The 879514-nt window shown below is 41.2% G+C and overlaps 5 protein-coding genes and 1 long non-coding RNA gene across 38 annotated transcripts; 4 read left to right on the top strand and 2 right to left on the bottom strand.

Moving 5' to 3' along the window:
• Positions 1 to 2877: 2877 nt before the first annotated feature.
• UMPS (uridine monophosphate synthetase) lies at positions 2878 to 22055 on the bottom strand. Of its 5 annotated transcripts, none has more exons than XR_007507260.1 (8): positions 21907 to 22055; positions 21366 to 21519; positions 19086 to 19754; positions 18209 to 18384; positions 17569 to 17683; positions 16552 to 16785; positions 10496 to 12735; positions 2878 to 10259 (listed from the first exon to the last, which is right to left on the bottom strand). XR_007507260.1 is itself a non-coding variant. In XM_049810218.1 (6 exons), exons 1-6 carry the CDS (start codon positions 22048 to 22050, stop codon positions 16604 to 16606), a joined length of 1440 nt encoding a protein of 479 aa, XP_049666175.1. In that variant the 5' UTR covers positions 22051 to 22055; the 3' UTR covers positions 16099 to 16603. The 5 variants fall into 5 exon arrangements, 1 of the variants encoding a protein (XP_049666175.1); XR_007507261.1 differs by having other exon boundaries at positions 2878 to 12334; positions 12600 to 12735; XR_007507262.1 differs by having other exon boundaries at positions 2878 to 3566; positions 12600 to 12735.
• Positions 22056 to 22649: 594 nt separating this feature from the next.
• KALRN (kalirin RhoGEF kinase) lies at positions 22650 to 552559 on the bottom strand. Of its 10 annotated transcripts, none has more exons than XM_049810120.1 (60): positions 552287 to 552535; positions 383804 to 383878; positions 370732 to 370846; positions 342942 to 343134; positions 338184 to 338696; positions 315912 to 316034; positions 305660 to 305851; positions 298727 to 298858; positions 292448 to 292678; positions 266769 to 266891; positions 243336 to 243527; positions 228840 to 229009; positions 222613 to 222787; positions 209925 to 210120; positions 204073 to 204239; positions 197875 to 197994; positions 194947 to 195165; positions 191450 to 191599; positions 190385 to 190499; positions 187648 to 187763; positions 186948 to 187070; positions 184229 to 184411; positions 183012 to 183130; positions 181691 to 181757; positions 180682 to 180791; positions 178787 to 178856; positions 176979 to 177068; positions 172040 to 172132; positions 170577 to 170688; positions 168583 to 168773; positions 168061 to 168162; positions 167213 to 167355; positions 165750 to 165852; positions 125691 to 125720; positions 123867 to 124113; positions 83387 to 83670; positions 82423 to 82524; positions 76527 to 76657; positions 72728 to 72794; positions 71335 to 71438; positions 68794 to 68863; positions 68123 to 68209; positions 67246 to 67338; positions 66122 to 66172; positions 65702 to 65779; positions 64615 to 64800; positions 61050 to 61221; positions 57086 to 57324; positions 55937 to 56184; positions 52638 to 52761; positions 51225 to 51284; positions 40738 to 40765; positions 40102 to 40273; positions 37824 to 37945; positions 36178 to 36309; positions 34261 to 34425; positions 33273 to 33351; positions 31901 to 32101; positions 30836 to 30974; positions 22650 to 28472 (listed from the first exon to the last, which is right to left on the bottom strand). In XM_049810120.1, the coding sequence occupies exons 1-60, from the start codon at positions 552357 to 552359 to the stop codon at positions 27927 to 27929; spliced, it is 8853 nt and encodes a 2950-aa protein (XP_049666077.1). In that variant the 5' UTR covers positions 552360 to 552535; the 3' UTR covers positions 22650 to 27926. The 10 variants fall into 10 exon arrangements, 9 of the variants coding, with proteins under 9 accessions (XP_049666077.1, XP_049666067.1, XP_049666087.1 ...); XM_049810110.1 differs by having other exon boundaries at positions 82423 to 82527; positions 552287 to 552534; XM_049810130.1 differs by having other exon boundaries at positions 82423 to 82527; positions 194947 to 195138; positions 552287 to 552534.
• On the top strand, positions 552187 to 580453 carry LOC126042697 (uncharacterized). Its single transcript, XR_007507264.1, has 3 exons — positions 552187 to 552404; positions 577707 to 577793; positions 580265 to 580453. It is a non-coding gene; the product is annotated as an uncharacterized LOC126042697 (long non-coding RNA).
• Positions 580454 to 593589: 13136 nt separating this feature from the next.
• CCDC14 (coiled-coil domain containing 14) lies at positions 593590 to 619425 on the top strand. Of its 9 annotated transcripts, XR_007506457.1 has the most exons (18): positions 593590 to 593668; positions 594348 to 594403; positions 594873 to 594948; positions 595622 to 595694; positions 595794 to 595934; positions 597027 to 597266; positions 597357 to 597451; positions 598448 to 599024; positions 599556 to 599697; positions 600323 to 600402; positions 600842 to 601060; positions 601146 to 601278; positions 602651 to 604334; positions 606683 to 606843; positions 606972 to 607132; positions 615766 to 615900; positions 616851 to 617010; positions 618886 to 619425. XR_007506457.1 is itself a non-coding variant. In XM_049804075.1 (14 exons), the coding sequence occupies exons 1-14, from the start codon at positions 593636 to 593638 to the stop codon at positions 604144 to 604146; spliced, it is 2622 nt and encodes an 873-aa protein (XP_049660032.1). In that variant the 5' UTR covers positions 593590 to 593635; the 3' UTR covers positions 604147 to 604577. The 9 variants fall into 9 exon arrangements, 4 of the variants coding, with proteins under 4 accessions (XP_049660032.1, XP_049660030.1, XP_049660020.1 ...); XR_007506463.1 differs by lacking the exon at positions 615766 to 615900; XR_007506469.1 differs by lacking the exon at positions 606683 to 606843 and having other exon boundaries at positions 602651 to 604330; positions 618886 to 619424.
• A 12588-nt stretch (positions 619426 to 632013) lies between these two features.
• On the top strand, positions 632014 to 854499 carry MYLK (myosin light chain kinase). 10 transcript variants are annotated; one of them, XM_049803968.1, is made up of 34 exons: positions 642115 to 646728; positions 659127 to 659231; positions 669058 to 669113; positions 696718 to 696875; positions 724197 to 724404; positions 726237 to 726285; positions 729207 to 729372; positions 732763 to 732928; positions 735755 to 735791; positions 737703 to 738277; positions 740007 to 740210; positions 741359 to 741493; positions 749100 to 749252; positions 767517 to 767654; positions 768655 to 768852; positions 770042 to 770288; positions 778375 to 778455; positions 778815 to 779704; positions 789952 to 790068; positions 793055 to 793141; positions 804794 to 804844; positions 806368 to 806495; positions 809908 to 810061; positions 822623 to 822925; positions 826601 to 826636; positions 826735 to 826828; positions 827850 to 828053; positions 833012 to 833229; positions 838782 to 838905; positions 846833 to 846985; positions 848005 to 848128; positions 849335 to 849464; positions 850349 to 850468; positions 852344 to 854499. In XM_049803968.1, the coding sequence occupies exons 4-34, from the start codon at positions 696726 to 696728 to the stop codon at positions 852589 to 852591; spliced, it is 5688 nt and encodes a 1895-aa protein (XP_049659925.1). In that variant the 5' UTR covers positions 642115 to 646728; positions 659127 to 659231; positions 669058 to 669113; positions 696718 to 696725; the 3' UTR covers positions 852592 to 854499. The 10 variants fall into 10 exon arrangements, with proteins under 10 accessions (XP_049659917.1, XP_049659944.1, XP_049659934.1 ...); XM_049803951.1 differs by lacking the exons at positions 642115 to 646728; positions 659127 to 659231 and adding an exon at positions 683915 to 683984 and having other exon boundaries at positions 669062 to 669113; XM_049803960.1 differs by lacking the exons at positions 642115 to 646728; positions 659127 to 659231; positions 669058 to 669113 and adding an exon at positions 632014 to 632140.
• Positions 854500 to 857728: 3229 nt separating this feature from the next.
• Positions 857729 to 879235, top strand: HACD2 (3-hydroxyacyl-CoA dehydratase 2). Of its 3 annotated transcripts, none has more exons than XM_049804082.1 (7): positions 857729 to 857918; positions 864250 to 864367; positions 864726 to 864744; positions 869157 to 869245; positions 875295 to 875416; positions 875952 to 876130; positions 878443 to 879235. In XM_049804082.1, exons 1-7 carry the CDS (start codon positions 857779 to 857781, stop codon positions 878523 to 878525), a joined length of 750 nt encoding a protein of 249 aa, XP_049660039.1. In that variant the 5' UTR covers positions 857729 to 857778; the 3' UTR covers positions 878526 to 879235. The 3 variants fall into 3 exon arrangements, with proteins under 3 accessions (XP_049660039.1, XP_049660040.1, XP_049660041.1); XM_049804083.1 differs by lacking the exon at positions 857729 to 857918 and adding an exon at positions 860831 to 861524; XM_049804084.1 differs by lacking the exons at positions 857729 to 857918; positions 864250 to 864367; positions 864726 to 864744 and adding an exon at positions 866196 to 866542.
• Positions 879236 to 879514: the final 279 nt, after the last annotated feature.

Below are 879514 nucleotides of genomic sequence, written 5' to 3'. Positions count from 1 at the left end.
CAGCTGCAGCTTTAAACCCACACAGACTGCAGTGGGGCTGCAGCCGCTGGCAGCAGAGAGAAGCCGGAGCAATTGCTACTGCTTGCTTTTCTTTTTCTTCTTTTTTTTTTTTCTTTTTTTTTTTCCTTGTCTCTTCACCCTGAACAGATCGTGCAATAGTCAGCTGAAGGAAGCTTGCCAGGGAAAAGCAAAAAACAAATGGTGTTCATTGTTTTGACTTGCTCTTCTCATTGGAAAAGGGCCATGGGCCCATCCTTCCGGATTTATTTTTTTTATTTGTTTTTTGCCTCTATAAACAGAAGCTCTTATTTGCTCGGTATAAACAGCTCTCCTTCAAGAACTTTATGATTCCCCCTCCTCCTACCAGCAACACTGAAGAAACGCAGCAGACCACACTAAAAATAGCTCAAAATGGGGATTTTTTTTTATTATTATTATTTTTTTTTTTTTTTAGGAGTGCAGCAAGTGGCACATTGGCAGCACTGGCGCTGATCAGGTGGAGTAAAAAAAAAACCCAAATAAATGAAATCTGTACCCTGTCTTCCCACTTGAATCCACTAAATCTGCCCTAGCAGGGGAGGAGGGTGCATACATCCTAAAAAAAAAAGAGGAAGGACAGGCTCTGGTTAAATGGTGGTACTGTACGGCCCTGTAACCCACCTGTGTGTGAGCTGGGGGCTGCGCTGCCTCCTCCCTGCAGCACCAGCAATCAGAAAAGCCTGAGCACTGCAGAGGGGCAGCTCTTCAGAGCTCCATGTTTCTTACACAATATTAAAGCCCAGGCTAAAGTTTGCAGGCTAAGATGTTGCATATTGAATAGCTGGGACTAATACTGCTGCCTGGGAAGGGGCATCCATGGGGCAAATTTGGTTTTTGTGACCATCCCACTGCCTAGTGCCAGGCTGGCAAGATAGATTTCATCGCTATCACAAAAGAAAAATACAAAACAGTAAAAAAATAACTATCACGAGTAGACAGAGCAAGTTTTAGCTTGGTTCCTGTGACTGCCTCACACAAGCCATACTGCCCCAGGCATGGAAAGGGGGAGCAGGAAGGAAAGCGGAGGGAAAGGAGGGGCAGGAACGTTTTAAACTAGCTTTGCCACCCAAAGCAGCAAACACTGAATACAGCTCTGCTGCAGTTAATTTGCAAGGGACAAAGCAGTTTAAACCCAAACCCAAACCCTTTGCTTTCTTCCTTTGCACTCTGAAAGGAAAGGCATAGGCAGTGCCCCAACGCCACCCTTTCCCTTGCAGATTACCTTTACGCTTTGGCATTTCCCAGCACGCTGCTGCGTTAGTGCTGAGAGACCTGACAATCAAGGCAGCCTTAGGGACATGAAGTTTGACTCATTGCTAAGGGGTGGTTTGGGTAGGGAGAGTGCAGAGGAGGAGAGAAAGTGCCTGGGGACAGGACAACCAGTGCCCTCCGTCCCCTGCAAGGGGGACACTCAGTTGTACAGCAAACAGGTCTGCAGAGTAGCCAGGGAGCAAGGTGGGGAGCGAGTAGGTGAGGGAAGGGTGCCACAGAGCAGGCACCCAAGAAAGTGTAGCAAAAAGAAGGAAATGGGGTTGGTTGCTGTCAGCACGGAGCATCCTGCTGCCCGTGGCACTGGGCCAGGCGGCACAGAGTACGACCACGGGTGCCTGTCCCGTGGGGACAGCAGTTGCCATGCCTGGGTGCAGGAAGGCTTCAGTCTCTAGGTCAGGCTTTCTTCACGTCACTTCTACTGTCAGAAGGTAGCACAGAAACTTTATATAAATAAATAAAAAAAAACAATATCTTGTTTCTAATTTTTCTAGGCTCTGCCTCCCCCCAAATTTAGCTTCTCCACAAGGCTGCATCTAAAAAAAAAAAAAAAAAAAGGAGGAAGTGATGCTAAGAGCAAGGCGGCTTTGCTTTACCGTGTAAGCAGATCTGCCTTTACCCGTGCAAGGCTAGTGCCAAGCACAGTCATGGGAATGGTGTATTTCAGTCAGCAGCAGTTTATTTGTGTCTGTAAATACAGGCAGTCTGACCACAGCTAGCATTCCTGAATGAAAACTACAGCAGAAGGCATTAATAGGTCACATGTGATGGAAAAATGTCAGTGCTTGTCTGGCCAAGCAGGAATCCGGATGCCACTGCAACATCAGCTCCTCCTGTTTCCCCAGCCACAGCTGGCAGCTGCTGCGTGGCCACTGGGACTGAGGCTCACCAGCACATTTTCCCTGTGCTGCTGGTGTTTCTAGGGGAGAGAGCATCACATCACACCCTGGGAAAAGTCAGGGCCAATGGCAGCATTATTTGCTTTGCTAACCGCGGAGGTGCACCCTCTGCTATAACACAAGCTGGAGTGAGGCATGCCCGCTTTGCATCCTCTTTGCCCTGTCCAGTGGAGCGAGAAGGTGCTCAACAGATGAAGTTTAAGCCCAAGCTCTGGAGGATGAATGCTTCACACTTTTCAAACTGCTTAACCTTGCATTTCTCCAGCCGTGTGGGAAGAGAAGGAGCTAGTGTATTGAGGAGAGGGTCACTAAGATTCCTGAAAAGAAATACCAAGGTGAGATAACTGACTACATCTGCAGCCCAGCAGCATCTCCTGACCCCTGTATTCCAGCAACATCTCTGCATCTGAACACACTTTGAACTTGAATTGACTGTTTTTCCTCTACCTCCTCTTCACTACTGGCCTTCAAAAAGCTAAAACAGTACAATACAATAGAGACACAGGGTTTGATTTCATCCTATCCCTTTCTCCATGCCCAACAGAAACTTCTCCATTTGACTCTCATGACCCAGAAGGGTTACCCAGCCTGTGGGTCGGCAAAGGTTGCTTCCATGAGTCCGCAGGACTCCATCATGCGCAAGAACAGGGAAGATTAATATCCGAAATTACTTTATTGCATTTTACTACAGGTCACCACTATCAAGGCAAGTACACTTATGATCAGTATATGTATACTACAGATTACTACCAGAAAGCAAATTTCAACAGCAGCACAATCAATATTAGTAGCAAGTCTATATTGCAATATCACAAGTTGCTACAGAATTACCACTAGTAAAGCAGCAAATATACTTATCAGTAATTACTTACTTGCATGCCTGTGTGTATACATACACGTATATATGTATAATGTTACCGGTAACAAGTGCTCATCAAACCCATCCCAGAAGCGGGGCCAATCAAAGTCTCCCTGGGTCAGTGATCTGCATCACGGAGCCTGGAGTAAGCCTGGCATCCCTGGCGAGGGTCCACTCTGCCGAGGAAGTGTCGTGAGGAACAGGGGTTGTACTCAGGCATTTCTCAGAGAAAGAGGCTCCCTTTTGGGTAAAAAGTAAATTGTTTTTTATATCACAGAGACATATGAGATTGGAGGACACCACCACATGGAACAGCCAATAGATGCTGCAAATTTCTATTTTTCACCTGGCACAGTCAATAAATGATGTTTTCTATTCTCTTGGATGAGTTTTTCTATTTCCAAACTGTATTTCTGTTCTGCCAGTTAGAACAGCCAATGGCAGTTACTGACTCTTCCTTTGTCAGGATGTTTTCCCCCTTTTCCAGACTTCTTTTTCACCTTTCCAGATGATAAGTAGTTGCTGTTACAGTTCCTTGTTTTTGTAGTTCACTTCGGTAGTATCTCGAGTTGTCTCTGATTTCTTGGTACTCAGATGCCCTTCAAAGATGCCAGCTGTGCTCCTCAAGGATGCTTCTGGTTCCCAGGCTGGCAGGCATTTTCTCCATCACTATTTGAGCCGAGGTCTTCTTCTGTTCAATATTTTTCCCCTTATAACCAGACTGCCTTTATGGCTGTTCCCATCACTCCACCCCTTGGCCTATGACCACTGATGGGTCACTAGGAGCGAGACTACACCCTGCCTGCTGCGTCTCTCTTGCCTCCTAATGCGTGAGGTGGAGGAGACTCATGGCCGTGTTGGGCCCAAAGTTGTTGCAACTTCTGAGAGGGTTTGTTGGTTGAGGCACAAGTGTACAGTACCGGTTTGGATAAAAGCGATACAGGCAGTCCTTTGATATGAGAGGCACTACAGAAAAGCACAAATCCTACAGCTAGGATGAGAGCTAATGTCTCCGAGATGTGCCGTGCCCATGCTGCAGGGTCTGGCAGCTAAGGCAACGGCCACGGCCGGCCCTGGGCAGGGGCTGCTCTTGGGCTCTTTGGTGGACGTGTTGCTGAATAAAATTCACTTCATATTCAGTTTGTTTGACTTTGTTAGTGGAGAAGCAATGGGTACTATTCATTAACACACAAATACCCCTTTGGGAGCCTAGAAGATAATCCAAGGCCCAGTGAATGTGGGTAGCTGTGTTGGGTGCGCCCACTCGACTGAGGGAGCAGTACCTTGGTTCAGGCACCACCAACAATCAGCCCTGACTGAAATCAGCCCTGTCATGCAAACTGTGAGCCCGTTGAGCTCTGCTGCATGGCAGCAGGCTGCACGGAGGTGATCTCCCCTTGAGCAGGGAGCAAGGTTACTGCTCAAGCTTGAGACACCCCCTACCCAGCATCTGATGTCTATAATGAGGTAAGCGACATTTTACATTAGGCCTAAATGTATATTGTATGCTAGCAACATCTATATATCCATCTCTAGCTTAATTATTAGAAGTGTAGTAAGTAGTAGATTGGTTTACCACTGCCTAAATTGTCTAAGTTATTGTCTAAACACTGTCTAAATCATCTTTTAAATCATTGTCATATCATTGTTAAATCACTATTTAATTAACATTCAATTATTGCTCAGTCTTCATTTGATTTTCATTAAATCATCAATTAATTACCATTTGATCACCATTTAATCATTAATAAAACCCGTTTAGTTAACCACACAACAATGATTAATGATTCACCTGTGACAGTAGCCAATTGTAAGAGTGAGTTAATCTTCATCTGTAGGTTCTTTAAAACATCCACAGTAGCATTTTGGGTGATTTCAAGTGTAGCAGAAATACTAATAACAGCTCGTTCTAATTCAGTGACACCCAAGTTTGGAAACGGCGCACGTACAAACTGAGGAAACTTAGACGGCCTCCTTACTGTGGGTTTAGACACTCTGCCCAGATTACCTACAGGGTAATGGTTGTGTTGGAAGTTAAATGTCAAATCTTGAGATCAAAATGCTGAAGGAGCAAGACGTGCTATGGTACAAGTGCCTGTCTGCTGTGGTGGTAGACTCTTGGAGACATTAGTGCCACAAAGCCAGAACCATCCAGATGTTAAAATGTCAGCCACCAGCTTCACCCAAAGTCACTGCCGTGTCTGCAGAAAGAACACCATGGATTAGAACAACAATTCAAGTTATTTCATTAAACACATTAATCGGAGTGTCCAAAAGGGGTTATGATCTATACAGCCAGATATGTTGTTTGGGCCACATATGTCCCAATTACCATTAGTACTAAGCCAACCACTACTCTGTAGACAACACCATGTAGAATTAAGACCGGTGAGATTATAGTTTCTTTGACAATTTGTGTTATTAATGTTCCATGTAAGATGCCAGAGTCCATTAAAAACATCTTTGTTTGTAATTGCTGATTCATTATTTCAGGTCCATGAGGTTTCCAGAATCAATACATGCTTGTGTTCTGTCACATTGACATTGAAACCATGCTTAGGTGTGATTGTAATACAAAGTGTAATTACAATTGCTTGTCTTCCCATCCAAATTGAATTTGTGTCCTGGGGCTTTGTAAGGCACGATGGGGACCTTATCACATGAACACGCTTTGAAGGGTTGTTGTCAATAATTTGGTGTATTGGCGAGTAAGTGTGCCAAATTAGGTTGATACCAAGGTGCTTCAGGGACAGGTTCTGCTAACCACCAAAATTTGGCATCTAATGATTGAGGGTGGTGTAAGCAATACCATCAGTCCAATTCATTGCCCACTTGAGAACTTGTATTTGTAAATTGAAAAATGCAATTGCTATTACATCCTTGAGATAAGGGAACGAGCAATATAGTAATTACTAGATAGGATCCAATCACTGTGTATATTGTTGTATTATAACAATTGTAAGAAAGAAAAAAGTGCTCATGATATTGTTTCATTTCATGCCAACTTGCCAAATCAGTACGATGCATAATGTAGGACCAAAATCCAGGGAGAATAATCTGCATTTCCAGTTTCTGATGTTGCAGTTAGGGTGACCTGAAAGAAAAACAAAACCGCTTCATTCCTTTTGGATATCAGGTAATTTGGATATCCATCGCTTAGAAATGAGATGCTTGTCAACCTGGTGATCGCGCATCTTCCTTTAATTTTCCATCTTTTAGTTTTCCAATCATTATATATAGTGCATTGGTGCTGGGTTCAGCACACCATTGCCTTTGCATATTGTACTGTCAGTTCCCCTCTGTACTGGATCTGGCTGAAATGGAATTAATTTTCCCCATAGCAGCCCTCATAGTACTGTGCTTTGTATTGGTAGCTAGAAAGGTGTTGATAAGACACCAGTGTTTTGGCTGCTGCCGAGCAGGGCTCATACAGCATTAAGGCTGTCTCTCCAACATTTTCCCCCTCACCAGTAGGCTGAGGGCAGGCAAGATCTTGGGAGGGGACATAGCCAGGAAAGCTGACCCAAACTGACCAAAGAGGTATTCCACACCATAGGATGTCTGCTCAGCAATAAAAGCTGAGAGAAAGGAGGAAGAAGGGCGCATTCATTTTATACAACATTTGTCTTCCAGACCAACCACTACGCATACTGAAGCCCTGCTTCCTGGGAAATGGCTGGGCACTGCCTGCTGATAGGAAGTAAAGACTAAAATCTTTTCTTTTGCTTTTATGTACAACCTTTGTTTTTTTTGCTTTTATTAAACTGCCTTTATCTTGACCCATGAAGTTTTTTTCCATCTTCTTTTCTCCCCGCCCTGTGCTGCTGAGGAGGGGAGTGATAGAGCAGCTTGGTGGGCAGCTGGCATCCAGCCAAGGTCAACCCACCACAGTCCTTTTTGGCACCCAACGTGCGGCATGAGACAATGGCAGTTTTGTATTAAGCCTGCTATAGCTTATAGAAGTTATTAAGTGGCAAGCTTCTGTGCGGGTCATGAAGTTTGTTGGCTGCACTGCTCACCTCTTTATTTTGCTGAGCTTGGAACACGTTAATACAAATAATGGCAACGTGCTTTGCCCTGGCATTGATGGCTTACTGTGCTGGGGTAGCTATCTTGTGAAGAAGATGAGGGAATACATCTCCCTCTCCCTACCTGGGATTGATGGGGATGGTTTTATTATGCAGGCTCCCAAGGTCCTTGTTTACCTTTATGTGAACTGTTTAATACTACTAATTAATACTGTTGGCATATTATGGGTTTTGTGGAATCTGGTCTCATGCTGGCGTAAGAGAAGACAACTTTTGGGTGAGGCGATACTGAAATGTGCCCTGAGGGGCCAGTCCCTGGGTGGCAGGGTGTGTGGAAGGATTTGGGCAGATTCCTAGGATTCACCTCCCATAACCTGGGACCTTACACCTGAACAGGCAAGAAACCCTGGCAAACTGACATGCCACCTGATAGAAGGGTGCCTTGCCTACTCCAGTGAAAACCAACAGCCTCTAGCACTGTACTGGGGCCTGGCCTGTGCCTATTGAGCCCAGAGTCCAGTACTCTCAGAGGACTGTGGTTGGGGCAGGGATCCAAACTGCATCTGAAGACACCATGGTTGAGATAGGGACCCAAACAACAACAATTATAGTAATTGCCCCAGTAACGAAAAAGAAACAGTGGACAAGGAGAGCAATGGGTCCATATCATTGATTAGTAACGGAGGAGGAAGAAGAGGAAAGGCTTGATCAAGAAGCCAGCATTTGACAAAGAAATTGGAGGAAGGAGTGAGGGAATTCAGACAGGAAGCAGAAACTACACATTCCCTGACCTCATCAAAACTGTGAGACATGCAGAAAGATTACAACTGCCAGCCTGGTGAGCAGATTGCTGCCTGGCTGCTCCAATGCTGGGATAATGGGGCTGACAGGCAGCAATTGGAAGGTAAGGAAGCCCAACAGCTGAGATCCCTTGCTAGAAACTGGGGAATTGAGAGAGGACTTGGAAAAGAGGCAGTAATTTGCAGTCTCTGGAGATGGCTCCTCTCAAGTGTGAGGGCAAGATACCCATTCGGGAAAGATCTCCCCAGGAAAGTGGACTACTGCAGATGAAGGCATCCAGTACCTGAGAGAATTAGCAGTGCTGGAAGTCATCTACAGCGATCTAGATAACGATGAGGTCTCCAGAGATCCAGATGATGTTCTATGCACACAGGCCATGTGGAGGAAGGTGATTCAAGGTGCCCCAGTGTCATATTCTAACAGCTGGGCAGCAATGTATTGCCCAGATATGGAAGCACCAACTGTAGAGAAAGTGTCATCTTGGCTCCAAAACTTTGAAGAAAATCTCTGTATCTCCTCATGTCTACAGGACAGTGCCTTGGCTGTTAGGGGTGCTCCAAGAAATCACTCCTCTCCTGCCCCAGTCAGAGGGAAAGGGAAGCCCAGGCACATACTGCCTGGTGCACTCTGCTTCTTCCTCCATGACCAGGGGGAGGACATGAGGAAGTGGGGTGGTGAACCCACCTTTAAGCTGGAAGCCCGCGTACGTGAACTGAGAGGGAAGACAGCTGTTAAGAAGGGGTCACCCAAGAAGGCTGCCAGCGTAGGTGCTGTAGAGACACAAGGCAGCAATTGGCGATCTCCCAGATATAGAAGAACTGAAATCACTTCCCTTGATCCTGGTGAGGGGACTTCTGGTCTGGCACAGCAAGGGTCAGACAATGAATACTCTGACGAGGAACAGGAATAGAGGGTCCCCGCCTTTGGCCAGGAGGAGGAAAGGGATGACCTGGTATACTGGACTGTGTGGATTTGATGGCCTGGCACATCAGACCCACAGGAGTATAAGGCTTTGGTAGACACTGGTGTACAGTGTACGCTGGTGATATCAGGATATAGGGGCACAGAACCCATCTGGATCTCCACAGTGACACGGGGATGCCAAGAATTGTCTGTGCTGGAAGCTGAGGTGAGCTTAACAGAGGACAAGTGGGAAAAGCACCCCATTGTGAGCATCCCAGAGACCCCTTGTATCTTTGGCATAGACTACCTCAGGAGAGGGTACTTCAAGGCTGCAAAGAGGTACCGATGGGCTTTTGGTGTAGCCACAGTGAACTCGGAGAAGATCAAACAGCTATCTATCTACCCTGCCTGGCCTCTCGGAAGATCCCTTCATTGTGGGATTGCTGCAAGTTGAACAGCAGGTGCCGACTGCTACCAGGATGGTGCACCAGCAGCAATATTGCACAAAACCAAGACTCCCTGGCTCCCAAGCATGAGCTGATTCATCAACTGGAGAGCCAAGGAGTCATCAGCAAGACTCACTCACCTTTTAATAGCCCCATATGGCCAGTTCAGAAGTCTGATGGAGGCTGAAGGTTAACAGTAGACAATCATGGCCTGAACAAAGTGATGCCACCACTGAGTGCTGCTGTACCAGACATGTTAGAGCTCCAATATGAACTGGAGTTGAAGGCAGCCAAGTAGTATGCTACAACTGACATATTGCCAATGCATTTTTCTCAATTTCTTTGGCAGCAGAGTGCAGGCCACAGTTTGTTTTCATATGGCGAGGTGTCCAATACACCTGGAATCCACTGCCTCAGGCGTGGAAGCACAGCTCTACCATTTGTCATGGACTAATCCAAACTGCACTGGAAAAGGGCAATGCCCCTGAACATCTGCAATACATTGGTGACATCATCATGTGGGGCAACAAGACATAAGTGTCTGAGAAGGGAAAAAGAGTAATTCAGATTCTTCTGAAAGCTGGTTTTGCCATAAAGAAAAGCAAGGTCAAGGGACCTGCACAGGAAATACAGTTCTTGGGAATACAATGGCAGGATAGACGCCGTCATGTGCTTATGGATGTGGTCAACAAGATAGCAACTATGTCTCCACCAGAAGGAAACACAAACTCCCCTAGGCTTTGTGGGGTTCTGGAGAATGCATATTCCAGGTTATAGTCAGCTTGTGAGCCCTCTTTTCAAGTAACCCAAAAGAAGAACTATTTTGAGTGGAGCCTTGAGCAACAACAAGACTTCGAGCATATCAGACAGGAAATAGCTCATGCGGTAGCTCTTGGGTCTGTCCGAACAGGACCAGATGTGCAAAATGTACTCTACACTGCAGCTGGGGAGCATGGTCTCACCTGGAGCTTCTGGCAGAAAACATTAGATTTCTGGCAAAAACCTGGTGGCAGAGCTGAAGGAGGAAGTGGAAAGGTTAAGAAGTATCAGGGAGTGTGAGAGGGATATAGACTGGTGGACCCACATCCTACCATCCCTGAGGCAGAGGCAGCAGTTGGAGGCTCCACAAGAAGCGGAGGATCCTCTGCCCTCTTGCCACCAGGCAGGAGGGGACCTAAGAAAGAGATGGAGGGGAATGGATACAGGTCCCTGCTCAGGGAGGCGGGAGAATCCCTTCCCGCTCTCCCTCACCTTCTCAGTTGCCCTTACAGAACAGGTATGGGGCTCTGGAACTTGAGGGCCAGGCGAAGGAAGATCAGAATGTAGATGAAGGTCTATCCAGGGGGCTGCCTAGGTTGAGTCAGTCAGCCCCATGCATTCTGACAGCCTTTGTTAAGAGAAAAAGGAGGAATTTGGCCCCTTGGGTGGTGCATTTTGCAAGAGTTTTAGTTGCCCTGCTGCTGTTGCTGGCACAGCCATCACGTCCCGGAGTATCGCCCCTTGTCCCTTAAGGACTTCCTGAGCAGCCAGTCTCATTATCCAGCCAGAAAACCCATCAGGAGTACTCCAGACAGGGGGAGGGAGATACCCCATGGTCCCGGCATTTTTCTAACAGCATGTATTATTGAAGATAACAGGGAGAAGGTATTTACTCTGGCCCCTGCATCGGGTTTTAGGAGAAATATGCTTCCTCCCAGGAATATTTGTCCAGCATCAGTCTGATTAAGGATTACTGGGGTTCCAGTCCCCAGCTGGTAACACCATGCCACCCATCCCACCCAGTCCTCATGGGGCTTTCTGCCATCCTGCAAGGACAGCTGCCTTAGCTGTTCTGCGTTAAAAATCGCAGCGGTCATTATGACCCCAGGAAGCAGGGGAGCACCTTCCTCTCCGGCAGGAGCTGGGAGTTGTACAAGGGAAGTTTTAATGCTAGGGTACAAGGAGGCAGCGTTATCTGGACGATGCTCAGGTAATGATATGGGCGTGGAACACCCACTGCCAGAATCAAAGCCCTCCTCCTCGTTATCCATTTGCAGCATGTGTATCTTTTCAATGAGCTCACTCTCTTGAGACCAGGCACGTAGGCTCTTGCTCTAGCTGTTGTATAGACAGAGGTCTGAGGTTCGTTTCTAATTGCCCAAGTAATCAGTTCACAACAAAACTATGGTTTTCAAAGGCAACTGCTTGCGCTTCTGCATCCTTAGCTCACTGCAAAGGTTCCAGCTCCTGCCTAGCAGTGTTAAACAAAGCGCCCGCGGCTGCCAACACCTCTGTGAGAAGCACAATGAAAGCCCCCTTGCCATCCTCAGCTTTACATTTATGACTGTCCTGCCACTTCTGAAACTCTGCTTGCTTGCAGCATTTCCAGATTCAACCAATTCTCAGACACCCAATCCCTGTCCCATCGAGGGGTTTTCCACCCCTTAGCCTCTTGCCATTTTTGCTGCTCTTCTGCTGCCTTCTCCTAAGCATCCATGACCTGTGTATCACAGAGCCCCACTTCTGCCACCAATTAATCCCACAGCCCAGAAGGATGACCTGGTCTGTGGGTGCACAAAGATTGCAACCATACGCAGGTTTGCAGGACTCTGACATGCACAAAGACACAGAAGATTTATTACCTATGTTCTTTACTTCATTACAGTTTACTACTATCAAGGCAAGTATAGTTACGATTGCCAAAACAAGTATAGCTATACTACAAGTTACTACAAATTACTACCAGAAAGCAAGCGTATTTTCACAGCAGCAATTAACATTAGCAGCAAGTCTATATTTCAGTATTACATATTACTGCAGAATTACCACTAGTAAAGCAGCAAATACACTTATCAATAACTACATACATGCAGGCCTTTTTTTTTTATATATATATAAAAAAATTTTACCAGTACCAAGTGCTCCTCAAACCGATCCCAGCAGTGGGGCCAATCAAACCCATCTCAGAAATGGGGCCAGTCAACAATGGATGAAGTCTCACTTGGACGATGAGCTGCATCACGGAGCCGGAGTCAGCCCAGTGTCCCTGCTGAGGGTTCACTCTGCCAAGGAAATGTCTTGGGGAACAGGGGTTCATGTGCAGGAAAGAGGCTGCATTTTGGGTAAAACGTCCTTTTTTTATCACAGAGACATACAGGGGCGTAAGACACCACCACCCAGAACAGTCAATAGATGCTGCTAATTTCTGGTTTCCACCTGGCACAACCAATAACTGGTGATGTTTTCTATTCTCTCAGACCAATTTTTGTTTTATCAGACTGTTTTTCTGTTCTGTGAGTTAGAACAGCCAATAGCAGTTACCAACACTCAGTTTCTCAGAATGTTTTTCCCCTTTTCCAGACTTTTTTTTTTTCACCTTTCCAGAAGATAAGTTGCTGTTACAGTTCCTTGGTTTTGCACTTATCAGTGGTATCTTGGGATGTCTCTGGTTTCTCGGTGTCCAGTTGCACTTCAGAGATGCCAGCTGCACTCCTCAAGGACGCTTCTGGTTCCTAGGCAGGCAGGCATTTTCTCTGTCAGTATTTGAGCAGAGATTGTCTTCTGTTCAATATTTTCCCCCTTATAACCAGGTCACCTTTATGGCTGCTCCCATCATCAGCCTAAAATGATACCTCTCAGCAAAGCAGAAATGATCAGCTGCAGGGAACACTGCAGAATTTCCCCATCTAAATAGTCCTGTTTGTGAAAGTATCTTCTGTATAGCTATTAGCTGTTCAGATGAAAAGTGACTGCACTAGCTTAGCTTCTCCTCCTGCAACACCTATTTGGGCTAAACACAACCTATGGCATACCACCACACTTCTGCTCAGGAGACCATGCTACAAGCAAGAACTTCACAGTTACAGCCTTGCTCGGGCTTCCTCCTGTTCTCTGTACTGGCCAGCCTCCACCTACAACCCTGCATTTTCACAGCCTGACTGTGGATAGCATCAGCTTGTGAGAAAAAGTTCAGAGAAGAACAAGGGTCGTGCAGAAACAGAGAACCAAGACTGAGGACAAAGTCAACCCAGACACGCAGGCAGGGTCACCGCTCCCAGCCAGCAAATGCCTGCTAAGAGAGTTAGAGAAAAACCTGCAGCTGGGGCAGGCACCAGGCTGAGTTTTAATTTGCTGCAGCGTTCGAACATGAGGCTGTACTTGCCACTGTGGTACAGACCAACCAAGAACCAACAGAGTGATTACAAACAAACCAAACATCCAGCCTGTCTAGCCCACAGTCGTTACAAGCCTTCTGAAACAGATCATTTCTGTGAGACGGTGACCTCCAAAAGTCAAATCTGAAAACAAACTTCCCCTGGGTGTTTCACATTCCTTTGGTCCCGTTCCCTAAATGCAATGTTTGTGTCGCTTGCTAAAAAAATCCACAGCAACAGGCTTTCCACGTAAATTTAAAAGGAAGTGATTCAGTTATTTTTCTGGGATTAAGTCTTAAACAAATTTTCATAGAATAGGCAATGGAAACTATAATATGACCTGTCAATTACTAGTTAATAAAGCAATGTTGATACTGTGACATACAAATCATACTTTTAAGGACAAAAAATTTAACTTGGCTGGTTTTAATTCAGTGCTGGGGGTATCAAGATTTTGCAAGAATTTTAAGTCTCAGTCAAGCACTACACTTATGCAGTTACACCAATTAAAGTCCGCAGGCTGGGTTCTCTTGACACAGCACTCCTCATGCTAGACAGAGATAGATAGAGTGAACTTTACATACAAATATCAAAAGCTACCTAACAATTCCTTAACGGTTCCAGCTTGTGCTGGTCTCTCACAGTCCCCACTACACTGCTCAGAAACAGCAGCAAGTCAGCCTTCTTTCTGTTGCAAGCAATGACGCTTGATTGCAGTCTTATTTCACTACGAAAAGTGCGATATCCTTTCATTCTGTTATAAACCATACTCCAGAGTGGATTAAGGATCACAATTTCATATAAACACCTACTTGCCAGATAATATAAGTCATGTGATAACCCAGTAATTTAAATATAGCCTTATGCCTCTATCCCAGACTCGATCAGATCAGAGAATGAACTGCAAGACTTTCAGATTCATATATTATGATGCAAATGAGTTTTGTAAATTGTGACCTAGTTCCCATGTTAGGAACAGTTGGGACCAACAGCAGGAACTATGCGATGAATGCGAGCAGCAGGGGCAAGCAAGGAAATTAACATTTGTCCTTAATTTGAAATGCATTTTTAATCACTTTCAGGTGCCCCAAAGAAAGTGCACACGCTTGTTTACTACAATCATTCTGACAGAAGAATGCATATGGGAGGTAACATGTTTTTGTTTTGCTAATTGAGATGTTTGCAACATTGATGTCAAATGAAGCACCAAAATACAGCTCTTTCTGGATGATTTACTGAGTCCACAATGAAGGACTGTGAAATGAAGTTTTCCAATCAATCTGTTCCTCAGAAGTTGTTTTGCTAAGAAAATGAGTTGCATGTATTGTCTAAAAGTGGCTGGATATTAGATCACATCCGTCTCTCCAAATCTGGTTGCTATTTTTTTCAGCTAGAGGCCTGATAAACTAGCTCTCCAAAGAGCCTGCTCAGGGATTTAGCTGCATGGAAGTCAGCCACCCACTTAACCCGATTCAGCATAGTTAGTGGAAAATACTGAACTTATCTTTTACTGCAACAGTGAACCTACAACATACAATGCTGAACTCCAGCCTGAGGCAGTTTTCTGGTAAACTCTACTGTTTTAAATGAGGGCATCAGCAAGGGTGTAACTTGTTGAAAACCAGACAGATTTTCATCCTAAACATATCTAGAGTTGGTATCATCAACGGAAACTATTAGCTGTAAAAGAGCTAGTATATCTACTCTCCTGAAAAATAGAGTCTCAGCTCCCTCTGGTGGAAAAAGCAGTTTTCTGCAAAACACTTTCAGTGAGAAAGTCTTGTTTCTGCTACAGGCCTCAAGGCCATGCGATAATTAAGATGACACAGTAAACAAACCCCAAATCCTCCGTTCACTTTGAAGAACTGGAACTTCTTAGAGGTTGATGTGAAGTATGACGACTCACAGACTGTTGCAGGCTGGCTGCACAAGATACAACACTCAAAAGTTCCAGCTGTGAAAGGTGGCTAAGAGAGCCTACATGTTCCTAGAGTTCTCCAGATGTAAATTATGATGCATAAGAAGACTATTGAAGTAAACGGTAGCCCCATGGAAAACAAACCACATACACCAAGTTCTAATATTCTCACCAAAATAACCAACTCCTAAGCCCCATAAGCAGCGCTGTCATCAAGGGGAGTGGAAGTACACTTCCAAGACTGGAGTGTGAAAAGGTAAAGTCATCACCCCCAACACACCCAGACAGCCAGACTAGATAGAACTGTTCCTAGTCTACAGGTAACTGTATTAACAAAAGGACCCAGCTTCCTCCGTGTGCTTTGCATCAGCACAGGAACCACAACACCCTCTTTGCCTTCTTGAGAGCAATGAAAATTCAAGGTGATTTCCACCACACATACACTAGATAGTTTTAAGGTTATTCCATCCTTTCTAATTAAAACCAATCATACAAGATATTTCTACTTCTCCTTACTCATCATGAAAAGTGGAAAGTAATTCCTAGAATTATTCTAGCTAGTCATAAAAAGTCAATAAACAGAAAGTACATTTTTGTTTCTCATTAGAGGAATCAAGAGCTCCACTGTAATTAAGCATGCAACAACCAGTTGCTCTGACAAATTCTTTGCAGCTCCTGTGAACAGAATCATGAGTAATTCCTGCAGTCACAAACACTAGAATGACTTTTTATAATACTGGGGTCCTGAAGACAGAATTTCACACTCCCACAGAAGGAAGAGTTATAGATCCAATGAAAAGAAAACAGTAGCAAAAAAGAGTATTTATTAAACAACACATTATTCAATTTCACAGTGTGGGATTAAGAGCCATACTTGCTCCTTGGAAATAGCAGAGTCAAGTAATCCTGGGAGAGTGGGGCAGCAGGTCAGATCTGCAGGTGCAGTTTATTAAGAACAGTAAAATACTGTTTCCACAGACAGAAAGAATTTGAGGGTGGAGAAAAGAAACAAAAGCAACAACAGCCAACCAGACACCCTTGGAGTGTTTCGTGCAACATTTTTCAGCAGAGAAAAGCTATTCAGGCTAAAAACTGGGCATGAAGTTTTGGTTTCACGCATTAAAAAACCCAACCACGGCATGTGCAACTCGATCTGTGTGAGCACGATTAAAAATAATTTAGTTAGTACAGATTTTTCTCCACAAGAGCAGTTTTCTACCAGCTGAAGTGTCTTTGTATTTAACTGGAAGCCTTACGATGACTGGGGCTCCATCAGCTTTGCTTATTGGCTAGGAAAGTGGCCTGCTTTCAATCTTCTGCATGAATACCAAGTCTGCTTATGTAGCTCTCCCAAGCTGCCTTCCTGTACTTCTCTGCCTCTTGAAGACGGTCTGAAGCTGACAAGATGCCACGTCCCACAATAATGATATCTGAACCTTTTTCACTAATAACTTCCTTGGGGCTTAGGTACTTCTGTCCAAGGTTATCACCTGAAATAGAGACACCATTTTTTTTTTTTAGTTCCTACAAAACAAGATATTCTAAAAACCTTCAAAGAGGTGCTAGAACAAAGAACAGTTGTGCTGTTCCAGCTCTCAGTCTAACAATCCACAAACATAACTAGAAACTGTGTCTCCAAACAATGAATCCCATTTCTCAGATCAACTTTGACAGAGAGCGCTCTCCTTTTTCACGATTTACCAATCACAGAGGGAACAGTTTTGCAACGAAGCACCAATCAAGATTACTGAAATAAGCCTTAGCCTTCTTAAAACAAGCAAACCCACCAAACATTCACGTAAATGCTTGTGATTTCAGGTTTTGTAAGAATTAAGTATTGCAGAGAAATGCATCTCCCCTACCTGGTTCAGCAATAACCTGTTTAGTCAGTATAAGACTTCCAATTCATTGATACTGCATCTATATCAGTATCAACAGTGTCACAGTTAGAATTCTGTATTTGTTAAAAATCTTTTTTTCTACTCCTACCGAGTAGTTGTACATCTAACCTATCACCTACCTGATGACATTTCACGTGTTTTAAGGACTGTGCTTTATGGCATACAAAGCTGTGCCGCCTGCTGGTTGCCTTTCAGGGCTCCCAGGAAAGGGATCAGCGTACCCAGAAATATAGAAGGTACCTCATAATGGCAAACAGACTCCTCCCACCAGAGAATCAGCAACCAAACCCTCTTCAGAAGCCACTTTTTCACTGAAGGCTAGATCACTTACTGTATTTACAAACAGACTAAAAATATTTCAGAAGAAGTTACCTCCAGTTTCCAGCTGCACCCCTGGAGTTAAGTGAAGAAATTCCGGTTTATTACTAACTCTAGATCCAGATATGAATCCAAAAACAAAATCTGAGTTGTCATCAGCCATCTGTACCTGAAGATGATCAGTAAACAGTTACAAGTGATATACCTGAAATTAAGCTTGTTCCTCATCCACTCTTTCACACGCTAAGCTGTGCAAGGCAGGGGTATGAAATACCTGTTCATGCTTTACCAACATCAAGTCACCTAGAGCTGGCTCGCCCCTCACTGATCTTGCTGCGCTTGCAGCCAGGAACACGAATGTTATGTTTCTTTCTATGTTATAAATAATGGAATGAATGGTATGTAAACTAATTAGACATTTATTGCTTAAGAAAAAAAAAGGGGGGGGGAGGGGGCTAATAACATACTTGGCATGTTTACTAGAATTCACAGTGTGAACTCTGACCACCTCACATGACTAGCCTACAGCTGCAACCTTTATACACCACACTGGCAGATTCCTGAGTCTCCACAGGAAAAAAAACAACTGTCATAGTTAGAGCTGGAGAGGCTTTTGAAAACATCAGAAGCACACAAACCCTCCCTGTCACAACACTTTACAAGCTTTTAACCTGAAACAAGACTACCTACTTACTGCAGCTTTTGTGTATTCACCCGTTGCAAGTGACCCTTGGGAACTCATCTCGGCAATCAGAAGACAGCCACGCTGGAGAGGAAGACCGACTTCCTTCAGACCTTTCACAACTCCAGAGCCTGGAACCACGTGGGCATTAACGATGTCTGACCATGATGCGATTCTGAACAGACCACCTGAGAACATGGATAGAAAGACAGAGGCAAAGTGTCATTAGAAATGTATTAAATGGGAAACATGAGTTAAACGAAACAAGCTGCATGCTAAATCATTCACATTTTACTAGACAGTTTTACTACTGAAGCTTGACAGTTACAAGTTCAGTCTTATCAGACAGTTCTGATAGCTGCCTAACCACAAAGTCTAATATCTCAGTTTTACTTTTCACAAACACTTCTTAGTATCTCACCTTTAATATTCACCAATACATTTAAGGTAACCTAGAAATCCACTGTCACAGGTGCTGTCTTTCAATACAGTATGCAGATCATGAGAGACATATGGATCAGAAAACGAGTAAACAGTTCTACAGTTGCAGATGCAATACCTAATGAAAGCTGTAATGAGCACACAAGCATACCATAGCAGGCTGCCTTAAGAAGCCACACTGCGTTTTCGCACGGCAAATGACTACTCATAAGCATTTACTGAGTACAACCACAGATTCATAAAAAGGTTTAGGTTGGAAGGGACCTCTGGAGGTCATGCCCTCTCAGCAGAGTTAACTTCAAAGCTAGATCAGGTTGCTCAGGGCCTTGCCCCCTTGAGCCTTCCCCAAGGCTAGAGATTCCACAATCCCTCCTGGCAACCTGTGCCAGCACTGCAGTTACACACACTGGCAGCAAAGCTATAGTAAATCGAGGTTGATGATAATCACCTTCATATTGATGTTTCACTGTGTTTCCAATGTCTGCAAACTTCCTGTCTTCAAAAATCAGGAATTCATGTTGATCTGCGAGTGTTCTCAGCTCCTTTACTACCTCCTGGGTGAAATCATTCAGGATGTCTATGTGAGTCTTCAGAATACAAATGCTGGGGCCCAGGATGGCAGCTAACTGCAGTAGCTCTTTGGAGCTGGTAACATCAGCAGAAAGGCACAAGTTTGTTTGCTTCTTTTCCATGAGCATGAGAAGCCTGGCTGCAATAGGATGTACCCCCGGCAGCTCGGCACGAGCACTGAAGCTCAGCTCTTTACATAGTCTCTTGACAGGAGCAGGACCGTTCTGAGCCACTGGCTCAAACACATTTCCCTGAATGAATTTCTTCACCTTTTCAACCATCTCAACAGCCACTTCTCCCTGCTGCTGGAGAATCTCCAACACCCCGGACAACGTGCACACAGAGTGCAGGCAAATTCCACGTTCCTCTAACCTGGCCTTCCCGCCCTGCTCCCTGTCCAACAGCACTATGGCATCCGTGACTTTTAATCCTTCTTTCTGAAGAACTTCCGCAGTTTCCAGTACACTAGATCCACTTGTTACCACATCTTCAATGATCAAGCATGTTTCTCCTGGATTAATGGTGCCTTCTACCAGACGCTTAGTACCTTAAAAATAAAAGGCAATCAATCCACTAAATGAAGAAAGTTTAAAAGACCCCCCAAAAACTTAAAGTATCAAAACTTTAACTTGCTATGCTAACGTAAAAGACGGTATTTGTTCCACATACAAGCATGTGCTGCAACATATCCTGAAGTCCAATACCACTGGATTTTAAGAGACTAGGAATTTCACATTCACTGTCAGTATGGAGAGATAATTTTTTTAGTTATTATCTGATACCAGTTTTCACAGTTCTTACCACAGTTCAGTCACTGACTTGCAATTCAGTTCATAAAGACTGTTACTTGTCCAAGTTAATAAAATACTTTTTTATGTTTCCAGAAGTTATGTTCCATTAACAAAACTGACATACTGTTAACTGCATAAATTTAAATCTTTGGGTAAGATGACTACAGAAGTTGATTATTGCCGTGAACTGAACGCTCAGAATCACAAAACTATTTTCTCTGGTTATTTAAAACATCTTTAAAGCAGCCAAGTTGTTGGTACTCTTCAGCATATTCCCTGTTTTCCACAGGCAGTAGTCTGTGCTTAATAAGCCTGTTAGAACAATTAGAAGGAGTAAAGCCCCAAATGCCTTTACCCTAACCAACAACAGGCACACGTCCATGAAAGGCCTCCTGGGGGGGTACAACAAAGGATGCCAAGCTTTCCCAGGAAGGAGCAAGCAGCAGGAGAACATTATGCAGCCAGTGTGGTGCTTAGACCATGACAGCCTACAGAACAAGTGTACATACGGCTTTGCAATCCATGTAACACCAGAAACCTTGTGCCAGGCAGCTAATTGCTGTCACAATCGACTTGCCTTTCACAAGAAAGAACAGCAAATGTCTTTGTGCCTGGCACGCTAACACAGGAGTAACATTTAGTTTTGACATGCATGTTTTCTAATTAAATACTATTGTAAGAATATAGCTTTTATCACATGTAGAAATCCAGCTGCTATGGTAGGTTATTGCTTCAGTCTTGTCTCCTCCTCCTTTTATTAAAACCAAATAAATGGTTCATTGTGTAGAGAAACGACTGCTTCTCACCTGGTCCACCCTGCCCACTGAGTGCAGGACTACAGGATACGAAACAAAAAGGGGTTTGAGAGGCAAATGAAAAAGAGACTAGAAAGGCTCCTCTTAAGAGTTACTACACAAAAAGTTCTGTTTGGAGGTGAAATGTGGCGCTGGTCTCAGCATATCAGAGAAACTGAGTTCTAAATCTTGGTTTCTGGAAGAGGCCAGTAACCCAGAACCATGGTAACGGTGCCAAGGAAAAAAAGATACCGCTGAAGAAAAGAAGGGAACAAAAAAAAGCCCCCCCCAAACAAAACCAAAGAAACCAAGAAAACCCCTCAAGAGTCTCCAAACCTACTACGGCTGGATTCAAGCCGCAACCTAATCAGCAACCAGCTGGGAGAGCCTGATCAGGTTGAGGTGCTGCAGGAGGGATATTTTAGGGGGAAAAGGGGCTGCTTTTTGAATTGGGGTGGTAACCTTTAAACTGGAATGGAGAGGCTGTACACTACAATAGAACCACAACTATGTAAAGTAATTTCCCGAACAAGACAACAAGTGGACGCAAATTCTCGATTTGAAGGTTTTTACCGTAGTCTTTTGCTTCCTTCCTCCGTATAAGCATCGGAATCTGATTTTCCGAGCAGATAATTGTGGCCAACGGCAGTGCTGTGTAAGGAACGCCGCACACGCAGTCGTACTCCAGACCAGCGTCTTCGGCTGTTTGGAAGAGAAGAGCTGCAACCTGAAAAAGAAAACCAGACCTCCTTTCAAGAGCCAGACTAGCCTGAGCGTGACTAAACAGGCGCGTTACCACGGCAAGCGACGCAAACGCCTGAGAAGCCCCTCTCCTTCACACGCCTCGGCGGTCGCTCTCCCGACGGCGGCTGCACCCGGCGGGCTCCCGGCCAGCAGAGCGCGGCCCCAGCCCCGGGAAGGGCTCTCTGGAGAGGCCCCGGCAGCGCTGCCGCGCCTCGCCCCCTCCTTCAGCTACAAGAGACCGCGGTAGCCCGCAAGAGGCAGAGAGACACCCGAGCCCTCCGGCCTGCCGGCACGGGCGAGCGCCGTCGGGCACTCCGGACGGCGCAGGGCACGGCACGGCTCCTCGCCCCCCACGCAGCGGCCGCCGCACCTGCCGGAGGAGGAGCGGGTGGGAGATGAGGCCGCGCAGGTCGATGTAGACGGGGGAGGCCCGGCCGCTCTTCAGCACGAAGTCGCCGAAGCGCAGAGCGCCCGCCTCACGCAGCGCCGCCGCCACGCGGCCCGCCGCCGCCATCCCGCTCCGCGCTGCCCCGGCGCCGGGAGATGACGGAGCGGGGGCGGTTCGCGCTCTGCGCATGCGCGGGCGTCGCCTCAGCAGAGCGCGCTGACAGGGAGCGGCCCCTCGACCGCCCTCCGCCGTCCCGGTCCCGGTCCCGGTCCCGGTCCCCGTCCCCGTCCCCGTCCCCCCCTTCCTTCCCGCGCTGTGGGGCCCAGCCCCGCACGGCAGGACGCCCATCCCGGGGCCCGTCCTCTCACGATCCAGGCCCCACACGGCCGTGGAGGCCTGGGCGGGAGGTGCGTTCGGGGTGTGCCCGTCCCCCCGGGCGGCGGCCGCGCTTCCCCCGGGGAGGCAGAAGCCGGCGGTGCGGGGAGGGTGTGATGTGACCCGAGGCTTTCTGCTTCGGCCCCCGGGGTGGCTCCCGAAAAGGCCGCTTGGTTTCCAGGTGGGTGTATGCGAGGCTAAGGGTTGGCTGGAGCGATCGTCCCTTGCTCTGGTTCCCAGTGAACGTCCCTCTGGAAAAGAGGAGCTGAATAAAGCGATCGGCAAGCTCTTGAGTCTTCAGGGCCTCGTGTGAAATAAGACTGTACGTGTGAAATAAGACTGACCCGGTCTTCTCTGAACAATCGTATTTAATCAAAAAAGCCCAGAAACCAAATCGTTAGTATACTCTATTTATAGGAATGCAAGGACAGAAGATGCACAGTTTGAAGCTACATCTGTAGATGATCATATATACTGCAGTATAGTAATAACAACATGGGACAGCAAGTAATCACCTCACAACAGTACACATGAGTGATTAGACTTACAAAGGAAATATTTACAAACTTACCTTTACAAAACAACATTGTGTGCATACAAAATGAAATCTGCAATAAAACTGAAGGTACATTTAAGGCAGACCAGCAATACACTGAAATAATTAAGGCTGTGGAATTACTTTGCACCTTGAAAATGCTGAGCTGTTAGCAATACTGTTTCTTTTTTCCTCCTTCAGTTGATTGTTGAAAAGACTGAAAAGCATCAATATATTCCAACTGTTTGCTCTTATCTCAGAAAATAAGTCTGAGATTTAAGGGGGTTTTGCACTTTCTATTGCATTTGCCTTCCAAAAGTTATCAGCAAATTGACCTCAGTGGCAGAGCAACGCTGAACAGTTTGGTAGAAAGAGAAGTAAAAGCACCAGCATCAGAAGTTGGACATGAAGGTGATATATGGCTTGAGTAGAGAAGATGTTGGTTTTTCACTAGCTTCATAATAAAGACTACAGTTACAGCGAATATTCAGCATCCTTACGCTATGCTAACACTCACCACTATACAGATCCCAGAACGAGAATTCATCACTTGATGGCAGTGTGCAGCCAGCCTAGTAAAATGGGATTTTATTTTGTTTCCTTGGGAAAGCACCATTTTGTGATGGGACATGAAAGAATGAGCTGGAAAATAAATCCAAGCCCTGTGTTACAGGTGAATCTACCTCAGCAGTGAAAGGAACAGAAACAAAACCAGGTGGTTAGCCCCTGCGCACTTTAATTATCCGTTAGACCTTTGTATATACAGACTAGCCTTTGCATCTGTCTCTGAAGTTTATGTTATCCCAGGTCACTTGATGTAGTCCCCTCATAGCAAGGGTATTAAAGTATGGTTATATATAGTCAGCTCATAATGTGCAGTTCTGCATTTAGCCTTTATTCACGGTATTCGTAACAAAGGCCTAATAGCATTGTCAGAAATGCTAATGAACTCCACTGAAGCCACAGACTTGTACAAGTCAGCTGAGGGCACAGACTTTGTCTCAGCACTAACTTAGCTTAAAAGTGAAATGCTTTTAAAGATAAATTTCACTGAAAAAAATATTAAAAAGGCAGTAAGGCTAAACAAGGCTTCTTGGTAGAAGTAGGAAGAGAGAAATTTTATAAATTTTAAAGCCTGGACTGTTTTAAAATATTAAAGTCTAAAACCCTGGACTGGATGCGCGTCATCCCTGTAGTAATGTGCGTAGTGGGTTTGGCAGCTTGGTGGAGATGTGGGGATCACCCACGGGGCAGTAAGTGCTTCAGATGGCTGGTGGGGGCTGACGCTGTGACATGGGCAATTGGATTTCCCATTCGAAGGCTAAGAGTGAAACAGCCCAGCCTGGCTGCTCCAAGCAGAGTGGAGAGAGAGAGAGGCGAGTTAGTTTTTTGTTGCCACGTGCGTTCATTAAATGTAGCTATCTTAAATAATGAGTACCATATGTCACTGTGCCCCATGGGCTCTGTTTCACTGGGGCCCTTGCTGCTGTCTTCCTGCAGGCCTGTCACCCAGCCCAGCGCCGGGAAACACTGTGAGCAAGTCTACTTTGATGTCAGTGCAGGATAAGAGCACCGTGAGGGCTTCTGGAGGCGGTGGCTGTCTGCGTAGTGCCAGTCTGCACCGAGCTTGTGGTGCTCTGTTGCTAGTCTTACTGTTGGTCATTCTAGCTGGTCTGAAGCTGCCACAGAGGCTAGAGAGTGCAGCTACCATCATGCCTTCACTTGGCCATCTTGGGAATACCCTGAGTGGTCAAGCTGCAGGTGGAAATCTTCCCTGCTCTCTGGGGAGCTTGTAAAGGCCTAACGGAGCTTTATGAGAAACGGTGAGTTCCCCATGTTTGTTACAGGCAATATTTCATGCAAAAAAAAAATCCAGTAGTGGAGAATGCTGCAAAGGGGGTTGGCTGTGGTGCTTCTCACCGAGTGGGCTCACTCCAGGCCTACTTACTGAGGTTCTGTAATCTCTTTACAACAGAGTTACAGTTTACAACAGAGTTACAGGACCTGGTGGATCTGCAGAGAGGCCACAGGTTGGCTGAAAAAGACCTTGAGAGAGCAAGGCCCAAATGCTTTCTCTGTATTTATCATATGGCAGCATTTCATATCAACTTGATATTATTCAAGCAACAGAAATCTTTGAGATAAAATGCAAGAATGCTGATAATCACAAATGTATCTGGCAGCACTAGCAGGGTCAAATTTTCCTGAATGCACTGTAAGAAAAGCAGTGCCCAGGAAGAGGAGTTCTCTAACATGAATATGGAAAAAGCAGAACCATAAAGGAAAGCAACCCCATAACATTCAAAATCTTCAGAATTCAGCACCTCCAGCTCTCCCTTGACGAGGAATCCCTTTTTTGAATCTAAGCACCAACACCTTAACATGTATCCTCTTTTGGCCTTTTGGGGTTTTTTTTTCTCTGTTATTTGATAGCAATGAGTGGCTTAAATATTCCCTTAAACAACCCAGCTTTTTCCCCCTGTGCATCCAAAGTCTCTGCTGTTGCAGTTTGAGATGCAAATGCAGGAGGTAGGAAAATAAAATGCTAAATAACTCCAGATTTCATGTGATACATGAGAATTTGTTTGTATTAATGCCAAGCAGAAAGCCTGTGGCTTAAACTGTACCCACAGGCCTAATAAAAGCTGTGGGTTTTATAAGCCACACTTCCATAAACATTTTTTTAAGGGCAGCACAATCACAGCACAAAGAGCCAGCTTTGACAAATAGGAGGAAGTACAAACAGTCTCCTGTAGCGAGAAAGTACCTGAGGCTGGTGCTAATTAAAGACGCCCCTTGATGACTGCTGTCTGAAGAAGTTTCAGTTCCTAAGAAATCACATACTTTGCACTCTTGCTTAGGACCAGCATCTGGTCTTTGTCTAAGAGGTGCTGCTGGATTGCTTAGAAAATTAGCTGCTGCACTCCAGACAGGAACTGAGATACGTTCTAGCTGATCCAGAAGGTTTAGCCTCCTGTGAACTCTGTCTCTTTCAAGCCTTTCCACAACTTCCCCCTGTATTAGATGTCTTTCCACCAGCCACACAGCCTCATACACTGATTCTCACTCTGCTCAGGCACCCAGGCTCACCCTTCTGACTGTGAGTCCCCAACCTCAAGGTCTGTCCTTTATTGCATGCACGCGGTGCTGGATGTTGGGGTTTTTTTGCTGTGCCTCCTTTCTTCTCCACTAGGAAAATACTGACCACTCCAGCATACTGATAGAGCAAGCACAAAGAGAAGGGCCAGATCTCCTACCTGCCATGAAACTGAGCTTGGAGGTGGATCAAAAAAAGGGGCTAGCAGAGCCCTGAGAATTTAACAGTACTTGCAGAGTATCTCCACCACCTGCTGGCAAAGACAGCTTTTGCTCCTGCAGATATGTCGCAGGCTCACAGTGCAGTTACTTAGATGGTAAATTAAATTTGGCTCTTGCCCTTACAAGAGAGACTATACTGAGCACACGTGGTCAGATCAAGCCCTTTTCCTTAGGAAAACCTTTGGTAACAACTGACATTTCCCATTACAGGCATGGCAATGGCACTCAGCACCGAGACAAAGTTCTCGCATACCAGGGGAAAAAAAAAAATCTCTTTGACCATCACCCTATAAGGCTGTAGAGTTTTATGGTGCAGCAGCAGGATGGGGAAGTCCCAGCTCGGGAGGTGTTTCCCCTCCTAGTCCCACTGCTAGAGAGGAAGATTTGGCCAGCCTACGAACTGCTGATTTGTCCCTGCAGACTCCCTGCGTTGGTTATACTTAAGGCTGGCTCCATCACTGTAACATCAATATGATGATGTTGCAACTTGGCTTGCAAGAGAGAAATGTTTTAATTGTGAATATTTTTTATTTTATTACAAATTAGGCTTTGGACATAAAAATATCCTCATGAATGCTTTGGTGATGAGGTGCTAACAGCGGCTGAGAGATATTTACAAGTTTGGAAATGAAACAAATGACATACTTTAAACACTGAAAACGATTTTCAAGCTGTAAGCACAAGGATGAACTCACCACTCCTACTGCACTCTGAAAGGCTTAGATGGACTTTGGGCCAAGCAATTCTGAAGCTAGAAATGGAACAGGATCCTATATATATATATATATATATTTATATATATGATACAATATATGTATTCTGAAAACCTGTGATAGAAAAAATTGTCTTCATCATCATCATCATCTAGTTTACAGATACTGCAAAAATTGGACACAGCCTTTTCTCAATGCACAGGTTTTGCAAAAGATTTCTGTACAGTGTGTATAAAATGCTTCTAAAAAACCCATCATAGTCCCATTGTGCTTAGTCAAAACCAGCTGTATGCTCCAATGAATTCACTGCCTTAATCGTAGCTCCAAAAGGTACTGCATGTTGACTTGACACAGCCGAAAGCCCAAGGATTAATGGGGGATTTTGGTCTGAGCACTACCATGCAACAAGAGTGTATCTAAGCCACGCCACCACAGAAGCTGATCCAGCAGTGACTGTGGCCTGATCTTGCATGTCCTATGCAGGCAAAAGTCCCCACTGAAATCACGGCAGACTTGGACATACGGGGTGTGCAAAATCTGTCTGTTAACCTGGAGCAGGCTTGCAATGACTTCAGCAAAACCTGACTTCAGTCCAGTTCTGCAGTACATGCTAAGGTCAGCCTAGTCTCACTCCCCACCACTATCCTACTCCTAATCTCTCGTACATTTTGAAATCAGTTCAGCAAGATCAAGACGATTTCTTATAAGGCTGCCTCACAAAGATTAAGGCAACTGCAATTTTGGCTCTTGTTTCCAGTTGGTGTTTGCTTCCCACAGTCCTTTTTTGGCGGCGGATGCAACAATACCACGTGTCCCAAGAGGTGCCTGTGGGTCCCAAGGGGAGGGAGCGGGTACCCGCCACCGTTCCCCACTTTGCTTTGGTCCTGAGGAACTGGGCAGGTACTGCCACCTCTGCAATGATTTGTACCCTGCAGTTAGGGAAGCCACGTGAAATGCAAACGCCGAATGCGGGACTATGTACAGACAGATCTGCTTTGCGCCTGCTTGCTCCCTGCACCTCGCCTCAGGACCAGCAGTGTAGGACCCCAGGGATGGAGGCATTACGTGCCTGGGTTTAGCCTGTTCATCAGGAAACTCTTGACGCTGGGGACCGGGTGCACGTCATACTGGTGCCTGCGGCGCTCGATGAAGGAAGCCAAGCGGGAGGTATCCAGTGGGATCTTGGAATAGCTGCCATTGTGCGGTTGGAGCCACGGATGCTGTAAACAAGTGGCTGCTGTTGGCCTTCTCCTGAACTCTTCCTGGAGAATAACGTTGATGAAATCCCTGGCAGCGTGACTCACATCGGAGAAGTACTCAGGTGGGAAGCTGAAATCTACTCTGCACACATTGATACAAGTCTCCTCTTTGCTTTCATCCAGGAACGGAGAGACGCCACTTAACATGACGTAGGTGAGGACCCCAATGCTCCAGATATCCGTGCTCAGGGAGACAGGAAGGCCTTGGATAACTTCAGGAGCAGCAAACTCCGGGTTTCCGAGGAGGTGGTGGATGTGGTAATGACCTGTGATCTGAACTGCATCTTCCAAATCAATGATCTTGACACGAGGTACTGGGATTCTTAAATCAATGAGTAGATTTTCTGGCTGTTGAAAAGATAATAACAAAAACTTAACTATATTATATTTTTGCAAATAAAATGTGTAGATTTCATTTAGGTTTAATAGCCAATCAAAACTCGCATTTAATCACATGTGCGGGGTACAGATCAGGAGAGTGAATGACAAGGAACCGGCTCAGCTGCTGTTTACACTGCTGTAAATTCAGATCAACGCTGAAGTTGCAATGACAACATCCTCTTTTGCATTAGGGCAACACACTGGGATTTTGCACTTTGTCCCAAATACTCAGTTTATTTTCCCAAATTAATCTCTACAGATTAAGAGCACTGACAGATTTTTAGATTTTCATAAGACTTGTGTATCTCTGACCAGTTTATTTAGATTCCATTTGTTTACATGACAACTGGCTACATAAATGTGCATAACTTGTAGCAGAAATGTTCTTCATGAAGTGAATGCTCAACTTTGCTCCCGCTACCACTTCTCCTGGGAGGACTCTGGTGCGTGCCATTACTGTTGCTGTCAGTTGACATGGATGGAGCTGCCAGAGTTCCTTTATAAACACCAGCACACAGTCATGCCTTCCAAGCCAGAGTGCAGATATATTTCATCCCAGTTGTTTTTCCCTCTGTTTTACCAACTCTTTCAGTATTTAAGATCTCTCTTTCTCTCAGTTGAAGATGCTGAGCATTGCCTACACGCTCTGCTCTGGGGACTTAACATGGATTTTGCTTCCTTTGTTGGCTCTGAGGTGGTTTCTGAGTTTACTACCTGTACCCTCTCTAGACTCACTTTTCTGTCCTATAGCCTCTCATCCTCATGCATATTTTACTGCTGCCTCATGGCTATATATATAAAGCAAAGTTCACTACAGTGCTGTTCAAATCTCTCCGCTCTTCTCTTGTGCAGTCTGCATCAACAAAATCAACACGTTCATGAGCAGGATCATGGGACAAGACAGTCCACGGCTAGGCCTGCTGTCACTACCCATGCATGTCCTGCTTCCCACTTAGCAACAGAAAGTACTTTATTTAGCATCCCTCATTCAGGAGAACTGTAAATAGGTCACAGAAAATTGGCTTCCCACCTTGTTTCTGGGAAGTATGTTATGATCGAATAGAGAATTCAGTGCAGTTTCTTACTTCCAAGTGATACCTACTTTTTGACAGGTCCTATAAATACAGCAGAAAATACAAACTATCTTACTGAAAGAAACCAGGATGATTTAGCCTTTTGGGACTAATGCTTACATAAGTTATTGTACAAAAGGAATCTTTTTTTTTGTTGTAGTGGTAGTAGGCAGCAGAAGAATGAAAGCATCACTTCATCTGGCACGCCGGGGGGTTGGAGAATTGAGAAGAGACCTCCTTGGAGCTGCATTGTCCACTATGCAAGAAAGTTAAATTCATCTCTCATTCTCCATTTTTAATTGACATTTAAGTCTAAAAAAAATATCATAGATTATCTGATATCACTGGCAACCATCATCAGTGTTGCAGATCACAAAACTCAAAACACTTGATCATAACTTCAATCGCTAATTCTCTGTCATCTAAGACAACTAGGATGTTGGTGAGGACAGCAGTACAATGCCGAATCCAGGACAGTACAGTGCCTCCTGCCATGTGCGCTAACAAAAGCAGGTACGAGCTGTGCTAATCTAACTGAGCGTGACATTAGAGAAGGCCTGAATTTCTCTGCAATGCAGCTCGTTCTTCCTCTGAACCTCTCCCTGGGTCTATTTCCCACCCAGTTCCCCTTGCAGGCTCTGCAGCACAATGCAGTGTGCTGCTTTCCTTTGCCCCTGCCAGCCCTCCCCACCTCCTGCTCCCCTGCACCCTCCCCTCCCCTTGTTTCGGGCTCTCCACGGATGTGAGGGAGACATGCGTTCCTTCTGGCCTGCCTTGAGCTGCCTGGGCGCAAGCCAGCTCTGCTCAGGAAGCTTGGTAGCTGAGTTGGTACAGGTGTGAGCCCAAAGCATACCCTGTGGATTTATCTTATAATTCCCCTTCAGTCAGGTGCTAGTGACATCTCACTCATGTCTCAGACATCCTCCTCCTCCTTCATTAAATGCAGAAAGCCCAGAAATGCAGACATCTCACTCTTGTCTCAGACATCCTCCTTCTCCTTCATTAAATGCAGAAAGCCCTTGAGAACAAACCAGTGAATCAAGGAAATAGGCGCATCTCTTCTCTGAAGGAAGAAAAAAAACCTTGCGCTGCAGGTCAGGAAGTCCTTTCTCTGGTCCATAGGTCTGAAAGATAGTGCTTGTCCATTCCATGATCATCTCTTTGGGGTACAGACTGCACCTCCTCCCTGTCTGTGCAGCTGGGAGCTCTCTGTACCAGGGCACTGAATAATATAGCATCATTCTCTTTTCTTCCTACCTTTATGTCTAAGTGAGCCACTCTGCAATTGTGAAGGTACTGCAAGGCTTCCATTGTGTCTCTTATATAGAAAGCGACTTTTTCCTCCATAAGTTCATCATGGTTCATTAGATAATCTAAGAGACGACCGTCATCCATCCTACGAACAAATCAAACCCTCCACATGAAAGATCACATGGTATATCTAGGAACAGTTACTATTTGACAACAAAATTGCAATGGAAATTTCGTGACCTAAAAATGGAGGAAACTAAAATGCAAGATCTGATGAGTATTTAATGATATCTCAAGATACTGCAGGCCATGAAGGCAGTAGAATGACTAATCCTCAGTTGTTATCTCTGGTCCTTGAAAAATTTAGCAACAGTCTCAAAGTAAACTCATTTGCTTAAGGATGGATTCAATAGATGGGGGCAATTTCTTTGAAAACAGATCCTCTTAATTATTTGGATTCATCTATTTATTTATAGAGCTGGTTGCATAATGCAGAAAAAAAATCACTGACATTTTCAGCTGGTAATAGGTTCTGTGGGAAAACTAACCCAATAAAAGTTTTCCACCTAGTTTTATTTATCTGCATAAATAAACAAGCAAATAGCCCAAATATACTTTGTTGGATATAGTGTAACAAAGAAGCATTTTGGATTCTGGTTGCTACATCTCCTTATAGGGGCAAGCATAGCTGCTACACAGCTCTTTCCACCAAGAAGTATTAGAACAATGTAGGCTTCAATTTAGCTGAAACACATTTACTCGAATATAAAAAGTGGACAAAACTGCCCAAATAAATCTGATGCTATTCAGTGGGACAAACTAACTGCTGATACAATTACCCCAGCTTCACCAGAGTAGAAAGCAGTTTTATTTGTGCCTCTGAATCTTATTTACTGTAAAGAAAAGGCAGTGGAAGCTCTGCAGAAAATGGCTATTTCATCTGACATCACAATCAATAAAAAACAGGTGACAAAATCTTTGCCCTGCTGAAGTCAGGGTGAATTTTATCCTTGGCTTTAATAGGGCTCTGATTCCTACCCAGACACTTGAATTCAAGCTCTATGTACTTACAGTTCCAAAACTAAGATGTAAGAAGTAGGAGACTCATAGGTATCATGGATAGTGATGTACTGAGGATGCTGTAAGTGCTGTAACAAAGCTGCTTCGTGTGCTGCCTGCTCTTTCTTTTTCATTTTTTTACTAATGAATTTTACAGCAACGTCCTTCCGGGTGGCTTTGTGAACGCATTTTTTTACTATGGAGAATCGACCCCTGAAATACAAAAAAACAATAGAATAATGAAGGGCCCTCATGAATAAATCATGCCTAGTTTTCAGTGCAATAACAGACTGATTTTCAAAGTGTTGTTTGTTTCAGCACATTAATATTTCACAAGGAATCAGATTTAACAGGTTTTTCATAACCTTTTCCGAAAAAGAGCCTCCATCTCTTACCCTGGGTGTAGAGATTCTTTGGGGATTAGCAAACACTGAGAGCAAACGGTGTCACTTTGCTTTGTGCAGCCATACTGATGTCCTCTAACAACCTCCCCTGGGTTCAATTTGCTGTCACTTTTACAGGTTCTGTCTCTTTTTAGCTGCGTGTCTCCCTTCTCCAGTTGCTTTAATAAAGAGCCCTAACTTTCTCAGACAACTAAAAGAAAAGCCTTGTTAAATAATCACTAACCTATCATTTTGTCTCACTGTTTCAGGCACACCATAAGAAATTAAGAAAACAGCTGGCAGGAAAGCATTACAAAACTCATACAGACTAGTGCCTAGTACTGCTCCTGCAAGTAAAACTACTCAGTGAAACCCTGTGCTGAACTTGGCCTCTTATTAATACATCACTCTTCTTTCCACAGAACCAGGTACTCCTGTCCCTTCAGCCCCAGAATTACCTCTGAGCTGAAGAACTAACTGCATTAACCTGAACTGTTTGCATGCCCCTTATCTGTTGTCTGCACAGAAAGCACCTAGGGCTGACAAGGTATGCAGCTCCTGTTCAACTGACTGTCCCAATCAGCAAAGTGCTTCAGCATGTGATTTAAGTCAGTCACATGCTTAAGTGCTTCATCAAACTCAGCCTTTGAGGTTAAGCTTATCCAGAACCAGCAAATTGTCATGAGTTCAAAAGCTCACATCAAATCAGACATGACAGAGGAGATACCAGCGAGAGCTACCAGTGGCTGTCAGAGATTTGGCTGCCTAATTGTTCACCAGTTTGCCAAGTTACAATCCTCAAATCACAACCAATCTTGAAAAACAAAACTTAGTATTTTAACCAGTCTGTATTTTAATCAGTAGTTAATGTGCAATGCTCTTTGAAAGCAACAGCAATTTTCAAGCTAACTACAAAAAGCAGCTTAAACTTTCCACCAAGGAAAAAGCTTCAAGCCATTGTTTTGGTATTTTATTGCAGTGATAAGCAGGGTTAACATTACCTCCCAATCTCATGCAGCTCTGCATAAGCGAGGTCAAAGTTTTCCTTCCATGAAATAGTGGCACCATCAGCGGCAGAGTCTTTGGGAGAACAAAGCACGTTCAAGAAAGCATAAAGTTAAAGACAGCTTCCTGTGGACTATAAATGGTATATTTTAAAATTATGTGCGACTACACTACTTAAAACAGTGAACTTTACCACTAGGAGTCCAGTTTCATACTGCTCAGGCACAGCTTAAATGTGTTGGACCACTAAAAGCCAAAACTCCCCAGAGGAAGGTACGGATAAGGTGGATTCAAATCTGTCCTTGCAATTTTGGGCTGAAAAGGGCCACACAGACAGTCTAAGGGCATGTCTGTGTGCAACTGAGAGGTAGAGCTATGCTGTGTGAGCTCTTGTTTCATCCAGCACAGGCTATCCAAGCCAGTCACAGACATAGTTATGCACTGGAGTTGCTAAAGCATGGGGAAATGTGGGGTCTGCTCCCAGCACCGTTGTGAGTGAGCTGCACCCCAAGTTCCTGCAGCACCATGCGCTGGGGTCTCGCCTCCATCGCAGCCTTCCTATGCCGGCTGCATTGCTTGGTGGGGTACGTTTCGCAAGCTGACTTGCAGAGCCCAGCTGGGCTGCCCAGCAGAAGTCCCTTGTGCTGCCAGCATTGCTGGAAAGGCAGGGGGGGACACCAGCCAGGACATGGAGCCTGTTGCCCAGAGATAAAGACAAGAAATAGTCTTGGGATAGAAAGCAGGGAGCTGCTAGGAAACTGCAATAGCTTCTGTGACAGAGGGAGGCTGTGAGCCCTGCTGGAGGAGCAGACATGAAAAGTCTTTCTAGTGGCAGGAGCTGGCTCTAAGCACCTCCCAGGCTATTTCTTGTATTCCTACCAGGTCCAGGATCAATGTTTTTATCAGGGCCCATCAAAACACACCATACAGACCGCACAGGTGGACACTTGTGCGCATCAGTCCCTCCTTGCCATGCCCACTCACCGTACTCTGGGAGCCTCACAAATTCAGATGGGTCACTGGGCAAGCTGATCCCCCAGGGATTGCTGGCGCTCACTCGAAACTGATACTGGCAGCCTGGAGCCAGGTCCTCAATGACAAGGTACGTGTCCAAAGTTGAGGCTACCGACTGCTGCCAGACCTGCGAGCCTGCATTTTACAGAGGGAGAGAAGGAGAGCTGAAGGAATCAGTCTCAATACGTGAACTTAGAGCAGAGGCTTTCTCTGCCCAACTCATGCAGTACCCTGGGAGGTTAAAATCCACAGGGTTTTTAAAAGGCAACGTTATGGCAGACCAATGTATTTCTGTTAAACCATAACCAGACCACAGGAACCTATTTTGTGTGGCAGCTACCTTCCGGTCTGGCTAAATGACGGAAGAAGGAAATGCCCCTCATTTGACCGATTGCAATGGAAAAAAAAGCAGCCGAGGGACAAGTTGATCTCTCCAGCAGTCTAGCTGTGGCTGTGTGCTACAAGCGATGTCTCAGGGCAGCGTGATAAGACAGGAACGGAGGGCTGATTTGATGACAGCTCTGCTATGAGAGAAATGTTAGCAGAAATACTGCAAAAAATAATATGGACAAGGGAGTCCCAGATGAAGCTGAGACAGGGCATCAGTGCAATCCAAGCGCTTTTGTAGACGAAGTCTTCTTCAGAAGATGTGGAGCTGCAGGAGGAGAACCAGCTTTCTGAAGCTTAGTATGGGCTTTTTGCAGATGAGCAGGATTGCAGCAAAGAAATGTGTGACTCTGTCATGTGTTTCTGCTCCTAACAGAAACAAATCCAATCATTGCCTAACCTGTGGCATCCAAAGCAGCAATACTCTATTCATCTGCACAGGGTCACAGAACAGAAAAGGACCCCTGGGACGCTGAGCCCTGTCACAGCCTATGATTTCTTTCAAAAATATACAAAATTTTATCTTATTTTAGTAAGTTCAGGGCTTTTTACCTTTACATTATTTACCATGACCCATACATTTTGTGTGTGTTGTGGGCAAATTCTGATTGTCAGGTCTCACAAGGTCAAGGTTGGTTTTACAACGAAGAGTCAGTGATTTCTTTGGAGTGGGAGGAACACTGAAAACTGAAAACACTGCTCCTTTTTTGATGTTTGTTTTGGTGGCTGTTGTTAATAGAAGAGCTTTTATTCTTTCACAAAATGCCAGTCACACTGATGGCACAGTGAGGGTCAAGGCAGAGTATTTGCTAAGAGAAGGTATTAATATGATGGAGTGATTAAGTTTGCACATTTACTAACATGAGGTAGGATTTTTTGAAGGATGAAGGGGAAAAAACAGAGGCCACATACCTAAGGCAAGGTTTACTGCCCAGGGACCCTCACACCTTTGCAGGAAGAATGCAAAAAGAGATCTGAATCATTTCAAATGCCCTTTTCAAGAGCACATGCCTGTGCATATTGGGAAAACAGTGCATTTAATATCTGTTTAATTCTTCAGGGGAAAAAGATGGTTGGATTTAAGAACAAATGGATTTCAGAGCTGAGCTTGAAAAGTATGCAGTGATCTACAACTCTATCCAGATCAAAAAAATAATGAGGCTGCTTTGTTTTTGCATTCCCAGGAAACATCCACCAGAAAGGATGGATACCATGGTGGTAGAATGCAAATGATGAAAGGATGCCTTAGTGATGGATATGTTTTAGCTTAGCACACTTTACTTGCCGTAAGTGACTGGAGGAAACAGAAAGGTCTGTAATATATGAGAAGTTGGACTGGATGATAGAAGGGCTTCTTTTGGCCTTAGACTTTGGGATCTGTGAGCAACAGCTAGTGCCACCCCAGTGGTGGCAAGGATGCTTTTGGGACCTGTTGTACCATAAAGGAGACTTTCTTTGTTCTCATTCTCCCAGCCAGTGACCACAGCTCAAACCACTTACCTTCTTCCCTGTACTCCACAGTGTAGCCTGAAATGGTGCAATTGCCTGTACTGGATGGGGGTAGCCAGCGTAGGATCACAGAGGTGCAGCTTCTCTCCTGAGCAATGGGGCGATTTGGGGCAGCTGGGACACCTTGGGAAGAGAAAACAAGCACCAAGTCCAGCACCACATCAACAAGCACTAGTGCTTTATTCTGAAGATCAGGTGTATCAGGTACATCAGGTCACTACAGGGCAGCTGCGCCTTGCAGAGGGAGCACTCTAGCTTACACTGGGTTACCAGCACAACCAGAGGAAAGGCAATGTCACGGTCCCGTTCACCTACCACCGTGGGCCCAATACTTCCATACTAGCAGCTAGGAGAGAACCGTGCTGCTTGCAAGCCCCGCTGCCTCAACATAGTCTCACAGTACTACAGCACAGGGGGTATTTCTTCTTGCTTACAGCTGGTGGTCAACTAGACTGCGACACCCCAGAGAGCTCCCTGTGAGTCTGGCCAGGAGAATCACCCCTTAGGTGTAGAGGATCTGCCTGAGCTCAACTACTGTAAAGGCAGAGCCTCTTTACCTGCCAACTTCTGCTGCTAATTTTTGCTCCAGCTCAAGACCTGATGCAAAGTCCATGGAACTGAGGAAAAAAAGTATTCCCATGGACTTCACCAAGCAGTGCGTGAGGTTCTGGAGGTAGGGAGGCAGTTACTATTGAAGTGTCCAAAAACGACACAAAGCAGGCATTCAGAGTGCTTCTGTGTGTATGGTGCTTGGTATGTTTGGCAGCAGATTGACAAATGACCATTAATTCTGTGCTTTGCTCAGGGCTCCCTTCAGCACGGGAGTAGTTAGGGCAGCCACTAACTTGCTTGGATAAATTGGGGAAATTATATCTCTAGGGCAGTTTGTGAGACCAAACAAATCTACTTCTAAATGCTTGTGACACTCCTGCATCTGTAAGTCACCAGTCTCTGTGCTATCCCCGTCAAGGCAGCAGGCACCTCTCATCTCTCGCACTAACAGATCCCTTCTCAGAGCTGAAGGTCATGAGCATCAACTCATCATTTCATATTCATGACAATTAGATGGGTCACTAATTACAGTGCTGAGAATTCAGGCTTGGAGACATGGCTCCAAGTTGAATCCCTGCAGAACAGTTCACCCAGGCCAAATCTTACTCTCACCTCCTCTGTCCCCCATGCAGAAGGGGAGGCTGAAAATCGGTGTCACTGGATCCCAGGTTCCCCTGCTCCAGGCAGACTCTAAAGCACAGAGCTCCCTGCAGGCTGCCAGGACATCATTCTCCCAGGGGCTTGGTAGCCTGAGGGAGCTCAGCTTCCCCCGGCTGACCTGACCGAGCCCCTGGGAAGCAGCGCTGCGAGCAGAATACAGGAGCTGAACCAGTGCCAATGCCTTTTCATTTCCCAGATGTGATGCTTATGATCAGAAGACTTAATTAAGCTCAAAGAGTCTGCGATGCCTTCAGCCATCAGTGGGAGTCTTGACTGAGGAACAGTTGTATGATTTTAACGCCTTGATTCACCTGGCACAGCTCCACATCTGGCTGCCTTTGCACTGGCTATTCCTGTATGTTCCCAGCCCCCACCAAGGGACCCCATACAGGAGAAATACTGGGTGTTAAGGTCAGATGCACTACCTTGAACTTTGATGGTAGCAGAGGTTGATGCGGTTCCGTGTTCATTGGTTGCCACACAGGTGTAAATGCCGCTGTCCTGAGGCATCAGGTTGCAGATCTTCAAGGTGAGCTCCCCTGAGTCACTGTGGATGCAGGAAGCCCCAGTTACAAACCGCTGCTTCACTTGCTAATGCTTTTTATACCAGCTCCTGTCCTCATTACAAACGCACATGCACACAAATCCTGTTAACTCATTTGAAGGAACATCCTCCCAGCAATTCGGTACCCAAGTACAACCCCTCCATATGGCAGGATTAGGCTGTTAATGAAACCTTTGAGGAGAATGGTCCAGATTGCCTGCCAGGCAAATCTACTTGTCTGCTGTGGCCTCGGAGGAGATGGGGAAGGGTCACTCGAGCCGTAAGCAAAGTCCAGGAGCCGAACATTTGCTGTGCCTGTCCAGAACTGGATGCTTAGGCCCCATATATCTGGAAAGACTTCCCCAGGCACATCGTTCCTATCTCGGGAGATGCTGAGCTGCCTGTGCAGTTAAGTCCAATGCACACCAGACAAATTGGGCTTCCCACAAATGTAGAAGGTGGTCACACAGTGCAGGGTGCCTGATATTTCTGAGGAGCTTCAGACCCCTGGAGCATGTGCTGTTGATGTAATGTGGCTGCCGGGCCCCTGGTTGGAAGGCTGGACATCTCACAACAGCTAGGGATAAAGAACACCAGTGCCCAGTTCATGAGAGACACTCAATCTTTGGGCCAATCTGAGAAAATAAACAGACGGAGTCTAGTGAATTTATAGCAGGTCTGTACATAGTCACTTTGGTTTGCACACTGCAGTCTTCAATATGCAATTTAAGAGAGTTGGCCTGAATTAAAGGATTTTGATTGTGTAACTGCTTTAGCTGCACTGGAGACTCAGCTTAGAGCCAACAATAAATTCCCCTGATGGCAAAAGTAGACTAGTTCTTGAATGCTTAATTTATCAGAAACTGCAGAAGGACATGGTTGCCGGTATAACTGCCTGGACGCTGTGGCTTTTGCTGGTCTGACTATGCTGGATTGAAACAGGACATAAATATCCCCTTCCCCCACAATCCGGACACTCGTGCCAGCAAGATTTGTAAGACAGCCACTGATCTGCTGGGCCTGTTCTTGGCAGGCAGTGTCTTCACTGAAAAACAAACACAAGTAACAAGACAATACAAGTGCTGAGAGTGCACAGGGAGCCAATGCACAGGCAGAAGACTGTGATGGAAAACAGGACCCTGTAAGGAAATATCCCCCCATCCCAACCCCAGCCAGAGCCCAAAGATAAGGCACTAGCAATCTACTGAGTAATGGCTAAAAAGACAATTTTGCGTGCTCTAGGGCGGCCGCACAAGCCAATGGTCTCTGAAGGAAGCTCTTGATCAGATGTAATTTTTTTATTGAACATGTAAAATCCCTTCTCTCTTAGCGTTCATTTTTCACTTTCAGTGACTTTGTAGTCCCTGGATTCATCTCAGCCTGAGCCAGAAGTGCTGAAAAGTTAACATGAAAGATTACCTCCCAGAGATTTCCACTGCAGTTTGGCCTAAATCGTTTATATAAGCTGCAGATGAGCATCCAGCAGCACGCTGTTACCTGACCTGAATTCAACTCCAGATCTTTTTGGATATTCCCAGTGCTTGTTGTAAAGATGGTTTTCCTCCCTGCTAGCCAGGCCGGGAACAACATGACAAGCATCTTTCTGTCCAAGCAAAGCCAGATGCAGCCTTCCCAGGAGCACATGTAGACTCTTTTAGGAACAGCTGACGAAAGGCTCAGAAAAACTGCAGGAGTTACCACCTCTGCCCATGAGATGAGAAAATGCCCAATGATATGGGTATCGCAAGCCAGTGAGGGCTTGCTCTGCTCTACTCCTGTTCCTGCCAAAAGCGAGCACGGCATCAAACTCAAGCAGAGAAGCCCCAGCGACACAGAGGCAATATTAGCCAAACTAATATGTTGGAAACATTCTGGCTTCTGGGTTGCACCTGGCTTAGGAGGTCAATAGGAGCAAGCTCACGTCTGCCAGCAACACACTTTGTGGATATACCTCATGTCAGCTTGGGAAATGATAGAGCTACTTGAACCCCAAAGTTTGACCCTTTCTAGCTGATGTGTGGTGCAGCGATGTGCTGATACACCACGTTAGACTTGATTAACTGCATTTCTAATGAGTCTTGTAGCCTGGCTGGTACCATATTTGAGGGCAACATGACCATCATGACCAGCTATGTTGGGATCCACAGGCAAGACCTTACCAAGATGACACCGTGTAAGTGGCTGTGCTGTTGTCATTGTCAAGAATGTTTTGATCTGGTCCTTTCCAGGTTATAGTTGGTTTGGGCCGTCCACAGACTTTGCACTGCAGCATCACTGTGTCACCGAGCAGGCAGGTGATGTCCACTAATGGCACAAGAAACTCTGGAGCCACTGGAAAAAAACACGGGGACACACACGACACCTTCTTTTAAGCTGCAGGTGAGGATGTTCCCGATGTGAGTCTAAAGAATACATTACAGGACCAACTATGGTATCTGGGTCCCAAACAGCTGGGGGTCCTGGGATTATGTTACCAGAATTTCCCCTTCAATAAAAGCCAGCTGTCGGCAGCTCAAGGAAGGAGGTAGTGGGGACTGTCCGACCCCCAGCCCTGTGCTCTGGCAGGTGGGTGAGACTTTGTGAAGGCAGGTTTGGGGGCTTCAGCCTTGCCTATGGCCCCAGGCTGTCTGAGCCAAGCAGCCAGCAGGAAGACTGCTTTCCCTGGGGACTGAGCAGTGGAGAGCTGCCTTTGCTGTAAATGCTGGTGGGTGCAGAGCATGCTGTTGCACTGGAGTAGATCACAGCTGCTGATTTGCCCCTCCATGCCAGTCAGTGCACAGTTGTCCTTAACTCACCTTCTTGAATGAAATTGGGGTTGATTATCTGTAAAATACAAAGAAATAAAAGCATTTATTTGTCTGGACAGTGACAAAAGAGACATCTGGTTTCACAAGGCACTGTGGTGAACCTGACCAGAACCACAGAAGACCGGACTAGTGGCTATAAGCAACCTCTAACAACAGAGCGCACGCAGCAAACTCTAGTGATAACAGAACAAGCCCATGCACAGCTGGGAAGGTAAATGAAAGCTACAGTTTCTTGAACTCCGATAAAGCAAGACAGGTAACAGGCACAACACTAAGGCTGAGGAGGGTGGATGTGCTTTCTCTTTGCTTGGGTGATAATGCTCAAGCCATTAACTCTTCTTCTCGGAGGTGGTTTGTGCCTCTCTGTGCCTGGCTCCAGACCCACATCACACAGCACCTGCAGTCACCATGCACCTGGGACATCTCACCAGCACTCTGGCCACTAACCAGCTTTGGGGAGACGTCTTTTAACTTCTGCTCAGCTTCAGGAAAAAAAGGTAAAGCACTAAAACAGAAATACTGTCTTCTTTTTGTCTACTGGCAAGTACCAGTCCTGCAACAACTCTTGGCCTGTCACAATGAGTAGAATTTCACTCATTTCATTGGACTGCTGGAAACTTTTCAACTTGAAACTAGGTTTGGATAACTGAGAGTTATTTTTTCTAACGAGTTAATTGATCAAGTTAGCAAAGACTTGAAAAGCTACTGTATCTCTGTGGCCAATATATGACAATTACCTCATTTAACCCTGGAAGCAAAGTTGGGAAAAGCAAAGACAACGCCACTAAGTTCTTACATGCAGCATCAATCCAAACTACATAGTGGTGTACAATAGTATAAAGGTTTTAGCCTCATTAACTGTTTTAATCACCTCACAAGGCCTTGTTATCCAAATTCAAACTAATAATTTGACATCAAGCACCATAAACACCAGTGTGGTTTATCTCGCCTTAAATATCTTTGTTACTATCTATTTCAGAGCTATTTTGGAAGATGCCAATGAAGCAGTGACCTAATTCATGGCCTGCCAAAGCTGATGGAAGTTTTTTTGCGGAGGCTCAGAAATGAGGCCATGAAGCAGAAGCAATAACCATTACAAATAAAATAGATACATCTTCAAGATGTATATTTATATTTTGATTTTATAAGTAGTTTTCCAAGGTGAATGGCTCAGGGTGCCATTCAAGAGGCACTTGAGCATATTCAGGTTCATTTTGGTTTCATAGCCCTTCTTCATAGCCCCAAGCAAACCTCTGGTACCAGCACTGAGACCTCAGGTTCTGCTTTCCTCTATTACCACCAGAAAGCCCAAATGAACCAGGCATAACATGGACTCACCACTCACAAAGGTTCATTTTGTCCCCATAGAAACATACCTTACATCAACAAATTCCTCACCATCTGAGACAGAGACTATCCTTTGTCCTAGCAATAGGTAGAATTTGATCCTTCGGGACACATCTACAGAGAACACAACGTTCACAGTACTGACTGAAGCAACTGGTCAATGCCAATGCTTTACACTCTGCACTTGAGAAACGAGTAGGAGCTGCTGCCTGTGGGCAAAGCAGGTTTCAGTCCCTACCATGTAGTCAGACAGTGCTAAAGGTCTGCACCTGGTGGGCAAAAGTGTGATGGTTTGCACTCTTACATGCTCTCAAGACGCTGAAATTTCAAATGTTTAATTCCCAGCATCCTGGAAGGAGCCAACCTCTGCCTACATCCCTGGAGAGGACTCTTTGAGTGCTATGACTATAATTAGGGCTTCTTATTTTTTAAAGCCATGTTGGGGGCACCTGTGCAGTGAGGAGGGTGCAGGAGAGGAGAGCGTGCCACCTCTGCAATGGGACGGCACAGCAAGGCTCGGCAGGCAGGAGCCTGAGCGGGTGAGAGAGCCAGCCAGGCTCTTTGGGTCCCATGTCAGGTCTTCCTCCTCCTGGCAGCACCTCGTGGCCCTGGTTTTGCTTGGGAAGCACAAATCCCCATCTGAAGGGTGCAGCTGGGCACCGACACCAGGACGGGGACCTCTGGCCAGTCACCCCAGGAGCCTCTGAGAAGGTGAGGGGCTCAGAGGCAGTGATTGCTGCTCCGCAGGGTCTGGGACCCGCATATGACCTGCTGGATCCCCTTCTCTCCCACCTGTGCATGTGGAAAAGGAGAAATGAATCTTAGCGATTAAGTTGCATCGCTCACACAACACAGCAAAGGAAGAAAAAGCTGTTTTGTGGATAAGTATTGCTCACCACTTTTCAGGCAGTGAGGCCATCTACTTATCAGCTGAGTAACCCCAGGCATCAGCTCATTTGCACATACATCTTCATTTTTGTAGGTTTTGGCTTAACTAGAATACACATCTATCCTCCAAAGCTCTCCCCTTCCTTCCCTGCAGCATGCACTAAATTCCCTTATTATTCACTGATTTCCATCCTTGTAGGATTAGAGATCAGGAGAACGAAACGCTCCTAACACTTTATATTAATTTTATAATTCTAAAGGATTCATTAGAAGATGTAGCTACAATAATGACTGTAATTGATATAACTATAAATAAATAATGCTACATTTCTAATGACTTCCAAGGCACAATCATTTATAATAATTGCCTTACCAATGTTTTTTTTCCCCCTTTGCTTTACCATGGGAATATCAGAAAGAAAATTACCACTCCTAGATAATATTGGAAGAGTCTATGGGTAAAATTTACATTTCCTTTGCTAAAACTTCATCTGTTAATTAATAAAATGCTACCTAACAACACCCCCACAGCCATGTCGCAGCTTTTTCCTGCTGTAAGCTTAGACAAAAATAAAATCCTGTTTGCACGAGAATATTTAAGTGCTACCAAAGTGATTTAACACATCACTTAATTAGGCAATGGGATTTGGTCTACTTTGGAGGGGGTCAAATGACGGGGTGAGAAGGGCAGAAATAGGAAAGCAAAGGTTCACAGACAGATCTGCGGCCAGAAGCCAGCTCTGCTGGCTCACAGGTCCGCTCCCAGACCCCGGGGGTTTGCTGCCTCTCTCTGCAGGCTGGCTGGGTTTCAAGGCTATGGGTGGATGGCAGGCGATAACAGACTCCACAGAGTCCTTCTAGATTAAGTGCAAGACCTTTGAAGATGATTTCTTCATTTGCCAAATAGATTTTTAATCCCTGTAGGTGGAGAGGAGGGCTCCAGAGCGTGGCCCCGCTGCCTCGGAGGACGGGAGCTCGCATACCGCTTGCCAGCACAGCCTCCTGCCGGTGCCGTGGCTGTTTTCCCTTATGGATGGACTTGCCGAGCACCTTCCAGAGCCTCTTGAAAATGACGGTGTGTGCAAAAAAAGCTGGAAAAGCTGTCGAAATCCATGCAAGTAACTCTTCCCAATTATCTTCCTCTTTCTTGGGGCTTTTACAGAGAGATGAAAGCTAGGCCGTGTTGCTCTTAAGAGCAGAAATCCTTGCCAGCGAGGGGCCTGGGCCAGGCTGCTGGCGAGCCGGGTGAGGTGCCGTGCACTGAAATGGCGATTACGGGCATGGGGGTGCAGCTCCCCTGCAGCCACCGAGGCTCGGGGGCCAGCATCCTGCACCCATGGCACACGATGCTACCAGAGATGCTCGCATGGGCAATGCAGTGGGCTCCAAATCCAAGGGACTTCTCCCTCAGAGAAAGAGGTGAAAGACCACCTTCTCCAGCATGTTTTTGCCCTTTTTAAAGCCGCTGCTCGCCCTAGGGAGCTCCCACACAAGCCAAAGGGCAGCAGTGGTGTTTGCGGGGGTGATGCAGGAGTCCTGGTTTCTGTACATCACTCCCTCAGGGAACGCTCTGCACTGCTTTGAGATTACTGGGTGGAAAAAACCCCTGCTGGTTATGTGGCTTTTGTGGAGTTTTACTTCTCTTTGAAAAGCAACATAAGGCTCAGCCCTGAAACCCCACTTGGGCCGTAGCCGTTTCAGCGAGAATCTCACAGCCCAGCCCTCAGCCAAGCATCCCTGGCCACGGCAGCCATGAGCGAGGGAAAGCAGCCTGGGGTCTCAGGCTGACAAGGGCTCCCTGAAGAAATCCCAGCAAACACCACCTGCACCACTGCGTCTGCGAGTCTGGTCTGTGAGCGAACAAACTAATGGGATGGAACTACCCAACGGCAAAAACTTCTCACACCATCTTCAGTGTCAATCCACACCAGGCAAACCCAAACCCTGAGGGATGCAACTCAGTTGGCAATGCAGCCGCTCCTCAGGTACGAAACACAGCTGGCTCTTTTTTCTAGGAGCATAAATTTAGCTGAAATGAGATAGATTTATTTTTTCCATTGGATGAAATACCTGTAGCCCGGTCCAGGGTTGGTGAAAACTTGTAACGCTCCTTCCATGGCCAGGAGAGTTTCTGTTTCTGTTTTCTCATACAGTGATGGCTGAAAATGGAAACCCCACACAAGGTGACAAAGGTAGACCCCACTCTGCTCAAGTGATGTGGGGTCTAACGCTGACCAGACAAAGACAGGGAGCTGGAGGGGGGGGGGGGCGGGGGATAAAGAAATGGGAGGATGGGTCAGGGTTATTCAATAAAAAAAGCCAGAAATAGATCTTGCTTCTCCCTCCTCCAGCCTGGGTTGTTTCAGGGCTCAAACCAAAAAAGGCACGAGGTGTGCCTTTGGGGACCTGCAGGGATTTAAATGACTTAGATCTAAGTGACTTAAGCATAACTTAGGGTAACAGTCAGGCTTTTGAAAAGCAGCAGAGCTGCTGCATCCAGCAACTTGATATTCTGCAGTACTGGCCCACTTTTTTCCTGGTTTGTTACACTCATGTTTTAAAGATAGAAAGGCATCTGCAGCAGTAGCAGCAAAGTCCACTTGCAAAGTGACTCCAACCACCCTAATTCTTAGCAAGAGCTTATCTTGCATTTGTGCACACGTGCTGTATCTTGGGGGGAGCGAGAAACCATTCTGCAATGCCAACGGCTGGTCCTGAAACACTGTGCAAGTGCAGCTCGGCCGTCTGTGAAGGCTTCTCACCTTGGCCGGGGTTTGCTCCTCCGTTGCAGAGATGTCCTCGCCATGCCTAACCCGTATCCCTGGAGGACACTTGAGCCCAGCCCAGACATATGCAATGCACAGAAGGGCCCAGCAGATGCCCAGATTTTTCCAATGCCACATTTCAGTCCCATTTTAAGGGAATGCATCAAAAACAGGAGTGAGAATATTTTTTCCCCCAAAGCATAAGGCTAGGCTGCAAACCAAGCCCTCTGTAATAAGATCCATGCTTTATCTAAACAGTAGAGGGCATGTTTACTCCAAGACAAGCAGCTCAGCGTTTTGTAAACACTAAATGCCACTTCTTGTTCAGCGAGTTAAAATAAAATATTGACGCATTTGCACATGCTGGTAGCAGAGTCAGCAGCATGTTCCTTGCTCCCTCACTCACTTCCCCCTCCCCAACACCCTAATTATTCTCAGAAAAAAAAATGAATTGAGTTACAGAGGAATTAAGCCAACTGTAACTTGTAGGGAAAGATCTACTAATCTGTCTCTGACTAGGTCAAATTTTACTTTGAGACTTTTGGGGGGACAAGCTCACAGTGTCACCAGCCTCCCCTCCCCCCAAAAAGAAACAAATTAGCAAGAGAAATTTCTTGATAAAAGGAGCAAATAAGGATCCCACTACACAGGGATAGATGTTACCAAAAGGAAAATAGAATTTAAAATAGGAGAATGGTATTTGATGAAATGTCCCACAGCATCAGCCTTTTGGTGGGGATGGGGGATGCCTTCTGGCACCCAGCATGGATGGGCTCAGCTGCCTCTAAGACTGATGGAGAAGCCACAAGGGACGCTGACTGTTGTACACGCACCCATGCAAAGCAGAAGTCCTCTTGCCCTCATCATGCTCTTGCTGCGAGGCCCTAACGGCTGGTGGGCTTCAAGGGCTGTAGCTGTGGGATGTCTCTGGTACTCCAGGCACTGCGTTCTAGCACTCTACCCCCTCCCTGCAGATCAAGTAGGTCACTTCTTTCTTTTCCAAAAGCTAAACCACCGTGCCTGTGCTGCCAGCTCAGGCTATGTCACACCTGATGAGCCACTTTCCTGGTCAGTCTCAGCAATCCCTGGCCACTCAGGGCAGCAGAGCAGCGGTGTCACCCATGGAGGCCACCCCAGGGAAACACAGGAGGTTCTCAGGATTGTACTCGTTCATACTGTGATAACAGGCCAGGAAAGGCTTTCTTAACAGTATTGTGCAAGATCTCACCAAGAGAGTATTTTAGATCTGCTCTGGAGATGGACAATTTGAGGCAGGGGGTGAAGGCATTGGCCTAAAGCACTTGGGAATTCTTGGCCCGAGCTGAGCGTTGACTTGGAGCCAATGCTGTATCCACCAAACCATTACTTACTCAACCACTTGGACTGTGAGGGTGCTAACAAAATGTTTTTCCCTACAGGATGTTTCCTAGTGCTTATCTTGCTCTAAGTGTCTCTGAGTAGTTCTTAACATGCTAAAATGTCATAACTGAAAAAAATAGATTATGAAGCCCAACTTACGTACCTTGGCAATAGCCCAGCTCATTAATCTAATGATGGCACTTCTACTGGCTCGGGGTGGGCCTGGATTTCATCTCTCCTTTGCACAGCTAAGGAACTGGAACAAACACTAGACACTCGTAGACAGTTGTGTGTTGTTCAGGATTACTTGTAATGCACTGCAGTCGGAGTCGCGCTGTGCAAAACAAGACATCTGGAGCTATGTCAGATCCCTACACGTGAGGTCCACCCCAAAGCCTGGAAGAGCTGCTCTGAATTTAGTGAGGTTTAGCTCAGTCAGGTCTTCTGACTGCTGGAAGGACATTCACTTAGACAAGAGAGGTAGCCCAATGGGATCTGCACAGTTGACTTATGACCCTTTCAGCAATATCGAAACCCCATGAGACGTTACGACACAGAATTGTAGGACAATTAGTTGTGTCATTGTCCAGGACCCCAGACTTGGGTGTGGACAATATTTACTGATTCACAAGGGCATACACCTTCTTCCCAGAAGTGGAGTTGCCTGTCCCTGTGCAATTAGCTACAGACGTGTGGAAAGGGAGTCTCTGATCTTTCTTAAATATAGGTTACTCCTATCCCTCACATGGCTACACATGCACCTTAAGTGCCTGCTCCTCGTGCCTAACAAGTGAGTTTGCACCTTCTGTTTTGTGAAACAACAGCACGAAGCAGAAAACTAGGCAAAAACCCCCAAATTTCATTTCCATCCCTATGCACTTTCATTACATATTAATAAACAAAGAGAAAAGAAGCAGCCACCAAGAGATACTATTTCTAGTCAAAGTAACAATGAATGGAAAGTTCTCCAGGGCCAGTGTGACCCTGTGTGGGCAAAACCACAGTAATGGCATTTCAGCTCTTTTAAACAGTCACTCAGAATTCCACTTTCCTGCTCTCCCTATGTATGTTCTCCAAATTTCTTTCTGTCTATGCTTCCCCTTGAAACAAAGGCAAAGTGCTTCAGAAATGTGGAATCTACTGAACAGACATGTGGTATTTTATAAATAGCAAGCAAAGCTAGATCTGAAAGACGACAGTAGCTGTGGGACTTCATGGATACTACGACCAGCTTACCAACTTCTTGCGCAGTGAGTAGGCTGAAGGTAAATTGCTCCGACATTTCCAAGTAATTAGTATGTCTGCTTTGCATTTAGAGACTGCTGTCTCTATTCCAGCACTGGGTGCACGTTCTCATGCACGATGGGAGGAAGAAAGACGTCAGGGGTGACAGTCCTATAAGAGAAGCCAGGTGACTTGCCCTGTTATTACCTGGCTGTAATAACAGCTATAGACAACTCCACCTTAATGACACAGGTAGGGCCTCACGCACCTCTGAATGGTGATGGCCAGGACGCAGCTCTCCTACCAGAACTCCCAGTGTCTATAAAATCCATCATGAGCTGAGCCAGGTGTGAGGACAAGGTCTTCCCCCTCCTCAGGCAGCCAGTCACACTGTCTCCAGCTCCCCTGGGAGCTTGCCAGTGGCTCTGCTAGGACGTACCATGCAGAGTAGGGAAAGGAAAACCAGGTAAGATGCTGATTTTCACTGCACACACGGGTTGGGGTGGAGAGGTAGCACAGCTGTTGAACAATTACTTAAGCTTAGAACACAAAGCCTTAAAGACCGATGAAGCCCTGGACCAGGCTCTGGTGGTGGAAGTAGCTTGCCTTGCCTCTGTTTTAATGAGAAAAGACTTCAGCTCCCAAGGCCTTAATAAAGTTCATTTCTCATAACACGTTTGAAAAGGACCATCAAAAACACTCATAATGAAGGAAAAGGGAGAACAACTGTGCCTCCCAGTAGTGCATACCCCAGACCTTTACAGACTAGACTTCCCCATGGCCTCTTCTAGGGCTTCATGAGCATTTTATGAGCCTGCCCTTGCTCTGCTCCCTCTGGATGATTTTGTTTAGTTTATACTCGGTATCAGCATTCCTCCCCTCCCTCCCCCAATATTTCTTAGCTGGACCAACGAGCTGACCACACTCACTCCAGGCTGCAGATGTACTAAAACCAGCACAAAGTGAGGGCCATGCTGCTCCTTGCAGGGCAGTCTGACCTTAGTAAGTCATCCCCACAACTGCACTCTGGTTTTCTCTCACTCTGCCATTTTAAACATTTGCTCAGCCCCAAAGAGTTTTGCTGAAAAGCAGACTTGAGCTTTCCAAGCCATGAGGAACCTTGTGGCTCCTGGGGACTGCAGAGCAGCGCAGGGACACTGTCACCTCCAGTAAGTGACCTGGGAGATGCAGGATGGCATTTCTGAGAGTAAATCAAGTCACATACCAGGCACACAGTTACTCCCCCAACAGCAGATTCATACCATAGCTAAGACTTCACATCAGTGTCTTTTAGTTTAAACAAAAAGGCTCTTATCTCCTAAACTTCAGAGAGGCAGGCAAGAACAGTAGACTGTACCACGGTAAAAAACCCAAATCAAATAAAAAGACCCATGTAGAGTATGATATAACTAACTAGAAATGCTGACAGTGTAAGGACTCAAGATACCTTCCACTGACAATTTTAAAATGTCTGGTTTTCCTCCTATTGAGCAAAGTCAAAACACAGAAATCCTCTGCAAAAAGAATGGCGATTCTCACCCAGCTCTGTACCATACACCTGTATCTCAGCCACCTTTTACTCCACAGGGCAATTTTCAGTGATCTAAAGCTTACACAGACTTACGTGCAATACTTGGGCACTGCCTTGTAACAAATATGTATACTTCTAGTTGTTAACCTGTGACTGGCAAAATGCTCTTTGAAAACACAAACGTGCTCCTAAGAGTAATGTAGCTTTAGTGGTAAGAACTATTCAAACTCCAGGATGTCAGCTGGGTCAAAAGCTTTCCTTGAGTACACATTCCCTTTCTCAAAGATGTGTTTCTGTGCACCAACACAACTAAAATAAAAGAGAGCCTTCAGGTTAATAGCTGAGGTGCTGCATCTCAATACACTTCTCCCTCTTTTTATTCCCTCCAGGAAGAAGATCAGCTTTCTTTTGCAGGATGTTTATAGCGCAGCCTGGCTAACAGCATCTTGGAGATCTCCTAGGACACAGATATCCCTGTTCTCCAATGACCTGCCCCATCATCCCTACAAAATCACATATGTCTCTCTGAATCTTGTCTTTGCCCGTTTCAGTAGGAAGGTCTTTCAGCTTTGGTACAATGTATACAAATGCTTGGTCACTATAGACAGAAAAAATGGGTCCTGCAAGATATTAATTGAGGAGAACCAGATATATAACTCTTTATGATTTTAAGCTCCTTCGGGCTCTCTCAACAAGGCACGTCTCGGTCACTCCACTAGAACCGGTGGCTTCACGCTGGAAAAAGAGTAGCGTAATGGATCGTAACTTAGGTTCCCCTATCTGCATCAGCCTTGTCTGTGATATGGGTATGTGCATGCAACCAGTTTTACCATTCTTCTTCAGTACCTTTATAGAAATGCAGTTTCCCACTCTGCTAGGAGAAAAAAGAAACTTTGTCTTTTCTGATCCTCTAGACAATTTAAAGCACTAGTTGTGGCGCAACAACATTTGCTCCAGTGATTTATAACACAAGTTTGACTAGCAGCTCAGCATTTTGCCAGGGCAAGGGGTGTTTTTAATATAGAAAGCTGCTACATTTATGGGCAGTTGACATGCATGCATTATTGTTTCATTGAATGAGGTCCCAGGTGGGAAACAGCAATTGAGGGTGGCTATGTGAGCCTCCAGCTCACTAGGAGCTCGTTCCTCAGCTTCCTCCACTGCTCCCACCACAAAGGCAGCCCAAACTCCAGTTCAACGCTTGGCAAAACCAGAATTGGCACTTTGTGCGAGTCACACTTAATTGGCACATATGTCCACGAGCGATACAGACCCACCAGCTCCCCTTTCAGCAAAGGCTTTTCAAAACAGGCACACGTTCTTGGAAAAAAAAAATAAATCACAAGGATGATTGTCTCTACCTCCATGCTAGTATTGGGGTCAAGGTCATCACACTCTGATTCCTCTGAGCTGTTTGTCTCCTTGTTTGGCAGCATGAAGAGGAAGAAAGAGAACAAGAGGTTAGAAGAGAGATTGGTTAGACAGGGCAGAGCAGCACAGGAATTGTGAGCAGCATGGAAATGGGTAACACTACAGAAAATGCTCATAAAAACCCAAACAAAACCCAAACCGACAACAGAACAAGGGAAGCAAAGGCAAAGACATGCTTTTGCCAAAGAAGAAGCCGTGATTCTGCAAGTCGTTCAGGTCGTAAAACCAGAGAGGAAGCAACAGGAGGAAGAACTGTGGCCACCATGCTGGAGCAACCGCTTCCCTCGGGCCCAGACCCTCCCCGGCCGACTGCAGGGCTGCCGGCTGGCTGGGCAGTGGGTGCGAGGGACGCCCGGGTTGCAGTGGCAGGGTTCCTCCCTTTGCACATGCCATGGCTATTTCACAAGACGGAAAGCCTCCGCAAAGGAAAACACTTAATCATGGGCTCTCCTGGAGAGGGGTGGATCCAAAGGACATGCTCAAGTGCTTTCCTGAATCAAGGCTGGGCTTTGGTTGTGTCAAAATCACAAGTGTTTTCTTGCCTCTGTTGGGAGGGAAAGCCCCAGATTAGTCCTGAGCAGGCCTCATGGTCGGTTTATAGGGATGGATCCTCTGAATTGGAGCACAGTAGTCAGGCACCCAGAGCAGAAGATGGAGCTTAACCCCACAGTTCTCAACCTTTTCCATACTGGGAGATCTCAGAGAGAGAGAGACAGACACAGACACACAGACACAGACACACACACACACACAAGACCCTCTCCTGGCAAGACAGAGTCAGCATCTCTGCCCTGTCTGATAAAATGGAAAGAAAAAGGTCATTGAGACCATCTCCCCAGACCAAAACTCTTAAGCATCTCAAGGTTGAGAACCCCTTATCTTAAGATGTGGTGAAATGCTGGCCTAAAGAAAACTCATCAACTTCAGCAAGGCCATTGGTTCACCCAGTGGCTTTCTCACCACTGCAGCTGCTCTGATGGAGCCGCAGATTGGGCTAGGTCAGAGGTCAGTAAATCACTATTGTCCCAATTTTAAGAACAGTTATTTAACCATATACATAGTTGTTTTTTTAATGAATATTACTTACTTGTGTGTGGGATGCCACAAAAAAGAAAACGAAAAACAAAGGCTGCATTTTATCTTGCATGCAAAAATCCTGCTAAAATGGATACTACAAAAAAAAGAAAAAAAAAAAAAAGATAACTGAAGTGGAGGAAAAAAAAAACAACAAAAAACCAACCCAAAATCACCGCCCCCTCCCTCTCACAGGAGAGGATGCTATAGGGGGTGAAAAGGATGGGAAGCAGGAGAGCAGCACACAGCTTTCAGATGGCCTTACTCACTTTAACAGAGACTTTGTTCCCCAGAATATCCTTGGATTTACGTGGCCCATTGGCTTCATTTTTGCCACTGCTCTCCTTTTCCGCCCGCTTTCTCATGCGCAGGGTATGCCATGAACATGACTTCCTGTTGTACCAAAAAACGCAGCAATCAAACGGCAAATCATAGCAGGAAGGAAGGATTTGGAAAGGGGAACCAGCATCCACATTTGCGATTACTGCAATTCCCTAGAAGGTGAAAGCCACTGGCGATATGCCTATCTCAATCTGAGCAATGAGAGTTGAAGTTAAAAACCAAACCAAACAGTTCTGCGAAGCAGATGTTGTGCCACACTTGCTGTGCATGGAGCAGGGAAAAAATGCCCATGATGGAAGCAGGCAACTAGAACTTGGTCATCTGGTTTCAGGGACTTTGTCTTGCATTGCCACAAATAGAAATTGATTTTATTTTTGCTACAGTTAAAAGGTCAATTCAGCCCTCAGTCTTGTTGTTTAAAAGCAGTGAAACAAATGTAAATACAGAACAGTCTTAAGAGATTACTCAGTAAAGCAAATTAAAAAAAATTAAGAAATTCAAGGTGTTGCTCCCTACATGTTGCTCAGAACATGAACAGCTCAACAAATAGGAACTACATCATTAACTTTCCAAGAGATAAGTCATTTCCTAGAATGCTGTGCCTCTCAAGACCAAGAATTTCCCATTGATTTTGCCAATCCTGTTAGAGAGGACATCAGTCAGTTCATGGTTTTTGGCCAGCACCACAGCAGGCATGATTTCCAGTACATTTTTCACCCCTCATTACTGTTCCTATGACCTTACTCTTGGAAAAAAAAAATAGACCATGTCACCCTTTGTAAGAGCAATGCTGTGTTGACAACAGAAATTGCACATCAAAGCAGACATAAAAAATTAAGAAAAAAACAAAAGAGTTCTTAATATGGATTTCATCTGGTTTAAATAGGGGACAGGTTAGGGGGGTATTTGGGAAGGGGTATGTTGTCCAAAGCAGAAAGCTCTCAAAACAGCAGTGTGATGAGCTGGGATCCAGGTTCAAAGCATCTGCCCACCTTTAAGTCATGCAAATTTGATTTGCATGTTTAAGCCCAATGTTTGGCACATGTCATGTCTACAGTACCTTGATACATTTTACAAAGCAAGTTGCATGTAATCCAACGATCACCTGCGATGCCAATAAAACGCAGTATGTTAGCAAGGTAGGACTCCAAGGATGCCCCACACAGCCGACGCTCCCCCATGAACACTGCGTCTGATTCCTAAGTGGTTTTTGGCTATACTTCAGCACCTGATGGGAGTTGCTCAAATTTAAAAAAGTAATCTAACAGCCTCCTAACAGCTGGCTGCCACTGACAAAAGATTGAACTGGGTCATATCGACTGTTTTGCAATAAGGATTAGTGTCTCCACTGCAAACAGCTGGCACGGCCAGTCATGTTTGAGCACAAGGAGCACCAAAGCACCCTGCACATCTCAGCCAGACAGTGAATGCTGTCTGATCTTTGGGCGTTTCTAGAGGAGGTCCAAGTTAGATGCGCAGAGCAGAAGTTATCCACCACTTCAGGACTGTTACACTTTCCTTTAAGATATGGTAAGAGTCAAGGACGTGGCTGATGGACTCCCTGACCTATCGGTGAATAATACATGGTGCCAACACTACTGGATAGACCACATATTTTAAGTACAGTAGTTGTCAACAGAAGAAGCAGTTTTATTACTTATACTAATTAGTCAATACGATCTGGCAGACTAGACAGGGCTAAAGGTAACACCAGCTCCAGGTCATTTTTTACCCATAGGACTTCTCTTATTCAAGCCTCTTTTTGGTTTCAGAGTTGTTTTAGCTGTTTGAGTCTGAAAACATGACTTAAGACTTTAAATCTCACTGCAGTGAGAAAGAAAGAGGGGTGACGCATGTCTCTTTCAATTTTGTTATGCCTTCCTGAGCACAACTCATCCAACTACATAATTTGACTCTGAATTTGACTGTACAGCTGCCATGAAATCAGAGTCTTCACCAGGAGCCTGGTGCCGTGGATGAATCTAAGGGCACGTGGTTGCATACTGTGGTTAAAGAGAAACCCGGGAATGGCTGTGGCCGATGTGCAAGAGACGTGCAATTCATAGTAGCATTCATTACTGACTGACAGGTAAAGTCATCATTTCTCCTAACAAACTGCAGCAGAGATCAAATTATTATTTTTAGTGCATCTGTCACAAAATCTTTCCTCGTGTTCAATTCTGTGCCTCGAGGTACTCATGTAAGGTAACACAATTTGTAGCATACATCAGGCATTACCATCTAGTCATTTTAGATGTTAAAAGAAATCAACAGGTATTACTGAAAAGAGGGTTGTACCTTCTGTATTTAATACCAAAAAACCACTTTCTTGCATTAGTCATTTCAGACTGACAAATTTCTAAAAATCAGAAAAGAAAAATATATATCCACACATTTGTTAAATAAGCAACAAAATGTTATAAACAAAAAAAAGCAACCAAAAACAAAACCAAAAAAAGGGTCATACTAGTTCTTTTACCTCATTAAAACATGCTCATGGTGAAAATTTATTTTACATATTTAAAATAGTACATTTAAAATTAGTTACATTACAGGTACAATGATGAACATTGCGACTATCCATTATATTGCACAACCTGACTTCATCAATATGAGTTCGTTTCTTTTCCTTTTTTTCTTAAATAGTGCAAAATACTTTATACAGGAATGTACTTGGATGGGGGTCTTGCAAACCAAAAAATATATTACAAAAGTTACTGCGAACAGAAAAAAAAACACCAAACCAAACCAAAATAAAAAAAAAGATACAAGCTGTACAAGGAAATTGCCATAGACAACAAAATCTCTCCTCCTTGAGAAGCAAACCTCAGTCCAACACGGGGCCTGGATTTTTTGTGGGTTTTTTTTTTTGCTAGATGCTGTTATAGCCAATATATAGATTAGTAACTTAATACAACATAAATATAAGTCCAGTCCAAGCAGGTCCATGTTGGTGTAAAATGGTGTAACGTAAAACATATCTTTAACTGTCTATGGTTTTATTTCTCTCCAAAGGATAAACAAAACCCCACAAAATGAAAATAATCAAAACCCGAGCTATCCACCATGGCTGCCCGACGCTGCGGATTGACCACTCAGCTTGTTCCAATGGCACTGTAGATAAAAATCAGCAGGAATTCCCTACCATTTGGGTTTGTTTATTTTTTTTTTTTTTTTCCTCAAAAAATCCACACAGTGCTCCCAGCGAAGCCAACATGGCACTTACTTGATGCTTCCGTCGCTATTATCTGTAGTGGATTTAGTGAGGGGAGCCAAGATATTGCCGGGGATCCATCCTTCGGCGGCTGGAGAGTGGTCATTTGCAGGCTGGTACACCAGGAACATGTTCTGCTGGTTGATAGCAAGGATCTGAACCACCTCTCCTTGATTCACACAGATCTCATCCTCCTTCAGTGCATAGTAATCTTTAATCACCACCATGGAAGAGGTCCCATTGCACCCTCCCAAATCAGTCTGTGAAAACGGACACAACAGAAACCGGTGAGCAGGCGGTGCTGAGGAACCTGCCTTTTCCGGCAGCAATCCCACTAGTTCATTTCCAGCCTAACTGTACCAGCGAAAAAGATACAGAACACTTCAAGTTCACATTGGTAGAAAAGGATTTTAAGGTTCTGAAAGGCGGCAGTAATCTGATACAAACCAGCCTCCTATTTCATATTAGATTTCACAGCTGCTAGCGACGGTGCCCCAGCCACGTTCTCATTTGTGTGGTTTTACAGATGAATGATCTGCGCTGAACCAAATGGGGGAAAGACCAATGAAGGCTCAATGTTAGAAGCCAAATGAACACTCACACATCTCATGATCTTAAATATAGGTCATATTGGAAAGTGGCTTTGGTCAACCACAGCCAGCAGCAGGGTCCAAACACTGCTGGCTACTGACTCTTTGGTGGTTTGTGTGCAGGGCACATGCACCCAAATTATATCCTTCAACTGGCACCCTGCGAGCTGTTATGTGGGAAAAGGTCTAAACTCTTCTATGCTATCAGAGTAGACCTCTTCAGGAATGGGTGGTTAATGGATATTAGAGAAGCCTGAATATTGCTGCTGCCAGTACTGCAAATGGATATTCAGTTCACCAGGTCTGCAAACACAGAGTCCTGAAAAACACTGGGATCGGTGCTCCAGCCTCCAGGGTCAGGCTCTGCCTCCATTTCCCAGCTGAAGTGCCACCCATCTGGATGCCTGAGCTTTCGCAGTCTCTGTTTAATCCCAAATCACATTTTACACCATTGCTTCAGTATGTTGATTCCTGTTGACCTGGTTAGCTGATAATTAAAGCTAACTTCACAGATTGTCTATGGTATAAGAAATGGGCTATGAGATCATGTTTTATCAGATGAGCTCAGTACCTTGCTTTGTTCATACTTGTCTCCGGGCTGTGAGTGTTCATACCCTGTGCTGCCGTTGGAGGTAGATATCTTCAGGGGTGGGAGAGATGGGTTACGGCTTGTAGCCTTCAAAGGCTTCTCAGACCCTACTGGAACAGAAGAATAGGGTCTGCTGTTGGGCTGAGGGACCCTACCGGTCTGGGGCCTCAGCACTGCTGAGCTACTTTCTTTGCGTTGGTACTCTATGGGAGACTGTAGCGCTGCAAAAGAGGACAAGAATTAGCTATATGCTTTCAATGGTGTTGCAAAGGGCTGCAGAGAGCGTGTGGGGCGATTCAATCGGAGCGTACGCATAAGTTGCACACCAAACAGGAACAGGAGATGCCACCCCTGGAAGCACGCGGCATGTTCATGGCTAGGCAGGACGCAAGCATGTTACACTGCACTGCACGTGAACTGAACACAACACTCCATGCTACTGTGAAGAACAGCTTCTCTAACCAAAACAGTGGGCTAAAATATTTGCCATTTATAGCGTACATGATTGCATTCATTTTGTTTGAAATTGCACAAATTAATTGCATCCTGTAGCCAAAATAAATGAAAGCCTGAATAAGAGATGCAGAGTTCATTTACAGTGAATTTTGCTATCGTCAAAAAACACAGATCAAGACCCATAAGTCTCATTTGCGTATTCCCAAGAGAGTGTGACTACTAGTCTTCAGACGTGATGCACTGCAACTCGTCTCTTTCTGTGCTTTCTGTAGTAACTACTTTGGTTCAATGAAACTGCTGGGAATGACCAGCAAGTGAGGAAGTATAGATGGCACAAAGACATTAATCCCAGCAGTCCAGACCTCTCCAGAAAACACCCACAAGCAACATTAAACAGTTTCATAAGCCTCAAAAAAAGTCTGCTTGTGAGAGTGTACATTTCATAGTCATGGAGAGAGCTCACACTGGGAAAAGGAAGGATAAAAATGCCAGATGGTAAAGAAATAAAGAATTTGTTATGTTTGGAGGAAAAGGGATCAGGGCTGGGACTCACAGTGAACGGAAAAGAAACAGATTTGCTAGGCTCAGACTACCATCCCCAGACCTATGGGTTTGGTTTTTTGCATGTCATGTGGCTTTAATGGATGATTTACAGTCAGTTAATACTGTATACATGCACCAGACTAAACGTACTGGAATGCAGAGAGACTAGTCTAGCAAGAGGCAGACAGAGGACATAATGTCATAGCATCAGCCCAACCAGGGAACCACAACAGAAGGAATGTCTTTCCCAAGAAGAGGAAAGGAAAGAAAAACAGAAAGGCTCAGCACCACAGAGCATAATCTCTAGCATTCCCCTTCCAGAGAAAGGCAAGACTACTCCAACAAGAAATCACTTAATACTATAGAAAAAGACACTTAAAAAAAAAAAAAAAAAAAAAATCAAGGAGGATGCCAGATCACCATTTTCTTCAAAAGGACACAAACATAGACCTGTAGCAATCTGGAAGATTATTTGGCTCCAAAACCTACGCAGTGACCCTTGTCACAACAGTGCTTCGTATTTTTGCCACAGTGACTACCAGTTTCACCCGCTTACCTCAACTGCAGCGGAAAATGCTTTGGTCTGGCTGCAGATCAGGCATAGAGGACAAAGAAGGTTGGGGAGAACTTTGACAATGATTTTGACAGTGACGGTGACCTTTTCCTAGTATATACAGTAGATTAAGCTGCAAGGTCTTTAGCAGTAAGATCTGAATGAATACTTATCAATCTGTCTCAAAACAATCTATCCTACTCAGTGCTTTTAAAGGGTATTTAGTTGAGTGTCCACTTGTGACTACTAATTCCACCATTAACTATCACAGTGATGCCTGGCTTCCAGCCTCCTGTTGAACATCTGTTAGTATTCTTACGAGCTTCTGGCAAAAATCAGTGTCCGTGTACTTGCGTGCTCTCTCTTTTCTCTCTCAAAAATGTCACAAAACATGATTAAAAAAAGGTACAGATCAATGGCATTTTGCTTATGAAAAATATCCATCAATGACATATTTTCTTTGCAGCTTGCTTGCTAAAGCAAAATGAAAGAATGGTCACTATAGCCAATCATCTCGTGCACAGTCCGTTTCTCAAGCTTCGAAGCTTTTGCTTTTCCAAGGAAAAATGTAAAAAGCTTGAATATTACAGTGTAATTGCAACAAGTTTTACATTTCTGAACTGTGAATGCAAATACTATGCTCTGTTCATAGCCCCATACTCTTCGGGGATTCCCTGCTGAAGACAGAAAATCAGAGACAGCTTGGGCAAGAACTCCCAGGGAATATTTTGTTATTAAGTTTACACAGCATTGGCTCAGTGTGGATTTAATATTATTTTAAAGACAGAAAACATCCGCTTTAATGAAATGCAAAGCTAAAGAACATATTTAAAGATTAGTCAGCCTCAATAAGATTACATCCTAAAAGCCACTTAAATTGTTCTGGACTGGACAGGCTCTACTGGATACAATATCATTTTCTTGGATCTTATTTATAGGTTTAAAGTAAATCCTTAAGCCTGTGTTTTAATATAAATCTATTTTTACGTCTAGCTTTAGAGATACTGACGATTATGTTCCTAACCCATCAAATTCCTTGCTGGCCTCACAGAAGATAGGCTAAATAGGGGCTGTGAAGATGCTTCAGTAGAAAAAGGGGCTCACAGGGCAGCAAGTGTTTAGAGGATAAGAGTGAATACATCAAAAATAAAACAATGAGTAAGAAAGATGTGGAAGGGACAGAAAACCCCTGCAGTAGTCTCTGTGGAGTTCTCACAAGGTTTAAAAAAAATTTCTGCAGCTAACCTTTAGTAGAACTTACTTATATTCCGATAATCCCTCATTCAAAGCCAACTGCACAGACAGAAAACCGGCAAGTTTTGGTACCAGCTGGTCAAACTGGAGAACTTAGACTACTCACCTCACCAATGTATTTAAGGAATCATTTTACTGTGGTTGTATGAGGCCCTTTCTATTCCAAGTCATGAAAACTCAATATCATGTTTTGGAATCACAGGTGAAAAACTGTTTCCTTTCTCAGCTCAGCCATAGTTTCTGAAATGTCACTAACAGCTTTTGCATGTAACCCTTTCCCAGTTAACTTCTGAAAAGTAAAATTAATCTAAATTAAAATTTTAAAAACCTCCACATCGAAGAAAAGGGAACCTTTGTTTTGATGTGAACTGAAAGAGCCTCTTCAGATTTTGCAGCAAAAAAGTCCACAAAACCGAACGCCAAAACCCGAAAATCAAAAAAGCTAACAGACTGTGCCAAGCCAAAACATTTTGATTCAAGCAAATAAGTTTCATTATTGAACACGTATTAAGTTTTTAAATATAGAACTCTTTTCTAATATAAGGCCCATAAAAAAAAGCTGTTTTGAAATGAATAGTGCAAAACAATTTTGGAAGCATCCAAAGAAATGATTCCCACTTTGTTACTTCCAAACAAACAAGAGAGATACTATTTTTAGATTTTGCCTCTAGTCCTGGTTCCTTTGCTTCCCCTCATCCAGTCATGAGCAAGAACAAGCCAAAATTGTTAACTGAATTTGATTCCTCTATATTTTCAAAATACACACTTCTGTTGATTGTGTGTGTGTTTGTCTGGTTTTTTTAGAAACACAGCTTTAATTTGAAATATTATTTCGAACCACCCCAAATCTGTTCCTAAAGCAAAACTGACATTTGGGAAAGGCCCCTGTTCATGCACACCTCCCATGGTTCCTAGGAGAAACCAGCTGTAAATTATAAGGACTCTTTCTCATGTAGTCTGTGGACACCACTTGACCCAGTGCTTAATGACAGGCAGACTGGGCTCTAGTTTTGTCCTTGGGATTTTCCTTATGAAAAGAAGTTGCTGAATGTTTTTTTCATAAAGGGAACAAAGACACAAAGATTCTAAATCCCATTTAGTGTCATAGTTTGGGAAACAGAGCGAAGACCATGTACATACCATTTAGGAAGTCCCTTTGCGTGTCCAGGACCTGGTTGATGTCCTGTACCCAAGCTTGTTGAATTTCTGGATTAGCTGCCTGTAAAATTACTCTCTCTGATGTTTCCCGGCTCATTAGAGCAAACTTGCAGGGATCATTGTCCACGTTTTCTTCAATGATAAGGTAGTTCATCTGAAACAAGCCAAGGTAAGCATGTGTTACATGGAGCATGAATTAACGTTACTCAAGAACCAGAATAAAATTTTTGTGAAAAGTTCCTGGAAATTATTGAATCCAATAACAGACTGTCAGATCATAATCAGAAGAATTTGCCTCATCTAGATTTAGGCAGACAAATCTTAAGCTTAAATATGGTGCTTAATAAAGCTCTGACAGATGCACCAGACATCCGCCTGCCTTGTCTTGAATTACAACTTCTATTTTAAGGTAACATAGACCTGACTGATGTGCTAAAAATTTATTGTAACCCATAAATAGAGTTAAAATGTTCCTATTAAGATGTTAATGAAGTCTATCATTCCTCCAATTTAAGTAAGTGTTTATTTGTCTTATCCTCCACGGCAAAGAAAGTCTCAGTCATCAGAGTATTTTAAAAGTGGAATGTACTGTGCACAGGGATATACCGAAAAAAAAGAGCAATTCTCCCCTGATGCTCCAACAGATCTTCTTATTTCTAGCAGATTACAGTCATCTGTGTGCAATCACTTCACTTGACTGTAGTAACAGATACTCTTTCTGGAAATCGCATGGATGGCAATTTCGGCTGCTGTCCTGCCCTTCTGAGTCTTCTGTGTGAGTGTACCCATAACTTTAACTTTTCCTGAGCTACTTATAGCTATGATAGTAAACAAGAATAGGTTGGCATAGCCTTTCAAAAAAAGAGAGAGAGAGAGAGAGTCTTCATGTCAAAAGCAGACAGCTCTGAAGACTAAGGTAATCACGCCTCTCTAGAAGATGTCTATCTCCAATTGCTCTGAATAACTGTCAAGGTATGGAGAGATCCATTCCACATCTAAATACCGTCCAGCATTCAAACTGCTAGAAGGAAGGAGCCTCTTCCTTCTCTTCTGGGGGTCCCTGTGAAGTTCGAGGGACATGCAGGAACTCCTCTGACATGGGGACAAGGAAAGGGACAGACAGTGAGCCTGGACAGTGCTCCTCCTCTTGTTCGGAGCTCTTGCTCCTCTGGCTGATAGCCAAAGCAAGCAAGTCAATCCTGGTATGACTGCAGGAAAAAGACTTGTAGGTCAGAGTCCCTAACCTCCTATTTGCATCTCAGGGAGATGCATTTGCCAAGGCTATCCACTTAGGTATTTTGAGAGTCTGAAAGGTATCCAGCTGAGAAGTATCCAAGAAGGGATGTGCAATTTCTGAACGCTAACTACCTCACTGCCTAAGAAGGGTTCTTTGCTAATGTAGGACATCGTGCTGAAGCTTCTATGACAGTTTGAGTGTGACAGACCTTGGAGAAAAATATTTGGGAGCCTCATCTCCCTGACAGACCACAACGGCTGCATTTGAAGTCATATGCACTTCTTACTCTTAACAGAGAGACCTCAGTGCTCAGCAGTGGCTGTGACACAAAGAAATGGGATCTCCGGTGCCGGCTAGGTCCTTCTGCTGTGGAGGAGGATGTGACCATCAGGGAAACAGCCCACATCTCTCAGGGAGTGTCTCCCAGAGAACTGGACAACCATGACTGCACATGGTATCAAAGCTAGCCAAAGAGAGCTAGTCAGTCCTGGTAACTGCTGTAAAGCTGGGTTCAACCTGCCCAGCAGGATCTTATCAGCACTCGAACCAAGGTCAAAGAAGCTTGGTCCTCGCTGACAGTGTAAAGCCCTCTCAAACTCTGGCTCATGAACTCAGACCAGATGCAATTTCTGGATGCCCACTTTTAGGGCAGGGTTATGAAAGACAGGTGATGAGGCAGCCAGTTTATGTGATACTTTTGGACAAAGTGCCTCTCACCAGGGAATAACCCAGCTCAGGTTGAGGCTCCACTGCAAGGTGAGGATGCCTGTAGCACAGAGAGGCGGGGAATGGTCCTGCTATAGGGAATGGTCCTGCTCCACTGTGGGCCACAGCTCATCTCTGTGGGAAAGCACGAGAGAAATGCAAAAGCAGCCAGAAGCTGAAGCAGGGGCTGGGAGGGAGGGTGTGAGAGCTGCTGGCACACAGACTCCATGCTGCGGTGGGAGAGATACACATGGAGCCACGGGGGATCCCACACTTGCTGTAGGCACTCAACAGGAGAATGAGCTGTTTGCCAAATGGAAGAAAAGAAAAGAGAGACTGGAAAATTATCACACAAAAATTTTAAACTCAGGCAGTGGGAACAGCATTACTTTCATAGGCTGTTTAACTAGAAAAGCAACTCATACCCTTGAGGCAAGCTAATTTTATTGACATTAGGAGAGATTTATTTTTCTCTCTTTATCTACAATATACAATTCAGGAATTGTTTCCTGCAGATAATAGCCTCATTGTTATACATACAATAAGCTGAAGTAAAAATGATTCATGTTATTTCCATCCCCAACTTTAATAATAATTTAAATCAGCAATAAGATAAAATCAAAGCTGAATATCTAAATCAAGATGACTGTTTATTTGTACACTTCAGCTTTTTCCTTTATAGCTTATTATTTTTTTTGAAAACTATGAAATACACTGACTTGCAAATGGATATAGGCTTTTCAGTAAATGCTGCAGTTTCTGTCAGCCAAGAAGATGCCCTCATTTCAGTAAATATGCTACTTATCATAGATTTGTTTAGTTATACATGGTTAGTATGCATTATTTCACCGGATATTGTTCTCTGCTGTTTCATATTAATGTACCATCCAAAATTTAGAGCAAACACAATGTATTAAGCTGTATCTTTGAAAAAGAAATCAATCCCAGACTGGTTTCTCAGCTTTGAATGATCACGACATTCAAAGGAACCGATGACTTTGCTCTTTGTGCAGGCACAGCAAAGGCTGTTCTACCAGGAAAGGGGTAGCATTCATTCACCTTCACTTACCATTTCAAAGGTTAAGTTTGCATTTTTTTAAACAAGCATAAAAGCCCTCAACCAAACAAATAAATAAGTATTTTCCCTCGTTACTTTCAGTTTTTCCTTTCAGTCCCAGCCCCATAATCTGGAAAGATTATTTAAAACCAAAATTAATTTCTTAAAACTTTCTTTATAGTTTAACTGGTTTTATAATTCCTCATAGCTGCATTTTTAGAACTGTGTGTGTTTCTCTTTGTTTTTGAAATAGTTCTGTCTTCTACTGCAGGCTTTTTAGCGATATTTGTTAACTCGGAACTATGAATGACAGAGGACCTGCCCCCCCGCTGTTCCTTGTAAAAATTACCCAGTAAATTTAGACACCCAGTAGTTTATTTAGAGATGGTCTTAAACGGCTTCTGATCCACTGACAGGTAAATGCAAATGTTTTCTGCAAATTGTTGTCCACCTATGACAGAATGGATGAGTCTCACAGCATAGAAAATTGGTAAGATTTCCTTACGTGACCATCAAACACAATATGCCTCTCCCTCTGTATTTCTTACCTTTATGCTTTTCTTGAACATGTAGCCTGGCGTTAAAGATCCTTTTCTAAGGAGTTCGCTGAAGATAACTATTTGCTCGAAGAGAAATACCCTACGCTCCTTTGGTCGAGACTGAACTCCAGAATCCTGCTCTGTCACGTAGAAGGTGTCCTGCTGCAGCAGCTTGCCTTGAGCTGTCAGCTTGCCCTGAGAAGCAGACAAGGCACCAACATTACAAACCCCGACCCACCGTGATCCCACAAGACGATCTTCTATGTTTCGTGCAGTCCAAGCTTTCCAAGAAGCACTGAATTCATGTGAGACATATCCCCTCTAAGTTATCAGAGCAGCAATCTTGTAAATCAAGAGCTCAGTTTAAGGAAAATAACATAGGTTTCCTTTATCCTCATTGCCACTGATTGCGCATATAAAACTACAAGCAAGAGGTCTCAAGTAGAGTCCTTTGTACTTAATTTCAACCACTGTTCCAATTATGTAGTTTGTTATTGTAGTGCGTCGGATTCCCTCTAGTCATGAGCTCTCCAACACCCCCTAAGCCAGTAGGCAGTGACACAACACCTCTGAAGGTGCAAAAAACCAGGACCTACCTGTTTGCAGGAATGCTACAATGCATAAGATGGTAAGACAACCTTGACTTCATTTTGGAGATAAGACATCTCGCCAGGACTGCCAAAGTCTACATTGGCTTAGTTACAAACCACAAGCTGTAACCTGTGGGGTTATAACTCACAAATCCCCTCCTGGATGTTGCCAAACTCAGAGGGAGCTGTTAACATGTTAATGCTAGGTGACCTTACTAACAGGCAAAGCAGTCTGGTTCACCACTTATTTTATAAGAAGTGTAATTCAAACTTGCTTTTACAGACCTTACATTTTGAAGAAACAATAGATAGATTGTCACAAGTTTAGAGTGAGAAGTACGTCACCCCCCACCTTCGAAACCTCACCAAAGCATGCAGATCAGCATTGGAGAAGAACAAGCACTAGATGAACAGCCTGGAGTAGGGCAGATTGTACAGACAATCACAGAAAGAGAAAATACTTTTCCTTGCCTGGTTGTTACTATAAGCAGAATGCCAATGCATACCTCGAAGCCTTGGAGGCGACCCAGGTTCATCATATCATTGCAACGTTTTGGTACAAGGCACATTAATTCAACTGCTTTCTGTTAAGGAAAAAGGATGTTGTATTATTACAAGAGAATCAGAGGGTTCCTAAAAGCAAAGTGTCAAATAATGAACTTCAATAGCACCATCACTGCTAGCAGTTATTCATGGTGAGGCCCTCATGCACTGAAGATATATGGTAAGGTCTAAAAGAGGATGGTGCACCTACAGTGCAGGACTGTGCCTTCATCTTTTACTTCTGACTTAAGCTAAGAGAAATACCACATTTAGAATACCAGCAGGATCTTCAACTACTGTCAAAGGAATACTGGGGTTTTCCTTCCTCTGTATAAAGTGCCATTAGTTAACATAGCACTATTGTCCAGGACATGAAAACGTACCTCTATATCAGAGCATTCCAGACCAGCTTTTTCACTATACCTCAGGAAGTCCTGGAGAAAGCAGAAAAGTTTGCATTAAGGCATTTCAGAAAGAGAAGACAAAAGATGACAGTTTGAAAAAGAAAAAGCATATTAAGCATGCGATCTTCTGAGAAGGAACTTGCTAATATTTAATAAATTCATCCTCAGAGGTTGCTGAATGTGATAACCACTTTATAGATATGGAAAAGGGGTGTGGATGGTTGCTGAAAACATCACAGGAAAAAGACAAAGCTGGGATTAGCCCTTGGGAATGCTTACTTGGTCCCTGTCTTAAGCCACAAGACCACACATGCTTGAAGATTTTTCTTTTCCTTTTGGCATTTCAGGGAACACGCTGCTGTCTCTTTGCTAGTGTGCAATTACCAAACTGTGATGGCAGCCTGCTTGAGACTAGTTCAAAACAGAAAAGAAACCAGCTCAGAGCCCTGGTACTGCTGGAGATTACAGGGTAGGGTTCAGACGTGCCTAATTTTAGATATTAGCTTGAGACCCCTAGGGATGAATTTTCAGAAATGCTGAGTAATTGGCATTGTGGATAAGTCAGCAGAAACCAGAGTGGTCAGACTTCTTGGGAAAAAAATTGCAGTGAGCTCCCCAAATTTTAAGACATCAGAATATTCTGGAAATAAGTTTCTTGCGCTAATTTGAAGAGAGATATTCAGAAATGGAGGCTATAGCATTTATTAGAAGCATGCCGTTCAGCACCAAAGACAGGCTTTATTAACACACTTTTGCATCTTTATTGCAATTTAAAAAAATGGAATGAAAGTTTGCTCTGAAACTTCAGAGGAAGAAAATTCCTCTTTGAAGTTTAGTCTTCTATAAAAAAAATCCAATATTAAATAAAAAAATAAATCTTTTGATTATCAACAATTGGAAACTAATCCCACAGATGTGGCCCTCCTGCTCTCTGGATATTTTCCAGGGGACTCTGTCATTGTATGCCCAAGTATAAGCAGACTCCTCTTTCCTCTTAATTTCATGAAGTTATTCCTCAGTTAAAACTAAGGCTGAGTTAAAATAACAGCATCTAATGCAAGATGCAGACTACAGTTTAGTCCAAACTGCATCCTTCCACTCACCTTCAGAAGTAGCTGATATTTAGTTATTCTTTGAATGGGTTTGATCAAAAAGTCGCTGATAGTTAGCCGTTGGCTTATTTCCTGTTGAACCTCCTAAAAATTGAGGATTAAAAACAATTGCAAACAATCACAGAGTAAGACAGAGAACATGATAAAATGTCTCGGCAGAGGCTTATTTCCACAGAAAGTTGGTCTGTTCTTAATCTTTTGTTTGCAAGAGGGAATTTGAGAGGATTTAAAAATCTGGCATATCCTATTTAGGCAAGGACTGGGTAAAAGTCATGACCGAGCTGGAAGGCATTGGAAAGCACAGGATCCCTTCCCCCTTTGAGCTGACCAAGCAGGACTGCAAGGTCTGGAGACGGCTCTTTCCACTGCAGCGGGGATTAGCTCACAAACAAGTCCTGCAGTGCATGCCTCATGCCCTTGGGTGAAACGAAACATCTTTCCCTTGTTAAACAAGCTTCTTTCACACTAATATCTAAATGTGTCTAGACCCCTTGAAATAGACAATGTTATTGGGAATTTATGAGAGGCACCACCCAGCTCCAACGACTTTTACCTCCTCCCCTGTTTGTAGACTACAGATTTAAGTGTCTTATTTTATTTTGGACAGAAATCAATGCAGTTGCAGCACTTTGAGGGCCACAGACAGTTAGTACTGGATTAAATATTTATTAGAAATTAACAACATGAGAATTTGAAATAAATGAAGTAATTTTTTTTCCTTGTAGCAGAGACCAAGGCATCATGTGCACTATAAAAATCTTCTGGAATTTGTTTCAGACAAAAGCCACAGGTCACAGAATAGTCTACTTGACTAGGACTCACAGTTGTATGTAGTAGTAATGAGTAATGTATAATAAGCCATGCTTACCTCAAAGTATGCCTCATACTCAGCTACTATATATTCAGATCGTGGCTTGTTTTGGCAATATACCACATACATGTGTAATCGCCGCTCCTGTGAAAGCAAGAAGCACAGCAGCCTGGTGAGACATTGGCCACCATTCCGTCTTGCTATTAAAAGTTGGCAGAAAGTTGCTATGATGTTCTGCTTGGTCTTCCTTATTTTTAGTTTAATCAAAGGCTTAGTAGTTTGCTGAAGTAGGAAAGTAAATTGATAACTGGGTCTGTTCTCCACTTCTGCACCTTAGGCAAAGGCAGGTTTCCATGGGGGTAGCCAGTTAAGAGATGTCGTCCCCAAACTGGTGGGTCTGAAATTTGCTCTAGTGTTTTGCTGTAGCTAATATCACATGAACATGTCAATCATAGCAGTTGGCAATTACCTGCCATAATTATATGTTGGCAGATGTCCTTGGCCACACCAGTTTTGCCCCCAAATAAGAAGTCTGAAGAAGGCAATGATTAATGCTTTAGTTCAATCCAGCTGCTCACTGAAGATGCACAACTATAAGGCTACTTCACATTTAAATTAAGTTTAGACATGTAAAAGTATCAAGTTGACACAAGTAGGTGTTTTCAGAAAGGAGTCATCACACCCTAAATAACGATTACACTAGAGATAGGTAACAAAATAAAACTTACATGCTTAATAAAAAGCTGTGCTAAACGGTCAGGTTCTTGAAGACATTTTTCCAGTTCAGCCAGGAAAAAGCTGAAAGAAAGGATATCAACATTTCAGAATACTTCTTTAAGTCATCTCAGCAGCAAACTAGTAATCCTTCAGATAAATCAGTGCAATTTTAGCTATAGTATTCAATAATAAATGGAAAGGTAAGCTTGGCTTCAGCCCTTAATGGTGGCATTTCTAACACATTAGATGAGAGCTGTGAAATATGGAGGTCTTGTCTTGCAAACTATCTTCTCTTCTTTACTGTTACAGTGGTTTCAATTTTTAAAAAGTACCAATTACTATCTAATTGCAAGAGTTGCTTTACTTCACTGAGAACTCCCAAAGTAAAACTTTTCCATATACCAAAACACTTGTAAAAACTCATCTGAAGCTTTACCGGGAGTTCACAGTTGCATGAGCAGATTTGGAGTACTGGTCAACGTGAAAGAGATGCAGAAGTTTCCACTTGAATAAACAAATCAACACGTTTTTGTTGGTGGTTTTAGTATTTTCTAGGTTTAGCTGTTTTTCAGTATATTACTGTTAGTAATACACCGTAACTCATAATAGTAATAGTAATTGATAAACACTGTCTCTATCTTGACCTGCAGCTTTGGGGAGGTCATTTGTTCTAGCTTGAATGCTCTTACCAAGAATATACTAGGATGTCTAAAAGTGAGGCAAAAGCAGCTAAACTAAACTTTACTAATACTGGTAGGTTTTTCTAACTGGTTAGCAAATCCTGACAGTCTCCCTTTCCATGATCTTCCTCTTTTTCACTGCAGGATTTCTGTCTCAAATGCCTCCACAGATTTGCTATAGTAGTCAGATTTGGTGAAAGGGCATGCTTGCAATGGTCTGGTCCCAAGAAATCCCAGAACCTCAAAAAAAGATGCACATTGGGTAGCTGTTCTAACTAAACAGACCGATTGCTACCATCAGATACAGCTGCTTCCATAACTCAATCCTCTATAAATGTTAAATTTATCTGCATTTAAATAGACTTCTTGACCCAGATATGCAGAACTAAAAATAGGGAATACCTCCCTGTGTGTTACAGAAAACTATCATCACACTTAAACAATGAATGGCACTGGTAAAAACGCTCTGTTGCTGGTATCAATTTAGTATATGGTGAAGTTTTTTCTGACATTTTTTGTTTTGTGCACACAACGGGATCTGTCAGAACATAACGACAGGTCCAGGCCATGAGATAAGCACCTGCAGGACACTTAATGGGAAGGGCACCTTGTTTCCTGCATAAGGGAAATGTCCAGAGCTGAAGGAAGATCCACCCCGGTGTCCATTGCTCAAGACTGCACACACATGCTCAAATTCTAGTTAGCCAGAGCTGTAGAGTATTTCTGAGTGGCAGAGTTGAAATGATGACCATATTGTCCATAAGCAAGACATTGCTGTTCATAAAGTTACAACAGAAACAGCTCAGGGTTTAAAATAAGCCTCATGTTTCCAGCAGCGTTTCAAAAGCGACTTGGTATGAGGGCAGAATAAGACTTTCATGGAACAGAGTTCCTAACTCAGAGTCAAAAGCAGCAACAGGACAAAGCCTGTCAGAGCTTTTACGTGAGAAGTATCTTGAAAGTATTTGCATTTTATCACCCTACTAGCCAAATACTACTGGTATGGTCAGCCTTCTTGATCCTGACAGCTGCATGTGAAGATGCTCGTGTTGCTAAGACCCACAAGACATAGGAAGGAAACCACGACATTCCAGCATTGCTACTGCTCATCATTGGAATGGATTGAGTCTACAGCTGTGACCCAAGAAACACAATTATGGCAGCCTCAGTAGCTTTCCTGGGGATACAGCAAGTACCCCACAAGCAGCACCTCTCTGGGAGCCACACTGGGACTGCTTATGAGCGGTAGCTCAGGAGCCGTGGATGGACCACAATGGTATCTCCAACAGAGCCTCTTGTTGTGACTTCTCAGCAAGGAATGGCAGAGCCGTTGGCAGCACAGCACTGACACAGAGCAGACTCTCTTGTGTGCAACAACATTTCTGTCACGCTGACCAGCACTCCTGCCACGGTGTTTGAGCCAACATAAAGCTGTATCTGTGAGAGTCAGCACAACAAACACCCTCCCATGAAGCCAGGCAGTGCAAAGCTATAGCCCATCAAAGTTTTTTCACTGGGAAAAAGGAGTTTATGTAGGACCGATGCTTTGCGTCATGCAGTTGTGCTGGTTCTGATCGGGCAGACAAAGCCCTGTATCAGGATCTAGTGTATGGTGAAACTGTGGCTAAAAGCACATGAATCAGAACATGTTCTCGGGATTCAAGGTAGCGATGATTTGTGAAGTTACTAAGCAGCACTTACAAACCAACAGAGACCATTTAAAGTGAGGCAACGTCCTTTGGAAGTTCAGCCCTGAATGACCTGCTGATGTTCAATTAAAAGCAGCTTAGACATACAGACACCATATACCCCAATCCTTTATGGACGAGCGGTTAGAAAGGTGCTTAAAAAGGAACAAAATGAAAAACTTACTCTTTGTGCCAGTCATAGATCTGGTGAATATTGCCAAATACTATCTTGTCTTTCCCTTTCATATCTTCAGAAACTCCTTTTTCTTCTATCCTCTTCATGAAGCCCTTTAGGATTAATGATCAGCAATTAGCAAAGGGTTCATTTGAAAGGGGACAATAATTACACTCTTTTTTTCAAAGCAGCAAAAGTTTAATGTCAGGATTTTTAAATTGAAAACGCTTAAAATACCTTTTGTATAATTTAAAACCAGAAACCCACCTAGATACTTACAATTACATAGTTTGCTTAAAAGAAAACTTTAAAGGATTTATTCTGAATATCTACAATACTTACAGAAACCGTTATTAGATGTCATAAGTGACAAGTGCAATTAGAAGATAAAAGTTAAACAAAAGCAGTTTATCAAGCTCTTGGCCTCTCTGGTAAAAGGAAGAAGCCAGACTCTGTACAGAGTTCTTCCATTCATCACCATAAGTATTTTGTGGGAGCACAAAGCCAAGCAGTAAGTTTGAAGAGTCACAAGAATACGATTTCTCACACCTCCTGAGACTTTATAAGCCTTTGGAACGCTGCAGCCCTGTCAGGTTTGCCAGTGGTGCATGATGGTGGTGGTGCAGTGGTGCAGAAGATAACACAAAGGTCTTCAAGTTTGGAAGCTGTTGAAAATGGCTGTTAGATGGGCTGATAATTCTCCTTGGACTAGTGAATGCCAAAAGCATTGCTGAAAGCCCATTTCAATCACATGCCTCCAGTTCTGAGTCCTTGCTGTGAAAAAACCTGGACCCTGCATGTGAGTTGGCTCTGACAGGTGATCCCTAGGGATCAGCCAGGTCTTTACAAGTTGAAGCTTAAAAAACTATGACTGGTTTTTAACAGAAAAAATCCCAAACTCTACTTTTTCTCAAGGTTTTTTTGCAAAACAGTAATACACGGGCCACACACGCACCTCAGCACAGATCCAAACCCAGCTTCTGGAAAGGTACTCAGACACAGGACTTTAGTCCAGGTGCAAACTCAAATAAAGTACATGTTACCATTACTCAATATGACAGCAAAGAAAAGCAAGAAATAAGTGGTAGGAGCATAAGTTATTCTCCACCACCACCGTCAAGGCTGCATTATAGCAGAAAGAGTTTGTCACAAGCCGAGTAGCCAAGAAAAACCTTTGCACGCTAGAGTTGAAACCTAAAATACAACATTTGTTAGATGGAAAGAAAAATAGTTTCCAAAGGCATTTCTTCTTGTTTCTGTCAACATGAGAAGGGGACCATGGAAGCAGAGTGCAAAATAAAGCAGTTTGTTTCTCATCCTGTATTTTTTGTTGTTGTCACTTGTCAGCATGGTGCTTTTTAGTGGGAAAACATTTTGCATAGCAGCGTTTGCTTCAGCTCACCTCCACAACAGTTCCCAAGTCTTTGACGTAGTCTTTTTCAGTCTGTACCAGCTCATTTAAGACAAACCTAAATTAAAACAGAACACACACATATTTGACCATATTCCTTGATGTTACTGTTTGCTCCTCTTACCACATATTACCTCTCCATAAAACCCCACCATTATCCAGGTCATGTAACACAACTCGCTCTTCGCTCACTTATAGCTCAGTGGAATGTCAATGACAAAACCTTCACATTTCAGGTCAGGGTAGTTTCAATTCTCTTAACCACTCTTTCCCCCTATCCCTCTTCCCCCCCGCCATATTCCAAGATAGCGTAAGAGTAGCAGCACAACCAGCTGCCTGTACTTTGAACTACCCTTCCTCACTTTTCTCCATCCCCCATGCAGCCCCCCAATAGCAATGGAGATGTGTCCTCACCCGTTTTGCAGCAAGCAGGAGAGGATTTCTTGCCCCAGTCCCTCTGGCTCTGCCCAAGATTCAGCTATTAAGTCTTAATCTGGAAGTTTAAAACACTTGGAAAACAAATCCCCTCTCCTGTCATAACCAAGAGCTCAATCTTTCAGACTAGGTAATCTATGTGTGGGTGCCAAATGCTTTACACTGATTTCAGAGCTAATAATCTTGGGTAGGAGAGTCACCTAATGAAGGCCTGATACATGCAAACAACAGCAAGCTAAAAAAAGCCCCTCCTTTGTAAGTCAAACTGACTAATCACGTAATGTTCTTTGGAGGACAATTTCAAAAAGTTACAGCTTGCTGCAGACAGTCTGCCTCTCAATTATGCCAATATATAGATTTGGCACATGACAAATAAACTCCATCTGTGCTCAAGTTCGCTATGGCAGTAACAAGGCTAAGAAGATAGAGGAGTGCTTTCATGTCCAGTATTGCTCCATTCACATCAATCTGCAGACTGACCCACTTGAAATGATAGGGCTGAGGGCAAACACTCCTAAGCTAAAAGCCTGGTTGAAAATATCTAGAGGGAAAAAAAAAAAAAAAAGTAGACTGGCATTGCAAGGAGAGACTCAGATACGAGAGGTTCCTGAGAAAACAAATCCTGTTCCCGCTGCACTCCCAACATGTCCCTTGCTCAGACAGAGCGGAGGAGATACTTAAGACACGTGGCAGGAAGAGGTCAGACAGCTTCTTGTTCATTTGAGAGTGAAATCCACCCCCCTTGGCAGAAGACAGAGCTGGCAGCGGCTATGCCAGATGCTTGTGCTCTCCGAAGTGCCCTGCCAAGTTGCGTGCCTGGGTAGTAAACATGCGCAGGGCAAAAGGCTGCTCTTTTACAAAGCAGCAGCGTGTGGCCTGAACAAGCGTATGCTGTACAGTCCCCTCTTGCTGGCTGACCTACTGTGCTCTTGCGAAAGGCTTGCCATGTCTCCTCCACCCGAGGAGGCGTGCTGGGAGGTTACTTTCCAGCTCGCCCCACTTCTGTCTGCATTGCTCCCCATGAACACAGAGAGCTGCAGGGAAGCGGGAGAACCTCTCCCACCTGCCCACTGCCCCTCTTTTGGTTTGAGTTACTGCAAGGATCCATCTGGCCAAATCGTCCTCTAAAAATGAAACAGGGGGTACTTGTAGCATGTAATGCTGCAGGACATGCAGGCAGGTGGGTGTGAATTAAAAAACAGTGCAGCGACCAGGTGTCTCTCAGGCAAACAGACTAAACCTGCAGATTTACACCTATTAGGAACCAGGGTCTGCACCTCCACTGCTTACCTTAAACTCAGCACCAGTGTTCCCCCAGCTCCCCTCTCTCTAGCAAGCAGAAAAATCAACCTTGACCATCTCTTTTAGTTCTCTGAAGCCTACCTGAGACAGGACCTTAGAAGTACTCCCAAATTTAAGGTTTCTAAGATGCATGCTGCCAAAAATTCAAGTTCACTCATCTCCTCATCTGATAACATGGAGCAAGGGCAGGCAGTTGCTCGGAAAGTGCCTGCCCTGGTCACCAGCAGGTATTGACTACACAGCTGTATTTAAAATGGCATGAACTGTAACAAGGATAGAGCCTCCTTACTTCTTACTTCAGAATAAGTCTGAATAACTGGATATCTTGGTAAATGTATTAAATCTATACTGAACAATGCTACTCGGTGAGACTATTGCCTTATTGCTCACAGAAATGCAGCAATCAAGCCTGATGGAATAGGAGTTTCCTAAGACTAAGGCTAGCTGCTGGCATGCACGTGCTGCCAGAGACACAGGAAACTACTGCCCATGCCTGTGCAAGGATTCAGCTGCTGTTTTCTGGGGAATGGGGGGGGGTCACAGCTCAAGTTCGGAGCTCAGCTGCCTCATATGGCTATGGAATTAAACCCACCGAGTTGCAGAGATACAGAACACAGACACAAAGGAGCTGGAGGGGAGACAGATGTCTTGTGCTGAAAGCCACTAGCAGGTGCTCCTAAACATCCTGGCGTTTAGGAAATCTGGACGGAGGCAGCCACTAATTACACGTAACATGCTGCCAGTCCCCCTGCCAGAAGCGTCACACATGAGAAAGCGTTACTGTATTTATGCTTACAGTGGCAGAGGTCTCTGCACTAAAACTGCAACCTGCAGTTAGTTGCCAGTTATCTAATTAATGAACTGCTACCAGAGAAACCCAAGAACTTGCAATATTAAGGAGCTTTTAGGAGACAGATGTGGGCAGAGATGTTCCCTGCAGGAAGGCTGACGGCTGTCTCGTAGAAAACTCCCATTCAGAAACACATCCAGGAGTGTCATGTCCCTGCCTGCTGCTGGGAGTTGATCCAGTCCCTCACCGTATCGCTTCTCTGGCTTTCTACAACAAACAGCAGGAGCAAATGATGGCTTTCACAGACCTGTGACACTTTGCTCCTACTTCTTCTTCTACTCTTAACTACTTCCTTGTTCTCCCAACTTGGTTTCCTTCCCTGCTTGGCATCTTTCCCAAATGGGCTGCTCTTCTTCCACCTCTCACCTTACCACACTACAATGAGACCTGTACGGACTGTTACTTTTCTCCTCCATCTACCATTTGATTAGATCATTGCAGTTACTGTTGTTAGCGTAAGAGGCAGTATAAAGAAAACAGCTACCTCAGCTCTCTTTCATATAATTCTTGATTCTGTTTCTCCAGTTCTCTGTGTTCTTCAGCTGAACTATGCATTTAAGAAATGCTTTAATCATGATAAGCTTTGAAGGCACAAGTGTTATTTTTGTTACATTTAAGGGAGCGTACAGATAGTTTTAAAAAACAACTTTCATGAGCTGTCACCATTTCTTTCCTCTCCCATTACCATGAACATGAGGGCTTCCCAAATGAAACTTTCTCTTCAGTGGCACGTTTCCACCACAAATGCATCTGAATTCTGCCCCTTCCTTTGCTAATAACTAAGGCAAAAAAATATTCTCTCATTCAAAAAATCCTAGGGGGATTCTCTTCTTTTCCTTTAAGGTAGCTAACAAGGTCAACCACGTATCTCCCTCTGAGAGCTGATTTCATGTCTGTCAATGCAGTAATTACCAAGGCAAACATCTCAGTAATAATTGTCTAGCTGTTCAGAGGCTTTTACAGCAACAGATATTTGCTATCTGGGGTAAAAGCTGTACATTTTAAAGAGTGATGATGAACTTCCTGGGTATGCAAGTGCTTTTATAAAGTATTTTTACAGGTTAAGAAAAAACAGAAGCAAGCAGAACACAGTTTTACTCCCAGTTCCATGCTCCTTCACTAACTACAAAGTATTCTTTCAGTGCAGCTATGTGTCCTCCGTGGGTGCATATTTCAGAAAGAAGAACCATCAAGACAACTTACATCCTGCCTCTCATTGCTTTGGCTTTTTGTTCCTCTTCAAGGTTTCGTGGGGGAGTTGAAGGCGTCATTCCTTCATTTAAGCAGCCAGTGGCATCCTTTAAGCTTCCTCGGTAAGATCCTCCTTCAAGGGTCTAAAAAAACCCCAAAGAACAATAAACATTATCCTTGAACTCCAGCATCAGTGTTATCTTCTGTTTCAAGTCAGTTCTGCAGTCAACACTGCAGTCCAAAACCAAGCAGAGTATTCAGCAACATTTTCCTGCAGGACTTAGTGAAACACAACCAAACCAGTTTTGAGTTGATATAAGACCCCTGCCCAAAAAGCATTAAAACAGAGAAGATGTCCTTTTGCTAGAAGATGGAAAAAGATGTTCCAGTAGCCCCAGGATGAGAAAACTCTAAATTATTTCAAAACAACCTGAAAATATCCTGGTGTCTCAATCAGAACCAGTGTTAGGCTACACGTGGTCAGTGTTTCTCTGCAAGGGGATTCTTCCCAGTGAAGTAAAACACAAAATGAAACAGAAATAGATAGATACATAGTAACATTCCACAATAATTAAAGTTTCCCCCAAATCCCTGGAAAGTAACTGCAATTGACCTAACAGCCTGTATGCAGGGAAGGGAAAATAAAATATCGTCCGAAAATACATCTAACTGGATTAATGAAATACTTTTCGATTTGTTAGTCCCTCGATGGAATAAAACTATTTTGAGTAAATTTTCTGGGAATGTCCTTCTCAGTTTCCCATGTCACGAAGAGCTCTTCACCACTTACTCCTTATCAAGCACCCTATGAATGCTGACTATCTTCATGTACCAACATCTCAAACCAAAAAATACCAAAAGCCTCTGATATGATTCACTAGATAAAGCTGCTTGCACAGAGTTACAGTAATTTAATGATCACTGCAGGTTTTTTTGTTTTGCTTTTACTCTCCTCATCCTTCCAGTATACATAAGGAAATGAACCTTTGCAGGCTCATCATAACCCTGCTTTAATCCTGACTTGTTAATTAAGTTAAACTTGCTCAAAGCAAGCATTTTCCTAATTTTAGAGGTCCTGGGACACGTAGAAAAAGGTTTAGCTTTGATACTAACATTTTGAACTGTTTCAGGGAAAACTTAGGAGAAGCCAAGGTACGAAACAGGATTTATTCCTTGTCCAACAGACACGGGACCAGATAGAAAGAGTGCACAATACTGAAATTTTTGAACAAATTAAAACCAGAGCATTTTTATTGCTTTATTCCACTCCCTGTCATAAAGAGTTGACAAGGCAGATTGAAAGTGACACATGAATCTTTGTAAAATTAAAGCACAGCTGTGATACTTCAAGCAGTTCTACTCTTTAGAGGGTCTTTTCAGGGAAGCCAGAAGACCGAAGTCGCCTGTTGGGTAGTAAAACTCCTGTGCCTCAGAGCAAGCTTTAAAACAAAACAAATAAAACATCCCACTGTGTAGAATATTTGAATGCCAACAAGACCCCAGAAAGAGTACAGCACAGTAGCTCATGCTCTGCAAAGTCCGCTCCAAAAGTGCCTTTCGACTATGCAGTGCAGAGCCTACATGGCAATGTGAGATGTAGGCTTCATCTCACAGGAGGAGCAAAAATATTAGACACTCTACTGAGAAGTAGAGCACATAGGGTTAATAAAAGCATAGCAGATGAAGGTGGAAAGCAAGGAAACCAGAAACAAGAGGCAGACTTTAAAGCCCTTCCCTAGAGTCATATTAGGCCTGTTGTGTACACAGTTTTCACAACACTAAACTTACCAGCTTACTTTTGACCAACTTTTCTATTGCACTGACAAGATCCGCAGCAGTTGGGACATCGGAGGAGCTCTGTCGAGCAGCTAGCAAAGAAGAGGACTGCAAGACACCAGGTTGCAAAGGAAAAGCAAGTTAGCAGGATGAGAAGGGAGCAGGAAAACAGCGGTCAGTGAAGCAGCTTCTGAGACAGGAGAACGAATGTGGAAGGGGAGCAGGAAGGTTACAGGACCACATGCATTGTCAGGTGAGTGAGTGTTGCCGTATCAGACAAGCGGAGAATTGCCATCCACTTCTGGCTACCCATCTCCCTGCAGCAGTTCCAAGGTTGGGAACCAGGGAACAGCATCAAAGAACTGAAGTTCATTTGCAACCAGCCTACAATACTCTTAATGTCTGTTGGTTCCTTCTTCAGTGAACGTCTACAGTCTTATGGGCTCCAGAAAATTGATCTTCTTACTGCAGATATAAGAAGTTACCCCCTCCCCCATACATACATATTTAATAAATGCAGTTAAGTACAAGGTATACATGGAGCTACAAGCAATAGGGGACGGAGGCAGGGGGGAACAAATCATTCCCCATCCCTTCCCCACAGATCAATCGCAACTCCAAATGAACTCAGATGACACCTCCCATTCATGCAACTTCAGCCATCTAAAATGTTTATCTTTTCTCTCCCCTCTTTCCAATCAGTGGAGAGAAAACACCTACCTCATCTATCCTAAGCACCTGGCACAAGAGGGCAAAAACACTCTTTGGAGATGCCCACTTTTCCCTATTGACATGAGAATATTTTCAGTCTCACTTCTCTATGCCTGTCTCTTGGTCGCAGTTATTGGATTTTAGGCGCCTGATATCATGTAATGTCTTTGGATGTCTCCCCATTACAGCAGCCGCAGCTAATAAATAGCTGCTGGTTATTACAAATCTTCAGAAACACCAAGACCTCTGCAACGTGCTACCCAAGCATCCCCCATGGCACTGCGAAGACTGGCCTCTGTGTGAAATATTCAGCATTAGTTTAAGGTTTTTGCTCTGTACAGGCCTCTTCAGCCCTTGGTCTTTGTCCAGAGAAACCTCACTTTGAAAACCCAAACTCATGTGATAGCTATGAAAACCCAAACTCATGTGATAGCTATGGGAATTGGTATTTATTAGCTCACCTGTATGTACATTTCTTCTGAATGAAATACAAGCACTGACTAAAACTATAAGCCCTTTGGTAACCTGCCTTCGGCAGGCTGACACAACTAAAGCATGGCTAAATTTTTACAAATTCTGCATTAAAATTATTAAAAAGCTTATTCATCTCTCAGCTGCTTAATAAAGGTCTTCAGGAGAGCAGCAAAGTCACCACGCAGGTGCCAACGAACACGCACCTCAGATTAAGTAGCGCTGGGGAGTGAGGCGTGGAAATGTGATGGCAGGAATTAGGCAGCAGGCCACCTCTTTAAGCAGCCCTTTGGGGAGGTTGCTCATGTCGAGTGACACAGCCCCAGGAGGAGAAAAAAAAAGGCAAAGGAGACCAATCCCAAACAGAAGCCTTGTGACAGAGAGGAAGGGTGAGTAGCACGCCACTCGTCTCTTGTCTTTCACAAATAATACATCTAATCAACAGCTGTAATTACAGCAACAAAAACTACACGTAATCAGGCTGGTAATTGAGGAATTAGGCTGGTGATGCAGGAATCTCATACAAATGTAAAAGCTCAGACAGCCTGTTTCACCTGCAATGCGGACAGATGTGTCTAGGAAAAAAAAGACTAAAAATAGGGACTTTAAAGAGACAGTGGACAAATACATAGACGACAACCGTCAAACATAACCATTCTAGCAGGAAGAGTCCAAATTTTGGAGGCACTAAACAGCTGTTGCTCTCACTTCTTTTAACTGAAGTTGCTCAATATCTCTGAAAAGTAAGTAACTGCAGGATTTTGAAGGGAGCATGGAAATATTTGCTGCCTACAAGTCTTTCACGGTAAAATAAAACTCTTCTGTGATTGACAAAAGAGTCTGGTTTGTGTGGGGCAAATCTAAAAATGGTATTTCTATTTCTCAGGCAGTAAATTAGGAATTTCTAATATGATGATATCTTGCAATTTGTCTTTATAAGAGCCTCCAGGAGCAGTGAGGCATGATTATTGCTGCCTTGCAGATGGGCTCAGGGAAATTTGTCACCTCCCGCACCGTGTGGACATCTACCACCTACCACTACTGCTTCCCCGTGCTGCTGCTGGTCCAACCTAAGACCGTGCCTGTAAGCAGTAGCAGGACATGAGCAGGGAGCTGTGCCCAAATAACACCGTTAAAGAGCTCTTGGCTCCAGCATGATTCAAACAGTGCTAATGTGGTGCTCCTGTGCCAGGGGATTCAGGATCCATGTTTGTGAGATTGAGGTTTTTTTCACCATGACAAAAAACTGAGTTGGGGAAGAAAAAGAGAGAGAAAAAGGGTCTCAGATGCATCTTGCTCTATTTAATCTTCTCCTTTAGGAGTGGGTGAAGAAACAGGATGCCAAAACGCTCTATAAAGCTTAGACATCTGGAGCGGAAAACAGTTTAGTTCCACAACATTGGTGCTGTCAGAAATGTATTTAAGAAATACTGAAATCACATGGCATGTTAAAAATCAAAAATAGTGACCCGACTAAAGCAGTTTTGATTTTCTCTAAAAAGAACCCAAACCAACCCCCCAAAAAACCCAAAAGCAAACTAACCCCAAAACATTTAGCTAAACAGCATGGGGAAAAAGCCCTGTGCAACTGCTGTTGTGCTGGGCATGGATCCACTACAGCTCTGCTTCACCGACCTTTTGCCTCTGCCCCTCGCCAGCCAGCCAGCAGCACATGCAGCACTCAAAGGGCAAGAGTCCACAACTCCAGCTGCTTCCTTCTGGTCTTGCTGCCACCACAATGTCATAACATTTCCTGACAGATTAGCAGCAAGACCCCGAATCCTTTCCTCCATCATTCTGCTCCTTGAGCCTCGGAAATATTTGCGCCCTTCTCTCTCTGTATTTCCAAACTCCTGCCTGAACCTTCCCCAAGAACATTCTGGGTTGGCTTTTTTCTGACAATTTATTAATCTCCCCTATCCTTGCTTCTTTGCATGCAGTAATTACAATCAGAGAAGAGAGATACAGAAGTGGCAGTGCTAAAAACAGATGCCAGCAGGAAAGCAGGAAACAGCTAAACAGGAGGATGGATTTCTACAAGGGAGATGACAGCGCCAGGAAAGGGTGGGGGAGGACACGTGCAGACAGGACCCACAATGACTGTGAACGCAAACCACTGTCATAGCCGTATTCACAGATTCTCACCCCAAGTCCAAGAAGGCAACTGAAGGACTCTGCAAGCCACTGCACCATCTACCACAGCAAATTCTGACTTAATATTCAAGAAGCCCTAGCTAACAGCAGAGAACTACCACCACCAGCAGGGTGCACAAAGATGGGCAGACCAAAGCCTTTCCCACCCTCCTGAGAGGGACTTCACGTACCTTATGGGCTTCTGAACTAACTGGAGCTGATAGACTATTCAGTGATGATCAGCCACATATGCTGAAAATACCAAACCATAGCACTGGGTATGCTTTTCCACCTGTAAATTTTAAAGCACTTCAGAATGGAGGGTGGATGGTGGGGCACAGACTGACAATGTTCCTGGACCCCAATCACACACAAAGCTTGCGTGGAGAGTCCAAGCTACCTAACTCTTGGTAAAGGTGTTATTTCTGGATTCAGGCAGACTCCAGCTTCTGTCCTACTCCTCGGGCCCAGGCTGCCACCAAAGACCATTTCTGCTACTACTGCCAGACACCAACAGCACTTTTAAAACAAGACGTGGAGAACGTGCATTATCAGCCTGAGTGGAACTTCTGACCACACACAACACAAGTACATGAGCGACCTGTCATGAAATGGAATGCCAGGGCTAAATTGCTTACCCAGCACTATTTGTAAATCCAATTGGTGAAAGGTATTAGATTACAATTTGCACATAGTAGTCTCTTATAACTACAAGTCTAGGCCCTGGATGCTAGAAAGACCACTATGAAACCACTGTGAGTTAGCTATATGAGAGATGCACTTAAACAGCAAACTGATGTAGTCAGGGAGATCTTACCATCTCATCTTGGGTTGGGTCATTGTCAAAAATCTTCATAGGAGGAGGAAGAGGTGTGTGAGACTCTTCATCTGGTTCGTCTTCTCCCCAACCCTTCTTGCTCTTCTGAAGAAAAGTTAAATATAATTAGAAGCAGGGATGGGTTTCTATCTTTTTAGATATCTGAGACTTACCACCAGGCTTGGAGTCTGTTAATACTAATACTGGCTCGATATTGCATTGGGTGGAGAGAACTGCAGGTAACGCTAAGCATCATGGAAGAGAATCAATAAAGACGTAAGGTTTTGCCAGTTAATCCTGGTGCATTCTAAGAGTTAGAGAAATAGAGTTTATAGGTCACCCAAGCAGCTAAGGCAGTTATGGCTGCCTGTGTGCTGATGGAAAAGTATTTTTTAATTTAAATGAGAACAGCTCAATGTACAGTTTTTAAAATGTGTTCCTCTATTTGTGTTCATTTAGTATCTTCTCCATTTTTTGCTTGTAATTCCATATTCACTTTATCAGGAAAGAGCCATTCTGGCAAAGAACATGCCTGCAGAGAAACTGCAGCTACAAATACGTAGCAGATTTAACAGAAACATGGCTATTTCTGAGTGTTTTCTTTCAATAAGGAATTACACTGCCATGGTAGGATAAGGGTGATATGAACCTCAGCAAAAAGTGATAACAGCTGCTCAAAAATAACTTAATTTCTAGCCTCGGCAGCTTTCTAATAGGCTATTAAAAAAGTATCTAGTCAAAGGACAATAATATATGCAGACTTCGAAATGCTGTTCCCTATATATTCCATTGCTCTTTGGATGACAATGCTGTTTGCAACACAGCTTCAATCAATGCCATTTTATATATGATTCACTGTTCCCTCTAGACCCTAAGTGAACTGCATTTACTCAAATGTGAATCACACACCACAGAAGAGACTATCAGAGATACCGTCTTTCCTGCAACAAACAGCAACACACACCTCATCTGCGCTGTCTCCTTGAGGAGTGGTTTCATCTCCGGTCTTTGGTGAGCCAAGGTCAAAGCTCTTCCTGCCATCTCGCACCTTCTTTTGTTTCTTGATGTTGCTCTCGGTCTTCCCGCTGTTCAGACGGCGCACAGGACTAGTCAACCATTTCTTCAAGGTGTTGGTTGAGCGCTTGGGGCCAGGAGAGCTCTGGATAGAGTTGAGGGATGGCTGAGGTTGTAAGTTGGCCACTGAATCAGACTTGCCCCCATTGTCATTAGAAGATACTGAATATGCATCTGGAAGAAAACAACGCAGGTGAGAGATCATACCAGCACCCACTCTATTTCCTAGGGCACATCAAGCACTTGGCAGTCCTAAGTATGAAAATACAAGCTGCCTCGATGAAAGGTTTTGTGTTTACACAAGGACATTGGGTAAACTTTATTGCGCACCAGAGAGGAATATGCCCTGCAACAGGCATTTTTCACGATCTTACACACTTCTCTCATTTCCTACCATACTATCTGTCCTTATGAAAGATCACAGACAGCAAAGTTATCTAGTTTGTGATGAAAGCCTGAATTTCATGCTAAGTGCTGAATTTCTCAGCTTCTTCCCACAGATTTCATTGTGAATTGCCAGGAAGAAAATAAGCAGAAAAAGCAGATTACTACAGGAGACCTGACAGCCACCAACACTTTGTCAGGTTCTGATTCCATAAATGTTTCTCAGCCATTTCCAGACCTTGATGACATTACTGTTAGTTAGACTACTTATTAACTTCTGAAGGTTGTTTGAAGCACCTTAAAATTATCTCCTTTGCCCCTGAAAGCAATTTTTGCTTCCCTAGAACTAAGAAACTGGAACAAACAATTACAAAAGATGACAAATGGTTCAAACCAAAGGAAATTCCCAAGACAGAGATGTAAGGCAGGCTTAAAATTAAAAAAGATTTCCATTATACCCAAGCAGGAGATTCTGCTGAACTGTATCCAGCCACAATTATCGATATGCATGTTCAGATTAGCACCTCAGAAATGGGTGCAACCTCCCTTACTCCCCCCAAAAGCAACCGAACAAAGATGTGCCAATGTCAATGAGTTTTTGAAATCAAAGCAAACAAGTTGCTCCAAGATTTCTCAATTGCCCTTTAGGAACAAGTGCCCTGCTTTCATCTTTCTGAAACCATGGCAAGGCAACTCCCTCCCCAGGAGCAATCAGGGACTGAGATGGTTAATCCCACACAGTTTAAGAAGAGTTTTATTTTTTTTTACAGAATTCAGAAATTGTCACACTCCTATAAGATACATCTCAGACTGTAGATCAGAAAGCAGACAGCTGATGTTATTAAACATTTTTAGATGGTTATCTCTGAATCTTTTATGCACCCAGGAGAAAACAAAAACATAAGTTACAACACATGAAAATAGCCTGGTGCATCCAGATATTCTCAGTTCAGCAATAAATATCATTAGAGATACTGGGTAGTATACATGCTGAGGGAGAGCTACTCTCCCAGAGAGTCGTTACCTATAATGTTTTAGAAGCCAGTTCCTGCTACCTGCATGCAGAGCTCCTACCCCGCTGGGCAGAGCTGCTGCTCACAGCTGGCTATGCACTGAGCAGAGATTGCAGCCTGCCTTGCCTGCCATCTTGTAAAATGCAGACCGTTAGAGTTATAATATTTTATAACCATAGACAGCCTCAGTCAGAAGTTGAACCAGTAATTTATTACATACCTGAGGTCAAAAGTTAGGTTTTTAGAACATACGGAAATAATTGTAACAAGCTAGAGGAAGTCAAAGTTCATTTCCCAGACAGGAAGAAAATCCAAATCATCTGTCTTCTGATGACAGGAGCAAGCGTGAGAGGGGCTGGGATGAGGATGGATCCCAAGTGGAGCTGCTGGGGTTTTCCTGACATTCCTTCGTAGGGGCAAAGTAGCAGTCTTATCTCAAAAAGGCCTGGGTTTAGCCAGCTCCTGTTGATGTTATTTCATGCACACGAAGCGGCGTTAAATCAACTAGCACAAGAACATATGTCAGTGGCCAGCTTATCTTCCACTCAATAGGCTTCAGATAGTCTCCTCTCACAGGCTCTGCGTGATGTCTGGGAGTTCATCAGTGCACCTTGCATCAGCAACGTTCAGGGTTTCACGAAGGAGATTCTGATTTTCCAAGTGCCCTTGCCTCTCCGCCCCCCCCAGAGCACCGAAAGCCCCGCAGGTGGTGGGGGAAGCTCAAGGGCTCCTTGGCAAGGGGCTGTGCTGAGCGGGGTGCCCTCAGGTGCCCGCATTCCCACTGCTGCTGCAGGAGGATTATCTTTGGGAATTACTGGTGCAAAGGGAGACAAGCTGCAGTCATGGGAGGAGAAATGCTGGAAGCGATCACTCTGTGGTGGCTGTCACTGTCAGGGATGATTTGGGGCAAGCAGCTGTATCATGGACTCACTGCTGTTGCTGGGGACTGGGCTCGGGGAGAGGTTGAGGAGAACCGAGGACAAGCTGATCTTCCCGCATCTCAGCTGATTGACGTACAGAGAGGTTTCTACTACAGCTTGGAAGTAACACAGAACAAACTCCTACCTCCAGTCGACGGCACCTTGCCAATTTACCTTTTAGTGAGGGAGGGGAGCTGATAGGAGGCTAAATGGAGCCTGGGACGACCCTCTCCACCCCAAGGATTTGTTCCGAGATGGGCAATCCTACCTCAGCCCGGCGGGCTCAAGGCAGGGCCAAACCCAGGAAAACCAAAGTCCATGATGAAAGGGGCAGGGACCTCCCTTCCCACCAGATGTCCCTGGTTTTATGAGCAGGGCCAGGCCCCAGCCTTGCTGCCTCCCTCTCCTTCCCCCAGGCAGCACAGCCACGGCCAGGGCACGGACAGACACACAGCACCTCTCACACCGCGGCAGTCTTCTTTCAAGGCTGTCCCGGGGAAGCAGCGGTCAGTCATTGTCCCCTGTCACCCTGGGGAAGGCAGTGGGTGGGCAGAAACAGCTCAAGTCCCGAGCTAGTCCACAGCCCACCCTGCCTGCTTGCAGGAATTTTGTCCAAAGTTTAACCTAGAGCCAGGAAACCTCTGCAGACCGAACATCAAGCCTCCAGAGCCACAAGCCATGATGAAAGCCAACCCAAAGGTTTCCAGAGGGAGGTGTGTCACACCATGCAACAATCCCACTTGAACCAAGGCTCTGGATTTTCCCACTCAAGGTCACGCCTTTGGTGATGAAAAAGACTATTTACCAAGGGGCTACTAAATCTCGGTTGTGCCATGCTGTACGCAACCCTGACAGATATGAAGTCTCCTTCTTTCTCCTTGTCCGCTGAAGTGCCCTGGCTGATCACTGTAAGGCATCTGGGACAGAGCCTGGGCTTTGCTTGCCCCCATGCAGCCCAAGACTGGAAACGTGGCCTTATCTTGCCTTTACGTGGTAATGTAGTCCCTGCTGGCTGAAGGGTAGGGAGGGAGGTGGAAAAGAAAGGCTGGTATCAATCTCCCTGGTACCCAGCTACCATGAGAGCCCCTCAGGGTAGGGTGAGTTTGCTCTACCCAGCGCCCTACATATGTACAAAGCACTCCCATCTCATTGTCCCACTTCCCACCATTGCCAATCACGGACTATCCAAAAACCACACCAGAGTCCACACACAATACTCATAACCTTTTTTCCTTTTCTTTTTTAAAGGAACTGCAAATATGGACACATTTGTGAGCAAGTCACACTTGCTGTTTGCCAGCCCTGCTGAGAATGATTTCCTTTGCACGTAAAGCAGGTCACCTCGACGTGGTTGCAGAGGCAGGACTGGAGCTCAAGGAAGAGCAGAGCTCACAAAATGAGACACAGAAACGTGCGACACAAAAAGTCTGCCCGGAAAGACTTTGGAGACAACCTCCTAAGCTGTGCTTCTGTGAGCTCTACTGCTTCCATGGCACGTACAGCTACAAACACATTAATCATGACACTTGATACTAGCCTGAGATCCAGACACCAGGTGGATCAAGCAGAAGAGGAGGACACGTTACTGTGCTCTTCTTGCAAAGCGCTAGCACATACGTACTTTGCAAACTGTAACGGTAGAGCTGTTTGAAAACACAGTTTGCTTAAGAAAAGCCAGAGAGCACTTTGGAAAAGGATGCAGCGGCACATTGCGTGGCAATTCAGGCAGTCACCACTGACTGCAAGGACCAGCAAACCAGTGGCTGTCCTCGCACTGCAGCGGGTCTGCAGGAACGTCAGGGCTCAGCAGAGAGCTGCAGCGAGCGGCCTCCCTGCCACCAATGTCCCAGGACACACATGTCTAAAAAAAGGTATTTGGTGAAGCAAAATGGGTGTAGGGAGGTCAGCAGACTAGTGTGGCTAGATTGATTTCCGGGCCAAACCATTCATTCAGACAGAAGAAATGATGGTTTCCAAAACACCCCTGAGCAAACCTCCAAGAAACTTCTGGCAACAGGACTGTGACAGATACTCAGCCAGACCAAAGAGCTTTAACATTCAGAGCTTTTGCACTCCCGGAGGCATGAAATATTTGTTGTTGTTGCTCAAATGAACAGACGTCTATAAAACCACAGCTCTTTTACTTGAAAAATGGAAGGTTCCAGTTCTGTGCAACCTTGGGTGAAAGGAAAACTGAAAATCTCATAGACCCGTTTCAGAGGCACAGTTGTATTCCCATTTGAGTCAGTAGGAATTACTGCTGGAACATAAATACAAGGCGTTTTATTTTTACCTCCCTGCTCCCCAGAGCATGCATGGGAGGGGAGGTCTGCCTGATCAGGCTCATGCAGCACCGGACTCATCTGCAGGAACTCAGATCTCTGACAAGGAAACGGAAAGACTTCTTAGAGCAACTCAGAAGAAAACATCAGGCTTCTCTCTTAGATTTATACTAACCACAGATCATATATGATAGGAAGGAAATACATTTCCATAACTAGAAGTTAATACAGAATATACCTATGAAGACAGGTCACTATGGCAGGACACAATCTTGCTTTAGGTAAGGTGACTCTTCTTCTGATTTATGTACAGCTCCATTTCTCACCCCAGAAAAACAGCCTGAGAGAAAAGGATTTTTCCACAGAAGTCAAAGAAGATGAGCCAAAATGGGAACTCTGTAATCCTATTAGCATGTGCATTTAAATCAACAATTTTTTTGCAGAAATAATTCCACTCATGAATAAAAGCCAATAATGACAATCTGACCAATGAGCACATAAATTAGCTCTGCTGTGCTCGACAGAGCCCATTTTCCATATTTAGTGATTCCTGTAAAATAACATTTCTGACAAAGATGGAACTGAATCAGATGTGGGTGAAAGACTAACTTGGTCTTTACTAAAACTATTTCCTGAAGAATGAGAATCTCTGTACCAGAAAATCTTGGAAAGCTGGAGTCATCTAGACCTGTCCTATGCACAAACAAAGCCTCTATGTTAGTATTTCACACTAAACAAACAAGAATCATCTAAACCATCAAAATGCACCCTCTCCTGCCCTTTCCAAGAGTATCTCCTTCACTGTACAGGCTGCAAGCTCCAGTTCACAGCTCTCAGACCCTTGAGGCTTTATACCTCCCTCAGGAAATGCTGCTGTGAGAGCCACCGTGGATCTGCTCGAGGACTTCAGGGCTAAAGCTCTACCTGATGGACGCAAAGATGGCAGAACAAGGTATGAAAACTGCTTCTTTGGACTCTTCTGTGCTTTTGTATTAAATGTCCAAAACACACTCAGTGAAACATTTTTATTGGCACCAGTCAGGGTTACAAAACTCTGTGGCTTAGGCAGATGACAGTACCAATCCCAGTTTTAGTGTTAGAGCCTATTCTGCCTGTAAAACCTGGCATGGATTTGCAGAAATTTGGGAGGTAACAACATTTGGATAATACAAAGTCACTTTACAGCTATTCCTCAGCTGAAAGCACTAGTTCATAACAATATAAATAATGAATCTGACAACTTTTAATGTCAACAGATAAACTGCCTCCTCAGGCACCGCCTCCGAAAAAAGCTCCAGTGAAGAATGTAAGTGAACATAAGGAAATTTTCAGTGCCCATGTCAGAAAAAGATAGAGAACAACTGGCTTGAAAAGCCCTTTAGATTAGAAGTACATTAAACTTTCGCAATGGAATTGCAAAACTCTCCCTGGAGTCCTCCATGGTTCCCCATCCACTCCCAGCTCAGCTGCTCTACACGTGTCCAACCACAGACCTGCCCTGCGCTTTGGCTCGAGAAAAAAAATGAGATGAGACCATGTAGGACCCGGTTTCACACCAGAGGGTAAAGACACGTTCAAACTACACCACTGAAATCTAAATGCAAATTTTGCTCTAAGGTTCAAATGTTCTCCCTAACTTTTATAATCCCCTGGAAATGAGCAGAATTGAGAAGGTTCAACTGAATTTTCAGTTTGTGTCTTGCAGTATCATTTGAAGCTTCAAGCTGAAAGTAACATCAAAAGGCACAAATCAATCTGGCAGGATTCTCACAATTCCATTTACATGGATGAAATTACTTCTGTCCAAACTCAAGAAGAGTAGTATGGAGTTAAATATTTTATGCAAAAGTTGCTAGTCCAATAGAAAAAGTAGCCTACACTGCTAAAAGCAAATGTACGTGACAAATTTTCCAGTCACTGTAATGTAAAAACTCAAAATTTGACTTTCTGTTTCAGTGCCAAACATGCAAACAAGACTAATTTCCAAAAAGAACAGGGCAAAAAAAGATCTGAAAACTAAATTAATCACACAACATTCTGAATGCACTGTTTGTTTATTGAATAGCTGATATTTCTTGGAAATGGGAAGGAAGAGCTGCTTTGAGATAGAAGATGATCTGCAGAGCCTCTAGCTACGCTGCAAAGCAGGGGATGCTCCTGCGGGATTTTGCATATGAGTTTTGCCTTTGGGAAATGGTCATCTATCTGTTGGTTTTAATATTCAACTTCCTGATCATTACTTCCAGGTAGAAGCCTAAGCTGAGGAAAGCAAGCACTCACCTAGCTGGGGTGGGCAAACACGGTCACTCGGAGAAGCTCATTTTTGTGGCAGGCAGCAGCTCACCTCACACTCTCAGCAGTCAAGGAGCAGTGCACACTTCTGCCCAAGGGTGATGCGGAGTGGGAATCACACCCTGTAGGAGCCTTTCTCTTTCCATTAACTACAGAGGGAGTCCGAGGAAATTACACCCTTAGCTAAATTCAGTTATTGTGAATCCCCTTCCCACATTTGAGTATGTTTCATACCAGGCCGATCTCACAGCAGGAAATGATTAGCTGAAGTTAAGCATCTGACAATTCACTTTAATGAGCAATAACTCATGGCAACTCGCCATTAGCTTCAGTTGAATAGCTTTTATTTTTAGCTGGTGTTGCTCAGATGCGGCTTTCATCCAGCATGCGCTGGGAAAGCTGACATCCCCAAGTAGTCTCCAGGTCTTGGTTGTGCCAGTCAGAGTGTCAGGGCTCAAGAGCTCCAGTTCCTGGAGGTCAGAGAAAAGTCACTGCAGTTCTGGGAAAGTTTCAAAGAGCGAGATAAAACCAAAAGCTTGGAGAAACAGCACAGAGGCGCGTGGTCTCAAGAGACCTTGCAAGAAAAGTTACTGAAATCCTGAGAGCGTGCTGAATGAGTGAGCTGGGTCTCCAGGGAGAGAGGCAGCACAAGGGGAAGGCACAGAGAAAGAGCCTGCTGAAATAAAACATTACTTTGTTACTGTCCAAGAGCGCCTAGTGAGTGGAACAGCTACAGAAACCATCTCTATTGTATCTGCTGCTTCATGTGGACCTAAAGCTATTGTCAGAGGTGACTGCAGGGAGGGCACAGGGAAAAGATGAAGATGAGCCCTCAGATGAATACAGGGCAGGGCCTCGTTCCTACAAATGAGCATTTAACTGAGGAGCTGCTGCACTTCAAGGCAGAACGTGTCCTCGTGCCTCTGAAGAGGCTCTCAGGAAAGTGCGCAACTCAACCCCATGGCACCAAGCACTTGAACAGCAGCTGAAACATCTGCAGTCCTCCTCTCCAGGTGTCCCACTCAGAAACGAGTTTCCATATAACAGCATACAACTGTGATGGGTATCTACAACTTCTCTGGTGGGAGGTTTGAGCCTTTTTCTCTCCATTTATCAGCCTGACAAATTCATCCTGCTTCAGACTCCCATCTGAGCCCTCACATAAACTGCTGTGAGTTCATGACAGGAATAATAAGAGAACAAACATTCACAGAGTGAATCCACCAACCCATTGGTAAGTGAGATACTCCTAGCCAGCTCCTATCCCCAAATACTGTGAGATAGGCACATTATTGGCCTGCCTTGAGTCCTTCAAGGGAACCTTGCTTAACTCCCCAACAAAGCAACAACTTTTTAGAATAGGGTTTTTACTAAATAAAAGCGTGTGAAAAAGCTCAGAAAAAGAGCAGTTGCTCCACACAGCAGAGTTTGAGGCCAGACGCAGTATTTCTACACACTCAATTTCATTCACCCATTCTCTTGCCTCGGGTTTGTGCCCAGCACACGTGCTGGACCCGACCAGAGCACAGCTCGAGCAAGTCCAACACATCTGCTGGGAGCGCACATTGGAGCAGCCTTCCTGTAATGCCTCACAGCTGGGAGAGCAGATTTCTGAAGTCGAAGCACACATTTCACTTTAGCAAAGGAAGGAAATAAAAAGTCAAGACTAACAAGATCCAGAAAGGGCATGCTTTTTTTTTTTTTTTTTTGAACAAATCAACATTTATTTCAATTTAGTCAAACAACTCGTTGAAGCACTTCTCTAAGTTCTACTTTACATTTTGTATTTACACTGTCCTCATTCTGTGACAAAAATAAAGTAATCCCCGACCCTGAAGTTTCCAGAATAAGTGTCGCTAGCAGCAAAAAGAACAAAGCCCCAAACACAAAGCAAAAATCCCCCTTGATATATTTTGATAGGAGACTTATGCATGTTCTGTAAAAAAAGTTTTAACCCTGAACTTTTATGGAAACCTATATGGGATGATGAGGGGGAAAATGTCACATTTGAAGCTGAACAAGAGCAGCATTTGCTGGCCTTTGCAAGTACACTGTTACTTTTAGCATAAGGAACTGTGAAATGCTTAGACACCCACATAGAAGCAGACTTTTTAACTTTGATCTAAGCAGTTTTGCTCTGCTGGGAGCGTAAGGGTACCAGAGTCGGCGAATACCATCTTTTATCCTGGTGGTGGGCACAAAAACAAACTTTATTGCACATGGTTTCCAAGCAGCTGTTAGTACAACACAAGCCTTATTCTTTTGCAAAGTGTCAAGGGTCAGCTTCATTCAGCAGCTCCCAAATTGAGCTACTGTAAGAATTTTTCCACACTTAATGAAGTGATTTCTCAGTTAAATGACATCGTTGCTAAGGTCAACTCTGCCTTAACGCTTGAAGCCAGCAACCTCTATGACAAGGTGGACCACTCTGCTGAATGGGGGAAAGGAGGGAGGAGGATGACATTTGAATATTGTGTTTATCTCTCCCTACCTCAAAAGAAACTGTGGCTATGTCCCCAAACAATTCCTCATGGAAACAACAGAAGAGTATTGGTGACAAAATAAATTGGAATTGGAAAAAAAAAGCAAGAACAGAACCCAAAGCTTTTTGGGATAGGAAGAAAAACTGCATGTTGAGAAAGAAGGGATTGGTCATTAAACTTTCCAGGCACACACAGGGCTCAGAAAGCACAGAAAACAAGCAGAACAAACAAACACAACTGTGTGCATCTTAGCGTCAGCTTCTTTTGCCAAATGCAGTAGCTTCCAACATTCAGCAGCTGTGTCTTGCTTTCTAGTGCTGTGGAGTTCTCTTTGGTACTTGGAGGCTGTCAGGAGCTCCGGGCAAAGAGAAAGTCTTTGTCCATTTACCAACCAATTCCAAAGGCGCTGATCTTGAATAACTTTACTAAGCAAGAGTGACACAGATGTCTAGGAAAGGGGGCTTTTCTCTTAGTAAAGTTGTGGTAGGTGCAGTGGAAACCCAAGGCAATCTACATGCTTGTCAAATTGTGCCTAGGTAAGAACAGAGTCCTCCATGAACGTCTCTCATTTGTTCACTCTTAAATTATTCAGGCTCTGACAGCCCCTGAAAAGAAAAGAACGGAATAAGAATAAGTTGCAAGTGGTGCAGGGCAAGAGCGGACACCACGTAACCACCAAGAACAACGAGGTTGGGGTGTTTGACGACAGACACACTGCAGCCGGAGCCTCCAGGGCTGGTGCCCAAAGCAGCTACCTCCACACCCTTGTCCTCCAGAAATACTAGCAGAAAATACAAGCTCACAGCAAAGGTACTGGTTAGGATGAATTAAAAGAAGTAATGAATGAAGTAAATGCAAGCAGCGGTTTGGAAATAAAACACACAGATAAGAACTGCTGGTGCTTGTGATGTTTTGCTCTTTGAACACGGCACAGGGAAATGGCTAAGCAGCTCGGACACTTTTAAGTGCACACTCAAGACTACCAGTTAGACTTGTGGGAACCTTTAATTCACTGAGCTTAAGGAGAAAAATCAGAACATCACTTGCCGTCCCATATAACAGGCTCACGTGATCTACGTCTTGGTTTTTCGTTTGACAGCTCTCCAGGGCAGGGAGCAGTTCTGTGAGGAATCTTCACCGTGGTGCCGGTCAACAAGTTTATCAAATTTCAGGTGATGAAATCACTACTACACTCTATCTGCATCAGCAAGAAAGATGGGATGGGAACTTGAAGTCTCAGAGAGCATCTGCTGCACGGGAACAGGAGAGCTCTCTGCAGCACCCTGCCGAGGTCTCAGCCCTCTGAAGCTGTGTAAGTGCCTTGACCTAGCCACCAGCCTTCCCAATAAGGTTAGTCCTGAGAAACTCATCGATTCTGACTTCTGGAGGGCCACACAGAGCCTCCCACAGCTACGGCACCTACACCATTGTTCCTTACCAGCAGCCTCCTGACAGAAAAAAATTCTAAGTCCAGCTTAGCAGACATGTGGAGAGGTAAACTGCATAAACTGCGCTGCTTCATTCCCAGCTGCATCACTGCATCTACAAACAGCTGTAAAAATGCTCTCCCAAGCAACACGTCTAATAAGCGATTATCATTACAAAAGCCATATTCACTATTGCTGAGCAGCCGCTTTCTTTCAGCCCCATCTTTCACAGTAATTAGGAAAAAGAAACACTTATTTGAATACAACAGCAAGGGCTGGACTGGTCTAGCAGCAGAGGCTCTTTGATTCTGGAAAGACTTTGTCGAATACGAGTAACCTCTTACCGCAATGTAAGATGCCTGATCACAGACATCCACCTGCCTGATAGTTTAGTATCTCTGGGACAAGTGACTGCAGTGAATATTCAGTGAGCATTAGCCTTTAGATGTCTGTCTGGAGCTTGCCTTGCTTGAGGCTTTTCTTAGACAGACTGCCAGATCAAATTTTACGGCAGCACAGCTCTGAGCAGCTCCAGCCCTCCTTGAGCAACCCAGGATGTTCAAGCCTCAGTAATTTCTCTGATACAAAACAAAGTCAACTAAGATGCTGCTGTCTGCTCAGCACCTGTGCCCTGGCAGGAGCTGTGCTTTGCTATTGAGGAGCTGAAGTTACTACTGTGATATTCAAAGTGTCTGCCTCTTTCTTGCCTAAAGCTATGATTTTCCGTCTGCTGCCCTAGAAAAGATCCCTGTTGATTAATACTTATTCAATTTGCTAAAGAAATCTATTCAGCCTCCACATGCTTCAGCTGAGAACGATGTTTGAATATCGTGTTGATCCTCAGGGTTCAAACTACAGAAGGTGCAAAGAATACCAGACTCGAGGCACTTCAATGGTATTAGCTGTGAATCATCTTTTTACATTGTACCACTCGGATACATTTGGATCTAAACCACATTTGCATTTCTAATTAAAACAGATTACCATTAGTAACTAAAGAATGTCTTAAATCAGAATCCTTAGGCCATAAAAGCTAATTGCATGATGCTAAAACTGGATTTCAAAAATATACATATTATACCCCCTGCAGGATTAATTAGGCAACATCTCTTCAAAAGAGTTCTCAAAAGTGTATTTATTCAGCATGTGGTTAAATTATACTGGGTTGTGCAACACTTTTCATAGCCTGCCTTGGCGCACACTTCTGCAGCAGCAGACAGCTGGGGCCTTGTTTGTCAGGGGTGCTCAACATGGGCAAATCTGATTCGGGACCGCAGCAAACCCCAGCTGATGAGAAGGAACACACATGCTGGTTCGTGCTCTCTGCCTCACAACCACCTAGATGCTGCCTTCACCCCTAACGCAATCCTGCTGCTCCCTGCTGCGCAGCAGGGGTTGTTTTGGCCCCAGTTAACTGGTGCCGCTGAACAAGATGATCTCGGGTACGTGTGTTATGTGCTTCCTGGGACATGCAGGCCTATGAAAAGGCTGAAATCAACTGGCAGATATAAATCTGGAAGTTATAACTGCTGATTATTTGATGCGCATTTTGTCACCAATTTCCTATGTGACCTCAAGAAAGTTTCAGAGTGCTCACTGAACTGTAATGTGTTTTCAGATAGGTTAAGACTGTACTGCATGTCTTAGGGATGTAAGAAACCTCTGTTCACTGAAGCTGCGTGTGCATTATGAAGGGAGGATCAAAAAAAAAACCCAACACAGCATAACAGGGCACATCCCTGGCTGCTGTACTCTGTAGCTGTAATTGTCAGCAAGCCTAAACTGCATGAAAAAGCATCCTCAGTGGGTTTAGCTGTAGCCAGGGATGTGCCACTCCCAGCTCTCCTTGTGCGCTCGGAGCTGCTTGCTCCATGTGAAATATGAACATGGAAAAATGCCTGGAAAACCTAACAGTGGAGACACCTCCAGGGTTGCTAAATGCAGTCCCTTCTTATCACAGGTGAGAGCCCATCTCTTTCCTAATACAGTGTTGTCTTCTGCTAGCGAACAAGGGATCTTTGCTCAAAATTGACATATAGATTGTACTTGTGCTTTCCTGTATACAGCAACACTAAATTTCCATGTTTAATTTACAACCTTCCAACACAAAAGATAACAATCTCCACCAGAAACCACCTAATGGCTCCTCAGGATCACATTTGCTAACGGGTTCTCAGCAGGTCTGGGTCCCAGGCTTCACCCCTTTGTGCAACTTTACAGCCTTTCACAGCCTGGAAGATAATTTTGCAGGGATCCAAGATTTCAAAGTTGTTGAGCTGTGCCAGGACTAGCAATGGCTGTAACACATGGAACAACCAAGTGCATTGTGGTGCAGTAAGGACAACAGAATAGCAATTACTAACTTCTCATGTGGCAACACACAGAATGGGAGATGTATTTTTTCCATTTTCCAAAAGTACTGAGCGACCACAGTCCCTGTATAGTAGAGGAGCACCTGAAAGCATTGAGTAGTCCTGGGAGGTGAGGGAGTAAGGAACCAGCCAGAACTATAGTGGGCTTTCTGCAATGTGATGTTATGCATGCTACATTAGAGAAAAGCAAACAACAAATACGTAAACTGAAGCATATATAATGGTGCTTTCCCCATCAAAGAGGAAACCCCCATGGCTGTTCTACTGTTAACTGCTGTAATTCAGTTTGCACGTTCTCTTTCTCATCTCATTAGGACATCACTGGTGAAATTTTCATACTTTGTACTAATTATCTGAAAGGAGCACAGGTGATGGGTGTGATTTCCATGTTCTCAGCTTGCCGGGGAGAGGACTGCAGGACTGGTCCAGGACAGAGGCTGACAGATTGAGAGGCATGTCAAACTCAACAGGAGACCCAACTGGATGCACTAACTACCTTTAATCCAAGTAATGGCTGGTGTTTCAGCATAATCAGCCACATCAAACATTATGAACTAAAAGCAAACAGGTTAATTTTTGGTTTGTGTTTTCTAATGACAAAGAATATTAGCCAAGGGAGACGTTTTTGAGCTTATCTCAGTAGGTATTTCCTAATAATTCTTTACACGTGCTGAAGCCCAACTTAAGATCTACAGATCTTTTTTAAGAAAACAGCCAGATGTGCTTCTGTAGTTGTTTTAAAAAGTATCTTTACATAACATTGAATTGGATGATGCAATATTAACAATTGAACTGTTCTGCAATAGCAACTGATATACAGTGGCTAAACTGGCAGAGACCTGGATTTCCTTACTGAATTGAAAACCACATCTGTAGATCCCTGCTGTAATCACTAACTGCTCAACCGATTCTTCTCTTTTTAAAAGAAATTGCAACTTTTTCCAGAGATGAAAATGTTTTCATAGAGCCTGTTAACAGACAAGAACTACACTGAAATGTAACAGTGTTCTGGTGTGTTTGAGAAATACCTTGATGCTGGTTTTAGACTGAAACATTTTGAGGTTTGGGGTTTTTTAACTTTAAAACTTGTGTATGTATTTGGAAAACTAATCTGTCATTTTTTTAACAAGGTGTATGCTGAAACGTAATGGTTTGGAAAAAAACCCAAATCCTTCTGGGGTCATGTGAAATAACTGCCCTTTTTGATTCACTTCAAAATGGATGGACTTTATTTCAGCATCTGTGCACTGAATTCCTAAACAATACAACTATCTGGCATTTATTTTATAGGAAAGCAGCATGTTTAGCTACCCCATTTTCTTTGCAGTGAACAGGGAGTTACCCAAGCTGTATTTTTCACAATTATCTGTTCTCTTTCCCTTAGAATAAAGTCTCCCTTCTTTAGGCTTTGGACAAGATGAATAAAGCCTTGTGAACTCTTATATGCTTCTTGGAGTGAATAGGAAGTTTAGGAGCTTGGGCTGCATAAAAGCAAGCCCCATGTTTCCTTAAAGCTGGATAAATATATGAAAGTTGAAAACAATGTAGCAATCCAAATGATAAGGATCCTCATCACACAATCACCCGCAAACTAGTAACTGAAAGCTGGTCATTATAGAAGCTCTTGCTATCCATTGTATACATATGAATTAAGATCTGAAAGTTTATTTTCTGTACAACTTTTGTCACATCCTGTATATAACGCCATCTCAAAAGATAAGGCTGCAAGATCAGGTGCAAAAGTGAGACACAAAGCCGGAGGATGAAGGGCTAGCTTGCGTCGAGAGAATTGGAATCGTCCAGCAGTGTGTAAAATTTTCAAAAAAGAAAAAAATAACGCTAGTATTACTTGGATCTTGGGAACTGAGAGAAAGTTGCTAAAGCGTCCCGAACACTGGCACTGAAAGATAAACATCAGATTTACAGAAAGTAGCTGGCGGAAAAGAAGAGCAGTGAGCAGACAGTCACGTGCAGCAACCAGCACTTCGAAAGACCTCAAACCTCTTGTGCTCTTGGACACTATCTTTTGCAGTAACGCAGACCCACTGAAAACCTAACTTGTTGTATCCGTGAACAATGTTTCTACCCTCAAAAACCCATCATGCAAACAGGTAAGATTTAACAACACTTAAAACTAAATAATCCCCAAAAGAGCTCCCTGTTGCCCCCAACCTGCCAACAGAGGAGTGGCCATGCTGCTTCAACTGTCCACCTTCAGAGGTTGCTTACCAGCCTCACGACTTCTGCTGAAATCCTCCTACGTCTCATTGCCATTTCAAGGGAGGACATGCCCACGCACACAGGTACTAACAGGTTCAGACTACTGAGTCTTTGTTTACCCAAGAAGACTGGCATGGGGACTGTCAGGCATGCTTTTCGGACATGCTTAACGCAGGACTATCTGTCAGGAGGGTGTAAAGCAGGTGTGGGAAAGCACGTTTCCACACTAACAAAAAGAGCGATTTTTTTTGCTAACAGTATTCACCTTGTCATGTTAATCCTGCTTGCTCAACTGAGCAGCGTTTTCATCAACTCTTTTGTCCCTTCCAATAACTATCTGCTATGACCTACTCTGACTCCTGATTCAGCCTGCAGATGGGAAAACACAGGACTTGGAAGAGATGTTCCTGTCACGGGCTTACCAGTTTTCTCTTAATAGAACTGGAAGAAAATAACAACACCTCTCCCAAACCTCACCACAGCCATTTGCTTGCTTGTGAACCTGCCAGGAGAAAGAGCAGAGCACAGCTCTGGCATGAGAGAGAGAGACTGCCCACAGAAGACCAGTACACTTGATCCTCTTGACTTTACTGAGATGCAGCTAATGAGCAACAGATGGACTTCACCCAAGGAGTATATTTGGGGAAGGTAACAGTTTCCTCATATTTCTCATTCAGGAAGGACCAGGAAACTAAGCGAGCTTTGGCTGACACCCTTAATTTTACTATTGTTTTCTCCTCTGCCTCAATTTTGACGGAACTGCTTTGGCCATGCATTCCATTACACTTTACACAGTGTAACCATGGCTCAGTCTGAAACACTAAATAAAATATGTTCAAATTAGGAAATGTTATGGGCTTGAATATATTACTGCAGATCACTCTCTTGCTACCACTCAGCACAAAGGTACCAGTTTCCTTAGCAAAGCTCTGCAGCTTGCTGTAACACAGTGTCAGCACCTTCTATAAAAAGCAGCATCAGATATCACTTTTTACCTAATGAAGAAATAACTTTTACTAACATGCTGTTGACAGCCCTTGTAATAATGCCGGTTTGCCTAACTTCCAGTTAAGGCTCTGTTTCTGACCAGCTAGCAAAGAGGTACAAGGTGGCTGGCTGAACTCCCTTCACTGCACTTCAGTCACCATCACTCTGTCAAGAGGAGCTTACTTTGTTAATCTTACAGCAAAGAGTTTCATCAGACTGAGCCAGTAACAAATCAAAGACTCAGGGAAGGATAGCAAGAAAAGGAAAAAGAAGGAAAGAAAGAAAAAGAGGGTAGTAAAACAAACAAATGCAGAAGGAAGAGCAGAACTGCAGGAGACAGGAGAGAGGAGAAGCTGGAGGGACAGAAAACTTAAATAAGAGTTTTAACAGGAGCTTAGCACAGACACAAACCCACTCAATCTTTCATTTTTAACACACTGAGATTAAAGGTTTGACATTCAAATTAAGTTTCTTCTGTTCTGAAATGAAAAGTTTGGATATGACCAACAGCCTGCTCAGATGAGCAACTCTTCTAAGAGGCAGAGGGACATGTTCTTTATTGAAGCTGATATAGTGCATCCATTTAAATGCATCTTCCCTGTTTCTGGCTACCCTGAAGTAAAAAGTGGTTTATATTCTCACCTGAAGCCACTCTGCAGCCACATAATATTACCTAGAACAGGGTGTAAAGTGTTGTGCTATAAAGTTATGCTGGCAATAGATTACTTTTAACCACAGACCCTTTTTTTTGGGCTGTACTTAATGCAGTCCTAGCTAGCTTCTAGAGTCCAGCAGATCAGAACATCTCTCTCCTTGTGCTCGAAGAAAAGCATTTCCTACACCTTGTTAGCGCTTCCCACCCTCCTGGTGCCCCTTAGGGCAATAAGTCCCCAGCGTGCCCCAGGCTGGGCTAGAACTGACTGAGCTGAACTACTGCATAGGAATGTCCTCTAAATAAGGCCCTGGGTAGAATACAGCACACAGAATTTAGCTTCGAGGTTAAATCTGAGTCACTGACTATTCTTTACAGTCTCCCATGCATCAGAGCCTGGAGTTCAGTTTCCACCTGACCCAAGCTCCCAGCACCTACTGCTGAGCTTCAGAGCTCTGCGCTGAAGGTAGTGCGGAGTAATGGCACTCACCTGCTGGACTTTGCTTCCTGTTTAAAGGCAACAAAGTTTTGACCTTGTCACAGTCAAGGCATGCAGCTGACCATTTGCTTCAGAAAAGACATTTCACAAAGCAGGATTCCCTCAAATTTCTTCGCTTTCCCTCATCAGGACCCTTTCAAAGGGGCCTCTAATCTGAGGCAATGGACTCCATGTTAAAAGAAAATAAGCTATACTCAATTGCAAATCCTGGACTGATTTCTAAGGAGAGTTCAATGACTTTCTAGTTATCAGAAGACCATCAGAATTTGAACCCTCTTATCAGTCTGCTTTCAGGGCCAGTTTTGCAGTACTAAGAAGTATCCCATTACACTAGGTCACTTTGTATTTGTGCATTTGGGAGATACAGCAAAAAGCCTTGCTTGCCCACTCTTGGCTGATCAAGGCCATTAGCCTGAAGGCTTTGCAAGTCTACTGCTCTTAACTACCCCTTTTTATGGCTGAAAGCAAGTGACAGACTCTTGCTCTGAGGCACTCCTATATTAGGATTCATATTTTTCCGTATTTCAGAACAGACAAGTAGTCCTTATTTAGTCCATGCAGGGGACTACCAGAGTTGGAGCAAAACTTCAAATGGTAGTAAGTGTCAGTTGCTTTCTCTGGATGGATCCCAGTAGGTTTGTACATGGGCAAAGCTGACAAGATCAGAAACTCACCAAGAAAAACAAGTAAGAAAGCAGTATCAAGGTCTCTACTGCTGCAAAAGACAGGATAAGATTGCTGCAAAAGAGTAGTACGAGTTATCTGTCAAAACCCTTCAGAGAAATGCCCAGTTACAGGAAATTTACCTATTTCATGATACATTGGAGACCTAGGGTTTGGGTTTTTTCAGCTCTGCATTATTGTTGCTATGTAGGAGTTCAAGCATCCACATCACTTCCAAGCTCCATGGCACAAAAAGCACTGACACAGCTTGTACTGACACAACCTCTGTTTGAGCACAGACTGCATGCTCGTCTTCTCAATGTCTCTCACCGCACAGTTCTTACTGGTGCAACAAAACCTACTCAGTTGTTGCAAAAGATCAAGATACATCAGCCTTCTGTCACCAGGAAAAAGCATGAGCCGCCATTTCCAAAGGCAAAGGGAAGGTCATTTATGGGGCAGCAGTGAGAACGGCTCCAAGGTGCTTCACATCCATCTTAAATACAGTCACCTATTTGTACTGCAAGTCTAAGATCAGCAAGAAGGGCTGTGATGAACAGTGTGCCCCCAGAAGCAAAGACGATCAGTGACAATGCAGAATACATGAAGTTAGAGCTTCAAAGGTCTGGTTGCCGCATTAAAGAATCTCCAAGCTTAATGGCAGAAGCTGCCAACGACAGCACACTGATGCTGTAGTCTGGGGCACCCAAATCCCTCATCAAATGTCAGGTTTGGTACTTGCTTATATCCAGGGAGCACACCCACCATCTGACTACCTCTGGTTTTCTTTAATAAATACAGCGTAACAGATAGTCTTTTACAACTTTTTGCCCAAAGTTTACTACCGAAGACAAGAAAGAAGTAAAGCAATCTGTATCACAAACACCTTTTGTTACTAACCGGGTAAACTAGAACTGCAAACACAGTTAACATTTCAAAAGGAGAGAGAAGAGCCAGCTGTTTCCCCTTCCCCCTTCTAGAGACGTTTGCAGGCAGGACAGGCAGCAGGGAGATTTAGATCTGTTAGAATCAACATTTTAAAGACCAGAGCCCTGTCAGAGAGCTTGAATACTGCTTCAACCCGCCGCATGGGCCAACACGTTAAAGCACAGGCTGTCCGAGAGTCTTGGCTTTCACAGTAATTTAGAACCACAACCTTTCTGTTAGCAGCCCTACATAGCCCTACAACCGGGTTACATGTTCCTTCTTAAAGGCTGCAAAACAGCGGGGTTTTGTGCATTGACCTCGAGTCACTTCTTTGGCATGAAGTAGTGTGTTCTCCCCGGGCTGAAAAAGATCAATGTCTTATGAAATCATGGCAAACTCCATCGCCAGCTAGTTTGCTGCTGTCACCGCAGAAGCGTGACTCTAGTTCAATAACTGGGGAAACAGGGCTCCTGCACTGCAAATGTGTGCCTCAAGAAATTAGTAAGCCCACCCACCCTCAAAGTCATCTTTATCTGGGGATGTATGAGCGGGTTCCACAATTACCAAAAACCTGCATTTAAAAGCTTTTGTTTTTAAAAAAGGACCCAAAACGAAAGAAAAGGCAAGTTTTGTTTGGGACATTTTTGCTTGGCCATTCAGAGAACAGGAAACACTGAAATACCACAGACAGATCTTAAAAAACCTCACATTATCCCGAACAAGTTCAAGAGCAATATCACAGCATAAAGACTGCAGGCTGGGAAATCTTCAGTCAATGCATCTGAGCTGCACCGTTCCTTGTAAACCCCAGATTTTTATTTTATTTTTACAAGGCGCTCTAGCTGCCGTGGCTTTCCCACATCTCTCTTAACGTTTCAGCTCAGCCAGCTTCACCAGACCTTCCCACATCACCATTCAGAGATTTCTGAACTGTGAGAAACAGATGTTTTCAAAGCATTTTGCTCCTACCCAAGCCCAAGAAAGACTAGAAAGGGGGAAAAAAAAAATAAAAAAGAAATCTCATTTAAGCAAATATTTCTCCCCGCCCTATTGACCTACAGTCCCAGGGTGTTTCCTACCAGCAAAGCTAAAATGTATCCTGTCAACTTTAGCCCTCTCCCTCCCGATGCCCGTGGCCGGTTCCCCCGCCCCTCCGGGCAGCGGCCCCGCGGCTCCCTGCCGAGGGGGCTCCCGCCGCGCCGGGAGCCGGGGCGGGGAGGGGGGGGGGGGGGGGGTGTCCCGGCCGCACCCGCTCTGCCAAGCCGGCTGCGGGGCGTCGAGCCCGGCCGCTGTCCGCCTTCCCCTGCCCCTTCCCCTTCCCTCCGCTCGTCCCCGGGGCAGAGCGGGCAGGCGGCGGGGGGGATGCTGCCCTGCCGAGGGCACCGCAGGGCCCCCCGGCGCCTGCCCCGGCCCCCCGGGGGACCGCTCCCCGCACCCCCGGACCCCACCGACCTTTGCAGGAGCAGCAGCAGCAGCACTTCGCCAAAAGCCATCCTACACCGGAGCGGGCGGGATAGCCGCGCCTGCCCGCTTTCATGCTGCCTTCGGGCTGCTCATGGCAAGGAGCCACCGGCCCGCTCGGCAAAAAAACAACAAATCACAATTAAAAAGAAAGAAAAAAAAAAAAAAAAAAAAAGACCCTAAAGCCAAAAAAAAAATTTAAAACCAGCCGTGATAAGCGGCCGAGCCGCCCGCGGCCGCGGCGCCCACCAGCCGCTGTCCCCGCCGTGCCCGGCGCGCACCTCCGGGGGCGGGGCGGGGCGGCGCGGAGCGGAGCGGGGCGGGGCGGAGCGCGGCCCGCGGCCACCGCGCCGCCTTATGCAACGGGGCGGCGGCGGGCGGAGCGCCCTGCGCGGCCGCGCACCGCCCGCACCGGCACCCGCGGCCGGCCGGGGAGGGAAGGGGGCCTGCGGCGAGACGGGGCTCCCGCCTCTGTCTGGAAGGAAAACGAGTTTTCGGGGGGGAAAAATGCTGCTCGGGCAGGCGGCGGCCGTGGGGGCGGCATCCCGAGTCGGCAGCGAGAAATAAAAACCGCCTGGGAGGAAGTTTGGTAAAGCTCTGATATGTTGCGGAGGGGGGTTCCTCCGAAGTCTGTGAAAGGTTAAGCTTGTATTGCTGTGGGGTTTTTTAAAGTTCACAACTCCTTTTTTCCCAATGCCATTCCTTAGCTTAAGCATCTGACAGCTAAAACCTTTCACAACTAGTTGAAAACGCTAACCGGCCTGCTGTGACCCCAACCCCTCTGCCTGTCTGCTTCCTGCGGTAGGAGACCTGCCTGAAGCACTGTAGGGTAAATGCTCACCCTTCTGACACACGGACCAAGATGCCCGAGATCCATCCAGAAGCACAGCTTGCTTTGGAAGGTGCCAGCCTGTTATGTTAGGATTTCCCACCTAAAGCATGGAAAACTGGAGGTGCCAAAAACCTCCCGAACCTTGCTGGAGGCAGCTGGTAGGAGAGGTCAGGCAGGATTCCAGAGCGGCAGCATCATAGTTTTGTACTCTCGCATCGAAAGCCGAACAAACCCAACAAGCTGCTTCTCCCAGGCATAAATACGTATTGAGAGGGAGCAGCAGAGGGGAGACGGGCCGTGCTTTGTGCCTCTGTGTGCCAGGACTTCCGCCTGAGCAGGCATGGCTGTACCGATGCCACAGACTGGTGGTCATCTGGACTAAGGCTTTTGGTATGCTGCGTAATGGCTTTGGAGTAAGGGACGCTCCTGTGGGCCCAAGGGCCGTTTCTGGACAGGGGGTGAGGGCTGTGGCTTCAGCACAGCGTTCACAAACCCCTGTGCTGGGTGATTTCATGTAGCTGCCAGGTGGGATCCCGTGGACCCTAGAGCCACCCTGGCAGAGGACCCCAGTACCTGGTGCCAGCAGAGTGCCAGAGACCCTCACTGGGAGACTCCCCTCCACCACAGCGGCAAATACGAAACCTTGCTGCTTCACTCTGGCTGCGCTGTAGGAACTGTTCTTTGACTACAGCCTCACTGGAAGGACTGGCAACCTTATAACAAGCCTGGCAGTATAAAACTTTCCTGCCAATGCCCTTGAGCACCAAGGGGCTTTGCCATATGTAAGAATGAAGGGAACCTTGACTCTGTTTCCACTTTGCTGTGTGTTGTGTCTTTCTTTGACTTGGGTCTTTGCCTATCTGGGAGATGCAAAGGAATGTCTCCGGGGTGCACTCGGGGCTCTTGTGCCTGTAGCAGGGAGATAATACGCCTCACTGGAAAGCAGAAACCGCAGCTGCAGCCAGAGAAGGAAGAGGGGAACCAGCTAGGACGCTCCCACCCTTCTGCTCCTCTCCCCTTCCCTACAGAGCGTTTGCCCCTGCCATGGCACCCCAGGCAGCAGCTCTTCAGGTGGCCATTTTGGCTACCCGAAGTGCCAGGCAGTAAGAAGGCAGCAGCTTAGGGCCTCTGAGTGATTCAGGAATCTCGGAGCAGGGCTCTTTTGAGAAGGCAGCTCTTCACTTCTCTGCTTGCTCCTTCGTACCGCATCTCTCTCTTTTCTAATCCACCCTCTCATACCACATCCAGCCTCTGCCCTACGGGTTGGCCGCCTCCCGCCTAAACTCAGCCTGCTTCGTGCAAACAGAAAAAAGGGGAAAGATGAACACGCTCTTCACTGGCATCTTGCAGTTTCTGTGTGGCATCTGCCTGGATGGGCGATACGAGCTCTGAGGCAGGACCGGTCCCTACATAGCGCCTAGTACGCCAGAACCCTCCCCTCGGTAGGTTTTAAAAGTCATCGTAACGTTCAAGACTCCTCATTTAAGAAACTGGGAAACATCCTAAAAGTAGCATTTCACCCCTAAATTCCCGCGACTCTCGTTAGAGCCGGCCGCTGCGAGGACCCGTCTCGGCGGCAGCAGCCCGGGCTGCGGGGAGGGCGGTGCGGGACCCCCGGCGCGGGGCGGTTGGAGGGGCTGGCGGGGACATCTAGCGGCAAACCCCGACATGGCGGCGGATCTCACTCGAGGGGGGTCTGGCTGAGCCGCCGGGCCGAGAGAGAGCGGCTGAGAACTGGGGTGCGGGATACGCCAAAGGCACAGCAAGAAAACCGTGCTCGGGGGTGAAGTTCCAAGGAAACGGCGCTGAGGCAGTGCGGTCTGAGACTCTCAGGAGGGTTTTGAAACAAGTTTGTAGCTCTTGCAATCGCAGCCAAGCTTGGAAACATAATTAAGGTGCGATCTCAGCTCTGAAAAACTGTTTGCTTAATTAAAACAGAACTGAAGTCTTTATTCAGGGGGGAGGCAGGCTCTGCCTGCCTCCAACCCCCCCATTTCCCCCCCCCCCAGTTCTAGGAATATTGTGAAGGTTACATCTAAAAAGTTACTCCTTCAAAATATGTATATCTATGTATATTCACTTATGAATTATACATGCAATAAATATTTCACAAAATGAAATATGACTAGAAGACATAATAATCACATCATATCAATTAGCTCCTATAAAACAGTAGATGAGACATGCTGTGGGCACAGTCTAGCTCAGCTTCAGCCCTGGATGAGGAAGACTTCTTTCATCAGCATCAGTGGGAACTATGTGGTCAACTGCACTGAGCCTTTAGCTTCCAGTAGGGAGTCAGCCTTTGGGAAGTAGAAGTGTTGCAGAGATCACACGGGGCGGCAAAATCTGCACAGTCCGCTTGCCCTAGGTGAGGGGTGGGGAGGCATTTGCCTGTGACTAGGAAGGGTCCTTAACCTCACTTCCTATGTTCACATTATATTTTTCATGTTATTATTGGACAGGGTGCATTACTGTGTGACTCTTCGGTCCATGAATAACCTGTATGTCCCCTGGCAAAGAAAACATTCCTGCCCTTGCTCTAACCTATGCCTGAGTCACAGGAATTCTTCGAGGAAACATCTCCTGGCACCACACTCCGACACAACCGCTATTACCTGCAGTGGCGTGGCCAAGAAAACTTTAGGGTCCCGACTTGCTGCATCTGAAGCTATTAGCAGTGTGCCTGCACCACAGGCCAAGTGTGCTGCCCTGTGCAACGCAGATGATGGAGGGGAAGTAATCTCAGTATAATGTCAGGATGATGAGGAAATGAGTTCTGTCTGCTCTTAAATATACCTTTAGAAAGTCCCCAGGTATATGAGTTGCTTTCATATGAAATCTGAGAGTCTGTAGAAATTATTTTTGCTGTAGAGGGGAAATAAGCTCTAATACCCAGTCCTCTTGTGCTAAATTTGGGGTGAAAGATGGACCTTATAAGTTTTTACACTGTCTCCAGTGCTCCCTCATACCTGCAACAGCTATTTCATTTTCTTAGGTTATAAACTGAAGAACCTATCTGAGGGAAACACAGGGCAAAATAACTAGTGGATGTAAACTGGCGTGGCTTCATTTGGGTCAACACAAATGCAGTGAAATATGCCTGGCCCAGATTGCCCTGGAGGTCTGTAATGCAGAACAGCAGTGACAGCATTTCTCCCATAGTAACAGGTGCTGTTTCCTTCCCCCCCATCACATATATAGAGAGATGAATAATGTAATAGCCGTCAAGAGCATCTGTTCATTACTCATGCAAGTCAATCCTACATTGTGCTTTAGGGTGTAAAGTGATCTCTGCAGGAAATCCATCCCTACGGGCACCACTATCACGGAGTAAGATGTATTATGGCTGATTTATTTTTTTAATCCAATGAAGCTTAAGTATTAGCTACTGATTTCTTATGAAGGAATAGGGAGAGAGCTATCTAACAGAAATAACTCATAGATGGCAAAAGGAGGATGGATCTGTACAGTTTTAAATACATTTAAACCTGTGACATGACTTGCAGAGACATATTCAGGTAGCGCACGGACGTGCATGAAATTTAAGCTTTGTTAATAGGGAGCGTTAGGTACCTCTGCAGAGCAATTCAGATATTGCAGGCAGGACAGTAAACATGGATTTGCTGAGAACCAGTCAGTGAGGAACACCAGGAGCAAGGATTTAGCAGAATTTGTTTTCTGACTATGGTCTAGTTTCAGGTCATGGAGAAATCAAGAGTTACGCAGCAGCTTAAGGACGCCAGTAGATGCTAGCTGACTAGTTTCATTACTGATTCTCCCCCTTGCTTTCTGGGTGACTTTAGGGGGCAAAAAATGACCATTTCATGCCTTAATTTTCCTGTGTGCAATAAAAGGGTATTAGCATTTCAGGTTCCCTTTAAAGAGAGGGTAGACATCCTACACTGAACAGCAAGAAGAGTTGTTACTGTTTGATGCGTCTCGAAATGACTGTGGCAAAATACGGCTCTGACATTATCGGTCTTTAGATTTAGTATTAAAAAGCACATCGATTCATATGTCTTGCCTGCAAATGCTATTCGCAAAGCCAGGTAAATCTGAACAATTGGAGGGAAAGCAAATTGGCAGAGTGAAGCAGTCCTTGCTCAACCAGCACATTTCAGTACATTATTCTTGGCTCCGGCTCCAGCTATTTTCAACAGCACTAAACATTCATTAGATTAAATCAAATGAACCACATTCTTTAAAAATAGTCAGAGCCTTGTCATGCCAGTTGGAAAAAACAACAACTTTATTGGGTATTAAAACAGATCAAATAAATTAAAAATAAATAAATAAATAGACTCATATTCCCTCCTGGTGCAAGGGAGCACAACTCCAAGGAGAGGTTTTTGGCTCCTCAGTTCAGCACAGTGGTGGGTAAAAAAAGAACATTCTCAACTAGCTAAAACAAACAAATTAAGAAGAAATATAGACAGTCCAGCACAAACTCCACGCTGAACTGCAGTGTAGGCATATGTTCAGCAAATGTTAGAATATATCATTCCTGATCCCTCTGCTGTACGTGTCAGCGTGGGATGGATTTATGGCAACTTAGAAGAGTTGCCATGGCCAAACAGCATCCTGGCCCACCAACTCTACTATAAAGCCTTAAAGGCCACAGCCAGACCTGTCTGCTCTGCTGAGATGGACCTCACCTTTATGTACTGCACAACCCACCAGAAGTCCCCTACTGACACTAGCGTAACTTTCTTTTCTGATTTACATCCCATCTTTTTTTCTCTCTCTGCATCCTATAAGGAAGGAAGAGCCTACGAAAAAAAGAGAAGTTGCTTGGAGACTTATCCCCAAAAGTATCTTAAAAAGATCATCAAATAAACAGCACGAGGTGGATGGCTGTAAAGCAGACTGCAGAATAAGTTATATACACTTGCTTTCATGTGATTCAGTCTGTTTCAAGGGAACTTAGAGTTGCCCCAAAATATTCACATAGCTATAATCTAAGAGAGTTTCACCCGCTCTCGGGAGCAGAACAGACCAGCAAGGACACATGCGCCCCTGCAGCCTCCAGCCTAACTTTGCCTCTCAGATACCTCAAAACAGATTCCTACATTGTCCTCTGGTTTCTCTGGTTTCCTGGGCCCAGGACCAATTCCACTATATATACGGTTTCTTTCCTAAGTAGTAACCATTTGCTCGCAGTGAGCTGCTTATGAAAACAGTTAGAAGCTGGCATACAGTCCTGCCTCGCTGCCTTCCTCCAAGACCTCAGCACAGGTTCATCTGCCCCTGGACTGGCTCTACTGCTTCAGCAAGGTCTTGTGTGAGCAGAGAGGACTTGTCTGACCCACCAGCAGTACCACCAGATAAGTTACGCTCTGATGAGGCTGCAGCAAAGAGCCTCACCTCACAAACCAGTTAACATAAGAGGTCCAGTAAGTGGAGCTACGTACCACATTACGTTAGTATGGTATTGATTAGTTGCTGGAGAGCTATGCTGGATGGTGGACACATCCTGAACAAGCTACTGGTCAGAACAAAAAACCCAACCCTTCAGCAGAAAAGAGTGAAATAAAATTTTTAAAGCAGGTTTTGTGCTCATTTCCTGAAGCACTTACCTCCATTAGAGCAGAGGCATATCTTTGGGAGTTACTGCAATACCCAATGATGGAAGACACAAAGCATTAAAGCGCTGCCTTTTGGACATGTTTTGGCTCCTGTCTTACCGTGTTGGGCCTCAGCGGGGAAATCATGAGCCTATCTCAGCCCATCATGGTCTGCTTTCCAAGACAAACAGGAGCCTCACCCACTTGTGCATGACAAAGGTGAGTTGTTGTTTTAGCAACTACAGCCTAATAGTGTAACAAAAGTATTCCTGACCTGCCTGTCTCAACTTGCCCGAGGTTGTTCTATTTGGATGGTAGAAACCACAGCTAATTTTCTCTTTAAATGGCATTTCTCCTTTCTTAGACTAAGTTGTTACCCGTTTGGGTTTTTGTTGTTGTTGTTGTTGTTGTTTTGTTTTGTTTGTTTGGGTTTTTTGGGGGGAAGAGTATTCAGACTATTTTCCTGAGATGTTTTGCAGAAAATTGCAAGTTCTATTCACCACCTATCCCCCGCCCAGTATCCAACACAATTATGGTTCAAGGCAAGCTAAAAGAAAAATTAAAAAACTGGAACACACCACTTGCTAGTTAGAGAGAAAATTTTCTCTGTTTGGCCAGTCTGGAGGAATTGGACTGGAATTAAATAAAATTCAATGTCAATATTGTAAAACCTTTTATTTATTTGGGCCAAATTATTGCATTAACTTTATTTTCCATTTCCCTTTTTTTCTAGGGTAAAAAGAATGCAGAGGAGTTCTAACCAGGCAATGTTTAGGATGGCAAAGCTTTCTGATTTACAATACCAGATCTAAGACAAGCATAAAAGAATCTGTAAAGCTGTTATTGAAACTTATGGCAGGTATAAATAAAAAGGGCACACATAACAGGGAGCCTGCTGTGCAGAGAATTAGAAAAAAAAAATAGTTTTTACACTGTTTTTGTCAGCTGGTGGAATGACTGGCTAGAAAACAACCCCTCTGCTTTTATTAGTGTGGAGCACCTCTGCCTGCTTTCATTCTTTAGTGTCCACGCACTAGCAAAAAGGGCATTTTTAGGATGCTAGCTCTCTGGCAGGCAGGATTTCTGCTGATGTCCTGTACAGGAATGCTGCTCCTGGGAACGTCAGTGAGCGAATGCTAGTCTAGCACCAAATACTCTAGAAATCCCCTTTCTGCTTGGTACCATCAGACACTGCCAAAAGCTGGACTTCTACACATTGGCATTTCCAGTCACCACAAGGCAGAAAAACTTGCTGTCTTTCTGTGAGAAGGACAAGTACATGATGACATGTAGTATTTCTTAATTCCCATGTTCAGCGCATCTCTTGGGATGTAACAGCTCCACATTATATGATAGTTCCATGAGCACTTTGAGTTGTCAAGAGCCAGCAGCCCTGCCAAAACCCTTTGTTGCCTTTTCTGTCTCTCCCAGGTGCCTGCTCCTTCCTGCCACTTCTCCTGTGCCAACAGAAATGTTTGAGCAGCCTCACAGTGAATCTGATCCATAAACAGATCCAGGTTAAAATTAACCTAGGGTGGAAAAAAAAGTTCATTTTAGCCCAGATCGGTTCCTTGATCTGCCTTCGTTCTCCTGTCATTATTGTTCAGATTTTACTGCAAAAGTCTCAAGGTATATGGCAGTTGCATCACTTGTACTGTTTTACTATCTCCTGGTCTCAGTGATCTCACTCACTATGATAGATCGTGGCTGCTTGGGTAGGCACAGGACACATACCTGATGCTCAAAGAGGTTCAGCCTCCCCGTGTGAGACAAAATGGGTACTTCCATCTGGCCAACTATCTTCTACTCAGCAGAGAGAAGCACCAGCTCCCAGCGCTGCTGAGATCAGGCCCGTCTCTGTTGTGCCTGCATGTCCTGTAGCATGTTTTGTGATGGCAATCAGCAAGCTGATGGGGAGTGGAAATGTGCATTTTTGCATCTTCACATACAGAAAGACACATCTTTCAAATAAGGAAAGGCTGTAGCAGATTGAACATTGCAGAACTTGTATAGCTCCCAGCTTCCCAGTTGTCCTGTGGAGCAGCACTGTGTATGCATAGCACAGCTACAGCAGATCTGTCTGAACAGATGTGCAATGGCCATGAAGACTACTGGAGCGTAAAGCCTGAACTACCTTCCCCTGCCATCCATGGACAAAACTTTTTTTTACTAAGCTTTTTCATGGGTTAGAATGGACTTCCTTTGCAGCAAGAGCACCCCGATTCCTTCACACTGCATGAAACCTAATTTGACTTTTGCAGTCAGTGGAAGGAAAAATGTACTTATTTCACTGAGTAAGAGTCCTGCAGAGTTAATAAATTCTTCAGTGCTTTTCTGAAGAATGCCATTTGGCTCTTAAGGCCAGAATCTGTTCTCTGATACCTAAATGCAATTCCCATGATAGATTTCCAAGTAAACTGGGTATACATTCCTTGGCAAAATGCAGCTATTAACATAAAATTGTAAAGATACATGAAATCTGCATAGAAAATTAAGAGCTGGGTACAGTCTCGAAGGAGTAAAACCAAAATGTATGAAGACCTAAGAATACTTTTTAAAAGTGTATCTTGAGTTGAAAGATTTCAGTGTTCCTCCCTAGTCTAGAAAACAGAAAAAATGCCATCCCAACCTTTACTGCAATATGCAAGTGATTATCCCTCATTTTTTTTTGTCCTGCCAGAAATGTAATATGTATTTTGCAAATTCTAGAAAGAATGAAAATACTTATTTCACTGCATTACAATTCTGCAGAATCAATAATTCTTCAGTGCATTTATGAACAATACATATGTATTTTACATATGCCAAATAGAGCCTTTTAATAAATGCTGAGGACAACCAAAGACAAGAATGGTTTAACCTCTTATAATGACTAAGGGAACTGTTCTTTAGCTGTTCCGAACTGTGAGAGACTTATTTAAATAGATTTAAGGAAAATATAGTCAAATATGGACTCTGCCTTAAAGAAAAGAAAAATACAATTCTGGAATTAAAGGCAACTTTCGTAAGAAGAGATAATATCCTTTATGAGACCAGTTACTATGAATGGAAAAATATACACTGGTGTTTATGTCAATAACCTCCTGCCCTAGACTTTTAGACCACCATAGTGACAATAATGTTAACTCTACTTTCTAGAATTTGGGATTAATCTGAACTAAGCTAAATTGACATTGGTTCAGGCTCTTTTGCAAAATGTGTAACCTGGGAATAGCTGCTCTGACAAAATGATTGCGTCAATGACCGGAGAATCAGGCTTCTTGTGTCAAGATCAGTATATCAAATCTGTGCAGTGTGCTGAAGAAGATATACAGAAACATAATTTCAATTACTTAAAATACATTATTTAATACACATGTGCTTTGCATTGCAGTTTGCCTGTCTCTGACTCAGACTGGTCAGGGAAATGGGATTTTTAGCAGAGCTAGTTCACTTCAAAACATACTCATAAAATATTTGTTAAAGATTAGCAATGGAAGGACCAGCCCAGCAGTGTACAAGCCTTGCCGGGTGCAAGTACGGAATTTAGGATTAGTCCCATTAACTGTCTGGAAGCTGAAAGAGTGAGGAGGCAACATTTTGGGGAAGCTGAAATCATCAGCTGTGTTACTGCAATTCTTGCAAGTACCAGTTATAGGTCCAACCTTTGTGACAATGCTATTAAAAAGTACATCCACAGTTTGAGTTTAAGTTAGTAGGCGTGTTAGGCATGAACCCAGAACCAGCAGTTTAGTTTTCCTTCATGCTTAAACTTTAAACATTTCAGGGAAAAGGATCAGACAGTAAGTTACTGCATATTGACCGAGGCAGAAAACCATGAGGAACATAATAATGAATGGTGGCTCATTGAAGCTGGTTACACAGCAAAAAGCCTAGGCAAACAACCCAGATCCCACTCTTCCCCCCGCAGTCCCAGATGGATTACGGTCTGATGTCCATCTGTGAATCTGCTAAATTTAGTCTGGCCTCAGAGGAAACACAAGACGCAAACCATCCACATGCTCCTGTTGCTCTTTCAGGATGACCTTCCTGTTAGCTTGATGGGCCAAGCACTACAGAATAACTCCCCCCCTTCCCAACATGCTACATGTATTTCAAGACACACAACTAAATACAGAGGAAATAGATTTCATTCAAGGAGCTATTTTTATAGCTGCTTGTTTTTCACTTGTGGGGCAGAGGCATGGAGATGTTATGGTGCTGGCTTCAGGTCAGAGCTAGTATAAAACCTCATGCTACAAACTGAACTCTCTACCCCGCCTGCTTGCTCTGGCGTCTGCAACGCACCAAGGTACCACAGATCCAAGGATGAGAAGAAACAGAAGGCATCTATAAGGCTCCTATGCAATTAATAAAAAGAAACAGGCATCATATTCAGACCATTTTCAGTAGGTGCCTGCCCTGGATAACTGTGTAGAGAGCCTTGGATAATACCTGACCTGACCTGGTCTCTTGAACCTCTGTACCACAGCAGGAGCCTGAGTCCTTTCCCAGTACAACAACCATTGCTCAGACTCAAACAGCACTTTTTGTGGAGTCCCTTCAAAGGCCCCTCTCTCTGCTCTGACCCTACTAACACAAGGGAAGGCTGAGCTCAGCCATTTTGTGAAAGGACGTGTGCTGGGATCACTGGGAAAGCTGGGGACTGGGCAGGATGGACCTTCCCTGGCTTAGGGTCCTTTGTATGGAAGATGCCTCTGGTCCTCCTCAGACCATATGGGATGCCGCACAGTCCCCATTACTCCAGGAAACTATCTCACTTAATGAATTAAAAGTATAGTATTTACTCAGTAGAACTGTCTTTGGCCTTTGCGATGTCCCAGCAGTTGGGACATCAATATGTGAGCAATAAAAATTAAAGACTCCTTTTCCAGCATGTCTCTGAAGACAAGTTGGGAAAATAGGACCAGTGCAGTCTTGTTTGTCCAGGTATGCATAGCTGAAGTCCTCTCAGACTGTTCCCTCTCAGATGGCTCGTGGGGCCAGGAGATGGCTGTGGCCACCCACATGCAGCTAGGTCCTGGCAGCAGGGACCGGCTGGGACCTCTCCTGTGTCTGTGAGTGACCTGCAGCCAAGGAAGGAGGTTCTTGCTTCTCTGCAGAATAGGCAAAGGGGTGCTCTGGGGCTTCTCAACACCTGCACTGAGGACCACAAGCCCGTCCTATTGCACAGACCCCTGAATATCTGAGTTGGCTTAACCTGGCCTCGGAAAGCATGGGCTGGCCCTAAGAAAGAAGGCTAGGAAGACAGGCAGGAGAGCCAGGAGGGCATGGAGAATTTATGACCCTGGTCTTCCAGAGAATCTATGGGAGGAAATGCAGTCCTGAGCCTAATGCAGAGAGGGACTCTGCATTACTTTTTTTTTTTTTCTTCCTGTGGGGAAGCATGAAAATGCCTTCTAACAATGACTTTACAAACAAACTTCAGCAGGACGTGAGAGTCTTAGAGAAGCATCAAAGAGTTGGGAGAATGCATGGCTATGTCTTGCCGAGTCAATTCTTCTCTGCCTCACCTTCAAATGCTTAGCCATGTCCGCCTGAATGTTGCTCTCAACACCTCAGACAGACAGAAATAAGGCAAGTGAAGAGAGGAAACAGGTCCAGAGAGGCGGTAAGAGAAAGCCTCTTTAGCGCTGCAATCCTCCTCCCCCTTCCCCTCACTCCCTACATCTCCAGTCCTCAACAAGGAGACTCAGTCTGCCTGACCAGCTGTACGCTGAGCTCCACCACCCAACCCTGGACCTGCCAAACCACCACCTCTCCACAAAACAGAAGCGCTGCAATGAGTAACTGCACCCTCTTTCAAAAACTGCCTCTCCAACAAAAACCCACAAGCATATCTACAGGAAACAACTGACCCTTTATCTTGAGAGAGAAGATTTTTCATTTTGGAAGTAGGCATCTCATGAGCACCGCTCTGTGCAGTGTTGACAGGAGTCTGCGCAGCAGCAATACACCACGGTTGTCGCTTCCTTCCACAGAGACTAGCATTTAACCCTTCTGAAATGTGAATGTTTCTGTCCTCTCACAGATCCACACAGTTTGGAAACATCTTGCACTACATTTTTGCTGACGCTTTCCCATTTGACCACTATTAGGGTTTCTCTGCCAGTTTTCCTCTTTCTTTTCGCTGGCCTCGACTAATGTGATGCTAAAATCAGAATGATTTATTATCTCGATAAGCAGCAATTCTATCCCATACTCAGTCACAGCCTGGGATGACAGTGCCAGTATATTAATGATGAGATACAGGTGATCAATATGATATCCACTACCAGGAAACCGTATTCTCTGAAAGTCTGCCGACCAAATTAAGCAAAGGTCCCAAAGGTGCTGTAAGCTACGCATTAGAAAACTGAGCATGAATTGCACAATAATAAAGCTGTCAGAAACTGTAATGCCAGAACAAACCTTGAGCTCAGGTGCCCTGACCTTTATGCAATATCAGCTACTGAATTCTGCCCAGTTTTATCATGTGCTCTCCCTATTTGCTGTACTCCCCAAGTTGCTCCTGGTACGCACGCAGCGAGAGTGACCTATGACAAGGATGGAAGAAGCAGCAGGAAAAGCAGGTAGGTTGGTCCCACATTGGAGAATCAGGCCCAACAAATGGTGACGTGTCCAAATATTACAGCATCAATGGTCTAATCCTGATCAGACCATTTGTTGTCACAGTATGTGTGGATTACAGCACTATGTGTACCACTGCTGAGTTTCCCCCCAGTTTCCCTGCCAGACCAGGTGCTGAACCCTTTGGCATTCTTGATGAGCTCAGTTGGCCACAGCATTTTAAATTCACACACACACACTGGGGTTTTTTTCAGTGAAAAAACCAGCACGGACACTGTACAGTGAAATTTGGGGTTAAGCTGACAGGGGACTAGGTGGATTAAGTTTTACCCCCTGTCAGAAGGGGAAGCAAAGGCAAAGTAAACAAGAAAATTTGCAGGCCTCCTCTCTTTTAAACAAAGACTCCTGTGTTTAAAATAATAAAAATCCATTGTACAAAAGCAAAGCAACTTCCCCCAAAATAGCCTCTCCTGCTTTATCAAAGCATTCATCAAAATTGTACTTCTCCACAGAAACAAAGTTCCAGGTAGAGCACTGGAGGCCTTTTGCTTTGACTAGATAACAAAGCAGTGATGCCATACTGAAAATAAGGCAAAATAATGAAATAAAAACACCACGTCAGAGACATATAGGTATTCACAAGCCATCAGAACATGGCTCCAACAGCCCGCATACAATCTGCATCCATGATTTGTAGCTCTGAGACTTACCATGGAGGACAAGTATTTGCCATGCTTGTTCAGGCTGTGCCTAGCTTATCTAGTTACTCAGGTGGTGCATGGACTGCTGCTGCCTCTAGGGCTTGACTACTCAAGGATTTGTTAGTATAATTTGTCTTCCTGATGTACTGATGTACCCAACAGGTAAAATCCCTGGTAGAGCTACAGTCATAGTGATATGAATACCCCTACACAGGTATGGCTCATCCTCTCAGGCTTGACTTGGCCCACCTTTTAGAAACAATGAAAATCAGATCTCATCACCCATATTGCCAACTGTTGCTAAATACTTGTTCATTGGGAGATAACGGAGTCCAGGAGAAGGTGTAAGCATGAACAACACCAAGGACAGACAGACTATGGGGATCTGAGTTCTTCCACAGGGTGACTATTAAGTAGGAGAAAGCACAAAGGTCTAGGATCAAAAGACAGTAGTAGGTAGGGGAGCGAGGCATCACCAGCTCTCCAGCACTGGGGCAGAAATTGCTCACTGAGGTAGAAAGGAGTGATGTGGTGGGGAGAAGCTGTGAAGGGCCGTGGAAGTGAAGACAAACAGCCACTGTTTGATGCGAGAGAGGAGGGAGACACAGTGGAGAAAAAAATAAGGGAAAGGGTGACCTGATTGAAATAGCAAAGTGGTTTTGAGTTCTTTCATCTTTCTGTTCCCATTCCTTGCACGACTGCGTGGAGCCACACTTGTGCACTGAGGTAGAGCGGTAGGCCCGAGCTGGGCCCTGGCAGCCCTTGGTGCCAGCCCACAGAGAGCTGCCGTGTTACACCACGCTGGTTAGCCGACTTGTTTCCAGCTGCTCTATCATAATTGAAAAGGAGTGAAAACACAGAAAAAGCTTTCCTGATGTGATATTTCTATGTAAGCCATGTCCTGAACTTGTAACAAGGATGCCATGAGGCACTAAATGCCAGCAGGAGGGGTCCAAGTGACCTCTCTTGAAAGACAGTCTATGCTACAAAATTCTGACTCTGAACACCCTTGTTGGAATGGTATTAGGAACAGAGGTGAGCATTTGTTTTTTTATTTAAATACTGTGTATTTATATTGACAATGGGAGCCTGAACATTGTTTGCTTAATAGAAACCCCATGACCTGTTTATGTGCCAGTTAAATCAACTGCGTTACCTAATGAAATGTTTCCTTCAGTTCAGAGCCTTACAAACACTTTCATCGACTGCTCTTAATGAAGACTTTCAAAACCAACAACAATTTCTCAGCCTCTACAAGGACAACTGAAGGTTTAATGCAGTGCACTAAAACTTCTGAATCGTCCTCACACAGCTCCCCCAGGACATCAGGAATCATTACCATCGAATAAGTTTTGCAACAGAGATTGTTTAAAACACAACAGACAAAGTGTGTGAGCCAATGCAGATCGCAGTTTAATACTAAACAGGAACAGGGACACAATAAAAGCAGCCTAGACTCTTTTCCCCCACTAAAATCCAAGATGTTCTTAAAAACAGAGATGTGGGAAGAAACAATCATGCTTTTCCCTACACAGATCACTCTTCTGAGATCAGAAACTGGAAGAGAGACTTTCAACCCCAACAAGAGCCGGATTAGCCTCACCAGCTTCGTACACTAATCCATTAAATTATCTGCTCTTTCCCATAAGGAGTGGTCAAAAAAACACAGGTCTCAGCATGACCTCTTTTTCATTGATACCACTCTTCTTCTCACCAGCATCATTAAATCCTGATTCTGCTTCCTTCTTTCACAGCCCAGCCTGCCATCGCAGCTACCAGCCACAGGCTCTCTCTGGCTGTAGGACTGGGCAGGTAACTCCCTGAACGGACAAGCTGTCACTTGAGCACTGAAACTCCTGTCTCTCCTGCCCAAAGTCTGGTGCTTTCCCAGCTGATGCACCAGGGCCAATGTGACCCAGCTGGGAAGGGCAGGCGAGATGCTCACCCTGATAACATACACCTTCCAAGACCTATGTTCCCTCTTCAGTTGGAAGAGACCCAACTATTTCTCAGTTTGCTGTTACAAGGACCCACCACTGCCACCAAAGCCCTGCTGTTAAGTGGCCGTCTGCCTGCACAGCAAGATGTTTGCATAGCATCCTAAAAAAATATATTCCTCATCTCTTCCAGAGATATGTACCAGACACAAGTATCCTGTGGGCAGGATCTGGTTTGGGGCCCTGAACAGGATCCCTTTGCATATCATCAGTCCAAAACAAGTGCCATAAAACCTTTTTTTTTTTTTTTTTAACCACTTTCTTTTTCCTTTGGTGATAGAGGTTGCTTAAAATTACTTCAAGAACTAGCCTTCATAAAATCAAGTGTTCATCTAAATGTTTCATGGGCCAAATTCAAATTTGGAATCACTCAGTCAAAGCTAACAGGCTGACACAAGGAGTATGCTTGTTGTTGTGTGCTTAATGAATATTGGCTAGGTCATTAAATTGCTTTCTATCCATGTGGATTTCTCTCTTAGTTTGAAATTTATAGCTTAATACCTTAGAGCTCAATTATAGTGTAAAAGAGACAGGAATAAAAGTCACAGCTTTCCTGTAATTAGCCATGTGGGATAGTTCAAACAGAGCTTCATTCCTAGTGTCACAGGTCTTTCTTCTTCCTTCCTAGAAATTCTAGTCAGAAAAAAGCCATCCCACAAATTCTTGAGTACAGTAACAGAGACTGCAGATGAGTTCCTTTTACTCAGTCATCTGTAAATCACTTGCAAAAGGTGAATCCCAGAAACCTGTTTGCCTTTTTACAGAGGATAATTGCAAACACTGTCAGATTACTGGAAAGGAAGGACAAGCGGGACTATATTTGGGCTCTGAGCTATAGTCAAGTCATGAAGAAATCAAAATGTATATCCTCCAGAGGAACACAGCCAGCAGTCAGATGGAAGGCTGGGAGGCCAGTCCTTAAAGTCTCTGCGCTTGTACTGATCAACAACAAGAGAAATCTGTAAAGATATTTCATTATGAAAGGGAGGAAATGGTCTCTTTCAGGTTTGTTCTTTTATATTCACACCATGTTTTTCCTTTAGCAAGATGTTATGTTGATTCATTACCTATTTTCAAAGAAATACTGTAAAAAAGTGAGGAAGAGACAGAGCACATGTTCAGTTGTGAAGTTTGTTTTTTTTATTTCCAGTGGCTTTCAGTAAGGCTGTTTAAAAAGGCTTATTTTTTTGTTTGGTGAGGACTTGCATTGATGCTCTACAAAATGTTCTGGCAATCCCACCAAATCTTTCAAGCCTTCATCTGTTCAGGTGTTGCTTGACATATTACCTTCTTTCCTCTTTCATTTCAAGGATGATACGTAGCTTCTGTGAGCCACACGATTTACATTTAGAGTCCACCATAATGTATAATAGGACCAAACACAGTAATTTGCCATTTCTCATTAAGCAGATGTAACTATGTTTTAATACTTGTCAAAACTCTGCATGTTTCTAACATAGAGGGCAAATGCTATTATTAGAAGTGTTATGTTTTGAGTATAGATACTTTCTGTTCTTGAAATTACAGTGCTTGTAAAAGCAAAGAATTATGTGTCTTGGTAAATGCAAGCAAAATTCAGCCATTAACCCGCTCTTCTGCAACTGTGTATGTTTACATACTTGAAACAGACAGGGGACACCATTTGGTGTAAAATGTGCTAGCCTTCATCCTGGGTTATAGAGAAAGGCCAGAAATTTTGGAAGCCTGAATCAAGGGATTCAGAGTCCAACCCATGCCTAAAGCTACTGGAAGCAGAGAAGGACGCGAATCTGAATAGTCAGAAGCCATTTATCATGCTAAATGATAAATTCCAGCATTTCATGAGTCAGCAGGCTCTTCCAGTGGCTACTGCATTTTCCCCTTTAAACTTACCCCTCTTTCTTTGTTCCCAGCATCTGTTCATTCAGTTTAAACAATTTCCTGTTTTCCTAATAGAGGGAGAACTGATTAGACACAGAACCTATTTGCTGTATTCTGGCCAAAATTGTGGACTGGGTGGTTATTTTCATTATTTCTAGCAGCACTTCTGGAGATCCCATTAATATTGAGGCTCCCTGATACAGCTTTGGTATGTGCAGGAAGAAAACTGAGGCCAAGGGGGAAAGATTTATAAGGAAATAAAGGCCATGAATACCTGGCTGGAGCCAGCCAGCCCCAGACTTACTCTGCACCTGTTTGGAGATGATGGGACAAGAGCCAGCTCCAACCTGGAAGCGGTCGCAGTGTGTTACGTGAGATAACCTGCCCCACAGGCAGGCAAAGCGTGCTAGCGCAGGCTCGGCGCTGTGCTGACACAGTCTGGTGGCTTCCAGGCATCAGTCAGCTCTGGTCCACCAGATGCAGTCTGGCACTGCGCCCTTCGCACCGTACCTGCGATGCAATTGTGCCCTGAAGCTCACACAGTCGTGCTGGAAGCAAAGTCCCCATGTCCCCGGCCAGCCCTCTGCCCCTGCACTACCCTGTCTCCATCCTCCTCGGGATTTCCTGCCTCCCTTTCCACAGCCTACTCCTGCAGTCTTTAGTTTCGTTTCATTTGAACAAAAGGTCTAATGCACTCAAATGAAGTTTGAGTGGTGTCTCACAGCGTCCTTCAGCAGAGGACCCAAGCCTGACTGCTGGACCATGCACCCAGCAGACACGTCTTTGGCTTCCTATGAGTCATGCCAGGCAGCGACTAGTCTTACGCAGACCAGACTGATTTTCAGCTTTACTTTTCTGTTTACTCACAGATTTAATTTGCATGTAAGGAACTGCAGGGCTTCACAAAGGAGAGCTGAGGACTAGGACAGGCTCCTGGGGCAGCAGAAGCAGGGCAGGACCCCGGGGGTGCGTCAGGAAGGAGACGCAGCAGCAGGTCTAAGAAGCGGGTGACGAGTTTGGAGTTTGCACCGCAGACGGAGCCGACAGCCAGCGCTGACTTCACCTCCTCCCTCTTGCAAAGCAAGGCAAGGGGAAGCACCTAACTGAACAAGCCTGCTGAGGGGATCAAATCTGAGACGAAAGCTGAGCTCTCCTCCCCAAGGTTTGGATGAGACGGTTCTTAAGGGAAACTCTGATTGCAGACCCTGGCCCTACCGCGCTGCTCTGTCCTGGGGGTGTGCCGCATGCCCAGACTCGGCAGTGGGAGTGCAGGCAGGGAGCAAGGACGGACTACAGCCCGGTTTCAATGCTTTTTCTCAAAACAAACAAAACCACCAAGCTTAACTTGCTTAAACAAGAACAGATCAAATTCTATTTCCCTTACTGCAGAGGGAAAAAAGATTTTTAAAAAGCCAGTTCAGGTTGCAGGCTTGAAGTCGGGAGTGGGATGACAGGAGCCTTTCCTCCCTGGACCTTACTTGCATTGCGTGTGGCCAAAAGTGGGGGGAAAAGCCAAAAGGAGACCTGCTCTGGCCACACTGAACTGAACCAGTTCTGGTCTATCAGTCTGGAGCATCTCCTATGCCTGGTTGCATGGATGCTATACGCGGGACACACATTGCTCAGAACAGAACATCAACTAAATAGGCCACACACACCACAGACACAAACAATATTTCACCATTCGTTGTGGGTGAAGCCCAAGCTCTCAGGATAATACCAGGGATGCGTTTTGTTGCATGCTAATTGTAAAGGATTCTTTCCCCATTGTGCTGTGCCATTACACACAATGTCTCCAGTTCACAAGTCAATAGAGTGTACCAGTACTCACTGGCGGCTTGTTTGCAGTAATAGACAGGCAGCAGGCATATACTAAACGACCACACAGTAGTGTGCACTGTGGCACTCATATCTAGAATTTGGGGCATCCTGGGTGTCTATACAGCATGACTTTCCCTCCCGCTAGGCTTTTAGGCACTAAACCCAGTCCCTTTGCTGTTTAAAGGTCTTATTTTTACCCAGAATCTCAAGACAATAATGATTGCCACACAGCAAAAGACGCACACGTACAAACATTGATTCATGGAAATGGAGTTAGGCTAGTGCTGTGCCAATTCACAGAGATCTGGTAACAAAACTCACTAACAACTAAACAGTCTTTTACCCACGCCGACTGCAAGAGCAGCCCAAGCAGCTTTGCACTTACATGATACAAAAGGGGAAATCCGGAACACTCTTAAACCTGCCAGACTGTTGCCTACCTTTTCCTGAAGGGAAGAAGCAATCCATCTCCACACTGCTGCGGGAATGTGAAACGCAGAGAGCGCTGCTGGGGACCAGACCCTCCTGAGGCGGACTCCGCTCCGTGGTCCGGACCAAACACCAGCCTGGCCTTTCGCTTGGCCTCTCCAGCAGCTCCACCGTCTGCCCCACCTGAATGCTCAGCTCGCTGCTGTGGCCAGCTGTGAAGTCCTGGAGCACCACGGTTAGTTCACACCCTCCAGACAACTGCCCAGGTTCAACAGAAAAAAAAAGAACAGGAATAGAAGTTAGAGAGGGCAGGATGAAGGCAATCATCTTTGCATCATATTTACACTGGCAAAGACAGGATTTGTATTCCTTAGAAGCCAAGTTAATAATTTCTTTTGTCAAAGTTCAACATGTTGTGGCCCCGGTTTCCTTTACTTCTTTCTAACTGATTCTGCTGGGCTGAAGTGAGAAATCAAAGCTACCCACCCAGTAACCTTTTGAATGCTAGCTGTGGGTGAATTTTCTAGCTGTGAATTTTCTAGCTGTGAGTGTCCATCAGAAACCTTGCTTTTTTTCTTGCTTTAGTTTCTGGGCTGACTTTCTAGACTAGCAATAGCCCAGACTTCCTTGGCGCTGTGCCCTCATGGCAGGACAAATTCCAGTTCGTCCCTCTACAGCATGAGCTAGACACATTCCCACATGCCACCGCTGCAGTGAGGAAACAGCTACAATTTTTTGCAAGACAAGAAACATGCCCTCATCTTCCCAAACTTGCTCTAGGGACTTCTCAGGAGACTAGGGAATCCTGACCGGGCAGATCAGAAAAGCTCCTCCCATGTTCTCTGATGGAAAACAGAGGTGTAAATATATAAACGTAGAGTGATTGATTATATGCTGACTTCCAGGATTTGTACCTAAGAATAAATGTATCATCTTACTTCCGTACTGAGCGCTGGCAACCTGCTGCTTTCCTTCAGCCTCACACCCTGCGACTCTTGATGAACAATACCGGTCTGTGTTTAATTATAGTCTATATAACCAGAAACCGGATATATAAGTGCTTGTGTATATTGCAGAATAAAACAGAAGAAGCAATTGCACAAGCAGCAGAGCTAATGAAGCTTGTTTTCTTACAGATTTGGATCTCAGAAGTTGATTCCTGGTGTCCAAAAAGGTGTGAGCACAAATCTAAGTTTTTCTGGTGTGAGGAATCTTTCTTAATGCTCCTCTGTAGTGTGGATTTCTTGCTGTCTGCCTGTCATTAGGGGCCCTCTTCTGGGTCTTTCTCCTCTACATGCTGCCTGCTTCCCTGAAGCATGTACAAATCTTGGAGGTCCTTATTTCAGTGTCAAATTTGATAGAAATTAGTCCACTGATTCAAAAGTTATTAAGATGAGAATAGTAAACAAGCTGATCCAGAACAGTATAATACCATAAACCTCCCTATTTCTTAGGGTATGAAGGTAAACCCAAGCATATTTTAAAATGTTTTTAAAAGAACAACTTCTAAATCCAAGTGAATTGGGAGAAATCTTGTAAGATGCTGAGTATCCTGTGAAATCAATAAGAACAGGATCTGCTTATCAGCTTGAATGGGGAAGCCCTTGAGGAGAGCACACTTATCTCTACAGACTTCACACTTCAGCTGGTACAATCTCAAAATACCTTATCTTAGCCCAAGCAGCCCTGAATGCACACTCCCATGGGAACAGCCTGTCTCCCCACTCAGTGGCATAGTGGTTTGTGTGTCTAATGCAGGTGTGAAAGAAATCCCATTCACAGACATAATATTTACAATTACAGAAAGGGGTCAGTGGACAAGGACTGGTTCTCACCTGTCCTGTGTCTCTGCCGTAGACGAAATGCTAGATTTGGGGAAGAAGAAGGAAATATTTCTCTGAAAGGTTATTTGTAAATAAATAGAAAAAACCAAACAAAACAAACCATGGCAGCTGTTCGAGGCCATTCAGACAGAGTGCTTGCATTAATCCTGGCAGAAAAAGCTCAGTGGGTTGATGAAAGCACACAAGAGATCAGTTTAGCACCTAGCTATGCAGTTTATCAGCAAACCCACCATTCATCATACTGACATAATCTCCCTGTAACTGGAGTACAAACATTCCCAGGTATGGTAAGAATAAGATATTGCTATAATATTTACTGAGATTTCTTTGCTATGGACTAATTTAGGAGTAGAAAATCGTTTTGATCCAATATGGTATCTGATCTGGTATGGTATGAGATATTTAAGACACAAGAAAGAAACCTGATTACTTCTTGGTAAATACACTGACAAATCTTACCAAATGTGATGATTTTCCTCTAATTCTTTCACTACTCCTTGCCAAGTAAATTTTCTTTCGCCCACATTATTCTATCTATGATACTTTCGCTGAAAATAATCAAATCTCTCTTTCTTTTAGGGGAAAACCTGTGAGCAAACACTCTGCTCTATCTACTCTTCCAGAGATAAATTTAAAGCATCTACATGCTCTGCACTCGAGTACCACTAGGTGTCCGTGTTTGCCACCACACAGCAGCTAATTTGCTATAAAGAATTAACTCTCACTTGTCTTCAAAGTGCTTATCTAAGTATGATGTGCGGTGTCTAGCCATGAACGAGCTGGTCCAGTCAGAATCCCAAGACCCATCGCTTCCAATTATATAGGCAGAGGATGTTCCAGAATATTAAAAAAATTTCTTCAGATGGTTCGGGTCGATTTTTGAAAAATAAGTAATTTCTATTGCTTAAGCAGGAAAGGTGAAACAGCCCTGAAATATTCCAGGGAAAAAGGCCCAGTGAAGACAGCACTTGGGAAAGTGTGAGACTAACAAGGCATTTCCCAGGGAGCATCAGCCTGGGAAGTGCTGCCCTAAGCAGCTCCCTGCTCCCTGCCGGTGACACTGCCCTCCACACTGCGGGCTGAGGAGCAGCTAACTTGAAATCAGTCTATCGCAGGCCTTTGTCAATCCCTTCTCAAAAAACCTAAACATCTGTGATACAAACAGATGCTTCAAATAGGGCAACACCTCTAAACATTATCCCAGAGGAGGCAGGTGTGCTCCATGACCCTCAGGTACCATCTAGCCCCAAGCTCCTGTTTTCTCTGATTCATTAAAAATAGCAATTTAATATAATGAGAACTGGAAGTAATCATCCCCTCTAGGAGCTGCTTGGCACCTGCTGTGTCTAGCTCTTCCTCAGCAGGGGATATATTCCCTCGGGTCCCTGGAAGCCATATGAATTTATATCACCTGCTCTTCCAACATCCTCTGGATGGAAACATGGACCATGACTTCCCCATGCTCCAACTCACTGGTTGCAGCCACGGCTAAAATAATAAGTTTTCAGGGAAAGACCCCCTCTTTGGCAAGAGGAATTAAGCAGGTTCCCTTTTACAGGTGTAGGTGGTAGGTGCAAGCAGTTAACTCAGGTAGGGACCCACAGATCATTTTTAGGTGTCAGCCATAAAGAACAGAAAAGGAGATCCTTCCTTTTCCCCAAGGCCTTCCAAGTATTTACCATGTCTGTTCTGTGTCTTACATACCACCGCACCACAAAGACCATTTACTTACCAAATTAACCCACAGCAATCTCTCCAGAAAGCTGATATTATACTAATACATATACAATTTGTAAGCCACTGAGGAATAATGCAAATACATCTGATTCCCGATGACAGAAATCCTTTCAACTATGAAGTGATCCCTCAAGCTATTAGTTACTTAATTTGTTTTTAGAGAGTAATTTTCCAATCTCAGAGAAGTACATCATGCTTCTCTTTACGTCAGAGCATGCAAATTGGAATACAGATGGGCTGCTGGTTTCTCACACATATTGCATTTGGTTCAGAAAGAGAAAGAAAATAGAGAATGCCCTTAAGGTTGAACTTCACAGGTAAATGGCTTCATATTTTAACATGTAGCGTTCACTTTTATTATTCCTGTGATAAAAAACACCGTTAAAGCCACTGACTGGATATATTTAAAACCCAGACAGCAATCTAGTCTTTGTATGGTACAACAAGATCGGTGAGAGACATTAAAATAAAAATGACAATGCAACATGCCTTTGCAGAGCACAAGGCATAAGTGAAAGATGTGACACAGGGACAAGTCTAATGAATGATACAGCAAGCAATAGCCTTAAAATCAGGAAGAAAAGGAAATGGTAGAAGCAAATGGCAAAATGTAATGAGGAAGCAGGAGGGCCCCAAGCAGTCCCGAGCGAACGTGCTGTTATGTCCTGAATGAAGCTAGCAGGAGCCCCAGCCTGTCTCCATGGTGCCTGCCACCAGCAAACCGTCTCCCATCCTTCGCATTCTCTTGTTCCTGGGCTAGAAAGCATCATTGTGCATTCAGTGTGTAAGTACTTTCATCAGGATGTTCTAAACCAGATCAAACCTGAGCTACAATAGAGCCTTGCCCTATGTCACCAGTGCAGGCAGGTACCCAGCCACACAGCAATTGAAAACTCCCCTCTCTACCACAGCACATTGCTCGCTAACCTCTGAGCACCAATGCGAGCAGCTTATGTCAGACACTGACACTGGTGAATGAGTTTTGTCGTGACTTTCATGAGCGTTTTCGCTTCTGGGAACACCCAACCGGGTGCCTGTAAGCTAAGGGGAGGGTGAAGTGCAAGCCATCAAAATGATCCCAGGCATGGACACATCCAGGCATCCAGAGGCATCTGGGCTGCTACAAGTGCAGAAGCCAGCTCAGCTCCAGGGACCAGCAGGTACTGGTCAGTGGAGGATTACCATGAGATGGTCTTTCCTGAATCACAGTATGTGTGCATGGCCACTGCCACATCTGTTTAGTTTCCAGCCACAAAGCAGCAGCCAGAGGAAGCAAGGCTGAACACCAGAGGCATATTTATCATTATACTGCAGATGGAGAAGACCTATCAGGTTACATGCTGTCTTTCCTCTAAAATAGATCTTAACTAGTACTAAATCTACTCTAGCTGAAAGAAAAGTGGGAATGAATAGCTCTCTAACAGGGTGGGCAGGAATTTGGGACATGGGTGTCTGGAGAAGAATTCCTCAGGCACTTCTTAAATGGGTGAATAAATGGTTTATCCTGCAAATCACAATGGATCTCACGCTGGTTCTAAAAGATGAACCCAAGCTCTGAGAGGCCCAGAACTGGCACTAGTGACACGTAGTGGTTGTATCAGCATGAGTGAATAAATACCGGCCGCCCCAGCAAATATATCAGCATTTCAACTGTCTGTTTCTACAAAGGTGCAAAATACTGGTGTGCTTGGTGTTCCCTCCTGTGGCACAGGGCCATAATTAAGGTTTTAGTCCTTTCATAATTAAGGTCTTAATCTTGTTAGAGGCTCATGAACTGCATTGTGGTCTGTCAAATGTGAGGGCACATAAAAGAGATGACCTGGCTACCTGTTCTGTCAGGCAACTACATTTGATGCTCATGGGAGACCCTGTGAGCTGGACCACAGCTGGGGTTTTGATGCTGCTGTCTCCTCCCAGCCAGTCCTGGGGCAGGTACTGCACGTACCTGAGCGGTTCCTTTAGCCCAGTGCTGTATTTGAATCCCTGGGCTGGATGCTGAGGAATGACTACAGCTCAGGCAATCTCATGGCCACTCGCTGCCAAGTGAAGTACACAGATCAGTTATGCCTGGGGTTCACCATTTCCAAATATGCCTATAGTTTGGTCAGACCCTTCTCACAACTGAGTAGTAATAGAGAACAGGAGAATAAATGTCAGTGCATTATACCGATCTCTCACCTTTGCATCATCAACTCCTTTTGAGTACCACACTGCCTGAAAACACAGTAAGCTCAAGCGGCCATACCCTTGCCAAAGCCTGGGCTGTCATTTGTCTGGCCTAAGGGCTCGTGACTGCCAAAATGCTCTGTCAGTATGTAACACATGAGTATCCTCTCATGCAACATTAAGCTATTTAAAAATAGATTATAAAGAACCATGTCCAGCCCAACTCACTATGCTAAATTATCCAGCATACTCTGTTATTAAAATTGCTGTATCATTTGTTCATATTTATCCCCTTTTCCTTTTTCTGATCCTAAATTGCTTCAATTTCCCCTTCAGTATATTTTGCAATCATAAAATCGCATTCAGAAGCAGAATCAGCAGTGCACAGCATCTGCAGATGTAGGTAAAACCCAATATACTTCAGGTAGGTAAGGAGCTGCTTGCAGCACAAATCTCAAGACAACATCTGATTTTCAGTCAAAGAATCAGTAATGGAGAATGAATCTATCAGGGTCAGAAGAGCTGCTCAGAGTATTTAAGTATTTCGAAATATGCCAACATCGTTGTAGAAGTCCACACTAGCTGGTTATTTACATATATTCAATAGGACACAGAGCTCTGCTAGTTTAAACAAAGCATTCTGTGTGGTGCAGCACTGTGTCCTAATATAAATTGCTAGTTTTCTGTTGCTCTTAGGCTTTCTGTCCATCTGGTTTTGGATGACAGCCAATTTTGGATAGAAGCATTTAGTCACCATAAACAGCCTATTTCAAGAGGGTGAGAGAGGCAGTGGGAGCAAGAATGGCATTTGCATTCTTGTCAAGAGATTAAAAAAAGTGAGTAAGACCGCTTAGACGTTGATTCTGTCTACACTGAAATAGATCCAGGAGCTGTCACGCTAGCTGGGGGACAGGCACGAGAAATCTTATTCCCCACGGAGTTATTTGTGAACATTTCTGTAATTTTGTAGAGATTTTCTTTTTACTGGGAGGTTAGAGAGAAAGATCAAATTCAGAAGAAGCCTTTGAGGAATTTCGGTACTAGAGAATTGCTTTAGTTTTCTTACTTTGTAACAGGCTCTGTTTGGAGTGTGAACACTGAGTCACCTATATTCCTCCCTCTAAAGCCTCTACAGCTGTAACGGATGCTGAGCTGAGAGCTCTGGCAATTCTGGTGAATGCTTCATTGCATCAGTAGGGAGGTGTTTCTACGGGGTGGGACTGTATTCGGGAGCTATGAGCTGAACCAGAAATAACCTATTACAATCAGCAGAATTGCTCTGGACTGAGTTCAAAATGGGAAACTTGGTGGAGAATACCTGGCTTATCTCTGACTCTTTCTTGGTCCTCAGGCCCCTCTACCCACCTTCCATTAAGATGGAGTTGGTGCTTCCCACCCTTTCTGTTTCATCTGACCAAGCAAAGAGGAACACTGCCGGAGCTTCACCAAGAGGTCTCTTTATATTTAAGCAATTAGTCAAACACATGGCTGGGATCATGGTGACAACCCTGTAGCCCAGATGTACCAGCTTTGCTTCTCTTGGTGAGGAGATAACAACAGAGGCATCTGGATGTGCAGCATTCTATAAATCAAGACACGGTAAGCTATTCCACAGCAGGAAGAAGAGACAGAGATAGCACGTGGGACATATAAATATGCTAACGGAAAGGAAATCTTGGTGTTATGGTCTCAAATAGCACATACCTTTCCTGTCCAGCATCTCTTGCTGGTGTCCCTACTAGACAACCATATCCTGATTGTGCTGGATTTTGGACTCCGGCATATGCTGACAATCTGCTTGAATGGAGCTGTCTGAATTATTTCTGGAGCCTTTTTTCCAGAAAGTAAGACTAAAGTCAACATAAATTAAACAGCACATCCAACTATAAAAAATGCTTTTGAAGATAAAGAGATAAAGACGACCAGACTCACTTTGTTTCAACAGTTTCAACAACAGATTGAACCAGCGCATCAGTCTGTATTTGATCCTATAAGACTGAAGGTTTTCTCATGGCATTTGGCTCAGAGAGCTGGTACCCAAATTCCATTCCCTTCCCTTCCCTGGAGAAGCATAGAATGGAGCAGATATAATCTGTGTTTCCTCAGAGACACAGAGCCAGCACAACTGGCTCCAAATCCCTTTGCTACCAGTGTTGCAGAAGGTGAGAAAGGCAGATGGCTGAAACCCTCCAAGGTAATCCCCCACCTGCCTTGTTTCACAGCCACAAGATGTTTTAAATTCAGCCAGGGTTGAATAAAAGCACAAGGATAGGCTGAAATCTGGGAGCACTGACTAGTTGCTTTCTTTTGGATGTCCAGTACCATCTGAGCAAAGCAAACAACCTTGACCCGGGAGGTCAAGAGTTTCAGTCAACAGATGATTCATCAGACATCAACTCCCAAGACACTGCTAACAAGTACACAAAATCTGATCACGTATTCTGCGCAGGAACTTTGTGAAACACCCCCAGGTAAAAACAGCATAGGCGAAGTGTGCACAGTAAAAGGTCTACACAGCTGATGAGTTTAAAATAGAAAGTCAGTTGTCTGCATCACATACCTGGTACCACTGCAGAAGAATTCAAGTCCAACAGCAGCTTTAGAAAGACAAGGGACAAGCACACTTTGCAAGGGCAAAGGGTGGGCACCATGCACATCTGTCTGTATTGAATTGGGGCATTCTGCCCTAGCCAGAGTTTTGAGAAGGGAGGAATCAAATAATCTTCCAGCAGCCCTGTTCCCCTGTCAGACAGTGTTCCCAGCTGAGTATGACCCCCACTATTTGCTTGTCAGCAGAGAACCTACAGCTTCCCTGATGTCAACGTCAGGGAATGATTAGGACCTATAGGTCCCTGATTAGCCACCTCTGCTTTTTAATTACACTGAAATAAAAATAGTTACCTGAAGAACTAGGAACAACAGCTCACAACAACCAGAGGAGATACCTCAGACCGATGTCCTCTTGAGAAAGAAGCAAATGATATTCAGAGGAAAAGCACAATAAGATAACCTTAGGAATACTTTAGAACAAACCGAATCTCAGTTTGTGCACTGGATCAAATTTGCTCGAAACACATATCCCCAGATTACATTTCCTTTATAAGCTAGATAATTATTTTAGACAGGTATGTTGCTGTCTGCACGGTTACACTTCCAACGGAGTCACGAGAAGTGACGTAATTTCAAACAAGACCTGCAACAGGTCTCCCCTCCCTTGTCAAATAAAAAGCAGACATTCCCAAGACAAGCAGTTGCAGATTGCTTCAAAGCTGTTTTCCTGCTATGGTCCTGCTGTAAGAAGCAAGTGTGCAAAGGCAGCAAAGGGATAATCTTGTACTCTCTTCTTTACCTCTGCTAGCATGCAGGGATCAGGATTTAGTGGCTAAGCACCACTGTGTTTTAGATACATATAAGCCTGATTACATTAGATATATACCCTCCCTGCTGGACAGCCATGCCCAGCTAGCTCCCGGCACTGTTATGAGAGCAGCGCGCAGGGCTGATGGGAGGATCTGTCTTCCTGTGCCTCAGCCCAGCTCCAGAGATGCCTGTTCATTGCAGACCCTCTGCTGATCCTCACTGACCTGCCTCAGGTGCTCTGGACTCTCCTAAAACACACAAACCTTAGCAATGAGGGCTGGATATCTGAAGGCGGCATGGATGGGGGGCTCAGCATACAGAAATGCAAAAGCCTGCACTGATGCTTGGTAGCATCATAGGAAACCACAACGCTCCTCCTTCAGGGATATTAGCTCCTCAAAATGAGTAAGGATCTGAACAGAGAAATCAAAAACATGATGAAGGATTTAAAGTATCCCCTGATGTGTTTTTTTGCCCAAATTGTTGAATTCACAGAACAGATGTTTTATATAAAACTGGCTTTATTTTTAATTGGAGGAGATTATTCAAGCTATGTCTAAGCCATATGGTCCTGTAAGTCTGACTCCCCTCTGCCATTGCTGGAGAGGCTAGCTTGGCATCCTTCTCCTTTTCCAAGTCGTTTCCTTTTCACAGATTTAATAGCTGCTATTTTTCTTTTTTATTGTTGGTCCCTAGGTCCCGTTACTATAAACCAGGGCCTTAGGCCCAAAATTAACTTAAAGGTGGATTTGGATAAGTTGCTTTTAATGATTTTCAGTAGTAGGTTGGTCTAATAGGACATAAAGGGAAATGCAGATTTGAGATGACAGAAAACCCATCGGGAGGAACGATGACAGTGAGTGGCGTTCATCTCCAAGCTGCCAAAGGAAGACCTGGTCCCAGCTGGCACGTTTTCCTGCCCCTTTTCCTCTTGCAGGTGTCACACTGCAGAGCGGGAATTTTCAGAAGGATTTAGTACATACTAGAAAAATCAGGGCACGTTAGCAACATGACTGTTAGACGGTGCTGGGTGCCAGGCAGGTTTCAGGCTGAATGAACGTGTGATGGCGAAGGGCATTGCCCTGCCCCAGCATCGCACTGGGTACGTGGCTGGGCTCATCACAGCCTGGCCATCTAGTGCCTATTTCTATGACACGCAATGCAGTCCACGAATTTTCATCAGTTGAGAGTAATAATGCTTCTGGTAAATTTAAATCACACTTTTAAGAGGCTGGTGCTGCAATGTAAACTCTGGACAGTGTTTGGGTGTTAGTCTGACAGTTGGCGGCAGCCCGGCAACCCCACAGAGACTTCTCCCTCTCTTCCAAGCTGTTTTCTCTAATGCCTGTAGTTTACTGGTTGTTATACTAAAGTCTCATCCTAATGATATGCTCCAGCTCCATGTTCCCATTAATCACCATGTAAAAACAGGCCACTGCTGCTGCAAATAGGCTGCATGGGTGAACTCTGCTTGAAGCAATGCCCACTTTGAGAAGAGAGTTTGCGAAACTGTTGCATGCCCATACCCTCAGTCAGTGTTTGGCACTATGGAAAAAGGATCTTGAGGGAGATGGCTATTTGTGTTTGAGTCCTCCCTATGGCTTGCCTTGTCCGCAGCACCCACCAAGCCTTTTCAGTATTGCTGCATGATCTTCAGCCATCACGACGGGTTGCAGCTTGAGTCCTAACAGTTAAATCCTGGGGCTTTCACTCTTCTCTCCATAATACTGCTATTTACTTGAGGTGACCTCATTTGCCAAGTGATGTAACAGGGTGCACAATTGAGCCTGGCACATCTAAGCAGATGTTTTCAGTGGACACAGAAACAGCATTATGAAATGAAAATATCGCCTAAAACCTGAGCATACCAAGAGATTGCAATGGCCTTTATGCAGATCAGCTTACCTAGAATAATGTTGAAAGGCCTTTGGCTGCAGTCGTATGCTTCCCCTTTTAAAATGAAAGACTGTTGCTTGTACTACTGTAATGTGACTCCCAAAGGAACCAGCAGCTGCACGTTTTGAATTTTATCATTCTTGGCCTCCCTGTTTGATAGAGTGGACTGGAGCATGCCCAGAGGACACTCCTCCCGTAAAATTTTCTTCTTTAACCACAATAACAAAAAATGTTTGCACACTTTTTTTTTCCTGTGTGTTTTGTTTTAGTTTCTAACAAGGTAATAAATTCTATTTCAAACAAGAATATAAATCCAAAGAGTTTGATAATTGATCTGACTTGCTTTGTTTCAGCTGAAAGGAAATGCTCATTGACTTCGCTATTTACATTTGCTGTCATGTCACATTATCAGGGAGGGCTAAATACGGATCAATGAAGTCCAGCACAAACAAATAGAAGATTGAGAGGAGCCTGAAAGAACTTGCTATGTTCATTTATCAAAGGATGAGCAGAATAATAAGGTCTATTGATAAGCACATTCCCAGCTCCTGCTTAATTTCTCTTACTGAAGACACTTCAGATAAAATACTCTGGCCCATGCAATCGCTGTTACATGTAAATGGTTCCCAGACGAATATGTTCATCTCTGTTCTTGCTAGATTCAGTTCAATCAATACTGAGGCCTCAATTTTCAAAGACAGATATCTATGTTTACCCACAACACTCATGCATGTGTTCTTTTGTTCCCCAAAACCACATTTCTCTTTCGCGTATAACACATGCAGAGGAAGGTGATACAAAATGAGCTTAAAACATCCTCAGGGTATTTGACAATGTGAAATGCAACAGTGTCCAGCATAAACAGATCTTGGTAGTCAAGTGTAAAATTTTCAGCATGATATCCAAGTGCAGTTAATGTTTGACATTACCATATGCAGTGCATCTCTAAAGCCATGTGGAGGATGTGTTCAGGGAAGCTCAATTAGAGAGCTACTGCTGAGGATTTCAGAGCTACAGAGGAGGGGTAGAGTCTGAAGTCAGTGAAGTTCAGTGTGAATTGAACACTTAATTCCTTTGGGTTTCTTTTGAAAGAAGAAAGGCTTTTTCATAGGCTAAATCTCTATCTTATCCTTAATTGGCAGATGTAAAGATATGTGCTCAGGGGAACTACATTTGGTTTTTTGCTAGTAACTGGGAAATCAAGATAAACTGTGTAAGAAACTCTACTGCAGAAAGACAGTGAATCTGTAGAGTTTGACAGTGGATCTGACTTGCTTTGTTTTAGCTGGAATAGCAAGGGATTTTGTGGCAGCCTAGCTGCAGACAAGAGGGACAACAGGAGCCTATGCATGGAGGGATAGAGGCATTGGAAAAGCATAGGGCTGTGGCAGAACTGGGCCTGCAGGGATGGAGGACAGATGACAAAACAGGGGCCTGGGGGTGGACAAAAGAAGATGGTAAATACCAGCAGCGGTAACTAACCAGGTCAATAAACAGCCCTCAGTGCTGATCAGCACTTGTAATGAAACCGAGCAATTCCCATACAAAACCTTACTTCACTTTGAGATAAAGTTTCTCAAACTGTATACTGAAGAATCCTAAAATGAAGAAAGAAATTATTAACATTTCCTGCACTTTCTTAAACTCTACTTAGTTTTACTCTTAACATCCACAGCCTGCCTGCCATCCTTGTGTTTGTATGCTCTTAACATCATATTATCACACCTACTTAAACTGCATAGCCAACAGGACACTTCCTTGGCTGAATATCTCCTTTTCCAGTCACAGAATTGTGTTCTCAATAAATTCTATTTCACTAATTCATTATTTCTTCATCTATGCAGTAAGATTTTTGGCATAAGCATCTGTTTCCTTTCATAAAATGCAAGCACATTTTGGACAAGTGTGATAATGATAAATAATAAGTAAGCAATTTCCTTTATCCCAGGCAATACAGTAGCAGAGCTGTGTGTTCAAACCTCATTAACACCCACCCCATCTAAAGAAAAAGCTGCTGAAATGCTCTTGTTGCCAGAATGAGTCCTAAGTGGAGGGGAAACATGCTTGAACTAAAAGAGAATGAACTTAGCCTTTACTGCATGAAAAGGGATTTTACTGTTGCATCACCACACATAACACCCTAGTTTTGAGCTGGTGGCTCTTTCAATGATAAATTTCTGCAAGAAAATGATGAAAACACAATGTAAAACATCTTTCCTTCTCAGGGTTCACATGCAAGGCCTCAGCAAGTAGTGACCCTATTAAGAGCATGTACATAACTTACCACAGCCTGCACCATTTCTTTCTTTCTGATTCCCCTTTCTGTCCCTCCAGCAAAAAAGGGACTCTTTATCACACTGTTCCATATTGTACCATAACTAAAGTCTGGATTGATCCAAGGTGCAGATAAATGACTTTGCCTCTCCCCTCTATCAAAGGTATTTTTGTCAGTAATATTCACTGCTGAGGCATAGGAAAAAAGCAAAGTGAGTCTGAAAAGTCCCTGCAGAAAAGAGGAAATCAGGGGAAATGGCACTCAGAGGTAGGCTCGTTCTTGGCAGACAGACAGAGGTTTTTGGCCACTGCCACGCCACTGCCCAGCTGCAGCAGCAAGCTATCTCCTCCCCTTGTGTGCCGAGAAGCTCCTGGGCTCCCCCGAGGCAGCCTGCCCCGCTGCCTTGCTCCTGCTGGGGAAACTGGGCTGCTCCCCATGGAGGGCAGGGGCAGCAGGGGCCAGTTGTGGTTTCCGTACCTGGAGAGCTGGGCTGTGGCTGTTGGGGATGGGGAGCAGGAGACGTGGCAGTCCTCTGAGACAGGCTCCTTCCCTGAGGTTGCAGGTAACCTGCTTTCTATGCCTAATGTTGGAGAGTGTCGATATCAATCAAAATGGCCAAATCCTGAATGTTTTCAAAAACTCCTGGAGTTTGCTGGTCTTGAAAAAGTGAAGAGTGCTCTGTCAGCTGGAGCAGTACAGCCTTTCCATCCACTTTGCAGCTGGATGGGCTTTAAAGAACAGGCAATGACTGAGAAAAAAAATCAGGAAAAATTTTTTTTGCCAAAATTTTTCTCCTTTTTAAAAAAAATAATCCCCACATTGCAGAATTTGAAGAGACAGTTTAGCACAGAAAGCTTGAAAGAAAAGTAGAGGGGCAAAGGGACATTTCAGTATCCTAACAAATATCTCTTTCATGCTCCCCCTGAATTTAGAGAGTTTGATGAAAGAGGCACAAACTGCAGGTCTAATTCAGGAGAGCACCCACACGTATGCAGAAGCTCAGTAAAAGTCAATAGGACTAGAATTGTAAATTGTGTGCTTTCGTTAAGTCAGGACTGATGTAAGTACTTGCAATCAGGACAAAACAAGAGGCAATCCATAAAAATGGAGAAGCATTTAAGTATGCGGTGAGACCATCTGATCACATGATTCTGCAGTATCTTACGGGGTGGGATGCTATTTTGTGTCTAGAGAGAGGGATGTGGGTCACTGAGAAATAAAACACTTGGTTCCATTCCCCAGTCTCTACTTATTTCCTCTGTGTTACACTGAGCACATGGCAACTTCATTACAGAGACCACAGTTGTGTCTCATGGATATTGATGATGAAGGCAAAAGGAGCACCTTCAAAACCAGACCATAGATTTTGCCATGTCTCGGTTTCCCTATCAGTGGTAGCAAGAACTTTGAGTCTCATTTCAAGAATGTCTACAAAGCCTTTTTCTTGCCTTCCAGCCACAAAGTCCCAAATAAAATTAAATGATACTACAGAGACTTTAGGTCACACAAAATATCTTTCTGTCAGGCTGAAATCACCAGTAAGGAGTTTAAAAAGAGATGTAGAGGAGTGTACAATATTTTCCAAACTGAAGCCTAAGAGGACTATAGTTCTTTGTAGATATTTCCAGAGTATTTATGCATACTGACCAAAATGGCAACAGTACTAATATAGCTAAACCTTATTTCTTTCATATGAAGGACGATTTCATCTTCTACAGAAAACAAAATGTTTATCACCCAGTTTTATTTTTTCTACCTCCTTGAAACTTGGCAGCCATTTGACATCATCCATCTCTCTTAGGATGCCATGGGTTATCATCTGAACACTTATCTTAATTCATTGGCTCTTTGGAAAATTACAATCCCAGATGGTTCTCTCTTGCAAAGATTTCTACAACTCACTGGCTCCACTACATACATTTGGTTTCTATTTGTATAGTAAATGTCATTTACATTGGTTGACTCCATTTTCCTTTTCTGATCACCGGATGTCATTTTATGCCATTCTTTTTCTCAGCCTTAGTTCCACTTTGCAACTCAATATAATTTAAATCATTATCCATATCATAGGCTTTTCTTCTCCTCTTACAAACTATATGATAGGGTATATTCAGTTTCATGCATAATGCTTAGCAATAACAAAGGCACACTTTAATTTACTAGAATTATCATGTAGTATCATAGACAAGAAATTCAACTAATGTAAATTCATCTTTTAGCCATGGTAACAGAAACTGCATCAACTATTGACACAGTGCAATTCTTTAACCAATTCAAAGTCTTCTGCAAACACATCATCTATTATTTTGCTAGTAAACATGAACAGTCCAGCAAAAGTGAACTGCTTTCCCTGCTAACACATTTTTCTTGTGCAAAGAAGTAAGCTTATTTTTAAAGGAATTTTTAAACATTTTTCAATTACTAAAAATGGGAAAGTAGTCACAAAAGCAACACTGAATGAAGTGAAAAAGTGATCTAATCTCACTTTACAAAAATAAAAAGTAGCCAGTCAACAACACTAAACACAAAAGCATTACAGTAAAAAATTGGCAGGAAAACAGTCATTCCAAAAATGGGCTACAGCTTACTGCTATACATCTACAGCTATAGATGTTGTGTAATAAATATAGGTTTGGTTTTCCTTTTTTATAGAAGTGTTTCTAAGAAGCTTCTTTGGTGAACACTAGCAAAACCTTTACTCTCAAGCAAAGCAAACACACTGAAGGCATTTGGTGCTCTTCTTTCGAGGTACAAGTCTGCTCTCACCAGCCTCCAAAAGGATACCCAAAAGAGGAGGGTTTGTAGAATGGCACTGCTTGAGCAAATGCCTCTTAGCTGGATTTCTTTGCGGGTGAAAGCTCCAGCACCACCTGATCACAGTATGAATCTGCTACAGCTCAGGAAAACTGCCCCGGGACTTGAAAAACACTTTCTAAACCCCCACCCAAAGTTTAGAATCAGGGATGGAAAATGTAAAAGCCAACATACCTTCCCCTCTGGCAGTTCAACAGGTGTGTGCTACATTAACTAACCCTGTCCCTATGCCACTGCCACCTTGACGTCATTGTTACTGGGTTGACAAAAGGTTTCCATGACAAACGAGAAAGCTGATCTGTTATCTCCCCTTTGGAGGAAACTGAAATGCCCTCTCTCCCATATTCTGCTAGAACCACCCATCTTGTTTTTGGCACGTAGCACAGAGGGTGCGTTTTTGTGATTGATTTAGCTTTCTCTCTGCTCTGGAAAAGAGAAGCCAAGTTGTTTGTTGTTTTTCCCCTAACTTAAAATAGAGGGTGTCACCCTCATCCTACTGCGATCCCACCCACCTCACCCACAGCACAATCTTCTTTGCAGGCATGTTGACTACTGTGCTAAGAAAGAGAACAGATAACACTGAAGGAGGACAAACTTTGAAGCAATGAAGAAAAACACTATTAAGACATTTGATTCTCTTCTTGGTCATAATTTATTACTTCTACTAGCAGGCATGGCCCATAATAGTTAGCAGATGTTTGAAACAGCTCATTTTGAACTTTGCCTAAGATTAAAGAGATCCCATAGTGTTTAAATAGCAGCTCCAGAATGAAATAAGGTTGCCTTCCTAATGTGACAGAAATGTTCATCCTAGCCTTAAAGAAGGAGGACTGTTTTACATTCTGTAAATACTGAGGAAGCTAAATTTCTGTGCACAGGCACCCACACATTATAAATTTTATAGGTGTCTAGTTTGCAGCAATTGACACGGACTAACCCCAATGGAAAAAAGCTGGCCCAGCTGCCTGAACGCTTCTTAGGTTTTTGCTACAATTTACCCGAGGCCTACAGCTCACCACAAGCAGGAGAAGGCTGGACTAGTTTGGCCATGAACACCAGGTTAGCCAATTCGCAGGTCCAAATTTACTTAATATTATCATCGCTATTCTCACTGCACCAAGGGAGAACCTAGCAGTTTTTCAAAGAGGATCGTGTCCTGGATATGGAAACAAACCCAAAGAATCTTCAAGGAGCGATAAAGTATGTTTCATTACAGCTGTGCATCCTCACCAGCCTGACTGCCATGCTGGCCTGGCAGGGATTTCACCCTGTGCAGCAATGCAAATCTGCCCTTTATTTAAGCACTGGGGCCTGATGCTGAATTCAGTCTCATGGGCGTAGTCCCTGTGAACCCTCTAGGACTACTGCTTCCCTCACCTCTCGTTCCTACAATGATTAAACTTCAGCCAAAGGCTAACTAATTAACCAAAACAGATGGCTAAGCTTCTGATTTGAGGAAGTTAACATACAATTCCTCGTACTTGGAGGTTTCTCAATGGGGACAAACAGACATCTTATGTGGCAGACAGCCCCGATATGAAACAGATTTTGGAAGACCTGCTGTAGTGAACAAAGATGGCTCCAGCCTTTATGCATCTGGTTTGAGTTAATATTTTTATCCCCTTAGAATACACGAGATTTTTTCCTAAGCTAGGCTTTTCCTAGTACACATGTTTCTTCTGATTTTAGTAACATAAGGTTGTAATATACGGCTCTTGAACAGATGTGATTTTGGAGCCTATCCCGAGGACTACTGCTCACCTTCAGAGGGAGGCAAACTCTAAACCAACTGTGTACTATTGTCTTTGGGGAAGACAAAATGCCTTTCTTCGACTCCTGTTAAGATAATTTTAAATCATGCTGCATGACAGCTGGTTACAACTAACGTGGCATGTAATATTAAAGATGTTACTACTGAATATGAAAATAGCTAACACTTTTGCAAATATAATCAACGTATTTAATTCATTGTCCCAGTGAGGTTCACAACTCTCAAGACCTTCAAACCAGTGCAGGACTTAAAAACATACACTTAACCTCAAGCCAGTGCTAACTCTATTCCTATTGAGCAGAGCACAGCATATGCTTAACATTAGGGGCATGTGCTTAATGGGCTCATGAAACAAGTCCTGTTTTATGATTCAGCGCAAGCAATTTGCAGCTCTGTATTCATCTTCCTTACGACCAGTAATGTGCCCACAAAATTACGACAGGCCGGTGGCAGGGAACGGAGCGCTGGTCTCAACAACGGGGCCATTAGGCTGAACGAGCGGGGGACCCAGCACCAGCCCAAGACAAGGCAGCCCGCTCCAGCCCCAGTGGCAAGCCCTGGTCAATATGTTCAATTTACAACCAGAGAACAGGCAGAGGAAAACCACCACAGCTAATTAAACACTGTAGCTATTTGGCATAAAGAAACTATATGCAGGAATAATATCCATGGATGGTTTTGCTACAGATTTACAATAACTCCACCACTCCCAGCAGGTGTCAACACTCCTGACTTGGAGAACACATCGCCTGCATGTATTTGTTATTTAATTACCATGATTTTCAGAAATTTGCTCTGCGGTGCTCAGAGCAGAGTGATTAATCTTCAGTAATCTCTTTGAGCAACAATTTCAACTTTTATGAGCCTGGAGCCCCTCTCTAAAGCAGCGGCTGTATTGTCTGAGCACTGGATTTTATGCAAGGCAGTTGTCATGGCAACGTGATGGGGAGGGGAGAACCCAAACAATAACTGAGCATCAAAGAATTGTTAAGTGCAAGGAAAATTCAGAACTAGATTCCATATTAGAGCTATAGGCTGTCCAAACTGCAGATTTTAAAGCTTAGGAAGACTGGATATTATTATAAGCTCTCTTGGGGACGGCTGTATTCCAGTAATGCATTATCACTGATCTGTTCCCATTATAATCCATCCATTTCACTGAAAATGACATGTTTGTGAGGCAGTGGAAAAGCAATCTGAAGAGGAACAATTGCACATCTCTGCTTTTGGTAAAGAGAAAGAGGGAGGAGGAAAAAAAGGTTAGACTCAAAACTATATTTCAATAGCAAGCCCGGCTGTTGTAAAAATAATAATGGTCTTGGCTAGCCGCTTGTTGTGAAATAATGAACCTTCTGCACCTTTATAATATTATTGCAGGCATTCTATAGAGCACCCTAATAAAAATGGATGGCTAACTAAATGAGAAAAGGCTGCTGCATTGTTTTATGAGGCAATAATCCAGTTCCAGAACACATAAATCGTAAACCCCAAACCAAAAAGTTTATACTAAGAACACAACACAACTTTATTGTTATTGTTACCCTGTTGCTCTGGTATATGCTGTTACAGATGTGTTTTCAAAATAATTAAAAGCTTAGAGTTAGCAACAGAGCAGAGCATAATTATGTCTCAAGAGTGCTGAATGCCCCAAGCTGTTATGAACTTTCATATAAGGAAGGTGCTTTTTTTATGTTTGCATGGCTTGATTTGCTGCTTAAAGATGGGAACGTACAGATATAGAAGCTAAAATAACCTAGCAGAAGGCCACTGCCTGGGACATAGATGATCTTGGTTTTAACTCCAACTCTGCTTCTTGTCCAATGTTTAACCTGGACCGCTTCACTCTCCTATATCCCTTCTGTGCCTTGGAAACGGGGATAGTGCCAGTCATTTTTTCATGAGACCAAGTACAAGCTTGCATTTGAACTAATGGTTATTTTTTGCAAGAAACATGTAGTTTGGATTAGCACATTTCTAGCAAGGCAAAAGCCACCACAACTTTGGTTTAAATCACTAGTCTCCTCAAACCGTTGCTAACCCCTGCACTTACAGGAGTGGCTGATACTCTTCCCTCCATGACGATGAGATCTGCATGTACGAGGGCTTGCCCTGTTTACCTGTGCCAAGGTTACTAAGCTATTTGGATCAGCAGGCTGTTCTTTTTGCTCCTGACTGCTCACTCAGCTGCAGGTATTGGTGGCATACTTTCGTTTTTTCAGCTTCTCATGGATAACTAGTATTCCCCATGGAGCAGAACCAGTGCAGGCCAGCTCCCCACAGATCTGGGCTGTGTGGTCAGTCTTCAGCTACAGTGGAAGCTTTTTCTGAGGGTCAAGCATCTACGAGGTCTCTCAGCCATGTGGATTCTCTAGTAATGCGTGTCCCTATAAATCTATGTGTTCATACTACTGCATTTCTCCTAATTAGAGCAGCTTCTGGTTCTCACTTCCTATCCTTATGCTGATGTCCATAGAAATTATTTTTGAGATCAGAAGCTTCTGTCAATTTCCTTGAAATTTGTCCAATGGGTGCAAATGTTATTAGAGGGCAGAGCACAAACAGATGTGGAAAACACAAAAGAAAACCTTGCTTCCTTAGAAAATTAAGTTAAAAACTTTCTCCTGTCACAAGGGTAAGGACAAATCTCTTCAGGATTTCTCTACAAACTTGCCTGCCCAATAATAATTCTATTTATATCTATATCTGTCAGCTTGCCACTTTTCGATCCATTTAATACATGCCACGTTTATCTTCTACTGTTCTGCTTTGTTAGTAAAAATATCATGTGGCCCAAATCAAATGGCCACAAAAGTCTATCCCTGAGACACTATTTCCTCTACTAGCTGAATTATAACCTCATAAAAAAATACCAAGCTAGCTTAATTTTATTTTCTATAAACAGGTGCTAACTGGCATTACTTACGTGAACCAGATTTAATCCATCATTAACTCATGCTCTTTATTTATAGTTTTGTTGTTATTCCTGGAGTCAATATACCAGGTCTGCAATTCCATTGTATTAACTAAAAATAAGATGTAGCAGATTTTGAGAACTGCAATCTTTTCATCAAGTCACAGGTGAAATGGAATGATCTGACACTTATGAATCCTCTTATTTTTTTCATTTTTAGGTCAAATGCAATATCTGAAGGTGTCTCAGGATCTTTTGTATTATTTATATCTCATGCAGGAACACAGTCACCCATTACTATGTCATTAGAAACCACATCAGTTTTGACTACTGTAGGTTAGACAATTCCTCTAGCTTAAGAGACTCTGCTATGGGAACTTGAACAGAAATTGGAAAGCAACTACGTAATGGACATGTTAATGCAGCTTATTTGTGACACAGATCCCTTGTCCCATTCCTTCTGCACAGGACCAAATGGTCCCATTACATTAACACCTTTAAAAGCTGTCTTGCAACAGAGGTCAAGGATGACCTGTGCCTGACAGCTGAACTGTACTTTAATGTTAGTTGTGAACCCTAGAGACTGAAAATGACTCACGATGGCTATAATCTGAAGTTGCTCAATACAAGTGCATGCATAGGTGCACGTCCGTTTGCTTGCACACTGCAGTCATGTTTCACTAATGCTTCCTTTTTCTGCAACGTGCTAGAAACAACCTGTACAGCCTAAGGGTTGGAACAGTACTATCAGCGATTGCTCAACGCAAATCATTTAGGGCTCTTTTTATAGCTTCAGGATAAGCGACTTCCACTTATACGCTACTGTAGCTCTTCCACTGCCTATGAGGCAGGACAGTCTATGATATGATGGCTTGTTTTATTGTATCAATTTCTGATTCAGTATTCTTTGGCTTTACTGTAATCAACTGTCTGTGCATTTAGACATTTGAAGATGCTTCTTTCCCAATCTACTCTTAGCTGCCACAGCAGTAATAACAAAGCATGATCTTGGACAGTTTGGCATGTGATTAATAACTGTTCATGCTTTGGCAGTTTTAGCGTACGCTAATTGGGCTAACAAGGTACTAAGTGCTCCAAGGTGTTATGAATCTGTTGTAAAATCAAAAGCTCTGCCATCAAAATGCATTCATTACTCATGGTCTGTAATTTGCTTGCAGCGAGCCTGCTCCAAAAGACAGTATTCCAACCGCTTCTCCTACTCTTCTGTGAAAGACATTAGCACAACAGCACAAAATGCATCTTTAAGTGATACTGTCTCATTTCTGAAGAAGGAATCTCAGCTAACAGGCTCCCTGGTATCTTTGGAGGGTATTAGATTCCTCTTCAGCTGCAGCCAGACAATCAAGGCACAAAGGGCCCCTTGCCAGGGTTGCTCTCACCAGGCTCCTCTCAGGCAAGCAAGACACACTTGGCCACCTGGGCACAGCCAGTCTCCCAGAGGACTGTAGACCTGGTGGGGCTTTGCCCATCCCTCTGCTCTGTGAGGCACTCACTCCCACCCACTGCTTGGGGCTGTTCCACACGCCCTCGCTCCCTGTTCTTTTCCCTATTTCAGCCTCTAGGCTTTATTGCTGTTCTCATTCTCCTGCTCCTCACCTTTTGCTCTTTAGGCATGATTCTTCATTCCCACCTCTTGCTATGCAGTCACACTGCCTGACAGTGCTTCTGATCTTTGCAAAATACCGACCATGGCAGTCAGACCAAAGGGCTGTCACAAGTACCCTGTCCTCTCCATTTTACAGGTAATCTCACACAAAACAGTCACATTACTGTTCAAATCTACAGACCAGACCAGAATGTCCCAGTATCACATGTTCCCGTTGCCCATTTTGCTGAAACATGCCCAGTTTATCCACTGACGTGAGACAGGTTCACCTCATATCTTCTCCTCTTTCTGCTAGTTCTCTCTTACGAAAATTCACACCTCTTGTTGTCATTTTTGTGGAACTGAGCAACTCATTATTTACTGCCCTCCCTCTTCCTGTTCCTTTTCCTTTCCCATTAACGCAAAAGCCTTACTCAACAATGACATTTAAGTTGACATTAATTTCTGCTGTATTCGAAGTCAATAAAACAAGATAAACAATATATCTTTGCCTGATTACACTTTGCAACCAGAAAATCCCTGCCTGCAGGTACAACCAAGTCGTACTGACCTGAGTAACTGTGCCAATCATTTCTTCCAGCCAAATCACGGAATGAAATGAAAACCAGATGGTGGGACTAAAGCACTTCATTGACTAATTGGCATCAGTGAACAAAGTTCCTAGCAACAAAGAGGTTGAATCTTACATCCTAGATGTATGCGGAAATGAAGGATAGGAAGTATCATTTTTTACTTCAGGAAACTGAAGATGGAGTAAACCACTGCACACTATGCAGCAGAGAGGAGAATAACACATGAATATGAGAGATCATGTAAGGAAATGATCAGTCAAGAGTTTGTTTGCATAAGACTTAATCACCCCAGAACACACTTTAGCAGAAGCTGGAGAGGAGTGTACAGAAGATGACTTGTTCCAAGGAACAGCTGACTGTAAATGGTAGCAACTCTTCATGCAATTAACAATCTTCAGTGGAAACAGGTATCACAGCAGAAAGGAAATGTTTAATCTTTGGATTTAAAAACATGCCTCTTCCTTGCTTGACTAAAAGATTAGTGTTGGCTCAAAGACAAAATCAGGCTCATAAAACTCTCCAGTTTCAAGCATAAAGGTTCAAAGCAATAACCTGCTTGAGTGGGGAGACAAATTCAACTCCCACTAAAGTCAGTCCCCACACACTTAAAAGGGACAGGGTTTGGCCTGGACTCATAATTGGTTTCCAAAAGCAGAGGTGGGAATGCACAGGTGTGATGGGCAGCTGAATCCAGACAACTCAAATGTGCACTTTTACGCAACACTTTTACATGAGTGAGTTCTGTATTTTGCGATGAAAAGAGAAAGCATCTGTTTTTCTGCACCAAAAAGATAACCGTGACCAGTCAGTCACATAATGGAAATGTGCCGCCTCTCAAACAGCTCCTGGAATAATCACCTGCGTTAGCACGTTACACCAGCTCATAACGCTGGTTCTAACCTGGCAATGCAAAAAAGTAACTTGGCATACTGACCACAACTTAGCAAACAAAGCACAAAAGGTTCAAATCTGACTGACTTCAAAGGACAATAAATATATGCCTAGCACGGAGCTTATATTGTGCTGAATCAAGGCTACCATTCCCTCTCTCTGCCTGCTACTCGTGAAGTGGTTTGGTCACCTACCCTATGTGGTGAGTAGAGGATGTGCAATTCAAGCTCCACATCCAATTGCTGCTTTCAGTGACTTCTTCCCTCCTGCTTAGCCACCACAGCCCCCGTAACATGCCACTGGGCTATGCGGGGGGAACGGCTGCAGCTGGATAATCTAACACTCCTAACCTTTTTGGCTCCAGCAATTTAAAAGGAATGCTCACAATTTATTTAATCCTAAAATCCATCTTGTTGTAAGAGTTCATAGTCAGATAATGCTATGTATAACATTCCAAGCACAGCACCATAAATAAGAAAGCATTCAAATAAAAGTGTTTGCAGCAAACGTTCAAATCCAGTTCCAAGATTCACTTCATTAAAAAACAAACCAATGTATTAATCCCCACTGCTGTATAAAGACATGAAAAAACAAATTCCAAGAGCTTCTGAGCACCGCAAGCTGCTTCTGCATTTTGAAAAGAAGAAATAACATTAAACCAGCTTTTTAAAGGCTTCTCCTTCCTTTGCATGTTCTCATTCTTACAGGACATTTCATTTGTAACTTGGCATTCAGTCCCAGAGAGTTTTTTTTTTCCCAACTCAAAAATGCTTCCAGGAACAAAACAAGGTTCTTGCTACATTTATAGACTTCTAGTTAAATCTACGAAGTGTCAAACCAAGCCTTGCCCAGTGCTTTCTTAAGAACATAAAGTACCTGGAAAAAAAAGTAGGACATGGCAAGTGATTCTTAACCCCCATGGTGGAGCAATGGTGGCTGGCAGCCTCTACAAACCTGACGGCCAAAGTGATTTGCTCTTCACACAGGTAAATGCAGGTAAGAGCATGACTTCAGCTCTGTCTCAAGCAGTAAGGCAAGAAATTTCATACAAAATTTTATCTTGATGAAAAACTTAAAGTGGGTTTAAAAAACACCCCTCACAGTTCATTGTCTATTGTTGACTATATTAAACACAGTTCGATTCACTGGTCATTGCCCTTCCTCTGACAAAGCAAACCAGAAAATCTATTTATAATTTTTGCTGTATGGGTCCCATGTTGTGTCACTGGCATGGGATGCCAAGCCTCCCATCACTTGCTCAAGATTCAGTAGGAGCACTCTCTTTTTCTGCTTGATAACCTTGCTGCTAGTTGCTTCCATAGCTGCTCAGGTCCAGTTACAGAAAGCTGAATCACTTCTTAATAAGGTTAAGCTTTAAATTAAATTAATCTTATTTGCCACTAAAATAAGACGCTTAACAAAATTGCTGAGTTGAAATTCCAGCCTGGAATGACTATGATCCTAGGAAAAAAATATTTGGATCCAGAAATAATTTCATGGCTCACCTTTAGCTTTTAATGGATCCTAAATACACTAACACTCCTTGAGCAATTAATTTGTTTCCAGATGGGGCAGCTATCAAATCCTTCCTAAAATGGGCCAAATTTCTCTCTCAAAACAGAAATGCAAACCCTGTCTGTGAAGGTTTGGCCTAACTAGAGTTTGAATAATGAAAACAGGTAAATTTGGCCAGCTAATTCAGACCAAACTGAAGGCAAGGAAGACAAGATGCACACAAATGACATTCTGTATTGTACCACCATACAGATGTCAGGAAAATCTCTGAACATGTACTGCCTGTTGGTGTCCCATAAGAAAGGGTGCCCAGTGGATTCAGCATGAAGTGGGACTGAAACAGAACTCTCCATGCTGGGGCAGCAGCGTGAGCTCTGGCAAATCACATCACTGCTCTTTGACTTGGTTTTCTCAGCCATAAAATGGCTCCGACTGCTTTGCAGTGACTGAGATCTACAAATACAGAATATAAGATAGACATACCATGCAGTTGAAGCCAGTTGCTCTTTTGCAGCTTGCCTGACTATTTGTTAGAACAGGATTTACCGTCAAAATAGAACAAACAGTAAGTGAGACCTCTCCTGTTAGTGATGATAACGTGAAAAAGGTAAAAAGTCTTCCTAATTCTGCAATCATTCAGGACTCATTTAAAACTCACTAAACTGTTAATAGCTGCCATGATTTTATTTCATTTTTCTCAATCATATAGATGCTGCCTTGGGACACTCAGAATCACTCCTTTATTGTTCCCCATGTAGAGTTTATCTTAAGGATTTAAAATCACTTCTCTTTGCTAGATTTATTTTCTCCTCTACAACACAAAGAAATTTAGCAAGAGACAATCTATTGTGATTAAAAAGAAAATCTAGAAAAGTGTTCTAGTTCTTGTGATGGTATTTTATATTGTTTCTCATGAGGGGAATTATCTCCATTAATGGTGATTGCAAATCCCTGTGTAATGGGGACATTAGATTCTCTTATGCTTGTTACTGAAATGAAAGAAGACAACTAAAATAATACAGAGCTGCTTTATAAAGCACTTATCCTATTAAGCCACTTAGCCTTAGTCTTTACATAGGGATGAGATGCCCAGAAGAATTCTCTGGGGAATTCATCAGATATAACATTAAGAAATGCAAAGGAAAGCCTTCATTCATTAGGATCAATTTTAGCAGTTACTATATGACTCCTATCAACAAAAATGCCAGGTTCACGCATGCTAGTGGCCACCTTTCAGATCTGCACCCTGGGAGGTACATCCTGGTTCTCCTGAAATGCAGCAGTGCTGCTCTTTCTCTCTCACAGCAACAAGGGACTGGGAAACAGCAGATGGAAAATAAGTTGTATATTTGTTTAGAAGACATCCGCTTTAGCCCAGCTCTTACTGAACTATTTTTATTCATTTTTCACCCCCCTCACAGGGAAAGTGTTTTGTTCAAAGGCTGGAGGCAAATCCTGCTACTACTGAAACAAAACCCGGAGCAGCCGAGGGATTCCTGAAGGGCTGGATGTGGTGTGGAGCTACAAGAGGCTCAGAGCCAGATATTCACCTGGCGCACAGTGAGGTAGTTTCCTCGACCTGCTGGAGCAAAACTTACATTTCATTCTGTGTTCTTTTCATTTCTTCAAACGACTTATCTTTTCTGCCTTGCATCTCTGACCCTAGCAGCTCTCATTGTCCCCTTCCTCCCTCTCTGCGGTACCACATCCCTAATTGCATTTCAGCTTCAACAATGTTATCTTTTTTTTGTGGAAACGAGCGGCCAAGTGCCCATAAATAACACAAAGGCATCACACAATGAGAAGGTCATAAAGGAGCAACTGGATGAGCTTGAGAAAGGGTTGATTTTTAAAGTCCTTTCTCAGTCCTCAAATTTCTCTCCTAGAAAGCTTGAAGGGCAGAGGTTTCATAAAGGCAAAAGGTACCAAAGGTTCAGTTGCCGGGGTGGGGGCAGCAGAACTTCAGGGCTGGAAGAGTGTTTCTGCAAAATAACTGCATGTAGCACTGAGACCAGAACCTCTGAAAGAATATGAAACCTCAGAGAATTCAAAAGACAACCCACAAAAACAACCACTGAAGGCCTGGTTCACACCTCCGCTACATTTCAGCCCCAGAGGGAGGGGGGATGCAGCCATAGTCTGCTCAGCCACTGCAACAAAAGCCAGAAGGTGATTCACGAACCACAGCCCTCAGCCCCTAACCTGTACCCTGCATCAGCAGCTGTTTAAGCCAGTACAAAGCTGGGGGAAGGTGTCCCTTGCTGGGTCTGCTGCTGGGAAGGTGGGGGGGGGGGGTAGCAGGGACAGGGTGCCGTCAGCCTTTCCAGTGCCCCAGCACACACTGGCAGCCTGCACGGTGGAGGATCCTCCGTGATGTGCAGTGCCTAACTGTGAAGGCAAAGACCAGCCAGCCGAATGCCACTTTTCCCGTTTTATATGTAGCAACAGATGCAGGACATGGCCCTTTACCTTTCTAAGGAGAATCAGTTAAATTCATATGAAAATCAGGTCTCACTGCATTATCTGTAGCAAGCCAGGAAGCTGAAGTTTCTCTGTGTGTGTTTCAGTTTACTTTCTTCTCTCTCTATAAATGTCACACTTCTAACTGATGGTTTAATAACTCCAACTCCAATTTTAAAGGAACTTCACATGGTTTGGTTAAGGAAAGTGTTCCTTCCCTTGGGTAGACCCCCTGCTGTCCCTTTCTATTGACTCCTCAAGATCACGCAGTAAATATCAACACTGGAAAACTTTTAGAAGTAATAACGCCAACTGAGGCCCAAGACCTGTGGGGTACAGCTGGTTCCCACCCTTAATTCTTCCTGCAGTCTCTGCAAGCTGAGAAGGCTCAGCACTTCTAGAGACAGTGCCCTAAAGACATGACAACAAACCCAACCGCCTCTTGTGAAAATAAATAACCACCAGCCAACACACAGCTTTTCTCTACAAGAGTGGAAAATACGCATGTGTGGTCCAGCCATGTTCTTTCAATAATTGTTTATTTGCAAGTATGGTCAGGAAGTGATGCTGTAGTGTCAGGAAAAATGAACCCAGGGAGAAAAAGGGTTGTGGAGTTGCGCCATATGTTTCACACCCCTCTGTTTCTCGCCCACACACATTTGAGGAGGGTGAATTTGATTTTGATTGTTGGTGGGTTTTAAACTGATGCAAGATCCAAACAGAAAAATAAAGTTTGTCTGGATAGCAGCAGCACTGTGATTCTGGAAACCAAGGCTTGGGGGAAGCTTTGGACATCTCTGTCTCTCAGCTGTAGGTTGCCAGGCATGCAAGGTGGGGAGAATGCTGACTCCAAGGCAGGGAAGTGCCTCCTGGGGCATCCTGCAGCAAAAATACTTGGCTCCAGAATAAATACTGCCTCAGATTACTGAAGAGACAGTAGGACTCGCAGAAGCAACGAGAATAACCCTCCCCATAACTCAAAGCCTTTTCTTCCCTACTTGACCTAGGGGTGAGAAGAGGTAAACCCTTACTGGGATCTAAGGGGAAAGAGAAAACAAAATAATGATACAGTGTGTGGTGTGATCTCTTCCTCCTGTTCCCTTACGTCTAACGTCTCCATTTCACACGCAAGCTCTCACCTCCCTCCGCTGCCTGCCCAGCTCTGTGCTTCCCTGTGGCTTGCCTCCATGTTCCTCTGCCTCCTTCTATTGCCTCCCAGTCCAGTACCTACGTTCTTGTGATGCTTCGTGGTCCTTCATGCTCACAGCTGTACTCAATCAGGCAGCACACAAAGACTGAGGTAGATGTGACCTTGCCCAAAGAGTTAAAATCAATTAACTCACTGTCTGTCAGCTCCTTTTTGCCCATAATCAGGCATCGCACCTTTTATGAGGCCATGCCATAAAGGCCTCTTCAACTTGAGAATACGTGAATGAGTTTTATATAGGTTTTATACACAGGTTTGGATGGAGAAATGGTTACGAGGAGACAGCAAGCTGAAGAGAGGAAAAGTAAGAGCTGAGACAGTAGGTTGTGAAACTTTCCAAGAACTGCTCAGCTCTGGAGACACGCAGTCTCGTTGAATCCCCAGGAACTGATAAATTCAGCACACCAAGAGTCAGCCAAATCTGGACAAGGCCACCAACACACACTAGCATCAACAACCGGTTGTATAACTCAGACTAGATCCAAGAAGGCAATGGATGCTGCATGCAGATATACACTTGATGAAAGGAAGGACCCTTCAACAGAATTTCTGAACACCAGCCTAAGAGCTACTGCACGCCAGTACAACTCTCCGCCGCTGATTTAAAGGTGTTCTTATAATTATTGTTTGTGATCTGTGTTTTCCTGACTTGATCCCCTATGTGAAGAAAAAGGGAATTTGCAACTGTTTCCCTTTGTCCCCCTCCTTCATACACAGTTTTGTTTCCAATATCAAACCTCTTGTTAATATTAACTTTGAACTCGGGTGATCTCCAATGTCGTCTAACACCCTTGATCAATGAACTTAACAGTGTTGCTCAAAGACCTGTTCTTAACAGTAACTTCTGATCTCATTTAAACTTTTTTTCCTTTCTAGACAGTTATTCTGTGTTGTCCCTATATGCCCTTTTTAGCTGGACCCATGCTGTTCCACGGTTTTCTAAGTTTCTTGAACAAACCTGGCACTTTACAGCTAATAAGCTTTAACCACACAGAAATGACGAATTCTAAAAGGAAAAAAATCTATGCCAACAAGAAAACATATTGTTCCTCCAGAGGGATATATATTTAATATTGTACAGCCAAATAAAACAAACATGCTGTAATCACCAGAATGAAACCTCAGAAACAACTCAAAACAACAGCACAGGATAAATAAATATGAACTCAAGTTCTTTGAAGAACAGGAGGAGAATGATCACGTTTAGATGAGGAACAGCTTATTGCTTAATGACAACATGGAAGGTAGAACTTGAGACGAAAAAAAAACCCCAAACCCCAAACTAAAACTCTTCTTTAAAACAAGTTCTAAATCCTGCCTGCTCCTTTCTTTCTAAGCCTCGCACATTAGAGGATCTAGTGCTGGCCCAAGAATGGCTACAGAGACAACCCCAGAATATTGATGGACACTTCCTAGTCTATTTATGCCCTCATTTTGCGGGACCATATAATCTATCCACTTTTAATTAACCCTTTTGTCCCTTCTAGCAACAGAAAAATTTGCGAAAACAGCATGACACTGAGCCAGGAGTATCTATTTTATGTCTTGAGCAGGCTTGTTTACCAAGTGGTGCTCAGACCTTTTCTCAGCAAGTGCCAGTGTACTCTCATTAGATGTGATCAAGTAAGCCTGACGGCAGCCTGAGGAATCACCTCACCAGTGTCATAGCCCAGTACTGTCATTCTATGCTGTGCAAGAAGTGCAAGAACAAAAGTGAAAAGGAATTGTTCATGAGGAGAAAGGGAAGGAATTAGTGAATTATTTACAGGTCACTGAATGTTAATTTTGGTAAGCAATAATGAGGAAATAGCCTTTAATGTCTTACAGTTCAGCCTGCAGTCTCATTAGCATTTATTTAGAGGAAAAATGAACTCGGCCACTTGATCTCTTAATATATGTATTTTTATCTAATGATTACAGATGGAATCTTGCTGGAAAAAAAGACCATTTTTGACTAAAATGAATCAGTTTTAACTGTTTCCCATTCAGTCAAAGATCCATTCAAATCGAGAAGCTCCTCTGCTACTTGAAGTCCAACTCGGTTTCTAATGTAACATAAATGGCAACAAATCTTTGACATCTGATTCTCTGAAAATCACAGCACATTTTTAAAAGTCAAATAACAGCTGGTCTCTCTTTAGAGCTGAAAAACAGAATATCCTTTAATTCTTCTGTGCAAATCAATAATTTCTTTGAATTCTATTTTAAAAATCACTTGAGTTGGTGATGTCTTAGAAAGATAGGGATTTTACTGCACTTCCTTCCTTCTTACTCTGTTTTGCTTGCATCAAATGGATTCACTTAAACATCCTCATAACTTAAACATCCTCTTTCTTCGCAGCAGGCATCAAAACATCTTTTTTTGCTTGGTAATATAGATTTATTGATATGAAGCATGATTTATTTGCTGTCATTTAACACCGTAGTGTAGTCCACAGCTGAGTTTCGACTGTCTTTACAAGGGCAGCATTCTGCACCTTACTCCTCTACACTTTAAAATTACAGCCATTCTGTCTAAGCAGGATCACATGTTCTTCAGAAATGTCTTGTGATTGACAAATACCACATTTGCAGTGAATTTAGTATATCAACTAAGACAACCTTTAGTTGTGTGCCTTTCACCTGCAAGGGGAATGTGTTTATTGGCACATTAGTATAGAATCTGATTTTCACACTGCTTGCAGAAATAGAAAGGAGATATCAAGTGGGCTGCCACAGAAATTACATTTAAATACCCTCATGAATGTGTTGACCATTGATATTCAGAGCTACAATGTTCTCAGGAGAGCTTCAGCCTGAAGGAGTTCCATACACTTATCCTAGAGGACTTTACTTATATTTTCAAGTGTTACTGATGTACTTATTTTCCACTAAAACATTCATTAGATTAAAATGATCTAAGAATAAGGCTGAAAGCATGCTGAATGGTGATCCTTATTTCCCGAGTGAAAAAAAAATAAAACCTATGAAAATCAATAACAAGTGTTCTTTATGAAATGGATAGCAACAGAAATGAAAATTTACAAAAGAATGCACTTTACAAAAGAAGTGGAGCATACTGTTATCTGCCCTGGGTGTAACTGCCAGTTATGCGTGGAGGACAATGCTGAAAATAAATTTTTGAAGAATCTTTCCCTAGGACTACACTTTCAGGGACTTTCAGTTGGATCTCTTCTCAGCACCTAATCACCCAGCTGAGTCTGGATTAATATCTGCAGTTATTTATAGCTGCAAATAAAAAACTGGGAGAGGTGTTAAGAAAATAGCTGCTTCTTCTGCACTGCTCTGGAAATAAACCTGTGAGTGCTGACCAGTTACCATTCACAGACCACCAGAGAAATGGCTTTCCTTTGGGGACAGAATTACGTTCAAGCATTTTGAGAGCAGAGGTCCCACTAAAGTTCAATAGCACTTTCAGGAATCCCAGCTGAGATATTCAAGATGCATGGCAAATTTCATGCGTGCCTTTTATGAAGTTATTTCCTGGGAATATTACCCAATGAACAATATGATTCCTATTTCACTATGGTCACTACAGATGTTCCACATTTCCAGATACTCATTCATTTTTGACCGTGAAATGAAACCTGCTCCACAGTCAGCAAATTCTCCATAGGCAGGAACTCTCCATAGGCAGCTTGTTGGGGTTTTTTTCTTCTTCTTTCAGAGTGTATTAGGCACATTAGAAACAATTACATTGGGATTAAAACTTTTTTTAGACTATTCATATTAATTTAAATGTTCTATGAGGGCAGAAAGACAGAACCCCTTGCAAAGCTTGTGCTACCTTCTTTCCTTTGTTTTGGCTTTGCTATATTTTCACAGTGATGAAGCTAGGGTGGTGTGAAACACTCAAATCTCTGGGAAATTTCTTGCTAAAATTCAACTACTGGATAAAAAAAAGGGGGCCTTTGGTGAAATTCATCCACTGTCATCATCTCTTAGGTAGCTGTGGGGGGAATTGTCCAGCCATGCAGTACAATAAGACACGGGTAAGGCTCCACCACATGGTTAGGACTTTAGAGAAAGTTCCCTGAGCAATTACTATGAAGTTTGCAAGTGCTTCCAACAAGTGTCATATTCGAAAAGCAGCTGCTCATATTTTACTTTGTTTTTCAGAAGAACGCATACACCTTTTCTGAGAAAGCTCTTTGAAACAAGAGAGCCTGTCTTTAGCGCTACCTCCCCCCACAGCTGCAACAAATACTTGCTGGCACCAACAGCAAACGTCCCTACTCTCAGCAGCACTTGCACCCTTGACAGGTCACTTCTCAGAGGTAAACTTCTCCATCACCTACTTGTTACATTTAGAAGTGGGTGCTGGAAAAAACAGATAACATGTAATTCAAGCCAGGATTAAACCTGGCTGAAAACCAACGTTGCTAAGAATTACTTTTTCCCTTGCTTTGAAATCTGGTTCCAATCCAGGGAAGACCCAAGTCCATTTTTTCAAAGTTCTCAGAGGAAAAAAGGGTCTGGGATATTTGTGTTGTAGGCAGTGCCAGTATTAATACCTGCGCTGCGGAGCTGGAAATCCTGTGCTACATGCATTACAAATTAAAAAAAAAAGAGCTGTCGACTGACTGCTTGTAGGTGACAGGTGGGTCAATTCCTGTAAAGCTGCAATTCCTGTAAAGCTACAGAGTGACCAGTGTACAGACAAAAAAAGGCAATGTGAGACCTATCATCAAAGTCTCCAAAACAGAGATTAAGTTATGCCAAGGCAGAGCATAGGCCTAGCACTGACTCTCTGCGCAAGGGACAGTTTTAACTATTTGGATCACATCTGGAGTTCAGAGTTTTCTGTAAGTGCCCATGCAACTTTGCACAATGAGTCAAATAAGGTGTGTGTAGCACTTCAGTCCTGGGATGACCTCATTTGGCAATCTAAAGATGTAATTTAAACCTTGTCTGTTTGAGTGTGTTACATTTCACTCCAAGGGCCTCAAGTTTTTCTTCCAAAAGACTGAAAAATCTTGAATGGAGACAGGCAAGTACAGCCCTGCAATTCAAAAGCTGGAACATTTCATGATGCTGGCAGTGCTGCATTCCTGATAAGAAATACAGGAAGCAAAGAGAAAATCCTTACTTATATTCGGAAAAGGAGGAGGGGAAAAAAAAAAAAAAAGGGCGCCACAGTTAATATTACTGAGCATAAATTATTAGAAAGGCAAGTTCATGTCAAAGAAGGCATTGCTAGCAGAGATAAAACAGTTTTATTTTATCAGCTCCAAGTGTCACTTCAATTACTTCAGTTTCAGGGAACCGTTCACAGTAAAAAAAAAGATACATATATTTGTATATTTTTCCCAGGGAAGAGTTGAATTTACAGGAGTCCTAGCCAAGATTCAGAGCAAGAATTAAGAGGAAGTCTCCCAAAGCCAAAGGAAATTTTAAGAATCTACCATTAGAGAGAGATAGAGATGTCAGCTCCTGGTTGAACAATTTATTTCCTTGAGAAGATAAACGTTTTGCTGCTACATGACAGTATCTTGAAAAGAGTTAACAACCTATAGCTAGTGAGCACTCAAGAAGGCTAATTAAAGTGCCAAAATGTTTTATATCAGGTTTTCCTTTGCTAGCTATCGTGTTCTCCCTTTTCCACAGGTGAGGGCAGTAAGAACTCAGCGTGACAACTGCACTAATGCTAGGCAGCGTCCAAGCAATAGAAATATATCCTCTGGGGTCATAATTCACTCCTTTTTTCTTTATCATATCTTCACAGGAAAAAAATCACTTAATAGTCAGCAGTCATTTTCTATCACATAAATTTAATTTTACTTGTGGTACCATAATTCATCAGTCACTATAAGGGAGTAGCACTCCAGACAGTACAGTGCTGAATTCTGGAACATCACTTGCCTGGACAGGATCAGTGCAGAATAACCACAACAATACTTATATAAATGAGACCAAATCAATCCTTTCCTTTGCCCTTTAGAAACTCACTGTTGTTAAATCTAATCTAATTTACTGAGAGTAAAATACATAGGTTGGAGGAAGAAATCTCTTCAAGTCAATGCCCAGCCTCACCTGGCAGACAACTCTATAAGCATCACCTTTCACAGGGCTCCAGAAAACAGGCAGATTTCCAAAAAAATACACCAGATTCTGTATTTAATTAACTACCTGCTTTTCCGCCCATTCCATATTCCCATGATCTTGGGCTCCCTTAGCTCTGCCATAGTCAGAGTTTACATCATACCTTCCAACTTCCTTCGCATCAGCTACAATCTATAGCAGCCATTATCCATTGGCAGAGCAACTTTCCACTGACGGGTGTTTATTATTCAGTTCAGTCCCACTGCTCAAGTACTGCATAGACTCCAGTCCATAGTGATACATGTTTTGACCATACACAAGCACTGCTGGGGGTCAACAGCTCTTGTCCCTTGAAATTCCTCCAGTGCTGGAGTAGGAATGTGTCTCTTGCACATGGCTCAATACAGAACTCACCGGCAAAGATGGAAAATGCCAAAACCCAGATCATGGTATGCACGCATTGTGTCATAATAATGCCAGAGGGATAGAGGGCTTGGATCACTAGCTGTGTAAATATTTTGTAAGAGCCTAGAGAGGATTTAAAAAACCCTAGTACCAGGGGTTCAAAGGAATAAAAAATGCTTCGGGAAAGTAAAGTATATAACTGAAAGCTACAGAATACTTTAATAGCATTGAAGAGAGACAATAACACTGAAGACAGACAGAAATCTGCTATACAGTTTTTAGTTCTGCTTGGTGTATCAGTCCGCTTGCTGAGAAACTGAGTAGAAATTAAATTGTCAGCTCAGTCAGAGACTTGCTCTTGCTCTTGTTAGCAAACTTAATGTATGCATTTGCCTTATGGTATTGTTTTTAATTTCTCCGTGTCTTTAGTTCCCTCTCTGAAAATGGCAATCTTTCTCATTTTTATCCCAGGTGTGCATTTACTGTATTTGACAAAGTAATGTTTCATATTGACATTAATTTTTTAAAATGTTTTTTCCTTATGTTGATGTTCTTACTTAAAGGCGATTTTCATTGAAAGTTTATTATTATTTCATTATTTTGTAGCAAATACTTTCATTTCTTTAAGTGAGCTTTTACAAGTCATTCCACCTTTGAGAGGAGCCTTAGGCTTGCTGCTGATTCCAGGCCATTCTGAGAGCACAGAAGAGAAGAGAAGAATGTTATTAGTACCAAAAGCAGAGAAATCTCTGATGGCATCAGCTTTATGATCCAGGCAGAGCTGATGTGCAATGCTGGTAGTAGGAAGGATCATGGTCCCGGTGCTAGTGTGCCCCAAAGGACTAGTTCCACTTTCAAGTGGCTAGAGAGCTGAGCACGTGTGTAAATACAAATTTGCAACTAGACCCTACCCTGAAGTGCCTATGACTTCATGTCAACACAAACCACGCAGAAACCCACATTTTATTTGCAGGATCCATGTCCTGTGATGGGGAGAGCAGGGCACACACTGTGCTGCGCTGTTAGGTCAGCTTTATGCTAGTGTGAGGGAGAAGAGTTTTTCCTCAGTGACATTTAGGGAATGATGCCAGCCATCAGCAGCAACCAGGAGCTCCCTACTTGCTGTAGTCAGGCTTCCCACTCCCACTGCTGGAAGGAAGTGGGTGAACTCCAGCTGATGGGATCGACAGTTTCAGAGAAGGGAGTATTTGTGAACTTCCTGCTCACCTTAACATACTTCATTTGTTTGTAAGCTGTCCAGTGAGAGTGGGATCTCTGGCTTTTCAACTTTGGTTTTAGGCACTTTAATTTCAATACTTAATTTCCAGATTAATTTATGCCGGGAAGCAATGATTGACCACTTTGTATTGTATATGTTGATGGTGGCATCTAATAAACGTAGTAATTTTCCTTACGTCCTCCTTGTCAGGAATGTAACAGAACAAGTTCCTTTACTGTTGAATGAGTGGGCACTTCCATTTGGTAATTTTGGGGTTTTTAATCAGCACATATTAACACCAGGCAATAGTTCAAGGAAATACTACCTATTTAGAAAAACATGCAGCATGTTGGTGCACAACTTTATGGAGTTCAAACCCAAAATGATTAGTAGCCTCATGGAAGAAAGTGGGGGATCAAGGCACTTCTCGTATCTGTGTTACTTGGAAAGGAAACTTCCAAGGAACTGGGAATTCTTCGTAATGAAGAGTCTGAAGCAATACTTCCAGCATCAGATCCTAACTTCTGCTTCAGTAATAATATCACAGGGAGAAAGCTATTTTACCTTGATTAGAAGCTTTTCAAGAAAAGCGAATATGCCCCTAGGTGACTTGTTCCAACAAGCCTTAATTCTAAAATCTCCCCTCTTACACCAATTACCTTCAATTAGAAAAATTATTATTCCCGGATTTTATATAATACCACCGATGTAGAAGAGGTCAAGATCTCAGTCTCATGACTGCTGAAAGATGAGCTGAGTCCAGTATCTAATGGAAAAGATAAAAGTATATCATGTATATTTATTTTTAGAGAGTAAAAACTTTTCAGTTCACATTTCAGAGCTTTTTTCCACATCCAAAAACAACAGGAGGAAATGAGAACTGCCCTCCTCAGCATTCTGCAAAAGCCAACAAAAAAAAAGCCGTTAGAAGATGGACCAGTATCACCAGAAACAGCTGTTTCACAAGCCAATAGATCAACGGGCTTAACAAATGAGAATGCCCTGCATGCTAGCATTTTCTTTATGCAATTCCCCACTGCTTTGAATCCAAATATAAAGGCTGAAATCCTGTCTACTGTGAATTGAATAGGGCAAGGATTTCTCCCTAAGGAGAGGTTTTTAGATAGCATGCTGAAGAGGGCTTACTGTATAGAACAAAAGCTGTCTAGTTTGCCTTTTGGAAAAGGATGAAGAAATTTTGCATAGTAGGTTACATAGGACCTGACTTGGATGCTCAATGGGAATTACACTTACTGTAATAGTATTCATTATCTATTGATTCTTTAGCACTGAGTCCGGTTCATGAACCCACTTTCTCCCTTCTATATAATACTTATATAACACCAAATGACAAACAAAAATAATTATTTTTCTGTGTATGAAATATTTTAGATTATAGATTGCACATAGAAAAAGTCATAGATTGCAAATGGAAAAATAAGCGTTTAATATGTTCTCTCTTTCTTTCCTTTTACAAAAGTGCAGACACAGACCTCACTTGAAGTCTGTGTTTCTACTATATGGTATTTAATGAAAATTAAATGTTTGAGCCCAGGGATAATTCCTTTATGTATTCTTGAGAGAGAAAAATCCAAGAAAATTACAGATATTAAGGACTGAGATCCAGATTTAAGAAGCTACTTAAACATGTATTTAATTTAAAAGACAGCAGTAAGCTCTTTGGGTTTTTTTTGTTTTTGTTTTTTTTTTTTAAACAGACTTGGACTATTTTTTTTAATCTGAAGAGTCTCATATAATCACCTGATCACTGCCTGCAGCCAGGAAAGCCTGAATATTTAATAACTTAGTAACACTTCTAGAGTCAGACATGTAATTAAGAATATTTTCAAAGCAGAATCTGCCACCATAAAGATTGCTGTGAATTTCCTTCAATATACAAAACTGGGTCTGAATTTTGGTCTGTATCCCATGTTTGGACAACACAGGAAAATGCTATAATTAATGCACAAATTTAGTGTTTGCAAGAATTCCTATCTCCCTCCCCCCCCCCCCCCCCCCCCAAATTCCCAATCCAAACAAGAAAAAAAAAAAAAAGACAAGTGCAATGTGCCATCAGGTGCAATTTGTGACGGCATCCAACATGCAAGTGACAGAGTAGAACTAAGATTCGGCTCTTCTGGCCCCCAGTCAAGTGCTCTATCCTCTACACCAAATGATCCCCCGATAAATGTTACGGCTAGGTTTAGCTGTCTTGAGAGAAAGCAAAATCCTTGCTGAATTTATAGTAATGTTATCTCATTCCACATAACAACAGAAAATCTTCTGCCTTTTTAGGAGTTTGAAATGTAAAAGTAAAGCTTTGCTCTAGGGCTGCGCCATGATGAGAGAGGAGACAGAAATCACTAGTCATAACCCAGAAGGAGTTAGCTCACAAATAGGTTAAAAGAAATACATGTGACTTGAGGCACAAGGAGTGTTATTAAGCAGAAGAGCTACTTGAAATTGGGAATCTTGGAGAAGTTGTGGTTTTCTTTGTCTAAAACGTTGCTTGGCATTCTTGTCTGAACGTTCAACTAATGCGTTAGGTAATCCTTGGGTGTAATAGCAGGATTTAGGGAAAGGACAAAGTGTGTCAGCTAAATCTTTGAATTCTTTTGCCTTCAGAGAGTAATATCAACTCTTAAATGTTACTCAAGAACTGTTTCTGGCACCGAGTTAATACACAGATGGTTCCAGCACAGGATTAATCTGCTGCCAACCTGGCACACTGCTGGCACTGCAAAGCTCTTGCATGTGTTTGTAAATGAGGCTGCTGTGAACAGCCAGAGTTTTTAAAGGTAGGAGCTCTTTCTCAAGGCTCCTCTGGATGGACATCTCACTGGGGCACACAGAGAGGTCACCCACGAAGCCTAGAGCTGTGAAAAAAACCTCAGAGCCTGGATCTGAACTCCTGGGAATAACTTTGCTGACTATGCTGGAGTTAAATAGGCAGGGAAACCACCATTTGCTGAACATATTACCTGTCGGTGCTGTTATCAGTACTACATGAGTTAATTAGAGCTTGTATGTTATAGTGTTTACCAAGCACTGTCAACTGTGCCAAGAAACCGTAACGAGAGAGCATGATATGGCACAGTCTTCCAGTGCCGATAACTCAGTACCAGTCTATGTGAGAAGATAAATCTTCCTAGTCCAATAAGATTCACTCAGACCATCCTAGAAGATAAGCTCAACTACACACTGGAGGAAAAAATTAATCCCACTTTAAAGCTGGAGAGTAAAATAACTTGGAACGATGGAGAATTGTTCCCATGTGGTAAAACGTCACCACTAGGAGTCTTGGGTCTCGGGTCCTTGCACAGCTTTGGGATCTGCTAACAGAGTCCCCTCACAGCAGATGCTAATGCATGCCAAGGGCTTCTTGCAAGCAGCATAAGAACCTATGTTTGAACCGAGACTGAACGCAGGTGTGCCTCCATGCCACTTCAATGGGAAGTAACACAACTCGGCTCCATCTGTGATTAATTTGGGTAATATTGTGTAGAAAAACTGAGAGAGAACTATAAAGTGATGCAGGGAGTTCATTTTCCTTGGAGCAAAGACACAGTAATGCAGCACTCTGGGGGCTAAATTCTTCACAGTATTCTGGCATTAGCATCAGTGACAATAAGAAAACTGTTCAGCAGGAACTACCTCTCTAAGGATGATACAGCAGTTGCTCAGATTCAACAAAGCACATACAAGTATATTTAGGCTTTAGCTGTACACTGGAATTGGTTTCTATTCATTAAATGTATATAAGGACACACGAACACACAGATAGCCTTAAGCCAGCAAGTGAACCTACTCACCTTAAAAAAGTAAAAAACATGACACAACCCTAGAACTGATTTAGCCTTTTCCCAGTGGTAACAAATTTTTCCCTTTACAATCTGGTGCTCAATTTATCTCATAGACATTCACCCTTCAGTTCAAACAAGGTTTTAGATAGAAATTCCTGTAACCCTTTCCGGTCTTGCATCCTTAAACCAACAGTTGCCATGATGGGCTGTCTTTCAGGGTACAGCCTGATAGTTTCCTGTGCTGTTGGCACTATGGACCTTGTATGCAGCTACAGCATGAAATATGGAGCATCTTACCTAGACCTTACCTGTCTACCATAATCCAGGCAACTGAGTCAATGGGCTTGGGGCAAATGAGCAAAGCTTATGCGAATTCTTAAAATTAAGCATGAGCTCAAGTACTCTACCAAGTCAGGGCCTTTCTCAGGAATGATAAATGTGAAAAACATGGAAAAGCAGGGCAAGTCCATGTGGATTGAAGACATAAGAAAACACTTCTTTGACATCGGGTAAAGTATTTGCATACATTACAGTGGCCTTTGGATTGAGAGGATTAATAGTTTTCTAATGCACATTTTTGGTCAAAACAACACATGAAGACAATATGGACATTCTTTCAGTAGTTATGACAAACCCCATCAGCGTAGCCAAGGTCAGTTATTACTACCAGCCCATTTACTCCTGCAACTGCTAATTCAGCTAAAAGACCACAGTTGGAGGTACCAGGGTGACAAATTCAAATCAGACATCCTACTGGAGCTGGGAATCTGGATTCAGATTGTCTGATAAGTAAAGTGACGAGTACGTACGTGCTGACAGTGTGCAGCATTCCAACAGAATCTAGCGCGTCTCAGGGCCATCCATATGCTCCACCATATGTCCATGATCAGAGAGGCGTCCAGAATCACAGCCTCTGGAAAGCGTAGGTCTCCCAGGCTCTCAAGATACCAGCCAGGATCCCGGTTTTGCTCTATTAATTGGTGTGTAAGCACCTGTATTCCCTCCAACAAACTACAGATTTTAGCCCAGAGGGCAAATATGGAACATAACCAACTGTTTGCTGATTCAGAAGCTGGCTCCCACAGGGAAAGTTCTATTAGGGAATAAAAGGTTGCTGTGGGCTGTGTTTTTTCAGAGCCAATTCAGCCTCTGTGTCTTAATCACAAAGAAGCTGCAGCAACAGAGATGTTACCATGTAAAACAGCAGTACTGACGAGCAGCTAGAAACAGACTGGATTTTAATAGCCTAGCATAAGGGAATACAAGATTCAACTCACTCAGTAGAAGACAGGTTGCGTTATTTTGCCTTCTATTCTGCTCTTCACTTACATTTTTCTGGGGGTGACTAGCTGCAGTGTATTTTCACATTTCAGTCCTACCTTATCGCTGTCCACTGTGTTCTGTGATGTCCTGGATGCAATGGAAATGGTGTCAGGTTGACTGCTGCCATCTCCTTGGCTGTCTGCATCATCTACTCCATCTCTGCAAAAGACATAATAGGGAAACAACGGTGCTTACTTAACATACCACCTTGGAATGTGCACAACTTTATAGGTGGATTTGGAAAGTGCGGAGTCAGCGTGCCAGAGCTGCCTTTGTGCTAAAATTACCTAAACGATGCAGCCCATGTTGCTATGTAGCTTGCAATTTAAAATGATGTCACCCTCAGCCATAGGGTTGGGATTAGCACATAATCACAATGTTTGTTGCTGGAAACAGGATGGCCATTGCCTGCATATTTACAGCATAGAAGACTCTGGTGTTCAAAAATAGCTCTGTAATGAGGGTGTGAGGCAGAATTTTTCCTTCAGTTAGATTTCTGCCTTAACCAAAACCATTCAGCCCAGGCTACACATGACACTGAATGAAGGGGTATTTCTCTTGTCTCACAGGAACCACATCTTCAGGAATAATAATAAGCCATAAAAATGATATCCAAACAAACATAAATAAAGACAGTGTAGACCTCTACGAGTCTACCTCTATAAGTCTGCTAACAGAGGGTATTTTCTTCCCTTCTGCTCTATAGATATAGTTCTTCTAAATTTTTAGTCGTCTTTCAAAATAAATATTTAAATAATACAAAATACATATTTAAGGACAAAGGAAAAAAAGAATTAAGATCCCCATTCTGTACTAGAATACTTTTGTATTGGTGCATGTCCCCAGAACGAAATGTCTGGATGTCTGCCTTGCTACAGGTCTCCTGGGTGACCTTGGCTACTCATGCTTTGGATGCCTCTATAACACAGCCTGAAATAAGAGCGTAATAAAACCTGATGAGGAAATGGAGATGCTCGAATTACAGGTGGCTTTTGGGAATGCCAGCATAACAGCAAAAGAACAATTCATTTTCTATAATTTCTATTTAATCCAGGATTCAAAGAAGTTGACAAAAAAATTTAATATTACTTCACAGGCTGAAATGAGTTTGTATTTGATGATGAAACACAGCTTCTTCACTATAGTAATATATTGTCATGACCAGCTGTGATTTTCATTGTCAAACATTTCAAAATGCCAAACAGGGAAAAAAGAAATAAATCTGTTAATACTCAAATGTGAATTCTACTTTGGGAAAGAAACGTAACCTTGGACTCTTACTGTTCATTTCTCCCTAATACTTTGGAGTACTAAAATAAAAGACCTTTGTATGTATATCACAGAAAAGCTTTCTAGCTACTTTTGCCAAGACAACATATAAAAAGCACAGATGATGAAACCTGCTTTTGACTATAGTAAGAAAAAACAAGTGAATCCAGTAAAAAGCCCACAGACACTACACTGCTGTTGGTCGAGAAAATGCTAGTGATTTCATGTTGTATGGAATGACTGAGGTTACCTTCTACTGTTGTTTCGCTGCTTTGCTGGTGTCTTGGGGAGCTGAATTGGCTCTTTCAGAGCTCCTTTCAGATGGATAATCCTTTCTTGAATGACTTCCCGGATATTTTTGATCCATTCCTGTTTTGTTTCAATACTGGATGCCTAAAGTTCCACAAGGCAGAAAGACAGACACTTTCTCATATTTCCAGCATGTCACCTCCTATGTAGAAGAATCGTGGCTGGCTGATAAAAATGCATGATTAACTGTTTCTCCTCTCTGCTGTATTGTTTTAGCTGCTGGAGTACCTGGTAGCCCCAGGAGAACTAAGGGTATTTTTACCAGACCTACTCGGCAAGCAACAGCAAAGCAGCTAAGCTCTGGATAAATATATTTAATGCTAGCAGTACAGCATGCTCTGTAGAGGAGAAATAGGTTATCAGTGCACAGCTGGGATTTCCTCAGACAAAATAACTATAACATGAATTCTTCATTAGGAACTCACTTGACAGAAATGGCTGTCAGCTCTGGAGGTTTGAGGAATTGGTTGATCGTTGATTAGCCCAGTGGCAAAGGACTAAGAGAATCATGCCTCCCAACCAAACACCCTGAGACGTGCCCTGTGTCAGTATGCAGCTGTTCAACCCAGATTGCATGACGAGATGCAATTTCAGCAAGGCTGCACAACTGCACTGTCTTGATTCATACTGAGGCCTTAGAGCTGAATTGCTTCTGATGCAGGCATGATCCCGCCGATAGACATGGAAGCCATGCGAATATGAGGAGAGAAGAAACTTACCTTTCATTTAATGCTCCCAAGGCCTGAACTAGCAGCTCTAAAGCAAAGAAAACAAGTAGAAAAGACTTACTTTCAGCACTGTTTTATTGTCTGATGATGGTGTTCGTCCAGACCACAAAGCAAATTTACAGGGATCTCCTTCAACATGTTCAGTCACTCCCAGTTCTGAGGTCTAGTGTGGAAGAGAGATGATGAGAGATTTCATATATATGAAGCCTCATGAGTCCAGAAAACTTTATGTTTGTAGGGAGAAATGGGGAGGCAGGGATGGATAAGGGAATAAGATCTTGTCTCTGCTTTGCTACACAGAGATAAAAGAAAGAGAAAACCAGCAGGGGATTGCAGGGAAGTGAATGGCTTGAGTGATACTCCTTGCATTTCTCACCCACCCTTCACATCTCACTATCTTAAACATCTCCAGACTCCCTATGAGCTTGGCTTCCAGGTGAGCCCCGCAGGGCCCAGAGCCAGCCCTTCCAGGTGGCATGAGTATCCCCAACCCAGCATGGAGAAATGTGAGCCAGCCCCCAAACTCCACCTCTACCTACAAGAAACACAACATCCAGAATATTTTCTTTGCAGCCACACCTACCAGTAACTTGTTCTTGTAAACATATTTTGTGTGTCCTGAAGAATCTTTGATCTCTTTGCTAAACACCAAAGAGATTTCAAAGAGAAACAAATGCCTCTCACGGCCTTTCCGAATGAGAGACTTGGGATCCCACACTTGGAAGGAATCCTGAAGAATCAGCTCTCCCTGGACGTCCAGGTTCTCATCAAACCCTAAAACCACAAAATACATTGGCTTGTATTTGTTCTTGGGACCAGTAACACCCAGAAACACCAGAGCAGTAAGGACCTGAAATAAAAGGGCCTTTCTCTTTTTTTAATGTATATTCTGAAAGGACATTAATGGGTATCCATTGCCCCAGTGAAAACATTTTTCTTTTTTTTTTTTCCTACCGCAATGATTTAACTATTTCACCAGAAGCAAATATGTCACGTGTGCTAAATGAGACTGCTTCTAAGTGTAGTAGTAATTACTTAAAGATAAACATTTTAAAGGTTTCAGGGGCAGTTACTGTACACAAAACTGCAATGCAAGGAATCTTATGCATGTCAACACAAATTCAGAGAAACACAACGTGCAGTGGGTAGAAGTGCCCCATCATACCATGATGCCTTCAAGCATGCTAACCCAACCTTCAAGGGCCTGTGGCCACAGCAGTGGCATGGGGATGCTACATCTATAAGAGCAAATTGGTATGGTGTCTGAAAAAACTTTCCAGGAGGATTTTCTCATCTTCCAAGCTGCATGTCAAAAACTTTCACATGGTTGAGGATCACGGGACTCCTTCCCCATAACTGGGAGGCTTGAGGGAAAAGGAAGTCCCTAGTGCAAGGTGCCCTCCAAGCTGCTGTCCCAGCAGTTGCTGTCGCAGCAGCTTGTGGGTCACACTTCTCTCCAGAGCTGGGACTGCTTCTCCACCAGCACAGCCTGCTGTTGTCATCCCAGATAGCCCTGGGAGAGCAGCAAGCAGCCCTGGTCCCTGCTCCACATAGTCAGAAATAGTGTTTTCTTTAGAATACAACTGTCCAAGTGCTTGTCTACCCTAACAAAGTTATCTCCGCTCCTTTATTATTGTGTGGCGTTAGCCATCTCATGGGGACAGATTATCCAGGCGTTATTTTGGGAAACCTTACTTTTCACCAGACACCACAGTTAAAACCATCTTTATAGTGTTTCTACCTATGCTGAGTCAGTTTACCTCCCTGCAATTTTAATCACCTGGCCTTAATGTGCTGCTTAGCTACTGGCACCATTTCCTTTTTCTTGCTTGTTTTAGTACTCAACTTGTTTCCTGGTTCTGACTGAAGCCAAGCTGGAAATGATTCTCCCAGGTCAAGAAAATGACTGAGAGACAATAAAGCATCTCTGTCCAGAACAAAATTTTTAAATTTTAGAGTATTTAGTATTTTTAGAGTATTTTAGAAATACACCACACATCAAAAAGCCAATAAAAGACTTAACTTTGGGACAATCAAAATATTTTTTTCTGTAATTTTGAAATACTTTTTAATAATACTTTTTTATTTATTTATTTTTGGGATAATTGTACAAACATTTTGAAACATAAGCTGTTTTGACTTGGAAAACTAGAACTTTTTCTTGAAATGTTGATACAATATTTAGAAATGTTTTCATCCAATAATTGTTACAGCTGCCAGCAGCTACACTGATACTGTTTCAGAAGGGTTGGTGTTTTTTTATTTTTACTGAGTAAGAATGTTTTAACCAAATATAAATACACATTGTATATGTATACAAATATGTAATATATATACATACACGTATGCGTATGTACATATATATAGACACACATAAATAAATAAGAACCCTAAACTTCCTAGCCAGCTTTATTCTTCCAAGACTGTTGGAGATACATCAGAAAGGAGCTAGGAAGTACCTGAAAATTATGATCAATCAACAGCATTGCTGTAGTCAACCTGTACTAACTTTCTACACAAGTTACAAGAAGGCTTCATTTATGGGTGGGTCCCTCCCCTGCCCCAGCCATCTGCTACCTTCCAGCATGCTGACGTGCATTGCGTCGTTGGCCTTCTTCGGGACACTGAGCATCACTTCCAGACCATCTTTGAGTTCCCCTTTGCCCTCCTCGCAGCAGGTTAGCAGTTCCTAGGAAGCAATGCAGAACACCTATAAACAAACTGACCAACATGCTGGCTTTATCTCAGACTGGTTTTCTTGGCAAGTAAAACAAAAAGTTGCAACCGCTTCACTAACAGTGGCAGGAGAAAGCTGATGTGCATCAAAACACACTGTGGCTAAAGCAAGACAACATAAGGTGCTCTCGAGTGACACTCTGCACTCAAAGGGTTTCTGGGGATTTTTGCCTATGCTGCACTCATCAGTCAGTCCAGCTGTGCCAGCTGGGTTGCAGGACCCCTGCCTGATCCAGTGGTGCTGGTGAGAACCACAGTGCGGACAGGGCTGGCACTGGGCTCTGCTCAGGGCAGGGACGTCACTTCAGGAAAGATTCACCTGAGAAGACCACCAAAGGGGTGATGACTTGAAGGGGTGGTTTAGCCTTCTCATTAGCAGGTGGTTTGTACAGTGCAGGCTTGCTGTCCCACAGCACTCACAAGACTATGGTAAACCTACGTGTTGTTTCAGTAAACTGGTACAAAGCACAGATTTGTCAACACATTGAATGTACTCAGTAAGTGCCTTCCTAGTACAGCATATCACTCCTTTGGTATATACACAGGAAGCTTTAAAGAGATGCAAGTATGATGTCTGGTAGCTTTTCAAAGTCAGAATCTGCCTCTTCCCTTATCCCCCAGATAATTTTTCTTCTCTGGTTTACTAGTTTTGAAGTGAACACTGGCTGGTTAAGTTAGATCTAAAATTCACCTACTCACAAGATACTGCAAAAACCTGTAACCAATTTAAAACAAACCAACAAAGGGTGTTTTTTTATTGGAAATGTTAATGTTTCACTTGGAAGTTCTTGCTTTGTATATGAAGCTTTTCCCTGTTTTTCAAACACAAACTTGTTAGCTCCCAAACAGAATCTACTGCCAGTGAAGGAGTCTCAGTTAAGAGTCAGTGAAATTTCCCAAAGCTCATTACTGCTGTCATTGAAATCTTTAATCAAAATATTACATGTCACAAACTTAGCAAGAAGGAAAGTAAACAGTTCTGTCATCCCTTCAATTTCTCTGTCCCAGTTCTTCCTTTTTAGGATTAAATCCACTCAGATACAACCCCATCCCCCCCCAGTTGAAATAGGTGATCAGTTTTTTACTGTTAGTTTTTTTCTTCCTGTGAGTCTTTTCCTTTAAAACACCCAACCTGATTTCACACTTTGTTGCCAGGCCCAGGCCCAGGAAGCAGGAGTAACAGCTCAGCAGCAGCTGCTTACAAGTCATGAAAAGGTGATGAAGCAGCTCCCTTAAGAATAAGTTAACTCATTACACCTGTGAACTGCTCTGCATGAGCTGATTTGGGCAGCTCACTAAGGTACCTTCAGCAGGAGTTGATATTTTGTGATCCTCTGGACAGGCTTGATTAAATAAGAAGAGATAGAGTTGGCCAGACCATGTCTTTGCTGAATTTCCTAGAAGAGATAAAAACAGCAGTCAGGCATAGGAAACTATTAACCCCCCCAGCCAGACAGAACCACCCATAACTAATTTTAGCTCTGGACCTCTGCATTTCTTTGTTAGTTTTTTAACTCTCTTTAAGCTCACATGCAAATAACTGTGGTTTCAGAAATGCTGGCAATAAATTGCAGAGGCCCCCTAAGGCCACTTAAACTGCAGGGGCCCTGTGCAAGTCAAGCTAAGGCTATGTTGAATAAACTATACAGGCTTGATTTAAATAGGACTTATCTGTCATGTCAACTGGTTTCTCCTAGCGATGAAGGCTGAAAGCAGAGTCTTAGCAGTCAATTAAAATGGAGTGACATTAAATTAAATTGCATGCGTAGGGTGTCATTTAGCTGTCTAAACATAAGCATCTAGTACCATTTGAGAGCCCTGAGGTAGCTGCAATATCCACATGAGAGTAACAGGTCTGACACAGTGCTGACAGACCTATGCTATTCTGAGGTGGCAGCTGGGGGCCAGGAGAGATACCCTTATGACACCTTTTACAGCACTGAACGTTCCTGGTTTGTCACCTGAATCTCCACCAAAATGTCTGTGCTGATCAGTGTGACGTGCTCGTGAACTTCTGGAGACACTACAGGTAGGCACTGGTGAGGTCTGCAAAGGGCCCAGCTGCCTCCCTCTAACTGGTTCCAGTGGGAGTTAGGAGCTCCTGAAAATCCTACAGGACCCTAATGCACATGTTTAACCATCTAAAAGATTTAAAACTCATGCCCTACAGGGGCACATTCAGTGCTGAAACAGAACAGGTTGGAATTCCTTCTGTCTCCACCAGGCCCTGGGCATGCCTCCCCTTTCTCCTGGCCATCAGCAAATCCTCGGTTCCTAGGGGAGCAGATGGGGAGGGGGAATGGGACTTATCTCCAGCTACTGGAGGGTAAATTTGAGGCAGTAAAGGGAAGAAGTTACAGAAGATGAAGGGGGAAGAACTGCCAAGAACAGAGATTTTATTTCTGTATACAGTCTGATTTTCTGCTGAGTACTAGGGAGGTTACTGGGTGTTTTAGCTCCAGTGTTTATCTTTAAGGTGGGATGCAAAAATAGCAACTTTTCACACAATGTGCCAACAGATTTTTTTTTTATTTTTTTTTTTTTATTTTTTTGGTACTAGGCAAGTTTGGTTTAGAAAAAAATATCTCTGGTGGCATGAACGAGACCCAGAAGGGAAGGGGCTCTGTGTGTGGGTTAATGGAGTTTGCATGAAGCTGAGTCATGCCTGGCTCCAAACAGGGACAGAGTCTGCAGAGCACATGGCTAGGATTCAATTAGTAACTGCCGGAGCCAGCAAGACCTCGGCCACGTCTGTGAACTTCCTGGAGCTGGCTAAGTACACTTGTTTTTGCAGGATCCAAGTAATGAATTTAACGCTATTCCTTCCTCCCAGCTCTCTGAATAGCAGGGCATGCTCCCAGCAAGATATCTCCCCTTCGGGCATTCCTTGCTCCGCCAGGATGCTCCCTGGTCAGACTGTGTGGAGACACAGTGAGTTGATGGAGTGACAGCTGTCCCTGCTGCACGGGAACCTGCAGCAGGGAAGCAATAGCACTGCTACATGGCAATCAGACAAGTACACTGCTGGAAAGGGACATTCTCCCTGCAGCTCCTCCCTCTGGTCCCTGAAGTGTTAGAGTAAGATGGCAGCCCCTTGGAGTATGTCTTGGGTTGGCTTTTTAACAACTGGAGAGGTCTGGACTTACTGTGGGTGGAGGTGGAAACTGGAGAGGTCTGTGCAGGGTGGAACATGGTAGTGCAGACATTTCTTACACACCTCGAAGTAACATGAAGCACAGAGATACCTGAGCTAGCTTTGAAGTAGCTGGCAGGTTTCAGAAGCAAGCTAGTCACAGGGCTCTGTGCTCTCTACTTTGCCTGCTTCTTGTTTAAAGCAAGCTTGGCTCACATTATAGTGCACCATGGCTCGCCATTAGACACAACTTTAGTTATTCCTTGGGTGGAAAATTCTCCCAAGGGCCTGGAAGAAATGACAGTATCTGACAGGCACCATGTACTGACAGTTGTGTGTTGCAAACCAGATGAGCTATAGAACAGCATCAACGTGTAGTCTTACATGCAATGGCAGAATCCCAGACACACACCAAAAATATCCTTGTATAGGGCAGCACAGGACCCTCAGAGAAGGCTCTTGGATGGACAACACGGAGACAGGAATACTTAAATACAATTTCATACATAAGAATCACTGAATTTACCATGAAGCAGTGATAAAAGTGCCCAGATTTTGTATCAAATGTCTAAAGACATTCACAAAGTAAGATAAGTCTAATTGCGTACAGTTGTTTAGTAGGAGGACAAACTGCATCCTGAACCGGGTGTACAGACCAACAGCTTGCTGAGTAGACAGATTCAGCACTGAAACCCTCATGAAATGTTTAGGTTTTGTAATGCATGACACAAATCTTTGGTGAGCAATTTCAGAAAAAATATTACTAAGGAGAAACTGAGATCCTGCTTGCACCTCTGCCCGTTTCCTAAGGGACACTCCAGCTCAGCAGAGAAACTATCCAAGAACGTGCAGAAACCCAATGCTCTGCAATGCTACCAAAATCAATGAGCTTTACCATGTCCCACTCTGTAAATGCTGGTCATACAAGTTAAAGGTGCCGTGTGGTGTATAGATGACTGAACCAAACTCTGTCCTAAGGACCAAAGCTCACTTAAATAACAGACACTAAAATCACCTCAATAATATGCTGATTTCTACCAGCTGAAGCTGAGGGCTAACACATGTTGGTAATCAAAAATATATCTTCCTAGCCTGAAGTATATGATATTACAAATATTAAAAATTACTAAATATGGGAGGCATCATTTATCTTTGAAACTACTGAATGAAGAATGCAGTTATAAGTAATGTAGTAATACTCTCAGATGATGAAGACGACAGATACAAAACAGTGAAAGAACCAAATGAATGAGTCTACTGCAATTATGAAAGAGTAAGCACACTAGTTCCATTCCCTATGCAATTTCCAGCTAATATAACCATACCAACAACTTCTAGGCAAGTTTCACAAATGAGAGTTTGTGCGTAATTTTCCACTTGTATCAACTGGTCTAAGAAAAGAAACTGCTTTTGTCTACATATATGGCTTCACTTATGTCCTTAGAACATCCCAGCTACAATAGCATCACTATTAATTCTCTTCACAGTTTCAAACAAGATATATCACTTTTCTTTGCTCCTTCTCCTAATTAGCTAACCCTTGCAATGACCCCTGAAGCTGCAAATTCTCCATAGACTTGAAGGGTTCAGACAGATTACTGGGATTGCTTGTTTTCATCTCAAAGGTGGCTTTCTATGACAATTTATGCAATTTGAGGGGTTGTACACTTGTCATCTTCAAGCAGGCTTCTTACTAAGGGGTGTTATTCTGGATAATTCACTCTCATTATCAGGGTGTTTTGGGAAATTCCAGGTTCTGCCTGGAAGAAAAGAACCAGCCATTTGCTCCGTATTCCTCAGGCCAGACTGTCCCCTGTCCTGTCACTTAACCGCTGCCACTCCAAGATCAAGATAAGAAGGAGCTACAGGTACTTCCACTACCTTAGTCACTCAGATTGAGTGACTCCTAGGGTTTTTTTTTGGGGGGGGGGGAGATAGACAGCTTTCTCTTCTTGCACCAGCACCACTCGGTAGCCCAGCACAATTCCCACCAATGGAAGAAAAACATGACCCCTTGCAAAACAACAGATGCTGACACATGAATATTCACTATTAAGCAATATCAGGCAGGTTTCGAGCCCATATACTGCGCTGAAGTGGAAAAGCTTAGCAGAGAAAACGCTTTTAACCTGTGCGAACACCACTGATAGACACCCAACGCGGCTCACCCCCCCGCCCCAGTCACCAAACACTACAAACCATTCAACAGGCTCAAGCGCCACCTCCTGGAAAATCCCTTTCAGTTCAATTCTACTTTTAGACCAGTTGGTAACAAGGCAAAAGGTGTTCATCACTTTTCTGCCTCATGTGAGGTCTTTCAGCGTTGAGTTTAATCGAAACGCCATAACCATTGACACAGGCAAAGCCCAGAGGAGCTGATTCTTGTCAGCTGCCAAACACATCACAGGTTGGATGCTGCTGAGGGGTTACATTTGTAAAAAGATTTTCAATGCTTTGGAAAAAAGGTTTTAGCATTTTTTCAGAAAGGCAACTAATTAAAGCTATAAGCTAGCAGACAAGCATGGCAAAATGGATGAGGTTCCAGAAATCAGAGGGAAAGCTTAGTTCAAAATTACTCAAAAACTTTTAAGATCTTTCTCAGCCTACAAAACTGGGTTTGGAGCCTGCAGATTTTTTAGCACCAGGTGTAGCGCTTGCAAGGGAAGTAGTCTAATTGCGGTCAATGGAGTCCCTTACTAGCATGATGAAGCAAATGTTTAATAGGTTGGGTAAAATTTACAGAACAGGAGGACAGGATCTTATTCTGGACTAGGGCTTTCAGGTCATAAAATATAATGGGATCTACTTTTCATTTTACCACAAAACCCAGAGGTAGAGAGTACATCTAAACCAGATCTTTAGAAAGGATTGGGTCTGAAAAATGCACAAAGGTTCCCATAAGAATGTTTGTCTCCATTAAAAACAACTTGTCACACTGATAAAGATTACACATCACACCACAGCCTATCAGTTTTCACAGCATGTGATACCTGCAGTGGAATGAAAAACCCAAATGCCAAAGCACAAAAAGGAACCTGTTGCTCAGATGTAAAGAGGAAGTGTTTCAGCTGTACTAGGCATGCCAAAGGAAAATGGCAATGGCTGCTTACATCAAAGAAAGTCCCTGCATGTTCCAGGATGAGCTGGCTGGAGTCAGGCTTGTTTTTGCAGTAGGTGACATACATCTGAAATTTATCTGCCTGTGAAAACAAACATCAAGGGAAAAGCAAGTTAAGCTATTTTTCTGCTTGCACAGTCTTTCATTAAGGCTCACCAGGATAAATACGGGTGATAAACCCCCACTTCTCAAAGCAACAGAAAAATTGCAAATTAAGAACAGAATACTTATAGAAAACTCATGCCTTACCTGAGCAGTTCTGAGCGGAATGAGGTGCACCATGTAACAGCTATGGGAGGCTTTCTTTAACAAGTGTCACAGAGTGAAAGCCTAAAACTTTAATCCAGCTATAAAATAATTTCTAAGAGCTGTAATGATGTTACATAGATTGTATCCAAAAGTCTGCAGGTCTCAAAACTCAGTCATGAAGTGTTGGCTCTATCACCTACTTGCAGATAAAGCCAATGTAGAAACTCTGGGCAAGAGACTCACCTAGCTTAAACTGGCTTGAGCCAACATTTTTTACTTTAGACTGGCTCAGATTTGTGACGCCTGGCCCAAATTTGCCTTTCTTACCTTCATTCATACTTCAATGGCTCAAACTTTATGTTGTGCTAGGAGTGTTTTGCATTTCATTTCCTAATTTATTTATTTTTAAGAGGAAATTAAAAGCATCTGTGCACTTATGCCTTAGAGCAGCTTCATAGTACTGAACTCTGGTCTCAGGGAGAGGCAGGCAGGCAAACAGAAGACGAAGATGGCCTCCTTTCGTTACTATTGCCTTTTTTATACCAGGTATCTAAATAACAGGACCCTGCAATTGGGCAGGCAGCTTTGTATGTATGTCTGTAATGACACACACAGCTCTGGACATGTACTATTCCAGAGATGATGTGTTAGTATCTTAAAAATACCATGAAGATTTTGCACAGCATTATACATACATATGCCCATCTTTCATAAATAGGTAACCTCTCCTTTGTAAACAATATTTCTAAATCCATTTCATCAATATTTGTGTCATGTTTTTAAATTAAAAAAAATTTGAAATCATCCAAACATGCTCATTGTTTTTATAAGTGAGCATTTTTCATAATGACTTTTAAAATACTAATTCCCAGCTTTGAAATACAAATAAAACCTTCAGAGAAAACATGAAGATGGCTGACTTGCCTGGTAAATATTTTGCAAAGAAAACAGTTTTCCTAAAGATAAATTACTGTAGCCAATTCCTGGAGCCTTCTACGCCCATGAAGACTCTCAGCATCAACAGTTTAAAGTCCTGTTGGAAATTATCCTGGCACTGGGTAATGGAATGAGAGAGCACAGTGGCTCAGAAATTTGACACTAACTTCTGAAGAAAAATGTTGATAAAATATGTTGTTCACACCTTTGTAGAGGTCTCACAGCATAACTAAGATTCTCTAAGGAAGGTATATTAAGATTTTAAATGTCTGTCCTCCCAGGGCCCTTCACAAAGAAATGAATGTCACCCCTAAATACAGGTTTGATTCGAGGAAGTCCTGTTAAACAGGAACCAGCAGATGTAAAAGCTGTGCTGGTCAGCGCAGGACAAGGAGAGAGGCTCTGGAAAGCCTTCACACCACTGCTCAGGAGAAGAGTTAAGGGAGGGAACCTTTCACCCTGGGAGAGGTGACAGACAAAGCAGTCTTAGTTCCAGATTAGCTCCTAATCTCACTTATCACTAAGGACTTAACCCTTGCACCAATTCCCAGATTGTTTCTGTCTGTGCTGGAGGAATTAATTTGAATAAATAATGAGAAGAAGAAGCCTCATTACCCAGGTGACGAAGCAGTGGCCCACATCCTCAGGCAGTTGTTCGTATTTCTCTAGTTCTTTTAGAAAAATGCTGAAAAAAGAAGACACCAATGTAACTAGTTAGAGTCAAATACCCAGGAGAAGCAGAATGACCAATGAGTTAATCAGTGCTAATGATCAGTACTTGTATCTTGATTACGAGGCTAATCAAGTGTCCTGCCAGTGGAAAAAAGTATGTCCTTGCCAAGGTATTCTGTGGTTTTTGAGCAGTGCTGCCTGACTCCAATAGAAAGGAAAAGGTAGCAATCCCTAGTAGGGGGTCAGTGTATTCAGGACTGAAAGTGATATTCAAAAACCAGATCATGAATCTTCAAAAAGATCTTGTGCAGTGGTTCAGAGGAAGAGCAAAAAGAGAAGCCCAAAGCTGCCAGCTTTCCATCACCAAACTTGGCACACTGGGCAAAGCACAATTTAAATAAGCTTGACACTTCATAGGTAAGTAGTAAACTCCCAAAATACAGATTTTATAATCAACTCTCTCCTGACATGTTGTACCATGAGTGACATCTCTGTTTGCAGATAGAGGCCTGTACAATGTCTGGGTGGAAAGAGGAATGTGAAACAGAACTTGCAGAAGGAGAAGCAACTGAATGTGCTGTTTCCCCAGCCCTGAATCAGGCTGGGGGATGCCTTAACATCACCAGCCAAAGGAGAAGATTGTGGTGGATGCTGGTGGAGGTGAGCAGGGGGGAAATTTATTTTAGCATTGCTAGAAGTTTTAGTGGGAAAAGGATTATGCAGAAGCAGCAGGCTGGAGAAGGATGGGTCAGAGAAAGGAGAAATGACAGCAGCAGGGAGCTGAAGGGCGTGACTGACAGTTGAAGGGGTGGTAGCTGGGAGCAAGAAAGTCAAAAAGGAGAGTAATCAGATGGCATCAGTCAGGGTCACTAAAAAGAAAATATAGTACCACAAAGAGACGGAAAGTGGGAAGGCAATTGGGTGATCCTAGCATAGTTTGAAATGGGAGAGGAATGTTTACCTTATGACAGGGCAACTCTTGTGGGCTGGAACTCAATTCATCTATTACTTAAAAGCCTTTTTAATGTAATACATAGTTTGAATCTACTATCGTGATATGCTTTGAAGCTGATTGCACAAAACCATGCATACGGCAGCCTCTGCTGGACCATATTTATGTGTACATGATGACCATATTTATGTGTATGTGATGGTGCATTTATCTGGCTGAAGCACTGAAAGTCTCCCAGAACTTCCACAGGGAAGGTTTTTCTGATTTGTTTTTCAAACTGCTTTGGTTTTGATGTGTAACTTAACGATAGACTTTGAAATTCAGGCTGAACTTGTGGGATTCAGCACCCCTAAATGTTAAGTTTATAACTGCTATTGCATTCATATTATAGCAGGGAAACAATGCCCTCTAAGCTGACCTGATACAAAGCCTTATAATGATAAAAGGGAGTACAGTTAGGTACAGATTAAAAACAGAGAGTCTCCAAGAAGTGGCAGGAAAGCTACTTATTCACCCAGCTCATGTCAACCATTCCTTTTTCCCACCTCGTGTTTTCCAAGAGATCCTATATTTGACAGACAACCTTCCAGACTAGATGTAGTGCTGTGAGATGGAAAGCATGTATAGAACTACAAAGAATTGGTATAGTATGACTTTAACATTGTTAATCAGCTGAAGGTGAAGTTTAAACTAAGATGCAATTCATTTTTTGTAAGAGAAACAAAACAAGAAATCAAACAGTACTTTGCAAATCTGGATCAATTACTTTACACTCCTGTGTGCATTGTACTGTAGGCGTTCCCTGCTGACACCACGTAGATGTATAGGTATACACATGCCTTTGGTTTCCTCAGTAACCATTAACAGAACTGTTAGGAAAACCTACTTGTTATGAAAGTCATATATCTCCTGAATATTGCCAAAGATGATGTGTTCTTTATTAAGGATCCCAGCGGGTATTTCTTCCACTCCACTTGTCATTTCCCAAAGGTAAGTCTGGAAGACACCAGCAATTGTTAGCTTTGTGAATAAATGCAGTGAAAAAGACTAGATCTCCCCATTTTATTGCCAAAGGCACAGGCTGACAAGGGAACTACATACTTTGAGATTAAACAAACAAGCTAAAAAAAAGTTAAATGTTCCAGTGTCACAGAAAGCTCTCCAGAGAAATTCAAAGTGCTGACACTTAAAAGTTGTCTGAGGAAAAAGCAGAAACATGCCAACACCACCTGTCTTTGCTGTCCAACTGATGGTGTCCAAAAACTGCAGGCAGAAACAGTTGAAAGACAAGCTGGATGTGCCACTTCAGTAGCCTTAGATACATAAAAATCTCTTTTAAACTGCAGAAATGTGAAAGCTGACAGATTTCACTAAAATACACTGCTTTTTGCCCTGAATATCACAGTGCCCTTCAGGAACACCCTGCTGTAGAGCTAAGCAAGATATTTGACAGTGCAAATCCAGCTCTTTCTCTAGCATGAGATGATTCGAAGGAATAGATGTGATTCTTAAGAAAATGCTCCATGATTCAAAAAAGACTAGAAACCAACAAATTTCAGGTCAGCGTGCAAATGTATTACTCTTCACTGAGTCCCAGAACATTGCGCTCACTCTGCAGGGGTGAGCGCAGCTTTGCAAATAAAGGCCCACCCAGGTGCAGACATTTACAGCCAAGTGTGGGGAGCACAGGGCACAGTTCTGCCAGGGAGACAAGCTCCCTCTGCCCACCCAGCTCCCACCACCAGCAGGACACAGCTCTGCAGCTGGCCACTAATGGTGGTACCCTTACACAAACTCTTGTTAAGGTCAGCCTTTGCAGTACAGTGAACATCACCGCCTCAAAGGATGCCATGTCCTTCCTGAAAATACTGGAGACTTCCTGGGCTGTAACTTACCTCTAAACATTCATGTAAATCCCTGACATAAGCTTTTTCAGTCTGAAGCAGCTCAGCCATAATGAATCTGGAAAAAAAAGAAAGTATGTCAGGTGTTTTGGACATTATAAGCATTTGTATAATGAACAGAAAATAAACATTCTTCTGTTGTCCTAATGAATCAGTATACTTCCACTGTAAACCTTCAGCTGCCTTACTTTGCACCTTTCAGCTCCATGAACGAAACACCACTTCATACTCTAGTCCCTTGCAGGATTATTTTCCAGTATTTTTCTGCATAAAATTCTATAAAGTTGTACTTCTGCAACCCTGAGTTGTGATTTACTATCTACATGCCCATCTTTAACAGTCAACTGATTCTCAGATTTTTTTATTTTTCCCAGGAGTAAGGACTTGAGATTCACCAACAACGCTTGCATCTTCACTAATAGTCAGTGGTAAGTCACCTTGAAACTTGACCTTCAGTGGTAATATAGATGGATTTGGGAGACACCACTACTTTGAAGAGGCTTCAACAGCTTGGTATCTAACCAGAGAAAATCCAGTCTGCTAGGAAGCCCAACAACCACATCTGTAGTGCCTGAGGCTAGGCATCTCAAAGTTGACATGCCCAATGTTTTTAAAATGTGCCGCAGGCAGACCAAGTGTAACCACTGTTCCTAAAGCAGAAACAGTTTCTTATCAAGGTTATGTGCTGTAGTGACAATTTCAGAGGGCTGAGAAGGATTGTATATACAAATGCTTTCCAGAATATTCTCACACAAAAATGAAGATAAAATACTGTGAAAGTAGACTGTTTCTAGATTTAAGTGCAACAAGCAGTCTCCAAGTATTTCCTCTAGTATGAAATATTTCCAGTTGTCTCAGTTCTACACCCACTGAGATTTGAACCTAAACTTCAAGTGAACTCTTGTGTCACTGAAACCCAGTTAACTCCTCTGGATGTCGTTGGACTTTAGATAATACCTAGACACAAAAAGATGCTTTTCATTTTTTCCTGTTCATTTTACTCTTCACGTACAGCCAGAGAGAAATCATGACAATGAGTATCTCCATGACATCAGGGTCCAATCGAAGTGCTTGACTCACTCCTTTTCTTTCCAAAAGTAACTTCTGATTAAAACCAAAAGAAATTCAACCTCTATGTTTTGAAATTCTCTAGCTTACAAGTCACAAGTTCAGCCCTACACCTGTAGACTTATCTCAATAGCTCCACAGCTGGAAGGAATTATAGGACTTTCAGTCAGTTTGGTCATGCAAATATCATAGAATCACTCTTAGATAATGTGCCATGGCAGACTGTGAGCGTTTGGGGACATACTCTTTCTTTCTGGCTGACTTTCTTTTTTCTTCATTGACTTCATGATTTGCATCTCGCAGTTTTACCTCCCGGTCTGAAAGACTTGCTGGAATAATATCTAGTTCTAGGTCCTTGTTATCCTAGAAAAAATGACAGTACAGATTTTAAATTCATTGTAATCCTACTGTTGTGTGAAATGCAGGATGTTCATGAGATCAAACGGATAAGAAGGGACAAAAGTAAGATAAAGATACCAATACCAGGAAGAAGGAAATTCAAAGAGATTTAGAAAAACTACAGTGAGAAGGTAAGAATGTGAGAGAGAAATCATTAAAAACCCACCAACTATGAGATTTATTATCGTCTTCACTGTTACTCCTATCTAGGAATATGTATTGATGACAAATGTCTAAATTTTACCTTACTCCACATCTAAATTGCCTAGTATGGGACTTCATAAATAGTCTGATAAAGTAGAGCACTATGCAGAGACAATCCCAAATTCTAATGGTCTCCTGCCATGGAAATACCTTTCCAGACTGTGCTTAGTAACCTTGTGTAAACTACACACCCTACAAGGAACAGTACATTTAAGGTACCTTGAGGGTGTAACTGAAGGAATTTATTTCTTTTTCTTTGATACTCAATTTCAAGGGATGGTTGACTAAAAGGTCTTTAAGTGTTTCTGCTTCTGGCACTCCCCCTTAATATTGTGGCAACGGAATAGCAGTACGTTCTAATTTTTATTTCTCTTGTGTTCCTCTCTTTCACCTAAAAGAGCTCAGAGATGAAGTGGTTGGGGATCAATTTTTTTGGTTAGTTAAAGGATCAGAGAATACAAATTTACAGTCAAAGCCTGAGATTGACTTAAAATAATGGCGTGAGAGCAGGATTTATGGTTTATGCTAAAATTAACACAGACTTTTATTCAAATAATGTGTTTCCCCCTCCTTCCCAGTAGCTGTATGGTATCCTGGAGAATGGTGCAAATATTTGTTTAGAAAGCCTTTCTGATCTTCATCTGTCTCCTCCTCATTTCACTGATCTACCACAAAAAGTTTTTTTTCTCTTCAGAAACAGTTCTGAGCTTAGCTAGCTAGGTAGGTTGACTGGGTTTTAAGTGTTTCTAATGGATACATGATAACCTTCAGCATTCATACTTGAATTTATAGCCTTCACTTCCCTCTGTGACTTTCAGCTTTGGTATAAAACCCCAGCAGGACATGGACTTACAGTACCTCTGTATTGATTCCAAGGGCTTTTTCCAGGGAGTAGCGGTATTTCCCCATCCTGAGAGAGAAGTCACGGTAGCGTTTGTCAACAGTGGTGACCCACTTCCTAATTTCAGTGGCGTGTATATGTCCTTTTTCTACAAAGCTGTCAGCCAGCTGGATGAGGAGCTTCACTTTCTCCTTTGTTTGCTGCCCAAAATATGGTCCTCGGTTATGTTGCATTATTATTATTTCCTTTGCTTTTAATTCACACAGCAGTCAGAAGCAGCTTGCAATTTTTTATACAACATTAAAGAGTGCCTGTACTTCATCTTATACACAATCAGATGCTTTAAACTTTGCCCAGTAAAACATGAAAGGAATGGCATTTTTAAAGGACACTTATGAAGCTGCAGGAGATAGAAAAAGGTCAAGTTTTTGAAACCACACACACACAAACACATAAGGAAAACATGTTGGAAGTTAGACATGCTTCCTTCCCATAACCAAAAACTTATTTTTTGTGAGACTTAGAGTAGAGGACAGGATTTAAAAGTCACACCTCATAAAATACACCAAGTTACTCTGAATCTGTACCTAGGTGGTTCAGCAGACCTGTGTAGACAGGTCATTAATACACCACTTATCAGTCTGGGAAGTGAGTTTGAGTGACTACTACCCTGTTTCAGAAACAAACAGAAGTTAAATCCAAATTCCTGATCTACTACAAAATCCTCCATCAGTATTTTAGTTCTACTTAGAGCATTACAAACTAGAAGATGCCTGAACTCCAAAGCATACACTCAGCCCCCAAGCTTTCCAGAGGTCTTTTCTATGCCACTTAGTCTCTGACTGCTCCTTAGTCACTATTGTTTTCCATGTTGAGGAGCTTTGTGCAAATCTGGCACAAAGGAGCTAGTTATAAATTTTAGCTTAGATTCCAAATCTGTCCCAGGAACTGAAGGTGCCTGGGCCCTATGAGCCAACTCAAGTACAAAATGCTTATAAAAACTGAGATATCAGCTGTACAGACATGTATAACACACATGTTAATCCTCAAAAGCAAAAGGAGAATCAGTCGTATCCCCAGAGGTACTGGCAAGCTGCTTTTCAGAGATGGGGAGAACTTTCCACTCTGCCTGAAGCAAGACATGCTGTCAGGTATTTGACATTATCAGCAGTCTGGCCAGAAATGGACAAATGCATGTCAGACCAGAAAACATTGAGATTTCAAACACAGAACTAAATTCAAGAAACTTCACCACCAAAATAAATTAACAGCTGAATCAGAGGTCATCATAGCAAATTAATTGAGTCCTTAAGCAAGGCTAGGTATAGAGAAGTAAAAACCTGATTTCCTGTTATATTTAAAGGGTGTTTGTTCCCAAAAGCTACTGGTGTTTTTGCTTTCCAAACAATTGGTTTGGCCAGAAAATTATTGGGATCAGGAAGGCTTTCAGTTACATCTTAATTTGAGAATAACTTTAGTCTGGGAGTGACAGGCATTTACCAGATTACATGTGGCAATGAAAATATTCTAGGCCAGCAGTAAGAAAGTGATTTACTACAGCCCTAGGGAGCAAGACTAGATGCATCAGTGTAAGGAACAGTCAGTAATGGTCAATAAGAAACAAGGTATAAAACTCAATCCTAGGCTAAGTCAAGAGTAGGAATAGTTTGGAAACTTCAGGATGAATCAGGACTACTGTGATGGATATTACATTATAAACTGGAACATGATTTCAGGCGGACTGATTATGGGTGGTTACAGAAGTACTGTTAAAGGAATGTTGTACAGGTCCTGTCTGAGTAAATTAATTTCCATCCACTGCTACTTATCTCCCATTTTTGCAGACATGCAAGCTAAGCAAAAAGGAAGGGGACAAGAACACCACAAAGCCTGTGAATCAAACCCATGCGAGCACGGACAGCCTAATGAGGAATTTAAGGATTACAGAAGATCAATTTCAGGACACAGTGAAATGAAGCTACATGGTCTTGCTGCAGTCCGACTCTGCAATTTAGATCCTTATCAGTGACTGTTAATACCCCTGTGGATTCACTGTCTGTGAATTACCTATGGTTTGAATTAATTTGTCTGAAGCAGGTCCAATCACCATTCCTCTGTAAACCCCACCAGGTTTCTCAGAATTGCTCCATATAAATTAATAGATTCTTGGTAATGCAGCTTTGTATTAAAAAATGTTCACCCTGAAGTTTACAAATCCATTTATTTAAAGCATTTTGTTGGGATCAGCACATTATTTCTAATGAGATAAATGATCACCTATGATCAACCCAGCTGGAATTAATGAAACAAATTGTGGTTGTTTCACCACAGAAGAAAGAGACAGGGAATCCAAGATGACCTTGTATATGTTCAGATCAATTAGTTACTCTATACCATTCTTGTGTGATTGTTTAAGGATGAAATTAGGGTATGTCTTATTAGGTTGCTGTGAAGTTGGTATGCAAATGGACTTTCTCTTCCTTCTGATCAGAACAAAAATGCTCCATAACCAGTACAGACCAAGGGGGACAAACCCTCCTTTTTGTGCCTATGTCTTGCTAAAAATGAAAAAATGAAAGATCACAGTTCTCAAAAGACATCTAGCTTCTGGGCTAGAAACGTCAGGAGGAAAATACAACATCAAGAGAATATTACTACAGAGATTTAAGGCACTGAAACAGGATCATAAACATAGACTAAGGCAGATGCCATAATTAGGTTAAAGCCACTGTTTACCTTGGCAGGTACTCTGAATTCTCCATATTCCTTCAGGAGTTCCTGAGTTTCTTCTGCTGATTCTCCTGTGGAGTTGTGAGTAGAGAGGTAATATTCGCCTGTTTCTTGGATCCAGTCTAAGGCCTGTGAATGTCAAAAACAAACAAAGGAAAAACAAAACAGTCTTTGTATTTCAAGAACTAATCCTCTGACCAAAAAAACCCAAACCATCTGCCAAATAGAGGATATCAAATCCATTGGGACTTAATACTGTGTGTACTAAAACACTTTCTAGGAACACATAAAAAGAATACAGTAATCAAAGCAGGTGGGAGAGGATACAAAAGGTGGTGTATGTTTCCTACAAGAAAAAAGGTGTGTAGGGAATACTATCTATATACAGATAAATCTGCACACAGGGAAAGCAGTTTTCTCATTCAGTAATAGCTCAGTAAAACAAGTTTGTTCTTATATTTATTTTCAAACAAATGAACAAATCCAGAAATTAATCTGGCCTGGCAAAAATACTGAGTTTTATTGTAGGGTTTTGGAATTTTCTTAAATTGTTTTAAAAAATCTACATTTGCCAAGTTTTCAAAAGCTACAGTTTCTAAATACAACTTGAGATTGCAACAGGAACCCCCCACAGAAGCATTACATGGATACAATAAATACTTACACACTGCCAGGACAGAAAGACAAAGGTAGGTTTTTACACTACCTGCTTGGCACTGCGCTCAAAGACAACGTATTGCTGGCACTGATCTAATCTCCGCTTCTTCAGGGTCCAGAAGTGAAGGACACGGTTCTCCCTCTGCAGCAGCTCACTCAGAATGGCTGTAGGGCAAAGGAAAATGCCTGCATGATTAGTGATTCTGTGAGTGCATACAGAAATAAGCCACAAAAAGCTGAATTTACTCACTCTGCCTGGACTGCATTCCCAAGAGCAGAGCCCCTGAGACTGTACTTCTTAAAAACAAGCATTGATTCAAAGGGGCTGCTTTAAAAAAACAAAAACAAAACCAGAAAAGACACCACAAAAAAAGTTGCAGGGTTATCTGGTAAAGGAGAAGATGCTAGAACAGAGTTTGAGATTTACCCCAGTAAATACACTGGGGTACATGATTTCTAGTCCTTTCCTTCTCTTCTGTTGCTTATTTCAGGATTCTGGTACTGGTTGACACAGAAGAAGTTGCGTTTTTTCTGCCTTGTCTGTTGCTTACCCAGCACTTGCCACCAATGCCTACCGTCCTATGCAGAGCTCTGGTCATGACTGAATTTACTTCAGACCTGAGCCCCAAGTTTGACATACCTGGTAAGGTTTCTTGTATACCTGTACTGCCTGGCAACCCTCCGTGCTCCCCGTGAAGTTACTGCTGGGCTATGATTTTGGGTTGAGGCCTGGTTTTGGTCCTCTAAACTGTTTTCTGTGTGATGGGCATTTGAGGGACACCCAGATTCAGGAAGAGACTGGCAGGAGACCTGCTACTCCTTGGCATCTAGGACATACGTGTTCTACTTCAAAACCCAAGTGCTCAGCCAGACTGTATCAACTTGATAAAGGGACTCAATTTAACTCTTTAAAAGTACCATGGGTTTAACTGAAAAGATTACACGCAGAGAGAGAGTGCAAGAGTTTTACACTTTATCACTAACATAAACCTTAGTCAAACCCGAGTTTTTCTATTTAAACTGAGCTAAGTCATGTGGAGCTGGCAGCAATGTGGCTCATCCTAGCCATGTCTGGGTACGGAGCTCGGGTAGGTACCTGGGCAGGTAAGGCATGGCAGCCCTCCTGCCCTAGCCTCAAAGTGGAGCAGCCACTAGAGGGGGCTTAGGCACATGCAGCCTGGGCAGCAGCTACGCTCTTTTATGTTAAAACATTGAGGCTGGCTTCTCAACCACTTACAGTGACTTAGAATCATTTACAGCACCTGTTAATAACCTCTCTCACCCTAAGCCCTTTCTGAGTGTACTGATGTTCACTGCTTATGTGTCAACACTGGTGGCACCAAACAGATTTCGATGTATCCCTCCCCATTTACAAGTGTGACACTGATTACGGTCAAAAAAATGGTAATACTTAAGTTAATTGCAAAACCTAGCCCAGAGTCTGCTCAGGACAATGGGAACTTTGAATGACAAAAGGAACTTGAAGCTTCTCATGGGTGCTCTAGATCAGTTCTCTGAATAAACAGTTTATGCCAAATAAAACTAATTTTGTTCTGTAGTAATAACGACTTCGCTTTGGAAGCAAAGTAAGTATCCTACTTAAACGTGCTTTTATTCTGAACTAAAGTGTCCACTTCAAAGATTTTCTGTGGATAGAGTCACCAACCATAAGAATTACACATTTGGCTTAGAAAAAGACTAATATACAAGCTGGTTTTTATATAAGTGAGTCATTTCAAACAAGCTCAGTGAGGAACGCTCACAAGCTTATATCAGGCGCCTATTTAAGCACTTGCTGAGTCACAGTTTAATTTCCCCATGATTTTCAACTGTAGGGAACAAAAGTCCACAACAAGAACAAGCATTTGACACAGTAGTGGGAAAAAAGTTGAACAAAGTCATGTTAACATTGAAGAACTGGTATTGAAATCTCTTCAGTAGCACTATTTTCATCTTCTGTGTACAACCAAAGTTCCCATCACTCCCACATATATAATGACTGCACTGCTTTTAACCTGTATCTTTCTGCAGCTTGTAAGAAAGCAAATAATAATAACAAAAATAATTTATTTCTGCAGAATCACTTTGCTCATTCTTATCAGCACCTTGCAGCATTGCTAGGCACAGATTAACAACTGTTTAATTAAGCAGAAGAGTGAAAACATTTCAAACATCTCAGATGTATCATCTGATTGTAAACAGTGCTCTTTTGACCAAAGGAAAGTAACTACAGGCAGATACTTTTGCTGGTGATTGTTTGATGGAGTAAGACATCAAACAGGACTCCAGGGACAAAAAAATAGCAGATCCATCCTAGGGAAAAACAAGTTTGGGGTTCATTGTTTTCCAGTGCTCAGCAGCAACAGGATGCATCTAGACCTTGTATTTGATCTATGTTTGTTTGTTTATGCATTTTTAGATATTAAGGCAAAATAGTGTCTGATCATCTCAGCTGACAACCTACATGAGGAGGATGGCACAGTGTCACTCCCAGGGACAAGAGAAGCCAGAGACAGCCCATGTTTCAAACCCCTTTCCTTTTTCCCCCCGCTACCACCTGCAACAGCAGAGTTCTGTTTAAGAACTCATGCCTAGCAGAGGAGGGGTCACTTTCTGAGAGACCTCACTACCATTGCTAAAGGTGTCAGGCACATGTATCATTTTAGCGACAGCAGATGGCAAAACTTAAGGTGCCTTCTCAGCATGTTCAGAAACTTTAGGATGACCACACAGCAGAGTGGGAAGCAAACAAAACTTTAGTGCTGTCATTGAGCCAGTGCACCAACCTTTCACTTGCTGCTCGGGCCCCCTTGTATGGCTTGCTACTCCGGGCATGCTGACGTTGTTCCTGTGGATGTACTTGAGGAATACCTCGGCGTTCCTTCGTGCCAATGTACAGGCCTAAGAAAAACAGCCCCCACCAAAAGGAATCAGTAAAGATGAGCAAAGAAAGCAAAGGGGACCCAAGGAGTTCTCTGCTTATTTTGCAGGGAGAAGTTCTCTTTCATCTGGGAACGTGAGATCTTCAGCTAAAAGTCAATAAACTCAGCTAATAAACTAACAGCCTCATAAATGTATTAAAACATGACTCATTTTGAATATAGTGGCTGATTTTATATTTTATATATTATATATTTATATATTAAGACAAATTAATGACAATAATAAAACAACCAGTTGTAAAGAGCTAGCACATCACACATTTTCAATCTAACCAAAGCTAACCCATCTCTCCAGAAAAGTACTCATTGTTTCAGAAAAATGTACAATCTAGAGGCATAACTTCTCAAGCCTTGCCTGCAAATGTAGGCAAGTTTATATATCAGTTTTAGTGGAAGGTGGGAGGCTGGCTGTCAGTTGACTTGTCAGCTCCACAGTTCTTACAAAGCAGCACCTGGAAGGCAGGAGGAAATCTCTGTCTCCACCCTGGTGCTGCCCTGCAGAGACACAATTGCTTCAGTTGTTAGTAGTTCTTCAGTTATTGGCTTGGAGGACAGAATTTGAAATGCTGAATAGTTTGTATAACCCAACATCAAAATGCTGTATAATACCTGTTATTTATAATGCTCACCACACGCAATTTTGAGAATCTGAACTTTGAACCAGCACAACAACTAACATCCTACAAGTGCAATGCAAATGCCACCTAATTAGCCCTGATGACATCTCTCCAAGACATGCATTGATGATAACGTTTATTACCAGTGTGAAACTGGCTCAGAGTTTATACAGCCAGCCAGTAGCTGAACTGGAATTACACCTCAGAGCCTCCTCTCAAACTCACCAACACTGCTTTAAATTGACTATTTAATGGGGAGTTTTCCCGATTTATTAGAGAACTAAAATAAGACCTTGAGAAAAGCCTCCTTCTGTTCCAGATGTTTGCTGATCAGAGGGATGACATGGTCTATCTCAGCTGCTGGTCCAAGTTTATCTCGACCTCCACACCAGTCTTCATCCCGTCTGTATTCTTGCTCCAAACTCTCTAATACGCTGCACACCTGAAACATGCCCATAGCACAATTCTATTATCTACAATCATAATCAGGAGGAACGTATTCAGTAAAAGTCTATGACCAATGACATTTCAAATCTAAATGTTTTGGACTATGGGCCATGGCATGGAGGATAACTGGGTATGAAACAGGTCCTGGACAGAATGATCTATCAGTTCTTCTTACGCACAGGGACCTCTACTGTTTGGGATACAATTCATCTGGTTTAAGGGTGATAAATCCTTCTTCTCTTCCAATGGATAATGGGGGGGAAGCTCAAAAGGTCAAATCAAGGCAGGGGTCAGTCTGGCCCCAGTGGATCATTCAGGAAACAATCCCTGTTCTGGAAGGGTGCTTTAGACGTGTTTAAATCCCACTGAAGTCAAGGGACTTAGCACATACTTAAAGAAAAACACATGCTTAAATACTTTCCTGAAACAAAGTCTGAAGCTGGAACTAATTCTCTTCAGCTGCATGTTAGTTGCTCCCTATACAGCTTTTGTAAAGACTGATGGAAACCAATAGACATTAAATCAGTGTCATAACCTAGGTGGATGCAGGTGTTCCACTGTACAGGGCTTACACACGTATCTTCTATCTTGGTAGAATAATGGGAATGAGGTAAATAAACCATCGCAATCTGAAAATTGTGTGTGCAGTGGCCTCAGACAAGGCTGGGTCTTTCGCGTTGCAGATCCCAAGAATACACTCAGTGGCCTGTGCAGACACTGAAAAAACTGCCTAAGTTTTCCAGAACATTTAGAACTTCCCTGCTCTCTTTCAGAGGGCTCTTCCTACATACACACTCCACTGCTACGATTACTCAAGATCCAGTCAGTTATTGCTAGGTGTCCAGCTAACCACGTTCACCCTTTTCTCGCTCACTCCCGCAGCATTTGGATGAACACAGTTATAATTCAGAGGACCTCACATGATTAAGAGCATAGTCTGGAAGAGACTCCAGCATCACCCACCAATCCTCCCCAGTATCGCAGACCATTTTCATATAACTCTATTCATGAACACATCAAACTCTGTTTTAAAACTGGTGAGCTGAGGTGAAGTGATCAGCTTATCCTGCTGCCAGGCTGTTCAAGGACCTCATGCATTTGAGAATCTGATATCATCTTCTTCTTGGACGTAAACCAGTGTTCACCCTCAAACACTTATTGGAGAGCAAGTGCCCCATGTGTTATTTAGGCACAGAAAAGCATTTCCATTTTACTTCTTGAAAACTTTGGCACGTTATTGGGCTTTGGTGACTCAAAAAATGAAACTAGATGGACGGCCTGGGATCCACATCTTTCCGGAAAGGATGGTCCCTGCACATGCAAATATCATCTCTCTGTTAAGACAATGAGAGAAATGAATATAAAGTGGGCTGTCAATGAAGTCACAGAGAAACTGGGCTATTCAAAAGCCAGGGCTCCACCAGTTATATCAGGAACATGGTATGCTTGGGGAAGATCGACATGAAAAAGTTTGGCTGGTTGTGACAGTCTCTCCACCCTTTTAGCTGCTTTTTCTTGGAGAATTCAGGATCCAGTAAATTACTCAATTCACTGTCATCCAGTCAGGGTGCGGACTGTTAAGGACCAAAGATAGTTGTGCAGCCCAGAAGACAACAGACTACTTGCAGCAGTGAGTTTATGAGCATTCAAAGACTGAATGATCTTTGCCCTAAACATTTGCTGAATAGACACAAATAATGAATGAACTGGTGGGCACTGCGGTATGCTTGACTACGACTTGGAAACAGGAGGAGAGACTGAATTGATAAATTACTGGCTATGCATATTTTGGCCAGCACATTTGACTGTCTAAAGCACTAATGAATCCCTTAATGGTTTTCATTTCTCACAATCCTCCACCAGCAGTATTTCACTTCAATCTTAAATGCATCAGGGACCGTAAATCTGTTTGAAACTCTTCACAGTGAAAGACATTCATTATAAGAAATGAATTCATCTTAAACATTCTTAAAAATGCATTAAACAAATGACAAGAAGTGGCCCAAGGATCATCTACAGCCTTGATGTTAAGGAAAAAATAATCTCTTTCCCTAATGATATATTTAGTCATGCTAAAAAAGTTCCCATGTCTGGTTCTCTAATTGAGGAACTAACTGTGTGATAATAACAATAGAAAATTTAATGGAAATCACTGCTGCCTTTTGTATAAAACCACAGGTTCCTGTAATGTCCATGCTAACACGAACTGCCTGGCTGCAGTAAATTACATCAGGCAAGGCTATTCGAGTATCCACACTGTGACACTAATTCTCACTGACTAAAGTATAAATGGCACCTGTTTGTGCAAGGGATGAATAATCCCATTGTACCAGCAGCCAATTGGAATGTGTTTTGCAATTCATGGACACCTGGAACGAGGTAAAGCTGTGTCAACATATAATGGTTACTGCTGTAATTATCTGTGTTGCAGACGGATTTAAAAGAAATCCCTTCATATCTTGGCATTTTTTCAGCATGGTGGTGTTTAACTACTAGTGAAAACACTGGCTAGTACTGCTCACAAAGTAACAAGTAATTGAAAACAGTTCTCACAGAAAAAAAAATTTATATTCCTTAAAATTCACTCTGATATCATGAAAACTGGAAAGAAAAATGGTGGGATTTCAAAAATCCTTCCTGTTGGAAAGGGTACAATTAAAAAAAACCACCTAAACTTCAAGAATTACATTGCTTCACTGAAAACTTTGAGATGAAAGTTATTGCAAACTGCTGCCTTCTTTTCTTTGTTTTGTTTGGGGTTTTTTTGTTACAATACCTGTCAAAGAAACAATTTTGACTAGTTCAAACTTTGGTTTCCATGTGTGGCTTAGCATTGCTAAGCTGATGGAGCAAATGTCCTTTCAGTTAATTTTGCCAATGCTGTGAGATCCCTTGCTGGCAGAAGACCCTCTGTACTCAGAGTCAGAGTAGAAAACCCACACCTACCAGCACTGCTACATCGCAGACTGCACTCACATTGGTGTTTACCCTCTGGGAGTCACCCCAGGGCTCAACATTGGCACTGTTCAGGTAACAGGAAGGTTTATATGGACCTAATGTGTGGACGAAGGCATGCAAACATATGTAAAAAGACAAAGGGCAGCTTTTAAAGGAAAGCAGGGCTGACTGAAGCCACGCTCTTCCTTCTTTTGGGATTACTCAAGGAAAAAAGAAAAGAACGAGCACTGCTCCTTAGTGGTATTAGCAGAGCAGGTATTTGGAACAGTTCAACACTCTGTGCTGACCTTGGTGAGAGGCAAGACCTTTGCACTATACACTGGGGAGCTAACCCCCAGGCTGTAGCGATATGCTATGGCACAGATATGACCCTGTTCAGCTCACCTGCTCAGAGGTTTTATAGAAGGCCACCGAGGCGTTGACAAGTTTGAGCCTGTCCTCCATCTTCAGCATCAGCTGCTGCCAGTGCAGGGCCACCTTTTCGGCACACTCTCTGATAGCATCAGCATCATAATGCCCAGCTTGTAGCAACACTTCGGCTTTCTGCTGGACCTGTAGGGCACTCTGGTGTGTCTTCTGTAAGGAAGTGGCATGAAAGAGGGACTGTGTATGAGGGGAAGAAAGAGAGGTTGTATAGATGTATGGTAGAAAGGTGAAGCGAGGTGTGAGCATGGAGATGTGAGAGAGTGAAACATTTTCAGAGAGTTATCTTCAGTTAACAGTTACTTTCTGCAAAGCATTTTAGTTTCAATTATTCACACACATTTGCAGCATGTTATTAAAGCTTGGGACAAGCAAGCACCGACTAAGATGGGTTAGCTCCACTGCTCAGCTACTGCCCCTTGGGCAACAACCCGGGGTGGGGTTCCCGGTGGATCTATTTTGACAACCCCCTTGCAAGCGGCTGCTGTGCTGAGCTCCCAGCCAGCCTGTACTCAGTGCTGACTGCCCCCCCCCCCAGTTTGCAGATATAAAAGCAAAACCAAAGAGTTGGCAAACTATGGGCCTAATCATCCTAATTTGACTCTTCTCAGGCAGTTTGCTGGCATCAGCAGCTTTACTCATGTGTGTAATTGTCCTGTCCGCAGGATACAAAACATCAAGACCAAAAGATATGAAGATGCCTTACTAAATGGCATAAACTATATACAAATATTAGCCCCTACAAGATACATTTCTGAAAGTCAGTTCACTCATATTGGAGCCACACTATGCTACCTTTAAGGGTGGAGCTGGAGGCAGTCAAGCCATTTTCTCTACTGTTCCTCATTTTACTCAGTAGCCACTTTACAGCAGGACTGAATTATCTGCCCCATTCCACAGCCTACATCAGCTCCTCTCAGAGTAACTGAGTGGTGGTTACACCTTCCTCTGTGGGTTGCTGGGAAGAAAATAGCCCCTGGCCCTTCACAGCCTCCTGAGTAACTGTGTTCAGGCATGGTTTAGTCCAATATTTGATTTTAATTTTCTGAACAGAAGCCCTAAAATCTCCCAAAGACTCCTCTGTTCTGCATCCCATTTGTAACTGCTGCTGACAAATTCTCATGTGATACTTTTATGATCTAATCCTTGAACCTGGAAAGAAGCTTGAAATCATCTGGTAATACACCGATGAATAATGCAATGTAGAGAAAGCTAGTAGCAAAAAAAGGATTAATACTTTGCAGAAACATTCAGGAAGATGTTCAAGAACAACTGGTTAAATTTAATATCCAGCTGCTTTACTGATGTTAGAATTGTAATACTTGTTTTAAATAGACTTTAAAGGTTTTCAACTGAAAATCAATTCCACGTCTAGAATGCCTTTAGAGAACAGCCTGCCCTGTGTGCTTTGCTGATCTCTTCCCCATATTGAGCTTTACATGCTTTAAATATTTAATCTAGTGTTTTCTCCCTTTGAAAACTTATTTTGCCCCTTACTGTGGCATAACCCTCTTCTCCCTCTGTGATTTGCATTTACCACCAAATACAAGCACTTCCCCAATGGCAGCAAGCTGCGATACCACAGCCAGTGGGTGTCTTGTTCCCCACTGCTGTCTGGTGATGGCTGCCAAGATGTGGTCAGCACAGCTTGGTACCAGCCAGCTCATACACAATTGATAGAAAACTTCTTCCTTTTCCCTTAGGAGCTGCAACAGCTGCTCCTTCCTTACTGTGAGTGGAGCTGGATCAAAACAGTCATTAGCTGAGATTTAAACTCTATACTTACTAGCAACACTATAATGTATATTGACTTATTTAACGTTTACCAGAAGACAAAGACACTTTTCCCTTCCTAAACCAGGCATCTCTTCAAATCTCCATTATGGAAATATTATTTTCATAGTTTAAAGTTTGGTTTACTTTTGTTTATTTTCAAGTATATATAAACCGCAGAAAGGGATTTCCAACTTGTTCTTTGCTCTGTAAAAAGCTAACAATTAACATAATCTGGGAAGCATATACACCTTGTTAACCAGGACCAGGAAAAAGCAATGGACCCCCTTTCTAGCAACCGGAGTGAGCAAACCCTGTGAGTACAGGGTTTGTTCATAATGACAAAGATAAATAAAGTACTGAGCCTAACCATGAGTCTTGTAGTGCCCTACTCAGGGGAGTCCATAGCCCTCCATTACCTTCTCATTCAAAGTAAAGCAGCTCAGAGAAGGTGCTATTCCTCCTGCCATGTCCTGGCCCTGTGAGTGAGACAAATGAGTTGGCTCACAATTAGTTTTCAAGGGCCAGGTCAAAGATGTGTTACTCCAGGGCAAGCAGGGGCAAAAGCTCAGTTTAGCAGGCAATTCTTAAAAACAGACCCTTTTTCCTCTTCTTCAAAGTTATTTGAGAATGTAGGTTTGAATTAATGTCTCTTCTGCTGTCCACAAAAGAAGAGTTGAACGAAACAAAGATTTCATGTGAGAGCATTATCGAGTAACAAAGATATTCATAAATAAATGCTGTGAAATGATCTGTAAATCGTGAATGTGAGAAGAAACTAACTTCACAAACTTCACTAAATTTCCCATTTTCAGATCTCTTTATGAATTTCAGTCTTCCTATTTTTTTACCAAAGAAATTATCAGGACATGTGTGAGAGTCATTTTCATGAATGGAAAGGCTTATAGGTGACAGCAGAAGAATTAGCTGCAGATGATAAATAATTTATTTCACTATTAACCTCTGTCTGCATTACAAGTTTAATGATAAGTTGATTTTCTAAAGTTTTTATTCCTTTCCTTCCTTCACACAAGCAATGATTGATGCCCAAGAGATAACATTTTGTATGATGTTCACCTGGTATAAGGAGAAACAAAGTTAACTTAGTCGTGTTACCTCTATGGCCAGCTGAAACTGCTCATGCTCTCGCTGGAGCTGCTCAGCTTCCGAGAGGGAGCTTGCATTGACAAGGCTTGCATTCAGCATTGATTCACCATTCCTGATCCATCCAAGCACCTGTAAAGAAAGGATGTGCTTATGGAAAGGTTGCTTTAGTGCAAAGGTTTACATAGTCACCAATCAGAAAATGCTTCAGCCTGGCTAACAAAAAGGTACTCTGCCCAGTGTGGTCTCAGGCTGAATCAGTGAGCAGAAAGAAACACTAGGATAAGGCCTTAATGACATTAATTTTTAGAGGGTGAAGATCTTATTGAAGAAGTTATTGCTTGAAGAATAAAACTCCCCAAGTATTTACATGGATATTTGGAGAGCAAAGAGCTTTCATTTCCAAGGCTTGATCACAAAAACGAATGTTCCCCTATGCAAATACCCCAGGGCAAAACCACAGAGCATAATGAGGGACATTTGAAAGTAAACGTAAAGATCTCTCTCTTTTTCAAAGTTCCAAGTGGAATCATGGACCTTGCAACTCCTTTCTGCTCCACTTGCCTGTGTTTCTTTCACACAAATGTCAGAGCTTAGGGGTGAGAAGGGCGAAGACACAGTTGGTTTCATCTGCCATGGAGTTAAGATGCAGTTGGAGTTTCCACCTGCATGCAGAGCTAGGGAGAAATCCCAGGTCTTGCATTTTATATTTAGTCAAGAGGCTTTACTTCAGGGATATTCAGATTATTTGTAGACAGGCAACCCATGCTGTAAAGACTGCAGAATCAAATCCTAAATATACGTAATTAATCTATCAAGCTTGTATTTATTCATTTAAGCAGCAACATCATCTGCTATTTTAAGATGCGTGTTTGGAAAATTAGCACCCATAACACACGTGTAAGTTCTTGGCTGTGTTGTCACAAAGACTATTTTCTACCTGTGTAGGTGTAAAATTATTTCAATAAAGCCAGAAAGTTGCTGAATTCAATTCACAGATGCACAGGAAATCCTGACCGCCCAATCACTCCCTTAAATTTAGCTTGTGATTTACAAAGCTCCAAAATTGACTTTGCTGCAATATTCTACACAGTAATTTCCCTTTTGTGCCATCATTTTCACCAAGTGATCCATTAAACTGCCTGAAAGAAAGAGGGATTTTCTGTTGTTTTGGTTTTTATCCTTACATGATGTGTCACCCTAGTTATAGCCATTCAGTTCCCTGTAGAGTAGGAAAATGAGTTTTCCCTATGAGAAAGAAAGGGGAGCCATCTACACGTGTAGCTGACCCTAATTTGTAGAAAATTACATTCTGCTCAGTACAACAGTGTGGAAGATTTAATTTGTCAGCTTTGTCTCTTTCATCAGCAGGTGTTATTGTTCCTGTGGGAAATGCAACAAAGATTTAAAGAAACAGGGTTATCATATGGCAATCTTTTTGGCTGCATTTTCTATCATCCACCAGACAAGAAAGCTACATTATTACCAACTACATGGTACCAAAAGCCGAAGTTATCCAAAAGATCACTGTATCTGAAAAAGACTTGAAGTGAGGACATCATAAAGCAAGACATGTTTTCACATGTAATATACTGTGATATATCCTGGCTTGGGCCATTTAGTGTAGATAATACTGAGTATGTATGCTAAAAATGCAGCAGGTTTTTTTTTGTTTGTTTTTTCTTTTTTTTTTTTTGAAAACGATACAATCAGGGCATGACAGCATCCTCTTGGGAACAGCTTTCATTTGAGCTGAAATTTTCAACACATGCCATGGAGGTTTTGACACAGATTTCATACTAATAACTGAGTCTCTAAATAGAAAAAAATCACTGGAAACCTCAGTCTTAAAAATAAGCAACTTGACCAGTGAAAAGCTAATAGGCAACAAGGTTGAGTAAGGAGGAAGGGGGACAATACAACTGAACTGAGCCAGGTTTCCTCTAGCGTTAGTGGTACATGTGCATTCCTCTGTACAACTGTTCCATTGACTCAAAAATATTCAGGGTGAAGGAGTTCAGGTCAGGTTCTGATGGACTACTTCTTGTCAGCAATGCTTACAGCACTCTTCTTGACCAAGGCTGCTGCCCTGCAAGTTCTGCGCCTCTCTCCTTCCCCCAGAGTGCGGGTTCAGGCACTCACTGTGTGGCTCCTACACTCCCCCTTGCAGGCTCAGTGAGCACTCAAGCACTAGCAAATTTTCCTTGGAAGAACTTAAATAATGACCCCATTCTATTTCCAAAAGTCTAACACTTAAATGTCAGAGCCTAATCTGGGACTGCATCAGGTTTTTCCATAGTAATGATTTGCTCTTAGCTTTTTTTCCTCTTCTTTTGTGTGCGTGTGTGTCGTTTACATACAGCAAGAAAAAATTTCAGTTGAATACCCAAGGCTTCTTAAGTCTAAGTGCAAAAACCAGTCACCTGCAGAGTCTTTCACTGTGTCACTAGTTTGGAAGTAGACTGTGAAATGGTTGGAAGAGAGCGTTTACATATTTGTATCTGGTTTACAAGACCTGCTCACAAACCGACTCCTATTAGAATATGTATAGAAGCTGCTAATACAGCACCAAGATACTTCTCTGATCATTTCCTGTATTAAAAGATTCACTATTATCTGGCAATGTGCGAACGGGCCAACAGCAAAAGATAGCTTTAAACAGACACTTCCTACAAATTACAGATTTTATCAACTTTGTAGAAGCAGTGATTAAATAATTCTGGAATTAAATAAATCTCCAAAGACTCACTTAAAAAGCCTAACCTTTTTTTTTTTTTTATAATGGATAAGCAGAAACACACTGACTGCATCTTAGATAAAAGCCACTTGCCACTGGAGAACAATTTCACTGCAAGTCACAGGTTGTCTAACATGGCAACCACCACAGTTCTGAAACAACTCCCACCTTTGATTCCAATTTGCTTAAAACAGGCTACACTTCCATATATGGCTCCTCTGTAATTAACAATAGTACCAAATTCTTCTAAAATTCATACCCTGAAACTCTACCATCTTCACTGAGCACAGAATCAGATGCTACACGAAAAATAAAGAGTGAGGCACCCCTTGTGCAGCCTTCCTTCAGCAACGAGAGCTCTGTGTCACGTAGTGTTTCTGTCTGCTGGTTTAGTTTAGTCAGAATGCCTTCCCTGATGTTTCTTACAAGATTTAAGGCCTTGCTAATGATACCCATCAAGTAATATTAAAAAGTTTTTTAAGTTTAAAAGGCAACATAATGTAAGTGACTCTTTTACATCTCTGGACCCTTTGCAGCTTGTTTGAGAGGCTCTTACTCCCACAGACCCAACCACCAGCAAGGACACCTTTTGGTAATTTTAGCCATGTTTAAAACTGCATCAGTTTTCCAGGAGTTCTGTGACATTAGACTGGGAAAAAACCAAATATATTCAGTGTCTCTCAAATGACAACTTCCCATCATTCTTTGGGCATATTCATCTGGAAACAAATCTAATGCCAAACAGCACAAGTGGATGGATAGCAGGCACATGAAAATGAATAAATACACTTCAAAACAACCTGAAAAGTAAGTGTAGCGGGACACTGTGACGATATCTGGGAGTAAATTAGGTCAAGTTCAACACTTATCAAAAAAAGAAATAAAACATACAAAGATAAAATAAGGAGATAGGGAAGCCAAACAGTTGCAAGCACAGCATTAGAGAGTTTGTTTTTTAAACTGGTCTCCACAGCTCCTTTCTTCTATTACTTCTATGTAAGCAATCCAAGCTCTGTAGTTTCTGTCAGAAATGAGTGGGATCCAAATGAGGGGAAACCAGTCTTGAGTGGGATCTTTCTTAATAACAAAGAGTTTGTGAATCACTGATCTGTACTATTTCCACTCTAAAGCAGTTCACAGAACATCTCATTTGGAATTGTTCTGCTTTAATGGCCCCAAACTTTGGCTCATTGTCTCGGCATTCGAACACTTGGTAAGTATGATATGAAGAAGAAATCCCTGGTAAATGAGAATTAAATAGACAGGGACTGTTAAAAAACACTGTATTTCCATGAGCCATTATATCAAAATGCAAATACACATCCACGTAGCAGCCTTGACCAATTTTACTATGTCAGCAGAACTTAACCACAGCTATGATAGGTGTCTTGCGGCAACTACATCTTAACTGATTCACAAGAGTGAGAGCAATTTGGTAATGAGATCATCCATCATCTCAGATGCACCAAAATGAAAGTGAAGGAAATCTGGACCAGACTGGAGATGAACTACAAGCCAAAATCAATATTTTTCCCAATTTCACTACATGGTTGGGAATATGACTCACCTACAGGATACCAAATAGGGCACAGATATATTTTAACTTGCCTCTTCCTAAGGGAAACTGTAGCTGTCGTAATTTATAGGTTAATAAGCAAAGGAGGCCTTAGTATTCAGCTGAACAAATAAAATGATTCTTCACTACTGGTTTGCGGAAAGGTCGCACAGTAATGAAGGCTCTGGTGGTCCCAAGCTCCGTTAAGGAAATGCTAATTCGAGGCAGCTGTTCTCCTCTCACAGTAAGTATTAGCTAGTTCAGTCCCAAACCCATTTCCTTTAGTTAGATTTTGGTTTGTAAAATAGTTAAGGCCCAGCAGTCACTTGATAATGAGGCAAATAACATCAGGTACCTGCAGAGAGTGCTGCACTGCCACTGTATGGCTCCAGGAGCAGCTGCAAGTCTGGCCGACTGGCACTTCATGGTCAAGCAGGCAGCGAGACTTGGTCAGATAGCAATAACCCGCATTTTTAGCATTTCTGCTACACATATTACTCCTCTCTATTTTCTACCATAAGTTAAAATGCTCTACTTCATCATAAATCTACCACACACAACTCCAAGCTTTGCTAAGTTGTGTGTAAAAAAAACTTTGGGAACATATGCAAAAAAGGATACACTTCATAATCGTGTTAAGGTGGTGATTATGAATATCACAGAGTCTGGTGTTTTTTTCAGAAGAAAGCCAAAGCACTCTATAGAGCTCTGGAGCTTCATGAGGAGTTGGACTTCAATTATCATAAATGCAAAATGACTACATTTTCAAAATAAAAATTTAGGAGAGTTCTGTGCTACTTTCATTTAGGGTTGAAAAATATTCACATCAAAGCGGACTTCAAAAGAAAAAGTATGCACTGGTGTTGGTGCTGCCAGCTTCTAGCTTGAGAGTTGTCTGAGGAACTTTTGCCAGCAATGATAGAGCAATTCAGATAAAGCATCACTCAGATATTCACATCTGAAGAAAGAATAACCATGATCATGTGTACTGAGCACTCAGGATATTGTTGTTTGTTTGGGGTTTTTTTAGTAAGCAAAGAAGCAAATCTTTTTCATTAATACCTTGTAGTATTTGAAAAAAAACCCCACACCACCACCACCCCCCACCTCACCCGCTCCCCCATTTGTACTGGTAAAATGGAAACCTGAATATTCCAGGTGTCTGGAAAAACATTCCTGGTTTTCCTAATGAAACCAAGACCATTCCATTGAAATCCAGACATACACTGAAGTGTGAAGCCACCTATGGATTAGGAAGCAGAAAGTGTAGCATTATCCTGTGTAGCAAAGGAAAACAGAAATGTGAGGCATCCCAATTAAATATCAGGGGAAACCTAGGGAAGCAGAACATGACTGCCTATGCTAGGATGAAATCTGGAGGAAAGATATGTAACAATACTAAGATGGCTAAACAAGTCCTAGGACTAGAGACCACAGACAGAATTTTTTCTCTCACCCAGATGTTGAAGATTCCTGCAGGTTAGCAGATGTATAGCAATAAATGAAAAGGTGAAACTACTGTAATGTCATACTTGACCTCCCAGCTCAGTTATCCTTTGCTTTGGGCCAGTTCTCCACAACAGCTTAAGTCTGCATCTCAAACCACATCATTATATTCCCAGAACACATGGAATTTGAGGCAGCTCCTCCAGTTGAGAAGTTATGGGGTCAGTTCTGCACAGACTTCCCATAACTATTCATGAAGCCAAATAAATGCACACTAGAGGGAATAGAGCTCTTTGTTATTTGTAAAGGGTCATGCTGCAATCTGTCGGCAAATCAAGTACTGTTAAGGAAAGGGGGATTAAGATTGTCCACCTAGAGGTATGTGACTTGGCAGAGGCTGGTTTAGCAGCTTGCATGTATGTACTGGCTGAAAACTCATTTATGACCCTCAGGTGTGGTTAAAAACTCTCACCTGCTTGACTTCAGCCTGTAGGTGCCGGAGCTGTAGGCACTGCTCTAACCTCTTGTGAGTTTGGTCAGCGTTAAGCTCCAGCTCATGCTGTTTCTCATGAAGGAATTCCAGCAGTTCTTGAACCTGTGTCGCAAGATCAATGTCTTTTTCACAGATCAGCTCAATGCCTGCAACATGTAGAGAGAGAGATCATTGCACTTATTTGAAAATTCAGTTGTTGCACAAATGTAAGCTTCAAAATTTTTTGCCAACTAACACATTCATTTGCAACTCTGAGTAATTCTCACTAAACTCTCTCACATGTAACACTTGGCTTTCACAGTTTCCTGTTCTGCATCACTACATTTTTCTACAAAGTAGTGTTTCTCTGGTGATCATTGCTCATCTCACCCATCAGCATCTGGCTAGTAGGACATGATTTAACCACAGCCTTGCTCAAAAACTTGCATGAACATCGAATTAAAAAAAGACAGAAAACCCCTCCCTTTCTTACAGTAATTCCTTAACTTATATTTTAGAAATGCATGTTGAAAAGAACTCAGAAGAGAAAGAAAGATGAGGAAGAAAACAGAAAAGTGAAATACAGGAAGTGAACTCTAGTTGCCAGATCCACGGTAGTGCTACAAAAGTTCATGGAACTCCACAGTGCAAACTTTTTTTCTATCTGGGCACTTTAGAGGATAGTTAAGAACAATTTAGTTTAAACCAACCTACAGTTCATTCAGAATTATTCCAGAGACTGACTTTCATCCAATCCTTACATACCAGAGAGAAAAGGTAGTTTAGTACCACATTCCCCATCTCTTGCATCCCGCACGAAATTGATAAACCCCTGAGTGACCTGGTCTGATTTCATAGCTGACCCTGACCTGATCAGGAGATTGAAACAGAGACCTCCTGAGTCTCTTCCTACCTCCTGAATTTTCTTATGACCCTACAAGCCTTGTGTATAGTAGTTACATGAAATACAACACAGAGCTTCACATCCTCCTTCTTTATTACTCTGGTGTGATAGCATTGCTGGGTACATTAGCAGTGTAATTGTGAAAGTTTGGCCTGGAGGAAATATGATGTCATCTCATGTTACTGTAATGCCTGTGATTACAAACTAACAAAGACCCGACTCTTCCCTTATTGAGGTCTACTGGAATTTTGCCATTGGCCTCAATACAGGGAGGATCAGGAACCTAATATAAAAATAATCAGATAGCAGTAATGCTGAGAAAACACTACACTTTTCCCCAAAGCCATTTGATTTCATGGAATAATAGGACATTAAAAAAGAAATGTGTTAATTAGAAGCTGCTGTACAAAAGGCTTGGACATTATTTTTAAAACCCATTTAGAAAGATACCTTTTCTTCCCCCTTTATCCTCCTCAGAGACTTGTGACTTACTTTCTCTCTCACAGTGGTATCTACAGAGGACAGTACACAAAACAAATATGACCTTATGATTGACCCTATCCCCTTTTTCCTGGTTTCTGGTTTTATCAGAAAAAGCACGTGGGAATGCAAGTGATTGGCTTATTCCCTCTCCCAGCCAAAACAAAACAGTTTCTTCATTACCAAATAAAGTGGAATGGCCCCTGGCTTCCCATTTAGAACTGGAAATTTAATATATGTTTCTATTCTTGGGAGTAAAGTTCTTTTCAATTGCCAGACATCAGGCATTGTTGCTACAATTAGCCTGCATATGGTTCTGTATCCTCAGGACATGATGGCTTTTTGTATGCTTGACTTCACCACACCTATTTGATATTAAATGCGCAGTTTTCCTTCATGCACACTCAGCTGGTATGGTTTTGATTGTGCTAACTCATCAGCAGCAACCAGTGAACTGCCTGGGATGCTATCTAAGGGCAGCCTGCGCTCCCTATGATGAATGATCTGCCCTTTCTTGCTTGTCATATGTCACGCAGATTTATTCTAGAGTGCCAGCGCATGCGGTGAGAGCACTTATTCTTCTCAAAGTCTGGTTTGCAAAATAGAAAGCCTTGTTTTGAGAATAATTTCATACATATTATCTTTATATTGTGTTTTGATAGATAGAAAAGCACAGCTGATTTTCTGACAAACTGAACTTGGTTGCCATTTCCTTCACTTGATATCTGCTGCGCTGCTTGAGACAAGTGAAGGATAATGAATTGAAAACATTTTAAGAAAATATTACAGAAAAGAGTACCGAGCCACACTAACTGGCATCCTACAAAACATACATTAGTTATACCTACGCTATAAGCAATGCGAGATACTATTCAGTGAAGGAAGGAGTACTGCTTTTTGACCTGTACAAAGCTGGTTTGAAACTGCTTTGAATCTGTTCTTAGGCTGAACTATTAAAAGTCTGTGACAGGAAAGTTTACTATCCTCTTCCTTGCAATATAAACTATAGTTATAACTACCTATAAAGGACATCACAAACAAAATGAAATAGATTTGCATTTCCTTTTTAAGCAATGATGTTAGCTTGACAACCAGGAAACAAAAGGGCTTTGAATTTTCCATATAACAGGTAGGGACTGTATAAATCTCCTCAACATCAGCTTTGCAGTGTATTTCAGGCTTGACTTAGACAAATTGCTTCTAAGATATAAAAAGGTAGCTCTGTAAACCATGAGCGACTCCTAACTGTGGAACTCATTATGACAATGATACTGACAATGTGAATAGACTTTAATAATCAAATAAATTTGTGCAATCAATTAATCAGCTATTAGAGTCTAGCTACTTTTAGTACCTAGAAGCGGAATGACGAAGGTATGTATGCTAATGAATTACATAAATGCATCATCACTGCAGCTTGGGTTGAAGTGTTAAATCACAGCTGAATTATGATCCTAAACTTTCCATAGGAAATGGATTTCTAAGAAGTGTCCAAGCTGCCACTTTTGGAAACACCAGGCCCTTTCAACATATCAAGTTAGACACCCAAAAATTAATATCCATTTTTGAGAATATTTGCCCACATATTTAGCTTTGCTATCAGCAGTAGAGCTACAATCAAACTGGAAAAATAGAAGACAGGTTCATTGAAATAAAAAGTGCTGACTTATTAAAAAGTCCAGTCTTCTTGATAATATTGTTATAATATTCTTTAAATGCAAATATGTTTCCTGAAGGATACAGATTTTAGTGAGACATGAAAACAATTTGAAAGTACTGCAAAATTTCAGAAAACCACCTGACTTCCAGATCTTACATAGCCCCTAAAAATCCCAAACATTTCTTTGAAGGATAATTATTTCGATGGTGAAAACAGGCTAATCCAAAGCAGGCTCACCCACATGTGCTGGAGTAGTGGAAGGAATCACAGGCACGTAACTTTGAGCTGTATGGAGCTTTGGAAATACTGGACTTGCATAGACGCCTCACATGCACAGATGCCCTGAATATCTGCACACAGTCTGATATGGTGCATCACAGGACCACTGGATTTATTGTACCAACATGACAATGTTCACAGGGATTTCCAGACACTCCACAGCCAGTGGAATCAGAATCACTGCTCCAAATATGCATCAGATATGCAAAAATCATGGGCAAATGTCTAAACCCTTCTTTTTCTACCTGCACAAGATTTCCAAATGAAAAAGGCATCATGCTTGAAAAAAACATGGATGTAATTTTATCTGACAGACTTGCTAGCTTAAAGACCTCCAAGCCAAATGCCAGAGTGATCAAAATTGAATCAGTATCCTGTGTGACAATAAAAAGAATAAACCTCAAAGAGAATTACAGGGAAGGGAAGAAACTTGGTCAATTAAGAGTGTCTGGTTAGGTAGAATGTCCCTAAAAAAATCACATTTTTTCTGGCTTTATCTTCTGTGGCTACCCCTGAGTTCTGATTGAAGCAGTGGTGACACTGTACAATAGGAAGCAGCAATAGCAGCTGATTTCCCAGAACCCCTGCAAGTTTGCAGCTTTGGCAGTAAGAACAATCATCCCTTAACTTATGCACTGAATGACTATGATATAGGATTCAGAAAGGAGTAAAATTAAATGAATTTTTTATGAAGTATAACTGTCCTTTATTGAAATAAAAAACAGTAGGCTCCCAAGAGCAATCTCTCTCCCTTATTTTGCCATTCTCCCAGCATTTAGCATTCCGTCCATGGCAGACATGACCATTACCTTTGATTAACTACAGTTACTCTACATCCCCATGAGGCTTCTGCTTCCTTGCCTTTGGGAGCAATGGATTTTTTAGTGGGTATGCTTCATAGAAAGTGATCTTAGATAATATTATAAAAACATTTTAAAAGTTACTTCATTTAGTTGCTAATCTTTTGTCTGCAATCCAAAAGAAGTTGTTTCTAACTTCTTGACAAACACAGAATTTTATTTTTTTTTTCCTAAGAATCAGTCACTGAGACTCCTAACTGTGCTCTGTTCTGGATCATATTCTTTACCTCCCATAGATTCCTCTCATATTAAGATTCTTCCAGTATGGGGGGGGGGGGGGGGGGGAAGCAAGCATCTTAACTGATGTACTAGGACAAGTTGAAGAATAGGACCAGGTGTAGCGTGGGCAGATCTCATAGAAGCTCACACACATGGTTCATACAATGCACCGGGATTGTCTAGTTCACAACATACTCTTGTAGCAGTCCTTAAGCCTGTGTTGAGTGCAGCTTGCCAAGTCAGGCTGAATACTGCCAGATTTTTTTAAAGGTGGGTGCCTAGAGGTAAAATGTTTGCCAAAGAACAGAACCATAAAAATCCTTTTTATTTTGAAAGGGGAGGGAAAGAACAGGAATTGCTCTTGCTTTGCACTCTTTCCAGACATTTAAGAAGGTTAAAACGCTTCACAAGTAACATTCATTTTTGGACTTTATGCAGTGATTAATCTAAGTTATGATATTCCTTTTCCAAATGCAAAATGCAAGGATACAAAAATCTTGATTCATAGGATGTCTTAGAAATAGGATCCTGTTGCTGAGAAGCACAGTAAAAGTATCAGACAGACTCCCTATCAAGATGAATCAAGTCTGTCATTTAAAAGCACATGCCAAAGGTGGTTTTTTTTACATCCAGGTTCCTACCTTTAACTTTCAAGTGCACACTGAAAAGGAAAATTCCAGTATGGTTTATCACAGTCCCTTTTTATACAAAATAATTCCAATTAGAGCTGGCTGGAAACAAGAGTTCCATTTCATGACTGGTTTCAAGGCTCTCATATTTGGATTCTTTCCCAGAGGGCTCTTGGAAAACTAGCTTCTTTCTCACCTCACTCCTCTCTCTCTCCCTCAGGCATGTCCGCACCCTGAAATGTGGCACAGGGAAAAGGTACCCAAGTCTGCGGAGAATGAAGCCAGCACATCTGGTCAGTTTGCCTCTCAATAAAGTCTAGTTGCAGAAAGGTTAACAAGCTTAGGAGTTTAGAATGACTAGACTTCATCCAGACCTGTCGTCTGACCATCCAGCTCAAGTATCTGTAACTGATGACTCACTGCAGTGCTTGTTTCTGAGCTGGTACAAGGACAAGGACCTACCAGTGTAACTTGTTTTGCCCTCCCCTCTCCATCCACTTTGGAACTGACCATGAACTCCATCTTGCAGTTGTGAAACTTTCTGAATGAAACTTGAAAGTCAGCTTTATTTCCTCAATGAGCTTCAGTCTCAAAGAAACAGCAATTTTTGACGTATAATCCTGAATCAAAGAATTCCCCAAACTTGTGGAACAGTTCTGGGAGTGGAGAGACAGGTATTGCACATACTTACTTATGTTAAAAGCTGATGTATTTGGTATGTATTGGGGTATTTTTGCTTGATATACATTTTTGGGGGTTTGAGTTTTTCTTGGTTTTTGTTTTTTTCTCATGTAAAACAGAGATCAAATTGCACTGCTCACCTGAAGCCTGGACCTCCATGATGTACTGGTGTAAATCTTGCCCTTGCTGGATGACTTCAAAGGTCATGTTGTTCATGGCCAACTTCCGCTCAGTGTGACGCTGCAAGCGCTGCTCAGCCAGAGTGAGGTCTTCGGTGTTGAAATCATTCATCTGTCTCAGTAGATCTTCATTCCAGGCATCTAACTCTGCGGTAACCTTCATGGGCAGAAGACAGACACCGTATTCACTCAAGATCCATAAAAAAATCTTACTCTCAATTTGTGTTTGGATCACAAAAGTACTTCACATTTTAACTCTGATCCAGAAACCTCCAAACCACAGCCTCAGTACACTCTGGATCCCGCCCACTTAATGGTCACACTTAACATTTTGCTTAGGTGAGGATCCATGAAAAGATTATTGGTCCAACAAGAAATCTGACACCTTTTTCCCTTACACATTCCAAAGGGCACTGTAAGAGAAGACCCACTATATTCACATGGATGGTAGAGGTAATGTTTCTGAATAAATTCAAATTTAAATGAAGAAGTAATGCTTACAGAATTGCAAAACAATTTGTAACACCTGTGACCACATAATCCCAAAATGGCCTGAATCTTTCTAAAAACATTTTGAAACACACTGTATGTTACATATTACAGATGGAAATATTATTTATTCTACCTTCATAGAACTGAACTTATAAGCTGCTTCCAGTAAGCCCTATAACAGGGAGAACTCATACATTTTTCAGAATTATTATTGTTGATATAATGTATTGTGAACAGTATCTACCCATTGTTCACAGAAAATGCATCACGAGACTAAATATTTCATTATGAATTTTTGAGTTAACCCCCACAGCATTGCTTGCAGTTGTACAGTAAGTCTTATGCTGTGCTTTCAGATACTTACAGTCTTTTATAAGGGTCTTTTTGTTTTGTCGTCCTCCTCGTTACACAGGGAACAGGCCCTGTATAACTTTTTTCTCCTGTGGATCTGAAAGCTTTTAAATGGGGGAATGAATATAAAGAATTCACTTTTACAGATGGGGAAAGCACAGCACAGAAACATCATACTTAACGGCTACGTGAATCACCAGTAGAATCACGAGTCATACCTGGCTCTAACTGAAGACCTATATAACCTGCCAATAACTCATGGGAACATGCAAAATCTTCTGTTGCTTTCTCTGCTTCCTGATTACAACACACAGTCTGATGATTTTAGCAGTCCCTTTACTGTATCTTCTTTATTTTACATTTTAGCCCACAAGTAGCCATCTGATATGAAAGTCCTTCTCCATTTTTGCCTGTTCAATTAAAGGAAGATCTAGCCTCCACCCAAAGAGCACAGTCTCCTGTCAACCTAGATTCTGCTACTGCAGACAAAAAAGAGGGAATGTGCTAGTGACAATGAATTGAGGAAGGGGGGACAAGGGAAAGGGGAATTAAATAATGTATACAGGCTAGTACTGTGCAGTAAACAATTTTTAAAGTATTGAAAAATTTTAAAATAAATGCCTTAATTCTGATTCATAGGTCAATTCCTCATAGCTAGATTCAGGAGAGCTAAAACCAGGTATCTAAATTCCCACTTGTGCACGTTATGATGTAGCAAAAAGTTCCTGTTTCTCACTAAAAGTGCTCTTCAGTGCCTGTGAGCAGTGAGATGCTTAACTTCCTAAGTAGCCAAGATTCAAAATTTTCCATTCAGTTTTCCTTTCCAGAAAACATACATTATATCCAACGCAGGCACAGGAAGGCGACCCAAATGGACCGGCTCTCAGCCCTTCTCACATTAGAATGGATGGCAGTACATAGTTTTGCATTAGAAGGGAAAGAAAGCAGTTTTTAGGCCCTTTTTTGAGAGAAGCAGAAAAGCAGATTTACTCGGCCAAGAACCTGGGACCTCAGCTGCAGGGTGAAAGGCAGAGAGTGGATATCCTGAGGGGCTTCTATTTTTCTTCAGCTTATTCCATTGCCCATTCCACTCAATTACCTTTAAATAATAGCTATCTCTATAGTCTCTTTGGCCCCATTCCTGATTCCAGCACTCTCTGATTCACTGACATAACATAGCTGGAGTCCCTGGACTGTGGAGACTTATTGGCAGTTTTAACAGTTATGGAGAAATGGTCAAAGTAGATGCTGGAGAAGGGTTTTACCAGATACATTTACATTCAGGGGCAGATCCTCAGCTAACAGTAATCAGAACTGAGGTGGTCTTGACCTTATTTCAAACTACAAACAACAGAATGAATTTAGAGTTAACACAGGTTCCTACAATCATGACAATAACACTTACAGTTCAATACAAAGCTCTTTCTGCTATTTCTAATGGAAAGGCATGTGATATAAGGGAATCAGAAGAATTTTATTTTTTATGAGCTATTATAAAACTGTCTGTTTGAATCCATTGCATTGATTGTCAGGCTGCTAAAACATAATAATTTGTAATTTTGCAAAGATTCACAAGTACTTCCCAATTTCCTGTGAACACTCTCATGCATGTGTATTCAGGAAGATGTCTAAAAGCATTTATAAGTGTCAGTAATAGAAAAGATTAAAACAATCAAAGAATGTGTTACATTAGTTTGCTCTGACAGCCATAATACTATGATTGGGGGATTCTGATCAAAACAAAATCTCTCCATCCTGTTTACATCTATGGACATCAACTCCAGGACAGGAAAATGCAAATCTTTCAGAGGGTTGAACAGTCAGGGGAGTTGGTGAAGGATATATGAAGGAATCAACAAATGTTCCCATAAGTATGCTGAGATCCAGCACTTCTCCACAACTACCTGGGTAAACCTCTCTGCTGTGGTGCTGTTTCTCTTACTAACTTTTCCACTTGGCCGTGGAAAGGACACTGATCAGCATTGCTTTTATCATTAAATCTACAATAATTTCCACTTGAGCATGGGGAAATGGCTGATCCTGACCATACTGCTTTTTGCCCCTTAGGCCTGTGTGATGGTCTGACAAATTATAGTCAATGTCTCAAACATTCATTAAAGAACTTCAGTGGAGAAAATGGCCTCTGTAAAAACGCTGGAGTTTTGTGAACAGGACAATGTGGCCGTAGGAGAGGGCCCCATAGAGGGTGGGCCTGCGCTTCTCCAAAGCCGCAATTCCTTATCTTAAGTGACCAGGAGAAGGAGCACAGCATATGCGCCTGGAGGAGGAGGAGGCCCCACGGAAGATGGGACTGTGCTTCTATCTTAAGCGGTCATGCCAGCAGGGAAAGAGACGCAACTCTGCAATGAACCACACCCCGCCAAAGCTCACCGACCAATTCCAGAGAACCCCGGGAATGGGAACTGAGACCATCAACTAACTCACTATAAAAGAAGGGAGAATGAGTTCTCAGTGCATGCCCTCCGGAACAGGATCTCTATGCTGGCTGGATCAACGCTGGACCCAGGACTGGTGAAACCCTTTTCTTCTCTCTTTCTTTCTTTCTTTTCCTCTCTCCCTCTTTTCCTTCTCTCTTTTCCACAGTCCCTACATCTCATACTTTTAAACATAAACCGTTGACCAAGTCTGAGACTAGGAGTGGATCTAGCCACCCCTGGGCTCCTCTTCGAGAAGGAGTCCAGAAAGCAAGGGCGTCTGCTCTGAACCTCGTGACTCAACGGGAGGGCTCTCCTTCTGATACAGTTCCATGTTCCTTTTTCCATTTCTTTTTCTACACCTCCCTTCTCTTTTCAAACAGCGGCTTAATGACATGTTGCAAGGTTCATATTGATAAGTTCACTTGTACTTGGGCAAGGTTAGCTAGGTTGAATAAATGTTGATTGTTGTTTGAACTCCTCTGGTGTCATTTCACCTTAATTCTGACAAAGGAAATCCACGAACCTGAGTCACTCCAACTTTGCAATGCAACAGCCTGAGCGTTTAAGACAGGTCTATAGCAGAGAGGCGTCTACAAACACTCAAGAGGACTGCCTCCCAGGCAACCAGTGCTCCTCGTGCTCGTGTTGGCCACCAGCTTTCACCAGGCTCCCCACACAGGAGGAGCTGCACCTAAATATCTACCTGTGCTATTAGCCATTGCAAGGCACTGAAGGGTTTATGCTCCATTATCCACATTCCCCAGTTCAAATCAGTGGTTCCAATTAAAAAGGAAAGGATGGCATAGGCTGTCAGGACACGAGCTGGTAAACAACACAGGATGCAAGGCGAGCCCATGGTGCTCTATGCCATATTGCCAGGACCGGGAACAGGGGTTAAGACTGCATCTGAGTGGCTCTAGACAGTCGGACAGGTCCAGTGGGGCTTGTTAGCCCACTGCCAGCTCTGTCAGGGCCAGGAGCACAGCCACCAATGGAGAGGAGAAGGAAGGAAGGAAGGAAGGAAGGTGGGAAGTTGCCTCTGAGTGGGGACGGATGAAGGATGACAATCATCCCATGTGCTGGGTTAGGGGAAGAGGGGAAGGAGTCAGGCACAGCGAGAGGTGGAACATGACCAAATTTCTCAGGCGAAGTATGTACAGGAAGGTTGGGTACATTGCTCTGAGTAACTGAGACAAACAGATGGCTAGAAGGGAATCTCAAGCACAAAGCAAAGAAGCAATAGCAGAGCTGTGATAACGACCCAGCCTTCCTGAATCCCAATCTGGTGCCCTATCCCAGAGATCATGCTGCTTTGCATATCTCATCAAGACATTTCCTTTTCTGTCTGTACAGCCAATGCCTCAAAATCCCAGCAGTTTCTGTACTTCAAACTGGACCATTTGGAAATGGTCCCAGAGTCTGAATTTGAGTCCCTAACTGGTTTGACTTGGGTACAGGGAAATTGATTTATTTCTCTTCAGGAACAAGCTGTAATTAGGCAGCTCTGTTAACTACAGATGTATATTTTTCAAGCCTAAAAAAGGACTTTGGGTGCTTTCACAGACTGGTCAGGCATTGACATCTATCGTGAAACTTGGACTGCATTAGACAAAAGTGTCCTATCTCCTACGCTGTGGTAAGAGCCAATTGCACTGGGCCTGTGTCAGGAATTGTCTCATAAATGAGGGTCACTTGGCCATGAACTTGTTTAATTCCCTTCTGACCCAGAAGAATGGCTGATGAGAGTTTACTGTCTTCATCTGCTAGATTTTTGGTGAGAAGAACTGACAGCACTTTTTATGTTTATTCACTTTACTTCCCAGCATTTGTGATTCTAAATAGACCTTAGCATCCCTCACATGCCCTGAGAAAAGAGAAGCCCTGCTGCAAGCGAAGCCCTGAGCTCTGCTCTGTTCCACTGCGGCATGAGAGAAATCATACCAAAGCAGAAGGGTCACGAGAGCAGCAACGGTGGCAGTGCACAGGTCTGCATTAGCAAAAGCAGCAGACTTCTCTGCAGGTGCCCACACTGTTCCAAGGAAAGCTCCACACGTCTCATTGTCAGCCACACTCTGTCTGACTCCTTGGAAGGAGCCATGCTCCTTCCTTGTAGGTCATATAAGGTTGTTGGTGGCCAAGAAACAGCTCCCTATTACTAAAGGAAGGTCAAGTGACTCCAGACTACTAATGAGAGAGAAAGAAACAACAAAGCTATTGATTGACAATGAGCCTAGAAAGCAAAGTTCTTCATTCTTCACCTGAAATAGATGCTCCTGCTGCCATGATAATGGGAGGGGAAATAATGCTGGTTGTGAACACAGTCTAGTATTAAATAACTGAGATACCCTTATCAGAGCAGTGGAGGCAGAGCAAGAATTAACTTCAGCACATGAGGAAACACTGGGTTTGTGCTGAGCTCCATGCTACTATCACAAGGCTATAATAGATACACAGACTATGTCAGCCAGGTCTGTTTTTCATGCAGACACAGTGACCACAGTCTAGACCACATACTCTTTAGGCAGGAAACCTCCGAAAGCAGCAACCTAATATACTGAAAATCCCACTGCTGCAATACTGCTGCATTTGTTGCTTCCTGGATTTACCATGTTGCAACACCAGCAGATAACATGACCAAAGGGAAAGAGACATGTTCATCCTTAATCCTGGAGAAAGAGGAGAGGTATAGAGAAGAGGTATGCAGGTGAAAAGTAATAGCAGTAATAATAACAACAGTAGCAGTCCAGCTGTCTCATGCCTACATTGCAGCCTGCTTGTGAATTAGGCCAAAGAGCCTACCCAAGCTGCAGCAGCTGATGTGCAGGCAATTGTACATCTGCAACAATTTAATATCTAAATCCTAAGTATCTTTTTCTTGCTGCTGCTCCTGAGTTTTTCTACAAAATGGTGCTGCTGAGCCTAGAAGCTGCTTGCTTGGCCTTAATTCAGTGTTTGACACCCAAAGTCATCGTTTTTAATGCCAACCAGAAAATTTTGTTTGCCAATTGAAGGAGGTGGAGAGGGGAAATGAGGAATCAAGCAAAAGAAAAGAAATGTTATATGGCGAATGAATCACATAGGAGCTGGTATTTTGAAATATGGGCTGAGGAAGGGCATATGAGGAGGAGGGAAATAAAGTTCTATCCTGGGAGCAGAAGCTATTAACACAAAGAGAGTGGGCTCGCAAGAGGGATCTGAAAAAGAGTAAAGATGCTTGGGAAGAACAAGCAAATGTAGGAGGCAGGTTGCAAGAGAAATGATGGTGCAAGTAGGAGGAGGAGCAAAGGCAAGAAGAGTGGGTAGAGCACGGGGATGTGGCAGGACAGGAAGAACAGTCACAGGGCAGATCTGTACAGAGCTCAGAATCAAGAAAAGGGAATATCTACTTCATTTCAAGAGAAGAAAAGGTGGCAGCCATACAGCTGGGATGAACAGAGAGTGAGGATGGATGAGATGAGAGGTCAGATATGATCCAGGAAGGAATAAAAAAAAGATAATTCTGACTCCTGGATGCTGAGGGAGTGTCTGTGAGTGCAGAAAGAAAGGGGTTATAATGGAGTAGGGGAGACCAGATCTCTAAGGCATACTTGAGACTGGGCACCAGGGATGCCAGGGGCAACAGCACTTGGCTCTGCTTCAGCGTTCAGAGCAGGCTGGAAGAGCAGAGGACTGGATGTGACAGTATAAGTGGATCTATGGGCAGACTAATACTGAAGGTATATGGTAGAAGAGATGTAGGTAGGAAAGGGTGAATGAAACTGTCACTTCTACAGATCATGTAAGCAGAAAGCTTACTGTTCCTCCTTCTCAGGCCTCAGTTTGGGCTGACACTGTGCAGTATGACGATAGTGTCACCTGGTTTTTTTGATGACAGAGATGCCACACTGGCTTAGTGGGGACCTGGGCCACTGAAGTGTGAAAAGGCTGTCACAGTGATGATTCTGCTCCAGTGCTTTTGGCTCCTGAATCCCTAAAATATCAAGATAAAAAAATGGAATTCAGCTCCAAAAGACAGGGTGCCCAGAACAGCTTAGTATTTGCCTTTCCTTAATTTTAAGTGATGTGCAGTTTGGAAGCTAGGTATATATGGAAAAGAAAAATGAAAGGTCACTAAGCATGAGACTTTATAGGATTCCAGCTTATGAACAGAAGAGGCTGAATTTTTTCTTACCATTCCCTTACAAATCTAGCTCAAGATCTCTGTAACTCTTATTCCTTTGCTCACATCTGAGTGTCAGCTATAAGTCAGTGAGGGGCTGTAAAACATCTTGTACCTTCAATGCAGGCAGCTAATTCATTTGAAAGATTCTGCTAATTTTATAAACCTGGAATAGGAAACTAAAGTGAGTTGTGAATCAGTGAAGTAAACTACTGTGAAAGCTGGCTCCTGTTCCCTTATAAACTCATGCTCAGGGATGGATGCGAACAGCCAGAAGAGCCAGCAAGTGAAATCAAGGCTGAAAAATTTAATTAGCAGGTGAAATGGAGCCAAAGAGATTGAATGGTGGAAAATTAGATATCCAGCAGGTGAAGATATTAGTGATCATGGGGCTTTTTGAAAGATAACAAACAGCATACAAGATCAAATTTATATTGTACAGTGGGAACCTCCATAATCCCTTCCAAGACTATGACTTGGCCTAGGAACCACATTGCTCTAAGACTACAGTGCACGGACTCTGTGTAGCATTGCACAGATCCATATGCATTGCAGGAAACAAAACAACACACACGAGGGAAGGAGCTGGGCAGCTCTGGGAAAGGGAAAGGGAAAGGGAAAGGGAAGTTTCTTTGGAGGTAACCAACACCTGTTGCCAGACAGGTATTGGCTGAGATCATTCCTGTTCTCAGTCACAGAGTTTTAGAGAGGCCTACAGGTGAATTTGATCAGCTCTCTACAAATGAAAAAATATGCAGAAAAATTCTGGATGGCAGTAATTTTGTTAGGGATTGCAACCCTACATTTTACCATTCATTTCTTATGCATTTACTCAGCATTTTACTGTATATTAGCATTTGTTCAAATAATGGTTAATAAGGCTTTAAATGACAATTTCTGAAGCAAGGGACAAAGTATACTTGACAGATTTTACTGAGGATGTAACTCTGCAATAAGGCTGTGCTTCATATGTATAATGTGCTCAGTGTGGTGCCAGCACTGCCGCTAATGTCTGCCAGCTATTGTCCCTTGAGTCTTACACCCTATTTCCTTGTAGTGGATCAGCTACCACATACATATTGCATTAATCTCCCGAGTTACTTGGTTGGCTGCACAAACTCACTTGAAGTCTGTATCTCATAGAAAGACCAACCATATAATCCTAATGATCCCATCTTGTCTTGAAATGCGCAATGACTTGGTAAAGTAATAAAACATATCAGGCATCAAAGTTAGACACATTTGCTAAATAAAGAATGGGTTGTCATTTTATGGTTTTAAAACCTAAGGCAGAATAGTCTCCCATAGGGATAGCTAGGCGCTCTCATGTTTCTGTTATGTCTGTTTCCAGGTGTTGTCATAGTTTGGATTTCATAATTTACCCCAAGAACCCAGAGTGTAAATATCAGTCAATATAATGAGATTAAGGCAAGAAAGAACAGGCAGCACATGCTATGCGCCTGTGGGTTCGTATCCAAATTCGTATCTGCCAAACCTGCCTTGACTCAAGTACAACACAAAAGCTGCCAGTGCGGCTTAGAAGTCCTTAGAAGTCCTAAATGAATGCAGCTGGTCTGCCCTGCCAAAGAAATAGGCAGGTGGCTTCTCTTTACATAAATTACTTTTCCTGAAGACAAATGCAACAATAGTTGGCAGATTTCACTGAAGTACAAGAAAAGGTCCAATGATGCCTAAATAGATGGAAGTAAGTGTTGCTCGTGCAGTAATCATTAATTCTGAAGTTTGTCTAGACTCCAAACCTCTGTCAAGAAGAGAAGATTATAGAAAAGCTCAAAAACCAGGAGGGCTACAAAGCAGATGGGTACAGAGCAAGTTTAGGAAAGAGTGCCAGAGGAAAGGGTTATCTGTGTCATGGATTTCAATATCCAAGGAGAACAGTAAAAATAGGAAAGTTTCCAAAGAACAAATGACAGTCAGGCACTTTCTAAATAAAACTAAAGGCCAATCACTCAATTGCCATTTGTGAGTTTGAAAAATTCCCAACACTTTCAGTTTGCGTTATTAATTAGAAAGGAGAGAGAGAGAGGGCAGTAGGGAAAAATCAACAGACTCAAAAAAGTTTGGTACCAAAACTGAATGGAAAGAGACAATATGAGATGTAGCTATTCCCTGAGACTGAGATGTAAAGCACAGCCTTGCCTAAAGCTGTTGGAAGGAGGTGGGCTCCCACAGCTGCATCTCTCTGGCTTCCACTAGAGAAATGCAAGTTTTTCCTCTCACCGGAGTTCCCATGGAAGGATCCTCATCATAAGGGATTCACTGGAGCACAAAAACCTGAGAACCAAGGGTGAGAACACAGACCTGAAGGAGAAAAATGGGAAACTCAATGCTTGGCAAGACAGAAGCAGCAAAGAGGACAAAGGTGTTCAAGTTTGGGAGGTGGAGGGCCCACTTTTGCCAGACCGTTTGTGTGAGTGCAGGAAGGAGAGAGATCAACATGGCTGCAGCAGTGTGAAGGGTTTTGTTCGGGATGTGTTCAATACGGTACTGTTCTTTGGGCAGATGGAAGGGGGCTTATCTAGACTAGAAAAGGAGAAATTCATTTGACAATCATACTGGTACACATTATTTCAATTTTCTTAATCTATGCAGGATCTAGGCTATTATGGAAAATTAAAACCTAAACACATTTCCAGTCATAGCTCAAGGTACTTGTCTTTAGTAGAAAAAACACTTAATTTCCTGTTTTAAATATCGTCATCTTTTTCCCTTAAAAGCTTGGAATAGTCAACCATCAGAAATACAACATGTTTTTTAATTATGGCAATGAAAAAATCTTTTTGCTTCTCAACAATAGCATGAGATAATTTTGTTAAGTTTGATAACAGTTTCCTACTGACGTGGAATCCTTATTATATGGCTGAGGCAACTGACTGCAATCTACTTTCTAAGGATCATTATTGTGTCAATTTGAGCCAATTCAGCTGCTGTTTGAAATGCATAGCATGCATATGTCATTTAATATTTTATTTCAAATTGCTTTTTTATTATCCATCAAACTGTTTTTCTCGTGTAAGCACTAAATGTACTTATAAAATTTAAGATACTGACCTGGATATATTTTTATTGTGTGTTCAGTTATAAATTAAATGTCATAAATATTCTAAAATAAAAAATATTTTTCAGAAAGAGGGAGCTTTCTAAATAAAATCATCTGCCCATAGACTTCCTACGAAACATGTTCTCAGATATCCTTGTAATATTAATCTTGCAGAGGGAATTCAGATGTTCTTACGATAAAAAATAGCAAAGCTACAGTGACAACTAAGTGGTGATTTTCTTTAAAATCCTTTCTAGCTAATCTGATTTTAGAAGACTATGAAGCACATTTCCAATTTTAAATATCTTAATGTATCACAGCCACTCCAAATGCGAATACATAGAAGTAGGATTCACGCAGAAGCAAAACAGGGGTCCATATAGTATTCCCATCTCTGGCACCACATATGGAGGGGACTAGGATAAGTCACATCATCTCCTGATGCCTCAGTTGCTCCATCAGTAAAGCAATCCATGGTGGAAACAGCCTTTGAAATATTTGATGGAAAGACTATGTACAAAGAAAAAGAATTTGAAAACAGTGATTTTTAAATTTTTTTTTTTTAAGTCTTTACTTAAATCATCATAATTCTAGATTCAGACCTAGAATTTGCAGCAAAACAGGCCGGGATCTTAATGAATGACTCACATGGGTCCACCACATACTGCCTACAGACACATTTGGGTGTTCCAGAAGCACATACTGTTTTTCAGGTTTTTTGCTTCTTTTTGGAAAACACAGGTGTCATTTATAGGTATGTACAAGTATATGCATTCACACCCCATTTATATCTTTAGAGTAAAAGTCTCAATTATTCAACATTTGCCACACCATTGTATCAAAATATCTTCTATTTAAATATAGGAGATACTATGTAGCATTCTTAAGGCAAAGTATGTTATCTGACATGAAATACATACATTTATATTTATACACACATATTCACAAAGAATACCGTCTCTCAATATCAAGGGGGCTGTGTATATCTGGCAAGTAAAATGCAACGATTCTAATTTACATAAATAAAAAGCACTGTAGAACTGACTTCAGTGTAATACCTAACTATACAGTCACAACAGGAAAGCTCAGATACTCCTCACTGATTTCTATCTCTGGCATCCAATTATAGATCAAGACATCTAAACCCCTCTGTTTCCAGCCTTTTATTCCACTATAAATCATTATGCCATGTCTCAAAATAAATACTTACAAAGTATAACACAGCATTCTAAGGCTCCCATTAAATACCAGTACCCACCTTGAGATTACTACAGATTTACAAACAATACCTTCAGGAATACCACCATAAAACACTTAAAGGTGCTCCATGAACTGAACAAGCACCAGTGGGATACAGTGGGAGGAACATACCCCAGAAGGGACATAAGCGCTAACACATGGCTTTCATTAATTTTGTGCACAAGTTAATTTACATGTTGTTCTTTCACATCATGTCCTATCAGAATTACAGCAAGTAATTAATGAGATTGGCTGGAGTCTCTTTAAAGTTTCTCTGTCCAAGAATACCTCAATTATTAATGTTTTGATGAGTTTTCCATCCGGTGCATCTATCTGATTTCAAAACAGAACTACAAAACAGAACTGAAAGACCTTTTTTGCACAAGGACATAAAAATAGCCTTTAACTTTCCCCCTTTTTTTTCCTTTCCTTTTTAAATAAACCCACTGTGATGCTTAGAAAGCCCATCTTCTAAATATCCTTTCCTTTCATGCATAATGTGTTTTTTCACTCAGTGGTTTGAAGCCAAGCATGTATCTGTTTGTATGCATCTGTGTGTGTATTTGAAGAGACAAACCTCACTAATAAGCGATACAGAACTAAATCCCTGAGTGACTAGTGTCAATAAAGAGTTATAACTGGGGCACCTTATAAAGCTTCTCTGCAAAGCAGGCAGACTCAGCATAGTCAGTTAAGCAGACACAAATCTATTTCAGTGCATTCTAGCAGTATATCCTAAAGCATATTTTTAGCTTCAACATGCTGAATTTAAAACCTGGTTGTAACTCTCTTCCTCACTGGAGAGCTGAGCACAATCAAACAGCTCCAGGTATATCCTAACAGAGTATGTTTACCTATACTCCCTCTCCCACAGCTCTACCTTTCTCAGGTCATGCAGCCAGCTCTTACCTCAATGGTGTACTGTTCAAAAATCCGGAGCTGAAGGAAAATGTCTAGCTTAATCTTCCTTTCATGGAAGAGTTCTTCCATCTGTACCTGGGCCTCGTCGAGCTGCTGAAGGACAGATTCAATGTGGCTGATGGAGCTATTGTGTGGAGTCTTATTGTTGGAAACAGCAGAGTCCCTGTAGCAAGGCAGAGAGCATGGATAAAGCTGAGCTTTAAGGCAGGCAAAAGAGCAAGAACTACACATTTGTGATTCTGCGTGCTGCTGAGAAGCAAACCGAAGCACAAAGGGCTGAGGTAAGGTGTATGCAACACTCATCTCTTCTACTTGCTGAAATCCTGCAGCTCCTGAGCTTGGCACAAAGTTTGAACAAGGGGATCATCCTTTCTTGTGTCATGACACTGTGACCTTACACACTTGGGAAGAGAAGAGGAGGAGAATGACACATCAATCTCAATGGCTCTCTTGAGGAGACTGACTGGCATTCCCCTTTAATCCTACAGAGTCACCTGCTCCAGCCTACATTCACACCAAGCTCAGAGATGCTATGTAGCCACTTGGACCTTTACGAGTTAATATTGTGCGTTTTCTTTATTACTTACAGACTAATTGAATCAGAATTAGCAGCATTTGAGACCAAGGGGTAGGGATGTCTTGATTTCCTCTGGATTATGTAGTACAGCAACAGATGCAAAATACAGTGCAAAAAACTCCACTGAAGGAAAACACCTTTCAAACAGTGTAAAACAGACTGTGACTTGTCTTTTCACTAGGGTAAGTGAAATGAGACATGCCTGTGACAGGTCGAATACTGCTGCATCTACACCTTCCATATACAGGCAGCAGAAGGGAGCTAGCCCTTTTAACTGGTAGGCTAGAATCAAGGGCAAGTTTGCTGTACCTGAAAGAAGTCTTAGCATGGACATAGGACAATCCTGACAGTTTCTTTTCTATTTGTGCTCTCACATATATTAATGGGCTCAACTACAGTCTGTTCCATCTTCAGTGAGTGTTTTATGGATAAAGAGCCTTCGCAGACATTTAAGACATTTACAGACAGCTGAAATTTAGTCTCCAATGCGCCACAAAAGGTCCCCCAACTTTAACAAGAACCAGAAAGGAAAATCTGAAGCCATAATTTAATCCTGGCTTTGGTACTTCAGCTAAAACAAGATTTAGATGCAATGGTTGTCTCCATTCATTCTGCTCAAAGGCATGTGATAACAGCTGCATTATTTGGTATACTTAAACCAAGCCAACTGAAAACCCTATCAAATACACTGTTGGAAAGACCTGCGCACTGGTAGGGTAGCAGGATGAAGTGGGTAAGCCGTGAGGTCTTACCGCCAGTATTTCCCATCAATCTCCAGTTCTGCCTTGGAGAAGGTGGGGGGACACACAATTACAAACCCAACAGCATATACTGGACTATTAGTGCAACAACGAACTCCCACGTGTGCAGCAAACCAGCTGACAACATTGGAAGACAAGCAAAATGTCAGGTAATGCTGCCAGGTCACCGCACCGTCCCACAGGGACCAAATGCAGCTGGGAGCCATTCTTCTGACCAGCTATCCTGGGCTGCTGAGTAGAGGTGCCTGCGGAGTCTCCCCACTGCGGAAGAGTGCTAGCGTGTTCCCTATTTTTAGGGTTTTATTTCCATTTTCTGCGTTGAATTTTCCCTCCAAAAAGATCTAGCAAAGCATTCATAGTTTTCTACAGAACTTGACTGAAATGCTTGCGCTTTGCTCTTTGCAAATTACCATCACGTAGGGTCAGATCAAAACAACGTACAGTCAACTTAAATGTCAATTGAACACTGTCAGTGAGCATAATTGAGGGAAAAAAAAGTATAACCTTTTGCAGATGCCTTAAATTGAAACTACACACTGACAAACAGTAAGGTGCCTTGAATTGAAACTACACACTGACAAAACGGTAAGCTTAAAACACACCTTTGAGGTTCTAAGACAGCAAAACACACGTTATTCTGGTTTTATTATGTGTGTTGTAGAACAGAACAAGCATTTTCCTGAACATCTGAAGCCTAAGAATAAAAATAAAAATACAAAATACTATTAACTGCATAGTAGTTTGCTCTTTGGATGTGTTTCACCTCTTTTTCCTCAAATACTTTGTTTGATACATGGAACTTCAGATGCTCAGCATTATTCTGAAGTAAGCACTACCAACTTCCCTTGCTTATAAGGGAAAATTACACCAATATTACTCTCTCCAGGTAATATCGTTTCTGCCCCACTCTGTCAGTCTTGTGTTTTCACCTTGTTGGTGACCACAAGGTCTCTCTCCACCTCCACATTAGAGCTGTACACAGGAAGGATGAATGAAGATAACAAGGTGAGCTTTTGAAACTACAGCTGAATCTGAGGCCACATTCAATCAAGTTCTGTTTCCTTCAGTCAGCACCTGTCTTCTATAAAAGGACATGAAATATGTCTTCATTCAAATGCAGGATTATTACTATTCATATATTATCTAAATGATGCAATGAATTATTCAAGACTGGTGTTGAATAATCTCTCACGGGATCTAGAGACACACTTGGTTTTAGAAATTCTTTCTCATTAAACATTTCACTCCTCAAATCAAGCCATACTTGCATTTCAGTGGCTGATGCAATACAAAAATCTAAGTGTAATAATCTGGTATTTTTTCACAGTTTCCTCAGACAAGGCCTTGTCAATCCCTACATAGTCTGATTTGAGAAAGAAATTTCTGAGACTGGATGCTCCCACCACAAGATTTCTTGCTCTGTCTGGTGATGAGAAATTCTGGGAAAGAATTGATAAAAGATCCTTACTAGTCCTTGAAAGGTTACAAGTTATAAAATGTTATAAAATGCAGGGAAATTATTGGGAAAAAATACAAAATAAACTTTGGGGAACATAAAATTGGGCTTAGTGCATTGCTGTTGAGTTTGTTCAGAATGAACGCTGTGCTCCTGAAACTACTTTCCGTGCTTTAACTGAGAGAAAGCTTAGTGAAACATACCCATTACCAAAAGCTCATATGCTGAACTACTGTAAAGAAGGCAAGATACATAACTTTTCACTGTCTTTTTTTTTGCCCCTAACATTCCTGTTCTTTCACATCTCGCTGGAGCAAGTCATTGTTTTGCCTTTCACAGATGTGCAGAAATATTGCCCCCAGCAGCACTCCTAGAAATGCAGTTTGGAAGATTTGCTTCATGTTGACTGCTAAGAACAATGATCACCTCAGTAAAACACTGATAAGGAAGAGTGAAAACAGTGTTTCCAATGCTACCAATGACGTGTACAGTGTTGCTAGACAGGCCTGTTTCATTCCTGATAGGTATGATCTCCTGATGCAGAGTCACTGAAGGCCCTGAAGACCTTCTGTGAAGAGCAGTCCCAGGCATTGTATTTAACTAGTTCAGGCAGCTGAGCTTTTCCGAAGCTATCAGGAGGAGACACAGAGTGCTGTTACACAAAATGATCTTCTCTAAACCAATATGTGTTCTCTCAGAGATAAGGAGAAGAAACGTAAAATTTTTCAAAGCCCCATTAATTTTATTGGTTTTAACCTGTGCTATGACATGCTTGATAAGAGCAGTGTATTTCATTCTCTTCATTGTTGTAGCATTTGCAATCTTCAGCTATTCTTCACGGTAGGTACAAGGCGATCCACACTGAGAAATGCAATGCTGTGTTAAGGAAAGATTGCAGCAATTCTCATTTTTCCTCCTTTCCTTTATCTGTGTGTTCTTTACTTCTGCCAGCAGCCATAAAAGCTGGCACAAATGGGCACGAATTCTAAAATGGGCACACACAGAAGTGGTTTCATGTTTTTCTTACACAGTTCTGCTTCACTTTTTGAAAGATTACATTACAGGCTTTGCAGTTAGTCAGAGTGCTCAAAACCAACACTTGAATCAGAGATCGTCTTGACAGGTCAGCTCTGCAAATCTTTGTGTGCATTCAGGGCTTCTATCCTTCAGACAACTGTTCTCTCTGTGTTTGGTCTTAACTTTATCAGAAGCAGGGGATCACTTTGCACAAACATGTTCACCCTGTTCCACCTTGCTCACTGCCCAGAATACAAGCCAGACCCCAAAACAACATTTCTTTGTTAAATACAGCTGCCACAAAACCTGTCTTGGCATCTCACAAATGTTTAGGCATGACACCAGTTCCAAAAAAAGTCTCAAACCTGAAGCCACCCTTACCTTTCAAAGACTGAAACTAAGAATTGACTAAGTTTACATTAAAAAAAAGCTGAAGTCTCACACGCCAACTCTCAGTTCACCTCTTCCCCTGCATGACCTTCCAGCCACTACACCAGCCTTTCTCCAATAACTGCTATTCATACTGATGCTCCACTGACTTCTCAGCTCCAAAAATTGCGCTGGCCACTCTCTAACCCCACATGCTGCTTTCCTACTGACTCAAGCGCAGGCAAAAAGCTTTTAGGCCAATCCCACAGGCAGCACCAGGACTCCTTCAATACAGACACTTTCTGCAACCCCACAAACCACCGCACACTCCACCTGATGGTCTTATACAGGGTCTTTTCACGCTCTTGTCCATGGGTGTTCATGCTGAAATGATGTTATGCCAATAGGTGGGATGAACAACAAAAAAATATTTAGTCCAGAATTTCACTGCCATTTTTGTGATCTCACAGAAATGCACTAAACTTTGCAAAAAGTTTCCTTGCATAAAGGCAAATTGCCATGCAGACCTTTGACTGACCTGTTATGGCTGGCTGTACATACATTCTTATCTAAAACCCCCTCTTTCTGGCAGCTCACTTACCAAACACAGCCTGTTTCCTTCCTATTTATCTCATCAGCAAAGATGAATGGATGGATGGAGCCTAGCTATGTCTGCTCCTGATCCTTCCTTTCCAACTCTGATCTTGGCAAGCAATACCACAGCTCAGGTCCCTCGCTCTCCCCCTGTGATGCAGGCAAGCCGCATACAACAAGACTAGGAATTTACAGAGGCTGCCTAAGGGCTGAATGACAAAACCTAGAGAAGCCCTTTCAAGTATCTTTATTTTTTTTCTTTCTTTTTTTTCTTTTTTTTTTTTCTCTCTGACCCAGTGGAGAAGACTCTGCATTCAGGGTGATAGGAAAAAGTATAGAGGAAAGCTCAGCACATGGCTGTGGAAGACTCAGGGACTCCAGCAAGGTTTTAAGGGCAAAGATCCACCAGGGCCCCTCCTTATCTACTTTGTTCTAGAGCACTTCAGGCTCTTCCTATTGTGGCTTATGGTTTCCTGCACTTCTCATGTGAGAACTGAAGGCATCAGATTAGGAAAGCTCGGGGTGAGGAGGATGACATAACTCTCTGGGACAGTCTCTGGTGAAATGCATAAGACCTGGCAGACCTGCATGTTATATATGTCTACAGAATGTACACACTATGTACATGTAGATAAGGGCAGTCTGTAACAATACAAAGATCTAAAGAATAAGTGATGCATTGGACTTGGTTTTGAGCTTAGAAATATCACTAAAAGGCAGGAAAACTCCAGTGCTGTCAGTAAAGTTAAAGCCACAGAAAACCACTGTATATGAGAACAAATGAGAGAGATCTCACAACTACAAGTTTTGTGTAAGCTTACTCTGCAAACATTCGTTCTACTACGCTTACAGACTGAGAAGGCAAAAAAACCCAACTTCTTGGAGCCAGTCTCTTAATGTATTTTAAATAAGGTAAAATGAGCTGTTTTAATTCATAATGCAAGTCGAACTGGCAGTATAAGACCCTCTTTGATAGTATGAATAAACCTCACATAGACAAAGATAAATAGAAGGGTGCTGCATGCAAAATGAGAGTGAAGATTGTTAGACACATGTATGTTTTATTAAGAGGTATACAATTCTCCTACATCAGGAGTAACCATATAAATCATGAGGCCTCAGCTCACAACCATTTAACAATCTTCTATAAATACCAACTAAAAATATTCACCTGAAACACATTTGTTTCAATTCACTGTGCCTATAAATAATCTCCCTGTCAAACAGGAACCCATGCTGATCCACAGATTACTCTACTCAGTCCACACAAATCACTCCTTGCAATTTCAATAAAACACTCAAAGACTTTGAAGAATCATAAATAAGCAAAGGATTAATAAACTCTCCCAATTAATCCTAACTTAGAGTTCCCTATTTATGCATGCCTAAACCACAGCATTCATCAGATTTCTCAACACCTGTCCTCCAGGTGGATGCTTACCTGAGCTGTTGGATTAGATCTTCCCCTTCTTTAATAACATTAAGGGTAGCATCCAAGGTGGCTGTTTGTTGCTGCTGAAACTGCTTGATAAGCTCCTGAACTGCATCCACAGAGTCAGCACAGACATCCTCTAAGAGCTCCTTCTGCAGATCTTCCATCCATGTCCACAGCTGGGAAGGAGGGGAGGGAAATATAAATCAGAGAGGGATTGAGATTTAACCCTTTTGCTCTCTAATTCCAGATCAGTAAGTATTAACTAGGGCTGTATGCTTCACATGAAAACGGAATGAAAGTTGCTAAAAACAAAAACATATATTGGTTATTGATTCTGGTTGATGCAATTCCATTTCAAGCAACAAAGTAAGATAAATATAATGTCAGGGTTTGTGTTTTGGTTTTTTTTTTCAAAAACTAATGTGCATTTCAGTTTATTATATGACAATAAGTAATTATATTATTCTGATTAACTCTTTACACAAATAACAAATTACAATGCCCTACAGCTGTGATAACCTAACCCTTTCAGGAGATGTGTGCTATCAGCTGCTATTAATTTCACACACAGCTGAAGCCTGTTGCAGAACAGACCTAAAATCTTTGGTGTGTATGTATGGTACTGACTGAAGTCTAGCTGTGCCTGCTCAGCTATGACTTCCCAGGCAGAAGGTTTTGTGGAAGCTTTTGTTTGGATTTTTTTTTTTTGTTTGGGTTTTCTGTGCGTTTCCACCACTTACCCCCCTCCTCAAAATGCACCTCAAACTCTGCTTTTTAACTTTGGGAAAATCCAAACGTAGGAGACAGCAATATCACCAATCCCATGCAGATCCATTAATTTTAAATAGTCTTGACTACCAATTTCAAAACAACAAATCATTTGAGTAAGTGCTTAGATGAGAATTTCCAGCCAGCTGTTCATCAGAGATCTGGACAGTGGCAGGCAAGCCCCAGCAGCCTCTTGTTGGCTGTAAAGGCTTAAAGCAGACAGAGGTTTCCCCTTTAAGCTTGCTGTGAAAAGTGAGTGTAAAATTGCACCAACTGAGCTGGCAGTCTGCCAGCAAATCCTAATGACTCCACCAGAGAGACTATTTTCTATGCCATGCCTGCCCCATTAACCCACATTCTGCTGGTATATTCTGCAAGGTAGCAGAGAACTACAGGAGTGGGAAATGACACATTGCACCGGGGCGCTGGGAAATGTCTAAGGCTGTGGGGCCGGTGGCAGCAGGGCTGCACTTGTGCCTGCCGTTCTGGGGAGCTGCAAAGAAGTTTGTCTCAAAGGGACCTAGAGGTACACATGAAGCAGACAACAGACGTTGTGTGGGGGTGGCAAAAGAGCTGGTGAAAATGTTCCTGTTCAAAATGAGGCACACTGGATCCCCATCCTACAGGATTTCTTCTAAGACTGTGAATTCTGCACGTCCATGTAAAACGAGAGGAGGAGAGGGACATCTTAAGTGCCGGCTGGCAAGGCTTCTCACGATTAGGGTCCAAATCTAAGGCCAGTCATCAAATGTTACATTATACGCACGCTACTGACTTCAAGGATATCATGCTGATCTAAACCAAAATCAAAATCAGAACCTATCCCAGCACTGCTCATGGTATCAGAAAAGGGAGAGGCCAGCTCCCTGTGCTATGTCCCCACCTCTGCTACTGACTCTTTGCTTGACTCTTCGCTTTCAAAAACAAGTTTTAAAACATATGCTTAATTTGAAGGCTTTTCAGTTAGATTTTCAGAGTCAGCTTTGAGTATTTTGGGTAAACGCCTCTGTTTATTCATAAATAGCATAATCATAATGGCCTACCCTATTACTGGCCTGAAATGGAATGTCTTTGCTCAGGTTATTTACATATTTTCACATTCTCAGGAGAAAGACGTGATCTAAAAAGGCAACTATTAATGACAGAAACAAACATAATTAAGTGGTCAGGCTTGTGAAATAAATGAAAGAATGAAAACATATTTAAAGAACCAAATAGAGAGCTTTTTCATTTGTGGCCTGAGGTCCACAGGCTGAACTTTGGGAAGCCACCATAAAGGAAAATGCATTAATGCCTTTATATACTAATTACATTCAGACTCTTCCTGGTTTTGATCTGATTCCTGCACCCACTCAAACAGTAGGGACAGCTGGACTGCAACAGGCGAGGACCAAGTTGTTCAGGAATATTACTTTCTCTGCTTATCAGATCTTCAAGTAATAGAGCACTTTGTAAATATAGAAGAGAAAAATGTCCATGCATATAAATCATCCCTCGGTTTCAAGTTGGGAAAGCCAGTAGTTTTTTAATTTCTTACTGTTGTCATATTTCATTTTTTCACTTAAGGTAACAAGAAAAGCTCAGGGAATTTCCTTTACAAAAATGAAAGTGAAATTGAGAACTTGCTTCATTGTTAGGAATCTGCTGTTTTCTTGAAATTATCATGTTAGAAAGGGCAGAGGAGAAAGTTTCCAATCCCCCACTGTGACTTCAGAGGAAAACCCTGTTTTCAAGTGTCTCCAGAACCCAACTTTCAGAAGCAGCCAAAAGGATTTGGACATTTAAGATCCTAAGTCACTTTTTGAGAACGCTTCTAAATCAAAGAAGTTTCGAAATACTTAAACTGTACTGTACCTGGAACCGAAACACTCATTAATTTCAGAGAGCACTCAAATGTATTACCTCATATTAGCTTCAGATGTTTCCATTAATGACCTCTGATTGTAAGGATTTGCATAATAAAATCTATCAGAATCTAGGTCATCCTTGACTCAGAGGCCTTTAATCCTTTAGACTCCACCAATCCCTGGGAAATCCTAATACAAAGAATCAGTCAATATTAATAAGATTAGGACGATCTTTCAGGAACAATTTACAACAGGAACCTGATTCAAAACCCACCTAGGTTATGTGCTACAGCTAACAGCACCCAAAATAAATTACTACCAAGCCCCACTTGTGAATGCCACAGCAATGAAAAGATGAACTCCAAGTCACTGCAACACCAGAGTCAGAATCACAGCTCAGGAAAATCAGTCCCTATAGGGCTTGATGTTTAATTCCAATGCAACCATTCAACTGATTTAAAAAATCCTGACTATTAAAGCCCCCTATCACCAGATAACTTGTGCATTTCCTAATTCATGCTGCAACCTACTCTGAACAGCTAGCTAGCTTAGACTGAGTGAACTGTTTCAATTTTTCATTGAAATTTGACATATTACACAGGACAACTTTTCTCTCATATTTGCAGAAACTGACTTTCTTCTTTTATTCTTAGCACGAGCAAAATTTGTGAGCACCTGTCCCATTCACATACATACTCCAAACTACTGCTAATGTATCACTTGATCCTGTACAGGAGCCGTACGTAGATGCATGCAGACATTGCAAATACTAACACAATATTTTCACATCCAGCTGTGGTGACTTTTACTAAGCTTGCCAGTGCTGCCTATGTCCAGAAAAGGAGATAATCTCTGCCTTGTATTACTTAACATGTACTAAACCAAAGATACAGAATCCTGGAAAAAAATGAAGAAATAACACAAAAAATAATTTTTGTTCTTCCTTCAAGATGATCTATGCTTTGGTATGATTAATTGGATATGGAAATACTAATGCATTAGTGGTAAAACCTGAATTAAGTCCATGAGAGAGATCCAGCCACAAATCTGACTCATGCAAACTATGTCTAAAAATGCCATAGTCGTCAGCTACACAGAAGTCTAAGGCAAATACCCTAAAACATCCATGCTGAAGGTCCATAGAGGCTCCAGAATTGAGGCTTTATTTATCAAGGTAACCATGGCTTTAGACAAGAAAAACAATTCTCTTCTGATTACTAGACCAGTGGAAAAAAAAGAATGACCCCCCCCTCCCCTTCTTTTGGGGGAACATTTGGCACCTCTCATGCATTGTAACAACTTCTGTGTCTTCCTTGGCTATAGAACACAGGCAGTTTCCCTCCATCCAAGAGACAATATATCTCTTCATTCCCAGCTATTTCATCTGATGCAATACCCTTCATTTTACTCAAGTACTTAATGAGACCACTTACTGGAGGTTTGAAGGACATCTGTGCCTGTTACCTAGAAATTAATGCTTCCAACTCAGAGCAAGGGACCACTTTAAACAAAATCTAAAATCTAAAGAGATTGCTAAGAAAATCTTGCCTGCGTGTTTGGAACAACTATTAAACACCCAGTGTCTATACTCTGCTTTTTGCAAATGCTAGAGATGAGTTTTAATCCACTCAAAACCAGTTTAAAAACACTGAGTAATGGGAGCAGTGAAAAGCAAAGAACCAGTCAGTTCAATCCATGACAATTACCATCATACAACATTTTTGCTAGTTGTTCAAAACAGCGATGTTAATGGAAACAAGCAACTTTCCAGGGTATATGTTCTACCCCTTTGCTATGTCAGAGAAGTGTCATGTCTTGCAGTACAGGCCCCAAAAGGATGCTCATGCCACCTCAGTAAAGTGAACATCCATCACAGCAAGGAAGGCTACAGCAGAATGCAGAAGAATTTAGTGAAATATGGGGACCCTCTTTTCCCACCTGATTTGCACTGTTTCCACTCCATGAGTTGTGACATAAGTGTGCAGAGAACCAAGGGCAGGTTGAGAAAAAAACCCAAATATAAACAGAATTGCTCCAGCGAGAGATGTCCATCAACCCTATTTTCCTCTGCTACTATGCCAGGCTTATACAAACCTATTCTGAGCAGTAACATCTATCTTTTTCATAATATGCATTAGGAAGTCACATAGACCCCAAGTTCAGGTTAATTTATAGCAGGACTTCAGCCTGTGCTTATGTTTAAACACCTGTTCAAGTGCTGTTGTGAATCTGGCTTCACTGCGCACCCTTTAGGAAATTGCCTTTTCTACCTTGATTTTGCCGCACTAACATGGTGGAGATAATAAAACTTTTCAGCACAATTAACCTTCATCAGCTGATATTTATTCACGCTTAGAATGCATCCAGTGCCATTTCAGTTGAAAGAACTGATGGTTGTTATAAATTGGAAACATATTTCAACAACATTTTCCAAAGTCATATTCAAGGTCTCATAGAAATGTCAACAGAAACACAGAAAACAATGTATGTAATGATGAGCCGTAATGTGACCGCATGCCACCAGTGAAGTGTCACACAACACCACCATACCTAATAAAATGCGGGCTATGACCAGACACTACATATGAAATGCCACAATATGTGACTTCCATGGTAAGATACAGCTGATGAAACACCTTGCTGCAAGAAGTAACGTTGTCAGATACCACCAAACTGGTTGGGAAGAGACGACGAGTGGGGAAAAAAGGGAACATTCTGTGAAAAAAAATCTGATCTCTTCCTAACCTCTTCCTTTCTTTTTCCCTCTTCCTCGCCAATTTGTTGACATTCATCCTTGGTTGGACTGCATCTGGTGCTTCTGTATGCTGACGCTTATTAATTAGTAACCTCGCCTATGGCAAAAGGATTTGCAATGCCTAAACATCTGATGCTTTTTCCAAGTCCTGTATGGACCAGATTGATATAGCACAAAATAATCTCCTCTCAAGGGAAACATGATTTGGGTAGCTATGCTTACATCAGGGAGTGTGTAGATTCCCAGCTCAAGGCCATGTAAATGTAATTCAGGGACTATTCCGTCTAGAAGAGAAAGTTGGCTTATAACTGAAGAATCAGATGTACATGTTCTGTGCTTCTTCTGCTACCATTATGAATTGCAAAAACATGTTCCTCTTCTAGTATAAATTTAATGTAAGTTATTTGTAATTATGAATCTGGATGTAGTTAACTTCAGTAATTGTAGTAAGCAAATCAGATTCTGCACTTGATCATATTGATAACAGGCTTGGAGAAGTTCTTCCTACATCAGCAGATTTACTCAAATTTACACCAATGTAATACAGTACAATTTGGTGCAGAAGGAGCTCTCCATAGCTGTAAAATACATACTACAAATTCAGCAATTTACTTAAATGCAGGAGCCATTACATTTTCCTCCAAATTGTTCACTGGTTCTAAACCTTTCATTACTTCTCAAATGGGAGTTGCGCTACCTCTTCCCTCTGTGCTTTTTTAGTGACTGGCCATATCACTTGCAGTCTTTTGCTGATCTGCTGCTTTGAGCCTTTTGTGCAACTTTGTGCACTACACTGTAGGAATCTCAGAAATAAATCACTTGTGACAATTCTGAATCATTCTGAAACTTGCTAAGGATTAAAATCCGTGGTACCTTTCTCTAACCAGTCTTATTGGATCCATCAGCTTGAACCACTACAGTGACACTAACCATTTTTAAACTAGTGGTGTAGACTCCGTTGCATACATGTACTTATAGCATAACAGAATGTGTCTTTTGAGTGATAAGTGAATTACAGGAGTGTCCCTGTATGGCTTTGATGAAGATTTACTCAGTACGCAAATTATCACAGGCAGTGGCTGCCCACTCTGTTGCCTTTGTACATGGCAGTAAAAGTTGCAAGCCCACACAGTAGAACTGGGAGAAGCTCATCTTCCTCAGCTGCAGGAAATTGGGAAAATGGGCTGTAATATGACTAATAAAAGGGTGCCTTATAAGAGTTGGCACTTCCTATTTAATGGTGCTCATAAAACTACCTTCTAGCTGCAGCATGAACCACTGTTATGTGGGGAGCAAGGCATACGGGCTGGAGACTTGTCTCCATAACACATGAAACACATGCAAGGGCCCTCAAAAGCCAATGATGGTATTTGAGCAAAGCCACGCAGTCAGTCAATAGGCTGGTGAATGGCCTGAAAAATGCAGATAGTAAAGTGTGAAGTTAAATGCAGTCTATAGGAATCCTTTGGCTAGCACATGGCTGAATGATGGAAAGAACTTCTCTTCCATGCACCTGCCCTTGCTCTGCTGCAGGTTCAACTTCCTGTCGTTTGGTTTATGTGGCTGCATTTACAAGCATTTAATTCTTATTACCTTAATTCTGTCTCACAATTTTTTGCCATCACAGATGGCAGAATTTTATTCACTCGCAGTCTGGCTGTGCTTCAAACTCCCCTGCTCAAGAGCGGGATGTGCTGCCAGGATACTACAGCTCTCTTCACTCCCAGCTTCTTAATCCTTCATGAAAAAACCTTGCTTATAGACAACAAATGGACAGGAAAGAGGGGCATCCCACACCACCCCAGCTGTCCTGGTTCCTCAGTCCCAGATATTTGGTAGCTTTACAGACAAGATTTAACTCTGCAAAGAAACCACCAACATGAATGACTGGTGAATGTTTGCATTTTGGTCAAAGCCACAGTCTATGCTCTGGAGTTGGAGAGGGATTTGCTCTTATTTTGCTGCTTCATGGTAATTGATTGCTGATAACTCAGAGCGAACTTTTACATAGCTCACACAAAAATAATGCTTGTTATACCAGCAAAGCCCTCTCTACAGCCCCAATTATCAGAATGAAACAGTAAACTGGAAATGTATCTCTCTTCTCCAAGGAACCTGCCATCCAGGTGAAGGACTGCACACACATTACCTGCATGTGCAGCTCTGGCAGTTCATGTCCTCTGCTCTCTGCCTGCAAATCCACCTCTGATGGGAATATCCTCATGTTTAGGGATTGAGCACTTTTTTTTAAAAAAAAAACAAACCAGCATTTACTTAATCTGTTATAAAAGCATTTGCTTTTTTCATCCCCTTGTCTTGTGATTTCTCTACTTGTAATACTCCCCCGCCCCCAACTACACTGATTCAGCTCCCAACAAAAACAGTGTTCATACTTGTAAGAGGCACAAATTTAAGGTTTGATGTTTCACAGCCCTGCAGTGAGAGGAGGGGCAGATATTGTCCCAGACTGATTTTGTATGCTGCTTTGTATGTATCTCAGCTGTTAATTTTATCCCACTGAAGGAACAAAATTTCTAGCTTTTGAAAAAGGCACGTGGTGCTTCATTCTAACCCTGAATTGTGCTAGGATGTGAAATGGCCAGTCACTGAATATTTTATCAGCAGAGAGCCAGTCTGGGTCATTTTAGTGGTTTATGCTTTCATTGCTTTTTAAATCTGGCCATAATATGAGAAAAGGAACAAAAGTGCTGTCCAGGACAGGGGTAGCGTGTAAGTGTGTAAGACAGATACTTTGTGGTAGACATGTTCCGGGAACAAGACCTTTTCAGGACTTCTACAAGTTGCCAGCAAGTGGGATTGCTAAACTGATTATCCCCTTCATCACAACTCTCTATTATCTAACGGGCGATTGCTCTGAAATGTCAATATTAACAGTTAAAGTCAAACAACAAATTATTAAGTTCAGTAACATTAACTTTGAATCCTGGGTCAATTTACAATGAATGACAGGATTATAGACTATGTCCCAGAACCAGTGTCATGTTTGCTCCATGATTAACTTTGATAGATTCTGTCAACTCTTCTGATGAGAGTCAACAGCACCTGACCTTAGCCCCATGAGCTTTCTGCTCCCTGCTTTCCAGCAACTCTGCGACAACTTAAGTGCCAAGCTCTGTCAAAATTAGTGACCTACACTGAAATAATCTTCTAATCACGATATTCAACCGCAGCAGAGAGAATTTAATTTCACAGGTCTTGGTTATGAAGTAAAATTAAGTTAGCAGTGCCTGCAATAAAACACTGTTACTGTTCCTAACTGACAGGGTAAACCCACTCCCATTACTCACTTGAGTAACCCCACTGGTATCTATGGGGTGACCAAGGTGACCTGCTGACCACAAATAATTTAGGTCTATATAGGAAGTTGCCTGACACTTAATGGTCCAGGACTTTGCTCTCAGTTTCTCATGGCCTTATCAGACAAGCTGTTCAGAGTGAAACATTCCATATGAGGTATCTGCCTAAGGCTGAACTTGATGAATTTCTAGGTAAAAGGTCTAGAATGAGAGAAAGGGGGGAAAGGAGTTACTTTGCCTGTGTTAGAAAAGGAGTCTTATTTCTGCTCACATGAGATGGTCCAGACCCTCCACGCTTTTAAGCAAGGGTTTGAAATTTTGCAGAGTTTAGCCTTGATGTAAAGAATATACATTATGTCATCCCTGTGAAAATTTGCCCAAATTTGGTCACTCAGAAGAACTCTGCCAAGTTCCAGTTTGCACATGTTCAGTAAGAACCTGTTAAGAGTTTGGCAGTTCATTTTTCTCAACATTAAATATTTCCTGAGCATACTCATCCCCCCCCATTCTGTGGGCCAGGTAGACCTGGCAGGCTCCCCATGGAACTGCAAGCACTGAGTACCTTGTCCTATTGCTCTTCTGACCTGCCAAGGGCCAACAAAGCACAGGGCACATGACCTGAAACCACACTACTGCCTCTCCTGCTTTTTGCTGCTGTCTTGCTGGACTCAATGCAACACAAAAGTGGTAATCCGAAAGCCACTTAGAAATGAGAAACCTAGAGTGGTAAACCATGCTTTTCATGCCCCAAAGAGCTATGAAGCAATTGCAGAACTGCTTTGTTCAGGTAAGACCCATATACTGTAAATGGATCAAGTTCCCCCTTGTTCTTATATTAGCAACTGCATTATCAGCCAATAATACAACAAGTAACACAACAAACCTTTACTTCAGTTATATAGAGAATACACTGAGGTATGCATACTTGCTCTTAAACACCTACATTAATCCTAAAAGCTTAAGATCCTGCCAATGAAGCCAAGAATGTACTTGCATGTGGATATCACACAGAGCTATCTATGTGTAGCCTCACCTCAACACTTATTTGACCAAAGTAATTCCCAGGCTTTTCTATACTGTTGTTTGAAACCCCAGCACTGAAGCGGTATAACAAACTGCTGGCAGCGTATTTCCTGCCACTTTAAGCCAGGCAAAACAAAACTATGATTGCTAAATGGAGAAGAAAATCTGTATGGAAAGTAAAGACATTTACAAGATGCTGTCATCATTTAATTACACAAGAGGATTTTACAAGTTTTTAATGATATGGAAATAGTGACAGTGTTCTTTTGGGTCTACATTTTTATACTTGGAATTGTAAAGTACTCTGCAGAACCGTAAGTATAAAACTGTGAGACCAATGTAAAATATCAAGATTCAGACAATGAATTACAAGATGTTTTTATTATTTGCCTTGAGGTTCTTGAGTCTTCAGGGTGTGATTTTATCACATCTGCAACCTCTTCTCCAGGAGGCTCAAAAACTATTCCCTTTTAAACTAAATGAAATGACAGCCAAGAATCTTGTATCATCATTTGATCCTAGCAGCTGAGAGCTCACAGAAAGACGTCAACTATCATGAGATTTGTGATAAAAATGCAAGATCTGACAATCTTGCCAATAATTGATTCAGATCTGAAGTAAGAACCTGAATTCAATCGCACTTAATTCTGGGAGAAATTATTCAGGTACAAGTCTGTTGAGTGCATTTATCCCACTGATAATAATTTATAACTTTACCCTGCCATACAGATAATTGGTTTTGATTCCCAAGGTACCAGGTTTCTGCTCACACCATCAGGAATGCCTTAGCCTAAAAGGGTATGAAAATATTGGCTATAAACTAAGAGAGCATAATGAATACTGTAGGACAGTGGGACACACAACATCTCTTTTATAGGCGTAGCCATAGGACCACTACATTACTCCTGAGTTAGGACACTAACAATCACTTAGGGGACTGCTCTAAATTTAAGCCTCTAAAATGCTTTTACCACACCAGAAAGTCATCATTTCAGCTTATTGCATGTATTGTTAAGTAAGGCTACTTAAAAAAAAAAAAAAAATCAAAATTATTGTTATGCTTAATTGACAGTCTTTTTCATATTCCTTCAACTGTATAAGTCAGTGTTCAGCAGAAGGAATCCTCTTACAATGCTTTCACAGGAAATGAGCAGTGATTCGAGTCTACTGTAGTATAAAAAGGCCACTCTTAACTTTCATTGCTCATGGGATATCCGGCTTTAAGTGACTCCCTAATTCAACACTATACATTGTCCTGAAGAAATTCTAGCAAGGCAGATTACAAAAGGAAACATTTCTTTGACAAGATCACTTTTTAAAAATGGGAGCTGTTAGAAGTTTCTCAGGTGCTGGGAACCTGAGCAGTCACACCTGGGGATGAAGAGGTGGGCAGAGTACAGGTGAAGCAGTGAGAAGTTCACAATCAATGTACTCATCCACACCTGGGAATTACCACATCAGAAATGCAATTCATCTGTGCTAGGAAGACAGTCAGAAGCAACTTGTTTGTTGCAGGAAGATATTTAGAATATTTCCATAAAAGCGATGTCAGTAAGACTGATTCTTTCTACTTAATTCTTCCTTTCACCAGTTCTGTCTCAGTAGATTAATATATCAAGAAATAATGAGAATTTGGAAAACTTAGATGATAAATACATCTAGGCTATAGTGTCCTGCATTATTGCCAAGAAAACATAAAGGGAACCATTTATTCATTTCCAAGGACATAAGAGAAACAGTTGTTAATAGTTTAAGAAAGGGTTTTAAGAATGGATTAAATGAATAATGATGGTTATTATTAAGTAACTAATAAAGCCTTCTAGAATAATGCAAAATACCTCACGTGTTAAACATGTTATCATGCCAGCCAAACCGCTTTCTCCTTGCCCCAAGACACGATGATGGGTTCGGATGGGCATAGTACACTCCAGCATCAGGCACAGAGTGGCAGGTAGGAAGGGCAAGGTTGATCAGGGAGGCGTGTGTCAGCGCTGTAACTGGAATACCTCCTGGTAAAACAGCAGCAATGGATCTCAGATCTCCCTGTATTTTACTGCTGCAGCAAAAGGACTTTTTGCCCTGACATCTGTTATAATTTAAATATGTTATTCCAAACTCTTTAACTCAACTAAAAGTGCTGCTGACTCAAAGGGAATTTTGCTGATCAATCCTAACTTTAAAATTGGAATCTAATGTTATCTTTGTTGTTTGGGACTGAAATCCCAGCAAAGGCAGTGAATTTATTATTAAGCAGTTTCATAAAATGAGTGTGGATGGTGCAGATCTGACCTAGACAAGTGCGCAAGTGGCTAGAGTCAGAACCAGCATGTGGTTCAGCCCAGCACTGTAGGCTGGGAGGTCTCACCAGGGCTGAGTACATTTCCTATTCAGAGCCCAGGGAGGAACCAACTGACATCAGCTGGTTGGAAACAGAGAAAGGACATAATAGTGTCATAGGCATGGTGGCAAAGGAAGGACATCTGTATTTCTTAATTTTTGAGGAATCCAGCTGTTTTAAATTCATATTGAAGAATGACAGTTACATTGGTTAACTTGCCATTTTACAATATACGTGAAGGGCCAAGCAACACCAAGCAATGAGTCATTTCTACTTGAGCCAATCTATTTATAACATAAAAAGGCAAATACAGATCCAAACATGTGCTAAGGCTCTCTTGTTGTAATGCTTTGCCCTTTGCACCAGTTCCCCCCGGCAGTCTTTGGTTACTTCACTGTGTCTGTGGGGATCCCCACAGCTGGCAGACAAATACTAAAACCACAGCAATTTCCTCACTTATTATTTTTGGCAAAAACTGAGGTATTGGGCTGTGTGATTCCCACCAGTGCAGAAAGGTGTCATTGAAGGAGGCAGTGACATACAATGAAATTCAGTGAATCTGCGGAAAATCAGTGTTTGCCCCCCCCCCCCAGGAGTGAATTAACACAGGGGTAAGTGACAACTTCCTTTCCCTTGCAGAGCTACTGTGCATCCTTCAACGTTGGGGAACTGCTGGAGACTGCAATAACTTTAGCAGCCTCTTTACACCCAACCCAACGGCTGTCATTCATTCTGATGAATGTGGATTCTTGGGTCCACCCTGACTTTGCTGATGTTCTAGTTTTATGCTACAGCTGCCTCGACTGTCCCTTGAGAGAGAGAGGCACCCAGAGTCTGTCCACTGTGGATCTCCACAAAACCAACAGCAGGTACCGACCGAGCTTTCGAAAAAGGCATCGCAGCACCAATCTGTCCCATGGGTAAACATCAGTGAGGCACAGATTTAGGGTTTACTCTCCATATCTAGTAAACAGCATGGATGCTGTCACAAAAGACTGGTTTTTTAATAGTTTCAAAAAAATGTGCGTTTTTATACATCTGTATTTCTATACACCAAAACAGGGCTCATTAAAACTGGGTGAGTGGAGCAGAGAAATTCCCTTCTTGTTGAAGAAGGGTAGAAGTGAGTATAGTGCACTGCAATCCAAAACCCTTCATACAGAGAAGCTCTAGTTCCTAAACCCAAATTAGGCTACACAGTACCAGTAATCATCAGTAGAAATTTAGATGATAGAAAACATATTATACTGATAACTTCCTGGATTCATGCCTATCTTTGTGTTACTAGTCACCACCTGCATAGGTGAAGGGAGGTTAATCACAGTAGGAAACTGTTATGAAATAATTTTGACTGAGGAAATAACCAATTAAGTTTCCCCTGCGGCAAACCAGCAAAGTTGCAAGCGTTTGAGCTACTCTGGAAACAATAGTACTATTCACAAGCTTAAAGTAACTAGATTTCAGCATATTGCAGAAGCAGGATGTAAAAGGAAAACCATGTATCAACAGCTGTAATGGACACACTGTAACTCCATCTTCCATATATATATATATATATATATATATATATATATATATGAACATGTGCATACACCTTCTATTTAAGGAAGCTCCCCAACATGCTGAAGCCTGCTATACACAACTTGTTTGTAACATGTAAATCAACAAAGACAGGCAAAGCTTTCAGCTTCAAAGAGCATCTTTCTGATCAAGTGTGCTTTTGCAAACAGATGCTATAGAGCATGAAAACAACCATTCTGACTAATCCATCTCTCTCAGCAGAAACCCTATCTTTAAAAGTCACTCATCACTGAATGGCCTTTGGTTTGCAGAAAAATGTGAAGTATGCTTTAATTACATCCCCAGTGGCCTCCCATTTGATGTCCTGTCCACTGTATCTCTGGCGAGACAGCCTTATCTCTGGATATTTTTCAATTACACTAAACAGCATTTATTCAGGTCCTCACTGATTCACTGTATCAGTATGTGGCTATTTGCTCTTTAATTGTAATTTTGAAAGTGAAGTCTGCCTCATTAAACAACATAAGATATCCAGTAACACTTAATAATAATGGCTACATTAATTAACATTACATTCAAATGGAATCCCTCTGAGGATACGTATCACACTGCTAGCATGTTTATACCTAATGTGTTAATATCAACTCATATTCTTACAAGAGAATTCTTGCTTTATAACAATATATTCTAGTTGTGAATTAAGCATCACTTGATATCTTGGATTTACTGTCACTATATTTTAGTGTCCTATATCATTCATATGTTTCATTCACATTTTATTTCCTCTTTACAACAGTTAGTCACATGCACCAAATGAGCTGGATTATCAGCCCTGCGTGGTGAAGATGCCTTTTCAATGTCATCTGAGTTTTCAGAGTCAGCCTCTTGCAGCACTCTGCAATACACAGAAAAACTCCCTCATGCACATCTTACCTCTTTGGTGTGGGTATGGAAGGAGACTGACATGTCCAAGAGAAGTTTCCTCTGTTCCACCCTCCGGACAAAGTCCTGAATCCGTACTTCCAGATGCCGAGCTGCTTTATAGATCTCTTCAGGGTCACATTCCCCAGTCTGAGCCAACTGCTCGGCAGCCTCCAAAAGCTTGTCTGCATTGGTGTACGTATTCTACCAGCAAACAAAGCAAGAAACAGAGTATGAGTAATACAACTGTGGCAAGTAAACCCCCGAAACAGGCTGTTTATACTTTCAATGGCATGAAAGCAAGTGATTACCAGAGTTTTAAAACAATAGTAATAATTTCTACTGGCACTGCCATTTGTGAAAGGAGAATGTCTAAAGCCACATAGGCTAATCCCTAAGTATACATGAAATAATTTCTCATTTGAAACACACCACCACAGCCCAATCCTGCCAGGCACAGCGACATGACTGTGCACTTGTTTATTTCCAAGTCCCCTGGAATTTCTCAAAGACAATGTAATGAAGCAAGTGGGACTAACCACCTCAGAAGCCTACGGTGCCTCACGTGACACTGGGCTGCAAGCTTGCGGCTGCAAGCTTGTTGCAAAGGTCTCCCAACAGCTATCACATTACAGCGTGTAATCGTGTTAGCCAGAGATGTCTCAGCCTCAGGAAACATTTGCCTTTCACTGGCTTTTGTGAGATATCTTGAGAAGACCGTGTCTTCAAGTTCCTTCTATGGTTTTTTCCTCTGGTCTACTGTTCTGCATCATGTTTCTAAACAGAGTAAGGCTATTTGGTTAGCTTGCAGCTGCCAATATATAATGCTCAGATTGCTTTAGAGGGGTATCATTTCCAGTTTGTCCGAGGCACGTACCTGCCCTCCATTACATCAGAATTTGCTTCACCATCCTGAATAGATCTACCCCATAGCCATGGCCTTTGTGATACGAGATGTATTACCCCTACTTTACAGAGAGGGAACTGAAGAGTGCAGAAGCTAAGCGATGTACCCAAGACATGCCAGACTGTGGAGGAACAGAGGTGAATTCCATCAAACTTACCTCAGCTTTCCAACTACCTGCCCATCCTTTCTCTCCCTGTTCCACATTTCTGGAAAACACCACTGAACTAATATACCAGAGAGTCTCATAAATAACAGCAGAAATGGAAAGGAAGTGGAGTCATCTTCTCCATAGCCATGGAGCTATGGTTTAGTCAGCTATGTTTAGCTAACTAAACATTGCCAGCCCTTGCTGTCATAGAAAAGCTTTCTTCGCTCAAGTTGAGGCCAATAGCTCTGTGGCATTTAACACTTAACAAAAGTAAGGAGAGACAAAGATATCAGCTTCAGGGTGTTTCCAGTACCAGGTGAGATCTTCAGAAATGCTTGATGTTGGCCTAAGACTGCTCCTACTGGGAATTTTAACCTCCCCATCAATAGAAGCAGAATTGTAGCACTTTCCTTTTCAAAATCCTACTGAGAATCCTCCTTGGTTTAAAAATGCATTAACTTGACGCGTATACACAAAATACCTTTGAACACTGTGGACTCACATGTACTTCTGAGCATTAAAGGAACACTGTCAAATATAAAAGCCATGAATCAAGTCATGTTGTTCTTACTTAGATAATATCCTGCTGCAGTCAATAGTTGTTGCTTGAGAAAATATTCAATACAAAGATGGAACACTGGCCTCCGAGTGTTTAATGGGGGAAAATAATTCCAGTTATAAAAAGCAGAAAGAAAACAGCTCATTCACTGTTCATTTCCCCAGTTTCTGAGGGATGACTATAAATACACAGTATTTGCATTTCTCCTTTTGAACTGTGAAGGACATATTCTAGACAGTTTTGTTACCAATAGTAAATTTTTATTCCCTCACTTTCAGGCCACTGCTATAATGGTTAGGTTGTTAACAGCAGCAAAACATTATGTTTTAATAATTTTTTGGAAACCTCTTTAGCTGAGAATTTGTAAAAAATGTTCCATTTAATATGATCTGAGTTAGGGTCCAGTTTCACTTAACAGCACCCTTTCTGAATGATCCTCTTCCAATAGTATTTGGAGCAAATGCCAAAGCTAGCACTATTTTTCAAAGTCTACTCTATTGTAGGGTTTTTCACACATTACCACTACAACAGCTCAAACACCAGTCCAGCTCCCTGGGGAGAAGGCTGTTCCTTGCTTTTATTTATAATACTTAGTATACTTTTAAATGCATTCACCCTCTGCTTATGGCACAGATTTGGGACACAAACATCTTTGTTGAAATACAGTATGAATACATCTTTGCTGCATTTGTCCCTAACACACTTATGTTCATCTCTGCTGAAAACCATTACAAGTTTACTGACTCCAACATGTGCTGTACCTAATTACATCTAGATGAGGTGAGTTCACTAATACATGGATCAGATATAAATATACTGCGTGGTGAAAAGGGTATAGGCTGAGCACTAAACTTTGGAGAAAAAGAGTGCAGATTGGCCTCAACAGAGGCTCTGGCCACACTGCACAGACAGTAGAGGATGCAACGGTCCTACAGCAGTCCCTTTGTATTGCACAAGGTTCTCCAAAGGCAAAGGGGATTTTCTGCAAGAAAGCTGGCTGGATGTGGAAGGAGGCACACGCAGTGTTTCCCCTGGGCTGTGCCAGGCACTGTCGGCATACAGTGATGCTTCCCTGAAGCATTCATACCTAATTTTGGACACATTTGCATAAATGTGTCATGCACAAGAAGCCTGAAGCATTTTAAGTATGGTGAAATTTTTGTTCACCTCTTTTTCTGTCTTTGTCCACTGAGTTCACAGCTAAGTGTCTGGGGTTTAAAAACAGGTGCAGTTTATGATAGGAAAAATACTAATGGCTTTATCCCCGCCATTCTAGAAGGAAGGCCTGGTGCTGAGAGATTTCCAGCTCACTTTTGCAGATTTCATAAGTTTAGATACATTTCAGAGAAGCAACCACATTTGGGAGTTAACCTCACTTGCCTTGAACTCCAGAGTTTGACGTACTCATGAAAGGATTGTCATCTACTGTCTGATGAGATATAAACACAGCACAGGCCAAATAAGCTAGAGGTTAGTTGTTTGGTGAGGGCCTGCTCTACTTTTGTTCTGTTCATTTGCTTAAAGTGCACTTAAATCATATCAGTTGTTGTTACACATACCAAATATTTTCAGGTACATCTATTTCTCTACAAGAGCTGAACTAAAGCTATATTGAACCTGAGAGTTTCATCCTGGTTGGCACTATAGTGCTGCACTGCTTGCCTGCTTCGTACATTTTCATCCTAAGCTTGTTGTCTTGTTAGTAAGATCTTCAGAGTACAGACCCTTACTATATTTTTTTGAAGCACTTTGTACTTCTTTGGCATGACATAAACCTGGAGGAGGCAGGGTGAGAATCCAAGACAGAATTAAGTCTCATGATGAAGAAATGCATATAATGTCTCCTTGTCCTGCTACCCCCAGCCAGATTCCCAGCCCTTCTGAGATCTGGCAGGATCTACCGGGAGCACAGGATCTAGGTACATCTCCAAACTGGCATCAGGATTCAAAACTTTGGAAGAAGGTAAGAGCTAATGCAACTGTAGAAGGAAATTTTTGCCACCAGAAGGACAATCATGGCTGTCCCCTTTTCTGAAATTGCAGACCCATGGAAGGTTTTCTATGGCATCCCAAAGAAGGTGACACCAAAAATGGCTAATCCCTCCAGAGGGGAGATCCCATGAAGAATCTCCCCTCTGCATCTGTGGAAATCAGTTCCTGTCAAACAATAATAGCATGTGTTCCACAGAAAAATAATCTATGAGTTACAAAATAATATGCTTTCTGAAATTTTAGGGTTATGTGGCATTTTTTCCTAACATTGCATTAGCCCCTCAGAGAATTGTCATGTGCAAACCCTTGAAATTCTCAGTGATCTGCTAACTGGCATTACACATTTCTGCACTGTTTCAAGCACAAAACCAACTTCCATCTCAAATCTCTTAATCTTTCTCTATTAATCTTTGCATAATCACCTATTTCAATCATGAAATCTGCAAACACAAGAAAATGAAACTGCACCCTTCAGGTTTCAGAGTGGAAATGGCTGTAATATATGCTTTTGGAGTGCATTTTAGACGGAACCAGGAGGCTTTCATATCTCTTCTGTTTCTTGCAAATAACAAAAAAGGAACACAATTATGGAAGAGAAATAGACTAGCAAAACCCATACAACAATCCCTACCACAATTCAGAATCAGAGGTGATTGTTCTCTTATCCCATGGCAATATTTACTAACAGGATTCCCCATAACTTTGGTTCATTAATTATTAACAGTTTGATATTCTGTAGCAAGTTGAAAGAAATGGTTTATGAAAAAGCTGATGTGAAATTTGCCTGTTACATTTATCATGCTTTTCTTTGCATTTCAGACCAACAAGTGCCAAAACATCAGGATCCATTTCCATCTCTGACCCAGGTAGCAGATCTCAGCCAAGATTCTATCGTGTCTCCAGATTAACGCATATGAAGCCATCGCTGCATTGGAAATCCACTATCCAAACACAGCTCTTTCAGCAAACTGCCTAAGAGATTTCCTTAAAGTTGAAACAAACATTATTTTGTCCATAATCTTTGTGCCAGAGAAGTGCTTCGTCAACTGTTCTCTCCAATTCTTTTTAACCCAGAGCGGGAGTTGCCCTGATTCTCAACATCAGAGAGCATTAGCTACATGCAGTTTGTGCTTGGCCTCAAGTTACACAGAAAATAGCATTGCAGTGTTCAGTATAAACCAATGAAAGGGCCCCAATTCTGGTGTGAAAGTATTTGACATTTTTTTCCTAATTAAAAATAAAGAAATAATTAAATGAAAAAATACTGAATAATGCATCAGTTAATTCTTGGACTGGTGTACAAGGTTAGAGGCAGCAGAACAGAAATATTTTGCTTTTCTTATTTATGATATGTATTGCAACCTCAAGAAGTCTAATATCTTAGTCACTTAGAAACAAATTAGAATGGAATGCAATAGGATAGTTCAGTTGGAAGGGACCTACAACCATCATCTAGTCCAGCTGCCTGACCACTTCAGGGCTGACCAAAAGTTAAAGCATGTTATTAAGGGCATTGTCCAAATGCCTCTTAAACACTGACAGGCTTGGGGCATTGACCATCTCTCTAGGAAGCCTGTTCCAGTGTTTGACCACCCTCTCAGTAAAGAAATGCTTCCTAATGTCCAGCCTAAACCTCCCCTGGCACAGCTTTGAACCATTCCCACATGTCCTCCCACTGGATCCCAGGGAGAAGAGATCAGCAGCTCCCTCTCCACATCCCCTCCCCAGGAAGCTGTAGAGAACAATGAGCTCACCCCTCAGCCTCCTTTTTTCCAAACTAGACAAACCCAGTGTCCTCAGCCACTCCTAACAGGACGTTCCTTCCAGCCCTTTCACCAGCTTTGTTGCCCTCCTCTGGACGCATTTAAGGACCGTACCATCCTTCTTAAATTTAAAGAAACAAAAAAACCAAACAAACAAAAAAGGAAACATACCAATCATATGTATTTGTGTTTTCACTGATACTTCCCCACATTTTTAAGGCATTAATCATTTTAGTGCAGCATTTTGGTTTCAACCCAAGTGCATTTTCAGAAAACGATTCCACGTAGTTTTCTCTCTACTCCTAGCAACTACACTTGTAACTAGTTTATTGCTGCAAGTTTCTAGGCAGATTACATCAAAAATAGCTCTGTCTAACGGTAGCCCCAAGTCTGGACAATTTCTTTCCAGAACAATCTCCCCTTGCACAGTATTTTACAGCTGTTTATTATATTTGGGAGGTTTTCACGGTAACTGTCTCCAATATCTCCAATGTGTCGTGAACCATGCCATTCAGCCAGGGAAAGACGTTTGGTTGTATGCATCAGGAGAAACATGAGGTAGGGGAACAGGGCAGTTGATCAGATACATTATCGCATTAAACACAAACTACATACCCTAGACACTGCACTTCCTAAGTATATGTTTAGATATGCTGAAGAGGAATGAGGCAGCACTGGTCTGCCTTATTCTGTATTAATCAAGTTCTGGGGCGAATAGCAGTTCCAGGCAAAGGTTCCTCATATTGATTTCAGAGAGCTTTGTCGCCTAGGTTTTACCACATAAAAGGCATGGAAGAGAGAGCATCTCTAGAGGCCAGTAAGTACTGACTAGAGAGAGAACTTAGATGACTAGCTTAGATCTGATCATCTTGACTAAAAACTAGTGATGTGAATCCCATCTTATGCCTGCAGGCTGAAGCATAGGAGACTTATTAGGCTTTCTCTGATGTGATACCTCCTTTAAGTTCTTTAGAGTCGTGACTCTACTCTTCAACACCAAAGATGAAATCTCAGTATTATCACTCCTGCTGTGAAGATGGGATGTCGAGACAAAGTTCAAAGCCTGATCCATCTCTCACTGAAAACAGTAAAAAGGATCTTACTGACTTCAGTGAGAACTGGGTCAACCTCCTAGCCATTTACTCAAGACCGCAGGAGGAGATAAAAAATGGCAAAGGGCTAAAAACAGAACTCTGGAGGCCTTGTATCCTTCCTTGTTCTGCCCACAGACAGTGGGTAGCATCCCTCCCTGCAGAAACTACAGCACAATTCACATTCACAGAATGATAATTATGGAGCTGATTCTGCATTTCTTCTCAATCCTTATAAACTATTGTTATCCTTAATTATGAAGCTCAGTTACTGCTATCAGATTCTTTGCTCAAGCCACTTTGTTAAAATTAGCTCCAGTTTTTTGTTTTGGTTAAGCGATCTCACAGTCAGGCGTTTGTGGAGAATTGTATCTTCAGTAACTTGATATTCTAAACCTAAAATGAGTGACCACAATGAAGCATTTCTTTGATAAATAAATCTGGGGTTTAAGGAAGCATCCATCTTTGTCAAAATTCCTCCTCCCTTAAGAAGGGCAAAGGCTAAGTGCATGTGATGATCTAATGTAAGACGTGATTTTATTCAGTTTGAATTTCACATAATGAAATCAAGACCTATATTCTTACTTGTGCTCTATTGCTCTAATTCAAAACAGACTTACCAGAAATTACAGCTACAGAAGTTAAAGGCAGAACACCTCTCTGAGGTCATACAGACACTTGCTCTGTCAGTACAGGATTGTTCCCTACTGTACACTAGAACAGAAACTTCTTCAGACCTTTTTAAAAAATATCCAGGTTAATGAAGTTTCCATCAACTTCTTCTGCAGACTGTTCTTCCCTTAAGTATGGCAGTTCATCTTAAGTTTTTCTTGTCATAGTTTTGCCCCAGTTCTCCTTGCGCTGTCCTTCCTGAAGTTTGAGCTCTACAAATACTACAGCCTGTTATATTCATCTTTTGATGCAAACATAAGAACATGATTACCTTTAAATGAATGAATCACATCTGTTTAACAAATGAGGGTCTAAGGTAAGTTTGTGAGTGCAAGCATGTGTGAGTGTGTGTCCAGGTACCAACCACTTGACAATTTCAACAAAATTACTACTGTTATCAGAACTGCATCTATTTGCAAACTCTGTCTAGGAACCAGAGTGCCTGGAATGTCACCTATGCTTTAGCAGACCAGCACTGCATAGAAAACCTCTCTCCCAGCTTCTGGAAAAGTTATCTTTGCAGCTGGTACATGGGGTTGAAGGGTCCTTACGCCTCTCGTCTCCCATTGTGGGGCCATGGTTCATTCACAGTGTTTTAAATTATTTTTCTTCAAACATTTTCTGGCTGAGCATCTGTATTTACTGATCCATTGTTACTTTCCTCACTGACATTTTCCGGGGAGACCTTATTGCGGCCTTTCAGTACTTAAAGGGGGCTTGTAAGAAAGATGGGGACAGACTTTTTAGCAGGGCCTGTTGTGATAGGCCAACGGGTAATGGTTTTAAACTAAAAGAGGGTAGATTCAGACTAGAGATAAGGAAGATATTTCTTATGATGAGAGTGGTGAAACCCTGGAACAGGTTGTCCAGGGGGTGGTAGAAGCCACATCACTGGAAACACTCAAGGTCAGGTTGGACGGGGCTCTGAGCAATCTGATCTAGTTGAAGATGTCCCCGCTCATTGCAGAGGGGTTTGGACTAGGTGACTTTTAAAGGTCCTTTCTAACCCAAACTATTCTATGATTCTATGATTTGAAGCTTAGTTCAGTTCAGGAACATCCACAGATTTGTGGAATGTGAAGTTTGCTTCCATTTCAGATGGCCAAGAGGCCATATATAATATCATGCTGATAGTAATTACTACTTTATACCTCCAGTTAATTCCACAATTTCAGTGAATTATATAAGCATAAGGGATTTTTCAGCATGAATGAGAGACAAACAGTTCCCAGGAATGACAACGTGGATATGACACAGCATCCTTACTAACCATTGCCAAGAACCAGGTATTTTTCCATGTACTGTTATCTTTTATTTACGATTTTCCCTCAGGGTTCACATACAAACTGAGATGAATTTATTATTTGAATTTAAGAGTGACACACATTACATCAAATGGTGAAACCCCAGATATATTGTTTAAAAGCTACCTGTGACCTTCAAACTAATACATAAGCAAGATTAGAATTAATAGCTGGAAATACATTAGCTAAAAGAATTCTTCTTTGTGCTATTTCATATTGAGTGCTTACTTTAGATTAAAAAAAAAAAGTCACCTATGGTGTATTTTATCACATCAACTGTTCATCTCAATCAAGAGTGCAGTCATACATCAAGTAGAGAATACTCTTATTACCACAATCACGCTAATTAACTTTGGTGTGATCCCAACCATTATTCAATGAAATGCCAGTGAAACATATAGTGAAATAATGTCTTAAATGCCATTTAATATCACACATCACATTCAATATTAATAAGTATTTAAAGACATAGATGCACACATGCATGCACATACCACATACACACAAAGATCAAGCTAACTTTTTAGCTCAGTGTGGTCAGCTCAGCTATCACTGAATTTTTCTACCAACACCAAAGAGTACCACCTATGCAAGGACATGACTTTGAATGCCATCAGAGCTATTGTCTTCTTTGAAATCAGAATGCTGAAAAGCATGTTTGGCAAAGATCTAGACTTTTCAAACCTCTGCTTAGTTGTTTGGGGTTTTTTTTTTTAAATGTTGCAAGATTAATTTTTTTTTGCTGCAAGGGGGAAGATGAGGGATTTCATCTTTTTGTAGGCAGAAAGACTACACCCACCAAAGGTTCCACCTGGAGTCTGGCAAACTTCCCCTTTCCTCCCTATTTTATTTTAATTAGTGTATGTGTGCAATCTCCTCTATTAAATAAACCGCTAAACATTTGCTTAATATGACATAAGTAAATAGTCCTACCTTTCCAGGGAAGCAAATTGCACACTTCATGTTATAAGGAAGGCATATCATTGCAGGATTTACACTGGAGTCTGACACACATCCTTGAAGAAGCTGCAGTTTAAACTACCAGAAATACATGCACCTTTACACTTTGTGAGATGTGATTTAAGAAGTTTTGATCTGCAAAACTCCACATAGGAACTGGAAGAACATCCTTTTGGCACAAGAATGAAGTTTTGGTCCCACAAAGCCAATCTTCAGTGTCTTTCCTGAGACCAAGAGAGGTTGTCAGCTGAGAAAGCAGTGTTGCCCCAGGAAGGCTCATACAGTGGGTCTAATAAACAACCAACTGTGCTTACAAACTAAAGAACCATCGACGGAAACAATTTTCAAAGACTGCATTGAAAAAACTTGGCAGTTTTAACTGAGGTGGTCTCACAGCCCTTCAAAGCCAGCCGTTATATCTCACTTCGGCACCTTAAGGTACCCTAAATAGAAACAGTATCTAGCTGATATGTAGGCTTATTTTGTGCTTATAGGATTTTTTTTTTCTGTCACCCTACTGCTCTTCCAGGAGAAGCCTATCTAAACAGCATATTAAAATGAGATGATGAAATACTCCTCTTGCTGTTTAAGTATTTTCATTATTTTATGGACTGTAAAAGGATCTAGAAGAACTAGGGAAGATATCTGAAATTGATGATTATTGACCAGGTTTTATCCTAGTATTTGATCCTTGGTAATATCCACGAAAAGAACTTGATCCCTTCTCTTTGAGAACATCATTGCACAGCAACAGGCACGTCAAAGTGAGCAACAGCAAGGAGAGCAGAACAATGAAGACAACATAACAGACTGAGATGCCATTATACAGTAGTTCTGTTATCAACCGTGAAACCAAACTGGTTCTAAGGCCAAAAATTAGTATCACTTGACGTTGGTTAGTATTATGTAGCACAGTGAGCTTACCAGTAAAACAGCATTATCACTGCACAGTGATTTGATAATTGGGTAATTAGCAGAGCATATGAATGAGAGCGGCTCAAGTGACCGTAAGGTAACTGAGCCTTTCAAACTCAGCAAAGGTGAGGAAAGCACTTTTTTGTGTGGAAATGACAAGGAAGCACAAGAAAGCAAACTGTCAGGAGTGAAATGCGGCATTTTGAAAGCTTCTTAAATGATAAGTATCACCAACAAGCCCAGATAGTTCACAGCAAAGCTCCACAACTTCTTTATGATAGGGAGAGAAGGGAAGGCAAGTGGAGAAACAAAGAAACATGTGGCAGCTCCAAGGTGAGCAGCAATCTGGGAGGGCACAGGGTATTGTTTTCTGTCCCAAAGGCTCAGCTCGCATCTTTTCTAAGCCCTGCAGACATGAGTGCAATCATGACAGCTTTATCAAGTCCTGTCGGTCTCCCGAATTAAAATAACTTCAGGCGTTCTGGGTTTAATATAATGCTCACAGTTTGGAGATTTCAAAGGCACAGCGATGACAGTATTAAAAGTCTTTGGACTGGCTGCAGCACTGGCCAAAGTCAGTACCAAATACACCTGGCAGCACTGCTGCCTTGAAAACAGAGGCAGAAACAAACCTATGAGGATGGAATTCTATAGAGTGTTTGGCTTTGTTTCTAGTGTCTAGGCTTTTATGAAACCTGCTCTAAATAAGACAGCAACGCATTTCCTCTCCCCATTTCCCCCACAGCCGCTACCCTGACTCAGCTGTGCCTTTATTTCCATTAATGCAGGGACAGGTTATAACATCTTTCCTGAAGTACATTTTGAGTGACATGGGATTGTTTATAGAATGAGATAATATTTAACAGATTAAACTTCAGCAAAACTTCGACCCAAATTTTCCAGAGCTTTCAGCTTAAGAATTCCTGTATAGCCAAATATAAAGACTAGGCAGTCTGGAGCACAACACAGTACTGCATATACATCACATAACAATCATAATTTCTGTCTGGTAATATGTGACCAAAATGCAACACAGGCTGCTGCAAAAAGGTAAGTCTGCCATGAATGCATCATAGGACCTCAAGATTCACAGTGAATTCTATTTTGCCATAAGTAAAGGGCCACCACTGACAACCAAACTGATGTTTGACAGAAAAAATATGGAGGAAGATATGCCAGTCTTTCAGCAGGGTCAGTGCACTGCTGCTACCTCAGGAAGGATGCAGAGATTTAATGAAATTTTTGCTGCTGCTTCTTTGAAACACAGATTATGTCCCTGAAAAACTGCATTGCATCAGCTCCTGTGCACCGCCCCGGTAGGGAGTGGTGCAGGAGATGCTCTCAATGAGGGCATCATGTCTTGTGGTGCAACTGAGCTGGTGCCATATACTAGCACTCTCTATATTCCCTCTAGACTCAGAGGGAAGCAGGGAGTCCCTTGGTGTTCTCCTGGATCTCTTCTACTTGCTCAGTAAGTTTTACTTGTAGCAAAGAATCACTTAAAAATTGGTCTTTCCATCCAGAGTAAACCTCACACTTCAGCACACTGCCTGATAGAGACAAAACACATGATGAGAATAAAACACCAACACCTCTGTTTTGTTGACAGTTTGGATATTTCCATTTGGCAGGAGGGGGTTTCTCAACACGCCCTGTGAACGGGAATGGTAACACACCACCTGCCCACCACTCAGATAACCTCCGTCCCCATCCCCCAACGCTCTGGACCTCCCTCAGATAATTTGATGGCAAATGCCCCTCTGCTATCTACAAGAATAAATCAGCCTCCCCAGCTTCAATTAAAGGTGAAGTAACTTTTTACTTCATCTCCTTGTTCCAGCTCAGCGTCCTTAGGAGCAGGTCAGCAAGATGGTCCCTTTGGATTCAGAATCTCTTCACTGTCAACATTAATTCAGCTCTCTGTCATGGTTTACACATTGGAATTTCTTTCAAATTAGTAGAAACCATTCTCTGAATCTTACTAGATTTATAAACCAATTTTTCACCACTGTTATTTCCCTGACATGTGAACTGTCTGTATGGCTTACCCACCAAATTAGTTCTTCACAGGTGCCACCAAAGTAAAACAGACTAAGGGCTTTCTCTCCCCTAAAATTTAAAAAGATTAAAATCTTCTCTAACAGCTAGTGAGATGTACTGCATAATTATAATAAGGAAAAATAAAAGGGGTTTTCACTAGCCTGGAAGTAATAAACCATTTTATTTATTTATTTATTTATTTATTTTACACCAGATTTATTCATATACTTTAGAAAAGTTCTAGACAGGAACTAACATTTTTCATGTTGGTCAGAAAGCATTCATATGCAGCGCATTTTAAAAAACGCATTCTACTGTGTGAAATTCAATTCAGGTTATCCATAATCACAATAAAGATTTAGAAAGATAACTTTTTAAAAATTTTATTTTATTTCTGGCTCTTATTAAATGGCCACACATGACCTCAGATAAATATATCTTAATAATGACTTACAATGAGAGATCTGATACAGAACAGTATTCCCACCAGAAATCTTGATGCTATAAAATGTATTGATTTTTGGCCTGTAGTAAATCTCCAAGAATATTGCAGGCATATGAGATACTGTCTCTACAGTCAACATCTGTCAAATTTTTTACTATAAAAAAAATCTGAGAGCTTTTTAGTGTATCTTTATTTAATGTTGCTGAATCCTTCCCTCTCCAATCCCCCTTCCTCCAAAAATCCCAAATCAGGCCCCCAAAGGATAAGACTGGACATAACATGAGACAAAAACAAAGATCAGAGAAATTCTCTTTGAGCTGTCTTTTGATCTCTCTCTGCCTGCTATCCCGGTGTCCCAGTTTTGTGCCAAACCCCAAGCAGTAGGATCTGGCACCTGCTCCCACCCCTGGAGGCATGCCCAGCAGGTCCAAGCAGCAACTCACATTCCCCTCACCATTCTCACCCCCAAACAATCCCTATCCTAGCACACAAATCAGGTTTTGCTCTGTGCTCTGAAGCATCTTTTTTTTTTTCTGTCCCACATTTACATGCGACCATAAGAAAACAAAATTTACAGTGGTTAAATGACCTAGTGACCCAATTACCAGTCCCAAGGGGAAGCACACACTCTGGTGAGTTGACTGATATTTCAGCGTGGCTGCACAGCCCTGGCTGTGCTGTGAGGCTGCTTTGCTCCCATTTCGTTTTCAATGCAAGACAAAGGAGCAAACCAGGAACGGAGCCCATCACTTGGTGTGCACCGAGGAACTGTTCTTTGGCACAGATAAAACTATGACTCCTTTGGGAAAGGGCCTGGAACTGGGAAGGACAGCTTGCCACCCCACGAAACCAGAAATGGTTACTTTTTACAAAGGAGGAATGGTGTGAATGCATTCCTGGCTGGGCAGTATTTGTTTGAGCCACTTTTGTGGTGGGAGCAAACACCTACCTCTGAATTTAAGAAGGACTCAGCTGGGTCCACTTTTAGTCCAAAACAAACCCCAGAAGACAACAGAAAGTAACACTGAAATTGTACTAGACCTCTTTCCCCTGCTGCAAAGCACTGCAGGTTTTAAGTCCTTCCTGCACTCATCTTTGATGTGTGGGCATTGACAAATCCAAGTTATGATTGTCAGTATAAATCCTGGCCACAGGCAAAACAACCAGGAGCCCGTCACCAAAAACTAGTACTCTCAGCCATCTCCATGCAGAAACACCCTTCATTTCACCGAACGCTCAATGCATTCGCTTCAGCTCTCAGGTTAACATATTTAAAATGAAGGCTGTACTTTCCACTCCGTGATATTAATGAGTCGCAAACGCCCTTTTATGATGTCCACTTTTGCAATGAGCCCTAATATTACTCTGGGGGAGGCAAAAGCAGGCTCTGCTCTCCGTTAACTGCATACTTATGGATCTCACTAATGTCATGAGGCGTTACCTACGCCGTGCAGAAAAAACAACCCTTATGCATTGAACAGAACTAATAATAATGAGGGTTGCATGTTAATAGGACATGGTGTCATTGTTTTGGAGCACACATTGGTTTCTGTTGTATTAGCTGCATGCTAATATAGGCAACCATGCTAGACGAACACATGTGCATGTACTCCCTGACAGTTCAGGAACACCTCCTGTCTCAGTTCCTGCCTTCTTGCAAATTCTGCTATTTCTTTCTCCCCAAACAAGCCTCATTTTAAGTGTAGTGACATAAGAAGGCCAATTCTGCCTGCTTTTCTCATGTCAATCTTAGAATTTTTCTCCCTAGCTCAGCAAAGGAAGAGAGGAACCTGTGCTTTTGCATGTAGTAGTGCTCTGAACCAGACACTAAACAAAGATGCTTAGATGCCTCAAACCATATGCCATTTCCATAGTGACACAAACCAGTGCCTTCTGGGGCTTGGTTATGCAAAACCAGATCTCACACACCACAGTTATGGAGGGCAATACTAATGGCTGGATTACACAGCCATTGAATTGGATTCTCCACTCTTTAGAACAAGTTAATTATAAGCAAATTCTCTGAAAGTGGAAGTGCGATTCTGTTCTAAATCTTGTGCAGCAGAGTGATCAATCAGATCCAGTTAGTCTATTCCCAAAACATTGGCACAATGATAATGAACACCTAAAACCTGTCCTTGAAAATTATTTTGCTCTGTTACTGAATACAAATCTCTTTGATATTGGCTTAATCTACACGAACTTTCCTTTACCAAATGTCTGCAAAGCAGCATATTTGTGATTTGCAGCAATGTCATAAGACAGTTGCTGTGGCTAATGTGCCATTCTCCTAAAGTCACCACTGGCTAGCCCAGAGGAAGAAGCACAGCCATGGGCAGCTCCTTCTACTGCCCTATGACAAAATCAGAAAGTAAAAACGCTGATCAGATTCACTGTGTCACTTTTCTCCCCCTGAGCCTCCCCGCTATCAATAGCTACAAGAAATTGAATTGAAGAGTACTAGTCCATCATCATTACAAATGAGATTTGGACATTGCTGCAATTAATCTTCCTGAATCAATAGGTACAATTTGATAACCCACTGACCTGCCAATAAGAGCAGCACAAAGAAAAATAATCAGAGGGGATCAAAAGCCTTTAGATGACAATGGTTTTCACCAACATATACAGGTCAGTCAAAACAGCACAGTTCATCTAAGTGGGTATATTTCACAGAAATTGTCAATGGTAAATATCTTTTGTTTCAGCTGTATGTTTATTCAGTTGAGACATCAGTACCATACTGTATATATTTGTATTATGCATGTTATATAACGCATTTTCCAATGTTCTCTTTAAGAAATTTATGGCCTTGAAAAAACAATTTCCAGGATTTTTCTTTAGGAAATTCTGGCTGTCTTTTCTGATTCAAAAAGAAATTAATTCAAAAACTCAGAATTCCACACACAATAGAAATTCCATTTTCCAGAACCTCTAGAATTAAAAATACATATTTCTTAAATAGCTTCATTGTCTCCCAGTCTGCCATGGGAACAGCATTATACATTTATAGGCAAATTAAAGGAACATATTTTAAAGACACAAAAATAAACCTAACCAAATAAACCAGCGATAGGAAGCTAGCTCCTGGCAATTGTCAAAAATGTATTGTGTTGCCAAGCCTTGAGATTTTATAGGGAGCATTTAGATTGTGAATCATGCTATAGGCGGTTTAATGAAAAGATCCAGCTGTTATGTGATTTTAGAAGAGAAGAAATGGGAAAGAACATCACCTCCAGCTTGAAGAGAAATACACTGACATGCAAACTCAGCGACATGGCGTAATAGGCACAGCTCTTCACGTGACTGCCAGGAAGATTTCTGTGCCATTAAAGGACCTCTCTAAAAACAGGTTCCCCATTACCACTAGATCGCAGAGTACCAACAGCCACCAATACAATTAAATTGCTTTCAGAAGATTAGTCAAGATGGTCTTCCAGCAGCCCCTGCTAACGAAGTCTCCATGGGCATGTCTAGATCATGCAATGGAGCATGGTACCGATATCCACAGCATACTCGGAAGATTACCACACTTCATCAGGGAAAACGCATCTTACGTGACCTGCTTCTGACTTAGATCTGGCAGTCAAGTCCCCATAGCATTACATCTAACACAGCTATACCGCACAGCCCTTTCCAGCCTTTCTAGTTCCTGGCTCGGGTTGTGCAGAACAATTTCAGTATCTCTGCACTTGCAATGCAGATATGTCCCGAGTCACCCAGAAGCCACTAGACTTCATGCAAAAAGTTATGTTATTGCTTCCATGATAAACTATCTGTCTCTTCAGCTATGCTGTTAGAAGTTTTTAGATCCAGAAGTCCCAAGATAACCTTCACAGACAACCCATATATAGGCAGTTTAATTTTTCTCTGCTGCTTGTGACTGCCAGATGCAGCCTGCTGCCAGCCAGAAGAAACCAAGAGCTCTGGAGCCCAGAGCTCCTGCAGCACGGTACAAAGGCCTGTGTAATCTGCTGCCAGTGGGCATTTTTTCCTCTTTGTGTAGAACTGAATACATTTACATAAATGAAGTGAACAGGAAACTGTAGATTATAGCTTCAAAACTTGTTAATGACCATGCAAAGGATGATGAAGATAAGAGTAGGGCTGATTTTTTGTTGCCTGTCTCATGTTTTTGTTATTTTTAAAAAGATATGGCATTATTGAAAGTACAGTTGTTATCACTAACTTCAAGCATAGTTCTGACCAGATTTAATTGCCTGCTTTCTCCCTGTTTTGGCCTCGTATTTCATCCTACATAGGATTTCAGTCACCCAACTCAAAGGGAAAAATCCAGTATGCCCAGTGAGCTATTCTTTTCAACAGCCAGGTAGGTAACAAAATTTTCAAAAGTAATAATGAAAAAAAAGTCACCCTGGGACAATGCTCCCTAAGTGCTCATTATCAACATGGCCTCTTAATTTATGCCTAGCTGTTTTACATCAGTATTGAACTTCATGCCAAATTTTAGAACAATGACATCCAACAGAGCTGGAATTTCTATGGGAAAGCACTAAGTTTTTATTCTGAAGGCCAAACAAGTAGCTGTTTGCAATTCAGTTTTGGCCTGACTATTCCATTACCTCACATAGTTTTAAAGCAGTTCAAGTAAAACTATGTGGGACTGAGAGATCACAGAATGCCATTTTTACCTGCAGAATTTCTTACTGAATCCACTGGATATTTCACATGACAAACAATATAATCATATTTTTCAACATATTTACACTTAAACTTCTTTTTATCTCCAAGAGCTTTATGAAAACTCTGAACTGACAGCATTTTAGAAACAGTACAGTGGAGGAAGGGAATACTCTAGACAGGAACACTGGAGCACAAATTGCTTCTCAGATGAAGAATATCACCTGATCTTTGATTTCTAGTAGATGATACAGGCCCTTGGCTTTCAAGGTCTCCTCTGAAAGCCTTCCCTTGCAGGAAATACATTTACCTCTCTGAGAAGAATAAAAGGAAGAGCTGAATCTTAAAGGAACTATATACATACACATAAGATTAACTTTGGTGGTTCGAAGCCAGTGTTCAAGTGTTTAATCATCATCTTCCAAAAGTTGTCTTGGCAAAAAGCAAGCAATAGATACCCAAGAACAGGAAAACTGAATAGCTTCCCAAATGGCGTACTGCAAAGTTCAGCATTTTTGCTTGCATTTTGTCTGGCTCTCCTTCTTTGTAATAATTCAAGAATAGTCCATAGCATTGCATGTATACTTTGGCAAAATGGATCCTGTAAAACTTTCAAAGCTGGGAATACAGGATCCAGCCATGTACCTAAATGAAAACTCTTTTAGTCACAAATCCTGAACCAACAGCTGCCACACTGGACATACAGACAAACCCCCTGAACTTTGATGACCATAGCTGAGCCTCCAGTCAACCTTCTTATTGTGTTTGATAATGAGGGATAACTCCACACATTTTGAACCAAGTCTGTTCAGAACATGTGATTTGTTGAATGCCAGAGTTGTGATATTTTACCTTGTAAACATCAATGCCTTTAGATTACCATGAAAAAACCACCAACTACTGCATGCAAACATGCATACATGTACTAAATACAAAACTCAATTGTAGCTGCGACCATAATGTGGCCCAAGAGCCGTGAAAGCAGCTCTACAGATCCGAGAGCAGCTTATCTCATAAACACAGATGACAACACCACCTTGCACTAAAGCATGGACAGCCCAGCTTTGCATTAAAAAAATTAAAAAAATAAAATAATAATAATAATAATAATAAAAATAGGTGGGGTGTTTTTCTGGGTGACCTGGAACAACGTGGGTTTTGGCAGGGGTGGGAGAACACCAAGGGGACAGTGTGAGAGCCAGCTTCCACTTCTGCTTCATTTCACTTCGAGACAATGTTTGGTTCGTTTGCATTAGAAACATCACCTCTGTTTACCATTAGCGGAGCTTTTACAATGCATTGCGAGTGCCATCTGCAGGTTGAAATACGTAGTGGTGGGCGTTCGCATGTCAAAAATGCAGATAAACCTGCCCGATAGGAAATCTTGACAGCACATCTGATGGAAAAGCTCATAAATGCAGAAAGACTACAGAAATGCTTGTTTCAGATCATTGCAAGCACCAAACCACTCAGTGCTGTGGCAGCAGAGTGCAAGGGATTGAGAGAGCAGTTTTCCCAGTATCTTTCCTAATTCTGCACCAGCACAAATGCAGTGATGCTCTCTGTGAGCAGAGGAGGATGTTGAGAAGGCCACTTAACCTCCAATTGCCAGGAATGCCAGAAGGGAGGAGAATGATCTGTGGCCCCTCGCTTCATATACAGAGAATAGGAGAAGAGTTTCCAACACATGCAGCTCAACTCAGTAGAGCTGAAGCGTTTGGAGATTTTAGGAACACAAACCAGTTAACAGAATTTTCCAGTTAGAAGGCACACTGGTTTTCAGGATAAAACCCCTGAATAAGGAAAAGCTAGAGAGTCTAAAATGAAATTATCTTTTGATTTACAATCATAACTGGCTGAACTATGGTTATCTGATTTGTACAAAGTAATTCCAGCCAAGCAAAGAGGCTGTCATTGCAGGAACATTGCAGCTACGTCCAGAGTGGTATTTCTTTGGTGATATCTTGATAACTACCTCATCAATTACGCCCGACTACTAAATTTCACTGTGTGGTAGGCACTTTGCCTAAGGTTGGCATTTTCAGGGCGGCAGCCTGTGAACGGTATCAGGACTGGCTGAGAAACAGTTGCAGGTACATACAAGATAACCACTTCCCTCCCAGGAGCTCAGGCTTTTTAATCGAAATTCAAACATTTGCCATCTGTGCGTTCCATGTAGAATAAACAGTCAGAAAAATTGCCAGAGCATTGTCTAAACAGCAGTTATGAGAGAAAGGGACCCCAAATTATATTTCCTATTGCCCACAATGCAGCGCTCTAAAATCACTGACATTTTCTGAGCACAGCTGTATGCAGGAATGTGATCTATTGGGGCCATGCCTGATTGAATCATTACATCCAGATTTATAAATCTGTGGAGTTTCTAATCAGACATAGAGGGAGCACGTTCCACCTCTCAATCTAGTGCCTTGGCAGGTCAGTCAATCAGAGCATTTCTCAGCACAGCAATGCCAGATACACCACTCTTCTTTACATGCAGTTAGGCAGCGTTCAAAAACATGAATGTTTTGCCCGCTGTTGAAAATATCAGGAAAACTCATGAAAATTGCTTCTTGTCTGACCTTTGCAAATGCCTTCGTGAAACAACAGGAGATAAGAACAAATACATCAGAGCCAAAAGAAAGTAGATTTTAGAGAATAAATTTATACTGTATGGCAGGCTAAGTATTTTTTTCAGAGAACTGCCAATAGGAAATACTATTGCTTACACTGTCCATCTCACCAGGTATGTCAGTAGGGCACTTAACTTTATTTTTTAAGAAAAACAAACACAACTCTTTATTATCATTAATGCCAGTAATTAACATCCTGATGAGGGGAATGGACAAACTCATGCATTTGTTTCACAGTCTTAGCACACATGCTTTATATTATATGGCTATATTGGGAATAAGTGATGCCTGTTATCCACCCTAGCCATGGCAAAGATATTACCTATCTTGAGGAAAATGACAAATAATTAAACTTAAGTTTGAAGTAATTACCAAACAACTTTAAGGAGTTAAGCATCAAGAAGGGACTTAGGAAGAATAAAAACTGGTCATAATCGGAATGGGGAGGAGATTTATTCCCCAGCCACAAAATTGACCTCACTAGAAGCTTCTGCAGGAGAACTCCAGGTATGAGAAATTTATGGCCTCCCCTCTTAGCCTCACTATTACTCTTACCAAAGCAGAGAGTATTATATTTTTAAGTCCTTGACCTCAGATAAAGCCTGAGATTCCTTTCACTTCTCTTCAGTGCATGTCCCCATGTCCATCAGCCACCACCACATTCCAGTGTCAGACAGGCCTCGTAAATTAGCAGTGGTGTTCTGATGTGAATGCACCAGAGGAAACTATTCCTGTCAAAGCTAAGGGGGGAGGTTCGACTTGTGTCAGTTATTTCTAATTAGGAAGCACCATAAACTTCACACTCGGAGTGCAGGACTGATCGTGACTATTCACAATTGTCCAGGCAGAGCAATGAGATACTCATTGATGCTATCACATAAGACATAAAAGAATCAGATTCAGAGGAACCTAAGAGATTCTATACCCATGCAAACTATACTTTTCTTTTTCCTCTCCATCATCCTCCCAAACACCCACCTTCATTTGAACACATTTGGTCATCCAGAGAACTAGTGTCATACATTCTTTGTTCTGAATTTGGCCTCATGAAGTGAATGGAAACATGTCTGATGTTATTCACAGACAAGACATGCTGAAATAGTATAGAAGAAGGACTAACAGAGGGGCTGGAAAAGTCTTAAGTGAAATAATTCTATTCTGACTTACCCTAGTACCTACACATGCAAGCTGCACATCTGTAAGGTTCCTAAACCCTGATGAGGGGATGTATCTCCAAATTACATCATCCAGTGGAGCAAGCCATAAGTGAGCTGTTGTTTCCATGTCCAGACAGCTACACAACTTGCTCTCATCTCTGTTGTCAAGACCATGTTGTTTTTCTGTCTTTTCTCACATGTTCGTAATTTGTTTCCTACATCTCCAGTGAAGTACTACTCAAAGAGGAGGTAAAAAGGAAAAAAAAATAAGCTAACTGTGATCCAGAAATATGAGAAATAACTGGAATTATGAAGCTAAATGTATCGTAGAGAAGGGAGATTTAGAAAATATTAATGCCACAAAGGACATTAAATCACCTACTTTCAGCTCCTGTATATTACATTATCTTCATTTTCATTCATTAGCCCAGTATTGCATCCAGTAACAGCTGACTCAAGCACATCTTCTGGAAAGGCACCTAATGTTGATTTCCAGATGAAAACTCCCACTAACTTGTGCTTTTGGACGAGGCCTTGTAGAACCATGGTTTGCAACCTCCAGCCTAAGGTCCATTTTAATAAATTTGCAAAAGGTAATTCTGGAACTTCAAGCCTATTACCAGAAGGTTTAAATCCACAGGAGGTCCCATGAAATTTTAGAGGCCCACCAGTCAGGAACTGCTGGTTTCAGGCCGTGTGATTTGTCAATGGTGTGCAAAGGCATCCCATCACAGCTGAAAGCTAACACTGAAGTTCACTAGCAAGCCAAGCAATAGAATATTCCATCAAGAGCTGAGCATCTAATTAAAAGAAGGATGTTGGCAAACTGAATGGATCCAAAGAAATAGGTAACAGAAGATATTTAAGGGATTGGTTAATAAGAATATGCTAGCAGAATTAAATATGTTTAACATGGTTAAGAGGTACATAGGAGAAGGCATGCTAACATTCTACAGATATTTCAAGGTTGTTAATTCATCTCCTTTCCTGGCATTTATCTCCTTAAGAGAGACTAAAGGGATATAAACAAGGTGGGGAGGAAGACTGAGAGAAATATAAATTGAGGGAGAGGGGAAAAAAAAATAAATCTAGCCAGTAGCTGCCATAAGGCAGTGAAATAGTTTCCCTGAGGGCACAGTGAAAGAGGTATGTCCCTGTTGCCGGAAGCATCTTAAACTAAACAAGGCCAGCACATGAGAAGGGTACTACAGAAAAACAAAACTAAAGTCTAATATATTTTTGTCTTATGCTACAGTGAAATATTTGAGAAATAACCTGCCTTGTGTGCATCAGGAAGACGAAGCATTTAAGACGTTCTGCTTTACATAGATAATCAGGATTTTATCTGAAATACCCAAAGCAGAAGTACCTTTACAGAAGATCAATTTCTGATAGAGGATGCTTCAAGTCTAAAACAAACAGGTGTAACATGATCTGACAGCCAGAGCTGAGACTGGATAATTTCTGGCTGTAAGGTACTTAAAAAAAAATAAAAATAAAGCTATTCAGCCCCTGGAAGAACCTTCAAAGCTCCTCTTTTAAATTCTATAAATAAAGACAGGATGTATGTTTAAACATCTACTATGACCATGCTTTGAGGAAAAGTTATAAGCTTTTGGCTTCATACCAAAATACCTGGAAAAGCCGTGCTTACACTGTGCTATGAGGAAAATTAGTAATAATAATAATAATAAATAATAATATCAACCTGTAATGATTGCCTCTCCAAACCAAAAAAAACCCCTTCCACATAATACATTGTACTCTCGGAAAGAGTAGAAGGGTAGTTGCCCTTACTGCAAATACACTCTCGTGTTTCCCCTGCTTCTTTACTAGCTGCTGCTTTCCACCTTATTCTCAAGGTCCTCAGTGTCCACTGTAGGAGTTACAGTTGATTTTTCTATTGCTCTCCCTTGTAACCATCCTCCTCTACGTCCCAACAGTTTGCACTACTGTCCCATAAACTGCTTGCAATTTCTCATAGGCTTTGAGACCTCCCATTAACCCAATGGGGCGATTTTCTGATTCTAAGTCCTGCTGCTACCATGCTCTGCAGTGTGCATGCTAACTTTCAAACCTGGGAGACAGGATTGCATCAGCTTCAAATGTTTGAAGAGAGCAGTGTGACCCAAAACAGCAATAGTTTTTTTTTATCAATATACAAGAGCAGTAACAAAAATCAAGCCAGAAAGCAAAAGTGTCTGATTCAGATTCTTACCTGTGCTACCTCTTCAAAATCATCGTGTCTTTTCTGCAGTGCGCGTGCTCTGTGTAGAGATTTCCCCACTCCTGTATGTTTACTCAGAAAGGCTTCCCCGTGATTTTCAATCCAGTCCAGTACCTGCCAGAAAAGAAGAACATTCAATTAACTCTCCTGTCTCAGCAGCACAGAGAAATTCTTAAGGTGAGGATAAAACAGCTGCAGAGGTATTGTTTTGTGCTTGCTATGGCTAAACACATGCAGATCTGTCAAAGTCCATTCCAACTGGATAGAAGATACATGTTTATGGAAGGTACTGGTCAGTTAGAATTATTGGATTTTTACTATTCAATTTATTTTGAAGTGTAGCTTAGTTATTTGAGCCTGTCAGATATTAAATATTTACTTTCACATAAATGAATTTTGAGGAACAGGAATCAGAAACCTGGAATCTTTTACAGCAAGTATCCTCCTCTTAAGAGCTCCTTGAGTAAAGTGAAAACCAGTGATAGCTGATTTCACATAAACAGCAGATCTCAATGGGAAGCATCTTAAGTGATTCCAAAAGCATGATGGTGGGATCAATTAAAATTTAATTTGATGAGGGGAGAAAGCATTGACAGAGTAACTAGAATGAAAAGGTTAAGGATCCTTCACAGCAGGCCATAAAATATCAACAGTGTGCACCCTCCAAGTCTTTCAGGTTTTCAGTTCCGAATGTAACTGATCCTTATGGAAAAGTAGAGTGGCAAACCTGACGCTCTGAGAGTTAAAGAGGATTTTCTTTTAAAAATAGATCAACCATATGAGCACCATCTATTTGGAGCTCTTCTCACAATAACACTGGTGCTAAAATTTAGATCAAATCTCTTCGGGTTCTACTAAAAGCTGGGGAAAAAAAAATTAACTTGACGATATTAGGTTGGGAAATTTCAGGATGTGATCTCCACCCTTTCTACATCTCTTTCCCAATACACAGAGGCTAAAAGAATAAATAGTACTAGATCAGTACTTGTATTTTTTTAAGTAGCTAGGACTTCATTCAGCAAGGAGCCCTGCAATCGCAGTGAGCTGTTGATCCTCACTGCTACTGATGCTAATGGACTAGCAAACAACACCTGCCACACTGAAGGGAGAAGACACCACCAGTGTCCCCAGGATAGTGATACTACCTGCAAAAGGCCTCAGAGCTGCATCCTTTCTTTTTGCAGCGCTGGCGTGCAAGGAGCCAGCATGGGACCCAGTGATGCTGGGCAGGGACTGCAGGCTGCCTTGCAACTCATGGCAGCTTGGCCTGAGAAGGGCTCTGGTACCAGGAGAGAGCTGTTGTGTGATAGGCCACTTGTCTTGTGTGGGGCTGATAAATGAGCAGATATTGACTAAGGCTAGTAACCTAAGACTGGAAAAATGGAGGATGTGATTTTTTTTTTTATTATTTTTTTTTTAATTTCAGACAAGTAAAGGTATTTCATGGCTTGGTTGTATAGAATCTAAGCCACCTGGCCTTTGAGTCTTTTCTGTACTGTAGATCCCAAACATGTTTTTATAAGAAGCTCCAAGTACAAACAAAGCTTTATACACATATACTTATTTCCCAACCCCATTTCTTTGCTGGGAAAAGTGATTTTTTAATTAATATTTTGTGCTTTAAAGGTAATTTTCATCCACAGAGTACAAATAATTTCACAAAATGGGGGACCAAAGCACTTGATGTCCTTCAGGGACAATACATATTTGGCACAAGTGTCACTGTGGGGATGAGGAAGCAGGACCAAGTGTGTTGGCAGTTCAGTCATCACGTCCTCCTTCCCTTTCTCCGATCATTTTGTCTCCCATTTGCTCTGGGTAGAGAATCTCAAATACATTCCTTCAAACTGTTTGACAGCCATGAGTCAGCTGGTCTGATAAGAGCTTTACTGCAATATATTCTTGACCAGGAATCTGTATATAATTTCTAATAACATTAATTATTGGAGGGTAGCCTTCTAGCATTCGTGTCATTAACAGTGTGTAAATAATTCCATTAACATCCTCTTTCCTCTTGTCAGGAGTTTTCAACTTATCTATTAAAAATGGAACCAGATCAAAATTCAATTTTGAAAAAAACCTCATCCAATGAGGCCTAATTTTTTCATATTTTTTTTAAATGGCAAATGGCTGTAATTTAAACAATATTTCATATGAACTTAGTATCCGTATGTGCTTTCTATTTATTAGTATTTGATAGTCACTCACTGTAATTCTACAGCAAACTATTCTAATAACTTTTACATGCTTATAGCACTAAAGTAGTAATCACATAATAATAAAATTTTTATCCCAACCAATGTTATATTAGGCTGCTTTAGTTACTGTTAGATGACTGTTGACAGAGATTGCCTCTTCTATTTTATAAACAGATGTTTCGTTACATGCTTCAATTCAGAATAAGAAATACAATGTATGATACCCACTTTAAACAAAGATAATGAATCTAGGTCAGAGTACTGGTCAAAACACGGATACTTTGCTCTCAGTAAAAAACCCCAACCAAACTAAGTGCTAGAACATTAGTCTACAGGGAATAAACCTTTGTTCCAGGACTTATCCAAAAGCTGGCAACTCTTGCAGCAAAGTCTCATGTTGCATTTGGGCAGTTATTCCATACTGCCTGACACAGAAGGGCACCATCTGGTGATTCACCAAATCCTTCCTGTAACATGAAAGCTTCCCTCTGAAGTCATCTATGCAGGTATTGATTAGGTTTCCAAATCCTTTAGTTCATAAGATTAGATATAAAATACCCCCTGAGGTGACAAAATTGTATATCCACTGAATAAATCAACACTATGTGAGCAGACAAGATTAAAAAAAAAATAATCTTTAAACCATCCACTAATGACACCGGCTGTAACACCCTATTTGACTACTTCTTTCCTATGCCATTTCTCTGCTTAGAGTGCCATGCCTCAGATTTCATAGACCCTATCTGCTCTTTAAAAAGGTCTGGTTCAAATTGTTCCATAGACTCTACTTCTGCCACGATTCCCACAAGAAACAAATCACGACCTTTTAAAGAATAATTTGCTTAACAGCATTTTCTGTGGCTCTGAAACCCATGTTAACATATTTGACCACTCCAGACTTCAATGAATTTGTTTTCACAACCATTCTGTGAAGTACATGAATGCTATAATTTCATTTTGCATAGAATGTGGGGGAGGGAGGGGAGGAATATATATATCTTAAGAAACTAAGTGAATTGCTGAGGTGTCCCAGGACGTTGGCAGAACACAGGATGTTAGCATGAGTCTCTGATAATCTGATAGGCCTAACTATCAAAAGAATCCTCAGCATTTATACGAGCAGCTAATACATTTTTCCTTATATAAAGCATTTGCCATCTGTGACATAAGCTCACAATAATTTGCAAACAGGGAGAAATATCACATCTTTGTTTCTGTCATACAAGGCACAGAAAGTTTGCACTAAATGAGGAGCTGAGGTATGGAATAATTGAGTGAGCAAAGCAACAGCAAGAACATAAATCTGGATGGATACAAAGTACTTACTCCCCAGTGCAAACAATGAGAAATGTTGAGCAATTAGTCTGTGGCAAAGGCAGGAACAACTCTGAAAGGTCACAATTAAAACTGAAATCACCAGCACTTGTAAACATTTACCTGTCAGCATGTTTGGGGACATTCTCCCTTACCCTGAAGAAAGAAAATATCTTTAGAACTAGCATAACTGTGTAATAATTCAAGATAAACATTTAACATTTTAAATGAGAGCATGGATTGTATAATTTCCTCTACTGCCAAAAATTAACATCCTGAGATACAGTTAGCCATTGAAGTTACAGTGACTTATTTTAAATAATTTAATTACTTCTTAAAAACATAAACAGCTTGAAGATGCTGTTAAAAATGCAGTTGAGTGTTTTCCAAATTACATCTTCAAATTGTCCTTTATTGCCAAGCTATTTTTTCTTAAAACAGCTAGAAAAAGACTGTAAGTCATTAATTCTTTGGAATGAAAATACTGTGCTACAGGTAGATCCATCATCTGAGGTGTTTCTTGAAACATAAAATATTTTTTTTTAACTCCAGTATATGCCAACTCTCTTTCTAGTATGCATTTACTACCGTACTTCCACTAGTTTGAAAGCTACTCAGGACAAGGGGCCAGGACCTCCCTCCTGCTTTGTAGCTCCTAGGACAGTAAAGCCTGATCCTGCCTGACTGCAGTTGAAATACAGGCCAACCACTGTGTAGACACACTCCCCAGGTAGGCAGCATTTTCCAATCCAGGCTGCTGTCCCTTAGATAATACTACATTCATAAAAACATAGCTGAGTTCAAACTTCAAGGAGCATCTAGAAGCACTGGTGAAGCTGCCTCTGGAATCACCTAGGAAACGTTGTAACTCACAGACATCTCCTGAAAGGATTGGAGTATAATAGTCTTGGTATTTTACCTTCACCTGTGGCCAATTTCCATCCCACACTTTACTGACCCAATCAATCTTGATGAGTTGATTTGGGTATCTGTTTCTGCTGTTCCTCTGCCTAGTCCTAGAAGATGTCCATAGAAGGAAATAAATGAGTTGCTCCGTTTACTCTGATGGTGGCTTGCATGGGACTCCAGAAGGTGTGCACATGAGGCTAGGAGGTGAGAAGGAGGCTCCCTTTCTTTTCTGGCTGGAGAGTCATAATTCTCTGTTTAATTCCCAGCTAGTAAAAGCTTATACAGCATCAGGCTCAAAAGCATGAAATGTTTGCTAGGAGCCCATTAACAGAAGGAGAATTATACCAAATGCTCTAGAAGCATATCTAATGTCAGCAACATTTATTGGTAGGAATGCTACAGGATACAGAGGTGAGTTTAAAAGATGTAAATATCACTTTTTTTAATTCATCTAGCATATCTCTTTTTTCAGTTCACCTAGTTTAAGATCAAAAGTGGTAGGAACATTACTTTGTTTCTATCATGATGTGCATGTCCTGTCTCCGTATCTCCCCAGAGGCACAATTACACTCCCAACAAAATAAGCAGCAAAGCCAGGTCACTGATGATAGAACTCTTGCCTATGGAAGTCTAAGACCTATGGCACTCCTAAACTGGCAAAACAAATACTGTCCCAGTGAGGTCAGGGAAAAATATACTTGAGAGTCCATTTGCAGGGAATGGTGGTAGTTTGTACAGAACAAGGTAAGAAAACACGGGAAGAAAGAAATAGAAGAATGGTTTTAAAGGAAGAAGGTTGAAGAAGCAATCAGGCAATAATTAAGCAAAGTTCGGCGATGATAATTGCTCTTCCTCTAGGCTAATTTGTATGATGGGAGTATGGCAAGATGATTGCATTAGTGCAGTTAAGGTCAATTCTTTTAATAGCTTAAAAAGTTAATTTGATTTTTAAATTTAAAAAAAAAGCAATGGGCACTATTTTTAAAGGGCAGGATTTTCAATGTAGCTCTTTGAAAATAAAGCCTCTTTCTGTAGGTATCTTTCCTAATCAGTAAATGTGAACACTAAGAAGCACCTCGTAACTTTATCTGACTTTAAATTAAAATCTCATTGAGAACCAACTCTTTCCTAGCAAGTCCCCATGCTCTGCTCCCATTTTACATGAATACAAAATGTGAAAGTAGTAAACCCATTACTTTAACAAACAATATCTGTCATTGAAGTTAGTTGAAAAACGTCTGCATTTTCACATCTTTTAAATTGTATTTCTTTTAGCAGCAATGAATGAAGATTAAATGAGAATGACTTGCACAAGAATCATAGAATCCTTTAGGTTGGAAAGGACCTTTAATATCATCAAGTCCAACCATTAACCTAACACTGCCAAGTCCACCACTAAACCATGTCAGGGTCTATCTGCTCAAGGGTAGGGAGGCTCTGCAGAGAGATCTGGACAGGCTGGATCGATGGGCTGAGGCCAATCGTATGAAATTCAACAAGGCCAAGTGCCGGGTCCTGCACTTGGGTCACAGCAACCCCATGCAGCGCTACAGGCTTGGGGCAGAGTGGCTGGAAAGCTGCCCGGCAGAAAAGGACCTGGGGGTGCTGGTTGACAGCCGGCTGGATATGAGCCAGCAGTGTGCCCAGGTGGCCAAGAAGGCCAACGGCATCCTGGCCTGTGTCAGAAATAGTGTGGCCAGCAGGAGCAGGGAGGTAGTTGTTCCCCTGTACCCGGCACTGGTGAGGCCGCACCTCGAGTCCTGTGTTCAGTTTTGGGCCCCTCACTACAGGAAAGACATTGAGGTGCTGGAGAGTGTCCAGAGAAGGGCAACTGAGTTGGTGAGGGGCCTGGAGCACAAGTCTTATGAGGAGCGGCTGAGGGAGCTGGGGCTGTTTAGTCTGGAGAAGAGGAGGCTGAGGGGAGACCTTATTGCTCTCTACAACTATCTGAAGGGGGTTGTAGCGAGGTGGGTGCTGGTCTCTTCTGTCAGGTGGCTGGAGATAGGACAAGAGGAAATGGCCTCAAGTTGCAGCAAGGGAGATTTAGGTTAGATATTAGGAAAAATTTCTTTACTGAGAGGGTTGTCAGACATTGGAATGGGCTGCCCAGGAAAGTGGTTGAGTCACCATCACTGGAGGTATTCAAAAAGCGAGTAGACGGTGTACTGCAGAACATGGTTTAGTGGGCATGGTTGATGGTTGGACTTGATGATCTTGAAGGTCTTTTCCAACCTAAATGATTCTATGATTCTATGTCCCTAAGCACCACATCTGCACATCTTTTAAATACCTCCAGGGATGGTGACTCAACCACTTCCCTGGGCAGCCTGAACACAGAGGCTTGCTCAAATATACCAGTCACTGAACCCTGCCCCTAGTCCTACAGGAAGGAGATGAGAAGTGTAAGCTGGTGATTAAACCAGCATCAATAAGATGCAGCATGTTTTGCTAGCAGTGATGGGGCACCCTGACTTCTGCATTTGACCCAGGCCCGTGTTGAACAGTTTCATTGCCCCTGAGTGAGATGACCCATTGAAGTGCCTTGGCCAAAGGAATCATTAATCTTTGTTACTCTAAAACCCACTGTTGTTGCCATAGTGACTCTTAAAACTAGGTTACTCTGAAAATAAATTATACCATTTTATACTTTAAGCAGTTAAGAGTCAGATCTTGATCTCAAAACAGCACAAACCTGGCATAACTCAAAGGGGTTAGATTAACTCTTTGGTAACTCTAGCAGAGTTGTAATAAATTCCACAGCAATTCCAGTGAAGTATACCCAATTTATTCAGCTTTAAATGAGGCCCCATTTCAAATAGGTGCAATAAGCATTGCCTAACTTTAAACACATGGATAGAGACTCCAAAATCTGCTAGGCTTATGCCACTGAAAGGAAGCCAAACAGTATCAAGTTGCCACTATGTGCACTTTATTGCTTGCTCTTGAGATGCTATGGGCTAACTAGAGTTCTGGTGTGATACCAGTAATTCATATGGTACTTCAAAACTTGTGGTTTTATAGTCTCATCACTATTTCCACTCCCAACAATCAAACCTTATCTTTACCTTTTCTGTAGCTGCTATTACGAATGCTCAGTAACTCCAAGGCCTTGCATGTCTGAAACTCTGCCTTTACCAACCATGCTTTTTGTAACCAGGAAGTGTAGTTAAAAGGTTCATGTTTCAGATCATGCTTTCATAGGTACTTTATGCCCAAAGCTTATTGTAAATGTTTTGTTACACAGCCCAGCAACAAAACCTGATCTTTTCTGTCAAAGCCCTTAAAAATTGTACAAGCCTAGTTAGTAACACTTACTGGGTGAACTAGAATTTGCAAATACAAGACAGAGAATCTCTTGGCAGAAGATCATTCATTTTTCTTACAATAGAAGAACTAGAAGCTACACATCACATATGCATTTATAAGCACACAATTCAAAGTAGGCGTGCTCTCAGGATACCCACAAACTACTCCCTTCTTGGGAGGTAAAAGGAAGGGGCCTCTAAGCAGTAAAGAGCGCACATTTGCCAGGGAGACCACTGAATGTCTGGGTGGAGGCAGTAGCTAGTGTGGGATTGTCAACTTCTGTCCATTGGAATTACATCTGTTCCTGGATACTGTTGTTCGGCGCAGGCTGGCATGGGCAGCCCAACCCCTGGCCTGCTACCAGGCCCTCCGGGAGAAGTTGGTGTCGGCAACAGCACCAAGGAAGACAGAACAAACACTGAGAATCAGAAGAAAAACAAAACAAAAAATCCACCCAAACCCACGACAACTCAAGGAGACTTAATAAATCCTAATCCTCTTTCATGAATAAAATGCACACCAAGTCTGATTTAAATTAAAATATAGTTTCTTTGTTGGATTCCAAATCATTGCTGAAAATAGATTTCTTTTCCCTCCTATCCCTGGCCCTGTCACAGCAGGGTAATGTCAAGTAAAGGTCTAGCTGAGAAAATACACCAAAATACAAAGGAACTTCTCCTCTGGCTTTTCCTGCTATTATTAATGGTTTATAATAGAACCCAAAACAAAACTTAGCCATTCTCATTTGTGGTTTTTATCTCTTAATAATAACTAAGCTCCTTTTTTCACTTCTTTCTTCATTATAATTTTAAGTTGGTGACACAGTAAAGTATTTCAAAAAACAGTTTTTTGAAGAGGGGAATCGTGCCTCATGTTTAAACCAGAAACATCATCTTTGGCTCCCATGAGATTATTTTTAATTTCAGAGACATCTATATCTGACTGTAAAGCTCAGATCTTGTTCCCAGCAAAATCCACAGCAAAGTTTCAACTGACTTCAGTAAACATGGATCAAAGAACCCATGTTTGTAAAGTTAATAGACAGTGGCTAGTTACGCATCCAGCAGAATCTGCGCCTCCGTACACATGCCTGAACACCATGTTCTACTTCCCATTTAGCAACTTCTTAACAAATGTAGTTCATAAAACAGCATGTTACAAGCTGCATAGGTTAATGCACATAAGTGCACTCCTAATGTACAGATACAACTCTGCTAATGCCGTTCAGTAGCACTGGAAGGGAAAAGTGCCTTACTCTGTTCACTCTCGTTGGATAAGCATGTCAAATTATGCAAGAGTTTTAAGAAATAAGCAAAAAGCAACAGGGATTTCATATCAAAAGTAGACTGGAATTTGAGTGATTTGGTTCAATGCCCAGCACTGCAGTTCAGCAAATTATTCAACTTCCCTGCCTCCATTCTAATTTTCTAAAATGACATTAACCACACTTACACAGTCAAAACAAGCAAGGCTGACAAAGTGTTTGGAGTGAAAGCTGCCTTTTACTTTAAGTTTTTGCGGCCTCTAGCAATATGTGGCTCCAAATTTGGTTGAGGATTCTAGGAACCTTTTCCAATACAGGAACATACTGAAATATCATAAATAGTAAACAACATCATGGCAGCTCTGCAAAAGTGAGCAGGCAATCCACTGAAAGGCAGGGCTTTAAAATCAGGTGGAAGCTGCTCCAAATTCACTGTGGTATAAATGCCCAATTGCTGAGCAATAGCTATAAATCCTGAAATATGATAGCTTGACTTGTCCATGTGGTGATGACTAATTCATCTTCAGAAAATAATATAGGCAGCCAACCAAGTTCTTCTGTATTTAATTCAGCTCAGACAGTCAGTCATAAGAGTCGCTTCTTTCAAACTGGCTTGAGACCTAATCAGTGTATCCCGCTATAACCATCCAAGCAATCTGAGGTTTTGGGGGTTTGTTGGTTTTGGTTTTTTTTTTTTAAAGAAGAGGTGGAATTGAGTGAACAGAGCTACACACATTAACATAGTCTGAGGATTGGACAAGAAAGATTAATTCTGATACTTCTTCAATCCTTTCTCAAAGAAGATCTCTCTTAAAATGCTACAATAGACAACCTTCCCTGAAGTCAGTCAAAGATTTGTCACCTCCATTTTGCCTTTTCACGACAACTCCTCTGTGTGGCATATATGTACTCAACTGTGCCTGGGTCTCTTTCAAAAGCCAGAGAACTAATGCAGCTGCTATTAAGTATGATTTTTTAATCACTCTCTGCTTTTCCTCTCTAATTGTAGTTATTTCAAATACCACCACATAATTAGAGGTCTTTTCAAAAGAAAAAACATGCAGTGCCATTTACCCTTGGAGGGAAAAACAACCTGACAGACCTATCAGTGTTTGGCTGCATAGTGCAACTAAATTAATGAGGGGAATTAAACACAGAGCCAATTACAACATTTAAAAAACTTCCTTTATTCCCTTGTCTACATTCAACCAAAAAAAGAATTCCCCATGAAATCAGATTGTAGGTGTTTTTATGAGCTTCCTGGACATTATGTGAAAGTTTCACCTCTTCCCAATTTCTCATTTTAACAACAAAAATCTAACCTCTGTAGTTAAAAAACCCACCAGTTTGCCAAAAGCAGATCATCTATGTTCTGTTCTTTGCAGCAGGGACAGCCTTGCAAAGTACAGCTGATACTAGTGAACACATCTGAGTAAATTATACAACTACTGAGACATGTGCATCCACCAATTTAGAAGAGTGTCGGAAAAGTCCTCACTATGCAAAAATACATGCACATAGTCTTCTTCAGATTCCTCGCTGCTTCTAGCACCCACAGCTACCCTACAAGCCCATCTGGAAACAGGACTGTAGGAGTTTGTCCAGGCAAGACAGTCCCTGCAGCAGGATCCTTGTTCATCAACAGCTTCTGCAGTGGAAATCCCTACAGAATAACAACTCCCCCGGGTTACCCACTTCTTAGCAGCTTCTGTTGCAAAAGTATGCAAAAACAGTTGTGAAAGGGCTCCAGAATTAACAGTATGAGTAAGTGAAGACACCCTAAATAACTCCCAGAGCAATGGCCTGAGCACCAACAAGACTGTTGTCAAGTTTTCTAGCAGTCTCAGAAGTTCATGGTGACTTCCTGATTCAGGACTTAACTTGCAGTAGTATTGCTCTTCCATTCCTCACCCCCCTTGAAGAGCTTTCACATTACTGTAGACCTATAGATCTGTACAGTAGGCTGCTCCCAGATATGCCACTCTTCCATAGGCAATGTGGCTGCTTACTTCATGCAATGATGAGGTGTGCATGGTCTCCCACACAGCTGCTCCAACTTAACTCTACCTTTCCACAGGCTTATATGGCAAAAATATCCTCATGTCTGCTTTCTGCAGATGTCTATTATGTACTCGTACAGTTCTTCACATCTATAAACTTATTATGATGGTTTAAAACCAACATACATTTGGAGAAGAGTGAGAATGTGATGTGTTCTGGCCCCATCCACCTTCACACCATGTAAAGAAAAGAGCTGATCCCAGCCTTAGTAATTAGTGAGATGCAGGATTTAGTCATGTCTCTCTCTTGGGAACAGCACGTTCAATTCAGGACGTTGGCAGAGATGGCTGGGTGTAGGCTGGGCATTTTGAGAGCAGTACTTGCCCATTTCCTCTGGGCATTGGCTGAAGTGACACAGGCCCAATCTGTTCCTTCACTAAATGCTGTCATCTACGGTGCAAGCTCCACAAAAGGGAGTGGGAATACACATGCCCCTCTTACCCTGAGAAAGAACTTCTTTCAACTTAACATTGTTTTCCTTTGGTAAAGTTCCCATTCATCAAATGTATCCCACTTATCTTTCATTTTTGTGATTAAATATTTTACTTGATAAAATTTGGCAACTGCCTCTCTAAAAACATTCCAAGTAAGAGAACAATAGACAGACAAATGAAGAACTAATGTTCCTTCTTTAATGCCTGGATTGTTACTAATGTTCCCAGAATATTGTTTTTAAGAAAATCAAAAAAGAAAAAAAAAAAAATCTTCAGGTTAAAAACCCTGTTGTATTCTTTAAGTGCTGAACTTCTTTTAGAGCAAGTTTCAAAGCTGTGTGTGGGTGGAGCAGCTAGAAATAACCACATTTGTGCATGTTCCTCCTTTAGAAGACACAGAAAATGTGCTCTGTATCAGATGCTGCTGTGCTCTGCATGAGGCTTCTCAAGGCTGGCAGGTAGATTAATTTCTTTTGCAGTTATGCTGCTGGTGTTGCTGTTTGTGAGTCTTTTTTCCAACACTCAGGAATCATACCTGGCACTTAGCTGTAGTATGATGAATTTGCAATACAACTAAACAGATCTGTCAGTCTCTAACCAGTGGTAATATTCAGAACACCAGAAATATTTTCTTACCTAGGGCATATAGAAGATTTTGGTTGTTGCTGTCTATAGCACTAGTTAGAACACTAATTATGCTCCTTCTGAGGCTAATTTCTTGTTCTCCAGGTCTCCATTTCTTGTTCCATGTTTGCCCTTTCAGAGCAGTTTTACAGGGTGCAACTGCTGGGACAGTCAGGGCTGGGGCCAGCTATAGTCTTAGGGCTGGCTCCCCCCTTCTAGGCTGTTTGCTTGGACACAGTCAGAGTTTTCTGAAAGAATGTCCCAGGTTTCTCACAGAGGATGGGAAGAACATTGTCCCAGGCAGAGTGGGCACTGAAGCAAAGGCAACCTGAAAAACTCTTGATCTTTTGCTCAAGCCAACCTCCCTTTCATTGTCCTCTATGGTTGTTTCCACCATTTTAGCTGATGCTCTGGAGCTCTCAGGAAGAGAAATACCTGAGCATGCTCAATGTCTGACCCAGCTTCTTCCTCACGCACACTGAAATAGGGGATATCTACAGCTCTTAAGCACCGATAGGTGAAACAACACCCTAATTATTAGAAACCTCTTTCATGCTGAGTTAACAATACTCAGTCTATGCTGTGACCATGTGTAGTAGGGGGTTTTTAAATTTCTCAAATAATTATTTAGCATCCTGTGTTTCCTCCTACCTCTAGTAACTCTCTATTTTGCTCCTCTAGCATCAGACCAACAGAAAAACAGCATTTGCAGACCTGATAGTAAGTAGAGACACCTGCAGGACCCAGATGATTTAGATTTCTGATTGGCAGCTTTGATTTAGATTAATAGTGTTGACCTCCAAGTTGTTGTTACTGATGACACCTATCACCACAGCTAATTTTCATGTTTGTAAACACAGCATCACAGTATTGCTCTTCATGTTTGTGAGGAAAAACATTCTGATCCTATAGAGAAATTTGTGCATTTGAAAGTGAGGCCCTTTGTGGCTTGTGAAGCCATATGCATTTTTCCTTCCATACGTTTGCTTCATTTTTTTTTCTCAGTGGGAGTGTCTGAAATGTAAAAAGCCCCCAAGAAATACAGCAAGTACACAGGAGGGGAAAAAGGAGGTACGTGAACTCTTTAGAAAAGTACATTATCCTCAGGTATGTAAATAGAGCAATTGGTTTTAACTCTGCCAGTGACAGATGTGCCTACGGGCCTCAAGAGAGGAAACAAAACTAAGATAGAGTGGATAAAAATTCAGAAAAAGAAAAAAGGACTGTTCTTCACAGTTACAACCCTGATCTGCTTTATGGCCCCTTTCAGTGCCTCAGTTTCTCTGTCTGTAAAACAAAGAAAGAGATCCACTGATAAATAAATGTCAGACTAAGATAATGATATCATTACTGCTGTCATTAAACGTTCAGTGGTAGCCACTGAACACTCAGGAAAAAAACCATGAAATAAACCCTGAACACATTTACTATATGTTTTTTAGCTCCAGCTGTAACCAGAGCATCATGGTATTAGTGTAGGCAGACGTATAATAGTAAGTCAGGTAGGCACCTACCTTGGGAATACACTCCTCAACTGCTCAGCAGGAAAAAAGCAACCTACATGGCTGGCTCCTAATTTCAGTGCTCTGGGTGACTGGAACTGCTGCCACTGCACTAACCTGAGATTGCTCTGCTAATTTAGACAGTACCATCTACATTTTGATAGTATCAACCCACCTAAACTCTTACTAGTTTAAACAAGATGTTTAAAGGCAATTAACAATTAGAAAGGACTGATAAAGCAAGGATGAGCTTTACAACAGAGTAGTCTTTAATGCAAGCACTATGCTCCAGGCCCCATGTAGGCACTCCCCACTGTGCTTGAGTTGTCTGCTTCAACATGGAGAAAATTGCTGATTGACCAGGATATTAAATAAAGCGCTGCTTTAGGTTACTGTTGGGAGCAGATGATTTAATCATCTTGGTTTAACAAGGCTTACGATCACAGCACACAGCAAAGACAGGTTTAGTAAGACAACAAATCCCAACTGGGACAAATGGGTCTTGGTACATAGTCTCATCCCCGTAACAGAAAAACTCACCAGGATGGCACAATGCTGCAGTAGTCTTAAACACCCCTGCCAGGGTCACAGCCCTTTGGGGCTGAGCATCATGCCAACATCAAGGAAAACATAACCTTTCCCCCATGGGGCTCTCACCTGATTTGGGACTAGAGGCAAAATATGACAGTGCAAACCATGTGGGGAAGGAGAAGCAGGAGAACAAGGATGAAAGAAGTGCCCTGAATGCCAGGAGTGGCTATTCTCCATCAGGGACTTTTCTAGGATCTCTTGTCTTTTAAATAAATAGCCTAATGTCTCAAACATTTTATCTCCCATTTTAAGATACTCTGATGTGTCAGGCTGTGCACAGGGGGAAAGGAATGCAGCGCAAGGCTGTGTTTGACCTCCTGGCAGGGTTCCTCTGTCACTGGGTCCCACCTAGGGATTCAAACCTGCACCACAGCATTTCTCCTGCTGTAGGGCCACTGCAGCATCTCTTCTGTTGTATTGCCTGTGTGTCAATCGCTGCTCAGGCAAACCAGCTGCACTTGACTCGTGGTGTGCCAGGGCAGAGAAGTCACAGCTCAGTACTGCAAATAAGTGGGAAAAGGGCTAAGTTACTGTGGTGTGTGAGGAGCTTTGCATGTGGCATACAGACCCCATGCTGAGCCAGGCAGTCGGTATGCGAGACACAGCAGAGCTGAAATAAAAAGCCCAGGACGTTTGCATCACTGTGTAATCTACACATAACTGTATGGCTGATTTCTTCTTCATGTCACAACAGAAATGGATCCTATGAGGGTTTTGAAGGGTGAAAGGTCAATGACCTTACAGATTCACCAAAGGAGGCCATGGATAATGGCAATGAGAAGCTGTTTGTGGGGAGGTAAACAAATAGGTGCTGAGCCCTGTGTCCCCCAGCAGACTGGTAATGCAATAATAAACTAGAATATATGTGCAAGCAGGACCAGACTTATGAAAAGCCCTTTCAGCAAGGAACAACCTTGAGCTGACAACCAAGAGAGAAGAGGAGCCACCTAAAAGACTCTAGGAGTGACAGTCATGGGCAGAATGAGGGGCAGAAGTGGTTGAGGACTTCTTCTAAGAGCACCTTTTGAATGAAAAGTTCAGTTTCCTCCAAACCAAAATTTTCGGTGAAAAACTGCTTCCTTTCTTATGTTTTTCTCCTAGCTTGGTGGCTCCTAGAATATGGCATCCCCTCATCCTGAACTTCCTTCTCTTCTCGTTTCCTGACACCTCATGCACTTTCAAAACCTGAGGAGGTAAGCAAGCAGAAACAATACTTCTGGATTGTTTAAAGTCACTTTTTGCTGGAGGAAGAGGGAAATTAAAAAAAAAAAAAAAAAAAGGTCATTTTGTGGTTCCCCCCCACTTTTCCTCCTTATTTGGGAAGGGAACTGTCTCAAGGTCAGAATGTTTTGTATGTTGCTGAAGCCAAAAAAAAAAAGTTATTTTCTCCATCCCTCAACACACATCCTATCCAAAAATATCTAAAAGGCAGGAAAGATACAAGTAAAGAACTATCAAAACAAAGGTAGGAGAAAGGTAAAAGACCAATGGACAGGCCTGTTTGTTTTGTATGTTTTCACATTTGAAAGACATTTTTGTTAAAAGGGAACCACAGCATAACATAAAAGAAAGTTTATAGCTGTAATAGTATGCAGAAGTTTGAGCCAACCAGCTCTGTCTAAATGTGCCTGAAGGGTCACCCCAGCCTAGGCAATAGCTTCCAGAACTACAATCCAAAGATTACAACTTTAAAAAACAAGCAAGAAGCTTTGTGTAATAGTTCCCTATGATGAATATGAAACAAAAGAAGTTGCTTAAAAGTCTCCTGTGAGCTAAACCACTGTTTAGTCCTAAATAGTGCACAACCTCTTCCAAGGACAGAAATACCAGAACCCTTTAGTCAAGTTAGTTAGGTAGGGCAGCTACCGAAACAAGGCACAGCCAACAGGAGATGCTAACAGAGTGAAGAGCTGTTGCAGAGCGCGGCCATATGGAGCAGAGCTAGTAAAAGTAGTTTGCGACATGGAGTAAGGTAGAGCTGCTGAAGGAGAAGCAAGAGCTAGTGGGAATGACTAGCATGGAGAGGAGCAGCTAGCAGAAACAGGTCATGGTGCCAGATCAGCTCAACATAAATTGGGCCTTGCTACCCAGCAAAACATAATAATCTCAGATCATGAATGCAATTCATTACCAGAGGGGGAAAGTAACCAGCTGGCTGAGCAGCTGCTCTGTGGAGGAAAACACAGTGAAATTGTTATAGTTATACTTTAGGAACTAGCTATCATTACCCTCTTTGTTATCTGGCTATGTTTTTTCTCACTTCAATGAAAATACCTTTTGTTGGCTATCAGTCAAAAGCAATATGAAAGAGGACTGATCACTCTGAGTGACAGGCAGGATCATGAAAAAGCTGGGAGGCCATGTGAGGACATAATTGGAAGGAAAGATCAAGGGAAACAAATGGAGTAGAAAAGAATGACTATTTTGGACTCCTAAGCCAATGCCCAAAATAGCTTATTTATTTCTTAGCATAACAGACCCTTATTTCATTTTAGATAGTCCCAATAAATCCTATAAGACCTTTTCATAAGGGGTAAAACTGGAGTAGCAATGACTTCAAGGGTTTAAGAGCAGGGATTTGTGAATCAGACATCCTGACATGAAGAGTTCTAGTCATGAAGCTTTCGGTGACCTTTGACAAGTCGCTCAACATCAACATTTAGAAAACCCATAATCCTGAGATGAAAGAAACAACAATAAGCAAGAAGTACTACTGTTATTGTTACTTCTTAAAGTTACAGGGGAGAAAGTCTTCTGGCATTCCAGCCTACATTTATTCAAAGACCTTACTTTTCTCCAGGTCCTTGGTGATGATTACTCATTCTAGCAATTGCTAGAATCAAAAAATATACATATTTCTGGAGAAAACTATTTTTCTTCCTACTATTTTTGGAGGCCTAATCAGTAACAGACAAGCCTGATTCTTTCTCCTCCTTTGCCATGACAATGAAAGCCAACAATGTCTTTCAGAAACCATAAACTACACATCATATTTTCAGGGATGCTGACATGCAAACAATCCTGGGATAGAAACAGACAATGAGGACATGGTATATAAGGAGGATGATTCTGCTTAAGTGTAATGGCAAATTTTAGCAGTTTGCCTAGGACTGACTTGCTTGCAGTTTGCTGCAAAGCAAATCCTAGATCAGAAAGGCACTGAGTGGCCTGTCATGATGGCTAAAGGTGCTGTGCACCACACAGGATAGGGCTCTTGCATCCTAATACATCTCACCCAGTATTAGGTAATAAACTGAAGGTCTTGTCTGAAAAGCCTACCTTACCATTATTTCTCTGACATTCAACAGTAAGAGAGGGGAAGTATCCAGGGTACAATTCAGATCTTAGACAGACTGTATAATTCTCTGAAGATGCCAGCGTCTCTCTGTTGACTATAAAAGGAGACTATGCATTAGGCTCCTGACTTGGATGATTCAGTCACACTCCTGAAGCCAGGCAGGATAAATCCAGACCATGGATAGTTGCATCTACCTACAGGGAACTAACTCTATCTTTATATCACCTTCTTCATGTTGTCATACTATGAATTATGTCCTCTTCATCCACTATGAGGTAGATCCAAAACTTCAGTGAGTCAGTGGGATTTCAAAGGGTTTTCAGAAGGCCTTCTCAGAGGTTCCTAAACTCTCAGTAAGAATCCAAACATTTGCAGTTCAGCAAATAGCAAAACAGACCATCCGAAAGGACTAGGTCTTGAAAGACAGACAGTGCTCTAAACAAGAAAAACACTTTATGGGACACAAAGAATTCCCCCCCCCCCCCCGCCCCCAGTTCCTCTTCTCACTTCAGTAGGTTCAGAGATCAAGATGGCTGGTTCAGATTTCTTCAGATCCTATTTCCCAAGACAGCTGTGGAGCTCATCAAAGTGTTCTCGCTCTGCTCGTACATCAATGCTAAGTAAACTTCAGCTGGTAACTGAAGCTGGCCCCTGAAGTTTGATACTCCTAGCACTACTGCTCTGTGTGTAAATTAAAAAGTGATCATTACTATTTTTTAATCAGTGACTCTTTAAAAGCACAAAGAACAATTGTCTGCCTGGCTTAATAACTATATAGAGGAAGAAGGACATAAAGGTTGTTTTCAGATAATTTCAAGTTACAGTTTAAATCAAATTATGAAGAGGATAGAGTATTGTTAATCAGCAACCCTTAAGGAATTTCCAGAATAAATATCATTAAATGAAAATGTAATAATGTAAGCCTATAGTTCTTTGTGAAGAGTCTTGGCACAAAAAATACAAGATAATACTGATCTATATTTAAAGAGCATTGTCAGAAGTTTAGAACAGAGTTCCCTCTCTCACGTGTGTCTGAAGTATTTAAAGCAATTCATTGCTTAAGCTGATAGTCTGAGACATCTCTGAGGTGTTCTTGTACCATACACCGATCACTAGTAACAGGGTGCAAATGTGACTGCCTGGACACAGAGCCTAGCTCTATACCAAGAGCCATTGTCTGAACATGCTCAAATACCAAAGTGCCACATATTTGTACTCTTCACTTGGGAAGCTGTGCTGTCGCCCTTCAAAGAGCAGATTTCTATGCCAGAGTCACTGGTAAAGAGGAAAAATGCATGTTATTTCTTTCAGCTGTGTACTTTTTCCAAGAACCCTGTCCTGTTTGAGTTGGACAACCCTGAGTGCACTGTCCATAAATGTTCTGTGACTTTGCAAACTAAAGGAACTAAAGAAATGTCCATATGAAATCACCAGAAACTGAAGAAATATGTGGGCAATATTCTCCTTCCTAGCACGGCTGCCTTGTGCAGCAAATCCAACACAATCTGGTCATTGAGTAATAAGGATTGTATAGCTGTGCAGCGTGCTCTTATTCTACTACTCTCTCTGCTGCCACCAGAGCTTAGAGATACATATATAGCCAGCAGAAATCATCTGAAACTCCTGCATAATTCCATGCCACTGTGGGTTCAAATTAAGGAATGACGGTCCTTTTTTAACAGTTCGAAATAAGCAACTAAGTCACTCAGCAACCCTTGTGTTATTTAAATAGCCATGTCATTATTAGTTCTTTTCATAATATCTGCAGGATACTAATCAGCACAAATATACCACCACTTCACTTTCAAATCAGTGTCAATGTTGGTTACTTGTTAGTCCTCCTCAGAAGATGAGTGGGGCCACAAATCTCTTCATTGCCTAGACTTGCACTCACATTGCCTGAAAATGTGCCAGATCCTTTGGCAGGAACAAAAGGAATGGAATGAAAATTGCTCTAAAGAAGTGGTTGCCAAGATGTTTTATTGCATGGTCTGTGACGAAGAATGGATGGAAACAAACAAACAAAAAATCCTTTTACTACAAATGTACCATCCTTTACTGCATAAATAATAAGGCAGACAAGTACTAAATAAGAGGCTGTTAGAGACATAACGTGGGTTTGGAAACGTGCACATCTTATTAAGTTAGTCCTTTAGAGCTATGTAGGTAAAAGTTGTATGGTGATCTATCAGAACTGTGTAGTGAAATATTTAAACCAGGTGTGGAAACTCTGGCCTCAACAATTGCTGGAAGGACAGGGTTAGTGAAAACAGAGGTATTTATCTCTCAGTCACAGATAACAAAAGGTTGTTTTCTCTCTTGTTACATCCCATTGGGAGAAGTTTGCCAAGTAGTTTTACCAGTATTGACTCCTGAGTTCCTTTTTCATTAATTTTTGGGGACAATACAACCATAGTTAGAACCTCTACTCATTATCAAGTAATACTTCAACCTTATTGCTGGTAAGGTCACATATGCCTTCTAAGCTCAGAGAAAGTACAGCAATAATACTTTGAAAACGTAAACATATAAGTGACAAACATTAAGCGCATCTCATTACTTGATAAATTTACCAAAGGGGCTGTGAAAATTCTCTAGGATGCTTTGAATTGTAATGTTTTAATTAGTGATTTGTCAGTGGAAGCTATTTACAGGCTAAATCTGCTCAGATGGCACACAGAGCATGTGATGTATTTTTGCAGGGTGGTGTGGCTGAAGTCATATGGTAGTAAATATAATCTTGACTTGATTATAATGTTCTTTTTTCTAAGCAATTGTTTACAAATAAATCCCTTGTTTTACAAGACCCAGTGAAGGTATTATTGTAAACAAAGCATAAAAGGAGATATATAGTCTGATTTCTTCTGCCTTTGAAACAAACTATGACAAATTGGAAAACTACAGAATGTTGCAGAACTCTTCATTGCCTTGAAGTGATCAAAACAACTGAGTGTATCTGTGCATGTGTGTGGGGATGTACAGACTTAATCCTCTAAAATCTTGTGTGAGAGCTATATGAATCATGAACTGCCTTGAATATCCTAGCATTCTTCTGCAAATGGACTACATATATCACATGCACCACATGAAGTGTTCAGCATTCTCAGATAGTGTATGGAGACAGACAGATGTTGGCAGGACAGTTTTACATACAAATGATGTCAGGATCATGCCCTGATCTGTTTTCTTGGCCAGTAAAAGCCAGACACTTTACAAGTTAAAGTGCTTGGTTATGAAGAGAGACAGCCTTTCCTCGCAGTCTCCCACAGCAATGGCAGCTGGTAAGTGTAATGATATCAGTATGGCCACGTGGCTTTTCTATCCATCACCAGAGGCAGACAACCACACAAGGAAACCAAAGCTATGCCCATTAATGTATCTAGGCATGAAGCCAACAGAACACAGATCCACAAATTTAGAGAAATCCAGGTAAACCTGACACTGGTCTAGCTTCACCTTTTCAGTAACCAAGAGGATTTGAGACATCACTACAGCTGGTATGGCAACAGTCCTAGCCTTCTTAGTACGTGCCTACCCTCTTGCCAGTAAGCATTTGTTAGTGTCATCTTGCTGTTTACTACTGGTCTTCATCTGGCATGATGGGCTTGTTCCATTTTGCTATGCAGAGCCACCACAGCTAACTCAAGGCTTTGTACATAGCCAAGAAACTCCACCAGCACACAGAATACCTCTACATCCACCTATTTTCCAGCTTTTCCTTTACAGGCAACCATCACAACCAAAGTGAAGCAAGAAGAAAGCAGCACCAGCAGTGACTTTGAGAGAATCATGTGAATCTGTGGAAAAAAAGGCTGCCTAAGCTTAGCTGTCAGGCTAAGTGTTGGTGTGTATGTATGGAAATTATGTAAAGACTGAGAATTTCCATGAGAAGGAATGAAGCCTGCAGAATAAGAGTAGCAGTTTGCCTACTCTGCCACGAAAGTGCTTTAAAATACCAAGTTCAAGGCTTGCACAGACCATTTCAATAATGCATCTGATGGGTCTCCGTATTCCTTCTGCTTTAATAGGTAAGCTTCAGGCTTTACAGCTTTAGTTGAATGAGTTTATGAAGTGAGAGAATTCAGACAAAATTCTTGCTTGTATGAAACAAAGGGAATGGGGGAGGCAGTGGGGTGAAGAACAGCATTAAAAACTTACTCCAGCTATTTTGAAGGCTGCTTGGTAACATCTGCTCATGGTACAACCCTTATGCCTCCCTTGCTTGTTTCACAGTGTTGCTCTTCATGGGGGCAAAGGGAACATAGTAAAGTGGAGGAATGCATGCAGAGGCAGACAGGGTAAATTAGGATGTAACAGTGGAAAGCAGTGGTAATTGGAGACAAGGTGAAAATAATTTCAAATTTCAACAAAAATGGAAATGATGTTAATTTGCTGGTAAATAGTCTGCAGAAGGGGAAGACACAGAGCAGAGAGGGGCAAAAAGGAAAAGCTACCAAAAATGAGCTGAAGCTTCTGCAGGAATTACAGAATATTACTATGAATGTCAAAGGGATCTTTTTCCTCCCTTGGAGGACAGAATCTCAGCACCTTCTCCCACAACTGTGTTCTAAAAGGATCAAAGGATTCAGCTCTTCCCTATCTGAAATGATAGAGAACTTCTAAAAAACAACCGAAGCAATGAAGTATTTTACACACTCGGCAATCCAGCATTTTTATAATGATCCTAAATACTTTTGGTGTTAAAAGAGTACCTTGTCAGTTCCGGCCTGTGTAGAGCTTCATAACAGCTCACAAATTGTCTTAACTGCTATCTCTTTTGTGTGAATGGTGCTCCATTTCCTGTGAAGGCTGTAAATTCAGTTTCACACCATTTATATTGTTTCCTTCTTTAAAATTCTGTGTGTTCATAACTCATTGTCCTTAGCACACCATTATTTACCTTGGTTCAGATGTGCAAATTGATGTAATTGTATTAATACATAGATGTAATAACAATCTTGTAAAATATCTGATGGTGTGAGGTAGTGATTACTTCCAATGTTATTTTATACTGTAACATTTCTTACGTTAATATTGTAACTTGGCTATCCACAGTGTTTAAACCTTTTTTTTTCTACAGCACAACTTGTATTTTGATTATGACATGACACTAAGGATACCTGACTTTCTATCTCAGAATAAAAAATACTCTTATTTCTTTTAATCCATCATTTTCAATGTTTTCAGGTTTTGTGCAGTTCAAACTAAAACCCAGCTAGAATCAAAAGGATTTCCTTGACAGTGTGAAACTATCTGAGAACACAGCCCTGAGCTGCCGGTCATGCGTGTAGTCTGGCCTTGCAAATGATGCAGAATACACCCAGGAATGACATAAACGAGCCCTCTTTAACACAGCTTAACCCTTAAATCTAGTCCAAAAGGCACACACTTGGCCTACATAAAGCCTTCATCCAGCTAACCATTTTTGCAAGACCCCTCTATGAACACTTGATATTGCATGCCTAAATACTTGATCCCTCTGGCAAGACTAACTAGAGTATTTAGGTGACAAATTATTGATCTCTCAAGATTCATAAGAATCTCTTCTCTTGGAGAGGTGTCTCTACCAAAAGCTATTAATGCAATTAATGGCAGACTGAGAGGATGCAAAATAATCCTGGAGACTGTATTAAGAACATACAATGCAACAAAACCTGTCCCTATTCACATCTGCTTTTAAGAAAAGATTGATACAGAACAGTTGACATGAAGAGAAAGGTATAGATGAACAAGTGAGGGAGTGTAAGTTCTGACATGGAGATCATCTTTCACCAGAATTTTTACTGCACTGGCCAACAGCTGGAGAGCCACAGGACATCCTGGTAGGGAAAACTGCATCTGTGAGAACATGCTTAATTTTGAGCTGGGTGGAAAGGGAAGAGGAACATCTTCCTTACCGAAACTACACTGTATCATTACTTGTCTAGAAAACAGCAAAGTCTAATAAACCCATGACTCTCCTGTCAGGATTTGTTCTCCCACATCTTTTCTTTTTAGACTTGAACCAGGAAGAACTCAGTTAAAGGTTATTAAATTTTGACAAGGCAACAAATTATTATAGATAAATGTTACTTATGATTAGTGACAACGTACAGGTAGACAGCTTCACCTGCCAACTGATGGGCACTTAACAAAATAAGCGTAACAGGAATTGCACAACAGATATACAAGGCGATTATTTTCAAAAAACCACCATCAACCTACTCGGATATTTTCCTCCTCCTTGTGGAATCTACACTTCATATTTCTGTTTAGCTGATCATTTCACTTATGAGTTACAAAGCATTTATCTTGAATAGTACAGATGTTTAGTGAACAGAATGATTCATCTCTTCCTCTTTACTTTCTAAGTAGGACAAAGAGATGCCTCCAGTAAGTGTATGCTAGGACAGAAACGTGTCTGTCATTAAGTTGTTGCTTTCCAGATAATAACTACCCATTAAGAGAAAAATTTTGAAAGATTGCTGCCAACAGAACTCACACACAGTAACGCTCTCTGAAGTGACTGTACTCCAGTGACTCTTACTGCTTGTTTCTTTTCCTCTCACCAAAAGTCACGGTACTTACAAAAGACCTGTTCCTTTTGAAAACCAGTGACGCAGCCTCATTGCCTTGCATATGTGGGAAGTAAAAGTCTGAATGGGTTTCATGAATGAACCTCATAAACACTTCTACTGATTTCAAAAGATGTAAGAGAGAAAGTTTTGGGTTGGAGAGATTGAACAAAAGTGTAAATCACCCTAGAGGATGAAGAATTCCTAAGATAATATGGATTCTTATTGACATTATATACCACAATTGGAAAAAGCATAATATCAGAATTTACAACCCTTGATTTTTGAGATTTTAACTCCAAAATTGTATTAACTTCATATAGTTTGCAAAGAGTATTCTAACTGAATTCTGAGTACATGCTCTATTTAATATATAGCTTATGAATTTCATTACCATGCAGTATGTTTACTGACACATAACGAAAGTGAAGTTGCTTAAATTAAGCATCTGTTACATTCAATCCTGGTTTTAGTTATCTATATGGCATGAATATTTGTGTGGTTTCATAGGAAAAAAATGAGCAGGTAGAAAGTCCGGCAAACTTTTCAAGGCTGCCAGAGAAATGGTCATACATATTTGCAAAGGATATCTACAGCTACAGTTCTGTCTGTGCTGGTGCACTTCAACTATGGCACTAACAGGACCACAAATTTGCATGTTGAATGAAAGTTGCCTGTCTCCTGTCATTGCTGCTTCATGTTTATTTTGCATGTGACGGCTTTGTCACTCCATCTCCACCTCATTTTTCACTTGCAGGAAGGCAACACCATAAAGAACTCTAGGGACATTAGAATGCTCCATAAACATGATTAGAACATTCAGCCTCTTCATTTAAAGCAAGTACCGTATTGCTACCAACATCTGCTTCGGGCTGTAATGGGGCCCTTAAACAAACCACACCATCCTGAATGAGCAGAGCCCTGTAACATCTGTTGCTTGTGCTTGCATATTTGGCAGCTACAAACATGGCTTTTCATACTCGCTGTCAGTTACGCTGTTGTGCTGGTATTCAAATGGATTCCTTTGGGAGAGAAAAGTTATTCACCTGGAGCCTAAGTTCTCAGAGGTGAGCCTGTACTGTATAAACTGTATTTCTGTGAGGTGGGCTCTGCATATCAGGGTGTGCAGTTCATTTGAGCCAGCAAACTCATAGCACAAGTACGTGGACTCCATAAGTGGTAATAATGCAAAGATCATCTAAAACACCACCACTGAAAGGCCTGTATCTGCATTGTTTCCATATAGGAAGGTGAAATACACCACAGTTAAATTGCTTTTTACACTTGAAATTCTTCTTTCTATTAAACATCACTTTCTCAAGAAAAGTAGAGTACCTACGGCTCACTTGTGAAAAATTAACTGGTGAAAATAGTGTCATATTCTTGTGGGGAATGGACTGATCAATAATCAATGGACTGATTGATGATTTCCAACATGAAACTGAGAGGTACTGAGAGGTGCTGAGAGGTGCATTAAGATTTTAGCATATTTCTAGCACAGATAGAGCTGTGTGTGACATCTTGGTTATGGCAATATCCTCTAGACAAGTCACTAAACAATCTTTATGACCGCAAAGAAGGGGCCATTCTTTATCTTCTTTAGTAATGCTATTACCTGTTGAACATCCTGCTGGAAAACACAGAGCTGCAGCCTTTGATGTAGCCGGACCTTTCTGTGTTGCCAGATGCTCTCTAGGCGCCGCTGGTGATGCAAGACTTCATGTACCACATCCAACACCTGGTGAACAGCCTTGGAGTAGTTTGCAGTAGCAGTGAGGGATTCAGAATTCCCAGGACTCAAGGGACGCTGTAGAACATCCAGCAAGGCTTTTCCATCCTGGCTCACCTAAGTGAAGAAATAGGTCTACTTCACTGCACTGATACTTAAACATCCAATAGCTGACAGAAAACAATCTAGCTGATGCTTTTCCTCCTGTGTGTTTTCCTTATTTTAGTCAAAAAGGAAGAAAGACCTCATAACATCTCTTTTTTACTTGTACTTACATATTTAGCACTTGCCTTCACTTCCTAGTGGGCCCGCTGTGTCACTCAGCAGGAGCACAGATACTGCCCTGCTGGGACTGCATACATAGAGACAGAGATCCCAAGACTATATTACGTTCTGACACTCGGGCACTGAAAATTCTTGACATATACTAGTTGATGACAGGTGACATTTGCAATAGCGGGCCTATTTTTGTGAGGAGGTGGCATTTTAAGAGAACCACAGATGGCAGAGTTATTCATATTCTGTATGATAAGGGAGAGCCCTTTCTTCATAGGATTACTAAGTATGTATATACGTTGAGAAGTGTGGCATTCTGATTCTGTATTTCATTCAGTGGCTGTGAAAAATAAATTAATATATGATAGCGATTCTTTTCTTCACCAGGAACAGCTCAGAAGGACCTATAATCTCCATTTGCAATGGGCTACAAAGTTCGCCAGCAAATGCAAAGCCCTCTGCACACGTGTAACCTTTTTTTGAGCATATTAAAACACATTTGCAGATGCAAAGGCATTTGGGCATTAAAAAAATCCCAGAATGTCAGATTTTTTAACGCCAGATTTTTTCCTGGAACGTTCCTGGAGCATTTTCATATTGCAGGGACAAAATGAAAAATGGAACCATAAAAACCAAACTGCTATTAACAAGTGTGTGCATGCACTGTTTCTCTAAAAACAGCTTTTTGAAATATTTTTCAGTTGCAGATTGCAAAGTTAAAACATTTTTTTCAACAGAAATGGTAAAAGAGGACATTATCAGAATCCCTTTCTCATCCCAGCCCACTTTTCTCTTTCACCTCTGAAACAAAGTGCAGTGAAAATGACAAGATTTTCTGAAAAGTTTTTATTTCTGTGCAATCACAATCACCAATCTTGCCAGAGAATGGCTTAATGAATGTTCTTCATCCAGTTTAAACTTTGAACATTATCAGTCAAAGTTCAAACACATCTCAGGGATTTCCAAGTCTCATTTATTTCTGTATTATAAGTTGCTTGTTCAAATGTAGCAAATACCCTTTAATACCCAAACCTGTGTCTTTTGGCAAGCCATGCTACATCCCAGTCTGCTGTAGCAGTGTGTATCTGGTGCATTTTCAGAGAAATCAAGAGAGCCTTTGAGATTTATACTGGCAAAAGCGGGAGTCAAATCTCATCATACTTACAACTATTAGCTGGCCTTAAGCAGATCCTTGGAGATTTTTTAAATATTCAGGGCAATTTGGAATTTGATCAGGAAATATCTGGAGAGTTCATAGGGACTGGCTTTCCATACTCAAATTGAGTTGCTGCTGAAGACCAGCTGGAACAATTTGCACATGCTGAAGCCTTCTGGGGTCACAGACGGAATGATTGTACTCACCAACAACAGTGGATAGTGGTGATATGAGGGAGGATTTTAGGAGGAAACACTGAGCCACAGGTGTTACCTTGGCAACATTATGGAGGCAGCAATAGCTGCTAGTCAGGAAGCAGCAGCTTCTAGACAGGGAAGGAGACAAGGCATACTACATCCTATTTTATCTGTGGGAAGATAATCAGCAACAATTTAATCACTGGGAACCAGAAACCAAGGCTATGCACACACTTGGGAGCAGCTTATTAGACCAGAAACTCACTCTGTGCACTGGCTAAATTCACTGTGTGAATTCACTATGTTCCTGTTACTGGCCTTTGGCTTCCAGCTAGTCTGAATCTGTCCCTGGGTGGTGTTACAATGCTTTTAGTACAGTCCCTGCTGGTTTACACTGACAGAAATCACAGCAGAATCAGGATTAACAATAAAGTTTCAAAAGTTTACCAGTCAGAGATATGTGATTGCACAGACAATATGACAGACATGCTTTACTCAGGACAACTTTCCTGGAAACTTTGTGCCATAATATAGACCTATTCACACCTACTCCATCTCCCAAGTGCAGGCCCTGCATGTCAGGTTTTTGCCTTCCAGAGGTATAATCCTGCAATCCTTCCATTTTGAGGGGTCAGATCCTTGGGTGAAATATTCTGTATACTAATTATGACTGATCAAAACACCAGACTAAATTCAGTTGTCTTACAAAAAAAGTGCTCTTCCAGAGCTGACTAGTGGGTGAATATGACCAGCAAGGCCTTTACAGTAAAAAGTCTCAGTGGTAGCAGCAATGCAGAATGAAAAGCTTGTTTCAAAGGCAACAGCTTGTACACCCCTGCTTCGTCCAAAGCTAAAACAGGACAATGTTCCCCCAGATTTGTGGTGCAAGGGAAAGAGTGAGTACACTTCTGCATTCTTTCTTACTCCTTTTTCTTCTATAGGATTTAGGCTTTTATCTATGGCATGATAATTTGTTCCTGTTGTCTGTCTAAAAAGCCTCAGAGATTACAAGTTATGATTTTCCTGGATGGGCATATCCTTCCAGTTATTCTCTGCTCAGCTAGAGATAAACACCAGACTTTGAGTGGTTGTGTTGTCCTGCTAATAATCATTAACACAAATCAGGGGCTATTACAAGTGTTCTCCTGCTCTCCAATTTACATGCTTGTCCCATCATGCTGGAGTAAATACATGCAAGGAGCACAGTGACAATCAGGTAACTGGTGGTACTCAGTATTTGCAAGGATTACACACATATTCCAGGATTTCATATCTTCTGCAGCTCTGAAGTTCTTTGGCTTAAAAAGTTTCTTTTCTGAAAGTATTTTTGTTGTGAATATTGCTGCATTCCCAATCAATGGTCACGGAAGGTTTGTGCTCTCAGAAGTTCACCAATGAACAGATTTCGGAAAGGAAGGGAACAGCTTCACAAATAGAGAAGCTACCAACTGTGCTCTTTCAGTCATTTCCATGTTCTCCTTAAAACTGCAAAAATAAATCACCAAATCTCTTTTCATGTGAATCTTTTTAATTTTTCAAGGACTGTGCAAGGAGACAAGCTTAGTTGCACCACTTCACTTATGTCTCACAATGTATTTTTAAGAAGTATTGCAAAAGTCTTAAAATGAATGGACCTGCACCCAGCATGAATGCAGTCCCTGTAAGGTACAAGTGCCAGTGCTGCATTTGTCAAAGTAAATTTGACCATTTCTCACTTATTTTGAAAAGTACAGAATTGCTGCTGGACTCTCTGGGAAGGTTTAACTCACCACCTGACACAACACACATATACACTCCTATCATATGCTGATATTCCTGCATTTTGACTTCATGGTAGGAAAAGGGCTAGGATGGGCAGTATACAAATGTTTCTGTAAGAAGTTATGTGATCTTGGGTAAAACAAAAAATAGATTTTGTTGTGCTAGTGGAATTATCTCCATTGATGTTGAATACATAGCTGGAGAATAAGTTAAAATCTGTAGATATCCTATATAGTGGGCCAGAAAGACCGCCAAAGCAGTGACTAGACTAATGGTGCCGTCTGTGAAACAGCTACAATTTGCACTAGGGAAAAAAAATTGGTCTTTAGAGCAAATATATTGCCACTTGATTCTCAGAAGAAGGAAGGCCTGTTCTAACAGCAGCTTGGCTTAGCACAGGAGAGGATTGCTTAGCTGTGGATTGCATATCAGGCCCATGATCTCTGCCTCCACTATTTCTGAGCTTAAGTGCAATAAAGGAAAGAAGGCAAATAATTATAGCTACAACCATGGCAAGATGGAAAAAAAAGAGCCTCCCTGTGATTCTTTGGGCGTCTCTTAGGTTCCTGCAGTGAATCTGAACTGCTTTGTTATACTCTAACAGCACAGAATAGGCCCATATAGCCTATTAAATGTTAATTAATAACCTATTAAATATCCATATAAAATCATTATTCCAAGGAATGTTCATTCTATTCCAAGTCTCTTAGAATTACAGAAATAGCAACAGAGATTTTCAATGACTGCAGGAAAAGAAAGGAAAGAAAAACTACAATTTTCATCCCACCATAGAGAGCTCTGAAGGAAGAAACGTTATTTTCTATAGGCAAGGGGCATTATCTAGATTGGAGAAACAGGCATGTGGATAGGAGGCAGCACTCCTAAGGCTTTTCAGCTCACCATGTAGCTGTGGGAAAAGGGATGAACATCTCTGAAATAACAGACTGTAACCTTTCTGGGTACTTATTAGTAAAATAATACAGAAATGTTTTAAACAGCTGTGTCTGTGATAAGATAGCTTTCTGAGGAAGCGTCAGCAAAAGCAATATGCATGTAAAATGTTAGTTTTGGTAGTGAGTTTTAAATGAATTTTAATTTCACAAAAACTAAGATTGGGGCTGATAAACAAAATGTTGGTTTCAAACATTATTATTTTTTATTTAATCCCAATTTGACCTTGTTTTGAGAAATAATTTTTAAATGCATTAAAAAAAACCTTAGTTTCACCTGACTAGGCATATATGCAAAATTCACAGTTGCAACTAGAGGTCAACAGGACTGTTCTGTGTTTACTCACACAATTCGCTGTTCCTGAGAAGCTTGATTATTGAATAAGGAATTGCCCTTTGTGATTGCAACCCAGACTTGCTCATTATAACTGACTAACTTCCAAATTCTTGCAGGTGTTCGGAGAACAAGAGATTTCTGTCTCACATTGCTTACATTCATCATTAAGGTATCTGCACAACTTCACTGTGTATGTACAAGTGCCTACCACCAAGCCTAGATTAGCAAATCCTTTTTTCTTCTATGTTATACTATAGATTCTTCCAACAGCATGATGACCAGAGCAAGGCCTGAGCATGGAGGAGAGCTGTTATGTTCTGTTCTGGAGTCTTCACTTGGTAACTAAGTAAAGCAAGCACTAGCACAGTCCTCCAGTCCAGCCTGGAAAACCCTTCAAGGAGCAAAATCCCTTGATACCCAGAAAGACAGTCAAGCACAGCACAGTACAGGGAAATGAAAATTACAACTAAACCCAAGCATTCAGGTGATCTGTGCATTACTTTCCAACATTCTTGAGTCCTGGAGACATGAATAACAGAATAGAGCGGATAATGTACATGGCTTCCCAGGGTAATTTGCAGGTCGGCCCATGCCTGGGGTGAACATCTAGACTAGCCTTATTCCTAAAAGGAGTCTTCTCAGATGCCAGGGAGGTCCTGTAGCCTTTTTGCAAAATAAAGTGGACTAAACACAGACCCTGGCCTGCAGAGGCAGATGCATTGAATGTTGGCTGGTTGTCAGTAGCTTTTATTTCATGCTGCAGCCTGGATGGGGGAAAAAAGCAAGTGAAGAATTTTATGGGTTTTTTTTTTTTTACAAAATGCCAGAGAATATGTTTTAGTCTTAGCATCCTTGGCACCCTCTTTTAAAGGAAAAAACCACATACCCTATTTAGGTCTGAGATATTTGACAACAGTATGTACAAATACATCTGACGTGGCTCTTAGGGACATGGTTTAGTGGTGGACTTGGTAGTGCTAGGAAGATCTTAAGGGTATTTTCCAACCTAAATGACTCTAGATTCTATCTAAAGCACAGTCTTTTGCAGCATTCATTGTAATGAGGACTTGACATCTCTGTGACTTTGTATATTGAAGGAAAAAGCCTTTGGCATTCTCTGTTGCCATTAGCACACCTGGCTAGAGCCAGGACTCATTCATAGAAGGAAAGCAAGAGGAGTAAAGCTACTGGTGGCTTAAAGGGGTACCCTCTTCAGCAAAGGCAGTGAAGCGGCTCTTCTTTGGGGTGTGAACACTAGTTCTAGATTTCATTTCTGTATGGGGTTTGTCCCTCAGATTTGTCCTTTTGTGCCCTTGCAAGCAGATTGCTGGGAGTAACCTCGTACAGCCTGGGATTAGATCTCACTTCTTTGAAAAAGTTGCAGAAATGGAAAGCACAACCTATCTCATTTAGAAAAGCTAAGCTCCAAAATGCAAATACCTGTTGTCACCTACCAGATACTCACATTTTTCTCTGGGAAGCACATACCTCTGTGTAGGCCTGTGTTACTTGTTCATACAGGGTCTGATGATGATGGATGGCCAGTTCCAGGTCTTGCATTTCTGAGGGGAGGCCTCCCTCACTGCACATTTTGCACCAGGCATCCACACCTGAAAGGAACTGAAACAATTCCAAGAACAATGAGCAACAGTGACACAGAACATAATCTCATCAACATTAGAGAACTTTGTTTTCAGAGTGCCACGTATGACTGCAGCAAGGACTGAGGAAAACGTAATAGTTATAAAGGAGTCCTTCTGAGCACCCTGGAAGAGCACATTCCTGTCACCTCCTCAGTACCTGAAGAACACCTAGCTCCAAAGGAATGTTTTCTGTTTCTTCTGGATTAAAAACAAATGCTCCTTTAACCAGGCTCACAAAACACCCATTCTAAGAGTCTTTGCATACCATGCAGGGAGGTCACAACATTGCATTCCAAAAAGGGAGGCTGCAACATGGTTAGAAAAAAACATAATCGTGAGGCACAAAAGGACACAGTTACAGCTCCAGCTGTATTTGGCATTGTCTCAGCTGTCAATCTTCCCTCAGTTGCTTACCTGTCCTTAACACTACTGATTTGAGCAATAGAAAACTCCCATTAAAATCAACACTGACATTCATTTCAGTGAAAGGCAGACAGTCTGTATTCAAGCAGTTCCCAACCAAGGGCCAACTCAGTGGGATTGCTAATAGGATACCAAGGCTTTAAACCCCTGGGTCACACATTTGATTCTGGCCCAGGTCAGCAGCGATCAGATACCATTACCATCTGACAGCTGCTAAGCAGCCAATGCAAAATGAGCTGCTGGTCTCAGTCCAGTTCCTGGTGGGCAGACATCCACGAAAAGGGAGAAAAATATCATTGCTGTTGCAGTTGATATGGTTTAGCACCTTGGTTGGAAGCCTTAACAGACAGCCAGAAACTGAATGGCTTCAGGGAGCAGAGGAATGGAAAAAAATATTTTTCCACTCTTAAAGGCCTCCAGATCAGTGCTGATCCACTTTGGCAGAACAAATTGGGGAAGCTCTCCTGGGTGCTGCCTGTTCTGTAAAAGAAAAAGGAATTTAGTCTCTAAGGTTCCCATCCTGTTTTTCTTTTAAGCAGGCCTGACTTCAATGACACAACTCACATGTTCGTATTTTGTCCATACTAACTGCCTAACACCACCTCATATCTTCTCATTAATATTTCCTCTTCCTCCATCTCTCTGTTAAACCAGCCTGCCATACTTTGGGGCTATTTATAAAAAAGAACAGCTAATTATACAACAGATGTAGCGCCCTGTAGGGTGAACGAATAATGCCACACAACCACCCTCAGAATTACAGCTTTATCCACTCCTGAAGTGTTCACCTGTGGCTTGTTAGGGAAGCACTTGCTCACAGCATGAAGGGCTGCGAGATTCAAAGCAAAGAATTTCAATTCAACTCCGGCTCTAGCATCAGCATCCTTTTTTATTAGCAGTGTAAAGCTATTCACCATCCTGCTGTGTAATCAAGGCTATAAAGTGTTTGCATTGTAAACACTTCTTTTCAGTGCACAAAGATTCCATGACAAAGATGAATTCCTAAATGTTCATGTCTACAAAGTACAAATCTACCAGTGAAAACTGTGCTTTCTAGAAGACTGGAGGCAAGGATGGCAGGTTCTCTGTGTTGGTTTGACTCCTGATCTGTTGAATCTCTGCAGATGAAATCCCCAAACACCCTTGCATAAAGCTGAAGTCATCATATTTTGTGCCAAGGTAGTGGAATTCACATCATTTCCTATGCAGTTTTAAGAGCACGGAGCTGAGATCAATCCCTTTTGGGGCTGTTACATGAACCTCTTGGTTGAAACAGTGAACAAAACCCCTTTACACCTTACAGACCAGTGCTCCTGCTGCTGGAATCACACTGTTACAGCTCGAATCAAAACTGCTGAATTCTACCAATTTTAGTACAAGCTTTTACAGTCATATACCACCATATACCCAGACTATGATTTGCACAGTAGGTGGGAGAAATCTCAAGAAGGTCCTATGCACATAACCACATTTCCACCTTGTTGTCTCACATCTATCTTTCTTTTGTATATCTATTGTATACAAGCAATGTCACACCAACAATTACATCGGTAATTTCACTTCTGCCACTAGCAGGAGCAGTTGACATCATCTATTTTAAAAAGTTTTAAGAAATGCAGACTGTCAGTGTTTGATACCCTGAAACAGTGCATAGTGGTCTGTGCTGCATGTATAGATTCACACAGGGAGAGCAAATGTTTTTTCTCTAAGGATTTTTGCAAAGTGTTAGTTCTTACCATAGGACTACTGATTTGGGTATCTTGAAAAAAGCAGCTATGTTAATTTTTATTATTTTTCACAGACTGTGGCAGGCACAAAAAACTTTATTAAATGTAACCCTTCATGCTAGAAACATATTTATATCACAAAATTACCATTTGACTGAGTTGAAAAAAGATGCATCTAAAATTGTAAATTGCTAACTGTCAGGCTGGAACAGGAGCTGTTACTGTCCACTGGATACTCAATACCATTGAAATTAATTGCTTAAATTTCTAGTTAGCCCATAGACTAGAAGAGCTCCTACTGGGAACAAAAAAGTTGCTTAAATATGGTTTGAAATGACAGCCTCCAATAATTGTACATGTTTTTTAAGACTTCAGGAAAGATTAAGAAAAATTTCTCCTAAAAAAGTCCCTAAGGGACCTTTGTGCCTCTGATCCAATCCAAAAGTAACTTTAAAGTAATGACCTACACTTACTCCTGACTCTTCACCTATTCACCTAAGTTGCAAATTCTGTATTAGGTCAGGTAATAATGTATATACTCATACCACTTCTTCCTAGCTTTCCTCAGGGACTGGTATGCTGTATCACATGGTTGCTCCAAAACACAGCTCAGACATTTTGTAGTCCATATTTCTCCACATTTGTTTTGCACGGTCCTTGCCTACTGCTTGCTAGGCTTTTGCATGGAAGCTGCAGGATAACCAGGGTGGTTCTCCTAGGCCCTGGAGAAATTAAAAGCAAACTTGTGTACTTTCATGCTCCAGAATAGGTTTGGAGAAAGATGGGAAGGGAGCCATGAAACTGTTTTCCTCGGTGACCTATAATATCTCTTGATGCCCTGAATTTTTTGTACAAGGCTAATTGTATATTTCCTGTTGTTGTTTCTGGAATTTCCCTATCTAATGCAGAAGTTTTCTTGGTCTTATCCCTGCATCTTATAGGTATCCACTGGCTTTTCCTTTCCTCCGTTTCCTCAAATTCTTCCTCCCTTTTTTCTTTTCCTCTCTCCTTAATTTCCTTTCCTCAGATAGGGGAGTTCAGGATGTGCTTAGAGATCCAGGCAGAGATGAGAGATGAGAACAGTAGTCTTCCTGGTTGGGGAGTAATGTAGTATGAGACAAATGGTCAGGGGTCACTCTTCAGAGAATCAGGACAAATGTCTAGCGTGGGCACCTAACACCTACTACCTTAAATAGCAATTCTGCTTGTTCACTTCTGAGGGTAGACTCTGACCCAGAATTAATTGGTTGAGATCCTCGACTGAAGACAATTTGTTCATTCTGACAGGATCTGTAGAGTGAGCATCTTATGAATACTTTAGCACACTTTCAGAGATTACACCCAAGAAAGGGAGGACACCTGGAATGTCTGCTTCCCCATCTGGCAGTTAATGGGCCAGAATCTATCTGGTGTAAATCAGCACAGTTGAAATCACAGTGAGCTAAGGCATGTTCTCCTACATTCTCTTGCAACTTTGAATAAACTCAGACGTACCTAAAGATACAGAAGCAGATTCTCTTTTGCACTAGAATATCTCCATGCTAGCATGAGAAAGGGAGGGCGGGTAGGGGGGAAGAGAAAATTAAAAAAACCCCAAACAATCAGGAGATTTGTAGCAGGTGGAATTAAGGGACATTTTGGAAACACCTCCACTGAATATCCTGAGCTGCACCTTGACCTGGACATAGTGGTTGTTTGGAGTTTAGTTTACTGGCTTTTGATCAAACACACGTGCCAAAGGAAGCCTGGCTGGAGACTAAGTTGGCAAGATTTGTCTTGTCTTCCTTTCCTTTCTTTTCTTTACTTTCCTTTTTTTCCTTTTTTCTTTGCTCTTTTCTTGATGATGGTTTAGTATGTACAAATTGTGTTTAAAAATTTAAGGAAGACACATGCATGCACACACACAAAAGACAAAAAAGGAAGAAACAAAGCAATAAAAAAAAAAAAAAAAAAAAAAGCTTTGATCCAGAAACTCATTCAGCCGAGTCCCATTCAACATGCCACACGTATCTGCTGTAAGAGCCAGGAAAGCAATGTGATTCTGAGGCACGTGAAGACAGATATGAGGTTCTATTCCCAGCAGGGTTGACTCAGCCTTTCATCCTTCCAAGCCAGACAAATTGTATTCTGTGCAGCTTTCTGTGTGGGGTCTTTAGGAAGAGACCTTGAAAAACAAATTGCTTCCTGCTCATCTTTCGTATTACAGAGATCATAGAGCTTTTCATAAATCTCTGTCCCAGGCCAACAACTTCCCTGCAGGCTGGGGTGTCCTAAAGGCTTAAAGATGGTCCTAGTAGACTTGCTTCCTGTTGGCATCATAGAGAACTTCAATCAATATGAAGGAATGAACAAAGAGACTGTAGCAGCTTATCGTATTGGAGAAGGAATGACAATCTGCATATCAGATCGGTATGAGGGAAGCAGGGTTACACTGTGGGAGAAATGGTTGGATCTGCAACAAGATTACTGACAGCACAAAGGGAGAAAAAAAAAGATTTGCTCTGGGACAGAGGAAATAGTGGGTTTATCTATATTAAGCCTTATTTTTTGTTAAATAATGAAGCCCTGATACAAAACCAAAAAAACCCTGGGTGATGCCAAATTATAGTCAGTCAGATTTGGAATGAACATTTGATAGACAACAGGCTGAGTTATAGATCAAATCCCAAACACCTCACTTTTTATACTATATAGAGGTCAAATGACTTAATCATTAGCATTCAGGTTATTAGATTATCCTACCAGAGTTACTAAAGCAAGGCCAAAATTTTAATACTGGCTAATGGACACTCTGACTCCCACATTTCTTTTTTGCAGCAGTCTGAGTTTATAGGCTTCACATCAGCAGTAATCTTCCACTGAATTGTCTCTTATTGCAAGTGAGGAGCAACTGCTGTTCACAATTAGCAAATTCTCCTGTCTGCTTAGTAACAAGAGACTGGCTTCTGTCAGGCAGCACACACTTCAGTTCCTTATGAAAAGGTGCCAAGGCAGGACTGGATTTTTCAGACCTGTCCATACAATTGTAAAGAAAAAAACCCCCAAACTGAAAGTGATATTAATGCAATTTTTTTTTTTTTCAAGTTAAGGCTGAGGTAAAATACCCACTTTGACAGTGTTCAGAAGGTATGAAGACAAAAGAAAAAATTCACCTCTAGCTTGACAGACAGTTCAATACAGCTTTCTTTTTTATTGCTTTTCATCCTATACAATACCTCAGCAACTCCCCATAAACTGCAAAAAAGACTTGCACTTCAGAAAAATAGGGAATCACTTGTTAAAAAAACAACAACAACAAAAAATCCTGAAACCCAAACACCAAAGTAAAACAAATGATAAAGAAGTAATTAATTAATAAACCTTAAACATTCTCATTGTCACTGTAGGCTAGATATAATTTTTATTTTAGTTTTTATTTGTGAACATATGATGACTGACAATTACTAACATGAGGACTACACCTAAACACTACAGTGCCCATTGTACAGAGATGAAAGTACTTATACTGGGCATCTTCTTAGTGTATCAGTCCCATCAGAGCCACTGAGTGTACTTACATGAGTATGTGCCCAGTAGGGTGAGTAATTGCTCTATGCTATGGCCTGTTGTCAATAGGAAACACATAATAAAGAAAAATCTATTATAATTCTACAGTCAGAAACAAACAGTAAAGAAAATCTTTACTCCTTGAGCTAAACTTTTCCATACATATATTCTGGTTTACAAGGCACAGTTTCTGGCTTATCAGTTATAATTTCTTCAGGCACTTGAAGTATAGGTCATTTTATAAACATCAAGCACACCCACTTAGTAGCTTTGATATTAACTACTTGGAAAAACAAGCACACAACAATACTGAAGAGAGCCCCAAAGCAGTGTTTGTCACTGGAAAATGAATGTAATCAACATATGATCAAAGTTGAACCATCACGATTAAGTGGACCTGGTTTAGGTGTAAAAAAAGCAGAAGGTTTATTCACTGACATATATTAAAGCTTTTGTAGCCATGAAATTATGGAACAATTCTGGTAGTTATTAAATACACAAACAAGAGTTCAGGGACATAGAAAATTCTCTTGGATGTTCTTAGCCGTCTCTGAATTCTCTACTTAGTGAGGTCTAACAAAGTTTGGGACTACGGAGAGCACTGCAAGAGTAGGTAGTGGAACAAATTCTGTAAGTTTCATTAACACTAACGTGCTTTGGCTCCTAGAAATTGTCTGCTGGTATGGGTCTATGTCATATGTGTGAATATTCCTGTGCACACAGCGCGTACCGCATATACATAGGAGTGCAGACACATACTGTTTTCCTGACCATAATAATCCTGCATTTATCCACAGCACTGATGAAATATTAGGCAATAGAAATAAGGCAGCATGTTACCGCACCAGTGCGCTTCACTTATGATCAGATTCTTTCTCATCACTAAGGCATAAACGTATTTTCTTACCCACTCAGGGAACGCGTGCCAGTTTTTCAGGGAAGATGTTACTATTTGTTTTTGAGACACTGATCCACTAGGAAAACCTCAGGGCGTACAAGCCAAAAGCCATCAGGTAATAATTGCAGCATCGTCATTATCAAAGTAGCAATGGATCGTTTTGTCAGTCACAAAAGCAGCTCACCTGTTCAGCTTTCTGGTGGAAGACAGCAGACATCGCTAAAATGGTGCTGCGCTCATCCAGAGCCGCAGCAAAACTCTTCCACTCTTGATCCAGCTGGCTGGATATTTGTTTAATTTGCTGGGAAGCATAATGGCCTGCCTCGGAAAGCCTTGACGCAACAGACATGATCCGATTGATGTTGACATAGGCATTCTGAAAATTAAAAAGCACACATAAATAAAGAGAAGGAAGAACTGTGACCACCCTCTGCCTTCATTACACATTCCAAACACCATCAGTTGGAGTAAAGCTGAGCAGTTCAGTGAGAGTAATCAACCACCCGCTTAAATATGCATGAATAGCAGGCATACTACCTTCCACTCTAAAAATATATCCCTCAGGAATCTTTATGCACATCTATGCCATTATCTAACACTATTATCTCCCCCTCTCCCCTTGCATGTATTTATGTAAAACTTATTTGCCATACTTCAGCTATTTAGTCACCTGTTTAGGGTCTACTCATTGCTTCTATCTTATTCTTGATATTTCTGTTGCATTACTTCATATTTCTGGATGCTAAATCCACATATTCGTAACTGAAATGTTTGCTTTCAGTCCTTTGAGAACTCTCTGAGAATCTTTTATAGACATGCAGTGTCAACAAATGGAAAACTCTTATAGAATTTAAAAAGAGTTCATACGGATATTCTACAGAAATATAAGAGTTTCCATAGAAATGTCTATTAAATGATATTCTTTGGTTAAAATGTTATCTTTTCTGCAGGTTATTTTAAGCTGTTCTCCAGCAGAGATATCATTTAACTACAGTGAATTTAGAAGGATTCAAACAGCCTGCTAAGAGGGTAGTATTTTCTGTTCTTCCATAACAATTTTCCATGATGGTTTTTATTCAGCCTTGAAGTAGTGGAAGGATAGTACTTTCTCAAACTGAACTGTGGACAGCAACGTAATTGCATTACAACACTCCTGTTCTGCATAGGAACATAAACCTGAAAATAAATAGCCATCATGACAATGTCTTACAAAGATGCACCATCAAAGACAAGTGACAGCTGTCTTGCAGATTTCTGGAATGTCATTTGATGTAAACACTTCTCCTTTCTCTTTCCTCCTTGCCAGAGGAAAGGAGCAGCCCAGAATTTGAAACGTTTTGCTAATGTTGACTCACTGCTTTCTTGTCTCACTGAAGTATTTCAAAAGAGCGTTAGGATTTTCAGAGAGTAGAATCTGCAAGACCCTTATGCACAAGGACAGACACAGCCCTGATTATTTCAACAGTATTACTCATGGGTAAACAATAAATCAGAGGTGGAAGTGTTTGTTGGAGCAGGATCTCATCATAGTGAGCAGAAGTACAATGCGGAAAGGTATCTGCCAAACCAAACACAAAACACAACAGAGCACTGCCAAGGCAGGCACAGGTCCAAACTAAGTGGCAAAGCAGGGCAAAGTATGTCTGCAAAGTGTGTGGGATAACTTTGAAGTACACTCATCGTACCTGTAGGTGCTAAAGAAAGGAAGGATGGGGCCATACCCCTTACAGCCACTCTGCTCTCCCTGGTAGAACCATGACTGTGACAGCTGTCACATAAATAACACAGATCTAATGCAATACCCAGCCTCCAGTTTCGGTTGTTTTTTCCCCTTATCACATAGCCTTTTCTTAAAAATTGGATTTGGCTTAAAATTGTCAAATTAATTTTAAAGAAATAAAAATATTTTTTCAGTACAATTAAAGATAAAGATCAAAATTGTTCTGCAGTTTAAAGTATACTAAAAAAGACACTATGATTTGGAATTTTCACCCTGAGCCACAGTCAAGCACTTATTTGTGTCCCTCTAGGTTAGAAACTGGAATTTAGACTAAATATGTAAGCCTTTCTCCCAGAAAGTCTTCATGACTGAGCCTCAGGCAAGATCATTTTGCAATGTTTCAGGTCAGCTCTTCTGGTGGAAAGCAGTGTAGCATCACTACAGTTGCTAAAGCTTGGATGAGTTGCGCCAAATGAAGACATGGAACTTTGCTGTGTTTGAAGGAAAAGTTGCTGCATAAGTTTTGATTTCATGTAAAAAAATATCTTGCTTTTATTTTTTTTTTTCTCTGCAGAATTATCTCAGCCATTGCAATGCAATGAGCACGGCAGAAAGCAACTGTGAATTGCTTGGTTCCCTATAGCTACAGTATATAGATGTATTAACTAGTGGAAGGTTAAAGGTAAGATCAGTTGAAATACAGCAGAGATTCTTAGAGTCTGATTTTTAAGTTAGGGAGATTTATATATTGTTATGCCTGTTTGTTATATTTTTATACAGAGATGAGGATTTTCATGGATGAAATGTCACTTTCCTAGATGAGAATTTTCCAGGGAAGGGTACCAACCTGTCCTGTAGCCAATCCACTAATTCCATAGCTTTTCCAGCAGAAAACAAGGAGCAGCTTGGGAGTCACCTGCTCACACCTCCATTCTTAGTGCACCAAGTGGAACTGGTTCAGGAAACAGAGACTCCAGAGCTTCCCCCGTTGCTTTCTGAGCAATAAATGGATTCAAGTGCAATATCACGTGTGATATGCTCTTCTGTGTAGCTCCAACAGGTAGTGCAATGGGGATACCTCCTACTTCCAGATACATACACACTTTACCTCTGCTTTATCCGTCCCACCTCAGTGAAGCAGAGACATTGGAGTGGGGCTTGGACACGTAAGACTTGCCCAAGATCTCACAGAAAAACAAGACAAAGCAAAGACTTGGCTAAAGATCTGGAACTCAGGATAGCACGTCCTACCAGATGTAATACATTTTACAATCTCAGGACCTTTACCCAGTGTCACTATGATTGGGAAATATGTGATCTCTGGGAAAAACTGGGGAAAATGGGATCTCTGTTATGGATTGAGGTAAAAGGCAAAATGACTTTAAGGCACTCCAAAATTTAGTTTCATAAGAAAAACATTTAATTGACCGCAATCCACAAGATGCAAGATATTTCTTTTCCACCTTGAAGTAGAAAAAAATTGTAAGCCACATTTTTCATCTTTATCAGCCAATGTGTAATGTTCTGAGCAAAATGGAACAAAAACCTCTGCTGCCAAAATCCAACTGTTGACACTTCACAAAGTGAAACCTGCCTTTCCCTCTGGTTTGTTCAGATCTAAAAATCTGAATGAATTGAGATTTTTCTATGTCACGATTATATAGATATTTTTATCCTAATAGGAAATAAATAGAGCAACTCATGTCTGTGACTTTATTTTTCCTTTAAGCTGGAAAATCCACTACTAGCAAGTTCATGGAGAGTCTCACTTTAAATATGACCTAAGGCCTCATCTTTCTTTTTTCAAAACTGAGAGGTGCCCCCAAAGAGGACTGCAAGGCATCACTGTTTTATGGCTATATAGGACTACAATACGTCAAACAATGAGAAAACAATATCCTAATGTCTAGAAGTAAGGGTAAAAGCACTTCGTTTGACATTCTGTTGTAGTGATGCTAGGATACACCCAAGTTTTGGCTAATAGTATCCTTTATCATTGAAAAACCTTTATTTTACATGTATTTGCAGACTTTTCAAAAGCACTCCCCATGTTAGAGTTAATTTTTCATTGACTGTATTTCAACTTTGAAACTTTAGTCAAAAAAGGGGATTTTTTACTCCTAAAAATCACTCGACTGGCAAACAAAAGAAAAATTTCCCCACATGTACATCAGCATCATGATATGTAAGAGTTTCTTTTAAAGTTTAGGAAAACCTTGTGCCGTGCCTTGCAAGTGCACATACCCCTCTTTGTCCACCAATTCTTAGTCCATTTCTGTCACATAAACAAGGCCTTGATTCTGGTCATCAATGTCTATAACATAGCTGTTCTTTCCAGTGTAAGCAATCACTGCTAAGGTCTCTAACACTTGGTAGGATAACAACCCTCAGTCTCAGCAATAAGCACTGACAGCAGTGGAGTTTCAATTGTGGAATGGTCTCCCACAGGGAAATACACTAATTCAGCCCTGATCATCCAGTGGGCATGCTGGGAGACCTTCCCTCTTAATTAAACTCTCCAACCCTAGCTGGAACAATACTTTCTTCTAATACACATATAAAAAGACTACCTTACACTCACAAAAGAAAACAGCAGTGAGGAGCATTAAATCTGCAAGGAACTTGGCTGTGTTCATCTCATTTCCTAGAGAACTAGTTGAGATATTGTGATGGCAAGCAGTGAAGGTGGGCTGCAAGAGAAGGGTTTTGCAGATTAATTGAAGGTGAAATTTGATTGTTAAAGAGTTGTTCTTTAAAATAAAGAACAAAACAAAACAAAAATAACCAACACCCCCCCCCCAAGACCCCAGCTTACACCCTGTTACTTTGAGTTTAGAAACCATCTGTGAAATGAACCTAACACATAAATCCAAAGCAGAATGTTTCAGTGACAAAATAAACTCATGAGATATCTTTAAGACCTTTAAGTTTCTATAACAAGGCCAATTATATGTAGTCTGTTGCAGAATAATATTGGATGGCATTTTAGCTCAGCCTACATATAGAAAAATACCATTCATTTAAGATAAACCTTGGGAATTTTCAACAGACATCATTAGCCTTTACATGATAATTGTAACATGTTTGAAATGTATTGCAAATTTCTTAGGACAACATGCATCTCCATCTAGCGTCAGCCAGCTAACTTCCTGACAGCACGATAGGCAGCAGTGCCAGCATTGAACTCTGCCATTTTTATGCATGTCCCAGAGAAAGTGATAACTCATTCTTTAAGGAGGTTAACAGATCCAGGCACAAAAATGTCCTGGGAAAGGAAATACGAATAACTTCAGTCAGAACAAATATCACATATACCATGTATCCAAGTGCAGAGCTACAACCAGTATGCTTTCTGTCATATTGAAACACTGCTTTTATTCCCTAGTGAATTTACTAGATTACTCACAAAATGTTGGAGCTAAATATTCATCTTTGTGAAAAGTATTATGGCTTCAGTATAAACATTATACAGCTGTGATAAAGACTAACAATTTATTTTAAAACTGAAGTGGAAACAAGCATGGCCTTGAATCACAGAAAAAAAATATATCTATGGTCCTTATTCAAAAAAAAACCCAACACCCCAAACCATGCACTACATTTTATTACTTAAAATACATGACTTCTCCACATTCCACATTGTTCATTTAAAAGGAAGAATTATTATTTTAAAAAAAACCAGAGCATCAAATTGTTTTTCCAAGAAGGAGCTTTGGTCACAGCATGCCTATAGAGATGTATAGGAAGAGCATGTGACAAAAGGCATGACCCAATAAATATTTGGAGAGCATATTTTCTAGCAGAATTGAAGAGAATATTTTAACTATTATTAGTTATGCCAAGCTTAAAGGACACTAGGCACAGCGTAAAGAAAAAAAACACAAACCAACAACAAAAAAAACCACCAAAAACCCCCAACCAAAACACCTTAGAGATCCAAGATCTGATCCAACTTCCACTGAAGTTTGTAGGGTTTTTCCCTGCAAAATATACAGCCATCCTCAGCTACATTGTCCTCCTCCATATCTTCTCTCAGTACTGGTTTTAATGTATTGACAAAACAAAACAAACCCCCAAAGCCATAAACAACCCCAAACTATTCTCAATCCAACAGTTGCTGGGACTAACATATTGCATAAAAAAAAAAAAAGATCTAGCTAAATTATAAAGCAATTTTCTTGCAAAATCACAATTATAAAACAAATTCCTACAGAAGAAGTTTACAGTGTGATCTAGTTCACCCTTGAGACTCAGAAACCAAAAGATTTATATATTAAAAAAAAAGCACCACCATTTAACTGTGTAAAGTCATTCTTCTCGAACCAATCTCCATGTCTTGAGTCCAAAGCATGGTAGCTAGTTTGAGTTTTGTAATTAGCATGAGAGAGCTTGAAGGCTCATCAGATATTAATCTGATATGAATTATATTAATGTTTTAATTTATTAAAACTCACCACAATTTTAAGTTTTAAGTCTTGGGTAGGTCACAATATTCACCTGGGACTGCAAACAGATCCGAGGGCAATAACCTCCCCATTCTCTGGTAAAGAAACAGGAAAGGATTCCTGTCATTTTCTTTTTGCAGCCAAGGGTATTACATAAAGACATTGAGGAATACTGGATTATAAACACAAATCAGTACATACCTAATAGTGAATTCACCAGAGCTGTAGTTTTCTCTCTAATACCTTTTGCATTATGTTACTTAATCCTAATCCTTAACTTCACAAATATTTATCAGTGGGTAACAATGCAAGAAGATTCCCGATGTGCAAAAGTAATTTATGTATATAAATATTGTAGGAGCAGAGCCTTTGGCAACAGACTGCAAGGCAAAGACCATTTCTTCCTTTGAAAGTGTATAGCACCTTGAACAATGACCTAAACCTCCCACTATTACTGCAATATATATATTATCAAATAATACGCACTAGTCATTTTCCAACAGTCTCCAACAGAAATCAGATCGTAGCACGAAGAACTGAACTTAAGATGTTGCCATAAAAATAAGACAGTTGAATGAGGGCAGTCGTGTGGTAGCAATTGCATGATTATGTACTTCTAACATCACTGACTGTAGTTTTCTTAGAGAAAACTATATTGGATAAAAAAAACAAACCCCACATAATCAGACTGTACATGAGAAAACCTGGCAAAACATAGACACCTTGTATATCTACAGGTACAGTTAGCTACAGTGGTTCTTTCCTGCTAGTTTCTCTGTTATCAGTAAGACTCTCCTTCACTAAAGTGTTGTTACACACGAACCAGACCTGATCCATTTTTCTAGCGTCACCTCTCTGAGAACCAAAGTATGGCTCAGATTGCTGTGTAAGCTTGGGGTATGTAATGTTCTACCATTATGCTCAGAGTCATCACCCAACTTTCTCTGGTTTTACTTCATTCAAGTAAATTGATCTGTCTTGAGCCCCTTGCTGACCATCACTGGCTCTTGCCTTGAAAAAATGCAGGGGTTTCATCCTTACTACAGAGTGTCTTCACATAGGCTTGCATAGAGTTCTTGTGCGTGCCAAGAGACAAAACTATCGTCTACCACAGGAGCTGGGCTGTGGCCAGGAAAGGGTCATTTTAGTTTCAATCTCCTCTTGCTCTTCCTGCGTGCTTTATCACCAATGGAGTGACTAGTATGCAGCCCAACACCCTTATGCAGCAAGCTGATGTTTCCTGCATACCAACAGCCTCATATTCACAATACTGACTTTTAGGAGCACCAGTAGTCACTCCACATTTTTCTAGCAAAGAATCTGCTCCATCTAAAAAAAAAAAAAAAAAAAAAAAAAAAAAAAAAAAAAAAAAAGCAACACTGCTGACAGCAGCACTATACTGACTTAAGAACAGTACCTCCAGGTTAGTTCAAGTAGCCTGCAGCTTAAGATTATTACCCTTTTCCCACTGATTTCCAAATGTCCTTTCAGCTTGATATATCCCCACATCTGCTATTCCAAAACCAGGATGCCCAGGCCTCTGTAAGACAGCAGCCCTGTTCAGTTCCACAAGCCAAGTTCACCAGGCTGTAAAACTCACCTCATTTGCCAGTCTGTGCAACCCTGGCATTGGAACCCCCTCTAGAAAGGCCATTGTGCAGACACATAACCCAGATACAGGCCTTTCAGCAATATGGAAAGTCTTGAGAAACTTAATTGATAATGAGCAATTTCAAGCCCTGAGTAAAACTCTGATATTTCTGATAAATACCATGGAGGCTTCATTTAGATTAAAAAAAAAAAAAAAAAAAAAAAGACAAGAAAATGAAAAGTGTAGTCCTGAGTTGCATCTGTATCCTGAAATATTTCTGTAGTTTTTATCCTGATTTTGCCATACTGTCAATACCAATACCACAACTCCTTATGTAACATCTGTTCGACAACTGAAATCTGTTGAAGAATTTTTTTAAAAAGTTCCTGCTGAGAGAGTATATCGCAAGAATTTTTTAAAATAGAAATCTAAGTTGAACGAACTGTGCCTTTTTGCTGTATGAATTGATGTTGATCCAAAACCAGAAGGAAGATACCTCCATCATCAGAAGGGATTCTGGATCTAAAATGCAACTAAAGCTAAAAGAAAAGTAGCAATGAAAAATGACATACATGTGTACTGTTCTCTTTGAGTTATATTCCTATAAGGAGGATTATCAGAGAACGTATACATTGTCTGGCATATTTATTACACTGTGGGGTTCTGCCACAGAGTCATATTTCAGTCCAATTAATTAAAGCAGAATTAAGTGTCGTCTCTCACCATACTGATAGGTGGAAAGTTAAGGGTGCCTGGTATTAATGCCTTTCAACATAGATACTCTTGCTAAAGGGACAGAGGAGACAATCTTCTTTGTAGATTGATTCATGCTGACTGTATGGGCTTCCAAATGACTATACACCTGTGTGGGTTATACTGGAGACAGCACAAAATGGGAGGTGCATCATCTGTCACACTCTTTCCCCTCAGCTGAAAAGGTCTCTCTCCTGGGCAGCTCTATTAGACAGGAGTTTGGCAGCACTGAGATGGTAAGATGGCACAGCTGCAAGCCACAGCGCAGCCACTGAGAGGTCCCTGCCCCTCAAAGTTCCCCCAAGATCTTTGCAAATGTCTCACTTCCTTGCATCCCTCATTCCCAAAAGTTCACTTGGGGACAGATGGAAGAAGAATGGAGGAAAATAATTTTTCTTCCATTAGGTGGACCCTCCTTGTCACTCATTAGTTTTCTATTAACAATTACCTCTTTCCAAGTTTAGCTCCCAGTTATTTTAAGAAAACAATACCAGACAGTACCACAAAAAGGATAAAGGGACGTCCTCCAGCTTGACTCTTCTAATGGTGTTTTCTGAAGAATTATGACCGACTTTGCATCTTTCATAAGCCAAATTACTTTTAATAAACTAATTTCCAGGACACATTTATTTGTTAGGATTCTGCAAGCAGCAGTGTTATATGGAGGCCTTGCTATCCTGTATTTTGCTAGATGTCATTATGATGGCAAGCTTAGCAATCAGGTGCCTAAACCCTGTTTTTCAGTGCTCCTTTCATCTATAATCACAATAAATACATTAATAGACATTATAAACATTTTTCATCTTCCACTGTTATGCAATGCCCTAATGAAGCACAGTGCTTTAGTGAGGAACAGCTAGGTAGGTAGAAATAGTGGGTGGAATTTAGGTCAGAGAAGCTAATTACCTGATCTGGAATTTGGCCAGAATACCAGGGTTAACACCTGTAATCTTATGAAAGCAGTGTGTGATCTTCAACAACCTCAGGTAGTCGGGACCTCTTTTTTCACATTTCAGACAGCTGCTCTCAAGTACCTTGCCCTCTGGTGGCATAGTAGGGCGTGGCTCTCTAGTGATTTACACCATGAACTTAAACATTAACCACCACCTTTGAGGTCTCAGCCTGAGTGCAAATGTAGTCTGACCATGCACAGCATGAAGATGTACACCTGTAGGAGTTGGTTTACTCAGGGCAAGCTTTTGTATAGTTGACAGAGAGCATTCAGAGAGGGATCATCTCTGCATTCTGCAATTGCAGCAAGGGCTATGCACGCATTTTTCTAACCCAGTGCAACAATCAAAACATCAATACATTCTGTCCTCATTTCTGTGCCGAAAGCAGAGCAGTTTCCAGAACAAATACCTTATGCCTGGAAAGAATAAGAAAGAGAGCAAAGCACTTATAAATGTATAATGATGGTTTTTCTGTTTGTTTTTTTAAACCTAAGGTAAATTGAGTTGCATTCAAAAGGACTGACCGATTAACTACTGAAAAAGCCAAAATCCCACTGTTGCCACAACTGACAGCTTGATTAGTGTCTCTTTTTCAAGGTTTTGAAAAGTACCTTAGCAGGGCATGGGGGGAGAAGCATAAATTATTAAAGTACCACCTACAGTTCCCATTAATTCCCAGTCAAAGAAATGTCAAAAACTTAAAAAATACTGTATTTGCTTTCCAAAATGTAAACAAATTCCACAGGACCGCGCTGCTCTTAAGTCTAGGAAATAATCATATATCAGCATCTGGGTGGATGGACAAAGCAACACTGCTTTCTGGGAAGAGGGCTGCTGCCACAGCCCAGCCTGACCTTCCTTACTTCACCTCTCACAGGACCATAGTGCTCTCTGAACTGGAGGCGGCCTCACAACCCGGCCCTTTTCTCACTCACATACACAGACCCACTGTTCACAGGATGCCCTCAACTCACCATGGAATTCATGGCAAAGTGATTGTGCTGTGTCTGTAGGTCAAGGGCATGTTGGTAGCTCACGCCGATCTCTGTGTGACTCTGCAGGAACAATTCTTTGTTGTGGCTGATCCAGTCGAACATCTAGAAGTATTCACACAGGACAGAGGAAAAAAAAAAGTTAGACAAGCATGAAAAAAATAAGAGACAGTGCAAAATGTAAAAATCCACAGTTCTGAGACAGATACGTATGCAACACAGGCAGAAAACCCCTCATCTATGTTCCTCATCAAAATAAGCTGTTGTCGAGCAATAGAAGCATTTAAGTTATCACCATATTTCATTATTAACAGAATGATAGGTCAGGAAACATAATTCATAAAGCATGTTCCTCAGTAAGCTGATCCCATAGTCTTTTCCTGTAAATAATGGGAATTTCATATATAGAAAGATGGCAGCAGAGGGACCTAAAATCAGGGGTTGCTTCACTGACCGAAGATCTAGCAGTTCATAAAGTACCCTTAATCCAGAAATGGACCAAAAATTCCATAAATATTATTGATGTGATTTTGTCACCCCCCCTTTCTTTTTCATCTATACATAAAGTTTCCAAATGTTACATTCAAATAGCCGGCTGACTTCCTACGCTTATATTTCCTAGATCTTTCCAATTCTAAAGCCAGAATCCAGTCTATCTTCCACTTACTATTTTTGGGATGAAGAGAAAAAGAAAAAAAAAGTATTTTATTAATATATCTATAAAAAGTACACATTTCAACTTCTCCCACTTCCAAACGTATTTTCAAGCAAAATGGATAGTTCAGTACTTCAGACAGAGAGAAATATATTGAATGAAGCTGATGAAACTCATGCCTTATTTTGTAGCACGTTAATGTGATGTTTCAATCTGCAGCACGTTCATTTGTTATAAGCTGTCACAACTCAGCTAGGAGATAGCGTGTTTATACTTTGGCTTGTTTTGTGTTGTATTAGAGAATAAATGCATTCAAAGTGAGAACCTTTAATTCTTTACTCCTGTCTACAGCTCTGCAGGCATTACAATCTCAGATTTCTTCTCTTCTGCAAATATTTTTGTTACAGTATCACTTCAAACCATGTTCCCTCATCTCCAACCCAGCAAGCTGGGGAACTGTCCATTAATAAGGACTCTTTCATAATAAAATAACCAATGTACTAATTCATTATAAGGAAAGAAAAACTAATTGTAGAGGCAGTAGAGGTCAGGTCAATACAGTTCCTGGTGTTAGAGAAAGCATTTTATGGTGAAAAGGCAAGTGATGCAGCTTCTAAGCAACCACCTTACAGTCAAAGGATCAGTCCAGATCTTTGTTATTACATTTGTGTGTCCTCCAGTCAAGAGCTGTTTTGTTCTTTAGCACTAAATAACAATTTTTGACCTGTGACAGCTGAAGAACACTCAAGAGTCCACTTCTCAGGCACTGTATGTTACTGTAGTTTCTCAGGGTCAGTTATCCATTCCCTGTAGAGATAGTGCTCCTAAGAGTAAAGAAAAGGCCCTGTATGGCTCACCTGAGATTCCTGCAATAAACTCAGCATTTCATGCTGAGCATTCAATTCAGCACAGGAGAGCACTGCTTTATGCAGGGGATTTGCAGAAATAATATTGAATATCCCTTTCATCAAAAGGCAAATAAACATTGCAAGTGCTCCAACGCCACCAGACACAATACACTGACCTGGTCCCAAAAATCTGTCATATATGCCTGACTTCTTAATCTTTTGTTTATGAAAATATACTTGCAACTACAGAGTCTGTACTAGCTTGTATTTTGTGTTGATGATAGTCTTAAGGGCCAAATTTGGTTCAAGTTACAATGATGCAAGTCCAAAGTAATCTCATTGACACAGTTACTTTCTCATTTGTACCCCTGGAGCTGATCAAAATCAGGCCTACCACCATTTTTTCAGAAAGTATAAATAAAAAGATTTTTGCAAGGATGAGGTCAGGGGTTTCAAACATTACTGCCAATTAAACAGAATGAAACAACCTACCTTAACCTGAAGAGACACCTAAAGCTTTCTCATTGGATTCCTTTTTCTCACTTTATTAAGATTTAATAAGCAACATTAGCACAAAATAATTTGCCACACTTGAGGGCTTAAAGAAAAGAAAAAAAGCTATAAAGCCAGTAAAGAGAGAAAAATTCCATAACAGCAAAGTTCATGTCCCAACAACAAGATTTTACATCTCTGCTGAGAAACCAACACACACTTGTAAGTAGATACACGTTTGATGTGAACATTTCTTAATGTTTTAAACAATCTAAAGACATTCAGGGAAAAAAGAACTGGCAGCAATCCACTAAAAATAAACAGTAAATCTAGTATTTTATGCTCAGCAAAGCCAAATCAGGATCTTTTAAAGACAAGTAATTTAAACTAGTAATCTATTATTCTGTGGACAGGGAGCATTTCCACCATCTAATCTATACATATATTATTGGATGAGAATCTAGGTTACGTTAAACCAGGATTCTGCCTTTTAAAATACAATAATAAACTATCAAGAAAAAAAAAAAAAAAAGAAAGAAATTTAGGAGATGATTAATCTTTTTGTCTTATTTAATCAACTGAAATACGCAATACTAGTTGAAAGGATGACCTTCAAGAATTTTGAGCAACAGACCTCAGTGATGAAATCTGTACCACCTTCTGAAACAATATGTTTTTTTAACCTTCTACTCATGGACAATAGCAGGTTTTGGAAGAGACTCAATTTCAGTTTAGACTTTGAATCTTTCTATTGTAGTCTTCATAAAAAATTACTTTGGTTTCAGCTGGCCTATGCCTGTATCAAATTATCCCCTATCAGTATGGTCTGGAGTCTCTCCCTGACTCTCTCAAGTCTCACTTGAAAGCCCAGAGAACGAAGAGTTTTGAGTTTCATGTGGTTTGGAGCAGGGAGAAAATAAAGCAAGATGCCTAGGAATGAGTGCAGAATAAAAAGATGCAGATTCACTATGGTCTAAAGTAGGGTTAATGATGCACTTTGTAATGTAAAAACTTTCATTGCTCTTGAGTCTTAATGAATAATAAGCAGCATTTACAGTCATTCTTACTTTATACAGCAACCAGGGCTTTGCAAGACTGTAGACATGTCTACCTTATGCAAAGCATTACTATATCTGAGATATCCAAACAAGTTCCAGATGAATTGGTACCTCTGCATGGCACAGTCCAGTGCTGTGTGGAAATACCAATTTGACCCTCAAAGCAGCACAGCCTGGGCACAGTACTGCTTGGATTTGTCTACATTGCTTTTGCTTCCAGGGCTGGTTCCTTCTCAGACTTCTCAAGCATTTCTGCTTAATGCTTACTTAACTGTAGACATTTTCCCAAGCACCCAGAAGAGACTAGTGGGTTTTCTTCTCTTTTGGCATCACGGAAAACTTCGTAATTTCACCCTCCAACCAAGGATGCATGGAAACAATAAGTATCGCACAGTCCCACAGATCACAAGATTTCCTTAACAAATGTGGGATTTAAATAAATAAATCAATAAATACATAAAAATGGGATCCTATTTGCTTTTGATATCTACTGGATTGTGTTTTAAAACTTTTCTCTTTGACCACAAAGTCTAAAATGCACTTAATTTTCTCATGATAATACAACTGGAAGTTGAGGCTCTGAAACTACCAGATGTTGGCTGACTCATGATGATGCTGTGAGAGTTTGCAATGTGTGGCCAGGAGGTTTCAATATGAAGGTCTGTCAACATTGTCTGGCCTGGCCCATATTACTAGCAATATTTCCTGAAAGACTTCAAGTTAAACTTGTTTTCCACATAAGAAACACCGATGCTTCCTGTGTTCCTGAAGTGAGTGTGCTGCCTAGTTTGCTTAATTAAAGCACACCATCAAGGATGTGAGCATGGCAATGACCCAACAATTGCTATTTTACTCAACCCTGCAAGGACCACTCCGGTGTCAAGGGGCTAACTTGAGCTCCTGAAAGAAAGTTCAACATCCTTTGATAAGTTAGTTTCCCTGTCAAAGGCATGAGTTTTTAATACAGTAAATAGCAGACTCTGGAGAATGTGCCCTGTGAGATCAGCTTAAACTAGATACAGTGTCTCAGCTAACTGAGATTTTCTGTGTCATTATAACATTGCGATATAGCACTGTATCAATTGATCTCACCCCATTCATGAAAAAGACTGCCCTAAAAAACCTAGCCTAGTGATTATCATAAAGTTAATGGATCTTTAATTATTCCTTTGACTTACTTCTTAGTTGGAGTCATGCTGACTGCCAGTGAGTTAATTCTTCTCTTAAGTCTGCTAATCATTCCTGCAGTCATGAATTCACACTAAAAGGAGTGCAGAATAACTAAGATTGGACATTATATCACTTAAAACATGTGAACCAACTGTCCTCAATGTCTCCCAGACTGGCACTTCTCCACATTGCTCTAGATAATCTGGAGACCAATTAAGTAGTTAAGAGTTTTCCAGTGACTGAGTAGCTGGGGGGAGGAGTTAAGCATACTTAAAACCAAAGATAAACTCCAATGTGATTATCTCTTGTAGTCCCCATTCCTAACAATACATAAAGGAAAGTGAATGCATATGCTGAAGAATGTTAAGTGCTGCATTTCATTAAGAAAATTATTCTCTTATGAGGGAGTCAGAAGAACTAAGAATGATCCAGAGGGTCTCCACCCAACGCTTTGTTAAAGCATCTACCCTAACTGTCATTAACAATCATACATGCACCAGTAATTATTACACATGTGGTCTTAAGGCCACTTCACTGAAGAGTCAGGGTATCAGATCCTATCTCCAATGTCAGTCGTGCTGGCAACAATGAGTTCGTGGCCTCATGTTTTGTCATCATAGTTGATGAGCTACTAGAAAATCCAGGTTAAGTGTTAGACCAAAGAGCAGGTCTCAAGCTGGCCATGAGTAAGTCCTACAGAGGGAGAATGTGACTCCATACTTTCCCTAGATTTGTAACATCTGGCAGGCTAGTGAGTACAGGACAAGAACAGCTGTCTGAGAACAGAGAAGAAACACATGGATAATGGAACAGCATGTATGCAGACTGTGTGCAGTCCAGCCCTACTTCAGATAAAATGAGATTTATAACATCATTTCAAATAATAACCTCTGCTCTCTGGCTTTTGTCAGAGCTCGCTGAGGAGCATTAGCATTGGATTCTGGAACAGCGGTGCACAGCACCACAGGATGATGTTCCCATCACACGGCTGGCAGCACACCCTATGCCAAGTGGTGCTGATGGGAGGATTACAGCCCTCATGGTTTGGCAGCAAGTGAACGGAATATATTTATTAATGAAATTGTTTATACATGCTAAAAATAATAAATCCCAAATCCGTCTAACACTATACTAGGACTGGAATTAATTATGAACCTGCTTGTAGCAAATCATCTTCTCTGTAATTTCTGAGCCATAAATATCAAACTCATACGGGTAAGAAAGGGCAGAATGATAACCATTATAATCACACCATCTTGAAGAACAATATAGGATACATACCAAGAAAATGGTCCCAAAGGGACATTCAGGTCAAGTCCAATCACTGCTTTTGGCAGCTAACCACAGTATAAAGTTTCCTTTCATAAAGGGATGAAGCTCCACCTGAAAACTAGTTAAGTGCCACAGCTCAGCTCCTTCTATGAGAGGCAGTTCCAGAAACTTTCTGCTCCTGTTACTGAAGTCTTCGTATATTCTCTGACTTAAATCAGACTAGGTCAACACTGTCCTTTAAGTTAAAAAATTTCTCCTCCCAGGTATTTAATGTTTTCCAGTGTGGACAGGGAGCGTTCACTGTCTCTCCTGCTGTTTATTTTACTAGAGCCCAGCTCTTTTATTTCTTCATAAGATACACAGCCTCTCTCTGCACTTGTTCTAGTTCATAATTATCTTTCTATCCAAACTAAGGTCCTAACAGGACTTTGTGGAATTTTGATTTTTTTTTGCTGGAAATAGCCTAGCTGACATCATCTAGGATCACCTGCGCAGTGCTTCTCCCATCAACTTTGGAAAAGAAGATACAAAAACAGGAGAGCAACAGCTACTGAATTAACATCAGTACCTTCTGCATTACCTCACTATCTTTTCTCTTGGTAGCCTCCTGCATAAATATTGACAAGGACCAGAAGCGTATACTGGATTTGTTCTGACAAGATCAACTTGGGTTATGTTCCAAATAAGAAGAGCAAGTTCAAGAGCACTTAGAAAAAATATGAGGCAGGGTTTTGTAATAAACTCCAGTCAGTCTCACATGTAATGCACCAGGCACAAACGTATGCTCTCACTATGGCTCCATATGCTGCTAACAAAGAGGAAAAAAAAAAAAAAAAATTAATCTGAAAGAATATCTTTCCTGTAGTTGAGTAGAGGACAGATGACTAATTATATGCCAGATGAAATCCCTATTAGATTAGTGCTTTCCAATCTTTTCCAATTTGTGGACCCCATAAAATTTTAAAGGCAAGTGCCATAGCAAATTAAAGTCTATGGAAAATATATCTGTTTTATTGAATACCTTTACCAAATACTAAGGAACTTAATATCCATGATCCACAGGTTGGAAAATGCTGGAGATAAGCACGCATCACTTAATAAAGAGAGATCCATATAAGAGTCCATGTACATTTTGAATTTTCAAAACTATCCAGCCAGTGTTAAATTGACTAATCTACAACAGAGAGTGGAAAGTTCCACTACAGATAAGCAAGTTCATTTTTTATGTTTCCACAATATGAGCAAAATAATAACACACATAGAACAGTAACGGCCAGAGTCCCTCTCTTGAGGTTTACTAAGTTTCCAGCTACAAGGTCTATTCCTACCTCATTAAGTGAGTTGAAGTATTCACAACAATTCAATTAAAGGTAAATCAAGCTGTATTCCTTACATCTCCTGCAATTGAATTTAGCCAGTATTTGAACAAAAAAAGAATACCATGCAACAGATTTGTGGTACAGTCTACACTGATATGTAAGGGCCTGACCCTGGAAAGATTTGCACGTGAGCTACCTTTATAAAAGGCAATCAATCAAGAAAGTCTCCTAGTGCCTCCAGACAAGAATCATAACTACAGTTTAATTGGAACCAGACCTATCTAGGTCACCTGTACATCTGGAAAAGGCGAACAGAAGTGCAACACCTCCACAAAGGAGGACATGAAAAGAGCCAACAGTCTAAAGAATCAGGACATTTACCTGAAATACAGAAAAATCCCTCCGCTCAAGCCTCTGAGCTAAATTCAGGAGAACAGAGAGCTGATGCTGGATGTCCAGGCTAGCTGCTCCCTAAGGGTTGAGGAGCCAGAAACAAAGACCCGCCAGGCAGGACAGGGGCCTCATTAGTCAGAACCTGTCCCACAGCCCCGGAGGGCTGATAGCAACCAGGTTTAATCAAGAGATCATCAGGCAAGTTGTGGTGACAAGACAAGTCCAAGCTTAAGCTAGGAAGTCAATCAGCAGGTCAGGATCAGGTCTAGTGAAGGTAATCAGGTTCAGACACAGCCCCACAATTGCAGCACAGGTCCACAGTGACAAGGCAGGTCCCAGGTCATGCCACAAACTAAGACAATAGATCAGTCCCCAGCTCAGCAGGGCCCATGGCCAGGCAGGGCAGGGGCAAAGCTGGAGGCTGATACCCGCAGCTGAGCTGAAATGCAGCTCCTGGCCCACGGGCAGGGGTTGGGGAGGCCCCAGGTGAGGCTGGTCAGGGCCTTTAACACCCAGCAGTGCCCACAGAGCCCTAACACTGGGTTGGTTACATGAAGGGTCACTAGGAAAAAGGCTGTTCTCAGACAGGAGTGTATCGGGCCCAGAATAAATTTTGGACTTAAAGAAAACTTCGACAGCACATTTTGGTTTTTTTATGAATCATCAAATTTGATGAAAACTGCTTCAACAGAAAAAAATCCCAATCTCCTGTAACTCCTATCGCCACTCTACAAATACAGCCTTAATTAAATCAAAGCACTTGTAGGTTTAAAATAGAACTCAGTGTACATCTAAATGCTTTGCTAAGCCAAGGTCTAAATACAAAGTTTGTTTGTTTTTCTGTTTGCCTCTTGTTTACAGATGGTGACGGACGAGCCAATACTTCTGCCAGATCTTTCCCTTTCACATGTGTTCGGCATGGTCCACAGCCAGGGTAAATTGGTGTCATTCCAATGAGGCCAATTTACACCAGCTGAAGATTCAGACCCACAGCTGTATTTGTGTAACCTCAATGCTGCATGAACACAGTTTTTCCATTATAAATATCTGTGTATATGATTCATAGAGTACAGTAAGTTTAAGCTACAGCACATTAAATTATTCCAGACAATGGACCCAATTGTCAACCCACTAGCAAATTAGCTAGATGTGTGACATGACAAATAGCTTTGTATTAATATCAGAGCACCATTTCCAACACACTCATGCTGAATGTTCCTAGTAAATGCCAGAGTAAGAGATCTGTGTTTTTTTCCTGACGGATATCAAGCCACAGCCATGCACAAAGTAAGGCACGTGATTCCTATAATGCTGAAGAGATGTGATAATTTTATTGTTGAAGGTGGGAGAAAATTACAGATACTGAACACATAAATGTGACTAATGATATCCGGGTGTATTTTATGCATCTGCATTTTTGCTTGCTTTTTGAAATATTGTACCTTTCCACCACACTTAGTGACATCAAACACTCAGGCATTCCTGGAAAGGATTTTCTGTTGCTTAAAATGGAAATGGCCTTTCCTGGGCACAGATCATCTACAGAGAACTGCTTGCTGTCTAAGTGCAAATTAATTCATTGGCTGGATAGGAAATGTAATACTAAAGGAGATAAATAGACAACAGCCTCATGAATGGAAAAAACAGTGTAAATTGTGTAAATAGATCAGAGTGGGTCCCCAGATGAAGGATCTTCCTCTCAGTGTTCAGAATCCGTGAGATACAATTTCATTCAGTTGAAAATGCCGTATGAGTTTGGTGACTTTGTTATAGAACCTGGTCCTATTCCCGGCTTAACGTGCAACGTTCCTGTGACTCCAAATAGCTGCCATTAAAAACAAAACAGCTAGGCAATTGTTTACGGCTTTATATCACAAGCATGGCATTTCCCCTACCAAAATCACCTGTGTCTGAGGTCCAGAGATACAGCTGTGGTGTAATCATAGGTTTAAACTCCCGACATGTCATGACACTTCAGGGCTGGAGCTGGGACCTCTGCACAGATGGAAATCCGAAAATGTCAGCTTTCCATTGGATTTTGGGGTGTCCAACACTCCCTACCCCTGTGCCCTGGCTATTTCTCCATCCCATGAATCAACCGGTTCAATGTTTTCCCGGCAAACCTGGCAATCTGAGAGGGCGGACAGTGTCCCTGCCTGGGGACACACACTCCACAGGAGGCACCAGGCCTCACCACCCCTCGGCAGTGCCCCTGGTTTTCATGGGGCTGCCTTAAGGCCTACCTCAATGAACAGACTTTTTGGCAAAAACCTTAAAAACCAACTTGCCCTTCACAGTGACTTCTGATTCCCCAGGGCTGAAAGCATTGTAAAAGCTAATTTGTCTGGGTGTTAAGGGTGCTTGCGCATTCCCCTGTGCAGCAGCCGCAAGTCGTGGGTTGTGGAGTGGGGCAGCGGTGGGGCAGCCTGTGAGGAGGCCGTGAGCTGCCCTGAGCCAGTCCCGGCCGGTTCCCACCGGCTCTGGCACTGAGGGGGCCCCAGAGGGGAAAACCACCACACGCCAGAGCCTGACCATCACGCCAAAACCTCCGTCAGCCAGAGAAGCGCCTGGATACAAGGGGTTAGGGAAATGAAATGGCGGCCGCGGAGGGCTGGAGACACTCTGTGGGGTCGCCCATGGCAAAAGGGAGCAGGGACACCCCCGAGGGACGGCGAGTGGCCCACACCAGGGCAGGAACACTAAGGAACAGCAGCAGCAAGAAACCCATGCAAATATTATCCCCACCATCCCCCACTGCCTGTCACCCCACCAGAAGAATTTTGATGGACTGGGTATAAGTGGTGACAAAAATCAGGGAAATTGAGTCTGGGGAAGAATAAGTGTTTATGGGAGTTGTGTCCTACTTTTTACTCTCAACACCCAAATTGAGGTCAGAATTTTGCGTTGATTAGCAATAAATTGAGCAAAATTCCTCAATTCGAGACCGTTTTGCTGGCGACACCTTTTCAGTACCTGTGTAGGATGTAAGGCAGCCAGGATTTTGACACCAAGTAATATGGAGGGGCCTTGCAATACATGAAGGTTGAAGAAAACATTTCTGGATTATTTTTCATAACGTGCATGATACATAAGAAGAAGAGCCAGAGTGACCTGGTTTAAAATGACACTAATACTCCTGCAAATGATCCACAGACCATGCTCCTGGTTTCACCTCTTAAACCATCACCAGCTCCTAAGGAGGGAACCTCTCAACTGCATACCACCCTTATGTGTTCCCTATAAAAAGATAGGAAGGCTAATTTAAGATATACTTTTAAGACCCCAAGCTCTGCCAAGTGTGGGCCTTTTAAAGCATTTCAGCCAGGTCAGGAAAATATTAATTTAGGAATAATCACATAGCTACATCTGAAAGATGCTGCACAATAAGTCTGTGAACTCATGCACAGTTTAATTACATTATTTCCTGACAGCAAGGCTCTTGTCACCTAACCTTCTTGAGGATCAAAGCAATAAATAAAAAAAAGCAGCTTTCTTCCCTTTTTCTATAAGGGCAGGCCTCTTTCTTCTCTTTTTCTAGATGTGTGGGCTTCGTTGCCCTTTAGAGCATTTGGGTCTTCTTGTCTTCATTATTTGAAGCAGAACTTCATGCTTATAATATGCTATATTCATCCTTAAAAATGAGTTTTAAGTCTGTATTCAGATGCCAAAACACTTTCTCTTGCCATACTGATCAGGGGAGCATTCCTGTGCTTCCCAGTGGTGCCAAGTTGGAGAAGCTGAAACAGCTTTGAAATGCTCCCTATCAAAATTGGCAAGCAAAATAAAGAGGAAATTTGTGCAAATGCAAAAATATTCCATCGGAACATACTGCCTTCAATTATTTTTGGACCCATTCTAATGTTCATGGAGGAAGCAAGAGGAATAGTAACTGCGTATCCAGTGTCGGCAGCAGGAAACTACAAATAGCACAGCACACCATGTTCCAGTTTCAGCAGCAGCAGGCTTCAGAGCTGTTTCCTTACAGTCAGGAGTGGACGGACTGTGAGGCGACTGCTGCCAGAGTCTGGAAACATAGAGCAGGAACTACGCCATCACTCGGTTAATGTTTTGCCCTCTTGGACTGAAAGGTCACAAGTGTGTTGGATGATCCAGTGCAAATCGGATAGAAAGTGGCCTCAGACTGCTGTTAAGTATGCTATAGGGCACACTTAGCATGAAGGAAATGCGCAAGTCTTCCTCATCCCTAGCTGCAGCAGTGGAGCGAGGCATTGTTATTGTTTTTACATTCCCATCAAAAAGATCAGGTTCAGTTCCAAGTTCTGTGGAGGCAATATATTTAGCTGCCTGCAAAAAAAAGCAGATTTAGCACCGCAGGGCAGAATGAATTGACAAAGAAAGATGGAAAGCACGGAGATATCTATTTTACACATCAGATCGGGACTCCCACTGCAGGACAGGCTTCCTGTGTGACAGGAGGCAAGGCAGTTAACCCCTGTGGTTTTTAATTCCCAGTTTTTAGCTTTGAACTTTGCACCCTTTGTACTTTCATTTTGCTGTTTCAAAGCCAATCCAGCTCAACAGCAATCAGTCTCTGGCAGATGATTGCCCTTCCTGATGGACAGCTGTCCACATCTGAAAAATCAGCATCGCAAGTGCCTTCAGAAGATTCTTACATGCTTTGCTTGTGGAGTCTGAACTTGGGTCATTGAAGTGTTATGGGAGGAAGTTTTGTACCCTCAGAGCTGTCAGACCAGCAACAGACTTGTTGCAGCAGAAACGGAAATGTCAATAGTAGCCTCCAAAAGGAGTCCTGCCCCCTCCTCCACAGGGAAAGAAATAATGGTTGCAACAAGGGTAGATGACATTAACCACTAGAATAACATCTACCAGGAAGAGGATTTCTGATATATATTTATCCAGTTCCCTGCGCTGCTCTGCTCAGCAGGCAAGGCAATCCCACACTTCCTCAAACCAGATGGAAAAACTGGGTTTGTAGCTGCTTTCAGTTGCAGGAGCAGCACAAAGCAGTTGGTGTGTACTTGTGAATTTGTCCTGTTGTTACTAGATTTGTCCCCAAGCTTTCTGCTGGTGGATGGAAAGTCAGAAAAGCGAATGTTCACAATGCTATTGGTACATAGGGAAAGACCCCCTGTGGCCTTGACTGATAAGAAAGTGGCAGGATACAAGCTTGACACTGTGAAAAAGCTGCAAGCTCCTTTGGAACATTACTAATAATGAAGACATTTTGATTTTACAATCCAATTAGCAGAAATGAGCTCTGTTTGTGCTTTGAGGGAATTTAAAAACTTCTATAATGATCTCCTGGACTTGCAAAAATCTGTTCTTTCCTACCAATACCAAGAACAGGATCTTATTAAGTGTGACCAGCAGTGGTCAAAGTAATGAACAGTTCCCACAGAGCCCCCCATGATTACCTTCCTCTCTGGCAAGTCTTCACTTTAGATTGGGTGCAACAAATTGTGGATGGCATTGGCAACCTGTCAGAAGCCTACTTCATATTACACAGAGCAGATGTCAGCTAGCTGCATCTTTAATTCAGAGCTATAAGCCTGCAAAGACTGCAAGTCCAGCAAGCAGGTTCCTGAACTGAGAGATACAGGTTATGCAGGCTTCATCTTCCTGTTAAAGATGAAGGGTTTTGCAAGCAATTTATCCTTATAGAAGCTGAAAAGGATTTACCCCACAGTTCCCCAATAATTTTTTCTTGTCCATGACTAGGTGAGGGGGATTGCAGGTTTGATGCAGTTTAGGCTGCCACACTCAGAGCCTTCCAAAGTGGAAGGTGCTGATGCCACTCTGAAATCTCTTTAGCACGTGACGTCTACGCTCACAGCATCACAAGAAACTGTCAACACACACTGTGCACAACCACCCCTTGTTATAACGTTTTTTTCTGCTTCTAGGCAAACTTTGTTTTGTTTGTTAAAAAAAAAAAAAAAAAAAAAAAGAAAAAAAGAAAAAAAGAAAAGTCTGAGATCAGGTAAATCCAGTAATTTGGGGAAATCCATGAGCCTAAGCCCTGTTTTGCCACTACTGAGCTTCAGAAAAAAAATTGGTAAAGATGTATTCAGAACATCATACTATTTATTCAGCTGCATCAGAACACCTCATAGTGGCTTATCCATGAGAGAGCACTGATGTGCTTCAAGACAAAGCAGGGGCAGTACTCAGTAGCAAGAGGTCAATTATTTTAAAATGCAAAAAAAAGAAACATGACAGAGAACACATTTGAATAAACACTGAAAATTAATGAAAAACTGCTGTTACAATAGTTATTGCTACATGCTTTCAATTCTCACCTGTTTTATTAGAGCCTTCTTTGTTCTAAGATGTGTGAAGTAATTAAAAGTGATTAGGGCTAGCTTAGGTTCATTTGGGGAAAAGGACAGATTTTTAAGAATGGATATACAATTTCTCCCTTTGATATGAATTTCCTATGTTGATCCTTTGTCCTTGACTGATGCTATTAGAAAGGTCTTGCACAATACATCTTAAGTGAAGCAGAATATTCCCAGTACTATACTAAAGCAACCCAAGTCATGTGTGGATACATATCTGTATTCAGTAGGAATGTTTCCATACCCTTACACCTCCAAGGGCATTTTTCAACTGCAAATCTGCATTTCCTCGCTGGAAACAGCCCACACCCCAACCAGATTCAGTACCTTACTGTGCTAGGTGCCATACGGACATGCACTTAACTATTGTTTATGCACCCAGCTCAGTCTCAATTTAACCTTCCTTTCCATATCATCTATATAATTATCTCTCTGACATTTTAAGATCTGATATTGTAAGACAGTGTCTGCCAATTCAACAACTTTGGGACCTATCTGCACCCATTTGCTGTGTTCTGCCTGTTATTAGAAATTCTGCGTAAGAGCAAAGACATGGAGCTTGTCCTCTCTGCTGTTTCAATTTCAGAGTGGGCTTCAGTACAAAGGATGGCATGGGATGACGATCTTCTATTCATGTGGCAGCTCATTTAGACTGATCGCTGAGTTTCTTTCCCAGCATTGGCATCCCAAGTCTGATTTTATTAATGGGGAAGAACAGTCGTTGAGTGAGAATCTCTATACCGAAAAAAGCACCATATGCTAAGGGAAACTTCAGATCATAAAAGAAAGCATTTTTCACTGGCAGTATGAGAGAGTAGACACCAGATATGGAAACAAGGTTTTAGGAGAGAACAGAAACTATGTGCTCTGTGCAAGAGTCCATATTGCATGAGAAAAGACAGAGAAAAAGATGCTAAAGCAACTTAAAATACTTTGACTGAATGTTGCTCTGGAGCAATGTCTATTCCAGCTCCATAAATGTAGAGATCTGTGTATTTCTTCTATAGCTTAAAAATAAGAACCAATTGTGTCAGGAACATTTTCAAAGCTTGTTTTTCTTATATTAGGACTGTTGCAAGCCCTGGCAAATCAGGCTGCCCATAATGTTGCAAAGGCGTACTAACATAACTGGAATGGGGGCCGGGGGCGGCACTAGCACAGACAGCTGGAAATAAGGTCCCATTTCTGTAAGTGGGTGCCCAAGTTGCTAACCCTGCCATCACGAAGGCTGGAGCCAGACACAGTAGCTAGACATGGTGGCTACACAGCTCCTGGATGGAGAGCTCTAACAGCAGTGGCTTACTGAATACCTGGCAGTGGGAGCCCTTACAGAGACCGTTGAGTCTTTCACTAATTTCAGTAGAAGCTGAGACTCTCTCTGCTTTACAGGACCAGGCCTCTGTCTTTTTAGCAGACAACTCGGGGAGACCTCAAGCACCAAAATGCAACCAGATCAGAGGATGCAGCTAAAACTAGCCTAAAACTGAGTTGTTTCACCTGATGAAGGGAGAAGCAGCTGCTTTGGGCTGAGACAGGTAGGAACCAACAAGAAATTGAGCCCTTGTGATCTCCGAGAACTCTTCTTCTGGTAATATGGGCAAGGGATTTCACTTATGCTTAGCAGTAAATTAAGGTCACTTAATAAAGTAAGGTCACTCTTCTTATAAAGCTCTCTGCAAACACATGCATGTTCATAAACACAGACCCCAGTTCAGTACCTTTCCCAGTCAGTGTCCGTACCCCAAGGACTCTGTCCTTTGACTGCGCAGACTTTTGGAATGGTCCGAGGATGAAAGTAACGTGCTTAAATGAGCCTCACTTAGACCCTCAGTCAAATGTCTCTGCAGAAGACACTAAGCTTATTGACTCCTTTTATTGCAGCAGTCTTATGGAGCTTACCTCAGGTCTAACAACACCCCCCGCGTTCAAAATCTCCAGGAAAGCTCCTTACTGTGGAAGCTCACTTACTGTGCTGTTGTGATATCCATGATGTAAGTACTTAGATGGAAAATCCAGGGCATGCTGAGTTCTGTACACCAATGCGGTGTTCATGTAACTTAAATGAAATCTAAATCCCATGCAGAAATCCATGTCTAATCCATCCTTCTTACGTCTGTATGATTATTACTGTTAACTGTTAAATACCGTTCATTCAGTAACAAATTCTTTCGCAGTGAAACAGCACAAGGGACATACATACTTCTCCTTGCTGCAAGACACTAAGGATATGCTCTCATTATTAATCCTGATTCTGGTTCTTTCCCCTCTTAATATGCTTCCTGCCTCCTCCCCAGTCCTAATTAACCACCTCCTCAGAATTCATTCACTTTGTATTCATTTCACATATGACAGCTCCCTCTGTCAGCTTCTCAGTACTTTCCTCATTGGTTTCCCAGTCTCATTCCCTGGGACACATCCCCCTTACAGTAATTTCTAAGCCAACATTTCACATGAAATCTTGGAGGCAATTGTATATATGGCACGTAGAACAGATCAAAGAAACTGAGTGCTTCCAGCAGTGAAATAAGAGAGGGGAAATGGCCCTTCACTAAGTGGATTTTATCTCAGAGGAGTCTGTCCCAGGTGCTATGCCTTTTGGCATTACACAAATCCTTAAGGGTTAGTATGACATGTTGTAAATGGGAAGACTCTATCATCTGCTTATGTATCACTTCCAGGGTCTTTCGTCAGTGCTAGAAGAAAAAATGTAGAGATGATGGGAAATGAAGAAGGAAGTGAAGATGTTGCTGATCTCTTTAATCATTCTTATGCTGCTTTTCCAGAAAGGCAGCTAAGACCCATTTCTAGGAAATGCTTCCCCATACAGCATCACTTGACTAAAGGACCAGCTGAAATTGCTTTACTTAATGGACTATAATAAAATAAACTGCCTCCTATTAGCAAGAAAGATCATATCATCAGATTTGTAATGCATTTTATTACAGAACATACAGCATCAGAATTTTTAAGCGCAATATAAAGGGAAGTAATGTATGAAGTGGTTAAAAGTGGATATGTATCATACAATCACAAATGCACTGATAGTTTCTCTTCTCTCAAACATCAAGATATCAATATCTCTTTCTTAAAGCTATCTTTTCTCCCCTAAACCACAGTGTCAATTTCCACATTTTGCATTCTTTTCTTACATCAAAGTCATCCTGCGTCTGTTTAGATGAAGAATAGCTTGCAGAGTATTCCTTCCTTCTGAGGAACTTCAACCTTTGGCAGGTATAACCCTCCAATAATGCATAAGCATGGTTCAGATACTCAGATTATATACTTCTTGGATAATCTTCTCTCCCGCTGACTTCGCTGTGGAGCTAGAGCTTCTCTGTATTTTTCTAGACTACCTCTGCATAGTGTTAAGTTAGATTCTAAACCAGGAACTCCTAAATTTCATGTGGCACTTCAGAATAAGCATTAATGGCTATATTGTGCTTCTGCTGAAAATCGGTAGGCGTCTTCCCAATACTTTCTTTAGGAATGGAAATAGGCCACTGGACAGGAGTCTGGTACAGCTGGTGTGCCTGTGATTTTCCTCCTTCAGAAACCAAATGCCCCGTTATTTATTCAGTAAAAAGGGGCTGAATTTAAAGCACCCATGCAGTAGAACAACACATCACTTCCCTTATTTAAGGAGACCAGACCGAGGAAGAGGCCTGAAGCAGTGCTGTGTGTGAGAAGGGATGGCTGCAGTGTGTGCTCCTTGGTGCCACAGCCTTACTGCCCACACCTGCACAGGGAGCGGGATGCAGGAGAACTGCGGCAACTGTTATTCCACCCTATTCGCCCTCAGCCATTTTGCTTACTCCCCCTCCCCTCCAAACTTGCCTTCTATCGTATGAGCTTTGCATTGTTATCATATTCTGATCACTCTTGCACTCGCTGAAGTCTTTCTGTCATTCCAGGCTGGTCACATCACCTGGGAAATGGGAGCGACAGCTGCCATGGGGTAGAAGCTGCAGGCCATGCCCTCCGCTCCCTCTCGCTGCAGCCACCCGCAGAGCAGCGGTACCATGGCAGCGCCCAGCAGCCAGCAGAGCTTCCCATAGCCTGCTCCACAGGGAAAATCGCAGGCAGAACTGTGTTTTTCAGAGGGAAGCTTTAGTACAGATGAGGCAGATGGTTTTGACTGCAAGCTGACTACTTCACTGCTCCTTGAAGACTAGATGTGGCCTGTGGTTTGCCACTAGATTCCTACAAAGCTGGCCCTATCCAAATAAAATGTTTCTGCCACCACAAACTTCCAGTGAAATTCACTCGTGGCATTTTCTAACTACCATTACCAACTTTTGGAGTTTGCCTTTGTGTAGTGGACTCTGTAGAAGGAGAAGGGGAGGTGAGGACAGAGAGAACATGCAAAGTCTCCTCTGCATCCCATTAGAGGCTGACCCCAATGATATTACAGCAGCCTGTTCTTTCTTTGCTCTGGTGTTACAACTTTACAGTAGAGATCCTTGGTTCAGTCCAGCCGATGACTGTATGTATCATTTATACTTAATGTGGACAAGACTGATTACATCATGATAGCTGTTTTTCATTCATACAAGCTGGGGTAGTAAAATTGATATGGAACCAACCCAGAATGACGGGGAAATTCCTACAAAAGTCATGTTGGGTGCCAGTTACAAATGATTTCCAGAAGGGCTGGAAAGTGCAGAGTGTAGGGATAATTTTTTGTCTTTTTTTTGTATTTATTCAAGTGCAAAACATGTCTCTTGCCTGAATTCCTCTCCCTGTCCAGATTTCAACCAACCAGTTAACATTTCTCAGATAGTTCTAATAGTTGGATCTATGCTGATTGTGGGGGTTTTGTTTCAAACAATATTCAGTTTAGACTGGACTACATCTTTTCATGTTAGTGATGGCTAAAAATATTTTCCCTGTTACCCAGTAAAACCACAGTGAAGCCTCAGTTCTAGTTTCACAATTATATATACCTATGTACATACATATGTATATATTAGTTGGTGAGGAATCAATTTGTTGAACAGTGAGGGTCAGAGCTACACCAGCGGCTGAAATGTGTTATTTATCAGCAGATCATTACAGTCAGCACTGCACAGCATGTGAGCTTCCTCACACCGCTCTGCCACAGCTCCCCACATGGCTGACCCACCTGCTGATTTGAGCTTCAAGGAGCTTCCAGTCTCCATCTGGGGATTCAATCTCACTGCACTGCTTGTGCCCAACTTCTCCTCTCCCTCTACCCCGGCACAGGAAAATAAAACCCTAAAGGCCTGACTCAGAGACAAAGTTTCTACACAGACAGCTCTGCTCTCTCCCACTAATTTGAGTGGGAGAAGCCCATGGTGTGACTGCCACCCCCTCCTTTTCTTTTGCCAATAATGTGAGTTGCTCAGCACACAACTATACAGACCTTCTGTAAGTTGTAATACCTGTAATCTGAATAATTTGTGTGTCCCGGCAGTGACTGCCATTTATAAGTGTTCCAGTAGAGGGGATCTACAGGAGGGAAAAAAGTGAATTGATTTGCTTTGAACATCTGGGGCATTTTAATACCAAGGGCTTAAAAAACTAACCTACCTTAAAATACTGTGTGTTTTTCCTTTTTTTCATCCCATCTTTAAGAACTTTTCAGGCAATGAGAACACCTGAAACTTTTAAAATCAGAGGTGTTCAGAAAACGGAAAGTCCTTGTCCATTTTCTCCTTGTTAGAACAGGTTTCCTAAAATATCACCCAATGAGTATACAGAGATATTTTAAAAGGCCCTAAAACCTTATTTATATTCAGAATTTTATGTTGGAGTTTGAGCTTTCACAGGGTATTAGAGTTGTCATTTGATTAGCACTAAATGACATATCCAAGTTACACGGAAAGAGCTGTGTCTCTCCTGAGGAGATTAAGGCTAACCTGGCTCTGCTACCATACCTAATTGTAGAGGGTAGAGTGCAACTGAGCAAATGGAGGTACCAGGAAACTTTAAAATTCAATACACAGACACACTGTGGTGGCTATTTATACAGTGGAGACAGCGCTCAGACTGGATTTAGCTCTGAACATTTTATGAGACAAGTAGTTTCCAGTCTGAGATGGTCAGACTACTTCAAAGAGATCTGCAAAAGGCAGCTAAGGAGAATAAGCACATCAATATTTTACATCAGTCTACATGTGCAAAATGTGAAGTAAAAGGGTCTGCAACCTTCCCTGGAAGAATTTTAGGGACTCACAAACTGAAAAGATTAAAAACACTGATTTGAGAGTATAAAACAACAAATTATTTTCTATTCTTTGGGAAAATGTAAGTAATCAAGGAAAGGCAAGCAGAGCTACTCAGAGAAGCCAAAGCAAGACTGCATGTTTAGTTAATGTGAGGTAGATGAATAAGAGATATGGCGAGATCAAAATGCCATTTTTGTCAATCAGGAATTGCTCGAGACAGCTAGTGTTAAAAAGGCAGGAATCGCGTTCTCACTGCTTTTTCCTTCACGTCAAAAGTTTCATTTACCTGCTGACTTGCCTAAACTTTTCACTTAACAACCTCAGAATAACATATGCAAAGAACCTAGCTGTCACAATGCTCACACTTGTTTCACACCATCTTCTTGTTCAGGAGAGGGAAAGGAAAACTATATTGGAGACTTCCTTCAACACTGCAGAAGAACTTCTCAGATGCTGACTTGATCTGAGAGCCCTTCATCTTACAACATTAATAATAATAATAATCTGCTAAATAATAATAGAAAATAATAAACATAAATAATAAAAAAAATTATGTTAGTAAGCAGTGGTCATCTGAATAATCCCAAAGAAACTGAAAATCCAAACTGAAGCACTGAAATACAGCCACTGATAGGAAAGACAGCAGTGAGGGATCTCCTTATGGCATGTGACACAAAAGGAAAAGGGAGAAGAAGAAGAAATTGTAGCATTTAGAAGAAAAACTCTGCTCTTATGCATCCTTGAGTGATGCTGCAGTGACTCTCATTTTAGAGGGAGTCATCTGAATTCAAGGTTTTCCCAATGGGAGGATTGATTATACAATGATGGAGCCTTTTCAGTCCTAGCATCCCTTAGAGATATTTAGTACATGCATTGAAAACCAATGTCTTGTGACTTGCTCTGCACTACAGAAGATTATATTTTCTCAGCAATGTGCTGCTTCTTGATGTTTCAAAAATAATATTAATTTGCAGCTGATTAAAAAAAATCATCCTTAGTGAGATCTCCCTGCAGATGAGGTCTGCATTACTTTTGCTATTCCTCCTGGGACCAGGCAGACACATTAGTGAAACAACCGGATCATATATTAAGTGGAGAAGATCCAGAGATCGGTGCTTTTGATGGATATACAGACTACATAAACATGAGTCCGAGAGCTCAGTACCTTCCACTGAGAATACTCTACTTCTGTGGCCTAGAATTTTAAATGTGCAGCAAAGACTTCTCACAAACCCACCTAACAAGATGTCAAGCACTTCTACGTTAAGAAAGTGAGACTGCCAAGACTCTAGCGCAACAGTTTTCTAAAATAAATTCACCAAAATCAGTACCCGCATGTGCTTCCAGAGGCAAACAGCACACAAACACTACAATTAGTAAGAAGCCTGCTTTATTGTGTATTACTGAAATTTGTAGGTGGTGGTGTGTATGACACCTGTTTAGAGAACTCTGCTTGGTTTTTAGCCAGTCTTTTCAACAAACATGACAAGCTGCTATGCTTCGCTTGCAGGGGACTTCCCTATCTACTACAGGTTCTTGAATGAGTATCTTCTGAAGAGGCAGGGAGTGGGGATATAACTCTGTAGTGGTACTGCACACCTGTGAAACTACAGGTTCCTAAAGCCATGTTACGCACCTGTGCTTCTACTGCTCTAAATACTGTTGTACACTGTATTTCATTTCAAGACACCCTATGTGCTTTTCAGGCTGACGTGCTACATTACAAATGCCTAAGAAATATGAAGTTGCAATGCAATCTCTATGGAATAATTTAATGTTAAATATTTCTTAAATAAGGTCTTGTGCTGGTGAACAGGAATCTTGGCCACTGACTCAGTGTCAGGCATGAATTCAAATGCCATCCTTATGTGCTTTTTAATGCAGAACAGCCACACTGAGTTTTTGCATGCTGCTGTCATTTCAGAATACTTTCTCTTGGTCTGTTTATATGTTTAACCTAAACACAGTCTCAGATCTCATGCTGTGGGAACTAAGTGGCCATGTCCTTGGTACAAAGCCATTACTAAAGATTTTACCAGTTGCAAATACTGTTGCAATTTCCTAGGAAAGGGAAACTGAAAATGTTGTTTGAGATAACAATTAGGAGGATTTAAACTACAAATTTTCCATAGACTTGCAAGAAGTGCAAACAATAATCATAGTGAATCAAACCCTAAAATCATTCTTCTTTAGGTGCTGTGACATGTAGATAAATATATTCATAAACTTAGTAAAAGAAACTTGAAAAAAAGCCTGATTCTCGTGCTAATGTCTACCAAATGTACCCATTGTGACACAAAAAAGCAGATTAACTTTCATCAAAAGTGACACAGACAAGTTATTCTTGGATATCATTATGCCTGCTACATCCAACGATTCAGTGAATTTGGTTTACGAGTCACATAAAGTACATCTGTTGGCAACATGAGATTTACACCTGTGATAAATATCTCATGCTGCTAATTATAGAAAAAATGGTCACAGTGTCCTTGCAATAAAAGTCTTGGTTAGAGTATGGAAGGAGCAGATTATTCCCTACCTTCTCAGCATCTTGCTCAAAAAGCCGGAGTTGAAAGCACTGGTCCAGTTTCAACTTGCGGACATGCCACATCTGGTGCAAGTGTTGCCGGGTAGAATGCAGCTTGTCTAAAAGGCTGGTGATCTTTGGCACAAGACTTTGAAAATCTGCACTTCCAGGAATGCAGTTCCTACCAGAAAAACCATCGCTGCATCTTATGCATTGTAATAACCTCTGACCCTCACGATCCAGTTCTTCCACAGGAGCTTTAATCACTTTTTTCTTAAGCTGCGTGTGCTCATCAATCAGCCTTCTTGAGCCCTCAACATCAACTGGAAACTCCTTCCTAGCCAACATTTCCTGGAGATCCTCCAGCCTTGATAATAAATGGATGGCACTGTTGAAAAACTCTTCCAAGGAGACGCGCAACTCTATCCATTCATCGTGGTTGTAATCCAAGGATCCTTCAAACTCATCTGTCAGTTGAGAAGGATCTACGAGTTTTGCCAGGCCTTCAACAGATACCATACTTGTCTAAGGGAGGGAAAATGACAGCATTTGAATCAGTGACTGTCTAATCAGAAATAATAGTGCAATCCATAAATAGCATGAAGGGATTATTTTCTTCATCAATACATAATTGAAGGAACATTGTAAAAGATGCTGAGAACTATCTTTAATTTCAATGAATTGACTGGATTGAAAACTTTTCTATTAATGGCATTGATTTATTTATTAAAAGACATCATATTTACTGGAATAATGTCTATCTTTTTCAGCTGGCCTGACTATCAAAAACATATAATGAGAATGCTTCTGCCATAGATTAGTTTAACCCAGTTGGACACTGAAGATTTCTTACTGCAGCTGTTGGACATGTGGACATGATTGTTCGCTAAAAAAGTACACGGTATTACAGGGATTCTGCTGCTTGTGCTGCACTCAGGCTAGTGGCTATACAGCAGCAAAAGTTTTAGGCTTATGAACGGAAGCAGGTATTCTGGCCTGCCAAAACACAGAATATGCTGGGTTTTTTCTTCCAGTTTATTCCAGTTGGCTTTTGCCACAGGCAGAGCTCTTTCATTTAATAATTTTTAATGTAATTAAGCCAAAATCAATGCAAAAGTGAAATGTCATTGGAGTATTAACAATTAGAATTTATTGCTAATAGAAAGTACTGCTCATGAATCATACATAATCAATGAGAGATGGTTTTAATTCATTCAGACTCAGTAATCAGTGATAGAGAAATGCACTGGGTGCCTGGAAAGCAGATTACAGTTTAAGGACACAACAACTAATGGCTCTTCCCATTTATTTTAGCCAAATTATTTTTTTCCGAAACATGAGCGTAACGTTTCTTATTTTACTAGAGATCTTCAGTGCTTTCATGTTAACACACAAGTTGGCATCCCTTAAAGGCTTGTGATGTTCATCAGTGACTGGGCATCTATCCCCTAAAGATAAGGCTTCTAAAGAATGTCATAGTTTGTGCTCTTCAGAAATGGAGGTACCCAATAACAACAGCAATCTTGTCAAGTCATCTACAAAGAAAAATACCTCAAGTCCTGTCCACAATCCTGATTTATGTCCAAAATAGCAGGCTGTCCACTGGTTTAAAGTTAATAATAGGCTTTTCTTCCAATTTGTATCCATCTAAAAATATCAGGCATTCTGCAGTGTACTAAAATTGGGACTGTATTGAACTTATGATCAGCAGAAAGATTATTTTAAAACTTTCTTGCAATGTTCCTTGCTTTGGGGAAGGAGGAGGACAGAGGGAAGAAACAACAAACAATGGGAAAGTAAGTATGTAGCTTCACAGGGATTTCAAATTTCTAAACCTCTTGATCTGGACACTGACCCATTGAAGATAATTCAATTTAGAGTTTAACTGCCTGTCAAGAAAAGACTTCTCTTCATGGCTAATACCTGGGCATTCCCCCTACAGTATGTCAAGCTAATGCAAACACTACTCTTATCATGAAAAGAATTTGACATGATGATATAGCAGAAAGGCCTTACATTTCATTGAATTCTGTAGCAAATTTCTTTATTTAGATTTGTTTCTTTAAGAAGTTCTTGAAACTCTCATGAAAACAACCTTAGTTAGGCAGGTAGGTGGTAAGACAAAGTAACTGTCTTTCAGGCATCACCTATCTTTCTTTTAGAAATCACTTTAAAAAGTGCTGCCCACTATTTAAAACCTTTCAGCAGGAGAAAGAAAATAATCTTGAAGGCACATCTGAATTAATGCTAACTAATCTGCATTGTCCATTCCTCAAAGTGACAGGAAGCTTTGGAGTCCACATATGTCAACCAAACACTTTTTTTCCCTCTTCTCTTTGATGATCTGCGAGCATGCTTCACTCTCTGGACTGTGACACAGCATCATTCTGCCAGAGTCTCACAACCCAAAATCAGATCATTAGCCTCCACTAAGGGTCATACACTGCCCTGGAACATGCATAATGCTTCCATTAAGCTGAAAAGCAGAATCTGGCCTTAAACCGACACTGGTTACTGCTGAGTTTGTAGATGGAGTAATTCAACAGAGACTTCCATTGCCTTCCACTGCAGTCTGTTCCTGCCAAGGACCTCGTGTTTGATCACAGCTGTGGGAAATCACCGTGATGGTTCAGTGCAGAGAGGGTACCTGTGTGCTGCCCTACATAAATCAAATATATGTGACTCATATTGACCTGCAATGCTTATTTGATATTCACAGTTCTTCTTAGGAGAGAGCGTGAGCTGCCCCAGACCCTGAGCCTACCGATAAGCAGCGGCATCCACAAAAATTCTTTAAAACAGTAGTTCCTGGATTGTGGTGTGTATGTTGCAGGGGTTCTACTGCACGGTGGACCACAGCTTAAGAAATCTTTTTCAAATCTTAGAATTGAAGGACTCATCAATTCTGAGTGTCTGCAGGTGGTACAACAGTCAGCAAAAGCACTGATTCTCCTCTCCGGTCCAAAAATTTATGAATCATTACAGACACCCATGTCAACAGCCCAGCAGACAGCCTAAGGCTCAAAGGCACACACACAAAATGAAAATACCCTTAATGTGTGCCAGCATGTATAGCAAACGAGTTCAGAGCTTTTAACACAATACAGACTCAGAGCTGTAGCTATGAAGAATGGCTTGACCACAGTTTACTCTTCACTATCATCGTGCCAACTCCACACTATAAAAAAAAGTCAAGACTCCAGAAAGTATTCATTCATTTCAAAACCAAACAAATGTTCTAAAAATATATATTTGAACTCTGCTACTTTACTTCTAGGTTTTGAAGCTTTAGGAAGACATTGCTTTTGTTTACTAATGCACTGGAGGACTGAAACTCAGTGTTGAATATACATGTATAAGCTGTCTTGTCTTGGGCTACTGTGAGACTGCCCCTTAGTGCCCATATGTATTTTAAACAGAAGCTCCCCATCCACAAAAGCTATTCTATTACAAGTCTCTGCACAGGCTCCCTCCTGCTCCATGTTCTTCTGTACCCCTACATCTTCTTTCTCCTTCCCACTGCCCTGACCCCTCTTGTTCCCCAGAGGCAACATTGCCAAACTCATTGCAATGTAATGGCAGGCACTTCTGCCAGGAGCAGCAATTTCAGTAACTGTGAGGAATCTAAGTGGAAGCTACTTTGATGGCTGAGTCTTCATAGGTAGGCAAGGAAGGTAAAGACCCATTTAAACAAAGAAAAATTTATGAGTAGACTGGTTTTTGTGAGACAAAGGGGAAAAAATGTACAAATAAACTGTGATAATAATGTAAATGTTTGTTAATGCTCAACACCAATCTAGTTGCCCATTGCAATTCAAAAGTGCTTTTAAGAAGAGGTTGAAAATAAGGACATATTTATATCACACTGACTTCAACAGATCTTAAATATATACTTAACTATAGTCTTCCATTGCACTCAACATTAACAACTATAGTCAAATTCTCTTCCAAGTTCCAGAGATGCAAAATCTGAGTGTCTCTCTGAAATTAATGGATTGATAAGCAAGACAGCTAACAACAGAATTGTTTCTCAGCAAATTAGAAAAAAACAACACATGACTAAGTAATGGCTGGGCATGACTGATGTATGAGCACTTCATGCACCGAAGCTTTGCTTCTCTTTGGGTAAGAAGCTGAAATTCACAGGAAACTAAAGTGCACTAAGAGAACACAGATAGTTTGTCTTTGCCAATGACAAAGTTAGTAAAATTCCCTTTAATTATGCAGTTCTATATTGGTTACTTCTCAAATAACCTGCCTGAGGCACCTTATCATTAACATGAGTTTTTAATGTTACCGCTGAATTGTAAATCTCAATTAAATTAAAGCGGTGACAATATATAGACACATTTAATATAAAAGTCTTTCATAAAAAAAAGCCACTACCTGAAGTTGGGTAGAGGTCAACTAACAAACCCATACATTAGCATCTAGAGGACTTTTTCTTTAATATACTGACTGATTTGGTGGGTTTTTTTCCTAAGATAAACAAAGGAAAGACTGAATGCAACACCACCAAAAATAAATACCACAAAAAACCCCTCACCAAAGTGAATTATGTGTGTGAACCTCTGACATGACACGTGCATCCTTTTCCACCAGTGCACTCAGAAGGCAACCCAATGCCAGGGCATAAGCCCACTCCTGCAAACAGTCCTCAGATGTATTTTTTCTCTCAATCACAGGGCTTGGGATTATTTTTTTTTTTACCTGAAGAACATTTCTTATCAGAGATAATGCTTTACCATACATCTCTGATATGGCTCTCACCTCAAAGATGAACTTGGAACTGCCGAAGTTTGTTTTCTGCTTCTGCCAGAAATTATCAGGTTTTATAATCAGGGCAACATGAATCTCAGCAGGAAAAGCTTCTTGAAGGGTCTTGAGGAGAGGCTTGATCAAATCCCATTTGGATCCCCGCATATCAATAATAACAGTGAATCCTCGTTTGCAAACATCCTCGCTGTAGGAATAAATGCATATCAAGATAATTAATATTATGGACAGTCACACTGAGCCTTAACTTCTGTTGCTAGTGTTCGCTGCTTCAGAGCAAAGCAAGGAATGATATATCAAAATAAAAGGCAAAAGATAGTACAGCTTGAAGGCTATATGAAAGACTATATTAATTTTACAGTAATCTAATTTATAATCAAGTGTATATATTACAGTTTAATCTCTAGTTTCCCAAATACATGCAGTTCAAATTTTCACTGAAAACATACATAGTTTCACACAATTGAAAACAGAATCAAATATATCTGTATGGAAGCTATTTATGTGTACATACAACGGATTTGACTTTCAACATATTAAATTCAATCCACATCCAAAGCCAACAGCAGGGTCCTGTGCCTTAACGTTGCTGGCCACTTGTAAATTTGGATGCCTTCATTTTCAGTGGCTCCTTTAACGTCTTTTTCAAAAGTCTAATATCCAGAGAAGTGCCTGGAAATCATTCCCTGAAAGGAAGGTCCTTGTGACTCAGCATGTGCACTGTTAAAATGGGGCCCTTTCCCCTCCTGATTGATCTTCCAAATGTTGCTGGATCATTTTCAATCTGCAGCCACACTTTTCTGCCAGCCTGTACTCTTCCCTTCTCAAAAGTTCAAGATAGTTATCTGGCCTGGTCATTGGCAGTGCATAGGGCCCAAAAGCACCAGAGCATTAACTTCCAAATACATCTTCCCTTTTTCCAGAGGAGAGGAGAGGAGAAAGAATAAAAGGAAATGTTGATTCAAGTCAAACCTGGGCAGCTTTCAGCATAGATTTTCCAGGGACATAGTATTGCTCCTCAGAAAAAGAGGTATGGCTCAAAAGTATCATCCTCCATCTGCAGCATCCAACATTTGATGAGATTTAGGAAGTGTCTACTCCTCTGACTGACCCACTAATATATCTGCCATGCATGGTGTTGAAGTCTTGAGAGCTTTAGGCCTCAAGCACTTGCACAAAATGTGAAATTCCCCATCCCCAGTAATATTATTGGTATGGTAAATGAGTAAAATTAATTGGTGATGCACTAAATATGCCAGATTGGTCTACCTACTGATCTAATTTTATTTTTTCTTTTAAGGTGAAATGGAGGTCACAGCCTTTTCCACAGAAGAAGAAGCTGTTGGAAGAAAGGAAGTGTGGAAGCAGGAAAGGAAGATGAAAACAGAAAGAACAGTTGAGAAAGAGAAACATGGCAGAACATGAACATATTTTATATAATTAATGCAACAGTGAGATACAGAACAAGAAATCCTCTTTAATACATGAATGTAGCACCTTTGACCTTTCTGCAAACTGGCCATCAACATAAATAGGATCAATATTGTGGACATAAAGGCATATGTAAGATAATTTAAAATAGCAAGTGTTGATATCACTGGAATGAATCTGAAATATGTTGAGGAAAGATACTATTAAGTATGGCTTTAATGCAGAAATTGTAAGACTGTTTAGCCTCCACACAAATACCCTCAGTGCACAAACATACAGGATAATTTTCACTATACTCTACCTCTCTAAATTCTTAAAGCACTCTTTCTGCTAATAAGATCCAGCTCCTACATACCTCACTGAAAACAACTATATAAAGCTTACAACTAGGTTTCTGGGCTGGAACAAGGACAGGGATATCCTTCATAGGAGGCACACTGGATTAATATATATAACTTAAAAGTCCTTGGTGACTTTACCACTATCTAGAAAGATTTGCGCACAGATGGACCACTCCATGGCAAAGCAGATTTTGCCACATTAAGAGAGTTTGCTAACTTGAACAGTCTCAACTTAGTGCCAGGAAGGAGCAGTCAAAGCCAACAAGGTTGGTCCTCTGCCTTAACATTATTGGCACATCTAGAGCACACCCCATACAACAGTCAGTGCAAAGAAAAAGTAGGGAGACCAGGCACTTCCAAACATTGTCAGGAATATAGATCTTTTTATTCTCTTTTTACGTACTGCTGAAAGGTCAGACATCTGATCCTTCCATAACTAATGCCAAAAAAGGCTGTAAAAGAACCTTTGGTGGTGGTGCTACTGCCTCTTGCCCTTTGGAACGAGAGCCGAGACAAAGAATCAAATCAGAAAGCGATGAACAGAAGGGGTTTTGTGTTGTTTTTTTTTTTTCTTGCAAAGTTTATAGGGTCTTCAGAAACTTCTGCCAAGTCACTGATCCCTGTTATACTGAACTGACTTTTCCAAGGATTGAGTTCTCTTCAAACGTTTGACAAAGAGATCCAGGAGCCACACAGGCATATGGAGAGCCCCAACAGTAGACACAGTAATAGGTAAGGGGAACCTGTCTTTTCTAATATAAATAAATAAATACCTACCCCCCATTGCAACCACAGCAAGGCACAGCCAATATTAACTTCAATCCAACTCCCCATGGCTGCTGCCAACCTGACAATTTACCAAATCTCATCTAAACCAATAACTTAATACTTACTGATGAACCACAGAAAAAACTGTTTCAGTAAGCAGAACAGTAACGTTCTGAGGGACTGAAGTCTTCCATTTATGAACCTGAACTGAAGTCTTAGACCTAGACCCAAACAGACCCAAAATCAGACCCTGCCCCCGGCTTTAGAGTGTAGGTAGTGTGATACCATCTTGACACCCACGATTACATACCACTATGACTGGAAGTTCAGCCTGCAGTAAGATACATATTCCAGACAGGGAACTAAGATATGTAACTATGGGCTGGATTCTGTGTTTACTGAAGGTTTACAGCCTCTATCGACCCTGGAAGTGCAAAGAAACAGTGGAGGGAGCAGACAGTACTGCTGGCCATTCCCATCAGCACACCATGCCTAAGCATGCGTGTGTGAAAAAGCACTCCACAGCACACTAAATTTCTATTTTCAGGTCTTTGGAGACTTTACAGCATATTTTTTAGTGGAAGAAGAAAGGGTAATGATTCCCCAGCTTTTTCGGGTGCACACAGAAGAACAGCCACTGACCCTGCAGGCCAGACTGGGACATCAGCCCACAGGTAGGGGTCAAGATGCTTCCTAATTCTTGTCCTGGAAGAGGCAATAAGCAGCCATTCCCTACCAGCACTATCCACACTCCTTATAACTAGACCAAATTTTCAACAAGCTTAGTACGTTTTCAAGTATGAAAATGATAGGATGCAGGGATGGAGAAGGAGGAAAGGAAGGAGAATAATCATGGATTTCTTAGGCTCAAAACATGTCAATAAATAACAAGTATTTCACTAATAATACAAAACTCAATACAATGCTCTTAATTACAAAGAGGATTTCCCTACTTGATCAGTCACATAAGCATGTAAGTTCCGGTATGAAATATAAGAAGTGAAAAGATGCCTTTTCATTTATAGTACAGATAATGTACAAATGGATGGTATTTATCATTTTGAGCAAATCTAATTCTATTTCAAAAGCCTTGCTCACAGTCTTGCAGAATTGGCTCTGCTTGCAATTTTTTTCTTTAATGAGTTGAATGGTAATAACCTGTAACAAGACCTGTGGGTCTGTCCTCTCATCTACAGAATTTGATCTCTCCAGCACAGTGATAATTCCACACATCCTTCTCTGACTCTTTGCAGAAAATTAGCACCTGAATTCTAAACCTGCTTGTCAAAAGCTATTATTTAACAGTGTTTAAACTGTTGCAAGCCAGAAAGCTGCCTGCTCATTATTTCTAATTTTTGTTGCGGAGCATGGTGTGGAGAGGGGTGCCTTTGAGAGCACTTACACTACACAAGCAGGCAGCTGGATACTAATCAGGTAGTAATACCTCAGAGAAAGAAGAGGGAGATAAGAAAATCATTTAGACTGCAAGCTCTTCAGGGCAGGGATCATCTGTCGTACTGTTTGTCTAAGGAGTCTGCCTTGGTGGAGGTCTCCAGATACCTATATTCATACTACAGTCTTCAGCTGTCTAGAATGAATTCCAAAAAATTACTCTTCAGGAAACTATAGATGCGAATCCAAAGAATTAAAAATAATGAGTAATAACAGTCTACAAACCCACAACTGAACACATTCTGTGAAAGTACAAGAGGCTTACATAAATGTGGGGACAACTCATAGGCAATTTAGTTAAAAAAAAAGTAAAAAGGACAAAATTTCAGTTGCAATATCTAAACAGTTACAGCTATTGATAGGATCCTAAAAAAGTTGGCCTTGTGAAGACATAATAAAGCACCCATGAACTATGGTGACTCAGAGCACTCTGTGAAGATTTGACATCTTTGACAGTCAGTCATTTTTCTTCAGTTACCTCAACATGTACTGAAGAAATGACCCTAGGTTCCTTTTCAATAGTCTAGCCCTGTTTATCAAATTTATTGTTTAAAAGCAATAAGTCAAACCATTCCCAGTTTAGCAATTGATTGGGAAAAGCATCAGTAGCAATCAAGCTTCTTCCACACTGTCCAAGCAAGACATGCCTTATCCCTGGCTCCCAAGATGCTACATCAATCCACATATCTATTATGCACAAGTAATCATTTTAGGATGGCAATTAATGTTGATTGTGGAGCTTAATTTTTTCCAGTATTAATATTTGACCAGAAACTGGAGAAAACACTCAGATCAAGGTATTTGGACAATCTATCAGCCTTTTGGCTGTGCTCATCTGGACTAGATTTGCAATGGTGAGCACAAAATATTTGATAGTTGATATGTCATTTCAGTTGCTACACTGCTTTTAAGCAAAGACAAAGACCAGCTTCTAAGTTTAATAAAAATACCCTAGAATATTTATGAAAACAATACTTATGATCTGGATTTTTTAAAAAAAAGCATAAAATTGAAACTCAGAAGCAGATGTGATAATTTTGTCAAAATAAATGCCTCTATTTTGGTTTCTAGGGTACATTCATAAGGTTATTTTCTCAAATTTCCTCTTTAATTCAGGCACATTCTAAATTGTGTTTTCTTTGGCAAGAGCTGGCTTGCTGGGTACCAAATGAGTTTAAGGACTTCATGCTTTCTGATTAAACTTTCAAATACCTATCATTGATTATGTGTATTTTTCATCCTTACAGTTTGGCCAAAGCTTCTGGCATTTAGAAGCTCCAGCACTTGATTAGCTGAAATAACATAATATCTCCATTCCCATTTTGCAGTCATGAGTTATTGACAAAGAAGCACATTTAACACGCCAATTGGACCACTAAAAGCACAGATCTTACATGTATAGCATGTCATTCAAAATATGATTTGTTAACAGTGAGAACAAGATCTCCTTTAAGGAGGGTCAGCATAACCTTGTCAAGAGACACTCTCAGCATAACAAGTAGCTCTACAAGCATCAATTTGTAAGCACACAATCTGCAGGAAGTTAATTTTTTCTGAGGTCACCATTCCTTTGACAAATGTGGCTGTAGTCAGCCAATTGATTCACAAGCTGAGGGTGGAAAAGGGAGAGAAGAGGAGAAAAATGGGTATGTGAAAGCCTCCTAGCACAGACTATTATCCCAAAGGCCTCATTTCATACTGAGACCAACCTAACTCCACTGTCTGGTTTTCATATCAAAATGTGCTAAGGATCACTTCAGTAACTTACGTGTTCATATTTTTGATCAATAGCCATTTTTTATTCATCTTGTTTGTGGCTTGTTTACTCAGCTTGAAAATGAAGCTGGATGGGGAGGTTTATAATCAGCATCACTTACTGACTTTCATACTTTGGTTCTACATTACCATGTTGAGCCTGAAGATCACCTTGTCAATAGAAATAGTCAGTCATCTATATTCATAATATACTTTCCAATACATTTAGAGGACCAGGTAAAAGTCCTTTCTAATAGACCTGCTTGTCAAGCACTCCTGAATCAGCATTAGTTATTGCAATATTTTACTCCATTTAATACTTTTAAGCAAAATGTACCTTGCTCATTATCACAGTTACCAGGTATGTTCCTGAACTTTCACACGGTCAGTCTGAGCTGTCACCCACATCCCCTAGTGACTGTGGCTGTTCGGCATGATGAGGCAGTTTGTCTTCCAAAGATCCCAGGACACCTGTGACTGCTAAATCCTCACATCTCCCTTATATGCTAGTATATCAGTGACCGTCAGAGGAAGTTAGTGATGCGCATCCTGAAAGCACCATTACTCTGGAATAATAATTCACAGAAAGCTCCCACCAGAGAACTTCAGCTACCTAAAAGACTGTAGATAGACAGACTTCATCCTAGATTTTCGCTCTTACATTTTCTAACTTGGTTTCACAATGCTTTTTGTAATTAGAGGAGAAACAGTCATGCAGCCTCCATTTCCAATTAATCCTTTCTTCCTTACTGTGACCTGAATTTGTTTCTTCTCTTTCACAGTGCTGAAAAGGAATCACTCATTCTCACTTTTCTTTTTTAAAAAGAGAAAGAAATCGAAGCCAGTTTCATACCGGCCGGAGCTGGACATAAAGCAGTGATCCAGAGAAATTTCACTGACATGTTGTAAAAAGACTTGGAGCCAGTGAGGTCCAGTCAGAGACAAACCTCCTGTCTCTGGTTTCCAGCCACTGCTCTTAGGGGACATGAGGTGTGATTGCGAATGGCACAAGAATGCAGATGTGTGGGCTGCACAATGTCCACATTCAACCCCCACCTCTGGCCCCATGTCAACAGGAGGGAACAGAAAGACAGAAAAAAACCCAAATATTTTGGCAGAAGCTAACTGGTGCCAGAACGGGTGCTCCTGCTATTCTCAAGCAAGTAACTTATTTTGGTATTTGATTTTTACTTCCAAGAAAAATGGCTCTGAAGTCAAAGCAATTCTGTTGTAAAATGATGTAAGCTAGGAAGAACTCAGACACCAGCTAGGTGTAAGAAAACCTTTTCCCAATAAGTAACCATGATCCTATGAGTTCCTGAGAGTTGTTGTGAGAGGTGCAGGTCCCATGTGGTATCTCTGTCAGGATTCAGCAGTGTTGTGTTGTGCTGTCTTCTACCCAGGTAAAAATCCTGATCTACACCATTACACTCCAGAGCAGAAATGGGACCCAGAGCTCTGCAGGCATTCGTCCTCCTATTTAATTGAGCAAATAAACATTATTTGAGAAGCTTCCTGTCTTCATTCAAATAGCAAAGATATAAAACACAGCTGTGTCCAAGAATGCATGATTGCAGCTGTTAAAGCCAAATCTGGAGGACGAATATTATAATTTTTCACATTCCTATTAAGTTTCTGCTGGTAAATGATGCCTTCATATAAACCCATTTACCCTATTCCCCTTTTGTTGTTGCACATCTACTATATTTGGATCAATATTTGGCAGGTCTTCCTTGAAACATCTGCTGAGATAAATACGAAATTAATCAGGGCTTTGTTTTTGTTGAAGCAGGGCTACATTTAAAGATTTATTACTACAACAAAGAAATATTTGAACAGCAAGTACCATTCAACTATCTCTTGAGCGTATAAAGTCTTGTATCTGAGATGATTTGGCAGAAACAAAACAAAAATGCTTTACTAAATGAAAATTATATGTTATTGACATTTGCTGAGAAAATAAATATTAGAGTTGTGTTGAAATATAAACACACCATTCTTGAAAAGGTTCGGATGAGCAGAGGCTATTGAGAATATGTTTGGAGGTTCAAGTCCACTGGATTCCAGGTGAGAAATAAATATATATGGTTGTGCTTAGCACAGCCAAACTAGTAAGATTTAAAAAATAAATATACCTTTTTGCCTGCACTTTGAGCATTTTTTGTAGTCCAAGCAAGGAGACCCTGAAGTCCATTTCACATGCAGTCACCATAAAGTTTAGTCTACAGTCAACACTGCCAGATTTTCACATAAGGAAAGGGATACTTCATCTGGGCAATGACTACTGGGGGGTCTTAGACCTAGGATCCTGATTTACCAGTTCAAGGCATCAGTGACTTAACAAGTGAGTGAATGGAGCATGGTGAACAGCTCCAGGAATTCCACTCATCATAGTAAAACACAACCACCCCAGAATGGAAAGTCTCCAGATTGTAAATACATACATTGTGTTGAAATGCATTGTGGGAGGCAGAGTTACCCATAGTAGAAAGACCTTTTATAGCATAAATAAGCCTGCAAACATGTTTGGCTCATGCAAAGAATGATTAATGTAGGTTTAGACAGTAGACAGCAAGCAGCACCTGGTGAAATCCAATATATGTCCAGAGGGAGACACCATGCCAAATTCTGTCCTGATGTAAGCAGGTATAACCTCTCTAGGACTAGTACACTGATCCAGGGCTAAAGATGCTAAAATCACTTTTTCTAAGTAGTACTGACATTTCTTGCAGTAAGCACTCATCAGTTCTCATATGCTGCTCCTGGCAGTACAGGAGAGCAATGTATATCCATGTACAGAAGAGCTCTAATTAAAATAAGGAACTAAGGAGAAAAGATGAGAAATTACACATTAATTCAAAATAAGTTGTTTCATGATGAGTGAAGGTTCTCATGAATGTGCGTACTGAATTAAAATCTGAAAAAAGGCCTTTATAACAGCAAAATATTCTGTTTAGGCCTTTTCAGATGAATTTTTTTTTATTATATTGTTCCTTTTTTTGATCAGACAACATAAAAAAAGAACAAAACCATTGCTTTTTATCAAAACAAAATATTTTGATTGACATACAATTCTAGAGGTATTTTTGGTGAGAAATTTCTAAAGCTTTTGGATTTTTCCTCTTCAAAATCTGTACTTCAAAATAGCAGCTTCTTTCACAAATAAGTAACTTAGCCCATTTGCAGTGCAGAGTTCAGCACGAGATTGGCTTTTCAGTTTTTATCTCCTAAGCAGAAGTGATAAAACCATTCTTTGAGGCTTACAAGATTTTGGCCGGAGTCCACTCATCCGCCAGGGCGCACACACACTGGATACAAGTGCATCTGTTAGGAGGAAAGGTCGAGTGCTACATCCCAGAAACACTCTGCGGTCCCTGCAATGAGTCTCTTTTGCGAAGACACCGCATGAGAATTTGAGTTCTCTTTAGAAGCGTATGATTTAAAAGCTGACGCCTCCATTTTCCCCAGGCTGGACAATGGGGACTGACCATGACTAATACATCAGTGGTACTCTTTTTTTTTTTGAGCTCCACCCATATACAAACAAAGCGGGTCTTTGTAGGCACAATGATTTACCCAAAATAGTTCACTTATCAGATAGATACTTCCTGCCATGCCAGGCTGGGTGAAGACTGCCTGTGGTATTACATCCGGAACGGCTTGCTCTGAAGCTACAGAATCAACCTATGTTACAAGATACACTTGTAAAATCAATTTTTGTGTATTCCTTTACACAGCAGACTTTACTCATTCTTTCAAGGAACTACCATGATGGCATGTGGAGAAAAAGTCCTTTTTACTGAGTCCTCAAGAGACAATAGATACTGATGTGCTATTCACAATCTAGCTTCTGAACATCTACCTCATGTCTGATTTTTTCTGAATCTGTCTCCTAGCAAGGCCAGGCTCTCTCACTCTGCCTAGCAATGAGGACTAAGCCTCGCCAATGAAGCTACTTGACGAAAGGTATCCCTTATTATTTGCATGGAGACATAAATATGTGATAGATCAAAATCACTGATGCTGACTGAGCACAAACAAGTCAATAACTTGGTATTTCAAAGGGAATAGAAGATGCAAAAGATACTGTTGACCCCCAGAGCGCGAAAGCTGGATCCAAAACGCTTCTGGAGAGCAAAAATGAATCCAACAGTTGACCAATGGAACCAGTACCTGGTAATAACTGTGCAGACCTCAACTGAGTCTCTGAGCTAACTCTCTGCCTGTCCACCCAAGAGCACTTGAGGTACTTCTCCAGCCTCAGATGCTCTCACCTTTGTAGGAGATCGAGCTCCTTAGATGCTGGTGTGCGGTCCCCTCAGTTTTACAGTCCATCATGCTAAGCCACTTTCCACCCTGATGGGAGCTCACATATTGGCGTCATGCCAACACAGTTTTAAGGCTGCTTCCCTTATGATCCTGAATTTCCATCACAACCACTAATAATTTCAGTTCTCCACCAGTACCTCTTCCCGTCAGTCACCACTAATTGGAAAAAGCCAGAGCAACTGTTTCGCCAACTAAAGCAGGTTCAGATAAATGCTCTGAAAAATAATTGCCTAGTTTCAACCGCCTGCTCCCTTTCAGCTATTAGCTGTATTGCTTCTTATCAAAAGCACAATAAAACTTCACAGGCAAGTCCATCCACAAGTGCCACATGTGAATGTGCATCATCCTATTCATCTCAGGAACTGCATACCCCAGGTGGTGCTTTTCCTGCTGCCAGACCTGAAAATCATATTGACAAATTAACGTATGCCAGGATAGGAATGATAGGAATCTGCTAGTCAGAAAACTCTTACAATTTATTGTGGATATCAGCCAGCCCATGGTAATAAAAATCTCAGAGCAGATTCATGGAGCACTGCACCTAAGGATATTTGGCCTAATATTGAGTGGCTCATTTGATCTCAAAGAGACAAATCAAAGATACGTCACAGGCCACATCTACTCCACCGGACTAATGAGTTTCCTACCTGTGAGTTAAAGAAATGCAATGTAACAGTAGAAATGGGCCTAATACAGTGGGTTTCTGTAGCCGGTTGAACCACCATAGTCACTCCCCCAGACAACAACTGGTGAGAAACAACAGAAAGCATTTCACAGTGGCTGTGCAAACGTCTAGCCTCACATTGGGCACATCACCCAGTATAAGAAAAGCCTACTACGTATAACTCCCTGACACTGAGATAACACAATTAAATGTAAGTATTTTCCTTCCAATCACAGCTTCACAATTTATTCATTTTTTATATCTGGCTGGAGCACTGCAGTCCAGGGGATGAGACCGAGAGTTGGAAGAGACCAAGAGTTGGATGAGACCGAGAGTCAGGCAATCCTACTTGGGTTGCTCACCTCCTTCTTGTGTTTCTACGCTGTGGCTCAACTCTACCTCCAGTTTTCTTCATCTGTAAAATGGGTGTTACTATATTTTTCTGTAATGAGGCTAATCCATTCTTCAAATTAATGTATTATATTTATCACATTTTCAGACACAGGTAGGATACATAATTGCAGGAGAATTACAAATTGCAAATAGTCATGGCCGCTTCATGGTTAATTCACAAAAAGCTTAAGCAAGATCACTTAATAATCTAAGCATGTGCTTATTTATCTGTACTGGGCTATATTCTCTGTTACACATGTGCTGATTTTATATAGGGAGCATTTATTGCTCTATACATATGCTTATCTAATTGTACTGAATACACATGCTTTATTAAACTCATAAATGAGCACATTTATGGGTCTATGTAAAAGTAGAGCCCTTCATATTTTATTTATAAAGTGGGACAATAGAACTGCATTGACATAGAACATCCATTTAATTCAGAGGATTTAGGGTCGTCCCAGAGATTTTGCTATTTTTTTGCCAGAATCAAAGCTTTTGGTTTTTTTAATTAGATTTCCAGCCCATCTGCTTGCAAAGATAGCCTTGACAATATAAACTAATGCACATTTGCCTTGCTGAGTCTGCAGCCAGTGGAAAGAAACAATGAGACTAAGAGAACAGTGAACTTGCACCCTCCATCTTATTGGGGTGTTAATTAAAAAGCCAATTCTGACTGCCTAAATACCAGGATTCTTAACTATTTCATTGCTGTTAACTTTGCCACCAAACCTGCAGATAAAATGTTTGTCAAAGCCCTGAATTATTCACATAAGCTCTTGCCCATTTTGATGACCATGCTGTACGATTCAGGCTGTCAATTAGGACCAGGCAAGTACCTGGCCAAATATATACTCCTTCAATTATAATCAAGTTTTTTTTCTCCTTTTTTAATGTGTGGAGTAAAAGCATTGATCACAGCATAATCAGACAACTAGTACTAGAAGCCTATAGTGGAAAAGATTGCAAAACCACAATTATTTTGATTTGATGTAGAACCCACAGTGGCACTAGGTTAATACATAATTTTAAGTGCTTTGTGATATAAAACTAAGGAAAACTGATTAAAATCTCTGTTGCTATGACATGCTTTACAAACAACATAGAAAACCTAGCTCAAATAGACAGACTTTTTCCTACCACTTGAAAAAAATAAGACGACTGCACTGGTCTCTTGTGAGAGTGACGCCATACCAATTCATAGTACTTCAGTGCTAAAATCACTCACAAAACCAATGACTCTAAAAAGAACTGACTATTGCTGCATTTTCTGTGATTACTGATTCCAAACTTGAATAACTGTTTCAACTCGCTTTGATATAAGCTCTCCTAAAATCATTAACAACGTACGTTTATGTCCATCAAGCAAGCTCACACAGGTTGTTGATATCTGAAAATAAAGAGGTAAGATTGAGTCTGAGTTTATGACAGTGGCTGCTGCCTGAATTATCACATTGTGGGGATGCTGCATGGATGCAGTCGTGTCCTGGTACTGGGTTTTCAAAGGACAGCGATGTTCAATGACCATGCCTCTATAATCCTATGGTCTGTCTGATAAAAATACCTTCCATCTGGTTCCTGTTTGTATGGTTGTGCCTCACAACATAGGGAGCTTGATTAAGCAATTAAGACGGTGCATGAAGCACATGTTTACACTTCCTCGAGATGGATGGACTTATGCACTTGACTGCTTTTCTGGAGGAGGATCACAGTATTTAATCAAGAATTAGGAAAAGGACATGGGAGGTAGAAGCCTGCAGGCCAGGGAGGCCTTTTACTGCTTCAGTTGCCCTCTTGCATCAATTTCCAATTTTATTTTCATAAATTAGTGTGTTAGCCTAAAAAAAGTATTGATATCCTCATTTCATTTGTGACTAAGAGCAGATATGGTGAATGCACGTTTCTACCTTGATGATTTCCTTCTTATGCCCCTGGCAATTTACACAATGAATAAATATCTTTGTTGTGTCATAAGATGTAAGAGACTTGAGGAAAAGTCCTAGGCTTGGTGGATGGTTGCCTAGACAGATCCTCTCTAGTCTGTTATTTTGAGAGACATTTATTGCTTGATTCCGTTTGCAGAGCAGATATGTATTTCCAGTACGTTCAGATTCTGTTGAAGTCAGCTGTAGCCTGGAAGAACTAACAGATGAATCCTGTGATTTTCACTCATAAAATTACCTGATGTATTCATTTCCAACTAACTTAAAACCCAGCAAAAAAAATCCTATTACATCATCTGGTGATAAGGACTTCTTTGCTCTTCTCTCTGCCCCATCTAACTAAAATAGTTTATCATTAGCTTTGTTAGAACTTCACCAATATTTGAATCTATGTGATGCAAAACATGAAGTGCCCCGTACATTACTTCTAGCATTGGAAGAACAAACCTACATGATAAGAATGCTGTCATAACCTGTTATATCGTCTTTCACCCTGAAGGATCTTAAAGAGCTTTGCCATGAGTAATCAGGTGTTAAATAAAACAGGGTCTAATATTATGCTTTAGAGTATTTCACTTCACAACAAAAGCAGAGGGAACCGCTTTTTTGTATTCTTAGACAAAGAACAAAATACACCCCAGAAGATCTTTGACAATTTCGTTTGAAAAGGAATTTAATTCTTGGCCAAGAAAATGAGAAATACGAGGAGAAAAGCAAGGACTTAAAAAGCTATGTGCCAAAAAAAGTTCACAGGTGCAGGAATTAGACTTTTAGCAGAATCCCTAATTACACATCTGACTTTTGGCATCTTTTCAAGGCATCATGAACACAGTTAAAGTTCTTTTGTGCATTTGTGTCCTCCCACAAAAAAGGTAAAAATGTGTTTTCATTTGTAAAAACAATTATAAGTCAATTACCTCTAAGTGGGCAGAGTGAACATGATATTGGCAAGACAGACTTCAGCTTCTGGAAATACTGACTTGTGACCAATTTTAAAAGCCCAGAAATGTGGATCAAGAGAACTTTGCACTGGTACTGTATCCGATACACTTATTTGATTTATAGTGCTCCACTTTCTGTACCTTATTCAAACATGTCTGCTTTAATTTTCTAAGTGCCAGTGGGAATGCATGAAATATATTATATGTATTTTAACATGAGGACAATTAGCATCTTATTCACCAAGGCAAAAATTTCTAAACCTAGTGTTGAAGTTACAGCAGGTGGATCCTCAAGTGGCCTCTTTCTCAAAGGTACTGAGTTGATTTTACCTAACAAAAATGTATGCCTTTTTCATATAATTAGTAGTGCCCAACAAGTCATCAGAAAAGCGCTGCTGATGCTAATATACCACAGATGCAATTTAACAGTCCATAAAACTACCGAGATGAAGTGTCCTACAGAATTCATTCCTAAATGAAAATCCCAGGAAACCTTTTTAGCTGATCCTATTTTCCTGTCACCTACCACATACCATCTGACACTGCAAAATCATTGGGGTGGCTGTTCTGGAAATTAAGGAGAAACTGAGATTTCCAGTAAGCCTGGTAAGCGTGGAATGATGTAACAGTTCAGTTCTGCCTTGTGAATGGAGAAGAAAGAAAACCTAAAAAACCCACACATATTGCTTGTGTATTTGATTCCTAGTCTAACAGTTCATTAACAAAGCAGAGCTTCCAGACATTCTTCCTATGGGTAAGATTGTCCGCTACTTTCCTATGTACCTGCTTTTTAATTAGATTTTGGAATGGAATTGCAGCTCCTACCCACAAATCTCCAGGGGGAAGCAAAATCTAAACTAATCTGTGATCCCAGAGATGTTTGCTTCTCCAGATGCAGTTTCTGAACTAAATTACAAATGTTGTAGAAACAGAAGAATGGAGAAATAAGGGGGCATAACCACAAAATTGGATGTGATTAATCAGTGTTCTAAGAGTTCAGTTCTGTCTTGAGAATGGAGGAAAGAGAGGTCTTAAAGAAATATTGCCTATTTGATTAATTCTTAGACTAACAGTTTATTAACAAGGCAGCATTTCCAGACGTTATTCCTATGCGTAAGATCACCCATTAGTTTATCGGGTACTTGGTTTTTATTTAGATTGTGTTTCGGAACTACAGTTCTTCTGTAAGTTCTTCTTCTGTTCCCTAGACTTGCTGCATGGCAAAATGGTACATTTCTAATGAGACACTTTAATCAAGTGTATTTTCTAAGGTCTGGAAGTGACACAGTACATGGCCAATTTCTTACGCAGTGCTCCCAAGACAGTATTGGGAAATGGAACTTTAAAGACCCTGCTTCCTAGAAATGAGAGGTCTAATCAGTGCAGGGACCTATATTTCCACCTCATGCAGCATAATTATAATAAAACCACGTAGGGTTTTCTATCTTTAAGATGTAAAAATATCAGCTAATTTGGTTTCCCAAACCTTTGTCAGGTGACTCCTGTATGGACTGGTAAATTCAGGTTATACAGTTAAACCAAGGGAGAAGAGAACTCAACGTTAAATCCAGAACTAAAATTCAGGAAGCTCTGACTGTGTGTCTTCCCTGGTGTTCCAGGACGGCACGTACCTTTGTGCAAATGTGACCTAAATGGGTGGCCTAAATTAAACCTGAGGCTCTCATCTGATTACCGTCTACAAAGATGACAAAGGGCACAAGCAGACCTGCTAATAAACAGTCCTTAGCTGGCAGTCTAAGCAGAGCTGCTAAGGCTACTGAAAAGGAAACAAAATTTCAGTCTCCAATTAGGACTGACTCACAATAGAAAAACAATGGAAGGAAAAATTTGCATTGCTGCATTAGCAGAGGACTTTGGCCTCTAGGGTGGTCAACTGCTGAATCACAGAAGATTGAGACAGAAGAGACCTATTAAATCATCCTAGTCAGGAATGTTGTTAGTACTTTGCCAAGAAAGAATAGTAAGCAGCACCATAAGCTTACCTTTCTTGCAGCTAATCTTTCACTAGCATTAAATTAACATGCAAATAAAGATGAATGGCAGGAAACTATTTTTAGAGGTATAGTTTATACTAATATAATTTAAATGGAATTTAAATGAAAATATGGAACATAAAAGTCTCCATCCACTGTTACTGATGGTATGCCTTTTTCATGTGACATACAAAGTGTTAAGTGCACCGTATATGAAATGTGTACAGGAAGCCAAATTGGAGTTCTCTAAGGGAAAGAACTTCTATTCCTAGTGCAACGTGATGTTTGCCCATGGAGCTGCTTAATACCACGCAACAGCACTTCAGAACATAGCATTCATTCTTGACCAGAAACAAAGTACTTTGCTGATCGTCCCTCAGGATCACCAAAGCCATTTACCATGCATTGCAGAATGGTAACCTGCACAGAAAATTTGAAATCACTCCCTGGAGTTCCAAAGTATCACAGCCCCATGTATGGGTACAATCTGTATTTTAAAATGCCATAAAGTTCCTGCTAAGGATCCCACCCATCTCCATATTAATGCTGTGCTGGTATCCTTATTATATTTATTCTTTACATGGATACATTTAATAACTGCTTGGATGCTGTACCCTGGTTTAGGACTGGAGGAGGAAGAAGGAACCTGCTTGAATTTTACCAAGCAAAGGTTTTTAATGACTAATTCTTTCAAACTACATTTCAAAAAGTAATATTTATTTGATCCTCAATGACAACATCAATAGCAGAAGCATCTGGCTTGCCAGATGCTCAAATAAACTAATCAACAATCAAACTTAACTCATCCTTCTAGTAAAAGACTAAGTGCTAATATCACTGCATGGATATTAGAGATTGTCAATTCTCCTTGTATTCCCATGAAAAACAGGGTGATAGAGGAGAGCTACATCACATACACACTTGAGTATAGTGCACAGGAAAGGCATATGAAAGCAGCCTGAATTTGGCTGGAGATGAACTGCTGCTGCTGTTAGAATTTTCAGAGAGAGATGCAATTATTCTACAAAGCCAATGCTCTACTACAATTTCTATTCAATGACTTTAACCAAAAGGACCATTCAGCAAAGATGTCCCTTGTAAATATTGCATGGAGCCTACAGCAGGTTCCTACTTTCTCTTGTTTGCACTGTAGTGGGGGTATGTGGAAGAATTGCAGGGCATTTCCCTGAATGCGGCTGCAAGACAAGGGAAAGCCGTTTTGGTGCTTTGGGTTTTTGGTGATGTACCACAAAGGAACTTTCTAAAATATTACATCACTGGAAAATTGTCCAGAGACTAAGGTTTGTCTTTAAACTTAGACACAAAATAAAGCCCCGTGTACACGGGCAGGAAAACCAATGTTCCCTTGTTAATAGAAGAAAAGTACACTGTGGCACACGTTGCAGACCAGGCAGTATCTGACAAGCCAAAAGCATGTTTGTGTTACACCCTTCTGCCTTTTTTTGGAGATGAAGGAGAGAGTCTAGAATTATTTTTCTTATTGTTTTATTTTGTATTAAGGTATTTCTCTCTCTTTTCCCCTCCCCGCCCCTTGATCTAAGTAGCCCAACAGCCTCACACCACATAGTTACAACTACGTTTTGCTGCACACAGTGTTACAGGATCCACAGGGAACTCTGCAGCAGCGCCAGGATCCACAAGGAAAACATAAAATACCACAGACTGACTTGGTTAGGAGCACCTTGTGGAAAATGAGAAGAAACCATTGATGAGATTTACAACCACCTACCAAACTTGGATACCAATTCCCTTTGCAAACAGCAGGGAATTGAGCATCCCAACCTCTGAGACAAATTTTGCCAGTCCCAACCCATACTTTCCATGCTATAAGAGCATCAGCCTGCTCAATACCATATGTTACCATGAATTGGTCATTGTTCTATTTTAGTATGATCCCATTTTCTAACACCAAAAACTAGCATGCACTTTTATGAGCGTGGGAACTGCCAAACCCTTGGTAGCGGTTTGCACATTGATTCTTCAACATTTAATAACAAATTTGCCTCTTATATGCTATGGAGATATGCCCTTTACCTCCAGTCTCTAAGAAAAGGTGAGTTCAGACCACCTTTCCCTCTCTGTGGATGCTAATTAGGTCTCTTTCCTTTACGCAGCTGTCTACTCTCATTAAATTTGTAGGAATTTAATATTCTTGAGAGTCTTCTCTGACAGATTTGGTTTAAACAGTGACTGACAGACAGCACGATTGTGTAAGCTTTTTATCATTTGGAGACAAGGCTAAAAATACATTCCTGAAAACACATCTTCAGTCCTACCCAAGCTGTGCACTGGGGAATCGAGGCTTTGGAGCAGCATCCACACCACCTCCATCCATCCAGTGAGGATAAGGACCAGGCAGTCTAGACTGAGAGGACTCCACTTCTGCGTCTCCCGTTATTTGCTCCATACTGGCATACAATAAAGGTCTCATCCATTCTCCAGGGGAATTCAGAAGCGCTTTCCATTGACATTAAGATACCTTTGACAAAATGCCCATTACAAAGCAGACCACAAAGGACAACTGTTGTTTTTCTTGCTTCTAATTACATCCATGAAGAGAGTGGCATAAGACACTTCCAAATTATCATAATTTCTAAGAGTGGAAAGGATGTAGCACATACTGGAGTTACTGATGAGGAACACAAGCACCCATGCTGGAATGAAACAAAAACCATTTTACAGTCTCTGCAAAAACCGTAGGAAAGAGATCACTGAAAAGAAAACTTAGGATTGGCTGAACCGCTGCATATTCTGCTGACGGCTGCTGACAGCTTCAGGAGGGAACTGCATGTGGCTGGTGCCAGCTCTGCTGCCAGCACGCCGCTCCCACAAAAGGTCTCTGTTTGCTAATTTTAGCTCTTCTGAATTACTGCTCACATTAGGGCAAACCTGCCTTCTCCACGGAAGTCTCCAGGTTGCTGCTGCCTGAACCTCTCAGAGTACTGTGGAGCCACAAATCTGATGGTTAAAAAGCCCACAAGGAGCATGCAACAGCTTTAAATCAGCACTAGCAGGGAAAAGGCCAGAGAAGGCAGCACAGCAAAGTGTGCTGCAGAGACTCACAACCCACTTGTCAGAGAGCCACTGAGGAAGAGGATGGAGAAAATGATGCTCTGCATAAAATTTCTAGCAGGCTGCGGTACCCACCAGCTCCCTCACCAGTGAGCGAGTGCAGGATATATCGTAGTTTACAAGTTTCTGCCTTTTCTCCATCACCTCAGCTCCTTCTTCCAGGCAGCAAATGCGGTACAATCAACATGCAAAAGCCATTTAGCAAGGAGGAACAATGCTGATCTAATCCCCAGATCCAGAGCTTGGATGGAGCTCAAAAAGCAGTGTGCGGTAGCGCAGCTCAACATGAGACAGCTCAGGGGATGGGATCGGGCCCCAGATCCCGTCAGTGCCACCGGGTGTCACTCGGTCCTGGCGGCTCCTGCATTCTAGCAATGGTGGTGTGCATGGTGAGGGGGTTTGTTTTGCTGTTTGCTCCAGTTCTGGAGAAATCTGAGCAGAATCCTTCCAAGCTCAAACCCCCTGTTGGAAATGCAGTCAGACACTACCTACAGCATCGCTAACAGAAATACAGTGACAGGGAGAGGCTGCACAGGGCAGGCACCCATCCTGTGTGGCAGAGCCAGATATCAGCAGCCCCCAGCCCATGCTGGGGAGCTAGGCAGCATCTGAGGCTGCCCCAAGAAGACAGCTGTGGCTTTCTCAGTGCCTTGGCAAAGCTCAGACCTGTGTGCCATCAACCCCTCAGGATGCCTTGAGGAGACTCAGCTGATGCTGCTGCATGGGGTCACCATCCTTACAGGAGGTTGCTGTTTCCAGGTCAGCCCCCTTGGCCATGCCTTTGGTGGGAAGCGCTGCCCCAGGCATCCCTACCTCCGCTCGGAGGGTTTTAGGACCCCTCCAGCCCCTCCTCTCTCCGTGAGAGAGAGAGAAGCCAGATGCAGCGGTGCTGTAGAGTTATGGCTCAGCAGCAGCAGCCTGTAGGCTATTTTCTGTGCAGTAGACCTGGGAAGATGGGGGCTGCAGAGAAGGACTCCACTTGCTGCTGTCCTGGCTGCTCTGTGAATGTGCTGCCTGTGGTGAGGAGAAACAGCCCACAGCTGGGATGGTACAGTGGAGCAAAAAAGGCAGACCAGTAAAACCAAAAGGCATTGAACCTGAACTGGGTAGAGACACTTGCTTTGCTGCCTGGGAAGAGCACAAAGTAAACCAGTGACCTTTTATTTCATCAGTTGTGTCCCCTCATTGAGCCCTATCTGCTGATTCTGCTGAAGAAAGCGTGACTGAGCTCTCACTGGGCTGGAAAAGCAGCACAGTGCCAGGAAAAGGAACTTTCCTCCCAGACCTCTGCATTTTCTTTGTATGTTAAACTTGGCCTGTAGGGCTACCTCTGCAATCCTAAATCTTCACATACGTAACCCATTGGAGAATCTTTATGTTGGAGACGTTAGATGAACCAGAAGGAACCCAATATGACTTTGAAATCTCAGCACGAGTCTGCATGGTTGGCAGTAAGAGAAAACTGGATCCCCCGCTCTACCCTGTAAAAAAGAACAATTGCCTTGGAAATAATTCAGACACAATAAATGTGGGACTCCTTCTTATTAACTGTTTTCAATTGCAGATTTATAGCCTAAAATTAAGCAGATGTTGAGTGTTGAATAGAACACTTAAAAACACAATAGCAAGTTGAAATCATAGTTTCTCTGCACGTAGCAATCAGTAATTTTAATTATTTATTGGAATACAATTAATATATGATAAAATGGAGCTAGATACTACTTAAGAACATAGAAATATTGAAGAAGTTAGCGTGAAAAACAGTAACAGATTTTCAGGTCTTCCAAAATGGTGCAAATATTTTTGGATACAAGATAAACAACTTACAAAAGGATTTGCAAAGTATTTTCTATGTCCTTTAAGGAATTTATTTCAAATAAGGAATTCGGCCTTGAAATAAATAAATAAAATAAAGGTTGGTGTTATCTGCACCCCTGAACTCATGTTCTGAAAAGAGGACAATCAAATCTCCAGGAGTTTGTCTCAGTATCAGCATTGTGTTACGCTCATTTGCCTCTATTTCACAATAGAGAGATCAGAGAGACTTCTGCTCGGCCAAACATAAGATATTGATAATCTCTGGTAGAAGCGATATGCAGAGCTCAGCTTAGCCTTTTTCTTCTAAAGACTAATAAAAGGCAGGGTAAGCTGGGCTGTGCAATTCACAGCACATCAACTCAAAGCTGTGTATCATGCTTTTTGTGTTGTTCATCACAAAACCAGTCCGAAAACACTTGCACTGTTATCCAGCTGGAAGGCAGAGCAGGGCTCAGCAGCTAACCAAGCTGGAACCAGTCTGAGAGTGCTCGCAGCTCCCACGGAGCAGAGGAATAGAGGACATTTGATTTGGGTCCAGAGCTGTGCAAGACTGGCCCTTACAGTATCCAGGAAAACAGCAGCAGGCAATGAAAGCAGGAAGCAATTTGGAAACTGATACAGAAAGCCCCCATTTACCTTAGGTTTGGACTAATTTTCAAAATAATTCCAGGGATTAAAAATAAACAAACATGGGAAATGAAAATCTTGCACCTATTTAAAAACAACCCACAGATTTATACAGAACAGTGAGCTGGAGAGGCTGTTGTTTTCATCCCTCTGCTGCAAGACAGGAGCAACACCACCTGGGTCATTCCTGATATGCCTTCTAATAGGGTCTCCAAGATGGAAGTGCTACAGAAACATGCTTCATTTCTTCAATCTATGATTTTAATCCATTTCTTTTTGTCCCATTTGCCATGTACACTGAGACCAAATTGTTTCCTTTAGCTCAGTCTTGCATACGGGATTGTAATCACATACCTTTTACTTTCCCTCTCTTTAACCTAAGCATCCCCAACACCTTCCTTCTTTTCTCATAACTCCTGCTCCCCAGGCTCTGATGGCTCTTGTTGCTCCCTCTGCACTTCTAGTAAGTCCACATTTTCTAGCAGCTTCTGGTAAACAGGGGAGCTTGCCGGGATGGCAGCTGTAGACACTTACTGCAGAATTTCAACATCAAACATAGCCACTGTCCACTTATCTAGGAATAATATGTCTCAACAGGTCGTTACCACAGCTGGAAGGAAATCAGAGATCCTCTTTTGAAGAGCTGACCTCCAACAGGAGGTGAACATGTAACTTGGTCCTGAGGTAGTCAGTAAAGGGACGCAGGAAGTGAAACAGTGATGTGGTCAGAAGCCTTTTAACAGGACAAGGTGAGCCCACCATTTCCACAGAAGTCACCCCGTCCCTAACAGATGGTGATAATAACATCACGTACCAATACCATGTACAATGGCGGCTGGATTTGAACTGGCTATTAAGTGGCAAAAGGCTTTTAAATTTATTAGCATTCATTTTGATTATATACTCCTAATGAGCTTCTTGCTCCAAAATACACTTACATTTTTTAAAAACAAAATCAAGTTATATCTGAAGAAAATAGTAAACCTCCATTAGCCTCATTAGCTTCACTTCATTTTTTACTGTGGTATTTTGATACAAGTGTATGGTGGAATAAGTATCTTACAGATGGCACCAGATATCTAGTTACTAAAATTAGTATGAAGTCCCTGGTGTTATTTTTAAAATACATGGTTATTTTTGTAGATCTACAATAGCCTCCAGAAAAAAAAAAAAAAAATTATCCTCAAAAGCTTCTTTTGTGCTAAGATCATGTAACAGAAAGTAGAGCTCTAGGGTTTAATTCCTATCAATCAACAAAATGAGTTTCACACTACTCCCGGCCAGAAGAGTTAATATACACAGTATCACAGGTCATCAGAGAAGTGCTTAAAATAAATCCAAGAGTGGGTGAGTATTGCTACATTTTGCCATCCCCTGTATTGTTCTTCTAATTTCGTAAAGCCCCAATCACTGAAGGAATTACTAGAGGCACTTAAGTTGTCCTACTGATCCTAGCACCTTTCATCGAACTCGGGCAGCTCTAAGGAGCTGTTCAAACACACAGGGCTGTCCCTTGGAAACATTTCGCTGCTGTTATGAGCCCCTGACGTCCCCCAGAACAGGGAAATATTTGAGCAGGTTTTTAAACAGAGGACAAATAGAAAGTAGATGTCTTTAAAAATACGGGCCTCCGAGGCATCTCAGGTTTCCCCCTCTGTAGCGAGCACAGAAGACTGCTTATCTTGGCTCCAAAACAGATTGATGTGTTCAGCCGGAAGATTCACTATAGCTGACAGAGAACATTTCCTTCGTCGTATTGCTTCACCATGCAAGGAGATAACTCAGACTAATAATATTCTGTCTCCTTTTTATCCTCCTATAGCCTACGCATAACTTAATACTTAATTCCAAAGGGCTCGCAGAGGAGATTGGCCCGGTGCTAGTTTCATTTACACACATATAAATCAAAACTCAGTCTACCGGAATTGATAGCACTGCACTAGTGTTAAAAAATAAAATCATCAGCGAGGCCAGAAAATTCCCCCTCAGCTCCTCCAGTCATAAACACCATGTTATCCTAGATTCAGTCACGCCTTCCAAATTTCTAAACATCGCATCCCATTTAAATTTGCATATAAATAGGAGCTATCCTGATTCACAAGAAATACAGCTTTGCCTACCCAGAAAGCATTAGTGCAAATGTAAAATAAGCAGAAAATGGCAGAGTGGTAGAAACCTGGCATCCGTGGCAATTATCTTTACTTCTAATGAATAGCGTCTTCATTTCTTAGTAACTAATTATAGTGGAACTGTTTGGAAAAAAGGACCTCATAATACACCTGAAAGAACCAGTGTACAGCATCAAACCAGGACCACTTTTGTCCACAGCGTCAGATACCCACTCGCAACCTCCTCCTAGTACCTGAGCCTGCAGAATCAGGCTTTCGAATCTTCCAGGACCCCCAAGTTACCCCAGGTACTATGGACTGCAAGGGTACCATTTTGGGATATGAACAAACCGCCTTCCTAGATCTGAAGTTTTAACCCCCAAGCAGTAATCCTCAGCCACCCAGGAAACCCCACTGACTGCAGGCACCTGCCTGTCCGTGACTCACAGCTGCATCAAAGCCCTCCCTATTCTGCTCTAACTCAAACACACATTGCTGCTTTCAGAAACCCCACATTATTATTCTGGTTTTGAAGGAGGAATTGCAGATAGCTGAATCAGAAACTTTGAAAACCACTAGCAAGACCCTGGTTTCACTTACCCTAATCTATCATCATATTTCATCACCAATCTCATACCTGCTCAAAGCTCCCAGCAATGTGCCACCTCTGCCCCCTCCATTAAGATATAAAACAAGGGTTAAGTGACAGATAGTATCAATGTGGATAGCAATCTGTCTCACTCAGAAACCATTGCGCCGGGAATAAAGAAAGAATTATTATACTGGTGTCAATATGATAAATTACAGTCTCTTTTTTTTCCCTAAAGAAGAATTTCTAGCTTTTCAACTAGCACAGAAAAGTCTCCCCCTTTCAGCACTCTGAACATCAGAGCAGATTCTCCTGACATCCTGTTTGGAATCTCTGCTAATAAAACAGTTTATTTTGGTGGATGGCTGATCATCATAGAATCATAGAATGGTTTGGGTTGGAATGGACCTTAAAGGTCACCTAAGTCCAACCCCCCTGCCATGGGCAGGGACACTTTCCACTAGACCAGGTTGCTCAAAGTCCCATCCAACCCAGCCTTGAACACTGCCAGGGATGGGGCAGCCACAACTTCTCTGGGCAACCTCTTCCCGTGCCTCACCACCCTCACAGTGAAGAACTTCCTTATACCTAATCTAAATCTACCCTCTCTCAGTTCAAATCCATTACCCCTTGTCCTATCACAGCAGGCCCTACTAAAAAGTCTGTCCCCATCTTTCTCATAAGCCCCCTTTAAGTACTGGAAAGCTGCGCTAAGGTCTCCCCAGAGCCTTCTCTTCTCCAGGCTGAACAACCCCAACTCTCCCAGCCTGTCTTCATAGGGGAAGTGCTCCAGCCCTCGGATGCAGTTATTCATTGCAGCACTCATCTTGGATTAAATATGAACTGGGAGCCAGTGATATGAATTCAAACTGTTCTTTCCATGTATTTGTTTCCAGGAAGAAAAGTTTGAAAGCTCTGCTGGTTGCCCTTGTTAAAGTGAACAAAATGTTTAGGAAAATGAGTTTTCAGTGTTTTCTCACACCACACAGGTTACGCAATCCCATGTGCCAAACCCATGAAGTTTGTGGTCATGTTTCCCTCCTACAGCAGTGAGTTCACAGCTGCGACATCAGACAAAACAGGACTAAGAGCAACCTAAAGAAGTCACCTCCTGATTCATCATCTCTTCTCCCTAACATTTATACCCATGCCAGAGGTTTGCCTATAGAGTTATGGAGGAATCTAAGAAGAAATTATATTAGTTATTCTAGTGCTAAAGGGAATCCACTAGAATTTTTTTCTTCATGTCCAGTCTAAGCTTCCCTTGGATCAGTGTAACACTTTTGTTTCTTGTCCTAACCCTATGAACCCTTTCTTTTTGCAGCATCACAACATGCTTTCAAAGACTCTTCTCACTCTCTTCTGTTCTCTACACTGAGCAACCTCTACCCTTTTAATCCTTCCTTGACAGGCCACTTTTTCTAGACCTCTGATCACTCTTGCTGCTTTCTGCTCCACACCTCTCCATGTGTAATGTCCCAAACAGGAACCAGTATGCTGGTTAGTGTCTCCACAGAACCAATCTGCAAGGATCCTTGGGAAACTGGTGAAGGTGCTTCATGAGTAGCCAGTCCCTCACTGCTGGGCACATATTCATGATGGGAGGTTGTACCGTAGGGGAAGGAATAGTCTCTGGTGTAACTAGAGAGATGTCCTTCAAAGGCTTCAAACATCAGGGCAGAACAAGACTTTGCAGTAGGGACCAGGAGGAGGAATGCTTTTTTAGTGTTTCTAGAGAGACAAGCAGCTGGGTCTTGTATTAGCTCCTTCAGCATGCACCTCTGTCCCCCAGCTTCTGCATCATCAGAGAAAATTAAGTGCTGGACTGATTCGGAGCGACACAACTAAAAGCAGCATCAAAGATTGAGCTAATCGATTTAGTTGTGTGGGAGCGGGGAACAGAAGGGATGTATCTTGCTATTGCTGCCACCTCCGTGAGGGAAGAGCAATTAATACAAAAGGTTGACATGTTAGAAGGTAATTTTTGCTGTGCAATTGCTTGCAACCCCAAGCAATGTCATATCTTCATACTTGCGACCATGCAAAAAATGATAAGATGTAAGGGAGCAGTTTCATTACTGCAGCAGCTGGAGGGGGATTGCCAAGCCCTGGGACATGCACTCCCAGGGAGTGACCTACTGCTCTCCCAGCCCAGCAGCATGTCCATAATCTCTCTCACAACATGGTTGAAAATAGAGCTGGCTAGAGGAAAAAAGGGGAGGGGGTGGGGAGAAAAGCAAACTAATTCAGCTTATTACTAAAACCTTGATGAGCAAAAGTCCAATGCAGAAAAAAAAAAAAAAGCATTGCCAAAGGACTTGTGAAGTCTAGGAAATAAGCACTGGCAGATCTGGCACACGTGGCTGCGTTTGCCCCTTGCTCTGCGCAGCCAAGCGATGAGTCTCCAAACAGCCCTCAACTCTCTTCCATACCAAACTCGGGACCTTTGCTCTCTGCACATTGCGTGTTTAAGGAACTGAGGGTGTTTCTGGACCCCTACCTCTTCACTTCCAGATGCAGCCAACCCCTCTGCCCTTCAGGTGTCAACTTCACACTCTGCAAAAGTATGAGCACTGTTTAACAGGTCATACTTGGGGTTTAAAAAAAGAGGGAGCTCCTGGATGGCACAGAGTGTGTTATTGCAACCCTGAACATCCCTTCTCGGCCCCTCACTTGCCCTGGGATAACCTTCACCTCAATAATCAGTGCAGTGGTTATTGAGTAAGGATATTTGGCAAGCTTGAAAATAGGGAAAGGAAGCTGGATGAAGGGGTACATAGCCTTGTACTCTTGGAGGCATTAAACATTGGCTCAGAAATACCTACCTGGGCACTGAACCCTATACACTGTCTCCCAAAGCTTGCAAAGATAAATATACATTGGCAACAGACCTTTCCTCCAGCACCCCTGGGAAAGGGATGGAGACCTGCAGTTTGGAGGAGGGACATGGAACTAATGGGGGAAAAGGTGCTGGTTTACAATCAGAACCACTTGAAATCACTTTCTTTGAAAGCTTCCCCCTTATTCCAACCATGTTCCTTCCCAAGCCCAGAGAAAACTCTGGAAAGTGCTGGAACAGGAAGATCTGCCTCCTCACACGGGGCAGGCTCTCCTCCCCAGCAACTACAGTCCCCTACCTCAGCTCTCCTGAACTTCCCACAAGGTATTAAAAAGCAACAGCAGACTCTCTCCAGCTTGCTATATTTAGCTGCAGACCTCTAAGCTCTCTCCTCCCTTTGCACTCCTCTAGAAGAGCCATACAGTAACATGGGGAACAAGAGCTGCTCCTCATTACTGTCACGAGCCTGAAGTTCAGGTTTGCTCGCACTGCCTCCGCTCTGGGGCTCCTGCATTGCTACATGTGTGATAAAAACCATCAGAGTATACACAGGAGGAGGAAGGGAACCCTTTTGTTTCTCCGTCCCAAGAACTGAAGGTACTAAATGTTAATACTTGGAAATCAGCAACTGCCAAGAACAAGTTCCTCACCCACCCATCCACCCTAAGCTTTGAAGTGTTTTCTTTCTAGCTTTACCTTGGCACGCTGGCCAAATAAGTCACAAGTTTCCGAAGGTCTTCCTGCCTTATTCTGTCGTGATTGCTGCGGGCTGGGAAGGTCAAGACAGGACCACCTCGTTTATCACGGCCACCTGCGGAAAATAAAGGATTGTTAGAAAATCAGGCAGGAAGCACACGTCAAAAAAACTACGTGCACTGAATTGATAAACATAAATTACAGCACATTCAAGAGCCCGTGCACTCTTTGTAGCTTCCAGGCTTGCCTAATTGAGGAAGACATGCTTGCATTTGCTGGAGCTCCAAAGCAGGGGAAATAAATAAAAAAAAATAAACAAGCCCAACACACGAGGAAAATTGCTACTAGCATTTCTTCTGGCTTTCATCTAATCCCTTCAAATGTAATATAACTGCCAATCCAAGCAGGCAATGCTAACGAAATCTTACTGTGGGGATAGTTTTAAACTGGTCAACACCAAGAAAGTGAAAGTATTTTTCACTGTTACTCAGCGTGTTGCATTGTTCATTGCCAGATAGTCTACAATGTCCTGCCAGTGAGAAGTGATGTATCCCAGTAATGTTTATGCAGCAAGACGTTCTAATCTATCTGGCAATTCATTAGAAATTGAAATTTTGATTAGAAGTTCATGCCTCCTATGCTTTCTATTTAGAGAGTGTTGTTGGCAACTGGAATGATTTTTGGTTTGTTTTTTTCCTGTAGCTTTCCTGTCTTAAAATCCACTCCTTTTAAACCGCCAGTGTCTGGCACTTCATCATTTACAGCAATTGTCAAAAGGCTTAGCCATAAAGGAATGACTCTACCCTGAATTATACAATCACAAATATAGGGGTGAATACAATCTATTCTACGGCACCTTATTTTATTCTCTGATGGGAATAAAGTTTAATAAGCTTGAAACTGAAGTCTAGTGCCTCAATGTTTAGTTCTTTCTTCACATATTATCACAGGATTTTTTCAGGAATTGCATGTTGTTAGATATGTGTTCACATTGTTATCTAGGAAAAAAGTCATAGCAAAATTACAGTTCAAAAAACTAGCATAGAACTGCAAAGACCTTGGAAATAAGCTGTAAAAATGCAGATGAGTTTGTGCTTTTCAATGGAAAGTATAATCCTCTTAACAGAAATATCACTTCTGAGAAAGGAAAATCACGTGCTTCTCTGAACTAATTTACCTGGCCAACAAGAAGAAAAAGCTACGCTAGGACACGCACATCTCCAGCACAGATCCATGCTGCTTTCTCTCATGCAGAACGCAGGACGCCCAGCCTCTGTGGGGCATGACTTCTGTAGGGGTCCTAAACACCCTAATTCAGTAGGACGAGCCCTAAGAGACTCTGCTATAAAAGTAGGATTGGCATGAGAGCACATGTGCGCTTGGAAAAACAGTATCCTGGATCACCACAGGGCAAAGAACTTCTCTGGGCAGAATTTAGATCAGGAATCAAGGAGGTGCCTCATATGGCAGGAGTTCCTGCAGGAGGACAAACCAGAAAACAAACTGATGAGATACACGCATGTACCCCCAAGGCACAGGTTTTCCAGCTGGCCCTGCATACAGAACAGAGAAGTCACTTGTAGATCCAGCTCCCATCTGACAACGTACCCCTGTCCAGTCCATTTTATTCTGAAACCGTCCATTCAGTTGATGTCATGATAGGTACAAGCTCACAGCACAAACCTTCTAGCACAAAGTATCTCTCTCTATGTGATCACAGTCACACAGAAGCAGCTAAAAATAGCAAAGTTGTTGTTATAATATACATTTTGTTCAAATATATACATTATTTTTTTAAAAATTGCTAAGTCCTGTCTAAAGAGTTTTCTACAGCACTGCAGATTGTACAAGTCAAAGTCTGTTACATAAACTTCATCTATACAGATAGAGATGCCAGTGTTACCCTATGTGTTACAGTTTGTCAGCATTGAAATTCCCATAGTTTTCAATGGACGCTATATACCTGAAGGGCTACATCGTGCAACTCTCCCCTGGAGCCAGGTCATGTCTGATTTGTCCAGGGTTATAAACGGAGAGACAAACAAAAGATGCCATTTTCATTTTAAGCCCTCGTGCAGCCAGGGGTGCAAAACCTGTCCTGCCTAATCTCCACCCAAATCTCTGTGCCTCATGTTTGCCTTTGGCTCTGCACCATGAAGGTGAGGAAGGTCCATGGGAATTTGGTGTCAGCTTGGCTGATCCATGCCTCTGCCACATAGCATGAGAATGGGGGTGTAATATAACAAGGATTCAATTTACAAGGAAATAAGCTCATTTTTATTTTCAGATCTATATACATATATATTTATTTAAAAAAATAATCCTTATTTTAAGCACATTTTCCCTTTGTTGAGATAATTTCACACACCGTAACAATGTCAAAACCATTATATCATGCATGATGTGTCCAACAGAAAAGCAAGCCAGCCTATAGAATGGCAAACCAGGGTAGTAACTAAAGCTGGAGGGAAATATTTTTTCAACACAGGAAGCATTTCAAGGTTTTGAAAAATTTCCTGTCATATCAAGATGTAACCAAGGCTTTCAAAAGCTTCCAAACATTCACTGAAGCAGAGACCTGAACTTGAATTGCATCCCAGAACATGCTACCCGCTACTCAGTCAGGCTCCCTCTCCTCCTCCATTCCCAATTAATTAAATATTACTACAAAGCGGAAAAGCACTAAGAGATGAGATCAGGAGACATCCAAGCCCATAGTTATAATCCTCTCCCAGGATATGAAACACCTGGGAAGGGCCATGAGCAGGTAAGCAGCAGCCCAGCAGCCCTGATCGCTCTGATACTGCCCATTCACCTCGGCTTGGTAAACCAAAAATTGTGTTTCTGACCAGGGACCTCTTTCCCACCTACAGTTCCACCAAACTGAGCTCTGGGGAAGGAGAAAAACAAAATAATAATAACAAAAAAAAAATCTAAATTCCGGTATGCTGAAAAAGTTAAATCCGAAAATTCTTGACCCTTTTACTAAGAGTAACACAAGGATTTCAGCTACAGAAAAGGAAACAGGATCCAGAACATTCCTGCCCTGTCTTTGCTTCAGGATAAAAATTGTCCCTCAACAGTTCATCTACAGTGTCCTCAGGGGAGCTGGATAAATAAGGTTCTAGCACAGAGTCAGAAGTTACTAGGACAGACCAGAGGAAATGCGTTAATTCTCGTTGGAGGAAGAAGGTTACATGATGACCCAGTTGGAGGTTTTGGGATGATGGAAGGATAAATAAGTGCCTGGACCGATTCCTTCTAGTCCTATGGCACAGAAAAACAAGGAAACATGCGGCAACTCTCAAGAAATCTGAGGTTTAGAAACAAATGTTTCTCATTTGTGATAAAAGTACAGCTCTATGCTTTGAGCAATAGGGTGAAATTATTATTACAAGTGCATCGTACATATTAAAATCCTTCACTTGTTTCCAAATTATTCATGAGCAATCCCTAATTTTTATGAATGCCTGCATAATTTATAATTTTATGAAGAGCCTTCATGAAGAAACATCAGGTTTCTTCCAGAACAAACCACAGTATGTTTAATTCACCATAAGACTTGCAGAGTTCAGTAATTGTGGTTTACTCTTTTAAATACTAAGAATATGTAGCTTTTCCATTGCACTTTATAACTGCAAATCTCAGCTTTTCTAGGCAGACTAAATGGGATATTACCACCATCGAACTTTAGACACCTAACATGCTTATATTAGGACCCACATCTCCTTTAACAGAGCCTCCAGACAGGTAGCAACAGCAACTAAAAGAGAAGAAAACCTTTTGGCATTGTCTATACAGGGAGTCTATACCTTTCCTCTTCTTTATTATTAACTCCTTTTTTACTGAGGGGAATAATGAGGTACAGAGAGGGGAAGAAATTCAACCCAGATCCCACAGCAAGCCACTTGAAGAACCAGGAGTAGAAATTAGGTTTTCTGACTCTTAGTCCACTGTATTAGAGCTTCATAGTGCTTAGGCTAAAAGTCAGCAACTAAAAACATTACAGAAACTCTGTCTCTGCTTGTTAGTAATCCACCCAAGGAGGCTAATGTTGCTCCAAGTCAGCCAATCTTGCCCCAAGTCAGCCATGATCTCAACACCAATTTTATATACACAGTCTCTTCAGAGAACTACCTGGCACATTGTTTCAAAAGAAAATAAAAAATGGAAGTAAGTAGAGAGTCTCAATTGCTCTAATCAGTGTATCCCATCTCCTGCCTCCCACTGGGCTCACAGACATGGGATGCAATAATCAAACATGTCTTTAGGTTTGCTAATTACAGTTATTAAATGCTAAAACAAACAGCTGATAATTCCTAATTGTTTTTCAAGGTGGGTTTTCATGGGCTTTGCTCTGATTTAGGGAGACAAACAGATGGCCTACTTATTAGTGGTCTGGAAAAAGGAGTCAGAAAAACACACATTCTTCAGGGCACAAAGTACACTGAGAACAAATATTTAGCCATATATCTCTTGCATTCCTCCTACAAAATCCTTTGTTGATGGCCTTGCCTGTCAGTGGCTTGCTTGCCAGTTCTTCCCATCTCCCTTTCTTCTAGCCTATACAGAAACCATTGCTAAATACAGCATTTGTTCCCAGAAGTAGGCATTTGTTCCCAGAAGTAGGATTACATCATTATTTTCTCCTCAAATCATACAGGGGATATTGCAGTGATGGCAAAAGGCATCGTGATGCATACCACATTAAAAGAAAACATTAAAGAAACCTCAAAAAACCTACATGGGAAGCAGGCAGCATAGTCAGTGACCTTCGGATAACCACTTTTCTGGTCAAGCCTGCAACCGAGAGAAAAGGGACTCCAGCCGTAAGATCCCTGTCCTGGCAGCTGCCCAAACTGACATCTTAATCGTTTCAGCGGTGGGCCCAAAGGTTTCTGCCTATGGTGGCTCCAACTGCCCACAGGTAAGTCAAGATGTTGGCCAACCCCAAGTGTTATTAATGTGAACTCAGTGTATGGGCCTCCCCAATTTCAAGTCCTGCGGCACAACCATCCCTGATAATATATAAAAAGCTGAAACGTCAGCTTTGTGTAATCCTGTTTAGGACAGGAAATTATCAGTTTCCTTTAATGCAGACCTCTTGTATACAACAGATAATGATTTTATCAAGCTCCATTTTCAAGCTGCATCTCTCCAGTTCTGTCAGCCATTCTATCATGATACTTACCTGCTTGCATTTATATATTTTTTAAGGGATTCAGGCCCTCTGCTTCCTTTTGCACTCTCTTTATAAGCATGAATTCACAAGGATTAACCAGAGACACAGACAAACGTCCACACGTGTCAAGGCTCCCAAGCACCTTGTCTAAGCTTCTGCAACACATCAGCAATGGAGACAGGAGCAGTACACAGTGTCTCTGGCCTCTGTTCAGATGTCTACTGCAGTTCAAATGAATATGCAGCTTCATCTGACTCCTGCAGATCATAAGCTGATCAATCTTGATGTTGCAGACTTTGCTGAGACCATAAGTGAGTTTCCAGAGGAGTTGAAATGCTCCTTCAGATGGTATTTCAGTCCAAAATATGGTGAAAAAATGAATGATAATGAAGAGAACTAGGAGACAGAATGAGTTCAGCTGATGTCAGGCGCCTCCATAAAACGACAAACAATATGCTCTGGATTTCTAAATCTAATTGACAGACTTCCTAGGAAAGCAAAGTATCAAGGAATTGGTATCCAGAGTCTTAAAATAATATTCTTTTCCCTGCCATAGCTGAGCTCTGTGAGAGTCTGCTTGCTACCAGAGCTCCTGTGAACAGACCTCTACACTAAAACTCCTCCAGCTTCAAAAGGGACTAATTTGTTGTAAGGGTCATATATAGGATTATCTGTATGACCACCCCCAAATTCAGTTGGTTCCACAGCAGGTCATTCTAGTGCAACATGAAAATTTAAGCTCCCACAACAAGCCCACCTGCAAATTAACACAGCTGCAATGCAGTCACCAGGTCCTGATCCTCCAGTGTGTTGCTCTTTGCAGCATCCCATATCCCAGAGTCAATTGCCTGAATCAAATCCTAATGGCCAACACTTGAAACATTTAGGGTTAATGACTCCAAAACCAAGGCTGTATGTTCCACCAGAAGATCACTTAGCAGAATAGATCAGAGGCTGTTGACGTGATGCTCAGCGCAGCCACTGGAGGATCCTATTTCCCTCCAGGTAGATTTGTTCTGCAGTCACCCAGAGCCAATGTGTGGATTTGAAAAGACCACGTGTTGTGGCTTGTAATACACCTTTGCTGATTTATGCAAGTATTTGGGGGTACTTCTTCAATTTTAAATGTTTACTTGCCAGCAAACCACTGGGAAAATGGTCTCATTTTCCACAGAAGAAGTTATTGCCCCAGCAAAGCAAAACTAAGAACAAGTGAAACTCATTAAAACGAAGGAAGAGCTTCTTTGTGTGGAAGCTAAAACTTCCAGAGAGAGTCCAGAGGAGCCTGTTTCTTCCTCTGGAAGCTGGTTTGCTGTAAAGTAGCACCAGTACCCTCCTCTTCAATGCTGGCCCTTATTCACACCTATGCAAACCTCACTGACTTTTGCCCCAGCTGCAAATTAGTTTTTTGATCTCGCCTCCTCTATCACAGATGTATGGGAATAGCTGTATATATTTAAAAAACAATAAAGCAACTGCACAAAATAAACCCCAAATCTTCTAAACCAAAACACTCCACTGCACACTCTCTTGCCCCTGGAGAAGAGAAGAGGAAAAAACAGCACGTGGCAATGCCAGTCATGCTGCTGATGGCCATACTGACAGGCACTCCAAATTCATGCCACTGGGCGTAACTTCAGAAGCTGTACAGAGTAAGGAGAAACAAAGAGATGCCATATTCACCCTGATCACACACTGTCTTCCTGATTTGAGAAAGCACAGAGAAACAGCTATAGCAAAGTTTCTGATGGTCATCAGCAAAGGGAAATATGTGATAAACTGATTGAATATAACTGTCTGCTCAGGTTTGCCACGTGCCCAGCAGGTAAGTCCTCAACAGCTACAGCCAAGTGGAGGATCCTGCAAATTAATGAAAGTTTAGGGGAGAGTTCAAGCTATTGGACTCATGTAATTGCTATTAGGAAGTCTTTCCCCCACCCTGGGTTTAAGAAGAAATTCAGTCTAGAGCTGGAAAACACTAGCAGATGAAAATGTTTCTGAAGTTGCACATTTCAGCAACGTCTTCCCATTTCAAATAGCCTATGTTTTCCCACAAAAAAAGTATTAAAAAACCCCAACCATTGCTAATACAGAGAGGATGTCCAGTTGTGAATTTCAGTGCTTCTTGTCAGTTAAAATTGATTCCTTAGGAAAAAACCATAAGCCTACAAACCAAAGCTCCTTCATAGAAACAAGGAAGTTTTCAGAGGTGACGAGTCTCATTAGTGGGACAGGAGAGCACACCTTACTGCAAAATGACCAAAATGGTTGGTTGTTATCATATTAATTATCTCGGGTGCTACAGTCACCTCCTTGGGTCCTTATATTGATTTATAAGGTCCCAGCCTTGAATTCTATATAAGGACAACTCTCAACTGCCTGTGTAAATGAAGACGAGACCCTTGCTGAGATATATATGGAGCTCACTGTGTCTTTAAGGACGAGAAAACCCTGTGAGCTGGAACAGGATGGGATGCACACAGACCTTCTTGCTTCACAGGCTCAGTTCCTTCCTCTTATTGTTATTTTGAAAGTCCCTATCATTAATTGAGAAGCTATACCTATGTGACAGGATGCAGGGACCCATCGACCAGGAGGTGGTCAGAGTCCAGCACATTTGGATGACACCAATCAATTACTTGTGATCCCACAAGTTCTTGTGAGTCCTTTTGAACAGAAATTTTGATTGCATTGATTTTTTTGCCCAGTTTTGTATGGCACTTGAACCTTTCTGCCTCTCCACAAGGCAGCACAGGTTGCATCACTACTCTCACGCATGCTAATTAAGGAAGCACACAAAGGAGAAATCTCCCTGCTCTGAGGAGATATTGGTGGATCTTGGCAAGCTGCTAAGTGTCCAAGCGCCAGGACAGTAAGTGCTGGCAGTGACTAGACATTCTCCACAGAAATTATTTAATTTAGTCCATGGCTACAGTTAAAATGTATGGAAAGAAATACGGCAACTGATTCTGCACGCTACATTTACAACCTGTAAGTGAAATCAGAAATCCCAGGAAACATTTTGCTTTCTGCTTTAACCTTAGAGTCCCAATGAGGATATTTAAACAGTCCCTATAGGTAAAGGCTCTTCTCTATCTTCAAAAATGACCTAATACTCTTGAAAAACAAAAGGAAAAGAACAAGCAGCAACAACAAAAACCGCAGCAGGCTCAGACCTCATCAAAAGACCTGGAAACTTTACAGTCTAAACTTCCTCATTTTCTTCTTCAAAGAAAAATCTGCATCAGTGCAGCAGCATTTCATCTAGATGAAAGCATGATGGCCCAGAACCACTAGCAAAATTCAATAATCAAGCAATGCTATGTTTTTCTAATAGCCTATTTCCTCTTTTTGGAATTTCCGTTCATTTCAAACGACATCAGGGAATGGTATAAAATGGAAGACATTTTTCTGTAACAAAATGTAGAACGATGCTGATGTTTCATTTGAAATTTCCATTCCGGAGGAAGAGGAGAATGGAAACTTTTAATTTAAATCAAAACTCTTTGTGCAAATACAAAATGTTTACATCATTCCAATATTAAATATTTTGGTTAGTTCTATTCCCAATCCAATACAAATTCCAGTGTCCACAAATCAGCATTTGAGACCCCCTGAAACCTGGATCTGAACTCCTCCAGTGCCCAGAGGGCCCTGCAGCATTTCAACCCTTTCTCTGAAGATTGAAGCGTACGCATCACAGAAAAAGAAAAAACATGCCCCTCCACACGTGGTCGCATGTACCCCTGGCACTAAGTGACCTGTGGTGTCTTCAGACAAGTTTTTGGGAAGGTCAGTGTCTTCCTCTCTGAGCCTTTCTCTGATTCACCCTGCTGGCCTAAATTTAGTGAAACCTAATTGAAAAGTTGATCTGAAGTTCCTCCTCTAAAGACCTTTCGGGAAATCTCTCTCTGTTTTTCCTTCAGGCTCTCAGCCAGGCTCAGACATTGCTGTGACCCAGCTCCCAAGGCTGCTCCCGAGACACGCAGGGTTGGGGACAGTGGGCTTTTGAAGGATGGAGATGGCCAAACCTTTACCACATCCACTTCTCCCTGCCGCATGCCTTTTGTTACCCAAAGTCCACAGAAAAACCTCCTGCTTTGCTGAACGCACATTGGGAGCTCTGCTTGTCACAGCTGCAGCAGCTCACCAGTTTATTACACCCTTCTGCCTTTTGCTGCTGATTCCTCCACGCTCAATCACCCTCTCAGAAACCTGGCCAGCCTCCTCCTTTGTACTCCTGCCTCGGCAGATGAGCAGAAGGTACCTGGGTGGCAGGCGTGAGCCCATGCGCTGTTGCTCTTCTGAGCCTTCCAGGAATGGGAAGTGCCGGGAAGGATCCTGAGAAACTCTTCTCAGTGAGACGTGGGGAAAGAGCAAATGCTTTCAGCGAGACCCATGGCATTAGTCAACTAACAAGCTTTTCATAAACTAAGTGTATGAAAATCTCCACGCATGGGAAGAGGACATGATAACACGCTCCCCTTCCTCTCCTGAGAGCCTCATATGCTTCCTCCCATATTGCACTGATCAATAGAAAATCTCCAACAAATATAATCAAACAGCTGAACAACATCCCAAGTTAAACCAGTCTTCTACAGCATCTGTGCTTCCTAGGAAAGACTACAAGCCCAGCTTCCAAAATATTTCACCGCCTCGCACGGAAAAAAACTACCTAAAATAATCTACAACCTGTTTTATTTCCTCTCCTCTGCACTCATCAGAATACAAAAATCAGTCTCTGGCCTGTAGCTCACTCCCTAGTGGTTCCCAAAGCCATTCCAGTGCTGCAAGCAATACGGTGAACCACCCAGGCAAACCCAGGATTTTATTAGGGTTTAGGCAACAAGCAGGTGGCCAAAGCCTCCCTCCCGCCAATCCCCTGCTTAATCTGCTTCCACGAGGTCAGCGAAGGAAGCAATCAGACGGCGATGGCCAGGATGCACCGCGCCCCCGACTGCTCAGGCCATCTCTCTGCTGAATGGGATTTTCAGGTGCTGTTTAGCCACACACGCACATGACCTTTTCTCGGGTTCAGTCTAGCTCACGCATGAGATCACTGGAAGAAATCAAGAAATAGTTCCAGGAAAAAATCCCAACGTTATCCACCCCTCAACTCTCCCACAGCGCAGGGATGCGGATGCAGCCCTGCGCCTGCTGCTCGCTGCTGGCTGAGCCAGCTGAGGGGAAGCGCCAAGCACAGAGCCCCAGACAGCATTTAGGCTGGATGAATGCGTGTCCAGCTAGTTAGAGCTGCATTTCAACTCCGAAATTAAGTGCACTTCTGAAAATTTGAGTGCTCCTCTGAGATTACACGGCTGTGCAGGCAGGTCCTGTCCTCTGGAGCTGGCGGCAGCCGGTGTCACTTCCCTGCCTGTTCTGCCCTGCTGCTCTGCATGGTCCAGGTGTGAGCATCCTGAAACACAAAGCATAGTATAGCCCCTGCCTGAAAGAGCTTGTTTGTTCTCTGCAACTTTCCTGTTGAATCATGGACTAAAAAAACAAGGTGGTGAGCCACAGCAGATGAGAAAAGAAATAAACTGTGTAACTGAGATGTTCAGCTGAGATTTTTTTGTGTGTGCTGATAAATTCTGCTCGTGTAAGGAGAACCCCCTTGACAACTTTACTGTACTGTTATCGTTAAAATTAACTGTAATATAAAACTCTGAAGAAGATTCAATAAAACTCTTTTTCCTCGAGGAAGCCTCATTAAAAATGCAATGTGCTCCCAGAGTCTATGCTAACTACAGAACAATTTTTTTATTTTTTTTTTTAATCTTGCAAAGTCCAGCTATTTGATTTTTCTATTTGGCAAACATTTTCTCTTCTGTGCTCAAAGCATACTCTAGGAAGTTATTCCATTTTAATTAAAAAGAGCCTAGCCATCAGTTGAAGTGCTCAAATCCTTTTCTTAATCTGATTTATTACAACAACCCAGGGGAAGACTGGGCAGTACTTAAACTCTGGGCTGGAGGGTGATGCTGGGACCGTTGCAATAAGACACTAGCAGCTCAGAGCATTCTATCTGCAAAGGCCCCTGACAATTGTTGCCCATAGTCGTCGTGTTTGGAGACAACGGAGAGGAGGTGTAAATCCTAGGACCGCTCTCTAGCTAGCTGTGTCAGGAACAGGCACATTTTCAGCAGATATAAGTCTGGAGGCTGGTGAGTCTACGAAGAATGAGCTGTCCCTTGCCTGCAGCAGATCACAGCGCGAAACCCTGGGGGATCGTGTTGGCGCTGCTTGTTTAACGCCCCCCCCCCAGAAGGCAAGCTTGGCCCAAGACAGCGTCTAATGAGCTGATGATTTGGTGTGAGACCCTCTGGCTCAGAGCTGAACACAGGCACTGTCAATGGAAGGGGCTATATAAACGATCCAGACAGGTTGTCGTTATTAAATATTCCATGAATTACCGCATGATCCTGCAGTCATTTCCATGCGAAGCAACAGCAGGAGCCAAGAGCTCAATTCCAGTATGGTCCATGCATAAATTCCTCCCTTTCACTTCCCCAGAGCACCCAGTTCAGCTTTGTGTTGCAAACAAGTCTGCAGATATGCTGTGTTTTTATGACTATGCTCCTCTCTTTGGAGCAGTGAAAGACAACAACCACATAAAACATTTCAGGATATTCAGAATGAGACAACAGTGCGAGGTAAAGTAGTCTTGCACGCGAGTACTGTTGGGATAGTCTTGGGTTTTCACACGAGGCTTTTGGTGTCTCACAAACTTCTCTCAAAGTCTTTGATTTTCATGTTGTTGGTCAGAAAGTTCAGGGTTTATAGAGCCACAAATGGTTTGCCCAAGTCACTGCTGGACTTGTGATCCCTGAACCATTTACCTGTTGCTACAAAGGAAGACATCTCACATCAGCTACTAGTAAAGGTGAAAGCTTTTCCTGCCTGGCCAGGCATCTCCATGGCTCGGCAGGGTGACCAGTCCCATCGTCATGGGCCCCGCTCCAGCACCCAGGGGGAGAGCCAGGGAAGAAGAGTCCAGGCACCTAATGGCCTCGCTGCTACTCTCCTCCCCTCTGCAGTCAGCGTTACTGTGGAGATGAAGGAAACAAAAAGCAAAGACTGCAAACAAGTGGGCAGGCTATTTTTGATGCACGGTTTCTCGCTGCAACAGGGGAGATGACCAAAAGCAGCCTGAATGGTTTGCAATCATCAGAAACGCTGGCACTGGAAATAACATGGTTTTACGCTGCCAATTTGAGTGACTTCATACAAGATTATGATCGCTTCAGACTTTCTCTTCCCCCTCTCCCTGACAAGCTGTAATTCACGCCAGAAACAATATCATCTAAGCCATTCTCAAAGCCTTTTCCATACCGTCTAGTCCTCATCCACCCCCAGGTCCTTAAGATTTCTCTCCTGAATGAAGGCTCTAAATCTTTGTACAGGATGGCAGGAGATCTTTGAGCATCTGAGCTATTATGTAAATGCAGCATCAATGGTACTTTTAACTGCAAGTTGATTAGGATTGCAAATGAAACACCAGTGATTTACAGGTCTGAGTGCCTCCTACAAACAGGAATTAATGCTATTTGCTGACCTTGAGCCCAAAGCAGGATCCCTGAACTGTCCTGAAGGCTGAGACGGCACAGGTCTGGGCTGGAGCTGAGAAGATGCATTTCATCCCACCTGTGCTGCCCATTTACTGTTTCTCAGAATATGAAGAAAATCAACATGGGCCAGATTCCAACACTCTGAGGATTACTGGATAGCCCTGTTCCACATACAGCCAGTTTCTTAGCAGAAGAACTAATTTAAATACTACCAAGTCCAAACATGAAACTGGTCCCTCGTGACTCTGCAGTGCCAGAAGGACCAGGACGCAGCAGACAGTGCTCATGCTGGGCTGGAGGGATCCAGAAAAGATGTGCTCACCTGACACGAAGGCCACTTTCTCCTTCAGTATAGGAAGGACATCAGCAGCTTTTAAACCATCATTTCGAAAAGAACCTGCAAAATAGAGGAAGACAGGAAAGCCACATTAGAAGAGAGCATGTCCTTGCGCCCAGCTTCACAGACACTCCATGTTTCTCTAAATCAGACTGGAGAAAGTCTATAAATTACATAAAAGCACCAAGAAACAGACACTAATGGCTGATACCCAAGCAACATTAGCATCAATAGAGATATATTTGTAAAAAGAAAACACAGAGAATCAGGTCATCACTTTATCCTTCAGAAGTTCTGAAAGGGTAACAAATTTCCCACCAAGTAACCAGATTTATCCCCACTGCCTTTTTCACAGACCATACTGTCATGCCTGGGAGATGCCCAGCTTGTACACCGAGCCAGGAGCCTTCTCCTTTCACTGTTTTGAGCATAGTCCAGGCAAAATTGCAAGGAACATTACAGCACATACACATCCATTTAGCATCAGTCCTGGAGACAGATTTGCACAGGGGCTGGCTTAAAAAAGGCTCTTCCCCTTCCCCGCTTTCTGCTCTGCACAGCACAGCTGGAGATGGAATGGCTCAAGGTGGGGACCGCACTCAGAGGGAGGACACGCTCCTTACAAGCCAGCCAAAGTTTTTCCTGGGGAAGGTGTGGTTTGAAGCCACAGTGCATCCTCATGTAATTCATACTGTTTGATTACATGTTAAATATACCTGCACAGACCATTTGCCTTCCCCGCAGTGCCAAATTATTTCATATCTCCTTAAAGTTCACCAAAGAAATCCCAGATTTTTACTCTCCTGGAAGCCTTAGGAAAAGAACTCACAATGGTTTCAGCCACCAGCAGCATGTTTCTGCTTTGAAAAAGACCAGCAGTAACGGAACGCCCCACAGCAAGCCAGACACTGCTATTCCATCAGGACTATTACAAAACAAAAGGTGGGTTTGAAGGACATCTTTGCAGTTGCTCTGAAAAATAACTCATCCATCACTGGGTAGCGAATACCCATCACGACAAGTGATCTTCAATATGGCCTTAAAGCTATTCCAGTTCATCAAAGAGTACAACACATTTGAAACCCTGTATTTTTACTTTCTGCCTTTCACAGGCAGGCAGCAACCACCATTCTTCTGAGATGGTACCAGGGCAAGAGAGTCTTCTCACAAAGCAGGTTTCTTGACTGGCAACGTTGTTCCAGCTGTCACACCTTCCTTGTTGAACACAGTAGATGACACCTGACCATCTGGGCCTGAAAGTGGGAATGGGGAGAAAAGCCCCCCCTATATATTGTCACTTATTTCTTGCATCATGCAGCCTGCAAAGGAACAGTGGTTCAATCCATGCAGACATATGGAACAGACAGGATGAAGACAGTAACAGCCATTTTCACCCGCAGCTGAGCCTGCGTACCTACAAGTATTGTTATTACTATGGTTGAGTTACTGTTAATGGCAAATGAGGTAGTGTTTGCCATTCACAGTCAGCTTGTGCAACAAGACTGTCTTTTACATGCAAATACATCCCTCACTGGTGACCGATGGCTGCAACTACCTCTCTATGTCCCACATGCTCTCAGGTGTCACCTCTGCAACACTCAGCTCCAGAAGACGAGCAAGTTCACCAGCTGAGCCTATGCTTGTGAAAATCAGCACACAAAGGAGTGATGTAATTCAATGCAAGGCCAAGACCAATGTAACTGCAATTTGAACAGGCATTGGAGCACGGTCCTGAGAGGTCCCTAAAGAGTGCTTTGTGTCAGTAAAGCGTTTTGGGACCAGGGAAACTAGTCCTGGTTGCTGAACTCTTTCTGCGTTCAAGTAAGCAGAGCTTCATGCACTCTGCGTTAAATATAGGAGACTTTGATAATAACTTACCCTCTTAACAACAATAACCTCTCAGATCCCAGGCTATGGCTAGCTCACATCAAAGGTAGGAACCGTTCAGCCACAGGCAGTATTTGGAATTTAAGCAGCTTTGTATATAAGCATCTCATCCAACCGTGAAGGAAACAACAACAGCCAACATGCTAGACGCTTCACGATGGCTCGAAGACACTGAAGTGGAGTTCTGGGCCAAATTTCTCCAGCTGCAAGATCGGCAGAGTCCATGCAAGTTGAGTTTTGGCCAATATTTGTTAAATTTGTCAGGGAAACAGCAAAGTCAATACTGAGGCACTTAACTGTGCAGTAGACGTTATACAACTTTAGTCTTAGTGAACATTACCAAAAAAATGTCAGTGGGTGCAGTATTCATGTATGTAAAACACACAATAATGACTTCTTAGCAAGAGCCCACTGTACTGAGTGCTGAGGGACAATTTCAAACACTCTCCCACAAGGAAGGGATGCATCTCACAGAGGTAATATGCACAGAGACTGGGAGAAAAATGTACGGCTTTTAAAGATGGTTACCTCCTGAGCTGCAGCAGGGCAGGCTGCAGGCAAGGGGTTCACTGCTAACAGCCCTGATGTCCTGACTGTGCACAGGAGAGGCATTAAAAGACACAAATGAGGACAGTGCTGCCAGCAGGTGTTTTCACCTTTCTCAGTATTCCCCAGGACAGGTCAGTCATGCTCCAAAAAGATGAATGAATTAGAAAACTCTGAGCCCATCCTACAGGCAGGGAATCGACAAAAACTCCCAAGAGCTGCAAAACTTCCCTTGGGATGAGGGAGGAAACGTCTCAAGGGAGATCAATGCAATGTCTAAAGCAATGCCCTCACTCTGGGTAATGTACGTGCTTGCCCAAGCAGCAGTTCGGACCCACAGATGAGGCCACGGCCACTGCTTTCAGAGGTCACTCCAACTCCTGACAAAATCCTCGTGTTAGCAGCTACGTCTCAGAGCATGCTGCCAGGTTTTCTGCAAGGGCTAGGGGAAGGGATGCATAAATGGGAAAACCAATGGCTGTAATAAGGGCTCCAAAAGCAACAGCAAATCTGTCTCCAGGAGGGCCCAGCGCAGCAATGATGCATTCCCCAGTTCATAAGTTATTATAAGCATACCCCTAATAATGCTCATTTTCATCCTATTCCCCAGCTGTTTCTAATACATTTGTTTTGTTTGTTTGCGTGCTGGATCCGAAGCCATGTCTGCATAGCACCATCTAATTTTTGCCTCAGAGCCCCGGGTATACAACCATCTAGTCAGTTCATTACTAGACGATGACAAAGGCTGTACTTTGTATCCTGCCCTATACCTCTCTCCTACCCCTGCAAGACCCGAGCCCTTCTGTGGCAGAAGGACAAAGAAGGACAGATGGATGAAGGAAGGGCAGGCTGAACAGTGAGCCATCCTGCCCATTGTCCATGCACTGGTTTGCTGGTTCACCATCACCATAAGCATGGGACTACACAACAGTGTCCCTCTTGCCCTTCTACCTGCAAGTCTCACCACAGTCTGCAAAGAAGCTTAAGCATTGCAATCACCTCTTTACCAAAAGAGAGGCACAGAAAGCACGGTGCCATGTCCCAGTCACCCTGCAGCCCCTCACACCCTTATCACATCCTGGCTATCCACGCAGCAGGGACACTATGACTATCCACAAAATTTTATTACTCCAGTGACATGAGAAGAAAACACACTGTGCCTGCAGGAGCAGCTGACAGAATAAACTATTCTTGTAAACTTGGAAGCACTGAAAAATTAAAAAAAGTGGATCTTCAGCATGGCTGAGTCACGTTTCAGGGCAGAACAGCATCACACGTGCACAGCCCGTCTCCTAGCAGGGATTCCCTGCACGGCAGAAGCAGCTCACAGTTTTAGGTGAGATGCTGTAATGAGGAGCCAGCTGGGTGAGATGGGAAGCTTAAGGCATGCTTCCACGTTAAATGCAGCAAACCTGAAATTGAGAAAAGAAAATTCCTTTCTACCCGCACAAACGCCCCAGTTGGCCTGGGGATCTCGCTGCCACAGGGTGCGGAGGTCGGCAGCTCAAGGGGCTTCCCAAACAGGTTAGAGATCTGCAAACAACAAACATCTCCAGGGAACTGTAAAGATTAGTAAAATAAGCAAGAGTTTTGGAAAGAATATAAGCCTACATACTTTGGAGTGAAAGCCAAACTCTAACTCTTGGAGTGAAATATAAATGATCCCTGGAGAGAGTCCTGCAGGCTTTAGGATTTCTTTTGCTAAGCAGAGTGCAGGGCCTCTGTTGGAGACATCGTCTTGGGCTAGCTGGACCAATGGTCTGCTTCAGAACGGCTTTTCCTAGAAAAGCTTCAGTTCTAATCTGAAAAATGCAGCTCTTGGCTTCAAATAAAGATCAGCTGCTGGAAATATGGAAATACTTTCTATACTTAAAAAAAGTATGCGTAGGCAAGAAGGCGGCCTCCTGTCAGAGCACTGCATGGGGCTTAATCACTTGGCTCCTGATGCCTTCAGCGGGAGTTGTTCATCCCAAGTCCCATGCAATGTTTCAGGAAAGGCAGCCCACATTCTCCTAGTTCTCAGAACAGATTTGACTATTTAAAAACTTTGGCATGAAGTTTCTTTAACCAAACAAAACTGAACTCCTTGGGCTAAACCCATTCCTTGAGGAACTCTACTGGAGTCCAGGAGGCAACAGTAGGATTAATCTGGTCCACGTTGTTTCTTTCCTCTTCCCTCAGTAGCAGCCTCCCCTGGCCTCCCCTGTATATCTTTCCTCCTCCACCCCTGGTTTTTGGAGCAGTTGTCTCCTAGCTTTATCATAGCCTATTTACCTTCCTACCTCTTCCCCCCCCCCCCCCCCCCCCCCCCGCCCCCAAAGTCTCACTGGATTTTATTTTTGTTTGCAGTACAGTAGCATTTTGGCTTTCTACAACATACAAACAGAAGAGACGTCTGATGTGAGCACAGAGAGGCAGAACAAAGGAGACTTTATTATTCCCAATGTAGCCTTTGCAAACTGAGACACAGAGAGATTGACTTGTCCAGCGTCAGACAGAAAGTTTGCGGTGAGCTGAACCCTCATTTCCCCAATGTTTCCCCAATGCCTTTCTCATACAACCATCCCTTTGTTTTCTGGCAGAATAGAATCCTCCTTTTTCTTCTCTTTACACTTCTTGCTTCCTCCTCCTGCCCTTCTCTCTCCATTGTTCTTTCTTTCTACATTTCGGCCTCAAATATTTACTTTTTGTGTGTGCTAAACCCTATTTAACCCCTTCCTCCCTTTCCTGCACACTATTGTCTGTCCCTGCAGGGCCGTGAGCCTTCCTAGTTTGGTTTCTCTGATTTTCTATAAGCCATGGAGAGGGGCTTAGCTGAGGGCTGCCGGGGCCTTTACCGCTGGGATTTTGCTTGCTGAGGCTCATTGGTTCAGGGGCAGAGAGGCCACAGCGTGGCACAACCATTTGGTTGAATAGAAGCAACATGTGCTCCTGACTAGAATTTTAGCACCATCTGGCAGAGATAAATAGGGCTGGACACTCTGCATCTGCCGATCGCTCTTCTGTGGACAACAGCCTGATCCCTGATGCAAAGAAAGAGTATTTTAGTGCCCTGAGCCCCCCAGGAGCCTGCGAGGCTTTCTTGCCACACTTCCCCACTACAGACAGCAGAAGGGCAGGTTCTGACTTCACAGAGGAAGGAAGGAAGGAAGGAAGGAAGGAAGGAAGGAAGGAAGGAAGGAAGGAAGGGAGGGAGGGAGGGAGGGAGGGAAGGGAGGAAGGGAAGGGAGGACAGACTGAATTGAATTGAAGCTAAAGGCAGCACCAGCCAGAAGAAATACAAAATTAATCTGCAAATATCATTACCAACTATTATTGAAGATTAACCCAGAGCTATATATTTCACTAACAAAGGTTATTATTCTCCTTAATAGCCAATAAAAAGTAATACCTGGTCTCACAGGAAGCATTTATAGTCCTAGGACTGCAGGTCAGAGTGTGGCAGGGACAGAGTGAAAGGCAGGTTGGACTAGCACCATAGCCCTGGGGCAAGGATGGTGACTGTCCCCCTCCATCCTCGGTTTGCTTTCTCAAGCAAGAACTTCTCACCTGGTGCTCCTGACATGTTCACCCTTCCTGAACGAATGAGTACAGCAAACAGACTGTCTGCATTCAACATACCTTGAGCAGTAAGCATGGCCACAGCATGCAACACTCATTTGGAGAGACCAGCAAAAGCTCACATGGACATTGCCGATATTTTCCCTGGAAGCACAGCTAGCATTGGCTGTGTTTCTCACCCCATGCAGAGCCAGGGCTAGAGCTTGCTTTCAGCTCTACAGTAGAAATGTAAATAATCCCTGGGCCCTTCGTAGACTTGTGATGGCTTTCCTGCTATATAACTAAAGACCCACATAGCTTGTGGCTGAAGTCTACTTATTTCTGCACATATAAGTATGTATAAACACAGGATTATAGACACATAGGTATGCAAAGTGGGTTACAGGTACCTCATGGAGGATCCAACCACAAATCTGCTGTGAATCTGATATCTAGTACTCGTGTTAGTCTTGTACAGAGTAAGTGTTTTATGCCACCAGATCTAGTGTGCAGACTGACACACAGAACCACGCCATAGTGTCAAAAGTTGCAAGAACCATGGACACCAAATAGGTGGTCTGCACAAAAGACTAATCCACTGCACCACATACTAAACACTTTATCCTCCAGCTGAGACAAAGTTATACTCATTACATTGCTGCATTTATTTGAAAATGAAAAGATGAATATTGCTCTTATATGTAATACTTATGCTCAGTCCAAGACATTATTATCTCGGTGTTTCGTTATTTTGTCCTTCCTTTTATTAATTATACACCACTACTGCCCACTGGCACATCCTTCTGGTCACAGCTATCGGGTGACAATACTACTGCCTCTGCTTCCAAGTCTTGCCACTGCTTGTCAGAGGTCCAGCTGCTTTTCTGTCCCCTCTACACTGACAGGTCAGTCCTTCTGATTTCCTTTTTTTGCTTGTGTCCCTGCAAAGGTACAGTCACTGCCAGCACAGACCCCTTCCCTCCCCTGCCTGTAACACTGAGAGAGGCAGGGCTAGGGTTTGGGGGAGCTTGCTAATTGCTGAGATTGTTATTCCTTCCACGAGGTACTTGGCAGCATCGAGCCTCCCAGCACAGCCTTTGAATGTCCACACATTTAAACAGTAGCTTCAGCTTGAAAGTATGCCAAAGAATAGGCAAGGCTTCAAGAAAGACACAGCCGCTTGCAGCAAGCATGCAAATTCATTAGCCTCTGTGCACATGTGGCCTCTAATAAGTTGTGTTCAGCATCTGAAGTCTAAAACATCGCACCCTGTGCATACCACCTAAGCCAACAGCCAGGCTTTGCCTTTTCATACGTGGCACAAAACCATTCAAAGCATCAGAAGGATACCAAATTAATGCACAGTCTGCGGCAAAGGCTCTACTTCACCTCCATCCATGGGGGATTTTATTCATTTAATTTTAAACATAGACTAACAGAGATGCTAAGAGAATGCAATGACTGTGAGTCAATCTTTTACACATTTCCTTTTTATTTTCATCAGGACTTTGCAATCAGGCTGAGATCTTTCAGTTCCTACCCTTAGAAAAATAATTAGACATTATAGGTAGCCCTGTGGATAGCACATCTGACTGCTAGTCAAAAGACTTGGCTGTATTTGTGGTTCTGCTCCTAAACTGCTTTGTGATCCTGAACAAGCTGTTTTAACTGTGGTAGATCTTGGTTTTCCTCTCTACAGAACAGAAATAATGACTGCCCACATTAGTAAAGCACAGGCAGGTCCGCAGACCTCAAAAGCACCTTACGAACATGAATTAATTTTGTCTCAAAAAAACTTTCTGAGGCAGAGAACTGTTGCAGTGTACTTTTATAGATGGGCAAAAATGAGGCACCAACAGTAGGAAAGACTTGCGCTGGTGATCACAGAAAGGACGTTTTGGGTAGGAAAGGGAGACATTAAGAGAATTGGAAAAATTTGGTGATCTGACACAAAATCCTGTGTTTTATTTCTTAAGTCTTCAAGGGATGGATGTGCTGCCCCAGAGGGAAATGAGTGCATTCAGCACCTTGAGCTTTTTAGTCATTAAGTGTCTTTCTGCAGATTGCACTACACATCAGTGACCACCCAGACGCAAGAGTCTTTTATGGTGTTAATAGAGCTATGGGCCATTTGTAACCCGAAGTCACATTTTAAGTATGGCCATGGTTTCTACCCAAGCCTAGGGTGCGTGAATATTTTCTTTTCATTTCACTCGCCTCTCAATTACAATTGAATTCCTTATGGAAACATTCCTCAGAATTTTATAATCCTGTAAAAAGTTTAGACTTGCTGATGGATTCCTGTAGGAAGGATACAAGTCCCCTGTGAAGTTGTAGAGGTTGGGTACCGAAGGTCTCATCCTTTGTTAAATTCTGTAGGTTAGAATAATTTCCTTTAACTGGCATTGGTTTAGTCGACAGGCTTTTTCCAAAAAGCTGCAGTAGAGCATCTGCCAGCACCTGTCACTTATCAGTGACGTGCTTCGGGCTTCCCATCCGTCTCCCAGAAAGCCTCCCTCTCAGATCCTGGGGGTCCCCAGCCGCCAGTAACTTCTCCGGGACAAAAAAATAAAATAAAATAACTAATTATGTACAACATTCAGGAAGCACTTTGCTGAAACTCCAGCCTTACAAAGGAACCATATGCCAGTGCCTCAAGTGTGCTTTGCAAACATCTGCCTCTCAGGGGGATTTCATGCCAGACAGTAAGAAAGAAACTTTAATTAGAGGCCAATTGAGATCCTTGTCCCAAGGCTTGTGACTTCCCCCAAAAAGAAAAAAAAAATCACAAACAAAGCAAGCAATTACATTTGCCCCCATGTTTAAAAACAATCTGTACATTTTCTCTTTTAGTACAGAGTTCTTTTTTTAATTTTTCTGACAGGGTTCAACGTGCCCCGTCTGAACAGACACACAGGCTGACAAAGTTCCCATTGCCTTCAGAAAGATCCCTGCCCTGGAAGGATGGATGTGTCTAGTGCGAGTGTCGGAGTGAGTTTTAAATTAGTCATTTTTGATTGTGGTTCATCCAACATTCACAAACTAGCGCCTCACTATTAATTAGGCTTACTTTTCCCTCTGTCTCACCTCGCATTAAATCCCATTTGATCAGATACTTTTCTTCCTTTGCTCATCCCCTTCAGTCCATCTTTCTTTCTGCTAGGGCTTATGATTTCAGCTCACAGCTATTGTGTCATCCTGTGAAGCCAATTTAAAAAAAAAAACTAACAAAATGAAAACCCAAAGCTGCAACTCAAAGGGGTGTTTTCACTTTCTGTGCACAAATTCCCCAGTCAGGGATAAAGCAAGATCCATGCTCTAAGCTCTTGAAATGGGGCAAGCAGGTAGAAACATCCCTGCAGTGGGTTTTGTGGGAGAACAGGCAAAGCCCTGCCAGGATCACAGAGGATGTCCCCAACCCTGAGTGGGACACAGTTCATCCAGACTAGGTGGTCGCAGGTCTCTGGGTGATGCACCTCTGGCCAAAACCAACAAAACCAAGGCAGCAGAAATGGCAGAAGAAAGCATGCCAGCTACTGTCAGGTGCAGCACATCCCTGCGGGGGCACAGGGAAGGCTCACGGGCTACGCTGTGATGCTGGGCTGCTCTGACAGCAGCTCCCCACAGCCCTTACAGGGAGAGCAGGACCTCCCTTCACGCCCCACTCTTCTGTCCTTATTTCAGTTTCCCTGGGTCTACTCCTCTGCAAACCAATCTAAAACCAACCCCAGCCTGCTGACAGGGACTGTGCATAACCCACTTGCAGCTGACTTCAGATTGCCCAGACCTCTCTAATGCAGCACTGAACTGTAAAGCCGCGGCGGCAGCAGCTCCTTTGAGGGTCTCGCAAGGAAACGCTCTGGGTGTAACAGCGACCAGTTTAACTTCCCTGACAACATCCTAAATTTAAACAAAAGCAGGGCAAACATTTTACACACATAAGCAGGAGGGGGAAGGCAAGACACTCACAGGACTAAATAATTTATCTGCCTCTCTTACGGATGCTGACATTTTTGACACACATTAAACATTAATGAAAATCATTTTATGGATGGCTGAGTCATGCCAGTCAATGCATAATCTCCTGCCTCTCCACCTGCCCCTTTCACCCTCATCTGGCTCCTATCGTGGAGCGCAGCCACTTGTAACTCTGCCCCCTGAAAGAGCCTGAGCTCCCCCAGATGCCAAAGAGCAGAGCAAAAGCACCAAGGGGGCTGAACAGACCCTAACAAACACATGGACGAGAACCAAGCCCACCGAGTTCTAACCCCGCTGCTGTTAAATTCACAAACCTGCTGTTTTGTTAATTAGCTAACACGAGATGCTGTGAATCATTTTGGAAAGCAAATTACCCCCTTGATTTCTAAAAGCTTCTAACTGCATTTTTTTAACTTACTATTTTTTCCTTCTCCCAATGTATAAATGCCAATTAAATTACTGCCTGCCTCTGTTTAATCTAATGTTAGCCTACTCATATTTTCAGCTGCTTCCTAATGCCAGTACAGCCCCTTATGCCCAAATCTCTTTAGCATGCTAGTATAAATGTTTATAGCCCTAAGACTTACTGCTGTAAGAAGCTTGACATTTTTGTGTTAAAAACCTGCAATGTTATTTTAATGTTGAATAGAAAAGGATCACCAATGGGTTGAAAACGCAGCTTGCTTTTAGTTTGTTCCATCTGAGGACACATATAAAGAGATGACTGGCATTAAAGCCTCACTAGCTGTCTGAATCTCTTCCTGGACAAGCAGTCCTTAGATTTGCTGAAATGATAGACTCCACTAGAAGGTGGAGTTACACAAAGCCACTGGGCAGCCCTCAAAGACAGAGAATACACATTTAATCTCATCCTACATATCCCATTAGACTATGAGAGTGGACGCCAGAGTTACCAGAAATATGTTCTTCATCCCAAACATACTTTTCTTTATGGAAGGGGCTAAAATATACCTAACAAGATTATTGCCTAAACCCAGTAAATTGGCTTCTTTTCATAAAGGGGGAGCTCAGAGCTGCACAAATAACTGGCTACAGGTTAATGAGATCTGACTGATCTCCAGAGGGTGCAAGCTGCTGCTCTACAGATCCCCGACAGCTGGAGTCAAATGGCCATCCAACTCATCCCTAAAACACAGGGAAATAGTTTGGGGCCCCTCTTTCCAGCCCACTGCCAGGTTGCAAATGCAAAAGCCACAGACCTGACCTTTTCTCCTTATTTTTTTCTTTCAACAGAGGTGACAGAAGCGCAATATATTGGCAATGATTTTTTTAATTTCGCAGATTGCATTATAAAATCCTTTTCCCATGTGCATCTTCTCTTCTTCTGAAGGGATTTTACTGGTTGGTGGTTTCCCTGATTTCAGTTTCACTGAACAGCATGGTCTGCAAAAACCAGCAATTCCAGGCAGAAGGAAACTGTCACGTGCAAAGTGTCAGTAATAGTCCACAATTCAGTAAATTAGATGAGGGGAAAACATAGCTTCTGCTTTCCCCCACATCTCCTACTGCAGGTGAGATTTCACTCCCCCCGCTGCAGCAGTTTTAATTACCCATTTTTATATTTTCCCCAGCCAGGAATCCATCCTGCATATACATGTCATGTGAGGCACCCCTGCTTTCCAACTCAAAGATGCAACCACACGCACCTTCTCATATTTTGGTTCTAGCTTTGCTGATAAAAAGATAGACTGTGTCCATGTTTCCAGCCTGTGACTCAGCCCAGGGTTTCCACAACCTTTTCCTGCAAACTCCAGCTCTGCTGCTGGAAAGATTTGTCCATTACGTTAGTTGTTCAATAACTCTTAGGCGCTACCGTGCTAATACAGCTTTGAATAAATGACAAGTCACAGTCAGAAGTCAATGAAACATTAGGAGAGATGACAAAAAAAAAAAAAAAAGGCAAATTAACTGCACAAAGGAAAAGAAAGAAATGCACTGATATTTTTCTGCCTGCTTCTAAAGCAAAGGCAGCATGAAAGGCAGGCTGGAGAGAACAGATTCATCACGCTTTGGCTTCATTATTATAATAATTAATTTATATTAGCAGGTGCACATTAAGAAGATCTGTTTCCACCCCTCTGCCACCACCAGCTGGTGCAACATGCATGTGTCAGTCATGGGAAACAGTAGTTGTGCTGATGCCCCTCACCACCCATCTTACGTCTGCATCCTGCCCAGCCCGCAGCTTTGTTATGGGGTCCAGTCAGCATCACTGGTACAGGGCTGTACAGTTTCTACCCAAAAGTGCCTAAAATGGCCAAACCCAGATATGGTTGGAGACAACCAAACATGTAATGGCATTTCCCATAATTGATGGCAGCTGACTGATGGCAGAGTGCAGGTGTCATGGCCACAGTTTGAGACAGGACTTTTATAATAACCTGTTATAAACCTGACGTTGATAAACATGCACTGGAAAAGTAGCTAGGACTTCCTAGCCAGGACTCTTGTTCCTGAGAAACATACCATGGAAATGGTCATGAGTCCACAGATCTCTGTTTTATACCTCATCCAGTTGATTCCACCACAGGATTTGGCCCAGTGCCTACCAGCAGGGTTCAAGGATATTAGATGGGATTGAGGGGGCCAGAATCATAGATTCATAGAATCATTTAGGTTGGAAAAGACCTTCAAGATCATCAAGTCCAACCATCAACCATGCCCACTAAATCATGTCCTGAATGTCGTGGACACTGAAGTACCCTGTCCACTTGCTTTTTGAATACCTCCAGGGATGGTGACTCAACCACTTTCCTGGGCAGCCTATTCCAATGTCTGACAACCCTCTCAGTAAAAAAATTTTTCCTAATACCTAACCTAAATCTCCCTTGCTGCAACTTGAGGCCATTTCCTCTTGTCCTATCTCCAGCCACCTGACAGAAGAGACCAGCACCCACCTGGCTACAACCCCCCTTCAGATAGTTGTAGAGAGCAATAAGGTCTCCCCTCAGCCTCCTCTTCTCCAGACTAAACAGCCCCAGCTCCCTCAGCCGCTCCTCATAAGACTTGTGCTCCAGGCCCCTCACCAACTCAGTTGCCCTTCTCTGGACACTCTCCAGCACCTCCACGTCTTTCCTGTAGTGAGGGGCCCAAAACTGAACACAGGACTCGAGGTGCGGCCTCACCAGTGCCAGGTACAGGGGAACAACCACCTCCCTGCTCCTGCTGGCCACACTATTTCTGACACAGGCCAGGATGCCGTTGGCCTTCTTGGCCACCTGGGCACACTGCTGGCTCATATCCAGCCGTCTGTCAACCAGCACCCCCAGGTCCTTTTCTGCCGGGCAGCTTTCCAGCCACTCTGCCCCAAGCCTGTAGCGCTGCATGGGGTTGCTGTGACCCAAGTGCAGGACCCGGCACTTGGCCTTGTTGAACTTCATACGATTGGCCTCAGCCCATCGATCCAGCCTGCCCAGATGTCTCTGTAGGGCCTCCCTACCCTCAAGCAGATCGACCCTGCCTCCCAACTTGGTGTCGTCTGCAAACTTGCTGAGGGTGCACTCGATCCCCTCATCCAAATCATTGATAAAGGTATTAAACAGAACAGGGCCCACCACCGAGCCCTGGGGAACACCACTTGTGACCCATTCACTACAACTCTCTGGGCTCATCCAGCCAGCCAGTTTTTCACCCAGCGAAGAGTACACTTATTCAAGCCATGAGCTGCCAGCTTCTCAAGGAGTATGCCATGAGAGACAGTGTCAAAGGCCTTGCTGAAGTCAAGGAAGATAACATCCACAGCCTTTCCCTCATCCACTAGGCGGGTCACCTGGTCATAGAAGGAGATCTAGTTGGTCAAGCAGGACCTGCTTTTCGTAAACCCATGCTGACTGGGCCTGATCCCCTTCTTATCCTGGATGTGCCATGTGAGTGCTCAAAAAATATCCTGTCAGTAATGACTGCTTAAATTTTGTGATCTGATGAAAATGCAGCCTGTGGAAATATTCTACCCTCTCTACCAGTTTCCTGGGAAGCCCTACCAAGTGTTGCAATACCCATTTATAGCAAGGTGCACATTAACTCCAGAATAGCAAGATACACGACACTGACTGCTAATGAAAGCTGCGGGATAAAGCAATAATGACATGCCTCTGAATAAAAAAAAAATGCATACTGAAATATTATGGAAAGAAAGTTACCATGTAGGAGAGGTACAAAATTCAATTTTCTGAGTGATATAGACAAATAACCTTTTCATGGCTATGAGAGGCTTCTTTGAAAATGTTTTGTGAACCCATACACAGAGAGAAAAACAAAGGTAAATAGTCTCTTCTTCCCCTGCACTGAAGAGCTACAGTACTGAGCACACTGCCTGCTATAAGACTACTGACAATTAAGGATGTGTCACCCTGAGCAGTATCTCTGTCTGCACGTATCTAATCTGCCCATTACCATCGTCCTCAGCCACTGCAACACAACCATGCACAGAAATCCTACGTTATGGGAATAAATATCCGTTGAAGCCAAAATGGCAAGTCAGCTGAGCACATAAATTGCCCAGATTCTACCCGAGGACAAGAATAATTATCTTTCCAAATCCACTTTAAAACCCTCACTAAAGAATACTTTCTGAAGAGGTCAAGCCCTGATGATAGCTAATACTTTCAAACGAATCTTTGTTATTGCCCAAATACAAAGAGCTGTTTTAATGCATCACGACAGAAGAATGCCTCCTCCAGGAGCGAGCTTGCCCGCATTTGTATAGATCATCACTTAGTGTTCGGTAAGTCACATGACTCTGTGGCTTTGAAAGATTGCACTTTGATGTCCAATGAACAGATGTCAGCATAAAAAGATAAGGGGAAAAAAAAAGTCCAAGCTCTGTGCAGCCAGCAGTAATTGACAAAACAGCAGTGAGCTTGTGTATGGAGACCAAATAAGCAATAGCAACTGAGCTACCTCGTCACCCCTTTGCTTCCAAAAACTGTTTAGCAATAGTGTAGCTACAAAAGTGTCACTAAGGTGAAGTGCCCTAAGTCACCACTACCTGCTCAGCAATGTGGCTATGCAACCGCTTACACTGCCGCTAGCTCAGGAGCACCCACCACTGCTAGAAAACAGGTACCTGGCAAAATAGTGCATTTGAAGCTGTACGATCAGTTAGTCCCTTGGGTGTCTATTGTTTGAGGAATAGTGTGTTGTAGCTTACGCTACCACTGTCACTGCTGTTCCAAGGATAAACAGAAGGCTTCTGTCATCAGCGTTTTCAATCCAGCCCTTTTCACAAGCACTGCTATTCAATTATAATGATTGTTTTGTTAAGTGTGGTTCTACTCAGGAAACTGACTCCATAAAAATAGGATCATGGAGTTCATGTTTATTGCATCTCAATGATTTCCAGATCAAATGCAGTCAGTTTACAAGTAAAAAAGATGTTTGGTTTATTTTTCCAACTACCAGGTCTACAAACTCATGCTGGGATCTAGAAGTTAAGTTGTCATCTTTTTTGGCTTGTACGATTGCAAAAGGAATGAAAAAGAATTCTGCTCGCCCATTCCTGGAGTGGCTGCTTATTTCCAGCTTCATCAGAGATAATAAGAAATAAAAATGAAGACATTATTTTCAAACCCACTTCTCTAATTCTGCACTTCAGGGCTCCAGAAAGGTAATCTGATTTTAAAAGCTACTCCAAGGGCAACTCAAAGTGTCAAGACTTAAGTACCACTTAAAATCTTACTGCATATTTAGGTACCTAAATAGTATGTACCTAACTTTAGGCACCCATTTTTCAAAACCGTTCCCCTTAATTTAGTCAGCAAATTAATCAGATTTGCATGTGATTACACATAGATAGCAGATCATTTCAGTAGGAAGGTGCTATTTTTATACAGACACTTGTCGGAGCAGAATTGCATGTTAAACTAAAATTTATGAGTCCGCAAGCTGAGTCTACATTAACTATTTGACAGCTGCAAATTATTGCATTACAGACACCACCAACGTGCTTACACAGACACATGTGCATACATGTCACTTAACCATTCCCCAGCTGTCTGTCTGTAAAACCTCAGCATTGTAGGGGTTAGCAGGTTTCCCTCATGGCAACTCCTTCAGGTCATCATCAGGCATCTGAGCCCCACTATCATGCACATGAAAGAAACAAGCTGTTCTAGGGAAAGAGGAACTCCTGAAACCTGGCTTGCTATGGATTAGCTTCCTACCATGTTGACACACAGATCCTCCAACTCTTTGTCATGTCCCCTATGAGTTCCCTACAGCAAAACCTTCACTTTTCAGCCATGCCTTTGCTTCTCCCCATTTCATCCTCCCAATACGTCCAGCTCTTGCCTTCTGGGCTCCTGTGCCAACTGGTTTTGGATGCCACCAGTCAAACATGCATTATACCCCCAGCGCTGCTCTGTGCACCCCGGTACAATGGTTGCCTTGAGCCTTCCAAAGGATTTGAAGGAGCCTTAGCTAACAGCTGTATGTGAAACACAAATTTATTGAGGGTAAACCTAGGAAACGTTTGCTCCGTTAACCAGTTGTCACGAAACTTTGCTCCATGACCCATGGTACAGTCACGTTAATGCTGATCACCCTTTCTGGATCTGGGCTTTGCCTACTCCTGCCTTGTGCCTTTAGGAGTTAATGACAATGTCTGATAGCAACCAAAGAGATAATGCATAAGAGCTTACAGGAAAAGTGGGCTGAAAATAAAGGCTGGGAACATGGCCAGCATTTACAGATGTAACAAGTGCAGAGGAACATTCCAAAATATTAGCCAGTTTTATACACCCAGCCTTTCCACACTGGTTTCACAAGCTGGAGGTGCCTGCTTGCAGGAGCAATCCTGCCAGGCCATCCTTGCAGCTTCACTGTGGCTCTCCTCGTGTCCTATCCCACTCCAACAAGGACAAGCAATGGCGTTTAATTAAATCCAATTGTTACCATTTTTATCTCAGTGTAAAATTGTTCATTTGGAAATCACTGTGCCTGGCTTTCACCATTAAGGAGTTCTGTGATCAATGTAACATCAGGCCAATTACGGCAGTTATGGCGCTGAGAGATGTATTTCTGTTCTCTGGCCCTCTTTATGTATTCAGGTGTAAAGCGAAGGAAAGTGCAGCCTCAAATGCTAATTGCGCTGCTTAGGACATATTCACTCCCAAGAAGCTCCTTCCAGGGCCCCTTCAATCACACAGCTATTTAGCTCCAGACAATTGCCAATCCTCTCCCACCCCAGCCCCAGTCAAGGTCTTGCCCGTGATGATGAAATCTGCCTGGAGATTTTAGAAACCCACAGTCACGCAAGACTAGGTTGTTGCTCCTGCAAACAGGCCACTGTGACTTGCCTTCATAAACTGTCAGGGGGACTCTGAAATGAGCACAGTGAGAAGGAATGGGTGTACTTGTGGCTCACGCCATCCTCCAGATGATATTTTCCCAGCATGTAGTCACAGCTCGTGCTATTTGAGTCATCCTCATCTGAGAATGCAAATAGTTCCCAACCGGTAATACAGCATTTCTGCTTGCAGGCTTAGAGCTCAGCTTCTGTCATGACGCTTCAAGCTAAGCTGAGTCCTGGAGAGCCAGGGGCTGTTCGATGTCAGGGGGGAAGGGGCCTTGTATGGATGGGACGGTAGGATGGTAGGCAATGAAAAGTTTTGGGCTGGAGGGAAAACAGAGCCCTCCCAATACTATGGCTTTAGACTTTGGACTAAACCCTGTCTTTAGTCATGCCGATGCAGAGAGGTGCAGCTCTACACAGTTTTCCAAGAACTGTAGATTTACCCCGCTGAAACCATCCTTCAGTTCCACACTTCTTTATGACTTTCCTCACAGTTGCTCTGTGAATTATTTTAATTCCTTATAAGAAGAAATGGATTTGCCTTGCCATTTACAGTGCAGTACATTGCACAGTTATTGACTCGGACCTGAATGCTTACTGCTTGGATTCCCAAGAAAAATAACATTAGATTGGAGTTTAGGTTGAGTAAATTCATAGATCTGAAAGCAAAAGTAGCATTTAGTGGAAAGTTGTAATTACTCCAGACAACCAAGAGAAATACAGAAAATTCAGAGCTGACTTAAATGTAAAAGCAAACCAAAATGGCTAAGCTATGGAAATCATTGTTAATGCATACCAGCAACCTTGCAGAGAGCCTTCAGCGATACCAGGGAAGAAGTGCACAACTATGGCTAGTGTGCAGTATTACTTAGTAGCAGATTAAATTGATATTGAAAGCCCATTTCATTTTTTTAACCTTCCCTTATTAAATTATTTTAGGATGAGAAAAAGGACACCACATATCTGTCTGCTAAGAGTAAAATGGAGGTACACCACATTAATCTGGCAATAAAGCCATCATGGACAATCACTTGGCTCAAAGCCTCAGGATGTATATCTTACTCAAAAGTTGCTTATAAATTAATTTAGCCCAGGAAACAGTTACTGCCTCATAAACATGGGATGTTTCTAACCTTTCATTTACCTATTCTCCTGCAAAAACAGGAGATGGTGGAGATGCCCAGACACCAGTGCAGGTCCCAACCCCTTTTTGTGGCTTGTTTAAGAGAGCTCTCCAGAAATTAACACTGAACCCACACTCATGCTTTATTCCTTGGAAGGAAACAGCCTTCTTTTCCTTGGCGTAGCCTCTCAGAATGCCTGTGAAGGAAGTAACCCATGTCACAGCGAAGATAATAAAACCTGCAGGTGGCCCAATATGTGAGAATTTCCCCCAGCTCCATTCGGCTCTGCCTGGTGTCTTGCTATGCCAGCTCTGGTCTCCAGGAAGCTCTGACATTCTCCTTGATGGTCCCAAGAAAAGGAAAGATAACGGTTCACCGGGGTTACCCTAAAACATTTGCTTTTGAATCCTGGCCACTGTCGTAACTTGCAATTGCAGGGAAATTGTTCGCTCTTCCTGCATCTTGGTTCACCCATATGCTGGGGACAGCGTGTTTCCTTACCTACTGAGAGCAGGCGCAGAGCCTGGAAGCAGCATCTTGTCTTTTCACTGGCCAAGAAAATTTCTTACCATCAGTGGTAAGTGGGTGTTTTCACTGTACGGCTTGCTCAAAGGGAAATTAAAGGCAGAAAGAAATGATGTCAAGCTGTTCTTGAAAGAAAACATGTCCATCTCTAGAAAACTGAGAAAATATTCAAGCGCCACTCATTTAGCACTGCTGTCAAGTAAAGTCTCGAGTAATTAGTCTGCTGATTGCTTGAACTTCACTGGGTGTAATCTCACTTACCATCAGTCCAAGCCACAGGACGTTTCCAGCACATGGTGGTCACAGAGAGCAATTCTCAGCTGCCCCACTAGCCTGTTTTGACCCAGTGAAGACCTTCAGGTGCAACCCACCATCCAGTGCCAATTTTTAGTGGACTAAATGAGAAACAAGAGTGGAGAATACTGCATTCAGAAAGAAAACCAGCTTGTCTGAGTCATCCCTGAGCTTTCAACACACACATCTTTGAGCAGGATCACTCGTATCCTAAAGCAGCCTCCATGGAGAATTGAGTGCTTGGAGGCAAAGTGCATCTATTGTGTGGGTGAAGGAACAGAGGCATGGGAAAGCCAGGTCCCTTGCTGAGGTCACACATGGGGTTATCACAGGCTCAGGATAAGCCCCTCATCCTTTGCACAGAGGCCTGTGCCATGTACCACGCTGCCTCCCCTGACAAAGACCAGGACTGAATCAGTCATTTGCTTATCCTCCACACTGCAGATGTGTACAGGTGTTTTTACTAAACACTTCAAAAAGGTGCTTGTCTCAGGAGTCTGTTTACACATTCTCGATCTTCTGGGCTTTCAAACATTTCATTAGATCTGGAATTCCCACCGCAGCAAGTAGTGATCTTCAGAAGGTATGGAGTCTGGGTGGTGGAAGAGGCATTTAAGCACAGAGTGGGTGTTAGCCCAGACCTCTTCTTCCTCAAGCCTTCCTTACATCTGACAATGACTGCACCAAATTTCTGAGCAATAACAGCTCCAAAACTTGGCAAATTTGAAAATAAAACATGAAACCACATACTTAAATGCCTGGGTACTGCAGCATATAATTTATCTATCTATAAGCCTGAAACCTGCTAACACAGTTGCAGAAAGGAGCTGCAGTGTGGGGCAATAAGCACAAGTTTTTTGTAAAAGGTTCTTTTCAGAAGTGAGAACACCTGGTCTCCAAAACTATCACATTCAACTTTTAAGATGTATTCCCCAACTCTGTGTGGGATTTTCAGTGAAATGAGGATGAAGATTTGGTCCTCAGTCGGAAAACCTACACATTGAAATCTGGAGTAATCAGTTGTTGGTCTCTACTCAGGTGAGACTCAGGTGAAGCAGCACTGACACCAAATTACCTCTCATTTAAAGTGCTTGTCCCATATGGCTGCATGTGAGGTGCTAAGCAGGGCATGGAGAGGAAGCTGACAGTCAGCAGTGTTTGTCGTGTGGCTAAAAACCGAAGATGGCTCTAGAAAAGGAAGACTCTCCCTGCTCCCAGTCTTTCAGTCAGAGAGTCACTTTTAGACCAACACCAATATTGCTAAAGAGGAGACTCATCACAGGCCCTATAGCTTCCTACTCTGGAAATACTGGGTTTGATGGTGTCTGTGATTTTAAATTGGGTCAGCTAACCAATAATATGGCCAAAGAAATTCAAAAGAAATTCATACCAAAAATGGGGAAAAAATGGCAATGGGCAGCAGAGAAATATTATATGAAGATATTAATGACTAGATGATCTTTGTCCTTCATCCTATTGTCCTGTGAGGGAAACCAGGTCTCGGTCTCACACAGGACTTGTTGTAGCTATGAGTCAAATCTGTTTTTCCAGACAGGAGGAGCGTCCAAGATCTCAGATGCATCTCCACCACAACAGGTCCCAGCCACATGCTCTTCTGGCAGAAAAGGCCAAATTCCAAGGCCTTTCCAAGGCTTTTCTTAGGCCAAGACCCAGATTTTATTGTGAGAGGACTTGTGCTGAAAGCCAGTCAGCAAGTCATAAAGAGCCATGCTCATCTCCAAGCTCTCCAGGCTGAAGCCTTATCTGTTTATAGAAGGTGCCTGTTAGAGAACTTGTGTCATGTGGGAGACAATGCTTGTCATTTATTCAGGCTGCATACTTTTTTATTTCAGCCACAGATACACATTATTGCTTGAAAACAGGGTAATCCAACTACCCCATGTTCTTCCTTTAACCTGTCTAGAATTTATAGGAATTTAATGGAATATATAGGACTTTCAAAAAAGAACAAGATTGAGCGATAGCTCAGAACTGCCAGGCCTTTCCAGCTGAAAGTGCAATGGGGTGAAAACAGTTTATCAGTGAAAATGAGGACAATGAGTCCAAAAAGAGAAAGTGAGAAAGGAAGACTCTCATGTTTTTTAAAGAAAATATTATCCTACTAAATTGCATGATTAAAAGTCAAAAGAAGAAAATCTGAATATGGCACAAGTTAAAAGAATTACATTTTTATACAGATTTTTTTTATCCTGTCTTCTAAATAGTCAATAATCTGTTGCACATAAAACTGTAGGATGGTAATTGGAAACAGAGTCTAGTCTCATGACAGGAAATAAACTCTTATCAATGGCTTTTGCAGATCTCAGTCAAACAGTTGGGAAACTGGTAGTCCTAGAAATTAATATGTAAGATCATGATCTGAGAGAAGGATATAGCAAATACACTTATCTGTAATGAGTCCATACTGTTTTCTTGCCATAAAGATAACCCTTGAACAAGAAATCCAGCTATTTCCTGGTTTGGACTTTGTCAGGATTCCTGGTAACAGCATTGAAGAGAAAACCCACGTAATTTGCTTAGCAAACTGAGACAGACTCCAGCTTCCAAGCAAGTACAAACAAGAGATTTTCTAGCATCTCATGAGCTGAGCTAAAGACAAGAACAGAGCATTATATAACATGACAGAAACCCATTTTCACCACAATCCATTAGTGCAGCTGAATCACTCAATTCTGCAAACTGCACTGATCATTCAACATTAATTGGGGCAAATTAAGTTATAATTTATGACTTTGCTCCTTCATAATTACTTATGGAAAGAAATCGTGAGGAACTAACAATTAAGATCATGGGAAAAAGCTTCAGAATGATTTGTTGAACACGAGCATCCTTTCTTTTTCTTCCCCTTTCTCTCTGCTTACAAACAGGCTAGTAACTTACCTCTCAGTTATTTGGGTCATCATTTACAGCTATGCCTCAATATCCAACTCATGGGAAACAGAAAATTCACAGCCCATTTTCTCTAGACGCATGGATAAGACCTATGTCCATATTTGTATGAGAGACACACGACAGCCAGTGGACCTCCTAGGATGATATTACAATGGAAAGCATTTTTGGGGGGGGGAGAAGAAGAAGAAGAATTAAAAAAAAAAAAAAAAAAAAAAAGGATTAAAGAGAAGAAACCAGTATAGCAAGGATATCTGGAAACCAAGGGAGGAATCCATGAGTCTGAGGCTGATGCATCATTACAGACCGACAGTCCTGGAACAGCGTGACTTGTGCACAGGGCTTGTGCCCCTCTTTTTCCAGAAGGATGATTTGGACCCTTAATGAAATCAAGAAATCATTTCAAACAAGATCAATAACTACTGCTTATCTTATATGCACAGAAAAGGAATTTTAACTTAGGCTCAAAGGCAAATTACAAAGAAAAAGAAAACCTCTAGCAATGTAACCTCATAACCAACTATTCCTTTCACAGCCTATTATTCCTTGCATACTGTCAGCCCTCTTCAGTTAAATGCCCTGTGCTGTTTTAAAGACTATAAATCACTTCCAGTTCAAATGGATGTTGTAGATTCATGCAGATGAGAAAGACATACATCCCAGCCATAATTCTTTATTCCAGGCTAACTTGCTCAAGTTATAAACTGCCTTTTTGGACACAAAACAGGCCTGACTGATCCATTTTTCCACAGTGATCAGAAGACAGTGTGTGGGGTTGATAAGAACGTGCTGATATTTGGCAGTAAAACTTCATCAAATGTTTCCAGACAAGATAATATTAAAATCCAGAATCTGTAATAAAAGCAATATGCAATTTCTTGCCCAAGCTGAAAATTCATGATCACTTAGTTCCCATTTTATTCCTGTCACACACCGTTTTCTTAAACAGAAGGTATTTGCTGTAGAAAAAACCTAAAGGAGTTGATGTGAATAAAAAGGCTTTGGTTCCTACCCTGCCTTCCTGTTTACCAAGTAGCAAATGTTGTCTGAATTTCTCTACAGTATGCAAAGATAGCAGCTAAATAACATACTGCAAGGAAACATATCATTACAAGGCCAAGTCAACACATACAATCCATGCATGAAACACCCACTGAAAGAGATGGGAAATCTTGACATGGGGTGATTAGAGATTCAGGACCTGGTGGTAGTGTGGCATATATAAATCAGTGAAGAAGTTGGCCTTTCATTTATATTTTTGAAGTTCATGTGTCTTTTAAAAAAATGTAGCAAGCTAGAGACTGGTGATAGGCTCAAATGATGGCAGTTTCTCAAGGAAGAACACAAAACCATATTAGTCCAAAGGGTGATGATGATGCCTTTCCACTTCTGTGGGTGCAGAGCGGAGAAGCATGGAAGGATTTGGGACACAGCTAACACGAGGATGTCTTCACATCAAACAGCAGTGGAGTGTACAGATAATCAAGCAGTTATAAGTGCACTTGAGAAGCTACCACAGTAAAAAGCTTGGCAGAGGGATTGCCTATCTTCTAGGCAACAGAAATTACTGTCCCAGCCTGCTGTATCGCTTAGTGTTTAGGTTAGTTCTGTTTGAGCCATCCTCTCAGTCACTTTGCCACTGTAACAACAAGAACAGCTCTACCATCCAGAAATTATTCCTTGAGCCTGTTCACTGCAGGAGTTTGGGTCTGGAATGGAGATATTCAGGGCAGTGAAAAAGCAGAGCCTGAGCAACAAGAGCTGGATATGGCTTCAGGATGAAGATGCTCCTTTCTCTGTCCCCACAGCCCTCCCTCACCTGTATTAGCCTTGCAGGCTTGGAAAAGAGACCTGACTGAGGTGGGATTGTGTTATGTTGGCCCTGTGTACATGGACCGATTTCCTTGTATTATGAGAGAGGCACCATCCTCCTAAGCCCAGTGATGATGGACATCCTTTCCTCTGCCAAATTTCTCATCTGTCAGGTGTCTCTATGAGAAAAGATGGTTCTTTTTGCTCTTGCCCATAGCAGCAAACCAAAAATAACAAAAAGCACTATGGAGCATTTTGTGGCTGTTTTGAAATAGTACAAATGCTTCTGACAATAGACCAGGATTTTCAAAGGGATGTCCATTTGGGGAACCTAGTTTCTTAGCAACTGCAGAAGACCTCTTAAGGAGTAGACATTTCAAGAAGAGAAGCAATGAGCATGGTCTAAACCTAGCCTCTAGTTAGGAGACTGCAGTAGGGTAACTTGAAGATATAAATCCTCAAAACCTCTGCTTCCACTGGCAAAATCTCATCCCCAGCGTCATATCAGGCACAGGCTTCTGTATCTCATCCCCTTTGCATCCTCCTCCTGCTCCCACTAAAGCAAATAGGTGTTTTTGTCAGTGCTGCAAGCAGGTCCTGTTTCCACTAAAATCAATCTTTCAGCATGCTTAGGAAGTTCAAACAAGCACTTGGCTGTAAATCTGAGGGTTTTATCCAGACAATGATGTTAGCCGTTTGTGTATGTAGGAAATGCTGCAGATTGACCTAACACTTCTTCTAAACAGGAGTTTTACTACATCTCCTGTGTCAGTCACAAAAGTGATAGGCGGAAAAATTGTTCACTGTTATCAAAAAGGCAAGTCAGTTCCCAAAACAAGATATATCACACTCCAGCATTTCTCTGGCAAACATTCCTGTGTACTTAATGACTCCACTAGGAAAAGAGATTAAAGAGAATTGTATAGATTGGATTATTGAATGACAAACTCTTTCAACCTGCAATTCTGAAAGCATAACATTCTGGCATCCCACCCTACACTTCAGCAGCTGGAATGTCAGATACAACTAAGGCTCACTGAATCCACTGCTAGTGAGAATCAGGCTTTACACTGTGATGTGAGTTTCCTTTTACTGTTGGAGGGGAGTTTTTCTATTAGTCTGAAACACAGAGCAGCACAGCTGAGCAGAACACAGGGTAGTTTTGTCCTTTTCACTTGCCCTGCTGAATGGACTGTCAGCAGTTCAGTCTATGTATCATGAATGCTAAAGTCCTGGTTCAGACTGGAGTCCTCAATAGACCTGCTGTGGTACCAGTCAGCCTCGTAATTCCCACCACTGCAAGAGCAGCACAGCATAACACACACAAAAAATCCTCTCCCCCCAAAAACCCAAACATCCTCCTTTCCCCTAGATTTAACAACATTTCTGCTCTCCATTTCTGCCTTCTCCTTCTGCATTGCTGAAGGTACCCCTGGGACCTGCTCAGTTGCATTTCAGTGCTGCACACTTTATCCCAGCCCTCCACTGGGAAACAGGAATCACTTTAGGTGCCTCTTCAGGCAAATTTCTTTAGTGGCCTCCTGTTTCCCCCACTCTCCCCCTCCCCCCAACTTTTTCTGATCTCTGAATAATTTGTTCACAGTATTGCTTCCTTCGCCCTTAGAAGCCATAAATCAAAACGCAAGCACTGCAAGGTCTTACATTTTCAGAATCTATTACTTTTTGGTTTCTTTGGGAAAAAAACCTATGTGACAAGTATGAGGGAGTCACAATTGCTCTTTTAACACAGGCTGACAGAAACTGCGTTTAACCCAAATTTCTACCAAAAAGAAAGTCGTCGTCCCCCCCCCTCGCCCCCCATTACTTTAAAAACGGAAGAGTTCTTCAAACCTTGGCTCGTTTTCTGCCTGCAACCATCAGGTTGCTGTCTGCAGACTGCTGCCCAGTACAACGTGCCTGTCTCTTGGGCTCCTTCCATTCATGGTCCCACCCCAGCCTCTGGCATCCCTTGACCCCAGGATGGTGGTTCAAGGAGGGCTCTCCCTGGGTCCAGGCATCTCCTGTCAGCTTTGCTATTTGTCACCACAGAGCAGCATGAAGTGACACCGTGGACAGGGAAATCACCATTACAAGCCTGGCTCAGGGGATCTGACAGTCAGGTTCAATACGGCAGGACAAAATTACCGTAGGGTGGGGAAGTGCTGAACCAGGCAGCAGAGAGATACACTCTAGTAGCTGCTCAGCAAGAGAAATGCTTACTGTCCCCTAAGTTGTTTTTCCTGCTCTTCTGGCCGAAATCCCCATTTTGCCATTAAATTACTCTCATGAGATCTCTACACTGACAGGTCAAGAGTAACGGTACACCCTATGGAGCCAAAGATTAGAAAATCCCCTATCAGCTGCACTCAAGAAGTAAGAGAGCTGGTCAGCACGTTTTTATCTGTTAATGGCTCTACCATCCTGGATCATCTCTATGATCTTCCTATGGAGAAATTCTGCCTGTGATTCAAGGACAAATGCTCAGACTTCATCATTGCATCTCACAAACATTTTCATTTGGTTTTGGATCCTACCTACCTAAAATCTGCAGTAATAAATTCAAAGAAGTGATACAGAACAGACAGAGGCTTGTTTAATTACCACGAGCCCTCAGAAGCTGTTTGATAATAGTGAATGCTCTTCAGAGGGATCAACACCTCCTACACAAGTCCCTGAAGCATGTAATTCCTCCAAAAAAACCCCATCTGAAAGCCAACAGTGATCACCTGCGTCTTGCAGATGACCTAAGCGAAAACAAACATGCACGTAAAATAGCACCCAACTATTACAGCAACTTGAAGCCATCACAGCCAGCAAATGCAAGAGATGAAGCTCAGAGTCATGATGAAATAGCTTTCTCATCATGACCCTTGTCATGAAACTGCAAAAATGCATCTTGCAGAGTCAGATCAGCAGCAAGTTATTTTGCTTTTCTACATGCCATATCTCTGAGAAGAAAAGAGGAAAGAGCTGCAGGTAACCAGAAATTTTAAGTCACATTACTTTGAAGATGGCTGTTATTGCTTTACAGATGTCAGAATTATTTCCTACAGAATTTGCTTTCATTAAGAAAATAGTTTTTATAGATGGATTTCACTAGCTGCAAATAACTGAGATATCATTTAAAACACTAGAGAAGGGCTTTCACCAACCACTTCAAAGCATTGGTTTTTGTAACCACTTCTGCAAATCTGCAGAATTTATGGCTGAAGTGTGCTTGTATAATTCCAAGAAATGAGATCCCAAATAATTCAAAGCTAAACAAGGGCTTACACAAATGCTAAACTGTGAGGTCCTGTAGTGTCTTTTTCTTACAGGAGCTTCTGAGCATAAAGAGAGCACAACCAGAGTCCAGTTATCATCTGGCTATCTCTTCCCAGGAACTCACTGATAGTAATCACTAAGGTCTGTAGTCCCTGTTAGAGGATGCTAGCACAGCTGAATGCTCCATTAATGATCTATATGCTATTAACAAAGATTATACATACACATACACACGCACACGCGTGCGCGCAAACTTCAAAAGGCCAACAGGTTTTAGCCAATCTGTGAAAACTGGGCAATTAGTGCAACTTTTCCTGTTAAGAGCTAGTGTCCTTAGTTAACAATTCACGACAGATCACTGAAAACAATTCGGATTGTTAACATACAAGGCACTAATGACATTTACAGCATGAAGTCATGTGGCGCCCCGGCAAGATGTAGATATTTTATACTAGAAGATACATACGCTAGTGCTTGTTATAAACCTGCTTATTAGAGACTACCAGAAGTGTCACCTTAGAATCCCAATTCCTTTGAATAAAAATGTAAAATGAGTCCTGTATTTTCTTCTGGTGATGCGTACTACAGTTCACTGGAGTTGTCCATTTAAAACCAAGAAAAAGAGAGAGAGAGAGGAAGCAAAAAGACAAACCCTTACCCCCTTGGGACATCTACTGTCTGGACAGGTCCTCAGAAAGGTGCTTCTAGTGCCTGCCTAATTGGTGCTCTGCTCAGAGTCCTGCTCTTCTCCAGGTCCCTGTCCCCATCTGCCACGTTTGCGGGGACAGGGAGTGGGCCTTGATGGGCACTGAAGCTAAATGCAATGAAGCAATAGCAATAATGGGCACACACCATGCAGATGGATTTAAAATTCAGGTCTCCTGTGCAATCCCTCCGCTTCCCTCATCTTTTAGAAAGTAGTGGAGTTCCCTCTGTGCTGCCAATAGACAGGGTTTGATTCCCGTAGCCTTTTTTAGACCTCTGACAGTTTTAATTATGGTGGAAGGAGTGGTATTTCACCTCTAGCTTTGCAAATTCTGTTCCAAAGGGAAATTCAAACAGGGTTGGTTTTATACTAATTTTGAAAGAAAACAAATTCGGTAATGTCAAAATTTTCCATAAAACAGGCTTCCAAATGTTGACTGTCATCCCGATGCTTTAGTGGGCATTTAAAAGAGCAAATTTGAAACAGCTGAAATACCTGGAAAAATTAAACAGCAACTCTTGCTTTAAGAAAAATATAAATTGATGGAGTAACCTGCATTAGATGCAGAATTAAAGTGCATGTGGGAAATAAACTGGAATACGTTGCTCAATTTTTGTTCATCACAGGTCATCAAGCTAAAATGAGAAAAGCAAACTTACAGTGTTTTACTAACCTAAGTTATGGAATAGAAAGTGGTCTAGGACTGCTCCCATAGAAGTTTGGAAAAATACACATTTTTAAAAAGACTGATTCTTCTGGCAAATTCACAACAGACTATGAACATGAGCTGTAAAGGATAGACCACACACGTGGTTTCTGGACAATCAGTGACCGGACACGAGTCTTTCCTCTGACTTCATGACATAAACTTGATGGTTACCAATATTTACTTAGTCTGTAAATAAAGGTCATGATTTGGTAATACTTCTCTGCTCCGCGGGGTTATTTAAGCATGTGCTTAAACAATGTGGAAAGCAATGGACTATAAGGACATAGCCATGGCTTTTTCTCAACCAGGAAAAGTTCCTTGTCACATATTAAAAGAGAAAATCCCAACCCAGAGGAGCACAGAGGAGAAGATCTTCAAAAAGTGCAAACTGAACCGCAGCTCAAACACAAAACACAAAGATATTTGCTGTCAAGGCTTGAAAAATATATTTTCCCCATTTGCTAGGGGTGACTTGGTGGCTTTGGCCGGTACTAACATGTCATGAAGGCATCACACACGTCTACACTTTCTGGATTTGACCTTTAAAATAACCACCGAAATTACCAGAAGCCCAAACCAGAACTCTCAAAACTGACACAAATTTGAGGTTTTCCCCCCCTTTTTTCCTTTATCATATGAAGCATACCCACAGACTTGCACAGAGTCTGGCTTTGTCAGAAGCTTTATTCTATAATCACTCTAGGAAAGCAGAAGATGTCCTGCAAACCCACCTCCCCACACGCCCCCAGCCTTTTCTTTATTTATTTGTTTCCTTCAATAGCAAGAGTAGGAAAGAACTTCATACAGCACTGAGGATGAACAATTGCGTTAATAAAATTGCTGGAAATACACACATCTGGGATAAAAGCAAGCTTCAGCCTGACAGCTGTTTGAAACATGTCAGATAGTCTTGTTCTGTTGAACAAAATCTCCCCAGTACAAATTTTACACAACTCAACTTTTTATTCAAATTTACTAACTTGTGACAGAACACACGCTTGTGAAAAACCTGCAAGTTAATTTTCAGGGACCTGAAGATCTCTGAAGATTTAAAGATCTTCAAGCAATTCCCAGTTAGAAGAAAGCACGTCTGAGCTATACGGGTGTCAACCTGGTGTAGCTGCCCCAAGACCTCTGGCTTTGCATCCACGCAACAGAGGACAGAGCCTGGCCCTGGCACTCTCCTCCCACACCCGGCTCCATGAGGACTTGCAGCACACCATGTCCAACAACTGCTTTCTCAAGATCCAGAGGGCAAACCGGAGGAAGCCGTCAGTCATTCACTACATACACCATGCCCATGTAAACCACTGCAATCCAAAGGAGCTTCTATACCCATAGACAGTAGGTATATCCACTTGCAAATTCTTGTCCTCAACACTAATAATAACTGTGCTGTGTATAATCTGCTGGCCAAGAAAAACATTTTCATTTACAGTATGAATAATAATAAACCAAGAATTTCCTCTTTTTCCACTAAGCAGACCCACTTCTTGTTCCACCTTACTTTGGGCTTTGTCTGCCCAATGTTTTGAGCATTACCTGCATGCTTAGAGAAGGCAAAGGCGCTGCCCATTCACACTCACAAGCATCCCAATAAAACTTCTAGTGCTACAAACTACTCCTTACTTCCTTTTAATGACAGTCAACTAAGAGGCATCCCCAAAACAACGTTCCAGGTACCCCAGCAACAAAAATTATGCTTTCAGGAGAGATTGCCACCCAGTTCCCCAGACAAGAAAGATGGATCAGATCAAACCAAGCTGTTTCAGCACGGGGGAGGGAGTGGGCAGGAGGCAAATGTGAAGGCATACAGGGAAAATACACACGCAACCAGTATTTGACTGCAGGGACCTACAATCTGGCAGTAGGAGACATCCAGGTTTTTTTTAACCTTTTGTTCATTGTTTTAGTAATTTTATCTCTCGATGACAGATGAGGCGGATATTGCTAGGAAACTAAATGATTTCTTTGACTCAGTGTTCTGTGGGGAGAATGAGGGAAACGTGCCAAAAATGGAGAGAAATTTCCCGGGGGCAGAAAATGAAAAATTAATGAAATGCTAGGCAACACTCGAGTATGTCAAATGAAAGAAAAAAGGGATAAGAACAATTAAAATTAGACAAGCTCTGAAAGGGTCAGGAGGATCAGCAAGGCAGGAGCAATAGTCTGAAGAAGAACTTGTATGGTGGAAGCCCTTTAACTCCCCATGAGAAGCAGACGAGAGACTGGACAAGCTCAGGTTCAGGACAGGGAGTGGGGAACATAGGCTCCCTGAGCCTGGCCTTAGCACTGGGAAAAGTTACTGGCAGTAACTTGAATCAAGAGTGACACACATTCACAAGAGGGATGTCGAGGTGGGCAGACCTATTTTTTTTCCTGTAGGGAGATGACAGTGAAGACAGACCCAGGATGAATAAGCCAATCTTGTTGGCCTGGTTTTCAGCAGGCAACTACTACCTCTATAATCAATGACAGCAAGTGGAGAAGACAGTGTAGATATGTGATAACTTACCAGGTAGGGGAAAATGTAACATATGTGGGCTAATTTTCTTTATTGTATATAAAGCTGTATATATATTATCATATATAGAGGTGTTCTGTGCCTGTGACATCTGGTTCTTGAAAGGCTGTGTCAGCACCAAGCCCAAATTTGCTGCTCCCATCTTGCAGCCACTCAGCTGCCTATGAGCTGTTTAGCAGAGTAGTTAACAGCTCCGAATTGCAGTCTCTAACCTAATCACGGCTTGGGGCTGCCAAACCAACTCTGCATACTGATCCTGCAGTGGCCCCAGGTTTGCAACTGGAGTCCTAGTTTGGAAACAGTTCTCTCTCGGTGGGGAACAGCAGGAGAAGGCCATGGATTTAGGTCTAAACTCAAGAAGGCACTTAGGCACATGGCTATGCCTCTGTAGGACAGGGCGGTTTTCCTAGATTAGTGAGTGATGCTTCAGGTTGCTAATAATAACACAGGTGAAGACTAGATGCAGAGACACGAAGAAATGGGAAAATAGGTTGGTCAGTCACTTCTGAGAACAGAAGAGAGAGGGGATAATGCTGGAAAACAAATAGCTGAAAGGACTAAACTCAGCTACCTTGACGACAGCACAGGATGTTGACCGAGAAAGCATCACTGGCAACAGCAAAAAAATTAAAACAGGCCAATGATGGAGAACAGACAGTACCACCTTTACAACAAGTAGAAAAAGGCTTTGTGGACCATATCCCAGTGACCAGTATGTTTTGCAGGGCACATTGTTAGCCTCCAGTCTCCTTAATTTTCTTTTTAAAGGGTTAATTTTCTAATGAAGGTACTTGCCAACGGGTCACATGGTGAGCACAGCATGTCTGCTGGTATCAGCTAAGTTGTGCTCACCTACCAAACCAGACAGCATTTCTGTTTTACGGAAGCAGGGTGAGGGGAACTGTCAGATGGAGGAAGAGGTGCCAAGACTTTCTTGATGGAAGGTGATAGACAGGTCTCACACTTCTATACCAACTGTTTCAAAGCCTGATTTTTCAATAACTTTAATAAGTTCTTCTGGATCCAAAATAAATGTGGACAGATGACATGATACCCAGACAAAACCTGACTCTCCCAGTGGGAGGAGGAATATTCCTGAGGTTAGTAGGAACTCAACTTTTAAAGCCAAAGAAAGTAACATTTTTCCTATATGCAGCCATTACATTTCCTTTCTGTGCATCTCCTCCTTCCTGTAAAAGAAAAACACTCACGACTAAGTGAGATCCAATATATATATTTATGTATATATATAAAGTGTGATGCTGGAAGAAGCCTGCTGCCAGAAATCCTGGATGCTTTGGAACCAAAGCTGTGCTGAAATCCACTGGAGCCCTTCATTCACAGCTCAATGGGCATCTTCCAAAACCCTGCATGAAGCTGTACCCCAGAGCCTCTCCTGTCAGTGTGAGCAGACTTGTGGATTTTACATCAGGAATGGCACAACCTGAGAAACGGTCCCATTCCTACCAAACTGACCGGCAGGCTTTTCTCCCAGTTGAGTGTTTCACCAGTTCAACAAGAATAAACACGTCATAACTGGCCGCCCACCTACAGCACGGGGGTAAAGTGTTGCTCACCAAACCCAAGCCAGACAAAAGGCAAAGGGCCAGCTGGCGCCTGTCAAAGGAAGCCAACCGTAGGCAGCAAAGGCATGAGGTGGGAAGCCGAGCACCAAATTTTTACTTCAGGTACATCTGCACAGATTTGCGAGGCCCTGGGTTTGGAAGGGGATTTGTGCAGGCGTAGCCAGTACTTTTACTGCATTTATCGCAACATCAGGTTTTAAAGCACTGGTACAATGGTACAATGGTGAGCAATGAAATCACAGCCCAGATTTGCCTTTGCATCTACAGCTGTTTATCTGAATTTTTGGCAGCCATCTCCTTCTAGCTAAGGCTTTCATCGGGCTCTTTGTTTGGTACTGCCTGGATCCTCAGCAACTGGAATCAGCAGCTATGAGTTCACATCGCTTCAGTGAAATCTGGGGAGCTGATATGATTTGTCCCAGCTGAGGATCTGGCCCACAGTACAAGAGAGATCACATCGTAAGGGAAACAGCTTCACCGGGGAACAAGGCTGTGGAGCCATCGAGGCTGCCATCTGGCTTTGCAGCAAAAGGCATTGACACTTCAAAGAGAGGAGAGGAAGGAAAGACTCCACGGAGCTGCTACCTGGCTGTGCAACCCTGCACCGGATTTGGGTGGGAACATAAACCCCTGCATGGGATCCTTTCATACTCTGAAGCACCACTCTTTGCACCGGGTAACACTATGCATTTTTCTACATTACAGCATCCGACGCATATAAATCAGTAGCATCACTGTGACTCTCTAATTCATTCACTGGCAGAAGTGAGTCCTAAATAAAACTCAGCACTTTGCAGATCTGAATCACCTACACAGAAAAAGGAGAAAAGCAGCATTTTTACTCTTCTCCAAAATCCAACACAAAGCAATGACCAGAGGAGGCTGTGAGCTACTTGGAAGGTAATGTCACAGGCAGAGATGAATCCCAAGGTACTTTGTGCAAGACTAGCCTGGACAGCCATCGCGACACCTCTCATACATATTTTCACAGACCAGCCCCCACACGTTGGTGGTTTTCCCTTGGTCTCAATTTGTTGCTTTTCCAATGTGCACCCTTCAGATGCTGCCGGGACTGGATCGCCTACCCCTGTTCGTGGCAGTGCACGTGCCGCAGCAGAGAAGAAGGAGTTTGCAGGATACTCAGGGTTGGCTCCTGTGCCGAGGGTGAGCACCACCAGCTGTGGAGCTGAAATGGCCATGTGGGGAAAGGCAGGGTTGTGCAGGGGATGGTTGCCAAGGTCTTGGGGGAGAAGGGTCTCCAAAATCCATAGATGAACCCACCCCTTTGCATGAGAGAGGGAGAAAAGCTCCTGCTATTCAGGGCTCTTCAGCAGGAGGAGGAAAGTATACAACCCTCAACAGTTTAGCCCCAGGCCCCTCCTCTGTACTTACACATTGGGTATCATGTCACCCTGTGATGCATCCTGGCCCTGGGGCGTCCCATGGCCTCTGTGTGGTCCTGACTTCGCAGAGTAATGTTAAAGACAAGCCTCCGAAAAAACCTCAGAAAGAGGCTGGTTCATCAACAGGCATGTCCCCAAGCAAGCCCCCGACCCTGCTGTGCAGCTTGCGGGCCTCCCTGTCCCATCGCATAATTACAGAGAAAGCCCAAAAGATTTATTTTGATAAGCAGGTGTGTGTGGCGAGCAGTCACTGAAATAATATTTCAGCTTGTCAGAGCATCTCCTCATGAAAAGATCTCGATATTATGAGGTTAAGAAAATCTGAATGTGAAGCTGAGCCGCAACACAAAAGCCATGCTATCTGTCAAAGTCATCAACAACCTTGTCGGTGGGATTTAACAGTCAAACTCCCAGCCCAGAGCCTGTCAGCTCTGTCTCCCGCAGCAGATAACGCATTTAGCAGCAAAACTCTTTCACATGAGACAAAAAAATTATTTGACCACAGAAGTGAACTTTGGATTTTAGATTCTCCTTTTTTAATTGGTGATGAACATGTAATAAAGAGGAAAAAAAGAAAGCTGTAAAACAACTGAAAAACAGATGTAAGTATTTCTGAATTACAGTGTAAGCTTTTTCTGCCAGAGGACTGTACACACCTGATCTGCACCACTTCCAGGATTGCATGCCTAAAATATTTCCTCACTTAACAAGTAGGTTTGAAACTTCTACAGAGTAACAGCTGACCTTGATAGCCATTGATCAGAAAGCACTTTAGTATGGAGCAATTCTCTTGTAATCTATACATAAAAGCTTTTATGGAGCTCCAGCCATTGCTGAAATGGTGGAGCTGATATGGCTAGAAGAAAATCACACTTCTGCTCAGCCTCCACGTACCCCTGGAGGAAACAACAGTAGACTATAAAATAAAAAATTTGAACTAACCAAGGACCAGGAAAACTCAAGCTGGGGAATGCAAAATGTCCAAAAATGAGTGCAAAACTCCTTCCTGAGCAGCTGCACTCACTGCTGTGTCTCAAGCCACAAGGTACCCCCGTCCTCAGCTGAGTGTGGGTGAGCAGCAAATGAGTTTGCTCTACTGACAGCACTAAGAGCGCCTGGGTTGCATCATGACCTACCATGCCTAACTGAGAGCATACGGTCACCTCGACCTGCAGAGAGCTGAGCCTGAAACCCATCACCTGCCCCACTGCAATCAATACAAACTGCAGTCAATACAAAAATACAAACCCCCAAACCTCATCACATGCAGTTTCACCGACACACATGCCAGTTCCGACAGGAGCCGATGTCCTGCCTCACCACCCTGCACACTCCCAGTACCAAATGCACTGGCAGCACTACTCTGAGGGTTTCTGTGCTCGCTGAGGACTCACTTGCTACAAACAAAGGAATATTTGACCTTTCTGTGTGAAGGAGCTAGCAAATTAGCCCTCTATCCCTGCATGAATTGGGCTGTCTTAAAAGGGGGAGCCTTCATTCTCTGCAGTAAATCTGTAATTCAGCTGACGTGCTGAGCAGCAGGATAAGGGGGCATCTGACACAGAACAGATGTCAGATTTTATCTTTTTTTTTCGTCTCCTCCAAGTCTAGACAGTGGGTCTCACGTGCTCCCATCTGGGGACACGTCCGCTCGATCGGGCTCGTGGAAATGAGCAGTGATGCACCTTGTGTGGCTCACCCGGAGGGACCCAACCTCTCAGGGGAAAGCCCACATCATCACTTAGTGACGATGACACCCCATTACAGGCTGGAAGCAGGATGCTGAGGCAAGGGTGAGCTAGTCCACTACAGCATTCAAACCGAACTCACACAAAACCAGTGGCAAAACACAGGAACGTTCAGTGGTGGAGGATGAGCGCTTGCCCCAGTGCCACAATACAGGCAGTGGAGTGTGTCCTGTACCAGACACTCAAACCAGCAGCTGGGAGCCCATTAATGAGGACAGGGAGAAAACAAGCCGTGAATCTCCATGTGCCCCCCCACCCCCCCGCTCAGTCTTTGAGACATTTGAAACACTGTCCTAAAATTCTTTGCTCTTCAGGGTTTGCAAGTCACGTCTTCAATAAACTAGTTTTCAGCTAACCTTTTAATGATGAGTGAGGCGCTTGCGTGCTCCCAAGGCATGATGCTGAAGGGGAGGCTGCTGGGCTGGGTGCCCCAGACCTTCACCAGCACCCCCCTGCTCAGCATACTGAGAGCACCAACATTGCACCCTCAAGCCTAACAGTAGCAAGAAGTTTAAGATGTTTAAGATAAGTGGGTCAGCTACACAAGGCTGTGAACAGCATTTCCAGAATCATGTTGTTATTTATATAGAACCATAGGGGACTTCGGAGATTCAAAGACAAATAAATCATGACAGAGTCCCTCCCTGAGAGGCTTTGTAATGTACAACCCAAACCCTCTGGGATGTTAAAAGCCTCCTATGAGGTGCTAAGTGCTATCAACTCCCACCGACTTCAATGGACATAAGGATGCTCAACACCTTGAAAGACAGCACTTTCAAATTACTTTCATCTCCAGCAGTGTGTCCACTTACCCAGTTTTAGCATAATGAAGTAGCAAATAATAACTATACCAAAGAACAATACTCTGCAAGGGACAGATGAAGGACAGGACAACACAGATTTTCACCTCTAGCTTCTACACTACAGAGGTTTGCTGGGAGGAGATGGACTTCTCTGAGAGGTTGAACAGAAGAGTGACCTCGTATGAGAGTGCAGCAAGACACAAGTGAAAACATCACAACCAAAGCTGACCTTCAGCAAGGGCTGGGGCAAGACACCTCACTGCTCTAAACTGGTTTTGAAGTGTTTCTTTCTTTTGGGTTGTTTTTTTTTTTTTTTTTAGTTTTTTTTGGGGGGGGTTGGTTGGTGGTTTTTTTTTTGTGGGGTTTTTTTGGGGTTTTTTTACATTTTCGTTTCAGTTGCTTCATGAACGTTAGCTGTGTCTTCAGTAATAGTAAACCATCTACAGCACAAAAATTTGTTTCCTAACAGGTAAGTGATCCAGACTGAAGAGATGCAGGGGTGTCCTAGATCTTCAGACTATAAATCTGATTCAGCTGCTGCCTCCAAGCCCAATTTTTAATTCAATTTTCTCCTTTTATGAAAGTGGCGGGTTTTCCTCCATCAATCTTACAGCAATAGGTTTGGCTTTTCTTTCTCTCTCTTGCCCCCCCGCCCAGTTTTTAAATCTCCAGGTAATTTAAGCTGCTTCTCCCATGTAATCTTTGCTTAGGGCATTGCTACAATTCCATAAGAATCTCAACACAGGGAGAGGTCAATCCTTATAATGAAGCTTATCTTGTGGGAGTTCTAAGATTTGAGAGACATAGTCGATGTAATCTTTATGGGCTCTATTTATTAACACCTTTGATGACTAATTCTGAAGGTTATATGTGTTTGTTGGGGTTTTTTTAATCAAATTACCTATATTTCTGTATAGGCAGGAACAGATTATGATGGTCTTCTACCAAGTGGTACAGAACCAACCCGTCAAATCACTAAGCAGAAAAACAAGTTCATTCTAGTATATTCAGGACCGAAAATACTGTTCACCTTTTTAGCATTCTTCATTTGATGATCTCAAAGCGTTTTGAAGAGATTAAGGATGGTGAAGAGCAGTGTCCATTAAAGTCAATGACGTTACCCTTTAAACTTCAAAGTGATCTGTGTCCATGCCTTACAAGCAGAGAGATAGAGAAGTACAGTTACCAGGGGTTTTGCCATCCGAAAAAAAACAAGCAGAAGAACCTCACTGTGAGCGAAGCACACAGGCGGAGGAGTAGATACAGCCCCTGCAGCCTACGTGCCTCGAGAGCAGGATCCACCTTCCTGTGCTTCCAGCTCTCAGCTGCAAAACTTCCCCCGCCCCGCACACACGCACATCATGCACACTACCCTGCTCTATAAACAGTTGGAGGTGTGAAATACACCGGGACTTTCACATCCAAGCAACTCCAAAAAGGGACAGGACAACTCTCATTTATGTCCACAGTTTCAAAAAGTTTCAAAAAGTAAATCCAGTAAGTACAACACCTGCTTCTAGTTCCAGAGACAGTAATAGAAATATAGGTAGTGCCCTAAAAATACGCCTCTTCCCAAGTGGATAGAGACAGGAAGAGTCAAAAGAGAGATGTGAGCTTATTTACAGAACAGTGTGAAACGGCAGAAGGCTTTCCAGCCCCGTCATCCTCTGCTTCCCAAAGGACTCCTTAAACATGTTATTGTTTTCACTGGGATTTCATTCCAATGGGGGACAACAATCCATCAAAGACACTCACTTACTCCACTAAAATGCTGCTTGGCTTTATAACGTAATAATAAACATATTAATATTAAATTTTATTCCTGTGAAAGACAAACAGCAGCAGCACATATAAGAGCAGTTGCTCTGACTTAAGTTCCACATTTTCCCCATTCACTGACAAAACCAGATTTCTTTTTCATCTTGCATTTCATACAGGGCTAGATTTCAAATGAGGACTGCCTTTTGCAGGTGTATTTTTGTTTCCTGCATAATTAGAGCACCCCCATTTGTGTGCCAGCCTTTGAGAAGGAATAGCCAGGCAGAATACTTGTGCTTCTTTCTGCTTCTGTGTGGCTGCAAATCAAAGACCTGGAGAATATTCTGCACCCTAAATTCATTTAGAAAGTTCAAAACTACAAGAAAGGCTCAGGGCTTCAAAAGGTGTACCCAAGTGCTCTGCAATAACCATCTTCCATGCAATAATCTCAAATTACTTTGACTACTGGCTATGTAGATCAAACTCAGGCTTCTGCTCGTACCTTGTTATAAAGCAAGCTCCTAGTCACCAAAGCAGTGAGAGCACTGCTTAGAAACTCATCCAGATAACAAGAAAAAAAAAATCAAAGAACATAACTTGCATTATAAATGTGGTGTACAGGCCACTTGCAAAAGTCAAGAGTTGTGAAAGACAGCCAGAGAAAACTGAACATGTGTTTGTACCATGCATACCTATATATTTGTGTGTGTGTGTGTGTGTATATATATAGGTATGCATGGCATAAACATGTCAGATTACCAGCCTATCTAAAAGAAGTGCAACACTGCTAGGAGTTGAGAGAGACCATTTTTGGAGATGGTTTTGCATGGAAGGGGCTTTTTGCTTTGCTGTCCATATCTGTGACATATCTGGCTTTCTAAAGGACATGGACTCACTATGTGTTGCTCCAGCTCCCTGGATGGCGTATGCTGTACGTCCAGCAGCAGGTCGCATTGCATCCATGGCATGACTCTTTTCGGCTGCCAGCTGATTAAGATGTTGTGAGTGACATGGTTGATTCCAGGGGCTGAGTAATGCTGTACTCTTACACAGAAATGAATTGTCCTTTCCACTATAACTCCTGGTAACTTCAAAGTCCCTAATGCATGTTCACTTAACATCTCTGCAGAGAATGGAAATACCATCCCAGTTTTATAATAGATTTGCTCATGCTATGTACCTGAATACAAGACCTTACTGTAGACTTGTTCCTCAGTATGTGACAAGCAGCTGAGCAACAAACAGCTTTTTGCCACCAAAATGCCTTTGTACCCTTGGAGAGTGGCTCCAGCACTGTTTCACAGCACCTGAACTGGGCAAAATGGCCATTGGTCTTAGAATAACAGAGCTCGTAACGTTCTTATCTAATAGCACTTCAATTTGTTCCTATTGCATACAGTGATAACATTCCATAATACAGCCAGTTGTCTGCATGCTGTGCCCCTCTGAATAACCCAGTTTAATTTCTATGAACAGGCATAATATATCCCATCTCCGTCTCCACAGAATTCTTCCTTTGTCCATAATATGCTTTCTAGCAATTTTTATTTGGAAATAAAAATACTTGTGAGGCATCATCTCATTTAATTAGGCCCTGAGAAAGGCAGATATGGCTTGAGCACTGGCTGATAGTCATCTGTCTTCCAAATAAAAACTGCTTGCATATGTAAGAAAGCTCTTTAAGTTGCTTCGGCAAGACACATGAAGTAATGTTTACACTTCTTTGTACACAGATCTATCCTTAGATGTATTTAGGATTTTTTTCAAGTCTAGGTGTTCTGCTACTGATTTGGATACTCAAAGGGCCCCTCTGCTATTGAGTAGGTTTAAAAAACACCATCTCAAACACTGTGCTGTGGGCTCAGCATTGTCCGAATACCACTGTTGAATGCTCCATTTTGAGGTGGAGAAAGAAAGAGGTGCTTGCAGAGCAGAGTGAGGTGGAGGCCCTTCTTGGCTTAAACCAATGACAAGAATTGAAAGACATCAAACATCAACTCATTCTGACCACAGATCTCTGCACACAGGAGGAAAATGCTGAGGAACCGGCTATTTCCTATTTTCCTATGTTGCTGGTGAAATCTGGCAATAGGAGATGCTTTCAAGCCTTCAGCTAGCAGATACTCCCATTTTTGAAACTATATAGTTCTACAATGGATTATCCCAGCCAGGATTTTCTGAAAAAGAAACAAATCAGAAAATATGAAAAGACACAAAGGTCAATAAAACCTCTTTCGGAGTATCCGTCAAGTGATGTTTACCGTCATCAAAAGGTTATATTTCTCTAAGAGCATTACAGACTGAAGCGGTTTGTGCTACGATGCATGGGAAGCAACAGGGATGTTGTGAACAACCCATAGACTGGAGAACAGCACTCCACCTCAGGCCATCCAGGCTGGGAGGACTATAAATCCTCCTTCAATTCCATTCACAAGTCTTTGCACATCAGGCTAAATCTGAGCGATGAGACTGCCAGGAACAATATCTTATAAACCTCATCTGCTGTCCAGCTTTTCAACACCCTCAGCAGGAGGCTCTGCATGTCCACCTGGGCATCAGCCAGTGACTCTCATTGTCCTAAATGATCCTTTACATTTTGGTAGCTGAACCACAGGACAGGAAAAGGGATAAACCTCATGAATTAAATGATGTAACTCTGAATGGTCGGGTCACTTCTAAGACATACTCAGCAAAATCAAAACACAGGACCTCAAGACATCATCTGGTCTATGCCAATCCTACAAGTGACAAAACCCTACTCTTTTTACCTAAAAATCCAAATGGACATAGCTCTCATTTTAGAATGGAGTTGTAAAAAATTAGCAGCCCCCTCCTTGCCTTTTTCTTGATCAGAAGAAAAAAAGTCCCTCAACTTCAACACAGAGAAGTTACATCAACATCACACGCACATGGAAATGCCAAAGTCAACATTTAAGTACCATGCTGTATCAGGTTAAGAAATGAGAAATAACTGCAAAACCATCTCCAAACACAAATGAAAACAATACTAAATAGGTTCGTTGTTACTGTTGACAGGGAGAAGCAGTTTTCACTGAGGTGTACAATCTCCGGCCCCAAACTCGCCTCGCTACTGACTCCGACTTCCACAAGATTGTATCTGGGTTTGGCTTGTTCTGCTCAGGGAAATCATCATTTCTATTTAAACTGCGGTTATGGAATTTTAAAGAAAAACTAAGGTGGGACTTAGTCTCCTAATCCTCACCAGCATTCAGGGCTCCTTTGTATTGAGCTGAGTGCCCTTTGTTTCCCTGTGCTGATTGCAGGCATTCAGTACACCACAGGAGATGCTTTTTATTGCACATGACTATTGCCTTGAATCCATAACTCTTCAAAAGCCCAGTGCAAAACAAGATGGCATGGGTGTAGCTTGTCCTAAATGACATTACAAAGAGATACAAGACAACTGTAACTTGGCCCCCCAAATCTTCCACAAAGCCCAACCAAAGGTTGTGTATCTATAGCCATCTCCCATGTAGCAGCAGAATGAAAGGAGAGCATGACAGCAGAGAAGTGGGGCAGAGTATAGGAGAATACCTGAATGCATCTCTTCAAAGAAGGGAGGATGACTGAGTCTCTCAGGCACATGCATCTCCTGGATTGGTGCAGCTACAATCTAACCATAATAAACACAGTCTAACCATGATAAACACAATTTCCAGAATCTCTGACAATTGAACTCAAGGCATAGGAGAAAAATCCTTGCATTTAAATTAAGCATGAAAATGCAAAAGTACAAATCTATTCTGCCATAATGCATGGGAGCATAATATATCTGAGTACCCAAGCATCAGTTAAAACCCAGACACTTCTAAGAGTACCAGCTAGGTAGAAAATATGCCTGGATTGTCTGTGCTCCTCTGAAAAGAACGCCCTGTCCACCCTTAGTAAGGCTCATTTATTCATTTAAAGAAATATAATCTTAAAAAACTTGCTCAAGCCTTTGATCTCCAGTCATCAGTACAAAAGGCATTTGGAGTACCACTCAGACTTAATTAGCTTGCTCCTTTTTTATACATGACCTCAGTCACACTCTAATTAATCCATTTGTAGTTAAAAATCTATGAGTCAAATCCCATACTTCATTCTTAAGACAACTTCGGAAATGGATCCCCTCCTCCTCCTAATTTGTTGCACTACTGGCAACATCCACCCCTCCTTTGGACAGTCCCCCTTTCCCACCCAAGAAAAAAACCACGCAGAGCACACACCTCCAAGGAGTAACTGAACTTGGATCACTCAGAAACAGGGCTCCTCAGCACACAGAATAAAAAGGAAAATATAAGCCTTATTTTGTGAAAAAGGACAACTGTGAAAAGCTGAACCCCACCTCCTGTATTGCACTGAGCAACTGCTGCACGTAATGCAGAGAGCTGTCAAGAGATTTAATTAGGATACAAAATCCAGCGATTTAAGAATTCTCTCTCCTTAAAACATTCTTAGGGATTTGCTCAGAATTAAAAGATGGTTTAAACATTAAAGGGTTTTTTTCCCCCCTTTAATGAGATCAGCTGCATAGTGGAAAATGAGACTTTATTTATCTAAATATCACATGAAGAACTGAATAATTTAATAACCTCTCTCAACTAAATCCATCCCAGTATATTTACATGTCTTTTTTTTCTTTTGCATATAAAATACTTATTTTGTACTTGACTTCCAATGTATAAACAATTCTTAGCTTTACAACCAAGATAAATAACTAGGATTCTGTATTAAAAATCAACTGTTATCATTGCTAGCAATAAAAAGTCTTTAGCTTTATACTAATATTCAACTCTGAAATCATATGATGGTTATTCACTTAGGCTAGATCTCCTAATGAATATTTCTGGACATAAAAAATGTGGGAAGTTTTTCCCTCCAGTTTTTAAAATACTTTCACCTCATTTAAAAGTGTTATGTACCATCCTAATATCAATTCTTGTCAATTTTACATCAAAAATAGCACTGGGAATCAATAACACCCAACTGATCATTAGGGACCTAGGAATGCCTGAGTTATGCATGTGGTTAAATAGAGTTTTACAGAAAACTTTAACATTTCAAGGTTTGGAAAATAATCTTCAAGTCTAGTGCATCTATTTCCTTTCGATACTGCTTTATCTGTCACAAGGGCCAGATTCTGCCACCCTTGCAAATGTTTACTGTCTCAACAGATAATTTAGGTTAATTTAGTTCAATAAAGTCAGTGTAATCAGTTCACCCACAATTAAGAAAAGGCCTGAGTATTGGGGGGAAAAAAACCCAGGAAGATTTGTTTTCTCCTTCTGATATATGAAAAAGAAATGGGTGTGGAAAACGGGGGTCTGGTTGACCAAAAATAATCAGTCTAGTTTATTACCTAGAAATAATATTTAAACATTTTAAAAATATATGTGGATAAGTAAAAAAACCACCACCTTTTCCATCCAGCACAAGTAGCTTTACTTAGCTAATACTAAGCAATTTTACAGTGCAGGTTTTCTGCATTATAACTGAAATCCAATTTTCACCCTTAGCAAGTTTGTTATAAATCATGGATGAAAAGTAAGCTGGCAAATCATCGTGCCTAAAGTTTACTAAATAATATCAAACCAAGCCTCACTCATAAAAAGATCAAAAAGTAAAAATGAAAAACAAAGACACTTCTCACGTTAATTAGAGAGGCTAGATGGACTCCTCGGTGTGATGACGTTAAGGGTGCATCTGCCCACTTTGGTGCCTCTCCTCTCCCCATCTAATTCTGTGGCCATGCTTGAGCTCAACAAATGGAAGAGCTTAATTTGTGCACAGCTGCCAGCATGCACTCTGCTCACCAGTCACTCTTTCTTAGCAGGGAAGCACGCGCTCATATTAATATTTATTAAGGCCCTCTAACGGCGCTGGCCTATTTGCGTGCTTCCACTTCAATCCATGGTTGCCTCACAAGAGCATGGCATGAAATAAATCAGCTCCCCATTCGCAATATCTGCTTCCCTGACTGTAATATATGGCTGTGCAATGTGGCAAAATGCAAGCTAGGAGGTTTCCACCTCAAGCAGCTTTTCCCTTTCAGCTGCGAATAGCATGTAGAGTAGAAGAGTGCGGATCGCTGTGGTCTCTCACTGCTTCCTTCCAAGTCAAAGATGCTCCTTGATCAAGTAAAGCAGGAGAAAAGTGAGTGAGGGAAATTGAGTAGGTTGCAAAGATTCACTGTGCAGAAAACAGTAAAGCCCTATGGCACTGTGCAGGCTCGGGAATACGTTCAGTTGTGGGTTTTGATCGTGGTTTTTTCCAGTTAAGAACACTTGGGAGCACTCCTAACTCCTCCGTTCCTGCTGAGCCTTCGCTTTGCATAGGGCTGTGGCAGGTGCAAGTTCTCCCTCTGCAGCAGAGCACTGGAACACAACTGTAGAGGCCAACATTCTTTTCCCTCATCGGGTGCAAATGGCTTACAACAGAATCAAAGGACAGAACAGAGAAATAGGGCAGTACAGGGGCAATTCATCTTATTTGAAGGAAACGGCTAAAAAAAATTGGATGCGTCACTCTCTAAGAGTGTCTATATCTCATAATTAACAACAAAGAGATTCCTGATTAGCACAGATGCGGGTGTAAACATTGTAAACTTCTGAAGTGGGATCCATCAATCCCACCCACAGCACCTTTAGAGAACTGAGCTGCTTGGGTGTCTTTGAGTTTCCTCCTCCTGGAGTTTTGCCATTAGCAGTAAACCAACGTGTTTAGGCCCAATAGCACAACACATGCTGATTTAGAGGGTGAACACTTTGGAAAACAGCACAGGTTTCTAGTTATGGCATGAGGGAAGATTTTCAACAGTTCAGGCAAAAGCTGATGGTGTAACGACCAACCATGTGTTTGAAACCTCTCCACTGGCTAACCTAAGCTGCCAAACTTTGGGTGTCTAACCCATAGTAGGACACCCAAGTGCACTGTGTGCTGCCTGACAGCGTGGTCACCAGCGCAGCAATGAGCTCTGCTTTCCAGCAGCCTCACATCGAGAGATTTGTCTGCAGGTGAGCAAAGTCAGGCTGCACTTAGGATAAAAGTCTAGGCACGTGGGACATGCCAGCCCCTCATTTGGCAACTTCGGCTTGCATTAGCTGGGAGCCTGAGGAGTTATCAATTCTCAAGGACAAGACAATCTCTAAAGACAATACACAAAGAATAGAAGAAGCGAAGGAGCACAATCCTATTTATGCCATGAGCAAACTGCAGTATCAGAGAGATGAAAAGCTGGGAATGAAACCATCTCAATCCAGCATAGTCAAGTGTTCAAGTAAAGGACAGTCCTTCCTTTCCAAGAGAAAAGAAAATAAGGGAAAATTCTAATAAATGTTTCCTTTAAAGAAAATACTTGTATATAAGAGCATAAGTAGTGAGAACACAACATCAGTATTGGCATACGGATCTTTAAAAGATGGATGTTCTCAGGATACAAGTAAGGAGCTGACACTTTCCCAGTACTAGCACAGCACAGTCTCAGGATTAACTGAAAATGAGACCGTGTTATCAGTAGTTCACCAGCAATGCCAGGTTCTCATAGTCTGCTTTTCATTTTCATCGTCTACTTCATTACCATGGCCTTGATGCAAATTAAAATAAAGTCATTACTCTCTAGACAGATACACAATTTTTGTTAGAAAGGCGATGAACCTGGTTCCGGTTCCTGCAAAGAATTATGCAGTAAGAAGTCTAATTTTCTACAGAGAGCTTAATGAGGCTGCATATATGTAAAAAGTTACCCAGAGGCGTATTTGCAGTAGAAAGGCCATGGTTATCTCTTAGCTGCAGAGTCTTCCAGAGACTCAAGTGATTACCATTGTTGAGAGCCACAAAAGCAATACTATGAATTCACCATTAGAACAAATATTTAATAATTGTGCTTTAATAGTTACACCTGGTGCTAATATTCTTAATGATGGTGCATCATTCAGGTGGGAAAATTCCTGCGTCACGTCATGACAGGTACACCAGCATGGACACAGCCAACCTGTACGTCTGTGGCAGCTGCAAAGTCCAGAAAGCTCTCATATGCCGGGATGGCGTCAATGGCCGAGCCACACAGCTGCAACTGCACAGGGGAGCGAGAGCACCTTAAATCAATTCTGTGGGACTGAGGGAGGGACGGAGGGAATTAGGCAGGACCATGGAGGCCAATATTCACAGCACAGACAGGGACCCCATCGGCTGCCCAAGCAATGTCGTGTCCCGTCCCCCCCGCCATGAAGAGACCAAGTTGCAGTCTGCTGCTTCTCAGTCTCAAACACATCTCAAGGCTCTTGGCTGTATGAGGATTTTGGCACACAGCTGGTGAGGAAGCATGGCTACCTCTGCAGGACCAACCTCCCCAGGATGGTAGGCTGCATCCAGGCGACAGCGGCATCGACGCGATGGGGACACCAAGCATTGTCTTTGTCACATGAATGAGAGTGCTGCTCATGGGGGAAGCCCCAGCATCCCAGTAATGTCCCCAAATGCAGGGCATGATCAGAAGTGTGCGGGGGACTGTCAGGACATGACGCTGACAACCATTACAGTCTTCCTGTGACTGCAATGGGATGTTCCAGGAGCAAGTCCGGCATTGCCATTCCTACATTTTCTCGCTGGCTGCTCTCAGCAGGTGTCTTTAGACTTTTTGAAGGCTGAGCACATTTTATCTGCTGTAGCCCTTCATTCTTTAGGACAGGCCAGCTGTGATAGTTTCCAACTCTTCTACGTAATTTTTATCCAAATCCTGACTGCAAATTGCATGGGAATGCATTTTCCACTGTCAATAAGTGTTTCCCCTTGCCGCTTTTTAAAATGAAGGCACATCTCACAGGGCATGAGAAACAGGCATTTTTATCAATGACTGTCGTACATACGTTACTTGCTTCCACTACGGTGGGACCAGGATGACCGAGTTGTCACAAATCGGAGACAAGGCAGCCTCAGGTACCCATGGGTGAGGCTGAGAGGCTGGAAACTGTTCCCTTGCAGTCTGCACAGAGCATGGACCCTGCAGCTACCCGGGAGCTGAGTAAGGAGTACATGGCCCAGGGACCTTCAAAGAGATTTTGAAAGGAAACAGCTGGTGTTTCAGACTCCCCTGCGTGTTTCTGAAAAGCTGCTTGAAGCATGTAAAAGGAAAGGAAATATTTGTCTTTGAAAAGAAAACAAAAAGTCATTAAAATCTTGGAAGATGTGACACCATACAGGAAAGTAGATAATAACATAATATTTGTCCCATTTAGGTGCTTCATATTCCTAGGCTCCCACAGTAGACCAGGAGCCAGGAAGGCTCCCTGCTTTGCTCAGACACAGACCAAAGACCATTAAGGGCTAAGAGGATGAAGCAGAGACTGTGAGCTGGAAGGAAGGGATAACAAAACCCAACCAAAATCTGGGGGAACCCCATATAGGAGATAGTAGAGGAATGAGAAATGCTGCCATATTTGTATCTGCAGTACAGTTGTACTGCAAATACCTATAGAAATTGGAACTGAAGCAACTGATTGGATAAGTCCAGTGTTAACAAAAATAGCAATGTAAAACACATACATAATTAGAAAGTTGTTCTGTCATGTAGAATAAATAGATTTCCTGGCTCCAGAACCAGCACTGTTGTCAAAATAATTATCAGTGAGCAAAGCAGAATCTATGGTCTGTTTTGGAGATAAGCAGGAACCTCTCAGGGACCATTACCAGCCCAGGGTTAGACCTCGTTAACCCTAGTTAAGCCAAGGGGGATTATATGCTGCAAACCAGAACTGAATTTGGCTTTGTATTTACCACTTGTTTACACAAGCAGGTCAAGCAGAGCCCATTTCTGCTTCCAGACACTCTCACCAACCACTTCATGCTTCCCTGGGAGAATTCTAATAAAATAGCCGCACTGTTCTGCATTGGTGCAGCACTTTTTGATTCCAGTCAGACTGGTCAAAGCCCAGGTCTCATGCTTCTCTTCAGAAAACTCTGCCCTCCCAGCCCAACTCACAGGACATGCTGGGGGAGTTTGGCCTCCTGGTGCCTGCAGGAGCTGGGGAGCAGCCAGTTCCTCTTGCCTCCTCCAGAAGCTGGAGTAAATGGTTTGCCCGTGACATGGCCATTTGTTTGAACTCAGACCACACAGTTTGCATTGGATGAGTAAACTAAATGCAGGTTGGAAGTCAATGCTCTTTGCTGTTGCATAAACGGTGCCTGGCAGGATTTTGGCTTGGTCTGAGTAGCACTTTCCTAAACAATTTCCAAGCAGAGCTGCACAGGCCATGGACCATTCCTCATGAGCAATTTGCATGTAGCCACCCTGCTGGAGACTAAACCAGGGCCTCACCACAAACCTGGGCTGCCCCATGCCAGGAGCCATCACTGCTAGAGAACAGTCTCAACCACATTCAACTTGTTGGTCCAGATGTACTCCCGAGCCCAAGTTCAGTGGCTTTCTCAATAAAATGGTGATTAATTAGCCTTATGCTGCAGTATGGGAATTAATTCTCCTTGACATCTCACGTAGGCAAATACAGGGGGACACTGGCTTCTGGCGGTGGCTCTCCTTCCCCAACAAGAGGTCACACACACAGGCCCTGTGCATGTTAGGATGGAGAGAGCAGCCTTGCACAGACTTCACGTCCTTCTGGTGGGCAAACCAAATTCCTGCCTCCACTACTTCACAAACACAAACCCTACAACCCTCTGGACCAGCTGGAACAAGGTGAAGGCACAAAGGAGACAGGGAGGACAACCATTGTTCAAGTACAAACCAGATCTGTGCTTAAGCATCCCCCAGTCCCTCTTGCTGGGGAGCTCCAGCTCACTGCATTTCTAAGCGATAAAGTGATGTATATCCATCCCAATGTGCTACGCAAACTGCCAGTGACTCAGAGGGTAGCGCACGGGCAAGCCAAGACAATCTGCCACAGCCGAGCATGTCCAAGTCTGCTATTGTCACAGGGGATTTGTAACACTTGTGCTTTGGGAAACAAAACAAACAGCGGCGCTCTTCTGTACGCACCAGCTCCAGCAGCTCACCAAAATCAAACCAGACTGCTCAACCTGGAGGAATTAATTAGAGCCCCCCTCCGCCCCCCCCCCCCGAACCGTCTGAAGGGTTTAGAGTTTTATTCTTACTAACTTGCAAATTTACTGCTCTTATTCAAAAGGAAAATTCACGATCTCAAATGTCAAGAAGTTATGTTCAATTTCCTCCTGGCGTTTTGACCTTCTCAACATGAGGGAAGTAACCCTTAAAAAGCCAGTGGAGCAGGGCTGCAGACAATATTTACATTGAAGGGCTCCTGTATGTTAGTCAGGACAAGGCTCCACACTGGTGACCTCTCATCCATCTCAGACCCAGGAGATACCTTCTCATTTCAATGGGCAAGTGTAGAACTAATAGCAACATTTTCAAAGAATTTGCAAAAACAGTGAATAATCTAATGAAGTCCAGTTTAGATTCCAATATGGAAACTCAAAACCATTTCTCTTCTCATTTATTTTTTCAATTCACTGTATAAACACAGGAATTGGGTCCTCAGCTTTACTCTTCTTAGAGAATCAGCATCTCATGCAGCTGCTGTTACAATTCAGTGAGAAGCATTCTGACATGCCAGGGTGAATTCTAGATGGTTAGCGATTTCCAGCTAAAATTTCCAGAAGTAAATAAATCACTGAGTTTCATTTTGGGCATTGCTGAAAATGCCACCCACGCTGAAAGGGAGTTCACATTCATTAAATATTACTCCAGGTTCTGCAAAGAAAGGAAGAGAGCATGGTTTTCACCATATTATCTGTAGAAAGAGAGCTAGTAACAAAAATACAGAAAATGTGAAAATCTCATCTGTCACGTCAATTATGAACACACCCTAAAACGATGAGGACAATTCAGTGTAATTTCATCTAAAAGTGCATTTGCTTGGCTGCTGGAAGGCAGCAAGAACTAGTATAGCACTCCCTCCACAGTGGTCTGGTTCAAATCCAGCCTATGAAAGTTATTTCCATCCACCGACAGGCTTTGGAAGAGACAGGTGCCCACATGCTAAGCCACCATTACAACCTGCATCTTCTCTGGCAGCCTCAGCTGCAAGGCTGAGGAAGCAAACGCGCATGGAAGATGAGCATGTCTCCCCTTCCTTTTGCTCCCAATAGGCTCACTCAGGGCCACTACTGTGCCTCAAAACAGGGGTAACACTGGAAAATATGCCCATATGTCTTGAGGAGGAATGTGAAACTGCAGATGTTGCATGCCAATAACTTTCAGCAAGTCCCTTCCAAACCATTTGGGGATTTCCACACAGACAGCACAAGCTTCTCAGTTCAGAACTGTGCAAAGAGTCATTTCAGCAATTGTTACCGCCTTTTCATGCTCAGCTATACCAGCTATTCAGACTTCTTTGCTGTTACAGACACACAGGACATACTATGTGGACATAGGACCTTTATGCTAAGGAAAACTTCTTCCTGTTAGAGGAGCATTACTGCTGCTGCAGTACAGTGAAAGGGAGGTGAAACTCAACTCTTACAAGAGATCTGTGGCATTGATTTGTGTTGTTTTTCTTCCATTGCAAGAGATCAATGAGGCGCAAGAGCAAAAGAAAGATGTCCCTCACTGCCATGAAGTTTTACAAGCATCCTCCCACCACTTCAGCCAGCTTGCACATTTCATAGTGTTATGAAGTTTAAATGCCATGGGAGAGATCTGTCTGGCAATAAATTCAGCCAAAGGCAATCTCTTAAAAAGCCATCATTATGTAAGGGTGTGCTTGCTCATTATAATGAAGGATGGAAAATAACAGTATGCATCACATAGTGTAATTCGAAATTGATTTCCTATCGTGACACGTTTTACAGAGGCTATTCTGCACAGTGCCTTTGCCATGGTCTAAACCAGGACTGTTTTTCCACTTTTCTTCCCTTTCATCTTCTGTTTGCCCAGTACAGGAGACTATTTCAAGGCAATGCCTTCATCTTTGCTGCACATCAAAAGCAAAGCAAGGGAGGAGTGCTGCTCCTATCCTGGCAGCTCTCCATCACATTTTAAAACTCTTCCTTGAACCAAAAAAGCACATCACTCATTTTATTTTGCTACTCGTCAAAGAAGAGTTGGTTGCTAACAGCAAAAAGAGCCACTTGTGAAACATGCCAGCTTCTGGTCTCATCCTGCCAGAAGCTCTGTCATCTCAGTTCCCACCGACGCTCCGCTTCCTACAAGAATCTGGACTCGGCAGGATTGGCCTCTCCTAGAGACTCAGATGGTGCTAGAGTTACGTTTCTACTTTGAAGACTGTATAGAAACCCTGTCACAACACCTTCAATTTTTCAACTAAGCTTTTCTTTCTGTTTATTTAGATTTTACCTCTTCAGTCACTTCAAATTTGTAATCTTTTTGTGCTGATGCTGCTGAATAGGTCTTTTTATGTCAAAAATCACTTTACCACCAACACTGCTTGGCACCCTTGTCTGCAAACTCAACAGAGGTGCCAAGGGCTATGGCGTAAACTACATTTCCCACCTTTTATCTTCTGTTGGATGGTGCCCTTGACATTACTGGTACTGTACCTGTACCCCTTCACAGGCTTGCCAAGTTGGTGTTACATGCGCACACAGCCATGTTCACACCTACATAAGAAGTTAGCTTCAGCCACTGTTATAAAGGTAAAAACCCAGAAGACTGCAGCTCCTGTGGAAATAAAATGCAATGAGCCGCCCATGAAAAGCCACTTCAATAAGGTGACCTGCCATAATAGCATGCTACAACCTCCAGCATAAAGCAAACAGTTGATGGGGCAGAGGAACCTTGGGTGACCCAAAGCCCTCTTTGCTCACTCCAGATCCCAGCACCCTGGGGCTGGAAAGGCCATGAACATAATTCAGTGGTGATTTCTCAATGTTACAGCCTTTTCTCTAGCCTGCCCTGTGGGCTCTGGTTACACTGCAGTATGTCAAATACACTGCCACACTCTCCTTACTAAATCCATGTCCCTTATACGCCCTTGCCTCCTAACCAACACATTTCAAACCCTTCCCGCAGGACCCTGGGGAGGCAGTTGACTTCCCAGGTAGGGAAAGAGCTGGTCCAGCAGGGCTCAGGCACTGCCCCGCTCCTTGCACTGGGAACACGGCTGCCAGGGCAGGACTAAGGAGCTCATACAGACACTTAATTTGTGCTTCACGTGCTACAAAGAAGCTGCCCATTTTCAAAAATTTTTTGCAGAAATCATTAGAAGATTATTAAACGCCTGGGGTCCAATGAAAACTGGACTTTCTATTATTTCTATTTTTAGAAATAATAACTGAACTATAATTATTTCTACTGTAAGACAGAAAGCTCACAAACTCAGTGTTTGGACCAGAGCAACTCAGGAAAACAAAGCAGTCTGAGCCTTACAAAGCCCGTCGGGGTTCAGCTCTTGAAATCCTGTCCTATGCTTGAGCTACAGCACCATACTTGGTGCCTTTTGTCTTCCCAAAATAGCAGCTAGCAGGGCTGGAGGAGAACCAGTTCCCAAGTAAATCTTATGCAAATTGGAACCACACAAAGGAGGCTATTAAACTGCAATGGACATCGGCAGCACCACTCAGACCTGCATGTCATGTTTCAAAAAAGGCTGATATTAATTAAAAATAGGTCTCGATTTATTTATGTTTCTTTCCACTGTGCTTTTTTATTTTAATAACTGAAATACTGGACACTCATGACCCATTCCATTGTACAGTTTTATTCATAATTAATACATGCACATAATCTTTATTAAGTTACATAAAAAATAATAATGGAGTTTTACTATCAATATAAAGCAACAAATTAGGTTTTGTCTGTAGTTTCAATTTGTCCAATAACGATATTAAACATATTTGAAATTAAACAGCACAGATGTTAATCAGATAGAAGTAGGTCTGCAGTACCTTTGCATGAGTAATGCTACATGAAATAATTAAAATTTCACATTTATGTCACACTTTCCATCTCCAAGGGATCCCAGAACCTATTAAGAAGTACAGCAGAACAGACATATTTTGTAATATTTTGCCTTCCTGCGACAACTTCCTTCCACAGATTTCAGATCATTTCACAAACTCTAATCAAGCCTTCAACACGCTGCAACGCTGCTGCACAGCGAAGGGGATCGGCTCCGCAGAGGGCACGCAGCCCTGAGGATGAGGTGAAGGGCAGCAAATCAGAGCAAAGGCTGACTTGGTATCGACTGTCTCCATTCAGCAAAGGTTTCTATTTAATAAAAAACTTAATCATATGTTTAAGTGTGCTTTAATGGATGTAAGCATGGCCTCAAGCATCTTGCTGAATGTGAGTGTGTGGTGAACAAGGACCTGGGCAAAGTGTGGTGCAGAGTGTGGTCACTACTGGCCCATGCAGGCAGCTCCTCCCTGCCGTCTATTTGTCATAATTACTTCAGGTTAGATGTAAAATAATCTAATAAGTTATTTTAGTTGGGTTTTACGTGTGAGGAAAATAACTAAATACCCTCAGACCCAGCACTGTTTTTTCTGTTCCATAAATCCCCACATCTTTAACAGGTCTTGCAACTCAGCTTTCTTTCCCTGTATACCTTCCAGTTTTCCAACTGACAAATTTTCCAACTGACATTTTCTAGAAAAGACTACATTTTAAATCAAGGATAGTTCTCCAAAATTTTCTGTGTCAAATGTACTTATTGAGTAGCACTCCATGGAATGGAGGGGCACCACTGGTAAAGCAAGGGGAGAACCTCAAACCCAACTGCTCTCTAATGGAAGCAACGGGCCATTCCCAGCCCGAGTTGTTACTGCACTGAGCAAAGCGTACGGAGCACACACCAACCTATGCACACAGCTTTGGCAGCTTGCTGTGGCAACTTCTCTTTTAGACATGAGGAAGAACTGACTAAATGCAATTCAATTCAATGTCTTAAAACTTCCTGTATCTGTAATATTGATTTTGTTTAAAAGAATGTGATTTGGAGATTATGGAAAAAATACAGAGAGAGAAAAAGATTTTCATGTAAACTGTTTGTTACATCAACATATTTCCAAGCTCTGTTCAGAAGCCTGAAAATCATATTGATTTGTGGACAACATAGTAGCCATTGAATTTTTCTTTCTGAGGCACTAACATAACATTGGACCCTTTCCCCATTATGTTGCAGAGGACACAGAGGATTCTGCCTAAGGCTTTAGCTGCAACACACTTTTTTTCCCCTGTATTAGCAGTAAAGGATCATATTAAGAGGTCTAGGAGATTGTAGCAGACGGAAAAATTATTATCCCTGTCTTTTAAGAAAATGAGAGCAGGGCCTGGGAAGAAATGTCCAATAAAGTCCATAAATGTCCATCGAGTGCTAAGCCGAGGACCATAAAACCTTCCTCCTTCTCTCTAAGCTCTGTAATGACAGCAAACCATGTTATGAAGTATAATGATGATTTCAGCCTAAGGTTTTCCGTGGTTTTTACTTTTTCTTATCAAAAGATGGAAGTCCGTGGTTAATTCTTCACCTGCAACCAGACTTAACTGAATTCAGAAGAGGAACAATGATATTCTGTATTTTCCCCGCCTATTATTAAGTGCTGGTTTCCAGTTTTGTCTAAATGCCAGTTATCAGGATTCAATTTACCCCCTCCGAGGGGGATGTCTGGTATCATTCTGAGAATAATAACTGCAATATATTATGTTAATTGAGCACTAATAAGCTTCACAGTGCTTCTGCTTCCAAACAGGAATGGAAATGTCATTTTTTAAATAGACTGCATTAAGCACCTGTCTATACCTGCACCACCCCATTTCTGAATCTGAGAATATGAGGCAGCAGCACGGATTTTCTGGGCGTTACAGAGAACCTAAGGAAAATCCGAAAGATCTAACCTCTATTAACACACTTCTTTAAAGCCCAAGCCCCGTTTAGGAAACCCCACATGAAGAGTGCATTTCATCGAGATGGCCTCCCCTGTCAGCAGCCTCCAATGAACTTTAAATAATGAACTTTAAGGCTGTTGTCCCACGTATCATCAATCTTAAAGACGAGGAGTCTCCAGCAGTGAATTTCTCTTCTGTTTAACTCTCAATAGAACTGTATTTCATGCAATTAATGTCAGATGCTGCTGTGCATTTTGATCATTTCATTTACTTATAGAACAAGAAATGATCACGACCACAAATTCAAGGCATCTTTCGCACTCACTAAAACTTGGCAGTAAGCTTGCAGGGTTATGCAGGCTTAAGAAGACTCTCAGGGATAAAAGAGGATTATACTAGTTACCCTAATTAATATTTTGTTAGTAGGTAGACTAGGGACGATGACCTTTAAAGATGAGCAAGAAGAATTCCCTCCCTTGTCCAAAAGAGATTAATATATGCAATTACATGCATTTGTATCAGTATAGATTTTAAGACATCACGGCCACCTTATACTTCTCATTTTGGCATGACAAAAACAAATAGGAAAGTTTTAATGCTGCTTCAGTTTGAACCCTTGCACCAGAACCACCCTCCCACCCCCAAAACAAAAACCCCAGAATCTTGGTTATTTACACTGTTCTAATAAAGGCAATGAAACCTGGAGAGAACTTCTTACTGCTTCTACCACTGACTGTACTTCTCAGTACCAAGCAGACAACCCGGCGGAGGCACAGTCCCATGTACATGATGGACTCCCAGCTGCAGGGCCATCAGGGGCACAGCTGCTGGAGGTCTGGTGGGCTGGTAGCCCCAAGCGTCCCACCACATCTCCCTCCCTACCAATCCTGCTGCCTCACCAGCTGGTGAGGATGAGCAGAGCTGTGCCACAGGGCTCCACACCATTGATCCCTTTCAAATTTGAATTTTCCATCTACAGTGATCTTTTATTGGTGTGAGGCCAGTTTCCAACAGCACACAGCTGCTCCTCTGCTACTGCTCATCCATGCAGACCTTTTTCCAAAGCCTGCCTTCTTCCTTCCCCCACCACTATTCAGCCTATGTTCTTCTACAAAATGCTCTTCCTCTGCCATGGCACTAATATCTTAAAGTGTCACCAGAAAGCTGGCTGAGCATGACCTCCCCAGCCAGCACTCACCCTGCTTGTCCACAGTGAAACTGCACGTTTCCAGGTGTTTTCTTAGCACATTGCTTGAGAAAGCTTCCTAGAAGTTTCCTGTCCTAACAGCAGATGTTAAGGAAACTAGCCTACAGTTCTCCCGTTCATCTCTTAACCATTTAAAAATAATAAAAAATATGTTGTCTGGTATTTTACAGTCCTCAGAAACCTTTCTCAGGAAAGAGTACTTTTAAACAGGTCCTTTCATGGTTCACCAACCCCCTTGCACATTCATGCCAAACGATCAAAGGGGGTTTCCTTTCCAGACCTGGCAAACATTATTTAAAAAGATAAAGGTAAAAATCTCACTAAGCCAGTAATACAACTTCTACAACAGTGGAAGCATTTCATCTTTCCCCATGGAGATCTTAGGCCAAAACCTCTGCTGGTACAAACTGGTCCAGCTGTGCTACTTTAAGAGCTCTTATCACAGTGATACTGTCAAAAAAGGTCTCATTTTTTCCTTTGTTGTTCTTCCTCTTATCTTTTTTAGATATCAGTACGTTACTTTAAAGAAAATATTTCATGTTAGATTAACACCAAAGCTCTGGCAGAGGCCACAAACCCAGAAGTTTCAGATACACGACAAATGCAAACCTCTCCCCGAGTGTCCCCGATGAATGGGCACCCTCCCATGCGAACTTGCATATTGAAGCACCACAGGTCCCAAATCATGCATACTCAAGCCTGTGCAGGTTACTCTGGATCCTTTCCTGGTAGCCCAATCTTTCCCTTACACAGGTTTCACAAAGACCACCTACACTGACTTGTTTTGAAGCTCTTTCAGATGTACATTAAGAGGAAAGTCTAAAGGACCAGACCTGACACATTCACATACCATACTAACACCCTTTACAAAATACCACCAGCTCTGTGGGCAAGATGCCCAGTAGAAGGGTTGGATGCTTTACAGTGATGTTTCTAACATTTGTAAAGGCTATAAGGACTTTGGTTAGTGGTCTGTTTCAGCTGCCTGATGACTAACACAATTTTATATGATTCTAATTAGAACTGTACCAGTCCTTGATGCAAATTTAACACATTCGCTCCCAGTGACAGGTGTGCTGCCAGCTGATACCTAGCATCCAGAAATTAGGCCAAAGACTCCTTCCTCCATCACTGATATAAATATTAAAAAGGGCCTGACAGCAGTGAGATCTAAGACACCATGCCTTCCACTCCACTCTTACAGGACCTACTGCCATTCACTTTCAGATCAGAAATTTCAACAGTTTGAGTTTTATGCACCTAAAACTCCTGCATAGGATTTCTGGGACAGAAAACTACCAGGAGGTGTTTTAGACATGCCAAATTTGCCACTCGCATGCAGCAGAACTGGGAAGCAGATGCCGAGCAGGTCCACTCCACACTCCCTGGAAGCATCAGACCTGGACACACCTGAAGTATGGTAGCTCTAGTGCTGCTTCAGCAATAGTTTTATCTTGCTTTGAGTCAGAGGGGTGGGTAGGACAGTGACGAACTCACAAGCATCAAAGCATGCTCATTAACTTCACATGGAAGTTAAGAACATGCTTCAAAGCTTTGCTGAACCAAGTCTGTAATGAGCAGCCCAATCTAAATAGGGAAACTGCACACCTCATGCAAGGGGGAAGCTGGTGTTAACTGGGAAGAAAAGTGCATAAGAGATCTCCTCAAAATCCTCCCTTGCTCCAGTAAAGCCATACTCGTGCAACATTTGAGCAAGGCCAGGATGTTTTCTGCTGAGCTGGGACCATATGGTAGCACCTCGTTTGCAGGAATACCTACCTGTTCCTTCTCTAATGCATAAACGTAACTGCTTGTTCATTATCAAAAGTATATTGGACACTGGGACTGATGCATCTTCTTCTACACATCATGCCAGATATTGAGGATACAAGCTGCCATGAAAATAACTGGATTTATTATATACCACACTCATTTAGAAATCACCATTGATTTTTAAAAACCACAGGGGGAAATAATTAGATTTAGTAAGTAGCAAAGCTTCTAACTGATGGTGTAGAGTCCTTTTTTTCAGTCCTTCCTATACACAAAGTTGCAGAAAAATGAAATAAAAAAACCTTGTCCTTCTCACCAGGCACAAAAACAAATAAAACAAAATCAACATTTCACCAAATGCATGAAACGTGCTTGCTGGCATGTGCTGTGAGGGTGTCACTCAGGAGAGCATTTAAACGCATATGTTTGTATTTAATGAGTTATATAAGAATTCAGAGTAGGTTTAACATCCAGCATGTGCGTCTGTGTTCTGCTGCACAGGGGAGATGTGGTAAACCAAGGTCTCAGGAGCTGAAGCACCCCAGGGGTACGGGGCTCGGCAGTGAGGAAAGCCAAGCGTGCCTTGCCCCTGCGGAGCTGCTCGGCATTTTTCATGGCTGGTCCCCTGTGTTTCATATGAAACACGCACATTATTGCACTTCAGCTGCGCTTGCCAAAAATAGTCTACTGCAGCCATGTGGTGGTTCTCCCTCTATGAGGAAGAGCAGCTGATACCTCCTTGTCTCACAATAACTCTTACCCCTTTAAATCAAGTTGACTGAAATATGTAAATCCCCCCTTTTTTCATGCTTGTGGACAGGTTAGCAGATGTTTTCAACATCCAGGCTGAAACCATAAATGATGAGACAAACTTGGACCTCTGCAGGTTCATTTGAGGCTTGATGAGGGAGAGGAGCTGCCTTCGCCTGTACCTGTACTGCTGCCTCAACGCACTGCCACTCGACTGCAGTCAGCAGGAGGAGGAGGATGCCTGAACCCCAAGGGGATGATGTGCCACAAAGGACAAGCCCCCAGCTTCCCTGCACCCATTCCTGCCTTCTGTGCTCTCTCCCTGGATGTCTGTGATTAGACAGGGGAGCAAAAAAAAAAAAAGTGACCTCAGTTTCAGCTTTGAAATTAACTGAAAAATTATTTATTTTTTTAAAAGCACGATCCATGTATGTAAAAAGACTAAATGCCTGAGTGATTATTTCAGTTTTCTGTCTAGCCAGCTTCTACCGCATGGTCCCAGCATAAAGTAAAAACTTCACGCTGGATGCATCCCTCCAAGAGAACCTCCTGTTCCAGGTGATGCTTTTTACTCAGGTGTACGGAATTATTATTCGCAAACCAGTTGCACCTGGAGGCCCAGGCAGCAATTAGGAGCCAGCATGCACATTACTGTGCAAATACACAGTAAAAGCCTGACAAAGAGCTTGCAACTGTAAATACACGCAGCTAGAGAAAAGCACCACTGGAGGGGGACCACAGCAGTGACGCCAACTGCCTGCCACTCAGAGATGGTGGGGGCACAGGAGGACCGAGGCATCCACCTCCTGCCTCCAGATGGAAACATCCCCCTCGTCCCTCTTGATTTTTTTCATCTCAGTTATTTTTTCCCTATGGAATTTTGTCCCGCTAAAAGTTGTTCAATCTGGATGCCTAGAGAACGAAGCCCCCAAATGGGCACCAGAGACATGGTCCTGCCACCCCCAGCAGGGGACCAGCAGGACCGTCTTTGCAGCTATTATTTACAGACTGTTGATGAAGTGGGGGGGACGTTTTCTGCTCATTAAGAGGCAGGGGGAGTGGGACCACCGCTGTACTCCTTCCATGCACGCACAGCACTGGGCAGCTACTGAATAAGACAATGCTCCCTCATTAGGGAGAGGGGCGACAAACGCGTCTGTCATCCTTCTGTTACTATTTCCAAATGAACTCAATTAAGTTAATTAATTTTTTTCAGTGCAACAAAAATGGCAAGAAGAGGCTGGAACACTAAATGAGAATAAAAATGAAATATCGCTCCTCCTTCTCCAACCCAGATCTCAAGATTGTTTGCTTTCAAATTAAAGTAATTTTCAAAACATTAACTTGAAGAAAATCACTAAGTGTTTTTCTCTGTGGCTGCTTAATTTGAAAAGTCACACCCACTCTTCTCCCTGCAACCAAGTATGATTAATGCAAAGCAACATACTTTCCTAAAAGAGGAATTGCTGTCACACTTCTGTAATCTCAATCAATTATGGATACTTCAAAAAATACAATGAGCTTACATTTATTCACTATACAAGTTTAAAGGGAAGGTTATGTTACATGCTTTCAATATATGAGGATACAGGCATGTAATTTTCATTGGGACTAAAACTTCTTTTACGGGAATCTGGTAGGTAATTTACATATAAAGACACAATTTCATAATTGACTATGTCTGGTTTGTCTCCTGATGGAGTCTTTAAAATCAAATAGGATGCTAATTCATTAACAGTTTTGTGCATATGCCTATATGTTTTGCCTACCATGCAGATTTCTAGAAGGTGGAGAAAGAAGAAAAGCTTTCCATTTTCGCAATCTGCCATAGATTGGATTTAGAAAAGGAAAAGGCAAACAGTAAGACGGCAGATATAGGATGAATCTTTAAATATGATTAATTTAAATTATTTCCATTTCGTTGCTGCTTTATCCTTTTTTATGTTAATGATTTGATGATTGCACCCAACAAAACCAAAAAAATCAAACTTTTTTTCTTTTGAAGAAATGACACTGTGAGTGAACTTCAGTGCATGAAAAACATGTTCTCTAGAAAAAAATTCTATCATCTTTTATTGATGAATTAAAAAGAATCACGACAACAGGAGAGGATGCCTTCTGTTTGTAAGCTGGTTTTAGTTCTCTTACTAACAAAATCATGGACGCACCTGGAACTTCTAGATGCAGTTCAATCAAACGCAAACAAACCCAAGAAAATTTAGCTAAGAAACACATGTATTACATGCACGGTGACAACACAACATCCCTTTTCAGATGAGGGTTTCACTGTGCCATGCCCTGTAAGAGACGCAGGCTGAAGAGATATTCAGTGCTTCAAGAAACCTTTCAAGGTAGTCAGAAGTTGCATAAAATTTTCTCTCTTACTGCAGAAACTGAGTGACCTCAACTAGACAGAAGGCCTTGCTTCCACCTCCTAGCAAAGATTTATGCAACCACTACAAAAATATCATCATCTCTATTCTGTTGCGCATGTTCAAAGTCAACCTCCTCATCATCTCTGATACTAATTTCACCTTGTGCTTTGCTCCTTCTAACATCAAACCACCTAGGAACCTAATACTCTTGCTGAGACATAGTTAACTGGAATTATCCTCCATCTGGCTGCAACAGTCAGCTGCAGTAAGAGTGAAGATGTTTTTTATCTTTTTGTCCAAGGTCTCTCATAATAGTCACTGAATGAGTTCTTCTAAGACTCCTACAATGCAGTTGAGCAACATTATTGCATTGTTTCAGATTTAGAAAAAGGCACGTAAACAACACCTACCCTTTAAAAGTGGTTTCTATTTTGATGCTTAGAGGCTCTGAACTGCCTCTGGAGACTCCAGCAAATTTATACAGATCACCTAAGCTGCTGATTGAAGTACTCGGATCAAATGCTTAAAATTGAGATGTGACTATTGCCTGTTGGAGATTGAGTTTCCAAGGTACTGCCTAGCATTGTAGAAGTTTATCCAGGTGACACCATCAAATAAATCAGGAGAAGCAGACAGTGTTTACATGGGCACATCTAAACTATGGTGTCTGGGAAATTTTCCCAGCTCCTACTCTGGATGTATACTCTGGCCACATCCCAACTTAATGTCAGGGCAAGTGCTAAGTCCGACTGTCTCCTCTCCAGGTCCTGTTTTCAACTGGAGGAAAACCTTGGTAACTCAGGAAACCCAAGTTTTGCTCTAACACACTGAATGACCAGGCCTGCACGCTTTGGCACCAGTTAAATTACTGGGGACTCCAGACGCATAGAAAGTTGAAAAAACTCAGCACCCAGGAAGCTTATAAAGGTCTTTAATGACCCAACAACCTATGCTCTGTCATTTTGCAACCTTTTCCTCTAGAATGCATGTTATTATTACTTTGTAATTATTAATATCTGTCACCCTTATTTAAGGATCAAACTTCTGCGGTCTGGTGAAGGCTGCAGATCCTTCTCTTTACACATAGAAGCTCCCAAGCAATCCCAGCAAGTGACCCTGCCCTGTGCCAGGAGCAGTCTGGCAGCCAAGGCTGGCTCTGGTTCTCAGGCACTTTTGTTTCTAGTGTCAACGGGGGGATGAGACCGGTGCCAAAGTGGCTGACTCGTGGAGGAAATGGTCCATAACAAGTCCCTAACACTGCCCATTACAAGGTCAGCCATTTGTCTCACTGTTCAATACTTTCCTGGCAATTGATGCCCCCATCCATAGCGTGTCTGGTAATAAGCAAAGCATCCTGCTAGAAGCTCTTTTGTGCTGCCTACCTATAGCCTGATACTCATTCACAAAAGCTTTCCTGTACGCAAGCTTAATGGATAAAGCAATCAATACAAACCAAATCAGACTCTGTCCAACTGTTTTCCTTCCCTAAGTAGAGTCTGAATCAGGGTTTTGTCTGACCTGCTCCCTAGGTCCAGAATAACTAAAGACAATATGGATATTTACAATCCGCCACAACACTTCTAACATAATTATAACAGGTAGGTAATATCCTCAACTCAGTTTATTGCCTGGCAAAAAGAATCTCACTGGTGAAAACCAATGTGGTGCTGTAGTGCTGCAGAACATCAGAGGAACATGAGACAGCCTTTGAAGCCTGTATTTCAGGTGTCAGATCTTACTTTATACCAAAACAGCCAAGCACAAATCGAGAATTCAGAGTTCTAGCAAAACTGCCTTTCAGTATCTGTTAAGAAAGAGAGGAAGCCAAACAGCTACATGTGCTTGCTTTCTATGAAGGTTCTCATTAGGCTGTCATGCTACCAGTAAAAATAGAAAAGGAGCTGAAAGCCAGGCTTTTGTTGGAGGTTCTGGGTTGTTTTGATCTACCTGTTGCAGAGAAGTACAGTTTGTTCCCTGTTATTCATGTTTTAATGTCCTATCTCCCATGCTGTATTTCACCACAAACACATTCCCCACAAAGCAAAAACAGTGAAAAGATTAGGTGAGCTACAGAAGCTCATGAATATCAGGTTCTAAAGGCCTGTAAGAGCACCAGCATGGCCAAGGATTGCTTTTTTTCATATTCCACTATAAGCACCCAGGATGTCAGCAAAATCTGGGACAAATGCTAATAAACCATTTCATATTTTTTCACTCAAAAGATTCTTACTCTGGAGTTTTCAGCCTGCTTCACCCTGCAACATACATCAATGTTACAATCACCAGGGGACACTGAGAAGTTAAATTTTCTGTCTTGTGCAAAATCACGAACATGTACAGAATCCTGCACTGAGGACAAACCTGGGGATGCCTCACAGCCTGATGGACCCGGGGGTCAGCTCCCCTCTGCTCCCCACTATGTTGCCGCACCTCTGTATGCTCTTTGGCAAGGTCCTTCACCCCTGTATGTCTGTCTTTACCCCTTAAGCTTTTATTTGCTGCCTCCATTTGGTCTGGAAGTTTTTCAAGACAGAAACCACTTATGCCAGAATAGTGCTCCACTCTCAATACCAAAAATGACCAAGAGATGTTTGCCAGTTATGATACACGGTTCTCTGTATTTTAAAGCTTTTCCTCACTAGGATTTAGACACTGATTACAAATTACGTGCTGAACAGGTCTGAAAAACTTAGCAGAAAATCTGCTACTACAATGGGAGATCACCCCATCACCAGCATTATCCCCAGCACAAATGTGCAAACCCAGCAGGGCAACTCAGAAGTCGGGAGCTGTGTTTCGTCGAGAGCGTGGGAGTTATAATCTTACTGATTTATGGACACTAACTGCCTTGCAAGGCAGTAATGGTTTCCCATAGAGGTCATCACAGACACTGTTTATCAGTCTGCTTTCAGCAAATCCCCATTAATAAATAGGTGACTGCAATGTTTATTAAGAAGACCGTGAGTCACATGACGGAGCCACAACATTACAATTTCAGTTCTCCTGGATGGCCTACAAATATGGAGAACTCGATGAAGCAGGTATTCCAAGAGAGGAATATCAATTAAATAAAACCCAGATACCCACAGATAGATTGGCATAGTTTGTGTGCTCTGCACTGCTTGAATTACTTCCACATGATCACACTTTATACTTACTTTTCCATACATTGATCTCTGAGCCTAGATTTTACCTCCTTATCTTCTCTTTGTCCATCTAGCACATAAGAAAGATTTATAGCATGTTACACAGGGTGAACCTGTGAAAAAGCAGTTACCATGGCAACCCAGTATTTCTTTTCTGTATAAACTTGAAGTACTGAAGCAGAGGAACGCCAGAACCCCACGCCAACTTCAAAGTTGCTCTTTGTTCCTATTACGACGTTTTAAAGCAAGCAAAATATTTTACTGCCATCAAGCAAACATATTAAATGTCTTTTAAAACCCTTTAAGAAAACACAGCCCTCATGGTCAGCCATTGCAAAGCACCACTACAGACATAGCTACACACATCGCACACATTATCACAGAAGTATCTCATGAGATGCCCCAGCCATGCACACCTGTGAAGAAGCATGTGCAAGCGCAATAGGTCATTGCACCCCAGCACTGGAATTCAGTATTACAGGTCACTTTTGCAATATTAAGATACTTCATGGTCAGATTCCTACACGTTCTTCTACTGGATCACAAACCTTGACCCACAAAGATTAATGATAGCTGTATTTTCTAAAGGTACAAAAACAGAGGCTCCATTTCAGTGAACCAGCACTATGCCTTTGCCCTGCCATCTATCACAGACTACTTTTATGTTCATGTGCACAGGCTTCAGTGCCTGTAAGATTATTATTTCCCAGGAAATTGCATCTTAATTCAGGGCACCCTCCCTTTTGCAGTGACATCAGGCAGCTTTACTGCAGAAGTCACCAGCAGATACCTTGGGGTCAGGCTGCTTGACACAAACCCTCAAGCCCCTTCATGCCACAGGCTATACACAGGGAAAAGGTGAGCAAAACTGGAGTCCTGTCTGCACCGTGGAGCAGAGACTCTCTGTTCTCTGTAAGCAAAACTTTTCTGCCTAGGATGGGCAGGATCTGTGGCCCACACACTGCACAGAGCCCAACAGGTCCAACACAAATAAACAGATGTGCACCAAGGTGGCCTAAACATCTGCTAGGACCATTTGTCCAGACCTTTTGACATAAAGCATTTCTTTAGGGGGGGGACGGGGACAGGGGGAAATCCAGGAGGAAAATAGAGTACATTTCCAGGGAAAACCAGATAAATAGTAGACCTACAAATAGTGAAACAGTAACCTCTTTTTTTTCTCTCCCTTTTTTTCATACGGGAAACACTGGCATAAATAGTTTTGTCTACAGGATACATAACTGACCTTGGAGTGTGGAGACCCAAATTTATAATTTTGACTGAGGAACTTACAAGCTCAGTGTCCTTCAGCAACATGACCCTGGCACCTCCATTTCTCCACGAAGCATTACCATACAGCAGCATAATTGTGCCAACTGAGCATCTGAGCAGATAGATCAACTAGGACAGGCCTAAGCAGCCGTCCCAACTGCTTCGTATCCTGATAGTGCTTTTTCTTTTCCCTGTTGCAGTGTATTCCCCACATGTCCAAAGCCCTTGTCAATAGCCATCGCTGCCCAGCTCCCACACCCTCACATCCCCACGGTGGGACACAAGACCAGCTCCTGTGCACGCTGCACTTGTCCTGAACTCCCTTCCAAGTGAAATCACTACAACTTTTTTTATGAGTAGTAAGGGCTGAATTTCCTCTGGTGCTGGTAGCATGGAAACACAATCTCTATTTCACAATATTAAAAACACATTTTCCAATCAGAATGGGGCAGAAGGAGAGGGAGAGGTAGTGGGATACACATGCACCCCACTGAAGACAGCTGAGCCTCAGAAAGTCACACATAAATATGGGGGCACTGCCATCTGAGGGAAAAAAACTGCTTTTGGGGGGCTATAATGTAAATTGGATGGATGTAGCAAATATGTGGTTTGCCATGTAAACTGTGAGGTGACTGTTTTTTCACCCGCTGAAGTGCTCCTGCTGCGATGTGCTACAGCATTTTGTGTACAGATGGGAACCAAAGCTCAGGCACTTTCTTCTCCAGTTATTGAGGGAGTCTAAATAGTGTTCCCAGTGAACCCGGCAGTAACGTGGTGTTATTAAGCAGAGGCCCACTGCTGATCTCACTAAGACTGGTATCAGAGCAGAGTCATTCGTTTTTACTGCAGAACTCCATTTTAATTTTATTTAGAGAGGCAGCGTGATCTCATAGGCAAGGCATCAGGAGATCTGGGTTGTGTTCCCCACCATGCCATGTGATCGCAGGCAAAACATGCAAGTGCTCTGCGCTTTCTTTTTGTTTTTTTTTAATCATCTGCTGCATGCTGGAAATGATCATTATTTACTGCCACAGAGTGCTCCGAGATCAATGAATGATAAACCCTAAAGAAATGCTAAGTGTTACCAATGAAGTGTGCGATTTTTAGATTATTAGAATGATATAAATCAGGACTAACCCTAGTGTCACCAATGTAATGCAAAATCATACCTCGAGGTGATCTGAATTGGTAGTAAAGTTCCTGGAAACAACATATGACCCAGTGAAAGTACAGTTTAGTACTCAGCACACGAATGATGTAATGGTATAACAGGCTATGACATGGAAGACAAAGTGCCATAGAACAAAAAAAGCAAGTTAATCTTATCGTGTTCATATTGTGTCAATTTTCCTTTCCTTTTACGATTGCATTCTCTTGCAGACATATTCTACCTCTTTCTGTTCCTGCTTAGCTTTGTCTTGGTCTTATGGCCTCCTCCCTTCCTCCCCTTTCTAAATTCATGCTGTGCGTAAAATTGTCTCACTCATTTAGAGTAAGATTTACTCTTTTTGGCCCAGTGCTCTGCTCCATTGTAGGCCACCAGTCCTAAAGCATGTTTCATAAAATATTTCAACTCTCAGTTCATGTTTTTATTCTTTTGCATTTCTTTTATTTTTCCTTTTTATGGAATTTGATCAACACCACAGGATTGGTACCTGGGCTCTAAAACCAGCTGATTCAACAATGTGTTATCCCATCATACTCCAGACAGTACATACAAATGATAATTCTCTATCAGGTTTGTTCCTCATTAGTTTGAATTCTATAAGAAAGTCAGAAACTGAATGAGCACTGCTGGCTGTACCTTGAATCTAATTTAATCCTCAGAGTAGCATCACTATATCTATTATTAATAGCCAAACTCCCAGCATCCTATCACATGGGTGCTCTGAACACTTAAAAGATGAAAGGAAACAGAAATATTTATGTATTGGACATTTACATATCTTGGACATTTAAGCCAAGACTATCACAAGAAATGCCTACTTGTGCCGGGTTTGGCTAGGATAGTTACTTTTCCTCATAGTAGCTAGCATGGGGCTGTGTTTTGGATTTGTGCTGGAAACAGTGTTGATAACGCAGGGATGTTTTAGCTCTTGCTGAGCAGTGCTTACACAGAGCCAAGGGCTTTTCTGCTTCTCACCCCACCCCACCAGCGAGGAAGCTGGGGGGGGGCACAAGAAGCTGGGGCGGCTGACCCCAACTGACCAAAAGATGTTCCAGATCATATGACATCATGCTCAGCAATAAAAAGCTGGGAGAAGAACAAGGAAGCAGAGAATATTCAGAGTGATGGCGTTTGTCTCCCCAAGTAACTGTTAAGCGTGATGGAGCCCTGCTTTCCTGGAGGTGGCTGAACACCTGCCTGCCCATGGGAAGGGGTGAATGAATTCCTTGTTTTGCTTTGCTTGCATGCATGGCTTTTGCTTTACCTGTTAAACTGTATTCATCTCAACCCACGAGTTTTCTCACTTACACTCTTCTGATTCTCTCCCCCATCCCACCAGTGGGGGAGCAAGCAGCTGTGTGGTGCTTAGCTGCCAGCTGGGGTTAAACCACCACACTATTGCAATGAATAAACCTCATAACTCTAGGCAAAATCAGTATTTTAAAAGGAAGGTAATATGAGGTGCATCTCTGGGCCTCTGGCCACTGATAGGTACCCACTCTTCCCCCAGGAGACAAGAACCTTGAAATGGAGGGAATATTAGGTAAAAGAGATTATGGCAATTATGACTAGTTATGATTCTTAAACACCTCAAGCCATGCTGACTGTTGCAAACATGCTGGAAAGTGTTATTATTAGGATTACAGCTATGATGGGGGGACTCCAGCTGCAGTTCTTTACTTCCATTAAATGCAGAAGACTTTTTGAAAGCCACAGTTTTCTGTTAAAACTTGATGGCAAGGTAGATACTGCAATACCTGCAAGTTAGCTCAGTTCTATTCTGTATTTCCCGTTAACATCTGTAGAGCTTTGTGGGATCAAAGACAGCTCTTCCTATCTTTCTGGAGAGGAAAGATAATTGAGAGCTACAGAACAGACACATCTTCCATCAGCCCTAACCTCCAACAGGATGGTGGGATGTGATCTCTGCAAGAGAACTGCCGGGTCCACCGCAGGATTCAGCACAAGCTCTACAGGCCAGACCAGTGTCAAATGCCTTAATAGACCCAGCTTAGAGAAAAAAAAATAGGCATTAACTCTCAGGTGCATATCTCACTTACTGCCAGCCTAAACATAGGAGAGATTGAGATACCCTTTAATGAAAAGGGGTTTAAAATCCTCCTGGTTTTCTATTTTGGGTAGCAAGTTCATTCACCCAGATGGAAGAAATGAGCTCCTAGAAGGCTCTGCCTATATAGCCAGGTAGCACTAGTGACAACAGATATAAAACAGTTTAAAATACTGCAAGTGAAGTTGTTCTGCTTGATTTTGAAAAAGAATCAAAAGCATTTCCAGCTTGCCATTGCCAAGTCAAATTTGGTCTATGACAAAAAATCAAACTCTTAATAAAACCAGAAAGTTTAGGTACGTTCCCATAACCAAAAATGATTGAGCTGTTACAGCTCAGCAATTTACTGCCCATCCACTGAGTTGCAATAACTACGTGTGCACTTTAAGCCCACTTCAGTAGGCTGAAATAAAATATATTTGCTGAAAACGTGCTTCAGGGGATACCTGCAGCTGTTTCACGGAGGTTTAAACACACCACGCTAGTGATTGGAGTAAGCTAAGACCACACCAACAGTAGATTAGCATGTTTTGCCCAATAAACTAGAATTTGTTAAGCCACAGCTATTTGACTGCTTCCAACCATGCAAATTCACCATTACTGCATTAGCTGAAAGACTAGGTGCTCACAGTGACACCAGCTCAAATTAAAACTGCTGCAGCTTCAGAAAGAAACAGTCGAGATTGACAGTCATAGATAGACCGAAAGCTTTTGAGATAGCTGCCCTCCGGGATATGTAGCATAATCAGACACTGAAGCCAGTAGAATTATAGGATCATGTCAATCACAGTTCTTTAGGTTTCTTTTAAACACATATATCTGAAAATTTGAAAACAAAACATGTTTCTGCATATATTTTTAGAAATGAATGGTCTACTTTGTGGGGTTTCTTAATGCTCCTGTATGCAAATCTACATGTTAATCATTTCTGAATCACTCCCTGGAATACTATACATATGATAAATATTTAATTCCTTGCACTGGCATTACAGGTTGAATACTTTTATATTCCTACCACATTATTAAAGCCACGAACAGTGGGGAACAGACTGAAATAATCAATTTTATTTGATCATTCTCGGCCATAGCCACTGCAAGGATAAATCTGCCAAAGGAAAGGAAAACATGACAATGCAAGAAGGTGCCAAAGAGCTTGAGAAACTTGTTCATTTGGCATTATGTGACAGTAGCGACATGTGCCACCTCCTATCTACGTGGAGAAAGAGCTTCCAACAGACTCTAGAAAACTTTTGTGTGGTCTCAAAGCATGTAAGTGGAAAAGCATGGACACTGGAAGAGACATCCATTTTTTCGACACACAACTTTAAGGAAAATAATTAAGCCATAGGCACTTGCCCAATTATCACTGGGGATTTGAAGCATCATTATGACCTTTTACAGTGAATTCAGAGGGATAAAGTCAGGAGCAGGTGAGAGAAGCCCACCGCACAGGCAGGGATGAGAGACCTGCAGACAGGTGGGTTTCTCTTCCAGCAAACATCCAGGAGGTCTGACAGCAAAGCTCCGCTCCTCCTGCTGTGCAGAGATCCTGTCACTAGGAGGGAAGTCTTTGCAGAAATGTGGTCCTATGAGAACTTTGCACAAATCCCCTCCCTCCCAGCTCTGCCGTCACTATTTTGGACTGGCTGAAAAGTCCCAGACTCCAACTTCCTTCAAAATCTCTCATGCCCATGGCACCCCAGGGTCCCACCGCCACTGCTTGGGCACCCGCCCTCTGCAACCAGAGTAGCAAACTGCCAATTTCTTTTCCAGCTCTTTTCAGTCCAGAGCGCCAGAGCTGTACTTATAGTGATTTTTCCATCATTGTTAATTTGCAGGTTATCCAACTGCATTTGATCAAGACAGAGAGAAGAAACTAACAATATAGCACAGCATTTAGGAACACTAATTGCAAATTACTCTTAAATAATACATCAGCCCTCTCTTAATCATGGCATCTTTCATTCTCCTCAGAAAAGTGCAGCATCTGCTAATGTATTTTTCCAATTATTAGTATGAAGTTGCAGGGAAAAAGTAGAGTAGTGGCTCCTTTGTATCTTGACCTGCTCTCAGCCTATGTTTCCCTGAATGTCCATAAAGCTTTTTTATTTTTTCCTTTCTGACTTAAAAAATTCATTCTTAAGATATATTTTTTGAACCAAGGCTCACTCACTAACACCCCTTTCTGAAGGAAAGGGTACACTAGGAACCTGGTTTGCCCGACTAAGTAACTAAATCTTGTATTTCCCATTCATTTTGAAAGGCTTTCAAGGCCGAACCACTGTAAATTCTGCCAATTTCATCTTTCTACTTGCTTTACTGTACCAAAATCCTTGCTGCCATTTTCTCCATTTAACCTGCCATTTTCCTCAGTACTTGTATGAGGGATTGAAAGATGCTGAAGCATGTGCTGCCACGCCAGTTCTACACATGCCCATTGCTAGTGTTTTCAAAAGGCGTCCATCACTTTGAGCTCTTTAATGTCCTCTCGTCAAATATGAGGATAGCCATGACAAATTCTCAGCAGTGGTGAGCCGTAAGCATTTGCACCAGTTCCTGGCTCTGGCATTGAAAACCAAGCACATGGCACATCATTAGCTTCTGCACCAAAGCAAATGGCCACCTTTGAAAAACATTAAGGAATATTATTTTCCCAGCACTACCCACTATGTCAGTGGTGGAGCTGGAACCTGAGCTCAGCTCCTCTTGATTTAATACCCTGGATGCTACTGCTTCTTGGGAGCACTGCACTCTAAGGCCTCTAATTTGAATTTGTAAATAACTCAGAACATTGGCAACTAGATCTGTTCATTTCATTCTATTGTCTAATATTTCCATAAGGCTCCAAATAAATCATGTTTAGTGCATAGAGCTGACATGCAACAGCTCCAGACCTACTTCTACCTGAGGAACACAGTCTTGCTATGGGATCTTCAGGCGGCTGTATGTAGCCAGTCAGCTATCTCACCTGTAGTCCCATGACAGCACCACCAAACTACTAATCCAAATGAGACACCCTTCTTACTCCAGCAAATTAATCACATACCTTTATCTGACAGGTGCAGGCTCAGGATTATTGCTTTGAGCAACCAGTTTTCCTTTCCTCAGAGAAAACCAACAATTAATAATCAAATGAAAAGAAAAAAACAATCTCAACCTCAGCAAAAATCAGCATGTGTCTTTAAAGAAATTTGTCAGCCTGTACTTCACAGGACATGCATTCTCTTACTAGCAAAAAACAAAGATGGGCTTTTAGGTTCTCAGATGTGTTGGCCTGTGAATCTCCTTGCCCTAACATAACCTAGAGCTGAACAAAGGACAATTTCTTTTATTTTGTTTGAGTTCATCATTGGACTGAAAACCTTTTCAAATTTTACAGAAAAACCAGTACAGTCAAAATGTCTATTTCAAGGTAGAAAAGGTGAGAGGTTTGATGGAGACCTTCTTTCTCCTTCTTTTCAGAAGTAATCAGGGTCTACATTGGTTCCCAAATCCTTCCTTTAGAAAACATCCCTGAGACCAGTATGTTACCACAAAACATTTCAGCTTCAATGCACAGCATGTGGACTCTGCCAAAATTTTTGTAACCATCCCTAGCAGAGTTGCAGCCCCAGCAAAGGCACTCTTCCTGGGCATCCTCGAACTTCCCTGTCACTGGCAGAGGGAGCCTGTTCTTGCATTTCCTGAGAGAATGCAAAATAGGAATCAGCCCTAATGGTGAAAGAGCCCTCATAGATAATTAAATAGAAAATCTGGCAGATTTTCAGACACGCTGCTACCTGCCTATGAATACAAAGCAGCTTGCTTGACAGTCAGCTAAAGCTCTGGGACCCCTGCCTGGGTTTGGGTTAGTCTCCTGGAAGACTTTAAACAAATGTTTATGATAGATCAGCATTACACTGCTCAGTTAGTCTCGTCCAAGAGACGTGACACCCACATCAGTCTTTGATGACTCAAGTAAAAATCCCACCCCTTTCTCAGCAGCACTATGCATGCTCCTACTAGGTTTTTCTTCTAAGCAGTGCCCAGCCCATTTCTGGATATTTTCACTGGCAGTCCCATAGATCCAGGTATTAACAGCCAGGCTATTAGCTGGTGCTGCTCAACTGCATTCGTAGCTGCATCCACACGATTTCCACTTGTTCCAGACAACAATTTTAACACTGACAGACCTAGCGTGGGGTCTATTAACCCCACAGTATCCAGGCAGGTAAAAATGAACAACTTTCCTCTCTTCCCAGCAGCCGTAACAGCTGAAGTGTTAAGAGCATACTGAGGGCAATGCTCTTTAATAGCACTTGGCACAATTAAGCTTTATTAATTCAGATCTGTTATTTTACAGCTTCATTTGTTTCTGCCAATTTTATGTTTTGAAGAGTGGAGAAAGCACAAAGGAATAACAATTTAAGTGGAGCTCAGCAGATGGAGAACGAGTACCTCTTATTCTCTCCATCACTGCTGAAAACAGAAGTATTCCACCTCAAAGGGATCCCTTGCCAAAAAGAGGAAAAAAGAAACAACTCAGCAGTTACCGGGGCACTTGAACCATCACAGACAAGTATGTTTCTTTGCAATGTTGCATGGGGAGATGTAGCTGGGAAGAAGATAGGCACCTCAGCAGCACCATGAACAGTGGTGGGTAGTCAGTGTAGTGAAAGGCATCCTCTGGAGACTCAGGCTCCAAGCCAAACTGGCACTTTTCAGCCTCTCTTTTTTCCTAACACTCTGGATATAACAGGGAAAAAGCTGCTGGAAAATAGGACCCTAACATGCCAAGTTGCCACCAAGCGTGTGGGCTGGTTGCGCTTCTACTTTTCTGTTCACGGCTCTTCTCCACTCCGCATATGTGGCAGCAATTCGCCTCTGCACCAAGGAATAGGACAAAACCCACTCTCCTCCAGGTATGAAGCATACAAAGCAAACGCACACTCAGGCCTCATGACTAAACCCAGGCAGACTGCATTGCCATTAAAGGATCATACAGGCTCATGAGAGGGAAAAGATAAAGACCTGTTTGTAAGGGAAGTATCACAGGTCACAGGAAGCTGTGTTGCTGTCCAAGCTGGAGAAGGAGAGTCAATCAGTAGTTCAAAGCACAGGAATCAGAAAAGACTTTAAAAATCGCATCACTCTGAAATGGTCCAAAGGAGGAAACGTGCTGCTGCTAATGGGACATGCCACTGGTTTGTTAACTCAAGGGTACTATTGGGGCAGAGCTGCCGTAGCCCCATCACACTCAATGTCATTACAGCGTGTTGATCCTATAGGTCCTAGTGGAAACCCCCATATAGGAAGGCCTCTACCTCCTATAGGTCCTAGTGGAAACCCCCATATAGGAAGGCCTCTACCACATGGTGGTGAGACAGGAAATACAGCAAGCAATAATCACCCTGGGGCCAGATACAGAAGGTACAGAATGGGGAAGAGCAAACTCAAGAGTCTCCTACCCACCACCTCCCTGAAAACAGAGAAGCAGGAGCAGAACGTGGTGCAGGATCCTGCCTGGGGGATTTCTGTTTTTCACTCTGCTCTTCAGCTCACTGCACAAAATGCTTGCATACCACAGTAATGAGCACAGTGTAGAAATGCCTCCAGAGGTAGATTGGATTAGAGACAGCCAAACAAGAATGCCGCAGCTAAAGGGATAATCAGAGCTCGTCTCCACAGGAAAAGGGCAAGCCTCGGCACTTCTCTCTCTGTCAAATCACTTCTAAAAATAAACTTGGGAGGCACATCCAGTCCTGATGGCATGACAAGAGTTAAATTGCAGCACTGGGAGCCCATCATGCCTCCTGCAACTACAGAATTGATATGCTCAGAGGACAGGTATGCCCATAAGTATTTCTCTGGCATACTCCACTATGGGCAGTGGTCAGGTCCTGGATGCCACATCAGCTCACACTACCACCCTCCACTTCAGAACCAACTTTTACTTTTTCCTGGGGAAGGCCAACTTTTTCTTTTTTCCATACCGGTTTCCAGTAGAACAAGGCAGCATAGGCTCAATAGGTTTCACTTGGAGCTCATTATCCCATGATCTAAAAATCTACCCTTTCTGGCACTACCCTCTTAGTATCACCTCAGAAGGCAGGACCCAAACTTTCCTGTCAGCTGAGGCTAGGGAAATGCAAAAAAACTTGTCTGATTCCCCTTCAAATGAATTGTAGCAAACACATTTTTTCTTACCTATGTAACAGCACAAGAAAAGTCAACGTTACAGCTAATACACCCTTTCATGGGACCAGAGTAATCTGTAATAGATGTCTGTGCTGCAAAATAATACTTGGCAAACCCAGAGTGCTTTAGGGTCAACAGAGAGATGTCATTCCTTCCTACATAAAATCATTAACACTGACGCCACAGATATGCTACTCATAATGCTGGGTAAATATCCCAGAAAGATTAATAATATTTTCATTCAACTCTCTATTTAAAGGAATATAGAAGCACCATTTCATCCCTGAGCTGATAATAAGGTCCACGTGTGAAAATAAAAGTGACATGAATAAGTTTTCAATGGAAAAAGCTTTACCCAAGGAAAAGTTTCTACATCAAAGCAGGCAGATAATCTGACAATATTTTCTTCTACAAAACTGAATAAAGTTACTTAATGATTTAAACAAGATACAATATTATAATTTTTATTAGTCCCTAAAGAGCTACAACTAAGCTGCAGGGGAAAATTGCCTGCCTTATCCTGGTAGAAAATCTAAAGCAATTGTTATTTTTTTCTGTTTTGCACGATCATGACCAGAAATGCAAACAAATAACTGATTTTCGAAAATTACAACTGCAAACATTAGTGGGTTTGGTGTGAAAGTACTCGGGAGTTAAAAAGTATGCAAGAATCTGACCAGTTTTCCAAATCGATGGGAGTAGGAGGCTGCATCCTCTCTCATGCTCCTTGTGCTGCTGTTGTGTTCCTTGACCATCAGGTCACACCAGGGGCATTGCCAAGAGGTCCAGGACTTCAGGGAGACCAAGATACTTCTCCAGCAGGATGTATCTGGACTTATGAAGTAAAGAAGGACCTTTCTAAAGGGAGGAGTTTCAAGCTGGCCACCCCTCCTAAGAGCAACTAACTGCTAACTGAATTCTACTATTCCAAGAGGTAGCAGAGAAAACTAACGGACTTTCCCTGCCTGCTTAAACAAGTGATATACATGGCTCTTAAGGGATAAGTATCAGTAATAATATGTGCAATAAGCAGCTCAGCTGCTGTCAAGTGAGAGGCATTCCTTGTCTCTCTGTTGGGCAGTTGGATTTTCTCCACTGCATCTGATACTCACGCTAGCAGCAGAAATGTGAGTGTGGTACAGGTGTTGCCATTTTAATAACAGTGAGCTACGCAGTAATTTGGTCACAAGTGAAGAAACCACTTACAAAACTAACCACAGATTTGCTAGCAATTTGGTTACATTCTCAACAAGTTTTCTCCTCTCCTATTTTTTCACTCTCTCAGTCCTTGCCACAGTCAGTATTTTGTTCAGTGGGGTTCATACACACATGGCATCTGAGGACAACCTGGCCTTGAAGCTTAGCCCTTCATCTATCTCCTGAGCTTTCCAGGTCCCACACACAATGTTACTAAGGATCTCCAGGTTAAACATCTGTCAAGAAGAGAGGTTAGGAAGTAGTAACTCAACAGGACCAGAAATTGGTGTATTAGGACCACAAACATATTTGTAAAATGAACATGCTGTCATGTAATCCCTACAGAACTGGAAAGATCTTGCTGGTTCTTTAAGCATAGATGTTACAGCTCTCCCTTGGCCCTCTGTATATATGTAATCCTGGTCGTAATTACATGCATATGTTAGCTATTATTTATAATTCAGTGACAAGAGAGATTTCATTTTTGTTTGGTCACTGCTGCTCTGCATGTTTGTGCTGCATAAAGCACATATTTACTCTGCCAATCAAAATGTGGTATCCGAGATCCCTGTGGTCAAAAACACTTCAATTTTTTTTTTAATCCTTCAAAAGCTTTTTCTTTATCCACAGTGCTCAAAATTCCTTCTTCTGCTTCTTCTTCTTTTCTGTCTAACTTCTTGATGCTATGCTTATACTATGCTTATCACTAAGGTATCTGACTAGCAAAGGAACCAGGGCAACTTACAGAAAAAACGCTCCACTTCGGAGCTCAAACACACTCATGAGATCACTTAGGGGCCTTCTACACTAGGTTCAGTTTCTCACACCAAAAATCAGGTTTCACCCTTTCCCCTGTAGCACTAGGGTGACAGCACTGAGCGGGAAGTACAGGGAAGTCTCAGCATTTGGTTTAGAAGCAGCATAAAAAGTTTATTTGTGAGCAGCACATCAGGAAAGCAACTCTGTATCCTCTCGGTATTTGGGCCATCTGCCTCATTACTGAGGGACCAAACCAGAAGTACTTTGAACATAGATCAGAACATCTCCTTTGCAAGAAACTGACTACAAGCAATCACTTTAATCTCAAATTATAGATATTAATGGGGGGCGGGGGGGGCAGAGAAGGCAAGCTGTATTGCCACAAGGCTGGTAGACAACTGGGAACTTTATACATCCAAAAAGAGTGTTAGGGCACCAGGCTACAGAAACATCTTCAGGTATCAGAGAGCTGAGAGGAAGAAGAGACACTTACCTACAGATTTATGAGACCAAAAAGAGTTTAGAGTGTACCACATCAGCAGACATCGGATGCTCAAACTGTCCTACTTTCTCTAACAGACAGCTTGGGAACAGCCCAGTCTCCTGAAACACTCATTTTGAAAGTCCCTCTGGTCTAATAACAATGCAGATATGCATTGGTTTGTATCATTAATGCTGTTCATAGTGCAACCAGCCTATAAAACCAGAACTAACCTGCTGAAGAGATACCTGAGACAAAAAATATGTCAATGAATTACAGCTGGGTTTGCCTTCCTCCCCTTTTGTTACTGAGCCACCTATTGACACTGTGTCTACTTTTAGTTTTGCTCATTGTTAAGTTCATGATGCAGACATCAAAGATAGTGGGAGATTTATTATGTCATTTGTTCCTGAAGGAAAGAGAGCAAACAAGGTATGTCCATAGGTGGATTGCTGGGTAAATGACAAGCAGGGTACATATAACTCAGGGAAATCCAGCCATGCTAACCAAAATGATTTAACTTGATCTTAGTCAATAAATATTGCATCAAAATTCAGAACAAGAAATAGAAAGTTTGTACATGAGATTTATGTTTCACTCTATGATTCACATTATAAGTGGTTTGATTAAATATTTATTCTAATATCCACTTCGGTTAAGAATTATACCAATCTGTCTGTACATATCTATGCAGAAGCTCTTAGGAAATCTTATTAATGCACCAAAAATGCATTATCAACCTCCTAGTTTTATTCTGATACCATTTTTTTTCTTGCTAAAAAAACCTGCCAATACAATTTATTCCTTGCCACCATGTGCTATTGATCTTCACAGCTGTTGCTCATGGGGTAATGAAGAGAGGTTTCCGTAAAAAGAGAATGTGACTTCTCAGACCTCTTAAATACCTTCAGAAGCAGAAGTTCAGTAGAGTGATGTTAAAGGAGAACTTTTAGAAGGTTGTAGGTAAGGTCTGCTGATTCACCATGCTCTCTGATACATTTCGAGATTTAGATTAAATTCTTCAAAAAGCTAAACTTCATCCCTCTGATAGTTCAGTTAACAACATCTTCTTTCTGCTAGAGGGAATGATTATGATAGCTTGGCTTGTCTCAGATTGAAATCAGCCCAAAAGTGCATGTTATTTTCCTGAGAAGACAGAGATCAACAATATTTACATGAAAATGGGCCTGAATATTTAAAAATGGCAGGTGATGTTGAGAGACATTTAAGAAGACTTGCCCTTAAAATTGTTTATGGCTCAGACTCTGAAAATGAGCTCAAGTTATGCATTCCACTGTCATTAGTCATATCACAAAACAGAAGCCACAAGTCATGACTGAATTGGTTGATTATTGGTAGCTGACAACCACTTGTAAGGGGAGCTGAGAACCTGAGGAACTTTGTTGTCAGCTCTAGCACTGTTTGATTCACTGAGTTACATGGTCCTCCCCTTTATTTTTCTCCCTCTGAATGAATTTAGAAGGTTATCTACCTCTGTTAATTAATGTAGTAAAAAGGCACGATTGTGCATTTTTTTGTTTAGGAACACAATGGGCAGCCTGTGAAAGAGCATCAAACTTCACCTCTGCTGATTTGATAGAGGAAATATCACATTATTAAACATAAAAATGGCAAGCATATGATGATTCTGTTGGTCTGCCTTTGACAGAATCTATCAGCAGACCTGCTTAGATGGTCAAAATTTATATGTAGTGAAAAATATTCAACATCTCTCATCTGCTTTTACTATAACTTCTTGCAAGGTTCATTCAGCCAGCCAGCTAAGAGTATCTGCTAACAGTGATTTAAATTCACAAATTAAACGCTTCTTTCAGCTCAGGAACGGGATGAAAAATGAATGAGACTTGCCTTACTTTTTTTCCCCATTATTTCTTATCAATGGGCAGAGGACTCTAATTCTCCAGATCACCAGATCAAGTAGCAGTATTACCGAGCTAATTTAACTGGAGAGAATATATCAGTACAGATGCTATGGACTCTTCTCAGTGCTAAAAAAAATAAATTAAAAAAAATCAAGGTAGGTTTCCAGTCTCAGTCATGTCACAGCCCTCCTGTGTGACCTTAAGCAAGGCACCTTACTTCAGCATGCTTTTTCTTTTCATCAGTAAGACATATATAATAAATAATGCCTGAGCCAAAAAAGGTTTTGAAACCCATCCTGAGAATTCTTTAGGTCTAAAAGAACAAAGTCCAGAAATTGGTGTAAATCAATTGCCTTATCAACCCCTTTAATTTTACTGCTTAAGTATCCGCAGAAATAATCAAAGCATAGATTCCTATGTTCTGAAGCAGGAAGAGGCTATCACAAGCAAGATCCGCCACTTCAGACAAGTTGCAGAAACTTCCTAGCAGTTCTTGAGAAATGAAGCTACATGCTGTGGTCACATTAGATCATTTACTTCAGAAAGGTACTTAATCTTTATTGAAATATTTCAGGTAATTAATAACTTCCCACATCCGCTGGTAAGCTACTGCAGATGCTATAACCCTGATTGCTAAAGTGTTAGCCGTCTTTCCTGTTTCAATTTCTCTGACTTCAGCTTCCCGATAGGGGATCTCAATATCCCTGTTCCTACTAATTAAACAACTCTTTAATGTAGTATACGTTAATTGAAGTATTCATGGGTCATTTCTGAGCCTTGTTTTCACAAAAGGTCTTAAAGGTCACTACAACAGTAGTCTCAAGGGTTGTGCTGTCTGGAAGCCCTTAAAGCTCCTTCTTGCACATTGATACACGCAAAGCCATGGTTGCTTTTGTCTGTCAAGCCAGAATAATGCATCCTGGCACAACCCCATTGCATTACGGATAGGGCACAAATTGCCCTAACCTGCTTTCAAGTACTGGATGGCATCCAGTCCTTGAAGTCCTTGTCCAAGCAAACCTTTCTGCCACCAAACCCAGGTGATATGGCTGTAACCTCTGTTCCCAAAGAGAGAGGGACTGTTAAGGGAGAAGTCCAGGTGGCTCTCCAGCCTGCTTAGGGCTATCTGTTAAGATCCATTGTTCAGAAGATGACAATCTGGCTATACAGTCCAGATTCCCGTTTTCCCTCCTTCTCCGTTTCTGTTTTATCAAGCAAAGAAACTATAAAAATAATAGATTATTTTACAGAAAATATACTCAGATACTTCTCTCTCTGGATTCATCATGTCAGACCCTCTCCCAAATTTGGCTGCTCCTGAAAGTTGGCAAAACCATAATTATGCAGCTGTACGCTCAACAGCTCCGTATTCGCAATGCATACTTTCTTTACTCTGCATTGATTAAAAGGAAGGTTGAGTGGACAATGGCACTAAAGAGAAAATGCTGTCCCCAGATTCCTTCTCCCCAGGCAAGGTGTGGTGGTCAGACACAAATAAGACAACTCCACCTGTTGTCAGCTGTGGACAGGACATCCAGGATACTAAACACGTATCCAGGTGAGCACTGTCCCCCCAGCATGTGCAATCGTACCAGCCATCTTCCTTTTCAGCTTGATCAACTCATCAAGGACTGCCACATCAGCATTTCCCTCTCAGCAAGGAACAGAAACGACAAACTGTCCCAAAGAACTAGGATTGTGTAGGATTTACTGCTGTTTCCCCTTGATTGCCTTTCCTTACTGTGAATCATGCAAGTGCCTCTGCAAGGTACTAAGGTTTATCCATTGCTATGGGAACACAGTACTCTGCAGCTACTAAAATATTCAGCCCACCTCCATACAATACCAGGATTTGCAGATGCCGGCCAAATACCTGGGCAAAGAAAGGTTTTCAAAAGCCAATCTGGTACGAGCATTTAATAAGGAGAAAGGAAGGTTATTCTCTCTGAACAGCTTGAGACTACTCCAAACGATGAAATTGCTGCCGACCTGCACTTAACAACTCTGCCTCCCCCTCACCAAAGATGTTCACAAAAAGGCAAAGCCCTGGCAGTAGGAAAAGACAAAAAGAAACACCTACCTCCAGAATAACACAAACTTCAGTCATCCAAATGTGACTGAATATTTGTGGTCAGTATCCAGCTATCTGGCACCCAAAAAACTGGATAGTCTCTACCCCGAAATTAGCCTCCCGCAGACCTCCAGGACAGGCACACAGACAGCATCCAGACGTCTGGCTTCTACCTCAGGGCTGGGGTTAGATGGCATTCCTGTTCAAAGAGCTGAATATTTCCTCTTTTCTTTTACCCGCAAACTCAAATATCAGAAGAAAAATAAGAGCTTATTTCCCATCACTGGCTGGCACAACTTTTATGTAATCTGGAACAATAAACAAGGACACTTGCATGGGATTTGGCTTTTGTTAGGCAAGGATATTACTGGGATTCAATGGGTTTACTTCTGGTTTATTGGGCTATCCCACTTTAATAAGCCAGTTCTTACAGAAACGTATTTGCCTATCAAGTGGTAAGATGAGGCATAAAAACTAAGTTGCAACAGAATTGAATTCAGCAGGAGGGGAATTAATTATTTCTCTTTGAACAAAACAAAACAAAAGTCAAAGAAGTCTTCCAAGCATATTTCCAGGATCATCCTGAATCTATCAAATTACTGATCAGTCAGAAAACATTGAGGGGGAAGGCAGATGATCAACTGAATGACAATTAAAAGCACTGTAAATCTGCTCTCACTTAAAATTTTGTGCCTGTTTTTGCTGTGTTCCTAGTGGTGGTAAGAGCTGTAGGGATTTAGGGAGTACAGGAGGACCAGCCGTAACTACAGCCTTTGCTGAGCAACACCAGCCACACTCTCTGAAGACCAAGCTCCTGGGTCCAGGGTCCAGCAGTACAGGATGGAGAGGACCAGTCCATAATGACAGGCCACAGCCCAGGATTTGCTTCTCACTTAGGTAGTAACCGCCCGTGGTTTCCACAGTCTCCCGCTTTCTGTACAGGCCGATTGAAACAAGAGTCATTTCTTTGCACCATTCGAGCCATGCAGTGCTCGTACCTAGTGCTTGTTAAGTCACAGGACCCTCCATCTTCTCCTTTTGTCTATCATTAAAAGTATTTACAGGATGCTTGCAAGCCACAGGGAAACTAAGTTACCCCAAGACATCTGATCTAGCCCACTAGACACTGGCCGTGATTTGAAAGGATCTGTCTGGACCTTTGAAGCGCTTCACAACGTCCTCACAAATTATGACCAAGTTCAAGCTTCCTGTTTCCTTGAAAACTCATAGAAAAGTTCAAAGACCAGCTACTAACCCAGTCTAACTTAACTTGATATTCTGCGACAGTCTGGATTAGACAAGAACATGGAGTTCAATGTGTTTTAGTGGTGGAGTAATAGATTATCTTCTTCTGTATTTACAGGAAAACAAACCTTATGTACCCTCAATCTTCATTCTTCTAAATAAATGAACAAGCCCCATCTTTAGTATTTTTCAATGAGATCCCCATATATATATTTTCCAGTTTTCTGATCATCCTAGTAGCCCTTCTTGGCACCTTTCTTGAATAGAGATGTCCAGGCTTCTGTATGTATTTCGTTAATAGCATCTTATATTGAAGATGGAAGTATTGTGTATTTGTAGTAGTCAACTATTCTTTAAATCATAGTCATTTCTTAAGCTGTGGTAATGCTATCATGTGTTTCAGCTCTTTTTCAGATTGCCTAATGCACCATTGGAAGACAGTCAGCTCTGGATATGATAAGCACCGTACACAAATATTGGATACGATAGGATAGGACAGGACAAGTACATGAAATAATAGTGATTTATGGTTTTTAAACAGAAGATGTATTTCAGTTAGGCTTGTGGGGGACGAATATGGGGCTTTATATCCAAAGCTTCATTTTAACTAGAAAAAATCAGTGACTCCTGCATGAGGCAGCATTCAAGTTCTTTTCTTTGCTTGAGCAGGGCACCCGGCTTGTCTCAGAAATCCAAACCCGGCAGGACTCCTTTCTGGCATCTACCTCCTGACTAGCCGTGGGTGTATCTACTGACATTAAGCAGCATGATATCTTCTCAAGGAAGCAAAGCCCTACATGAAAAGATTTCACTGCAAAAGGAGGAAAAGTCTTTAAAGGGAAAACTACCCAGCACACTACTCCAGAAGCCAAGTTGAACTTTCATTTTAGATATAGCATTCTGTAAGAACAGAGTGCTCATCTACTTCCTGCAGTAAATTATTCTTCCTCAGCTGTATTTCTGTACACTTTAAATTTTGATATAAACTTCTACTAGAAAAAAAATCCCAGCAGTTATAATCTGAGCAATTATGTAGGCACTTTTTGCTAGACACCAGAAGTTGAATTGTTACCAGTGACAAAAGCATTGTGCCCTGAAAGAAGCAGGACAATGTATTCTCATCATGTAAAGATGATAAACCCCTCTCCACATAATGAAAAACTGAAAACATTGGCCGGCAGCATCTATGGGAAAGAAAAAAAAAATAAATCAAGCAGCAAGACCCAAAGGTCTTAAAGCCTAGCTAAGAAGTGTGGTGGCCAAATTACACCAGAGAAAAATCTTTAGCAGAGAATTAATGCTGTGCCAACATTGAAAAAGTACAAGCGGGCAGTTAGGACAACTATAAACTATAGTTTGACATCAACCTCAAGCAGGTGAATGTAAAAGTTACTACAAAATGCAATTGATAAAGATGAGTACAGTCAATAGCTCAGAGCATACTTCAATCGCTGAAATACCTTGTCAAACAAACCTGACTTCATTCTTTAATGAGGTTGCAAGTTTGGTTGCTGAAGTCTGGCTGTATTGATATAGTGCACTTATCTTTTTATAAAATGTTTGACTTAGCATGGTGCAACACTCGTATTAAAAATTAGCATGATAGAGTACCAATAAAGTGTGCATTCAATTAATTCAAACCTGGCTAACAGACAGATCTCAAAAACATTTATCAGTAGGGAACCGCACATGAGGGATGGGTGTTTGCAGAGCTTTCTTCAGGAATTATTATTACACTTGAAGCCACTGTACATTTTCATCAGTGTTCAGGAGGTAAAAGTAAGTTTGCTGCTAATAAAATGCCTGCTTGATACAGAGCCTGGTAAAGCGCCAAGCAGTAAAGAAGGCAGGAGAGTCTAATGCAGCAGCGATCTGGGTTGCTTGGGAATCCATTCCAAAACCATGTATTTTTACAAAGCAAGGTGACAAGGTGCGCAGTTAAGTGGAACTTGTCTCTGGAAGGCAGTGGCTCTGAAGGAATTTAGGTTAATGAGCTACAGCAGCTGAACCTAAATCCTTTATTCAGTGATGCTGCAAAAGGGATCTGCAAACAGAGGACTCCAAAAGGAGAAGAACTGAAAGAAGAACCGGAAAACTACTGCAGACTATGATAGGTATTGCTACAGTGAGATTGAAATTTTGGAAATAATGCAGAAAACTGCCATCAAAAAAAATATCAAGGTATAGGGAAAAAAAAATCTTAGAATAAGCTTATTTTACATAGTGTACCAGCAATGAAACATCTGACTGCATTACAGGGTCTAACTACTGCCACTTAAAAAAAAAATTCAGATGGGAAAAACTATAGAAAGAGCAGGACTGGCCATAGGATTGACTATAGGAAGACCTAAGTCAATTCTCCAGTTCTCACTATCTTTGGGATTTGTTCCAGAAAATAAATAAAAAAAAAAAAAATAAAAAAAATAAAGCCAATTGAACTGAACTGCTAAAGCTCAGATCTTTAATGGCCCTGGCTGAGCAAATTAAATTCCTTTAAAAAGTTGTGCAGTCAGCATGAAAGTCAATAGATGCATCCTGACCCACAGTCTCCTACTTCATCCAGCACGCAGCAGCAAAGCTTAATGGTGTGATCCTCTAATTGTCACACAACAGACTCCTCGATGACTTACTGGGAACTTGGTGCACTTGCTGCAGTTCAGGTCTGGGCCCCTTACCTGGGCAGCACCCTGCTGCCCTTCACCTGGTGTAGGCTCAATGGATTTGAACCATTCAATTTGAAAGACAAAAAGAGGGAGAGCAGTAAAGATTTTGCAGACTTTTCACTCATAGTGAAAGGCTAAAAAAGAGGAAAGGAAAATGCTTTCAAATTAGTAAGATTTTCCATCTAGATGAAGCGTTCATGGCCTTTGGATGTGTAGAATTAATATCTCCACTTCACAAATAGGACAAATGGGTCATCAAGGAGTGAGGACACGCTATTGCCTGACCACCCTGTCAGATGCCTTTACTATCTGTCACAACTAAAATGGGTTATAAGACCTAGAAATAAATCTGTATTTGTGTATCCCAGACCATGGTGTCTCAGACAGACCATGGAGACAGTTCATGGGTCTGTTCCATATTATCTTCAATTAATTTCATGTGTAGCTTAATAGCATTTCTGTGCAGTTATTGCATAATAATAACAGAGGGCAACCCAGCTGCGTGCTCAGTATTCACATATAATGTCTCGGGTGTCACTAAGTCTGCAGTCCAACCCCAAGACATGCAATCAAGTTTTCTCCGAGTCCTGTCCCAGGGAGGACAGCACCTCACCTCTGGCTGCTGGCCCCCCATTGCACCTCCAGCCCCACAGCCCACCACAGCCACCACCGGACAGCAAGGCTGTGAAAACCAGACCTCCTGGCTGCTATCCTGAGCTTCTGACAACTGCCTCAAAGTGACACTTTGTAAATACACATAGCTGAAAAATCTGCACACATTCAAGCTGCTAAGTACTATATATGTTGTTACACAAAATATTCACTGACCTCTTGCTGAATGCATTTTAACTGAAGTAATTATTCAGTCAGCTCCAGCTGCTAGAACTCCATCCTGATATGTCTGAAAGTAAACGGCTTTTCAGATTGGTTGCTCGGAAGGCTGGAAAGTATCTGCAGGTTGATATGCAGCTGAGAACGGAGTCTTCCCAGGCCCCTCTGTTTTTCACAACTTCTCTCATCAATTTATCAATAAGTTTTTAATGCTCTTATCAGTGAGTTCCTATTAGGTTAACAGCCTGAAGTATGGATGAAATGCATAGTCAGGGAGAGGCTTATGGTTTGTTGATTTCCAGTGGATATATCCAAACTTTTTAACATTCTCTTGTTTTCATCAAAGTGTAAATTGAATTTGAACTTTCAAGGTAGCAAGTGTGCTTCTCGAGTTTCCTTGCGAGGATTTTATCTCATTAATTAATCAATAAGTTAAAAGCTTGGGTCTACCAATTGGCAAAGCTTCCACTGATTCAACTTGGTAAGATTTCTAAACTTAACACTGGCTTAGTGTTTGTGCTCCCCTACAAATAATATGATGTTATGAAAGAGCATTTTTTTTGGCCCTTCCAATCTCTGAAAGGGCCTTAACCTAATGCTAGATTAAACTTCCTGTAGAGTGAAATAAGTTGTAAGTGTCCAAGTTCAGTAACGCTGCCCTTCTCATTTGGCTAAGACAGTATCCAGGAACATACCCATTAATGAGAATATCACACTTACAGTATTGAAACGTGGGTCTGGATGACACAAAGGCTAAATGCCATTTCTCTAGAAAAGCATAATGTTATTGCCATCAGCAGGACAGACAACAAAACTTGTAAATCCTTTTAAGATTATCCAAGAGGGTAAAAAAAAATTACCCCAGCAGTTCAAGCAAGTCTAGGTCAGAGTCAGGGGAAAAAAACCAAACCAAAAACAACCAACCAACAGATTTACTGCTTCCCAGCCTCATACTCTAATTAAATATAATCAACACTAGCATTAACAATGCCCATTTCTTATGGGTTTCTGTCTTGTGGAGGGGTTCCCTGGTGTGTAAGCAACGTTTTGATCCAAAGCTTCCTCTACGGCTTTCAGAACCGTCCTTTACAATAGGGCTTCTCTGCGGTCTAATAACAATATAACTCAATTCATACTCAGCCTTTTCCCACTGGGCTCAAAAATTATTACCCAGAGAACTGGCAATATCTCTCAACCACCACAATGGTGTTGGTCTTTCAGAAACTGGGCTAAGAAACAAACTGGATTTGTTCAGTTGCTTATCATTAAATTTTGCAAAGCCTTTTCTACGTCTTCTCCTGCTCTGTACAAAGGTGTCGCAAGTTTGCACATCCCAGGTATTTCTAAACATGCCAGAGGTTTATCTGAGCTGATTATGCTTTGTGAATAGCTAGCTAGGAGTATATAAACAACTGAAAGCTTAGGCTTTAAGAAGATTTTTGACTAGCAATTTATATCAGATCCATCAGTAGGGATGATAGTGTTAAAATTCTTGACAGTGTTTGGTAGTCTAGTAACAACAGAAGAATTAAAAAATCTGTTTGGTTATTCAGTCAGGATTCCTAGCGTTGTTTACAACACAAAGGGACTTATGTATACATTAATTACATTCAACTTTAAAAATTTAAACCCATGGCATTGCAGGAAAGATTTATAATGCAAATGACCAAGGCAAAAAGCCTGTTAGGAGAAGGCAGAAAATTAATTACAAAGACTTACGCAGTTAATAATGGCTTTGCACATAACACTATCATGTTTCTTTTTCATAAGTTAAAGCTGGAAACTGATTGTAATTATTAGGGAGGCCTCAGCTCTGCTGATTTCGCTAGACGTCTGGCAAATGCACTTTTACAGGTTAATGAAAGGAGCAAATTACTCAGTTTCACATTATAAATAAAAATCTGGCACTTTCTAATGCAGAATGAACTCCTCTAACAGAGCCTTTGTCATGAAGCAATCTCCCCTACTAAGAGAACACCCCAAAATCGCTCTATGTGCATAGAGTACATGTTGACTCTCTCTTGGTTAAGCAATTGTTTTCTGTCACTCTCTGGAAGGGTCTGTTAAGACAGTGACTCCCACATTGTCCCTATAGGCACCAGGAATAATTCTAAAGATTGTTTCCCCTTTGGAGTCAGACTAGTAATGGCTCAAGTAAGAAAAGAGGGACTTGAAGCAAGCTGTAAGAGGGGCAGAATATAAACGTTTGTTTAAATAAACATAACTAGTGTCACTCAGATGCTGCAGATTGCAGGAGATGGTACAAAAAAAGAGGAGAGAGTTTATGTATCAGTAGTGTAAACAACAGTCAGAAAGTCATCATCAAAATAAACCACTTTGTGCTTTATGATCCTCTCCAGTCCAGCCTTTCTCCATTCAGAAGACGAGGCCTCTTGCTAGAAGGTGCAAGGCTGCAAATCCCCTCAGAGGACCTTTGAGCTCAACGCAACAGCTAAGATGCTGCCTAAAGCAGACACCCAACGCTGACCACGGCCACCCTGCCCTTGAGCTAAGCCATGGCCTCCCCATCACCCACCATCTCAAGGATGGTTCATCCTTGAGCATCACAAGAGCGTACCCCACCAGTCCGCTTACTGTGAGTTGCCCACCTACCACCTTTGCTTTCACTTCATGTGCTTGAGAAACTGCAGCATATAGAGGTCCCACCTCTCCCATCTCAGTCTGCCTCTCTGCCTCATGCTCCGCAGCTACTACCCCCAAAAAATCCAACAGTTTCCCCCTCACACAAACACTGGTACAGAGAGTTCATGTTCCCCATTTATACTGACCTCTCCAAAAGGCTCATTTCTTTTCCAAGATCAAAACACGCATTTCATATACACATGTAAATTTTCGTTAGGGCTGCTCCGTTCCCTTGAGTTAGGCTGGGCAACTTATCTATGTACTGACTCAGGTCCTTATTTTGGTTTTCCATTTTCTAGGCTGTGAAATCCCCAAGGAAGGGATTATTGTGATATTTGTACCTCATAACAGTGTTATGAAAATTACAAGTGCTTAATAAATACACAGCAACATCCACACATATCTGGCAACCCAAACAAAAGAACCAAGATGGAAATGTTGCTTCTAACAAGCAAGTGAGAAATAGTAGAGCGGAGCATCGCATTCCCCATGCTCTATCCCCTGTGTATCTCCAAGCTTACTTTGGCAGAGAAGTACTACTTTTTAGGGGTTCTTTGCTGGCACTAGCAGGTTTTAAATGAATATAAAATGAGTGAAAAATATTCCACATTGAAATAGTATGTGGCACTGTACTGAGATATAAAATTTGAAGAGACATCTTGTCATCGGTATTGGACGTAAATCTAAAGGTATCTCATCTAAGAGAGTATGGTATTTCCACAAGTCAAGAATTAAAACATATATAAATCTATTCTAAACATTCAGTTCACCCCTTTGATTTCAAGAGTCCAGATTTCCCAAAACAAAGAAATTCTGCAAGATCTGTTTTGTGTACACCAGTGGAAGCAACACATCTGTTAATGCCAAGAGGTTTAGTTAAGCACATTCAGAACAGATTTGCTGCACAATGTTAGTGGCACTGAACCTGAAAGCAATCGTTAGAGAAGGAATTTATTCTTGTGCTAACCCCAAGCAAGAGTCTCCATCCAGCCAATTTAATATCAACAGCAGTAATTTCAACAATATGATATTTAACCACAATCCTAAAATGGCTCAGTCTGGAAGCAACGCAATATCAGTGTTTGAAAGAATGCATCCCCAGCAACATCTGAAGAGGGAGGAAAGATTCAAGGCCACAGTAGCTTTTTCATGGGGTTGCGTACACAGCTTTTGCTTGAACTTTTTCTTAATTGAGGTTGCAAAAGAGTATGCTGAGGAATGAATCCACATACCGTTTGAGTTGGCAGCAAAGTCTTCAGGGGACATTAACAAAGGACAAGTTCTTTGCTCTAGGAGAGTCTGGATGCAGTCATACACCACAACTTGTGTATATGCCAAGGGACGCTCAGGTACCCATCAACCCTTTACAGCTTTTAGAGCAGTGAACCCCTAAATGCATCATCAAAGGAGATCACAAGGCCCACAGATTAACCCTATTTTTCCTTCTGTAATTCCTTCATTTGCTCCCTTCCTCTCTCCTCCAGAAAATTTTCCCTCCCCAGAGACACATTCCCTTCCACTCCTGCTCCCTTGAAAACATCCAACAACAGAGGATATTTTCTTTTTGCTGTTGTGGCCCTCTAAGCAACCTCGGCTCAGGGAAGCCCAGACTGCAGTCCCTAAGCCAGATGCAGTTTTTCATGACAAATCATTTGGCCTTGAAAACTTTCTTGTGGCTTTTGGGAGGGAGGATGTCAGTTCAAAAAAGTTCAAATTCTGACCCACATTGACAATGCCTTTATGAGACTTTCCCTCTGAATCCTAACCTTGTGTCAAAGTATTCATTGTGTGTCTTATCATGCCAGATGATTAGATCTTTCTGCATACACACGCATTAGGTGAAATCCCATTTCCACTAAGATTTAGTATTACAATGAATTTCAATGGCAGAAGTTTGCAATCATTAAGGAAAAGAAGTAGACATACAAGCTGATAGAAACCTCTATTTCTCAGTAGCTGCTGCAAACAAAGCATGCTATGAAACTGTTCCACTGAATAGATTGATAATTATATGACAAATGTAACACCCTGAAATAAAACAGCACCACTGCTTTTGTAACATGTTTATATGCACTTCCTTCTCAATAAGTGGGGATGAAATAAATAAAAAAGACCCAGAAAAAAACCAAAGAATATTAAAAGCATAGAAAAAACACCCAGAACTTTGCACTAAAGGGATTATTGGTCTGATCTAGTATTGCAGTCTCCGTGCTCTTACAAGCCCCAATATTCTCCTCACCATAACACTGAAGAAACACTGTATTTCATATCTGGAATTTCCTTGTAGCGTTCTTTCCCTCCTGAAGTTTACTGTACTTTGGGAAAGGATATTCTCAAGATGCCACAGACAAAAGACATGTAGAATTCCTGCTGATAGCTCCTTGACTAATTGCCATGAATGCATCCAGCATACCAGTGAGGTTTTCTCTCAGTGTCAGCATCTATTTCTCCTCCAAGCCTCAGTAAAATAAGAAAATTTTGCTGCTGAAGGAGACACTTATATCAGCTTTTTATCAGTCCTTCTGTACCACCTGTGGATAACTTAAATGGCTTAAAGTATTCTATTAAATTAAATAGGGTAAGTAGACACAAGTTCTTACAAAGGATCAGATGAACTTTAAGGCGTTAGGAGAGAAAATAATACCTAATCAATGCTTCCGTAGAGGGTCTCTTGTTCCCTTATCATTTGTAAGAAAACAAATGTACTTGTACTGATAGATCATAGACTTACAGCCTCCAGGAGTGGCTGGTTGTGACTCAGCATTCCCAACTATCAGCATAGTGGCCTTGATTTAGCATTATCTAACCTCTGATAACACAAATTAAATATCCCCACTTCTCATTCAAACAACGAGCAAAGTTGTTATCAGACAACTCACTGTAAGCAAACTGATTTAGGGAAATGCATCACCATGAATAAAGAAGTTACCCACTTGCTGGATGGTTTCAATAACTTCAGTGTCATCTTCTTCAATTAATTACCCTTTACCAGTCTCCGACACTTTTGTCTGAAGCAAAAGGGTTACTGTACTGTAACTGACATGGCTCCTTGCTCTGCACTCATTAAGTCCTTCTCTTAAAATTTCCTTTTTCTTTCACTTTCTCGTGCACATACACGCATTGTTGAAGTTTACCACAGCTGATCCTGAGTCAAGAAAACAATGTTCATTTTTATCACAGATTATAGCTGAAATGTAACTAAGCAAGCATGCTCTTCTGATAGGTTGCTTGAGTAAAAAAAAACAAAACCAAAACCAAAAAACCCAAATAAAATTACCCCAAAACCCCATAAACTCATAACTGTTAATTTGAATCATCACAAAGGCATATTTTAACTTTTAACAATTCTTGTCTTCATTTCTTTGCATTTGCCAGCAAAAGAGGACACTAAATAATGAACAACTTGAGATAAATTTGATTGTGGGACAATTTCAGTACCATGATCTGCAGATCAGAGGAAGGACACTTCAACATAGTAGTGAATAGTTTAGATAAGTTCAGTCACGCCTCATACACTCCACAAAGAGAAAATGATGAAACCGATAATTTAACAAAGTAAATATAAATGGTTATTTACCTGCACACTTGCTACGGCTCATCAGGATTGCATTTGCTTCTGTGTCTGATTATTACAAACTTGTATCCAGCCTAAAGAAGTCACAGAGTATTTCTACAATGCAAATGAGATAGTATGAGTACCAGAACCACTAAAGCTGTGACTACTCAGAATTCACCTACGTTCTTCTGAGAAATGAGCCTGCTGGGAACACCACCCTGTGGCAGTAAGGCTGCTTTGGTACTCACGTTAGCTCAGGTATTTCTACCAACCACTACAGACAGACCAAGGGCTTTGGAGTCATGAGCACCCTTGGAGTAGAAGACACGCATCCTGGGAAGTATTGGTCCTCTGAGCAGCCCATGCAGAGCTCTACATGTGCCACAAGATGTCTGGTGAAGAGGATGTCTCCAAAATGCAAGCTAAGCTGTGCTTAGTTTACCTTATGCTGATATAGATAGGCTTGTTTAAAATTATTATTTTTGCAGAAGGTGCAAAAGACCAAGGAATAGATATAAAATATGTGTCTGTATAAAGTCCACTGTACCCAAACGTACTGTAAGCTCAGCTTTTCCATGTTTCTTCAAGTTCTGGTAAGAATATTGATGGATATATTGGCTGGATGGAGTTGGATGGAATTCCAAGATCACTTTTGATGGATATCTGGGAGACCTCTGTGCAATATATGCATATAACAGACTGGAAAGGAGCCCTTTTGTCAAAACTTTGTAGCTCTCCCATTCACCTATAAGTGGAATGGAAAGAATGAGGAAGCCAGTTGCAAAATTTGTCTCAGAAGTCCCACCAAGATTGAGTTATGGGGCCTGGAAGACCCACGATTCTTTTGTAAATATTTTAAACTCTTATCTTTGCAGAAGGCAAAACCAGACCATTTCTGGTGATCTTGTTGGGGGGCCAGACTTCTTCAGCACTGGCAGGCTCAAAATACCTTGGCTCTGTGCTTTGGATAGAGACAGAAGATGTCAGTGAGCCAAACTGAAATCCTTTCCTACCTTGCCAGGTAAGCGTTTATAATTGAGTCTTTTCTGCTGCCGGTGAGGATATCTTGAATATTTATGTGAGCTCCTTCTTCCAAAAAAGCCATTCAACATCCATTTCGTGAGATGGAGGGTGCAGAACCTGGCCCTGCCTCTGAGAGATTAAATCCAGGATTAAGAGCATGATTATAAGAAACTGTAGAGTGCAAATATCAAAGATTGAATAACCAAAATGTCTTAACTGTGTTAGGGCTGTGAAATCCATTTTAGTCAGAGCTTTCTGATTTTCTTGAAGATCTCTGGGTTAGGCTAGTGTGCATATAGGAGCTCAAGTCCCAAATTGGCCCCGGCCATCCCAGAACAGAAGTAATAATATTTTTTGTTTCCTTGATAGTAGACAGGTCTAAAGTAGTGTATTGGGTTTGCATGGCAAGGTTTTGGTAGCTGGGGGGCTACAAGGCTGGCTTCTGTGAGAAGATGCTAGAAGCTTCCTCCACATCCGATAGAGCAAACACCAGCCAGCTCCAAGATGGACCCACCACTGGCCAAGGCCAAGGCCATCAGCAACAGTGGTAGCACCTCTGGCATAACATATTTGGGGGGGGGGGGGGGGGGGGGGGGATGGTAATGCTGTGCAACAGCAGCAAGAAGAGAGAAGTGAGAATACGTGAGAGGAGCAACTCTGCAGAGCCAAGGTCAGTGAAGAAGAAGGGGGAGGAGATGCTCCAGGCACTGGAGCAGAGATTCCCCTGCAGCCCATGGTAAAGACCATGGCGAGGCAGGCTGTCCCCCTGCAGCCCACGGAGGTCCATGGGGGAGCAGATCTCCACCTGCAGCCCAGGGAGGACCCCACGCTGGAGCAGGTGGATGCCTGAAGGAGGCTGTGACCCCATGGGAAGCCTACGCTAGAGCAGGCTCCTGGCAGGACCTGTGGACCCGTGGAGAAAGGAGCCCATGCTGGAGCAGGTTTGCTGGCAGGACTTGTGACCCCACGGGGGACCCACACTGGAGCAATCCCCATTCCCCCATCCTCCTCCGCTGCTTGGGGTGGGCAGGAGGTAGAGAAATCAGGAGTGAAGTTGAGCCCAGGAAGAAGGGAGAGGTGTGGAGGAAAGGTGTTTTAAGATTTGGTTTTACTTCTCATTACACTACTCTGATTTTGACTGGCAATAAATTAAACTAATTTCCCCAAGTCGAGTCTGTTTTGTCTGTGACGGTAATTGCTGAGTGACCTCCCTGTCCTTATCCCAACCCATGAGCGTTTTGTTTTATTTACTCTCCCCCATCCAGCTGAGGAGGGGGGAGTGATAGAGCAGCTTGATGGGCATCTGGCACCCAGCCAAGGTCAATCCACTATAAGTAGGAACATTCCTACTGGAATATTGCCTGTATTACCTAGAGTTGATTCATATTTGCCAAAAAACTTCCTGCTCAGATGGCTGGCCAGGTTGTCTTGCCCTCTGGAAAGCCATGTCTTAAAGGGTATCTTTGGGGAACCAATCCTCATTGATGATCTGGCAATTTCAAAGAAATAAACCAGGATCTGGTGCAGTGGATTAGGTCTTCTGCAGTCAAAATCATGGTCATGTTGCCACTTGTCGTGATTTAAGCCCAGCGGGTAACAAAGCACCACAAAGCCTCTCACTCACTCCTCCCCCCCAGCCTTGGTGGGATGAGGAGGAGAAAATATAAAGAAAAGCTCGTGGGTCAAGACAAGGACAGGGAGGGATCACTCACCACTTACAGTCATGGGCAAAAGCCAGGCTCAACTTGGGGAAGAAACAAAATCAATTTAATTTACTACAAATCAAATCAAAACAAGGATAATGAGAAGTAAAACCAAACTTTAGAACACCTTCTACCCACCCCTCCCTCCTTCCCAGCTCAACTCCACTCTCGGTTTTCTCTACCTTCTCTCCACAGCGGCGCAGGGAGATGGGGAATGGGAGTTGTGGTGACTTCATCACATGTTGTCTCTGCTGCTCCTTTCTCCTCAGGGGGAGGACTCCTCACTTGTCCCCTGCTCCAGCACGGGGTACCTCACATGGGAGACAGTCCTTCATAAACTTCTGCAACGTGAGTCCTTCCCATGGGCTGCAGTCCTTCACAAACTTCTCTGGCATGGGTCCTATCCACAGGCCAATCTTCAGTCACAGGCTGCTCCAGTGCAGGCTTTCCCATGGAATCACAGCCATCTTCAGGGGCATCCCCCTGCTCCGGTGTGGGCTCCTGTCTCCCTGGGCTGCAGGTGGGCATCTGCTCCCCCGCTTCCCTCCATGGGCTAGGGGGGGACAGCCTGCCGTCTCACCATGGGCTTCGGGGGCATCCCCTCCTCCCCCCACTCCTTCCTCACTGACCTGGGTATCTGCAGAGGGGTTTCTCTCACATTCCAATCTCCTCCTCCACTGCAGGTTTCCCCTCTTAAATATGTTATCACAGAGGCGCTACCACCATCGCTGATGGGTTCGGCCTTAGCCAGAGGTGGGTCTGACTTGGAGCCAGGGAAGATTCTGGCAGCTTCTCACAGGAGCTGGCCCTGCAGCCCCTCCCCGCTACCAAAACCCCACCACACAAACCCAAAACACCACTGATCCCTTTTACCAGACGGTAGAAAGAGTTCTTCATTGGCATGGAAGATAGCAAGACAGACATGAGAAGATTGTGTGAAGAGCCAGTTTTTAGCTGGACACCAGACCTTGAGTTTGTGTGCAGTTGTCTGTGCTCCCCATCCCAGAGCAGACCTGTGTCATGGAAACTAAAGAGAGATTAATTTGTCATTTTATAGTGATAGTCAAAGAGGATGTGAATTAATATAATCAGGCAAGGCTTATTTGGTAAATACATAATCATCAACCAGCTCCAAATACACTGTTCGGGAGCTTGGCATGCAGAACTACATGCATGCAAGGTGGCGTGGATCACAGCCAACCTTGGCAAGATCTGGCTACTGAGGCTGTGTGAACTTGTGAAGTGTTTCACAGGTTTCAGAGGGGACTAAAATTCTTCTTGAGGAGCCAGCTGGCTGGTGATGCAGAGTCAGCACAGACACAGTAAGCATAGTATTTCACATGGTAGTACCAATTTTTCTTTGTTTTGCTATATACCTAGCTGAGCAAGGAGGAACTGGTCCAGAGGGATTCCTGACTTTATATTTTGAATGAATTGAAGCACTGGGAGCGATGAACTGAGAGGAAACTCAGAACAACCCTGTGCTTTACAGCATTGGAAGGAGGCAAAAGGAGGACACGCATGGTAGCAGCCCCTGAATGCAAACACACGTTATCTAAGCTACTCCTTTTCTTAAAATCCCAGCTAGCTCAGCACTCAGAGCTCTGAGTTTTCTCTTGATGGGGCCAACTATGACCATGGCTCCTCTCCTCTCACAGAGGCAGAAAAAGATGCAAGCTGGTAACAGCCCAGTGCTCTCCCCTGCACAGTCCAGCCTTGGACGCATGTGGATGTGCTCAGTCATGTCAACGTCGGCTCTTAGGGTCAAGACGAACTTCATTTGCATTCATACAGACACAGAGGTATAGCATTTCTACATCTTGTTTCCCATTTACTCTCATGAGCAGCAGCTTTCAAGCTTAACCCATTTCGTGTCTTCCCACCCCAACAGTGCCTTATTATTTGTGTCCCTTCTGCTCACCAGCGCTTGCTCTCCGCTCTTTCATCTGATGCTGTAGGTTTGGTCTGATGATTGCACAGCCAGCTTGTCCCAAGTTTTCTTCTCCCACAGGCAAACTAACTTTAAAATGTTATTTATAATTTTAGGCCACCAAAGATTGTAAAAGAGATATATGGATTTCAGATGAAGCAGTAATAATAAAAAGAATGTCATTGCTCATTTCTTTAAACAAACTACATGAAGCAAATTAGTGTGTTTTTTTTCTTTTGAAACTCTTAACCATCAAAAACAATGATCTCATGGTTCTGAAAACAAAGAGAAGTATTGAGAAATTTATTTTAAAAGGACAAAGACAGATACACTGCAAATAGATTTAAAGGAAAAACAATAGAGGTGGAAGGTACTGGATAGCAGAACTTTAAATTACTTCAGTGGGAGTTATAAATGTCCTAAATGGCTCAGAGCCTGGCCATCATTGAATGCTGGTGTAGGGAGCCTGCCATGCTTGCATGTGGTGCTTGGCTCTCACCAACATTATCCTGCACTCCCATAAACACTAAGCACACCAAAATAAAAAATAAGTTAGTCTAAGTGAACACAAGGAAAAACTTTTCCTACTACAAATAAACAAAATAGGCTGAATAAGATAAAACTGATACAGTTTTATAGCATTATGACATATTGATTTTTTTTATTTAAATTCAAAAGCAAACAGAAAATTACTTTATCTTCTCTTCCTTTTTTTTTTTTTTTTTTATTTTTATATTGTTGCATTCTGCTTTTGTTTCTTGTGGTTTTGTTGTTGTTTCTTGGTGAGCTTTTTTCCCCTCAACTCTAAATCAGACCATAACGGACTCTTGGAAAAGCTGGAGTTTTTCCCTCCTGTAGATTTCACCCTCTGTGCTCTTGGGTTTGGGGACAGGGCAGAAGCTGAGGTGCCAAAGTACTGAAATGGAAGAGTTGAACTCGGGTGATGTAAATTGCTGCTTTTATATTATTACCCATGTCAGCACCATTTTAGCCAGGTCCAGAGCAGACGAGTCCACTGCATTGGGGTAGCAGTCTGGGGGCAATGCTCTGCTACCCAAAGATTTTCAAGTGCATCTAAACCCAGAGAAGAAGCTGGGATGGCTCCCAGCACCTACGTAGCAGCTTCCCCAACCACCACCTGCTCCCCCCACCCTGGGGACAGCAACAAGCAGACAAAGCCTTGATTTGCACCATGGATAAGAAAAATAAGGATTCATTTTTTCTTTTGAGATTCTTTTTTTGCCTCTCTAAGCACAGGGCAGCGTGGCTCTGAGTAAGAAGGAAGCACCCTCTGGCAAAAGTCGTGTTTGGCTGGAAGTGAGCATGTTCCAGGGCCAGGAGGAATAACCCACCGGCAGTGGAAGCACTGCTCACAGATAGGGATTCCAACAAAAACGTCAGCCTCAGACTTAAAAAGAATTAAGGTGGACTTAACACTCTTAAAACAAATAACCAGGGAGGACTTATTGTGAGAGGCATCACGCAGGAGCTTTAGCATCCATCGGTACTTAAAGAATTTCTCTCTTCACAGTTAATGCTGAAATTGCACCACAAACAGTGGTGCAGTTAACCTTAAACTATCTCAGGGTCTAATCTTACCTGGCTTTCACACACACCCACACCAACTTCTGTTCCCCTGAGAGTTCAGGGCCAGCCAGGTTATGGATGAGACCCATATAATCTAAAACTCTTGTAACCAGCCCCCGCTGATGTCCCCCCAAACCACCATTGACATTGACAACTTTGCTCTCGGCAAGAAAAATAGCTCGCTTCCCGCCCTTGTGGCAAGACAGCTCCCAGTTCAAACGTTCAAGCTCTGGTGGGCTGGCTAAAGCAATGTTTATAGTTCAGTGGTATGGATAAAAACTTACACAATGCTTTACGCTGTCAAAGCAAAATGTGATCGTTCCAGACTGTGCACTGACATTAGTAAAAATATCAATTAAGGCCAAAAATGCACTTCTACACTGAGCTGCTTGGATTAGATTGTAACCAGCTCAAGGATAAGAAACACTACTTGTTTATCTTAATCACATTTAAAAATCCAGGCCTTTGTATTAGCCTCCCCCACAACAGCCATTTCAAGTGACAGTAGGAATTCCCCAGTGGCTTCAAATGGATTTTTGCTGCCAACGCATTCCTTCTTCAGTTTTAATTTTTTCTTTCTCCTGTTTTTATAACTTTTAGGCAAATACCACCAGCTCACGATTCCCCAAAACACAAAGAAACAAAGCGGAAAGAATAAAAACTTCAACGTACGACAAGAAATATGTGGGACAATTTGCAACACAGTGCCAAATAAACACTCATTTGCCTTCATTTGAGGTCAGTGGGGGAAATCAGTGGGAAATATTTGTAATTACAGATTGGTGAGAGACAATTGTGGCAGTTGTATGGCCTTTTAATGATACATTTTGCTCTAATTTGGCCTTGGAGATCTTACGATAAATGGAAAACACCCAGAGCTCTGCAGGGTCCCAGAGTGTCTATTTTAATGTCTTCAAATAAGCCAGATTAATTTGTTTCCAAACTCCAAAATTTTACCTCAATAAAATCTGTGAAATATTACTGCATACGATTAAATTTTGATCAATGCATTGTGTTGGATGAATATCAACAAGTCCCATTGGTGTCTCATCTGTAAATACATATATTACATATAAGCGAAAATTATGTAAAACTTCAGTTCTGTATTACTATACAAGCTAGACTTAACAGACTATAAAACAGAGATTGGATTGCTCCTGATTTTGCCACAAGCCTCCTGAAACTTTCCTTGAAACTTGGTTATCAATATAAACTTTGACAGGACAGATCCCAGAGGTTTAAAGTCCAGAATACATATACAAAACGCAAGCAAATGTACCCTGTTTGCAAATCTCATTTTTAAGGTATTGGTGAACCCAACCCACAATTTTGAAAGCCAGAGGTTCACAACACTGCATAAGGCTTCCAGCTAACTCTGTTTATTAAATGATCCCTATCATATGCCAGGTAGAAAGATGAAACCTTGCACACCTAAACAAACTTGTGTCTGGTGATATCTTTTTACTGATAGGAAGATGAGAAACAGAGGTTCAATTTAGATATGTTTACAACTATAAGCATAGAAGACTTAAGATATACTTTAAGTTTTCCATTACTGAACATCTTATTCTGTTACTATTACTGCTTACTGTCCTGGTAGCAAGACACTTTTGATGCTTATTAAATTTATGCTTAACCAAGCTTATTGCCTGAAGCCCACTTGCAACACTGCTCTGGGAATTAACTTCACCAGTGCAGAGTGCAAACTAAAAAACTAAGATTTAGATTTTTAATACCTTTAAAATTCAGTTTTTCTTTTGGTCTCTGCCACGTATATTATACATGTTTCAAAACATGCACCTCCACATTTCCCAAATTTCAGGTCGAAGATTTTTGTTCCTGTTTCCTCCTGCGCGTCACTGACCAAAAGAACTGTTGCTACTTTCTCATTTCTGAGCAATGAGGTTTTTAGTCTGTTTAGGGATTTTTATGATAATGATTAACAAAAGAAGGCCTGTCTCAGCAACAGAAGGAAATCTGGACTTCTCTGTGTTATCAAGTCACAGATTTCATTCAAAAAGTTACCTTTTCTAAGAGAAAACAGCACTACCGTGCTGCCATCAACCGCTAGCCCTGAGCAGAGCACACACATACAGAAAAGAAAGTGTGAACTCTTTCTGCACCTCTGACTTCTAAACCAACCAACTCCTGCAACAGGCACTGGGAGGACAATTTCAGGGCGGGACGGAAAAAACAGAAAGCATGATTTCTGTGCCTTCTTAATAACAGCTCTGACCACAGCAACAGTCTCTGTGTACATATAGACTGAATAGTCGGGCTCTTGGCAGACATAATCTGGTGGAGTGGCTGAGCGTGTGGCTGTTACCAGCAAGAACAGCTCTGTGGCTATAATTCCACCAAGATCTAATGTTATTTTTACCGCACACTGACTGTTTAATATTAGTAATTATGCACATTTCTGAGGTTTCCTTTTCACATGCAAAACAACACAACAAACAAGGCAAACACTCAAGCATCCTGCAGCTTTAAATCCCATGACATGGACCATAAGGGCTTTTACGACATCCTGGGTGAGATCTGTGGTGCAACACTGAAAGGCTGTTTGAAAGTGAAGGACACTCCTCTCCTGCAGGCCTGGTGAGACCATCAAACTCAAGGATGCAAAACAGAAGGGACATTAAAAAAAAAAAAAAAAAAAAAAGTGGTTTTTTACATTGTCTTTGATTCCGGCTTCCATTTTACTGACAGCCTGGCACCTCATGAATGCAGATGTTCCTTGGCTCTACAGCTTCCTTTAATCAAGGAGAGGTTAGCTAATGACCCTGTGATTTAACCTTTAATGAGCAAAATAGGGGAAGTTTTGTGACATATATCCACATTACTTTAAATCTATACATCTGCACTCACTTAAACCCAGGCCATGCTGGTCGATTTTCCTCCTCAAACCAGTGTTTCTCCTGAACAAGACTCTCTGCTTATAATATATGCCAAAACCTTCTTAAATTAAAGACATAAATTAAAATAGAAGAAATAAGAATTCAACAAAAAATCTATTACAGTTTTTAAAAATAAACATAATCTTTTTAATCTACTGAGCGTTAAGTCAGGACTCCAGTGTAACAGGGAGGAGAAGAGAACTACACGAGAAGCGGCCAGTTTCTCCCCACTGTGGTGCCGTCCCAGTGCCTCTCAAAAGCTTATTCTTGGAGGCTTAATTCTGTCTTGTAGCAACTGACTCTATTTGTCCTAAATATTCAGCTGAAAATATGGTCTACATTACAGTATTGCACAGAGAGTCTTTTAAAAGCCTTGTGATCATTAAAGTTAAAAGTCTGATGAGTAATGTTGTTCTGTCTAAAGTATATGTCGTTCCCTTTGCCTCCTTGCTTTATTTTGAGACAGATATACTTAAAATAGTTTTAAAAATATGGAGATTATTATCCAATCTAAAAGATTTAATTTAGCATTTATATGGGTTTTAAATGCATGCCAACACTTTCCTTCATTTCAGTGTTTGGCAACTGTTCACTATTCACAATTCCAAAGGCTGCAGACACATGTCTGATCATTTTAGGATATTTACAGTTGTAGCCAATAAAGACAGTGCTGATTTTAATTAAACTTTTAATTGCTTTCTGAGACAACAACAAGAAGCCATGATTGCATGAAATTGTGACTGGCTCCTTTAAATAATAGTGGGTGCGGATTGCCAGAAGCATCACTGTCCATCACTTCCTAATGGGTGGGTATAAATAAATGCTAAATCATCACTCCTGATAACATCAGTAGCAGTTTGGTAATCCAGCCCAACTGTAAACATCTTTGTTTCCAGTGAGAAGAATATGGACTGCACAAAGAAAAAAACAAACCCATAAATTAACCATTCTGCCAGTCCAAACACCAATATATATCATAGCAATTCCTCAGGCAGAACGGGACAATTCAGGGCACTGGGAGCAGTGCGCGGTCACTTCCATGCCACCACTTCAAGTCCATCTCAGGTCTCCAGGGAGCAAAAATCTCTGTGCTACCTTAAGGTTGTACTATAGCATCCATATTTTCCAGACTTCCTCAAATCCCCTTACTTTTTGGTCTCATTTGGGAGGTACCGCCCACGCCATTCACATACATGCCCACTCCAGCCATTGCTTACATGGAAAACTCCAGCATTTCTGCAGCCACCCTATAAGGCACTTTGGCAGCTGGAAGCACAGCCGTGGCTCGGGGCTGCGTGAGTCACCCATCCTGAGGGACCACCAGCAGGCATCCTCCCAGCTGGGCCAGGGAATCACGGGTGGACAAGAGAAGCGTTAGTGGTCTGTGGCCAGTTCCTCTGGGCACACGTCCATGTCAGAAAGTCACCAGGATGCCTAGGACCTCTGGGTCCCATGCAGGTGGCCCTGGGTGCTTCCTCTCGCGGGGCCAGACACTGCGCTGCTGTGTGCAGGACGGCTCCACGCATAAATAAATGACTTCAGCCTCCAGGGCTCGCACCAGCAATAAACTGCCGTTTAACAACATAAATCACCCGCTCAGCCAGCCCGGGGATGACGGAGGCTCAAGAGCCATCAGCTGCCATGGCCTCTGCCTCAGTGCAACCTTCATGAGAAATGGAGAGAGGAGCACTATGCAGCAGCCAGGGATGTCCCACGGGCACTGGTGACCACTCCGAGCACATCAAAATGCTGAGCAGGACCCTTGCTTCATGGCAAGCAAGGGTAATGTTCAATTTCTTTTTATAGGCTTCCTTCAATCATGTGGAGAGCCTCTTACACAGTTTACATATTTAAACATATTACATCATTCTGCAAGATCCTGGGAAGATTTGATTCCTTGTTCCTTATTACCGCTGTATTTCGGAAAACAACAGCAACTTGGATATATCATTAGTATTTTGTGACTATTAGACAAAACATTGCACATTCTCTCTCTACAAAACATTTTCAGGTTCATCAAACGTAACTGTGTGGGCCATGTCAAGAAACAGCCTTTTCATACGGTTCTTTACGGCATGGGAGCCGTTAGCCTATCTATAAATGCTTACCGAAGCATCCCAGTATAATTTGCCTGTGTGCTGCCATGTAAATACATTTGATCTTCTCTGTGGACAGGCAACACAAGACATAAGCTCCTAACCACCAGCTAATAATAATGTTTAGTTATTGGGAGCTCAAAGATGCTTACATGGTTTTAACCAAAAGCTGCTTTGTGAAATGACCTGCCAGACATTAATACTGATGAGATGTTTTAGGTGTGATTATACAACTATTTCAAGCAGGGAAAGCCTTGCCTAAGGGCTCCAGGAATGGGGTTTTATGGTCAGCAGTGGCTGGTGATGACAGCCCCCCCCCCCATTTGTACATGATTAAATACACCCAACTCCTTCAATTGCTGACAACCTCCTTCATTCCCCTAAAGCACCTTAAAACTCTTTGGCTGCATTTCCCACAGAATTTTCTATTATTCAACACTGACTCTTTGCTCAAGACCTCCTGTATATTATTTCATGTAAATCATGCAAAATTTCACACTAAGCCAGTTGACTTGCTACAGTCTACTTTGAGTAGTCATATGCATGCTGCAAGGCAGCATGAAACACTGCTTGCAAGGATTTTCAAATTTTCAAAGATTAATTTTTTTTCTCCAGGTTTTCAAACCCCTTCTTCATTAATGGAAATGCTGAAAATCCCACTCTTGATAGAAACAGCTCATGATGCAACATGAGAAGACCCATACCAGTAATGATACTTCCTCAGGAACTGGAGGTTTCCCACAAAGTACAAATAAAATGCAAATTATTATTGTACCCCTCACACAGAAATACAGTGAAGCCCTTCACTATCCAGTCCATTTACTCACTTTAGTCAACATTTATCATCAGTCCCATGAGCATTAGTGCCATTGTAACTGCAGGCAACAACATTTTGCAGCTCCTTAGTAATACTATACAGCATTAAATGCAAAAGAAGGATCTGTAAATACCTTATCAAAGAACAGCTGGTTTGAGCCACTTCTATACCACAGATATATTTTTCACACCTGTTCAACTGCATTGGCATCTGAATGTTATCAGCATGGGGGAGCAACCCCACTACATACAGTTCAGCAAAGTACTGTCCAAAACCTATTCTGAGCACTGAATGTATTTGGATGCTACCACTCCTCACTGCAGGGAACCTTTGCAACATGGTTTGATTAAAAAAAACCTCAAACAAACAAACAAACAAGAAAAAAGTTGAGTGAAGAAATCTTTTGAGCCAAAAAAAAAAAAAAAAAAAAAAAAAAAATCCAGAAGTCATCATAACCAATCTTTAAAAGGGAGAAAAAGGGGACTGATGAATGAAAATTATCCATCAAATGCTCACAAAGCCTGATCAATTATTCCCAAGCTCAAAACTTATTATTTCCCATATACTTTTCCCATTTTTGCCAAGTTCTGCCTGCAGTTAAATTCCCCATGCAGTTAAATTCCCTTTAGCCTGAGTGATGTCAATTAGTTTACACAAGTTTAACTGAGAATGGGATTTTTTTCCCCACTGGTAATGTCTTTACTCAAAGGGCAGGATGGGGTGCTGGTCTGCTGAAAGCCAGGAAGACCCTTGGGGAGCAGCACTGTGGACTCTGCACTTGTTCTGCCCATGAAACTTTGTTGATTTCAATGACGGCTCCATGGATGGGACATACCATGTGTTGGCTGCAGAAATCAAGGAAAAAGACCAGAAGCTAAGGTTGCTTACAATCTTCAAATCAAATGTGATATACATCAAATCGATATTGCGCTGTTACATTCCAGAGCATTTAAATTAGTATTCTTCAGAAGCTGTTGAGCTGCATAGGGCATGTAATAAAACACGGGCTAAGTGATTGATAATCTACCATGCAGACCTCAAACTTTGGAGCATTAAATTCAAAAGGCCTTTAATTATACCTCACCTACTATTATCTCCAAACTCCCAGCACTGTAACACAAAATTGAGAATCTGTGGAGGATCCCCTTAATTAATTTGTTCATCAGCTTTTTACACTGTTTGCTGTATTTTCATGGGCTGCTTTGACAATTATTCATACTTTACGCTTGGAAAATATTGGTGTGCGCTTGCACTCAAATGTAAGTCCTAGGTAATGCAATGAGAATCCCTGCACCAAGTTCAATGGAGTTTCATGCAAACCTTAAAGACCTACAATTTCAAGCTGTATTACCTAGGCATCTGTTATATTCCTATATTTTCATGGAATATTGCTAAGTACCTTTCACACCCGCACCTTTTTCTGGAGAGATTATTTAGCTATCTTTGTATCTGAATGAGCTTACAAATGACGTATTTACAATACCTCAGACTCATACTACGATATCTCAGACTAATACACAGGTATAAAAGCCAGAGACTAATTTTTCCAGTTCTAGCTACAAATCATGCTTTAGATTCTGCATTAGTGCAGGTGCATACTGCTGGCCAAATAACTACAGCCCCACTATTGCAACCCCTGTAAATGTCTATTCATGTACCAGTGAAAAAAAAATCTTGTGCTTAAACTGGCATTCAACAGTTCTACTGATGTGGAGCCTTATGCATTATGCAATGCTTTTTTTGTGTGTATTCCTGGGGCTGAATATATATTCATGACCCAATAGCACTGGGATCATCTATAGGTTGGCTGTATAAGATTAAAAGGAAACATTCAGAGCTCTTTGTTGGTTAGGCTTCCCTACAGATATCATTGGTAAAACTTCAACAATCAGAGAGGCTAAGGCAGGCTGACAATGAAGATACTTGGAAATTCCTTCTCTATATCTTAGTAATGCTTAATACGACAGCTTGAAAAGTCATGCAAGATTTGCAATACATTTTGATTACTTCTTGCCATAAAGAGATTTCCTGAATAGTCTGGGACAGTTCCAGGACGATTTTGCAAGGACTCTAGGAAAAAAAAAAGACCCATCTATTGCAGTTTCTGACTATCAGTGATGGATGACTGTCATTTTACATATAGTAAGAACATTTTTCTCTCTGCCTTAAATAATTTTTTTCATATTTAATTCCATCAGGTTGCTTTCACTTAACCTTAATAATGCCATGTATCTGTGTCAAAAATGCAAACAACTTTGGCAGATCATAAAACATCATCTTATTCCACCATAGAGAACTACTGGTAACATGCAGATTAAAATAATCTACACAGACTTCTATTGCAGTTCAAATTAGTAGATGACTTCTACCCAGTGAGTAAATTTTTCCATACTTCCTAATTGATTTGGAAGCTACATCACATTGAAATTGAAACCCGATGTGATAAATATGAACTTTAAATACATCCTCATGCGTTCAGAGTTAACGCACAACAGTATTATGTCAGCACCAATGCCAAGCAAACAAATATAATTTTACTATTATATCAAAAATATTAAAATGATGACTAGATGGCATTCATTTTTTTTAACCATGTCATCTGAACTTACTCTGTGGTGCTTCTAAAGTGTAATTGGGATTATTTAGTTTCATAGACTAGGTCTCCTTCAAGCAACCAGTTTGAAAGAAAATGGAGATGGGCAATCTTACAGATGACAAAGGGCCATTTTCCTTTCCATTTCAAGGTAAGACCAAACAACAATATACTGGTTCAATCCTGCTACACAGGGACCAGGAAGAAGACGTGCAAGTCAAATGTCCTATGGAAGCTCAGTGCCATGGGCTCTTCCAGACACAGGTTTTGTTGAAGCTGAAAAATTTTCAATATTGCTTCTGATATTTCCATATCCCAAGATCTAAACACATATTTTCCATCTAAACAAGCTTATTTTAGATATAAAGAACCATGGCAATGGACAACCACGAGTCCTAAGAACAAATCTTCCCTAAAGGCAGAACTTTTAGAAATGTAAAGATGCTGTTCAATGCATACACAAAAGAAAAATCATCTGTTTCACAGCTCCACACACAATAGTAATTACTTCTACCCTATAATAGTCACCTTAAGTAATAGTGGCAGCTAATGTTTAAAAGCATTTTGAACAAGATGAAATGGCATATTGATAACATCAAATACTGTAAAGCAAAATACACAGTTTGGGCTGTGATCTAGATTAGGCTTATGGTGAGGTAAAACAACAGAGCACTGCGTCTGAGATCACAGCCCTGAATAGTGTGGGTCATCGTAGTGGCAATAGGGAGGAGCTGGGAGAACTTCAGCATATCTCTTCGAGAAACAACATCACTTCTTGTAGGATGACACTATCACAAAAGAAATGAAGCCAGGAGAGTAATTTTTATTTTCTCCAAACAAGTAAAAATGACCGAACTTTGTAGTTTATATATATTTTCCGGTCTGATTATTGTAAATTGCATGTTATTATTTTTATTTCAGAAACACCTACATATGTTAATCACATGTAATGCCCATTGTGCTAAAATTGTATACACACACTGGGCTCTGTTCTGGAAAGCCCAAACTGGATATGCAACCAAAGGATAAATGAAACATGAAGCAGAAGACAGAGAGCACACAAAGCTTAAGAGATTTGTCCACGGTCCAACCAGACATTTATAGCAAGGAAAAGAACTGAACACAGACTTTCTGTCACATAGTATAAACACATTACCGTTCTCCCTCCATCATCTTATGCCTTTACTTTAATTAACAAATTAACCTTAAGTTTAAGCCAAGTTACAACAGCTGGAGAAAAATACTGGTCCCTAGTTACTACAAAACCTTGTGTCACAAATCTGACAGAAATAAGTGGTTTATTCTTTAATATGTCAATAGCTTTCTTGTTTATTCCTTCTTCTTCCTGATCTTTAACATCTCCTAAATTGTACGCACGGGCCGGTTCAGTTCTTTAATATTATTTGCATTCAATAGTGCTTATCCAAACAGTATTTTTAGTTAACATACAATTTGGACAGGACTAGCATTCCAAATCTAACATTTATCTTGATTACTTTAAGTTAACTGTACCCGCAGGCTCTAAAATGCCAGTTTGGAAACTGCTTTGGGCACAAGATAATATGAGATCTCTAATTACCTAGAAAGTTTTAAAAGAAGATCTGATTTAGGCCCTGATTCAGCAAACAAATAACATTAAGCGTGAGGAACGCTGTGGAAAAGATGTGAAGTCGTTGCATAAATCACACAACATTAACTGCACGCTGAAAGCACCTTGCTGAAATAGGGCCTAATTTAAAAGTCTCATGTTCTTTTTAATGGAGTGTACTTCCAAGTGCCTGGTGTGTTGTGGTTTCCTCTTCTCCGTTAGGGCAAGTAGTCTGAACGCAGGGCCAAGAGCCAGGAATTCCTGCTTTCTTCATCTCTTTCTGAAACTGTCTGTCTGCGTTTTGGACGCGTCCACTAACATGACTGCATCCCAGATTATCGCTTGAAAAATGTGAAAAAAGTTTCTACTCAGCAACTTCCTCTACAACTTATGGTTAGAATCAATTATTTTTTTAAAGGTCTGGGTGATTCACTTTTAAGGTCTCCTAATATAGTTGTAACAGATTTTCTACTGTCCTTAATCAACTTTCCAAAGTTATGCACTCTGTGTATGCATCTCTTCCTCTACTGGATTTTTGTTGTTTTAATTAATAAATGTCATTTAAGAATCTTTTTAGCACTGACATCCAGAGGAACAACAATGGAGTAGCTTCTTTCCCACTGCAAAGATCCTGCACAAATGATTGATGAGATCATGATCTGGGGCAGCACTGCCGGGAGATACAGGCTCGCAGCTGACAGCCCTTTCAGGCAGACCTTGGCACACACCTGGTACCAACTCTATCACATCACCTCCGTGTTCTGCTGCCGGACACCACAAATTCAGCACCCAGAGCATTTGCTCAGGATTGTTATCTGCTCACTTCATCTCCCTGATATCACCAACATTTATTATACCTTACAAAATTAAGAAAATAGAAATAAAATCCAATAGGTCCCTAAGGAGATCTAACTTGCAATTCCAGTGTAATGCTTTAGATCTTCCTTGGGTGAGTAGTTCTTGCTGACACTACTTATCCCACTGATTTTAATAGAAATGCTGAGGTACTGGCTTAATTGGATGCTACTGGACACACGGCACAGCAGGAAATATCAAGAAAAGGAGAATGAAGGAGAACAGCTAACAATCACGACATGGGGTTCTCTCTTTTTACATATCCTGGTGCTCCCTGTGATGCAGTACGTCTGTAATTTGTGGTCGTTACTAAGAATTGTAATTTCAGGGAACAGTCAGAAAAAGGGAGGCAATAAGTATAGATGAGGAAGAGAGATTTCTGAAGAAGAATCTGATCTGAAGGATGAAGGTTAGAAAAAGAAGAGAATACCATTGTTTTTCTTCTTAGCAAATGAAGAATAGAGACCTTGCTCTTCATATGAGCTCATGGCACGGACTGTGCACCAAAAGGAAGGGAACTTTAGGCAAAAAAGGGGCAATGTGGAAAAAGCAAGTGTGGCTCATACTAAACTGAGATCTCTCACATTTAAGTCCTCTCCTGGTCTCTCATACTCTCCAGACAATGATACACTGAAAACATCCACCAAGTCCCCATTACTTCTCATAGCAGATATAAGCATTCCTTATATGACCCGCTGCAGTGTTATCTGATAATGAGCATGTATAGAAAATGGAAGAATATAATCACAGGCTTTGAGACTAGACGTTGCTCTCATCTTAACCATGACACAGCCATTTTCAAACAGTATTTCTCATACTGTTGTATGAGAGTTCAGCTGATGCATTTTTTTTTCTTACGCATTCTTCCCTTGAAAATAACGGATGGACTCTGAAGAGTGTAAGAATGATAACTGCTGGTACTGTTATTACCAGAAAACACATTCCCACCAATACAGGTAGAGGAAAAATTATTTTTTAATTGAATTCCTGGGAGAATATTTTTCAAAAGTACAAAAATGCTCACACAACTATGACCTGCATATCATATTTTAATTTGGAGCTCTACTGAGACCTAACACTCACACAAGGGAAGAGGGGGATAGAGAGAGGCAGGCTTCCCTCCCAACACTGCGTTTGAGGCTGACTTGAATTTGTATTGAATTCAGAAATCTGTCAGCTCACTGTCTCACCCTGAGCCACTGGGAGCACAGGCGTGTGCTAGCTCCTCTGTGTGAAGGCAGCCAGGTGAAAATATTTTGCCTGATCACCATATTTAGGGGTCTGTCATATTCCCTGAACAAGCTACAATTTCACTCATGACTGAAGAAAGCGGGTAGAGCCACACAAATGTAAGCAGCTACATAATGGCTGCATCTGTTTTAATTTTTAGGGGCTTTTCAAATACTGATTGTTATTAAAACAAAGTGTATTTTGTCACAGATGCTCGCAACAAAGACTAATTGGCTGCACAATTACCAGGCTGTGGCTGAATGGGCGCTGAGGCAGAAAGCTGGGTCCGTCCAGGGTCAGCGCACCTGCGCCCTGCTCAGGATGGAGAAAGCCCAAGGGCCATGATGGGTTCCTGGTTTAAGTCCCAAAAAAGAGTCAGAAAACCACCCTGCATAACAAGCGCTTAGTACTGGCAAGGACAAAATGCTTTGATTTGGCTAATTTCTGGGTTTAGATCTCAAGCTTTATGAGTGTTACAGAAGACACTCTCCAAGTTCAGAAAGTTTTGGGAAGTGTGATGCCAGCGGAGGTTTGCCTTGTGAGCCCACACTATACGCAGCCCCATAAAGCAGCAGAAACTAGGAGCTACCACAGCTCACTTTGCCTTGATCCTAAGGAGAAGAAAGGATGAATCTGTGACCCTACAAGCCACTCTTCAGACCCAGATCTACTCTGCCCAGAGCTTAGGATGAAGGTTTTTATTCAAGCAAATCTTTCTTTGCTTGACTTGGTTTTAAATAGTGATACCAAAACTTGTTCTCCAGTGAAAGGTCTCTTCCACTCAGGTTGCATGCGGTCTACATAACTGGAAGCCAGTATTTTTTAGACAAACATTGATCTCTGAAAGCCTGTCATTATTTCAATGAATCAGACCCAAACCCAACATTCTTCAGAAAAGTGAGTGTTTAAAAAGAAATTTTCCATATTTTTAATTCAGCATGATTTGTCCCCCTTTAAAAGCAATATTAATTATGTTTCAGTTTTGAATTTATTTCCACAAGATGTATGAGATATTATTCTTCATTTAGACTGTGTCACTGGAAGCATTTCATTACATGATAAAAATCCCCACAAGCCTGTCTGGCCTCAGGGTAGAAATGACTGGAATGACATCTCTGTATTTTTAGTTTGAGAATTACATGTGTATGGGCTGCAGCTCCAGTCCCTTGTGGCAGGCACCCTCCAGGAGTAGATGGCACAGCAGGCATCACGACAAAGGAAAGAAAAGGAAAGTTGGCGACGGAAGGCAGGCAAGAGACTAACAACAGCCAAACTTGCTCTGAATTTTATAGACACGTGGAAAAGCCTGAAGTAAAACCACGTTGAGTCTAAAAAGAAAAGGAGGCGCAACCATCTGGTATGTCTGATGGAATTGCATACAGGAGTCAATAATCCATAGGAATCTATAGTGTCAGATAAATTGCTAAGCATTTCTGCAACAGAACCTGCTTCAGGATGAATGGGTGAGGCAATTGCAGTAAATAGACTCTGACTGTGGGTGCACAGTACTAACAAGTTTTAGCTACCAGATCTGCTGGGCTGTATTCTCTGCTTTAAGATACACATATTCAGGCATGAAAAACACCTCCTTCACTCTGCACTGATACTACATTTGAGTGAGATTATTCAGCATCCAAATTATACGCTCAGCAAGATCACCTCCATTTTGATAATTGCCTTATGAATGCATAACACAGCAGCGTGGGGATTTGTATTCCCAGGAATGTCTGCTATCAGACATCCGTCGTTAGTCTGCCGAGGACGTGGTACACCAGTTGATAAAGAAGAGGCATACAACGCTCTTGGAAGATTCTAAGCAAGAATCTGATCCTCCCTGGTTTCACTAGGCTCTCGCTCATGGATGCTGACCCAGAGGTAAATTTTAGGCATGACCCTGTGTTGTATGTGATACAAAAATTACCCTTCCTAGAGGCTACACAGGAAAAGGTCAGGTCTCAGGACAATTTTTGCAGGTCTGGTAGAGAGCACAGCCCCGCACCCCTCTCATGGAGGATGCAGTGTGCAACCCTTTCTTCCCTTGCTAACACCTCCAGTCAATGCAAAGGGACATTTTAGAGACACTGCTAGTGCTGCTGGGGTAAAGACAATCCACCTATTATAAATTCTTTACTTAAGGCTTGCAAATTATTCTCTCTGTAGGGTGCACAAGGAGACAGGATCTGGCATCCCTGAAGTGAAAAAGACCTCAATTACTCATCACTCCCTTAACCTCAGATACCCCAGTAATTGCCGTGAGTCAGTGAGGCACTTCCAGTAAGCGCTCTACACAAGGGCTGATATCCTTTCTGCTCTTTTCCAAAATAGCAACCACTTGAGTGGGAGCAGTGCTGATGTGCACACGGATGTCCTTGAGACATGGGCAGGGGAAGCTGGGTGCCTGCTTTTCGCTTGGCTGAGGGGGCAGAGCACAGCGCATGTGGCAGATGGTAGGGGCTGCACTGCAAGGTAGAGCTTTACAGACGGTGCCAGAGGCAAACCTGTTACACTGAGGAAGGGGAGCATTAAGAAGGAGTGTTTTGGAGGTGCATTCATCCTTCAGAGCCACAGTAATAATTATCGCTGGTTAAAGAAACAGAAGCGATAAACTGGTTGTGCAGGCAGTGGCCCCTCACCTCACAAGGGTGAGAGTAGGTGCAGCTACTTTAGAATCACAGCACAGGTCCAGAATGCACTTTTGAAGAAATGTCCCAACTGTTCCCACTTACTGTGCTTTGATTTGTGCAGCTGAGGGGTCTTATGGGCACCCAAAGTACATCCTTTTGGATGATGCTCAAATGCCCGATGCACACACACCACAAGTGGGTGATCTGGGCATCCATGGGGCCAGTCCAAAGTGCAACAGCTGAAACGCACAACATACAAACAGCGGCTCCTCCACACCAACCATCCCTCGTTGCAGATTCACTCCCTCTTGCACACTGTTTGCTGCCATACTTGTAGCAGCCTGTACCAGTTGGGGATTGCTTGCCGTTTCTGAGTGTCCTGAGCTCCAAAACCAGAAACAGCATGTGGTCCCTTCCACAAGATGCATTTATCAAGCCTGAAAGTCTGATCTAACTATTCTCTATCACTTAGCCGACTGTGGATTGGAAAGTGCTGAGCACAACTAGTAAGTGAACAAAATGATTGGTCAGATAGCTGGTTTTCTTCAGCTATAAAAAGAGGACATTCAGATCTTATCATATTCCAGGCATGGAAAATATTCTACTCTTAAGAATTACAGGCCCAGCCAGGAAATGCCTGTTGTCACCACATTGCACCCTGTGGCTACTAAATATGCAGAAGACAGAACAGTCATGCACAGGTCTCTGTCATGCATTTCATCATCTCAAGACACCACTTTGAGGTTTGGGAAAGTTCAGTGCTTTTTCTTCTTTCTTTTTTTTCTGCACACAGGTATGACAGAAATTTATTCTACATTATTAGATTAATAAGAATTTCTCTCACACTTTGCTACAAAACCAAGAATACTTGAAGAAGACATGCAGCCATCACAGGAGGTTGTTTCATTCCGAGGCTTGCACAACCACAAGGGTTGCTGCCTCTCTCTCATGAAGTGCTGTGCTCTTTGAAATGTTTTTTTCATGGTCTTGTTGCCAACTTAGGTAAGAGCCATTCTTCTAAGTCATCTCAACATCACTGCAGCTGGAGCATTTTCACTGCAGAACCCAAACTTTTGGCTTCCATGAGACTCCATCCTGTTTGGCATATTTCACCTGACAGAAATGCGCCTTCAATCCATATTCCTGCAAATATTAAATCTATACATGTGGCCCTGATTTGCATCCTCTCTGCAACTCCACTTCTAAATCTGGTCCATTTGTTCAGTGGAAAGGGAGAAAGTTATTACTGCAGGTAACCACAACTCAGAGCTGCAAATCAACATAGAAACGATAAGCCAGTAGAAACAATAACAGTAGAGAACCCAGATATAGATCCCACAAAACCAGCACTTTGCCAAACTGCTTAGGCCAAAAATCCTTCAGCAGATGCCTTATGAGTAACTTTTAAGAAATCATAATTTGAAAACCATTGGATAGATCAGCAACCAAAAGATAACATCACTGAAAGCCCAAGCCATGTGGGTTTTCTTTTTTTCTGTAAACAAGCAGGACCATATTCTGTTCTCATTTATAGCCATAAGGATCGTTGGTCTCAGCAAACAGCCATCCAAGATTTATATTCACAAAACACAGAAAAATTAAGTTCAGGTTATTTCTGTGGCTGAAACTTTTGTTCTTGGACAGATAGGAAAAGCTATGATACAACCTCAACAGTCTTAGGATAGCAAGGAAACACACAAGAAGTTTTCTTATGTCCCAGACTACTGCAACAAAAGCAAGGAGGACTGAATCAGAGTTAGAAAGTAGAGAGGGCAGCTGGTTTGCAGATGAAGATAAGAGATAAATCACTGTGCGGATGGGATGGAAAAGAACAGCCAGTAAATTTCCACTTTCTTGTGCTGGATCTCTTCATTCCATACTCAGTTACTCAAAAATCCCATCTGAATACTAGTAGCGAGTAAATACTATAGAATGGGGCAGGAGAGAATAAAGAGACAATAAATGAACTACAACCTTCAGGGAATGAAGGCATCCCAATCGCTCGCATCAGTATTACAAGAAATTCATTAAATTGGCACCAGGCCACCTGAAGCAAGCTGAATTAGCTAAATAATGAAATGTTAATTCTTTGGGTTTGCCCTCTCTTTTACCCAATCAGCTGTTTGCAAACACTCTGTAACTTTCCTACTCACAAAAAAAAAACAAACAAAAAAACCAACCAAACAAAAAAACCCAAACCCACTCCCAGATACGGACATATTGGAGAGAAGCCCAGAGAGAAGAGTGCAAATGTGCAGAGGTCCAGAGCACAGGAGCTCCTGGGAAAGCCTGAGAGAGCTGAGGTTATTTCATCAGAGAGGACTACGAAAAGACACACTAAGGGTTTTCAAACAAATTTGTGAAAGGACAGCTTCAAACTTGCAGAATCTCGTTTAAACTTCTGCAAATGAGATAAAGTTTTAGGAAAAACATTTGAAAATGGGGCATAGTGAAATGCTGGAATAGGCCCCACTGCAAGGGCTGTGGCCTTCTCCTTGCTGGAGCTGCCAGATATAACACAAAGAGTCGCTGTCCTCACCATGAAGTAGGGGATAGACTAGACAACCTCTTGTGGTCCATATTTTCTATGATTTGCTTTGCAAACAACCTGCCACCAACTTTGGTAAGCAACTTTTCAAAAGGTGATATGTTGATGCTGAACAATAGGCCACCCCAGTCAGTATCCACTGTCCAAGACACTGGGCTTTCCTATACCTCTGGTGACATAAAACATGAGTGTCCCCTATGTAGCATCCAGTTGTGAAACATCATATACCTGACAGCATCATCGTTGTGACAAATCTGAACCACAGCTAAAGGATCCCAGGAGTCTTTTAATCAATACGTTTCCTTTAAAATATCCTTATAATTCATTTTGCAGTGGTGGTAGCAAATGGTTTAAACATGGAAGGGGTCATTTTAGGTAACTCTCCAAAGGGTAGCCTCTATTACCTGCAAGTTTGAGAAATATCCATTACAGATATCCTTTAAACTTGGTAATGAGCCATATTTAATAGAGGGGGGGGTGGGGTATAAGTAAATTTGAAACAGATTCTCCAAGTAATGAAACAAAGTTGGCAAGCTAGAATTTCACCATGTGGCTGAGCGCCGGCATCGCAAGTATGTGGGGGTGCTCAGGGCCCTGCATCTGTCCCAGGCATTTGGCAAAAAGCCGCTATTCTATTTCTACTGCCACATGAGGCTTTTATGTTCATAGGATTTAAACGTTTCCTGTTCCTGCCCATCCATTTATCATTTTCTGAATGAAAACCTGACAAAGACTTTAACAAGCACATAGTTACTTCAGGCACCTCAGTTTTAGGCAACATCTAGAGACAACAGATACAAGAAGCTGAAATACATGTTACTCATTCTAGCACTTGATTCTCAAATTAAATCTGTCTAACCAAAGGGCAAGTTCAACTGCATACTTGAATAAAAACATCGGGAATAATTCTGGACAGGACTGTATCCCATTGTCTCTAACATGATGTATCTATAATGTGCTTTTCCCCTAGGTATACTTTGGGCACAGTAAAAACCTAATAGTGTTTTACCGAATTTTGCAGCTCCGATTATCCTGTGCTTAATCAACCTTTGCTCTTCTAGATTTCCCAGTCTGCAAAACTAATTATAATGAATTGGCCAGCATGTATACTTACTACTGCCCTTCACCGTATCAAAAAGGACTGTCCAAATATGTACTACAGGTCAGCTATAAGCTAATAACCACAGACAAATCTCAACAGATGTTGCTAGCAAAAAGCTTGTGCTTTTGGAACTGGAGGACAATGCTCCATCCTTGCTGCCCTTTTGGAATTAGACTTATCTTCTATTGCAGATAAGATAGATTTTCTATCTAGATAGAAGAAGATAGATATCTTCTAGATATCTAAGGACTGATTTTTTTTTAATTATCATAATCATCATTAATCATAGCTGATCTGCTGTATTTATTCACTTTACTGTTGCGAGAATATAACAGACACTCCCAAGCATGTAATAAATATATGCCTCCCACCATCTGATTGGTAGGAATCAACAAACTACAGCTAGGTTTAAAATAGATGTGCATAGACTTTACACGCTGAACCTAACAGGCAAATCTGAAGGCAAAAATCCATGGTGAAAAATTACACCACTACATGACTGAATACAATAAAGCACTCGAGTGAAAAAGACTTATATTCAGCCTTGCAGCAACACTTAACATTTTTACTCTACAGAGCCAGATATCTGTCCCCAAGTATTTTTGCCTCTCTCATCTAAATTATAACTCCTGCAGAATAAAACCCATCACCATCAACATAAAAAGATCCCTTGACTGCTGACCTGATTTTTTTTTTTGTCCCCTAGAAGACAACCATTGGAAACTCTGATTAAACAGGATGCACAGGAACCTACTCTCTTTTCCCCAGCGGTGACAAAAATAGCTTTTCTGAGCAAGCACATCAAGAGTAAACACAAGCTTCTACAATAAAAGAGAAAGTTTGATTTCATAATTCTTCCTTGTGCAAGGAAGCCTTTTAAAGAGAATATTAGGTTCGGCAGGACCCTAGACAAAGCAGGGGAAGTCCCATGGCAGCCACACAATAAATGGCAGCACTATTAACATTAGGTCATAACCTCTGTGTCGCTGAGCCTTTGTGTGCATTGAGCCTGACGTGCTCAAAGCTGCCGACAGCTGTTCCAGGGCAACACATGGCAAAAGAGAAAAGCAGCAGCCAGCAATGGGTTAAAAACATTGCTCTGGGTTTTTTTCCTGTAAGCAGCACCCCTTGAACTTGCTATTATCTTCCTGCCATCTCCTCCAGACCTGTCCAAAACCACAGATGGGTGACGTAGGTCTCTGAAATAAATGTAAACATGCCAGGTGCTTTCCTTTCCAGTATAAAATAGTTGTGCCTTTCCTGCATTTCTTTTAAAACAGTCACTAGTTTCTAGCACTTGTGTCAGAAATCCATCATACGGACTTATTCAAAGACACCATCAGTTTAGCACGCAGATTATCTGCTCGTGTATTCTGACTTCTTGAGATTCAATTAAGAAAAAATGCATTTGTAAAGCCAGGACTTTGAATTCCTCCATTCAAACCAGCAAGTAAACCAGCATGCTGCTTCACACCCCAATAACAAGGTTATCTCAAACATCAGATGTGTCATAAACATTACCCTTACAATCTTTTTTAAACAACAACCCCAAGCATTCTTTAGTCTCATGGCTTTTCTCAAGGCACTGGCAATATATTATTTCCGAATATAAACTACTCCCAAAGTCCAAACATTGCATATCATAAAAAGATGCAGGTTTTTTTGGACCATCTTGTGGCTTATTGCCTAAAAATGTAAAACTATCTTCCTATCAGGAGTTCATATTTATTCCTGAGGAGCAACATGCACTGGATGGAGCTGATAAAGAATTCAGAAGGGAAATACTCTTTTACTACAACTAGGAAAGCACTCACTCAGAAAGGAAAGAACAGGAAAACCAGGGGAAAGGACAAAGTTCTGCTGGAAACTAATTCTTCGGGATGTCATAATGGCATTGCAAGGGGTAAAAGAGCTTCCTTCATAATACACTTCTACATCTTCATGGACTGCAGTGGAGCTTAGCGAGGCTTACACCAAGGGGCCTTGGTAAACAGGTGACATAAAATGAAAAGTAAAACTGCATGGATTTCTCTAATTGCCAAAGCCAGGTCTGCACCCAGTTTTCCTCCACGTGTGACTGCTGGTCAGGGAGGTGATTTTATATCGATGCAGTTATAAATACACTGTCCCACTGTAATCCCTGCTGTGGGCATCATTGGATGACTGCAGTGCTCACCTCTGTCCATGCAGGTAGACCTTGCCCTGGGGAACAGCTTTCCCTATGAAAAGCACCTTTAACTACCCAAACTGTGGTTACATTAGGGAGTCATGTCTGGCTTTAGTACCACTGGTGGTGTTACCAGTGATACAAGTCCTCAAGAGACAAGGCCTTAGTAAACTACTGTGGGCATCTGGCAAACTCAGGAGATTATGTGTCCCACACCATGAAAGAGCCTGTAATCGTAGTTTGTTGCTGAAATGCTACAGACTGAGGTCCCCGTTGCTCTGCAGAGTGTAACGTCAGCAGCGAACACAGCCAGCAAAGAGATTGGTGTGGGCTTGAGACAAAACAGAAACTTTTTTGAAATAAAAAAAAAAAAAGAAAGAAAAAAGAAACTCCCATCACACTCGCATTCATCAGCCATAAAAACTGGTTTGTGTTCTATTAAGATCTTGCCTTTATCTGGTAAAATCAGACCCTTTGCTTTATGAAATGGGCCTGGCACTAGCCTTCCCTCCTTTCTCCCATATATGGGACAGGATGAGGTTCGAGACCTTGTAGCTCTTCAGTCATTCACAACTTTCCAAATAAGCTTGCCATTAATTCCCCTATTCTTTCCCTCCAGTCACACATAGAAGCTGCACACCCATTAGTAACTATTAACCAAGCCTAATCGAATACTCTAGCTGAGTTTGAATGTTGCTATTCAGTTTGGGATGTTTAAACATAATTACAGGCAGCAAGACTTTTTGACATGACAAATATTTTTTAATAACATTACCAGAATTGTTAGTTCTGTTTTCACTGTGAAAGCAAACAGAGCAATTCCAGCTGGAAAGCTAACATTTATCCTTGCAGTAGGCTAAAAAAGACAGACTCTGGCAGCCATGCAGCCAAGGAAACTGCTTCCACTAACCAAGGAGCGACGGTGCTTCCAGGGAGACTCTACTAGAGCCAACTTTTCTACAGTTCAGAGTAGTGAACCATTACGAAACTTCATATACTAATAGTTCATTCCCTTCTTTCATTGGTTTTTTTCCCCCCAATTCCTTCATAATATCCTTCTTTTCACACACACCCTCTGACTTGCACCAGATTGAGCCATGATGAAAATTATTATTTTCTTCAGAAAGGAAAACACTGAGTTACTCAACAAGAAAAATCTTCCAACACTAAGAGATAGCCCAATGCTGAGTGCAGAGGGGTCAGAAAGGGGAAGGTACATGCTAAAAACCTTTGCAATCAGAGCTGACAACAATAGATTTTTGTTCACTTACGTTCATTGTTTAAATTGTATTCTACTGCAAGGAGTCTGGGCGCCTTTCAAATGTAAATATTTTACAAGAGAATACCATATGGGAGACACAGCTGTTTGTTTTTATTAGGAAAAAAAAATAGAATCCTTTCATTTTGCAAAGGTTTTTTGGGGGGGGTTTTTTGGTTTTTTTTTTAAAGCTCAACTCGTAGTTATATGCCAACACTTGAATTATCTTAATTCAAATTAATCCCTAAGTAGTTGCAGGAAGTGTTTGAAGTTGGGGTTTTACAGTTGTTAAGCGCTTAAAGAAGTTGTAAAGGAAATCAAGATTGCAAGATGTTTATACATCAGTATTTTCCCATGCTTGATAAAAAACCAAAACACATTGACTCCTTAAATATTACTCCAGGTGACATATTTAGAGTTCGATAAGGCATGATGACATTTAAATAGGTACATAAGCAATATCAACTACAAAAATAATACTACATGGCCTAAAATCAGAAACCAGCAAAAGCTTCAGAGTAACTAATTTGCTTGCCAAATTAAGCCTCTAATTTTGTTTACAGATTACTCAAACAAAACCTTGCAGATTTTCTGAAATGTGCTGGTGCTTAAAATAATTTGCCAAATAATACCCGTATGGTGAGTTAAGGCAGAAAAAGAATGCTTATAAACTGTCTTTAAAGCTTAATTTGCATAGGACACACAAAGAGCGGTGAGCAGGAGCAGAGCATCCACATCCACGAAAGTCATGTGCCCATGGGCCCCAAGAAGCTGCTTCTGGTCTCTTGAGACCAGAAAAAATATACATGTGCATGTCTCACCTTTATTTACCCTACTAACTTTTTCCTTTTTATTCTTATACTTTGCATAGAAAAAAAAAAAAAATAAAAAAAATTAAGTCACCAAGAAACAGGCATCATACTGAAGAACATCAGTGCTGAAACATTATATATGTACAGCCCTAAGCCTGACCCAAGGACTGATATAACTAGAGGAACCTCATGGAGGGGGTATAAAGACCCAGACATCCAATGAGTGACCCTTCTCCAGGATGCTCTTCCAGCAAACAGTGGTTTAAGAGTTTTCTCTGAAACAAATTCTAATTAAACTGTTTTGTAAGCTTTTTTTGCTGGACTTCTCTTTCATGAATTCATTTAATCCCTTTCTGAATCCATTTATAATTTTGATCCCTACAACCTCCTGTGACAATGAATTTTCTAGTTAATTATGTGCTGGGCAGAAAAACTATTTCCTTCACTTTAATACTTCCCTGTCGTGCAAGATGCCCTCAGACTTGTAAAATGTGCTGCACACTACACAGCTTGCCAAGAGTAAAGGTTTTAATGCAAAGTCCAAAAGTGCAGAAGCTAAAAAGTGCTGAGAGCTTCATCTCTACAGCTCTGGGAATCGATTGCTGCCTGGGCACTAAACAGAGGTGAAGGGTGGAACAGGAAAGGAAGCATGTTTTTTGGAGGAAACATGTTTTAGTTAAAAATTGCACCTGAGAAATCATCACATCTTTTATTAGCTAGAGCAGTTAGGTGAACATCAGAAACAAGCCACTGAATCATCATTTAACCCATCAGCTCTCCAGCACGCATAGCCCTCCACTTTGCAGCAGTTGCTCCACTGCAACCTTCCTCGTGTGCTATCGAAGGCAATGTAAACGCTCTCTCCCCTTCTTGTACGCCGGCCAAACATTTCCTGCTCCTCCTCATGCTCCTGCTACTGCTTCTCTCATCCCAGCCACCCCAGGGTTTATCTGATTCCCAGAAAGCAAAGTCCAGCGCTACGGTGTTGGGTGAGGAAGGCTGCTCTCCTCCAAGGGTCCACGATCCGTACAGAGAGTAGGAGGGCAGCTCCCCCATCCCTGCTGCTCCGGGTCAGATGCACAGGCTGCATTCCTCCCAGCAGCAACTATTTGCCTTTTCACTATTGTTGTACGGCAGCAGCTAAAGCTTTCAACCAAAATTGAGCTGGCCGCCATGCACACAGTAAAGACAACATCCACTCCAGAGAGCTTAACATCTGAAATAAGATGATAATCAATGACTGAGAGAATGCAGGTCAGCGTCTCCATGTCCCAAGCAGGGAGCGGTATGGGCAACCCAAGCTGCTGCAGGTGGGACAGGCCCCGTGCTGTCCTAAGAAGGTTATTATTTCTATGAGTTACACCTATTTGACACTCCTTGTGGGAGGCTGTAATTCAGCACAGCACTTCTGCACTGGCCTGAAGGTAAGATATGTTATGGACTGACCGCATACTAAAAATTAATTGTATCCCTCAATATGGCTGGCACACATGTGTCAAGACGGGAAGTCCTTCTCCCAAAATAAAGAGGCTTTGGCGTGGCCCCAGAAGGACCACACAAACTACAGAGCAATGACAGTTTGCCTAGTATATGTTTACATACGGTAAATCTCACTGATGCTCATTTATCACTCCACATGTCTCTGGGATTGTGTTTTCTCCCTGATGCAGGCAAACTCTTCCTGCAGTACCAATGAAGCACACACTGCTCTGAAGTAAAATCCCTTCTTGGGAGAAGGCTGAAACTCAAAGTCACTTGTGCAGTACCTTTTCACCTCTCCACGCCTGCAGTGCCACAAACCACTGTTACAGCCCATCTTGCATGCGCCTCCCTAACATAGCACCCTCCCAAAGAGCACCTGCAGGCTTTTCCTGAAGCGAGTGACAGTGGCAAAGCCTTTTGGTGACAACCTGGTGAGACTGAGTCACACTACAAACACTGGTGCCTAATATTAATTTAGACTAACAAGAAGCAATCCACATCTGTTATAACCTGTTTAGAAACGCCACTGAAAAGCCAGTCCACATGAGGGCATTTCCCTTTTCAGTGGGTTTGTGTTTGAAATTCAGTGGTAGAATTCACCACGGAAAGAGAGAGAAAAAGTTTTAAAAGATAGGGAAATGGGATTTCTCTGGACAATTGGCAACAGAGGGGTTACTGACGTTCAAATGCGTGCTCCAGGCAAGGGCTGACTTTCTGACACTGTGCCCCAAACCATGTTGTTCTTATAATAAAATCATTCAGGCATCAGTCATGAGGTAGAAGATTACACTGAAAATAGTACTGCCCACACTGTATCTTTTTCATTTGCATCATTTACTGCTGGGCATCTGAAAAGAAAGGACAGCTTATGTAAGAGACTTGCTCAGGTCTGGGACTGTTTTTCATTTCTCCTTTGACACAAAATCTTTCTTCTTATAAAGGGAAAGCCAATGTTTTTTCAAAGCTGGACTAGACAAATTCAGACATTTCCTCTTTCTGGCTGAAGGATTTTGTAAGAGTAAGAGTAGTCATCACTTTGGCCCCATGTTCAGGTTGAGAAACACAAATAGTCTCTTTGATATTAATGAAAAACTAACATCTGTGGAAAGGGGAGGTCTCCAGAATAACCTCTTTTGCCTACAAACAACAAACCTATCTGTAATGACACAGGGACCCTCTAAATTTAGTGCTTGCAGGAGTGACACAGGACCTTACAAGCCTTTTTCTCCTGCCAGCACAAATGGTCTGCACGTTTTGAGGCTGTGTTTGAAGAAGCTGCCCCAGATGCCCACTGCTGGTGATGGCACCACTGCCCTGCTGTGATGGCATCAAAACTAGCACTAGGCTTTGAGAGGCACCTGATGGCACAGGAGCTTACCTGAGAGCTAACACACATGAATTTACACCTCAGAGCAGAGGTGTAAATACAGAAGAGATTCAGTATGTAACTAAACAGCACTTCTTAACCACTGAACCAACTGCATTTGTGTTATCAGCCTACTTCATTGAGCACAATTACTTATTATTTCCCTTCAAAGGTGTAAGACTCTGTGCTAGCTCCATCTCAGTGCCTTCTTCCAGCAGTCTGAGAGATTATATTAAAAGTGTTTATTAGGACTGAAAAACATCAATGGAGATTTGCTAAGGTTTCTTAACTCTCTTTGCACCTCAGCCCTCCTGTCAATATGAAACATCAGGTTTGCATGCAGGTCACAGCTCCTCTACCCAGCTCAGGAAGGAGTCGGGCTGAAATTTCCCACAGAGCAAGGGAAGGTGAAACAGCATTGAAATCTTACTGAAAATAAAGGGAGATGAATAACTAGTGCCCAGCAAATCCCAGTGAGGATCTACGCTGTGTAACGTGGGTCATGGGGCCTTCACGAAGCCCAACCAAGAGCAGCGACTGCTGATGGGGCATGGGCACCCATCTGCATGACGTGCTACGCTGACTCTGGTGTCACGGAAATTGGGGCAGCAACTCCAAGACTGTGGCAAGACAAATTTAATAGAAGAGATTCAGGCAGGGACAGAAGGATACCATATGTTCCCCTCTTAAATAAAAACCTGCTGAGAAGCAGCATGCAAATGTAGAACACAGTGCGTAAATAAGCACTTTGTCCTTCAAGGGTTATTTTCTCCCCTTGAAGGTTAGCTGGTGACCAAAATCTCCTGATCCTGCCCTGAAGTCACGCTTAGTCTTAACCAAAATGCTTCAGAGAGATACAGACAGCAGGAGTATCACCTGCCAGCTTTTAGGGCTTTATAATACAATCTCTCTTCCTCACAATTTGTATGCCTTGTATATCAAGACATGAAGTTCCTCCTGCTAGATGAGTCTTAAACCTCTTATCCCAGGCATGAATGAGTTGCTAATGTAACAGGACCCTTAATGTGGCTGTTCATACACACCATAATATTAGCAACACAACTGTGTGTGACAACGTGATCTCTACCTCACTGCTGTCTGTGGGTTTTGGATAAGACCCCCTCCCTGCCAAATTTACCTATTGGTTATGGTACCTATGAGAAACATTTGGTGAATAATTAGAAGTTACAGTTCAGATTTACATTAATAATAATGACAAAATGAAACCAATAAGTTTCCAATGTAATCACTTCAAAGCCAGCACAGAAGAAATTGTTACCACGAATCCAAGTTTCTACTTAGGCCGTTGCCCCCATATCCATCAGTATGCAACAAGCAATCAGAGAAGCTATTCCAAAAAAAAAAGAAAAATACATTTTGCTTTAGCGATAAATTTGCTACACAAGATTTTCAGTAAGTTATTAATAATAGCATATTCCCCACTTAGGACTCAAACTGCTGTTGCCAATTGGAAAACTAGCTCCATATGTGTCTGTTGGAGTTGTAACAGCACTAGTGTCCAGGTGTAGAGGTTATAATTTTGGCAAGGAAGACCTATCACTTCTGGAGGTACCTAATCAACATGAGCACGACTCAGTGTGCTGTCCATGCTGCTGCCAGGCCACATCGAGAGGATCGTGTGCCTCAGCTGCAGCAGTTAATGCAGCAAAGCACAAATGTCAAAAGACATTTTGATGTGCAACTCATTAATTTAAGAGTTTACTTATGGACTGTTACCAAAATACTTATGAGGCTACAGTGCTCACTCTGTAACCTGCATCCACACAACCTACTTCATGTTAACTGCCTGAACTACTAAGTCCTTATATATACTCTAGCTACTGAAATCAATGGAAAATAGAAGTCTAAATATTCTGATGAATCTGGACCCTAAATTCTTACTCATTTCAGTAGGGATCCAGGAGCCTAAAATAAAAGTTAGGTGCTTAATACTTTCTCAAATCTGGATGCCAGGCAGCAGGTAGCTGTACAGGACCTGGGAAAGACCTAGGAGCTTTTGGTGTCACCAAATGATAAATAAATAAAATTATCACAATTATAACTTTTGCTGCTGCTGTTAGCTCATATGGGATCAATCTGAAACACCACGAATGCAACAGCACTGAAATCATCAAGGAGGGGGGAAGAAAGATAAAGTCAATGCTTCAAAATATGGCAAGAACATGGGGAGTATATTATGCTAACACATGACGCGGCACAATTCATACAAATGACAGAAAGAAGTGAGATTAGAAAGAGCAGTTCCCCATTGTGCAATACTTTTTTGGTTAGTTCAAATTGTAGCTGAGATAGCTAACAGTTATTTCTTCAGGAAAAGAGACGTCATGAGGCCAGTCTCTCATGAGGTCGTATAGTACCAATTCTTCCCAAACTGATAACTAAAGAGATCATAAAGTCTTTCTTCCAAATCCTCAATGACTTTTTTTTTTTAAATAATTTTAAAAAAAAAAAAAAAAAACTTCAGCCACAGGTTTACAGATCCTTTCTATCTATTTAACCACTGTGTCACTGAAATATCAGACAAGATACCTGCACAAGAAGGGGGAACCAATTTCTCCTCTTTCTCCAGACTCTTTGGTTTACAGTCTCACATGTCACACTGGTATCAATTCTCTCCTGGCCAGGTGATGTTATAGTTAAACACCCTGCGATTCCCAGAGCTCTCATGATGTAAAACTCTCTCTCCTTCCCACCCAGCATCTCAAGGACAAGCCTGACATAGGGACAGGATGCACGACTGATGCTGGGAGCCCAGCACGGGCACGAGGCACGTGCTTTTCCTGCCACACAACCAGACGGGTGCATGCCTCCTCCCGAAATATCCACTTCATCAGAACACATTCATGATGGTAATAACTAGGACACAATCTGGTTCAGTGTTTAATAACTCCATCATTCTGCTGTGAATTTGGTTGTTTACATCTAAAATGAGTGGGAACGCTTGTGCACCCAGTGATTTGGGCACTGCAGCTATAATGATGCCAATTTACAATATTCTCGTGACACCATTAGTTGATGGTGGAGTTCTTGGGAGAAATTTCTTTACTATACAATATAAGATCTGCACGGAGTTATTCTTCTGCCTCTAGTAATATGCCCTTTGACAGTTTCAGTTTACTAGCGATAGTTTCAGAGTCAACAACTTGATTGATTTGTCATGTTTTTATCCTCACAAGGTGTAAGAAGACATGTAATTTAGATCTGGCAGCTATAGGTAATCATTCAGCAAATCATACCGCTAGCCAAGAACAAACAAGGAACATTATGCCAGTGAATCTCATCCATTACAAGAAGAAAGCAAGGATGTGTTACAGTGGATAGTTTTTTCAATAAATTTGCAGCAGAGGAAGTGAGGAATTTGACTCCCATTGAGAGAGGCACTTGTGATAAAGAACTGAAACATCCAAAACATCATCATGCCTTATGGACACAGCTCCACCAAAATCACACAGATCCTTGATCAGAAATGCAAATTTGGAAAGCAACCTGAAAAGCCCATGCAGTGGGATGGGACATGCCACAAACTGTTACTTGTTAAATGAACAATTACTGGACTTGTTCATTTCTGAAAGAGATGAAAGGGACCTCATCTTCAAATGAACTTCTTTATCCACAATTTAACAAACAAAATAAACCTCTGAGCATTGCAGTACTAGGTATAATCAACACATCAGACAGCATTAAGTTAAAACAATGGCTCAGATATCACTAAGCCTCTTATGGGAATTCGGTCAAATCTAGACTTATTTGGATTGCATGGCAGTTTGGGAAATCCAGCAGTAGAGGGTCATTTTCCTTCCAGTCAAGCTAAAGAACCTGAATTTTTTCTTCCTTACAAGCAAAAAAAGAAAAGAAAAAAAAAAAAAATAAGAATTGCATTAGCCTTGCATAAAATTGCTCAACTGAACCAACTTGTAGCCAGCCTGAAAGCTTAGTGACTGTGTCTGTGCCAAGCCACTTCTGAATAATGGTCCTTGTCTGCTGCTCCCGAGGCTGAGAGCATTCAAGAGGCAACAGAAGCAGCTTATTGCAGGAAACGGTACATCTCATCTTGTTCAGCAATAGCCCACTTTGGCCCCGATTTTATGGTCTGAGAAATAGAAACTCGATGATAAGGAAAAGCACTAATGAGATTTGAAGAAAGCCTTGTCATGGTCTTCTGTGCTTTCAAGCTGATTTATTTGCTCACAAATTTGGAGGACTGGTACAGGAAGTCCATCAAAAAGGAAGAGAGAGTGGCAAGCCCACCCAGCCCAGAGCTGGGAGCTCAGCATCTGGCTCAAAGTCCTGGATGCACCAGTACTGGGCATGCACATGTGTAAAGCAGACCCAAAGCCTTACATGGGCATAAGCAAAAAATATCTCAATTTCCATTTATGTCAACAAGGGCTGCAGAGATTCAGTATGTCTGAAAGTAGGCGTGTGTTAACGACATGTCCGTATATGGATTTAAATGTCGAAGTTTTTTAGGATGCTGCGCTGAAAATATTGGCCCTTGCTCCTCATAACTGTTAGCACCTGATAACTCTTTAGATTGAAGTGAGAGATTTTTCTCTTACTTCATTCTTATGACAATGTAGCATCACTGGCTTCAAGTGAATTATTACAGAGTAAACCCAAGCGTTAACAGTAAAAATTTAATTCCTAAAATTACATATAGTAACTAAACAATGCTGAAGTAAATAAACCAGAAGACTTGACTAAGAGAGCAACTTAACCAGCACTGTCTGTGCTTTTGCTGGGCTATAAAGGAGAACTTGTGGATGTTGTGACAAAACTCAGCTTGAAGCTATTAATTTTCCAAACAATGACATAGCCTGATGCTGATCTGAAAGTTGTGAATTAGGAGATGGAAAGAATTCCTGCCTTTCAGATTCCATCGCATATTTTCATGGTGGGGAAAGAAAAAAAAAAAAAAAGTTTTGTTTTCCTCATTAGAGGACTGTTGCGTCTTTAGGAAGAGCTTTCCTTTCGTTCAGCGTTGCCATCTTCCTGTGCGGTGTCATTCAGCCCCATGCTGTGACTCTGTACAGCAGGTCTACGCGGCTTGTACAACTATTGAGAACCACTACAGCAAGACGCTGAGATTAAAAGTAAAACAACACTGCTGCAAACTTCACCCTGAGTTGGAAGTCAAGTTCAATTTTTTTCTGGCTCATGCATCACCAGTAATAATACAAATCCTTTCAGGTCCTGTGCTGTGTAAATCCATTACTCGTGAATTATGTTTCCTGTGTCATCGGGCCAACCCTATTTCCTTCTTTGGGGTTGTACACGTGTCACTGGGAGCATAATTTGAAGACAATGAGTTTGTAAATTTGAAGACAATGAGTTTATAGAGGTGGCTTTACAAGATAAATGCAGATAACAATAGTTCTGATAGTGTGTAAACTAGGAAAAGTTTCAGGCTTTTTGGTCAGAGTTGTGGTGGGTCTGTAGAGCAGAGTAATGAACTCCAAGGCCTGACTTTCACTGTGTGCAGTGAGCAGATCTCTGGAGAAAGACCAGTTTATGTCATTTCTTTACAAAGAACTGTATTTTAATCACTGGGGATGTCATAGTCTACAGAAAAGGAAACAGGAAAGCGAAGGCTAAAAGCAGCACAAAGGAGGTGTTGAAATGCCCACGTATTTTTGCCTGCTCACTGTGTCCGTCAGGGATGCACCGAGGTCTTTGCTCCAGCTCACAGAGCCGTGCCAGTGCAAGAGTTTCACATCAATGCAATTAAACCAGGACAATTGTGCTGATGGGGCTGTGGACGCAGCATTTTTAAGAAAAAAAAGGTAAAATTGCTTGTCAGGTTTATTCTAGTCTTTTCCAGGGCAGGATGAGTGCAGCTGTGCTGGTGGAGGTGTATCTGAGCAAGGGCCTTTGGCCAGAAGAACTGTGATGGATAGAGGAGCTCAGCGGTGACAACCACATGGCACTGAGGCTACAACTGGTCCAGGAAGTGATTGAAAACCTCACATGAAAAAATCCACATCTCTCCCTGCTGGCTTTCTGAGCAATGAACTGTCACCTCCAAGACCAGTTTGTCCTCAGGCCCCGGTAAGTGGGAGCACTAGCACTACAAATACACATGAACAGCCCAGAGCCGCTCCCAAGGAAGTCAGTGACAAAGTTCCTAGTGATCTTGATGGAAACAGAAGCTGGCACAAAGTGCTGCAAGTAATTGCATGATCTTACTATGACAGTACTCTGAGCAAATCAATACATAGGCTGCATTTCATTTTGCAAATTAAATCAAGGATTCAATTCCTCTGTCTTGCAGGAAATGTCTCTGCCTTACGAGATACCACAAGGAGAAGAAGAAATAACTCAAATGTGCCTTATAATCAGTTGCATCTATTCTAGAACCACAACCACTAAAATGCCTTAATCACATATTTAGCATTATTGAGGGGCATTAGTATAAAGTAGATTATTTGACTGACTTAATTGTGCATTTCTTATAGTATCACAGTGATTTATTTTAAATGTCTCCTTAACTCCAAACTCCCTGTGCTTGCAGTGCTTGGATTTGGGGAAGTTACAATACAATACTCCCCACCCTCCCCCAGCACTCATGGGGAGGAAGACCTGCCTGGGATTGTATAAACTCAGATGGTACTCTGGCTGTTTACTTCAGCAGACGATTTGGCCCAAAGTAAGTTGTAAAGCTCAGGATGGGAGAAAGGAACAGCATGTTCCAGCTTAGAAAGCAGGTCTGAAGGACATCGAACCCCTCCTTAGTCATACTTAGATTAAAACGGCTGATACTGGGAGTGTCCTGAACACTCTTATTCACTCTACCCCTGCTAGAAAATCATATGATATGCCGGGTTGGAATGCTAATTTTAAATCACACTACAAGCAAACATTTTTAGAAAGAGGTCACATCTAGTAGGTTAGACACAGGGCTGCTGAAAGCCATGAACTCGTGGATGGAGATGCTACCCCAGCACTGCACCCCTCCACACTTTTGGGAAGGTGTTTACCCACCCTCATCCCTCATGTTCTAAAGGGCAATGAGATTTACTGAGCTTGGTAGTCAGGATGAATTAATTACTGACCTGGTTCCTCCCTTAGTTATCTTGCGAGTCGGATTTCACCATCAGTCATGGCTGCAAACAGCATTTGTTTCAGTGTTCAATCATCGGGCCTCAGGAAATCAAAATACTTGCCCCAACATTAGAGGAAACAGTGGCATAATGTTAAAAATAACTTGGACCATATTTACAACTATCTGATTTAGAGCTAGCTCTCCCCACCTGCTTCTTTCCCACTTCTACCTCCAATAAAACTCGCTTCATTCATCTTTGCTTCCAATGAGTTCCCCATAAATCATGGTTACACTGCTGTCCTTGTCTCCTTGGTTTGATTTTTAAGATTACCTATCAGCTACATTATCAGATGATTCAGTGAACTTCACTGTTCTGACTTATTAGAAATTGATGAGGGTTAAAATAACTTTTGCTATTAAAAGCACAGCCAAAAAAAGAGAACATTTTACTTTGGAGAAAATCCATTTGGATGCACTCACTCCCTTCTAGAAGCCCTAAACAGCTTGATCCAGGAGACCTGCTAAAAAGAAACGTAATTTCTACTTATAGCAGGCTGAAGAAACTTTTCCCTTGGAGATTACATCACTTTGATTGGATGTTATGTTTTCCATCCTGATCTCTCTAGTAAAGTGAAACTGTAGGAGAAACATATTGCTCATTGAAAAGCTGCATATAGAACTACTGCAAAACAGGGAGAAAAATACCAAAGGAAATAGAAATGAGGAGCCAAATTCTTTCCTGATTTATCCCTGCACAACCAGGTTCAGCTGAAAAGAGCTGCCTTCATTAAGGGAAGGACAAAATCGATAACATTTTCCTTTGAATATTAACTGTTAAAAATGTTCAAAAACAAACCCAAAAGACAGAACAACTCCAGCATGAAATGAAGAACAAGTAACTAGCTGAAATCCAACACTAACATTACAAAACATTTATTTTAGTTTATACCATGTGCATATAAATAGAACACAGTGCAAGCACCACTCTGAGGCAACAAGAAGGTTGCACAAAATAGCATTCAAAAATCAGGAAATGCCAGAATTAAGGTTGCCCAGGCAACCTTAATTTTACCCCCCGTGCATATGCATTTTACAACACTGCCTTTAAATACACCATAGCATTCCATTTCTCAAATAGTATCACATACAGAAGAAAGCTCCTAAGAGCAATAACCAACTTGTCATGTTGTACATGTTGGTGACTTTTGCTTACAGGGAGGAAGCAGATTGGTTTGTAATTTTTCTTATTGCAAGAGTGAATTAATTTCACTCAAAATTTAGCACAAATATGTCCCACAACATCAACGTGGGAAATGAGTTTTCAGCCATTTCTAAACCTTGGAAAGCAGAAAGTGATTTTCACCCTGGCATAAAGTCTGGTATCAACATATTTAAAATAAATACACCTGTGTGGGCAATGTAGTCTTTGCTCACTGTTGAAATTCATGTTCTCCTGAGCTAAACAGATACCATGTTTGACCTGGCATATTGCCCTCAAGAGACTAGATGAATTAGTTGAGGCAAACCCAGAACTTGTTAAGCTTTGCTAATTCATTTCTCCAACAGGTGAAGACTGGTACAAGCAATAGACCAGCCCCTGTGAAACAACAGAAAAGAAATCCCCTTTCCTGAAGGAACTGTGGATATGTAAAGCCATAAAGCTGTAGAGAAAATAAATACAAGTACAGGAATGAAATTAATAAACTTTGCAGTAGTTGATAAAGTTAAGGAACTTTCACTAAAAATGAACCAAATGAAAATATACGTTTCCTCCTCTCCAATACAAGCTAACGAATAAAGAAACCCAAATGACAGCCACCTTGAAAACATCTAAGTCTAATTATAATGGTGCATTTTGTTTCCAGGACCCTTACTTCCCTCCTGTTTTAACAAGGATCTTAGGCATTTCTGAAAAGCCAATAGGAAAACCTTCAATTTATTTGTGTTTATCTTATTGGCACTTTACAACACAGCACATTGAACCATTCAGCATCAGGACAACTTTCCTGAGAAGGCAAATGGTTACTCACAGTACGAGATAAACCAAAGAGAAGTGGCATAAGTGGCTTCTATTCCCCATGATAACAGGGACTGTAATTCCCCTTTAGACAAGGGTCTATCTCTTCTCCTATTCTCCTGTCTCTCCTTCTCCTATACTGCCCTCAGACAGTGAAGGGCAGATAGTGCTCCAGCTGAAATCAGTTTGAAAACTCTCTCAATTCCATCCGAATAGATCCAAAATTAGTCCAGCACAGAACAGAGTAGTGCACTTGGGAGCACTGAACCTGGACCGAAGAGACTTGGCTGCACTCCTCATCCTTGCCTGCCACTCCATGTAAGCTGTGTCCCTTCTGCACACCATTCTTCCTTCACCTGCCAGCTTTCCCTTATCTTCCTATTTACATTACAAGCTCTTTGGGGCAGGTTTCACCTCAAAGTACCTGTTTGTACAGTGCAGAGCAAAGCTTAGTCAGGGTGTCTAGGTACACTTGGAATACAAATAACAATGAAAAAAAAAGAGAAGTGAGAAAAAGAGCAACTAAAGCAAAGACCTCGAGTTGTACAAAACAATCCATGGCTTGGATAGGCAGAGCTTGTGACAGATTCTTTCCTACTCCCATTAAGTTGATGGCAAAGCTCCCATTCGCCTTAATGAGAGCAGGATCAGACCCAGCCTCTGTACACTGAAAACTTCCAAACGGCCAAAAAACGTCTAGCTTGAATGACATACAGCATTTCAGTTCCTATGGAAATTTCAAATTCCTATCAAGTGTGTGATGCAGTCAGTCCTGAGCCACGAGTTACATCCATTTCCGAGCACAGAGGCTCCTCAGGGACACAGGCACCTCAGAAGCACTGCATGCTTTATGAGAAACTTTGGTCACCCAGCCAATAATACTTACAACAAAAATAATATTTTCCATTCTCACATATTGCTAAGTTGTAAACTGTTCCTTAGATACCTGGACATGGAGTTTATGAGAAACACATGTAAAATCCTGACAAGCAAACCTTGTTTATACCTTTACACAAAATAACTACTGAAAGGACCAATTTTCAGAAGATGCCTGTTGGGACCCGTCAGGTATGCAGCATGCCAAAGACATCATCAAGCAATGCACTTCAGATGCTGCTCTGCTTTCCCTGAGATGCGTGTCACCCCCTGAAACTTCCCTTGCTTTTTTCCCAGGGCAGATATCACCCTGATGGTTGCCCTCAAATGTCACCAGTGACTCAGTAAAAGCTTGTGGAGCTTTCCCAGTAAAAGGATTAAAAATTCTCATGTTCAAGATAATTCCTCATAGTATCCACTGTCTGGTTTAAAACACTACTGGGTGAACACCATATCTTTGCAATGTTCACTGGGATGTGACAAAAACCTTCCTACTCAGCTCAGAAGATGCAAGACCTGATAAGCAGCTCTACATTTACAAATCAGCCAGAAGATTCTGTCGTGTCCTTCTTGGGGACTACATAACATCTCTATTTTCACTTGTAACACCAAAAATAAGGAAAAGCCAGCACAGTAAGGACTTTCTGTTGCTAAAAACTGTAACTCCCAAACACTTAATGCAAATGAATCTGCTTTAACCGGCTGCAAAGTTGGTGGGTGGTTTTTTGTTGTTTTGGTTTTAACGTACATGCTTCAACCTGACAGTCCATGAAAGGATCTCAGTCACAGCTATGGTGACCATGCACTAATGACATTACTCCATCCCTCTCTTGTCACTTACAAAGCGGATGGGAACAAGTATTTGGGTACTTGCTTTCAATTATTTTCTCCTACTGTATCTTTTCTGTATCATTTCATGATGTCCTTGGGTTAACTTGACCTTTATACTTTCCAACAGAGCAAATGAAGAAGTACATTAAAAATTGGTTTTGTACTTCTTGTAGCAATGCCTCAATGTGACTAAGCTGTTTTATATGAAATCTAGGATGACAGAAAGCTGGTTTTGCCTACTTAGATACACGTACTCATTGAAAGTACACCAGGCAAATACTCCTTTCGGCTTTGCATTCTTATGTCGTTTTAATCCTCAGAGCAGTACATTTGGCTCTAATATATCACTCAGTACCTAAACTGATAAAAATGGATTCACTGTAGATGAGCAGTGCTGTAACAGAATAAAATGTGGTGTTAGAGTGCCTGGGTTTACTCAGCAAGAAATCTTCATCCTCTACATTCACCAAAATGTGTCCCCTTACCTAAAATTAGACTAGAACATTAGAGTTTCATTTCTAGTTTTTATCTCTCTTACTTTTAGCTACAGCTTCCTACAAACTGTGTCACGGACAAAAGCAACCACTAACAAAGTGCTATAAAACTTACACTCTGGGCAACAAAATCTCTCCAAAATTATGATCAGAAGAGTAGCTTTGGTTTATGTCATTTTAGAGGATCTGATACGCTACCATTTAGTCCTCTACACCACCTGGTATCGCCACAAGCTGGCTTGGCATTCCCTGTATATTTAGAGCAATTCTATTTCTCAGCCCATTTTACAAGTTGTGTTTGTTTATTTATTTACTTATTAGCGTGCAGGTAAGAAATATCCTGAGAAAACAACTGTGGTCTGTAAGAAGTGACAGATGTGCAAACTGGAAGTGTCTCTTTTGTTGAATACAAATAATATTTTTAGCATGAAACCAGCAGCATAATGTCCCTACTGAATTTAGGATACAATTAGAAGACCTTTGTTGTCTTGGAACTTTGGTAAATACTCTTTGAAGATTTCCGAGGCCCTTCGCAAGCTGAATCTGTTTAAATCAGCAGTTATAAATGTAAATACCTAATGAGGGTGCTGAACAAACTGTACTTTGACTAACTCTAAATTATAAAACTGAATCTGGGAGCTGACAAACTGGGCATTAAGTCTATCATACACATAGAAAAACAGCAAAGTGGGTACCTCCCTCACCCTGATTTTAGAATTAATGCACCACTGCAATAGTGAACAAGAAATGTCATCCATCACTGTTTGTCTAAAAGACAAATCTGAAACTAGAACTTGAGGAATTTCAGCCCTTTTAGAAGATTTTGAAAAGCTCTTAATCCACCAGCTCTTTAGACATGAAGATGATCTTCAACTGTTAAAATCACCCTCCAAAACTGTCAGTGGTAGAAAGGACAGATGTGCCCAGCATACAGAGAAACTCACTACAAGACAACAAAGAAAAGGAAAGAAAAGAGAGGCGAATCCCAATAGTCCCATCGTTGAGGGATGGATGAAGACAATGGCTTTAAGTGGAATCTCAGAATTTCACTCATACGTGCCAACTGTTCCAGTCAGACAAGCTTAGAGGGACATCCAACATGTTATTCCCTAAAAGCTAAGTTATTATTTCTTAAGAATAGCATGTAGCTCTCTGGAGATAGCTGCCTCCTATTTATACGATGACTGTTTAGAACTATGCATTGCTAATACCAGCACTCAGGAAACACAGACACCAACCAAAGAGTTTGGTTTTTATTTAAAAAAAAAAAAAAGAAAAAGGCGCAACCACAGAGCATAGCTTATCATAATAGCTTATCATAGTGATGCCAGGCAGTCACGTAAGCTCATGGAGAAAACCATGCACTCCTAGAAATGATGAGATTTTTAAATTACTATTATTTACAAGTTGTCATTCATTTAGACAACCACTGTGTACACCATTTCATGGATCCATCACTGTTATCCCCAAGTTCTCCTCCCTCCATGCTCATCTGAACTGTTCACCTTCATCTGTCCCATCTCATGCATTTAGTGAGCTCAACACTTGCTGGTGTAGACTGTCAGATACCCCTTGAATGACCAATACAGCCAGATCTGACTGACGCCTCAACTTATTTGCCATAAATAAATATCAAGTACCTCTGCTTGCCATCAAACCACAAGGGTAACAACTTCACCATCAGTGAGGTCTCAAGGAGTTCTGCCTTCTTTTAGAGGAAAAAGAGGCAAATAAGCTCATGGAGGAGTCTGAGCAGTGCACTCACATTAATGGGGCAATGTGAAGGCTTGGTACCGAAAACCTGGTTTTCTTGACTGCCTGGCAGATGCTCATAAGGGTAGCTATTATTACTGTAGTGTTTCTGCTCTTTTCTTTAAAATCCAACAAAGCAGGCTCAGGCTGTTATGACCTGCACCAGTATATCACATATGAGAGATCATCTTTCTGTTGGAAATGTGCGTGTAAGGCTGCCAAAACAGGCAGATACATTCCCTTCAATTCTCACTTCCATCAAATCCAGACAGTTTGTCTGACCATTACTCTCCCAGAGCCTGTCTGAGGTTACTTACATGGGTGACAGTGGGGTTATTTCACCTAACACAGCCAGCAGCTTACTGCTTGCTTGGGGCAACAGGAGGAGGAAGCTTAAGGGAGCCAGGTCAACCAGCTTCTCGCTGGTTTCTTGGTTGTAATCCAACCCATTAACAGGCCAGCAATCCCTCTGAGGCTCCGGCTCCAGCTCTGTGAAAGCCTTTACCTGCCCTCCTTTACTACTAATTCAAAGAGTATCACACAAAATGCTCAAACAAAATTTGGACCATGTCAGAGCCAGGTGCTCTAATTTTTTTTTTACAAGAGGCTGTGGTGGAAGAAAGGAGGTCCTGCAGTTAAGCATGAGAAAATTGAATCCACTTCTGTTCCCCCACCACTGTCAAATCCTTGCATTTCACCTACCTCTCCATGCTTTCATGCCATCTGTAAAACAGAGATGCTAATAATCCCCCACGTCTCACAGCTGTTCTATGAATTAACTCACCAGGGCTCAGTGGTGTTTCAGTACTGGTGACAGGAGTTAACAGGACATACACAACATCACCTCTTTTCTTTGTCAGCTTATTAATTACTCCACATATTCTCCAGGTCTTGCAACTGAGTGTGTTTTAATGGCTGAAATAAATAAATGAGAGCAAATAACCTTTCACTGCCTATAAATCAACCATCTGTTGCATTCTTGGATATGACAAAACTCCTAATCAATATATAATTTTCACCCTGTTTTAATGAGTGTTGCTGTATTGCTACCTACTGCTGATTACGGTTATGTCTCCTGTTGGACTGGTATTAAACAGTTCTGTAATGGGAGATGATGCCAGCCCAAAGCCTTCGTCCTTCAGTCATACCGGATAAGCCTGCACACATAAAGTGCGTGTTTGTATTACATATTTCACTCAGCTTCCTAAACTGGAGACAGCAACAGTTTTACAACCATAGCAGAGCCTAAAAATTAAAAAGCAGTCATGGTAACTTTTGCAGAACCTTTTCATGGAATAACTAAGGACTTTTTCATAGTTTGTTTCAGCCTAAATGGACTTCTCTCACACTGTCTGGGCTGCATCTCCTTCTGTTGGGATTTAAGGAGCACATGAACCAAATACTTAAATGGGAAGCATCCAAGGAATAGTTAACTGTTGAGAGATGGGAATTTGGGATGGTCCTCTTCCTTCTGGGTCATGAATAACTAGAGCTGGGAAGAGAAAGGCTGTTGCCTAATGCAAGATTTTAGTATTTAAAAACCTGGGTTTCTTCCAAAAGAAAAATGGGTCCCTAGTGGCTTGGCAGCCTGCTCCTGAGCCACAGATCCTGTGATGCCAGGATCCTCAGCCCCACAGCGGTTTGCACACCCGGCTGCCCTGGCACCACATACCCTCCCAAGAAGGCATCACCAGCCCCACAGCAGCTCATACAGCTGGCTGGCTCCACAGTGGGGACCCTGGGAAAGGTCCAACTTCTGTTTCAGGACAATATACAGCTCCTTTCAAAGCAGGAAATCCAGTGAAATAAATTTCTCTTATCAGCTTTAATGTAAATATGACAGTTCAGGATGGTGTGGAGTAAAGTGAGATCTCAAATGATGTCAAGTAAGATCAGGTTTGTGACCACATATAGTTTCCTTGCAACTTGTGCAAGAATAGCCTTTGTAGTCCAGTTTGGGTCATCCTCTGCTTCATAGGAAGTGTGACTGGAGATGCAAGAATTTAGAAAAACTGGAATTAGATTTTATTGTTTAAAAAAAACCCCAAACCAAATCCCAATCAAAACATAGAAAGGCCATAGTCAACAGATAACAACCACCAAATAAATATAGTTAGTTCACTTTCTCTATTTCCATATCATCACCTTGTAGGAATGTGATTTAAAGTTTAAATTCTAACTTTCCTACTGCAGCCTCCCAGTCCAGCACAGAGCAGCAGAGAGAAAAACCACTGCACAGCAAGAACACTCTTTTTCAGCCCTGGCACTCAGGAGGACAGGCAACACTGCAGATACGATGAGAAGGACAGACAGGCAGCCCCTCATTTCACGCCTGGAGAATAGCCCCTTGTAACATTTGGTTCTATTTTTTGATCCTCAATTGGTTTAAAAAGCACTGTGTGACTTGGTAGAAGGCAAAATGACAGACAGGAGCAATTCTTCAGTTCATGTAAACTATCATAGACTATTTTGTAGGGGGACAACTGTGAATAAACTGCAATGGACGGAACTAGAGGAAAGACGGAGTAGATCTGGGCTCACTGGAGCACAAAACACCAAATAAAAGTTCAAACATTTCAGCTGCCTTCCCAACAGCCCCCAGACCATTCATACTGCATCCTCAAGATTGGGAAGATCCAGGTCTGGAGGGCAGCTCAGTGCCAGTTGAGGCTGGTGCTGGTCCTGGACAGAGCCAAACCCCACGGGCACACACTGAGCCTTTGCTTTCCTGGTAAAAGCCGCAGTGCTGAGGGGCTGTGACTCACAGCACCCAGCTTACTCCATGGGCAAGTTAGCTGAGTCCACATGCACTAGGATGGCGCAGCAACAAGGGACACCGAGCCTGGAGACTTGGGTTTCATCCCAGATTACACCCTGACCCACTGCACACTGCAAATGAGGTCCTTGCTTCTCCAGGAGGCAATGCTCCCTTGATCACAGGCAATGGAAACTCAGGCGGGGAAGAAAATATTATTATTTTTTAAATTAAAACAATAACAACAAAAAAATCAAGATCATGATCTCTAGCGTCTCCATCGCAGGATGCAAAAGCAACTTCTTTCACCAGGCTACCCACAAGGAGGCCACATAAAACCCCCCACTTCACACACAGATAAACAAAGCCCAGATGGTGCTGGGGAGAGACAGAGGGAAACCTCTCTGTATGTGCACACTTTATAATTTGGGGAAAACCTGCAGATACCAGGACACAGAGCTTTCATACACCAGCAGACAGATGGAAATTTGAGCAAGCTTCCAATATCGCTGCTAGGCTACTGCTTTTAATCTCTGCTAGAACAGCAATGAAAGAAAGTATCAGGCAACTACAGGAAAGGGAATTTTTGGTGATTGGAGCAGACCTGGCTGGGTCCATAAATCACTGTCCTTTCTGTTCCTCTCTGCTGCAGAATGATCTAACCTTACTGAAGGCAGTGGCAAAGCTCTCATTGACTTCACTGGAAGGAGGTTTACTGGAAACAGCTACACTAGACGTGTGAGGAACCCAGATTCTAACTAACATTTTAATAACCTACAAAGGCCTTGCTTCTTGCTTCTTTAAAGCGTGTTAACCTTTTGAAACATTGACAATTTAGCTGGTTACAAATTCACCCCATGAAGAGCAAACTGGGGCAGAAAAGGGTCTGAGACACACCATTTAACTTGCCAGAGCTGCATTTATCATTCTAAGCTCCTAATTGCACTATTTAGAGAAAAAAATATTTTTCCTCCTTAAATTTTCTCCGCACTAGGCTCTAGGCTGCATGTCTGCGACATTGAGTGAACTGCTCTGTCACAGCACCTAGTCACCAAACTAAGCAGTAACAGCAACCGTGGATAGCAAAAATCAGAAAATTGACCTTTTGTTGCTACCACAGTCTTACTTGGTGTGGAAGCTCAAACATGCTATTATTAATGAATCAGACCAGCAGTACTTCTGTCTCTTGGCTTGTTCAGAACAGATAAAACTACCTCATCATTTCTGCTGCATGAGCACGCAGCAGCACACTACCACAGGCTGCCTTCGTAAGTCTTACCCCCATGGTGGGCATAGGAATGCTCCAGCTAACCACCAGTATAAGTTATTCTGCATCTCATAGACTCTAAAAGCTACAGCCAACACCTTGGCTACTTTACACTGGACACCTATTTAACATTCTTGAACAAGTGACTTCATTTGCAGAAGCCGGAGAGCTGTGTTATTGCTCTTTTCCAAAATTCAGTCTCAACTCATATACAAGTCCGAAATGTACTTATATGTCTAATATTAGGAACTGCAATCTGAATCTTTTAGCCTAAACATCCATAAGGCTCTGGTATCAAAACTCACTTTCACAATGGTGAAAAAGAGACATTTATGTGTTGCTTACAAATTGCAGTATTTGGCAATGTCCTGGTTTCGGCTGGGATAGAGTTAATTTTCTTTCTAGTAGCTGGTATAGTGATATGGTTTGGATTTAGTATGAGAATAATAATGGTAACACACTGATGTTTTCAGTTGTTGCTGAGTAGTGTTTAGACTAAAGTCAAGGATTTTTCAGCTTCTGGTGCCCAGCCCGCGAGAAGGCCAGAGGGGCACAAGAAGTTGGGAGGGGACACAGCCAGGACAGCTGCCCCGAGCTGGCCAAAGGGCTATTCCAGACTATGTGACATCATGTCCAGTATATAAACTGGGGGGAGTTGGCTGGTGGTGCTGTTGGGAACCAACTGGGCATTGGTCAGTGAGTGGTGAGCAATTGCATTGTGCATCATTTGTTTTGTATATTCCAGTCCTTTTAGTATTATTATTATTGTCTTTTTAGTATTGTTATTATTATCATTATTAGTTTCTTCCTTTCTGTTCTATTAAACTGTTCTTATCTCAACCCACGAGTTTTATTTTTTTTTTCCAATTCTCTCCCCCATGCCACTGGGTGGGGGGGAAGTGAGTGAGCGGCTGCATGGTGCTTTTTTTGCTGCCTGGGGTTAAACCCAACAGTTGATTATAATAATCGGGTTACTTTAGGTACTCAGTAGGACTGGTTTGGGGTTTTTGTTTGCTTGGTTTGTGATTTTGTTTAGTGAACTGGTGATACACAGTATATTAGTTACTAAAGGCTCACAGCAATGTAGTGAGTTTGCCAGCATACCTATACTTCAGCAGCCCAGTGAATGAAGCAGTGAGGTTTGATATTTTACTTACAGGTGTTCAGACGTCAACAGTTCCTGTTGGTCTAAAGGAAAAAGGATAGATAACCATAAACTGCTGCAATAGCTGAGGGAATACTCCAGGTAAAGCAGAAAATAACCTTCAGAAAGCTAACAACAAAATGCCTCACCCAAGGCACAATATGAATTGATGCCAATTTGCAACCAAAGGCACCAGAATATGTTCAACAGATTTTAATATCAGGTTTTAAACAACAGATCTTGACAACTTCAGAGGTTAGCAGGAAAAATACATTTCAGGGTGGTGGTTTTTTTCTTTCTCAATACCAGAATTTCTTCCTGAAGTACCAAAAATATACAAATAATAAAAAGAAGCAAATATTGCAGACATTCAATTTCTGGTTCCCCTATGGGCAAAGGCACCTAAGAAATCCATTCACTAAAAATGGCAGTGAATGTCAAGATTTTCAAAGCAATCATGAAGGTTATATTTTTTTCCGTTTTAGGACATCTATCTTGGACTAAAATAGAGTGGTCTCCTTTTCAGAGGGCTGAGTATCTGTATCAGAAAATCACTATTATTTAAGATCTACACACAGAGCAGCTTTTCTGTTGGGATACAGGGAGATATGAAAGACAATAGGGGAAGAAAAAAATACATTTGGCAGAAGTCCTACAGAATGAAGTTAAGTGTTATAAAAGACAACTCGCAGCAATATATTGCGCTACCTTGGCAATGTGGTAAATGCAGAACCTGCACTAATGCCAAGGCACTCCAACATGCACATGTAAGTCATGTCCAGGGTAGATGGGGCTATAACTATTGCCAGCTCTTCTAAGCAGTCCCCAAGGAATCATCCCAACCTGAAGGATGAAGCACATTTTCTGATGCTTTAAGCCACAACCAGTTCAATGTTCTCTCTATGGCTTTGGTCATGCCAGTGCGACAAGTCAAAACCAAAAAGTACGTCTGAACTTACTATTTTTTTTTAAAATGTGAAACTAAAACTCCTAGAATAAATAAGATTTATATTCCACATCATCTGCAAGCCACGCAAATACAGATATTACTGTTCTACTCCAGACTGCTGCTTTTCCAGAGCACAATGTCCGGTATTTGTCTTAATTCTTTCTGTTCACCCTCCCAGGGCAAGGCCAGTAATTGCCAATGCTTTTATGCTGTGCTATCCAGACCAGCTCTGCTGCATGAATACTGAAACACATGAGGAAGCACTGAGGAGCATAACACAATCCACTTCATAGAAACAAAGAGGACATGAAGACAAGTTAAAAAGCTGGAGCTATCCAAATAGGAGCAAGGCTGAATGATACCCAAACCAGGTACAGGGCAAATAAACCCAGCTTTCCTAAATTCATTTATTTTTCTAGAGTGCTGGACAATAAATTAGACAAGAAGTGTGACCATGATGTAGGGAAAAAAAAAAAAAAAAAAAAAAAAAAGACATTTGCCAAGAAGTCTCTAGAAACTGATTTTCCACTAAGGAAGTAATAAGTATTTGGAATCACCTGTAAGATTTTTAAAACAAATTCACTGTAATATCCAAGTGTCATATGGATTACATTTTTCAAAGGAAATACAATAAGTGGGAGAGGAAATTACATAATGAATGGATTTTTTCCTTTTAATTCTTCACATTTTACTTCAGAGACAAAAATTCAGTTATATATACAGGAAAATATCCTTTTCCTCTTAGACATCCTAAATCACATTCAGTGGACATATTATGGGCATATGGACCTACTATGAAGGTACAGAAGAGGGGAAGGAAACTCTGACCTTATTTCACTAATTGGTTTGCTTAAGACAAGAGCTTCTGACACAAAGTCGCATATATGGCCTCAGAACGTGAATACTAACCACCACAAAAGATGGTACAGCATGCACTAGCCCCAGTTTCTAAACACCTCTTTAGGAACAACCAGCACAACCCAGAAAATTTAAGAAGTTGGTAGCATCTATTCAAACTCTTGGCTTAAAACCCAATTCCAGGTTTTTCCCCAATTTCTTCATTTTAATGAGGTCTAGCACATCTTTCCACGTGATCAGCTGCGTGTAACAAACTCTCAGGGGGACCAGGCTTGGGTGGCCTCCTGCACCAGGATCAGACTGCTCTGAGATGTTACCCAAGGCAGGATTTTGAGAGCTGCTGGAAGGAAGACAACAATTCACACGTGGAAACAATTTCAATAAAGTTACAATAACCCTGTTGCAGACAAGCGCAGTTCACGTCCCCAGTGAGGGTAGGGATGCCACCCCCAGCATGCTGGATGTTGTGCTTATCACTGCCTTGTACCTTGTCTCCTTCCTCTGCGTCACTTCAGTAAGGTTTAATTTTTTTAATCATCTGTAATCAGTGGGGAAATTCCAAATTCACACCAATAAGAAAATTAGGCTCCATTTACTTGTTAAACATCCCTTACTTCTGCACAGGTTTTGCACAATGTAATAAAATAAATAAAAAACAGCTTTATCTCACCTAAACTGCTATGAGACATGACAGCAAATCTGTCAGTCTCATAACCCAACACCACATGTATCTGTCTTTCCTTGCCATAAATTTCTGCTCGAGCAGCAGGAATATGACAGCTGTACCATGCACTGGCATATTTGCAACACTAAACCTCTCCAGAGCAGCTTGATGAAGGGATGAAAGCTCCATACCCCTTAGTGAAACAAAGCAAGCAAGGGAGATCAATCCCAAACTGCCTTGGTGGCTAACAGCACTTTGCACAGTTTGGTGAATACATATGCAGGAGAGCAGGAGGGAGCAGAGTTTCCAAACTGCAGCCTCTGTTGTCCTTCTGGAACTGTGATACTTTATGACTTCCAAATAGCTAGAAAATTGACTGCAGCTCCATGGTAAATTGCTGCTTTCCCCCATACACACGCTCCCCATATATTCACACTATATTCTGCAATATTTATCAATGGGAGCAGGGGATTTTCTTTTATTTCAAGACTTATCTTTGAAGTAAATAAGTGAGGGAGGGGGGAATTGCCATCTTTAAAGAATTACTTATCCTTAGGTCTACCAATTTCCAAGTATTCCACACAGACAGCAGCCCCAGGACCTCTTTGACCCACTAGATTCCCAAAATAAAATTTAAAAAAAAAAAAAAAAAAGTATAAAAAGATGCAGGGAACTATGTTTTTTTAGTAAGAATCTTGCTTTTCCTTCTCATACACCCTCCTCACATGTTGTAATCATACGGGCAGTAGTTGATGCAAATCTTAAGGTCTTTCTGCAGTCATTGAAACTATCCCATATTCACTGGTGGCATAGGTCCCCAAAGCCTCCTTTCTCCCACATTCTTAAATCTCTAGTCTTTGTACATGCTATTCAGAGTATCAGTTGCCTTTGCTGCTTAAATTGCTACAACTAACCCAGGATCTCTAAATTGCCCTTGTCTTTTAAAGTAGTTATTCTTACCAGTGACGTAACCAAGGGCTTGTAAATTTAATAACATGCTGAGCTGGCCCTACCATAAATAACTATATTAGAGACAGTAATATCAAGTAGGACAAACTGGAGGCACATTGCATCAGGGAGACTATCTGCCCTTATCCCACAAAGAAGTGCATAAATAGTGATCTGGAGCATTTTTGTGACAAGGAAAAGCTCTGGGCTCTTTTGAAGGCATTATGAACATCCTTCCACAAGGAATCATGTCCACAGAGAGAAGCTTTGCTTCTGAAGGTTTCCATGAGCTTCAGATGCCTGTACATGAAATGTAAAAGCCAAGTGCATCCCTTGTGTAAGGTATAACTTAGCCAGCACATCCACAAGGGAATCGCATACAACTCCACTGGTTGTATCCACACCAGTCCTCACAAATTGGCTCAGGAGCCGACATGAGTACAACATGGGCACAGATCTGCCTGTCTGCTCTCTCCATGGGGTCTGGCCTGCAAGCTGCCTGGGGAAACTCCTGCAAGAAGCCCACCAACAGCCCATCACATGCTCCTCATACCCTCTAGCCTATATCTCTGTGACACTGAAATCACACCAAAATGCCAGGTGTACCCACGCACATCTGTGCAATCCCATATGCTCTGAGATATGGACCCCATCTACCCCTAGTACCAAATCTGCAGATTCACTGAAATACAACATGGTAACTGGTTTCACTGGTTGGTGCTCCAGCAAGGCAGGGGTGTACTCATCTCCAGGTAAAATTCTTCCTGCTGAATTATTCCAACTGACCAGAAGCATGCTGGGTGCTTCAGAGAAACACAGACATAACCCCGGACCTGCCAGCACTCAGAAACAAAAATAAGACAAATCTGTATTGAAGTGCATCATTATTCAATGAGTGGAGGCATTACCATGCAGACAAGACAGAGAGAGAGGGAAGAAGCAACTCCATCAGAGCACCCATCAATCACTACGGCACGAACAGAGCCAACAGCTCCATTAACTCTGGCATGTGCAGGTCGCAGGCTTGCTTGCTTGTTTGTTTCTTAATATATTATCAGCCCTATTTTCAAGGTAAATATTAAAGCATGGTAATTTACTGGTGATGCAAGCAGAATGGCTTTTTAGGCGATGCTTAACCAACTAGAACCAACTGGAGCACAAGTCTTATGAGGAGCGGCTGAGGGAGCTGGGGCTGTTTAGTCTAGAGAAGAGGAGGCTGAGGGGAGACCTTATTGCTCTCTACAGCTACCTGAAGGGGGGTTGTAGTGAGGTGGGTGCTGGTCTCTTTTCCCAAGTAACAAGCGATAGGACAAGAGGAAATGACCTCAAGTTGCGGCAGGGGAGGTTTAGGTTGGATATTAGGAAAAATTTCTTTACCAAAAGGGTTGTCAAGCACAGGCTGCCCAAGGAAGTGGTTGAGTCACCATCCTTGGAGGTATTCAAAAAGCATGTAGACAAGGCACCTCAGAACATGGTTTAGTGGGCATGGATGATGGTTGGACTCGATGATCTTGAAGGTCTTTTCCAACCTTAATGATTCTATGATTCAAGTTGGAAGAGCAGGGCTGAACAAGGAGTTTCCAGCAAAAATTTCTTCTCACTATGAAATATGGCTTTGACTCAGCAAAATAATCACAGGAAAGTGTCCCTTGTACTCCAAAAAAACCTTAACATATCTGTTGGAAAATACAAATCACTCATGAACTAACAATTTCTATTCTAATTTTCTGGGAAGCTTTCAAAGAAAAATTTTCTGTTATTAGTGTTTTTGTCAAAACATATCAAATTAATCTCTTTTTCTTTTTTCAACTGAAAGCTGAAGAGGTTTCTCCTGAAACCATCAATAAATATGGACATTTTTATTGTTACCACCAAAATTTTCAGGATGAGATGACATAGAGACCATTGCACTACTGGTACGCAGAGATAGCGTGGAAAAAGCATGAGAAATGGTAAGTGAAATAGCCCGAATACCATGAAATTGGACTGAATTCTACAAATAAAAGACAGTTGTTGCAGAAAAGTAGTGTTTAAGGTTGAAAGTAGCCAACTGCATCTCAAGCCATGAGCTCACAGACTCCTGGCCTCTGGGCAGGTATGATTTGAAGGAGACCAAACAATGCTACATATGCCAAGTATTCCCAGAAAACACAACCAAGTCATAGCAAAAGCAGCTGGGATGCAGCTTTTCCTGTGTTTTTGTGTCAGTCAAGCTCATTTCCAGAAACACAGATAAACCATTCAGGCACAGAGGTTTCCAAAATGCTTAAGACAGCTTGTAGGCCGCATATAGACTTGTCTCTGCATATAACACAGCAAGCAGGAGGACCTAGACTGGCAGCACATGCTTATAACACAGGACAAATTGTAGATTTGCTGAACACAACCAGCTGAGGCCAGACTCTGCTCTGGGACTGCTCAGGCCCACTGGTCTCCCAGCCATGGGATTTTGCATCCCATCTCCACAGGTATAAGTGACCCCACAGATTGCACAGCAACACAGTCAGCCCTTTGGGTTGGACTCATGGCTGTTGCCTCATGCTACAGCCCTGGATGCGTGCATGAGGGAGTGTGCTTCAAGCATGACTCAATTTATTTCTCCCCATATGAATAATACCTATTGAAAAAACGACTGGGCTTAAACAACTACAACAAAATTAAAATCACCAAAACCAAGCTGATGGGCTGAGATGAAAGATACTGTATTTATTCTGTGAAGGACAAGCATATAATGCATTCAATGACCCAGAAAAACATACTGCAACATCTAGGTCTGTTTGTTACAAGTAAGTGTCAAGGCAACTGAAAGGAGGAGAGGTCAAGCCTTCGCCTCAGACAGCCAGAGGAAGCACCTAGTCACGCTGTGAATGCATTTGGAAATAAACACCGACGAGAGAAAGTAATTTCTCTTTGGTTGTCATCAGCTTCAGGGCTAGAAGACATGAAGCTGTCACACACCATCATCAACACTCCTGCAACATGCACCAGATGGGACTATTAAAGGCAACGATACGGGCCCCAGCATTCGGGGGGCACCCCATCCAATGGTCTGGGCATCTCTCCTCACCCACCATCCACCATACACCTCACTGCAGCGGGGCTTCTTCCATTTATTTATATGGATGCTCAACTCTCCTGAATGAGCCTATGCACCAAAATAGTATTCCCTTGCTGTCGCCTGCACCAGAAACTGGAAGAGGTCCCATGTTGGGAATAATACGTTGCCCTGGTGAGGAGCTGGATCACAGCATCCAGTGCATGTGCTATGGGAACAAGGGGATCGTATCTCCTGGGGAGAGGAGACGGGGTGAGATGCTCTTTTACAGCTGAGGGTATCTTGGAGATGTCTGCTGGCAAGTGACACAGAGTGCTGGCTTGCTGTGCAGACAGGTCACAGCATGTAGACATGACCTGCATAACCACTGTCAACAGGTTCCCCAAGGGGAAAGAAAGGGGGCCCAATTCTGCTCTCATGCACACTGACGTTAAACCAGAGTAATTGAGTCTCAGCACAGCAGACATCAATGAGATCACTGTCAAGTCCAATGTCAAACACACATACTTACAAACTTGCCCAAGATAGCGTTACAGGGATTTTTATACTATCCTTTGTGAACAAAATCTTGAATGTTTCCATTCAGTTTTTGCAGAAAACCTTGCTATATCTGCCCCTTATCAGCATGTTTAGAAGGCTGTGAAAACCCACAGAGCATGTCTCACGTCAAAACTACATATGTGTGAGTCATGTGCATAAAAATCTGATAATCACTGCTGCTATCCAGAAAATATTGCCTGGGTAACAGCTTCCTTACAGCCCATGAAAGCAAGTGCAGTTTAGAAGAACCTTGCTCTAAATTGCCTGTAAGGGGAAAAAACAGGCACTACCAGGCCCTTGGGCAGGAACGTACAAGTACATCTACTATAGATGGCATCAGACTGAAAACTGATAATCAGAGTCCAAACTGGGAAACATCAGCTGCATTTCTAGCCCTTAGACTATTTCATTATTTCCTATAAAACAAGGCTATTGTATAGGACAAAAGCCAGGGCAGCTTACTGAACTCACTCACAATTAGCGTTACTCAGCCTGTGGCCCAACTCATGGCACGGCTGCAGCAGAGCTGGGTTACCGCCCCCTCCAATCTGTCGCTATATCTGTATGCAGTCACTCCCTAACCCGGTTGTGTCAAAATGATCCAGGTTGGCTTACTATTTAAAAGTATGGAGGTTTTTCTTTAACCCAGATAATTTTGACTGATTTGGGTTAGAGAAGGACTGCACATGCAGCTACACCTGCAGATACCGACCCTGCAGCAGTGGGGACAGTGCCCAGCCACTTTGAGCCTGGCTTGGGTTCAAAGCTTTTGAACCCAGTTCAGCTGCAAGCCAAGCAGCACATCTGGTCACAGCTGTAGATACTGTTCAGGAAAAAAAATAGCATATGAGGTTGCATTCAGTGTCACAGATGAACAATGGAGTGTAAAAAGTTAGGGTATGATTCACGGGAAACACCACTCAGCTTTGGATTCCATTATCACAACAACAAAACAAAATATGCTGGTACTAATGGTCTTCGTTCTTCAATTAAATTCTTCATTTTAGTGTAACTAGGATTGGCTTGTTAATACTACATAGCCACACACAGAGATAGGCATCTCACAGTACAGGGCATAGCTTCAATCACCTCTCAAACCGGAGCTAAGTGTGTATTTGTTTCAGCCAACCCAACTCCAGAAAGATGAATTTTAAAATGGAAACACGCTGGAAGAGCTGAGAAGCTTCTCTCACATAAGCAAAATGCCATCTGTTACCTGTACAATAGCAATGCAGTTCAGCTCTTTCTCTCCCCTAGACCGGCCACTGTCTCACGCACCAGAGCCTTTGCTTGGCTTCCCAGCCATGGGCAGAGCTTGCAGAGGGACACATGCAAATGTAACCTACAATTCAGAGTGGGAAGGAAACAGTTTTGCATCCTTTTTTTCACCTGCAAGAGGCATCAGACCAGCGTCCAGGATCACATTCAAGTCAGTGTCAAAACCAGCAAGACTCCAAGAATCTATTCCCCAAGTTTCTTACCTAGGCATGCCATCCCATATCATCTTCCAAGCGATCTCTGCTACCAGCCTGATGTGAGAGCCAGATCATGTCCTCCTGCTGGCTAACATAGCTGTAAAATGGGAAATTATATTTTCTTGTTTCACAGAAGTTTGGTTAGACTGAACATATTTGGCTTTGTAAAATACATCAAGATCCAGAGATGAAAGATGTTCCTTAGGTGCAAAATACTAAATGATTGTCTTCATTTAAGAACACAGGATCTAGTAATCCAGAATTTGTTTGGGGATATTCTGAAGGATTAGACTCTTAGACTCATTCAAAAAAAAAGGAGAAAAACTAGTTGCACATATGCTTCAGCATAAAAGTATTTATCTGACATCCAGCCAAAACCATTTTATCTCTGTAAGCAATCCTTAAACACTGCAGAATGCATTCACTGCTTTCATTACCAAATTACTTTTTAAGAGTTCAGCAGGTAATTGAAGTTCCAAATGTCTTAAACTGGTTTGGCAACACTGAGATTTCTTAATGGACTTGCTATCCAAGAACTTTAGAGGAAAAAAATCAGCTGGATACTAAATATATACCCTAAAATAAGATGGATTCAAATTACACTAAGAAGCTGGCTTTTAAAGAGGGAGAACATTTTAAAAGAAGAGTAAAACTCTGCTCAGAGGAGGTTCCATGATATTGAAGCTTCAGCTCATATTCAAAACCACAGGGCAAAAAGTCCTGTGAATTTTTCAAAGACACTGTGTTGGCCTAAATCTGTTCCTATTGAACTCAAGGGCTGTTAATTTCAACCGAAAACTAATTAGGACAATGCTGTCCCATATACTTCGTACTATTAACGTATGCTTGTTAAAAATGGAGGGCTCTAAAACCTTTTTCCTAGATAAAAACCATTTTGTTTATTGCTTTTCCAATTCACTCAGCAGGAACAGTAAAAGGAATGAGCCTAAATCTGTTCCACACGCCAAAGTCCTCTGCATTTAACCAGCGGTGCGGTACTCAAAGGCAGGGACAGGAGGGTGATGAGCAGCACGAAGCCTGCAGGCTGGCCAGGCAGCCGCCAGCTCCAGAGGTCTAATGAGGACTCTTGCCCCGACTACATCAATAGCTTTTGGCAAACCATTTTCTGCCTCAGTTCCTCGCATTTATAAAGTGGAGATGATGACAGCGTTCTGTGTTAATAACTGTTATATGCACTGCTTTAAGTGTTGTTATTATTTTATTGGGCTTTTCATCCACAGCCAATTACCCAATTCTCAGGGGGAAACTGAGGCACGAAGCAACACTAACTGCTTAATGTCATCCAGTAGGCCAAAGCAAAAGTAGGACCTTCATCTCCAGAATTTTACATTATACACTATCCTCATCTACAACCTTGATACTACAAGGTGAAAATTAGCTTGCTGTTTGTCCAGCACTGTCAAACTATGAGATACTTGCTTACTTCTGCTAACATTGCTATTTGCAGCCTATCTTGTTGTTGCTGTTGTTCCTGCAGAGAAAGCACAATATTAGATTTGTAAAATCGCACTACATGGGAAAACATTGTGATGGCAAATGCAGGATTATGGTCTCACTGCAGGGTCCCAGCAGCAGGGAAAGCTGGTGATGATGTGGGCTGCTCGTGGTCTAACATGAAGAGCTTTAATGATAACAAGAGGAACACAGAACAACAAGACCAAGCAAGGGCTTTGCTTTTCACAGCAGCAATCTTTTCTCTTAGGATCACTCTAATGCAAAATAAACCTTGTTCTGCAATGGATCAGTTTTCACAGCAAGGAGATAACTGATATTTAAAGACAAACGAGAATAATTGAAGAACCTTCTGGTCTGACATAGACCAGAAAAGATGAGATGCATAAGATTAAAAGCCCTGTAAAAGATGCTGTTCTAGCACATAAGTTTCCTGTATTCAAATTACGGTTCCCACCCAAAAAGGCACAATTGTTTCATCTTATGGGGATGCAACACTCATTCCTGTATCACAGCTTTGCTGCTGAGGCATTTCTACTGCAACATTGCCACTAGTAAATATAACTTGGGGATACCTGCAACCTCAGGCTGAAAGTTTCTGGCAGCATCTAGATGCACTGACACCAGCAGAGTAAGCTGTTAGAAATATCGACCGAGCTCTCTGTCAGATAAAGCATGCCAGGCTTTACCTAAGGAAGCCTCAGGAAAGTTATGGATGCAGAAGCTCAAGAGCTCCTGTCAGAAAAGCTTGCAATGCAGCTGCCGCACCGTAATTTAACCCTATATGAACACTACATGCCAAAATGCAGAAGAGGGCTGAGATATTGGGAACTCAGCTCCAGCCAGCACCAGACAAAGCACCCACCAATTTGGGACGCTGGAGACAACCAGAGCCCGCCTTTCCCGTTCTTTGTATACAGCAGGTGTTCACTCACAAGCCTCTTATCAAGCAGTGGAAATAGGAAAGCTCTGCCTCGCCAACACGTAGTGTTTAACAGCTTGTAAACTTCTTTAACAACAACAACATCATTTCACATTTTACAGCCTCTCTTATGCTGCAGGGCTGCAACGCTGTTTGCCATCTTAAACAATGATCTGTGATGTGCTGGACCCATGTGCAGCTGGACAGGAATAGCTGAAGATACGAGGAGGTTTCCTTCAGGCATACAGGCTGGGGTGTGACACAGGGGAAGCCCGTGTGTTCCCAGGCGGCTTTGATAGCAGCTGGGCAGGATAGAGTGCCCGGACCTGGTCATCTGCATGTGCTGTTCCTGACACAGAGCTGCCAGAGGCTGTTTTTGCTTTACCTTGCCTAAAGCAAGAGAGGTTATGCAAAGACAGCGGAGGTGCTAAGAATAACAAGATCTTCACCCTGAAGCCCTATGGAAGAGTCACAGATACAAATTACCTCTCAACACTAAAATGCAGCAATTCATACAGTCAAATTGCTGAATTTGACTATTCATGCACACCAGCATTGCAAACCTCAGGTAGAAATGCAGAAAAGCAAGAGAAGAATATAGCTATCCCAAGAGGAATCTGGCCAGGATATTAGGAGTGCAGCCTGCTTTTCCAGAAATTGCTGAGGGGGTTCCTTAGTTGCACCAACAGCTTCAGAACTGCGAACCTCAAGCCTTAACATCAAAAAAAGTACAGTTTTAATATCTAAGGCCTCTTAGGGGCTCAAATGGTTGAGTGCCAACAACAGAGCCCACAGCACCTACTCATCCATGAAGGCTTTCTATCTAAAAATCCCATTTATCAGCAGAGTGCCAGCAGGACTACAGTATGATAAGCACCTCCATGACAAGTCCTAAACTTCCAAACTAACACATTCATTTACTTATCCATGTGTAAATGTGACACTGAAACAGACAGCCTTCTTGAGCATCAATACCTAATCCAAAGCAATCCATTACAGCTTTCCCATTTGTTTCTGGATTGAGAATAAACTCAAGTTACTTCAGCACAGTAGAAACATTGTGTAGAATTACACAATAGAAATATTGAGACAGTTTCAAGAGACTGAATACAAGATTTATATTCACTCCTACATGCTGAATGCCTCCTATAGGTTGGTAGAAGCCTAGGCTGGTGCCCGCCAAAGTCCCACTGTAAAGCTCCTGTGCCACTGATGTAAAGAGGAGCTGTGCAAGGATGTGTCCAGATGAGGCATCAGGGACTGATGCTGCAACAGCCCATGGCTTTCTGGATCAAGGCTGTTCAAGCTTCAGTTACTGTAGCTAAGAGGTGTGGGTGTTTCTAAGTCTGGTGTTTTAAGGTCTTATGTAGCACCTTTATCTATAACTCCATAGCAAAGTTAAGGATGAAACTTATGTAAACTAATCCTCCATTTTTTACAGACAGTCAAGAAAACCCCATAATAGTGTTTCATAAAAGATGACAGCCCCAACTTCAGACTCCCAACACTTGAAGGGAAACAGGACAGCCAAAAAACTGCAATATGACAAGCATAGTTTTGATTTCCCCAGCAAAAGATCTGCAACTCTCCACTACCAACACACAGGACAAGCAGGATCGAGGATGGAGAGAATAATTTGTTGCTGTTTGATACAGAAAGCAGATAGGATTGCAATGGCAAAACAGCAAACAGTGACACTCCTGTGGGTTCGGGCTGTGGCAGCTCAACACGTGGGTGCCCAAGACCAGTTCAAATCAGGTCATAAAATCCAATTCATCAAAATAACCTTTTAAAAATAGAATGCTACAGTTGGCTTCCTCTGAAACCTAACTGCTTCAGGCTGCTGCGCAAGCCACTGTTTGCAGGGTGTCCGCACACCAAAAGGAAAAGTAATGACTAGGGAGGTTTTAATTCGGTTCCTGGAACAGCTCTCAGGAAAAATACATACATAGATTGGAAGAGCAAAAAGGGAGCCAGGAGAGGAGATCCCTTCAGAAGTCATTAGCTGCAGCTGTTAACATAGCTACATGTTAGATGAAATAAAAAGAAAAAGAGAAGAAAAAAAAAGGAGCTTAGTCCTGCTTTGTCTGCCTATGCACTTTACATGCCTCCTAGTTAGCCACCCTGAGTCTGCCCTCTGCACTATCCTATTAGTTTCAAGATTGTCAGTTTAATCTCTATAAAGTTTCTGTCTTGTCCATTTGAGATACAGCTACTTTGTGTACAAACAGAGGTCACTGTGCTCCCCAGGAGCAGGACAAGAGGAAAAGCAGTGAGAGTCCCCGCATAGCTCTCTCTCATTCAGTTCAACAAGATGGAAGCCCATTTGGATTGGGGACATCCTGAAAACAGTGCCAGAAGCAGGTTTTCTCCTTCTTAAATCTTCCAGGTATATATGAGCCAAAAGCAGCCTTTGCTGGGGAGCTGCAGCCAGCAAAAAGTAAGGGCTGTGCTCTGGATGGGCGAGCAATGGAGGGGCAGTGGCATTTACATGGGGAGAGAGCTCCCACACCAGTCTCTGCAGTCCACAAACCAGCAACTACAGCCTATGCTATATGTCCCACAGCTTCTATCTCTAAAGAAAAGAAATATAAAGATAACTTCCAAAGATGTCACTTTCCTTTGCTATACATTCTCTTAGGAAGACGCAACATGACTTTCCATTTCTTGTCAGTGTGAAAATTACTCTTCAGAGTAGCACTTAATTACAACTCTTTGCAGTTCTCTCATTCACGTTATATGGGGAACATTACTGGTAAATACAGGTGGTATGTGCAATGCATTCAGCACTCTTCAGAATGCCATGGGTATTTATTCTACCCTGGACAATGCCATGTTAAGTGAACAGCCCCATTTGGAATAGCGACACACAGGTTTTACATTTGCTAGATATATTTCAAGAGGAAAAAGTATGAGGAAAAATGAGACCAAGAAAAGGAAATCATATACTATGGTTATAGCTCTGTTAAACTCTGCTGTATGGAACCAGTCAGGAGGTACCTTCCCACGCCCCAAGTAACTAACACGCCCACAGGAGACATCCACAGCATAAACTTCGTGGCAGAGTGGCTGGCTCTGCAGCGAAAGAGAATCTGGCACTCGTAAAAGACAACAAAAGATCAGAGCTGTAAACGGCTCCTGACAGCATTCTCTTCATGAAGCAATCTCTGAAATATGGAATATATTAGCAAACCTGGGCTGGAAAGCAAAGCATTTTTAGGTAGGTGGAACTTTTTAATAGCATGTCATTAAATCTCTCTTACATTTAGCATTTAATAGATGTAGCTTTCGCAGCAGCACGCTCGTTACAAAAAAGGCACAGGGGACCCTCCCAAATAGTGAGCAGAATGGACCCAGAGCCCAAGTGCCTCGTTTTGTCAGCATTCAGGTACCACAGTGATGAGCAAAATCATCTGGATGCCTTAACACATTAAATTAGAAATATCCTTACTCTGCTACCAGTCCTCTTTGGCCTCATCCCCACATGAGTCTGTCAGCTGAACACGGGCCAAAATTTCTGCCTGTGTAAATTACTGTAGCTCCTTTGCTGTCACTGGCTTTGGGCCATTTTTCATACCACATGTGGCTCTGACCTACGTATATTTAAAAATAGGGTCAGTGTAATAAAAATCTTAAGACCATTTGACTGGTTGGTGTGGACATAGGCAAGGTGTGTTAATCCCATTTCCAGGACTAAGGCCAAGATGTACAACCTGTCTGAAGTAGGTCACCTGCATCCATATATAGGCACCCACATCAAGTGGTTTAAGAAGAGCTGAGTGTTGGCACATTTCGCTGATTTCACCTGTCACTTCAGCCGTGACTTTTGACAATTCTACAGTAAAAAGGGATTGGTGGGCTTTTCCTGGCCCATGCCCTGCCAACAGAAGGTAAAGCCATGCAGCACTTTGTCAGGCTTTGCTCTACTACCAGGACATGGGTTTTTCAAGAACATGTGCACAAAGTCATACAACCTCAAGAAAACCACTTACTACAGCTCTGTGCCCGATTATCCCTTTTTATAGATGGGTTTGATGAGACTTCCCTATTCTACACAAGGACTGTGACTATTTAAGTGTTCTGAAATGCTGTACTAATTTTGTGTATTATTTCTAATTACTATTATCTCCATTACTACTGCATACCAAGGGGAGATGAGGATGGCTGAGCCAAGCAAAGCCATTATTGTTCATCCTGCATGTCTCGAGCACTTCTCGACTTCTGAGGTGGATGCTGTAGAAACTTGTCCTTTGAATACCCAAGTAAGAACCTACCAGCCATTGGTTTTGAACTATTGCACATGAGCATTGTAAGGCTCCCAGGCACAAACATCATGACAGAGCTGAAGCTGGATCAAGTACTGAAATCAATCCTAATCACAGCAACCAGGTCCAAGCTGCCAGTTACACCTTACTGCACAACTCGATGATGAAGAGAAGCAGCTTTTTTTTTTTTTTTTTTTAAATATCTTTTCCCATTATAAAGGCTTACATTCTGGGAAGTATAATTTTTACAAACTCCCATTACCCACAGTTTTAATTGACCTGAACTCATCTAACCAATAGGGTTTTCCCTCTGTTCTGTTTTAGCACCAGAGATGTTTTAAACCAAGCCAGTGTTAACTACTTTATCCTGACCTCAAATAGTTCAAGACCGTCTCATTTTGAATTTCATAAATAACCTGAAGCAGCAGACAGATTACAGACTAACAGGAATCTGTAATAGATAGCTGACCTATTTAACACCCCAGCTAACTTTCAAGCAGGATTGAGTTGAATAGGAGCAAGCTGTTAACTGGAGATTCGCACACCGTAGATCCAAGTCCTTGAAGCTCACAAGATCATTACTATTTACCCGGTAGGCCTGACTTGCTCCTTCGGACTAAATTTATCTGAATGCTTCAGACTGACTCTATTAGCATCACTCCTGAACTCTCTGCCTCAGCACAGAAAAGGAGAGCACGAAAGTTAAATTGCTGCAAACACAGTGGCAGTCAGATCCAAGGAGGCTGGCTCTTCATGACATATTTCTGTGAACAAGAGGCATTAAATGTGAAGCAGAACACCTAAGGATTTTGGCTCTGTGTCTTCGCTTCATAGGGAAATGCCTTTTCTCCGCAACATCAAAGCAAGACAGGCATTTGGTGCAGTCACCATTAAAAGACTGCAGTGTGATAAATAATGGTCTTCGATGGTGAGAGGCATCTCCTAGAAGAGAAAACCTTGCTATTTTTCCTGTGCTTTGCAGTATCTCCTATGGCTGCCTTTCCCATTCTGAGCATGATACATGCACAGGCTTTGCCTGTTCCCCCCTTTCACTACGTACCCAGCCAAAGTCTGCCAATTTTTTTCTCTAACACATCAGAAAACCTACCTTTGGCTTTCCATCCCAAAAGTTACAACTCCAGTCAAACCTCTTATTGTCTCATTTCTGTGATTTCCTTTGGCTTCTGACCTTCCCCACACTGACATCACCCACTTCCCTTCTACAGAGGATGCAGGCTGCAATCCCTTTCTCAGCCAAGTGCCCTCCAGCTCTGAAGTGCTCTGCTATATAACTTTGTTGCATTCTTCCATGGGTTTTTCAGGTTTCCCTAGTTTTCTCATTTCTTCCCTATTTTTCTGCTTGTACCTTATCCTCAGCCATTCTCACTGCTCCACACCCAGGGCTAGACTGTAATGCCTCTGGCTTGACCTTCAGATGTGTTTAAAAGCAAAGCAAAGCAAAAGACAAGTCTTCAGTTAAATGAATTCACAATCCACTTGACAGCTTTTATTGTAAGTACTTAATGGCAGGGATCATCTTTTTGTTCAGTGTTCACGCAGCATCTGCTTCAGAAGGAACTATCAGTGACTGAGACAATAATACAAATAATAAACTCTGGTAGAGAACCATTGTAACATAATGACAATATTGTAGGTCCTATAGGAGGATAGCCCTATTGGAAGTTTTGTTGCATCCACTCACAAGCCTTCAAATGGTCTCCTGCACCTATAGCTTCAAAAGCTACACAGACTGACAGGTATGGCACTTGAAGGGCCTGCTGAAACCAAAGGCAACCTGCTGAAACTTTTCATCTGGAGTTTCCACTAAACCTGTCCCATGGGACAAGACAGTAGTAAACAGTGGAAGAGAAACACAGTCCAGACATTTCCACAGAAAGTAAATCTGCTTCCACAGAGTACTGCATATTTCTTGCTAGCTATTATTTTTAACCTCTTGCAGATTTATTTTTACTACAATTTAAAAGTATCTGTTATATGCCATAACATTATTATTATGAGAGACACTAAAATAGCAAAGTATTTTAGGCACTTGATACCATTTTACAAAACAGGGAATTAAAGCCAGCGATGACTACAGATCACTGCAGCAGCCACCAATGCACGACCCCCTTTCAGACTTACTTTTTATACCTCTTCTGTGGACAGAAGGAAGATGAACAAAAATTGTTCAATTGCTTCCAAAGTTGTGGTGTGCTTTCTCTTGCTGTTTAACGGGGGGGGGGGGGGGGGGGGATTAAACTGCAGCCAATGGGATGAACTTCTGCCTGCTGCTGCTGGACTATGGGCACAGACTTTGGCTCACAGCCCAGAGCCACCGAAGCCACCAGCTAAGCCTACACATCTCATACCAAAAACTACCTGGGATTGACACATACCTTAGAATCGTAGAATAGTTTGGGTTGGAAGGAATCTTTAAAGGTCATCTAGTCCAACCCCCTGCAGTGAGCAGGGACATCTTCAACTTGATCAGGTTGCTCAGAGTCCCATCCCACCTGACCTTGAATTTTTCCAGGGATGGGGCATCTACCATCTCTCTGGTCAACCTGTTCCAGTGTCTCACCACCCTCATCATAAAAAATACCTCCCTTATCTCTAGTCTGAATCTAGCCTCTTTTAGTTTAAAAACATTACCCCTCGTCCTATTGCTACAAGCCCTACTAAAAAGTCTATCCCCATCTTTCTTATAAGCCCCCTTTAAATACTGAAAGGCCCCAATAAGGTCTCCTTGGAGCCTTCTCCAGGCTGAACAACCCCAGCTCTCTCAGCCTTTCCTCACAGGAGAGGCGTTCCACCCCTCTGATCATTTTTGTGGTGCTAACCTTGAGGCTTTTATTCCATTTTTCACTAAGCTGTTTTAAATAAGCAAAAGTTTGTTTGCACAAGAGCCTCAGGTTTTGGCTTCATACTGTATACTCTATTAAGTCTAATAAAATACATTCAAATAAATAAATTCTGTCTTCGTTAATCAGCTTAGCTTTTCAGTGCTCCAACACTGATGGACGTCTATTCATATCAAGACAAACTATGGTAGAGAGTAACTTTCCACTCCTGAAAAGCACTGCTGCAAAGCTCTTTGTTTTCAGCTTGGATGCTGTTTGGCACAACAGTTTGACATTCACTTACAAGACTGGTGAAAAATATGCACTGCTAATTTTCCTAAGTGCCATACCAGCGTCTCTGGGGGCCGTGCGTTTGCTTACCTTCCCATACAGTAATATGATTTGCTTCCAGCTAATAAAGTGGACTTCGCATCAGCTAAGGCAAGACTTTAGTTAGGGCGTCACCCTTCTTCGTTACTGAATGATACATTCATGGCAAAGAGCTAAAGTTGATAACATCTTTAAAAGACATATTATTTTTTTCCCCTAACACAGGGGATACAAGCTGATAATCCCTGCAGATCTCCTTTTTCTCCCCCATTGCCCCTGTGGTTTATCATGTCCAATTAGCCATCTGCCATGCCTGCACTGCCATACAAAGGAAGCCCGCTCTCCTTCACTGCAGCCCATCAGAGGGGCTATTGTCCCGGCTGACAAACAAGAATCAGACACTATTGTTTCCAGCTGACAATGCTGCTCCCAATGTAGGCTGCCAGTTGCCATTAAAACAGCAGGAGCACCAGGGTACACTCCAGGAGTCAGGAACCACGCCAGCAGCACCGATACTACCAGGGAACCTTTACAAAGCTCTTTTCGCTAGATATATTCTAATTTCAGGTAGCAAACCAACCTGGGCCAACTACCACTCTTCATACCCCAGCTGCACCGAAGCATGCCTGACCTACTGCCTTTACTGTTTTACCAAGTGCTCACCTTGCAAAGAAAGGCTCACAATCTGTAGAAGAGAGCAACACTTTGGAGTTGAATCTTTCCTTGCAATGATTTATTTTAAAGGTAAGGCATGTCTTCTGCCACTTCAACACAGCTTATACCACACACACACACACACACAAAAAGGGAGTTTTAAAAACCTGAAACCTCCACTAAGTCTACATGGCTACCAACTATGTGACAAAGTTAATTTAATTTCTCTCACAAACAACACACACTCACCCTTTTTCCCAAGGCCACTTCATGAACAGAAATGACCAGAGCAGCTGGTCTGCCAGTCACTGAGATGTTGAATTGAAGATCATTTCCTCTTATTATTCTCAGCAAAGCATGATGTGACCTTACGCTAAAAACTACAGTCTACCTAATTATGGTAGTTTTGTTCCATCAGTGAAACTGAAATGCTGGTTCATATAATTAAGGTCACAAAAAAAGGAATTCCATTTTTAGTTTTAAAGGCAATTTGTTGCCTTGAAGTGGGAGTGCGACAAATTAGGCCTATGTACCTATATGTTCTCAGTCATTATATTGTGTAATTTGGAAGAAACAGAAAACACTCCTAGATTTTAGTAACAAAGCCACACATGTTGATAAGGGAGAAAGAACCCCAATAAACCACAATTTATTCTAGGCACTACTTAATGAAAATGAGCAAACAAAATGAATATTCATGTTTAAAAGTAGAAACAGAATTATCTCCTAAGCCCTTGATTAATTAGGAAACAGGAATTAAACTTCAGTAAATGTTTTACATGGTATTTCACACTCCAGCATTGAACATACATAATTTTAATATATCACTTTGAATCCTCACTGAATAGTTCAAAATAAAATAAATGAAAAGCAACTGAAACTAATGTTATTCCACAGCAATCACATACATAACAACTTTAGCAATGACTTACAATAGAGGAAAGTCTTTGCCCTGGATTCAAATACTGTGCTTATTCTGAACCAAATCTGAAATATGACATGAAAACTTAAATATTTTGATGAAACATTACTCCATTCTTAGCATAAAATGCTCTAAATCCCATTTCAGCACACTGCAGTCCACATATCACACAGGTGACTGACTCGAACCTAGATTTACAATTGCCGTTGCGATGCCTGGGCCAAGTTCTGTTTTCAGTTACATCTCTGAAAACTCCCAAACAATTCCTCTAAAGTCCTCTGGAACTGCGTGACAGAAACACAATCTGTCCCAAAACTGAGTGACAAAAAAATAATTCAAAATATTATGACTTCTTTCTTTTACAGCCCTCCACGCTTAAGGGTTCTCCATTCAGACAATCATATTTGACTTTTTCGTATCCAGCTTTCTTTTGCAACACGTATATTGTAATATTCACTGTTATTCTTGCCAGATTCACTAGGCAAAATTCCCCAAGTGGCAGAGTCCCTTCAGTTAAACACAAGGTGCGTGTGCCATGCAAGGCTGTAAAACGGGAGTTGTTTATGCAAAGAAATATTAAAAGCAGGACACCAGTCCAAATCAAACAAAAGCATAAATACCTCTAAGTTGTTTCATGACTTACTTTAAGTTCCAGCCATAAAATGCACAGTGCTATGGGTTTATAAGGCCTAATATTCCATAAGTATTTTCTTTGATATAACTATGAAGTACTTGAAATACCACTGGGTACTGTATGGTACATGTCGCCATGGAGCAATAAAGCTGCTATACATCCATAATCAACCTTCCTAGGGACCACAAGGTCACAGCAGCTGAAACAACAGAATACTTCATCCCCAACCTTCAAGAGACCCAGAGCACCTGTCTGCCCGGAGGACTCTCCAACAGGCTCTTAACACAAGGGTGTGCTTGGAAATTAAAAAAAAAAAAAAGAAAGAAACAACCACCAAACCCATCAAAGTTGCTCCCATTTTTAAACCCTCATGTTTCCCCAGCAGGTTATTATTACGGCACATTATGGGAGGCAGGTGGTGGGAAACAGTGATAGTTATATTTGCCTGGCCAAGTTGGATGATCGCTTCTATCCATGCAGCTCATCATCCCATGGCATGCATGGTCATCCAAGGCCACATGCAAAATGGTCTCCACTAGCAGGAGTCCCCTTTGATGACTTTAAGATACCACTTTTCTTCTTTCAGAGTTTCAACCTCAAAACACAGTGTAGGCAACAGGTTCTCCTCCCCTCCCCCCCCCCCCCCAATAACTTCTGTAGGTGCCATATCCAGCCTTATTGCATTGCCTGTGCACTTTACTAATGTCTGTGCTATAAACTTATGTTCCCTATTGCACCCTGTCCTGGAAATCAAGGCTTATGAACTTCAGTACATACCAGCTCTGAACAGAAGCTGGGTGTGAAAGGCCTCCTCCTCTGGAAGTAATTCTGTTCAGTGTTAATTGAATTAATATCAAATAGAATAAATACCTTCCTACTGGCCTATAACACAATACAATCTCATCCAGAAGAAACACATTGTAAATGACTATCAGATGTCACCCCGTTGCCCTGTACGTACTTCTGAGTGAGGAGGAAGGAAGAAGTATGGCAAAGTGTGAGACAGAAAGAAATGCTTTTCTGAAGATAAATCACTAATTTAAATTGATCCCTTCTAGGATCAGACAAAAAGAGATCCTTCCCTTTTGTCACAAGACCCCACAAATCAGCAGGTTCTGCCCTATTTCTGAGCAGTGTCTGCAGGGTGAGAGGGGGAAGAGGACAGTCATTCCCACCAAGACCTCTTGATTCACCCACATGTCCTTTGCCATGTCTACGCGCCAATTCCTGGACTAGCAGAGCTCCCTCCAAGAGTCCTGAGGAGGAAGAGCTGGGACAACTGCAAGGCAGAGCCACATGGCCTTCCCCATGCACTGGGGTACCTGGTGACAGAGGCTTGGGAGGATCTGGATCCCCACATGTAGTGAGATAACTGTCCTCCTCCCCCATGTCAATCACATGAAAAAACATCTACATTAGACAATAAGGAAAGAAAGGAACAAAACTCATATTTCTGACAGGGTTAGAGGTCAAAGCCTCTAGAGAGAGGTACAGATTTTAATTAACAGCATCACCTTAAAGAACACAGGAGCTTTCCAAGTGGTAGGCACAACCTGACAGTCTTTTCTACAACAGAGCCTCCTGTATCAGCACACATTACCAGAGCAGGCCTTATAAATTATAAAGTCTCAAGGTGAGGAAGCCAGCCATTGTCACGTGAACACCTCACCCCCAGTGACAATTCTATTGAATCAATTTATCTGCTCTATGAGGAGACACTTGATTCCATCAACCTCAAGGAGCACTTCTCTGCAGACATCATTTCAAGCACATCTATTGATCAAACAGCCTGGCCGCTGCCAATCATTTTAAAGTTATTTAGTAGCAGAGCTGCCAGTCACTCATGCACAAATGAACAACGCTGGAAGTATAAGGCTGGTGGAAAGCAGAAAGCAAACAGAATAATTCATCGCAGTCAAAGGAGATGGAACAGTATCAATTTTCAACTCACTCACAGGAAGTATCGATGGCAAAATCAGCATTATCGTATCAGACATAATCAATGTTATACTTAAGTGCCAGAGAAATAAATTAGAAAATAAAACTATACCTGCTGGTGGATAAGAAATATTGATGATTACCCTTGCCAGTAATTGGTAGTTTGCTAAATTGTTCTGTCACTGACCACTATAAATACGTAAAATTTTGGTAAAGGATTTCCTTCTATGTTTCACCTCTGCTTCCAAAACACGCTGCAGAAAGTCCTGCAGCTTAGGCACGAAGGTAAAGCTTTCCCCCTGTGTCTGTATCCAAGGGATATCTGTCATTTGTATGCTTTACAAAGTGACTTAATTTACGTTTGAAACAAGTATTTAGATTCAGTTCCATGCAATATAAAAGTCTTGGTACACATCTAATATAGACTACTGAGAGTTCCAGAGAACTTGCTCATATTTTATCTGTCACCAAAATAGACATAAGAAACTTAATAAGGCATATCTAGGCATAGATTTGGTTTCTTACTCAAACATAAGCTCAAACAGAAGCGATACATGTTGTGCAGAAATTACTGCCTCAATTCAGCAGCCAGTGTTATCCCAGAAATCAGAGCTGGATACTGCAATAGTCATTTCTGCCCTTTAAGTCCCTCTGCCTGATAATTTTTATCCCAATTACACGGGAGTGATTCTCTAAAAGATGACTGAATTACTCTCCGTGTATATCTGATGGTGAAAATTAGAATAGTCCCTACCCCGCCTGTCTCCAGGGAGGCTTAACTGACTGCCAGCATCAACCACACAGGTGTTAAATCCACCCTTTTCTTAAAAGTCATTCCTAGTTCTCATCAGTGTAAGCACCAGAAAAGACCCTCCTTTACTAGCTCCTGTTAATTCCTTCAGTTTTACTTTCCAGGTACAGCTCAGAGAGCTGCTATCTAGGTTGTCATCGCTGATAAGGGACTGCTACCTCCAAGTGTTTGGGTGCTGCTGGGGGAGCCGCTCTGTGCGCGGCGCCATTCCCAGCATCAGCCTCCTCTGCTGGTACTGGGGAGCAGCCTATCGATCCACCCGGCTCAACGCAAAGGCCAGCTGGTTCCTAAAAGCCCCTGAGCGAGATAGTAGTTGTTTGGACTCCAAATTCTCACTGAGAAGAGCGAGCTCATGCTTTTCCATGTAGTAGCTATGAATTCAGAAAGAGTTTAGGCAGCTTAGCATACGCTTGTGCTATTGAACAGCTAATCTTTAAACCACATAGATTCACGTTTTCTTGATGTGAATGTATGAGGGCCTGTAAGCCACAATGGTTATGCTTTACAAATCCAGAATACAAGTCAGGACAGAAGGAATAAAAGAAAAAAGCTAATATCAAGGGAAAAAAAGGATGCTAAGTCAATGCAGGTCTCTGCGGCTATTACAAATCAGACCCCATCTCAGTCCTTACTCAGGCAAGACTGCCATTGACAGCCGAAAAGAAGAGTGGGAGAGTCAGTCGTGTCCTGTCTACAGTTCTTCTCCCCACATCAGCTGTTCTTTCTGCCATCCATTAAAACCAACTTCAGACAGGCACAACAACAGCGCACAAACCCCAGAAGTGAACGGCACACAAACAACGGAGGAGATCAACAGTGCAATTTCATGTGAGTTGTGCCTGATTTTGTGCTTTTTCCCCATTTGACAGTGATGCTGCCTGGCCATTGTAACACCTGACAATCAAAATGAATTACTAGTAGTTGGGGTTTTTTCCCTTTGTCATCTTTTTGAACACAAGATGCTACATAACAGTGCAGAAATAAGAATTTCACTATCTCCTTCGATGAAGTTAGATGAGACAATCGTCAAAGGTAGCCTATGCATACATGCTTCAGTGCAAGGATGTGGCCTAGGCATCCCTTCCAGGCCCAGGTTCCTGTGATTTTGTTTCCTCAGGAAGCAGAAGCGTTAGGAAACTTGCTGAAATCTCCAGGTTAAATGTGTAAGGCAGGTAAAAAACGTCTTCATGGATCTACAGGTGAAATTTCAGGCAAAGGAGGCAGATTAGGAGAAATGTCTAGTCACATGGCTCCCGTGCTTTTTCCTCATTTAGGAATAGGTTTTTTTCATATAAGCTAGACAGACTTGACTCTAAATTCAATGCTGCTAACATGCTTATGTTGAGAAGGCAGTGTCACAGAGAAATGATTCAGCTTTGTGTGAAGGAGGGGAGAGAAAGAAAAGGTGGGGAAAACCGTAATTAACAGGTTCCTTTTAAAAGGAAAATTGGTGGGTTATTTTTCTTTTTTTTTTTTTTTTAAACAAATCTGTCATTGTTGAGACTTAGGAAATTAGCTTGTAACCAGGTAGGCTATCAGCACACAAATATCCTATGGCTTAATGGCTTGTGGATCACAAGATACACACAGCCAGACCTTATTATAGTTATCCTCTAGATCAAAGGGTTTTCACATAAATGGGGTGCAGTCTACCATAGCAGGGAGCTGCTGCAGGCCTTCAGGATTTTACTTCTTTAAAGTTTTGGTGATTACATAATCGGTTTTTTGTAACTGGAGCTCAAGGCACTGTGTGTAGCTAATGAGCAGGTAGAAGGAAGAAAACAGCTGAAAAGCAAAGTCTTGACAAACAGCTGTGGCACCAAGTGTCAGTCCTAACCCCAAAGGGTCAATCCCCTTACGAAACAAGCATTTAATCCTTTACAATTTTTAATTAAAAATCTACCAAGAAGCCTATAATACTTTATTAAGATTTTGTCGGGGGGGGGAAGACCACAAGTTGTTTCAGTCGAGACGCTGGTCCTGTGCAAAGCAACGTTTCAGAGCTCCCACACAAACACCACCTCACAAACGGGTGATGCAGTGGGGACCCCAGCACATACCCACCGCCCAGATAATTTAATTAACCGCTGCATCATTAGCGAAGGCCCCACACCACGCTCTGCTGCAGCCCAGCTACACTTCTGCGCCACTTCAGCATCCTCTGAAACGCGAGAGCGAAACGCACGGCTCTCGCCCAGCCCCGAGACACTTTGCGAGCCCGTCCCCGCGCGGTCAGCATCCCCGGCCGGCAGCGGGGCTGCGGGCGAGCGTTGCCCGGGGCGCCTCCGCCCTCACTGCCCACCCGAGGACGGCAAGGGGTAGCGCCCAGCGCTGCGCCCGGGCAGAGCGGGGCGGGCAGCGCAGGCAGCCGGCTCCGCTTCCAAATACCGGTCAGTGCCCGGGCGGCCGCCGCTGCCCGGGGCGGGGGCCCGGCGGGGCGGGGGCCCGGCGGGGCCCAGCCGGCGCAGCCTGCCGCGGGGGCGACGACGCGGCGGCTCTCCCCGAGCATCCCCGCGGGGCTTTTGTGCCTGCCGGGGGCGGGGGCCCGGCCGGTCCTCCCGAGGAGGGCGGCGGGAACGCAGCCCCGCGGTAGCATCCTCCCCGGGGCGGAGGCACGGACGAGCCGAGGGGCTGCGGCGGACAAAGCGAGGAGGCAGGCGGGGACCCCCTCCGTTCCCCTCCCCTCCCCGCGGCTCCGCTGCCGGCGGTGCCCGCGCCGCCGCCGCCAGCCCCGCATCCCGCGGCGGAGGCTGGGCCCGGCGCTGCCCCGACCCCTTCCCCGCGGCTCCTCTACCTGTTCGGAAGAAAGCATCCACCTCGGAGTCGGGGACAGCGCCTTCCTCCGCCGCCCCTTCGGCGGGATTCATGGCTGGGGTAGAGGCGGCGGCGAGCCCGGCGGCTGGTAATATCCAGTGAGTTCGGGAGGAGGAGAGCCGAGAGAGAGAGAGAGAAAGAGGGAGGGAGAAGAGGAGGGAGGGAGGGATGGAGGCGCGTTTAGCAGCGAGCCCCGCCGAGCGCCGCCCGGATCATCCCTTCCGCGGTGCCTGCGGGGCGGCTGCCCCGCGGCTGGGCTGCGCTGCCCCCGGGCTGCGCTGGGCGGCGCGGCCCGGGGCGGGGTGCCGGTGCCGAGCCCCGCCGCCGCCGCCCGCCGCCGCCGGCCCCCTCCCCTCCACCCGCTATTGTTCCGACCTGCTCCGCTCCCCCCCCCCCCCCGCCGCCGCCGCCGCCGCCGCTGCCCCTCGCCGCGCTGACAGCCCGGCCCGGCCCCCGGCGGCCGCCCCCGCCGCTTCCCTACCGGCACTTCCTGAGCCAGGCCGGGGCGCCGGCCGGGGAGGCGGTGGCGGCGGCGCCCCCCACCGCCGGGGCAGCCCCTCCGCGGGGCGCGGCCGCTCCGCGCAGCAGCGTGCCCGGGGCGGGGGTCCAGCTGCTGCCGGCGGGCCGGGCCGGGCCCGGCACAGGTGCGGACATAGGCGCCCCAGCGAGGCGGGGGGATTTTTTATTTCCTACCCCTGTGCGCTCCGCAGCCGTGTTGATGCGCATCACCGGTCTGCACCGCTGCCATGTCTCCCCTCTGCTGAATAACCGCGGGGGCACGGCGCAGCGCTCGGCTGTCAGCTGGGCAGGTAGTCGGGCAGCGAAAGTGAACGCCGGTGTGGTTACACGGAAAATAAATTCTTTTCTTTGTTTTGGGGTTTGGTGGGGGGTGGTTTTGTTTGGGGCTTTTTTGGTTGTTGTTGTTCTGTTTTGTTTTGTTCGTGGGCTGGAAGGCACGATTGCTTTGGAAACGATCAGTGAAACTGCATGTTGTTGCAGGTATGCCTTCATATTTTATTCTTTACAGTCCTAGGCGACTAGAAAGCCAAAAAGGAGTTTGAAAAGCCAAGACTCTGGTCCCAGCTTAGACATTGATTCAGCTAGCTAAATGATTTTTATTTCTCTGCTGTATCTCCAATATTTGTGATTTGGGACAATAATTGTTGTCTCAAAATGAGTGCTGTGAGGAATACTTGTTTGCACTTTGTTAGCAGCTGTGTTAAGTATTATTCCCTGAGCCCAGCTATCAAGATTTCAAGCACAGACAGGCAGAGATAGACAGAAAGACAGATGTTTGCCATTTGGGCACTTTTCTTTCTTCTCCTGTTCACCTATTTGAAGTCTCACCAGCTCCTCATTCTTCTATAATCACGTAACAGCTCTAAAACTAGCAGCCTGCTTAAGGAGCAATGTTGCTCTTCCACCTATTCAAAACACCATTGTAAAACAGGGATGTTACTCTCACACCTCACAGTTGTTCATCTTTGCTACCTCCACCATTAGAAAGAAAAAGCAACTGTTGGAGTAATTACCCCTTCTGGCTGTATTACCCTTGGATAACCCACCCTTGCTGCAGAATTGCATCTCCCAGTCTCAAGAACAAAAGCTTTTTAGCCAGCACATCCCTGTGCCCTCAGTGTCATTATCCTGTAGGGGTAATGCCCAATCACCACTCCTTTGCCACTGAAAAACCCTGATGTTTAAGGGACTGTATAGGTGCACAGGAGGAAATCAGCTGTAGAAGATGAGGACAAAATATCCCCGGGGGAACCTGGTCACCACAGAGGGACTCACTGGAGCACTTCAAAAGAGCTAAATATTCAGTCTAGTGCATCTCAAGAAAATACTCCAAAGAGCAGAAATCTCAGACCCAACTGGTTGTAAGTGACACTGTTTGGATCAGATCTCAATCTGTCAGGTAGGTTAGCAGCTGAGGCTGGCAGAACCTTTCCTGTTTCAGCCCAGAATGTTTTAGACAACAGAGGAACATGCATTTCCTCCATCTGATCTCTTCTCAATAGAGCGTAGAGGAAAGCTGGATTTGGATGTATGCTCACTGACTAGATATATTGCACTTGATAAAAAGGCTGAAACTTTCCCTGCAGAAACTTAACTGTCAAAATGGCAATGACCAGGCAGGATGAGCAGAGATCACAGTCACATCTTCACTGACCTTACTGTTTACTACTGGAATTGAAACAGAATTGAGAAGCAAATCATATGTCATGCCTGTGGACTGCAGAAATAAGAGCAAACATCCTATAGAGATCTAGCTAGCATTTACTTTCCCTCTGGCTGCCTTATTCCTTCCCTTCTGATCCACTGCCCATTTCCCAAGCCTAACACCAGCTGGTTTTAACTGAAGCCATTTACCTTTCTATGTTTATGGATGAAAAGGGTAATTTCACAACTCTCTGCAGAAAATATCTACCAAAAGGGTATGTCCAGGCTGCCGAAGCTCATTGCAGACTTCTGTGCTCCCTCTGAGCTCACATCATTAGGACAACGAGGGTGCCAGGACCACCTCCATATCAGGAATGCCAGCAGTAGGGCATTACCACTGTATAAGCACCTGATTACAGGCTTTCAGACACCAGACTTTCTTCAGTGACTGTTCACCCCTTCTTCCACATCACACCACAATGCAGAAAAGCCTTCCATCTTACAGGCTTAAGCAAGCCGCATAATTTCAAATCCCATCTCGGGATCTCATCTCTGAATATTCACTACCCACAACCCAGATTCCCTCCTTAACCCTCATTCTCCCCCAGACTCTTACCTACAGGTTCATTTGTGAGTGTGGGCTAAAGCCTTGGTAGCTGGGAAGAACGTGGCTTCCTCATGAAGCGCTTTGAGTCCACTCAGGATTTGGCACAATATGGTGGTTTTTAGAATCAAAGCATTCCTCCTTCAGGAGCATCTTTAGAAGCTAGACAGGAGTTACCCATAAATAGGGAAGGTTTAGCATCATCCAAATGGAATTGATGTTGTCGGTGACAGAGAAATTTATATTCTCCTTTCATTATGAACCCTTCAGGAGTTGTCTACAGCATCACTTGTAGAAATCATATAGGTTACAGAAAATATCTTTGTATAACCTTCAATGAAATGTATTAGAAAATGCTGAGGGATGGAGAGCAGTTCATTTAGCTGACCTGCCATCCTGATACCTACATGGATTCCCAGCTAATGATTAAACCAGTTAAAGAACTTATATTTAACTATATAAAATACTGATATCTTCTGAAAAGATATTTTTCCTTCACAGAGCAACGTCATTAGAACAAGAATGGTTCCAGATCTCTCATACTTTGAAACAAATTTCCACTTTTTAAAGAGTAAAGGTGTTTGGAGGTTTTTTACCCAGTTTCATTAAAGTATATCAAGCCTTAGCCACGCATTTTGTTGCCCATCTCTGCTGAGCAAGGCACAGCAAGTTTATTCTTCCATGTTTGCAGCTCCACTGGTCAGGGAAGCCCTGCACAATATACTCACTGTTTTCATGGCATTATCATTGAAGCAACAGTCCTCCTGTCACATTTTGCACACGCCTCTCATATGCACGCACCATGCCAATGCAGGATGGGGAGTACCACATTCAGATACCAGCAAATTTTAGTGCAACCCCAGACATTAAGTGAGCTACTATTTTTATTAACATTGCAAGCAGAAGAGGGCTGTAATTGTAAAGTATCATTACAGCTAGGAACCACCATGACTTCAGTTCAAGTCTCAGCAACAAGTTTACGGTTTTTGTTGTTCAAAGAAGAGCTGTTAAATATGGAATGAAATACTTTCTGCAATATATAATTCACTTTTTAGATATAATGCTGAAGGCACCTACTGTTTCCTTGAAAAACAAAACACCAAAAAAACCCCTGTAGAATTACATAAGCCAAAATACACTAGTTTCACTGACAGACACTGCTTTAATCTTTTGCATGGCTCTACTTGACAAATACCTCAATCCATGCCAAACAACTTAGTTTAACTGGGTACGAATATTTTTATTTGTGACAGCCCCTAGAGCTGCTCAAAGATCAGAAACTGTCACACGGGCTTCTGATTTAAGGCCTCTGCTACAGTCAAGTTTTCCAATGGGATGGCAATAGGTGGCATCTGAGATGAAACATTTTTTAGCTAAATCTCATGAGCTTGCAAACTACAGGATGGGAGAAGGGAGAAGAATTTGAACAAGAAAACAGTAGAATTCATCTTTCCAAGACAGCACCTCCAAGATAGGAGAAATGTATTTGAAGGTTCTAGGACAGTTGCAGTGCTGGAAACAGTACAGCACTCTGAGAAAGCACATGCAACGTGGGTGCCTTGCACAAAGGATCAGGAGTCAAGTGCTGCAAAACACGTACATGCGCCAAGGGTTCTCATCCAGAACGGGACAGGGAGAAAAACCATCCTGCCAGGCTCAGCAGATAAGCCGCAGTCTGCAAGGTGCTGCAGAGACCGTTATTTGTGCAGAAAGTCCCTCCCTTTCAGTGTCACAGCAACATCTAAATACAGAGTGTTAATAGATAGGATCAAAGAGAAAATCTGAATAGCAGAGCAGGAAAACATAGGTCTTAAAAGCACCTAAGGCCGCCTTGTTAATAAGTTATTTGCAGCTCCATTCTGGGGTATGTGAGAAGAATTCTCACACCCAGAGACCTGTTCAGACCTATGTCTAGGTATTAGAGTTGAAATTACTATGCTCTTAAATGGGACTAGGCACAGGGGGTGGCAGTTTCCATCTGTATTCTAGACTATCAAGAATGCTGTGAGGGAAAATCTGCAAGTGCCCAGAAACACAGTGTGCAGAGAAGCCTCTAGGGCAGGATGGAGGAGGCAGAAGGCATGTTTCATATGCTTGGACTCAAATGCCCACATATATGCCAAAGATTATTTCTGCACTCAGTAGACAGCATATGCACATCAAGGTTGGCTTTGCAGAACCCACATATACATTTACACACATAGGTTAGCTCTACCCTTTGCTCAGATGTGGAACAGCTGTATGGGCAGGCATAGAGCAAACTCTAATCCCATGCCAAAGCCCTTGTCCCAGTATCATCACTGCTATTGTTATCGTCCCCATCTGGATCAAAGCTGAAGTGGGAATGTCTACTCAGTTGCCATCTAGTTTCCTGCTTCCAGAGTTGACATTAGTTCCAATTTCCCTGAACTTGGACAGAAAGCTGAGCAATAATCACTCCTCTCCAGAAACACCACCCCATCCAGAAGAAAGTGATTTACAATTAGCAAGGCAATGTTAAAAATATAGAGTAGTTTTATCACTGTGGCGATGCAGGGGTTTACTAGCATCAGTAGACAGGCAATGTGCCTCTTCCATATAATAGAGAACTGCATTTGCCACTCAGGCCATAGAAGCTTAAACTGAATTAGCAGCAAGCAGAACAGCTGATGCATCCATGAAGATGACACAGGTCTTTCTCAAAGTTTACAGATATGAATCCAGAAAGAGTCAATAGTGACTGAAAATCCATTTCTCCCGAGTAGCTGTTTGGATACATTTGTTAAGTAAGTTGCTAGTGCTAATGGATCACAAATTCTGTTAACTAATGAAAAAAAAAATAAATCTAATCACCAAGGTGGTATCCCTCAGCCAGGCTCCATTTGCTACAGCAGGGTAGAAAAGAGAAGCTTGTATTGGCCAAGTCTACACTATACTTTTATGTACATAAAGAACATCAGTCTTAAGCACTGTTAAGCTGGAACATTTTATTCTAAGTCTCCTGCAAACATTTAATCCTGATTCTGCATTTTTGCCAGATTCTTAGCAATACTGAGCAGTATTTATTTACCACGAGCTCCTAAACTCCATGCAACCTCCCAGGCAAGTTCTGCCCAGTGTAGAAAGAGTTACAGAATTAGACCAGAAAAAGGAAGTATTAAATATTGAAGTGTTTTGCAAAGAATGTAGATGTACATAGTAGCCATACAGAAAACCAATTTTAAGGTGAAGCATGCATTAAAATTAAACAGTGACTACTACTTTATTACCACAAGCATTCATTTCAGTGCACTTGTAGGATACTAATTTCACACATGGTTGGACATAAATACTAACCTGTTTTCCATTTCACCAGTATAAATTTGTGTGAGATAGAAGTTTCTTCCTGGGATAAAAGAAAAGTAGTGGTGTTGTACACAAAACCAAAACCAATGTGAGCTCAGTTTATATTTTATAAAAAGTTAGAAAACAAAATTATTGGCTCTCTAAATTTGTTAATTTAGGCTTTGGATTCTCCTAAGAAGCCCTAGTAAACCTAAAATTAATCAGCTAACACATTAAAAGTATCCTTAGGACATCAAATGATTCATGCATTCTTATTGAATCAGGTGGTGTCATGTCTGAAAACGTTTTAAAATCCCCTAGACCTCCTTACTACAAACTACACTATACAATCCTCATAAATCCTGCCAGCAATCTTTACAGACCCTATACCTGGCAGCTGTTTATCCTGCTTAGTGCTTTACAATATCTATAACACTGAAAATTTACATTGTAATGTTCACACCAGACTCCACCCAGTAACTGGAATGTCTTTTCCCAAATTACCCAAATGAATAAGGTTAATCAAATAAAATTTGTTTCATTTTTAAGTGAACATCACGGTATCACTCATGTAACAAATTTGGATAAGACTTATCTGCAGAGCCTCACATGAGAAACTGACACAAGATGCCCCTCAGTTGTTTTCTTGTGGTGATTTGGATTTTGTATTTTTCTGAAAACAGAATTAGTGTTACTGAAGGCAGCAACCAGTAAATTACTGAGGCCGAATCTGATGCATGGGAGCTGTTCAGTGACTCTGAGCTTTCACTCACTCTCCTGCAATCACACCCAACTGTACTTTCCACTACATCTCAGGGGCAGTCGTAACTCTTCCTGACACCAGGAGCAGGGGTCGGTTATTCAGCATCTCCCTGCTTTCCAGTAACTGCTTCTCTCTAGAGAGCTTTAAGAGACTCGCTGAGCAGATCTCCTCTTCTGCCACCTTCCCCAGATATCTTTTCAGTCTGGCTTACAGTTATGGCTGGAGAGTTTCCAGATGTTCTTCATTTATTGTCCTTTTGGCTTTTTCTTTTCCACCTAATAACAAGTCTCCTTTCTCTGCTGCCTATAAACAGAGGTTCATCAGGATGGAGAGTAGCTGCAGCTTCCTCCCAGTATTGCTTTCTACAGGCAAGTGTGACGGAGGGAAGGTGTTGGGATACTGGGAGTACAAGAGAAGCACATGTGACTGCAACTAACGACTAGTAAGTAGGCAAGGAGGAATATGTGTCCAGCCAGCCACATCCCTGTGCTTCCCGGCCTCCCTGAGCTGAGAGTCAGCTTTCCATCCCACTCCACAACGATTACAGATCTGGTGCTTAGCTGCTTGCAGTGGTGCTTCAGATCTCGCACAGCGCAAAGCCCGGCTTAGCTCTGAACTTTAAAAGTAGGTCTCTACTGCCACCACATCTTGCTCGGGGTATTTTACACTTTCCATGCATTCTAAGGTCAGGGATGGATTCCCATGGTTCACAAGGAGACCGAGACAGACATAGGGATGATAATGTGCGTACGGTATATTGAAGATTCCCGGTGAAGTTTGTGACAGTTCTGACAACTGTAGATATGAATGGTTTTCATCCTACAAAAGATGCTTCAGTGGCAGAACACTCAAGGAAGAACCTCAATACCTCAGAGAGGCCCAAAAGCCCCTGTATAATTTGGATTCTCAGTACAAACTGCCACTTCAATATTTATATTTCTAGTTCCAGTGCTGATGGGACAAAGATTCATGCAGAAGTGCAGCTCTGGTGTGCTGAGAGCTTAGAAGGAGATGAAATTAGGAACCAGATGGGAAGTCACAGATGATACTGTTCTGCAGAAGGGACAAGACAGTAGCTGAAGATACTATTTTCAAAACAGTATTGTTCCTAGCCACTGTGACACTTGCTCTGAGAGGGAGGTCATTTATATGACAGCAGGCAAGGCTGACATACTTTCTGCAGTAGAAGAGCTGCCTTCAGGGTAGGTATTTCTACATCCCCGTCTGTCAGTCTGCTAGAGGCTGGTATCAAAATTGCCCTCCAGGGAAGCTGTGCTGTAAATTCTTAAGGACCACACATGATTCTGAATATCTTTGAAAACATAATGCCTCACAGCTGCTGGAGCTGAAGTATTCCCTTCCTTCAAAGGGTAAACCTTCAGTGGTCATCTGGATCTGTTTAGAAACACTGATATCTGCTAAAAGGAAGCTCTCTGTATCATTATGACTGCTAAAATGAATCTAGAAACTGTACACAAGTACCAACCATCTTTCTTTCTTTGACTAAGTCATGTCAGCTCTTCCCTGTACTCTGGTGAACATCTGGAAGAGACCAAACCCATGCTTTGCTATGTTTATTTCACAGACAGCACTAGACAGCTCATGCTCCAGAGCTGCAAGAAGTCCATGCTACAGGCTACAGACCATCTGGTTACCAAAATCCAGTGTCTTCAGACCAAGCCTCTTTGGTCCTAGTAGAACAGGGTTTTTGTACCAGCAGACCTGGTGTATAACACAGACAGAAGTCTACAAAGGCCTTCATACACTATCTTGTCAGTGATTAGAGAAAGCATAACTCATTTCATCAGGACTTCATTTCTTGGGTAGAGCTGTCTGGGGCAGCAGCAGGGAGCTCAGGATACCAAACAAATACCCAGGAAGAGAAGGTTGGGCAACCTTTCTTGTTTCAGTGAAAGGCAAAGTTGGGCTAGTATCAGTTTTTAACATCTAATAAATTTGCTGTAGCACATAGCTTTGGTAAAACTGACTGAAACAATTCTGCTAGAAATAGCAAGAAAGAATTCGGAATGTTTTTCTTTCAAAATTTGACATTTTGACTCTCTGAAAATAGGGGGGGGGGGGGGGGGGCTGCTTCAGAGACTTTTGTTTTAAATGGCTGGTGGTTAAAGACGACCCAAGTATCCTGAAAGTGAAACAAATACAGGGTGCCTGTGCAGCTTGAGCAGTTATGGCTACTGGAAAAACTCTGAACCTGTGTACATGCAGTACAAGCTCAGCGATATTCAGTCTGGTATGTAGCCAAAGAAAAAATACTTTTACTCCAGTGCCGAAGCCAGAAGAACAAATACATATTAGGTAGAAACAAATATTGGGAGTAAGGATTCTTAGATTCAAATCCAAGGTTTCTTTGTGCTGTGAACTGTGACCTTCCAGAGAAAAATTACCCCTCTAAATAATAATTAACCTATCTGCAACAGGGCTATAGTGTTTCTTACCTTTAGGAAAAGGCTAAATTCATTATGGTTCAGTGAAATATTCTTAGATCTACAGCTGAATGACACACTACTTCAGGGTGAATTTTACTCCTGTGAGAAGCCTTGGCGGATCCTTTGCACAGAAGTGAATTCCACATTCCCATTTATGGTGGTGTTATAAGAGCTATAGTGGGATATTTTGGTGCCCAAAAGACACACATTCCCCTTCCAGCCTCTGTTTACTCCTCCCAGCTAGCACTGCAAGCGCAGTGTGGGCCACAGCCACATTGGTCCCCATTTTCTCACAGAAGCAACACCCAAAAACCAGCCACCCCTGCTCCAAGTCTGATGTTCTGCAAGTGCTAAATAATACCTGATTGCAAGTTCTGCCAGGACAAGCTTTTATCTCAAAGATAAATCTCTTCATCAGTTATAAAATGGAACAGCACAACATTACAAATGAATTTAAGATTCAAATGTCAATACTGTAAACATATGCGGCTTTCCTAGGCAACAGAAGTAAACACTACAGTCATTATTATCATTCATGCAGTCAAATATCATTTGAAATCCATGAATTCATGTTTGTTTATATGTAATGGCATTTTAATCCTTTTATTTTAATCTCTTGCCAAGGCCAACCTTCCTGCTCCCTTTATATACATGTGTACATACACGCATATTCGGGCTGATTCTCCCCCAGACGATGGAAAAGAGAGTTTCACACACACTTCTTTTTTTTTTTTTAAAGTGTGGGGAAGCATATTAAAACTAACTTTGGCAATGAAGATTAAAGTTCTTTACTGAATATTTTTCTTTATTTACCAATGACTATTATCTTGTCTAACTTTTTTGACTATGTAGGTTTTCTGTGCCTTGTATCTGCTGCACAACAGCAGCACTGTATACATAAGTGTCATAAGTCTACTATTGACTTGAACTGTGGAACTGGAGTAAAATCCCAGGCCCGGTGAAATTAAAGGCAAAAGTCCCTCTAACATCAGCTTTTCAGTCTGATCAGTATAAGATGTTTTTATTGCTGAAAATCCCAGGTTCAAATACTACTATCAGTGCAACTCATCATCCATTTAGCTTGTGAACCTGGAACTAATCTTGGGAAGTTTAATCAGGAGCAATTTCTCTTACTTGAATTAAAATGAACATTTGTTGCATTCTGTATGTTTTCAGTGAAGAGTATCGTTCAGAAAATTATGCTTCCACCCTGTACTAATGTGCTCCAGGATCTCCTCCACTACTTTGCAACAGTTATTAGACCTTGCACTACCCATGATAACACCAAGTTCTTACACTTGAGAAGGTGCAGCTAGTTCAGAATTCATCAGTGCACATGAGCAGCTTAAATTATTTCCCCCAATGCATTATTGTGTGTTTATCTTCACTGAATTTCGTTTGCCATCATAATTCCCAATCATCCAGTTTTATTAAATCCTTCTGGACATCCTCCCGGTCGTCCATACTTTCTTGCTTGGTTTCACCACCTCATTATTCAATTAATCTTCTAGATCATTATGAATTGTATTGAAAGGTATATTCTCTACATGACAAAGTGATTATTCTTAAGATTGAATTGGATTTTGCTGTGATGCATTTAGCGGTGCAAGAAACACAACCATGAAAGAATTAGAAAAAGAAAAATACTCCAACATATACCTTTAGAGAAAATGAAAGCTAGATGGAATTCCCATCCTCACCAGGGGCACAGTGGTTTGTTGTTCCAGACCCAATAACACTTTCCGTGGTTTAGGGTATGCTAACAAAACAGCACACACTTAAAATAGAGTCTGATGCTTCCAACCCCTCCAGTGCAAGGGAGTTGAATATCCCTGCTGCATCAGCGGTGCCTGCATTTTCTTTAGTCCTCCTTGTACCTGGGTAGAGCACCATAAGCCTGATACTGCTGGCTGACATGTTCTCCTTCCTTCTAGGAGCTCTTGCCATGTCCTGCAAACCCAGGTGGGGAGAGGGGGATAAGCAAGAAGGAAAAGAGGAGGGAAGGAAAGCATCACCACACTGGGATTATGCCAAGAGCCTGGTCGACGTAGGCACTCCACTCCCATTACAGTGCTGCAGGAGTTCAGTGCCAAAGACCATGACAATAATTTCAAAAATCCCTAAAGAAATTACTAAATCTGCCACACTGTGCCAAGGCGTGGTGGAGCTGCCTCCTTGCTCTGCCATAGTTTGGTCCGTAATGTGGGTGGACGTTTTTAGACACTAACATCAGAGGAGCCACTGACTCAGGATCTGCTGTGAACTTTCAACTAACAGGAATCAACTCCAAAGTCTCCCTCTGGAAAAGAGTTTTCTGCAGCCTCAGAGAAATTGGTCCATGAAAAGGTTTCAGAAACCTCCAGCTGAGCCTACCCAACAGATGTTGCTATATCTGTCCACGCCCCAACAAAAGACACACATTTCTTCAGAGCCCACTATAATTCTCATAGAAGTCAACAGAAAGACAGTTCAAGCTCCAGGGCTGTCACTTCCTTAAACATTTTGGAAATAGTCTCAGCTAAATCAAAATTGCCATTGGCCTTCCTCCAGTTTTCAAACAGAGAACAACTGCAGGGTTTGACTCTCATTTGCAGTTTCTGATTCTTTAGGGCAATGCTTTCTGTTTCCCTGCAATTGGCAGTTTTCTTCTACCCATGTTTTTAGAAATCTCATTTTCCCATCTTCTTCTGTATTATTTTAATGAAAGACAAATTATCTAAATAAAAAATGAAGTTGGGGGTTGATCACTAAAACTCAGCAACTGTGTGACAGAGTTCTCAGCCATAGGTGGAAGGGCTTGATGACCCAGAATTTCCCTCCTGGTCCTGTGCCCTTCTCTGCCTTCCTGTCCACAGGGGAGAAACAGGGTAGCTCTGGTCAGGAGGAATGCACTGAACATGAACAAAAAGATTTGGGGGTTTTTTTTGCCTTAAAGGTATTTTACCATTTATAAGATTTTATATACTACCATATTTTCATACATAAAGCCTTTGGGTGATTTGCACATATATGAGTGGCTCTGTGTGTGTGCATGCACACACATTCTTATGCATGTCCAGGAATCTCTGAAGCTTGTAACAATTCTGCTATGGATTTGCAAAATGACCTCAAGCAAGTCACAGTTCTGTGCCTCTCTTTTATACTTCTGTAAAATGGTTATAGTGATACTTATTTGCCTCCCAGGAGTGGCAAGGAGCCCTTGTTCCAGTTTATAGCGTTCCGAGATGCTCAAGGAGTGCTAAAGAAAAGTGGAGAGTTAATTGGTTCATAAATTGTCAACCTTGCGGTCATCCTCTAGGTTAAAAATAGCTTTAATAAGTCAGTTCTTTTTGAGTTAACACAGAAAAAGGCAATTACTTATGACAAGGTAGGAAGGGTTTGGTTTGGTTTTTTTTCTGAAATGTACCCAAACACTAATTAGTGTGTAAACATTTATTACAAACTACCACTCTTTGGAGACCTGCAAACAAACTTCAGTACAATCCTAACAAATGCTACAGCACAGACTGCTATGCACACATCACATATACTTTTTGTAACATATTATTGTAATACTAATTGCTTCAAGACATTATGAGGTAATTATAACACCATTATGGAGACAAAACAATGTTTCCATGGTTCTATCAAGATGATATTATGATACCAGAATGAAAGAATGTCAGTGTGCACGTATGGAGGCAACACTGGATTATCAAAGTGAAATAAAAGGATGATGCTGTGAATTGTTGATGAGCAGCCTTTAACAAGAAAATGGAAGTGACACCAACAAAATTCTGCAAAGATGGCATGATGTCCAAATTAAATTAAAAAAAATCATCCATTTAAATAATGTTATGAACAAGAGCCATTTATGCATTTGTGATTTGGCTTTTTAAATGAGTCTGTTACGACAAATGACAATATTTTGACAGTTCATCTTGAATGACAAAAGGATGATCTAAACCATGGGCCCTTTTTTTTTTATTTTCCCTCCTCTAATCACCTTCCAAAGAGATTATAAAGTGCATTTCTGGTAAGAAGAGTGGTTTCATAAAGACAGCACTCTGGAGATCAACATTTATTCATTGTCATTTATTCATTGTCAGATCACCAGAGAAAAGCTCTATTCCTACATATTTTTTTTTGCCTATAATGTCTTATTTTTACTGTGATATCTAGAGACCGAGCCAAGATCAGAGTCTTGTTTTGCCATGTAGTATCAAGACTGCATGTGCAGACACTCCCTAGTTTGAAATAGTTTGCAGCCTGAACAGCAGAACTCACTGGGAAGTTTCAATCTAAGTATTACATTTTAAGGAAAAATGGTCTTCCAAAATTCAAAATTTCCCCATAGGAAAATTCCAGATTTGCCAACGTTCTTTTTTTCTTCCATTTTATGATGGAAAAATCCAAATTAATTTCTTTCTTTCTTTCTTTCTTTCTTTCTTTCTTTCTTTCTTTCTTTCTTTCTTTCTTTCTCTCAGGCCAAATTCCTCACCCCTCCATTTTCACCTAAGATTAGTCCTCCAGCCTGAACTACTTCCCATGATGTGTCACATCTCTGCCCTAAATAAGCCACCACATGTTGCAGGAGTCAATCTGTTCAAAAATCCCAACCCATACAGGAGAAAAATCCTTCCTGTAATTGCACTGAAGTGAAGGTGGTACAGAAGCTGCAATTCAGACCAGTATTTAGGCACATTTCTGTTCTCAGCTGCACTTGCAGTCCAGACCTGTGCATCTGCAGAGCCAGCAGCTCAAACCCTACACTGGTGTGCTGCCACTGCAGCCTCCCACAAAAACTTCAGCTGACATGTCAGTGCCACATGTGTCCTTCTCCTCCTTTTCAAGAGGCTCTTTCATGTAAGGAAATATATTGTACTATCCAGAAATCTTTCTCAAGTGACCACCCAAAGGATTAGTGAAAATGGGTTGCCCAGTAACTGCACTGATTTTTTATTTGACCTGCAGTTAAAGTCCAGTCTGGGAAGGCTGATGTATATATTACAAATAGCCTGTAAGGCACATTACACTGAATAGAAGTCTTAAGACATATCCTGTATTAAGATGCCTTTTCCCAAATAATTTCCTAATTTTTCTGACTGCCTCCTGCTTAAGGGTCGTGTGGTTGAACAAAGAGATACTGAACCACCGTCACCTCTCCTACTCCCATTTGAGCATGCAGAGGATCCAGCGTGTGCATACTGTAACACAATTTCCATAGCAACACCAGAAGGGTCTTGTTAACCACAGGTAGCACAAACACTCACAAAGGTTTTAAAGCATTCTGCAAGCCTTGAAAGGAAGGTGCCAAATAGGCAGATTATAATTTAAAATCCCTGATAAGAGCATAATTTTAAAGTAGCAATTGAAAAGGGAGATCTCTTTCAGGTGGAAACAGTATTGCTGTTCAGCTCATCCAGCTCTATTCTAAGACAACTCCCTAAGAAAAATTTTCTGCTTCTTATAAAATAAAGTATTGTTTTAATAGTTAATATGAGGGAAACTTTACCACAGAAAAGACCACATAATTTCATCTAGATAATTGCTGTTTTTCTATATATCTGCTATATGATGTTATAACACAACTGACAGATAGCCAAAGAGAAATAGAGCAGTAATGGTGCTATTGCTCCCTCTACTGTAAATATTCATTATTTCTTATTACAGGTGATAACAATCCAAGTCATTAAAAATAATTCAACTAATCCAAAAAACAGCAACAAAAAAAATCATGTTTTCAGAATGGTATAACCAAATTATTATGTTCCCTAGAAATGCAGTGGAAAGAATATCCAATGAAATGATGCCTTTTTTTTTTTAATATATAAAAAACCCAGCAGGTATCTGTAGGTTTTAATTCTAGCTGTAGTAATAGGTAAGCATTAAATGGATAGTTGCATCCATTACCTTAAAAAAAAATAAACACATGAGCAAACCTTTCTACCACTGATCACACTCTTGCTTCCTAGTGGCAAAGGCAAAACAGAAATAATAAGTGCCCAGTGAGAGGTATTTTGACCTTCTGAACAGCCTCCTATTAAGAACATCAGCACTGAGGAATTCAGGGAATTAATGAGGGAGAGTGGAAAATAAACAAGAAGGTGATTCATGAGGAGATTTACAGGGCTGAACTCTATGTGCATAGGAAAGCAGATTATTGAATAACACACAGCCTTCCATTACCAGAACTGCCTTATTTCTCAGCTCAGCAACCAAACACATTCATTGCTGAGGTGCCAGGCTTACACGGAAAGTCTTCAAACAAACTCTGATCCTCTGTCAAAGACCAAAAAGGCTGAACGTAATTTTATCCAAACCGTCTAAAAATAGATTGCTATTGAGCAGAGGACAGAAAGAAGTTGCCTCAGCACCAAATTGCTCTCTTCAGAGGCTTTATTCCTTTGCAACTAGACATTTGTAATTTAAGAAAAAAGCTTCTTCCATCTTTTCTGCAATATTATAGTCATGGAGAATGAGAATGTAGCTGCTAGATTTTTAGTACAGAATTCCTGCTGGAAGGCAATTTAAAATTGTCTTCCCTCTTTCTCAGTCCCTGCTATGGCTCAAAGCAATCAGCAGCAAGGGGAGTCCAGCAAAGGAGGGGCCAAGGGCAGGCACATGTGGCAACATCACCCCTGGACCTGGCCGGCACTTGCACAGGCAGCATCATGTTTGACAAAGATCCCCAAGATCCACAGAACAGGGAAGATTCATACACCTCTAAATTCCCCAGCTATTTAGAGAGCAATTTGAAAGTTAATTGCCCTTTTATGCTTTCTCTAAAATATTTCTTTACAGAAAGGAATGAGATAGCTTTCATTTTCTACTAATTTTAATTATACAAGATAAGGCTCCTCACCCAATTTGTTTTAACACACTCTCTACTCTTCAGTTTGGACAAAGCACCTCTTCTTGTTTTACCACTGATTGAAATCAATAGAAAAATCCTCGCCGATTTCACTGAGCTATGGATCAGATCTCTGTGCTCTGCAGCCTTTAAGGATCTGAAATCGTGACTGTATTTTAACATACAGATTTTTTTCTTTTGTGCAAGAAAGCATGTGTCAGGCGCTTTGGGGAGTGTGTTTCAAGTGTTATTCACTCCGTGCTCTGGTGCTTGAGGAAGCATATGGCTCTTTGTGTTTGAAGTCCCATAAATCTGCATTAGTTTAAAATATATGAATGTGAATCATTAGCCTAAGATTTCAGAGCTAGTAAAAGAGAACACAAGTTCAATATCACTTCTAAGCATTTCTGAATTTGACATTATCATGACTGAAAATAAGAAACACTATCACTGCATATTTAAAATGTGTCACTGACCACGCTCAGGACATAGGATCTAGGGATAAAAACTTCTTTTAAAGTTCAAAACCACTTTTTTTTTTCCCCTGACTCTTCACGGACAAATAGCTTATGAAGATTACGTATGCAAAATAGCGGGACCATCACTTGAATCTAATTAAAACCATTTGTCAGAAACATATTTTTAAATTCAATGAGACCTGTACAGCCAGCCTTGAGTTCAAACTACAACTATCCTGCCCTGCATAAAATTAGAATCACAGGGATTAGTGAGCACATACAGTTACACATTTTTTTTGTCCACCCAGGTTTTTCATTTCAGAGGGGAAAGGAAATAAGTCATTGAGGAAGAAGGTAAAAAATAAAATAAAAGGAAAAGTTGTGTATTTAAGACCACACTAAAGTGAAAAGAATCCACAGAGAATAAAGGGGGTTTTGGTGTGAAAGAAGGACTTGGCAAGGTTTGGAAATACTTCCAAAACTTTTACTCCTAAACTGTCTTCATGACATGGCCAGAAAGATTTGGGATTCAGGTGTGCTTGTCTTTAGACACAAGGATTACTGTCTTAAGGTAGCCTTGAAAGTTCTAGATGTTTAACTACTGACTGAATTAACAGAAGCCATTTATTTCAAGTAAAGAGAAAAGACACATTAAAATAACAAGAAGGCAAGATAAAATTCCTTTTTTACATGCACCTCGTTTCCACTTTGTTTATTTCTTATCTAAAGGCAAGAAAAAATGAAAGTTATATGTAATGTCAAAGTAGCTTTTCACCACCTTAATGCTACTCCCACTTCAGACTTTCACCAAAACCTCAAAGGTGTTCCAGCCCTTGCTCTATGTTGGGTCACAAAGGACAGAACAGCTAGAAAACAGTGAGGTCTTACTAAAACTTCTCTCTTCCACCATAACTTATTATCTCATCTGACATTTCTCCTGTGGTAGATTAAAGGTGGGACAGCAATGGGCTGCACCACATCACAGAAGATGAGCAGAACTAAATAGAATAAAATGCAAAGATCTTGTATCTTAAATCACATTGCTATCACAAAAAGAGATATGGTCTGCAAAGACAAGGAATATAATTTATTGGTTCAGCGGATATATTTGGGAAACACCAGATAGGCTTTTGGGTGCATAAGTCTTCCTTCAAGCCTTTGCAATACTTTTCCCTAAAAAGCAGTTTACATTCCTCCAGATATGCCTGATTTTCCCAGTAATACCACCTGACCCAATAACACGTAGTATGTTTTGCTACACCATTTGCCTTGCTCATGTCTTTAGGTTGGATCATCACAGCTACAACACTGTAACCTTATGGCAAGACTGAATTCCACACTTGTTAGCTTAGCTACAGGTTGGGCAGGCACTGGCATCCTTTCATCACTCAGAAATAGTTCTCAAATAATAATCTTAAAAGATTTCCAGACACAAAGAAGTCTGTGGTAATAAAAAAAGAAATGTCCATGTCAGGTATACGTCCAAAGCTCAGGACTTAGATTTAGTCATCACAACTGCTGTTTTAATTCATAGGTGCTATGCCTTATCAAGGCTATGCCTTTTCAGTGCTTTGTACCCCTTTGTACCTGATCCAAAGCTTGCCTTTTCACTAGCGTTTCATGGACTCTGGGTGCAACTAAGTTAACTAATCTGACTCAGTCAATAAAGAATTTGTCTGTCATTGGCATCTTACAAATTGCCTTGCTTGTTTTTTCCTGAGGAGATGTTCCTTTAAAGGCCGGATGAAGACTGAACCCACAATACATGAAGTGTGGATATGCAGATTCCTTATTTTTTCATAGTTTTCCCCTATATACATAATATATGGTGCTTGCATGGTGTGGGCAGAGCTATGCTGCTGACAACTTGTCTTTACAACAAATGCCTCTATTTGCTGTAAGAAATCCAACCACTTTTTGCAAAGCAAAAGGTGGAAAAAAGCAGACTCTGGCTGCAGCTAGGCTAAACACTCCGAACAACAGCGGCATTTCTTTTTTTAGTTCAATCAACAGTAGTTTCCTTCCAATTTTCACCACCAAGTCATTTCCTCCCGTGGTCATTATGTCATTATTTGTACAGCAATAGCTGCTTTACAGGAGAAGTAGAAGACAACGCTCCTTTCACCAGTGTCAATAGTCAATGGGAGGACCACATCTCAGACCTATGACGATGGACTTACAGGAAGGGGCTATGTGCAGGCACGTTCGATTGCCTTTCCAGTGCCAGAACAGATATCAGGCTCTCATTTTAAAATGATGCAAAAGAGAAAAGTGATAAAAAGCACAGGGCAGACAAAAGAAGGGCTGAGCTCTGTAATGACATGATTCTCTAGTTTCACTGTGTGCTCAAATACATCATCTCTTTTTCTAAATTCAAGCATGATTTAGTAGCCTTCCTGACTAGCAAGTAACTGCTATATAGCAAGATTTGTCCATTATTTAAGTATCAGTATTAGACTCTATCCTTTTCCCTTGTTAGCAATTGAAGGCAATTTCTAAAATTTCTGGCTCTTTGCTTTTAAGCAGAAATTGGTTTTGTCAATGCTTCTCTGCTGGCAGGGATCACCTGAGGCAGGACCCCAGCTTGTGCCCCTTTGACCACTTCATCTTCAAAGTGAATGACTTGCCCTGCTGGGGTGGTCTTTCTCTCCCCCACCATGCAGCTCTGCACCAGAGCACCCCAGGGCTCCTCTCCCAGCTCTGTCTCCACTGCCCACCAGCCCTGCAGCAACCTGCTGCACCGCAGGCACCGCCCTATTCGACCTCTTCCCCCATGCCCCATTTCAAGCCCTAATCTTTCTTCCAGGGAATTGTAATTTAGGTTTAATACAAAACTTTTAAGAGAACCTTATTTGGTTTCATCTTGTTTAGGCAAAGGTAGGAGACAGACTTTCTGGACTTAAAGGATTTATTATGATAAGTACCTGAGTTGGTAAAGAATTTCATTACAATACTCTTCAAGGTCATGAAAATGCAAGGTTTTATTTTATTTTCACTACAAAGTTTGCAGTCAAGTTGCATTTCTTCTTGCTTATCAAAGGGAAGCTCCAGAGTCTTTCTGAACCTTAGTTACGTTAAAATAACATGGTAAGAATGAAGTCATTCTAATTTGATCATTTAGAATGCCACTTACTGAATGGAGACCTGTGGGTAATTTGGGACATAAACAAGTGGCGCTTTAACCCCAGTCATCGTTGCCACTGTCCCAGAACATCTTTGCTCCCCCAGCATGGTAGAGTAAGAAACTCCTGTCTTGGCTACAGAACTCTAGGAGTTTTGAAATTGGGCAAGAGTCAAACTGGGCAAGAGTCATACTGGGCAAAATGTGGGACAATAGGGACACCTACATTTCAAAAAAATATATGTAGAGCAAGGAGTTGAAAACACAATATCCTACTTACAGGCTGTCATGAACAGTATACAAAACCCACGGATAAGGTCCCAGGCTTAAGCCCTGACCACAAGAAGATGACAGCACCAAAGGGATCATTCATGCCTATAAGCAGCAGGATTACTCTTTCAGGGAACTTCATGTTTGGTTGCCACTTCTGTTTGGGAAGCCCTTGTTAAAACTCTCCAGCTATTGCTTCCTCCTGGGCAGGAGTTGGCCAGAAGTCTTGGCTTTTTCATGCTCAGCCTCGGTTGCCACATGCCCATCTCAACATGTTACAGAAACTTGCTACAGCATGCAATAGCTCCCTAGAACATGTTTCCATATGCTTTTTTTTCCCTAATGCTGTTTAAGCAGGAGCCATTTCAAAGTTCTTGTACTTTCATGCATCTCCACAGGAGACCTCATGATTTGAGACAGGCACATGACAACTGGAGGTGAGCACAAAAAGGGGTCAAAAGGAGAAAATGAACAGGTTCTTTGCAAGGCAATGGCCTTTTTTTTTTTTTTTTCAGTCTGCCAATGTATATCCATTAAATATTTTGTCTGCTTATTCTTTTTGTGATAGTAAATAACTAATTCTGTTCTTGACTTTTGTGATACTGTTCTCTTCAACTTCCTTTGTGCTACACGCGCACACATGTATAAGTCTTCTACAAATTACTCTGCTGAGATGCCCACCAGGTAAAAGTTATTAGAGTCATCACTGGAGGGGAGTACCGCCTCCTGCACATGCACATAAATTCCTCCCATTTTTTCCCATATTTACCATCAGAATAGTATGAGGGGTTTTAGAAGTACAAGGGGTCAGACTATTATTTCCATCCCCCTTTCAGGATGCATGATTCTCCACCAGTTTTTTCCACTTTAATCAGTTTTCTTTTAAGTATCTCAAGCAACTATGCTTTCCCATGAAGCACATTCTGCTGACATTTCATTACATTGGGTTATGTTCAAAACTAAGTCACACCCTTAGAAGAAAGTCCTGTGGAGATGCTAAAGGATCTGGTTCAAAATTTAACAATACCACTGACTTTTTTTTTACTACCTCTGAGGCCTTTCTGCAGCCTGCATGCCAGATAATTTATTCCATCAAATTTTCAGTATTTTGGGACTGAGGCTTATTTCAGTATTTCTCTGCTGATGTATCATCCCTTACATATTTTCCTCGTTAGTGGGCAAAACACTGTGGGGAGGGAGGGTGAACTGGAGTTCTTCTGCCATTTACATTAATGGCACGAAAACTGCAAATATTAATATTGTTATTCAGTCCATTGAAAACAGGCTAGAATCTCATCAGTAATTATGATTTAGTGAACAGAGCCTATTTTAAAACAATACATTTTCTCTCTTGGCACCCTCTTTCTTTTCTCCAGAGAAAACACTGTGTCTATGCCTAATTTTTCTGGATTTTTTTCTTACTTTCATCCTAGAAATTAGGAGGACAACCCTTTTTTGCTCTGCCATGCTCTTGGTTTGGACCAAATCTAGAACAGGTGCTAAAAGTCTTGATCATTTGTTGAGAGAATATGGGGATAATACCCTCACAAAAGATTGTCACATAGTAGAGAATGCAGAAATAACTCTGCAAAATAGAGTAGAAAAAAAGAAAAGTTGTAAGCAAAAGAAAACATGCATAGAATGTGTTTTTGCTTATCATTTTCAGTATAAATATACAAGGAATCTAAGGAAAATATGGATTCCACTGCAGGACGCATGATAAAAAGCCCAAATCTCTCTACTACCTACAGAAAAAGACTGCAACTAAAGCTGATACAGAAAAAACTAGACTCAGAAAATGAGAAAAGTCACTCTGATTTTCTCCCATTCCCTCCTGATTACCTTCCTGAAGGTCATCCCATTCCCACCTGGAGTTCATCATTCAGGCCCTGCCACCAAGCTCACGACCTTAAAAGCAGGATCATATTTACTAGGATTTTCTTATTAATTTTTTGATTTGTAACTTAATGGTTTGAAAGAAATGTTTGTAAGTATCATTTTAGGCAAAAAGAGGTCCAGCAGACAGTATTCAAAGAATGCTAAACTGATGATCTATGCTAATTGCTTCTATCAGTTTGCTGAAGAGCCTCAGCTGAACATAATATTGAAAGTACATTTCTCTTTGCACCACTGCAAAAGGATTTCCAACACCTCTCACAGAACAGCTGAAGCTATTACTAGTTTTGTACCACCATCCCTTGATACAAATGACAGTGTGCTTCTCCATTTAGCAGCCACTTTTCTTTGCTCTTCTCTGCTGTTTCCCCCACAAGTTCTGTTTTACTATCATTTTTTGATATAGTACCTTTCAGTTTCCCTTTCCAACTGTGCACCATGAAGACTTCTCTATTGTAGTTTTCTCCCCAGCTGCTGAAAATTATAATTATTTCTTCTAGTACTTGGCTTCCTACTCTTTGATCCTTTTTTTGCCTTCCTAGTAAGCCACCTGACCCTTTCATACTTCCTCCAGCTCTTTTTCCCTCATTCACTTCCTCCTCTTCTTTCCCAACTGCTTTCATCTTTCTTTGTCTTTTTTGCTCTGGCTTCCCAGTTTCTCTTCTCTTCAGCTGAAAATGTAAATTTTTTCCTAGGGCCTGATAAAGCCCAGAAGTCAAAAACATAATCTTTAATCTTATTTTCAGTATGGATTCTATTAAAATGGAGTTGGGGTTTTCCACTTTACAGTATACTGATGCAGCATTATCAGACTTCTAGTTACATGTTAAAGGACTAAAGGAATGGAAAAGAATTAAAAGCCAAAGCAAAATTTAGATTCTTTAGATATTTTGCTAATTTAGATATTAGCTAACATTATGTACAGATGTAAATGTACACAGAGCATCTCCATCTTTCATTATGTATTGCTCTTTGTCTCTTTATATTAGTGATACCAAAAAAAATACTTGAAGCAGACCAAACCAAGAGATGGTTATCCAAACTGGCAGATTTGTTTATGGGCAGGGGACTGACCAAGATGCACAATGCGAGAATATGAGCCAGGAATGTAACGTTTGCCAATGGCATTCATCACACAGCATGCGCATGGGTGGATGCTGCACTTAGTTCACAGGTTTGGCAGTGTGGGCCGCCCAAACCACTCAGGACAATCCCACAGAGGGATCTATAAAGGTAGAAGAAGAAATTACCTTACCCTCATGTTTCTTTTCAAATTTCTGAGTGGGGTAGATAAAAAAGCAGCTGAAAGCTTTTCCTACAAAAGAGGGAAAGCAGACTGGGTTCCCAGCCTTGTATTCCTCCCAACCTACTTGTAACAAAGGACTTACAAAACTATCCTGTTCTTAAAGATTCCCCCAACCGGCAAGTTCCCAGTTAAAACACAAGAAATCAGGGCTAGAACAGGTAAATTAGCTTTACCAAAGCCACAGCAAGGAGAAAAAAACCTCTAGAACTTTTAGCAAAAAAAATGCAGCTGTGCTTCCATCGTCACTACCTCGGTTTTACCCCTATTTAACCTCCTTTAGCTCACTGGAGTTGCACAAAGACATCTGCCTGTGTGAGATTTCTGGCTCAGCACATGTACTTTGCTGGGCCAGTTTCAAGGTGTGCTTTGCAGTGAGGTCTCTGCACAAGGCAGCACTCAGACAGACCTCATCACAAATCAAGGTCCAACCCTTCGTCAGGGCACCAGTTGCACACTTGGACCTTATGAGGCTTACACAAAGGCTCAGATATATGTGAGAAATGTTTTTAGGTTTCCATCAAGCAGTAAGCCCTCTAATGTAATTGTAGCAGCACCTCTAACCTGCTGGGAAGCCTTGGAGAGGTTTCGCAGCAGCTCTCAGTTGCTGAGCTGTGTCAAGGCACAGCCTTGGCGAATTCGCATGCTCCACATTCCTCACTGTCTGAGCCAGTCTCTGAACACCACCTTCACAGGCTTTCTGGCTCATTCTGTGTGTCTAAAGTCAAGATACCGGTCTCAGAAAGATTATGTGCTCAGCAACATTTAAAACAGCCACTTTTTCTTTTTTAATGGAGTGGAAGTTCTGCTGACTATTTCTTTTTGTTATTAAATTGCTAATCATGGATCTAACTGCTTGCTCTAAAACCTAGTGTCAACACCAACTGGATGTACATCACCATCTGCCGTAAGATTCATTACTGAATTGCTGTGCTTTAGTAAGTTGCAGCACAACAACCACACCAAAGTAATTCTACATGTTTGCACTTAACCTGTGGAAAATATGAGAGGAATCATGTTAGCTTAAACCTCTGTGAAAGAGAAAACACAGATGGATGTCTGAGTTCTACTTATAATGTTGTGGCCTCCTCTGTTGTACTTGCTGAACTTCTGACACCAGAGGATCAACAATCCCTTGGCTCTACTGTAATGCTGTCAGTAAATAATGTCTTAATGTGAGCTGTGGTAAGGAAGAGGACTATTAAAGCAACCAGAACAAATACATTAGGACTGATACCACACGGGCACACAGCTGATTTTTGAAAACTAATGTGTTTTCACCTACTGTGGCCCAGTGCATGGCAGCGCTCCTACCAGTTGTGTCAGTGGTTGTGGAGGCTTCACCGCACTCATGGTTTGGGCTCTTGCACCTCCCGACCATGTGCCAAGTAGCCCAAGAAGAAATTACAGCAGAGACTTTGGTGGCTAAGGCTCTGTGGATTCTTTGAGGGGGTGATATATGGTCCACAGATGTCCTCAAAGTACATTTCCTCCCAGGAATGTGGTCTCCCAAGCTGCCATATAACCTTGTAACTGCAATGTAACACCATCACACAAAGACCTTTCTATGGAAAAATATTCCAGTGGGCTGTTTTGCTCTTTTCTGTGCCCAGGAACACCTGGGCAGGTGCCATAGGATGCTGCAGTCTCCTCCCTGACACAGAGGGATACAGATAAGGGGAGCGAGGACTCCACAGAGGGCAGAAGGGAGAGACTGAAAGGCACAGACCAGTTGCGAGTGTGAGGTGGGTGCAAAAAACTGGTATGAAGATCCAGAATGTCATCTTTTATCCACAGCTTATCCACTGGATCTCCTTCCTCCATCTTGTGTTGACCTCCATTCTTTGCTCCCCAACTTCCGAAGCCAAGGCCAGAAAGGCAACATGTGTTTGCACACCAGCATGTCAGAGGTGCCGTGCCTTCACCTTGCTGCTGACTCATAGTCCCTGTGGTTCCAATTTGACTTAAGAAAAATGTCTATTTGATGATGAGTTGAAAACACGGAAGCTTTTGATAGTATCAGTTGTTATCGCTGTAGCTGGCAATGTGTCGCACAATGCCTCTTCTGCTTCCTCCCCAGCTAGCTGGGAAGTAGATGCAGGGTACGCCTGAGGCTGTCAGTCAGTGTCCCTTCCCTGCTGTAGGTGTATAGCAACTTCTCTGCTGGATGCTGGCTGGGTCATAGAGAGGGGAGAGGGAAAACTACTAACTCTTGCTGCTTTATCTGTTTCTCTTTGAAGCATGAAGTTTTCAGTAGAACTGGAGGGGAGGAACGACGGACGGGATCCAAATGAACTGTGATAAACAGGCTCCCTCCTGCCACTCAGGTAAGCCTAGAGGCCATGAAATAAGAAAATCCAGCAACCAGGCCATAGCTGTCATTTTTTGCTTTTCCTGCCAAGTGTCAGAGCAGCTAGTGTTGCAGCAGGTGGCTAGAAAGGCTCGTGGGTCATTTAGGATGAGTGAGAGCGTACTTTGCTTCAGCCAAGTCCACGTGCCATCCCTGTGTCATCCTACCTGCACCAGAGAATTAGGGAACAAAACATTTGCAGCCTGAAGGAGACACCCTAGTGAATCTTGCTGCCCTTGGATTGTCAAATTGGATGGCAAAAACCCAAGATCAAGCAGGGAACTTAAAGTAAATAATTGATTTAGACCTCCCAGGCTTGCTGAAAAGTGAAGACGGGATGAAGATGGGAACATCTGAGTTTCAAAAATGTATGCAGCGTTCAGAACTTTCCACCTGCATACATATTGCACGCTGCTAAGGTCCAAGAGCAAACAATGTATGCAAGGCTGTATGTGCAAGGCTATTGTTTCCCTTGGCTATGGCTACAAATAGGGAAATAATAAACATTCAGGTCTCCCCTCTCTATTTAAGGATATGGTGATACAACACCAGCAAGCTGCTCTGCATTGTCTTTCTCCCATATCTCTCACAGGCTATTTGTTCTTTCCAAAAGACAGGATACAAACACAGCATGCCTCCACTGCCGAGGCAGTTTGCTTTTACTTTGCTTCTGTCAGATAATCCCAGTGCTCAAACCCATGAAGCAGAAATCAGCCCCTCTTCTCTGCTCACTTTCTTATCAAAACAGGGATTAAAGAAGGGTGAACTACTAGGAGCAAACTGGGGGAGGAAGGAGTGTAAGTAGAGTTTTGCTAATGCTAGCAGAGTGCATGTCCATAACAACCTCCTGCTGACTTATTTCCGTTAGTGATAATGTGGTTATGGCACAGCAGCTTTCTGAGAGACACTTCCTTTGCACATGTTGATCCTCTCATCATTATTAAGCTTTTGTTTTTATCATAGAATTACTGTGCTATGCTAAATCAAGAATTCATGTTTCTCTGTAATTAAATACATTCCTATTAAACAATGTTTATGAACTATTCTGCATAGTAAGAAATTATGGCAAAGAATAATAAAATATAAATATGAATCATAACAAAAATCATGTGGATTATTTAATCAAAACCCAATAAAACTTGTTTAATTTAATTTTCTCAAGGAATAAGTGTCTACATTTGCAATTTCTCAGATTGATTTAATTCATTCTCCATAAGCTTTGTTTCTGCTCTTAGCAGTCTGCAGAAAAAAAATTACTGTGCCCATGTTCTATTGCATTTGTACCATCTCAGCAGTGATATAAATGCTATTAAGCTCCCCTGACAGTTTGTCCAATACTTATAGATTATTGATGTGGGTTTTTTCAATCCTGGGGCAATGCTGTATCACAAAATGTCTTAAAGGGAAAACAGAATGACACATGATGTTTTTGTTGTTATATTCTGTCTTATTACAGCACACAAAAAATTATTTAAAATTACCTACCTGTTAAAGCCAGCTTAGATAGCAGTAAGTTTAAAAATAATTATATGTATCTAGATAAAAATAATTATGTATATGCAGTCAGGGTGAATATTTTCAGATGACTCTCAAATGGTTTCTGAGAATCCTGAAGGTGAGGAAGCCCAGAGATAGGTGTTCATTTCCCAGGTGCTATGGGGAGTCTACAAAGAAGGTAAAACCAATCTTCTGGTTTTAATTTGTACCAAGCTCCTATGCCCTTTTATTAAACAGTTCTTCACCAACCTGAAGAGGCCAAAGTCCAACTGCTGCTGAGGCTAGTGTCTCTTGCGAATTGTTTACAAGTGTTAGAGGCAGGGTTCCCTGCACCTTCTGTGCAGGGGGAAGGAGAAGTTGGCCTTCTACTACTCCTTTTCCAATGGAGGAATCTCACTCTCTTTTGTATTCCTCCCACAGAGTTTCCTACAAGGCAGCATGATCCAGCCCTCAGTAATTAAGATTCCCATCCTCTTGCCACCACATTCAAGTACAAAGGCCTACTCTGACATCAATAGAAAAGAGAAAATAATATTATTAGTGCTAATTGGTCAGCAACAAATGTCTCTGGAACATATAAAGCCTATTCACTACTTGAAACAGTTACATAGCGGAACATCTAACTGAGCATGAGAACTCCATCAAGAATCCTCAGCAAGCCTGGAACCAGTTCAGCACAGACTTCAGCTAGCTAAACCCAAATAACCAGTACACTTTGGTGAACGACAATTTAGTAACATTATTTAGCTTCTTATATCTGTGAAAAAAAGAACTCCTTGAAAGAAGAGAGTTGTATGTTCATGTTGTTTCACTTCCATAAGCAGCAGGCTATCTCCCCTGCACTTCCTGACATTCAAAGATATGCCAAGATGCAATTTTAGACAAAAGCACCAGGAAGGGAGAAAAACTTTGTATATAGAAATAAAATAACCATTTCCATTTCATTTGTAGGCTAAAGCCACATAAAGAAGTATTGCCAACTTCCACTGGAAGTTATTTAGGATTCACCCCTGGAGCAACCTCACTGCAGTCTATATAGAGCACAGTTCCTGTCACCTGAAACGAAGGCACCAGCCTCCCATAAACTTGAAGGAAGATTGCAAGAATGATAATATTCTGATATAAAAGCTTTCAAGTTTTCCTACTGTAATAATTACAAAAATGTACAATTTCTGTAGGTGTTCTGCTCTAATTACTGAATGATCCCTTTTTCGGGGTAGTACATTATTACTATTTACAGCAGTCTTTTGCCAGATATCTAGTTTATATCTTCATCAATAAATTTGTATCTATTGTGTTACATACCAACAGCACATAATTCAGAAGGTATGTACTGTTCTTGACTCTATAATCTTCATCCTTTAAGGTGTTTTGCATTTGAAGGTTTTTGACTAAAGCATCCAAACAATTTACAAAGGCGATACGCAGTCCGTGGGAACTATTTGTAGCATACTTATTTGTTGGTTTCGGACTAATATTGTGTATCATTTCAGGGTAAATGGATAGGAATCAGGCCTTACCATGACCCTGCCTTCCATTGTAAATCTTTTACATTTCAGAGCTCAGATGACCTCCTGGAGTTATTGTTTTTAGGCTGTCTGCCTAAAATCATTCCACTTGAATCATGACTTTAAACAGTGGATTTGGGGGATACACAAACATTGGGAATATATATTTTAACATAAAACAGGCCCTAACTTAAATATACAATTCTAAAAGCTGACAGCCCAGTTGGACATTTGACTCATATTGTGCTGCTGTCCCCTCAGCCAGTCACACACAGGTTCACATCTTTGCTGAGAAATACACTTGAAGGCTGTTCTCGCTTTTTTCCCAACTGCCTTGATCCCAGTGGAGCCTTTGTCTCCCAGACACAGAGCTCCCCAAACCAGGAGCCACTCTACTTGTACAAATGTGTTTGCAAGTTCCCTGAAAAACTGCATGCAGTACTCCTTTTGCCCCACTACATTTACACACCCCATGTTACCTTCAGGCATTCTGCAGCGTAGACTATGTATAACCAGTACCCTGCCTATCTCCAGAGTCACAACAATGTTTTGAGGTGACCACCCTGAAGGGTTCAAACACTCTCTTCTTTGCTGATCCCTAGCATGATTACAAACAGCTATTATCTGGAGCCCTAGTGACCTGTCCAAGCTCCCAGCCTCACCCATCCTTGGGGAATGTACAGCTGATAGAATCAGGGTGTTTGTGATTCACACAGGGATGCAGGGAAAGAGGAGCCTTGCTCCTGCCAGTAGACTACAGCCGGGATCATAGAGGTGCTTCTAGAATCAGGTCCAGTGGTTCCTCTCCTTAAGACTGGCCAAGCTCCATGGAGAAAACCTCAGCCTCTGGTAACGATGGAAAATGGGGAAGAGCTTGGAAATGGGGAAGAGGACCGGTGGATGGGCAGGCAGGTGCGGAGGGACATAACTAGAGTAAGGATGAGCATGGAGCAGGAACAACTTAATATGCAGAGGACAGTGGCAGAGAGGGTGGTGTTAAGGTGGGAAAATTATGAAAAGGTGAGATACCTGCATGGACATTGGTCATGGAATGGGAGGAAATTATCAGATACAGGACAATTTTGTGGTGAACTGTATGTTTAAGAATTCAGGGAGGTATTTTAGGATGAAGACTTGCAAAGGGTTGGGAAGTGACATAAGAATATGGGGTGGAATTGTAGAGGAAAAGGAGCTAATTGACTTGAGAACAGCAAGGCGGGAATTACTGGACTTATACTGAGGAAATTTCCACTAAGCAGAGCAAAGAATACAGGTCGTAATGTCATATGGGGTGGTAATTTTCCCAGTGTAGAAACATAGATGTTCAAGGCCTGGAGGAACTCAAGCTTTTGGGATGTCATCTTTTGTCATTTTTCAGTGTAGCTTACAAATCTTTAAGAAGTTAATACAGCTTTCTTGGCATGATTTCTTGATCCACAAGTCTCATTAGCATTCTGCACAGTAGGAATTCAACTCCAGAAGTGTTTTTTCTTTTACTATTTTTGAGCTAACACTTTCCAAGACCTATTTTGTCTGCTAGTAATCATTTGGGAGATTGTATAACCATTTTTTTCCATTTGTTTCACTTTTAATCACATTGAACAGCGAAAGTAGATGAAGAAATTTCAAGACTGCAAACAGTTGTTTTCAGTTTCATCCTCTGATTCTTGTGCAGAAACATAATCCAAATACTAAATCAAATATTTAAAAACAGATCTATCTTCCTGACTTTCTTGTTAAAGAAATTAGACATTTCTTTAATATCAGACTCTGGAAATCTTTAGAAACAGCCTGCATTTTGAGCCTAAGGTACCTAATATCAGTTGAAGCACATTTAGAAGCCAGTCTTTTTAAAGGTCTATCCCATACATACTGTAGTGCTCACTAAGCTCACAACATAATAGCGTAGGTCACACTCCTCTTCAGAGGAGATCAGATGGGACAGAAAGCAAGAAGCCAGCACTGAACCTGGTAAAGGTGGGTCCACCGTAACAAAAGGGCTGACACTTTTGGTGCAAGAAAAAGGCAAAGAAACAGGAAATAAACTAAAGGAGATGACAACTACTGGACTCAGAATGGGGATTAGACTTGTGAGTGAAAGTGAGGGATTCAGTAAGAGATACTGAGCACAGAAACAGCTTATTTTAGGTCAGCAAGCTTCTTTCATGTGTTCTGACACAGGTGCTAAGACTGAGGCCACCACTTCCATCTCTGTGAATGAAACTGGAAATGAAGCTGTGTATAAGTCATAGCTCTGGAAATCAAACTGAAGAGGAGGAAAGGGAGAAAATCCAACATCTTGACAGGAGCTAGATAGGGAGAAATAAAAATGCAACAGGTTTTACTCAAAAGCCAGGACAGTCTCTGCATGTCAGGTCGTCCTCTGTATGACCAAGATAGCAGGTCACCTTAGCCTAATTCAGTCCTGAGAAGGAGACCCTCATCCACCTGAGGTGGGACTCGTAGAACTTACAAGACAGCCAGTCCCATGATATAAGAAGCATTACAACACATCTGATTTCAAAGTCAATATTGGCAATTTAAGTAGCTGGAGAAGGACAGAGGATGTAGCAATTGCCTTAGAGAAAATCTCCTATATAGCTCCTTTATGTCTCTCCATATGGAGAAGAACAGACACCAAGAGTTCAAGCTTCCCTGGCCTAAGCCAGGCAATGTCCCTCAGTTGTAATCCAAGATGACTCATGGTAGAAAAAGAAAAATCTGTTTTCCAGTCTCTATATTTTCAGCCTTCTCTGCAGTGGGAGTCATAAGTTATGCTAACATATTCACTCGAAAGCCGAGTGAGATCACTAAATTCATTTCTCATAAGACAACAAACAGTCATGCTATAGGAAAAGATCTCCAGTCACTTTCAGTACCAGGCTGGGCAAAATTGAAGGCAGTGATTTTTAGGTTATTTATTTATAATTTTTTTTCTGTAAAAGAGATATGACACAGATGCTGAGAAAGAATTTGTAAGTATTTGCCCAAACGTTTAAGGAAATATGAGGAGAAGGATATCACTGAAGGATTTACATGGCTGTTCCATAGGTGGAAGTAAAAATGATTGCTTGAGAACTTCAGCTGAGAAATATTGAAATGAAATGGAAGATTGAAAAGCAGCCTTTCCAAATAAAGACTGTGTTGGAACTAGATGAGAAAAAGTGAAGCATAGTTCCCATCCTATAAAACAGGTTAGGAGAACCCTGTCTTAGAATATAAATGCTTTTCCATGACTAAGGTCTAATTTACATCAATAATTGTTTTTCTCAGATATAATAATTAAGGTGAAGATGATGATATTGATGCTTTAATGCTCTTTACTTCTACTGAATAATTTAAGGTGAAAACAACATTTTGCCTTCAAGCTGTTACTTGCATCCTTTGATGTAGTCCCAGGCCTAAGGAGACATATCTAAGACATGCTTATTTTCCATCATTTCCTATATTGTTTCAAGGAGCAGGTAATGATATGTATTCAGCACTGTTATTTGGATTTTAAAGGAAATAATCCCAAGCCTACTATTAAATAAATAGTAAGTTTCCTAATTATTTCAAATGCTTTAGGGTAAGGTCTAAAAAGAGTGAAAAATACTTAGGCCTCTGATAAGATCAGTTTGAGAAAGTTCCCAGTGTCTAAACTGAGAATACAGGTCAGCTTCCTAGCTAGGGTAAATGAAGTTGTGCCGATTTACATCAATTGCATATCTGGCCCCGCTGAGATTCCATTTTAAATGGACTGTAGCATCAGGCCCATGCTTTAACTAATTCATCAGAAAGATAACCAAAGCTCATCATTTTCACAGGCAGAAGATTCTGGCATTTTTTTAAACATCAGGAAAGTCTTTAAATTGACAAAAACAATATTCAATAATAATATAAGTAAAATTTATATAAGCACAGTATGTACAATTAATTACAAGGTTTACTGTGAACCTGTTTCTCCATCACCTCACTGCCATGTTCTGAAGCCAATCCAGTGCAGCAGCAGCCCTAAACTGGAATAGCCAAGCAGTATACTAGATATAATACACTGAATGTTTCTTACAGTGTGTTCTGACAAAACTTACTCATCACACTATGGTGTTAACATTGAATCAAAATGACAATTGAAATGTCTGTGTTATTAATTACTTTGCTGATAGGAAAGGAAAATATTTGATAGAGGAAGTGTGTAGAGGCTACATGTTGGTAGATTAAAGGCAGCAGTTTGTCATTCCAAGGACCTAGAGGATGACACCTAGATTAAAAATTCCCTTAACATATTTTAACAAATTAGAGAAATCTTGTGGAAAAAAGATAGCCATTCAATAAGGGAATGTGCAAAATTCTACAGAGTCAGGATTCAGCAACAATATTCAAACATAAGAAATAACTGGATAGCTCATACTGTTGCAGAAAGTTTTGAAGACTATTGTGAAATTCAAGTTCAATATCAGTTAACAACACTGTTCTGTTGCAAAAGAGAAAAACATTGTACTGAGAAATATAAACAGGGGTATCATTTATAGACAGATGATGTAATCCTTCTGTTATTCTTAGCATTGGTACGGTCTCAGCTGGAGTGTTTTGTCCAGTTTTGGGCATCATATTTCAAGAAAGATGTGTATCAGCTGAAGACTCCAGATTAGAGTAACTAAAATTGTATGAAACACAACACACAGGCAGGATTGAGCAATTTCAGGTTGTTTACCATAGAAAATAGAATATCAAAGGTGACATAGTAATTGTCTTCACATCTTTAAAACACAACTGCAAAGAAAAAAGGGAAGTGATGCTCTCCAAGTTCATGGAGAATAGAAAATGAGTCAGTAGGTTAAAATGCAGCAGGGAAGATTTAAGCTGGGAGCAGGACAAACTTTTTCGCAGTGAAGCACTGCAACAGATTGCTCAGGGGGAATGGTAGCTCAGAGTGCAGCAGAGGCCAGCTGCTCCCTCTGGGTGAGAAGCTAGGAGCCACATGCAGTGCCACAGCTGGCAGGGCAGAGACCCACCAGCCAGGCTCTGTCCCACTGCCCCCAGGAAGGGATCAGGCAGGCCAGGGGAGGCAGCCCTGAGCCCACATCATCAGGCAAGTTGCTGGTGATGGGGCAACTCCAAGGTCAAGTCAAGCAGTTAGTTAGGAGTCTGGGATGAGGAGGGCCCATGGTCAAGCAAAGCAGGACTGTAGTGGAGCTAGAGCCTGGCATTCTACAGCATTGCTGGGACAGGGACTGATGGCCCTGGGCTGGGCTGAAATAAGGGTCCTGGGCCCAAGGGCAGGCATGGGGGTTATGCCAGGGGAGGCTGATCAGGGCCGTTCAGGCCACTGATGCCTTCAGGGCTGTGGCACATAGAATGCCACGTGGAAAGGCTGGAGGTCTTCAAGAGCAGGCCAGACAAACTCCTGGCAGGATGGGCACAGACATCTCTGACATCACAGACTTCTGCCTTGGGGCAGAAGGAGAGACCAGATGGCCTCTAGGCTTTCCTTCTTTATTTTGACATCTTAAGTTTGATGCCATAGGTCTGAATTATTATACATCTGCGGTGGCCTGTTGTGATGTTCCCCTAGACATCAGGAAGGGTGCCTTGGACAGAATGGAAAGATGTCACACCAGAGCTCTTAAAGGTCCTGGATCAAAGAGCAAGAAATATCTTCCCTGCTTCTGGGGCAAATATATAAGACATTGATAATTTCCATCCAAAGGCTTTTTATTGTATTTATTATTCCAATAATATTGTTATAGTGACTATGTTTTCAGTTTGGACAAACTGCTTTCACCTCTATGTCCATAAATATTCTGTGTGGTTAATATAAATATAATGGATGGTGAATACTAATGTATTAGCTGTTTCTATATAGTGGAAAGTAGATTATTTCTTCAGCTGTGCTTCCTTTGGCCCTGAAGATTTATGGTTTTCATACTCAGATTGCTTGCTTACCCAAGTCATACCACTGTTGCCAAAGAAAGAATATGCATGAATAAATGTCCAGCAACAAATTTAAAATTACAGTCAGGCCACACTTCTGTAAAATTAACATCCTTCCAGATGTTACAGGAGTAATTATTTCCTGTACTCACACTATTAATTTTACCTGTATTTTTATAACTTGTAATCATTATGTGCTTCCACTTTTTCCTCCTATTTTACTTATGGAGTGGTTTTGTTATAATCTTTCTTAACTGTACCCACCAAATGTGTGCTTCAGGCATCCAGTTAGTCTCTGATATCACTGATGCTCCCTATTTATCTAGCCCCTAATCATCACAGCACACTTACAAAATAAAAGCCTAGGTCTAGACCTACTCAAATATTTTGGGCATGATACTGGATTACAGAAAACCTTGTCTTCCTCTGAATGGAGGCAAAATAGCATGCATTTTCCTGTGATGCATTTTTAATTTGTGCTTATCTCCAGGTGGAAAGGAGAGCTATAATGCATGTAGGTAGACTGGCTCACATGTGGGAGGCACTGAATCTCCAAGAAGACTTATTTGCAAGTGTAATTAATATTGAACATTTTACCAAAGAAATTGAGTGGCTGAAGTTTTTAGCACTGGCATGTAAACTGATTGGATTTGTAAGTTTATTCATACTTTCATGTTGTCCTGGATGACTATGCTGTATATTGTGATTTTGAGTTAATGTTTGTGTTGAAATGGGAGACGAAGTTACCACATATTTTAACCAGCTAACCACTAACCCACCTCCTCTTTTTAAAGTCAAGAGGAAATCTTTTTTTAGGAATAAGAGAATTACTTTAACTATCTTCTTTCAGGGATCAATGGAGCTAGAATATTTGTAGTAGGCTCTTTTCCAGCTTTTTCTTTTCCAGACAATTCACAACACATTAACCATTGGAATGGAGAGACAGGGACAAAGGTTGTAAGCTTCATCTAGCAATTTGCTAAAGCCATTTCTGCAGCACTATGCTGTAGCTGTGAGGTTAAGTCCAAAAGAGTTCCTTTGTTTCCAAGGTCACTCAGCAGATATGACTGATGAAAAGTATCCTGGCTCTGTCTCCTCGCTATTCTTCACTCCGATTTTGTGTAGTTATTGTAGATGACTGGAGAAAACTTTTTGTGTCAAAGGAAACAGATCAGCATCTTTTCACCACTACCTAATATTCAGACAATCTTTGTCAAAGAAACCCAAGAATATGAGGGAAACTTAGTACCATAACATGTGTTTTCAGTTACTAAGAAAACCAAAGAACAGGTAGTGGTTTTGAATCTAATGGCAATTGATAGTCAATTTGTATGGGAAGCAGATTGCAGTCTTCTCACATAACCTCAAGAAACCGGAACGTAAAAGCTTATCAGTTAATGCTGACAACCCAGCAAATATGGCCACAGATTTCACTATGGATTCAGAAAAGTACCTAAATACTTCTCACAGCACTTAAATGTGTTGCTTCTTCAATTATTTTAGCCATTTAATAGGGAAAGGAAAATGGATTTGTGATTTGCTATTAGCAGTGGAAGACAACCAGGTTAATGAGCTGACATGACTAGATGTATTGGTGTGATTGATTCACCTGCAGATCTTAGGAAAGGAGCCCTCTCTCTCATCCCAAATACCAGTGTTGGACAAATGTTTACATACTGAAGACTGCATAGTGCCATAATTCATATGTGGGGCCATTTAGAGGACTAGCAGAGCACTGGTTATAGCACTGTTATTACACTGATGTAACCCAACTTTATCTTTTAGCTGAAAGCTTTAATTCAGATGAGATTAGGCCATCGATGTGAGCAAAGCAATAGATTACACGGAGGTAATCAAGAGTGAACTTGAAGAAAAAAAAGTAGAAGAAAAAAGTTCCGAACCAGAATCACAGAATCATTTAGCTCGGAAGGGACCTCTTGAGATCATCTGAATTATCTGGTACAACTTGAATGGAAGTTAAAGCTTTACGCTGAAATTTGTGGATAAAGGTCTATTGACTGTTTGCAATAGAAGTATATTATTTTAAAAGTATCTCAGATATTATAACTTACTTATCTATGCATCTGCTCCTAAAACAACAAGAGTTACAGGATTTAATCTTGGTGGGACAAACTTAATTGACCCTTGTCTTCAATACTCTCATCGCTAGTACTAATTCCAAAACCTTCCTCATGGGAAATTTGGACAAACACTCTAATTAGAGGCAATTCTTTTTAGATATTTTTTTTTCTGTTCTTCTCTTGCTTAATTTCTTTTTGTAACTTAGAATGAAAATGAGAAATGTTTTGAGAAATTAATCTGTTGTTAGAATTTGTTCTTCCCCTAAAGCCATCAGAATCTAGATCTGCTACTAAACTTGCATACTGTGAAAATAGCCCATGTGTTTGTAAAGGTCATTTTGATGATACAGTAGATTTTGTATTTAGTTGAGCAATAAATAAATAGTGCCATGAAGTTTTAGCCAAAAATTACTATTTTCATACATACATTTTCACTAATAAAACATTATTCCTGTCAGTAGGATTGCCTGAAAAGACAAGTTTTGACAAAGATTCTATGACATACCAGTGGAATTGTCCTAATGTTACTTAAACAAAAATGTGCATCCATTTATATTATGGAAATGAGTCACTTTTTAGTTTAAATGCAGTGCTTATTATTTTATGTTCACGTGGCGCCATCTTGTGGGGTTCAAAACTCATGCACAATTACTTCATGCAGTATAATATCACCAGCTTTCTGAAAGCTCTGGGTTGTTATTTGAACCGTCATTAGCTCAAAAAGGTCAAACCAGCTTGAATCCTGGTGATGTTTCCTTCAAGTCATAACTCAATACCTTTATGATCTTGTCCTTGTGGGAACTTCTCAAGGTAAAGAGCATTTAATGTGCTTTACATAAGATACTTCACTTACATGTGGGCAGACAGGCCAAAGATAAGTTGTTTTGGTTTTTCCCACTATATTTACATATTAGGAAGAAGAAAGTCACAGCTTATACACCCATTCCTTCCAAATACATCACAAAATCAAATTTGATGACAGGCCTTCTGAACCACACAGATCATAGGTCTTCCATGCAGCTAGTCCTGCTGTAGCTTTAAATATGTATGATTGAACTTAAGCGTATCTTTGACTGACATGCTGAAAATCTAGAACACTCCGTAGATTATTTTCAAATAATCAAACATTGAACTGAAAAGTTCTCTACCAAATATCTGCTTCCTCTAATAGCATTTTTACTGTGATCAAGATATCCCTTCAGCCTATCTGAAAAATGAAGTACCTGTTTTCTGCAGGTTGTATTCTTAACTACATATTCATTGCTATTCACCTCCCCTTTTCTGTTTGTTATACATAGATTGAAGGATAGGTGGATAGACAAAAAAAGCTGTTCATTCTCTTTCCATTATCCAAGTTGTAGCTTTATTCCTTAGTTGCATATTTATGGGGGTTTGGGCACCTACTAAAATAGTCTTAAACAATAATCAGTTATCATTTGTATTCTTGGCCTACTTGTCCATAAGAAGCTCCTAATTTTCTGAAATACTCCCTTGTTAAGTCCACACAAATTTTTGGTTGTAACCCATTCAAAGGAAAGCTTAATAATATTGGTTTGTGCTAGTGCTTGATCATGCTTAGGTTAGTACTTAATTAGATCACTAGACCTTGTTAGTACTGGTAGCAGGAGACTTCCAGAACTTACACTGAATGAGAACATGGTTTTCCCATGTAGGTGCTGGAAAAGCCCCATTTTCTGATGAAACTGTGTTGTTTGACAAATGTCTTCTCCTACTTTTATTAGCTTCATTTTGTTTGCTTTCTCTCCTTCCTGAAACAAAAGAGCTTTGTTTTACTTTATCTGAGAAACGTCCCCTCAAAAATCTTTGGTCCCCCAAAGCTATGTTCTAAACACATTTATTTCTTCATCATTATTAAGCACATCAGTCTTGTATACACTTTGCTGTATCACCCTCGTACTGCAACTTAAACTGTAAATCATTTAAGGTAAGAATAAGCCTTTTATTACTTTCAGTGAAGCTTCATGCAACATGGACATCATCTCGAGCATTCAAATTGCAAACACAACCACATATATGTTTTAATTATTCATAATTCAGGCAGCTTTTCCCTGCTTAATGATTTGAGTCTTTTCCTACACACATATTTTTGTCCTGTATTACGTTGGTCCTGTCACTATTCTCTAAATTATGTCCAATTTGTCAACCACTTTCTGGCAGGGAGAGCATATTCTGTCACAGTAGAATTAATATTCAGTTAGTTTGTAACATGGTTTTTCTGTGTAGATGGTCCGGTACATGATGACCTGTGTTAAGCTATCATATCCCACTTCACACTTCATACCGTTTCACTACTTGGACATTATTGTACAGTATTTGTGAAAATGATTTATTATTCTTCCTCACCAGCAACAATATAATTCTTATTCCTTCACATAAACTAACCCTTTAGATATGGCACAACATCAAATTTGAGATAAATCATGGAAATCCAAGACGTCCCCTGTTCAGGACAACGCTGCTTATCATGATACTTTTCATTACGCTTATTTATGTTACATTAGCCAGCTTTTGCTTTTTTTTTTTTTTTTTTTTTAATTGCCTTTGGCATTATTTCTACACCAAGTAGTGTTGGAACCTGGAAGATTGCCACAGTTTGCTTTCCCAAAGTCTGAGCAAACCTGGCTGTGGCCACATCCAAAATTGTGCCCCTGGAAATGTTTGGGGAATGTTAGTTATCTGTCAAACAGGAAGAAAAAATGAAATTGGTTTGATGAAATGCAATGGAATGAAATGGAATTTAATTTTCTCTCTGAAACATAGCTTGATCATGAATATGAATAACAATATAATATTATGTATGAATGCAGCACATGACGTTGAAGCATTTCATTATGTAAGCAAAGAATAAGCTTTTTTTAATCAAAATTTTACCATAACAACCAGACAGGTCCAGAGATATTCAGTGATTCCCCACACTGTTTCAATGAAAAAAAGCCAATGTCAGTCAGAAAAAACATCTAGGTCTTCTGATAGCTAACTCTATGCTCAGAATACACTGCTGCTAACTCTTGTAGTTTTATCACAAGTCTCATGACAGCGTGTACTTTTCTTTGAAGACTGACCATTTATTTGGAGGTCTGTGACTTCATAAGAATATCAATTTTTTACGCAATTTTTTTATCTTTACAGTTGCATTTTAAAAAATTACTTGTAAGACAATCTTGCTATTTCATCCAAAGTTTTAAAATGGTTCAGCTGACAAGAATGGAACTTGGTAGCCTTCTGTACTAATTTTCCTTTTGATGAAAAAATGAAGTGTTGTTCGATGTGTCTTCAAACAATACATCAAATCAAAGGATGGTATTGTGGCTTGGGGGGAGGATTTTTTTTTTAATATCTGTTACTTGTTGCTAACATCTTGGGATAATTCTTCCTTAATTGTTTAAATTGCTGCGCTCACATCTGTAAGTTCAATGAGAACTTATCCATAAACTTCCATCAACCACCTTAAGAAAAAAGTATACAAATGGTTCTGGCACTGGTTTGGTAGTTGCGACACATCTTTTTGAGCTGTTTTCATCTTCTTCCATTTTTCTAGTTTATTTTATTTCGTTCAGCTGTTCTCCTATTACAACCATCTTCTTTTTTTACATTTTTCAAAGAGAAAAATTGAAGCAGTCTCCACATTCCTGCCAGAAAACCCTTCTGTTTTGACAAGATGATAAATAACTTCATGATAGTTTTACTTCAAGTTCAGCATCTTTTCAGTGAAAATGTTAACCCAGTAATACCCAGTAACAACACAATTTACGCATTGGGAGAGCACAGATGTTGAGTACTTACATGCACTTCTGCTAGAGTACTCAATAATATAGTAATGTAACCACATTTTCAGCCTGAAATTGCTGAAAAATTTAATTGCTTTCAATGCTATGTTTTCAGAAGGTCTATTTATTCAGCTAATAAAAGCAAAGATATGCAGAATACTAATATGCCTCTGTGTGTGAAACCTGAGGCACCATCCTTTATGATGTACGTACATGGGTGTTTTCAGGGATTGCCAGAGAAGATTTAACACTAACTGAAAGCCAGCACGGAGAACAAAGAACTGACTGTTTTAACCTGTAAACGAAGTATCGACAGTTCCCTTTGACTTGCTACCAGCCTGCTTTTACCTTTGGTGCCCGAGGACTTGCAAGACACAGGCTACACGAGCAAGCAGAGTCCCTGAGGTAGTTCTTTGAGCAGTCCCCCACAGAGCCGTCTGTCTTCCTTCAGGGGAGCCCACCCACCTGCAAGGCCCCTTCTTCCATTTATTTTGAGTGCTTTGAACCCCTGCCCCACAGGGCCTACTGCTCCCGAAGGATCCCTAAGGCACCAGACAGCATTGGGACGGGAAGACCCAGCTACGTGAGGGGATTCTTTTTTTTTTTTTCTTATTAAGCTGAGAGGCAGGTGCCGAGGCTCCTCAGAGGGGACGAGGCGCGACCGCTGAGCCCCGAAGGGAGGGGGCGGCCCCTCACGCCCCAACGGCCACAACCGCCGACGGCCTCGCAGCCCGCCTCAGCCCCGCTCCTTCCCCCTTCTCTCCTCCGATTGGCTCCTCGGCGCCCATTCTCCACCAATCCCCGACCGCGCTCCGTAAGGCGGCTCCTTCCCCTTCCCGCGCCAGCCGCCGCCGGCGCGCCGCTAGGAGCCGCCGAGCGGGGGCGGGTTAGGGGGGAGTTAGCCCCTCCCCTCCGTCCGTCAGCCAAGCAGGCTCGGGATTGGTCGGCGCGAGGGGGCAGCGCTGGACGGGGGCTGGCCCCGCCCCCGCGTCCGCCGGGGCCGGGGCCGGGGCCGGGGCTGGGGCCAGGGCCATGGCCAGGCCGGGGGCTGCGCGGCCCTGCAAGGTGCGTGCGGAGCCGGGGTCCCGGGGGGAGCGGGGGCGTTCGGAGCCTCTCCGTGTCCGCGGTCGGGTCTCAGCCCTCTCGTCAGGTGCCTCCTTGGAGCCCTGACTTGCTCCGGTGGGGGGCGTCCCCGGCGAGTGGGGAGATCGGCGTAACGGCTCCTGAGGGGGAGTCGGGCCTTCCGGCGCTGAATGCCTTTGCTTGACGGGGCTTAGCCCAACCGCCCTTCCTCAGGGCTCGAAGGGTTTACCTGTGTCGGTAAAACAGCAGGCTTACTGTTCAAGGGTTCTGCCACCGCGGCGTAGCCGTGGTTTGTGCCGTGACCGTAGTTTATTCTTAAAATCCCCCGAAGTTCAGGTGTGTATTTATCGAGCTTGGTTTCCGTCTGGAACGTATGTTTGCGCGTCAGCCCTTGACCGCGTCATTAAGTGAATTGCTGTGTCTGTAGAGTAGTGCGGAAGTTCATGAAGCGCCATGCTGTAAAGGTATGGTCTGTGAAATGAAAACTACAAGATTCGGGCCCTGATGGCAGCGGTGGGCCCCGTCCTCGGGCTGAGAGCTGTAAGCTGCCTTTAACTGATCTGCCTCAGCAAAAGTTCTTGGAATTAGTGGGCAATGGTAGTCTTCAATTATGTTGTGGAAGTGCTTCATGAAAATCAACGTATATTTCTGTAATCGGCAGGTACTGTCTTCTGGAAGGCTAACAGGAGCCGCTAAATTAACAAGTGGAAGAAAACAGTAAGACCTTAATCATGAATACTATCTAAGATTGAGTGTACGTGTGAGTGTTTGGGAACCTTGTACTTGTCATACCTCACAAGTAGCCAAAAATTCTTTCTATATATCAGGAAACACTTTTAGCTGAAAGGCAGCACATCCAGGTTCTAAGCAGCCCATGAATAGACAGACACAAACTGAATAGAAATTTTGCCTGTAGAAATACAGGGTTGAGTCTCTCTGTGTGTTTTGCTAATAAAAGATTGAATTTGCATAGTTACTAGCCGTACATCAGACTTGAGTAAAGACTGAATAAGCTGTTAATATCTGCTAAAAATCTTTGTTGCAGCAATACAAAGTTTTCAGAAAGAGAAAGATATTTTGTTTCTTGATAAAATTAATTTAGTTTGCTATTACTGAATAAAAGTAAATTTTTGTACTTGGCTGCATGTCAAGGAGGTAGTATAAACAGTGAATCTGACTTTTTCAGGTTTGGCGTAAGAAAAGGATGTCATTCAGATGTGGAGTCTGGATACTCTCTCTATTCCACTGACTCTGACGATCAGGTAATTAAATGACTTTTTAATATAGTTACCTCTGTTATCTAAAGAGAAGGGAAATTCGAATACCTTGAATAATAGAAGAAAAACAGGTTAGTTTAGATACTACTGCATCTAGACTAGAATTAGCTCCTGCAAAGCTACCAAGAATGTCTGTACTGCATCTTGTAGATACATGCAAGTTGACTTTTGTGTACAGTGAGTTTGGCTCTGACAAATCTCAATAAGGCACAGGATACATTTTGCAAACACAACTGTGCTGTTGATGGACTAGAGTTGACCCTGGCAGAAGTATAGCCATATTTGTTAGGTTTTGTGCTGAAAAGAGTAAGTTGTATGGAGTCGGTGCTGCAGTGCTGTTTTCTGCGTAGTGCTGAGTTAAATTGGTTAACTATACATAGAAATAAGAATAAAAACCACACATAGGCAATTACCAAAACACAAAGTCCAGCAAATGGACACATGTACAAAAACAAAATTTAGGGTTTTTGCAAAGTTTGCGTGTTTGCAAAGCTTCATGTAATTACAAAGTAATACATGGAAAATGACATGTGTTGCTGGTTATCAGTTGTTCTTTTTCAGGTGACAGAGCGTGGAACACTCACCTCTAAAATAGTAGCTTGGTTTACTGGAAGAAAACAGTGATACTCATTTTCTGATTGCAGTATTCTTTGTGCAGGTTGATACTATTCATAATGGACTTGACCGTTGTGCAGCTTTACTGAAGAATATCTTACAAAGTGAGGCTACAGGTTGTACCTATTGAAAATTTAAGTTATGATTTTGGTTTTTTGTAAGACTGTTTTGATTTGTTTTGTTGACTAGTTTGGTTTTTTTCCAACTAATACTAGGAAGGGAGACTATCCATAAAAAACCTGGGAAAACAGCTTCTGTTAAAATTACTTCCAAGCCTTTGCTAACCAAAGGAAATACTTCCAAGAAGAAGGGGTTGAAAAAAAATATTACTCCTGCCCACGTCCGAAAAGAAATTGGTAAGCGGGCTTTCTTGGGCTTGCTTTTTTCTCAGCCAACATTGAGATGCCTCAACTTATTGAGATATAACAAGGCTTCAGGTAATTTTTGTTATAGGTTGATCCAGGGCTGGATCCACAAAAGGATGTAGACATTATTTATTGCCTTTTAGAAACCTTAAATGTTTACTAAACAGTTACTAAAATCCATAAATGTTTAAGCTTCATGTACAAGGAAGAATGTTGAGTGCATTTACAAGTACCAACATCAACAAGTTTAGCTGGTAGGAGGTGTGGAGGAGAATGATAATACCCATGCCCCATTTCTTTTGGACAGTGAAATTTTACAGTGCTTGGTCTCCATTTGGGATATACAGCTATAAACTGTCCTGGAGTTAGGTGTCCAGCCAGGCTTTTCTTAAATATCAGTTTCTGGAAACAGGAAAGTGTTGCAGTAAATAATAAGAACTCAAATGGTTTAGTGGCCAGAGCACTTGAATGGAAAGGTAGATGGAGTGCTGTAGGCTGAGTTGCTCTCAGTTGAAGTATTTCACTTTTTATTAGTGGAGAGAGGGATAAAGTCTCTCTCTACCCCGTTTCTTTTGTGTGATTTCTAATCTAGTAGACAGGTGGGCCTCTAGACTACGTGTGTAGCAGAGTGCTTATCTTTGTGAACTGTAGAAGGTGAGCACATAGCTGATATCTTCCCAGCGCTGTAAAAATACAGAGTTTTAATTATACCCAACATAAGAAAATTAGTTTTGGAGAGTGCTTTGGTATGGGTTATTCCGAGTGGTTTAAAAGCTTAGGAAGCAGCTAAGCAGAGATTTTAAGAATTGTGTTTTAGAACTGGCCTTCTGTAGGGTTAAATCTCTGTGCTTCCTTCAAGGACAGCTGTCTGTCCAACTGAGTTAGGTTGCTCTGTCTGGAAGAAAAAAATGATGGATTAATTTGCTAGTGAGTAAAAATCTGACTGGAATCCTAGGCTGCAGGGTCTTTTGGTTTTCTTTTTCAAAGGAACCTGCCAGAGTCTGCCTGACAACACAATGGGTTTGTGTAGATCGAGAAGACAGACAGCTTCAGCTGGGTCTTTTGTTCTTTCTTTCTCTATAGTGCCAATATCAAATAGAAAACTTGCCTCGTCCACCACACCTTCGACTGAGAAAGAACTTCCCAGTGCAGCACAAAATCAGATGGTTCAACCAATTCATGTGCCTTGCAGTCAACACTCTCCTGTGATGCATCAGAAACTGTGTGAGCATGTGCAAACTCAGATGTCTCTGATAACTGGCCAACCACCACAGAACAGTAACGAAATTCCTACTGTAACTCCTTTTCCTACCTCAAATCACGGTTAGTGGAACTATTAATGTAGAGCCTGGTATTTTACTGTATGAGTTTTGCCCAAAATTGCCCTGATCTATGAGTGTTGTTTTCTTTTAGGATGTCAAAATGTTACAGCTATTAATTATCGATTACCTACCTCCACATCAGCTTTGTCCCTGCAGCATTCAGCTAATCCCTTATCTACTCAGTCAGTAAGTAGAAGTATGATTCTGACTATTAATAAAGGTTTTTAATTAGCACTGCCTATTTATTTATGCATTTATTTAAGTGTTTAGGTTTTCTTGGGTTTATGTAATAATTTTCCTTAAAGAAAAAAATGTGCATATTTCAGCCTACAGTGATGAACAGAATAAATTATGAGAGTAAATACTGCTGTTTAAAATACAATTTATGTAGACACCAAAAAATGAAATTAGAGGCATTTTAACTGGCAGCTTATTTCTGTATGGTGAATACTGTAAAGGACAGCAAACGTGGAAGGTGCAGGAAATTACTGTTAATACTTACATTCTCAGTAATGCACATTAGGATCATTAACCAACTCCTGATAAAAGAAATCATATCTCATATGTAGCTTTTCCCTGCCCATGGTCAAGTTGATTATTTCTTCAGACACTGTGTATTATCTTAGAGCCATGTTTTAAAATACTGGTGTATTTCAGGGTGTAGAATAGAACTAATGGAGAGTTCCAACTGCCACCTTGGGAAATGTGGTAAAGGGCTTGCACCTTGAAACTGTAAGACTGTAGACTTACGTTCCATCTGCAGGCTAGTGCTGTGCTTGGCTTTTAAGAAATTAATCTACTTAAAATATTGAAAGGTAACAGTGTTGTCTTGTATTTCTTTCTTCCCTGTTCTGGTTTGATTCAAGGAATGAGCATTCATAATGCAAAAAAACAAAACCAAAACACTGCTGAGGTGTTTTCTTTACAGACAAGCTGAAAAAGAACTGTGCTTTAATGTTGCCAATAACATTTAAGATAAAGGTAATCTAAACCAGGTTTACATTTTAATTACTCCTTAATATACTGGAAAATTGTGCAATTAATGAGTTGTAGTTACTTTTACAATTTGCAAAGAATGATCAAGGCTACATTGAGTCAGACAAGGGTGGTGTTTTGGGGTTTTTTTAAGAATTAAAAAAAATCATGTTAACTTTTTGTTTAATATGAACATTCTTTATGCAGGATGTTCCTGTAGACAGTGGCAATGAATGTGTGCCAGAGATGGGAGGACCTGTGGTTTGCCCGGTGGTTTCTGCTGCTTCTACTACTGCTGCTCAAATACAGTCTGCCACTGCTCTTCCTAGTGTGATCCCTTGTATGGCGTCAGGTGCATCAAGTAACTCTACAGTGCCTACATTCATCCCATCACCTTCTGGCAGAGAGATGACCCCAAACCACGAGCAACAGATAAAAGAAGCAGATTTGATAAGATGCATACAAGCTCACCTGGCCCTGTTAAAATCACATGAAATAATGAATGGCAGGACTAAACAGAAGCGCCATCATCATTGTCCAACAAAACATAATGCTTCAAGTAACAAGGAGGAGGATACTTCTGAAGAACACAGTGAGGACATGGTTAATGAAGAAGACGAAGTGAATGTACTTGACATAGCCCCAGTGAGAGATACAAGCTATAAGACAAGTTTTGTGAAGAAAGTTCTAAAATCTAGAAAAGAAAGTCCAGAAGAAACAGCCCATAAAGTTAAGACTGTAAAATATCTTCTGGGAGAGCTTAGAGCACTGATAACAGATCAAGGTGAGGACATTTTCATAGTGCAGTAGAGTGATGACGTACAAATAACACAAGAGCCGCATTAAATGAGTGAGCACTTCAGTTTCTGGAAGTTTTATGTGTCAGATGATACGTGACATTTTAGAGTGGTTTTCCACAAATGTAATAGCTTCATGTTTTACTCTGGACAAGTATTAAATTATTTTTTGGAGTATTTTAATGTCATTGTAACAGCTAGGATAAAGAGCGTTCTCATTTCATGTAGTGTTTTCCCATGAGAAAGGGAGCAGCATAGACAGATTGCAACAGCAGTCCCACCAAGGTTGGTCAGAGAGATGGAGGGCTGTGATTTATCAGGAACCTAAAGCATAGTTTTCCTAGCCAAGCTTAAAAATATTTAATAAATAAATATAGTTAAAATAAAGATGAGGTTTTCTTGAAAAAAAGTAGATACTATTATATCACTTTGTAGATTGCTTAATCATGTGTAGAATCTTACTGTTATATTACAAGTTTATATGTTTATGGAGTCTTTTTTACCCTCACCTCTTGCAGGTGATTCGGAAATGTTAAGGTTGATGAGTGAAATAGAAGACTGCATATCATTGCTCCCAGCCGTAGTGGGAAGTACAAATATACAAGCTGAAATAGCACTAGCTTTACAGCCTCTCAGAAGTGAAAATGCCCAGCTGCGTAGGTGAGTAACTCATCAGTGATTCTGTATTTACTGCAGATGCGCCTAAAGCATCATTAACTGGTCTGTTCTAAATAGCATGTTTTGTCATTGCTATGGTGTGTTACGGCCCTTTCATTCTTGTCTGCACAGTATTTATACATTAGAAACTGTATTGGTAAGGCTGTATAGTTTAAAAATAAATAATTAACACATAGCAAGACTTCGGTTAATACTGATATTTTAGTAGCATCAGTTACATTGTGATTGGGCCTTTGTCTAGGTGGGATCAAGGTATCATTCTCTCTGAAAACTGCAGTATCAGAACAGTTACCCTGCTTATATTCCTTTTGTAGTGTATTCTCAAATGCGAAAATGTCTCTCATTTCGTGGGAGCTCTCAAATATGTAACTGGGTAGCACTTCAAAACAGAGGGAAAGATATTTACCAGAACTTACAAAGGGTCTTTTGCATTGAAGAAATATAGGAATCTAAGAAAAATGTGTTATTAAAACTTTTTTGTATTTTTGAAACATTCTGTGACATTTAATTCTCAGTAGCAACTTATTACCAAACTAATTTAAAATGCAGTTGTTTTGAACTTATTCTGAGCTTTCTGAATTTGTGCTTTTTCACAATTCACATTTAGGAGACTAAGAATATTAAACCAGCAACTCGGGGAACAAGAAAGAAGTGAGAAGACATCTGGACAGAGCTGCAGCTATGAATGTAAAGTACTAATAGAGAATGATGCTTGCTAGGGTCGGTTTTATTAAAGCTTTATTTAAACAGATACAAACATATAAATATATAGATATATAAATAAAAAATAGCAGTATGTATTGTGGCCTTTAGTGGCAACTGAACTAAGTGTTGTGGGTCTAATCATGCAACTGCAGTTGCATGGATTCTTGTGCCTGTTTAGACTCCACATAGCAAGACTCAGCTCTTCAGCTGCCGAGCAGATTATTTTTCCTTATGTGCCTTTTAAAATGAAGATGACAGATTATTAAGAAGAAAGCTTGAGTTTTGTCTTGCTGCTTCAAAAACCCCTTCTTGGTAATATTAATTTTGCTTACAGATAGATTATTTAAAAACTTAGTTTGAATTAGAAGTTCAAACTGTACCACATAAAACGCTTAAACCTTTTATGTTTTACTTTTGGTAGTGGTTTCTTTGCAGTCCTTGAATATGATGCTCCAGAGTCAATTGAAAGAATCACTGAAAGGCCTTGAGTCACTGCAGGCTAAAAATGAAGAACTGATTAAAATAATAGAAAGTCAGAAAGAAGAAAATAAACATCTTGCAAAATATATTCAAGATAAAGAAGAAGAATTACTTGAAAACAAACAGCATTATGACATTCATTCCACCAAGCTCAAGATTGGTATGTGTTTTGCATTTGTTTATTCTTCATTTTGTGTTGTAAAACTTGAAAGAAATAATTAGGTAAATTCTTTTGGGCATTTTAGAAGTGGAAGAGGCATTAGCAAACATGAAGAGCCTTCAGTTTAAGCTGGAGGCTTCAGAGAAAGAAAATAAGATCTTGGGCATAACGTTACGTCAGCGTGATGCAGAAGTCAACAGACTGCGTGAATTAACCAGGTACTATTGGCTAAGCTATTTTTTTGCCTATAGATGTCACCTTTTTTTTTTTTTTTTTTTTTTCCTCCATGCTTTGGATTATTGTAATCTTAGTATCTGGGTAGTAGGAGGTCACGTAGGCTAAAACTTCTCTTTGTAGTTACTTTTACTGCAATGGTGCTATAATTTTGTTAAAACACAGTTGTCATGCTCCATGACTTGAGTTCTGTTGTAAAGTAAAATGCTATCTGCCATAACTTGTGTGAAGTTTTAACTCTTAATAGCAGACCTGCCAACAAGGAACTCCATGGAAAGTGCATGGACCTGAAAACCTATTGACATTTCCCTTGAACCTGTAGAATTTGGAAACTAACTCTTAAACTGAATTAAGGAGGGAAATTTTCTTTCTTTTTTTCTTTCTTTACACTGGTTCAGAAATTGGTCTGTTCTGAGAACTCACAGAAAGATCCGTCTTCAGAACCCACAACAAACTCTTCCTGTGGGAAAGAGCAGTCCTTTCTTTAACTGTACACACATTTGAAGTAGATTATGCGCAGGTATTAATTATGGATAAAGGTGGGAGTTCTTGGATCACTGAGTGAAGGTGGTGTTAATCACAGTTTTTTAGAACTGTTACTGTGAATTTATTTCATCATGGACTTCTATTCTGAATATAGTGGCAAGCTGGGAGACTTCAATAGCTTTTTGCACTTGCAAAGTGGTATGTACATAAAATTTGTTGGGACATGATGTGCACAGGAAGTTAAACTGTTGTCTGTCTTGTTTATAGTTGATACAGATTGGAATGGCAGAATATTTTTAATCAACACTCCACATTCTTTAGTAGAAGTTTAGACGTTACACACTTCTGTGACTACTATACTGACCACCAGGTGGTAGTATAATGATGTCTTATTACATGTGTATATGTATATGCTATATACGTAAGCATTTAAGCATTCATTTATTTTGATGTACAAAGCAGAAAATGAGAATTATTTCTTCTGTTATAATCTTTTATTTAGATGCAATAGGAGAAAATTCATTAAAAATTTCTCACTGATTTTGGTAACTTTCTATATGCTTTTTAACAGTTTCTTGACATCAGTTTATTTCATATTGTAGTACTCAAAGCAAGCAAATCAGGAATAATCTCGAGAACTTCATTGGGTTGTGGTGTTTTAGTTACTTTATAAGCACATTGAGCTGAGCTGAAGAAAGAAATTTAAGAAACTTGGAATTGGTTCACATACTACATTTTATGACAACATGTAGAAAGAATTGCAACTTTGCCGCAGTCTGATAAATCTAATGTTTTGGTATTACATAAACATTTTAAACTATTTTTTTAATGACTATTTTTAAATCTGATTAATTGATCTTGTCTTAACAGAAACCTGCAGGGCAGTATGGCCAAGCTTCTGTCTGACCTCACAGTAGACAACGTTAGACGCAAACCTGAAAAAGGTCTCTCGAAGGCTCTTTTGGAAGACCATGAAAAGCAGATGCAACCTGATCTGTTTCCTGGGAGTACTTCAGTAATGACTTACCTTAAAAAATTAGAAATGGATCATATTTTGACAGATGCAGAACTTCACTTCTCAAATAAAAATGGAGAATTAGAAATGCAAAATCTAGCCTATGAGAAGTTTGGTGCTGAAGGAAGTAAAATAAACAGTACATTCTCAGATGGAACATCAGCTCCCAGAATACTACTAACCTCACTGAAGCAAGACACAGAAACAGTTAGTGATTCTGGGACTTTACTAGATGACCAAAACAAGTTGGATGAGACTGTTTATATTCCATTGACTAGCAATGCCTCTAAAAAACAGCAGCCAATCTCTGAAAGAACTGGCGTGCTACCCCAAAGTAGAGGGGCTTATAAGATGTTGGACTACCACTGTGACCTCTCAAACTCTGTGCAGCAGAATGGATGTGAGATATCAAAGGATTTAGCTCTTGTGGATAAATTAAGTGCTGGGTACAATGTGAAAAAGACTATGGAAAACATGCCTGAAGTTACAGGGGATGAAGTAAAGCCGGAAGGAGACAAAGTCCAAATGAGGCCAAAAGGCACTCCAAGTGGAGCTGCAAAAGACTTCACAGATAAATCAGACCAACCTCAGCCTGGTACATACCCTCGCATGCCGATGCTATTTCCAAAAGAGATTTCTCAGAAAAAAGGCAGTGAAATAGCTGATTTTAGTTCCATTTCATTTGATGATATATCAGGAAAGTCTGAGTGGAGTGCATCCTCTCTCTCAACATTTACTTCTCGAGATGAAGAGGACTTTAAGAATAGCTTAGCAGCCTTGGATGCCAACATAGCTAGGTTACAAAGAACTCTGCAAAGTAGCATTATGAAACAATGAGGAAACAAAATGGGGTGCACTTGTTTGGATTATTTAGATTTTTCTGAAATATATTAATAAGTATGGTAATGATACAAATACTTGTATTTTTTGGTATGAAATTACTTGTTCCTAGCTGTTTAAATTATGATGGGATTTGTTCCTCATTAAGCTGTGGTGCTGCTTCCCCTGTTGTGTACAACTTGAAATAACTGGTATAAATGCCTTTTTTTTTTAAATTATGATTTAGGTTTATACTTTTTAATTGCAAAATTAATTCTTAGAACAGCACTTGATAACTATTTAAGAAACCGGTGTGCTGTTGTCAATACAGTTTTTCTATTAAATGATAAAGTACACATGCATGCTTTTTCTGCATGCTTTTTCTAAGTAGTAAGAACAGCATTGAGAGATGCATTCGAAGTCAGTTATAGATGTGATAAAGAGAAATTTTTATTTCATGATAATTTGACTGTTATAAAATTGGATGCATAGTCATTTTCCTTGGTTATGACCAGGTGTTTCAAGAAACTAGCTCCTGGTTCTGGTTCACCATGAATGCGTGCAAACAGTAGTGTCAACATCAAAGAAACAGGTGAAGAGGACTGCTTATTCAGCTGCATTGCTTCTTAATCCAAGTTGGGTTTAATCAAGAAGTGGGAATTTAACTGATGAAAGTGGAGCTGCCTTGAACATAAAAAGTGTTCTGCCTTGACTGGGTAGGTCTCTTCAAGTTGTTTTGTTGTTTGGGGGTTTGTTTTTTTTTAAAAGAGGAACTTAAGTGCAGAAGGCTAAATTAAACTTCCTTATTTACTCTTCCCGCCCCCCCCCCCCCGCCCAAGGAACAATTGCAAGGTACCATACCTGGGTAAGAGGCTCCGCAGAGGCCAGGGAAGAGCTAGCTACAGAGCAGCTCTGCAGGAAAGTTGAGAGTTACAATTGCTAAGTCAGGATCATGCTGTTCCCCCCCCCAAAAAAATGCAGCCATCATATAGGATTTGCAGTGTATGGTAAATCCTATAAAATTAAGTAATCCTTTTTTTGCTCATCACTGGTAAAACTCAAATTTTCAGTTTTGAGCATTGTACTTGAAGAAAGAAGTTGATTAAGTGGAGATTCCAGATGAAGGCAAGAAAAGATCCATCAAAGTTCTGTTCTTTTCTACAATTCTGTTTTAGGTCACAGTTTTTTACAAATGTTTGATTTTATGTAAACTAAAAGAGAATGTAGTACCAGTGGATAAATGCAGGACAGACTGATGCCGAGAAAGAGAAGCAGTAAAAGGCTTCAGCTGACACAAAGGAGACAAATTGTTGAGGTGTCAAACATCTATTGGGCATAAATATAGAGTCTGGACTGAATCGCCCAAACTGGCTCTCACAGGAATGGGAGTGGAGGGGGGGAGTGATTCCAGTCCGTTGTTTTCCTTGACAGGACTTTCCAGATCTCAATGTCAAGAATACAAGTCATGCAAGTTCTTAAGTTACAGGTATGAGAAGGTAGTGTTACTGCTACCGTTCTGTTCCTCTTACACCCTTAGCAGTGCTTGAATGCTGTTTTTCATGACTCATGGTTTTTCAGAGAAGTATCTTTGGAAAGGGAGCAGTAGTATAAGGACCTGAATTCAAGACTGCTTTTTCTACAGTGTTGCTTTTTGCATTATTTTTTTTTTTTTCCTCTCCTAGAAAACATTACTGTGCTTCCTGGTCCTGGCCTTTTCTTTTATGTTACCATGTAGGACAAAAGTCTCAAGTTTTACCACTTTGAAGAATTTTATTTTATTTCCATGGTTAGTTGCTTGAATGAACATGTTTTAAAGTTAGGGCACTATCCATACATTGTGCTGTGGAGCAGTTCTGTGATTATTTTAGTTACTGGTAACTGAGCAATAAAAAGGTATGAAGACAACACATACTACAGAAGATGCCAACTGGCACTCCTGCTTCAAAAAAGGAAAGTTAGACTAAATAGTGACTTCAGTGATTTAGAATGCTTTTAAGGCTTGGCCTGGATTTCTTACTACTCTCCACACTACTCATGCTCAGATTCAAAATAAGGTTGATGGTATGAAAGTGAACAGGTTTTAATTAAATATTTACAAGCAGGTTCAGTGGAGAAGCAAAGCAAGATTTAAATGATGATTATGGTGTGAGTTAAAGACAAGCTACAATAAATTCAAGTCTTTAAAACTCACGAGAAGGCTGAAAAAGATTGAAAGAATATTCATTAGTAGAAAAATTAATTCAGTTTTCTTATTGCAGCTAGGACTTACTCCATCTGAAGGAGAATATTTGTCCTGGCCAAAGCTGCATAAAGCAGCTGTGGTGTCAAGATGCCCAAGCATGTTCTTCTCGCATTGAGAGCGTTTACATTCATTTTTATCTCAATGGGGGAAGATGTTACACCATCTTACTTGTGTCCTGTTCATCATTACCAAGTTAGTTCTATCAAAGCGTGAGATGACTACTGGAAAACCTTTTTGGGGATAATGAGATATGAGCAGGTTTGTAATGTGTATCCTGCTCTTAGAAGGAGGAGAAGCTAAGAAGGAAGAAACAGGAGGAAGGAGTCTTCTTTAATACAGTTCTTTGTTTTGTACTCAGACATGCCAATCAGAGCTCTAGCAACTTTAAATGAAATAGAAAATTTCCCTTATATGGGCATTATGAAAGTGCAGTGTTGTGGAAGCAAAAGCCACCAAGATCAGGTATCTAAGTCTTTAAAAGGTGGGAAACGCTTCCAAGGATTCAACTCAAGACAAGGGCATTGAAACTGTGGAAGTCAGCATAACTCTAGTCTTCAGATATGCTCAGTAGAAGACAAATAATGGTAACATCTCTTACAAACTTGTTCTTTTAATGTGTTGTATGTAGTAAATAATCCCTACAAAAAATAAAGGAAATCCTAGAACTTGCACATTTTGTCACATACGTATTTGGACCACCCCAATTTGCGTAGTCTTGGAAGTACGTAGTAAATAAGATCCCAAGTAACTGAGTGGAAAGAAATATTTATCTTTGGTGCATAAAAAAGCTTACAAGTTATTTCTTATCCCTGTGGTAACAAGGTAGAAATCACTATGGACCAAAGACATCACCTTTGTCAACACCAGTGCTTGGAACATTGGGGTAGCTCATACTGCAGTATACACTGTTGCTCTTCACCAGTCAGGATATGACAAGTGCTTGTCATTGCATAAATTGGGAGTTACTAGGATTCATCCTTGTTACAAGTAAGTAGACCTTAGGCCTGTGTCTTTCAAAGACTGAGATACATTCCTCTCCATAGTACTTTTAAGAACTTTTCAACTGATTGAGCTACCTGGCTAGATTCTAACACCAAACTTTGTTTCTCCACCAGCCCTGGTTACACTTGCAAAAACCGTAACTTTCTGTTTGGAAGCAGGACAGAATTTTACCTGTGTAAATCCAGCATTCATGCCAACCACTCCAGTAACAGCAATACAATCTTCCTTTGACTTCTGGTTTTGGACACATCGCTACAAGGGACAGTCATGACAGGTAGAGGAGTCAAAGTGTATTTGCGACAGAATTCAAGCTCCATTTCTATTCCAGGTTTGTTAAGGATACTTTAGGATAGCTTGGAAGGGGCGAGAGAATACAGTAATGAATTGGGCCACAGTGTCAACTATGCAAGTCATTTTTGTGTTGCATATGGAATTTTGCTGTTGTTTCCAAGGAAAAAAAAAAGGTAGTATTTAAATTCAGGTAGATACATTGTCTCAGAAGAGCATGGACCTTACTCAGAGCTGAAGGATCAGACAAAGAGCAACCAGCTGTGGTGCTTCAGCTTCTGTAGCCAGGAGGTGATGTTTGAATGAGCAAGGTTAACAGCAGCATAAACAGCTATGAGATATGAGAGAGTTCAAAAAGGAACCATCTCCATGTCCAAAGGCCTGTTCTTCCACACCTGCTGTTTCACTGTGATCATGGAAAAAACAGCTTAAGATTTTCTTCCAGTGTATTGGAAGTAGTTATAAAATAAGTTATAGTATATTTTCAGTATTTACAAGGATTTACAATTGAACCTTATGATGCCAAGTTGAGAAAAGTCCAACTAGTTGGGCTGAGGAGTTTTTATCACAGGTAGCTATCTGATCATGCAGCCGAACAGCTATTCAGCAGAACTTTCCAGCTTGGCCAGCAAAGCTGGTTTCAGGTTCTGTCCATCATGGTATCAGCCTCCACATAAAAGGGATATATGAAATGTGTGTATTCAGGATGAAATCTTTGTTCTGTCTTCAGTAATAGCTGCTTTGAAACGTGTCTCCTGTTCCAAGGATTAATTTACAAGGAACAGCTCAGCAGCTGCAACTTCAGTGATCATATAGCCTCCTGTAGATTTTTCTTGTAGCCACAGAGAGAAGATACAGGAGTTTCATTTTTACAAACCATGTTCTGTGAAGTTGACATCTGTGCTTTCTGGTGATGTGGAAAGGAAAGGAACTCTTAAAATATGTTTTGTCAACCTCTTAACAGTCATTTTCCTTTTATGAACCCTTTTTCTTATGGAAAAGGGAAAAGATTGGGCAATACCCTGGAATCCAGGATACCTGAGTTTAACCCATATATAAGTCCCTGCTCTGACTTATTGAGCAATGAGTGTCTATAGTACAGTGCCTCATTCAAAGAACTGGAGAATGGTGATAGCTCCCTGCAGACACAAAAGATTGCTGCCTTACTACTGTGTCCAAGTCGATCAAAGACTTCATAAGGGACACAGATGCCTTACATGCTGCAGTGAAGCCAGTGCTGCATCTGCGTGTGTAAATGAGCTACCTGGGACACCACTAGTGGTCAAGTGGCAACATCATTCAACTCTGTATGGAAGAAAGGTTTTACAGCTCACAGTGCATTTTGCAAAGTAGCAGTGATTGCTGCTGGTACCTCAAGTATCTTTCTTAAGTCACTGAATTATGCAGGCATCCTTAACAAGGGTGAATTTTTTTTCCTTAGAAGGGAAACAAACATTTCCCTGGTTAGAATCTGACTGGTTAAATCAGAGAAACAGATTAAGGAAAAAAAAAAAAATTCATAGGTTTAGTCACTTCAATAATCTCCCCAAATAAGGCAGAGGATTATTCAAGTTTGAATAGGCCAGCCAGGACAGGTCTGCACACCTACCACCACACCAGAACCAGAACCTACAAGAAGAGTTGAGAATGTCAAGTCAGCTTTGGGGTATTAAAGTGGGTATGACAGACAATTCAGTCCAAACACAGATTTAGCTCTAAACGATCCTAGTTAGATCAGACTACCCACATTAATGACCTGCTTCTGATTAAGCTCAGGCAGGCCATCTCGAGTGGTTCTTGATCAAGATTAATGCAAATTGTTCTAGAGATTAGTGTCCATCTTCCCCAAAATTCAGGGAATCCCTTCAGTAATTTCTTTGCACGATGAAATCCTAGAGTCAATTTTCCTTCAGCCAGATTCAAGGATATTCAGTAGTCTTTTTGTGACTGAGTCAGGGATTTTGCCTGCAGAGCCTTTGGTACAGGGGAGTCTAACAAATAGCAGATGAGGTCTTATTGCTGAGCTTACTTTAGCCTACCCGTTTTGAAGGTGAAATCAAGAGTGACAGTAGCTTCCATGACTGTTCTTATGATTTGAGCTGTAACTGGACAGGAGCCTGAACAGAACAACCTGTCCTTTCCCCCAGCCTTCAATTAGTATTATGTTTGATCAGGTCTCTCTTCACCATAAGAATAGGTTATGTGTTTGGGTTTTTTTTAAAGTTGCACACTTGTGCATATATGATAGATGCACACACAGTGCATAAGCTGAGAAATCTTTTTGGTGGAGAAGAAAGTAGTTTTCTCAGGTTTTAGTCTCCAGATTTCTCTTAATCTGTGAAAATGGACTGTTTCTGCAATCTTTAACAGTCTTTGTAAGTGTATTCACCTTAGCTCTTTTCATGTGTTACTGCTGCGTCAGCAAGGGAAGGGTACTTCTCTGTAAGCAGTCCACACCTTCAGTTATTGGCAATCCCCTGTTATACTTATCAAGAGTCCTCAAAGGCTTCCCAGTAAACTATGGCACAGCTGTGAAGAGAGCTGCATTCATCAGATTATCTTTGTGCACATGTGGGTTAGTCGACCCCCATGGTCGTGCACTGCTTTCCCTTCCAATGCTTGACAGAAGTGCCACAGTTACATGGTGATGTGTCAGCTATGAACTTCAGATCTACACAGATGCTGTGGTTTTACTGAAATGTACCTTCAGTGAATGATTTCACGTGCTGTTTGAAGATGAAACACCAAGCTGAACTGAGAACCAAATGCTTTTGCAGACGTATTCTGTTTATCAGGACACAGAGTGGAGAGAATATTATTGCATAGGTTCTCCAGTTGTACTCTTAAATGTTTGTCCTGGCCACACACAAGACTTCAGTCACAGTGCACAGCCAGGCAACAACCCCCAGTCATGAAGTGACACCCATAGTCTTGCAAGTTCACCAGCAATGACACATGTTGAAAATCTCTTTTTTGCACGCACGTGAACATCCATTACTGAAGTTTTTACACTGTGCTCCACAGACAGTGTAAAAATGGTGCTTTACTGACTGGAAAAAGAGCAGCTTAAACTAGTTGAATTGTAGTGGCCATCTGCGCCACAGTTAACATTATGTGGTTTATAGGCCCTTTAAGCATTTGCATGTCTAAAGACTACTTAGAAGTATTATTTCTTTTAAGACTCCTGGTTTTGTCCAAGCCCATGATGAATTCTGGCTACTCCTCTGCTGCAATCATACAGCCAAAACATATATTTTCTTACTGCCTCCTCCCAGATTCTATTCTGTATTTAGAAGCTAGCAGTGATGGTTTTGGACTTGCAATTATGATATTAAGCTAAGTGTAAAATATTTTTCTTGGCATAATCTAGAATATAAATAGCTTTAACACCAGTTTCAGGTTCTCGTTATTCCCCTAGGGAATGCCAGTTCTCTTTCATAGTTAGTCTCAGAACTAAGATCATCCCAATATCACCCTTGCCCCAGTGCCCCCTTTCCAAGAAACACAAGCGAAGCACGGCCAAGAACTCTGCTCTGCCCCCCAAGACTTCAGACAGATAACACAGAATTATTGCTCTGTGCAGATGTTCCCATACGTTCCCTCAACCTTCCTCCCCCTTCCTTCCCAATCTGCAGAGATGCAGCAGTTCACCATGACACTGGGCTCTCTCCAGCACCAGCATTGTCTCCAGCCAAAGCTTGTGTTTCTGTTGAAAGGATTTTTCAGCATGGCATTTTTATGTCTCACACTGGTCCCTGGGCCAGGGCTTGAAATTTAAGGGCTACTGACTTTCACCTTCCCTCTGCAACACCAAGCACACAGGAATGTTGCCACCTAGTCCAGCTTTTAAATCGTGACCCTCTGTGCGAGCGAGTGGTGGAGCCTCCCTGTAAGTAATGAAGCTACAGTTTAAGTGATTGCTTTCATAGCAGCCATTGTCTAAGGAATGACAAGCTCAGATCAGATTTTAAAGTGAGTTCTTTCAAAAGCGCTTACTATTTTTATTTTAAAAAACTATTCAACATCAATCCAATTCGCTCACTGTAACATATGCTGAGCAAATACAGGCATTTACCTGTTCAAGTGTCCTAGTTCTTCCCAGGAGCATTCCTGAACAGGGTCCCACAACCACTGCTATGGTGTTAAGAAGCCTCTGAGCTGCCCCATCTCAAGCACTCATAAATGCCTCCCTTCCCTCTGCCAGCGTAGGCAGCAGTGCCAACTGCCATGTCAACCGAGACAACAGCCGGCAGCGTGCGGATGGACCGAGGAGTCACAGCCCAGCCCCATTCATTCACTGTGTTTGGTGAACGCACGCTAAACACTCCCTCGCCTGCGATCGCTGTCTTTACTCCACTCTTGTCTCTGCCATCTCATAGCCCGACCCTCATCCTTACAAAAGGGCTGAGATCCTCCCCGGAGAGAGCACTGCTTTGAGAGCCAGGCTCCGAGCGCGTTCGCTCTGCTGTAGCAGAGCCTCTCTCCTCGCAGTTGGCTGTGGAAACGAGCAGGAATCATCACCACAAACCCGCCGAGGAGCCTCAGACACTGCTCATGCAGACTGTCTCAGGCCATGTACGGAAGAGCTGCTATTGTTAGTGCCACTCAGGAAATATTCTAGGGAGTGTGTAATTGTTTACGCTCAGATTCTTTTATCAACACTTAATTAACTGCAGTTACAACACATGTTCACCATTAATATTTTAAATTACTGAGATGTTTTTTAAATCTATTCTCTCGGCCTTCATAGAAGCTTCCACCAAAGGTTCCAAAAGTGATAGGACGTAGTTCTGTGCTTGCAGTACTAGCCCCTTCTTGCTTAAGGGTCTTCAAGTATGATCTTGCTACGTTTGGTGCCCATGGCAGTACAAAAGGGACCATTTCTAAAAGTTATCTGATGCTGGTTCAATTTTCTTCCTTTGTAAAGAGCTCTGGGCATCTCTAAAACACTGTTTTACCCAGCTACAAGAAAAGATGTTGTCATCCAGCCATGCTGCAGAAAGTGGTTACTTCGGATTTGGCCGCATCTTCCAAATACACTGTTTCATCAGTCATTTCATCCCACAGAAGCCACAATGAGAAACATTTTGCTTCTAAAATCCAGAGACCACTTCTGAAAGTCTAGAAATTTTCCCCTAGTTGGCTTCTTCAGCTGGATCCCCTCTGCTGAAGTAACTGAGCAGCAGCTTCTTCACCTTTTAAATAGGAACATACCTAGCCTAAATGTACTGAAAGACTAGTTTTCCTTTTACAGAGACCTGGGAGGCCTGCAAATGAAAGTCATTTTGCAGTGCCTGGGTTTTGTTGAAAAATCGGTCAGGGCTCCAAAAATTAGTGAAAAAAAACCCCTTCTCCTTTTGAAGATTACTTTACAGGCTTGCAAGAAGATTCATTACTTGGGTCACAAGGCTTGAAGTTGATCATTCTCAGCTTATGCTCTAGACAGTCTGGCTGTGTAGTACGCCTAGTCATTAAAGATTTCATATTTGTGGTTTTGCAAGATTTTAAAGGAGTTATTTTGACAGTTTAAGGGGACATTAACTGGTCTTGTTGTTTCCATCCACCTCTTGCAAATATTGACAATTACATCAAGATTACAATTAATGCATTCCTTCTGTGCATTATTGCACTTAGAGATCAAATCTGGAAACATCATTCCATTAACATTGACAAGACTGTGCATTTTTTTTCTGGAGTAGTTGTGCATTTCTTGGTCTAATCTTTGTGGCTTTATGCTTATATATTAAAGCCTCTCCCTTTCCTTCCTGCCATAATTCTCTCCTTGCAAGTATCATGTTGTGTGTGGTTCTGCTCCCATCTTCCTTCCAATGCAGCCCTTATTGGGATAAGAGTCTTCCTCGGTTACCCACTGGAGGAAACAAATTCTTACCATAATAGCATCTGAATGTCTGTGGGTAGTTCATTATAAATCATGGCTCTAACTTCCAGGGACACTCTATTTCCAAGCCAAGTTCCCCAAAGAATGCGCATAAAAGTTTGTGTGCTTGAGATCAGTGTAAGTATCTGGGCTCCAAGCCTGTGAAGGCACTCTGCATCTCAGGTTTAGGATCAGGACCTCTGTTTGTTAGATTATTCAGTGCTTACACTATTTAATAGAGAAACTAATAGCTGAAGGGATGCTTCAACTGAGCTTGCAGTTATTCTGTTCTTCCTACTCCACCCATAATTGATAATAAATTGCAATATTCTTATGCTTCAGTCCCATTGTATTTACAGAAGGCTTCCATTGATCTAGAAAATACTAGGACTACTACTAGAGGGGCATCCAAATTTTAATGAAAAGTTATTTCTTCCACAGGCAGGAAAGGACTTAAAGGGTCGTCCCAGAATAGTTAAGGAGAAAATTTAACTCCATACTCTTTAGCTTCCTTTGCTGAGGGCAGCAAATATTTTATCTACAGATAGAGCACAGCTAGTGACAATCACCACATTGAAATCTGTGCAACCCTTATGTGTGCACTCTGTTGGTTAATTCAGAATCGCTATGTTATTCTTTTATCATCACTTCCCTTGAGGGATCAGTACCGAGATGACATCTCCTGATCCATTTCTTACCAGAGAGAGCTTGTACAGGAAAGGTTTACACAAATGAACAAAGATTTGAGACTTTGTGATAAATGCAGGTTTGCATGTCTGGTGCTTCTGGAACGAAGAAACTGTGCTAGTAAGAAATGTGTTCAAATCAGTCATTTATTACAACATTAAAGGGCTGCCTTTGCACAGCCATTCTGAATCTGCTTCCAGTCAGATCAAGGACTGATTTTTATTAGTGAAGCTACTCACAATCCAAAAAGATATGAAACTGAGGCATGGTTTTTAAATTAAAAAAAAAAAAGTCCTTCTTACCCTTTTCAGCCATAACCTGTACCTAGTAATAGAAAATCAGTTTTAAAGAAATACTGTAAAAATCATCCCAGCAATGTGGCATCACTACTACAAGCTAGAGAGCTTTATTTTGGGGTTTTGAAGATGAAAGCTTTGCTTTCCTGGCCACTCATTCTGTCTCTATGTAAAGACAAACACAAATCACTGCCTTAACCCTGATGACAGAGATAAGCTCTATACAAAGCTAAACACATTTTAACAATGAGAGCAAAATGAACAGTTTCCTCTTACACATTTCAAAACTAAGCCACAGAAATATATTACTCTACCTCTAAAGAGGCTTTAAACATAACGTAAGAGTATATACAACTCTTCACTAGAGTTATCATTACAGTATGTACTTTCAGTGAAGCAAAGGCTTTGGAGATTAAACAAAGACCTAAGAAACACAGAACAAGTAATTGAAAGAATGTTAAAATTGTCACCTGTAAGACAAGCCAAGAAAACATAAGCAAGATTTAGCTACAGCAACCGATTTCTGGACCCTATACCTTTATCTTTCTGGTAACCATTTGACCATCCCTACAAAAGAATAAACAAAAAGCATATAGTACCAACTTCATTTGGGTTTATGTGCTGGTTTTGGCTGGGATAGAGTTAATTTTCTTCATAGTGGCTAGTATGGGACTATGTTTTGGATTTGTGCTGGAAACAGTGTTGATAACGCAGGGATGTTTTAGCTATTGCTGAGCAGTGCTTACACAGAGCCAAGGGCTTTTCTGCTTCTCACCTCACCCCACCAGTGAGGAGGCTTGGGGGGGCACAAGGAGTTGGGAGGGGACACAGCCGGGACAGCTGACCCCAACTGACCCAAGGGATGTTCCAGACCATATGATGTCATGCTCAGCACATAAAGCTGGGGGAAGAAGGAAGGGGGGGATGTCCAGCGTGATGGCATTTTGTCTACCCAAGTAATTGTCACATGTGACGGAGCCCTGCTTTCGTGGAGGTGGCTGAACACCTGCCTGCCCATGGGAAGTGGTGAATGAATTCCTTGTTTTGTTTTGCTTCTGTGTGTGGCTTTTGCTTTGCCTATTAAGCTGTCTTTATCTCAATGTGCAAGCTTTTTCACTTTTACCCTTCCTGTTCTCTCCCCTATTCCAACCTGGGGGGGAAATGAGCTAGCGACTGTGCGGGGATTAGTTGCCAGCTGGCGTTAAACCACGACAGACAGTTCATTTGTTGAGACGGGTGTAAATCAAAACTCTTCCAGGTGTCCCTGCCCATGGCAGAGGGGTTGGAACTAGATGATTTTAAGGTCCCTTCCAACCCAAACCATTCTATGATTCTATGATTCCACTCCATCACATTCTGTTTTGGTTGGCAAATGCCAACGTAGCTATAGGGTCCCAGGAGTTAGCATTCAGGAACAGCTCGTGGTAGCTTTATATTACTTGTACTGAGGAGTTCCTTGAATATTCACACTTTTTCTAATTAGGCTGAGCAACGAATTATTGTTAAACTTCTTGCTAAACTCCAGTTTTCAGCAGGATTTTTTATAAGCATGTGATCGTATGGTTTGTCTGACAGTAGCACTCTGTCAGAAATCTTTTGAGCATCGGATGTACCAAACACATTTGTAGCAAATCATGCTTTTGTTCTATTTATTTTCTTTTCAACTAATTTATATGTTTTGGTGAAAGACAAGCTTAAAATATGCCCTAGACCTCTGGAGAAGGTGCAAGTTGGTGACTGTGATGGTTCTGGTCTCAGGAAAAATTCCCATGTAGAGCTGGAGCTGCCCTGGGAAAGGTCTTTCTCCTGCACCACTGAGTTCTAGTGCTGCACCTGCTGCCTGCATCTTTACATTTGATATGCAGTTTTCCTGAAGAGCCCAAAGCAAAGACTGTAAGTCTTGTAAGACATACATACAGTAAAAACTTAGTATGACTTAGTATGACTTTTGAAGCTTTGTAGCTCTCCCAGTACATTCTGACCATCTAAAAAGTCATTTAAGCATGAATGAATGCTCTAAAGATTGCAGGGTAAGATAGTACTGCTGTTCTTACTAGATATACATATCTAGGCATATCATCTCTTCCCTCAGTGCTTAAGGAAAGGGCTCGGGCCCAGCTTATTACAGTGACAGTGAATGGCAGTGAGAGTCAGGCTGGGACTAAAGACAGGTATGAGAGAGAGACAAAGTCAGATGAGATAGGGAGAAAAATTCTTCTGTAGATAAAGGAGGAAAAAACATTCTGCACAACCGACAGCAGCAGACAGCTGGCTGGTTAGGTCGACCATCTTTCCATTTCCAGGATGGTTGAGTCACTGAAACACCTGAGGGACAACTTCACAGTTACCATTTATATTCTATGACTTTCAGGCTTCTCCTCTGTAATTTTATTTTCAAAGAAATGTTGCTTAAAATGCCTTTATTTTCTGTTGAAGCATGCCTGGCCCCACGAAGGATTCCAATTAGCTCTAGCAGGCATGAGGTATGCTGTTTCTTTGGGAACATCAAATCTAATTAAAACAGTAGTGCAGATATAATGGCCTTGGGTGCCTGCAATCCAAGGCATATCTGGGATACTGGGAGACGGGATAATTTCTCATCAATTTGTAAAGGTCATTTTGGGGACTAGTGGCATCACCTTCCAAGACACAGAGAAGCCAGATGTTAATAATGCCCTCAAGCAAGGGATAGAAAGTGGAGAGATAACCAGTGACATCAGGAAGCCCTAGACTGTCATCATCTAACACTATTTAAATATTATTGTAAGTGACTTTTTGACTGCTCCAGTAGGCATAATTTACCCAAACTGTTGAGTAACTTACTCCCTTTGCTCCTGAGTCAGGTTCCAGCCCCTACACAATTTCCTCTGACACACTTTGAAGATGTCAGCCCCGGAGCGATGAATGAAGTGCCCAGACCTGAACACAGCGCTCCAGAGACAGCCATCCCAAGAGGCATGTAGGGAGCCAGCCCTCCCTTGGCAGCGACACCCTACCTGCACGGTTGGTACTTCTCCAGACTACTCCTTTTATTTTGCGTTTTTATTTTCTGTTGCCATGCCACATTGCTGTTCATGACATTCTTCAGAAAAACTTTTAAGCTTTTTTTTAACTAGTGGAGCTTCCCAAGCTCCTCTCTACCTCCTGACAAGATTATTTTCTCTTAGATATATTAATTTATATTTTCCAAACCTTTATTTTCCTTCTTTTATTGTTTTTTAGACATGCTTCTAATCACTTTGCAATAATTCCCAATGTACTGTAAATTTAACATTTCATTATTTTTCTGTTTTCTCTCCCCCTAAATATTTTTTTTAGAGTTAAGTTTGGCTCTGCATCACAGCATCTATGTTTCCTGTCTTTTAAAGAACTTTCAATCTGGCTATAGTGCTCCTATGCAACTAGTGGTAAATCCTGAAACATGAGTTTATATCCTGTATGCGCTCATATAATCTATAACAAAACTAGAGAAATTCTTAATACCTAAATAAGGAGCTAAGTGGGTTTGTTTTTTTAATTCTTTTAGCCTTTTGGCTTCAACAAAAAGAGACAGAGTGCTTTGGAAGCTGTTTATATTCTGTGATAGTAAGTGGTATTTCCTTCAGTTGTAAATACGTTGCCTTGAAGTTTCAGTTGGTATTCCATAGTCCTGTACTGGCAGGCAAGATAATGGGATGGCTTGACATGCTTTCTCTGGTACCATACATAATTGCACAATCCTACTGTCCCCTCTTAACTACCTCTGCTCTAGACTGCACACATGCACAGCCACATTAAAAGCAGATGATGTTACTTGCATAAAAATGCTAAAATTTGTTATTCAGCTTTACTGAAGCCAATTGAGTTCTGGACAAAGCTGATGCCTTGGATAAAGATTGTGTGTAAAGAGGAAATGGGCTTTCCAATAGCAGCTGTAGACCCTAAAAACTCAGGTAGAGATGTGTTAGCAACAGTCAATATGTTAGTACTTAGGCAGTTTTTAATATATAATGAAAGCATGGGGGGTTTTTTTGGTTAGCATGTGGTTTTAGATCTATTTGATTAATTGTTGTTTTCAACTTATCATTACACTTGCCTTAATGAGATTAACTTATTAAAAGCCATAGTTCCATGAATACACTAATTCATTCACATGCTCAGTTCTTTAGACGTATAAAAAATTAATTTGAAATGTTCTCAGAGAAAAAAAATCTATTGCACTAGAGAAACTGTTAAAGCTTTTATTACAAGATTTGTTGCAAATCATTTAGCACTTGAATGCCTCTAGTGATGAATAGGATTCCAATCTGAGTCTGTCTCTAGCTTATTCTGTTAATTAATTAAGGCCATTTTTCTGTTAAGTCAACATAATTATTCATATTGTTATGAGGCTAAAAGACTGCAAACTAGATTCTGTTTTAGAAGAAGAGGGATCTGTATAGAGAAAAAGATAGTGTAAATCTTATAGTCCTGAAAGTCTAGTACAAATAGGCAAAGAAAATGTGTAATTAATTATTGTTAGAACCTCCATTTAAAAGCAGGGAAGCTGAGATACAGAATTCTGTCCAAACCAAATTACATTGTAAGTCTGTAGTAAAGAAATTAAAATATTTCTTGAGCTGCATAGATGTGGTGAAAACATTTCACTTTGATGTGACTAGGCTACCTCTAATTTCCAATTTTCAGCTAACATGAGAGACATATTTATGTTACTAATGAACTTGTACTCCAGGATAAAAGCAATATGTGCAACATATAAACATGTCAAACAGTTCCAGTTGAAAATGAAACTGGCAGCAAAACATATAGGCTGAGGGGGTTTTTTCTGCAGTTTATTTTGGGGGTTGATTTTGGAGTCTTTTTTGGTTGTTTCTAACCCCAGCCTTTTGGATGTTTCAGGGTGAAATGAATGCAGTGTTTCAGCTGAAGTGAGCCTGTTTTCCAACTTTTATGTATTCAAAGACAGCCGGTAGGAAGCCTCTCTCTTTTTCATTAAGGGGTAAAATTGTAACTGATTTTTTTTAATGTCTACAAAAGCATTGGGAATTGGCAAGTCTGGAGACTGACACTTTCTTTTCACATATGGAAATGTCTGTTCCTCTTCTATGCTTCTCACCCCTATCTAGAAACTGTAGTTGGTCAGCAACGTTGTTCTTGCTATTGAAACACTCGTCATTTCTGAGAACGTGGCCTATCAGGGTGCTAAATCAACATTACTAGTGAGATAAGTAGTTTGAGCAATAATCTGATTTAAGAATAATTAAGATGTAGCAGAAATACTTCTAGATCTTAAAAAACCCCACACCCTGCTTTATAAAATTATCAAGGTACCTTTCAAGAGACACTTTCTGTATAGAAGTAGGTTACTGAGTGCGGGAGAAACACTGAATCTCATTTGTTCCAGCAAGCATACTGATCAACAGCCATACATTATCATAATTCATCTGGATCTCACACCTTTACTATTGTCTTATTTTGGGCCTGGTTTTAGTTCTTCATCTTTATGGTAGACATTTTGCAAGGCTCCAGTAGAAACATCCATCCTGATGAAATGACGCCAGAGGTCCAGGGATGTAAACAAGCTGCAGTCAGTACATATCTGAAAATTTGGGAAAAGCTTGAAAATAGTGTTCGTTGGAAGAGTCTGCTGGTTGCAATATTTCTGCTCCACTCCGCTCCACTCCTTTATTTCTGTAGTTTACCAAAAACATATTTAGCCCTTTGAGCTGTCACAGCCATCAATCTTCTAATACTTCAAGCTCATTCAAAAGAATTCTTTTTGAAAATAATAATCAGAGTTGGTATCTGCATTGCAATGACATCTTAGTCTGTTTTGGAGGTCAGAGCAGCAAACTAGCAGCCTTTTTCTGGATTAAGGCTTAGAAAGACCTCAGTCCTCTGCTTAATGACTAAATACTGCCTTAGTGCTAAAGGCAGTCACACACATATACATATCTATATTTACACATGTATGCATCTAGAGGCAAAAAAAAATCCTACAGCCACAGCATTGTTTTTAAAAGACTCTAATATTTTGTTAATCCTTCTGGTGGAATAACAGAACATTAGTTTTCTGTATCAAACACTCCCAGAAACAAAATCCACAAAGTACACAATTTCACTGAAGTCAAATTCTAGCTCCTGCAGCAGGGATATAAACTGAATGTCTTAATGAATGCCAGGTACAAAGTACCTACCCACAGCCACCTTCCTTTCCCAGCTAACAGCTTGTGTTGGAGCAGCATCAAAGCTGGCTACAGGCATAGCAAATGTATGCACCTGCATGGAGTAATTACCGAAGCTAATGCCAGTATGTATTAGCTTCAGTGCTCTTGTGAAAAAAAGTATGGATTAACTCACAGCATTCAGCTTATTATAGCTGTCTCACTGCACATCCATTTTTTATGAGCACTTATAAAGCAATATCCATCTATGTTCCTTTTTTATTTCTGATGATGGAGTCCTTCAGCTGTGACATTGGAGTGTACTTTAAAGCTACTCCTGTGGCTGTTTTTCTCCCTCTTTTTTTTTCCCCCATTTCAAACTCAGCATTAGTTTGCAGGTTACTGCTCATGTCCTGCCACCACACATAGACCTATTGATCTATTTGCAACTTTTATATAATATTTACTTTTTAATGTCCCAGTACTGTTTTCTTCCTCGTAATCTGGAACTAGTGGGAAGATTGCTTAGCCCCAAAAGACAATTTCGAGATCGCTTCTAAAAATCAAAATGGCTTTGACAATCAGTGCTGTCTGCAGTGGGTATCCATCTAATGAGAACTGCATTTAGACACTCCTGATGTTTGATCGGCATTGTCCTATGCTGGAATAAATGTGAAAACATAAAAATGAAAAGCTGCTACTTCTGTAACCATTCTCTTGAGCTGTCCCCCAAACCACTTGAAATTATTTTTATTGTGAAGTTACAATTTCTTTTCTGTGAAGACGGAGTAAAGATAAAAATAAATTTGAGCTCTAATACCCTGCCTGCCCTGTGTATGCCTGTTTTGTCTAGACTGTGAGCAACGAGAACCAGACACCATCTGAATTGTTACTTTAGTTTGTTAAGGAAATGAGGCTTATATGATCCTGGTATCTGTCTGTGTCCCCTTAATGGCTTTTGAACTCATTGTCTGATTTCAAGCTAATTTGACAGAAGTGGGGGAACAACAAGATAATTAAGCTACTACAAGTTTCATGAAAGTTAGAAGTTGGATAAAGGAGAGGGAACTATAAGTGCTCTGAAAGCCTGCTGCAAGAACGCACATGTAGTCTGAGATTAAAGAATCCATACAGTAAAGATCTCTTATAAATTTTCCCTCTGCAGGAAAAAAACCCTAGAATCTGAAATTGCAGTTGGTCAAGAAATACAAATAAACAGCAACCCAAGCTTTATAAGTCTGGTGCCCAGGTAATTAGTCTGCTTATCTGCCAAAAAACAGCGATGCATCCTGTGATGCACAGGAGGAGCTAACACTAGAGTGTGACAAGGATCAGATTGTCCTGATGCTGGGCTGGGGATCAGCTACAGAGGCTGGGATGGGCAGCCTGCAGAGCTGGCACAGCTTGGAACAGACAGCAAGCTGCATAAATGCTGTGTGAAAACAAAGTGTTTACTGTAAGTGTACTCACTTGGATTTGGCTGCCAAAAATTTAGGAACTACAAGGGCATAAAGCAGCCTGTGACAAAAGTAGTTCTTTTGATCAGAGGTGACTTGAATACCCAATGTTTCACTGCAGGGCTGCAGAGATCAGAGATGCCAACTTTGATGTCTGCAGATTCTCTGCTGCAAGGAAGACAATCAAGCTATTTTTAAGAGACTCTTTTCCTAACATGGGTGAAAGGAAGAACATAACTGGTATTACGAAGCTGCCCTGGAAGTGCAATTCATAGTGACACTGTACTAGAAGAGCAGTGCTGTGAGCAAGCAGATATGTTCTATTTTACACAGAGCACGTGGGATGGGACCAGGAAGACAAACAGAGAAAGAGCTGAGAAAAAAAGTAGTTGCATTTCTTTTTGGTACTATGTGTATCTCTGGGCTGTTACTCCTTTTTGTGCTCAGCCTCTCCCCATTTTCTGCCCAAAAGTTCGGGGACGCTCTAAAGTCATTCTGTACTTAGCTTAAGGGTGAACACGTGGCAGAGTCATCTGCTTTTCATCTACTTTCCTTCTCCTTGGGGAGCCCTGTTCTGCTGCTAGCAGAGAAGGGAGCCCTTCCTCTGAAGATGGAGGAGAAGGTCTAACTCCAGGAATGAAAAATCAGTTGTGCGTATGCCGATGGTGTTGTGCCAGGCTAGCAGGCATGCGAAGTAGCTCATTAGTCCCAAAAAAGACGTTTCCTAGGTGTCACATTAAAAATGCAACTGTGTCCTCTGCAATTTCTAACAGTATAATAATAATTGTCATGTAGCAAGCTCTGATCATTGCTATTTTCTGGTAGATGGAGCTCACCGATCCCTTCTGTCAGCCCGTTGCTGCTTTGGAAGTTGTCTAGACAAGGAACGATTTTGTTTAGTGTATAGTTAATTAATTTTCTACCCCTAATGAAAACTAGCTCACCTGCACGCTGCCCTACATCTTCTTGAAAGCACTCTGCCGATGTAACACGCCACATGCAGCAGACCACCTGGTTTGTAACCAGGGTTTTTTTATTCCATCAGTCACGAGAGGGCACTGTTAAACACGGTCTCCCTCCCTTCTACACGAGGGGTTGCCTGCAGGAATATTGTAGTTTGTACTACCTTAATGCCTTGGAGCCATGGCAAACAGTTATACTTTTTTTGAAGTTATACTTTAGACCTGCCTCCTCTGTGGTGTAAGATGCTGACAGCAGAAGGATGTATTAATTGTGTATTTACTAATAAGGAATGTGACCATTGTAATTTACTCATTGCTTTGCAATCGCAAAAAGGGAACAAGAACATGTCTCGTGTAGTTCTCAGCCCTGCACCCAGATTCTAGGCATCCCTTAACCTTCCTTGGGGAGGGAATGGAAGAAGGGGGCAGGATGTTTTTGTAAGAAGCAAAATTTAAGCCAGCACAAATTACTCTTCCATTTCTTTTTCTTATAAGCTGTATTGGACAGCCAGTAGCCAATATTTGTTTAAAGTATATTTTCTCAGCATGAGGCTAGATTATGGAACTCCCTGCCACACGACACGCTGGGATCAGAGAACTAGCATGACTTGAAAGAATCTGAATGTGTCCGTGGACACCAGCAAAAGCTGAGTCTTCAAAATGAACACAATTAATTTTAAAAGAGTATTAGTAATTATTTTGTAGCTTAACTCATCTCTTTAGAGATGCCATGTAGTAGCTTAAGTCACCTCTTTAGAGATGCCATTTAGGGTCTTGCTGTTACGCACTGCTTACTGCACGGTGGTTGTGCTACTCTGGCAAGTACCAGGTCGGTGGCACCGAGCTGTGCTAACGTGGCTGCACCATCGTCAGCGCCAAGCTACGCTGGCAGGCTCTCTGCCCACAGCTCTTTCTTCGTAGTGCGACGTAGGTGAACCCTATATCCTATAGTATCCCTCTGTTAACGCTTGTACCTGCAGCATTACGCCAAAGGCCGTGAGGGTAACAAATACTGATTTGGCACCCCCATGTTTCTAAGGAATCACAGATTTGTTTCCTAACTGGTAAAATTTCCCTTGTGCTGACTAAGCTTCCTGTCATGGAAAGTAAGATAAAACGAATTCTAGATTTCAAGCAAAGAGAAGCGCGGACCAAAATGTTCTCTATTGCCTTTACTCATTATTATTATCATTATTCCTCATTTTAAGCATCTGAAATGCTGTTTATGTCGCTGCCCGTGTGCCAAAGTTCTTAAATAGCCGCTTGTTCGTCCTGTGAGCAAACGGAGGCCTTCACACTTAGTTCTCCTCCCCCATTCCCAGTAGCTTAAGATATATATGAATACACAAATGTGTAACATAAAAATGCTTTGGAGAAGGTTGTGTTTAGTAAAGCAAATGGCCTGACTTTGGGCAATCGGTTATTTGTACTGCAGGAGGCCTGTGAAACCCCACTGGGTGAGGCATTTTCACAGGTCTATAAAAGACAAGACTTCCCTTTGGAAGGAGCTGGAGAATACCTTGTGTCCCCCTTGTGTTACAGCCTAGAAGTGGAGTTTGACTGTGAATTGCCTCTTTCATCTGGAGTCAATGAGCTCAGATAAGTGGCCAGACTGTAACTTTCTTTGGTCTCCCAAAACTTCCCTGTAGTTATTTCCTTGCTTAATTTCTCCAAAGACTATATTGACAGTTACAAATAGGATTAATTCCTGGCTTCTGCTGGTTGCTGATAAAGCTGAGAATTGCATATTCTGCCTTTAGGTGTGCTATGATGGTCTTACTCTTTCAATGAATGATACTATTTACTGTGTTTGGACAGGTGAGTGTCATTCACTGTACAAGGGAAGGTACAGTAAGAATGCTGTAAGATGGCAGATTTTGGCTTAAAATAAATGAAGCTTCATCTTCTAGCTGTAGGAAGAAAAGCTGGAAATTTTTTTAAAGACCTTTTACAGAAAAACTTGATCCTGCAAAAGGAAGCTGGAGTCCAAAATAGAAAGTCAGTGGGAATTTTGCAGGGGGGGGAGTCTTCAGATGGACTGTAAGCTTCCAACCTGCTCTCTGGGTTTGAGAACTTATTGTGTCTATGTAAGTATTTGCTTACTGGCTACATGCTTTTAAATGCTGTAGTGGGAGAAGTGGATTTGAAGCAAACGTATGAAACGTTCATGGTCTTGTGTAATTCTTGGTATGTTGACAGAGCAGTAATGAAAGGCTGTCTCAGCTGACCAGTTGGAATATAGATAGAGAATGTGCATGTGGTAAGGAGATCTGTGTTCAATTACCGTCCTACCACAGACTGGCTGCAAACAAGACAATTATTCTGTGCCTCAGTTCCCTAATTCTAAAACAATGATCTTCCTTTGTCTGACTTGTCTACTTATATGAGATGCTCCTTAGGTCACTGATTGTCTCTTAAAATGTTTTGGGTTTTTTTATCAGTTAATACAAAGCAGCTCTGATTATATGAGGGCTACTGGAATTCTATTGCTCCTAATCAGAAGTGGTTAATTAGTCATTTGTTATCTCTGGGTTTCATTTTTGTTTTCCTTACCTAATCTTGGCAAAAATGCTTTATTCTTGGATAACAACATCGCATGGTACTTTTGGAAAACTCTTACATTATGTCTTTATTTCTCTTTAATCCCATTCCATCAAAATTCAAGAATGTCAGCAATGGTAGTCCAAATTCCCATACTAGACCACGCAGACAATTTTTTTCTTAGACTAAAAAATTTTGTTATAAACAAACACATATTATTACCATTGCAGAGCTGTTTCATTGCCAGTTAGCCCCCTGTGCATAAAGATAGTTTGATGCTCTCAGATTAAATTTGAGATGCCAAAATGTCACTAGCCTGGGTGAATTTTAATGCAGTCTCTTGTACATGTGTGTTTTTCACATTAAAAATATCACTTTGGCACAGAAGCCACTTGGGCTGACTTAAAAATGTTTGACCAGATAACAAGGAGACGTAACAGTCACTGGAAGCATTTCCAACTTGGGATATTTAATTAGACCTTATGACTGAAAATTCTTATGATCATCAGAAGATCAACATTCCAACATATTCCTGGTTATGTTTATTAAATATTCCCTTTTTTGGTCCTAAGTGTGAATGTTTGGAAAAATGTTAAGTTAATACAACCCACTTGACTTCACTGGCATATTTTGCAAAAGGAGGAGGAAAAAAATGTGGAAGCCACTGAAAACTGAAGGGTTCTTGCTCTGGAGAAAAACAAAGTTCAAGCCAATGCTACAGGCTGGCTGGAACTCTTCCACAGTTTTAAAAGGAAAAGACCCTATTGAAGACTCTTTTCACAAAACTCCTTTACATCCTTTGAATCAAAGAGGAATGAAGCACACTTAACACTGTGTATAACACATTTCTTTCAGAGAGGCCAGCTTTATCTTCAAGTCCCAGCTAGTTAATCTGTTCAAACTCATTTTTAACTTAAAGTCTCAGAAATTTGACACACCACAGGGACTTAAAGTTTTTAGTCTAGATGGAATTTGCTGACAATACTCTCAGCCAGGGCACTGATATAGCAGGATTGGTTTCTCTCCTTATGTTTGGTAAGAATAAATGGTTTTTTCTCTCAGGCAAAAAGAAGGGGACAAGTAAAAAATACATTTTCTCTCTCCCTAGATCTGTAAACTGTACTAGCTACATCTGTATGATATCTTCAGATGCCTGTGCCATATATGAATGATGTGCAAATACAGTTGTTTTGGAAGTGTCTGGGAAATCCTGTGTGAAGTATTACCCTCCACAAGTTGCATGTTTTCACCTGCTCTGCAATAGAGGTCTAGCTATATATAAATCCAGAAGCCTAGGTATATCTACAGTGTAATTGGGGCTGGCTTCCAAAGTATAGATGGTGAAATATTTATGTGGAACTCCTGCTATGGGTGGTTGGCAGTCCCAAACATGCACTGGAGCATGGTCAGGCATGTATTGCATTTCCAGATAACAATAATATCCTCTTGCATTTCCACTGTTTGAGTATTGGTTGATAATTGCAACAGAATTTCCTGGCAAATACTTTTAATTACAAATGCTATGTTACTCTCCTATAACTGTTGAAGTTACCTAATCTGAGGTTTGTCAAATAACAACTTTATTGCCATGAATTAGGCAACCTTCTCAATTTATCATGTTTACTTCTTCAGGGTAAAAAATTTGTGTTACATGAGACTTACCACCAGTTTTTTCTATCACATTGTTCTTACCTTTCATTCCCAAGAGTTAGACTATTTGCATGGCACTCTTAGGCTTTGTATTATTTAAAAAAAAAAAAAAAAAAGAAGAAAGGAAAAAAAAAAAAAAAGGCAAGAATATTGTGCCTCTCTGTAATCACGCTGTAGCCATGTACCCATTACCAATACTTCTTTCTTTAGGCTAGGAATTGAAATTAGAGACTGAAGGTTGTAATAAAAGTAAATTATACTCTGTAGCTAGCTTAGCTGGTCTCTGTACGGAGTGGAAATGGGCACTAACTGCATATGTAACGGAAGCTTTCTAGTTCTTGGCTCTTACTTGAGCAGAACGTAAGCATGCTCTGGTAGAAATGGTTAATAAGCAGGTTTGCTGAATTTTTCCAGCCTCTGATTCATCTCACCCCACCCCCCGTCAATTTGAATTTAGTTCTGCTGAAGTGAGGGCTTCAGGGCAAAAAGCTGTGTCTTCCCCACATGTGCAGGTACTATCTGTTTCCACTTCATGAAGAAAAGGATAAAGCTAACTGCATGATGCAGAGTGGCAATATTGTCTTTCTGTTGATTGTTTTTATAATTATCCATTCATTTGTAGGGTCAATCTAGGCCTCAGTGGGTACTTGTTTCTCAATGCCTTTTTGTATAACAGAGTAACCACTCCCTTTCTCCATCACTTGACTCGCATGAAAACCAATAGTACTCTGCTGATGGATTTCATTCAGCAACAGTCAGAAGTAGTTAATGCTTTTAATGCTTTAATATATGAAAGTGAAAGTTCTCTGCCACCACCAGTGGCTTTAGAAAAATGATGGCGCAGAATTTTTGCAGTCCAACCAAATATTTGGTCTGCTAGTCTGAACAGTTTTTTAGTTTGAAACACAAGTTGTACATTTTAGCTGCTATTAAAATCAGTGAAATTGCTTGCTTTTCCTTGTTTATGCCTCTAGCTTATACATTATTCTAACCTCTAAATACAAGAGGTTAAAACAGCTGCTGAGTTTCCAAATCCATAATTTCCCCAACAGCCAAATGCTTACAGCCCTGTTGCCTTTATCCAACAAACCTAAAAGTGTAAAGACTCAGATACCTGTACGTGTTACCAGATACACATAAACTGCCTATGTGGTCTTTTGCTGACGCATCTAATTAATTTTTCTTGCTCCTGAGGTAAGTGAACTAATGCTGGCCTAAATGTTATATGTCAATGTTAGTACTACATTGTGTCTGACCTCTCGGTTTCCTCCCTCCTTAACTATTCAATCTCCATTTGCAGCAAAACTCGCAGGCTTCTCTATGCTTTCTATGTTCATGGTCAGCAAAGACACAAGCAGGATGGGGGATGATAATTTAGTCTGCCTGCAGATGTAGGACGATATTATAGTGGCTTACTTTTAGAAGATTACCTTTTGATCTCAAGAGGCTTGAAACTGCATTGCTTTTTAAAATGAGTGCTTACATTCTGCAAAAACAGGCACTCACATGCCAGAAAGAGAAAAGAAAGAATTAGCTCTGGGAAATGGATGAATGTGTTCTTTCCCAACAAAGTTACTTCCTAAGCATCTGATTCTACCAGTTTCCCTGCTTAATAAGGGATCGTATCAAGAACAAGCCCTATACTCGAGCAATTTCTGGAGCAGAAGTTTAAGTGAGAAGGGAGCACGCATAAAAGTGCAATTGTGTTTAGGCACCTTCTGAACTTTATCCTGAAAGGAGCCTAGAAGATTTTACAGAAAGATTGCAACTGAGAGAATGAAACAGGAAGAAAGCACAAGGCAAAAGGAGAGGTTATCTTTACTCCTTTTATGCAGCTCTGCTCCTTGTACTCCTAATCACCTGATAATCATCTGAACCCTATAGTTCAGCTTCAGTAACTCACTTTTCCAAACACTTCAGCTGGGCAACTTCATCCTTCATTTGTTTCCTGTGCCTTGCCCTACAGAAGCTATATAAGCTCTCTGAGGGTTTTGCTGGTTACAGTCCGTGGCTTGTAAGCTACAAAAATCTAAATGTAGGTCAAGATGAGTTGAAATCTTTTAAACGCAGCCAGCCACTGTTTCCTAAACATGTCCCCGGAGCAGCTGTGTGAAGGATGTTTACAATTAAAAAAACCCTCAAGCAGCCAGTTAAGAATGCACAGGATTATTCTAGCCAGCAGCATTCATTAAATGCCATATCTGAACATTCATTATCTTGAGCTTATTCTGATTTAGGATCAGCATCTAAAGAAGTGGTACTATGGACTTCCAGAATCTTAGAGGGCTCTTAGGACAAAGGCCCAACTAGAAGATAAATGGTCCTCGCAAGGACTCTGGGGAGAAACTGTGACTGGACGCAAAGTGTTATGTCATACTGGCTTCTACTAGGATGGGAGATCCCTCACCTCCCCCCCCCCCCCTCCCCGCTTCTTGATCTGACTTGTGTAACCAAAAAAAAAAAAAAACAGGAAAAAAAAAAGAGAGAGAAATATGTGAGCTCTGCTAAGAATGAGTCAATCCCTTGAAACCCAGCAGGGGCACCGTCTGCTCTCCTTATGGAGCTCAGTGGCTTTCATCCCAATTCAAGTGTCTCCTACTCCTCCCTCTCAGCTGAAGGCAGATGTGGGTTCACTGGCAACACTGGGCTGTGTTCTTTGTGAGTGTTTAAGGCCTGAGCAATCATTTTAAATTGAAAGCAGAGACGGTGATGCTATTACAAGATTGTCTAGAGCAGCAATTCCCAAATGGTAAGACATGAGAACATTTACAAGAAAGGAGTTTCATGAAGTCTAGGCTAGAAATCAGCAAAGAAAAGCATAAACATGATGCAGAGCAGCATCTTCTTGGAATGAACACTTTAAAATGTTGAGAAGAAAACTCTTTCCCAGAAGGTGTTGCCAGTGCAGACTTTGGTCAGCTGTGGCATGGAGAAGGTCAAAGCAAGCTCGTGCCAGGCTCTGTGTGGTTACGTTAGGGTTTCATATTCTTTCTGTGTTCTAATGCCAAAAACCCCATTTATCTGTAGATAGAAAATGTTGATATAACAAGCATCTTTCTGTTAACAGCTCATGCGTCAGTGGGTATGTAGCTGTTGGATTCCGTGTGCGCGCACTGCCCTTTGAAATCAGCTATAGACAGAGAGTCATGCACTTCAGCAGAGATTAGGGATGTATGTCCATTTGTTTTGAACTAAGGGGAAACACATCTGTACAGTCCAGAATATGCCACCACCACGCACTGAGAAGGAAAAAGCTTAGGAGTAGCAGCCTGGCTACATGTAAGTAGCATAGTATGTATGTACAGTTGAATGCTAATGCTATGAAGGGTGTTATCTGGCACCAGACTACCTGTGAAGTAAACTGGCTAATAGCTGTCTTTAAAATTTATTTGTACCAACTCATAAGTGTACTTTACAGATATTCTTAAAATTTCCTTGAAGCTTCATTGTGACTTCACAGAAAAGAAAACCTGAAGATGGAGTTTCAACAGAGCCAGTGAGAATTGAGGTATTCAGAACCTTTGAAAATAAAGTCACTTTTCTTTAGGTCTCCCATTTCAGTGATTCAGGTTTAAGGGGAAAAAAAAAAAAAAAAAAAAAAAAGTCTCTATTTAACTTTTTTCAAAGCTCCAGAGCCTTTGAAACAGGAAAAGCATCTTGTGCTCCTAACAGATAGTCTATCTAAGGGAATTAGGAGTGAGAAAAGCATCACTGCCAGCAGACAGCTTCTTCTTGAAAAGGCAGCAGCAATTCCAACTAGTTCACTCAAGTTTGTACCACATTTGGAAGAGAAAGAGTCAAAAGGGATGGCTACAACTTTGCATGGACTTATTATACTGGTAACTGCTCTCATCCTTTGCAGAGGCTTGTGCTCAGTAAGACAAACCATGTACCAGGAAAAGGCAGCATCTTGCACTGCCTCCTTGTACAGCCTACTTGGGTTGTAGGACACATCGTCCATCAATGGCTGAAAAATTCACCTCAGAATTGAAATGAAAAACATTGAGGTCTCTGCAAAGTCCTGATATTGCTGCAGCAAAGTGCAGCTTTGCTGTGACTTGCTTATCTTGGCCACGTTTTTCTGAGTTGACTGCTGTTGAGCAGAAACAGAGTGAGGGGAGAAAAAGAATTAGAGCCTGGACTGTGGTTTGCTCCATCACCCCTAGAGGTATTTTAGAGCCTGGCGAGGAGGCAAGTTCTCTGCAGCTTGTTCTTTCCCTTTTCTGTAGCAGTTCAGAACCACTTTTTAAGATACCTAGCAGTAATCTGATTGCAACACAGAAGAATGAAAGATGACAGAAAGGAAAGGCTTTAATCCATAGAACCTGGGCTTTGGTGTGTCTATCCCCATGTGTGTTTATGATCTGGCTATAAATCTATTTCAGATAAAAAGTCAGTTGTTTGGGTTTTTTTTTTAAACGTGTAAATAAAAGCTTTTAAAAGTACTAGAGTAAAAAGGCTTTAGGTTTGCAATGTACCTGGATTTCCCCACCCCTCCCCTTCAGGATCTCTAGTTCCACATTATAAAACAGCAGTTCTAATGTGTCAGTATTGAAGAGGATTCAGTTTGTCCCCATTTCTCATTTGCTCTTTCTCCTACACTACTTTAGCACTTAACACAATTAACTGTAAATGGTTTATTAAAGTAAATCCCCTGCTCCAGATTTGGATGTCCCTAGGCAGATGTGCCAGTACACTAGCCCTAGCCAGGCTCTGGGGGTGGGCGGGGGGGAGGCCGAGGGCAGCCCTGAGTCCCCTGGGTGCCTGAGAGAGTGCCCCATTGCTGGGATCGGGGTAGCGGGTGGCAGGGCTGCAGCTCCAGACAGACCCCTACCCTCTCCATACATACTCATACGCATACCCCTGTACACACCCCCCTTAGGCATCCTACCCAAGTCCCATACAGACCCTCGCATACGTCCTCTATGCGCTTCCCCTATATGCAAGCTCGCCCCAGAAAACACCTATGCATCCGATCGTACGTATTTCACGCGCGTCCCACGCAAGCCCATAAACGCCCCCCTCTAAGCTTCCCCATACGCGCACTGCCTACACCCCCCATATGCACCTCATACAGCCCCCACAACCCTATACGCTCTCCTGTGCGCGTCTCAGAGCACCCGTATGCCCCCCTATACGCTCCTGATACGCTCCCCCATACGGGACCCCATACCTAGTCGCCCCACCTGTGCGAGCCGCACTCAACAGGGGCGGGGCTGGGGTGTGCCCGGGGTGGGGCGACCCCTCCCCACCGCCGCCCGCAGTGGCGGCCCCGGGGCTCCCCCCAGCCCCGCGGCCGCTGCCTAATAAGGCTCCGAGGCGGCCGCCAGCCCGCGCTGGCGGGGCAGGGAAGGAGTTAAAGGGAGCCGCGCCGACCGCAGTGAGTATCGCCGCCGGGCACCGCTTCCCCCCGCGGGCTCCGCGCTTTCCCCCGCTCCCCGAGTGCCTGGGGCAGGCGGCTGCGAGCCGAGCCGAGCCGAGCGGCAGGTGGGCTGGGGCTGGGGCCGGGGCCGGGGCCGGAGGCGCCGGTGCGGGTCTGGGCTGGGGGAGCTCGGCGGCGGGGCGGCTCCGGCAGCGCTCCCCGGAGCGGCGAGGCTTTCCGTGCCGGCTGCGCTCCGGGTCGCGGAGGTAAGCCCGGGGGCGGGCACGGGTAGGGGGGTACCGGGGCATCCTCCGGCGGGGGAGGTGGAGTAGGCGGAGGAGGAGGAGGAGGAGGAGGAGGGAAACCTGCCTCTGCGGAGGGACGAGGCAGCCGCGCTGCAGCGGGGCAGCCCAGCGGTGCGGGCTGCGGGCACATGCCGGGCTTGGAGCAGCGGAGCCGCGGGTTTCCTGCGGGTGCCTCGACCCAGCTCCCGTCCCTGCCCCTGGAAAAGCGTCAGCTGGGCTCCTGTAGGGAGAGGTGCTCACCGACGGCTCCCCTCCCAGGGTGCGTTAATCCGAGAGCAGGCAAACCTGGTAGTAAGTACTTGTCATCTTTTATGTGTGATTTGTTGTAGTTTTATTGTTCTCTGTTGGCAGGTAGCAAAGGATTGCTAAGAACAAGCATTTATAGGCTAGGCTGTAATGATCATCTCTTTGGCTCTCCCTTGGACTTCTGAGCCTTTCAAATGTAAGGGTGCATGTGTGGAGGCACATGCAGAAATGTTCCTTCACTGCGCATCTACGTCTTTTATGTTTCAGACAAATGTATGTGGGTTTTTTCTTTTCTTTTCTTTTCTTTTCTTTTCTTTTTTTTTAACTTCTGCTGTTCTCAGAGTAATTTGTACCACGTTGCACAACACACTTAGGGTCTCAGAGAAGGATAAATCCTGGTGACACCATTTAAACATACTGCATAAGGATGGGGGAAGATGAATGCTTAAAATCATTAACTGGGGTGGGGGAAGGAGGAGGTGAAATCGCTTCTCTGCATGCTGCCTTCACGCTACAGAGCAATATGCTTTTTGGGATTCTTTGCCATTTAATCCTCTTTCCTGTATGTGCACATCTGGGCTCTGGCCTGGCACCGCTCCCTGCACTCAGACTGGAAGGGAGTGGCATGGCAGACTAGCAGGGGCTGGAGACCAGGGATGAAAAGACAGAATCCTTTCCTTCTCCTACAGCTTAAAAATACTTTTCAGCCCCAGCCTTGTCTTCTGCAGAGTAAATCCATAGGAATACTTCTCCCAGAGCCAGGAAGTAGACTCAAAAGTGTGTTGAAGCCTAGATTATGCTCTCTACAAAGGGAATGGCTGAGAGGATGAGTGCAAATACCTGGTTCCACATACCTTACTTCTGAGGGTTTCCAAGCATTGAACCCTGTGGAGGGTAAGCATGGAGTTATACGACATGTGGAAGGTGTGTTCCCCACTGAGACCCTCCAAAATTATACCACCTCTTAGTGGAGTGCTGGAAATACCATTTCTGTCAGTGAAGCTGTAAGGGAAGGAGTAATTCCTCTCACATTTTCAATCCCAAACAGAATAACTATCTCCCTCCCCCTACTTCCTGCACACATGTCTTTATTTTTTTTCCTAATGACTTGCATTATTATTTGCCAAATATGGTATGTGTCTTCCTGTGTGACTTTATATTTGCTGAAATGTTCCTGGAACTAGCTCTAAGAGTGCATTTTAGGAGCCTTCTGTTTTTAAACCAGAATTATATTTACTAATAACTGTCAAATGGCATGAATAGTTAATTTTCATCCGGCATGTATCCACAGCATTTTGGTTCCTCAGTTGATACTACCCTTCTGCAGCTAGTCGCTTTGCGCACTGTAGTTTGTAACGTAGTGCTCAACGTAACACATTTTCATAATATACCTATGTGACGCTTATCCTTAGCATTTTGCATTCTAACCCTACAGGACAAGTGTTTTAACTCCAGCAGTAACTGGAGTGACTTTGTTAGTCATAGTAGGAGAATGTTTCTCACGAGGGGACCAGCCACTAGAAGGACAGGCAACATGTCCTGTGCTAGTAATGGTATTTAACCTTTTAAGAGAGACATGAGCAGAAAGAAAATGCCTGGTTTAATACACATCACAGCTAGGATTTTATATAAATGTGGGAGGCTTACACTAGTTAATATCACTGACCCAGTTTTTATTGGTCTTGTAGAGAAATCTTAAAAAGTCTGCTGCAAAGGAAGTTAGAAATCTGATCCTTTGCTGTTGCAAGCATCTCTCCATAGCTTCAGTTGCCTTGCTACATGGTGCAAAGGAGGATGAAGGAAATAAAGTGAAGTTCTGTTAGTTTGCCTGTATAATGTTGAAAGGGAATTTATAAAGTCTGAAATAAGCAGTGATTACACATTGTCATTGGCTTAAGTTAAATGTAAGAGGTGCATGATTTTTCACCAGTTTTTGGTCTGTTTTGTGTTCTCCCTGACTCCTCCTTTAAGATCATTAGGACTTCCTCTGGGCGATGATCCTATTTTTACAGTCAATCAAAATCCATACCAATACCCTTATGCAGGCCAAATACGCTGTATTAGAAAGACTATAAACCAACAGCTACAAATTACTTTCAGAGCCCTCCTAAAACAAAATGCAGATGTAAATAGAGTTCAGAACTGCTCCAAATGCTGTGTGTTAAAGTTGTGGATGTCTAAATTGGGAAAGTGTGCTCAGAAGCTCTGAGAGCCATGTAGGGAGATGGCTGACATTTCTGGTTAGACTCTGGAGAACTGGGAGCCACAGTCTGTGGTTGTTGGACTCTTTTAGGTAGTTTGGGTTCAGGCCTGAGCATGGGCTGGAAGGGATCCTGGACTGTTTCATCCTTTTTTTGCAGAAAGACTCATCTCCTCTCCTTCATAAGCTTGTCAAGTTCATACTAAAACATGCTGCAGTTGTTTGCTTTTGCTATGTTTAGAGCTGTACTCAATAGTCTTTCCAAACTTTATTCCACAGGTATGAGTTAGGAGGTAACAAAGGTAATTATTTTTTTCCCCCTCCTTGGCTGGTTAATACCCTCTTCTCTCTTTGATGCTAAATTATTCACTTTTAACCTCCCATTGGAAAGTAGGATGTCCTTTCTCTCATTGCTCTAGAAACATGTTGCTACACCTGTTGCAATGGACTTAACTTTTTCTGAGCCTGAATGACAACAGTGGCATCCACTGTTGCAGACAGGATCTTAGCAAGCCTTGTACAGCTGCCTTCATCCACTTCACTGATGGAAATGCTTCCATGATGTACATTAGGATTACATATGCTGCTTGGATTTCAGCACTGCATGCAGAGAAGATATGATTAATCTGTAGTGCTGAAAAGGATTCACTAGTGAAGCCAGATGATCCAGGTAGGATGGACTCTGGAGGGTTTGTGTGTGTGTGTGTCCTTTTAATTTATCACAGCTTTAAATATTATCTATGTTGTCTGTGATTACAGTGTGGGTTTTGCTAAAATCTAGGTCTTTCCTGAGCAACTGTAAAGGGTCTGTTGAATGTGCTACAACAAGGTCTGTCTCTAATGATGTCTTCATTAAGCCTCTCTACAAACAGATGAGTATACTAATTGCCAGACTAACATCATTTGGCTCTGTGAACAAGCTACTGAATGTTAACTTATGAATGGAAACTTAAAAGGATCATTTGCAACCTGCTACATGAAAGAAATACCAAAATGAAATGAAAATACATTTGTACCTCTGTTGTTGTTGCTGTTGCTATTAAAGCTGATATAGAATTCCAGTTTAATTTTCCTGGGAATCTTGACTAATTTCATAAACTTTTTTTTTGCCTCTGAAGTTTCAGCAGCTGCTCCCTATATAAAAGCTAGAAATAACTGGTTCTCCTTCAGTAGGAATGAAAGAAGAATTGAGCTCTATAGAAATGAGGAGATTAGAGCTCCATGAGGCATATACCCATTTAATGCTGCTGGAAACCAAACCCGCTCGAATAATCTTAACTCTCACTTCTGGTGAGCAGAAATTCTAGGGGAAAAAAAAATTCCCTTAGTGACTTATTAACAAAGGCTTTTCAGGTTTACTGGGATTTATCATGTGAGCCTAATCTACCTTTTGTTCATCCAGTTGGCAGGCTTTAAGATTTAAAGGGGTCTGCAGAAACTCCTCCCCCAAACTCCTTATTTAATTAAAGAGGCTGGGTGCATTGTTTACCTTTGAGTCTTCCATTTATGTGGGAACAATGAGTTGGGGTTAACATATTGTAAAATATTTGTGAATGATGCATTATAAGCAGAGAGAGGGGAAGGAAACAGGAACTCTGGCTATACCTTCAAATTTACACTGACCTATGTGGGTTCACTCAGAATGTCTGGAAGTGAGGCCACTCCTACATAAATACTGAAGTATAATTACAGGTGTGTAACTCTACAACAAATTTTTTTGCCTCTGTAGGTGATTAAAGAGCCTGGATGTGAGTCAGTCTTCACTTGCTTCTATGAGAGCTCTCCAGAGTCATCAGATGTGCAGATCAGGCCTCGCACGTACCAGTATTTCATATATTTTGCTTTGGTAGTTCAGCAAACACAGACTGGTAGCTGTAGCGCTCTCTCTGGTTCCCCAGTTTCTTCTCCTCCCCCACTCCATTCATGGCTGTAGCTGTGAGCATCAAGTTGCAGATAAAATGACTTCTGAGAGAGCAATGGGATGCAGCTCTTGCCAAAGGCAATTAAGTTCTTAGGATTACAGTGTGCTTTACAAAGTGTGTTCTTGCTGAATCCCTTTCCTCTTCTGCTTGCTGGCACAAAGCAGTTTCTTGGCACTTACCTTTGTTGTAACAAGTCTGAGCATTGCTAAACTTCACTACAGTATGTCAGCTCTCTAAATAAGTCTAGCAAGCTGCAGTGTCTTATGTTTTGAGGACAGTCTTGCTGGTGATTCTTAAGTAAGAGTCAGCTTGACCTCATCACCCCTGCTGTAATTGGATTAAATTCACTCACTTGCTAAAATCATGGCCAGCTGATGGTGTATTAATTATTCAGACTGAAGTGTTGTTTTGTATGCACAGGATTCTTGGTGTCAAAGGCATTTTGGGGGCTTGTCATGAAGCTGATGTGCCATAGGATACAGAATTGTGACTGAGGGACGTTTTCAGTTATTTTCTTCATCAAGAAAGTATTAAAACAGACCATACATTCTGTTTGAAAGTAGGAGATATAACCTGTGGGAGATGTAAAAGATGCCTTAGTTGCCAGTCATGGGCATCACATGCTGTTTCTTCTTGTGAAATATGATAAATTGCAAAGAGTCCACAGGTAGTCTGAAGCTGCAAACCTCCTGGCTGAGGAAAGTGAGTGATGGCATGTGCTGTTTTACACACAGACTGCAGGTTTTTTTCCAATTGTTGCACAGTAGGTTAAGACCATTGCTCTGAGTTGTCTTTTTACTGCTGCTTCTGTTATTCTTCAGCTGTCTTGTAATCTGGGGTGTTTGTAGAGTGATGGGATGATACCTGAACAGAAAGATGTGCCCAAAACGATACCAGAACTGTGTAGTGAAGGATAAACTGCCTGCAAAGCCTGTAGTTTCATCTCAAACCTTTTTATATCCTGTCTAAACGAGTGTAATCAGCTTTCAGTGAGAAATGCTGCTAAGTAGCAAAAATCACTATTCTGATTGTTAACATCATCAAAGTATTAAAGGATGAGTGGGTAACGGGGAGTCCAAGGACTGAGTTGCAAATACTCTTACAAAGAGGAGCAGGATTTGGGTGGCTGGAGAGAGACACAGTGGTACTTGGACTGCCATAGACACTCTGAGATGTTCCAAATAATGAGACGATCCCTGTTCTGTGAGTTAGCTGTTCTTATCTGCCTGGAAGTATTGCAGGTTTCCTGTTTGCTTCTAAGGCCTGTAAGAGTTGTTTTGCAGGCAGCAGGACTCAAAGGACCTACAGCTACCAGCAATTAGATCTGATCCGGACATTGTTGCATTTGATTTCAAGGTGATGTTGTTTTCTTAAGTGCTATAAACTGATTAATACTCATGGCGCAAAACAATAGGTAAACAAGGTGAGACTCGGATGTGAGATTTTTCTGTATCTACTAAGTGATAGTCACAATTTCATTTACTGTGTAAATATGCAGTGCAAATAGTAAGGATACCTGTTTTAGTACCCCATTACAAAATGTACGTAGTTGTGGAATCATACTTCCTGCAGTGTTAACTCTTACGAATGAACTTGTCTCTTAACAGAATAAATATATCATTCCATTAATTCCTTATAATGATGCAAGCAGTTTGTTAAATACTGAAGTAAAGGCTTTTATCATTCTCATCTTTTATTTTATGTCAAGTATTTGGAATGACTGTAATTAAAAAAAAAAAAAAAAAGAAATCGCTGACCATCTCCTGAACAAGGAAGTATTAACAATCTGACTGGGTAAAGAAAAAGTGTGAGGGCATGTTCTGTAAGAAGTACTCACAAAGTCTAGGTCAGGGAACCACTGTCTGTATGGTCTTACACTGTTGATTATATCAAAAGGAAAGTCACAAAACAGAAGCAATAAGCAGACGGTGTTTAAAATACACAGGAAAAATAAATTTGTCAAAAATAGCCTGCTTTACTCAGGTTATTTACCTTTGATCTTTTATGATCATAAGCTTTCCTTTCCTTTGGTGAAAGAAGGGGAAGGTATTAAGTCAACGCTTCATGTCTGAAAGAGTTACTAGCTCTCCACATCACTAGTTCAAGTCTAGCCTAGTTTTGGAGGCGAGAAACCTTTTCTGTTTTGTGCAGCATAAGTTTACTCCAGTGCTGTTGCGGGTTAGATGGGTGGGTTCTGCCTGTATGCATGCTGCCGCTGTTTGAATGCTGACATTCTGGCTGTGGTGGCCTCGGGGGCTGTATCTCAGGCAGAGCCTGTGAGACCATCACAGAGGGAGCCCTGGCTTTGAAATGTAACAGCTGGTGTATGGGTGTCTCACCCCCAACATCAGAGCAGTGCAATTCCTCTGACCTCAACAGAGTTGCAGCATTCATGGTTTTCAGTAATGTGGGAGCAAAACTGGGCCTATATTCTTTTAACTGGTCTATTTAGCAGCTCTTTTCCATATGCAGTCTCCATGCCAGTGATGGGAGCTTCCTGGAACTGACAGGAGGCACAAAAGACCCTCTTCTCTAAATCACTGGACCTTAAGAATATTGAAAGGATGTTACAACAAGCCTCATAATACACCATTGTCAGTCTCTCTCTGAAGATGCCTGCAGTGGTATCATACCTCTATGCTTTCCAGAGGGGGTGTGGTGACCCCACATGGAAGAAAATAGAGTAATGGTTTGGGTGGCTGTGAGGAATTTTATGGTACTACTTCCCCTGGCTGTAATTTGAAACCAGCTGGAGGTATTTAGTGCTGACTGAACTCCTATCAGTAAGAGGCAAGTAAATATCTGAGCATGTATCATGCAGATTTTTTTTAAGAAGAAGTCCTGGCTTGTGTGTCTGCATGGCTGGGTGCATCTTTCTCACAGACAGGGGAGTGGTGAAAGAAGGTTTGTTTCATTTTCTTCTTCATTTCCCTTTCTTCTTCCTCTTATTTTCCTGTCGCTCCACAGTACAGCGGTTTTTCATATTGCTGTGAAAATGTCCGTGCCTGTGAGTGAAGTGAACACATTTGAATGGAAGAGGCTGCTGGTTTTTGAAGTCTGAACTTCAGCATTCCCAGGGGAGTGACAGTTTGCATTCTGCACTTCCTTCAGCTCCGCTCAGGGATGTGCCTTAATGGTGCATAGTACTCTTGCAGGAGAGGTTGTGGCAAGCTACCTCTGTGGTGTTGGCGAAACAGGCTTGAGTCAGAGAATTCTTTTTTTTTAAAAATTATTATTTTCTTGGCAGTCAATACAAACTTCGCGTCACTGATTTGGATACTGAGGAACAAGACCACCACAAACAATTATGAAGTTGCTTACATAAATATTTATTCAGCCCTTCCCTCGAGTCCCTGCTGGCTGCACACTCACTGCAGGTTACAGAACTGCAGCAGCACTGAGGCAGGCGGTCCCTTGGGGGTGTCCCTGCCCCCTTTGCCATGGACAACCCCACAGAGTGTCTCCAGCCCTCTGCGGCCGCCATTTTATTTCCCTAACCCCTTGTATCCAGGCGCTTCTCTGGCTGACGGAGGTTTTGGCGTGATGGTCAGGCTCTGGCGTGTGGTGGTTTTCCCCTCTGGGGCCCCCTCAGTGCCAGAGCCGGTGGGAACCGGCCGGGACTGGCTCAGGGCAGCTCACGGCCTCCTCACAGGCCGCCCCACTGTCCAACCTGTCACTCACACCAGTTACAATGTCGTTATGTAAGAGATGTGAATAAAGGCATGGCGGTGAGTATCCATAAGGGAATCCCCTCACACTGAGGGGCAGGTGAGGCGGGAGCTGTGCTGTGTCCTGCAGACATGGCTGGCCTGAATGCCTACCAGGCAGGCTCAAAAGCACTCGCTCCATTTTGCCTCAGCCCTGACCTGTGGGACCAAAGCTTTATTGGAATTGATGGGGAATTTTGTTCAAGTTACCTGCTTAAGTCAGCCTGAACATAGATAGGTACTGGGCTACTTACTGATCAATTAAGCACATCTCCTGCAGAGTAAATGTCAGTGTGGCTGTTTTATACCGGTCGTCTTCAAATGCTTCTAAACTTAGTCAGCAGAAGTATTGCTCCTTCATTTTATGTGAAATTGTGCCATTATCTAGTTCATCTCAGATGACTAAAAGTATTTAGTTCTCATTCAATCTATTTAGCTCTTATCTGATATGAATCTTGAAGTTATATTCCTTCTCCAAGGTATTTCCAAGCTATAGCTGTGGTTGTTAATGTATGGAGACCAAATTGATAGTCCTGGTTAGCTTGAAGAGAAGTGGGGGCTCAGTTCCTGACAGGACCACAGTGATATCCAGAAAATGAGGTTGCAAAAGTTAATGACTTGCATGGCATCTCAACAGCAAGGACAAAGTCAGAGATGTTCAAATTATTTTCCAGGAAAAATAGTGTGGACCTTACTCCTTCTTCCACATGCGTGACCTTGACCTTAGACTTTATGTAGTATGCTCTAACTGCAAACTCTTTACTACTTTATCCTTTTTGCTTTTTCTGAGATGGTAAAAGTAAACATGAATGTGTAAATACATTTTAGTACTTGATGTTATATTTGGGGAGGGGGGTATTGTACTTTGCTTGACAGCTAAGGTAACTTGCTTTGAACTTGCTGTGATTGTTCATCAGTGCATGAGCACTGTGCAGGATTCTGTACGTGACAGGTACCCATATATTACATTAGCAATGTATCATTATTGATATTGGTGTAGGGAACTGTAGTAACATAGCCTACTTCTCACCAAATTAAGGAGGAGAAACACATGGTGTTTCATGTCTGTTCATGCCTGTTACGTATTCTGTGGTGAATGGAATTCACTACATATAGCTTTCCAGTACTAGTTCCTTTCTAGCTGGTTTTATTACAAGTGTAAGGTTTTGAGACAGACTGTCAAGAGCAGGTGTAAGAGTTAACTTTGTTAAACCTTGTTAATTTTTGATCTGTGTAGCATAGAATTTTTCTCCCCAAGAACCAAACCAAAAATATTTTCTTTTAAAAGTGTGACAGCTACAAGATAATGAACTAAATTGAACCTCAAACCAAAGATTTTATTTTCTTCAAGACACACTTGCTGTAATTGCACTTCTTGTGAGGTATTTTTTTTTTCTTCTGGCCAAGCTTATATTTCACTTCCAAGACAGGAAATACAGCTTTGCTGATTACATTTTTTTGAGATATAAATAAATTACTGTCTTCAAAACTGGTGTTCATTTGAAAAATGCTTCTGAAATGAAACTTTGTGATAAATTAAAAATTAAATTAAAATGTTGGTTTACCTGGGTTGGTAAAATAATTACTTATGGATTTCTGTACTGTGTGTACAGATGTAAAAGGTGCTTTCAGGGTGAAGGGTGTTAAAAGAAAAGCTCTGGCACCTGTAACTCATCTAATTTGCTTTATTTCCTATTCCTTGCTGTTCATATCTGTCCCTGTCCCACTCCCATAACTGCCATGATAGGTAATGAATACGTTTGCTTTCTATCAGCTTGCTCCTCTGCTGGGGTTAGAGTACAGATAAAAATAACAAAATTAATCCAGAAGCTGCACAGGAGGAAGAATACTAGCCATGTGTATATTTTATTTTATTGCATTGCTTATGGATGATTGTCATTAGATACTAAGAGACTGTGTTCAGTATGTTGGCAGAAAGCAGATTTCTAAAATAATATTCCTGTATTAAACCATGCGATGAATTCTAGTCTGGTTGTCACAGTGGCAGGAGGTACTTTTCTAAACCAATGAATCTTGGTCATTGCTTATCCTCAGGGAGTGGTGTGATATGTGGGGATGCTGAGTCTACCTAAAAAATGAATAATATTAAAACTGCCTCAGCGTTCTAGTTATCCCAGCATTGTGTCGGACAAGCTGATAGAAGATTCTTCAACAACCATTTTTTTGAGACCCACTTCTCTCCCTACCTCTCCAGTTTCCACAGGTCTTGTGTTAAGAATATTGGAGGATACATACCCATTTAGTCCTCTGAGTGTCCATTTATGGACCTTTTTTCCAGGAGTTTTTTAATCCCTTTTTGAACCCATGGACATCCTTTTCCCTCACAGCCTCATGTGACAGCACATTCCAGAAGCTTGTAATTTTCTATTTAAATGGGTTTATTGCTAGTTTCAGTGAGTACCGTCTTGTTCTAGTGTTGTAGGATTTGGCAAATAACAGTTCTGCATTCAGCATCTCATGGTTGGGGGTTTTTTTTGTTATACCTGGTCATATCCACCCTCAGCTGCCTTCTCTCCAAACTGAATAGTCCCAGCCTTTTTAGTATCTCCATGTAAAGTATCTGCTCCATTTCCATTTGGTTGCCCTTTTCTGCACCCCTCTAATGTTACCATGTCCTTCTAGGTATGTGGAGAGCAGATCACCATACTCAAAGTTGTGGGAGCGCTCAGGCTGTGTGAAGTGGCAGAAATGTGCTCTCTTTCTGATGATGCCCTGTACTTTGCTGGCTTTTTTGACTGCTGCTGAACACTGAGCCAATGACTTTAGAGAACTATCAAGGATGGCTCCAGCTTCTGGGTAGGAATAGTTAGAGCTGGTATTGCCTTGACGAATTGCTTGAAATTTATCTACTCTAAAGCCTACTTGCCAACTTTTTTCCCAGTCGGATAGTTTTGTCATTGATGAACATGCTGAGTAACACCAGTCCCAACACTGATCCCAGGGATTGCACTGCTGATTCCTCTCCACCTTAACAAGTGTCTGTTAAGCTCTATCCTTTGCGTTCTTATTCTTTCTAATGTGGTCACCCTTACTGTGAATGAAGTTGGACTTGGTAGAGTGTGGTTCCCAGGCTCTCCTACACAGCCCTTCCTGTAGCTGGGAGTTACACAGGCAGCATCTGCGAGTCCTCCAGTACAGAGGCTCTCTGTAAGGCTGGCTTACACACCTTGGTTAGTGGTTCTTCAAATTAATATTTGAGTTTCTTCAGAACTTGTGTGAACATTATTCTGTCCTGGTGACTTATTAACATCTAACTTCCTTGTTTGGTCTAGTATTTCCTGAATTTACTTCAGATCAATCTGGCTCCTCTGCCAGGTTTGCAACAAGGAGTGCAATGGGTGTGGAAATCTCCCCAACGACTTCATCAGTCAAGACTGATGTAAAGAATTCACTGAGCTTCTCTGCTACAGCTTTATCATCCTCATCTGCCCCTTTTACACCTTTATCATCTAGCAGTTTGACCCCTTTCCTAGCTGCCTTCCTGTTGTATTTAAAGAGCTGGTTACTAGCACCATGATCTTTGTTTGCAGCCAACTTTGTGGATTGCCTTTTTGCCCTCTTAATTTCCTACTTACATTTGACTTGCCATGTTTTACAGGCTTCCCCTTACTTAAGCAATCTATTTTCTAAGAGCTGGCCTATGTCCTGCAATACTCGCCTAACTCTCCCTGAGGCTTCTTGCTTTTTAGTGTCCTCTTTCTTACTTGTCACATCCTTATATAGTTCCTTTCTTAAAATTGAATATCTGTACACTGGGTTTGTTTGGTGACCCTTAGTGTCAGTGACATTCTTTGTGTTACCTAACAGGTAGCCTTTATAGCTTTTCTGTTTTGGGTTGTACCCTATACTTAGAAGTCTGTTTTCCACTGAAGAACTGTATATGGATCTAGAATAACAACTGATACTATATTGTCACTTTCTTTTCCTTTTGAGTGTTTCTGAATGGCCTCATATGTTGTTGATATATGGCAGCTGTTAGTATTACAATGCTCTGTGGAAGTCATCTATTGAAATTGAGAGGCGTAAGCTGGGCATGAAGCTGTTCTGGGTACTAATGGAGCTACATATATTACCTTTTGCATACACACAGTATATGTAGTGATGATTAAAACTTTGCACTTACACTTAATCTAGCCCAGGATTTCCTAAAATTCAAAATCCCTGCACTTAAAACATCTGGGAAGAAGATAGCCTTGCTTTTCCAGTTTTGCAGACATGGAGAAAACATGGAGAATATTCTGTGGTTATATGAGAGGTCTCTGTGGACATGTACACAAGAGCTGAAGTATGTTTATATTCATTTTTGTGCAGTTACTGGAAGATTGTTCTTCTTCCATAAAGCATGTGCATGCATTTGAAAGAGCAGTACGGAAGTTTATTCTCTACAGATGCACTTTGAAGGGCTGCTTTTACAGATGCAATCCTGCATTGAAACAAGATATGCAAGCAAGTTATTGTTGATTAATATTGCTTAACTAGTCAAAGCTAATATTAATAAATAACATCTAGGTGGCTGAATAAACCTAGCACTGTGTTATCTTTGGACCGTATCAGTGAAGTCACATATATACTTTTTACTAGGAGCACACAACTGGAATGTTTGGTTTGTTGTGTTTTGTTTTGGTTTTTTTCTGGGCCATATCCAGTCCTCTGCTATAGCAGTCACCTTGCATTCTATAAATAGAAACACCTAAATTTTCAGAGCTTGTCTGTTTGAGCCTTTACTTAACCTTCAAGTGCTGGAGTAATCTTGCTTCAAATGTAGCTATGTGTCTGTGCTTTGCTGTTGAAAGTCTTGGATACAAGCCTACTACATGCCTGCCTGGACCAGAAAGCTGTTGGAAATGTACATGCCGTTTCTGTGTGGTGACTTTGCCGATGAGTTGCAGGAGTTCCCCATTGTATGAGAAGCTAAATAATGAAGTAGAGTTGTATACTTTAAAAGTTACTGCAAAGAAATGAAAGTGAAATTTTCCAGAGCAACTTCTTCACCAAAGCTGACTAGAGTAACATCTGTGGTAAAAACCTGTACCTCATCACTTCGTTGTAATATGTGCAAGTGAAATGATGTTAAGTGAAAGAGTTGCCTGTCATAAAGAGGAACTGGACTTCACAATACAAAAGACTTTTTACAGTCCTGTATCTGACTAATCCATTCTCTTGAGTGATATCTTATCAAATGAAACTTCAGTGGCCGTCAGGATCTTTTGTGATCATTGGCTTCTATGGAGGTATTTAGCTGTGGAATCTTTCTCAGTGCCAGGTTTCAGAAGGATTTTGCTTATTATCTAGATATCATTTTCTACTTTACAGTTAGACTGGTAGGTTTATGTAGCTACTTCAGCCAGACTTCACTTGTCTGATACTTAGGTATTGATAATTTCAACAGCATATTAATTTACATTTTTCTAACTGTAAAATCCATTCATTAATGTGAATTATTTGCAGGAGTTCTACTAGAATGTTTTTCAAATGTGTCATGGTTTAATCCCAGCCAGCAATTAAGCACCACACAGCCGCTTGCTCAGTCCCCCCCCCCCCCCCCCCCCCCCCCCCGAGTTTGAATGGGGGAGAGAATCAGAAGGGTAAAAAGAGAGAACTCATGGGTTGAGATTAAGACAGTTTAATAGGTAAAGCAAAAGCCATGCATGCAAGCAAAGCAAAACAAGGAATTCATTCACCACTTCCCATTGGCAGGCAGGTGTTCAGCCACCTCCAGGAAAGCAGGGCTCCATCATGCCTAATGGTTATTCAGGAAGACAATCACCATCACTCCGAACATCCCCCCCCTTCCTCCTTCTCCCAGCTTTATATGCTGAGCATGACGTCATATGGTCTGGAATATCCCTTGGGTCACTTGGGGTCAGCTATCCTGGCTGTGTCCCCTCCCAGCTTCTTGTGCACCCCCAGTCTACTTGCTGGTGGGGTGGGGTGAGAAGCAGAAAAGGTTTTGACTCTGTGTAAACACTGCTCAGCAGTAACAAAAGCATCTCTATTATCAAAACTGCTCTCAGCACAAATTCAAACCATAGTCCCATACCAGCTACTATGAAGAAAATTAACTCTACCCCAGCCAAAACCAGCACAAAATGGTATGGTCAAATATATAGTTCTTACTACTTTCATCACTAGGTTTCAAAACACTTTACAAAGAAGTATCAGAAGGAAAGGAGTTCAAAAGGACTTCTTTAAGGCCTGAAAAAAGGTAAGCAAGATGAATCTTCTGATGCTATGTCTGAATGCAAAGTTTTCTTATTCTAACTAAAACCAGTTTAGGAATTTACTGTATAAAACTTGTGAGTGAAAATACTTGTTACCTATAATATAGGCTTAATCTAGATTTAGCTTAATGTACTGGAAAAGAACATGCAAACGGAAAAGTGACTTATAAATGCAAGTGTACCCATGAGAATGTTTAGGTATTATCAAGTATTTAAGTTCATACTTTTAAACTGCATGCTTCATATAGAATTTCTAGAGCTCATCGGACAATTATTTTTGGGTGAATTTTTTAGCCCAATTCTCTGAGTCTCTAATGTAAGATTTTGCCCTGTACTTGCATTAACATTAGTTCTCTTAGTTCAACTGGATTAATTAGCTCAAAATTATGTAATTAATTTACTGGCAAGACAAAATATTAATTTCTTCCACAATGAGAGATTCAATGTAAAAACAGTTTGCAGAGGTTAACTCTGACTTATTATCCACAGCTATTCCACCCCATCTGCAGACCAAGAAGATTTTTGGATGCTTATAAACTGCAAATGAAGCTATTACTGGCTACCTTTGGAAGTTTGTAACCTGAAAAATAAATGAGATTAAAAATCACGCTTTAAACTTATTACATATACTTCCTATACCTTGCCCCTTCCAGATGACAAAGTTATTCACTCTTTTCCATCTTCAAATGAGAGAATGTGAACATGCTTTGTAACAGAATCGGTCTACAAAGTTTCCAGGCTTACAGGAGCCAGACTTCTGGAAATTAAAAAATGAACTTACTAGAAAAATAAAAACTTTGAATTGTTTGGCAAATACTGAATCTCAACTTGTGAATACAAAACCTGAGCTTAGGTTCAGTGTCAGGACTTGATACTGTTATGTTGAAGACTTCTGGTTAACTTAAATTCAGAACAAGGGTTGACTGTTCCCTTTTGTATTACAGAGTTACATAGTACAACAATTAACTTTGAGTTGTGTTATGCCAGCTGCTGTGTAAACACTGAGGAAGACCTTGTCACTGCCCCCAAAGAGTTTTGTCCAAGATAATGAACAGCTGCTTACTTTGAGTGCAGTGATTTTTTAAATTTTTTTTTTAATGGAGAGCTGTACTGAGCTGATAAAACTGAATAGTTGTGATTTGTTTCTTTAATCAAGGGAGATTTGCTGTGCTTCTGCTTTTATTCCCTGTTTTTCAGAAATAGATGTCTTTTCATTGGTCTTATAGTAATTTGTGTTGTTAAAATATATCTCCTAGAAAACCACATGTTTTTTCATTTGAGAAAGAAAGATAGAAGACCAAAATTGCATACAACACTTTTTTCATTTTTCTGATGTGTTACCTTTTCTTATGCTTTAGAAAAAAGGAACTTAAATTTAGATTTCTGCAGCTTCAGTTTCCAGCCCCTGGGTTTTGGTATGTCTTTCTCTGAGATAACTTTAGCATCTAGTACTGCTAGTCCCTCTGTGAAAGTACTTCTGCCTTATGTGATTAGAAACCTTGTAACCATCTTAAACTGTAAGTTTTTTGGCTACAATAAACATATATGTATATATTTGTAATTTTTAACTATATTTTTCCCAATTTCCAAATAATTGTCATGCCCCATTTAATTCTCTCCAGACTTTTTCAATGCCCTTCTAAGGGTTTATATGATAACCCTACCAACAAGACAGAAGTCTGTGACTTTTCCTGGCTCATTGCGAGAGGACTTGCATTTGCTTCAGTGAGGCAGTAGACATTTTCCTTTACGTGTGTGTGCGTCAAACTGAGAGGCCTTCCTTGCACTTCTAAGTTCTCTGAAATGGTAGATTTAAACCCAAACACTGGGGGGGGGGGGGGGGGGGAGAATGCTAATGCTGTATGTTTTTTAAAGAAAAAAGGCAAAAAACAAAGGAGAGAAAGAACTAACTACGCCCTGGGGACTGTCCTTGACTGTGTCTTATTACCACAGCTTTATCCTTTCCAGTTCTTAAAGATGCTGTCAGTTATTGAACTCTGATGACCTGATTAATGCATTGGAGGGATGCCTACAGATTGTGGTATTGATATTGTTTCCAGATGTTTTCCTGGCAGGCAGATTGGCAACAAGATGTTGTCTTTGTGGTGATGAGGGGGAATAGTGTGGACTTTTCTTTCTTTTTTTTTTTTTCTTTTTTTTATGGAGCTTGTCTCAGCAAATAAATACCAGTCATTGGGTCAGTCGCTCTGAAAAACAGTAGCCTTGTGGTAAGCTGAATTCTGTAGATTTATTGGAGTCTATAGAGTAATACAGTAAACGGATATGATATCTATATTGCTTGCAGAGACTTAAAAGCCCTATAATACCTGCTCCTCCTTCAGTCAGCAGGGAACTGTCTTTTGAAGATGCATGTATCCTGTGCGTGAGGAATCTATGGGATAATCCCAGACATGTTTCTTGGGGCAAATTCTGAATTAAGTCCTGTGAAATCCAGTGACTTGAGTTCAGTCAATGCAGGAGGCAGCAGCTGTTAGAAACTCTTGAGACACCACTGTTTAGGAATTGTCTTCCTGTATTTTGTGCTTCACCCAGGCAGCACTGATCAATCTCTATATAAGTGTGAAAGGGTTAAACTGAATTGCTGACAGTATCTAGTGGGTCAGAATAAATGACTGAACTGTCCCTTTGTGACAACATTGTAGTGTCCTATCCACTTTTCTGTGCCGCCAAGAAATAGCTTCTTTTTAGTCACACAGTTTTGTTTGCACAATGGCCGCATGTACAGCTGGTTCAATTTAACCCATGAGACTGAAATGGTTTGTGAAGTGGCTTCTCATTTTTATTGTTAAAGCAGAGATTAACTTCTAATCTCCTTTTCCTTACAAGGGGATTTCTTCCATATATCAATATATAAAGCGAAGTCTTGTTGGGCAGAAGAATCAGCTGGGAGACAGGAGTGTCACAGTGCAGATCTTCCTTTGGATCTGAGTTCTTTCACTCCTAGAAAAATGTTTCATATTTCTGAATGGAAGGGAGCAGGACTTGGTGGGAAGTCCATATCCTAATAAACTGAAAATTAGCTTACTTTCTTGGTGGAATTTGCAAGCTGTGCTGTTTCACCATCACTAACTCATTTTAAAACCAGTTCAACTGTGTCTAGATGAGCTGTTCTCTGTGCAAACAGTAGTGTACATACATTTTGTGCATCGTAACTTACAAGGAATGAGATGGAAGATTCCCTGAATTTTTTTCTTTCACCTTCATTGCATTACTGTTTCATACAACATTCACATAAATGCATGATTCTACCTATGGATGTGCTAGGGCACAATTCTCTTCCTTTCTTATCTGTTGATCTCCCTTAATGTCAGAAGAGCTAGAGATGGAATGAGATGATGTGTTTTGCTGACCTCAGGACCCCACATGCCCCCAGTGGCTTGAAAAAAGTGCTTTATTGGAAGGTGGATGCTGTAGCTCTGAACACTTATTGCACATGTTTTAACATATAACCTAGGGACACCATTGTACTGTTGCACTTTTAGCACTAGGAGAGAGGGAGATAATAAACTGCTGTAGGAGTAAAAGCCTTGGCCAGAGTTTCAAACTTTAATAACAGTTTTTGTTGTGAGGAAGCTCTGAAATTGCAGTGGTTCTGAGCCAGGCCATGCTATAAATCTGAGATGTTAGAGACAACTTGTTAGTAATGTGTCTGAGATTTCTTACAGAAAATGTGGTTCTTATTGCAATATGCCTCCTCATTCCAAGAGGACTGGCAGCTGGTTCTACTACTGCTTGTGCCAACAAGGCTGTAACTCTGTTTTTCTCTTAATCATCAAATTAATTTTCTTCTAGACCATGAAATAGAAGCTTCCACTTAGACTCAAGTTTAATGGTGGGTTTAAACTTGCTGCAGCCTCTAGGTTGGTAGTGTGCAGTGTAGTAGGGAAAGGCTCATGGTTTTGGCAAAGCTCCACTGATTTACTTCACTTAAATTCAATTTGTGACCTGTCCTTCATCAGCTTCACCATTGAGTCCTACCTGCTTCTGTCTACAGCCAGGCCAGTTAAAATGCCATAGGAATTTGAAATGATGCATACAAGACACAACAGGAGAAAGCAAGTTCCTTCTGCCCTAGTTCTAAATCAACTAAATCCCTAATACATGATTTGTGTCTTTTGTGTATCTGGCCAAACGTTCCCATGCAGTAATTAATGGCAACTGTCTGGTGAGCAATCTCTAGTGGAAGGATCACTAAAGATTTCTGTGAGACAGCTTTCGAGGAAAACCAGTGTTCCAAATTAATTTCACCACTTCGGTTGTCTTCTGAGGACCCACAGCAGCCTGAAGAATACAGAAGCAACCAAAGTCTTACTCTAGTTTGGATTGCAAAATCTAATCAACATGGAGAGAAAATACATATCAATGTCATTGGCTAGTGTTTTCCATAGGAGAAGAAAGTACTCCAAAACGGGTTCATTGCTATAGATGTTTGAGAAGGGCAGGGAGCATCTTGGCTTAGTCTGCTTAAACCAAGGAAATCTGAAATAGAGATTTATGTTCCCCGCTTAATTCTTAAAGTTGTGGGCAGGGAGGCAGAAAGGGAAGTGTATTCAGTGGTATGAGGCTAAAGGCAAATTGCCCAGATCTGCCCTCAGAAATGTAAGCACAACTTGCAGTAATTTCAGAGGGAACTGCATGAGATGATGAAAGTGTAACGTGGTACACAGAAGTATCCAACACCAGTACTATCCTTGCAGGGGATGAGACCCAATGGTCCAGGGGGGCCTCTCCAGCCTTATTTCCAATAGCTGTGCTATACAGCCTCTTTCATACTCTGATCTTCAAGTGGAATTAAGCTTCTTTGTTTAGTTAGTGGGAAGCTGCTCCTCTGCCATATTGGAACCATTCTTCTGATTTCTAACCTAAATCTATTCACTGTTCATTTTGCACCCATGATTATGTCTCTGGTTATCCCAACCCCCTGGTACTCAGAATTGTTTCATTTAAGTATTTTTCTGTTAGATTTTGTTTGTTTGATATCTGTTAACACTATGCTATCAAGAGTGGGGCTAAAACCCAGCAGAGGGATGTTTAGAGTGAGAAACAAAATGAAGCAGTAGGGTATGTACATATGGAAGTTAACCCAATTAGGTTGCAAAACTGCAGCTTTGGGTGTAAAACTGTTCCCCTTGAAAGGCACAGCTGACCTCTTGCTGTGCTCCTTTGCCATTTGTGCAAGATAAGGTTGGAGGCACTGCTGGCCTTATCCACAGGGTCCCTGGAAATGCCCTGATCTTACCCAGTGAAAGGTGAGCAGTGGCAAGAAATTAAATTAGCACAGCACTTCCTAGTTTCTCATTTTATATTCCAGCTTTTAAGTCCCTGAAAATCAGCAGTGCGTTTAGTCTTTCAATGGCAAGAGATGATAATGCAGAGTAGTAGCTGCCAGAGATGATTAGTTTGAGAATGTGAGGGGTAACACAAAGTAACATTTTATTTTGTGCCAAGTCTAGTAGTTCCTAAAAATAAATAAATAAAAGATTTTAAAAAATCCTGTTAGTGCACTAGTGATGAAGCTGGAATGTGTATGATTTGGTCTCTACCTTTTTTGCTTTGTGTAGGTAGCATTTTTCAGAAGTATCTATGTTCTGTTGAACATCAGTGAAATTTAGCATAAAGTATCTGAGGAACACTCTGAAAAATATGTTCGTTATGAACTATGTTGGTTTTGTCATGCATTTCTCATGACTCTCCAGGGAGGCAATGTTGCATTTGGGAGCAGGGAGCTTACCTGCTTTGCTATGGTTCTCCTGAGCATGGACTGAAATAGAACAGCAAGTTCCTGATCTGTGTGGAAACAGGAAACAAGGCTGCTGTTTCATGGTTAGATGCATGGAAAAAATGTGAATTTGATTACCTTTTTGGATTGAAGGACTTGAACATGTAAGGCTTATTTAGGTATGCAGGTCCTCTCCTTGGCTCTATCTCAAACTTGTTCCTCAGTAAACCAAAACAAGCTATGCAAGTATCAGGGAAAATATCACTCTAAATCCATTACTATGCTGTGTCATGTTTTACACCTCACAAAAGCTGCTAGGTGGTATATTATGATAAGAGTAAAGAAAATATAAATTTGCAGTAGCAACAACATGAAAGAAACTGGTTTGCTATGAGGTTCTTAAGAGTCCTTCTTCCTTCCATTTGAAATACTAACTGAACCCCAGTGAGTATTGCTTGTGAACTGTGCTGTTCCTGCCTCCATCAGACAGCTTGCTTAATGAAAGTGTAGAAATAATGCAGTTAAATATATAAAGGGGGAATATTTGAGTTGTATGCTTTCTTCTAGTTTCACCTTTTCTTAAAACATAACATACATACAGTTGCCTTGTCCCAGTGGAAGTCATAAGGAGGTTTTCATTAGTTCTTCATTGTGAAACTCATTTGGATAGTTAATTGCAATTGCCTTTGTACTTATACCGGTCTACCTTGGGACCTCTGATAGCCACAGCATGTCTTAGGCTACTGTGTTGCCATATCTTCTGCTTCCTCAGCCGACCCAGAATATCAAAGGTAGGAAGCAAATAAAATAAAATTGTTTTATGACTCCCATTCTCCTCTTCACAAAACTCTCATGCAAACTGATAAGACTCCACCTCCCCCCACACTGGAAAGTACAAGAAACTTCCCTTAAAGATGTCTCTTGTAGCCTTGCTTTAAATTACAGTTATGGGCAGTATTAGAAAAACTCAAAGGTTAAAAAATGTTTGGCTCATATCTACTTAGGTGGAGAATTTTAGTATGCATTTTGCTTACTACTGCAGAGGCTATAGCACTTGCTTAGTTTGCAAGAGCACTGCCATGGCTCTTGCCTGTGCACCAGATTTGGATGCAGTGAGGGCAAACCCAGATTTGCCCTCTTTCATTTGTATAAAGTAACCTTGAAGCTTCCCAGCTCCCCTCCTGTTCTCTGTTCCCCAAAAGTATTCTAATATTTGGAATTTGTAAACACAGGATTTGGGATTCCATATGCATCTGGAACTGATAAACTGTTGGTATTGCAGAGATGTAACCCTTTATACCTCTAACCTAGGAATTCTCTAGAGAGAACTTACAGGCACATCTGATGTAGATGCAGGCAGATTCCTAGCAGCTAAAACCAAAATGAAAAAGTTGCTGTTGAATGAGTGGAATTTTCATTGAAAACTTGGGGGGGGGGGGGATAAAAACTATAGAATCTGTTTGGCAATAAATACAGCCATAATATTTCTGAGCTAGGAACTGAAGAGATGCGAGTCAAACAAAATTTGTCAAATGGCATTAGTGGGGGAGAGAACCTTTTGGAAGAGACAGGGTAGTGAAGGATAAAAAAACCCAAACAAAACACTCCCCCCCCCCACTCCTAACAGAATCTTGGATTAGTTGAGGTTCAGTGGATGGCTTTGTTGAAAACACAAGAAAAGAATTTAAATGGAGAAGGCCTGATAAGGTGCAGGGCATCACAGATCTGTTTCCATAGTGACATTGTTCAAACAGAGGCTTAAAGGAACATGAATACTATTGCAGCTGAACTGTATAGAAGATACCAATCTTCCAACGAGGGTACTGGCTGTTGGTGGTTTGATGTTTTTCCCTATTAGTTGGATTTGGGAAAAAGGTGGTGAGGGGAAAACAAGGGCTTAGATAAATAATTGGCTTGACAGACTGCTGCTTCCTTCCAGTGCCTGCTTTCTGCATTTTACATGCCCTCTCCACTCATTTTTACTTTGACTTTTATAATTGTTAAAAACTGCATTAAAGTGGTTTTAGAAAAAGAAATAGACAACCCCACCCCTACTCGCCTATACTGAAGCAAACACAACTTTATACCAATGTGGGATTCAAATATGCATGTTCCTTCATGTCTGTGTTTATTTTCCTTTAATAAAAAGGTGCAACTGAACCATTTACTTAAAAGTGAGTTCAGTGCAAGTGTAGCACAGTACACTTAGTATTTCATGTTGCCCACTGCCCTAATCATTCTATATCCATTGGGAAATTCACCAAGTATCACCTTCTTTTCATAACTGATGTTTTTCCCTTTGAAAAGCAGGGTTAAGCTCTGGTTAGAAAAAAAGCTGTTTCATGTTACAAATATTGTGGTGTTGGAGTTCTTCCTTCCATTTTTCTTCTCAAAACTGCCATTCTGCAGATTTTTCTTAGCTAAGTGTACTCTGAAAATAAGCACAAACCCCTTAAGTTATAGCTGTATAGAACATATTTTAAGATTAAAAGCATACCAGTCACGTCTGTCTAAATTCTGATACATTTTTAAAAAAATAAAATCTTTATTTAAATAAAAATGCAGCAGTCCTTGGACTTGAACTTTTTACTACAGGTTGAATAAGCAACCTAATAAGAAGAGAAATTTATGTAGAAAGAAGTTAGAAAGCCTCTTTGTGCTTCTTTAGCAGCTTGGCTTCAGTGCATAGAAGACTGGGGCAGTATGGAAATGCTGATTTTTATGAGAATAGCCAGGTTTAGATAATTCTCACTCAGACGTGAGCAGCTTCATATTTTGGATGGATCAGCTGGTGTTTATCATTACCATGACTATTCTTCTCCAAGTGCTTGAGAACATATGGAGTCATTGGAGTTGCACCCAATCTGGATCTGATCATTAGCCTGTTTTCATCTATGAACACAAGTAGTTTGAATTGGAATCATTATGTACTCATTGAATCCATTGACCTTTAGAGTTAGGGAGAATTACCTAGGGAAGAGTTTTGGCTTCAGTGAGGTAAATGGATTAATTTTTTTCCCCAAATTGATTACTTGGCCCCAAATTTTACCTTTAAAGTAATTTGAATGCATATTGCAAAATATTTTCTGTATATTGATTCAATAGCTGCTTTATGAAGACATATCCCAAAGGTGCTCAGAAGCAGAGGGAAGAAAAGCAAGTAACTGTGAAAGTGCAGTGTCTTGGCATGAACATGCTAACTTTAAACATACTATTCTAGTTAGACTGTATGATTGCTTTGGTTAAGGAAACAGGCTAGTACAAATGTCCTGTAATAGCATAAATTTGAGTATCTAACTTAGACTGTGATGATGACAATAAACTTGGAAGAAAATTCATTTTAAAGAGGATGTTTCTGCAGAAACTATTTATATTTTGTAATTAAATTAGTTTCTACATATTCCACAGGGGTTTTTTCCTCTCAATCATAGCTCTTCCGAGTGCCAACAGAGCAGATAACACTCATTAAATTCTTCCCCTTTTCAATCTCTACCTTAAGGGGAAAAACCCCCTACATTGAAATTTCTTATTTCACTTCTTGGGAAGGATAGAGAGCTGGGAATCACAGACACCAGGGCAAAAGTTATGCCTCTTTAAATAGTGTGGAAGAAAAATGTCATTTTGAACTAAACTCTACTTTTAATGAAAGATGTCGTTTTATACTGTGCTATTGTATTTAATATAAAATTCTGTAAATTAGTGGGAAACTGAAAATTGGACTCTTCAGTCTCACTCTCTCCTTTCCAAAGAGATTTCATTGTTAAGTGTCTCCTACTCTAGTGGGAGATTTTCAAAGATTTCATATATAGTCTTGTTACTGAGCTGTCAGTTAAAGAGCAGCCTACAGTTACTTGAAGGGTAGTTGCAAGATGAAACAGCCAAGCTTTTCTCAGTAGTGGCAGATGGAAAAATGAAGGGCAGTGTCCACAAGCTGCAGCTTGAGTGGTTCACGTTGAAGCTTTAGAGGGTAGTGCAGCACTGGAATTAGTTACCCAGAAATGTGGCACCGCTGTTTCTGGAGGTATTCAAGGCTTGTTTAGACAAAACCACATCTGATCTGAGCAGGTGTTGATGGTAGTTCTGCTTCAAGTGGGATATTGGGTTAGGGATATGTAGAGATCCTTTCCAGCTAACATTTCTGGGACACTGCCATTATGTTATCAGTTTAGTAGTTTTCCTTCTTTCATGCTTATCCCTGGGTAAGATAAAGACCTCTTACAGCATCTCCCAAAACTGGGGAACTCTCAGTCTGTCTGAGGTCCTGGTTCATAGTTTATAAATTTGGACAGTTCATTCAACTTAGAGTTTACAAAGCTGTCTCTATCATCCCAATTCTGAAACTTCCTGGATCTCAGCAAAAAATGGTACATTTTGATCATATTTTCATGTGTGGTTTTTTCTGATGTGATAAACAATCTCTGTCTATTGATCTCTCATGGAAATCATAATGTCTTACTCTCCTAATCTACTGCTATATTCTGTGAGCCTAAAGATGAATGTTCTTAAAACTGCACATAGTAGTTGTAGAATATCCGCCTAGCTGTTTGGAGTATAAAAGAACAGTGGTCCTGACTTTAAAGCCTGTGAAATCACATACATTTTTAAAAGCAGTAATGTCATTCACCACAGCACACCTTTTCCTTGCATGTCCTTTTTTAGAAGGAATATAGTTGCATTTGAACTTTCTGCCTGTCTTGTAGAGCTTCTGCAACAATTTGCTTCTATAGTAACTGGGTAATTTATCTTTGAACATGAAAGGACCATTATGTTTTTGACTGGAGTGAAAAGTAGTGTAACTCAGGTTCTTTCTCTGGAGTTTGCATTAATGCTTTGTTAATGTCAGTTTGGCTCTCTGCAGGTAAACACTTGTGTGTGAAGAAAATACTTGTTGAATCATATAATTACACTTGTAACCTATTACGAAAGTCTGTTATTAAAGGGGTAATGCCAGAAGAAACTCATAGGATGGTTTAGGTTATCTTCCTGTACAGCTAGAATCACAGAATTTCCTAGTCTATCTGAGCAGACTTATTGTCACAAGCTCTATAACGGGGGTTTGTTGCACCCCATGCCAGGAAGGCTCCCTGACATGACCCTCGTTTTGATAGTTTAGTTGTGTGTGTGTGGACATGTCCACTGTCAGTGCAATTCACTGAAGGTGCCTCCTGTGTCTTTTGGATATCAGAGAAATGTACTGGAAAGCTGAGCATGATGAGCACATTGTGGTATGCTTGTTTGAAGGCTGATCACTCCTTCCATAAGAATGGGATGCCTTTTGCCCTTAAATAATCCTTAATACTTTTGAATCAAGTTGCACTGAATACAAGTATTTATTTTTAAAATCCAAAATAGGTAATACTGTTAAAGACTTTTATAAAGACACAGATGACAAAGCTGAGAAAATCATACTTACCTGCCAGATCAAATCTTCTCTAACGAACAGGAAATAAATGTTACACTATGATTCTAGCAATGCAGTTGTCTAATGTATATCCATGCAGGAGAAACTTGGTTTGATGTAACTTGTGAGTTTTATCTCTGTCTTGTCTGGGATTTCTTTGAGGATGGCAGGTAATCTGACAGTCCAGTAGGAGGTAATTTTGCCTCTCCTCACTGGTATGTGGACAGTTTCTGCCTCTCTGGATTTGTTATTGTCACTTCAGTAGGCCAGGTGCAGTCATTTAAATTTTACCATCCTATTATCAAATTATTAACTTACCGTGCAGTAGGATGTTCTGTCTATCCTGAGTATTGCAGAAAACTTATTTTATATTAGCACATCAACTGACTGCTGAACCGTACACAAAAATAGGCTTGGATTAGTTAATGAAGCATGCTACAAGCTTTTACTTGAGATTAGACATGATTTTGGCATGATGGACCTATGTCCACATTCTGTATTCTCCTTAAAAAAGAATTTAAGGAATATTGTGACATAAACCTAGAATGTATTTCTAAGACAGAATGTAGGCAGGGACCTTTGAAAAGTTGTGTCTTGGAACAGAGGAGGATATTCAAACTCCAAATTCTGGCCCTTCTGGATGTAATGTGATTTTATTTTCAGTCCTGATCCAGAGTCCTGTGTGCTTGGATAAATGCTAGAGTTAGTAAAAAGGGAAGGGTAAGAACATGACAACAGGGGCTGGGGGGACAGGAAGGAGGAGATGAATGTTGCCATTGGTAGCAGCTGATACTTAAGATGTGGATCCAAGATCCCTGTGGACTGAAGATTAGAAACTTGTTCATTTTGCTGTACAAGCACTAACAGGCACAGGTCCTGGGCTAAGAAGTTTCCATTTAAAAACACAAGGGTCCCACCCTTTTACAAGCAAGGAGATGAGGAACTCTGTCCTGGAAAGATGAAGTACCTTGACAAAGGTCATTGTAGTTACCCCTTCTCACACAAAGCGATAGTGGCTCAACTCATGTCTTCCAAGTCCAGGACATTACTGCCAAGCCATGCTTTGCTTTCCCTAATGATTTTTAGCAGTCTAGTCAACAAACCAGAAAGTTGGTTACCAGGGAGCTGGCAGAGACCTTCCCTGTGCTATGGAGGGAGTGTGTGCGCATATTCCGTTCTGAGGTTAAACTATGTTTCTGCCTTCCAAGAGCCTTTGGAAATAATTTTCTTTCACTATCCAGGCAAGCAGTATTCAACCTGTGGATCTGGCATCTTAGAAGCGTCCTGAGCCAGTTGTTGCTTCAGAACCTGGTGTTGCATGCACAGAACCTGGAAACTCTCAGTGGGTGAGAAAAAAAGCAACCTTTTCCAAGTACCCTTTGAGGTATATTTGTTTTTTAAGAGTGCATTAATATTGGTCAATCTTTGTCCGGTTAACATTGAACTAGTGAATTAGGAGCTTTCTTCTACTTCCATAAGAATCTATATTGGTTTTTCTTGTTCTGGTTGTTCAAAATGAGAAAATGACTTAAAGTCATGTCGCAAAGGAAAAAGTCATTAAAGACAATGAATAATTTTGCAGAGGAAGTGTCCCACTGTTAAACCTGACACCGGTGTTGGGTTTTTTCTTCTTTTGTGTGGGTGTTATATTTATGTTCTCCCTTCCCATCCTTAGTCAACCCTCTACTTCTAAGTCATGTGGAAAATGATTATGCCAAAAAATAGCTAGATGAAATATTGATAAATGTGGGAATCACTTACTTAGAACAGAGGCAAATTAGAAGGCAGCTGGTTTTCATCTTTTCTGTTAACTTGGGAGGTGTGTGTGTGAAGAATTGAGGCTACTGATTTATGTCCCCATATTATGGTCTTGAAGGGGAAAAACCAAGAGTGCCGAGAATGAGAATTGAGCACACGGCATTTTTTCTGGCTTCTATTCGCTATAGATTGACTTTTAAGAAATGGAGGGAATGGTTTTTGCAGCTTTTTGTCTCTGCTCTATGTCAAATGTCGTAAGTGCTAGGAATGATATGAGACTAATTCATGGTACGCTTTATTCCCCATGGTACGCTTTCTACTTGAAAAACTTTACTGAAGTGGAATGAGTGTTCTCCTATGTTTATGGCACTGGGGAGATGTTGTGGTACTGAGCATTGTGTCTGGGTTAATTCTAGATTGACTATCAGAAGGTATTGTAGTAATAAATACAACTGAGGATTTGAGAATCCCAATGTAATACGTTAATGGAGAATGTAATTTAAATTCTTCTGTAGAGTAAGTGGTTTTGGCATTATTGTGGATAGTTCTTTCAATTTGTTAGTTCCAGGGGTGGCCAAATAACAAAGTTAGGAATTATAATACAGAATAAAATAGAAACACTTATTCTGGCATTTTCAAAACTCCTATCTCCAGCTCTGACTATAACTTAGAAAAGCTTGATAGAACTGAGAAGGATTCAGAGATGGGCAGAAAAATCGGAGGTATGGAATGACATCCATAGGACCAGAGATTAAACTAGGACTCTTTAATTTGGAAAAAATCTTGGTTGGAGGCTGAGGGTGTTATAAAACTAGAAGCGGTCTGGAGAATGTAAGCAAGGAGTAATCAATTATAGCTGAATATGGGAGAACTTAGTAAAACTCGGACAACAAGTTTAAAACAAGTCTTATTTTCATATTTCATTTTTTTTAATACAAGGCATGTGCAATTGATTGTGGAACTCACTGCAATAAAATGTCAAGAAGGCCAAAATGGGTTAAGGAAGAGGTTAAATTCATAGAGCTTAAACTTGGGGACTATGAAACACGATGGTCTGACTTCTTAAATCCATAAACTGCTGATTGCCAGAAGCCAGGAGGAGGGTGTATTTGGGAAAGAATTGCTGTAAGCTTACTCTGGCTTTGTGTTCTTTCCCAAGGCAAGTGCTACTGATGGTCACTGGAGATAGGATATGCATAAGAATGAGACACTGGGGCATTTTTATGGCTTGTTTTCCAACATCTCTAGCTGTCTGACTCCATTTATAGATATGATATTTTGGTAACCTTCCACTTAATGATCAAACTACATCCTTATATTTATTCTGTACTCCTCTCTTCACACATCAAGGCATACAGAAGCCCTGTCTGCCAGAGCATCACCCAGGAAGTTCTCTGTTTACCTATTGAGTGTGACTCCCTGAATTTCATGAGAGCAATTGCTTTGTGAGGTGCTGATCCCAATTCTGTTTTGTCTCTTGCAGCATCTATACACTCACTTCGGCTTCACTTGCTGTCTCTTTAATCATCTTGGAAGTAATTTCCACTTCTATTTATTGAAGTTATTTACTGTTGTTATCTAGGTAATTTAGCTGTTGCTTTCCTAGTTGAGGTCCATGCTTCTTTCCAGCCGCTGACATTCTCTTTGTCCACTTTCAGTTTTAAGTATTCCTCCCTTGAAATAATGGGTGGGGGGAATTTCCTGGTTTTGTCATGGAAGGGATGGAAGTGTGGTGCTCTGGTTCACGTTTGTGAATTTTAAGGAAGCGATACTGTAAGCTGTTAGTTCCATAAAACTCCTTTGACAAGTGACAGACAATTGTATTTCACATGGGCAAAATGCATGTGAGATTTTGTTGTTCTGGATTTTGCTTGTTTAATCCTGTAACTGCCATGAGCGAATTCCAGGTCAATGCCAGTGTCACATTAGTGGTGTGTGAGCCAGTGCAGTGAAGCCACAGGGGCACACTGGTTCATTAACCTCTGTAGTGGTGTGCTCCGAAAGTGTGTATATTTTTGCTGCTGTCCCAGAGACTGGGAGTGGGAACTTGGAAGTTTCCCACTACAATCAATAGGAAACCAGCAAGTACTTAGGAATGAGAATTGATTTCCTCTCTGGTATCTGGCCCACTGCCTATTTTTGTGGTTTATGTAATATTCCAACTTTCACACTCCTCTGGGGGTGCAGAGGTGACTGCTTTCTTCCCTGGCCATGCATATTAAAATACAGCTTGCATACGGTATGAATGTATGAAGCTCTAGGCAAGCCATCTTCAGGGAGCTGAGGAAATATTTTGCCTTACTAAGAAGGATGTCATGTTGAAAAATGCTGTCCTGAGGAAAACAAAAGAACTGTGGCTTAAACACAGGACTTTTAAACCAGTGAGGCAGGCTTCCTTAAAAAGGACTAGCTTTTGGGGGCCTAGACAGGTAACAGTTACTCTCTATCTTCTATGACCAGAAGTTTTCAAACTAACTTTCCAGCTTTTGTGGTTGTGAAGAAACCTTCTAAAGAGTGCAGTAACTGCTGCAGCCATAGCCACCTGAGTTGGCAGGCAGCCTGAAACAATAAGCCTTGAGGTGTGAATTCCTCTCATTCATTCAATGGATGGCTAATTCAAATGGCATGATATAGCTTTAAAGGTGAACATTAACTGTTTCATTGTGCATCAAAGCAGCTAGAAAAATTGGAGGATATGTAATAAAGGTGAGTAGTATTGTGTTGGGCAGTCTTTTAACAGCACAGGATGAGCTAAACGCTTGGCTTCTGAGTATCTGTGCAGTCCAAGCCTGCTCAATTAAAGAAACATTAGCTATAGATGAGCAGCAGTAAACAACGGAAAGTATGAAGTGAATAAAGGGAAAAATAGACCTTTGTCATAACATTTCAACTGGAGTTAGTCATGTATTTGCCTGCTGGCAGTCTCAGGCTCACTGAATTCTTTGACACCATTGGGATGTAAAAAGGTTTGCCTACTTTCTGGATTTGGGGTTGTTACCTGTCTAGTCTGAAGGAGGAGAGATCAAGTATGCTCCATATGTGATAAGAAGAAGTTTATGAAATAGGGAAGTGCATGCTGTATTTTGTTGCTGACAGAAGTAAAGGGTAATTTCTATTTTTCATTTAGCACAAAATTATTAGTTTGAGAGGGAGAGTGCTGTTGCTATGTAGTCTGGCTTAGGAGGAATTGTCGTGCCCTTTAAGAATGGTTTTGTGCTCATCTGAATTAGAGACATGGAAGAGATTTACTGTATGAGCTTTTATTTTAAGGCGGCTCCAGCCGCTAAATAACCATTCTGAAAGGCAGAAATGCATCTAAAGATCTCTTTTCTCTTTCTCTATATCAAACATGACTTAATTTCTCTAATTACAGATTGTTACCGATATTTTTCAAATTGCTGTTATGTTAAAGGACTTCAGTGTCATAGTTTGGGGAAAAGACAGCTAGCCTCAAAATGCTTCAGTCTGGAATGAAGTCAAGTGGTATGAAAGTAGAAGAGGAAAGTAGTAAAGCTTTCCAAGACATTCAGCGTAGATATATTATCCAGGAAGAAGAGCTCTTGGATTCACGTGGAAGTCAGTTCTGCAGAAGCCAGGAGCAGATAGACATTGGAAACTGTCAACAATATGGGAATGTTAATCTGAATATTTATAATTACCTATAGCAAAATCCTCTTGGGCTGTGTCGTCCCTTTACAGAAGCTTCTTGGAAGCAGATTCTCCTTGTCCAAATCTGTTTGGCCATTAATGACATAGCAGATTTTTGCCAGGAGGCCTGCATAGTCAAATAGCAGATCTAGTCCAGAATACACTTGCTGGACAAAATGATCTTAATTCTATTCATTGGGCCTTGAACAGGCCTGCAGTTACCCCAGAAAGTTTGAGTCACTTCTGGATTTGAATTGTCCTACATGCCCATTGCTGAGCACTGGCCTTCAAAAATTATGCTGCAGGTTTTTCTAACCCAGCTCAATGGGTTTGTTAACACGTCTTACCTCTTGTTTAGAAACTCAAAACCACAGTGAAACAGGCAGTGCAGCTTTAATGTATATGTGTAAAACTATGCCAGGGCCACCTTAAAATCTTCCTAGTTTTACACTCTGCCTGGAGTCATTACCTTCCCTGGTGTATCACATGTACTTTCCAAAGGAAGGGGCCAAATGCTGTGAAACTTACTGGAAAGGTTTTAAATCTTTGACCTGTTCTATGTTTCACTTGTTCCTGTTTTTCTTAGACTCTCTACAATTGGTAATTCCATTCAGTCTGTCCCATATTCTTCTAATCAATTCCCTCCTAGATCTTTTTCCATTTGGCTCTTCTTGAGACTTCTGATCTTGTTGCCACAAACTCCTAAACTGGTTCATTTTCATGACTTCTAAGTGTTATAAAATTTTTTTAAGGGTGGCCAGTATTTCCCAAACTCTCCATTCATTTTCCAGTGTCTGAATCTGACAGCTGCCCAGTCCTTTAAGCTGATGCAGTGTCCGCTACTGCCCTAATTTATCCTGCTGACCTTTCACACCTAAAGCTGTGCATCCCACCTCAGAGATGGCTGCACTCCAGGACTGCATGTAACAATTCACATATAAAACTACAATACCTGGAAAGCAGCTTGGGACAAAAAGGACACATGAATGTGTCAGATATTAATGCCAGTGTTCCTGGAGGCCTTACTGTCTCCCCAGTAAAACAGGTCCAGAGACTGGCTTTGTTTCCCTGTGGCTGAATTCAGCCAAGATCATTCCTATCCAGCTTCATAAGTGACTTGAAAACACTGAAATGAATTGCTTTAAACCCTAATAAGTAATTTCTGTTGCTGAGAAGGATGTATTCACTGCCAGCATGGTACTGGTGCTGAAAGTGGATTACATTAGCCTTTTGTTTGAAATCAATTGAGTTTACAACTCCACTTCAAAGTCTTTAGAGCTTTAAAATAGAGCCAGCAGAAACTGTTTAACAAGTCAATGCTGCCTTGGGATTTGTATTGTTCTATCTTTAGTTGTGAGAGGGAGAGACTTCATTTTCCTGCACTTTCACTTCACCAGGAGAGTGGTGCAGAACAATAAGCAGCCTATTCAGTTTTGCCTTACCACTGGTTTGCTAGGTTTTACCTAGGTGCAGATGCCTCCCTACACAATGAATTGCAATTCCTGCACAGTTTCAGAGTGTTCTCTCTCACTTTAAAGCTTATTTTTAGATTTGATTGTTTCACTTTTTGGAACTTTAGTTATGATGCAGAATCGCTTAAAATGAATTTATGGAAGAGTGGAACCTTTTAGACTTCACACATTAACTTCTTATTCCTGTTGTACAAAGGGCAGCACATTCTTTCAGTGACCCAAGGAAAACAAGAGCATTGGTTTAAAGTGGGGATGATACCCTACTATTTCAAATTCATAAATTTCTCAGTCACTGTATGTGTTCTAGTGAAACTAACAAACCGGGAAGCCTTAGCTTAAACATCAACTGCTTCATCTGAGGTGGGGGAAGCATCTTCCATAAAATAAGAGCTTCTCTTTAACCCCCACACAGTGAAAAGACTTCTGTCAATGTAAGCAGGCAGAAAGGGAAGCAGAGAGTGAGTGGGTGAGTACCATTGTTTCACCAAATGTTTGTCTTTGCTCTCTCATTTGTGGCTCAAGCAGTGAGGAAGCTGAAGCAAGCAACAAGATGTGTTTTACCTTAGTGAAAGGCTGTCAGTCTTGGCCCGCTTTTCAACCCTTCCTTGGTCCATGTTGTTCCAACTTAGGAGTAAAACTTCCATATTCTTCAAGACCCACTGACTTGGAAGAAGTAGTGAAACATCAACTCTGTGGAAATAAAAGTCATGGCTGTTTCCTCTTTAGGACTGAGGTAGTTTAATCTTGAGCTTGAGGAGAAAGTGTAGGTACTGGGTTACTCATAGAGTCTGTCAAAAATGCGACCGATAATGAAGAACAATGTGCACTCAAGTCAAGCCTGACTCCTGGTGTATTGAGCATGCAGAGTTTTTGTGTGGCTCTACCACAGAAGGAACCCCAGACAGTTCTGGATTTTCCCCACCTCTTTTCCCTCAAGGACAGGAAAAAGGAAAGACACAGACTCATTATACTCTTACTATTAAAAGACCTTTTAAATACATCAAGACACTTCCCATGTGCTTCACACGCATTAAGTCATATAGAAGACTGAGGTTCATAGTTGGTGTGTGTGATTCAGGCAGAGTCTGAAGCAGAGTCTCCCACAGTCTGAATACCTGTGCACTCCTTGGTTCTGATTCCTTTGGGGTAAGTTAAGGCTGGTTTTGCACTTTTTTCTTTGACTAGAAATTACCTCCTTCAGACTAGCATGTATCTTTCCATGAAATGCTTTAGCTGTGACAAAGGTACTGTTTTCTTAAATAGTTTTGCCAGAAAAGTCCTCATTCACCCCACCCCATCCCATTAACATCCTGTCTTTTTCAGAGGAACATGGAAGAGACCTCGGTTTTCCTGTTCTTAAATGTGGTATCTCTGATACCTAACACAAGGCTCTACCTTGCTGCACAAATAGAAGCAAAGTTAGAGTAGCCTGGCAGCATGAAGCGCTAAAGTTTTGGGCTGCCCATGGCATTTGCTGCTCAGAACTTCCTTGTTCATATAGCAAATGCACAAAGTACTAGTGATGGAACCAAACAGATCTTGGGGGGGGATGGGGGTGGGGTGGGGTGGTGTAAGTGCTAGTTAATGGATGAAGCAGTGTGCCTCCCTCTGTAACCGTTGTTTCTACAAAGCATGCACACAGATTTGTTTCATCAGTGTTTCACAGTACTAGCAAAGACAAAGAGGTTTAAGTAGCAAGTGAGCAAAGCTTGAATTTTATACTCTGTTTATCTTACAATTTCTAATGTCTCTGCGTTCTGGGGTGTATAGGATTGATGATAAGACTGGAGGCTGTGAGCAAAGGATACTTATTTTTGCTTTTTCATGAAGACTTATGCAAGGGAAAGGGAAGGGAGGAAAAATGTAATAAACCCAAGCCTTGTGCTTAGCTCTTGGAAAAACATGCTAATATCACAAAATGGCTTTGAATGAACAATAACTGATATTTACAAATAGTTTCTTCTGTTGGAGTGCAATTTGCATCCCAACACAAGCTCTTCATTATAAACACTGGTTTCCCTGTGCTGGTACAGAAACGCACCAGTGCCTCACGCTGCCAAGCGCTGTGGTTTTTCAGAAGGAAGAAAAAGGCTTAACGCTATTTGTTCAACCCAGCCAGAGATCTACTGTTTATAATCTGAAATATCATAAAATGTGTTTTCAATTACCTCGTGCATATTTTTAAAGAATTAAATTTCCATCAAAGGATTTTGTGAGCTGTTTGATCTCACTGTGCCTAAAGAACCCAATCTGACTGGAGATAGTTTTGTCTGAACACATACCGCGCAATTGTAACAAATGTGCCCTTTGTGTGTACGTGACTTTAAGAGAAATCAGTCAATTTATTAGTGAGAGAACAGGATGGTGGGGGGCTAATTTCCAGTGTTAGCTGTGAAATTAGTAGCTAAAGACTGGACAAGCGAAGGGACTATGGTTCTTTGTGCTATACAGCTGACTTAAGCTTTTGTTTTCTTCTGTGTTAATCTGGATATAGTATTCCATTTTCCAGACATCTTTAAGTGTGAGACAGAGCCCTACCCTACTGTGAGAACCTGGAAACAAAAGATGTAGTATTTTAGTGCACTGAAAAAAGACTGCTTGTGATGCTATTGTGCTAGGCTCTGTACAAGAACACAGATTCTTTGCACTGAATTTCAATACATAAACCAAAAATAAAAAGAAGAAAGAGAGAAAGAAAAAAAGAAATGGTTTTATCCAGAAATAGTGTCAGATGTTTGAATTCCTACTACTTGATTGTTCTGCCTGCTAGACCACGTTGTCTTTCCAGTGTCAGGCTCTAAACAGTGTGATGATGGAATTCAGATTTCTGCGGCTCCTGGATGGAAACTGCATTTCCTAAAGTAGAAAAGCAAGGCAAAATATTGAGAGTTCACAGTTTTGCTTTCTGTGCTGATACATCTTATGCAAAGAAACACCTGGAAAAATTAGCTTAGGTCTCAAGAGTGATAATTAGTCCAGTGGATTAGCATGCTCATGTTGCTATTTTAGCTTTGGAACTGGCCTGTATATGTCTATAGAATACGCTACTCCCCTGATTAGGCTTACATGAGATATAAGAACACCTTTCCTGTTCCATTAAAGTAGCTGTTATGTCTCCTTTTTCAATGCAGTTATTTAGAAATAATTATCCTACTGCAGTCAAGCATATATCACAGCTTTTGATCTCTTTTCCCATCATCCTTTATTTCTGGGGTATCCTGACATGAAAGCAGAGTTTTTTTCTTGCACATCTTGCTTCTTCCCAGCACTTACTGCTCACCTTTAAATTCAGGTCTTGTTTCGAATCAACTGAAGATTGGTTAGCTGTTGATGTTGCTCTTTCTACATGCTAATTTGCAGTCCTCTTAGAAAGCTAAATTTATCTGCATTTAAGTAATTAATGAAAATGCACACTACACCAAGTTAAACTGAAATTAAGTCAGGAACACTTAATTACATGTATTTATGTGGTGGCATTTGATCTGTCTTTTGCTGACATTGTAATTTTTACTTAGGAAATACCTATGATATCACAAATAAATGTCAGGTAGAAAATAAGCAGCAGTAGGTGAAGCCTTAAAAAGACCAAAAGCCTTTTTATGCAGATGTCCTCTGTACTAAGGAGAAAGAAAGAGAAAGCCAGACACTCTGTACAGCAACAGCACGGTTGTATCTAAACAGAAAGGGGCCTGTTTTTCCAAAGTTTCCAGCTAGTGATAATAGAGGCAGTAATGAGATACAGAACTGCTTTCCATCTTACTCTGCCAATTCAGCTCCAACAAAGATGCCAAATAAGTTTCCATTTATGAACTTTTCAGTAGAAAACAGCTTTAGCAAAATCCCTGCTCTTTTTTTTCTGCTGAAATTGTCTTTTGCAGTTAGTGGTATTTGCTACCTGTCTGACTGTCATTAGCATGAAGCTATGGAAGATTTGTATAAATGATATGTATGGAAAATCCCTAAATCATTCACTAGCTGTTTCTTAGTATTTCTGGAAGGGAAAGTAGTGACATCTCTAGGGATATTTTTTTCTATCAGCTGGGCCTTCACTAATGTGATTAGCAGGCTAAATGCTCCAAATAAATCCATCACTGGCATCAATTGCATCAGAAGTGAATTTTGTTCATTTATTAATACATCATTAAAACCCCAGTATTTGTTTCCAAGAGTCAGTGGAAATGGATCAAATTCAATACTTATTTTTATCCACACTGTGTTTCAAATTAGTGTTTCTATACAACATGTACAAAACCATTAATGTCTCTTGACCTTTGCTTCTACTGAAATCTTACAGGAAATTCCCTCGTATCAGAAGCACCCTGACTACAGTACACCATGTTCTGATTCTAGGTGAGTGGTTAATTCTAAGGACTTATTGACACCATGCAAGCCTCAGTGGGGCAGAGCAGTTTTGTTTTGTTTTGTTTTTCTTGTTTGTTTGTTTTTATATTTGTTTTTTAACCAATAATTTAAGGAGCATGTATAATTTGTGCTAATGTGGATCTTATTGCAAGGCAGACTCATGTTTCTTAACAGTCACTTGTTAGATCATGTATATGGGAGCAGAATGTGGGTGTCAGAAATGGGGTGTTGCATCTGAGAAAGCAGTTTAGGAAATGTTTTGGGGCTAGTACTGGATGAACAAGGAAATAAGGACTGTCATTGTGATGCTGTAGGCAAGAGATCCGATTAAGCCCTTAGTGAGAGGTGGAGAAGGGAAAGAAACATCGACGAGAGAGATGGGGATGTTACTTTTTTCTAACACCACGGAGACCATTATACACTTACCATATCCAATTCTAGTAGCCACAATTCACAAAGGAGGCTGAAATTGGAAAAGATTCAGGAAAGAGATAAAAGAATGATACATCATGTGGAAAAATGCCTTGAGGCCAGAGATGAAAGAAGCTCAGCCCATTTAACTTTTCAAAAGGATAAAAATGTGACTCTAACTGATTATAATTGTACCTACCTGGACAGGAGGTTGCTGATGGTAGAATTAGGTAGAATTAGACCCAGAGGCTGGAATCCAAAGGAGAGTTTAATTCTCACTAGAACTGAGATGCCAAAATGTTTAACAATCTTAAAAAATAATAATATGGCTTTAGAGACATCTTAGGGTGACTGGATGTCTTCTCTAAAGGATCTTAAATTAAATAAGTGGAGGAATTTTTGCATGATTTCTTTGGGCTATGTCCCACCAAGTTCAGACAAAATGATGGGATTAATCTCTTCTAACTTTGAACTCAGTAAAAGTTCTCAGTTGCCAGTTTGAATTCAGTTCAAACTTCCAGTTTGTGGTCCAGTTTATAGTCTATCTGAAGACCTATTAAGAAGCTAATTAGTGTTGTCTTGGTTTTGGAGGACAGATATCTGTTATAAAGCATCCTTATAACTGGTGCCAAGGGAAAGCCTCATTAGAGCCTATGTGACTTCCATAGTTAACTTCTCTATTGTTACCATATTGCTTTAACTTCTGAGTTAAAGCAAGCTGTCTTCCTGTAAATCATGTTGAAAGACTCATAGGCCAAATGAAGGCTGGAATCTCTGTTTGTACTGTAGCACAGGTAAGTAAGGGAAAAACTGGAGCGTACAGCCGGCCTTACAGCACAGGAGAGGGACAAACTTTTGAGCTCTAATCCCACTTCTGCAGTTTTCGAGAACTCACTTCAGTCAAAAATGTTACGAGTGAGTGAGCACAAGTGTGTGTGTCTGCCCAGAACACGCTCAAGCGTGACATTTGTGTAGAAGCAGCAAGGGAAGCTTGTGTTAGTTTTTTGTGTGAAACAGAGAAGCTTAGGGAAAACTCGAGCTTAATGAGGCTGATTTGGGTTATTTTGTCCACTGTAGCTGTGACCTTTAAAAACAATAGTAATTTGACTGAAGAGAGCCACAAAGAGCAGCTGGGTAGTATTACTGTTAGGTGTGTCAGCCACAGGAAGGCCTGCTGTCTCTTTCTGTCAGGGCTATGGGAAAACTGGCAATCTTTTAAAATGCCTCACTTCTCAGGTCATACTCAAATTGAAACACAAAAGAAGAATAAGCTCTCTTTATCCTCAGTCTGTCTGAGGAGTCAGCTTCTGATAATGAAAACATGTATGGTATTGCACAAGGAGAATGACTTCTTTTCGGAGTAATTGGCAATCTTTTAAGGAGACTTGCCACTGCATCAGTTACAGGTAAGCCTATATAACATCTAATTAAGAATGTATTGATCTGAATTTGAGAGAAAAAGCTGAAAAGCAGTCAGGTTTTATTAAGCAAAATATTCAAGGGAAACAGCACAGTATTTCCACCACTGAGTAAAAAATTGGCCCGTTCTAGTGCTTTTCATGTAAACACATTCTTTTTTTCAAGTAACCTTATTTCATGAGACCGTGTTTATTCCAAAACACACAAATCATTCTGGGTGAAAGCTATAAACTTTATCTTGCTTGTTTTGGTTGGAAATGGCCTTGGTCTCTCTCAGACCCATAGAAATTGAATAGTCTTGTGTTTGGCACAGGGGAGAAGAATTTAAGCTTATAGATTGCACTTACCAATATACATGGAAGAAGGATGTATCTGTTTTCTTGGGCATTCTAGGGAACAGATCCTCTCCGAGGAGGTGGCAGATTCTTTTCTATGTACGCTGTCAGTCTGCACATCTCGCTCTTCTTGCAGACTTTTTGTATGTCTCTTGGAAATATCTAGACAGAAGGGGTTCTACAACATGATTTTAAACAGCTTTTTGCTTCATCCGTGTTCACAAAGCTCAAGCATACCAGCAGCAACCCTGAAAATTTTGCTGAGTCCTGATTTAGGAGATGGATGCCCATAGTTGAAGTTCTGCACTTGATGCATCTTAGGGTGAATTTCATTCCCTATGATAGGGTATCATAAACTTAACACCACCAGGCTTGACTGAAGAGAACAGTGATTAGTCTATGGGTTTTTTTTTAACGTATGAATCTGTTGTCTAATGCTCTTACCTTCTCTATTTGCAGATTGCTCAGTAGTTTATAGAGGATAGTCTGTTTCTGGCCAAGGCACACACTTTCTTGCCAGGCACATTGTCTCATTTGTATTTGTGCTATTTCCCCTGTTTTTTTCTGCAAAGTTCTAGGTGTAGCAGCCACTTTTGCATCTAACTTGAGTTAGCTATTACAAAGGAAAAGAGGAATCTGGACGGTCCCTATCTTTCTTCTGTACCTATTAGCTCTGAATGGGACATGATACTGCACTAGATTAATCCAAAGTCTCAGCATATTAACAACGCACCAAAACTAGTCTAGGTTTGGGCTAGAGACAAGGAGAATGGCTGAAGCACTTGAGATTCAGCAATAGCACGTTATCTGTGCATATGGTGATGCACAGTCTCCTTTGGATGCCCTGGAATTTAGAGACAATGGAGAAGAAGGAGATGTTCTCCTGTGGGCAGGCTTGCTGTTAGAAGTGGGAAACACTTTTCCTTGCACAGTTCTTCAGGGAAGAACTGAAATATTTCTTTGGAGAACTCAGTGTACAAGAGAATATTTTTCTAGTTATTGAAAAATCTCATGGAGACTAGGAGTGGTTCAGGTTTGTTTCTTTACAGGGAGTGGCATATATTTTTGCCAGACATGGCTCAGCTCTGATTAATTTAAATCCTGATTAAAGGAAAGTTCGCTATATTTTACGTGATTGGACTTTCCTGCCCTGCCCCCTCCCCATCCAAAGATCCCTAGAGTGTGATAAAAACATATGGGCTCCTTTTAAGAGGCTACATTAAAGGAACTATACCTCTTCAAAAAACTGATGCAAGTCATTGTAATCCTTTCAGTCCCCTCTTGTGAATGTCTGCTTCTCAAGTGGATTCAGAAATCCCAAAAGAATTTTAGATAAACAAGAATAAATTATGTAGTCGATAAAGCAGAAGCATTACACATGAAAATTCTAGACTAAAACATTTTTTAAAATTATAGTCTTATCAGTTTTTAAACTGCTGAAATGTCTGAGGTTCTTCTTTTTCTTCCTTTTAAGATTAAAAGTTTAATCTGGTATAGCCTTCTTCTGGTTAAAGGGATATCAATGATTGTGTTTTCAATTACTGTATTTTCCACTGTCCATGTGTGTCTGGACCTCTAAATAACATCTCTATAAAACTCTTGAAGGCAGTAGCCCCGTTCCTGTAAACTCATTAATTCAGTACAGTTTGGATCTTTTGTCCTTTAAAGGGCTGTGAATTAAGCTTGCAATGAATTTCCATTTTCCCTATTATTGGGTGATGTCATTGCAGGCATAAAGAAAGAATATGAATATAGACGGAGCAGCCAAAATTCACGAGGAGATGTTAATTTTTTTTTTTTGTTTGGATTAGAGGTTCATTCCAGAGAAGTAAGTATATTTTTCCAGCATTTAAAGCCATTAAGTTTTTACTTAGTATTGGGTTTTTCCCAAGTTTTGGCACTAGCGAGAGGTCAGGAGCTGACAAAAACTGGTCATAAGCAGGTATTGCTTAATCTGTTTTCTCTGCTTGTTGATACTGCAGAACTTCCACTACAGAGCCAATCTCTTGATGAACCTCATAGGATCAAATGCAAATATTCTGATCCTTCAACAGCTGTAAATCCTGATTTCTTTGTGGTTTCATTTGTCCGGTTTGTGTTACAGTGATAAATATGCGTTTTCAGCAAGAAACAAAATGGCAATTATACTGAGTGAAGGCAAATCAAGATAGCTCCTGGTATCCTGAAGAAACTCAGTAGTTCAAGTTGCATATCTCTTCTTCTGTCTCTACCTAGTAGAAATGTATAATGTGCCAAGAACAGTCAATAGCTTTTCGTGCTTTTAGGAAAGGAGGTGCTTTGGTGTAGGGCTGTCAACAGTGGCTTAGTTCGATCTTTTGGTTCGTTGTTTTGTTTTTTTAAAAATCTTTTTCATCTTTATTCCTGTGATGGGGGGGGGGGTGCTGTTAGAGGGATACACAAGTCTTCAACACTTACTAATTGTTTTGTATGCATGGTCCCTCATTAAGAAAGGAAGCTGGTTAGAGGCATAGTCTAGGTGCTGACAGTGGTAGACACCTCCAGCTTAACCACAGTAAGGTGTCATCACTGTCCCTGCCAGTTACCAGAAGACTGCATGAGTCTTCAACACTGAAAATATACCAGTTCCCAGAATGTTAATGCAGTACCTTTATTAGCATAAAATTCACCTGTATATTTTTGGGGTGTTATTTAATATGTTATTTTTTCTTTTGATATCCTTTCTCAGTGAATGACATTTATCACGTACTTTCTCTGAAGCAGCTGATATGCAGGCATAACTAGGGTGTCTAGTGGAATCAATCCAGTTCAGAAAGTTGGGTTGAGCCCTGGAAGTTAAACCATTTGTTAGGATGGAAAGTTAATAGTCTGAAGCTGATCTTGATTTTTGTCCTTTAAAACAGGGGAAGACATTCATATGTGCTGCTTTTCCTTATTGGTTTGTGCTAGTAACCTCTGTGAAATAAATTATAACAATTAAATTAAAATCTGGCTTTTAATACTCAAGAGTTGAATGCACTGGACTTGGCTCAGCTCAAGAGAAGTCCCTATGCCATGGCTAATTCTCTTCTCAATGGGATCAGAATGAAAAATTGCACTACAGAAAGCAGATGATTGCAGAAGATTCATTAATAGGAAAACTTCTTGTCCTGGGAAGAGTTTACAGCTGTAAATCTAGCTCACATTTTCAAGTTCTTACTCAGATTCCCTTTGTGTTTAGCTGCCTGCCAGGTTAAACCACAACACCTTAAAGAAAGGTTTGGTCTTTGAAGCCCATTAGTCTTGAATACTACACATGTAGTAATACAAACAAGTTGTATGCTTTCTTTATAGATGAATAAATTTGTCTCCAAAGTATTTTGAAAACACTAGTCTTTTTCTGGTTAAATAACTTTTGATTGTTGAGCCTCTGGTGTAGTGGTAAGCATATGGCCAAAATTATGATGATCTTTGTTGCTAGGAAATATGTTTCCTTGTAAAACATAACTAAAAGTGACCTGTGAGAGCAGAAAAGGAATTAGGAAGAGAGAGAGAAGGTCAACCCAAATAATATGCAAGCACAGGTTTCCTTAAGCTCTTCAGGTTGGAGAGTTCAAGTTAACAGATGTCTTTCCAGAAGAGGCATTATAAAGTTTTGGTGTTTTTTTCCTAATGCTTTAACTGACATCAGATTTGTCTGATTATTAATTATATTTATTTGTAAACAACACAAACCAATTTCACTCTGTATGTGAACAGAGTAGCTTGGAGCAGATGGCTCACTTAGCTGTGTTTATGTGGTTGGATTTTATTGGATGTCTGTTCCTGAGCTTTAAACCTGTCAGTGGTGCCCCCAGTCTGTTACAGCGGTGCTTTTCATGCCCTGTAAGTTCAGAATCAACCATTGCCGTTAAAGCATTTGCTTTCCTCAGTGTTTGCTTAACTCAAATGCAAAAATATTGCAAAGGATTCACTTCTGTCAGATGCCAATAATACTGTATCTGAAGACAGGACCATGTTTCTTCTGACTGAAAGCTGTACTAAGATTTTGTATCTTTGTTCCACGGTTGTTGCTTCATTTTTATTTCCATCTAGATGTGCATAGTTAATATTACTTACCTAAATAGACCCACTAAATTCATAAAGACATTTACGTATGTGCAAGGCTGTGCAGCAAGCAGCGAAGCTTGCAACAAAGTCCTTAAGGAAAGGAACTGGCATTAACTAGGATTAGCACTTAGGGAAAGATGGCTGGTGTTTTCAAATCAGAGGGCACACTGGTATGCTTTATGTGGTTTGCATTTATCTGTTCCATTTATTTAACATTAAGGATATAAATCTCCCACTGATTTATTTTTTTTTTCTTCCACGATATAAAACTATTTTAAAAAATTCTACAGTAGTTTACACTTCAAAATCAACTTGGAGGTCTCCAAAGAACAGGGAAAGAAGTAACTTTGTAACACCACAGGCAGCTTGAAGAGGCTAGAAACCTCTAAGTAGTCATTTATCTATTTATCATCATTCACCTTTTTTCCTAAAGCTACGTGTTTTTGTGAGGAGGTTGCTGTTTATTTTGCACACTGACAATCCTTACCTTGTTGGAACAGTAAGGACATAAAACAGTTATTTAAGTGACATGTAAGTTTTTTGCCTCTAAGAGACCATTTTGGGCTCTGGTGATTTGAATCTTCCATGCAGAAGATACAGCAGCTCTGCATAAGAGGGTTAAAACATAGGCAGCACTTCAGTCTGAAGAAAGTAGTAGTTAAAATACACATAGCATGGGGAAATCTGGCAAAAAGAAAGCCCACAAAAATCCTTTTCTACTCTCTGGGAGATTTATAAGGTACCACAGGACCTTCCCAAAGTAAATTAAAAATATTTTAAAAATGTAGCAAGACATCAGGAAAGTTATCTCTACCATTTTTTTTTAACTTAGGGCAGAAAGACAAAGAACTTAAACATTTAAGAACAACAAAATCCAAATCCTCTAGTCCTCCAAAATAACTGCTACTTTAAAAACAAAACAAACATGCTTGGGGAGGAGTGTTCATCAAATACTCTTCCAGCAATCTCCAGTTACTGCAAGAATACATTCCACTTCTCTGGATGGATGTCTTGTGCATGAGAATCTGAAAGAGTGTAACCAATGAAGTTTGCCAAAAGGCATAATCAGGAGTCTGTTAAATCAGGGGAACCTTCCCATTCCGTTCAACAGAAATTGAATGTGAGGTATTAACCTGATTTTAAGTTGAGGCAGGTTAAATACTAAAGCTAAGTATGAAGTTATTCATTACATGACCAGCTTTGACTACTTGCTTTAAACTCACAGCCCTTGGCAATATCAGGTCTGTTCCTTGACAGAATTAAGGCCTGGCATGTAATTAAAAAAAAATTAATATACCAGCCTTCAGCTGGTCTGTCTTTCTAGAAGAATGTAGAGAACAATTTAGGTCCTAATACTGTGAAAGCTTACTTTTATGATTAGTTTTATTCAGAAGTGCAATCATATTGAACTTGGCTAAAACTCTTTCTGTTCAAGCTTCGATGTTGTCTACAGTTATGCACAAAGGCTTACGGGAGAATCTCCAACAAACCTTAGCAAGCTGAGTGAGCAGGTGATGATCAGGACTGCCAGAGAGGTGGCCAGTGGATGAGATTTGACTTTGATTCTTTCTAGCTACTAAGCAATTTGTTTCCTCCTCAAACATAAGAATATTTGCTTGCCTTTTGACCTTTAAGGAACTGGCATCATCTAGCTCTGCTCTGTCGGAAAGCTGGGCAGCCCTTTGAAATAGATGGTTAGAGGTCCAGAGTCTTTGCTTAAGCTTTGTTACCTGTTGTCAGTCCTCTATGAGCACAATGTAGTTGGGCATGAAACCACCAGCACTTGGCTCACTGCAACAAGTAGAAAACACCGAAGCGCATCTCCTGCAAGACGGGCTACTATCAAAAAATTAATACTTTACACAACTATATAGAAAACCTGTCTTCTCTAACATTCTTCATGAGGAGAAAACATCACAAGATTATCAGTGAGTCCACATGTGAGATCTTACATTATGCCATGGCAAGTAAAGCAAAGAATAAAATCTATGACATAACCACTTGGTAATCCTCAATCATTCAGCAGTGTGTCACTCCAAGACTAGAAGTCTCAGCTTCTATTTTGTATAAATATAAATAATGTGGGTAATTGTGAGTGCCCTAAAGCCCCTTAGTCTTCCAAGTGGATAGTCTTTTACTTTGTCTTAACTTACTATTGTAGATAACTTCCTTGTAGATAGCAGGTGCTCTGTTCTTGCCTAGAATGTTTTCCTGTAATTTCCCCCCACGCACACCCATATATGTAGGAAGAGTGTAGGTCAGGAAGAAAACAAGAACACTTGTACATACCTGGTCAGTTGTGATTTGTTTATGGTGTTATAAATCTAGATTAACTCTATCAATACCAATGGAATTACTTCACTTCCTCTTAGGAAAATGACATGTGTTGAGGAACTGCAATTCTACTGTTTCAAGGACTTAATATTTAAAGAGAATTAATATTGACTTTTAAAATGAATACTTTATTTGATCAGGGTTTTCACAGCAAGTTACCCTTGTATTGTTATCTTTGTGTGATCCAGGAAACAAACAAAAAAAAACAAAACCCAAAACAAAACAGCAGTTGTTTTCTATATTCTCTATCCTTATTCTTTCTTATTCTTTATCCTCTTATCCTTGCTTTGGAAAAGGATTTATTTGGATTATCTTTGGGCAGTGAATTTCTATTTTTAATTTTTCTGCTCCACCATATAGGAAGGATAACCCCTGCCCAGGCCAGAAAACTAACCACTAACATAATAACATGCAATGATGAATAATTGAAGATTTCTTGTGTGCTAGTGGAGGAACTTTGTAGCAAAAAGTTGCTCTGAATCTTGAAATTTTATTTTTTTTTAAAAAACAGCTAGTATTTCTAGTTTAGTTCATTATCACTTCTGGATAATGCAAAATACATATGCTGGATCTGAGAAGGCTTTTTTAAACAGCTTCAGACAAAGTCTTCCTCTCCTGTGGCAAGTGCTCTTGCTCAAATAAACAGTTGCTTACTCAACAGGTCTGTCTCTGGTCTCTTCAAAGACTTGCCTGCTAATCTTCCATCACTACAATGGTGTTTTGGTGCTCTTCTCTCATCTCTTCGAAGTCATAATAAAAGCAACTAGCCATCACTAGTGGTGCTTTATATAGAAAGTTTCTAAGCTTATAAAGCAGAAGGGTAGAAGTGCAACTGGCACCTTTGCATAAAGGCATCTTGAAGATTTGAGGTTGGTGCATGAAAATTCAGTGTGACTGTAGTTCCTGTCTCCTTTCGATTTGAGAAGAGATAGCCCTTCTGCTCTCCTGACATCTGTTACTGTCCTGTGCTGCCCTGAGGCAACAGAGTATTGCTGAGTGTTGATATTTCCATTACTCCCTTCTTGCTTCTAAATCCCTTTGATCATTGGATCCACATGGTTGAATGCAAGTGGAATTAATATCACTTTAAGCCTCCAGGCTCGTTCAATTTAGCGTGTCTCTTCCTTCATATGTATTCAATATTAGAGCCTCCTATTGAACTGAAAACAAATACAGTGCATTTGTCTGCTTAACTCATTTTACAAGCTTCTAAGATTCTATGCTGCTGTGTCCCAGCTAACATATGTTAAAAACCTAGCAGAAGGCTAGCTTCATTTTTTTCTGTGGCTTTGTGTGGCACAGGAGCAAAGCAGTCACTTGCTGAATTGGACCAGTAGTTTTTCAACTGAAAAACGATTATTGTGACTAGAGCAGCAAGAATCTCTGCAGCTTTACTCATACAGGCTCATCATGGATCTGTTTTATCCCATTTCTGCTTGATGTGGGTTTGCATTAAGCTTGGGTTTCAAATTCAGAGAAAAGCCAATACTGGATGGAAAAACTTGCTGTGATTAGAGATGGCAATGGTAACAGAAATATTTGCCAAGCTCAGGAAATTGGCCTAAGTTTTAGACTTACAAGAAACCATTTCAAATTGGGCAATTTTCTTCTTTATTCAAGTTTTGTTCTAAGGATTTCCAATTGTGATATCAAAAACCTATAAAAATTGGTTTACTTCATATTTTCTCCCAGATCTCTCTTCATGCATAGCACAAATAAATCCAGATAGTGTCTGTCTTTTCCAGCACAGGAGCAACTACCATTTTGTAGTAAGTGGTTAATAATTGTTTCAGATATCTCATGGGCTTAGATAATAGTACTAAAAAAAGTTGCTCTTGTCTGTTAAACCAACAAGCCAATTCTTGGAATTCTGCTGTATCCTGTTATTTAGTCTTGCTGTTATTCCCCATCAGAAACTTAAAAATAGAAAATAGGGCAATAGCAACTCTTTTTGGTATCTGTCCTGACTGTAGGAATTGCCCTTGTTTTTATTTCTTTTTTTGCTTTTTCTTTTTTTTTTTTTTTTTTCCTGGACTCATCAAGAAAGGAATTGTTTTTCTCTTTGCGTTCATGACTTTGTGTGTGTTAGAAATGCTGATGCTTTGCTGAATATACTGTGTAATGTCATCTTCTAAGATCCTAGAAAAGCTGTTTTCTTTGTCACTTGTTGGGTGAATCCTTCAGATGTATGCTGTAGAACCACACGTGAGCAACCATGCTGCCTCTGATCACTTGCGCTGAAATGTCCTCAAAACAAAACTGGATCTGGCCACATACTTTAAAGCTTCAGAGTGGATTGTGGCGTTTGCTTTAATGACAAAGCATAAAGCTGCACCTCGTGACAACTTGCATAATTTCTATACTCTTTTACAGCCAGTCTGTATTTCTGAATGCCTAAAGAGCTGCTTGCTAAGGGCTTCTTATGTAGGAATTGTTTGGCTGTCATTTCTGGTCATACAAAGTTGACATGAATGGCACTTATTGTGCAAATAGTAAAGATTATTAAAAACCAAAGACTCGGGCCCTACCAATTTCTTGCAGCAGGCTTTTGATCCAGAGTTGTGAAACATACTTTTAAAAAAACAACTCTCATAGCCATCCCTGAGATTAATAGTATTCTTTTACCAACTAGGAGATGCATTGAGAGAATGGAGGCAGGAAAAGATCACAAACTGAGAGGGAATCAAGATCTGAAACAGAATCTGGAAGTTGTGGCTCCCTGTCCTCTCTTCAAATTACTAGATCTTTTGTGGAATTTGCCAGGATTACTCTGTTTAAAGATTCTCTATTGAAGCAATGAGATGCTTTGAAATAGCTCCACTATTTGAAAACAGGACCATGCTATTTCATCTAAAGAAGAAAACTCTTGCTGGCTACTCTACCTCTGGTTTCAGATAACCTAGTCATTCCAAATATGAGGCTGTTGCCTCAGAGGCAGAAATCATCCATTGTCCTGTACTTCACCAGGCAGATTCCTGGAGGCTGGTTTTTTCCTGCTAGATAAGAAATAGAATAAATAATGTAGGGTCATTGTGATTGCAGATCTCACAGAACTGTAATACTGTAGTTCATGATTAATGAGTTTACACTGAGCTGCCAGAACTTTTACAAAAAGATTTGCTACCAGATCCCTAGCCAGTGTAAACTGGTTCACTTTTGTGACCCTATGAAAAGAGACTCATTTATACTAGCTTAAAACTTAGCTCCTTACCTTAAGCTATTCTTCTCCCTTATAGAAACATAATAATAGTAATCATAAAAGCATTATTTACCTGGGCTTGTCTGGCCTCTGTGCTTTACCTTTAATTTTAAGCAGTCTGATGCATCATAAGCCATGCATTTATTCTTTCAGTCATCCGTAATAGTGTCTGTAGAATACATCGCTGTACTCCCATACAGCTAAAATGCATCTGACAGTGATGTCTTGGAACGTTGTGTCATTGCTGTGAGAGGACAGAGGAGGCAGGAAGAAGCAGTAGATCATGTCAGCAGTGATGTGAAGAATGAAGAAGGTATTGAGCAAAAAAAACCCTCCAAGCAGAAAATAAACACTTGCACCCTCAAAAACCCCACAAACAACCCAAAACCTCGGGAAGCAGGAGATAAGCCTTTCAACAGAATCCAGTAGATTGAATACTGCCATGAATAAATACAGGAGAAGGTGATGATAAACATGGGAACTTGGAACTTCTCAAATCACTTTGCATTCTGTTGTTCAAGGACTGAGGAAGGGCAGCATTTCACAGAGCCCAAGGACAGCAATAGAACTGAGTCCTGCTTCTTATATGGACTCGCTGTATGTCTTCTAAGGTCATTCAGAGCTCAGGCTTGAAGCTGACATGGCAAATATGCATGGGAGAGGTCTAGCTGATAAAAACTCAACAAAAAACTCAACAAAAAAACCCCCAACACCCAAAGTCTGAAAGCTGACACAGCTGTGGCTTCATTGTAGTAGCTGGCAGGGTGATACTGTGAAAAACTGGCTAAACAGCAGCACAGCCGAATGTGTATTTTGATTAACAAGTAAATATTTTGCAGCACTTCTTTTAGCTGGGGAATGTGGAGACATGTTGGCAGAGAAGAGATCTATGGCCATTGGAAATAGTAGTGAAGTGACTGCAGTTAAGGAAAAGTAGGAATGGTATTTGTGGCATAGGGGAAGTCTTCCTGTCTTGTAACCTATAACGTTAGACATCCTTATGCTGTTTGTCTGAGGCTGTGTGGCAATGCACTGCTGGGGCTGGGTGATTCGAACTCTGGTGCTGTGGCACAGTAGGAATTCCACTACAGACCTCTCACTTGCTATGCAAAAAGGTCTTTGTGTTTTTACTGCTATCTTAGCTTCCTGCACTATGGATCGTAGAGGTAGTTACTGAGGGTTTAGGATTTGCTGATACTTGTCAAAATATTGCTATACTGATTTGGAGTTGTTTAGTGATACATTTATATGGTCTGTATATTTATATGGTCTTATTTTTATTAATTACGTTATTTATATCCCTCAATATTCACAGCTAGGTTGTTCAGAAACTATACTTGATGTTAAAAAAAAAAAATCCTCATTCTGATGCATTCTGATGTAATGTAGTTCTCTCCTTTTCTTTTTCCTTTTTTTTTTTTTTTTTTCTTCTTGAAATAGTTGGGTACTTAGCTGCCTGGTTCTCTTCATGAGTGTTTGTGCTCACAAAATTTTTTCAACAATCAATTATTTTGCATGTGATTTTTGGAGGCATTTTTTAAAACTGAAGCCTAAGCATTCCATGATCAGCAGACTTGGATATGTATCACGAGGTGCAAATATTCCAGGAATTTCCTCAGCAAGACCGATGAACTTTCTGTTTGTGTACCTTTCCAGTTTTCAGTGCAATGATTTCTACTCTGTGTTTACTGGTTTTGGATATAGGTTATCCTTATAATTGTCTTCTATTGGAAAAACATTTTTTAATAATCTCCATGAGAAAATGAAATCTTCTTGTGCAACTGGCCAAACTGCCCTTTGCTAGAATTGTGTCTATGCTATATCTGCGGGTCCACTGCGAAAAGCAGATTTCTATCCTTCTCTCTTACCTGTGTTGGTTTCTATCCTTCTCTCTTACCAGTTTCTAGATTCATGGCATGGAGATTTTTTGTCTAAAAGAGGATTTTTGTGGTTTGCAGAACTCTCATTCCAATTTGACACTTTCTGTGACAATTTCATAGGGTAACTCTCTGGTTGTTCCTGGTATAGGAAAAGAGATTCTGCTTAAAGGGAAAATGGTACGGATTTTATCGATACTTTCTCAAATTCCCTCCCCAAATTTTACAGAAGTCTTCAAACTTTTTAATCCCATTGATACTAATAAAAGATCAGGTTTCCCATTATTTTTGTTATTTCCAAATTAATTAAGAACCTTTTTGTTTATGGACACCTTCTAGAACTGAGGCATACTGTTACTTTTTTAATAATAAATGATACCCCAAGGCACATCTGGTTTAGAGCTTCTCTGCAGAGTTTAAAAGTGCACCCAGTTCTAAACTGGTTTTCAGAGCCTGCAGAGCTCTGTATTGAGCGCACAGAAGTCTCCTGGCACGTGCTTATAAATGAAAAGCTTGCCTTGGACCTGGTTCCCTATTCAGGTCTCACTAAAGGCACTGGCAGTCTTTCTACTGACTTCAGCAGCATTGAAGTGAGACAACGTTATTTTGTCTGTTGCTCACCTCAGATACAGTACTGGTGGAATAGAATGTGTGACTGGGAACAAAACTCAGAGGCTGGCTGGGTTCCGCCCTCTGTCCTCCATGGCTGAAATTGGTTGTCAGACTAAATTTGACAGAGATCAAATTTTAATCTCAATTAAGGCTTCAATATGCTGGTCTGTTAAGAAGTGTAAGTATCTCAGTGTGGTGGTGGAGCTAATTTAAGGGGAGGAGAGTGAATCTATCATTAAAGAAATCTCTGGTAGGAACTGCATGCAAAAGGATATGAAAACAGAATGGAGAAAACATGAACAGTTTTTGTATATGCAAGAGATATACAAAAGAGGTAATGGGATGTGAAATGTCACAACATTTGAAGAACTAGCTTTTTTCATATGTGGGGTTATTTTTAAATCTTCTTTAATGCTTCATCTTAAAAAAGTGAAGAATGCATTTCTCTGTTTCTAATGTCAACATTGCACATTTTTATTCACATCTGTCTAAACACTTGGATAATTGTTGCCTTTCTGACCTGCTCACTTTCAGTATTGGCATCCAGAGCTGTTCTTGGGATCCTATATAAAGGAGAATTGCCCTAGACTGGTAACAGCACAGAGTAAGTGAGGCACTTAGGTGGGGAAAAATAGAAAACATTTTGCAAACAACAAAGCTTAAAAAATGAGGAGGGGGGTGAGGGGGGAAATGACTCTTCAACAACTGACTTTGTGGGTGAAAGTCAGTCAGAAGAGATTTGTATGAACCTTAGTCATTCTTGGATTATTTGCCTGTTTTTATATGGGGGAGAGCAGAGGTGGGAAATCAAAGAAAATGTCCTGGAGTTCATTCAATTAAAGCTGTAGAACTGAACAAAGGAGCCATCAAGATTCTCAACCATACTGCTAGTACAGCTGAATATTGGTTGGCCTTTGACAGCCTTCATCATATGTTCTTTGTTATCCTCTCTCTGCCTGTGTGACCATGCTCTTCCCATCTCCGCAGTGCCTTTCTGTAACCTCAGAGTTGTCTTTTTAATCTCCTGTTGATTTCTTTTTCCTTTTTATTCTCTTTTTTTTTTGTTTTTAATCTCAATTCTTCCCTTTTTTCCTCTGTTCCCTTCTTGCTAGGGATCGTCTCTGCCTGGCAGTGACATGAAAAGGTGTTCACCTGCCATCTTTCACTGCCCATGAGGAGAGCTAGGCCAGTTACTCTCAATGTGATAGACAAGTTGATGTGACTGACAGGGTCAAGCCTCTATAGAACATCTTCACAAGAGCATCACAGTGCCATGCCTTGCTTAATTTTGGCCTTTTAAAAGGGGATGGGAAAATTTTCCTTTGTGGACATGATGGAAAGAGTTTATTATTCCTACCATTTTTTTTTCCCCTGCTGATAGAGTAAATCTTGATATGTTCATTGAACAGCTATACTGTGTAAAGAGGAGCTAAGGATTGGATGGGGCTCAGATTTCATGAGAGGAGCCATTATAATAAATTTCCATGCAAGAGAAGGAAAACAGGCCCTTCTTGGCCTTGTCTCCCAGCTGGAAGCAGGGCAGTCAGGACAGACTTGGATCTCAGACTGAGAACTACCGTTCTTCTGTTCATACCAGCCCCACTGAAATGTGAAGAGGCTCAAACCACTGTTTCGTATTTGAATCTTCTTTTATATACACTTTTAAGCTGATAGCTTTGAGAACACACATTGTGCGCTTTTGTAGAACATAGCTGAACAAATGTGATGTGATCTAAGTAACTTACTGCAACTCTCTAATTTACAAACCCAGTAAAAAGTATGTAAAAACTTTCTTATGCAGTAAGGTGTTTGAATGTAATAGGGCAGTTTATGTTTGAAAATGGAAATGTCTTTAAAGGTATTGATTTCTTTGCCTGCATGTCCCACTCTCTGCAGTCTCAAATGAGAGCTGTGTTCACTTGTTATGAGAAATGGATATTTGGCTGAGATTTGCCGACTGGTGCTTTAGTAAGATTAAACCAGATTCCTTCTGTCTCCCTCCTCCTCACTAAGCTCTGCAATGTTAATGATTTATGTATTGATATTGTTGTCATTTTCACAGGCTGATTTTTTTTCACCTTATAACAGTTGTTTCTTCTCAGATTTATAGTGTTGTCTACAGAGTAATAGTTGTCTTGCTGGCCCATATCCAGCATGTGAAAGTCCTGTATTGTAGTCCAAATTTAACATCAATTGTCAGATGAATCATAGAGTCATGGGATTGAAAGGGACTTCAGAAGGCCATCCAGTCTTTCCCATGTCCAAGGATAAATCAACTGTACATGTCATTCCTGACAGACATTTGTATGGCTTCCAGCAGTGAAGACACCACAGACTCCTTGAGCAATCTCTTTCAGGACTGCTTCAATTCTTATTTATTAAACTTTTTCCCTAATGTATGGTACAATTAAAAGCTTATGACTTCACATCTATTGAGAATAAATTTGTCTTAATTTTCTTTTCAGCAAGCTGTTAAATATTTAAATATAATTACCATCTCAACTTCTCCACCTAGTGGGGCCTATTTGGGGAATTATTCTGTTTAAGAATTTATAAAAATGCTACCACTTTTTGTTTGCTTGTTTCCAAAGTCTCCAGCTGGTTCAGGCATGGAGTGCAACGTGCAGCACTGGATGTGAAACCTTACTAGCTGTGAGAAGAGCAGACAGATGGCTTCAGTGTTAGGAGTTGGTCTTGTTTGGTTACATCATTTCTAAAACCTGGATAGTAGAGGTAAAGTAGAAAAGAAGTCTCCAGCTCAAAGGATGCATGTAGGGGTTCACATTTTATCATCTGAAGACCCCTTTAACTTCTTCATGATCTCTGGTACAGCTCTCCTGGATGACAGTCTTAAAGCTTTTGCTTCTTTCTATGAATAGAGACAGGAAGAAGGTCACAGGAAGATGTCCTGTGTCAGATAGGTAATGTGGGGTTGAGGGTGTTGTAGACTAACTGTAAACTCATTCTCTCTGTGGTAGACAAGTTTTGAGAGCTGTTACAGCTGTAGAAGAATTTCTTCTGCTACTTAATCGTAGATGTTCTTGTCAATGCTGCAGCTGTCTGGAGCATCTTGCAGCAATAAATTTTGCATACTATCTAGTGCTTTTAACTCTTTGTTAATTAAGAAAAAAAGGTATTGTCATTGTATAGCCCCATCTTGCATCTAGGTTATAACTTTTTCAGCAAGGTGGTGTTTCTGTTTGCTTTACAGTGCCAAATACATTGTTAAGGATTGATGTATAACCAATGATTGTTGGAGTATGCTGGCTTGCATACATGAACGAAAGTACTGTTTCCAGAAAAAATAAACTTGCAGGAGAACTTATGGGCTAGGCTTTCTGCTGACAGTTAATGGGACTTCATAGAACGTGAGGCAGCACAGAGTTTGGCCTTGTGCAGACTATCTCAGCATGAAGAACCAGTGGCTCGTTCAAACAAAGAACCTAATTCCTTTAGTATTAAGTATTTGCAGTATAATTTGAAACTTAGTGATATTTATCCATGGCCCAATCTATCTCTGGCTGAAGTCAACAGGTTCCTTTCCAATGTTACCCCAGGGTTCACACACCTCAGCCAGCAGAGTGCATGTTTTGATTTTCCCAAATGGCATAGAACTTGGCGGACTTGAGTCTCTGTTTTTTGAGTTCTGGCTGTATTTGAAACTAAAGCACAAAGCAAAATTTAGAGGCTAAAAATTCTGTGTTTTATGAACCACAAATCTTCCATGACTCACCTTTCATGCAATTTTATGGCCCTACTGGCTTGGAAATGGGCAATAGCAATTGGCCACCTGCAGCATTAGCATCAAGGAAAGTTAATGTTGTGGTTACTTTTTGAAACGTGGAACCTAAAAAATAAATAAAAAAAAAAGAAACAACAGACAACTTCACTGTAAACTGCTGATTTAGCATAACTTTCTACCACTGCTAAGACATTGCAAAAATATGATTTCTTCTATAAAACTTTTTATTTAAATCCAGTGCTAGGCAGACCTTTCAAAATTTGCCCTATGCTAACTTGCTCCAGAATTAAACTTGTTAGCTCTGCTAGAAGCCTTGTTGAAACCTGTATTCAGATAAAAGCAATTACCTTGCAAAATAAATAAGAAATAAGATTTTTCTTTCTTTTCAAAAGATTCATTTTTTTATTCAGTCCTTGGATCTTTGACATCTTGATTTTACTTTTTCTATTGTCTCCCAGCTCTACAGTCTTATACTAAATCATTGAAGCACAGAATCATTCTTCTTCCTCAATACTGGGAGAGTTAATATGTATAAATGACTTTTAAGGGGCTTGGATGGAAGGTGTTGTTGAAGTGCTAAGTACTGCTGTTAGCAAAACACTGGTATTGGGCTTGTGTATGTTGAATATTAAGATGTGGAGCTGGAGCTGCAAATTTGTGCTTGTGTACTTAAAACTTCATGCTATTATCAGCTTATACTGACATGCTTCACCTCCACGTGGTTGCCACTGGCACTGAAAGTTGTTCTAGAATTGCAAATTACATTTCAAGAAGGTTTCAAGAGTCTCTATTCCAAATGTTTCACCAGCTGATCCTCAGGTATTCTGTGTTGTTCAGTTACTGATGCCACATGGATGTGAGTTGGAGAGAGGAAAGAGGTTGGAAATTCTCTTCTGTGTGAAGATGACCTGAAACAAATGTCTTCCTACAGGTTTCTCTGCTACTTGCTTCAGTCTGTCCTGAAAGGCAGCATAGCACTGGGAAAACTGTTTTCCTTCCTGCAAAAATATGTTGGTAGTCCAGATCCTGCTGTTCAGTGATCAAGGTCATACCCACACCCAGATGTCTCCCTGAATTTTGGATAATCTTTGACACATGCATGTTTGTCATAAACACCAACTTCTACCAGTTATTTTCTGTTCTTGTAAAGCATAAGATCTAAGGTGCAAATTAAGTACAAAGGTTTATTGGTAAGATGAGGACTGGTGCAATCTCTCTTTCTTCAGATGATATAAGTTCATGCTCTGCATAACCTGAAAATCCTTCTTTAAGGACTATAAAAGGTAATACTAGAAGTTTATTCCTTTATGAGGCCAGCTGTCTGTGATGAAATTCAGATTGAGATTTTTAGTCCAAACCTTCCTAAGACTAAGGTGTTTGGATTTTGGTATATATTAAGTACGAGTAATGATCCTTTAAAGGAAAACCAGTATAATTTTATTGCAAGTGACCTGCTGTGTAGTACATTGAAAACCTTTCTGCAGGTTCTGCAGGTCTTGCCTTCCCCCCCCCCCCCCCCCCCCCCCCGAAATGTTGCTTATAAACTAGAATTGTAGCAGGTTTTGAAGTCAGATTGAATTACTTCCCTCAATGTGCTTCTATAGGAAGCCACTTTGGAATCAGCAAGAACAAGCCCAACTTGCATCCCATTTGCCATCTGGGTTTCCCTCTGGTTTCAATTTGCTGCTATAAAATAATTCTTAGGTATGGATGCTGTACTGAACCTGCCCAATGCATGTCACATTTAGTTACTCATATTTCTTCTAAGATAACAGCTGCGAAGAAGCTGTGTTTCTTGTGGTCTCTCCTGATTTACTGTTTCTTAATCTGATGTTTCAAATTAAACATGCAAGGTTTTGAGTCTTAAAATGTCATTGCATTCTTTTAAGACATGTTCAACTGCTTTGTAATGGGCATGTTTTTTCTTAAAGTTTAATGCTCAGTGGTTATGGAATAATTGAATAATGTAGTATGTCTGTAATCAAGATGAGTATACATTATCAAATGTATACATCCATATCTTTCTTTTATATGTTTTTCCACATCCTTCCTTGTATCTGAACTACCCTTTTCAGCTACTTTAATATATCAATAAACCTTTAAGGTGCAATTGTGCAAGGGCACATATCAGGGCTCATGTTAGATGTGTTCTGTTGCAGCAATATGACTACTGACAGTATGTAAAGTTAGATATCTGTATAAATCCAGTGGGCCTGGTATCTTTAGTACCCTAACCAGCACTGTTAAATTGAGGAAAATTAGACTATGTTTACAACTGTCTGTATCTGCAAGAAAGTCACATCCTTGCCAGTGATTTCTTCGCTAGGCAGCACAGAGGACCAAGGAGGGCATGATTTTCTTTTTCCTTGGTAAGAACATGTGGGAATTATTTTTTTTTTCTTATAAGATTTATATAAATAAAGGTTTTTGACTGCCATCCTTCTTGTGCTCTAATAAACCTATCTTTAAATAAATGTGGGTCACTTAGCATCATCTTGAGTTATTCTTTTATATAAGATGTAACGAAACTCCTCACCCAGTTATGTGATTGTACCATGGAAACCATTTCAGGTTAAAGCCCATGCAATGGGCTAATGCAATAAAAGCACTGAATTTATTGATTAGACAAACAGATTCTCTTCTTGCCTCTCTCTCTGATATGCTAAAAATAATTCAGTGCTGTGTCACACAAGCCGTATGACAATATCTTTTTGTGTCTTTTAGACACTTGTCAGCCGAATATTAATTATGAAGTTTGTTCTCAGTCATACCGGGTTAGCCACTTTTGTTTATGGACGCTTCTACAGTTGCCACTGTTGTGGTTTGCATACTCAACAAAAGCTAATGAACTGAGCATGGCAGAAGCCCTGGAGGACTATGTAGGAAGAGTTGTCCTTTTTCTTGGAAGGATAATCAAGACATACAGTAGACTGAAGGAAATCTGCCACAAACCACTTTTGTTCTCCTCTTATCTCAAACAGTGTAGCCTGAACTTCTGGAAGATACTGCACAGTGCTACCTAAGAAAATGACCTAGACTCGTTTCAGAAAGCTCCTACTATCCTTTGTAGCTCAAACTCCATCACAGTCTCACATGTGTACATCTCTTTTGGAGCTTGACTGTATTTCAGTCTTTAAAGCAGCCTGGAGAACATTATTGTATCAGAATAAAACATAGGGGCTGCGATAGTATTTTGTTAAAATGAGTACCTGGAACAGTTTGAACCTGTTCTTTCCTTTTTCTGTGTACAAGCAAGGTTCTTGCTAATGCAAAGCCTCATGGCTGACTTGCTGAGTGTGAAATCCAAGGCACTGAAATGATGGGATTTGAAGAACTTGCTTACTTCTGGAAAAATCTTTGACAAGATGGTCCCAAATGAAATTGTAATTTAGTTTGGAATTTTTTTGCTGTCATTTTACTGAGCCTAAGCTTTAGCACAAATTGTAAGTTGATCTGTAATTCCCATTTGTGTGGGACAGTTATGCAAATGCATATTGTGGGAACATACCCAGAGATTTTACATGTATGGTGTTGCCAAAACTTAAGCTTGCAAAACTTTTGGATCATGGAGTTGTGCGTGAAGATTTGGCATCTGATCCTGTTCCTACTGCCATGTCTAATAGTTGCTATCAAATTTTACTGGGAAAAGCATAGGATGTTTAGGGGTCTGGCTTGAAAATGCCTTGAAAATTTTTATGATGAAAGGGCTTTTCTAGAAACTAGGTATGTAAGGAACAAGTGAGATAATGATGATCATTTATGGATGAGACAACAGAGGAAGAAACCCCAGTCCAGTCAGGACTGATAGAAAATAATACCTGTTACAATTCCCAGATCTGAAGGAGAAGTTGCCTGGAATAATGTGGCTATGATTGGTGGGGTTACAAGTCCCTTGCTTGCTGTTCAGCTTCTAACCTCTTCCCATCTGCTAAGTCTACGCATGACTTCATCACCTTTGCTGATCCTTTAAGGTTTATTGCTTTGCCTACACACTGTTTCTTGGGTACCAGTAGCTGACAGGAGGCAGGATACTTCCATGTGTGGTCTTGGAGGGCAAGACTGAAAAGATAGTCACAAGCCATATAGCTGTAAAAATTCATTTCTGTAGTTCTGTAGAGAATGTGTTCAGTTACAGATTTGTATAGAAGTATGGTAACCACATGTTAGTGTTTGTGGTAGAGAAAGAAGCTGTAGGAAAGGAAATAAGGTGTGTGAAAAGGCGAAGCAGTCAAGCCGGTTTAGAAATGAAACCCTTTTAAATACTGAAGGTTTTGAAGCATAATGGATAACATTTAGTCCCTAGCAAAACTCTGTTGAATTCAGTGATCTGTGTAAGGGAATAAATTTTACCTAGTGTTTTTAAATGTGTGTTTTTTGAAAACACCCTCCCACCCTCCTCCTCCAGTTTATTCATAGAAAAAGCTATAATGAGATCCAGCTTCTTGTAAGTTTATGGTAATTTTGTGCCTTTTGCTAGTTATGCTATTTATGTGGTCCTATTACTGTAGTCTGACTCCCACCCTTTGATATAGTTATCCTCGCAGCACTTCTTTGTGGTAAGGAAGTACAATAATCCCCACTTTACAGATGGGGAGCCATGGCAAAAGAGAGGCTTAGTGACTTGCCTGAGGTCATGCAGGCAGCCCATTATGGTGCAGGGAATTCAACCAGGACTCCCAAACAGCAGACAAATGCTCCAACCCCCTGGGCTGTCTGTCCTTTCGCTCCTATTTTTAAAGAGCTCAAAAAGTTCTATCCAGATTTCAGAGATGGTTCAGGGGTTATTGAAGGCAGTCTGGCTAAAATATCAGAATAGCGGGACCAAGTAAAAACGTGCTGCTTAGGTGTAGAGTTGCAGTATCAGTAAGTCAAATAAAGGTTTTTCAGCTGGCAGCTCTGGTTTCCTCTCACTTGCATGAGCTTGCTCTACTCATACACACACACATGCTCTCTCTGCAACTCATTTTTCTTCTGCCTCGGAGGAAGGACTTGGTAAAAGGAAATTAGTATAATTAAATGGTTATGTAGGAAGCTGATGGTAAGTATTTACTTATATAAAATAAGTGGAGGAGAAAAAAATGAGGTGGATTTCTTAGTGTTTGCTTTTTGGGGTTTATTTTTGTGAGCAGAGTATTGAGTGACAGAGATTTGTTCCCAGTAGAAAATGCTTGAAACACATTAGTCTGCTTTGGTATTAGAAAGATTAGAGGGCACACTGTGAGAATTTGTAAGGATTTACGTGCTTTTTAGAAAGGGTTAAGAATAAAAAAAATAATCCAGATTAGAAATGCTGTCTAACCACATCACTACGCTACAAGCCAACATTTGCATGGTGGTTTTCTTTTATGTTTAATACCACAATGTTTGTATTGCAATTTCAGTTACAGTTGGTTTTGTTTAAAGACCTTAGTCTAGGTGCGCACAGCATGCGAAATGAAATGTTATGAGTTCATGTAGCATCCTTGAAATCTTATTCAGCAGCAAGCTTGAAACACCGAAGAAAAAGATTTTAGGGATAGGCTTATTCTAGAAAGTTGCTTAAATAAAAGAAAAAACCCCAATCAGATACATTCCATATCTTTTAAGTGTCTGCTTTCTTCCTGTCTATCAAATTTTAAGCTTGAACAAGATTTGTTCTCTGGAACATTATTTCTTTAAAATATTTGGACATGATAGTTCCATAGTAACACCAGATTGCACAACATGGAATTATTTATTTGTTTGGGAGCATAATTGTTAAACATCCTCTAAGCTGAAAAAAATTACTTTCTAATTATTTACTAGAAGCATCTTCAGTTTACATAGCTAATTAAAGTCAGACTGCTAAACATGAATGATTAGAGGCTTGTGTTGCTAGAAAACGGCTTGTGCTGATTTGAGCTAATATTAATTTGTAAATTCAGTCCTGTTTAGACACTTTATTTAGAAAAACATCAATCCGTGCAAGATGTGCTTAAGGAAAAGACTGGCTATTACTTTATTTTGTGCTTTATGGTCTCATTATGTAAGGCATCAATTTGTTGACAGTTTTTGGCATCTTAACAACACGTGGTAGAAGTGTAACCTGACCAGTAAGAGTGGCTTAGCTGTTCAGGATTTTCTTCTTTCTACTTCCCCCTGTTCCTGTTTCTTTCTGTTCTCTCTTCCCTTCCCCCTCCCCCTCTCTCTTTTTTTTTCCATTTCATTTTGTGTAGAGCTTGATCAAATAGCCAGAGAAATCAGTGGAGAGCTGGTGTTGGGCTTTAGCTCAGTCTTTTCATCAGAGGGTCTTTCCTAGCCACAGGACTTTTTGTCCAATGCAGTCCAGACATACCTGCACCCAGTGATGCTTGGAGGACGAGTGCATGTTGAATACAGTGCATTTTCCAGGTGTGTGCCAGTGGCGCTGTTTCAGGTACTTGGTGAATTTGGCCCTGCAGCATACCCAGCGTGGACGTTTGTGTATGTAAGCAGGTGTCCTTAAAGTTGCCCTGGATTAGCAGTGCATTGTACCTAAGGACAGGTACTTAAGCATTTTATCCCTACAGAATAGACCTGTGAGCATCTGCAGTGCATGCAGTTTTCTCTCTTGCTTGTTTCAGCCATTATAATGCCATTGACCAAAACCGAGTTGCATTTGCATTGGATTCTGGATGTTGGTCATTGGGGGTTTTTTTGGTTTGTTTTCAATTTTACTACTCTTACAAATATTGCTTTTAAAACAAAATTTAGGGGGTATATGCTTTTTTGATGTTGTTTTGGTTTTGTAAGCTCTCTGCAAAGTTGATGCAGATGTGTGTGGAAGGATAGGTTTTGTTACGGGCTTCTTAGGGAATTAAATGCATTACAGTTCAGACTGGAGAAGATTTTCATAGGATCTGTATTACACCTGACATGTTATTGTCACTACTGGTGGTTTGAAAATTTTATTGCAGTCTTGTATTGGCAGACTGATTTGTTAGTTAAGAGTTTCACAGCTAGAGAGACATTGCAGATTTTGGCATTTAGAGGCTATGGAAAGGTGTAACTTAGCAGAGGAGAACAACATGTGGGAAGAAAACCTGAAGATTGAGTAGTTAGTCGAGCATGTTGAAAAGTGCAGGTCATCTGTCCAAAAGAGCAATTTAAGGAAGCATTTTGAGGAAGAGGACAGAAAAAAAAGAAAATTAGAAATAAATCTTAAAATGGGATTTAGGCCAATTCACAAGAGGTAAGCAGATACAAAATTATCAATGTCATATACTAAAAGTGGCAAAAGATCACAGTTGATATTTATGGCAATTTGAGATTTGAAAAATGTTTGTTCTTAATCTGTAAAGAAAAATAAATTTTAAAAATGTGCTGGCAAATATGGACTAAGTATGCATCAGTTTACAGCTGTGTAATTGATTGAAAGTCTCCTGGGATAAACTGCAATTTTAGCTGAGTGGCAAACTGAGTCTGGAGTCTTGTCCTTAATGAAAGAACAATTAATCAAAAGAATAATTCTCTCACTCTTTCAAGCAAATGGTTGTTCGTTGCAGTGACTATAGCTGTGAGACACTGTCATTCTTCGTCTGTTAGGGCGCTAAGTACATTTGTTAGAAAAGAAGCAAGTCTGATTTCATCTCTTGTGGAATACTACCAGTTTCTTCTGTATTTAAATTATATTATGCTTTCATATAGTTCTTTCATAAGTTAAGGTACAAAGGTAATTTGGGCAGTTTTCTTCTGTTTGTGTTTTAAAGAGTTGCTTATACTGGAAAGGGAGACTTAAGCTGTGCTCTCAAGTTACTGGGTGCCAATATAGAGATTCACTGCAAGATTAAGTCTTATGTAAATGACAGCAGAATTTCTCAGTTTAAAGTTTTGCATCATGGTTAAAGAAATGATCTTTATTCCATTTATGTGTTGGTCTCAGCAATTTAATTGTTAGAAACGCTAGAGGGTTTTCGTGCTTTTTTGCATGTCGACATACAGAAATGCTAACAGAACACCATTCCAGAAGAAATCCGCAGTCCGCTTCATCTGGATTCTTATGAATGAGGAAGGAGATGTTAAGCATTTGTTGAAAATCTATGTGCATACATAATTTAACTGATATCTTGGATGGATTTGCCTTCTAAACCATAGTTCCAGACAAGTGCATACTATGAAGCAGAAAGCTTTGTTACTCCCACACCTTAGAACAAAACACCCTCTGGAGGTGCCTCTTCCTTTCTGTTGACTGTGAGAGAGCCAAAACTTCTAGTTCAGATTAAACACCTAACTTCTAGCCTAATAACCTCCGTGAGAGGAGCTGCTCTCTTAAACTGCTTTTGATCAATGTGAAGAAGGTGTTTCTGTATGTTTATGGAGCACGTCAGGTATATGTTATATGGAAAACTATGTTCTCAGGCTGGGTTTTCACATGCGTACGTGTGACATTGGAGTTTAAGTACTACTTGGAAATGGATGAGCTTTGTGTTCCCCTGCTCCCCAGATAACTGCAGCCTATTGTAGAAAAAGTATCCTTCATACAGTCAGGAGTAATGTCGCCCTAGTTTAATTGATTTTTCTCTTGTTCAAATTGAAGTTTCACTGTTTACTCAAGTATTATTTATTGTAACTTTCATCAGAATCAGATGAATAAATGCATAGTCTATCATGAATTGGCGTGTACGTCAGAGGATTATGACTGGAAGCCTAGTATTCTCCATTGGTTCAACATGGCCTATTGGTGGGTCAAGCCACCTCTCAGGTTTTTTTCATTTTTAAACTTGTCTATTAAATAGGCATTTTACAGTGGGGCTTCTAATTTACATAGATGATTCAATGAATTATTCCTAGGGTCAGCTACTACTTTTTTTTCTGGAAAACATGACATTTTAATTTTAAAAAATACAATAATTTTTGTGTTCTGCTGGGAAGTATGAAATGTGTAGCAGAAGAGTCGCCTCTGAAGCAGATATCTGTAATGAGGTGTCTAAAATGCCATTTTTGTAGCATTACGAAATTTGGTGTCTATGCTATTTTACTAGTCTATGTGCTGTAGAAGGATTTGCAGTAAAGTAGAGACTTGGAATTTCTGCAAAAGTATTTGTTATGTACTAGCAGTACTTTGGAGGGAGATATCCAGATATATCTTAAGATCTTGAATGCGTGGTATGAAAAATCAGATTTTCCACATTCCCGCTTGCAACTTAAATCCAGTGCAAACAGAGGTCTCTTTATTTCATAAGTACTTGTTTAACGCTAGCTCTACTTTTGAGACTTATTGATTTTGGTGTATTCCAGGCCAGGAAAATCAAAGTCACGTTGTGAAAATATCCTCCTGAAAAAAGTTATTACCTTTTAATGCAGTTGTAAAGGATGACTTTTTGGTTAAGGCTCTGGCCTGGGACTTGAGAGTTCAAACTGAGTTCAGCTCATGGCTGTGACCCTGACCGCAACTGTAGGCACACCAGGCAGTCTTCCTGGGTCTCAGTTCTGCACCCAGAAAATAGCACTTGTCACCTTAGGCTGAAGACTTTTACTATGGATATGAATGTAGTATACATACAGGACAATCTGCTCCTGATGTGATTCTTAGCTGTTACTGTAATGTAAGTAATTAATCATCATAACTTCTGTATTACCACTTTTTTCTCTTTTACAGTCCACATCATGGGGGATGTGAAACTGGTGACATCTACTCGAGTCTCCAAAACGTCCCTGACACTCAGCCCCCCTGTCCCTGCTGAAGCACCAGCATTTACTCTTCCTCCTCGGAATATCCGAGTGCAGCTGGGAGCCACCGCAAGATTTGAAGGGAAGGTAAGAAACAGATGATGGAGGACTTCTCCATTTGGTTTCGCCCTCTCCTGTAGCTGCCTAGTAGACTGCAAAGGTAGTGAAATTGCCTCTGCAATAAGGACCTTTACTCAACAAGACTGCATGAGTGTTTACCTTCCTTAGGAGGCAGGAGCATTACAGGTCTGTTTGAGTAGAGGAGAGTGTTGCAAAACCTGAGCGTGTGCTAATTATAACCTAGTTGAGCATGCCGGGCACTGAGCTTAGGATCAGTGGAAAACTGCTTCAGGAACTGTCTCTAATCAGAGACTACCTATTCTCCTACTGCATATTCATCACGCTGCATCCCAAATCTGCCTGTTTGTGAAGCTTCATGTGTAACATGAATCTAACCCTGCTACAGCATGTTCTTCCTAGTAGCCAAGCTAGGAATCTGTGAAGAGAGTTGCAACATTTCTGTATCTGCACCACCTGCCATACCTGTTGTTAATCTGAAAGCAAAAGGAGAATTTTCTGAGGAAAGGTTGATTTGTTCAAGAAAACTTGTTAGCCCAAAGGGTTTAAAAGGGAGTGTAGAAGGGTGTGGATTCCAGGTTCTCCCCTTCCCCTCATGCTTGGGACGTTGAATTGTGCTTGCTGGCATCCATGTTTCTTTCATGCTTCAGTCCCGGTATGATCTCTTCCTTGTTCTAGCCACCTTCCTTTCTCCTCCCTTAACCCAAATCTTTTTCCTGGAGCTGCCAGTTTTCCCTCTCAGCCCTTTCAGCTTCCTTCTGTCCATGTCATCCTCTGATTGCATGATGACAGCTATACCATCAAACTGACCGCACTTTTATTTTTGAAGCTGTGGGACTTGTCTGACAGATGCAGGATACTACGACTTTACTGTAACAAAAGCAAGGGCTAGAAGGACTTTAGGAAATGCATAACTTCTGAAACTCTAACTTAAACAGAGGGCCAGTAGAGGGCATCTGATATTTATCTTATTTGTTTATGCAAGAGCAGGCCAGGAACTAGGATTTTTCAACAGGAACCGGGCAGAAAAACAATTTTTGGAGTAGATAAATTTTTAAGTGCCAAACCAAAACACAGAAGTAGTTCTTGGCTTTGACTTTTTGAAGAAAAATTGGCATTTTTCATAGAAAGCAGATAATTTCAATGAAAGTGTTTAAAGCAAAGAACATTTTTTTATCAAACCTTTAGAAAGGTTTTTTTAAAAAGAGCTTGCTTTTACTGTGATTTTAAGGTACCAGTCAGAAATCCCCTGTGTGTATGACATTGGTCAGTCTCAGTGAGCATTCCCTTTCTTAGGGGTTTTATCCCCCCCACCCCCTTATTTCATCTTGCTTTGTTGCAGTGGAAAAATGGCAACATGTTGCTACTTTATGCATATGACACTTATGCACAATACTATCCCAACTCTGACTGGTTCTTCCAGACAGCACTGCAACTGGCAATAGCAGTACAGTGAAATCAAAGTTGAAGCACGCGATGTCACTAAGATTTGGGTTTACATTTCTCATGTTTCCTAATTAAAAGCTCAAGTGGACTATTTCCAATTTTAGTGCACGCTGTGGACTTTTTATTGTTAGTCAAATGGAAGCAACTGGAAAATATAATGACCTACAAGCTAGAGTGCCATCACTGCTTTGCATTTTTTTCAGATCTGCTTTTAAAGTGTTAATTTTTTCAGGGATACCTATCCCCTTTTTAAAGTCACTTTGAAGGCTGGAAGGGTGAAGTCTGAGGGGGTTTTTTTAGTGCCTTGGAAAAAATACACAAATTCAATACTAATTAAACTGATAGGCTTAAGTTCCTTGAAGACAACAAAGTTGTCTTGAATTCCTTGAAGAAACAAAGCTTTGCTTGAAGTCCTGGATTGAACCTACTTGATGAAAATCTAAATTCCAGTTCTTCCCATTTGGTATATGAGCATGGCTGAAACCTTTAATTTTCCATCCTTAAAATGGGGATGATAATATACTAGCTGCATGCATGTCGTATAGCTGAAATAAACCTTTAATGCTCAAAGTGCTTTTCTAAGTGCCAAACATGAAGAGCACAGCATTGCTGAAATACACGCGAGGTCTGCAATTACTTTGTGGTAAGTAGCGTGCCTTAACGGTTTGGGAAACCAAGATGGTGCAATTACAGCCACTCTCTTTGGCACTTCAGCTTCTTGCTATGCATGGAGCATTGCCTGGTTTTTGTTCAGCCCAGCTTGCTGCCCTGAAGGAGATTTGTTTTGCCTCTCTCAGCTAACACAGGTGAGAAGAAACATGTAACACAGCTGAAGACATAAACCAGCCAATTTTTATCATTGTGAATTAATTCCAAATTTCCTGGAATCCACCCTAGCTGCAGGCTGAAATATGAACTTGCAATTTTTTAAATTTTCTTTTTGGGGGGTGGAGAACAAGCTACGTTATAATAATTGGACATAGAGAGTAATGGAGCGCAGCATGTTCTCCTTACCTTATACAAGAAAAATTAGGGGTTTAATTAACAACTATTAAAATTGAGTCTGTGTGATGTGTTGTTTATAATGTAACATGGTTGGGGAGATTGTGTTTGGTTCTGTTGTTTATAACTGGTGGGTTCACTAGTCTAGTAACGTGGGCAGGGTGAAGGAGAATGCAATAGTCCAGTTTGAAAGGATGGTGTCACTTAACAGCTGCAGCAGCCTGCAGAGCTTGTATCATCTGGGTCCATCTTCAGCTGGTTAGTACAATGTTGCTTCTTCTATCACTTTAATGTTCCAGTGGTTCATAAGGACAATGGACCTGTTCAGAAGGACAATCTTAATAAAAACAATTTATTAAGACTTAGTAATAGAAGTAGCTACTGAACATACTTAGGTTTATCTGTCCTGGAAAATAGGCTACAGATGTTATGATGGGTTGTTGCTGATACTCTGCTTCATCACACAGTATAAATACTGAACTAGACTCAGGCTAAAGAAAAATAAAAAGTTTTAAAAATGGCTAGACAGGAGATTTTCTTCAAAGAGTTCCTTTGCAGTGGAATTTATCTTATCAGAAAGAACAAACATTTTGAGAATCCAAGACAGGATATAAATCTGATATTGTGATGATCCTGTACTCTCATTAAGTGAACAAGGAAGAGAGGGCCCCAGAGTTAAACCTGTTGCTTTTCTTTCCAGCGGCATGTAAGATAAGTTGTGTGAAATGGCAATTCAAGATCAAGGAGAGCACAGATACTGAGAAATAGGCCACAAATGTAGGCAATTGAGGTAGAAAGTAACTGGAGTTGCCATTAACAGGAATTCTTTTTTTTTTTTTTTTTTTTTTTTTTAATTCTGTTCCTCCCACTACCACCCTGGTTTTCTTACTAAAATCTCAGCAAGTTTATCTATATCTGACTTCAGATCTCAGTTTTCCAATGTGACCTCAGGGTAAAAAGTTAGGTCATCATCTTTCAAGTGTATGAGCATGATTTTGGCCTGGAGCACCAACTAAGGGGTGGAACCACTTAGTAAGGCAAAGGCAAGGTTACCTTCCCTAGATGCTCCCCAAACGTCTGCTGCATGAACATCTCAGTTGTTCATCAAACAATTGCTGAGGTTATTTTTAGGGAAACCATCCCAGATTATTATGAAATTGTGTTGTGGGTTCCCAGCTTGTTAGGAATTGATTGATATGCTGTTCTTCAGTTGCACATCCCGTGTGAGGTGAACAGCTCAGGGCAGTAATCTCCTGCCTTGTGCTAAGGCATTGTAGTTTGTCCATCAGAGCCTTTAAGATACTCTTGGAAAAGAAGAGCAGGCCAAAATGTTACCAGGCTTTGTTTTAAGCTGTTTGTTTCTCTGTTGTATTAATCACTGGAATATTTATCAGTGCTTTGCAACATTAAATTGTGATTGTATATCTTTATCTTTCTAATTCATCTGAACATCACTGGATTTTATAATGCTCAATGGCATACTAATGAAGAAGATTCCTTTCTTTGTAGCAAATATCATGGGTGTTTCTGTGGTAAGTGTCACGTGAAAGAACAGGGAAATCCTTCTCAGCCATAGCAGCTGAATAAGCATCTGTGAATTATTAGGCAAGGTGGTATTTTGATGCTGCTGATAACATTTGATCAATTCATAATCCAAGCACAGTATCCTGTCAAATTCTTTCAGACTTTGGGTGTTGCTAAATTTCACTTTCTGAAACCTGTGCAGAGTACTTTAATTATGACATGGAGCACATTACTGTGCTGAGCTATAAGATCATTAGCCATATACCTAGTTTAAAATTTAATTTGTTTCAGTCTCTCTCACCCTCTGAAACTCAGCTGCACTATTCTATAGCAAAGGTTCAAAATATCACAGTAGACCAATATAGATGCAAATTGTATAATTTTCCATACAGCCAAATGAAATAAAGCTTTTATTAAACATTTCTATGAATTTCAGTAGCTTTTCTAACTCATGAGAATGGCAAGCATGTATTAATACAAGTGCTGGGCAGAAGCCCCTAGCAAGATTTTTCACTGGAATTTGCAAATCTGTATAAGTTTCCTTTTCTTGTGATGGGCAAGGGTGGCCACCGATTTCCACAACTTTGCGTGTTTTTGTGCCTACCTGATTTCTTAGTATCCTGTTTACTGCTTTTCCAGAGACTGCAGGCTCAGTGACTGAAGCCTGTCATGTCTTGAACTCCATCCTTTCTGAGACCTCTGACTTCCTATTTAGAAATTTGACTTCTAAATATTGGACAACTTTATTTACCCAGCTATAAATCGCTGTAACTGTTTAGAGGGGAGGATAAGTCTCCATTGCAGAACATAGCAGTTACTTAAATGTTGCCCTGACTCCACTCTGCATCCACATATACCCACAGCTTAAGTGTTGCTCTCAGCCTGAATTGGCCCATGCTAGTGTTAAAGCTCAGGTTCAGCTTTTGCTTGGATTTGTGAGCCTTGCCATGTGTGTATTAAGATGGCAAGCTAATCCTCCCATTCCTTTTCTGTGTTTAGAAGCACTGAAAAGTTTTTTCATGACTGTCTGGGGAAGTCTTAGTAAGCAGGTTGGCCTTCTGCAGCAGAAAAAAATACGAGGACCCTGAAGTCCTGGTGATGTGTGTAGGTGAATAGAGCAGCAGGATGGACTGAAAACAGCAGGGCTCTGCACCGTGACTGCCCACATAAGGATTCAGTGAATGTTGGTGCTCTGATCCGGGTTTCCCTAGTCCATGTTAACTTCTGTACAGAAAGATACTTCAAGGTACAGAGAGATTTACTTAGATTTCTGCAGCAAACTGATGGAGAAGCTGAGAACCAAAAATGAGAATCTTTACTGCTCTCTAACCACTGAACCACGTTCTCTTGGTCTTTCCCTCCCTATTTTAAGCTTTGGGTTCTGACACCAATAAAATAGTCTGTAGTAGCGTTGTTGCTTTAAAAAAAGTTAAGGTGGTTGCCCAAAACAAGCATTTTTAGTTGATAAACTATATGATTAGCTGCCCACATATAATTTTGCTGAACTTAAATAGCAATAGCCTCACTACATCAAAAATATAATGTGAACACTTCTGGTTCTTTACTGTAATGTCACTGAGCGTCAAGCAGTAAAAAATGACAAAGAACCGTCAGTTTCCAACAAACCCTTCCCCGTTCAGAGTGATATTAACTTCTGCATTTGATTGTGGCAAGCAGTTAACTCAACCTGCTTTGGCTGCACACACGTATAATTTTTGAGGGTAATATTGACAGTCATTAATTTTATGAGCCTAAAGAATACTTGTGCTACAGCTTTGCTTGAGAGGAACAGCCAAATGTCATGCTGCAGACCACAGACTGATTGCCTAGGGGTCAGGAAAGAATTTTTCTCCTTGAATAAAACATTGCACAGTTGGCAACAGTGCAGTATGGGTTGTTTTTCTGCTTCATGTGAACCATTGTATGTGGTGCATTGCCAGAACCAAGATATCAAACTACTTAATCTAGTCTGGTATTCTAATCCCAGGGAGCTGGGTTTCATGTATTGACATGTAGTTCTTTGAGTAGATGTTGGGGTACTTAGTTCAGTTTGCTGCCCATCAAGTAGTTACTGTTCTGCTCTTCCACTTCCATCCCCCTCCAGATAAGGGAGCTGGATGGTAAATTTTAAGGCAAGCCGGGTCAATGACAAATCCTGTCCATTTTTAATGTTCTTTCTGGTTGTCTTTCTACCACCCTGCTTTTGCAACACCCTATCTGTATCTGTTCGAATCAGTTAAGTCTAATGAGGTGCATCTGTTTGCCAACTGAGCTGCTTTTGCTGCTGCTGGTTGCACAGGTACTTTTTGAAACATCATGCCTGAGAAAATAAACTGGGATCAGGCAATGGGAAGACAGAGTGATTCTGCCATCTGTTCTGAGATAGAGGGGAGACCCATTTATGTGGTGTGTTAAGAGACAAGGAGTAGAGAAGCATTAAAGTAACTAGTGATAGGACAAGAGTAAATGGCCTCAAGTTGTGCCAGAGGGGGTTTAGTTTGGATATTAAGAAAAATTTCTTTACTGAAAGGGTTGTCAGGCATTGGAACAGGCTGCCCAGGGAAGTGGTGGTGTCACCATCTCTGGAGGTATTCAAAAAACGTGTGGATGAGGCACTACAGGACATGGTTTAGTGGGCATGGTGGTGTTGGGTTGACAGTAGGACTTGATGATCTTAAAGATCTTTTCCATCCTAAACAATTCTATGATACTAAAAGAAGCACTGAAGGGAAACACTCCCACAGCATTTGTAAATCCTGTCAACTATCTGCTAATGGAAAAACTGAGATCTAACCAATTATTTTTTTTACTGTGGCTGCTGCACCAGCTTTGCATGGCAAAACCTTTGTTATCATCCCTTTGCTTTGGACTCGAAACAGCAATGTGTGCTCTGCTTCCAAGCCTCAGTCAACAGGCATTCCAGAAGTATGCCTTAATTACACTGTATGTCTAGATTTGAGGTGGCAGGATCTGAAATGAGAGAAGCCCATATGATAGAGGATGATGACATGGCACAAAATCCTTTGCTGTTGGCATGAGATGCTTGTTGCAAAATGTACTGGGCAGCTGATTGTATGAACCTGGCAGTGGTTTTGGATCTGCACTTTCTGGAGGGGTGCCTGTTCTGAGCCATATGAGGAAGAAACCCAAGAAAGATCCATGTTTTCATGGGAGACAGTTGTCTGAAGAAAATGAAAGCTGTGGGAGGACTTGTGCTGATCTGTAAAACTACCATGCACTGTGATACTCCCAGAAATCTGATACGAAACACTGAGGCATGTTTTGGGGAGCAAAGAATTGAAAAAGTTATCAGAGCGGAGATCTTATTCGATCTTTCTTTCCACATACCATCCTTTGGGAAAAGTGCGGTGCGTTCAGAAGTTACTGAAACATTTTGTATCAAACAGACACTGGGGTATAGACAGCTGAAACAAAAAAGGAAAATAAACACAAGTTAGGTGGCTGTGAACAGCTTAATGCACATCTTTTTTCTGTTTGGATCTCCTACTGCTATTTCTTCTTCCTTGGTGTAATTGACCTCCTGCTATACTCACTTACCACAGTGCTGGTTTTTTACCCATTTACGTGTTCTTATGAGTAATGCATGCATTATTTTATTTGGTTTTATTTTATTGTATAACTCTGTATTGGCATATAGAAGCAGTGGCTCAAAAGAGTTTCAGCTTTAGATAAGGGCAAAGTGGGAGTGGCAGCTCTGCTGGGAAGTGGTTAAGGTGGGGTTCTGTCAAAATTCCTTCCTCACACAGTGTCATTTACACCCAGAATTATTCAAAGACACTCCCTTCATCAGATGATAGGAGCACCCATGTGTTGATACTCATGTACCCTGACTTGCATATGATATTCCTTTAAAAAAAACTGCAGGGATGCAAGTTGCTGCTCAAGAAATTTCTAGGTTTTAGACAGGAGTAGTGGTCTGTGAGCTCCAATTCTGTCTCTCAGTCTCTTTAACTCATAAGTTCACTTCATACCTGTCTCCCTGTCACTTATGGCCATCACAGTTATACTCAGGACTTTCCAGGTAGAAGTACTTAAGCATTCCTTGTGTTGTCTGTGTGCAGTGTATGTGATGACTCTCAGAAGTGCTGGACTTACTACACCATCCCATGCAACTGATCTGTGCATGTGCGGAGGCAACAGCCAAGATTTCTGGATGTTTGGCAGCAAAGTTTGGTCAGACCTTTTGCAGAGTTGCTCCAATCTGCCAGATGTTCAGAAATCCTAGACAACGCTGAATATCCAGAAATTCCACCCAGACAAAATTTCTAAGCAGAAAAGAGGCCATGACCGGGGAAGACTGGACATACAGTATCCCTATTCTCAGTTGCCATTTCTCAGGGTTGATTTTTTTTTTTTTAATATATATAATTGAGCCTGTTTTCAGTAACCCACCCACACCCAAATTGTGGAAGAAATGTGCTATTTGCCACTATCAAATTTATTATTCTGTTTGCTTTCCATCTCCTTTCCCACCTTAATTGCTTATCTATAACCAGCTGGGGACAGTTGTCTGCTGCTCTGCACAATGGCAGAAAGACTTGCTCCCTATTCTTGCTTGTTTTGATACCAACTACTGTACTTAAAGGAACATAAAAACCAATTTTTTTAATAATAATGGAAATAATAATAGAAGTTTTTTAGAACACTCCAACTAATGTATATATGTAGTGAAGCCAGACCATGCATTTGTGCTGCTCTTGGTCACCACTTTTTCTTTCTTTACTTTTTCTTTAACATGTTTCAAATTATTTTAGATTTTTAGATGGAAGCAATTAAAATCACATGAAGAACCTGACAATAAAATTCTGTGTGATTTAATTGCATCTACCTGTTCCCAGTTCGAGCTGGGGGAACCAACAAACTGTTGACTCTGAAAAGTTTATTGTAAATATCTGTTTTGTGATCGCCCACTACTGTGATGTATTGTCGTAAAGCGTGGCCTTGTATCAGCTAAAGAAGGCAAGTGTGTTTGTTTAAGGATTTATCCATAGGGATACCCCTAGGGTTGATTTTGAAGAAAATTTACTTCATTAGTAGGGATTTCTGGACTTGCTATTTTTCTGTAGTCCTTAAACAGAAATCAGAGAAAAAAAATTCTTAAATTATGTATTGACAAATTTGCAGAGGAAAAGGAGATATAAAATATTCATATTGTGCTGTAAAGAAGGTTCAGTCCTTTAGAAAAGGAATGATGGAATGAATACTATGACTAATCATAAAGTCCACCGTTTAGGGATGATAAGAAAAAAATGTCTGAAAAAGGAATAGAAGAAAATCTACCTGTTTCCCAAGAGGAAAACAGCTAATCAGCATATCCTGAATAGCTGAACAAAGATATGTTCAGAGATTGAGTCCATGTAAGTCAGGGTAGAAGCAGTCAGTATAATTCTTCTTATTTTACTTGTCCCATGATGGTTAATCATGAATCTCTCAAATTTCAACAAAGTCTTATTAGATTCTTCAATTCTGCTTTTGATTTGAAATATATCATCATCTTTTCCAGGACTGTCTCCCTTGCTCCTCTGGGCCCGTGCATAAGTCTTTGTTGTGGTCAACTCCACTGGCAATAAAACTCATCATGTAGCATTGTGCTTTCTTATTTAAATAAATGTTCTTAGTACATGAAATGTGACTGCAACTTTTCTCATTATGAATTTTTAAATTTGCTTTTTTTTGGGAATTGTGCATTTGACTCCTTTTGCAGTCATAATATGTTTAAAGAAGACATAGTTACGGGAACAGTGTGAGCAGTTAACTTTCTTTTCTTTGTGCTGCAGTAGCCTATATTGGCATGAGAGGGATGAAAGGGGGAAAAGTTTGGGGTTTGTTTTGGTTTGGTTTTTTCCTTCCAGAAATATGCCCCTAGCTGGAAAAACTTTAGACTTCCTTTTTCTAGCTGATCCAAAAGGTAGGATGGAATACTTACCATCAGACATGCATTTGGCTAACTAGTAATATATTTGCCTTTTCCCATCATATGCAAGGCTTAAACTTTACTCCAGCACCTTGCCTTCATCTGGTTGATGAAACCACAAAGGTCAGGGAGGGGTTCAGTACCATATGCAACTATGAGAGCATGTAAAATAGCAAAGTAGGCATTTGACTGGCTATAAATGTGTCCCTGAGAGTGTGACCTGAATTACACCAAATGATACCAAATCACACTTTTCGGTATAATTCTTCCTTTCCCCTGCAGGAAAAGAAAGTAGTCATTAATAGACAGCAAGCATGATGTGTTCAGAATCTTTGCAGAAGGCCACATGTGGAGAAGGTTTATAATAAAAACACATCATTACTCATTGCGGTTTTGCTCAGTCTACACTCACTCTAACACCTAGACTCCAAAGCTAAAAATTTCTGCTTTTGACATGTTACTTGGCTCTGTTCACTCATGGATACAGTATGAAGTTTGGAAACCTACTGGGCAAAACCAGACAACATACTTTTTTTTACATGTAACATCTGGATTCCCTAGCATCTAAGTGCATGCTGAACAGAAAATAACATTGCTGTGAATCGTGTACAGTTCAACCCATTCATGAAGGAGAGAAACCAGTCTGTCTGACAGGGAGCAGCAAGGGCTGGCTTCTCCCCAAAGGAAATTGAGCCAGGAGCTGAGGGTGAGCCATGCACGGGCTGTGCCATCACCAACGGGCCGCGGTCCCACAGGCTCCGAACACAGCAGGCAGGGCTGTGTGTACTCCAACAGGGTCTACTGGTGGTCCCAGGCATGGCAAGCAATGAACCAGTTTCAGGATCCAACCAGAGGATACAGACAAGAGGAAAAGTAGGTAAGGCCAGATTGTCCTTCCATAGGTGCCTAGTTTGGTTTTTAATGTTCAGTCTGTAAGATATTATCACTCTCTTACTGGAGCTTACTGAATCTCTAGCAGGTACCTGAAAGAGCACATATTTCTGTGCCTAAGCTGCCAGAGCTTATTGTTTAGTGTCTGCCTTCATCATCATTTTTAAGCCAAGAGACATCCCAGTTCATAGTTCAGCATCACATGTGAATACACATCTCTGTGTTCTCCTCTTATGTGGAGGAAATAAACTTTGGAAGAGGAGAGATGTTGATATGTTGGGGTGGTGCTTGATGAGGGACACACTGCTACTTGAATTGCTGTCAGACGTTATGTGTCAAAGCTCTGTGGACTAGTAGGAGCCAGAAAATCAAGGCATTCCACTGACTGGTCATCCCTGAGATGACTAGTCCAGTATAAGGGCCTTGAATTGCCTGCCTAAATATGTTGAACTTATTCTTCTAGTAAACTTGGCAGCTAGGTTATTGGTTGGGAATTAAATCATGTCTGTTGACTCACAAGTTAGTAACCTGACCTCTGGGCTAGCCTTTCCACATTGAAGATATGTTGTAGTATGATTCTAGAGGTGATCTAAGTTCTTATGCCTCTCTTCTTCAGAGAAGTTTTAGGAATGTACACCACTCTGCATAAGAGAGTGAAAACCTGGAAATGTTCCATTTAAAACAAACAAACAAACAAAAAACCCCACCAAACAAAAAAACCCACCCCCCCACCCCCTTTTTATAGGCTTTCTGATCACAAAGATAGCTTTATTCTCTGTAAATCAGTGCATTGCTATAAACTTGCAGCCAGACAGAAAAAAAGCAATCGTTGTCTTCTGAAAATACTCTGGCTAAAATTGGTATAAATTCCAAGTCAGCTTTGCATGTTTTTATTGCTTATATAGAGACTTTTGTAAGTCATGTGCAGAATGAGGTAGAATGGAAAAATAAATAATTTCATCTTTCTTTCTGAATTTTTCTTGCTTTTCTGCATCTTTTCAAAATACTATAGTAAATGTTACTCTATGGAATATACTATTTATTATAAATACAACAGCTGAGCGTACTAAAATATTAATTAAAAGTCATATAGTATGCCAATGTGAAATGTATAGCAGAACTTTTCTTTTAAAGATGACAACAATCTGCACATGTAGCCCAAAGAAAATGGAGAAGCAAAGACTGACAAATTAAATAATTCTGTTCATGGTTACTTGGCTTTTGGTGACAGAATATTGGGCTTATTTTATCCGGCTCTGTGCTCTCTCTACTCATGTTGAATCAGAATGGTAATTTTCCTGTAGCTGCAAAGTCAAGTCAAATTGTAACTGTGTGGCTTGAGAGGCTGCCATTCTTTCCATGTGCCTCATAATATACAAGCAAGCCTATAGTTATGGTGCATGTATTATTTAAATTGTTTTTGCAAAGCTTAGAATATTAGTCTAATGCATGCTATTTTGTAAGAGCTTTGAAAAAGCACCCGCTCCACACGTGGTGGTGTCCGGTATCTTGTATCTGACATCTAACTCATTTATATCACATTCCCATACTATGCTTATCAGGCAAACAATGAATAAAGAATTTTTCTGTTCTGTGAACATCTTGGAACAAGAGTTCAATAAACTTAATCTTCATTCTTTTGTCTATATAAATTCTGGTGTTCCTTTATAAAAGAATAACTCAGCAGTTCATCTCTACAAGGGAGGTAAATATAAATAGTTCAGAACAGAGTTATGTTAAAAGCCAGGGCACTGGAATAAAAATTGTGATAAAATCTTGGAAAAAAAAGATTAAAGAACTATGGTAAATGATTTTTGCTTTTTTTATGGCACCACTTAAACAGCCTAATTCAACTGGAGTCCTAGTGTATGTTTGCTGATAGTATTTAACACATACACAGGCCAGACTAGAGTTGGACCCTTCTCTGTTGACCTTCCTAGCTAAAACAACGGAGGAAATAGTCATTGTTACCCCCCTTGACATTCATGTGGAGTACTGAGGCACAGTGAGATTTATTGGTTTGTGCAAGATCACACAGAATACATATATGGATTCAGAACTGAACTGCTGTCTTCCAGAAGTTCAATTCCTATCCAGTAGCTTAGACATGAACCTATCCCTATTGGAGATAAATAGCTTCTGATTTTGGAAGAGAAAGTTAAGGTTTGCAATAGGTAAAAATATCACCAATATCTACGTGCCTGCTGTTGGATTAAGAGCATCACTTAATGAAAGCACAATGCCAGAATTAGATCCTCAGTGCCTTGACACAAAAGCTAGTTTGTTTGCCTGTTGGAATATGCTAATGGACAGAAGTGTAGACCAAGATTTATCTTCTTGGGAGACTATTACACGCTCATAGGTTTAATGGAAAACATTATGTTGGATTTGTTCAGGTCTCTCAATAGGAATGCCAGCAACTGCAGTTAAGTGGAGCTCTATTGAAAGCATATGCAGAGTAAGCACTTTTTCCACAACCTAAACAAATGCAGCTACTTTTGAGTGCATGTGTGTTGTTGCTCTTACCAATATCACAGCAATTTTAGTTTTGAGAGGAAGCATTAGAAAGAAGAGGTGAGCCCACAAAATTTCTCTTGAACTCAGCATGTCTATAAATATTTATTCTGAACTGTTGAACTATAAATTTATAGCCACATCAATTTATACTTAGTATTTCAGTTAGTACTTTGAGGGTTTTTTCTTTTAAACAGTTGTTGTTTAGCCCTTGATTTTTATTTTTGTTTTAAACATAGCAGTTTGTGTATTGTACTGTATGAGTTATCCCTGCTAAGCCATTATTAAAAAGTATATGTGTGAAGCCTGGAAAGCTTATATAAATTTTACAGATTATTACAGGATAAAAACATCACTGACAGTTGCTAATGAGCAGTTGATGTTTTGCAATAGGTTTATGTATGGAAGTCTTAATTATTTAATGCATAGCAGAATAAACAATGCAATGAGAAATCCTAGATGTTTAGGCAGTCTAATGTATGCATATCTTCACAATCAAGCATTGCATTTTACACCTTTTTGTAATCACATCAGTTCTACTTTTTAATGAAATTTAAAACAATTAACATTTCATGCCCAGTGTGTTTGCCAGCCCTACCAAGTAGCATTAACAATGAAGCAGTACACATAACTGAGGAGAATTTTTATAACGTATCCAGAGCACTGCCTTTGCCAGCAGCGTTCGTCACTATCAGCAGACAGTCTTTAAATGAACGTACAACTGTGCAGTCAACTCAGCAACAAAATCCAGTTTTTGCATTTTCTGTGGCCTCTGCCAGACTCCTAAATTGCAGGAAATAAATCTTGTCTGGCTGGAAATTGATAACGTAGAAGCATGTTCATTCAGAGCAAAGAATTTTTGTTACCACCTTACATTCCAGATGTGGATTGTTGCCCTTAATTATGAATTTCATAGCTCCAAATGTATTTTCCTGTAGCTGTGTGTTTTGGCCACAGGAAGAAAGCACATATTTTCTTTTTTTATTAATTTTCTGTAGTAGGTCATGCATACTGTGTATGCTCGTGTAAATTTATAGAGATTCCTTACCTTTTGATAGCATGTATTGGTATTGAATTGCTAAGAACAGCATCCCTAAGCTAGGAAAGTATGAAGCTCTTTTGGTCAGTCGCATAGGTCCTACAAGAAGATAGGGCTACTAGTATCGGGTGACCTGTAAAATAAATTCACGTCCTATTAAGATAGAAACTTTGCATTGGTATGTAAAAAACCCATAATCTTTCAGTCTTCCAGAAATCATATGCAATGGAAAAATTACTTCTTTGCAAGTGTTATTACATTGAATGATGATCATCAGAAAGGAAAGAAACAGAGTGGATTGTCATCTTTAAAAAGTGACTGCTAATTCAAACCCTAAATATTTTTGTTATGAAGGGATCATTGCTCTGAAAATAACTGACACTGTTTAGTATCAGCAGTTTTTTGGCCTCATTCTATCCTAGTCTCAAGCTGTGGTTCAGAGTGTCTGGATTCTATGATCAATTCTGTGAGATAAAACAGCTAAATGTTTGCAGTTTTCCTTCTAAATGGGGGCATACACATATTTTGCTAATGACAGAGTGAAATGGTGGTGTTAATTTCATCCTGTACTTGTCAGGGGGCTTCCTAGTGCTTGCACTTGGTCTAAACAATCTTTATCCGCCCTTCTAAATTGTTACTGAATGAAGGATTCACAACTGAAAGTAAAAATCTTTGTCAAGTGTTAAAAGCTAAGCTTTTTGTGGTGGGAAGAGGGGAGACAGTTTCCCAACAATTTATTTTTATTGTGTTGAACTGTTTTATGTTTCAGCCTTTCTTCTAGTGCTGCCAAATAAAATTTATGAACAAAAGTAGCGGCAAACACAGTAAATCAGGCTGTCCTGTTGAAGTAGAAATGAATGAACTGCTCCTGTTCTGACAGCTCTCACAACAGAGTGAAACTCTGGGCTGATTTTTCAAAATCTTGTTTTCTGTAGCAAAGATTGCTGCTGCTCTGAAATGAAGACTGGTCAGGAAATTTCTGGTATGCTCCTAAACTTATTGCTGTTGACTTAAAGCAGCTGCTTCATTTAGTAATATTTGATAGGCATCTTGATTCAGAATCACCAAAAATGGGGAGGAAAAGAAGGATAGGGGAAGAGAGCACGTTAGGGGCTTACTGGGCTACATGGAACAATTAGCAAGAGCCTTATTTCCATTCAGCAGCCAGAGTTGTTTTCCTTTGAACTCATTTACATTCTTATTGCATAATCCTAAATGGCCCATAACCACGCACACAGTCAGCTATTTCTTTGCATTTTTTGGCATTTTAAGCTATTCAAACTATTCAGCACCTCATAAAATTTAACACTTCTTAAAAGGCCTTAATATCAGTTGGTCCATGGGAAGAAAGCTTCCTCTTTGCAGTTTGCTTTTTTTTTTTTCTTTAAGGAGAGACTCCGAAGCAGAGAAAATTCTCATTAAAATTGATGAGAGTTTCACCCAAGAGAAGGCTGCAAAGTTTATCTTCCCTGTTTTGTTGAGAGCTTTTGTGTTTGCCCTTGCCTTTGAAATCTTTTTGGCCCATTCTACAGACACTTATATTCTGCAGAGCTGTATGGCAGTATTGAAGTTACTCAGAGCTGGCAGAGTCGTATCTTATTCTATTGCTCACATTCTCCTATGGTGGTGAGTTAACATTCTCTTATTTGTAACACTATTTTATATGCTTCTCATTTTGCTGCCAAGACTCTGGACCTTTTCTGTCTGGACCCTCTTTACTGTTACTTGATACCTTGCACTTTGATACCTGTATACAAACACGTTCATATGATGTTGGTGGCTTCGCTCATTATTCAGGGTTAGAAGAGCAGCTGCCCTCCTCTGCTGCAACTTCAGTTCAGTCTTCGCATTGATTGCTGCAATAGCAAATTTGTTGGCAAGGAGGAAATATGGTCAGGTTATTTGATCTAACATTACGAAATATGGAAAGATCATTTCCTTTTAGTGTGAGTTTGGCAAAGTCTCAGAGTGCCTCCGTGTCTCAGATCTTCAGTTATGAAGTCAGAGTGACACTTTCCCACATGACAGCTACCTATTTTGGAACTGAAAATGTCTTCAGTTTGTACATAACTTGGTATCCTTCACGCTTCTCCTTTGACACAACGTCAGATTTTCACCACTTTGCAGAGACCTTGTCATCTTCGTGTGCCAATGTAACTCATAAAAATGTGCAACAACTACAAGGGAGTAGGAGGGAGCCAGGACAGCATCTGGGTGGCAATGGGGAAAACACCCTAATCTTCCACCTAGATTTTATCCAAGGTTTATGGCATCTGACTGCTTTTGAATTGCCAACCTAGGGGAAAATTGGACAATGAGTAAATATAAATATAGATCTAAAGATGGACAGAGATTCAGTCCATTTATAATCCCATCTTAAGATCAGAAAACTGTATTTACAGAAAAAAAAGGTCCAGGTGAGCTGTATGGGTGGTTTGCATAAAACTCCTCATGCGCTTAATGGCTACAGGTCAGCTGGCTACAATGTGGGGAAAGTAAAAAGGCAGATGTTACTGCTGGTAGAATGATTTATTAAAGCTCCACCAAAAAACCACTGCCACTCTGAGACTGCAACACCTGTGTGAAAATGCCCCCATTAGTGTAACAGAGGGTTACAACCTCTGATTCACTTGCTGATTGACATTATAGCTACAGAGAAGTGTGTTTCTCTGTACAGTGTGTTCCCCTCATGTCCATTATACCGGAAAGGGTAGAGTTCACCTTCACAGTCTTCTGTATTTCATCTGAATGATGTTTCAGGTTATTTTGGGTCTGTCTGAAGACTCCTGTAACAATGTTAATTTAAATGCAATAAATGTAAACTTATTAGTTAAATGAAATAAAATCTAATTTAGGAAAAGCACCTATGCATGCAATTATTTCCAAAAGACATAAGTAGGGTTTATGCATTTTCTTAAGAGCTGTGTTAATTGGGGCTGGTGTTTGAACTTAGAAATTAAAAAAACTCAAAGCAGCTTGACACTCAGTGCTGCTCTGAAATTCCACTCGAGTCCTTCAGAAATAATTTAGGACGAATGGACTTCTAGATTTTATGGTACCTGGGAAAGCAATGCTTTATTCAAACAGCTATACTCTGGTGACTAAGCACAAAGCCAATACTCTATGCACCTCTGGGAACTCTCCACACTGAATTTTACAAAAAAATATGATTAAATGTAGAAGATTGAAGAAGAAATGATCTGCAGCCGCTGTCTGCTTTTCAGTTAGCAGACCATGTCTTCCATGGATAGGTCATAAATTCTTAACTGCTGGGAGTACCATAAATGCTGATTCCCCTAAAGAACTGTGGTAGTATGTGTAGTGTTCAGCACATTTGCAATCTGCAAAAAGGGGTTGAATAGTGAGATAACAAAATTTGCAGATAATGCAGAACTACTTTAAAGAGTTAAAATTGGTGGGGTGCCATCTGCAAAAGGATCTCATTCTGTTTAGTGTCTGGACTATGAAACATCAAATGCCATTTGGCATTGACGAGTACAAAGTAGAAAAATAAAATCTACTTAGTTCAATTTTTATTAGCTATTACTATTTAAAAGAGAGATCTTGCCCTGAACAGCTCTCTGACTAATCAACTCAAGGTGGGAAAAATAGCAAATAGCGTTAAAAATTTTTTTGAAATAAAAAACCCCAACAGTCTGCTGTGTCAACCTAGAAATCTGTGGGTTCCCACATTTTGGATGCTACATGCAGTTCTGCTCTGTCCTTGTCTCAGGCTAGAAAAGAGACAGAAAATTTCACAAGGATTATTGGAGGTATTTCATGGCTCCTAGTACAAGCACAGATTGAAAAACAAGGGCTCTTCAACTTGAACAGTACAAGCAGACAAGGATTTGAAACAGGTTTGTAAAATCATGAATGACATGGAAGTGAATAAAGAATGTTTATTTGCTATTTTCCAAAATATAAAATACAGGAAGCCACAGTAAAACATCAGACAACAAGGTTAAAACAGACAGTGCCTTGCACGCAGCTGGGAGGCCCACCTAAGCCTGCCCTTATGATGTGCTAAGGTACTGTACTGGCTCAGGCTTGTATGCTCTAGAGTATAACTTCTGGCTGTTCTCTAAATTCCCACTTATCTGCGTGAAGTAAATCTGGTTTTGTGAGCATCTCATGTCATTTTCAGATGGAAGATACAAACCAGCTTTATTTGTATAATTTCTGTAAACCTTCACAGAAATATGGGGTCCAAAGTGTTCTTACAAAGAAGCTTGCTGTTTTTCGTGAATTCTCCTGTGCATTACTGTTTTGGGCACCTTTCCTTTCTTGTAACATCTTTTGCCCATGACCACCATAATGGCTGTGTTTGTGGATCCCTTTTCAGTGTGCATCTTTCTTTATGCATTTTAAGATGGAAGTTTTGTCCTTGGGTACCTGAATTTCTACTTAGACAATTAGGAAATGTGTAGTGTGCTAGTAGTTCACTAGACCCAGTTACATATGTTTCTTCTAGATTATCTAAGAAGCATGTGTGTAATGTCAGCATATGATCTGAACTGAAAGCATGCTTCCAGCCAAATAGAGCATTGTAGAGTTAATGAAGCAAGACCTAATGAGTTTTCATCAGAGTCAAAGAATTTTGTATAAGATAAAATTTTGTCTTTTTGCTATAGAATTATAGATTGTCAGTACTGGTGTCAGGGAGGGAGTAAGCACAGAAGCATGGCAGAAAGTTATTCTTCATGTGATCAAATCATTCCACACTGTCTAGGATGAATGGACTTTTTGCCAAGCTCCTGCAGAAACCCTTGCACATTGCCAGCCAGTAAAGTGAAACTCTATGAAAGGGTGTCTCTTCTGAAAATTTAGAGTATCCTTTAACTTTTTATTTTCCCTTAGCTTCTGTCTCACCTGAATTCTGTAATTGTATCTTACGATCTACAGATTAGATCCAGGATATATAATCTGAACTTGGTCCATATGGGTTTATGATACTGTGGGAGTTTTAGTGGACTTCTAAAAATAAACTGAAGTATACTGGTTTTCATTCATATTCCCATATTTGGGTACAGCAGTCACAATGAGCTAGAAGTCCTCAGCCCTCACTATCATATTTTAAGTTAGTGAAAACTACGTGTTACTCAGCATCTTCTGAAATTGGGCCACAGGATTTTCCATGGGACTAGGAAGAGGTAAACTTCATATGGCACACCGAAAGCTGCATTGAAATAATAATTTTAAAGGAACAGCTTTTAATAAATAGGAAGAAAGTGCTAAGTCTCTTTTTACCTTCTGGGTCTCCTTACCCTTGCACTGAATTCTATGAACTGCATCTCCAGGTAATTCTTCTGTATCTCTCATCAAGGCAAATGGGACAATGGGAAATCTTGTAGCCTTTCTATGTTAGTGCTGTGGCATATGGTCTTTCTAATCAAGACTAAAAGAATATGACATTTCCTTTACTCACAACGTTAACATTAGCAATATCAAGGAGTTCAGTTTGGCAAAGGTTTTCTTTTCATTGCCACAAATGAGAATCAAGCAAAATATGTATGGCTTGAAACTTCTATAGGTGAAACCTTGAGAAGGAGCTCAACATAATTATGCATGGTCTGACATTGCCTAAGAACAGAATGCAGGGATTGCCAGGGATGGGTGCCTGAAGAATGAGTTGTAGCATTTGGTGGTGCTTTGCTGACGATTGATTCTACTTTCTAATTTTGTTTCTTTTTTATTGTTGCTGGTTTTGGTTGGGTTTTTTTGGTTTAGGTTCGGGGTTGGGTTTTTTTTGGCAAGACAACAGTCTGTTTGAAGGCCTGTGTTGTCATTTTTCTCTCCCTGCTCCACACCATTTGGGAGAAGAAACAGATAATTGCACACACCAGTTGTTAAGACTTATATCTTCAGAGTTGTGTTCCAGTTAAGGTTGCACCCAAAGAACTAATTTATGAGGACTGTGTGCATGTTGAACAAGAAACCTAAACACCAGATGTAGAGTACCAGAGTTCAGCACTTGAACAAAAACATACCCAAGGCTTACAGAAAGACCATTACCGTTTCTTGTACGTACAATAGGTAATGCTTTGAAGTGAGCTATGTTTAGTCCTAGTATGTATTCCATTTTTGCTTTAAATGAGGCAATTGTAGATTCTGGACTGCTCTGTAGAAGAGGTAGGTTATTTGCTTTGTTTGCAAGGTCATAGCTAAGTCTCCAAATATTTAACATTTTCATGTTTAACCTTGCCAGGCAAGTTCTCTGTTTTAGAAGCAAGCTTTTAAAATGGATAAACTATTCTTGAGATATGGTTTGTGCGTGTTTAAAGTCTCAGAAGGAGCTTAGCAATGTATCATGTCCGCTTTTCTTTATCAAGAACATCTGCGGTTCATTTGCGAAAGCAAACTGCAGCTTGAGCCTAACAGAAGCTTTGTTACAAGACTTAAAAAAGAGCTGCACTGGCCAGAACCATGTTTCTCACCTACGCTAACCAAAAAAATTAAATTAAAATAAAAATATGCCAGCTGTTAGGTGGGGTTGTAGTCACAATGTTCATGTTGTAATATCTACAGGTTTAGAGTACTTTTTTCCTGAGACTAACATTAAGAGTTCACATCAGTATGAACTATTACAGCAAGAAGTAGCTCTTTTTGTTAGAGAGCACAGACCTGTTCCCATAGACAGAGCATGTGTTATGGTTATCCAGTTCTTAGCATCCTCTGCTAAGTTTGCTCTCAGCTACTTCATTCCCCTCACAAGTCTTTTGATCAAGGTGCAGATCCAAAAATTCTTGGGTCTTGATTCAAGGAAGATAGAGGACACTGGCTAGAGTCTGATGACTATGGGAAACACCTCTTTTTTTGTAGGACCTAGGATGAGCCACATCCATAGAACAGCTGTTACTGTCTGGATTGAATCTCTTGGGGCTGCATGAAAGCCTTCAACTGTATGACCTTCAGATGAGCCCATCTAATACATAACTTGCAATAAAGTGAATAATATTGCATTTTTGCTGATACCTAGACATTGGAAGAAGAGGTACACTATACAGTCTCTACCGCATTTCAAGTGTAAGTGCAAGTGCTTTATATTGTTTTTTCATATATCTTCACTTCTTTGAGTAGAATTACACTTAAAAAATTTGTCATGCTACTTAATCACTTTTCTTCTGCTGCCGAGTCCCTTCTTTTTTTGTGTTAGGCTTTTGTTTGCAGGCAGCACAATAAAGGTCAAAGTTTGTCAAATATTCTGAATGGTTTTCCACACCTCCCTTGACATCTCCTCCTGGTGTGACTTCTACTGATCTGCCCAAAGCATACATTTGGGAGCTCAATGGTAACATCTGGCAACTATAACTGAGGCTATCCTCTTTTTATCCCTTTGCAATTTCTGATCTCTGTGGCCTTTTCTGAGATGTAGTTCCCAGAAATTACTGGCTTCTGGTTGAAGGTGGGCATGGAACAGAGGATAGGCTACAAACCCTTCTCAAAAAGTTACCTCACTCTGGCATTCCTTAATGTTACGATAGGCAGGCAGCCAAATAAGCAAAACACTTGCTATTCATCTAAAGGAGGCCACTGCTGTCAGATATCATCTACCAACCCACTGGCCAGTTTCTCTTAAAAGTCTATTTTTTTGTCCTATCCACTGTGGATGTGGGAAACAGTTTATTCTCTTCTGCTTTGCACATACGTTTATGCATTAGAAAACATTTCTCATTATTGCTATTTTTCTTGTAAGACTTGTTACCCAGGTCATCCAAACTTTGTTTTCATGTTGTTTTAATGCTTCCATACACTACAGTCTGACTGTAAATGTGCTAGCTACACTACTAACCATCAACATTTTTAATAAATTATTTCTCTGTGTTGCAATGAGATACAAGCTAAGAGCATCACTTTTAATAGCCTCAGGGCCTCATATCCCTAAAATTCTCAAGACAAGTGGAAAAGTCTATTTTTGCATATTTTTGCTTTATCAGTGCACATATTAATTAAAACAACAAAAAATTCCATACATTTTCTCTAAGAAGTACATTCTGTATTTTTCCATCTAGAATATAAATAGGCACTTTATAAATAGGCACTTATGATACCAAGTTCTTCTCACCGAGAACCATGTGTCAAAAAGCAGTGTCACTTAGCTACGGGAGCAGCAAACTCACTTATTTTAGGATGTTAAATGCTACCTACTATACTCTGTTATTCTTTAACAGCCTACAAAGGGGACAACCTTCCTCAAAAAGCAGCAAGGTATGCAAATTGGATTGGAAGCTACATTTTAAATAGCATGTAAAGTATAAAAAGTTGAATAGAGAGTATTTCTGTCATTCAAAGGTAAATTCAAAATCAGTTTTCTTTAAATGGATTGAACCACTCAAATACAACTGATTCTTTTATTCAGTGATTGATTACTTTACATACGTAGGTCTTAATTCTGGATTTTTTGGAATTAAAGGCAAAGGTAGTCTACAGAAATAGCACAACTGAACACTACGTGCTGACAGAATCTGAATGTTTTAAAATTCTGACTTCATGGGAGAAGGATTGTCTCTTGAGAGGAATTTTAGTCATTAGTGGAATTCATATTGCAGCATATGAAATCATCTCTATGAGGGGAGTTATTTTGAATAGCAACTTCGTAACAGTTGTATCATTGCCAGTCTTAGTACAACTTTTGTTGTGCCTGTCTATATATGATGTAATTTGGGGAAATTTTGCAAACCAAGACATCTTTTTGATAGCTGTTTTCTTTCTGATCTCATTGCTTGTGTGTTGATGTGACCTTGAGCAGCAACATAGGATATTTATCTAGTTCTTAATGTCAAGCACTGAACACCTCAGCCAGTGTAATGAACATAATGTTAGAATATGTCATGTAATGTTTGCCATCATTTCCAATAGTCTTAAAGCGTTACTGTCAAAGTGAGCAACACTCAGTAATAGTACACACCCCATCAGTGTTTCACAGTTACTTACACTTTGGTTTATTGTCAGTTATGGTTAACTCTTTTTGGGTGCTGTGGATTTGTGTTCATTGTCAACCTCACTGGAGCCAGCAACAGTTATTACAAAGCAGGATATGACTTTGAAGTTAAAAGCAGGAGCCAAAAGAGTGTGTCTCATTGCCTTAAACTGCGACTGCAACTGTGATGCATTTAAATAGACAAACCTATGTTTTTTTGAAATTGGTATATAAACAGCTCTTTTATGGAGCAGAGATATAGGCCAAGTTTTAGAAAATCTTGCCTGCCCTTTCAAACAAGAAAAAGGGTCCCTGAATAAATTTGGCATTGGTGGTCTCTGAATGCCTTTAGGTTTGTGACAATAGGGACTAGTTTGTAGCAGCACATTTTTTAATAATACTATCCTTTAGTGTACAGCTTCAATAGATTTGTTGTATTTTTTTCTCCTTATTTCTTTTATTTTGGAGCCTAGTGCCATCCCTTTTCTATAGCATTCCCCCAGACCTAGATGCAGAACTGAATCTTAACTCTGGAAGTTTCACAGGCAACAGGTTCTCTCAGCTCTTTCCACTTGCTGTGTTGATGCATGGAGCAGAAGGCCTGTTTCATCTTAGCAGAATTTTCCAAGAAGACTGAGCAGTTGATGGGTCCAGACAAAAGCTCAAAACTCATGTTTGTGCTAATACAATGGTTATTTGCTGCTTGCTGTCAATTTTCCACTTGTTAGTGTTGTAGAGCAGGTAAAGAGAAGCTGTAGCCACTGGGACTGGCAATGCTCACACAGGCCAAGCTGTAAATAAAGGTTATAGCCTTCTGCTGTTGGGCATTAAATAAGCAGATAAATTTCTCTTTGCCGTGGATTTATTCAAGGCAGATGTTTTTAGTGAGCTTTGGAAAGGTTAGGAAGGAATATAAAACCTGCTGCAGTTCTGGAATTGATCCATTAGGATCAAAACCTAGTAACCAGTGATTCGTTTAAGGGTCCCTGACACTTTTATGGCAAGACTATGTATTTCAGAGAGGGCTGGCTCAGTTTGAAACACATTCCATACCCAAACCTGAAATAAATCCTTGCAACAGAGCAATTCTGCAAACTTCTGCTTTCCCATCATTTCATTTTTTGACAAAAAATAAAAGAAAAAAAATACAGTATTTGGGAAGGGAGTGACTCATCCTTTTGAAAGGAAATGGCATGCTGATCGCCTGTGTTAGTGATTTTCTGTGTTGTATTTCCTCAGTGTAGAGGTATGGATGAGCAAAATAATACAGACATAGCAAGCATAAAAACAACACACATGGAAGAAACGGAAAAATACTTAATGTAGGCTTAGCCATGTGATACTAGAAGGGCATGTATAATGCTCTACCAGAGCTTGAGGGGTCAGGTAAAAATGTGGTGGTTCAAGAGGAACTTAACAATATGATAAAATAAAAAGAAAAATGGAAGGAAGGTGTTTCCCATTGCTTCAACTGCAATTGTTCCCTGGGATAAGTGATGGAACGTTTATGCTTGGGAGCTTTGAAGCTGGGCTGAAGAATACAGAGAAGAAAACACCAGGAGGAATGATTGTGAACTGGAAAAAATAGTAAATATATTAGGTGATGTGTAATTGATGACATGTATTCACAGGCCAGAATCTCAGCAGCTGTAAACAGATGTGGCTAGACTAACGTTAGTAAAGAGGTTGTGATGTAATGCACTGAAAAGGTCATTCTATCTTCACACCAATTCAAGTGCTACTCTGTCATTTTACTGTATTGTATTACTTGAAAATGCATTTTCAAAGCCATTTTGCCTCAACTATTTTAAATTCAAGGAAATCATAATATCCAGTGAAGCAAAAATAAGAGGTAGAAACTCCATTCTGATATACTCTCTGGCTTTGGGTAAGTAAAGTAATCTCTTTTGGTTTCTTAATCTAAAATGAAAAGATAGGTAGGAGAGCATTGACAAGTTAATAGTAAAAAACAGTTCTTTGGTACAAGCCACTTTCTGTACCAGTGAGCACATTATCAGCTAACAAGAGTTAGACTACTGTCAAAGTCTCATATTGATGCTTCACAACTCCATTTTTCTGAAAACAAGATGTGCTGAGAAAGGTATTTCTGGGAGCCTGCCCTCTGAGTAAGCACTAAACCAATGTGCTGGAGTATGGGGTAGGGCTGAGTGGGAGCTGCTATTTTTCAGAAAGCACAGGAAAGAAAAGGCATGGCTGCAAAGAGCTTTAGAAAGATGCTGTGGTATTTTTAAACAGCAGTCGATTCCCCATTGTGCAAGATCCCACAATGCTTTCTTCATGGAACATGGCTCTTACTTAGGTAAAGATGGAGTCAGAAAGAACTTAAGAAGTTTGTACCAGAAGTGGAAAGTTTCTCTCTTATTCAGCATATTCATGCTCTTGGCAAACTTTAATGTCCTCTCTCTGTATATTGAGTAAGTAGTGCCAGGAAGAAGGGGTCGCCACATCACTGGCAAAATTAATTTGTCTGAACTGATACCCAAGGATTAAAGGAAAGAGAAAAATTTCTGACAGCTGTAGGTTAAGCTCCAACAGATGAGAAACTCAGCTGGAGTGAGGTGGGGCTGGATTAAAAATGAAAGGTTTTGAAAGAAGAGAACCAAGAATGGGTAAATTTGGTTGGCTAAAGATTGTAATTTGGAAAGTAAGTGCTGTGCCGTCAGAAGAAAGCAGAGCTGAAATGTGGACTGGAAACTGAGAGGATAATGCTGGGAGGAATTTGCACAAGCCACAACCAAGCCTTCTTCAAATCAAGACAGATCATCAATATTTTGCCCACCTGGAGGCTGAAGAAACTTCCTGTTCAGTTGCCAAGATTTGATAATGTAGTTCAAAATGCAACATTGCTCCTTTGCCAGTGAGCAAACACAGCCACAACTATTACTCATCCCAGCTCATCTTGATCCACTCAGTTACTTCATGACATGTAGGCAAAGGATCAAAGAGTCGGAAGATGGAGAGCTAACATATCACAATGGGGGAATAGGAAAGAAGGGGGAAATACTGTAATCAGGAGTTGTTATGATGACTGGGGAAGTGTGCTAACAGTTAACACATACTAAAGTGACCTTCAAAGGGGATGGCATGTCTCATAAAGCAGAGGAAGAACCTTTGTCTGAGGAGTTAATTCTCTGGTGGAAACTGGTGTATGTCTGCTTTTCCCATTTTTTTACAAAAGAAAGACACAGATCCTCAGCAGGTTTCAACAGCTCGATTGAAATCAATAACTCCATTCTCAGTCATACCAGCTGAGAATCTGCCTGCAAATCTGAATGTATCATGAATGCCATAGCAAGCAAGGATATATTAATATGGTTGCTATTTAGTGAGCACAGGACTGGTTCATTTTGTTGAAAACTCTTCTTTGGGCTACCAGTAGACCACAAAGCTCTTTAAGTTGAGCAGTATGTTTGTGTGAATATGTCTAGGTCTTTATAATCCCCGTACCACCATAACATGAGAATGACCCTTAATGATACTTTCTCAAATTGCAGCTCCTCATCTTCTGCTTTAAAAGATAAAGACAAAATTTTGTATGTGTCTGCATTTCTTGGCTGTTTATTGTCAGGAGCTGCTATATCTCAGCACATTTGAAAATTAGATGGCTCCATACAGATTTACAATATAAGCCTAATCCTTAGCAGCAATGCTAGAAATTTTTGGTCTAGATACCTTGCAGTCTTGCATACTTAGAGGTATAGTAGCACTACTGCCCTTGAGTCTCTGAACAATGGGGACCCAGGTGTCAGGATTCTTTGTTGGCACCGTCACTATGTTTCTGCAGGTAAACCGTTCTAGTGGGAAACTTTTCTGTGTAGGTATCTATTTGCCTGACTAGTCTTATGATCTTAACAGTTTGTCTTATCCAAGAGTTTTTTCATTTCATTATGTTCTGCCATTTGGCTTGCAAAGAGTATGTGTTTAACAGCTCCTGTGTCAAGAACTTTCCACTGCATTGCTAAATGTCCAACATTTCTTCCTAATACCATCATCTGTTATGTTTGCCTTCTTCCTCCACTCTCTCTCACATATTTCCAGGTCAGAGGCTACCCTGAGCCTCAGATCACGTGGTACAGAAATGGGCATCCTGTCCCAGAGGGAGACCATTATGTCATGGACCGCAGCATTCGGGGGATATTCAGCTTGGTAATCAAAGGTGTACAGGAAGGTGATGGTGGTAAATACACCTGTGAGGCTGCAAATGATGGTGGGGTTCGTCAAGTGACTGTGGAACTGACAGTGGAAGGTAAGAGGATACTTATACCGTTGTTGTGATGATTATAGAGTTTAATTAAATGAACAAGCTGGGTTAAACTGTCTGGTTAAAATCACAGATGTATACACCTGCTTCCTCGCTGGTGCAAGAATAAGATTCAGTAATTGCATTTCACAGTTTAAGACATTTTGCAGGGAACTGCATGTCTATAGCTAGATGTAATGTGTGTTCAGTTTCAGAAGCGTATGAGGATGCCCAGGCAACAAAAGACCTAGCTTTAAAGACTTTGCTTTAAACTTCGTAATTTTCGTGGAAGCCACTACTCCGGACAGAAACAAAGGCCTGGAAAGTTAGCATTTTCTCTCAAGCAGTAAAAACTGTGGTGATATTGGTTGCTTCACAGCCTATCAGATAGGCACAGTGAGCCAATGGGTTTCTGGAGTTCTCCATGCATGCTTCCATTTGCTAAGCTGAACGCCTGGTTGTAATTGCGTGCTTAATGTCACACAGGAAACAGCCAAGATCAAACCCAGGAATTTTTAAGAGAACATCTGCATATTAGATAGTTGCAAACTGCCAAATTTAAAATTTAAAGAGTGACACAAAGCCAGGGAAGGATGGAAATCAATTGTACTGCTTCTCTCTTTGCAGTTTGGTCATGTCAGAGATCTGTTGAATATCAAAGCTTCTCAGGTCACAACTTTGTGTTGAATTCTTGAAGCAAAGCAAAAATCCACAGCAGTCCTGAAACCATCAGCATTTGAGTTTATTCAGAGTCAAAATCTCTAACAGATATCCTCAGAGTACATACTGAAATATGCATAGATCTGGCATGATTGTTACTGCCTTCTGTTGTAAAAATTGTGCAAAATCTCTTTTCCCCCCCTAGTTTTAAGTTATGACAACTTTTATGAGTGACAACTTGCATGGAGGTGGAGGATTTTTTAAAGTTGTTTTTATATCAGTTTTTCTGACCTCAGCTTTGCTGCAGTTTAAAAGCAATTTCATGGCAGTACCCAATGACTGAATTTCTCAGAGTTTAAGAATTACGCAGTCTTTATTCTAAAAATCCCTCTATGCATCAAGATAGCAAAGCTCAGATTTTTTCCTATTCTTAGCAAAGATATCTATATGGGGCTGATTGCTACTTGAAAAAATGAGTGACTGAAACACAATCTAGTCTTTCCATCCTGCCTGGCTTTCTCATCTAACAGAAATGTAGGTGCTTATAAGGCTCTAGAACAAATATTTTTTCACAGCCATCAAAGCTGTTTGTTTCATGCTGCCACTTTGGATCTACCCCAGGTCACTACCCTTTTTTAATGTGCCAAAGGTACCAGGAATGCTTTGTGCAGTAGGTGGCGGTGAGCTTACACGACTTTGTACGCATCTCCCTACTGCTCACACCAGCAAGCATGATGAACTACAGTGCTTAGAAAGAATCATTTTACAGAAAAGGTAGTCTGGGCTAGCACAGGACTAAAAACCAAATCAAGTAAAGTCAGACCTCTTTCAGAGCCCAAACCCCTTTTTTTGCTATCTTAATTTGAATTAGTGCTGCACTGTAGAAATTAGACACAGTGTTTCATTCGCTTGTTTAAAAATATTCTTGCATGCGTAATCGGCAGTGTTGTTACAACTGAGGCAAGGGGTTAGCTGGTAACTCCGCTAAAACTTGTTTTTGAAATTGGAGAGCTTAACTTTGGGCTACAGATGACATAACCTTATACTGCAGGTGTTGCATTCCTCCTTTATGTTTGAAACCTGGAGAAATGCATATTTTACATAGTCTTTAGTATCTGTAATTCCCAATGGTCTTGACAAAACTTCTGACTTCCTGTCTTTCTATCTTATGCTTACAGGAAACTCCTTGAAGAAATACAGCCTGCCATCCAGTGCCAAAACCCCTGGGTAAGAAGTCCACTGGCTTTGATATTTTTTAACAGACACCTAAATATGTTTTGGTAGAAAAACAAGTAAAATGGCTCTTTCTAAAGAATAACCACTTCTCTGGATTTTAAGTGCTTCTTGCATTTTGTCTTTAGCTCTGATTCACTTTGAGGGCCAGTCAAAAAGGGTTGGATTCTTATCTAGTTTTCAGCAGTTCCTCACTGGAAACATATCCACAAGGCTCCTTACCTGTGCAATAATCAGAGGTAATGGAGGAAAGCAAAGCCTGGTGATTGATGACTGAGTTCTGCACAGCGTTGCATTGGAATAGAGTAACTGTTTGGCATGATTTCTCACACTTGTGAGATGAGGATAGCAAGAATGGCTGGGCTCTTGGAGGCAGTGCAGTGCCAGCTACTGAAACCAAACACTTTGATATCTGTGAACTCAAATGCTCTAAGTTCAAATCTCAATTTATCCCAAACAGAATAGCTACTATGAGAGCTGCTCTGTTAGTAAAATGGTTGAGGTTGTCAGGAAGACATAAGTAGCTTAATACAGCTACTGCTCCCTCATTCTGACGGGAATTAATCTGGTTGAAAACAGAACAATCTGCTGGTATCTGCAATGTTGCACCCTCTTGTCTCTGCTCTCTGATATTCAGAAATCCTTCCCCACATCTTCCATAACCTGACATTCTTCTTATAAAGCCAGAGCAAATACTGCTTTAAGAGTCATCAGTAAGAAAGAAAAGCAACTGAAATCAGCACTCTCTTACATATAATTTAAGTATATATTTCCAAGCAACACAGTGGGTAAACTGTAGTCCAGAAGAAAGGATTGTTCTGGTTTGGAGTGACTTAGCAAGAATAGTTTGGAGTAACTGTTAGCAAGAATGGGTTGATGGGGTGATCTACATTGGCACACAGAAGAGCCTTCTTGCTGTTGTGTAGTTTCTGCACTTCACTAAGCGCTTACAATTAAGTGAATGCCACTTTTTTAAAAGCCCCAGGCCTAATTATTCCAAAAGCTGAATTCATTTCTTTGTAAGTGGCTTGAATTTAAGCAGAATTATTTCTGATTTATATTGCTGCACTGTGTCACCCTGGATTATGTTTCTGATTATGTTAGTGATCAGAATACAGATAGTTAAAACCGAAGATTTTAATTTCATCATTGATATGAATATTGTTTATGTATGTTTTGAATTTTAAAATTAACTGAGATTACAACAGTGAAAATAGTAAGTGAAGCTGAGTAATCAGGAAGGCTTTTACATGATAATGTCTGTATTGCAAATGTACTACTAGAAATACACACATGCTAAATAATCAAATCAAGAAAGGACAGGTTTTGTTATACATTCAGATTTTCCAAAGCACTATCCTAATCCATTGCATGGAGTTAGAGTGATTTTCCTCTCTTTTCATTCTCATGTGTTTTACTCCTATTCACTATTAATAATTTTATGGCATGGAAAGTTTATGCCTTGCATAAACAGGGAGGAGGGAAAAGAAAAAAAATTACATTTCAGTTTGTGTTTATCTAGGAGACATCCATAAAGCTGCAGGCTAGCTGGTAGTTGATTTTCTTTTAATGCATTAGTATATGTGTATAGATACATAAATACAGAAACACCACCTAAAGATGGTCACTAAAAGACTTCTGTAATACACATTTATGCTCTTCTTCAGTGGTGGCATGAGGAAGATGACATTAAAACCTATCAGTTAATTATGTGACGAAGCATTTTCCATTTTAGCATATTGCGGTCACCCTTCTCTCCCAAGACTTGTTGCTGGTCCTCTTGTCCATGTAAATCCTTTCATTATGGTATCGTCTCTTACTTAGAAACCTTGAGCTGCCTATATGGCAATCATCATGTCTTGGCAGCACCTTGGACTAAGGCAATGCAGTCACTGTTAGTATCTGACACCTGGTAGAAATGGTGAGATATTGACACATCTTACTTGCATGTGGTAAAGCGCCATCTGGAAAAGGCAGCCTTGAAAATAGTTCAGTTTGCTTGAAATTAAAGGTTAAAAAAAAAAAAAGAAAGAAATCACCATCTGCTAATGTGTGCTTTTGCTGTACTAGAGCTTCAGAGCAAAGAATGTGTTTCCTTTGACATTAACAGACCTGAAGTTGCACCTTTTTTTTTTTTTTTTTTTTTCATGCTATAATACTGCTTGATATTTTATGTTTTATGGCTGTGTAACTGAGGGGTTTGGACTGCAGTCACTGATGTCACTCTAGTTTCATTCCACATATCGTTTCCCAGCTGTGCCATCCATGTCAGTAGAGCTGGGCATTTACACTTAACAGATGTTCACCTGGGATGACTGTACTTCAGTTTTGTGCCCTTTTCATGTTTGCTTTGCAAACATTGTAGTGAATGAGATTCCAAACAGAAGCCTCCCCCAAACAAAAAATATTTACTAGGACATGTCAGAAATGTTGCAAAACCAAGTTGCTGATTCATAAACCAGAAATTACTGTGTTATTGCACACAAAGTCAAAACAAATTGCATGATAAAGAACTGTGAACAGTGAAAAAGTATGCACAAATAATCTATTAGGAGGCAATTAAGAAACAGAAAATGGGAAAAACTAAATGAATGCAGTGTTTCCTATCATTTGGTTTGCCCAGCTCTGCTTATAAGCAACTGAAATTGTCCCCAGTATCTGTTATGTGAGTTATGTGTATGCTGGATGAGGGTGTGTAGCATCATACTATTAAGTTGCATGAGGAGTCAAGAGTAGTCATTATCAGCATTTCCATTTTTTCCACTGGCCAAAAAAATATGTAACTATAATCTCGAGTACCACCAATTACATACCCTTGTTGGCAGACTACTGGTCTAAAACGCTTCCTGAAGTGTGCTCTAACCATGACAGCTTCCAGTTCTTCTGTAAACCCAGGATGTCAATTGCCTTTCCAGGGGAAGACTTACTGTTCCATCTGTGGAGCATAGGCCAAGCATCTGGGGAGAGAGTCCACCCAAGTTTGCTACAAAACCTAATAGAGTTGTTGTGCGCGAAGGCCAAACAGGCAAATTCTCATGTAAAATAACAGGACGACCTCAGCCTCAAGTAACTTGGTTTAAGGTATGATTTCCCCCCAAAAATAATGTTTTCTTTCTCTTTTGAAATTTTGTGACTTGAAAGGATGAAATGCACTTGCCACTGCAAATTATCATGGGGAGAATTTACATACAAGGAGAGACATATTATTCCTCATTTTTATGCTGAATGAACTCACAAAAGGCAATAGCATTCCTTCTCAGTATAAACTTCTCCCTTATCTGTGTCATTGTTGAAAATATTTGTACAAAAAAATCACCTGAAAGCACGAGACAAGATCCAGGTTCCATTAGAAAAATAGCGAGTATGGGACATACTTGCCCAAAGACCTTACTAACTAGATAAAAGAAATAGGCAAAGAATGGAAAATGTGAATATTATCATCTCTGTTTTATAGAGAAGGTCTGCAGGGATTTAATGCTTTGACAATGATTACAGAGGAGTCTTTGACAGCTGTGAAAATCACAGCTGTATTTCCCAAGTTCCATGTCAGTGTCTCAGTCATCAACTGCCTTTTCTGTATCACTCACATTGGGTTTTACCTGTATTTAGAATGAAGATGATGTTTGCAAAGAAATGAAATTGTATTGAAAAGAAAATTAACTGTTTAGGAATTAACAGATATGATTGGGTTTTGGTATGCATGATTGTTTTTGCAAATAAAAAAAATATGCAAGGCAGATGAACAGCAGTTCAATGGTTTCAGTCTGACCTCTGCTAAAACAGTGGTAGCAGAGAAGTGTCTGACATAAAATAAAGGAGATCTCAGCTGCCAACTTCAGATCTGCAATAAAACTGGGAATTTTGAACATCTGTCATTTACAAAAAAAATGTGTTATAAATGAGTGATATTTAAAATTCATTAGACTATTAAAAAAGCATTGAAGACTTAAGTCCTAGTGCCCCCTTTGGGCATACACATGATCTCCAACCACTTTTTTTTGTTAGTAAGGAGAGAGCTTTCATGTGATAGTTAAATATTACACTGATTAGGCCACTTTTACTGAAACAATTAGCACTTTAGAGAATTATAATTACTTTTTTTAATTTGGGAAAACAAATATATGACTGCTCTGTTGGCATCCTGCTCCACTTCAGCCTTCAGCATTCAGTTGCCTTATGTATAGTAAAAACAAAACAAACCAAAACTTTTCTCAGAGCTTTTATTTTCTTCTGGTGCCTCCAGGTTTTCTGGGGGGAGAGGGAAAGAAACCACAAAAAAACCCAGAAAACTGCTCATAGGGCAGGGAAATACATCCAGGTCATAGTCTGCTTTATTCCAGACTTATCCTTGTTGTCTGTAATACAAGAATGCCAGGGTACTTCTCAGAAAACAAGCAGCCTCTTGCTGTGGAAGCACTTGCAAAGACATCTCCTTCAGTTGGCAGCTCCATCTAGAGTCTGCTTCTTTCTCTAGCTGCCATCAGTTCTTTTGGGCCTGCTGGCTCTCTAGGCAGTCTGCAATGCAGCTGCTCCGCAACAGCCTGCTTCCAGTCTCACCAGACTCACTCAGGTTTTCCAGCCATGCAACTCGGTGCAAAACAGGATTTGTCATTCAGTTCTCTTTGTTCAGGGCTGCATGGTAAACAGCAAGTAGGGACTAGCAATCCAGCACCTTGGATCTATACTTTGGTACTTCTTCATACATGTTTTTGCAGTTTGTTAGAGGTTATATTATATATTTTGCTATTGATTGTCAGCTTCTATAATGTATTATTCTGTAATCTGGCATTCCGTGTCTGATCAAAGGAATTAAGTATGCAAAGTTCTTGTTAGCAGCTCCATGAGTTCTGTTCATATTTATGTCCTTCAAAAACATATTTCAATATTTGCAGGTCTGCATATACTATTCCGTAAAATACGATAGGTGTGTTGTTCAGAGGTTCAGTAGTCATACCGTTGCTGGGCTGCAGACACCCAGTCCAGTCTCTTGAATTTATCCTCAATCCATCACTTTTGACTAAATTGGTTTACTTTAGGCTTTCATAATACTATTTTAGCAGCTATTTTGAGCACCATGAAGCTGTCTTTCAAGAATTCATATGCTTTGTAAAGGGCAAATGTGTTGTTGCTCTTTATCAGAGTTTTATTGGCAGGTTTTTGTTGTGAAGCCTGTTTTTGCATCCCTATTCTTAAGGCATGGATTAACAGGTAATCATGCATGTGCTTTGGCTAGCTGCAAACAAGCTCAGGCCCATAATGCTTCTGGTCATGTCAGGATGGCACTGCAGGGTCCTGCTGAGTGGTAGGTATTTCAGTTCTGCCTCAGTATCGTGGAAATGAACCTACATGGCTGGTGGACCACATCTAGCTAGTGCAGAGCCAACACATTACCACCTTCCATACAGCATGGAAGCTTTATAAACAATTAGAATTGCACTTTTCAGAACTAATGAACAACTTTTTGTGTAAATGTCTTACTCTGTTTATTGTTTTCATTCCCCTTTTCTTATTCATTAAGTTGGAAAGAACAGAAGCTTCCAAGGTATCACCACCAAACCCCTGGCTTGAAATAGCTTTTTTTATTCAAATAGGACTTAGAGCACCCAGATAGCAGTGAGTTGATGGAGACTTCAGGAATGACAGTGTCTGAAAACACTGTAGTGTTTCCCAAATGTTTAATGACCAAAGCCCTACAAATCACACATTTGTATGCTTTTTCTTTCTAAACTTAGGATAGGAAAAGCTGTGGTGCCTGATAGCAAGGGACTCCTTTAATGGCTGCTGCTGAAGCAGAGGCACCGATTTGCTCACAAATGAAGTGTTGGTCAATTATTTCATAGAATTTAAAGGCAAAAATTGTCATTCTGATCACCTAATCTATGTAACATAGCGTATAAAACTATGTGCATTTCTTCCTGCCTCAAAGCCGTATCTTATGATTTAACTCCAGTGTAGCACTGCAAAGGAGCTGTGTCGCAGCAATGCCTCTTAATGTATGCCTAGTGCCTTCTGCCAGCCCAACCTGGCCACAAATAAGGTCCTCTTATGCAGAATTTTTCCAGTTCCTGAAGAGATACAGCATAAAGGAGCTATTGAGGGAGAGAGAACTACTCCCCAGCTTGGAAGTTATTGCTTAAAAGTGTGATCTTTGACATGAACAAACATGAACAGAAAACTGGGTTGAGCCCACATACAGTGAAAAGAAATTTTTCTAGGAGTATGGATATAGTAAATAATGAATAGCCCAAACTGAACTGACATGAGTGGGTGGCAAAATGCAGGGAAAAACAGCCTCCTGAAAATATGAATTATAGCAGTTTTTTGTTTATACCATCTGAGTATTATTCACAGAAGAAATTTGGCTAAAAGATAGGAGAAAGGCATTTTGACCTGACGTTTTACCAAAAAATTCCTTGCTCCCCTTCTCTTATGAATAGTTAGCTGTCTCATATTGTCTTGTGATATTTGCAGGGTGATATTCAGTTGCAGCAAAATGAGCGTTTCAACATGTTTGAGAAAACAGGCATCCAATTCTTGGAAATCCAAAATGCTCAGCTTGCTGATTCAGGAATTTACACGTGCACAGTGGTAAACAGCGCTGGGAAGGCATCTGTGTCTGCAGAGCTCACCGTTCAAGGTACAGCAAAGAGTTTACAGGAGAGAGCACAAGTGAATAAGAGACATTCCTTTAAAATATCTTTGCTTGTGTTCTCAATATAAGCATTCGCTTTTTCCCATTATCTTCCTCTGTCTTCATTAAATAATACTGTGATAGCTCGGAGCATGCTACAGCTGAAAACATTGTGTTGGTTCAATGGGAAAAAGGCTATCCAAATGCTTTGTAACAACTTTCTCTAAAACCAACTTTTCACTTTTACTGTGGTTTTGACCTCCATATGTTTTGAACATAGATTTTAAATTCAGTGAATGGAAACCTTGCACTTGTCACTATAATCAGTAATTAATTTTGTATTTATTGAGTATCAACACCAGATGCACCTTTATACCAGCTCCTTTGTGGGAAACAAAATTGTATCTGTATTTGTAGAACCAGGAAAGTAAAGTAAAGGAGCATAACCCTAAACTGTAAGAGAAGAAAAACAGCTTAATGAGATTAAAATTCAGGCTTCTCAACTCCCAGCCCTGCCTATTTCACTGCTGTTAAAGGAAATAAATGTCTTTATATAAATAATTTAGGATGTTCTATTCTATATAGGCATTACCATATGCGGTTCATTTTGCAGTTTGATGCTTCTTAGGGTGCCCTTTGCAGCAGGCTCAAAATCATACAACCTTCAGCAACCACACTAAAGAGGAATTTCATCAGTCAGTGGGTAAGCAGTCACTGGACCCAATTAAATAATTAAATCAATAGTTGCTGGCTTCAGCTGCAGTCATAAGATTAGTGGGTTACATATGCACCCAGCAGTGAATTTTTTGATGCAAGATTTTTGGGTTCACATCAATGCTGTCATTCTGTAAGATACCAAGAGTATAAATAAGAGGATTTACATTTGGGATCCTCAGAACCACAGCTAGCTTTTACCACTGAAAGCTGTACTTTTTATCTCTAAGTTCCAATCTGATGAAGCCATTGTAGAAGGAGCTTCTACAGGTTGCCTATTCAACTGATGTTTTATAGAAAGGGCCATTTTTTTCAATAAGCCTTTTTTTTTAAACATGAAACTTGATCCTTACTTGCTCTCCTTGAAGCCGTGAGCTTTCTGTTGTGTAATGGGTACATCTGCCTTGAGAGATGATGCGGAACTGGGGTCACAAAGTCAGTTGTGGTATATGTTTGCCTCAGATGCTGACCACATCTCTGAATAATGTGGGCATTCTTTCTTGGATTAGTACAGGTCAGTAAAAAGGGCACTCTTTTGCAATGTACTTGACTAATCAGATGATTCCACTTACCTAACCACAAAATATAATACCTAATTCTTTCATTATCAATTAAATCAGGTCATAGGAGTTGCTACAAGATGCTATCAGACAATCAAGTGGCTCAGAATTAATACATTTTCTTTTAAATCCATCCAATGTCATATATAGATAAGCTTGTTCCAAGAGCTACATTTTTCCCCCAACTTCCCATAGTGTAAAGTGGAGAGGGTGGGGGAAAATGTTCTTTTAATTGACAGGGTTGCATGGTATTGTCTTGTCTGCAACCGGTAGTTATTCAGCTTCCTCTTCTGCATTCATCCAGTCTCTTTTCAGCTTTAATTTTTATGTGAAGAATTTCTGTTACTGTTTATTGACAGGTTTATTGAAGAGAGGTCAATGGGTTATTTCCCTCTCTCACTGCAGCTTTTGTGTGTGTGTAAATAGATTCTTTTGGTCACTCTGAATGGTGTGGTAAGTCCAAGCATTTAGATGTGGATTTTTCCTTGCAAAACACAGTGGAAATCAGGGTATCATCCATCACATGTTTTTGTCCTTTCCCTGAGGCAAAGACACTGAAAGGATTTTTATGGAGTACTTGTTGATGACTTGCAAAATTCATTATCTTGCAGATTCTTTATTACATGTTTTTCTACTGTAGTTTCTAGTCTCACAGCTGACAACAGCATAGATGCAACTTTGATCTGACCAGGAGAAAACAGGCTGCATCCTGTAATGTTAACTAGGGAAAATGAAGAGATGTGGTTGGCACTTGATCTGGAGTGGTACTTCTCTCCTCCCAACTATTTATTATCTCTTGCTGCCCCCAAGAGAAACAAATACTGTCAAGGTTTGGGGGAATGCATGGAGGATTACATACATAGGAACTAAGAGACTGACTATGGGCAAATACGTGCTCAGTTACATCAATGCAGCTGATGAGGTACGTTGGCAGATCAATAGCCAATTCCCAGCCATGTTCCCAGATTTCCTGGCGGTGTTGCAAAGTGAAGAAATGTGATATATTAGTTTTTGTGTTATTCATGTTAAACATGATAATATTTGCTACACAGCAAATGAGTTAACAGGTGGGCTCAGGTTTTGGGAGGTTTTACTGCTTTTAATTTGGGTTTGTGTTTTAGCCGGAAGACAGCTGCAGTTTCACTGTGGGCATGCTCAGGTGTAATACTGAGGGTTTGCCTTTCTCCACTTCTGCAAGCTCTGTGGAGTTGCCGTAAGATGTGATTAGCTGCCTCCCAGTTGGAATCTCTTCCTTGCTTCTCTCCCCCAACAAGGAGCCTTTGAGGCTTACAGACTCTTTAGTTCTTAAGGGACATGAGAACTTAGTTGACCAGCAATGTCTCAAAATGGACCAAGACCTCTTTGTGTTTCAGCTGAGCAGCTTGCCGTTGTCCATATCGAATTTCAGGTGTGGTGATAGTCAATCTTGACCTCAATGGATTGAAAATATGAAAAGTGAGGGTTCTTAAGTATATTCTTTGCTTAAAATCTCTCAAATTTATGGAATTGTTTACAGTATTGTATGTATGTTACCTGTTTTGTTCTTTTTTTATTTCAGGTCCAGATAAGACTGACACATACGCTCAGCCACCATGGTATGTTTTTACTGGAGTACTTTCTCAGAATATTTAATTGCAGTGCACAAATTTTGACACTTACTGCATGAGCCTTCCTTACAAAGTGGTAAATCTTTTTGGGTCAGTCTGTATTTGCAAGTTGGAAAATGTTTACTTGGAATGAGATTCTCTCTTACTGCCAAATTCAGCTGCTCTGGTAGACTCCTGTGAAATAGTTGGTGGAACTGATGGCAACACTATGAAGTACAGACTTCTGGTCTGGTTCAGGAAGGCAAAATTTAGATGAGTTTATGCTTACTGTTCCCATGTAGCCAAATAGTTATATAAACTGATCAAAACCTACGTGAGGAGAAGTTATGCTCTGTACCAATTGGTCAAACTTCCTTTTGGGGGTCAAAAATCTGCATGGATCTTGACAGTACTGAGCTGGTTGTTCTTTACTGTCATAAGCAAAACATGGTCTGGCCATGGTCTTTGCTGTTTTCTGAAAATACATACAAAAGTATGGGTAAAGTAACAAGGAATAAAAAAAATCATATTATAGGGTTTTATCAAGATTTTTAAAGTTAAATTACTATAATTTAAAAAAATTTTGTAAAATGGCTTTTCTTCATGAATAAAAAATACAGAAATTAAATACTCTAAGATAACTGTGTAAGACACTTTCATGAAGGCCAGTTGCTTTACAGTCTTAAGGGTGTTTAAACTGTCCTCACATGCCCTGGATGGGATTTCAAAATGGCATGTTTACATTGTCCTAACTCCATGTCCACTGCAAAGTGGATCTGAAAATGCTGTGCTACACTGTTTTTCAGGTATGTGTCATTTTTAGGAACATACTTTAAAATAAGTTCAGTGTATATGAAACTGTGCAGCTCTACGGAACCCATGTACTGGCTTCTTCAGAGTACTTTTGTCTCCTCCATTGTTTATTCACAAAAAAAAGAGATATTTTGTAAAATGTAAAAATCTTACAGTTGTAACTGAAAATCTCATAGGCGTTATTTCTCTAATACATTTAATGCTGGCTGAAGAAAGTATCACGGGAAATACCCTGAATCTCCCTGAGAGAATAAGTCAATGGCTCTAATTATAGCAAAACAGAGCTGGGCTAGAAATTACTTCCTGTATTTCAAATATGTTCCAATTCTGCCTTTGAATAATACTTTGGAATTGTGAGACACAGACACTGTGCTCTACAGGTAATAGCTTAGTGGTCAGGGCAGTGAACTTCAATGAAGGAAACTTAGATTCAAGTCCCCAGTTAGTCAGCTACTCCTGTGCCCCCAAAGTACTGTGCAAAATATCCATCGTAATTCTGAGGAACTCTTCCTAATAAAACCATGGCTGATATTGTTACGTCCAGTCAACTGATTTTATTTTTTTTTTTGACAACACCCCCTCTCCCTCCCTTAGACTTCAGTCAAGTTTCCTCATCAGTCTTCTTTTCAAACCACCTAAATTACAAGAGACCATAACTAGAAATAGTAAATTCACTGCACAGTTTACATTTTCATTTCCCTTTAGGGAACTATTTTATGTGACGTTTTGAACTATAATTATATGTGGGCTCAATTTATGAAAGCATGAAGTAGTGTTACATCATGGTCATTCCAGGGTCTCATGTAATTGCTCTCTATCTAAAGCAGCGTATGCAAGGTTAGTGTCTGACTCACAAAACATGTTAAAACCTGAGCAATGGATTTGTATCCAGAAACTCCTCAGCTGAGACAGTGTCTGAGCACTGATGACATTTTATGAAGCTTTTCACTCCACCTCTTTCATCCATGTACTTAATCTGTGTGAAGGAAACTAAAGACTCATTAGTTCACCTTCTCGTTAAGGGTTTGTACATTTATATCATTGCTGATAATAATGATTAGTCTTCATACAGTGTCATATATCTGTAAACTTATCATTTTCCTTCAGCATGCCGTCAAAACCAACCACACTTGCTGTTAAAGCTGTTGAAAATTCAGAATTCAAACAGGCAACTAGCAATGGGATTGCTAAAGAGCTAAAATCCAGCAGCAGTGAACTCATGGTTGAAAACAAAGACAGGGTGTCAGCAAAGAAAGAGACCTTTTACATCGCCAGAGAAGCCAAAGACAGTACACAGGGACAGCACCAAGAAGCCAATGCAGTGTCTCCTCAAGAACCTAAGGAAGCAAAAAAGGGATCTCAGGTCTTGCAGAAAACTTCAAGTACCATCACACTACAAGCTGTGAAACTGCAACCAGAACCAAAGGCAGAACCTCAGGCCACTTTCATCAGACAGGGTGAAGACAGGAAAAGGGCTGTGCAGCCCCTGATGTCAGCTCAGCAAACCCTATCTCTGACAGGGCAAGTCAGTCCAAGGAATAGAGAAGCAGAAAATAGATCTGGAGCCCAGAAGGCTGTAACGGAGGAGAAGAAGGAGCCTCTGGGAATCCCCCCTCAGTTTGAGAGCCGTCCACAGAGCCTGGAAGCATCAGAAGGCCAGGAGATTAAGTTCAAGAGCAAAGGTAAAGGGATGAAAGTTATCAGAGCCCTGGGGTTAGTCAGGTTCCCCTTCTGTGTGGGGAAGCAGGGAAGCAATTCCTTCTTCAATGCAAGTTGTTGTCCTCCTAAAGCATTTTGGAAATAGATGCAGAATCTCATGCTGTTTCCATTGTACTCTTCTCAATGAAATTTTCAGATGATTCCATACTGTAGTGTCCATCCCTCCTGTCATTTGGGGTTTCCCCAGATGTAATCAATGCCACTCTTTCTAGGAGGTAGTTATAGGGCCTCCTCCATCATGACGGTGCAAGAGAGAAAATGGATGGTATGCTTTCCAGAACTCTCATTAGTTATATTGCCCTTGAGCCAAAAAATTGATCAGATAAGAAACTACAGTCAATCACTGCATTTCCCTTGCAGCATCTACTTTTACCCCTCATATTTGGTCAACCCAGTGCTGATCTGAGTGCTTCCTAACAGCTGAAATGATAAAGTCAGAATGAAAAGGGAGGTTTAGAGTTTGCTCCACAGAATTTGACCGGGTTTTAACCTCCCAGAAGAGTAATGAGAGCTGCATTTTTCTGAATCCAGGGAGTAGATTTGGAACACTTCTCTTTTTTGATTACAGTTTTAGTAGAAAATAATTTTGAAGCATTTTTCTGCTTTTTTTTAAAATAACATTTGCACTTTAAAGTGTTCCCATGAGTGTGAGAGAAATTGTTTTTTACGTCCCTGGAGGAAAAAGAAAATCATAACAAAGCCATGGTAATTTATTTCATTTCTTGATAGTTCTTGCCCCATGAGTAAAGAATACAATTTATATCACAAGCCCAGAGAGTAAGGAGGGGAGAAAATATTCCAAAGATCCTGGCACCTTTTGAATAGTTTATTTTTCAGGTATATTAGTACTAAGAACATGGATTGTTTTCCATCAGAGCATCTCAAAAACTTTGCAAGGTTTAACTAATTCATGATCCTGTTTGGTAGGGAAATGTAGTCCCTATTGTACAGAAACCAAGGAGATCATTCAGTTCTTTTTGAAGCCAGTGAATGCCTTTTCATTTGACTTTGGACCCAAAGTGCAAACTCTTATATGCCAAGGGAAGTCGTCTGTAGGGAAGTTACAGTGGAATGTCCCTAGTGCCTCTCTGGGCAACCTGTGCCAGTGCTTAGTAACCCTTACTGTAAAAAAGTGTTTATGTTCAAACAGAACCTCCTGTGTTTCAGTTTGTGCTTGTTGCCCCTGGTCCTACCACTGGACACCACAGGAAAGAGCCTGGCTCTGTCTTCTTTACACCCTCCCTTCAGATATTTATATACATTGTTGAGATCCCCCTTGAGCCTTCTCTTCTCCAGGCTGAACAGTCCCAGAATGAACAACCTCAGTGGTAGGTACCGTGGATTGCAAAGTACTGCTAGGTGCTCAGAGAAACCAGCTTAGCAAGGTAGGAAGGAATGGGGAGAAATTTCTTTTTTTCTCCTCTAATATCTCATCACATCCATTTTGTCCGTGACTTTTAGAGCAACAATTTTCAGATAGAAGTGCTTGGGGGGGGTTAAGTTACCAAATATTTGTTATTTTAAAAGATGGACTAGCCAAGAGGCTTTGGAAGATCAGGAATATCAAACCGTCTATTTGAAAATACTTTTGTGTATTTAGGTAAATTATACCTAATTTACACTAAAGCAAATAATAGAATTACGCTAAGGGGAATACCTGTTCATAAAAAATTCAAATACCTGATTGTCTAGTTTCAGGGAAACCAAAACCAGATGTGGAGTGGTTCAAAGAGGGTGAACCTATTAAAGCTGGAGAGGATGTCCAAATATATGAAGAAGATGGAATTCATTGCCTATGGTTAAAGAAAGCCTGCTTGGGGGACAGTGGATCTTATAGCTGTGCAGCTTTCAACCCCAAAGGCCAGACTTCCACCAGCTGGTTGTTAACTGTCAGAAGTAAGTTCTTGTGAGCCCATCTGCACTTTGAAAACTGTGGCTGGGCTTTTCTAAGCTGTCAGAAGGTGGTGGCTACAAAATTTCTATTGCGACTTCTCAATGCAGGTTAATTCTGATTCCTAGCTCTGTGAATAATGTGGTGTGGCATAGCTGTCAAGCCATTTTCTGCATCAGTTTCCCTTCTGACCTTTTGTTCTTGTTGTTTGTATAGCCAAAACCATCTCATTGAATGTTTTGTACACAGGGAGGCCTGTTCTCCACTGACGTTTTCTATTAATGCTTGTATTTCATACAGGTTGCCAAAGATTTATTGTTGTTCTGCATTCAGTTCTTTTGGAGTTGCTTAGCATTTCTATAGGACACTGCATATCTGAAATGTTTTGCAAGCACAAACCAATCCTGTGCAGTAAAGTGGATAAGAAGAAAAGTGAAGGAATGAGAATTGCATTCTGCTAAATTCAAGTACACCTCCCAGTGACAAATTATTTTGAGCTTGAAGGCACTGTCTTACTGGTCTGGTTGAAATATTTGTTGGCCCCTTAGCAAATCCTAACCTCAATTCTAATCTTTTCACCTGGTTTTAGGTTTTGTCCTGGAGCTATGATCATGTTTATGCAACATTCCTCTATTTGCTGTGCCTGAGGTTAAACCAGGATACCCAAGACACTCTCTTTCTGTCTCATGAGAGACCTGTAACCTGCATCCTTAAGTTACCCTGTTTCACTGCCAGCCAGGGGAAATTTGGGAGAGGGACTAGGAGAAGACAGACAAGAGGAGAGAAGAATTAGCCTTCCTGAGCTCTCTGGTACTGTTGCATACATTTCTAGTGATTGGCTGCAAATGGTGGATTCTGGCATAGAAAACCACCACCTAAGATGCAGCTTGAGAGCTGGAAACACCTGCCTCTTAGATTATAGAAGAACCCCTTCTTTATACTAGTCCATTGCTCAAAATGATTTATATTTCCCAATAAAACATTTCACCATGGTTTTGATTCTTTTTTTTTTCTTTTTTTTTTTTCTTGTTTACATGGGATGAAGCTGTTAGCCCACCCATGTCAGCTAAGCATACCTAGAAAAAATCACTAAGTGGTAAAGATAATTTTGTCAATTTGGGTTAAAGGAACTGTTTTCATTTTGGTTTTAAAGGGCCTAAAGTTCAAGAGGTTGCTCCATGCTTTTCCAGTGTCTTGAAAGGATGCACTGTGAGTGAAGGGCAAGACTTTGTGCTGCAGTGCTGTGTAGGAGGCGTACCTGTGCCTCAGATCACATGGCTTCTCAATGGTAAGGAATCCCCTGGTCTGCAATACATGCATGCACACACTTACATCCACAGTCTCAAATGCTGCTCTGATCAGTACATAGCAAGGCTGTGAATACTGCACAAAGCACACTAAATCACCGTAACAGTATCCACTAGAATATCTGAAGAAAATCAGTTTATATGCACATAATATGCACGAAGGGTGGCTTTCTTGAGCATTCTGTGTTATTGCAGTTTTCCAGTATCTCCAGCAGGGGACTCTGGTGACAAGATTGTACGCAGATGGGTTTCCTCGGTTTTGTTTAACACAGCTTCTCACCACGCAGTGATAAAACCTGTGTTACTACTGTGTGCTGAATCCTGTGCTACCCCCACTCCTTTGGTACTAGCTTCTGCTCTGAGAGTAACGGATTGGCATCATGATCTTGCTTGCAGGGATAATAAGTTCTAAGCAAAATAAGGGCAGAAACCCATGCCCGATTCCACCCTTCCATCAGCTGGGCAAGCCATGGTTGGCATTAGTAGCTATGTCCCCCAGATCCTAAAATCACAACTTTTTTGGTTGCCTCTTTACTAGAAATGTGTTCCGTGAGATTCTAACACTTGCCCAAAGCTGACTAAGAAAAAGGATAAGTAAAATATTTTTTACTTTTATGGGACTGTATAATCTCCTACCCTGCCCTGATTACACAACTGAACATGTAAGTTTCTTTAACAGTCTCCTCTTAATATCAGTTGGGCCCAAACTTCAGCATTTTGCTTAGATTCCCAATTATTTGAGTGATCCAGGGACATTTTGGCTAAGGGTTCTTTCCATTTAAAGCCGTATCTATTAAATACTGGACAGATGTATTCAGCTTAACCCTTGATCACCTCTGTTACTCCTGAAGAGGAATTGATTTTTTTGCAGACTCTTCAAGGCTATCTATCTCTGTGTGTATGTGTGTGAGATTTAAAGACAAAGAATAGCATACTTTGCCATAAAGATGTTTCCTCCAGTATTGTTTTAAAATTAATTATTTGCACATGATCTCTGTTTTATTTTAGCTATTCAGAGTAAATGGGATAACTGAAAAAGGTGGCAGGGCAAATGAACCATGACTTTGAGACTGCTATGTTCCCACAGCCTTGTCTGTTCACCTTTCCAATAGTTCCATGTCTAGAATAGAAAGGCCACTGCTTTATTTACAACATGAAACATGTGAGTAAAGGCTCTGACACTCCCCCATTGAAAATAATTTGTTTCTCTGTGTGAAGGCTGCTCTGCAGTTCCTCCTTTGCAGATATGAGTAGAATCGCTGTTTTGCTATGCAAGAACTGTGTCTTGCAGCACTGAAAGAGCAACACCAACCCATAGAGTCAGTCACTTCATATTCCAAAGGTACCCCTCACTCATAAAAGGTTCCCTTAGTCATTGAATGATGTAGACCCAGTTGTCTTCCACATACAGAGCAACCTCCTGTCTCAGGTGACTTTCTATGTTACAGTTCATTAGGCATAGATAAGGCACCTCCATCGATGTAACCGTTTTTTGCTTTGCTAACCAGAACACCATTGTCTCCTGAAAAATACAGCCTAGAGATCAATAAGCAACATGTTTCTGTAGGCCTCCAGTATGCACTGTGCCCCCCTGCCTTTTTTCAGGTTGTTTGTTCTGCATTGACCTTTCTTCTCAGTAATCTCAGATAAGTCTGCCCCTGTTCAGGTATAACCATATTTATATTGCATCCAAGCTTCTAACTGCAATTGGATCAGTATCACAAGGAGGCAAAAGCAGGTGGGGGTTTTTTCAGATAGTTTGGTTTCAAACCATTAGGGTTCTGTAGGTGAAAGCTAGTGCATTAACTCTGCTCTTAAATCAAAAGGCAATGACGAGTCTGAGTAACAGAAGCACAAGAAACTATCATAATAATAAAAATTAGGGACATCTTGTATTATTCTAAAGACATAAGCACACTACTTGCATTCCAGACTCCTAAAACACACCACTATAGGTTAATGCTTTTCTGTCTTGTATCTGATTGTGAAACATAACTGTTTATATACCATTTTGATACAAACTTGAATGGATTATAAACGGTTGTTTAATGCTAATAATTCCATGTACACTCCTAGGGTCATTATTTTACCTAAGGATCAAATTGGCTATGGTGATATCCATTTGAATGCAAACATTTCCTTTCTATTAAAGAGCTAGCTAGATACTACAAACTTCTCATATTTATATCCATTATCAGATAAAGGAGAAAGTTGTGTTTCTGATCCTGAAATATTACTCCAAGCAGACATAACAATGCTTTTGGCAAAATGACATAATAGAGCCTTTCATCAACTGGCCATATGAAGAAAACAGTATATTCACAGTATATAATTTGAGGCAGGCAGACAAATTTTTGTTTTAAAAAAAAGTTGTGTTGAAATGTGCTGTCCATGCTTGGAATATAAAGTTTTTTTATGTTCACAACCGATAGGCTGCAGCAGAGAAAAAAGCAATCTGCTGAGAGCAATCACACTGCTGTTCAAAATATAGCACTTTTGAAGAACTCCACAGAAATAAAAATCATATGGGACAGGATGTGTAAAGTTCACAAGAAAATATCAAATGCAAATTGTCTTCCAAGCATGACAATGATAACAAATTAGAATTAATTTTTGAAAGGAATAGTGAGAAAAGTACGTATATATCAGTGAAATAATGAATGTAAAGACCAAGTTATCACATCATAAGCAACGTGAACAGAAGGCTGCTTTGACAAACAAAAAATAGGAAAAAAGAAGAACAGTCTCACTCCTAGGCTGGCCAGACCTTGATACTGAACAACCTGTATGCTGTCCAATCTGCCTTCCCATGATCTCTGAGGTGATCCCCTGAGAACTAAAAGAACTGGAATAACTTCTTGTACGTTACATACAACTGCTACTTTAGATACTGAGCATTTTTGCCAGCTGTGACGACATAAGAATTGAAAACATTTTCCAAGCCGTTATATAGATTGACCTCTCTTTCAGGACAACCAAGACAAAAAATAGATGATGTATGCTGTGCATTGTCTATAATTACTGCGTAGCGTCTGTGAGGATGAGTGGGTTTTCCATATTCATAGAGACTGCACAAATAAGAGCTACCTGACTGAACTATGGATTTTATTCAAGCTCTTACTCTTCTCTGCAGCTCTACCATCTTCATTTTCTTTCTTATACTTTTTCCCTATTTCAGTGATTTAAAGATTTCTTCTAACTTTTTCAGGATGGTTCTTTTGTGCTGTTGCTCTCACTCTGCCCTTTATTTTAAGTTTCTTTCTGAATTTTCACTGGTTTACTGGCAAATTCCCTGAAAGTAAACTTCTTGTGTTTTAGTTCTGGCCTCACTGAAACCTTATGGGTAACTTTTTACATGTGCTCTCTGTCACAATACTTCAGTATGTAACTGCAATTTACTTTAGCTTCTTTAAATACTTTATTGGTAATTTCTTTTTAAATTGCAGGAATAAGGCCTACATGACTGTATTTAAAATATATTCCTTTTCATGCTGCTTTCTATGTGTTTTTTTCTTTTTTCTTCCCTGAGTTGAATTGAACCTCTTTCTGCTGAATTTAAAAAACAGTATGACCATGACTTTAGCATAACAATTCTCTGAGTAGTGTTTGGTTTTAGGATAGTTTTCTGGTCTGTCCAGAAAGCTTTTAATAAATGGGCCAGGGGAAAATTTCCTTTCTTCTGGCATAACATGCCAGCAGAAAGGTATTTTTTGTTATTGTTCCTGCTGCCAAGCTGTCATGGAGATTTGACTGTTCTGCCTCTGGAGAAGGGAACATTTCACTACTGAGAGAGTTGTTTTTCTTAGTTCAAAATATAAGTACAATGGACATAACTTAGAAACTTGCTGCAGGTTATTCCTCAGGGCTGATATACTTGTGTTTGTTTTTTGGTGTCTGATGAAAAGACTGTTCTGTAAGTGAATTCACTATTGTGTGAATAGTGCTAAAAAATAGTCACAGTCTTGTTGGGAGCTGGACTGAAAAAGAGGATTCCCTGACAAAATTTGAGGACACGATGAAGGAGACCACATTTTCTTTTTTCCACATAGAACACTTACCCTATTCATTGGCTTATTTACAACAGAAATAAAAAGGCATTGTTCTGGTTTTGATGATGCAGCTTTTATCCTGAGTGCAATTCTGATATGGTTATCATCATAGCATCATTAGGCACCATTAATAGTTTCAGTGTCAGAATCCCAGACAGGATCCCTGTCAGGTTAGATATTCTACAGTCAGACCAGGAAGGCAGTCCAGTCCCCATGTCCTCTTACAGAAAGCTTTGTCTGCTTGGGCTTTAGCTCTACGTGTACATATTTGAATGTAATGTTATTCACACATGCAAAAAATATGTGATTGGACCTAATAGTTACAACAGTCTGTGTGTAACTGAGTGAAAGGGAGCTCAAAGGAACAGGTAATAAGAATGTGTGACCTGTGATGAAGGTGGAGAGAGTTTATTATTAAATCTGGCTGGGGACGTCAAGGGCAACAAGAAAAGCTTCTATAGGTACGTTGGTGATAAAAGGAAGACTAGAGAAAATGTGGGCCCTCTCCAAAAGGAAATGGGAGACCTGGTTACCTAGGACATGGAGAAGGCTGAGGTACTTAATGACTTTTTTGCCTCAGTCTTCAACGGCAAATGCTCCAGCCACACTGCCCAAGTCGCAGAAGGCAAAGACAGGGACTGGGAGAATGAAGAACCGTCCACTGTAAGAGAAGATCAGGTTCGAGACCTTCTAAGGTACCTGAAGGTGCACAAGTCCGTGGGACCTGATGAGATGCATCTGTGGGTCCTGAGGGAACTGGTGGATGAAGTGTCTAAGCCACTATCCATCATATTTGAGAAGTCATGGCAGTCCAGGGAAGTTCCCACTGACTGGAAAAGCAGAAACATAACCCCCATTTTTAAAAAGGGAAAAAAGGAAAACCCAGGGAACTACAGGCCACTCAGTCTCACATCCGTGCCCAGCAAGATCATGGAGCAGATCCTCCTGGAAACTATGCTAGGGCACATGGAAAATAAGGAAGTGATTGGTGACAGCCAACACGGCTTCACTAAGGGCAAATTGTGCCTGACAAATTTGGTGGCCTTCTATGACACGGTTACAGCATTGGTGGATAAGGGAAGAGCAACAGACGTCATCTACATGGACTTGTGCAAAGCAGTTGACACTCTCTTGCACGGCATCCTTATCTCTAAATTAGAGAGACATGGATTTGATGGATGGACCACTTGGTGGATAAGGAATCAGCTGGACGGTCACACTGAAAGAGTTGCTGTCAACAGCTCAATGTCCAATGGAGACCTGGGACAAGTGGCGTTCCTCAGGGGCCAATATTGGGACCAGCGCTGTTTAACATCTTTGTTGGCACCATGGACAGTGGGATGGACAGCAAGTTTGCTGATGACACCAAGCTGTGTGGTGCGGTCGACACGCTGGAGGGAAGGGATGCCATCCAGAGGGACCTTGACAGGCTTGAGAGGTGGGCCCGTGCAAACCTCATGAAGTTCAACAAGGCCATGTGCACATGGATCGGGGCAATCCTAAGCACAAATACAAGCTGGGCAGAGAATGGATTGAGAGGAGCCCCGAGGAGAAGGACTTGGGGGTGTTGGTTGCTGAGAAACTCAGCTTGACCTGGCAATGTGCGTTTGTAGCCCAGAAAGCCAGCCATATCCTGGGCTGCATCAAAAGAAGTGTGACCAGCAGGTGATTCTCCCCTTCTACTCCGCTCTTGTGAGACCCCACCTGGAGTACTGTGTTCAGCTCTGGGGCCTCCTGCTCAAGCAGGTCCAAAGGAGGGCAATGAAGATGACTGGGGGCTGGAGCACCTCTCCTATGAAGACAGGCTGAGGGAGTTGGGATTGTTCAGCCTGGAGACAAGAAGGCTCAGGAGAGACTTTATAGCAGCCTTCCAGTACCTAAAGGGGGCCTACAGGAAAGCTGGAGAGAGACTTTTTACAAGGGCATGTCGTGGTAGGGCAAGGGGTAATGGTTTTACACTGAAAGAGGTAGATTTAGATTAGATATAAGGAAGAAGTTCTTCACTGTGAGGGTGGTGAGGCACTGGCACAGGTTGCCCAGAGAGGTTGTGGATGACTGGCAGTGTTCCAGGCCAGGTTGGATGGGGCTTTGAGCAACCTGGTCTAGTGGAAGGTGTCCCTGCCCATGGCAGGGGGGTTGGAAGTAGGTTATCTTTAATGTTCTCCCAAACCATCCTATGATTCTATAATTCTGTGTTTCTATTCTAAAATTGGAGTCTTCCGGGCAGTTGATTAATGTTCACCCCAGTTTTTAATGTGGTAGAAAATTTGCTAACTTAACAAACAGATGTCTTATAAGATAAGTAAAGGAACAACATCATCTACCCCATTTTATAATATATGTAAGTATTGGATCATGCTAATTTTGGCATATGTTTGTATTTCAGAATGAAACTTCCTATGCAGGTAGGTAGTGCATATATAATGACTGTCTTCTGAGTTTGCTAGTGTTGAAAATCAGAGATGAGAGAAAAATCTGTCCCATTGTTTATTTTATCCTGCTCATAGTGCAGAGCTGGTTCTTAGAAATCCCAGAGCTTTTGTCCTAATCTTTTAAAATTATTTTGGCAATGAAATCAATTTTGATCTTTCCTTTTTACCATCATTTCCCAAGTGACAGATGTATTTGACTCAGTCCTGCGCAATTTCTCTGAAGTTTCACCCTCTTCTCTTAGATGACCCTAATTTTTTTTTCCAGCATGATGTTTATGCACAGATATTAGGCTCTCTTAAGCATTGCATACGCTGGGAAAGCAACCAATGATGAGCCATTAGTGGAAACTATTTAATATTGGGAAAACAGATTGCAGAAGCATTTCAGAAAGTAAGGCTGAGATTGATGACAGTTCCTGAAACAATAGCAAGGCAACTTTAACCAGCCTACACTAACATTTAAGCTTGTTCCAAACAAATTCAAGGAACCAGCTTCTTAAAATGAGCTTCTTTAATAGTCACATCACCACAGATCAACCTGTACCTGTCTGTTATCGGACTATACATACTGTAGTGTAGATTGTGTAAACTGCTTGTGTAAATCAGCTTCTTGGCTCCATCATAGATTTTGCTGTCTCTCTTGGAATGTCTTCCATTACAGAGTACTTGATGGATGTCTTCAAGTGCTTCTCCATGTCCAACAGGCTTTGCACCTCTAGACAGTAAGACTAATGTCTAGTTTCAGGCAAAGTAAAAGATGGAGACAATGTCTGAAGCAAACGTAGAAGACATTTCTTTCCTTATCCACCTGAAAGTGAATCTATTCAAAATACAAAGATAAACCTTTTCTCCTCTTGCTGCTATTCAAGGTAGCACCCGGTGAACCTAAGGGTGAGATTTGTCTGGCAACTATATTCTGCTTTGTGCCTGGGATGCTGCTGTTTGTAGTCACTAGAGAGCAGTGGCTGTGCACCAGAAAGCAGGATTTGGCTCTGCACTTTAATATACTGGCTGGCATTAGGCATCCAGATTTCACTGAAAACAAGAAGTGCTTTTGAAACTTATGGCTCATGTATTAAGACAATTCTCTTCCTTTCTGTCTACAGACCAGCCAATTCAGTATGCCCATTCCACCTTTGAAGATGGAGTTGCAAAATTGACTGTCCAAGATGCCCTACCAGAAGATGATGGCATTTATACCTGTCTGGCTGAAAACAACACAGGACAGGCATCTTGCAGTGCTCAGGTCACAGTCAAAGGTGAATATCTTAGCCTGCTGTAATTACTGCAAGGATATCAACTATAATTAAAAAAAAATAAAAATCTTGGCTCCTTAACAGAGTTGGTTATACGTGGATCCCATGTTTTTTCTAAGCTGTTGTCAGCTGGGTACCTTTTCTCCCCCTTGGAGGTGTGTGCAACTTAAGTGCTTAAGGACTGTGAAATGTAAAGTAATATGCATATTTCAGAAAAGGGTATTAATGCTCTGACCTTAACAAGAAGGGCTTAGTGTGGTACAGAGCAGTAAGGGTGTTTTTGAAGAGGTGTACCTATGTAGGAAAGGACTGTCACTGCTGAAACAGTAAGTGCAGTATCACCTGTATCACTTATCAGGCAGACAGTGTTATGGTGAGGAGGCAGATGTTACTCCTTTCTCTTGAAAGGCAGAGCACAGAGACCAGTGCTAGGGACTGCAGTTATGATAGCAAATGCCAATATTCTTGTTCTACTACCAGGATTTATCAGAGATAATTCTGAAGAGGTATCTGTCAGTTAATTGGGAGCAGTATATCTCTAAATAAGCAGAATTTTGGTAGTGAAAGTACCAGAAGAACATGGTAGTAAGCAAGTGAGGTGATATGTTGTCTCTGAAATCAGAGAGCACCCTCTCTGCAAATATCAATAATTTGATACCCTCAGTGCTGATTTGATGTAGCTGATTTGTCCATGAAAGCCATAATTCTGCACTAGGATTTGAACAAACACAGTCTAAAAGACTAGAGATTGCAACAAAGAAAGAGATGACAGAATCCCATGGATAAATTGAACAGTGAGGTAGTATCAATCAGTATTATGGTCTTTATTCTTATAATCTCACAGGTGTTTCGTTTTATGGCCTAGAGGCGATCAGCCCCCTGCCTCTACAGTCCCCCTCCCTCAGACTCCCCCTCCCTCTACAATCAAGCCTGTATTTAGTATTTGTTGTCTGCAAATGATTTTTTTCCCAAATTTATAATAGTTTAGCACTGCCTGTCCAACAGACTGCTGAGTGACAGCTGCCAAGGAAACTATTCCATTTGTCTATGACCAAATAATAGCTGTGCCAAATTTGTACACGCAGCTTGGTGGGAAATGTACCCTGAACCCTGGGATCCCAAGATTTGTCTTTGTTTACCAATGTTCTGTGGTATTTGTCTACAGCATTTTACTGTTATGGCTGCCCCTATTCTGTCTGTATGAATCCACTTAAAACCCTAGACAAGCTTAAAATGAAAACAAAGTAATTCTGGTAAACCTATGAGTTAATTTCTTGATTACCAAATTGGAAATGCAGTCATCCCCTCCCTGCCTCCCCGCCCCGAAAAAAGGAACAAAGTAGGAAAACATTGATTTAAAATAAGCCTGAAACTAATCTGTTCTCAAAGCTGTCATTTATAATTTCCCTGAAGCATTTCATCAGTATTAGCTAAGGGCCAACCAAGAGCGCTCCACCTCAAGGGAGCTATCTTTGACACGGAACCTGCTGTGATTCTTCACTGGGGTGCAGAAACCATAAAGACAGCCCCTCTCTTACTAACCATTTCTTAGTTATTTTAGGCTTGACATACAATGCTAACATGGGAGCAACAGTGACCTAGCCTTTCCCTAGGCTTGTGTACTCTGCTGAGCTATTTCAGGCTATGTAGTCACTGTTGCACTGAGTTGGATTCCTCCTGTACATTAGCCAGTCTGGGGCTGGAAAGCTGCATTGCCACTATTATAAGGAGTTAGTTCCTCTCTTTTGCATCCCATTCCATTTTCTGGGAGTCATGGAGTGTGGGGGGAAGAACAAGAGCAGAATTAGGAACATGTGTGACAGGCTGTAAAGCCACATGTTCAACATTTTTACAGCTTTAGCTGTCCCCTCCACTTCCTCCCTAAAACTCATTATGTCCCTGTTACCATGAGGATTACACTAATTTTCCCCAAGACTCAGATCAATGTGGATTTGCCTGCCAAAAATAGTACCAAATTTAAAATCGTGATTTCCAAATCTCTTATCTGTTCATATATTTTTTTCCATCAGACCCTCTAGCAAATGCTTATTGGCATTAGAGTTCTCTGAGACTCTGAATGCTGCTGCTAAGGCTTCTCTAAACTCTCAGCTTTTGCAGACAGATTACAGCAGGAAATCAGTGTACGTGCAGAAAGAGAGAAAACTTCAAAAATCCTCTCCTGACCAGACATTGATTTTTGGAATAAAGTGTGTAAAAACTGTTTCTGAATTGTAACCCATCTCTCTCCAGTTGTTTTTTGTCTCCAAGATAATTTAAGGTTTTCACATTTCATGCAGTGCTCAGTTTGTTCATTCATTGCTAGAGAAATACTTTCCTTTCGTATGTGAAAAGTAATTTGTATTTAATCTAAGAAGGAATGGATGGTCTTGGCCTATCATCAGTATCAGACCAGTGTCAGAATTCAGCTTTTCCTTAACTTGCTACTGTGGTCCTTGGACACGTCTCTGAGTCCGTCTGGGTCTACATTTCACTTCATATTGCCATTTTTGGCTTTGCTGTTCTAATGCAGTGAGGAGCATATCTGCTGTGATCACTGGGGAAATTACCTGGAGTGACTTATCAGTCTTAACAGTAAAACTCGATTTTATTTTCAAAGGCAAAAATCTCCACCTTCTAAATTAAATTAAACTCACAGATAATGCAAAAAAGTCCCATACTGGCAGCAAGGATAGTCAGTGACAAACTGTTCAAAGGAAAAAACCAACCAACCACAACATAAGCCTCATGTTTGAATTATAATACAAGATAATACTTAAACCTGCTAGTAGGTTACAGGTGTTATCTGGCCACACACTATATTTTGTGATCAACTTTTGTGCATTCTTTGTCCTTTAGAAGATCTGTTGCTTTGTTTTTTCTCAAAGGAAGTTTCCTTTTGTGGGATTATTGTAGGAAACAACATTTTAAAGGCCCTTTGCTCCAAGTCCTATTAAACACAAGGGGAGCATTTTCTGTAGTACTTTCAATATGCTTTGCATTGGGCCCTGGATAACTAGCTAGGCTTGTTGTGGCATAGCATTCCTTCTAAGTCATCGGTCTCGGATTCATTTATGGTTCTTTTGCTTCCTTATTATTAAGCAGGATAAATTCTGCCTAGTGCTGAGCAACCTTAGTCCTTCCTCAGTTTTGTATGAAAAATGCTGAAGGTACTTAGCTGTTTGTAGGAGGCTTTTGGCACTGTGTCAAAAAAGTCCCACACTTCATATGGATGGGGCATAAGAAATGCAATGGTCTTAAAAAATGCAAAATAGTCAGTCTTCTGCTTCTTTAAGACAAGAAAATAACAACTTCAGATCACTTACTTAAGTGATCTGAAAGCTGAGTAAATTGGGATATATCCATCAGATAGTCTGTGGAGAAACTAAGTTAATCAAGGTGAAGCTAATTTTGGCTTTGTAAAGGACTAAGTAGACTAAATTGAATCCTGACAGCTGTCTTCCCTGTGACAGTGGTTCCTTACAGCTGAAATACAGGTAGAGATGAACTACAGGGAATGATCAGCACTTCTTTGAAAAAACAGCTTAACAAATGTCTTCACCATGAGAAATTTTTCTGACTGAACTCTCCAGTGAGTGGGGTGCACTGAATAAAATGCTAGATTAATTAGTCTAATGCAAGAAAACCTGAGAGGTGAGAAACATGGTCCAGGTTACTCAAACATTCAATGACAGATGTTCCTAAAATGGTACCATTTGCTGCTCTGCAACTGTTAGAATTTTTTCCTTTAAACTTATGCATCATTTTCTATACAAAGGAAAATAAGAATTTGGGAGGCTTTGGGGCTGATGTACAATTTTTTTTTAAAAGTTTTTAAACAATGTCTACATGACTGAGTTGTTTCTGTTATTGTATATGCAAGCTAGGCAATTCAGTTGGTATTCCCATTTAATATTACAATTTTCACATTGTTTTGTAATATGAAAATAAGTATGCAAGCCATTTCTTAAATACACCGGGCATCCCATTTAAAAAACAAAACCAAACCAAACCAAAAAAACCCCCAGCTCCTTAACAGGAATATGCAGGGTACATTCAAGTCACCTGAAATACACAGCAATTATATACTGATGGTGACTGTAGATAGTGAAGTTGAATATTAATATTAATCAGCTTTTATCAGGGTGGCTGAACATTTTCACCATTTTTTTACGAATAGGAAACTGGGGTGAGTAGAAGTTAATTGACTTTGGATGTAGCTATATAGTAAGTCAGTGTCAGTGCTTTGCTCTAGCTGTGACAATCAGAGTATAAGGCAAGGCAACTAGTGGTAATAACTGGTATAGTTGGAAGGTAAGGCCAGCTCCCAGGCATAGTGACTGTTCTTCAGGTCTGCCTCATACCCAAGATAAGCATTCTGATATGTGGTTGTCTCTATCAGTTAACTAATCACTGACAAGGATTTATAGGTCAGATCCACCTGTAGAAAAGATGTGTCAAATTGGTATTTAACCACCTGACATTCACACCAATTCCTGGGTGTACTACACAAGATTACAGGCTGGAAGGAGAGCGGAAATAGGGATGGGCCATAGGATAGGCTCAGTCTACTGTTGTGCCACTCCAAATTAAAATTGTGTGTAGGAAGCTTTTGCTCTTTTGCAAACAGACTCTGTGTGTAAGAGAGGCAGCTAGTTCCTTTTTCCAGCTTTCTCTAGGTATCGTATCAAGCTGGAGTGCTTGTTACATGAGGGCTGACTCCTAGGAGAATGTCCTCTCTCGCAGTTCTGCAGGAGGTGACAAAATATCTGACCCACTGCTGGCTCCTTGAGAGTTCTCTAGCCTCCTCCCAGCATCACTGTTTGATTCCAAGAGGGAGGGCAGGAAGCATTGGTAGTGATAGCAGCAGCACAGGCTTGCAGCCAGGGTACTTTTGTGGGCTGTAATGCTCTGCAGTCGCCCATTTTGCTGATGCTTGTCTTCTGCACACTGCTTTTTTGAATAGAGGCCTAATACTGCCTCCCTTGATGAGCAAACACTATTCAGCAAATGCTGCTGCTCCTGCTCATTAGCTCTTGACCTCATTTCTCCCTCCCTGCCAGCAGTGCACTTTCCTGACTTCACATCTGTTCCCTTTTCTCCCCCACCACTTTCTGTTCGCGCTTTTTTTTTTTTTTTTTTTTTAATGCAGCCTCCCCAGCACAAGTGTCTATGTTGGGAAGCCTGTAGCCCTTACAATCCGATTACTGTAGTCATTCATTGATCATTGGACGAGCAGATTAGAGTCACCTGAAAGCCTGTCAGAGTCCCTGCTGCAACCATTTATCAGAGCAGTGAAGGGAGATGCTTTCTGGAAAACCAGTTCGCTTTGTTCCTGTCACTCTTCCATCTGGTGTGAGTGGGACCATAAAATATAACCAGGTAGAAGAAAGGTTTTCAGGTAGGAGTCTTTTCTTCCAGTCATGAAAGATGCTGTATTTAGGTTGTGGGTTGTTTTTTCTTTCTCTCTCAGAATGACCTCTCTTAGACATTAATCTTTTAAAGAAGGTTATCACTGCAATAAGCAGCCTCTCTTTGGAAATTTAATTGAGAGGCTACAGCTTTGTTTCCCTGAGATATATATTCTGCCTAAGGTAAACAAAGTATGATGTCTTACTTGCCTACAGTGATGAAATATTTGTGACAGCTTTTCAAAATCACTATTTATTTGAAAGCATTTTGCTGTATTTCAAGCGTAACATAAATATAAAGGACTATAGAAGACTTTCCAAAATATACAAGTCTAGTCTTGTTAAATGTCAAAAGGTATTCCAGATCGGTAGCCTGGTGGAACCACTTGGCTATGTAAGAATTGGTTTCAGAGCACTAAGTGACAGGGAAGGGGGTTTTGTTACTGTATTGAAAGGTCAGAGATAAGCTGTCATGAGCATCAAAGAAACTCTGTTTCAGTGCTTTCAAGAGTGTCCCAAAGTTCTCAGTCCAGCACTCTGTATGGGTCACTAACAGCTGTAATCCTTGTAAGTCTAAGCTTTTTTTTTTTTTTTTTTTTAATTGCCTTCTTTCAGCACCTCGGGACCAAACATGAAACACAATGCTGGCTAGAGACCAAAAATGAAGGACAAAGGCAAAACATGTGTGGAAGCTTTTAATGATATAGGATTTGTGCCATCAATATGAACAATGTTCTCTAAAGACAGTTTCTTGATATAAATAATTTCCAGTAAAAGGGGAACCAAATTTGGATGCAAATGTGGGATGAGTGCTTGCAGAATGAGCAAAAGTTAAATGGCAGGAATTATATTAATATTTCTTACAAATTAAAAACAAAGATGAGATGCTGACAGGAAAAAAATGTTAGACTTAAAAAGAAAAGAAAGAAGAAAAAAACCCCATCCCTACATCTGATGGTCTTCTCAACTGTGAAGTGATCAAATACTATGAATATTAAGCTATTATGTACCAGAATGACAGAAAACAGATGGTTATTATAACAGTCTTGGGAATGGCCCTGCATTGCCCAAAGGGCAGAGTGTCCCAACATGGATTGCCAAATTCTATAATGCTCTAAGTTTCAGCTGAAAAGTGGAAGTCCTCAAAATACATATAAAACCTGTTAACTGAGTCTATGCCTGAGTTATTTTGAAAGTATGGGCATCATGTTACCCCAAAGAATGTTTCCAAGAGCAGCTGATGTGATGTGGCTTAGCTAATGGGAACTCAGTCAGTCATCAAACTGTCTCATAGGATTAGCTCAATTTATAAAACCCTCCAGAAATGACTGTTGTGCAGGTAGATTTGAGGTAGGCAAGCTGTAGGATGGGAGGAAACCCTAATCAGAATTAATCACCAAAAATCAGTCCAAAAGCATCTGAGAGTTGGATGTAGTATGTGTTTTTCTGGAGGAAAATGGACTTGGTTTCTGACACTAAGCATCATTTCTGTCTGCATTCATTTTCTGGCCTTTTTGCTCCTTTTCTTGTGTAGTTATGAATTTACCCAGCTTATGTTACTTCTATGAATTGAATTCCAACCTAGCTTCACTGAGCTTCCTTTCCATGACTACTAGATTAACCTGAATTTATCAAAACACTGTCCTGTTGTGCAAATATTGCTAAAGAAATAACAAAGAGCAAATGTATGTTTTAGTCACTTGTGTACCATCAGTCATGATACATCAGATGGAGTAGCTACCAAAGAGAAATTTAGTCTGTAGAATGGCTATGTAACAATTAAAAAACATGACATCACAGGTAAAATGGCTAACTAACTGCTAGAAGTGACCTGTTTTAACATCTAAGCTTTTCATTTCCAGTGCCTCTTACTAAGGCAGAGTGGAAAACGGAAGATTACCTGTAAATGGAAGAGTACCTGTAGGATTGATGTTTGCCTTTAAACTACAAATCAAAAAGTGAAATACTTCTTTCAGCAAGTTGTTTCTCAATGTTAGAATTAAAATTATAGAGGCAGCAAGGCAGAGTTTAATGATATACCTGTGCCTACTTTTTTTTACTTTTTTTTTTAAGATAATTAGCATTTCTGTTAGTGTGAGTTTTGTCCCTTTCTATTAATTTCTCTTGGATTTGGGAGCAGACGTGTTGACAGTGTTTAGAAGCTGGTTGAGTACCTTGCATTATCAGCTGATGTAAAACATATACACAAACAAACATATATATGCTCCAGTGCAAAAATCTCATGGAAGTTTCACTTACAGAAGAAAGATTCTTGCATAAGCAGACAAGCATGGCCAATGCTTACAGAAAAGCAGAGGATGTCAGGGTCTCACAAAATAATAATTATGAAATGGCTTTTAATCAAAGGTCTTGGTGAACTAAAGGGATTGGTTTGAGAGCAGGGTGATGTGCATGTTTCTTCTCAGTATAAATATTTTTGAGAATACCATTATCAAAAGTGTAGGGAAATGGTAGAACCACAGAGAATAGTTGTGAGTGTATAGGCAAGGGATATTCAGCATCAGCAGAAAAAGAAGAGCGGTGAGGGTGAGAATTAAAGAATTGCTTTATGAACAGCATATAAAGGAGGAGAAGTAGGGTTGTAGGAAAGGAACGTCCAAGCAAGGAAAAGAGGGGATGGGTTTGCCTAAGGGAAGCATCTGTCTTTGAGTTAGGTGACTAAAGAGAAATCGGAAAATTTCATAATCATGAGCTGGTGTATAGAGAGCCAAGTAAGGATGACAAGTTCTTGAAGGTATGTTTCTTCAGTTTAGTCTTACAAAGTTAATAGTGTGTTGTTCAAGCATCTAACTGGGTTGCATTGTAGAGTCCCTAGGTTAGTATGGCTAACCAAACTGAAAAAAAAAGCTAAAAAAACAAACACAGGGCCCCCATGCTGAAATTTAGCAGGTCCTGCCTTGTCCTTACTAGTTCTACAAGCCTACGCAGTTCTTTTGCCCTAAAAGGCAAAAATGTCCACATAACAGAAGCAACATAACAGAATGTGCTGTATGTACATTTGGGATAGAAAAGACATCTAACTAGGCAGATACATCACTCTTAACACCTGCTTTAGCACTTATTGAGATGTAATTTTGTCAAGCAGTGATACCTCACTTTTGGAAGAATAAGGTTTCTATTTTACAGACTGGAAAAATGAGTAATGCAGATATGTCTAAGCACCTTAATACAGGTTACAGTGTGAGTCTTAATGAGCAGGTCATTACTTTGCAGTTGAGTAAAGGAACAGAGGGCAGGAACTTTGTATATCTGTATACTGCTGGAGGTGTTTCCATGCAGCTTCATTTTAGTCAAGCCTTGACTGCTGGTCCACATAATACAGACTTTGCCTTCACACACCCCCCCCCCCCCCCCCCCCCCACCCCCCCCCCAGGTAATGTCTTAGTTTGAGAGATTTTTAATAGAAATTCATCAAGACAAGACAACTGACCACAAACAATGCCATACTAGAACTACCTTATCTTTTCTGGACTTAAATGCCAAACAAGCCTTGCTTTAAAATTCCTTTCTGACACCAACTTTTACCCAGAAATACAATGTTGCTAGTTTTTTCTTTTCTTTTTTTTTTTTCCCTTTATATTAGTCTAACTTCCAATGTTTCCTTGCTCTCAAGCTGAGTCTTACTTGCCTTATCTGAGGGGTTCCTTAAAAGCATGCGTAGTACATTATCCTTCTGATTATTCACTCAACAGAGTGAGCAGAACTATTTCAATATTACCACAGGTAACTATTCTGTTGCCAGTGTGGATTTGCCAGACGAGGAAAGCTCTGAAGGGGCTGTAACTCTTCGTATCAGTGGCATTCTCATGAACACTTGTGCTTTAATATGACTGCCTGTTCCTATTGCGCTTCCATTGCATTTCAGCTCATGCACAGCCCACGTTTTTTTCTAGTGGAAGTGGTATCTCTATACATCATAATACACTGCAGTTAAATTCTACCTGGGCAGCCGCACAAAAAATTGAGACTGTACATGTGAAGGTGAAATTCTGCCTCAGCAGTATGCACGTTTTCACTGTGGATCTAAGCTGGCTTGATCTAGCACATATGAAGCACCATTTCTGCAGTTCTCCATGTCAGACTGGTATCTAATGCTGGGGAATTTGTTAGCAGATGGACAGCTGAGCTGCCTTATAAATGCATTTGGTAGGTATACGAGTTCTCAGGCCTTCCATGGAGTTGCTGTCTGTGGCAGTGACAAAAGAGGGATTACTTGATGTAAATAACTTGCAAACAGGGTTAGTCATTAATAAGGCAGACAGTTCTGAAGGCAAAAGCAAATACCACTTCAGTTACAAAAACTTCCAGTGAGACCGCCGCTGAGGAATTTGGTCTGCTGACTGCAAAGTGATCTGCAGTGAACTCAGCTGGCTACTTTGTATGTCTGTCCCCTGCACCCCAAAGGAGACTTTTCCTGAGGAGGGGGGGAGTGGAGAGGGAGTTGCGGATCTCTTCTCCCTCGGATCCAGTGGTAGGACACGTGGGAATGGTTCAAAGCTGTGCCAGGGGAGGTTTAGGCTGGACATTAGGAAGCATTTCTTTACTGAGAGGGTGGCCAAACACTGGAACAGGCTTCCTAGAGAGGTGGTCGATGCCCCAAGCCTGTCAGTGTTTAAGAGGCATTTGGACAATGCCCTTAATAACATGCTTTAACTTTTGGTCAGCTTTGAATTGGTCAGGCAGTTGGACTAGATGTTTGTTTTAAGTTTCTTCCAACTGAAATAGTCTATTCTATTCTATTTTGACTGTTTCTCCTAAATCATAATTCTTACTGGTATAGTCAGCCTTTTCATAGTGGGATTTCTGGGGTGGCATCTCTTTCAAATGCTGTGGGTTGCAGAACAAGCTGAGTAGACAAAACAGATGTTAAAATGCTGATAACTTGGTGATATCCCATACAGACCGAAAGACTCGGGAAAGAAGGATCATACATGGAGCTGCAGGACAGGGCTGGAAGACTAGCCTGCAGTAAAATAAGTAGACTGCCAGACTGGATAAAGTGGAACTCGGCCTCCTTTGTATATTGCTAACCACCCTGACTAGTATAGGCTTAGGGCATTGTCGGTCTTGGGTTAACAGTTTTTTCTGTGTAATGCAAGGCACAACATCCAGACTATAACTTGGCCCAGCTCTTCAGTGAAAGCATCTCCCAAGGATATTTAAATCTCGCCTTCCATTTACAAAACCAGATTATAACGGCAGAAATAAATGATGGGAGGTAGATGTGTAAAGAACACTACCAGGTCATTAAACATCTAGTTCTCATGACCTAAGTTTGCAAAATGGCATACCAACCTGAGATCTTTAATAAAGCAAAAATGTCCCTAGATATCTCAAGAACATAGAGGTCTCATATTTTTTTTTATGCCAGTATAAATCAAGTTTGGAATTCTTGGAAAACTTGCAGAAAATATTTTGACCATATCACTGCAGGCCTGAGGCAGAAAAATACTTTACAGGAAGAAAGACAGATGAGATGAGTATCCTAATATCAATTTTCTGCCTTATAAAATGTTATTTTTTGAGTTCATAGCATTGTTAACATGAGATCTGATAAGAGCTGGATTTATTTACATTGAAAATATTTGGAGAGGTGAAACTTTTCAAGATCAAAATCTGTGTGTGAACCTGAGTCTGTCTTTGAGAGACTTTAGTGGAATCTGCTACTTCTCTCTCTGAGCTTGCTCACACACAGAGCTTTTTGAGTTAAGCATTCTCCTCAGCTCAGTTGATTTATTAGCCTCTGAGCCAAAATGATATTTAAACACCATAAATGGTAAATGTTGCTGAGGCAGTCCTTTCGCACGGCTCAGACTAGGCACTATTTGGCAGTTAACCACATGATTCTGGCAAACAGATTCCTCAAGTATAATTAAATCTCTTATAAGACTAAACACTGCAAGTTGTTTGCAGTGTTCTGAACGTAAGGCAGCAAGCCCTATTCTTTGCATGTCCTTGACTTGTAACCAGTTGTAGCCCTTAGTTATTGCATTGAAGTTGTGTATGTGCAGTGCCGTAGCTGACCCTGCTTGAGCCGGGGGCTGGACTAGACGATCTCTATAGAGGTCCCTTCCGAACTCAATTATTGTGTGATTCTGTGCAGTGTTGAACATGCTGAAGTCCTGATATTTCAGCAGGAGATGTCAGCATTCTGCAGCTCGCATTAAAAAAATCTTCAGTACACCTGGGTAGGCAAATGAACAAGAAAATTTACTAGAATAGCCGATGCCCATAAAACGTCCACTGTTTTGACTACAGGCTAGGTAAAACCCAGGTCCGGTCTTTGGAAACCTTAAAGTTTGCATCCTGATCTGGATTTTCTTCTTCACTCCAGTTTCAACAGTAAATCTGGGAATGGAAATGCCGCAGTGCAGTTATGGATTCTGTTTTTCCTTCTCTCTGAGTGTATAGGATTATCTATATCTTTTACCTTAGAAGGTAAATAGTTGGTTGCATACTTACAGTTAAACTGGTACATGTGTGTTGTACAATTGATTTGTAGTAGGTTAACTCTTCAGTGAAGCATGAATTTTTCCACTTTTTCTTTTACATATACACCTTCAACACAATAACTCACCCTTGCTTATCAATATAAAGGTGTTTACAGTGGTGTTCAAGCACCAAGTTCTGATCCAGGTCCAGGTTTTAAAAAATTCAAGTGTATTTTGGCTTAGGCCCACAGCTAACATTAAGACTCCTCTTGCCATAATTTCCAGTCTGCAGATAAGTGGAGGTTAAATTTATGGAAGGACTCTTTAAGTCCTGGATTGAGAAAAGTCAAATAATAGGAAAACATTTTTTATTCCTTAAATTTCTATTAATACAGGTTAATAGATAAACCAATGTTTGATACAGTAGCTGTAGATGGATTAACTTACTATTGATTACACAAACACAGGAAAAACAGAATAAGAGATTAATAGAAATAGTTGTGTATCAGAGGCAATATATCTCTTTTCCCATTGCCATCCAAATATGCTGAGAATCTGTATTTTTGTAAGAAACTGGAAAAGTTTAAATTCTCCTTAATCTCTGTGGACTTAATGCACTAAGTGGCTTTTTTAAACATAGATTTGGATGCTTATTAGAGTGTCTTTCTAATAAAAAAAGTGAACCCTTAGGGGTAAGGCAATGCTGTGGGAAAAGCCTATATTACTTTTGCTTTGTAGGAGACATATGTGGGTATATAAGGTACCCTTTAAATGCCTTGCTTACTATTTCTGGTCTCCCAGGCTGTGTTTCCCACTGAGCTGTGTATCTTATTACTTGCTGTTTCCCAACATTCATGCATATTAAAGCCTGAGGAAAGGCAAAAATCACAGGAACCGTAGAAGTGGGATCATTGTGGTGGACTTTTAAATCTATCACCCTGTGTAATGCCTTATCAAAAGCCTGTTGAAATGACAGAGAGACCACTGCTCACCAGAGAATGCTCCAGCTGGGCTTATGTATTATGCCAGACCACAGCTCTTTGCAAAAATTGTTTAACTTCTTGATCTCATAATATTGTAAGAGCCTTTGGGAATTCAGTGCTGTGTATGGAGCCTTTGAGAAAATTATAGTATATTCTGTATTATCTTGCATGATTTGACCTGCACAAAACCAACAGCAGTGGTTAAAAAAATTATAGTAGCTTATAAAGGCTGCCACAAAGAAACTAGTTTCACGGTCTGAAAACAAGTTATTGAAATGTACTTGTGTTTTATCAAGCCCACCCTATGTAGTGCTTTCTGATGTTCCTCATTAATTGCTTTGGCATGACCCACATGGGGGGAACTTAACTGCGGCAGCAGAAGTTCATTGGGGAAGGGAAAGCAAACGGAGGGAAAAAATTAACTGCCCAGGGTAGAACTTTTTCAGTCACTATAGCAGTACTTCTATGTGTTAACTCTTATATTTCTTCTTTTCATTCTTAGAGGTGAACCTACTCCTACTTGAAAGTAATAAGAAGTAAGAGTGGTGAGGGAGATGTTAAATGGCTACAGGTGATTAGAGCGCATTAACATAATAGGACGAGATCGGATCTCCTCTTTTCCACATCCTGTTGATTAAGCTTGAGGATGCATAGATATGTTACAAAGTCATGCCTTTATGTTAATGTCAGACAAAATTTTCCTTAGGTTCCATATTTCCTTTGTGGTGCCAGATGTGCCATATTTTTATTGTCTGTAGTTTTGGCAGCAAAATTACCCTGTGGTGTTACGAAAGAGGTTGTTTCAACCAGAAGCATAGTCACTTGCAGTATCTGAGCTAGGAGCTGTACCTGTGCTTTCTTCTCCTCCTTCCCCCTGCTTAGGGCCCTGAAGCTAGCTGTTACTGAAAAACATAGAATTCTGAACCCCAGCAGAGTTCATGTGGTGAGTGGGGCTTTGGAGGAATAAGGGAAAGTAAGCCCTAATACTGGCCTTTTGTTGTGTGCAGCTTGCTTACTTGTGTCCTGTTTTTCTCACCTCCTTGCCCTCCATTTTCCTGGTGCAAGTCACAGATCTTGTTCCTGATGTATGAGACTAGCTAGCACCTAGCTGTGGCCAGGGAATGTGAACTTCTATGGTTGTTACACTTTCTGAAGCTACCCTTTTACAAATGGTTCCTGGTTTTTTCGTGTATAGTTTTCCTTGCACTACTTTCCTGACAAAATAATTAGCCAAGTGTTTTCAAAAAGAAGTGGAATCACACATTATCTTTTCACCATAAATGGGAACAGGAGTTATTTGCTTAAGCTTGAATGAGCAATGTCCCTTCTTTTCCCAAGTGCCCTCCAAAATCAAATTGATTGCTGTTTTTCCAAATAAGAGCTGTAAAGAAAATTGAAGAAGCCCTTAGGTATATCAAAATACGCTGTGAAAATGTACAGCACTGTGATCTCATGGTAAAATTGTGAAATCTTAAAGCCTTCATCAGAGGAGCACTGAGTCTCTGCATGGTGCTATGTAATAAATAAACAACTAATAGCCTTTACAACCTTCAGAAGAAATTGAAAATAGTTAACATTCAGGCTTTGTAATTTGGCCTCTGCATGATTGTATCAGTCCCTTCTGAGAAAACACAATGATTTTAGACTAAGACTAAATAAAACTAAATATTGTATCTAAAACTGTCTGTTGTCTTGTGTAAAACATCTGAGAAACTGAAGTTGTCAGTTTCATTTTTTTCCTAAGTCTAGAAGTACACAATATCAAGTGTGAAATAAAGGAAGAAATTTTACATGAAATGAGCCCCTATGGCTTCTTCATGAACAAATAGTGTTTATGGATTAGAACTTAAGTCTTTTTAACTGCAAGTCAAGAAACATCAGACAATTTTTGTGATAGTCTGCTTAAGTTGCTGGTACAATAAACATACGCTACCGATCAACATATACTACTGGCCAACAGTAGCATAAGATTAGAGAGCCCCATTAAAAAAATATATTGAAAAAGTAGGGGAGAATGCTGTGTTTTGAAGAAAGCCTGTTCAAGTTGTCATGGAATCAGTCTTTTTAGCCATATATTTACTGTACCCTGGATGTCACATGTTTGAAAAGGAATACTGGTTGCCTTAGCCATGGTAGCTTCTAATGGATGTATCACATTTAAAAAGGAATACTGGTTGCATTAGCCATGATAGCTTCTAATTTTTGAGCTCTTACATAGAACAGATTTCATATCTGTTGGTGCACAAATGCCTTCACTGCCCCTGTGCTCCAAAGAACATCAGCAATAGAAAGGGAGATGTTTTTACTCCTGCTTTGTAATAGGTACTGAGAAATCAAGTATTCAAGGACTAAATCAAAGTGCATGTGCACTGGTATATGATAGGTTTACAAGGATAGGAATGTCTTCAGGAAAGTTATGATATGTAAAGTTGCCTTTGTTTCTGCTCCTGGAGTATTCCCCAAGTTTTCAACATTTCAGACCTAATGTTCTGCTGCGTGATTACACTGTTTCCCCTAATGCAATAATTCTTTTTTGTCTCCAGTAACTTCTCTTGCACTGTTGAAGCTGTACCCTTTAAGTTTTTTACTACTTATAAACCATAGACTTCTGGGTTTTGAAGCTTACCGTCGTAATTTTCTGTTTAAGCGCAGAATGGGTATTCATACAAGAGGTCAGCATAAACCTATGCAGTGCTTAAATTTAGAGTAAAAGCTACTTTTAAGATTTGCGTGACAGTGAGGCGGGTTCTGGCCCCCTTCATTTCAACGTGACAGCTTCACTTACAAATAGTGAGCACTGATCAGTAACAATGGCAAGTGGTTCTTCATCCTTTAATCCCGCAGGCCACTCTTTTAGGGGTAGAGGCCTGCACCCCCAGTAAATCTTCTTAATGTCACTCATATCAATAGGTCTCCTCACTAGCATAGGATACATCTGCCTGAGATAACCTCAGAAACTGAGGCCTAACTTTTTTGTAATCTTGTTGCGTTTGTGATTCATATATGCAATTACCGTGAATTATTTGCTTGCTTCCTTTTAATGTTTATGCTCTGTGCAAGAAGGTGGTTTTATTCTAGTACATGACACTTTAATTTCTGCAGCACATATTTTGGAGGAGTTAGCATTGCTGAAGCATTCCTTTTGGGAAATGATTTTGCTATATTCCTTCTGTAGTTGCTTGCCCATTTCTTTTGAATAAGCTGAGGCTGTTACACTGTATTGTCTCCCTCGATTACAGAAATCCGTTTATTTAGACTACAAGGAACAGGCATGTCAGTCTAATAAAGCAAAGAGCCATTTGTGAGGGATGTGGAGTGCTGCTAGTAGTTAATGCTGTGTGTACCAGGGCTCTGCTGGAGGCAACTTGGTCTGTTCTGGGAGAATTGCTGTTAGAGCCACTACTAGAAAATTTCTTTCCTGGTCACTCTCACGGAAGCTGTTTCAGCTCTTTTTTTGTTATCTGTTCTTCTCTGAAGGCTTGAACTTCTCTGATCATACCCCAAGTCTGTTTCTCTGTTGCTCCAGAACCACACAGCTGCTTTTATTTTCCTTTCTCTGCTCTCTTTTTATTGCATACCTGCCTTCTCGATTTGCAATGTTATGAATTATTTCAATAAATGGGATAACAGAAACATTATTGTTTGTGTCCTTTTCTTTCTTTTTGCTATGACTCTTTCCTCTCTTATTACTTTCTTGTTTTTTCTTTTTCCTCCTTTCTTCTTCTTTTCGTCTTTTTTCCTATTATATGGCTTTCTGCTTTCCCTCCCTGTCTGTTGTAGTTTGAGGGACAAAGCGATTTTCTGCAAGGCATTGGAGTAGTGAATGAGCATGTGCTGATATTGCTTAGTACAGCGGTTGTTTGAAGCTGTTTCCCTGAGTAAACAGTAGAAAACAGAGAAATATGATGAACCACAGAAGTTATTACTGTAGATGGGTTTGACTCATCTTCATGGCTTCTCTACAGCATTAGTCACTTACAAGCAGGTACTATAGGGAGCCCTAAGACTGATCAGTGTGACCCGATGGTGAACCAGGCATTTCAGAGTAGTAAGTCCATAACACTGAGCTGAGTAGGTCTCAGTCAGGTCCCGTATTTCCATTCTCACATGCATCAATGTCTCACTGCTCAGTGCCAAGAAAAGACCTACGACATAAGCAAGCGAGACAAGATTTTGGCTAGAAAAAGCTTTGCTAGAGAAGAGGAAAAACTTCCTCTCCAGGTGGCTTCCAAATTTACATTGAGCTCAAATAACCCTGGGACAAGCTTAACTTTTTGCCTCCAGGAGGTTCAGTGGACTTGCTCAGTGAGGTGCTTTCAGTTTTTCTAATTACTATCCTTTTATGAATGGTGGGTTTTTTTCTAGCCTGGCGCTTTGTGTTACTTTTGCTGTAATACTGTTTTGGATGATCTTGACATACCTTTGAAAATTTTGAAGGTAGGAATAAACAAAATGAAGCTATTTTCATGTATGGACAGAAAGTAGGGTTGGCATTTTAAAGGCAAGACGTAAGAGGTCCGAACTCAAGCTAAACAAAACAAAAAGTGTATCCAAGTGACCGATAAATATTTATGTCTTCTTACATTTGGTCATGATCACTGCTTTGGCTTCAGAATTGTCTTTGCTCAGGTTTTTAGAGCAGAAGTATCTCTCCTGGTCTAGTGTACCATATAGGTCACAGTTAAATGATCTTGCTTCATAGCCTCTGAATCTGAGACAGAGGAGACCACTGTGGATACTGGAAATTACATATCTATCACAGGTAGATTTTATTTTTAAGAGGTATTAATTTAACTCCAACACTCATCTTTTGATTAAAAAAGCCCTAATCCAATAGTTTGTTTTGTGATATATGTTGATAATCTCAGGTTTCAATCTTTCCCATCATCAATCAGTTGGCTAAGTGTAATACAGGAAAGGAGCATGGTGAACTCAAACCCATTGATATTGACCGTCTAACAATCTAAATGGTTTGTAGTTTCATACACAGTGGCAAATCCTATATTTCCGTGAGCTTACATTTTTAACTCATCAATCATGAGAATAGCAACTTGTAACATATCTTAAGATTTTTATGTGAATTTATCAGTGATTAAAGGCATTGAATTGTTGGTTACTAGATGTTGGGGATTTTCTTTGCACCTGAGCATATGTACTTGGGGAATTTCTATGTGATACTCTGTGATATCTGTTAACAATGATTTAAGAATCCCTGGAGGAAGGACAGTTCCATTCGCATTTCTTTCCTTTCTGCTTGGACTACTGGCAAGGCAAAACAGCTATATTGGGTAGTTTCAGTGATTTTTGCCTTCTGAGAGCCGAAACAAGACCACTGGCTCAAAATCAGCTTGACCCTAGGTCAGTTAAAATTTGTCATGAAAATTGCAGTAAGAGACCCCTTTTGTTCTCTTCTTGACTTCACAGAAAAGAAGAGCAGCAAGAAGGCAGAAAGTGCACAGGCTGCCAAGTTAAACAAGACATTTGCACCCATCTTCCTTAAAGGCCTGACTGACCTCAAAGTAATGGATGGAAGTCAAGTGATAATGACTGTGGAGGTATCAGGTGTGTAGCTACAGAACAGTATTATTTAAAAATTTTAAGTCCTGCTGCAAAGTATGTGCTTTTTCCCACTGTCCTTTCCTTTTAGCAGGTGTCTTCAGATGCCATTTTGCAATTTCATGAAATCATAATCTGAAGGTTAAAAATACTGAAAAGGGTCAAATTTAAATCTTTCCATGATGATGGCAGTTGTTAGCAAATCTATTATCACAAAAATATCTATTTAAAAGTGAGGCTGGGAAAAAATGTTTTAAAATGTATCTTGCACGTAGTGGAAAACATGTAACTATTGAAATTTGCTCAAGTATATTAGTTCTGGACTACCGAAACCATATTAGGGTTTTCTGTTTCTTTTTAATCTGTGCAGGTTGCAATTCGTTGTATGTAACTGTGTATAGCGAGTACAGTGTTGATGTATTTGATGTTAACACTATGGAATGGGTCCAGACTGCAAGGAACCTGGTTTTTTAAAAGTAAAAGCTAGGTTCGTCTAATCTGATCTGCAGGGTGGAAGAACATTGTCCAGTGTTAATGTGTTCAGACCTGTACAAGTGTTTCTTTTTTGAAATAATAATAATAATAATAATAATATGTTGACGATGTTATTATTGGATCCTGCTGTTGAACTAAAACTAAATTTCAGTGGACTTGTAATACCTTTTGTTGTGAACCAAACAAGATTAGTGCTGCCGGAAAGAGGAGTCCTGGTATGAACTTTGGCAATAGAAACCCTCGATAACCACCTTTGTGGGATCTAGAACTCATTCTCCGTCTCTATTGTATACATGCCACCCTTATTCATCTGTATTTTAACTGTAATAAGACAGAGTCAAAACTATTCTACATTACACAGCATCAACAGAGTTAATGAATTTCCTGAATGTTTTGAAGACGAATTACAGAATCAGGTGGCAGAAAACAACCAGTCTTGTTCATTTTCTTAATCAATATATGGTGGGGTTTTGTGCGTGTCTCTGATTTTTTGTTGTTTCCTATTTTTCAGCTAACCCACCTCCTGAAATTATCTGGCTGCACAATGGGAAAGAAATCCAGGAGACAGAAGATTTCCACTTTGAGAAGAAAGGCAATGAGTACAGTCTGTACATCCAGGAAGTATTTCCTGAAGACACAGGCAAATACACCTGTGAAGCCTGGAATGAATTAGGAGAAACTCAAACCCAGGCTACATTGACAGTACAAGGTATAAAGTTCTTCTCCACCTTAGGAAACGCTAAAAGAAAATAATTCTAATGTGCTGGAGGAGTGTCTATTTAAAGTACATGAGTGTTTATAAGGTCTGTTGTGAAGGATGCTAGGAGTTCTCCGTCTCTGCATCTGAATTATAAAAGATATTGAGCAGAAGCAACCTTAAAAAAAATCTTTTTACTCTGGAACATTATGTTACTATTTAAAAAATGCATTCCTCAGTCTTACTCCTAGGGACAATGCAAAACTTCTGCTAAATGCAGCTTGAGATTATAACTACAAGGCTTACTTAGCTATGGACTTAATGTAAACCATTTAATGATGTTTTTCTTTCTAATTAAAGCCCTGAGTGTTTGGAAAAGCTGTCTAGGAGCCAGGTATCCTGACTTTAATATTAGCATTGTAGTGGTAGCAGGTGATGAACGCATGATTTCTGCAATTTGAGAACTAGCTGCAAAAAAATTGGCTTTGAATCTCCACATATGATGTAAATCCCACAGTAAACACAGTACCTACAAACACCCTGTGACTGGGCATTCACTACCTTCATGACAGGGGACTTCATTTCATCTTGCTGTATGCCAACATTTTCCCATTTTCATTACTGAGAATTATTGGAAATTAATAGGAGACTTTTATTATTTTTAATGTAAAAGATCTTCACCCCAGGATTTCAGAGAGCTGTGCCCGTAGTCTGTTGTCACTGTCTGCTCTGGATTCAGACCTTCTTCTATTTTCTAAGCTCCCCTGAGTTCTACCCTCAGGGCCGGTCTTCTATATTAAATGTGATTTTATGCAATTATTAATGATGATTTATTACATAAGCTCTCAACTGCACAGCAGTCATAGTACTGTCACTTGTCCTTAAAGCTATTCCTACCCATATTCTCTAAGGACAAATCTTGAAGATTCCTTTTAGGGCAGCTTTAAAGTCCCTTTGTTTTGGCCTTAATACTACCCTGGATCAAGCCAGTAAAGTGCCAAGTAAACGATTAATATTAGTACCAACACAAGTTACTTCCAAATTTAAAGCTTGACTTATTTTCAGATTAAAAACTTATACCCTGCATGTTCAAAATAACTTTGCATGTCTGTGATTGCTTTCCCTGAAATTAGTTAGCTTGTTAGTTACATTCAAGCTTGGCATTTTTTCCTGATTTGTAAACTGTGTTTGTAAACTACAGAACCTCAGGATGGTATTCAGCCCTGGTTCATTAGCAAACCAAGATCAGTGGCAGCAGCTCCTGGGCAAAATGTCCTTATATCCTGTGCCATTGCTGGAGATCCTTTCCCCACTGTTCACTGGTTTAAAGATGGGCAAGAAATAATGCCGGGAACAGCATGCGAAATCCTGCAAAATGAAGACATCTTCACACTGATCTTGAGGAATGTACAATCTCATCATGCAGGGCAATATGAAATTCAGCTCAGGTATGTTTGCCATGAAAAGGGCTTGTTCCCTTTGAACAATTAGTTATATTTACCCTCCGGTTGAAATTCCTGCCTGAAGAAGACAAGAGTTCCCTCCTATTGGCACAAAACAGTAGGATACTAAAGCAACAAAATATTCCTGAGGGATGAAAAGAACTAATAAAACTCAAAAAGGAAAGAGGAAACACAAGAAGAGTCAGAAAGAAGAACAAAGCAGTATAGAGTTTCCTTTGGGGATCCTGAAAAACAAAGCTTTGTGGCAGCAGTGTGGGAAGAAATTTGGGGTTCTAGCAGGGGAAACCACAACCAACGTCTTGATTTTGGAGCTTTTGTTTATCATGTTTGGCATCTCTCTGGATATTTGTAAGGATGCCTGCTTTCCATGGGAACAACCTAGCCAGGAAGGGCCATTCCACAAGATTATGATCCATCTATTTAAGGGGAGAAAGTGTTTCTTAGCCATGTTTGAAATGTCTGAATTTTGTATGGAAGTTGTAGTCTCCTTTTTCTGATGCTTCTTTTAAATGAGGCACCCTGATGCTTCTTGTCATTCCTACAAAATTTGGAAGAGCTGTTTGGAATTTTTTTTTTTTTTTTCCTGTTAAAATAACTGCCCTTTAAATGAAGAATCAGATTTGCTGGTTCTTTACCTCGTAGAAAGTGCCACAGCATTTTCCACCTCCAGTGATGAAGATTGGGTGTAATTACAGATCCCCTATGTGCTTATAGAAAAATTAGTGTACAACTTTAAACTGATGTTATCGTTCTATGCTATTTACTGTGCATAGATGTATCGCCTTACTTGGCTAATATTTGTGACTTTCTTTATTACAATTTATTTAACCATCATGGACATTTGAATCCATTACACTGGAAGAAAATTATCTGCTCTGCTCCACATGCTAGCTCTTTAATGCACACAGATTAGTCCAGTAGGTAGTTTAGACAGATACTGCCCAGTATTACGAGATGTTAGCACTGCAGTTCTGCACCACTTGCACTTGCCTGGTTTATGGTGGTTTTTGCCTTTTTTCATGCTATTAACAAGTTATTTTTGTTTCATATACTTCAGTCTAGTACAAAATTTATAACCTGAATCGTCCTTTGCCTGCTTGCAAAGAAATTATCCATGTCTTCCTAACAAAGCAGGGAGGGCATTGCTTAATAGATTTAACCCGTTTAGCCTCTAAACAGTGAGTTTAATTCTTTTATAGTTCTAGTTTATTTTCCAACCAGTGTTGCCCAAATGATGGACATGCCATTGTGTAGATGCCTAGCTGTAAGGTATGTTTCCATAGACTATCACAGGCAGCCACAAACTAGCCTCAGTATGTTTTAGTATTTGAAGTCAGACAAGGCACTCACCAGAAAAGGGTGCTTTAGAAAATTATAGGTGTTGTATATCAATATTTCCTATAACAAAGTTTTTCTACACTTAATTTCAAGTCTTATGACTAACATCTATGTAGGTAGAGCCATACGCGCCATGACCTTTTTGCAAATAAGCTCCTCGGTAGATTTAGACCCTTTTTACTCTGCAATAAATTGTGAACAGACTCATTTCAGAACAATTGGCTTGTTCACAATCAGCCCAGGTCATCCAGGGCATTCATAATGCTGGTTTGTGCAGGTGATGTCTACATACATCCTTGCATCTAAGGAAAGTCTCTTTGGGGATCAGTGGCATTTCTAACACTCGGTACCTCTGGTGGGATTAGAAATGCCAGTTTGGTTTCGTTAAGGTCACTAACCGCTACATGAGAGAGCACGCCTAATTGTGATAATTGCTATGTTCTACTGGTACATTTCCACACTTCGGTTTGTGTGCCCTGAACGCGGGCATCTTCTCTTATGATATGCTGGGGGTTTCACTTGAACTGAAAGAGAATGAGATATTTCAGCAAAACTTCAGGGGTGGAAGAAGGAAAGAGAACAGGAAGAACAAAGGAGAGCCAAGAGGGCTTTGTGGAAGACTTTGTTGTGGCTGACTTGACCAAGTCAACATTAACGATGGGGTGTAGTTGGTGATTACCCAGGCCAAATTCATCACTGAACACCTTTGGCAAAGTGGAAGCCTGACAATATCATGACTCTAGAACATAACAGAATGTACACTCAGAAAATAAATTGTTTCAGAAAATTAGTGGAGGAGAACAATTTTTGGGGGGGTGAGAAGTAAAGTTCTAGCTAGAAAACAACATAGCAGATTACAGTTAGTTTCTGTTATACCCTAATTCTTTTACTGGAGAAATAGGTGGGGATCCCGCAAAGATCGGTGCATTTATGTTGGCTTTTTCTAATCCATACTGAGTAAAGCTATGCTGCAATTAGAGCAAGGGAAATGCTGATACCTCTTTTTACCCTGCTGTCATTTGTAAAATTTCAGTTACCGTTCGAGGAACAGAAAGCCGTGTGCTTTTAGGCAATTGCTTATATACTATGAATAACAGAACTGACTGCCTCAGGAATACCCAAGGAGCCAAATGTCAGCTATATATGTTTGTAATAGAGCTAAAATATTTTTCAGCAGCAAATAGTCTTGTCTAAATAGCTTTTGAACTGCCCGCATTTGTCTTGAATACTTGATTGAGAATTGTTTATATATTCAGAAACAGTCTTAACAGTACCTGAGAGGAGAGCTGCATTTAGTGTCTTTCTCTCAAAAAGTCCTAAAAGTCCATTAAAACTATGGAATAACTGAGAAACCACAAGTCAATACACTGAAGAGTTTATAGAGAAGTTGACAGTGGGCTATTTTTAAACATAATCATTTTCTTTTCAAATAAAATGTGCAGCTCCTTTTCATGTATTAATTTTAGAAGCATGTTGCATAGCTGCTTTTAGGGAGTCATTCCTTCTCTAACTCCCTTAATTTAGTCTGGGCATAGTTTCCTACCAGTGTTAATTATTTTCCAATTTTCTTCTCCATTATTCTTAAGCTCTAAATTCTGTCTTAATAACTCCACAATTCTCCTTTTGTGTTGGCTGCTCTGGTCTTAAAAATTTGGATTTAACAAAAGATCTATTTGTCTCTTCCTAGTTCTTTCTCCTTTCATCAGAGTGAGCTGACAAGGGTATGTAGCCCAGTGTGATCCATGAATGATTGCTGGTTGGCTTTCTGTCTTTCCATCCCTCAGCATTATTTAGAGTATGTTTGCTTTGTCTTTTATTATATAACAGACTACTAAGTCTGACTTTTAAGAGGGTAGTCATTGTAGCCTCTCCTGGTCCTTGTTTTAAACCTACACAGACCTCTTGATTCCTCTACACTTGCATGCTTCATTTTAATTGCCCTAGTAATGTTCCATTGAGCCTGTTATTGCTCAGGCCTCAAGGAATGGTGTTGCATAAATATAAAAAGAACAACAGATTCACCTGCCACTGTGGTTCATGTGTTGAAATTTAAATATTTTACAGCCTGCAAAATGCTGGCTCGTGCAGATGAGGGATAAGAAATCAGTCAGAGTCTCTGTGAAACCATCGTGATTGAAATGGGAAATAACAATTCTTTTCTGATTCAGAAAACTAGACATCTTTTTCTCCTCCTGTCCTTTGCATACTTCCAGTGATGCAAGAACTGGTATGCTTTTATCCCAGTATGACTTTCCCATGTTCTTTCAGTCAGTGTGTACATCGTAGATGAAGAGGTAAGCAAAGAAATTGGGAGTACTGAACAGAGACTGTGTTTGTTGAGTAAAGCCTTTATTTTTATAACAGCACAGTCAACATGAGAGACCTCAAAAATCCTCCTGCAGTTCCTTAAGCAAATCATCTGCTTTGCTAACCTTTGTCTTCTCAGATGCTGAGTATTTCTCTTCTCTCCCACTCCATCTTCCATAGAAGTTTGGTTACTGTTGATTAATCTTATTTAGAGATTCTGATAATCTGATTAAAATCAGAGGTAAACATTCATCTTATAAATCAGTGGTACCTCAAATACTCTGCAATTCACATTATATAAAAAGCAGTTGTAAGATTACATTCCATTGCACCAAACAGTAAATATAGTTCTGTCTTTCTGTAAAATACAGTTGCAAACCTTGTTTTCTGCTATCAACACATTGTCTATTTTTAGGAAAGAAAACCATACCCCTTCCCATTCCATTCTCCCACTCAATGCTGTAAAATGCAAACAAAATGATTGGTCTTTCAGGTATAAAAAGCTTCTGGCCAAACCCTCAAGTGAGGTAAATCAGCGCATCCTCTTTGAAGCTAGTAGAGCTGCTCTGCTTTATGTCAGCTAAAGTTGTGATCCAGTAGATTAGTTGCTTTCTTTGGGTCTAAAGCTTCATGAAGTCTGGACTTTCTCTGCATTTAACTAACTCGCAAAAGAGTTGCAAAACCTCATTCTGAGGCTTTGCAGTTACCTGCACTGAAGCACCAGATGTAGCTAGGGATCAACTTATTTGCCCCTTTCAGTTCATTCTTAAAACAAAATGTAATTTACTCTGCAATACGTGTTTCGCACTTGGTAGGCCAGTAGGAATTTTCGGTGTGTGAAACACGTATTGCAGAGTAAATTACACTGTAATTAACAGTGCTTTTTTTCCTCTTCCTCCAGAGAGTGCTTCCTAGGGACACGCAGACAATAAGTCTCATCTAAGGTTCAGTGAAAATATTTGAGTAGATTCTGCCAAGAAACTAGTATTTCAAGATATTTTGAACATAAAAGCCATTCCAGGGAAAACTGATCCCACAATAGGACAGAGAGCTATTTTTAAAATTGCTTCAGGCTTTGCAGCTGGGGTTTTATTTGTTTTTGGTGGATTTTTTTTATTATTATTCCTTGACATTTTAAAGATAAGTCCTGTGCATGGGCATTCTACAGAACAATACTGCAAAAGTCAACACTTCCAGACACTTCTTTATAGCATAGCTACTAATCATAGGTTTTATCCATGTCTATCATTATTCCACAGCAATAGAGCCACTAAGATCTGTCTTTGTCTAGGGTTTTGTTGATAAAATGCCAGCACAGAGAACCTCAAGTTGCAGAAATAAGATTGTTATTGCCAAGATTCAAAACAGCAAAGACGTGAAAGACTTGAAGTAGTACTTGTGTACTGCAAAGCTCTATTTTTTCTAGCTGCCTCCACATATCTTGCCTTGCCTACGTTCTGAAATTGCATAAATGTAAAAGTATTTACAAAGTTTCCAGAATTATTCTTCATTGAATTTAGCATCTAAACCATCCAGACCTTCTTAATTTTTCTTGGCTTGTTTCTCTTTTTCCATCTTGTGATCTCCAAGGTGAGTCAGTGTTGTTAACTTCACCTTTTTAGACTCTGCAACTGAATGCAGAAGACAAAATTATGTTCTCCCTGCTCCTAAAATCATTAGCAAAACTCACTTTGATTTCACTGGGAGCAGGACTTTCCCTGAGAAGGCTACACTTTTGAACAGGGATATGATGAATCAGACACAGACTCAAGATTTGTATCCAGTGGTCTAGTTTTCAGCCATTCACTTGAATCAGAAATCATAATTAAGATCAAAAAAACTACCTTCTAAATAATTTTTCCATCTAGGTACTTCTATGTCCCACTGTTGCCATAATTTGTCAGTACTTCCCGAGGTTTTAAAAATGCTCTCCTGCTTTCTCACGCCCTCCTTTATTTTCCAAACCCTGTGAAAAATAGCTTAGTTTAGAGAGGTTTACTTTGCCTTCCTTAGTTGCTTCTCAGCCTATGTGAAGAATTTGCAGAGGGAAAGATGCATTGCAGAAATGGGGCCTGCAGAAATGCTATTCTTCTTCACATGGTCAGGACCACATTCAGTATCCCTAGATCCCTCTCCTGGGACAGTGCTGTCTGTTACTTTAACCTCTCCCACTGGTGACACAATTCTTGTAGGCAAATATTTTTGCCATAGAGTCATGACAGAAGCTGAGCAGTGGTGCCTCCCTATTTGATGTATGCTGTAAATTGTCTATACTTCAGCTTGTGTAGCTTCTCCTACTTTGTCAGCTTTGGATTGGTTTTTAAATCCTAAAGGAAGAGTTATTGAGCTCTAGGAGAGTTACGGGAGGGATCTTCTGGTAAACCAACAGCCTAACAGCCCTGTAGCAGTGGTGAATGAGAAAGTACTTGAGCAGTTTCAGAATGTCTCCGCTTTTCTTAAAAGCTTCTGAGAAGCAGGAAAAAATTCATTAGTTTCAATAGTAGCAAAAGGGCCCAGTTTGAAATGCATTGTTTGAAGACAACAGGTTGTCAGCAGTGTTGGGTACCCTGCCATCCTTTGATGCCAATCAGTGTGTTGGGAGGTGACGTGCAATTCTTTCTATTTATCTTTGTGTTTGTCTTCCCTTTTTCCTATTTTTCTTGCTTCCAAATGGAGGTCACACATAAGAGGAAGTAAGAATGGCAGGTCTCCAGTGCAGGACTGAGTTACTCTCTGCATTGACTCGGATCCTCTCTTGCCATTTGGACAGTTTCTCTTTGGTACTCAGATGTTCTCTAGCCTTTTGTATTGAAGGAAATTCAGGTTGTGGCTTTCAGTGCTGTCCTTATGGATTGCATTCAATAACGGTTTCTGGTGTACATATTCTGACTTGTTGGATATGAAGTGTTGAAAACATATATATGGCTTCTTGTTGGTAACGGTCTTAAGGTCAAATAAGATGTGTTCCTTCCTGCAGGGCCTTTGCTTTGCAATTCAGTTACTTTGGTCAACCCCGCTAATTTCTTCTTGGCGTTAAAGGCTTGATTTTCTTATTAGGCTGATCCACTGTTTCATTTTCTAAAGCAACAGAAAGCAAGAGAAATCTATCTGAAAATGTGAAGGCACTAATTGCTATTTTAAAGACATAACTTAGTGCTGCATCTGTGTTAATGATCCTGCTTACTGTGTGACTTCATTGCAAAGTTGCAAATGGGTGAAAATATAGTTTATTCACCCAAACAGAACCTTATCTAGAAATGTATTTCCATGCACTCTTTAAAAACCACGTCAGACAATATGTTTATGGCAAACTAAGAGAAAGGCACTCCTGCGTCTGTGTTTTAAACTTCAAGCCAAAGTGGACTTGAAGGTGCTCTTGTCTAGCAAGTCTTTTGAAAGGAGAACACAGCTGGGAAAACCCGCTTCTCTTTCCTTCCTCCCCCCAACACACATCTGTTTTGTTCATGTCCAGGAAATGTTTTCAGTAGCAAAAATTATTGTTGTTTGAAAAAGAAAAATCATCCAGGAGTTTGTAGTCTATTTACAAGCTTAAACTGGGAAGGATGAAAGTGTTTTCACAAATAAAAGATATCTCCGGTCCTTAATCGGTTCAAGTCTGTTTTTTTTAATAGCAGTTCAGGGGAGCAGTGGCAACAGTTACACAACTGCTGTCCTGGGGGAGTTAAATTTTACTTTTGGCATCTCCTGTGTTAAGTGGAGAAGAGCCATTTGGGGCTAGAAGAATGATATATATCTGTGGGAGGGAGGGAGCAGCAGGGGTGGGGGGAGCACTTTAATGAATTCTTTAATGGGAGCCCTTTCCAGAAGGCATCTATGGTATTCCTCTGCAAAAGGAAGAATAAGTACTCAGCACCATATATGGTGACACTTTTATGTTTTTTAATATAAACATGTACAGGCTGGAGCAATCTATGTAGATGGGTTTTGCTGATTGGTTGGGCTGGCAGGAAGGGAAGGAAATGAGACCCTGCTTTTAATAACTTAACATTAGAAAACTTAAGAGCTTGGTTTTCAATAAACAAACAGTAGGCAGAGTTGGAAAGATTTTCAGCTTTGCAAAATAGCCCCTTCCTCTGCCTTGATTTTCCAGCTTTTGTATTTGTTTTCCTTTAGCTTGTTTGTTTGCAGCTGTTTCATTCTGTAAATTGCTTTGATTTTTGTTCGGGGAGTATGTGGTTCCCAGTGTAGACAGCAGCAGAACAGTAAAAGCTGTTTGAGATAGCTTGGCTCCAAATATAAAGGGACCTTATCCACTCAGTCAACCACCACAATGCTGGGCATAGGAAAGAAGGATGCCACACTGGGTTTGAGGTGCTTTAGTGCAACACACTATCACTTAGCTGCAGCAAGTTACAGTTTTGGAGGGAGAAACCTCTGCTGTTCTGATTTCAGTTAAATATTTCAGGAACCAAGTTGGAGAATGCAGCTGCCAGGTGTCTCTGATGTTGCGGGAGAGTTCAGCTTCCAGAGCAGAAATGCTCAGAGAGTGAGTATTTTTCCCAGGGACTTGCATGGGTGGGTTCTATTTTTTGCTTCGTTAATTCCCTGCCCTTACAGACCCAGGCTGGCTGCTGTTCAACCTAATCCCCAAATGTGACCCAACAAATTGTTTTCATCATACAGGCTAAGCACACTGTACCAAGCCAGAGTAGAGAAGATCTTTTTTGTTTGTGCCCTTATATGGCTCCTGAAGTCATCATTGATGCAATGAACTAATGGAGTGTGCTCCTCTAATCAACCTCCCCTTCTATAAACACATTTTGTTCCTGCTTTGAGATTGTTCCCTGACATTTTTAAACCAGCCCCTTTCCTGGCTCTCTCTTTCTTTTCTTTTTCGGATCATAGTGGGAGGGAAACAGCCAGCTCTGGAGAGCGAAGAGATGGTGGAGACCATGGTAAACTAACGTTTGGTAGAACAAGTGGCTTTAGAAAGAACAGCAGTGAAACCAGAGCAGCTGAGGAAGAGCAGGAAGACGTCCGAGGCGTGCTGAAGAGGCGAGTGGAAACTCGGGAACACACAGAGGAGAGCTTGAGGCAGCAGGAAGCTGAGCAACTTGATTTCCGTGACATTTTAGGCAAGAAAGTCAGCACCAAAAGTTTTTCTGAGGAGGAACTGAAAGAAATCCCAGCCGAGCAAATGGACTTCCGCGCAAACCTGCAGCGGCAGGTCAAACCCAAGACCTTGTCAGAGGAGGAAAGGAAAGTTCATGCTCCTCAGCAGGTGGACTTCCGCTCTGTGCTGGCCAAGAAAGGCACCCCAAAAACCCCGTTGCCAGAGAAGGTGCCACCTCCTAAACCAGCTATTACAGATTTCAGATCTGTGCTGGGCTCAAAGAAAAAGCCACCTGCAGAGAATGGCAGCACTAGTACCCCAGCACCAAATGCCCGCACCAATTCTGAAGCTCAGAATGCGACCCCCAATTCTCAAGCCCCTGTTGCCAAACCAGCAGTGAAAAAAGAAGAGAAGAATGACAGAAACTGTGAACATGGGTGCGCAGTGGTGGATGGCGGAATAATTGTGAAAAAAGCTGAAAACAAAGTAACAGCAAGCAAACCCCCAGCAAGCAAAGGAACAGCACCCTCCTTTACAGAGAAGCTTCAGGATGCTCAAGTAGTAGATGGTGAAAAATTGGTCTTACAATGTCGGATTTCCTCTGATCCCCCTGCAGCTGTCACCTGGACTCTAGACAGCAAAACCATCAAATCATCAAAGTCCATTGTCATCTCCCAAGAAGGTAAATTAATTGAATTACAAGCCAGCTGGATGGCACACTGTTATATCCGGCTCTTGATAAATAATATTTAGTTCATTAAAGGTAACGGAATACTTTATTTAAGTCCTGTGCCAGTAACTGTTTCCAGATGCAACTTTCTTGTTATTTCAGTGGAGTATACAAGGAACAGTATTGTTTGACATTTCTTGCAGATTCTCCTTTAACAGCTTGCAGATGTAATTTTTATAAAGTTGAACTTCTTGCATTTTTAAATGCTGTTTACATTGCTAACGCTGTTTAAGGAGCTGGTACATGACGTTTATTTAAGCTGAACTTTAAGGATTAGAACATTGAAAACAGAATAATATTACTGCTGGTTTACAAATTCTGATTTAATTCTTCTGTATGTTTAATATTTCAGGCTTCTTATTGCAATAAGAAACACAGAAGCAAAGAGGGGTTGTGTTATAGAAAGAAATTACTAAAACTTCAAGTTACATAGTTAAGATCAGAGTTGAGAATTGATTTCAAGTGTATTTAATGCCCCACCACAGATGCTTCTGTTGCCTTTAAAGACACTGAAATACTTGAACCCCACTGGCCTGACAATTTTTAACTAATTTCAAAATAGTACAGAGTTTGGTAAAAGTCCTCAGAGAGAACACTTACTGTTGTCAGGTTGAGTAATTTCTTTATATTCCACATTCTGGATAATCAAACCCTACTAGACTGGGTTTTTTATGAATGTTAATATTGTATCTAGACAAAATATATTTTCCTTGGGACAAAAATAGGGAGGATAATTGATAATACAAAAAAAAAACCTTCCTTACTTCATATTTGTTTCATAAAACACTAAGGGAATTATATAGAGAATGACACTCTCCTGCATATTGTAATAAAAAAGTTCACGTTCGCACAAAGAATTATAACTTGACACAGGGGTCTGCAGTCTTAATTGTGAATCTTTCTTCATTTAATCCAGACTATTTTCAGTGTTATTAAATGAGAACTAAATGAATACGCACAATGGTTCACTATAACCAGTCAATCTTTTTGCCGTGTTCCAAGCACTGAAACATGAGGATTCATTTCAAGTAGATGCAGTCAGAAACAATGTTGCCTTCAGATGGGGGTTGGGGGGTGGGAGAAAGGTACCCGAGTACTACATTAAGGGGATACCAAAGTAAGTAGATGGAGAGAGGGAACTGGTTGCAGGTGCATTATGTCTAGCATGTGTCTGAAGTAGCATAAAAAATTTATGAGCACATGATGATTTTCACCAAAAGGGACTGTATAGCATAGGGTTAACTGTCACGTACGTGAGAAAAAGTTGACTGGTGGTAATGCCATCCTTGTAAAAAGGACTGGCAGGATCAGGAAGGTGGGAGACTGCAATTTAAGCAGCCTTACATTGGCAGCAGTATTTCAAGGGTTTTCTTGGAGTTGCTCAGAGTGAAAAGAAATTATGCATCCCAAAGTTTCATGTCTCCTATCAAAGTACATCAGATAAACAGCACCTCTGTATCAAAGGTTCCGAGCTATGGTGGAGCGTCCTAAAATCCCAAAGCTTAAGTGTTGTGGTGCTGCAGAAAGCTGTTTTCTTGACTGAAATAAACTGAGTAATTGACTGTTACAATCCCCCAACTCCTGTTCAGTTTATAAATGGTACTGTGGAGCTGAAAATCCAGTGTAGTTGTGTTTACAGTGAAGTGATCCTCATGTACAAAAATGCTCTACCACCTGCCTGAGCAGGGCATGTGACTTAGCCCATCCAATTTGTCTGGGCTAGGTGACACTGTTGGTCATAACACCCCAGAGCTGGCATTTTGTCAGAACGTCACACTTTAGCAGTGCTTTCCACTGAGGTAAGGAGCAAAGGTCACCACTGGATAAGGAATCCTCTGTTTCAGGACAGCTTCTTGCAGGGAGTGAAGAAACTGTCCTTATGTTTGAGTTGTACCTGCATTATTACACTAGTATCGTGCTTAGGTAGTCAGTATTATCGGTACTTCAAAGTCATGCTCTTTTGCACGTATTTGCAGAGGATCTTAGAAAGAAATACTACACAGGGAAGTAAATGCTACAGTTTTCTCCTTTAATGGAAAGAAATGGAATGAGGATTAGAACTACTTTTTTTTTTTTTAAACCCTATTACATACCCTCTGTTACACTGAAGGGATGCATTGCATGATGGTCAATTTAGGTTTTTTCCTGACAGTACCTGCTAGCTTTGGCACTTGGAGAAGAATGTGTTGCTGCTCCCCCACTGTGAGATGCTTTCATGCCAACTGTTAAGTAATTAACTAGGTATGCATGATACTTACTTTAAGTAAGTTTCAGGTTTTTAGAGATTGATTTTTCTCTTTCCCCCTAGTTAGAAACCCATAAATAGTTGAAGGAACCAAGGGAGGAGAAGGAATAATTAGAGCTACAGGCTATAATTGAGAAATAACAACTTCAGGATGATTATCAGTACAATAGAGAAACTGTATGGAATAGCATCACAGAATGTGTTTGGAGCAGCTTTAAACAGAGAGCGCAACAATAAAACTGGATGCAGCACTCAGCAGCCCGATGCCAAAATCCTAGATTCCACCTTTTGCCCCAAACACTGAAAAGCCAGCTTCGTCACACCCACAGGTGTCATGTCTTTCAGCAGCAGTGCCTTTGGCCAACCTTGGAGCAGCATTTAATGGGCTCTGGAGATAATCCCCTAGAGTCATCCTCAGCTGAAAGAAGGTTGAGTCTGTGGAGAAGGAGCAGAATTCAGAGCAAATGGACCTAGCTCACTTTAATGGGCTTAGATCTTACAAAGCCATTTTTTATTTCTGCAGCATGACCTTGTTCCTCTTGTGTTCAGCAACAAAATCCACTATGAAAGTGGATAGACTTGGTCTATTCTTACCTATTTCACCAACTGTTTTTGTGCTGCCGTGATGTTTGGTGGTGACCACTGGTTCTCACCTATCAAAAATTTTCTGGAGGTATCTCACAGAAGAATAACTTACTTGTTCTTAGTGAGTTGGACACTGGAAAATCCTCTATCTAGAGTGAGACATGTCTATCTGCTTCTTATCATACAAGTCCATCTTAGTATGGGCCACTGGCCTGCAAGCTGTTCAATAAGTAAGTAACACATGAACCTGCAGAATGCCATGTATTTGTCATTTGGAAATTAAATTAACCCTCTCTGTCATTACCAGAAAGCAAAAAGAGATAGCAGTTTGCTGATCTCCTGGTGCTAAACATGTTGTGAAGGTAAATACCTAAGATCTGGTTTCAGGACCATGCCCACCTGAGAAAACAGGTGGCATATTTGCCCAGGAAGGGCAGACTTAAAAGTATACTTGTGTGTAACAAGTTCACAGGATAGACAAACTAACTAGTCTCTTTTTGTAGTCACCCACTGAAAGTAACTTTCCTTAGCATATTTGTCCCAGCTGATAGTAACACCCTTTACCTGTTAGAAACAACTCTATTCACACGTCTCCTCTCTGTTTGAAGAGGCTAGCACTACATTGCCCGTCCAAGGCAGTTTAGTCATTAGCATGCAAGAGAAAGGGGGACGTTAGGCCCACTTCTGTATAATCGGAGAGGCCCGAGTTCAAACACCACGATCAGAATAATCACTGATTGGTAAGGTCTTTGGCAAAGGAAAAAAAAAATCCTACTCCAGAAAAGACCTTCATCTTCAGGCATATTTATGCTGTATATGTGCTGTATTCTAATACTTAATCTAGGGCTTGCAACATATTCTATTATTCCATAGTTAGGTTTACTTTAGCAATTAGAAATCAGAATCCAGGCAGCATTATACTGAATGTCACAGTCACAACATATCTAAGATCAATCTCCTTCCTTCCATTTTACATCTCAACTATTACTGTTTTATTTCCCTTTGGAATCATGAACACCAATACTTGTTTCTCCATTTCTTTTAATAATTCCCCAAATAGTATTCTGTCAGTTGATTGGCATGCGTGATTTGTTGCTTAAAGTATCATTTTTATGGTAAAGTGAGCTCTTACACCATTTTTCTTTTACAAACATGTCTGACCTGGTAGGAGCTTATTAATGGTTTGACTTTATATTTTTCTCCTTTTAAATACTTGTTACGTTCCTGGGATAGATATTAATGGGTTTTTTGCCTGTGAAATCTCAAAATAAATGGTAACTGTAACAAACAAACAAAAGACTGTAGTCATAAATTAGAGCATTATGCATTTATACGGGCAGGTTAAATGGTGTATGGTTAGGAGGCAGTTGATTTTAATATAAGAGAGTTCTTTGTTTGAAATTATGGGAAGCTTTTTGTTTGGAAAAAAGTATTTAAGAAGGCTCTAGCAGGCATTACAGTGGAGTTAGACATATAAGGACTGAGTAGAACAAGCTTCCTCACACGGTGAACACTTTAGAGCAGGAACCATTTTGTTTTACGTTTGTATAGTACTTGGCACAGCACTGCCCTGTGCTAGTGTCCTGCTATGTGACTCACTCTTGGATAGAAAATCCAGATAGAGATTTTTTGCATGGTTACAAAAGTTGTTCTAGAAGATGACACTGAAAGGGATTTGGAAGCTGGCATCCTTACTAGACTGGAGACTTGAGATGCACAGTGAATATAAGTCAAAACTGGCAAACTTGCCATTTTTTAAATCAGCTTGCTGTGCTTTCTTTTTTTGGCTAGATTTAGTACCATGTGACTACATAGATTGAAGAGGAACTACTTAATGCAGCCTCAGGTAGCAGTGATGGTGTAGCTTAGAAAATGCCCAGAGTTTGTATTGCTTTTTGTAAGACAGCTTTTTTTTCTTCCTAAGTTTCTTGGCAACATAAAGAGTTGGTAATCTTGTTAGCAATAATGCCTTAACAACTTTCTTGTGACTTAACGTAACTCCTAAATCTTCCTGTCAGCTGTGCAAGTCTGTGTCTGTCAGTCTAACTAGGATTTGCCATGACTTTTTAAATTTCTTTTTCAATTAACTTTGAGCAAGAGTTTGGTGTGTAATGAACACAATTCTGTGTAGTGCTAAAAGTAGATGGATTCTGCAGCTTAAAAATAGCTTCTTCAGAAAGTTTAAGGCTAGGGAGATCATCTGAGCATCAGTTCTGACACAACTCCATGTTAGTCACATGCCATAAAATTTCCCTCTGTACTGCCATTTTTGTCTGAATCATCCTTCTTCCAGAAATGCGTGTAGTGTAGGTTTAAATATAGCGAAAGAGAGACCTTTGCTATAATCACTGGTAGTTTATTGCAATATCTAATTATTCTTATAAGTGTTTTGTTTTTAAATCAAGAAACAAGGCAATGTTTTATTTCTAATTTGAATTTATCTGGTTTCTCCTTCCATATACTTGTTTCCTTTCTCTGCTAAGCTAAAGAGCCCATTAGTACTTGACAGAGTAGCTTTGACTGTAATCAAGATACCTCTCTCTCTCTCTTTTTTTTTAAACTTGACAATTCAAGCCATTACTAACTTTCTCTCCATAATGCATTTTATCCAGCCCTTGGAGGCTTAGGGTTGTTTTGGTTTGGTTTTCTTTTTAGTACCTCCTCTTAGGTTGCTATTTGTTGGTTTATTATCCTATTTAGAAAATAGGCAGCAGAGCCATATGTCTGTATCAGCATCAGGGAGATGGAGGTCACCTTCCTATTGCTGTGCTTACTGGAGGTCATTGGTCCTCTTTCTACCTCACAACAGTGGAGCTCACATTTGTTACTTCTATATTAAACCTTGAAACCGTCCGAAAATACAGCTTCCCTTGCTGTCCATGGATGCTTGTCATTTCACTATCTTAAGCCCCATTTTCTTTGAGTGAGTAAGACTCAGCTTAACAAGTAAATGAGATTGTTTATGAGGACTGCCCTGTTTTCTCTCTCTTTCTGTCTTTTCCCTTTCCAACATTCTTTCTATCATCTGTAAGTTTATCAACATTAACTTATGACTACTTCTGCATCACAGATTAAAATACTGAATAAATTTGTTCCTAATCTGATCACAGAGAAAATCCACCAGAAACATACCAAGTGATGATTTCCTATTGTCAGCTTCTTCATGAGATCTTTATTTTGGCAGCTCTAACTCTTCCTAAATGAATGTCATTAATATAGTAATATAGCATTAATTACCAGTAGAATAATGTGAGATAACAAATATTTCAGTAAAGACTAAAAAAATTACCTTTACACAGATACATTTGCCAGTTAAATGTGTAATCTCATGAATAATGAAAGTAGGTTTCTTACATTGTTTTCCTTAAAACTCTATTAATTCGTAATAATTAAATTTTACATTTTTTCTTCTCTGAAACTCATGTGAGTTTTTTCACTACTTTGCCTGTTGTCATTGTAACTGTAGTCAATATTTTCCAGGTGAACCCACTTGCCATTTTTAAACATGACTGTGACACTAGCACATATTTGTGCTTTCCCAGACAATTTGTGATTTATTAGAAAATTAACACTATGTGCCAATGAGTTCCTTAACAAATTTGTTATGGCTCCCAGCCACAATTTCTCATGGCGTACTATTTATTGATATTGCCTAAATACTCCATAGTACTTCTTTATCCCATGGGATACAAATGAGAAAGACATCAACTTCAGTCCGCATCATGGATGGGAGTCAGGAGGTTGGCCAGCTTGATGCCAGTGTGGGGAATTAGACTCAGGAGGTTTTTTTTGTTGGTTTGTGTATTTGTTTTATATCTGACGTTGATTTTCTGTGGAGTTTCATGGAAAGAATGCAGAAGCCTAGAGATATTTTAAACTGGCTTGCACTATTTTTGAGTAAGTCAGAAAATCCTTTAATAGCTCAAAATGCAAGGGAAAGGCTTTGTGTACCTAAACCAGAGCCTCCAGTAAACTGTCAGCTTCTGTGGCGGTTAAGGTCTTTTCTAGAGCTGCACCAGTTCCAATGTCTAAGTGGAAGATCCCAGTATTCATGCTTACTCCAGTTGTGCACTTTATGACAGTGTTTTAAAGACTGTCCGTGGGCTGGTTCCTAAAAAAAAGTAGAGGGATGGGGGGACAAAATGGATAGCAAATTCTTTTAGTTGACTGGGATTAGGCAGCTACCAGGATTCAGAATACCCAACTGGACTAACCAGTCTGGGCTTTCTTGCAGTTATGAGAAAATAAACTTTTTTCAGGTCATGAAGGGGTTTTGCAGAGGAAATACCAAATACTTCGTTGAAAGACATTTGGCCTTCTAGCCCCGGGAATTGACTGTAGCTCTAGATCACAGAATATAAGCCTATTGGGGAGTTTCCTGTCCTTATGAAATCTCATCAAGTTTTGCCTGTTTGGAGGGGTTTTCTCCTGGTTTTCTAAGAAAATGAGGTTTCTACAGCCATGTGCTTTCTCAGCCTCCCCTTATACTCCTGACCCAGCCTGGGTAATACTTTTTTGAACCATTGGCCAGTTTCATGCGAAGTCCTAGTACTCCACAGTTTCATGAAAACTAGTGGCTAAATAAAGGAGCATGACCCAAATTATCTCATTTCTCCTTCACTCCTCCACTGAGGGCAGAATACCACCATTGCATCTGGTGGTAGCAACAAGGCCAGCAATTCCCATGTACGTTGTATGTGCTATTCCAGTGTAGCTGCTGGGGAGTATGAAGAAGTGGAGGGAAATAGGATACAGATTATTGCTGCAAGGGGGTGGAAGTCAGGAGAAAAAGGATGCAGCCCTTGAAAAAACATATTTCCTTCATCCTCCTTCTCACAAAATAACTTCATTAAAATTCAACACATATAAATATTCTTTTGGAAGGAGTAAGATTGACATTATTTCATGAGGACTCTGCTAGATTCTAAAAACAAACATTCAGAGCACTGAATGTACATGGCAAGTCAAGGATCATCATGAGAAAACCCTAGGATTTGCTGCTAGATTTTAGTGTAACTGTGGGGGGGGACTGACTTATTTTTAGGGTGGGGTGTTCTGTTTGTATCTGCTGCATAAGGAAGTGTTTCTCATAAGGTGTTAACTTACACTGCTGCAGTATGCTGTATGGACAACACTGCAACAGTATGAGTGGTGAGGAGTGCCTGTATGTCACATTAGTCTTTAATGAGCTGAGGAAGGGCTTTTGAGCAGGTAGAAAACTCCAGCAGAAACTAAGGTAAATGCTGCTTTGTTCCAGTCCCTTAATGATCCAGTTATCCTTACAAGCCAGACTCCTTCCCTGCAGTAAGGTGGCCAGACATCTCCTCCATATGTATGTGTCTTTGTTCTGCAGTTTATGTTCTTTTGCAATAGTATTTTTAGGTTCTAATGTGTGATCTTTTCTCATCATGTTACATAGATTTATACAAATTCTTAGACTGGAAGTTATCTTTGGCTTGCTCTCCAATTGTCTCTTTAAACAGTAGAGACATGTGAATTTATATTTGCTGGATGCCTGCAAGAATACTTCTTTAGTGTCCCTCCTCCATTTGGAATGGAACTGTAGCTCGTGACATTTTTGGCTCAGCCTGACTCATGGAGAAAAGTTGCCTGAGGGAAGGCACGTGGCTTTTCTTTTCACCCTGTGGCTGGCTGAGCACAGCACATGCAAGTCAGGGGTCAGTGGTCCTCTTCTGAGATAGTTTTTGCATCCTTTCTCAGGGGGAAAATAGTCATTATTTAGAGCTTCTTGATTTGTAGAGGATGATGAGGAGGGAAAAATTCATTTTCTTCTAACCCTTGCATGTGTCTGGCAAACCAAATTTGTTGGGAACCATTTGAATGTTTTTTATAAGATTTGTCTTGAATAATAACATCTAGTTTTACAATGAGGGAAAATCTGAATGCCAAAATCATAACTGCCATGGCAGAACTGAGGTCTAGTCTCCAGGGAGAGCCACTAAACTCCCAAAGCTCTTCTGATAGAGGAGTGTTCTTTTCAAGGACCTTTCAAGGTCGTTTTCGAGGACCAGTGTCACCTGCACCTGTGCCATCTCCCACATCACAAAGGATATATTTGATGGGGAGCCTGGGATCAGGCACTGTAGAAGGCAGAAGGCAGCCTCCAGTTAGCATAGAGACAAAGGTGGCAAATGGCAAGAGATGCTGGGAAATTTCCTTGCGTCTCAGGACACAGGGGAGATGTCTAAACAAGATCATCTATCCAATCTCGCTGTTAATTGGGAGAGACTGTGAGGAAGGTATTAGTGTGGCTGAAATAAGTGGAGGGTGGAGGCATTCTGGACAAGCTAACAGCAATAGGTGGAAGGGCACAATGTCTCGGGCTGTGTTTAGGGGACAGGCCAGGCTTTCCAGTGAGGAAGGAGAAAGCAAGCCCACACTTCACCCTCACTTAATGAGGGATATTTGGAAGGGGAAAATCTGGAGTGTTTTAATTGGGGTTCTCCCTGGGGAGCAACGTACTTTGTTGTTCCAAGCAATGCAGGTGAACATAAGGGAGTGGGTAAACAACAGTTCTCCTACCTCATACCCCAACTACTGGGAACAGCTTCTGTTTTGGTTCACAGAGTTTTACATTTTAAGAGGAAATGTATTTCCCTTGGGTCATACCAAGCTTTCCTTGGTAACTACAGAGCTTATGTCGCATCCTGTTTCTGCAAATCCAATGAAGTAAAATTTTGCTTTTTTTGTTTGAAAATAAATGGATTTGCTGCAGCGACAAATTTGATTGCCACTGATATATTGGACTTTCTAATGGGTGTTTTACAATACCAGTCATACCAAATACACTAGTTCTTTAAGTAATTCAAGCAAAAAGAAAAAGTGTCTCAGTGCCATTTTTAAACTTGTGCACTAAGCTAAAGTTCTACTTTCACACATGGATGCTCATAGGAGTGATACAGATAACGCTGAATCAAAAGATTGCAGATGGCCGCTTGACAGAAGCCCTCTCATTTACAGTCCTACATTACTAGCACTTTTGGGAAAAGATCGTCTGAGTGAGGACTCCTTATCCCTGCTATAAGACAAAGAACAGCAGCAGAGATTCTGCTCTGTGTCTTCTCTACCCTCGTCCATTAACAACTTTAGGGCTGCAGGGACAGCTTCGAGTATCCTAGGGAACAGCAGTAAGATTCAATTTATCTATCAATGTGTTTTTATTTTATTTAGCATTAATAAGGTTCCAATTTGGATGTTGAATTTTTAAGGACAAAATATCTTTTTCTAGCAGTGAAGATCACCTGTAGTAAAGGATTGGATCACTTGATGCATTCTGTTCCTAAATAGCACTAAGTTTTTTATAAACTGCAATATAAAATCGATTTGATCTCTCTTTCCTTTGTATTAGGGACACTGTGTTCACTTACCATTGAGAAGACCATGCCTGAAGATGGGGGCGAATATAAATGCATAGCTGAGAATGCAGCAGGAAAAGCTGAATGTGCTTGCAAAGTGCTGATAGAAGGTAAGTTCTTTGCTGGCTATGGGAAAACCTTCCTTAGAACTTCCTCCTTCCCCCCTTCATTTTCCAGGAGCAGCCTTTATGAACCACATACACAAAAAAGAACTCTGCTCCCTTCCTTTCCACTCTTTTTGGTCAATAAGTAATTCAGTGTCTACCATAAATGAGCATGAGCAGAGAGACAGTACAGAGCCAAGGGCTCTGGCTGCTTTGTGGAATAATCTATGTTGTCCTGCTGCCCACCTACAAGGTTTTTAGAGCAGTAAGTTGAAACCATGAAGATTTGCTTCTGAGCTGTATGCATTCTTTAAAAGCACCTAATAATTCAGTATGTGAGCCTTGGTACCAGTCTGCCTCAGGACTATGTATGGCACATTTCTCAGTCTATAACTTTTCAATTCTTTGCATTCACTGATGTTTGGTCACTTGGGTTTTCTAGTGGAAGTGAGCAAAAATTAAAAAATTGGCAGGTCAACCACCCTTGTATGCCATAGTCGTAGAACATGTACAATTTGCTGACTGAGGTGCCTGTTTTCAGCTTCAGTTGTGCTGACGACACTGTACTTTTGCCAAGTAGTCTTGTCCTTGGGCAAATATTTTGTCATGAGGTTGAAAGTACAGAGTTTTAAAACTGCCATGGACTTTAAGTTACTTAAGGGGCTTTAAGTAACCAAACGTACTTCTTACCAGCTCACCTTCTGATGAGCTCATCCTTGAATACTGTGATACTTTCCATTGTGACTAAAAAGAACACAAAACTAGACAACAAGCCCAATAACATAGATCTTGGCTACTAAGCCTTCACAACCATGTTACAGATGTGGTATTTGGTGCAGGAGGTCTAGAAAACAAAACTGTTATTTGTTTTCCTAATATAGGAAGGAAAGGTACCACAAGGTAAGAATATGATCCTGTAACTCCATCAGTAAAAGTCAGTCTTTATGTAGCTGGAAAAGGAATTAGTTATACGTATAATTACAGTTAATTATATTGGTTCCTGTAATGACACAACATAGTCTGGCTTAGATGTTTGATAAGCTATCGTTTATATTTCTGTAATTTAAAGTAATAAATTTTACCAGCACTGAAGTTCAAAGAAGACTATCAAGAAGAGGCTTTAAGCAAAATCTAGTCCCCTGCAACTCCTTAACTGCCACAGATGCAGAGTGTTAAAGGATCAGATCATCAAGTGCTTAGCACAGTAGTTCTCCAGACCTGCCCTAGCCTCTTTTAAATGTCTCAGTGACCTATGTGTTTTTATCTTTGACTTTGTCTTCTGATCTCCTTCAAGTAGTTGTTTTTCTTCCTGAAGCCTGCCTTAGCATATTTCCCACTTCCAATTTCCTGCTGGGCAATGGATGTTCTAGGAGGCTGGAGGTAGGCTTTGGCTTGCAAAGTCTTGATAATGGGAGGCTGTCAGCTCATGACATATTCATTGCATGATGACATGAATGGCGTTACATCAGCTGTCTGGCTCACCCTAGTAGCGGCACCCATGGCGTTAGGAGCTCACTGCCCACGTAATGTTGGACACCAGAATGACCACATTCCTTACCTTGATACTGGCTGCCTCATCTGTCTTTTCCATTCCCTGCTGGTGTGCTGCTTTGTACGGCTGAGTAGAGGTTTTTGAGGAATGGCACCACAGCAAACTCCAGCTATTTAGGAGAGACACCATTTGATATCTCATGTCTGTGACTGGCAGAGGGGATGACTGTTATTTTAAAATTAGAATTCTGATCTAAATCAACAATTAAAATTGCTCCCTTCTACTCAGTCTGCTGGCAGTATCCCAGATGCTGATTTTCAGACTCAACAAGTAACCATTCATTAACCATATCATTATATTCCTTTTGGCCCCATGGACTCAAATCAGATTGGAGGAATGTTTGACTTCAGTTGTCAAATTAGCTCAGTGACAAATCTGTAGAATCTGAGTGTCTGAACTAGATCTAGCACAGCCTTCTGCTCTGAATTGTTTGCTAGGAGATTCTGTCTTCCCCCGCTAACTTTTTAGGAAATGTAGAGAGACAAACTTTCATGCTCTGGCACCTGGAAGTAGGTGACAGAAATAGGTGGTTCCATAACACTTATGTTATCTTTTCTCTGGTAACTAAATTTCAAACAGCTATCTCATGCACAAATCCTCTGAACGCTGAATATTTGAAAGCTATAAATTGATACAGCTATTGCTGAAATCATAATCCAGATTTGGGATCTTTCTTCCAAAGATAAATGTCAGGATCAAACAAACTAACAAGTGGAGCTCGTTAGGATTTGCATTATATGACATTCTCGACCTAGGATAACCTTGCTGAAGAAAGGTTGAACCTTCTAGTTATATGTGTCTATGTCATATAAGATATGCATGGAAGAGAGCTTGTATTGACTCAGCTGTCGGTGCAGCCTGCAGTGCTGAGTAGTTGCTGGATCTGAGCTGTACAATCTTGAGAATATGTGGTGTCCCCTTTGCCATTTTTATTTAGGAAGGTACCAATGTGTAATAGTTTCTTGGAAAGATTTAAACATACAGAGGAAATGCTGCTTTTCAGAATGTGTTCATCTATATAGATCACATAGACGATGGAATAGAAGAATGACAAGGCAAGGCATTCTTTTGGATGAAATGATGCTTCAAATATGCCTTTGTTTCCCTCTTCCATGCACTGCTAAATCAGCTTTGTGCGTGTTGTACTGTGTTCTAGTCAGTTAAAATAGGCCTATCGGCTTAGAAAGGTGCCTCTTGTCTAGTTGCTTTCTCAGGTTCTCAGTGCAGCTGCTTTCATAGAGGGCTTCTCCCTCTCTGCTCCTCTTCTAGAATGTGACATTCTCCAGCAAGTCTGTGCAGAAAATCTTTCTTACAACTCAAAAGGACAGCAGTTCCCTTTAACTTTGCAGCAAGATACAAAACAAACTGATGTTAATAGGCAGCTTTGTCATTATTGATTTTTAAATAGGATTTGTATTGTGCTATTTGTTTTGATTGCAGATGCCTCATCCACAAAGACCTCAAAGCCTACAGAGAAGAAGACCAAGAAGACTAAGACCACACTTCCCCCTGTGCTGCCAACAGAGAGTAAGTGACAGTGATTTTGATTGCTTCCTTTTCAGTGAAAACAAAAGAGTGCTTTGGGATTCTGTGGTCATTCCCTTCTGTTTGCAGGCATAGTATCAGAAGCTTGTGCTGTTTCTTTAACCCTTGCACACAAGTCGTGAAATGAGTTTTTGCCTTCTGGGGATTAGAAGTGCTGAAACTGTGAGTTCAGAGCTAGCCCACTCTATTCTCAGTTTTCCATAATGGTGCAATAAACTTGTGACACAGATTTATTTTTGGCTGCCTCTCAAAGAGCATAGAAATTCTCTAGTAGTTTGCTTCAAGTTGTGTTGTAGACAATGTACTGTCTTACCATTGGTAGGCAAGGTATCTTGACTGAAATGTCCTGTAGCATAATCTGTCCTTTTCCCTACCATCAGGAGTGGTTTGGTGAATTTTACATTCTTTGTTTTAAGCTCAAATGCTTTACTTGCTTTTAATGTTTTCTGAAATAACAAATCAGCTGCTATAAATGCCCATGTTTGCTATTCTGCATACATGCATTTTATTAAAAGGAAACTTTAAATGGTAAAGGCAGCACAATAATGTCAGTTTAGAAATTCCTAGTACCACTACTACTTTTGAAATTAAGTGTCCATAGAATACAAATATCTTTTAATATATCTGAAAGTTGTCTATCTAAGATGTCCACAATGTGAGTTCCTAAATAAGATCTAAAGGCATGGTTCTACTGGAAACATGAAATATTTTATCTAGCGTGCAGTCTCTCTCTCTCTCAAAAAAAGAAAGAAACTATAATCTGATTTTCCTGCATGGAACATTTTTAGCTGCTTTCAGCAGGACTCTGTGCACTTTTGTACTGATTGATGCTCACAGGTAATAATTGTGCTTCTGGAAATGTTGACTTACATAAAGCTATGCCCTGGGCTGCGGCTATTTCTGAGTTGCTGGCCAAGCATTATAACTTTCCCTCCAGCCAATCATTTGGGGGTGTAGCAAGGGTCACACCGATACGCTCCACCTCTGCACCTGAGCTTCAAATGCTGTAAATAATAGCAATTGAGAACAATCATTTTGTTCTTGAACACCAATAGAAAAGAAAGTTTTAAAGCCATTTAAAGCTCCACAGGATAGCGTTCTGAAAGTGTTTTCTATACACACAAATGCATACATTTCCTCTGATCCTCCCAGCAGTATTATCCATTGAAACTTTCCCAGAAGAAAGTATGACTTGGGAACTAAGTCTAAATATGCAGATATATGACCTGGTCCACATCCTGCTGAAATCACTGCTTGTCTTGCTGTTGATTTTAGTGGAAATTGGATATAGGTAGCAAAGCAGAAGCTAGTAACTCTGGCTTCAGAAATGAGTGGGGAAAGAAGTTTGAAATAATGGTGAATGGTTTTCTTAAGGTTGCTCCATGGCATATTACATGAGTGTTTAAAGTTCTTGAACTTCTCATAAGCTCTTTTTTTCAAAATACCTTTAAAACGTCTTTCCTGTTGCACTAAAAACATCAAGGTGGCCAGAGAGAATGTTAGGAAGCTGGGCTTTGGAAGAGCTTTTGGAAAACTTTGGAAAAATACATATTTAATTTTAAAAAGATTTGGCTGCAGAGATTCCACAGGTGGTTTTTAACATCTCAGCCTCAGTCTCTAAGGACTCTGGGTATTTGTCTGCCCAAAATGAGTCTTATATTTGTACATTTGTCAGGGGCAAAACATACAAAACTGATCCAGTAGACTTTACAGTTTCAATTTAAACTGAAATCCCTTTCAGATGTAGAGATTTTAAAGTTCCTTACCTGAAAAAGAATGAGCTTAACAAGTCAGATATTTGTGCATCTTTATTTCTCTTGAAAAGAAGGTTAATAAAGAATGACTGTGAATTAAAATGTGCCAGTCTAATAAGGAGATAAATTTTCAATCTCTTCTAGACTTTGTTGCCACATCAACTCACCAGCAGTCCTAATGGCAAGTAAAGTGTAAGGAATGGTATTGAAGAAATAGAGAACAAAAATTCCTAATAAACCCACTAAATAAATTCTCAGTTTTGAATAGTGAATTCAGTATATACTGCATGGGGAACAGAAGCTATATGCCCTCTGTAATTTTTAGAAATACTTCTCAGGGGAAAAAAAAAAAATTCCATATTTTCCATTTTCTGTAAGAAAGTGCAAGTCAAATTTCATGGTTACCAGCTATATCAACCTTTTCTCCCTTCAGATAAATTACAAGCGATCCTTGGTTTTTGCCCTAATAGAAACCTTCAGGAAAGTAATTAACTTTTAGTTCCTGAAAGCACAGATCAATACATTTCTTTCTGTGAGAAAGAATGAATGTTGTCAGTATGTTAATCTGTAGAATTTGTCTCACTGTGAGAGTATTGCTGACCCAGGTAATTTGACGGCTCATTCTGACCACGTTATTTTATTACTGGAAGCTTGGTTTTGTAAGCTAGAGAAATCTAATACTAAGTAAAATTTGGGGCATTAGCTCTTTGAAATGCAATACATACTAGACTCTGGTTTAGAATAAGCAGTTATGCTCAGAAAAACATCTATGAAGGCAGCTTTGTAGCATTCAATGTTTTACAATATCTCTTAATGGATGCTTGCAGTATGCATGTGCAGAAAGATTGCTCCCATGTTAGCAAATTAGGAAAATTAAGATGTACTTGGTTTTGCTTACAATTAACATTCTATCACCAGAATTTAGTAATAATTATATCTCTGCAGAATGCAACTCTAATGATAAATAGAATAAATAATAATGTTTCTGAAAATAAGAAACAGATCCAGCTTTGAATCTGAGTGAAATCAATTCTGAGAGAGAATGGAGAAAGGACACGTCTTTTTTTAATGTTGGAATTGGTTCATTCTTCACTGACTGTACTGACTTAGGTTTTGTCACTTGAGTCTTTGCTAGGTGGTTGTGAAATGCTACTGAGTTAGAATAATAAAGTGTTATGTTTATTCTGCGCAGATATAAAAGACTAGAAGAGGCAGTGGAAAATTGGAACCTTTCATTATTTATTATACTGCATACTCCATGCTATTCCAGAACAATCAGTGGATAATATAAGGGTCTTCTAGTTTGACCCTTATAACCCTGCAGCAGAAGTACTAAGCTAAAAATTCTCACCACTTGAGCATTTCTTTAGGGAGCTTTGAAAGTATCTGCTATATAGGGATTTGGGCACCCAACTCCCACTGAAATTAGGGCTAAAGGGAATTGCTTATTTCAGTTACCAAGGCCACCTGCAAAATCTTCAATGCCTATTAAGTGAATGGTTTTGTCCCAACAGACTGTGGAAAAATCAAAGTCCTGCTTGAGATTTTTAAGAGTAAATCATGATTTGAAGGTTTATAAAAAATATTCTTCTTTTTCAAAAAATCTGTTACTATTCCACGCATCCTAATATTTTGTCCTCCTTAATGTATCTTAAGCTGAGGATCAAAACAGCAGTAAATCATAGCTGAAGTAATTAGCCCAAGATCAGGCACATTCATTTGGAGGTCTAGAACCGAACTTTCTTGATCCTCAGTCTTGTGATTAGTTTGCATGTGATATCCAAAATACTATAGATTTTTTTAAACTGACATCCCCAAAATTTACAGTAAACATGAGCTTTCCAAAAGGACTTTTTTTCAAAGTTTTTTTTCAAGATTTGCTGAGGAAAAAGGCATGTTACAACAGTTAGATGCTATTTTTTTAAACTTCACCAGGGCCAAGCTGTGCAACATAACTTCATTGTAGTGGGAAGAAACTGTATCCCAATCATTGCTACTGAGGAACGAATTGGCTTTAATGCTTTAGAAAATAACCCTCCTAAATCTAAGCATTGGATTGAAGTGTTTGGAAGGAAATGCTCACTGTTTTTTGTAGGGCTAATTCACAGCACTGCTTCCAGTAAATACTAAGAAATGGCAATTATCACCTGTCATAATCAGTAGTATGAAAACCTAAGAGGACATCCTGGATTCCTCATCTGAGTAACACTTGTTAAACTCACTGTTCTCATATCCAAATGACATACATTGAAGGGATGAGCCAACACAGAGTTTGATTGCACAAATAGAAGTTCTTCTGCTCAGTTAAAAATAAAGTTACATCAAAGAAAAGAACTTCCTCCACACAACTTCAAGTAAAGGAGCCCAAAATACATTATTTAGCAGTGCTTGGTATCTTGCCGATATAATTTTTTTATATCTGCTACTATATAAAATGCTTGATTTCATGTCAAACACATTTTGGTTAAGTAACGATGCATTCTCTTCCTGATAGTTGTTAATAAAATGTCACCACTAACACTGGCTAGATCAAATCCTCTGGCAGGCTGTACTGTTGTCTTCCCAGACCTGATTTCTCAACATTTTTGGTACCTGAATGCAAGGCTGAGCAGTGGCGTCTCTGGAACTGTGTGTTGTAAAAGTAAATATGTCAGACAGGACTCCTTATCATGTTCCATAGTGGGGGGGATTCTGAACATTTTAATTACCATGGAAAAATGATGAGTCAGTGACCAAGTGATTAGCACACAGTTCTGTTACTTACTCTTTGATAAACAATCTTGTCAGAGAATCTAAGTCTGCAAGCACCATTTTAAGAAAATGCCATTAAAACATTAACTTTGATGTGTCCAGTTTAGATAATATGTAACTAAATCAGTAAACCCTTGAAGATTTTGTTGCTTTCCATTCTATCAATATAATATGAAACACAGCACAGATGAATATAAAATGTTTCAAAATCTTCATTTCATGTCAGATTATTTTGTCCTCAGTATAAAACTTGCCCCTTTCTAAGGGAAGAACTCGGTTACTACGGAAGTAACTGATCAGGTCAGAGATGTTCTTTTAATTGCAGAAATAAGCTGTGTAGCAGCTGTGATCTGGTGACTGTGCTGCTGCTGTCCTCTTTGGTCCCTGGGATAGTCTGAGATGCTTTTGAGGGTCAATGAGGCTATTCAAAGCAGTTCTCTGAGTCCCATTCATTTCCCAGGTCCACGCTGCTTTATTCCTGGCTGTTGCAAGAAAAACCAAGACATTTTCTGTGCAGTGAGTGCAAGTACTTAGTGTGTTGGAACGATATAAGTTACATTGCCAGGGAAGCCTCTGACCACTTTTTCAAGGAAAGAAACTAACCTTATTTTCTAGGGGAAGCTGAAAATTTAGTCTATGTAAATAAAATTGCCATCAGCTATTTTCAAGACCTAGATATGATTTCTCTGAAACTCTGGATAATGAAAGGTGCTGACTTCATTCCTCAGCATTGGGGTCCAAGGGTGAATAACCGTGGCACAAGGCCTAACAACCAAGCTGAAGTAAAAAGGCAATGTAAGATTTAACTTAATGACTCTTAAGGTTGGTTGCCTTCACAGATGAAAAGAAAATTCAGTTGCTATATGTATAGAGAGCAATGGAGAAACAGTAATTTGTTGTGTAAATCACTTCTTAATGCCCAGTTCAGCACTGTTTAGCTAATGCTGGGTATACATTTTGAATCTCTGCCAAGTTACTTTACAGCTCGCACCATACTGACATTTTCTGAGTTAATCTTGGCACAGAACAGTATTTTCCATGTGGTTTTCATACAGTTCATCCTACATTGCTGTATGTTGACAAAAGAAGACAGAGATGTTTATTGACTGTCCCATGCAGAGAAAAATGAGTACAGTTTTTGCAATGTGGCCTTGAACTGAAGAGGTGCCATGCATCATTAATACCCAGTTAAGTCATCAACTAGAAATTGCAGATCTGAGATCTGTAATAGAAGCATTGACCAAAGTTTCTTCTCTATAAAATGTGGACCTAAATCCATTGGCTTAATTAATGTGCAAAAGTACATAACACCTAGCTTTTCCCACTGAAATCATTTGGAGCTCCTATAATGTCTAAATGACCTGACAGTATTTTCCTACATAACAGACTGGGTAGCAGGCTAGTACCCTAGTTTAGATTCCTGTTCCTACACACTTGGGCACAGCATTTTAGCATCTAATTGTAGATGTTCTCGCAGAACATGGGAAATACAAAAATTAAATCTATATTTAAGATACCAACATTGTTGTCTTGCTCCCACCAGAGCTGTTAGTGGAACTCACATGACCCGGGTTGTTTGTAAGCTCTATTTGGTACTGGATCACTTCTGCACTGCTCAGATTTGCTTTAACTGCAGAAATTGCTCAAGCACTGTGCTACTAAACTGCTACGGAATTGTTTCTTCCTCCAGCCAAACTGTTTTCAAATAATGAGTTACTTTCAGTGTACTATATTGCATTATTGAAGCTCTGAGTGTGCTAGTATATGCTAGCTCTCTCTTGACTGGAATGCAGGAATGAGTATTTCCTGGATTTTTATTTTAATTTTGAGAAGGAGGAGGCTGGATTTTTTTCAATTAGAGGACAATTTCTGCATGACTTAGAAACTAAATATGGGATGTTGCAACAGAATGACAGTTGTTTTTAATGAAAAAAAAAAGGCTATTAAAAACTGTTCTGAAACACGCAAACTCAAATAACTGACTTGTATGGCATTTTGTTTTCTAATTTCTTCTTGTCATCAAATTTAAGCCAGAGATTCTTTCTATTTTATTGTGTTTAGATAATAAACAGTTATTTGGAAACAGTGTGAGGAATTTGCTCTTTGAGAAGCAATGAAGTGAAACGGTTTAAGGTTTCAAACCTTGATGAAGTTTTCAGGCTACTGATGTTAGTGCATTGTGACTGTCATTTTTCTCTGTAGCAATTAGCATAGGTTCATGAATGTATGAACAAATTGGTAAGTAATGATGTGTTGTCTTTTTCTACTACAGTTGTAGACATCATCCTTCTCCTATTTTATCTGGTCTGAGCTAAGTAATACCTGTAATAAGTTTTTGCACCATCACTGAAGTCTGTGACAGAAGCAAGGATAGAACTGAATAATTCATTGCCTTGACCACAAGGCCAAGTGTTTTATTTTTTCTGTACTTCTAGGTCTCAGTCACTCCATGCTTTCTAGCATAGCAGTGAGTAGTGAAGCATTACAGACAACAGTCACCTTTGATTCAGACCCTGACACCTATCCCCAGAAGAGTCTGAAGGAGGTTACACTATGATTCATTTACATGTAGGAGAGGGAGACCTCATAAAGTCCTATCCCACACCTCTGAAGCATTCAAGTGAGATGGGGAAGAAGGAGCAGAGACTTGAATCTGGCTTTTCCATCTCCTGTATAAATATTCTTGTTACCACAATATCTAACATGTTGCAGACATGACTTCTTTTTTTCAGTTTCTCTTAAAGGAAACTGAAAAAACCAATTTAGTTCCTCTCAGAAGATGAAATCTTGAAAAGTTTTCCATGAGGGGAAAATGGTTTCCTATGTGACTATAGTATTACAGTATGTCATTAGCCCTTCTCCTATCCAGAGCTAAAATGAGGCTATTCCACAAGCAGACAGAAGCAGGGAAATGTCTTGCCCCTTATATTAACGGAGTTAGGTATTTACTGTACTTGTTTACCAGGTGCTGAAATCCATCACTATAGAAGACATGCACATAATTTTAGGCATGTCTCTCAAGGAAGACAGTAGGAATTATGGACTGGTTGGAAATGCCATCTTGAGTACTGATGTTTTTTTCAGACTGTAAGAGTTTTGCTTCATGCTTTATGAAAGCAAGTTGTGCAGAGAGCCATTTCAGGGGAGGGCTATGACTATTTTTAGTAAAATTCCAAAAAAGGGAAACAAAAAAGAAAGACGGAGGCTTCTGAACGTATCTGCTCTCATGAATTCACCATCAGGGCAAAGAACGGCACAACCAAATGTCCCACAGCTATCAGCCTGTATGGGATCTTTCCGGGTTTTTAGTTATGTTCCCCAACCCAGACACAAGCTCTCCAAGAGGCAAACCTGCCTATAAAGTTATGTAAATACCAGCCTTGTAATGTTTAAATTAGGTTGTTTCTAGAAGGCAGATTCATTTAAGGAGGGAATCTTATGTCCTTTTTCTTCCAGGTTGGTTTTCAGCTTCAGCCTGTTTCAATGTAAATATCAAAAGTGGGACAAACTGTCTTTTTTTTTAAAAAGCAGCAGAGGCACACTTGAACTAACATTTCCAAGAGGCTAAAATATTTTAATGAAAACAATCATTTGACCTTGTCAACTTTGGGTAATCTTATTAGATATTTTTCACTAACTGTCTCCAGCAGGTTTGGAAACAGAAGTTGCATTTCAAAAAGATGCATGAGATAAGCTGGTATTCTTAAGGAAGATCTAAGAATAGTGGAGTGTACGCTATTAGCCAAAGAAGTCAGCTTCACAGACCCAGAGACGCATCCTTGTACTCATTCCCTTCCACCCCGCCCCTGCCTTTCATTTCTGCTCAGGGCTATTTGTGTCTGCAAAACAGGATATTCAGCCAGACCTTCCAGCCAGCCTTTGCAATCTGCATGGTTTGATGAAGTCCAGTGACAGTCTGTATATCTTCAGTTAAGTGAATGTAATGTCCTGGTGGGTAAAACCTAAAAATTAAACAAAAATTTTGTATTTACATGTAAAAAGCAGTACCCTAGCTGAATGACGTGATGGGTTCATGTTCTTTGCTTTGCTGCTATGGAAATCTTCATTGAGGTGAGAGTCTTTTAAACTGTCGTAAGCATAGCCCTTAGTTATTCCAGGGCTAGGAGGGACACAATGCATTTATTTGACTTACAGGGTAAATGTAATACCTGGTAGTTCATTATACATCCTAACCCATATAGAAACATTATTCTTTAACAATGCTGAACTGAATGTCACTGACTGTAATTGTGAATGAACAAATTATGTTATTGGGGTCCCTTCCATGATGAACAGAGAGTGGCTGATAGTAGGCAGAAAAAAGTGAGAGGGGTATCTCTGTGTATAGATACCTATGTGTATGTATTCTGCAAAGGCAGAGAATGACATTGTCAGCCAGGATGAAAAAAAATATCTTGAGATATTAAGAGTCAGAGTGAAACGTGAATGTTTGGAGAGTGTAATGACTCCGCCAGCACCTTGCTTATTAACTAAGGTACTGCAACAAATACACAATGTAGGCCAAGAGGTGATAGCTGAGTAAAAATCATGCTGGATTAAGGAATTTGCTTTTCCTCCTATTTGTCTGCAGTGACACTTCCGAAAAATAGCAACAGTATCTGCAACCCAAGATGGCACTTGACAAATGGTGCTTTTTCCTCATTGTTGGTGCTCTTTGTTCATATCAGGCTTAATGGAGTGTAGAAGTAATCAAATTCATGTCATTGCATTAGCTTTTATTAAAATCCATTATAGCTCTGAGGAGATACCCAATAGCTATTTCATTCTCAGTTTAGAGAAAAGCAGAGAATCTGATGTCAAATATAGCATGCACACACACACAAATGTTTACACATTTTTAAATCCTATAACTGAGTTAGTATGCATGGGATTATGCACCTAATGAGTAACTAATGCACTATTTCCATTAATGGGGATATTTAACAGCAGATGATAGGCCAGACTCTGCAGCCCTTCTAAGCTGGCACCTGATAATATAAGTAGTTTCATCCATGTAACTGTGACTACAGCCTGAAGTAAGAGTTTCAGTGCAAGGTGTAATCCTACAATGACAAAGAGGAAAGCTGCTTTGAAAACACCACTTGTTGCTTTTGCTCATACAGCTTGGGCAGGAAAGAGGATCTGGAAATATATTTGCTGTCACTCACTACAGCAGCCAGGGTACATGTCAGTCTGTTGGTGGCCTGAAAAGCAATGGGTCCCTTTAATGAGCAGTAGTGCTCTTTGAAGGCCTCCATTTAAACAGGGTTAAGCCCACATGGAAGACATGGCAGGACAGATACCTAGCTTATGCCCTGGTGGTCCAGTTATAGTAGCATAAACACGTCATAACTACTAATCCAAACTTTTAACTAGTTCTGTTGAGCTGACAGTCATTGAAGAAAGGCTTCCTTGGGAGATACCCAACTATTCTTTTTTGAGTCAGCCGCAAGTACTGCAGGAATATTCTACCTCTCCATTATTGTGTTTCTGGTTCCTGTAAGATCAATAAAGACCGAGCATATAAATCTAAGCATACTTTGAAAGAAAATTACTATGAAATGGAAGTTCATAAAAAAGAAGGTAGAAAAACTTCTATATTCAGTGCATAGTGAAATACTCTCCAGAATGAACTGAATAAACACTGTTGTTGGCAGCTAAACCATTAAATATTTGTTAAAGCCTTTGGTCTTTTAACAACCTATAGCACATCTGTTAGTATCTCCAATGACTCTAAAATTTAAAATCAATCTTCACATCTGCCTGTTGCATGAGCTATAATATTAGACTCCCATAGTGGGTTCACAACTCATGGCTCCTTATTCCCGGGGCATCAGGTGATGTGTTCCCTGGGTATCATGCACAGCTTGCAGTTTGCTACAGCCAAGGAGGTTAAAATAAAAGACTCTTTTTATTGGTTTGGTGGATTTGGGGCAATTTTTTTGCTGCTCAGTGTCTTGCTGCTTTGAAATAACTTAAGTAAACAATGAACCAAAAAATTCAAAACTTTTGAGACTGTTATGGCTATCACTAGGCACCTATGCACATTCTGCCAGATATTCAAAAGCACTTAGCAGATACTGCTTCCACTGGAGGCAATAACATCTTAAAAACCAGCCTACTTCAATCAAGCTGCCTACTTGAGCATAAATAAGAAATGTCCTTTCACAGCAGAGGCCATCCTCTGACAAGGATGCTTAGGATAGCAGATAAAAAGAGAGTGCTTTAAAAGGAATGAGCCCCTCCACTTCTGGAATTCAGTGGTTTGAAGGCATCCAGACTGTTATATTTAATGGCCACCACTAGACCTAACTCCTATGAATTTGTCCTTTTGAACCTGTTTATGTTTCTGTCTTGCAAAAAATTACTTGTCTGTGAACATAGATTATGCATGCTATATTTAAAAATACTTCTTTTGTTTCTTTTATGCCTCCTGCCTGATAATTAATTGGGTAGCCCCTAGTTCATTTTTTGTGAAAAACAGTTAATAGCCATTTTCTACCTACCTGTCTTTTCTACTGTCTTTCTACTTACCATTCGCAATTTGTAGAACATTGTCTTCCCAAAATTTATACACCCAGATTTCAAATTCTGGGCCATATTTTTTGATACTGTGCACTTGCTCTTATGAATATAGCAAAAAGTTGTCTCTGCTTAGGGAAGAGGATGAGGCAGAGGGGTGATTCTAGTATTTACTGCCTGTATATAGTTGTTTCTTTGCTAGCTCAGAAGTGGTGTAAGAAGCAGTATGTGGTGTTAGCTACCCTAGTTTTAACTGAGCTCATTCAGCATTGATTATGCTGGAAATCTGAGCAGAAATTCAGTATGAGATCTTGGCCTGATGTTTTCACCCCAGTTAAACTGCTATAAGGAATGGGGTCTGACAGATTATGGGAGATGTGTAGCAGATTTCTTTGATTCTTTTAAAAGTTCCAGCTTCAACTGTGAATATTCTTAGGCTCAATCAGGATAATAAAAGTGTTTTTTAAAAGTATTTTTAATTCTTGACTTTAATATGCTGAAAGAACATATTATAGTTTCAAGTGCCAACAAAGCATCGCTATGGATGTAAGCTTTGCAGTTACTCTGGTACCTTCCAAAGCTCACCTTTGAATTTTTTTCTGACTAGGTGAAGCAACAGTGAAGAAGAAACCAGCTCCAAAGACTCCTCCAAAAGCAGGTAAGTTGTTGCATGTGTTGTCCTGTAGGAATAAATAATAAACCACATTTCTAAGTACAGCCGTTTGCCTACTAAATTTGTTTGCATATGTGACTAAACAGTGGGTAAGCAAAGTCCCTCTTTCAAACTTGTTCATAAGGTTACACTGCCCTGAGACTTAAATTACGAGCATGCGAAAAAGTTACTATCGAATAAACTGTATCAAGATCCTACCAAATGTCTGCAGGCATTATGGTAACCTGTTCACGTGTTTGCACTCTCTTAGGCAAAGCTAACTACATTTAAAGTTACTGAGAATGTTCCTCTATAGGAACCTGTTTTCAGTGCCTTAAAATTTTGTTAGACATTTAAACTGTTCAAGATGTTTTCTATGCCAGGTATGTGCCTCAGCCTAGTTTCCTTCAGAAAAGGAAAATTCAGTTTCCTTCTTCTCCAAAGAACAAGTCGGGAGGTGGGGAACCACTTTGTTTTAATTACATTGAAAAGAAAAAGAAAGTGGTTTTTTGCATGCCCAGTAGCCAGTAGCCCTGTGCTTTGGCGAGGAATGTTACATTTGGCAGTGAGGTCATTCTAATGTTAGGGAATGCCTTTTACCATTTCTGTCAATATGTCCTCAAATCTGTACCCTTCCGCCCCAACACCCCCTCCCCCCAAATATTTTTTGTTGTGGTACTCTCATAAAGCAAACAGATTTCACCCTGGAGTTGTCTGGGCTGTGATATTTCTGGCATCTGTCCCTAGCAGCTACCAGGAATCTGGCACATTCAGCATCACAACCAAGAGTCATGAAGTAGCATAATTAGCAAAAAATATGTTCTGCCATCTATTAATACTCAGGCAGTGAAAGGGAAGGGGAGGAGAAATACCTGATTCAGAAATGGAGGAGTATGAATGGGACTGCAAGATTTTAAAGCAGCACTGTAATACACAAACAAAAGGATCTGTCATTGCTTACAGGAAAATTGAGTGTGATGGAGAAAGACATCAGTTGCCTTCCTTGTCTCTCTAATAGATGTCCCACATGATGTTTATCTGGCTACTGAAGCCAGAATCTTCATAGGCAGGTGTTGAGTCTTAAATTTTCTGAATGGTGTTGATGACATTTGGGAGCAGGTTTGCAGACCCCCTCAGCACACGCAAATTGATATGACGTTAGCTGGAGCCATTCTTCAAAAATACAAAGTGCAAAAGAAAAAAGTTTTTTCTGAAAAACCCAACAGATTTCATAAGCTCTATATTTGGAATTGGTTGTAGGTCTTAATACTTTTAGCCTTTGGATTTCTGTACCTTGGTCCTGCATGAGCAAACTTCTGACAGGTAGGTTGTTATTGCTTCACTACAGTAGAACTAACAATATCCATGGGATTGTTTCATTGCAAGCAACAGATAACTGCTAATCTGGATTTCAAATGCTGCTCTGAAACTGTTGAGCTGAGAGATGTATGTGGTTTGAATTTTAAGAAAAATAGAAAGTAAAGTCACCTAAAGAGAGATTTTTTTATTTTATTTTTATTTTCCATCAGCTGCTCCTCCTCAGATCACTCAGTTCCCAGAAGACAGAAAAGTCCGTGCTGGTGAATCAGTGGAATTGTTTGCCAAGGTGGTAGGAACGGCACCCATAACTTGCACCTGGATGAAATTCCGTAAGCAGGTAAATTGTTTTCTGGTCTGTTTTAACAATCATTGAAAAAGTAGAGTTGGAAAGGAACACCAATGACCCATCTTGTCCATCTCCCTTCCTCAGGAACTGGCAAAATCCATGTCCTTCCTGCCAAATGTTTTCCTCACCTCTGCTGAAAAACGTTCCAATGATGAAGATTTCACAACCTCCATTAGCAACCTATTGCAGTGCTTAAATATCCATAGTGTTAGAAATTTTTTCCTAATGCCAAGCCCAAATCTTTCTTGCTGTCTGTCCCCTCCTATAAGAAATGACTGTTCCTTTGAGAAAAGCCTTAAACCAGGTAATTAAAGGATAGGTGGTGTGAAAGATATAGGTATCTGTAAAGTATCTGTCACAGCAAACCTTTCTCTCCTTCAAAAAGAACTTCTTCTTCATTGAGGCTTGGTCTAAAGTTATGTCAGAGGGGCAAAATGCCATACAGGAAGCTTGAGTGAAATGTCTTGCAACACAAATGTCGTCATGCAAGGCACAATGGCAATTAAGTTGCCTAGGTTTATTTATGCTGCCTAGGGGGTTAAACCCCCTAGGTTTAAAGTTCCTTCTGCTTGATTTAATTTCCTTGAACTATATTACATGTATGCATAAGAGCAGTTTCTAAAGAGAGTTGCTTTAGTGAATAATAAAACCACTTTAAATCAAATAACCCAATATGCAACTACAAACTGGAAGATGAAGTGCCATGTTAGGGTAGAGCAAATATAAATATGTACTGTAGCTGCTATTCTGTTTATTTCATTCTGAACTCATTACGCAGTCTATAGAAGATAAATAAAAACATCTCCTCCTACAAGGAAGTTTAGACTCTAAATCCAGATGTGTCAGCATTTAATTGAAAGAATTCAAAACAGTTTGCTAGTGCAAAGGGTATTCCAGAGTCCATTTTTGCTAACCCCAAATAACCTCTTACTTTAGGGGAAAGGGTGGGGTTTTTTTTCCCTGAACTCCCATGTTTTCTTAAAATTCTTTAGTTTCAAGACTGGTATTAAAAAGTGGCTTACTTATTTCTACAGAAATATTTCTCAGAAGCTCCAGGGACATTCAGTGTCATGTTTTGCTGAGCTCTGTCTTATCACATGCATAAAACGTACCCCTTAAATGTGAGCTTCTGGTTTGTGCAGAATTCTGAGTTCATTGTTGAATAAATACAACAATCCTATTTACATAGATTTCAAGGCCATTTTTATATGCAAAATTTATGTGATAACAGAGACCAGCAGCTCATAATACACATAACAGTTCCATAATCTGTGATTCTACACCTTTTTTCCCTCTGTAAAATATTATTTTTACCATCTTTATACTTTATTCACTGTAAGACAATCGAAGGTTTGCAAAATCATACATTAAAATGACATATATATTTTTAAATGGTTCATTATGGCAGGTGAATGAGATAGAAAAGAAAAAACTTCAGGAAGGTTAATAAGCACTGTAGGAGGACAAGTGAGGGCAGCAGTCTTTCATTTATAAAATTAAACGGGAGACAGTGTGTAGTGTGCCGCACCATTATTTTGCTTTCTTTTTGACTTAAACTTCACCACATACTGTTTTATTCTTGGATTTCTTCCTCTTCTATAAATGTAGTTGATTTCAACTCTGTTCCATTTCCAGTCCTAAAAGTGAAAAATCACACAAGTATTCTTAAAATTTTCCTGGGGGTTATTTGTAGTAGTTATTTGAGCAGATCCCGTAAGTGGTGAGTTGTGATTTCAGCGCTGGCACTGTATGCTGCAGCATGCAGGAGGGACTTGTCCTCTCCATGTTCCTTCCTCACATTCCCTCAGGTTCGAGAAAGCCACAGGGGCCTCTCACAGGTATATTCTGGACAATATCTTTTCCTTGAAGAAAGGCAATGTCACAAAGTTGTGACCCATACTTGGTACATGATGGCAGTCTAGTGGAGGGATGCTGGAACTGTGCTCAGCTAAAAAGGGGAAAGCCTTTGAAAGCTTCTTCCTTAGTTGAGGAACAAAGTCCATCATTTAACATTGTCAATTGTTGGAGCTTCTTAACTATGACCAGTGACTTTCTTTTGGGAACACAGGGATACAGCTTTGTGTTCCCCACAACCATTGCAAGCCGCTGAGCACCCTTTCAGGGCTTTCTCTGCTTAACTTCAGGGCTTTCTCTGAATAACGCAGATCTAGTTCTACTAGACTGATTTTTTAATTACTATTACCCTTTGACTAATTCTAATGAAGCAAAACATATAACCCAGTGCAGAATTTCAGAAGAACAAAGTACGGGGCCAGGGGGAAACAACTTTCAGTGTAATTTAAACTGTAATCCTACATAATCCCATTTGCTAACTTTCTATTCAAGTTACTGTAGGAGCATCTTTCTCAGGTTACTTTTGGGCATATAGCGATACATGTGTTCTATCTCATTTGAGGAGAAAGCAGGGAAAGTCCTGCTCTTAGCCTTGTAATTTCTTATTCTCTGAATATATGAGATAAGATAAGGCAAACTAAATAGCCTTAATTTTTAATGAAATTCTGAGAATGAGTTGGAAGAGTCACTTATCTAAGAAGGAAGTGGTGGGAGGAAGAAGGGCATTGACATTATGTTGTCTGTTTCATAAGAACACAGTGTACAGCTTCTATAATTGCAGTGTAGCTTTATGAGGTTTTTAAAATAATCTGTCATGTCTCAAGCTAATGCTGTTTAAAATCTAAGTCTCCTTGGCCATTTATGCTATGATAGCTTTGATTCAATTAAAAATTGGATCATAATATGCCTATGATAGTCAGCTGAGATTTTGATTTTTGCCTCTCCAGAAAATAAAAATGCTATAGGAAAGCCAAATTGGCTCTTTGTATGTCTCTCTGCACAGCTGTAGCATTACATCTCCATTTCAGGCAACACCATCTTCAATTGTTCAAACCTAAGAAACTATTACCTAGATTTATGTGGAAGTACAGAATAAGGCTGGTTAAAAGTCACCGCTATGGATGATTTGCACATTGGGCCTCTAAAGGGGAATGGCAAATGAATTAGGGTATTTAGAGCTAAACCCTTGTTCTGCTGTGGTCTCTGTGAGATATGCAAGGCCAGGCTTTGTTCTTTTGCCAGTTACACAGTTTGCACTTTCAGCCTGTCAAAGAAGTGATAGAAAGTGAAACTCCTGTGCCTTAACAGAGTTCCAGCAATACAAATGCTACCTGTTGCCTTTGCAGGACTGAAGCCGTTATATAACGTTCCACTGCATTTCTAGATGTTTCGTGTTGATTACACTCTTTACCAGCTGCACGTATTCACTGCTGTAATAGAGTTATCTTCAGATAACGCTCAATATGATAACCTTGTATTGTAATTTGAGCTCTTTCACATACAAGGAATTCATCCCATAAAATCTCTTTTTTTCTTTTGAATTTGGCAGATTGAAGAAAATGAATATATTAAAATTGAGAATGCTGAAAACAGCAGCAAGCTAACAATATCTTCAACGAGGCAGGAACACTGTGGATGTTACACCCTAGTCGTAGAGAACAAACTTGGCAGCAGACAAGCACAAGTCAACCTTACAGTTGTTGGTAAGTCCATAATAATGTTTTAGATATATACTCATTCTTCAGACATGACTACACTTGCTTTTTATATGATGATATGCAAAAAAATGAAATAAAATAATCAGGTAAGTTAACAAGACTGCAATGAAAAACTAGTACTTTAAAAAATATCTGGACTGGACAGTGACACTGTAATAAGGACTATAAGCAAGTTCAGTAGGGCTATACTGTGTTTTATTTTGAAAAATTACTAAGTACAGATGGAGATAAAAAATAGCTCAGACTTTAAAAAAAAAACACACACAAGAAAAAAACTATCTCATGGCTCCATTTTTTGGTTAGATATCACTTCTCTTTGCCATTTAATGTTTGCAGCATCCAGCTGTTTGCTAGACTGCAAATTTTAAAACTGTTAGTTCAGGAAAGATTGAGGTGGTTTCTATTAGACTGTAAATTTGAAAACATCCTGTTGCTTGGGGGAGAGAGATTTTATCCTTTTAATTGAAATTCCTACCATTGTCTACTGTTTTATAGTGATAGAAAGTGGTGAATAAAGGCAGTCTGTTTTGAATATGGAGCCTTCATATATGAGCTTTTACACACAACTATTTTAAAGCTTCAAACAGCCTTGTCAGATGGCACATTCAGGCCACCAATTTTGTTGTAGCAGGCTGTGGACAGCTGCAGATAGTTGTAGACTGGTAGACAGTTGCAGTATTTTTGCAGATAAAACTGCAGCCTAGATCTAGACCAGCTAGCTTGAATGTCAGACAAAATCTAGAGCTGTGACATCTAGCTCTGAAAGAGCTAATGAACACACTTTGGTGTGGATACACAGCAAATGGTTTCCAGGGAGATGTGGGGAAGTTCTACAAGCAAAGAGGGTGATCTGGTTAAAACATTAGCCTGTGGGATGGGTCTGTTTCTAGGCTCTGTTATCTATGGCCTGCAGGGGGGTTTTGACACAAAGCAGGGGAGGGCAGAGCTTGCCCAGGCATTTGGATCAATTCTAGTTCAGCCAGCAAGGCTGCATCCTAATCACACACTCAGAACTGCATTGGCTCTGCTGTCCTAACAGATACATGGGCTAGTGAGCAAGAAAAGCGGGTATAAAGCCAAAGAGAAAAATCTGACTCCAGTGCAATCAACGGCAAAACACCATTAACCCAAGTTGGACTGGAAATTCATTCCAGCAATCCAGTGAATAACATACAAATTTAATGAGTAAACTCACACTTCCAAGTACAATATCCACTGCTAAAGAGTGAATGTCCCTCAGCTGCGTACTGCTGTACATACTGTCAATAGAGGCCTCCTGATTATTTAAATGGACTTCTTTCATCTAATCTGTGGCTTTCATTGCAGTTAAAAGATAAACTGAATGAATGAGTATAAATATCAAGTAGATTCCAGCAATGTGCCAGAGAATTCAAGGACAGAAGAAAATACAATAAGTATTTTTCACATGATGCATATATAAATTGTACTACCTTTACCAACAGTGGGTTGTGCAGGTCAGAAGTATAGCTAGGTTAAAAATGAACACCGTGAAAAATTGGCCCTCGAAGAACCATCATATACATTGTTCTGGGTACAGCTTTTGGCTCCAAAGCCCCAACACAGCTGATTAGCAGCTAGAAGAATGACAGGAGATTAATTGCTCTTTACGTTTCCCTTTTTTTCCACTCTTTCCTATGCAACTGCTGCAGGCTGCTAACTGTAGCAGGTTATTGGGCAAGATGGATTTTTTTTTTAGCTGAACTAGGCCAACAGCTCCTATTATCTTGTCACTGTGTGAGCCTTGACTCATTATTATTATAAGTTACTGGTTTATATCCTTTGGAGTTAATTGGTTTGAAAGTTTTTGAATTCTATAGCCTTATAAAGCTACATCTCAGCCTTCTGCTTTGCTCTTCCATAAGAAATGTGCCAGAGAACAGTGGGATTCCCAGAGATGCTTTTGGGAGAGTTGGGTGAAGAATCCTCACAATGTGCTGGAGTTTGCCATGTGTTTTGGCTGATGACAAGCTATCTGTTTCCAACTGAAAAGAATAAATTCCCTCTTGTAAAATTGCCAAGCTCTTCAGTGAGACATCTCGCTGATGTCAGCACTGCCAAAGGCATGACAAAGCCTCAGGATTCCTAGTTTGCTACACATGCATTTTAAGGCCAGATTCTTCCATCTGGGTACTAAAAGATGTGGGAAAAGGGAGCAAAAATGTCTTCCTTCTAGGGAGTGGGTTAGAATCTCACTACTGAGATAAAATCCTTTTAATAAAAATCAGATAAAATCTGTTTGCACCTTTAAAGGTGTTAAATGTTCATGAAAATTGGAAGGTACTTTTCTCCAAAGTCTGCTCCAGTCAAAATGGGGAACCTATGCTTCTCTCAATACGCAAAATGTGAGACTTCTTAGTCTACCAAAGCTCGTCCTTTTCGTAAATTCTCACCCGTCCATTCTCTCTGCCCCATCCAAAGTACTGGAAAGAAACTTGCCCTCCATGCCCTGACCCCACATTCATAACAAGCATTTGTGGAGAAAGCCCTGGTGCTAGAGATCATCTCTGTTTGCCTCAGCTATTTATATTAAGGCTCTAAACTCTGTGTGAGCTGCCTCCCTATAAGTTTACTGATAAACAGCACATCTATGTGTATGCTGTGTACTCAAAACACTGCTGACTGACCACAGTCCACAACTGAGTCTTGAATGTATTGAGGGAAACTACAAATACAGAACATCTGCTTTCTGGAGGAGTGCGTCTGAGCCAACCTAGAGCTATGTTTCTCAAAGGGCTAGCTAACAGGCTTGTCTGTTCTGAATTTTAGCAAATCAAAGACATTTGTTAAAATACAAAATGAAATAAACATGGAAATAAAGAAGTATTTCTTTTATTATTACTTCTTACAACCATGTGGATTGCAAAGTCTTCATGCTGATGGGCAAGCTTCTCATGGGAAAGACTCCAATAAGCATTTCCCAAATTAAATTTGGACTGTAACACATGCCAGGTAGCAGGTTGCCCAGAAAAGTTGTGCAGTCTCCATCCTTGGGGTATTCAAGTTCAGACTGGATAAATATTTTGAACAATCTGGTCTGACCTTATAGCTGATCCTGCTTTGAGCAAAACATCTAAAGATCATCCTGAGGATATTTAAGACCATCCTGGATCTTGGTTTTATACTTTCAGTTGTCAAAGACCTTTCTTCACAAAAAAATAACATTATCGACTTACCTCCAACCAGAGGACAAAGGACTGAGCTTATCTGCCAAGATTCAAACCAGAAATGATCCTGCTATGATTTAAACTCTGAGTCCTAGACTGTAAACTACAGCTGGGTATGATTTTTGGAAATTATTTTTAATAATGACTTTTAGGGGAAAAAAGCTACCCTGCGTTCCTTTGAATTTTCCTCCTAAAGTCTTAAATTTAACTGCTCACACTGTCAGTCTCAGCCTTCAACTGCAAGCTTAGCAGGAGTTCTGACACTTCAAGAGTTTGAACAGTATATCATTCAATGCAGGTGGGGCCATGGGAAAAGATGCTCTTGAAAGAAACCCAACTTTATTCCAAGGATTTTTTTTTCCTTTGCAATTTCAATGAGTATCAATGAACAAAATGTCCATTTCACTCAGCCTCCAGTGTGAGCTGTTTGCAGTCCACACACCAGGTGCACTGATATGTAGTCAAGTTAGTTGAGACTTGTTAACTGATAGGCAGTGCAGTGTGGTGATGAGTACACAGCACTGAGGCACACGGACTGAGTCTTGAGTTTCACATTGATTCATTGTGTAACTTTGTCTGTATAAGCACTAATAATAATACTGGGAGACCTGCCGCAAAAGTGAGACATCCAAGTTAAGCAATGCCTTCCTTTAAAAGATTGACTGGTCCCAAAATGTCCATGTTGACCTCTTCTCTACTGTGATGATTAGCTTTCTTAAATAAGCAATTTCATTAGCTGAGCGATGTCTCTGGGAGGATTTGAAACATGTTTCTGCTCCAAAACCAAAATGGCCTGATGTGAGACTGAGCTAATGATTTACGGCAGATGCTGCGTCAGATTAAAGTGGACTTCTGTTGTCAAAGCTATATTAAATGAGCCAGTGATGAGCTTAGTGTAAGAGAGGGCTGATTTAGGCAAGGTAGAGCCCTCACTCTACAGTGATACCAAGGAATATTCATTCCTTTCATGCCATTTATTGGATGTATATGGGTAAATTTCAAATTTCTGGTTCTGAACATTTTAGCTATGTGACAGGAATACCCCAATCTGTAACCACTTTTGAAAAAGGAACTTGGTTTTCATACTGCCTAAAGCTGGGTGCCATTACAAAGAGTCAAAAGAACAATGGAGTATTCAACAAGGAGAATTTGGCATTAGAGAAGTAGTCTGTTCTACAGCTATGCCACAAGTTTCCTTCATGATTTTGGACAAATTGCTTCATGTTTCCCTGCCTAATATACAGGGGTTTTCTGATGATCAGTGTTTGGTGAATACTTTGGATATTAGTGACAGCTTTTACTTCTTTTAATACAGAAGTAAAAACACATGTACTACCTACCTGGGGGCTGATTTTGATCAACCCTGTTTATCTTTTATAAATCCTTTAGATTTGAATTGTTCTTGGTGTAGTATTGTATTAAAAAAACAATTATCATGGTGATTAGTGAGCTATATGGTATATACATGCAGAAGAATAAGAGCAATATCATTATTGCCTAAAGATAATTGTATAGTGTTATAGGGTTTTTATTTACTCTAAGCATTTGTGCACATACCGTGTACTGCATCCTCATGCACTGTTGGAAAGTGATAAACCAAGTACTTAGGGACACATATATAAGCATGTTGCACACAGACATGCAAGTAGTATAACATGAATTCACTAAGTAATACCTGCTCCTCTGCATGCAGTTATGATTCCATACCTGAGTTGGGATGGAGAAGTTGCCTTCTGTGAGGGAAATGTTACTTCAGTGTCTTTAGCAGAATCTGTATGAGCAGTCTTTCCAAGCAAAAATGAGAAAATACAAGTTTAGCTTGAGAACAAGATCTGATCATCACTAACTCCAGTAGTCATTGAATATAATCTTAGGATTAATAATTGCTTATATGAAGGGCTTGGTCGTGGTTCAAGAAGTGACATACATGCATACTATATTAGCATTAATTCTTTGCCTGAAACTCTTGTTAGATGGAAATGTGGTAGCATAACCAACAGTTCACAGTGGCACTGTCGGCATTTTTTGTGAGTGCCTGAGAAATCTGGCTCAGTGCTAGCCACTCAGACTGAGTGGATCCAGCAGTGGTCAGAAACTGCCTTCTGTCTCTGGATAAGCACGTGCAGACATCTGTAAAGCACATAATGAAGCGGAACAACCATAGACTCTTCTACGGAGAATACTGCAGCTCAGAAGTGCTAACATGAAAGCTTCTGAAACTTCATCTTTTGAGAAGCATCAGATTATATCTTGCAGTATCCATGTGATTCCCTGTTTACAGTTAGGGTTGAGAATGCAGTGCATTTCTTAAGAATATGTGGGTTGACTCGGTCTCTAACCTTTAGCCTTTTAAATTCCTCTGGATTGCTGGAGCATTTTTGTCATCAGTTTTATGGTTAAAGGGCAACTAGACTAGTGGTTAAGGAAGAGACATGTTGCTGCTGTTGTTGCTGCTGTTGCAGTTCAACAGTGTTGTAACCTCCACTGTCAGCCTCCCCACTAATGCTTGGTGGCAAAACTCTGCAGCTGTATCAAAACTAAATTTTCACGGCAAGATAACAATGTATAGAGGAAGAACAGCTTACGTTGCCCATGCATGAGTGCTGGTACACTGATCTGGATTTATTCTTTGAAGGGCTATCTAGTTTTGATGTAATTTCTGTTAGAAGAAATTCCAATAGAACCCCCTGCTTAGTTATTTTTCCTGGTACTTATCTTCACCTTTCTTCTGATGAAGAAAAGGAAGTATCATGATGGTATTTCTCACAACAAAATTCCTGTATTTTGCTTGGTGTTAAATGCTAGAAATCTCTTAGTTACTAAGAAATAATGCATCATGACTCCTGCACACAAACATGGGATTCCTAGGACCCAAACTCATCCTGGTCGAGACTTGGAACCTGCTGGTAGTCTTACTGGAGAATAACCTAAAATTTATTCTGCCTATCAGTGGACAGGTATCAGAGCTCTAATTCAATCAGTTATCAAACCAGACATCTAACATGTAGCACATGAGTAATCCGAATAGCTTGTTGACTCAGGCACAGGAGCAGATGGTCTAGAAAAAGGGCTCCTGAGAATGCATTATATATTTGTTTGTTCCATTAGGCCTGTGGCAGAAGGAGATGTTCTCGTGCTGAGGGCATTTGCGTGAGAGTGGTGAGCTCTGGTTTCGTTCCCAGCTCCATTCTCCCTTGTGTCCTTGGACAAGGTCATTTTACTCTTTTATGCCTCAGTTGCCCCAACTGACAAAGTGGAAACAACAGCATGAAGTGGTGCTCTGGGCCTCCAGTATTTGTAAGCTATCAGGTCTCAAAAGGGCAGTTTTAAAATAAATTAGTCTTATGTCAGAGTTGTCGGGATGGGCAATATGGGCTAACTAACCTTGTCCATGTGGTCCTGGGCTCTGCTGGGGACGCTGTTTCATTAGGAGAAAATTTCTGTTCATTTCAGCTTCTCTTGTGTTGCTTTGTGGGTGAATGCAGGCATTGTTTCCTAGTTTAATTTTACCCTAAACCTATGGTACACTAACATCCAGAAGGGTGTTAATGGTTGTTACAGGCTGTTAAGGGGTAATAATATCTCTAGTTATAGCACTCCTCTCCCTTGGAAAAAAAGCTGCAGGGCATAGTTTTCCGAGCAAAGCAGAGAGGTCTGCTATGACCCTGAGCCCTGTCAGCAATAATGCCAAGTTCAGTTATGACCTTTTATGGTTTCGCTTTTCTCCTGCTGATGAATTTCAAATGAAGGCTTTGCCAGTGCAGTCGGCATGGACAGTGTTCAACTGGCTTTTGCAGCATATTAAATACCTTCTCTGGCTAAACAGCTTGTGGAATGGAATTAAATTGTTTCTTTCTGTCTGTTCTTTATCTGGCAGACAAATATCACGATAGCTAATAATAGTGGTACATAGTAATATGATAACTGGATTTAGAAAGAAACCAAAGCAATTTTGAGAACAGATAAAGAAAACTACTTCAGAGACATTGCTTCAGTACTGTCTCTGTTCATAAAAGAAAAATAACTTTTTTCAGACGTTGTGGTTATACTGTTCTCAGTTTTCAGAGGCTTTCTACTGGAACAGTATTGCTGCTTAAGAGCCCGCCAGAGCCCTGCAAGCTCTTAATGTGCAGCAAGCCCTATCGCCTTGCTTTGGCTCAGCATGACCCTCACATCAAGTAGCAGAACAATTTCCATTTCCCTGCACTCAGATAAGGAGATTGCTGCCTTTTTTGGTCTCCTGGAATGGTCCTTGTGTTCTGCGGACTCTGTACACTGAGCCATGTAGAGAAGGCAGATCTGGATAGCACAGTTTCATGTTATGTGCGTGTTCTGTATGAGCTGTGGGTTCACCACCTAAGCAGAAAGAAAGTCCCTTCCCTTATCAGGAGGAACTTTGGGTTACACACCACTGAAAAAAGGCAAGGACCTCAAGTCAAATTTGTCTTATAAATAGCAATGATATAAAGGCTGAGCATGCTTATGCTTTATGCTTCTCAGAGTGTACAAATATAAATTAATTAAAGGTTACTCCAGGCTATATATCAAAACCTGTTTACCAAAATATTTCTGAGAATTTGACTGAGGAAGGAGTGCAGCTGAATTCAATTTGGGAGTAAATAAGACGTGCATGTTTCAATCCTGGTATGGTCTTAAATGTGGCTTATACATTTCATGTGAGGCCAGCTCGTGACCTTACCATCTGCCCTAAGGAACGCATGCCACAAAGAATAAACTGGAATCTGACCTCCTTGCTCTGGGGTAGTGGTAATTTATGTCCCTCTTTGTTGGGAAGTAGGGTTTCTTTAATCTGTGCCTAGTTTGCTGGAGCACAAAGGGAGGAAAGGAGTAGAGCCCTCCGTCACATCACCTCCACTCCCCTCTTACTCCCCTATGCATGGCGTATAGCACATACGAGTTGCTACTGCTGTTTCCTCTGCGCCACTAGTGTCAGTGACTCTATGCAGTCTCTGTGCTGCTGCGCGGAACAGTCCCAGAGGCAGGCTTGAGGCCAAATTAGCTGCTTGTCCATCTCCTATGCTTGCCGCTAGGCTTTGGGAGCCAGCTTGGAGCAACCCTACCGATATTCTTAAAGAGATTATGTAGGGAGCTTTGTGCTTGAGCCCCCCTTAGCATTTAACTGTCCAACCTCCCACTGTCTTGTTAGCCTCTGCAGTCATACTGTTAGGCAAATGAGGTGATCGTGCACCCTAGTAAAAGAGGTGTAAGTACTATCTGCTACAAAGGAGGTGGAGTTTGTAGGATTCTGACCAAGTTCAACAGGACTGTGTGGGTACAGCCAATTTGACCGTGACAATCTAGAACATCATAAAGCATAGTTAAGTCTTGATTTTGGTGTTATGTGTGTGCTGTAAGACTGGAGTAACTATATTTTCATATAGTTAAGACTATATGGTGGAGAATATATACATGTTTTCTTTTGTTGCATATAATAGTGAACTGACGTTAGAGCTTGATATTTTAAATCAGTAGTTTCCCCTATAGAAATGTTCACAAGGAGCAGTGTATTTTTGGATGCACTCCCTTCCTTCTAGTTCACATGTTGGCTTGTGGCTGTGGTTTGGTCCAGAACAGGAAGAACAAAATTGTGGTCCAATGAAGCCTGTGTAAAGCCCTCATGATATAAGCCTAAGTATGAAGTATGTTTGTGTGTGTAAAAGACTGCACATGACATGCAAATGAAATATTGAAGATGGGCAGCACAAGGACATTAATGGTATACTAAACACTAAAACAGAAGGACAAAATAGAGAATTGTGCTTGACTTCCACACCCCTCCTCAACCCAGTGGATATTTTTATTGGAAGCAGTTAATTGTGCTGATAGAGATTTCATATCCAGAAGGGAATGCAGTTTGGCAAAATATCCTAGCTTTCAATACAGACAGATGAATAAAGGGTAACCTTTAAAATTCCCATAGAATAAACTGTCAAGAAACAAAACAGACACATGGAGAGACCATCTGCAAATTCTCTGAATGTGCAGAACTGTAGAATACCATCCAGTCTGATATCAAATAGGTTTTAAGCATGGTAAAATGGTACATATACATCTGTCATATTAAGAAAGAGCAAAGATTAGGCTTTTGTTCTTGGTTATGATCTCCCATAGCAGCTACTATGCCAGTATTTATACATTGAGCAGATCTGCAAGCAGTAGCACACGGTAGACTTCAAACAAAAAACGTGCATCTTTCTGGCTCAAGAGAGTCCAGCCAGGGTTGCAGGTTTTTGTCTTCGCCTACTGGGAAAAATTTATTAGGAAAGTAGAAGTATTCCCAAGGCTGGCAGATATTAAACTAAAGCCATGTAGCATTTTCTTTATCACTGTTGTCCTCTTGGCCATGTAAGTTTTCTCTCCAGTGCTCACACACCTAAGCATTGCTTCTGTAAGCTACACTGTCCAAATGGATTGCAGTTATCTAGGTGAACCATGGGAAGAGAGGTCACTGTGGCCTAGGCAACTGATAAATCATGCCCAGAGTTTCAACTGGAAACGGAAGTGTGGTGAAAGTCAGCAAAGAGAGGCTGTATTTTGATGTCCTGCACGGCAAGCAGGCTACTGTACTCTGCAAAGACTGAAGCACATGCATTCTTTCCTCCTTCAATATAAAAATCAGTGCAGAGCATTAGACCAGGCTGACACTTTCTTTTTTTCCTTTTTTAAACAAACACATACCGTCCACATTTAGCTGTGTGCATAGCAGATGCCAGAGAATCTGCACTACTTTCACAAACCCGAACAGATGCCTCCGTAAGGTGATAGCCTACTGCCTTAGCTTTTTCTTCAAAGTATTTTCCTCTTACTATCAGCAACTTCTCTGTTCTGTTTGGATTTAGGATAAGTCAGCTGTTACATATCCAAGTTCTTCTATCTGCATCTTGAGATGATGCAGTGATGATTATGAGCTGAATATTCTTCTGTACAGATTTTGAAGAGGACAGAGGTAGCATCATTCCCTACAAGGTCTGCATGGATAGTAAGTTGTAGTGGAAAGAAGACGGCTATCGTTGCTGTTTGACTAAAATCATACAATCCATGTGTGCCACACAACCAGCTCTCTGGTGGCTGCTATAGCATTGTACAAGGGTTCTGATATTGCGAATGGTGTGAGCATTGAATTCTCACTTCTTGCAGCTTCAAGGAGGCTGGGGCAGGACTAGTACAGGGAAGAGGGGTGCTGGGGTTTGGGCACCAGGAGATCAAGATTCAGTTCTCGTCTTTGCTACAATCTCTTTTTCTAATCTTGGACAAGTCATTTAGCTTCTCTGTGATTCAGTTCATGATATCTACACTATAAGTTCATGCCTGTTAATAGTTCCCTTTATCCTGCCAGAAAATGAGGTGAGTAAAATGTGACAACTAAGCAGGGCAATAAGCCATTCCAGAGGTTAAGGACATCTGGTCTCTGATATTTGTGTTTAACAAGAGATGTACTGTATAATGATGACTCCTAGTGGAATGATGTTTTAAGTGTTGCCAAAATGAATAGAGATAACCTAAATTCTGGCAGTGTCTTCTTCTGCCCGGGCATTCTCATGCCGAATGCAGCAGCAAACCCGTGGTGTCCATCTCCCTTCCTTCCTCCCAGTCTTTTCCCTCATACTTAACAAGTTCTATTTATAGATCTTCTAATATGTTTAAGTTGTGGAGGGAGATGGATTTTCCATCACAACTGAACTAAAAGGAATTACAGAAGTATTTGCAGGGAAATCATTGGTCAACAGAACTTGCACTCTTCCAAAGAGTGAACTGATATTTAACTGTCTTGATCCGATTAGACTACCCCATTTTCCCTCTTTATGAGTAAAACCACAGCAGTCAGAGGAGACGTCCTTCTGTCCAAGAACTGAAGGCATATTTGTGGCAACCTGTAGCTATTTCTGTCTGCTCAGTGATTTTCCCAGGAATAATAATTTGAGTATGGAGGGGTAACTGATATAGTCTACCATAGCAAGGCTTTGATCAAAGTCCATGGCGGTTTTCCCCAGCATTTGGATGTTTTTATTGCTGAGAAAGTGGCTGTATTTTTTGGCTGGTTTGCCAGCTCTGGCTTTCTTAAGGAGAAAGTGATAATGTCCATTAACAGTTTTAACCAGCAAAATGGGGCAGGATTGTATCAGCCCATGTCCAGTGTAACCACTGTTTGTAGCATCTCACACTTTCTATCTTTTTCTTTTCATCTTCTGTCATTTTATCCCATCCTTTGATTTCTCATTCAACCTTTGGCCACTAGTTCATCCAGATCAACATCGTAATTATTTTGTAGGTTTTGCTAGATTACTTCCTAGGGGATTATTCCCAAGGAAGATAATTGTTCCCTTTAAAGTCTTTTGAAGTGCTTAACTTCCATAATTATTTTCTTAATCAGTAATATTTTTTTTTAAAGTCAACATTTTTCTGTCTTAGGAAAACATTCATTTCAATAACTATGTAGTCATTAAACTTCATTTTGAAAAAGTCATATAACTGCAAAGTTTTTGCATTGTATGGGATGTTTGCATAGTTGGCTGCTCATCTGCACACCAGGTTCTGGTGATACTGCAAATAAGGACTGCGGGAGCAAGCCCCTAACTGAGGAAAAACAGTTAGAAATTTCTATCTTCCACCTCCCCAACAATTTCCAAAATGCATATGAGATTTAAAAAATCTCAATATTTAAATGATGTATTCTAAGCTGAATTCCTTTTTACCAAAAAGTGCACTAGGCTTCCAAAAACTGCACATAGGCAAAGTTGCTGACTAAATTGTTAGCAGGCGAAGTTATCACCCTTCAAGATCTGTGTTTCTGTGCCAACAAGCTGGTTTTATGATCTCTGCTGCCCAGCTAATATTGGATGAGTGGCACATTCTGAGGCTGTGAAAGGTCAGTAGTGGTCCTGAAGTATGGAAGCAGATGAAGGGAGCTGGAGGAAGAGTGTCACAGCTATGGTGACTGTTACAGGGGTAAACCTCTAAGGAAGTTCACGAAGGAGTGGTTCACACTATCATGGGAGGTTTGATTTCAGTACTTGCAGGCATAGCTGTGACTGGTTTTAGTCTCCATAGTTTCCCTAATGATAGCTGTGAAGGGCATTAGGCTTCAGCACGGCTTAGCAAGATGCCCAGGGAACTGAACGACCCATGCTGAGGCCCATGTGGGATTGCCATCTAGGTTAGCTAATTCAGCTATGTCTGTCTGTGCTGCAGTTGTTCCTTCTCCCTGTAGTACAAACCTCTGAAGCAGAGCTATGGCATGGAAAGAAAAAGGCTGTTAGCTAGGGCCAGTTATACCCTAATGGAAGTCCTACCCTCTTACCCTCATGATTTCATCTAATGTGCTTTGTGTATGTTTTCGCAGATAAACCAGACCCACCTGCCGGAACACCTTGTGCGTCAGACATACGGAGTTCCTCCCTCACTCTCTCATGGTATGGCTCCTCTTATGATGGTGGAAGTGCGGTGCAGTCCTACACTGTGGAGATCTGGAACTCAGTGGATAACAAATGGACAGATCTCACTACTTGCCGCAGCACCTCTTTCAATGTGCAGGACCTGCAGGCTGACCGGGAGTACAAATTCCGTGTGCGAGCAGCTAACGTGTATGGCATCAGTGAGCCCAGTCAAGAATCTGAGCTGGTAAAAGTTGGAGAGAAACAAGAAGGTTAGTTTTTAAGAGGAAAAAAAAAAAGAAATCTGAATTGAATTAAACTCTATCTTAACAGTTCTCCAGTGAGGCCAGGCAGCTGTACACACTCCTTCACATGTGCCTCTGTGCAATGAATGCTTATGCTGGCTGTAAGTGTGCTGAAGTCCCTTCGCAGACTTCATGTGGGTGTCTGAGCATGTAAGTTTTGCATGCATCCAGTGTGGAAACTTGGCATCAGGGATCCCACAACCCTGCCTTGTGAAAGCAACCAATGATGTGACTTCTGGCTTACGGTGTGAGTGCTGGCTGACAGACTTCTCTAGTTCAGTGCACAGGTAATGGGAGATGAAACCTTTCACACATAAGTTACGCATTCAGACCGTGCCCAGCTGGAAAATGATGCTTGGTGACTTACCTGAAACATACTGATGGAATTATTACTGTTTACACTGGACACACCATAGAAAAACAAGCCATAAACACTACCCCAAATTTGCTTTTGGAAAAAGTAAATGGGCTTGCTGCTCGCCAAGCACTGAATATGCAGCAGAAACTGAATTAGCCTCTCATACCTAGCTGTAGTTTCCATGCTTCAAATCCCAGCATGGTAGAACACTTCAATCCTGTTGCCAGTAGTACACAAATCTCGTGAATTCAAGGCTATCCTACTTAGCATGTTGGTTTTGCAGCATTATGGGTGTTAAAAATATTTTTTAGGGGTTTTGATTACAGTTGCATGTACTTGTAAAAATATTTTTCAGTATCTTTTGCCTTTTATTTTTTGCTTAAGATCTTCTCAAAGACTAATGGGAAGAGCTGGAACATTTGGGGAATTTTTTGGAAACTGGTACCAAAATTTTAAACACACACACAAATCAGCATTATTTTTTAAAAACAGATATTGAATGCATATTTTTGTGCATGCCCACATCTACCTACTGTGCAAGGATCACTTTGATAGTCATACCACACCAAAAAGCCCAGACCAGGAATAATGTATTTTGCCATTTTTCCTGTCTTTGAGGCGTGGACTGTGTGTTCTGTCATCTCTCCCTCCTTACTTATGTATGCAGGGCTTTGGAGTTTTAAGAGTCTCACATAATCCTTGTGATGTTATCTTTTATTGCCACAGCAAGACAAAATGATAGCAAAGTGGTGCAGCATCACACAACTGTGTAAGCCTCTCAACATACATTTTCAAACAAAAGTAAATCATATTTCTCTTCAAGTGTTAAACTGGATGCATTCTGAGAAATTACTTTCCTCTATTTTAAAGATTTAAAACCTGACCTAAATCAAGATGCAGCTTCTCTTCAAAGGGGGGGGGGGGGGAATAACATTAAAAGTAGCAATAAATCGAAAGGAAGCTAGACGGCGTTGGCTCTTCATAATAAAATTCCCTGTGTTTGAATGCCCTCTTTCTTTAGTTGCAGGACAAACTCCTCTTAGAGTTGGGGACGTGACTCTTCCCTACATTTGTTTTTCCTAGAGCAAGCACTACTTGTACTGGACCAAAGCAAAGAAGCTATTTTTCTTTTTAAGCCTGAGAGTTTTCTTACATAGATTTAATACAAAAAGCCTAGAAAGTGTATGAATTATTGTGATACATATTAAAAACAAACAAACAAACAAAAGTTGTTTTGAGTGAAAAGAAAATGTATTCTGTTTGCAGGAGGGTGGGTTGTCAATGCCAGGGTGCTCTCAGTGCCAGGGCTTCTTGATTTCAATTCTTGATACTGCAGCTAGCATGGAGTAAGGGCAAGTCATATAAAGCGTGTGAATATAACTGGTGCTTTGATTAAAGGCAGTAGAAAATGCATGTGTGCAGCACCTCTCAAAGTCAGGACTTTAAGCTGCCATCTATGTAAACACTTAGCTGAGTAAATAGGGATTTTCCATTGCTGCCAGAAAGACTGATTACTGGTTTTCACACTGAGGTGGCCAGTGCATATTAGCAATCTCAATATAATCTTAGTGAAGAAAAGCATGGCTAACTTTTCACTGTGCATTTAAAGAAAACAGCTACTAAAATAAGGTTGTAAGTCACAACAGATTAAAGTAGGCATTGCCATGTTTGAGGAAAATTTGGTACCGTTGACTCAGTTCTGAAAAAGGTTTTAGCACAGCTACTCAGCCCTTACCAAGCTCAGATATGTTCCGCCTGTCTAATTTAGGCTTCCACTGGTGGACCGAAATGTTTCTAGTTCATGGCTTCAATATAGTGTCACTGCAGAACCGGGAACTGACTTCTTGGTCTAATCAGTATTTGGCAGACATTAACTCCTGGCAGCGTGGTTGGGATCAGCTCCCTTATGCAGCCCTTAAAAGGGGAGGAAAATATGATGTGCTCTATGCAAGTGTGGTTTCTAGCTGAGGAAGATCTGAGGACAGCTAACCCTGAGTGGGGAGGGCTCGCTTCCCTCCCTGCTCTTCTGGTAAATAGCTGCAAACCAGCTAGTCTGTGCTGGCACATACAAGGGTTGCAAATCCAGAAAAAAGAGAGAAGGGCTGTAGTGACAGATTATATCTACTTCACTGGCTTTACTACCAGAGTACAGATGCAGTGTTACGTGTTGGATGTGAAAAGGTGATGCCCATGCATCAGACCAGCTATCTGCTCACCCTGCACCCTTTTTTTCTGTTGTTTTCTTCTAATCCGCTGCATATAACTCCACACTCTAAAACACCTAACAGCATCCAGAGTACAGCACTAATGTTTCATAACATAAATCTGTTGACACAGTGGGGATAAATCAGTTGGTTAGGCTTGCACTCTATAATGGCAAGGTGCAGCTTCAGCAGCTAAAGAGAGAATTATACAGGTCACTGTGCAACTGCCTTTACAGTTTCTCAAATTACTGGTCATAGCCACAGGTCTTAGGAGCAAGCCCAAGCAGTGTAAGCAATATATAACAACATTCCAACTACACCCTCTTTCCCCTCATACCTGCAGGCAACGTAGGGAACAAAAAAAGTGGTGCTACTGACAGTTCATGCACATGAAAACTAAAAATGAAAATCAAGACATTTGGGCCACCTTTTACTCTGTCTTACATCACTGGGCTTGCCAACATCGCTGCCTGCCTTTGAGTATGCATGCAGGACTAAGACTCCATTTGGACCTCGATGATTTCAAAATTCAGCCATGCTCAGGGAAGTGCATGCTGTCCAAATTTTCTAGTCATCTTGAGTCTGAAAAATTTGTCTGGATGCTTTGCAAGGAATTGTTTCATGTACAAATTGCTTTACTTTTGGCTTTGCAATCAAAAAAATGCATAGGCAAGCCAGAAAGTATTTGTCACTGAACCAGAAATGTTGTTATTGTTTTTAATAATTTCAATTTATTTTCTCTTTCACTAAGGCATTCCTAAAGCTATTTATTAGATGGCTTTGAACTGATTCAGTATGCTGATATTTCTAGTAGGCAGGTGCAATGCACAAGTATTGCAAAACCCATGAACTTGATTTATTAAGAAATGGTGACCAGATTGTGATTGTATAGTCGATAGTCATGCAGAAGTGGTGAAGAGATTTTAATTATGACGCTAACGCACAAACTCCCTGACTGCTTTTTGCTGCGTAGCCATAGGGTCTACCAGTTGCCCATGTTACTGTGAATAATTTGACCAGCTTGTGTAAGTATCATAACCTATATAATAAGTTTTTCATGTCTTTTTATTTTCATCATAGAGCTTAAAGAGGATGAAGTGGAGCTATCTGATGATGGTAAGAAGTTCATATTTTAATCAGGACAAATGCAAATCTGTGTTTTTAATTCACGTTTTATGGAGGTTTTAATCATGGTCCTTAATACTTATTTGTAGAAGGGAAAGAAACAGAGGTCAACTATCGGACGGTCACTATCAACACTGAACAAAAAGTTTCAGATGTCTATAATATTGAAGAAAGACTGGGATCGTAAGTACTATATTGTGCTTTTGAAGACTTGGAGTTTTCAAGGCTACCAGTCAATTATAAAGATCATGTGCATTCATTCTTTGACGGTGTCTTGCACTTTCAACATTCCAGCTGGGCTCCTCTGTTGCAGTAAAAATAGATTTTAACATATGTTGGCCTCCACTCCATAAAGATCCTTTATTCCTATTAATTGATGATTTTAAATAGGCACTACATGCGTTTCTGGCAAGGAAAATGGAGCCCACAAATGAATAAAGCTAGAGGATTCATTCGTTGTTCAGTGTTCTAAAAGCTAGCTGAAAAAAAGGTACACATTGTGTACTTGCATTTCCATTATATCCATTAGTGCTAATAAGATTATCCTGCCCATGGGCTAGAATCTCTGTTGACAGTGGTCATAATCCCAAGAGCATTAATAGTATTGCTCAGTGAAGGTCAGTGATTAGCCTGGCTGTGTTTCTCAGTGCTCAAACTCGTGGCTATGTGAATTGCGTGCCATGATAATCTTTCAGCAATTTGTGCTGCTGGTGGTGCTGAAGGCCAGGGCATCCTGTATGCTGCCATTAACAAATCTTGGTAAGTGTATCACAGAGCTAGAATTGTACAAATGCAGCCATGTGAAATAGTAGTACGGAAGCCTCTAGCATTCAGGTTCTGATTTCACCTATATCCTATACCTGAGATGTCTCCTGTCTGCTGCCTCTTCAGAGGTGTATGACCTATAGAAAACTGTGTGCAGAGGAACTTGAGCCACATGATTTAAAGCCTGGTAGGAGTCCATTTTTTGAATCTTCTTATATAAAACTTGCTAATTGGAATAGCGGGATATTCTAAATGTGGTATTCGTGCAAAAGTTCTTGCAGATTAGTCTACACAAAATCAGTACAGAACAGGACTTGATATGAAGACATTTTTATTTCAGAATGGAGTGGCTGTGCTTGGAATATTTAGTCAAATGTTGCTATTCATGGTGGCCCATACACTGCAAAAACATTTTATGGAAATAGTTATATATTTTCAGGGGGAAATTTGGACAAGTCTTTAGGCTTGTTGAGAAGAAGACTGGAAAAGTTTGGGCAGGAAAATTTTTCAAAGCATACTCTGCTAAAGAAAAAGAGAACATAAGGGATGAAATCAGCATCATGAACTGTCTACATCATCCAAAACTTGTCCAATGTGTAGATGCCTTTGAAGAAAAAGCCAACATCGTTATGGTCTTGGAAATGTAAGTATAAAGCAGATCACACTAACAAAGCTAATAATGTTGAAAATAATTGTGCATACAAAAGTAGCAACTTACCCAGACCTGGGACTGTCAAAAGCCTCTGGATCTGCAGGGTTTGGATGGTTTTCGCATCTTCCAAGTTTTTCCAATTATTTATCCAACTTCTTTAAACTGTGTAAATGAATCTGTGTTGTATCTCTTAAAAATCAGTGAAGATGTGTTACAATCTTTATTGTTTAGTTTGTTTGTTTTTAATCAAGTACATGTGGTGTTTTTCTGCAGCTCACTCTTTTATTGCCAGCTTGGGAGGGGAGAGAAAAAAAGTTAGCTGCAATTTGGGCTTGCATTTAGAACCAAAACCATGTTTAAGGAGGAGAAAAAATATTTTTTTCTTTAGGCAGTTCTAAACATGTATCGAAGGAGCTTGTGTCAAATTTCACTTAAACACTGATTAGTTGTCTCTTGCAGAGAATTGAATGTTGGTGCACAACAGACAGTAGGAGAGAAAGATATGCTTGAGAATGCAAACATCTAAGCTACACTCTAACAAAACAGTTGAATTTCCATGAAAAAATTCACCCAGGCAAATTTATAGTACCCAGGAGGTATTGGGAACACTTTAGTTTTAATCAAGTGCTATATCCAGCTTTTATATTTTTAAAAGTCCTTAAACGACTAGTCTGATGTGTTTTTCCTGCAACAACATAGATACTCTGATTGCAAAACATTTATTTATAATAAGAGAGTGCTGTCTAAAAAATCTCCACAGGTGAACCCAGTGAATGTTCTAAATCTAGACCAGTAGATGCAGAAAGATCGGTTACACTGACTGTTTCCCCCCAAAAAGCTAATTAAACATTAATTGATCTGTCCTTAGTGTCAATACACAAGATTCTCCATGATGGTCCAGGTGTAGCAGTTGTAGAAGGGAATTTCTCCTTTACTTGAAAGTCATTGCACTCTTCGTCCAAAGCTCTACAATTAAGTAAAACTGAATTTGAAGATAGCCTTTGTTGCTGTCTTGTTGTACCAGAATTCATTATAAGAAAAGAATCTGCACAGCATGGGAAGGAAAGTAATGGTCAGACTTCGAAAAAAATATTGACCAACATGACTAACGTTTACATCAGCCATAACGCACCTGCTTAGTGTGAATCCCATACTTGTGGCAGTAGCAGCTGGAAAGAAAATGCAATCCTGATCTGTGCTGATGTTTTTCCCAAAAAGTTACATCAGTCACTTGTTCTGCTGCCACATCTACCTCATGTGCTGTCTGCTGCAAGAAGCAGCATTTTTTTTGCTGGCTGGAAGTGCTAAATAAGATATAAATTGTTAGAAGCGAAAGAGACTATATGTCCGTTTTGCTTGCTTGGCGCTTGCCTAGATTATGTGCAAACTACTATCGCACTAGCACATTCGAGAGACTGGATCTCCATTATTCAACCTTGGAACTTATGTGCAAGAAGGCATTTTTATTTTCAGATTCAACAGTTGAGCAAGCTGATGACGGTAAGGGAAGGGAGCCCTACTTAGCTTGGAATGGGGAGCTGGCAGACCTAATGGAAAATAAGGAAATGTATAAAGAGTTTTGAATAGCATATGGCTTTACACTCCGTTAGCTCCCCCCTGCCAACAAAGGGGGCTTACTTTTTAAAAATATAGAAAAGTGCGATCAAATTCAAAGTAGTTTCATTAACCAGTCTAATTAAAATGTGATTTTACTTCGGGGTAGCTACCTCTTTAGGCTTTTGAACCCCTCCACTGACATCTCCACAGTGTCGAAAGCCGTAGGAGGAGGGGTTCTTAAAGCAGCGCGCAGGCAGGCAGTAGCAGTCTGTCCTTGCGCTGGAGCAGGTGTGGGCAGTGAGCTGCTGGTGTGACACCCGCGTGGCAGATGAGTTGGGAGCCTCTGTGCTGCCACACGTTACCCAGCCGACACAGTCCCAGCGTGGCAACCGCACCTGTGTTGTTAGAGAGCCGCTGATGGATCATTTCTGGTTTAGCTGTTAAGCTAATGTTTCTTGGCATATTGAAGAAGTTGTGGGAAATGCCTTCAAAAATTCTTAGTGTCCAAGCTGTTCTCTTTATTCTCATCGGAGTCTAAATGCGTGGATTTCAAGTAAATCAAGCTCACCTGCCATCAGTCTCCTTTTAAACCAGATTTTCGCAGTGACTGGAACTTAGCAGCTCCTGCTCCATTCAGATTGGAAGTATTGATGAGGAGCAGCTTTGGATTTTTCTTCCTGATTATCATCCTAAATTTCTTATTTTAATTTTATTCCCGTATCTTTCTTATAAGTTTTTGAACTTCACCCTCTCTCCTTTTAATATTTGCCGTGCCACTATTTTATATGGTTCGATTTCATATTTATGAGAAATTTAGAAATTTTTATCATTCATTTAAAATCAAACACTATAATGATTCAAATCACTTGATGTGCTCTTCCCTGGAAACTCCCATCTACCATTTGCTGGACGTCAGGGGCAAATCTCAGGCATTTCCTTTTCAAATATAGCGATGTACTCGTTCCATGATAAGCATCTCAGTGGGAAAAGAATATCTGAAAAACAGTAGCATTTTGTGAATGGGATTCAGCACTGGGAGCTAAGTGCCTTAAAGTTTTTACATACTTCAGATAGTCAGTTTATTTTGACATAGATCAGAAGAAGATTATTGTATTGCAAATTAAGATTATTAAAGCAAAATTTCAGCAGTAAACTCCATTCATCTGGTGTGATTTAAGTCAGCACAAATCACTGAGGTTTTCTCTTTTTTTTCTAAGGGAGTTTTATTAAAATGCAGTTGAGTATTTGCCTGGGCAACTCCAAGGTAGATTCTTCTCACTCTTCTTCCATGACCAAAACCTTATAATAAAATATTTTTAAAATGTGTATTTTGTGACTCTGTAGACATGAATATTTTCTCCTGTGACCTCATCTAGAGAAGATTGAAAAGAGGAGAATCCAGAAAAGAATGAGAGATTTAGATTCTGAACTACCTGTGACGGTTTGAAGAAAGCCAACTTCTCCTTCTGTGTATACATAGAACCTAATCTGCATTGGTTCAACTCAGCTTCCTAACCTGCCAAAAATTAAACTGGATTTGGTATAGGACATAAATGCAAAAATATGCATTCTATAAGTGCAATTGCAATTTAATCTAATGATGTTACCAGAGTGTATAGAGGTCCCAGGGTAAAAACAGCACGTAGATGTATTAACAGTAGTTAATTTCCAAATAAAACGCTAAAAAGTGGTGCTTGAGACAATGGCACTATTTCTGAAAATGTTGCACTTTAGGGATCTAAAAAGTATGGCGCTTTTATAGTAAAAAGAAGTTGTCATTTTCTGTGTTAAATAGTCAAAACCCAACGGGTACTTTTTAGTATTACGATGGCTATCCTTTGGAATTGCAGAGTGCTCCAGATACAAACATTTTGCCTGCAGAAGTTTTCATATACATCTCCATGCTGGTTAATGTCTTACTGAAGTAACAAAATACTAGATCCCGGACTTAGCAGAGCTGTTTATTCAACAGCTGTAGCCATACTATTAGCTTTATGTTACAAATGTGCTATAAACCAACGTAACCTCTCAGTTTGTCAAGCTTATTCTATTCTTACCATTTCCATGTTAATAGGAAACTGCAGTAGCATTTCTAATTCTATATTTTCTGAAATCTTATAGCCAAAGCAACAAATGTGTCCAGAACTCCAGATGTTTCAATTTCAGTTTAGTACACGAGGGATATAATCATATATCTGACAACCTGCAAACACTGCAAGGCCAGTTTTCAGTTGTGTGTTTTCTTTCTGTAACTGAAATCTGCAGTTACATTTGGCAATAAGCATCACTGCTGCAAAATATTAAGTCAGATGAAGACCATGGAGCATTTAATTTAGAACAGATTTCTAAAAGCAAAGCTGCTCGTCACCATTTGCTCCTTTCTGTATGGGTCACTCACCCACCGCATACAAGAAAAGTATTTCCCATCTTTGGACGTAAGCAGATAAACCAGTTGAGTGATTACTCAGAGTTTAAAAAAAAAAAACCCAAACCAAACCACAACTTACATTTTGCTTTATTAAATGTAGGTTTAAAATGTCCCACTTTAGTTCCATAAACAGTTCATTCCAGGAGATTCTACCCTGGAAAGTCCAATTATTTCACATCTTAAATAAGCATAAAAATGGAATTGACCTACAAGGAGTGTGATGATGGCTCAGCTAAAAATACCAGCGCTGAAAGAGTTGTGAGTTATGCCCTTGTCCTGTCACAGCTAAGGAGGAAATTCCCTCTGAGCTCACTTGCATCGGTAGTTTACCCTTTGAGCTTTGCATTCCAATTAACCATATAATTTCAGTTCTTTCTTCTTCAGCCATTCTTCAGCCAATTCTTCCTTCTTTGTCACTCTCAGTCTCTCTTCTTCCCAAATTTTTGCTCATCTACTAGAAGTTTTGTCCTCTTTTCCTAGGACCCATCCTGTGTATTTTAGTTTATTTCTAAATTATGTTATCTGTGCTTGTGTAGTGATGGAGCATAGGAGGGAAGGAAGCAGGGAGAAACATGAGCTCAGAGTCTGGAGCAGCGTTATAAACACATCAGTGTGGCGACAATCACATGGCACACACGCTTTACTGCCAGGTGCAGGTGGCTGAATCCTAAAAGCAGGATATAAATCCAGCTACATCCCTATCGCCTGGGATAACGGTGTGAGTGTTTCACAGTCCTAACCTGGGAAAGACATTCAGATTGGAAAAACCTATTGATCTATACCACATACAAGAAATGATTCTTCCTGTGTGATCGTTGTATGGAAAATGCCACTACAAAGCAAAGATTGCATCCTGAAGTGACTATTGCAAGTTTGAACTATCTCTACTTGTGTAAAGGATCTAGTTTGATTGCTCCCAAAATGAAAAAAGCTACAGAAGTCCTCTTTTTATTGTCTTTCATAGGGTTTCTGGAGGAGAACTCTTTGAACGAATCATTGATGAAGACTTTGAACTGACAGAGAGAGAGTGCATTAAATACATGAAGCAGATTTCAGAAGGAGTTCAGTACATCCATAAGCAGGGTATTGTCCACTTGGATTTGAAGCCAGAAAATATTATGTGTGTCAACAAGACTGGTACAAGTATCAAACTCATTGACTTTGGACTTGCAAGAAGATTAGGTAATGACTTTTCTGCCTATTTCAGTATGACATGGGGAAAAGGGCAGGACAAGTGGTAATTCATACTTACTGTTATATTATTTCATGTATAAAGAGTAAATAGACATGTTTCATATAAATAGTTCTGGTTTGGGGAAAAAAATAGAAAAGGGGAAAATAAGAAATTTAAGAGTGAGACTAGGGCATCTCATCTTTCAGAGGAGTTTGCAGTGAAATGTATACAATCTACCTATCTGTTTCTATGGACAGAGTATCCCTGCAGACTACAAGGTAAAATACACTGTGGTTAGTAATGCTAACAAACTACAGGAAACCATAGAATGCTAACTCTCTAACTGTAAAAAAAAAAAAAAAGAACAAAACCTTGATCTTCATGAATACTACAAATCCTTGAAACTTTTATAACAGCAGGGGTGAAGGTGATGTTCTAAAAGACTTTCAAATATGGATAATTACATTAAATTTACACTTCCCCATTAGTTTTATCATTTATCATATCGTAAACAGCAGCATATTGTTGTACATGTTAACCATGGGAGAAGTTCCATAAAGAGCTGTGTTTTGGTCATGTTCAAAATAATTAATATCATAGCACTACTTAAAAATAAAACAATGGGATTGAGGGGAAAAAAGTTCCATTTGACAAGTTCCTCCTCTTCCTAAGCTGTTTTCAGCTCCTTCCTATCATATGTTTTGGACTAAGCTTTCCAACATACTCCGCAATCTGAAAGCCAAAGACCTTGGAGAGTTGTTATCTTCATTTTGCTCAGTGTTAATGCAGCTCTAAAAAGGTGCCCTCCAGTTGTGTTTGTTAGTGTTAAACAATACCAACATCACACACTGATCTTTAATCTCATATTCTCACAAGAGAAAAAAATCATTCCAGGAATTAAAAGGAGCTAAAATACTTTATGAACCTGTTATACTGGGAGAGCTGAGATTTGCGGCTCTTCTGTCATTGAATTGATTGGGACAACTCAGGAATTGCTACTCGCTATATTAAAAGGCCCAGAGCTAGATTCTTAGTTGTAATTTTTGCCTTCCCTCTTTAAACAAAATTGTATTTAATACTTATTAAAAAGTAGAACTATGATTTTTGTAAGAGTACAGTTTGGAACTACAACCTTCTGGGTCTTGTTATCTGCCTACATGCTGCTCCTCCTCCTTCTTTTGACACTTAACTAACAGACTACTGCATACCCAAGAATATAATTTTATTAAACCAAACCAAAAATGGTACGTTGAATGAAGAGGGGAAAAGAACTCTGCTTTTCAGATTTTTAGATGACGTTCAACTCCAAAAGGGTATTACATGAATCTTGGTCACGCAGACACTGTGAACTCAGAGATAAGGTATTTATCTCTTTCATTAAAAAAGAGATCGCTGCCATTTATGTTCCTTCACCAGTATGGAGCCAATAGTTTTCTGGGAGCATGAACTGGATTTTGTTCTTGTTGAGGAAACAGATGAACTGTTAAGTAAGCTCCAGTGCTGAAGTTTGTGTTATCAGAGGTGTGTGAAAGACTTCATCCCATGATGTTCCAGCTGTCAGCCTGAAAGCTACATTTACTGCTGAAGTGAGTGGATTTCATCAACAGGAGATAGAATGTAACCACAGAATGGCCTTTTTATAGAAATTTCTTCAACTACCCTTTTAACTAGAAACCACAGTTGAACCCACATTTAGAAAAAGGAAGATCATCTTTTCAGTGGCCTGTTCATATCCATCAGCTTTTCCGTTTTTCTGTTAATCTTGTGGTATCACTGTATATTGCACAGCTGACACTAGCTTGTGAGCTGCTGCAGTCATGCCACATGTAGTAAATCTGTAACCTATATATAACTTTTCTTGATGTAGAAGGATGAGTGCTATGGGCACTGACGCTGATTTTGATTTCACAATACTGTACATTCAGTTGGCTTAATATATTGCCAATTCTTGCAAAGTTACATTATAGGTACTTGCTGTTTCTTTCATCAGCCTGCCGTTCTGGGTAACGCGGCGCGTGTGGCATTTCCCCAGGAAGAGAAAGTGCCCTCCCATTCCATGCCCATAAAGCAAAAGCACTGTGTTAATCATGAAGACGTTTGTAACATTTTGGTTGAGACATTTTCCAAAAGTAAAAAACAATTTTTACTGTTTCATTTACTCACAAAAATTGCTAAAAATTCTTTTCACGAAGTGCCCTCTTCTTGCTAGTTGTCTTATGCGGTGCACTGAGGGCACATTCCTCCACTTGTGTTCCTTCAAGCCTTGTGATTTTGAAATTGGCTGTCAAATTCACTTTGGCTTTGACAGATGTGGGCTTGGAGCCCTTGTACTGTGGACCTGACTCTGAGCAGAAATCGCTCAACCAAGGGACTGCTGAAGGGAACAGTGGCTGATTTTGCACCTCAACTTCTGAGATTTACTTTTTGTAACTAGTGCAAACTAATGCCTCTAAATATTCAGGGTTTTGATCAGTTTTAAAGAAATCAGGATCAGCTCCTTCTGCAGTCATCTTCTGCAGCTAATTAGTTCTCTTACACTGTCAGGAAATACCAAAGCTGCAGCTGGCTATTTTCCTGACCTTTTTTGGTGTGCTGAGGAACACATGTAGAAAATTGTTTAAGATAAACTTCTTGAGGAGAAAAGAGAATGGTTTTTGAGTACTGTGAAGATTTTTTTTTTTAATCAGTTGATTATACACAATGTCGGCAACAGTTTCCAGCTAGCTTGTCAGCTTTCTATCTGAACTAAGGGATATCCAAACACAGATCCTACATGTGTACTAAGCGTGTAAACATCTGTGTAAAGATTTGACATATTATTGCATAGAAAAGGTCTTATTCTTTTCTTTTTTCTTTTATACACAGAAAATGCTGTGTCAGTTGTTTCACACTGTATGCTTGCACTCAAAGGCCATGTTTTCAAAAAAACATTTCTCTGACCTATGGGCAGCACATTTCATACACCAGCCTTTTGCATACACAGTGGCTCATGGTAGTTTACACAGTGCACAGAAAAGCCTCCAAACTTGGATGTGAAAATCTAAGACTGAGATTTGGATGGTCATGATAAAGCTTTTAGAAAATAGGTTCTCTGTGACAAATTTCAGTCAGTTTTCATAAGGACAGTTGGGAAAACAAAAAAGTGGGTGTTGACCTTACAGAGAAGGCAAATGGGAAGATGGGGTCTTAGGCTTCCTGTTTGTGCTTGGAAAAGGAAGGGTGATTTCTCCTCATTGCCACTGTGGAGAAGACATTGCCCTTGTGTTAGGCTAAGTCAGTTTAGATTGGTTATTAGGGAAAGGATCCTACTTTTGGGGGTAAGAAAGCTCTGCTTATGTGAGTGTAGGGATGTTGTGGAATAGCTTTTGAATGTGCTTTTTAAAGGCTAGTCAGATATCTGGCAGGAAAATCTTGATGTTGGTGAACTTGCATGGGAGGATCTAGGTGATTCCCTGGGGCTGCTCCCAGGCGTTCTTCTGTCTGCTTCTGTCTCTAGAAATGGCTACTCTCTGCATTGAGGGGTCTCTGAAGGCAGGGCTAACGTGAAAATGAGGTTTCCACAATTTATTTACTATCAGCATACCCAAGCAGAGCAAAAAGGGCTTCACAGTATTTAACATGGGAAACTGGCATGACTGTGAGTGAATTACTGTGGTGGTGCTTAAAAGTTGACTCAAGCATGCTGTTCAATCAATTAGGCAAGTTGCTGACCCCATATATCCTTCAGTTTTCATTTCGTAAATTGGGGATTTGCCTACCTCAAAAGAGTACTAATTTAGGTGTATGATTACATTTTATGAAATGGCTTAACAGCTTTCAACAGAGGTAACTGTAGGTGTGGAGTCAGTATTGGGATCAGCACTTATATTGCAAAACTTGGTAGAGGAAGTTCTGGTAAATAAAAAAATTCTGTAAAGATTCCATGTTGTGGAAAAGTAGCTTCTGTTGCAGTCTTGTCAAAACTTTGATCTGCTGTTGTTTGAGGTTTTTTAAGCTTTCCTCTTGATTATAGAGCTGGAAATCTCTGTACTTGTGGTAAATTTAACAGCAGCAGCATTGGAATCTATTACATCTGTTTTTCTTCCCATTCATATCTGTTTTGTTTAGATGGTAATCTCTTTGGGAGAGGGATAGTTCCTCACTATGTCATTCTACTGTGCCTAATCTGAATGCTACTCTTGCACAAAAGATAAACATAATGCAATGAATCTCACTTAAGGCAAATACTGATTGCTCAGGCACATGTGTAGACTGGACAAGAGTTTCCCAACCTGAATCCAAGCCTGTTTCAAGTCAGAAACAATTTATTTCCCAACATTCTTATACTTTTATAACACAGATTTTTTATTGGCATTGTTTTTATTCCCAGTCCCTAACCTATTCCTTAGTTTCTTTCCTGACCTTGCTTATTCTTTTCTTCTTCTTCCTATCCTATTTAGAATGAGCTTTCAAGAAAATGAGCCAGCCCATTGAGATTTGCCTAATAATTTCTATCTAAATGACTTGTGCCATGTTTCACACTATGACTAAAAGTTAGACATATCACTCATAGTTGCACACTGGCAGCACAAACTGGCACTACTAGGTTCTGTATGGGTTGTTATTCTATCTTTGTCACTGTATTTTCCAGTAGAGCAATAGTGGTGGGTCAGCACAAGAAAGATGAAGAGCAAGTTTGTGTGTCCCATAACCTCACTCTTTCAGCTTGTATTGCTAGCATTAGCTTCCCTGTAGATCATTTTAAAAGCATCCACACTGTGTTTAAGTAGAGCCAAATGCAGGACACCTGTGCTACAGGCCAGCTGAATAAAAGTTTGGAGTGGCAGCTGATGACTAAACATTCGTGGTTCCCCTTCACCACTTTGCTTGTAGGCAAGCGTGGTTTTGAGAGCAGGCTCAAGCCCAGTTTTACTGACAAGGTAGTGATCTGACAGGTGCACATCATCTGCTTTTCTTGTTTCACCACTGACCTGTGCCACTTCAAATTTCAGAGGCATGCAACCCAGTATTAATTTGCTTTCCTGTTCGAACTATAAAAAATGTCTTGGATTAAAATAGTTATTTCTTATCATTATAATTTTATCACTACTGTTTCTCTTTACCATAAAATGCAGAACTCTGAGCTCCGATAAATCTTAGATACTCTGTGAAAACTTCAACTTCTTTCTAACACCGGAATCCTGAAATCCTCTTGTGCAACTGCTAAAGTGGTGGAGGCTCAAACACTTTTGTACTTCAGGACATCCAAGTCTGAATGACACAATAAAAGTTCTCCTCTTTCTTCGACTTGGTCTTGTGGGAACCCCTTGCAATAGGAACTTTCTTACTATGTGCCTTGTACAGTGCCGTGTGCTTGAGGATGCTTAATAAATAATCCTTTATTGCTATACATGTATCAGCTAAGAAAATAGAAGTTCGGGCATCATTTATTTTTTTCTGATAAGGATCTACAACAAAATCACAAATATGAGGGCAAAACTGGTTTTCCTGTTACTGGGGAATAATTGTTTTTAAAAATCTGCGTGGAGCAGTTGATGGTTTTCTCTTTCGTTCTTCACAGAAAATGCAGGTTCTCTGAAAGTTCTCTTTGGGACACCTGAGTTTGTGGCTCCAGAAGTTATAAACTATGAACCTATTGGATATGAAACAGATATGTGGAGTATAGGAGTTATCTGCTACATTTTGTGAGTACCTTTCCTATTCTTAACAGAAATCCTGACAGTTGCTGAACATACAAAATTTCCATCAATTTCTGAATTCTTCTCCAATTTGCAGGCCTTTTGTATTCTAATTAGCAGCTCCAGCATGTTTAATAAAAATTCTCTGTTCTCTGAAGTGTGTAATTGGTAAACTGCAGAACTAGCAGTTCTGGAAATTCAGCCATTTAGTGTTCTACATCTTACATCATAAACCAGCAATGCTTCATCTCATTCAAGAAGACAATGTGACAGTATTTTATTATTAACTTTAAACTATTTTTTCTTCCCAGATGTTAAAGAGTAATGTTTGGTCATGCACTAGTAACTGATAATTTCTATTCTTTTATCCCCGAGAGAAAATTTTTGTGAAATTTTGGGGTCTTCTTATTCAGATGGTATCCTTCGTGGGACAGACTGAAGTATCCTAGCATTACCGTATCTGTTCACAGTGTATTTTAATTTATTACTAAGCAACAGTGTATTTTAATTTATTACTAAGCATAGACCACTGGGTAAATACATTTTATAAGCAGCATGGATCAAGCTCATGGAAATATTTTAGAAGACAGTTAGCTGCAGACCTTGGTTACATATTTCGGTATTTGATTTGATCTTCGTATGTGATTTGATAACTCATGATTATGAACTTCAGTGGGTCTAGAGAAGTGTGTATGGAAATAGGATCTCCATGCCTAGAACAGCAAGCCGTCTTCTTCCAGCTGTGACTTTACACATTCGATGCCATGCAAACAAATGAAAAGAGCAGCTCAGTTTGGAGCATGGTTCTTTCTCCCTCGCTCCAGTTTCAATAGTAAGTAAACAGCAGATCTGCTTTGCACCCATTCTTTTAAAAGGCTTCTTTCAATAACTCGCTTTCTTTTTTAAGAGTCCCCTCCACCCTGGCTACCCACTTCCTTGACACCCGGCATGCACAGTTGTTTGCCTCATCTTTACTGCCTCTCTGTGATTCTGCTTGTCAGCCCATACTTGTTCTCATACTCTTCTCATTTCCAAACTAAGCAACATAATTTTCTTTCCTGACCTCTGCAAAAGCTACTATATCAATTCTCTTACTCCCAGCAAAGACTGAATATTTCTGTTATCTCCTCTTTCTTATGTGAAGCATGCTACGCTCTTCAAGGTCGCTTTGCTCTGCCAGTTTATTTACAGGACCTTTATTTTCCATTCACTTCCAGCATTTCTTTGTGGATCTTGAAAGCTCGTTTGGATCACTCTGTAGTTCAAATAATGTAGACCACACACGCAGTACTCAGATGACAAATTCATTTCTTTCTCTAGCTTTCTCGAGGCCTCCCGAGTTACCGAGCACTGGAAGAGCGGTCCGGAGATCCCAGGCTGCCCGCCCAGCCGTGGAAAACCCAGCAGTTACCTCGAGGCTGCATTGCCCCCTAGAGGCCTCTGACACGTTAGGGAACCAGACGTTAACCGCAGTGTTCCACGCACATTTGGGCAGTTTGAAGTCTTTTGCTCTCATTTGTTATCAAAGTATATGAGGAGGTTTTGTGTGTTTACAGCATAGGCAGTGACATGTCAGACGACCGAGGCAAAAACCGCTGATAGCAGTTGTGTGTGCCCCTACGGCGTGCAACCAGGGTTGCTGCTCCGATACGGTGCGTGCTGGGGAACACCATCGTTGTCTAAGTAGACACGGCAAAGGGAGCAGGTGAAACAGATGGAGAAAAGGTGAAATCTCTTGCCAAAGACCGGTCTGCTGGCAGTGGCGGAACTACTTCTTCCCAGTTTCTCTGTGCCATCTGAAGCAAGATGTTTGGTTGCTGTAATGTTCAGCTGATAGGATTGGGGTGGTGTTACATTTGATTCAGATGACCCAATATGCCTTGTGAAATATATTATGAAATTACTTGTTTGCTAAGGTGTCTTTAAGCTCATTTAACTCCTCGTGAGGGGAAAATTACATTACCCAAACGCAACAAAAATCTTATATTTGATGCATAGCTACTGCCACAATGATGGCTAACAGTAATAATTAGCATTTGTCTTTCTTGCAATAAAGTAACAACAGAAGTTAGGGAAGATCTGTGAGTCATCGCTTGGACTTGCCCTCTCCACCCCAGAGTGACAGGCTCCTAATCTGTCTTCACTTCCTTAAAGCCCAGCTATTTTTGCAGACGCACAACTATAAGCCGTTATCCAAAACGGATCATCACATCATCATTACAGAATGCAAATAAAAGTCATTGAGAACTGCATCTCTCTTTAGTTGTAGCTCTGCTTTCCTGTTTTGATTATAAACTCAGAACTGCCAAATCTCATGCCCGATGTGTAAGACTCACTCATTTGGTGTCTGTCTCACATACCATCACTGTGCTTGTAACTTAGCGTTTGCTCCCCCCTCCCGCTGACATGGTGAGTGCGGCCATGAAAGAAGAGGTGAGCACTGCAGCACCACTGGACTTAAGGGCAGGTCTGCTACAGGCAGCTGATGGCCCGAAGCTGCTGCGGACCTCACAGGTCCGAAGTGAAGCAGAGGGAGCATGCTATTGCAGGGCTTGACAAAACACCTCTTTTAAGGTAGGATTACAAGAGGGTTGAGAGACCTGTAACCTGCCTAGAAAGAGACTGTTTCCATTATGACCCGTACAACAATGAATACAAACCAGGTTTAGCAAGGAGCTACTGCAGATATCTCTGTGGGTGAAGGGTCTTCCCTGCAGAAGAATAAACGGGTGGGATGTAATCTCAAGTAGGAAACAGGGTGACAGCGCTTCTCCAAAACCCTGCAGCAAAACCTCTCTCCTAGCCTTCTGCTTTGCAGGCGTAAGTACAGATCCCGCAGTCTCTGTTGGGATGCTGCATCTGTCTTCCTTATGGCATGACTGACTTAATTCCATCCTACAGCTCGTGGGTTCCCTTTCCACATTTCTAAGCTCCACATTACATCCTTTTAATCTTTGTGGATAACTTATTCAGTCCTGTCTCTTCATCAGTCTTTGTTCTTCCTTAAATTTCCCTGTTTGTGTTCTCCACCTCAAGTTTTTTATCTTCCACTTTTATCTTGCTCTCTGTCCTGTTCTGCATCACAGTACTGTCCCACATACTTAAGTTGATCTATTGCCTTTGAAGTAACAGGCCACAAATATTATAGCTTGTGTATATCATCTCCATTTATGTCTATTTCAGTGTTTCTTTTTGCATTTGCAATAATCTTTATCTAATGAAGGTTAAGCCTCCTGAATTCTTTCCAGCTCTTTCTGTCCCATTTATTCTCCTGGGCATTAGTGAATTTGTTTGTTGTGTTTCTATTTCTAGTTCTTTTCTGATGATCCACTTGGAGAGCCAGCATTTTCAATATTTAGTAATCTGAAACAGTTTCTAAATTCTAGTTCTATTTCAAACCAAATTTCAGTCTAAAATTTCAGTGCTGTATGTATATACGTTCAAAGTGGATAGCCCTTTTCCTTCCATCACCACTGAATCTGACTGGAATTTGCTGTGGCTGAGTCAAACCTCTGCTTGCTTTCCATTAGTTCTTTTCAATGTAGTTGAGCTCTGTCGATTAAGAATTTTTTAATATGCTATATCTTAGGCTGTTTTTTAATATCGTATTTGATCTTGCAGTATACTCTCTTCCTTCGATGCCTTCCTAATAACATGCACCCTGATTCTTCAAACGTTCCCTTTCCTTTTTATCTATTGTATTATTCATCATTGCTGTCATTCCTCCCTTGTTTGGCACTTTGGGTTTGTTGAAAGATCTTTTGGCATCGTTCATCTTTTGGGTGTGCTGACCTGGGACTTTGATAAGGCAAGACATTCACGTTGCTGCCTTACACTTGGCTCCGTGACATATTAGAAATTTAAGCCTTGTTAATATGAAGATGAGAGAGCACTCCTTGTTCTTTCAATAAAGCAAGTTAGGAGGGCTTAAATGTCATGACTGTACTACTCAAAATTATTTGTTCAGTGGCACTGGCAAACTGTGATTCCTTATTAATCCACTGGGCACGTAAAACAAGGATGAGAACAGAGTAACACCCTTGCTACAGCAATCACCTGTCTTCCTTTACGGGGGTTCAGTGGTCTGGTTCTTCCTTGAGACAACTGGTGTGGCTTGAGTCACCCAGCCCTCAGCTAAGGAAAAGGTGGTTTTCTCCAGTGGATGCATGTGTTGTCGTGTGTGTCCCCCCCCGCCCCCAAAGTAGCCTGAGACTATTTATTTGTTTTATTTCACTTGTAAAAGAATTAAATTACTACATGATCTCTAGGGTGCAGGCATTATCATGTGCTTATTTGACATGATCTGCACAAGTTTATCAGAAGCAGATAGTACTTTTCACACTAAGATCTGTTACTTTTTTTCACTGCTAATGCAATGCAAAGACTGTAAGGAGGAGCTCAGTGTCATCAGCCCAAATCAGCTGGTGCTGCAAGCACTGCTTGCAGAGGAATGCTCAAAGTCCGACTTTTTGAGACATGCAGCAAACTCATCTTTCCTGGATTAGTGGCAGTCTTAATGCAAAGATTTCCAAGTGAAATGCTATGGTGTTTCTTACATAGGCAGTGAGATCGGTGACCACATTGGACCCTTTTGACCTTAACGTTTCTAAATCTTTCCTCAGAGCTTTGTTAGAACAAACCGATAAATGTTAAGGAACTTCTGGAAGATAAAATATCTTTCTTCTTTATTTAGAAGTGGAAACTGTGGAAGATCTTCTAAACAAATGGTTCTTAACATGCCAGGAAGATGCCTGGTTAAGTAGCTGGAAAAATGTTTTCAGTAAACAACTTGCTGCTTGTCTAATAGTAACTTCACAGTGTAAGCTCAGTATTAATTTTCTGGAGTGGTAGCTCATCTTTATCACTTAGCTTCAGCATTCCAAACAGAAATTGTTTCCATAATCTGTCAAAAGAGTTGCTGGGCCATTATTACTTTACATGGCTATTAAGAAATGAACAACCAAGACTTAGGTCAGTGAACTCTGTGCTAAAGATAAGAATTTCTGGTTGTAATCTACACTAGTTGCTGGATTTTGTTTTCTGACTATAGAGGAGGATCTAGTTCTCGTTACAAGTATTTCCACGACAAGGCAACTGATTCACAGTGTAAAACTGTGGTAGAGAAAGAAAATTATTTTAGCCTTATAAATTTGCAACAGCACGTTCAGAAATACAAAAATAGGTTCATTGAAACGTTTGAATGAGTATTGCTGTTACACTGGTGCTTGGAAATGACAGAGTGAGTGGAGGCTTAACCGGTACCCACCTGGTAATTGACCAAATACATTGAAATGCATTGGATGGGTCAATCCTACCACAGCATTTAAGATTTTATCCAATAATTCTGTCATGCAATTCATTAAAAAAAAAAAAAAGCCAACCAAAACAACCAAAGGGATTTTTTGCTCTCTAATCTCCTTCTATTTATCCTCATCCCTCAAAAGCTGTGTGTGGCACGCAGTATCCCTTTGCCCAGAAAGCTAAATGTCTTTAATAAGCACTGCCTCTTATGGGAGTGTGGAGCAGTGGGGTTTCCACATGAAGCAATGTCTCTGTACCTGTAGCAGTCTTCTTAGCATGGAAATGATCTCTCAATACTGCAGCTTTGATCTCTGGAAATAGGCCAAAATACTATCTTAACGTAGCACAAGAGCTGAACAGTACTATTTGTTGTAATACTATGCAGAGGTCAGCTTTGCCATACTTCAATCCAGTATTGAAGGGAAACGGGATTGTTATTGCTCTGGCTGCCCAAGTATGTCCTCTGGAAGCTTAACTGGATGAAAAGATGTGCATCTCCTATACTGACAGTGAACTAAAGAAATACTTCACAGACCCTTCATTTGTACAAAATGTGAGCCTTTCTAGGAGTCGCTGAATTGGCTGAGAGATTATTTTATTTATTACATAGTCAAAAAAAGAGACAACTTAGCAATTAGTATCTGAAACCCAAAACTTAAAACTGCAGTCTGGATGAGTTTTTTCCACTTTCTAAAACATTATAGAGAACAATGACATTGTCATAAATAGGAAAATGCTTAAATATTGGAGTGGAGATAGGTTTAAGACCCTGCAGGAGTGCTTCACAGATTCCAGGGCAGAGATTTTGCTTCAACGATTTACCTGGCCATGACGGCTGACGTGCATGAGGGCAGAACAGTCCCTCATTCTGCCACGGCTATACCAACTCTCCAATGCTATCAGGTATAAACCTTGTCTCTTCCAGTAAAGTAAGTGTCAGAGAACAGTCGTGGTAAAACTGTTTCACGTGAGCATTTTTTGGTATGCTAATCTTTCAGCTTCTGTAACTCATGCCTATTGTATGTCCATAAATGGGTTTATGCCACCTTATACATTTATAATGTGATGCTTCACTGTTGCATTTGAACGCACCCCATATAATGGAAAGTAAGACACCAAACACCTTCTGTTCTGATTTACCTCTTTCTGCCTGAGAAGAAACAAACCTTTTATCTTCATCTCATGTATTATTACAAGCAAATTTCCGAAGTATACACGCGAGATTCTAGACTCCGCTGTACTGTACACAACTTCCAGAAATGGTAAAAGATTTAGTATCCGCTTTGTCTGAGGCTTCAAAGAGTGTGTGTTTCTGCTTTGCTTATAGAGATAAAATCCTTAAGAACAAATTTAAAATCAGATTTTGAATGTAATTAGTACCAAAAGAGTAGCAAAATAACTTCAGAGGAGGAGATTATACTAATATTATTAATCTAGTAATTCACTTTATTTGATCCCAATCTCTTTTTCTACCAGTCTGTTCTCTGATATTCAGTAGCTTCACGATATTCTTATAGTATTATAACCATATGGTATTTTCAAAACCCTAATAAGTTCCACTTATTTTTCCACATGTTAAAAAAATGTACTACTGTTGAAATGTAACTGGTGGTTGTAACTGGTTAACGTGGTTGTACAAAGGAACCAAATAAAGCCTGTAAAATTTCATGAAGAATAGGTTATTATGTAAATTGCATGCCAGGAAGAAGACCTGGAAAACTGAGTAACTTCTAGTTCTAAGGAATAAGCAACCTTTCCCCTGAAAGATTTTACTGAAAGGGTGATATATACAGGAATCAAAAGTATCTGGGTGCACAAAGGTACAGTAAAATAAAAGGCAACGCTCAAGTGGAGAAAGATACTCTGCAAAAATTACACCATTATGTGCTGTAATTGCCTTTCACTGGCAATTTATCAGTTATATTGAGTAAAAAGCCTTGGAAGCTCAACTTAGGTTATAAAAGAGTATTATTTCCATTTCATGCATCATCATGACTGATTGAGAACATAAAGACCAAATTAGCTTTGGATGCATCTGGATAACTCTACAGCCTGCAGTGATGTAGCACTGTTTTATCTGGCTATATAATTCAGGGTGGTTTTGTTTACAAAATAGCCCTGTGGATTTCATTATTTCGTTATGCATCTTTCTTCTTGGGCTCTCTCTGCAGGAGTAAATGGAATAAAATATACAAAAAACCCCTTGGTTTGACAGTAAAGGCAGCAAAGTCACTTTGAAAGCACCAGGAAGAAGAAGAAGAAACTATTCAACTGAATTTGGTGTGAAAATTACCGCATTATTTATGCAGAACTAGACAAGTCATTTAACAAACTAGTATGCTCCACTTTCACCTAATTCTAGTTCTCTTCTCAAAAATGTCTTGGGAAAAGAGAAGGAAACAGCAAAAATTTTCCTTTCAGTTTTGCAGTCAAATTCTAGTTTCCTTCCCATAAGACTCTCTGTAGACAGCTTTGAGTTCTTTTTTTTTTTTTTTTTTTTTTAAGGGAGCTTTTACTGATAAAGATCTGCAGAGCATAGGAGATGTCACACACGATTTTAGTTTGCTCCTCTGACAATTTGCAAATTGAGATTCTGTCTGTCTGTCTGTCCGTCTGTCTATTCTATCCCCAGGGTCAGCGGACTTTCTCCTTTCATGGGAGACAACGACAATGAAACCCTAGCCAATGTTACCTCAGCAACGTGGGACTTCGATGATGAGGCTTTTGATGAAATCTCTGATGATGCCAAGGACTTTATCAGCAATCTACTAAAGAAAGATATGAAGTAAAGCTGTTGGACTTGATACAATTTCTATGTTTGCATTTAGCCCAACTTGTCATTCTTATTTCCCCACTGTGAATCTCCACGTCAACGCAGGCACCTTTGGCCATACTTTCTAAGTCTCTGTGTGCAGCTCTCGTTTATTTTACATGCAGGGTGCAGGGTCTGAATGGAGCACTTCCTTTTAATCCCCAGCTCATTCTGCTTTTCCCTTCCCTCGGGCAAGATGCACCCTGAGGTTTTCCGTGGCTACTCTTATCTTCACTGTTGTGTGACACAGATTCCTGCACAACATGTTCTCTCCTGATCTGAATGGGTTGCAATTTTGCCAGATTTAGTTCCATGTGTTGCTTTTAAGTGTGGTGCCTCTGAGTAGGCAGCTTTCATATAAATCCAGTAATTGGGCAAGAGGAAAAAAAAATCAGAGTTGGAAGCCCTGTTTACAGCAGATTCTGAACAAACCAAGGAAAGAAATTGTACTTCTTCCAATGAATTTGCAGTTGGATGGATGGAGAACAGAGAGTTATTTATCTGTGTACTATGAACAAAGTGAAGAATGGGAGTGGCTTGATTAGAGATTTGGACATTTCTGTTTTGTTAAATGTTCACTGCTGCAGGGAAGGAGGGTATTAAGTGGTGGGAAAGGGGAAATCTCTGTAAGTGAAGGAGAGGAGATCTGGGACAGGGTTCTGCCAGCATAAGGTGGCTGAATCATTGCCATTGTGGCTCTGCTGTATGTGTTCCATGCCTAAAACACATGGGTTTTGGTGCTTTGTTTTATAATGTTTTATTAACACTTAAAAATGCACAGTTTTCTCTCAAAAAAACCTACAGAAATTGTGCAAGAGCGTTTAAGAAGTAAGCATGGCCGGGAAAGCAGTGCCATGTGACCTGTGTTGCTAAATTCAGCAACTCAGAAAAGCAATTCAGCTCTCAGAAAAGAGAGCGGAAAATAATGTTAAAGAAGTTAGGTTCAACTATCGTTAATGGCAATACTGACTAGTCTTTTTATATAAAAACAGGAGTCGCTTAAATTGTACTCAATGTCTTCAGCATCCTTGGCTGCAAAAAGACACCAAAAACATGGAAGCCAAAAAACTTTCCAAAGATAGGATGAAGAAATACATGGCCAGAAGAAAATGGCAGGTAATAAAGAGGACAGAGAATTGGGCTAGTTATCCTAATAAGTCTCTTTATTTCTAATGTTTATGATTCTGAGAAACATGTCGTGCCAGGTGGTTTCTGCTGCTGGTGAGAACTCCAGTGTGGCCAGAGTATGAATGCAGTAAAGCAGGTTTAGTTTAGGTTTGGTTTCTATGGGTGAGCAGTAGGAGGGTACACAGCTGCGAATATATAACACGTGATGATTCCACTTTAGGCTACTAAAAGGCGTATGAGTTCAAATATAGCCTTTCCTATTCTTTTGGAGCTACGACCATCTCTCCTCCCTGCCCTCTCCGTGCCACTGAGGGCTGGGGGACTATGTTACCCTTAACAAACCTGAACAGGTAGGGAAAAGCTTATGTGCCTGGCCTCTCTAAAGATACCTCACTTTGTGGTAGTTTCATTCTCCTAAGCCAGTGTCCTGTTGGAGCACCAAGCTTCTTGTGGATTCAGTCAGATTGATTTAATAATTTTCTTTGCTGTATTTGGTCTCCATATCTTCTTTTTTCTCAATGCTGGAACTGTTATAGCAGGTCCACCTGTGCTGTTCTGATAGCTAGGGGAGTTGGTGTATAAAATCCTGGATCCAGCCTTTTGAGTAGCCTACAAAATACTCATTTCTGTAAATCTTGCGTTCTACTGTACGTGTTTCTTAGGAGCTCATGCAAGCTGTACAAAAATACAAGTGTCCGTACTAGAGGCAACGTAGTTTAAGCATATTTAGTATCCTGGTGGTTGATTCTCGAGCCTGTCAGAGGTCTGCTTCCATCATGCAGACGGTACTTTCTCATTCATTTCAAATTAGCTGGTTATTCATCCTTGATGAAAGTCGTTCCAGCCCATATGGCTATTGAGAGCCGTCCGCCACCAGAGTCAAGTTCCCATTAAACAGGACATAGCTTTTCTGCTGGCCCTCTTCTCGCACAGTGCTTTTTATCTGCAGCTAACAGAGACATTCATTTAGGTATGAGTTCATCACGGGAAGTTTATATCTGCAACTAAATTTGGTAATTCAGACCAGCCTGCTCTGTCTCTCCTAAAACAACAGAGCTATATATAAGCAGTTTGTCCAACAATTCCAGCGAGGTTTGCAGAGATCCCAGATAATTGGTCCGAAGCACGATTGTTACAGAAAATCACATGCCTTTTGGATTGGATTGATCAGAAGCCTTTTATGTTATGTCTTAGAAAACAGGCCATGCTGTCCGAGCAATAGGAAGACTGTCGTCCATGGCAATGATTTCTGGTATGAGTGGGAGGAAGGCCTCTGGGAGCTCGCCTACCAGCCCTATTAATGCAGACAAAGTAGAAAATGAAGGTAAGGAATTTTGCTGCACCGTATTTTTACCTCTCTGTGAATCAATCTTCCTAAAACTTTTAGCAAAATGCTAGAGACCAGTCATTGAGTTGGTTATTCCTGCTCTCTCTCTCTCTGTTTTTATCTTCTTTTTTTTTAAAAAAAGAAATCTATCAAAAATTCATTGTACTCATATTGTTCTGCTAACTCGAAATGCCCCAGTATAAGTATGGGCAGTAACCTCTTCTCTTTTTAAAGCCAAAGAATTAAGGCAGATTTGTCAGCTGCCCTTTCTATCAGTTTGGGAATGCATGTTTATACAAAGATTACAGTGATGTATTGCCTTCTCATGCAAGCGAGAAAGCAAGCAAGCAATAAGTTATTAACACTTGCTGTAACAAAAACATGTACTCTGCATTAACCATGCTCCTCAGACAGGGGCATTTAAGAAGAAATGTGTCTACATTATTCCCCCACATCCCCATTTGAAACGTGGATTCATGGTGTGTAACAACCAGAAGTGCAAATGTTTGACACTTCTGAAAATCAAGCAAGTCATTTTGACATATCCACACAGACTGTGGGCCTGATACAAGTTGAACTGGTTTACCCCTCTGACTAGCAAAAGTCCAGGTTCAGTTAAAAACGAATTCAAGGAAAAAATAAAGATGATTTGTAGTGTGGCAGCCTGCATGTTAATTTCATTCTATTTATGGCCTGAATCTTTGTCCAGCTGCAAAAACTGGCACAAAACTAAGCAGCTAACGTCCTCACTGTCCCATTAGCTTTACAGAATAAAGTCAAATAAAAGATGCTTGCATTACCATCTGGTAATTAAAAATTAAAATAAATCTTTTGAGAACATGCCCTGTAAAATAATTAACTATCTCTCCACTCTCCTTCAGATGCTTTCCTTGAAGAAGTGGCTGAAGAAAAGCCCCATGTAAAGCCATATTTTACTAAAACAATCCTTGACATAGAGGTTGTGGAAGGAAGTGCTGCTAGATTTGACTGCAAAATTGAAGGTACTTTGAATTAGTGTTATCTGTTTCTTTCTTTCTTTCCTTGCCAGCTTTCTGCATTGTGCTGTTGTTTAACTTTTAATTTTTTTTTTCTGTATTATTGTTGAGTTGGTGCCATTTTGCTTGAACAATATCTGCATGTTACAGCATGAAAGTGTTGCAGTAACAGAAATTATTTGGAGCTGCATGGGCTTGTTCTGTGCTTGCCGTAGAACAGAAGTCTCCAAGAGTCAATGTGTGAATCACTAATTCAGAATAGCAAGTGGGAACAGTAAGGTGATTTTTGAGGGTAGAAACAGTAAAAACAAGATGCATCAGAGTACCATAAATTGCAAGAGTACACTCTTAGAGACTGCTAACCAGAAACCAAGAATAAGTAGGAAGTCACTCATCTGAAATGACAGACAAGTTTCAGGTGACCTCAAGATAAATTCAAGCCGTACATACATGGTATTAAAGGCAAAGAAGTCCCTAACAGTGTATCTGCATGAGAAGTAATGATAATATCATTGCGCTGGTTACAAAACTCGCATCTAGAAAATACTGTATTGTTGTCTGGTTTTTTTAACTTACGAGTTCAAGAAAGAAAACTCAGAGTGGAATATGCAGATAGAAAGAATAAGTTTCTGAGAAGGCACTTAAGGAGCTTGGGCTTGGTCAGCCTAACAGTCTGAAGGCCAAGACCTGCTAGCACTTCTGTTGCAATGAGATTGAAGCTTCTGTATCACAGCTGTTGATGAAAACTAGAAATTAGGAAGAGAAGAGCTGTTAAAACAAAATGGATAGAGTTGGTCCCATACTGCATGTGTTCAAGTTAGCCAATCTCTAATCTTAAAATGAGGTTCAGTAACTGCCTCACTGACCTTCTGCTTGTTTATTTCTGTGCTCCTAATCTCTTTCACTGCCTGTGTTTCCTACCTCACAGCGGAGATGTGAGGATGGATTATTGTTGCTGATGGATGCTCAGCGTGAGGGGTATGTGCATAAGTACTGCATGGAATAAAATAAATGGATGTACCACAGCTGATGTTCCAAACTTCTCAGTGTATCGCTGTAATGTTCATTGTGTGTTAGGGATTCCTGCACTTTATTTCTGCTCAGTGGGAAGTCATCCTCCCGTCACAGTCCAGAACTTGGCAGAGACAACAAGCCTTCAATTTGTTATAGCAGCCAAGAGTACTGTATAAGGGATTGTTCTCCAGCATGTATTGTACAGCCCTGCTCTGGATGCTTCAAGTATAGCAGAGCCATTAGCTTCCCAAAAGGCTCCAAACTCCTGTTGAGATGCATAATCAAAATGCTTTTCTTAGACTCCCTCACTTATCTTAACAAACACAAATAGGAATGGGAGTGCCACCATCACCCTACAGGACAGGCTGGTGCGTAGGGAGCAGATGAGGAGGAGGTAGATTCAGAATGGCCACAAGAAAGCAACATGAAGCAGGGTATTAAATTGTAGTTGTAGCCCAAAACACCTTGCCCTTGAAATTCTAAATCTTGGTGCAGGGAACTGTGGTTCCACAAAAGCTACTATGTAAGGTAAGCCTCAAACACACTGTCAAGAGTCCCTCACTGGCTGATGTCCAAGACACACAAAAAGCTGTCTGCATTCACTGCTAAAGTAGTGGAAAGAGAAATCTAGTGAGCACCTCATTACTAATTTTCAATTTTTTCCTATTCATAATAAAGTTGTTTCGGGTAAATGTGCAGTAAAAAAGCCTCACATCATCTACATTTATTTTAAATAGAATTCAATGAAATATTTGTATATCAACATATTGGCACATCCATACATAGATGGGGAATTAATGCTTAACGTAATTACAGATTAGTTAATACCTGTTCATTGCAATTGCTGTTCTCTCTCCACTACTGCAGGCTATCCTGACCCTGAGGTAATGTGGTACAAAGATGATCAGCCTGTCAAGGAGTCCCGTCACTTCCAGATAGATTATGATGAGGATGGGAACTGTTCTTTGACTATTTCTGAAGTATGTGGGGACGATGATGCCAAATACACCTGCAAAGCTGTTAACAGCCTTGGGGAAGCCACGTGCACCGCAGAACTCCTTGTGGAAACAATGGGAAAAGAAGGAGAAGATGAAGATGATGAGGAGGAAGAATGAAACAAGGCTCAAAGAAAAAAAAATTGAAAAAAATATATTTAAAGACTCTCCTTATAAGGCTCAGAAAACCAAGTTACCAAAAGCACCTTGTGTGATACGTAGGTCTTTGGGGTGTTGTTTTTTCAGCATGATCAGTTGATACCTGTTTGCTTTACATATGGGCATTAATTCAAATCAGCAGGCAATTTTAAGCTGCTAGCATGATTGGATTTACTTTAAGCAAGTCATCAACTAAGTTGCCCAGTCTATTTTTAAAAACGTATGGAAAACAAGTCTACAGTTATATTCTGAACGTCTTAAAGAAAAAGTCTATTTACTGAGCTCATTGCTCTACACCATCACTTTCCTCAGCCAAAACTGCAGCTAAGCTGGCTCCCCAAGATCTACTTTACAAGGAATCATTTGCCAGACACACAGTGAATCTCTCCAGTCCTAAGAAACAGGCTGCTCCCTGAGCGGTATCTTCTATGAGGGGAGGTTTGTCACAGCCAGCGCTGCAATTTGTATGTTCGTATGGTTCATTTTTCATTTCTTTTAAACAGAATTTCACAGTCCTAACTTCAGACACATTTACTGCCTCCCCTTTCTCAGTGCACTGTTAGTGCTGTTGTAATACTGGCAAAAGTTAAACATCCAGGTGGTTTCCTGAGATACTTCTAATCTTGCTTTTAACCAGCTGATCACACCTTGTCACCTTTCCCTTCTAGAACCTGTCACTTCAGTGCAGTTACAGCTGCCTACTTAAGTAACAGACTGAAAACACAAAGACTAAGAATATTTTCTGTTGTTCTGGTCAGTCTAATAATGACTTAGGATTCATATATATGCTGCTGTGAAAAAAACCAGGTTATTGCACAATTGGTGACTTCTATGTGCATGTGTGTGAATGGAATCCCAGGTTAGTTAAAGTTTTACTTGCATTTATTTGGCAACTGCAAAACAGATTTCAACTGATGATAAGCTGGAAACTCCCACAGACTTTTGGAGTAGCCAAAAAGATAGTAGCCTGGATTACAAACTCCTTTATACTTAGCAGTTTCCAAAGAATCTTAACCTATATAGGACTTATTTCTACCTTATGAGCTTGACTGTCTTGTTTTTGTCTTGAACCTGCATCAGTAAGGCTGTTGCATTTTTTAAAAATGCAGAAAAACAAAACAAACCAAAAAAATCCAAACCCCAGTTTTTTTCTCAGAAATGGTTAATGCACTCAGACTTAGTAACTTTGCTTTCCTTTCACAGTATTGGCACTTTTAAACTTTGTTGTTGTTGTTGAGAGGTAATATCAGAGACTGCAAGGTGATATGCATAATCCAAAACCAGTGTCTTTTATCTATGTATCATTCCAAAGGTGATTCTTTTTCTTTTCCACTTTTTGTGTGTAAAGTGCAACCATTTGCATTTCAAATGTTACCTCTTTTAAAAAAAATTACCTTAAATCCTCACCATTAAGTAGTCAGTGTACTTTAATACAGGTGTGTACAATATCAACCTTAGGTTGTTTGATATTACCTAGTTGTGTATGTGTTTCATATGATTTGCTCCTTCTACATTCAAAGCTCAACTAATGTGGATGACACAATGGTTTTTAACTGCTTTACTCTTTGTTGCTAAGTTCAGATTGCCAGCATGTCTTTTCCTTTTCAATTGATAAAAACCTCATGTTATACTAAACACAGTATTGCCACGATTCCTTATACAGAAAGGTTTTAAATCTGATTTAGAGCATACAGAGCTTTTATCACGGTTTTTTTTTTAAATGTTTTAGGCAACAACGGGGTGTATTTTGTACCTTAATAAAAATATGCTAATGTTCTCCCAGTTTGTTAAACCATCAGAATTGCAAAGATGAGAACGCTACGGCTGTAGTTACTCACAGTTCCTAAATAAATAATACCACAAAGCATGCTCCTTGTATACTCTATTGCAGGCGTCACTGTGTTCACGTTGGCTAAGCGTTATCGGTAGCAGCGGTCTTCTCCTGCTCTGTCCTGAGAGCTGCTTGGCACACAAATGGCTGAGGTGGCAACAGTGAAACCTCCTTGATCTCTGTGGTGCTGCTGCACTTCTCCTACCCCGTCAGCCCAGGCTAGCGCTGTGCGGAGGCTGCTCTGCCCGAATGCTATCAGGTACCGCCTGGGGCTGCACTAGTTGTAGCTGTGTGCTCTGCTGCACGTCTCCAGCCTCATCGCATCCTTTGCAATGAACAGAACTGTAAACGTGGATGGGGCACCGTGACAGCAGTGCTTCTCTTTTACAGTTGAAACATAATCGTTCTGAAAGACCGTAAGAGCAAGAGAGAAAAAACGCAGGGAAGTCTAAATGTAGATGTGTACTTATACCAATGTTCCTAAAAACTGTAAAGATGAAGATATTTAGCAATTATGCTTGCGCTGCCTCTATGCAGAGTTCTTCTAACGTGCAGTCCAAGATACCACGGACCATAGAAGACCACGCAGAAATTCCCTAAAGCAAAGACTGTGAACCATCCTGCTTGTAGCAACACGTTTCTTGAGCAAATCTTCAGCCCTCAAAACAGTCACCTTTGCAAGATGTGCTCTACTGTCTTGTGAATGTAGCTTACTTGATTCACTGACTGCTGGTTTCTGTTCAGGTAGGCATGCAGAATCATAGAATGGTTTGGGTTGGAAGGGACCTTAATGATCATCCAGCTCCAATGCCCCGGCTGTGGGCAGGGACACCTTCCACTAGACCAGGTTGCTCAAAGCCCCATCCAGCCTGGCCTGGAACACTGCCAGGGATGGGGCATCCACAGCTTCTCTGGGCAACCTCTTCCCATGCCTCACCACCCTCACAGTATTTCTTCCTAGTATCTAATCTAAAACTGCCCTCTTTCAATTTAAAACCATTACCCCTCGTCCCATCACTACACTCTCTTTACAGAGTCCCTCCCCATCTTTCCTGTAGGTCCCCTTTAGGTACTGGAAGGCTGCTCTAAGGTCTCTCCAGAGCCTTCTCTTCTCCAGGCTGAACAACCCCAACTCTCCCAGCCTGTCCTCATAGGGTAGGTGCTCCAGCCCCCCGATCATCTTCATGGCCCTTCTCTGGACCCACTCGAGCAGGTCCGTGTCTTTCTTATGTTGGGGGCCCCAGAGCTGAAGGCAGTGCTCCAGGTGGGGTCTCACGAGAGTGGAGTAGAGGGCGAGAACCACCTCCCTCGACCTGCTGGCCACGATTCTTTTGAGACAGCCCAGGATACAGTTGCCCTGCATAAAGCAGTAACAGGTCTGGCTCTGACAGCCTGGTCTGTGGCTACGTGTACTGGCTATCAAAACCCACAGACTCAATATTGGTGTTCCTGCACAGATTTTCCCATCCCTCACCTCCTTTACTGGTCCTCCCATGTCCCACAGGCTATAAACTGCCTATTTCTCTTCTTCCCCAAGGGTGTAACTAGCGTGCCATCTCCCTGTTGCCTCCTATTAACATCCCTTCTAGTCTGCAGAAAACAATGACCTCTACTTCAAAAATGATGTGATACGTATCTAATTCAACTCTGAGCAACTACATGTATTTGACCTTGAATTTTTTGTTTCGTATGAAGAATAGAATTCTATTTCTACTGAAGAAGGCTATTTTATGTACTTGAAATCCTGTCTCCTTTTGCCAGCCATCCTAACTGGTCTAAATAAAAGGTGTGACCTCTCCCTATAAACCTTGTCTCCCTTGTCTAATGTTTGCAGAAAGCCACTCTCAGGGTGTGCTAGGGTTGAAACAATCCCCAACAGCAGAGGTTATGCGAGACATTGATACTGCCCAAGATGGACCTCTTCATTCTTCTTGTACGTCTTTTGTGTAAAATCCAAGTCTTCTCAAGAAACATGAAAAATTTGGGACTGGCCACCATTTTTTGCTACCTGGGTTTCTGGATTTGCATAAACTTAATTTACTTAATTACAGGCCTGTCCAACCACCCACGCATCCCATGCCCGTTTCTGGTTGATGAAGAGAGAGACCTTTGCTAATTGCATGTGTGGCATGCAGAGACTTCTGTATCGCCATTTCTCTTCACTCACAGGGAAGACAGCACAGGACTTCATAGCTCCCTCTCTCTCCTCTGTAGTGTCAGGCTTTGAAAATGTAGCAAATTTTTTTTTTTAATTGCACACATAAATAAATAATGAATGATCAGTTTCTCTAAAATTCTTGGAATATTTTATTGGAACGTTGCACTAAAACATTAGTGTTTGAAAATGAATTCTCCTAAATCATCTTTGAATTTTGAGCCCTATTGACTGCAAGAGATGTCCATGTAATGCCATGAATTTCTCAGGCTATATACTTAGGTGAAAGCAGAATTTGCTGGGACAGGGAAGGCGGCTTATTCTGTTATTCTCTACTGCTCATAAGGGAACCCCACTGTAACCAGTATGAAAAATAAACTGACAATTGTTTCTGAAGTTGAGAAGCAACTCCACAGAGTGCTTACAATTTCTGTAAGAAAACAAAACAAAAAAACCCCAAAACTTTCATCCTTTCATTGTGACTCTTTGGAAAGGTAGTTCTAGTTACATCTCCCCTAAAGAGGATGCTTGAATTTGTTGCTGTGAGAGCAACGCTATCCAGGTTTTCGCTGTTGTGTAAAACTCCAGCAGAAAATGAGTTACAGCTCCAGCTGCGCTCAGCTTCAGCAGCTTATTAAACTATAGACGTGCTGCAAACCTACTAACTATTCCCAAAATAACCTCACCTTGGCAACTAACGCTGCTAATTTCTCTAAGGAAATAACAGACCTATTTCTTCCTGCGCCAGCGGGCCCGCAGAGGGGCATTTCCAACCTGTTTTCAAAAGCGATCGAAAAGGTCGTTCACCACCGGGCGGGCACGGGCCAGCGCCGCGCATGAAGCCAAACTCCCCAGGCACTCGCCAGCCCCCTCGGTTCACGCTTCCGAGCCCGGCTCTGCGGGCCCCGGCCATGGCGCCCCTCAGGCCCGGGGCGGCGGGGACACAGGGCACCGACCCCGAACAGGGCCGCCGGCGGCGGCGCCCGCCCGCTCCTTCCCGCTCCTCTCCCGCTCCCGGCGCTGCGAGGCGGGCGAGCCAACGGCTGCGCAGAGCGCCCTGCCCGCCTCCAAGATGGCGGCGGCGGCGGGAGCGCCGGGGAGGTCCCGCCCCGCGGCCCCCCCGTACGCTAAGAGCGGGCGGAGGCCGCGGGAGCGCCGCAACATGGCGGCGTCTGGCAGCGGCGGTGGCGGCGGCAGCCGGGCGGATAACGGCTACGGCAGCCAGCAGTCGCGGCGGAGGAAGGGCCCGGGCGCCCTGGCCACGGCCTACCTCGTTATCTACAACGTGGTGATGACGGCGGGGTAAGGGCGGCGTGCGGGGGCCGCCGGGCGCGGCCGCTCGCGGCGGGTCTGCCCTGGCAGGGGCGCCTCGCCGGGGCTCCCCTCGGCGTCCCGCGGCCCGCTCGGCGTCCCGCCCGCCTCCCTCCCCGGGGCAGGGGCCGCCGCGCGGGGGAAACTTTCCCCTCACCGGCCGCCCTCCGCCTGCCCGGGCGGGGAGGGGAGGGGGACGCCGCCGCCGCCGCCTCTGCCTCTCACGGCCCCTCTGCCTGCGGCGGCGGTGGCGGGTCGGGCTCCCCCCACCCCACCCCCGGGCGCCGCGGGGCTCGGCGGAGCCCGTCCCGCCGTCGGAGGCGGCGCGCTCCGAGCGGCTCCGCTCGGACGGGCTGCAGCCGTGCGTGTGGGAGCACGCGTGTCCGTGCGTGTGCGGCCCCGGCGGGTGTCTCGGGGCCGGGAGAGGAGTTCCTCCGCGCCGCCCGGGGATCGGGCGGGTCACGCCCGTGGACGCCGTTCCCCGTGTTACCGGGTGCCTCGCGCTTTCGATAACGCTAAAGAACCCACCGCCGCGACCCGCCCTCCCCTGCTGCTCCCCATGCCGGAGAGGGCTCTCTTGTCCGCGCACGTAAAAAGCTGCTTTGCTCGCTTGCTCGTTTCTCGCCGTGGTGCGCCGCGCTATGGCGATAACCCGCGGCCGGTCGGGGCCGGGGGACGGGCTGTTTCCCCCCGGGGGCCCGGCACCGGCCGAGCCCCTCTGCGGCGCGTCCTCCGCCCCGCGCCCCTTGCAGAACGAATTAGGCGGGACAGCAGAAGCGCGTGTTCTCTGGGAGCTGCTGGGTTTTACAATTGACGCCTTAATTTGCTCCGCAACTGTTTTCTCACGCAGGCGATGGCGTAGATCGCCGTCCTCGCCTCGCCACCTCTGTGGTGTGCGCTCCAGCACTTTTTAGTAGAGAGGTGAACGTAAATGCAGGGAATTTATCTGTAGCTGTAGCTAAGAAGGCAAAGCTGTTATCCGTCAAAGCCCTGCGAGATTTCCCCGTAAAAGCTTCAGCTGCTACGTACTTCAGTTGAAGTTGAAAGCTGCCGCTTACAGCACGTGAAATCCTAGGCCTGCTTGATGCTCTGCTCTTGCCCTGTGTAGCAAAATGGAGACTTGGGCTGGTTGGTGTGTGCTCGGGTGTGTTCTTGGGCGCAGAAATAAAAATAGCGACAACTGGGGACTCTGAAATTAAGACAAAGGAGAGTTTTGTCTTCTTTTTGGTTGTTTGTTTTTTTGTGTTTTTTTTTTTTTTTTTTGTAAGAGGCTGTAGAGTCTTCCTGGAATCCAGATAAAAATAAAACCATCTTTTGAAAGATTGAGGCTATTTGGGTGGGAGGAGAAAAGAGCTTTTAAAATGGATCCCAAATGAGCCTGTGTCCCACTAGATAAATCTTGGCGGGTGAGGAGTCAAGCAAGCAGACTAGTCTTGCTATTTCTGGGGAATATTAGTATAGAATTAACATAGATACGATATATTGCAGTAAGGCAGTTGGGCGTGGTGGTTCTTGTCTTAGCTGGTGCTCTTTCAGCTTATAAGACCATTACACTTATGTGGAACAAAGGTAGCTGGGAGGGGAGAGCTCAGTTCTTCTAAGGTGCTCGTTACACCCATTACCCAATAGGCATGCTACCGTGAAACAGAACTGCTAAGCAGGTTTATGCTTCCATGTGATATTTGCAGGGTATTTCACTCAGGGGAATGATAATTACCTGCTGGTTTGATAAAAATGAATCTCTTGTTTCAGAAATGCTCAATTATGTGAGCAATACAACAGAGTACAGGCAGCCAGGAGGTCTCTTCAGTTTGGTTGTGGTGTCCCTGCAAGACGTTAGGGAGTTAACCTCTCTGAGCTCTTTTTAGAAGTAAAAGCGTTTGCCTGCTTGCTGAGCTGCTTGTATTTAATTCACTTACATTTATAAAAGATCTCAAAAACCTGAAAGAAATTGCGGTATAAATAGAAAGCTTCTTTAGAGGTCCTGAACTTTTTATCATGGTAGGGCAAGTTCCTAAGCATATGAAATTTCTATGTCCTCAGAAGAAAATAATCAAATCCAAGTGTTGGAAACTCAGAAATAAATAGCATAAATGTGTATTTAGCTTCCTGTTGTCACGTAAATCTTGATCATGATGTTACCTGTTTTCCTGATTTGTACCAAACTTCCTAGAAAATTCCAGTCTTGGGTGGGATGTGGTTTATGGTGCTTTAACATAAGTTGCTTTTTTCTGGGCTTGTTTGTGATTAGATGATTTCTGCATTTTGGAGAGCTACAGTAGGAGTCCTGTGATCAGGGTTCATATCTCTGTGTTGTCACTCACTGCCATTCTTTTGGGGTCAATTTTTGAGGTCTCTGACTGATAACTTGTCTTCAAATGGATGAGGATTTTGTGCTTCCCCTGGACACTGCTGAAATTTCACAGTATACAACATTGAGCTTAGGAAAAAACCCCCTCGATTAGTTACTTTCCTCTTTTTGAAAGACTTCATAATAAGGTAGTTTTTCAGGAGCTGGTTGGCAGAAGCCCAGTTGTTCATATGGGACGATTGATACACAGCGGGTGGCAGTAATTAGTTACTGTCCCTGTGTCAGAGTGCTCAGACTTAGTTTCTCAGACAACACTGCCTTGGAAAAGGAATTGTGAAGAGAAAACACCAAAAATTTACAGGTGCCCACCGATGAAGTGATGCTGTAAAAACGCATGGGATTTAAAAAAAAATTCTTTTAAGTGGGTTTTTTGGTTTTGCTTTACAAAAAGGTGGCTTTTAAACTGAAGTACACAACAGCTTTGTTGTGCAGTAAACAGGTAGTAGTGTAAATGTCTTGAGATCATAGTTGCCTTGGCTATTAGCTTTATTTAAAATGGATCAAGTAACAATTGAAAAATCTCAGCATAATTACTGTATTTACTTTGCATTTATTTTGACTTAGCTAAAGAAAACATACTGATTCTAAAAATAATAGAGATAATTTCTAATTTTATACTGTAGGCAATGTAGTATATGCATTCCTAGTAATACAATGGATTTTGCAAGAGCAAAACAGTAGAAAAAGTATACACACCTGTAGATCCCTAAATGAAGCTGCGTACACCTACCATTTGTGTACACTTACCATATGTTTGGGGCCTTTTCTTTCAGAAAAGGGACCAACATGATGCAACAGGGAATAACTAGTCCTGGAGTTGGTTCTCCGCTGTACTTGCTCAGGTTTCTTGACCATGGTTCAAAGTGTTAAGCTGTAGAAAGCATTGCATCTTTCTTCTCTTGCATTCAGTCAAACTGTTACTTTCCTGTCACAGCGTGAAGTCATGTAGTTATGCCTGACCTGGCATAGGAAGCTCATTCTGGAGGCATAGATGCAGCGTAGAAATTATTTCCTAAAAGCTGCGGTTGACTGAAATCGCTGAGTAATGGGGGATGGGAAGGGAGGGCATGCTGTGTTAGACTTGCGTGTAAATGTTTGATAAGCTGCTTTAAAATGTGATTATGTTTCTTATTTTTAGTCAAGTGCCGTAACTGACTAGTACCTCTGCGTAGAAGTAGCTGGTGGTGGTATATACAATGAATTTCAAAAGGATTTCACTCAAGAAGGTAGATCTTAATGTAATAGCTTTTGAATTTGCAAGGGTTTGTGTGTTACCAGTGTTGAGCAAAGAGTATTCTGGGTTATGAGTTTCATTGTCCACATCTTCAGTGGCTGGTTATTGAGAGTCAAAGTACACTTCTCCCTTTTCAGGTGCATTTGCTGCATAGCTTTGCTGTATTTTCTTGCATAAATGATGCAGAACCTCAGTATACTTTGCATAAGAAAACACCTTTTTATAATTTGTAAGACAAATAATGGGAATTAAACTAAGGATCTGAGCATGAAGCTTGCTTATCAAGTCTGAGCAACTGAAAGGAAAAAAATTGTGTGTATGCAGTATTCATTTTCCTTAGTTTGGATTAATCAAAGAGTGTAAGAGTCTAGCTAAAAGTTTACATGCATGGCAGTGGTAATTTAATAAAACGTAACTCCAGCTGGTACTTTAGGTGGACTTCAGTATCTAGGTCAGAGAAAGCTAGAAAAACTAACTTACAGCTTAGCTTCCATATGACAGTCGTGCCTTTTGCTGCCCTTTTAAACTTCTCACCATGTTTCTTTTTCCATTGATCTTCCTCACTTTCACCTACTCCTAATTCCATTTTCTCTAGTCATAGAGGGTGAAGAACTATTTAAGAATCATAGAAGCAGGACAGAGGTACCGGTACTAAAAGCTTCAACACAAACTAGGTACAGCTTTTAATTTTGTACAGGTTAATACTTTGTTCTATATTAAATGCTTTTTGAAGGACAGTAAATGGAATGGAAAGTAAAGTCTTTCTGGAGTCAGTGATCTGGCAGGGAGAGTGGAGATGAGCAAGGGGCTGGAGCTCCTCTGGGAGCCATGTGCTTCACCAAACGCTCAGTTAATGTGAGAACAGTTCGCAGGCACAACCAAGAACTGGTATCTTGTGCAACCTGAGAAATGCTCGGTTCAGCAAAGTTTCCCAACAAACACAGAAGATTAGGAAAAATAGAGGAACTTGACAGATAGGAACAGGACGGTGTCAACCTGCTCTGATTTACTGTTCTAAAAAAGAAGCAGTCAGTGTTGCAAGGGAGAGTCATTAATACTACAGCGCTTACTGGTTTATTCTACAGTGAAGTCCAAGTAAGAAATCGGATTCTTTCTTTGTAAACAGCAATTACTGGCAAATGTTTGTCTTTTGGTTTCACAAGGCAGCTTTAACTGAAATAACTTGTGACTACTGCAAGAAGGGGAGGGCTTGTTTCTCATTCCCCATTTCTCTTCCCTACTCCTACTGCTTTTCTTTGATGCTCATCTTCTGAGGAGTCCAGGCAGAAATGAAATAGCTTTTTTTCAGTCATACAAACGATGTTGTTACAAACACAAATTTGGATGCCAGAGTTGTGTATTATTGAAAAATCTGAACTTCACAGTGTATTTCAAACAATTATTACATTTGGGACAATATTTGTATATGCTTTATAATACCTAATGTGGTACTTATAAGAACCTAATATGCTGTAAATTAAAGGAATTTCTTCATCTTCCCTATTACAAAACCACAGCTGCAGGTTTTTTTTCTGAAGAGTGAAAAGCTGTTGCATAGTTAGGGGACTTTCTACGTGTCTACACACACTTCCACTGAGGTGCATTATTGTTAGCAGAGAAACTTGGTGACTGTTAGCACAAGCTTTGTAACAGCACTTCTGGGTTTGGAGCAAGGTGGAGGTAAAGTAGTTTGGCGTTAGGAGTAGCTGAGGGCAAGACAGCCAGGATGAATGTGTCAATGAAAAGTTTGTGAGCTGCTGGTAAGGATTCCCACTTTTTGTTTTCCAACCCCTTCTTCCCATGTTTCCAAGCAATTGGAAACTAAAGTTAACTGCAGATGCTCATTTCAAATGAAAAAGTGTTTGACCAGGGTGTACCCACCTTAGTTTTGAGGCTTGTCCTAGACCTCACTGAAGAATTTCTGACATTGTGGGCAAACACCGACTCTGGACAGCTCTGGTAGTGAAAGAACGACCAAGATTGGAGGAAGAATTTTTAGGATTGCTTCCCAGATTACCTGAGGGGAAAATCAGCAGGGTTAATAGGTCACATTGTTTGTAGTATAGTTGCAGTTATATAGGCACTACTTAGATAGGCCTAGATGTGTTTGTTGCTTTAAAAGGAAAGCTGGGACAGGAATGGCCATTGCTGCCTGCAAGGCTTTAGCAGGCTCAGTTTTCTTGCAGTTACTTACCCATAACTGTTTCTCATAAAATACATGCTAGCAATTAAGCTGAATGGTCTGTCATAAAGTCTAAGGGCTTACTTTGAACTGAAACATTAAAATCAGTGCCTTCTCAATCTTAATTGTTCATCATACTTCTTTAAGTTATGGTATGGTAAGAGATGTTTGACTAGCAGTAAATGTTTTTCTGCTTAAACTAAAGAAAATGTGATGCCAGTCTTATTAAAAATGTCATTAATACCTTCCATAACTAAATTAAATACAGTTCACTGAAAAATAAACTTAGACATTAAAGATATTGGTATCATGTTGGTGCCAAAAAATGTTTAAAAAATGCATAATCTTTAACTTTGATAAATTTGCAGAGAATCCAAATATTTGATGTTTTCAGTGTTGCAGTGGGTAGGCAAAAAGTTAATATCTTTCAGGACAGTTATATGCCTGTTGCTTTCTCAGATAAGGTATTAAGGATTTCTTTGTATTTATGCTCTGCTTAATGTCTCCTTATCTTAGACTTTTTTCTCTCTTTCAGGTGGCTTGTTATTGCAGTTGGTCTAGTTCGAGCATACCTGGCTAAAGGTAGCTACCATAGCCTTTACTATTCAATAGAAAAGCCCCTGAAATTCTTCCAAACTGGAGCTTTGCTTGAGGTAGGTGTAGTCTTCTTCCCTAGCATTACTAATATTTGCATGAGTGTTTTGTTTAGGAGAATCAAGGCAGCCTTTGTTGAACAGTGCTTTCTAGGTACCTCGTTTTTCATTAGCATTTATAGAGTGATTTGAAAATAAACCGAAGAAATATGCCTCACACAAATGCTGGACTTTTTCTTTTAGCAAGTGGTGAGGGAGCTTACTGTCTGCTATTTAGCTTGGGCAGCAGAGCTAAATATTAAACTTAATCTTTGAAATACAAATATTGAATCTTAAGCTCTTGTGATAGAACCAAACGTGTTTCTGAACTGCTTCATTTGAAATGTTAGTGATTTTATTTTTTTTCTTTTTGTTCTAGATTCTGCACTGTGCATTTGGTAAGCTTGCAAATTTTCAGTTTTATTATTTTTATAGAAGACTGCAGTTTTACCAATATATTAGTGTGAAAAATGTTATGGTCTATGAATTGCCAGATTTAATTCTTGCATAACTCACTACTTTCTGCTTGAAGTACATTCCAATTTTTTACTAAATAATTTGACAAGTTAAACCCCAAAAAGGAAAATAGTGTAACAGGTTTTCAATTACTTGACATTTTATTTTTATCTAGATCCTTCCAGTCCTACAAATCTTAGAGCAGTTTATAAATGTTTTATAGGAGATCATTACTCTCCATCTCTACACCCTATAATCTTCTGTACCAAGCTGTCTTTCCTCCAAAAGAGTTTTTCTATCTGGAAGTAATTTAAAGTCCAATAAAAATAACATTTGAAGCACTAGAACTTTGCCCACATCCATAGAGCATAGATACACCTTGTAAAATTAGCAAGGGGTAACCATTCTTTATCCCAGATTTGGCTGTGCTTTAATGGAACTGTTTGGGAGAGTACAAATTACTGACTCAGCAATTCTTGTTAGCCACTACTGTGAGGCTTGTTCGTTAGCTTGGTAGCAGGAACTCAGCTGTGTCTATGTGGCTTGGGATCAGTAGCAGTGTCGTGGTTCAGTCAACCTGAAGAGCCTAATGTCCGAGTGACAGGATTGCATCTTGTCAGGTTTGTTAGTCGTCGTGAGTAGTGAACAGTTTGGCCTCAGCATTTGGATGTTTTGTTCATAGAATAGGTGATGTGTGGCAATCTCTGCAAGATCAAAGCCAATTTGCTATAAAAGGGAGCAGTGCATGTCTGCACATCTTTGCTTAACTCTGATTTTTCTAAACAATCCAGTCTTCAAAAAGAGACAGTCATGTTCAAGTAGTTGGTTTTGTGTTTGAGCTTCTATCTGAATGTTTGCTAGCTACTTTTTTGAAGAGCAAGATGGTATTAAGGTTCCTTAAGTGGCAGCTACAAACCTGCTATTTTTCAGGTATCGTACAAACAATCTACGTACTGGAGGGTGTATTGGATTGTAGGTTCATATTGAATTCCTGTGCAAAGGATGTATATGTTTTTTTAATAACCAAATATGGTAGTTGGAAAACTTAAAATCATATACATAAATTTGTCGGCAGAGGGCAGTCTAATACTGTGTTTGATGAAGTAGTTCTGACCTTCCTGAATAATTCAGTAACTCTGAAAACATTATCTTATAAAGGGCAGTTTGTAGGCTGTGCACAGATCATCCCAAGAAATGAATGATCATATACTCCTCAAATTAATGTAAAGGCTTCTCAGAGTAACCTGTATGTATCATATAGTTGCCTGTGCTGTGAAGGCAGTCCTTCCAATACTGTTTTATTTTACTAAATCTCAATTACCATTTTTTACCAGAATAAACCATACCTACTTCTCATGTCAAAAATTAATAATAAAATATGAAATTTTTGAAGTCGTCTTTAACAAGTGGCAAGAAGGATGAGTTAAATCTCAAAACACTGGGCAAAAAAACTTGCAGATAAAACGCTATTTTACCATCCTAAATCTATAATGCTCTACTGTTTTCTTAAGCTAAACCTGTGTGCAGATGCCAATGTTTATTGGTATTAAATCTAAAAAAGTGTACAAAATTTAATTGGATTTTTCTCCTTACGCTTTAGAGTATATGTCCACAGAAATCAGTGAATAGCAGGAGAGAGTCCTGTGTTTCACCTTCCAGGCTGGTGCAGAAGAGCAAACAAGATAATTGTAGCGGCCTGTCTGTGTGCAAAGCTAATAATCCTGGCTCAGCTGATTTGAGGTGTGGATCCACTTAGCCCATGTTCTCCTAGGTTGCAGGATTTAATATTAGTGAAGAGAGCCATTAGTGGAACGTTGTAACATTTTATACCATAATTCTATCTTTCTGCTTTCCCTTACAAAAGTTTTTTATAAAAACACCTACTTATTTTATTATAACTGCCCATGCATTATTTTTTTCTCAATGGCAGCATTTGTCACCTAAATAAAGTGAAGGGGTTTTGCACAGCTGGATACACTGCTGCTGTCTGCTGTAGTCCTACTGACTCTGGTAGAAGTTTCTATGCAAGGAGAAACAGGAAATTAGCAGCTCTATAACTAGAGCTGTAATTCTCTGTCAATAGGGGAGCTTATCTGTGACAGATGGCTGTGTGTATCAGCATAACTTTTCTCTCCACATCTTTTCAGTGGAATCTGAAATGTTAGCATCTGTGAGGCAAGTTCTTCAAAATATGAAGATGGATAGGGGAATGTCTCTATCAAGTATGGTTGAGAACAGAACTTTGGCATGTGGCAAAGATCTAAAAAATGAAGGAGGAGAGCTCTGCATGAAGAGAGGAGGTAACATGTAGCCCAGGGACCAAGAGTTGAGACTGAAGGGCAGGCAAATGGAAGGTGAACATGTAATTCCTTGACTTGTGTATCAGATGGAACCCAAGTGTATGAACGGCATTGATAGCATGGAAGAGCTTCTGCCTGGAGGAGCTTGGTCTGGAAAGAGGTGATAGGAGACACGAAAATGTAAAAGCAATAGTAGTACAGAGAGTTTGTGAAGGGAATGGAGAAAAGCAAGAAGGCTTTGGTGAGTACAGACCCAGGCTACAGAATCACTACAGTACCAGCCTGCCTACCATTGTGGTGCTTACTGATAACCCTCTGGCAAGCCAAAGGCAGCACTGGTTGCCTTTGCTTTAGCCTGCTTAGTTAGGAGGGACACGAGGGCTCCACCTGTAAGCTATGTGTACAGCCTGTTCTCAGTCAGGAACTCCCTGGGAGAGAGGAAGCACTTGTTGGGAGTTAGAGGATTTCCTGCTGGAGGTGGGAGGCTTAGTCCTGGGGATCTGGAAAAGGTCTGGGCATGGCTTACTTGCTGCTTGGTTCTGGACCTGAGCCCTCTGTCAAGCACTGCTCTAGCATGTGCAGTATTGTATAAGTGGTGACAGATGTTTTTGAAAATACCAAGTTTAAAATTGACTGTCGGGTACCTTTTCAGAGCAATGAGTAAATAAGTAGAGGGAAGTAAAGTTTACATAAATCGTAGCTGGTGAGTCACTTTTTTTGATCTCCTGTTTTTGGCATAGATTGGCATTGTCTTGGCTATAATGAAAAACCTTGTTTGTCTCACTAGTGAGATAATCTTAGATGGTTCCTGCACAGTCTTTTTGGCTTATTTATAGATTCCTTTGCAAGAACATTAGGTTATCTTGCTTAGGAAAGGATGATCTAAATTGTATAAAAGAAAAGGTCTGTTATATCATAGGAGTGAGAGTTTAATGAGTACAGATTGTGGGGATTTTTAGCACCCCCTTTTGTGTTGTCTGAGTAACAGACAACAATTCTGACCCGAGGTTTGACAACAGAAATTAGATTATGAACAATATGTGATAAAACTGAAGAGCACTGTGTGTGTAGGATTTTTCCCTCTTTTTACACTGAAAGAAGACTAACATAACGGTGGTGTGACTGAAAATAATTCTGATTAAACTTGCTTTTGGCTTTTCTTATTCTTTCTTCCTCTTTGGTCTTTACATCTTTCTGAGGCTGTTGTGTTGCTTGCTGTGATTTGCATTAGTTTTAGAAGCACTTTTTACTGTATTTTAGGAGGTGCAACTGCTGTTGCATTTGTCTTCATCATGCTATTGGAAGAAAAGAAAACTTTGTGCTGTGAACTTTAGAAGTTTTGTGTAATCTTGCAGTCTAAAACCATTCCTGTGCTTTCAGGCCTGGGTGTGTAGGATCCTTTTAGTGGTAGTTTAATCAGCACCTCAGAACTTGCTTAGAATAACCAGTGAAATCTGCTTCCTTGAGAAAATCTTGAAATTGTTTCTGTACCTACCAATGCATCAGCTATTTCTTGGGTTTTGTTTTGTTTTTTAAAAAAGTTGTATTCCCAGGAAGGAATTATAAACTTCCATCTAGCCCATGTTCTGATAGATACAGTGTTTCTTCAAAGTAGTTATACTTTTTACTTGCTGTTTTGGGGAATATACTGTGCAAAAAATCTTTATTGTTTTTACTTTTTAAATCACAGTAATGAAGAGTATCTTCGATATTTTAATCAAACAAGGTTTATTTGAAAGACTGTATCCCAAAAGCTATTTGATTAAAGTTATTTCATCTTATTCAGCTGTTTTGTATGTTAAGGAATGCTGTGATTGCAACAAGACCAATTACTTTTATTTCCATTTTGATGCATAAAGTCTTGTCAGGGGATTGCATTGCATTAGGCTGTATAAACACACTACAGGACAGACTTCGTACTCTCAAATTAAAAAAATGAAATGCTTTTCTTCCAAAAATTTCAAATAACTGGACTTTGGCTTAGCTGTGTTTTACTTCCCCCACCTCCCACCCCGATAGTCAGGAATATTTACTAATTGCAAAATATCTTCCAGGCATTGTTCCCTCTTCTGTTGTTCTGACTGCTTTCCAAGTGATGTCAAGGGTTTTCCTGACGTGGGCAGTAACACATAGTGTAAAAGAGGTAAGTTAAGCTACAAAACAGATAGAAAACCTAATGATCCAGGCCGAGAAGCGAGTGTTGATTGCTGTCTTATTTTCCTTAAAATGACTTCTGTTTGTTTATGCAAATTTCTGTGGATCAAAAGAAATAAAAATAAATCTGATGTCATCTTTTCTTGACAATCAAATAGACTGAGGTCTGATTCTCTCGCTGTAAGACATCTAGCTCCTGAATACGTTTTGCAGTCCTTACTTTAATGTTAAAGAGGTTCCAGTGTGTAATATGGAACCTGGAAATTGGGACAGCATTCTAGTGTTGATCTCACTAGTGCCATAATTAATAGCAAAATCTCCTCACTGCCCCCCTCTTTCATACACAATTTGCTTTCTTTACCATGGCATGTGGAAGCTCCCCCTCAACTGTTTGTGCACAGCAATGCCTGGATGTTCTCTGTTATCACTCTCCAGTATAATCTTCCCTCTGTCCTTCACTCATTTTCCTTACATTCAAGTGTAGGTGGGTTTGGGGCCTGTGTGTGTTTTTTTCTCATTGCTTACCACACCAGATATTGCTGTATTTTATATAAATCTCTGCGGAATCTTTTGGAAGCAGTCTTATTTGAAAATTATTCCTGATAGCTATTTTAAAATCTGAACATGCTTTAATTGATACAGATCATGCTGACTGACTCTTTCATGTCATCTGAATGCCTTGTAGTAGCCCAGATATGCCACATCTGTGCTGTTACTTTAGCCAACCAATCTTACTGGTTTTCTTCTCATTAAAGAAAGAAATTAGTCTTGATGCCAGTGTCAGCATGGCTGCCTGAAATAAGTCATCTAGTGTTGTTATATGCATAAGATCTTTTGTGACTTGACATGGAGAATGTCTTAAGGAGCTTGTTTCATTACCAAGTCTTCAGGGAAGCTGCTTTCTCTTCCTTACTCCAAACCTGTTATCAGAGCGTCCATCCACATGTAGAGTAACATAAGTCACTGTAGTTCTTAGTAATTAACAGCCCTGTCTGATATTATGATGCTTGTTCATGTGGAGCCTTAGTTTCATGCTACTTAAAGTGGAAGAATATTTTTTTCTCAATAAACTAAAAATCTTGTAAATACTTATCTACTGATGGATTTCACTTTTTGGGGAAAATAAATGTACTCCAGTCTCTGTTAATTTGCTGGAGATAAATACTAGATTTTGAACAACAACAACAAAAAAAGCCGTAATCCCAAGACATTAGCTTTTAGATAAATATAGAAGATATTTTTAAAGAAAAATGCCTGTAGTTTTGTGTTTTACCTGTATAATGTTGAGGTACCTGGTGTTTCATAAAGAACAGTGATAATCTGTTTTTATGAATTGCCTCCTGGTTTTGAAGTAACCCAAATGTTAAAAGGTTGGAATGGATGGATTAGAATTATTCCATGTGTTGTCTATTAGACATCAAAGGGAAGTCTGTAAAATGATTGTGGGTTAGGTTTTTTGAAACTTATGCCCACATTCTCACCAGAGAAAAACAGCAAAATGGGAGAAAATGAGCAACAAATTCATCATAACATTCAGTTTTTAACAAGGGTTTTTTAACAAGTATTCTTTCAACAATATTGCATGCAGGTTTTTTCTTCACATTTGTGTGGTCTTTTGGTTAAAGTCTTGCAAGAGACTCTATCGTGTGTTACTTTTTTTAATGTCTTAGAAAGTGGGCATAAGAATGGTAAGGATGAGGAATCCTGTGGTGAGTTTTTTCACCTGTGACTTAGAGCAAATAAATCAAATGAAGAGGCTGTATTCTGACCCCTCCCCTTCCCCCCAGCCAGAGAGCATGCAGCCTCACCTGGGGAGATGTACTGAAAGTGTCACGAGTGTTCTACTTTTTCTAAAGGGCTGTCTGCACAAGTGAGCTCCATGGTGAAGTCCAGGATTAAATTCTCACACAGCTTTATGGAACTTGTAAGCTATGCAGTTGCATGATGAGGTTCTTGTAAAATAAAATGCAGTTTTCCTCTTTAACTTTTTGAGTGAGACTTGTTCAGTATCTTGCTTTTCCAGACTGTTTTCATATATAATATAGTTAAAAGAAGAAACATCTGTATTGCATCCCTCCTTTCTGTCAGAATACACTTCTAGATATGTGATGTGATTTGAAGCATGCTTCTTGCCACTAACATGTTTGTGCTTTTTGTTGAATTTAGTGCTGATGTGTTGTTAAATTCAATTTGAAAGTATTTATAATAAATGTTAAAGCATGGCAAATGTTAAAGCACTGCACACTTTGGGTAGCAATGAGATTCCGTTTACCTCCACCATATGACTGTCTGTTAGCTTAGTAGAGGAGGGCCTGGCATGTAATAGAGTACTTGTAATCATTTTGTCATTACATCAGAAAGAAGTAAGTTTGGTGAATTTTACCATTTCTCCTACAAAGGAGGGAAGAGAATGAGCAGACTGGTGTGAAGGACTTCAAGAAAGTAGGCATAGGAGAACAGAAGGTGCCCTTTGGTTCAAAGTTGTCTTTTTGAATTTGTATAAACAATGAGATCGTCTGGTGACGTCATGGTAGGCCTTCGTAGAGTTCTGTTTCAATAGATAATTCTGCACCCAGTTCTGTTGTGTAATTAAAAAATGGTGTCAGCAGTGATTTAATGCTTATCCACTGGGGTTCAGTTACAGATAAGTTGCAGATAAATATGGTTTAGAAGAACCTTTCTAGAACACACAGTTGAAAGGGGTGATGTGAAGATGGCATGTACAGAATATTGAGCTGGTAATTAAGACTGTAGTATCAGCAGGGGTGAATTGGCATCTTCCATCAGTAGTAAAGCATACTTAAAGAGGGAAGACCATCTTAATTTATGATATCTAAGACTGAGTTGTAGTAAAAGAAGTCCATGCTGGAAAGTTCAGAACTCTAAATGGGTGAGTGCAGTTGAAAAGCTTAATTCATCACTGCTTTACATCTATGTAAAATTTGAGTAATACTGTATAACACAAATGTCTGTCAGGCCCGTTGTGCCTACTATGAAGCTTCCTTTTTTTTCTCTCTCTCTCTCTTTTTTTTTTTTTTAATGTACCAGAGAACCAGCGCTCTGGAGGGAGACGTGCTGTTTCATCATTACAGTTGCATAGTGCTGCTGGTTTTAATCTTCTGCACTGGATTTCTTAATTAGGTGTTCAGCTGAAATTTTCTGCAAATAATTTGTCAAACTATTACTCTTAACATGGAGAAATCCTAGAGAATTTTCCTTTCCATGCACAAGCGGAACAGGAAAAACCTCTCAAGCTTTATTTTGTCAATTCCCAATTCTTATCTTTGCAACTTAAAAGGCTATGGATTCTCTTACATTTTAACAAACATTGTCTGCTATTCATAGTATGGAAGATAAGCTAAAATATATTCAGGACCCTCCTTGATCATAAATCGGTTTGAAACACATGCCAAAAAATCATGCCTGCGGTATGATTGGCTCTTATTAAGGCAGTTGGACAAATAAGTTGTAAATAAAGTCTAAAATGTGCTTTGACTTTGTCTAACACCTCCTTCAAAGACTGGCATGAGAAGGAAGTACAGGAAGAGAAACAGAGTTCTGAGGGCAACATTGGGCTTAGTGGTTTACTAGGAGTCTGCTCTTTATTGGCTGTGCTATCCCCCTTATCCTCAACTTGGAAGAGGAATGATACAAATGCATCGTTATCAGTGCCTAAATGAGTAAGACTCGAGAGACTGTTTTGTAAATCAGTTCCTGGGGGTTTGATAATGTGCATCTCAGACTTCTTTATTTGAAGTATTGAAAAATTGTCAGTCCTCGGAGAGATGTTCTAATAGTGACAGACTTCTGACAGGTCTGTTAGTGTGTGAGAAACATACTTTTTAATGATGAGCTGTGTAGTGTAGTTAAAATACGGTGATAAAATGCACAGGAGCCTTCTTTTCCTTACTGCACAGAATGGAACTATTTGAAAACTGTATAGGTCACTCTAGTATGAAAACTACCACCAATTTCCAGTATTCTTTCTTTATTAAATAGGGACACAAGCTATAAAGGCACAATCATTGATTCTTTAAGTGACCTTATCGGGGGGTGTGTGTGTGTGTGTGTTTTATAAAGGTATGAACTGTTTTAATAACTTCTAAACACAGTTCTAATGTTAAAGTAGATGGGAAAGGCTCGACCTGTGAAGGCAGTGTTACAGAAGTCCTGTGATAGAACTGCCAGATTTCTACTTCTGCATGTATCATTCACTGTTAGCTTCACAGTTTCTTGTCCTTGCTCATGTCCTTGGGTCCTACTTCAAGCTACAAATTTTTATTTGTTGGTTTTACTGATTTCCATAGGTAGGGAAAGAAGTGGGGTTTCAAAATACAGGTTGAAGTCTGTGACTCATAGGTTTAGGTGAACTCACGAAGCTGCTACTCCCAATTTGAACAGAAGATGCAGCTCTGGAGTGCTTGTGAAGCATGTTGCTCCTTGGGAACAGCATCATCTGTGAAGTGCTGTTAACTTTTCTAGGTTGGGAGCCAAGTCTTGCTTACAAAGAGACCCCAAACAGGACTAGCATCCTCTATCAATGTAAAAATAGATTTGATCTCTTCTCTGAAAATCTTCAAATAAATTTTGGATTTTGTTCTTTTGTGGTGTTGTAAAGGAGATTAATATATAAGCAAATTATCAGAGTTACATGTAGAAAAAGGACAAGGTGCATTTGCTGCAAAATGCAATGAAAGTGACTTGAAATGCTATATGCAGCAGAATATAGATTAACAGCAGCTCTACATTCCAGGATATCCCAAGATTTCTGTATAAATCTTTCTGGGTTTTGTAGTCTGTAACAGAAAGCTTTTTACGGGTAATCTTCCTGAGTGTTTTTACACACAAATATAGTATCAGTCCCCTCCTATTAAAAGGTTTCTGATTGCCCATACATTTTCTTGTTCCTTTTTCATTTGTACATGTACTTTGCCCAAGATGAATAGTGTACCACCCACACCTACTGACTTCCCTTTTTTCAAGAGTTGGAGGAAAAAAGAAAATGTGGGCCCCTGTGGTTGAGCTCTTTTTGTTCCCGTGGCCCACTGAATTTGGGCTTAAGATACTCGCATAGCTGAATTCTGTTGAAGGGAAGGGAAGGAATGGGAGGGCTGCATAAAAATCGTGCTTGTGCTCTCACAAGTTTGATGTGCAGGTATGCGACCCCATCTACTACTTCATCACTGTTATTCCATCTGAAACTTAAACCTCATAATTATGGTCCCAAATCTAATGAATCTAATAATTCATTTAAAAATACATGCTTTTGAAGATTAACCTTCAAAATATGAAGGGAGTAAAAGCTGGTTCAGTGATGTGTGTGTCTGAAATAAAAGCTTTAAGAGGTGTAAAGCAGTGAAACATAACAATGCCATGAGTGTGACATTAGAGGAACTATGCTGGATGCAATAAGCAGAAAAAGGAGCAAAGAACAGTGAAGTAGGTAGTTGTCAAACTTGCCTGAGGTGAGACAATCTGAGCTTCTGTGTCTTCTCTCCTCCCAGCCTGTGTGTTGGTGTTTGCTGTTTTGCTACTGCTCAAAATTAGGACCCAGTTTCTCATCTGTAGAGAGAGAAAAACAGTGCTTCTACTCAGAACGGACTAGGATCATAATATAAATTCTAAACCAGATATAAAGTGTTAGACTAATGTGTTAGCATCCTTCCTGCTTGCTGCACTAGGAAGCAATCACAGGACTAAAATAGAAGCTGGTACTATATAGGAATGGAAGAGTTATGAGTTGTTCTCAGCATTTCAGCGTTTTCTTGTATTGATTTACCTTGCACAGAATGGGAGATCTTAAGTTATCTGATAACCAAGCAGAGCTATTCTTAAGCAGCTAGGAAAAATATGGAGCATGATAAGAACGGGGTTTTACTGTTGTTATTAATGTTGCTTTTAAGCGCATTCTTGGAGACCGTTTTCTAAAATGATGCAGTAAAGTAACCTGTGGGAATTGATTTCTTTGAGGTTTTCTTGTGTCTGGTGAGTTACTAGTAACACTTAAATTCACGCTGAGCTTTTTTTCTTTCTTACAGGTACAAACTGAAGATAGTGTCCTGTTGTTTGTGGTGGCCTGGACAATCACTGAGATAATCCGTTATTCTTTTTATACTTTTAGCTTGTTAAACCATCTCCCTTATCTCATCAAATGGGCCAGGTAGGTGGCATAATAGAAATCATAGCCTTAAAGCACTTATTTGACAGGGATATTTATATTGTAAAATACTTGCAGTACAAAAAATTAGATTCCACCTTGAGGTAATTGCCCTGTTTGTGAATGTGACTCCCTAGCTTCTTTCCATCAGATTTCTGGGTTAAAAAAATCTATTGCATTGTAAGCTGAAAAAGTAGTTTATCAGAACTCAGTGCCATTTACAAAGTGATTGTGTTTGTCAGAAACTGACATTTAACAGTAAGGGGTAACAGAGTATGTGGAGGGGTGGAGGAGAATAGTTTTAAGGATAGTTTTTAGACTCTTAAAGGTAGTATTTAAATAATTCAAACTGATTGCCGATTTGAATACTTATCTTGCAATAATGTTCATACCTTGCTATGCTCTAATCAACTAAGAGCTAAGGGAAATAAAGACTGAGTTGAGAATTTAAAATTTGAATATCCATAGTAGCATTTAACAAATACTTTGTCAGAGTTTGTCATAACTTTTAATCCTTTCTGTAAATGTTTTGTTCTAGGTACACTTTGTTTATAATATTGTATCCAATGGGAGTCTCAGGTGAATTACTCACAATATATGCTGCATTACCCTTCGTCAGGCAGTCTGGCTTGTATTCCATTAGTTTACCTAACAAGTACAATTTTTCTTTTGACTACTATACATTCCTGATCCTGGTTATGATCTCTTACATTCCAAGTAAGTATGAGTTTGGGTTTTTTATATTAAAAGCTGTAACAGGAAAAGCTAATAATTGTGGGATTAATGCACCTATAACTAACTAATTTTGCAAAATTTATTTTGAAGATTATCTAAAGAAAAAAGTTGGAGTTAAAACTGCAGGGATTGCTTCTACTAACACCTGCAAAACAGTAATACATGGGGTTTTGTCTCACAATTGGAATACCAAATAACTGTGGTACTTCCTGGCAAATGTTGACATCTTCATATATTCCCCCCCCCCCCCCCCCCCCTTACAGACTTTTAGGAGAACAAAGTTCAAAACAGCTTCTTAAAATTCAGTTCTTTACCAAGCATAAGAACACTGCTTTTACATTGGTGGGTAGGGAACCATTTCTGTTGAGTTAACTTCAATTGACATAATCTCTGGTTGATGTTTCTATAAATGGAATGAAGATTTGGCTTTGCTGGTTTGAAATGGGAAATAGAAACACGGAAGCCTTTAGCAAATTTAAATGTGCAGATAAAGTCTAACATGCAGAATAATGTAGTGATGATGTTGCTGCTGTTAGCTATTTCTGTAGCTGTCTTTATATGAACCTTGTTGTTTGTGCAGAATGGTAAAGCATATTCAAAGATATAAATTTCAGTAGTGTGCCTGTCTCTATAACAAGCACACTCTCAGTGAACCATCTTGACATCAAGGTTCATAAGTTTTTTCCAGCTGTTCTTAAAAAAAGCCTCCCTTTTCATGCATTTTTTTTCTACTTATCCCCCTCCTCCAAAAATTGTGATGTTACTAACTCCAAGCAGCCAAATTAGTATCTTTTGTTTTAGTCAAAATAACCATGAGTATTAATTACTTCTTGTGCAGTAGCTAGATCGTAGGGGACAGGCCATGTGGGAGAGAACCCACATTGTACCCAAGTAACAATTTTAGCCCCCTTTCTCCATTAACATTGCTGTCTCTTAAATGAGCTATTTTCTGTGATCCATTAGCATTTGCTGGATGTGTAACTTGAATTTTTAAATAACTTTAAATTTTTTTAAATTATTTTTTTAATTATTATTGAGAATTGGTATTTAACTCTGAGAACCAACTGTTTGGACTCATGCAGTCTTAGGTGCCTTTTTATGTGAAGGTGTTCCTGACATATTCCTGAAATACAAGAAAAACAATGTTAATTTCAGTCATTGGTTACACCATAGTTCAGTTATTTGTTCATAAAAGCTACCTATGCAGGAGTTATGCCTTCTGAACCCACTGAAGATCTTGGAAATTTTGTGAATGTTCATATCACAAGGAAAGCAAACTTTGAAAACTGTTGTTAAAAATTGAGGGTTTTATGTTCTTCGTAGTTGCATCTTACCATTTACCTCACTTTAAGTCTCTAATTTAGTACTTGTCTGTCAAAATTGACATCTTGCTAGAAAAGATGTTGTTAAATTCTTTGCATGTAATGAATCCCCATTATGTAAACTTCTAATGGAGAAACCACGTGGGTCTGTATTCTGTTATGTCTCTGGACAGCTGTATTCACTCCTTAACACTGGTGGAATGAATCAGGATAGGGAAGAAACAGGAGTGAAATACAGGGTAAAGAAAGCCAAAAGAAAAAATGTTGACCTGCAAAAAAAAAAAACTTAGTACACAAATTAAATAGACTTTGTCCTATGTTTATGATGAACAGTTTGCATGTGTAACATACAATTTAGGCTGATGCTGACCTAGATTAATTTTCATATGGTTCACAAAGGTTCAGTGTCTCATGGCAATTTTAGCTTTTGCTGTTTATGTATGTTTTCCATCCCCTGCTTTGTTGTTCTGCAAACATACTGTGTAACGTCTTAGAAATAGGAGGAGAAAAAGCTTTGCATGGAGGATAGAGAGAAGAGGTGAAAGAGGCAGCAGTTTGTATAAAGTTCTTTAGATCCTGAAAAAGTGACACTAGAATTACAAGGAATGAAACAAATCTGGAAATGGCATTCTTTCAGAAGGACTTTTTCCTCCATGCAGTGTAGTTTCTTTCTATCATGTGTGCAGTTCAGGAAGCTTGTCATCCTGCTTGTACATGCAGAGTTAAATAAAGCATTTTGCATTTAAATACAAATGTGTTTGCTCTAGGAAAAAAAATAGTACCTGAAGCCTAAGGACAATATCACTTATTCTCTTGAAAGAATAAAATGCAATAGATGACTTGAGCAGAAAGCGAATAAGCATGTTTTCTTTTAATAGAGAATTGGTGACCTTGAGCATGTGACTGTGCATCTTACATTGACGTGTAAGCCTCACTTTATATTTTCTTTACTTAAGTCTGTTTTCTCTTCAGTCTTTCCTCAGCTGTATTTTCATATGCTACATCAGAGGCGAAAGGTACTTTCCCACACTGAAGAACACAAGAAGTCGGAGTAATTCCAACTCTTTTTCAGAACTTTTCAAACATCAAAATGCTGCAGATTTTCAATACCCAGCACATTTATAAAGAATATACCAAGATAAAATAAGTCAGAGGTAAAAGACCAATAACTTAGCAAGAATAACCAATAAATCTGATTTCATGGAAATTCCACAATGTAAAACATTGAAATAATTTTCAGCTTGCAGTGCTTCAGAAAACTTTTAAACTTTATATGGCTTGGCAGTTAGCCTTTTCCTTTTTCTTAAATGATGTGCTAAATGGTTTTCATTTATTACTAAATGCCTGAAGGTTGCAGTATGAGTGATGAAGTTGTACCCACTAAATGCTTGAATTGGGGTTATGTTACTGATACGTCTTTTTTTTTAAGTGCTTGACTGCATGCCAGAAACTGTATGTATTGCTGTGAAAGCAAACAATATGCTCTGGAATACTTTAGGATTTTGTCAGAGACTCCAGTGGAGAATGTAATCCAGGCAAAGTGTTTGAATTGAGAAAGGTAGGTTGTGTATTTAAAAGGTTATGGGAACAAAAACAGGAAACCAATTATGGGAAATTAGGGGAATGTGGTTCTTCAGGAATTTAAGCAGTAAGGTGTCTGACCAGAGTCTGTTCTCTGAAGATCTTGTTTAAGCTGATTACTCAAATGCTAATGTTAATTCAGAGGCTGTAATGCTTATCTGAAACATTAAAACTCCTCTAAGTACTGCATCCTGGATACTTTTTTAAACATAAAAAAAATAATATGAACTGTAATATTTCTAGTGATATGAGTAATGAATCTAAACAATATGAGGAGGCAGGTCACCCAGAAACAGGTGCAGTTCTCCCTTTTTTACTTTAAACGATCATCTCTAATCACTGTCCACCATCTCAGTGGTACTCATCTTTCAGTATTGAGGACTATTTGGTCTACTGTGGAATCATTTGAGGGCCTTGTTCCTCAACCCAACTTTTTTCAAGTGACTAATGTGTGTCACTCTGG

This window comes from Accipiter gentilis, chromosome 1 (genome assembly GCF_929443795.1).
Source record: "Accipiter gentilis chromosome 1, bAccGen1.1, whole genome shotgun sequence".
NCBI classification, from domain to species: domain Eukaryota; kingdom Metazoa; phylum Chordata; class Aves; order Accipitriformes; family Accipitridae; genus Astur; species Astur gentilis.
Note: the sequence above shows the minus strand (reverse complement) of the source record. Positions and strands in the feature narration are given on the sequence as shown.

What these genes read in the sequence shown, in the direction of transcription:
- MYLK (XM_049803933.1), top strand. Translation starts at nt 632,556, where the DNA reads ATGCCGGGCTTGGAGCAGCGGAGCCGCGGGTTTCCTGCGGGTGCCTCG. An exon ending in AATGACTGTGGAGGTATCAG is followed by an intron (nt 767,655 to 768,654) that starts GTGTGTAGCTAC and finishes CCTATTTTTCAG; the next exon opens with CTAACCCACCTCCTGAAATT. An exon ending in ATCGTTATGGTCTTGGAAAT is followed by an intron (nt 828,054 to 833,011) that starts GTAAGTATAAAG and finishes TGTCTTTCATAG; the next exon opens with GGTTTCTGGAGGAGAACTCT.
- HACD2 (XM_049804082.1), top strand. Translation starts at nt 857,779, where the DNA reads ATGGCGGCGTCTGGCAGCGGCGGTGGCGGCGGCAGCCGGGCGGATAAC. An exon ending in TAACACATAGTGTAAAAGAG is followed by an intron (nt 869,246 to 875,294) that starts GTAAGTTAAGCT and finishes TCTTTCTTACAG; the next exon opens with GTACAAACTGAAGATAGTGT. An exon ending in TATGATCTCTTACATTCCAA is followed by an intron (nt 876,131 to 878,442) that starts GTAAGTATGAGT and finishes TTTTCTCTTCAG; the next exon opens with TCTTTCCTCAGCTGTATTTT.
- UMPS (XM_049810218.1), bottom strand. Translation starts at nt 22,050, where the DNA reads ATGGCGGCGGCGGGCCGCGTGGCGGCGGCGCTGCGTGAGGCGGGCGCT. An exon ending in GTGAATACACAAAAGCTGCA is followed by an intron (nt 17,684 to 18,208) that starts GTAAGTAGGTAG and finishes GATCATCTTCAG; the next exon opens with GTACAGATGGCTGATGACAA. An exon ending in GGTGCAGCTGGAAACTGGAG is followed by an intron (nt 16,786 to 17,568) that starts GTAACTTCTTCT and finishes TCTCTATTTCAG; the next exon opens with GTGATAACCTTGGACAGAAG.
- CCDC14 (XM_049804063.1), top strand. Translation starts at nt 593,636, where the DNA reads ATGGCCAGGCCGGGGGCTGCGCGGCCCTGCAAG. An exon ending in TTAACAAGTGGAAGAAAACA is followed by an intron (nt 594,404 to 594,872) that starts GTAAGACCTTAA and finishes TGACTTTTTCAG; the next exon opens with GTTTGGCGTAAGAAAAGGAT. An exon ending in TTCCACCAAGCTCAAGATTG is followed by an intron (nt 601,061 to 601,145) that starts GTATGTGTTTTG and finishes TGGGCATTTTAG; the next exon opens with AAGTGGAAGAGGCATTAGCA.
- KALRN (XM_049810110.1), bottom strand. Translation starts at nt 552,359, where the DNA reads ATGAATCCCGCCGAAGGGGCGGCGGAGGAAGGCGCTGTCCCCGACTCC. An exon ending in GTCGCCTCCAAGGCTTCGAG is followed by an intron (nt 64,801 to 65,701) that starts GTATGCATTGGC and finishes TCTGCTTCTCAG; the next exon opens with GGCAAGCTGACAGCTCAAGG. An exon ending in TGTGAGGCTCCCAGAGTACG is followed by an intron (nt 33,352 to 34,260) that starts GTGAGTGGGCAT and finishes GTTCTCCCAAAG; the next exon opens with ACTCTGCCGCTGATGGTGCC.